General features: G+C 33.1%; 4 protein-coding genes across 6 annotated transcripts; 2 read left to right on the top strand and 2 right to left on the bottom strand.

Moving 5' to 3' along the window:
- Nucleotides 1-109,845: 109,845 nt before the first annotated feature.
- On the bottom strand, nucleotides 109,846-110,945 carry LOC149374613 (uncharacterized). The gene is made up of 3 exons (XM_089592438.1): nucleotides 110,876-110,945; nucleotides 110,035-110,820; nucleotides 109,846-109,904 (listed from the first exon to the last, which is right to left on the bottom strand). Exons 1-3 carry the CDS (start codon nucleotides 110,943-110,945, stop codon nucleotides 109,846-109,848), a joined length of 915 nt encoding a protein of 304 aa, XP_089448564.1.
- Nucleotides 110,946-191,328: 80,383 nt separating this feature from the next.
- On the bottom strand, nucleotides 191,329-933,726 carry LOC106644454 (protein unc-79 homolog). Its single transcript, XM_089592466.1, has 9 exons — nucleotides 933,578-933,726; nucleotides 835,160-835,254; nucleotides 725,137-725,364; nucleotides 624,028-624,183; nucleotides 536,581-536,756; nucleotides 371,151-371,415; nucleotides 328,085-328,222; nucleotides 191,625-191,747; nucleotides 191,329-191,546 (listed from the first exon to the last, which is right to left on the bottom strand). The coding sequence occupies exons 1-9, from the start codon at nucleotides 933,624-933,626 to the stop codon at nucleotides 191,361-191,363; spliced, it is 1,416 nt and encodes a 471-aa protein (XP_089448592.1). The 5' UTR covers nucleotides 933,627-933,726; the 3' UTR covers nucleotides 191,329-191,360.
- On the top strand, nucleotides 576,906-584,617 carry LOC149374614 (uncharacterized). Of its 3 annotated transcripts, none has more exons than XM_089592464.1 (2): nucleotides 576,906-577,472; nucleotides 584,488-584,617. In XM_089592464.1, the coding sequence occupies exons 1-2, from the start codon at nucleotides 577,232-577,234 to the stop codon at nucleotides 584,493-584,495; spliced, it is 249 nt and encodes an 82-aa protein (XP_089448590.1). In that variant the 5' UTR covers nucleotides 576,906-577,231; the 3' UTR covers nucleotides 584,496-584,617. The 3 variants fall into 3 exon arrangements, 2 of the variants coding, with proteins under 2 accessions (XP_089448590.1, XP_089448589.1); XM_089592463.1 differs by lacking the exon at nucleotides 584,488-584,617 and adding an exon at nucleotides 578,102-578,352; XR_016293062.1 differs by lacking the exon at nucleotides 576,906-577,472 and adding an exon at nucleotides 580,616-580,671.
- Nucleotides 933,727-1,071,269: 137,543 nt separating the features above from the next.
- Nucleotides 1,071,270-1,080,441, top strand: LOC106646012 (uncharacterized). Its single transcript, XM_089592439.1, has 8 exons — nucleotides 1,071,270-1,071,308; nucleotides 1,076,605-1,076,975; nucleotides 1,077,060-1,077,328; nucleotides 1,077,680-1,078,229; nucleotides 1,078,290-1,079,126; nucleotides 1,079,241-1,079,454; nucleotides 1,079,521-1,080,091; nucleotides 1,080,323-1,080,441. Exons 1-8 carry the CDS (start codon nucleotides 1,071,270-1,071,272, stop codon nucleotides 1,080,439-1,080,441), a joined length of 2,970 nt encoding a protein of 989 aa, XP_089448565.1.
- Nucleotides 1,080,442-1,153,433: the final 72,992 nt, after the last annotated feature.

Raw genomic sequence — 1,153,433 nt, forward strand, 5'->3', positions numbered from 1 at the left:
AATCATTTCTCTTACAAGGTATGTAATCAATGTATCCGTTTAAAAAATTCTAGGGTAGGTACTGTTGGGGCAGGATTCTATCTAAAAAATATTATTATACGAAAAAATTTTGAAGGCCTTACTGCAAAATATTGATCATTCCTTTTACAAGGTATGTAATCAATGTATCCGTCTAAAATATTCTAAGGTAGGTACCGTTGGGGCAGGATTCTATCCAAAAAATATCATTTAACATATAAATTTTGAAAAGTATACTGCAAAATATCGATCATTCCTCTTACAAGGTATGCAATCAATGTATTCATATAAAATATTCTAAGGTAGGTATTGTTGGGGCAGGAGTCTATCTAAAAAATATTATTAAACGAAAAAATTTTAAAGAGTATACTGCAAAATATTGATCTTTCCTCTTACAAGGTATGAAATCAATGTATCTGTATGAAATATTCTAAGGTAGGTACCGTTGGGGCAGGATTCTATCTGAAAAATATTATTAAACGAAGAAATTTTGAAGAGTATACTGCAAAATATCGATTATACCTCTTACAAGGTATGTTGTCAATGTATCCGTATAAAATATTCTAAGGTAAGTACCGTTCTGGCAGAATTCTATCTAAGAAATATTATTAAACGAAGTAATTTTAAGGAGTATATTGCAAAATATTGATCATTTCTCTTACAAGGTATGTAATCAATGTATCTGTATGAAATATTATAAGTTAGGTACCGTTGGGACAGGATTCTATCTAAAAAATGTTATTAAACGAAGAGATTTAAAAGAGTATACTGCAAAATATTAATCATTTCTCTTTTAAGGTATGTTATCAATGTATCTGTATAAAATATTATATGGTAGGTACCGTTGGGGTAGAATTCTATCTAAAAAATATTATTGAACGAAGAAATTTTAAAGAGTAGACTGCAAAATATTAATCATTTCTCTTTTAAGGTATGTAATCAATGTATCCGTCTAAAATATTCTTAGGTAGGTACCAATAAAACAGGATTCTATCTCAAAAATATTATTAAACGAAGGAATTTTGAAAAGTATACTGCAAAATATTGATCATTCCTCTTACAAGGTATGTAATCAATGTATCCGTATAAAATATTCTGAGGTAGGTACCGTTGAGGCAGGATTCTATCTAAGAAATGTTATTAAACAAAGAAATTTTAAAGAGTATACTGCAAAATATTGATCATTCCTTTTACAAGGTATGTAATCAATGTATCCGTATAAAATATTCTAAGGAAGGCACCATTGGGGCAAATTATATCTAAAAAATATTAATAAACGAAGAAATTTTAAAGAGTATAATGCAAAATATTGATCATTCCTCTTACAAGGTATGTAATCAATGTATCCGTATAAAATATTCTAAGGTAAGTACCGTTCTGGCAGAATTCGATCTAAAAAATATTATTAAACGAAGAAATTTTGAGGAGTATATTGCAAAATATTGATCATTTCTCTTACAAGGTATGTAATCAATGTATCTGTATGTAATATTATAAGTTAGGTACCGTTGGGACAGGATTCTATCTAAAAAATGTTATTAAACGAAGAGATTCTAAAGAGTATACTGCAAAATATTAATCATTTCTCTATTAAGGTATGTAATCAATGTATCTGTATAAAATATTATATGGTAGGTACCGTTGGGGTAGATTTCTATCTAAAAAATATTATTAAACAAAGAAATTTTGAAGAGTATACCGCAAAATATTAATCATTACTCTTACAAGGTATGTAATCAATGTATCCGTATAAAATATTCTAAGGTAGGTACCGTTATGGCAGGATTCTATCTAAAAAATATTATTAAACAAAAAAATTTTGAAGAGTTTAATGCAAAATATTGATCATTCCTCTTACAAAGTAAGTAATCAACGTATTTGTCAAAAATATTCTTAGGTAGGTACCGTTAAGGCAGGATTTTATTCAAAAATTTTATTAAACGAAGAAATTTTAAAGAGTATACTGCAAAATATTGATCATTCCTCTTACAAAGTATGTATTCAATGTATCCGTATGAAATATCCTAAGGTAGGTACTGTTAGGGCAGGATTCTATCAAAAAAAAATTATTAAATGAAGAAATTTCAAAGAGTATACTGCAAAATATTGATCATTCCTCTTACAAGGTATGTAATCAATGTATTCGTCTCAAATATTGTAAGGTAGGTACCGTTAAGGCAGGATTCTATCTTAAAAATATTATTAAACGAAGAAATTTTGAAGAGTATACTGCAAAATATTGATCATTCCTCTTTCAAGGTAAGTAATCAATGTATCCGTATAAAATATTCTGAGGTAGGTACCGTTGGGGCAGGATTCTATCTAAAAAATATTATTAAACGAAGAAATTTAAAAGAGTATACTGCAAAATATTGATTATTCCTCATACAAGGTATGTAATCAATGTATCCGTCTAAAATATTCTGAGGTAGGTATTAATAAAACGGGATTCTATCTAAAAAATTTTATTAAACGAAGAAATTTTAAAGAGTATACTGCAAAATATTAATCATTCCTCCAACAAAGTATGTTATCAATGTATCCGTATAAAATATTCTAAGGTAGGTACCGTTATGGCAGCATTCTATCAAAAAAATATTATTAAACGAAGAAATTTTGAGGAGTATATTGCAAAATATTGATCATTTCTCTTACAAGGTATGTAATCAATGTATCCGTATAAAATTTTCTAAGGTAGGTACCGTTAAGGCAGGATTCCATCTAAAAAATATTATTAAACAAATATATTTTGAAGAGTATACTGCAAAATATTGATCATTCCTCTTACAAGGTATGTAATTAATGTATCCGTATAAAATATTTTAAGGTAGGTACCGTTGGGGCAGGATTCTATCTAAAAAATGTTATTAAACAAAAAAATTTTGAAGAGTATACTGCAAAATATTAATCATTCCTCTGACAAGGTATGTAATCAAGGTATCCGTATAAAATATTCTAAGGTAGGTACCGTTATGTCAGGATTCTATCTAAAAAATATTATTAAACGAAGAAATTTTGAAGAGTGTACTGCAAAATATTAATCATTTCTCTTACAAGGTATGTAATCAATGTATCCGTTTAAAAAATTCTAGGGTAGGTACTGTTGGGGCAGAATTCTATCTAAAAAATATTATTATACGAAAAAATTTTGAAGGCCTTACTGCAAAATATTGATCATTCCTTTTACAAGGTATGTAATCAATGTATCCGTCTAAAATATTCTAAGGTAGGTACCGTTGGGGCAGGATTCTATCCAAAAAATATTATTTAACATATAAATTTTAAAAAGTATACTGCAAAATATCGATCATTCCTCTTACAAGGTATGCAATCAATGTATTCATATAAAATATTCTAAGGTAGGTATTGTTGGGGCAGGAGTCTATCTAAAAAATATTATTAAACGAAAAAATTTTAAAGAGTATACTGCAAAATATTAATCATTTCTCTATTAAGGTATGTAATCAATGTATCTGTATAAAATATTATATGGTAGGTACCGTTGGGGTAGAATTCTATCTAAAAAATATTATTAAACAAAGAAATTTTGAAGAGTATACTGCAAAATATTAATCATTACTCTTACAAGGTATGTAATCAATGTATCCGTATAAAATATTCTAAGGTAGGTACCGTTATGGCAGGATTCTATCTAAAAAATATTATCAAACGAAAAAATTTTGAAGAGTTTAATGCAAAATATTGATCATTCCTCTTACAAAGTAAGTAATCAACGTATTTGTCAAAAATATTCTTAGGTAGGTACCGTTAAGGCAGGATTTTATTTAAAAATTTTATTAAACGAAGAAATTTTAAAGAGTATACTGCAAAATATTGATCATTCCTCTTACAAGGTATGTAATCAATGTATCCGTATAAAATATTCTAAGGTAAGTACCGTTCTGGCAGAATTCGATCTAAAAAATATTATTAAACGAAGAAATTTTGAGGAGTATATTGCAAAATATTGATCATTTCTCTTACAAGGTATGTAATCAATGTATCTGTATGTAATATTATAAGTTAGGTACCGTTGGGACAGGATTCTATCTAAAAAATGTTATTAAACGAAGAGATTCTAAAGAGTATACTGCAAAATATTAATCATTTCTCTATTAAGGTATGTAATCAATGTATCTGTATAAAATATTATATGGTAGGTACCGTTGGGGTAGAATTCTATCTAAAAAATATTATTAAACAAAGAAATTTTGAAGAGTATACTGCAAAATATTAATCATTACTCTTACAAGGTATGTAATCAATGTATCCGTATAAAATATTCTAAGGTAGGTACCGTTATGGCAGGATTCTATCTAAAAAATATTATCAAACGAAAAAATTTTGAAGAGTTTAATGCAAAATATTGATCATTCCTCTTACAAAGTAAGTAATCAACGTATTTGTCAAAAATATTCTTAGGTAGGTACCGTTAAGGCAGGATTTTATTTAAAAATTTTATTAAACGAAGAAATTTTAAAGAGTATACTGCAAAATATTGATCATTCCTCTTACAAAGTATGTATTCAATGTATCCGTATGAAATATCCTAAGGTAGGTACTGTTAGGGCAGGATTCTATCAAAAAAAAATTATTAAATGAAGAAATTTCAAAGAGTATACTGCAAAATATTGATCATTCCTCTTACAAGGTATGTAATCATTGTATTCGTCTCAAATATTGTGAGGTAGGTACCGTTAAGGCAGGATTCTATCTTAAAAATATTATTAAACGAAGAAATTTTGAAGAGTATACTGCAAAATATTGATCATTCCTCTTTCAAGGTATGTAATCAATGTATCCGTATAAAATATTCTGAGGTAGGTACCGTTGGGGCAGGATTCTATCTAAAAAATATTATTAAACAAAGAAATTTAAAAGAGTATACTGCAAAATATTGATTATTCCTCTTACAAGGTATGTAATCAATGTATCCGTCTTAAATATTCTGAGGTAGGTATTAATAAAACGGGATTCTATCTAAAAAATATTATTAAACGAAGAAATTTCAAAGAGTATACTGCAAAATATTAATCATTCCTCCAACAAAGTATGTTATCAATGTATCCGTATAAAATATTCTAAGGTAGGTACCGTTATGGCAGCATTCTATCAAAAAAATATTATTAAACGAAAAAATTTTGAGGAGTATATTGCAAAATATTGATCATTTCTCTTACAAGGTATGTAATCAATGTATCCGTATAAAATTTTCTAAGGTAGGTACCGTTAAGGCAGGATTCCATCTAAAAAATATCATTAAACAAAGATATTTTGAAGAGTATACTGCAAAATATTGATCATTCCTCTTACAAGGTATGTAATTAATGTATCCGTATTAAATATTTTAAGGTAGGTACCGTTGGGGCAGGATTCTATCTAAAAAATGTTATTAAACAAAAAAATTTTGAAGAGTATACTGCAAAATATTAATCATTCCTCTGACAAGGTATGTAATCAATGTATCCGTATAAAATATTCTAAGGTAGGTACCGTTATGTCAGGATTCTATCTAAAAAATATTATTAAACGAAGAAATTTTGAAGAGTATACTGCAAAATATAAATCATTTCTCTTACAAGGTATGTAATCAATGTATCCGTTTAAAAAATTCTAGGGTAGGTACTGTTGGGGCAGGATTCTATCTAAAAAATATTATTATACGAAAAAATTTTGAAGGCCTTACTGCAAAATATTGATCATTCCTTTTACAAGGTATGTAATCAATGTATCCGTCTAAAATATTCTAAGGTAGGTACCGTTGGGGCAGGATTCTATCCAAAAAATATTATTTAACATATAAATTTTGAAAAGTATACTGCAAAATATCGATCATTCCTCTTACAAGGTATGTAATCAATGTATTCATATAAAATATTCTAAGGTAGGTATTGTTGGGGCAGGAGTCTATCTAAAAAATATTATTAAACGAAAAAATTTTAAAGAGTATACTGCAAAATATTGATCTTTCCTCTTACAAGGTATGAAATCAATGTATCTGTATGAAATATTCTAAGGTAGGTACCGTTGGGGCAGGATTCTATCTGAAAAATATTATTAAACGAAGAAATTTTGAAGAGTATACTGCAAAATATCGATTATACCTCTTACAAGGTATGTAATTAATGTATTTGTAAAAGATAGTCTAAGGTAGGTACCGTTGGGGCAGGATTCTATCAAAAAAATATTATTTTACTAAATTTTTAATTAGTTAAATAATAAAATTTTAAGAAATAGACTAATTTTAAGTCTTTTAATTCATAATCTAAAAATAAATAAATTTTTTTCTTAAAATTAAAATTTTAGTTTATTGAAAATTTTTTTTTTACATAAAAAAAAAAATTATAAAAATTAAATTTTATAAATTTTAATTAAGTTAAAAATTTATTGTTTTTAATTTGTATATATAAAATTTAATGATATAAGTAAATTTAAATAATCAATATTAAACTTAATATATAGAACTATTAATTCTCAATAAGTTTATAAATAGATATAAAATTAATATAAAATTACTTCGTGCCAGCATTTGCAGTTATACAAATTATAGAAATAATTTAATTTATATAAATAAATTAATGGATATTATTTATTATAAATAATTTAAATAAAAATTTAAAAATAAAATTTTAAATTTTTATTGAAAATTATTTTCTAACAATTAATTAAAGATAATTATAAAAATATTATAAAAACTAAGATTAGATACCCTACTATTTTATTTAAAAACAATTTTATAAATTATTTATTTCAAAAAAATTAAAATTAAAATTTATGACGGTATTTTAATTTATTAGGGGATTTTGTTTTTTAATTTTATATTTCACGATAAAATAAACTGATATTGTTAAATTTATGTATGTTTGTAAGAAATTTATATCTCTAAAAATTTGATAATTAAAATATTTATAAAATAAAATTCTAAATCAATATGTTATTATATGTAAGAATATAAATTAAATACAATAAATTAAATCCATTCAAATCATTAAAATTATTATTTTGAAATTAGATTTAAAAGTAAAGAAAAAATTATTTTTCTTGAATTCAATTCAAAATATGTACAAATTGCCCGTCACTTTTAGAAACTATTTAGAATAAGTCGAAACAAAGTAAATATACTAAAAAGTGTATTAAGTAATAGAAATATAGTTAAATTTATAACGTTTATTTTGCTAATAAAAATTATTTAAATATATTATTTTGAAACAATAATTTAAATAAATCTTGAAGATTCTTAATTTTAACTTTTTTTAAATTATTAATGAATATGTAAGTAATTTATTTTTAAAAAATTAAATAATTTAATATTTTCAGTATTGAAAAAGAAAATAAATTTAATTAACTAAATTTACAAATTTATTATTTTTTACCTTTCTATCAGGGTTAAATAATATTAAAAAATTAATTTTATTCTTTCGAAAAAAATTTAATTAAATGAATATAAAAATTATTAAAAATAAATATTTTTAATATTTTTATTATTATCATATGTTATTCATAATTGTTAATATCTTATTATTTTATTATTAAATTAAATGAAGTTAAAAATTAATATTTAAATCATTTAAAAAATTTTATTTTATTTAAAAAAAAAATTCTTAGGAATAAGCTTAAAAATTATTTTAATAATTATAAAAATAAATTAATTTTAAAAATATAATTAACAATTTTTATTTTTTTATAATTTATAATAATAAATTTAATACATTCAAATTATTTAAATTATATTTAAATATCTATAAAGTTATTTTATTTAATATAGAAATTAAATTAATAATGATGAAATTAGTAAAAATTGAATTATAAAATTTTAAAATTTTAAAATTAATTCAATGAATGCGGCAATAATTTTATTTATCTGTTTGATGAAAACATAGTTTATTAAATTAATAATAATAAATAATTTCTGCTTCATGAAAATTTTTTTAAATAGCTGCATTTTTATACTAAGGTATCATAATCACTTGGCTTTTTAATAAAGTCTAGAATAAAAGAATAAATAAAATAAAAACTTCATGAAATTAAATAATTAAATTTTATATTTAAGTAAAAATCCTTGAATATTTGAAAAAGACGAGAAGACCCTATAGAATTCTATATTAATAATTTATAATCAATAAATAAAAATTTTTACAAATTAAAAATATTATATAGGTAATACAAAAAAATTTAAATAAATTTCTTATTAATTCATTATAAGTAAATTATATCTAAGAATTCAATTATAATAATTAAAATAAATTACTTTGGGGATAACAGCGTTATTTCTTATATTAGTTCATATTGGTAAAAAAGATTGCGACCTCGATGTTGAATTAAGATAAATTAATAATGAAGAAATTTATAAATTAAGTCTGTTTGACTTTTTAAATCTTACATAATTTGAGTTTAAATCGGTGTAAACCAGATAGAATTTTATCTTTATAATTTTAAAAGATATTTGTACGAAAGGACTTAATTTTTTTAATAATTGAATTATTTAAAAATAAAAATCAATATTTTGACAGATAAGTGTGAGAAATTTAGAATTTATTTATGAAATTTTTTCTCAAATAATAATTATATATATGTATATATATTTAAATTTTTTTATAAGAAGATTAAATATAATTTTAATAGTTTTAATTTAAGTAGCTTTTATGACATTATTAGAACGTAAAGTTTTAGGGTATATTCAAATTCAAAGAGGTCTAAATAAAAATAGAAAAATGGAATTATTTCAACCTTTTAGTGATGGAATTAAATTATTTAATAAAGAAATCTCGTTAATTTTTAAATCTTATTATTTATCTTATTTAATAAGTCCTTTATTAAGTATATTTTTCATATTAGTTTTATGAAATTTAATTCCTTACTTAAATATAAAAATTTTAAGTAAAATAAATTAAATATTAATTTTATATTTCATATGTTTAAGAGTTTATCTTATAAAAATTGGAAGATGATCATCCAATAGAATTTATTTATTGTTAGGAGAGGTGCAAAGAATTGCTCAAACTATTTTTTATGAAGTAAGAATAATTTAAATAATTTCATCAATTTTATTATTAAGGAAAATTATTCAATTATTTAATTTAATGAATTTACAAAAATATTCTTAATTTTTTTTTTTCAATTTTCCAATAATATTAATTTTTTTTGTTAGATTATCAGCAGAAATAAATCGAACACCTTTCGATTTTTCTAAAAAAGAATCAGAATTAGTATCAGGGTTTAATATTGAATATATAAGGGAAAGATTTGCATTAATTTTTATTGAAGAATATGAAATAATTATATTTATAATAAATTAATTTATATTTATTTATATGGGAGGAAATTTATTTAAAATAAAGTTTTATTTTATTTATTCAATAATCTTATTTTTAGTTATTTGAATTCGAGAAACATTTCTAGATTTCGATATAATAATTTAATATATTTAACTTGAATGAGTTATTTACCTGTAAGATTAAATTATTTAATATTTATTTTATTAATTAAAATTTTAAATTATTAAAAAAATTTATTTTTTCACATATGTATTCAAAACATATAGTTTAAAAAACTAAATAATTATTTATTTAAATATGAATGAGATTTTTGAGAAATATAAAAATGTATGAAAAAATATAAGAAACAAAAAATTGATTAAATTTGTCCAATAAAAATATATGAATTTTTAACTGGACGGGCTCCAATCCAAGTTAAAATAATAAATAATCCAAAAAAATTTTCAAATAAAATTTGATTTAAAAAATAAAATTTAAATGATTTTACATAATATTTAAAATTAAATAGTATAATTAACAAAATTGAAATTGATAATAATAAAGCAATAACTCCTCCTAATTTATTAGGAATAGAACGAAGAATTGCATAAGCAAATAAAAAATATCATTCAGGTTGAATATGAATGGAGGTAAATATAGAGTTAGCTTTATTGGAATTTTTGGAATCTGATAATCCATAAGGTATTGATAAACAAATAAATAAAAAAACAATAGAAAATAAAACAAATCCTAAAATATCTTTAACTGAAAAATAAGGATTAAAAGGAATTTAATAAAAATTTCTATTTAATCCTAAAAGATTAGAAGAACCAGTTTCTTAAAGAAATATTAAATAAAGAATATCTAAAGCTAACACTACAAATGGTATAATAAAATAAAACGAATAAAATCAATTGAATGTAGCATTATTAATTAAAAACCCTCCTCATAGTCATAAAACTAAAGAATTTCCAATGTAAGGGATAGTTAAAAGTAAATTTGTAATTACTGTTGCTCCTCAAAAAGATATTTGTCCTCATGGTAATACGTTACCTAAAAAAGCTGTTATTATAGTAATTAAAAAAATGAAAATTTCTGAGTTTCAAGTTTTATAGAAAAAAAATGAATTATAATAAATTCCACGTCCAATATTAATAGATAAACAAATAAAAAATATTAAAGCCCCGTTTATATGGCATAATCGGAAAAATTATCCATGATTTACATCTTGTATAATATGAATAATTCTATTAAATGCTAAATCAATATTAGGGCAATAATTTAAAAAGAGTAATAATCCTGTGATCAATTGAATGATCAAACAAATTCCTAATAATAAACCAAAATTTTATATAATAAAAATATTTAAAAAAGTAGGTAAAATTACAATTATTAAATTAATAATTCTTAATAATTTATTTGATTTCAAAATTAATTTTTTCATTTAATTTATTTTACGTAAAGTAAATTTATTTAGAATAATTAATTTTTCAATTAATCTTAAACCTATTAAAATATAAATAATAGAAATTAATAAATTTGAATTTATATTGTATTTATATATATAATAATATTGAATTTATATCAATTGAATTTAATTTATTTAATATAAATACCCTAAGAATTTCGTTAGAATTCTTGTACCAAATTAAAAATTTATTAACATTTAAAATTATGGAAAAAAAAAATTAAAATATAATTATTGGTTGAATAATAAAATTTTAAAAAAATATTTTTTTTTTCAAATTATATTATTAATAAATCTAGTAAAATATAAAAATAAAATTATTATTCCCCCTACAGTTATTAAGAATCTAATGTATGAGCATCAATTATTTTAATTAAAAATTGATAAATTTAATAAACATATTATATTGTGTAATAAAAAAATTGACCCTTTAATTATAGAATAAAATATTTTATAATAAGAAGGTAAGGAATAAATAATTAATAAAATTTAAGGTAAAAGAAACAAATTCATTATAAATATATTAATTAAAAATTTTATTGTTATTCAAGTATATAAAATTAAAATTTATAAATTTAATTTACAAAATCAATATTTTACTTAAATGAATAATTAATTAAAAATAGTTTATTTTTAATATAATAATTTTGAAAATTAATAATAAATTTTTTTTTTTTTTTCATTATTTTTTTAAATTATTATTTATATATTTTAAATTCATTATTTCATTGTTTCGATACTTCTGCTTATATAAAAACTTAATATTAAATTTAATAAGATAAGAATTTATAATATTAATATTATTAATATTTTTGATATTAATAGTAAATACGATGAATCTTATAAATTAAATAATATTCTATTAAATTTCTGTTGTTTGTAAAAGAGTTTTAGGTTGGACTTTATTATTATTATTATCAATTCGAAATAAAGAAAGAGACATATTTAAATTTTTATTAATAAATTTATGATAAAATTTTTAATTTATTTGATTATATTAATTTTAACTTATAATTTTTTTTATATTGATATATATTTATTTTTAAGAATTTCAATTCTAATATTTTTATTTATCCATATTTTATTATTTAATTATAATATTTATTTTATAATAATTTATTTTAATTTTATGATTAATAAAATTAGATTTTTAATAATCACATAACCATTATTATTATTTAGATTAGTAATTATAGTAGAAAAAAAAATTTCAATATATCAATTTATTTATTTCTGTTTATTATTTTGATATTAGTTTTATTAATGAAATTTAATTTATTAATTTATTTATATTTTATTTTATATTTAAATTTAGTCTTATTCCTACTTTTTTATTAATTATAGGCTAGGGGTACCAACCTAAACGACTTAAAGCATCTTTATACATATTATTTTATACACAATTATTTTCTCTTTCTTCATTAATTTTATTATTCATTTTCTTTAAAGTATTTAATTCAATAAGATTTATTAATTTTTAGAAATTATTTTAATTAATAAATTTTTAATTGTTATTTTTGATTTTTTTATTTTCAAAGCATTTTTGGTAAAATGAGCTATATTTTAAATTCATAATTGATAACCTAAAGCTCATGTAGAAGCTCCTGTTATTGATTTGATAATTTTAGCAGGAATTATATTAAAATTAGATAGATATGGATTGTATCGAACAATTATGATGATAAATATTAATTTTTTAATTTTAAATGATTTTATTTATAATTTTAAGATCTTTTAGAATGATATTTTTAAGATTTTTATGTCTTCGACATTATGATATGAAAATTATAGTTGCTTATTCATTTGTCGTCCATTTAAGAATAATATTAATTGGATTATTTTCAATAAAAATTTGAGGGTACTATGGTGAATTAATACCAATAATTGCTCATGGGTTATTTTTATTAAAAATATTTGTTTAAGTTAATTATTTTTATTTACGATCTAAAAGTTAAAATATAATAATAAATAAGGGAATAGTGTATTAAATACCATTTTTAATTATATTTTAATTTATATCATGTATAAATAATATAGCTTAACCAATTTCTTTAAATTTATTAAAAGAAATCATAATCGTTATAATTATTTTAAGATAAAAAAAAATAATTGTTTTAATTTTAATTTTAAATATTTTTTTTTAAGCATGTTATAACATTTATTTATTTTTATATTGTTTTCATGAAATATGAAATAATAAATTCATAAAATTTAATTCCAACATTAAAGTTAAATATTTAATATTAATTTTTCATTTTTCACCTTTGAATTTCTTAATTTAAGAAACTAATTTTTTTTATTAATTTAGATAATTTAATTGAAAATATTGATTTGTGGAATCAAACTTACAAAATTTGTTTTAAATACATTTTTTTATACTATTTAAAAGAAATTTATTTTTTAATAATGAGATGAGTAATATTTATTTTTGGTCACATATTAATATTCATAAAATTAAATTTATTTTTTAAATAAAATTTAATAATTATAAACTCTTCGTTAATAAATATATTAATTTATATAGATTAAATTACTATTTTTTTTCTATTGACTGTATTTTTAATTTTTTTAATAATTATATTTTATTGTTGTAATTATATAAATTTTGATTTATACAATATTTGATTTATTTATTTAGTATTTTTTTATTATTTCTATATTGTTAATAATTATTAGACCAAATATAATTTCTTCAATTTTAAGATGAGACGGTTTAGGGTTAGTTTTTTATGGTTTAGTAATTTAATATTGAAATTTTAATTCTTATAATTCTCGGATATTAACAATTTTAATAAATCGAATTAGAGATATTATGATTATACTATCTATAAGATTAATAATAATTTATGGGTCTTAAAATTTCATAAATTTAAATTTTAATAATAAAATATATTTCAGTTATAATTAGAGCTTTTACTAAGAGAGCTCAATTTTTTTTTTGCTTCTTAACTTCCAGCAGCTATAGCTGCTCCGACTCCAGTATCATCATTAGTTCATTCATCTACTTAAGTAACATCAGGAATTCATATTTTAATTCGTTTTTATGATTTAATACATAAAAATAGAATATTGTTATTTTATATTATTATTACTGAAATAATAACTATACATATAGCTGGTTTATCAGCAAATTTTTAATATAATTTAAAAAAAATTATTGCATATCCTACTCTGTCACAATAAGGATTAATATAAGTAATTTATGGGATGAAATTGCATCTTTTAGCTTATTTTCACTTAATTATTCATGCTATATTTAAATAAATAGTATTTATATGTTCAGGAATTATTATTTATTTGATAAATAATTATCAAGATATTCGTTTTATAAAAAATTTAATGAATTTAATGCCAATAACTTTAATAATAATAATAATTTCTAATTTTTCTTTATGTGATATACCATTTTTTTCTGGATTTTATTCTAAAGATTTAATTTTTGAAAAAATTTTCATAAATTATTTTTTTAATCTTATATTTTATAACAATTATTAAAACAATGTTAACAGTTATATATTCTATTAGATTAATTTACTATTTATAAAATAAAAATGAATTTTATAAATTACTTTAATTATAATGATAATAAAATTATAAATTTTTCTATGATAATTTTAATAACTGATTTCATTATATTTGAAAAATATTTTTTTATAATAATCTTTATAAATATTAAAAAAATTTATTTCTAAAAATTTAAGAAAATTAAAATCTTATTTTTATGTCTGATTTCAATTATTTTGAGATCTAATTTATTTAAATTAAAACATTTTAAAAATAATTTAATAATATTTTTTTTTGAAAAAATATATTTTTTATATTATTCAAATTTTCATTTGAATTTTTTTTTTTATAAAAATAATAAAGAATTATTATTTTTTAATTGATAAAGGAATAATTAATTTTATCTTTGAAAATTTCATTATTAAAATTTAAAAATTTTTAAATTTTAGAATTTATTCTTATAGTTTAACGATAAATTTAATAATAATAATTAAATTATTTATTTTATTTATAATAATAATTTAAATTTAAATAGTTTATTTTAAAATTTAATAGTGAAAATATTGAGAAAATATTTATATTTTTGAATATTTATAAAAATTAATTGTATTTTCATATTAAATATATAATAATTTTAAAATTTGAACTATAAAAATAAATGAAAACATAAATTTTTTCTACTAATCATAAGAATATTGGAATATTATATTTTATTTTTGGAATATGATCTGGAATTGTAGGTTTAAGATTCAGAATTTAAGTTCGATTAGAATTAGGAAATCCTGGATCTTTAATTGAAAATGATCAAATTTATAATTCTTTAGTTACAGCTCATGCATTTATAATAATTTTTTTTTTGTTATACCTGTTATAATAGGAGGATTCGAAAATTATTTAATTCCTATAATTATAGGAATTCCTGATATAGCTTTCTCTCGAATAAATAATATAAGATTTTGATTACTTCCTCCAAGAATCATACTATTAATTTCTAGAATATTTGTTGAATCTGGAACAGAAACAGGGTGAACTGTTTATCCTTCTTTATCTTCTAATTAATCACATATAGGTCAATCAGTAAATTTATCAATTTTTTCTTTACATATTGCAGGAGCTTCATCTATTATAGGATCTATTAATTTTATTTCAACAATTTTAAATATAAAAATTTTTAAATTAGAAATATCACCTTTATTTGCTTGAGCAATATTATTAACAGCAATTTTATTATTATTATCTATTCCTGTTTTAGCAGGAGCAATTACTATATCATTATTTGATCGTCATCTTAACACATTTTTTTTTTATCCAGTTAGAGGGGAAGATCCAGTATTATATCAACATTTATTTTAATTTTTTGGTCATCCAGAAGTTTATATTTTGACTTTACCAGGATTTGGTTTAATTTCTCATATAATTTGTAATGAAAGAATAAAAAAAGAAGTATTTGGCATTATAGAAATAATTTATGCTATAAATTCTATTAGACTATTAGGTTTTATTGTTTGAGCTCATTATATATTTACTATCAGAATAGATGTAGATACACGAGCATATTTTACTTCTGCAACAATAATTATTGCTAATCCTACTAAAATTAAAATTTTTAGATGATTTGCATCATTAAATGGAATAAAACTTAAATTAAATATTACAAATTTATGATTATTAGGGATTATTTTTTTATTCACTTTAGGAGGATTAACAGCAATTATACTTTATAATTCTTCTATTGATATTGTTCTTCATGATACTTATTATGTAGTAGCTTATTTTTATTATGTTTTATCTATAGGAGCAGTATTTGCAATTTTTGGGAGATTTATTTATTGACATCTATTGATTTTTGGAGTTTTATTAAATAAAATAATTTTAATAATTCAATTTTTTTTAATATTCTTAGGAGTAAATATAACTTTTTTTCTTCAACAATTTTTGGGCTAAAGTGGAATACCACGACGATACAGAGATTATCCTGATTCATATGTATGTTGAAATAAAATTTCTTCGATTGGATCTTTAATTTCATTAATAAGAACATTAATATTTTTTACATTATCTTATTAAAATTTATAAGAATACGTTTAATTTTTTTTATAAAAATTTCTAATAATTCAATTGATTAAATATTTTCTGATCTCCCTAGATCTCATTCTTTTTATGAAATCCCAAAAATTTCTATTTAATTAAATTAAATTTCTAATATGGCAGATTAGTGCAATAAATTTGAGATTTATTTATATAAATTATTTTATTTTTAGAAGTTATAAAATTTTTGATAAATTTTTGATTGATTTTTTCATGAGCGAACATTATATTTCAAAATTCTAATTTTTTAATTATAGAAAATTTAATTATTTTTCATTATCATGCAATAATTATTATTGTAATAACTATAATTTTAAATATGTATATATTAATTTATATATTATTAAATAAATTTTTAAATAAATTTATATTTTAATGTCATTTAATTAAAATTATTTGAACTATCGTTCCAATTTTTTTTTTAATTTTCTTAGCTATTCCATCTTTAAAAATTTTATATTTAAGAGATGAGATTTTAAATCCGTACTTATCAATTGAAATTTTAGGTCATCAATGATATTGATCATATGAATACTCAGCGTTCAAAGATTTAATATTTGATTCTTTTATAATTTCTGATATAGAAAATTCTAATTTTCGATTATTAGATGTTGATAATTTATTAATTGTTCCAATAAATTTAAATTTACGATTTATGATTAAATCATTAGATGTAGTTCATTCATTTACTGTTCCGAGATTAGGGATGAAAGTAGATGCAATTCCAGGACGATTAAATCAAATAAGAATAAATTTAAATCGCCCAGAATTATTTTACGGTCAATGTTCAGAAATTCGTGGAGTTAATCATAGATTTATACCAATTGTATTAGAATCAAATACATTTAAAAATTTTATAAATTGAATGAATAATGATTAATATTTTATTTGAAGTAATAATTACTATCTGTAATTAAAAAAATCAATTTTTTAAAATTAAAATACCAAATTAAATAAAAATTTAGTTAATCTTATAACATAAATTTGTCAAATTTAAATAATTAATTAATTTAATTATTTTTAATTCCTCAAATAAGACCAATAATATGATTATCATTAAATCTATACTTTTCAATTTTATTTGCCATAATAATAATTAAAATTTCTTATATTATTAATTTTAATACTATTAATAATAATAATAATAGGAAAAAATATTTTAAAATTATTTTTTTTAATAAATGATAAAGAATATATTTTTAATTTTTGATCCTTCTTCATCTATAAATCATTCATTGAATTAAATGAGAAGAATTTAAATTTTTTTATTTATCCCTATGATTTATTATTTATTTCCTCTCGAATAAATTGAGCACTAAATAACGTAATTAATAATTTAAATATTAAATTTAAAATACTGTTAAATAAAAAATTAAATTTTATAAATTTATTAATTTTAATTAGATTATTTATAATAATTTTATTGAATATATCTATAGGAATATCTCCTTATATTTTTACTAGATCAAGACACTCAGTAATAAGAATATCATTATTATTAGGATTATGATTATCTTTTATATTATTTGGATGAATTAAAAATACTAATTATATTTTTATTTATTTAGTTCCTCAAGGAACTCCTAATATTTTAATACCTTTTATAGTAATTGTAGAATCCTTAAGAAATATTATTCGATTTGGGACATTAAGAGTACGGCAATCAGCTAATGTTATTGCTGGACATTTATTAATAACTCTAATTTCGTCAACTAGATCTTCATTAAAAATAATATTATTAATTATTATAATAATAAGACAAAGATTGATAATTATTTCGGAATTAAGTGTTCCAATAATCCAAGCTTATGTATTTTCAGTATTAAAAGTTTTTTATAGAAGAGAATCAAATTATGAAAAAAATATTATTCCAACCTTTCCACTTAGTCACTTTAAGGCCTTGACCTATTTTGATATGATTTTCAATTTTTGATTTAATAATTAGATATGTATATTGATTTAATTTTATAGAATATAAATTAATTTTTTTTAATTTAATTTTATCTATTATTATTTTATACCAATAATGACTTGACGTAGTTCGAGAAAGAATATATCAAGGTTATCATACATTCAAAGTATTAAGAAGATTAAAATAAGGAATAATTTTATTTATTATTTCTGAAATTTTTTTCTTTATTAAAAATTTTGGATGTTATTTCCATATATTTTTATCTCCAAGAATCGAGATTGGAGAAAATTGACCTTCTCAAAATATCATAATATTTAATCCTTACAGAATCTCTTTATTAAATACAGTAATTCTTTTATCTTCAGGGATTTCTATAACATAATGCCATCATTTATTAATTTATATAAATTTTAAACAAAGAAAATTGAGATTAATTATTACTATTTTTCTAGGGTTAATTTTTTCTTTATTTCAATTGAAAAAGTACTAATCTGCTTATTTTACTTTTAAAAATTCAGTATATGGATTAATTTTTTTTATATCTACAGGATTTCATGGATTTCATGTAATAACTAGAACAATTTTTTTATTAATTAATTTTTTTCGATTAAATATTAAAAATTTTTCAAGAATTCACCAGTTTGGGTTTGAATCTGCTGCTTGATACCATCACATTGTTGATGTAGTTTGATTATTTTTATATATTTAAGTTTATTTTTGATCTTATTAATTTAATTTAATTAACATAATATAAATAAGTCTATTTGATTTCTTATTAAAAAGTTTAAAATTTAATGTAAATAATAATTAAAATAATTTTATTTTCATTTCTAATTATTCTTATTATCATAATAATATTAAGGTTAAATTTTATTTTTTGAAAAAAAATATCTACAGAACGTGAAAAAATATCAAGATTCAAATGTGGATTTGATTCAATTTCAAATAATCGACTACCCTTTTCTTTACAAATTTATTTAATTTTAATTACTTTTTTAATTTTTAATATTGAAATTGCAAGTGTACTTCCATTTTTAATTATCAATTTTTTTAAATTATTATTATTCAATTTTGTTGGTTAATTTTGTTTTTTTTATTTTGGTTTAAGAATTATATATAGAATGATTTAAAAAGGCTTAACTTTGATTTAAATAAATAAATTAATCTAAAGAATTAGATTTTAATTTCGACTTAAAATTTTAATAAATATTATCCATTTCTTTAAAAAAAATCTTATAATTTATTTGAAATATTAAATTGCAAATTTAAATTGATTATTTTTATAATAGTTTAGATTTAAAGATATGAATAATTTAATATTTATATAATGAATTAGAAATTTAAATATCTCAATATCTTAATTAATGTATAAAATAAAACTAATTATTTTCTTAAATTTCAAAAATTTAAATGTATAAAACAATTTTGTATAAAATAATAATGAAATAAAATTTATCAATAAATTTCCAATTTATTTGCTTTAAGTAGCTACATTATTAATTGTAAATTAAATTTTAATAAAATTATTAACAATAATTAACCTCATTTTTTAATTTTAATTATTAATAAAATCAATTAATTAATAATTAAATATTTTATTCTATCAAAATAATTTTTTAATCAGGCTTTCCATTAAATTTTTAGATATTATTATTATTTTTCTATTCCCATAATTTTTTTTTCTAATTTTCCAATTTTTTTTTCTAAATCATCTTTTTTCATATAAATAGTGAAAGAATTCAATTCATTGTGTTTTATTTTTTTTATTTACATATTTAATCAAATTAATATAAAAATTTTAATGAATTATTTTTAATTTTATCATTTGATTCTTATTTATTTTTTTTTTCTTCATTATTCATAATCACTTCAAATTTTTTTAATAAAGAAATATTATTTTTAATAATGAGAATGATAATTAAAATAGGTCTTCCTCCTTTCCATTTGTGATATATTAAAATAAATAAATATTTAAATTGAATTTTTTTTTATTTAGATTCTTAAGTACAAAAATTCATTACTTTATTGATTTTATTTATTTATATTAAAAAAAATTTACTTTCTTCAATTATAATTAATTTAATTTGAATTCCTTAAATGAGAATTAATAGGTATTTCAAAAAAATTATTATATCTTTTTTTTGAATAATTCAAGTATTTTTAATTTTAATATTAATATTTTTTAATAAAAAAGTTTAAATAATTTTATTTTTATTTTATCATCTTATGACTTCGAATATATATATATTTTTATATTTTTAATTTGAATTTTACTATTGAAATAAGAAATATAAAGTTTTCTAATTCTATATTTTATTTTTTATTATTAATAATTTTATCATTAGCAGTAATTTCTCCTTTTACTGGATTTATTAATGAATAAATATTTATGAATAATTAATTTATTATAAGATCAATTGATTTACTAATATTTATAATAATAATTTTTTTACTTAATTAATTTTTTTACAGTCAAATCATTAATTATTTTGCTATAATATATTCTTATTCAATAAATTTAAGTTTCAAATTTGTTAATTTTGAAATATTTGATATTAATAATTTAAATTTAATATTTTTTTTTTATATCAATATTTATTTCTATTGATGAGATTGTATAAAAATTTTAAGTTAGATTAAACTTAAAACCTTCAAAGTTTTAAATATAATTATTAAATATAAATTTTATAAATTAATTTATAAATTTAATTAAATAAATAATAAAATTTATTTTTCCTATATTTATTAAAGTAAATTAAACTCAATGACATTGATACCATACCTTTTGAGAAAAATAATCGATATTTTGCAGTATACTCTCCAAAATTTTTTTATTTAATAATATTTTTTAAATAGAATCCTGCCCCAACTATACCTTTCTTAGAATATTTAATACTAATACATTGATTATATACCTTGTAAAAAGAATGATCAATATTTTGCAGTATACTCTTCAAAATTTCTTCGTTTAATAATATTTTTTAGATAAAATCCTGCCCTAACGGTACCTACCTTAGAATATTTTATATGGATACATTGATTACATACCTTGTAAGAGAAATGATCAATATTTTGCAGTATACTCTTTAAATTTTCATCGTTTAACAATATTTTTTAGATAAAATCCTGCCCCAACGGAACCTACCTTAGAATATTTAATACAGATACATTAATTACATACCTTGTAAGAGTATACTGCAAAATACTGATCATACCTCTTACATAGTATGTGATCAATGTATATGTATGAAATATTCTAAGGTAGGTACCGTTGGTGCAGAATTCTATCTTAAAAATATTATTAATCGAAGAAATTTTGAAGAGTATACTGCAAAATATTGATCATTCATCTTACAAGGTAAGTAATCAATGTATCCTTATAAAAAATTTTAAGGTAGGTACCGTTGGGGCAGGATTCTATCAAAAAAATATTATTAAACGAAGAAATTTTGTAGAGTATACTGCAAAATATTGATTATTCCTCTTACAAGGTATGTAATCAATGTATCCGTATAAAATATTCTAAGGTAGGTACCGTTAGGGCAGAATTCTATCTAAAAAATATTACCGAACGAAGAAATTTTAAAAAGTATAATGCAAAAAATTGTAAATTCCTGTTACAAGGTATGTAATCAATGTATCCGTATAAAATATCCGAAGGTAAGTACCGTTAGGGCAGGATTCTATCCAAAAAATATGATTAAACGAAGAAATTTTGAAGAGTATACTGCAAAATATTAATTATTACTTTTACAAGGTATGTAATCAATGTATTCGTATAAAATATTCTAAGGTAGGTACCGTTGGGGCAGAATTCTATCTAAAAAATATTATTAAACAAAGAAATTTTAAAAAAAATTATGCAAAAAATTGATCATTCCTTTTACAACGTATGAAATCAATGTATCCGATTTAAATATTCTAAGGTAGGTACCGTTGGGGCAGGATTCTATCTAAAAAATTTTATTAAACGAAGAATTTTTTAAGAGTATACTGCAAAATATTGATCATTCTTCTTACAAGGTATGTAATCAATGTATTCGTATAAAATATTCTAAAGTAGGTGCCGTCGGGGCAGCATTCTATTTAAAAAAAATATTACTAAACGAAGAAATTTTGGAGAGTATACTGCAAAACATTGATTATTCCTCTTACAAGGAATGTAATCAATGTATCTGTATAAAATATTCTATGGTAGGTACCGTGAGGGCAGGATTCTATCTAAAAAATATTACGAAACGAAGAAATTTTGAAGAGTATACTGCAAAATATTGATCATTCCTCTTACAAGGTATGTAATCAATGTATTCGTATAAAATATTTTAAGGTAGGTACCGTTGGCGCAGAATTCTATCTAAAAAATATTATTAAACGAAGAAATTTTAAAAAGTATAGTGCAAAAAATTGATTAATTCTCTTACAAGTTATGTATTCAATCTATCCGTGTAAAATATTTTAAGGTAGGTGCCATTGGGGCAGCATTCTATCAAAAAAGTATTATTGAACGAAGAAATTTTGAAAAGTATACTGCAAAATATTGATCATTCCTCTAACAAGGTATGTCGTCAATGTATCTGTATAAAATATTTTAAGGTAGGCACCGTTAGAGCAGGATTCTATCTATGAAATATTATTAAACGAAGAAATTTTGAAGAGTATACTGCTAATTTTAATCATTCCGTTTACAAGGTATGTAATCAATGTATCCGTATAAAATATTTTAAGGTAGGTACCGTTGGAGCAGGATTATATCTAAAAAATATTATTAAACGAAGAAATTTTAAAGAGTATATTGCAAAATATTGATCATTCCTCTTACAAGGTATGTAATTAATGTATTCGTATAGAATATTATAAGGTGGGTACCGTTAAGGCAGAATTCTATCTAAAGAATATTACGAAACGAAGAAATTTTGAAGAGTATATACTGCAAAATATTGATCATTCCTCTTACAAGGGATGCAATCAATGTATCCGTATGAAATATTCCAAGGTAGGTACCGTTGGTGCAGAATTCTATCTCAAAGATATTATGAATCGAAGAAATTTTTAAGAGTTTACTGCAAAATATTGATCATTTATCTTACAAGGTAAGTAATCACTGTATCCTTATAAAAAATTTTAAGGTAGGTACCGATGGAGCAGGATTCTATCTAAAAAATATTATTAAACGAAGAAATTTTGTAGAGTATACTGCAAAATATTAATTATTTCTCTTACAAGGTATGTAATCAATGTATTTGTATAATATAATTTAAGGTAGGTACCGTTGGGGCAGGATTATATCTAAAACATATTATTAAACTTAGTAATTTTAAAGAGTATATTGCAAAATGTTGATCATTCCTCTTACAAGGTATGTAATTAATGTATCCGTGTAGATAATTCTAAGGTAGGTACCGTTAGGGCAGGATTTTATCTAAAAAATATTACTAAACAAAGAAATTTTGAAGAGTATACTGCAAAATATTAATCATTCCTCTTACAAGGTATGTAATTAATGTATTTGTATAAAATATTCTAAGGTAGGTACCGTTGGGGCAAGATTTTATCTAAAAAATATTATTAATCGAAAAAATTTTAAAGAGTTTACTGCAAAATATTGATCATTCCTCTTACAAGGTATATAACCAATGTATCCGTATAAAATATTCGAAGGTAAGTACCGTTGGGGCAGGATTCTATCTGAAAAATATTATCAAACAAAGAAATTTTTAAGAGTATACTGCAAAATATTGATTATTTCTCTTATAAGGGATGTCATCCATGTATCCGTATAAAATATTATAACGGAGGCACCGTTAGGGCAGGATTTTATCTATAAAATATCATTAAACAGAGAAATTTAAAAGAGTATACTGCAAATTATAATTATTTCTCTTACAAGGTATGAAATCAATGTATCCGTATAAAATATTTCAAAGTAGGAACCGTTGGGGCAGGATTATATCTAAAAAATATTACTAAACGAAGAAATTTTGAAGAGTATATTGCAAAATATTATCATTCCTCTTTCAAGGTATGTAATCAATGTATACGTATAGAATATTCTGAGGTAGGTACCGTTAGGGCAGAATTCTATCTAAAAAATATTACTAAACGAAGAAATTTTGATGAGTATACTGGAAAATATTGATCATTTCTCTTACGAGGTATGTAATCAATGTATCCGTTCAAAATATTCTAAGGTAGGTACCGTTGGGGCAGGATTTTATCTAAAAAATATTATTGATCGAAAAAATTTTAATGAGTATACTGCAAAATACTGATTATTCCTCTTACAAGGTATGTAATCAATGTATCCGTATAAAATATTCGAAGGTAAGTACCGTTAGGGCAGGATTCTATCGAAAAAATATCATTAAACGAAGAAATTTTGAAGAGTATACTTTAAAATATTGATAACTCCTCTTACAAAGTATGTAATCAATGTATCCGTATAAATTATCGTAAGGTAGGTACCGTTGGTGCAGGATTCTATCTAAAAAATATTATTAAACGAAGAAATTCTAAAGAGTACACTGCAAAATATTGATCATTCCTCTTACAAGGTATGTAATCAATGTATCCGTATAAAATATTCTAAGGTAGGTACCGTTGGGGCAAGATTTTATCTGAAAAATATTATTGAACGAAAAAATTTTAAAAAGTATACTGCAAAATATTTATCATTCCTCTTACAAGGTCTGTAATCAATGTATTCGTATAATATATTCAAAGGTTAGTACCGTTGGGGCAGGATTCTATCTTAAAAATATTATTAAACAAAAAAATTTCGAAGAGTATACTGCAAAATATTGATAACTCCTCTTACAAAGTATGTTATTAATGTATCCGTATAGAATCTTCTAAGGTAGGTAGCGTTGGTGCAGAATTGTATCAAAAAAATATTATTTGACGAAGAAATTTCGAAAAGTATACTGCAAAATATTGATAACTCCTCTTACAAAGTATGTAATCAATGTATCCGTATAAAATCTTCTAAGGTAGGTAGCGTTGGTGCAGGATTCTATCTAAAAAATATTATTAAACGAAGAAATTTTGAAGAGTATACTGGAAAATATTAATCATTTCTCTTACAAGGTATGTAATTAATGTATCCGTATAAAATATTCTAAGGTAGGTACCGTTGGGGCAGGATTTTATCTAAAAAATATTATTAAACGAAAAAATTTTGAAAAGTATACTGCAAAATATTGATCATTTCTCTTACAAGGTATGTAATCAATGTATTTGTATAAAATATTCTACGGAAGGTACCGTTGAGGCAGGATTCTATCTAAAAATATTATTGAACGAAGAAATTTTGAAGAGTATACTGCAAAATATTTATTAATCCTCTTACAAGGTATGTAATCTATGTATCTGTATAAAATATTCTTAGGTAGGTGTCGTTGGGGCAGGATTCTATCTGAAAAATATTATTAAACGAAGATATTTTTAAGAGTATACTGCAAAATATTGATCATTCCTCTTATAAGGTATGTCATCAATGTATCCGTATAAAATATTCTAAGGTAGGCACCGTTGGAGCAGGATCCTATCTATAAAATATTATTCAACGAAGAAATCTAAAAGAGTATACTGCAAATTTTAAACATTCCTCTTACAAGGTATGTAATCAATGTATCTGTATAAAATATTTTAAGGTAGGAACCGTTGGGGCAGGATTATATCTAAAAAATATTATTAAACGAAGAAATTTTGATGAGTATACTGCAAAATATTAATCATTCCTCTTACAAGGTATGTAATCAATGTATCCGTATAAAATATTCAAAGGTAAGTACCGTTGGGGCAGGATTCTATCTTAAAAATATTATTAAACAAAAAAATTTCGAAGAGTATACTGCAAAATATTGATAACTCCTCTTACAAAGTATGTAAATAATGTATCCGTATAAAATCTTCTAAGGTAGGTAGCGTTGGTGCAGAATTCTATCTAAAAAATATTATTTAACGAAGAAATTTTGAAAAGTATACTGCAAAATATTGATAACCCCTCTTACAAAGTATGTAATAAATGTATCTGTATAAAATCTTCTAAAGTAGGTAGCGTTGGTGCAGGATTCTATCTAAAAAATATTATTAAACGAAGAAATTTTGAAGAGTATACTGAAAAATATTAATCATTCCTCTTACAAGGTATGTAATTAATGTATCCGTATAAAATATTCTAAGGTAGGTACCGTTGGGGCAGGATTTTATCTAAAAAATATTATTAAACGAAAAAATTTTGAAAAGTATACTGCAAAATATTGATCATTTCTCTTACAAGGTATGTAATCAATGTATTTGTATAAAATATTCTACGGAAGGTACCGTTGAGGCAGGATTCTATCTAAAAATATTATTGAACGAAGAAATTTTGAAGAGTATACTGCAAAATATTTATTAATCCTCTTACAAGGTATGTAATCTATGTATCTGTATAAAATATTCTTAGGTAGGTGTCGTTGGGGCAGGATTCTATCTGAAAAATATTATTAAACGAAGATATTTTTAAGAGTATACTGCAAAATATTGATCATTCCTCTTATAAGGTATGTCATCAATGTATCCGTATAAAATATTCTAAGGTAGGCACCGTTGGAGCAGGATCCTATCTATAAAATATTATTCAACGAAGAAATCTAAAAGAGTATACTGCAAATTTTAAACATTCCTCTTACAAGGTATGTAATCAATGTATCTGTATAAAATATTTTAAGGTAGGAACCGTTGGGGCAGGATTATATCTAAAAAATATTATTAAACGAAGAAATTTTTATGAGTATACTGCAAAATATTAATCATTCCTCTTACAAGGTATGTAATCAATGTATCCGTATAAAATATTCAAAGGTAAGTACCGTTGGGGCAGGATTCTATCTTAAAAATATTATTAAACAAAAAAATTTCGAAGAGTATACTGCAAAATATTGATAACTCCTCTTACAAAGTATGTAAATAATGTATCCGTATAAAATCTTCTAAGGTAGGTAGCGTTGGTGCAGAATTCTATCTAAAAAATATTATTTAACGAAGAAATTTTGAAAAGTATACTGCAAAATATTGATAACCCCTCTTACAAAGTATGTAATAATTGTATCTGTATAAAATCTTCTAAAGTAGGTAGCGTTGGTGCAGGATTCTATCTAAAAAATATTATTAAACGAAGAAATTTTGAAGAGTATACTGAAAAATATTAATCATTCCTCTTACAAGGTATGTAATTAATGTATCCGTATAAAATATTCTAAGGTAGGTACCGTTGGGGCAGGATTTTATCTAAAAAATATTATTAAACGAAAAAATTTTGAAAAGTATACTGCAAAATATTGATCATTTCCCTTACAAGGTATGTAATCAATGTATTTGTATAAAATATTCTACGGAAGGTACCGTTGAGGCAGGATTCTATCTAAAAATATTATTGAACGAAGAAATTTTGAAGAGTATACTGCAAAATATTTATTAATTCTCTTACAAGGTATGTAATCTATGTATCTGTATGAAATATTCTAAGGTAGGTGTCGTTGAGGCAGGATTCTATCTAAAAAATATTATTAAACGAAGATATTTTGAAGAGTATACTGCAAAATATTGATCATTCCTCTTATAAGGTATGTCATCAATGTATCCGTATAAAATATTCTAAGGTAGGCACCGTTGGAGCAGGATCCTATCTATAAAATATTATTCAACGAAGAAATCTAAAAGAGTATACTGCAAATTTTAATCATTCCTCTTACAAGGTATGTAATCAATGTATCTGTATAAAATATTTTAAGGTAGGAACCGTTGGGGCAGGATTATATCTAAAGAATATTATTAAACGAAGAAATTTTAAAGAGTATACTGCAAAATATCATTCATTCCTCTTACAAGGTATGTAATCAATGTATCCGTATAAAATATTCAAAGGTAAGTACCGTTGGGGCAGGATTCTATCTTAAAAATATTATTAAACAAAAAAATTTCGAAGAGTATACTGCAAAATATTGATAACTCCTCTTACAAAGTATGTAAATAATGTATCCGTATAAAATCTTCTAAGGTAGGTAGCATTGGTGCAGAATTCTATCTAAAAAATATTATTTAACGAAGAAATTTTGAAAAGTATACTGAAAAATATTGATAACCCCTCTTACAAAGTATGTAATCAATGTATCCGTATAAAATCTTCTAAAGTAGGTAGTGTTGGTGCAGGATTCTATCTAAAAAATATTATTAAACGAAGAAATTTTGAAGAGTATACTGAAAAATATTAATTATTCCTCTTACAAGGTATGTAATTAATGTATCCGTATAAAATATTCTAAGGTAGGTACCGTTGGGGAAGAATTGTTTCTAAAAAATATTATTAAACGAAAGAATATTGAAAAGTATACTGCAAAATATTGATCATTTCTCTTACAAGGTATGTAATCAATGTATTCGTGTAAAATATCCTAAGGTAGGTACCGTTGGGGCAGGATTTTATCTAAAAGATATTATTAAACGAAAAAATTTTGAAAAGTATACTGCAAAATATTGATCATTCCTCTTACAAGGTATGTAATCAATGTATCTGTATAAAATATTTTACGGAAGGTGTCGTTGGGACAGGATTCTATCTAAAAAATATTATTAAACGAAGATATTTTGAAGAGTATACTGCAAAATATTGATCATTCCTCTTATAAGGTATGTCATCAATGTATCCGTATAAAATATTCTAAGGTAGGCACAGTTGGAGCAGGATCCTATTTATAAAATATTATTAAACGAAGAGATCTAAAAGAGTATACTGCAAATTTTAATCATTTCTCTTACAAGGTATGTAATCAATGTATCTGTATAAAATATTTTAAGGTAGGAACCGTTGGGGCAGGATTATACCTAAAAAATATTAATAAACGAAGAAATTTTGATGAGTATACTGCAAAATATTAATCATTCCTCTCACAAGGTATGTAATCAATGTATCCGTATAAAATATTTAAAGGTAAGTACCGTTGGGGCAGGATTCTATTTAAAAAATATTATTAAACAAAAAAATTTCGAAGAGTATACTGCAAAATATTGATAACTCCTCTTACAAAGTATGTAATTAATGTATCCGTATAAAATCTTCTAAGGTAGGTAGCGTTGGTGCAGAATTCTATTAAAAAAATATTATTTAACGAAGAAATTTTGAAAAGTATACTGCAAAATATTGATAACTACTCTTACAAAGTATGTAATCAATGTTTCCGTATAAAATCTTCTAAGGTAGGTAGCGTTGGTGCAGGATTCTATCTAAAAAATATTATTAAACAAAGAAATTATGAAGAGTATACTGAAAAATATTAATCATTCCTCTTACAAGGTATGTAATTAATGTATCCGTATAAAATATTCTACGGAAGGTACCGTTGAGGCAGGATTCTATCTAAAAATATTATTGAACGAAGAAATTTTGAAGAGTATACTGCAAAATATTTATTAATCCTCTTACAAGGTATGTAATCTATGTATCTGTATAAAATATTCTAAGGTAGGTGTCGTTGGGGCAGGATTCTATCTAAAAAATATTATTAAACGAAGATATTTTGAAGAGTATACTAAAAAATATTGATCATTCCTCTTATAAGGTATGTCATCAATGTATCCGTATAAAATATTCTAAGGTAGGCACCGTTGGAGCAGGATCCTATCTATAAAATATTATTCAACGAAGAAATCTAAAAGAGTATACTGCAAATTTTAATTATTCCTCTTACAAGGTATGTAATCAATGTATCTGTATAAAATATTTTAAGGTAGGAACCGTTGGGGCAGGATTATATCTAAAAAATATTATTAAACGAAGAAATTTTGATGAGTATACTGCAAAATATTAATCATTCCTCTTACAAGGTATGTAATCAATGTATCCGTATAAAATATTCAAAGGTAAGTACCGTTGGGGCAGGATTCTATCTTAAAAATATTATTAAACAAAAAAATTTCGAAGAGTATACTGCAAAATATTGATAACTTCTCTTACAAAGTATGTAAATAATGTATCCGTATAAAATCTTCTAAGGTAGGTAGCGTTGGTGCAGAATTCTATCTAAAAAATATTATTAAACGAAGAAATTTTGAAAAGTATACTGCAAAATATTGATAACCCCTCTTACAAAGTATGTAATCAATGTATCCGTATAAAATCTTCTAAAGTAGGTAGCGTTGGTGCAGGATTCTATCTAAAAAATATTATTAAACGAAGAAATTTTGAAGAGTATACTGAAAAATATTAATCATTCCTCTTACAAGGTATGTAATTAATGTATCCGTATATAATATTCTAAGGTAGGTACCGTTGGGGAAGAATTGTATCTAAAAAATATTATTAAACGAAAGAATATTGAAAAGTATACTGCAAAATATTGATCATTTCTCTTACAAGGTATGTAATCAATGTATCCGTGTAAAATATCCTAAGGTAGGTACCGTTGGGGCAGGATTTTATCTAAAAAATATTATTAAACGAAAAAATTTTGAAAAGTATACTGCAAAATATTGATCATTCCTCTTACAAGGTATGTAATCAATGTATCTGTATAAAATATTTTACGGAAGGTACCGTTAAGGCAGGATTCTATCTAAAAATATTATTAAACGAAGAAATTTTGAAGAGTATACTGCAAAATATTAATCATTCCTCTTACAAGGTATGTCATCAATGTATCCGTATAATATATTCTAAGGTAGGCCCCGTTAGGGCAGGATTCTATCTGAAAAATATTATTAAACGAAGGAATTTTGAAGTGTATATTGCAAAATATTGATCATTCCTCCTACAAGGTATGTAATTAATGTATCCGTATAGAATATTCTAAGGTAGGTACCGTTAGGGCAGGATTCTATCTAAAAAATATTACTAAACGAAGGAATTTTGAAGAGTATACTGCAAAATATTGATCATTTCTCTTACAAGGTATGTAATCAATGTATCCGTATGAAACATTCTAAGATAGGTACCGTTGGGGCAGGATTCTATCAAAAAAATATTATTAAACAAAGAAATTTTGAAGAGTATTCTGCAAAATATTGATCATTCCTCTCACAAGGGATGTAATCAGTGTATTCGTATAAAATATTCTAAGGTAGGTACCGTTGGAACAAAATTCAATCTAAAAAATATTATCAAACGAAGAATTTTTAAAAAGTATAATGCAAAAAATTAAAAATTCCTCTTACAAGGTATGTATTCAATGTATACGTATAAAATATTCTAAGGTAGGTGCCGTTGGGGCATCATTTCATCTAAAAAATATTATTAAACGAAGAAATTTTGAAGAGTATACTGCAAAATATTGATCATTCCTCTTACAAGGTATGTCATTAATGTATCCGTATAAAATATTCTAAGGAAGGCACCATTGGGGCAAATTATATCTAAAAAATATTAATAAACGAAGAAATTTTAAAGAGTTTAATGCAAAATATTGATCATTTCTCTTACAAGGTATGTAATCAATGTATCCGTATAAAATATTCTAAGGTAAGTACCGTTCTGGCAGAATTCGATCTAAAAAATATTATTAAACGAAGAAATTTTGAGGAGTATATTGCAAAATATTGATCATTTCTCTTACAAGGTATGTAATTAATGTATTTGTATGTAATATTATAAGTTAGGTACCGTTGGGACAGGATTCTATCTAAAAAATGTTATTAAACGAAGAGATTCTAAAGAGTATACTGCAAAATATTAATCATTTCTCTATTAAGGTATGTAATCAATGTATCTGTATAAAATATTATATGGTAGGTACCGTTAGAGTAGAATTCTATCTAGAAAATATTATTAAACAAAGAAATTTTGGAGAGTATACTGCAAAATATTAATCATTACTCTTACAAGGTATGTAATCAATGTATCCGTATAAAATATTCTAAGGTAGGTACCGTTATGGCAGGATTCTATCTAAAAAATATTATCAAACGAAAAGATTTTGAAGAGTTTAATGCAAAATATTGATCATTCCTCTTACAAAGTAAGTAATCAAGGTATTTGTCAAAAATATTCTTAGGTAGGTACCGTTAAGGCAGGATTTTATTCAAAAATTTTATTAAACGAAGAAATTTTAAAGAGTATACTGCAAAATATTGATTATTCCTCTTACAAAGTATGTATTCAATGTATCCGTATGAAATATCCTAAGGTAGGTACTGTTAGGGCAGGATTCTATCAAAAAAAAATTATTAAATGAAGAAATTTCAAAGAGTATACTGCAAAATATTGATCATTTCTCTTACAAGGTATGTAATCAATGTATTCGTCTCAAATATTGTAAGGTAGGTACCGTTAAGGCAGGATTCTATCTTAAAAATATTATTAAACGAAGAAATTTTGAAGAGTATACTGCAAAATATTGATCATTCCTCTTTCAAGGTATGTAATCAATGTATCCGTATAAAATATTCTGAGGTAGGTACCGTTAGGGCAGGATTCTATCTAAAAAATATTATTAAACGAAGAAATTTAAAAGAGTATACTGCAAAATATTGATTATTCCTCTTACAAGGTATGTAATCAATGAATCCGTCTAAAATATTCTGAGGTAGGTATTAATAAAACGGGATTCTATCTAAAAAATATTATTAAACGAAGAAATTTTAAAGAGTATACTGCAAAATATTAATCATTCCTCCAACAAAGTATGTTATCAATGTATCCGTATAAAATATTCTAAGGTAGGTACCGTTATGGCAGCATTCTATCAAAAAAATATTATTAAACAAAGAAATTTTGAGGAGTATATTGCAAAATATTGATCATTTCTCTTACAAGGTATGTAATCAATGTATCCGTATAAAATTTTCTAAGGTAGGTACCGTTAAGGCAGGATTCCATCTAAAAAATATTATTAAACAAAGATATTTTGAAGAGTATACTGCAAAATATTGATCATTCCTCTTACAAGGTATGTAATTAATGTATCCGTATAAAATATTTTAAGGTAGGTACCGTTGGGGCAGGATTCTATCTAAAAAATGTTATTAAACAAAAAAATTTTGAAGAGTATACTGCAAAATATTAATCATTCCTCTGACAAGGTATGTAATCAATGTATCCGTATAAAATATTCTAAGGTAGGTACCGTTATGTCAGGATTCTATCTAAAAAATATTATTAAACGAAGAAATTTTGAAGAGTATACTGCAAAATATTAATCATTTCTCTTACAAGGTATGTAATCAATGTATCCGTTTAAAAAATTCTAGGGTAGGTACTGTTGGGGCAGGATTCTATCTAAAAAATATTATTATACGAAAAAATTTTGAAGGCCTTACTGCAAAATATTGATCATTTCTTTTACAAGGTATGTAATCAATGTATCCGTCTAAAATATTCTAAGGTAGGTACCGTTGGGGCAGGATTCTATCCAAAAAATATCATTTAACATATAAATTTTGAAAAGTATACTGCAAAATATCGATCATTCCTCTTACAAGGTATGCAATCAATGTATTCATATAAAATATTCTAAGGTAGGTATTGTTGGGGCAGGAGTCTATCTAAAAAATATTATTAAACGAAAAAATTTTAAAGAGTATACTGCAAAATATTGATCTTTCCTCTTACAAGGTATGAAATCAATGTATCTGTATGAAATATTCTAAGGTAGGTACCGTTGGGGCAGGATTCTATCTGAAAAATATTATTAAACGAAGAAATTTTGAAGAGTATACTGCAAAATATCGATTATACCTCTTACAAGGTATGTTGTCAATGTATCCGTATAAAATATTCTAAGGTAAGTACCGTTCTGGCAGAATTCTATCTAAGAAATATTATTAAACGAAGTAATTTTAAGGAGTATATTGCAAAATATTGATCATTTCTCTTACAAGGTATGTAATCAATGTATCTGTATGAAATATTATAAGTTAGGTACCGTTGGGACAGGATTCTATCTAAAAAATGTTATTAAACGAAGAGATTTAAAAGAGTATACTGCAAAATATTAATCATTTCTCTTTTAAGGTATGTTATCAATGTATCTGTATAAAATATTATATGGTAGGTACCGTTGGGGTAGAATTCTATCTAAAAAATATTATTGAACGAAGAAATTTTAAAGAGTAGACTGCAAAATATTAATCATTTCTCTTTTAAGGTATGTAATCAATGTATCCGTCTAAAATATTCTTAGGTAGGTACCAATAAAACAGGAGTCTATCTCAAAAATATTATTAAACGAAGGAATTTTGAAAAGTATACTGCAAAATATTGATCATTCCTCTTACAAGGTATGTAATCAATGTATCCGTATAAAATATTCTGAGGTAGGTACCGTTGAGGCAGGATTCTATCTAAGAAATGTTATTAAACAAAGAAATTTTAAAGAGTATACTGCAAAATATTGATCATTCCTTTTACAAGGTATGTAATCAATGTATCCGTATAAAATATTCTAAGGAAGGCACCATTGGGGCAAATTATATCTAAAAAATATTAATAAACGAAGAAATTTTAAAGAGTATAATGCAAAATATTGATCATTCCTCTTACAAGGTATGTAATCAATGTATCCGTATAAAATATTCTAAGGTAAGTACCGTTCTGGCAGAATTCGATCTAAAAAATATTATTAAACGAAGAAATTTTGAGGAGTATATTGCAAAATATTGATCATTTCTCTTACAAGGTATGTAATCAATGTATCTGTATGTAATATTATAAGTTAGGTACCGTTGGGACAGGATTCTATCTAAAAAATGTTATTAAACGAAGAGATTCTAAAGAGTATACTGCAAAATATTAATCATTTCTCTATTAAGGTATGTAATCAATGTATCTGTATAAAATATTATATGGTAGGTACCGTTGGGGTAGATTTCTATCTAAAAAATATTATTAAACAAAGAAATTTTGAAGAGTATACCGCAAAATATTAATCATTACTCTTACAAGGTATGTAATCAATGTATCCGTATAAAATATTCTAAGGTAGGTACCGTTATGGCAGGAGTCTATCTAAAAAATATTATCAAACAAAAAAATTTTGAAGAGTTTAATGCAAAATATTGATCATTCCTCTTACAAAGTAAGTAATCAACGTATTTGTCAAAAATATTCTTAGGTAGGTACCGTTAAGGCAGGATTTTATTCAAAAATTTTATTAAACGAAGAAATTTTAAAGAGTATACTGCAAAATATTGATCATTCCTCTTACAAAGTATGTATTCAATGTATCCGTATGAAATATCCTAAGGTAGGTACTGTTAGGGCAGGATTCTATCAAAAAAAAATTATTAAATGAAGAAATTTCAAAGAGTATACTGCAAAATATTGATCATTCCTCTTACAAGGTATGTAATCAATGTATTCGTCTCAAATATTGTAAGGTAGGTACCGTTAAGGCAGGATTCTATCTTAAAAATATTATTAAACGAAGAAATTTTGAAGAGTATACTGCAAAATATTGATCATTCCTCTTTCAAGGTAAGTAATCAATGTATCCGTATAAAATATTCTGAGGTAGGTACCGTTGGGGCAGGATTCTATCTAAAAAATATTATTAAACGAAGAAATTTAAAAGAGTATACTGCAAAATATTGATTATTCCTCATACAAGGTATGTAATCAATGTATCCGTCTAAAATATTCTGAGGTAGGTATTAATAAAACGGGATTCTATCTAAAAAATTTTATTAAACGAAGAAATTTTAAAGAGTATACTGCAAAATATTAATCATTCCTCCAACAAAGTATGTTATCAATGTATCCGTATAAAATATTCTAAGGTAGGTACCGTTATGGCAGCATTCTATCAAAAAAATATTATTAAACGAAGAAATTTTGAGGAGTATATTGCAAAATATTGATCATTTCTCTTACAAGGTATGTAATCAATGTATCCGTATAAAATTTTCTAAGGTAGGTACCGTTAAGGCAGGATTCCATCTAAAAAATATTATTAAACAAATATATTTTGAAGAGTATACTGCAAAATATTGATCATTCCTCTTACAAGGTATGTAATTAATGTATCCGTATAAAATATTTTAAGGTAGGTACCGTTGGGGCAGGATTCTATCTAAAAAATGTTATTAAACAAAAAAATTTTGAAGAGTATACTGCAAAATATTAATCATTCCTCTGACAAGGTATGTAATCAAGGTATCCGTATAAAATATTCTAAGGTAGGTACCGTTATGTCAGGATTCTATCTAAAAAATATTATTAAACGAAGAAATTTTGAAGAGTGTACTGCAAAATATTAATCATTTCTCTTACAAGGTATGTAATCAATGTATCCGTTTAAAAAATTCTAGGGTAGGTACTGTTGGGGCAGAATTCTATCTAAAAAATATTATTATACGAAAAAATTTTGAAGGCCTTACTGCAAAATATTGATCATTCCTTTTACAAGGTATGTAATCAATGTATCCGTCTAAAATATTCTAAGGTAGGTACCGTTGGGGCAGGATTCTATCCAAAAAATATTATTTAACATATAAATTTTAAAAAGTATACTGCAAAATATCGATCATTCCTCTTACAAGGTATGCAATCAATGTATTCATATAAAATATTCTAAGGTAGGTATTGTTGGGGCAGGAGTCTATCTAAAAAATATTATTAAACGAAAAAATTTTAAAGAGTATACTGCAAAATATTGATCTTTCCTCTTACAAGGTATGAAATCAATGTATCTGTATGAAATATTCTAAGGTAGGTACCGTTGGGGCAGGATTCTATCTGAAAAATATTATGAAACGAAGAAATTTTAAAGAGTATACTGCAAAATATCGATTATACCTCTTACAAGGTATGTTGTCAATGTATCCGTATAAAATATTCTAAGGTAAGTACCGTTCTGGCAGAATTCTATCTAAGAAATATTATTAAACGAAGAAATTTTAAGGAGTATATTGCAAAATATTGATCATTTCTCTTACAAGGTATGTAATCAATGTATCTGTATGAAATATTATAAGTTAGGTACCGTTGGGACAGGATTCTATCTAAAAAATGTTATTAAACGAAGAGATTTAAAAGAGTATACTGCAAAATATTAATCATTTCTCTTTTAAGGTATGTTATCAATGTATCTGTATAAAATATTATATGGTAGGTACTGTTGGGGTAGAATTCTATCTAAAAAATATTATTGAACGAAGAAATTTTAAAGAGTAGACTGCAAAATATTAATCATTTCTCTTTTAAGGTATGTAATCAATGTATCCGTCTAAAATATTCTTAGGTAGGTACCAATAAAACAGGATTTTATCTCAAAAATATTATTAAACGAAGGAATTTTCAAGAGTATACTGCAAAATATTGATCATTCCTCTTACAAGGTATGTAATCAATGTATCCGTATAAAATATTCTGAGGTAAGTACCGTTGAGGCAGGATTCTATCTAAGAAATGTTATTAAACAAAGAAATTTTAAAGAGTATACTGCAAAATATTGATCATTCCTCTTACAAGGTATGTAATCAATGTATCCGTATAAAATATTCTAAGGAAGGCACCATTGGGGCAAATTATATCTAAAAAATATTAATAAACGAAGAAATTTTAAAGAGTATAATGCAAAATATTGATCATTCCTCTTACAAGGTATGTAATCAATGTATCCGTATAAAATATTCTAAGGTAAGTACCGTTCTGGCAGAATTCGATCTAAAAAATATTATTAAACGAAGATATTTTGAGGAGTATATTGCAAAATATTGATCATTTCTCTTACAAGGTATGTAATCAATGTATCTGTATGTAATATTATAAGTTAGGTACCGTTGGGACAGGATTCTATCTAAAAAATGTTATTAAACGAAGAGATTCTAAAGAGTATACTGCAAAATATTAATCATTTCTCTATTAAGGTATGTAATCAATGTATCTGTATAAAATATTATATGGTAGGTACCGTTGGGGTAGAATTCTATCTAAAAAATATTATTAAACAAAGAAATTTTGAAGAGTATACTGCAAAATATTAATCATTACTCTTACAAGGTATGTAATCAATGTATCCGTATAAAATATTCTAAGGTAGGTACCGTTATGGCAGGATTCTATCTAAAAAATATTATCAAACGAAAAAATTTTGAAGAGTTTAATGCAAAATATTGATCATTCCTCTTACAAAGTAAGTAATCAACGTATTTGTCAAAAATATTCTTAGGTAGGTACCGTTAAGGCAGGATTTTATTTAAAAATTTTATTAAACGAAGAAATTTTAAAGAGTATACTGCAAAATATTGATCATTCCTCTTACAAAGTATGTATTCAATGTATCCGTATGAAATATCCTAAGGTAGGTACTGTTAGGGCAGGATTCTATCAAAAAAAAATTATTAAATGAAGAAATTTCAAAGAGTATACTGCAAAATATTGATCATTCCTCTTACAAGGTATGTAATCATTGTATTCGTCTCAAATATTGTGAGGTAGGTACCGTTAAGGCAGGATTCTATCTTAAAAATATTATTAAACGAAGAAATTTTGAAGAGTATACTGCAAAATATTGATCATTCCTCTTTCAAGGTATGTAATCAATGTATCCGTATAAAATATTCTGAGGTAGGTACCGTTGGGGCAGGATTCTATCTAAAAAATATTATTAAACAAAGAAATTTAAAAGAGTATACTGCAAAATATTGATTATTCCTCTTACAAGGTATGTAATCAATGTATCCGTCTTAAATATTCTGAGGTAGGTATTAATAAAACGGGATTCTATCTAAAAAATATTATTAAACGAAGAAATTTTAAAGAGTATACTGCAAAATATTAATCATTCCTCCAACAAAGTATGTTATCAATGTATCCGTATAAAATATTCTAAGGTAGGTACCGTTATGGCAGCATTCTATCAAAAAAATTTTATTAAACGAAGAAATTTTAAGAAGTATATTGCAAAATATTGATCATTTCTCTTACAAGGTATGTAATCAATGTATCCGTATAAAATTTTCTAAGGTAGGTACCGTTAAGGCAGGATTCCATCTAAAAAATATCATTAAACAAAGATATTTTGAAGAGTATACTGCAAAATATTGATCATTCCTCTTACAAGGTATGTAATTAATGTATCCGTATTAAATATTTTAAGGTAGGTACCGTTGGGGCAGGATTCTATCTAAAAAATGTTATTAAACAAAAAAATTTTGAAGAGTATACTGCAAAATATTAATCATTCCTCTGACAAGGTATGTAATCAATGTATCCGTATAAAATATTCTAAGGTAGGTACCGTTATGTCAGGATTCTATCTAAAAAATATTATTAAACGAAGAAATTTTGAAGAGTATACTGCAAAATATAAATCATTTCTCTTACAAGGTATGTAATCAATGTATCCGTTTAAAAAATTCTAGGGTAGGTACTGTTGGGGCAGGATTCTATCTAAAAAATATTATTATACGAAAAAATTTTGAAGGCCTTACTGCAAAATATTGATCATTCCTTTTACAAGGTATGTAATCAATGTATCCGTCTAAAATATTCTAAGGTAGGTACCGTTGGGGCAGGATTCTATCCAAAAAATATTATTTAACATATAAATTTTGAAAAGTATACTGCAAAATATCGATCATTCCTCTTACAAGGTATGTAATCAATGTATTCATATAAAATATTCTAAGGTAGGTATTGTTGGGGCAGGAGTCTATCTAAAAAATTTTATTAAACGAAGAAATTTTAAAGAGTATATTGCAAAATATTGATCATTCCTCTTACAAGGTGTGTGATAAATATATCCGTATAGAATATTCTAAGGTAGGTACCGTTAAGGCAGGATTCTATCTAAAAAATATTACGAAACGAAGACATTTTGAAAAGTATACTGCAGAATATTGATCATACCTCTTACAAGGTATGTAATCAATGTATCCGTATGAAATATTCTAAGGTAGGTACCGTTGGGGCAGGATTCTATCAAAAACATATTATTAAACGAAGAAATTATTAAGAGTATACTGCAAAATATTAATTATTACTTTTACAAGGTATGTAATCAATGTATTCGTATAAAATATTCTAAGGTAGGTACCGTTGGGGCAGAATTCTATCTAAAAAATATTATTAAACAAAGAAATTTTAAAAAAAATTATGCAAAAAATTGATCATTCCTTTTACAACGTATGAAATCAATGTATCCGATTTAAATATTCTAAGGTAGGTACCGTTGGGGCAGGATTCTATCTAAAAAATTTTATTAAACGGAGAATTTTTTAAGAGTATACTGCAAAATATTGATCATTCTTCTTACAAGGTATGTAATCAATGTATTCGTATAAAATATTCTAAAGTAGGTGCCGTCGGGGCAGCATTCTATTTAAAAAAAATATTACTAAACGAAGAAATTTTGGAGAGTATACTGCAAAACATTGATTATTCCTCTTACAAGGAATGTAATCAATGTATCTGTATGAAATATTCTATGGTAGGTACCGTGAGGGCAGGATTCTATCTAAAAAATATTACGAAACGAAGAAATTTTGAAGAGTATACTGCAAAATATTGATCATTCCTCTTACAAGGTATGTAATCAATGTATTCGTATAAAATATTTTAAGGTAGGTACCGTTGGCGCAGAATTCTATCTAAAAAATATTATTAAACGAAGAAATTTTAAAAAGTATAGTGCAAAAAATTGATTAATTCTCTTACAAGTTATGTATTCAATCTATCCGTGTAAAATATTTTAAGGTAGGTGCCATTGGGGCAGCATTCTATCAAAAAAGTATTATTGAACGAAGAAATTTTGAAGAGTATACTGCAAAATATTGATCATTCCTCTAACAAGGTATGTCGTCAATGTATCTGTATAAAATATTTTAAGGTAGGCACCGTTAGAGCAGGATTCTATCTATGAAATATTATTAAACGAAGAAATTTTGAAGAGTATACTGCTAATTTTAATCATTCCGTTTACAAGGTATGTAATCAATGTATCCGTATAAAATATTTTAAGGTAGGTACCGTTGGAGCAGGATTATATCTAAAAAATATTATTAAACGAAGAAATTTTAAAGAGTATATTGCAAAATATTGATCATTCCTCTTACAAGGTATGTAATTAATGTATTCGTATAGAATATTATAAGGTGGGTACCGTTAAGGCAGAATTCTATCTAAAGAATATTACGAAACGAAGAAATTTTGAAGAGTATATACTGCAAAATATTGATCATTCCTCTTACAAGGGATGCAATCAATGTATCCGTATGAAATATTCCAAGGTAGGTACCGTTGGTGCAGAATTCTATCTCAAAGATATTATGAATCGAAGAAATTTTTAAGAGTTTACTGCAAAATATTGATCATTTATCTTACAAGGTAAGTAATCACTGTATCCTTATAAAAAATTTTAAGGTAGGTACCGATGGAGCAGGATTCTATCTAAAAAATATTATTAAACGAAGAAATTTTGTAGAGTATACTGCAAAATATTAATTATTTCTCTTACAAGGTATGTAATCAATGTATTTGTATAATATAATTTAAGGTAGGTACCGTTGGGGCAGGATTATATCTAAAACATATTATTAAACTTAGTAATTTTAACGAGTATATTGCAAAATGTTGATCATTCCTCTTACAAGGTATGTAATTAATGTATCCGTGTAGATAATTTTAAGGTAGGTACCGTTAGGGCAGGATTTTATCTAAAAAATATTACTAAACAAAGAAATTTTGAAGAGTATACTGCAAAATATTAATCATTCCTCTTACAAGGTATGTAATTAATGTATTTGTATAAAATATTCTAAGGTAGGTACCGTTGGGGCAAGATTTTATCTAAAAAATATTATTAATCGAAAAAATTTTAAAGAGTTTACTGCAAAATATTGATCATTCCTCTTACAAGGTATATAACCAATGTATCCGTATAAAATATTCGAAGGTAAGTACCGTTGGGGCAGGATTCTATCTGAAAAATATTATCAAACAAAGAAATTTTTAAGAGTATACTGCAAAATATTAATTATTTCTCTTATAAGGGATGTCATCCATGTATCCGTATAAAATATTATAAAGGAGGCACCGTTGGGGCAGGATTTTATCTATAAAATATCATTAAACAGAGAAATTTAAAAGAGTATACTGCAAATTATAATTATTTCTCTTACAAGGTATGAAATCAATGTATCCGTATAAAATATTTCAAAGTAGGAACCGTTGGGGCAGGATTATATCTAAAAAATATTACTAAACGAAGAAATTTTGAAGAGTATATTGCAAAATATTATCATTCCTCTTTCAAGGTATGTAATCAATGTATACGTATAGAATATTCTGAGGTAGGTACCGTTAGGGCAGAATTCTATCTAAAAAATATTACTAAACGAAGAAATTTTGATGAGTATACTGGAAAATATTGATCATTTCTCTTACGAGGTATGTAATCAATGTATCCGTACAAAATATTCTAAGGTAGGTACCGTTGGGGCAGGATTTTATCTAAAAAATATTATTGATCGAAAAAATTTTAATGAGTATACTGCAAAATACTGATTATTCCTCTTACAAGGTATGTAATCAATGTATTCGTATAAAATATTCGAAGGTAAGTACCGTTAGGGCAGGATTCTATCGAAAAAATATCATTAAACGAAGAAATTTTGAAGAGTATACTTTAAAATATTGATAACTCCTCTTACAAAGTATGTAATCAATGTATCCGTATAAATTATCGTAAGGTAGGTACCGTTGGTGCAGGATTCTATCTAAAAAATATTATTAAACGAAGAAATTCTAAAGAGTACACTGCAAAATATTGATCATTCCTCTTACAAGGTATGTAATCAATGTATCCGTATAAAATATTCTAAGGTAGGTACCGTTGGGGCAAGATTTTATCTGAAAAATATTATTGAACGAAAAAATTTTAAAAAGTATACTGCAAAATATTTATCATTCCTCTTACAAGGTCTGTAATCAATGTATTCGTATAATATATTCAAAGGTTAGTACCGTTGGGGCAGGATTCTATCTTAAAAATATTATTAAACAAAAAAATTTCGAAGAGTATACTGCAAAATATTGATAACTCCTCTTACAAAGTATGTTATTAATGTATCCGTATAGAATCTTCTAAGGTAGGTAGCGTTGGTGCAGAATTGTATCAAAAAAATATTATTTGACGAAGAAATTTCGAAAAGTATACTGCAAAATATTGATAACTCCTCTTACAAAGTATGTAATCAATGTATCCGTATAAAATATTCTAAGGTAGGTACCGTTGGGGCAAGATTTTATCTGAAAAATATTATTGAACGAAAAAATTTTAAAAAGTATACTGCAAAATATTTATCATTCCTCTTATAAGGTATGTCATCAATGTATCCGTATAAAATATTCTAAGGTAGGCACCGTTGGAGCAGGATCCTATCTATAAAATATTATTCAACGAAGAAATCTAAAAGAGTATACTGCAAATTTTAAACATTCCTCTTACAAGGTATGTAATCAATGTATCTGTATAAAATATTTTAAGGTAGGAACCGTTGGGGCAGGATTATATCTAAAAAATATTATTAAACGAAGAAATTTTTATGAGTATACTGCAAAATATTAATCATTCCTCTTACAAGGTATGTAATCAATGTATCCGTATAAAATATTCAAAGGTAAGTACCGTTGGGGCAGGATTCTATCTTAAAAATATTATTAAACAAAAAAATTTCGAAGAGTATACTGCAAAATATTGATAACTCCTCTTACAAAGTATGTAAATAATGTATCCGTATAAAATCTTCTAAGGTAGGTAGCGTTGGTGCAGAATTCTATCTAAAAAATATTATTTAACGAAGAAATTTTGAAAAGTATACTGCAAAATATTGATAACCCCTCTTACAAAGTATGTAATAATTGTATCTGTATAAAATCTTCTAAAGTAGGTAGCGTTGGTGCAGGATTCTATCTAAAAAATATTATTAAACGAAGAAATTTTGAAGAGTATACTGAAAAATATTAATCATTCCTCTTACAAGGTATGTAATTAATGTATCCGTATAAAATATTCTAAGGTAGGTACCGTTGGGGCAGGATTTTATCTAAAAAATATTATTAAACGAAAAAATTTTGAAAAGTATACTGCAAAATATTGATCATTTCCCTTACAAGGTATGTAATCAATGTATTTGTATAAAATATTCTACGGAAGGTACCGTTGAGGCAGGATTCTATCTAAAAATATTATTGAACGAAGAAATTTTGAAGAGTATACTGCAAAATATTTATTAATTCTCTTACAAGGTATGTAATCTATGTATCTGTATAAAATATTCTAAGGTAGGTGTCGTTGAGGCAGGATTCTATCTAAAAAATATTATTAAACGAAGATATTTTGAAGAGTATACTGCAAAATATTGATCATTCCTCTTATAAGGTATGTCATCAATGTATCCGTATAAAATATTCTAAGGTAGGCACCGTTGGAGCAGGATCCTATCTATAAAATATTATTCAACGAAGAAATCTAAAAGAGTATACTGAAAATTTTAATCATTCCTCTTACAAGGTATGTAATCAATGTATCTGTATAAAATATTTTAAGGTAGGAACCGTTGGGGCAGGATTATATCTAAAGAATATTATTAAACGAAGAAATTTTAAAGAGTATACTGCAAAATATCATTCATTCCTCTTACAAGGTATGTAATCAATGTATCCGTATAAAATATTCAAAGGTAAGTACCGTTGGGGCAGGATTCTATCTTAAAAATATTATTAAACAAAAAAATTTCGAAGAGTATACTGCAAAATATTGATAACTCCTCTTACAAAGTATGTAAATAATGTATCCGTATAAAATCTTCTAAGGTAGGTAGCATTGGTGCAGAATTCTATCTAAAAAATATTATTTAACGAAGAAATTTTGAAAAGTATACTGAAAAATATTGATAACCCCTCTTACAAAGTATGTAATCAATGTATCCGTATAAAATCTTCTAAAGTAGGTAGTGTTGGTGCAGGATTCTATCTAAAAAATATTATTAAACGAAGAAATTTTGAAGAGTATACTGAAAAATATTAATTATTCCTCTTACAAGGTATGTAATTAATGTATCCGTATAAAATATTCTAAGGTAGGTACCGTTGGGGAAGAATTGTTTCTAAAAAATATTATTAAACGAAAGAATATTGAAAAGTATACTGCAAAATATTGATCATTTCTCTTACAAGGTATGTAATCAATGTATTCGTGTAAAATATCCTAAGGTAGGTACCGTTGGGGCAGGATTTTATCTAAAAGATATTATTAAACGAAAAAATTTTGAAAAGTATACTGCAAAATATTGATCATTCCTCTTACAAGGTATGTAATCAATGTATCTGTATAAAATATTTTACGGAAGGTGTCGTTGGGACAGGATTCTATCTAAAAAATATTATTAAACGAAGATATTTTGAAGAGTATACTGCAAAATATTGATCATTCCTCTTATAAGGTATGTCATCAATGTATCCGTATAAAATATTCTAAGGTAGGCACAGTTGGAGCAGGATCCTATTTATAAAATATTATTAAACGAAGAGATCTAAAAGAGTATACTGCAAATTTTAATCATTTCTCTTACAAGGTATGTAATCAATGTATCTGTATAAAATATTTTAAGGTAGGAACCGTTGGGGCAGGATTATACCTAAAAAATATTAATAAACGAAGAAATTTTGATGAGTATACTGCAAAATATTAATCATTCCTCTCACAAGGTATGTAATCAATGTATCCGTATAAAATATTTAAAGGTAAGTACCGTTGGGGCAGGATTCTATTTAAAAAATATTATTAAACAAAAAAATTTCGAAGAGTATACTGCAAAATATTGATAACTCCTCTTACAAAGTATGTAATTAATGTATCCGTATAAAATCTTCTAAGGTAGGTAGCGTTGGGGCAGGATTCTATCTAAAAAATGTTATTAAACGAAGGAATTTTGAATAGTATACTGCAAAATATTGATTATTCCTCTTACAAGGTATGTCATCAATGTATCCGTATAAAATATTCTAAGGTAGGCACCGTTGGAGCAGGATTCTATCTATAAAATATTATTTAACGGAGAAATTTTGAAGAGTATACTGCAAATTTTAATTATTCCTCTTACAAGGTATGTACTCAATGTATTCAGAGAAAATATTTTAAGGTAGGTACCGTTGGGGCAGGATTCTATCTAAAAAATATTATTAAACGAAGAAATTTTGAAGAGTATATTGCAAAATATTGATCATTCCTCTTACAAGGTATGTAATCAATGTATCCGTATGAAATATTACAAGGTAGGGACCGTTAGGGCAGGATTCTATCTAAAAAATATTACTAAACGAAGAAATTTAGAAGAGTATACTGCAAAATATTGATCATTCCTCTTACAAGGTATGTAATCAACGTATTCGTATAAAATATTCTAAGGTAGGTACCGTTGGTGCAAGATTCTATCTAAAAAATATTATTAAACAAAGAAATTTTAAAAAGTATACTGCAAAATATTGATCATTCATCTTACAAGGTATGTGATCAATGTATCCGTATAATATATTTTAAGGTAGGTACCGATGGGGCAGTATTCTATCTAAAAAATATTATTAAACGAAGAAATTTTGAAGAGCATACTGAAAATATTGATCATTCTTCTTACAAGGTATGTAATCAATGTATTTGTGTAAAATATTCTAAGGTAGGTGCCGTTGGGGCAGCATTCTATTTAAAAAAAATATTAATAAACGAAGAAATTTTGAAGAGTATACTGCAAAATATTAATTATTCCTCTTATTAGGTATGTCATTAATGTATCCGTATAAAATATTCTAAGGTAGGCACCGTTGGGGCAGGATTTTATCTATAAATTATTATTAAACGAAGAAATTCAGAAGAGTATACTGCAAATTTTAATCATTCCTCTTACAAGGTATGTAATCAATGTATCCGTATAAAATACTTTAAGATAGGTACCATTGGGGCAAGGTTTTATCTCAAAAATATTATTAAACGAAAAAATTTTAAAGAGTATACTGCAAAATATTGATCATTCCTCTTACAAGGTATGTAATCAATGTATCCGTTTAAAATATTCAAAGGTAAGTACCGTTGGGGCAGAATTCTATCTTAAAAATATTATTAAACGAAGAAATTTTGAAGAGTATACTGCTAAATATTGATCATTCATCTTACAAGGTATGTGATCACTGTATCCGTACATTATATTCTAAAGTATATACCGTTAGGGCAGGATTCTATCTAAAAAATATTACTTAATGAAAAAATTTCGGAGAGGATACTGCAAAATATTGATCATTCCTCTTACAAGGAATGTAATTAATGAATCTGTATACTATATTTTGAGGTAGGTACCGGTGGGGCAGTATTCTATCTAAAAAATATTATTTAACGAAGAAATTTTGAAGAGTATACTGCAAAATATTAATAACTCCTCTTACAAAGTATGTAATCAATGTATCCGTATAAAATGTTCTGAGGTAGGTACCGTTGGTGCAGGATTCTATCAAAAAAATATTATTAAACAAAAAAATTTTGAAGAGTATACTGCAAAATATTGATCATTCATCTTACAAGGTAAGTAATCAATGTATCCGTATAAAATATTCTAAGGTAGGTACCGTTGGGGCAGAATTCTATCTAAAAAATATTATCTAACGAAGAATTTTTAAAAAGTATAATGCAAAAAATTGAAAATTCCTCTTACAAGGTATGTATTCAATGTATCCGTATAAAATATTCTAAGGTAGGCACCGTTAGGGCAGGATTCTATCTAAAAAATATTATTAAACGAAGAAATTTTGAAGTGTATATTGCAAAATATTGATCATTCCTCTTACAAGGTATGTCATCAATGTATCCGTATAATATATTCTAAGGTAGGCACCGGTAGGGCAGGATTCTATCTAAAAAATATTATTAAACGAAGAAATTTTGAAGTGTATATTGCAAAATATTGATCATTCCTCTTACAAGGTATGTAATTAATGTCTCCGTATAGAATATTCTAAGGTAGGTACCGTTAGGGCAGGATTCTATCTAAAAAATATTACTAAACGAAGAAATTTTGAAGAGTATACTGCAAAATATTAATCATTCCTCTTACAAGGTATGTAATCAATTTATCTGTATGAAACATTCTAAGATAGGTACCGTTGGGGCAGGATTCTATCAAAAAAATATTATTTAACAAAGAAATTTTGTAGAGTATTCTGCAAAATATTGATCATTCCTCTCACAAGGTATGTATTCAATGTATACGTATAAAATATTCTAAGGTAGGTGCCGTTGGGGCATCATTTTATCTAAAAAATATTATTAAACGAAGAAATTTTAAAGAGTATACTGCAAAATATTGATCATTCCTCTTACAAGGTATGTCATCAATGTATCTGTATAATATTTCCTAAGGTAGGCACCGTTAAGGCAGGATTCTATTAATAAAATAATATTAAACGAAAAAATTTTGAAGAGTATACGGCAAATTTTAATCATTTCTCTTGCAAGGTATGTAATCAATGTATTTGTATAATATATTTTAAGGTAGGTACCGTTGGGGCAGGATTATATCTAAAAAATATTATTAAACGAAGAAATTTTGAAGTGTATATTGCAAAATATTGATCATTCCTCCTTCAAGGTATGTAATTAATGTATTCGTATAGAATATTCTAAGGTAGGGACCATTAGGGCAGGATTCTATCTAAAAAATATTACTGAACAAAAAAATTTTGAAGAGTATACTGCAAAATATTGATCATTCCTCTTACAAGGTATGTAATCAATGTATCTGTATAAAATAATTCAAGGTAAGTACCGTTGGGGCAGGATTCTATCTAAAAATAAATTTTTAAACGAAGAAATTTTGAAGAGTATATAGCAAAATATTAATAACTCCTCTTACAAAGTATGTAATCAATGTATCCGTATAAAATATTCTGAGGTAGGTACCGTTGATGCAGGATACTACCAAAAAAATATTATTAAACGAAGAAATTTTGAAGAGTATACTGCAAAACATTGATCATTCACCTTACAAGGTAAGTAATCAATGTATCCGTATAAAATATTCTAAGGTAGGTACCGTTGGGGCAGAATTCTATCTAAAAAATATTATCTAACTAAGAAATTTTAAAAAGTATAATGCAAAAAATTGAGAATCTCTCTTACAAGGTATGTATTCAATGTATCCGTATAAAATATTCTAAGGTAGGTGCCGTTGGGGCATCATTCTATCTAAAAAATATTATCTAACTAAGAAATTTTAAAAAGTATAATGCAAAAAATTGAGAATCTCTCTTACAAGGTATGTATTCAATGTACCCGTATAAAATATTCTAAGGTAGGTGCCGTTGGGGCATCATTCTAACTAAAAAATATTATTAAACGAAGAAATTTTGAAGAGTATACTGCAAAATATTAATCATTCCTCTTACAAGGTATGTCATCAATGTATCCGTATAATATATTCTAAGGTAGGCACCGTTAGGGCAGGATTCTATCTGAAAAATATTATTAAACGAAGAAATTTTGAAGTGTATATTGCAAAATATTGATCATTCCTCCTACAAGGTATGTAATTAATGTATCCGTATAGAATATTCTAAGGTAGGTACCGTTAGGGCAGGATTCTATCTAAAAAATATTACTAAACGAAGGAATTTTGAAGAGTATACTGCAAAATATTGATCATTTCTCTTACAAGGTATGTAATCAATGTATCCGTATGAAACATTCTAAGATAGGTACCGTTGGGGCAGGATTCTATCAAAAAAATATTATTAAACAAAGAAATTTTGAAGAGTATTCTGCAAAATATTGATCATTCCTCTCACAAGGGATGTAATCAGTGTATCCGTATAAAATATTCTAAGGTAGGTACCGTTGGAACAGAATTCAATCGAAAAAATATTATCAAACGAAGAATTTTTAAAAAGTATAATGCAAAAAATTAAAAATTCCTTTTACAAGGTATGTATTCAATGTATACGTATAAAATATTCTAAGGTAGGTGCCGTTGGGGCATCATTTCATCTAAAAAATATTATTAAACGAAGAAATTTTGAAGAGTATACTGCAAAATATTGATCATTCCTCTTACAAGGTATGTCATCAATGTATCCGTATAATATTTTCTAAGGTAGGCACCGTTAGGTCAGGATTCTATCAATAAAATAATATTAAACGAAAAAATTTTGAAGAGTATACTGCAAAATATTGATCATTCCTCTTACAAGGTATGTAATAAATGTATTTGTATAAAATATTCTAAGGTAGGTACCGTTAGGGCAGGATTCTATCTAAAAAATATTACTAAACGAAGGAATTTTGAAGAGTATACTGCAAAATATTGATCATTTCTCTTACAAGGTATGTAATCAATGTATCCGTATAAAACATTCTAAGATAGGTACCGTTGGGGCAGGATTCTATCAAAAAAATATTATTAAACAAAGAAATTTTGAAGAGTATTCTGCAAAATATTGATCATTCCTCTCACAAGGGATGTAATCAGTGTATCCGTATAAAATATTCTAAGGTAGGTACCGTTGGAACAGAATTCAATCTAAAAAATATTATCAAACGAAGAATTTTTAAAAAGTATAATGCAAAAAATTAAAAATTCCTCTTACAAGGTATGTATTCAATGTATACGTATAAAATATTCTAAGGTAGTTGCCGTTGGGGCATCATTTCATCTAAAAAATATTATTAAACGAAGAAATTTTGAAGAGTATACTGCAAAATATTGATCATTCCTCTTACAAGGTATGTCATCAATGTATCCGTATAATATTTTCTAAGGTAGGCACCGTTAGGGCAGGATTCTATCAATAAAATAATATTAAACGAAAAAATTTTGAAGAGTATACGGCAAATTTTAATCATTTTTCTTGCAAGGTATGTAATCAATGTATTTGTATAATATATTTTAAGGTAGGTACCGTTGGGGCAGGATTATATCTAAAAAATATTATTAAACGAAGAAATTTTAAAGTGTATATTGCAAAATATTGATCATTCCTCTTACAAGGTATGTAATTAATGTATCCGTATAAAATATTCTAAATTAGGTACCGTTAGGGCAGGATTCTATCTCAAAATATTACTAAACGAAGAAATTTTGAAGAGTATACTGCAAAATATTGATCATTCCTCTTACAAGGTATGTAATCAATGTATTTGTATAAAATATTCTAAGGTAGGTACCGTTGGGGCAGGATTTTATCTAAAAAATATTATTGAACGAAAAAATTTTAAAGATTATACTGCAAAATATTGAACATTCCTCTTACAAGGTATGTAATCAATGTATTCGTATAAAATATTCTAAGGTAGGTACCGTTGGGGCAGAATTATATCTAAAAAATATTATTAAACGAAGAAATTTTAAAAAGTATAATGCAAAAAATTAATCATTTCTCTTACAAGGTATGTAATCAATGTATCTGTATAAAATATTCTAAGGTAGGTGCCGTTATGGCAGCATTCTATCAAAAAAATATCATTAAACGAAGAAATTTTAAAGAGTATACTGCAAAATATTGATTATTCCTCTTACAAGGTATGTCATCAGTGTATCCGTATAAAATATTCTAAGGTAGGCACCGTTGGAGCAGGATTCTATCTATAAAATATTATTTAACGGAGAAATTTTGAAGAGTATACTGCAAATTTTAATTATTCCTCTTACAAGGTATGTACTCAATGTATTCAGAGAAAATATTTTAAGGTAGGTACCGTTGGGGCAGGATTCTATCTAAAAAATATAATTAAACGAAGAAATTTTGAAGAGTATATTGCAAAATATTGATCATTCCTCTTACAAGGTATGTAATCAATGTATTCGTATAAAATATTCTAAGGTAGGTACCGTTGGTGCAGGATTCTATCTAAAAAATATTATTAAACAAAGAAATTTTAAAAAGTATACTGCAAAATATTGATCATTCATCTTACAAGGTATGTGATCAATGTATCCGTATAATATATTTTAAGGTAGGTACCGATGGGGCAGTATTCTATCTAAAAAATATTATTAAACGAAGAAATTTTGAAGAGCATACTGAAAATATTGATCATTCTTCTTACAAGGTATGTAATCAATGTATTTGTGTAAAATATTCTAAGGTAGGTGCCGTTGGGGCAGCATTCTATTTAAAAAAAATATTATTAAACGAAGAAATTTTGAAGAGTATACTGCAAAATATTGATCATTCCTCTTATTAGGTATGTCATTAATGTATCCGTATAAAATATTCTAAGGTAGGCACCGTTGGGGCAGGATTTTATCTATAAATTATTATTAAATGAAGAAATTCAGAAGAGTATACTGCAAATTTTAATCATTCCTCTTACAAGGTATGTAATCAATGTATCCGTATAAAATACTTTAAGGTAGGTACCATTGGGGCAAGGTTTTATCTCAAAAATATTATTAAACGAAAAAATTTTAAAGAGTATACTGCAAAATATTGATCATTCCTCTTACAAGGTATGTAATCAATGTATCCGTTTAAAATATTCAAAGGTAAGTACCGTTGGGGCAGAATTCTATCTTAAAAATATTATTAAACGAAGAAATTTTGAAGAGTATACTGCTAAATATTGATCATTCATCTTACAAGGTATGTGATCACTGTATCCGTACATTATATTCTAAAGTAGATACCGTTAGGGCAGGATTCTATCTAAAAAATATTACTTAATGAAAAAATTTCGGAGAGGATACTGCAAAATATTGATCATTCCTCTTACAAGGGATGTAATCAATAAATCTGTATACTATATTTTGAGGTAGGTACCGTTGGGGCAGTATTCTATCTAAAAAATATTATTAAACGAAGAAATTTTGAAGAGTATACTGCAAAATATTAATAACTCCTCTTACAAAGTATGTAATTAATGTATCCGTATAAAATGTTCTGAGGTAGGTACCGTTGGTGCAGGATTCTATCAAAAAAATATTATTAAACAAAAAAATTTTGAAGAGTATACTGCAAAATATTGATCATTCATCTTACAAGGTAAGTAATCAATGTATCCGTATAAAATATTCTAAGGTAGGTACCGTTGGAACAGAATTCAATCTAAAAAATATTATCAAACGAAGAATTTTTAAAAAGTATAATGCAAAAAATTAAAAATTCCTCTTACAAGGTATGTATTCAATGTATACGTATAAAATATTCTAAGGTAGGTGCCGTTGGGGCATCATTTCATCTAAAAAATATTATTAAACGAAGAAATTTTGAAGAGTATACTGCAAAATATTGATCATTCCTCTTACAAGGTATGTCATCAATGTATCCGTATAATATTTTCTAAGGTAGGCACCGTTAGGGCAGGATTCTATCAATAAAATAATATTAAACGAAAAAATTTTGAAGAGTATACGGCAAATTTTAATCATTTTTCTTGCAAGGTATGTAATCAATGTATTTGTATAATATATTTTAAGGTAGGTACCGTTGGGGCAGGATTATATCTAAAAAATATTATTAAACGAAGAAATTTTAAAGTGTATATTGCAAAATATTGATCATTCCTCTTACAAGGTATGTAATTAATGTATCTGTATAAAATATTCTAAATTAGGTACCGTTAGGGCAGGATTCTATCTCAAAATATTACTAAACGAAGAAATTTTGAAGAGTATACTGCAAAATATTGATCATTCCTCTTACAAGGTATGTAATCAATGTATTTGTATAAAATATTCTAAGGTAGGTACCGTTGGGGCAGGATTTTATCTAAAAAATATTATTGAACGAAAAAATTTTAAAGATTATACTGCAAAATATTGAACATTCCTCTTACAAGGTATGTAATCAATGTATTCGTATAAAATATTCTAAGGTAGGTACCGTTGGGGCAGAATTATATCTAAAAAATATTATTAAACGAAGAAATTTTAAAAAGTATAATGCAAAAAATTAATCATTCCTCTTACAAGGTATGTAATCAATGTATCTGTATAAAATATTCTAAGGTAGGTGCCGTTATGGCAGCATTCTATCAAAAAAATATCATTAAACGAAGAAATTTTAAAGAGTATACTGCAAAATATTGATTATTCCTCTTACAAGGTATGTCATCAATGTATCCGTATAAAATATTCTAAGGTAGGCACCGTTGGAGCAGGATTCTATCTATAAAATATTATTTAACGGAGAAATTTTGAAGAGTATACTGCAAATTTTAATTATTCCTCTTACAAGGTATGTACTCAATGTATTCAGAGAAAATATTTTAAGGTAGGTACCGTTGGGGCAGGATTCTATCTAAAAAATATAATTAAACGAAGAAATTTTGAAGAGTATATTGCAAAATATTGATCATTCCTCTTACAAGGTATGTAATCAATGTATCCGTATGAAATATTACAAGGTAGGTACCGTTAGGGCAGGATTCTATCTAAAAAATATTACTAAACGAAGAAATTTAGAAGAGTATACTGCAAAATATTGATCATTCCTCTTACAAGGTATGTAATCAATGTATTCGTATAAAATATTCTAAGGTAGGTACCGTTGGTGCAGGATTCTATCTAAAAAATATTATTAAACAAAGAAATTTTAAAAAGTATACTGCAAAATATTGATCATTCATCTTACAAGGTATGTGATCAATGTATCCGTATAATATATTTTAAGGTAGGTACCGATGGGGCAGTATTCTATCTAAAAAATATTATTAAACGAAGAAATTTTGAAGAGCATACTGAAAATATTGATCATTCTTCTTACAAGGTATGTAATCAATGTATTTGTGTAAAATATTCTAAGGTAGGTGCCGTTGGGGCAGCATTCTATTTAAAAAAAATATTATTAAACGAAGAAATTTTGAAGAGTATACTGCAAAATATTGATCATTCCTCTTATTAGGTATGTCATTAATGTATCCGTATAAAATATTCTAAGGTAGGCACCGTTGGGGCAGGATTTTATCTATAAATTATTATTAAATGAAGAAATTCAGAAGAGTATACTGCAAATTTTAATCATTCCTCTTACAAGGTATGTAATCAATGTATCCGTATAAAATACTTTAAGGTAGGTACCATTGGGGCAAGGTTTTATCTCAAAAATATTATTAAACGAAAAAATTTTAAAGAGTATACTGCAAAATATTGATCATTCCTCTTACAAGGTATGTAATCAATGTATCCGTTTAAAATATTCAAAGGTAAGTACCGTTAGGGCAGAATTCTATCTTAAAAATATTATTAAACGAAGAAATTTTGAAGAGTATACTGCTAAATATTGATCATTCCTCTTACAAGGGATGTAATCAATAAATCTGTATACTATATTTTGAGGTAGGTACCGTTGAGGCAGTATTCTATCTAAAAAATATTATTAAACGAAGAAATTTTGAAGAGTATACTGCAAAATATTAATAACTCCTCTTACAAAGTATGTAATTAATGTATCCGTATAAAATGTTCTGAGGTAGGTACCGTTGGTGCAGGATTCTATCAAAAAAATATTATTAAACAAAAAAATTTTGAAGAGTATACTGCAAAATATTAATCATTCCTCTTACAAGGTATGTAATCAATGTATCCGTATGAAACATTCTAAGATAGGTACCGTTGGGGCAGAATTCTATCTAAAAAATATTATCTAACGAAGAATTTTTAAAAAGTATAATGCAAAAAATTGAAAATTCCTCTTACAAGGTATGTATTCAATGTATCCGTATAAAATATTCTAAGGTAGGCACCGTTAGGGCAGGATTCTATCTAAAAAATATTATTAAACGAAGAAATTTTGAAGTGTATATTGCAAAATATTGATCATTCCTCTTACAAGGTATGTCATCAATGTATCCGTATAATATATTCTAAGGTAGGCACCGGTAGGGCAGGATTCTATCTAAAAAATATTATTAAACGAAGAAATTTTGAAGTGTATATTGCAAAATATTGATCATTCCTCTTACAAGGTATGTAATTAATGTCTCCGTATAGAATATTCTAAGGTAGGTACCGTTAGGGCAGGATTCTATCTAAAAAATATTACTAAACGAAGAAATTTTGAAGAGTATACTGCAAAATATTAATCATTCCTCTTACAAGGTATGTAATCAATGTATCCGTATGAAACATTCTAAGATAGGTACCGTTAGGGCAGGATTCTATCAAAAAAATATTATTTAACAAAGAAATTTTGTAGAGTATTCTGCAAAATATTGATCATTCCTCTCACAAGGTATGTATTCAATGTATACGTATAAAATATTCTAAGGTAGGTGCCATTGGGGCATCATTTTATCTAAAAAATATTATTAAACGAAGAAATTTTAAAGAGTATACTGCAAAATATTGATCATTCCTCTTACAAGGTATGTCATCTATGTATCTGTATAATATTTCCTAAGGCAGGCACCGTTAAGGCAGGATTCTATTAATGAAATAATATTAAACGAAGAAATTTTGAAGAGTATACGGCAAATTTTAATCATTTCTCTTGCAAGGTATGTAATCAATGTATTTGTATAATATATTTTAAGGTAGGTACCGTTGGGGCAGGATTATATCTAAAAAATATTATTAAACGAAGAAATTTTGAAGTGTATATTGCAAAATATTGATCATTCCTCCTTCAAGGTATGTAATTAATGTATTCGTATAGAATATTCTAAGGTAGGTACCATTAGGGCAGGATTCTATCTAAAAAATATTACTGAACAAAGAAATTTTGAAGAGTATACTGCGAAATATTGATCATTCCTCTTACAAGGTATGTAATCAATGTATTTGTATAAAATATTCTAAGGTAGGTACCGTTGGGGCAGGATTTTATCTGAAAAATATTATTAATCGAAAAAATTTTAAAGATTATACTTCAAAATATTAAACATTCCTCTTTCAAGGTATCTGATCAATGTATCCGTATAAAATATTCAAAGGTTAGTACCATTGGGGCAGGATTCTATTTAAAAAATTTTATTAAACGAAGAAAAGTTTAAGAGTAGACTGCAAAATATTGATCATTCATTTTACAAGGTATGTGATCAATGTATTCGTATAAATTATTCTAAGGTAGGTACCGTTGGGGCAGAATTATATCTAAAAAATATTATTAAACGAAGAAATTTTAAAAAGTATAATGCAAAAAATTGATGATTCCTCTTACAAGGTATGTAATCAATGTATCTGTATAAAATATTCTAAGGTAGGTGCCGTTATGGCAGCATTCTATCAAAAAAATATTATTAAACGAAGAAATTTTGAAGAGTATATTGCAAAATATTGATCTTTCCTTTTACAAGGTATGTAATCAATGTATCCGTATGAAATATTACAAGGTAGGTACCGTTAGGGAAGGATTCTATCTGAAAAATATTACTAAACGAAGAAATTTGGAAGAGTATACTGCAAAATATTGATCATTCCTCTTACAAGGTATGTCATCAATGTATCTGTATAATATTTTCTAAGATAGGTACCGTTGGGGCAGGATTCTATCAAAAAAATATTATTAAACAAAGAAATTTTGTAGAGTATTCTGCAAAATATTAATCATTCCTTTCACAAGGGATGTTATCAATGTATCCGTATAAAATATTCTAAGGTAGGTACCGTTGGGGCAGAATTCTATCTAACAAATATTATCAAACGAAGAATTTTTAAAAAGTATAATGCAAAAAATTAAAAATTCCTCTTACAAGGTATGTATTCAATGTATACGTATAAAATATTCTAAGGTAGGTGCCGTTGGGGCATCATTTTATCTAAAAAATATTATTAAACGAAGAAATTTTAAAGATTATACTGCAAAATATTGATCATTCCTCTTACAAGGTATGTCATCAATGTATCTGTATAATATTTTCTAAGGTAGGCACCGTTAGGGCAGGATTCTATTAATAAAATAATATTAAACGAAGAAATTTTGAAGAGTATACGGCAAATTTTAATCATTTCTCTTGCAAGGTATGTAATCAATGTATTTGTATAATATATTTTAAGGTAGGTACCGTTGGGGCAGGATTATATCTAAAAAATATTATTAAACGAAGAAATTTTGAAGTGTATATTGCAAAATATTGATCATTCCTCTTACAAGGTATGTAATTAATGTATTCGTATAGAATATTCTAAGGTAGGTACCATTAGGGCAGGATTCTATCTAAAAAATATTACTAAACAAAGAAATTTTGAAGAGTATACTGCGAAATATTGATCATTCCTCTTACAAGGTATGTAATCAATGTATTTGTATAAAATATTCTAAGGTAGGTACCGTTGGGGCAGGACTTTATCTGAAAAATATTATTGAACGAAAAAATTTTAAAGATTATACTGCAAAATATTAAACATTCCTCTTTCAAGGTATTTGATCAATGTATCCGTATAAAATATTCAAAGGTTAGTACCATTGGGGCAGGATTCTATTTAAAAAATTTTATTAAACGAAGAAAAGTTTAAGAGTATACTGCAAAATATTAATCATTCCTTTTACAAGGTATGTAATCAATGTATTCGTATAAAATATTCTAAGGTAGGTACCGTTGGGGCAAAATTATATCTAAAAAATATTATTAAACGAAGAAATTTTAAAAAGTATAATGCAAAAAATTGATGATTCCTCTTACAAGGTATGTAATCAATGTATCTGTATAAAATATTCTAAGGTAGGTGCCGTTATGGCAGCATTCTATCAAAAAAATATTATTAAACGAAGAAATTTTTAAGAGTATATTGCAAAATATTGATCTTTCCTTTTACAAGGTATGTAATCAATGTATCCGTATGAAATATTACAAGGTAGGTACCGTTAGGGCAGGATTCTATCTGAAAAATATTATTAAACGAAGAAATTTTAAAAAGTATACTGCAAAATATTGATCATTCATCTCACAAGATATGTGATCAATGCATCCGTGTAATATATTTTAAGGCAGGTACCGTTGGGGCAGTATTCTATCTAAAAAATATTATTAAACGAAGAAATTTTAAAGAGCATACTAAAAATATTGATCATTCTTCTTACAAGGTATGTAATCAATGTATTTGTATAAAATATTCTAAGGTAAGTGCCGTTGAGGCAGCATTCTATTTAAAAAAAATATTATTGAACGAAGAAATTTTGAAGAGTATACTGCAAAATATTGATCATTCCTCTTATTAGGTATGTCATTAATGTATCCGTATAAAATATTCTAAGGTAGGCACCGTTGGGGCAGGAAATATATTTTAAAAATATTACTAAACGAAGAAATTTTGATGAGTATACTGCAAAATATTGATCATTCCTCTTACAAGGTATGTAATCAATGTATTTGTATAAAATATTCTAAGGGAGGTGCCGTTGGGGCAGCATTCTATTTAAAAAAAAATATTATTAAACGAAGATATTTTGAAGAGTATACTGCAAAATATTGATCATTTCTCTTATAAGGTATGTAATCTATGTATCTGTATAAAATATTCTAAGGTAGGTGTCGTTAGGGCAGGATTCTATCTTAAAAATATTATTAAATGAAGAAATTTTGAAGAGTATACTGCAAAATATTGATCATTCCTCTTACAAGGTATGTAATCAATGTATCCGTATAAAATATTCTAAGGTAGGTACCGTTGGTGCAGGATTTTATCTGAAAAATATTATTAAACGAAAAAATTCTAAAGAGTATACTGCAAAATATTGATCATTCATCTAACAAGGTATGTAATCAATGTATTTGTATAAAATATTCTAAGGGAGGTGCCGTTGGGGCAGCATTCTATTTAAAAAAAAATATTATTAAACTAAGATATTTTAAAGAGTATACTGCAAAATATTGATCATTTCTCTTATAAGGTATGTCATTAATGTATTTGTATAAAATATCCTAAGGTAGGCTTCGTTGAAGCAGGATCCTATCTATAAAATATTATTAAACAAAGAAATTTAAAAGAGTATACTGCAAATTTTAATCATTCCTCTTACAAGGTATGTAATCAATGTATCCGTATAAAATATTTTAAGGTAGGAACCGTTGGGGCAGGATTATATCTAAAAAATATTATTAAACAAAGAAATTTTAAAGAGTATATTGCAAAATATTGATCATTCCTCTTACAAGGTATGTTATCAATATATACGTATAGAATATTCAAAGGTAAGTACCGTTGGGGCAGGATTCTATCTTAAAAATATTATTAAACAAAAAAATTTTGAAGAGTATACTGCAAAATACTGATAACTCCTCTTACAAAGTATGTAATTAATGTATCCGTATAAAATCTTCTAAGGTAGGTAGCGTTGGTGCAGAATTCTATCTAAAAAATATTATTTAACGAAGAAATTTTGAAAAGTATAATGCAAAAAATTGATCATTTCTTTTACAAGGTATGTAATCAATGCATCCGTATAAAATATTCTAAAGTAGGTACCGTTTATGCAGGATTCTATCTAAAAAATATTATTAAACGAAGAAATTTTAAAGAATATACTGAAAAATATTAATCATTCCTCTTACAAGGTATGTAATTAATGTATCCGTATAAAATACTCTAAGGTAGGTACCGTTGAGGCAGGGATGTATCTAAAAAATATTAGTAAACGAAAAAATTTCAAAAAGTATACTGCAAAATATTGATCATTCCTCTTACAAGGTATGTAATCAATGTATCCGTGTGAAATATTCTAAGGTAGGTGTCGTTGGGGCAGGATTCTATCTGAAAAATATTATTAAACGAAGAAATTTTGATAAGTATACTGCAAAATATTGATCATTCCTTTAACAAGGTATGTAATTAATGTATCCGTATAAAATATTTTAAGGTAGGTACTGTTTGGGCAGGATTCTATCTAAAAAATATTATTAAACGAAGAAATTTTAAAAAGTATACTGCAAAATATTAATTATTTCTATTACAAGGTACGTCATCAATGTATCCGTATAAAATATTCTAAGGTAGGTACCGTTGGGGCAGGATTCTATCTAAAAAATATTATTAAACGAAAAAATTTTAAAGAGTATACTGCAAAATATTGATCATTTCTCTTTTAAGGTATGGAATCAATGTATCTGTATAAAAACAATTTAAGGTAAGTACCGTTGGGGCAGGATTCTATCTAAAAAATATTATCAAACGAAGAAATTTTTAAGAGTATACTGCAAAATATTGATACCTCCTCTTACAAAGTATGTAATCCATGTATCCGTATAAAATATTCTGAGGTAGGTACCGTTGGTGCAGGATTCTATCATAAAAAAAATTATTAAACGAAGAAATTTTGAAGAGTATACTGCAAAATATTGATCATTCCTTATACAAGGGATGTAGTCAATGAATTCGTATAAAATATTTTAAAGTAGGTACCGTTGGGGCAGTTTTCTACCTAAAAAATATTATTGAACGAAGAAATTTTTAAGAGCATACTGCAAAATATTGATCATTCCTCTTACAAGGTATGTAATCAATGTATCCGTATGAAATATTCTAAGGTAGGTACGGTTGGGGCAGGATTCTATCTTAAAAATATTATTAAACAAAGAAATTTTGAAGAGTATACTGCAAAACATTGATCATTCCTCTTACGAGGTATGTAATCAATGTATCCGTATAAAATATTCTAAGGTAGGTACGGTCGAAGCAGAATTTTATCTTAAAAATATTATTAAACAAAAAAATATTTAAGAGTATATTGCAAAATATTGATCATTCCTTTCACAAGGTATGTAATAAATGTATCCGAATAAAATATTCTAAGGTTGGTACCGTTGGAGCAGGATTCTATCTAAAAAATATTATCAAACGGAGAAATTTTAAAAAGTATTATGCAAAATATTGATTATTCCTCTTACAAGGTATGTAATCAATGTATCCGTATAAAATATTCTAAGGTAGGTACCGTTGGGGCAGGATTCTATCTACAAAATATTATTCAACGAAAAAATTTTAAAGAGTATACTGCATAATATTTATCATTCCTCTTACAAGACATTTTATCAATGTATCCGTATAAAATATTCTAAGGTAGGTACCGTTGGGGCAGGGTTTTATCTAAAAAATATTATTAAAAGAAGAAATTTTGAAGAGTATACTGCAAATTATTGATCATTCCTTTTACAAGGTACGTCATCAATGTATCCGTATAAAATATTCTAAGGTAGGTACCATTGGGGCAGGATTCTATCTAAAAAATGTTCTTAAACAAAGAAACTTTGAAGATTATACTGCAAAATATTGATCAATCCTCTGACAAGGTATGTAATCAATGTATCTGTATAAAATATTTTAAGGTAGGTGTCGTTGGGGCAGGGTTTTATCTAAAAAATATTATTAAAAGAAGAAATTTTGAAGAGTATACTGCAAAATATTGATCATTCCTTTTACAAGGTACGTCATCAATGTATCCGTATAAAATCTTTTAAGGTAGGTAGCGCTGGTGCAGAATTCTATCTAAAAAATATTATCAAACGAAGAAATTTTGAAAAGTATACTGCAAAATATTGATAACTCCTCTTACAAAGTATGTAATCAATGTATCCGTATAAAATTTTTTAAGGTAGGTAGCGTTGGTGCAGGATTCTACTTGAAAAATATTATTAAACGAAGAAATTTTGAAAGGAATACTGCAAAATATTGATCATTTCTCTTGCAGGGTATGTAATTAATGTATCCGTATATAATATTCTAAGGTAGGTACAGTTAGGGCAAGATTCTACCTAAAAAATATAATTTAATAAAAAAATTTCGAAGAGGATACTGCAAAATATTAATCATTACTCTTACAAGGGATGTAATCAATGAATCCGTATGAAATATTTTAAGGTAGGTACCGTTGGGGCAGTATTCTATTTAAAAAATATTATTAAACGAAGAAATTTTAAAGAGCATACTGCAAAATATTGATCATTACTCTTACAAGGTATGTAATCAATGTATCCGTATAAGTAATTTTAAGGTAGGTACCGTTGGGGCAGAATTCTATTTAAAATATTGTTAAACGAAGAAATTTTAAAAAGTATAATGCAAAAAATTGATCATTTCTCTTACAAGGTATGTAATTAATGCATCCGTATATAATATCCTAAGGTAGGTACCGTTTGGGCAGGATTCTATCTAAAAAATATTATTAAACGAAGAATTTTTAAAAAGTATAATGCAAAAAATTAAAAATTCCTCTTACAAGGTATGTATTCAATGTATACGTATAAAATATTCTAAGGTAGGTGCCGTTGGGGCATCATTTTATCTAAAAAATATTATTAAACGAAGAAATTTTAAAGATTATACTGCAAAATATTGATCATTCCTCTTACAAGGTATGTCATCAATGTATCTGTATAATATTTTCTAAGGTAGGCACCGTTAGGGCAGGATTCTATTAATAAAATAATATTAAACGAAGAAATTTTGAAGAGTATACGGCAAATTTTAATCATTTCTCTTGCAAGGTATGTAATCAATGTATTTGTATAATATATTTTAAGGTAGGTACCGTTGGGGCAGGATTATATCTAAAAAATATTATTAAACGAAGAAATTTTGAAGTGTATATTGCAAAATATTGATCATTCCTCTTACAAGGTATGTAATTAATGTATTCGTATAGAATATTCTAAGGTAGGTACCATTAGGGCAGGATTCTATCTAAAAAATATTACTAAACAAAGAAATTTTGAAGAGTATACTGCGAAATATTGATCATTCCTCTTACAAGGTATGTAATCAATGTATTTGTATAAAATATTCTAAGGTAGGTACCGTTGGGGCAGGACTTTATCTGAAAAATATTATTGAACGAAAAAATTTTAAAGATTATACTGCAAAATATTAAACATTCCTCTTTCAAGGTATTTGATCAATGTATCCGTATAAAATATTCAAAGGTTAGTACCATTGGGGCAGGATTCTATTTAAAAAATTTTATTAAACGAAGAAAAGTTTAAGAGTATACTGCAAAATATTAATCATTCCTTTTACAAGGTATGTAATCAATGTATTCGTATAAAATATTCTAAGGTAGGTACCGTTGGGGCAAAATTATATCTAAAAAATATTATTAAACGAAGAAATTTTAAAAAGTATAATGCAAAAAATTGATGATTCCTCTTACAAGGTATGTAATCAATGTATCTGTATAAAATATTCTAAGGTAGGTGCCGTTATGGCAGCATTCTATCAAAAAAATATTATTAAACGAAGAAATTTTTAAGAGTATATTGCAAAATATTGATCTTTCCTTTTACAAGGTATGTAATCAATGTATCCGTATGAAATATTACAAGGTAGGTACCGTTAGGGCAGGATTCTATCTGAAAAATATTATTAAACGAAGAAATTTTAAAAAGTATACTGCAAAATATTGATCATTCATCTCACAAGATATGTGATCAATGCATCCGTGTAATATATTTTAAGGCAGGTACCGTTGGGGCAGTATTCTATCTAAAAAATATTATTAAACGAAGAAATTTTAAAGAGCATACTAAAAATATTGATCATTCTTCTTACAAGGTATGTAATCAATGTATTTGTATAAAATATTCTAAGGTAAGTGCCGTTGAGGCAGCATTCTATTTAAAAAAAATATTATTGAACGAAGAAATTTTGAAGAGTATACTGCAAAATATTGATCATTCCTCTTATTAGGTATGTCATTAATGTATCCGTATAAAATATTCTAAGGTAGGCACCGTTGGGGCAGGAAATATATTTTAAAAATATTACTAAACGAAGAAATTTTGATGAGTATACTGCAAAATATTGATCATTCCTCTTACAAGGTATGTAATCAATGTATTTGTATAAAATATTCTAAGGGAGGTGCCGTTGGGGCAGCATTCTATTTAAAAAAAAATATTATTAAACGAAGATATTTTGAAGAGTATACTGCAAAATATTGATCATTTCTCTTATAAGGTATGTAATCTATGTATCTGTATAAAATATTCTAAGGTAGGTGTCGTTAGGGCAGGATTCTATCTTAAAAATATTATTAAATGAAGAAATTTTGAAGAGTATACTGCAAAATATTGATCATTCCTCTTACAAGGTATGTAATCAATGTATCCGTATAAAATATTCTAAGGTAGGTACCGTTGGTGCAGGATTTTATCTGAAAAATATTATTAAACGAAAAAATTCTAAAGAGTATACTGCAAAATATTGATCATTCATCTAACAAGGTATGTAATCAATGTATTTGTATAAAATATTCTAAGGGAGGTGCCGTTGGGGCAGCATTCTATTTAAAAAAAAATATTATTAAACTAAGATATTTTAAAGAGTATACTGCAAAATATTGATCATTTCTCTTATAAGGTATGTCATTAATGTATTTGTATAAAATATCCTAAGGTAGGCTTCGTTGAAGCAGGATCCTATCTATAAAATATTATTAAACAAAGAAATTTAAAAGAGTATACTGCAAATTTTAATCATTCCTCTTACAAGGTATGTAATCAATGTATCCGTATAAAATATTTTAAGGTAGGAACCGTTGGGGCAGGATTATATCTAAAAAATATTATTAAACAAAGAAATTTTAAAGAGTATATTGCAAAATATTGATCATTCCTCTTACAAGGTATGTTATCAATATATACGTATAGAATATTCAAAGGTAAGTACCGTTGGGGCAGGATTCTATCTTAAAAATATTATTAAACAAAAAAATTTTGAAGAGTATACTGCAAAATACTGATAACTCCTCTTACAAAGTATGTAATTAATGTATCCGTATAAAATCTTCTAAGGTAGGTAGCGTTGGTGCAGAATTCTATCTAAAAAATATTATTTAACGAAGAAATTTTGAAAAGTATAATGCAAAAAATTGATCATTTCTTTTACAAGGTATGTAATCAATGCATCCGTATAAAATATTCTAAAGTAGGTACCGTTTATGCAGGATTCTATCTAAAAAATATTATTAAACGAAGAAATTTTAAAGAATATACTGAAAAATATTAATCATTCCTCTTACAAGGTATGTAATTAATGTATCCGTATAAAATACTCTAAGGTAGGTACCGTTGAGGCAGGGATGTATCTAAAAAATATTAGTAAACGAAAAAATTTCAAAAAGTATACTGCAAAATATTGATCATTCCTCTTACAAGGTATGTAATCAATGTATCCGTGTGAAATATTCTAAGGTAGGTGTCGTTGGGGCAGGATTCTATCTGAAAAATATTATTAAACGAAGAAATTTTGATAAGTATACTGCAAAATATTGATCATTCCTTTAACAAGGTATGTAATTAATGTATCCGTATAAAATATTTTAAGGTAGGTACTGTTTGGGCAGGATTCTATCTAAAAAATATTATTAAACGAAGAAATTTTAAAAAGTATACTGCAAAATATTGATCATTTCTCTTTTAAGGTATGGAATCAATGTATCTGTATAAAAACAATTTAAGGTAAGTACCGTTGGGGCAGGATTCTATCTAAAAAATATTATCAAACGAAGAAATTTTTAAGAGTATACTGCAAAATATTGATACCTCCTCTTACAAAGTATGTAATCCATGTATCCGTATAAAATATTCTGAGGTAGGTACCGTTGGTGCAGGATTCTATCATAAAAAAAATTATTAAACGAAGAAATTTTGAAGAGTATACTGCAAAATATTGATCATTCCTTATACAAGGGATGTAGTCAATGAATTCGTATAAAATATTTTAAAGTAGGTACCGTTGGGGCAGTTTTCTACCTAAAAAATATTATTGAACGAAGAAATTTTTAAGAGCATACTGCAAAATATTGATCATTCCTCTTACAAGGTATGTAATCAATGTATCCGTATGAAATATTCTAAGGTAGGTACGGTTGGGGCAGGATTCTATCTTAAAAATATTATTAAACAAAGAAATTTTGAAGAGTATACTGCAAAACATTGATCATTCCTCTTACGAGGTATGTAATCAATGTATCCGTATAAAATATTCTAAGGTAGGTACGGTCGAAGCAGAATTTTATCTTAAAAATATTATTAAACAAAAAAATATTTAAGAGTATATTGCAAAATATTGATCATTCCTTTCACAAGGTATGTAATAAATGTATCCGAATAAAATATTCTAAGGTTGGTACCGTTGGAGCAGGATTCTATCTAAAAAATATTATCAAACGGAGAAATTTTAAAAAGTATTATGCAAAATATTGATTATTCCTCTTACAAGGTATGTAATCAATGTATCCGTATAAAATATTCTAAGGTAAGTACCGTTGGGGCAGGATTCTATCTACAAAATATTATTCAACGAAAAAATTTTAAAGAGTATACTGCATAATATTTATCATTCCTCTTACAAGACATTTTATCAATGTATCCGTATAAAATATTCTAAGGTAGGTACCGTTGGGGCAGGGTTTTATCTAAAAAATATTATTAAAAGAAGAAATTTTGAAGAGTATACTGCAAATTATTGATCATTCCTTTTACAAGGTACGTCATCAATGTATCCGTATAAAATATTCTAAGGTAGGTACCATTGGGGCAGGATTCTATCTAAAAAATGTTCTTAAACAAAGAAACTTTGAAGATTATACTGCAAAATATTGATCAATCCTCTGACAAGGTATGTAATCAATGTATCTGTATAAAATATTTTAAGGTAGGTGTCGTTGGGGCAGGGTTTTATCTAAAAAATATTATTAAAAGAAGAAATTTTGAAGAGTATACTGCAAAATATTGATCATTCCTTTTACAAGGTACGTCATCAATGTATCCGTATAAAATCTTTTAAGGTAGGTAGCGCTGGTGCAGAATTCTATCTAAAAAATATTATCAAACGAAGAAATTTTGAAAAGTATACTGCAAAATATTGATAACTCCTCTTACAAAGTATGTAATCAATGTATCCGTATAAAATTTTTTAAGGTAGGTAGCGTTGGTGCAGGATTCTACTTGAAAAATATTATTAAACGAAGAAATTTTGAAAGGAATACTGCAAAATATTGATCATTTCTCTTGCAGGGTATGTAATTAATGTATCCGTATATAATATTCTAAGGTAGGTACAGTTAGGGCAAGATTCTACCTAAAAAATATAATTTAATAAAAAAATTTCGAAGAGGATACTGCAAAATATTAATCATTACTCTTACAAGGGATGTAATCAATGAATCCGTATGAAATATTTTAAGGTAGGTACCGTTGGGGCAGTATTCTATTTAAAAAATATTATTAAACGAAGAAATTTTAAAGAGCATACTGCAAAATATTGATCATTACTCTTACAAGGTATGTAATCAATGTATCCGTATAAGTAATTTTAAGGTAGGTACCGTTGGGGCAGAATTCTATTTAAAATATTGTTAAACGAAGAAATTTTAAAAAGTATAATGCAAAAAATTGATCATTTCTCTTACAAGGTATGTAATTAATGCATCCGTATATAATATCCTAAGGTAGGTACCGTTTGGGCAGGATTCTATCTAAAAAATATTATTAAACGAAGAAATTTTAAAGAGTATACTGAAAAATATTGATCATTACTCTCACAAGGTATGTAATTAATGTATCCGTATAAAATATTCTAAGGTAATTACCGTTAGGGCAGAATTGTATCTAAAAAATATTATTAAACGAAAAAATTTTGAAAAGTATACTGCAAAATATTGATCATTTCTCTTACAAGGTATGTAATCAATGTATCCGTGTAAAATATCCTAAGGTAGGTACCGTTGGGGCAGGATTTTATCTAAAAAATTTTATTAAACGAAGAAATTTTGAAGAGTATACTGCAAAATGTTGATTGATCCTCTTACAAGGTATGTTATCTATGTATCTGTATAAAATATTCTAAGGTAGGTGTCGTTGGTGCAGGATTCAATCTAAAAAGTATTATTAAACAAAGAAATTTTGATAAGTATACTGCAAAATATTAATCATTTCTCTAACAAGGTATGTAATCAATGTATCCGTATAAAATATTCTAAGGTAGGTACCGTTTGGACAGGATTCACCAAAAAAAATATTATTAAACGAAGAAATTTTGAAGAGTATACTGCAAAATATTAATTATTTTTCTTACAAGGTACGTCATTAATGTATCTGTATAATATATTTTAAGGTAGGTACCGTTGGGGCAGGATTCTCTCAAAAAAATATTATTAAACGAAAAAATTTTAAAGAGTATACTGCAAATATTAATCATTCCTCTTTTAAGGTATGTAATCAATGTATCTGTATAAAAAAATTAAGGGTTAGTACCGTTGGAGCAGGATTCTATCTAAAAAATATTATTAATCAGAGAAATTTTGAAGAGTATACTGCAGAATTATGATACCTCCTCTTATAAAGTATGTAATCAATGTTTCCGTATAAAATATTCTGAGGTAGGTACCGTTGGGGCAGGATTTTATCTACACAATATTATTAAACGAAGAAATTTTGAAGAGTATACTGCAAAATATTAATTATTTTTCTTACAAGGTACGTCATTAATGTATCTGTATAATATATTTTAAGGTAGGTACCGTTGGGGCAGGATTCTCTCAAAAAAATATTATTAAACGAAAAAATTTTAAAGAGTATACTGCGAATATTAATCATTCCTCTTTTAAGGTATGTAATCAATGTATCTGTATAAAAAAATTAAGGGTTAGTACCGTTGGAGCAGGATTCTATCTAAAAAATATTATTAAACAGAGAAATTTTGAAGAGTATACTGCAGAATTATGATACCTCCTCTTATAAAGTATGTAATCAATGTTTCCGTATAAAATATTCTGAGGTAGGTACCGTTGGGGCAGGATTTTATCTACACAATATTATTAAACGAAGAAATTTAGAATAGTATACTGCAAAATATTGATCAATCCTCTTACAAGGTATGTAACTATTGTATCCGTATTATATATTTCAAGGTGGTACCGTTGGGGCAGGACTCTATCTAAAAAATATTATTAAACGAAAAAATTTTAAAGAGTATGCGGCAAAATATTGATCATTCCTATTACGAGGTATGTAATCAATGTATCCGTATAAAATATTCTAAGGTAGGTACCGTTGGGGCAGGCTTCTATCTACAAAATATTATTTAACGAAGGAATTTTGAAGAGTATACTGCAAAATATTTATCATTTCTCTTACAAGGTATTTTATCAATGTATCCGTATAAAATATTCTAAGGTAGGTACCTTCGGGGCAGAATTCTATCTAAAAAATATTATGATACGAAGATATTTTGAAGAGTATACTGCAAAATATTGATCAATCCTCTTACAAGGTATGTAATCAATGTATCTGTATAAAAAATTCTAAGGTAGGTGTCGTAAGGGCAGGATTCTAGCTAAAAAATATTATTAAAAGAATATATTTTAAAGAGTATACTGCAAAATATTGATCATTCCTCTTACAAGGTATGTAATTAATGCATCCGTATAAAATATTCTAAGGTAGGTAACGTTGAGGCAGGACTCTATCTACAAAATATCATTTAACTAAGAAATTTTGAAGAGTATACTGCAAAATATTCATCATTTCTCTAACAAGGTATGTAATCAATGTATCCGTATAAAATATTCTAAAGTAGGTACCGTTTGGGCAGGATTCTATCCAAAACATAATATTAAACGAAGAAATTTTGAAGAGTATACTGCAAAATATTAACTATTTCTCTTACAAGGTACGTCATTAATGTATCCGTATAAAATATTCTAAGGTAGGTACCGTTGGGGAAGGATTCTCTCTAAAAAATATTATTAAACGAAAAAATTTTAAAGAGTATACTGCAAATATTGATCATTCCTCTTTCAAGGTATGTAATCAACGTATCTGTATAAAATAATTTAAGGTAAGTACCGTTGGGGCAGGATTCTATCTAAAAAATATTATTAAACGAAGAAATTTTAAAGAGTATACTGCAGAATATTGATACCTCCTCTTATAAAGTATGTAATCAATGTTTCCGTATAAAATATTCTGAGGTAGGTACCGTTGGGGCAGGATTCTATCTACAAAATATTATTTAACGAAGTAATTTTAAAAAGTATACTGCAAAATATTTATCATTCCTCTTACAAGGTATTTAATCAATGTATCCGTATAAAATATTCTAAGGTAGGTACCTTTGGGGCAGGATTCTCTCTAAAAAATATTATTAAACGAAAAAATTCTAAAGAGTATACTGCAAATATTGATCATTCCTCTTTCAAGGTATGTAATCAATGTATCTGTATAAAATAATTTAAGGTAAGTACCGTTGGGGCAGAATTCTATCTAAAAATTATTATTAAACGAAGAAATTTTGAAGAGTATACTGCAAAATATTGATCAATCCTCTTACAAGGTATGTAACTATTGTATCCGTATTATATATTTTAAGGTGGTACCGTTGGGGCAGGACTCTATCTAAAAAATATTATTAAACGAAAAAATTTTGAAGAGTATACGGCAAAATATTGATCATTTCTATTAAAAGGTACGTAATTAATGTATCCGTCTAAAATATTCTAAGGTAGGTACCGTTGGGGCAGGCTTCTATCTACAAAATATTATTTAACAAAGAATTTTTGAGGGTATACTGCAAAATATTTATCATTTCTCTTACAAGGTATTTTATCAATGTATTCGTATAAAATATTTTAAGGTAGGTACCGTTGGGGCAGGATTCTATCTAAAAAATATTATTAACTGAAGAAATTTTGAAGAGTATACTGCAAAATATTGATCAATCCTCTTACAAGGTATGTAATCAATGTATCTGTATAAAATATTCTAAAGTAGGTACCGTTTGGGCAGGATTCTATCCAAAACATAATATTAAACGAAGAAATTTTGAAGAGTATACTGCAAAATATTAACTATTTCTCTTACAAGGTACGTCATTAATGTATCCGTATAAAATATTCTAAGGTAGGTACCGTTGGGGAAGGATTCTCTCTAAAAAATATTATTAAACGAAAAAATTTTAAAGAGTATACTGCAAATATTGATCATTCCTCTTTCAAGGTATGTAATCAACGTATCTGTATAAAATAATTTAAGGTAAGTACCGTTGGGGCAGGATTCTATCTAAAAAATATTATTAAACGAAGAAATTTTGAAGAGTATACTGCAGAATATTGATACCTCCTCTTATAAAGTATGTAATCAATGTTTCCGTATAAAATATTCTGAGGTAGGTACCGTTGGGGCAGGATTCTATCTACAAATTATTATTTAACGAAGTAATTTCAAAAAGTATACTGCAAAATATTTATCATTCCTCTTACAAGGTATTTAATCAATGTATCCGTATAAAATATTCTAAGGTAGGTACCTTTGGGGCAGGATTCTCTCTAAAAAATATTATTAAACGAAAAAATTTCAAAGAGTATACTGCAAATATTGATCATTCCTCTTTCAAGGTATGTAATCAATGTATCTGTATAAAATAATTTAAGGTAAGTACCGTTGGGGCAGAATTCTATCTAAAAATTATTATTAAACGAAGAAATTTTGAAGAGTATACTGCAAAATATTGATTAATCCTCTTACAAGGTATGTAACTATTGTATCCGTATTATATATTTTAAGGTGGTACCGTTGGGGCAGGACTCTATCTAAAAAATATTATTAATTGAAAAAATTTTGAAGAGTATACGGCAAAATATTGATCATTTCTATTACAAGGTACGTAATTAATGTATCCGTATAAAATATTCTAAGGTAGGTACCGTTGGGGCAGGCTTCTATCTACAAAATATTATTTAACAAAGAATTTTTGAGGGTATACTGCAAAATATTTATCATTTCTCTTACAAGGTATTTTATCAATGTATTCGTATAAAATATTTTAAGGTAGGTACCGTTGGGGCAGGATTCTATCTTAAAAATATTATTAACTAAAGAAATTTTGAAGAGTATACTGCAAAATATTGATCAATCCTCTTACAAGGTATGTAATCAATGTATCTGTATAAAATATTCTAAGGTAGGTGTTGTTAGGGCAGGATTCTAGCTAAAAAATATTATAAAACCAAGAAATTTTAAAAAGTATACTGCAAAATATTGATCATTCCTCTAACAAGGTATGTAATTAATGTATTTGTATAAAATATTTTAAGGTAGATACCGTTGGAGCAGGATTTTGTCTAAAAAATATTTCTAAACAAAGAAATTTTTGAGAGTATACTGTGAAATATTGATCATCTATTTTACAAGGTATGTAATCATTGTATTCGTATAAAATATTCTAAGGTAGGTACCGTTGGGGCAGGATTTTATCTAGAAAATAATAATATTAAACGAAAAAATTTTGAAGAGTATACTGCAAAATATCGATCAATCCTCTTACAAGGTATGTAATCAATGTATTTGTATAAAATATTTTAAGGTAGGTGTCGTTGGGGCAGGATTTTATCTGAAAAATATTATTAAACGAAAAAATTTTGAAGAGTATACTGCAAAATATTGATCATTTCTCTTACAAGGTACGTAATCAATGTATCCGTATAAAATCTTCTAAGGTAGGTACCGTTAAGGCAGGATTCTATCTAAAAAATGTTATTAAACGAAGGAATTTTGAATAGTATACTGCAAAATATTGATCATTCCTCTTACAAGGTACGTTATCAATGTATTCGTATAAAAACTTCTAATGTAGGTACCGTTGGGGCAGGATTTTATAAAAAAAATATTATTAAACAAAAAAATTTTGAAGAGTATACTGCAAATATTGATCATTTCTCTTACAGGGTATGTAATTAATGTATCCGTATAAAATATTCTAAGGTAGGTATGGTTGGGGCAGGATTCTAGCTAAAAAATATTATTAAACCAAGAAATTTTAAAAAGTATACTGCAAAATATTGATCATTCCTCTAACAAGGTATGTAATTAATGTATTTGTATAAAATATTTGAAGGTAGATACCGTTGGAGCAGGATTTTGTCTAAAAAATATTTCTAAACGAAGAAATTTTTGAGAGTATACTGTAAAATATTGATCATTTATTTTACAAGGTATGTAATCAATGTATTCGTATAAAATATTATAAGGTAGGTACCGTTGGGGCAGGATTTTATCTAGAAAATAATATTAAACGAAAAAATTTTGAAGAGTATACTGCAAAATATCGATCAATCCTCTTACAAGGTATGTAATCAATGTATTTGTATAAAATATTTTAAGGTAGGTGTCGTTGGGGCAGGATTTTATCTGAAAAATATTATTAAACGAAAAAACTTTGAAGAGTATACTGCAAAATATTAATAATTTCTCTTACAAGGTACGTAATCAATGTATCCGTATAAAATCTTCTAAGGTAGGTACCGTTGGGGCAGGATTCTATCTAAAAAATGTTATTAAACGAAGGAATTTTGAATAGTATACTGCAAAATATTGATCATTCCTCTTACAAGGTACGTTATCAATGTATTCGTATAAAAACTTCTAATGTAGGTACCGTTGGGGCAGGATTTTATCAAAAAAATATTATTAAACAAAAAAATTTTGAAGAGTATACTGCAAATATTGATCATTTCTCTTACAGGGTATGTAATTAATGTATCCGTATAAAATATTCTAAGGTAGGTATGGTTGGGGCAGGATTCTATCTTTAAAATATTATTAAACAAAGAAATTTTGAAGAGTATACTGCAAAATATTGATCATTCCTCTTTCGAGGTATGTAATTAATGTATCCGTATAAAAACTTTTAATGTAGGTACCGTTGGGGCAGGATTTCATCAAAAAATTATTATTAAACAAAAAAATTTTGAAGAGTATACTGCAAATATTGATCATTCCTCTTACAAGGTATGTAATCAATGTATTCGTATAAAATATTTTAAGGTAGGTATGGTTGGGGCAGGATTCTATCTTAAAAATATTATGAAACGAAGAAATTTTGAAGAGTATACTGCAAAATATTGATCATTCCTCTTTCGAGGTATGTAATTAATGTATCCGTATAAAATATTCTAAGGTAGGTACGGTTAGGGCAGGATTCTATCTTAAAAATATTAGTAATCGAAAAAATTTCGAAGAGTATATGGCAAAATATTGATCATTCCTCTCACAAGGTATGTAATAAATGTACCCGTATGAAATATTCTAAGGTAGGTACCGTTGGGGCAGGATTTTATCTAAAAAATATTATTTTATTGAATTTTTAATTAGTTAAATAATATAATTTTAAGAAATAGTTTAATTTAAAGTTTTTAAATTCATAATTAAAAAATAAATATATTTTTCATCTTAAAATAAAAATTTTAGTTCATTGAAAATTATTTTTTTATGAAAAGAAAATTATTTAAATTAAATTTTATAAATTCTAATTTAGTTAAAAATTTATATATTTAAATCGTTTGTTTAAAATTTCATAATATAAGTAAATTTGAAAAATTTATGTTAAACTTAATATATGGAATTCTTAATTATCAATAAGTTAATCAATAGATATCAAATTAATATGAAATTACTTCATGCCAGCATTTGCGGTTATACAAAGCATATAAATAATTAAATTTATATAAATAAATTTATAAATATTAATTCATATTAATAATTTAAATGAAAATTTCATAATAAAATTTTGAATTTTTATTAAAAATTATTTTTATTAAATTAAATAAAGACAATTATAAAAATATAATAAAAACTAGGATTAGATACCCTACTATTTTATTTTAAAACAATTATATAAATTATTTATTTTAAAAAAATTAAAACTAAAAATGATGACCGTATTTTAATTTATTAGAAGGTTTTGTTATTTAATTTGATATTTCACAATAAAATAAACTTATACTATAAAATTTATGTATGTTTGTAAGAAAATTATGTTTCTTAAAATTTAATAATTAAAATATTTATAAATAAAAATTATAAATCGATAAGTAATTGTATATAAAAATATAAATAAAATACAATAAATTAAATTTATTTGAGTTATTAAAATTATTATTTTGAAATTAGATTTAAAAGTAAAAAAAAAATTTTTTTTTTGAATTAAATTTAAAATATGTAAAAATTGCTCGTCAATTTCAAAAACTATTCAGAATAAGTCTTAACAAATTTAATATACTGGAAAGTGTATCTAGTAATAAAAATATAGTTAAATCAATAACATTTATTTTGCTAATTAAAATTATTTTAATATATTATTTTAAAATGATAAATTAAATTAATTTTAAAGATTTTTTATTTTAACTTTTTCTAAATTAGTAATAAATATGTAGGTAATTCATTTTTAAAAAATCAAATACTTTAATATTTTAAGTATTGAGAAAAAAAATGGATTTAATTAAATAAATTATAAATTTATTATTTCTTAGCTTTTTGTATCAGGGTTAATTGAAATTTAAGAAATTAATTTTATTTGTTTCAAAAAAATTAAATTAAATAAATGTAAAAATTGTTAAAAATCAATATTTAAAATATTTTTATTAAAATTACATGTTATTCATAATTATTATTATCTCATTCTATAATTAAATTTAATTTAGTTTAAATTTAAAATTTAAATTAATTAAAAAATTTTAATAAATTTTTTAAAAAAATATTTAGGGATAAGCTTAAAAATTATTTTAATAATTAAAAAAATAAATTAATATTATAAATAAAATCAAAAATTTCTTTTTTTCTATAATTTATAATAAAAAATTTATTACATGGAAATTATTTAGATTATATTTTAATATCTATAAAATTATTAAATTTGATAAAAAAATTAAATTAATAATAATTGAATGAGTAAAAATTAAATTATAAAATTTTAAAATTTAAAAATTAATTTAATGAACTCGGCAATAATTATTTTTATCTGTTTAATAAAAACATAGTTCATTTAATTAATAATAATTAATAATTTCTGCTCCATGAAAATTTTTTCAAATAGCTGCATTATTGTACTAAGGTAGCATAATCACTCGGCTTTTTATTAAAGTCTAGAATAAAAAAATAAATGAAATAAAAACTTTATAAAATTAAATGATTAAATTTTATATTTTAGTTAAAAATCTTAAATATTTATAAAAGACGAGAAGACCCAATAGAATTTTATATTATTAATTTATGATCAATAAATAAAAATTTTCATAAATTTAAAATATTATATTGGGGATATAAAAAAATTTAAAGTAATCTTTTATTAATTTATCAATGGATAAGTTACATTTAAAAATTTAATTATAATAATTGAAATAAATTACCTTGGGAATAACAGCGTTATTTTTTATATAAGTTTATATTGGTAAAAAAGATTGCGACCTCGATGTTAAATTAAGATAAAATATTAATGAAGAAATTAATAAACTAAGTCTGTTCGACTTTTTAAATCTTACATGATTTGAGTTAAAATCAGGGTGAACCAGATTGGATTCTATCTTTATTATTTTTAAAAAATATTTGTACGAAAGCACTTTATTTTTTTAATAATTGATTTATTTAAAAATAAAAATAACTATTTTGACAGATAAGTGTGATAAATTTAGAATTTATTAATAAAATTTTTTCTCAAATAATAATTATACATATGTATATATATTCAAATTTTTTTGTTAGAAGATTAAATATAATTTTAATAGTTTTTATTAGAGAAGCTTTTATTACATTATTAGAACGTAAAGTTTTAGGGTATATATTCAATTTCGAAGAGGTCTAAATAAAGTTAGAAAAATGGAGTTATTTCAACCTTTTAGTGATGAAATTAAATTATTTAATAAAGAAATCTCGTTAATTTTTAAATCTTATTATTTATTTTATTTAATTAGTCCTTTATTAAGTATATTTTTCATATTAGTTTTATGAAATTTAATTCCTTACTTAAATATAAAAATTTTAAGTTAAATTAATTAAATATTGATTTTATATTTCATATGTTTAAGAGTTTATCTTATAATAATTGGAAGATAATCATCCAATAGAATTTATTTATTGTTAGGAGAGGTGCAAAGAATTGCTCAAACTATTTTTTATTAAGTAAGAATAATTTAAATAATTTTATCAATTTTATTATTAAGGGAAATAATTCAATTATTTAATTTAATGAACTTACAAAAATATTCTTAATTTTTTTTTTCAATTTTCCAATAATATTAATTTTTTTTGTTAGATTATTAGCAGCAATAAATCGAACACCTTTCGATTTTTCTAAAAAAGAATCAGAATTAGTATCAGGGTTTAATATTGAATGTATAAGGGAAAGATTTGCATTAATTCTTATTGCAGAATATGAAATAATTATATTCATAATAAATTTATTTATATTTATTTATATAGGAGGAAATTTATTTAAAATGAAATTTTATTTTATTTATTCAATAATCTTATTTTTAGTTATTTGAATTTGAGAAACATTTCTAGATTTCGATATAATAATTTAATATATTTAACTTGAATAAGTTATTTACCTGTAAGATTGAATTATTTAATATTTATTTTATTAATTAAAATTTTAAATTATTAGAAAAATTTATTTTTTCACATATGTATTCAAAACATATAGTTTAAAAAACTAAATAATTATTTATTTAAATATGAATTAGATTTTTGAGAAATATAAAAATGTATGAAAAAATATAAGAAATAAAAAATTGATTAAATTTGTCCAATAAAAATATATGAATTTTTAACTGGACGGGCTCCAATTCAAGTTAAAATAATAAATAATCCAAAAAAATTTTATAATAAAATTTAATTTAAAAAATAAAATTTAAATGATTTTATATAATATTAAAAATTAAATAGTATAATTAACAAAATTAAAATTGATAAAAATAAAGCAATAACTCCTCCTAATTTATTAGGAATAGAACGAAGAATTGCATAAGCAAATAAAAAATATCATTCAGGTTGAATATGAATGGAGGTAAATATAGGGGTTAGCTTTATTGGAATTTTCGGAATCTAATAATCCATAAGGTATTGATAAACACATAAATAAAAAAACAAAAGAAAATAAAATAAATCCTAAAATATCTTTAACTGAAAAATAAGGATTAAAAGGAATTTTATAAAATTTTTCTATTTAATCCTAAAAGATTAAAAGAACCAGTTTCATGAAGAAATGATAAATGAAGAATATCTAAAGCTAACACTACAAATGGTATAATAAAATGAAACGAATAAAATCGGTTTAATGTAGCATTATTAATTGAAAACCCTCCTCATAGTCATAAAACTAAGGAATTTCCAATGTAAGGGATAGCTAAAAGTAAATTTGTAATTACTGTTGCTCCTCAAAAAGATATTTGTCCTCATGGTAATACGTTACCTGAAAAAGCTGTTATTATAGTAATTAAAAAAATGAAAATTCCTGAGTTTCAAGTTTTATAGAAAAAAAATGAATTATAATAAATTCCACGTCCAATATTAATAAATAAACAAATAAAAAATATTAAAGCCCCGTTTATATGGCATAATCGAAAAAATCATCCATGATTTACATCTTGTATAATATAAATGATTCTATTAAATGCTAAATCAATATTAGGGCAATAATGTAAAGATAGTAATAATTATGTGATTACTTAAATGATTGAACAAATTCCTAATAATGAACCAAAATCTCATATCATAGAAATATTTAAAAAAGTAGGTAAAATTACAATTATTAAATTAATAATTTCTGATAATTTATTTGATTTTAAAATTGATTTTTTTATTTAATTTATTTTACGTAAAGTAAATTCATTTAGAATAATTAATTTTACAATTAATCTTAAAACAATTAAAATATAAATAATAGTAATCAATAAATTTAAATTTATATTGTATGTATATATATATATATATATATAATAATAATAAAGAATTTATATCAATTAAATTTAATTTATAGAATATAAATATCCTGAAAATTTCGTTAAGATTATTGTACTAAATTAAAAATTTATTAACATTTAAAATTATAATAATAGAAAATAGAAATATAATTATTGATTTAATAATAAAATTTTTTTAAGATATTTTTTTTATTAAAGTAATTATATTATTATTAAATCTAGTAAAATATCAAAATAAAATTATTAATCTCCCTACAATAATTAAAAATCTAATGTGTGATTATCAATTATTTCTATTAAAAATTGATAAATTTAATGAACATATTATATTGTATAATACAAGAATTGACCCTAAGATTATAGGATAAAATATTTTTTTATAAGAGGGTAAAGAATTAATGATTAATAAAATCAAAGGTGATAAAAATAAATTTATTATAAATATATTGATTAAAAATTTTATTGTTATTTGATTATATAAAATAGAAATTTATAAGTTTAATTTACAGAATCAATATTTTACTTAAATTTATAATTATTAAAGAACAGTTTTATTTTAAAATAATAATTTTGGAGATTAATGATAAATTTATTTTTTTGCTGAATTATTTTTTTAAAATATTATTTATATATTTTTATATTTACTATTTCATTGTTTCTATATTCTTGCTTATATAAAAACTTCTTATTAAATTTAATAAGATTAGGATTTTTAATATTAAGATTATCAATATTTCCAATATCAATAGTAAATACAATAAATCTTTTACATTTAATATTCTTTTATTTAATTTTTGTTGTTTGTAAAAGAGTTTTAGGTTTAACCTAATTATTATTATTCATTCGAAATAAACAAAGAGACAGATTTAAATTTTTATTAATAAATTTATGATAAAATTTTTAATTTATTGAATTATATTAATTTTAACTTATAATTTTTTTTATATTGATATTTATTTATTTTCTTAAATTTCAATTTTCATATTTTTATTTATTTATATTTCATTATTTAATTATAATAATAATTTTATAATAATTAATTCTTATCTTATAATTGATAAAATTAAATTTATAATAATTATATGAACATTATTATTATTTAGATTAGTAATTAAAGTGAGAAAAAAAATTGCAATATAATAATTTATTTATTTTTGTTGATTATTTTAATATTAGTTTTATTAATGAGATTTATATTTACTAATTTATTTATATTTTATTTTTTATTTGAATTTCAACTTATTCCTACTTTTTTTATTAATTATAGGCTGGGGGTACCAACCTAAACGACTTAAAGCATCTTTATACATATTATTTTATACATTATTTTTTCCTCTTCCTTTATTAATTTTAATATTCATTTTTTAAAAAATATTAAATTTAATAAGATTTTTATATTTTCAGAAATTATTTTATTAAATAAATTTTGAATAGTTTTTTTCATTATTTAATATTCAGAGCATTTTTAGTAAAATTACCTATATTTTTATTCCATAATTAATTACCTAAAGCTCATGTTGAAGCTCCTGTTATTGGTTCAATAATTTTAGCAGGAATTATATTAACATTAGGAGGATATGAATTGTATCGAATAATTATAATAATAAATATTAATTTTTTAATTTTTAATAATTTTATTATAATTTTAAAATTTTTTGAAATGATGTTTTTAAGATCTTAATGTCTCCGACATTATAATATAAAAATTATTGTTGCATATTTATTTATCTGTCGTCTATATAGGAATAATATTAATTGAATTATTTTCAATAAAAATTTGAGGGTACTATGGTGGATTAATAATAATAATTGCTCATGGGTTATGTTCATCAAGAATATTTGTTTAAGTTGATTATTTTTATTTACGATCTGAAAGTCGAAATATAATAATAAATAAGGGAATAGTGTATTTTATACCATCATTAATTATATTTTGATTTTTATTATGTATATATAAGATAGCTTCACCAATTTCTTTAAATTTATTAAGAAAAAACATAATTGTTATAATTATTTTAAGATAAAGAAAAATAATTGTTTTAATTTTAATTTTAAATATTTTTTTTAAAGCATGTTATAACATTTATTTATTTTCATATTGTTTTTATAAAATTTGGTATAATAAATTATTAAAATTTAATTTTATCAATAAAATTAAATATTTAATATTAATTTTTTATTTTTTACCTTTAAATTTATTAATTTTAAAAACTAATTTTATTTTAATAATTTAAATAATTTAATTAAAAGAATTGATTTGTGAAATTAAACTTACAAAATTTGTTTTAAATTCATTATATTATACTATTTAAGAGAAATTGATTTTTTAATAATAAGATAATTCGTATTTATTTTTGGTTACATTTATATTTTTAAAATTTAATTCATTTAATAAATTAAATTTAATTATTATAAACTCTTTATCAATGAATATATTAATTTATATAGATTAAATAACTATATTTTTTTTTTTACTGTATTTTTAATTTTTTCAATAATTATATTTTATTGTTGTGAATATACAAATTATAATTTATACAATATTTGATTTCTTCATTTAGTATTTTTTTCTATTATTTCTATATTGTTAATAATTATTAGACCAAATATAATTTCTTCAATTTTAAGATGAGACGGTTTAGGGTTAGTTTCTTATTGTTTAGTAATTTATTATTAAAATTTTTATTCTTATAATTCTGGGATATTAACAATTTTAATAAATCGAATTGGAGATATTATGATTATACTATCTATAAGATTAATAATAATTTATGGGTCTTAAAATTTCATAAATTTAACTTTTAATAATAAAATATCATTAATTTCAGTTATATTTAGAGCTTTTACTGAAAGAGCTCAATTTCCTTTTTCTTCTTGACTTCCAGCAGCTATAGCTGCTCCAACTCCAGTATCATCATAAGTTCATTCATCTACTTTAGTAACGGCAGAAATTTATATTTTAATTCGATTTTATAATTAAATACATAAAAAAAAAATATTATTATTTTATATTATTATTACTGGAATAATTACTATACTAATAGCTGGTTTATCAGCAAATTTTGAATATGATTTAAAAAAAATTATTGCATATTCTACTCTGTCACAATTAGAATTAATATTCGTCATTTATGGGATAAAATTCCATCTTTTAGCTTATTTTCACTTAATTATTCATGCTATATTTGAATCAATAATATTTATATGTTCAGGAATTATTATTCATTTAATAAATAATTATCAAGATATTCGTTTTATAAGAAATTTAATAAATTTTATGCCAATAACTATAATAATTATGATAATTTCTAATTTTTCTTGATGTGGTATACCATTTTTTTCTGGATTTTATTCTAAAGATTTAATTTTAGAAAAAATTTATATGAATTATTTTTTTTTCTTATATTTTTTAATCTTATATTTTATATTAATTATAAGAACAATATTAACAGTTATATATTCTATTCAATTAATTTATTATTTAATAAATAAAAAAATAAATTTTATAAATTACTTAAACTGTAACAATAATAAAATTATAAATTTCTCTATGATAATTTTGATAATTAATTAAATTATATTTAAAGAATATTTTTTTATAATGATTTTTATAAATATTAAGGAAATTTATTTAGTAAAATCGAAAAAAATTAAAATTTTATTTTTGTCTGATTTCAATTACTCTAAGATTCAATTTATTTAAATTTAAACATGTTAAAAATAATTTTATAATATTTTTTTTAGAAAAATATATTTTTTATATTATTTAAATTTTCATTTGAATTTTTTTTTTTTTTAAATAATAAAAAAATTTTATTTTTCAATTGATAAAGAAGTAATTGATTTTATCTTTAGGAATTTAATTATTAAAATTTAAAAATTTATAAAATTTTAAAATTTATTCTATTAGTTTAATAATATATTTAATAAAAATAATTAAATTATTTATTTTATTAATAATAATAATTTAAATTCACATAGTTCATTTTAAAATTTAATAGTGAAAATATAAAGAAAATATTTATATTTTTAAATATTCATTAAAATTAATTTTATTTTTATATTAAAAATATAGTGTTTCAAAAATTGAAACTATATAAATAAATGAAAACATAAGTATTTTCTACTTATCATAAGAATATTGAAATATTATATTTTATTTTTGGAATATGATCTGAAATTGTAGGTTTAAGAATAAGAATTTTAGTTCGATTAGAATTAGGAAATCCTGGATCTTTAATTGAAAATAATTAAATTTATAATTCTTTAGTTACAGCTCATGCATTTATTATAATTTTTTTTTTGTTATACCTGTTATAGAAAAAGGATTCGGAAATTATTTAATTCCTATAATTATAGGAATTCCTGATATAGCTTTCCCTCGAATAAATAATATGAGATTTTGATTCCTTCCTTAAAGAATCATACTATTAATTTCCAAAATATTTGTTGAATCTGGAACAGAAACAGGTTGAACTGTTTATCCTCCTCAATCCTCTAATTCATCACATATAGGTCCATCAGTAGATTTATCAATTTTTTCTTCACATATTGCAGGAGCTTTATCTATTATAGGATCTATTTATTTTATTTTAACAATTTTAAATTTGAAAATTTTTAAATTAGAAATATTACCTTTATTTGCTTGAGCAATATTATTAACAGCAATTTTATTATTATTATCTCTTACTGTTTTAGCAGAAGCAATCACTATATTATTATTTGATCGTAATCTTAACACTCCTTTTTTTGATCCAGTTAGAGGGGGAGATCCAGTATTATATCAACATTTATTTTGATTTTTTGGGCATCCAGAAGTTTACATTTTAATTTTACCAGGATTTGGTTCAATTTCTCATATAATTTGTAATGAAAGAATGAAAAAAAAAGTATTTGGTATTATAGGTATAATTTATGCTATAATCTCAATTGGACTATTAGGATTTATTGTTTGAGCTCATCATATATTTACTATTGAAATGAATGTAGATACACGAGTATATTTTACTTCTGCAACAATAATTATTGCTATTTCTACTAGAATTAAAATTTTTAGATTATGAGCATCATTAAATGTAATAAAACTTAAATTAAATGTTACAAATTTATGATTGTTAGGATATATTTTTTTATTCACTTTAGGAGAATTAACAGAAATTATACTTGCTAATTCTTCTATTGATATTGTTCTTTATGATACTTATTATGAAGTAGCTCATTTTCATTATGTTCTATCTATAGGAGCAGTATTTGCAATTTTTAAAAGATTTATTTATTGATATCCATTGATTTTTAGAGTCTTATTAAATAAAATAATATTTAAAATTCAATTTTTTTTAATATTCTTAGGAGTAAATATAACTTTTTTTCCCCAACATTTTTTAGGCTTAAGTGGAATACCACGACGATACAGAGATTATCCTGATTTATATGTATGTTTAAATATAATTTCTTTAATTGGATCTTTAATTTCATTAATAAGAACATTGATATTTTTTTACATTTTCTTAGAAAGATTTATAAGAATACGTTTAATTTTATTTATAAAAATTTCTAATAATTCAATTGATTGAAAATTTTCTTATCCCCCTAGATCTCATTCTTTTTATGAAATCCCAAAAATTTTTATTTAATTAAATCAAATTTCTAATATGGCAGATTAGTGCAATAAATTTGAGATTTATTTATATAAATTACTTTATTTTTAGAAGTTATAAAATTTTTAATAAATTTTTAATTGATTTCTTCATGAGCGAACATTGTATTTCAAAATTCTAATTCTTTTATTATAGAAAATTTAATTATTTTTCATGATCATGCAATAGTTATTATTGTAATAATTATAATTTTAATTATGTTTATATTAATTTTTATATTATTAAATAAATTTTTAAATAAATTTATATTTTAAGGTTATTTAATTGAAATTATTTGAACTATTGTTCCAATTTTTTTTTTTTTTTTCTTAGATATTCCATCTTTAAAAATTTTATATTTAAGAGATGAAATTTTTAATCCGTACTTATTAATTAAAATTTTAGGCCATCAATGATATTGATCATATGAATACTCAGATTTCACAGATTTAATATTTGATTTTTTTATAATTTCTGATGTAGAAAATTTTAATTTTCAATTATTAGATGTTGATTATTTATTAATTGTTCCAATAAATTTAAATTCACGATTTATAATTAGATCAATAGATGTAATTTATTCATTTACTGTTCCGAGATTAGGGATAAAAGTAGATGCAATTCCAGGACGATTAAGTCAAATTAGAATAAATTTGAATCGCCCAGGATTATTTTACGGTCAATGTTCAGAAATTTGTGGAGTTAATCATGGATTGAAACCAATTGTATTAGAATCAAATACATTTTAAAATTTTATAAATTAAATTAATAATAATTAATATTCCTTTTAAAGTGCTAATTACTATCTGTGATTTAAAAAATCAATTCTTTAAAATTAAGATACCAAATAAAAAAAAAATTAAGTTGATCTTGTAACATAAATTTGTTAAATTTGAATAATTAATTAATTTTATAATTTTTAATTTCTCAAATAAAACCAATAATATGATTATCATAAAATCTACACTATTCAATTTTATTTGCTATAATAATAATTATTATTTTTTATATTATTAATTTTAATACTATTAATAAGAATAATAATAGGAAAAAATATTTTAAAATTACTTTTTTTAATAAATGATAAATAATTTATTTTTAATTTTTGATCCTTCTTTATCTATAAAATGTTCATTAAATTAAATAAGAAGAATTTAAATTTTTTTATTTATCCCTATGATTTATTGATTTATTCCTTATCGAATAATTTGAGCACTTAATAACGTAATTAATATTTTAAATATTGAATTTAAAATATTGTTCAATAAAAAATCAAATTTCATAAATTTATTAATTTTAATTAGATTATTTATGATAATTTTATTAAATAACTCTATAAGAGTATTACCTTATATTTTTACTAGATCAAGACACTTTGTAATAAGAATATTATTATCATTAGGATTATGATTATCTTTTATATTATTTGGATAAATTAAAAATACTAATCATATATTTATTCATTTAGTTCCTCGAGGAACTCCAAATATTTTGATACCTTTTATAGTAATTGTAGAACCTTTAAGAAATATTATTCGATTTGGAACATTAAGAGTACGGCTATCAGCAATTATAATTGCTGGGCATTTATTAATAACTTTAATTTCTTCAACTGGATCTTCATTAAAAATAAAATTATTAATTATTATTTTAATAGGACAAAGATTATTAATTATTTTAGATTTAAGTGTTTCAATAATCCAAGCTTATATATTTTCAGTATTAAGAGTTTTATATAGAAGAGAATCAAATTATGAAAAAAATATTACTCCAAACTTTCCACTTAGTCACTTTGAGGCCTTGACCTATTTTGATATCATTTTTAATTTTTAATTTATTAATTAGATATGTATATTAATCGAATTTCATAAATTATAAATTAATTTTTTTAAGTTTAATTTAGTCTATTATTATCTCATACCGATGATGACGAGATGTAGTTCGAGAAAAAATATATCAAGGTTATCATACATTTAAAGTATTAAGAGGATTAAAATTAGGAATAATTTTATTTATTATTTCTGAAATTTTTTTCTTTATTAGAATTTTTGGATGTTATTTTCATATATTTTTATCTCCAAGAATTGAAATTGGAAAAAATTGACCTTCTTAAATTATTATAATATTTAATCCTTATAGAATCCCTTTATTAAATACAGTTTTTCTTTTATCTTCAGGGATTTCTATAACATAATGCCATCTTTCATTAATTAATATAAATTTTAAACAAAGAAAATTAAGATTAATTATGACTATTTTTCTAGGATCAATTTTTTCTTTATTCCAATTAAAAGAGTACTTACCTGCTTATTTTACTTTTAGAAATTCAGTATACGGATCAATTTTTTTTATATCTACAGGATTTCATGGATTTCATGTATTACTTGGAACAATTTTTTTATTAATTAATTTTTTTCGATTAAATATAAAAATTTTTCAAAAATCCATCATTTTTGGTTTGAAGCTGCTGCTGAATACTGACATTTTGTTGATGTAGTTTGATTATTTTTATATATTTCAGTTTATTTTTGATCTTATTAATTTAATTTACATAATATAAATAAGTATATTTAATTTTAAATTAAAAAGTTTAAAATTTAATGTCAATAATAATAAAAATAATTTTATTTTTATTTTTAATTATTTTAATTATCATAATAATATTAAGATTAAATTTTATTTTCTCAAAAAAAATATTTAAAGAACGTGAAAAAATATCAAGATTTAAATCTAGGTTTGATTGAATTTCAAATAATTGACTTCCCTTTTCTTTACAATTTTATTTAATTTTGATTATTTTTTTAATTTTTAATATTGAAATTGCAATTGTACTTCCACTTTTATTTATAAATTTTTTAATTTATTATTATTACTTAATTTTAACAGTTAATTTTGTTTTTTTTATTTTGATTTTAGGATTATATATAGAATGATTTAAAGAAGCTTTACTTTGATTTAAATAAATAAATGAATCTAAAGAATTAGATCTTGATTTCGACTTAAAATTTTGATAAATATTATCCATTTATTTAAAAAAAATCAAATAATTTATTTAAAATATTAAATTGCAAATTTGATTAAATTATTTTTATAATAATTGAGATTTAAAGATATAAATAATTTAATATTTATATAATGAATTAGAAATTTAAATATCTCAATATCTTAATTAATATATAAAATGAAATAAATTATTTTCTTAAATTTCAAAAATTTAAATGTATAAAACAATTTTATATAAAATAATAATAAAATAAAACTCATCAATAAATTTACAATTCATTTGCTTTAATTAGCTACATTATTAATTAAAAATTAAATTTCAATAGAATTATTAACAATAATTTACCTCTATTTTGGATTCAATTAATAATGAAATTTATAAATTAATAATTAAATATTTTATTTTATCAAAATAATCCTTCAATCAGGCTTTCAATTAAAGTTTTAAATATTATTTTTTTTTATTCCAATAATTTTTTTTTCTAATTTTCTAATTTTTTTTCTAAATCATCTTTTTTCATATGAATAGTAATAGAATTAAATTTATTATGTTTTATTTTTTTTATTAACATATTTAATCAAATAAATATGGAAATTTTAATAAATTATTTTTTAATTCAATTATTTAATTCTTATTAATTTCTATTTTCTTTATTATTTTTAATCAATTTAAATTTTTTTATTAAAGAAATATTATTATTTTTAATAATAAGAATAATAATTGAAATAGGTCTCCCTCCTTTTCATATGTGATATTTAAGAATAAATAAATATTTGAATTAAATTTTTTTTTAAAAAATTCTTCAGTACAAAAATTTATTCCTTTAAAAATTTTATTTCTTTATATTAAAAAAATTTACTTTTTTATAATTATAATTATTTTAATTTAAATTCCTTTAATAAGAATTGATAGATTTAATTTAATTTATTTTTAATTCTTTAGAAATTATTATATCTTTTTCTCCAAAAATTCAAGTATTTTAAATTTTAATATTAATATTCTTAAATAAAAAAATTTAAATGATTTTCTTTTTATAATATAATTTTATTACTTTAAATATATATATAAATTTTTATATTTTTAATTTAAATTTTACTTTTGAAATAAAAAATATATAATTTTCTAATTCTATATTTTATTTTTTATTATTAATAATTTTATCATAAGCAATCATTCCTCCTTTTATTGAATTTATTAATGAATAAATATTTATAGATAATTACTTCAATATAGGATCAATTTATTCACTATTATTTATAATAATAATTTCTCCACTTAATTTATTTTTTTACAGTCAAATCATTTATTATATTTCTATAATATATTCTTATTCAATAAATTTACATTTAAAATTTATTAATTTTAAAATATTTAATATCAATCATTCAAATTGAATATTTTTATTTATATCGAAATTTATTTTTAGTTATGAGATTGTATAAGAATTTTAAGTTAAATTAAACTTAAAACCTTCAAAGTTTTAAAAATATTTATCAAATATAAATTTTATAAATTAATTAACAAATTAAATTAAATAAATAATAAAATTTATCTTTACTATATTTATTAAAATAAATTAAACCTAATTACATTGATTACATACCTTGTAAGACGAATGATCAATATTTTGCAGTATACTCTTCAAAATTTCTCTGTTTAATGATATTTTGAAGATAAAATCCTGCACCAACAGTACCTACCTTAGAATATTTTATACGGATACATTGATAACATACCTTGTAAGAGGTATGATCAATATTTTGCAGTATACTCTTCAAAATTTCTTCGTTAAATAAAATTTTTTAGATAGAATCCTGCCCCAACGGTTCCTACCTTAGAATATTTTATACGGGTACATTGATTACATACCTTGTAAGAGGAATAATCAATAATTTGCAGTATACTCTTCAAAATTTCTTCGTTTGATAATATTTTTTATATAGAATTCTATCCCAACGGTACGTACCTTAGAATATTTTATACGGATACATTGATTACATACCTTGTAAGAGGAATGATCAATATTTTGCAGTATACTCTTCAAAACTTCTTCGTTTAATAATATTTCTTAGATAGCATCCTGCCTCAACAATACCTACTTTAAAATATTTTTTACGGATATATTGATAATATATCATATAAATAAAAATTATAATTCATTATTTATTTATTTATTTATTTAATAAATTTTATTTATAAGTTTAAAAATATTTATATAATATAATAATAAATATCTATTTAAAAAAAAAATTATAGATAGTGAATTTAATTAAAATAATATTATTAATTTTATAAATTTATTAAATATCATTAATTTAATTTTTAAAATGAAATTTTGTTAATTTTAACTATTTTATTTGAATTACTATTAATTTTTTTTTTCTAAATCTGAATTTATGTTTTTACGTCAAATAGTATATATATATATATAAATTTCTTCATTACAAAATATTTATTTATTGAGAACACATATATAATTAAAAATAAATAATTTAAAAATTTAATATCATAATAATTAAATATATATTTGTTTAAAAAACAAAGTATATTAATATAAAAAAATTATAATATATAAAAATCTTAAATTTTATATATTTCTATTTTTTATATTTTAATTATTTAATTAATATTAATTAATTTATTTAATATAACAATAATAATAATAATAAAAATTATAATAACGATAATAATAATAATAATCATAAAAATAATAATAGTAATAATAATAATATTAATAATTATATATATATATATATACTACGATGGTGTTAATAATTTCTATTTTTAGAATTCATAATGATTCCAATAGTAGTATATGGTATCATGATAATAGCGATTATGATAATAATAAACATATAATGACGGTAATAGTCGTAACGCTTAAGTTGATGATAATAAAGACGATAATGTTGTGATGATAAGAATGATGGTTATAATAATAACATTAATTTGATAATACTGACAATAATCATGATGTTGATGATGATTGTGATAATGATGACGATGATAATGTTGATCAAGATAATAATGATAATGATGATCGGCAAGAATAATGATGCTTTTAATGACGATTCTGATAATCATATTGATAGTAACAACAATGGTTATTCCATCTTATGTAAGTAATAAGGTTACTACTAGTGATAAGAGTTTTATGATAATGGTTATTATATGATGTATTAACCATTGTTAACAACATTATTATTATCATTATCATAATTATCACAAACATTATCATTGCCATCATTTTTATAAGTATTCATAGCGATAATACAATTATTTGTATCTTTATTATTTAAGATAGTAAATATTATGAAAATGCATGACGATGATGCTGATGTTGATGATGATAATGATATGATGTTAATGAGTATAATAATAATGATGAAGATTAAAAATAATTAAAATGCTTATAATGATGATTTTGAAAACAATATTAATGGTAACAACGAATGTGATTATTATTTATGTGAATAATATTGTTTCTACTAGCAGTAAAAGTTTTATAATGATAGTTATCGAATAATTCAGTAACTATCGTCAAGAACATCATTATCATTATCATCATGATCTTTACCAACATCGTTATCGCAATCAATAATATAATATTTTTGATGATAATTAAAATAATAAAAATAGTTAATATCATAATAGCGAACGACGGTGATAATGATGATAATGATGTTAATTATAATAATAATAATCACGACGATAACGATGATGATGATAAAGATAATAAAAAAGATGATGATGATAACCATGAAGATGATTACATTAATGATAATTATATGTAGTGACAATGATAATAATAATAACTACGAAGTGAAAAAAGATTGATGATTATAATGACGATGATACAATCGTGATAGTAATTATTGACTATGATAATTATATTAATAATGATGATATTAATGTGTTGATGATGATGAAAATAATAATAATGTTGACTATAATAATGATGATGACGATACTGATGTAAGTAATAATAATAATGATGATAATGATGATTTACATTGTACGCAAAGATGATGTAACTAATGGTAGCAATGATAATCGACAATATCAGAGATGGCATAATGATAATCCTAATAACTATAATTATAATAAAAATGGTAAATATATTGGTGATTTTAATTTATGTGAGTAAAAATGTTACTCCTAGTGGTAAAAAGTATATAATGATGGTTATCAAACAATTTATGATTCACCGTCTATAATATCATTATCATTATCATCTTGATTATCACAAACATCATCACCACCATTATTATTATTACATTTATAATAATAATAAAAATAATAATAATAGTTTATATTATAAAAGTGAACGACGATGATGATGAGGATAATAATGATAATAATAATGATGATAATGATGAGGATAATTATCATGCTAAAGATGGTGATGATGATGATGAGGAAAATAATGATAATAATAATGATGATAATGATGAGGATAAATATCATGCTAAAGATGGTGATGATGATGATGATTATAATGATGATAATAATAATGTAAATGATAATAATAATAATGATAATAATAATGATGATAATAAGGACAATATTGATGATAATAATGATAATAATAATAATACCAATAATAATGATAATTATAATAATGATAGGATGATAATAATGATAATAATAATAATACCAATGATAATGATAATTATAATAATGATAGGATGATAATACAAACAATAATAATAATGATAACGACGATGGTGTTGATAATAATTTTTAATTTTTAGAAGTGATAATGATACAAATAGTAGTAATTGTTATCATGATAATAGCGATTGTGATGATAATAAACATATAATGACGGCGATAATCCTAATGCTTAAGATGAAATGAAGTGTGTGTGGTCCTAATGGTAGTCATTGTCATAACGATGATAATAATTCTGAAAAACATAAGCAGATAATAATGACTATAATTATAATAATAATCATGATGATGATGTTTATTTTTATGATAGTAATAATGTTGATAAGTATAATAATAATAATGATGATGTTAATAATGAAAATGATGATGGTGATAATGATGATGATGATGAATAAATGCATGATGATGATGACGATGACAATTATGATGCGGATGATCATAGTGATAATTCTAATAACGAAATTTTTATTTCGTGTACATGGTCCTTAACGTCGTTATTGTAATATCAATAATGGAGATTATTATAATTAAAATAAATGGGTAAAAACGATGATGATTTTGATGATGATTTTAATGATCATAATTGTAATAATAATGACGACGATACTGTAATGATAATAATGGAGATAATGATGATGGTGATGATGTTGATATAAACGAGAATGATGATAAAAATCTAGGACAATTATGATTCTAATAATAATGAATTGATTAAAATATTAATTAAATCAACGATAATAATTTTAATTTTTGTAGGTTATCTTGCTTTTACTAGTGGTAAGCGTTATATAATGATAGTTATTTAAATAGTGTTTTAACCGTCGTCAAAGTTATCAATGTCATCATCATCAAAATTACTACCATCATAATAAACGTCATCACTATTTAAATATTTATGATAATGATAAAAAATAATTAGGATAATAAATATGGTAATGCCGAACAACGATGATGATGATCAAGATAATATGAATCATGACTTTCTCATGGTAATGATGATAATAATGATGATGACTACAATGAGGATTACGATAATCATGATGATCTAATTATTGATAATGATTTTGTTTTTGTTCGGTACTAATGTTACTGATAGACGTATCCTCTATATTTATATTGATAATTATGTTGTTAATGATTTTGATTTTAAATCGTATAATGAAAATAGTGAAGATGATAATGATGATTATAATCAAAAATAATAGTAACGCTCATTATGATGATCCTGTTAACAGTATTTATGGGAACAACTAAAGTAATTATTATTAATTATGTGAGTAATATTGTTGTTACTAGTAGTGAGACTTTAATAATGATAGTTATCGAATAATTCAGTAACTATCGTCAAGAACATTATTATCATTATCATCATGATCATTACCAACATCGTTATCGCAATCAATAATATAATATTTTTGATGATAATTAAAATGATATAAATAGTTCATATCATAATAGCGAACGACGGTGATAATGATGATAATGACGTTAATTATAATTATAATAATCACGACGGAAACGATGATGATGATAAAGATAAAAAAGATGATGATGATAACCATAAAGATGATTACATTCATGATGATTATATGTAGTGACAATGATAATACTAACTACGAAGTAAAAAAAGATTGATTATTATAATGACGATGATACAATCGTGATAGTAATTAATGACTATAATAATTAAAATGATAATGATGATATTAATGTGTTGATGATGATGAAAATTATAATAATGTTGACTACAATGATGATAATGACAATAATGATGTAAGTAATAATGATAATGTTGATAATGATGATTTACATTGTACGCAAAGATGATGTAACTAATGGTAGCAATGATAATCGACAATATCAAAGATGGCATAATGATAATCCTAATAACTATAATTATAATATAAATGGTAAATATAATGGTAATTCTAATTTATGTGGGTAATAATGTTACTCCTAGTGGTGAAAGTATATAATGATGGTTATCAAACAATTTATGAATTACCGTCTATAATATCATTATCATTATCATCATGATTATCACAAACATCATCACCGCCATTATTATTATTACAATTATAATAATCATAAAAATAATAATGATAGTTTATTTTATAAAAGTGAACGATGATGATGATGATGAGGATAATAATGATAATAATAATGATGATGATGACGAGGATAATTATCATGCTAAAGATGGTGATGATGATGACGACAATGATGATAATAATAATGTAAATGATGATAATAATAATGATAACGATAATGATGATAATAAGGACAATATTGATAATAATAATGATAATAATAATGATACCAATGATAATGATATTTATAATAATGATAGGATCATAAAATAAACAATAATAATAATGATCACTATGATGGTGTTAATAATAATTTTTATTTTTATAAGTGATAATGATACAAATAGTAGTAATTGTTATCATGATAATAGCGATCATGATGGTAATAAACATATAATGACGGCGTTAATCCTAATGCTTAAGATACAGATAATGATGATAGAGATGATAATAATGGTGATAAAAATGATGACGATGATGGTGTTATAATGAGAATGATGGTTTTAATAATAATAATAATTTGATAAGGATGACGTTAATAATAATGTTGACGATGATTATGATAATGACGAAAATGATAAAGTTAATCAAGATGTTAATAATAATGATGATCGGCAAGAATGATGATGCTTATAATGTCGATTCTGATAATCATATTGATGGTAAAAACAATGTTTATTTTATCTTATGTGGGTAATAATGTTACTACTAGTGGTAAGAGTTCTCTAATAATGGTTATTATCCGATTTGTTAATAACATTGTTATTATTTTCTTCATGATCATCACAACTATCATTATTGCTATCCTGTTTATAAAATTTATGGTAATGGAACAAATAATAAAGATAGTAAATATTATAAAAGTGAATGACGATAATGCTGATGATGATGATGATGATGATAATGATGATAATGATGATAATGATGATGATGATGATGATGATGATGAGATGATGATGATGATGATAATAATGATGATAATGATGATGATGATGATGATGATGATGATGATGATAACGATGATGATGATTATGATAATAAGAATGATGATGATACTGATGATAAAGATGATGATAATTATAATTATAATAACGGTGCTGTAAATCATGACAATAATACTCATAATTGCATTTTTATTCAGTGTGTGTGGTCCTAATGGTAGTTATTGTCATAACGATGTTAATAAATCTAATAATCATACAGATAATAATGACTATAATTATAATAATAATTATGACGATGATGTAGATTTTCATGATGATACTAATGTTGATAAGTATAATAATAACAATGATGATGTTAATGATGAAAATGATCATAATAATGATGATGATGATTAAATACATGATGATGATGACGATGACAATTATGATGCGGATGATCATAGTGATAATTCTAATAACGAAATTTTTATTTGGTGTTCATGGTACTTGACGTCGTTATTGTTATATCGATAATGAAGATTATTATAATTAAAATAAATAGGTAATAACGATGATAATTTTGATGATGATTATAATGATCATAATTGTGATAATAATGACGACAATAATGAAATGATAATAATGTTGATAATGATGATGGTGATGATGTTGATATAAACGAGAATGATGATAAAAATCTAGGACAATTATGATGCTGATAATGATAAATTAATTGTAATATTAATTGAATCAACGATAATAATTTTAATTTTTGTAGGTTATCTTGCTTCTACTAGTGCTAAGCCTTATATAATGATCGTTATTTGAATAGTTTTTTAACCGTCGTCAAAGTTATCAATGTCATCATCTTAAAAATTACTACCGTCATAATAAACGTCATCACTATTCAAATATTTATGACAATGATAAAAAATAATTAAGATAATAAATATGGTAATGTAGATTGACGATGATGATGATCAAGATAATATGAATGATGGTTTTCTTATGGTAATGATGATGATAATGAAGATGACTACGATGAGGATTACGATAATCATGATGATCTAATTATTAATAATGATTTTGATTTTACTCGGGACTAATGTTACTGATAGACGAATTCTTTATATTTATATTGATCATTATGTTGTTAATGATTTTGATTTCAAATCTTATAATGAAAATAGTGAAGATGATACTGATAATTATAATCGACAATAATGGTAACACTCATTATGATGATTCTGTTAACAGTATTGATGGTAACAACTAAAGTAATTATTATTATTTATGTAAGTGATATTGTTGCTACTAGTAGTGAGACTTCAATAATGATAGTCATCAAATAATTCAGTAACTATCGTCATGAACATCATTATCATTATCATCATGATCATTACCAACATCATTATCGCAATCAATAATATAATATTTTTGATGATAATTAAAACGATGAGAATAGTTAATGTCATAATAGCGAACGACGGTGATAATGATGATAATGATGTTAATTAAAATAATTATAATCACGACGATAACGATGATGATGATAAAGATAATAAAAAAGATGATGATGATGACCATAAAGATGATTACATTAACCATGAATATATTTAGTGACAATGATAATAATAATAACTACTCAGTAAAAAAAGATTGATTATTATAATGTCGATGATACAATCGAGATAGTAATTATTGACCATGATAATTATAATGATAATGATGATATCAATGTATTAATGATGATGAAGATAATAATGATGTTGACTATAATAATGATGATGACAAAAATGATGTAAGTAATAATGATAATGATGATAATGATGATTTACATTGTACGCAAAGATGATGTAACTAATGGTAGCAATGATAATCGACAATATCAGAGAAGGCATAATGATAATCATTATAACTATAATTATAATATGGATGGTAAAAATAATGGTGATTCTAATTTATGTGGGTAATAATGTTACTCCTAGTAGTAAAAGTATATTATGATGGTTATCAATCAATTTATAAATCACCGTCTATAATATCATTATCATTCTCATCATGATTATCACAAACATCATCACCGCTATTATTATTATTACATTTATGATAATAATAAAGATAATAATGATAGTTTATATTATAAAAGTAAACGACGATGATGATAAGAATAATAATGATAATAATAATGATGATGATGATGAGGATAATTATCACGCTAAAGATGGTGATGATGATGATGATAATGATGATAATAATGATGTAAATGATGATAATAATAATGATAATGATAATAATAATAATAAGGACAATATTGATAATAATTAAATTATAATGATACCAATGATAATGATAATTATAATATGGATAGGATAATAATAAAAACAATAATAATAATGATAACTACGATGGTGTTGATAATCATTTTTATTTTTAGAAGTAATAATGATACAAATAGTAGTAATTATTATCATGATAATAGCGATTATGATGATAATAAACATATAATGACGGCCATAACCCTAATGCTTAAGATGATGATAATGATGATAAAAATGATAACGATGATGGTGTAATAATGAGAATGATGGTTTTAATAATAATAATAATTTGATAAGGATGACGTTCATAATAATGTTGACGATGATTATAATAATGAGGAGAATAATAAAGTTAATCAAGATGATAATAATAATAATAATGATCAGCAAGAATGATGATGCTTATAATGACGATTCTGATCATCATATTGATGGTAACAACGATGTTTATTTTTTCTTATGTGGGTAATAATGTTACTACTAGTGGTAAGAGTTTTTTGATAATGGTTATTATACGATTTGTTAATAACATTGTTATTATTTTCTTTATGATCATCACAACTATCATTATTGCCATCCTGTTTATAATATTTATGGGAATGATACAAATAATAAAGATAGTAAATATTATGAAAGCGAATGACGATAATGCTTATGATGTTGATGATGATGATAATGATGATAATGATAATGATGATGATGATGATGATGATGATGATGATGATAATGAGTTGATGATTATGATGGTAATAATGATGATAATAATGATGATGATGATGATGATGATGATGATGATAACGATGATGATGATGATGATTAAATGCATGATGATGATGACGATGACAACTATGATGCGGATGATCATAGTGATAATTCTAATAACGAAATTTTTATTTGGTGTTCATGGTCCTTTACGTCGTTATTGTTATATCGATAATGAAGATTATTATAATTCAAATAAATGGGTAATAACGATGATAATTTTGATGATGATTATAATGATCATAATTGTAATAATAATAATGACGATAATGTAATGATAATAATGTTGATGATGATGATGGTGATGATGTTGATACAAACGAGAATGATGATGAAAATCTAGGACAATTATTATGCTGATAATGATAAATTGATTGTAATATTAATTGAATCAACGATAATAATTTTAATTTTTGTAGGTTATCTTGCTTTTACTAGTGGTAAGCGTTATATAATGATAGTTATTTAAATAGTTTTTTAATCGTCGTCAAAGTTATCAATGTCATCATCATCAAAATTACTACCATCATAATAAACGTCATCACTTTTCAAATATTTATGATAATGATAAAAAATAATTAAGATAATAAATATGGTAATGTCGAATGACGATGATAATGATCAAGATAATATGAATCATGGATTTCTCATGGTAATGATGATGATAATGATGATGACTACGATGAGGATAACGATAATTATGATGGTGTAATTATTGATAATGATTTTGATTTTGTTCGGTATAATGTTACTGATAGACGTATTCTCTATATTTATATTAATAAATATGTTGTTAATGATTTCGATATTAAATCTTATAATGAAAATAGTGAAGATGATAATGATGATTATAATCGACAATAATAGTAACGCTCATTATGATGATCCTGTTAACAGTATTGATGGTAACAACTTAAGTAATTATTATTTATGTGAGTAATATTGTTGCTACTAGTAGTGAGACTTTAATTATGATAGTTATCAAATAATTCAGTAACTATCGTCAAGAACATCATTATTATCATTATCATGATCATTACCAACATCGTTATCGCAATCAATAATATAATATTTTTGATGCTAATTGAAATGATAAAAATAGTTAATATCATAATAGCGAACGACGGTGATAATGATGATAATGATGTTAATTAAAATAATGATAATCACGACGACAACGATGATGATGATAATTATAATAAAAAAGATGATGATGAAGACTAAAAAGATAATTACATTAATGATGATTATATGTAGTTACAATGATAATAATAATAACTACGAAGTTAAAAAAGATAAATTATTATAATGACGATGATACAATCGTGATAGTAATTATTGACTATGATAATTATAATGATAATGATGATATTAATGTGTTGATGATGATAAAGATAATAATGATGTTGACTATAATAATGATGATGACAATAATGATGTAAGTAATGATGATAATGATGATAATAATAATAATGATGATGATGATGAGTATAATTATCATGATAAAGATGGTGATTATGATGATGATAATGATAATAATGATAAAAAGGACAATATTGATAATAATAATGTTTATAATGATAATAAAGATAATAATAATAATGATAATGATAATGTAAATGATAATCATAATAATAATAATTTTAATGATAGTAATAAGGATAATATTGATCATAATAATAATAATAATGATCATGATTGTGATAATGATATAATGATGATAATGACAACAATAATAATCATGATAACTACGATGGTCTTGATGATAATTACTATTTTTGGGAGTGTTGCAATAGTACTTGTTGTAATCATAATAGAACTGATTATAATGATAATAAACATATAATAACGACGATAATCATAATGATCAAAATAATGATAATGATGACGATAATGATCTGATGATAAGAATAATGGTTATGATAATAATTATTTGATGAAGATGACGATAATCATAATGTTGACGAAGATTGTGATAATGACGACAATAATGTCATTATTATTAATGTCAACGCCATTTTTACCGTTATTATTATCACAATTTTATCATCACCATCATCATCATTAACATTATCGACATTATTACCTGATTATTATAATTAAAATTATCCTTATCATCGTTATAACAACATCTACATTCAGGATGATGATGATGATTAGAAACAGATAATATTGACAATTATAATGAAGATAATAAAGATGAGCATGATGATTATAATAATGACAAGCATGTTGATAACAGTGATGATGCCGATGATGTTAATAACAATGATGTAAGTAAAGATTAGGATTACAATTTTTGTCGTTCAAGGTGTTACTGATATTTGTAGTCATTATAATGATAATAAGATGTTACTAATAATAGTAAAGAATGATGATGTCGAGAATTCCTACTTCAATAATTGTCATTTAAGACCTTTTTAATAGTTGTATTAGGTATAAAGATAATGGTTGGAATGATTATGATAATGATAATAATAGTGAGTACGATAGCGGAAATGATAATGTTAAAAATGGTAATGGTTATAATAATGACGACAATGATAATGATGATGATCAAGTTGATAATGATGATTATAACGATCATGACAATAATAATAATGAAATGATGATCAGGTCGACAACGATGGTGATGATGAAGACCATGATAATAATTATGATAAAAATAATTTAAATATTTTTCTGTGTTTTTGTTACTCATGGTAGTGGTTATTATAATAATAGTGATGACGGTAATGATGTTGATGATTACAATAATGGTGATAATGATGATGATGATAATGATAATAATGATGAGGTCGATTATGGTGCCATTGATTATGTATTTATTGATGATGATACTAGTTTTTGTCGTAAAAAATGTTTCTTATAATTGAGGATGTTATAAAGATAATGATAATAATGCTGATGACGACAACGATAATGTTGATGATGATAGCGAAAATGTTGGTAATAATGAAGGTTATGGTTAAAATAATTATGATGATGATGATAATAATAATAATGTAATGATGATGGTAATAATAATTATGTTGTTGATAATAATAATGATAACTATGCTGATAACTATGCTGATCATGATAACAATATTGATAATGTTGATTGTAATTACATCGGGAGTTGATGTTACTGATGGTAGCAATAATGACTGACAATAATAATAATGCTTACCATGATAATCCTGATAATAATATTGATGGTAACAACAAAGGTAATTCTCATTTATGTGAGTAACATTGTGACTACTACTAATGAGAGTTTTATAATGATAGTCATTAGATAATTAAATTATCGTCGTCGACAACATCATTGTCATCATCATGATCATTACCAACATTATTATTGCCAATATTATAATAATAATAAGGGTCATTTCTATAGTTCTTTAACCATCGCAAAAGTTATAATTGTCATCATCATCTAATAGTCATATTCGTTATTGTTATATTGATAATTATGTTGTTAATGATTATGATTATAAATCTGATAAAGAAAATAGAGAAGATGATGATGAAGATAATCGACAATTATGGTAACGCTCATAATAATGATCCTGATAACAATATTGATGGTAACAACGAAGGTGATAATCATTTATGTGAACAATATTATTTCTACTAGTAAAAAAAGTCTTATAATGATAGTCATATTATAATTCATTTACTATCGTCAACGACATAACTATCATTATCATCATAATTATTACAAACATCATCATCGCAATTATTATAATATTTATGATGATGATAAAAATGATAGTGATGGTAAATATCATATTGCGAACGACGGTGATAATGATAATAATAATGTTAATGACAAAGATGATAATCAGGACAATAACGATGATGATAAACATGATGATGATGGTGATGATGATCAAAATAATGATAATGATATTGATTATGCCGTTGATAATAATAATAATGACCAGGCTTGTAATAATTGTAAATAATAATGATGATTATACTTATTATGATGGTAATGCTTCATTAGGATAATCAAAATTGTGATGGTGATAATGTTGATGATAATGGTGATGATGATAATTATCAAGCTGATGATCATAATAAAAATAGTTGTAATTACGATATTATTCGATAGTCCTGATAGTAGAAGTGTGTAATAACAATGTTGAAGATAATTAAAATTTAAATAAACAGATAATGATGACAATAATTATAATGATCAAATGATGATTATAGTAATATAACGATTTTGATGTTGCTGATGATGATAATAATGATAATAATGATGATTGTTATTATATGCAAAGTATGTTACTAATAATAGCAATAACGGTCGACAATAATAGTAACGCTCTTAATAATGTTCCTGATATTAATAATAATATAATCGTCAACAACATTATCGTCTTCATTATTATAATTATCAAAAACATTATCATCGTCATTCTTATTATAATATTCATAATGAAAATAAAAATCATGAAGTTAGGAAATATAATAACGTACAACGATGATAATGATGAAGATGATAATGATGATAATGATAAACAGGTAATATTGACAATTATAAAAATGATGATGATGAGGATGATAATGATAATGATTACGACGATGTCAAAATCATAAATAACTTTTATTGTATAACTCTCACCACTAGTAGTAACATGATTGACCACATGAAATAAAATCATCGACAATTAGGATGATGATGATGATGATAAACAGATAATATTGACAATTGTAATGAAGATGATGAAGATGAGCATGATGATTATAATGATGACAAGCATGTTGATAACAATGATGATGCCGATGATGTTAATAATATTGATGTAAATAAAGATATGATTATAATTTTTGTCGTTAAAGATGTTACTGATAGTTGCAGTTGTTATAATGATAATAGGATTATACTAATAGTGAAGAATGATGATGTCGAGAATTCCTACTTCAATAACCGTCGTTTAAGACCTTTTTAATAGTTGTATTTGGTATAAAGATAATGGTAAGAATGATAATCATAATTAAAGTGATTATGATAGCGGAAATGATAATGTTAATAATGGTGATAGTCATAATAAAGAAGATCATGATCAAAATAATGAAGATGATCATAACGATACTTATAATAATAATGATACAAATAATAATAATAATAATGATGATTGATGATGATGATGATGATAATAGTGGTGATGATTATTTTGATGACAATTATGGTTTAATGATCCCAATAATAATACTGATAATTGCGATTCTATTCAGAGGCAATGGTCCTGATGGTACTAATTGTGATAACGGCAACGGAGATTAATGTAATGATAATAAACAGTTAATAATGACTATATTTATAATGATGATGATGATGATCATGGTAATTATAAGGATGACAAAAATGTAATGAGGACGACTATAATAATGATGTTGACGATAATAATAATATTGATAATGATAATGATGATGTTGGTAATGATGTTATTGATGGTGATAATGATGATGATGATGATGATGACGATGATGAAAATTAAGATGATAAAAATACTGATGTCGTTATTAACGATAATAATGATATTGACAATAATAATAATTAAAACGATGATAAGGTTTGTAATGATAATTAAAATAATGATAATGAGAAGCCGTTAAGACCGACGTCCAATAGGCCAAAAGTGATGCTTATGATAATGATCTTAATAATAATAATGATAATAATGTGCATCGTAACAAGAATGATTTTTTTAATTTATGTGGGTGATCTTGTTACTACTAGTGGTATAAAATATATAATAATGGTTATTCATATAGTTCTTTAACTATCGTCATAGTTATTATTGTCATTATCATCAAAATCATCACCATCTTTTGAGAATAATAGTAATACTTATAATAATGATCCTGATCATAATATTTATGGTAACATCAACAAGGATTTTAATTTACGTGGGTAATAATGTTACTACGTTTGTTAAGAGTTATGTAATAATTGTTATTGATAAAATTCATTAACAATCGTCAGCAACATTATTATCTTTAATACTTAAATCTTCAGAAACATCGTCTATGTCATTATTTTTATAATTTTTTAATGATGATGAAAATAATAAAGATAGTAAATATAATAAGATGGATCGACGAAGGTGATAATGATAATGATAATAATGATGTTGATAAACAGATAATATTGTCAATTAATGTATGAGGATGATAATGATGAAGATGATAATGATAATGATAATGATGATGATAATGATTTTGTGTAATTGATAATGATAATAATGATGTTGACGAAAATAATAATGATGACGATATTGATGTTGGTAATAATCATGGTGATGATGATGATGATAATGATGATAATGATAATGCTGAAAATGATTATCATGATGACGATTAGTATTCTGATGATCACGATCATAATAATAATAATTGCAATTTTATTTAGTGGTAATGTTCTGGATTATAGTAATTGTCATAATAATAATAAAGTACAATGTAATAGTAATGTACGGGTATGATGGCGATAATTTTAATGATGATGATAATGATAAAAATCATGATAGTAATGACAAAGATGACGTAATGATGATAATGATGATCATGATAAGTATAATAATGATGATGATAATTGAAAATAATTATAATACTTATAATGATGATTTTAAATATAAAATTGTTGGTAACAAAATGATGATTTTGATTTATGTGGGTAATCTTGTTCCTACTAGTGGTAAGAAATACTTGATGGTTATTCAAATACAACCATCGTCAAAGTTATTACTGTCATCATCATCAAAATCATCACCATCATCATCAAGGTGATAACTATCATAATATTTATGATGATGATGTACATCATGAAGATAATAATAAGGTAGTGGAGAACGACGATAATGATGATGATGACAATGATAAGAATAATGATGATAATAATGATGATGTGATGATAATAATAATGATGTGGATGGTCATAATGATGATGATGTTGATCATGATAATGATGATGATGATGATGATGATAATAATGATGATGATGATGAAGATGATGATCATGATGATGATAATGATGATGATAATGACGATGATGATGATGATGCTACTAATGATGATGATAATAATAATACTGAAAATAACGATAATTGTGATGATGATAAGGACGATAATGATGATAACGGTGATAATTATTATGATGTTGATGATTACAGTATTAATTTCTATCATTGCAATTTTTTTTGCGCTAAGGTCCTAATGATTGTTATAGTCATAACTATAAAAAAGATAATTATAATGACAATAAACGGTTATTGATGACGATAATTTCAATGATGATGATGATGATCATAATATTGATTGTAATAACGACGATACTGGTGATGATGATAATGTGACGATGATGATGACAATCATTATGATAATGATAATAAGGATTACTATATTGATGATGATCTAATTATGATTAACGATTCTAATTTTGCTCGTTGACAATGTTTTTGATACTCATATTCGTTATGAATAAGATCATTATGTTGTTGACGATTATGATAATAAATCTGATTATAAAAATAGTGATAAAAATGATGATAATGGTACCGCTCATAATGATAATCCTGAGAACACTATTAATAGTCATACCGATGAGGATTTTATTTAAGGTGGGTAATAATGTTACTACGAGTGTTAAGAGTTATATAATGATGGTTATTGATATAATGCATTAACAATCGTCAACAATATCATTATCTCCATTATTATAATCATCAGAAACATCATCATCGTCATTATTATTATAATATTTGTAATGATGACAAAGATATTAATGCTAGTTAATATAATAATTGCGCAAGGCTGTGATGATGATAATAATGATAATAATGATGAACATGTCAACACGATAATGATAATGAAGATAATGATAATGATGATGATAATGATGATGTGATGATGATAATGATGATTTGATGATGATAATGATAATGATGATGATGACTATAATAATAATTTTGACGATAATTATAATGATGACGATGAAGATGAAGTTAGTGTTGGTAATGATGATAGATTGCTGATGATGATGATGATGATGATGATGATGATTACGATAGCTTTGATGATATAATTCTTGATAATGATTTTGATTTCGCTCAATAATAATGTTACTGAAAGTTGTAATCGTTATAATTATATTAATGATTATGTTGTTTATGCTTATAATAATAAACCTGATAATTGTGACGTTGTTAATAATTATGATGATCGACAATACCGTTAAAACTCATAATGATGATCATAATGATAATATTAATGGTAACATAGATGAGGATATTACTTTAGGTGAGTAACAATGTTACTACAAATGTTGAGAGTTATATAATGATGGTTATTGATATAATGTATTGACAATCGTCAACACTATTATAATCTCCATTATTATAATCATCAGAAACATCATCATCGTCATTATTATTATATTTATAATGATGATAAAAATATTTAAGATAATTAATATTATAATAGCGAAAGGCTATGATTATGATGATAATGATAATAATAATGAACAGGTCGACACGATGATGATGATCGAGATAGTGATATGATGATGATAATCATAATGATGATGATAATGATGATGTGATGATGATAACGATGATGACATTAATAAGTATAATAATAATAATAATGGTTGTAATTACGAGAATACTAATGATGATGATCATTCTAATGATGATTGATGGTAATAATGATGATGATGTTTCGGATTGTAAATTTTCTGATTTTTGTCGTGCTTGTTGCTTTTGAATGTAGTAATGGTCAAAGTAACGATGTCGTTTTTAATCATAAAATGATGCTGATGATAATAATAATGAAACGTATAACGATATTATAGTAATAATGATGATGATATTGAAAAAATAATAATGATGTTGATGATGGTGATGAAGATAATAATAATAATAATAATGATAATGTTGGTAATGACGATGATGATAAGAACGATAATGATGATAATAATCTTGATGAATGTGATAATAATGATGATGTAATGATGATAATGTTGATGTGATGATAAACATGAAGTTGATGATGACTATAATAATAGTGAAGATGTTGATAATTATGATGATCGACAATATTGGTAAAACTAATAATGATGATCCTGATGATAATAATGAGGATGATGATGACTATAATAATAGTGAAGATGTTGATAATTATTATGATCGACAATATCGGTAAAACTCATAATGATGATCCTGATGATAATATTGATTGTAACATCGATGAGAATATTAATTGAGGTGAGTAACTACGAGTGTTAAAAGTTACATAATTATGGTTATTGATTTATTTCATTAACAATCGTCAACAACATCATGATCTTTATTATTATAATAATCAGTTACATCATAATCGTCATTATTATTATAATATAGATATTGATGATAAAAATACTAAAGATACTAAATATGGTATTGGCTAACGAAGATGATCATTATGATAATGATGATTAGAATAATGATGGTGATAATGATGATAAGAATAATGATGATGATAATGATGATGGGATGATCATAATAAAGATGATCTTAATGATAACAAAGACGATTACGGTAATGATGATGATCTAATTATTGATAACGATTTTAATTTTGCTCAGTGATATTGTTACTGAAAGTCGTAATCGTTATAATTATATTGATAGTTATGTTATTGTTGATTACAATGATAAAGCTGATAATAATAATAGTGGAGTTGATAATAATGAATCATGTGTGGGGACCCGACATTGCTGCGATATTATCTGTGCCGGGTAAGTGATCGATCTCTGTGGAATATTGAGAGATGAAGCACAGCTGTCGACACTGACGAGGAGATGCCTTGTCAGCCTTTTGCGCGAAAGCATAAATCAGGGGTTCATGGTCAGTGACGATTTTAAAGAACTACCCTCAGGAAAATTTTTAAGTACTTTATGGACGTGTAAATGGCAGTGAGTTCTTTATCATAAGCGCTATATTTGCACTGAGCCGGAGAGAATTTTTGCGAGAAAAACCCTAAAGGGTGCCAAGTTCCATCAGTCCACTGCTCGAGGGCTGCACCCATGGCAAAGTCTGAGGCATTGGTTACAAGACGCGTAGGAGCAGTGGAAGAGGGATGCACGAGATGACAAGCGTTAATAAGACTATTTTTGGTGTCCTCGAAAGCCTTGATGAATTCTTCCGCCCAATCAATTAGCCGGCGATCGTTTTTTTTGGAGTCGTGCGTGAATGAATAGTGAGGAGCATGAACAGATGCAGCATTGGAAAGGCTGCGCCGATAAAAATTTACAAGGCCCTAAAACCTTCGGAGCTCGAGAACCGTCTTGGGTCTGGGGAAATCGGCAATGGCCTGAGTTTTCTCTTAGCACGACCTTGAGCCATTCTGATCGATGAGGTGGCCAAGAAAAACGATTTCTGATTTGTGAAATTCGCATTTGGCTAGATTAAGGCGGAGGCCGAATTGTTTGAGACGTTAAAAAACCGTCTTGAGATGAGTCTCGTGTTCCTCAGGAGAGGAAGAGAAAACTAAAATGTCATCAAGATAAACAAAAATAAAGTTTAGATCACCCAAAGCCTGATTGATATATCTTTGAAATGACTGCGACGCGTTGCGGAGGCTAAAAGGCATGAAAACATACTCAAACAAACCAAACGGGGTCGTGACTGCAGTCTTAATAATGTCCGTAGGCGCAATAGGGATCTGGTAATAGGTTCTGTAAAGGTCAAGTTTTGAAAAGACTTTTTTACCCTCTAAGAGAACAGAATAATTGTGTAGGTAGGGTATAGGGAACTTATCGGGAACCGTGCGAGAGTTTAGACGGCGATAGTCCCCGCAGATTCTCCAAGAGCCATCCTTCTTACGCACCATGTGAATTGGGCTGGCCCAGGGGCTCTTGGAGTAGCGGCAAGTACCATTTCTGACAAGCTGCTCGAATTCCTCATTGGCTATTTGGTATTTTTCGGGATCGAGACGACGCATGCGTTCGGTGACCGGTGGACCGTGAGTTTCTATATGATGAAAAACGTCTTTAGCCGTAATAAACTGAGCAGGTTTTTCACCTGTAACTTTAGGGAAGTCAGCAAGAATTTGAGAAATTCGAGAGCTAGAGGAAAAGAGACTGACTATGGGCGAGTCGGCCTCTCTGAAACAGCCAATTAAGTAGAAGTTCGAGTGAGGGTCAATGAGCCTGCGGCGCGAAACGTCAACGATAAGACCATAAAAGTGCAGGAAGTCTGCCCCCAAAATAGGGCTAGGAACGTCGGCACGATGGAATTTCCAGGGGAAACGGCGTTTCAAGCGCAGATTAAGCGCGAGGTCTACCTCACCGTAAGTGTGGATTACGGAATCATTGGCTGCGAACAATTTAAAGTCAGTTAATATAGCTGAAGGATCAGTCTTGGGCAGCAAGGAGATTTCTGCTCCTGTATCAACAAGTAAAAGAAAACCAGACGAGATGTCGCGGATATGGAAGCGTCTTGCTCCAGAAGAAACCTCGCTCACAGCTTCCACACGAGGAGGAGAACCTAGTTTTCCTGTGCCTTAGGCCAAGAGCAGTTGCCCTTGCAGCGAAAAGCCCTAGCGCCATACTTGCGATGGATGTAGCAAAGACCATCAGAATTGGGGCCGGGGTTGAAAATATGATAATAATCATCGTCATTATTTGGATTAAGAACTATGATAATGATACTTTAAAAGTACTGATTATAATGTTAATGATGATGATGCTAATGCCAAAAATAATGATATTGATTACGATGATAGTGATGATGATAATGACAATGATGATGATGATGCTAATGATAATGATAATGATAAAGATGATTTAAATTAAAATCAATAATATTGTCACTAATGAAAATATTGACGATAATGTTGATGTTGATGATGGTAATGATGATGATGATAATGATAATGCTGATGCTAATGTTCACAATAATGATGGTGATGGTAATGGTGATGACGATAGAAATGATGATGATGATCAAATTGATGATGATGATATTGATAATGATGATGATGATAATGATGTAGATAATAATGATGATGATAATCATGATGACAATGATCATGATGATGATAATTATGATGATGGTGATGATAATGATGTTGATCATGATGATGATGATAAAAGTGATGCTTCCAATTAAAGTCAATGATTATGTTACTGATAAAAGTATGGATGATAACTTTGTGACGTGGCACTATTTTTTTTACAATTTCGCATGTTACTGTCGATGCCCCTATTGCCCCTATTGCGTCAATGCTCAAAACCAATTCGTAATCTTAATGGGATTTTCGCATAACCGCAATTTTCGTGTGTTTTAGAAACGCCTAACAGTAAGCCTAAAATGGAGACACACACCTAGACCAGAAATGTAGTGAGCGTACGATGAATGTAACGATGTAAGTGTCGAAGCACCAGCACGTAAGAATGATTCGGATGATAATGTAGGGACCAGGTAGGTTGGTCAGAAAATAGTTAGTTGACCTACCAAGCGATGATTTAGGGATGGACGCGACTGATGAGTTCAGTGGGTGTGAGCTTACCAAGCGCGAAGTTTATTTAGATTAAAGTCAATGATAATGTCTCTGATAAAAGTATTAATGTTATTGTTGATAATGATAATGATGATTATGATAATTTTGATGATGATAATCATGATAATTATAATTTTGAAGATGATGATTATAATTATGATGCTGATAATAATAATGATAATAATGATAATAATAATGGAAATAATAATTTTAATTAAAGTCAATGACAATGTTTCTAATAAAATTGTCGATCAGAATGCTCACAAAGCTTATGATAATTGTGATTATATGAAAATTAATGATGATGGAGATGATGACAATGAAGATAATAATAATCAGGACAATGATTATGACAATGCTGTTAATGATACTGATAATAATGATAATGATATTGATAATTATAATTATTATGATGATAATAATGACAATGATAATAACAATAATAATGACAACAATCGTGATTTTTTAAATCAAAGTCTATAATATTGTTACTAATAAAAGTATTAATAATAATGATAATGATGATACTGCTAATGCTGATTATGATACTAACGATAACGAATTTGGTGATAATGATAATAGTGATGATCATGATGATTATAATAAGAGTAATGGTGATAATAACGTTGATGATAGTGATGGTTAAGATAATATAAATAATGATGAGTATCATAACGATAATGATTATAATAATATTGAGGAATTAAATTAAAGTCTATGATAATGTCATTATTCAAAGGACTCATTTTTTAATGCTGATGGTTATGATGATTATAATGATGATGATAATAATAATTCCGCCGATGATGATAATAATGGTAATAATTTTATTTAAATTAATTATATTGTCTCTAATAAAATTAAAGAATATAATGTTAATGATGATAATGGTGATGGTGATAATAATAATGAAAATTATGATAATTATCACGATGATAATGATTATGATAATGACAATTATAACGTTGACGATGATGATGATGGTGATTCCTCTGAATAAAGTTTATGATAATGTGTTGCAAACAAGCATTTATGATGATGTTGATGATAATAATGATAAAAATAATGATGATATAATAATAATAATAATTATAATGATAATAATAATATTTATCATAATCATGATGATGACGAAAGTAATCATTTTGATGAAAGTGAATGACAATGTCACTGACGAATATTTTGATGATGATGTACATAATAATAATAAAGACGATAAAGATAATAAAGATTCTGGTGCTGATAATGGTGATAATTATGATGATAATAATGATGATAACAATGATGATGATGATGATGATGATAATGATAATAATGATTATGATAATGATGATGATGATGAGGATGATGATGATGATAACGATGATGATGATGATGATGATGGTGATAATGTTGATACAAACGAGAATGATGATAAAAATCCAGGACAATTATGATGCTGATAATGATGAACTAATTGTAATATTAATTGAATCAACGAAAATAATTTTAATTTTTGTAGGTTATCTTGCTTCTACTAGTGGTAAGCGTTATATAATAATAGTTATTTAAATAGTTTTTTAACCGTCGTCAAAGTTATCAATGTCATCATCATCAAAATTACTACCATCATAATAAACGTCATCACTTTTCAAATATTTATGATAATGATGAAAAATAATTAAGATAATAAATATGGTAATGTCGAATGACGATGATGAAGATCAAGATAATATGAATCATGATTTTCTCATGGTAATGATGATGATGATGATGATGATGACTACGATGAGGATTACGATAATCATGATGATCTAATTATTGATAATGATGTTGATTTTGTTCGGTACTAATGTTACTGATAGACGTATTCTCTATATTTATATTGATAATTATGTTGTAAATGATTTTGATTTTAAATCTCATAATGAAAATAGTGAAGACGATAATGATGATTATAATCGACAATAATGGTAACGCTCATTATGATGATCCCGTTAACAGTATTGATGGTAACAACTAAAGTAATTATTATTATTTATGTAAGTAATATTGTTGCTACTAGAAGTGTAACCAGATGGTCTTGATGATAATTACTATTTTTTAAAGTGTTACCAATAGTACTTGTTGTTATCATAATAATACCGATTATAATGATAATAAACATATAACGACGATAATCATAATGATCAAAATAATGATAATGATGACGATAATGATCTGATGATGAGAATAATGGTTATGATAATAATTATTTAATGAAGATGACGATAATCATAATGTTGACGATGATTGTGATAATGACGACAATAATGTCATTATTATTAATGTCAACGCCATTTTTACCGTTATTATCATCACAATTTTATCATCACCATCATCATCATCATCATTAACATTATTGACATTATTACCTGATTATTATAATTAAAATTATCCTTATCATCGTTATAACAACATCTACATTCAGGATGATGATGATGATAATAAACAGATAATATAGACAATTATAATAAAGATGATAAAGATGAGCATGATGATTATAATGAGGACAAGCATGTTGATAACAGTGATGATGCCGATGATGTTAATAACAATGATGTAAATAAAGATTATGATTACAATTTTTATCGTTCAAGGTGTTACTGATATTTGTAGTCATTATAATAATAATAAGATGTTACTTATAATAGTGAAGAATGATGATGTCGAGAATTCCTACTTCAATAATTGTCGTTTAAGACCTTTTTAATAGTTGTATTAGGTATAAAGATAATCGTTGGAATGATCATGATAATGATAATAATAGTGATTACGATAGCGGAAATGATAATGTTAAAAATGGTAATGGTTATAATAATGACGACAATGATGATGATGATGATCAAGTTGATAATGATGATTACAACGATCATGACAATAATTATAATGAAATGATGATCAGGGCGACAACGATGGTGATGATGAAGACCATGATAATAATTATGATAAAAATAATTCAAATTTTTTTCTGTGTTTTTGTTACTCATGGTAGTGGTTATTATAATAATGGTGATGACGGTAATGATGTTGATGATTACAATAATGGTGATAATGATGATGATGATAATGATAATAATGATGAGGTCGATTATGGTGCCAATGATTATGTATTTATTGATGATGATATCAGTTTTTGTCGTAAAAAATGTTTCTTATAATTGAGGATGTTATAAAGATAATGATAATAATGCTGATGACGACAAAGATAATGTTGTTGATGATAGCGAAAATGTTGGTAATAATGAAGGTTATGGTTAAAATAATTTTGATGATGATGATAATGATAATAATGTAATGATGATGGTAATAATAATTATGTTGTCGATAATAATAATGATAACTATGCTGATAACTATGCTGATTATGACAACAATAATGATAATGTTGATTGTAATTACATGAGAAGTTAATGTTACTGATGGTAGCAATAATGACTGACAATAATAATAATGCTAATCATGATAATCCTGATAATAATATTGATGGTAACAACAAAGGTTATTCTCATTTATGTGAGTAACATTGTGACTACTACTAATGAGAGTTTTATAATGATAGTCATTAGATAATTAAATTATCGTCGTCGACAACATCATTGTCATCATCATGATCATTACCAACATTATTATTGCCAATATTATAATAATAATAAGGGTCATTTCTATAGTTCTTTAACCATCGCAAAAGTTATAATTGTCATCATCATCTAATAGTCATATTCGTTATTGTTATATTGATAATTATGTTGTTAATGATTATGATTATAAATCTGATATAGAAAATAGAGAAGATGATGATGAAGATAATCGACAATTATGGTAACGCTCATAATAATGATCCTGATAACATAATTGATGGTAACAACGAAGGTGATAATCATTTATGTGAACAATATTATTTCTACTAGTAAAAAAGTCTTATAATGATAGTTATTTTATAATTCAATTACTATCGTCAACGACATAACTATCATTATCATCATAATTGTTACAAACATCATCATCGCAATTATTATAATATTTATGATGATGATAAAAATGATAAAGATGGTAAATATCATATTGCAAACGACGGTGATAATGATAATAATAATGCTAATGACAAAGATGATGATAATCAGGACGATAACGATGATGATAAACATGATGATGATGGTGATGATAATCAAAATAATGATGATGATATTGATTATGCCGTTGATAATAATAATAATGACTAGGCTTGTAATAATTGATCATAATAATGATGATTATACTTATCATGATGGTAATGCTTCATTAGGATAATCAAAATAGTGATGGTGATAATGTTGATGATAATGGTGATGATGATAATTATCAAGCTGATGATCATAATAATAATAGTTGTAATTACGATATTATTCGATGGTCCTGATAGTAGAAGTGTGTGTAATAACAATGTTGAAGATAATTAAAATTTAAATAAACAGATAATGATGACAATAATTATAATGATCAAACGATGATTATAATAATATAACGATTTTGATGTTGCTGATGATGATAATAATGATAATAATGATGATTGTTATTATATGCGAAGTATGTTACTAATGGAAGCAACAACGGTCGACAATAATAGTAACGCTCTTAATAATGATCCTGATATCAATATCAGTGGTAACAACAATAAGGATTTTAATTTAGGAGAGTAATAATGTTACTCTGAGTGTTAAGAGTTATATTTTGATCGTTATTGATTTAATTTATTAACAATCGTCAACAACATTATAGTCTTCATTATTATAATTATCAAAAACATTATCATCGTCATTCTTATTATAATATTTATAATGAAATCAAAAATCATGAAGTTAGGAAATATAATAACGAACAACGTTGATAATGATGAAGATGATAATGATGATAATGATAAACAGGTAATATTGACAATTATAAAAATGATAATAATGAGAAAGATAATAATAATAATTACGACGATGACAAAAATCATGAATAACTTTTATAGTATAACTCTTACCACTAGTAGTAACATGATTGACCACATGAAATAAATCATCGACAATTAGGATGATGATGATGATGATAAACAGATAATATTGACAATTGTAATGAAGATGATAAAGATGAGCATGATGATTATAATGATGACAAGCATGTTGATAACAGTGATGATGCCGATGATGTTAATAATATTGATGTTAATATAGATATGATTATAATTTTTGTCGTTAAAGATGTTACTGATAGTTGCAGTCGTTATAATGATAATAATATGATACTAATAATAGTGAAGAATGATGATGTCGAGAATTCCTACTTCAATAACCGTCGTTTAAGACCTTTTTAATAGTTGTATTTGGTATAAAGATAATGGTAAGAATGATAATCATAATGAAAGTGATTATGATAGCGGAAATGATAATGTTAATAATGGTGATGGTCATAATGAAGAAGCTCATGACCAAAATAATGAAGATGATCATAACGATACTTATAATGATAATGATATAAATAAAAATAATAATAATGATGATTGATGATGATGATGATTATGATAATAGGGACAATAATAAAGACAATAATGATAATGACGATGATGATGACGATAATGCTGATGATGATAATAGTGATGATGATTATTTTGATGACAATTATGGTCTGATGATCCCAATAATAATACTGATAATTGCGATTCTATTCGGAGACAATGGTCCTGGTGTTACTAATTGTAATAACGGCAATGGAGATTAATGTAATGATAATAAACAGATAATGATGACTATATTCATAATGATGATGATGATGATCATGGTAATTATAAGGATGACAAAAATGTGATGAGGACGACTATAATAATGATGTTGACGATAATAATAATAATGATAATGATAACGATGATATTGGTGATGATGTTATTGATGATGCTTATGATGAAGATGATGATGATGACGATGATGAAATTTAAGATGATAAAAATACTGATGTCGTTATTGTCGATAATAATGATATTGACAATAATAATAATTAAAACGATGATAAGGTTTGTAATGATAATTAACATAATGATAATGATCGTAATTGTTTGCGGAGCTGATGGAAAGCAATAATGATGGTTGCAATAATGTTCGACAATATAATAGTGGTAATCGATTTTTTTTTTTTTTTAAATTTATTAAGCCGTTAAGACCGAAGTCCAATAGGCCAAAAGTGATGCTTAATATAATGATCTTAATAATAATAATTATAATAATGTGGATCGTAACAAGAATGATTTTTTTAATTTATGTGGTTGATCTTGTTACTACTAGTTGTAAGAAACATATAATGATGGTTATTCATATAGTTCTTTAACTATCGTCATAGTTATCATTGTCATTATCATCAAAATCAACACCATCTTTTGACAATAATAGTATACTCATAATAATGATCCTGATCATAATATTAATGGTAACACCAACAAGTATTTTAATTTAAGTGGGTAATAATGTTACTACGTTTGTTAAGAGTTATATAATAATGGTTATTGATGAAATTCATTAAGAATCGTCAGCAATAATATTATCTTCAATACTATAATCTTCAGAAACATCGTCTTTGTCATCATTATAATAATTTTTTTAATGATGATAAAAATAATAAACATAGTAAATATAATAAGATGGATCGACGAAGGTGATGATGATGATGATGATGATGATGATGATGATAATGATGATGATGATGATGATGTTGATGATGATGATGACGATGATGAAAATTAAGATGATAAAAATACTGATGTCGTTATTAACGTAAATTATGATAATGACAATAATAATAATTAAAACGTTAATAAGGTTTGTAATGATAATTAAAATAATGATAATGATCGTAATTATTTGCGGAGCTGATGGTTGCAAAAATGTTCGACAATATAATAGTGGTAATCAATTTTTTTTTTTTTTTAAATTTATTAAGCCGTTAAGACCGAAGTCCAATAGGCCAAAAGTGATGCTTATGATAATGATCTTAATAATAATAATTATAATCATGTGGATCGTAACAAGAATGATTTTTTTAATTTATGTGGTTGATCTTGTTACTACTATTGGTAAGAAACATATAATGATGGTTATTCATATAGTTCTTTAACTATCGTCATAGTTATCATTGTCATTATCATCAAAATCATCACCATCTTTTGACAATAATAGTAATACTCATAATAATGATCCTGATCATAATATTAATGGTAACACCAACAAGTATTTTAATTTACGTGGGTAATAATGTTACTACGTTTGTTAAGAGTTATATAATAATGGTTATTAATAATATTCATTAAGAATCGTGAGCAATAATATTATCTTCAATACTATAATCTTCAGAAACATCGTCTTTGTCACCATTATAATAATTTTTTTAATGATGATAAAAATAATAAACATAGTAAATATAATAAGATGGATCGACGAAGGTGATGATGATGATGATAATAATGATGTTGATAAACAGATAATATAGTCAATTAGTATGAGGATGATGATGATGATGATGATGATGATGATGATGATGATGATGATGATGATGATGATGATGATGATGATGATGATCATTATGATGATAATAATGATGATGATAATAAGAATGATGATGATACTGATGATGAAGATAATGATGATTATAATTATTATAACGGTGCTGTTAATCATGACAATAATACTAATAATTGCATTTTTATTCAGTGTGTGTGGTCCTAATGGTAGCCATTTTCATAACGATGTTAATAATTCTAATCATCATAAACAGATAATAATGACTATAGTTATAATAATAATCATGATGGTGATGTTGATTATCATGATGATGATAATGTTGATAAGTATAATAATAATAAAGATAATGTTAATGATGAAAATGATGATGATAATAATAATGATGATGATGATTATATGCATGATGATGATGACGATGACAATATTATGATGCGGATGATCATAGTACTAATTCTAATAACGAAATTTTTATTTGGTGTTCATGGTCCTTAACGTCGTCATTGTTATAACAATGATGAAGATTATTATATTTAAAATAAATAGGTAATAATGATGACAATTTTGAGGATGATTATAATGATCATAATTGTGATAATAATGACGACGATAATGTAATGATATTAATGTTGATGATGATGATGGTGATGATGTTAATATAAACAAGAATGATGATAAAAATCTAGGACAATTATGATGCTGATAATAATGAATTGATTGTAATATTAATTGATTCAACGATAATAATTTCAATTTTTGTAGGTTATCTTGTTTCTACTAGTGGTAAGCGTTATAAAATAATAGTTATTTGAATAGTTTTTTAACCTTCGTCAAAGTTATAAATGTCATCATCATCAAAAATACTGCCATCATAATAAACGTCATCACTATTCAAATATTTATGATAATAATAAAAAAAAATTAAGATAATAAATATGGTAATGTCGAACGACGTTAATGATGATCAAGATAATATGAATCATGACTTTCTCATGGTAATGATGATGATAATGATGATGACTACGATGAGGATAACGATAATCATGATGATTTAATGATTGATAATGATTTTGATTTTGTTCGGTACTAATGTTACTGATAGACGTATTCTCTATATTTATATTGATAATTATGTTGTTAATGATTTCGATATTAAATCTTATAATGAAAATAGTGAAGATGATAATGATGATTCTAATCGACAATAATGGTAAAGCTCTTAATAATGTTCCTGATATCAATATCAATGGTAACAACAATAAGGATTTTAATTTAGGAGAGTAATAATGTTACTCTGAGTGTTAAAAGTTATATTTTGATGGTTATTAATTTAATTTATTAACAATCGTCAACAACATTATTGTCTTTATTATTATAATTATCAAAAACATTATCATCGTCATCCTTATTATAATATTCATAATGAAAATAAAAATCATGAAGTTAGGAAATATAATAACGAACAACGATGATAATGATGAAGATGATAATGATGATAATAATAAACAGGTTATATTGACAATTGTAAAAATGATGATGAGGAGGATAATGATAATGATTACGACGATGTCAAAATCATGAATAACTTTCATTGTATAACTCTCACCACTAGTAGTAACATGATTGACCACATGAAATGAAATCATCTACAATCAGGATGATGATGATGTTGATAAACAGATAATATTGACAATTGTAATGAAGATGATGAAGATGAGCAAAATGATTATAATGATGACAAGCTGATGCCGATGATGTTAATAATATTGATGTAAATAAAGATATGATTATAATTTTTGTCGTTAAAGATGTTACTGATAGTTGCAGTTGTTATAATGATAATAAGATGATAGTAATAGTGAAGAATGATGATGTCGAGAATTCCTACTTCAATAACCGTCGTTTAAGACCTTTTTAATAGTTGTATTTGGTATAAAAATAATGGTAAGGATGATAAACATAATAAAAGTGATTATGATAGCGGAAATGATAATGTTAATAATGGTGATAGTCATAATAAAGAAGATCATGATCAAAATAATGAAGATGATCATAACGATACTTATAATGATAATGATATAAATAATAATAATAATAATGATGATTGATGATGATGAAGATGATAATAGTGATGATGATTATTTTGATGACAATTATGGTCTGATGATCCCAATAATAATACTGATAATTGCGATTCTATTCGGAGTCAATGGTCCTGATGGTACTAATTGTAATAACAGCAATGGAGATTAATGTAATGATAATAAACAGATAATGATGCCTATATTCATAATGATGATGATGATAATCATGGTAATTATAAGGATGACAAAAATGGGATGAGGACCACTATAATAATGATGTTGACGATAATAATAATAATGATAATGATAACGATGATATTGGTGATGATGTTATTGATGATGATTATGATGATGATGATGATGATGACGATGATGAAAATTAAGATGAAAAAAATACTGATGTCGTTATTAACGATAATAATGATATTGACAATAATAATAATTAAAACGATGATAAGGTTTGTAATGATAATTAAAATAATGATAATGATCGTGATTGTTTGGGGAGCTGATGGAAAGCAATAATGATGGTTGCAATAATGTTCGACAATATAATAGTGGAAATCAATTTTTTTTTTTTTTTTAATTTATTAAGCCGTTAAGACCGAAGTCCAATAGGCCAAAAGTGATGCTTAAGATAATGATCTCAATAAAAATAATTATAATAATGTGGATCGTAACAAGAATGATTTTTTTAATTTATGTGGTTGATCTTGTTACTACTAGTGGTAAAAAACATATAATGATGGTTATTCATATAGTTTTTTAACTATCGTCATAGTTATCATTGTCATTATCATCAAAATCATCACCATCTTTTGACAATAATAGTAGTACTTATAATAATGATCCTGATCATAATATTAATGGTAACACCAACAAGTATTTTAATTTACGTGGGTAATAATGTTACTACGTTTGTTAAAAGTTATATAATAATGGTTATTGATGAAATTCATTCAGAATTGTCAGCAATAATATTATCTTCAATACTATAATCATCAGAAACATCGTCTTTGTCATCATTATAATAATTTTTTTAATGATGATAAAAATAATAAACATAGTAAATATAATAAGATGGATCGACGAAGGTGATGATGATGATGATGATGATGATGATAATGATAATTACAATTATTATAAAGGTGCTGTTAATCATGACAATAATACTCATAATTGCATTTTTATTCAGTGTGTGTGGTCCTAATGGTAGTCATTTTCATAACGATGTTAATAATTCTAATAATCATAAACAGATAATAATGACTATAGTTATAATAATAATTATGATGGTGATGTTGATTATTATGATGATGATAATGTTGATAAGTATAATAATAATAAAGATAATGTTAATGATGAAAATGATGATGATGATAATGATGTTGATGATGATGATGACGATGATGAAAATTAAGATGATAAAAATACTGATGTCGTTATTAACGTAAATTATGATAATGACAACAATAATAATTAAAACATTAATAAGGTTTGTAATGATAATTAAAATAATGATAATGATCGTAATTGTTTGCGGAGCTGATGGTTGCAATAATGTTCGACAATATAATAGTGGTAATCAATTTTTTTTTTTTTTTTAATTTATTAAGCCGTTAAGACCAAGGTCCAATAGGCCAAAAGTGATGCTTATGATAATGATCTTAATAATAATAATTATAATCATGTGGATCGTAACAAGAATGATTTTTTTAATTTATGTGGTTGATCTTGTTACTACTAGTGGTAAGAAACATATAATGATGGTTATTCATATAGTTCTTTAACTATCGTCATAGTTATCATTGTCATTATCATCAAAATCATCACCATCTTTTGACAATAATAGTAATACTCATAATAATGATCCTGATCATAATATTAATGGTAACACCAACAAGTATTTTAATTTACGTGGGTAATAATGTTACTACGTTTGTTAAGAGTTATATAATAATGGTTATTAATAATATTCATTAAGAATCGTGAGCAATAATATTATCTTCAATACTATAATCTTCAGAAACATCGTCTTTGTCACCATTATAATAATTTTTTTAATGATGATAAAAATAATAAACATAGTAAATATAATAAGATGGATCGACGAAGGTGATGATGATGATGATAATAATGATGTTGATAAACAGATAATATAGTCAATTAGTATGAGGATGATGATGATGATGATGATGATGATGATGATGATGATGATGATGATGATGATGATCATGATGATGATGATGATCATTATGATGATAATAATGATGATGATAATAAGAATGATAATGATACTGATGATGAAGATAATGATGATTATAATTATTATAACGGTGCTGTTAATCATGACAATAATACTAATAATTACATTTTTATTCAGTGTGTGTGGTCCTAATGGTAGCCATTTTCATAACGATGTTAATAATTCTAATCATCATAAACAGATAATAATGACTATAGTTATAATAATAATCATGATGGTGATGTTGATTATCATGATGATGATAATGTTGATAAGTATAATAATAATAAAGATAATGTTAATGATGAAAATGATGATGATAATAATAATGATGATGATGATTATATGCATGATGATGATGACGATGACAATATTATGATGCGGATGATCATAGTACTAATTCTAATAACGAAATTTTTATTTGGTGTTCATGGTCCTTAACGTCGTCATTGTTATAACAATGATGAAGATTATTATATTTAAAATAAATAGGTAATAATGATGAGAAGTTTGAGGATGATTATAATGATCATAATTGTGATAATAATGACGACGATAATGTAATGATATTAATGTTGATGATGATGATGGTGATGATGTTAATATAAACAAGAATGATGATAAAAATCTAGGACAATTATGATGCTGATAATAATGAATTGATTGTAATATTAATTGATTCAACGATAATAATTTCAATTTTTGTAGGTTATCTTGTTTCTACTAGTGGTAAGCGTTATAAAATAATAGTTATTTGAATAGTTTTTTAACCTTCGTCAAAGTTATAAATGTCATCATCATCAAAAATACTGCCATCATAATAAACGTCATCACTATTCAAATATTTATGATAATAATAAAAAAAAATTAAGATAATAAATATGGTAATGTCGAACGACGTTAATGATGATCAAGATAATATGAATCATGACTTTCTCATGGTAATGATGATGATAATGATGATGACTACGATGAGGATAACGATAATCATGATGATTTAATGATTGATAATGATTTTGATTTTGTTCGGTACTAATGTTACTGATAGACGTATTCTCTATATTTATATTGATAATTATGTTGTTAATGATTTCGATATTAAATCTTATAATGAAAATAGTGAAGATGATAATGATGATTCTAATCGACAATAATGGTAAAGCTCTTAATAATGTTCCTGATATCAATATCAATGGTAACAACAATAAGGATTTTAATTTTGGAGAGTAATAATGTTACTCTGAGTGTTAAAAGTTATATTTTGATGGTTATTAATTTAATTTATTAACAATCGTCAACAACATTATTGTCTTTATTATTATAATTATCAAAAACATTATCATCGTCATCCTTATTATAATATTCATAATGAAAATAAAAATCATGAAGTTAGGAAATATAATAACGAACAACGATGATAATGATGAAGATGATAATGATGATAATAATAAACAGGTAATATTGACAATTGTAAAAATGATGATGAGGAGGATAATGATAATGATTACGACGATGTCAAAATCATGAATAACTTTCATTGTATAACTCTCACCACTAGTAGTAACATGATTGACCACATGAAATGAAATCATCTACAATCAGGATGATGATGATGTTGATAAACAGATAATATTGACAATTGTAATGAAGATGATGAAGATGAGCAAAATGATTATAATGATGACAAGCTGATGCCGATGATGTTAATAATATTGATGTAAATAAAGATATGATTATAATTTTTGTCGTTAAAGATGTTACTGATAGTTGCAGTTGTTATAATGATAATAAGATGATAGTAATAGTGAAGAATGATGATGTCGAGAATTCCTACTTCAATAACCGTCGTTTAAGACCTTTTTAATAGTTGTATTTGGTATAAAGATAATGGTAAGGATGATAAACATAATAAAAGTGATTATGATAGCGGAAATGATAATGTTAATAATGGTGATAGTCATAATAAAGAAGATCATGATCAAAATAATGAAGATGATCATAACGATACTTATAATGATAATGATATAAATAATAATAATAATAATGATGATTGATGATGATGAAGATGATAATAGTGATGATGATTATTTTGATGACAATTATGGTCTGATGATCCCAATAATAATACTGATAATTGCGATTCTATTCGGAGTCAATGGTCCTGATGGTACTAATTGTAATAACAGCAATGGAGATTAATGTAATGATAATAAACAGATAATGATGCCTATATTCATAATGATGATGATGATAATCATGGTAATTATAAGGATGACAAAAATGGGATGAGGACCACTATAATAATGATGTTGACGATAATAATAATAATGATAATGATAACGATGATATTGGTGATGATGTTATTGATGATGATTATGATGATGATGATGATGATGACGATGATGAAAATTAAGATGAAAAAAATACTGATGTCGTTATTAACGATAATAATGATATTGACAATAATAATAATTAAAACGATGATAAGGTTTGTAATGATAATTAAAATAATGATAATGATCGTGATTGTTTGGGGAGCTGATGGAAAGCAATAATGATGGTTGCAATAATGTTCGACAATATAATAGTGGAAATCAATTTTTTTTTTTTTTTTAATTTATTAAGCCGTTAAGACCGAAGTCCAATAGGCCAAAAGTGATGCTTAAGATAATGATCTCAATAAAAATAATTATAATAATGTGGATCGTAACAAGAATGATTTTTTTAATTTATGTGGTTGATCTTGTTACTACTAGTGGTAAAAAACATATAATGATGGTTATTCATATAGTTTTTTAACTATCGTCATAGTTATCATTGTCATTATCATCAAAATCATCACCATTTTTTGACAATAATAGTAGTACTTATAATAATGATCCTGATCATAATATTAATGGTAACACCAACAAGTATTTTAATTTACGTGGGTAATAATGTTACTACGTTTGTTAAAAGTTATATAATAATGGTTATTGATGAAATTCATTCAGAATTGTCAGCAATAATATTATCTTCAATACTATAATCATCAGAAACATCGTCTTTGTCATCATTATAATAATTTTTTTAATGATGATAAAAATAATAAACATAGTAAATATAATAAGATGGATCGACGAAGGTGATGATGATGATGATGATGATGATGATAATGATAATTACAATTATTATAAAGGTGCTGTTAATCATGACAATAATACTCATAATTGCATTTTTATTCAGTGTGTGTGGTCCTAATGGTAGTCATTTTCATAACGATGTTAATAATTCTAATAATCATAAACAGATAATAATGACTATAGTTATAATAATAATTATGATGGTGATGTTGATTATTATGATGATGATAATGTTGATAAGTATAATAATAATAAAGATAATGTTAATGATGAAAATGATGATGATGATAATGATGTTGATGATGATGATGACGATGATGAAAATTAAGATGATAAAAATACTGATGTCGTTATTAACGTAAATTATGATAATGACAATAATAATAATTAAAACGTTAATAAGGTTTGTAATGATAATTAAAATAATGATAATGATCGTAATTGTTTGCGGAGCTGATGGTTGCAATAATGTTCGACAATATAATAGTGGTAATCAATTTTTTTTTTTTTTTTAATTTATTAAGCCGTTAAGACCAAGGTCCAATAGGCCAAAAGTGATGCTTATGATAATGATCTTAATAATAATAATTATAATCATGTGGATCGTAACAAGAATGATTTTTTTAATTTATGTGGTTGATCTTGTTACTACTAGTGGTAAGAAACATATAATGATGGTTATTCATATAGTTCTTTAACTATCGTCATAGTTATCATTGTCATTATCATCAAAATCATCACCATCTTTTGACAATAATAGTAATACTCATAATAATGATCCTGATCATAATATTAATGGTAACACCAACAAGTATTTTAATTTACGTGGGTAATAATGTTACTACGTTTGTTAAGAGTTATATAATAATGGTTATTAATAAAATTCATTAAGAATCGTCAGCGATAATATTATCTTCAATACTATAATCTTCAGAAACATCGTCTTTGGCACCATTATAATAATTTTTTTAATGATGATAAAAATAATAAACATAGTAAATATAATAAGATGGATCGACGAAGGTGATGATGATGATGATAATAATGATGTTGATAAACAGATAATATAGTCAATTAGTATGAGGATGATGATGATGATGATGATGATGATGATGATGATGATGATGATGATGATGATGATCATGATGATGATAATAATGATGATGATAATAAGAATGATGATGATACTGATGATGAAGATAATGATGATTATAATTATTATAACGGTGCTGTTAATCATGACAATAATACTCATAATTGCATTTTTATTCAGTGTGTGTGGTCCTAATGGTAGCCATTTTCATAACGATGTTAATAATTCTAATAATCATAAACAGATAATAATGACTATAGTTATAATAATAATCATGATGGTGATGTTGATTATCATGATGATGATAATGTTGATGAGTATAATAATAATAAAGATAATGTTAATGATGAAAATGATGATGATAATAATAATGATGATGATGATTATATGCATGATGATGATGACGATGACAATATTATGATGCGGATGATCATAGTACTAATTCTAATAACGAAATTTTTATTTGGTGTTCATGGTCCTTAACGTCGTCATTGTTATAACAATGATAAAGATTATTATATTTAAAATAAATAGGTAATAATGATGACAATTTTGAGGATGATTATAATGATCATAATTGTGATAATAATGACGACGATAATGTAATGATATTAATGTTGATGATGAAGATGGTGATGATGTTAATATAAACAAGAAAGATGATAAAAATCTAGGACAATTATGATGCTGATAATGATGAATTGATTGTAATATTAATTGATTCAACGATAATAATTTCAATTTTTGTAGGTTATCTTGTTTCTACTAGTGGTAAGCGTTATAAAATAATAGTTATTTGAATAGTTTTTTAACCTTCGTCAAAGTTATAAATGTCATCATCATCAAAAATACTGCCATCATAATAAACGTCATCACTATTCAAATATTTATGATAATAATAAAAAAAAATTAAGATAATAAATATGGTAATGTCGAACGACGTTGATGATGATCAAGATAATATGAATCATGACTTTCTCATGGTAATGATGATGATAATGATGATGACTACGATGAGGATAACGATAATCATGATGATTTAATGATTGATAATGATTTTGATTTTGTTCGGTACTAATGTTACTGATAGACGTATTCTCTATATTTATATTGATAATTATGTTGTTAATGATTTCGATATTAAATCTTATAATAAAAATAGTGAAGATGATAATGATGATTCTAATCGACAATAATGGTAACGCTCTTAATAATGTTCCTGATATCAATATCAATGGTAACAACAATAACGATTTTAATTTAGGAGAGTAATAATATTACTCTGAGTGTTTAAAGTTATATTTTGATGGTTATTGGTTTAATTTATTAACAATCGTCAACAACATTATTGTCTTTATTATTATAATTATCAAAAACATTATCATCGTCATTCTTATTATAATATTCATAATGAAAATAAAAATCATGAAGTTAGGAAATATAATAACGAACAACGATGATAATGATGAAGATGATAATGATGATAATAATAAACAGGTAATATTGACAATTGTAAAAATGATGATGAGGAGGATAATGATAATGATTACGACGATGTCAAAATCATGAATAACTTTCATTGTATAACTCTCACCACTAGTAGTAACATGATTGACCACATGAAATGAAATCATCTACAATCAGGATGATGATGATGTTGATAAACAGATAATATTGACAATTGTAATGAAGATGATGAAGATGAGCAAAATGATTATAATGATGACAAGCTGATGCCGATGATGTTAATAATATTGATGTAAATAAAGATATGATTATAATTTTTGTCGTTAAAGATGTTACTGATAGTTGCAGTTGTTATAATGATAATAAGATGATAGTAATAGTGAAGAATGATGATGTCGAGAATTCCTACTTCAATAACCGTCGTTTAAGACCTTTTTAATAGTTGTATTTAGTATAAAGATAATGGTAAGAATGATAAACATAATAAAAGTGATTTTGATAGCGGAAATGATAATGTTAATAATGGTGATAGTCATAATAAAGAAGATTATGATCAAAATAATGAAGATGATCATAACGATACTTATAGTGATAATGATATAAATAATAATAATAATAATGATGATTGATGATGATGAAGATGATAATAGTGATGATGATTATTTTGATGACAATTATGGTCTGATGATCCCAATAATAATACTGATAATTGCGATTCTATTCGGAGTCAATGGTCCTGATGGTACTAATTGTAATAACGGCAATGGAGATTAATGTAATGATAATAAACAGATAATGATGCCTATATTCATAATGATGATGATGATGATCATGGTAATTATAAGGATGACAAAAATGGGATGAGGACCACTATAATAATGATGTTGACGATAATAATAATAATGATAATGATAACGATGATATTGGTGATGATGTTATTGATGATGATTATGATGATGATGATGATGATGACGATGATGAAAATTAAGATGATAAAAATACTGATGTCGTTATTAACGATAATAATGATATTGACAATAATAATAATTAAAACGATGATAAGGTTTGTAATGATAATTAAAATAATGATAATGGTCGTAATTGTTTGGGGAGCTGATGGAAAGCAATAATGATGGTTGCAATAATGTTCGACAATATAATAGTGGAAATCAATTTTTTTTTTTTTTTTAATTTATTAAGCCGTTAAGACCGAAGTCCAATAGGCCAAAAGTGATGCTTAAGATAATGATCTCAATAAAAATAATTATAATAATGTGGATCGTAACAAGAATGATTTTTTTAATTTATGTGGTTGATCTTGTTACTACTAGTGGTAAAAAACATATAATGATGGTTATTCATATAGTTTTTTAACTATCGTCATAGTTATCATTGTCATTATCATCAAAATCATCACCATCTTTTGACAATAATAGTAATACTCATAATGATGATCCTGATCATAATATTAATGGTAACACCAACAAGTATTTTAATTTACGTGGGTAATAATGTTACTACGTTTGTTAAGAGTTATATAATAATGGTTATTGATGAAATTCATTCAGAATTGTCAGCAATAATATTATCTTCAATACTATAATCTTCAGAAACATCGTCTTTGTCATCATTATAATAATTTTTTTAATGATGATAAAAATAATAAACATAGTAAACATAATAAGATGGATCGACGAAGGTGATGATGATGATGATAATAATGATGTTGATAAACAGATAATATTGTCAATTAGTATGAGGATGATGATGATGATGATGATGATGATGATGATGATGATGATGATGATGAAGATGATGATGATGATGATGATGATGATGATGATGATGATGATGATGATGATGATGATGATGATGATGATGATCATTATGATGATAATAATGATGATGATAATAAGAATGATGATGATACTGATGATGAAGATAATGATACTTATAAATATTATAACGGTGCTGTTAATCATGACAATAATACTCATAATTGCATTTTTATTCAGTGTGTGTGGTCCTAATGGTAGTCATTTTCATAACGATGTTAATAATTCTAATAATCATAAACGGATAATAATGACTATAGTTATAATAATAATCATGATGGTGATGTTGATTGTCATAATGATGATAATGTTGATAAGTATAATAATAATAAAGATAATGTTAATGATGAAAATGATGATGATAATGATGATGATGATGATGATGACGATGATGAAAATTAAGATGATAAAAATACTGATGTCGTTATTAACGAAAATTATGATATTGACAATAATAATAAATAAAACGATAATAAGGTTTGTAATGATAATTAAAATAATGATAATGATCGTAATTGTTTGCGGAGCTGATGGTTGCAATAAAGTTCGACAATATAATAGTGGTAATCAATTTTTTTTTTTTTTTTAATTTATTAAGCCGTTAAGACCGAAGTCCAATAGGCCAAAAGTGATGCTTATGATAATGATCTTAATAATAATAATTATAATCATGTGGATCGTAACAAGAATGAATTTTTTAATTTATGTGGTTGATCTTGTTACTACTAGTGGTAAGAAACATATAATGATGGTTATTCATATAGTTTTTTAACTATCGTCATAGTTATCATTGTCATTATCATCAAAATCATCACCATCTTTTGACAATAATAGTAATACTTATAATAATGATCCTGATCATAATATTAATGGTAACACCAACAAGTATTTTAATTTACGTGGGTAATAATGTTACTACGTTTGTTAAGAGTTATATAATAATGGTTATTGATAAAATTCATTAAGAATCGTCAGCAATAATATTATCTTCAATACTATAATCTTCAGAAACATCGTCTTTGTCATCATTATAATAATTTTTTTAATGATGATAAAAATAATAAACACAGTAAATATAATAAGATGGATCGACGAAGGTGATGATGATAATAATAATGATGTTGATAAACAGATAATATTGTCAATTAGTATGAGGATGATGATGATGATGATGATGATGATGATGATGATGATGATGATGATGATCATTATGATGATAATAATGATGATGATAAAAAGAATGATGATGATACTGATGATGAAGATAATGATAATTATAATTATTATAACGGTGCTGTTAATCATGACAATAATACTCATAATTGCATTTTTATTTAGTGTGTGTGGTCCTAATGGTAGTCATTTTCATAACGATGTTAATAATTCTAATAATCATAAACAGATAATAATGACTATAGTTATAATAATAATTATGATGGTGATGTTGATTATTATGATGATGATAATGTTGATAAGTATAATAATAATAAAGATAATGTTAATGATGAAAATAATGATGATGATAATGATGATGATGATGATTATATGCATGATGATGATGACGATGACAATATTATGATGCGGATGATCATAGTAATAATTCTAATAACGAAATTTTTATTTGGTGTTCATGGTCCTTAACGTCGTCATTGTTATAACGATGATGAAGATTATTATATTTAAAATAAATAGGTAATAATGATGACAATTTTGAGGATGATTATAATGATCATAATTGTGATAATAATGACGACGATAATGTAATGATAATAATGTTGATGATGATGATGGTGATGATGTTAATATAAACAAGAATGATGATAAAAATCTAGGACAATTATGATGCTGATAATGATGAATTGATTGTAATATTAATTGATTCAACGATAATAATTTCAATTTTTGTAGGTTATCTTGTTTCTACTAGTGGTAAGCGTTATAAAATAATAGTTATTTGAATAGTTTTTTAAACTTCGTCAAAGTTATAAATGTCATCATCATCAAAAATACTGCCATTATAATAAACGTCATCACTATTCAAATATTTATGATAATGATAAAAAAAAATTAATTCAAATAAAACGTCCAATGACAGTTGGTAAATAATTAAAAACAACGTCCAACGGTGGTACTGTCAAATTTTGAATTTATTAAAAAACAAAACGACGTTTCGGCCGTTTGGACAACGTCCCGGCCCTCATCAGGTACAAAAATATTTCTACCAAAGCGTGTACTTATGGAGTCCAGCACCCTTGAAAGAGATTCGAACTTTCAACTCGTAAAGATGGTTAGTAGTTGTTGCAGTCACGATACTAATGATATTAATAATAATATTAATTAAATCGATGATAAGGTTTGTTATGATAATTAAAATAATGATAATGATCGTAATTGTTTGCGGAGCTGATGAAAAGCAATAATGATGGTTGCAATAATGTTCGACAATATAATAGTGGTAATCAATTTTTTTTTTTTTTTTAATTTATTAAGCCGTTAAGACCGAAGTTCAATAGGCCAAAAGTGATGCTTATGATAATGATCTTAATAATAATAATTATAATCATATGGATCGTAACAAGAATGATTTTTTTAATTTATGTGGTTGATCTTGTTACTACTTGTGGTAAGAAACATATAATGATGGTTATTCATATAGTTCTTTAACTATCGTCATAGTTATCATTGTCATTATCATCAAAATCATCACCATCTTTTGACAATAATAGTAATACTCATAATAATGATCCTGATCATAATATTAATGGTAACACCAACAAGTATTTTAATTTACGTGGGTAATAATGTTACTACGTTTGTTAAGAGTTATATAATAATGGTTATTGATAAAATTCATTAAGAATCGTCAGCAATTATATTATCTTTAATACTATAATCTTTAGAAACATCGTCATTGTCATCATTTTTATAATTTTTTTAATGATGATAAAAATAATAAACATAGTAAATATAATAAGATGAATCGACGAAAGTGATGATGATGATGATAATAATGATGTTGATGAACAGATAATATTGTCAATTAGTATGAGGATGATGATGATGATGATGATTATGATGATGATGATGATGATGATGATGATGATGATGATGATGATGATGATGATGATGACGATGATGATGATGATGATGATGATGATGATGATGATGATGATCATTATGATGATAATAATGATGATAATAATAAGAATGATGATGATACTGATGATTAAGATAATGATAATTATAATTATTATGACGGTGCTGTTAATCATGACAATAATACTCATAATTGCATTTTTATTCAGTGTGTGTGGTCCTAATGGTAGTCATTTTCATAACGATGATTATGGTGATGTTGATTATCATGATAATGATAATGTTGATAAGTATAATAATAATAAAGATAATGTTAATGATGAAATTGATGATGATGATAATGATGATGATGATGATTATATGCATGATGATGATGACGATGACAATATTATGATGCGGATGATCATAGTAATAATTCTAATAACGAAATTTTTATTTGGTGTTCATGGTCCTTAACGTCGTCATTGTTATAACGATGATGAAGATTATTATATTTAAAATAAATAGGTAATAATGATGACAATTTTGAGGATGATTATAATGATCATAATTGTGATAATAATGACGACGATAATGTAATGAAAATAATGTTGATGATGATGATGGTGATGATGTTAATATAAACAAGAATGATGATAAAAATCTAGGACAATTATGATGCTGATAATGATGAATTGATTGTAATATTAATTGATTCAACGATAATAATTTTAATTTTTGTAGGTTATCTTGTTTCTACTAGTGGTAAGCGTTAAAAAATAATAGTTATTTAAATAGTCTTTTAACCTTCGTCAAAGTTATAAATGTCATCATCATCAAAAATACTGCCATCATAATAAACGTCATCACTATTCAAATATTTATGATAATGATAAAAAATAATTAAGATAATAAATATGGTAATGTCGAACGACGTTGATAATGATCAAAATAATATGAATCATGACTTTCTTATGGTAATGATGATGATAATGAAGATGACTACGATGAGGATTACGATAATCATGATGATCTAATTATTAATAATGATTTTGATTTTGTTCGGTACTAATGTTACTGATAGACGTATTCTCTATATTTATATTGATAATTATGTTGTTAATGATTTCGATATTAAATCTTATAATGAAAATAGTGAAGATGATAATGATGATTATAATCGACAATAATGGTAACGCTCATTATGATGATCCTGTTAACAGTATTGATGGTAACAACTAAAGTAATTATTATTTATGTGAGTAATATTGTTGCTACTAGTAGTAGGACTCTAATAATGATAGTTATCAAATAATTCAGTAACTATCGTCATGAACATCATTATCATTATCATGATGATCATTACCAACATCATTATCGCAATCAATAATATAATATTTTTGATGATAATTAAAATGATAAAAATAAGTAATATCATAATAGCGAACGACGTCGATAATGATAACAATGATGTTGATTAAAATAATGATAATCACGACGATAACGATGATGATGATAAATATAATAAAAAAGATGATGATGAAGACTAAAAAGATAATTCCATTAATGATGATTATATGTAGTTTTAATGATAATAATAATAACTACGAAGTTAAAAAAGATAAATTATTATAATGACGATGATACAATCGTGATAGTAATTATTGACTATGATAATTATAATGATAATGATGATATTAATGTGTTGATGATGATAAAGATAATAATGATGCTGACTATAATAATGATGATGACAATAATGATGTAAGTAATGATGATAATGATGATAATGATGATAATAATAATAATGATGATGATGATGAGTATAATTATCATGATAAAGATGGTGATGATGATGATGATAATGATGATAATGATAATAAGGACAATATTGATGATTATAATATTTATAATGATAATAAAGATAATAATAATAATAATAATGATAATGTTAATGATAATAATAATAATGATGATTTTAATGATGATAATACGGATAATATTGATCATAATAATAATAATAATGATCATGATTGTGATAATGATATATTGATGATAATGACAACAATTATCATCATGATAACTACAATGGTCTTGATGATAAATACTATTTTTGGGAGTGTCACCAAAAGTACTTGTTGTTATCATAATAACACCGATTATAATGTTAATAAACATATAATGACGACGATAATCATAATGATCAAGATAATGATAATAATGACGATAATGGTCTGATGATGAGAATAATGGGTATGATAATAATTATTTTACAATGATGACGATAATCCTAATGTTGACGATGACTGTGATAATGACGACAATAATGTTATTATTATTACTGTCAACGCCATTTTTACCGTCATTATCATCACAATTTTATCATCACCATCATCATCATTATCGTAAACATTATCGACATTATTACCTGTTTATTATAATTAAAATTATCTTAATCATCGTTATAACAACATTTACATTCAGGATGATGATGATGATAATAAACAGATAATATTGACAATTATAATGAAGATGATAAAGATGAGCATGATGATTATAATGATGACAAGCATGTTGATAACAGTGATGATGTCGATGATGTCAATAACAATGATGTAAATAAAGATTATGATTACAATTTTTGTCGTTTATGGTGTTACTGATAGTTGTAGTCATTATAATAATAATAAGATGTTACTAATAATAGTGAAGAATGATGATGTCGATAATTCCTACTTCAATTATTGTCGTTAAAGACCTTTTTAATAGTTGTATTAGGTATAAAGATAATGGTTGGAATGATCATGATAATGATAATAATAGTGATTATGATAGCAGAAATGATAATGTTAAAAATGGTAATGGTTATAATAATGACGACAATGATGATGATGATGATCAAGTTGATAATAATAATTATAACGATCATGACAATAATAATAATAAAATGATGATCAGGTCGACAACGATGGTGATGATGAAGACCATGATAATAATTGTGATAAGAATAATTAAAATTTTTTTTGGTGTTTTTGTTACTCATGGTAGTGGTTATTATAATAATGGTGATGACGGTAATGATGTTGATGATTACAATAATGATGATAATGATAATGATAATAATGATAATAATGATGAGGTCGATTATGGTGATAATGATTATGTATTTAATGATGATGATACCAGTTTTTGTCGTGAAAAATGTTTCTAATAATTAAAGATGTTATAAAGATAATGATAATAATGCTGATGATGACAACGATAATGTTGATGATGATAGCGAAAATGTTGGTAATAATGAAGGTTATGGTTAAAATAATTATGATGATGATGATGATAATAATAATAATGTAATGATGATGGTAATAATAATTATGTTGTCGATAATAATAATGATAACTATGCTGATAACTATGCTGATCATGATAACAATAATGATAACGTTGATTGTAATTGCATGCGGAGTTGATGTTAAGATGGTAGTAATAATGACTGACAATAATAATAATGCTTACCATGATAATCCTGATAATATTATTGATGGTAACAACAAAGGTTATACTCATTTATGTGAGTAACATTGTGACTACTACAAATGAGAGTTTCATAATGATAGTCATTAGATAATTTAATTATTGTCGTCGACAACATCAGTGTCATCATCATGATCATTACCAACATTATTATTGCCAATATTATAATAATAATAAGGGTCATTTATATAGTTCTTTAACCATCGCAAAAGTTATAATTGTCATCATCATCTAATAGTCATATTCGTTATAGTTATGTTGATAATTATGTTAATGATTATGATTATAAATCTGATAAAGAAAAAAGAGAAGATGATGATGATGATAATCGACAATTGTGGTAACGCTCTTAATAATGCTCCTGATATCAATATCAATGGTAACAACAATAAGGATTTTAATTTAGGAGAGTAATAATGTTACTCTGAGTGTTAAGTGTTATATTTTGATGGTTATTGATTTAATTTATTAACAATCGTCAACAACATTATTGTCTTCATTAATATATTTATCAAAAACATTATCATCGTCATTCTTATTATAATATTCATAATAAAAATAAAAATCATGAAGTTAGGAAATATAATAACGAACAACAATGATAATGATGAAGATGATAATGATGATAATGATAAACAGGTAATATTGACAATTATAAAAATGATGATGATGAGGAGGATAATGATAATGATTACGACGATGTCAGAATCATGAATAACTTTTATTGTATAACTCTCACCACTAGTAGTAACATGATTGACCACATGAAATGAAATCATCTACAATCAGGATGATGATGATGATGATAAACAGATAATATTGACAATTGTAATGAAGATGATGAAGATGAGCATGATGATTATAATGATGACAAGCATGTTGATAACAATGATGATGCCGATGATGTTAATAATATTGATGTAAATAAAGATACAATTATAATTTTTGTCGTTAAAGATGTTACTGATAGTTGCAGTTGTTATAATGATAATAAGATGATACTAATAGTGAAGAATGATGATGTCGAGAATTCCTACTTCAATAACCGTCGTTTAAGACCTTTTTAATAGTTGTATTTGGTATAAAGATAATGGTAAGGATGATAATCATAATAAAAGTGATTATGATAGCGGAAATGATAATGTTAATAATGGTGATAGTCATAATAAAGAAGATCATGATCAAAATAATGAAGATGATCATAACGATACTTATAATGATAATGATATGAATAATAATAATAATAATGATGATTGATGATGATGATGATGATAATAGTGATGATAATTATTTTGATGACAATTATGGTTTAATGATCCCAATAATAATACTGATAATTGCGATTCTATTCGGAGTCAATGGTCCTGATGGTACTAATTGTGATAACGGCAATGGAGATTAATGTAATGATAATAAACAGTTAATGATGACTATATTTATAATAATGATGATGATGATCATGGTAATTATAAGGATGACAAAAATGTGTTTAGGACAACTATAATAATGATGTTGACGATAATAATAATAATGATAATGATAATGATGATGTAGGTGATGATGTTATTGATGATGATAATGATGATGATGATAATGACGATGATGATGATTACGATGATAAAAATACTGATATCATTATTGACGATAATAATGATATTGACAATAGTAATAGTTATAACGATGATAAGGTTTGTAATGATTATTAAAATAATGAAAATGATCGTAATTGTATGCGGAGCTGATTGAAAGCAATAATGATGGTTGCAATAATGTTCGACAATATAATAGTGGTAATCATTTTTTTTTTTTTTTCAATTTATTAAGCCGTTAAGACCGAAGTCCAATAGGCCAAAAGTGACGCTTATGATAATGATCTTAATAATTATAATAATGTGGATCGTAACAAGAATGATTTTTTTAATTTATGTGGATTATCTTGTTACTACTAGTGGTAAAAAATATATAATGATGGTTATTTATATAGTTCTTTAACTATCGTCATAGTTATTATTGTCATTATCATCAAAATCATCACCATCTTTTGACAATACTAGTAATACTTATAATAATGATCCTGATCATAATATTTATGGTAACATTAAAAAGGATTTTAATTTACGTGGGTTATAATGTTACTACGTTTGTTAAGAGTTATATAATAATGGTTATTGATAAAATTCATTAAGAATCGTCAGCAATTATATTATCTTTAATACTATAATCTTTAGAAACATCGTCATTGTCATCATTTTAATAATTTTTTTAATGATGATAAAAATAATAAACATAGTAAATATAATAAGATGAATCGACGAAAGTGATGATGATGATGATAATAATGATGTTGATAAACAGATAATATTGTCAATTAGTATGAGGATGATGATGATGATGATGATTATGATGATGATGATGATGATGATGATGATGATGATGATGATGATAATGATGATGACGATGATGATGATGATGATGATGATGATGATGATGATGATGATCATTATGATGATAATAATGATGATAATAATAAGAATGATGATGATACTGATGATTAAGATAATGATAATTATAATTATTATGACGGTGCTGTTAATCATGACAATAATACTCATAATTGCATTTTTATTCAGTGTGTGTGGTCCTAATGGTAGTCATTTTCATAACGATGATTATGGTGATGTTGATTATCATGATGATGATAATGTTGATAAGTATAATAATAATAAAGATAATGTTAATGATGAAAATGATGATGATGATAATGATGATGATGATGATTATATGCATGATGATGATGACGATGACAATATTATGATGCGGATGATCATAGTAATAATTCTAATAACGAAATTTTTATTTGGTGTTCATGGTCCTTAACGTCGTCATTGTTATAACGATGATGAAGATCATTATATTTAAAATAAATAGGTAATAATGATGACAATTTTGAGGATGATTATAATGATCATAATTGTGATAATAATGACGACGATAATGTAATGATAATAATGTTGATGATGATGATGGTGATGATGTTAATATAAACAAGAATGATGATAAAAATCTAGGACAATTATGATGCTGATAATGATGAATTGATTGTAATATTAATTGATTCAACGATAATAATTTTAATTTTTGTAGGTTATCTTGTTTCTACTAGTGGTAAGCGTTAAAAAATAATAGTTATTTGAATAGTTTTTTAACCTTCGTCAAAGTTATAAATGTCATCATCATCAAAAATACTGCCATCATAATAAACGTCATCACTATTCAAATATTTATGATAATGATAAAAAATAATTAAGATAATAAATATGGTAATGTCGAACGACGTTGATGATGATCAAAATAATATGAATCATGACTTTCTCATGGTAATGATGATGATAATGATGATGACTACGATGAGGATAACGATAATCATGATGATCTAATTATTGATAATGATTTTGATTTTGTTCGGTACTAATGTTACTGATAGACGTATTCTCTATATTTATATTGATAATTATGTTGTTAATGATTTCGATATTAAATCTTATAATGAAAATAGTGAAGATGATAATGATGATTATAATCGACAATAATGGTAACGCTCATTATGATGATCCTGTTAACAGTATTGATGGTAACAACTAAAGTAATTATTATTTATGTGAGTAATATTGTTGCTACTAGTAGTAGGACTCTAATAATGATAGTTATCAAATAATTCAGTAACTATCGTCATGAACATCATTATCATTATCATGATGATCATTACCAACATCATTATCGCAATCAATAATATAATATTTTTGATGATAATTAAAATGATAAAAATAAGTAATATCATAATAGCGAACGACGTCGATAATGATGACAATGATGTTGATTAAAATAATGATAATCACGACGATAACGATGATGATGATAAATATAATAAAAAAGATGATGATGAAGACTAAAAAGATAATTACATTAATGATGATTATATGTAGTTACAATGATAATAATAATAACTACGAAGTTAAAAAAGATAAATTATTATAATGACGATGATACAATCGTGATAGTAATTATTGACTATGATAATTATAATGATAATGATGATATTAATGTGTTGATGATGATAAAGATAATAATGATGTTGACTATAATAATGATGATGACAATAATGATGTAAGTAATGATGATAATGATGATAATGATGATAATAATAATAATGATGATGATGATGAGTATAATTATCATGATAAAGATGGTGATGATGATGATGATAATGATGATAATGATAATAAGGACAATATTGATGATTATAATATTTATAATGATAATAAAGATAATAATAATAATAATAATGATAATGTTAATGATAATAATAATAATGATGATTTTAATGATGATAATACGGATAATATTGTTCATAATAATAATAATAATGATCATGATTGTGATAATGATATATTGATGATAATGACAACAATAATCATCATGATAACTACAATGGTCTTGATGATAAATACTATTTTTGGGAGTGTCACCAAAAGTACTTGTTGTTATCATAATAACACCGATTATAATGATAATAAACATATAATGACGACGATAATCATAATGATCAAGATAATAATAATAATGACGATAATGGTCTGATGATGAGAATAATGGGTATGATAATAATTATTTTACAATGATGACGATAATCCTAATGTTGACGATGACTGTGATAATGACGACAATAATGTTATTATTATTACTGTCAACGCCATTTTTACCGTCATTATCATCACAATTTTATCATCACCATCATCATCATTATCGTAAACATTATCGACATTATTACCTGTTTATTATAATTAAAATTATCTTAATCATCGTTATAACAACATTTACATTCAGGATGATGATGATGATAATAAACAGATAATATTGACAATTATAATGAAGATGATAAAGATGAGCATGATGATTATAATGATGACAAGCATGTTGATAACAGTGATGATGTCGATGATGTCAATAACAATGATGTAAATAAAGATTATGATTACAATTTTTGTCGTTTATGGTGTTACTGATAGTTGTAGTCATTATAATAATAATAAGATGTTACTAATAATAGTGAAGAATGATGATGTCGATAATTCCTACTTCAATTATTGTCGTTAAAGACCTTTTTAATAGTTGTATTAGGTATAAAGATAATGGTTGGAATGATCATGATAATGATAATAATAGTGATTATGATAGCGGAAATGATAATGTTAAAAATGGTAATGGTTATAATAATGACGACAATGATGATGATGATGATCAAGTTGATAATAATAATTATAACGATCATGACAATAATAATAATAAAATGATGATCAGGTCGACAACGATGGTGATGATGAAGACCATGATAATAATTATGATAAGAATAATTAAAATTTTTTTTGGTGTTTTTGTTACTCATGGTAGTGGTTATTATAATAATGGTGATGACGGTAATGATGTTGATGATTAAAATAATGATGATAATGATAATGATAATAATGATAATAATGATGAGGTCGATTATGGTGATAATGATTATGTATTTAATGATGATGATACCAGTTTTTGTCGTGAAAAATGTTTCTAATAATTAAAGATGTTATAAAGATAATGATAATAATGCTGATGATGACAACGATAATGTTGATGATGATAGCGAAAATGTTGGTAATAATGAAGGTTATGGTTGAAATAATTATGATGATGATGATGATAATAATAATAATGTAATGATGATGGTAATAATAATTATGTTGTCGATAATAATAATGATAACTATGCTGATAACTATGCTGATCATGATAACAATAATGATAACGTTGATTGTAATTGCATGCGGAGTTGATGTTAAGATGGTAGTAATAATGACTGACAATAATAATAATGCTTCCCATGATAATCCTGATAATATTATTGATGGTAACAACAAAGGTTATACTCATTTATGTGAGTAACATTGTGACTACTACTAATGAGAGTTTCATAATGATAGTCATTAGATAATTTAATTATTGTCGTCGACAACATCAGTGTCATCATCATGATCATTACCAACATTATTATTGCCAATATTATAATAATAATAAGGGTCATTTATATAGTTCTTTAACCATCGCAAAAGTTATAATTGTCATCATCATCTAATAGTCATATTCGTTATAGTTATGTTGATAATTATGTTAATGATTATGATTATAAATCTGATAAAGAAAAAAGAGAAGATGATGATGATGATAATCGACAATTGTGGTAACGCTCTTAATAATGCTCCTGATATCAATATCAATGGTAACAACAATAAGGATTTCAATTTAGGAGAGTAATAATGTTACTCTGAGTGTTAAGTGTTATATTTTGATGGTTATTGATTTAATTTATTAACAATCGTCAACAACATTATTGTCTTCATTAATATATTTATCAAAAACATTATCATCGTCATTCTTATTATAATATTCATAATGAAAATAAAAATCATGAAGTTAGGAAATATAATAACGAACAACAATGATAATGATGAAGATGATAATGATGATAATGATAAACAGGTAATATTGACAATTATAAAAATGATGATGATGAGGAGGATAATGATAATGATTACGACGATGTCAGAATCATGAATAACTTTTATTGTATAACTCTCACCACTAGTAGTAACATGATTGACCACATGAAATGAAATCATCTACAATCAGGATGACGATGATGATGATAAACAGATAATATTGACAATTGTAATGAAGATGATGAAGATGAGCATGATGATTATAATGATGACAAGCATGTTGATAACAATGATGATGCCGATGATGTTAATAATATTGATGTAAATAAAGATACAATTATAATTTTTGTCGTTAAAGATGTTACTGATAGTTGCAGTTGTTATAATGATAATAAGATGATACTAATAGTGAAGAATGATGATGTCGAGAATTCCTACTTCAATAACCGTCGTTTAAGACCTTTTTAATAGTTGTATTTGGTATAAAGATAATGGTAAGGATGATAATCATAATAAAAGTGATTATGATAGCGGAAATGATAATGTTAATAATGGTGATAGTCATAATAAAGAAGATCATGATCAAAATAATGAAGATGATCATAACGATACTTATAATGATAATGATATGAATAATAATAATAATAATGATGATTGATGATGATGATGATGATAATAGTGATGATAATTATTTTGATGACAATTATGGTTTAATGATCCCAATAATAATACTGATAATTGCGATTCTATTCGGAGTCAATGGTCCTGATGGTACTAATTGTGATAACGGCAATGGAGATTAATGTAATGATAATAAACAGTTAATGATGACTATATTTATAATAATGATGATGATGATCATGGTAATTATAAGGATGACAAAAATGTGTTTAGGACAACTATAATAATGATGTTGACGATAATAATAATAATGATAATGATAATGATGATGTAGGTGATGATGTTATTGATGATGATAATGATGATGATGATAATGACGATGATGATGATTACGATGATAAAAATACTGATATCATTATTGACGATAATAATGATATTGACAATAGTAATAGTTATAACGATGATAAGGTTTGTAATGATTATTAAAATAATGAAAATGATCGTAATTGTATGCGGAGCTGATTGAAAGCAATAATGATGGTTGCAATAATGTTCGACAATATAATAGTGGTAATCATTTTTTTTTTTTTTTCAATTTATTAAGCCGTTAAGACCGAAGTCCAATAGGCCAAAAGTGACGTTTATGATAATGATCTTAATAATTATAATAATGTGGATCGTAACAAGAATGATTTTTTTAATTTATGTGGATTATCTTGTTACTACTAGTGGTAAAAATATATAATGATGGTTATTTATATAGTTCTTTAACTATCGTCATAGTTATTATTGTCATTATCATTAAAATCATCACCATCTTTTGACAATACTAGTAATACTTATAATAATGATCCTGATCATAATATTTATGGTAACATTAAAAAGGATTTTAATTTACGTGGGTTATAATGTTACTACGTTTGTTAAGAGTTATATAATAATGGTTATTGATAAAATTCATTAACAATCGTCAGCAACATTATTATCTTTAATACTTTCTATCTTCAGAAACATCATCTATGTCATCATTATTATAATTTTTTAATGATGATAAAAATAATAAAGATAGTAAATATAATAAGATGGATCGACGAAGGCGATGATGATAATGATAATAATGATGTTGATAAACAGATAATATTGTCAATTAGTATGAGGATGATAATGATGAGGATGATAATGATAATGATAATGATGATGATAAAGATTTTGTGTAATTGATAACGATAATAATGATGTTGACGAAAATAATACTGATGACGATATTGATGTTGGTAATAATCATGGTGATGATGATGATGATAATGATGATAATGATAATGCTGAAAATAATTATTATGATGACGATTAGTATTCTGATGATCACGATCATAATAATGATAATTGCAATTTTATTTAGTGGTAATGTTCTTGGTGGTAGTAATTGTCATAATAATAATAAAGTACAATGTAATAGTAATGTACGGGTATGATGACGATAATTTTCAATGATTATGATAATGATAAAAATTATGATAGTAATGACAAAGATGACGTGATGATGATAATGATGATCATGATAAGTATAATAATGATGATGATAATTAAAAATAATTATAATACTCATAATGATGATTTTAAATATAAAATTGATGGCAACAAAATTATGATTTTGATTTATGTGGGTAATCTTGTTTCTACTAGTGGTAAGAAATACTTGATGGTTATTCATATACAACCATCGTCAAAGTTATTACTGTCATCATCATCAAAATCATCACCATCATCATCAAGGTGATAACTATCATAATATTTATAATGATGATGTACATCATGAAGATAATAATAAGGTAGTGGAGAACGACGATAATGATGATGATGATAATGATTAGAATAATGATGATAATAATGATGATGTGATGATAATAATAATGATGTGGATGGTCATAATGATAATGATGATGATCATGATAATGATGATGATGATGATGATTATGATGATCATGATGATGATGATAATGATGATGATAATGACGATGATGGTGATGATGCAACTAATGATGATGATAATAATAATACTGATAATAACGATAATTATGATGATGATAAGGACGATAATGATGATAACGGTGATAATTATTATGATGTTGATGATTACAGTATTAATTTTTATTATTGCAATTTTTTTTGCGCTAAGGTCCTAATGATCGTTATAGTCATACCTATAAAAAAGATAATTATAATGACAATAAACGGTTATTGATGACGATAATTTCAATGATGATGATGATGATCATAATAATGATTGTAATAACGACGATACTGGTGATGATGATAATAAGGATCACAATATTGATGATGATCTAATTATTATTAACGATTTTAATTTTGCTCGTTGACAATGTTTTTGATAGTCATATTCGTTATGAATAAGATCATTATGTTGTTGACGATTATGATAATAAATCTGATTATAAAAATAGTAATGAAAATGAAGATAATGGTACCGCTCATAATGATAATCCTGAGAACATAATTAATGGTCATACCGATGAGGATTATATTCAAGGTGGGTAATAATGTTACTACGAGTGTTAAGAGTTATATAATGATGGTTATTGATATAATGCATTAACAATCGTCAACAATATTATTATCTCCATTATTATAATCATCAGAAACATCATCATCGTCATTATTATTATAATATTTGTAATGATGACAAAGATATTAATGCTAGTTAATATAATAATTGCGCAAGGCTGTGATGATGATAATAATGATAATAATGATGAACATGTCGACACGATAATGATGATGAAGATAATGATAATGATGATGATAATGATGATGTGATGATGATAATGATGATTTGATGATGATAATGATGATGATGATGATGACTATAATAATAATTTTGACGATAATTATAATGATGACGATGATGATGGAGTTAGTGTCGGTAATGATGATAGATTGCTGATGATGATGATGATGATGATGTCGATTACGATAGCTTTGATGATATAATTCTTGATAATGATTTCGATTTCGCTCAACAATAATGTTACTGAAAGTTGTAATTGTTATAATTATATTAATGATTATGTTGTTTATGCTTATGATAATAAACCTGATAATTGTGACGTTGTTAATAATTATGATGATCGACAATAGCGTTAAAACTCATAATGATGATCCTAATGATAATATTAATGGTAACATAGATGAGGATATTACTTTAGGTGAGTAATAATGTTACTACAAATGTTGAGAGTTATATAATGATGGTTGTTGATATAATGTATTGACAATCGTCAACACTATTATAATCTCCATTATTATAATCATCAGAAACATCATCATCGTCATTATTATTATAATATTTATAATGATGATGAAAATATTTAAGATAGTTAATATTATAATAGCAAAAGGCTATGATTATGATAATAATGATAATAATAATGAACAGGTCGACACGATGATGATGATCGAGATAGTGATATGATGATGATAATCATAATGATGATGATAAAGATGATGTGATGATGATAACGATGATGACATTAATAAGTATAATAATAATTATAATGGTTGTAATTACGAGAATACTAATGATGATGATCATTCTGCTGATGATTGATGGTAATAATGATGATGATGATGTTTCGGATTGTAAATTTTCTGATTTTTGTCGTGCTTGTTGCTTTTGAATGTAGTAATGGTCAAAGTAACGATGTCGTTTTTAATCACAAAATGATGCTGATGATAATAATAATGAAACGTATAACGATATTATAGTAATAATGATGATGATATTGAAAAAATAATAATGATGTTGATGATGGTGATGAAGATAATAATAATAATAATAATGAAAATGTTGGTAATGACGATGATGATAAGAACGATAATGATGATAATAATCTTGATGAATGTGATGATAATGATGATGTAATGATGATAATGATGATTTGATGATAAACATGAAGATGATGATGACTATAATAATAGTGAAGATGTTGATAATTATGATGATCGACAATATTGGTAAAACTCATAATGATGATCCTGATGATAATAATGAAGATGATGATGACTATAATAATAGTGAAGATGTTGATAATTATGATGATCGACAATATCGGTAAAACTCATAATGATGATCCTGATGATAATATTGATTGTAACATCGATGAGGATATTTATTGAGGTGAGTAACTACGAGTGTTAAAAGTTATACAATTATGCTTATTGATTTATTTCATTAACAATCGTCAACAACATCATGATCTTCATTATTATAATAATCAGTAACATCATAATCGTCATTATTATTATAATATAGATATTGATGATAAAAATACTAAAGATACTAAATATGGTATTGGCTAACGAAGATGATCATTATGATAATGATGATTAGAATAATGATGGTGATAATGATGATAAGAATAATGATGATGATAATGATGATGGGATGATCATAATAAAGATGATCTTAATGATAACAAAGACGATTACGGTAATGATGATGATCTAATTATTGATAACGATTTTAATTTTGCTCAGTGATATTGTTACTGAAAGTCGTAATCGTTATAATTATATTGATAATTATGTTATTGTTGATTACAATGATAAAGCTGATAATAATAATAGTGGAGTTGATAATAATGAATCATGTGTGGGGACCCGACATTGCTGCGATATTATCTGTGCCGGGTAAGTGATCGATCCCTGTGGAATATTGAGAGATGAAGCACAGCTGTCGACACTGACGAGGAGAGGCCTTGTCAGCCTTTTGCGCGAAAGCATAAATCAGGGGTTCATGGTCAGTGACGATTTTAAAGAACCACCCTCAGGAAAATTTTTAAAGTACTTCATGGACGTGTAAATGGCAGTGAGTTCTTTATCATAAGCGCTATATTTGCACTGAGCCGGAGAGAATTATCGCGAGAAAAACCCTAAAGGGTGCCAAGTTCCATCAGTCAACTGCTCGAGGGCTGCACCCATGGCAAAGTCTGAGGCATTGGTTACAAGACGCGTAGGAGCAGTGGAAGAGGGATGCACGAGATGACAAGCGTTAATAAGACTATTTTTGGTGTCCTCGAAAGCCTTAATGAATTCTTCCGCCCAATCAATTAGCCGGCGATCGTTTTTTTTGGAGTCGTGCGTGAATGAATAGTGAGGAGCATGAACAGATGCAGCTTTGGGAAGGCTGCGCCGATAAAAATTTACAAGGCCCTAAAACCTTCGGAGCTCGAGAACCGTCTTGGGTCTGGGGAAATCGGCAATGGCCTGAGTTTTCTCTTAGCATCGCCTTGAGCCATTCTGATCGATGAGGTGGCCAAGAAAAACGATTTTTGATTTGTGAAATTTGCATTTGGCTAGATTAAGGCGGAGGCCGAATTGTTTGAGACGTTAAAAAACCGTCTTGAGATGAGTCTCGTGTTCCTCAGGAGAGGAAGAGAAAACTAAAATGTTATCAAGATAAACAAAAATAAAGTTTAGATCACCCAAAGCCTGATTGATATATCTTTGAAAGGACTGCGACGCGTTGCGGAGGCCAAAAGGCATGAAAACATACTTAAACAAACCAAACGGGGTCGTGACTGCAGTCTTACTAATGTCCGTAGGCGTGATAGGGATCTGGTAATAGGTTCTGTAAAGGTCAAGTTTTGAAAAGACTTTTTTACCCTCTAAGAGAACAGAATAATTGAAGGTAGGGTATGGGGAACTTATCGGGAACCGTGCGAGAGTTTAGACGGCGATAGTCCCCGCAGATTCTCCAAGAGCCATCCTTCTTACGCACCATGTGAATTGGGCTGGCCCAGGGGCTCTTGGAGTAGCGGCAAGGACCATTTCTAACAAGCTGCTCGAATTCCTAATTGGCTATTTGGTATTTTTCGGGATCGAGACGACGCATGCGTTCGGTGACCGGTGGACCGTGAGTTTCTATATGATGAAAAACGTCTTTAGCCGTAATATACTGAGCAGGTTTTTCACCTGTAACTTCAGGGAAGTCAGCAAGAATTTGAGAAATTCGAGAGCTAGAGGAAAAGAGACTGACTATGGGCGAGTCGGCCTCTCTGAAACAGCCAATTAAGTAGAAGTTCGAGTGAGGGTCAATGAGCCTGCGTCGCGAAACGTCAACCATAAGACCACAAAAGTGCAGGAAGTCTGCCCCCTAAATAGGGCTAGGAACGTCGGCACGATGGAATTTCCAGGGGAAACGGCGTTTCAAGCGCAGATTAAGCGCCAGGTCTACCTCACCGTAAGTGTGGATTACGGAATCATTGGCTGCGAACAATTTAAAGTCAGTTAATCTAGCTGAAGGATCAGTCTTGGGCAGCAAGGAGATTTCTGCTCCTGTATCAACAAGTAAAAGAAAACCAGACGAGATGTCGCGGATATGGAAGCGTCTTGCTCCAGAAACCTCGCTCACAGCTTCCACGCGAGGAGGAGAACCTAGTTTTCCTGTGCCTTAGGCCAAGAGCAGTTGCACTTGCAGCGAAAAGCCCTAGCGCCATACTTGCGTTGGATGTAGCAAAGACCATCAGAATTGGGGCCGGGGTTGGAAATATGATAATAATCATCGTCATTATTTGGATTAAAAACTATGATAATGTTACTTTAAAAGTACTGATTATAATGTTATTGATGATGATGCTAATGCCAAAAATAATGATATTGATTACGATGATAGTGATGATGATAATGACAATGATGATGATGATGCTAATGATAATGATAATGATAAAGATGATTTAAATTAAAGTCAATAATATTGTCACTAATGAAAATTTTGACGATAATATTGATGTTGATGATGGTAATGATGATGATGATGATGATAATGCTGATGCTAATGTTCACAATAATGATGGTGATGGTGATGGTGATGACGATAAAAATGATGATGATGGTCAAATTGATGATGATGATATTGATAATGATTATGATGATAAAAGTGATGCTTCCAATTAAAGTCAATGATTATGTTACTGATAAAAGTATGGATGATAACTTTGTGACGTGGCACAATTTTTTCTACAATTTCGCACGTTACTGTCGATGCCTCTATTGCCCCTATTGCGTCAATGCTCAAAACCAATTCGTGTTCTTAATGGGATTCTCGCATAACTGCAATTTTCGTGTGTTTTAGAAACGCCTAACAGTAAGCCTAAAATGGAGACACACACCTAGACCAGAAATGTAGTTAGCGTACGATGAATGTAACGATGTAAGTGTCGAAGCACCGGCACGTAAGAATGATTCGGATGATAATGTAGGGACCAGGTAGGTTGGTCAAAAAATAGTTAGTTGACCTACCGAGCGATGATTTAGGGATGGACGTGACTGATGAGTTCAGTGGGTATGAGCTTACCAAGCGCGAAGTCTATTTAGATTAAAGTCAATGATAATGACTCTGATAAAAGTATTAATGTTATTGTTGATAATGATAATGATGATTATGATAATTTTGATGATGTTAATCACGATAATTATAATTTTAAAGATGATGATTATAATTATGATGCTGATAATAATAATGATAATAATGATAATAATAATGGAAATAATAATTTTAATTAAAGTCAATGACAATGTTTCTAATAAAATTGTCGATCAGAATGCTCACAAAGCTTATGATAATTGTGATTATTAGAAAATTAATGATGATGGAGATGATGACAATGAAGATAATAATAATCAGGACAATGATTATGACGATGCTGTTAATGATAATGATAATAATGATAATGATATTGATAATTATAATTATTATGATGATAATAATGATAATGATAATAACAATATTAATGACAACTATCGTGATTTTTTAAATTAAAGTCTATAATATTGTTACTAATAAAAGTATTGATAATAATGATAATGATGATACTGCTAATGCTAATTATGATACTAACGATAACGAAGTTGGTGATGATAATAATAGTGAATATAATGATGATTATAATAAGAGTAATGGTGATAATAACGCTGATGATAGTGATGGTTATGATACTATACATAATGATGAGTATCATAACGATAATGATTATAATAATATTGAGGAATTAAATTAAAGTCTATGATAATGTCATTATTCAAAGGACTCATTTTAATGCTGATGGTTATGATGATTATGATGATGATGATAATAATAATTCTGCCAATGATGATAATAATGGTAATAATTTTATTTAAATTAATTATATTGTCTCTAATAAAATTAGAGAATATAATGTTGATGATGATAATGGTGATGGTGATAATAATAATGAAAATTATGATAATTATCACGATGATAATGATTATGATAATGACAATTATAACGTTGACGATGATGATGATGGTGATTCCTCTGAATAAAGTCTATGATAATGTCTTGCAAACAAGCATTTATGATGATGTTGATGATAAAAATGATAAAAATAATGATGATAATAATAATAATAATTATAATGATAATAATAATATTTATCATAATCATGATGATGACGAAAGTGATCATTTTGATGAAAGTGAATGACAATGTCACTGACGAATATTTTAATGATGATGTACATAATAATGATAAAGACGATAAAGATAATAAAGATTCTGATGCTGATGATGGTGATAATTATGATGATAATAATAATGATAACAATGATGATGATGATGATGATGATGATGATAATGATGATGATGATGATGAGAATGATTATGACGACGATAATCATGATTATAAAAATGATGATAATTATGATGACTAAGATCATCATAATAATAATCAGTATGATGATTATAATAATAATTATAATCATGATGATAACAATAATGATGATCATATTGATGATGGTGATGATTTTTTTCAGAATCAATGATAATATCGCTAATCAAAGTAATGAAAATTATGTTGATTAACATGATGATAATGATAATGACAATTATGACGATAACAACGATGACAATAATGTTAATTATGATAATGATTGTTATGACGAAGATGGTGATCATTAGGATTACGATGACGATAAAGTCAATGATAGAAAGGATTTAGATTCACGTCGGTTATCATGTTACTAAAGGTAGTTATAATATTGATTTATATAATAAAGATGATGACAATGACATGGATAATGATTATGATGATGATATTAATAATGATAATGATAATAATAATGATAATGATGAAGATAATAATGATGAAAATAATGATAATGATGATAATGATAATAAAAATGATGATAATAATAACGATAACAATAATATTGATAACGATGTTAATCAATTTTATTAGAGTCTATGATACTGTCACTGATAAAATTATTAATAATAATGTTGACATGAATATTGCTAATGCTGATAATAATTATTACCATGATGATGATGATTATGATAATGAGGTGATGATGACGATGATTATAATAATAGTGTTTGTATAATGACGTTAAATGATAATAGTATTGATAATGTTAATTCTGATAAAGTTTATAACGTAGACAATGATAATAATAGTGATGATTTAAATTAAAAACAAAAATATTGTCACTTACAGAATTAAAGACTATAATTTCGATGATAATGATAAAGATAATGATGATGCCAATAATAATGCTGATGCTAATTACAACGATTATAATGATGATTATGGTGGTGATAATGATGATGACTACGATGAGGATTACGATAATCATGATGATCTAATTATTGATAATGATTTTGATTTTGTTCGGTACTAATGTTACTGATAGACGTATTCTCTATATTTATATTGATAATTATGTTGTTAATGATTTTGATTTTAAATCTTATAATGAAAAAAGTGAAGATGATAATGATGATTATAATCGACAATAATGGTAACGCTCATTATGATGATTCTGTTAACAGTATTGATGGTAACAACCAAAGTAATTATTATTATTTATGTGAGTAATATTGTTGTTACTAGTAGTGAGACTTTAATAGTGATAGTTATCAAATAATTTAGTAACTATCGTCAAGAACATCATTATCATTATCATCATGATCATTACCAACATCGTTATCGCAATTAATAATATAAAATTTTTCATGATAATTAAAATGATAAACATAGTTAATATCATAATAGCAAACGGCGGTGATAATGATGATAATGATGTTAATTAAAATAATGATAATCAAGACGATAACGATGATGATGATAAAGATAATAAAAAAGATGATGATGATGACCATAAAGATGATTACATTAATGATGATTATATGTAGTGACAATGATAATAATAATAAATACGAAGTAAAAAAAGATTGATTATTATAATGACGATTATACAATCGTGATAGTTATTATTGACTATGATAATTATAATGATAATGATGATATTAATGTGTTGATGATGATGAAGATAATAATGATGTTGACTATAATAATGATGATGACAATAATAATGTAAGTAATAATGATAATGATGATAATGATAATGTACATTGTACGCAAAGATGATGTAACTAATGGTAGCAATGATAATCGACAATATCAGAGATAGCATAATGATAATCCTAATAACTATAATTATAATACGGACGGTAAAAATGATAGTGATTCTTATTTATGTGGGTAATAATGTTACTTCTAGTGGTGAAAGTATATAATAATGGTTATCAATTAATTTATGAATCACCGTCTTTAGTATCATTATCATTATCATCATGATTATCACAAACAATATCACCGCTATTATTATTATTACATTTATACTAATAATAAAAATAATAATGATAGTTTATAATTTAAAAGTGTACGACGATGATGATAAGAATAATAATGATAATAATAATGATGATGATGAGGATAATTATCACGCTAAAGATGGTGATGATAATGATGATCATGATAATAATAATAATGTAAATGATGATAATAATAATGATAATGATAATGATGATAATAAGGACAATATGGATGATAATAATGATAATAATAATGATACCAATGATAATGATAATTATAATAATGATAGGATGATAATAAAAACAATAATATTAATGATACCAATGATAATGATAATTATAATAATGATAGGATGATAATAAAAACAATAATAATAATGATAACTTTGATGGTGTTAATAATAGATTTTATTTTTAGAAGTGATAATGATACAAATAGAAGTAATTGTTATCATGATAATAGCGATTATGATGATAATAAACATATAATGACGGCGATAATCCTAATGCTTAAGATGATCATAATGATGATAAAAATGATAACGATGATGGTGTAATAATGAGAATGATGGTTTTGATAATAATAATAATTTGATAAGAATGACGTTAATAATAATGTTGACGATAATTATGATAATGACGAGAATGATGAAGTTAATCAAGATGATAATAATATTGATGATCGGCAAGAATGATGTTGCTTAAAATGACGATTCTGATAATCATATTGATGGTTACAACGATGTTTATTTTATCTTATGTGGGTAATAATGTTACTACTAGTGGTAAGAGTTTTTTAATAATGGTTATTATACGATTTCCTAATAACATTGTTATTATTTTCTTTTCGATCATCACAACTATCATTATTGCCATCCTGTTTATAATATTTATGGTAATGATACAAATAATAAAGATAGTAAATATTATGAAAGCGAATGACGATGATGCTGATGATGTTGATGATGATGATAATGATGATAATGATGATGATGATGATGATGATGATGATGATGATTATGATGACGAGATAATGATTATAATGGTAATAATGATGATAATAATAATGATGATGATGATGATAATGATGATGATAACGATGATGATGATGATGATGGTGATGATGTTGATACAAACGAGAATGATGATAAAAATCTAGGACAATTATGATGCTGATAATAATGAATTGATTGTAATATTAATTGAATCAACGATAATAATTTTGTTTTTGTAGGTTATCTTGCTTCTACTAGTGGTAAGCGTTATATAATGATAGTTATTTAAATAGTTTTTTAACCGTCGTCAAAGTTATCAATGTCATCATCATCAAAATTACTACCATCATAATAAACGTCGTCACTTTTCAAATATTTATGATAATGATGAAAAATAATTAAGATAATAAATATGGTAATGTCGAATGACGATGATGATGATCAAGATAATATGAATCATGATTTTCTCATGGTAATGATGATGATAATGATGATGACTACGATGAGGATTACGATAATCTTGATGATCTAATTATTGATAATGATTTTGATTTTGTTCGGTACTAATGTTACTGATAGACGTATTCTCTATATTTATATTGATAATTATGTTGTTAATGATTTTGATTCTAAATCTTATAATAAAAATAGTGAAGATGATAATAATGATTATAATCGACAATAATGGTAACGCTCATTATGATGATCCTGTTAACAGTGTTGATGGTAACAACTAAAGTAATTATTATTATTTATGTAAGTAATATTGTTGCTACTAGAAGTGTAACTTTAATAATGATAGTTATCAAACAATTCAGTAACTATCGTCAAGAACATCATTATTATTATTATCATGATCATTACCAACATCGTTATCGCAATCAATGATATAATATTTTTGATGCTAATTAAAATGATAAAAATAGTTAATATCATAATAGCGAACGACGGTAATAATGATGATAATGATGTTAATTATATTAATAATAATCACGACGATAACGATGATGATGATAAAGATAATAAAAAAGATGATGATGATAACCATGAAGATGATTACATTAATGATGATTATATGTAGTAACAATGATAATAATAATAACTACGAAGTAAAAAAAGATTGATTATTATAATGACGATGATACAATCGTGATGGCAATTATTGACTATGATAATTATAATGATAATGATAATATTAATGTGTTGATGATGATGAAAATAATAATAATGTTGACTATAATAATGATGATGACATTAATAATGTAAGTAATAATGATAATGATGATAATGATAATGTACATTGTACGCAAAGATGATGTAACTAATGGTAGCAATGATAATCGACAATATCAGAGATGGCATAATGATAATCCTAATAACTATAATTATAATACGGACGGTAAAAATAATAGTGATTCTTATTTATGTGGGTAATAATGTTACTTCTAGTGGTAAAAGTATATAATAATGGTTATCAATCAATTTATGAATCACCGTCTTTAGTATCATTATCATTATCATCATGATTATCACTAACATCATCACCGCTATTATTATTATTACATTTATACTAATAATAAAAATAATAATGATAGTTTATAATTTAAAAGTGAACGACGATGATGATAAGAATAATAATGATAATAATAATGATGATGATAAGGATAATTATCACGCTAAAGATGGTGATGATAATGATGATCATGATAATAATAATAATGTAAATGATGATAATAATAATGATAATGATAATGATGATAATAAGGACAATATGGATGATAATAATGATAATAATAATGATACCAATGATAATGATAATTATAATAATGATAGGATGATAATAAAAACAATAATATTAATGATACCAATGATAATGATAATTATAATAATGATAGGATGATAATAAAAACAATAATAATAATGATAACTTTGATGGTGTTAATAATAGATTTTATTTTTTGAAGTGATAATGATACAAATAGTAGTAATTGTTATCATGATAATAGCGATTATGATGATAATAAACATATAATGACGGCGATAATCCTAATGCTTAAGATGATCATAATGATGATAAAAATGATAACGATGATGGTGTAATAATGAGAATGATGGTTTTGATAATAATAATAATTTGATAAGAATGACGTTAATAATAATGTTGACGATAATTATGATAATGACGAGAATGATGAAGTTAATCAAGATGATAATAATATTGATGATCGGCAAGAATGATGTTGCTTAAAATGACGATTCTGATAATCATATTGATGGTTACAACGATGTTTATTTTATCTTATGTGGGTAATAATGTTACTACTAGTGGTAAGAGTTTTTTAATAATGGTTATTATACGATTTCCTAATAACATTGTTATTATTTTCTTTTCGATCATCACAACTATCATTATTGCCATCCTGTTTATAATATTTATGGTAATGATACAAATAATAAAGATAGTAAATATTATGAAAGCGAATGACGATGATGCTGATGATGTTGATGATGATGATAATGATGATAATGATGATGATGATGATGATGATGATGATGATGATGATTATGATGACGAGATAATGATTATAATGGTAATAATGATGATAATAATAATGATGATGATGATGATAATGATGATGATAACGATGATGATGATGATGATGGTGATGATGTTGATACAAACGAGAATGATGATAAAAATCTAGGACAATTATGATGCTGATAATAATGAATTGATTGTAATATTAATTGAATCAACGATAATAATTTTGTTTTTGTAGGTTATCTTGCTTCTACTAGTGGTAAGCGTTATATAATGATAGTTATTTAAATAGTTTTTTAACCGTCGTCAAAGTTATCAATGTCATCATCATCAAAATTACTACCATCATAATAAACGTCGTCACTTTTCAAATATTTATGATAATGATGAAAAATAATTAAGATAATAAATATGGTAATGTCGAATGACGATGATGATGATCAAGATAATATGAATCATGATTTTCTCATGGTAATGATGATGATAATGATGATGACTACGATGAGGATTACGATAATCTTGATGATCTAATTATTGATAATGATTTTGATTTTGTTCGGTACTAATGTTACTGATAGACGTATTCTCTATATTTATATTGATAATTATGTTGTTAATGATTTTAATTCTAAATCTTATAATAAAAATAGTGAAGATGATAATAATGATTATAATCGACAATAATGGTAACGCTCATTATGATGATCCTGTTAACAGTGTTGATGGTAACAACTAAAGTAATTATTATTATTTATGTAAGTAATATTGTTGCTACTAGAAGTGTAACTTTAATAATGATAGTTATCAAACAATTCAGTAACTATCGTCAAGAACATCATTATTATTATTATCATGATCATTACCAACATCGTTATCGCAATCAATAATATAATATTTTTGATGCTAATTAAAATGATAAAAATAGTTAATATCATAATAGCGAACGACGGTAATAATGATGATAATGATGTTAATTATATTAATAATAATCACGACGATAACGATGATGATGATAAAGATAATAAAAAAGATGATGATGATAACCATGAAGATGATTACATTAATGATGATTATATGTAGTGACAATGATAATAATAATAACTACGAAGTAAAAAAAGATTGATTATTATAATGACGATGATACAATCGTGATAGCAATTATTGACTATGATAATTATAATGATAATGATAATATTAATGTGCTGATGATGATGAAAATAATAATATTGTTGACTATAATAATGATGATGACATTAATGATGTAAGTAATAATGATAATGTTGATATGATGATTTACATTGTACGCAAAGATGATGTAACTAATGTTAGCAATGATAATCGACAATATCAAAGAAGGCATAATGATAATCCTAATAACTATAATTATAAAATGGATGTTAAAAATAATTGTGATTCTAATTTATGTGGGTAATAATGTTATTCCTAGTTGTAAAAGTATATAATGATGGTTATCAAACAATTTATGAACCATCGTCTATAATATCATTATCATTATCATTATGATTATCACAAATACCATTCCGCCATTATTATTATTACATTTATAATAATAATAAAAATAATAATGATAGTTTATATTATAAAAGTGAACGACGTAATGATGAGGATAATAATGAAATTAATAATAATTATGATGATGATAAGGATAATTATCATGATAAAGATGGTGATGATGATGATGATAATGATGATAATGATAATAAGGACAATATTGATGATAATAATAATGATAATGATAATGACGATAATAAGGACAATATTGATTATAATAATGTTGATAATAATGGTGATGATGATAATAATGTTTATTATGAAAATAATTATCATAATAATAATGATAATGGTAATGTAAATGATAATAATATTAACGATGATCATGATTGTGATAATGATATAATGATGATAATGACAACAATAATAATCATGATAACTGCGATGGTCTTGATGATAATTACTATTTTTGGGAGTGTTACCAATAGTACTTTGTTGTTATCATAATAATACCTATTATAATGATAATAAACATATAATAACGACGATAATCATAATGATCAAAATAATGATAATAATGACGATAATGATCTGATGATGAGAAAAATGGTTATGATAATAATTATTTGATGAAGATGACGATAATCATAATGTTGACGATGATTGTGATAATGACGACAATTATGTCATTATTATTAATGTCAACGCCATTTTTACCGTTATTATCATCACAATTTTATCATCACCATCATCATCATTATCATTAACATTATTGACATTATTACCTGATTATTATAATTAAAATTATCCTTATCATCGTTATAACAACATCTACATTCAGGATGATGATGATGATAATAAACAGATAATATTGACAATTATAATGAAGATGATAAAGATGAGCATGACGATTATAATGATGACAAGCATGTTGATAACAGTGATGATGCCGATGAAGTTAATAACAATGATGTAAATAAAGATTATGATTACAATTTTTGTCGTTCAAGGTGTTACTGATATTTGTAGTCATTATAATAATAATAAGATGTTACTAATAATAGTGAAGAATGATGATGTCGCGAATTCCTACTTCAATAATTGTCGTTTAAGACCTTTTTAATAGTTGTATTAGGTATAAAGATAATGGTTGGAATGATCATGATAATGATAATAATAGTGATTACGATAGCGGAAATGATAATGTTAAAAATGGTAATGGTTATAATAATGACGACAATGATGATGATGATGATAAAGTTGATAATGATGATTATAACGATCATGACAATAATTATAATGAAATGATGATCAGGGCGACAACGATGGTGATGATGAAGACCATGATAATAATTATGATAAAAATAATTTAAATTTTTTTCTGTGTTTTTGTTACTCATGGTAGTGGTTATTATAATAATGGTGATGACGGTAATGATGTTGATGATTACAATAATGGTGATAATGATGATGATGATAATGATAATAATGATGAGGTCGATTATGGTGCCATTGATTATGTATTTATTGATGATGATACCAGTTTTTGTCGTAAAAAATGTTTCTTATAATTGAGGATGTTATAAAAATAATAATAATAATGCTGATGACGACAACGATAATGTTGATGATGATAGCCAAAATTTGGTAATAATAAAGGTTATGGGTAAAATAATTATGATGATGATGATAATGATAATAATGTAATGATGATGGTAATAATAATTATGTTGTCGATAATAATAATGATAACTATGCTGATAACTATGCTGATCATGATAACAATAATGATAACGATGATTGTAATTGCATGCGGAGTTGATGTTACTGATGGTAGTAATAATGACTGACAATAATAATAATGCTTACCATGATAATCCTGATGATATTATTGATGGTAACAACAAAAGTTATACTCATTTATGTGAGTAACATTGTGACTACTACTAATGAGAGTTTTATAATGATAGTCATTAGATAATTTAATTATTGTCGTCGACAACATCATTGTCATCATCATGATCATTACCAACATTATTATTGCCAATATTATAATAATAATAAGGGTCATTTATATAGTTCTTTAACCATCGCAAAAGTTATCATTGTCATCATTATCTCATAGTCATATTTGTTATAGTTATATTGATAATTATGTTGTTAATGATTATGATTATAAATCTGATAAAGAAAATAGAGAAGATGATGATGATGATAATCGACAATTATGGTAACGCTCATAATAATGATCCTGATAACAATGTTGATGGTAACAACGAAGGTGATAATTATTTATGTGAACAATATTATTTCTACTAGTGAAAAAAGTTTTATAATGATAGTTATATCATAATTCAATTACTATCGTCAACGACATCACTATCATTATCACCATAATTATGACAAACATCATCGCAATTATTATAATATTTATGATGATGATAAAAATGATAAAGATGGTAAATATCATATTGCGAACGACGGTGATAATGATAATAATAATGTTAATGCCAAAGATGATGATGATAATCAGGACGATAACGATGATGATAAACATGATGATGATGGTGATGATGATCAAAATAATAATAATATTGATTGTGCCGTTGATAATAATAATAATGACCAGGCTTGTAATGATTGATCATAATAATGATGATTATACTTATCATGATTGTAATGCTTCATTAGGATAATCAAAAAAATGATGGTGATAATGTTGATGATAATGGTGATGATGATAATTATCAAGCTGATTATCATAATAATAATAGTTGTAATTGCGATATTATTCGATGGTCCTGATAGTAGAAGTGTGTGTTATATAATGTTGAAGATAATTAAAATTAATAAACAGATAATGATGACAATAATTATAATGATCAAATGATGATTATAATAATATAACGATTTTGATGTTGCTGATGATGATAGTAATGATAATAATGATGATCGTTATTATATGCAAAGTATGTTGTTAATAATAGCAATAACGGTCGACAATAATAGTAACGCTTTTAATAATGCTCCTGATATCAATATCAATGGTAACAACAATAAGGATTTTAATTTAGGAGAGTAATAATGTTACTCTGAGTGTTAAGTGTTATATTTTGATGGTTATTGATTTAATTTATTAACAATCGTCAACAACATTATTGTCTTCATTATTATAATTATCAAAAACATTATCATCGTCATTCTTATTATAATATTCATCATGAAAATAAAAATCATGAAGTTAGGAAATATAATAACGAACAACGATGATAATAATGAAGATGATAATGATGATAATGATAAACAGGTAATATTGACAATTATAAAAATGATGATGATGAGAAGGATAATGATAATGATTACGACGATGTCAGAATCATGAATAACTTTTATTGTATAACTCTCACCACTAGTAGTAACATGATTGACCACATAAAATGAAATCATCTACAATCAGGATGATGATGATGATGATAAACAGATAATATTGACAATTGTAATGAAGATGATGAAGATGAGCATGATGATTATAATGATGACAAGCATGTTGATAACAATAATGATGCCGATGATGTTAATAATATTGATGTAAATAAAGATATGATTATAATTTTTATCGTTAAAGATGTTACTGATAGTTGCAGTTGTTATAATGATAATAAGATGATACTAATAGTGAAGAATGATGATGTCGAGAATTCCTACTTCAATAACTATCGTTTAAGACCTTTTTAATAGTTGTATTTGGTATAAAGATAATGGTAAGAATGATAATCATAATAAAAGTGATTACGATAGCGGAAATGATAATGTTAATAATGGTGATAGTCATAATAAAGAAGATCATGATCAAAATAATGAAGATGATCATAACGATACTTATAATGATAATGATATGAATAATAATAATAATAATGATGATTGATGATGATGATGATGATAATAGTGATGATAATTATTTTGATGACAATTATGGTTTAATGATCTCAATAATAATACTGATAATTGCGATTCTATTCGGAGTCAATGGTCCTGATGGTACTAATTGTGATAACGGCAATGGAGATTAATGTAATGATAATAAACAGTTAATGATGACTATATTTATAATAATGATGATGATGATCATGGTAATTATAAGGATGACAAAAATGTGTTCACGACGACTATAATAATGATGTTGACGATAATAATAATAATGATAATGATAATGATGATGATGGTGATGATGTTATTGATGATGATAATGATGATGATAATGACGATGATGATGATTACGATGATAAAAATACTGATGTCGTTATTGACGATAATAATGATATTGACAATAGTAATAGTTATAACGATGATAAGGTATGTAATGATTATTAAAATAATGAAAATGATCGTAATTGTATGCGGAGCTGATTGAAAGCAATAATGATGGTTGCAATAATGTTCGACAATATAATAGTGGTAATCATTTTTTTTTTTTTTCAATTTATTAAGCCGTTAAGACCGAAGTTCAATAGGCCAAAAGTGACGCTTATGATAATGATCTTAATAATTATAATAATGTGGATCGTAACAAGAATGATTTTTTTAAATTATGTGGGTGATCTTGTTACTACTAGTGGTAAAAAATATATAATGATGGTTATTTATATAGTTCTTTAACTATCGTCATAGTCATTATTGTCATTATCATCAAAATCATCACCATCTTTTGACAATAATAGTAATACTTATAATAATGATCCTGATCATAATATTTATGGTAACATTAACAAGGATTTTAATTTACGTGGGTAATAATGTTACTACGTTTGTTAAGAGTTATATAATAATGGTTATTGATAAAATTCATTAACAATCGTCAGCAACATTATTATCTTTAATTCTTTTATCTTCAGAAACATCGTCTATGTCATCATTATTATAATTTTTTCATGATGATAAAAATAATAAAGATAGTAAATATAATAAGATGGATCGACGAAGGTGATGATGATAATGATAATAATAATGTTGATAAACAGATAATATTGTCAATTAGTATGAGGATGAAAATGATGAGGATGATAATGATAATAATAATGATGATGATGATGATTTTGTGTAATTGATAACGATAATAATGATGTTGACGAAAATAATAATGATGTCGATATTGATGTTGGTAATAATCATGGTGATGATGATGATGATAATGATGATAATGATAATGCTAAAAATAATTATTATGATGACGATTAGTATTCTGATGATCACGATCATAATAATGATAATTGCAATTTTATTTAGTAATAATGTTCTTAATGGTAGTAATTGTCAGAATAATAATAAAAGACAATGTAATAGTAATGTACGGGTATGATGACGATAATTTTAATGATGATGATAATGATAAAAATTATGATAGTAATGACAAAGATGACGTGATGATGATAATGATGATCATGATAAGTATAATAATGATGATGATAATTAAAAATAATTATTATACTCATAATGATGATTTTAAATATAAAATTGATGATAACAAAATTATGATTTTGATTTATGTGGGTAATCTTGTTCCTACTAGTGGTAAGAAATACTTGATGGTTATTCATATACAACCATCGTCAAAGTTATTACTGTCATCATCATCAAAATCATCACCATTATCATCAAGGTGATAACTATCATAATATTTATGATGATGATGTACATCATGAAGATAATAATAAGGTAGTGGAGAACGACGATAATGATGATGATGATAATGATAAGAATAATGATGATAATAATGATGATGTAATGATAATAATAATGATGTGGATGGTCATAATGATAATGATGATGATCATGATAATGATGATGATGATGATGATTTAGATGATCGTGATGATGATGATAATGATGATGATAACGACGATGATGATGATGATGCTACTAATGATGATGATAATAATAATACTGATAATAACGATAATTATGATGATGATAAGGACGATAATGATGATAACGGTGATAATTATTATGATGTTGATGATTACAGTATTAATTTTTATCATTGCAATTTCTTTTGCGCTAAGGTCCTAATGATCGTTATAGTCATAACTATAAAAAAGATAATTATAATGACAATAAACGGTTATTGATAACGATAATTTTATTGATGATGATGATGATCATAATAATAATTGTAATAACGACGATACTGGTGATGATGATAATGTTACGATGATGATGATAATCATTATGATGATGATAATAAGGATAACAATATTGATGATGATCTAATTATTATTAACGATTTTAATTTTGCTCGTTGACAATGTTTTTGATAGTCATATTCGTTATGAATAAGATCATTATGTTGTTGACGATTATGATAATAAATCTGATTATAAAAATAGTAATAAAAATGATGATAATGGTACCGCTCATAATGATAATCCTGAGAACATAATTAATGGTCATACCGATGAGGATTTTATTTAAGGTGGGTAATAATGTTACTACGAGTGTTAAGAGTTATATAATGATGGTTATTGATATAATGCATTAACAATCGTCAACAATATTATTATCTCCATTATTATAATCATCAGAAACATCATCATCGTCTTTATTATTATAATATTTTTAATGATGATAAAGATATTAATGCTAGTTAATATAATAATTGCGCAAGGCTGTGATGATGATAATAATAATAATAATGATGAACATGTCGACACGATAATGATGATGAAGACAATGATAATGATGATGATAATGATGATGTGATGATGATAATGATGATTTGATGATGATAATGATAATGATGATGATGACTATAATAATAATTTTGACGATAATTATAATGATGACGATGATGATGGAGTTAGTGTTGGTAATGATGATAGATTGCTGATGATGATGATGATGATGATGATTACGATAGCTTTGATGATATAATTCTTGATAATGATTTTGATTTCGCTCAATAATAATGTTACTGAAAGTTGTAATCGTTATAATTATATTAATGATTATGTTGTTTATGCTTATGATAATAAACCTGATAATTGTGACGTTGTTAATAACTATGATGATCGACAATAGCGTTAAAACTCATAATGATGATCCTAATGATAATATTAATGGTAACATAGATGAGGATATTACTTTAGGTGAGTAATAATGTTACTACAAATGTTGAGAGTTATATAATGATGGTTGTTGATATAATGTATTGACAATTGTCAACACTATTATAATCTCCATTATTATAATCATCAGAAACATCATCATCGTCATTATTATTATAATATTTATAATGATGATGAAAATATTTAAGATAATTAATATTATAATAGCGAAAGGCTATGATTATGATAATAATGATAATAATAAAGAACAGGTCGACACGATGTTGATGATCGAGATAGTGATATGATGATGATAATCATAATGATGATGATAATGATGATGTGATGATGATAACGATGATGACATTAATAAGTATAATAATATTTATAATGGTTGTAATTACGAGAATACTAATGATGATGATCATTCTACTGATGATTGATGGTAATAATGATGATGATGATGTTTCGGATTGTAAATTTTCTGATTTTTGTCGTGCTTGTTGCTTTTGAATGTAGTAATGGTCAAAGTAACGATGTCGTTTTTAGTCATAAAATGATGCTGATGATAATAATAATGAAACGTATAACGATATTATAGTAATAATGATGATGATATTGAAAAAATAATAATGATGTTGATGATGGTGATGAAGATAATAATAATAATAATAATGATAATGTTGGTAATGACGATGATGATAAGAACGATAATGATGATAATAATCTTGATGAATGTGATGATAATGATGATGTAATGATGATAATGATGATTTGATGATAAACATGAAGATGATGATGACTATAATAATAGTGAAGATGTTGATAATTATGATGATCGACAATATTGGTAAAACTCATAATGATGATCCTGATGATAATAATGAAGATGATGATGACTATAATAATAGTGAAGATGTTGATAATTATGATGATCGACAATATCGGTAAAACTCATAATGATGATCCTGATGATAATATTGATTGTAACATCGATGAGGATATTTATTGAGGTGAGTAACTACGAGTGTTAAAAGTTCTATAATTATGGTTATTGATTTATTTTATTAACAATCGTCAACAACATCATGATCTTCATTATTATAATAATCAGTAACATCATAATCGTCATTATTATTATAATATAGATATTGATGATAAAAATACTAAAGATACTAAATATGGTATTGGCTAACGAAGATGATCATTATGATAATGATGATTAGAATAATGATGGTGATAATGATGATAAGAATAATGATGATGATAATGATGATGGGATGATCATAATAAAGATGATCTTAATGATAACAAAGACGATTACGGTAATGATGATGATCTAATTATTGATAACGATTTTAAATTTTGCTCAGTGATATTGTTACTGAAAGTCGTAATCGTTATAATTATATTAATAATTATGTTATTGTTGATTACAATGATAAAGCTGATAATAGTAATAGTGGAGTTGATAATAATGAATCATGTGTGGGGACCCGACATTGCTGCGATATTATTTGTGCCGGGTAAGTGATCGATCTCTGTGGAATATTGAGAGATGAAGCACAGCTGTCGACACTGACGAGGAGATGCCTTGTCAGCCTTTTGCGCGAAAGCATAAATCAGGGGTTCATGGTCAGTGACGATTTTAAAGAACTACCCTCAGGAAAATTTTTAAAGTACTTTATGGACGTGTAAATGGCAGTGAGTTCTTTATCATAAGCGCTATATTTGCACTGAGCCGGAGAGAATTTTTGCGAGAAAAACCCTAAAGGGTGCCAAGTTCCATCAGTCAACTGCTCGAGGGCTGCACCCATGGCAAAGTCTGAGGCATTGGTTACAAGACGCGTAGGAGCAGTGGAAGAGGGATGCACGAGATGACAAGCGTTAATAAGACTATTTTTGGTGTCCTCGAAAGCCTTGATGAATTCTTCCGCCCAATCAATTAGCCGGCGATCGTTTTTTTTGGAGTCGTGCGTGAATGAATAGTGAGGAGCATGAACAGATGCAGCATTGGGAAGGCTGCGCCGATAAAAATTTACAAGGCCCTAAAACCTTCGGAGCTCGAGAACCGTCTTGGGTCTGGGGAAATCGGCAATGGCCTGAGTTTTCTCTTAGCACGGCCTTGAGTTATTCTGATCGATGAGGTGGCCAAGAAAAACGATTTCTGATTTGTGAAATTCGCATTTGGCTAGATTAAGGTGGAGGCCGAATTGTTTGAGACGTTAAAAAACCGTCTTGAGATGAGTCTCGTGTTCCTCAGGAGAGGAAGAGAAAACTAAAATGTTATCAAGATAAACAAAAATAAAGTTTAGATTACCCAAAGCCTGATTGATATATCTTTGAAAGGACTGCGACGCGTTGCGGAGGCTAAAAGGCATGAAAACATACTCAAACAAACCAAACGGGGTCGTGACTGCAGTCTTAATAATGTCTGTAGGCGCGATAGGGATCTGGTAATAGGTTCTGTAAAGGTCGAGTTTTAAAAAGACTTTTTTACCCTCTAAGAGAACAGAATAATTGTGAAGGTAGGGTATGGGGAACTTATCGGGAACCGTGCGAGAGTTTAGACGGCGATAGTCCCCGCAGATTCTCCAAGAGCCATCCTTCTTACGCACCATGTGAATTGGGCTGGCCCAGGGGCTCTTGGAGTAGCGGCAAGTACCATTTCTGACAAGCTGCTCGAATTCCTCATTGGCTATTTGGTATTTTTCGGGATCGAGACGACGCATGCGTTCGGTGACCGGTGGACCGTGAGTTTCTATATGATAAAAAACGTCTTTAGCCGTAATAAACTGAGCAGGTTTTTCACCTGTAACTTTAGGGAAGTCAGCAAGAATTTGAGAAATTCGAGAGCTAGAGGAAAAGAGACTGACTATGGGCGAGTCGGCCTCTCTGAAACAGCCAATTAAGTAGAAGTTCGAGTGAGGGTCAATGAGCCTGCGGCGCGAAACGTCAACGATAAGACCATAAAAGTGCAGGAAGTCTGCCCCCAAAATAGGGCTAGAAACGTCGGCACGATGGAATTTCCAGGGGAAACGGCGTTTCAAGCGCAGATTAAGCGCCAGGTCTACCTCACCGTAAGTGTGGATTACGGAATCATTGGCTGCGAACAATTTAAAGTCAGTTAATATAGCTGAAGGATCAGTCTTGGGCAGCAAGGAGATTTCTGCTCCTGTATCAACAAGTAAAAGAAAACCAGACGAGATGTCGCGGATATGGAAGCGTCTTGCTCCAGAAGAAACTTCGCTCACAGCTTCCTCGCGAGGAGGAGAACCTAGTTCTTCTGTGCCTTAGGCCAAGAGCAGTTGCCCTTGCAGCGAAAAGCCCTAGCGCCATACTTGCGATGGATGTAGCAAAGACCATCAGAATTGGGGCCGGGATTGGAAATATGATAATAATCATCGTCTTTATTTGGATTAAAAACTATGATAATGTTACTTTAAAAGTACTGATTATAATGTTAATGATGAAGATGCTAATGCCAAAAATAATGATATTGATTACGATGATAGTGATGATGATAATGACAATGATGATGATGATGCTAATGATAATGATAATGATAAAGATGATTTAATTTAAAGTCAATAATATTGTCACTCATGAAAATATTGACGATAATGTTGATGTTGATGATGGTAATGATGATGATGATGATGATAATGCTGATGCTAATGTTCACAATAATGATGGTGATGGTGATGGTGATGACGATAAAAATGATGATGATGATCAAATTGATGATGATGATATTGATAATGATGATGATGATAATGATGTAGATAATAATGATGATGATAATCATGATGACAATGATCATGATGATGATAATTATGATGATGGTGATGATAATGATGATGATCATGAAGATGATGTTAAAAGTGATGCTTCCAATTAAAGTCAATGATTATGTTACTGATAAAAGTATGGATGATAACTTTGTGACGTGGCAAAATTTTTTTTACAATTTCGCACGTTACTGTCGATGCCCCTATTGCTTCTATTGCGTCAATGCTCAAAACCAATTCGTGTTCTTAATGGGATTCTCGCATAACCGCAATTTTCGTGTGTTTTAGAAACGCCTAACAGTAAGCCTAAAATGGAGACACACACCTAGACCAGAAATGTAGTTAGCGTACGATGAATGTAACGATGTAAGTGTCGAAGCATCGGCACGTAAGAATGATTCGGATGATAATGTAGGGACCAGGTAGGTTGGTCAAAAAATAGTGAGTTGACCTACCGAGCGATGATTTAGGGATGGACGCGACTGATGAGTTCAGTGGGTGTGAGCTTACCAAGCGCGAAGTTTAGGTGAGAGTACGTGGCGCGAGAGAGACGAGAGTATAGCGCTTATTAAGTGCGAGAGAGAGAGAGAGAGAGCGATAGTGAGAGTGAGAAGGAAGAAGGACCCGGAAAAATAAGCCTGATCCTGACCCATCTGACCCTGAATGGTGGCCATCTTGAGACGAAGCGTCCTTCCGTGACGACTCGAGCCGAGCCCAACGTGAGAGGTTTACCAGACAGCCGGTGAGAGAGGCCCAGGTATCCCACAGCGTCGACTTCCTGGACTCTAACCCTTGTTGCTCATGGTGGACTGGTCTTACTCTAAGGAAACACGGGATTCGCTCATGTACAGTGTGTAGGTTACGCGGGGACGCGGGTGAGATTGTCGGCTATAGCGATAGACGAGGGAGAGCGAGAGAGGAAGAAAAGGGCGAGTTAGACCGAGAGCGAGTGAGTAGTCACATAGCCGTGGTGTAAGGGCGGGATGGATCGAGAGCCGGCGTTGGGGCGCTGTGAGTTGTAATGCGTGTTTGTGACCGTCTCCAGTCACGACGGCAATCTACGCCCGGGATCTATAGGTTACGCTGAGTGTGAGTGTGAAGACGCGAAGGCGAAGAAGGGCCACCTCAGAGGGACGAGCTCAATCGCGGCTCTGAAGGACACAGCTGGGAGGGCGAAGCACAACCAAGTGATGAGACCCAACACATGGACATGCCCTGGATGGATAGGATCTTTGCGGTATCAAGGAGAGAGGAGTATAAGCGGGACCAGAGAATGGTGACGGAGGAGAAAATGGATAAGGTGTTTCGGACCCCAAAAACTCCTTCCCCCAAAACCTCATCCTACGAGATAGAGCAAATGATCTGACATCCGACGCGCAGCCAAATGGTGACGTAGTTACCCGCTTACCGAAAGTGAGAGCGGCCCCGAACGAGTAAGTGGGATTTTAAGAGTGGTGACAGAAAGGAAGACAAACAGAGAAAGAAGGGAAGATGAGATTTACCCGGATTCCAGAGCGGGAAGGAGACAGGGTAAACCAGTAGGCAGACATCCGACACCGAGGGGTAGGTCCCCAAGTATCCCGAGACATCAGCCTCGGAGGACAGGGCATAGACATGAATATAGTACCATGAAACTTTCTGTAGCTAGTGAATCCTGTACATAGGAATACAGAAAAATTACTAGAAATATTTTCCAGAGGTTTCCTAACCTATAAAACTGTTGGAATCACGTGAAAAGTTGTTATTTTTTTAATTTAAAATGTAAACCTATCAGACTAACAAATATAGAACCATAAGACATCTTGGAGCTAGTAGCTCCAGTATCAAGGAATAGAGAAAAATTATTAGAAATATTTTTCAGAGGTTTCCTAACCTATAAAACTGTTGGAATGACGTGAAAAATTAGCATTGTTTTATGTAAAAATGTAAATCTCTTAAACAAATACTGATAAAACGATATAACTTTACCTAGCTAGTAGCTTTTAAAATGAGGAATATAAGAAAATCGTCCAAAATTCTTTTTATATTGTTATAGAATATTTTTATTGGACATAATTCTTTGTATGATTATCTTCCAAGTAATTATAAGACTCTAGCGTTAAAATAACTTAATAATTTCAAATTGTAAACTAATAACTATTCAACGAACAGAGATGCGCTACGTTTGGTTCTCAATAGACAATAGATGAAGAAATACGTTTATTGCATTAATGAGATTGTTTCTGCAGATCATTCTAAATAATAAGTTTGAAAGGTATACAGTAACTGATACTGTGTAGTCTGGTTCCAAAATTTCAGGTATTTTAAGAACCCTGAACGGTGTATTTATTTTATGTTACTTTCAATCATTTTGTTTTAAAGACATATACTAAAGAATGATTTATTATATTACTATAACGGGCATAAAATTAATATTTGTTTCTTGTGTTATTTCAAAAACGCACTTAATATGCTTAAATTTTAACTTATGTAGATACATTTTTTTTTTTAAGTTGCCGATGTACACTAAAAAGATAATGGTGTTTATTACATGGTAATTGTGTTATTTTTTTGTCTCCCTTGATATACAGGCTGATAGCTTGAACCCATAGATAAACCAAGTTGTAATACTTGAGCAACGCAGAAAAGTATTATGAGTCCGAAAATAGTATAGTATTACAGTTTAAGATTTGGCTTTGATCATGATAATCTGGCATAATGGCCAAAAAAGCTAAATTTAACTTCTTTAATTTCTACAAAGTAAGAAACTGGGCAATTTAATACTCGATTCATAGGAATACAATTGTAAAAAGGTGTCATTTATTATTAACGATTGAAACTAAGATTTTGAAAATAAGGAGTATAAAAGAAAACTTCCCTGTAGTGATTTGAGAAAATAATTAAATAATTTAATAATTAATTAAAATTAACTATTAATTTTCGGAATTTCCAACTCTCTTTACGACATGCTTCAAAGATTTTATCATCGTATCTTAATTCTTTTTGAAAATTACAATTAGGAAATGAACAAATGGTTGTATTTTATAAAGGGAATGGCTTTACAGTAATCTGTATAAGTCTTATATATTTTTAATGACATGGGCTATAAGCTCTTATAAGTTTTATTAAATCCAACGTTTTCTACGTTCTAGGGTTGCATAATTCAAAATAAAGGAAAGACTTTGTCTCTGTTTCTTGCAGTTATAGGATCTTAAATGACGAATTTCTTGTACATGTAAAAATTTTATTACATATTTATTTTTATAAATTACAAGCTCCCAGAGATTTTATTATCATACCATAATTAATTGAAAGAAGATTTAATTTTAAGTAAAAATATATTCTATTGCTCGAAATTCTAGAAAACATATTTGGTTAGGAAAAAGCTAAAGGAAAGTGTCAGAAACCTTCCTTTTTTTTATTATATAAACAGTATGCTTTTAAAATTTCCATTGTAGATTCATTTGTTAATGATTTTCCCGATTTTTTATAAAATAAGCCATTTTTTCACGGGATCCTAACAGTTTTGTAGGTTAAGAAATATCTGAATAATATTTCTAATGATTTTTCTCTATTCCTTAATACTGGAGCTACTAGCTCCAAGAAGTTTTATGGTTCTATATTTATTTGTCTAATAGATTTACGTTTTAAATTGAAAAAATAACAACTTTTCACGTGATTCTAACAGTTTTATAGGTTAAAAAGCCTCTGGAAAATATTTCTAGTAATTTTTCTGTATTCCTTTAAACAATATTTACTAGCTACAGAAAGTTTCATGGTACTATATCCATGTACTTGAGAGATTTACGATTTTAATTGAAAAAATATCAATTTCCCACGTGATTCCAACAGTTTTATAGGTTAGGAAACCTCTGAAAAATATTTCTAGTAATTTTTCTGTATTTATTTCTACAGAATTTACTAGCCACAAAAAGTTTCATGGTACTATATTCATGTGCTTCATAGATTTACGATTTTCATTGAAAAAATAACAACTTTTCACGTGATCCCAACAGTTTTATAGGTTAGGAAACCTCTGGAAAATATTTCTAGAAAATTTTTTTTATTCCTTGATACAGGAGCTACTAGCTCCAAGAAGTTTTATGGTTCTACATTTATTTCACTAATAGATTTACGTTTGGGATTAAAAAAAATAACATTTTTCACGTGATTTCAACAGCTTTTGTAGCTTAGGAACAAACTCGCCAGTATTGACTATAGTTTTTCTCTATTCCTAGTTCAATAAGCTATAAGCTCCAAAAAGTAATATCGTTCTATCTTTCTCCGTTCTATAGATTTACGATTTAAAGAAAAAAAAACCCGATTTTTCCCATTGTGAGGCATTGTGGTGACGATCGAGGGCCTGCGCCATGGCATTAGGACCGAGAGGAGGTACGTAAAGAGATTGTAGATAGTGGTTGTGTTTATTCCAACGAATCTATAAAATAGAGTACACATCGCCTTTTGTGCTCATTTGCCCGGACACCAATCCCGTTTTGAGACAGGTCCAGTGAAGGGGCGAGTAGGAAGAGCGTTGTCAAGCAGAGACGTACGAGGGAGAATAATTTCAATATTTTCTCTCTAACGGTAAGTCACCCTGGAAAATGTAAAATATACGTAATAATGTTGATGATGATTGTAATGATAATGATGATGATGATTATGATGATGATGACGACGATGATAATGCTGATGCTGATGATAATGATGATAATAATGATGATGATCATAATGATGATAATGATAATGATAATGATGTTAATAATAAAAATGATAATGATAATGATAATAATGATAATGATGATGATGATGATAAAAATGATAATGATGATAATAATGATGATAATGATAATAATGATGATGATGTTTAATGATGATGATGATGATGATGATAATAAAAATGATAATCATGATGACAAAGATCATGATGATAATAATCATGATGATGATTATAAAAATGATGATCATGATAATAACGATAATGATGATCATGATGATGATGGTGATCATTTTCTTTAGAGTCAATGATAATACTATTATCAAAGTATTAATAATTCTGTTGATTATCATAATGATAATATTAATGACGATGATGACGATAATGATGATAATGATGATGTTAATAATAATAATGATTGTTATGACGAAGATGGTGATCATTAGGATTACGATGACGATAAAGTCAATAAGAGTAAGGATTCAGATTTACGTCAGTAGTGATGTTACTAATGATGATTATAACATTGATTTAAAATAATGGTGATAACGATGATATTGATAATAATGATGATGATATTGATGATGATATTGATAATAACAATGATAATAATAATGATGATAATTATAAAAATGATGATAATGATAATAATGATAATGAAAATGATGATAATAATCATGATAATAACAATGATGATGATAACAATGTAAATTAATTTTATTAAAGTCTATGATACTGTCACTGATAAAATTATTAATAATAATAATGTTGACAAGAATAATGCTCATGCTGATGATAATAATATCGATATTGAATATGATTATGATAATGATGGTTATGATGATGATGATTATAATAATAGTGTTTGTTATAATGACGTCATATAATGATTGTGATGATAATGATAATATGATAATGTTAATAATGTAGATAATGATGGTTATAGTAATTATTTAAATTAAAGTCAATAATATTGTTACTAACACTAAAATATAGACGATAATTTTCATGATAATATTGAAGATGATTATGATGATAATAATGATGCTGATGCTAATGATAAAGATTATAATGATAATGATGGTGGTGGTAACGATGATGATTATGATAATGATAGTCATATTGACGATGATGATGATGATTGTGATAATTTTAAATTAAGTGGAAGATAATGCAACTGATAAATGTATCGATGACAAATTATATGACGATGACAATGATGATGATGATAAAGATAATGATGATGATGATGATAATGATAATAATAAAAGTGGTAATGATGATAATTGTAATAAGAGTGAGGGTGATAATGACGTTGATGATGATGATAGCGAGAATAATAATAATGATGATGATGATGATGCTGATGCTGATGTTAACGATAGCGTTGATGATGATGGTGATGGTGGTGACGAAAATGATGATGATGATCATAACGATGATGATAATAACAATTGTAATGATTTAACTTTTAGGTAAACTTAATGTTACTGATTCAAAGATTAATTATAATATAAATAATAATAATAATAATAATGATGATAATGAAGATGACGATGTACATGATGATGATGATGATAATGGTAAATAATGATAATGACGACGACGATTATGATGCTAATGATCATGAGGATAACGATGATAATTACGATGGTAGTTAGGATGATAATATTGTTGATGACGATAATAACAATGATGATAACGATTATGGTAATGATTTTGATTAAAGTAAAACATAATGTCACTGATGACTGCATTGATGCTTATGTGAATGATGGTAATAATAATGATAATGGCGATGGTGATGTTGGTGATGATCATGATGACTATGATAATAATGTTTGTGATGATGATGGTTATGATAATGGTGATAATAATTATGACGTCGAAAATAAAGATAGTGATATTAAGGATAACGATAATCATGATTATGATCGTGACGATAATAATAATAGTAATGATGTAAATAACGATGAATATAATGACAATAGTTATGATTGTAAGGTCTTTAATATTGTCACTGATAATATATTAATAATAATGTTGATAATGATAATAATGATGATTGTAATGACGATCAGGATGCTGATGCTGATGATAATAATAAAGGGGAAGATAATCATAATCAGAATGATAATGATAATGATAATTGTAAGGATATTTATGCAACAAAACGGTTATGTCACTAATAAATGTTTTGATGACAGATGTAAGTAAGATGATAACAATGTTAATGACAAAGCAGATAACGATGATAGTAATTTTCACGATGATAATAATGTGAGAGATGATAATGAAAATGATAAAAAATAATAAAGATAATGTTAATGATTATGATAAAGATAACGATAATAATTGTATTAATGATAATAATTATGATAATAATGATAATAATTATAATGATGGTGATAATGATTATGACGTCATGAATAATGATAGTGATTAAAGTGATGATGGATATGATCATTATAATGATAATAATAATAATCATGATAATAATAATGATGATGATGATAATAATAATGATAATGATAACGGTGATGATCATAGTAATGATGATTATTTAGATTAAAGTCAATGATAATGTCTCTGATAAAAGTATTAATGTTATTGTTGATAATGATAATGATGATTATGATAATTTTGAGGATGATAATCATGATAATTATAATTTTAAAGATGATGATTATAATTATGATGCTGATAATAATAATGATAATAATGATAATAATAATGGAAATAATAATTTCAATTAAAGTCAATGACAATGTTTCTAATAAAATTGTCGATCAGAATGCTTACAAAGCTTATGATAATTGTGATTATTAGAAAATTAATGATGATGGAGATGATGACAATGAAGATAATAATAATCACGACAATGATTATGACGATGCTGTTAATAATAATAATAATAATGATAATGATATTGATAATTATAATTATTATGATGATAATAATGATAATGATAATAACAATAATAATGACAACTATCGAGATTTTTTAAATCAAAGTCTATAATATTGTTACTAATAAAAGTATTGATAATAATAATAATGATGATACTGCTAATGCTGATTATGATACTAACGATAACGAAGTTGGTGATGATGATAATAGTGATGATGATGATGATTATAATAAGAGTAATGGTGATAATAACGTTGATGATAGTGATGGTTATGTTAATATAAATAATGATGAGTATCATAACGATAATGATTATAATAATATTGAGGAATTAAATTAAGGTCTATGATAATGTCATTATTTAAAGGACTCATTCTAATGCTGATGGTTATGATGATTATGATGATGATGATAATAATTATTCCGCCGATGATGATAATAATGGTAATAATTTTATTTAAATTAATTATATTGTCTCTAATAAAATTAGAGAATATAATGTTGATGATGATAATGGTGATGGTGATAATAATAATGATAATTATGATAATTATCACGATGATAATAATTATGATAATGACAATTATAACGTTGAAGATGATGATGATGGTGATTCCTCTGAATAAAGTCTATGATAATGTCTTGCAAACAAGCATTTATGATGATGTTGATGATAAAAATGATAAAAATAATGATGATAATAATAATAATAATTATAATGATAATAATAATATTTATCATAATCATTATGATGACGAAAGTGATCATTTTGATGAAAGTGAATGACAATGTCACTGACGTATATTTTGATGATGATGTACATAATAATGATAAAGACGATAAAGATAATAAAGATTCTGATGCTGATGATGGTGATAATTATGATGATAATAATGATGATAACAATGATGATGATAATGATAATAATGATGATGATAATGATGATGATGATGATGATGATGATAATGATGATGATGATGATGATAATGATTATGACGACGATAATCATGATAATAAAAATGATGATAATTATGATGACTAAGATCATCATAATAATAATCAGGATGATGATTATAATAATAATTATAATCATGATGATAACAATAATGATGATCATATTGATGATGGTGATTATTTTCTTCAGAATCAATGATTATATCGCTAATCAAAGTAATGATAATTATGTTGATCAACATGATGATAATGATAATGACAATTATGACGATAACAACGATGACAATAATGTTAATTATGATAATGATTGTTATGACGAAGATGGTGATCATTAGGATTACGATGACGATAAAGTCAATGATAGAAATGATTTAGATTTACGTCGGTTATCATGTTACTAAAGGTAGTTATGATATTGATTTATATAATAAAGATGATGACAATGATATGGATAATGATTATGATGATGATATTAATAATGATAATAATAATGATAATGATAATGATGAAGATAATAATGATGAAAATAATGATAATGATGATAATGATAATGAAAATGACGATAATAATAACGATAACAATGATATTGATAACGATGTTAATCAATTTTATTAGAGTCTATGATACTGTCACTGATAAAATTATTAATAATAATGTTGACAAGAATATTGCTAATGCTGATAATAATTATTACCATGATGATGATGTTTATGATAATAAGGTGATGATGACGATGATTATAATAATAGTGTTTGTATAATGACGTTAAATAATGATAGTATTGATAATGTTAATTCTGATAAAGTTTATAACGTAGACAAAAATAATAATAGTGATGATTTAAATTAAAAACAAAAATATTGTCACTTACAGAAATAAAGACTATAATTTTGATGATGATGATAAAGATAATGATGATGCCAATAATAATGCTGATGCTAATTACAACGATTATAATGATGATTATGGTGGTGGTAATGATGATGATTATAATTATGATAGTCATACTGACGATGATGATAATGATTGTGATAATTTTAATTTAAGTGGAAGATATTGTAACTGATAAATGTATAAATGACAAATTTAATGACGATGACAATGATGATGATGATAATGATAATGTTAATGATAATAGTGGTAATGATAATAATCGTCATAATAGTGATAGTGATAACAACTATGATGATAATAATAGCGAGAATAATAATAACGATGATGATAATGATGATGCTAATGCTGATGTTAACAATAACGTTGATGGTGATGGTGATGGTGGTGACGATAATGATGATGATCATACAGATGATGATAATAATAATAGAAATAATTTTTAATTTTAGTGAAACATAATGTTACTGATTAAAAGATTAATCATAATATGAATAATAATAATTATAATGATGAGGATGATAATGATGATGTCGATGAAGATGATGATAAAAATGGTGATAATTATAATGACGATGACGATTATGATGCTGTTAATGATGATGATGTCATCATTGATGCTGATGCAGATGTTAACAATAACGTTGATGATGATGGTGATGGTGGTGACGATAATGATGATGATCAAACCGATGATGATAGTAATAATAGTAATAATTCAAATTTTAGTGAAACATAATGTTACTGATTAAAAGATTAATTATAATATGAATACTTATAATAATAATGATGATGATGATGATGATGTCGATGATGATGATGATAATAATGGGGATAATGATAATGAAGATAACGATTATGATGCTGATTATGATGATGATGATGATGATGATGATTCTACTAAAAATGATGATATTGGTGATGACGATAATTACAATGATTATTATGATAAAGGTAATGTTTTTTATCAAAATTAAAGATGATTTTACTGATAACTGCATTGATGGTTATGTTAATGCTGGTAATGATATTGATAATGGCGATGCTGATGCTGGTGATAATCATGATGACTATAATAATAATGATTATAATGATGATGATTATGATGATGATGATAATAATAATGATGATAATATCGATGATGATAATGAAACTAATTATATTAATAAAAGTCAATGATAATTTTTTAATAAAATTATCGCCCTTAAAAATAACAAAGTTTATGATAATTGTGATGATTAGATAATTTATGATAATAGAGGAGATGACGAAGATGATTATGATAATCAGGATAATGATAATGACGTTGCTGATGATAATGATAATAATAATGTGAATTATATTATTAATAATGATTATTATGATGACAATGATAATTTTACCGATGTTGATAATGATGGTAATAATTTAAATTAAATCAATTATACTGTCACTAATAAAATTATAAAATATAATATTGATAATGATAATGGTGATGGTGATAATAATAATAAGAATAATGATGATCATCACTATGATAATGATAATGATAGTGATAAATTTAATAAAAGTTAATAATAAAGTCCCTAAATAAAGGATTGATGATAATAATAATGATGATGATGATGATAATAATAATAATGCTGATGATGATAATAATAATAATGATGATAATAATTTTAATGATGACAATAATAATAACGATGATAACAATAATGATGACAAGCATAATGATAATGATAATTATAACGTTGACGATGGTGATGATGGTGATGTGTTTGATTCAAGTCTATTATTATGTCTCTAAAACAAGCATCTTACTAATATATAAAGCAAAGTCGCTAAAACCGTTGTAATCGCTAACCGCGAAAACTACTGAACCGATTTTGCTGAAATTTTGCACACTGATTCTTGATACTTCCTAGATGGTTTTAGTATAGTTTTTATCTTAAAAAATTTAATAACAATAGCAATAAATGAGCTCAAAGTTTTGCAAAAATACGCCGGCTTTTCACTTTAGTTCAGTAAAATCCGCTAGGTGGCGTCGACATAAAATCGAAGCTACCTGCAACATAATTAAATAAGTGTGGTTATAATAGGCCGGAGCGTATCGTTAGCTGTATAGACGAGCTTCGACAGCTCATCAAGCTGTTCAGAGAATGCCGGTGATAGTCCTGCAGCTGGGTATCCCGGTTACGGACGACACTCTTCTCTAAGGGGGAAGGAACCCAAGTGTCCCTTCACCCTGAATCTCGACGAGTGCGATCAAAGAAAAATAAATTAATTCCAACCGATGCCGACTCTGCCAGAATACCAGGAGACATATCTAGCCAGAGCACAATCTGCACCAACTCTTCAGAGATGTGTGGCAGTCCCACCATCCCACCTGGTGTAGTTAGAGAATTTGTGGCTACAAATGTAAGCAAGGAAAAACAGCTCTGATGGGCACGGGAAGCCACAACGGCTACCTTCTTGGTAGTCGCGTCCCCAACGCGCTTACCCACATGTTCCCGTCTAAAGATGAGCAATTGAGCAGTTGGTTATCCGGGGAACGACCCGAGACGAGATATTCTTTGGTCAGCGGCGTACCTCCCTCCATCACAGTCTCCGTACATCGAGACTCCCAGGGTAAGAATCAAGCAACCCGTAGCCAGCTCTTCATCATCAGGAATAATAATAAAGAATAGCCTGGAAGTTTCACCACTGGCGCTTTTTAGGGCCATTATAAGTATTTACGTTCCATACTTAACCATCAATTTCATCGGTTCTTTTTAGGGGCCACCTTAGTGTAAACTACCTTGCCAACAAATACATTTTTATTACCATTTCCGGAAGCGATTCGTCAACTAAAAGACTATATTAACTAAAGACGGGCACTATTAAACCAAGTCAGCTATTCACTGGCAGACGTCACCTGCGGAGTTGTTCTTCGCAGGGCTGGGAAACCCGATGACCGACGACTCTATATTACCCTCTCGACTCTAAGCATTCAACCAGGAATCACTGATCCTCTCCAAGGTCTGCGCTGGGCAAACCTATAACAGCTATAAAGGAAAAAAAAACTTGAGCCAACGGGACAGCCTCCACTGGACAAGTATCACTAACCAATCTCCCTATCTAAGATCACCAAAACAACTAAATCTGCAAAATAAAAAAGGTGCTTTAGACACCAACGTCTTTGACGTTATACCGGGAGACGTTGGGAAAGAGCACTACAACTAGCCCCAAAGCTTCGGACTTAGTAATTTTTCTCCCAATCAGTCTGGGTCTTCAACAGTAAGCCAGATAAGATCACCCTGAGGTATCCAGGCAGTCACAATTGCTGTTAACTGCAGTCAAAAAAGAGTTAACTTCAGAAGCTCACCGGTCTTTTTTAGGGCCATCGGACGTCGAACTACCTTGCCAACAAATGTATTAAAATTAACAAAGTTGACTGAAAATAGCCTTTAGGGGTCATAAAAGTCGTAAGCATACCAATAGTCGCAAAAGGGTATATTGGAAAGAAAACCTCAAATGTATCTAATGAATACAATTTGAGGCGTCAAGAAACTGACGCAGAAAATTTATCGAGATTGAAACAGCAGCGTCAAAATCGTCAACTTAAGAGTCCATTACGTGAGAGATCAGCTTTTCATTGTACCCTCACAGCAATCTTTGAAATCTTTAAAGATCCTACTTCAGATTTTTTAATGAGTAGAAAATGTATTTGTGTTTTTGTGGCAATAAAAATGTTGGGTTTAAGGTCCAGGACTTTGTTGCTCTGGTAATAAAATTGTGAGATATGAGAAAAAACAATTTTTTTTTAATATAAATTTTTTGGGGGTTTTAAATCTTAACAGCTTTAAAAAATAGCCCTTTTCGTGAATTACACAGAAGAAACCAAATCAACAACTTCTTATAGCCATCGATTATTTTATTGCATAAAGAACGCATAGTACTTTTCAGCATAACTATTTTTTTGAATTTGTACACATTATTATTTGACCAAATAAACTATATGGATTCCGAAAAAATATGTTTTTAATAAGAAGATTTTCGTTCTGAGATGTATCGGGAATATGTGTAAAATTTTCTAACTAAAAATGTTTCACATTACGTGTCAACACACTACGGTGTTATATTTAGTAAGTCTCGGGCGAAGCCGAGACGGGGGGCTGCTAGTTTATGATAATGTTGATGATAATAATGATGATAATAATGATAATAATGATAATAATAATAAAAATGATAAAAATAATGATAATAATAATTATGATAATAATGAAAGTGATCATTTTGATAAAAGTCAATGATAATGTCACTGACAAAATTTTTGATGATGATGTTCATACTGATGATGAAGCCGATAATGATAATGATGATGCTGATGCTGCTGATGGTGATGATTATGATAATGATGATATGATTACAATTATGATGATAGTGATGTTAATTATTTTGGTCAAATTCTATGATAAAGTCACTGATAAAAGTTTTTATGATTACGTTGATGGAAGTCATGCTCATGTAAATGATAATCAAAACGACGATAATAATGATGTTGATAATGATGGTAATAATGATGTTAGTAATGATTTTAATGAAAGTAAATGATAATGTGACTGATAAATGTATTAATGACAAATTTAATGATGATGATGATGACGATAATGATGATAATAATAAAGATGATGATAACGATAGTTATAATAATAGCAATAATGATTATGGAAATAATAATAATGAATATGATGATGTTGATGATAATAATGATGATAATGCTGGTGCTGATGGTAATGATGATGATGATGATAATAATGATAATAATAATAATGATAATACTGATAATTATAATGATGATGATGATGATTATAGTGGTGGTAATAATGATGATAATGACGTTGATAATAATGATAATGATAATAATGACAATAATGGAAATAATTATAATAATTACAATAATGCTTATGATAATAATAAAATTAATGGTAATAATTATGATTTAAGCCAATGATTATGTCACTGGTAAAAGTATTGATGATAAGATTAATAAAGATGAAAATAAAGTTGATAACAATGCAGATACTGATAATAAAAATGACCATGACAACAATGAAAATGACGATAACAATGATAATGATAATCATAATAATTTTAATAATACTAATTAAAAAATAAATGTCTATCGGTTTCAATGTTACTCATGGGAGGTTTAACAATAATAACTCTGATAGTTATAATGACGATGAAGATGATGCTGTTGATAATAATGATAATAATAATGATAATAATGATGAGAATTACCAGGGCCTAAATAAAGCTCTAGTAGAAGAAAGTGATAACAGCCTTATCGAAGAAAGAAAAACTTTTGATAAGACGGGCATAATTGAAAAGTATAGAGTATATAGCGAGACCTTCGCTCAAAGTCAACTGGTTGATTTATTAGACGTTGGCTTCGCTTGCTCCAACTTTAATGATTATTGTTTAAATAACTTTCTCATCTAACTAGTTTTAGCCAGATGTATCTACTTTGTCTTTCTCATTCTTTCGTATAAAATTTCTTTGTCTCCTTTTACGCATCTTATGTATGCAGGCCATTGGCGCGTTAAAGTCTTTGGGATTGTCCCTCTCTGCTTATCCGCGAGCTTACACAGCTTGTAGCGTAACAGCTCTGGATCACCCTCCTTTTCTTTTATCATTGGGTTACCAGACAGGGCATCTGGTACCTTGTTTAATTTTTCTGGGTCCGTAAACTACTATAAACTCGTATTCTCGGAGTTCTGCCTTCAACCTGGTGAATTTTAAGTCCGGCTTCTTTGATGTGTGAAAATGCTTGAGCAGTTCGTGGTCTATTACAACTGTAAATTTACAACCAAATAAATATGGTTCAAATTGCTCTTTGTCGTACACTATCGCCAAAATATCCTCATTGTATGTCAGGTACAGTAGTTTGCTGCCTTTCAAACATTTGGCTGCGTGCTTCTAAGGGTGATCAGAGCCTATTTCTCCTTGGCTTAAAATTGCTTTAATGGTATAGAGATACTCGTCAGTTGTTTTTATAAATAGTTTACTTATATCTGGGGCTACAAGCAGTGGCTTGCTACATAAAGCATTTTTGAGTCTTACAAATGCTTGTTCCTCTACTTCCCCCCTTTTAAAATCAAAAGTTTTTTTTGTCATCTTCGAAAGTGGTTGGGCTATTTCTGCATTGTTCCTTATAAACCGTCTGTAGTATCTCGAAAGCTTAAGAAATTATGTATTTTATTGGTATTTGATGGTCTTGGGAATTCTTTTACGGACTTAATCGTCTAGGGTTTGTCTTTATTTCTCCGTTCTCAAGAATGATTCCCCAGTACCATTACCTCATGCTTGAAAATTTGGCGTTTCTTTAGCTTTATCATTAAATTTGCGCCCGATAGCCTTTGCAACGTTCTCTCATCTATGGATGCTATGCTATTTTAGATTTTCCCTAAATACCACAATATCATCCATATATATTTTAATTTTGTGGCCTTGCAGTCCTGCAAGCGCTAGTGTTATCACTCGTACAAAGGTATTTAGTAAATTATGGCATTACATCAGCATTCTTTTATATTGGTAGTGTCTTTTTGAGCCTGAGAATGTTGTCTCATGTGTGTCATCTTCACGTATTTCTACCTGGAAAAATGTGCTTTTCAAGTCAGTTACAGTTACGTTTCGCGTGGTGGCCATATTTTTTAACATTACGTTTTGAAATGGTAATGGGTAGCATGAGCCTATTACCACCTTATTTAATAGCTTACAGTCTGTGATGACTCTCTAGCGTTTTTTCTCATTTCTTAGCCTGAGTTCTTTCACACAATCCATGCGTTGGAGTGACATGGTGATTTTGGTGGCATGATTATACCTTCCTTTGATAATTTATCCAGTTCCGTCTGCATCTGTTTCCCTAATTTAAGAGGGTATCTGGCTTTTTTGGTAGTTATGGGTCTACCTGTCGTTGTTTGTATTCTGTGTTTTAATAAATTTGTTGCCTTTAGCGGTTCACTTTCTATTTCAAGAACAAGGGCGTTGAATTCTATTAGTTTTTTGTACGTGCCTGATGTCTTTTTCATTGCAGCTTCATGTGTCAACAACTTTCATTATTTCTTCAACCCGTGCTCGCATTTTTGCTTTTTGGCTAGTTGTTGACACGATTGCTCAATGTTGCTAGGGAGTTTTGTAACCCACGTGTTTGAGATTTCTGTAACACATGCTCTGTCAGCTCTATGGCGTGATTTTTCGTACGTTTGTACCTATTGCCTGTTTGGTATGTACAATGTGTGTCTACAAAGTCGTGTGTATCTGTTCTATTGTGTTTTTTATGATTTCTAATTAAATTGTTATTCTTGATTGTTGCATCATTGTTTTGAGGGAAAGATAATGTCTCCCAAGTGTTTGATTGAGCCCATGTTTCTTCGCCGATCGCTGTCGTTCTCAAATCGTGCATAGCACTACTTCTGTTGTTTCAGGTTAATAGGGCTAATGTATAATGTGTTTCGGGATTGCCGCATGTTTCGTCGTAGAAGGAATTTCTCGCTATTTTGCGTCCACCAGGATTCCCTGACTTTCCAGATTCGTTTTCTGTCTTATTATGATCAGTGTGAGTTTTTTCATTATCTTTATCATGAACAGCTTTGTTTTCTTACTCACCTTCTTCCACTCTGATAATAATTCTGGATCATGTTCTAAGCTAATTGATATCACGTCATCGTCTATGTCGTCCCATCTTACTTTGTGTATGTTCGTGTGCTAACCGTCTTCTCGTCCTCCTTCTTCTAATATAGTGTTCGCTTCCACGATACTCATTCTGTTTGCCTCTATTTTTTTGTATGTAGTTAGCCTTGTCGACTCGTATATTTTTGTGTTTAATCGCAAGACACCTTAGTTATTGTGTATTTTGGGTTATTGGGCTTGATAGATATGAGCACTTTCAGCTAGCATTAGTCGATAGCCTTTTTTCTGTCGTTGCTTTTGGTTAACTTCTTCTTTTATTTATTGAATAGTTAATTTTAGAAATTTTTTTTTTATGAGACGTTCGTCAGTGTATTTGTATGTGCAATAATGTTTCTCTACCAATGTCGTTAGAGTTTCCAATTTCGTTATAATATCGATGCATAAACATTACCTCCCTAAGTGCGTATTTCTCTTAGGGGTCATGAGTAATAAAAATCAACTAACGAGATCTTTGTTTTAATAGTTAGTATGATGATAATCCTATATAGGTCCATAAGTTGGTCTTTGGTTCCTTCAGTGAATTGACCTGCCACTGCTTTTCCTTGTTGTTTCCCTCTATTTTATAGTGTATCGCGTGTCCCGTCTTATGCTGTTGTCTGGGCTCAGTGCACTGTGTTTATTTTGTGTCCATATTTCCCTGAATTTAGTGATCAGTAGTTGCCTCTAGTATTCTGGTATGTTATTCCACTGGCTTCATATGCGATTATTTTCTTTTATTGCTGCACTGGCCTCACAGCAGTGTAGATAACTTTTTTTTTGATTATTTCTCTCTTTCGTCCCTCGCTTTTTCCAGTTTTCCTTTATTTTGATGCTTGACACGCTAAATTTGGCATCTGGCACTTATGATACTTTCTTCGATTAGCTTTTTTTTGTGTTTTGTTTTACTTTATAACGTTCATTAATTTTAGAAAAAAATTTCTCTGTTCCGCAAGACAAAGTGGTTTAAAGTGGCAATTAAAGTGGCAGTTAAAGTGGCAATTAAAGTGGTTTCCGTGCACAAAACAGAGCATAAAACTATTTTGTCTGTATTCCACTTCTGACACCAGCTTTTACGTAGATTTCTCGTTGCAGGAATAAATAAAAGCACTATTTGTGGTCAACTTATACTTTATAAGAACTACTTATATTTAAGGGAGGTTGCATGTTTATTCCACTCTTGCGGGCCTGGTCCTTTTACTCTTAAGTTTCTGGCTAACATTCCCTTTACTCTCTTGCTTACTCTCTGTACTTTCTTCTCTGTCTCCTCTCTTTTCTATTCTCCTACCTTATAGGCGTACGCCAGTGTGGGCACACACCTTCATAGTTACATAGTTATATTGTACGTAACACTACGAGTAAGATGATAGAAATTTAATTTAAGAAGTCATAGATTTTTTATGATAATTTTTGAAATTTTATGACTTATTTTACTGAAGAAAAAACTATTAGGGTCTTCTTTAGTAACTATTATTCTCTTTAGTTGTGAGTATTCAAGAAATTAAAAATGGCTATCGTACAAAGCGTGCTTATAAGAGCTTATGTATATTTTCGATTTGACTTTATAACACATTATATAAAAAAAACCAAGATACATAAATTAAACTAATTTATACTATATTCACTAATTTTTTTAATTTGCTTATCTCTTTCAAACTTTTTTTCAATTTACGTTAATGCAAAATCTTTTTTATATATTTTATAATCAGCATTTTTAGAAGTACAAAGAAATTAAGGTATGTTAAAAATTTGTCCAACCCTAACTAATGTAAGTTATGAAAATGCATTAAGTTTAACATTTTTACATAATAAAATTGAAAACTAAAATACGTGAGCTTCCACCTTCTATCATTAAATGTTGGATTGTTAATCTAATATCTCAGAAAAACTTACACTTTTCTCATAATTAGTTTAGAAACTGGATTTATAGTTAAGTAGGTTTTCAAGCATTTTTTGTATTTTTCTTTGCTAACGATTTAAGTCTGTTTAAATAGTAATACATTCCCTATCACTTCTGAAGACGGTTTACAGAATAAATTAGAAAAATGATGTTTTCTTATACTAAATTACAATTTTTGTAAGGTATTTTTACAGTTTCATTATAAAGTTATCATTTATGTATATCTTAATCTTTAACATTCACTTAAATCATAAGTTCATTTGATTTGCAAGTTTTTAGTGGCAAGGTTATCTTAGTATTCTAAGAACATGGATTTTTAAAACAAAAATTTTATTATTTAAAACATATTAAAGATTAAATTCGTATTGTTGTCACTACTATAAATACGTATGATCTTTGGTTTTTTCATAAATATCTTTGCCAGTATATAATGGGATGACTTTCTCTTGCTGCAGAAAAAGGCTAAATTAATTTTATTTAACCATCGTGTTTCGAAGTCTAATATTAGAAGAAAGTTAAGCCCTTTACTTGATACAAGCTAGGTATACATTTTGTATGACAAAAGTTCCTAATGATGATTTGTTGTCAATATTTATTATTAAGTATACGATACATGTTCTAAAGTAAATTCTTGGTAACTCTTCTTTTCAATTCATCAGATGCACAATAAAACGCCTGTAAAACTGTTCAATTTGTAGCTTTCATAATAATAATTTTATATTGAATAAAATTGCGTTACATTAGCAGATTGCAGTTCTATTTGACCCATTTTGAACTGTAATTTTCGTAACCAATGGAAATAGTATGATCTAAGCCCTCGTTCAGAATAATCCATGTCTAAATTGGCATGTGAGTATGCGTAGCGGGAGTGTTGTAGCCGTAAAAGTACATGTCCTGGCATCTAGAAGAATTATAATTATTCTTTGAAGTTTCTGAACGGTTAAGAAAACAAGACATAAATACAATAAAGAAACCACACCTTGATGTTAGGTGAAAATATTAGTAAATTCCATATTGGTAGAAGCTTATTCAATAAAGTTGTGTGACAATCTAAGAATGCTTCCAGTAGTGCCAAAAAATGGAGATTCACCATATCTGTTATCTGCCATGAAAAAAATTTTTTTAAACAAGAGCTCATGTAAAACTAGAGGTTATAAAATGCATTTTATTGTTATATGACTAAATATAAAAAAAATTTATGAATTTATCTTAAAGGGATAAGGACATTCTTATGAACTCATTAAATTTCCCTTAACATTTTAAGACATGCCATGAGTAGAAACTTGACTTTAAGCCGTCTCTTGTGGCTCAAAGGACTTTAACTTGCACACGATTTCTTAAGCGGGCATGAAAAAATTTTAAGCCATCGGTAAAACAGTCCTTGTAGGTATACGTTGATTGCTTACGCGTTTTAATCTGCCTTTTAATGATGTTCGTTCAGTTTTAACTTTTTAGCATCAAAACCAGAAAAAAGACTGTGTATCGTATAGGAGAAAAGCTATGTAGCTGTAATACATAACAAGAGTTTTTGTGAAGAAGCCATAAAGCGTGAGCTTAAAAATGGTATCTTTAATTAAAATATTACTTCTACGAGGCTGTTTACTAAAGTGTGCGAATTAGAGGCAAGGAGAATGAGTGTTTGACTGTACACGGAAAGAATAGTTACTTAGAAAATTTATAGCTCATGACAGTGATCAAGGTCCCAAATCTTTTTGATGTTATACTTTTATAGGCACAACGGTGTAAGTTAACGATTTCAGATTAGTGGAAGTGGATTTCGCTTGATTCTCCCCCTTCACCCCGCTCCTCTTGACGTACTTACGGTCCTCCCATATCATCCAACATCTAATCTCATCGCACCATACCATACTCCACATTTTGGATTATACTTTTTTTTTGGTGAAACCAATTTAAAAAAAAAAAAAGGAAAATAATTTAAAAAAAAACAAAACAGTTCCCAAAGAGATTTGAGCCCCCGACCTCCTGCATACTTGGCGAGTCCATTACTCACTCTGCTATAAGCAGGCTCGACATAGAAAAACCAATAACTTCATTATACCGTTCAGTTTGTAACTTATTTTTAATGTTAATGTTAATTTAGTGTGTATTAATTCATTCGGTTTTATTTTAAATTAAGTAAGTTATTAAATAAAATACATTTTTTTTGGTTCATATTTTTTTTTAATTTGGAAATGCGTTTATATTAGCAGAGCAGCTTTTAGATGTATTAATAAACATTAATTTATTCATGATTGATTTGTAACTTTTCAGATAAATAAATTATTGTTGATACAATTTTTCCTTCATTTATATATTCATTTATAGTATTTCGAGTTTTTGTTAGCTAATAGAATCGTTTATCCCATTAACAAAATGAAAAATGTTATTGTTCGAAGTATATGAAAGTTTGTTGGAAAAAGTTAAAATTACTTAATTTAGGCAGCTATTTTTACCATTATCATAAATTTGGTTGCAAGCGTTATCAGTTTTTCATCTATGAGAATTTTCAAAAGACTTGATGGTACCATTCTAATGTCGACTGATAATAACGAAAATTATTAGTCTTTAAACTGCATATTATTTTTTAATATCAACATTTTAAAATGTTTTCATAGAAGTTAATACCTTACAGTCTTACTTATTATAGATTTCTGACTACTATGCTTTATTATTGAAAAAATCTGTCTAAAATTGCCTCCTAAAATAAATAATTTTTAATCGAACGGAAAATTGTTATATAATTAATGTTAAAAGTTTCATTTACTTATTTTAAAGCATTTTTAGAAGTCATTGAAGCTTTGTCCGAAACATAGACATTTATTCCTCGTAACTTTTTTGTCAACAGTTTTGTGTTCCTATAAAATATATTTTTACGTTTAAATCTAATAGTAAGTAAAGTGTCCTATGACTTGACATCTTTTGAGGTCATAAAATTAAAGCAATTTCGGTCCAAACTATAACTAGATATACCTTATTCTTGTTTTAACAAAAACTGAAAACTTAATATCTTCTACAAAAATGTTATTGCCATATTCTAACAACCATCTCAAGTATTAAGTAAATTACTAAAAATTTTATTTCAAACTTTATTTTAACTACTATAATTTTTAACAAACAGATCCTTGAAATTCATTTCTAAATCAATCACAGTCTCATTTTTCGTGATATATTAGGATCTTAATGCTTAATTAATTAATGGTATTCTATAATTTTTACATAACTTTTCTCAGAGCTTCAACGGCTTAGTAGTTAGCATGCTAGCTTTAAAGCCAGAGATATTTAGAATGCCGTGGGTTTGAGACCCAAAAAACTGGAGGGAGGACCTTTAAATTATAAGGGAAGGTTGAGAGAGGTGGGGAAAGAAGCAGTTAGTTACTGAATTTACTACTTATTTAGCTTAAATTCCTATCACGACAATAAGATGATTGGTACTTAACCATGATGTTTAGAACTGACCTCGAATATCTATTAAAATAATGCGGAATCCTTAAAATCAATCAATCCTTAAAAGTGTCTTAAAAGGTGCACCTGAGTTATAAAGTTTCATTTCACTAATTTTTTTATCTGATGGAACCCTTTTCGCAACACAAGTCATAAACGTGTAATACTGATTCTCAACATACTTCTTGAAACTGGCCCAGTTGAACCTGTTTCTAATCCTTTTTAGTGTTTTGTTTATTTTAAAGTGTTCTTCTAGTAACTCTCTTGTAGAACTTTGTCTATCGTCTTTTCCACAACGACTAATTGTAAAGTCTTGGTCTTTAACTTTGGTAAGATCCATTCTTTACGTAAAACTATCCTTAATAACAAATACATCCTATTGACTAAGTATACTACAGTATACCTTAGTAAGTTAGTCTTTTGCTGAAATTTATTGCTTGTCTGGATAAGTGTTAGTTTTTTCATTGTCAATAGTTATTCGTATTGCCTTGTATTCTATCTGATGTTTTTGCCAGTCTGATCCTGTTCGTTCAACAAAAACGATTTGACCGATTGTCTTATCCTCTGCTTTAAGCTTTTCTTCAACCCGATAGCAGTACTTACAGTTTTTTTTAACATGGTCATCTGGATTTTTGTGAATATTTCCTTTCTCAAGAAAAATCTTGAATTTGCACTAACCTAATAATTCAACCCATCTAGCTAGCTGGCCATCCAGCTCTTTCAATGATATTAACTAAATTGAGTCGGGATGATTTGTTTTAACTATGAATTCCTCTCCGTGTACGTAACAACCAAAATGCCTTACTGACTCAACAAACGCTAATAACTCCTGACAAGTTACACAATAATTTTTCTCTAACAGACTGTATAATTAACCATAATTAGCTATAATTTTTACCTTACTTTCTAGACTTTAAGACAAAACTAAGCCAATGCCGAGATAAGATGCGTTAGTATGAAAGATGAAAACACAATTAAATCAAGAAGGAGCTGAAATGGAAGGAGATGTAAGAACGTCCTTCAACTGTAGAAATACTTTCTGACTTTTTAAAGACCATTTAAACCACTCCTTTTTAATGTTGGACTATGGAAAGGTCAAGCAACATTTAGAAAGCCTATGATGAATCGTATACAGTACGAGCTAGATCCTTTAAACTAATAAGCGTTTTTTTTTGTTCTTAGAATTAGCGATTTTGAAACAGTCTTGATTTTTTCTGGATATTTCAATTTTTTTCCTTTGGATACAATACGTATTTCAATTTTTTATTCTCACTTGCCAGTAGCCACTCTTTAAATTGTATGTAGAAAACCACGGTTTTTCTAGTAATTAATTCAATGTATTATTAGATTGTGGTAAAAACTATAAATCTTAGATCAATGTTGTATTTACTTTCTAAAAGTTAACACAAAATCTTGTAGAACCTTTTTTTTTCTTGAAGATGATGGCAGAACACCAAGTACATGATGATCTTTCAAAAAATCCTTGTTTCTCTTTTTCTTTGATAAGAGTGTCATCTTTATTTTGTTTATAAAAAGGTTCTCCTGTTAGTGGCTATCACATTTGTATTGTTCTTTTCTCTGAGTGTATCTTAAGCTCGACCAATCCACATTTTCCTACGACATCGTCATCTTCAAAAATATATGTACATTTTATAAAAAAGTCCGCAAACTATGACTTCTGGTGATTCAGTATATAATTTGCAGGAATCTCCTAATTTTTGGGTACAAAAGATGACTTTGAGAAAAACCAATCAAATTTTTAAGTAGACCTACGAGTTAAGTTTTATATAAATTGAGAAAAAGGAGATGAGGTGTGCGTGAAAGCATATATTTGAGTACATCCACATTAGAGAAACAATTGCTCGCTTTACTGTTCACATTAGCATTCCTGTCATTTCTCTAAACTCACCCCCAAAAACTGTGTGAAGACGTCCTTAAGTCAAAAAATATCTTCAATCGCAACTAAACAAATTTTTAAAGGATAAAATGCAATGAAAACAAATTATTGTATTACAGTACAAAAACGTTTTTTGTAATTTTTTAAGATTTGGAAAAAATATAGAAGAATTGTATAAGAAATTATTCATTTATTGTAAAAGTAACAAACTGAATACGTAGGAATAAAAATTCAATAATGAATTGGAAGAGTGCTTTACTAAGATATACTAATTGCCAATTTTCTTGGAAAAACATGAAGAAAAGTTCTTTTTTTAAAGTAAACTGTTTATTTATTTGATTTATAACTAAACCAAATAAATAAATGTACATTAAATAAAAGCTTCCATAACAACTAAGCTACTAACTGTGAGATAAAATGAAGTTATTAATTTTTTACATTTCGGCCTGCTCATAGCAGAGTAGGTTGGGGCAGTAACCAGAAAGTAAGAGGTTGGGGGTTCAAATCTCTTTTAAAACTCCTTTTTTTTTTTTTTATTTTTTTTATTTTTTTTAGTATTAGTTAAAAGAAGAACAATTTGAAATTCATTGAACTTAAAATGTGTGGCATAATGATGTGATGTGGCATCATGTTGTGTAACAGAAACCGGAAGTACGTCACGAGCGGATGGGCGAAGGGAGAGAATCAAAATCCACTTTCGTCACACTTTTTCTTAAGGTCAAAATTCGAAATCATTGATTTACCCCCACGCATAACGTGCCTATAGAAGTATAACTTAAAAAAAATTTGATAGGAGTGATAGTGGTCGTCTTTGTTTGTAAAGGCCCTAGTCAGACTACTCCTGAGTGCCACTAGTTGTAGTAGGATTAGCCCAATTGGTAGACAGTATCTTAAACTTGCCAAGAGCGACCGTGCTCTCTAATGAGGCAAGGACTGTTGCAAGTCCTTGAAAGCATCCTCTCATATTGGTCATGCCATAATTTTACTGATGTTAAAGTGGAGGGGGTAACAATTGTACGCAAGTGCTTAGTGGCAGGGGCAAAGCTGAATACAGATGTACCTGTCCCTTTCAGGGCCATCAAATTTGGGGGGTTTTAAGACGCTTGCGTGCAGTTGTTTGTTTTCGGGGTGAGCAATTCGAGTTTACATAAATCGTCGGTAAAAATTAATGCTTATTACTAGGTCTAAGATTATATCTTGTAGGTCTCAAAAGTTCTTGATCTTGCGCTGTGGTAATGAGTGGTCTGTCTTTCGATATTGAATTTTGTTGGTCCTCCCTTGGTTAGTCCAGTGCTTCGATGTGATAAGTGATTGAAAAATTCTTAATGGCTGATGTGGGCTTGTCATCATGAGGAGCCTTAGCAGCGTCTAGTGTAAGGGTTTTCCGACTATGTTTTAGACGCTGCTGGGCTTAAGCTGGTTTCATCTGGCTAATGTAAGTCTTTACGGTGGTTTCTGATCTCTTTACAAGGTTTGTTACGACGTTTGTTATTACCTGGATTTTTTATGGTCCTTTACAGTTGGGTGCGAATCCGGCGTAGAAATAGTCAGAGGCCTTTACTAAGTAATGGGTATGTAGGTATACTTTATCGCCTATGTTACATGTTCTGCCTGGTGTCAAGTTGTCGGCTTACCTCTGTTGATATTTTTGTTGGTTCCTTCGGGCTTTTCCGATTGTTTCTGCCAATGTTAGCTCAGGTATTGCTGAAGGTTGTAGCTTTCACTCTCCTGGACGTTTTATGTTTTGACCTGTAAGCAATTTACGGGGAGCAGTGGCTACGTTTATTCGACTTCTAAGTTGAAATAGAATTTGTGGGAGTTGAAGATCCCGATCTTTGTGATTTTTTCCTTGGAGATAAGGCCAAAGTTCCTTTTTGAGTTCCTAATTCCTCCGTTCAGTAGGGTTTGCACAAGGGTGATATATGTCTGTTGTCCATGGGATGACTTGCCACTGTTCGCATGCTTGTTGCTACCTTTTGTCGGTAAATTGGGGCCCATTATCTGACGGTATATGATTCGTATATTCCCAACATAACAATACCTCATAATCAAGGATTCTTATTGTGCATCGGGCTTCTAATGAGCTTAAGACGAACGCTTCTACCCATCTGGAAAAAGGATTCGTAACAACGAGGATGAACTTCTTTCTACTTCCGCTGGTAAAATAGGGTTCCATGAACTCGATGGCTAGGGTATCTCACAGTTCCTTGGATTAGTGGGGTTAAAGTCCTGTTTGCGGTTAATTTGTCCCTTTGGCACAAGTGTAGATATGGCAGAGGCCTACATGGTTTGTTACGTCATTCCGTAATCCTGACCAAAAGCAGTGCTTCTGAATGGTTCGAATTGCTTTGTCAGCTCCAGGGAGGCTGGATACTTCTGTATCATGACATTTGTAAAGTACTTAGACTCCTGCAGCCTCCGGTACTACCATAATATATGGCTTTGCTTCTTAAATTCTATGCTATAGGGTGTTGTTGCTAATTCAGTATTTTGTTAGTAACTCTTGCTCTCTTCGGGTGAGATTGACCTTCCTTGATAATATTGGATACCGTTCGACGATCCTTTGACAAACTTTATCTTCCTGTTACAAAATTCTTGTTTCATCATCAAGACCTTGATTCTTGATGGGGTAATGTATACAGTTGGCTTTCGTACTGTGGGGCTTTCCCCCTGGAAAGGTGGTGGTAAGATCTGATCCTTATTGACAAGCTCACCTGGGTGTTTCTCCGCTGGTTGACGTGAAAGGGTATCCGAAAACTCGTTATTCTGACCCGGAACATGTTGTATTATGAAAGAAGACTTCTGCAGTAGCAAGGCCCACCTTGCAAAGTTGTCTCTTGTATTCTTGAACTTTGATAGCCAGGTAAGAATCATGCTCTTGGTCCTTAGCGTGAATGGTCTTCTACCCAAAGAGTCATGGACCTGTTTTATGGCAAATGTAATCGCTAGACTCTCTTCTTCGTTAGAAAGGTATCTCTGTTCTGCTGGGTTAAATTTTGCGCCAGCGTGGCCGATAACTTCCTTTCCCCCGTCTAGTTGATCATGATACAAGGCTTCTCCCAGACCCAATGAATTTGCATCTGTCTGCAGAATGAGTCTTTTAAATGGATTTGGCCTTGTTAGCTTATGGGTCCGAGGGAGGGCTGATACCATCTTATCATGATTTTTGTGCTGCTGCGGTCCATTTAGAGCTTCGATTGGCTTGTAGAAGATCCATCAAAGGTGTAAGTATGATAGCTAAGTTGGGGATATATTGCCGCAACCATTTGCATGATCCTACGAACGACTGAAGCTGTTTTTTGGAGCTAGGGATAAGGGCATCTATTAGAGTGCTTAGATATTCTGATTTGGCACTGTTTCCACCCACCGTGACTATGCCACCCACAAATTCAATTTCTGATTTTGCAAAGGAGCATTTAGTATCTTTAGCAGTAAGATTGTGTATATTAAATCTTTCAAGAACTTTAGCACTGTGGACTAGGTAGGTTGAGTAGTCCTTTAAAAATTATAGTATATTATCCAATTAGGTTTTACAAAAATCGTCGATGTATACCGTAAGAACTTGTTGGGTGATAAATCTGACAAATATTCCTGGTGCTTCCTTGAGGCCAAAAGGCATCATCCAAAGGTGATAGCATCCTCCTGAAGGTGTGCTAAAAGCCGTGTAGATCTTGGATTCTAGTTCTATAGAAATCTGCCAATACCGAGAGTAAAGGTCTATTTTCGAATTGATCGTGGTCTCACCAAGGTCTTGTAGTGAGTCCTGCATTTTTGGAATGGGTTCAGCTTCATCTTCGCTAACTGAGTTAAATCGCCTGAAATTAATACAAAAAAGAAACGTCTCATCCTTATTTTTGGCTACTACAATCGATGATTTGTATGGGGATGTGCTTGGCTCAATTATCCTGGCATTCAGCATTTAGTGGATCTGTGCGTCAATTTGCCTTCTTTTCTTTTTAAAGTAGTTGCAGTTTAGAAGTCAAAATGGTCGTTGAGTCATCACCCTTCTTCTGTGTGCTACAATTTTTGTTTGTGGTAATATGCCCCTGATAGGGGCAAAGACCTTAGCGTGTTTCTGTACAATGTCGCGGAAGGTATTCAAATATTGTTCAAGATATTCGTGATCGAGATGTAGGTTGCAAATGTCAGGTATCATGTGTCGTCGTGGCTGTCGAGCTAATGGCACTGTAAGCCTGACGTTTTGTCCAAAATAGAGCACCTCTAGCGTAAAGTAAACAATGGCTTCCTTCTGTTTGAGCCAATTTAAGCCATGAATGAGAGAGCTCCGTAGATCGGGGGCTATTATAACCTTTTTCTTAAACTGCTCTTCCAGTATAAGGCAATGAGTCTTGGTCTTCCCAATGATGGTCAGTTCAGAGCCATCGGCTGCCAAATTTGCCACGTATTCGTATGCTTGTACAGTGATCGTTACAGAATTGTGTCCTAGGCTGATATTGTTGTGAGCTTCTGTCGCATTTAATAGTGCATGAATGTTTTATTCTCCAGTGTTTACAGTTACTTATGGAAGGAGAGGACAGCTACCGTCGACATGATTTACTGCCGGCTGTCTGTCGGCTGGACGGGAGTGGGTGGTGATTACCTCGCCTCTCTCCAGCTCTCCGAATGATTCCGTTAGTTTTTTAGCACTGGACAATCTTAGTGAAAGTAATCAGGACAGTACCAACATTTGAAAGAATCCTAACTTGTTTTCTTATTTGTGTTGAGCTTTGTTTTGTCATCTTGAGCGTCTTTCCACACCTTTTTATTTATTGCCACTTTATCCTCTTCATCTCGTTTGACTTCTAAGCCTTTGCTGACAAAGTCTGTAAGCGTGTACGCTCACAGGGCTCTTCTGATGTTCAGACATAATAAATTTAGGATTGTTACTATACGCATTACTTTATTTTCAACTGGCTGGACGCACTGGTACATCATGTACTTATGTTGTAAGAACGGACCCAATACTTTCTCTTTCTTCTTGCTTTGTGCCGTACAGTTGTGCTACTAGAGCCTCTTTTATCGACAAGTTGTTAAATCAGTTGTTCAAGAGTTCGTGAAAGCGAGCCCAATCGACTCCAATACTACGGTAGCACTGCCACCATTTTTCTGCTTCCCCTTTCAGTCCCTTTTCGATGATGTTGACACGTTAACCTTCTGGCATATTGTAGGCAGCAATGTATTCATTGCAATGTGTAATGTATGCTGCAGGGTTCTCGGGATCGCCGTTAAGTAACTCTAGAAGTGGTGGGTGATGGGTGAACAACACCTGTGCAAAGGCCTCCTAGTTTTGGAGTGCGGTAGGTACTTGCTAGTTATTGGCCATTTCTTTTCTCGAAATCTGCGAATCAGCTAGATGGATCAGTTATTCGACACGCGTATCGTGTGTCTCAGGTGAGAATATTTGTGCTAACGTTGTGAGCTCAATGATATTGGTAAAAGGAGGTAAAGGTGGGGGTGCTGGATTACCGATACTTGAGTTTGATGCTGTGAGCACCATTGGGTGTGTACCAGTTACCAGAAGTGCGTTATCTCATGCTTACCTGCTTAAACGAAAACCTGTTCTTACGGGTGATCGTTTAATTGGCATTTCTTTGCTAGTTCGGTAGTAGATTCGTTGAACTTCTGTTCGTTTTGTATGCCATTTGTTTTGGGGCCGAAAGGTAGTTTGTAGTATGCAGAAATAAGCTGCCGTGGATCTCACAGTTTAGGTAGTTCTACCCTAGGTGGCATGAATTCACCTTGAGGGTTTCAGTGTGTGGGTGGCAAGCTGGTGAAGGCTGGAGACTTGGCTGAGTAGGTCTAAACATAAGATATGATGGAACCTGACAGTCTGAAAACTGGCACACTTGCTTCCATCACATCCCACTAGGGTAAGAGAAGGGTCAGATCACGTGCCCAAATATAATCCTTCTCGGTTACGTAAATGTATTTTTCTCTCACTTAAGTGGGCTGTAATGAAAGAGAGTGTGTCAGTCTACAGACTGACAGACTCCATCGAAACTCACCATAAGTCTGTCTAACTTTTTTTGTTGGCATGCAAAAATTGTATTACTGGAAATAAATAAATTAAGTTAAGTTAAATTAATTAAATTTATTAATTTTAACTTAATTAAATTAACTAAGTTAAAATAATTAAGTTAATTAGATGTATTTTTAAGAAATTTTGAAATGCCTTTTTTTTCAAACAGTAAAATTATTTTTCAATTAAGTCTAGAGTATTTGTTGAGATGAATTAACAGAATCCATTCACAAGATACTTTACTATGTAAGAGTGTTATTCTAACTAGCTCCTATCGGTCATTGCATTTTGGGGTATATTTGCTAGGTGGTCGGTACTGCAGTGCTGTAAGTCACCAAGCCAGAAGGAAGGCAGCCCCAAATTCTGCCATGTTCATGAGATTCACCAGGAGGTGAGTCGGACCAGGATAATGATGTACTATTAGTTATCAAACGACAACAACTTATTTATTCAATATGCAAAGTTACATGTGCCTAGTGGCACGAGCTATGAGTATAGCCCGGAGCGAGTACGCTTGAGCGGCGACTGTGCGAGAACTGAACTGCGCAGCGGCGCAGCTCGACGAAGACGATAGGAGAGAGCCGTGCTGGGAGAGGGGAACGCCGCTGTTCTTGTCCGATGGGACAGAGTCCCCACACACTCCCCCCCTAGTAACGCAGTACGATATTTATAAAAATGTTATTATAAAAGTTAAGATTATTGAGGCGGTTTTAAACGCATGTGTTTTGAGCCAAAGCGCAAGGGCTTGATAAAAAGAACGCATCATTTGTTTACAATGAAAAATTAAATGCTAGGACGCAAAACTTTGAGCTTACAATTACTTACATGTGCGATCTTTGATCACGAAATAACAAGCTAAGTTTACACAAAGACAGTCGTAGCACGTGGCATTGTTAACTTAAAACTACTTAAATATATAATATATAATATATGATCACAAAAGTTATAAGCTAAGTTTACAGTGGTAAAAAAGTCTCATTGATTACGAGTTCAGTGTAGAACTTTGGTTTGCGATTAGAAAAGAAATGATATAATAGTTTGTCCTAATCGTACATACTAAAATCACAGTTGTAATTATTAAGTAACTAGAGACTAACTTAGCTGAATAATGAAAAAATCAGGTCTTGGTAAGAAAAATTGAGTTTTAACAATTACTCGAGTGTAAAGGTAATTTTCTCCTTGCACTTACTTGCACAAGGGTAAGTTTTCAAGATAGGTATGGGCCTTGGAGGCTGAATTGCGGGTACAGTAAGATCTAGCATTGGAGTAGTGAGATCCTTGGGAACAAAGTGAGCTGGCTTGAGTTGCTCAGTAGTGACAACTTTTGGAGTTCCCTTTATGTCAATCTTATAATCAAGATCAGAGATTCGCTCTATGACCTTGTAAGGTCCTGAGTACGGTCGCTCAAGAGACTTAGTTGCGTGAGAGCGATGGAAAACGTGAGAGCAAGTGTGGAGATCTTTGAAGAAGAAGGGCCGAGGTTTGTGGCGGTGTTCTACCGGCACAGGTTTGAGTTCCCTCATGTGTTGACGATAATCTTCAATGAAGATTTGTGGATCGGCAAAAAAATTATCTGGGACGAAAAATTTGCCTGGAATGCAAAGAGTAGTACCATATAAAAATTCAGCTGGCGAAGCTCCGATGTCACTTCGAACGGCAGTGCAAAGGCCTAGAAGGACTGTTGGTAAAAGTTTTACCCAGTTGGGACTATTGTGGCACATAAGGGCAGCTTTGAAGCTACAGAGCCAGCGCTCAATGAGGCCATTGGCCTCTGGGTGGTAAGCTGAAGTCCGTTTCCTTTGGCAGCCTATAAAAGAAAGGTAGGCTTTGAAAATGGCAGATTTGAACTGTGAATCTTGATCAGTACAAATGAATCTTGGGGCACCAAAACGAGAGATCCAAGTTTCTTGGAAGACCCGGAGTACTGTGGAAGCTTGGATGTCCTTGAGTGAAATAGCTTTTACCCAGCGAGAAAAACGATCAACGATCGTGAGAACGTAAGAATAGCCATCACAAGTCCTTAAGGGGCCAACAATATCCATGTGGATGTGTCGAAATCTGTCGTCAGGGGCGACAAATTGACTAGGCTCATTTTTAACAAGACGCGAAATCTTTGACTGCTGGCAGTTGAGGCATCCTTGACACCAAGTTTTGATGTCACGGTGCATGTTGGGCCAGACGTAGCGTTGTTTAATCAACTGGTCAGTGACCTTAGGGCCAGGATGAGAAGACGAGTGAAAAAGGTCAAAGATGCGTTTGCGCAGTGTCTTTGGAATATAAGGGCGCAAAATTTTGCCGGTCAAATCACAAAAGAGTCGTAGATGGTCGTGACCAAGTTTAATGCTCTTGAGGTTTAAGAAGCATTTTGACGACTCAAGTAGAGATTTGAGTTCGATGTCATGTTGCTGGTGTTGGTCAGTAAGGATTTCGAACTTCCTTCCTTCCAGAAAGTACTTGAAGTGCTTGATGGATTCGAAAATGGCCGTAAGTTCTCTGTCGTACGTGGCATAGTTGCGCTGAGACGCGAAGAATTTTTGTGAAAAAAACGCTAATGCCTTCCAATCTCCATTAAGCTGTTGTTCAAGGGTTGCGCCCATGGCGAAATCTGAAGCATTGGTAACGAGACGCGTAGGAGCATCTAGAGAGGGATGCTTTAAGTGACAGGTGTCGATAAGGTCAGCCTTGACTTTTTTGAAGGCTTTAACAGCTTCGGGTGACCAGTCAATGACTGTTTGGTCTTTTTTTTGCTGTTGTGAGTGTATGCATACAGAGGGGCTTGTACAGTGGCAGCGTGAGGGAGGCTGTGGCGATAAAAGTTGATGAGACCCAGGAACCTGCGAAGTTCGACGACGGTTTTGGACTTGGGATAGTCGGCAATCGCCTGTACTTTGTCCGGGGAGGGTTTGGGGCCATCTTGGTCAATAGGGTGACCAAGGAAGACTATCTTCGACTTACCAAACTCATATTTGGGAACGTTAATTTTGAGGCCAACAAGTTTGAGGCGTTCAAAAACGATTCAAAGGTGTCCTTGATGTTTCTCTGTGGAGGAAGAAAAAATGAGGATGTCGTCCAGATAGACGAAAACGAAGTCAAGATCACTTAGAGCTCTATTGATGTACCTTTGAAAAGATTATGTGGCGTTTCTAAGATCGAATGGCATGAAGATGTACTCGAACAATCCAAATGGCGTGGTAACCGCATTTTTAACCACATTGGTAGGTGCTACAGGAATTTGATAATACGCTTTGTAAAGATCAAGCTTTGAAAAGACCTTCTTGCCGAGTAGATTGACTATTCAAGTCATGCAAGTAAGAAATAGGAAATTTATCTGGAACTGTCATGGCGTTGAGGCGACGGTAGTCGCCACAGATTCGCCAATAACCATCTTTTTACTGAACCATATGAATAGGACTGGCCCAGGGGCTCTTGGAGTATCTGCAAGTGACTTGGTTGACCAGCTTCTCAAATTCTTTCTGAGCTGCCTTGTATTTTGTAGGGTTGAGGCGCTTAGTGCGCTCCGTGACAGGAGGACCATTGGTCTCGATGTGATGAAATACATCTTTAGCTGTCACGGGCGAGGCTGGCTTTTTGTCGTTTGACAATTAGCCTAAAAAAATTCAAGAAGTCGGCGCCAAGGATTGGGCTTGGAACGTCAGCGTAACGGAATTTCTAAGGAAAGCGACGTTTAAGACGTTAATAAAGAGCCATATTGACTTCACCGTAGGTGTTGATGGTTGAATTGTTGGCCGCAAAGAGCTTAAAGTTCGAAGGTTTGGCATTGGGATCTGTCTTAGAGAGGAGGGAGATTTCTGCTCCTGTGTCAACTAAGAAGACTTTGCCAGAGTCGATATCCCGAATGTGGAAGCGTTTTGAAGTTGAGGTCCCACTCAACGCTTCTACACGAGAGGGAGAGTCTAGTTTTCTGGTGATTTTCTTGGGCAATTGCCACCTTTACAGAAGCGAGCTTTGTCGCCGAATTTTTCATGATAATAACAAAGCTGATCACCAATGGGTTTCTTTTGGTTGCTTTTGCTTCTGTTCCTGTTAGATTTTCCGTAATTTCGCGACTGGAAGCGGTTTCGCTGCCAAGTTTTATGAGGATCGGGAGCATTACCCGTAATAATGTCTAACTGCTTTTTGAGATCGTTGACGTTAAAGGACAGCTACTCTAGAGTGTTGGAAGACTTGTCGTCCATTGAAAAAATCTGAAAACGACCAGCCGATACTTTAGCTCGTAGAGCAGAAATTTGAGAGGAGATTGAGGTAGCTGCATTACTGTGCGTATTATGTGAGTTGACAGACGAGACATTGGACCCATCAGGTGGAAGAGCAGCATAAAAGCGGTCAGCCACCTTGGCTAACAGTGTCAACGAGGTTATGTTGTGAATGGACAAAGCAGCGCGACAGGTAGGGGAAAGTTGCTCCAGAAAAACATCTCGGAGGATGTCGTCCCCGCAACCAGTCTCCAAGGCACGCATGCGAGCTAGAATGAGCGAAGGTTTTCCCTCAAGTGAGACCTGATTTCGCAATAATTGACGGAGGCGTTCTTCCGCTGAGCCGCCGTATGTATCCAACACACGCTTTTTTAATTGCTCGTAGAGATCTGCTGGACGCAGGGTTAGATTTAACAAATCAAGCGCACAGAGAACGTGATCTCCAAGCTTTTCCGCCACAAAATCTGCTTGCGTAACCGAATTTGTTATTTTTGCATTTCGAAGAGAGATTTGCACGAGAGTGAACTAAGCATGTGGGTTGGTTCCATTGAATAGCGAGATTTTGGGCGCGTGGTACGCTGCTACATTTGCCGGGGGGTTACCAGAATTTTCGGTAGGCTGTGGTCTACGATCGAGTTTGGCAATTTAATTGTTTGCTGTAGCTAGCTGTGCTATCAGCTGATCGAATTGCTTTTTTGTCACTTCCATAATTGTTACAGAATAAATAGAGCACGCAAAACAAAGAATAAGAAAATTAAAATGAAGATTAATCCGTTAAAAAAATAAAATGTCGGAATGAGCAATAACAGTAAAACGCAGTTAAAATAAAAATTGTCGGATCAGTGAATCACAATTATACGATTTGCTCGCTTACTATTAAAAAATGACATTTGCTTAGCGTAACCAATGGAAGCACAAAAGTGTTTAAAATTGAATTGTACACATCCAAAAATAATGTAAGATTACAACAGGAATATCGAAATCGCAATGGAAAGTAAGTACAAAGCACGTATAAATAATCCCTTCTTGGAATAGCGACAGTTGTCAGCAGCGCGAGAGTCGTACACACTTCCAAGAACTAACAACGGTTGACGCATGCGAACAAAAGAAGATGCGAGAGCACGTGTGTACAAACTGCAAAATAGAAAAGCGTAAAACGCGCGCACTTTTTGGTTAACGCCGTGTGTTGTTTAAAAAAGAAAAACGACTCTAAAATGTCTTGTGCACTGATACTCAAACGATGTGTACATGTACCTGTGACGAGTTGTTATGCTCCTTAGGCTTAGCTCGTGGCGATGATGCAAACGCTGCCTACTGTGCAGAAGGTTAAGAAGGCGATGACGAATGAGAGTAGGCTTGCCTGCTTATCAGCCCTGAGGATGATCGCCTTGAGCCTGAAGATCGCAGCGTGGCTTGCTTGTCGTTTGTTTGCTCGCTCAGCGTGATCCTGGTGTAGTGTCACGTTGTTTAATTGTCGGGGTCACCAATTAGGGGTATTTGCTAGGTGATCGGTACTGCAGTGCTGTTGGTCACCAAGCCACTAGATACAAAAGTATGACAGAAGGAAGGCAGCCCCAAATTCTGCCGTGTTCATGAGATTCACCAGGAGGTGAATCGGGCCAGGATAATGATGTACTCTTTTAGTTATTGAACGAGAACAACTTATTTATTCAATATGCAAAGTAACATGTGCCTAGTGGTACGAGCTATGAGTATAGCCCGGAGCGAGTACGCTTGAGCGGCGACTGTGCGAGAACTGAACTGCACAGCGGCGCAGCTCGACGAAGACGATAGGAGGGAGGCGCGCGGGGAGAAGGGAACGCCGATGTTCTTGTCCGACGGGACAGTGTCCCCACAGCATCTCATCTGCGTGACATTTAAACTGTGTAAATAGATGTTTTTTTTTCGCGATAATGCCCAATATTGAACTTATAATTTAATAAGTACAATAAACTTATGTTAAAATAACTAAATTTAGAGGAAAGAATTTAAGTTTCATAATTTTTAAGTCAATGAGATGAAGATTTGTACTATGACATCTAGTCACCTTCACGTGATGAATTTACAAAATTCCTACATATTTGAAAAATTTTTGATCAAATTCTGTGATTAAATAATAGACAATTAATTCTCAAGTGAGCTGCATTAGTAGGCATCGTCTATAGATTTAGCTTACATATGACACAGATAAAATTTACATTGAAATATAACAAACATTTATGATTTTTATGTAATTTATAGTTTTGATTGTAGTTTTTATCGTCAGGACTTTTTACAACATTAGGATCAGTTGCATAAGCTTTTCCCTAAAATTTTATCTTAAGAATGGTATAGCTCAAGTGTTGATGACGTCACTACCAGAGCTCAATTGTCTTATTCTAATCGGTACTTCAGATCTAATGCGATAAGAGCTGAAACATTTCAAGCAACTCTAAAAGACTGTTTGTAAAAAAAAATGTTTGATTGAAATAAGAAATTTTTGTTATTCAAAAATATTTACCATAGCAGTTTAAATTTGTGATAATCAATGTGTCAAGATATACAGCGTATGTTGAGTGCTATTACATGCGAGATTTTTGTAATAGACACAAGCTTAATAAACACAGCGAAAATCTGCGACAAAAAAGAGGAAAGATATTTTCAAACGCTCAGAAATGCAACAAATATTTGGATTGTATTCATGTTTGGGATTACCTGAAGGTTCCTGAAGGATAAGTATTGGTTTGTTTGGGACTAACATTACTTTTGAACATTGTTGTTTCTAATAATGATGACATTTTGTTTGCGCTAATACAAAACTTTGAAACAATTTTGGGTGCCAAAAAAACCATGCTCAGGTACTTAGCACGGTATAGTTTCCAAAATTGTAAAAATTGCATTAAAGACACTAAAAATATAAAACTGCAAACATTTTTCGAAAAAATTTCTTTATTAAGTAAAGGTATGTTTTTTTTTTCTCCAATGTAAGGTAATGTATAAAATCTCGATCTTCGATATTTCTACATAACATTAGTTTGTCGTACTTTTGAATCTAGTTTTGCACATACATTAATCTTATTGTTATTTTCATTATTTGTCCCATTACTTGATGATGTTTTTTAAAGCTGAGCAGGGGGAAAAGCGACCAGGCAAGACATAACCTGATCTTCCATTTTTTATACATCAGTAAAATTAATAATTTAAAATATTTCTACCACTGATACAACTTTTTCATGAACATCAGTCATAAATTATGCTTAAGTTTAATTATATACGATTAAAAAAGATATAGATAAAGAGAAAAATTTTATAAAAAGTTTAACTTAAAATTTAAAAAAATGTTTAACATCTTACGATGCAAAGGTACAGCCATATTTTGTTCTATGTGGGCCTCTACAAAGCCTGAGTACTGTTTATGTAGTAATTGATAACAGATTACTTGCAGTCTTAGAGCGACGTTGATGGAGCGTTGTATATGTCAGTTAAAGTAGTTGGCCCGAAAGATGTAATTTATTATAAACAGAATTATCAATTTATTGATTATTACGTTTCTGACTTACTAAAAAGAGCGTGCTTTCATGCATTACTAAGTTCGTGCAGAGGTTAAAACATTATGATTTTAAATCAACGAAAAAAAATGGAGTAAGTAGGTTAAGCTTCACAGGGTAATCAATTAAATAGCATTGCCTAAGTTTTCTTTTTCTATTGTAAAACATAGGCTTAAGATAAGATGTAACAACCTACTTTAAAAGTATCATAGTAAATTTACTTTTTCCTTTATGTTCTTGTAAGCTAGTATTTAATATACATACATCACAGATGTCTGTGAGATAAACTATTTTTTCTAGAATATCTCTTAAATATAATTTTAATCGTAAAATTGCAAATTTTGCCTGAACACGCAGTGTTCAGCTAACTCATCATAGCTAAGTGATAGCTGAAAATATAGTTAACAAGTGCATATCGATAGCTTTGGATCTGCTCTTTCCGATAGTGATATTTCTTTTCTCAAAATCTATTTTTCGTAGAGAAAAATGAGTCAGGAGTTCATGACATTTCTCTGATTTCACTATGGTTTGGAGTGGAAGAGCAAAAAATGCGTGAATTACAAGCAAAGAAAGACAATGGTATGAGCAAGTCGTACGACAGCGAGGTGTGCAGTTGTTGCCTGCGTCACGCCAACACATGGCGACATACTGTTACTATTAAGTTCGTTGTATATTGCCGCCTTGTCACCATGCAACTTTCTCATGGTATCGTCTTTATTTGCTTGTAATTAACGCATTTTTTGCTCTCCTACCTTAAAATTTTGTGGAAGTAAAGTTTCATCATTGCTCTTTCAATCTCTGCAAATTTTATTTTTTTAAGCCATGGCAAATTTCAAAGAAACTTCATAAAGTTCTAAATCATTTTTCTCCACGAAGAATAGACATGACTACAAGTTATACTTTAGAGTGTGTTGACCGATGAAAAAAGTTTCAATAGCTCGTAAAACAGTCAAAGATATTCAATTTTAATCACTAGAGGGAATGATTGATTAGTATTCGACACGTCAATACCACAAGAATAAGAAAATCACAAAATCTTATATCATTAAAGATTTATTGTAGAAAGTATGGTTGAATGCTTCAAATATTTTCTTGTTGCCTTACCAGTAACAACTTAATTGCATAATTTCACAAATTAAAGACGTCACACTTAGACTTAGTTCAATAATAAAAAATAATAATAATAATAATAATAATAAATCAGTTAATCTTACAAAATATTACTGCAGATTATAACACTGAAAATTGGGATAGTTAACCTAAAATATAAGTATACTTAGCTGAATATTTGGAATCATCAGATCTTATGGCTCAAAATATACAGGTAAGCATACTTATATTTTCAATAGTTACTTTTTAAAAGTATACTTAATTTATTGCGCATTTTTTTTGCCTTGTACATCAGTAGACCATGCAATTCAACTTTTCTTAGTAGAGAAATATTATTAAGCCACAAGGACGTTAGGATAAAATAATTTTTGCTCGCTGCGTTATAAAAACTTAGAGCAAATTAATGTTCACAATAAAAAAAATGTTTTTTAATTGATGATGTATAATACTCAAACTAAATATTAATTAACAATTGATGAGTTGATTAATTATCATCATGAATAATAATATTTTAATTAATCAGGTTACGGGATTACCGAATTAATCCCGTTTACATTTCATTTATAAAGGTCTCTATTTTTAAATCTCATGCCTCCCAATTTCAGTGTGCCTACAGTGGGTTAAGGGACAGTACGGCGTATACGTAAAGCGGTGCTGATTGGCTCCGCCATTTTCAGCACCTCCCACTTTTTTCCAGTGTACGTATATAGATGAACAGTTCTGTGCCTAAGTCATTGCAGGGCCTCTTCTATTATTGCACTGCCCCTACGCACTTGCGCAGTGCAGCGAAAGTGCGATTGTAGAATGGTATTGTGGAGTGGTATGATGTAAAATGCTATTCACCATTTCAAGTTGACCGCCACCAATATGTGCTATAAATGGTGGCTATTTGCCCCACTGTCCTTCTACGTATTGAAGCGCACCATCTACTTAGCGACGTCTGGCGTTAATTTCACTGACGGTAAGCTGACCTGGTCACGTTTAGTTTTCTTCCACAGTCGAGAGCACTATTCACTGTGTTGTACAGAAGTACACGTATATATATATATATATATATATATATATACCTACATGTATACTTGTGTGGCACACATGTGGTGAGTATGGCAATATAAAGATATGATGGATACCTATACACCAATTTACTGTCTCACAAACAGCTGCTTACGTATTTTATTGGATGTCGGAGTAGCTCGTCTCGATCCGTACAAGCTTCGTACAGTCATACCATATACATACACGTTCGGCCAAGCTACATGGTTAGTGGAGTGGGCGTATTGGACTTTTTTGTTACAGAATTTTTTGACTTAGTCACCGCACTAAAAGCTTGTGATAAAAGCTATGCCACAGCTTCAAAATTGTAATAAATACTAGGAGTGTTACTTAAAGTTCAAAAATGTATAAACAATTTGAAGAAACGCAAATACGTAGTGAGTTATATACTTAAAGATAAAAAAGAAATATTGTAGAGGTCATAGCGAGACTTTTGATGCCAACAGGAAGCTTGGATTACCCTTAACATTTTATTTCACTTATTTTGAGCCAACAAATGCGTTGGGATCTAATACTAATAGCCAGAGACTGGTTAGTTACTTTCAGAATTTGCTGTAAAATTAAGCAACATTTTTTCAGTCGTAAATTTTCATTTCGATGTTAAAAAAAAACTTGGTTATGCAGCTGTATTTGAACGACTTATCCAAGACTTAAACAGTTTTAGTTATGATGGCTTAGTCATAAATGTTAAAAATATTTCTTATTAGAATGTCAATCAATCATTTAAAACAAAATTATTAGATTTATAACCGGTTTTTCTAATATGCGTTATTGCTGAATCTTCCATGCAGATGCTTTTTGAATAAGCTATTTAACTCGTCACGGTCAAAATTTAATATGAAGTAGGCAAAACTTTGTAAGGAACCTTTATATAGTATTGTATCAATAGGGAAAGCTTCTATTTATTTTTACCTCATTTTTAGTGTGTTTATTTTTTTTTATTCTAGTCTCTGTCGTTTTATACTGTAACATGTTTTTATTTTCTACTTATATAACTCAATAAACATATTATTACATCGGCACGACATACTATTTCAGTTTAAGCTTTTGCTTACTAACTCAGGACACACACTGGGCACGCAAATGGAACACGGCAAAAGGTGTAGTTCTAATTAACGACACGGTATTTGCAAAGGGGGGGGGGCTACGACTGTTTTACCTGACTATAACTAATTGCTGTGCAATATTCCGATACACTTGCTCATGGCTCATCTAAGGTTGGTCAACTTTACCCGGAGCGGTGCGGGCGTACCAAAGGGTATTTCGTCCGCGATCCAGATGCTACTAGCACCGTTAGTGGTAAAGGTATCGTTTTTAGAGGTTAATGGTAAGTTGGCTTGTGACCTGACTCGGATGTACTAATATTGTCGCGAGTACTGGTTTTTGCGTTAATGCGATTAGTTGTTACTCTGATGCTATCGCTACCGTCGCACATAATGGTGTGCGCGTTAACAAAACAAAACTCAGTAGTTCTCGGTGATCCATGGGTACCAATACCCTGGTGTATAATGGTGTGCACGTTTGTTTGGATAAGGTCCCGGCCAAAAAAAAATAAAAATGGGAAAAGAGGAAATAAGACAATTTTGTGATGTAGACTTTAAGCCTTACTTTGATTCACTTACTCTAGCCCTTTTTTTCTCTTTTACATCCAAATCTTATAAGATTTCAATGTGACTTACCATTAACATTAAGACAGAATATTATCAATATTTACTAATGCTTAACACTGGTCATTTGTTCAACTAAACTGGCTGAAAAAAAGCGGTGAAAATCGCTCAACAATTACATTAATGCTCGGGTAAATAAACAATCACTGTGTAATGATTTATCAATCAATACTTCTACTTAAATACCGAAACGGTGGCCACTGCCGTAATAACTTATAATTATGATATTAGTGGTGGATTTTATAATAATAATAATAAAAGTAATAATAATAATAATAATAATATTGAAAACGAGAATAATCATAATAGTAATAATAATAATATTGATAAAAAAATAAAAATAATAATAGTTATAATAACAATAGTAATAATGATAACATGTCGCAAGTTAACATAATTAGGTTTTTCGGTAGTTTTGAATGTTTTAAATGTTACAAAAAGAATGCAAATCATTACGCTTATCGTAGTTAATATGTAATGTAGTTGCTTGCTACTGGTGTAGTGTGTACTAAATGTTTGTGGAAATTCTGGCTTCTGCTAACATTTTTGCTTATTTATACGTATGAATTCTAAGCTATACTTATATTTAACTTTGTTATTCGATCCTAATCTAAAATTATGTTCACCTTTGATAAAACCCTTTAGTTTAACGGTTCTCTGTTAAACTTTTGCATCTACGGTTATCGAAAAATATTTTGTTTTTTATTTCTGGTCAGTATAGGCCAGCGTGCATGTACATGAATCATCATTGCACTTCAGTCACGAGCCACTTGCAGGTGATTCACCTCTTTTCAGAAGCACGTTGGTCCTTGCTCAAGTGTTTTCAAAACAACATTCCTAGGGAATAAGCAGGGCAAAAATTATTGGTGTTATCATTTATTTGATGTATTTTCCAACAATATTGAAAAAAACGAAATTTGTTTTCCGTATATTTATTTATTGCAATAATCAAATTTATTTTTTCTATATCTAGTAATAAAAGACGTCTCTTCTTACTCAAATAATTTTTTTTCTATTTTTTAAAGCTTTTGTTAAATTCAAAAGCATAATTAAGCTATGACTTTTTTCTTGTCTTTTTCAAAACCTCTGATCAAAACTATTTTAAATATAAATTTAAGATATTTATTATTTCAAAGGATTTAATGATATGATGGAATGTTTATTAAGAAATTTTATTGCGTGTCTCTCAATGTTGGAAGATATCTTAAGCAAAAATGTATGGATAACGCAATAAAATTTCTTAATTAACATATCATTATAGCATTAAAACCTTGGAAAAAAATATTGTAAGTTTATAAATCGTGTTCAATTGAACCTTATGCCATAGCATTGTTAAGTGATGACTTGCGTTAATAAGAAGGGTTTCTTAATTTTTATTTTATTTATTATATTTTTATCATACATTTTTATATATTTATCTCCTCAATGATAACATTTTAAGACTCTTAAAAGAGTCATACTTAACAAAAGTTGTCACCTAACAAAGCTCACTGTATACTTCGTGGCTCTCGGAAGCGTCAAGTGACAACCAAAGCGAGCCGTTAAGCCTAAACACATGAAGTCATCGAGTACCGACCCAATAGCATGTAAGACAAAGAAGCTTAAACCAAAGCTTCGTGCAAGGTGCGTATTTTTGCGTGGTGTTTTAGTTAGTAGCCCGCTGCCTCTTATTAAGTGCAGTAATTAATTTTATATAAGTAACTTGCTAAATATTTCTTTTAAAGAGTGACTCACTGTTCTCTTCTTATCTTTATCAATTTGTAAGATTAATTTTTATCCAAACTAAGTAGAAGTTAACCAATTGACAACGAGTTGAATAAAGTAAAAGTGATTGTAATTAACTAATCTACCTGAAAAGGCCATAAATAAAGAAAAAGCTACTGGACAATGGATTGACATCAACGATGTTTAATGCAGAAACAAGCTATAATTATAATTACATTTTATAACCAAAGAGAATAAAACTAGGTACTTAAGCTTTTATCATTCTTATATATTTATATATCATAAATTATATTACATTTTACTAAGAAGAGTAAACAATTAAGTAGTTAGACAAACTGCTACTTCCGCGGCCCGTCAGGGAGCGTGAGACTAAATTCCACAATCATTCTGTTCTTACTGGATAGTAATGTTAAACAATTACAATTTATAATTTAAAAGTAACTGGTAGCAGAGTGTGGTTGAGTCTCTTATTATTCATTCGCTTATGAATATGTTCTCTTAGTGCTTCTTTTAAAGAAACAATTAACACTATTTAAAGAAGCATGTTAGTGGATGCTGTGTAACACCTTATGTAGTGCAGTGTGCACGGACGTGTATAAGCTGTACTTTTGCGGAGGGCATAACATTATTAAATTAACGATAAAATAAACAAAAAAACTTCACTGTTATGAAATAAAAAAAAAGATAAAATAAGATTGGGTGTTAAGCAATAGTAAAAAAATAAAAATGAGTGACCTCTAAAATACTACACACACAGATACAAACTTCTAAGATAAAAAAGACAAAACAAATACACTTTTCCTATTTTCAACCTGCTTACAAGAGCCGCTTATTCCTTTAGTCCTGCTGAAGTAGCGGACATTCTACACCCAAGATCTGCTAGCCAGAGCTGTCTGTCTATTCCTATCCTGAATCTGCTAAACAGAGTGGTTAACGGCCATTAGTTCTTCTGAAATAGCAGCCGCTCTTTATCCTAGATCTGCTACTTTAAGCGGTCTACCAAAATAATAAATATGTATACGCAAACACTTTTAAACTTGATATTGTTAGTTGTAGCAAAAGAATTCTGAAAGATGAAGTAAGGATTTAATATAATCTGATAATTTTACTCATGTAGACACAATTAATCAACCTGTTTTTATAAAACAATATTTAATGAAACCCCAAACACATAGTTTTGCGAGTAATACGAAGAAAAAGTAGTGGTAAGAAATTGTTTGTGAAAAAGCTTATGAGAAAAAAAAAGCTTACTAAAAAAGAAAATTGGAATTAATTGACGATAAAATAGAAATTTACCATAATTTGCACAAATTAAATATCAGATTATCCGAAAATAAAATCAAAGATTTTAAAGCAGAAATCAACAAACAATTCGACAATTTAATCATCTTTGCAAAAAGGAAATTCTCAATATTAAAGAAATAAAAAGAATAGAAATTTACTAATAATTCAAAACTTACTAAAATTTGCCCTTGCCTTATTCATAGTTTATAGGCACATTAACTGCGCATTCTGTATACAGGACACTCATATAGGTGTATAAATATTATCTAACATATTAGGTCACAGCACATATATTTTTAGAGATGTATAATCGTGGTAAATATAAAAAAGGTATGAATAACTATAGTTCAGGAAAACCAGTATTGGGTCTGTTAAGTTACTTTCACATGCCAATAGATAGAGGCGTGCGTCAGTAAATAGTGTCGAAAAAAAGCTCGCACTCTTAAACCAAGTTAGAGAAATTCTAGCTGTAGAGTTAAAGTTGTTGTATACGACGGACTGCACGTAGCAGTGAACATAGACAACTATTTGTATACTGCCTGGTATTCAAGCACACACTTTTGGCTATAACAGGCTATCAAGTACATAAATCTCCATACAAAATACACAATATCCGCATTCGTAGTGTATTGACTGATAATAAATTTATATAACACCCAGGCAGAGTAAGCAAACAGAACCAAACACCTTACATGAACCAGCATATGATTACTGTATTGATACAAACAGTATAGTTGGCATTACGGCGTAAGCACCTGCATTGTCACACACTCAAATAAATGCACAAAAATACAAGCACAGATCCATACACTGGTAACAATACGTATGCTAGTCAGTTGCCTACAGTAGATACAGCGATAGTGTATTTAAGCGCGCTAAAAGGCAAATACTTCAATGCAACGCAAAAAGAAAGTTTTAAATAATGCCTTAGACCATGGTGGTGCAGCATTGAGGATATAAAGCTACACATGCCATATTAGAAATCGCTGCGATGTATTTCCTTTGATTAGAGCAGATGGTATCGTACAAGCGTGGTTGATTACATTCTCTCACATTAGTTTCTGGGCATACATACAGAACACTTATGGCTCCATCTTCAAGCGTATACCTATAAAAATTAAAGCAAACTAGTCTTACACGCATGCACCAGACAAACATTCACATTACTCACTCACAAACACACACATTTAACTATTTCCTTATTACTTATATCTTCTGTAATAAGTGTCAAGGATTTGCAGTGCTGATGGAGTCTCTCAGTGCCAAAATCTCATTTAAGCATGCGATTTAATCGATTCCTATATTAGTCAGGACAAAATTTTCCACTTAAGAACTATATTTAAGATGTTAGAAACCGAGAAAGCTGGGTCAGAGATGACCAAAAAGATTTAAATAAGAGAGCCGTATTGCAAAATCAGCAAGGTGCCGCACACATAAGCGTAAGCAGCTAAGATTTCAAAAACCTAAAGGCATTCATGACACATTTAACAAAAAGATATGTGACAGTCAAAACTGTTGCTCACTATTAAACTCAGCTAGAGAAAGTGCGCCAACGGCAAGGCCAACCAGTGGGAAAATATGTGGGATGTATTGTTCCACACAGCCAAAGCTGTGCTTCCACAAGAAAAAGAGCACGAGGGGAAATAAGCACACGCGACAGATTTTACTATAAGAATACAAAAGACTTTATTTCGTTATGTACAATAGGACTTTTTCGCTCTGCTCACGTCGAGAGCTCTAAGTAGAAGAAAAATGTATAGCGCCGCGCGACTCTTCTCCCTCAGCTGTAGGGCACCTGCAGTGGATGTGTGAGTTGGCTCGCGCGTTCGCAGGAAAAGATGTTCCTTGGGACGATGGTCTGCTTTCGTCTTGAGCACGAAACTGGTCGCTGTGGCTGAGACGCCACAAATATTATAATTATGTAAATCTACTGCTGTGTGGTGCTAAAAAGGCTTTGATAGAAGATTAGGCCAATGCGTACGATGTGCATACGATGATGCCAATAAGAGACATGGTGCAAGACATGTTTATAAAGGGACTAGCACCTACGATCAGCCAGCAGGTAGATGCGAAAGAACCATCCTCCTTAGCCGATGCCTTCAAGGATGCGTTGAGACTGGAGAGCCGAATGAGAGTGAGTATAATCCCGGACACATGATACCAAGGACTACCTTACAGTAATTTATAAAATGATATAAATACCTCATATCAACAGCAGAATAAGTATCCTGATTAGCCATTCTCATCACATCAAATAGCACAAGTTAATGAACCACAGATCGACAATTAGAATCGTCACGCTTGTAGGCAGTAAAATAATCATAAAAATATTAATAGAGAGTATTACCAATTGAACAATTGAACGAACTTGTGAAGTTCGATAACAATTGTATGAGCGCCTCCTCCGAAGAGATCAAGATGTAGTATCCCCTTCTTGTACCAGTGATGTCACCTATTTTAAAGCAAAAGCTAAACGTACGTAGCGGCGCTGACGGTCGTAGCACCGCCGCGGTTATTCATCTTTAAAGCGTGTTGCCGTAGTGGGGGTTATCACAGACGTTGATAACAAGGGATATGTTTGGGATGGGTTTTGATCTCTTCGGAGGAGGCGCTCATACAATTGTTATCGAACTTCACAGGTTCGTTCAATTGTTCAATTGTATTTCGCGCCTCCTCCTTCAAGATCAAGATGTAGATGTTTAAAGTGAACTACGGCACAAGAGAAGCAAGTGAGAAATATGTAACTTTTATTCAAGTAGAGCATGTAAGCATATAAATTATTACTGTGCGAGGTATACCGATCATCGGTTTAGAATTGACAAGGCGAAATCGTCTACGTTTGACGTAATTTCTCGGTTGTAGAACCTCGCAAAAACTTCTGAGTTTTTTGACCATTCAGCTGTTTTACGAATAAGGTCTATATCTACACCTAGTCTTTTGGCCGCTGATGTCAACGCGTGGCGTGTACTGTGTGCAGAAAAAATTGAGGTATCAATTTTGCAAGTATTCAATGTTTCTTTAACCCAACGGCTCAAAGACTGGGCTGAGACTGCTTTTATACGTCCACCTGTTTATAAAAACAGTTCTTTAATTGAACCACGAGAGTTCTTTGTTATCTCTTGATAATGCAGAAGTATTTTTGCTACACAGATCTTTTCGTCCCGGTAAAAAGGTAAATTCAACAGCGGCTGAAAAGCGTTCCTTTTGGAAGTTCTTATAATTTCGGGAATCGTTATAATTATTTTGGTATCCATTTCTTTAATATTATCTATGTTTATCAGTGAAAAAGTTTGCATGCGATGGCCCGTAACTAATGCTAATAACGTTATTAATTTTTTGGATAATTGCTCGAAAGTTAATTTCTTGTTACATGGTTGTGCTGAAAAAAAATCTAACACAATTTTTGGATCCCACGTAAAGTCGTACTTTGGCCTGGAGGGTCTCAACTTTGAGATCCCTTTGAAAAATCGTTTAATGAGAGGATCTTCTCCAATTTTGTCTTTTACTATTAACGCTATGGCCGACCTCGAGCAATTTATGGAACTTAAGGACAGTCCTGTTTCGTATTCTTCTGTAAGAAAGCATAAAACTTTAGAGATCTTCGGGTCAAAAACATCGTTTTCTACTTATTTGCAGAAACTCCACCACTTTTTAAAAGTGATGCTATAATTTTTCACTGTTGAAGTGCTGATTGATGCTAGACTTATCTCGATGGACTGTTGTAAAACCCCTTGATTTGTGAGTGCCTTCCGGATAATTTCCCGGCCACCAGGGTAAGCGACTTCCACAGTGGATGGGGCTGTCCGCTAGAAAAATTAAACAGGTTTTTGTTAGGTTGGAACTCGATCTTTGTTTCTGCAAGTCTTAAAAACAAAGGAAACCATGCTTGGCCAGGCCAGTAAGGTACGACTATGATGCCTTCGGCTTTTTCTTCTTGGATTTTTTGAAGGACCTTTAATATAATGCTGAATGGAGGGAATGCGTAGAAATATTCGCCTTTCCATGGGATGGTGAAAGCGTCTACTACCTCTGACCCTGGGTCTCTCTTCCATGAAATGTATCGGCTACATTTGTGGTTCGCTCTACTTGCGAATAAGTCTATACTGGGGTTTCCGAATTTGTTTACAACTTCGTCAAAAGCAGTTTTTGATAACGCGAACTCAGTCTCGGGCTCTAATTTCCGTGACTCCGCGTCTGCCTCAACATTTTCTTTTGACTTTATATAAGACGCAAAAATGAGAATGTTTCTGGCTTCACACCATTGCCAAATATCTCTTGTAATTAAATTCAATTTGTCAATTTTAGTGCCACCCATACGGTTTATATACGCTATGGCTGTAGTGTTGTCGATGCGTAAAAGAATTCTACAGTTTCTTTTGTTCGCGGCGAAGCATTTAAGTCCGAACCATGCAGCGTTTAGTTCTAGGTAATCGATGTTATTTTTCCTTTCCTCTTCGTTCCAAAACCCGTTCGCTTTTTTATTTTTATATACGGCTCCCCAGCCCGAGAGGGACGCATCTGAAAAAAATTCTGCGGTATATTCTGGATAAGAAATATCTTTATTTCCCGAGTAGATATTATTGCTCCACCAATTAAGGTCTGTTTTATTTAAGTTCACGTGAATGAGAGTATCGTAGTCAGATGAGCTTTTTTCCAGCGCAATTATTTTCTCCCTCTCGAAATTTTTAGTGTACATCCAGCTATATTCTATCGCTGGGCAACAAGCTATGAGAGAACCAATAAATCTAGACAGATCGCGAATCAAAATGAGCGTTGGTTTGATGAATTTCCTTATCAGCTTGCTAACGTGTGCTCTCTTTTCTTCCGGTAGATTGAGTGTCATAGATTTTGAGTCGAAAATAAAGCCCAGGAACTTGCGTTTTTGGCTCGGGATAGGGCAACTTTTTGGTTCATTTACGAGAAAGCCTAAATTTACGAGTATATTGCGAGTCTTTGTGAAGTTTTCGGTACAAATTGTGTGTGAGCCTCCCAGTATAAGAACATCGTCTAAGTAGACTACCGAGAAGAGACCCTGTGTTCTCAATAAATAAAATATCGGTTTAAGGAGTTTGGTAAATACGTAAGGGGCAATATTTAGACCGAACGGCAGACATGTGAACTCGTATAGTTTTCCTCTAAACAAAAATCTCAAATATTTCCTGTGAGATTCGTTTATCGACACAGCGTAGTACGCATCTTTTAAGTCGATAGTGGACATGAAATCATTCCGTCGGAGGAGTTTAATTGCCGTACTATAGTTTTCTAGTTTAAAATGATGGGTGTTTATAAATTTATTTAGACTAACGAGATTTAATATGAGTCTAAAAGACTTGTCTGCTTTTGGTCTAACGAAGATTTTTGAAATAAATTGATCTCGACATGGAGAGCACTCCTGGACGACGCCTTTTCCAGTTAATTTTTCTAAAATATTCGAAATTATTTTTGTTTCTTTATAAGAGAATGTTTGCTCTTTAGCTGTAATTGACTGATGTGGTCGTGAGCTAAAGGGAATTTTTAATCCTTTAACCCAGGAGAGGACCATTGGGTCAGAGGTTATCATTTCCCATCTTTTCAGAAAAAATGGGAGCCTACCGGCTGTGCGACTTACGTTTGTGTCTAGACCTTCCTCGTATATGGTTTCTTGCTGGAGCTCCTGTGCGTCGAGGACGTTGACGGTCTCGATCCGTACTGGCGAGAGCGATAATTCTTTCCCGTGTTCGGTGTCGTCTGTTTGTGCCCGCTCGTCCCCGACGAGTGTGAATTGTTGAATTGTCGAGTCGGGCCCTTGACGTTTTTTGCATTTTGAGGCGTAGCGGCCTTCTTTGCCAAACTCTTTACATCCTGATCTGTTAGCTTGGCTATTTTTAAGTTTTCGGACAAGTTTTTACCGAATAAAAATTCATCCACTTCAGTGGTGCTCAGTGTGTCTTTTCGAGACGTGTTTACGTTGGCCAAAATGAGGCTTCTCCGTATTACGTTCTCGTCATGTATTGTGTCGGAGATCATCCGAGAAACGTCGCTCAAGGCCTCGATGTTTTTAACATCAGCTTCTTTTCCATGTTCCAGCAGCGATACGAGAACTTTGGCGATGCCTCCCATACAAGCTCGGAGCTTTTCCTGTTTGCTAACGATTCGATCGTCTCTTGTGCGGGATGACTCATTTATTGAGAGCTTCATCTCTTTATTCAATTTCGGTGGGTCTAAAAATAAGCAATTCCCCGGTATCGGGTGCTTTTTAAGGAGCTCCACTCTCTCTTTTTTTGGCAGGCCCAGTTTGCATATTTCTTCCCAGCGTACGGCAAACGTGGAGTGAATCGCTGGAGCTAGAGCTCGCTCTTCCGTTATGCGCTGCCCTATTACTCCTAAGATATCACCGCTCAGGTCCTTTTCAGTTGCAGATGCATCCTTCTCTGTCTCATTGCCTTTATTAGGTGGGGTGTTGCCATCTTTTGGACTCAGGCTTCTTCTGGGTGATGAGTCTGCAATGTAAGTATTGAAGAGACGATAAGGCTTGGAAGCTGTTTGAGGTTAGACCTCCTACTTAAAACCCGCTATCGGTCACACAAAGATAAGCATATTGAGGTTAGACCTCTTGAGTCGAGAGTCGGCATGAAATTTTAAGGTTAAGCCGTATACGAAGCGTATGCCCCGTCTCGCACACAGGCGTTGCCTTGCCAGGTTAGAGCCTGGGGTTACCGAATCTGTTAAAACAAATTCGCACTCCAAATAGGTTAAGAGTGTTGTGTGGGAGCTTCTTTTTTATACCTCGAGATGATGAGCTGGAGCTGGGCTCTCGTGACCCATGGCGGCGCCTCTTTGGAGAGGGAGAGCGGCTGGCCGAGCGACTAGAGCTCGAGCTACTCGAACTTCGACGGCGCCGAGCCTTCTTCTTTTTCCTTAATTTCTTTTCAATACTCTTCAGTACCTCCTTTGCGATGATGTCTCGTTCTTCCTCTGACGAGTACCCTCGATGTCCTGCCTTTCTTTTCCTCTTGCCCATATTTCTCACCTTGCGACAAAAAGGACGTGTGGCTTCCTTGGTACACGAAAAGGGAATGAATAACCGCGGCGGTGCTACGACCGTCAGCGCCGCTACGTACGTTTAGCTTTTGCTTTAAAATAGGTGGCATCACTGGTACAAGAAGGGGATACTACATCTTGATCTCTTCGGAGGAGGCGCGAAATACAATATAGTAATGGATAAAGTTACCCCGAAAATTATCAGAAACTCAATTCAAACTTTAAAAATCAGTGGAGGAACTCTAACTATTATCAGAATAATTTTGGACGATATAGTAACGAAAATTCTAACGATTATACCATTCAATGGAATGCTAATTTTTATCCTAGGAATAATCGAAGATATCAAGGCATAGGTCAGAATTATAATAGATACCCCCTAAGTAATGATTATAACCAACAAAGTTTTAATTGTAATTATCAGAATCAGAGTTTTAAGAATCAGTGTCAACTAAAAGTTGATCGTTTGCCGCATCATTTAAACTCTCAGGCGGCTTATCATGCCAGGGATTTGACGTAGATGATGAGCCTACAAGCATAAGGTTGTCAATCCCAGAAGGCAAAAATCGCTTATCACACTAATGCTCGATATTAGTGCCACCACAAACCTGATTAAGTAAGATCAGTTGCACCTATATTCACGTGTAGAGACTAGTGAAATTATTGATCTAACCAGAATGACACCCCACCCAGTTAAAATTTCAGAAACAACGTATACGACTGTACAAGGGAAACCTACAATTTTTCATGTGACCCCCAACGATTCTTTTATCCAAGATGGTGGCTTATTAGGTTGAGTCCATTGTAAATAATGACAAGCCATATTATCGTACTATCATGATGCTATAGTATTAGATGAGGACGTAACAAACAACATTAATTTTTTTTCAACTTTTGACGAAATAGAGTGATTGGAAAGGGATGAAAAAGAACAAAATGCAATAAAACTTAAGAAACAAGCACAGGAAAGTCAATTTTAGCTACCACCGTTATTACTAACAATGAGATAGAGTGCCTTAGTGATAAAATTGACCAACAAAAATTTTATGACAAATACATCATAGGCCAGTCTGCAAGGTCCAATATACCTAAATATAAAAAGTTTGAAGGCATAAAAGCTAATATGCACGTTTTAGATGGATAAGACAGATTAATTTTATCAGAGAGAGGTGATGATTCCATGAAGCTCACTAATAATAAAACTAATGAAAGAGGGATATACAGTAAAAGAAGTAATCTAAACGACCAAGATATGCCTAAACCCCATGCCATTGAGCAGAGTACGAATATTCCTTGTGTGGAACAGCATTGCCCTAATGCGGAGCAAAAATCAACTAAATACACGATCAAGGCTCGAACACGTTAAATAGTAAGAATTAATTTAATTAATACTAAATAAACTAAAAGATACTAACTACGAGTCATCGCAGGACGGTATGACGTATATTAATTAAAAGGAATCGTAAGAAATAAGAATGGTCAGTGTAATAATATCACGATAAATACCAATGAGGATAACGTAATAATTAAATAAGATTTGAAAAACATTCAACACTTTAAGTATATTGCACCTTAATTTAACCCCAATACGAGTGGGTAATATGAGATACCAGTTATTAAAAATACACAAGAAAGAATAAGAGACCTAAAAGAACTTGTGTGTACCAGTCCCTTAAACCTGGAAGAACTAAACTACATTTATAGATTAATTTCTGAATTTTTAGAAATACTTTCCAACCGGAAAACTCTTTACCCATAACACATACTGTTGCTTATGAGATTTTGACGGAAAATAACATCCCTATTAACACTTTACAATATCGTCACCCACTGCTATATAAAAAAGTTTCAGAAAAAGAAACGTAGGAAAAAACTTAACGATAGAATAATTGAGCCCTCATCATCATCGTCAAATTCACCTCTTTGAATTTTTCTAAAAAATTATGATAGCCATGGATATCCAAGATGAAAAGTAGTAATTGTTTTCAGAGAACCTAATAGAAAGTTCATCGTTAGTGATGCATATTTATTGCCTACCACCATAGCAGATATTAAAGACCAGTTAAAAGGATCTGCATATTTTTTAGTTTTTGATTTAGCAAGTGGATTTCAACAAATTCCTATGGCTGAACATGATAAGTATAGAGCAGTATTCCCAACACTCTATAGACATGACTAATACACACAAATGCCTAAAGGATTAAAAAATGCATCTACCACATTTCAACGACTAATGCATTTTATATTAAGAGGTTTATTACATGTTGAAATGTTAGTGTATTAGGATGATATTATTATTTAAGAAGCAAATCTAGTAGATTATGATCGTAAAGTTAGGTTACTTTTGAGCCAGTTAAGATCAGAAAATATGGTAATCCAGCCACGTAAAGTTGAATTTTTGCAAACAGAAGTTATATTTCTTGGGCGTATGGTAAGTCCATAAGGAATTAAACTACACCCTTAAAAATTACAAGCCATTAGAGAATTTCCTCAACCAAAATCTATGACAAATATTGGACTATTCGTAGGACTAGCAGGATATTATAGATGCTTTGCTAAAGATTTTTCAAAAATTGCTAGGCCATTGTCAGATTTATTAGAAAATGGAGAAAAATTGGAATGGACTGAAGTGCAAGAAAAGAGTTTTAAAATACTACAAGTCCATCTATGTCAAGAGCCTATTTTACATTCACCCAACTTTAGATAATTATTCAAGTTGACAACAGATGCATCTGACTACACTATTGAAGCGGTATTAAGTAAAAAAAAACGAATGACATTAAGTGATAATTGTTATTTGTATTGATACAGTGTAATTACACTAAGTATATCATAAAAATCTTTGTACTTGGTCTAAGATCAAGCCTGCTTGCCAATGCACTTTTTAAATAACGTTTAATGTCATTTAAGTTTGTTTTCAGCTTCAAATCAAAAACTAAAAACTGTGGACTACAGTTTCGCGCTCCTTCACAGGCTGTGGGACAGCAGATAGTCCAACTATTTGTTTGTTTCAGAAAAATTAAAAGGAAGGAAGAAGTAGAGTGTTAAATATAATATCCAGATTAACTTACCTTTCTTTCCGCTAATTATTAATTCGGATGACCTGCACTTCCTCTTTCCGTCGATTTATAATTATTTATTTTAATATTTATTTATTTGTTATTTGTTATTTTATAATAATTTAAATTCCTCTTTCAATAAGTTTTATGTTACTTTATTTTATGTAACTAGTATACATATAAAAGAAAACAGAAAAGAAAAAAAATAGACGGAACGTTTGGTTAATCTTATGAAATTAGTTATTACGTCTGCACTTGGTGAGCGGCAGCGGGCTACTGACTAAAACGCTGCCCAAAGAAATGCACCTTGCACAAAGTTTTAGTTAAAACTTCTTCGTCTTACTTGCTATGGGGCCGGTACTTGCTGACTTCATGTGTTTAGGCTTCATGGCTCGCTTCGGTTGTCACTTGACACTTCCAAGAGCCACGAAGTACACAGTCAGCTTTGTTAGGCGACGACTCTCGTTGAGTATGACTCTGTAAAGAGTCTTAAAATTTTATCATTGGGAATGAAATTTAACAGGATAAAATAGAATAAATATAAAAATTTATTAATTTACGCAAGTCGTCACCTAACAGCCTTCCCTTCCTAAAACTATTACCGTCCTCGGTGAATATATATTATATTATATTATTTTATTAGTTTTTTTTTTTTTTTTTTTTTTTTTTTGCTATACTTTTATCTTATAAGTAAGCATTTATGAGTTACATAACATAAACATTTTACAATAATCCTTATAGTAATGTAATGAAGTATTTATTTACAGAATTATTACATTTGTTTATTTGGGACTGAGAGTAAGGGGAGGAATGGACTCGTGAGTATTACGTCTTCTTCTTCTCCTTAGCCCCTGGTTTTGTGTTGTTAATAACTAGTCTATTAAGTGCATCGAGCTTTTCTGACACTCCCATCTCAAGGCATAGTTTATAGTGCCAGTCGTATTTTACCAAGTTGATATTTTCGTGGCACGATGGGCAGATCTTTTTTAATTTCATTTGTGTTTTGCACAGAAGACTGTGCACTTCAAGGTGGCATTGGGATATTCAATTTCCACACGATGAATGTGTTATTATTTCACGGCTTTTTTGCGAGTCTTTTTGGGAGTAATTCGCCTCATATATTTTGAGTCCTTTAAAGGCCCTTTCCGTCGATTCTTCATACAGTATGTAGCGAAGCTTAGGTATAACTGTCTTCCATCGTCGCGTATGACATCTAATGGGTAGTAGTTTAAATGGCTCAAAGGGCCAAAGGTTAACAAGCGGGTGTATTCATCTGGATTTATAATGGCTGGTACCTTAGATACTAGTTTTCACGGAAGTGAGTCATTGTCTTTTGGATCGTTATTTATGTTGATCGTGTTTTCTGTTTTTGGGTTTTTTGTGATTACATTTTTTGGCTGCTGAGTTATGCAATACACTACTATCTGGTACATGTTTTTTGCCCACTCAGCGGATCCATACGTTATATGAACGGGAATAATATCTTCCCGTGTTTGTTTTTTGGTTGAAAAATGAATATCTTCTATTGGATATTTGTTTTCGAAAAATTCAATAAAATAGTTTATGTTAATAGGTTTTTTTAAAATGACGCTTATTTTAGTCCCCGTACGATTTACTCTTACAAATCGTAATATTAGACTAAGCTCTTCTTCATTAACTTTTTTAAGGGTTTTGACTTCTGTCGTTGACTCTACATTCTTAGTTGGTGCTTCGATGTTTCGTGAAGATGATTTGTCCTCTATTTCAATGGTTGTTGTATCATTTAAGGTTGCTGCAGCAACTGCTGCATCATATAGTTGGTAATATTCGGCTTCGTAGCTGGTGTATGGGGCCAAACATGGCTGTTATTTTTATGATAACATTGGACCAAATTTGTTAAGCGATGTTTTCAATTGGCGCTTATCAATTGGTTCTTCGGTCATTATGTCTAACCAACGTCCATTTTCCGATATATTGTGGACCTTGACTTGTCTTTTATTTGGCAAGGGGACAGGTGCCGTTGACTTTGCCCAATTCCTCTCGTCCGATACATTCAACAATGAGTCGAATAGCTCCTGTAGCGTTGGTGCTACATTTAGGTTATCAGCCACTAACGCTGCCTCCCGTGGTAAATGGAATGCCACTTCGTAACTTAAGTACCCCATAGTACAGGGTTCTCGTTTGATGGACCTCACTATCTCCAAGTTTTCCAGAATTTTTTTTAGCATTAGCCTACTATAATCCCCCTGCAGCAGTATGCTAAGCTGGGATCCAACAGCCATTGCTTCTATGATATTAGCGTTTTGTTTGTCAATTGTGTGTGTAATTCTGCAAGCGTAAATATGATGGATGTTATGAGAATCATCACTTGATACTGTACATGTATTAGTGTTCTTGTAGGGTACTTCGTGTTGTTATTGTTCGTAAGTGATGTATGGAATGCAGACATGAGAATAAAATAAGGTTTATGGAACTATTGGATAATTGGTAGAGAATACATAGATAGATACAATTATTACTTATTATGCTATGCCAGAATATTTGCGTAGTTGTAATACAATTAAATAAGTAGTTTTAATACATGCTAAAGCTTAATATTACAAAAGAGGAAAAAAAAAAAATTTTGACAATAGAGCAACATGCAGCTAAAATAGAATACAACATGCACTTTTAAATTTAAAGCCTAATTATTTTAATTTTTATAACTATTCTATATATTTATTTATGTTTATATTTATATATATATATGTTGTTTTATATTATTGTTATTATTATTATTATTATTGTTATTATTATTATTATTATTTATTTTTTTTTTTAAACTAATTATAAACGTACTTCATATTAATCCTACAGATAAAATTAAACAACAAAGTGAAGTTAAGAAGAAGGAATACGTGAAAGGAAAAATTGATTTTACAAAGCTTAAAGTTAAAATCTTAGAACTAAGTGATCTGCATTCGACGTAGAAGGTGGCTAGTTGAATGGTAGGGTTCAATTAATGGGTTCATTTTCTGCTACTTTTGATCTTTTCTCGTAGATCAATGGTTTTAGTAAGGATTGACTTCGTTTTTGTAGTTTGTGTACAGCGTTGTCTTCTGCATGTATCACATGTCTGTGGTAGGTCATTAACTCAATTTGTTGTTGACATAATTGGTGAGTCAATTTTCGGTTCATTTTGTATTTTGTACTCCTTTTAATTGGTTCAGCGTATTTCGTGCGATATTTGGGTTCATCGTTCTGCAATGCTAAAATAGCGCTTTTAGGATCCATGTATTTGACATATCCTTGGAATAATCTTTCCCGCCGATTTCTAACGGCATAACAATATTCTAGGGTGCCAAATTGAGAAAAGTGATAAAAGAAATCTCTTTTCCTTTTCGTTTCTTCTATATCCCATGGCAGAAGACACATAAGTCTTTTTGGATAAATGTTTGGTGTATCATTGTGGTTTCTGATGGTGTTGGTGAAGAGATCTTTTCTGCTTGACAAATAGTGGATTTCATCTTAAAAGGAGAAAATGTTCGAACTTCTTCTCCTGTATTTAGTGTTTCATCAGTTACTTTAGTAAATGAATCACTATTGTATTTGGCGGTTATAGTTCAATGTTCATAACTATGTAAATCCGTAAGTATGTGAATTTTCTTAATATTTCCTTTATTTTCTTATTGTTTGATAACTTCATGTAAAGGTTGGTTTATGTTGACTCTAGTCTTTATTGTTATTTCGTATTCGGGGTTCATTGTTCTACCTGGAAGGGAAATAGTATCAAATTACTATTGATTTATGAGTTTATTTCCAGTTTTTGGAGTGTATGGCGTGGAAGTATCAAACTCCGTGTCTTCATTATAGGTCTAGCTTTAGATGATTTAGGTATTTTTTGTTTTTCATCAATTTCAACATACAGTTCAGTTGGTTCGTGTTAATTTGGTTCTTGTTATATGGTTACTCGGGGTTCTTCGTTCAGTGGGTTGATGGTACGTTTTATAAATTTTTCCGAGACACTACGTTTCATAATCTTCTTGAAACAGCCTCTTGCTTTGCTGATGAGTATTGCTATTATAATCGTGATAATAATAGCTTCAATGACATTTCGTATTGAAAAAAGAAGAGAAGTTTGTTTTTCCTCCAACTTTCGGGTCCGTATTTTCTCCATTTGATCTATTACATTTTGTACATTTAATTTTTCATCTGTCTATGCTTGTTCATTGAAGTTTGATTCTCGAATTGATTTTATAGCGTCATGGAAGTCATCAGTGTTTTTTAAGGGTTCATGTAGTACTGTTAAGCTTAAGTTCACTTCTACCTGATAGATATATTGTATTTGAGTGATAATCTTATGTTCACTGGTTAAGGTTAATCTGTGAGTTTTTCCCGTACATCCATCATTCATTCGTAGAAGACCTATACCTTTTACTCTTTCTTGTTGATCCATTCTATTAGGACAGATAATGTTCAATTGTTCTTTATTGGGTGTTGAGAATAACCATGAACAATTAGCTGGTAAATAAATCCATTGGCTTTCGGTTTTCGGCGTAAACATAATTTCACAGTATTTAAATACTTCTGGTCCACGTTGTAATAACATAAGAATTTCACATTCATTCATAAAATAGGGTTCCTTTAGCGGTTCCATAGCCAAGCATATATAACCATATACCGTCTTATTGCATTGGTTAAATGTAACTTCGTTTAGTCGTAAATAGGAATTATGGTCTGCTGCTACTGCTAGGTAAGGGTATGACGGTTTTATGTAGGCAGATCCATTTTGTCCAGATTGGGATATCATGACTTGATGTAGTCTATAAAGATTGTAAGGGGTTCGATCTACGAGTGGCAAATGTAATATTACCATGGTTTTATTTTCTTGATGTACAACATCTAATTTGCTTAGGGTACTTATTTCGCCAGCATAAAGGCTTTCTATTGCTACTACAAATTCTAGATTTCCCGCAAGGTTCTTTACATCCCGGGCTACTGTTCTAAATATATTTGGAGAAAATATCTTTGGATGTGCTTGACCTCTTTGTAAGTCATGCAAGATGTCAATCAGATCTTCATGGGAACGAATAATGTGATCTAGGGTAGCCTCAGTTCTTCTAAGGTATGCTGACAAATTAATCAGATATCTGTCAAGAGTAAAATCCTGTCCTAAAGTCAATATATCAGCAACTTGTTTTAAAATATGCTTATGGCGTTTCGTGGTATTGTATAGTTCTTTGAATGCGGCTGCAAAGATATGGCTATTTTGTTCGTACAATTAAAAATATTCTTTTTGATTGGTATCCAAATTGTTGATGTTAGTGTTTGTAACATTAATATCATCTTCTGTGACTAAGCCGTAAGGTCCTTTAGCAATGCTCTCAATAATTCCAAAAAGTGTCAGTCTTTTTGCTCATATGCTGGGGGGTGGAATAATGTAGTCTCCTTTATGGATTCCCACAGTATTTATTATGTTCGATAGTGTTGCTTTGAGGTTTATCAATCGCTTTATTTTTAAATTCAAGAGGTCCATTTCCATATATCGAGTGCAATTAGAATAATTACACTGTACAATATAATATCGAAAAGTTTCGTTTAATCCCTAAGTAGGTATTTGTTCCAATATGAATTTATTAACATCCAGCCATATCACAATCTCCCAATCGGCTCTCTTAATTTTTGTTATACCGATTCGTTCGTAGTATATTCCAGGGTTTGTTTCAAGTGGTTCTATGCTATAGTTGCCATGATTAGCATAGTTTGAATCTGCGCGGCCTTCGAACGCTATTGTCATTAAAATGGCCAATATAATCTGCATCATTGTGTTTTTTTTTCTCTGGAAGACATGTAGAATATGTTTCTTACAAGATATTATTATCGATGAACTAGTTTTAATTTATCTGTATGTTTGCGTATGGTTTTACCATTGGTTTTTTCAAGTAACACATTATTTCCCTCCTATTATTTAGGAGTTCATTATAAAAGCGATCAAATTTATGGGAACGCACCTTTTTCTTTACCCAAACGTAATCTCCTGGTTTAACATTTAGAGGCTTTAATTTTTCATCATATCTTGTTTTTGCTTGTACTTTCATCTTTATTTGTTGATTTCCTGCCATAATTTGCATTTCTTGAAGTCACCTTATAAGATCTTGTAAATATAGTGGGTATGTTCATAATCTTTTATCTTTAGGTATCTTCAAGGGCAACCTTGCTACTCTCCCAAATACTAATTCATAAGGCGTAAAATTCGTAGCTGCATGTACACTCGTGTTATACGTAAAAGCTAAAACTTTTGCTCAGTTGTCCCAGTCATCATATGTTTCAGAGTAAGTTCGTATAAAGTCAGCTAGGGCAGCATGACTTTGCTCTAGTGATCCGTTTGTTTGAGGGTGGTATGCTGATGTTGTTAGATGATTGGTTTTGAGGATTCTCATGAGTTGTTCCAAAAAATTAGACATAAATGTAGCATGTCTATCTGATCGAATTGCTCTAGGCCCACCATAAGCTAATATTAGATTTTGTACGAGTGCATCGGCAAGACTGCTTGATCTTAGGTCTGGTACAGGCACTAATATGTTATATTTAGTCAAATTACACTGTATGGTCAGCAAATGGCATTTACCATTTGGTGCTATTCTTAATTTACCAATGGTATCGATGGAAACCTTATCGAAAGCTTCAATAGGTGTATCTGTAAGTACCAAGGGTTCTCTTGTTTTAAGTCGTTTAATTTTTTTCTCTTGACACTTGCTGCATTTACGTACATAATTAAGAATATCTTTTCTTATTCCGGGCCAATAAAACCGTTCTCTTATTTTCCGGTAAGTTTGGTTTATTTTCTTATGTCCTCCAACGGGGCTGTCATGTAATGTTGGTATTATTTCATTACGTTCCTGGATTTTTGGAAAATCAACGTTTTCGTAACAGACAGTAATTTGTATGAGTGTTTTATCAAAAATTGTTAATAAAATTTCTGTTATCAATCCAGGTTCTAGTTTGTCTGTAAGATCTCCCCTTCTTGAAATTTAGAAGGTTTTAAGATTTCGTCTCAACAATATTTTTTTAAGCGATTTAAAAGCTTTTGTAAGTCTTTCTGAAGATACTAAATCGGTCGATGTTTCATTAATAACGATTGACAGTAAATTATGTCCTTCATAAGGTGTTATTAAAATTTGGCCAACTCTTGGTTTCTTCGATTTCAAATAGCTAAAGTCCAGTGCACCTATCGATCTCAACAGCCTTGAGACAGATGGGACTGGTTGACAACCCTTGCTAATAAAATAAACTATATTGTCTCTTTTGTATGTAAGGCAACATCTGGTGGTAATGACATTGTTTACTAGCTTAGCTCCATTTTCGTTCTTATAATTATCAGTACTACTGCTACTATCACTAAGACTTACATACACTTTTCCGTGCTGTTGTTTGTATCGATTGATGGGTTAAAAAGAGTATAAGTTCAATAGTAACATGAAATCAGGTGCAATAGTTTGATTCATTGATTTATTTTCATTGCGATTTATTTGTTTGTTATTTTCATTTAAGTTATCCGGGGTTTCTTCTGTTATTTGTTGCAAGTCCGGCGCTTTAGATCGTCTGTTTTTTGCAGTAGCTAAAGTACTCGTTTGCGTTGGTGTGCTAGAACTTAAGGGTGTATTTTCCTGAATACGTGGGGTAATTGATAATTTTCCACTTGTCTTATATTTTCTTAAAATTTCTTCTTCATCGAATAGGGGTTCAAGACCTGTTTTACATCTTGATATATCCACAATGTTTTCATCTAATACAGAATCATCAAAATTATCAGGATCGTACGTGTCCATTTCGGTTAATATGTCTTGAATTTCGGGGTCCGGTTTATCTCCATCAGAAAATCTAGTTACTGATCAAAAATCGGCTTGTTCAGGCTCATTATCGTTGTTAGACTTGTCCAAATATTCTTGAAGACTTTGGTTAAATCTCTTTGTTAACTTTTCTATTTTTTGATAAGTAACTTCATCAGTATTATTTGTCGTAGTTTTAGGTTGGTCTTCAAAAACATCATTATTTGAATTTTTGCTAAGTGAAATTAGTGTAACGGAAATTTCAGTATTTGTCATGTCTGAGACTCAATCAGTATCCGTATTTGAGTCTATTTCTGTTTCAGTCAGTTCTTGCCGTAATCTACTTCGTCTAGGGTCATATACTGGTATTTGAGTATATTCTCTTGACGATTCTTCAGTATCGCTCGGGTCATTTTCGGAAAACATACTTGTTCTTGATAATGCACCAAGGTTAATTATATCTCTAACTGGTAATTGTGGCATTTCCTTATTTTTGGAACTATTATGTTGTATTTCTGTGGTTTCTAAATTCGTATCGCTAGCATGTGATGTTGAGGCTACTGATTCTGAAAAATTCACTTTTAATGAGCTAGAATCTTTTGATGTGTTTTTAATGACATTTCTTAATATATTCGGTTGAGATGTAGATGATTTCTGTGGCTGTGGAAATGTTTTTGTTCGGGTTCTTTGAGAAATCACACTATGATCTAATTTTGGCCGTTCTTTGTTTGTTTTTGAACCAAGGGGTCATCCAGGACCTTTGATCAACTTAGGTACATCTGGTTTTGATTTGGTCACGCTTCTTAGTTTTGTTACTCCTATCAATTTCTTCGAGGTTGTTGGCAATGCTTTAGATTTGATCGTCGTTAATTTGGATGCTCTTACTATTTGTTTCCTCTGACTTTGTAATTCTGTTTTCTTCTTTTCCTCTATTTTCTTTCGACCCATCATCATAACTCTCAGTAATAGTAATCCATTGTTTATATTATTTTCTTCATAAAGAAATGGTCCTACTGGGTTTCTAGATAATGCATTAGCGTTGGTATCGAGTCTTCCTGGTTTGTATTTAAAAGTGTATTCATGATCGGTGAATTCAAACATCCAGCGCATCAAACACTGACCTGGGTCTTTTCTTATGTGCATCCAATTCAATGGCTCATGATCGGCTACGAGAACGAATTTATTTCCTAATAAATACGAACAAAAGTGATGCATTGCATATAGTGCAGCTAGACATTTCTTTTCAGTCGTGGAATAATTTATTTCGGCTTTACTTAAAGTTCTTAAAAGGTAAGCGACAGGATGGTCAAACCCATCTTTTTCTTGACTCAATACCGCTCCAATTGCATAGTCAGATGCATCTGTTGTTAACTTCAATGATTTACTAAAGTCGGGGAATTGTAAAATAGGCTCTTGCCATAGGTGATCCTTAAGTATTTGAAAACTCTGTTCCTGCACTTCAGTCCATTCAAATTTTTCTCCCTTTTTTTAATAAATCTGATAATGGTTTCGCTATTTTTAAAAAATCTTTAATAAAGCGTCTATAGTATCCTGCTAGTCCTAAAAATTGTCTAATATTTTTCATAGTTTTTGGTTAGGGAAATTTTTTAATGGCTTGTATCTTTTAAGGGTCCGATTTAATTCCTCGTTGACTCACTATATGCATAAGAAATATTTCTTCTTTTCGCAAAAATTAAACTTTATCTGGTTGGAGTACCATATTCACTGATCTTAACCAATCAAAAAGTAACCTAACTTTACGCTCGTGATCTACTAGATCTTTTGCGTACATAATAATATTATCTAAATACACTAGCATTTCAACATTCAATAAGCCTCTCAATATGAGATCCATTAGTCGTTGGAACGTGGCAGGTGCGTTTTTCAGGCCTTCGGGCATTCGTCTATATTGGTAATGTCCATGGGGTGTCGTAAATGCTGTTTTATACTTATCATGTTTATCCATGGGAATTTGTTGGAATCCACTTGCCAAATCAAAAGCTGAAAAATATACGGCTTCTCTCAACTGTTTCATAATATCTGCGATATTAGGCAATGGATATGCATCACCAATGGTTTTTTTATTCAGTTCTCGAAAATTGATTACTAACCTTCCATCTTGGGTTTCCATGGCTATCAGGTTTTTTAGGGACAATCTAAAGAGGTGAACAATACGGTGATGACGAAGGTTCGATTATTCCATCGTTAAGTTTTTTTGCTTCGTGTTCCTCTAAAACTTTTCTATGAACTGGTGGGTAACAATATTGTTTAGTGTTGATAGGGATGTTATTTTCCGTTGGGATTTCGTGTGCGACGAGGTTAGTACACGGTAAAGTGTCTCCTGGTAACAAGAAGATTTTTGAGGATTCAGAAATCAATTAATATATTTGGTCTCGTTTTTTCAAGTTTAAATGACCGGTGCGCACAAGTTCTTTTAGGTCGTTTATTCTATCTCGTTTATTTTTAACAATTGGTCTCTCATGTTCGCTGCAAGTATCGGGATCGAATTTAGGTGCAATGTATTCGAAAGGTAGGATTTCCCTTGGGTCTCTTTCAATCGTAATATCATCCTTATTAGTATTTATTGCCATAATATTACATTGACCGTTCTCATTTTTTACAATTCCTTCTCCTAAATATATGTTATCACACCCTACATCTATTTGTGGTAGGTCTCCTTCAGTTGAATTAGTATTAACTAAACTAATTTTTACTATTTGACGTGTTCGAGCCTTAATCGTACATTTAGTTGCTTTACTGGTATTTCTTTGTTCCTCATTAGGGAAATGTTCTACACTAGGAGTACTTTTATTGTGTTTAATGGCATGGGAGTGGTCGACTAATTCATTATTTTAACTGTATATCCCACTTTTATCAGTTTTATTATCAGTGGCCTTCATAAGATTTTCACCTCTTTCTGATAAGATCAATTTGTCAAACTCATCTTGAAAATGAAAATCAGCTTTTATGTCTCCAAATTTTTCGTATTTAGGTGTATTTGACCTTTCGGGTGGGCCTACGATGTATTCGTCATGAAATTTCTGTTGGTAAATTTTATCCTTAAGGCATTCTGTCTCTTTGTTAGTATCAAGGGTTGTAGCTGAAATTTGATTTTCCTGTGCTTATTTTTTGAGTTTTATGGTTTTTTGTTCTTTTCCAACTCTTTCCATTGCTCTATTTCCTCAATAATTTTAAAAAAAGGGATAGTGTTCATTATGTCATCATCTAGTACTATAGCATCATGATAATATGATAATGTGGCTCGTCGTTCCTTACAAAAGTTTCGACCCAATTGACCGCCATCTTTGATCGGAAAATCGTTAGGGATCACATGAAAAATTGTAGGTTTTTGTTGTATGGTCATATACGTTGTTCCTTTAGTTAAAACTGGGTGAGGTGTGATTCCAGTAAGGTTAATAATGTCACTAGTCTCTACTCGTGAAAATGGGTGCAACTGACCTCATTTAATCAGACTTGTGGCGGTGCCATTATCGAGCATGAGTGTTAAAAAGGGGTTTTTTCCCTTCTGATATTGATAACCTTATGCTTGTAGGCTCGTCGTCTACGCCACGTCCCTGGCAGGTAGCAATATGGACGGTTTTAATTCTGTTGCTATTTTCATTACTCGCGCTGAAACATTTGGTGTAGGGGTTGAATTCTGTCTTTGGGGGCTCACCTCCGAACGACGATTGGGGTGAGCCGCCTGAGAGTTTAAATGATGCGGCAAACGGTCGCCTCCTGGTTGGTATTGATTTTGAAAGTTCTGATTCTGATAGTTAGGATTAAAACTTTGATGATTATAACTATTATAATTATTATTTCGGGGGTACCTATTGTAGTTCTGACCTCTGCCTAGGTATCCTTGATTATTACCAGGATAAAAATTAGCATTCCTTTGAGTGTAATAATCATTAGGATTTTCGTTATTATATCGTCCAAAATTATTCTGATAATAATTAGAGTTTCTCGATTGATTTTGAAAATTCTTATTTCTTCCCTGATTCTGATAATTTTTACAGTAATTCTGTCCATTATTTTATTGTTGATATTGTCTATTATAATTTTAATTATTATCATACTGCCTATCAGCGTAATTATTCTCATTGTCGATCTGTTGTTTATTAACTTGTGCCACTTAATGTGATGAGAATGGCTGATCAGGATACTTATTCTGCTGTTGATATGAGTTGTTTAAATTATTCCTAAAGTCACTACGAGGTAGTCCTTGACATCGCATGTCCGGAATTATACCCGCTCTCATTCGGCTCTCCAATCTCAACGCGGAATCAAAGGCGTCGGCTAGAGAAGCAGGTTCTTTCGCATCTACCTGCTGGCTTATCATAGGTGCTGGTCTTTTTATAAACATGTCTAACGCCATGTCTTTTATAGGGGTCATCATGTGTGCGTTGTATGTATTGCCTTTATCTTCCATCAAGGCTTTTTCAGCACCGCTTAGCAGTAGGTTTACATAATCATAATATTCACCAACCGATTGGCCTTGTCGTTGGCGCTCTTTCTGTAGCTGAGTTTGATAGGAAGCAACGGTTTTTCCTGTTGCATATCTTTTTTTTAAATGGGTTATAAATGCTTCGAGGTTTTCGAAATCTTGGCCACTTACGCTTATGCGTGCGGCACCTCGTAGATGCTGCAATACTGCTCTTTTATATAAATCTTTTTGATCATCTCTGACCCAGCTTTCTCCATTTCTAACATCTTGTATATAATCCTTTAGTGGAATATTTCTCCCACCGAATAAAGGGATGGATTTAATCGCATGCTGAAATGAGAAGTTGGCATTGAGAGACTCCATCAGCGCTTCGGCTACTGTGACATCGGCAACATCGTTTCCATTGACCATTTTCTTAGTTATATAATAGCTTACGTGCGTTTTTCTTCTTCTTCTTTTTATTTTATTTTTTATTTAACTTTTTTATTTAATTTTTTTTTATTCTTTATGTGTGTAATACTAAAAAAAAAAAAAAATTATACTTTTATTTTGTTTTGTTTCTTTGTTTTGGAAAGATATTCTATTAAATCCTTGACATTCATCATAAAAGAAATAAGTTATAAGGAAATAATTGTATATATTTATATATATATATCTGTGCATTCATTCGTGTGTGGATGTGTATGTCTTTAATGTGAGCGTTTGTTTAACGCATGCAAGTGAAATAAGTTTGCTTTAATTTTTATAGGTATACGATAAGTGTATTATGTGTATGCCCAAAAACTAAAGTGAGAAAGTGTAATCGAGCGCGCTTACATGATATCATCTGCTTTAAGCAAGGGAGTATACGGCGCAGGGATTTTTAATGTGGCATGTGTAGCTATATATACAAATTGCTACGCGAGCATCAGCTAGTGCGCAGTGTAATATTGAAGGGCTCTTTTTGTACGAGAGTATCCGACTTCACTTAACACTTTTTTCTTTTTAAGCAAGAATGGGCTCGACGGTCACGGTTTAAATACCGTACTAATAATTTTTTCATATATTCGTATGTATATGAGTAAGCTTCTGCCTATGCGTTTATATGTTCTTGAGTGCCTTTAAGAAACTCTTTTTTCGCGAAAGCAATTAATTCATCAAATTGTGTATTCAATCGAATTTTAAAATTATCGCATTTCCGCTGAACATTGATATCTGAATTATAAAAATTATTTTCTGAAACGTACTTACTACTTGTTTTTCGATTTTTTTATTTTTTGATAAATTACTGTTTAATGTATCACAGTTATAGTAATTTTGTAACTGATTATTAATAAAATCTAATTTTTTTTTCTAGAACGTTTTTTTCTCTTATAAGCTCCTGCATAAACAATTGTCTACCACTTCTTTCACCTTTTTTATTACTCGCAAAATTATTCGTTGGCGGTTTCATGAAATATTATTCTATAAACAATCGTTGGTATATAAGTGAAATCATTAATTATGTTAAATCTTTACTATGTTTTTTAAGAATTCTTCTTCTACTAACACTATTACGTGCAAATATGTCTGTGTGTACGTATTTGTTATTTTGATAGACCACTTTAAGTAGCAAATCTAGGGTAAAGAGTGTCCGCTTTTTAAGCAGGACTAATGGGGATAAACCGCTCTGGTTAGCAGATTTAGGGTAGGAAAAGAAAGACCGCTCTGGTTAGCAGATCTTGGGTATAGAATGTCCGCTATTTCAGCAGGACAAAAGGGATGAACCGCTCTGGTTAGCAGATTCAGGGTAGGAACAGTGTATTCGTTCTGTCTTGTAAGCGTGTAGTATAAGAGGTCACTATTTTTTTATTTTTCTATTATCATTTAAAACACATTATTATCTTATTACTTATTTATTTTTTTGTTATTTTAACGACAGTTAACTCTTATTTATTTTTCCAATTATTTTTTCATGTAGTATCATATTTATTATTTTATTTATTTTCTTTATTTATTTTATTTGTTTATCTTTTTTTTTCAGTTACAACGAAATATCACATATACCATGCTATCCGCAAAAGCACAGCATATACGCGTCTGCGCACAGTGTACTATGTGGGGTATTACGCGTCATTCATTAACATACTTCATCGAATGGTGTTTGGCGTTTCTTAAGAGAAAGATAGTAATATGAGAATATATAATAAACAAACAAATAGCTAGAGACCATAAATCACGCTCTGCTACCAATTTTGTTAAATAACGTTTGATATCATTTAAGTTTATTTTCAGCTTCAAATCAAAAACAAAAAACTGTGGACTACAGTCTCACGCTCCTTCACAGGCTGCGGGACAGTAGATAGTCCAATTATTTGTTTGTTTAAGAAAAATTAAAAGGAAGGAAGAAGTAGAGTATTTAATATAATATCCAGATTAACCTACCTTTCTTTCCGCTAATTGTTAATTCGGATGACCTGCAGTTCCTCTTTCCGTTGATTTATAATTATTTATTTTAACATTTATTTATTTGTGATTTATTATTTTATAATAATTTAAATTACTTCAATAACTAGTATACATATAAAAGAAAGCAGAAAAGAAAAAAAATAGACCAAACGTCTGGTTAATCTTATAAAATTAGTTATTACGTCTGCACTTGATGAGTGGCAGCGGGCTACTGACTAAAACGCCGCGCAAAGAAATGCACCTTGCACGAAGTTTTAGTTAAAACTTCTTCGTCTTACTTGCTATAGGGCCGGTACTTGCTGACTTCATGTGTTTAGGCTTCATGGCTCGCTTCGGTTGTCACTTGACACTTCCAAGAGCCACGAAGTACACAGTCAGCTTTGTTAGGTGACTACTCTCGTTGAGTATGACTCTGTTAAGAGTCTTAAAATTTTATCATTGGGAATGAAATATAACGGGATAAAATAGAATAAAAATAAAAATTTATTAATTTACGCAAGTTGTCACCTAACAGCACTCTTACACAATCTTATATTTGTTTATGGAGCATCTTGAGCAATTTTAGTAGGCAGACATGCTACATTTATGTCTGATTTATTGAAACAACTCATAAAAAGCTTTAGGACCAATCGTCTAACTGTATTATCATATCATCCTCAAACGAACGGATTGCTTGAGTAAAATCATGCTGCACTAGCTGACTTTATAAGAAATTTTCATAAAACTTATGATGACTGGGACAATTTAGCTAAATTTGCATTTTTCATGGATAACATGAGTGTACTGCAGCGACAAACTTCACGCCCCATGAACTTGTATTGGAAAAAATAGCATCGTTGCCCTTGAAGATACCTAAAGATAAAAGGTTACGAACCTCTCCATAATGTTTAGAAGATTTTATTAAACAACTTTAAGAAATGCAAATCGAGGCAGAAAATTCACAAATGAAGATGAAAGTACAAGCAAAAACTAGATACGAAAAAAACTTAAGGCCTCTACATGTTGAAACAGAAGATTACGTTTGGGTAAGGAAAGATGTACGTTCTGAATTGTTTGATCGATACTATAACGAACCCTTTAATGCAGAAACAATTTTAGAGGAAAATGATGTGTTACTTGAAAAAAATTAAGGTGAAATCATACAAAAACAAACAGATAATTGGAAACTAGTTCCCTTATAATAGCATACTTGTACAAATTTTTTCTTTACATATCTTCTAGAGGAGAAAAACACATCGCCGTGTGAATTGGACTGGTTACATCTAAAAATAATGCGATTGAAATATCGTAAATCAATACAATTGATTATGATAAGTCAAAATAGCCATATCTTTGCAGCTGCATCAAGAGAATTATATGACACCACAAAACGCCATGAGTATATTCTTTAACAACTAGCTGATGTATTAGCTGTAGAACAAGATCTTACTTTTGACAGATGTTTGATACATTTATCAAGTTACCTTCGAAGAACAAAGGCTAGCTTAAATAACATTATTTGCTTCGACGAAGATGTGATTGATACTTTGTATAATTTACAAGGCGGTTAAGCATACCTAAGAATATTTTTTTCAAATGTATGTAGAACCGTAGCTCTAGATGTAAGAAACCTAGCAGGAAATCTGAAGTTCGTAGTGCCAATAAAAAATCTTTATGCTGGCATAATCAGCACTCTAAGAAAGTTAGATGTTGTGCATCAAGAAAATAAAACCATAGTCATTTTACATTTGCCAGTCGTACATCTGTGGCGCCTTCGACCATCGTCAAGGCACACACAGGCGGTCGACGCAAGCAGCAGCTGAAGCCACGCGAGGTCTTCGCACTGTCCACGCCGAGCGGCGCTCGACGCAGCACGCAGTCCGAGCTCGACCCTCGCATGAGCCGCATTCGCGCACGCTCACGCTCGCAGCCTCCGCTGCCGTCACAGCTCTCGACACTTCGCCGTACCATTTCACCTGTTATTATTTGTATGCTAATAAAGCGCCATTTATACCATACACGTGAGTGAGCATCATTAAGCGCCTTCCCTCACCTTCACTTTCCTCGAGCGCCGGGACACGCTCAGATGATCCCAACAGTGGTGACCCCACCTGAAAAAGTTTCGAGGTGAGCTAAACAATCGCGTTTTTTTTCTTCGCCATCTTTTCTTTTTTCGGCGAGCAAGGCGACTCATCTCGCTCACGCCTTGCAGTGCACGTGCTTTGTCCAGCCCGCCACCATTTTTTAGCAAAAGCCCGCGCGCTCGCTCGCGTTCGTGGAACACGGCCATCGTTAACTCAGGCGACGCTACGAACCACGCGCTATTACGCCCGCACTCTCTCTCTCGCTCTCGTGGACCGTTTAGAAAAAAAAAAAAAAACAAGGACAAAGACAGAGTGAGAGGTCGTGTGACAGTGCTGTGCAGTGCAGTTTTTTTTTTACACCCGTCTCGCCGTCGGCACTTGCCAGGGTCAACAACGACAATGGTGTAATTCCCCCCGGCGACAATCCTGCTGGAGGCGCGAGCCCCACGGGTGATGACACTAACCCCGTGATGTCGGTCGCACCTCTTCGCCTCCCGCCTTTCTGGAAGGCCAACCCGACCGTGTGGTTTATCCGGATCGAGGCGGCCTTCAACAACCACAGGATCCACGCGGACTCAAGCAAATTCGACTACGTCGTCGCTGCCTTGGATGACGCCACGGTGCAGGAAATCGCCGACGTCCTCATGGCACCCCCAGCTAAAGGCAAGTACGATTTCCTTAAGGCTGAAATTCTGAAGCGCATGACAGACACGGCCGATCAGCGTCTCCGCAAGCTGCTCACGCAGCTCGAGCTAGGCGACCAGAAGCCGTCACAGCTCCTGCGTCGCATGAAAGCTCTCGCGGGCACCACGGTCACCGACGATGCCATCAGGATCCGGTGGTTCGACCTCCTGCCGCCGTCCGTGGCACGCTCCCTCCGGGTCGTCAAATCAACCCCGCTGGAGGAGCTGGCGTCTCTGGCCAACGAGCTGATCCAGGACTACCCGCACGTCGCCGCGGTTCACCCTCAAGCGACCAAGCTTCAGACGGCTGGTCAGTCTTCTGCGCCGACCGTGGAGTCCCTGGCCAAGGAGATGGCGTCGCTGCGTCAGTCCATCGCGCAGCTCCTCAACATCGCTAAGCGACAACCGGAAGGCCAGCAACGTGGCCGTTCAACCACGCAGTCGCAAGGCGGCCCCCGAAGCAGGTCAAACACGCCAAACCGAGACCCCAACGACCCGTGGTGCTGGTACCATCGCACCCTGGGGAACAACGCTCGCAACTGCAGGCCACCCTGCAACTTGACCCCGTCGAACCAGGGAAACGAGTAGTGCCGCCTTCGTATCAGGCGGCGGAAGTCGGCGCTACTCCCCCTGCAGAAAATCGCCTCCATGTGTCCGACAAAACTTCAACAATAAGGTTTCTCGTCGACTCCGGATCAGTCGTTTCTCTGCTCCCAGCTTTCCTGTTCAAGAAGCCACCAGCTCGCGACTCTCTTACGCTCACCGCTGCTAACGCCTCGGCGATCTCCACGTATGGCACACACCGTGCCGAGATCAACCTAGGCCTGCGCCGAGCCTTCGTCTGGTCCTTCATTGTCGCCGACGTCCAGACGGCCATTCTGGGAGCGGACTTCCTCACGCACTTCAGCCTGCTGATCGACCTCAAAGGAAAGCAGCTCCTCGACGCCACGACCGGGCTTTCCACCAAAGGTTTTGCGGCCCTCACAACCGGCCACAGCGTCTCGGTCGTCCAGTAGGTCGAGACTCCAACAGGACTCCTCTGTCAACGCTACCAAGACCTCGTGCGGGAGTTCAACGACCTAACGCTGGTTGACGGATCGGCAGCAGACCTGCCCGATCTCCCAGTGCTTCACCGCATTCACACGAACGGCCCCCCGGTCTTCGAGCGCCCTCGGAGACTCATCGGCCCTCGTCTCGACGCCGCCAAGGACGAGTTCAGCCGTCTCATGGCCCAGGGCATCATCCGGCCCTCTTCCAGCCAGTGGGCAAGCCCGATCCACCTGGTTCCGAAGCCCGACGGTTCCTGGCGCGTCACCGGCGATTACAGGCGACTAAACAGCTGCACGACGCCCGACCGCTACCCACTCCCGATCGTCGAGGACCTTCTCCAGGAGCTGCAGGGATCGGTATTCTCGGTAATTGACTTAAAAAAAGCCTTTTACCAGATCCCTATCGCCGAAGAAGACATCCCGAAGACCGCAGTGACGACTCCATTTGGACCCTTCGAGTTCACTCGATCGTCTCTTGGTCAACGCAACGCCGCCCAGTCTCTCCAGAGGACGATGGACCATCTTCTCCGGGACCTGCCCTTTGCTAGGGCCTACCTGGACGATATCATCGTCGCCTCGGAGGACAACAAGTCGCACCTGGTGCACCTCCGTCACCTCTTCAAGTCCCTACGCTCCGCTGGGCTCCGCATCAACCCAGACAAGTGTGTCTTGGGTCAGACCGAGGTCACCTATCTCGGCTGGACGGTATCCAGCCATGGCTTCAAACCTCCGCCATTCAAAGTCGAGGCCATCAAAGAGTTTCCGCGCCCGCAGACCTCCACCGAGCGGCGTCGGTACATGGGACTCTTCAACTATTACCGCCGCTGTGTCCCTGGGGCAGCCAACATCTTAGTGCCACTCAACGACCTTCTCCAGGGCCTGCCACCCAGGAAAAAGAAGGTAGAGTTGACCTGGACGCTGGATGCAGAAGCTGCGTTTGCTCGCAGTAAGCAAGCCATCGCTGATGCCACGACAACGACGTTCCTGCGACCCGACGCTCCGCTGGCCCTTCGCACGGATGCTTCCGACACGGCAATCAGAGCAGTCCTCGAGCAGCAGGACTCCAAGGGCACATGGGCTCCCCTTGCTTTCTTTTCTAGAAAGCTCGACAACACCGAGAAACGCTACAGCACCTACGATCGAGAGCTTCTAGCCATCTACGCAGCCCTGAAAAACCTGCAGCGAATCCTCGAAGGCAGGTCCTTCACGATCTTCACCGACCATAAGCCCTTGGTCTTCGCAGCGGCGCAGCGCTCGGACAAGGCCTCGCCTAGGCAAGCCCGTCAGCTGGATTTTATACTCCAGTTCAACACGAGTCTAGTCCACGTGAAGGGCGACGATAACGTGGTGGCCGACGCTCTCTCACGTGTCGCCACCATCTCCATGCCTGCCCAACTCAGCGCGAAGATCATCGCCGAAGCTCAGGCCGAGGACCAGGAAGCCGAACATGTCTCTACTCCCTCGAGTCTCAACCTGCATACCCTCTCGATCGACGACTGCTCCGTCCTCTGCGACACGTCCATGGGAGTCGTCCGGCCTTATCTCCCACGGGCTCTTCGACGCACAGCATTCGAGCTTCTCCATGGTCTCGCTCACCCGAGCGTAAAGGCCACGACCCGTCTTGTCGCTTCCAAGTATGTCTGGCCAGGCATGCGTAAGGAAGTTCGCCGTTGGGCGCGCACATGCGAGCCCTGCCAGCGGTCCAAGATCCACCGGCACAACAGGTCCGCCCTAGGCTCCTTTGAGGTCCCCGAGGAGCGCTTCCAGCATCTCCACATCGACATCATCAAGCTGCCTCCGTGTCAGGGTTATACCTACTGCCTGACCATCATCGACCGGTTCACCCGATGGCCAGAAGCCATCCCCCTGCCCGACCAACAGGCATCAACCATCGCCAAGGCTCTCGTCGACAGGTGGGTTAGCCTCTACGGCACGCCACTCACGATAACAACGGACCAGGGCGCCCAATTCGAGTCCACCCTGTTCTCGGAGCTCACAAAGCTCTTTGGCGCCAAAAGGGTGCACACCACGCCATACCACCCGCAGTCCAACGGCATGGTGGAACGGACCCACCGCACCATCAAGGCCGCCCTCATGTGCGACCCCGGGACCCCATGGCCTGACCGACTACCGTTGGTCCTTCTGGGGCTCCGAACCGCCTACAAAGAGGACCTGCAAGCCTCTCCGGCCGAGATGCTCTACGGCACTACGCTCAGAGTGCCCGGGGACTTCTTCGCTACGGAGAGCCAGCCCGTCGCAAGCCCTGCCACCTTCGTAGAAGGTCTCCGCCGACTCGCCCAGTCCATCAAGGCTGCGCCGGCTTCGAGACACGCAGCTGAGAACACCCCGTTCTTCTTCAAGGACTTGCGGACGTGCTCCCACGTTTTTAAGAGGGTTGACGCCATCCGCAAGCCCCTCCAGCCTCCGTACACGGGTCCTCACCCGGTCATTTGCCGGGTCGATGACAAGACCTACGTCATCAATGTCAACGGCTCTCATCGCACGGTCTCCACGGACGCCCTAAAGCCGGCCTACGTCGAGGCCACTGACTCTTCCTCCTTAGGAAGCCAGCCGACCAACCCTCCCAACGCGCCTCCTTCGGACTCCTCGCCGGCACCAAAGCCCCCCGTGGCGACTCCTGGGACAGCCCCCAAAGACGCCCCCCCTAAGAAGCAGGTATCATTTAGCCCGTTACCCATGGACCTCTCTGGGGAGGGAGTGGTTGTGGCGCCTTCGACCATCGTCAAGGCACACACAGGCGGTCGACGCAAGCAGCAGCTGAAGCCACGCGAGGTCTTCGCGCTGTCCACGCCGAGCGGCGCTGCCACCGCCTTCTCTAGCCGCCTAGCAGCTACCTAGTGTGGCGCGAGTCCAGTCCGAGCTCGACCCTCGCATGAGCCGCATTCGCGCACGCTCACGCTCGCAGCCTCCGCTGCCGTCACAGCTCTCGACACTGCGCCGTACCATTTCACCTGTTATTATTTGTATGCTAATAAAGCGCCATTTATACCATACACGTGAGTCAGCATCATTAAGCGCCTTCCCTCGCCTTCAACTTCCTCGAGCGCCGGGACACGCTCAGCTGATCCCAACACATCGAACCTTTTATGATATTTGTAGACTTCCCTTAGTCATGATATCTTAACCTGGGCAAAATAGATCTGCCTACATAAAACCATCATACCACTACTTAGCAGTAGCAGCGAGCTATAATTCGTATTTACGATGAAACGAAAATAAATTTAACCAATGCGATAAGGCACTACATGGTTGTATATGTTCTGCTATAGTCTTGTTAAAAGGACCTTGTTTTATAAATGAATGTTAAATTTTTATGCTATTACGACTTGAAACAGAAATTGTTAAATACGGCTTAATTATACTTACTTTGAAAACAGAAATTTAGTGGATTTACTAACCAGCTGATAATTCATGGTTATTCTCAATAAGTAATGAAGAATAATTAGGCATTATCTGCCCTTTTGAAATGGATCAACAAGAAAAAGTAAAAAGGATACGTCTTTTACAAATAAATGATAAGTGTACGAGAAAAACGCACAAACGAACCTTAACTAGTAAACACAAGTCCATCACTTACATACAATATACCTATTAAGTAGAAGTGGAAATGAGCTTAACTGTATAGCATAAGCCTTTAAGGGACTTATTTTTTTTCTATGATGCTTTTAAATTAGTTTGAAAACTAAACTTTAATGAGCAGGCATGGACAGATAAAAAGTTAAATTTTTAAAATATAGTAAACTTAATAAAGAAAAATACGAGCCCAAAGGTTGGAGGAGAACCAAACTTTTTTCTTCATTTTAATACGTTTTGTTATTAAAGCTGTTATTATTTTGATTGTAATAGCAATACTTATCAGCAAAGAAAAAAGCTGGTTTAAGAAGAGGATGAAACGTACTGAATTAAAAAAAAAAATAATAAAAAGTACCATAAATCTAATGACCACAAATCCCCGAGTAAATATGAAACAAGAACCAAAACAGCATGCACCAACTAAAATTCATGTAAGAATCAACGAGGAATGAAACATACCCAAATTATCTAAGACTTGACCTATAATAATGACATGGAGTTTGATACTTCTACGACATATACCCTAAAACTTAAAAATATAAGAATAATTCAATAACAATTTCATACTATTTTCCGTCCAGGCTTTACGATAAACTCCAAATACTAAATGATAATAAAGACTGAAGTCAACATAGATCATTGCTTGCATAAGGTTATTAAGCAATTAGAAAATAAAAAAATTTTCAAGAAAATGCACATACTTCTGAATTTACTTACTTAAACACATCGAAATTTAACTGTCATTTACAATAGTAATTTACTTAAAATAGACCTGATGAAATACTAAATGTAGGAGAAGTTTAAACACTTTTTACTCCCAAGATGAAATATAATGTTTGTGAAGCAGAAAAATTTTTTTTATCACCGTCACTAAAAAGCAACAATGATGTACCAAACATCAATCCAAATATACTTATGTGTCTTCTCTCGTGGAATATAGGAGAAACGAAAAAGGAAAGAGATTTTTTTGACCGTTTTTCTTGATTAAGTACTGAATAATATTCTTCTGTCGTAAGAGATCAGTAGAGAAGATTATCCTAAGGATATGTTAAATACATAGATGCTGAGAGCACTATTCTAGCGTTGCAGAACAATGAATCTAAGTACCGCACGAGATATGCCAAACTAATTTAAAGGGATGAATATTACATATTGAACAAGAAATTGACTTACCCTTCATGTCAACAACAAGTTGAGTTAACGACATGTCAAAGACATGTTATTAAATGCAGAAGACAACGATGTACACAAACTTCAGAAAAAAAACAACCTTTGCTAAAATTGTAGAAGAATATAATAGTAGCAGAAATCTGTCGTGCCATGGAAAAAAGCCGTAAATGACATTTTTATCAGAAATGATTATTTATACCGATCGATTCGTGAGGGAATGCCCTATTTAATGGCATTAATAAAAATTTAATGTCTTTATTCATTTATTAATAATAATTAGTTGAAAGTATATACAAGTCTGCCTCCCCATGGAAAAAAGCCGTAAGTAACAAAAATGTTAGAATTCGACATGTCATAACCGGGGAAAAAAGCCGTTACAGTACTTACGCCTTTTTTACTCGGTATTAGTCAGCGAGAAGGGCTACTAATGTCACACTAAAAATGCTTCTTACACTTGCGCTTTTCTTTTCTTGGAGCCAGCGTAAGGCAGATCTATTCGTACAAGAAAAAAAATCGTAACTACAAAGCAGCAACGAATTTCATGTGTATACATATATATACGCTGGCTCTACAGCAGCTAATACGTCTCATGCATAGTAACGTCATAATATGCTGTTACATCGAGGCTGCGCTCGACGTACCTTTTTTTTTTTTCTCTCCTCCTCTCCTTATCCTCCTCGTAAAGCCGCGTTTTCGTAGCAAGCTAAATGACATACACGCACACATACACCAAGTACCGAAACTAAGGCTTCGTGACACACAAATAAGAAGAAACCGAGCAAGACAAAGAAGAACTAGTCTACATCTCCCTCCCTCCTTATACGTCGACATCGCCTGATGAAATTTAATAATTTTCTATCCTTTCCCTCTTCTGTGTCCTAACCATTCGTAAATAACCCGACGCGCGAGCCGGGATGTTGATCTACACATCGGCCAGCGTTCATGCAACGCGACTTGACAACAGCATGCTATACTCCTACCACCTTCTTTCTCTAACACTCACATATCCAGAGACGCCAAGCCGAAAAATAACGCGAACTGTAATACGACCTAATCCCGATAAGCAAGCACTGGGACCAGTATCGTTACTATATTATATTCTTTAGCGAGTAAGCGTCACCCCAAAACCAAAACAACATATGTAACGAAAGACGGAAAGCATATAGGAAATCTTTCCCTCTCCCTGCCATGAGATAATGCAGACTAATTCTGAGAACCTATGTGCGTCTCGTCGTCTCTGGCCGTAGTGGCAGTGATAAGGAGGCAAGATCTTCGGCTATATAAGCCCATGGCCTCCTGCACGAGCAGCTCAGTCTCAAAAAAAAATTCGTTCAATGGTCAGGCCAGCCTGGGTGTATATCTAGAGCAGTAGCCAGACTAAAGGCATACGACCTGGAGAACCCGGTCGATGCATTCAATGGTCAGGCCAGCTTGGTAAACCACCGAGAGTAGTAGCCAGACAGGAATACACGACCTGGAGAATCCGGTCGAAGCCTATTCGTGACCTGGAGAATCCGGTCCACAATTTCAATTTAAATTATATCCGGCCACCCGGATCTTGCCTCGAGAGCCACTTATATTCCCCCTTTGTTTCTTTTTAATAAAAGTAAGTAACAATACTTTTTAAACTTAATTCTCATATATCCCCTAATAGTTTTTTTCTTCTTCTCTTCGTAAAACCCACTTTGCGTGCCGTTCAATCCGGATATTAACGGCCAAGCAGGTGGTGGAAAAATTTTTAATTCAAAAAAATTTTAATTTAAAAAATCAAGCAACGCTAAGTTGTGTGCCGGTTGGTGCAAATGCCGATGGCCAAACAACTAGCCTTCATTTAAAAAAAAAAATCAATCAAGCAACGCTAAGTTGTGTGCCGGTTGGTGCAAATGCCGATGGCCAAACAACTAGCCTCCAATTAAAAATCAAGCAACGCTAAGTTGTGTGCCGGTTGGTGCAAATGCCGATGGCCAAACAACTAGTCTCCAATTAAAAATCAAGCAACGCTAAGTTGTGTGCCGGTTGGTGCAAATGCCGATGGCCAAACAACTAGCCTCCATTTAAAAAAAAAATCAATCAAGCAACGCTAAGTTGTGTGCCGGTTGGTGCAAATGCCGATGGCCAAACAACTAGTCTCCAATTAAAAATCAAGCAACGCTAAGTTACGTGCCGTGGGTAAAAATACCGATGGCCAAGTAGCTAGCTAACCCTTCTCTAATCATCTACCCTGTTCCTACCCTAGTGCCTCGTCTTCAACCCTTACTGTCGTGTCCCCAGGCTATTGAGCGAAAGCTTAGGCCTAAATACAGAATTTACTATTACGCCGTCTTCGACGTAACAGAGAATAATTTTTGGAGGCTCCGGAGGGATAGAAAGTGTTAGGGTCGCCGTAGCGACGACGTAGAGCACTTGTGCAACAGAGGAAGTTAAAATTTCCAAAAGGAATTTTTTTTTTATCTATTAAAGGATTAGGGCGAAGAAAATCAATTAGTTGACCCCCTTTTATTTTTATTTGTATGTGTGTGAATTCAAGTTTTTCTTCCTTTTCTTAATTAAGTGAGCCTTCAACTCACCGAAGCTGCTAAAAGACGGATCGAACAGGCGCCGTCAGAAGCAGATAAGAGAAAAATTATACGATATATAAAGAAACAACAGAGGTGGACCCTGAACAAACGAAACAGAAAATTACTTGGGGCCTATCAAAAGAGAGGAGAGTCCCGGGAACCATCCAAGAGAAATCCGGACTTACCAGTACCGCTGTGGCCAAAAGAAGAGAGTGTTGCGATGAAATCAAGTCATCGCAGAAAGCGATCTTCCCGGCCCAAAATTATCAGCGACGTTATTTTACCTAAGACATCGCACATAAAGGCAATATATCCACCAGCACTAAGAAGGACGTCACACGATCCAAACGCTTATGATCCTGATTATCCGGAGATAGTCACAGCTGCTGATCGCGAAATAGAAGCGATCTCACAACAGCGAACGCCCTTACCCGACCGTCTGCAGCAGCTAATATACGATCCGGAACCTGCTCGTAAACAACCGGAACGCCCAGTGACGCCGGGCAAATGGTATGTGAGCGGGAATACAAGTGCAGGTGCGAGTGCGAGTGAGAGTGTGCAACAATAAAAAAAAAAAAAAAAAAAAAAGGGAACACACACACAGAAAAACTAAAGTGATTTGAGTGTAGTTTTAAAATAATAATAAGTGAAACGTCCTTAAAAAAGGAAAATATTTAGAAATAAATACAGTAAATAAGCGCATTTCTTGTGTTAAAAAAAAAAAAAAAAAAAAAAAAAAAAAAAAAAAAAAAACCTTAGATTAATTTGCTTTAAATAATAACGAGTTTTACAAAAATACAAAAATACAGCTTTAGTTGTTCTTTTTATTTGTGGTGCAGGCGGGCTACTAGATTTGACTCTAAAGTGACGCGACTCTAGTGCATTCATTTGCGCAGAGGCGTATCGAGTAAGCTAAGTCCCTGTGCATTCAATTGCACGGGCTGGCCGTCTCTACACAACGCCTCCCTTAGGAGTTCAAATTGGAAGCTTGTACGCTCCAAATAACACCTCATCTCTATAATACACTGAATACTATATTTTTTTTTTTTTTTTTTTTATCAGTAATTATTGTTTTTTTTTCTTTTCCTTTTTCTTCTTTTTTTTTCAATTCTGTTTAATGAAGAGTCGAAGGGCAGGAAAACACAGGAGGCGATTTTTAGAAAAGGCACGGCTAATAAACGGGTCAGTTTCAAATCAGAGGACGGTCCAGAGCACCGCCTCAACTCAAACTGATAAAAACATATCAATTAATAAAGGCGACTACAAAATATTGCAGCCTCGCCACCAAGGGCCCATACCCGTAGCCGTAGTAGCACCATTGCCTAACCCGAATCTACCAGCGCTCGACCAAGTTGCTCAATTACGCGCGATACAACGCATGCCCATACATGTTCTAGGCATTATCGAACTCGAATAGACGATTTAAACTAGGAATTATTAAAATAGTATAAATATTACTAATAAATTAGAAGCATAAAACATTCGGTATTTTAAGCATACTAACTCTTGTAAGGATAACGGGTAACTAAGCCCGCACCTGTATAACTAAGGTAGTAAAGAGATAAAGGCAAGCCTTGTATTAGAGCTAGAAAGAAGAAAAAGAGAAATAACTGTCAGCAACGACCGAACAGAGATTCTAAAATATTATCTCAAGGTCAGGGACCGTTACGGCCAGACAAGAAGTCAAGGGCTTTTAAAGGAAATAAGAGCGAGGAAACATACGAGAGCTCTCGTCTTGACAATAGGCCTCTATACGTACAAATACGTTGACCGCGGAAAATTCTCACATAGTTATGCTCGAAATTGACGATATCATCGAATTAGAGATCGAAATTGAAAGGGTAGAGCGAAAAACTCGCAAAAATTCATCGTTAATTTTTATGCACGCTGACAAACTTGTCGAATTCGAGGAAAAATTAGATATTTTAGACACTTTCGACAAAGACCGCTGGGCTACTGTCGCCTCCCTGTGCGATCAAGTAAAAGCCCTGCAAACGTACATCAAAACCTTACACCGAGTCTTGGAAAAAAATCTAAGTGATAAAAGGGATACGGATTTCGACGAACTGAGTGATTTATTCGCACAAATGCATATAGAGTAAATAACACTCAGCGTTTGGATTATGTCACGTGTAAACACGAGCCTTACGGCATTTGAGAAGGCCGCTTTCAATTTGCACTATTCAGCAGCTATCAATTTAACGGAAGCGTTCTACATCTCAAGGCGCGAAGTAAGAGTATATTTTTATCACAAGAACGGATGTAGATCAGGAATTTTGAAAACCATTCCATACAAGGGACGCATTATAAAGTATTACGAAATTGACGCGACCGGTATTATTCCGGTCACTTTCTGCGATTTGCCCATAAATATCGAATACAACTTAAAAACTGCTGCATCACTATTATGCGATAATGATTATCTTTGGCTCGATGCATGTTCTGGCTATTTCATTTCCACTTGGGTCATTTTAGATTTTGTAGCAAGTAGACCGGAAACGCTATATAGGAATCCCTTTTACTTTTTGAACAACAATTCGTTGCAAGAATACGCCAGACTACTTTGGGATTGCCATACGTTCGCTATCGATGAAGCTCCTACATTTAAGGAAGTCGACATTCGTATGGAAAGACTTATAACATCTTGGGAAGAAAAATTAAGGCTAGAAATACGTCACATTTAACGTACTCTTACTATCATGTATAGTAATGAGCGGTAAACGCATTACACGGCAACAAGCTTTGCAAAGTAAAACACTTCAAGGCGAAGTCGATAAATTCGCACAATTTCAGCCTCGTTACCCGAATTTAAATACCAATGAAAGCGAATCGTTAGATGATTCGAACTTACTCTTTGATCGAAGTTCAAGCATCCAATCATTTGATATTGATAACAGTGAGTTAGACGAAACAATACGAGAAGTGAATATTTTTCACTCTACCGCAAGAGAAGACAGTGAAGACACTTTCAATAATACTGCTATCGAAGTAAAGGAAGAAAGTGTCTCACCCCCACCGGTCGAGCCCCCTGTACCTAGACCTGTAAACCCATTAGTAAAAAATATGGCAGCTCAAACTGTCACATTGAAGGACGCCTTAAAGGTGGTACCCGAATTCGACGGAGAAAATATACCATTGAGTGTATTTCTCGAAGGCTGCGACGAAGCAAAGGAGATAGTAAGCGCCGCAGATGAAGCCAATTTGACCAAGCTATTGAGAAGCAAGCTAGTTGGAGAAGCACGTTCAGCTATACATGGAGTAGTCTTCGAAAATGTCGACGCCCTCAAAAATCACGTAAAAACTATTTATGCGTCAGCAAAAACCATACACCAATTACAAGGAGAAATGGGCAACGAATTCCAAAGGGATGATGAGTCTGTGATAACCTACGCTAATAGAATCAGAGATATACAAAAACGAATTTTAGAGGCTAAAAGGTTAAAGGACGGAGCTGCCCCACCTGCAGCATTTACTGCAGCTCTTCAGCAAAGTACTGTAGAGTGCTTTAGAAATGGACTTAAACCCGAAATTGAAACTAAGCTAAGCACTATTGCCAACGAGGAAATAAATGACGTACTAACAAGAGCCATCCGAGCTGAGAAAATACTTGAAGTACAACGAGCTTTACGCAATCAAGGAGTAAAACAGGAGCCACGTATAGAAAAAAAACGGTATACTCTCCATTGCAACCTATGTCAATCAAGCGAACACACCGTAGATGACTGTGTACTAAAAACAATTTGCCAACTGTGTAAAAAGAGAGGCCATACTGCAGACAAATGTAAATCGATAAACCAAGAGACCGCTGAAAAATGCAGAATTTGTCGACGAAATAATCACACTGAAGAACAGTGTAGATTCAAACAATTAAGTTGTCAAATATGCAGAAAGGTAGGCCATACGGCAAGAGATTGTTTCAGAGCCAACAATCAGAATACTCAAATTGTATGCCAATTATGTAATGCCATAAATCATACTGCCACAAATTGCACCAATGTAGCTAGAACGCCATTATTTTGCAATATTTGCAATAAACAAGGGCATAGCAGAGACAACTGCTATCTTGCTAAAATGGTTTGTCAAATATGTGACACGTCAGGCCACATTGCTAGAAATTGCACACAACTTCAAACGCAAGCCAAGAATTCGCTGCATTGTCAACTGTGCAATAAAAATGGTCATACTGCCGCTACCTGTAAGGTATGCGCGTATTGCAAAAACACCGGTCACACGATACAAGAATGTAGGAAAAAACAATATAATGAGCATAAAAGACAAGAAAACCAGGGAAACGATTCGGCCCCTCAGGTTATGAGCGCAACTTTAGGGACGCCGAACAACCCGACGCGCTCAGCAGATCTGAATCGCTTACTCGACGAGTTAATACCCTTGGTATAATATATAAAAATGAATGCATACCTTACGTAAATTTTCACTTAGGCGGAAATCCGATAAGCCTCATGATAGATTCTGGATCTCATAAAAATATAATCAAAGTCGGAAGTTATCCTAATGGGATTGACATAAACTATCACGACGCAGTAGAATTTCATGGAATAATAAACGAAACTATTCCTACAATTGGAAAAATTATCTTGAAATTATTTGGGATGGAGGTATCATTTTATGTAGTTGAACAGTCATTTGCCATACCGCATGATGGAATTTTGGGGATAAAATTTTTACAAGATACTAAGTGTGAACTGAATTTTGAGCATAAGCTCTTGAAACTCCCAGGACGAGTTATAGGGTTTAAACAAATTTTTGGGTGTAATCCAACACCTATATGTCACTTGAATATTAATGAGACTCGTGGAGAATTTTTATACTTTAACATATATAGACCGAAAAAACAACTACTAGTAGACACTGGATCGGAAATCAGATTAATAAAAAAACGGCTAGTTTCAAAAAATTGCAAAATAGACAAAAGTAACACTAGACTTATAATGGGAATCGGGCAAATTCAAAAGGAAACTCTCGGTTTAACTACTATTAATCTAGGAGGTATTAATGTAGACTTTCAAGTAATCAATGACGACTCTAACCTACCATTTGAAGGGATTCTCGGCTCAGATTTCCTCACTAAACTTAAGACTAGACTCAATTTTTCAAATAAAATCATGGTATTAAATAAAGAAAAAATTCCCCTTTCAGTAAGAGACGCACATGTAGAATTAGAAAACCAAAAAGAATCCGAACTTAGATATAGCGATTCGAATGAGTCAACGAGTGATGAGATTGATGCGTGCGAATCACAAGCAGAATCGCTCTCAGAATTAGAAGACGATGATATTGAAGACCTTTTCAGTAACGGAGCTATAATCAACGAATTTTATAGCCTTGGTGAAAGGGAAACATACATAAACTCAATAGACGAAACTTTTAATGAACTCGATATACCAATCAAACCAGTAGATGTGTATTTCATACAAGAAGATAGCAGCAAACCTGCAAACACTATCCCTGGGCCAAGAACAGCTCAACTAAAAAAAATAGTGGATTTAAATAACTTAAGTGAACTCGAAAGGGAACAAGCTTATAAATTGCTTGAGCGACACGACGAAAGATTTTACTTAGAAGGAGACGAGCTTACGGCCACTAACATAGCCACACATCGCATACCAACAATAGACGACCTTCCTGTAACTACTAAGCAATACCGGCTTCCCCATGCCTTAAGGGACGAAGTTGAGCGCCAAGTACAGGAACTACTTGAAAACGGTATTATACGGCGGTCGCAATCCGGCTATAACACAGCTCTTTGGATCGTTCCAAAGAAAAGTCCCGATGGGAAGCCTAAATGGCGTGTAGTTCTCGATTTCAGGCCCTTAAATAAAAAAACCATACCAATGAGTTTTCCTCTCCCCAACATAACTGACATATTAGATCAAGTAGGAAACTCTAAATATTACACAGTCATAGATTGCAAGTCAGGATTCCATCAAATTTTAGTACACCCCGATGACGTACATAAAACAGCGTTTTCTACCCCAAACGGACATTATGAATTCGTCAGAATGCCTTTTGGCTTAAGGAATGCCGCTGTCGAATATCAGTCAGCTATGTCACGAACTCTTGACGGATTAATAGGCAAGGGAACTTTTGTGTACATGGATGACATTGTCATTTACGCAAAAACACTCGACGAACACGAGCGACTTTTCGACCTTGTAATGGAAAGATTGAAAAAGGCAACTTGGAAATTAGAGCCTAGTAAATGCAAACTAATGCAACGAGAAGTAAATTACTTGGGGCATATAATAACCGAAAAAGGGTTAAATCCTGATCCTAAAAAAATTGAAGCAGTAAAGTTATACCCTCGTCCTAAAAACATAAAAAATGTTAGGCAATTTTTAGGATTCGCAGGATATTACCGGCGTTTCATTAAAGACTTTGCTAAAAAGGCCAAGCCCTTAAGTAAATTGCTCCAGAACAATAAAAATTTTCATTGGACAAACGATCAAGAAACGGCCTTTCAGGAGCTAAAGGAAGCATTGTATACGGCACCGCTCTTACAATTTCCCGACATGAGTCAGCCGTTTATTATAACAACAGATGCCTCAGGCTACGCTATAGGGGGTATTCTGTCACAAGGAAAAATCGGAAATGATTTACCCATCGCATATACTTCTCGCGTATTGAGAGGACCCGAGCTGAGATATGACACATATGAGAAGGAAGCTCTAGCGATTTTACACTCTGTGCAAACTTTCCGCCCGTACATATACTGCCGAAGGTTTACCATAGTCACGGATCATCAACCACTTATATGGTTTCAAACTGCAGACCTCAATACACGAATACAGAAATGGCGATTCAAATTATCCGAATATGATTATGAAATAATCTACCGCCCAGGTAGACTGAATTTGCCTGCAGATGCACTATCCCGTAATCCGATAGTAACAGAACAGGTAAATGTGTTAACCAGAAGACAAAAAGCTCTACAAAATCTCGAAGAAAAACCCTTAGAGGAAAGCGAAGGTACTAAGGACGTGCTAGAACCTAAACCACGCGCTATGAGGCAGCAAAAACACCTCAAAAAGGGCTTGACGAGTGTCACACCAAATTTACCAGATAATACTAAACAAAAAATTTCACAAGTAAGAATCAAAAGAAAAAAACAAGACCGAACAAGAAAAACGAAAACCAGTGATAAAAATAAGGAAGAAATCATTGATCAACAACGCTTAGAGCAAGGAAAGGTCAAGAAAAAATTAAACAATCCCACAGACCCGGAATCATCAGACGATAACATCGATCAAGAAAGCGAAGCTAAAGATCTTAACCTTAACAATGATGAACCACTACCTAGGAAGGACTCTATTACCATTGGTGATGAAATCAGCAACACTCAACATGGTGTTAGCAATATCATCGAAACAAAGGACTTATTGGAGCATAGATTAGATAACGTAATATATTTTGTCGACACGACGGGCGCTCCGCTAGACGAGGGTGCGCGTAGATTATTTAAGGCTAATAAAATACCAGCTAACCAAAAATTAGAATTAGGAAGCATTAAAATTAAGAAGTTAACGAATAAAAGATATCAATTAGCTCTTTGCATCACTGATAAAGAGCAAGTATCGCAAATTATAATAAAAACCCAGATGCAAGATTCTTTCAAAAAATTGCGACTTGTTTTGACAGATAAAAATTTAACTACCATAAGCATATCTAAAAATATAACCATATGTAACTTAGATTGGGCAGAAATATATAGTATGCTCAAAGGTACATTTAATGACAGTAATATCAAGGTCATAATATGTAAAAACTCCCTTAAATATGTAGAAGATAAGGATAGAGATAAAATTTTTTACGAACTCCATAAATCACCCGTTGGAGGACACAGAGGTGTCTCCAAAACTTTTGGTCGCATACGCCAAGAATACTACTGGGAAGGACTAAAGGATGATATACAACGACGTATTCAGCAATGTCTAGAATGTCAATTAAAAAAATTAGTAAGATTAAAAACTAAGCAGCCAATGCTAATAACAGACACGCCTGGCACCGTATTTGAGAAGGTTGCACTAGATATTGTCGGACGCCTACCTAAAACTAGAAAAGGAAATGAGTATATTTTAACGATGCAAGATCAGCTGTCGAAATTTTGCATTGCAGTACCATTAAAGGATGCAACATCTTCCACGATAGCCGACGTATTTATACGACGTTTCATCTGCATTTTTGGAGCACCTAAGGTGATTTTGACAGATCAAGGAAGAAATTTTCTAAGCAACCTAATGAAAAATGTTGCGAAACGCTTCAAGATTAAGAAAGTAAGAACAACAGCTTTCCACCCCCAATCAAACGGATCACTAGAGAGATCGCACCATGCATTGGGCGAATATCTCAAGCAATACGCTGATAGTGAAAACGACTGGGACGAATGGGTAGAGCTGGCTATCCTCAACTATAATACTTGCATACAAGAAAGCACCAAACATACGCCCTACGAAGTTGTGTTTGGAAAACTTGCAAGGTTACCATCATCTGCACCACCAACGAACGAGGATCATCTGCCTACGTATCAAGATTATATTATTAATTTAGTATCTAAGCTTAACAACATTAGAAAATGAGCGTATGATAACTTAGTTAAGACAAAAATTAAGTCTAAAGAATATTATGATAAAAATATAAACGAAAAATTCTTCAGAGTAGGCGATTACGTTTACTTATTAAAAGGGGTTAAAAAGGGTAAATTCGGAGATTATTTCACTGGGCCTCATAAAATTCTAGAAGTGTTAAATAAATATAATGTTAAAATACAGATAGGAAATGAACACAAAATAGTTCATGCAAATAGGTTAAGAGTATCTAAGATGCTTCCTCCCAACAGAAAGAAAATTAATACGGACTCTAGCGAGTCAAGCAATGAATAAATTACCGAGTAAGGGCTAATTTTGTACATACAAATACTACCCATCCTCCCACCGATACCTTTCTTTTTTCTTTCCTTCTTTCTTCTCATTTCTCACTTATCCAATATGTATGATTTCAGACCTTCAAAATGATGATTCTTGGCTTATCACTCCTGATAATAGCCCATATAGCTTACGCTATAGTGGGATTCGATTGTGGAGCTCAAAGCGTGAACGTAACAACCCTACAGCTACTAGAAGTCGAGCCTTGCGATATTCCTTTCGATACCATTAATATAACCAAACGCTACATACAATTGTTACAACTAAATAATTTCGCTATAACACACGTTGTGCAATGCAAAATAACGATCCAAAGAACCATCAATTATTGCGGCATGCACTCACACAGTTCTATAGTGCATAACGGTGTAGCCAATTTCATAGATAATATTAATCGTGATGAATGTATGAAAATATACAATACTGGCATGTATCAGCGTGACCTACTGACCATAAATAGTGTTGCGGTAAACAGATCAACTAGTGCCGCTGTGACCTTCGCAGGTTCGGTAAACTCTGAAGGAAAATGCAGCGGGGCATACTACGCAGATCGCTATGGGTCATGGAGTGACGTCACCGTAGTTGGTACCCTCCAAGTAAAATTACAAGAGTTTTACGCTCGTATAAATTTGCTTGAAGATAAAATAATACTACCTTCTGGAGTTAGGTGCCCTTTTAACGCTGGCCACTGTATAGACCTAGACAGTAGCAACACCTATTGGGATGTACTACCCAGATCTTCTTGCAACTTCGAATTATATGACGTTTTATTTGAAGGTATTGCTGACCGACTGGTGGACATAGAAAAACCTACAGGGGAAATAATATATTCGTTCAAGTCGGACGACGTAACATTCGCTTTGACAGTAAAAGAAAGAGATAATATTTGCGGGTACAACATAATCAGAACAGAACATCCAAAACTTCTAATCTTCGAAACAGAAAGAGGTCAATCTTTTGCCACCAATAATGTAAAAAACCCCGATAATATGGATTTATTCGCATACATAAACTCCAAGTTTATCTACGTAGAAAAACACCTTCGATCACGAGTCAAATCTTTATACAAGGACATCTTGACTCAGCGTTGCAGAGTAGAGCGCATTGCGCTGCAGAACGCTTTGGCAATAGCTGATAAATCTCCAGATCAATTTGCTTACAATGTTATGAAGGGACCCGGATATATGGCCACAATTACCGGCGAAGCCATACGTATAATCGAGTGTATTCCAATAGAAGTAGCGTTAACAAGGATTGAAGAATGCTACGCCGAACTTCCAGTAAATAACAACGGAACTACAATGTTCCTAACAACTAAAACACGCGTACTAGAAAGATATGGTACGAAAATTACCTGTGACCATGTTTTTCCACAACTATATAAGATAAACGATAAATGGTATCAAATATCAGGTACTCCAGTAGAAGTAAAACCGCCCAAGGCCTTAAAACCCATGACACAGGCCACATGGCACTATATCAAGCCATCTAATTTAGCAACCAGCGGCATTTATACAGCCAGTGACTTGGAAAAATTAAGAGATCGCATAATGTTCCCGATTGAGCAAAATTCACTCCTCAACGATCTAGCCCGTGATATGCATGGCCAATCATCCGGCCACGAAAAAAACTCTATATTTAAACTACTGAACGAAGAATCTCTTAAAAAGCTAGCCAACTCAACGTGGAAGAGAATCTGGGACGGACTAACCAATTTCGGAACTGCAAGTGCCGGTTTCATAGCGTTATATATCCTATTTCAATTCATAAAAACGCTAGCAGAAGCAATGATAAACAGTTACCTACTACATCAAACTTATGGATGGTCTGTACGAATGCTCGGAGCTTTATGGAACAGTCTAGCAAATTTGCTACTTCTTCTTGGCGAAAGAAATAATAATAATTATCACAGGCCTAGAAATGAAACTCAATTTCATCAAGAAGATGTAGAACCCCAATCTCCGCAAATTCCTCATCAGAATCCAACATCAATTCAACAAGAAAGGTCAACAATGCAAGAAAAGATTCCATACTACCCACAAATTATATACACTCCCATGTTAGCAAACCAAGGAAATACCCCACCTTCTTCAACCATTACACAAGCTACAATTCCAAGTGCCCCAGCCGTCCAAGCCATTCCAATTATTAACAAACAAAACGAAAACCAATTCTTCGCTGTTCAGTAATTAACATACCTCACCAATTTACATGTGCACTGTTAGACTTTACTCCTTAAAGTTTTTGTAACTATTCTTGTTCGAGGAAGCTTCTAAAATTTAATAAATGATTAAGTAAACGATAAGTTGTACCTACAAAATTATAAGCACATGTCTGCGCAATACCATAGGTTATACATGTTTTAACAAATATATTTTAAACCTATAATCTAACTAACACTTAGTTTGTAAGGGAAATTATAATCTTTACCAATACTACATTATGAATTATATACCATTATGTACCGTCCTTCTCCTAAGGCAATGTACTCAGCGGACTGTTCCCAGGTCATCATTGGAAGCCCTAGTACCAGTTTTAGGAGGGGGGTGATAGGAGAGAATTCGACTAAAAATTATAAAAAAATACCATTTTTTTTTTTTTTTTTAGGTGTAAGTTCTTGCTAGTTACCATTAGAATATCACAATCATATAACCAATAAAATTAACATTAGAATTAAACAACTAACATTACAGTATAAAAGTAGTAATAAGTTTTTGCAAAAACCATTATGTAATAGTTAGTAAAACCTAGTGCGATAAGATTTAATGAATATATATTCTCACACAGCGAACTGTTCCCAGTTCTTCGTCCGAAGTCCTAGCAACAGTCTTAGGAGGGGGGTGTTACATCGAGGCTGCGCTCGACGTACCTTTTTTTTTTTTCTCTCCTCCTCTCCTTATCCTCCTCGTAAAGCCGCGTTTTCGTAGCAAGCTAAATGACATACACGCACACATACACCAAGTACCGAAACTAAGGCTTCGTGACACACAAATAAGAAGAAACCGAGCAAGACAAAGAAGAACTAGTCTACATCTCCCTCCCTCCTTATACGTCGACATCGCCTGATGAAATTTAATAATTTTCTATCCTTTCCCTCTTCTGTGTCCTAACCATTCGTAAATAACCCGACGCGCGAGCCGGGATGTTGATCTACACATCGGCCAGCGTTCATGCAACGCGACTTGACAACAGCATGCTATACTCCTACCACCTTCTTTCTCTAACACTCACATATCCAGAGACGCCAAGCCGAAAAATAACGCGAACTGTAATACGACCTAATCCCGATAAGCAAGCACTGGGACCAGTATCGTTACTATATTATATTCTTTAGCAAGTAAGCGTCACCCCAAAACCAAAACAACATATGTAACGAAAGACGGAAAGCATATAGGAAATCTTTCCCTCTCCCTGCCATGAGATAATGCAGACTAATTCTGAGAACCTATGTGCGTCTCGTCGTCTCTGGCCGTAGTGGCAGTGATAAGGAGGCAAGATCTTCGGCTATATAAGCCCATGGCCTCCTGCACGAGCAGCTCAGTCTCAAAAAAAAATTCGTTCAATGGTCAGGCCAGCCTGGGTGTATACCTAGAGCAGTAGCCAGACTAAAGGCATACGACCTGGAGAACCCGGTCGATGCATTCAATGGTCAGGCCAGCTTGGTAAACCACCGAGAGTAGTAGCCAGACAGGAATACACGACCTGGAGAATCCGGTCGAAGCCTATTCGTGACCTGGAGAATCCGGTCCACAATTTCAATTTAAATTATATCCGGCCACCCGGATCTTGCCTCGAGAGCCACTTATATTCCCCCTTTGTTTCTTTTTAATAAAAGTAAGTAACAATACTTTTTAAACTTAATTCTCATATATCCCCTAATAGTTTTTTTCTTCTTCTCTTCGTAAAACCCACTTTGCGTGCCGTTCAATCCGGATATTAACGGCCAAGCAGGTGGTGGAAAAATTTTTAATTCAAAAAAATTTTAATTTAAAAAATCAAGCAACGCTAAGTTGTGTGCCGGTTGGTGCAAATGCCGATGGCCAAACAACTAGCCTTCATTTAAAAAAAAAAATCAATCAAGCAACGCTAAGTTGTGTGCCGGTTGGTGCAAATGCCGATGGCCAAACAACTAGCCTCCAATTAAAAATCAAGCAACGCTAAGTTGTGTGCCGGTTGGTGCAAATGCCGATGGCCAAACAACTAGTCTCCAATTAAAAATCAAGCAACGCTAAGTTGTGTGCCGGTTGGTGCAAATGCCGATGGCCAAACAACTAGCCTCCATTTAAAAAAAAAATCAATCAAGCAACGCTAAGTTGTGTGCCGGTTGGTGCAAATGCCGATGGCCAAACAACTAGTCTCCAATTAAAAATCAAGCAACGCTAAGTTACGTGCCGTGGGTAAAAATACCGATGGCCAAGTAGCTAGCTAACCCTTCTCTAATCATCTACCCTGTTCCTACCCTAGTGCCTCGTCTTCAACCCTTGCTGTCGTGTCCCCAGGCTATTGAGCGAAAGCTTAGGCCTAAATACAGAATTTACTATTACGCCGTCTTCGACGTAACAATGCAATCATGAGAGTTATAAAATAAAAAAAAATTTGTATATTTTTTATTAAAGTTCTTAGAAATTATTTCAAATGAAAACTTACTTTTCATGTTATAGTCCAACCTTTATTATTATTAGCATTTTTTAAATGTAGAATCGTTTCATACTAAAAAAACTTCCAACAATGTATTTTTTACTTTTAAACAATGAAATTAATAATCATACTGAAATCATGTCATGAAACATTATAATAGCAAGAGAAGAAATCGACTTTAACAATTTCCACTCATTAAGGTAGCTCCCTTGTCTACTGCTCTAGTCCAGTAGGAGAGTCTCATTTGTGTGTATATACGTATATACGTACATTAGTGTTTTAATTTTGCTACCGTCTGTCATTTGTAATCATGAGGCAGATTTTTACGTTTTTCTTGGCAAATATCTTTGGAAAATGCCTTATTACCAGCATTTTACATGACAGGATTACGAAGAACAGAGATTTTCTACAAGTTCATCATAATTTATCTGCTCAGGTTTCTTATTGTGAGTTGGGAAATGCCTGTAAAGCTGATATTTTGATGTTCTGCCATATAAACTCGTGCCAGAAGTATAACTTTGAGCTGAAATATCTCGACATTTTGCTCCACTTGAGGTATAAATAAGAACACTGTTCGATTCAGTAGATCAAAATCTATTGAATGAAATGTATTTCATTCCTAAGGTTTTAGCAAGGCAGTTACCTTAAATGATATGGTAATGCATGCACAACTTTCTAAAGGTCTTTCACCTATTAAGAACTGTTCCTAAGGTATATAAGGTATGATATTTATATGTTTTGCATAATAAAGTTGATTTTCATACGGAAAATATGAAAATTCGTACTTACGGTATTGATTCTCGCATGTTTTCCTTCTAAAAAAAGCCGTAACTGCATTTGTATGTATTCTCATGAGACTTACGGCTTTCTAACGTTGGATCGCGTAACTGTGCTCATTGACTTCACCTAATAAAAAGAACGTAAGTACAGTTACTGCTTTTTTTCAAAGAAAAGTTTGTGAGTGAAAAGCCGTAAGTGCAGTATCTGTTTTCCCTTTCGGGAAATTATTTTTCTTCGCGTGCAGTAATCAGATCATCCCCTAATTATCCTAGAAACAGTTTTTTCGCTGTAGAGAAATTTGATTTTCATTATGTTTTTAACATAAATAGTTTTTGTCAATTTTCTCAATTTGGCACTGGCTGCACCAAAGTTTTTTTTCCGAGGCACGGTAAAAATGACTGCCCAATAATTGAACCCTAAAGCTCAACTTGTCATATTCTACATCAAAAAAGGACATTGCTTAGTTCTAAGATTTTAGTTTGAGGTTTTGAGATTAAAACACATGTCATATTTTATCACAGCTGCATTTTTCTTAATTGAAAACATTATTTTCTCTAATATTAAGCCTCAGCATGAATTATCATCACTTATTTCATTGCGTCGTTAATCTTCAAATTTTTTGACGTAGCATGATAAGTAATGATTGTATCCATCCATGTTTTTCATGCCCATCATCCAACTGCTTCATAAACATGATTTTAGTTTTATATTTACATATAACACATAACCTACACATTATTACAATTATTAACAGCACAGAATACATTATAACAGTACTCATACACATACATGCATCAATCAATAATTATCATAAAATTTATCGTATTTACGCTTACAAAATAACATTTACAACGGAGAAACAAAACCCTATAATCGTCAAAGCACTGACTGGTGGACCCTGACTTGACATGCTATTGCAAAAACATTATAGTTGACTCATACTGAAAGAGATACTCAAGAATTTCAGAATAGCGCAGTTTATAGAACGAGAACCCTGTGCTATGGGTTATTCGAGTTATGAGGTAGTGTTTTGCTTACCTCTGGAGACCAAAATGGTGAGTAATAGTTTAAGGGCAGCATTAAAACTACAGGAGCCACTTAATTTATCACCTTATTAACCATATAACGTAAGGAATCAAGCAGCATCCACGGAATCCGCATCTCTGAGAATAAGAAATTAATCAGGACTCATATTATTTGGAAAAATAAACGTAAGTTTGATTACATTATGATTAAAAACCTGGTCAATAAAAATGAAATGGAGATATCCCTACATAAGTTTGATTCGATGCTATATTTGCAAAGAACATCCATGCATCGCACTATACACACAGTACAATACTGAATTCTACTAACAATGTGATGCAGCAGTTGCAGCAGCAACACTTCATGCAGCCCCAACCATCGAAAAAAAGGGGGGAAATCAGTCATTAGTACAAAAAGTACAAACGCCAATTGACGTTGTTACCCAAGTACCGATAAAGAGTATAAAAGTAACTATAAAAGTAAAAACTTTGACGATATATAATAAAGAAGAAGCTCCATGAATATGACGATTCGTAAGAGTAAGTCATACCTGGACTAAAATATACATCATTATAAAAAAATCCTATAATACCAACTATATTCTTGAATTTTTTCAACATAAGTATCCAACAGAGAACAATTTTTTTTTAACTAAACGACAAACACGGGAAGATGTTGTTCCCACTCATAAACCATATGAAACAGCTGAGTGGGTGGAAGCCATACGCCACGCAAATGTATTTTGTATAATCTAGCAGCCAAAAAATGTAAAAAATAAAAATACGAAAAACAAAAACACAGTCAATGAGAAAGATGCTTCTAAAGACTGTAACCCACTACAGTGAAATGAAGTATTTAAGGTAGTAGTTGTAATAAATTCGGATAAGTAAAGCCAGTTGTTAATGATTTCTGGCCCTCTAAGCCATTTTAACTAATACCCACTAGATGCCGTGCGCGATGATCGACGACAATTGTATCTAAGTTCCGCTCCTTATTGTAACGAAGAATCAACAGAAAAAAATAAAAAAAGCCTTTGAAGGACTTAAAATGCACGGAGAAAAATATTTTGATAAAAATAGTGAAAAAACCACAAACAATAACATACTTGATGTGTAGGAATTGAATAAACAAAAGTTACCTCAAAAAAGCACAGTCTTTTGTGCAAAGCGCTAATCAATTGAAAAAGGACTTGTTCATCATGCGAAAAAAATTTCAGCCTAGTAAAATACAACTTGCATTACAAGCTATGCCTTAAGACAGGCATTACAGTTAACTTTTCAGTTCTCAATAGATTGGTCATTAACAAAAAAAAACCCATGGACCAAGTAGAAAAGAAAATACGTTAAACGTTACTAATCATAATAAGTCCTATTACTCTTTAAATGTACACATTTCCAAATAACTGTAAAATTCTTCCTGGAGGATGATAATTACCTAGTTAAGTGTGATACAAAAATTGATTTAACAAAAAAAAAAAAAAAACACGGAAATAAAAAAATACATAATTATTGTAATGTGTTTGCTAGTTATTATTTTATAATGTAAGTATGTATATTAAAGCTTATCAACAATAAATTTTTACTTATGAGCTTATAATAATTGTAAGAAAAGAGGGTAAGAAGTGAGAATTTTTTATTATTTTTTAAAGTATTCAGTGTTATATACTGATTCAGATAGCTTCGTTAAGTGATGACTTGCATCAATTAATCAATTTTTATTTTATTCTTTTTTATATATTATTTCTTACCTTGATGGCAAAATTTTAAAACTCGTAAAAAAGTCGTACTTAACGAAAGTCATCACCTAACAAATCTGACTGTGTACTTCATGGCCTTTAATAGTGTCCAGTGACAACTGAAGCGAGCCACTAAGCCTTAGCACTTGGAGTTTGCATGGGCTGGCTTTACAGCATTAAAGATAAATAAGTTTTAATGAAAGCTCCACGCAACGTCCATTTTTTCAAGCGGCGTTTAAGTTAGTATACCGCTGCCACAGTACAGTAGTTCATTAAGAATTTTGAATTGACTTGTTACAAAGTTATCTGATGTTCTTTCTTTTCTTTGTGTTTCGTTTGTACAAGTAATATAAAATAAATTAATATAAAACCAATGAAAAAAAAAACTTAAGATATTTGAACCAACAGTTAATATTAGTTAATAACCTTTTTATTAGAATCGCCGAGTACTCGAATCTGCTACAGGAAGGAAAGGTACGTTGATCAGATTGTTCCATTCAATTTTCTCTCTGCTTGTTCTCATAAACAAGCGAACAGTTAGATAGTCTAGTCCCGTGGCTTGTAAGGGAGCGTGAGACTCAAATCCACAAACATTTAGTTTTTACCAGATGATAAAGTTAAATAGTAACAATTAACTATGAAAACCCTGAATAGCCATAAAAGCTTTTTCTGTCAAGTAATCCTGCTATCATTGCTAACTGAGTACTCACCTATCACTCACAAGCCTTGAAGCAGCAAGCCTGAGAACATCTGCAGGGGTTTGAAATAGCTGATGGCTTCTGCAAGACACCAATTTTAATTAACTTTCTCCTGGAAGCAGATACCTATCCGTTATTAGATGGCTTACAAAAGAGCTTACTTGGACCTCCAGAAGCTCAATGCACAATTCTTGATAAGTTGTTCTCTGATCACCTGCCTCAATCTACATCAGAAACATTGTATCAAATTTGTGCCTGCACTTTTTAGACAGTCTTAGTGCCAGGTCCAAAAAAAAAGCGTGGTACAATTTTACTTACATTTCATTTACGTAATAAATGGGTAGCGTGTTTAGAATTCAACTAATTTTAATCGTACATAGTATTTTCTTTCATTTAGTTCAAATTTAATTGTTGTATTCAAAGCCCTTGCTAGAAAATATGGGAAGACGCGCTCTTGCTAAGGTCAAGGAACTGTAAGCCTTCATTTGCTTGGCAACAACGCTCCTTTGCTGGGGATAACTATTACCTGTCATTATACCCATATATACATAGGCACCTTATACAGCACCTCCTTTTTACACGTACTGGCTACTTAATGTATCTTTATCTTTCTGTTAAAAGAACATTCAACATTATTAAAAATCAAAGTAATAGTATTGCCCAATGCTAGTACACACGCTACTGTACCTATATCTACAACCTTCTTTTCTGGCCGGTGACACAGTAGTACGCTCTCGCTGCCTCTTTGCGTAGCATGGCACACAATTAAAATGTGATCAACGCAAAGAGGCAGCGAGAGCGTACTACTGTGTCACCGGCCAGAAAAGAAGGTTGTAGATATAGGTATATAAATATATATGTATAGCTCTGCTACTGCTAAATACTGACAGGGTGAGAGATCAGTGACAGGGTGTACTGCACATAGTGATTGATACTCGTTAACATTTGCAAGGCCGAGGTAAAGCTTTGCTCGTTAGACGTAAGCATTAACCTGAATTAGATATCACAGAAAATGTACGATGTCTTTCAGACACTTATATACACACGTCAGTAGAGAGGTAAAGTATAAAGGGACATATAAGGATCACAGGCTATTTCTGTTTTACGTTACGGGGGCTCGACTGGGCTCAGTAATGGACGCCATAAGAATCTTCTAGCCAATCAAGCTCACCTTGGCTCCATCAGGCCATAAAACTCACACCTCCTGCACTATAATAAATCCAGGATATATGTACTTTTGAGTAGGAGATAAAAAATAGTTTTACAAGCTAGTACCCAGAAAATGATTTTTTGTTATCCCCTACGATACGTGGAATAAAAATTTTTTCTCATGATGTAGAGGTAGTAAAAGCATATAATCCATAAGAAAAAGCAAAGAACTTCTGTTAATCGTCTGTAATCTAAGACATTTGTTGTTTTTTCTTTATACATTATTATTAGACTTTTTTCCGAATACTCTGCCAAAAAGCTCTTTTGATGAAGGTATGCTAAAAAATCGTATACGCAAGTGAGTAATATACTATTTCTATACCCTCAATAAAAAAATCGTATTTTTTACGTCAGTAATACACAACCTTACAATATTCAATTGCAGTAAAACATGAACTTTTGAGGCAGGATATACTACAAAATACTATATGTACCTGGTCAAAAAGACATTACCATCTTTTAAGTGACTTAAGTGCTCTCACCTTTACCTCTGGCAGTCATGACCTACACAATGATGTTGGTTAAAAATCGATGAAGGAGGGGGATAAAGTAGCCTGGGCGATTCTTCTATCAAACGTCACAAGAAATAATTTTGAACTTCTTTGACTGTATTCAAACCCATGATCCCTTACATATGTTAGTCTAGGTGGCTAGCGCACTAACCACGTAGTCATTGATGTTCTCAGCCACATAATAGACTAGCGGCCCCCCTGTCTCGGCTTCGCTCAAGACTCACTAAATAAAACACCGTAGTGGGTTGACATGTAATGTGAAACGTTTTCAGTTAAAATTTTTACATCTTTTTCTAACACTTCTCAGAACAAAAATCCTTTTATTGAAAACGTATTTGTTCGAAATCCATACAGTTCATTCGATCAAGTAAAAAGCTCTAAAAAGTAAAGAAAATATAATTGTGCTGAAAAGTACCATGCATTCCTGATGCCATAAAATAATCGTTGGTCTTAAAAGACTATTGATTTGCAGTTTCTCTCATATAATCTATGAATAGAGCTTTTTTTTAAAACTGTAAAGATTTAAAACTCACAAAAAATATATAATTAAAAGAAATTTTTTATTTTATTTCACAACTTTTATACCACAGCAACAAAGTCCTGTGGCTTAGTCTCTACAATTTGATTGCAATAAAAATCTAATACATATTCTATCTATTTAAAAATCTGAAAAATTTAAGAGATTACTATTAATGTTATAGTAAAAAACTATCATCTCACTTAATAAGTTCTTCATTTATCGATTTTGATGCTGCTTTAATTTCGATAAGTTTTCAGCATCATTTTCTTGACACCTTAAATTGTATTCATTAGATCCCTCGATAACCAACCGCTCATCGTTAATCAGGAAAGTGGGCCTGGGGAGTACCTTCTCTCTAGGTATGCCGTTGGGACGACCACTAAGAAGGAGGCCGCTGTAGCTGCCCGTTTTCTTCAGGGCTGTCTTCCTTGGCTTGCATTTAAAGTAGAAAATTCTCTGACGACGCGCGGCGCAAGGCTGGATGGTTAAACGGCCACAAAACTATGAAGTAATGGAGGAGCAGGTTCTGTTCTGGCTAGATACGTCTCCTGGTATTCCTCTGGAGACGTTGACGTTCCGAACGCCTATTTTTCCGTGGCACTCGGTTATATTGGCGATCCAGGTAACAATCGATTCATTTCGCTTGCCCATAAAAGAAGAGTGGCATTGGTAGCCGTGATACCCAGCTGCACGACTAATATCACTGTTCTTGGTATACTGCCAATAAACGACTACGATAAACGACGAGTCAATGGGGCATCTTATAACCACTATTCTGGAAGTGGAAAATAAATCAAATATATTTATAAAGTGTGTAAATACTGTAACATGTTATCCATGATTAAACCATTATCAACAATAAGAAGAAAAATAAACAAATTTCATGTTTTTCCTCCAGCAAGTTTTGTCAGCTTGCAAGATATAGTCCCTTAAAATCACAAGGCTTTAATAGTAGAAAATTAGAAAGAATATTTTGAAAATTTGGTAAACCACTAAAGATCAGTATGAAATAAGATAAAGTAAATTTGTTGTCTTCATAGAATAACAAATTACTAATAGTAGTCATGCCAAAAATACATCAAGCCAACGAAGAACTTTTAAATGTCTATATAGGAATAAGTGTTAGAACCAAGTAAGGACTGTTATTTGATAACACTATGCTTCTTATAATTGTTTAAGAGCCATAACGTAATCTAAGGCCCAAGCTTTTGAACCCAGTAACCTAGAGGGAGGGAAAGGGAAGGATGGAAGATAGTTGATAATGTATAAGTTAGGTTGATTAGTAATTAAATAATACAATCAACTAAATTCTAAGCTGTTGAACCCTGTAACCCGGGTATAGCGACTTGATAATGTATCAATCAAATAAACTATTCATTAAATAACAATACAGTTTATGCTCTAGGCTATAAACCCAGTAACCAGAGGGACAGCAAGTTGATCGTATAACAAATAAATAACTACATTGCTAAAAACTCAAGCTCTTTAAGCTGGTAACTCAAGGGGTAGCCAGTTTAAGATATGATAATTAGATAATAGCCATCGATTTCAAGCCCACTCTTAAAAGTATCAGACGGTCTATCTGTCTGAGTGTATGAGTGTGAGTGCTTGTGTTTGTATCTGTCTGTAAGCTTATTGCTCGTTAGTAAGATCAGGCCAATTGTTATTTAGTAGGGTTATTTTTGTTTTGGAATTCCTATCACATGTTTTACTGAAACAAAATGATAATTTTTCATTTTTCAATCAACAATTTTTAATTTACGGTAAAAAATTTTTTCTAATCTGTAAGTTAGCATTAGAGTTACATTTTTGACTGAGGCCCATCACTATAGTGTATTTTTTCTGACTTTTAATAATTAAATTGTTTTTTATCCAAAAAAAAGGACATACACTACAAAAACCTTAATTCATGATGATTATTGGAGATTTTAAATAACATTTTTCTAAAGACTGTCGAAAAATATTGAAATTTTTTCGGGGACCTTCGATAGGAGGAGTACCCAGGATGCCAAAAAAAAACCCCTCAGTAACTTTTAAGACGATTAACAAATCGTACAGACAATATCTGTACCTCTAGGCTCTTCTCGTTTCCAAGAAAAGCGAACACATGTCCAACTTGTCAGCAAAAGTCATTATTGGTATTAAAAAAGTCGGTACGGTAATGATTGATGGAAGAGATCCTTTCATTAATCTGATAACTGCCGGAGTATTCTTAACATGATTGCTGTACCCTGTTAATAGTACCCAGTAGGATAGATGGCCAAGTCATCTAAGGGAAACCTTGTACAAGGGATCCGAACGAAAGATTTGTACACCACAAGAAAAAGTTTGAAAGCAAAGAGCATTTGTATATATATCCAAATTTAAAAGGTATAAAGTATGTCATACAGTACAATATAATAAAGTTTTTTCATCTTTGTAGAAGCATGAAACAAAGTATAAGGAGTGAAAGGTAAAAGACTTCTTTTTGGAAAAAAGTGGATTATTGGACTTATATCTGGACAACAGCAACAATTAGATAGATTTCATATTATTTATTTATGAATGTATTTATAACTCACAGTACTAAATTCGTCCAAGACAGTTAAATTATGTTTTAAACAGTTTAATAAGTAGGGAAAATAAAAAAAAATTCTTCCGTGCTATTTAAGTTCGGTCCTTTACTTCACCTGTTATTTGTTTTTAATATAAAGTGAGATAAGTGTTGTTTTTATTATAAAGTGCGAGTATGGTTTAAATTCTTCCCTGTTAATAAACTATACGATTTCACATTTCTTCATCAATCATATTATTATGTATATAATGCACAGTTTTACGATAATGTAAAATTGCAAATTCACATGAATCTTTACAATTTTTTTTGCAATTTTATGTGTTTAGTTTGAATATACAAATCGTTTTTAGTGCGTAAGAGCTTTAATATACAATTGCTTATAGAATACCTTACACACTGCTTGCAGTGTGCCAAATGTATTGAAATAATTAGAATGAAAATATGGTTCATAACTGAAAATTTTAATTAAATTTAGATTCATTGCAATATCAGTTTAAGTTCAATTCAATCATAAAATATTTTTCAAACTAAAACCCGTTTATTAATTTAAACAGATTTTAGAGATTGTAACTATAATCTGCTGAACTAATTTTTCTCAAAAAATAGGGCTATATAATAAATACAGTTGTGGGTCCTCCGAGAATAATGGGTCACACGGATTATTTTTACATCTATATATCCAAGTCCTGTTTAAAAATACAAGTAGGGCTGATTACTCTTTAAAAATTTTTGATCAGTATAAATTGGATCAATATGGTAAATGATCGATTTTATTTATATCAAAGTTTGGTTCTCTTTTCCTCTAAACAGTTATTTAATTTATAAGGATACCTTTATTTCCTAATGATCAATTCGTTCGTTGTTTTGCAGAGAGGGGGCTTTGCTTTCCATTCTTCTTCATGCACAGGGGCTTAGCGTCCTGTACCCATACCAGTGCTTCTACATTACGTTCTAGAACGGCGAAAAGAAAGGCAGCTTCAGTTGAAATAAAATATCTCTAGATAGAAAAAACAGAGAAAGTTAATTTTTTTTTTTGCAGGTTATCGTGTCGTGCATATAAAGGAAGTGTTGATAAAATTCTCAAACACTAACATGACTTTAAAAAAACAGTTATATGCTTTTTTTTTAAACAAGTCGAACCAGTTATTCTTGTAAACCTCATAAATAACCTTGAATATTATACAATACTCATCATTTAGCTTTTTCACACGAAGAAAAAGTTATAACTATTTTGTCATCAGTCAATCAGTAAATAGCAAATATAAAAAATGTATTACTGAAAATCTAAAACGCTAACCCGACCTCAAAAAGAATAAACTTATGCGTTTTTCTTTAAAATGATAAAACTGATGAATTTGGGTCTAAGTAGTTTCACAAAGAGTGTTGTAACCAATTATATATCTAAATATACTTAAATAAGAAGTGTTATTCTAATCTCAAGTTAGTTATATAGCAGATATAAAATACTTTTGAAATTGATAGACGGTAGGCAATCGATCAAAGGGCTGGTAGGGATTCTTTCCGAGGTTTTGAGCTAGAGAAAGGAAGCGGGGCGAGTCAGTATTCGATTTGGTTTTGCTACACCGCTTTGTTACGGAAAGTTTCCTTGACTGACATGAGAGCATTGCAAATTTCGTTTTGGGTTGTTGGCTAGCTCTTCCGCGTGTCCTGTTGACCGGGAAATCTGTCCTTGGGTCTTGGCTGGTGGGTGCGTTCGGTGGCTTGAGGGTGGTGAAGGACCGGGGCCGACGCTGACATCAGGTACGGGAGACCGCAAGGAAGCTAGGGGTCAAAGGCATCATCGATGAGTATCGTCTGTTTAGGTTAGGGGCTATCGGAACTGAGAGGTAGTGGCTGCGTGATCTCGTGATTCGAGTCGCGAGGTGCACTTCGTGCCCTCCTCGATCAAAGCAGGTAGTGGCTGGGGTTCGTGGGTAGTGGCTTTTAGGGGGCAATATAGTGGCTCCTTGTGAAATCAAAAAAAAAAGAAAGAGGAATCTACAGCTGTGCGGGGTACTTTGGGTTATGGCACCAGGGTACGGTGGTCGTACCAAAGAGGCCGGAGCTGCACAGTTGTACTTGTAGCGTTGTGCCCGGGGTAGAGGTGTGAGTGCGCCAAGCTAACTGGGTACAGCGTTACAAAATGGCGCTCAACGAAAATCCCACGTGTTAAAGTTTCGTGAGAGGTGAAGTTTTACTACGTAAGTGAAAAAGTTTTGCTGCGTAAGAGGTAAAGTTTAGCTATTAAGAAAGAAATTTATTTGTTTTCTTTCTTCTTTTTGTTCTTTTCTCTTACAAACTATTACACCTTGCACACACTAGGTAACATTGAGTTTGTAGCATATAATAATTTATAAACTGTTGAAGTGGCTGCTAGTTGTTACGGGTAGTGTCATAATTATTTATTTTTATTTTTTTATATATATATTATCATGATTCCAAAATACATCCTTAATAAATATCATGATGATATACGAATTCTCAATAATCAGAGGGAGGTCCGACTATTGTTGCGAGGAATTCGGCAAGCGGATAACAGATTCGTAGTGGCTGCTTTAGGGAAAGCGGGTTTGAGTGTGGTAGGCAGCGTACAAGATCTGCAAAGCAGATTTTTGCGTTTTTGCCTAATTGCTCAAAAGATAAGAGATTTCTCTATACCTTGGCTTCTGGAAATAGATTTAGAATCAAAAATTAGCTTAGATGAGGAGCAGCAGGCTGCACTATTTGAAGCGGCCACTGTAGAATCATCTATAAGTAGTGACTCGGAAGCAAACATGGCTAATAGTGAGATTAAAAAAGAAAAGAAATTGAACAGAATAGGTAGAAAAATTAAGGAAGTGCTAGGGCACAAGGAAAAATTTTCGGAATCTCTAGTAGCTAAGCAGGTAATGGAAATAGCTGTTTTAAGATATAGTTCTAAGGCTTCGGGTAGCAACATCCCTTTTGGAGACATTTCGATACCAGAGGATGTTTCAGAGGCTAGGGATGGGGATGAAGACAAAATTATTTCGGAAAGGGACTTTAGCAATGAACCAAAGGAAGTTATAGGGTAAATGAGGCATAAAAATCGGATTTGGTTGTTGTCAGGCAGTGACAGTGTAAGTTTGACTAGTTGTCGGAAAATTAAAATACAGACTGTTAGTGGCAATTTGGCAACAGTGTCAAATTTAATAGAACAATCGTTACAAACAACCAGTAAAGGCATAGAGGAAAAATCAAAGTCACATTATAATAAAAGAAAGTCAATTTAAAGCAAACAACGAAATAATCCAACTAAGCCTTTATTGAGTCCTAATACGATAAATCATGACCCGGTGGATAGTAGCTCCGGCAGTAGCACCGATAGTAGCTCTACTGAAGATAGCCATGATGAAATTGTTAACCGTGTTGAAGGCCGTTGAGGTAAAAATAATAACACGAATAAAACAGTTAAGAACTTACAAGGCTGGAATTTAAGATTCACAAGCAATGAAAAAGAAAACTCGGAAGAAATTTTAGTTTGCCTCGTGGATTTTAAGAATTGCATGGGAGTGGCTACTAGGGATCTGCTGGCATCGTTACCGGCGATCCTTACACAAAATGCTAGTCGTTGGTACCCGGCCAATAGGATTAGGCATTGACTTTGGCGAGAAATGGGATGTCATGGTAAGCTCAGGAAAAAAATTTTGACGGTCCATGGTATAAGTTTTGATTCGAGCCACGGATGTCAGGCTTATTAGTGGCTGAATGCGCTGGAATAACTGAGGTTAGTGCCTCTGAGAGAGAGAGTTGATCAGGTAGTGACTAGATTTCTGTCGAAAGATGCTGGCCGAATTGGATTGACGAATAGGATCGTACACAAAATTGTTGTGGAATCTGGTTTGTCTCCAATTCGTCACAGGCTGCGTCGCATGTCACCTAAAATGCAAGAAATTGCAATTGCAGAATTAGATAAGTTGGCTGAGGAAGGGGTAATTGAGCGCTCTCAAAGCGATTATTCAAGTGCCCCAGTGATAATACAAAAATCTGATGGCTCTTACAGATTTTGTATCGATTATCGGGATTTGAATAAGCACACGCAAATCGATGCTTACCAGCTCCCAAATATGGATGCTATACTTGATAAATTACGCAAAGCTAGATTTTGACAAAAATTGATCTTAAGCAGGCGTATTATCAGATAGCAATAGAAGAAAATAGCAAGCATCAAATGTCTTCGGGTACTTGAACGATTTACTCATAGTGGATGAGGTTTACGAAGAGCATGTAATGCACGTGGAATCGGTGTTGCGTATTTTGATTGAGGCTGGTCTGACGGTGAATCCCGAGAAATGCGAGTTTTGCTGCTTACAGCTACATTACCTCGGATTCACGCTAGATCGGCATGGCTTGCGTCCTTGTCCGGAAAAAGTGGCTCCCATCCTAGAATATCCGGCACCAACTACTGTTGAACAGTTGCGGAGATTCCTGGAGATGATGGGGTGGTATGCGCGATTTATTCCAAATGATTCAGAATTAAAAGTTTGGTTGCTTAAATTATTACGGAAAAGACAGGCATGTGAATGGAAGGAGGAGCAGGAGCAGGCCTTTAACGAGTCTAAAAATTCTTTAATTAAGGCTCCTGTTCTGGCTCAACCTGACTTTTCAAAGCTTTTTACGGTCCAGTGCGATGCCAGTGGCTTGGCTATAGGGGCTGTTCTCACTCAAGAACATGAGGATGGTGAACACTCTATTGTTTTCGTGAGTCAAACGTTAAATCCAGCAGAGAAAGTTATTCAACCACCAAAAAAGAGTGTCTGGAAATGGTGTAGGCAATCGATAAATTCCGTCCGTATCTCGAGGGATTTTACGGTGATAACGGATCACAGTGCTTTGAAGTGGCTTATGGCTTTGGAGGAACCAGCGGGCCGATGGTCTCGTTGGGCTCTCAAGCTTCAGCAATGGGATTTTGAGATTATGCAGCGCAAAGGCGCTTCTCATCATGTCCCTGATGCCTTGTCACGTATGTAAGAGGGGGCCGAAGAGATCATGGTCTTTGAAGAGATCATTGATCCCTGGTACGTTAAAAAATTGGCAGAAGTACAATTGGACCCTCATAAATACACGACTTGGCGGGCTGGAAACGGCTTGCTGTACAAGTTCAAAGCCGATAAGTTACTGGATCCCATAACGCATAGAGATGATAGTTGGAGGTGGGTGATTCCCTTCGAGAGGCGAGAAAAGGTTTTGACCGATGCCCATAACCTCACCAGCATAGGACATTTCAGGATAGAAAAAACGTATGACAGAGTGGCTAAAGAATATTTTTGGCCTGTCATGTAGAATGACGTTTACACGTTCGTTTAGCAGTGTCCAATGCGTCAGAAGTATAAAATTTCGCAGAGTGGACCGCAGGGCTTGATGGGCTCGAGAATAGTGGAACGCCCTTGGACGGTAGTGGCTGCTGATGTGATGGATCTACATCCCAGTAAGAGCTGGTACAAATACATTGTGGTTTTTCAGGATCTGTTCACCCGTTGGATAGAACTGAAGCCACTGTGTAAGGCTAACGAAAAGAGTATTGCTGCTGCGTTTCAGGAACTTGTACTGTTTCGCTGGGAAACGCCGGAATATTTCTTGACCGATAATGGGAAGGAGTTCTGTAATAAGTGGCTAGATAAGGTATTAGTTGAGTATGGAGTAACCCACGTAACTAAACCTCCCTATTATCCTCAGGCAAATCCCGTGGAGAGGGTTAATAGGACGTTAAAGACAATGATCGCCATGTTCGTAGAGGCTGATCATCGCTCTTGGGACGTGCATCTACATGAGTTTCGTCATGCTGTAAACACGGCTGTGCAGGCGTCCACTAAGGTCTTGCCAGCTTTTCTTAATTTTGGTAGTCAACCTCGGCCAGTTAAAAGCTTGAGACGAGAGGTAGAAGGGAAAGTGCCGATAATAAAGGTGGCTCCAGAAGAGTGGCTGGATCGGCTTAAAAGATAAGACGCGTTGCGTGACGTAGTGGCTAAATTTATTGACGAAGCTCGTGACGAACAGATGAGGTATTACAACAGAAGTAGAAAGTCTTTAATATTTTCTGTGGGAGATCAAGTTATGCGTAGAACTCACCCCTTGTCTAGTGCCACCAATCAGTTCTCAGCTTAACTAGCACCACGGTATGAGGGGCCGTTTACGATAGTTGCAGTTCAGTCTCCCGTCGTTGTACTTGATATGGGAACGAGTGCTAAAAATGCTAAAAGATTCACGTGTCAGAGCTTAAAAGATATGTCCCCCCAAGACTGGCAGCCACTTCTCGTTAATGGGTACAGGCGTTGTGACTAAGTTGATGGGTTGTATTCATGTTTCTTTCAGGGGGATGGAACCAGAATTGTCATCACCTGGCTTGACTCCAGACTATCTGGAACATTACGAAATTGGGCTGTCTGAGTTGGAGCAACCCCTGGAACCAAAGGTTGGGGATATTATGCTTCACTCTCGCGATCCCTGGATGGAGCAGATGGACGAGGATCCTTTGCTGATCCAAGTGAGCGAGAAAACAGTTCAGGGTTGGCAGGGTCCAATCCCGATGGCTGTTAATGGGCTGGAAGAGGATAACCCGGACTCAAATCTGCCTTTGACTCCTTAGGACGTATATGAGGTGCCATGCCTTGTGAAGGTTCAACTGAACGAGATTTCTACGGAAAGTCCTCCATTGATTGAAGTATCTTCTTCTGGGGCCAAATTAAGTTCTTTGGAAGAAGGCTGGTCGTCAACTCTTGTCCCCACTAGGCATCTGGGGTTGCCAATCAATGAGGGAAATTGGAGTAATGATTGGAAAGCCAATCCGGGAGACGAATTTCGACCTGCATTCGCGATTGACCACACTCCAGGCCCGAGTCGTGGCTCCCGTCATCGAGCCCGAAAACGGGCTGGTGAGCGTAGTTTCGATTGGGCCTAAGCTAGTTTGGGGATCGAACGGCAGGAGGAATCGTCGGAAGCCGGCTCCTCAATTAGACGGTCAACAACGCCTATCGACCCAGAGATTGCCGAGCAGTTGCTGCCAAGGCTTGAGGAGCGACCTATGTTAAGCTCAGTCCCTGAAACATCGCCATCAGTTCCTCGGTCTTGGGAACGAAGTGTGGGTCGAGTGTCACGCCGGCGAGTACGACCGCATCGATTGCGTCACCAACGGGGTCGACGGAATGAGCGGGTAGAAGAGATCCCGGAAAATTTCGAGTGGGACCAACACCATAACGAGATAATATTAAGTCAAGGGAAGTTCCTAGGAAAGTACCACCGCTGTCTTGCGAATGGCGGGAGGTATTGCCTCCAAATCCTCCACCGAGGAAAGAAACGAAGGAGCAGGACTTAAGTTTAGCGCGTCCGGGGCCTCAAATTTGCCTGCACGGTGTGATGTTCGGAGGACTTAAGGCCATTGATACGGATCTATCGGTAGACCCACCAGTACTGCCTGGGGTGTGCCTCAACTGCTAGGCGCCGGGGCATGGTCATGTATTGTGTCAGGCACCTGTGACAGCCATGTTCTGTCACAACTGTGGGTGACGTGGCACCGATCTCTCCAGCTGTCCGCGTTGTAGCGACGCACACTGAGAGTATTTGTGGAGGCGTTACGGGAGGCAGAGACGTTCTAAAGTTTACGGTCGTCGGGTATCTTGTCGGTTTGATCCTGAACCCCAGGTAACTACCCAAACCACGGCACAATGAAGGGAGCTTCTTCATCTCCTTCGGGCGACCACAGGCCTCCCATCCGATTTGCGAAATCAGATGTTGAGAATAGCGCTCCCAAGAGACCATTAGGGAATCTTGAGGAAAGATAGTAGTCGTTTTTTTATATTTTTTGAAGTGAAAACTTCTTATGGCGCGTTGGGCACTTTAGTGGGTGAGCATTTTCAGCCGTTCTCGCGACAGACGAGATTTTACACAGATATACTCCGCGTGTATTCTTATAATATATGTATACTATACGCGCTCTTTGCATGGGCATTCGTTCATTCTCTTGCGACAGACGAGATTACATACCTATATGTATACTCAGAGTGTATAGGTATGTGAGAGCGCTGCATGCTATACGCAGCAGCGTTGGTCTGAGCATTTATTCCACGCTCACAGTTCATGCTTAATCGCACATAGCGTCGCTGCCTGGATCTCACCGCGAACTACTTGGCACGAGAATTCAAATTCAAAATCGTATGATTTTTTCAGCAGACAGTAGGCGCAGAAATTTGAATTTGAAAGAAATCTTTGTATGTATTGGCTGATTAATGCCTAAAAATATTGGATTATGTGGTATGATTACATACATAAATATTATACCAAGAATTCTTTGGAATTTGAATTTCCACGCCTACTGTCTGTTGAAAAAATCATACGATTTTGAATTCGAATTCTCGCGCGAAGTAGTTCTCGGTGGGATCCAGTCAGCGGCACTATGTGCGATCAAGCATGAACTGTGAGTGCGGAATAATGCTCAGACCAACGCTGATACGCAGTCTTTGCATGGGCATCCGTTCGTGCCCTCGCAACAGACGAGATTGAGAGTTTTTTATATTTATTTTATAAATGAATATTAAACGGAAAATTCACTTATTTAAATATTTCATTTGACTTGTGTTGCTGCTATGGTATTGTGTTAAAAAAATCGATAAATTTTGTATTTTTGTATTTACTATTAACTAATATTTACTCATTTAAATAAAACCACTTCCTTCGAATATAGTTTCTATATTATTATACTTCATGTCCATTCAAAAAGTGCCCACATAGCTTTGATAAACTTGATTTTTTATGTACAATTTTTCATGTCGCGAGCGCACCTAAAAATGCTCACCCAAAAAAGTGCCCAACGCGCCATAAGTTCAAGTTTTCACTTCTGCCTGCATTCCCGGAGTGCTTAGTTTTTTTTTGTATGAATACGCAAACCAGTAGTGGCTGAAGTATTTTTTTTTTAAATTATTTTTGTTAGATAGTGGCTGAGGATATTTAAAGTCTAAGTTAAATATGTGCGTGCCTGTGTGTGTACTCGGCGTGATCGGATATTGCCTCTCAGGCCATGGGTAGTGCGCGCGCGCTTAGTGAGCGGCGCTGACGTGACTTAGGCATAAGAGGTGTGGCTTATTGGTTGGTGGCGGGTAAATGGTTCGTGATTGCGCCTCCACTTTTGAAGAAGTGGAACGGTCTTAAACATACGAACCAGACTGGTGGAGGTGCCGGCATGGCTCGCTGGTAAAAATATTATGCTGGTAAGGAATAAGGGATGTTTAATTTAATAAAAGAGGGCGCTGTTGATTAATTAGCCAATCCGAAATCGTTGATCGACGGTAAGCAATCGATCAAAGGGCTGGTAGGGATTCTTTCCGAGGTTTTGAGCTAGAGAAAGGAAGCGGGGCGAGTCAGTATTCGATTTGGTTTTGCTACGCCGCTTTGTTACGGGAAATTTCCTTGACTGACATGAGAGCATTGCAAATTTCGTTTTGGGTTGTTGGCTAGCTCTCCCGCGTGTCCTGTTGACCGGAAAATCTGTCCTTGGGTCTTGGCTGGTGGGTGCGTTCGGTGGCTTGAGGGTGGTGAAGGACCGGGGTCGACGCCGACATCAGGTATGGGAGACCGCAAGGAAGCTAGGGGTCAAAGGCATCATCCATGAGTATCGTCTGTTTAGGTTAGGGGCTATCGGAACTGGGAGGTAGTGGCTGCGTGATCTGGTGATTCGAGTCGCAAGGTGCACTTCGTGCCCTCCTCGATCAAAGCAGGTAGTGGCTGGGGTTCGCGGGCAGTGGCTTTTAGGGGGCAATATAGTGGCTCTTTGTGAAATCAAAAAAAAAAAAAGAAAGAGGAATCTACAGCTGTGCGGGGTACTTTGGGTTACGGCACCGGGGTACGGTGGTCGTACCAAAGAGGCTGGAGCTGCACAGTTGTACTTGTAGTGTTGTGCCCGGGGTAGAGGTGTAAGTGTGCCAAGCTAACCGGGTACAGCGTTACAGCTTTAGTGTACATTTGCTAACCCTATATAAATGTTGATATTTTGCAATTTTAGGCAAAATCATCGAAATTTTTTTCTTTGTTTATTAGACATGTTAATGAAATGTTGTAGTTAATTTTGTGTGGAAGCATTGTGAAATAAGAGTTTTCTAAAAAACCCTTATGTTAAAACCTGATGTTTGTTATTGAAAATATAATCTTCTTTATATCTTGTATCTTCTGATATAGTAAGGATTTAAATATATTTTATTCTTGATTGATTGCTTTTAAATTGCACATGCAACATAATCATAGACAGAGTAAAAAAATGGAAACCTGGCGAAATAATAAATGTTAAATAAGTTTTAATATTTATTACTAAGGTTAATTTTTTAGGAGGTAAATTTGTAAAAAAAAAAAATCAGGTTGATTACCGTAGCACAAAGCTTAGGCTACGATTCATGCAGCTTAAGAGGCTTCGTAATGCATGCTTACGAGCTCGAGATATGGCCTTGACTTACTTGGACCACACCTCTGAGTATCTACTTTCTCATGTTCGTATCCCAACTGTGGTCCTATGGTTTGGAAGCCGTGTAAAATAAGGCTCTATACCATCTCTTACAATTTGATGCATATAAAAATATATACGGTTTCTTACAAATTATAGATTATAAATAAAGAATGAACTTAAAGAACTAATGTTAATAATTATTTTAAAAAGTGCAAAAACTCTTATTCTATCAGGTGAGATTATCATGCTCAAATTTGATATTTGATGAAAAATGAGTATAGTTTATCAAGATTTCCTAACAACTTATTAACAGATAAGAAACATTAAACTAAGTCTTTTTACTTCCAGGTACTTAGTTTTAAATAAAGTTGACTGTTTTAATCCTTAACAGGGTACGTTTGCCCGCCTTTTATTAAAATAAAGAATTAGTTAAGTGTTTTCAAATTAAAAGCAAATTACAAAACTTTTATATAATACTTTTTGGAAGAGGAATACAAAAAAAAAAAATTTTATTGATTTAAAAAAAATGTAATCTCATTTTATAGAGGTTGGGCTTAGCATTTTTTAATTTTAACAACAATTTTTCTGTATTTACAATAAAACTGCAATAAAAGAACAATATACAAGGATTCAAGTGGTATTAAAAAAATTTGATTCTAAAGAGCACAAATGGCTGATTTTGGAGATTCGAAAATTTTATCAATGATTCTGGGTCAGCAGTGAAAATTTACTAAGTATCTATGTTTCTAGTGTGAATGAGATAGTCCACATTGACAAAACCATCACGTTTAAGAGGAATAGACATCTACTATATCCTTATAGCCTGGTTCAAAGGATGTCACAAAGCAGCAATTAGTTTAGCTGAGTAAAATTTTTTTGCCGCCTTTACATATTAAATTAGAATTGATGAAACAGTTTGTTAAGGCTCCAGATAAGAAAGGCAATGCTTCCAAATTATTGAGCGTGCCTCTCCTTGTCGGTCACATGCTTAAGTCCAAGAAGGACTATTTGTAGGATCACAGACATCGTGAAAAATTTTCTTGGAAACGCTAAGACTGAACAATACAAAAAATTATGCAGAACATTATAGAGAGTTCCCGAAAATTTTGATGTCTCATTAATCTTGAACTACATTTCTTTGACTCCTACCTAGACTTTAATTAAATTTATTAAAGATAATAAAAAGTTTTATCTAGCATGTTAGGATATTAATGCCTGCTTTCTTCTGGACAGTAGAAAGGCAAACAAATAAAAAAAAAGTGGAAAACATGAAAGAAATCCTCTATGCAGATCTTTCGAGGATTACAAAATATGTAAGCGATCGAAAAATCTTATGGAATATATTTTGACATACGCCTACAACTAACTGGGCTGTTTGGGTCATCAAAATTCTCAATTTATTTTCAACTCGTTTGGTCAAAATACTTGAAGTCAGTTCCTTTTGAGCACTGAAAAATAAGAAATTAATGATCCTTGCCCATTAAGCATTTGAACATAATAGATGATGTGTATAAGACTAATTTTTCAAATTTTTTGATTCTAAACAGCTATTACCTTAAAAATTTTTCACGAGACCCCCGATTCTGACTTTGCATTTGAATTTAGCACACAAAATACGTTAGAAGACATGCATTCCATGCCCAATTTGGAACCTTTTTTTTGGTGGACCTGTGATTATATAACATGTAGATTTCTTGGTTTTCTGGTAATATTGAATAAATTTGTTTAAGCAAGAGTTTTTTGCATGTTTATCGAATTCATAAAGGTATTGACAGTACCCTATGTATAAAAGAACAGAAAAAACTTATTTCAACTCTGATGGACTGTTTTAAATCACGTGGCATGAGAGTGTCAGTATAAATTGGTTTTTCTTAAATTACATATACTTATTTGGCATTATTTTGTGTCGTTTTTATGTCTAGAATGTTGAAACTATGATTCTCTTCTATTTTAATTATAAAGTTGTTACTAGATGCTAGGGTATTTATGTAATTAAAAAGTCTCTTTAAAGTGTTTTGTGTCCCTCTCCAAATGCAGGAGACATCAGCCAATTTCATGTTTAATGTTGAACACTATCTACTAGAGGTGAGACAGAGTTGGAAATGAGATCCTATATGTATGACATGAAAACTTTGCTAAGGAGAGGAGAAAGTGGGAAGCCGATCGGTAGACTGTTGAGTTGTTTATGAAATTTTTCATTTATTTTAAAGTAACTTTGCAAAAGACAAATATTTATTAAATCATTAGTCAATAGCCGAGCTAGCCGCATCGTTGTGCCATTACTTTTGCTCTGATATTCTTGGGGTTCAATTCTCTCTGACGGCAAAGTTTTTAACAAAGTGGAGTTAGCTCAATGGTAAGCGTACTCGTAACTAATACAACGCTGTTCCAGGGGTAGTGGGTTCGATTTCCGGTAAATACAGATTGTTTCAAAAACTGTTTTCATCGGGAAAAATTCCTATTCAACCACGGTTGTTGAGGGGCGAGTTTTTCTGTAGAATTTTCCTTCAGAGTAATTCTAGGATTTTTTTCTTACCCCACAGATCTTTGGGCCTGGGTAAATGTGAAACAGTGGTAGGGATCAGCGGATCCGATACGCCAGGCACAGGTCGTCGGCTTTACTGGCGAGAAGTGGTCCCTGAAACATGGGCTTCTCCTGGGATGCTAATTACCCTGGATCTAACACTTAGGCAAAGAGCGCTGGATTAATTGACAAGGAGTAGACGTTCTGAAATATAAGGTCTTCTTCGGGGAAAGGGCTTATAGTGACCAGTGGACCCAATGCACCATTGATCCAGAGAGTGTTAGCTTAACTGGCATAGTGTTTCAACAGAGATACTTGGACTGTGCCCATGGATTAGGTATGATATCAGTAAAAGGGTTAAAAATGGGTGCAGCAACGCACCCCTACTCATAAGTGGTAAGTGGGTGGCCTTGGCGGCCAGTAAGCTATCACGGTGACCCGATAAACAAAAAAATAGTATCTAAATCTAAAGTTTTTTGCTCAGAAGTTGAATATATATTATTATTAAAAATGACTAAGTCTCTTATTATGGTTTTAAGTTTGTCTGTGGCAGTAGAAGAAAACAAATTCACTACACCGTATGACACTAGTTTTGTATAATGTTGTATTTTTATGCTTTTCATACGATTAACTGAATTGCTCGTATTTACAATACTGTGTTTTATCTAAAAATTTAAAGGAGGAAAAATTATTTTATTTAGTTTTTTTGCGAATAGACAAGTGAATGCATAAATGAAAGGTATGATGCATCTCATGGTAATATTTTCTTCGTGTATTTTTGGTAAGCTGTATAATTTTGGCACCATACGGTTCATAACAGTAAACATATTTATTCTGTCTTTACCTAGTGTCGTCCTACGAACTATGCCCCCCGATACAGTCGAGCGACTTCCGGCGCTCATACTTGTTGTCTCAAGAATCTTAATTTCACTTTAAAAATATAAGCTTAATCTATCCGGAACATCCTCCCCCCCCCCGTACAAACATTAGGTTTGTACCATATATTAAAACTGAATAATGTGGTAGGGGTATGAGTAGTTTTATAGAGTCGAACAATTCAAACTTTAAATCATGATAAATTGTAAATAGTCTACAATTAATGGGTGGGCTTATTTAATTCGTAGAAAACAAACTTACTTCAAAAGATGAAGTCTTTCATTCAACAACTTAAAATATGCCAAGACAATCGCCTCACAGCTAACCGTCCGCAACAAGCCTCTACGCTTGTTACCCTGTGTCTCTAAGATCTACAGGGGATGTGCTCCCGATAACTCTCAGAGTTTTCGTAATCGTGAGTGTTGAAACGACTGTCTTTGCAAACACTTTTCAATTTTTCAAATAATACAAAATTTCTCATTTTTAATTCAGATGTCAACAGCCATAATTATTTAAAATAAAATGTGTTTAAAACTACAATCCATCGTAAACCAGAGACTCCTTGGTTAGTATCACTGCCAATCAAGCCACAGATTGATCTCACTTTCAATCTCTCTGTCCAAGTGGCATCCTCATCGAAACAAAAGAGAACTTCTCTTGAAATAACCATTCGAATTGAGATAGTTCTGAAAGATTGTGATGACAAAAGTCTTAATTTGAAAAATTTAAGAAAGAGAAACCATTTTTTGTTTTTTAATAGCCGTAATAAGCGACTTCTGAAAGATTCTGACTTTGATTCGTCAAAGACACAAAAATAAAACATGCCCTTTTGTTACTCCTAAATGTGTCCCAATCGTATCACATTCATACTGCAAAAACAAGCATCCAAACTTTATGTGCATTCACATGTTTATCTCATATCCTAAACAATCTACACCTTATAATGAATGTTCGTTCTCAACTATACTAAATTGACAACTAGAAATAGTAGAATCGAATGACAGACAATTTTTAAAATCTCGATAATATCGATAACTGATGTGCTAAACCTACAAGAGGAGACTTTGCTCGAATGAGGTCAACTAATCCGGCATCCCACCAAGGAAATCTCAACCTCCCTTACAATAGGCTTCGTCTTACCAGCACTCTCGACCTTCACTGCTCGAGAAGCGCATCTCTGCCATCGCGATCTAGGTCAATTTCAGAATACATGTCCGGGTCCTTCACTGCTCGGGGTGCGCTCCCCTGCCCCGGGTGTACTATATCACGTGACCACTGACTGTCGCAGCCTCATCCGCCATGCGTTTACCAACCATGTTCACGGTGGATCACCAGTCAGTGGCATGGCTGACGAGACTATCATACTTTAAGCAAATCTGACTCATGCTCATAGACAATTAATTTAAATTTACACATCAGTTTAAATTAAATGCACCCACTAAAGATTACAATGTGTACAGTTATCTGATTACAAATATTCAAAACGTAACGGTAGCAAAACATTTTTTTTAAGACGCATGAAAAAAGACCGACATGTTACTGACATGCAACTTAATGATGTTGAAAATGCAATACAATACATTGCACCTTTACATAGTAATGTAACAATGTTACTTACACACTTGTCCCACTATTATACTTTCGTACAATAAAAACAAATGACGTTGTGTGTACGACCTAAATGTAGCTGCAGGTATATTACTTGCAGGAGAAGAACGCAACATGCACAAGCGCACAGTAGCTCAGAAAAATCAGGAAAATAAGAAAATAGACAACGTAGATACGGCATGCTCGAACGCACTGTTGCTTAGCAGGATCCAGATGACGAAGAGACGGCGTGCGCGAACGCACTGCCACTTAACAGGAACAGAAAGATGAGGAGATGACGTGCGCAAATGCACTGTCGCTTAGCAGGATCAGAAAGTGAAGAAGACGGCATGCGCAAACGCACTGCCGCCTAACATGATTAGGACGACGAGGAGATGGCGTGCACGACCGCATTGTCACTTAACAGGATCAGGACGACGAGGAGATGGCGTGCTCGGACGTACTGTCGCTGAGCAGGATCCAGACGACGAGGACATGGTGTGTGCAAACGCACTGTCACTTAACAGGATCAGGACGAGGAGGAGACGACGTGCGCGAACTCACTGCCGCTTAACAGGATCAGAACGATGAAGAGAATGGCGTACGTGAATGCACTGCCTTGCAGTAGAGTTAGGGTGACGAGGTGACAGTACACGGTATGGCGCATGAGGTCATTGAGGAGTTAATGGTGGTGGCTCGTTCTCTGCACTGACAATGCTATTGCTTTCGCTGTCATGGTCACTGTTCCTTTTTCCCATGTTCTCTTTTGCGCAAATGCCGGATACAACTATAAGTCCCGAGTTCGGGCACCAAAATGTAGCTGACAAAATCAGCTTAGCGTCATAGTTTTTCAAAGTCTTATGAGTCTAATTCAATCATATCGATGTGATTAAATTTATTTGTTGCATCTATTAAAACAGATTATAAATTTTGTGGCAACTTAATTTCCTTGTGATTAAGAATGTTTTCTGGTAGGTTCATTATTCGAAATGTTTTCAGAAGTAAATAAATTACGTGAAACGGATTTACTTTTACCATGATTTCTTAAAATATCGAATATACACTAATTACGTAAAACTACTTCTTTTTATATACGTAACTGCTATTAATTATTGAACATTTAACTTTTCAATTGGTATACTATTGTGAAGAAATACTTATTTAAACTTGTGGCTTGTCAAGAGTTAAATTTTTTTCTTACTTCTTACAAAATAAGAGCAGATGAATATCTTATTTAAAAACATTGTATTTTCTATATAAATCTTATCCTAGATCTCTTTAAAATTTGGTTTAAAAAAATTTTTTACCCAAATGTTGGACCTCATTTAATTTTATTAATAGATTTTTAGAGTGGCCATTGCAAAAAAAGTGTTGAAGAAACACCATCAAAAAATCAAATTGTAAATGTAAAAAAAATTCCAACTAAAACCACAGGAAAAATTCATTACCACAAGATGTATTTGAATTCTGTACTTGAAAAAATTATGTTTGTCATTTTTCAGATAATGTACTAATAATAAAGTATGATATGAAATTACATTTGGAAAATATTATTACTAAACTACAATCACTAGTGCATAACCAATTTTCGTCGCCACGATACATAGACTTTTTCAAATACTCATGGTTCAAAGCTGGTTAAGTTGATAAAAGACTTGACAATTTTGAAAACCCAGTTGATTTAAGTTATGGAGATTCATGCAAAAATCATTGTAATTTATGTAATAAAGTAGCAATCATCAGTTGTATTACAAATCTTATCACAGTGATAATAGTTTTTTTAAGCAGAAAACAGCCTTCTGTTTAGAGTTTTAAAATTGGGAGTTGGTAAATTTTAAAACATAAGAAAAAGAATAATACTTTCGATTAAATCATATTAAATACTTGTGAGGATACCCTATTTTCTTCTTGAAAAGACAAAGAATTCAATAATAATATACTGTTAAGATAAAAGAAATTTAGATATCAACTAGTCTGATCTTCTAGCGTTGATTTGCTTCATGTTAACTGTAGTTTTTCAAGATGTTGAACCTGTGACCTTAAACTGAAAACAATCATTACCAGATTCGTGATCAGCAGCCTTGAAAAGCCGCTAAAAATTTTTTTGAAAAGCAATACAAAATTTTTCTGAAATTTTTCTTCACTTTACTGGATCCGCCGTAGTGAAACTCTGAAAAAGCGACAGTGCGTTCGAGCACGCCGTGTCCTCGTCATCTAGATCCTGCTAAGCTACCGTGCGTTTGCGCACGCCGTCTCTACGTCATCCTGATCCTGTTAAGTGGCAGTGCGTTTGCGCACGCCGTGTCCTCGTCGTCTGGAAAACTGATCAAACGAAAGAGAACGACATTGGGAGATACGGAGATAATTAAAATAAGGTAATTCATAGATCTAACGTTTTTTCTAATCATTTTATTTTTTTAAAGTAACAGTCATGCTCTGCAATGCTAGATTTAAACATGCGTCAGCAGAATATCTCAATGTTTTGCAGGGAAAGTATCTTGACAATAAAGATTGGAATAAGGTTGTGTTGGATAATTTTATTGCAACATGCAAAGAATGACAAATTGCTAAAATTAAAGAATTGCCTTTTAGCACTAGAACAAAAAGTAGTTTAATAACGTGATTAAATTTACGCCGATTCAATGGAACAATTAAGTCTAGCCACTTCCAAGCCAAATCCAAATTCCTTGTATACACGGATGACTACTCAAGATTGACAATAGCATACCCAGTAAAAACAAAAAGTAAAGCAGGATGTTGCCTAGCCGTGACGAGTGCACGAAACCTGCTGAGTTTTGATGCTAAGATTTGTTTTTTTAACTGATCAAGACACAGAGTTGACAGGAGGTCAAACAATATATTTTCTCCAGCAGTTGAGAGCTAAGATTCCAGAAGCCTATCCAGATACTTCTTATCACTATTATACTTCAGACCAGCTTAGCCGAACTTTGCTGGACAAAGTGCGATCCTACATATATAACTCCGGGCTTAGGGGAAACATGGGGAATTTAACTCTTTGTGCTGCAGTATATGCCTACAATTACCTATCATGCTTGTCTTACAAAATGATAGGCCCTTTAGAAAAGTTTGCGCCCAATCTGAAGATAGATATAACTTTCATCAGAAGATTTTGTGGTGTGGTATGTATCAAGATACAAAGAAAGACTGGAACTAAATTTGGCCCACAAGGTAGACAACAAATGCTGTTTGGTTATACTAACACCAGCTATATTTTTCTAAGACCAGAAGACGAAAAATTTTATGAGAGTTGAGATGTTGATTTCATAAAACACTTGTGTTTGGAGTTACCTGGGTGAAAAGAAAAGATAGAAAGCTGGAATAATCACAAGATAGACAGTAAACAATAAAAATGGCTCATAAAATTTTATAAGGATATTCCCGAAGAGCTATTAGAGATGCTGGAAGAAAAAGGAAACAAGAAAAAGTAAGGTAGGCCCCAGAAGAATAGAGACCTTATTCAAGAAAATCTGAAACAACCTGCTACTATTTATAATACGAGTCTTGCAGGAGTTATTTACATAAACAAGTCAAATAATTAGGTTCAGTCAAAAGGTGATGTTAATTGTTTAATAGCAGAGGTCAAAAACAAAATAATACACACCCTAGTTGTTAAAATAAATAAGGATCTCGCAAACTTCAAACAAGCTGTTACTTCAGATCAAGATCAATGGCTCAAAGTAATCGACAAATAACTAAAATCAATGCATAAAAATTAGGTATGAAAAATTTGAGATTGACCAACCAATAATGCAAAAGGAACCGAACTGAACATCATCGGCACTAAATAGTTTCTAAAGAGAAAAATGGATAAAGATGGAAATACGAAGCCTAAAGCAAGATTTGTAATTTGTGGCTTCAAAGATAGGAACAAGCTAAACTTGCAAGAAATCTATGGTTCAGTGTCTAGACTAGCTCTTGTAAGATAAATGATATAAATTATTAATAGATATGATCTGGAGACCTGACAGCTTGTTGTCAAGACAGTCTTTTTTAATGGTTTTATCAAGTAAGAAATATACATAGAGATTCCTGAAGGCTTAATTGATGAAGACAAACTTAGGAAAGGTAAGGCTTGTAAACTGAAGAAAGCCTTGTATGGACTTAGGATCAGCCCAGAAAGATGAAACGAATGTTTTTATTAGACTGCCTGCAAATTAAAACTACGGTGACATACCAGCGAGCCTTGCCTTTATACAGAAAGAGAAGAGGATGATTTTCTTGTCTTGATTTTAAACGTATATAATATGATGACAGCTAGCATTGTGTAAATAAGCTGAATAAAATCAAGACTGGTCTGCAATCTAAATTTGAGATTTCAAATCTTGGTGTGGTTGAAATTTTTCTCAGTATTAAAGTGAAAAGAGATAGAAAATAGGGAAAAATTTAACTTACCCAAACACTATACTCTGACAAAATGCTAAAAGATTTGAAATTTGAAGATGGTACTGAGCTAGACAAAACAAAAACTAGATAAAATGTACCATGCTGAGACACAGTTGGAAGCTTGTTGGAATATACTTATCAGACATCAAATCTGCTTAACTGAAGATAATTGGAAAATGATCAAGTAAGTGTTTCGATATTTGCAACTCACGAGAACTCTAGAATTAACCATAGAGGCCGCAAAGATCGACTAGAAGCCTATTTGTATGTCAGTTTAGCAGACTGTCAGGGCCCAATTACGACAAGTTAATATCTCATAAGGTTGTATGGCAATACAGTTGCTTGAAAGACAAAAAAACAGAATTACGTTGCCATCTCAACTTATGACGCAAAAAATGTGTCATGCAAGTAAGAAGATGATAGGACTGGGACACTCGATAAGCCTAATGTTATCTTATATTTTACTGCCCGTGGACTTGTAATGTGGCAACAAGACTGTTGGAGCAAGTGCTGAGACAGATGGTGGGAAAAGACTGAGACACTAGAGAAATATCTGAGTAGTAGAAAGATAATTGTCAAATAAACTTTGTACAAAGAGTACTTGGCAGATATTCTTACAAAACCTCTGACGTTTAAATATCATTAAAAACTAACAAAAAAAGACTCTGAATATAAGTGAATAACTGATTGCATGGTAGTAAAAAATGGATTTAAGGTATTTAAGACAATAAACTAAGACAAGATACAAAGTGATAATAGTCGTGTAAATTAATTCTGCTTTCTGTATATTTAAGGTCATCGCAATTCATTGAATAAGTAACCCCGATATTCAACTGGTCTCTACTTTCAGCTGTCCAGTTATTTAAATTGATTCCTTTTAAAATTTTTTTATTCTAATCACTTTTTAACTGAATGTAGATACAAATGGGAGCGAGCGTTAAATGTGTATTTGGCGTTAGTAGTTTAATTTATATATTTGTGTGTAGTGGAAAGTTAAGATAGTGTGGTGCTGCACTGCAGCACCACTGTTGTTCATTTTTGCTTTTGGTTTATCGTACTGTCAGTAAGTCTGTCGATGTACTCTCTCACATCCGCTAAATTTTTGCTCAGTAACACGTCTTTGTTTACCTTTAGTTTTTCTTACATTATATTAAAACTTCAAGATACTTAGGATTGTACCTAGTTAGGATTCGTCATAATAAATGTGTTTTGTTAACAGAGTGAAACTTTCTTTGAACTGCCAAAAACTTATTCCTACATAACTAACACTTACTTAATATTTCATTTCGCTTATAGCTAGATGTTATAGCTTTTATGAAAAATACCATTTTAGATGTTTATTTTAAAAAACTCAATAACATTAGATATCGTTCGTTCTAGAAAGTACTGGAATAAAACAGAGTCTCTACAATGCAGCTACGATGTTCTACAATGGTCCCAGTTAATTTCTATTAGAAGTTGCTCATATAAAAATGTTTTGAATATGTGAATGTGTGCAGAGGTTAATTTGTACAAATACTTCATAAATCTCCTGAAGAAAATTAATTTTCTTAAGTAATACAGTTTCAGGATTTTTCTTTATAATGCTTTTTTGTGTATAATTAAACTCTTTTGTCATATATTTCTCAGCAATTTTTTCTTGAAGCTAACTATATAAGATAAATTATTTTTTATAACAAATTTTCAAGATAAATTACTTGGTTGTTACATACATAAAAAACTCTTAATTTGTTATTTATTTAACTAGCTTTTACCGTTTTGTCTTCTATATGTATTGACAAGAACCAACCATTTCAAATTACAGTTGTGTAAGAACTAAAAAATTCTTACAGCGAATAACTATTTATTACAAAAATATGTACGAAAATTATAAAAGCGATGTACACGTTACTTAAACAGCTGTTTTTATTAATTAATTTCTTATTTCACCGTTACTTGAAAAATTGATAACTAATGTATGATTATCAAATACACAAATTGCTGAGTTAAATAAGGCTTTAGTTTAAAGCTTGTTATTCGGGGTACTTCAGGAAATAATCAAGGTTTTCTATTCCACCGAGGAGATAATGTTGATACTGTTGTAGCTGTGTTGCACAATATATTATAATCAGCTCAAATAGATATATAATTTTTTGCTGGTAAGAAACTTATTTATTACAAACGTTAATTTAGATCCTAAACTTAAGGTGTTTACGTTTAAGGTGCACGAAATACAGGGTGAGGATAATAGGACACTAATGTATTTAAAATTTAAAAGTTTTATTTACATTCAAAATTTACTGCCGAGTAGGTATCTACCTAAGCAACACCAAGTCTTGTCTTCCGTTGCTCAAATGGTTAGGTACATTAGTACATAGATTCATGTACGACCTGAATTAACCTCATGTATTATATTTCTTGTACTATTGATTGTATACGAGATGACCTTACTATGAAAAAAGTCATCCACCCCTTCTTTTTTAAGGCATCGTTGTTCTCCACTGTTTTCTGCAAATCTCTGCTTGCCATATAAAGGGCATTTTACTAGTTGACTACTTATATAATGTCCTACTGATAAGGTCATATAAAAAACACTACTTTGTTGCCTAAGAAGAAGTGACAAAGCGGAGTCCTCTAGGTGCACAGTATAGCCAAATCCAAAAACCTGGACAAAAGTCAAATAAATCAATTGGTCGCATACAGATTTTTTTACTTAGGGTTAGCTTCATTGGGCCCCAGTTAATTGAAATTCACTTGTTATAGGTCCCCAGTATGATTGCTAGTGCGCAGATGTTAGTTGAAACATAGCGTTCGTGCGAGGTGGTAGTAGTATGGTTAGAAGAGGAAGAAGTAGACGTGTGATTAATTTTACGAAAATCAATGGAAAAATCATTTAATCCACTAAAATAAAGTAAAATTATTTAATACAAATAAGTAATAAGTTATTGAATTTTACTAAAGTGCATTGTCTTAAACAAAGAACTGTGAGAAAAAAAGTAGTGCACGTGATTTTAAAACCAAAAATTTAGAATAATTTATAACTGTGAAGCATTATAGTTAAATGTTTTGTATTGTTTTGCCATAAAAGTTATTGGAAGTCGTAGATGGATGTACTAAAGATGAAATGTTACATTCTTAGGTGCCTATATTTTTCCGAAAAATTTTACCCTAATTCTTTGTAAAAATTTATGTACTAGATATTAAAATTCGGATTGTTGAACCTCTATTCTCCAAAAATAAAAAAGACGAAGAAAAAGTAGAATCAGTCAAAAGTGAAAACATAGTATATTTTTAAGAACGAATCGCACTTATCTATCGATATACCAAAGGCAGGAGCTGGCAGTTGTAATAATGGGAATACTGCACGAGCTATCTTCCAACATTAAGAAGTATCAGAAACTATCACTGGTTCAGTTAAAAAATTCTTAAATCGTTTCTATTTTCTACTGCAAGCATTATCTAGTGGTTTTGAAACAAATGCAGAAGCTTATGAAAAGTATGCATTGAAAACAGCACATTTATACGTTGACGTGTACGAATGCCTACAGTTGTCGACAAGCTTTTAATTCATAGAAAAGATGTCATCTTTAGTTCGCTTTGACTGATAAATTAACTGCACAAAAAAGCACAGGAGGCATATAGAAAATTACCTAAAGAATTTTGGCTACACCTTGCATGTGAAAATTATAGAGAAAAAACAACAGAAGATATATTCAAACGATTTCTCGAAATAAATGAGCCATTTACTTCTAATTGTTGGCCTATTCCACAAAAATAACAAAAATCTCTATCTTAGGACATCTTGCAGCTGCTGAAGCCTCCATCTACTCTTTCATATGAAAATATCGGTGGACAATTTTAATTAGATAAAAGTAGGTCAAGTACATGTGATGTATCGCATGCTTCTGACTGTGACAAAAGTTTTTTGTAATTAAATTATAAAGTAATTCTTATACGTATTGAAATTTAATTAATTTTTATATTATTAATGTATTGACCAAACAATCGCTAATTACTACAAAAAAATTTTTATATTTCAACGCCGTTGCTTTCAACTGTTATTTTAATTATAAATGCAATAATAATCGATTATGTAAGCAGCGATTCCTTATGAAATTAATTTGAGACTCTTTATATAGCAATTTTCAGAGTATGTCCACTTTATCAGATCCACCATCTTTAATTTCGTGATTTTGAGTTTAGATTCAGCGACCCTGGAAACCTTTTTATATTAGCTTTGAGATAAATACGTAAACAATTTGAGAATCATGTCCACCATATTGTATCTGCTACCTCGAACTTCACAATTCTGACCCTAAAGTCCTTCTACGTACTTATCTCATGATTTTTTAAATAGCTTATTTGTCTTTTTTCACTTTTGTCCGGTTTTTTTGGTCTTGGCCCCAATGTGAGGCAGAAATTAAGAGCTATACCGTCTTAGCTACTGAGAACTCCTAACACTGCGTGCTATCTACTGGGAAATTAGGAAGTGACTGAAGCCAATATCATACTGTTGGCAGCTCTGCTTGATTTTGAGAACAGGACTTTCCCAGTAATAAACAAAAATAATTTGGCTAGCAGAAATCTTAGTGATAAGACCATTTTTCAAACACTAAGGCTGCAAAAGTATTGTTTAGAGAAGTTTAAGATACACATGCATCGTTTTCGTTGTTCTAACGACTTTCTGAGCTATTTTTTGGTAAAGCTGTGGACTAGGACTAGAGAGACGAAATTAAACCAAAATACATCAGGCATACTGGCAACAATACTGATTTTTCGACATTTGTAATTTCAAATATGCAAATCTAAAGTTAATAGTGGCATGCTTGCTAAGGTTTTGTCTGCTTTCTCAAACTTACTTCATCATACTTCTGCGCAACTTGATAATTCAGTGGATAATCCGATGTGTCCAACTTCTCGACATCTTGTGTTAGAATATGGTAAGAATTTTAACCACAAATCTTATACATTGAGCTGTTGTTGTTAGTGTACAGCATCTTAAATTTGTTAATACACCTTATGCCCGACATAAATAATTACGTTTTAGTAAAATATGACAATAAAGATCGAAAAAAAGTTTAAAAGGAATTACTCTTGAAAAATTTAAACAACCTACACAACACATTATGTGCTTTTGCGTTAATCATAAAACTGTTAAATTATTGTTACAGCCATCAAATTAAACAAAGCTCACGAATCAAGCAACATTTATCATTACAATGATCCTATTAAAGCAAGTGTATGTTAAAGCTCTACAGAAAAATATTTTTTTAATAATTGTTTGAATAGTCCGAGCACAGAAGATTTGGAAAAAATGTTAAGCGAATTGTTGGTGGTGAATGGAATTTGTCAAGTTGAACAATTACAAAAATATTCTGACAAAGTACGGCAATAAATTAATGAAATCAAAGTGTTACCATGATCTTATAAAAAATAAGTTTGTGTACATTAATCAATAAAAAAATTAATTAAATAAAAGTAAAATTATGGTTTTATTTAACTTTGGTGAAAACTGTGCATTAGTAGTTTAAAATGTAGCTTAGTTATATCACTAGAATAAGAACCAGGCAACATCTGTCACAAAAGTTATTTACTATTGTAGCAATGCTGTTTTAAAACAAAAGAACTTCGCTGTAATATTTGACAGAATCATACAAGACACACTAGCAGTGAGCCGACGTTAAACGATAACAATTAAATGTATAAAATTAGAATTTTGCCAAAAGGGCTGGTGTCCACGTGAAATATTAAAAGATTATATAAAAAACTTACTAAATTTTTAACAAAAATTTCTAGAAAGTACTCAATAATATATTGGTCATTTCACTGAAAACGGCATTTTTCGAGGGTTGGAATCAACAAACACCTAAAACAGGTTCTTAATTTTTCTAAAAATTTTTTTTGTATTATCAGTGACCAAAAAAAGCAAGAATTTTTTGGGCCTTGCTGAATCTGCACAAAAAATTTTTTGAGACTTTTTTTATTGTATTTTTTAAAAATAGTAGCGTAACTGGTTAGAAAAATCATCTTACGATTACGATTATACCACTTACAGTAAAAGTTTGTCTGTATTATTATATTTGTACGATGTACTGAGTCCTTACTATTGTAAACACCATCTAAGTCAATAATAAAACAGTGCACAAAAATATGATGCGATTTGTTCAAAAAAAGGAGCGTAATGGGTTCGAAAAATCATCTTAAAATCATGTTGATACCTGTCATAGTAAAAATTTAACTTTATTCTTGTCTTGTATGATGTACTGTGTTCCTAATATTATGTTTCATACTATATCATATTTCAGTCGATAAGCTAAGACTCAGTGAAAATACAATCCATTTCGTATCGTTACGGGATAGCGTTACGGGCTCTTAACAAAAAAAGGAGCGTTATGGGTTCTTATAAAATCGTCAAATAATCAAGATTATAACGTACCAAGCGCCATATATTATATAAAAAATAGCCTAATTTTAACTCACCACCTTCTAAGTCGATGACCGAACGCTTCAAAAAGTTACGTAACTAGCATTAGTTCTTATTTTGGAGAGACACAATCGTTAAATTCGCAAACCTGTAGAACTGGCTTAATGGAGAGAAAAAAATTAGAAAAAATTCCAGCGATATCCTTAACCTTCGTTGAATAGAAATCACCCTTACTGAAATACTTATAATCAGTTGCGTGCGTTTCTAAGAGTGTTTTCCGTTAATATTTTTAATTTATAAGATTTCTGTCTTACAACTTAACAGCAGCCAAGTCTTGGATACTTTTTTTTTGGCCCTCTAAAATGCGTGAAAATGTTGTTTGCGTTAATAAATTTAAGATCCCATACCGTAAAAAAATAAGAATCTCCGTGTTTTGATCACAGGTGTTGTCAAAACTACAAATTTTACAATGAGATATGAGCCCGGAACGCTAATTTAGCCAATTTCTTGCATTTTAAACCAAAGGAATTTTTTTTTTGGTCTGAATTCTGTGGTATCTTAAAAAATAAACATCCCTTGGATATTTCAAAAAATTTTCAGATAAACATCTCCTCAAACGGCTTTGTAATTAACTGGGACATGAAGTATGCCATTTTCAGTAGAATGACGTATGTAATGAATTAAAATCATTGTTTAACCATGAATATACTTTAGTATTAATTTTTTTTGACTTACTACTTATGCCCACCACTTAAAATTGTATACTGTGTGTCATAGTTCATTTCTTTCTATTATACCAATAAAGCAAAACTCCTGGTAATACAACAAACATCTTGCTTTCGTCCTCTCCGTACCATTTATGCACCTTGCTCTAGGCCTGTTTCAGCGTCTTTTTCTAAATGCTAGACAGTTACTGCCTATATGAATGTACCTCAAAGACAAGTAGCATTTAAGAGCTTTAACCCATCTCCTTACTTGGCAGTTTGTAAGGTCTATTAACAACTTTCTTATTTTTTTACACTTCTGGCATTTATCTCTTCAGCGCTTATTAGAGCTCCTTTTTGCCCTCTTTTATTCGCTCCTAACAATGCCACTGCTCACCTTTAAGGTGAGTAACCAGACATCCCACTGAATGAAAGTTTGACGTCAGCCTTCTGGGTAATTAGATGCATATCTTGGATTTTGTGCGTTACTCTTTTTGGCTTATTCTAAGAGATTCTCTCCTTTCTTCTTTCTTGTTCTTTTATGGCTATGCTTAAACGTACACAAGAGGTTTAATGCCATTCTTATACCTTCTTCTATTAGTGTTGTAGTCCTTATGTTTGTTGTCACTGCTACTTCCACCATATTTTTCAACATTTTTTTAAGTTCTGTGAAAACGAGGTTCTCCTTTTCCTGCTGTATAGTCTGCTTAAATCTTGAGTTGTTATAACATTCAAGATCTATCTTACTATTTTTAACTAAAAATGCTAACAGCACCAAGGTAACTCGCTTTACTTGTAGTGCTTAGCAGCTTGTCTCGTCCATGGCTGCGTAAAAATGCAAAGCCCTTCACTAAATGTTTTTTATTCGAAGTTTGACGTGCTGAACGCCTACGTGGTCTCCCTTAAAATCCGTAAGGCCAACACTAGTCCCCCAGGCTTTTTACCATGTCAGAACTGGTGGCAGATTTTGTCTGAAAGCTTACTGCCTGGGGTACTATATTTTCATTAGAGTCACAAATTTTTGGCTTAACTCAGGAACCTATTGTAGATTTTTCGAAGATCTTCTCCTTGGCATTTCACTTTACGAAGACAGTTTTTTTTTCGAATTACCCAAGGGTACAAGTTTTCATTGCCACCGCATTTCGGAACCAGATACCTGCACAAAACATACCTCCCTCTGACACCCATAGGACGCGCCTAGTAGGCTGACTACCTTAGCCATATGACAACTATTATTGTTGTTTTTACTCTCATAATAATTATAACGGTAATATTCATAATAAGAAAAATAATTATAACAATAATAATTATTATTAATATTAATATCATTGTTATGATTCTCCTTATTATTAAAATCATTAAAATTATTATTGATAAAATTAATATTATTATTAGTTTCTTATTGATGGTAGTACTTTTTTCATTTATTTAAGCCCCTCTATAATGTACCATGGATATGTTAACTTTTCCTTGTATGTATAGAAGTCACAATGTGTGTAAGATTTAGGTGTAGTATTCAAAAGGCATATTTGATATCCAATGAACAGGCAAGTTACATGTTCTGGGATATCTTGCTTGGGATCTGTTTTCTCATTAAATACTAAGAAGGCTACTAAGCACTGGTCATTATTAATAATTTCAATACACAAATATTATAAATTGTGTTTTTTTCTTTTTTTTTCATTGGTAAGACCCTATAGATCTTTCATTTTAACCATGTATTTTTCAGATGTACAGTTTTAAGGGGACAGAAGCTAAGCCAGCTAGGTCCTGCGTGAGCTCACGAAAAACTCCACCTTGGTTCTTGGTCAGTGCAATTTTTGATGTGAAACATCTTATGGTGGGTACTGAACAGCCGTGTGAGGGGAAATATCAACGAAACGTCTGGTCTACTCCTCAGTTGCTGTTCACCCCACCACTGGGATCCGTTTTCTCTCTCTCTCTCTCTCTCTCTCTCTCTCATCTAGATACATGCAGTGGAACTTGTACTTCAATATATATTATCCACGTGTATATGGTACATTGTCGTGTATATACATATATAGGCTTTTGTCGTAAGGTATGTGCATTGGTGTATTATCCGTCTGCAATGTCTACATTTCTATATAGGAGTGTACGTGTACATATATAAATAAACATCATATGTGTACTGTATGTACAGCATATGGAGAGAATCACTGTCCCAGCGCCGCGGTGGACGGGCCACGCAGGCGTCAAACACGACGTTTTCAACTCGTCGTTTCGATGTCAAAACTTTGATAAAAAAATTATCTAAAAAAATTTTCTTACGTATTTTTTCCTCAGTTTTCCAGTGGTGGCATCAGTTTTTTGAAAATTTGCTCCCATAACCTCGAAAAATGCACATGTTTAAAAAACACGTTTTATCTCCATGATCTTTAACTTTTGAAATTTTTTTGATAGTCTAGATCGAAAGATGAGACATTTTTACGTAGATATCGACAATAAAAAAAGAGGGGTTTTTCGTTTTTATAACGTATTTAAATGACTAACGAGACGATGCGAGCCGAGGCGCGGTGGCGGCCAGGCCACGCGCGGCAGCAGCGCGTCCGCCGTGTGTCGTCTGCTACGGTGAGTCTGTTTAGCTATGTAATATATAATGCAGTAGTGGCGATTTAAACAACAATTAGTTAACCAGGGTTTACAATAAATAAATAATAAATGTTTTAATAAAATTTATTCATATACAGCATAATATGTAACGGTGGCATTTCCCGAGAACCGCGTGTAGAGCGATTTTTCCTCACGTGAACCCCGTTGGAATTAATTTTTTAGGGCAAATAGCTTTTAAATGGTAGCCGATTAAAAAACGTTCCAAACTACCCCTAAATGGAGTTGGAAAGCTATAGCGCGCCCGCATGAACTCGCGACGTTGCAATATTGTTATTAGAGCTTAGTCGGTAAGCAGTGAGAACTATATCCATGTGCGCACGCAAGAGCGTCAGCTACTGCTGGTAACTTAAAGGTTGGATGTAAAAATATTTATACCTTAAGGTAAATATTGTCTGCTCCTTATGTTGTCAGTTGTTTATCCACGCGCTTACTGTCTTTCTCACTCTCATGTAGGACAAAAACATCTTTAAATTTTTATACTTAAGTAATGTTACCTCGAATAAAAGTAAGAAACCATATCAGTAGGGATTTTTTCACTCTACACGACAGTATTTTTGCAAAAATAGTCAACCTCTCGGTCAAAAATATTGTTGTTAGGTAAGTCTTGCTTACGTTCCCAGGTATGTCATATGTACACGATTTAGAACGAGTCCATTCATAAATTGCAATAATGAATTACCCAGGAAGTGCCCGAGAAGTACCCGCCAAGTGCCTGGGAAGTACCCGAGGAAGTGCCCGGGGAGTACCCGTCGAAGTGCCCGGGAAAAACCCACCAAGTACCCGGGAAGTACCCGCCAAGTATCCGGGAAGTGCCTGGGAAGTACCCGAGTAAGTGCCTGGGAAGTATCCGAGAAAGTGCCCGGAAAGTACCCGAGTAAGTGCCCGGGAAGTACCCGCCAACTGCCCGGGAAGTACCCGCCAAGTACCCGGGAAGTACCCGCCAAGTGCCCGGGAAGTACCCAAGGAAGTACCCGACTGTATTGTACTTGGCGGGGACTTCCGGGGTACTTGGCGGGTACTTCCTGGGTACTTCCCAGGTACTTGGCAGGTACTTCCCAGGCACAGGCGGGTACTTCCCGGGCACTTCTCGGGTACTTGGTGGGTACTTACCGGGGACTTGGTGGGCACTTCCTCGGATACTTCCCGGGCACTTGGTGGCTCCTTCCCGGGCACTTGGCGGGTACTTCCCGGGCACTTGGCGGGTACTTCCCGGGTACTTGGCGGGTACTTCCCAGGCACTTGGCGGGTACTTCCCGGGCATTTCCTCAGGTACTTCCTGGGTACTTCCCGGGCACTTGGCTGGTACTTCCCGGGCACTTCCCGGATACTTGGCGGGTACTTCCCGGGTACTTGGCAAGTACTTCCCGGGCACTTCCTCGGGTACTCCCCGGGCACTTCCTCGGGTACTTCCCGGGCACTTGGCGGGTACTTCTTGGGCACTTTCTGGGTAATTCATTATTGCAATTTATGAATGGACTCGTTCTAAATCGTGTACATATGACATACCTGGGAACGTAAGCAAGACTTACCTAACAACAATATTTTTGACCGAGAGGTCGACTATTTTTGCAAAAATACTGTCGTTTAGAGTGAAAAAATCCCTACTGATATGGTTTCTTACTTTTATTCGAGGTAACATTACTTAAGTATAAAAATTTAAAGATGTTTTTGTCCTACATGAGAGTGAGAAAGACAGTAAGCGCGTGGATAAACAACTGACAACATAAGGAGCAGACAATATTTACCTTAAGGTATAAATATTTTTACATCCAACCTTTAAGTTACCAGCAGTAGCTGACGCTCTTGCGTGCGCACATGGATATAGTTCTCACTGCTTACCGACTAAGCTCTAATAACAATATTGCAACGTCGCGAGTTCATGCGGGCGCGCTATAGCTTTCCAACCCTATTTAGGGGTAGTTTGGAACGTTTTTCAATTGGCTCCCATTTAAAAGCTATTTGCCTTAAAAAATTAATTCCAACGGGGTTCGCGTGAGGAAAAATCGCTCTACACGCGGTTCTCGGGAAATGCCACCGTTACATATGCTGTATACAACAATTTTATAATAAAGAAATGAATAATGTTTAATATTGATTAAATATAAAAATTCCTTTAGCTTCTAGCGAATCTAATAATAATTTTTGAAGTTTTCCGAAATCAGGACAATCTAAACATTTTCCTAAAAAACAATTTTCGGAAGGATTGTCGCAAACAATGGCGTTCAAACAGTCCGTGGAGTTTTTAAGAGGTGATGCCGTGGGTTTCGTTAATTCTTCTAAATTTAGTGCATCTAGCATCAGTTTTACGTTCTCGTGATGCACGCATACGCAAACGTTATGCGTGCCACTTCTTCCGGCTAAGATACAGTGAGGAGGTCTGAGCTGTACGAATTTCGTGAGACCCACTTTGACATTTTCATGCTCTTCTTTAAATAAAATGAATAGCTCGTTCAAATTTCCAAGTAATAATCGTTTTTGTACATAAACACGTTGACCATTATCCTCTTTCACAGAAACATAATCTTTTAATCCAGGCATCAAGCGGCTGACACTGTCACGCTCGTAAAAATTTTTTACGCAGACCTCAACATCAGCAGATAAAACTTTTCCTTTTTATTTATCGGGCCATGAGGGTATGCCACGTTCTGCAACTAAATTTAAATCTTGCCTAGCTTCTCTATCTGTGCAACCAAATTCTTTCATAAGCTCTCTTCGGCTCCAAAATTTCGGGGCAAGGGTAAGCAACGTGATTCTCTTTCGCTTATCGTTAGATGATGAAAATCTCTCCTTCTGCCGCGGCTCGCATCGTCTCGTTTGTCGTTTAAATACGTTATAAAAACGAAAAACCTCTCTTTTTTTATTGTCGATTTCTACGTAAAAATGTCTCATCTTTCGATCTAGACTATCAAAAAAATTCCAAAAGTTGAAGATCATGGAGATAAAACGTGTTTTTCAAACAAGTGCATTTTTTGAGGTTATGGGAGCAAATTTTCGAAAAAATAATGCCACCACTAGAAAGCTAAGGAAAAAATACGTAAGAATATGTTTTTAGATAATTTTTTTATTAAAGTTTTGACACCGAAACGACGAGTTGAAAACGTCGTGTTTGACGCCCGCGTGGGCCGTCCACCGCGGCGCTGGGACAAGTGACGTGATTCTCCCCATATACATTACGCAGGTGTACATAATGTATGCGTATATATTATATAAAATATAAGTGTAAATAAAATTTCGAAATTTTACTAACTCCACGAATTGAGCCCACATTCTTTGGATTCATAGTCGGAGACCTTATTGATTGTGCTACGCAGCTCGCCGATCTGTTCTCTGTTCTTAGTACTTACGGAGACCAACTAAGAAACTTGTGAATTTAGAAATTGAACGATAATTAGTCGTTTTGTAAATTTTATGTCATTTAGCCAGCTTAAATAAAAAGAAAACAGTTTTAATTACTTTTAAGCAGTCTGATAATGTCAAAATCGTGTTATAAAGTTCGTTTTCTTGAATCTTGTAACAGTTGGATACACAGAAAAAATAAAAATACCAGCGTGTGAGATGAAAAAATTTCTATAAATAACTACTGTTAATTTTGGTTTTGACAAGCACAAAATGTTGAGAAAAATAACTTCCAAAATAAAAAAGGTATTTTGGAAGTACCTGTAAAGGTAAGTGATACAGACAGAGCCATTAATCGTCTGCTTTACCATCACGCTCGCCCTCTTTTTATTCTACTTATCCAGGTAAGGCTTTTTCATTAATTTTCTCAATATTTTGTGCTCGTAGAAAATGATGAATTAATATTGAAATTAGTATTATTTATTTATTATTTGTAACAAAGAGTGACTCCAAACATAGCCCGTGTTTGCAACTTCGAGAATCGTCCCAAATTGTTTATCAAATCATTGTTTATCGTTTAAACATGCACTTGGTTAATTTTTAGGAGGGGATCAGCTTTGGTTTCTGAGATACAGGAGGTAGAAGATATTGAAATATTACTAATGACCGTATAAATCAGGTTTACAGTGAGTCTCACAAAATAAAAAGTGTTTTCGCGTAGCTTAACAAACCACTATATTGTTATGTTTTTTGGATCGCTGATTTCAAATCCGAGGTCAGATGACCTTCTTAACGGATGGTTTAAGGTCATTTGATGGTTGAATCTGAATGAAATTCCCAAATCTAGAATACACTAGATTCCAACACTGATTCTCATGGCTGCAGCTTTCGCAATTGCGTATAGTCCACAATACTAATTTACAATTAATTTTAGATTCATTGAAAGCAAACAATTGCAATCATCACAGCTCAAGATGAACTTGATTTATAATAAATATTATACTTTTCAAGGAATGTGTCTCGTTGATTTTTTGTGTACAGGACTTAATTTTATCATTGACATTCATTTAGTCGCCTCTTCAATTTTCTGTATACAGACCTTAATGCTATTATTCAGAATCCTTTTGAGTTAAAGTCAGTAACTAGTGTTTTAGATGATTTGAGTCTCAGCTTCTCTATATCTGACTTTGAGAATAATTTTATACAGAAATGTGTATTTATTAAGATCCATAATCTTTTTTCATTTGAGAGTTGATGTTGTGGGCTCCTGAGATACATTATTAAAGTAATTAAAACTAACCTGTTAATATGTATAAATTATACTTCTAATAAGTATTAACTATATATTTATACAGGTACTATAGTCAAAGACTTTTGTCTTTTTATTGTAATTAATTAATCATCCTTTCAATTTATCTATCTAATATGTTTTAACATTATTTGCAGTCTACGATTTATTTTAAAAATGCTTTACTCTTTCACATGTCTTGGCTGTGAGCATAAAAAGAAATCAAAGGATAAAAAATCTTTTTGTGTCAACAATCTGAATTTATCGGCTCTCAATAATTTGAAAACTATTTATAATACTAGAAAACGAAAACTTGAAGCTATAGAAACAATTTCTGTGGACAGAAAAATATGCAGACTGTGCTACGACTGTGGTCAAAGGAATCCTGGCATCCAAACTTACTCTACGTTGCCAGATCTGTCCATTTATAGAAAAGACTTAAGCTCACATAATCGATGTACATTTAGGTGTAAGAACCCATCAAAATTAATTGCTGTTTCTACCATTAAACGTGAGCTCCTTTTAATGAATTATAAGTTCTTTGTTAAGCCTAATGCCCGTATATGCTCTGAACATTTCAATGATGTCGATTATTGGCCTTTAGTGAAACAAATATTTGAAGAAGTATCACCGATGGAGCAAAAGTTTGTAAGCGATATCATGTTCGAATACTATCAGAACCAAAATAAAAATGTGGGTAGTGCATTCGATATCTATACACTTGAGACTATGGCAGATGGGCCTTTTAAGTCTTTTTTTGGATTTGAAAAAATTAAATTCAAAAAAATATGTGAATTCACTAAGAACTGTGAATCAAAAGATGTAGCTATTTTTTTGTGTAAAATTCGTACTGCACCTTTACATGAAAAATTGGCTTATCTCTTTAAATACCAAAGTATTTCATCAATTTCTAACCATTTAGCAAAAGCAAGAAATGATTTAATTCAAAATTTGGTTCTTTACTTTCTCAAAATTCCCAATCGTGAGACCATAATAGTTAACAATACTCCATTGGCAAAAGAATTGTTCAATTTACCTAAAGATAAGGGCTGTATTGTTTTTGATGCCACTTATCGGATAGCTCAAAAAAATAAACTTCGCTGGTCAAAAGCAGTTGTGGAGTGAGCAAAAGAAATTGCCACTTGTTAAACCCACGGTGGGATGCATGCCAAACAGATCTATACTATTTGTCTTAGGTACTTTTAATGCGAACCATAACGATACACAGATTTTGAATGATTGCTTTCAAAGATATGATGAGCTATTATTCATGCTTCATAAAAATGATGTTGTCTTAGTCGATGATGGATTTAGAGATGTAATGGACTTTTTAAAAGATGAAAAAAAGCTTAGGGCATATATTCCTTGAACTGGAGAACGTGATACGTATGAAGCTAACCTAGCCAGGTTTGTTACTAAGGTGCGATAGACAAGTGAGTAAGTATTTGGGCGACTTAAAAAATAATTCAAGTTGCTGTATCAGCTTATAATGCCACACTGTCCTATGACTTTGATTACCTGTTAATTGCTTGGGCGTTACCTAATTTATACTACAAACCAATTCTTTGATGATAAATATGAAAATGTAAGAGAAACTGTGAAATCAAGATTGAATGTATCGAATGAATCGAAAGTAGTTGTCACTGATTTTAATCTTTCTCAACAAAGAGTTTCATTGGATGACACTGCTTTCACTTGTTTGAATAATGAAGAAAATAATTCGCTAATGCAGTTTCCTCAGCTTTCATTGGACGATTTGTATGAAGTTTGCCTAGGCCCTTATCAATTAAAAAATGCCATGTCATACTACGTGGAACATGTGGCGAAAGATATATTTTTAGAACAGAAATTCAATCCTTATGCAAGACATAGAACCGCAGGTTTGGATTTTTCTAAGTATGGCATTAACGTTATCGATCCACTGCTCGTGAAAGCACATATGAAATCTCGCTATAGAAGTAGAAAAAGCCATTATATTTTTGTACTTGTTGATCAAGCTAAGAGAGGTAGACTGGCTATCGTTGAATATTTTTGCACATGTGAGAGTGGTTCACGGACAGTTGGATGCTGTGACCACATTGCTACTATTATATGGTTCTTGGGATACGGTCAATATAATGTCATAAGGGTTCCTAACCCAGATATATTGAATAACCCTATGACTATAAAAAAATAAAGCTTTTTAGTTTATAATGTTAAATCAATATTTTGTTCTCATTATTTCCAAATAAAATTATTGATAAGGCATATTGAATTTTGCACACCTCACTTCAGATGCGTGATCAGCGACTATAAAAACTTATCTGGAGGTGATTTCAGAGTTTTTTGACGATTAATTCACATTTAACCTTCAAATGACCTTGAACCATCTGTTAAGAAGGTCATCTGACCTCGAATTCAGAGTCAGCGACCCAAAAAACATAATAATATAGTGGTGTGGTAAGCTACTTGAGAACACTTTTTATTTTGTGAGACTCACTGTAAACCGGATTTATACGGTCATTAGTAATATTTCAATATCTTCTACCTCCTATATCTAAGAAACCAAAGCTGATCCCCTCTTAGGAATTTACCAGGTGAATGTTCAAACGATAAACAATAATTTGATAAACAATTTGGGACGATTCTCGAGGTTGCAAAAACGGGCTAATTTCGAGCTATTTTTGGAGTCACTCTTTTTTCTTTGTAAATAGGATTATTTTAAAATCCAAGTATTTGACCATAATGCAAGGTTTTCCCAGGGTCTCCAAATTGTATTTATTCAAATGTCATCTTAACCTGTCGTTAGTACAGAGCCATCGAAATTTACGTACGTGCGCAGCTACGCACAGGTATCTGAAAAGAGATAGGGAGACACAGAAAATAATATACACGAACGTATTGTTGAATACGAATATACATTCGTGTAAGTATGTAGTATATTCACTGATAAAAAGACTCATTCATCCATTTTTAAAGTCTTCGCAGGTCCCTTGGGCTGTAAAATAGTCCCAGGGACAATGGCATTTATCCAAAGAAAGCGACTATTTCCATCATAGACAATTAAATACCACTTAGTTCAATAACATATTGTTTGATGCTCCCCATCTGTCGGGGTCCCGAGACCCACACCTATTTTTTTAGGCAAAAAACTCTATGTTTTTTGACAAGTAACTTTTTACTACACAGTGCTCCTCTAGAAGGGGATTGGTTACCTTCTTACATTTCAATGGCCCATTTTCCTCACACCCCCTCTCAGAAATAGGTGTCCAATTATGAATTTTTCTTTTCTTTTTCGAAGCGCTGAGTACCTAAATTAGTGCCCTCACTAGGAACCATATGTAAAGTCCTCTTCCGTAAAAGAAGATGTACAGCTCCTGTTGATTTCCCTTTTTGATGATTTAGGCAAGTGCAGCTAAGTTTTACTGTTTATTGTTTTATAAACTGTCTTCTTTATATAGCTACACTTTAAATAGCACTTCTTTAGTATTTTTTAAACTTGTTAAATAAAGTAGTAAGGCTTTCACCAGTCATTTTCGTTCTACCTTAGAAGTGTATGCACGTACATTAAAGATACATACCAAATCGATGTCTTAATGCGTCTGCTCACATAGTAGATAGTATTACTAATAAAACTATCTATATGTTTACCATTTCTTTTGCTCTATAAGCATAGATCTTTTTTGTAATAACTATGACATTATTTTGCTCTTATGCATAAGCTGTAAGTCATGTCACCATTCTCTTCTAGGATTGGCTCCTAGAAACCTTGATTAAAATAAATTAAAAATATATTTCTTCTGTTAGTTAGCCAGAGGCCAACATTTTAAAACAAGACCGTTTTTTATTTCCATTGTACACTTCAAGAAACATCTTTTTATTTAAAACCAATAAAACTCTGAGCATGTTGTCATTGATTGGTGTAAACTAAATCAACAATAATATCTGCTTCCTTAGAATAAAATTTTGATTGCATCGTTGGAAAATTTAAGTAAAACGTTGCTCTTTAGCGAGCCTAACAAATATTCTTATTTGCTATACCCAATAGTCAAATAACCTTTTTACTTCAAAGTACTTACTAACATGATTTAACAAATCCCAAATCATCTTACTTTATTACCATGGGTTTATTTATGCCAATGTCAGTCATATATTCTTTTTTTGATGTTGGATAACTAAAAATATAAGAATCATTAAGTTAAAATGAACCAAAAAATTTAAGTTGGTCGGTTAGTATTAAAATATAAGTCATCAATGCATTAACGTAATCAATCTGGCAGTCAGAAGCACCTTATCATGCTCGATTTCTAAAAAACTTACGAAAGATAACGGACAAGTTATTAGACAAAAATAAGCAAAGAAGACAGTGACTGAGACTTCTCCATTATATACTTCACCATGGGAAACCAACATTAAGTCGGAACATCCAAGAAATAAAGATAATGTTCTATGTACACTTACACCCTAAGTATTTAAATTATTTATCAAGTATCTCTAGAAACGCTAGGCTTGCAACTTAAAAGTCCTAATATAGAAAAAGTAATAGTAAAAACATAAGCCATAAAAGTAAAGTAGTCTCATCTGCTTGCGAAGAACCCCCTCCCATGCTCAAAAAAAAGTTTGATTTTGTTAGTGACTTAAACATCTCACCACACCTTTGTCGTTGATTTACGAGCTTAGTTCTTTTTTTGAAAATTATGGTGGGATGTAAAAAGTAAGTGACAACAAACAGGAAATAAGCGTATGATGTGCATTAAGGTTGGGTTACAGGAAAACGTAAAATATGCTAAATGTGTACCTGTGATAATAAGAGTGAGAGCGCTAACCTTAGTAACAGCACAGCATGAAAAAACGTCGCAATAATTTGGAATTTTAGTAGGTAAAGTAAGAATTTTGTTTCCAAATTCTTTTGATTAAAAAAACCAGTTTAGTATAAAATGTACGTACCTCAGTGCTAACCGTTTCAAGACTCTTAGTAAATTTATTAACTTTTTTTAAAACCCTGGTACATTTCGATTGGTCAAGCTTATAAGCTGTATTTTTTAAATTTAAAACCCTGCCGTTTAATATTGATTATATTTTTTACGCAAATACCTAGAACAAGGATTTATTAAAGAAAAAAAATCGAACCTAAATGAACTTACTTTTAAGAGTTGAACTTCTAAGATATTTTCATTGTGTATGCAATTAAGTATTAAATCAATAAAAATCCAGAAATAAAGGAAGGTCAAAATGTTATTATTGTATATTATGGTTAAGGACTCATTTTTCATAAAAAACAAATTTCTTTGTACAGTCTTACTTAGACTTTTTCGAAAATTGTTATAATCAGGTGCCTTGCACTAATTACAACGAAATTATAAGGTAATCCTTATTTCGAAGCTATAATTCATACACTCCTCAGTTATTTAAAATCGTTCTTATCTAAATCACGTCTGATTTCTCAGTACAGGTTCCCAAGTTAATGTCTACAAAGACGTACGAAGAAGCAACGGGAAACGGAGTGAGACAGCTGACTATAGCAACAGCGTAGAGTAGCAAAAGTATGAGATAACTGCTTTTTTAAAAAACGTGATAGAAATATTTTCTTAAGACACCTTTGGTTAAAAAAAAAGTAAGTGGCAAATGTACCTTAACACCAACCATTTAAAAATGAATCTCCTGCGTTACATCAGACTATAAAGACTTTCTTAAACAATAAAGGAACCTATAAAAAAAAAAAAAAAATGATACCAAACAACAGATAGCTTTGATGGTTAGGGTGATTGGGTTTCTCTCTTCAAATAAAATCACAGACAGAGAACTGAGCCCTAAGATTTATGCTTAAAATGAGGCCAGCACTAAAAAAACAGTAAAGCAAAGTTTGACATTATTATGTTAAAGTGTAGTGTCTGTCTACGCAACGAATTTAATATTTTTCCTGCGTAATACTTTTTATTGTGTAACATTAGTTAAGAAGCGGTGGTCTAATAAATATCTCTGAGAACAGCGTAAAAATAAAAATTGCAGTTACCCGGTTAACGATGGAAATATATGTAAAGAAAAAATAAAATAAGTGAAGACGTAGTGTTTACTTAAGCACTTAATTGTTGTGTTCAAAGGCAAGAGTACAACTCCCAGGCTCATGCATCACATTTAAATGTTGAGCAATAGTTTTGTTATTTAGGTCTATGATAAGGGCATGAGCAGAATGGCAGTGGTTACCTGAATAAAGGAATGGTGATAAGCTTATAAATCAGATGAGTAGTACTATATTTTAAGGATAGTTGAAACCTGAACTAAAAATATTTTTGACGCTTATTAGTTAATTATTTTTTACAGCAGTCTGAATTTAGAAGGCGTCATTGTGGGTTCCCCTAATAATAGCATTTAAGCTGTGTAGCATGATCTTGTGTGATAAGATAATCTAAGTTGCATCAAGGCTCTTTTTATTTTAGCAAGTGCTGGTAATGTGCCGTAAGTAAATAAACTACCAGTTTTGTAGTTATAAGATAAATTGTAAAACTATACTTGTCGACGCTTACTCTGTTTGATCTTCAATATTTTACTATGTATTGTCTTTCTAAATTTTTTTCAAAATCAAGCATGAAAATAGTCTTTGTGTTGCTTGTGACTAGTCTTAAGAGGTTATAGTAGTTGTAAGAAGTTACATAGTACTTATTTCGCAAGGTGGTAAGCTTAAAGAGTTTGTTGAAAAATTTTATGGCTGCAAAATCATTTATGTAAGCGTTTGTATTAATATTTTGTAATTTTAAGTATTTTTTCGCTGTACTACACAAAATCTCTTATACTTACAAAGTTTATCTGGTTCAACTGACTTACTTCAAACTTTTAGTACATTACATAAATTTGTCACATGGAACTTCAATCGCGATAATAGCCGTAGCGTAATAATCGTGATATTATCTCCTATCTGAGCCTGAGAGATTTTCTGTTAACGTTAACGATCATCAAACGGTAGATACTTATTGCCCGTACAGAGAAGATTGTTAGTACGTATGCCACTAGGGTACGCCTTTGCTGTACCAAAATTAAGTGTTGCTCTACTTATTTTACACTTCTGTATTAATTAAAGTTTGTTATAATCAGCTATTTTTCTTCAACAAATAAGTTGCTTGAAATGTGTACGGTGAATAATGTTTTCCTTGTCGGAAAAGATTACTCAATTTTTTTTGTTCTTAAAACACATTTTTGTACTATTTTGTGAATACTACTAACGTTATTTTTTTATCAAGTAACATACGAGTACGTATACTGAGAGGGTTCTGGCTGACCTCCCCCCTTCTCCTTAGGGGGGAGCTGTAGCATGAGGCTTCTGGCCCACTGAAGGGGGAGCTGTAGCACGAGGGTATGGGGCCCCCCCCTCCAAGTGGGTGGCTGCCACGGAGAAGGAGTCACGTGCGGGTGAGAGGTCGTGGGTCAGCCGTGCTATTGCACGAGCTTATCCACGCTCATCCCTCTTCTAGTGTCGGCTTGTTTTTCAAACTAGGTTTGGGATGAAACCACTTACCTACACGAATGAAAATGTACACATGGGTACGCACATGTAAATGCTCGTGCTAATTCGAGTGATCATGTACGTAGACATCAATGAAAGAAAACGAGTAAGCGTTTAGTTAAATCATGCTCTTTTCTGCACAACCCAATAAATGTTATAGTAGAGTAGCAGTAAGAGTTCAGCTGTGCTATTGCACGAGCTTATCTGCGCTCCTCCTCTTCTGGTGTCGGCTTGTTTTCCAAACTAGGTTTGAGATGGAACCACTTACCTACACGAATGGAAATGTACACATGGGTACGCACATGTATATGCTCGTGCTAATTAGGGTGATCATGTACGTAGACATCAATGAAAGAGAACGAGTAATCGTTTAGTTAAATCATGCTCTTTTCTGCACAACATAATAAATATTATAGTAGAGTAGCTGTAAGAGGTCAGCTGTGCTATTGCACGAGCTTATCTGTGCTCCTCCTCTTCTGGTGTCGGCTAGTTCCCCAGACTGGCTTTTGGATGGGATCACTTACCTACGCGCATGGAAATGTTCATATGTGTACGCGCATGTATGTGCTCGTGCTAATCCGAGTGATCATGTACGTAGATATCGATGAAGTAGAACGAGTAAGCGTTTAGTTCAATCATGCACTTTTTTGCACAGCCCAACTAATTTTATAGTAGAGTATTGTGTTATCTTAAGTTAGACCATAGGGATGTAAGCAATACTTTCCTATGTAAGAGAACTCCTCAAATGACTTTGGCTTGCTTTGCTTGTTGAACTGTATTTACGAATAGTTCGACAGTCTTACAGCTGATAACATACCTAACATGTACTATAAATGAAAAAAAAAAAAAAAAAAAATGAATTCGAATGCGTCATGGAAAAAGATTTTTAGTTGACAAAATGCTTTCACTCGAGGAAGTAGTGGAGCTTCAGACTCCAGAAAACGACTTTGAACTGACCATTGAACGTGCGGTTATTCCGGTAATAGATAAAAATTTCAAATTTGCACACTTTACGAAAGTGATTATCCCATGTTTATACAAAGATCTAGCAATATTTTAAAGTGATGAAAACAGCACAGTGTTACGAAAAGTGTGCTTTTAAGTTGTGTTAATAACTATTTCTTTTATCCTAATTAATAAAGTTTAATATTTTGTATAAGAACATTTTTTACCTGTGATAATTTATTAAAAAAAAAAAAAAAAGTACATAAATATTTTTTTGACAATAATACGTTTTATTTATAGCTTACTTCTCTTAGACACAGTACCTTTTTAATAAATAAAGCAAGCTAATAAATTTACGGTTCGAGATTGTTAGGATGACATGTAAAAAAATAATATGCAAATGGATTTCAATAGTAACAAAAATTTAAATTATATATATATATTAGCTTGCTTTATTTATTAAAAAGGTACTGTGTCTAAGAGAAGTAAGCTATAAATAATACGTATTATTGTCAAAAAAATATTTTTTTATATATATATATGTATATAGACTTGCAGCTTCAAAAAATACAAAAATTTTTCATAGTCCTAGCAGGGACCAATTATTGATCTTTTTTTTTAAGTATATCATATCCATTTTTGTTCAGATGAGAGCGAATATTTTCGGAATAATGAATTCCCTTGACGTTTGGTTGAGATGCCTCAACGTGCTTTTCTAAAAGACGTTTTAGGCTATTTTTATCCTTCTCCTCCTTACTGTGGCTCTCGTATTTTGGTTTGTTAAAGTACGGATCCATGTTTTTTTGATGTTGACTGCTCAATCGTCATAGGATAACTAAAGCTATATGCAAATTTTTATTAGCTTCTAAGAAGGCACTAATTTTTTTCTGTTTTCAAGCTTAAATTTTCTATATCTTAAATTTCATAACTGCCCGTTAGTAAAGTTACCACCTCTTTACCCACGTAAAATTTATTATTACTCTCGTCAATATTATGTATGGGATTAAATGTTAGTATGTTCACTAAACCAAGAACGTAATTTTTTTGTGATGAGAGCTCAATTGGAGAAAAATATTGTTGTAACCATAGACTTTTTAGCACTTTAAATAAAGTTTTTCAAAGTCACTTAAAGTGACTATGTTTTTAACTTTCTTTTTTCTAACTTTCTTGTTTTTTTATTCTTGAATAAGCCCATTCTTAATTTTGATTTAACTTTTATTGCGCTGCTCACAGCAAAAGTGGTAGCATTTTCACCAATACTTGAATCTTTAGCTTTAAAGCGTTTACGTTTCTAGCTGTAATATCGTCAGGGTTTCGAGAATAAGTTATATCGTGTTGTTCATAAGCTTCATCCAGTAGGTTAATATTCAGATCTCCACGGGCTTACCTCTTATCTAGTTTAGTGCCCGACCGGCAATACTGATATCCTGGTACGTGCAGTTCTACGGGCAGCTTATATATGACTGTATTTATGACACCACGACCTTTTCGTCAATGAATGATCATCACATCTCGAGTGTGAAACGTTAACTGAGCTCGTAAACAATAGTAGCACGCTATTTATGTAATAAAGGATTTAATGTTTAAAAACATGCTGATAACACTATTACTTTTAGTCTCAGTTGAGTCAGCATACGGTTAACATGAGCTTCGTGGAACAGAATATTAAACTTCCCGTCGTGAATTGCGATATTATTGCTAAACAAGATAAAAAATAAAGTGCTACGGTGATTTGCTACCCGATACTATGAGAGCTATTTTTTGTGATCCATCAAACTGAGGAAAAACGAATAGCTTACTATCTCTTATTACTCACACCAATGGATTAAGATTTAAAAATATTTATTTGTACTAAAAATCTTCAAATCAACTCAAGTATAAGTTTTTAAAAGAACAATTAGATTCCATAGATGGTGTAAAATATTTTTCATCAACTCCATAATAATATTCGATAACATTGCCTGTGAAAAGCAAGATAATGTGAGAGCTTTTTTCTGCATGGAGTGCCACAAAAATATTGACTGCTTCTATCTTTGTCAAACTTATGCTCAAGTTCCAAAGCATTTAGTCTGAGATAACTGAAACCTCTTAGTAATATTTCGACAAGATGAGATAAATTTGAAACACATCTATAATGATCATGTTATCACTGATCTGACGTATAATGACTTTAAAAAATAATGTGTTAAATATTGGGGAGTTGGGAAACATGGATTGATCGAAAAAGACAAGGAAAGAGATGTAAATAATGGTAGATGTAGGAGCAGATTTGACTCCTTTGCAATAAATATTACTCATTTACATTGAGTATGCATTAGTCTTTTGTTAACTAGAGACTTTCAAGCCTATTACTGATCCGCTTTTTAAGATAATCTATAAAACAAATGAGGAAAAAAATGCACTACAAAGCATTAAATCTGAATCCAAAGAGCCTTTAAAACCTTTTAAGCTTTTTAAACCAAAAAGAAATATCGACACATCATTTCAATCAGCTAATAGTGATAGCGATGAAGATACGTTTTCATCCAATGATTTTATTAAAAACTATGATTCTGATGATTAAAAAAGTAATCATAAAGATGATTTAGAGAATGAAATTAATACAACTGCATCCATTAATTTTTATTTAAAAATACTTGATAAAAATAAGCCTGAATTAGACTGAATTTATGGGATAAGAAAAGAAGAAAACGGACAATATGGACTCGGTGATTCACCCATTTATTTTAAAAATAATCAAATTCAAATAAAGAATCAAAGATATCCAATGACTGATGAATTGATAGAGTTACTAATTAAAAATCATCCTGATAAAGCATACATGACACCAGATAATTTAGATTAATACAAACATATCTTGGAAACTTCAAGTGCGCACAAAAGAAAATTTGATAAAAATGAGATTATTCGCCCATATAACAGTAAAAAGTTTAATGATCTTATCTCTTCATTATTTAATCTTACACATCTAAAGAAGAAGGGTGGATCCATACCTTCATTTAAAATTGCTAAACTAAACACGCTATGGACTATGTTTGCTGGGACAATCCTAACGAACTAGTTAATCAACTAAGATTGCTAGAGGCAAAAAGATCAGCAGGTAATCCTAGTCATACTAATAAAATGAACTCAATCGTTAAGGAGCTTTGTGAAGCTAATGTTATATATTAAGGGGGCTCCTTCGCGAAAGTCCCCAAACAGAGATATATTATTTCTTGTAAATAAAAGTCTACTGAATTTAATGGTGGTCTAAATTATATTTCGAATGGGTCAAAATTTTGAGAAATCCCAGCTCAAAGTTGTAACTATTAGCACGTGTTCCTATGGGGCAGCGTGAAAAACAATTTATTTTCGTTTATAATAAACCTAAATTAAAAGTCCCAGCAGACTGAATATATACGTTTTGTAGATGAAGTCTTCCTCTGTAATATGCTGTATTAAAAATTGTGGATAAAGGACCATTTTAGCGAGATATATGTGATGGAAATAAATAAATAGTGTCCGGGAGGTCAGGAGGTCACGTGGGTAGCAGACGTACTTGTTCACGACATATATATACCATATACCTATATATTACATCGCTATACTACACCAACACAGGTTGTCTGGTCTGGTGGTGTACCCTCGTATGCACTAGACTGGTCAAAACAATAATTAATTTTTTGTACAAAGTTAAACTGCACACATAAATATCATTTTTCCCACTTCATACGTTATTAAAAATATTATAATGATTTTCAGACACATTTGTTTATTGAAAAACTAAACTTTATTTTTTGTTTGTCTTTGACCTCAGCAGTAGTCGTAGGAGCCCCCTTAAGCTTGCTTATTAAATTCAACATCAGTATTAAAATGAGCATTAATGTATTCGGACGTGCATCAGCTAAGTCTGAAGGTGGTAGTCGAGGTCCTCCTGGAATCGGATATAAGCTCACCTCAGATGGTCAATTTGACTTAGAAAATAAAAGATTGTGCAATGTTGCATCAGCTGTTAAACCTAATGATGCTATAAATCCTACTACTTTACAAAAAGAAAAAAGTTTCATTTTGAATGAGCAAGAAAAAATAAATCTACTTGTAAGCAATTGGAGTGACGTATTCTCAGAAACAATACTAAATTTGCAGCGTAAAATAAATATAATTAAAGAGATTTTGACTTAAATATCTAACAAAACTTTAGAAGACAGTTAAGAAGGATGGAAGCAGTTGTGGAAAAGCTTCATAAACCTGCAAGACGCAACTACCTCTACCGAAAGTTTGATGTTTGGGGCTTGGATCAAACATGGCAAGTGGATCTTGTAGAAATAATACCTTATGCTCGTAAAAATAAAGGTTACAGATACATGTTGACAGTCATGAATGTATTTTACAAATACGCATGGGCCATGCTCGTAAAAAAAAAAAATGGTGCAGATGTAACTGCAGCTATGAAAACTATATTAACGAAAGGAAGAGTTCCTAAAAATTTTCAAGCCAATCGTGATAAAGGGTTTTAAAACACAAATTTTCAAGGTCTCATGAAAAATTACAAAATTAACTTATACTCCACGTACAGTTATCTTAAGGCATCCATATGTGAACGATTCAATCGTACCCTAAACCATGCTATGTGGAAAAAGTTTAGTGTAAGAGGGAGTTACACGATTAATGTGAAGCCAAAAGATGTTTCAGCAGTTGATGAAAAGAACATTTTACTAAAATTTATATATTCGAAAAAAGGAAGAAAATCAAAATTTTAAGTTGGTTATAAAGTACGTGTGAGTAATACTAAACAACTCTTTGAAAAAAATTATACGCCTAACTGGTCGACAGAGATTTTTACTGTAACCCGAGTAGCACCAACAAAGCTATTCACTTACCATTTGGAAAATTATCAGCAGCAGCCAATCTCTGGTTGCTTTAACGAACAAGAACTGCAGAAAACCAAGTATCCTAAAACTTATCTTGTTGAGAAAATTCTCCGATGACCAAAAAATCAAATTTTAGTTAAATGGTTGGGTTTTGACAATACGCACAATAGCTGCATTTCAAAAGATCAATTGTAATTTAAAAAAAATATAGAAGAAACATGACAAATGCATGGAAAAAAACAAAGTTAATAAAAAATTGTGAAGAAGTTGATTTATTAAAGAAATGTTTTATAAAAAAAATTCAATAAAAAAATATCTAAAACTCGTCATTGAGTTCCACAACGGCCTTTATTCCGTATTTAGTGTTAACTTTTTTGAATTTTGTAACCATGTAGCTGCGGTTTATTATCATTTCGGTGATTTTCTTGCATGGGAGTAAGCCTCCAGAAGCGACTTTATTTAAAGCTGCCAGATCAGACATCTGTAACAAAGAAATACAATTTTTCTATTAATTCTAATATTTATAAAAAAGAAGAACATCGGTAAAAAATATGGGTATGAAGAAAACCAATTTATATTCACCTCAAAATTGTATTTTGTTCTTTTTCGGTTTTTTTATATGAAGTTTCTACTACCACATGAGGCAGCTCTACTGCAGTAGTCTTACCCCCACTTGTTTCTTTTGACAAGTTACTTTTTTCCCGTTGTCGTCACCTGTTTGTTCTTCTCTATAACATTCTTTATTTATTTCATCATTCTTGTTAGACGATGAGCCAGTAATGGAGGTAGCATTACATTGCTCGCTATCATAAAAACTAAAAGTTATTATATTGTGCTCATTGTTTTGTATTTGATCATACGTACGCTTATTTTGTAGTTGCTCTGGGTGTAAAGGTCCCTCTATTACTTTTCATGATGTCATCAAGTTGGCCTCTTTTCGAAGCCTCTCTCCCATACAAGCTGTTTGTGTCCCATACAAGCAGGGTTGAGGTCAGTTTGCATACACTATTAATGGCACTTGATTTTTATTCTTATGATTTTCAAATTTCAAAATATTATTACTACTTTTTGGCTAGCTAACTTTTCATTTATTGACTCTAACGCACTCCACTGGGTGTATTGTCAGTTTTTCACTCGTTTTGAAGTAATGCAGGCAACGATCGCAAATGTGTATTTTACGCATTGTATTTACTAGTTAGAGAGCTTCTAATAAGCCAAGATAAATCTTTAACCCACACATAATAGCAATGGTATTCATCACTATCCGTACGACTAACCCTGCTCTCTATCCTATCCTATGACTCAGCATCTTCTTCGTATGGCTTTTCTTGGTATACCTCTTCTTCGTATACCTCTTCTATAATCCTATTATTAGCACGGTTAAGATCATAATTTGCCCCCTCACTCTCCTCCATATAATCTTCTTCTGCATCATCTTCTTCTATCTCTTTCATTATTTCGAAATAGTTGAAATCATCATAATCTTCGTTGTTAAATTTTAATTTTTTTTTTAATTTTTTTTTTGTTTGCTTCTCTCTTATCATTTATTTCTATATGATAATTTTCTATCAGTAATATATTTACATGTTTATACCTTTTTTTAGCTGTCAAATGTAGGGGAAAAGTTTTAAAAATTTTTTCTCTCTTTTCTAAAAAATATACATCAATCGAAATATTTTTTTTTTTTTCAAATTTCGGCAGTTGCTTAGGTTGCACTGGAAATGTTATCCCAGTAAAATCGTAATAATTATCATATTTTTTATAATTCGAGACTTGATACGCATTTTTACTTGCAGGATGTAGTGCCGACAAAATGGCCCATTTGAAACATTGGTGATCGAAATTCTTAACATTAACGCAAGCTTTTTTCTAAATAATAGAACTGAGTCGATCTATGTAAGAACTACCATTCATAGCCTGATATTTATTTATATTAACTACTAAATTTAAATTGAGCACAGAGTGGACCCGAAATCTCGTTTTTGGAATTCATCAATATCAGTAGCAATGGATTTCTGAACATTATTTTCGAACCATTCATGAAAATCAGTTGTATGAAAAGTACATTCCGATTTAGTGTTAAAGTACCTGACTTCAGTAGTCTCCACATCATTTTTCACTTAGAAAAATTCTGCTGCTAGAACTATATGAATTTCTAAATCAGCAGCTTGATTTAGAATTTCTGGCACTTTTAAAACAGACTCTTTTTCCGCAGAATTCATAAATTTTACTACATCTAAGTGCTGGCTATTTACAATAATGACAGTTGTTATACGACTCCGAAACGCACTATCAAGTTTTTTTCATACCACAGCAGCATCATCGTCATTATGGCTTGATGTAGTAGCCAGACCATATCCTTGAATTTCTAATTTTTAAAAAAATGTTTCTAAAAAAGTTTTTATGAGACACCCATATTAATTTTTACTTAATGTGCGATGACAATCTTACAGATTCTTGATAATTCTTAATGCTTTCAAGTACTATCTTAAATTTTTGTTCTATTTTCATTATTCAACAGTCGTTAATGTTCTACTCACACTATTTCACAAGACGTTACAAAATTTTCCATACAGTCAGCATTAGCAGAGCTATTAGAAAGTTACTCCATGATGCAGACACCGATTGCTAACGTCCTCAAATGATTCCTACGGTGCTTTGACATATGTTTTAAGCTATTTGGTTACGTAGATAAGAGCGCTACCTCGCAGCGGTGCAACAAAATTCTATAATACACGTATAAAAAAGGTTGTAAGTAGACATTAATATTAGTTGGCTGTTAGTTGTATTAGCTTGAAGATGTCCAACTACGTAATTGATACTTAAGGTTTAAAGACTATATTTTACGAATTCATTTTTAAAGAGGTAGCAATTCTACCTTTAAAGGAAAAAGATTCTACACCAATAGTATTTTTCTTCAAACCCCCCCCCCCTCCTTGGGGTCAGCTGAGGCCTGAAAATAAACGTCAAAATCGATGGTTGGAACGTAATTACCATGGTCTCCTTTGGGACTCTGGAGAAGTGACCTATGAAGATTTAATCGTCACTGTTCGGTCTGTTATTAAACAGGATGACGTAATTTACGTTAAAGGACTTGAAAAAACAAAATGGCTTCGTCAAGTGCTCCTCAATAGGTATAATTCATAAAATCCAATGTTAACAAATAAAAAACTAAAGGACTGTTTTCCTCCTCTTAGGGTCATTTACAACTTTGGAGAGTGTTTGTCACTTAAACAATTTAACGTGGTTCATGTGACATGTACAAATCATACATTTTAATCAGCCTATTGTGCTGTGAAGAATGCTACAGCTACAAAAAAATGTATATTTAAGAATAATAAGCCTGAACAGATAAGGTTATCCTTGATGTATAGATGATGTATGGTAGTTTTAAAAATAAAAAATTTTTTAAAATAATTTTTTTTACTTTCACATTTTTAAACATTCTATCGATTGTACGAGAAAATAAATTTGTACAATAAGAGTACTGATGCTGCAATAATACTGTAAGCATAAAACAATAGAAGCGTCAGAAAAAGAGCACGTGTGAAAAATAAAAACAGTCTTGTTGGGATGTTGGGACCCTTTGAAACAGTAATTACCAATATGTATAACCTTATGAAAACTATTCTATTGTCGAAAAAAAATAGTCAACATCTGCTTGTGAAACATTCTCATTAATGATGGAGATAGTGATAATAACATTTGTGATAGTATAAGTAAAAGTCCACTCTCTGATGTGGATGTGAGAAGATTAGATAGATGTAAGATATGTGAAAAAAAAGCTACTACATGCAGCATAAGACCACTAAAAACAAGTGGCGATTTTATGAAAGGTTGGGTGGTTTTACGTTAAATAAATGTGTTAGTAATTTTGGAGTAATAATTATAAGTTATAATTGAATATAGTTAAACAAACAAAATTAGTTAGTATAGTTATGTATAGTTGTAACGTAAGAAATAATAGATGTAAGAATTATCATGTGTAAATAATAAACGTAATAAATTATATAAAAAATCATAGGTGTAAGAAATATCATATGTAATAAAAAAATTGTATCTTCACATTCCATATTCAATGTTTTTACATACGATAGCACAAAACATATTTATTGAGGTTAATTTCTTCATCCACATCCTTGTAAGGTCACTTTACTCAGCTATTTCAGGTAAGATGTGGATATTTGAGCACAAAAATCTATTCACCTGGCTGCCAACATGGTGGGGAAAAGCCAACTCTAGAAGATAGGGAGCGCGAATAAGCTCGTGAAATAGCACAGCTGACCTCTTACTGCTGCTCTACTATAACATTTATTGGGCTGTGCAGAAAAGTGCATAATTTAACTAAATGCTTACTAGTTTTATTTCATCGATGTCTATGTACATGATCACTTGAATTAGCACGAGCACATACATGCGCGTACACAGTTGTACATTTTCATGCGTGTAGGAAAGTGATCCCATCCCAAAGTCAGTCTGGGGAACAAGCTGACACTAGAAGAGGGGGAGTGCGGATAAGCTCGTGCAATAGCACAGCTGACCTTTTACCACACGTGCGGCACTCCCCCTCCGCTGCCCACTCCGAGGAGGGAGGCCCATACCCTCGCGCTACAGCTCCCCCCTTGGTGGGCCAGAAGCCTCATGCTACAGCTCCCCTTAGGGGGAAGGGGGGAGTTGAGCCAGAACCCTCCCAGTATACTTACTCACACGAAGAGGTGCTAATTTATAACAAATTATTCTACTTAATACTTAGAGCTTAGAATAGAAGACTTGGACAACAAAAACTTTTTCACTGCTTGCTAGATTAGTGGTGAACTATGGGACAGCTGGTTTTCCAACGGCAAAGCACTGGCCCAAATGTGCACAGTAGCTTAGGTGTAGTGATACGTGCATATTTTTTTCATATTTTTTCTTCATATTTGATTCTGATTCTGATGATCCGAAACTTAAAGATATCACTTTTCTAAACTCGAAGTAGCTCCGTAGAAGAATCTTATTTTTGTACCTTAAAAGTTCGTTATTGTGGTTTTTCTCATAGTAATTTTAATGTCTAAGAGATTTTTTGTAAATGATAAGGAGGTAGTAATAGAGTTCATTGCACGGGTTAAAATAAAAAAAAGGTTCAATGGGTATAGATCTTTTAAAAACTTATTTTAAAATGTTACCTTCCTTTAGGACTATTTTCTAGATCCCTAAATTAAGCTAAGTAATTCATAAAACTAGTAACTTATTTTATATGGAAGCAATCGTTACTTTCGTGGGGCATCAGACAGCGAAGATATGTATCATAAATTGGGCATATTAAAAAAAATATTTTACTTTTATTATTGTTACGTACGTACGATATGCCCTGCATATCATACGTTACATTATATAAACTGAAAAAGTAAAAATTCAGAAAATAATAAGAGTTTTTCTGGGAATTTGAGAAACACTTTTATATTGTTATGTGCAGTTTTTTTATAATTGATCAACAAAATCTTCACGATTGTCATGCATCTAGTACTAACGTGTAAAATTTTGTTTGAATACATACCACATCGTATAAACTGATAAGGTACTTACCATTTTTGAGTTCGTAAGTAACTGAAGAATGCTTGGTGTAACTTTACCCCAGAACTCCAACAAAATATTGACGTTCGCATTTGGAATCTCAAAACTTGGACTACAAGCCACGTATTCTTCTAAATATACAGTCCAAAGCTAAAATATCACCATTAGTTCTTAGTATTTTGTTTGACTGCTTAAAAGTAAGTCAGACTTATTTATTGTTATTATTATAAGTCTATTAAAGAAAAGGTGTTACCACGGAGTTTATATATTATTACCGTATGATAACATTCATTAATAATTTATACGTCTTAATTTCGATAAACATAAAAAGTCAACAAATATATAACAATTAATGACGTAAATAAGAAAATATTTGGACGTGTCAACTGTAGTAAAGTAATTTTTTTAGTTAAAAAGAAAGTAGCTAAAAAACTTTTTTCATGTAGCCATTTGAAAAAAAACTCAAAAACACTAACAATTATTACCAGGATCATTTTGATTAAACTGCTTTTAGTTCTGATTATATAAATGTTACGTCAGGACTTTTAAATAAAGGGTAGAGCTCGTAGATTCCTTTTATAAACAAAAAAATTTAATTTTTCTGACCTCGGGCATTTTTGAGGGTCAGGTAGGCCCTCGGTAGAAAAAACAGGATTCGCCAAATAAGTGCCATTGCTCTACGGCTACCTCACGTCCCTCGGGCCCTGCTTCACAGGTCCCTTGGGCCGCAAAATAGCCCTGGACACGATGGCACTTATCCAACGAAGACTACTATTTATTCATAAGCAACCAGCCGTCAGCCTAAATGCCTTATTTGCTCGTACGTACAGTATCTTTTTTTTTAAATCGTCAACTTGGCGTTCGCTTCTTAGGTTTCACCGAATGGTATGTCTGAAGTGGTGTAAGTTTGTCGTACACTGAGCAGGCGTTGACATGCTGTTTAAATTAATATCTCATTACCAAATGCAGTAGTAGTGTATTTAAATCTTCGTGTTATGTCACGTCCTTGTAAAGGCCTTTGTCATGCGTTACCTATTAAATCCTTGCTTATTATTTAATTTATTTATCAAAGCAAAATTATGTTTTTATCGATTAGTATTTTTAAATCTTGAATCATTTGAATTAAGAAAGTTAAAAAAAATTAGGTTATGTCTAACCTGATGACTTAATAAATTTGGTAAAGTCAGAAATAATTGATTTTTACAGATAGTATAAATTAGTTAGTTTTAAGCTAACATTTACAATGTTTTAAGAATCAATAGCCTTTTCTAACTTAATTAACTTCTGTTATAGTTGATTAACCGCTGTTTTTGCATACGAAGTTGCAAATTCTTACACAGTTGACTCCAACGATAATTTTAATCCTACCTGAAAGTACTTGTGGGGATAATAATATTGAGGGTGCTGCTTTTAACGTTGGAACCCAAGTCGACAGTCCTTTCTTTCTTGTTCCTCTTTAATTTACTTTTCAGGCGAGTCTACAGTGGCCTGATTTGCTTGAGCTTTTCTTACGCAGTTAGATTTAACATGTTAGCGTTAATTGTGTCTGTATGTTTGGAAAGGTGAGTTCTTTGATTTGGTCTAGGATGCTTCGTTGGTCTTGTAAAGGTTGTGAAAATTTTCTAATCTATTTTTCGTAGTCATATTTGTTTAGTACTAATTTTAATTTTTTAAAGCTTTCTTCCTGAGTCTTAGTCAAACCGAATTTTCGACTTTTTTGTAATAATAGGGTAAAAGGTTCTGCGATTGCAGCATAATTAAAAATATAATTTTCTGTGAGTCTTAAAAATTGTAGAATTTTCATAGAGTTTGTTAGTATTGAACAATTTGTAATTCTTAGGACTGGGTTTTGCTCCATAACCACTTATTTTATGTTCTAAATATGTCATTTTAGAGGTTAAAATCTCGCATCTATCTGGCTATAAATATGATTCCGCATCCGACAGTCTATTAAATAATTTTTTAACTTTTATTTTATGCTGTTTTATAAGTATCAGCCGATTATTATAATATCATTTAAAAATATGAATAGTTTGATGATTTGTAATCCCAATAATACGGAATCCATGAGTCATTGAAGTGTATCTGGTGCGTTACATAACCTAAATGGCATATTTGTATACTCGGAATGTGCATATGAAGTACTAAAAGCTGTTTTATAGCGTTCTTCTGGAAATACTTCAGATTAACAAAATCCGATCCAGATCAAATACTTAACATATTTAGACTTACCAATTTGCTATCGTATTGGTGTGAAAGTGGGCAATGAGTAAGGGTCTGGGATAGTTTTAGCATTTAATTTTCAATAAGCTATCACGAGACGATGTTTCTTTTTTCTGTTTTGTCTTAGCTTGTTGGAGACAATTCACAGTGCTTTACTCAATGGGCTTGAAGAGTAGCTAATGGTTTCATATTGTGAATATTGCTTAGAAATGACAGGTTTATCGTCAGTGGCTGGTATATTATGTTGTATATACAATGTAAGTGAAGCAGCATACTCCTAATACAAAAGAGATGTAAATAATCTTTTATTACTTGGCAAAGTTAACTAAGACCTTTTTTATTATGATGATGCTGGCAAAGTTTTTTTGTAATATACTTAATTTTTTTCTGTTATTATACTAGGAACATTATCGCTGAAATCTTAATTGAGGTAATTTTTTAAGTCATCACAATCAAAAAGTACGAGGTTTTGAGGAGAGATTTCAATTGCTACCGGATCATTTCTGACGTTTATAGGCATCGTAAGACAGCAATCTTCATTGTATGCAAACGCTGTCTCACCTATTAATATACACACTGTGGTTTTTAACAACCATAGGTATAGTCATCCATAGTTGTTAATTTATGCTGCAGGAATTTCTATTGGGACTCTCATTCTGGCTGGTATTTTGTATACACAATTTTGACTAAAGTTACTCCCGTACGCTTAAAACGTTAGGAAGTTGGCATTAATTTAGATTTTTTTTATTCATACTAACATCCTCTGTAATTTTGTGACAATTTTCCTGTTGACTTGTAATAAGAAAAATTTTTGTATCCTTAATTTTAATAACATTTGGTAGTACTCAACATATTTTTATGGTATTGATGTCAGCTCATGCATTTATGATGAATGTGTCTTTGCTTATATAAACTTGTAAGATTTGAGCTTTACTGTCAGCACATGGCAAATGTTTCTTGCAACAGACACTCGGTTAGTTGTACAAATTGTTCATGCTTTCCACTGCTTCTAGGTGACAAAAACTGTTCTTGTTTAAGGGATGGATTTGTTTAGGAAAATTTGGTATCAAATTTTTTGATTATTGAAAGAATTTGACCTTGAGCGAAAGCTAGTGTTATTTCGTAATTCTAATGGTACTTGAACGTTTTTGTAAGTGCAGGGATAATTTTCTATTGAAGAAGTAGATAAGTTGCCAAATATACACTGCAATAAGCTTGTCTTTAAGAAGCGATTCCAACTGGCTAATAATTAATTTTGGTGCTATGTTGGTTGTGTGGGGCCAAAATTTTAATCATTTTTTTACAAGTTGTTCGAAGATACATATGATTGCATTTTATTCTATATTTGTAGCAATTTTACAGACTGATCAGTGGTGTCGTTATTTCAATATTGAAGAGCTGTGTGTGATACTATTTTAACGTCTGAATAAAACGTAGTAAAAACAGTTTTTGGGTCAATACAATTGTAAAAATAGAATATATTATCACATTTGAACATGTTAGGATGACAATATTTAATTTTTTCTATGTTGTCTCGATTGGGTTATTATTTGGGAATCAGTTTCCTAAAATGATATGTTTGCACATTCGTTACAATACAACCCGAACTAATCATGTACAAAAGTCTACAGTCAAGTAAATCTCTCACTCACGTAACCCTTGACTGTATGCTATCAAACATCGGAAATTAGACACATCAAAAAACCATGCATCGGTATAAATCAGGACCAACGATACTAAGGACAATGGCAAAGGGCATGTCCACGTGGAGTACTCGTGTTAAGGATGAAGAGTGGCTTTTTGTGTGGTGGCAGTGATCGTATCGGATTTTTTCGCTGATTTAATCACCTTCCAAGAGCATGACCTTTTGTACTGTTTTGTCGTGACTCAAAGCATAACGGTCTGATCCAGATTGATTCACCACTTACCACGCTTATCGAAAACGATGTACACATGCACTGACGAAGTAAGCCACGTTGATTAGCGTTGACCTTGACTCTTCCCTATTTTTGCAGTTTAGCTGCCTGAACAAGGAGAGTAAGGCCCAAAAACAGACGCGGCGCATTTGCTCACCCCTTCTTTTACCCACGCGACTATTGACCGCACCACCACTCAGCTGCGCCACACCTTCACTTACTATCCACATACATGCACGCTGACAACATCGCTATTTGTACGAAACATCCTCCCCCACGTTGCAAGGCTATTTGCGCAAATTACCACTTTTGTTTATGATCTTTGTGTTAAGCTTCCGTTAATCGTTTGATTCGCCTTTCTCCACTTTACTTCCTCACTTCGCATATTTAAAGGGTGAAAGTATAATAAGATTACAAACGACGTATTAGTGTAACGTAATATAGAAAACGAAGGAGAGAAAAAAAATAGCTTGGATGCTTATAAAATTTAATATCGTTTATCTTCATTTCTGTTCTACATAATGATCCGCACGTATTAAGATCGTGTAAAAAAAAACATGACAATATTTTGACAAATACTCGTACACCTCATAACGCCAGTTCAGTATATTAACAAAAACCATTATAAAAGTACACCAGAAAGTTATAAGCCATTTTTACTTGTCGAGATACTTGAATATGTAATTTGTCGCATTAACGTGGTCAAATTCGATTCGATGGGCATCGTCAACTCTTTATCGCTCCGATTTGCGTGAGGCAATGAAGATAGAGCTGTTATATCGCGATTTTACTCGCTTTGTGCGGTTTTTAATCTGACATTGCGTATGACTCTGTCTTTCTTGGGTAAAACCTTTGTTACGGTACCTAAAGGTCAGTTACAACAAGCCTGGTATTCATCGATAATAACGGCAGCGGTAGCGATATTGATATCTCTCCGTCTGCGAGCCACTTCTGCCGCTTTAGTAGCTTGGTTAAATATTCCAAATGCCATCTGCGCCAAAAATCATGTCAGACCCGAGTTATAAGGATCCAAACTTTGAGACGATTTTCTGGAACAGAAGTATAGTCTCCGCCAGATAAATTAGTCAATGGGCGGCCTTTGAGGGTATGACCAGGAGATATGGCGACGAAATTATTTGGGTCTGATGACATAGAAATGTGTGGACGCCAGTTCAAAACAGCTTCAATCTTAGTGGCTAAAGTGGCAAATCCCTCGAATGTTAGCATTCGTTTCTCTACTACGCGGTAAAAGTGATGTTTAAAAAGGCTTATGGCTAACTCTACAAATGCCATCAAAGTGTGGGGATAGCAGGGGATTAAAGTGGCAGATAATCTGCTCAGACGCAGCATATTCGTTGATGGTGTTGCGAAACGGTTCAGTATTGTGTAGTAAGTAGACTTCGTGAAGTCATCTATTTGCTCCAGTAAAATTGGTCCCATTATCAGGATACACATTAGATGAAATCCCCTGATGAGCAATGTATCTGCTTAATGCCACTAAGAACTTTCCGGTTGACATGTTGGACGCTATCTCGAGATAAACAACTTTGGTGGGTAGACAGACGAACATGCAACTATAGCCCTTTTACGGTTATACGATTTCGGAATTCTTTTTAGAACGAAGTTCTTAATGTCACGTGCTGGGGGGGGGGGAGGCTGGAATCTTAAAACTGACAGATTCAATGAAACGGAAGTGACGTACTGGAAGTCTCTTCCTCCTAAGTTTCTCCCCGTACCTCGTCGTCCTCGTTATCAGTTCCCTACACACTTTCCCTTACCCCACCATATATTTTTCAACCGTGCCACGCTACTCTCCTACACATCTTTGCCCACCATTCCCCTTCACGCTCCCAAGCTATTTATTTTCAAACGAATTTTAATTTTGTTCTCCCACAATAATTTTTACTTAACTTTAAATTTTTTTCTTTTACAATACTAAAAAAAAGAAAAAAAAAGTTAAAAAAATTTTCCATTAAAGAGATTTAACCCCTTGACCACCTGCATATGAGTCGAGTTCCTTACCCACTCTGCTACGAACGCCACCGACTATATGAATTCGGTTTCTTGTACTTATCGTGTGGTTCGTAACTATAATATTTCATTTTCATATGCATTCACTGATAACACATTTAATTAATGATAAATTATTTATTTATTTTCTGAATAAAAAATTTAAAAAATAAATTTAAAAAAACAAAAAGTTTAATTAGCATAAATACACTTATGTAGATTGAATCGAATAAGGCGCGTTATTACGCATTAAATATTTGTATTTAATGCATTTGATGCATAAAATACCGACCGATTTTTTGTAAACCTATTGTTTTTTTGGTATTTGAATAATGCTAATAATGAGTGTTATTAATAAATTATTAAAATAAACACATACAATAGAGTTGCAGAATGCATCAATGGTTTTTAAGGGTGCTTTATTCGAATTCGACAAACAAATTATTTTGCAATGTCACATAATTATATAAATACGAATAAGTAATTTGGAAAAAATTTATATACAGAAATTAAATAAAAAAATTTTTTTTAAAATGCAACAACAAAAAATTGAAAATAATAATAAAAATAAAAGTATTAAATCAAAATAAAAAAATTTAATGAGTAAAAAATAAAATAAATAAATATCAAAGGATAATAAAAATTGAATGAAAAATAGTATTAAAGATAATACATAAATGAAATCGAAAAAAGGAAACAAAATCTGAAAAGACATTAAAAAATGAAATGAAACAAAAAAAAAATATAAAGGAAATGAAATAAAAATACAGGAAATTAAATTTAAAAAATTGAATTAAACAAAATACATTAAAAAAACAACAAGAAATGAAGATTAAAACACATGAAAAAATACAATGGAATCAAAAAAAAAAAGAAACGAAATAAAAAATGGCATACAAAAAAAAAGATTAAATACAAGAATGAAAAAAAAAATGAAATGAAGGAAATACAAGAAAATTTAAAAAAAAACGATAAAATAAGATATTAAAAAATAATGACATAAAAAGAACTGAAATATGAATCAAATATAAAAAAACAATAAGATGAAATATAAAAAAAAGGGAATGAAATTAAGTATGAAAAAACAACGAAATGAAATATAAAAAAAACAAGAAATGAAAAAAAAGGAAATTACATGAAAAAAAAGTAATAAAATGAAATATGAAAAAACAACGAAATGAAATATGAAAAAAAATAAAAACAAGAAATGAGAACAAAAATAAAATTAATGAAACAAATATAAAGAAAATTAAAACAGCAAACCAGGGGTATAAATGGGCCACGGGACCCACGGTAAAAATGAGGTTCTTTAAACATAAGATGAGTATAGACCCAATTTCTCAGGTAACAAGGGGGTTGCCAGACTCGTAGGAAGAACGAAGCTCTATGAACGTAATTACTGCATTCATGTAGTTCACCAAAACAAAAACTTGAAAAACGAATAAAAAAAAAAAAAACAATAGTTCAGTATTCACGATGGTTGAACTTCGTGAGAATGTCGTGCATAAATACAGTATTCACGAAGTTCAACCATCGTGAGTACTGAACTATTGTTTTCTTTTTCTTTAGCCCAAAGAAGTCAACCTCTACATGTTTGAAAGCTGGTATCACTGTCACACTCACGTGATGAAAATTGCCTATTTTTTCGTAAACTGGTGGTGGGTGATGGCGTATGTACACTGTACATTTGCGCATAATGCTGCGAACCTAGTTCTTGCCGTCGAGCAGCCAAAATCGTTGCATTAGTGCATACAACGTTCCTTGTACTTATGACTGCAAAGTTTTCTCGTGTACTTCGCGCATAATGAGGTTAGTTACGTGGTGCCAAGACGGTAGAATTATTGAGTGTTTCTGATCTTACTTGATGCATGCGTTTTTCAACTGTCCTACAACTTTAATTAGACCATGTTTGTCGATGATGGAACTCAAGGCTGCTAGTTTTCATGATTGCGTCCTGCCCTTATTTTTCAAATGCTTTATTTCTTTAGAAAATTGTTTCGCTAGAATTATCAGGAGTAAGTGGACCTTGGCTCTGTGTTTCTCAATCTCACTGACACGCGCATGTGAATCGTTGCATAGAAATTTAACTCTCAAGCACCGAGCAATTATGTGTAGCATTTTTTGACACTATGAAAATCAAATGTAGATTAAGAATTCAGCCAAAGTTGTTAACAAGCATGTTGGTTGTCACAGTTATAGCAAACTAACGTTTGGAACAGTACCTGAGTCTGGCTAACTTGATTCAGGTTCACTAAGCCAGGGGAATGCATTGAACCAACCTTTATCATTAATGAATTTGAAAGGGGTCTGACCACTAGACAGAGCATCTGCTGGGTTAAGGTGTTCTAGTATCTGGCGCCACTCGATTTTTGCTGGCAAACTTTGTATTTCCTTTACATGATTGCTGACAAATGGCTTGAGCGTCTGCACGAGTTTTCGTATCTTATTAAGCACGATTAGAGAGTCTGACCAAAAGATGATTTCGTTTTTCGTGAACTTGAATACCGGATGAAGTTCTTTGTATAATCGAGCCAATATGACCGTAGCACAGAGTTCAAGTTTAGGGATTGATACTTGCTGGGTTAAATCGACGTAACGTTTAATAAGTGCTACTAGTGATTTGGACAAAACCAAATTAAATTTGACTGGATCTGCAACAATGATTGACCACATGTAAATGCAGGCGCCGTACCCACTTTTACTCGTGTCGTGAAATTCATGAACTTGGATCTGCACCACATCAGGAGCTAAAACGTGTCTTGGAATTGCAAGATCCGAGATCAAATTCAACTAGCTTGCAAACTTAGCCCATTTGATGTATACATCCTGTGATACTGACTCATCCCATCCAAGCTTATTGGCCCAGTAGAGTTATATGATCTCCTTAAGTGCCACAATTACTGGCCCGAGTAGACCAAGTGGGTCAAAAATACTCGCCACTATATTTATCGTTCAGTGATTTTCTAAGTTAAGTCTAAGTTTCTGATTGAAAATATAAGCTCTTCGGTTGATGCATTACAACTCATTTCCAGGGTCTTGCGCAGTGCATTGCTTTCCTTGGATCCAGCAAGGTTGAAGTAACAGTGATCAGAACTATTCGAATCATTAAATATATTTGATGCTCACTTGCGAATGTGGAATCCTCCTTGCTGCAGCAGTTGAGTAATCTCTTGACGTTTCAACTTGATATTTTCTAAGCTGCTTAAACCGATCAATAGGTCGTTTACATAGAACTCAGGATGCAACATTTCACACGCTCGTAAAAAATTGTGTTTTTTGTCATTGGCCAACTGCATTAATGTCTGAATGGCTAAGAATGGAGCCGCCGAAATGCCAAAGGTCACTGTGTTCAATTTAAAGGTCTCGATTTCATGTTGACGTTGCCAAAGTATGAGCTGACGAGGTCTGTCTTTAGGGTTGATGAGCACTTGACGATACATTTGTTCGAATCTGCTTCGATAGCATAGCGTGGTATTCGGAAACGTGCGAGATAAGTAGCCAGCTTGCCTTGTAAAGTTGGTCCGATCATTAAAAAATTACTTAGAGAGTATCCACTTTCAGGTATCTGGAGTAGGTGTTGTGGGAACAGGGTTGATGGTCCAGCGTCCAAAATCTCATTGATGACAAGAAACACTAATTTCTGGTAGTGCTCGTTTACACGTGACCTGATTTGGATTTCTACGAGTCCCCTTGCTCCAGTACTTAAGTTGTTTAAAGCGCCAATCGATATGGAATGCGATTGTATTGGAATTTTTAACTTGCGAGCAAGTTGAGAGGTCATCAAATTCAGGTTCAAGCAAGTAGTGAGTAATGCTCGGATCTCTACATATTTGCCTCCAGCGTCTCAAATACGCACTGATGCACTCATCATAAGTTAAGACGGCGAAAGTCTTGCTTTTATGCTAAATGTACCTAGGCTTTCCTCAGTATTACTACTAGTTAATGGTTGTGTTGTAGACCCAGGACCCTAATTAAGAGTAGATGGCTGGATTTCCGAGCTGATGTCTTGATGTAGCAACGTGTTGTGATAATGCTAACACCTTTAAAAATGTCCTTGATTCCACTTTCCTGAATGAGTTGTCAAGTAATATGTACACATATTCTTCACCCTGGCGAATGCCCATTTCTTTAACACGGATAAGTCACGGAATCTGGGACACCAGAATAGTTAATGAGCTTCCTGACAGATTACGCAGTGCAGCCCGGACTCTGTTAACATCGTACACACTCCATCTCCAGCCTTCGTAGCTTTCATATGCCGTTGGTCTTGAAAGAATCGTTTACGATTATTGGCAGCTCTCGCGATTTAAACTTTTTCCTCATCTTTGGTAGTTAATCTGAAAAATGTTAAATAAAGAAATGTATAAAATTTGTTTAAATCTGGAAGCTCGTCTATATGAAGCGACTTTTTCCACTCTAAACGTATGCTCGCCAGTAGTGCCCGTTCCGTGATTCTCATTGCAAATCTAGTTGTCTCGTGGGGCACTCTTAAGGACTCGAGCATGTTTAAATGTAGTTTGAACTCATCAGCAATGTTGTAAATTTGTTTGGTAGAGGCAGTGTCTACCGGGGCTAGATTTATTATAGCATCCAAGTATTTATTGGCTAAGATTCACTTTTTTATCATAAATCTCAACCAATGTTTGCATACCACGGGATAAAATTCTGGGCTCATGTCATAATGACCGATTTTCTGATATGCCTTGGCTTCCAATGAATCTCGCAACGTCGCAAATTTCGTTAAATCATCCAAGTCTGTCCTAGCATCTACCATATTAAGAATGGTACTTTTAAATGAAATCCATGTAGTGTGGTTATAGTTGAGTTTGAGACTGGATTAACTGAAATTTTCATCAATTGAGGTTCGTCTACGAAGGTCGAGTTGGTAACAGAAAATCCCAACGTCGTATTGTCAGGTGGCCTTAATGCTTCGACTTGACTAACAATTTGGTAGTAAGCAGTGTGCAACGCTTCTCAACCGGTCACGTCATCGGTATCCTTGTCGGTTATCAATAGTTGTTCGTAGGAGTAGATAAACTAGGCTGATACGAGCACACGCCGAATCCAGCACATGTCCTCCTCCCTGCCCACGTGCGCGCGCGTGCGTGGACAGCTACGACTTTACACAAAGCGCTAGAGGTTATGCACACCTTTCTTTTCTCTGGTTAGCCCGTAGGGGAGAGTATTGTTTTGTATGTATGGATGAAAGTCCCAACCATACGCTCATATCTGTAAGGCATAACAAATAAGTGTTACCTTTCTAAGGTAACACATGTACACATCGATATGTTCATCCACATACTTAGATAAATTCTTACGTACGATGCGTGTATGTATAAATTTTTATGAAGATTTTTAATTTAAAATATATAATGGGTAAGGTAATAGGGTAGGAATAGAGTTGGGGATGTAGCACTGTATCTTTAGATCGAGTGGTCCTTGGTTTCAATTTGACTATGAATAGATTTTTTTTATGGGTGGACTGTTTATGCGTAGCAGAATAGAATCAGCAAAATAACAGCAGAAATAATTATCTTGTTTGTGTATTGACAGGCCCTTGGTTTGAATTTGACTACTGGCCTGTGTATAATTTGTTTTATTGGTGGACTGTTTACGCACAGCAGGAATTTAATCTGCAAATAGCAGTCGCAGCAGTAAAATCAGCAGTAGGAGTTATCTTGTATTATAACCTTTCTACATATAATCAAGAGATCCAACGATACACTTGACTGTAGGGTACATTAGCAGCCAGAACTATCTTTTATTTATGACCGAAGTGTCTCAGCCATACGCTCTTTCGCATGCAGTACAACCAATACTTACTACTAAGAGAGGGTTTATCTGAATAGATACGAACACAAATGGGACAAGGATAAAATTTTAAAATTATAAGGTAATAAGTTTCGTTAAAAACAAATTTTATTTAACTGTTTTAGCATTTATTTTTCAAATAATAAGAATATTTGTTTCACAACATTTAAATAAAATTCAATTTGTATTTATTACTTCGACATACTTTTTTTATATAATACTTTGACATAATTTTTTTTTCTTCTTCTCTCCATTGATGCTATTATTTCTCTTTTTTTTTTGTTGATGGTTGTCGAGTTTTTAAGTTCAACTAGTGGTGGTGGTGGTGGTGGCATATTATTCTGCTGACTGAGGTTTTTATTTGATAAATCCAGAGGCTGCAATACCTCACTATTCGGGCCAACTATTGGCGATGCTGCCTCGGACATCACTAATTGTTTGACTGGTGCTTATGTAAGATTAATTATTGGTAGTGATGCAGGTGGCAGTGACGGTGATGTTGTCCGATGACTAGTATGCTGCTGTTTGAACTTCTCTGTAAAAGAAGGAGTTGGGCCTGATGTTGATATCAACGGTAGAAGTGTATTTAGTATTACTGGTGGTATAGGGTCAACATTCAGCAACGTTGCCTTTGAAACCGCTGATTTATTTACCAGTGACCACGTGAGGTCAATTATGGGTGGCAGCTCAGGAGGTGAGGGTTATGTCTGACGTTTAGCGATCTTATGCTGCTCATTGAACTCCTCCATAAATAAAGGAGTAGGACTTATAGGCGTTATCGGTGGAAAGGGTCTATCGAGTAATAACGGTGATATTGGGTGAGCAGCCAATCTCTGCCAAAACAAATCATAGTCGTTGCGGTCATCACTTTGCAAATATTTAACTAATTCACCCAGCTCTTCTTCAACTGTCAGTGATGGAAAAAGGTGATCAGCGGTGAGCGGCCCTGCATCCTGAGAGTTATGTGGTTGCAGCAGCAATAGATGGTCAGCAACGATTTGTCCTGCATCCTGAGAGTTGGTGATTGGTGAAGACTCAAGCAACTGCTTGCAGACTTCCATTTACAAATGCTCCGTTGGTGTAAAAGATACTTAACGAGAATCCATGTCAATGAATGAATCAATTTCCGAGGGACTGACACCTCGTTTAAATAGGCAGTCGAACAGCTACGCCAAAAAATTTTAGTATTTAAAAAGGATACAATTATGCTACTTTGCTACTATCTCTCTTTTTTAAATGCAAATAGCATTATACATATAAAAATTCATGAGAAGGAAAAAACTGCGTCTTGCATCTATCGGACGATCATTGAGCAGAAATCCATAAGTAAGGAAAATTGTATTAGAAGAGGATACAACTATGACTGTATCTATCACTTTTCAAATATAAACAGCATTATACATGGAAAAGTGCATGAGTCGGGGAAAACTGCGTTTCGCAGCCATTGGACCATCATTGTCCGAAAATTTATAAGTAGGGGAAATTGCACATCCAAAATACGTCCCCCCCCACCTAATACATACATGTGTATGCATGCAAGTTAGTTATGCACTTGATTTTCTTCGAGTGGCAAAATAAATTTGCCCACTTTTACAACAGCATTTAAGAAAGCAACAAGTCTGAAAGAGGAAAACAGAAAATGAGGAGCTCAATTCCAGAAGCTAATGGAATATAAACGGTAGCCAAAATAGAAGCAGCAGTAAAGAAAATGGTCAATTAATTTGACGCAGCAAAAGTAACGGTGCCTCGATTTTGAAATCCTAAAATCTTTTTTTTTTCCTTACATAGTTGGCTAAATCTGTATTTCTAAAGTTGTTTCTACTTTTTCCCAAGCTTGCTTGACTAAAACTATCTTCCTGAAAAACTTTTTAAACAGAAAATATTTTTTATAATTCTTTTCTGAAACATCTTACTTAAGCTACTTATTCATTTATTTTTTTTTTAATATTCTTTTCTCACAGTTTATGATGTCCATCTATATACGTTTGATACAAACTGCCTTTCATACATTATTTATACTTTTCTTACACGCAATTTGTCGCAGCAAACGTGAGAGCACTTCAATTTTAAAGTCCTAAAATATCATTCTCTTACAAATTTAACCAAATCTGTACTTCTAAAATTATTTCAACTTTCTTTCCATACTTGCTTGACTAAAACTTTTTGTAGTGAAAATACTTTTTCCTGACACATTTTATTGTATTTACTAAAATTATCTTCTTTCAATCTGAAAATATTTCTTTTTTTTTTTCTCACAGTTTATTATATCCATCTACATATGTGTTTACTACAAATTGCCTTTCATACATTATTTTTACTTTTCTTATACGCGATTTGTCGCTGCAAAAGTGAGCGTGTTTTAATTTTAAAATACTAAAATATTTTTTTCTCACAAAGTTAACCAAATCTTTATTTCTAAAATTATTTCTACTTTTTTTCATACTCGCTTGACTAAAACTTTTCGTAGTGAAAATATTTTTTCTCGACACATTTTACTGTAGCTACTAATACTTTTTTTTTAACTAAAAATACTTTTTCTCATAGTTTATTATATTAATCTACATACGTTTGATACCAACTGCTTTTCATAAATTATTCTTTACTTTTGCTTATACGCATTCAACTAAAACTATATTTCCAAAACAAGAATTTCCGAGTGAAAATATTTTTCCTGGCACATTCACCGTTTACTTATTTTTATTCTCAAAGTGAAAATTACTTTTTCTTTTACGTAATTCATTACATCTACTATATATGTTTCATTCACACTGCCTTTAAATTTTTTTGTTCATTTTGCAAATTTAAATTATTTTTGTTTGTTTTAGCTTGACACAACTTTAATACATGCATCAGCATTGAGAAGAAAATAGCTATGACAATAAGCAGTAGCAAGCAGTGTGCTATGAAGTTACAAGGACTAAAGTATCCCACGAGAGCTATCCAGCAGCAGCAAAGGTAAGTTATCTGTATTACAATTAATTCTTTTATTTTTTCTTTTTACGACGTATTGTGAAAGAATATTTTTACTTTCTACTGCGGTCGTGATCTTCCTACAATAAATTTCAATTACTTCTCGGATAGAAAAACACTACTCTTGTTTTTCAAATAATACATAATGCAGTGTTTATTTACATACTCCTATTTTTTGTTTTACAGCATTAGGATGGTCAAGACAACATCGACTTATCATTCAGGACAAAATTTAACATCAAGGTCTAAAGATTGGTCAGCAGAAGAAAAAAGAACAAAAAAGATAGAAAAAGGTATCTTTTAATATTTTTTAGTTCTTCCAATTCTACTTGCTCATAATGTAACATCACTTTTAAACTCAAAAATTATTTTACAGAGGAGATGCCAGTGTTACGTGGGATTCTTGGTACGGGAATAAATAGAAGCGTGACTTGTTGTTACTTATGCTTTATTAAAATTACTTATATTTGAGGAAAGTTGTGCGTGTCTTTTCGTCTCGTGGACTTCGTCCTTACCCTCTCGCGTCTCTAGCTGATCTCTCGTCCCTTCTCTCGCCCTTTCCTATCACCTCTCTTCTCTATTCCCCTCCCTTTCAGGCCCAAGCCAGCAGAGGCGCACGCACGCATAGCTATATACTATCGTACGTAACACGTCCGATGCGGCGACGCCAACGTCCTCGGCGGCGATTTTTTTTTTGATGTGTATGTCTGTGTTATGTTGTTTGTGTTGTATAGCATTTTCCGGTTAGAGGAAAGAGGGTGGTTTGAAGCGCTCTATTCCTATTTCCTCTACTGGTTCAATTCGCTGTATTTTATGCGTATACATTTTTTTGTTTATTGTTTGCAGGCATTCCTTGTACAAAAAATTAATACTAGAATTCGCTTAGTTACTTATATTATATAACCGCCTTATTACAGTTTTCTTGCTTATCATTCATGTACATATGCACTATACAGAGTTATTAAACAGTTTATTCTTGCATTGGATAAAAATTAATATAATTGTCAGTTTTATATAGTTTTTTTTTTTTAAGTCAAGGATGTTGACGGTCAAGGTCTTACTGCGTTCATTCATTTTATTATTAATACATTTTTTCTTCGTTTTGGTTGCTTAGACGATTGCCCTTGTATCAGTATGCCACTTAGGTTTGTCTTGATACCTTCCTGTAAAATTATTGCTGGTTTCAATGTCAAACTATTGTCCAGTGACGTTTCGTTGGCTCTCTGACTGGTGTTTTTTCGCTTGTTACCTGAAATCATTCTATAACAAGTCAGTAGCGTGGCCCCCCGTGGGAATGGCACTTAAATTCAACTATTGCCATAAGAAAGAGAAGGCAATCTGAGTCAATATGCTGAATCTTTGCACCCAACGTAACAGGGTAAAATGATTTGTTTAATATTTATTATATGCTAATAGATTTTGCCATTAGGTACTTATTTGTTTTGCACCCCTTTAACACATTAAATTTTTCTGGCCTTATGTTAAATTCTTATTTTTCTGTAACAACTCTTTTTTTCGTGTATAAAATGCTTATACTAATTTTCTTATTGAATATAACATTGTTTTTTTTTTTGTTTTTTTTTGTTTTTTTTTTGCTTCTATTAGTAGACTCTGAAGGATGTGTTGATTGCATACGCGATTCAATCATATGTGAAATGTGTTTTTTTTTTCTTCGTCAGATGTCAATTTAAAATATTTCTCAGCTATAATACATGTTTGTTTCTTCCTTTGATTGGTGACCATGTACGTTGTTGGAAGGGAAATTTATAGGAAATTCATTGGTATTTTGGCGGTAATTTGTTGGCTTTTTTTTTTCATTTCCGTATGATTTGCGAATGTTTGGTTTTTTTTTTTTTTTTTTTTTTCTGGATACATGTATCTGGGTCAGACAATACAAGGGTTTTTGACTTTCCTTTACGTTGTCAAAATCGAGTTGTTTTTTTTTCTCTGGTGTGTATCTCTTCTGCCCTAGTAGTACTAGCGTTTACAAATAGAATTGTGTAGTGTTTTTGCAGCAGGGTTGCTCGATTGTTATGGCAATGTATGTCTTATGTTTACTGTGGGTTTTGAGGAATTTTCATCACAGGTGTCCGCTTAGGACGTTCTGGCTTTGCTTATGAGACTGATGACGTGTATAATAGGGTTTCTCCCATATAACACGTATGTATATACATATGTAATTTATATATATGTTTTTTTTTGTTATTTTGTTGAGAACTATCACCTGTAGGCTGTGCTATGATGTATGACCATGCATGTAGATGCTACTGTTATTGTCATGGTAAAATGCCGTTTGAGATTTGCTTGTGATTTTGATCCCTTATACAGTGGCGGAAATCTTATCTTATATGGCTTCCAAACTAAATGTGTGTGACTATTTCCCTTGTTCAGTTTTATTTTAGTCTTGTTATGTAACCGAATCTCTAGAATTTTCTGTAGTTGTTGTCATCCTCTGATAACCGTTGATTTTGATAGTAGGTAAGTAGTATCAGGATTGGCTATGAATAGAGTACTTGACGAATTATAGCTGAGTGCGCAATTGGTAAAAATTTTTCAATTGCAGCTGTATTTCTTGATAATGAAAATCAAAATAATTTGAAAATAAGATCTTTTTTTTTTTTTGTTAAATTTTGCATGTCTTACGTCTTTTTAAATCTACGAATAACACTGTTCTGAAGTGCATCACATTTAATCGTAATTGTACTTGTAATTATTTTGTTATTAAATCCTTTTTTTTTGTATTGTTAACAGAGTTTTTCTTTTGATTGTTTTTTTCCTATAGAAAACAAAAATAATAATTATTATTGACCTGTTCATTCTTATTCTTACTATATTTTTTTTTCTATGGTTTCAAGTATAAACATATAATATTCTTATTATAAACCATATTTCTTATTGGTTCTCTTCTTTTTATGACAATGCCTGTTCTTTTTAAGGGTTGCAAAATACAATAACTCTATCTTTTATCCTATTACTCATTTTTCTGTAAGTTGGATGTACAGCAAAAAAAAATTTCATGTAAGTATACTCTTCTCTTTCTTTATTTTTATTTCGCCTTTATTTTGCGCGTGCGTCCAAATGCGTCCGAAGGTCATAACGAGAAAAAGTTTTTTTTTTTTTTTTGCATTTTATCGATATTATTCCTTTAGAAAGGGGGGTTGTTGATTGTCTGAATGTCCGTTGGTTATGTAGTTATAAGTTATTTTATATTTTCTTTCCGTATAATGTGTTGCTTTCTCTCACGGCTCGTCCAAGCGCCGCAAATAAAAAAAAAATAATATTTTTCCTATAACTTTTACTCGTTTGTTCCTGCGTATCCCGTCTTCCTACACTATACTATATCGGTATACTATCTTTATTACTCTTATACTCAGTATTGCTTCTGTCATTATTATTATTATTATTATTTTTATTATTATTATTATTATTATTAGATAACTATTATTATTATTAACATTATTAATATTGTTATAACTATCGTCGTTGTATTCTCTTCAGTTAATAGCTAAAAGTCGCTTTAAGGGTCTGGTGGGGGTGGTGGTTCAAGTGGGGGCCCTATGCGCTTTTCGTTGGGCTCCCACACTCCTTCTTCCTCTCTCTCACTCTTTTCCTCGCTCTCCGTATCCCATGCGTCCTCTTTATCGTTCTCTCCGTCTTGTTTGCTTACGGCTTGGTCGTTGCTATCTCCTTCAAAATTTCCTTCTGTGTTATCTCGAGGTTTCTGGGTATCGGAATCGTCGTTTTGATTCTCATTATTATACTTGGGTGAGTAATCGCCACTAGCTTCTTCTACGAGGGCTTGATAGTGTTGGTTTCTGAGATACATGTGTTTAAATTCTTCGTCTTTCCCCCCCATGAATAGTTGGTAAACTATCTTATCGGGTGATACTTGTAGGTGTATACATATGTTTGCTACACATTCTTGTGAAAATATAAAAGCACGTTCTCCGTCACCGAATTCATGGCTGTTCTTTAATATTTGTTTGGTTCCTTTTGGGTCCTTACATTTATTTATCCATTTTGACCCGCGTAGAATATTGAAGTTTTAGGCAATGGAACAGACAACTTTCGTCTCTAGGGACATCGATCATTTGGTCCCCGATACTCGAATCTTTGCATCCTCTTCTTCGTTCATTGCGGTTGGCGTGCTATCGCTTTCCCATACATCGATTCTTATGCCCTCTTTTTCTTTGATGTCTTTCTTCTCAACGTTGATTGAGACCTTTGCTCAGAATTGATTGGTTGATTCATTCAATATTGACCTTAAATTGGTAATTTTACCTTTGTTATTATTATACTTCTCGTTTCCGCCGTTGGGTACCTGTGTATCTGGTGGTTGTTGGCTCTTGTGTTTGTTCGGTGCCGTTCGGCTTTGTTCGGTCATTTCCGTCTCCCGCTCATCTACTTGCTGTCTACTTTTATCTCTACTCTTTCTCTGGTCATGTACCCCTCCTTTATTTTCCGATTTCCCTTCGCTTTCTTTGTCTCTGTCAGGTATTTTTGTTGCTGCTGTTTCCCTTATTGCTTCCCTAGCTTTCTGCTTTCTCTCGTTCTCCGCTCTTTCTGCTGCCTCGCTATTCCGCGCTAGTTGGTAACCCCAATGTTTTTCTTGCTCGGTATCCCTCTGCGTTGCTGCCAGTGTATGACAATGCGCGATAATAATTTTCTTTGAGTTGTGCGGTTGCTCGGTGGTGTTATAAAAATCTGCAATTTTCCCATGTAGAGTATCTAACTGTCGTTTACGGGTTCTGTATTGTCTTTTCTCTGTTACACCCTTGTTGATAAATGAAGTGCTCGTCGTTTTTACCCCTTTTTCCATGTTTTTCTCTTTGCACATGTACGCCAGTTTATCGTCCGCTGGTCCTTGCGACAGAATTTTTTTTTTATCGTTAACCGCTGTAGGGGTGTTTTTATCTGCCTTATCTTTTTGTTTTTTCGTCATTTCCCGTTCTGATCCTGTATCTATACTACTGCAGTTGTGGGTACTTGATACCTGTTCGCTTTCTTTAAGTTTTCTGGGCTTCTTTTAAATTGTCTTTTCGCCCGGCTCGTCTGAGTCAGACGTTTTGATTTTTACTTTCCTGTTCTTTCGTATTAGATTCCTCTGTCTCTTTGTACGCATTTTATATATTCGTGCCGATGGTGCATTTATGTCTTCGTGATTGTCCCTTTCCTGTTTTTCCGCAAGCTCGTATAGCTCCCAGCGTGCTATTTCTGGGTTTTCTTCCCCGTCTTTGAGTACTGGATTGCGAGAAAGAGCATCTGGTGCTTTATTTTTCTATCCAGGTCTATAAACAATATCAAACTCATATCCACGAAGTTCTGCCTTCAATCTTGTGAATCTTAAGTCCGGTTTCTTTGATGTGTCGAAATGTTTGAGTGGTTCATGGTCAGTTATGACTGTAAATTTACGACCGAATAAATATGGCCTGAACTGCTTCTTGGCGTACACTATCGCCAATAATTCCTTGTCGTATGTCAGATATCGTAATTCACTGCCCTTCAAGCATCTGGATGCATATTCGCAAGGGTGATCCTTACCTATCTCTCCCTGGCTTAAAATTGCTCCGATGGCGTAGTTGGATGCATCGGTTGTTACGATAAAGGGTTCGTTTATATCTGGAGCTCTAAGCACTGGCTCACTGCACAGAGCGTTCTTAAGTTTTATAAATGCATGTTCTTGTTCTTCTTTTCATTTAAATTCGGCTGTTTTTCTTGTAAGCTTTGAGAGAGGTTGGGCTATTTTTGCGTAATCCTTGATGAAGCGTTGATAGTACCCCACCAACCCGAGAAATTGTTTCATTTTCCTCGCATTTGTTGGTTTAGGAAAACTTTGTACTACTTTAATTTTTTCCGGGTTAGTTTTGATCTGGCCGTTGCCTACAATATGACCGAGCACTTTCACTTCTTTTCTAAGGAATTTGCATTTTCTTGGCTGTAATGTGAGGTTTGCATCGGCTAGCCGTTTTAAGAGCTTTTTGAATCTTATCTCGTGTTGTTCCAAGTTTTCTGCGAATACCATGATGTCATCCAAATATACCTCTATCTCCCGTCCTTGTAAGCCTGCTAGTGCCAGTGTTATCACTCGCATGAATGTACTTGGTGAGTCTATGCATTTCATCGGCATTCGTTTGTATTGGTAATGTCCGTTTGGTCCTGAGAACGCAGTTTTATGAGCGTCCTCCTCGTGAATCTCTACTTGGAAAAACCCGCTTTTTAGATCTAATACGGTTACATATTTTGCAGCTGCTAAATTTTCCAAAATTTCATTCTGGAATGGCAGTGGATAGCACGTACCGACTGTTATTTCGTTCAATAGCCGGAAATCTGTTACGACCCTCCAGCGTTTTTCTTCGTTTGGTCACATGTTTTTCGGGACAATCCACATATTTGAGTTATATGGGGATGTCGATTATTTGTTGCTGCAGTAGCTTATCTATTTCTACTTGCATCTGTTCCTTTAATTTGATTGAATAGCGTACCCTTTTGGCGACTGTTGGCTTCTCTGTTGCCGTTGTTATTTGATGCTCAAGTAAGTTTGTAGCCTTTAGTGGCTCGCCGTCGAGGCTTAATACAAACGGATTGTACTTTATGAGGCTCCGGATGTGGTTTAATTCTTCCATGTTGCAGCCAGATGTATCGACGATTTCCATTATTTTGCTTTCTTGAGCCGCTGTATCTGATCCCTTAATATCTTTGAAAATTTCGATATTGTTCTTTATATCATTATTATTTCTACCACTAACGGCATTTCTTTCTTTTATAATTTCATTATTTTTTACCTTTCCGTCTGAATTTTTAGTGTTAAAAAGCCCAATCATGGCTTCGTTCCACCCTTCAGCGTCGTCCCCAGTGATGCTGAATGGTTCCGCCCCTTGTCTGGTTTCACATTCAAAAACATTTACTTCTGGTACTGGCAGGTCAATTTGTTTGTCTGTTATGTTTATAATTTCCACATATATCTTTAAGTTCTTATTTTCTCCTATAAGATTTTTAAATAAGATTTCCTCCTTTATATTTTGTAGAGGGACCCAGCCGACTTGTACGTGGCTGCTCCCATCTTTCATACGCGCAAATATTATTTTCCTTGATTTTGCGGGGATTTTAAAATATTCTGATTTTAGTAATGGGATTCTGATGCCTTTTAATTAAAAATAATTTTTTTTGGCACTTATGAGGCCATTATACAACTAAAAAGCGTCCCAGCCAATAATGCCTTCCATTTCTATCGGAAAGGTATCGGGGACTACGTGCGGATTTATTATTATACCGTTGAGAGGTATTTTAGTCGTCCCTAACGTGCAGAGTGCTCCGTGTGTGACGCCAGTTATTAGGACTTTTTCTCTGTTCTCTATATGCGTGTCTGTAGTGAAACAGCATTCTTTTATAATTGATACTTCGGCACCAGTATCCGCGTAAAATTTTGCGCTATAAGATTGCAGCTGATTGCTGTTTAATATTACTGATGGTGGTGTGCTTCCAGTACTCGATATATTTACCTAGCGGAGAGGTAGCTTCATGCTTTGATGGATTTTTTCTTTACCAGCCAAAGGGCTACTAGTTATAAATTTTGTTTCAATTTTTTTTTTATTGTGAGCATTCTCAGCCGTTTGAGAAGCCTGTTTGGAGTCTGTTTCTAGCAATACTTCAATTGTTTCATTTCTCGTACAATTTTTTTTGCGTGTTGTCTCGCTATCTTTACCTCCAATGCGTATTTTTTTGACTCTGCTTGCTCCTCTCCTTCAGCTGACTCCGTTTCGTTTTTATGCTCTATCTCCTTCTCTATTCTTGGGGCCCGCTCGGCGCTTGGGTAGCATGACGAGCGTCCTGCGAGTTTAAATGTTCCGTGCTACGCGTGGATATTTTTTCATTAGGTGCATCATTTGTTTCATTTGGAGGTCTTCTGTCGTTATAATTTTTATCCCTATTATAATTTCTGTTATAATTATAATTTTCTCTATAATTATTGTATTTACCGTACTGGTTGTTGTAATTATTATTATTATTTCTTGAGTAATTAGTGTTTCTGTTGTAGTTATTATATCTGTTGTAGCCAGTATTGTTATAGGGGTTCCTTCTATAATCGTTGTTATAGTTTTGGCTATACGTATTAGGGGGGTAATTATAATTATTCTGGTAGTTAAAATTTTCTTCCGTATTTTCCCTGTTATTATTGTTAAATTGTTCGCGTCCGTCGCTCGGATTCATTCTCCCATTTTCTGCGTCTTTTACTAGTGTGCGGCATTCGCTTGTATAGTGCCCCCTGCGTTTGCAGTAAGCGCAATTTTTATTCCTTACGTTTTGTTTATCTTGTGATATCTGTACTGGTGGATCATTTGCTTTTATGTGAGGCTTTTAAATTCTCTTATTCGCTGCGTCTGCTACTAATTTCATACATACTTCTGTGGCATTCTCCCCGTATTCATTGCAATATGAGCAATATTGATAGTCCCCTGTTATTTTATTTTTATCTGTTGCGTCGCCTACTTTTGCCTGCTCATGGCTGCTCGCACGATCGTCCGTATCTCTTGTTTCTGCTCTCGCTCGGTATATTTGGGCCTCGATTCGTGCCAGCATTATTTCTCGTAGACTTAAGTCACTTTCCATTTTCAGCGCGGCTACTATAGCTTCGCCTAACGTTTTCGGGTTAAGGCATGCTACCCTGTAGTTGTAAGGTGGTTGTATCCCGTACGTATATTGCTTTATAGCTTCTTTTTCAGCGCTCTTCTTTAATGCGTGTCGTTGCCCAAGTAATAGTGTCGTGTCCGAATCGTATAGGGTTATTATTCTATCGTATAATTTTTTGACACGCCTGCTGTATTCCTCCACTAATTCCCCTCTGTACTGTTTCACTACTTTTAATTTTGCTAATAACGTGTCGATGCTTCCGATGCTGCTGTACTTATTTTTCAATTCTACTAAGAATTCATCTACAGATGAGAACTGTGCCAGGCGCGGTATAAATTTGGCGGCTGCTTCTTTTAGCTTATTCGCTAGTGAGCCTATAAAAATTTTTCGTACCCAGGGCTTACTGTCCACGATACTACTCTTACCATTTGTTCGAAAAGGGGTAGTTTAACGGAATCGCCGTCAAATATCGGTACGTTTGCTGCTAGGTGACTTAGTGACGACAGTGTGTTCTGAATTGGGCGCTTGTAATTAGGATTTCCTGTGTAATGTGGGGGTACTGTAAATCGGTCTTGGGCGTTGAAGTCATTTCTATTTGCCCAACCTAACTCGTCCTCTCCTGCAGGATAAAGTGGTGCCGCTGTGTTCTGTCTATAATAATTATTGTCGTCGTTTGTATTGTGGGTGATGCCGTAGTTTCCGATTTCTTGCTCGCCTTGAGCTACTGGGGTTCTCATTTGTGTTTGACACCATGTAACTTCTCCATACGTCTGTTGTAATGATTGATGTTTTAGTTGTGTAGGTGTAGGTATTCGATTTGTATATTGTTGCACCGCTTGTGCCGCTGCTTCTCTTATTATATCGTGTAAATAAGTGTCGTGTTTGGATTGTGTTTTATCGCTATGTGGATTAGTGACTTGTCGATTCATGTCAGTTGCCGCGTTCTCACGTTCGTTAAATGAAGTTAATTTTTCAAATACGGGGGGACTATGTGTTTCTGTGTGGGATGGCGCATTAGGTTCGTTATCGCTTATGTCTTGTCTATGAGATAACTGTCCGCGTTTTATGCTTGGCGTTAGTTTCCTTAATATTTCCATCATAAAAAGCTTCTGTTTTTTGCTGGCCTTCTGCCACTCTGTCCATGTTTCCGGATCATCTTCTAGATTAATTTGTATTACTTCGTCATCTGTGTCAATTGGTCTTGTTTCGTGTATATCTGTGCAGCTCAAGGCTTCCTGTACTCCCCTTCCCAGTGTATCATTTGTTTCTACGTCACTCATAGTGTTGCTTTTTAGTCTCTTTTTTTCTGTATTTCGTCTTGTGTTTTTCTAGTTCGTATACATATTTTTCTAATCGTAAAACGCCGTAGTTTCTGTGTACTTTGTGTTAACCTGATATATACGCGTGCTCTATCGAGTGTTAGTCGACAGACTTTTTTATTGTTTTCGGTTGGCTACTTCTTGTATTTATTAACCAATTTAAAAAATTTTGTATGGGGTGTTTGTCGTTTGTATTGGTTATATGCTTGTGCATGCAATTATTGGTTGCCGCTGAGGTCTTAGGATATTGCGATTTAGAAATAATATCGATAGATAACTTTTTTCTTTTAGGTGCGTATTTCCTTTGGGGGTTATAAGTATAGTATATACGAGTTATGAAAATTCACTTACCAGATTGCCGTGATGATGGTCAGCATGACGATAATCTCGTGCATACTTATGGGTCCCTTCTTTGATCCTTCCTGGAGTTGCTCAGCTTCTGCTTCCGCTCGTTGTTTTCATCCCCTGTGCCGTGTATCCCGTGTTTTCCGGCTGTAGTCCAGGCTTGGCGTACCGTGCTTTCTTCTCTTTGTCTATATTTTTCCGGGTTGAGTGAATGGTAGCTGCCTCTAGTGTCCTGGTATGTTGGTCCACTAGCTTGATATGCAGTTTTTTCTTGTCTAGTATCCTTGCAGTATCGAAGATTTTTACAATTATATTTTCCTGTTCTCCTCTACTTTCCCAATTTCCTTATATTGTGGCACTTGACACACTGAATTCAGCGTCTGGCACTTTTGACATTTTTTTTTTCTTTGCGACGAGAAATATATTCTTTTTATTTTTTTTTTACTTACGTTAATTAAGTCGAGAAAAAATAATTAAAATTTTTTTTTGTTTTTGTTCCGTGAGAATAAATGATTTCCGCGCACGCGACAGACCGTAAAAAATTTTATCTGTATCCCACTTCTGACACCAGCTGTTACGTGGGATTTTCGGTGCGGGAATAAGTAGAAGCGTGACTTGTTGTTACTTATGCTTTATTAGAATTACTTATATTTGAGGAAAAGTGTGCGTGTCTTCTCGTCTCGCGGACTTCGTCCTTACCCTCTCGCGTCTCTAGCTGATCTCTCGTCCCTTCCCTCGCCCTTTCCTATCACCTCTCTTCTCTATTCCCCTACCTTCAGGCCCAAGCCAGCAGAGGCGCACGCACGCATAGCTATATGCTATCGTACGTAACACCAGTATTATTTGGATATGTCTTCGAAAAAGTGTGCAAAAATTTTATCCCGCTGCTACCACCAGCTTTACCAATTCAATTAGAAGAAAAATTTGAAGTGCCAGCAATAGAAGAAGAAGATGTTCCTCTAACGCTACCTATAATAGAAAAAATAGAAGTAGAGGATAGTGTTGGCGGTGGCGCAACGGTAGAATTGCAGTTCTGTTGATCTCCAAGGTTAAGCTTCATTTAGCGCGGTTAGTTAGATTTAGATGGACTTAGATGGGTGATTGTCTGGTCACCATTTAGGTCTCGCCCTTTCGCCTGTGCTCTTGATTCTCGATGGTCGATTAACTGTTTCTCTGACGCTTCGTCTACGTGACCATAGGTGTGACTGAGTTGGTTCAGATGATTTATGTACGTACATAAACATCTGGTCATAACTGAGGTGCACTGATGGCTAATTAACACTATGCTTGGGTAAAAAATGCCATGTCTGAGCTTACGGGCGATGGTGAATAAAAAAAAAAAAAAAAAAAAGAAGTGAAGGATTCTACCACTACCATATCCTATATCATAGAGCGAGAGGATGGAGCTGTAGAAGCAACCAACACCACCTTCTCGATCACCAACACCACTATTACCACCAGCTTCGACACTACCATCACCATTTATGAAATCACCACCACTACCATTATCACCAACACTACCACCAACATCATCACATCAGCAGCAGCAGCAGCAGCAGCAGTCACCATGGTTCATTCAACCGCTGCCAGAGAATATTGAGGAATGGACAGAAGATGATAAAGAAGAACTGGATACGAGAATCCAAATCTTGCTAAAGCAGCAACAGTTAAAAATAAGGGCAGGTAGAACCATAAAAATGATGAAGGTATGGTTAAAAGTAATCGAAGATAATCGAAAAAAATTAGAAAAATAAGAGAAGCGTCAAGTTGCCTAGCTTAAAAAAAAAGCAGTGCAATCGAAAGAAAAGAAAAGAAAAAGAGCAACTTTTGGAAATGAAGCAAAAAATATAAACGTAAAAAAAAAGTTATAGTTGAACAACGAGCATTATATTTTTAATTTCGTAAGAATATAAGTAAATTATTATTAGTAATAAATATTATTTAATTTTTTAAATATCTAGTCTTTTATTTTAACATAACGTTAAACTTCTTTTTAAAAAAGAAAAAAAACTTTACAATTATTGTTTCTCTTCTTTTAAAGTTTTACCGCAATTGTTAATTAACTATTTGTTTGATGTCAATACCTTTTTAATATCTATAACATTATCATACCTATAATACTGACTTCTTGTAAGGTATTCACCACTACCCTTAGTCATCTCTTCCTATCATTCACACACACGCATACGCATATACATACACACATGTTTACCACCCCTTTTTAATTATGCTTTTTGCTAAACTCTGAAGGTATTTAAAGGAGTTTACGTTGACAGAGCAGTTCATCCTACCTTAGTGACTCGATTACTAAGCTACCTCCTGCAAAAAGTCATGGCTACTGTACAGTCACTTCAAGGATTCGGCTACCTGACTGTGGCAATCATACCAACAATTTGTTGAAAGTAAAGTTAATGCTGCTCAAATTCAAAGACTATTAGATTGTACTCTTGTAACATTGAAGGATGCTGATACATTTAGTAAGAGTTGCAAGTTACCAACCTCTGAAAAACAAAAATTTCAGGCAGCTGTGGCTTTACTCAAAACTACCGTACAATTTCCTTATGACCATTTAGAAATAGTAGAGGCGGATAGAATATTTATAGATAAACCTCAAGTTTTTGTGGCAGACAGTGAGCAAGAAGTAACAGTAGCAGTCAAGGCATTAAAAAATGAACCTGCAATTTTTATACTAGAAAATACACAAGAAGCAGGCCTTGAAATAAGCGTCCAACGTAAAGGTGTGACAGAAACGGGCCCTACAACAAGCATTCAAGATGAAGGTATGATAGAAGCGACAGCAGCTCCCGTTCTTCAGAATGATAGATCAGTACATTTAAATGACCTTAATAGTGCATTTGAAAAATGCATCATGACAGCTTTGATCGGAAATTTAAGACACCTAGATCTAAAAAAGTTTATAAAAGAAGCTAAACATCAGTTTGTAAAACGTATCTATCGATCTCTTAGTGAATATGAAGCGTTAAAAGTAAATACAGTATTGGCAGCTGAATACATAATAGTTAAAGATAATTTTCAGAAGGTGGATTTAAAATACTATAATACAAAATCACAAGCTATATTCCAGATAACGGACTTCTATGAGTGGTTTGATATAAATATACAACAGCCAATAGAAAAAAATATGGATGATTTTAGTGACAAAAAATCAGGCTGATCTTTGCTCTTAATTTTAAATTTAGTTGTAAATATTAATTAATTGAATTCTATGTGAGGTAGTTTTTTTATAGATTTGCCAAGTTACATAAAAAATAAGAATGCTTGTGTAAATGTAGTGAACAGAGACGTTCAGTGCTTTAAATGGGCTATTCTGTCAGCAATATATCCAACTAAAAAAATCCAAATCGGTTCTCGAACTATGTTCAGTATGAAAACCAGTTAATTTTTGATGGAATTGATTTACCTGGTAACCCAAAGCAAATTAGAAAATTCGAAAACCAAAACAAAGTATCGGTGAGTTTATATTTTTTTCAAAAGAGGAATGATGTATACAATGTTTTTCGCAGTCACTTAACAATAACTAAAAAAGAAGTCCATGTAAATCTTTTACTTCTTAAAAGCTTTAATGTAGATCATGAAGAAGATGATAATGTGAATAAAGGTAATAATCATTTGAACGAAGAATGCAAATATCATTAGGTTTGGATAAAAAATTTATCCCGCTTGGTATGTAAGCAATTATCTAATTATGGAAATACAGTACATATCTGTGATCGTTGCTTTCACTATTTTTGTCAAAACAAAAGTTAGAAAAGCACGAAGTCGATTGCAAAATTTTAAATATGTGTAAAATTATACTGCCCAATAGAAATCAGAAAGATGATGTACTACAATTCAAGAATTTTACGTATAAAAACAAAGTACTTTTCGTTGTATTTGCAGACTTTGAGTGTTTGCTAGAACCTAAAAAGATCAGTCGTGCTTATCAAAGTCATAGAGCATTCTTATTTATTATTTTGTTAAGTGCTCTCACGATGATAGCAAATCAGAATATAAGAGTTATAAAAAAAGTGATGAGAACGATCATAAGACCCCTGCTAAGAGGTTCGTTCGTTCTCTTTATCTTCTTACTCTAAAACTAAAAGAATTATACAAAAACCCTATAAAAATGACAAATTCAACACTTGAAGAACAATTTAAATATAATAAAGCTTCTTTGTGTCACATATTCAACTAACCATTCAGCTTGGATGATATAAGAGTTAGAGATCACTGTCATCTCACTAGAAAGTAAGTGTACTTTTTTTTAACATATTATATCATGAAGCGTACAATATTTTTTCATTTGAGATACCGTAATCGCGCTCATAACAAATGCAATCTTAATTATCAAGACTCAAGAATGATATCCGTAATTATTCACAACTTGAGTGGATATGATTCGCATTTGTTTGTAAAAGAACATGCTTTTCGGGAAGAATTCAGCTTCTACCACAAACAAAAGAAAAATACATCTCATTTACAAAATGTGTGGAAGGGACTGATGTCAGTCCTCGATTTATTGATTCCTCTAAGTTTATAACTTCATCTCTTGATAAATTGTCATCTCATTTAAAGGAATTAGAAATATTGAAAACAGTATTTTCAAATGATGACCATTACAACACAGATCAAATAAATATATTTAAAAAAAATGTGTGTACCCTTACGATTATACATCTTCTTTTAAGAAACTCAAAGAACGTAGGCTTCCATCAAAAGAAAGTTTTTACATCAGCTTAGTCGAAGCCCATATCAGTGGTGAAAAATATGAACATGCTGTAAATATTTGAAATACTTTCAACATACAAATACTTGGGTAGTATTCCGACTTATATTTAAAGACAGGTATATTGTTACTAGTTGAAATATTTGAAACCTTTAAAAAAAATTGTGTTGTGGCATATCATTTAGATCCAGCTCACTTTCACACAACGCTTGGCCTAACATGGGACGCGATGTTGAAATTGACGAATGTGAGTAATATGTGCAAAGTATTAAGATCGTTACACATATATCATTTATATAAATAAAATTGGAATAACAGGTAAAATTGAAACTGTTAACTGACATAGATATGGTTATATTCATCGAGCGTAAAATTCGTGGTGGTATAAGCCAATGTGGCAATCGGTATGCCAAGGCCACTAATTTGTACATAAAAGAAGGCTATATAGCTAATAAAAGTAATAAATATTTAATGTATTATGGTGTTCATAATTTGTATGGATGGGCTTTGACCAAACCATTGCCTTATGGAGGCTTTAAATGGATTTAGAACGTTAGTCCAGTTGGTATTTTGAACGTGGCTGATGATGGAGAAATAGGTTACATACTTGAAGTGGACCTTGACTATTTTAAGACTCTTTACGATGTCCATAAGGATCTACCTTTCTGTGATAAGCACATTGTACCTCCAGCGTCCAAGCAAAAAAAATTGATGACTACACTTTACGATAAACAACGATATGTGATCCACTATCGCACGCTCAAACAAGCCGTTACCTATGGTCTTCGCATAAAAAAAGTTAATAGAGTTTTACAGTTCCATCAAAGTTCGTGGTTAAAGGAATACATAGACTTCAACAATGAAAAGCCTAAAAATGGAACAAATGACTTTGAGAAAATGTTATATGAATTATTTAATAATGCTGTTTATAGAAAAACGATAAAGAATGAGCGCAAACGTATTGATGTCCAGCTTATTAATAAATGGGAAGAGCGTTACGGTGCTGAGAGTTATATCGCTCGACCAAATTTCTACAGCTATGACATATTTGATGAGCAGTTAGTGGCTATACAATTATTACGCACCAAAATTAGCATCAAGAAGCCAATATATGTTGGATAAAGTGTCTTGGACCTATCTAAGACACTTGTATATCAATTTTATTATGACTTTATGAAAAGTCAAATAGCAGATCTATGCAAACTTTTATACACAGTCACTGACATTCTTCTGTATGAAATATCAAATTACAATATCTACAATGTGATGCGTGAAAATATCATAAATAAAATAAATCTAAATATAATAAATGCTAGAATAAATTTTGATGATAACATTAAGTCCTTATGCGAAAATACTAGTATGACTCGAGAGCAAGAAAGTATCAGGTCACGACGTCATTAGCTCTTTACTGAAAAACAAACGAAAATTGCACTCAGTGCGCATCATGACAAACGCTATTTTCAATCTGGTTCTACAGACACCCTACCATGGGGTCATTACAGCATAGTGGAGAGGGGATGAGTAAACCAAGGTAAAGAGCTAGAAAGGGGAAAGACAGCTAATTTGATCAAAAATAAAGAAGTAGGGATCGAAACAGCAAATCAGAATAAAGAAACAGGAAGAGAGAAAACTGCTCATCCAAAGCCATCCAAAATAGAGGGGGATGTTGCAGTGAAGGGGCAAGCCACAGTGGAGGGGCTAGCTCCATATAAGAAAATGTCACAGTCAGTAGAGCTCATTATACTACCAGCCAGAGGTTCAAATAGGACTGGGATGAAAAGACAACAAGAGCCTCTATCGCCATCAGTAGTCGTTTCTGACCATGTTACACGAAGTAAAAAGCCTAGGCTTCGCACAGGTCAGCATGATTTTTTTTCAATTTTTTTCTTCGAAAAAAAAAAAATTTCAACAGGTAGAATAAAAACTATTCATGAAAAATGTTACAGATGTACCTTGCACATTTTAATAAAATCACTAATAAAGGTTTTCTGCCGCAGAAAAAAATTTCCGACATGATTCCAGATTAGAAATATATGGTGACCAAACTGAGTAAGGTCAACACTAGATTTGGGCCAACAGTAGTAGCTGAGTTGGCTGACGATTTCCAAATCTTTTTATCGTTTAAAATATGCATAGCTCTGTATGATAATAATGACTTATATAACGAACTGCTGGATGCTGTTAATAAGTTTAGATTATTTTTAATGTACAGTAAAAAACATATTGTATTTTTTTATGATTAAGAATAAGTAAATAACATGACAATTTCTTTCAAATTTGGAGAATTTATTTCTTGAATACACTTCCTGTTACAGTTAGAACGATTTTTTTTAAGTTTAATATTGTATTTGATACATCATATTGAAAAAATTTTTCTTAACGTATTTTTTAAAAAATTAAAAAAGTTTTATTTAAATAATTTATTTGATCAATCAAATGAAAAATATATTTTTACTTATTATAAGAAAGATTTTTCCATAATTAACGATTATCAATCAAACTATTGTAAGTGTTGTTAAAACCCAACCACTTTACAAACACTTGCTGTCTACGTCTTCGAAGAACTTTTTCCACCAGGTAAATATCATAATTTTTTGTTTTTTGCAGTTTCCATTCATTAAAACCTCCGGAGATAGGTTGATCTCGATAATCTTTGAGACGATACGTAGTTGGATTTGTTTCTGCTACATGAGTCATTGTGAATAATTCTGTTGACCAATTAGGAGTATGGCCTTTTTCAAATACTAATTTTATTTTGCTCACGCGTACTTTATTACCAACTTTAAATTTTGATTTTAGGTTGCTGCTCCATTTGCTTTTTTAAAAAATCTTATCAGGACTTAAATTTTGTTTTCAGTAGTAACATCTTTTGGTTTCATACCAATTGTTTGATGTTTTCTATTATTGTATAATTTAATCAACGTTTGGAAAACATAAAACTATTTGTAATTGCCTTGTAAGCTAAATTGTTTCCACATAAGGTCTTTTAAAGTACGATTATATCGTTCTCATGTTGATGCTTTGAGGTTACTGTAGGTTGAGTATAAGTTTATTTTGTATTTTTGCATTAGATTTTGAAACTTAAAATTGTAGAACTCTTTTCCATGGTCAGTTTGCAAAATTTTTTGGCACCCTTCAATCCCTTAATAAAGACTGCATTGCTGTTGACACTACTTTACCTGTTTTTTTCTTTATCAATACAGCCCAAGCATACTTTGAAAAAACATCTATTACAGTAAGGATATACCTATAACCTTTGTTTTTACGAGCGTAAGGCTGCATCTCGACAAGGTCCACTTGCTAAGTCTCATTTAAGCCACGCACGTCAAATTTTCGACGAGGATAATTACGTCTTGCTGCCTTGTAAAGTTCCTTGACAACTCGTTCCATGTGTTATATGTCTAAATTTATTTTTGTTAAATCAGCTTGAATAAATGGTAATTTTTTTCGTAAATTGTATATGAGAGTTCGAATGCTATCTATTTCTTTTTCAATACTTATAATTTTTTCAGTTAAATAAGCACGATTTACAGCATCTCTAGGTTGTTTCAGTGCTGCAACATTGCACAATCTTTTATTATCTAAGTCATACTGTCCTTCTGCAGTAAGTTTGTATCCAACACCAGAAGGACCTTGAGTACCACCTTTATTCCTACCTAGTTTACGACCAAATACATTAACACTCATTGTGATATTGAAACAAAATGACTGCTCACCTTTATGTATACACCCTGCCTCACGCAGCTCTTTAATAATTAATATTATTTCATTGTCATGAGTTGGATTTCTTGCAGATCTTTTAGCTGTGAGTAGTTGTAAACGATCCATAAGTTTGTTGGGATTGTCCCAGTGCACATAATCTACATGCTGGGTTTTTGGGGCGATTTTGTATTGTGGTAATAATGATTCTCCAATTTTACTTGGACTGCAATCGAACATAGAAGTAATAATTTCCTTAAATTTATGACCATTATGTTGCCTACTAGATTAATTTTTAATTAAATTCTCTTCTATGAACACTCGAAGTTTTTAAAAGCATAAAATATTTTTGGAAATCCTTTTCCGTTGTAAGATTTGGATTCGGGAGTTTTTTTATCAGTAGCTCCATTAATCCATCAGTCATTGGAAATTCGAGTTTGTCCATTGTAGTTTTATTTTAATCAAAATATATTGGTAAATTTCCAAGTTTATATGTTCTATTTTCTTTTCGTACCCCGTACATTATATCCAATAATTTTTTTTGATCATTATCAAGCATTTGCAAATATGATTTCCTCAGTAAGTTTTCATTGATTTCAACATTATTAGTCATATATTAAATATTTTTATTCATTTCATCAGTATCTTCATTCATATTATCATCATTTTCACTGACAGCAGACTCGAACACCGTGCTGTTAACATCATTGGGTGGTTCTTTAGTTTTTGCTTTTCCAACATCTTTATTTTTATCGTTATTTAAGTAGTTATAAATTTCAAATAAATGTCTTTCATTCTTCTAGGCTGTAGTTACAATTTCCTGTAAAGGATCTGTTATTGGTTTAAAAGTTTCGCTTAGGACTTTTTCAACTTCATCTATTTTCAAACTTCAACTGTCTGTACTTTTTTTTACGGTTTCTCTTGCCTTTACTAATTGATAAAGTACGTAATTTTCTCCTTCAAACATGTTCATGTTTAATGCTTTTCGTTAGACTACAAATTTTTTCTATGTATCTCTTATATTTAAAGCAAAATTGTCAAAACCTTTTCTATATCGACCATTTTTTATCAATACACCCTTGTTTATAACAACAAATCTATACCGATCATCGTTCCAACAGCTAGAGCATGACTCTTTAAATTTAGTATATGGCATATCTGAATTAACATGATCATTATACACATAACTCAAATTAACTTCAACCTGACGAAATAAAGCTAAAAAATTTACGTTGTCTCTCACAAGATGTTTTGGTACTTGAGCATATGACTGACAAAGATAGAAACAGTCTACATTTTTATGTCTTCCCATGCAGAAAAAGGCTTTTACATTATCTCATTTTTCACAAGCTATTTCATCAAAAATATTAATAGAATCTGGTGAGGCATCATCTGGTAAGACTACTGCTTCGCTTTCACTGAAAAGTAAGTACTTCACGCCATCTATAGGTTCTAATAGCTCTTTTAAAAATTCGTATTTGGGTTAATTCGATGACTTTGAATATACGTATATATTTTCGAATTTCAGTCCGTTAGGATGTAATATTAATGCTACTAAGCTATTGGTTTTACCACAGTTGGATAGACCACAAAATATAGCACGAATACTATCTGGAAGGAGCTCACCATGTCGATTTACACGCTTTTCTTGTTTTACAATAGCATCAAAATTTGGAACTTGCAATGTTACAGACTATTCTTTAAATTTCATGTCTGTGCTGCATAACGTAATAGTTACAACTGAACTGTGAGATAAAATGATACTGCCCTTTATACTCTTGCATTTTTTATGTTATACTATGACTACATTGCAACTAATCTGATGACTATAAGTATACTTATTTTTTTTTCGCAATAGTCAGTCACAGCCTAAACTTCAAAGTGAAATGATCATACATTGTAAGTGAGGATTTGATCTTGTAAATAAGATCATAAATTTTTTACCTGTAGAAATTCATTGGCTTGATTATTAGTACTGTGGTCCAGGTATTAAACTTACGGAACGCCTCGCTAGAGATGATCTTGGAGTAAATCCTCTGGATACGGCGTGCAAACAGCATGATATAGCTTATTCGAAAAATTGATACGATCTTGAGACTTGAAACAAAGCTGATAAAATTTCAGCTGAGCGAGCTTGGCAAAGAGTTAAGGCTTCAGATTCGAGGGTTGGTGAAAAAACAGCTGCTGGTCTGGTAACAGTTGCAATGAAGCTTAAAAGTAGATTAGGTATGGGCTTGGAACAGGAAAAGAAAAAGAAAAAAGGTTTAAAAAAGAAATGCAGTAAAAAAAAGAAGCTAAAAACTACCATGAACACAGTTATTAAGGCTACTTCGCATCAAATGAATACTAAGAGCAAAAATGCTCGTAAAGTAATCAGTGGTGCTTTAAAAGGTGCTCGAAATGCAGTTAAAATGTGTGGTGGTAAAAAAGTATTGAAATTCTTCGTATTTACGCATTCTTGCTTTAATTGGTGGAGCTTTACCTCTGATTCCTTTATTTGCTGGCTTGAGTACAACTGGGCGCTTTGGCAAATGGTGTTACAGGAATTATGAAGAGCGTTAACGCGGCTAAGTCTGCAAAAAAAACAACTAAAAGAAAATCAATGACGTAATAAAACTATGAAAGCTATTGCGTTAGGAAAAGGTCTCTATCTTAAGTCTCATAAAACTGGATTGAAAGTATATTTAAAGCCATTTGGTAAAGGTCTGAAAAAAAAAAAAAAAAAAATTTAAAAAAAGTTAAATTACATTTAAGAGCTTTAACAAATGTAGATTTAATGAAATTCTCTAAGAGTTTAAAGATTTTTTTTTTTCGTGGAGTATTTATGCGAAATGACTTACCCAGTGATGGGACATGGTATCGTGAAACTACTATAGTAAATCTTGACGACAAGAATGGACCTGGAACTCAATGGGTGGCGTATCAAAAATATGGCCAGAATTTTGTTTATTATGACAGTTTTGTAGACTTGCAGCCACCTATTGATTTAATGTTGTATTGGGATGTTGATACAGTTTAGTATAATCACAAATGATATCAAAAATTTAATTCTTACAACTGCGGTCATTTATGCTTAAAGTTTTTGTCAGAACATGTATAAGCACTTAAAATAGTAAAAAAACACCTCAGTTTTACATTGACAGTCATATAAGAAACATTAACACTTAGTTTGTCTAGTACTTCTTCATCCCTAGAAGCACAATATCTTCCACCTATTGAATTATCACCAAAATACAAATATGTTCTTGGTTTAGTATGACTTCTAACGTTCAATTCAATTTTTAATATTGACTTAAATAACAACAAATTTTACGTAAGTGATCAAGTGGTTGTTATTCTAACTGGGAGTTATGAAATTGAAGATATTCAGTCATTTTTACTCAATGTGTTACAACCGAAAGATATAAGTATCAGTATCAAGCCAAATAATAATACGCTTCGTAGTGTTGTTAGGTGTAGTCATACTACTGATTTCAGACGAAAAGATTCTATAGGGTGACTACTAGGTTTTACTGAACAATTACTACAAGATAACTTAACTCATGACTCTGACTTACCTGTATCCATTCTCAAGATTAACGCATTACGAGTTGAGTGCAGCATCGCTAGTGGATCTTATGTAAACGGAAAAAAAGTTCGGTACCTGCGGTACCACCTGCGGCACCACCAGGATATAAAATTATTGACGTTCCATCACAAATAATCTACTTAACTGTCATTGGACGAGTCATAGATCACTTACAACTACGCGTAGTTAATCAAGATGGTAATTTAATTAATTTTCGTGGAGAAGTCATCACGATAAGATTACACATTAAACCTTCATCGTAATGGGTATCGTTTATAATCACAAAAAGTATATAAACAACTTGACACGTACTTCTGCGCTCAGTCAACGGCAAGCTTTTAAATCGTCGAGACGTCAGAAAGGACAACGAAAGCATCCAAAATTGACAAATCAAAACATCCAGTTTCTTGGCTTAAAAATAAAAGGTGCGAACTAACATTCAAATTTTTTACCTTGAAGATGGATGACATTTTAAGCATTCAGTCCTTTGTTGCGTTTAATGAGTCTATCGCACAGTATAAAATTCATGCTCATCAACCATATGCATCATCAACATATAATAATAGTGAAGAAATTCGTATATCAATTCAAATCAAGACCTATGCCTGCTACCATCCCGCAGTCCTTTACATATTCATGGAAGGGTAGTGAAAGTAGAAGCTACGACGGCAGCAATTACTAAATTAGTAAATAATGCTATCCTTCATCTATTTAAAGAAATAAGATATAAGATTAACACTATAGATATGGATAAGTGTAAAAATGTAGGTTCGACAACTCTCATTAAAAACTGTCTAACGCTCAATCCTGATCAAGATGTATTAACTGAAAATGCTAGTTCGTTTGGTATTTAAAATAAACTTGATCTAAGAAATAATAATGGCTACTTTAATCTTTTGATTCCTCTCAGTATGATTTTTGGTTTTTCTGAAGACTATCGTAAAGTAGTTGTTAATGTAAAGCATGAACTTATACTCACAAGATCTAGAAATGATTTGAATGCAGTTTTACAAAGTGAAATTCCTGCTGCAGAACCTAATGGAGTGGCTACTTGGTAAGACTTCAAGATATTAATATTAAAACTAGAATGGCTCATGCCTTACGTTGTAATGTCAGATGCACATAAAGTTCGTCTACTTAATTATTTGCAAAAAGATAAATTTGTATCTATGAGCTATCGAACTTGGGAACTGAATAAATATTTACTTTTACCTACTACATCAAAACATATATGGACGGTAAAGATGTCCAATCAGTTAAAAAAGCCGGGCTATGTTATACTAGTCTTTCAGACAAATCGTAAAAATCAGAGAGGTTTAAGTTATTGCCAGCTAAATCATTGCAATGTAAGAAATGTAAGACTGTATTTAAAGTCACAATATTGTTATTATGGAGTTCTTAATATAAATACAACAATCATTTTGCATTGTTACATGACATGTTTGCAAACTTTCAGAATTCATATTATGGTAAAGATCGTGCACCTTTGTTAAGCAAATATCAATTTCAACATGCTGTACCTTGACTGTCCTTGACAGTTCTAAACAAAATGAGTCGTTAAAGAACGCTTTCGTAGATGTGCGATGATAACTTGAATCTCACGGCAATTTTCCTAATAATACATCAGGTTATTGCTTAATTTTACATGATCGTATCGTTTAGAACAGTCCCATGAGTGGGAATGTTAAAAAACTTATGTGAGGCTATAAAACACGACGCATGACACCACAAACTTCAGTAATCTGTTAACCACCATGGAAAAAGGTCAGAGCAATTGGACTAGAGAAAAAGAAGAGAAGAGAAGGCAAGAAGAGAGGAAAAAGTTTGAGAAAAGACACGCTGATGAATGAGAAGAAAAAAAAGCTAGGGAAAAATCACAAGATCATAAATGTTGTAAAAACCTTAAAAATAAGAAAATCAACTTGCTAAAAGAGATATTTATTGATCAACATGTCTCATAAGCCAACCATTAGCAAATTTACTACTGATGGTAAATATCAAAAACTTTTAACCAAGAATGATGATAATGACAGAAATGAAAAATCTTGGCTGAAAAATTTAATAGAAAAGTTTTCAACTAATAAATCATCATTTTCTGAATGTTAAAATTATGAACGATTTAAACAATAATTTAAGGTTTTTATAAAGAGAAAAGGATAAAATGGAGTACATCGTAGACATGCAAGCCTTTAAAAAGCCTGGCAATGATTACGTGCTTAAAGAATTAGCTACTCTACCGCTCCATCCGAACGATGCTGAAGTACAAATGTATCTTTTTAAAGCACCCTTTGCTTGGCGCAAATTATCATAGAAATATAAAGATCAAAATTTATATCTTAAACGTAACTATCATGGACTAGCCTAGAGCTCAAGCAATATAGTACACTGAGGTTGGCAATATTCTACGAGAGAATCTTAAAGTTGCCACCAAAATTTTTGTGAATGCAGAACTAAAACAAAAGTGGCTTGAAAGATTTGGATTCAAAGTCACTGATATAACAGATTATCCTTTATTTGAGTTCCTAAAACTGGTTATCAGTTGTCCTTATCATAATGGATCTTACAAAACCATGCGTGCTCTTCACAATGTCAAACGCATGAGAACAATGTAATTCGTACTTTGCAAATTGTAATTCAAAATAAATTTTCTTAGAAATAAGAATAAATGTTTGAAGATTTACCATTATTTTCCAAAAAAATAAGAATACACTCCTTGTCCTACCCACTCTCATCATACATTATACATTTTAAATTAAAAATCTTTATAAAAGTATATGCATACACGCATCGTATGTAAGTATTTATCTATGTATGTAGATGAACATGTAGATTTGTACATGTATTACCTTGGAAAGGTAACACTTATTCGTCATACCTTACAGATATAAGCGTGTGGTTGGGACTCTCATCCGTACATACAAAAGAACACTCTTTACTATAGGCTAACCAGAGACAAGGAAGATGTGCACAATCCCTAGCGCTTCGTGTAGAGTCATGGCTGTCCGCGCACGTTCGCGCACGTGGGCAGGGAGGTGTACGTATGCTGAATTTGGCGTGTGATCGTATCGGCCTAGTTTATCTACTTGTAGGCTTTTTCATAACTTTTAAACGCGTCGTGTAAGACATTTAGCCGCAAACAAACTCCACCCTTGTTAATGACTTGCGCACTTAGTGCTTGTTTTAAATATTTGACATGCGATTCAACCAATACTGCTTTAACGCGCACAATGCTGACTGTTCGCTCAGCCATGGTTACAACTAATAAAACTCGTTACCCGTGAGCTGGCAGTAAAATTACCAAAAACAATATTACTTTCGGCTGCGTGATTGGCAAAGAGATTGACTCCGTGGGTGCTAATGCGACTGAAGAGGAAGCATATTCCAGCAGTTAGCTTGGTATAGCGACAGAGATGTTGATTCAAACGGTCCAGTGATAGGTCAGTGACTTCACCAGAATGGCTTTAAGTGTCACTTTAGGGGTCATGAGTGTAGACATTACAGGAGGCACCAAAATGTCTTGTTTCTTCAGACGTCCCTCGAAGCTGGGAGACTTAAATGGTTCAAAAAAGGGGTATTAAAAAAACGATCAAGAAAAATCGTGCCTATTTGAACGACTACCAGCAATCCGTGTCACCGCGCAGACGACACATAAGGAGCACCAAAACGTGGGAAAACTTGAATCCAATGGTCGAAGAAACAATTTATTTTAGAATTAGTTTCCTGAAATAATATTTATGCATATCCGTGACAATACGACCAGAACTAATCCTGTACGAAAATCTACAGTCAAGTAAATCTCTTACTCACTGAATCCTTGACTGTATGATATCAAACATCGGAAATAACACACACCAAAAACCATGCATCGTAACAAATCAGGGACCAACGATACTAAGGACAATGGCAAAGGGCTTGTCTACGCGGAGTACATAGACTCGAGCAAAGAGCCCTTTACTAAGGTGTACCTGCAATCAACGCTCTTGACGACACGTAGAATCAAACGCCACTTATTTACTAGACCAGAAACTACCATCCTCTGAGGGAGCGTTTGGCTGAGCCGCATCTTGCATCTCAAGACATCCGCACTCTTCGAGGTTATGAGATCCTGCCTCACATGATGACAATAGATATTGTTGTCAGCATGTCTCACCGACTCAATCATACGTGTTCAGCTCATGTTAAGAATGAAGAATGCCTTTTTTGTTTGGTGGCAGCGATCGTGAGGGATTTTTTCGCTGATTTGATTACCTTTTAAGAGTATGACCTTGTGTACTGTTTTGTGGTGACTCAAAGCATAACGATCTGATCCAGATTGATTCACCACTCACCACGCTTATCGAAAACGATGTACACATGCACTGACGAAGTAAGCCACGTTGATTAGCCTTGATCTTGACTCTTTCCTTTTTTTGCAGTTTAGCTGCCTGAACAAGGAGAGGATAGCCCAAAAACAGACGCGGTGCATTTGCTCACCCCTTCTTTTACCCGCTCGACTATAGTCCGTGCCACCTCTTGGCCATGCCACACCGTATTAATATGTATGATTTTTTCTTAAATGTACGATCTACTACAAACAATTCGAGAAAAACCAAGTGTGAGTCTCGGGACCCCTGGCAGAAGTGAATTCTCTAACTTAAATGTTATGAAACTCGGTAAAATAAAAATTGAGAAAATTAGAGTGCATCTAATTTGAGCAGATTTTCAACAATCCCATATTTAAGTAGAAAAAATTTTAATACTATATTATATTTGAGCTTGCGCGTGCTTGAAATACATATAACTTTATATATTACTTAGGGCTTTATTACAAAACAGATTAGAGTTTTATTTCAAAAGCCCATTAATGATTTTGGAGACTGTGGTACCTTTAATACCTTAGTAAGCTTCAAAAGCGTAAGAAATGGCAAATTACAAATGTTACAACTAAAATCAACTCTATAGCTATTGAAACAGATAAAAACCTACCTTGTGCCCGTTAATAAATAGTTACTGAAATATATTGGGATAATAGTGGAAACGTAAGGAGATAAAACATATTTACATGAGAATAGAAATGTAAGAAGAATTGGAATAAAAAAAGCAAAGGGTATTTAAAAAAAAAATGTTATACTTATGTTATTTAACAGATGCAATGGAATTCCGAAAAATGAAAATTAATGTTCGTACCTCATTTTATTGCCACCACTTTGATTAGGTTATTGACAAATTGTTGCTACTAAATTTTCCTGATTATTGAAAGAAAAGTAATGGTTTTTATCTCTGAAATCATTCTCAGAATTGTATCGAACGTGCCCGCATTTAGTATAAAATCAGTTTTTCATGACGTTCAAACTATCAATGCTTATATCTCATGGTTATAGTAAGCATTAGTTGGAGTGAAATTTCAGGTGACCTTTTATAGCACGTTTTTTTCCGAGCATACTTTTGTTACAATTCTGTAACTTATTGTTTTGCATTTTTGTATTAATATTTTTCATGTAATAGGAAGTCTTATATTTTGGTATGATAAAGCTAAACAGTTTGGCTCGCTATTGGAATAAGTAGAATACGAATATAAGAGGGCGAATCTTTTACCTTAAGATTATAACCTGCTTTTATTTCAACTGGTCAGAGAAAATAACAATTAATTCATAAGTCCCATAGTAAATTTTTGAAAAACGTAATAAAAAATGACAAGGTTATATGATGGTTCTGGATGTTAATGGAATATCAATATTATTTAAAAATTCACCCATTGGAGTTAACTTATACATAAAACTCCAGTATAGTATGTTGACTCATACATGACAGAAACTAGTAGTTAAATAGTAAAGTTTATTATTTTTAAATTAATTTTTAAAATACTGCTTTGATTTCTTACCTGACACAAAGTAAAAGCATAGTACAAAGATGACATATTGCTAAGTGAGGATTTGTATTGTTCTGGAAATAAAGCAAATATGACTTGAACTAGGTCAGCGATATGACATGAAAATTCTTGTTGGATTGGTTGAGAAACTGGTGCAGGCTGACCAAGTGACCGGGCTAAGTTTTTTCGTGATACAACTATAGTATATGATAATGATCCAAGTAGTAACCAACACAATAACCTTATATGATTAACACAATCTAGATATTCTCTAGCACTAGAACAGTAATAATACGTTATTAAACGTCAAATTGACATTAATCTTTTAACTTTAAAATAATATGTCTTACTTCAAGCCATTAATATAATGTATTTTGAATAATATGTACTTTATGTAACAATAATATAATATAAAAAATGTTGTCTTGGGTTAATCTAATTTAATATTTAAAATTTTTTAAAGAAGAATAGTCAGAGAATAGGTTAGAAGGCATTGAATTTTTTAACTTACTTATAGTTTAATTATGCAGAACTAAGTCTTTACTGATGACAGCTTTGCACACATTATGACAAAAAACAGAAAAAAATGTATAAAGAGAGCAAGTCTACTTATTAATTTTAGTAACCAAGATAGTGGTTTGCATAATGATAAAAACAAAGATCATACATTTTTTGGAAACTCTGTGTTAACATCTAAAGAGGTTAGAAATAATTCTATTAGTTCTCTTATTTGCTCTAATAAGTTTGTCACATTTTTACTAAGACATTGATTGTTACTTAATGTTAGTTATTTTAATCAAATGGTAAAGTACTAATGTATTTTTAAACGATTAATAACATACAGAAGGAATCATGGTTTCTTTATAAAAAATTTTTAAACATTAATATCTATTCCTCATTGATTATCCAAAATTAAAAGTTTCTTGTATACCAGCATAGTCGCTAATTAATACGTTGTATAACTTAACTTTTTTTGCTTTAACTATGCAATTCTAAATATAAGTATCTTATAAATAAAAAAGCTTGAAGGCATAGCTGAAAAAATATTTTTTCTCTTAAAATTCCGGCTTTACTTATAATGCAATAGTATGAATAGATGAAAAAAACAATTTAACTTTTTAAGACTGCAATTTATAAGAATGTCAAGATCTGTGTCAGCAATACACTTCTATAATTATACTCCAGGTTAATAATAATGAGTAAGAATCATTTTACCTGAAAATAATGTACACATATCAAATTCATTTTAAGTAGTTTGGAAGTTTACATTTTGATTTTTAGGAATCGAAAGGACTAAAATGCAAGTTATTGATTTTCACACTACTTGGATTATACCTGGTATCTTAACGTTATTGTTTAGGTTCAAGGTTCTATAGATCTACAGTTACAACCTAAATCTTTATTACAATAAATTATAATTTGCTGGGCATTAGTGTGGTACTGGTTATTTAGAATCCTGTATAGTGACTTTCTACTGTAGGGTGTCAGGAACTAAGTAAAAACCAGACTCCTTTTTAACCTGAATAAGTTATTAGTTTTTGCAAAAATAAATAAAGTATAGCCCACGTGTGTGGCATAAGTTTTTTAAAATCTTATAATCTAATTTTGGATCACGTCAAACGGCATGTACAGACATTTATAATGTATTATATCTGTCTGATGTACGTGTAATGTTTTTTAGGTATGATGGGTATTTATTTCTTATGATCATTCTTAACTACTTAGAAACTAATGATAAGACTTTTTTGTTGTTAGCTTATTTTTGAATATACTGAAACGCAGATTGTTCGTTTTTAAGTTTACTAAGACTACAGTCTTACAAATGTCAAGACCATGGTCCACAAAGAACTACTTATAAAGTACTAGATATGAAGCGATAAATATAATTTTTTAGATCTTGTCAACAACGTAAATATATCAGGCCTATTCTAAGTAGCTTAGAAGTCTGCACTTCAATTTTTAATCCATCGGGTGAATCAAAATATACATTATAGGCTTCCACACTACCCACTCGAAGTGTGCCTGGTTAGTTACAGTTTTCATGAGGGCTTCATAGATTTGCAGTTAACACTTTACATGCAATTTACTATAATAAGTGTTTGCTACAAACGATTTCCGTACTGATAAAAATAATTGAGCAGAATACAAAAGAAACATAAGTTAAAACAGAATGAAAATAACTTTATTGATGATAAACGTAAACGTGCGATTGATACATAGCCGTAAAAGTAACAGTATTTATTTATAATTAAAAAGTTATTTGTATTCTAACTAAATCGATGTTCGTTTTAGGCTCTACTAATCAGATTCTGGGCCCAGAGCATTATCACATAATACGCTAGGGGCAGAAAGCAGGGAGGGCGTCTTAACTGAGTCGTTATGTTTAATTATCCAAAAAGTTTAAATATAGGTTAAAAAGTTGGCGTCAAACTAAAAAACACTAACATTTTAGATGATCATGGGATAATACACTCTCCAGGTACTGAGATTTTGACTTGAGAAAACTAGGATGGATGGGAAATTCAAGTCCATGCACTGCTCGTGAAGAATGACATGTGAGGATATGTACATAGAGACACAGTTGCTTCTAATTTGGAAGGAACTGATAGCACCACCAAAACTGCAGTAGAGAAAATAGAAAAAACATGTCTAGCCAAGGATTACAAGGTAAAATTTGAACTACTTTTATTCGTGTCTTCCACGCTTCTATTGGGTGTAAAAGGATGCATCACATCAAATGACAGAAAGCTACAGTGTAAGTATGGCTCAAAAGCACCGGCTTAGAAAGCTGCTCTTCATAAAAAACTTACACAGCTTAATTTGTCCGATTGTTGCAACATTGACACACCTTTTACTATTGTTTGATGCAAAGAACAAGCTTAAGCTGACGGGAGTTACACTTAAGCACGACCATAATGCTACTGTAGAGACTACCTCTCTCTGACAAAAACTTCCACTGCACCATCGTATCAAGAGTCGAGCTCCCTAAGACCAAAGGATTAAAAATTCAAATGAAAGATGAATTTAGTCTACGTCACTGTAAAGAGAAAGCCAAAAACGAATCGGCCATGCTCGTTAAACCAAATCATGCAAATTAGCTTAAAAGCCGCACCACAAATCATCACACATTGCATCAATGGAATGAATACAAATCACAACAGTATCGCAAGCCAAAATATAAATCTGGTTATGGTCATCAAAGAGGGTATAAAAAAGCTCACTGTTACACACAGAAACATTAACTTAATTAACAAGAAGAAGAAAAGTACAAACTATCCAGCATATGCTTTTTTGTAAGGAATTCAACAAAAGAAAAATGGCATCTTAATAGCAGTACTAATAAGTTTAGTCTCTATAGCCAAGACTTAATGATGGATTTTATAAAAACTTCAAAAAACATCAAGCAGTAATCGTTAGCAGCAGAGGTGAAACCTGAGCCGTAGAAAAACGTGTAGGCAATCTATACGAAAAAAGTCATCTTACGCGCTTGATAAGCAAAAAACAAACCAGATATGCATCTATGGAAATGTCGTTTAGGATATTTAAATGTTCGTGGTCCATCACACATAACAAAAAGAAAATGTGTCAAACGCATGGATCACATCAAAGCGCATATTTGAAGCAGCTGTAAAATGTGTACAGCAGCTAAGGTGACAAGTACACCATTTCATGGTCAAACGTAAGTATCAAAATAGGCGTTCGGGATAGTACACACTGACGTATGCAGCTCCATGCAGATAGTTTCGCAAGGCAGATCAAGGAATTTTCTTAAGATTTTCTCGGAAAACCTACAGGCCCCCTACTGCCGTACACAACTTTTAGAAGAACCCATCCACAGACCCCCAGCAACCCCCTACATTATCAGACGATAATATCCCTTATTATAACAAGCTCTTTATTCCTAAGAACTTTTTAATACCCTGCACAATTTAAAGAACTTTTCGTTAAACAGTTTGTTATGTTCCTCCGTTATCTTAAATAAAATACTTATAAATAATTTACATAAATATAATGCTTAAAAAATTTTTAAACTGCTTATAAGGTATTGCTAATTAACTGTTCGTAACTTTTTTAAAGATTTTCAATAAATATACTAATCATAATGTCAAGTAAGTATAGTTCTTCTACATAATAAATTTATTCTACTGCAATATGCAACTAACATAAATTTGAGTATCTCAACTCTAATTCTCGCCATTAGTCCTACTTTTTACGAAAAAACAATTTAAACAATTTAGTAACGCTTACTAAATTATTCTGTTCTCTTTGTTTTTTTCGTGCAGTGCATATACTTGACCAAAAGAATTTGTCATAATGTACTTAATAATAAATCTTAAATTTTTTCATTTAAAAAAAATTTTGTGTTTTACATTTCAATCCTGATAATATTCTTAGAAAAACTTAATGATAAAATTATTTAGTAAAACTTGCTTATTAAATAGAATTTATTTAAATAACAAAAATTTTTTTAAGCTATAGTTTTTATGTTTGATTAATTAATACATTTAGTTTGAATAAAAAATCTATTTTTACTTTTGCAACTTGATAACAACATAAAATTGACCATGCGAAAATAATTTATTTAAAAATCAAAACCAACTTTGTCAAAATTTTGGCCATGAAATTCAGAAGAATTTATCATTAATTGTTATTAAAAATTCTAACGATAAAGGAAATTGCATTTGGTACAAAATAAAGGGTGATAAAGATATATTTCCAGGATTTGAAGTTATCTTTGGGATCAAAACTTTTTTCCGATTTTTTCACTTGTTATTATTTAATCTGCAACGCTATATTAAAATGATTTTGTAGCTTGTAATCTTTTTTCATTTTATAATCTGTCAGCAATTCCAGCAATAATTGTTAAAATTTTAAGTTATTATAGTGAATATGATAACCTTACTTCTGAAAATATCAGAAAAATTGAGATGATTTAATACGTTTGGATATAATCATACTTTTATTACTTTTTCTCTAAACAGTCAGAATTTTACGGAAATATTGACCTAAAATTAATAACTTATTTTAAAAACGCATGTCTATGTTTTATAAATCACGCACAATTGTGTCGTCTGTTTCTAGTGCTTTTTTCGGAATCATTATCAACTCATGTAAAATTCTTTTTCTTTTAATTTTTTTTTCAGATTTTAGTTAAAGAAATCAACGTCAACAATATTCAAACTTCATGGTTAACGAAAAGTTCTGTAACTAGTCTTTTCTTTAGGAAGTTATGATAAGGCAACACTAGTCTATGTCATCCTAAAAATTAATCCAACAAGAGAAAAAAGGCAATATATTAAGGTTTAGTATAGAAATGTTTTCCTGAACCACAAGGACTCATAAGATAATTCAAAATCTTTCCTATACATATAACTTCAGAAGTTTCATTTGATCGGGATTTAATGATCCATTAGTATATTTAAACATTTTTGTACAAAGTGAGATCTTAGGAGTACCATTTTTCTCTGATTGCATATTTACAGAAATCGGTAAACTGACTACTTAACAAGAGTTTCTTTTCTGTTGAAAGATTTATTCTATGTGTAGAGGAACATAACCATGCACATAAATAATAAATTTTTGACTCAAGTGGTCTATATTTGTTATTAAATCCAATTACCTTGTATATTATTGGAAATTCAAAATGGAGCTCCAATTTTGAGAAATAATATGTTCACATGGCAGTACAAGCTTTTTTAAATATGTCATAAATTTGTAAGCTTTTATAAATAGACCCTATAGTTTAAAAATTAAATGAGAGATGAGATTCACTAATGTTTTGTTTCTTCTGGGAAGTTAGCGTACAGAGAGAGCTAAGTGGCAAAGTTATACTAGTATGTATGTATAATCCTATATTATATAGTTAAATATGTGGGGCATTTCACGTAACACTTCCCCTGCATCCTACTGCTCCATCCCCCAAAAGATCCCTCACTATCCCTTACTGCCCCCTTTCTATAAACTAAGGTAAAATCCGTCTTATTTCTACATTATTTTTACTCAATAAATATTAGGTCTAGCTCTCCCAGTGCCCCCCACCTCCTCTTCCCTGTTTTTCATCACCTCTTCACTGTCTCTTCGCACGATTTTTTTGCCCTCTCCACCACCACTCCACTGCTCCCTACATAATTTTTCTACTGTTTCTATGCCCGTTTAATGTTGCAGTCAAATGGATAAAAAGGATAGATAATATACAAGCCTGTACTAAGTATATATATATATATATATATATATATATATATATATACACTTTAGACAGTTCTAGTAATAATTCAGGGGAACTTTCTGTAATGACATAAAGTAGGAAAAATATTCTCGTATTACGTACAATAGTAAGCAAAAAAAAAATGAGAAATTTTAGCTATTTATTTTTTAATTTCAGGTTAATCATAACAACTACCTTTCCCGTTACAAAGTGCTTGAATATTTTTATTTAACTTACTTGTAGTCATTTTCAGATTCTAGTTGCAATTACTTTAGGCTAAGGTTATCCCGGCTTATTTTTAACGACTGTCCGACTAACTGGCTTTTAGTATTTTAACATTAAACCAACATTCGTTTTCGATACAACTCCTACTGACATGAAAGCTAACAGGTGACAGTTAAGTCGTTATAATTTCAGGTGTTCCATTATCAGAATCAGTTAAGTAATCGTTTACCTTTACTCTCTCCCCCTCTACACATTTGACATTTCACTATCCGTGACGGCAAAAAAAATGTTTTAACTGCGCTTGTTCATCTCACTTATTGCATTTGGTCTTGCAAGATCCAGTTTTGCTTTTATTTTGCGTTGAAACATTAAAAATAATAGTAATCGTTTTGTTGAGCAATTTTCTGTAATTTAGTAATCAAAAAAGAACTTTTCTTAATTTTCTATATCCAATTATATTTAGGGTACTGAATATGGACGAGGAATAAGTTTGAGATCGTATGTGATAGATGGGAGGGTGACGTTACTGATGTAATCAGCGTAAGCAGTAGGAAGTTGTTCTGAAATCACCGGAAGATTTGATGTAAGCGCACAGACTTGTACTGGCCAGCCTATAAATTATTTTTGTTGTATTCTTTTATAATATATTGTTAATAGTTGTTTTGTTCTTAAATATTAAAATATTCATTCTAACCATACCCAACTAACATAGGTACACTCTTTCAAACGATAATTGCACCATTTTCGTACACAACATAATTTCATAGTAAGTAAATTTATATTTAGAATTATATTACCTAGAATATAATTTTATAAAAGTATAACTTCTTACTTGGGTACCCAAGCACCTACTGTCCACTGGTTTGCTACGCTATTGGTGCCAGGATATACGGTGTTATAAGTATATGTTTGGTTCCGTTTTCTTTTATAAATACCGCGAACTCATTACTTGTATATTATCGCCCAATGTCTCTCACTAAGTGATTTGGTAAGCTAAAACAAGAAAAAGTTTTATTGACTGTATTCTTAGCTCGTGTATCGCTTTTCATCTTAGTTGCTTCCAGCGATCTACAACATGCATTTGCAATACCGATCAACGTATGTCAATATATTGGTCCTACAAAGTCACTGTACATCCTATTCTAACATTCATTTGGTAGTAGCCAAACGCTTAACGGTATCGCTCAAATGATTACAGAACTAAATATAATTTATTACTTTTCCCATAAGGAAATAGGTCTGTACTGATGACTGTTATAATATCTAATGTTAGGCTTCAATTTATATTTTGAATGTCAACAATAACCTCAAAAATAACCCCAAAATCACGTGGAAAGCCAACCTTTTCGGTATAACGTCAACCCAATAGCTGATACTTGCCATTAACTGATACTAATAAAGATATTGAAAGTAAGTAGCTCATTTCAACTTTGAAAAATAATTACTTTATTGACATCTTTTTCTCGACATAACCTTAAAATAAAGTTATATTTATTTTTGTGGGTATGAAGTATACGAAACAGCGAATAGAATGGACTAACTGTTACTGTATACTATAATTAATTTATCGACTTACCTTTACTATAATTAACACGCTAGCTTACACCATTGTGTTAATAACCGTCAAAAGTATCTATAAACGTTATATTAATGTACTGTAATTACTAAAGTACTGTTTACATTTTGTAGATCTGAGGTATACGAAGAACAATAAGTCTTAGTGTTAAAAGCATAGCGTTTTAAGCTTCTAAAAAAGAACTTATTGATATTTTGTGCATTATTTTACAGATTTAATAAGAATTTCATTCTTATCATCTCTATTAAAACTATTTATTGAGAACTAGTTAAGGTGTTTTCAGAAAGTTACTAGCAGTGATATATCAGGAACAATAATTTTTATGTACCATAACGATATTGTAGAACTCTCTGTGGCATTCAAACATCTTCTAATACTTAAGAACTCTTATTTTTTAGCGTAAATCTGTGTCTTATTAATACGTGTGGAACTGCAGTAGCTTTTTTCAATCTTTTATCCAACTGCCTTTAATATTTCCTATGCTTCTGTGTACTGTAGAACATAGTTGTCATATTATCAATGTTACGCGTAGCCCATTCAAGCATTGTTTGGAGTGATAAAATAGCCTCTGTTGGTTTGGTCAGAAGACAAAACCTTCTTGTTTCTCTCTTAAATACGGCTCCAATGGCATCTGAAGCTCCTTTTCAATGGGCAGTGGCATGTGTATGACATTCTGCTTGTACAAGAAAATCTTGGTCATGGTGTATTAAGTTAATTATTTGAAATTTATTTTTAAAGTGTTGTTTTACCCCGTCAATAAAATAAATTATTTTTGTTGCAAGTAATACTTTTTTAATATGGTACAAATTTCGATTGTATTGTATATACAGCTGCAGTATCATGCTGCAAACTATTGGATAAGAAGACGAGACTTTTGTGTTTCAAATCACCTTCAATTTTGTAATATCATACGACAGGGAAAATAGCACACTGGGTATCATTGAAATGAAACGCCTGTAATGCATCTTGAGCTATAAATTTGTAATTCTTGGAAAAGTCTAGCACAAGAAGAATTTTTCTTATGCGTAAATTCTTTTTTATTTCATCGAAGTTTGTTGTTTAGAAATGAATAAATAAGGCCTTAAAAGTAATAGTTTATCACATAATTCTTCTTTAAATGTTTCTGAGTCAATAATTCGAATTTCGAAAGTGGATCTATCTGTTGATAACCACTTACTTAAATGAACACTTTTGATTCTACTCTTATATAACAATTGTTTTAAGAAATCGGAGAACGTATTTATGTTCGAGCATTTAGGGCACTGTCCAAGTAAGCAATTAATGGTTGACTTTCTCAAGTTTTTTCTCTCAAACAGTCTTTGTACGTAACTAAGATTTTATTGGAATTTTCGGTCAATTTTTTAAGGTTAATAGCATCGAGCATGAGGTTAACGTTCCGGTAAATAACACATATATAAACGCAATAAGTTTCAGGAGCACCTGCAAGGATGCATTGTATTGGTCAAGATTCGACAAATTTACTAAAACTTACTTCAAAATTCTGGGCATCTTCTTCATACAAAATATACAGCTCTTTCAAGTCTAAAGGCACAAATCTTTTTGTATTAAAACATGACCTTCTGGAGTCTTCACAGACACTACATTTCTTGTACCAGGCACCACTCGACTACTCTTATCATCAATATAAACCTGCGTTACATTAGTAACAGTTTTTGCTGGCAATAATATTTCACTACTAGCTGTTGTTTCTACTAATACGTTGCGTTCAGCTCTTAACTGTATTAATTTTGTGGCAAACTTCCAACCACACTTAAGCTCTAGGGGTAAATTGGGGTATTATTGCGGTTTTTTTAAGTGGTAAGCTTTAACTTATTGTCTAAAAAATTAAGTTCGTTAATTTGTTGTAATTTTCTTTTTCTTTTAATAATGTTGGACTCAAAAACTATTGAATTTTACTTTTATAAATATATAAACTCATAAATATCGATTGAAGAAGAGGTTTCAAAGTTAAGTTGCCAATGCTGGTATTATTGCGGGCCTGTATGTATTATCGTGCACGTATTATAGTGGTAAATTTTAATGCTAAATCAACCGGGTATCCGCAATAATACCATCATAGTGAAAGAGGTTGTAAGTGCACCAGTTACTGTGGACGTGAATTTTTGTTGTACGAATGTAAAGTTTTTAAGGCTATTTTAGAACTAAATTTCAACGAATTTAGTACTCTATAACTTGATTTAATGATTTGAAGTGCTTACTAGCCATAACTTATAAGTTCAATTGAAATATACGCATTATTCGAGAGTACCGCAATAGTCGGAGCAACCACAATAATACCCTCGTTTACCCCTGTAGCGATATTTTGAGAGTTCAAGACTCTGGAGTAGTTGTCAATATACGCAATTTCAGTGGATCATACGAATCTCATTAGAAAAATTTTTCTTTTAAACCACTTAACATAATTTCTAGTTCAAGCTCTCTTGCTAATAAAGTACTGTTCTCAGAAATCATATGTTCTCTTTCATCGGTGTTATTACATATTTTTTGCTCTTCAAAATACTCTAGAAATTCGTTCATTAGTGCATCGTGTATTATTTTGGCTCTTGCATCCGTGGACTTGATAACTTTCGTACGTAAACGTTTTAATCGAGAGTTGTAACAAATTTCATCATTATGTGACAAATGTGAAAATTGTAGTTTAAGACTTCCAGGTACTCGTCTTAAGTTATTTGCTCTGTGTCCTGCAACATCCAAATTTTAATAAAGATTTCAGCAACTATCTGCATGGGGAGCAGCTGCCATAAAAATTGTTTATTAACGATAACAGTGTATCTTGTATGATGAGTATAAGAAAAACTATCTAGTAAATCTAGCAAAAAAACTTATACACGATTTCTTCAGAGACGTTATCAAAAAGTTTGCTTATTAGAATCCGATCATTGGTTTAGAAGCTTATTTTTCCAACACTTAGAAAGTTTTATGAAAACAAGATGAAAATGTTATTTGAAGAATTAATTATCTTCTAACTAAGTCAAAAAAATAAAATTCACCACTAAATGAAAAGGAGAAAGAGGCTCTAGATATAGTTAGGCTGTAGGTGGAGGAAAGGCGGTGGTGGAGAGAGCGGCTGATCGGGCAGTGAAAGGAGAGGCTCGAGCACGATCAGTATCGAAGAGGTAGTGGGGGAGCTAGGGCGGTGGGTGGTAAGGACTACTCATACGGTAACGTCAGGGGAAGAGGGGCTTCCGAATGCTGTGACGTTGGATGGTCCTGACAGCTCCCTTCCTTTCCGACCGCAAACCGAGCTTTAACGTCATCAGGATGGGTCCGAAAGGTGTAGGTGACAAGCCCAACGTACAGCGCGAGAGGAAGATGATCAAGCATGAACGTGTATTCCTTATCAGTAGTTGTTTTTTTTTTTTCTTCCACTCATTGTTTTAAGAGTTCAAACGTAATCGTTGTTTCTTTTGGTTTTTCTCAAAAGTGGTTGTATCGAATTGTTGAAGAGAAAGTTTAATTGGGAAAAGCAGATCGGATATCCCGTTTAACTGCGACTAACGTTGGCTTACTCGACGCAGTATCTTGCCAAGTAATAGAGCTATTATTTCTTATCCACATGGATGTATTAGCCGTGGCCGATGACTTTTTGCTGCTTATTTAGGCGTATGATGTACCAGTGTAATATTTTTTTCTTCGCAAGAGCAGGCACAATGAGTCATCCTAGAATACACGTATGTGTAAGCCGTGGCCAATAACTTTTTGCTTCTTATTTAGACGTATTATGTACCAGCGTCATATTTTTTTTCTCGAGAGCAGGCGTATCGAGTGATGCGAGCTGTCAGAGAAAACATGTATACTATTTTATTACTAAAAGTAAATCGCGTATCCCTTTTTATTTCTCAACACTTGCTTACTCGTTTTTTAACACAGTACCTTGCCAATGAATATAGATATCATTTCTTATCTACATGTATGCATTAGCCGTGACCGATGATTTAACGCTTTTCAGTTAGGCATATAATGCACCAGCGTAATATTCTTAAAGTGAAAACTTCTTATGGCACGTTGAACACTTTTGTAAGTGAGCACTTTCAGCCGTTCCCGCGACAGACGAGATTTTATACAGATATACTCTGCGTGTATTCTTATAATATATGTATACTGTACGCGCTCTTTGCATGGGCATTCGTTCGTGCTCTTGCGACAGACGAGATTACATACCTATATGTATACTCAGAGTGTATAGGTATGTGAGAGTGCTGCATGCTATACGCAGCAGCGTTGGTCTGAGCATTATTCCATGCATACAGTTCATGCTTTATCGCACATAGCGCCACTGCCTGGATCTCACCGCAAACTACTTGGGGCGAGAATTCAAATTCAAAATCGTATGATTTTTTTAGCAGACAGTAGGCGCAGAAATTCAAATTCGAAAGAAATCTTTGTATGTATTGGCTAATTAATGCCTATAAAGATTGGATAACGTTGTATGATTACATACATAAATAGTATACCAAGAATTCGTTGGAATTTTAATTTCCGCGCCTACTGTCTGTTGAAAAAATCATATGATTTTGAACTCGAATTCTTGCGTAACGTAGTTCTCGGTGGGATCCAGTCAGCGGTGGTATGTGCGATTAAGCATGAACTGTGAGCGTGGAATAACGCTCAGACCAACGCTGATAGGCAGTCTTTGCATATGCATTCGTTCGTGCCCTCGCAACAGACGAGATTCAGAGTTTTTTACATTTATTTTATAAATGAACATTAAACGGAAAATTTATTTATTTAAATTTTTTATTTGACTTGCGTTGCTGCTATGGTATTGTGTTAAAAAAATTGATAAATTTTGTATTTACTACTTACTAATATTTACTCATTTAAATAGATTCAATTCCTTCGAATATAGTTTCTATATTATTATACTTTATGTGCATTCAAAAAGTGCCCACATAGCTTTGATAAAGTTGATTTTTCATGTACAATTTCTTATGTCACGAGTGCACCTAAAAATGCTCACCCAAAAAAGTGCCCAACGCGCCATAAGTTTTTACTTCTGCCTGCACTCCTGGAGTGCTACTTGTTTTTTTTTAGCAAGAGCAGGCGTATTGAGTGATACGAGTTGCCAGAGAGAACATGTATACCATTTCATAACCAAAAGCGTATTCCAACATTGCTTGGCTTACTCCTTTTCACCGTAGTAACTCGCCAATGAATATAGTTAGTTATAATGTTATATAATATAACAGAATTAAATTGAATATTACAACGTTGAAATTATACACTGAATAAACTGAGAACAAAAAATACATTACGGAGATTTGACCCGTAATGTTGCCTGGATGCACCTCGAGTACTCTTTCTAGCCTCTATTGAGCACAGGGGATGTTTTTGTCGATGACGAGGACGATTATGCCCGGTTGAAGGTCATCATCTCCCGTGAGCCATTTTTGCCGCTTTTGTAGCTCTGTGAGGTACTTGACTTGCCATCTCTTCCAGAAATGTTTTCGGGCCTTAAAAATAAATCGCCAGATGCAAAGGCGATTGTCAGGAACAGAAAGCCAATTACATTCCGGCAGAATTGTCATAGAGGGACCAACTAGAAAATGTGCTGGTGTTCGAGCGCTTGGGTCGTTTGGATCGCTGGAGAGGGAGCATAATGGTCTTTAATTTATAAGAGCCTCGATTTCAATGGTAAAAGTATTTAATTATTCGAATGTGAGCAATTAATCTCCGACAACGGGCTTAAAGTGGTGTTTTAATGATTCTACGGCTGCTTCCCAAATACCACTAAGATGGAAAGCCAGAGGAGGGTTAAAATGCCAGGTTATGCCCATATGTGAAGTGAAGTGCTCTCCGCTGTCTTGAAACTGCTTAGATTGCAAAAGTGCATATAATTCGCGAAGTTGGTTGTTCGTTCTGATAAAATTTAATCCGTTGTTGGGATAAATGTTAGATGGCCGGGCTCGTCGACAAATAAATCGTCGTGGAGCACCTAAAAACCCATTGGTCATCAGATCTCTTACGATTTCTATATGCACCGCCTTTGTAGCCATACAAATAAAAACTTACCCGTTTGCTTTAACTCGTGCACGATATCTATGTGTCTTTTTTTTAATGAATAAGGGACCGACAAAATCAAACCCGACATGCTTGAATGGGAAAGCTTCGGTGACGAGTGCTTTAGGCAAATCTTCCATGTTCATTACAACAGGGGTTGGTTTGTACCAAACGCATGGAACGCAGCAACGAATGATTTTCTGAACTTGGTTTTTCGATTCTTAACATATTCGATTACTTCACGTTGGGGGTCAATTAATCAAAGCGCCAATAGATTCAGACCGCAAATTCCCGATACTTTTACCTTCTCGCCATCACGTGACCAACCTTATAATTCGTGAGATACATATAAACGCTTATCATGCCGGAGTTTAAAGCACTTTTTCTGCTATTCAGCAACGATATGGGCTCTTGGACAAAAAAAACCAAGTTCAGAAAATCATTCGTTGCTGCGTTCCATGCGTTTGGTACAAACCGAACCCTGTTCTAATGAACATGGCAGATTTGCCTAAAGCACTCGTCAACGAAGCTTTCCTATTCAAGCACGTCGGGTTCAATTTTGTCGGTCCCTCATTTATTAAAAAAAAAAACATAGATATCGCGCACAAGTTAAAGCATACGGGTAAGTTTTTATTTGTATTGCTACAAAGGCGGTGCATATAGAAATCGTAAGAGATCTCATGACCAATTGGTTTTTAGGTGCTCTACGACGATTTATTGGTCGACGAGCCCGGCCATCTAACATTTATCCCAACAACGGATTGAATTTCATCAGCACAAACAACCAACTTCGCGAATTATATGCACTTTTGCAATCTGAGCGGTTTCGAGACAGCGTAGAGCACTTCCCTTCACATATGGGCATAACCTGGCATTTCCACCCCCCTCTGGCTTTCCATCTTAGTGGTATTTGGGAAGCAGCCGTAGAATCATTAAAACACCACTGTAAGCCCGTTGTCAGAGATTAATTGCTTACATTCGAATAATTAAATACTTTTACCATTAAAATCGAGGCTCTTGTAAATTAAAGACCATTATGCTCCCTCTCCAGCGATCCAAACGACCCAAGCGCTCCAACACCAGCACATTTTCTAGTTAGTCCCCCTATGACAATTCTGCCGGAATGTAATTGGCTTTCTGTTCCTGACAATCGCCTTTGCATCTGGCGATTTATTTCCAAGGCCCGACAACGTTTCTTGAAGAGATGGCAAGTCAAGTAACTCACAGAGCTACAAAAGCGGCAAAAATGGCTCACAGGATATGATGACCTTAAACTGGGCACAATCGTCCTCGTCATCGACAAAAACATCCCCTGTGCTCAATAGAGGCTAGGAAGAGTACTCGAGGTGCATCCAGGCAACGACAAGGTAACTCGAGTCGTCACAGTCAAGGCTAGAAACTCCACCTTTATACGCAGCGTAACACTCTTGTGCCCATTGCTAACCGAAGAGAACCTGCTCAAAAACTCATGAAGATTCTCACATACACAAAACATATCCATTTTGCTCGGTTATCCGCAACCTAGGAAAACTGTTCCGTTGGTTTATTATGAAATGTCTATGCACCATAAGACAGTAGCGTTTGTCCGTAGATCGAGAGAAAGAGATAGATTCACGACAATTAGTTGAGATAGTATCGAGAGTCTTTCCCCACCCGCGTGAAGAGAAATGGCGGAGAGTCTCGAGCAGTGCCGACGCATCGGGAACAATTATTTTTCTGCTTCACTAATGAAGCACTGTACGTCTGGATCTCTCTTGAGATACTTACGTTGCCTCTCTTGGGATTCACCGTAGTAATTTGCGCTTAGCTCTCCTGTGACCTTGTGTTCTGTAACGTAGATAACGTTTAATTAACGCTGTGTTTAGTCATTGTCTTTCTTTCTTGATCCTTATTTGTAATCGATACGCCACGGTATATTCACGTGTTCGTGGTTGTGACGCACCAGCGTCCTCGTGGAGACACCGAAGTGATCCGTGCCAATCAGTGGCCTAGCCACCCACGATACCATCACTCTTACATCAGGGCAAACGACCAGGCACTGACCACCAGATCAGCAACGCACTGTCAACAAGTAGCTCTGAGTTGCATTTCACACGCACACAAACACACACTCACCCACACACGTTGGGTCAAATCTCCGTAATGTATTTTTTGTTCTCAGTTTATTCAGTGTATAATTTCAACGTTGTAATATTCAATTTAATTCTGTTGCATTTAATCCACATTGTGTTTGTTTTTAGCTCATTAATAAGCTGAGTTTTTCTGCCTCCTGGCTTTTTTTCCTACGTTCTGTGTTTTTCTTTATCCTCTTCCCATTGAACTTAACGACTACGAAGCCTCGTCAAACTGTCAAGGTTTCGAGCATACATTTTTTGAAGTGATGACAAATCGATAGAGGGGTTAGTTAACTAATAATCGTCACAATATTCTCAGTTAAGATGACGAAGAACGTGGTTTATGTTAAATGCTTTAAAACCATGCACAACGAATTTATTTTTTAAGAGGTTGCTCTTATACTTCTCCAAAAAAATGCTATACCGTCAGTTTTTGTCTTGAAGCCCCAATATTCTTGGGCACAGCTCTTCAGTAGGAACAAATGTGAAATCGATGGTTGGAGTTTAATTACCACGGTCTTCGTTGCAGTTTGGGAGAAGTTCTCTACGAGGATCTAGATACAATCTTTCGAGCCATCACTAAAGAAGATGATGTTATTCACGTAGAAGGTCTTAAAGGAATTGAATGGTTGCGCCGTGTACTATTTAATAGATACATTACTCATAGTGTGATTTATACTCTTAACGAAATATTTGCGTAATGTAATTATTTTTATAGGTAAATTTATGATATTAAGCAATGTCCAGATTAAAAAAAAATAAGTATGGTTGATATCGAATACATAAATCACCACTTTAATTCAACTTATTATGCTGTGAAGAATGCTACAGCTTTAAAAAAAATAGATTTTAAAAAAGCAGGAACACAAAACCTTATTCTTTACTCAATGTACGCCTGATATACAATACTTATGCAATAAATAAGTTCTTTATAAATTTTTGTCGATTTTTTTTATTTATGCCTTTTTTTTACTGCGCCGATTGAAATAACTTTATCGTATTAACTAACTATATTCATTGGCGAGTTACTACGGTGAAAAGGAGTAAGCCAAGCAATGTTGGGATACGCTTTTGGTTATAAAATGGTATACATGTTCTCTCTGGCAACTCGTATCACTTAATACGCCTGCTCTCGCTAAAAAAAAATATTACGCTGGTGCATTATATGCCTAACTGAAAAGCGGTGAATCATCGGTCACAGCTAATGCATGCATGTAGATAAGAAATGATAGCTATATTCATTGGCAAGGTACTGTGTTAAAAAACGAGTATGCAAGTGTTGAGGAATTAAAAGGGATACGCGATTTACTTTTGGTAATAGAATAGTATACATGTTTTCTCTGACAGCTCGCATCACTCGATGCGCCTGCTCTCGAGAAAAAAAATATGACGCTGGTTCATAATACGTCTAAGTAAGAAGCAAAAAGTTATCGTACATGGCTAACACATACGTGTATTCTAGGATGACTCATTGCGCCTGCTCTTGCGAATTAAAAATATTACACTGGTACATCATACGCCTAAATAAGCAGCAAAAAGTCATCGGCCACGGCTTATACATCCATGTGGATAAGAAATAATAGCTCTATTACTGGCAAGATACTGCGTCGAGTAAGCCAACGTTAGTCACAGTTAAACGGGATACGCGATCTGCTTTCCCCAATTAAACTTTCTCTTCAACAATTCGATACGCCCACTTTTGAGAAAAACCAAAAGAAACAACGATTACGTTTGAACTCTTAAAACAATGAGTGGAAGAAAAAAAAAAACAACTACTGACAAGGAATACACGTTCATGCTTGATCATCTTCCTCTCGCGCTGTACGTTGGGCTTGTCACCTATACCTTTTGGACCCATCCTGATGACGTTAAAGCTCGGTTTGCGATCGGAAAGGAAGGGAGCTGTCAGTACTATTCACCGTTACAGCATTTGGAAGCCCCTCTTCCCCTGACGTTACCGTATAAGTAGTTCTTACCACCCACCGCCCAAGCTCCCCCACTACCTCTTCTATACTGATCTTGCTTGAGCCTCTTCTTCCACTGCCTGATTAGCCTCTTTCTCTACCACCGTTTTTTCTCCACCTACAGCCTAATTATAGCTAGAGCCTTTTTCCCCACCACCACTTCAGGGGAGGAGCTGGGGGAATACCTGAACCGTCATGGTTTACCTACTTTTATAGTAAGATGTTATCACCCTATGATAACACCAAAACAAAGAGGTTCAAGTATTTTCCGTTAATTTCTGCAAGAAACGAGTTCGTACTTTTTTTGTAAAATTTAACGATAAGTACTTTAACCCCCTTCGTTTTAGTATTATCATAAGCATGGTTTTAGTATTCAAGGTGATTATATGTATGATAATTATAACCATGCAATTTTAAACTTTGGAAAAGCGTCAAAACATTTCTATAGGATTTTTGGGCTGAAATCCTATAAGAGGTCCTGGATATTCACATCAGATATCCTTTAAAAATTCTCATAAGAAACTTTTGTAATGGCTTTTCGTCTGCCACACTAGATTGGCTGTTTCAATTTCTTGCATATAATTTCTGTTACGCAAGTCCTGACTTGGACCATACGTATACACCTGTATGAGAAATGATAATTAAGCAAACATAACTTTTTACGAGGTGTAAGTAGTACTTGGATTTTGAAATTTGGAAAGCAATTATTCGAAATTGCGCAACAATTGTGATAAAATTAATTTCTGTAACTAAAAATTCAAGAAATTTTTGTATTCTTTCAGTTATATATTTCGTATTCTTATTAAAATAAAATTCATACATACTTTTAAAGGTTACTAACATAATGAAGTAAGCCAGCGTGTCATTTTTGTCGAAGTTAGTCGATAAATTATCGTATACAGTTATAGTTTGTAATAATATTTACTGTTTTGTTTACTCAATAATCACAAAAATAAACATAACTTGATTTTAAGGTTATGTCAACAAAGTGATGTCCAGAAAGAAATTCCTTTTTTAAAATTTAATTAAGCTATTTACTTTCAATACCTTCATTAAATTTATTTAATGGCAAGTATCTACGATTGGGTTGACCTGATTCCAAAAAGGTTAACTTTCCTTGTGATTTCGATATTATTTTTGAGTTTGTTGATATGCAGAATGTAAATTCAAGCCTTACATAAAATTTTATAATAGTAATCAGTACATATCTATTTACTGATATAAAAAGTACTAAAATGCTTTTTTTCTGTATTCATTGAAGCGATAACGTGGTTTACACTAAGTTAGAGGTGTCATCTTGGAATAAAAAAATGTTTTTTTATGAAAGGCCCGTCAGTGTTTGAAACTCTAAGATTACATTTTTATTTAAAGCCTAAACTCGTTTTCATTAACTAAATACAATTTTGGACAACATGGGGTTGTCGTTTGATAAAAGATGGCCCATTTATATATTTATAGACATACACAAAAATTTATTTATTTTCTATAAATATATTATTGCTCTATTTTTATAAAATATACATAAGAAAATAAAGGGAGACGTTACACTACGTAAAAAATTTTATTAAAGCGTTTTACGTTCTAAAAATTCTTTCTAATAGTCTTATTATATTCTACTGGAAAAATTTTCACAAACTGCTGTTTCTCCTAATATTGCAAGATTCTTTCATGGAGTACTTTTGAGTTATATATTACAACTTTATTGTCATTTTTTATATAGGGCACATTTCCATGGTTCTACAAAAAGACCAATTAGTGATGATCTTCACTGTTGTTTTTAACTAACTGTTGTATGAAATTTTGTAATAACATGTACGTATATCATGTTATGCCAACATCTACAAAATAACAAAAAAAATTTCAAGACTCCTGTCTGTTTGAGTCATGGGCGGTAAAAAAAAAAAAATGATATACTTAATTGGAATAGTATAACAAGAATTCCTTGACTAAGATTATTTTAGAAAAATCCAACGTAAAAATGAAGAAAATTTTTATCTTAAAAAAAGGGGCTAAGGAGGGGGAAGGTGAAGCTTGGTAAGATAATAAGGGCAAGTAAGCAGGCATGAGATCAAATTAAAGGGCAGCAGAAGGGTCTAAGGGGGCCAAGAAAAGCGTGCAATAGGGATGAGGAATGACAAGCAGGTACAAGAACAAGTTGAGGGGAGTAAGGGGCAAGCAAGGGAAAAGTGATGTAGTGTTAATGAAAGTATGCGGACGGTTTATAAAAGGGGCTTAGGGTGCGTTGTGGGAAATTTGTTTGAAATGCTTTTCACAAGACGCTATATTATATCTCCACAGTCTTCCACAGACTCCCATTAACCCCTACTGCTACCCCACTGCCTCCAACGAAATAAGGTAAGAACACGTCATTTTCTCGCTTATTTTAACACATCACAGTTTTTTCCAGAATTTCCCACAGTCCCCCTAGACCCCCTAACGATCCCCACGCGTTTTTTTGTGACCCTCCAACGCCCCATGCCCCCTCACTACTTTTAGAGAACCTGACAGGGATCATACAGACTTTCTCGGGCCTTGATGTGCATACTGACGTGTACGTGTCCTATATGGATGAATCTATCATTTTCAAACTGCTTTATTGTTAAATTACTTAAGAACAAAACTGTCTCATCGACATGAGTTATCTTATCGTCAAGAAGAAATTTAAAGTTATAATTAATTTATAGGACGTTGTTGCGCAAAGCATTATTATAATTATACATTAAATTATAATGTTAACTGTTATCATATATAGTTAACCGAATAAGGCATCCCAAGCAACGTTCCACCATTAAAAATCATTTATGTTGGTAGTTAAATGATTATTTGTTAATTTAGGTCTCCCTCAAAGTCATTCGAAGAAAATAAAGCTTAATACAGCATAAAAAAGAATGTCATATTTTTTTTGTACTGTAAAAATGCTCATTTCTAAATAATTTTAACTAGTAAAAACAAGATATTTTTTTAAATGAAATTGTTTTTCCATCTACTTCCTTACATCACGCAGAAAGCATGGACCTTATACAAACGAATAATTATTAACTTTTTTATTCATACAACTAAGAATACAATAAGGAACAAATTCTTATAAATTGTATTTCAATTTGTTAGTAAGTATAAAGTTCTTGGTATGCTAAAGTTTTTTTGTTAGCATTTATGATATACTATGTGTGAAATGTTAATTTACATGTGTATGTGTTATATTATTTTGTATGTGTGCTAATAAAACCGATACAAACACATATTTAAATTAAATTTATTTTGTCATTAAAATGAACTGTGCAAGTTTCGCATTAAAAAGACTTATTTTATGAGTCAACTTATTAAGCTCTATTTAATAACAAAGACTTAGGTCTATTTTTATTTAATAGATGAACACAATATACATTTATGGGATGCATTTTAAGGTAATAAATTGGGTCCATACGAATGAAAATATTAAAACCATGTTATTATTAGGCACATTCTAACATATAATCAAAAAATTTTTTTCCAAACTATATTTTTAATGTCTAAAATGTCTTCTTCATTAATTTAGGCAAAAATTTTATTTTTATTTTTCCATCTCGATAAGGCCAAGTACAATTGACCATGATAAAATAAAGGTTTTTTGAAGAATAATTCCACATTATCAAAACTTTCACCTTGAGACTGGCTTATAGTCATAGCAAATGCTACAACTAATAGGAACTGTTTTTTGTATAAAATAAAAGGTAATGATGAAGTATTTTTGGTACTTAATGTTATTTTCGTAATAAAAACTTTATTACCAATTTTTCCTTCCGTAACTATTTTGCCTACTACCTTCTACTTCAACAATTTACGAATTTGCTATCGTGTACCGTTACATAATCCGTCTGATGTACAAAAATTTCGAATTCATGCTACATTTATACCTATTTTAAATTAAGGTTTATGAGGTAACAAGCCTTCACGAATATTGTTTAACATTTTTGCAAGAAAATTTATTTGAATAGTATCATATTATTTATAAACAACTTATAGAGATTGCATTATCGACGCTGTATGACGTATACAGCATGTCCAACTAATGGTAATTCCTTTATAATTTCCAGTCGAATGTTACGTCGGCGAAACGTATTATTTGAGCCTAAGCTTTCGCTCAATAGCTCGGGATTTACACTGGGCGCGTTGGTGGGACGCGGGGTTAAAAGGGTAATTCAGCTTAAAGACGCGTTACTCAAAAAGGGGTACAATTGCTTTCACGCGACTAAGATTGACTGCTGTGCAATATTCCGATGCACTTGCTCGCGGTTTTCTTTTGTCAAGAGCGGTGTATACCTCGTTCACGATCTAAAAACAGTTAACACCGTCACGAGTAAGGACATCGTATGTAATTTGACCTTGACACACTAATATCACGGTAAGCATTTGCTTTAACTCGATCGTTCGTTGTTGTTCTAATAGTAATATTACCACAGAGGGCAACGGATTGTCCGTGGCTAATTTGATATTATCGATGACCGAAGGATGCCAATACTGTGGCGAGTAGTGGCGTTCGCGAAGAACACTTTATACTGGAGATTAATTTGTTATTACCAGTGACCGAAGGGTGCCAATACTGTGGCGAGTAGTGGCGTTCGCGGAAAACACTTTATACTTCCCGGTGATCCACGGGTATTAATATGGTATTTGCGCAACAAACCCTTAATACTTCCCGGTGATCCACGGGTATTAATATGGTATTCGCGCAAACAAAACACTTTATACTTCCCGGTGATCCACGGGTGTTAATATGGTATTCGCGCAAACAAAACACTTTATACTTTCCGGTGATCCACGGGTGCCAATACTATGGCGAGTAATGGCGTTCGTGCAAACAAAAACACTTTATACTTCCCGGTGATCCGCGGGTATTAATATGGCGTTCGCGCAAACGAAAACACTTTACACTTCCCGGTGATCCACGGGTACCAATACTAGGGCGAGTAATGGTATTCGCGCAAGAGGAAACACTTGGTCAAAAGAAAGAATATGATATGTTGTCACTTACTTTTATTTAAACGCGAAAGTTGTTATACAGATGTTGAACCAGCGGGAATGTAAGTCGCTCTCGAGGAAGATCAAGTGGCAGTAGAGACGGACTCTGGCAACCAGTTGATCGTACGAGGGTGGCAGCAAAATTCGACAGTGTCCTCGCTTCGCAGAAGACTGGGTTGTAGCAGAGTCGGGCTCTCACTACTCAGTCTACTTCGAAGGGTATCGTCGAATTTCGCGTGCCGAATTGAAGTGGTTTACCTCGCTTCGCAGTAGACTGGGTTGTAGCAGAGGCGGACTCTTACTACTCAGTTCAATTTGAAGGGCTATCTTCGAGCCGAGTCGAGTCGAGTCGAGTCAAACTCTGAACTACGAACTGCAAACTGATTTTCCTCTGGGCCTACGGGCCTTTTTATTGCGAGAAGCGGACCTCGGTCACGCGCTGGCTCAAAAACGCAGGAAAACTTGCCGGGGGAAAATTTTGAAGAAAAGACAATAGCCGAAAATCTAGTTGGCTAGAAATGCTCTAGTTTAGCCACTCAGAAATTGGCACATCCCACATCCGGCTTGTTCTCCTCTGTGCGTCAAGAGAAGGGAAGGTGATTCACTTACTCATGCCCTTCCTTTCTCTTTTACATCAAAAGTTGACAGAATTTCAATATATTTTAATCTTAACATTACGACCAGGTATTGTTAATATTTACTAATGCTACACATTGGTTGTTCGTTCAGCTAAGTTCATTGCAAAAAGAGCGGTGAAAATCGCTTAACAATTCGGTTGATGCTAGGGTGAACAAACGATTGGTGAGTTGTTAGTTAATACTACTACTTAAGCGCCAAAACGGTGGCTGCGGCCGTACTTACTTATAATTAGCGGTGGTATTTATAATAATAGTAGTAACAATAATAATAATAATAATAATAATAATAATAATAATAATCATAATGATGATAATAAGAATAGCAGTTGTTAGAATACTAGTGCTTTGCTTGTTGTGAGTTAACATAATTTGTTTTACCGGTAGTTTGAATGTTTACAATGTTACGAAAATAATGCGGAATTGTGGTATAATTTTGGTAAACATGTTTTTCTGCTGCTAGTAGTTGGAGAGGGAGTCGTCTCGTGGTACCCTGGGGAATCAGGACTCTGTTACCCCTATTGGAGGCAGGCATACGGACTCTCTCTCCGAGTCAAGAAAAAGGGAAGGGCTATTTTCCGTTTTTCCCTTACATTCGGGAAAAGGTGTTAGCAATCAACTAGATTAAAAATTAGACTATTGCAGTATGTTTATGAAATTATTAATTCGATGAAAAAATGGTTACTCTGTAAATTATGAGTTTGCTAACTTGAATGGTAAAAATCGGACAGTTCTTTGAAGGTTACTAAAGTTGTGTACCAAGTTTGTTATAGTTAATATGTAATGTAGTTGTTTGCTAGTGGTGTGGTACGTACTGGTTGTTCGTGATGATTCTGGCTTGTAATAATATTTTCGCTTATTTCTATGCATTAATTCTAAGCTATCCTAATGTTCAACCTTATGTTTATCTAACATTATATCTGAATTAAATATTTCAGCTTAACTGTTCCCAGTTAAACTTTTGTATCGATGGTTGTAGAAAAATATTTTATTTTGCATTTCCGGTCAGCGTGGGCCAGCGTGCATGTAAGTGAGTCATGCATGGTCGTAGTACCTTAGCTACGAGCATTCTTGTAGGTGATTCACCTCTTTGCAGATGCACGTTGGCCCCTGCGTTTTGTATTTTAAAATCGGCACGGAAAGATTTGAAGCAAGAGGAAAAAAAATTAATGTGGATACACCGATGTTACACGAAGATGTAGAATGGTGTACATACAATAGACAAAATTTTTTCACAAGAGCAGAAAATCTTACGTTGCTCCAATATGACTGATATCAAACTTCTTATGGACCAAATAGTAAAATTTTAAGTCTCATACCCTATGCTGGAAGATTAAAGCAAAAATTTTTTTTGCATGCATATATTACGATAAAAAGCAATAGAATAAGCTTTTTTCGTAATAACCAAAAAAATTTTGAGAATTAAATGTTATTAACGTTAAATATATCACGTTATACGTAGTGCCTTACATAACTTTAAAAATTTTGAAAACAATAGAGTTAAAAATATGTTTATTTTACCTTCAACATACATTGGTGGTACTAGGTACATGCAGAAACATTATCAAAATGAAATGACAATGATGCGAAAGTTTGGTTGACCTAATTTTGTTATCACCGTAACATTAAACCCTAAAAGAAAATAAATAAAGCGAATGTTAAAATACTCTTTTAAAGGTACCACTCTGAATAATATACCGAATATGTTAGATTATTTCATACAAAATTGAAATTAATTTTAGACGATGTAACTTAACACAAAATTTTTGGAAAAGTTATTGCTCACGTTAATACCATTCAAGTTAAAAAAGAGGGTTACCTTATTCTTATATTATTGCAATAGTGCATCTAAATAATAAGTTATGTACTACTACAGACATAGATAAATGTATTCCGGCGGAAATTCCACTTTATTCCCAAATACAAAGATTAGTTATTAAGCACATACTTTATGGACCACATAGTAAAGAAGCAAACAAAACAGCGAAATCTGAAAACTTTAAGGACAAAAAGACTGTTATTGATTTAGGAACAAATTTCAAGGATTTATTTGCAAACCTAACAGTGATCAAAAAGTAATTTTTAATAGAAGTATTGACAGTGATACAAACATGTATTTTATTGATCGTCCAGGAGGTTCTGGAAAAACACTTGTATACAAAATGATAAATTTCTTTTTTTTGTTTGAAAAGACAAAGGTTATATCTGTGGCCTAGAAAGAAATTGCTTTAATTATATTACCTATAGAAATGACGAGTCCTAGAATATTTTGATTACCATTAGATTTCAATAACATTGAAACTTTTTTCTTAGAATACAAAGCTGATTTAAAAAAATTACGAGCAGTAAATGTCACTATTTAGGATGAAACTTTTATAAGCTCCAAAAAGCTTTGGAAGTAGTAGATAAAACTTTGAAAGATTTATGTCATTATGATATTTTATTTGGTGGAAAGTTATTTATCTTAGGAGACGATTTTACAGAAAGACTTCCGGCGATAAAGCATAAGTGTGAAAGTTTCATAATCAGTAAAACTGTAAGATATTTATTTCTTTAGAAACACTGTAAAATTATGAAATTAAAAAGTAATATGCGGTTTCATGATTTAAAACACTCATTATTATTGATGTACATTGCAAATGCAACAATAAAGTCTTTTGAAATTCCACAGGGATGGGGAACTGAAGATGTGTCTGAAAAAATTTACAGGGATGGTATTAATAGCTGCCTATGCAAAATAATTCTAACAACTCATAACAAACTTTTGTACCGTTCAAATCATTAAATTTTCAGTTTTATTAAAGGAAACGAACACACTGATTACAGCATATATTTTGCAAAATACAAGGGTAGTGATCGCACTGATAAAAATATAAACATAAATTTTTTATAGAAACTATAAATCATATACATAAAGGATTACAGCCACATGTTTTAAATTTCAAAGTGGATGCTATTTTTACGGTGATGAAAAACTTGAGTATATTCGACGGATTGTGCAATGGTACTAGATAATGTAAAACAAAATAATTTAAATATAATTTAAAAGCAAAAATAATAACGTGATAAAATATTCATTTTAAGAATTACAGTGAATACCAGTTACAGAAATCATTTTTACTGTTAACAATATACAGTAAACAAGTTCCAATAGTTCTAGCTTTTTCTATGAAAGTCAATAAATTGCAAGGTTAAAGTTTTGATAGATTACGATTTTACTACAAAAGACCTTCGTTTTTTCATAGTCAACTATACGTATTGCTATCAAGATGTCACAGTCCTGAGAATATATTTATACGAAAAAATTCAGAGAACCAAGCCAACATTGAAAACATTGTACGGCAAGAATTTTTGAATCGCTAACAATTTTATTATTTGTTTGTCAAAGCTTATTCCTTATAATTTTTTATTTTCCACTAAGAAATAAAGTTTTTAAATATATAGAATGCTTCTTGAAAATTAGAATTTTAACGTGAGTAAGCATGAAAATAAACTGATTTATTAAGATACCGTGTTTTTAAATTCTTACTTTAAAAAAAAAAGAAATGGTAACATTTATCTGATTTGACATTTATTTAAAAAATTTTTTAATTTTAATCAAAAATTAATGTTGCGAAATTAAAGGAAAGGACAGCCTTTAATTTCGTATTAAAAATTTTATAATGACAAAAATTGTCGTATAATATTAATTGTTGATTTCATTATTATAAAAATTTGATAATGTTATTTTTTGTGCCGAATACTATTTTGCTGCTGTCTTAATATCAATAAATATTGATCAATACCCATTACAATTTAAAGGATAATACAGATATGTTAATTTTGTCTTACAAAAAAGTTTTTCTATTAAAATTCTTATCCCTGAATACTAAAACTCCAAATGTAAGTTGTATATGGGTATTATAAGATAAGTGTATTTCTCATATAATAAAATATTGTGATACCAAGCTATGTGTTGTACGTATATTTCAAGTATACTGGAATATAAGTAACATTGTTTAAAAAAGTGAGCAAACCAATAAGCAAATAGGGTCATCGGATGATAGGCGCTTGTCTTAATAATCGGCCATTCATTAGTTAGGTAAGTGGCCCACTAGTGCCCCTGGGTCATCAGGTAATAAACGCTTGTGTTAATAATTAACAATTTTTAATTTAATAGTATTCAGTAAGAGCCTCCAGTCATTAAATGATTAATGCTCATGTTTTTAAATAATACTCTATTGTTTAGAAACGTGGTCAATAAGCTTCCTAGCACATGGGTACTAGGCACTTGTGTTAAAAGTTAATAATTTATTATTTGATGGAGTAGCGCATAATTGTATCAGGTCATCGAGTGATAGGTGCTTGTGTTATTGGTTAATGATATATTATTTAATAGTGTCTCTTAAGTGTTTTGTACTATTGTGTGATATGCTCTTGAGATATTAATTGGTACACTTTAAATCATGAGTGGCTCAAAAGCACCCAGAGGTATTATATGACAGGTACTTGTGTCATTTATTGACAATTTATTTTTTGAAAAAAGGGGCCAGTAAGTGCCGTGGGTCATCAAGTAAAAGGTACTTGCGTTATTAATTAAAAATTTTTATTATTTAAAAGTGTGGCTAGTAAGCACCCTGGTTTATCCGAGAATATGCGCTTGATTGTTCTATCAATAAATAATTTTTAAGGAAATAAACCGATAAGCTAAAACAGTCTTTGGGTAAGATGTGGCTGTGTTATTTGTTAATCAATACTGGCCTGTAAGTGCCCCCTGTCATTACTTTTGTTACTATATAATATTTAACTAATATTTAATAGTGGCAAGTGCGTGCCTTAGGTGAATAATTGAAAGTCTTTTGTGTTATTAATTAACAATTTATTATATTATAGTTGTCAGTAAGTGCCCCAAGTCTTTGGATAATAGGCTGCTTGTGTCAGTATTTAAAAGTTTATTATTAATATATAGTGCCACCAGTAAGCGCTCTGGATGATCGTAAAATAAGTGCTTGTTTAAATAATTAATAAACTATTATTCGATATAGTAGTCAGTGAGTGCTATGGCTGATCAGGTGATAGCCACTTGTGTTATTATATAAAATTTTATTATTTAGTTATCGAAAGATAAGCTCATGTTTTGGATTAACAACAAATTATTTAATAGAGGCCTGTAAGCACCCCAAGTCATTGGATAATAGGCTATCGAGTTATTGATTCATAACGTATTTCTTAATAGAGTGGCTAATAAGCGCCCCGAGTCAGCAGGTGATAAAAGCTGGTGTTTCTAATTAATAATTAAGTGATTACTGGAGTGGCCAAAAAGCGCCACAAGTCATTAGGTGATAGGGGCTTCTGTTCTGAATTTGTAATTTATTATTCATTAAATGGCAAGCAAACGCCCAAGGACATTAAGTAATGGGCTCTTGTGATAATAGTTAATAATTTATTGTTTAATAGTGGCCAGTGAGCACCCTGGGTCATCGGGAGATGGACTCCTATGTTAAAAATTCGTAATTGGTTGTCTGATAGTGTGGCGAGTAAGTGCCTTTGGTTATCAGAGAATAAGTGCTTAATTTCTTCATTAATAATTACTTATTTAATAAAGTGGCCAATAAGCAAATAGGTTTATTGGCCGACGAAGGCTTATGTTATTTTGTATTTAATAGTGGCATGTAATCGCTTTGTGTCGTCATTTGTGTTATTATGTAATATTATTTAATACTGGCCAGTTAGCATTTTGTGTCATCAAAGAGTAGCCGCTTGATTAGATGATTATTAATTTTGGATTTATTAAAGATGCTAATAAGTGTCACTAACGGTCAAGTTATCGACTCTTGTGATATTAGTAAGTATAATTGATTATTTAAAAGTGGCTGGTAAGCTCCCCGAGTCATTGGATAAAATAGGCACTTACGTAATAAGTTAACAATTTATTATTTAATAGCGTGGCTTATAAGTGCCCTGAGTCATCAGGTAATAGGTACTAGTGTTATTAATCAGTAATTTATTATTTGAATAAATGGACAATAAGCTTCCTGTGTCATCAGGTAATAGATGACTGTATTACTGATTAACAACGTATTATAAGATAAAGTGGCCAATAAGCTATCGGGGTCATTGGGTGATAGGTGCTTGTGTCATTTGTTCATAAGAAGTGGCCTTTAAGCGCCCGGTGTCATCAATTGCGTTATTGAGTAATGTTTTATTATTTATTAGGAGCAAGTAGGCCCCCGGCTTTATTGGGTAATAGGCGCTTGTGATAATTATTAATCATCAAATATATGATAAAGTGGCCAATAAGTAACTAGACTCATTAGGTAATAGGTGCCTAAATTATTAATTATCAATTCATTATATAGATAAGTGGCCAACGAGCTTTCTGGGTCATCAGGTAATAGGTGCTTGTGTTATTGATTACCAATGTATCATTTAATAGTTGAACATGTATTATTGTTAAACATCCTATTATTTTATAAAGTGGTCAATAAGCTTACGAACCAATTGAGTCATAGACAGTTGAGTCGAAAATGAATTAATACTAGCCCATAAGCGCTCCGTGTCATTGCTTGTACTATTTTATGATCTTTTATTATTTATTAGTGGCAAGTAAGCGCCCTGGTTTATCGGATGATAGGCACTTGTGATGATTATTAATAATTTTATATTGGATAGAGTGGCTTATAAAAGCTTTGAGTCATCGGGTAATAGGTGCTTATGTCATTAATTAATAATTTATTTTTTTAATAAGTCGCTAACAAGCGTCCTAAGGCATCGGGTGATAGGCGCTTATGTTATAAATTAACTATTTATCATTTCATTGTGTATTATAAGTTTATAGTTATACTGCTTGATAAATTCAGAGTTATTATTGTCTTCTCCTGTAAAACTAAATAAATAAAAATGAAGAAGCGTACCAGATTGAGCAGAATATTTTAATAGTTGAGATTTATTCAAATTAATAACGTAGCACTAAAGAATCATATAAAATAAAATAAAAAAACGGAAGAAAATGTATGCGCATGTTTATGTCTTACAAATCCTAACGCTCTCGCTTGATTTTTTCTGTTTTTTTTTCCAATATACAAACGAACAAATAGTTAGACTGTTTTCTGCTCCACAGCCTGTAAAGAAGCTTGATACTGTGGTCCACAAGTTTTTTTTTTGATACCGATGGCAAAATTGAACGTTTTTAATTATCATTTAACAATCATTGGCAGCAGAGCGTGGTTTCTAGTCTCTAGATAATTATTCGTTTACTAGATGCTCTCTTAGTGCTTTTTTTTGAGGAACAATAAACACTATTAAAAGAAGCATGTTAATAAGTAATGCGTAACACCCCATATAGTGCAGTGTGCATGGACGCGTATATGCTGTGGCTTTTCAGAGAGCTTGGTTTATGTAATACTTCGTCATAATTTAAAAAATGTAAGAAAATTAAGAAAAAGATAATTTATAATAATACATTATTTAATTAACGGTAAAATCAACAAAAAAATTAACTGTTTTAAAATATAAAATAAAACAATAAAAAAGGTAAGAAATAAAATAATATTGGTTTTTAAATATCAGTAAGAAAAAGAAGGTTATCTCTTACATTACACACTTACGAGACAGAACAAATACACTTTTTCCATCCTGAACGTCTAATCAAGAGCGGTATGAGCCTATCGAGCAATTATGACAAGTTAGATTCAAATATTAAACTAATAGTAAGGAACCACACACCATTAAAGGTAGAAAGCTCCTAACTGGAGCACCATGCAAGAAAATGCCCCTTACACGAACTTTGAAGTAGAGTTCTTTGCCTTTTTCACTATGCAGCCGGTACTTGCTGCCTTTATGTATTTAGGCATTGTGGTTCGCTTTGGTTGTCACTTCACACCGCCAAGAGCCACGAAGTACACAGTCAGCTTTGTTAGGTATCGATTTTCGTTGAGTACGACACTTTTAAGAGTCTAAAAATTTATCATGGAGGAAATAACAATAATTAAAAATAGAACAGAAATGGAAAATATATTAATCCACGCAAGCCGTCACTTACAACCCTCAATTAAAAAATAAGCTATTTATCGAAAACACAAGAGCCTATCAGCCAATCTCTAGAAGCAATTGTGGTCTACTATTAAATGAAAAATTATTTAATAACACGAGAGCCTATCACTCAATGACCATGGTGTCCCCTGGCCAATATTTTAAATAATGAATTATTAATTATTACCACAACCGTCTATTACCCAATGACTCCAGGCGACTACAAACCACTCTTGATTAAGAGTTCTTTAATCATCAAAACACGAGTCTATCAAATGATAACCCAAAATGCTTACTGGACACTAATAAATACTAAATAATTTATCAATAACACTAGCACCTATCGATCAATGACCCGAAGCCCTCAGAAGCTACTTCATTAAATGATATTTTATCAACTAATAACACAGAAGCTTATCACACGATGACGTTGGAAGCCTAGTTACCAGTTAATTGAATGAAAATTCTTACTAACTTATAACACAAGTGCCTATCAACCTATAACTTAAGGTGCTTATTGGCTAATTTATAAAAAAAAAAGTATTAATTAATAATACAAGCACCTATTTTCCAGTGACCTAGAGTGGTTATTGGCCACTTTATCGAATAATGAATCATTAATCAACAACACAAGAGTCTATCAACGGCTGACCCAGGATGCTAACATGCCTCTACTGGATAACAAATTGTTAATCAATAACATATAAACATATTACCTGTGGACTCGTGGCACGTATGTGCCTGTTTTTGATTAATCAACTATTTATGAATAACAAAAGCACTTGGTACACCTATCCGTTGGTAACCCAGGGCACTTATTAAGCCCTATTGAACATAAAATTGTTAATCAATTACACAAGCACCTATTACCTTATGACCTGTGGAGCAAGTAAGCAATTTTATTTAATAATAATATACTGCTTTATCAAATAAGAGAAATATGCAATTATATGATAACCCGGGTCACTCATGGGACACTCTTAAATGATACATCATTAATAAATATCACGAACCGATGATCCAGGGCGCTTAGAGGCCAGTATCAAGTAATAAATTATAAATCAATACGACAATCGCAATCACCCATTGATAATTCAGGGTGATTACGGGCCACTATTAAATAATAAATTATGGATCAATAATATCAAACATTAAATTATTGATAGTCATCATAAGTGCCTATTATGTTATGAGCCAGGGTGCTTACTTGCCACTAATCAATAATGAAACATCATATAATAACACAAGCGATGACACCAGGCGCTCGTAGGTCACTACTAATTTACTTATGACCCAACTGTCTATTACACAATTGGTTTGTAAGCTTAGTGGCCACTTTATAAAATAATAAGCTGTTTAGCAATAATACAAGTTCAGCAATTTAATGATCAATTGGTAATTAATAACACAAGTACCCATACCTGAGGCTTGTTGGCCGCTTGTCTGTATAATAAATTAATAATTATTAAAACAAGCACCTATTACCCGATAATTCAACTCTTGTATTTGCCAATCTATTATATATGATATTAAGAACTTAGAATTGAATAGAAAAAAATCAAGGTAGAGACAACTATACTTCGGAAAAACCAGTGTTGGGTCCGTCGGATTACTTTCAGAGCCTAGGGATGTAGGCATGCGTTAGTATACCGTATGAGAAGAAAACTCTAACTCTTGAATTAGGTCAGAGACTCTAGCTATAGGATTCGAGTTGGTATATGTGACGGACTGCACGTAGCGGTGGATATAGTTGTAGTTCGCAGCATTCGTATTCTGCTCGGTATTTAAGCACACATATACATTATAATTTGCATTAAGGCGTTAGCGCCTGCATTGTTAAATACTCGCGTAAATGCGTAGAAATACCAACACAGATCCATACACTGATAACAATTCGTGTGCTAGTCAGTGGCCCAGAGTAGATATAGTGATAGCATATTTGAGCACGCTAGAAGGCGAATAATTTCATGTAACGCAGAGATAGAGTTTTAAATTACACCCTACATTACGGTGGCGAAGCAATTAGGATACATAACTGCCCAGGCCATATGACAAATCCCCATGCCATATACACTTTTGCCTAAAGTAGATGATATTATACCAGGGCGCTTGATTATACTCTCTCACTTTAGTTTTTGGGCATACACATAGTACACTTATTATTCTGTCGGCAGGCGTATACCTATTAAAATTAAAGCAAACTCATTGCACATGGATGTGGCAAAAAAACGCTCATATTAGAGAAATATAAACACACACACACACACACACACACACTCACATATTCAATTATTTTTTTATTTCTTATGTCTTTTGCGATAAATGTAAAGGATTTCATATAATATTTTTAAAAAGCAAATAAACAAAATCAAATAATAGTATAATTATTTTTATTACACACTTGAAAAATATAGAAGAACAATAATTTCAAAGAAACGGAAAAATGAACGTGAAGCAAATTATACAACTAAGAAAATGGACAATGAAAACGACGATACCGATAGTACAGTAGCTGAAGCGCTGATGAAGTCTCTTAATGCCAACTTCTCATTTTAGCATGCAATTAAATCCATACACATATTTAATGGGATTATATTTTGCTAAAAAATTATATACAAGATGTAAAAAAAGGAGAAAGCTGGGTCAGAGATAATCAAACAGATTTATATAAAAGAGCAGTATTAGGTTATCTACGAGGTGCTGAATCCATAAGTATAAGCGGCCAAGATTTTAAAAACCTTGAAGCATTTATAACCCATTTAGGATTAAAGGACATGGCATTAGATATATTTATAAACGGACTAGCATTTATGATAAGCCAGTCGGTTGATGCGAAAGAATCTGCTTTCTTAGCCGATACCTTCGAGTATGCGTTAAGATTGGAGAGCCAAATGAGAGTAGGTATAATACCAGACACACGATACCAAGGACTTCCTCGCAATGATTAAAAAAATAATCTGAATAACTCATATTTACATCAGAATAAGTATCGTGATCAGCTATTCTCATCACATCAAATAGCACACGTTAATGAACAACAGATCAACAATTAGAATCATCACGCTAGTAGGCAGTATAATAATTAATAAAATGTTAATAGACAATATTAACAATATAGAAATAGATAAAATTACCCCGAAAATTATCAGAAATCCAATTCTAACTTTAAAAATCAGTTGAGAAACTCTAACTATTATCAGAATAATTTTGGACGATATAGTAACGAAAATCCTAACGATCATACCACTCAATGTAATGCTAATTTTTACCCTAGGAATAATCGAATATATCAAGGCATAGGTCAGGACTATAAGATACCCCCAAAATATTGATTATAACCAACGAGGTTTTAATCTTAGTTATCACAATCAGAATTTTCAAAATCAGTACTAACCTAAAGTTGACCGTTTGCCGCATTATTTAAACTCTCAGGTGGCTCATTCCAATCGTCGCCAGGAGGTAAGCCCCCAAAGACAGAATTCAACCCGTACATCGAATGTTTTAGCGCAAGTAATTAACATAGCAACATAATCGAAACCGTCCACATCAGTACGTGCCAGGGACTTGACGTAGACAACGAGCCCACAAGTACAAGGTTGTCAATCCCAGAAGGCAAAAATCGCTTTGTCACACTTATGTTTAATAATGGTGCCACCATAAACCTGATTAAATAAGATCAGCCGTACCCATATTTCCGCATAGAGACAAGTGAAATTATTTATCTTACCAGAATAACACCCTACCTAGTTTAAACTAAAGGAACAACGTATATGACTGTACAAAGAAAACCTACAGTTTTTTATGCGATCCCCAACGATTCTTCGTCTAAAAATGGCAGTTTATTGGGTTTAAACTTTTGTAAAGAATGACAAGCCACATTATCATATTATCATAATGCTATAGTATAAGATAATAACGTAATAAACGCTATTCTTTTTTTTTTTCTTTTGATGAAATAAAGCGATTGGAAAGGAATGTAAAAGAATAAAAAGCAATAATACTAAAGAAAGCACATAAAAGTAAATTTTTTTTACCACCCTTACTACTAACAATGAGATAGAGCGCCTTAAGGATAAAATTGACCATTAAAAATTTTATGACGAATACATTGTAGGCCGGCTCGAAAAGTTAAATATATCTGAATACGAAAAATTTGGCGTCATAAAAGCTGATTCTTATTTTCGAGTTAAATTCGACATATTTTATCAGAAAGGGGCAACAATTTTATAAAGTCCACTGATAATAAAACTGATAATAGTAGAGTGTGCAGTGAAAATAATAAATTAAATGACCAAGATACACTTTGACGCTATGTCATTAAACAGAGTAAGAATACTCCTAGTGTAAAACAACATTTCCTTTATGAGAAACAAAAATATAACAATAAACCAACTGAATATACGATCAAGGCTTAAAAACGTCAAGTAGTGAGAATAAATTTAATTCAATCTAAGTTAACTGAAGGATACTTCCAACGAGTTGGCAAAGGGTGTAATGACGTATTTTTAAGAGAAAAAATAGTAAAAAATGAGAACGGTCAATGTAATGCTATGGCGATGAACACTAAAAAAGATGATATTATGATTGAAACAGATTGAAGAGAAATTGTATTTTTTGAATTCATTGCAAATAAATTTGACCCCAATGCTAGTAGCGAATACGTGAGACCTGTTATCAAAAATACACTAGATAGAATAAGAGACCTAAAAGGACTTATGCACACTGGTCACTCAAACCTAGAAGAACGAGATCGAATTTATTAAATGAGTTTTGAATATTAAGAAATTATTTTGTTGCCGGAAGGCCCTTTACCCTGTACCTACTTTGTTACACATGAAATCCCGACGGAAAATAACATCCCTATTCACACTAAGCAATATCGTCACCCACTGGTACATAGAAAAGTTTTAGAAGATCACGTAGAAAAAGAACTTAACGATAAAATAATTAAGCCCTCGTCATCACTAATAAGTTTACTACTTTGAATCGTTCCTAAAAAACCTGATATCCATGGAAATTTCAGATGGGGGGTTGTAATTGATTTTCAAAAACTCAATAAAAAGACCATTGATGATGCATATGCATTGCTTAATATTGCAGATATTATGAGCCACTTGGGAGGATCCGTATATTTTTCAGTTTTTGATTTAGCAAGTGGATTTTAACAAATTTCTATGGCTGAACATGATAAGTATAGAATAGTATTTACGACACCCCATGGACATTATCAATACAAACGGATTCCCGACGGTTTGAAGAATCCACCTGCCACGTTGCAACGACTAATGGATCTTGATATAATTATTAACGCAAAAGATCTAGTTGATCGTGATCGTGAAGTTAGATTACTTTTCAACCGCTTAAGATCAGCCAATATGGTACTCCAGCCAGATAAAAATAAATTTTTAAGGAAAAAAGTAATATTTCTTGAGCATATAGAAGGTTAACGAGGAATTAAACAAGACTTTAAAAAAATACAGGCTGTTCAAGAATATCCCTAACCAAAAACTATGAAAAATATTGGACAATTTTTTAGGATAAGCAGGATACTATAGACGCTGCATTAAAGATTTTTACAAAATAGCTAAGCCATTATCAGATTTTATAAAAAAGGGAGAAAAGATTAAATGGACTGAAGTGCAAGAAAAGAGATTTTAAATACGTAAAGACCATCTATGTCAAAAGCCTATTTTGCAGTTTCCCGACTTTAGTAAATCATTTAAGTTGACAGCAGATGCATCTGACTACGCTATTGGAGCGGTATTCAGTCAAGAAAAAAATCGGTTTGACCATTCTGTCAACTATCTTTCAAGAACTCTAAATAATGCCAAAATAAATGATTCTACGATAAAAAAGAAATGCTTAGCTGCATTTTATGCAATGCATCATTTTCGTTCGTATTTATTAGGAAATAGATTTATTCTTGTAGCCGATCATGAGCCATAGAATTGGATGCATACAAGGAAAGATCCAGGTCAGCGTTTCATGCACTATATGTTTAAATTCACCGATTATGAATACACTTTTAAATACAACCCTGGAAAACTTAATATCAATGTTGATGCACTATCTAGAAACCTAGTAGGACGTTTCTTTACTCGAAAAACAATATAAACAATAAATTACCATTACTAAGTGTCCTGATGATGGGTCAAAAAAAAAAAAAAAAAAGAAAAGAACAAAATTACAAAATTAGAGAAAAGAAATAGTAAAAACATTCACTTTAACGACAATAAAACCTAGGAGCATGACTGAATCAAAAATGAGTATACCTTAATTGGCCAGGAGCCCTGGACAACCCCTTGGTTTAAAAACATACAAGGAACGATAAAAGTTAGGTTATAGTGTGATTGCTCAAAGGACTCGAACGAAAACATTTTCACAATCACAGACATCGTCTACATCTTGACTGAGTGTATTAAGAAATGTCACTTAAAATACATCAAAAGATTCTAGCTCGTTAAAAAATAACTTTTGAAATCAATAGCCTCAACATTACACATTGGTGATACAAATCCAGAAACCACCGTAACAAAACCAAGTTGTTTTACAAATGAGAAAACGCCACAATCAACAGTCGAGATATAACTAACCTTGGTGCATTTTCAAGGAAAAGTATGTTTTCCAAAAATTACCCAAGTGATACTGAAAAATCGTCAGAAGAAGATACGCAAATACCAGTATATGACCCTAGACAAAGTGGATTACGACAAGAGTTGACTGAAACATAAGTAGACTCAGATACAGACACTGACTCACACTTACACGTAACAAGTACTGAAATTTCCGTTGCACCCATGTCACTCAGTGAAGGTTTAAACGACGATGTTTTTAAAGACTAAACTAAAACTACGATCAATAATACTAATAAGCTTACTTATAAAAAAATTTAAAAGCTAACAAGAAACTTTAATCAAAGACTTTAAGAATACTTAGACAAGTCTAATAACGATGATGATCCTGAGATAGCTGATACGTATTTCTTATCAGTAACTAGATTTTTTGATGGAGACAAGCCAGATCCTGAAATGTAGGACATAGTCATCGAAATGGAGACCTATGATCCCGATAATTTTAATGATTCTGTGTAAGATAAAAAATTTCAGATTTTTCAAGGCATACAACAGACTAAAAATCCTTATTTAATGAAGATAAAATTTTAAGAAAACATATGACAAGTGAAAAATTATCCATTACCCCTCGTACTTAAGAAAATACGTACTTAAGTTCTAGTACACTGACGCACACAAGTACTTCTACTATCACAAAAAACAGACGTCACCGGCCTTGGAACAAATACCACAAGAAACCCCAGATAACTTAAATGCAAACAACAATTAAACAAACTGCAATGCAAACAAGTCAATAAATCGAAGTATTGCCCTTATTTTCATGCTACTGTTGGACTTATACTCTTTCTCACTGATATATTGATACAAACATCAGTATGAAAAGGTGAATGTAAGTCTTAGTAATTGTAGCAGTAGTACTATTAATTATAAGTAGGTAAATAGAGCCAAGCTAATAAGCAATGTTATAATCACCAGTTATTGTCTAACGTACAAATGAGACACTATAGTTTATTTTATTAGCAAGGATTGTCACATCTGTCTCAAGACTGTTGAGATCAATAGGTGCACTGGACTTTAGTTATTTGAAATCGAAGAAACCAAAAATTGGCCAAATACTAATAACAGCTAACGTAGCACATAACATGCTGTTATTTATAAAACATCTACCAATTGAGTAACTTTTAAATTACTTAAAAAAATATTGTTGCAACGAAATCTTAAAACTTTCCGAATCTGGAAAAGAGGAGATCTTACAAACAAATTATAACCTAGATTGACAACAGAAATGTTATTAACATTTTTTGATAAAGCACCTATACAAATAACTGTCTGTTACGGTAAAGCTGATTATCTAAAAATTTAAGAACGTAATAAAATAATACAAACGCTACATAATAGCCCCGTTGAAGAACATAAGAAAAAAAGCCAAACTTAGCGAAAAATAAGAGAGCAACTTTATTGGCCTGAAAAAAGAAATGGTATTCTTCATTATTTTCATAAATGCGGCAAATATCAAGAGAAAATAGTTGAAGAAACAAAAACAAGGGAACCCTTGGTGCTTACAGACACACCTATTGAAGCTTTTGATAAGGATTCTATTTATACCGTCGGTAAATTGAGAGTAACACCAAATGGTAGCTGCCATTTGCTCACTTTACAGTGTAATCGGACTAAGTACATTATATAAGTCCCTGTACCTGACCTAAGATCAAGCACGCTTGTCGACGCACTCGTATAGAATCTAATATACGTTTACAGTGTACCTAGAGCAATTCTATCAAAAAGACATGCTAAATTTGTGTCTAACTTCTTGAAACAACTCATGAGAACTTCAAAAACCAGTCGTCTAACCACATCAGCATGTCATCCGCAAACAAATGGATCGTGAGAGCTTAGTCATGCTGCCGTAGCTGACTTTCTTAGAACTTACTCTGAAACTTATGATGACTGGGACAACATAGCAAAATTAGCAGCTTCCACGTATAGCTCGAGTGTACATGCAGCAACAAATTCAACCCTCTATGAACTAGTATTTGGGAGAGTAGCAAGGTTTTTCCTCAAGATACCTAAAGATGAAAGGTTATAAACCTATCTATTGTGCTTACAAAATCTTATTAGGTGACTTCGTGAATGCAAAGTGCGGCAGAAAATCAACAAATAAAAATGAAAATACGAGCGAAAAGGAGATATGATAAGAAATTAACTCCTCTTCATGTTAAACCAGGAGATTACGTTTGGCTAAAGTAAAAAGTTGGTTCTCATAAATTTGATCACTTTCATAATATATCCCTAAAAATTAAAAAAAATCTTATAGGGTAATAATGTGTTATTTGAAAATACCAATCTTAGAATAATATGAAAACATACAGATAAATTATAACTTATTCCCTAATTATAATATCCTTGTGAGAAATATATTTTACATGTATTTTAAAAAGGTAAAGAAGCACAATAATGCTAAATGTATTGGTCATCTTAATGACAATAGTGTTTGAGGGTTGCACAGGTTTAAACTATGCAAATCATGGCAACTGTAGCATACAACCACTTGAACTAAACTCTGACAAATACTACGAACGAAACGGTATCACAAAAGTTAAGGGAGTTGATTGGAAGATTGTGATATGGATGCATGTTAATAAGATTATATTGGAACAAACACCTACTCAAGGATTAAATAGAACATTTTGATATTATATTGCACAGTTTGGTTATCCTAATTGCACTCACTATATGGGAATGGACCTGTTGAATTTAATGATAAAGCGATTGACAAACCTCAAAGCAACACTATTAGAAAAAATAAGTACTGTGAAAACCCATGCCAGAGATAACTTTATTCCACCACCCAGCATACAATAAAAAAGACTGACACCTTTTGGAATTATTGGAAGCATTGCTAACGAGTTTCTCAGCTTAATCACAGAAGACGATGTCAGCGTTATGAACACCAATATCAACAATCTGCATTTTGATCAAAAAGAAGATATTAAATTTTATCAACAGAATAGCCATATTATTGCAGCTGCATTCAAAGAACTATATAACACTACAAAACGCCATGAGTATATTTCAAGACAAGTTGCTGATATATTGACTTTAGGACAAGATTTTACTCTCGACAGATATCTGATAAATATATCAGCTTACCTAAGAAGAACTAAGGCTACCTTAGATCGTATTATTTGTTCTCAGGAAGATCTAATTGTCATCTTGCATGATTTACATAGAGGTCAAGTACATCCAAAGCTATTTTGTCCAAATATATTTAGAACCATAGCCTGGGATATAAAGAACCCGGCAGGAAATCTGGAATTTGTAGAACCAATAGAAAATCTCTATGCTGGTGAAATAAGCACTCTAAGCAAATTAGATAGTGTGCATCAAGAACATAGAACCATGATGATATTACATTTGCCACTTGTAAATCAAATCCCTCATAACCCTTACAGTCTACATCCAGTCATGATACCCTAATCTAGACAAAATGGATCTGCCTATAAAAAATCATCGTACTTTTACTTAGCAGTAGTAGCAGACCATAATTCGTATTAACGACTAAACGAAGTTACATTTAACCAATGTGATAAAATGGTATATGGTTATACATGCTCAGCTATGTAACCGTTTCAGGATCCCTATTATATGAGTGAATGGAGAATTCTTATGTTATTACGACCTGGAATGGAAGTACTTAAATACTGTAAAGTTATGTTAACAATGAAAACCGAAAGTCAATAGATTAACTTACCAGCTGATAGTTCATGGTTATTTTTAACACCTCAAAAAGAACTAATAAACATTATCTGTCTTAAAAAATAGATCGACAAGAGAGAGTCGTAGGTGTAGGTCTTTTACAAATGATTTATTGATCTACAGTAAAAACTCACAAATTGACTTTAACAAGTTAACATAAGCTTATCACTCAAATACAATATACCTATCAAGTAGAAGTGAACCTAAACTTAACTGTACTACATGAACCCTTAAAAGACACTGATGACATCCATGACGCTATGAAATCGATTCGAGAATTAAACTTTAATGAACAAGCATGGACAGATGAATAACTAAATGTACAAAACATAATAAATCAAATAGAGAAAATACGAACTCAAAAGTTGGAGGAAAAACAAGCTTCTTTTTTTATTTTAATACTTAATAATATTAAAGCTAATATTATAATAATTTATAATAGCAATACTTATCACCAAAGTAAGAAGCTGCTTCGAAAGAAGACTATAAAACGTAGTGTCTCAGAAAAATTTATAACACGCACCATAAATCCACTAAACGCAGAACCCTGAATAACCATAAAACAAGAACACGAACTAACTAAGCTTTATGTTGAAATTAAAGAAAAACAAAAAATACTCAAATTATCTACAAGACCTATAATAATGACACGGAGTTTGATACTCCTACGCCACATACCCCGAAAGTTGGAAATAGACTCAGAAGTCAATAGTAATTTGATACTATTTTCTTCACAGGCTGCACGATAAACCCTGACTACGAAATAACAATAAAGACTAGAATCAACGTAAGCCAACCTTAACATTAAGTTATTGAACAATTAGAACATAGAGGAATCATCAAGAAAATGCACATACTTCCAGACTTACATAGTTATATACAGCGAACTATAACCGCCAAATAAAACAGTAATTTACTTACTTAAAAAAAAAGATGCAACACTAAATATAAAAGGAAGAACTCAGACACTTTTTCCTTCTAAGATAAGGTCCACTATTATTTAAGCAGAAAAGATTTCTTCACAAACACTGTGAAAAAGCGACATTAATATACCAAACATGAAACCGAAAAGATTTATGTGTCTTTTGCCATAAAATATAGAAAAAACGAGAAGAGAAAGAGATTTCTTCAGCCATTTCTCTCAATTTGGTATCCCAGAATATTGTTATGCCTTGCAAGATCGGTGAGGGAAATCATTCTAAGGATACGTTAAATACATCAATCCTGAAAGCACTATTCTAGCGTTGCAAAACGATGAACCCAAATATCGCACGAAATACGCCGAACCAATTAAAAATAGTGCAGAACACAAATGGAACAAGAAGTTGACTTACTCTTTCTGTCAACAACAAGTTGAGTTAATGACATATCAGAGACATATAATACCATGCAAAAAAAAACGATGTACACAAACTTCAGAAACAAAGTCAAGCTTTGCCAAAATCATTGATTTACGAGAAAAATCAAAAGTAGCAGAAAATGCACCCAACAACTGAGCTCTACCATTAAACTATCTACTTTTTACGTCAAAAAATACATCACTTAGTTCACTTGAGATTTCTATTTTAAGCTTTATAGAATCAATAGGCACATTTATATTTAGTTGATTATTACCACTACGTATTTAAAATATATTAGTAGACGCAGATATCAAGAGAGAGAGAGAAAAAAAAAAAAAAAGAAACTTCGACCCTTTTAGATTCAAACTCATGTTTTATTTTATAACAGTTGCATGTTACTTTGTTAAGAGGATTTTTTTTTTATATTAGGCTTTAGCATATATAAAAATAACTTATTTCATCGTATTGTGAATCCACAAGTACTTTGTCATAGTATGATTAGTAATGATTGTATCTATTTATCTATTCCCTACCCATCGTCCAATACTTTCATAAACGTTATTTAGTTTTCATATAAACACTCTACATCTAACCTCTCAATCATTACAATGAATAACAGCACAACAAAAGACATACATATACATATAGGGCAATTTCACGATGGATGTCCCAGCACGGCGCGCGAGCGCCAAAACACTCACTTTTCAGCTCATGATTGCAACCTCATAATGCACTGTATAACAGTAATAACAAAATTGACGTGTTTTTTTTCAGCTTTCTGATAATGTTATTAGTTTTGCAAAAATGTGGCTGCTTAACTTAAAAAAAAAACACAAAACGTCTTATATCTCAAAAAGGGTATTTTTAAAACTTTTTTAATAGTCCTAATCGAAAGATGAGGTTCTTTTTGTCAGATATGATATTTTTTACGGTGTGATAGAGCAATAGCTTACGAGATATAGAGCGACGAACAAGTGGTGCATGGCCTAATGCGGTGGTGTGGGGCACCGTGCAGTCCACCTCGTTCACTGGTGGAGCACACCTACTGTTTGACTTCATTGGATATTTTAAATAAATTATATTGAACGTCAAAACTACTTTCCTACAATGAATTACAACTTTTTTACTTATATATATTTATTATATACAGTTCTCTCCCATTAACTTTTTTCATTCGTAATTTTTTTTCTCAGGTACTTTAGAAGCAAATGACTGTTTCTCCTTACAAACATTTCTGCCTTTCTTATTATTCGTCTCTTTATCAAACTTTGTTATTTTTGAAAAAATGCTAGTCTGTGTCGAAAGGGAAAATTGTTTCATTAAAAGTCTATCTTTAAGATTGGATATTAAAGCATGATACTGTTAAGTGACTGGAATTAGCATAGCTTTTAAAAACCTCTCTTTAAATTCTTCTGCAGTTGTATCGTGATAAGATTTAGGCTTAAAATTACTTGCGTTTCTTTGCAGTATTCATTGGCCCAATTTTACAAATCTCTTGCAGTTCGTACTTGAAAATTAGATTTTTGCAGGCTTGCGCGCCTAGCCTCTCGTTTTAAATTAGCCCCAACTCCATTGCAAGCTCCCTTGCCATGTACTGTAGCATAAAAATGCCACTTTGCAAAAATCTTAGAGTCTCTATAATATTGAAAAAGATTAAACAAATAATTATTGTTTTTGAAATGCTGAGTTGCAGCATCTGATATGTTATAAATTTTCTCTGGCTGAAAATGAGTTTTCAAATAATTTATTATGGGTTTTCGATATTCGTAAGCAGTGGCTGTATCGTGAACTTAATTATCCAAAATAATTGCTAAGCTCTTATGCTTCAGTTTATTTTTCTCCCTGTAATAAATCACAACTGTAAATACTGTGGCCTGATGATTAATCCACTGAAATGATTGCGCTGCATTTTGAGCGACAAAAGCATAGTTTTCAGCGTAATCCAAACAAACTATAAATTTTTTATCTACAATTAAATATATTTGGACAATCCAAACAATCACCTAAAAAACACGAGTCCGTTGCTGTAGCACAAACAATGACACTAATACGGTCATGATAATTTCTTAACGGCAATCGTGAATTTTTTGTTAACATTTCAATTTCGATTCCGTGCAACATTAATTTCACATTTTCGTGATGAACAAACTCGCAAACCACGTGTGTACCGCTACTTCCGACCAAGAAACAATAAAATGGTCTTAGCTGAGTAAATTTTGTCACACCAATTTTTAAAGCCTTATTTTCAGACTTAAATATAGTATAAGATTCGTTGAAATTACATAAGTAGTTGTTGCAACACTCTGGCCCATCACAACAAACCCCCACCACCTACGTAGGAGCTTAAGTGTATAGAGAGGGCTCGCCCACTTTTCAGTTACAAGATAGGTTAAAAATTCTACCTCTTGCTTAGTATGGGTATGTTTTTTATAATATTAATCAGTTTCCCCAATTTAAAGGGTCCAAAATATTTTTTATTTTCTTTCATGACATCAAAACAAAATGTGTTTTGTAAGGATGTGGTGTGAATTTTAGATAAGTAACAACAAAGGTGCATACGTTCATTAATTTATTTTAAAATTCAAAGCCTTTACAAGTGCAATTGTATGAAATGACGCAATATTGTATATAAAATCGCATACACATTCTTTTGTTAAATATTCGCATTTCGTCGTATCTGTAGACACGACTTTTTCATACACACTCTCTAAATCTGAATCGTTTATATCTCTTTCAATTTTATTTACAGTATCGGGTCTATAATAATCAATTTGCGCTTCATACATATTACTACCTTTTTCTGAAATATAATCTACAAATTTCTGCACAATACTCGGCATCAAATCCGACAAATCACTCGATACACGTAAATTACAATCAATACATTTGACAATAAATTCGCTTAAATGATCAAAGGTCACCTTTCTTAGAACTAAGCTACGACGATGTTGCTTCGCGACACTACCACTCACACCTTGTTTTCGTCCTTCTTCAAGCTCAATAGCCTTGTCGTTGTAACTTACAGTAAACTTTAGAGACCAGTTAAAGCCATAAATTTTAATGTCCTGCAAGTTGCTGTCGTCCGTGGTAAAATACTTCTCAATGTCTGTAAACGCCAATTTAAATTCGTTCCAATCCAAAATTTTGAAAGGAATCCCTCCGAAATCTGCACCTAATAGACGAACTACAGGTTCTCAATCGTCAAGTAATTTCTTATATTCCAGACCAACTATGACTTCTTTGCCAAATGATTTATTCAATCCATGAAGCTTGCAAAAAATCTGTGGAGGTGACTGTTGAAACTGGTTTGCGCTTGAGGGATCGATTGCTACCGACGCCCCGACCCTCTTTTTCTGAAACTCCATTTTTCTGTTTAATTGTATTGACGATATGACGAGCAGGCAGAGACTGACGACTAGTCCGACTTTTTATACTAGTTAAAGCTCGAAACAGACAGTGTAAGAAGCGTTTAGAGGTGGTAAGTCACGTTTCAGCGTGAAAAATTACGTTGACAGCACATTCAGCATAACGTTAATTAAAGCAAGTATGATCGCGTATCGCGTGCGGACAAAAAAACGCTGCATATGAAATTTTTTACAAACTATAAACATTTAAAGGTAGGATCGCAAAACGCTGACATCGTTTACTTTTGGAATTCATAATAATGTAACATTAGCATTTGTCACTAGATGTTCAAGAATGCGCAAACTACAAGTATATTCATGGATAAACTTATATTAAAGACATTTTACTGCATTTTTTTTGTAAACGTTTTACCAGACAATCGCTGCTGACCGACACCAAGCCATTCAAATTTTTTTTTTGCTACTTCTCAATGACATAAGACGTCTGGCAATTTCGTCATTCTTTTTTAAATCAGCGGAAAAATTGTCGAGAGATTTTTGAAAACCTAAGCTGTTGCTCATGTAAAACAAAAACATCAAACAAAACTGACCATATACGATTAAAAATATGCTTTATAACTGTTTGACATTTTAACGCAGTTTCTTACAATTTTTACGAAATCGATTAATGTGCTGCGGTACATAAGGTTAAATACCATAGCTATCGAAATATAAGCCATTGGAATGTGCATCAAAGTATATAGCAACCCAATGCATACCTGGTTTTGTGTGATCGACAGTGTTAATGACGAGTGCTGTCGGTTTCGTCCACACCCGTGGGATCTGATCAGCTGGAAACACACCAGTGGTATGCGTTGTGATTTGCGACAGGATCTGCAGTATCTGTAGGCTGTCCATTACGTTAAAAGAGCCAAGATTTCAGTTTATGAGCGTTATTTAAGGCACACCGATATTTTTCATGATTTGGTTTTAATACGTGATGGATACAATACACAACCGATGATAAATCTTTTAAAGGTGGACAGTCAGTATCGTATTCTAAACTTATTACTTGACAAGGAGCTATTTCATGTAATTCGCACCAGTTTTCGCAACCTCTGACGCAAGTTTTTCTCGCACTTCTTCCAATATCATTTAAAATTTTAAAAATTGCCTTTAAAGGTACTTCACCCTCAAAAAAATCAAGTGCATGATAACGTCGGGACAACCAAATATTTTGTCGTTGCGCCTCCTTACTCAATTTTTGCAAACGACAAGGAGGTATCACTACCCAATGTGCGGAAAAGTCATTGCTCAAAGCAACGATAGCAACTTCTTTTGGCATTATTTTGTCTTTCTTCACCTTGAAATACTGAATGTCGACTACGAGCTCTATTGCGATTTATGTATGATTGAGCGTACCAGCAGCAACTAACCCAAGAAACGATTGGCATGTCCGAGTAGTGAGTGTAAGTAGAATATATGAAGTTAGTGGCGCCATCTAACCGCTAAAGTCAACAATGATTTGACGTGATGCATCGATTTTAAGAATATTCTCGTACTCGGCACACACTATACAATTAACAGTCGAAGTTAGAGCGTTGGCAAATCCAACGTCCAATCTAACACTGCCGTGTTTACTTAGGTTCCAATGAGAACATTCGTTGGCCGATGAATCCGGTGTTTAATCGAAAGCAAAGAGACAGTAACCATTGGGATAAGATTCGCGATCAATGTGGTTTTCTTCATTTAGAAAGTGAACGCCCGTGCCTGAAAAAAAAGGTATGATAAGCATCTACGTATAAATTATTCGTTTTAAAGTCTAGCTGTAATGATTTGAAAGGAACTTCAACACCGTCAATGTACAAACAAAGAAAATTTATATTGAAATGATAAAAATTAAACGGATTCATAGTACGATCGCCATTATAAGCTTAAATTTTTACGCAACCGACGATTATCCTTAGGTAACTGGCACAAAATAATATTGTCTAAAGTTTAGCCATGAATACCACTATGCATCGTCACAGTTTTCACTTCGACACGCATGACCGGATATTTTGCTGGACTCTTTGACAGAGCTTTAGTATAGGTTAATAAAACAGATGGGCTTATTTGAACGCGTCTCACTAAAAGATTTGCTTCTTCGATACGAACAGAAACTAAGTTTGAAGTGTCTATGAGACAAAATGCATTGCGAGATCTTACTAATCACATTCTCACCTCGACGCCATTGATGAGTAATTTTTCCTGATTGCACACATTGCAATGAAGATGACCATTCAGATCAATCGATTTCTTTGCTGGTAGTAGTGTACGTTGCTTGATGAGACCCGCGTTGGCATCCAAAATATCGTCCATCTTTGTCACCGTATCGTCGCACCGTAATGCACTCGTTAAATGGGATGATTTTGCCGCAGGGCCATAATTCAATAAGGTTTCCAAATACGCTTCGTAAGCGTACGCATTGATAGGAGGTGATACAGGTTTCTAATTAAAAAACACATCGACTTTATTGAACAACGAATGCATAAAACTATTGATTGGTTCCGTCTTTGAGATTTTAGATGCTTCGTTAGTATTTAATTCTTCATTTTCATTGACAGCCAACTTGACACGAAGACTGAGCATCGTGTACGCGAGATCGATGTATTTGTCACCATTACATGGTACGACAAATTCGATCGGTGAATCATCCATGAGCGATGATATAGGCTTGTATTGAATCCAGTACGTTCGCTCTACAGTTGTTTGAGTCGATGAAGTATCAAACAAAAGAAGCTCAGACTTTAAGCACTCGCATGAGTGACTGTGTAAAAAAGCCATTTTTTTTAAATTTAACTTTCAAAAACATCTCTTACAGTTCTCTGTCCCTTGTTCTTTTTTCTTTTTATTTTTCTCTTTTTCTTCTTTTTATCTTACTTACGCGTTTTCTTAGTTCTTTTCTTTTTACTCTTACGCTGACCACGCCTTGACTGCACAGTTCTATAAAGCAATTGCAACTGAAATGGTTCGTCAACTCGTCCAAGTTTATATTCCGAACCTTCCATCAACTTGTCCAATTTTTCCTCGGCTTTTCTCTTCAGCGTATTACCAGAGTTCATCACACGAGTGCAGAATGTCTCTTTGGAAGGTATATTTTTAGCGGTGACGTCAGACATAATATTCATACCTGCACGAACAGCTTCTTTGCCAACAGCTTTGGCACCTCGTTTAATAAGTGGTAAAACTCGTCGAAATTCTCCAGCAAGAAACGATCCGATACCTCCGTGTCCTCGTTGATAGGGGGTCCCAACGTTAATGCATCCAACACCTCCTCCACTGTTTCCATAAATTGTGGTCAGACTTCCACCACCACCACCACCACCACTTTGTGCAATAAAGTAGTCCTCGTAGGGATCCATAATTTTTAATTGATTCGTTTAAAGTGAAACGTTACCATCAGCGTCCCAAAGTCGAATGGTATGGGGGCACCAATCAAGTCCCTTATATCGATTTCGATGTTGTGAAAGGAGTTAAACAATAATGGTATATACATAGGTGGTGAGAAAATTTTGTTTTGAACACAACCGTACACGTAACCGTGAAGATCCAACGACACCGCCCACAACAAATGCGATTGAACGTCTTCTACAGTGTATGGTTTACAGATGTCGCTGTAAATCATGAGCATTGACGGTAAAGCATTGGCAAGATTTGCTAGATGAATAGATCAAATTTTATTATTTTCCAAGAAAAGACTCGTTGCACTTTCAAAGCCCAAAATTTTACGTAATTTTTCAGACAATATCAAATAGCGATTTATGTATTCACTGCGCGCTGTTTCCGAACAGACTAACTCAGCTACTACGTAACCACCCCTTTCTAAACTAAAAACCACGTGATCTCGTATGGTATCGAAACTATTGATTTTTTGTATCATTTCTTCGATATTTGTGAATAGACCGGGTCGTACGTAATTATCTACATAAATCACAGGATGTTCTGTGTGTTCATTATTGTGTCGTCGTGGTATATATTGTAGGGCAATTTTTCTTTCCTTATTTTTTATCGCATGTTGAAACGTCAATGGTAATTGAATCTCTGTTATACCAACACTCCGTTGACCTTTGCAAACTTATTTGCTGAGGTAATCTTGTCACGTAGTGCGTAGTAGTATTATCAGAATAATGCTGAATGCTACTGTTGCTAGGCAACACAACGTGAAACTTGTCCTTTATTTTATATCTTTTAAATTATAACATTTTACCCAGGAATGAAATTTTTCAGGATATCCCTTCGAGCTGACGAAAAATTCATTAGAACGTCCTTTACCTTGACTTTTCAATATCTTATTAACCTCGAAGAAGCTCTCGCTCGATTCCTTTCGTACTCTGCTTAACTCTTTCTCATAAAAGAGACTGTCAATGTCTTCGTCAGCCAAATCTCTGAGAAAATAAACTGGAGGCTGTCACGTGCAAGAGATACGTACAATTCTAAGCAACTCTAAAGTCCAATCGCTTTCGTGACCTTTGGCAAAGACACTTCTCGTCTTACTGATATGAACTTAATGTCCAACGTTGTACTTTGAATTTTTATAAATATCATATCGTTGCTTTATTTTTTCTCGTGCTCGTGCAAAATTGTGTAAAGTCATGTCAGCTGGCGCCATCTTTGTTGACAAATGCTTCGTGCGATTGTATGACTCTATTATACTTGGAAGAATGTCTACGAAGCATCGATTGTTAGTGTGTGTAAAGTATCACCACATTTTTTCTTTAATAGTTCTTATAAAACGTTCGGTTATTGCAGCCTTTGTCTGTGGACTACGTGCTACTCTGTATTTAATTTAATTTTCTCGTAAAACGAATTGCATTTCATGACCTACAAATTCTTTACCTTTATCCGCTTGGAGACACATTGGTGTACGATCGTCACTTCTTGATAAAGTATGTTGAAATGCTTTGGCGACATTTTCCGATGTTTTATCCTTAATAGGTACCACCCAAGCGTATTTACTGACGACATTGATAACAACGAGAACATTAGCGTAGCCATCATTGTAAGTTTTTAAGGTTCTCAAGTCCATTAAATCAGCTTCCCACACGTCGTCAAAGTTAGGCACGTTATAGCTTCTTCTGGAAAAGCAATTTCTTATAGGCCTATGTAAATTATAGGTACCTTGACTCTCTAGCCAACTCATAACGTTCGATCGCAAAAATTTATTTTTCACAGCACTTACAAGTTTGTTACCACTAGCGTATGCAGTTGGTCACCCCGCTTCGTAGTAAAGTTTTTGCAAAGTCTTATGCATTATTCTTTTTTTTTCTTCTTCTTTTTTTTTAGACTTAGGGCTAATGGCTCTCTTGATGTGCGAAAAAAACTTCTCAAATGTAATCTTGCTACACATGCAGCATGCTGTCAATAAAGTGACTGTTCGCTAATCCGGCGGTGTTTCTCTAGCAAGCATACGTGGAAAAGCAAATCCAGCCAACGCCCGATCCGCTTTTAGACGTTGACCCTTCTTCTCCTTAGCGTAGGCAAGATCGCGCTGACAACATGCTTTGTCCAAGGGATCTATGTTGACATCACCGTGCTTAATACGCTTCGATAGCTTAGTTCCAGGACCACACAATTTGTATCTAGGTACATGCATCTCAAACGGTAGCAAGTCGATAAAAGCGTCGAGAGCACTACTTTTTTTCTCCTCCTCGAGTTTTATTTCTGTTTCTTCGCCTTGTTCACTTTTTTGCTCAATCGACGCCATATTTGTACTTGAATCGAGGAAGGCACAACTTTTTAAAATTTTTTTCTATTGTTTGGTGACGCCGTTGATTCAGTACCACTTTCATCAAGAAAACTTTCACTATTCGACGTAGATCTCGGACTCTTATTTGGCGATTTTAATTTATCATCGTCGTCGTCGTCGTCATCGTCGATCAGTAATTTTAATACTTGAGCGTTTCCAACACACTCTTGCGGAACGTTTGCCATACGAAGTGCCACTGCTTTTTTCCTGTTCTTCAAGGCATCGTTCAACAGATTGACAATGTTCGACTGTGGTATGTAAACACCACTTATGATGACGGTATGTTCATTGCTCCACTCAAAGTTACCAGCAGCGCGCAATCGTCGTATGATAACTGCAGCTTTTTGACGAAACTTTTTCGGTACGCTTTCGATAACCTTGGTATCCTGCTTTTCCTCTTCTTTATGTTTCTCTTTGTCCTCGTCGACGTCGTTGTCAGAGGGATCGTTATCTTGCAATACCTTGGTGTTCTCTATGATCGTTTTAGCATGTCGATTTCTTTTGCTGTCCAATTCCCTAAGGGGCAAATATCGTTGTAAAATTTGTTGGTATTTCTCCCATTATTCTCGCTCATCAGTATACGGTAAATTCAAGATGTCGTTCATTTCTGCGTCGAGCTGACTCATTGTTGTGCCCGGCGTTTGCACAGACTTCAGACCATCGTTGAGGAATGCACTTCGCAATCGATCCACGCTTTCTTGAGGCAGAAGAATAATTTTTTTTGCGTGTTTCATGTTTGTTACAGCATCGACAACACTGTTCCAAGGAGCGGACCCAACAAAGCAGGTAAGAAACTTCCTTCCTGTTGTACGATAATTTTTTTCTTTGACGACGGATGAGTTTTTGCGTTCAGGAGCTCTCTGAGAACGCTGGCGTGTCCACGCAAGCGTTTTTTGTGTGTCACAGTTAGTGAAACGTTTCTTTCAAGAATGTTCAATGCACACTCGCAAATATGCTTGATTAGCGTCTTATCTGCTTTGCGTAACAGAGCTCTTTGTTGTTCGGCGTTGAGATGATAGAGAGCTCGCAAAATGGTGACGTGCTTTTGACCAACCGGGGAACGTGACTTTGGTGTCACTACAACGATACGATAGGAACATGGTTTGCCGTGTCGCTTCCTTTCATCTGTTTTTTAGCCACGTATACGTACAGATACTCGTCATCCGGAAAAATACAAGTTTGAAATCAACAATTGTCCGGTGTATTTTGTTTGAGATCCCAAAAAAGGTAACCAAATGGCCGGGAAGTAGCGTCCCAATAAGCTCCTTGCAAGAACCGAGGACTTTTCATACACACTTGTCTCGAAAGATGTTGTATTTGCGCGCGATCTCGTTAATTTCTAAAGATGACAATGTATTGCGAGTTTAGCGATGTATCGTGTTGACCCTTACCTTGATGAAATATATTTTGCGTAATAAAAATTACGCTCAAATTGTTATGATGACTACCTTTAGTAAATAAGTCGATACCGCTATTACCGGATGATTCGTGCATCAAATCGTCAATAATAACCAGTTTTGATCTATGATCGCCCACCCAACTGCTGTTAAGTGGTAATCCCTTGTAAAACTTAATATTACTCCCAAGATCACGGTAACCAGACTGCCACTCATCGTAACAAAAAATGACCCGCTCAAATCGAGTATCACTCATACGGACCATGTGTCGTAAAAATCGTCTGACAAACTCAGTTTTACCACAACCTGTGGGTCCAATCAGTGTACACGTCCACGGGTGTTGCCATCGCGTATCCATACTGCCCAACTAAACTCTGTCGAAAAGCTGATTGACCGCGGCAGGGGTGTTCGCGGACCACTCGCAAAACCGCGAGCGCTTTTGGAAGGCTAGCGCAAAGGAGGCTTGCGCGACCAATCAGCTTATTTCGTCGGTTCAACTACCAATTGAACTCTTTTTGCCGCCACCGCCACCGCCACCGTCACGCCCCACCATCGCTTATGGATGGTGACCAATCGGCTTGTAACGTCGCGGCGGTTGGAGCACCTATTGCGCATGATCAAGATTACCTTATTACAAAGTTTCCTCCTTATTTGTGACAGTTTTGAGGTTAATGTCACACGAGTAACTGACATCAAGATGATTTTTTTTAAAGGTTAAAGATTCGTGGTAAAAAATGTGCTGATGTCACAGTTTCCGAAATATGTATGAAGTTTCATCTAAAATTTATCGCAACGGTTTTAATAATGAACTGACACGAGTATTAAGTGATCAAATATATTTTTCGGTACGTAAGGATGATTTTTGTATTCATAGTTTAAGTTTCGTGGTGAAGAATGTGCTGATGTCATCTTTTTTGAAACATGTATCGTATTTCATTAAACATCTGACGCAACACCGATACGAGTATCAGGTAATCAATCACATTTTTACCTAGTATAAATGAGTAATGTGTTGCACCTGAAAAGGACCGGTTTTTGCAATAAGATTAACTATCTTTCATGACTCTGTATTCATTTTTTTTCAGATTCAGAAATTTATTTTGGGAAACGTATTTTTTTTCTTTTTTCACATGATTTTTCTATAAGCGGTTTCTGACAATCATCATTATCGTTCCTGGAGCTCGTCGATGTAGCGCTTGCTTTGCTATGTTTTGAACCTATTTTGTCGTTTACTTATTGATGCATTGGCTGTAAAAAGGGAAATGAACCAACCAACAGTTTTGTCGTACCTTGACCAAGTAAGTTTTTTCCCCTACTCTAATGTATTATATTCCTTCTCCTGCGACATCACGTTGGTAAGCATACAGACAACTCGTGGTCATGCTGTCAAAATATCTTTTACTATAGACTGGTTGATATGTTTTTATTTCCGGTTAAGTCACTGCATTGTGAAAAATTGTACGACGAATGGAAAAATTCGACAATTTTATTTCCGTAATATTAGTCATAACAAGCTCACGAATCGTATCAAAATTTATCTTTTGACTATTGCTGTAATTTAATTTGATACCTTTTACTTTTCAAACATAATCTTTACTACCATCGGGTTTTTTAATCTTATATGCGTAAAACTTTGACCCGCCAGATAAAATCGAAGAAATGTATGCGCCACCTCCTTTATCGGCCAATTCGTCAGTGAGACTGCCTAGTGTCGTGCCAATGGGTAAATCGTCCAGCCCTTCTCGGGAAACACAAAAAATGGAATCTGTGTCGTTATAGAAAGCATGTTCTCCTAGAAAATGTAGATACTCGAAAAGCTCTAAGCGTGCTTGTGCTGTCACAAAAGCGGCAACCACAACGTTACTTGATGGTAATGACGTCAAGACCTCAGTCTCATAATTCCAGTTAACGTACAATGTATCGTCGTTGACGGGTAAAATACCCTTTACATCGGTTTCTGCACTCGGAAGTTATTCCATTAATCTTTCTGGGGCCGTCACCACCTCAGTCTTTGTCAAATTTTCACGTTGACCAAATTTACCCCACAAAGAATTAAGTAATAATTTTGCAAAGTATCTTAAGCCAGCATTGAGGTTTATATCATTTTTTTGAGATTTATTCCTACAGTTATACGGATTTTTTCGATATAGAATTCCTTTTGCTCATTAGATATGCAGGTAGGTGGGTAACCCGAAGCTAGTGCTTTTTGTTTCAAAAACTCGTTAATATAATGTGCAAATAATTCTCCTTTATCCGTTGCTTGATTATACTGTGTTACCTGATATTGATATATTTCATAAACATTTTTAACGATATATCCTACGCGAACAGCCACCTTGACTTCTTCGGATACCCACGTACCTCTAAGAATGCGGTCTCTTTCATCGTCGTGGGTACAGTGCTCTTGAAGCATATTCTCACAACACGTATAGCATAAGGGAAAAATAAGCTTATCGTGCATTTTCACTGGTAATACAGGATGATACAAATTTCTAGTTGGTAGCACATCACACATAATTAATTCATTCACTTGGGAAATATCATTATTGTCACCTATTATTTTTTTACACTCTCCTTCGTTAGAGTATAACGTTAGATGACCAACGGGGAATATAACTCGCTTGCAAATATATGGATACAAAGAGTGTACGTCAACGTATTTAATTTTTTCTCCATCCTGACAATCGTACATTTTTACAGTGTTTCCTGTTCAACCACCAAAAAATGCATCACGTGGATTCGATGGTTTTCTACTCCAATAATTTTCATTTTCTGAAATAAAATTTAAAAGTTCTTCGTTTTCACGTATTTCTTGGTTAAAGTCGCACTCCCATTTTTCTATCAACTCATAATTTGACATTCTTATCTTTTTGTTAGTCGTGAAAGTTTTCTCATATCTATCATCCATTGTATCTCCGGTCGTCAAAATGGTATCTCGGTTTATTCGGTAACACCGTGGGCAGCTGTGCCAAAAGCAACCTTAAAATTGTAATACGATTTCACGATGATCATGCACACCATATAGAGGAGTACAGTATCTATCGACGAGGATACTTTGTGGTAAGCGTCTCTCTTGGCAGCATCCAACGTGTTCGATAAATCACTGGATAACGTGTTTTTTCATTCAATAAAGCCATGTCAAAGATATTTCAGATTGATTGTTAGCCATTCTGTAAACTATTTGTGGTATTATACCTATTTGATTTTTTTTTAGAAATTTTTTTCTATACACACGCATGCCGGTCGAAGCGATCGTTGTGCATTTCCCAAAAGGGTCCACTTCGAATTTTCCAAAAGTTTTTTGAAAAGCTAAGCAAGCTAATCTTAAAATTCTTACGTCTTGCCTACAGTATTTTGTAATTTCACTTTTTAAATCAATTATATAATTATTTTTCTACTTGTTCATTGTACCATTTTAAAAACTGATCTCAATCTTTCGTATGCATGCTATCGGGTGAATATACGTCGAGCGGCGGTAGAGGACCAACGTACGATTGATTTTCGGGCTTGTTAGAAAAATGTGGAAAAATACCTTTTTCAATTTCCAACAGACCGTACGACTTGGGTGAGCCGCTTAAAGGCATATGAAAGTAATTAAGACTATGGATAAATCTTATTTCCATAAATTCTATCAATATTATTTTTGATCCGTTTATGATAACAGATGGTACTACGCGTTTGCCGTGTTTTTCCACTATATACTTAAAAATAAATTGAGCATTGAATCCTTGTGCATTGTGAGCTATGCAAATGATCTTGTCAAAATATTTTTGATGATCCGAAGCAAGATCTACCAACTGTTTGATTGGATTAGTTTGAAAAATATATTCTCAAATGCCGCAATGATCGCAGTTTATCGAAATATCTTCTATGTTGCTACAAGTATTACAAACTTGTTGAACAATACACAGATTTACTTCGTGGATTTTTTTGTCCTCATCACCCACGATAGGTGTTGTCTTTTGCATTTCAAAATCGTAGAAAAAGTATTAAGAAATTAGGTTTTTTGCTGTTCAATTTGAATGGTTGAATGTAACATTGATGATTTACGGGTAAATACTCTTTACAATTGCAACAAAAAGAAGAACGCATTGATGTTGATGTTTTTCGCACAGTTTAGCAACACAACGGGCAAATTTTTATTTTTTCGCAAATGGTAAAAGATTTATTATACAAACCTTTTTTTGAATGATTTTCAAAACACGTGAAGTTAAAAAATAATCTGTGTCACGAATCACACTTTTTTGATGGACCCGTCACATCGCAAAGAGGAGATTGCATACACTTGTAGCATTTGTTGGAGCATCTGTGATCCTCGATACGCCAATAACTCTTATTGCAGGGTCTACAGTATCCACAACTACCGCTTGCACCGATCAAATTCAGTATAGGCTCGTATTGCTCAGCGTTTTCATAGTACATTTATCGTAACGTATAAACGATTCGTCCTTGAGTCTCTACAACTAAACGAGTACTATCGTACAAGGGACGATGATCACGCCCAAAATTTCGAAACGAATAAACGACAATTGCTGTCTTGTAAGTAGAAAAAAAATTTTGAAACTCGTGAACTTCTGTGAGGCCAAACCCTGTATCAGGCACACAAATTTTTGTCAATTGCAAAAGCTCTTCGGCAGCTCTCTTTTGAGTGGGCCCGTAATCGCGTCGTATAAGGTTTCAACAATTATGTAGCCTACCTGTGCGTATTTGTCACCGGACGACGTAAGCGTAAGCTGCTGCTAGAACTCGTGGTAAACAAAGATTATCAATGTTATTAATGGTTAATATTGATTTTTTCCGTACATTGTTGACTAATCAAGGCTACACGTCCTCTTTCACTTATGCCAATTATAATGGCACAATTAATTGACAAACTGTCATCGATTTCAAAGTCACTCAAACTCTGGATGGCATTAAACAAAACATCCCATAAGTCTTCAACAATAAAATTTCGAGTAGGCCTGAAAGATATTCACAACGGCCCGTGATAAAACATTTGAGAATTTATAGTAACACCTATAAAGTCTTCAGGATTACTTTTTTCGACTAAATGATTATGTAAATCATTCATACAATCCTCAAGCCATGCGTATAAATTAACATTTGGAGGTGGTCTTGCCAATTTACCTTGAATTTTTCGTCCTTCATAATTAAATTGACGATATCGTCTATTTGTTACGTTTTCGATGATAAAACGTGGACGATCCCCTTCGCCATTCTGCAACGGTAATTCTTAAAAAAACATTTTGAATATTTAGAAATAAGTAAGCATGTGACTCTGTTTAGAAATAACTAGACAAAAAGATGCATCTCATAATATTTACCATCATCTTCGCTACTGTCGCTGCTACTACTACTACTGCTACTACTGCTGCTACTACTACTACTACTACTACTACTGCAATCTTCTTTTTCGCTTGCTTCTTCCGTATCTGAATGTTTTTCATCATCACCACTAATATCTTCGTATATCGGTCGATTTAAACTACTAGTCAATGGTTGTGGATTTTTCTCTGCAGGTAAAAATGTAAAAATTATACCTGATCAATTAATATAGTAATAGAGTCTGCTTACCACTCATAGTGGGTGGTGTACATTCCGTGATTGTATCAACATTGAAAAGCACTTCGTCCTCAGGTGTACCATCATGCGTTTGCCTTATCACTTGGTATAACCAAATTTTTAATGACTGAAAGTAAGTAAAAGCAATAATTTTAAGGTATACTTACGGTAATAGCGCACGATATTTTATGCCAATGGATGATTACGATCGAAAAATTTTTTTAACAGCTTTTACAACAGTTTCGTGAGCGACTGTATTATTAAAAAGACCACGTTGAAACATGTCACTCACGGTTCTTATTTGACAATGTAAGACAAGAAAAAACAATTTTTTGAGTAATATATTGATCGACAATGATTGAAAATTACTACTCCAGGCGCTACCACACATAGTACGAATGTGTGGTTCAAGAACGAGTGCAACGCGTAGCAAACATCTAAGCACGCTTATCAAATGAGCTTTTGTAATAGGCTCCATTGTTAATGTTGAAAGGATACTGAGGGCTGAGCGTCTTTTTTCTGCTATTAATATAATGTTTTTGCAAGAAATTGTGATTGGTCGACTTTTTCCCCCGTGAGTCGTTGCTTTACATGAAGGAATGTGCTGACTCTTGTATATAATATAAATAAACCAATCACTTTGTTTTTAAAATTATAAGACAAAAGTTATCCTATATTACATGATAATCAGTCACCTCCTTATTTTTTTAGGAATGCGCTGATTATTTTGTATAGAGTATCCACCTTCTTGATTTCTCAAGAATTTGAGAAGAACAGTGATAAAACATTAGTTACCTTATATTACATAGTGGATATTTGACGTCTTACTTGCAGGAATGTGATGACTTTGGTTCACAGAGTATTGATGTGCTATGTCAACGCGTGGCTCGCTAAAAAACGATCTCATTACTCGCACAATCTACCTCTAATCACATATGTGTGTGTGATGATTTTCATACCTAGCGTTTTTACACATGTCTGTAATGGGAGGGAAGGGTGTAAGGTAGAAAGATTCTGCAACTTTGTGTAAAAATTATTTACGGATTTACGAACTTAGAGAAAAAGAAGTCAGTAACTAAAATTCTTCCAATTGAGTCAACGGACATCTTTGAAGGTGCAACTGTGGGCGATGCTAACGATCAGGCAGAAATTCAAGAAGCGCATATACCACCGTCTGTACGGGAGTTTTTCTACTTGCAGCATTTACGGCGATTACGGCAATACCCGTTTACCAGACCGTCAGTGGTTAATGTGTTGATGGAAGTAATTGTGTATGAGAATCAATATCGGTATTACCAGGGGTCGTTTCGTTCCACGATTTACAAGCAATTTGGCCGCAAGAAATAATATATGACGATCCAACGTGGTACACGCACAACTATACTGTGGAAGTGCCCCGGAATGACACTTATTTAATATTTGCGTATTTTGAAGAAAACTGGTGGACGAGCATATACGCTGCGAGATTGGTATATTACGAGTACATTACAGGTAATAGATTAGAGCTGTAGCATGAATAGAGGAAGTGAAGTGTTATGTAAGTTTTTAATGTACATTGGTTATTATTATGTGTTGTGATACTTATTATATAATATACATGATAAAATAAAAACTGTAAAATTATTCTTGTAATCGACAATATTTGGTAATAAATTGTATTAATACAAATTTCAAAATTTTTTATAAAATTTAAAATACCCTGTGTGACTTCGTTCATTTTCACTAAGTTGACACAAAGAATCAAATTGCGAGATCGATTTGCGCGCGTCAAAGCAATATACCTCGTATGTAATAGAATACTTATTATATTACACATCATCGCTCTCCGCATCTCTAGGATTTTGTATGTCTCTCTCTCTCTCTCTTTCTCTCCCTCTCTCCGCCTCTCTCTCTCTCTCTTTCTCTCCCTCTCTCCGCCTCTCTCTCTCTCTCTTTCTCTCTTTCTACGACGTTTAGATTTCGCATGTTCTCCCCTCCACTCGACAGTTTTTCATACTCCCACCTCACAAATACTGACATGCAACATTTTGGCTTCGTCAAAGCAGATCCCTTATCTGAGTGGTGGGGGTTTGTTTTGACAGGCCGAAGTGTTGCAACAACTACTTACATAACAAAAGTCTCTTCTGCATGTAAATTCGCTTACCATCACTTTGTTTCACAGATAAAAATTCTTTTGTTCTAGGCATCATTTGACTAATATTCTCACGCTCATAAGAATTTGTTACCAATTGTTGAGTTTCTACTGACAAAGCATTACAAGAAGATTCTTTTGGTAATGTGAAAATTCCATTTTTTGAAACTAATTCCTTAGCTTCTCTTGCTTCACGTTCAGTGCAAGAAAATTCTTCCATTAGTGGTTGATGGCTCCAGTAAGTAGAATATAGTGTGAGCAAGCAGATTCTGCCCTGTTTCATAGTCAATTTATTGAATTTATTTATTATCTGCTTAAGAACCGTAGCCCCTGCTTTTTTAAAATCATTGTCAATCGCAAGATCTTTGATTTTTTGGATAGATTTGACCAACATGGCTCGAAAATCTTGGCATTGTAAGGCACTGATGGATATTTTTCTCAAAAAACTGCAGGAAACGACTTCAGGTTTTCCCTTATTACGTGGATTTTTTTTTCTAATGGATTTAAACAAGCAACTGTCATGCTTTTTGCATGGTATAAGCAATGAAATTATACTCAACCCTTAAACAAAAGCTTTTTAAATAACTCTAACGAAACAATAACGGATGATATCTCGTGTCAAAAATACTTACGGTATTTCACAAATTGCGTACGAATATCTTAGCCACAAATAAATAGGAATTTTAGCTTACGTAAGTACATAGTAAGAAATAAAAAATGTGTTTTCAAGTTGTGTTTGCAACTTTAACACTTGCCTTAGGGTGCCTGTACATGGACGTCTTGAAGTCTCAAGACTGCCAGCCAAATTATAGGCGGGCGGTTTAATTCAAACTCACATAAAACAGATACTGATATAATTTTTTTTAAAAAGAAGAATAGATACCTTCTTTGTTATAAAACGTTATACGTAATTGCATTTTAACATTTAAAAGTGATTCATGAACCAAAATAAACAGTATTTATAATTTCTGTTTAGACTAGATTTTTTGTAACAATCTCTTTTTTTTTTTTGACTTATCATTCACAAAAAAATTTTCACCGTTTGTATCTGAATTCGTTTTGTATATTAAAATTTAAGTACGCAATGCAGATTCATAAACAATTGAGAGTCTATTTCCTTTTTAAAAATAAATTATGTTAGTATCAGTTTGTCGTTAGTATAAATTGAATCGCTTGCCCAAAATTTGGCTGGCAGTCTCCAGAGTTCAAGACGTCCATGTAAAGGCACCCTTATGTATGTGTTTCGCGCGGTGCCACAAAATGCTGCGTGCCGCTTGTTCGTCACTTTATATCTCGTAAGCTATTGCTCTACCACACTGTGAAGAACATTATATCACACGTCAAAAACCTTATCTTTCGATTGGGACTATTAGAAAAAAAGGTTAAAAATACCCTTTTTGAGATATAAGACGTTTTATATTTTTTTTTTTAAGTTAAGCAGCAATATTTTCGCAAAACTTATAACATCGTCTGTATTTATTTATGCAGTACTGTATTTATGCACGACGTTCTCACGAAGTTCAACTATCGTGAGTACTGAACTATTTTTTTTATTTTTATTTTTTATTCGTTTTTCAAGTTTTTGTTTAGTGAACTACATGAATGCAGTACTAAAGTTTATAGAGCTTCGTTCTTTCTACGGGTCTGGCGACCCCCTTGTTACCTGAGAAATTGTGCTTTACACTCATGTCATGTTTAAAGAACTTCGTTCTTACCGTGGGTCCCATGACCCATTCATCCCCCCTAGTTTGTTGTTGTTTTTTTTCTTTTCTTTATTTCTCGTTTTATTTTTTTTTTTTTTCATTTCTTGTTTTTTTTTTTTCATATTTCATTTTATTACCTTTTTTTAATTTTTTGTATTTCCTTTATTTAATTTCTTTCTTATTTTCATATTTAATCTTTTTTTTTTCATTCCCTTTTTTTTTCATATATAATTTTTTTTTTCCATATTTAAGTTCATTACTTTTTTTTTCATTCTTTTGTTTTTCCTTTATTTCTTTTTTTTTATTTTTCTATTTGTATTCATTTTTTTGTATTTCCTTTATTTCATTTCTTTTTTCATATTTCATTTCATTATTTTTTAATATATTATTTTGTTTGTTCAAATTTCATTTAATTTCATTATTATTTTTTTTCATATTTCATTGTTTCATATTCCGTTTCTTTTTTTTTCATATTTAATTTCATTACTTTTTTTAATTTATAACAGTAATTATTAGCATTACTGTAATGCCAAAAAAACCTCAGGTTTAATGAAAATCGGTCGGTATTTTATGCATCAAATGCATAAAATACAAATAGTTAATGCGTAATAACGCGCCTTATTATATTTAATCTACATAACCATATTTATGCTAATTAAATTTTTTTTTTTTTTTTTTTAGATGTATTATTTAGAAAACAAAAACACAATTTATAAAACAAATTCATAATTGAATGTATTATCAGTGAATACATTTAAAAATGAAATGTTATAGTTATGAAACAAACGATAAGTACAAGAAACCGAATTTCTATAGTCGGCAGCGCTCGTAGCAGAGTGGGTACGGTACAGGACTCACATGCAGAAGGTCGAGGGTTCAATTCACTTTATTGAAAAATGTTTTTTTTTCTTTTTTTTTTTTTTTTTTTTTTTCTAAGAATTGTAAAAGAAAAAAAAATTCAAAGTGAAAGAAAAATTACTGTGGGAAAATGAGATTTCTGATTCAAAAAAAAAATCTGTCGGTTTTAAAATTCCAGCCCCCCGAGTAACGCGACATAAAGAACTTCGTTCTAAAAACTTGTCCGTCATAACAGAAAGATATCAATCTTGTTAAATTCGATTGGCACTCCAACTTTACCTTGAAACAGGCGTTTTGGCAGATCTCGATGCCATTCATAGATTAGTAATAAACGACAAAAGATCAAGGACGAAGAAAAAAGGAAAAAACACAATCACTAACTAATAATTTATACATATATCTCCCTATATTAGTATTCTAATATAGATATGCCCTAAAGTAGTATTGACGAAAGTGAGTCTCAGCCCCCCCGCTCCCCCTCATTACCCTTTCTGCTCCCTCTCGATTTACGTAGTTATTTGCTTGTTTTAACGTCATTTTTGATCAAATTATATTGAAGTGAGCTTCCCTCACCCCCCCGATGCCCCTCATCTTCCCTTCGATCCCCCTCCACCTCCCCCTCCACCCCCCCCAATAAAATACTTATTTATCTAATGTTTTACCATCATAAATGTTAAAAAATATACGCAATTCAGTACCTAAGTCGTACCTTGTTTTTAGGGTTTTTTTAAGTCACTGATCATAGGTCTCCCTCTGTCTATTTGCTTCCCCGTACTCACTATGTGTCTCTGAAGTACCATTATTTGTTTAACTTGATTGAACTTTTACATTTCAAATCTCTTTCTGGTCCATGTCTACTTTACCCAAATATAAAATTCTTGATTACTTGAGAACTTTATAAAGTAAAAGACAGAATTCAGAAGAAGGTATAATTAAATAGACAAACAAAATTAAGCTTTTAAAACAATAGTTCGTTCTGTTAGCTTAATTTTGTGACATTTCATGTGTCATTTTAACCCATCTGTTCTTTTGAAACCCTTTCCACATTTTTCACATATTTGTTTTTCATGGTTTATATGAATCAACATACGTCTATTTTAATGTGACGATCTTCAAAGTTACATATTTTTGAATTACTGAAAAATTTCTAGCTAAACAATATTTTTAATTTCTGGTTTATTCTCAGATTCAATTGGAATAAAAATACTTTTTTGATTCTGACGTCTTAATAAAGCAACGTATAATTGTCCGTAAGAGAATAAAGGTTTTTTAATATACAATCCTAAAAATCAAAACTCTGTTTTTCTGATTTTTTAATAAAAATAGAACATGCTAATACAAAGGAAAACTGTTTTGTATAGCAGACAAAAGGTAATGATAATAAGGTGCCAGTATTCATTATCATTCTAGGAATATAAACCTTGCTTTTTCTTCTTCCATAATTATTTCTGCTTCTATATTATACTCAAATAATTATGTTATCTTTAATCTTGTGCCTCTACAGAGGCCATCTGATATACTTAAAGTTCTTATTAACACTACTATAGCATTTATTTTTAATTTTCATTCGTGTAATCGAAGACCCTCTCTAATATTATTTTTAAATGCTATTGGAAAATCAATATTTATGTTAATTTAATTATGTTAAGTTATTTATATGTTTTATAAACTCCTTCGTGAGTCGCGTATTCTACTGTCGTGAACTAATTTTAAGCCTGCATTGATAAATACACAAGTAATGTCGTTAATTTGTCTATTTAATCTGTTAGTGAGGGGTAGATGCGCGGAGTGCGCAGGGGGCGCTAGCCCCACTAGTATATATATATATATATATATATGTGCGTGTGTGTATTATAATAATTCATAACTAATAAACAAAAATAACTAATCACAATAAATCCTCTTATCCTTACAAATTGCGCACTTTCCCGGAACCGTAATAACTCCGTATAATAGTAAAATGAGTAACCATTTTAGTGCAGTACAAAATGTTACTATTGAAAAAAAACAAAAATAAAAAAACAAAAAAAAAACAAAAAGTTGAAGATACGAACACATATATTAATTAATTTATTGTTATACTTCTGTAAAAATGCTTATACATGTTAAATATTACTGCCGAAAAATTTTTATTTATGGTGTAAAATTATTTTAAGAAAAAAAGGGTGAAAAAAAAAGGTTTTTTCTCTTTTTTTCTTTAGGTATTAAGTTGACCATCATCTACTTCTTACCTTTAGTCAGATTATTTTAATATTTTTATATATAGATACGATGTACACGTACATCGAAACAAGAAAAAAGACAAGAAAAAAATCTCCTTTTTTAAATCTTTTTTTCTTCTTAAAATGATTCTTACACAATAAATAAAAATTTGTTGGTGATAACCTTTAACGTTTATTAGCATGAGACAAAGTATAGCAATTAAATAATAAATATATGTATTTGTAGCTTCATCTATGTGTTTGTTTTTTTCTTTTTTAAAAAAAATATGTATGTGTGTAAATAAATATTCACTGAGGACGGTGAAAGTTTAAAGAAGGGGAGGCTGTTAAGTGACGACTTGCGTTGGTAGATAAATTTTCTGTTTTTGTTCTATTTTACATTATGGTTAGTTTCTCCATAATAAACTTTTAGACTCTTAAAAAAGTTGTACCTAACCAAAGTCATCACCTAAGGAAGCTGACTGTGTACTTCGTACCTCTCGGAAGTGTCAAGTGACAACCGAAGAGAGCCATGAGTCCTAAGCACATGAAGTCAGCAAGTACCGGTCCCATAGCAACTAAAGCAAAGAAGTTTACCTAAAACTTCGTGCAAGGTGCATTTTTCAACGCGGCGTTTTAGTTAGTAGCTATCCACCGCTCATTGAGTGTGGTTCCTAATTAGTAGTTTAATATTTCAATCCAACTTGTTTTTATTGCTCGATATGTAATTCATTGTGAAACTAAATGAATGAAAAAAAAAGCATGGCAGATTGTGCAGAATATTTTATTAGTTGAAAATCATTAGAATTAATGATATCAAAAAAAGGACCACTAAAGAATCATATAAAATTAAATTAAGTAAAGGAAAAAAGATTATGTTGACATTCATATTTCGCACAGCCTAAAGCTCTCGCTTTTTTTTTTTTCCTTTCCCCAATACACAAACGAACTAATAGTTGGACTATCTGCTGTCTCGCAGCCTGTGGAGAAGCGTTAGACCGTGGTCCACAATCTTTTTTTTTAAGCCGAAGGCAAAATTGAATGATATCCATTATTGTTGAACAAGGGGCCAGGAAGCACCTTGGGTCACCAGACGATAGGTTCTTGTGTTATTAATTAAAATTTTTTTTTTAATAAAGTGGCCGTCAAGTGAGCCAGATCATTGGATGATAGGTAGTTGTGTTATTAGTTGACAATTTATTATTAAATATTTGCCAGTAAGTATCCTGGGTAATAAGGGGATGGACTCTTGTGTTATAAATTTATATTATATTATTTAATAGAATAACCAATAAGCTGCTGGGGTCATCACAGGTAATAGGCACTTGTGTTATAAGTAAACAATTTATTCTTTAGTAGAGTAGATTATAAGCGTATCGGGTCATTGAGTAATAGGCGCTCCCTGGGTTATCGGAAGATAAGAGCTCGCTTATTTGTTAATAATTTATTATTCAATGTAGTGGCCAACAATCATCCCAAGCTAACGGGTAACCTGCTATTGTGTTATTGGTTAATGACTTACAACCAAAAAGTGGCCCATAAGCGCCCCGGATCTTTAAGTATAGGGATTTTGTGTTATTGATAAATGATTCATTGTTCAATAGAGACTTTAACGACTGTTCTAGGTCAACAGGTAATATGATCTTGTATTTTTTAATAATCATTTATTAATTAATAGTGGCCTGCGAGCTTCCCAGGTCAACAGGTGATATTAGCTTGTGTTTTTGATTCATAATTTATTGTTTATTAAAGTGCCTGATAAGCGACCCAGGTCATTAAATCATAGGTGCTCATGTTATCAATTATTACTTCATTATTTTATACAGTGGTTAAAAAGTTTCGTACATTATCGCGTGAGAGGCGCTTGTGTTAATGATTTATGATTGATCATTAAATTATGGAATGTAAGTGTCCTTGGACTTCGGCTGATAGGCTCTTGTGTTATGGATTCATAATCCATTAATTGATGATGTCAAACAAATTTCCCAGGTTATTGGATGATAGCTGCTTCTTTTATTGAATTATAATTAGATACCTCACAAAATTGCTAATAAGTGACACAATTTATCAGATTATAGGTGCTTGTGTTATTAATTAACAATTTATTGTTTAAAAGTGGCCAGTAAGCTTTACGGATCCCCAGGTTTTAGATGTATTCGTTATTGTCTATTAACTTATTATTTAGTAAAGTAGCCAATTAGTGCCTAAATTCATCGAGTAATAGGTGCGTGTGTAAGTGATTAGTAAATAACTTATTATTTAATAGTGGCTCGTAGGTGTCCCAGGTCATCGAGCATTAGGATCTTGTGTTAATAATTAATAAATTGTAAATAAATAAAGGGTTCTATAAGCTCCCTGGGTTATTGGGTGATAGGCTTTTGTGTTATTAATAATTAATTCATTAATCAATAGTGGCCTATAAGCGCCCCAGGCCTTCTAGTGATAGAAGCTTGTACTGTTAACTAGTTATTTCTTATTTTAATGAGCGGCGAGTAAGCACTATAAGTCATAGGATGACTGGCGTTTGTGTTATTAATTTAGAACTTATTTTATAAAAGTGGCCTATGAGTTCCCTGGGTCATCAGACGGTCAGCTCTCGTGATATTAATTTGTAATTAATTACTTAATAGTGTCCTGTGCGCACCCTGGGATGTCAGATGGTAGCTGCCTTGTTTTATAAAATAACAATTTATTCCAGCATAAAATTGCTATTAAGTGCCACAGGTCTTTGAGTGAAAGGCACTTGTGCTATTCGTTATTAATTTATCATTTAATAAAGTAGCTCAGAAGCGTATTAGGTCATTAAAGAGATAGGTGCGTGTGTTATTAATAAATAATTTATAATTTATTAGTGTTCAGTAAATGTTTTAAGTCATCGTGTAACAGGCTTTTGTGTTAATAATTAATCAATTATAGTTACTAATTAATGATTAATAATTTACAATAAAGAGTAGCTTCTAAGCTCTTGGAGTCACCAGGTGACAGGTGGTTGTGTTATCAATTGATAATTTATCATTCGAAATAGGCTTTTGTTATTTTTATTAACAACTTGCTATTGAATAAGGTGACTGATAAGCCAACGGGGTCATCGGGTGATAGGTGCTTGTGTCATTAGTTAATAATTAGTAGCCTATAAGATCCTTGTGTTATTGCTTGTGTTGTTATATACTATTTGATTATTTAATACTGGCAAGTAAGTGCTCCGGGTCACCAGGTGATAAGTGCTTGTGTTTTTAATTGGCAACTTATTACTTAATTTAACTTAGTAAGGGTGCTAAGTCATCGGGGCAAAGGCACTTTAAATAATAATTGATGATTTATTATTCAATAGGGTGGCCAGTCAGCGCCCCAGATAATCGGGTGGTAGTCTCTTGTGGTAGTGATAATTAATTTATTATTCATTGGTAGTCCATAAGCTTCCTAGGTCATCGGATGACATGAGCTTGTGTTCTTAATAAACAATTTACAATTATATGTAGTGGCTAACAATCGCCGTGAGTCATTGGGTAGTAGGCTATTGTGTTATTGGTTAATGATTCATTATTTAATAAAGGCCCGTAAGCACCCCAGGTCTGTAAATATAGAGATTTTGTGAGATTGTATATTAATTAATTGTTTAATAGAGTCTCCAATGAGTGGTGCAGGTTATAAGGTGAGAGGCTCTTGTGTTATTGGTTAATAATTTGTTATTTATGAGTGGCCTGTGAGCGCTCTGGTACATCAGTTCATAAATGCTTGTGATATTGATCAATAATTTAGTATTTAATAGAGTGGCTAAGAAGTGCCATGGGTAATTGAGGAATAAGCTCTAGTGTTATTAATTAATGATTCATTATTTATGAGTGTGGCCAGGGAGTACCACGGGCCATTAGATCATAAGTGGTTGTGTTATTAATTCCTAATTTCTAATTCATAGAGTGGCCAATAAGCGCTTAGGGTTTCTGTTTGATAGGCTTATGTGTGACTGGTTATTATTTATTAATAGTTGCCAATGAGCATTTCAAGACATTAGTTGATAGGCTCTCGTGGTATCAATTATTAATTAATTAGTTAATAAAGTGGTAAATAAGCGCCGAAGGTTCTCAAGTACAAAGCTCTTGTGTTGTTAATATGTTATTAGTTTTTTTTTTTTTTTTTTTTTTCTACCAGGTTACCACGACAGCCTACTGGCCTAGTCACCGGGGCCACCTACTTACCACCTATGTGTGAAGGTGTATTGCCACACCCATTTCCAACCCTTTTTACTAATATCATACCTGAATTCATGGGCACAGTGTGAGTATCTCCGGTGAAACACTTTGCCAGTTAAGCTGACACTCTCTGCACCATTGGTGCATCGGGTCCACTCGCCACTGTGTAGCCTTTCCCTGGAGAGGACTCTATATTCTAGGACATCCACTCCTCAACGGTTAAGCTGGCGTTTTCTTCCAAAGCATTGAATCCAGGCTAATTAGCATCCCCGAAGAAGCCTCATGATTCAGGGACCACTCCTCGCCGGTAAGGCCAATGATCCCTGCCCGACGCCTGGCATCGGATCCACTCATCCCTACCAATAGCCCTCACCCTGTTTCGCATTTACCCAGGCCCAAAGACCTGTGAGACAAGAAAAAGACTCTAGAATTACTCTGAAGGAAAATTTTACGGAGAAACCCGACCCAAAATAGCTGGGGTTACATAGGAACTTTTCTTAATGAAATCAGTTTTTGAAAAAATCTGCATTTACTGGGAATCAAACCAACGTGTCCTAAAATTGCACTGTATTAGTAACAAGCCCGATTACTACTGAACCTACGCCTTGCGGTAATAACTGATAGTTTATTATTTTAAAGTGCAGCCAGTAAGTAGACTGGGCTTTTAAGTAGTAGGCATTTATGTTATAAAGAAATAATTTATTACATGGAAGATGGGCCAGTAAGCACCATGGGTTATCAAGAGATTAATTGATATCAAACTTTGTTATTTAATAGAGCGAAGATAAGCACTTGTCTCATTGATTTATAATTTATTATTGAATTCTTGACTGTAAGCGCCCAGGGTCATCATGTGATAGGCTCTTGGGTTATGGATTAAGAATGAATCATTTAAAAGTGTCCTGTGAGGATAGAATAGGACCCTGGGTTATCGGATGATAGCTGCTTGTTTTATTCAATAATAATTGACTAACTACTAAAATTACTAATAAGCGCCATAGGTTTTTAGGTAATAGGCAATTGTATTATTGATTAACAATTTATTATTTAATAGTGGCCAGTAAGCTTAACGGATCCTTGGATTATAGGTGCATTTGTTATAAATTATTAACTTGTTACTAAGTAGAGTGGCCTATTTGCACTTAACGTCATCGAGTAATAGGCAGATGTGTTGTTGACTGGTAATTTATTATTTAATAGTGGCTTGTAAGCGCTTCGGGTCATCTAGTCATAGATGCTTGTGTTATTCTTTATAGGCTTATTATTTATTAGATTGGCTAATAAACGACATGGGTCATCGGGGGATTGGTGGTTAATTAACTTATTAATATAAAGGTTTTTAACAGTTTGGCCAGTAAGTGCTGCAGGTCATTGGATGATAGGCGCTTGTGTTATTAGTTAATAATTAATTATTTAACAGAGTGGCTGATAAGCACCATGGGTCCTCAGGGGATAGGCTCTTGTGTTATTATTTATTAATTTGCTATTTAATAGTGGGGCCAATGAGTACCATGAGTCAAAGGGTGATAGAAGCTTGTGTCATTAAATAAAGTATAGGTATTTAATAGACTAACCAATAAGTGCTCTGGGTTGTCACGTAATAGGCTCATGTGTTACTGTTTAATTATTCATTAATTAACTGCAGCCTGTGAGCACCCCGAAACATCGGGTGATATGTAGCATGTTGAATAAAGTGGCTAATTAGTGCCATATGTCATCGAAGAAAGGTGCTTGATTTATTTATTAATAACATATATATAAGAAGGCAAAATAGGTCTACACATGTAAATCATGTTTTCGTTTAAATTGCTCTCACACTTTCTTTCTCTTGTAGCGAACTTTTTTCTCTTTGAACGACCTATGGAGCGGGTTTCTCTTTCTCTTATTCCTCTCTTAAGTTGTTTCTCTCTTCAATACCCAACAGAAATCAGCCATCATGTTGATATCCCATCTTCCTTGATATCGATCTTCCATTCCACTTATATCTTGGTGAAATCTTTCTCCTTGCTCTTTGCTGTAATCTCCAAGATTTTCTAGGAAATAGTCATGGTGAGAGTGTACAAAATGTTACTTGAGACTAATTAAACAACCCAATTGTTTGAAATTGTCTTAAAACTCTTTAACTATATTCTGGTAATTCTCAGAAAGAGGCCTCTGGTATTAGGAAACTCCAAATTCAGATTGCGTAAGGACTCATTGCTTGTGCCTGTAACCAGGGCACCTCTACGAGGTTACGGTGGGCAACGGATCCATGTGGCAGAGTCCCTAGGTTAACGGCGTTCATAACGTCATGGCAGGCACAAGCAGTGAGTACTTTACGATGCAGGGATTCGGAAACCCAGTATCGGCGGCGGGACAGGGTGAGAAAGCGGGCCCGCAGTCGTCGTCATTCTGCAACCGCAGCTCTTTATTGGTGGGTGACTTGGCCTCTGTAGAGTGTAATGCTGCAAGAAATGTCTCACATGTGTGTGACAAAGGTTTTGATGTGCTTTGCTACGTATGTGGCGAGTTTGAAGTTTCCAAATACCAGAGGCCTCTTTCTGATACATTAAAGTTGCTCTACGAAGAGTTCTACGATTTGGAAATTTCAAATCAGAATAAGAGCTGGATGCCACATCCAGTTTGCGGTTCGTGTTATACGATGTTAACAATATGAGGTAAGACTAGAAAAAAAGAGATTTTAAGATTCACAAAGCCAGTGTTATGGTCTGCCCCATCATGCCGTGAAAACTGTTATTCCTGTGTGACAAATACTGCAGGTTTTACCACAGCTACAAAGACTAAAGTTTCGTACGCTACTGCTTCTTCAGTTGTGAGATCTGAAAAAGTAGTAACCTCAAACAAAGCAACAGCTCCAGAAACCATGGATGTTGACCAATTTTGCGAAGAGGAGGCAATGCAAACTGATGAGTTTTTCGAAGAAGAACGTCAGGAAAATGACGAGGAAGATGATTACTCACCAGTCTCTAAGAGGAGTGCTCCTCAAAGATTTATCTAACAAAAGTCGAATGATTTGATACGAGGTCTTGGTGTACCCAAAGATGGAGGTGAATACCTGGCAGCAGCACTGAAGAAAAAGAATTTGCTATCAAAAGGAACAAGTGCTTACGTTTATCGTGATAGAAGTAAGGAGTTTCAAAAATTCTTTACCAAAGATGAGGGAAGCTCACTGGTATTCTGTTCTGATGTAAAAGAATTAGTTGATGAGTTGAAAACAAATATTTACAAGGACGAAGAGTGGAGACTTTATATTGATTCATCAAAACGAAGTCTCAAAGCAGTTCTGCTTTACAACGGAAATTCGTACGCTCCTACTCCAAAAGCTCATTCCACGAAACTGAAAGAGACCTATGAGAATTTACAAAGAGTATTGGAAAAACTTCGCAAAATGTCACTGGAAAATTTGCCGTGATCTCAAAGTTTTAACTCTAATACTAGGTCAACAATACGAATTTACAAAAAATCCCTGCTTCTTATGTTATTGTATAGCAGAGACAGGAAAAGTCATTATATTCAAAAAGACTGGACAAAGAAAACTGAATTTCATCCAGGATCAAGGAACATTTTACGTCAACCATTGATTGAACCTTCGAAATTTTTGCTACCATCTCTTCATGTCAAGCTAGGTCTTATGAAGCAATTCGTCAAAGCTCTAAACAAAGATAGTGATTGCGTTCAATATTTAGGTGAAAAGTTTTCCGCGATAAGTGATGAAAAATTGAAGGAGGGTATTTTCGATAGTCCTCAATTTCGTGCTCTATTTCATGATGACAGTTTTATTACAAAGATGAATGATATAAAAAAAGCCGCATGGCAAAGTTTCCAGAGCACATCTCAGAACTTTTTAGGCAATGAGAAGAGGGAGAGTCACCAGAATAAAGTTGAAGAGTTGTTAGACAATTTCAAACAATTGGGTTATTTTATGAGTCTTAAATGACATTTTTTATATTCTCACCTTGACTATTCCCCAGAAAACCTTAGAGAATACAGCAAAGAGAAAGAAAAAATATTTCGGCAAGATATAAGTGAAATGGAAAATGGATATCAAGGAAGATGGGATATCAACATGATGGCTGATTTCTGTTGGTCATCAAAGAGAGAAACAACTTAAGAGAGGAATAAGAGAAAGAGAAACCCGCTGCATAGGTCGTTCGAAGAGAAAAAAGTTTGATACAAGAGAAAGACAGTGTGAGAGCAATATAAATGAAAACATGATTCACATGTGTAGACCTATTTTGCTTTATTTTATATCCATGATATTCATACTTGACACTTGTTACTCTTTATATTGGCTAGTTTTTTACATCATTTTTTGACGTATAAGAAGAACATACTTACACAGTATTTGAAAAAAACTTTTTCAAGTTTTAAACGCTTGCAAACGCAATTTCCTTCTGTTTATGCGATTTCCTTGGAATTTTGAAAGTTTATAAGTTAAACGAATCTCTAACCTCAACTTAGTGAAAAATGAAACGTGGTAATTGGACAAAATCTGCATGAAATTTTTTTTTATACTTAGCTAGAGCATAGAAATTCGATCTTTTACGATTTACTGTGATTTTCTTCTACTTTTTGCGGTTTTTCTGCTGATTTTTGCAAATTTATTGAAATTTTAAGGATGTATGGGTCAAATGGACATCGAATTTAGATTGAGAACGTGAAAATATATAAGAATGAACCTCGAGAATTGTTTACAAAAATGTTTTTTAATGTTTTAAGAGCTAAAAGTATGATTTCTTACGATTTTCGGATATTTTCTGCAGTTTCTTGCGATTTACTTGAAATCTTGAGGGTGTACGAATCAAGCGAACCTCGGATTCAGATTTCACTTATTAAAATACTTATGAATTAACCTCGTAACATGTGTACGAAATTTTTTTTGAATGTTTGAAGAGCTGAAAATGTTCTTTTTTACGATTTTTGGCTATTTTTGCAGTTTTTCTTAATTTACTCAAAATTTTGAGAGTAAACGGGTAAAACGGACCTCAGATCCGGATCCAGCGCTTGATAATTTATAAAGAGTAGTCAGTCTGGTCAAAAATACAGTCTTTTTTTGTGTGTGCCAGTGTAATTCATCATTTAAAAGTGGTGCTAGTGAGTAACACGAGTCATTGAGTAACAGGCGCTCATGTTATTAATTAATAATTTCGTATTTAGTAGTGGCCTGTAGTCACCCTGTGTTATTAGGTGATAGGGGCTTGCGATATTAATTAATAATCTATTTTTTAATAAAGTGCTATTAAGCGTTCTAAGCCATTCGGTGAAAAGCACGTTTGTTATTGATTAACAATTTAATATTTCATAGTGGCCAGTAAGTGCCCTGGTTTTTCAGAGAATAGGCACTTGTATTTACAACTACTAGTATATCGTTCAATAGTTAGACCAGTTAGCGCTCCAGGATATTGGAAGATAGGTGCTCGTGTGATTAATTATTCATTTATTATCTGGGTCATCTGGTGATAGGTGCTCACGATATAAATTAATAATGTTTTATTTTATTGAAGCCCATAAGCACCTTAAGTCATTAAGAGTTCATTATTTGATGGAGTAGCCTCTAATAAATTATTGTTGGATAGAGTGGCTAATTAGCTTTTTGGGTCCTCGGATAAGCGGTGGTTTTGTTATCAGTTGATAAATTATTATTTTATAAGGTCGCTAACTACCTCCTTACTACACCAAGTGATACGCTTATGTGTTATTGATTCATAATTTATTATTCATTAGATGCCTGTAAGCACTCAAATTTATAGGGTCATAGATACTTGTGTTATTAAATAATAGGTAATTATGTAATAGAGTAGCCATGAAACGCCATTAGTCATAGGGCGATACGAGCATGATTTATTCATTAACAATTCAAATTAATTAGTATGGCCAGTGATGGTCACAGAAAATTGGGTAATATGTGCTTTTGTTATTAAGTAACAATTCATAATTAAATAGTGGCCTGTAAGCACCTAAAGTTTTAATGATACAGGCTTTTGTAATAATAATTAATAATTAATTACTTTTTAGAGTGACCAATAAGCGCCCTGGTTTATTGACTGATTAGCTCTTGTATCATGAATTAATCATTTCTTATTTAATAGTAGCCCGTTAGTGCCTCAGGTTATCAAGTAATTTGCGCTTTTATTATTAACTATCAATTTACCATTTTATTGAGTTTTCTATGAACGGTCTAGGTCATTGGGTTATAAGCGCTTGTGTTACTGATTACTATATAATAATTCAATAGTGGCTAGTTAGCGCCCTGGTTCGTTAGGTGGTAGGCTTGTCTGTTATTGATTAATCGTTTTTATTGAACAATGGCCCGTAATCACCCCGGGTCACCTGGTAATAAGCACTTATGTTAATGTATAATAGTTTACTATTTAACAATGTGGCCAGTAAGCGCAAAGGGTTGTCGGCTGATACGTGCTTATGTTATAAAGTGATAATTTGCTATTTAATAGTACTCCACAAGTGCCCTGGGTCATCATGTGGTAGGGGCTTGTGTTGTTGATTAATTATTTATTATTTAGTTGAGTAGCCAATAAGCGATACGGGTCATCAGTTGATTAGGGCTTGAGCTTAGAATTTATAATTAATAGTTTAATAGTGGCCAGTTAGTGCCACATGTCATCAGGATAGAAGCTTAAATTATTTATTGATAATTTATTATTTAAAACTACGGCCAGTGAGCACTGTGGGTCGTCAGGTAAAACTCTTTTGTGTGATTGATTATTAATTTATTTCTAAATAGTGGCCTGTAAAGGCCCTGAGTTATCGGGTGATAGGAGCTTGTGTTATTGTTTAATAATTTATTACATAATAGAGTGGCCAGTAAGTAATATAGATCATCTGGTAATTCGTGCTTGTGTTATTCAATAATATAATTAATAATTTCAAAGAAGAATAAATCAGCAACCCGAGTCATCAGGTGATCAGCTTTTCTGGTATTAATTAGAAGTCTTTATTTTATAATCGTGGCCAATAAGCGTGCTAGGTCATCGGATGATAGGCACTTTTGTTATTAATTATTAATTTATCATTTAACAGAGGGGCTAATAAGCACCCTTGAACTTTGAGTGAAATGTGCTCATTTTTTAAATTTATAATTTATTATTAAATAGTGTCCAGTTAGCGCCACATGTCATCGGGCAATAGGTTCTGGTGTTATTAATTATTAATTAAATATTTAATAGATTAGCCAATGAGCACCCTGGGTCACTGGAAGATAGCTGCTTAAGTAATAAACTAATAATTCATTAATCATTATCCGCCCGTGAGCGCATTAGGTCAGCAGATAATAGCCGCCTGTGTTATTGAATAATATTGTATTGTTTAATAAAATTTCCTAGAAGCGCCACAAGTCATCAGGTGATAATTGCTTGTATCGATTAACAATTTATCATTTAATAGTTGCCAGTACGTACCTAAGGTTATTGAGGGATGGGCGCTTGTGTCAACAATTAACACTATATTATTTGATAAAGTGGCCAAGCAGCACCCTGTGTCATCGGGTAAAAGGTGCTTGTGTTAATAATTGATCATTAATTATTTTAAAGAGTGGTTAATAAGCGCCCCAGGTTATGAGGTGAGTGGCTCATGTGGTATTAAATAATTATTTATTATATTATGAAGGCCCGTAAGCACTCTAAGTTATTGGATACTAGGCTCTTGTGTTATTTGTTATTACCTTGTTATAGAATAGAGTGTTTAATAATCACTGCGGGTATTTGAATAAAAAGCTCCAGTAATCTTGATTATTAATTTATCATTTAAAAGTAGCTGGTAAGCACCCCAGGTTATCGGAACATGGGTGCTTGATTTATTAATTAGTAATGTATTATTTACTGATATGGCCAGTGAGTGCTGTGGGTTATCAAGTGCTAGGCTTTTGTGTTATTAATTTTAATTTTATCTATTGATAGTTGGCCATATGGTCTCTGGGTCATTAAGTAATAGGAGCTTGTGTTGTCAATTAATAATTTTTTTTAATAGAGTGGTTAATAAGTACTCCAGGTCATCTGGCGATGGTTGCTTGTGTAATTGCTCTATAATTTAATATTTATTGAAGTAGATAATGAGCACCTTGGATCATTGGATAATAGGCTCATGTGTTGGTGATCGTTAATTTATTATTTAATAGTAGCTCGTAAGGGCCCCAGATCGTCGGGTGAAGAGTACTTGTGTTATTTATGAATAATTGATTATTTAACAGAGTGGCCACTCAGCGATCTGGCTAATTGGGTGACAGGCGCTTGTGTCATTAATTAACAATTTATTATTCAAGAGAGTGGCCAAGAATTACCCTAAGTCATCGGGTGATAGGTGCTTCAGTTAATGATTAATATTTTATTATTAAATAGAGTGGTTCATGAAGACCCTTGGGTATCGGATGATAGACGCTTGTATTATTCATTAAGAATAAATTATTTAATAGGGCTGCCAGTAAGCGCCACAGGTCAACAGGTGATAGTCTTTTGTTTATTGATGAATCGCTTATTAATCAATAGGCACCCATTAGAACGAGCTCATATTTTGCCACCCCAAACAAGAATTTCAGTGTTCCTCAAAATAATGCAAGCATAAGAGGAGGCACGAATCCATTTCTTGATTGTAAGACATTAATTTAAAACAAATCAAAGCCTGACTCTTTCTATAAATTGTTGAGGCTACATCAGAGACATACAGGAACATCTCAAGAAAACGAAAATCGGCAACAAAATTAGCCGCAAAACCAGCAACAAAATCAACAGCAAAATGAGCAACAAAGAGCAGTAATATGTGACAACAATATTTCCTCATAATGTAATTCAACAGAAAAAGTAAGGTAATTCAGAGAACAACGTATGTCTTAAGTAAAATCACGGGAATCTTGTAATAATAAGGATAAAACAAGAAGCAAATATTTTACAGGAAAACAAAGTATATATCCTTCTTCAAATAGATTGAAGAAAACAAATACAGATATACTAATATCTCAATTACGTATGCCTACATTACAATTAACAAAATATGCTTAATATTGTCAAAGATATAGAAAAAAACTTGAAATCCAAAAACAAATGTCTTAACTTGACGCAGCATTATCTTTACAGAATTGTGATCTTCAAAGGTATAACACGTTATTTACATTTTTTACCTAAAGTTAACGACAAATAGATCTTTTGTATTGGCAATGAATTTGAAATTAATTTTTTAACATAATCAAATTTCAATTTGTATTAATTTTCTTTTTTAAATTTTTATCATAATATTAGTTCTTAATTAATTTTTTTTTCTTTTTTTTTTTTTTTGAGAAAAAAACAAATAATCAGGAGCAAAGACAAGACAAAGCATATGCATAAATTTACACACAAATGCCTCGTTACATGATAATGTATGCTCGATACAGGATTCTGTGTGTGTACCGATATAATTAAATAATACCCTGTACAAGTATAGTGTTACATGTGCTCTACCAGATCTTATTTTAAATCACAACAGAGATATTTCATCTTAGCCAGCTGGAAATCGTTTGTTGTATTGTTGCTTGAATCTCTTAAATTTTATAATTATACCTTTACAACTGAGACGGCCACTACAACAATCACTTTTTTTGTGTTTATGTTCCAATCCCGAAAGTACAAATGAGATACTCTGTAGTAACCACGAGAACGAAGACATCGACAGCATATCTATACTTGCAAAATTATATGATACAAATATATGCATACATTATCACTTTGTTAACGTGAATATTTATATGGAAAGACAAATCTTCGCTCATTTTGAAGTTAACGACTCTCCGAGTTTTATCCATTTGCATTTAACAAACTTGCATTTCACAATATTTACTTTTGGTCAATCTTGCGCAGTTTGTAATAGGCTTTAGTAGAAAAAAGATTCAAAAACGTCATCTGCAGCTCATTGAAATATTTTAAAAATAATTTTACCAATTAAAAAATTTCTTTCTTTCATTCATACTCTTAAAAAAATTCTTACATTTGATATTTATTTGTGTTTAAACAAAACTCTATTAGCGGCATTTTTGTAGTGGTAAATTGTCCTACGTGTAAGAATAAAAAAAGTATACAATCAAAATAGATAAACTAAATAAAAAAAAAAAAAAAAATATGAATAAATATCAAATGATAAGAAGAATAAAACGGGAAACAATGTTAAAGGTAGTTAAGAAATGAGATCCAAAAAAAGGAATAAAATTTTAAAAAAACATTAAAAAATGAGTTTTGATAAAAAAGAAAAAAAATAAATTTAATAAGAAGAAGAAAATTGAATTAAAAAAAAAAAAAATAATGATTAAAATGAAAAAATAAGAACTAAAAAAAAACTACAGCACCAAAAGTAATAAATTAGGAAAAAAAAACAAAAAAATAAAATACAATAAAAAAAGACGTAAGAAATGTAATAAAATAAATAAATAAGAAAAAAAGATTGAATAAAAAAAAAAATTGGTTTAAAAAAAAAGATTAAAAAAAACAAATCGGGGGTAAAAATAAGTCATGGTACCAACGGTAAAAACAAAGTTCTGGAAACATGAGATGAGTGCCGAAAATAACTAAACACGAGATGTTTGTCGAAAAACATCATAAAATAAAGAAACACAATTTTCAGTTAACAACGATATCTCGAGATGCATAGGAGAAACGAAGTTCTACAAGGATAAGTACTGTATTCATGTAGTTCAGTAAAACAAAAACTTAAGAAAAAAAAAAAAAAAAAAAAAGAGAAAAGATTAGTTCAGTACTCACGATGGTTTAACTTCGTGAGTACTGTATTTATGCATAACGTGTTCAAAAAGTTTAAGCATACTTAACTAATACTGGACTAATATAAAGTATCCATACTAAACTGAATTCTTTTTTTTTTTTTTTTTTCATTCGTTTTTCAAGTTTATATTTTAATCAACTAGATGATTGCAGTACTTATTCTTACCGAGCTCCGTTATTCCTATGCGTCTCGCAACCCCCTTGTTACCTGAAAAATTGTGGTTCTTGATTTTATGATGTTTTTCAACACACATCTCATGTTTAATTATTTTTCGGAACTTATCTCATATTTAAAAAGTTTTATTTTCACCGTGGGTCCCAGTACCTATATATACACCTTTGTTTATTTCTTTCAATTTCATTCATTTTTTTGTTTATTTTCTTCATTCCATTCCTTTTTTTATTTCAGTTTTTTCATTCTACCGTATTTGTTATGTTTTCTTAAATTTAATTCAGTTTCTTTTTTTTCAATTTTCATTACATTACTTTCTTTCTTTAAATTTCATAGGCCCACAAAATGAATAAAAATGTCTGAACTTTTAACCAGACATACATATTCCCATGTATTTTTTGACGCTAAATTTGAATCTGTAATGAAAATATAGGGTTTTCCAACGTTTTATCAGAGTTATTTTGAAAAAACCTCATTTTTTACGGTTTTTTTGCGGTTTTTTGAGTCTAGAAAAAACAAATCATGAGATACGGTTAATTGAATTTCAAAATCGAATTTTACGGAAAAAAATACACGGAAAACCATACCTTCAAATTATTTTTAACGCGATTATAGTCCTCTGTATGGGGCTAAAAAGATGAGGAAATCGGTAAAAGTCGAAATTTTGCCAAAAATGGATTCAAACAATATTAAAATTTAATCATGCGTCTTTTGAAGAGTCGATAAACATTGGAAATACTACCCTGGGGGTTTTTCAGATTGCTGATCATGAATTTGAAGTCAGATTGTGTAAAAACTTTTTCTAGAGGGCGGTGGCTAGAACTGTATATGGTAAATTTATCGATTTTTTAAAAATTTTACGTCTGAAATACTAATTTTAGAGTCTTTCACAGCATTGACTGTAAATTCAAGATATTAACGTAGCCTATTGTGTACGTTAAACTTAACATTTTGTCTATGCTCGTCTCTCTCTATCTCTCTCTATCTCTCTCTCTTCCGATGTTTTTTTTAAATTGGCTTATGCTTACGTACTTACGTACACGTTTCTCTTCGAATGACCGATGTAGTGGATTTCTGACACGTTTTTGTCCTTTTTTCGCAGCTGTTTCTCTTTTTATTATCCAGCAGTAATCTGCTAACATGTTGATACCCCAGTTTCCTTGAAATCTACGTTCAAACCCCTTTAAATCTTGGTGAAATCGTTCACCATGCTCTTCACTAAAGTCTCCGTTATTTTCAGGAAACTGATCAACGTGTGGATCAAGAAAATGAAGTTTTAAGTTCATTAGACAACCCAATTTTTCAAAATTACGTACCATTCTTTTTACAATAGCTTTATAATTCGTGTCTTTGGCATTACCCAAAAATTTCGTCGATACCTCTTTAAAACTTAACCATGCTGCCTTTTCAACATCGGTCATGCTTTGTTCAAAGTTTTCGTCTCTAAATAAAGCTCGGATTTCAGGACCATCAAAAATACCTTCATTTAATTAAGCATCAGATTTATGGGGAAATACTTTGCTTATATATTGGAAGCATTGACCGTCCTTATCCAAAGCTTTAACTAATTGCTTTATCAATCCAAGCTTGATATGCAGAGGCGGTATCGAAATTTTCGAAGGATCAACGAGTGGATCTTTCATAACATTCTGTTTTCCAGGTTTAAACGATTCTCTTGATGGCCAAATTTTCTTTTTATAGTGTTTTTTTCTATCTCTGCTATCAAACATGCATAAATAACATGGGTACTTCGTAAATCCAGATTGTTGTCCAAGTATCATAGATAAAATCTTTAAATCGCCACATATTTGCCATTTATGTTCTCTATATTTTATTTTCGTTAAAAGTAGTTCAAGATTGGAATACTTTTCTTTAAGTACTGCTGAATGTGCTAATGGTATAGGAGCATATTTATTTGTGATATGGAGGAGTACTGCTTTAAGGCTGCGCTTTCATGAATCAATGAATAGTCGCCAATTTTCAGGTTTGTATATATTGGGTTTCAATTCATCAATAAGACCTTTCACGTTCGTGCAATAAACCATATTAGAATCATTCTTGAAATAATTTTTAAAGCGCTCTTCTCGATTACGATATGCACATACTTTAGTACCCTTTGTCAACATATTTCGTCTCTTAAACTCTGAAGCCATAAACTCTGATTTTTCCTTAGATAAACCACTCTTTCTAAATAAATCGTTCAGACTTTTTTGATCAAACTTTTCAACAGTTCGTTCTTCACCCTTAGGAATGTACTCTTCATCACTATCTAGAGAATGTTCTTCAGGTGAACTTAGATCTTCTTCATTTGGTGTGTTTGTGTCAGAGACAATTTGATCTGTCAATTTTTTATTTATTCTTATTTTGTTGTAAAACTGGGTACTGTTGTTTAAAAATGAATTCGGTTTTATTTTAAAGCTCCGTTCAGTTAATCACTGTTGTACACTGTCATTGATCTCAAAGCATTGGTTATAAACGAATCGGACTTATGATTTTTTTCCAAAGCTATATATATATATATATATATATATCAGTACTCTATAAGGGTAGCTAAAAAAAACCTGCTGCTGCAAAGTATTGGTCACGATGACAACTGCCCTGAAAATGGGATGTGTAGAATGATTCGGTGTACTCAATACTTTGCAGTAACGAACCCAGCGAAGGCGCGCTGTCCTGCAGGGGAGCACTAGGATGTGAGAATGATGCCGTAGTGTGTCCGACAACCAGTTGACATTGTCCTCGTCAAAGTCGGAAAGCTCTCATACTTAGGCCTGGGAAGGTATGAGAGTTATCACCCCTAGGACGGCGGACTCACCTGCGATCGGAACAGGATTCCTAGTGTGTGGGGTTTAATTTAATATCATGGCTAATTCGAATTTTCAACCTTTTTTAAACTGCGCTGGTACGTCCAATAACAGTTTTAACCATACGTGTAATGGATCTCAAGATAATTTCTGTTATGTATGTTCAGAATATATTGGACAACTAAACAAAAGAAAAATCACAGATAATATTAATTTAATCTATTAAAAATGTTTTGATATTGAGATTTCTCAACAGGATAAAAGTTGGGTTCCTCATTATATATGTTCTTCATGTTATGCCATGATGAATCGATACAACACCAGTCAGGGTAGGTCCAAATTAAAATTTACTATTCTTACAAAGTGAAAGGAACCAAATCATGAAAATGATTGCTATTTTTGTTTAACAAAGATACAAGGTTTAGACAAGATAAAGAAAAAAGGAAGAGTATATCCTACTACTTCTTGTGTAGAATTTCCATCCAAGAATTTTATACATATTTTTGAAAATGAAGATTCGAGAGATAGTTTTACAACAGGCATAGGGAATATTAATGTAGATGAAATCTCTACAGATCAAACAACTGAAAATCTAAATGCCGCACACGGAAGCTCATCAAATGAAGAAGATCTAAGTTCACCTGAAGAACATTCTCTAGATAGTGCTAAAGAGTATATTCCTAAGGGTGAAGAACGAACTGTTGAAAAATTTGATCAAAAAAGTCTGAACGATTTATTTAGAAAGAGTGGTTTATCTAAGGAAAAATCAGAGTTTATGGCTTCAGAGTTTAAGAGACGAAATATGTTGACAAAGGGTACTAAAGTATGTGCATATCGTAATCGAGAAGAGCGCTTTATAAATTATTTCAAGAATGATTCTAATATGGTTTATTGCACGGACGTGAAAGGTCTTATTGATGAATTGAAACCCAATATATACAAACCTGAAAATTGGCGACTATTCATTGATTCATGAAAGCGCAGCCTTAAAGCAGTACTCCTCCATATCACAAATAAATATGCTCCTATACCATTAGCACATTCAGCAGTACTTAAAGAAGAGTATTCCAATCTTGAACTACTTTTAACAAAAATAAAATATAGAGAACATAAATGGCAAATATGTGGCGATTTAAAGATTTTATCTATGATACTTGGACAACAATCTGGATTTACGAAGTACCCATGTTATTTATGCATGTTTGATAGCAGAGATAGAAAAAAACACTATAAAAAGAAAATTTGGCCATCAAGAGAATCGTTTAAACCTGGAAAACAGAATGTTATGAAAGATCCACTCGTTGATCCTTCGAAAATTTCGATACCGCCTCTGCATATCAAGCTTGGATTGATAAAGCAATTAGTTAAAGCTTTGGATAAGGACGGTCAATGCTTCCAATATATAAGCAAAGTATTTCCCCATAAATCTGATGCTTAATTAAATGAAGGTATTTTTGATGGTCCTGAAATCCGAGCTTTATTTAGAGACGAAAACTTTGAACAAAGCATGACCGATGTTGAAAAGGCAGCATGGTTAAGTTTTAAAGAGGTATCGACGAAATTTTTGGGTAATGCCAAAGACACGAATTATAAAGCTATTGTAAAAAGAATGGTACGTAATTTTGAAAAATTGGGTTGTCTAATGAACTTAAAACTTCATTTTCTTGATCCACACGTTGATCAGTTTCCTGAAAATAACGGAGACTTTAGTGAAGAGCATGGTGAACGATTTCACCAAGAGTTAAAGGAGTTTGAACGTAGATTTCAAGGAAACTGGGGTATCAACATGTTAGCAGATTACTGCTGGATGATAAAAAGAGAAACAGCTGCGAAAAAAGGACAAAAACGTGTCAGAAATCCACTACATCGGTCATTCGAAGAGAAACATGTACGTTACCATAAGCCAATTTAAAAAAAACATCGGAAGAGAGAGAGATAGAGAGAGAGAGAGAGAGAGACGAACATAGAAAGAATGTTAAGTTTAACGTACACAATAGGCTACGTTAATATCTTGAATTTACAGTCAATGCTGTGAAAGACTCTAAAATTAGTATTTCAGACGTAAAATTTTTAAAAAATCGATAAATTTACCATATACAGTTCTAGCCACCGCCCTCTAGAAAAAGTTTTTACACAATCTGACTTCAAATTCATGATCAGCAATCTGAAAAACCCCCAGGGTAGTATTTCCAATGTTTATCGACTCTTCAAAAGACGCATGATTAAATTTTAATATTGTTTAAATCCATTTTTGGCAAAATTTCGACTTTTACCGATTTCCTCATCTTTTTAGCCCCATACAGAGGACTATAATCGCGTTAAAAATAATTTGAAGGTATGGTTTTCCGTGTATTTTTTTCCGTTCAATTCGATTTTGAAATCCAATCAACCGTATCTCATTATTTTTTTTTTTCTAGACTCGAAAAACCGCAAAAAAACCGTAAAAAATGAGGTTTTTTTAAAATAACTCTGATAAAACGTTGGAATACCCTATATTTTTATTACAGATTCGAATTCAGCGTCAAAAAAAACATGGGAAATATGTACGTCCAGTCAAGAGTTCAGACATTTTTATTCATTTTGTGGGCCTCTGTTTTTAAAACATCATTTTCCTACCTCGGGTGTTTTTGAGAGGCTGGTGTGCCCTCGGTAGGAAAATAGCATTTGCCACATAAACGCTTTTGCTCCGTGGCTATCTTATGTCCCTCGGGCACTGCTTTGCAGATCCTTTGGGCCGCAAAATAGCCCCGGAGACGATGGCACTTCTGCTTTGCGCCCTCGGGTCACACTTTGTGCCCTTGTAATTATTTTGGGCCCACGGGCAGAAAAGTTTTTTGCGCCCTCCGGGCCCAAAGTAATTTACTGGGCACAAAGAGTGCCCACGGGCGCAAAATTGAACTTTGCGCCCTCGGTAAGAAAAACATTATACGCGACTCGGGTACCAACCTACAACAAGTGCGCCCTTCGGGTGCTCATGTTTGTTTTTTGTGCTCTAGTGATGTAATGTACCATTTTTTCTTAATTATTTAATAGAGTGGCTATTAAGTGCCTTGGGCCATAGGGTGATAGGCTTATGTGTTATTCATTAATACGTTATTGTTTATTAGGCGGTGTGATTGCCACGGGTCATCAAATAATAGGCTCTTGTGTTATTAAGTAATAATTAGTTATTTAATTGAATATCTCACAAGCGTCCTTGGTCGTCTGGTCATAGTCGCTTGTGTTATTAATTATTTATGTATTATTTAATAGTGTCTTGGAAGGATGGCAAAATTAGCTAAAATTAATAATTTTAACAGGTTTTCTAGAAAAGAACTACATAACCAAGGTGCACAAATACAGAGGGGTTAGATTATGGACTAATGTTTACTTGATTAATAACTATTTTGACTGTATCTTCAAAATAGTCTGAAAAAAAATCTTCACTTTATGCCGTTTTTGAAGAAATTTTTGTCACAACATTACTCCTTACAATTTTGAAAACAAAAATATTTGAAAAAGGAAGCTTTACAGATTTAAAATAACTATCTTTAGGGGTTATCCAGAGTTATACTACATGATTGAAGCACACAAATAAAAATGGGTTTGACTTTGTACAAACGTAACCACAATTTTCTCGTTTTTTGACAGTATCTTAAGCAGTACGAGTTAAAAGAATTTATTTATTTAATACGGCATGCTCAAAGTACTATTACAGATGTTAAGAAAATCTGCGAAAAATTTTTGTTACAACATAACCTCTTAAAATTAGAAAAACAGTCATTTTTCGAGAGGGAAGCCAGATGGGCAAAAAATAATTTAACGTATCAAAATTATAATTGCGGTGCAAAAATATAAATGCCACAAATTCAGAAAAATAATCCCAATCGTTTTTAAAATTATAAGTCATATTTTGGAGCCTAAGCTGTATTCTACACATCCTTGTTTTTAACTCTTTTATTCTCTTTTTTCTATCATGTATAAAAAAAATAACTGTCACGTGAGCAAAACCGATATTATTGGTATTTATTTTAAGATCAGTAGATATTAACTATAAACACTAGTAAATTCTATCAGGCAGTATAGAAAAATTCTTTATTTTGTTCTGCATTACGTGAGCAACAATTTAAAAATATCTTAATACATTTATTATAGTAAACATGAAAGTACTTAGAATGCGCAAGTAACATGTAACATAAGGAGTATGTATAAGTATGTGTATTTTGTGCACGCGTTTGCTTGAATACGTTATAATAATAAAACGTTTACTTTCCTAATATTAGATTTTTAAAGACGTATTGAATAAGGTGTAATCTAATTTTTTTCAGTTATTGTTATACCGAGTTTAATAACATTGAAGTTGTAAGTTCTACTTCTGCCAGGGGTCCTAGGTCTAACACCTGTATCTTTTTTCCTTTTCATATGTTTATCTATTTAATATTATAAGTAAAGGAAGCTTGTAGGTATATGTCTTTGATATACTTATTATACAAAACTATAATAAATTACTCTAGAACCCATAAGCTAATGCTGGTACATAATTTGTTAAAGTTTAACTTCTATAAGGGCGTTATGCGTGAGAGTACATCAACAATTTCAGATAACTGACTTTGACAAAAGTGGATTTTGCATATTACTCTCCCTTTATCACGCACCTAACTCACCATACCACTTTGTCAATTACACCATACAAAGCCATACCATGTCATTACAGCTAACACTCTCATTTTCATTGAATTGTATTTTTTTTTTTTAACCAATTATAAAAAAAGGGAAAACAAGTTGTCAAATAAACCTGAACCTCTGACCTCCTGCACACTAGCCAAAGCCATTTTCCGCTCCGCTATGAGTGGTCCTAATATGTGCAATTTGATTATCTCATTTAATGATGTGGTTCGTAAGTTTTAATTTGACCTTGTGTTGTATATATATATTAAATGCTGATAATCTCATTTCGTTTGGTTCTACAACACATTAATAAATAAACAGTTTTTTCAATAAACTTATTTTGTAAGTCAAAGATTTTTTTTTAAACTTATTAATTAGATTATCTTAGCAGAGCAGCTTTCCTATGTATAATTCAATATTTGTTTGCTTGTCACAAATTTGTACCTTTTAAAATGAATAAAAATTTGTTTATATAATTTTTTCATATTTTTTTTAAATTTTTAAGGTTTTAACGAAAAATCTTTTGTACTGTATTAATAAAATAACTGATTTTCATTGCATTTTATTCTTTAACAATTTCTTTATTTGTTATTGAGGTGGTTTTTTGACTTGAGGACGTTCTTCTCATAGTTACCAGGAAAAAGTTCAGAGACTTGAAAGGAGTGTAAATACATGCAGCAGCAAAACGCCACTGTCGATTATTTTTCTAACATGAATGTACTTATATACGCGCTTTAACGCATACTTGACCTCTTTTCACTTGTGTTATCAAAGAAAAATGTCGAACTAAATAGCTGTGCCATCAACGTTGTCAGTACTCCTCAGATGGTTTCTCGCTACCCCTCTCTCTCAGCTATGGCACGCGGTAGTAGCACGGGCTTGTAGCAAGACGCGCAGTTCATCTGAGCCACTTCTATGGCATCCGTGCTACGGCCAACATCATTACGTCATGACAAATATTAATAATACTAAGGTTACAGAGTGGCACTGTATAAAGGCTGTGCTATCTTATACAAAACAAATAGAGTTAAATAGTTAATACCATCTTCTGGAGGAATTTAGTTAACATAGTGCCCTGGACACTTATCCTATACCTCTGATAAAAAACAACTTGTTAGTACACTTAAAACTTTCAGAGGTTTATTGAAAAGCAACCTTTCATGCAAATAGAAATAGGAAGATTCATATTGATCTTATAAATGCAATTTTGCGTAATTTTTCCATAGAGTTACATGTTCAATAGCAAAATTTTAAAACTGAACACATAAGAAAGGGTGCAGTTAAACAATCTGCAATTACTTTTTGGTATTTTTCATGCTATTTTTAATGTACGCTTAATGTTTCGATAATATCTCTAAAAAAACCTACGTTTAATAAATGTCCTAGGGGCATTTACTGGCTTGTAATAGTATCCTATGAAAGAAAGCAGTACCATAGGATGACTTTTCTTGATTTTTGGTACAATTATGTTTCCGGTATTCAATATGGACTACTCGAAACAACAGTGTGAGCGTGACGTTAGAGACGTAATCAGCGTAGGCCTTAGAAAGTTTTTTAGAAATCATCGGAAGGTTTGACGAAAGCGACTATTTTGGTACTGGCCAGTCTGCATATTGTTGACATTGTATTGTGTCGTAAGATATTGTTCATAGTTGTTAATTTTATAAATACTTTAGTATCAACTAAAACCATCCCTAATTTATGTAAGTATTATTTTTCTCACTTCCCTAGCTTCGTACACAATATTGTACTATAGAAGGTATTTTCATTCTTATAACTACATCATCATCCATATTATTTTAAAGAAGTAAAAGTTTATACTTGAGTACATAAGCAGCTACTCTTTATGGGCTATTTTTTTTTTTATCACAGAAAGTATAAAAAAACTATCAATTGATCAGGTTTGTTTTTACTTACTTATTTACAAACAATAGTTTTTTAACTACTTTGTATGAGACAGTTATCATTAAAAGGTATGTAAATTATAAAACTAAGGTTTAGAAAAAATAAAAAATGATAAAAAAATGAATTATGCAAATTTCTAGACTTATGATTTTATTGACGATGCAATTTATAATTTTTGAATGCTCCCCCCTTGTTTTATTTTAACACGATTATTTTCTGCTAAAAATGATTAAAAGTATAGTTAGGGCCATAAAAACTTTTATCAGTTGTACTTCCTTGAATTTGTCTTGGGATATTACTTGCTAAGAAAAAAAAATAGTATGGATTTGGTGATTAAGAAATAACTTGATAAACAATTATTAAAAAACTCAGTAATTTATAAAAATGAAGGTTATCTTTAAGTGAATAAGATCTTTAAATTTGTAGTAATAATTTAATTCGTAATTAATTGATGCCTTATAACACAAGACCATTTTTGTAAGTGCAAGCTCCTTCTTTTCCCCCTTAATTTTTTTAAACAAAAAATCCTTTTATGGAAGGTGGACACATTATGCACGCATATATCATTAAATGGTATGGTGAAGTAAAAAAACTGAAACATTCAAAAGAATTACTTCTAACATTTTATTCTAATTAATTTACTTTACATTTATTATTTCATATAAAATCACAGTATGAGAGTACTGATTACTGAATACTGATTCTACAGACGAAAAAGCTTTGTGGGCAAATAATTTCTGTTGGAGTGGCCTAGATTGCGAGCTACTGGTATTATTTACGTCCTGCTGCTGTAAAGCAGTGTTTTTAACTACCCAAGACATTACGCGCATACTTCTGCGCAGGTTTACTCTGTCTTTCTATCCTGAGCAGGAGAAAGGGAGCGCCCTCTCCTTAACTTTCACTTAAGCCCCACTCGCTTCTCACAGTTTCAATATTACATTCAAATGTAGCTAGGAAAAGTCCTTGATGGGTCAGTTGGTTAAATCTTTTGCTCATACGAGACTCTGCATGGTAAGTCTTCGATTCCTGGTCGATGCAACTTTTTTTTTCTCATTTTTCTTACAGAAAATATGTATGGTATTTTTTCAGGAGAAATTTTCTGCAAATTATTTAGTTACATGCTAGACAAATTTCAGCTTTATCTAACAAGAAAAATTACTTATTTAAAAATTACGTCAGTTAGTAACTTAACAGCGCCTACTGAAAATAATAAATAAACAGAGTATTCTACGTCCAATTTTACGCTTTTCATAAATTATTACGTATATTTCAGAAATTTGAAATGTGTACTTGCATTTTGTACGTAACATGCGTACATTTGAAAAATCTTAAGCCACATAAGTTTGATATGAATTAACATAATGTGGAAAAGTGTTCAAATGGTGCGTTACATAATAAGCAACTAACAAAAAATTAATGAAATAAAAATGCTCTCTTAAGGGGGCTCCTACGACTACTGCTAAGGTCAAAGACAAACAAAAAATAAAGTTTTGTTTTTCAATAAACAAATGTGTCTGAAAATCATTATGATATTGTTAATAACGTATGAAGTGGGAAAAATGATATTTATGTGTGTTGTTTAACTTTGTACGAAAAATTAATTATTGTTTTGACCAGTCTAGTGCATACGAGGGTACACCACCAGACCAGACCACCTGTGTTGGTGTAGTATAGCGATGTAATATATAGGTATATGGTATATATATGTCGTGAACAAGTACGTCTGCTACCTACGTGACCTCCCGGACACTATTTATTTCCATCACAAATATCTCGCTAAAATGGTCCTTTATGCACAATTTTTAATACAGCATATTACAGAGGAAGACTTCATCTACAAAACGTATATATTCAGTCTGCTGGGACTTTTAATTTAGGTTTATTATAAATGAAAACAAATTGTTTTTCACGCTGCCCCATAGGAACACGTGCTAATAGTTACAACTTTGAGCTCGGATTTCTCAAAATTTTGACCCATTCGAAATATAATTCAGACAACCATTAAATTCAGTAGACTTTTATTTACAAGAAATAATATATCTCTGTTTGGGGACTTTCGTGAAGGAGCCCCCTTAACAAAAAAAATGGTACTGTTTTGACACCACCTAGCGATACGTATCTCAGTGCTTTTTTTTTTTTAAGAAAAATTTTAAAAGTGATGATATACATATGACAATAAAAACCTCGTCACGTAAGGAGTTTTATTTACAGTGATATTTTACTTTGCTAGAAAATTTTAAGTCAAGTTTTAATTTTTCCTTTTAGTGATCTCCCTCATAGGCCTAATCCACAACTAATAATGCACAGAATAATGTTTTATTTGATGAACTATTGGAGCAGCAAAAAAAAATTGATCTTTTAAGTACCAAACAAAATAGATTATTATATAAATTCTAACATTTTTACATAAACACATAAATTTCCAACTCATGCAGTAACACGAATAACCAACACCATCCCAATTTTTTTTTGACTAAACGAATAGAAGATCATCTACTGTACTTAACAGTTTATACATTAAATTATATTTTGTCCTGTACTATCACAAATTTTTAAACAATTTTAATATAAAACGTTTTATGACTATAGTCTTAACATACAATGTACAAGCGTTACGGTAATCACAAAATAACTAGGTAAATAAGGTACATATAACAATATAAAATACTATATTACAGACATATACATAATACTGTTGGTTTCTTAAGTACAAAGTTAATGATAGTAATAATATTTAAATTATTAATTTTGAGCATCTTGCCTTAAAGTGACTTTCGTTTTATGCTTATACATTTTTGCATTGAATAAATCAAGGTGATTACGGGTAATTTTGAAATTCAATGAATTGACACTGACTAGTGGAAAGTACGATCTTATAAAACATATTGCGTTTAATAAATCAACTTCCAATTGATTTTTTTTTTTTAGTTTTAAAATAAGTAATAATGGAAAAAATTTGTTAACGCTCAGCTTTAGAATGTCGTAATGTTGAAACGCTATCAATTAAAGTTTCTAAATTTTTAATTTATAAGCTTCCTCTTTCAAAACACGTATCAACTATTTTTTTTCAAAACTCATTAACATTTTAATGACATAATTTATTTGTCATATGGCTAAAACATTTTGGTAAAGCCTTAATTTTATCTTTCAATTCGTCAAAATCAATATCAGTGTATGGAAAGAATTTTTGAAGATCATTAACTATATTAGGATTTTCATTCCAAAACTCTTGACTCAAAGCATTTAGAGGTTCTCAAAAATTAAGCGTTATTAAAACGTTGTCGTTCTTAAAGAAAGTTTTTGAATTTCTTAAAATGCTGTCACATACAATTTTAAACAGTTTCTCCGAACTATTAATTCATTTTCTTTTGGAATACTTTTTATAATTGAAGCGCACATTTTACCGACATGAATATCTTTTAAGGATTTCAAGTCTTCATCATTTACTTTACTACTTTTATTCCTAATAATTCTTTTTACTGCATTTTCATTTAGAAAATTTAAGCAAACCGTGTTCAAAATTTCTGAACATGAACTATTTACATTGTGAATAATTGTATTATTCGTTACAAATTTTGCGTTGAACTTATTGAAATGACTCAGACTATAATTTAAAACATGGAAGTAGGGTATGGCCTATTGATCACTTAATAACGTGTAAATTTTTTTCGGTGAGCTCAATTTTTCTTCATCATTTTTGCAGGGTTGATTTTCGTGACACTAGAGCATAAAAAATACTTTAAGGCTTGTAAGTTTTCGAGAACATGGTCAGTACAATTAGTAAAGACTAGCCATCTAGTATTAGCTAACATAAAAATTTTTTTAGTTGAAACATAAAAGATTTGAAAATCTTTAAAATTTTGCAACCTTTTAGAACCATGAGAAAAATACTTCAAAATAGCCTTAAGCAATGATGGGTACTCCGCAGGAATATGCGCCCAACTTTTTTTTGTAACTAAAGCAGAACTGTGGTAAATACACGGTAGCAAAATTAAGTTTGGAGGTTTTTGTTAAAGCAAAGTATAAAAAGAATTCTTAGAACCGATCTTTATACTTGCATTGTTGCAGGCTAAGCTAGTAATATTACATAAAGGAGCTTTATTGTCAGAAAAAAATTTTTCAAACAAATTAAAAACTTTCTTTGCACCACACTCTTTTGCATCTAATTTAATCAAAGTTAAGAGATGTGACATAAATTTACCGTTGTCAGGACTTACGTAATTTACTATAACACGTACAATTTTTTTCAAAGAAATTTCCGTAGATTTATCAACCAAAACCAAGAACCGATGTTTTTTTAATATAACGAGAATTTTCGTAAGCTCGTATGCACTCAAAATATTTTTGATTAGGCTTGCGCATTTATCGTTTTTCATTCTCTTTTTTTCCACTATGTTAGGTTTTTTGCACATTTCTTGGATGAAGGGAATCAAATTGTGAACAAGTTGTATAGTAAAAAAATAGCAGTCATCAACTCAAACTCTTTGACTTGTGTGTCGATATCTTCAGGTTCTCTATCTTTAAGGGTTCCATTTTCCCTTGCAACATTAACGTTATCTCTGTAAGTTTGAGTTCCAGCGTGCCTAATCAAGTCTTGTCGGTTGTAATAGGTAATTTTTCTTGTAACCATGCATCTACAAAAATACAAATTTTTTTTGGTTTCTTTCTGTGTCATTGTTACTAGAAGTTTGGGGTTTTCGCTTCAAAGTCTTTTTTTATTAGAAGACATTGTTTGTTTTTTATTTTTATACAGTATTATTGAAAAATATTTTTAGAAAAAAGTATGTAAAAGAGGAATCAGTTTAAAAATTAATAAAATATATGTTGTACAAATTTTAATTGAAACAAATTAAAAGAAAGCTATACAAAGACTCTTAAGCTCCATCAAAAACATTAAAAGCCTGAAAAATGAGCAAACTATTAAAAAATAATGTTAAGTGATCAAATTAACTTACGTCATTTTTCTGGAAAATTTTTATAAAATCATTTGCATTATATGACATACAATAAACAAAGTAAGAGTACTTATTAATTATTTGATAAAAAAACGTTAGGACAAAACCATTCGTTACGAAATTTAATATCACTTATAATATCACAGAAAGGTTTTTCAACACAAACTTGTATTAGTTACTTTATATTCATAATTTGTTAGTATATATCAGTGCCCTCCGGTGAATTTAGAAATTCAAAGTGATCAGTGATCCGTTGGGGGCGAAATGTAAGAAAATAAATAAATACAAGTAAAGTGTATTTAAATTTTCCTGCGTTGATTTATTGATGCGCAACGTTTCGCTGACAATATGCGTCAGCCTCATCAGGCTACAAAATTAGAATTAAAAACACACAATGAGTGATCTGGAAGGCTCAAACACAAAAATACAATAAATTTTTTTTTTTTTTTTTTTTTTTTGTAAATTGTTACCGCAGGTACGCGAAAATTCGTAAGTTTGGTTGACTTACTCGTCACCTGTCGTGCTGTCGACTGACAATAAATTACAACCACAAGCCAGCGCTTATATAGGCGGAGCCGCAAAGGTAGACGGTAAAGGGCGATGAACTCGATCGGGACATTTAAACTTTCGTAGTAAAGGAAGGTATAGTCTATTAAAGGAAAGCACATCCTCCTTTCTATTGATGTTGTGTTTGTCGAGTTTTATACAAAGCATTTCGGAAATAATTCTTTTTTTATAATTGGATTCTTTGTCAAGGATTTTAAAGTTATCCCAATCGAATTCATGGTCAAAATTGATTTGGTGTGCACAAACAACGGAATCGGAGTTTTTACTTTTCATATGTTCACTAATGCGGACCTCTGCCGCTCGCTTTGTTTCACGCACATATGACGCAGGACAATTTTTACAATAAAACTTATATACTACATTTGTCTGTTTATGTTTATTCGTTGTATCTTTTCCTAAGCGGACGATATGCTGCAGTTTATTGTTAATAAGAGGGTAAGTGTGAATATTGTAGGGTTTTAGCATGGTTGAAATTTTTTTAAAATTATTGTCAATATATGGTATGCCAATTTTGCAGAGAGGGTAGGTGTTTGTAGTGCTTCTGTTATGATTACTATATTTGTGTCTTTTTAATCTGACCTTTATGTTTTTATTAATAAAGTTAAAAGGGTAATTGTTTTTTATCAACAGGTTTTTCACCCTAGCAATATTCACACCGTGAAAACGTGTGCTGGCAAGTAAGATCGCCCTATCAACCAAATTAAAAACAATATTTCTCTTATAGCTAACTGGATGACCAGAAAAATAATTTAAGATTCGTCCGGAAGAAGTAGGTTTTTCAAACCAGTCAAAATTAAAATAATTAGAATTTCTTATTATCGTCAAGTCTAAAAAATTGAGTTTCTTGTCAATCTCCATTTCATATGTAAATTGTAGTTTGGGATGATATGAATTAAAAATATTTAAGATTTGGTCAATATGGTCAACATTAATAAAAAGTAATACATCATCCACGTAACGAAAATAAAAAGATGGAATAATATTATAGTTATTTTTTAAGATGAAGAGACAATCATTTTCCAGGTCGTCCATTACAAGGTCAGCAAACAAAGGTGAAATAGGAGAACCCATTGGCGTGCCGAAAATTTGTTGATAAAAAATGTTGTCAAAAGTAAAAAAAGTATTATTGAACAAAAATTCTGTACATTGTCGAATTTCATCAACCGGGATTCGACATTTATTCATTATGGTCAGAATACGTCGATCGATGCTCCGTAGTACCAACTCTAGAGGAATATTAGTAAATAGGGAGCTGACATCTAAAGACATTAGTCTATAATTAGTAGTGGGTTTTATATTTTTTAGTTTGTTTTTCAATTCAAAGCTATTATTAATGTGTGATATTGGAACGTTGACTGACTTCTTAAGTTCATCGTAAATTACTTTTGCTAGAAAATATGTAGGGCTATTGATAAGAGAGACAATAGGACGTAAAGGGGCATCGACCTTGTGAATTTTCGGCAAGCCATAACATTTAGCTAGAGTTGTATCTGTGAGCGACAAAGCGTTGGGATGGTATGTTCTAGAAAGGAAGCCGTTAGAGTTGAGATTCTTTAAAATGTTAGAGGTTCTCTTTTGTAGAGAGTTTAATATGTTTTTTGAAATAATTTTATACGTCGATTTATCAGACAGTAAATTATGCATTTTTTCCGTATAGTCACTTTTTTTGAGACAAACCGTAACGTTGCCTTTGTCAGCAGAGGTGAAAAATATATCGGGATTTTTGTTTAGAAAATTTTTTGTTGATTTTAAATTTTTTGAATATTGGCGGTCCTTTCTAGAAATAGCTGGCTTTTGTTTACAAGCATTAATTAAATATTGAGATAATTTGTCACGGATTTCGGTCTTTACTCGATCGTTCGTATCGAGGTGTGAGAGACCAACTTCTAGGTTTTTGATAATACATAAAAAATCACGTTCACGAAAAGATGTTGGGAGATTGAAATTCGGTCCAAGTGATGCAATTTCGGCGACATCTTTAGGAATGGCTATATTCGTTAAATTGTGTATTGAATCATTATTACTGGTTGTGGTGTTTGTTTCCGGTAAGATTTTTTTAAATTTTTTATGTAACGTATGATTAGATCTTCTGTAGATGGTATTTTGTTTGATGTTGACAAATTTATAATGTCGTTCACGAATATTGTAGTCTAATTTTAATGACGCGATGTGATTTTTTAAACGGGAAATTGAGTTTTGCAAAAATCTAATATGTGTGTTAACGTCGCTAATTTCGAAGTTCAGAAGTTTCTGACAGAAATGTAAGGTACTTTTGTTGAAATCGGCATGTATCGGTTTGCAACGGAAATTGACACTTGAACACTTATTGTAGAGGTCTTTTATGTGGTTAGGAAGTACCCTCGCGTACCTGCATTTGAGTAAAAATCTTCGTTGTGCCATACTGGTTGATAGTTGTATGTGCAGGTCCTTCCAGCGTTTTAAAGCATTGGAGGTATGAGCCCCAAATCTCACCGTGATGTTTTGGTAGAAGTGTGGGATGGTGTGATAAAGACGCCAATGGGTTCTCCTATTTCACCTTTGTTTGCTGACCTTGTAATGGACGTCCTGGAAAATGATTGTCTCTCCATCTTAAAAAATAACTATAATATTATTCCATCTTTTTATTTTCGTTACGTGGATGATGTATTACTTTTTATTAATGTTGACCATATTGACCAAATCATAAATATTTTTAATTCATATCAGTCCAAACTACAATTTACATATGAAATGGAGATTGACAAGAAACTCAATTTTTTAGACTTGACGATAATAAGAAATTCTAATTATTTTAATTTTGACTGGTTTGAAAAACCTACTTCTTCCGGACGAATCTTAAACTATTTTTCTGGTCATCCAGTAAGCTATAAAAGAAATATTGTTTTTAATTTGGTTGATAGGGCGATCTTACTTGCCAGCACACGTTTTCACGGTGTGAATATTGCTAGGGTGAAAAACCTGTTGATAAAAAACAATTACCCTTTTAACTTTATTAATAAAAACATAAAGGTCAGATTAAAAATACACAAATATATTAATCATAACAGAAGCACTACAAACACCTACCCTCTTTGCAAAATTGGCATACCATATATTGACAATAATTTTGAAAAAATTTCAACCATGTTAAAACCCTACAATATTCACACTTACCCTCTTATTAACAATAAACTGCAGCATATCGTCCGCTTAGGAAAAGATACAACGAATAAACATAAACAGACAAATGTAGTATATAAGTTTTATTGTAAAAATTGTCCTGCGTCATATGTGGGTGAAACAAAGCGAGCGGCGGAGGTCCGCATTAGTGAACATATGAAAAGTAAAAACTCCGATTCCGTTGTTTGTGCACACCAAATCAATTTTGACCATGAATTCGATTGGGATAACTTTAAAATCCTTGACAAAGAATCCAATTATAAAAAAAGAATTATTTCCGAAATGCTTTATGTAAAACTCGACAAACACAACATCAATAGAAAGGAGAATGTGCTTTCCTTTAATAGAGCATACCTTCCTTTACTACGAAAGTTTAAATGTCCCGATCGAGTTCATCGCCCTTTACCGTCTACCTTTGCGGCTCCGCCTATATAAGCGCTGGCTTGTGGTTGTAATTTATTGTCAGTCGACAGCACGACAGGTGACGAGTAAGTCAACCAAACTTACGAATTTTCGCGTACCTGCGGTAACAATTTACAAAAAAAAAAAAAAAAAAAAAAAATTTATTGTATTTTTGTGTTTGAGCCTTCCAGATCACTCATTGTGTGTTTTTAATTTTAATTTTGTAGCCTGATGAGGCTGACGCATATTGTCAGTGAAACGTTGCGCATCAATAAATCAACGCAGGAAAATTTAAATACACTTTACTTGTATTTATTTATTTTCCTACATTTCGCCCCCAACGGATCACTGATCACTTTGAATTTCTATATACTTTATATTCATGTATACAAAAAAAGTCTAATTGCATAAATATTCAAGAAATTTACTACTTTAAGGGTCATTTAATAGCATACAAAATAGTTTTCATACCTGCAATAAGAGAAAATAAAAACAGTCACTAATAAAATAGACTCAGTATAATAACAGTTAACAAGATCACACGATGAGCGTTCAAGATAAAAGTAAAATTTGAAAACTTTTTTGAAATGATGAAAGAAAGAAAATTTACCAGAAATCAACTCCACTCCGCACGAACACACCCATGGACTGAATACTATTTTTAAGGTATTCAAGCATTACCTTATATGTTTTATTACATGCACAAAAACGTTCACAAACTATGAAAACTCACGTTATTTAGAAATTCAGCTGATTTAAGCACTTTTCCTTACTGAATTATAGTTTACTTCTTAGTTATATGCAGCCAGCATAAGAAACACATATTATGTATAACGCGCATGCACGTAGGTAGCTGTAAATAATAATAATTACATAATACTTTAAAAGTACATGCACTAAACTATACACGGATGGCGTTGCATTAACAATCTTAATAAAACATTTTTAGTGAACGCCATAAGCAACAAAATCACCATGCACCAATTATCACCTACAGTATTGCAGCTAACACAACACTTTCACTATCTAATATTCTACTGTTGTTTTTTTCAGGTCAAAGCAACTACAATTCTATCACAAGTACCAAGATATGAACATTTAAAAAACCATTACAATACACAAGCAATCTAAACCAAGAAAACATACTTTCTCGACAGCTACAAGTCAACTGACGAACTGACATCATGAAAACAAACACCAACCGTCTGCATGCACGAGTGTGCGTCTTCCTAAAAAGTCGCAGAATCAAAATAAACATCTTCGCACCAACAGCGAATTAGCGTCCACTAACCAACTTGTTGTGCCTTACCAATTAGTCCATATAATTTACTGTATAATTTTCTCCTAATTGAATGTTCACTTATTAATAGAAAAAAAACGCATTGCATCAGTTGTCTATTTATGTGTTATTCCACATTATGTTAATTCATATCAAACTTATGTGGTTTAAGATTTTTTAAATGTACGCATGTTACGTACGAAATGCAAGTACACATCTCAAATTTTTGAAATTTACGTAATAATTTATAAAAAGTGTGAGATTTGACGTAGCGTACTTTGCTTATTTATTATTCTTGGTAGGTGCTTTTGAAATAATAATTATAGTAATTTTTAAAAAGTAATTTTTCTTATTAGATAGCGCTTAAATTCGTCTAGCATGTCACTAAATAATTTGCAGAAAACTTTTCCTGAAAAAAGGCTTCATTTTATTATCTATATGTATTTTTCGTAAAAAAAACTGAGAAAAAAAAAAGTTGCCTCTACCAGGAATTGAAGACTTGCCGTGCACGGTCTCGTATGAGCAAAAGATTTAACCAACTGAAGACTTAGGTAGTTAGAAACACTGCTGTAAAGCAGAGACTAAATAACTTCTATGGTACTATATATATGGCACAATAGGCTAATTTTTTTGATTGCTTATCAGAACAAAATAATGCACTGTATGCATTAAGTGTCTTTCTCGTTTCTTTTCATTGACAGCTGTAAGCTCACTTGGACCTCTAGATAGAATATTTCATTTTAGCAGTATTAAGGTTGTGCTTTTATTATGTCAATAAATAAATATTTAACGCGAGCAAGAGAATAATTCTGCAAAAGCATTGCATTAAGAGTCATGCAAAAAACTGAAGGGATGTAATCCTGACTGGCCACGTGACGAAAAATTTCAAGGTTTTTTTGAGTCAACTGATGTTGATGGTTATAGAAGCATGTAAAATTTTGATAAGTGCACTATAAATGATTTGAATACGCACCACAGTACAAAATATTATGTTAAAACAATGTTGACATTTGTCCTACTCGCAGTGACATCGCTGTCTAACCAAGTACTTTGCCAGCAATCAGAGTTGATTTTAAAATTGTTTTCTTCTCAGCATAATATCAGTGTTAAAAATGTAAATAACTTGATCCCTTTCATATTCAAGTTATTTCTAAATCCAGCATTTACGCAAGTAATGACTTTCGCAAATACAAAATGGTCAGCACTTATGGTCAATATTTTAGCTCGTGAAATGAAAATTTTTCTTTGTTGATAGATTAAAGCACAGATCGTGATGATGAAGAACTTTTGTTTGTTGCTATGCAATATTTTAATTTTAAAATTAATAAAGTTGTCAGTCATGTCACTTAACTATTGTACAATTAGATGTGACTTTGGTTTTTGCTGAAATAATCTTTCAGTCGTTTAAAATTGAATTTAAATAATTTGGAATACCATTGTTATAAACAGGAGCTCTGTTTGGGTGACTTAAGCTTGTATTACTCTGTACACAGACAGTTGACTGGAGACCAGTGGGAAGCCAAAGAAGACCACTTGAACTTATATCTGGGCGTAGGGGCAGAGGGCCGATTATCAGGATATCGTAGGGGTGCCTGTGCATGGGGGGCTGGTATTTGCGGATCTCCAATGTAGGGGCACCCTACAGTCACTGCTTGCTGTCACGCCACCAAAGTTTGTAATTATGCGATCCCGTGCCCAAAGTGGTCTAATTAATGAAGATCAAACGTACGGGTAGGGACATCAACGACGACCTACGCCGTTCAGGTGACAGGTGTTCTGCCTCATTGCTACGCGTATGTAAATCTAGAATTGATACTGTAGAGGGTCACGGTCCACTGGTCGCATCCGATAGCTCGCATTATAGACAACACGAAATGTATACACATACACACATGTTTTCATGCGTAAACGGTCTGGCGTCGACAAAGTAGGAGGCTGTAGTGATAGGTGGCGATAAGAGACAGAAGAGTAGGGCAAGGGGTGGTTGTGTGTTCGGCGTTTGCATCATTAGTTAGTTGGCTTTCTGACGCGTAACGTAGAGGCAGGTGTCGACGTTCAGCTTTTATGTACATAAAATGAATAAATACATAACCATTAATTCTTGATCTCATTTATCAGTGTATTTCCTGTCTTCCTTCATCCCATAGATCGTCACTAACAACCATAGAGGTATGGTTTTGGCTTAGCTGGTGACAATGCTACTGTAATAATATAACGTTTAAATTATTTTGCAAATAAATTAGGAAAAGTTTGCCCTTATATTATTTAAACAAAATATCCATTTATCTGCTTTTGTCACGAAGCACCATTTAAGACGAATTACATCAAAAGAAGAATCTGAAGTATGTCAAGTTATTTGTGGAAAAGCCCCAAACAAAGCGTAATTTTTAAAGAATTTCTGGAAGATGCTTGTGTTAAGACAAATGAAATACTGCATTTATGCAGAGCTAGATGGCTTGAAACGTTGGGTTGTATCAAAGGAATTTTCAAAAATTGGGAGCCTTTATGGCAATTCCTCAATCTTAGAGGTTCTTAAGGTGGCTCCAGCGCCTAGTGCCGTATCAAAATGGGGAGACTAAAAATTAATCATTATTTTCTTTAAAATATGGTATAAAATTATCGTAGAGACTGTTGTAAGCCATATTCTACATTTTATCTGTTACTTTAGTGAGTTAATATAAAAAAACAAAAAAGTTTTATGGTGCCCTAATTGATGAACTGTTACGGTACGCTCCTAAGTTCAAGAATGTGGCAACATTGCTTAGCTGTAGTTATACCTATATATATGTACTCTGCAGAATGCAGACAGCTGAGAGCTGACTTGCACTCGCAACTGTGTACTAAGTCTCCGATTATTTAAAGATTTTGTTCGAGAACAAGACACTTTTCTCATGTCATCGAAAACTGAAAAATAATATATACAAGATAGTATATTTTTTACACCTTACGGGTTATTTTTATAAGTGCAGCAGTAGGTTGTTTATTGCGTAAGCTTGCACTTCCTATCCAACCCGTCTCAAAACTACGATTTTGTAAGCATGATTACTTACAATTTTCATCGTCAACTTTAATTTTTTTTCTATACGAATAGAAAGATGGGAATTCAAAGAAAATAATTCAATTTTATTAACCTCGGTTGGGTTATTTATAATTTTAACATTGAGTCCACTGGAGCCACCTTAAGGAGGTTCGGTAGTGTTAGCGGGGGGAAATCTCAGAGAGGCAAGGGGAGGGAGAGCGTCTGGCAATGTTGTGAATTTTTTCGGCTGCTGGCACGTCGTCTACTGTTGTTGTCGTCTACTGCTGTTGTCGTCGTCTACTGATGACAGTGTACTTATTTATTCGGTTGAATTTTTTATAATTAATCAATTTAAAATTTAAAGGAAGACTGATAAAAATAAATTATTTGTTTATTAAATGTACATGTTGGTATGGTGTGACTTTGGTGTTTAAAATGGGCAAAGTGAAAAGAAAAACGAATAACCTCAAAATTACAACAGATGCTGCTGACAATGGAAGAATTCGTTTGAACGGAAAGTTTGTTAAAAAATCTAAAGTTAATAGACATTTACGAGGCAAAAGGTTGAGTGAAATGAGAAAAAAAGCTCAAAGGGTTGAAAATTCTTTAGATGAAATAAGAACAGTTAATGTTCCTGTTGATGGTGAAAGAGTTCTTAACGTTAATTATATTGCCAAGAGAATGTTTTGCAAGATATGTTATCACAAATTACATTTAACTGACAATACGGATGATTGTGTTCAGGGATTAGGATCCATTTTCCATGTAAAATGTGGAAAATGTTCACATGTAAACAATGTTGAATCGAGTGAAAAATATTTAGACCCTGCAAAACGCGTGAAACTATTTGCAATTAACAGCAAAGTAGCCCTAGGTGAGTTTTATTTATTGTTTTCTTCTTTATTGATATAAGCTCTGAATTATTGCAGCTGCTGAACATGTATATTATTTTTGTAGGAGCGCTGAACTCTGGGTTAGGAGCAACGAAAGCTAATAAATTTTTAAAAGTCATTGGTCTTCCTGGTATCAATGATAAATCATTCAAGTGCCATGAAAGACTCGTAGGACCCGTGGTCGAGCAAGTAGCGAGGGAATCATGTGTACAGGCAGTCCTTGAAGAAAAAGAACTCACGGAGAAAAAAATTGACGAGTTGAAACTTTGTCTGTAAGTTTTAATAAAAAAAAAAAATGTAGTTATTCATAGTAACCTTTAGAGTGTTTTTTATGTATACAGTAAATTAGGGATAAGAAAGTGTTTTTTTTTTTTTTTTAATTATGTACACATTATGATTTTACAATTTTCGATCTTTATACTATACATATTTGCAAATGAACTTAAAAACGGTCGTTATAGAAAAGTATTTACACAATCTATTTTATTATCTACATTTGTTTTTTATTTGATTTTTTTATCAATGAGCGGAAGCAATCATCATGTACTTAATCGATATATTTTTTTTTTTTTTCATTGTACCTACAGAATATTAATTTATTATTGTAACAGAAATAAGTAAATGATTTTTTAAAAGAAAAAAATTGTCTGAAAAGTTATTCCCTACCTTTTTTACGAATTTTCAGGCCGCCAGAACTTCAAGAAAATTTTCTTTCTTATACTACTACTGAAGAACCCCCCCGAAAAATCACTAGGCTGTTGGTAAGTTACAACATGGGTAGGAGTCAAAGATCTACAGGATATAAATATGATAGCTTGAACGGGTTTGGTAGCATAATTGGCTACAACACTGGCAAAGTGCTTGATTTCTGCACTAAAAACAGGAAATGCCGCATTTGTGAAATTACTTTAAAAACGAAAACAAAGAAGGCCCATAACTGTCGATTGAATCACCATGGAACTGCCAAATCCATGGAGGCCGAAGGGGCAGTTGACTTGATCGTGAATAGCAAAATTCTTAAAGATTTGAACGCTCAAGTAGGAGTATTCATTGGAGACAATGACAGCTCCAGTATTCATGCTATACAGGAATTGGTTGATTATACGATAGTCAAGCAGTCCGACATCAATCATAGTAAGAAAGGAGTAGGCAATTTCTTATACAAGTTGAGAGACAATAAAAATATTGACATTGATAAAGAGCTATCCCATGATATTATAGCTAACTTGAAGAACACTTTCGCAACAGTCATTAGAAAAAACAAAAACAACAAACAAAAAATAGAGGAAGATTTGACAAATTTAGCTTATCATGTTTTTGACATTCACGACAATTGTGGCAGTTATTGTAAATATGAAATTGAAAAAGAAAACTATGACAACAGTCGTCACATGACTAATGCAACTCTTTTCGAACACATGAGAAATTTTTTTTCTGATTTAGCTAGCAACGTGCATAAATTCGTTCTTGCTGGTTCATCACAAGCTAATGAAAGTTTAAATAATACCATGGCAAGTTATTGTCCGAAATCTTATTCATTTAGCACTAGTGAGTCTGCAGACTACAGGTATGCTTGTGCAGTAGCGCACAAAAATTTAGGCAGTGATTATATTTTAAAAGTATTTGAGAAATTAAATTTAACGAGTAGGAAGAAACTGGTTCACTATTGTAACTACGCCAAAAAGAAGGCAATCAGAAGACTGACAGTAGCGAGTACACCTCATTTTAAGACTTTGAGAAAATTCAACAGTATTAAAAAAGAGCAACTACGAAATCAAAAAGAAAGGCAAGCAAAAGATACGTACAGTTCCAACATGACGTTGTTAGATATCTCTGTTCAGCCTGAAAATCTAATTAAAGAAGTTGATTGTGATTTAATTTACAATACTAAAGATGTTGCATACATTTTTTTTGATATTGAAACGGGAGGGTTTTCTTTCGACAAAGATGTTCTTCAAGTCGCTTTGAAAAGCGAAAAAAGTTTTTTATCCGTGTATATTACACCATGTAAAAGTATAGATGCTAAAACAAGTGCAGTCACAGGCTTGACAAAAAGTGGTAGGCAACTATTTTTACATGGTACACAAGTACCAACAGTTTCTCGGACAGTTGCTGTTACTAAAATATTAGAATTTTTAAAGAGTTTCAATAAAAAAGTTGTTTTAATTGCACACAACTGCGATTTCGATTCCAACCGCTTCATTCGATTAGTTGAAAGTTCATCTATGTTACAGTCTTTCAAAGATATAATTCATCGGCTTTGTTTCGAAAACAATTTCCAGATATTCAGTGTCATAAGTTATCATATCTCGGTAATAATTTATTGCAGCTGTCAACTGAAAATGCGCATGATGCTGCAGTTAATATTGTTATTTTAGAAAAGTTGACAGCTCAGTATATTTGTTGGTCAGATATTTTGAATAGTACATCAACCATTAATGACGTACTTCTAAAAATATACATGTCTACGAATGAAAAACAATTGAAACCAAGCTATGCGCCCATGAAATCTGTGATATCAGCTTCCCTTATAAAAAAACTAAGTCAAAGTGGGATTGCATATAAAAACATAATTGATAAATATTTCGAAGGAACTGATAAATTACAGGAACTATTGATGAGTGGGAGTAGTCCCTTGATAAAAAAACTCAGTATAGTGGATACCATTTCAGAATTTTGCCTTACTTTAGAAAATATCATCCAAGATAAAACATAAGTGAACTATCTATTTAATCAAAAGTTATATAATGCTAAGTAATGTTAAAACAGATCTCAAACTTAAAAAGACAAAACAAAGTACGACTGTGATGAATTAATACTTAGTCATTATTTTGTAAAGTAATAATTAATATAATTATTATAAAAGTATTGAATTTTCAGATTCAAATGTTGCAATGTATTAATAATTATAATATTTCCAATAAAAATTTTCAATTACAAAAGGAGTTTTTACTATTCATTACATTTCAAAGTGCGCGCCAAAAGCAGCGTTGCCAAGTCGTCTACTGCGAGCACATTTTTTGCTGTTTTTTAATAGAAATTTGTGGTAGGGCTCTCTCAAACTTTGACAAAATATTATTTTGACAATATTCTTTCATTTTTAAAAAAAAAAAAGCAAGTTCATTTAGCCGTTTTTTTTTTATGTGAAATTTAAGTGATTTCTCTATAAGCCTACATGTAAAAATATTGTTTTTTCAGGTCAATATATCTTTAAAACGGTGTGGTTAAACCCTTCAAAAATTTAGCTGTAATTTGATACTATTATCCCAAACAACATATCGAAATTTCAAAAGTTTTCATCATAAAAAATTATCACTACCGAACCTCCTTAAGTCGTCTGATAATCAGAAAACGGTTGATAAATTACTTTTATTTATGAAAAATGACTTGCTTAAAGGTATTTGTGACTCATTCACTTTTTTATCACACGTTTTGCATTATTTGAATGATTTTCAGAAAAAATCTTTAACATCAAAGGTTGTGATACGGGCACTAGTTAAAAACTATGATATGATGCTTAGTAAAGTTGCTTTAAATTTTTAAAATCCAGATATTTAAAAAAAAACTTTGTTCTGATCATCCATTTTAATAATTGAATTTATAACCAGTTACTTCAGTTTATTGTGGACCAGAATGCGAAGCTAAATAAGGAACAATGGACACAAAATGCATTAAATTTGTGAAAAATAATTGCTTGCACTATTGCCAAAAAAAAGTTAGTAAAATATAATAGCTGTTGTCCATAAATGATCATTTGTAAAGCAGATTTAAATTTTTGGGGCCAGTTATGCTTTTGATTCTTTCAGATCATCTTCGTATGATTACCAGATTTGTATGATTTATGTGACAAGAATTTTCTAAACAGTGATCAGTCAGCCGTTCGTAACAAGTGAAGAAGTTCACCTTTCTTCTTTTCTAAAAATGTGAAAATTTACTAAGTGTCTTTAGAAATCAATTAATTTTGAGGTAGAATTGCATTTGTTTCATCTGTAATTGATACAGACGAATCATGTTATAAGGAAGAACACAATTTATCTATTAAATTCAAACATATTGTGTATATATACAATCTCATATGACAAGTGAAGCTTTTACGTTACTTACATGCGCGTGCGTGCATGCGTGGGCGCGCGCGTGTGTGTGTGTGTTTGCGTGTTCGTAAGCTTGTAGCTAATTATCTTATAATTTGCTGACACATAACATGACCATCCCCGTTGCAATAATGCATGTATATATTAAAATTGTGCACTGCATGTATAAATGCAAAATTCCTATTGTATACATAAATAATAACTTACAAGCGCATTCATTATCTGTTTTCTAATAATGTATAATAATTTATAAATTAGAGTTAACAAATTATTTTTTTATTTTCAAGATTAGTTGTAAGATCTCCAAAAGGATGAATTACAAAATTTGTAAACTTATTTGTCGCACTTGAACTTGTAATTGGTATTTCTTCTATTGCAGATGCAAGCTTGCATAATTACTAATCCAAAAATCCTAATTGCACTCTTCAGAAGATTGTGATTGGTACTGTTGTTTTGTTATTTCCTAATACATAAAATCATAACATCAAACATCATCGTATATGCCTACTGTTTTGCTGTCAACGCAGTCTTCAAAAACTTTGCTCATTGGGTAACCTAACTTAATTAAAACCCTTTTTTACTCTCACTCTGACGCTATAAAAACGCAACATCAAATAAAAAATACTCTTTTTACGTCTGTCACCGGTTCTCTAATGTTCCCGTCAACTCTTGACTTCCATGACTCGCGAGGACCTAATGAATAAGGCATAACGTGTTGGCTGGGAGAATTCTGATGCATTTTGAGAATATCAATAGTATCGGACTATGCTAAGGAGCGTGGTACAACAAAGGAGGCCAACAAAAAAAGGTTCTGGCAATAGCAGAGGAAACAGAAACCGCAACATCTTTTTGGCTACCAACTCATTCGTGTAGTTTAAGGTACCAATGGAAATTACTGTGTGAAGCATTAGGAACCTTTAAAATAGCAGTAACATTAATCAGTGATAGGTGTAAGTTTTTTATTAGTAATATGATTAATACCAAGCCTGGTTAAAGTTACCCGAGTAGATTGTATTAACAGAATGAATTATTTAAAATGGTCCTAATGAAAGACTAAATTAGCTTAAATTATAGAAATTATTGAAATAAATATTACCTTACTAAAAAAAAACAAAAAAATTTACAAGCTGAGCTTTAAGAAACCTACGAATGACACTTAAAAACAACTGTTGAGACCACACTCAAAACAAATACGGTCATAACACTTGCAAAGCACAGGACATGGCTAGAGATTTACAGTCTTTATTACTCAAAAAAATAATTTTAAGGGTCTTAACTTTGTCACATTTGAACATGTTGCCGGTAAGAGTTCTTTAATCGTTAATGATATTAAATCTATAAGAAAATCAGCAATGCATCCACCTGTTGTATTAACTTATTATTTTTCAAAAAAATATAGCTGTGTCACTGGCTTTTATTCCAGTTATTTTTAAGCTTCTCAACAACAATTTTTATTATTTAAGGCTGAAAATATTAATGTAGTTTTAAAAAACTCATAAGGTATTTTTTTCATTGTCACTGTAAAAAAACTTTAATTTATATGCATATGATGATACTTGTTTTATGTTTTCAACACGCAGTGTTCGTATTAACTGTAAGATTGTTTATTATAAAGTCACACACCTTTTTCTACTAAATGGAATAAAGTAATTCCCTAGTAATTTTTTTAACACACAACTCAAAAATTTTAAAAATACTACGATGTCGAAAAAAAAGAAGTCTATGTGTTGATCGGCATACATTACAATTTGTAAAAAAAAAAAAAAAAACGATGTGAAGTATCACTAAAAGAAAATAAAGACAAAGATTATAAAAGAAAAAAATGTGTTAATAAAAGTAATAGGTACAAATAAAAATATTGTACAAAAAAACAAAGATTTTGTAAAACAATTAATTTTGGCAAACGCTTTACTACAGGTATAAAGTCCTCCTGAATGTATAATTGAGTGTAATTAATAGTGTGACGTCTATTACTAAGATGTTTAGCTGTCATATAATGTACTTGACCTTGAATTTTTATATTACAATTATCTTTTTTGTCCACTCATGACATTGGCCAGAAATAATGCAAAAAACAAGAGATTATTGTAATACTAAATAAACAACAATAACTTTTTTTTTTACTTTGGGAAAATTTTGCAAAACAGAATTCGCAATTTTAATATTTCAAAATACAGCTATCATCTTCCAGTAAAAGAAAGTTGGGTGAAACAATAAAGAAATTGAAATAATTGAACAATACTTCAACCTAACATTGTGTCCTTGGAATTTGGAGGATTTGTTTTTTAAAAGTAACTTTCAATTACATTAATAAAGCAGAATCTTTAAGAATATGTAAGATAGTTGACAAAATACCTCACAATTAATTTGAAAATGCTTTCATTGCTTTAAGTGAAATAAGACACCATTCCCAAATTAATGTTTTTAAATAAGCATGTTACCTTATGCTGCTATGCCAAGTTGTTACCATCTGGGGTTATTTTTTTTAATCATTAATTATTACAATAAAAGTTATTCTTTAAATTTAATTGTTTTACATCAATTTAATTTTCGCATGTCGTGCGCAGCTCAAATTTCAAAACTTTGCGCTTGATAGTACCACCTACCATCCATGAGGTGGCAACTAGTAGCTTCTGGCAAACATTGCAAGTAGAAAAGTAGCTTATAGTACACAAGAAGGGTGGCGCGACTTCTAGAAATCATCCTCCCAGATTACTCGATCCAAAGCTAGGTCCTTGCTTACACGACGAGACCTATACTACGGCCGTTGCTAGAACACTAATTAATTTAAACAAAATACCTATGTTTAATACTACATTAAACTCATTGTCACGTCTTACATAATATACTAGCTACGGACTCCTCTCGACCACTGTAAGTCACTGCCGAACCATCCACCAGCAACACTAGCTCTAGTGATGGCATCGGAATCCATCAAAAGCACTACCTCTCCACATCTGCAGTCTCTAGCACAGGGTGCTTACTGCTGCTCGATCCTGACTGCCAAACTATTCATCAGTGATCCCAGCTTCAGCTGTGGCATCAGAATCCAGCAGAAGCACTGCCTAACTACGCCTAGAGTCTCTAATCTAGGGTTCTCCCCGTTGATTCATCTTGACGGCTGATGAATACCCTCAAAGATGACTCCAGCCACCCTAAATTTTCCCTCGCTGTTCAAAGCCAATAACCCCCCCCCCCCCCAAGATCACCTATAATAATTTGGCGCTCGACGGGGGGCCATCTTCCAAGAACTCTCTGCTGTACGGAGGTATCTACGAGTCACAGAGTCAACCATTACCACCGAGTGATGTACGCCTAACTCGTAAACCAACAACACTCCTTCTAGGTAGGGAGAAACACCTTGTGGCACTTGACAAACCTGACCTACGCGAACTAAGTAGGAAGCACAAAATGGATATAAACCTGAAGAACCAACCTTCGAAACTTGTAAACACCAGTTACATAGCAGGTTCTTGCACCTTGCAACGAGCCGCTGAAGAAAATGGATGCGGGTATCAGCCTCCACAATAGTCATTGGTAACTTTGCTCATGAAGTCCCTCGGGTCCAGCTACTGTTTGAATGTAATAAACGGACTTTACTCGATAAACAGAGAGTCAGCAGATGGCGTTGTCATCCTTCGAAAAACATGCAGAGGTCATTATCCACCTAGTTCAACTAACTCGTCAGGCACTTTGGTCCACAGGCCGAACTACCTCAAACTACAGTGCCACTACCAAAGCTCACCCGCACAGAGAAGACTAATCACCAACCTGCTCAAATACCCGCTTCGACACAACGGCATCAGCCCATAACATCACGCCAATACTCCTCTTTGGAACCTACGCTCTAACTCTACGTCAGACATCCGAACAGAGGGAACTGATCGTCGCTCGAACACTCGCTTGGACACACTGGCAATAGTACTTTGCATCAAGCCGATGCTCCTCTTTGGGACTTAAGCTATAACTTTACCTTGGACAATGCACCACTAATCCAAGCTCGTCTGCACAGAGGGGACTGATTACTATCCACGCTCGAATGCCTGCTACGACACATCGGCATCAGTACTTCGCATCACGCCAATGCTCCTCTTCGGATTTCAAGCTTTAACTTTTCGTCAGACAATGCACTAATCCGAGCTCGCCCGCACAAAGAGGACGAATCACCATTCGTGCTCGAACGCCCGCTTTGACACACCAGCATCAGTACTACGCATTACGTCGATGCTTCTCTTCGAAGCCCACGCTCTAACTTCACCTCGGACGTCACACTACCTAGGCTCACCCATACAGAGGAGACCGACTGCCATCCATGCTCGAACAGCTGGTTCGACACATCAGCATCAGGGCTTAACATCACGCCAATTGCTTCTCTTCGTGGCTATGATATAACTATAGGGTGTCTACTGCTGCTTAATACTGACTGCAAAACTACCCATCAGTGACCTTAGCTTTAGCTGTGGCATCGGAATCCAGCAGAAGCACTGCCTAACTACGCCTAGAGTCTCTAATCTAGGGTCCTCCTGTTGGTTTATCTCTACGGTCAATTTTACTAAAGAATAATGATTGTTTCAATAAATAATAATTGAAAAAATATCACCCCGGACGATAACAATTTTTTTAACTGTTGCCTTCGTTTTTTTACGATTTGTTACGCTTTCTAACTTTATTTATTGAAATAAGTATTTTTCAAAATTAACTTCCGGTTATAAATAGGTAAAATATACACTGTCAAGTAAGAAATAAAAAAGCATAACATATTTTCTAACCCACGACTTTGCGACCCTCACTAAAATCATAATCCTGCTATAACTATCATCAAACTTAGGAGTTCTGTTAGTTTAATCATCGCTTACTCATATCAAAATAAAATGTTGTCGTAAGATTATAAACATTTATAAGATGTATCGATTTTCCTTTTGGTTTTTTTTTTTAAGATAAAGCTAGCATACAAAATTTGTAGAGTAATACATTCCTATACGTACTTAAATTCGCTACTACATTAAAGTCTCCAAAAAGGGATATGTCTTTTCTTATAGAAAAAAATTCGCTGAATCCAATGCTAGCCTTATTTATACCCTTTATAGATCAAATTTTTGAACACTAAAGGTCAAAGTTATAACTGTTAGCATAACATGAAACGAGTTGTTTTCTGTTCATGATAAGCCAAAAGAAGCTGTCCTAGGAGAATCTCTTATGAAAGTTTTTATGCATAAGTTAATGCAAAAAAAGTTAGAAGAAATCTTGCAAACTTCATTGCAAGATTTCTTGCATAATTGATTGCATTTTGTTTTACAACTTTTCTTGCATAATTTTATGCATAAACAGGAACTTATTTTTTAGACGACATAAAAAAAAAGCTTTATCAAAGAGACAGTTAATCTCTTACGGCTGGATATTCTAAGTGTTATATTTATATTTAGTTGTTCATATACCAAGAAGTTATTATAATGAATTTAACTGTTTCTTGTAATTATACCCTTCGTAAAAAACATTATTATTTAAAAATGGAGTTCTTACATCAATCGTGAAAACACTGTTTTCCTACGAAGTATCTTTATTTCTTATTTTGTAGAATTTTAAAGTAGCAAAGTTTTTAATTTCATCACAAGTAAATTCATACTGCTAAGTCCTGTGTCGGTTACTAATACATTTATTTTGGCTTTTTTTGAACTGTACTAGAACTGTACTAACTGTGTGCTGGTTGTAAAGTTTCTTTCACTGCTTTATTGAAGAGAGAATAGTTAATTCGTGTCTCTCCTCCAAACTTTTGCAGCACGTACTCTTCAAAAAAGTTTCATAGAACTATCTGATTTTCTTTTCTTATACAAATGATAAACTGTATTAGTTAAAACACTTAGTACTTACAAGTATTATCTATAAATATCTATTACTAAACAAAGCTTTTTTTGTTCATATCATTTTGTATATCGGCTGGATTTTCTACCTTACTAACTACCTTCCTTTTGTAAATTTTTATTACCAGTTAATTAAAGAAGTTCACTCATACTCAACTATTGTGACGCACAAGATCAGCTGTGTATGTAACCTGTATTACTACATTTACAGATATAATGTGACATACTAACAGTAGCTGTGCAAAGAGAACCATTTTATTTACTAATTTATTGCTCATTCCACAAGCCATGGGTGAAGATCAGACTATTGCTACGTAATCACCAAGTTTTAGCTATTTTCAAAAAAATTTCCAATTAAATCTGAATGTCGAATATCCAGATATTGCAGGTTATGTATCAGAGTAGTACTAATTCTCATAAGACTGCACGTTTAAAGTTGATAAGTAAGATTATCAATATCTCACTTTATAAGCTATAAAGGGACTTAATTTGAATCAAAGGTTGTTTATACACTAATTAACCTTTGTTCAAAGTATTACTAATATATTGACATTAATTCTTTGAGCAAGTAAGCTTTCTTAAACAGTCGTTATTATGTAAAACAACGAGAAAATTCACCAAATTGGTACTTTTAAGAATATTTTTAAAGCAAATTTCATGAATTTCTTTGCGAATTAACAGAAAAAAGTGATATCTTGTAACCATTAAACAAACCGAAATAATTATTATGTAAAATATTACTTTTCTTAGAAAGTAATGTATAAAATAACTTCGTTAACATTATCTAACTACTGGAACAAACTAATTAAATGAGTACCACTAAGAACTTTCTCATTCTTTTTGCGTTGACATCAAATGCAACGAATGAAAAAGTGTACGTATGATAAAGCTAACCTCAAAGTCATCTGGTTTTTGATTTTCTAATTATTTTCTTATTAATTTGTTTGCAGGTATAACGTTAAGTCTCCTGATTTTGTGTCCTTTTTTGATTTGTCGCAGTATGGGCTAATTACCTATTTTTTGAATATTTTTCTGTTTTTACTTTGAGGTTGTCATATACCCTTTAATAGCTAAATTACTAAGTTGAGCTCTAAGCTGCTTTTAGTCTTTAATTATAACACAATTAATTATATTACTTTGAGTAATGTGTAAGATATAGAAGAACTTAACGTACATTATATCTTTAATAGAAGGAGAACCTACCTTCTAATGCAAGAGCTTTAACAATTTGAAGACTGCAGCTAGCTTGCCTCATACAGTTTTTAATTACTAAGGCCTCTGTCATTTCAACATTGACCAGCCAACGAATACAGAACTCTTGATCACTGAGTTTTTTCTTCAATCACAATATTTCTATCTTTTTTATAAAGATATTATAGAAAACCAACAGCTTGTTTGATATCTTTGTTAATAAATTCAACTAAAATACATTAACTATCACGCATCATGTTTTTCTCTGAAGTAAAGAGACAAAAACAATTGTATAAGATACAGAAGTATATAAGTGCGAAAAAGTCAGAGCTTAATGCGGCAGTGGTTTGGTTAAAAGAGTTACGGTTAACACGTTTCTGAAAAAAGATTTAAATTATGAGGTTTTATATACTTGAGATTTGAGATTTAACTATGCAACAAGGTTTGTTCAACAACATTCTTAGAGAACAAACTGTTTAACTATTCTATGTGAATGAATACACAGATTCTGAGGACAGAAGCACTGACCAAGGGCCGTGAAATAGAACAACAGATAGAAAATTTTGAGACGTTATGTAAAGTGTCATTTGCGGCAGGATTAAATTCTATCATTTATTCAAAATTGAGCTAAAGTCAAATAAACATATCTTACAAAAGCACTATTAGTCGAAAATTAGCTATTTCATTAATTTCCAACCACCCTTCAGCCATAGCTCTTGATTCATAGTTTATACGAGCCCTGGTGTACTACAAACATTTTATTTGGAACGTTCTAAATATAAAACTGCTTACGTTCCCGCCACCCAATTTCTGGATATCCTTATCATCAGTTCAGTGTTCGAAAAAAACGTTTTTATTTTGTGGTCAATAGGTGGGTCGATCGTTCTGTTTCCTCGAGCACGTATATTTTTGAACATAGTATATAGATACTTTATTAAGAAATTGGACTGACTGACTAAAAAAAAAAGAACGTAACTCAAGTCTCCTCTCTAGTGTTCCTACTGTTGCCGTCTCACGCTTGCATTGTTTGGATAGCCCTTTAGATCGTGGTTACATGTGGCGGAGATAGCCAGTGAAACGTAATAGCAGAAAGAGAAAAGATGTCTAAGCATGGTTATTGATGTTTTTACTGTAATATGTCATAGCTAAGTATTAATGAATTATATCAAATGCATAACATCTAATGTTTACCACTAAAAAGTTATATCCTCATTGGCTGCTGTCATAACGTAATACTTCTGTTCCGCTTTATGTGGTTGATGGACATTTTTCATTTTTCCCAAAAGGAAGTGGAATGCAATATTATAGAGGTAAGGAATTGATTTTCTTTTTACTGTGACGTTACACTGGCTATTTTTGTCCCATGTAACTGCAGCCTTAGTGTCGCACTACAAGCAAGCTACATTTAGCTTCACTGCTCACTACCCCTAGGCTTACCTGGCCCCTATCCCTATTTCCTATTTTGAAAAAGAAATCTTTCAGTGATGTGTATGTGCCTAAGAGACACATGGTTGTCATTTCTTTCCACTTCGTGTGTGTCGTATAAAGTTGATCACATTGCCACCTTTTTTTATAAATTAACTACAAAATTATTATAAGTAAATACTATTTAATTATAAAAAAGAACCAAATGCTGACGTTTTTTTTCAACCAAGTTAAGTTTCAGAATAAAAAGTAAAAAAAAAAGGCAGATGACGACAGGCCAGGGTAACGAAAAAAGTATCGAAAATATATCTTCGATAGAAATTTACCAGTTCCTGAATCAACAATACGATCTCGTAAAAAAAAGCAATGTTACTTGCAGGTATCTTTATATTGAAAACTTCTAACAACTAAATCGCTATCAAAGTTCTTATAATTTGTTGTTAACAACAGTCTTCTACAAACAAATTTTATGAAAATTCAAACGCACATAATTTAATAATAACATTTTTAGTAATATTTAAAAACCGCATTTGGAGAGCTTCTTGTGTCCAATAAAACTGCAACTTATTTGTAGCTAATAAGTTATAGATATTAATGATAGTAATGGTTTGTTTAGAAATATCAGTGCCCTCCGGTGAATTTGGAAATTCAAAGTAATCAATGATCCGTTGGAGGCAAAATGTGAGAAAATAAATAAATACAAGTAAAGTGTATTTAAATTTTCTTGCGTTGATTTCTTAACGCACAACGTTTCGCTGACAAAATGCGTCAGCCTCATCAGGCTACGAAATTTTAAAATTAAAAACACACAATGAGTGATCTGGAAGGCTCAAACACAAAATACAATAAATTTTAATGTAAATTGTTACCGCAGGTACGCGAGAATTCGTAAGTTTGGTTGACTTACTCGTCACCTGTCGTGCTATCGACTGACAATAAATTACAACAACAAGCCAGCACTTATATAGGCGGAGCCGCAAAGGTAGACGGTAAAGGGTAATGAACTCGATCGGGACATTTGAACTTTCGTGGTAAAGAAAAGTATGCTCTATTAAAGGAAAGCACATCCTCCTTTTTATTGATGTTATGTTTGTCGAGTTTTATATAAAGCATTTCGGAAATAATTCTTTTTTTGTAATTGGATTCTTTGTCAAGGATTTTAAAGTTATCCCAATCAAATTCATGGTCAAAATTGATTTGGTGTGCACAAACAACGGAATCAGAGTTCTTACTTTTCATATGTTTACTAATGCGGACCTCCGCCGCTTGCTTTGTTTTGCCCACATATGACGCAGGACAATTTTTACAATAAAACTTATATACTACATTTGTCTGCTTATGTTTATTTGTTGCATCTTTTCCTAAGCGGGCGATATGCTGCAGTCTATTGTTAATAAAAGAGAAAGTTTGAATATTGTAGGGTTTTAACATAGCTGAAATTTTTTCAAAATTATTGTCAATGTATGGTATGCCAATTTTGCAGAGAGGGTAGGTGTTTGTAGTGCTTCTGTTTTGATTACTATATTTGTGTTTTTTTAATCTGACCTTTATGTTTTTAATTATAAAGTTATAAGGGTAATTGTTTTTTTTCAACAGGTTTTTCACTCTAGCAATATTCACACCGTGAAAACGTGTACTGGCAAGTAAGATCACCCTATCAACTAAATTAAAAACAATATTTCTCTTATAGCTAACTGGATGACCAGAAAAATAATTTAAGATTCGTCCGGAAAAAGTAGGTTTTTCAAACCAGTCAAAATTAAAATAATTAGAATTTCTTATTATCGTCAAGTCTTAAAAGTTGAGTTTCTTGTCAATCTCTATTCCATATGTAAATTGTAGTTTGGGATGATATAAATTAAAAATGTGTAAAATTTGGTCAATATGGTCAACATCAGTAAAAAGTAAAACATCATCTACGTAACGAAAATAAAAAGATGGAATAATGTTATAGTTATTTTTTAAGATGAAGAGACAAACATTTTCAAGATCATCCATTACAAAATCAGCAAACAAAGGGGAAATAGGAGAACCTATTGGCGTGCCGAAAATTTGTTGATAAAAAATGTTGTCAAAAGTAAAAAAAGTATTATTGAACAAAAATTCTGTACATTGTCGAATTTCATTAACCGAAATTCGACATTTGTTCATTATGGTCACAATACGTTGATTGATGCTTCGTAACACCAACTCTAGAGTAAGTAATTAAGGGTCAGTTTTCGTTGCAAACCGATACATGCCGATTTCAACAAAAGTACCTTATATTTTTGTCAGAAACTTTTAAGCTTCGGAATCAGTGACAGTAACACACATATTAGATTTTTGCAAAACTCAATTTCCCGTTTAAAAAATCACATCGCGTCATTAAAATTAGACTACAATATTCGTGAATGACATTATAAATTTGTCAACATCAAACAAAATACCATCTACAGAAAATTTAATCATACGTTACTTAAAAAATTTAAAAAAATCTTACTGAAAACAAACACCACGACTAGAAATAATGATTTAATACACAATTTAACGAATATAGCCATTTTTAAAGATGTCGCCGAAATTGTATCTCTTGGACCGAATTTTAATCTCCCATCAACTTTTCGTAAACGCAATTTTTTATGTATTATCAAAAACCTAGAAGTTGGTCTCTCACACCTCAATACGAACGATCGATTGAAGACCGAAACCCGTGACAAAGTATCTCAATATTTGGTTAATGCGTGTAAACAACAGCCAGCTATTTCTAGAAAGGACCGCCAATATGCAAAAAATTTAAAATCAACAAAAAATTTTCTATACAAAAATCCCGATTTATTTTTCACCTCGGCTGACAAAGGCAACGTTACGGTTTGTCTCAAAAAAAGTGACTATGTGGAAAGAACGCATAAATTTCTGTCTGATAAATCGACGTATAAAAATATTTCAAAAAACCCATTAAACTCTCTACAAAAGAGAACGTCTAACATTTTACGTCTAACAATGGGTTCTTCTATTTCACCTTTGTTTGCTGATTTTGTAATGCATGATCTTGAAAATGTTTGTCTCTCCATCTTAAAAAATAACTATAACATTATTCCATCTTTTTATTTTCGTTACGTAGATGAAGTTTTACTTTTTATTAATGTTGACCATATTGACCAAATTTTAAACATTTTTAATTTATATTATCCCAAACTACAATTTACATATGAAATGGAGATTGACAAAAAACTCAACTTCTTAGACTTGACGATAATAAGAAATTCTTATTATTTTAATTTTGACTGGTTTGAAAAACCTACTTTTTCCGGACGAATCCTAAATTATTTTTCTGGTCATCCAGTTAGCTATAAGAGAAATATTGTTTTTAATTTAGTTAATAGGGTGATCTTACTTGCCAGTACACGTTTTCACGGTGTGAATATTGCTAGAGTGAAAAACCTGTTGAAAAAAAACAATTACCCTTTTAACTTTATTAATAAAAACATAAAGGTCAGATTAAAAAAACACAAATATAGTAATCATAACAGAAGCACTACAAACACCTATCCTCTCTACAAAATTGGCATACCATACATTGACAATAATTTTTAAAAAATTTCAACCATGTTAAAACCCTACAATATTTAAACTTACTCTTTTAATAACAATAGACTGCAGCATATCGTCCGCTTAGGAAAAGATGCAACAAATAAACATAAACAGACAAATGTAGTATGTAAGTTGTATTGTAAAAATTGTCCTCCGTCATATGTGGGCGAAACAAAGCAAGTGGCGGAGGTCCGCATTAGTGAACATATGAAAAGTAAGAAATCTGATTTCGTTGTTTGTGCACACCAAATCAATTTCGACCATGAATTTGATTGGGGTAACTTTCAAATCCTTGACAAAGAATTCAATTACAAAAAAAGAATTATTTCCGAAATGCTTTACATAAAACTCGACAAACACAACATCAATAGAAAGGAGGATGTACTTTCCTTTAATAGAGCATACCTTTCTTTACCACGAAAGTTCAAATGTCCCAATCGAGTTCATTACCCTTTACCGTCTACCTTTGCGGTTCCGCCTGTATAAGTGCTAGCTTGTTGTTGTAAATTATTGTCAGTCGATAGCACGACAGGTGACGAGTAAGTCAACCAAACTTACGAATTCTCGCGTACCTGCGGTAACAATTTACATTAAAATTTATTGTATTTTGTGTTTGAGCCTTCCAGATCACTCATTGTGTGTTTTTAATTTTAATTTTGTAGCCTGACGAGGCTGACGCATATTGTCAGCGAAACGTTGTGCGTTAAGAAATCAACGCAAGAAAATTTAAATACACTTTACTTGTATTTATTTATTTTCTCACATTTTGCCTCCAACGGATCGCTGATCACTTTGAATTTTCTCTTATTATAGTAGCTATGAGTGGGGCATACTCATTAATAAAAGCTAAAAAGCACTTAGGTATAGTATAAAGCCACTTACGAAAAAAACGCATAGAAAAGTTAATGAGAAACTCAACAAGTAGTATTTATTATAAATTCAAAAAGACCAATAGACACACAAGCAAATGTTAATACATCTTTATTATTGTATCAAGAGGTGCATATGTAGAGAAGATGGCACTTTTCATACAAGCACTCTATATCCTCCATACATGGGTACTGTTCTTACAAATCTAACAGATTTTGACCTTCACCTCTCTGATTCGGCTGAAAATTATTTTCTAGTTTCTATATTAAAAAATCAGAAATACTTGTCCAAGGAACTTTTTTTTATCGCCCATTTTTGATTTTATAAGTTATAACGAATTTCATAATAGTGGTTGGAGTCATTTTAATTAATGTATAGCTCCGAATCCTTAAGAGCTACAAAATTTTGACCAATGGCACTTCTGGTGCTAAAGAGTTAAACTGAAAGAAAAAAATTTAAAAAAAAAATCAACAAATTAATATTGTTACTAACAATTTTATTGTCTTAGTTGATTTTTAACTGCCCCCAAAATAAATGGAGTTTACATTATCACCTTTTTATTTTGCGTCAAATTTTACTTAAAAATTATGTTTTTAAAATATTACAACTGTTATTGTTAAAATATTAATTTATGTAGCGCGTAATCGTGAGAAAAACTGTTTTTTAAGTATCAAATGATATCCGTACCTCATATCAAAAAAAGTTGAACGTAGAAGTTGTAGATACTTAAAAGTTCTACAACTTTTGTATTTATCATTTTTCAGTATAACTGCGTAATTTTGTATTCTCATGCAAAAAAGCGAGAAATCACCATTTTATCATTTATTAAGAGTCATTTTTTACTTGTAAAACGGAGATGAGCAATAATAGCTAAGGAAGTTATATATTATTAAATTAATAAAATTGTGTAATAAAAAACGAAGTAAACATTTTAATTTCTCAATATTTATTTACAGATGTAACCAAAATTTTTATGTACAAGTAAAACTTTTTTTACAGTTTCATACAGTTGACATCACAAAATTATGTCTCTTTAAAATTTTTACAATATTGGTTTTTTAGTGCAAAGAAAACAGCCTTGCTTCTAATTGCTAACGAGAAACTGGAACCGTGCTATAATATTTTAGCGTTCCCTTAATCGTTGTTGCTCTCAAAAATCTCTCTGACACTAATTTCCTTTTTTCTTGGTAATCATTATTTGTAGAATAACGATAAGTAATGTTTGGCAGTGATTCTGTGGTCCAATCAAAAAGTTCTCGTGGGGTTCGAATGAGATTGTTAATTCTCTGAAGACTTGCTCTGGCAGCTAGTCATTTTACACTCTTACCTATTCCATCGCATGGCCCCTTTCCATGTGAAGTGGAGAATAAATGCCACTCTGCTGCTATTTTAAAGTCTTCAAAGTGATAAGTGAGATAAATGAAGTTCTTTCTATTTTTATACTGTCCACTCGCACCGTCAGACATGTATATTATTTCAATAACACACAGAAAATTTATTATAATCAATCCATTCAACTGCTTTTGATATAGATGTACGGCAATAGTGTCGCAATGTAGGCATTCAGAAATGCAAACAAAATCTTAAATTTTTAATTTATCCAAGTCATTCCTATGATAAATTGGAAATGCATGTATGGTTGACTGATCGTTGTTCCAATGTATACCCTGAACCGAATTTTGAAATATCAAAGCATAATTGTCTGAGAAGTCTCAAATAACGATACACTCGCTTTCTCTTAGTTAATTTTACATCTTATTTAATAAAACCCCTTTGTTTATTAACCAAAAATAAATGAATCCACAGTTTTTGCTAACCTTTACTTAACTGCTGTAAAAACTTATTAACTGGAGGTATGAGGGTCTGCAATGAGGTTCTTTCAACTGTAACTAGTTGTTTGTAGGTAACAATTTCAAAACGTTCTTCTTCAAAAATTTCCTCCAGTTGCTCAATAACATTCATCAAGCCTGGGCTCTTTTTTCAAAAATTTAAATAAAAATCAGTTGTTTTGTTTTTGCATACCATACGATCCAAACAATCCTTATCATTGATCAAAGGCAGCTTAGAATCAGAAGTAAGTTATTTAAATTTGGCACCACTTACTAATAAACTAACATTTTCATGTATAGGACATACACAAACAGAATAAGTACCAGAAGCACCTGCCAAAATACAATATTTCAGCCTTAAGCTAGCAAACTTTGAGAAACTACGTTTCATAGTCGGATACGTGCTAGTAAAAATTTTATACAATTCTTTTAAATTACCTTAGACTAGTCTTTTTTGAATAAATACCGATGGGCCATCTACTTTCATCGAAACGTAATCTTTTTTTCAGGGCATTTATAATGTATTATTATGTGTAGTCGTCTGACTGGTACAAGCTAACAATTGTATCGATAACATATCATCTAGAGATGGATGTTGTTTTGGGTTTGGATCCCCAATTAATCCCTTATTTCCAGCCACATTTTTTGCTGTGCCTATTATGTAACGAGTTGTGGAAGGAAATGTGTCCTCAATTTTCTTATAAGACCAAGATCAAAAAATAGTCAAAATTTTAACTTTATGAACGTGGTCAGCCGAAGTATTAAAACTTTTTTGTAAAGTGCTTATTATCGAGGACTCATCATTATCTGCTTCAAGATCATCTGGATCATCTCGGCTCGAATTACAAATTTTTTTATCAATTACGGACGATTATTGTTTTGATTTTTCTGCCGAATACCTTTTCGACGACAGTTCTTGTTTTTTGATGGGCGAAGATCCTATGAAACTTAATCCTTTGTCAAAAAAATCCACTTGTTTACTTTGCAATGATGGATTATCTTCCGAAAATCCAGATGTACCGTCACTGCTCCTAACTTACATATCAGATTTTTCACTTGAAGAGTCCTCCATTTGTAGCGTCTAAAAAAAATAAGATTAAAACATCGACATAATATTCTACAAGAAGTTAGGTGTGTCTGAACTCAATACATTAATCATAATATTGTACGCATCAGTTCTGGTTGTTTGTTTTTACTCTCTTTTGTATCTTCTCTTTTCAACTTTGATAACTTGAAGTGGCAAGAAGAACAAATTTTTTGTTGTTATGCATCTGACAAAATTGCCAAGTCCAGTTTCAAAAGTTGGTTTTCATTTACTTTCCTGAAATTAGAAGTGTTTGTTGTTGGATGTTTGAGATTAAAAGAATAAAACATCTGTCTAATCAGTAACTCGTATTTTGCATTTTACGTGCCTCTTTCCGTGGCATTGTTACAAAGTAAAAATTATTTAACTTTAAATTACAACGAGTAAGAATATGTCTTAGTAGCAGACCACAATAATCGCACATCTGATCCAAAGGCCAACGAGCTTGTAGTACGGGAAATGTACGCGAGTAGCGTGGGTAACACTTTGAATCGTAGATCGTACTGTAGGCAGGATACGCCACAAAATTTTAAAATTCCAAAAAATCACAGAGATGAAAAATGAATTTTTTATATAAAAGCAGACCATTGATTAAACCATAAGAAACATAGTAGCAATAAAAAAAATTGAAGAACAAAAAACAGTTTATGTGTTAATGTTACATTAAGCATTGTTGTTATTAATTTTTTGTCAGCAGTTAATAATTTTTTTTTTTTTTAATGAAAACTCGTTTTTTATCATATCAGAGATTAGATTGAAAAACAAATCACTCATAATTTAATTTTAATAAAAATTTTTACTAAATAAATAGTAAAAAAGTAATTTCTTGCTTTTTTGCATGATAATACGAAATTTTAAAGTTATACTGACAAGTGGTACTACATACCAAAGTTGTAGATTTTTCAATTACCTACAACTTCTACATTTAACTTTTTTTGATACGATGTACAGATATCATTTTATACTCAAAAAACACTTTTATTTTACATTTAATTTAACACTAATATTTTAATAATAACAATTGAAAAGTCTTCATGTCTTAAAAACATGATTTTCACGTAAAATTTGACGCAAGATACGATGGTAATAACAGAATCTTGATACATTGGGGGTCAATTGTTAAGAATCGATTTAAACAGTTGGATTGTTAACAACAATAATAATTTGTTGATGATTTAAAAAAAAATTTTTTTCTTAAAGCTCAACTCTTAAGTTACAAAACTGCCATTGGCGAAAATTTTGTAGCTCTTAAGGATTAGGAGCTTTACATTGTTTAAAATGAGTCTCCAACAAAGTATTATGAAATTTGTTATGACTTATTGCATCGAAAACAGGCGATAAAAAAAAAGTTCCTCAAACATGTATCTCTTATTTTTTGAGTATAGAAACTGGAAAAAATTTTTTAGCTGAATTGGAGAGGTGACGATTAATTTTTATTAAAATCTGTTCGGTTTGTAAAAGAATGACCCACATGTTTTTTTTTCAATATCCAATGTATTAAAGATACATATATCTGAACCATATAATTGCTTTTTCAAGAAATTGAAAAAAATAAATAAATGAAAACAAGAAAAAACCGTAAGTTTTGATAGGCTTCCATTCTTAATTTTGAAAGTTGTTATCCTCCTAAGCTCGATACAGTAGGGATACGACTTTAATGGTTGTTGGTAAACTAGAAATCGAATATGACCAATAGGTATGTAAGCAAATGTGTATTATTTTTATAGAATGTTTAAAGTGTATAAACATTCGCTTTTATCCCTAATGGTCGTATAAAATTTCTAGTCTCCCTACAAGCATAAGAGTCATATTCCTACTATTTTAAGCTTAAGTATAGAACAACTTTAAAAATTAGTAATGGAAATTTATTTAAACTCACGGTGCGAGTGAATGAACGGCTTCTCAGAAGCTCAAGTGGTAGAGCAACTGTCTATGTAACAGGAGGTTGTGTATCCAATCTGCACCCAGGGAGAAAAGTTTTTCTCATTCTTATATATTTCTTTAAAAAATTTCTTGAAAAAGAAATTATGTTGTTAAGTAGCACTAATCTTTCATACATTGAATATTAAGAAAAGGGCATGTCAGAAGGATATAGGGTGCTTGTAGAAAAAGTGCCACCATCAAACTAATTTATAGAGCAAAGTCGTGAAAACTGTTGTAATTTCTAAATGCGAAAAATTATAAGCCGATTTTGCTGAAATTTAGCATGAAGATTCTTGATACTTCTTAGATAGTTTTAATATAGTCTTTATTTTAAAACATATAATAACAATAGCAATAAACAAGCTTAAAGTTTTGCAAAAATATGCCAGCTTTTCACTTTAGTTCAAGTGACCTAGGGCTACATCCACCCTGATCCTCCAGAATTGATGAGTACCACCAATAAAGAATTATGCAAATCGATAACGTCTCTGGCAGAATATCAGGACACGTGTTTAGCTAGAGCGCAACCTGCTCCAACACTTCAGAATAACGTTCCCGTTCCACCATCCAGCCTGTTGCTCTCAGAGAATTTTTCACTACAGATGTAAGCCAGGGAAGACAGCCCTGAGAAGCGCGAGCAGACACAATGGCTTCCATCTCAGTGGTCGTCCCAATGGAATACCCACAATGAAGGGCCTATTTTCCCAACTAACGATGAGTGGTTGTTTATCCAGGGAACGACCCGAAGACGAGATCGCCTTTTCAGGGCCATTATAACTATTTACATTCCCTACTTAACCATCAATCTCATCGGTTCGTTTGAAGGCTACCTAAGTTAAACTACCTTCCAACAAATACATTTTAACTACCATTTTCGGAAGCGATTCGTCGACTAAAAGACTATGTTAACTAAAGATGGCTACTATTCAACCAAGTCAGTCATTCATTGGCAGTCGTCACGAGTGAAGTTGTTCGTCTCAAGGCTGGGAACTCCAGTGACTGACGACCCTACATTACCCTCTCGACTCTAAGCATTTAACCAGGAATCGCCGATCCTCTCCAAGGTCTGCGCTGGGAGAACCTAATAGCTATGAAGGGAAGAAAAACTTGAGCCAACAGGCAAGCATCACGAACCAATCTCCCTATCTAAGATTACCAAAACAACTGAGTCTGCAAAAAAAAGGTGCTTTAGACACCGACGTCTTCAACGTTATACCAGGAAACGTTGAGAAAGATCTCTACAACTAGGTCTAAAGCCTCGGACTTTGTAATTTTTCTTCCGATCAGTCTGGGGCCTCAACAGCAGGCCAGAGATGATCACCCTGAGGTATCCAGGCAGTCACAATTACTGTAAACTTCAGTTAAGAAAGAGTGTACTCAAGAAACTCACCGGTCTTTCTTCAGGACTATCTGAGGTTGAACCACCGTGCCAACAAATATATTAGAACTTAACAAAGTTGACAGAAAACAGCCTTTAGGGGTCGTAAAAGTCTTAAGCATGCGAAAAGTCGCAAGAGGGTGAATTGGAAGGTTAATAAAAAACTGTAAATGTAGCTCATCAATACAATTTTAGGTGTCAAGAAATTGAAGCAGGAAATCTCAGCAAGATGAGATAAGCTTATACAGTATTGTTGATTGCTTTATCGTATTTTTTTCTAATAAAAATACACCAAAATTAACTGCCTTTTTGTCACGTAAAATTATAAATTAATATTAAAGAAGAGTTTCAAAGTATACTCAACGCACGGGAAAATCGTTCTAAGGAAGAACTCAGTTTAATAAGTCTAGGAGCTTATCGAAAGCAAATATTTTAGCAAAGAGTCACAACTTAAGATATTATTTTTTTTGTCTACCTTTACTGACAGTTCTGTAGAACACTAACTCGAAGATCTGTAAAATACAAACTTTCAAGCGTGCGTATGCTAAAACTAGCGCACACATTTCGGCCCTTAAGTAAACTACCTCCACATGTGTGTCTCTGATCACCTCGCCTCCATCTTCTTTAACTTTAAATTGCTTAACATTTGATATCCTAAAAATTCATATAAATAATTTTTGAGTACTAACACAGCGTTAGTATGCCTGTGGGCCAGCTGCACAACTTATTAGTTTAGTTAAATTTACCAAAGTGGTATAGTAAACCGACTTAATAACGGGTTCGTTATTTTTACTAGTTTCACCAGACTAACATTGGTAGACTTTACTAGAATTTTTTTTAGTGCTCTTAATTATAGGATATACATAGTAATAAAGTTTTTTTTAGGCCCCACAAAAAGATTCAGAAAGTGACTCAAACTCACAGGTTTCATTGGAAAAAGTTCCAATAGGAGCTTATCCTGTACAAATAAAGTGGAAGCATTGTCCACATCACCTCCTCATAGTTACGTATCTCATCTCTATGCTTGAAGTACATGTAAGCGGTGATCCTTAAACTCTAGGACTAGTTATATTTCACGAGATTCAAGAAGAAGCCGTTTATTTACTTATGATAAAGTTTCACAATAAAAATTATTTGAGTATAAAGCTAGTTCACATGATGAAGATAAAGATGATGGTGGGTACTCCGACAATAGCAATGCAAGTTAGATATCGAACGATCAAGGAGAATCAGATGATTTTTATAATGAAAATCTAATTAGTGACCATAGAGATATAATAATAGAGTGCACGAGTGAGCAGCAAGTATGTCAGCAGGTGTGAGAGAGAACACTGGTAAGTTACCGTATAGTTTCCTCTCTCTCTTTTGCCAGCGTTCATTGGCTGAGCATTGACGGTCGAGGGACAGTGGCATACAAGGTATACATAGTTATATCTTGTATTGAAGAAAAAGAAAGAAATATAAGATAGAGAAATACCAGTATACGAGTAAGTTAATGTCAAATTTGGAGCACAATATAGATTTACAAAAAATTAAATTGTTAATACGAATAAATTGAAAAAAAAGATAATTTATATACAATTTTATTTGTTATTATTTAAAATGTACTCAAAAATCAAAGCATGAATGTACAAATGTTTATTATTCACACTTAAAAGAAATATTAGTGTATTCGTTGGAAAATTTATAGATTAAACTCTTATAGTTGAAAAATGAAGAAATTTATTTTTGATTATATACAAATGATTAACTATTTAATACACATTTTGTGTACAGAATTTTATTTAGCACAATTAGTTGAAAATTACAAGAAACTATATACGGTATTTTTAGAAAGTAAGATATAACTGTAGATAAAATAACTAGACAGCAAACTATTGACCCTTAAAAATAGAGATTTTGTAGTTTTTTATACGTATTCTTTTTTTTTTATCATTTTCTAGGCTGTTTTCATGTTTAAAGCGTACGTTAATATGTTCTTTAATTATAAGCATGATAATTTGATTTCTGTGGTTCAAAAGCGGCACTTGCTCAAAAAAATGTTGATCATTGAATGCATGGCTAGGCAATGTTGGTAAAATGTCTGTAATTGATTAAGTAAAAATATTTTTTTGGGTTCAACAAGATGTTAAACGAATACGTTGGTCACTAATTTGTTATAAGTGACCTTTGGGGTCGGACGACTTTCAACAAGGGGGGTGTAGTTAAACGCAACCGCTGTCACTTCGGGAGAGCCAAGTCGTCCCTTCGTGGACGAACGATGAGGGCGGTATCGCCCTGACGTCGTTGGTTCAGTGGGCACGCTGGCTTCGTCAAAGTTTTAAGCGTTTAAGGAGGGTAATGTCAAAACAGTTATCCTTCACGACCTAGTTGACCTTGCTGGGGTTTTCGATGTCACCTTGAAGATCGTCCCGATGTTAAGAGATTTCTAGGTCTTGGACCGAAGGCAGCGCCTGGTCCACACCTCAAGGGAAGGGTTTTATTCCTCCCTCTCCATTTATGGGCTAGCAGCCATCGACAAAGTAGTGGAGGTTGCGACCTTCGAAAAAAGAAGGCACTCGTATTGAGGGTGCCCCGAGTAGACTTATGGAGAGTCGTCGATGGTCGAGCAGAGGTCCTCTCGGTCTGAGTATGTTTTCGTCGCCCTAGTGGCTCATATATCTTCCAATATTATATAGTTAACTTGGTGGGGTATTCCACACTAACCCCCAACCGCTCCCCATTTTTCCCCCACCACCCCCCACAAAATAAGGTAAAAATCCGTCATTTTCTTGCTTATTATGACATATCGTAGTTTTTCTCAAAACCCCCCACAGCCCCCCACCGACCCCACACGCATTTTTTCATGGCCTCCCACCGCCCCCCACCGACCCACCACAAAATATAATATGTATAGCATGGAAGTATGGTATGTCTTTATTCAAGCCAGAAGGTACAACCACGTATGGCTTCATGGGATAATAACAATGTATGTTTCAATATTTAATCAAATAGTTACAGATTAGTGCACAATACTGTAATCAGCTAATCTAAAATACAATCAATTGTATTTCAATTTATTGGATCCCTTGGTTTCTTTGTAAGCATAAAGTTTTTGGTGCACTGACTTTTTTTGTTAGCATTTTGTAACGTTGCATTTTGCAAGCCCTGACAATGTGTTAAAGTCTATTACCACATTCCAACCAAATCGCATGAAAATATTGTATAGTATTTTTTCTCAAAACATCCCATATCTCCCCACCTACCCCCCGAGGCCCTCCCACCGACCCCCACGAGTTTTTTCATGGCCCCCACCGTCTCCCCACACTACTTTTGGAGAACCTGACCACAATCATACCGTCTTTACCTATCTTTAGACAAAACTGTCTTATCGCCATAATTTATTTCATCGTCAAGAAGGAATTTAAAGTCATAAAATTGACTCATAGGGGGTTGTTGCGCAAAACATCATTATTTATACCACAAAATACGTCTAAAAACCAATTAATATGGAGTTAACAATATTTTAAAACCAAATAATATACACACATATATTGGCGCACATAATTATTGTATCATCATCACTTATATAGTCCTTTATGCACAATTCTTCTTTTTACGTACATAAATTTAACTTAAATTTAGAGTATCATTAATATAAACAATAAAAGTTTTGCATTACTTTATGAATCATCTTATAAAGCCTGATTAAACCATGAAGACTTACGTCCATTTCTATTTTGTTTTAAATTAATGCTGAAATTGGTACAATAGATGAACACAATATACATTCATGATATGTATCATTAAATAAAAAATTTTATCCACACATAAGAATTAAATCGTGTTATGAATATTAGATACATCATTATATTTAAAAATTTCTTTCCAAACTATATTTTCAATCTCTAAACTGTTTTCTCTATCAACTTGAACAAAAATTCCATTTTTATTTTTGCATCTTGATAAAGCCACGTATAATTGACCATGAAAAAATAAAGGTTTTTTTAAGTATAATCCCACATTATCAAAACTTTAACCTTGAGACTTATATATAGTCATACCAAATGCTATAACTAATGGGAATTGTTTTCTATATAAAATAAAAGGTAATAATGGAGTATTTCCAGTTTTTAATGTAATTCTTGGAATGAAAACTTTATTACCAATTTTTTCTCCCGTTACTATTTCGCCTTTTACGTTATACTTCAGTAATTTAGTAATTCGGAATCGTGTACCGTTACATAATCCGTCTGATATACTCAAATTTCGAATTAACATTACTATTGTACCTATTTTTAATTTAAGTTCATGGAGTGGCAAGCCTTAACGAATGTTGTTTAATATTTTTACGGGAAAATTCATATAAATATTATCATCTGATTTATGAACACCTTTTTATTTTGCAGTATCGATGCTGTAATGAGTTTTAGTTTCCTTATGTAATTTACTTGAAATCTTATTGTTTAAAAAAAAAGTATAATTATTTCGTGAAGTAAGTATCACGTTGCTGTCGAAACAGTTGCTGTTATTACCAAATATTTTTTTACAAACATCATCTGTTATCCAGGATTAAGGAATGTTATACGTTTGTATGTCCCCTTCTCCAATTCGTCAAAATAATTTTTAAAATTCGTCATTACTAGAACGGATATTATTTTGAAATATTTAAATTTTTAAGGAATTTCATAAAAATTATGATTAAACAGTTTCTTTTATTATGATAGTTCTATTACCGTTTTTTATAACTGGAAGCATTTGTCGAAAATCTCCTCCTAATACTATTAATTTATTACCAAAGCAAAGTTTTGTATTACACAAGTCTCTCAACGTTCTCTCAACGATTTCTAGAGCTTTTTTAAGAATGATAGAAGCCTCGTCCTATATTATTAAATCAACTTCCCTTAATTTTTTTTTTTATTTTTAAATTCTAAAAATACACTTTTAATGTTATCTAAGTCTAGAGGTAAACGAAATGTTCTATGACTGGTCATACCTTTTGGTAGTTATACAGATGCAATTCCGGTCCAAGACATTAAGAAAATATTTTTACCTCTAGAAATAAAGTTATTAATAAGTGTCTCATATAAGTTGGATTTTCCGGATCTACCAGGATAATCTATGAAAATATACGTTTTCATCTTGTTCACAAATAGTTTCAAAAATTTTTCTTTGATTTTTATTTAAATTTGTGTACATTATATCGAACATCTTTTCACTAAAAGAAATTTTTTCAATATTGCAATAATTTATATAGTGGCTAATGGTTGGTGTCGGTAAACTAAAAGACTCACATGATTTACCTTCCGATACCAAAATTTTATTTATATGTAGAAGAGCACAATCATTATTATTATCATTATCGAAGTCTATCGTAAAATATTTTTTACATTAATCCCATATTTTATCTTCTTAAATGTTTTCTGAAATCAAAAACCAAGCAAAAAATTGTCTTAACTAGTATGGAAACATAATTGTTATGGCTTCTTTAAAAATATTGTCAATTTCAGAATAATGTTCTATTGAACCCATTGCAATTGCAGTATCTCTGAAATTTTTATATATTATTCCATAATTTTTTTTAACGTATTCAACTGATGTAGCCCCATGTAGTTTATTTATTTCTTATAAAATATTTAAAAGTTAGGAGGTTGGCACGCGGAGCGCACAGGGGGGTGGAGCCCCACTAGTATATATATATATATATATATATATATATATATATGAGCGCGCGGTGGCTCGGTCGGCTAGGTCGGGGATTGGCACGCGGGAGACCGTGGTTCAGTTCCCGGCCAGTGCGACTTTTTCGGGCAAGTACCTCTGTGTCTTTCACATGTGCTTTTTCACCACGCAATGCTCCTCGAGGAGGGTTTAGGCGACCTTCTCGCAGCATCATTGCCTAATTCCCCCTACCCCCCTCCTGTAATGGGAGGCCTCATATCCCTCTTCCCTTCCTTCTCCAAAGTGCTAAGTGCCCATAGTAGTGCCCTTATTAAAAAGGAGCCGGACGTAGAGCACTATAATATAAAAAAAAAAAAAATATATATATATATATATATATATATATATACAGCATGATATGTAACATTGGCATTTTCCGAGAACCGGGTATAGAGCGATTTTTTCTGACGCGAACCCCGTTGGAATTAATTTTTTAGGGTAAATAGCTTTTAAATGGGAGCCGATTGAAAATACGTTTCAAACTACCCCTAAATGGGGTTGGAAAGCTATAGCACGCCCGCATGAACTCGCGACGTTGCCACATCGTTATTGGAGCTTAGTCGGTAAGCAGTAAGAACCATATCCATGTGCACACGCAAAAGCGTCAGCTACTGCTGGTAACTTGAAGGTTGGATGTAAAAATTTTTACCTTAAGGTAAATATTGCCTGCTCCTTGTGTTGTCAGTTGTTTATCCATCACGCGCTTACTGTCTTTCTCACTCTCATGTTGCACAAAAACATCTTTAAATTTTCATACTTAAGTAATGTTACCTCGAATGAAAGTAAAATACCATTCCCGGGCACTTGGCGGGTACTTCCCGGGCACTTTCTTGGGTACTTGGCGGGTACTTCCCGGGTACTTGATTATGGCAATTTATAAATGGACTCGTTCTAAATCGTGTACAGACGACATACCCGGGAACGTAAGCAAGACATACCTAACAACAATATTTTTGACCAAGAGCTCGACTATTTTTGCAAAAATACTATCGTGTAGAGTGGAAAAATCCCTACTGATATGGTATTTTACTTTCATTCGAGGTAACATTACTTAAGTATGAAAATTTAAAGATGTTTTTGTCCAACATGAGAGTGAGAAAGACAGTAAGCGCGTGATGGATAAACAACTGACAACATAAGAAGCAGACAATATTTACCTTAAGGTAAAAATTTTTACATCCAACCTTCCAGTTACCAGCAGTAGCTGACGCTTTTGCGTGTGCACATGGATATAGTTCTCACTGCTTACTGACTAAGCTCCAATAACAATGTGGCAACGTCGCGAGTTTATGTGGGTGCGCTATAGCTTTCCAACCCCATTTAGGGGTAGTTTGGAACGTATTTTTAATCGGCTCACATTTAAAAGCTATTTGCCCTAAAAAATCTATTTCAACGGGGTTCGCGTCAGAAAAAATCGCTCTACACGCGGTTCTCGGGAAATGCCACCGTTACATATCATGTTGTATATATATACTTATGAGGCGTGAGAGAGAGAGAGAGAGGAGGGGCGTATGGCGAGGTTTAAGGAAAGTAATAGAGTGGTTTAGTGTACAGTAATTTTCTATTGAATATGTACTCTTCTACTACCACTTCTTCGTATATTCTAATTATAAAAGTAAGTGATTCATGCATTGGACGTATATGCATGATCTGAGGCGATGATCGATGGTCGTCATGCAGTCCTTCTTATATACTGTACGTTGCCTTCTTACTTGCGATGTTCACTAAGGACTAGTAGTTGCCACCTAGCGAGCGGTAGATGGTACTATCAAGTGCAAAGTTTGAAGTCGGAGCTGCACGCGATATCTCAAAATTTAAATTTACGTCAAACGATCGAATTTAAAGAGAAATGATTATTTTTAGATATAATAATTATTAAAATTATACCCCAGACGGTAGCAAATTTTACAAACAATATACACATCATGAGAATGAAAACGTAAGCCTCTCCAGTTTTGTAAGACAACTAGACGAGATGCACAATTATTTTTACTGTCAGATAGTAACTCCAAACATTTATCACAGTGAATTGTATGACTTACAATATTTACAACGCAACCTATAGTGTTCTTAATAGTTTCCTCAGCATACTTACTACACTGCCATATTAGTGTTTTTACGTAATTGTGTTTGACAAGATCAAAAATATATGCAAGAAGACTCCCATCTGTTTGAGTACAAACTGACTATTTTTCTTGCTTACAATCGCTTTAGTTACAGTATTGTTGTCACATATCTTACTTCCAACAGCTTCTACCACGGTTTCTACCTTACCTAGTTTAAAATTGCGTGTTTGTTGATTATCAAGTGTAGATTTAACATTTTGTTGAATATTAGACGTCAATTTAATTGTTTCCTCACTACGTTCGTTAACTTATGAGGTTTTATCCATAAGAGTACAGTTAGCTGGGGAGGAGATAACAATGTTTAATTTGTTTTTTAATAACTTTTTAAATGCCACCATAAATTGTATAGTGTTTGGGTTGCTGTTAAGATCATTCATACGCCTTATAAGAGAAAAAAGCATTTTAATATGATTTTGCGATACTTTGTAACTTAAAAAGTAACCAATAGTCTTATTACGTAATAAGTATTCAGCTAAACTGTACAAGTTTTTCAGAGAAATTATAAAGCCTATAAAACCAGTATTAACAGATGGACTGTCAGTTACGTACCAAAGTTGAGGGCTTAACCAAGATGTTGACTTTTAGAATCCCTTAAAGTTTTTCTATGTATAAAATGTACTTGTCTATAGTCTGTTTTAATTTATTTTACGATTCCCTCATGATTGCAACCCGTGTTAATATTTTACAAAATTTGTTCCGTGCGTTTAGTGAATCGAGAATATTATTAATAATATCACAATAGTGAGCAGTGGCAAATGAATTTGTAAAGTCAACATCTTTTAACAGGAATTTTAAGAAGCTTAAAACTACCACAGTGTTTCGACTCACGACTTGTGCTGCAAGAACAACTTTCATTTTTTCGGACTCAAAATTTACAAGCCTATTTTTAATTTTGCGCGCACAATGTAATTTTTCTGTTTTTTGTTTTTCATTTAATTTCTGGATATATTTCCATGACGTTGCATTATTTTCGTAAATTATAGGATCTTTCTTGGCTTAATAATTCCTGCACAATTTTGAACAATGGCAAGGGTCATAGAGAATAAATACGAGTTTTGAACTGCTGGAATGATGAAAGAACAGTTTAAAATTCTGTTTGTCTTTATGATTTTATTCATAATTTATTTAGCTCTTAGAGCCACACATGTCTAATGCACTTTATCACCTTTAAAAGTGACGCTAAAAACATTATTATTTACTAACGCAATTGCCAGACTACATACTTTGATTTAGAGCTTTGTGGGCATGGTCAACATTACCATTTGAAGGTTTTAATGCTGTTATTAAAAATTTATTCAGTGATACGTACATTTATCAACAGATTTGCAAACCGTATTGAAGGTTAAGATATCTTAAAAACAACTCAAATATTTTTAGTAATCCAAATTGTAATAGAAAAACCACCTCTATTTGGGTAAGTTTAATAAATGCATGTCACGTGAAGAAATGCTTCAAATATGACGAAAACGTATCTATTTTTAGAAGTAGAAAAAGTATAAATTTAGCAAGAACTTAGCATTCAAACTTTCCTTATCGAACAACTTCTTGAAAAAAATGTTAAGGTTTAAGGCACGTTGTACAATTGATTGACAGTAAACCATACCCTTATTTATGTAATCGCATATGAAAGTTTCAAAAACTGAGACAATGGCGTAATTATAAAGAATGATAATATAATTTTAACAGTAGCACATCTTTTTTGTGTAATAATAACTGAATTTAGTACAAGTAAGTTCGTTATTCTCAGGATAAAAATAAATATTTACGAAGATGAAATTGTGTGTAAAAGTAAGGAGTTTACATGAGAAGTTTACTCTTAGGTTGTAGAAGAAGCCAACAATGTTTACTCTTGAAATATTGCAAATATAAGATCCAAATGTATTAAAATATCATACTTAAACAAATTTTTCCATTAATCAATGCTGTTGAAACTGATTGCGGTTATCTTATGTGGCTGTAATTTTATTTGTAATAAAGAAGATTACACTGTTAATTTAATAAAAAAAAATATTTCTATTGATTTATGTGTGTTTGTTACCAGAAACAACCTAATAAGGTCAATTGTTGTTTTGTAGAAAGTTGTTTTATTAATGTGCTTACATCAATGAAAGAAAAAAGAATGCTTTGTTCTATTCTAGATAATACAAGCATTAAACAATTCAAAATATGTAGAATTGTACAGAAAATCCGTACTTTTAAGCAATCAAATATATAAACGTTTTTGTTCTTGCAGCTACCTTATGACCATACGTAAATTATCGTAAGTAAATAACGTGATACTCTTCTGACTATTTTTTGGAATACTACCCAAATAATATAGAAAATTACTATTTTTAACACCTGTAAATACTTGATTAATGTATTTCTAATTATTTATAACAAAGAGCTCTCTGATGTATCTTTGAAAAAAAACTTGCAACGGTTCTTGCAACTCGAAATGTGTGCAAAGTGTTATGCATAAAATCATGCAAGAAAAGTTGAAAAATAAAATGCGAGTAATAATGCAAGAAATCTTCTTACAAGACGTACAAGATTTCTTTCAATTTTTTTGCATTATCTTGTGCATAAAAAATTTCGTAAGGCGCACAGATATACGTTAGTAGTAGTTGATGAACAACCTGGTAAACATCTAAGACTACTTTCTAGAATACTATCGCAATAACATAATTGCCATTCCTAATACATATGTATGTTTGGTTCATGTATTTTATGATGAAATCGAACGGAGAGCTTCCTAGTAGTTGTTGCCAGAAAATTTGCAACGGTTCTTGAGATGCGAAGTCACTGCAAAGTATTAAACATGAAACTATGCAAAAAAAATTGCAAAACAAAATGCAAGTAGTTATGCAAGAAATCTTGCAATAAAGCTTACAAGATTGAAAAAAATTTTTTTTTAAAGGTTTTATGAATAAAAACTAGCCTAAGGGATGAGTATACACGTTTTGTAGAAAAATTATTCGTCTCCAATTTGTAACATTAAAATATGAAGGTTATGGGACAACGTAGCAATAAATTTGTAATGGAAATAACCAAAAACTCGTGTCAAGATGTTTATAAGGTTACGTGGGTAGCAGATATACTGACTCACTTTGTCGCACGAGATTTAAAAAAGTCAGAATTCGTACTGGTTAAGGTTTCTACCTGTCATTATTTGTGAAGAATAAGTATGTAAATATGAAAAATACTGTTATATAAACTTCTAGTCTTTTTAATATACAGGTACGCAGCACTTTATATTACAAGGTACAGCAGAAAGGTGATGTACGAACAAGACATAAACATAGTCATTTGTATACTAATTGATACACTGCTCTACCTGGCTGCACTTGACCAATCAAAACAAAAATTCTTTTATTATAAATAGTAAAACTATACACAAAAAAGTCATCTTTTTGCACTTCATATTTCGTTAAAATTAGCACGGTAACTTTTAGACACATGCGTTTGTTGAAAAACAGAACTTGATTTTTTTTTGTGTTTGACCTTAGTGGTAGTCACAGAAGCCTTCTGAATTGTTTAAGGTTTATGATAATTTAAATTTTTTTCTTGCCTTACTTATACACTTACGTTGTTAGAACCTTGAGATCATCGATTGTATAACGTGAATTCAAAATAGAGTGAGTAGACCGGGCTCAAACAGTGATGAACCGGAAAAAATTATTCGCACCCAATTTTTTTGTGCTATCTTTTGAAAATATAGTAATGTACCTGAAAGTTTATCTTGCTACCCAAGAATGGGGTCAGGTATTGTTTAAACAATTTTTTTGTAAGCAATTTCGTCAAAGTTGTTTTTTCAACCTGAAAAAAATATTCTCAGATTCCTTGGCACATTAGAAACAAAAAATCAATTGGAATGTATATACCTAAACCCCACAGTTGACAAGTAGAAAATTCCTGAACTTTCAAAAAATATATTTTTTCCGATTTTTAGAGCTCCACAAAAGTGCTAAATAAAAATATTTTTACATTTTACAACACACGATTGTTAACTGTAAGCTTTCCTCTACAATTTGCAAAAAGGAAAATGTCGAAAAGATAAGTGGTAAGATTGTTTTTTGCAATAAACGTTCTGGGTGTTCCAGTGCGCACTCATATGTGAGCGTATAACTATATGTACGTTTCGTGGCTCAGTATGTAGTGAATATTTTTTTCAGGTCAAAAAAACAACTTTGACGAAATTGCTGACAAAAAAATTGTTTAAACAATACCTGATCACATTCTTGGGTGGCAAGATGACCTTTCAGGTACATTACTATATTTTGAGCAAGAAAGCATAAAAAAGTTGGGTACGAATAATTTTCCCCGGTTCATCACTGTTGAGCCCAGTCTAAAGTTAAACTTATCAAGGTATAAGAACGGGGCATGCAAATGGGTGGTTAAGAAAGGAACAAAGAGAGAAACAGAGAAACACAGAGAAAGAGAGGAAAAGAAAGGCAGTTCTTTATAGTAAACACAGCCATTTGAACAAAAACTGCCATTGACATGTTCACATGTTACTTGAATGATCTTCTTTTAGATTGTGATGATCAGACTAATAGAAATTATAAATGTAGTGATGTCGTGATTGTAAAGATATTTTTACTGTTAATTGAATCAATGTTACTTTCCAGTTCTTGCACATGACCTCATAAATTCATGTATGTTAGTATTTAAGGATTTACCTTTAAGACGGATGGGAAGCCATGAGGACCCGTAGGTACGAAGTTGAATTCATATTGCCCCCAACTCGTATTACGAGAGACCTCAGAGGGGTGTGCAGAGACGTAATCAGGTTCGTAATTCCCCTGACCCATGGTACATGACGCCCCGTAGTCTTACGATACTACTTAACAAGAATTTATTGACTCCCTTTCGTTCCTGTTTGGTGGGATAAGTCGCTGATGCCCCGGAGTCCCTCCAGTTTGTATTGCCCTGAAGATCCGCTCCTTACCCAAGGAACACAAGGGAGGATTCACTGGTGTACGGAGAAAACTTGGAGACTGTAATAGCCTCTTCGTTGCCCGTGTTGCCAGAGAAATATTCAAAGTAAATAATATAATATAAAAAGAAGTAGACAAATATATATGTATCAATTCGCTATTCATTACGATATATGAGATGACAACAGTGCTTTAAAGAGCAGAGCTCCCTAGTCAAAGCACCGGACTCATTGTTGATGGTAAAAGAGTGATTAACATGGTCTTGCATGGGCCTTTTATACCCTCAGAGAAGCAGCGGCGTCGGCGGCTTTGATTAGGCAGCTCAAATGACTTGCATATTTTGCCGTAATTCACAACTGTTGTGCTTTTCGGTATACCCATAAGTATTCCATATCGTCATGTTACGGGCGATATTACATTGATTTAATGTATTCACATTCTGGTAAACCAGATAGATGGTGTTAAGGGGTATCAGATTAAATTCAAATTGGCGATAGACACCTGTACGTATACTTAGTCCCTCACAGACTGATGATAAATACATGCTCAAAAGAATCTAATTTTTCTGATTCTAGTGAAAAATAAGATTTGCTTTGTTATACCTCATTGTGTTTTTAAAGGCAAAATATGTTTGACTACTAAACACAACCATTTGTATCACAAACATTTAATTTAAAGTTAGGATGATCTGACTCGCTCACATCGTGTACGTATCTATGTATGTTTGTACGTTTCTAAGTTTTTTAACAAAATCTAGTTATTATTGTCCAAATTATCTTAAATCTTGTAGGTGGCTTGAAGTTTAATATCAAAGCTGATGATTTTCACTAAAACAGTATTGATGGGATAAAAGAAAGTTCTCCCAACATGTTACTATTGCAGTATAAAAAAAAACAGATATTTTATCTGTAAGCTCTAATACAGACACTTAAAATGTTGAAATAACAAAGTGGTTAACGCACAAGTTGTTCGACTGATAAAAATTCAATTATTTTGTTACACAAATTTTATTATAGTGCCGTCTTAAATTAATGGCGTGCGTGAGGCATTCTATACGTGAAACGTTTGTTTTGGTTTTTATGCGAAAAGCCTTTTTCTTTGATCTGGTGAGGGTTGACGCTCCTCAGCGTTCTTCCTGGACGCGACGTCCTGGTAAAGTGTTGATGTGGTGCACCTGGTTTTCGTGAGTGCCTTAGGGAAGAGGCTGATGACAGGCTGAAAGTCCGCGAGGCAACGAGCCACGAACAGTGGCGCTGCATCTTGGTCAGCAGGGGCGCCTGCTAACTCAAGCTGGTGCTCCTCGACAACGCCACCCCATACCAAGAGAGCGTCCCAGCGGCAGCGAGGTTGCAACAGCGCCAACGTTTGTACGTGCCAGTAGGTAGTCTTCGTAAAGGGCAGTGGCTCTTGAGTAGCCCGCATAGGTCTGCACAGTTCGCGAGTTAGTACTGCGAGTTCATCTAGCATTCAAGATCAACGGACGTATACGCATGCACACACACATGCACACATACACACACACGCACGCATATTGCGGGTAATTCGTGTATTTTATACATTGCATTAAAAATATTTCTTTATTAAAAAATACTACTTGCTTGTTTTTATTTCGTAGTGTACCCTATTTTTCGTGTGCCGTATGTACGATAGTCACGAGAGGTGAAGACAGTCAAGGTCACCACGATATTTGGCCCTAGTGGTGTCTCAGCAGATGAAACCCACAGGTAACATTTACAGAGAGTGTCACTGTGGGCACCACAGGCTCGGTGGAAGTTGAAGCTTCTGCCTCACTAATCCGCTCGACACAAAAACCCACGGTTAGGTATTGTGAGACTTCATCTACAAGGTAGATGACAGTTACTGTTACTTCATATATAGTAATAGTAAAGTAGGAGCTGTAGCAGAAGCTACAGCAGAATAAAATAGATCGCGTGTATAACGCGTGTAACAGAGACGACATATACCGGCAGACTTAAGTAGGTTGCGCGTGTAAACAAAGCAGCGGCTTTGTTTACTTGACAATTATGAGTAGTTGCTGACTTCCAGCACTCAAACTTTTGTATACAGTTGTAAATAAGAGAGAAAATAATATTTTTAGACGAAGTATTATTTTTAATTGCCAATAAAAACGCTGATCTACAACGCACACGGCATATACTGGATGTTTAGACCGGTATACACACATAAACAGCTGTTGACTCCTTGCAGCTTGGAGTGGGAGAAGCACGATTGTAGTAGTGTACATGTGCAAGGTGCACTAAACACATGTGTATATATATTGTACCACACACCTACACACACAAAAAAAGAGTTGAGGAAATCATCATCTCTACATCTAACTGCTTTTAAAAAAATAAAAAAGCTATTTTGAATAAATTAGTTAATTTAAAGCCATAAGAATCGCCATAAGGACTATCAAGCAAGAGAACACACTAACTTAATCTTGCAGGTCATCAATGAAATATGACTAGGGCATCGATTTTTGAAAAAATTTCGAGCTGCTAACGACTGGCAGCAAAGAAGTCAGGGCTCACCGACTATACAAGTGGTTTACAGAAAGATATGTGCCCGAAGACTTTGAGCCAGTGGAGGACGTCAACACAGCCATAGGGTGACGTATAAATGCTTGTCACCTCATGGTCACGAAAGCTTACGAGGAATTTGCAAAAGCAACAAACGAAAAGACCAATGACAACTCCGACACCCACTGAATGTAGTGCGTGATGATATAGAAGTGAACGAACTCCTAAGAACCACGACAATGGCGGCAAAATCAGACATGGAGACCGAGGCCACTGATGTCCAAGCTGCCGCTACGGACAAAGACTAACTTATTATTTTTACGTCCTCGTCTATCGGAAACTTGGACGAGTGTAGAAGAGCTCGATCGGCGCAGACTCTCGAAGAAGAGATCAGATGGCTACATGATAAGCTGTTTTAAACCGACGAAGACATCGTGAACTTGGCATGGCCCTTTACAGCTCATAAGAGCCACTTACAAATCAGGAACGTGCCATTTCAAGACTCGCAAGACAGCCAAAGTAAAAATGTGCCAGGAAGAAGGGGCGAGACAGTATTCGGTGAGCAGTCGCTTGTGAATCTCTCAGGATTGCAAGTAAGGCTACTCGAAAATGGCCGATACAACGTAGACATACTGTCTACATCGTCACGAATTAAAGCACCACCACCACACACGACGATGGGACCCAAATGGCCACATACATCAGTCAGCTGAGTGCAAGCGATATGCCCGGTATGCAAGGTAACAAGCGCATACACAGCATCGGTAAGCTATCCACAGATGAGTAGGTACTCAACCACGACTCCGGTACATGCGACACAAACGAAAGTGTTTATGACGTGGCCATATATATATACGAGTGGGGCTTACGCCCCCCTACGCGCACTGCGCGCTAACCCCCTAACTTTTGAATATTTTATAAGAAATACAATAATTACATGAGGCTACATCGTTTGAAGACATTAAAAAACATAATGGAATAACATATAAAAATTTCAGGGATACTGCAATTGCAATGGGTTTAATAGAACATGATTCTAAAATCGACAATACTTTTGAAGAAGCCATAACAATGATGTTTCCATACCAGTTAAGACAATTTTTTGCTTGGTTTTTGATTTCAGAAAACATTTAAGAAGATAAAATATGGGATTAATATAAAAAATATTTTACGATAGACTTCGATAACGATAATAATAATGATTGTGCTCTTCTACATATAAATCAAATTTTGGTATCGGAAGGTAAATCATGTGAGTCTTTTAGTTTACCGAGACCATCCATTAGCCACTATATAAATAATTGCAATATTGAGGAAATATTTTTCAGTAAAAAAATGTTCGATATAAAGTACACAAATTTAAATGAAGATCAAAGAAAATTTTTTAAAACTATTTGTGAACAAGATGAAAAAGTTTATTTTCATAGATGGTCCTGGTGGATCCGGAAAAACCTACTTAAATAAGACACTCATTGATTACTTTATTTCTAGAGGTAAAAATATTTTGTCAATGGCTTGGACAAAAATTGCACCTGTATAACTACCAGACGGTATGACCAGTTATAGAACTTTTCGTTTACCTCTAGACTTAGATAATATTGAAAGTGTATTTTGAGAATTTGAAACTTAAAGAAAAAAAATTAAGGTAAGTTGTTTTAATAATATGGGACAAGGCTTCTATGATTCCGAAAAAAGCTCTAGAAATCGTTAATAAAACGTTGAGAGACTTGTGTAATACAAAACTTTGCTTTGGTGATAAATTAATAGCATTAGAAGGAGATTTTCGACAAATTCTTTTAGTTATGAAAAACGGTAATAGAACTATAATGATAGAAGAAACTATTAAATCATCATTTTTATGGAACAACTTCAAAATTTTAAGATAACAAAATAATATTTGTTCTAGTAATAACGAATTTTCAAAATTGTTGTTAAGAACTGCAGAAGGGGACTTAGAAACGTTTAACATTTCTAAAACCTGGATAACAGATGATGTCTGTACCAAAATATTTAGTAATTACAGCAACTGTTTTAATAATAACGTGATACTAACTTCACATAATAAATATACTTTTTTGTTAAACAGTAAGATTTTAAGTAAATTACATGGAGAAACTTGAACTTATTACAGCATCGATACTACAACATATAAAGGTGTTGATAAATCAGATGATAATATTTATATAAGTTTTCCCGTAGAAATATTAAACAACATTCGTGAAGGCTTGCCACCTCATGAACTTAAATTAAAAATAGGTACAATAGTAATGTTAATTCGAAATTTAAGTATATCAGACGGATTATGTAACGTAACACGATTCCAAATTACTAAATTACTAAAGTATAACGTAGAAGGCAAAATAGTAACGGGAGAAAAAATTGGTAATAAAGTTTTCATTTTAAAAATCACATTAAATACTGAAAATACTCCATTATTACCTTTCATTTTATATAGGAAACAATTCCCATTAGTTGTAGCATTTGGTATGACTTTAAATAAGTCTTAAGGTCAAAGTTTTGGTAATGTGGGATTATATTAAAAAAAACCTTTATTTTCTTAAGGTCAATTATACGTTGCTTTATCAAGATGCAAAAATAAAAATGGAATTTTTGTTCAAGTCGATAGAGAAAACAGTTTAGAGATTGAAAATATAGTTTAAAAAGAAATTTTTAAATATAACAATGTATCGTATATTTACAACACGATTTAATTCTTATGTATGGATAAAATTTATTAATTAATGATACATATCATGAATGTATATTGTGTTTATCTATTGTACCAATTTCAGCATTAATTTCAAACAGAAGGGAAACGGACGTAAGTCTTCGTGGTTTAATCAGGCTTAATAAGATGACTCACAAAGTGATGCGAAACTTTCATTGTTTATATTAATGATACTCTAAATTTTACTCAAATTTATGTACGTAAAAAGAAGAATTGTGTATTAAAGGACTATATAAGTGATGATGTTATAAAAATTATGCGCACCAATATATGTGTGTGTATTATTTGGTTTCAAAATAATGTTAACTCCATATAAATTGCTTTTTAAACGTACTTAGTTGTATAAATAATGATGTTTTGCGCAACAACCCCCTATAAATCAATTATATGATTTTAAATTTCTTCTTGACGATGAAATAAATTATGGCGATAAGACAGTTTTGTCTAAAGATAGGTAAAGACGGTATGATCATGGTCAGATTCCCCAAAAGTAGTGTGGGGAGACTGTGGGGGTCATAAAAAAATTCGTGGGGGTCGGTGGGAGGACCGGAGGGGGGGTAGGTGGGGGATGTCAGATGTTTTGAGAAAAAATACTATACAAAATTTCTATGTGATTCCGTAGGAATGTGGTAATAGACTTTAACACATTGTCAGGGCTTGCAAAATGCAACGTTACAAAATGCTAACAAAAAAAGTCAGCTCAACACAAACTTTATGCTTACAAAGAAACCAAGGGATCCAATAAATCGAAATACAATTGATTGTATTTTAGTTTAGCTGATTACAGTATTGTGCACTAATCTGTAACTATTTCATTAAATATTAAAACATACATTGTTATTATCTCATGAAGCCATACGTGGTTGTACCTCTTTGCTTGAATAAAGACATACCATACTTCTATGCTATACATATTATATTTTGTGGGGGATTGGTGGGGGGCGGTGGGAGGCCATGAAAAAATGCGTGTGGGGTCGGTGGGGGGCTGTGGGGGGTTTTGAGAAAAACTACGATATGTCATAATAAGCAAGAAAATGATGGATTTTTACCTTATTTTGTGGGGGGTCGGTGGGGGGCAAATAGGGGGTGTTGGGGGAGCGGTGGGGGGTTTGTGTGGAATGCCCCACTGAGTTAACGATAAAATATAGAAATATATATATGATAAGTTTGACAACAAGCTTAACATACACCTGTCTATCTCCGTGTTTGGCTACACCTTTTGACCTCACACATCCAGCCTGTTTGGGGGGGAGTCTTCCGTCTTTATCAGAAAAACAGTCATAGTCAAATACGTTGTACGTCGATTCTAGATGTCGTAACTTGGGACAAAGCGTCTAGCGATGGATCGTGAAGTTCATGGGAGAAAGTCATGACAATTTAGATTCTTTGCTGACGCCCATTATGGAGGGCTGCACAGCTTCTGGATTGACAGAAAAAGAGCTTTTCCAAGCTTTGCTGGAGCTTTTGCTTGCGGAATAAATGTAACCAGTAAATCAGCTGTTCTGATTTTGTAGCTGCGGGGTAGAAGTGGTATGGCTCAGGCGAAGAGGTACAGCACTGCTTAACCTCGAAGGCGCAAATGTGCACCAAATATGCTGGCGAGCCCATGTGAAACTTTCTCACACAGATAAAGAATTTTGTGCACCGCAGACAATCTCCTTGGCCTGTCAAACGAAGACTCAATCTGTTCCACAGAAACATGAGTCCTGAATTGCAGGATCGAGTCAAATGGGATGAAGTTCACAGTCTGGAAGTGCTACTGTGAAGAGCCACTGAGGCAGAGCGCCTCCTAGAGCTAAGGAGTGCGTTCCGTAAGCCATCTCCACCCAAACACTTTCACCAGCTGGAACTGGCGTATGAGCCCAAGGCTAAGGCTACGGAGGCCAGTAATTAGCTGAATGTTGCCGGTATCAGCAAGCCATAGTTGGCAAACACGAGCTCGCAAGAACAAACAAGCTACCCTTTTAAAGACGATTGAGGAGCTACCAAAGAAATTTTCTAACTCTTCTAAGGTTGCCGGGTTTGATGTGATGAACGAATATTCAGCGGAAATAGTCGATGATCTGACCAAAAAAAAGACCAGAAAATTGGCGCTTTCTGGTCTATTTGTTAATTAACATAATAATACAAGCACCAATCACCACTTAACCCAGAGCATGTACTTGTCCCTTTATTAAATAATAAAATAAAACAAGCACCAATGACTACACAATCTGGGGCGCTCACTGGTAATTTTTTTCATTATAAAAATGATACAAATCACATTCACGCTCACCATTACGGAATATTAACGGTGGGTCTGACACGAAAGTCCCTGGCACCTAGAGAAACAGGTTTTTCTTACAGGAGTCAAAGCCACGCTGCTATAAGTGCAGCCACTAAGGCCACTATACGCAGGATTTACCAACTAAGAGGTAGGAAAACGAGAGGAGGCAGGCGTAAGCGTGGGTATTACTCAACCCCCCTCTCTCAAACCTTCATAGGCCACAGTTGCATCAAAGGATGCGTGGCAGTGGTGGCTAAAGCTTGAAGTAGCCGGGTACCAATTGCGCTATACGACCCTGGAACTACTCACACTGTAATGCAAGAAGTAGAGATCCAGATAGCGAGCTCCTGCAGTCATTAACTATGTCTCATGCTGGAAGGCACTGGGATGGCCAATGAACGACTATCATGCACCCTAGGCCTCATCATCTTATCTTTCAAGCTAGAAGGGAAAAAGGAGACGTCAACGTCATCATGCTGCCCGAGTTAGACGATAATTGATACGTTGGCACTAATTTTATTAACGCTTTCGGGAAGGTGCATGATCTGGAAAAAAAACCAAGGTTCCTTTAGAAGTATCAGGCTTGTCAGTTACAGGTCAAACTGGACTCACTGCCATAGGGCTGAACGAAATCTTGCCCAAGCAGCAAGATGAGTTGCAGACCCTCCTTAACCGCTACGTGAAGCGTGAAGTTCCCCATGGGTACATTACGTGGGTCAAGCACGAGATCAAGGTCATGATCTTGCGGCCCATCAAGCAGAAGTGCTATCCCGTATTGGATAAGATCTAGGAGGTCATAAACGCCCACGTAAGTGGAATGCTTGAAAGTTGCGTGATCGAGCCATCTAACAGTGGCTGGATAAGTCCCGTAGTCATGATATGCAAAAAAATGGCAAGTACAGATTTTGCGTCGACTATCGGAAAAAAAGCGCTGTGACAGTGCACGACGCGTATTCGTTACCATATGTGAATACCATTCTGCGTAAGCTGAGAAAAGTGCAATTCATCTCTACCCTTGATCTCAGCAGCACATAGTACCAGATACCGTTAGCTGAGAAAGCTTAGCCGATATAGGCATTCACAGCGCTGGGCAAGAAACTGTTCCAGTTCTGACGGTTGATCTTTGGCCTAAGTAATGCACTGGCTACTTTTCAGCGGCTATTAAACCACGTCATTGGCCCAAAGCTCGAGCTCTATGCCTACACCTACCTCGATGACATAATAGTTGTCACGGAGACATTTGAGGAGCATCTAAAATGGCTAGAGAACGTGCTTAAACGTATTTGTGAAACAGGACTCACCCTCAACCGAAAAAAAGTGATTTCTGCCAGTCAAAGGTAAGATACCTTCGTGTTCTTGTAAACCGAGATGTTTTACGACCAGATCCAACCAAGTTAAAGCCAATGACGTCATTTTCAGCTCCGAAGAACTTGGAACAGCTAAGGAGGTTCCTAGGCATGGTTGCATGGTACAGAAAGTTTCTGCTAAACTACTCTTGGTTAGTAGAGCCTATGAATAAGCTGTTACGCAAGGATCAGCCATTCGACTGGAAAGAAGACGAACAACAACGATCCTTCGAACAGATAAAGGCCTTGCTGACGTCTTCAGATGTGCTGCAGTGATCTGACCTCAAGAGTCAGTACGTGGTGCAAACGGATGCTAGTGACTCTGGATTAGCCGCCGTACAGTCACAGATAGTCGACAGGTAGAGAAAGGTGCTGGAGTTTGCTAGCCGTTCGATGATACTGGCTGAACGCAATTATAGCGTGACAGAGCGAGAATGTCTCGCAGTCCTGCGGATGACGAAAAAGTTTCACCTGTTTATCGAAGGGACACGCTTCAAAGCCATGACCGATCACAGCAGTCTTCGGTGGTTGGTAAATATCAACAACTCAACTGGACAACTGTCACGATGGGCCATGGAGCTTAAAAGTCATGGTTTCGAGGTTAAACATCAGAAAGGGACGCAAAACTGCTTGCCTGACGCCCTGTCACGATTGTATGAGGATGACTAAAGTTGCACTGTGGTAGCGCTAAGGTGAGAGTCCCCTGCTAAAGATCCTTCGTACCAGGAGATGGTACAAAAAAAACGGGACAATCCACGGAAAAATCTGTGATGGAAAATCTTCAGGGGATATTTATACGTGTATTGCCCGACTCTACTGTCGACGAGACTCTCGTTTGATAGTGAGATACCATCAAGCTATCATTGGTAGGCTAGGACAGGCAGGGTAAGAGGAAAAGAGGAAAAATAAGGAGGGTAGATTAGTTTGGGCCTTTTTGCGTGCGTGAGGCATTCTCAAGGTAAAGCGTTTGTTTTGGTTTTTAAGTGAGAGGCGTTTTTCTTTGTTTTAGTGAAAATAGACGGTCCTCGGCGGTTTTCCTGGACGCAACGTCCTAGTGCAGTGTTGGCATGCTGCACTTGGTTTTTTTGACTACGTTGGGATAGAGGCTGATGACAGGCTGAAAGTCAGCTAGGCAACAAGCCACGACTAGTGACGCAACATCTTGGTCAGCAGAGACGCCTGCAGACTCAAGCTGGTGCTCCTCAACAATGTCGCACCACACCAAGACAGCGTCCCAGTGGCAGTGAGGTTGCGACAGCGCCAACGTAAGTACGTGCCAGCAGGTAGTCTTTGTAAAGGGCAGCGGCCCTTGAGTAGCCCGCATAGATCTGCCTGGTTCATGAGTTTGCACTGCGAGTTCGTCTAGTATTCAAGCTCGACGGACGTATATACACACACACACACCCACATACATCCGCGATTAGTTTGTGGATTCTATAAATGGCATTGAATATATTTTCTTATTTCAGAATACTTCTTGCGAGTGTTTATTTCGTAGTGTACTCGATTTCCCTTGTGCTGTATTAACGATAGTCACGAGGGGTGACGACTGTCAAGGTTGCCACGGTATTAAGCCACAGTGGTGTCTCAGCGTACAAGACCTGCAGAAAACATTAAGGTAAATTCAGGTAATTCGGGACACTTCAAATTCTTAAGCTAATTCGGGACACAGACTAAAAACTGTATTTATAAATGATAAACAAGTCTTAAAAAAAAAAAAAAAAAATCCCAATATTCTTCAAGCCTTTATTTATCTAAAGCAACGAAAAAGTAAAATAATTAATAGCAAAGAGTAATGCGAAAAAAAATGTTGTAAGGTGTTCTGACGGCAGCCGTCAACAACCAAGTTTTCTTCCGTGCCGGGGAGATGACCGAGTATACTCAAATATGATTAAAAAAAGATTTATAAGATGGAAAGTAGGCGGAAAATGTTCCAACGATTAGTGTAGTGTTTCCTGAAATAATTTATTCATAAATAGTGTCATGAAAACAACTTTGATAATTTAAAATTGCGCGTCCCACATTACCTCACAAGTAAGATACTGATGAGCCAATTCTGGACGGTGTGTCCCGACTTACCTTAACGTTTTTTACTCCTTAAGGTATTATTGGACACATCATATCTTCGCGAGGCACAACTTTCATTTTTTAGTCAATACAGTAAAAAACTACTAGTTAATTGACTTTTTTCACTTTAATTAAACAGTTAAGTGTATTATTAGATCAAGGGGAACAGTTTTCACGTAAAATTCAAGTGTAATTAGTCAATTGAAGGTATATGCGACATGTAAACAAACATCATAACCTTAATACTACTGTAAACAGTAAGTAATCTCAACTTATATAAGTATTTACTTATTGTAAGGGAATTCACAGTGAGGGAGGCTTCTAGGGTTTTTGATATTCCAAAATCAACGTTGTTTGCAAAATATATAAGGGCTTATCACCAATAGACAGTAAAGCAGGACATCCAATTTTTTTTTCAAAAGATGACGAAGATCAAATTGTTAACTGGATTATTTATTGTGCTACTACAGAATTTCCAGTAACCAAAGGTTTGCTGTTGGATTCTGTACAAAAGTATTTGCTACAGACTAATAAGAAAATTAGAAATTAAAGAAACTAATAATTAGAAAAGAAAGAAACGGAAAAGAAATAAAAGGAACAAAAAGTATTACAGAATAAACAAAAAAGAGCAAAAGCTAGAAATATGAAAAAAAAAGAATCAATTTTAAATAAAAGTTTACAAGAAAAAAAAAGTTTCTAATCAAACAAAAAAAAGACATTTTTAAAAAAATCAAAGAAATTAAGAACGCAATAAAATTGGAAGAAAATGAAGAAAACAGACAAAAGTTGAGAACAGATATACATAATTACGAAAAACAAGTTGATGAAATAGGACGAACCTTGGTTATTCACGAAATGAAAGTTTTACAATCAAAACTTAAAATAAAACAAGAAGTTTTGCCTAACTAATTTTTTTTCATATTTTGTCACTTATTGGACGTTTAAGTGAATAAAATTAAGATTAAAATCTTGTACAAAATGACTTTTCGTTGGTTTTTATATTTCTTGAAAAAAGTCGATTTGTTAGACTACTTAATAATTTTAAAACTGATCAAAATATAAAATACACTCTCTTAAAACAAAGATCTTACATGTGTCCCGATTTAACTTAATAGGTGTCCAGAATAAGCTGAAATCTGGCGTACATATGTCCCGCAAAGGCTTAATTACAAAAAAATTTTAAATAACATATCTTCCAACATTTAGAAAAGCACTACAAGATTTTTTTTTTTTTTTTACTTAAAATAACGTCCGACTACAGGAAAAATCGTTTTAAAAAATTCTAAAAAATAAGGGACATTAAAAAAAGTGGAGATGAAAATTTTGCTACTGAAAAGTGTCCCGAATTACCTGAATTTACCTTAACAGGGAGCGTCGTAGAGATTATCCAGGCAACACAGGCCCGGTCAAGGTTGAAGCTTTCGCCTCGCAAATTTACTTTGCACGCACCCTGTAACAACACTCATTAAAACATTTATGTACATAGAGCCATTAATTTTAATTGACATTTACATTGCATATTAAACAATATCAATAATTAAAATGAGCTTTACTACAATTCATGGTTATCCCTTATAGAAATTGAAATTTTAATTGAAATTACAAGAATCAGAGTATTTTTATTGGTTATGACCAGACTAGTTTAGAGTTTGGTATGACCTGTCTTGTTATCGTGTTGTTCGTACTTTTGCTGACATTTGGCTTATAAGCTATGTTTGTCTTTTTTTATTTGGATATAAAGTTCTTATCTCAAAAACGTGGATAAAATTATTTCAAGTATTCTTTTTTGCAAAATATTCAAATAAATTTTAATTTTTTCTCTTAAACACAAAATATTCAATCAAACAAAGAAGGTTTTATGTTAATTACTTTATTGAAAGCTAATTTACATGAATCACTGATAGTTGATACTACTGCTTTATGGTTCCCTAGTGCTTTGTGCAGTTGTTGTAAGTGGTTTCTTAAACTACATAAATGCATTTGTGCCTTGAAAATAGGTTATTGCAGTTCTCGCCTTCCTTGGTGTGACCAGAACCATTTTTGGCAGCCCTCTTTTGCTGTAGCTTACTTCTAAGCGTAGTCCAAGACTATTAAGTCTATTAGTCCTTAAAACACACCTGAGTTGCCTCAGTTAACACGTTATGCCTTACATTTTTAATGTTCTTGCGAGACGTGGGATTCAAGATTTCACTAAAATCTTATAGAACAGATGACAGCAACGAGAAAAGCTATTTTTCCTTTAGATGGAGCATTTTATTGCATTGGAGTGAGCCAAAGAGACCTCTGGATTTATTTAGTACGCCAATAAGAAATATTTGTGCAGAATTACGCTGATAGCAAAAGATTAGGTTAAGTGTGTTGCTTCATTTTGCGATTCTCATACATTAGGTTGAGTTGAAGGAGCCTGCGATTAAATTGAGCCAACCAATAAGAGAAATTTTTGCAAAATTGTGCAGATGGCAAATAATAGATTTAAATAATGGTACTGTATTTTTTTCTATCTTTTCTAAATTAAATTTGCTGTAAATTTATGTATTAGAAAAAAAAAACATTAGTGGCAATCGCATTTTTTTGACAAATGTTATTAAGATTTTTAGATAAGTGATGATGGAAGCTTGTATCAGCAATAAATGAAGCATAAACTACAAGTTCAAATGTGAGTTATACGTTTACAAGTTTGACAATTAAGAACCAGCATGTTTTCTAAATTAACTAGCTTTTGGTATCAAATGATAGTCTGATTAAACGTGTCAGACATTTTTTTTAACGCTCTTATAAATTAATAATACGAAATTTAAGCTCTATAGAAAATGCAAACCACTATCACATCGTTATGACGTAAGAACTTTTAAAGTTGAGTGGATTTTTTCTATTTTTTTGCTTGTACCTACCAAAATGCACTTACTACAGTGGTAAACTAATCTTTAGCTCCGTCGTCTGCTACTGTATTTTGACATTTTAATGATATTAAATCCATCCGTGAAAGTCAAACGATGAATAAGAAAGAAATAAGTTTCAACTTAAATTGGTTAAAGTACTGATTTGTAGTTAGATGTAAAATAAAACAGCAAAAACACCGTCTCAAATTGTTTTAACCGCCCCAAGTGATGCTTTCAAGTGAAAACGATTGTGTAAAGCTGTAGGGGGTCCTGAAAGAAAATCATGGAAGTCTGTTATTGCTTCGAAGATCAGTTCGGTGTTAGTATTTAAGCGCATCCAATTGCTTATTTCCTACATATTATTATTAAAAATATAACTTAACCTGCAACATTATTATGTTTAGTTACAACATGACCTACTAAAGTACAGAGGTTGGAAGATGATAAGCATTAAAGTGGAGCATGGGCACGTCCAAGCGTCACCTCTTATTTTATAAAACCTTATGTTTTAAATCCTCCTGACTAGTGTTATTAAATTCCTCATAAATCAAACAGTACTGATATAAATACTAGTGTGTCAGATGGTGGATCACTGTACACCCCCAGCATTGCAACGACTGACTCTCACAATAAATAGGAATTTAAAATTTAATTGGTAGAGTATAATATTTTTATAAATTGCAACAAAATTTAGATAGAAAATAATTTATTGTTGCTTTTAGGTATTAGAACAGACTGTATGTATGTCATTAATGTACTGCAGAAGGCCTTGAATTTTAGTATTCGAGATTATTCATACGTCAGTGCGACGTCTGATTTAAGTCTAAGCTTGCGCTTAATAAGTCGGGACTCACGCTGGGTTCGTAAGTGGGGCACGTGGCTAAAGTGGTAGTTCAACTTAACGACACGGTACGACTGTTTTCACGCGACTAGGACCGACTGCTGTGCAATATGTGCAATATTCCGATGTACTTGCTCGCGGCTCGCTTAAGGTTGGTCGATTTTACTAGGAGTGGCGTATCGAAGGGTACCCCGTTCGCGATCTAAAAACTGTCAGCACCGTCACGAGTAAGGGTATTGTTTCTCGGCTTTACGTGGGAAAGAGATGAGTTAACTCGCTATATGACTTTGATGCACTAATATCGTGGTGAGTATTTGCTTGAATCCGATCAGTCCTTGTTATTCTGATGGTATTACTACCACGGAGAGCAATGGTATACGCGTGGCTAAATTAATATTCCCGGTGATCTACGGGTGCCAATACTATGGCGAGTAATGGTGTTCGCAGAAAACAACTTAATATTTCCCGGTGATCCACGGGTACCAATATTATGGCGAGTAATGGTGTTCGCGCAAAACAACTTGATATTTCCCAGTGATCCATGAGTACCAATACTATGGCGAGTAATGGTGTTCGCGCAAAACAACTTAATAGGAAGAAAAAAACTTTGGAAATTCAATAACTTTCTACTTACTTTTATTTAAGAAAAAAAACTCGGTACAGGTGGTGAACCAGCGTAGAACGGAAACCGCGTTTGAAGAAAATCAAGTGGCAGTAGAGGTGGACTCTGGTTACTAGTTGATCGTTCGAGGGTGACAAACGAAATTTGACTGTGTCCTCGCTTTGTAGTAGACTAGGTTGTAGCAGAGACGGACTCTCACTACTTAGTCTACTTGGAAGGGTATCGTCGAATGTCGTGTGCCGAACTCATTTTCCTTTGGGCCTCCAAGCCTTTTTATTGCGAGAAGCGGACGTTGGTCAAGCACTGGCTCGAAAAACGCAGGAAAACTTGCCGGGGGAAAATTTTGAAGAAAAAACAATAGCCGAAAATCTAATTGGCTAGAACTGCTCTATTTGAGCCACTTAGAAATTGGCACATCCCACATCTGGCTTGTTCTCCTCTATGCGTCAAGAGAAGGGAAGGTGATTCACTTACTCATGCCCTTCCTTTCTCTTTTACATCAAGATTTTTACAGATTTTCCCATATTATTTATTATTAACCTCAGGATAACATAGTGCTAAAATTTACTTGGACTAAGCATTGCTCGTTTATTCAATCAAATTTATTGCAAAAAGAGCGGTGAAAATTGCCCAATATTTCATGTAGGTGTTGACTGAATAATCGTTCACTGCGTTGCTATATTAATAATAGGGTTAGTAATAATAATTTTTATACATAATTAATTGTAATAGTTGCTAGAGTGACTACTAATAATTATAATAGTTAGCTACGAGCAATCTTGTAGGTGATTTACCTCTTTTCAGATGGTTTTGAAATAGAAATAAAGAAGCCTTCAAATGCTGCACATCAAGCTTTGACGTGGTCTTATTATCAAAAGTGCAGTATAGCTAAGTTTTCACTAGCTGTTAGTCCAGATATTTTGATTATTTTATATGTTGAGACGAGTTGATGGTAAATGTACCCCTATATCGCTAGTTAAAAACAGTCGTTACCTTAATTTTTTGTCGAACAAAAAAATCCTTGCAGATCGTGGGTTTAAAAATATTGATACTACTGTAGCCAATAAAAATTTATTTTAGAAAGACTTCCTAGTGTGCAACAAAATGTTAATCTTGGAAAATATATTGTTATTTTAACTAAGAAAATATCTGTTCAGCTGTTAAACATGTTCACAAGAGTGATACAAATTTATTGGACTGCATCGATTCAGCCATGATTACTGCTGCAGGTTTGGTCAATTGGCAGAGACCAGAAATAAGACAGTTTAATATGTAAAACAAATCATTGCATTTTTTAGATGTCTCTTGTATATAGGTCTATTCTTATAATTTAAGTTTCCATTTAATAAGGGCAAATTCAAGTGTCCCAAAATTTGACTATTTTTTTTATGATAAATATTATAAAATGAACTTCTAAGGGTTCTTTGATTATGTTAGCAGCCTTATCTTCTTTAAAATAAGGACGTTACATTTGAAAGCAGCAACAATTTTTGCAAGAAAAATACTTTTTCAAATGCAATTGAGCTCTATATTTATTTGTCATTGTACAATTAGTATTAGTATTATAGTGATATTCACTGTATTTTGATAAATTGGACATTTAATTTCGATAGCAGCATTGTCAGTCGAACCATTAGGAGGTGTTCCCAGTATTGGAAGATCTTTTATGATGATAAGCCCAGATCTTCTTATGTTACTTTCTCTAAATCTTACTTTTCACTGTTAACCGACTATGGATAGAACAGTACTCTCCAAATATCTTCCTCTTTGCAAAGCTAGGGAGCAAAAGTGTTTGAAGCCGAGTATTTCTTATACTAACAAGCCATTAACTGTTGAACACAAAGTAGCTTCATAGATTACTAAAGTAGTTGTATGTACATACCTCAATTATAACCACGAGAAACTGTCAGTTTGCTGACAAGTGACTCCAGATGCAGTGCGGTCTTTAACTATGTTAAGACCCTAGGCTGAGACTGTGGTTGAGATATATATATATATGTATATATATATATATATATATTCATAAATTAAGATACACCCCAACTCCCGTAAATTGTAAGACATTTTACAGTCCCAAATCAGAATTGCTCACTTATGATTTCTTGAGGTTTTGTGCATAAGCACACGATTAGTAAGAGCTAATTTAGGAGTGAGAATAAAAACTCCAAAGTCAGGTGTTAGTTTGAGCAACGTTTCGTTGGTCTTAACGCCAACCTCATCAGGCTCAGTCTATATCGTTAAGACGATCGTTACAGACAGTGTCAGACGTTGCTCAAACTAACACCTGACTTTGGAGTTTTTATTCTCACTCCTAAATTAGCTCTTACTGATCGTGTGCTTATGCACAAAACCTCAAGAAATCATGAAAACAATTGGGAGCAGAACGGCACGTTCAACAAACACCGTAATTGCTCACTTATATCATTTTTTGTTTCTATATGTAAGGATAATTTTTTTTTATACGTATTTTTCCATTTATTGTTATTTATTTCCTGTGATTACCATCTTAGATGAAGAAAAAAAAAAATTTGTTACGTCTTCTTTAGCTTATTCCATACAGAAATTTTATGATTTTTAATGGAAAAGGAAAATTTTTTCGTATGAAAAAAATTTAGAGTTTTAAAAAGTTTCAATTAAATTTCTTACATCATACAATAACAAATAATGACTTTCTGTTTAAATTTTAATTACTTTACAATTTTCTGTTTCAAAAAAAAAAGACAATATTAGCATTAATTTGTATGCACTACATAATATTCTTCATGGAATTTACCGTAGTTACTTTTAAGTTTGTAAGTGTAACAGACAAAAAGCTCTTTACTGAATGACGTATGTAAAATCTAATGAAGCCGGGACAGTATTAAGTTGATTACACATCTTCACTGGGTTATCTAGATGGATATATAGATACAGAAAATTGATCAGAGCTAATCTAATATAAACCTACTTTCCCACCACATGCATTTGCCGTGAGCCGTTAATACGCCGTGAACAGCGTAAATAAGTAAGCACACAGGGCGCTTATTTTTCTATGGTCGGTCGATCAGTTTTGATATACTTTCTCCAGGATTTAAACTGACTGACATTGACATTGAATGACTGACTACAAACGTATAACACATAATATAGATGTACATTATGTACACTGTTAGGGCAGATATTCTTGGACTGGCTGAGAGCAGAACGTCATACGTTGAGTGCCGCTAACGTCTAAACATTAACACTGTTTTATCAACTGATTTTTACGTTTAGGTGTCGGTAGCGTTCAACGTACAACGCGGTGCCCTCTGCTAGTCCGAGAATATCTGCCCTAACAGTGTGCATATGGCCAATATTACATGGTTAAACATTGGAAAGCGGCTTTCCAAGAGATGAGTTCTGGACAAGTCTTTGCAGTGGTCCCAATCTGACAGGGGTACCAACCATTTAACCGTTGAGACCAATCATACGGCTTTTTTAGACCTATATAACTTGATGACACGCATTAAGGATCTGGCCCCTGTACAAGCAAACGATGTGTACGTACCCACCTTCAGGCTGAGGCTTGTTCTACAACTTGTTTCTGTTTTGATATGACAGGTCCATAGTGCTTGCACAAGAATCGAGATTATTTATAATTAACATTAATACTGTTAATGTTCAGTTAAAGTTGAGAAATGTTGTGATTTATGATGAATTTTAATATAAAATAAATAGTGAATGGGTGCACGCAAGCACTGCAAAAAAAGGTTGATCGCAAAAAAAAAAAAAAAAAAAGCCATCTACCAAAAATATTGGAATTTTTCTGAGATATTATTAGATAAAATACCCCTCATAGTAAAATTGTTCAAACGATTTCTAACAGCTCACACAGCGATACCTAAGCAAAAGATGAAACGGTGGTTAAAAATTTGTCTGTTGGAGGAGCGTTGGTGAAAAATTTGTCTGTTGCAGGAGCGATGGTGGGAAATTTGTTTGTTAGAGAAATCAAGTATAATAGGCACAAAAAATCAGGTAAGTTATGTCTTATCGATAAATCGTTGTTTTGTAGCTGAACTGTTTTTGATAATCATTTTTTGACAAGTTAAGTCCCTATTCCTTTGGAAGAGTCTTAAGTGAGCAGACATCGAATTGAAAATAATTGAAAATCTAAAGTTGATATGAATCTAAGTCATACCATAATTTTTATTTTTCACTCAATTGCTCAATTTACGTGTTTTATAGAAATAAATGTGTCAATTTAATGTATAAACTGAACCATAATTCATTAGAATTTGTTATAATCTATGAAAACATTTCGTTATTAGATGATAGCCAAAAAAAATCCTAATTTAAAATTTAAAACATGATTTTTACGTGACTCAAATATCTTTTAAGTAGCAAAATTATTTTCTTCTAGGGTAACCTTTCCGTAAAGACAGTAAATGATTTTTTACAGTCTGAAGAAAAATCTCTAGACGGGAATTCATATGAAAATATTTTAGGCAAATGAATATACATACATATATATATATACATATGAATATTGGTTACTTTAAGTAGTGCGTTAAGCCATGCTGTCTATTATCTTGATTTTGCATTTTTATAACTTGCAATTTTTACTAGAAATCTTTTTATTGATTTATATATGCTCCTGAAATTGAAAAAATTATCGACTATTCGACGGATTCCGGTTTGTGGAAAATCAATAAATCATTTGTTACATATTGTATAAAAAGGCCTCGCATTTTTCAAAACATAGATGGTGGGTTTCAAAAATCTACGTGCATGTAAAATGAGGTGGACGAAAAATAAAAAAAACAAATGCTGCAAGAGTTGCTGTGCACTTATTATCTAAAAAATGGAGAATTTGTGAATAGAGAGTGGCTCATTTATTCATTATCAACAAGATCTAGTATTGTTTTGTGTGTAAATTGTTTTCAACAAAAAATAGCCAGTTGGGCTCATGTGGTTTTAACGACTGGAAAATTTCAACGGTTTGCATGAAAGACCATAAAGAAAGCGTAGAACACAAATAATGTCTTATTATGCATGGTAAGAAAAAGCTTCTGGAGGGTTGTATAAACGATCGTATAACGCAGAAATTTAACAAAGTAAGTGAGTACTGTAAATCTGTATTACAATGATTACTTATTGCAATGAAGTTCATATCCACTCGTGGAATGGTCTTTCAAGAATCCAATCAAGACGTTGGATTAAAATAAAATGGTACCTACTTGAGACTTTAAGAATTTATTAGCGAATTGAACCCATTGCTAAAGGGTAATTTTAATACTTATGGAAATAAAGGTTGTGGACAAACATTTTACTTATTCACAAACATTTAACGCCTGATACCACTTGCCTCGACCAACTGCCGTTTACTGTTTCCTATGTGAGGGTCTTGAAATCTGTAGAAAGATTTCTGGGATTTACTCCGATAGACTCTCAGGGATCTGAGTATTTATTTGAAGTCGTCACTAATTTTTTAAATGACAATAATGTATGCATCAGTAACTGTCGTGGTAAGTCGTACAACAATGCATCAAACATATCAGGATAATACACTCGTTTTTAGGCAAAAATCAAAGAAATAAACAAATACACCGAGTACGCGTCGTGTGCTGAACACTCTTAATCTCCTTGGTGTCAACGCTGTTGAATCAAACGTAAAAGTTGTAAGTTTTTTAAGAATAATTTAAAAATTATACGTATTTTTCTTGGCCTTAACACACAGATGGCAAAAATTACTATCCATTTTCGATATAATGCAAAATTATTCGAAATCTTTTTTAAAAACCAGGTGGTCTGCTGGTAGCGATGCACTCAAGGGATATAATGGTAGCTATGCTAATGTATTAAAAGTTTTGAAAGGAATATCAGACGATCTCACATAATGAAGCGATACAAAATTAGATTTATTGTCTCTATTTATAAAGTTGTTTAAATTTGATAACATATTTCTTATGATATTTTGAAATGACGTATTACATCAAATCAATTCTGTAAATTTGACGGTACAAAAAGAAAATGTAACTTTAAGTGTAGTCGTGGATTTATTTGAGTCTTTGGAAGAATATTCTGATGAACTAAGAGAAAATTCTTAAATTTATTACGAAAAAGCCGAAAAAATATTTAGTGAAAATTCAAAATTACCAGAAGAGCCCAAACGAAAGAGAGTATGAAGTATTTAAGTGAAAAGATTTGAAGGAGATTTTGAGCGTAGTGTATTAAATGAAAAAAAATCTAAGAGTTGAAATTCTTTTACCTATCATTGATTCTTTATAAATTGTGTGAAATGAGCGAGGTTTTCATTCGTATAAGTTGTAAGAAATTAAGTTCAAAATATGATATAAATTTATCATTTGATGATCTTCGACATAAATGTCATCAGTTTAAAAACTATTTAATGGTGGTTAGTACTTATCGTACGTGGATGTTTTCGCAGTTACATATATTGATTGCAGGACATGGTATTACTTTAACATTTTCAAATGTTGAAGTTTCACTACGTATGTACCAGTGTAAGATGGTAGCTAACTGTTGTGGTGAAAAATCATTTTTTGCTTTGAAATTTCTCAAAATAATTATAGAACTACTATGTCAAACCATCGCTTAACTTACTGAACTTTATTGCCAATTGAATTAGATATTGTAAATCAAAGTGATTTTGATGACGTCATATTGAACTTTGCTGGAAAAAAGCGAGAGAAACATTTTAAGTTAAAAAGATGGAAACAAAAATACTTTGAATTATACTGGTATAATAAGTACTTGAGAATTCAAGGGTGAAGTGGTTAAAACATGTATTTAAATTTGTATAACTAATCGTTTTTTCTATCGTATATAATTTTTTAAACTAACATAAACAAAATTCACCGTCTAAAGGGGCCCTTCAAAAGGTGGGGGCCATAGGCCCGGGCCTAGTGGGCCTTTTGGTAAAGATGGCCTTGTCTAGATGCATGAAGACAATTATCGTCAGTCAAAAATTGTAAGCAGTACTGTTTAAGATCGCTTATGTTATCCTTGGCTCCTATGTAATACATTGCTTGGTATTGGAGGGATATCGTTTGTACGATGTTCGGACAAAAAAATTGAACAAAGTGACTTTCGGAGATTTTGCCTTTGGATGATAAAAAATCGATTTGAGAAATTTATTACTATTATTTACTTTGTCTTCGTCAGATGCTTTTGGAAACACTTCTCTTATCTCTTGATACTTTATCATGAATCAAACCTTAGACAATACTGTTTTTTTTCAGTAGCATTTGACACTAATGAAAGCTGGTTGCTCATATTTCCTGTATACACAAGCTAGAACTGCAATGGCATGTTTGATCATCTACGACTATTTTAACAGAATAACTTTCATTTCTAACTTTATTTTTGGGACACTGCTTTGACAATAATGTACATACATTCTGGCCCTTGTCACTGTAGTTAAACGTATCCAATAGCTTGGTCTCCATAATTTGAACGCATGGACTCATTAAGCATTAATTCGACATTATTTTTAAATTTTTTTAAATTCGTACGTATGTGATATCAACGATTTTGCCCTCACGCCACGCATTTTTATGCTTACATAGAAATCGTCCGAAGAAACGTAAGTCAACTACATATCCAAATCTATTTTTGGTAAATTTTCAGACGTGGCTCGAACAAATCCTGGATTCCTAGTTTTATTAATACAGTTACTCCAAACTTATAACAATGTAAACAAACGAGCTGTCCACTTCATTCAAAGCGTATTTTAATAACAAATAGTGACGTCTCACAGCAAAACTTGACATTATAAATCATAAGCTGAAAGCACCCTTAAAAATTCAGAAGTTACTACGTCATTATCATGTGACATCGACTTAAATACGACCCTGATTTACGTTCTCCAAAAATATTTTATTACATAATAGAGCATTAAACAGTTGATAATTTCACTATTGCTATATGTTTTTAAGGATTTACTTGAGTGATAAAGGGTGATATTTCATGAATTCCTGCTGCATGGAAGTTCCCTTTTAATTCTTTCGGAAACTTTTCAATCCATTTCAATATAGTAAAAAATTTATTGTTTACGATTTCAAAACTGGCATACATTATTAGGAGTCAGCAGTCAGCGCGTAAATAATAAATTTATTTATACATACAACACTATTTATGCATACTTACGTATATATGACACACAATTTCAATATACACATACATTTAAACAACTAGGCTGGCCACACTACATGGTAGCATAATATAACGTAACTTTCTACTGCAAGTAGGAGAGTTCTTATGGTGTTACTTACGTATACTATTATGACGTTTACGAGTTACTTGATTTATAAGCGAATGTGTATGTAAGAGATGCAGCTCGTCGCAAATTCACACCTATTCATGTATACAACGTAACGTATAAGCTCTACCTGCCATATAAGCTTATGGATGTACACATTACATCTTGTATAATCCGATGAACGAACTTCCTTTCGATATGATTCGTATGTATAAACTCCGGATGTAACATATACGAACAAATAATAACAAATACATCTTTTAGAGTAAATAATAAATACAAATTATGAAGTTTCTTTATTCATACTAGTAATGTTACATATCCAGCAACAGATACTTTAACTTTAAGAGCAAAAAAAGCTATAAGTTTAAAATATTGTATTCTCAAATGCCTAAGTTAAGCAAAGCACAACGTATTAAATATTAAATGAACTTACACTTGACACAACTTTTTGACTTTCATAAGAAAATGAAGCAAATGAAGTAAATGTACAATGTTAAATTACTTGTTAACTGATAACACAATGTCAGATAATCTATGTTCTCTTTCATACTTCTATATAGAACACCGATACACAACAAGCCTCACAAATTTTCTGGAAGTTATATTCCTTAAGTAAAGAGGTTTTTATTTACTTAAAGAGCTTAAAGTATAAGTTTTAGGCATCGTACATTTTAAATTAACTAACTAAGTTAATCACTGTATGCATCATAGGTATATGTGTAAACTGAGTTGTATCTAAGACTTAAAACTTTTGTTTATTAAAATGAACATAAAGCTTAAACTAGACATAATAGGATAGATGTAATAAAATAAAAATACCCTTGTGTCACTGACAATGAAGCAGAATGCAACCATGGAAAGTAACGAATCATTGCACGGTTCTCTCTATTATTTCCTTTAGTAAGTTCTAGAGCTAAATACTGAGCTAAGCCACACTTTATTTCTCCATTTAGTGTATCTTCGTTAAATCCATCATGCATGTCTATGGTATAGCTCTGAAACATAAGAATAAGTCAAAAACTATCTACAGTTTTATTAGGTGAGAAGCTTAGGAATTTATAAGACAACAATTAAAGTGTAACTCGTAAATAAAACAATTTCTCATTAAAATAATATCAAAAAGGCAGAAGTAAGCATATGTATTACACAATTGTTACCCCTTTCATTAAATTCTAGTAAAGAACTGCAATCTTACACATATTTCTTTTTAATTTTGACCACATCTACTTCTTCCCCACGAGTGGCCCATAACTACATTTTCATAGTAAATCACGTACCTAGAGAAAGAAGTTTAAAATCACTCTAGATCATACATTAGCTCCTCAGCTTCAGTTTAGATGGTTCTACACGTGTGATCGAAACATTACTGATCTTCTTAATCGATATCTATTGTTTTTGTGGTTTTCCAAGAAAAATATGTACCTTCGTATCAATCAGTAGAAAAAACGTAACTTTTCTTATACAGTCACAAAAAGTAACATTTTTGAGGTTATGATTCTATTCGCACGCTCTATTGTACAGAAAGAATGAATGATTTCTGATTACTGACCTTGAAAAAATGTGTAACTAAAATAAATTTTTAACATTCTTTCTCCATACTTTGTCACACCTACCACACTGCTTTAGTCCCCTCTATAATACCCCATCTTACAGTACTGTACCAGTAGTCCCCTCGACACCTTTCATGCCTGGTCTTGCCATCCTGCACCAGTCTACTATCTTCCACACTACACCACACGTCTTTAATTTTACTCATTTTTTCTTATTCGTACTTATTTAATTAATAAAAAAAGGAACAGAAATAGAACATAAGAAAAAAATTCTTTTCTTGAGATTTAAACTTTCAACTTTCTGCAAACAAGCCGAGTACACATTTTCTTATCTTCAACACTCTGCTAAGAGTAGTCCTAGTATGAAAAAAATCAGTGGTTTTTTATATACTGTTGTTCGTCACTAATTTAGATTGCATTATTTGCTTTCGGAAAAATTTATTTAGTCTTATTACAAATTAAAGATATTAACAAATTATTCATTCAGTTAACTAACTTTTCTTATTTCCATAAATAATTTTTCAAAGCCTAAAAACAATAAAAAGGTAACTTCTAAAACAAAGAAATTTAGTTTTTATTGACTTTCATATATATTTGTTTATTTCGAAGGAATACGTTACAGATGTTTTCGTGTTCTGTATTTTCTTCAGACAAATAGCACACTGCTACTAAGTGATGTGAAAACTTAATTCCAATAATCAAATCTTATGTTTGTCAGCAGTAATACCATTAGAAAGAAAAATGTACGTCCACACAAATATAAATATGAATATTACATAGGGTGTAGCAGATTAATACTACCAAGTAAACAGAACAAGTGATAACTACCGAGCAGTATGTAAAAATTCAATGTGCAACCTTAAAAGCAGCTACAAACCTAAATTTAAAGGCAGTGAATTATTTTAGCGAATTTGACAGCTTAAAACATTAATACTGTATCTTAATTTATTTATTTTGATAGTTTCTAAACGGTCTAGTTTTTCCACTTTATCACAAATATGAAGTGATTTAGAATTTTGAATAAAATCATGACATGTAAACGTATTGAATTGGGGGATTTGCATAGTTTAACGCATCTAAATATTTATCATATACCTTACACTGTTCGTTTGAATAAGACATTAATTATCAATCTGTTATGCCAATTTATAATTTAGAGCACACATTGGAGTCACATTCTTAGTTGTAGACGCCAGATGAATTTTTTTTGCTTATTTTAAGTTTGTTATTTTTTGTCATCGTTCATAGAATAATGTTGGTGTTAAAAACAGCTTTGACATTGAGTTTTTTGGGGAAAGTATGGGTAAAAAGAAAAATCATAGATCATAGTGGCTGTGTCTTACTTCATACAACATTAAATTTCTCACTACCTACAGTGTCCCAAAACTTTATAACTAATTGATAATTTTAAGTGTATTGAGTTACTAAATGATTACATTTCAGTTTCATTCCGTGTAAAAAATATATTTCTTTGCATATGAGTTACGAAAGTTGTAGAGATGATACATAAGATTTTACTCATAAATAAAGTTAACGATGTGATAATTACGGAAATAATACTAAAGCACTTACAGTTTGCTTCAATAAAAACTATTTGGAATTTAAAAATAAAATATATACAGCTAACGATGGCCTGATTATGGGTGATCTACTGAGTTCTCTTCTAGCAGAGATTTTCATGGATAGCTTAGAACCAGTTATGCGTTAAAATCCGCTTACTACGAACATATTTTTTTGGCTTGGCTAAATTGATGACGATTTTACTGGCTTTACGGGAACTAGAAGACAACTAGATAATTTTTTTAACTTAATTAATAGTATTAACGAGAATATTAGTTTTGAAATGAAACTGGAATTGAATGAAAGTATCAACTGCTTGGACTTTACGTAATGGACAATGTCAACCAGATGTGGGAGTTTGGTATATATCATTAATCATCTCACGTAGAGACTGTAATCCATAATTCCTCCCTTTATCCACACTATTACAAAAAAGATGTCTTCAATGTTATCTCCATCAACTTTTAAACGTTTCTCTTTCACCCACAGAATATGACAAAGAGTTATATATTATCATTCAACTGGTCAATAATAATAACTATGACCCAAGCATTCTTGATAATTTAATTAAAAAAGTATTTTCATTCGCTGCTAAGGATATCGATAAATATTACGTTATAACGTTTAGTGGCTTACTTTCTAAAATTATTTCTAAGTTTTTAAAAAAACTCAACGTCAAAGTTATTTTTAAAGCCAACAAGACTTAACAAAAATGATGAAAAATAACAAAACTAAAGGTAGCACAGAAAAATTATGTGATGTCTTGAGTTTAGAATGAGGCTTAGATGTGTGCTCTAAATTTCATATTGGCCAAACAGGTCAACAATTCATATCTCGTACAGACGAACATCGTAGAGCTTATGATAAATTTTAAGATACGTCAAACTATGCAAATAATCTATTTGAATATGGTTATAAATAAAATCTTTATTTTAAAGTATTTTATGTGTGAGATAAAGCGAAAAAACTAGATCTTCTGGAGACTCATAAAATAAGTGAATTAGGATACAGTAATTATTTATAAAACTCTAAAAATACTTTCAATAATTCATTGGTAACAAATTAATACAAGCTGTTTTAAAATTGCACATTAAAATTTTTTACACTGCTTGGTAGTTACTACCTGTTCTGTTTACTTGGTAACATGTATCTGCAATGCCCTATGTATTATCTATATTGATATTGCTGTTGACGTACATTTGTCCTTATAATAGTATCACTGCTGGTGATCATAAAATTTAAGTGTGAAAATGAAGTTTTCGCTACACTCAGTAGCAGTGCCTTATTCATCTGAATAAGCTACAGTACACTGTTCTAGCTTTTATAAATTCATTCAGAATAAATAAATAAATATTAATTAGAACTTGATTTCTTTATTTTTAACGTAACCTATTCGATGTAGTTTTTTATCACCGAAACAACAATTCAATTAATTACTGAAAACAATATTTATTGTTGGCAGCTTATAAATGTAATAATTTTTCCTTATTTCTAATTAAAGTATTCATTTACTGTTTGCTTATTAACTTAATTAACGATCACTTATTATGTATATATCATTATTGCGTTTTTAACATATTTCCTTCAGAATATTTTAACTATTTATTTTATAAAATTCGAATTAAATAAGCATTTGGTAATGAAACTAGTTTTTTATATTTTCTAAGCCTTATTTTGGATGAACATTGTAAGTGTCGTATAGGCAACACATTGTTAGGACAAGTGTGCCAGTTTACGCTGCAGATGTGAGCAGTGAGTGTCCCTTCATGACATCCGTCACACACAGGTTTTTTTAATATACTATTTGAACACCAAACGTATATTTTAAAAAGGATAATAAGAACTGTAAATCATTGGAGATCGTTATACTGTACCTTTTTTTTTAACCTTAAGTTTTAAAAAATTTCATGAACATGGAACCTTTAAAAAAAAATCACGTGTAATTACCTTTACATAATCTGTAGAAATCTACTAGTTTTTATTTGCGTGAAAAATTTCTTTCTTAAGACCCTTTTACTTTTTCAATAGAACCACAACTTGTTTATTTATTTTTTTTTCTTATAAACCAATAACGAAGGGGTAGAGTATACAAAAAAGCGTGTATGTAATATATGTGTAAGTACATCCATGTGAGAGAAATAATGGCCAGTGTTGCTGTACGTATTTACGATACTTTTACCTCTCTCAACTTATCCCATGCTAACTATGTAATGAACGTCCTTCAGTCTAAAAGTCATCTTGATCACAAATAAAATAATTGTAACAAAATAAAACGCCATTAAAATTCATGACTGCATGTATACAATACAAAAAAATTTTTTTTTAATTTTTGACATTATTAAAACAATTTTAAAAAATTGTATAAGCTATTTTTTAGTCATTGTTAATGTAAAAAGTTCTTAAATAAATCAACAAACATTTATTCTCACCCAGAAAAGCTGCTCTGCTACTATACAAAATACTCGTAGACTGATTTCTGAGGTTATCAAAAAACGTTTAACTAAAGAAAATAGTTAATTAGATGAATGATTTACTTATACATGTTACTCACAGTTAAACCAAATCAATTAATAGACAGGTAATAAAACTGTACATTGTTAATAAGCTACGCATTACAAAATAAAAAAATGGAATCAAATATTCTGTACCGGGACTACTCATAGTAAAGTGGGTAAGAGCCTCGGCTAGTGCGCAGAAGGTCGCGGATATAAATCTCGTGAAGAGCTTTCTTTTTTGTAACTTAATTTTTTTTTTTGGTATGATCAAAAGAAGAACAAAAAATACATATACAATTAAAAAAGTTGACATATTCTTAAGGTTGGAATTCTCCGATTGTTGAATAACACTCACTCATAATATGCCTTAAAAAAAAGTTTAGAAATAATGGTTTGAACTGGCCAGAAGAGAAGATTTACCATTAACAGTTCAACTTTATAGCTGTAAAGATCATTTTGATGTGAGTGAAGGAGAATTGTAATTTTAAGTCATTTTTCTCTAATGCAATGCTTTAATTACAAAAAAAAAAAAAAAATGAAACGGAGAGTTTCATAGGATGTCCTAATTATAATAGTTTTTAAAACTCATTATCTAAAATTCTTCTTAACAAATTTTCCTGGCAACGACAAAACTTCAAACTAAGTTAAACAGTTGAATAATAAAGTAAAATTTCTCTAGTTCAGAGAACTTTATAAAAGTAGAAGAATAACTCACCATCTTCTAGAAGGAAGCATTTAGTAATGAATAAACAAGCTAACAGCGATAGTAGTATTAATATTTTAGACTAGTGGCCCCTCGTCTCGGCTTCGCCTAAAAATCCCTCAATGGAACACGTAGTTTGTTGAAATGTAATGTAAAACGTTTTTAGTTAAAAATTTTACATCTATTTCTAACACCTTTTAGAACAAAATTCTTCTTATTGAAACCAAATTTGTTTGGAGTTTATACAGTTTATTTAATTGAGTAAAATGCTGTAAAAAGTGAAAAAAATGTAATTATGCTGAAAAGTACCGTGCATGCCATACAATAATCATTGGCCCTAAAAGTCCGTTGATTTGCAGTTTCTCCCGTATATGCTACCTTTAAAGCTATAAGGATTTGAGACTCAAAAAAAATATGTATTAAAAAAAATTGTTTTCTCTTATCTCATGAATTTATTACTACACTGAGAAAAAAGTGTGGTAGAGCTCACGAAACTTAGTCAGGTGACAAGAGCTTATTGCAGTTTCGTAATGACTGTAAAGGATCCAAGTAGTAGCTGCTTAAGTTGAAGTAGACGTTACTTGTCTCCGAAGAGTAGCGTCTGCTTTGTATGCACAGTAGGGCCAGCTGATCTTCTATAAGCCGTAGTGAGTAGCGACTTGTCGAGAATATATATTGTGGATTAAGTATAATAATACTTACGTATATTGTATAACTAAAGTGTCTTAAAACAGACAATCGGTAGCTGTGTTCTTTTGTGTATGTTGCAAAGCAATATATTTATAAGTATGTAAGTATACAGATGTTTGAAAACATACATTTTCTAGTGTGCAAGTATATATATCTGTTTTGCGTTGCCTCGTATTATACATGGAATGATGTGTGTCGCCAAACAAAATTAAAACGTTCAAATTTCTAAAAGTTCCAGATTTACGATGTATGAGTTCGTTAGAGATCTACTGACGCAGTAGGAGATGACAAATTTCATTGAGAGATTCAAAGGTGAGTAGTCTAACCTCAAATCTTAAAATAGCGTTTTCATAACGGTTGGATGTTATTTGCGGATATTTTTATTAGGTGCTGGAATAGACAAAGAGATTTTCGATGAAATCAATGATGTTATGCTAGATCAATTATTTAATAGTTGTACTGAATGTGGGTACCAAAAACCAAGTACAAGTAGCATTCCGGGAGTGCAGGCAGAAGTGAAAACTTTAACTTATGGCGCGTTGGGCACTTTTTGGGTGAGCATTTTAAGGTGCGCTCGCGACATGAGAAATTGTACATAAAAAATCAAGTTTATCAAAGCAATGTGGGCACTTTTTGAATGGACATAAAGTATAATAATATAGAAACTATATTCGAAGGAAGTAGTTTCATTTAAATGAGTAAGTATTAGATAAGAGTAAATAAAAAATTTATCAATTTTTTCAACACAATACCATACCAGCAATACAAGTCAAATGAAATATTTAAATAAACAAATTTTCCGTTTAATATTCATATATGAAATAAATATAAAAAACTCCCAATCTCGTGTGTCGCGAGGGCATGAACGAATGCCCACGCAAAGACTGCGTATCAGCGTTGGTCTGAGCATTATTCCACGCTCACAGTTCATACTTGATCGCACATAGCGCCGCTGACTGGATCCCACCGAGAACTACTTCGCGCGAGAATTCGAGTTCAAAATCGTATGATTTTTTCAATAGACAGTAGGCGCGGAAATTCAAATTTGAAAGAATTCTTGGTATACTATTTATGTATGTAATCATAAAACATTATTCAATTTTTTTAGGCATCAATTAGCCAATACATACAAAGATTTCTTTTGAATTTGAATTTCTGCGCCTACTGTCTGCTGAAAAAATCATGCGATTTTGAATTTGAATTCTCACGCCAAGTAGTTTGCGGTGAGATCCAGGCAGCGGCGCTATGTGTGATCAAGCATGAACTGTGATCGTGGAATAATGCTCAGATTAACGCTGCTGCGTATAGCATGCAGCGCTCTCGCATACCTATACACTCTGAGTATACATATAGGTATGTAATCTCATCTGTCACGAGAGCGCGAACGAACGCCCATGCAAAGAGCGCGTACAGTATACATATATTATACGAATACACGTGGAGTATATCTGTGTAAAATCTCGTCTCTCGCGAGAACAGCTGAAAATGCTCATCCACAAAAGTGCCCAACGCGCCATAAGGAGTTTTCACTTTAAAAATTTTAAAAACGGATAGAAGAATATAAAAATTCCTTGACTTAACGATATAGACTGAGCCTGATGAGGTTGGCGTTAAGACCAACGAAACGTTGCTCAAACTAACACCTGACTTTGGAGTTTTTATTCTCACTCCTAAATTAGCTCTTACTGATCGTGTGCTTATGCACAAAACCTCAACAAATCATGGAAACAATTGGGAGCAGAACGGCACGTTCAATAAACACCGTTATAAAAATTCCTGTTCAGATAATACTACTAACTCCATTTACCAATCTAAAGCATCTACTCCATTCCAAGTATCTATTTTATCAACCAGTGAATCTTCTTCATCTTTTATTACCTCTGACGAACGAATGCTGAATGTTGTTAGGATTGAGCGTATGCATATATTTTACATCATCGATTGATTCACCTGCATATGTATATGTAAAATTTTTCATCAATTAATTTCTAATGACTAGCTCAGAAACTCTCTGTTAATTGTTTATCAAAATCTACATACAAAGGACTATTGATACTCAAAGAATTTGAGATAAATCAGAAAATAGATACTTATAACATAAGTAGTTTATTGATAGAGTATGCATTTGAATTCACAAAGATGTACAGGTCTTTTTCACTTTAAATTTAAACTTCACTTTATATCAATAATAGACTTTTCTTCTAAAGTTATTTATCTTTTCTTCTTGACTTTTTTTTTGTGGACTCCTAATAAGCAAAGTTTCTGAAAAAAAGTATTTTTATTTATCACTGAAATGTCTATTTTAAAAGATTTCTTAAATTTTATTACATAAACAAAAATAGTACTTCCAGTACTCATTTACTTTTGTAACCAACTAACGTATGATTTTAAGCCCTCTCAAAGTCCAGAAATTCAACACGCTGAAATATAATATATAAATTTTTAATTAAAATTACTCATTTATGTAAGTATTAATTATAAGGAGCAAGAGTTATGGAGTTCTCTTTTCTGTTTATTTGACACAAAATTTTGAAAACTGTATACTCACTAATACTAACTAACACAATACTAACAATAATAATAATAATTATTATTTTTACTATTACTATTATAACTATGAATGTCGGTTTTTCATTTAATCGTTCTTAAATTTTACTTATTCTACCAGTAAAACACAGTATTTTATGAACTTCACAGAATAAACAAAGAGAGATTTCTCGAACTAACACATGAATTAGCCTCTATTTTCACCACTCCACGAAAAACCATCGTAGAAGTGAAGGCTCTCTTTTATTATCCTTATAAAGCAGCTACCAAAACAAGATAAGCGATTAATACTGGTGGATCCTTGTATGACAAGTACTTGAATTGCCGAAAACAACTAATAAAGCTGGGCGTTATATCAAAAGAGGAAATTTTGGAGTATGGTACGAACATTTTACATCAATCAATCTTATTTCAATCGATTATTTTATCATTGTAAATATATGTATACAAGTAATTAAATGGGGGAGGAGGGTTCCTTAAAACTCAACTTTTATTTGGAACATTTAATGTTTTTCAATTTATCAGATAACGTGTCCAATAGTCAAAAAGCTGACCTTACCTGGATCAAAAACAATGATACACCAGAAAGTGAAGTGGAGAGGCGTTGGACTTTAACGTTTGCGAGTAGACCTTTTCAGAAAGATTACAAAAATAATTTTTTGCTATACAAAGGCTTGCGTTCATTGTTTGGACATGATCTGTGGTGTATTGATTTTGATTTACTTTACCCAGATCTACCAAATTTTAATACAACTTGGCGTAAAATAAGTCCATTAATTATTAGTTACGCACAGGAAAAAAAGAAGGTAATCCCTTCAGATCATATTTTGATAAATGAAAACAAGCAACACATCTTAGCTTTACTTTGTCTTCCAAGGCTACTTGCAAAAGTCATTCGAAAAAAAAAATTTGATGAAACCACTACTGTATTCGGATTGACGGCTCAAAACATTGCAAATTCATTCATCGCTAATCGGATGTCTATTGAAGAATACCAACTTTTTAAAGATTTAAGTATAAATAGCAGTGGGGAATCTGGTCGACCGGTTGGCCCGTACGTGACCGTAATAGAAAATTTCATTGATGAAGGAAAACTTTAAAATAACGAAGAAACTCCTGTATTTCAAATTTTCGTGACTCTAAATTCAATTGACTTTAAAATGTGTTCTAATAATATTTTAGATGCTATTGATTACTGCTATAAGTCATACTTCAGTTTAAATATTAACTTCCCAGTTGAATGTAGGCCTGTTAGGAATTTTTTGCAAGCTCACGTGTACAAAAATAATTTAGAAAATCAAAAAATTTACTCTATTGTAACGAATTTCATAGTAAAACTGAAATTAAAGCAAGATTCTCAACAAATTCAAACTTAACAAAAACGTTTTTAGTTACTAATATTTTATAGTTTTATAAATTGTATGATCTAATTATTAATATTTAGAATTAACATTTAATATTTTATTCTTTTATTCATAAGAAATCAAACGAAAAAGATAAAAAATTATATTGTGAAATCGTTTTTAATTTTTAATTGCTCAAAAGTGTAGTATAATATCTTCCACGGTGGATTTGGAGTATGAAATGTTGTATTTGAGTTTAAGTTTATATAATAACGAAAATATACCACGGTCTATTGTACAATTTTTCATTACTATGTTAATAAAATTTACCGTTGCATTTACAAACTACATTTTGAAGCAATGTGAATTGAACCCTGATTTTGATAAAAAAACATTAGAGATCATAAGAAATTATGCAAAAAATGCGATCATTTTTTAAAATAATTTTGATTCAGAATACTAAAGATTTAATATATACGCTAAGAAAGGATTATTACTTATGCCACAAGAATTTAAGCTCGAAAAATTTGGAAAAAATCGTCGGCTCAGTATCTTCCACTAAAATGGACTTTTAAGATAATACTAGAGATTCCAGGATATTTTGAATTACTTATTAATTACATGAAAGATTTAAATGAAGAGAAAGATATCGTTTAACATATCATCCAAGCCAATTTATAAAAAATAAGATCCCAAAGTTTCAAAAACAAAATTGTTGTTCCTCTTTTCATATATCATGATGATTTTGAACCCAAAAATAACAATACCTTTTTTCCCTCCACACATTGCTTCAAAACTGAATAACATATTCTTAGCTATATTATTTTACGTGAAAGACCGAAAAGACTTCGGAAATGAGCAGGTGTTTTCGAAAATTATAGCTGAACTTAAATACTTACAAAGCAATGGTCTAAGTATTCAAATAAAAAATGAAATTGTAAAAATTTATTTTTACCCTTATCTATACTTAGAGGATAATAAAGGGTTAAATAAAGATTTAGGTTTCGTGAACTCCTTCTCATCAGAAAAGCCTTGCCGAATTGGCAGGTCCAATATTCAACAAATCAAAACAATGACTTAAGAAGACTTAGAACTTCTAAGATCAAAAGAATTTTATGAATTTGCAATTGGATGGCAAAAAAAAATGTCCATCTGAAACGGGTATTATTAAAAAGTGCATATTCAACGAATTAATTGATTTTCATGTCGTTGCAAACATAACGCTGGACTTCATGTATAACGTTTGTGAAGGAACTGCCAATTACACGATGAGTAATGTGTGCTATGATCTTATTTTTAAACAAAAGCTATTGAGCTTAGAATTTTTGAACCAGCAAGTGAGATTATTTCATGAAAATTCTTCTTACATTTCGAATAAAATTCCGGAAATTAAAAAACAACACATTACTGACAAAAAAAAAATTAAAATGTCTTCTAGCGAGATGATAAATTTTACAAAATTTTTTGAATTACTAATTGGTCATGAAATTGAGTCAAAGAATAAAACGTGGGAGCTTTTTTTTGAAATTTAGAAAGATTATTGATGTTTTAATATCTCCGAGTATAGTTCTTGGGCATATTATGCAATTAGAAATTTTGATTCCGGAATTTCTGTCGTTATATATTAAATTATATGGGAATTTAAAATTAAGATTCCATAACATGACACACATTGTACGAGTTTTGAAAAAAAATGGACCACTTGTTCATTTCTGGGCTATGAGAAGGAAATCCAAACATAGATAATTAAAATCAGTTGTTACAACGATGAGTAGTTTAATTAATTTACTTAAAACTGCAAGTTTAAGAAGTCAACTGAAACTGGCATTTTTAAAACTCATGAACAAAATGGAAGCTTCTGACACAAATATCGAAGATTTTGATGAAATTGACAATAAAAATAAACAAATTTACTTTCGAAGTCTCAATGCCATTCGTATTTTATCAGCAAATCTTGTACGCTATGACGGAATCAAGTTTAAAGTAGGTGCTGTTTTTGTGATTGAAATGGGAGATGACTTGCTGAATTTTGGAAAAATTACAAAAATATTTATTGCTAATGAAAACGTATTTTTATTGTTTCAACCTCTTACTAACATATTTTTTGATGACCACGTACACGCATATCTTGTAATACCTCGTGAAGCTCATTTGTTAATAAATGTTTGTGAGTTACTCCAGATTCACCCCTGCGTACTTACAAAAATAAATGAATCTTTTTATTTATCACCAAACCATATTTTGTAAGAAATAATTAACATTTTTTTATACTATTTTTATCTAAATGATTATGATAAATAATAGTTATTTGTTTGTTTTGTCTGTTCTTTTATAAAACCTAAATAATATAAGCTCAAGTAGCCAATACTCGAGTCTCAAGTAAACAGCGCCTGTTGCCAAGCTTAGTGTGCTTATTATTGCCAAGTAGAAATTGCTTGGGCCTACAGTTAAGGCTACTTTATATATACTTACCTGACTACTAAAGTAGAGGCTGCTTGGGTTTTCGGTAATGGCTACCGAATTTTTTTCTTAGTGTACAGCAATAAGGACCTAGAGCTTAATCTCTACATTTTTTATCGCCATCAAAAAGCAAGTACATAATCTACCGATTTAAAAATCTAGAAGATTCAAGAGATTACTATGAGGGTTATAGTGAAAACCTAATCTCTTTTTTGCAACAAATTCTTTATTTATTTGTTTTGATGCTGCTTTAATCTTAATAAATGTTCAGCATCATTTTCTTGACGCCTAAGATTGTATTCATTAGATGCATTTGAAGTTTCTTTCCAATTTGACTTTTTGCGACTTTTAGCATGGTTGAGACTTTTGTAAGCCTTTTTTTCATCTATATAAGGTTGTAATGTATTTTGTGCCAAGGTAGTTCTATGTCCGATGATTCTCAAAAGGACCGATAAGCTTCTTAAGTAAAATCTTTCTTGACTGAAGTTTCCAGCAAACGTACTTGCCCCTATACCTCAGGGTGATCTTCTCTGGCCTGTTATTGTATCACTACACTGATCTGGAGGAAAACTACAACGTTTTAAGCTTCAGAGCTAGTTGTAGAGCTCTTTCCTAACGTCTCCTGATATAACGTCAAGGACGTTGGTATCTAAAGCTCGTAAAGAACCTCCCTTTTTGCAGACCCAGTTGTTTTGGTGATCTTAGGTAACGAAATTGGTGATAATTGCTTGTTGGATACTGTCCCATTAGCTCTAATTTATTTTTTCTTTATAGATATCAGGTTCTCTCAGCTTGGAGAGGATTGGTGATTCCTGGTTTTTCAGAGTTGTGACGAACATCCCCACTCGTGACACTTGCTAGTAAATGACTGACTCAGCTTAACAGTGACTGGCTCTACACAGTCTTTTAGTCAACGAATCATTTCCGGAAATGGTAGTAAAAATGTGTTTGTTGGCAAGGTAGTTTCAATTTAGATGGTCCTTAAAAGAACCAATAAGATTGATGGTTAAGTAGGCAACGTAAATACTTAAATTGGCCCTGAAAAGGGGCTGTGGTGAAACTTCAAGCTATTTCTTATCGATATACTTGATGATAGGGAGCTGGTTGTAGGTAGCTTGAATTTTACCCTGGAAGTTTCTGTGTACGGAGACCGTGACAAAGGTAGGTACACCGCTGACCAAAAACTATCTCGTCCTCAGGTCGTTCCCCAGATAACCAATCACTCATCATAAGTCAGGAATGTGGGCCGAAAGAATACCTTTTTTGTAGGTATGCCGTTGGAACGACCACTAAGAAGAAGGCCGTTAAAGCTGCAAGTACTCTTCAGGGCTGTCTGCCCTGATTTGCATTTAAAAAAGAAGGTTCTCTGACGGCACCAGGCTAGATGGTTGAACGGCCACAAAGCTCTGAAGTGTTGGAGTAGGTTGTGCTTTAGCTAGATACCTCTCTTAGTATTCAACCCGAGACATTGACGTTCCAAAGGCCTCTTTATCCGTGGCACTCAAATATTATAGCGATCTAGCGTAAAATCGATTCATTTTGTTTGCTCATGAAAGGAGAGTGTCATCAGTAGCCAGAATGCCCAGCTGCACGACTAATAACTCTGTATTTGGTATACTACTGATAAACGACTACCATAATCGACAATTCGATGGGGTATCTTATAACCACTCTTCACTATCTTTGATCACGAGTGGCTTCAATTTTACCTCGATGCCACCTAGCACATCCTACTGAACTAAAGTGTAAAGCTAGCTTATTTTAGGAAAACTTTAAGCTTGTTTATCGCTAGAGTCATTATCTTTTTCAAGAAAAAAATCTTTGAGATATCAAGAATCAGTATGCAAAATTTTAGCAAAATGGGATCAGTAGTTTGTGAGGTCAGCGACTACAACGGTCTCAACGACTTTGCTTTTTTGTATTAGTAAGACTATGACTGCGTGTGTCTGAGGAAAAATACAATTAAATGTCTAACTAGATCTAATATTACTCCTTAATATAATAAATGTCAAACGAAATGACAAACATCCTCTATAAATTGGAAATGAACCTTTTACTCCAGGAAAAATGTAAAATGTAAAAAAAATTTGTTAATCTAGGTATACAAAATAAAACAAGGGACATACTTTTTTGAAGCAAATTAGTAAAATGCAAGCCTTCTTGAATAAATATATCATGCATTGTAAGATTCATGACTGTAATATTCTCTGATTTTAATTTAAAATCTGGATCGTGTATCCCTAAGTCACACCGAGGAAGTAGTAAATAAAATACCATTGATACAAGTTGTATTGAGTTTTTATTCAAGACAACAGTATTAAAGATAATTAAATATTTAACTAGAAGCAATCTTAAAAAGTGCATTGGTCTACCTTGAAATCATTCAAGGATCATTATAAAATAAAAAAATTTACCACTATTCAGGAAAATAATATTTTATTTGTCCTCATGAAGATCGAGACCAAGGACACTTGCAGTTGGTTAGCTGATCAATTTGTCTAATTCACATCCCATTTAAGTTTAATTGCCATAAACACTACAAACTTTTGGCTCAAATTAAAAAAAAAAAAATTTAGGTTTCGATGGAGTTACAAGTTGAGCATAATCTACACATTTTTTTAAAGCCTATTACAGTAAAAAGGTTATTTCTACTAAAGCCATTAAAATTAAAATTCAGAAGCCATTTAACTTACTTAATCAAACCTTAACATTACCTTAATACAAAAAATAATTCACCATTTACTTTAGATCGCAACATCATTTCCATAACTAAGGGCTATATTAGCAAGATAAGCGATCCAATGATTGTTAATGAATCAATAATAATGTAAATCCTGACAAAGAAATGTACTGTAATGGCTGCTTGAGGGCTTAAAAGTTTCAAACATATTTCAGAGAAAAAATGAATGGCACAACATGTTGATTAACAGAAAGATCAAGAGTTTGTGATAAAAATAGTAGCGGGTTGGAAGTTAATAATGATTGGTACAAAAAAAAAGGAATCTGAGCACAAAATAAAATATCCTTTTTATAAACATGTTCATGGATGTTTGCTCCACAAAGGGTATATAGTACTTATACTGTTGTCATGATAGTCTTGTACTGTGATAAGCACATAGACATAGTTTTTATTGACAATAAAATTGCTCATTGAACTTGCACATACGTGCGCGTGCATATAAGTAGTTATGTTTGGTAAATCTATATATTAATTAGCGATTTTGCGTTTTTTAAACAATTTTTAAATTTATTTTTTGGAAAAATATGTCATCTGATAACTCAACGCCTTTTTTTTGTGTACCACGATGTTTTTTCTTTCCTTAAGAACACTAGTTAACTTAATGTTCTTGCTCTTTGTTAACTCTTTATTAGGATATGTCGTATTTTTTGAGATTTGGAGATCATGTATACGCATGATGATAGAATATTAATTTTGCATTATTGTTATTATGTACTAAAGGTAATTTAATTTTCCCATAATTCTCCCCTTATATTTCCTAAAAATAGATTGAAAACATTAAAAATTAAGGTAATATTATTTTATCACTCAACGCTTTGTTTTTGTGCACAACAATATTTTTTTTTTTATAAGGAAACCTGTAACCTTGTCATTTTTGTTCTGTGTTATTTCCTTATAAGGGTACGGCGTATTTTTTAAGATTTGGAGGTTATGTGCAGGCATGACCATAAAACATTACTTTTAAATTAGTTTTATTCTGTACTTGATATAACATTATTTTTTCCATAACTTTTTCTGTTTATTTAATAAAGGAACATCGAAAATAAGATAACATTAGGGTTACGTTCCTAGATAATTTAACGCCTTACTCTTTGTGTGCCACGATAATTTTATTCCATTTAGAAAATCCATAAAGCATGTTACTTTTTTCTATCTTGCTTCTTTCGAAAGTATGGCGTATTTCCTTATATTTAAAGGTTATGTCATATAACAAGAACCTCTTTAATCAATACTGATTGTCTGCATGGATCTGCCATGCACCTAAAATATTTTTCGTACCATACTTAGTTAGAATACTAGTATCAACTAGTGTATATAGAATTATTATTAAGTACTACATTACATATGCATACGTGCGCAGGAGCACATGCATTCACTAATAGAATAGAACAGTAGAAGTAAAAGTAACACACACACGAACTAGGCACACTTTCATAGTTCTAGTAACATATACACGCATACGTGTGTTCATACGTGCACAGTGTGCCCTGCACGTAACATACACTGCAAAATTGCACACATTCACCTACTACGACACAGCAAAGGGAATATACGTGACACCACTTCCTGGCTATATATTTATTGAGTATCTTTATTCAGTACAACTCTATTTATCATTAAAACATATTGAATAACTTTAGTTCTCTCGTTGACGTAGTGGACGGGCGTGTGCTGTTGTCGACGCTGGTCGAATCGTAAGTAAGTGGCTGTAGGCAGCGTTTGCCACCTAAAGATGGGCACTGCGAAGAGAGCGGCTTGAGTAAAGCGGCGAGCATCTGCTATGTGCGCGCTATCACGTACAGAACTCGCGGGATGAGCTGCTACTTCAGGAGTGAAGCCAGATTTTTCTGCTGGCCATCCAATGCCACCACATATATATGAAGCAGAATCTTAAGGTAAACGATGAGACTCAAGTGCTACTGACTTGTAGTATATACATATATGTACATACGTACGTACGTTTCTACCGTTTTAGTCCCCAATTGAGGCACGCCTTAAAAAGTGCTCACTTTAAAAATATTAAATGAGTACGTCCACTTAGTGTGTATAACTCTAAAAAACCAAGTAAAGAAAAAGTTATTGCAATAAAAAGGATCATTTGTTTGCATATTTACGTCAAAACAGTATAAATACGTTCAAGGAAGTATCACATGGTATTGTTACATCGATTTTTGGATTTGTATTTATTGCTTGTACTTGAAACCATTAATGCAATTCATTGGTGGACTAATAAACTTTTAGTCACTTATAATAAAAAAGTATATTAGTATCATACGCTGTTTATTAAAACACTGTTTGTTTATAAGCATTCGTATGTAACAAATGTATTATACAATATACAATAAGGACTATAAAACCCAACAGACGTTTTCATAAGTTCTTGTTACTGATTTGAAGTTACGTTTATCCAAATATTATATGTTAATACTAGATAAATATTATTTTTGGAAAAATCTAAAAATATATTCAGCATCCCAGTATATACAGTACTAATAAACAATTCTTTTTTTTTTTTTTACTGTTAGTTATGAAAATCAAGCCTTTATCCATATTCAGTAGTATTTATTCATAGTATCATATAAAATCTCTATTAAGGACCTACCTTTTTATTGGATATATCGTTATTAAAAAGTTTTTTCAGATTTTGGATATTTAATTTTAACAATTAAATTCTTACCAGCACTATCTGGTAATGCACTGAAAAGCAAGAAAAATATTACAAGTTTGCATTTCCAGATAATAAGCTGAAGCTTTTTTTTTAACTCAAAGAACTCATCTTTCATCTTTCCAACTTTTTCTTCGTATCTGACTGAGTGTTTGTTTTTTTCTCAAGGACTTACTTCTCTTTTTACTAAACTTCTATCTAGAGTTTAATAGTGTGGAATGTTAGGAATAACACATGGTATTATTCTTCTATATTTCAATTCATACCACAATAAACTATTACTTTTCTGCTTGGTCATTATTTCTTTTCATTATTTACACATACTCAGTCAATTTTTTGCCATATCTATTCCAAAAAAATTGTGACATTGCTTCTCTGTCCACAAGAAATGACATAAGCATCTGTTAAATAGATAATTCATACTGTTCTATGTTTCTCAATTCAACTGTATACTAAACAAGATAAATGTCTATCTAATTCTTTTTAAGCTCTTCAACGGTATTTATATACAAATTACTATCTCAAAACGTGAAATAAAAATTCAAAAAATAAAATTTCTTATGTCACCGCATAACAGAAATTTTTGATCAATACCAACTTCTAAAAGAACTAATTTCTTTTAATAGCATACACGTGTAGTGTTAGATCGTTTTTGACTTTTATAATGTGCCAACACTAAAAACGAGAATGGGTGCTTGTACCTACCTTTACAAAAAAAGAAACGTAAAAACTAAACGTAAAAACATTCTTGTGTGTTACAAAGCTTGAACAGAAACATACATATATAAATATAACGGAATATAGCAGATGTTTAATGATAGTTAATTTAATAAAATTCAACGTATTCACTTAAACAGGATTTTTCAGTCCTCGTACTTCTCGTGCATTTGAACAACTTTTATTTGTAATTAAAATAAAATTTATCCTATGTACTACTAAAAGATTCTTGAATTCGTTATTAGTAAAATTTATTTCTCATTTATCAACTTTATCTAAATATTTTATTTGCCAAAGAAGTCATACTGTATAGAAAAAAAGTCTTGTAACACATGAGTATATACGAAAGATGTTAATCAACTTATAATCTCTATTTTCACACTAAGTGCCACTTGCCTAAAAAGTGATGTACTCCTGATACGTATTTCAGACTTATGATCATTTTTTGATTAGAAAGGAATTCTAGAAATACAAAAAAATTCATTCAAAATAACTTTTTCTGCATCCTCTGCAGTTCCAAGAAAAAGTGTTTTTGTATTTCTGACGTCACATCAGTCACGACTAATAGAGTGCGTTTCTGGGTCCATGTGATAAAGTATAAGTTTTTTATTTCAAACAATTATTTTTGCAGTGAATTATTTTTGCAAAGTAATAGTTGAAGTCAGAACTACGGAGTCAGAAAACTGTTCATTTAGAATGTATAAAAAGTGCCATGTATGCTATCCTTAAATCATTATGAAAAAGATAATTATAACAAAAAAAAAAAAAAAGTAAAAAAGCGATAATTATAGTAAGGGTGAGAGTCTATGTCCTTGCAGGATCAAAAACGATAAGTTCCTTGATAAAAATTATAAAAATAAGTGAGACACAAAATAGAGCAGCAACACAAATAAGCATTTTAATTTTCAAATGTTTTGCGTACACATTAATTCTCAAACATAACAGCGCAATAAATAGAAGAAACTTATGAGACAGAGTTAAGTGCATTTGCCAAGAGTATGTATATTTGTAAGTACGAGATAATAGACACGTATGCTACGACGTGTACGGCTGAGTTGGTCACTATTAACAAAAAACTAATTATATACTTCGTCGAAATGCAAAGAAAAAGGCACGTGCTTTGTGTCTGTGATTTTAAAAAACCCTTATATTAACAAAGGTAAGACATGCTATGCTGATATGGGTGCCGAGCTTCTTATAATTAAAAAAAATTGTCTTGTTATGTCGTTTGTTGAACATGTCATACTGCTCTCAGTTGTTTCCATGATGACTTGAGGGTCAGTGCCTAAGCACACGATCAGTAAAAGCTAATTTTGGCAGTGCGAACGAAAGCTACAAAGAATCAGGTATTAGTTTGAGCAACGTTTCATTGGTCTTAACGCTAACCTCATCTGGCTCACTTTATTAATAAAGAAAACAAAAACAAAAGTGTCTAGTCTAAACAAAAGGGAGTCTGTAACGATCGTCTTAACGATTTAGACTGTTTTTTTTTTGTTTTTTTTTTTTTTTTCTTTGTTAATAAAGTGAGCCTGATGAGGTTGGCGTTAAGACCAATGAAACGTTGCTCAAACTAATACCTGATTCTTTGTAGCTTTCATTCGCACTGCCAAAATTAGCTTTTACTGATCGTGTGCTTAGGCACTGACCCTCAAAAAATTGTCTTGATTTAAGAGTATTGATAGAAAGTAGGAAAAAATGAATACCTATGGGCGTAATGCATTAATTCGCCAACTGTTGAAATCAATAAAACTACTCCTCAAAAATTCGATGTGTACCCTACATCTGGTCCCCCATAACTTTTCTAAGAAAGTAAATGGCATTATAAGATATGGTATCTTTAAGCTGTATAACATCTCCATAAATGCCGAAGATTATACACTAAAATAAAATGAAATCAAATTTTTGCTAATAGAAGCTGATATATTTAAAATAGTACCAAAAACAAGGCACGTTATCTATGCATACATAAAAAAGTCCCACAGTGAAACAAAAGAGGGCTGGGTCCCGCGACAGAAATCTAGAAATGCCACTTGTTTTGGTTTTATTACATCTAAAAATAATAGTACGTTGTATGCGGAATGTATAAATATATCGAACGAGACGATCAGTATACAAGTTTGAATAATACAGTTCGTGTAAAACTTTTGTGAACAAAGAGCATCAACGAAGCTGACTTTCTTAAATTCAACTGCCATAACGTAGGAGCATGAGAGAAAACTTCTATGTGAATGATTAAAGCTTACTCAGAGAAAATAAGGATGTAGGTGACGAGATAAAAAACAATACTAGTTGCATATACACGAACGAAAATATCGTGGGAGACGAAGGTTGCAAAGTCAATGGCTGTAGCAATAAAAATAATTATAGTATTTAGAAAAAAACTTTACTTTACTTATTGTCTTAAGTAAGTAAAAGTGGAGTCGACCAGATGATAAAGTGAGTTAATGTCTCAAGATTCAACAAAAAAAAAAAAAAAAACATCTGCAAATGCTTATACAAGTTAACCAGTCCGTGTTCAGACATTATAAGATACAGCTTTGAGTGACAAACTTACTGTAATATAAGATTAGTACGACTTTAGATGAACTCATAGTAACAAAGCGATAAAGTTATCTGGAAGCTGTGAGAGAGCAAACAAAATTAAAGATATATATATATAACAATTGAGTAAAGCATAAGTTAGCCTTTACAATCGCCGTATACTTAAAACATTTAGATCGTACTAAAAAATGCAGGATCAAATAATGTAAGACTCTGGCTTGTGGGAACAAAGAACAGGCAATAAATCGAAATACCAACAGGTTATTATTATCCCCTTATTACAATAGTAATATATTACAATACCTGACAAAAGTACGATGAATTACGGTCAAAGATAACAAGCAGGAAGTTTTTTTAAATCAAAACACACAAAGAGGTTGCCCACAAAACGATGTTTTTTAAACTAGATCGACACCACTATCAGCAAGAAAAAGTGCCTATAGGTAGCACAGACTCTCCAAACACATTTTTATAAGTAATAACACTAGAACTTGCTGGACTGCTAAGCCATAAGGTAAAAGTATATATATATATAAAGTATATATATATATATATATATATATATATATATATATATATATATATATGGGACATTCCACGTCAACGCGAAGGCTCAAAAAAAAAATTTGCTTTTATCTAGAGCAATCGATAGTACTCATCGAGAAAACAATCCCCTCATTTTTTCAGATTTTTTGACCCACCTAATGACCGTCAGTGACAGTCACAAAATCGGAATTTTCCTCTCTATACCGAAAATCATTATTCTTCCTCTTGAAAATTAAAAAAAAATGTATAATATATAAGTTGTTTTCGATGAATTTTTTCGCGTAGATTAGGATAAAAATATTTAAAAAATTTTTGGGGATGGTTTACACCCCTACATTGCCATTTTTAAGTTTAAAATCGAAATATCGAACAGTATGCCATGATTTTTTTTCATTTTTTATTTTTTATTTTTTTACTTGTTTGATTCCCTTTTAACTCGTCAAAGTCGCATAATGTGCGTCACCCGTTAACTTGCCCAAAACAAAGGTTGAGGGCCAAACTCCATGAATTCACCATTATATCTTGTTGCATAACACAAAAACAATCTAGTTTGGTATGTATTCCTACGTTTTCGAGGTCGCTGATTACGAATCAAGGATTAAATTTAAAAAAAACAAAATGGTGGATCCAATATGGTGGCCAATTTTTGTAAAATTAAAAAAGTTTCAAATTCTAAAAATACTACTGTAATCTACATCAAATTCTACGTACATTTTGTATTTTGTATATTTTTATTACAGTTTCCGTTACAGAGAGAAAGATTAATAAGAATTTATTTTTATAATCTCTACATTATTAGCAGTCGATTGAATCTTTAATAATATAAGAGAATTTAGAAATACCATTTGATTAGGCAGGAGTGGATTAGTAAGGAAACGGCTTTACATAACAATTCCAGCATAAAGAATAGATACATGTGTTCTTACAAAAAATACAACAGATTGCCAAATATTCATTTTGAATACTTAGACTCAAAAGTTTACGATAAAATAAAAGAAAAACTAAACAAAAGATTTTTAAATAGATGGAGGATCAAATCTCTTCAGAAAAAGCACTGTCTTGTTGTTTAAGAAAATGGTAACGTGCGTGCAAAAACACACTCTGAGTCAGGCCTTTATGAAGATTTTGAAATTTTTTAATTTTGTAAAACTTGTTTTTTGGTTTAAGGATTACCATTTTTTATCTGTGATTTACAATAAAAATTCAATTATGATCAACTTTTACTTATAAAATGACACTTAAGTTTTTTTTGTTCAATTCTACAATAAAAAAATCTTTAATTACTCGTAAATTGGAAATAAAAGAATAAAACAAAGAATAAACATTTTTAATCTTTTATTTAACCATTTCTCACTTATTTTTCTTGCACACATACAACAAATATATTTTCGAAACAAACCCACATTATATTAAATAAATTTTGGAATACAGAATTCAATGTAGAGTCTGATATTTTTTTGTTTAAAAATTAAACTCTAAATTTGCAATCAGTGTCAAAAATGATAAAGTTAATAATCAGTTTTAAAAATGAATCCTAAGTTGTCATGAACAAATTACCAAAATCGTAAATCATGAGTACATTAACTAATATTAAAGAAAATTGAATGAATTTTTTTTTTCTGTAATGGCGACTTTCATAAAAAATATACAAAATACATTCTTTAAGTAAAATTTAATGTAGATAACAGTAGTCTTTTTAGAATTTAAAATTTTTTTGAATTTTACAATAATTGGCCGCCATACTGGATCCACCATTTTATTTTTTAAAAATTTAACCCTCGATTCATATCAGCGACCTCAATAACGTAGAAATACATACTAAACTCGATTATTTTTGAGTAATGCAACAAGATATATTGGTAAATTCATGGAGTTTTGCCCTCAACCTTTGTTTTGGGCAAGTTAACAGGCGCACATTATGCGACTTTGACGAGTTGAAAGAGGATCAAAAAAGTTGAAAAATGAAAAATAAAAAGTAAAAAAAATCATGGCATACTTTTCGAAATTTCGATTTTAAACTTGAAAATGGCAATTTAGGGGTCTAAACCATCCCCAAACATTTTTTAAATACTTTTATCTTAATCTACGCAAAAAAATTCATTAAAAACAACTCCTATATTGTACATTTTTTTTTAATTTTCCAGAAAAAAAAATAATGATTTTCAGTATAGAGAGAAAAATTCCGATTTTGTGACCATCACTGACGGTCATAAGGTGGGTCAAAAAATCTGAAAAAATTAGGGGATTGTTTTCTCAATGAGTACTATCGATTGCGCTAGATAAAAGCAAAATCTATTTTTTGAGCGTTCGCGTTGACGTGGAATGTCCCATATACACATTTATATATCCTCTCCCTATATTATGGTATTTAAGAGGGAAATTTCACATATTTTCCCCCACAGCCCCTAATAGTCCACCCACACATAAGCTAAAATTCAACCGCTTTCACCGTTAATTTGGCATTTTCTAACTTATTCCTTAGACCCCCCACAGCTCCCATATCAGTTGGCCTGTCCCCCCAGAGCCCCCCACAGTCCCCCCACACCATTTTCCTTGTCGCCCCTTACATCTCTCGCACGCTTATTTTCTTATAACCTCACAATCTTTCAACTAAGTACAAACTATCCCTATTTCCAGCATATTTAATTATACGCAGTTTGTTAATTAATAATTTTTATCTTATAATTTATTTGTATATTAATATATATTGCTTATAATTCCAATCTGAAAAACCCGTCCGTCTTTTATGTATTCCTCTGACGTATACATGTTATAAAATAATTATTGTAATATTCTCATTTTATGAATTAACAAATAAAAATTTAATTTTACAACTGCAATTCAAATTATTAATAATAACAAAAGAAACAAAACGTTTTAAAAACGTAAAGAAATTTTTTTATAACATGCATAATAAGCTATCACATAACAATTAATTTTGTAAAAAAATATTAGAGATTCTTTCTTCTAAAAAATTCAAGATCAAATTTTTTTAACAAAAAAGTATTATAATAAAAGAAGAATACATCCTGTTATGTATTATTGTTAAACGATGAAATATTTATAAATACAATAACTTCTCAATTATTGCCAAAAGTTTTGTTGACTTATTTATAAGAATTATAAAGTAAAGTCAATTAATTAAGTTAAAAATTCTTTCCAAACAATTTTTTCTATTCCAGTAATTTTTTCTTTTTCTACTTGAATAAATAAATGAATCTCATTTTTGCATATTAAAAAAGCCACTTATAATTGACCTTGAGAAAATGAGGGTCTTTTTCAATACAAGCCTTCATTATTAAAACTTTGACCTTGGAATTTGTTTATTGTCATAGCGAATGCCACAATGATTAAAAATTGTTTACGATATAAAATAAACTATAATGTTGAGCTTTCTCCTGTGTCTAATGTTATTCTTGTAATGAATATTCTATTAGGAATTTTTTCTCTAGTTATTATTTCCCCTTCTTTATTATACTGTAATAATTTCGTAATTCGTAAACGGGTTCCATTATACGGTACATCTGATATACTGAAATTTCTAAGTAACATGACTATTGTACCAATTTTTAGATTTAGTTCATGAGGTGGTAATCCTTCATGAATATTATTTAATATCTTCATCGGAAAATTTAAGTGAATATTATCGTCCGATTTATTTAACTCCCTTATAAGTTGCGATATCTATACTATAATAAATTTGAATTCTCCTATTAATTTTTTTAGAATTTTATTATTTAAATAACAGGTATATTCGTTACGCGATATTAGTATGACACTATTCATCAAACAATTATGGATATAGGAAAATATTTAAGAATACACATCATTTAAAATCCAAGTTTAAAGAATGTTAAAAGTTTTTATTTCACTTTTTCCAATTTCCAATAATAATTTTGAACATTCTTTATCATCAGAACGAATATTTATTTTTAGTCTTAAAACTTGGAATGAGTTTTATAAGAATAAGGATCGAATAAATTGTTTAATTATAATTTTCCTATTACCATTTTCCATTACTGGAAGAATCTGAGGAAAATTATCTTGTAGAACAATCAATTGATTTCCAAAATATTTTTTAGTATTACACAAATTGCTTAACATTCTGTCTACTATTTTCAATGCTTTTTTATTGAATCATTGAAGCGTCATTCTAAATAATTAAATCATTTTCTCTTAATTTATTTTTATCTGACTCAAACTCTAAAAAGCACTTCCTATATTATTAAGATCTGAAGAAAGTCTAAAAGTTATATGGCTTGTCATCCCTTGAGAAAGCAAAATTGATGCTATGCCAGTCTATGGCATTAACAAAATTTTTTTATTTTAAGAAATAAAAAAATAAATAAACATTTTATAAAAATAATTTTTTTTTTACCCTTTCAGACCATATATAAAGAAAATATTATTCTTCTTTTTGCAAATAATATGAAATATTTTTTTTGGTCATTATTTAAGCTTTCTACATTGTATTAAACATTTCTTGCTAAAAAGTATTTCTTTTTCTATATCTTTTTTATAATTTTCCATTTTTTTTGGTATAAATAAATTAAAGCAATTACATGATTCATTTTTTAATTCTAAAGTTTGATCTAAATGTAAAAGACCTATATTATCTTTATTATTAGGTTAATACTCCGTAAAACAGTTTTTGTATTTATTTCATATTTTATTACATGGAACGTTTTCTGAAATTAAAAACCAAGCAGAAACATGTTATTATTGACATTAAAGCATATTAGTAATTGTTTTTCCAATAATATTATCTTTTTTTTCATCATTGTCTATTAAACTTATTGCAATTGCAGTATCTCGGAATGTTTCATATGTGATGTCCTTATATGTTCTAATATCTTTGAACGACGTCACACCAGCTACTTTATTGAATATAATGTTACGTAGGATTAAGAAGCTGGTAAGGAGGTGCGTCACGAAAAGAACTCAACTCGTTGGTCAATTATTTATTAGCTTCTTGAAGGCAGAGGCATGTGTGTGTTTCGCACGGTGTTTTCTACTTATTGTTTGGTCTCTTGCCTAAAAGACGCTCGAGTACCCCGATTCGTGTCTCGAAGGGCCTTATATAAGCTTCTTTCTCCTATTCGTGTCCTTTACTAGCGTAGGCTTGTCGTTAATAGGGTGAGTCAGTATGATATGTCCAGCATATCGTACGTAACACGTCCGAGGCCGCGACGTCGTTCGTCCTCGACGACGCTGAGATGTGTCTGGTGGCCGTTGTACCAATGATTGGGTGTGATGCGTGTGTTATGTTGTTTGTGTTGTTTTTCTTACATTTGGTGGTTCACTAATCCTTTCATTCTTTTAGAAAACTGCCGTTCTTTGTACATTTTCACATGAAATCGTCCTTTCCATTCTGTACTCGAGTATAATTGTGTGTGACAATCCTGTTTATGTATGCGCTCTGCCTTCTGTTACATTTTTGTTTAAAAAAATTTAGTGAATTAGTCATCTGATTACTACTAGTTTACATTTAATAATGTTTTTTGTACTGAATCAATATATTTATACTTTACGTGTTCGTGTTTCCTTAAGTATTTTTTATTGGAGATTTTTATTTTCTTTTCTTTTTTTTTTTTTTTTTCTTCATCTTTACCTATTTTCCAAACTACTTGTCATTTTGTAAAAGAAATCATTCATCCGTGTCCTACAAACTGCGCCCTCCAATATAGCCGAGCGACTCCCGGCGCTCATTCTCGTTCTCTTATTATCATGATTATTATTATTACAATTACTGTAGATTATGATCAACACAAAAACTTTTTTTTTTTTTTTTTTTTCCAAACATAATTAAACTTAATACATCTTTCTTGTTATTACATATTTTAGAGAAAAGAAAATTCTTTCTAAGTCTCGTCCTACGGACTGTGCCCTCCGATATAGTCGAGTGACTCCCGGCGCTCATTTTCGTTTTCACATTAAAATGGTATTTGTTGTTATTATTTTTATAGTATTTCTATTATTATTATTATAGCTACAACTACCAGTTTTTTTTTTTTTTTTTTTTTTTTTTTTAGACTAACAGTGATTTTTTTTTGATACTACATATTTTGAAAGAAAAAAAAAATTCTTCCATAGTTTAATCCTTTGGACTGCGCCCCCCGATGCAGTCGAGTGACTCCTGGCGCTCTTCCCCAAAGCTCACGAATTCTAATTTTGTATCACGGTCACCGGCAATTCTAGTATCCGTCTAGAGGATTGCAGTTGCCTTTCGGCTCTGAGTTCTGATGTCAGGGTGGTTTGAATTACTGCTAATTCTCGTTCTTCTTCTTGAACCTTTTGTTTTTCTGTGAACATTCTATAACATATGAGTAGTAGGGCCCCCCCGATGGAGAAGGCACTTATACATAAGAGAAAGAAGCCCCATGCCGAATTTATTAACCCTGTAATATACAAAGCTGTTAGCTATTAGTTGCCAACCCTGGTTTCTGTGGTAAATACTTGTCCTAACACTATTTACACTTTATCGATAGGTATTTATTTAAATGTTTTACCGTATGTACCTTACCCTTTCTCTTATGTTTCCCCTTTATTCGGTTAGCGTTGAGCTGCGAGTGTGGCTCTCTCCTCACATATAAAGAATATAATAATAAACGTATATCTTTTAATTATCTTTCTTTACTTTTTTTGTATAATTATTGTAATTTATTTTAGTGTCTTTGTCAATGTGTGTAATTTTCCCTTAGTTGAAAAAAAATTTTCCATCGTTAATATGTTTCATTACGTTATCTTTTATTTCACATCGGCTCTACGTGCGCATATAAGTCGCTTATTGAGTTTGTGAATAGTCGGATATAATATTATGCGCTCCATTTTGCCTGAAGGGTCATATAACCTATTCAAGATCACTGCAGAGTCAGATAGTTTGACGATTGGTTGCCTTACATTTTACTAGTATTTTTTTTTGGTCGAGACAAGCTTGGAGGTATGAATTTAAAAAAAAATTATTTTCTGGCGGTGAAGTTTTGACCTGTATCGTACATCTTTCTAACATTTTTCATCCATACATTTTTTTATATAATGTTTCCCTCATACTCCTCCAATCTCTTTTTTTATGTGGTCAGATTTAGGAAAGGATTAATAAGGGTATTTATATAGGGTCAACTACCACTCTCGACGCCGTAGACGTATTTGCTGACTTAGTTCACTGCTTTTTCGATATTTTTTATTTTTTTTTTTTTCACAACAACAAAGCTCTCATTTTTCCTTTTTAATGTCTAGAAAAAGTGTACTTTTTAAGATGTTTGCGTGGCGACTGAGTTCTCAAAGCTAAGCTTGAACTCTACTTGCGTCACAGCGTGATTTTTCTCCTTTTTGCGCCAGTAGAATCTCCGCGTGTGGTCCTTATGGATGCAATTTTATTTTTTTTTTTCTTGCAAAATCAGAAGCAGCTCGCGTACACTGCTGCGCAATGTCGTTATGTAAGTGACAGCTCATGTGATTGCAAGCGTCTTTTATTCTTTTTCAGTTAAGCATGCAGGTTGTAGATTCGTATGCCTTCTCTTCAATATTGACGACCCTGTTTGAATGAGGGTGGCCTAGTAACGTTGTCCTTCAATGGCCAAGTTTTCAGAAAAACTGCCGCACACTGGATGTGGTCGATTATTCCTTTCGATCGTCGAGCGGTGATCTGGGTGCATTATTTTTAGTCTCTCTCACATAAACGATTAAGTACTGGTCCATTCAGTTTTTGCAGAATTATGTTAACTTTTAGGTGGACGGTTTGACGAACGGGCTATTCGTTAATTTAGACATGGCAGTCAATTCTATATCCCGTTACGATTATGTGTAACGTTTCAGGTGTTGTGGTTATCAGTATATCATAATGGAGAACGATAGAAGGAAGGAAGAAGAGGAGGTTTAATCTCTTATACTCGACGTGGGCTCGTGGGCTTTTTTAAAAAAAAGTTTTATTTTTCCTGAAATTAATTTATTTATTTTCATCATTTCTTCATGCTCCTCTCTACCTAACAATGATTGCTAAAATTTTTATTTTTTGAATGTTTTTTTTTTTTACAATAATAAAGTCAATCGGATAATCAAGAATAAAATTATTTTAATTTACAAGTATATGTCAGCTTATTTGTCTGTTTTTTCCTTTTCATTTGTCTTTACCATCCATGATGTGTACATTTGGCCTGTAAGTTAATTCTACTCCTATTGAGTACGTCTACTCGCTAGAGAGTCCCACACGCACCCCTCATTCGCTTTGCTTTTTTTTCATTCACATTACATCAAATTACAATTAATTATTATTATTAATGCTTTGTTTATGCGTACCTTTTCATTATGGTTGTTGTTTTTTTTTTTTTTTGCAAATCTAAGTCTAACGTATATGAATATCTAGTTTGCGGCGCATCCGGGGCCGCGAAAAAAAGTTTTATCGTAAACCTAATTAATCCCACTCTTTTTGTCATATGTTCATGCTGCGTTGGGGGCCACGAAAATTTTAGAAAACTGAATTTTTGTACGTATTTTTACTATAGTCTATCTCCACAAGGGGGTGGGTTAATTGTAAGAATATCTGTTGGTTGCGCAGTAATAACTTATTTCATATTTTCTTTTCATATGGTTGGTTGCTCACTCACGGCTCGTCTGAGGGCCACGAATTAATAGAAACTAACGATTGTCTATATATATATACATATATATATATATTATACACGTATGTTTCTCTGCATCCTGTCTTCCTATACAATATACTTTGTCAGCATACTAGCTTCATTTTTTTATATCCTGTATTTCTTTTGTCATTATTATTATTAATATTGTTATCATTAGTATTATTATTATTAATATTGTTATAACTATCGTCGTTGTATTTTCTTCAGTCAATAGCTTACCGTTGCTTTACGGATCCGGTGGGGGTGGTGGTTCAGGTGGGGCCTTATGCGCTTTTTTTTAGGCTCCCACAAGTCAATCCTCATTTCCAGCCTCCCCTCTACATCTTGCATTTTCATGCCAATCATTGCTAGAGCCCGTAATTCATCGGACCTTCCCTCTTATAAATTATGTTTTTTCAGCTCTCCTGTTTTATTTGACTCGATTAGATTTCTTACATGTTCTTTTTCTTCATGGTTGCAACCGGCTGTATCTACGAGTTGCATTATCTTATCTACCCGTTCTTGTTTCTCTAACTCTTCTTAGTCTTTTGTAACAATTTCAAGTTTTTTCTTGTCATCTCTTTTTTTTTTATTAAATAATCTTATCATTGCTTCCTCCAAGCGTTCGACGTCATCCCCTTCAAAGTCTTCTGCGCGCTTTCGGTAAATTTCCTCATATTATAGCAGCTCTACTTCCGGAACAGGTACGTATTTCATTTCGTTACTTGTATTAATGCACTCTGCGACTATTTTACCATTAAGATTCCTGGCTTTGAACTTCCCAAACAATTTTTCTTCCTCCGTTTCTTGAAGGGGTATCCAGCCATTTTCTGAATTATTTTTGCATTTTCTTATTCGCTCATAAATTATTTGCCTCGATCTCGCAGGTATTTTAAAACACTCCGGCCTTACCAGTGGTATCTCTACGCTATCCAATTTAATCGTATTCTCGGTGGCGCTTATCTGGCCCTGGTATCGCTTAAAAATATCTCACCCTATGATTCTTTCCGCGTCAATTGAGACGTCATGGGGGACTACATGTCATGTGCACTCTAATCCGTGCAACTGAGCCTGTACTGTGCCCAACGTTTTGCGTGCTCCGTGAGTCACGCCGATAATAACTACTCGATACCTACTGTTTATGAGCATGTCTGTGCTTAGAAAATTAACCTTTACAATCAAAATCTCTGGGCCTGTACCGGCATAAAAAGTCGCCTTTCCATTCTTTAACTGTGGTCCCTGTAACTGGACCGATGGTGGCATATGCCCTGTTCTCGCGAGTTTTATAGTTATCTTGGGAAGCTGCTCTATTTCTTTGTGGCGCTCTGAAAGCTCGGGTTCATCATTACCTACATGTGTGTCCGGCGTCTTTGTCCGATTACTCTTCTTGCAGGCTCTCCTGCCTTTTTTTGTGCGTTTACCGCTCCGTTGTATCGGAGTGTCATCCTGCTCTGCCGTATTACTTTCTATTTTTTCTTGCACTGTGTAAGTACTTGGACTGTTGTTGTGCGTCTTCTTCTCTACTATCTCTTTCTCCACCTTTTGCGGCCTCTCTCTTGCACATTCTTCCTCACCAAACACACTTTTTTCTATCTCTTTCTCTAGTTGATGCTCGACGCTTGGGGACCACGCCGATCATCTTGCGAGTTTAAGGCTACGGGAGGATCTCCTGTTATCCGGAGTGTATGCACCACTTTCTCTCTGCTGTGGGCCCCTCACCTCTAGCGGCCCTTTCCTGTGCCTAACTAGATTCCTTTTATAGCCATCCCTGCTATACTGATTTCTGTAGCCGTTACCATAGCGGTTGAATGTGCCACTGCTATAATTGTTGTACGCGTCACCGTTGCCACAGTTATCGTAATAATTATAACCTCTGGAGTTGTAATCATTATACCTGTAATTGTGATTGTTGTTACTATTGTATGGCTCCGTTGGGCCAGTGTCATAACCCCTGTCGTAATTATTATAATTATTGTTATTATAGTTATCATTCCTACCCCTGTAGTTATAGGCATTACTGTCAGTAGGAGTATTATTTGTGGGTTGGTAACGCCTCCCGTTACGCTGTCTCTCCTCTTCCTCCCTGTCTTGCTTGCGTGAGCAGCAGTCTCTCGCATAGTGTCCCGGTTTTTGACAATAATTACAATTTCCCCTCAGTTCCCTTCCGTTTTCTTTCGAAGCTTTTTTATCACTTATCACCGCTAGTAGCTTTTAGCATTCCTCAGCTGAATGCCCGGTTCGGTCGTCGCAGTATATACAGCGTTTATCTTTTACTGCTGCTGTTCCTTGTACTCCCTTAGTGTTTTCTGCTGTTTTTTCTTCTTTTCTTGCTAGGTTTATGAGTAGTCCCCACTCTGTTGTTGTCTTATTGCACGTGGGCAGTGCGCTTGCCGGTATTGCATGCCGTAAACTAAGATCATTTTCAATTTTCAACGCTTGTATTTTTGTTTTACCTAGAGTTTCCGGGTTAAACCTTGCCATTCTCCAACTAAAAGTTGGAAGTATTCCTTAAATAAACTGTTCTACCGCCTCGGATTCTAGGTTTGCCTTCATCGCCTGTTTTTGAATTGGGGGAAAGTATGGGTTTGAATCGTTCAACATTGTTAATCTATTGTATAATTATTGTACTCGTCCCCCGTAGTCATCTATTGCTTCACTATCTTGCGGGGTTATTATTTTTAATCTTGCACTGAGCGAGTCCGCAGTATTAATACTGCAGTATCTGTTTGAGAGCTTTTTGATGAACTCTTTGACTGTAGTAAACTGCGTCAGTCTCGGGGCAAAATGTTCCGCTGCTTTCTCTTTTAGCCTATTTGCGAGGGTACCCAAAAAAAATAGTTCGTTTTCCGGGCCTATGTACGTGCAACCACACGCACCATTCTTTCGAACAGTGGTAGGTTGATCGGGTCACCATCGAAAAATGGGATGTTGTTTGTCATATTGCTGAGCATGGACAGAATGTTGTATTGCGCATACTGCGGTCTGCGTAGGTAGTCGTAATTGCGTGTTTCTTGTTCCTTTTCTATGTATGTGGTCATGGTCGGTATTATGTCACCCCGTTGTCTATCCTTATTCGCGTTAAAATCGACCCAATCTGTATGATAATTAGTTGGTGGTGGTGCCGTTGCCATACACGCGGCTTTCATCATTTTTTCGAGTTCTTCGCTCGTATCCTTTATTTCATCCCATAGCTGTTAATTGTGTAAGTCGCTTGCCCCGATTTTTCTTGACTCATCGCTTTCGTACTGTGATGCACCGGAGATCGGCCATTCTGATTTCCCTGGCATGCCCCATTGTATCGGTAGGGTGTCTACTCTATCCGTTAGGGCTTGCCTGCACGTGTCGATTATCGTGTTATCTGGGCCTTCGTTCTCGCTTTCTGACTCATGGGTAATGCCGCCAAGATGAATCATTTTTTTTCCTACTGTTTCCCTCCATTTTGTATGTACGTGTCACGAAACGTATTTTCTTTTTGATTATTACAAAGCTTATGTATTTTCCTAATTACAGGGTGACGTTTAATTACGTATAGAGCGGCTTAATAATAATAGTGCGAAAAGAATAGTGAGAGTGAGACAAGAAAGCAAAGGAGCGGCGTGTGTCTTTTACTCGGTTTCTTTTAATTTTGTGCTCTCTCTTTGTTTAGTGATAAATAGGACGAAATATCCTTCTGGGCATATCTGTAGTCTGTTTTTGTTAATAAAAATTGTAGGATTGAAAATAGTGATCTATATAAGTGCAAGTTATTATTATTATATAATTATTTTCAAATACTTCCTATATCTGTGCAAGCCCACTAATAAGATCCCTTTGTTTTATGCTCGTTATGCAAAGTTTTATATATTTTGTCCAGGGGTCAGGAAAAATAAAACCGATATAAAAATTTAAACAACTCACTTACCAAGTCAACAGTACCCCCATTGCCAGAATGAATGTGCTGAATATCATCCTTCTCTGGTTACTACTTTCCTTTTTGGCGTTGAGCGTCAGGAATACGGATGAGATTGCAATAAACTGCTACCTCCTTACTGGTCTTTCCCAAAGTTGCTTTGACCTTCTGTTTGTAGACTTCCCGATCGTTGTTGTCAATAATCGCTCGTATGAACAGCAACCCGTTTACCTCTGTCCTGTTTGGGTCCGTTCCGGCAGTCAAGTTCAATTTTCGTGGCACTGCACTATGTGTGCTTCTCGGTGGAATTTTTTTGAAACGAGTAAAATAAGCGAGAAAAAAAATTCCGACTCTTATTGTACCCCACACTTAGCACCAAAACTGTTACGTAGGATGAAAAAGCTGGTAAGGAGGTGCGTCACAAAAAAAACTCAACTCGTTGGTCAATTATTTATTAGCTTCTTGAAGGCAGAGGCATGTGTGTGTTTCGCGTGGTGTTTTTTACTTATCGTTCGGTCTCTTGCCTAAAAGATGATCGAGTACCCCGATTCATGTCTCACAGGGCCTTACATAAGCTCGTTTCCCCTATTGGTGTCCTTTACGAACTTAGGCTTGTCGTTAATAGGGTGAGTCAGTATGATATGCCCAGCATATCGTACGTAACAATAAGTTTTAAAAAAACCTTTCATGATCTTTAGCAGATACAATATTTAATCTACCTATAACAGTATTTTGTATTACATTTTTTCTTTTTCTCCAAATTTCTAATTTATTATTAAAAATGTAACATATTCGAATGTTGACATACTTCATGGATTTTAACAATTAATCATGCGTATTGTATTTAAACCAAGCAGTTAACTGAGTTTCGTAGTTTTCTATAACAGTTTCAATATTATTTTCTTCGAATACAAGTTTTTGTTTGTTTTTTAAGGTGAACAGCTAAATTTACAACTGTATGACTTCTGCCACAAATTGAAACTTCTTGCAATCTACAAGCTGCATTCATTAGACCTATATATCTAGCATTAACGTAACTATTAATTTCATCAAATATTTCTTCGTCTTGATCTTTTAATTTTTGAATTTTGATTACGATCTGTCATTACTTTTATGTATGTAGTCATTATTACATTTCATGCTTTAAATGGATGCACAAAATTAGACGTTGATATGACATTTATATTTCATTCACAAAAACTTATTGTACGGTACAACCATAGAGATATTTATGAAAATCTCATCTTTTCTCCAAAGTTTATAAACATGTTGTTCGGAAGTATTATTTTCTCTTTTATATTTGGGGTAACCATTCGTTTAAAATAAAGTTACGCTTGTAAAAGATTTTGGAAGATTTGTCATACATTTTTTATTAATCGTACGAGGACTTTGTTCTGTATAAGATCCATGCAGCAGGTGCTTAATCACTAATTTTGTAAGTTTTGTATTACCAGAAAGAATTTCAGCTAAAACAATTGCATTAATTTGTTTAGGTAAAATAGTTTTTTTATCAGGATGTAATGTGATTAAGATGTGTGCATGAGGTAGACCACGTTTTTGGAATATAATGGTAGGAACATATGCGAATACCTTACCAAACATACCGTTTTTAATGATGTCATCAAAAACTGACATTGATTTTAAATGAAATAGTCGAGCCGTAATGTTCGAAATATTATTTAGTATTGTATTTTTAATAAATTTTGATAAAACAAGCTTTAATTTTGTCCATTTAGAATTATATGTATCTGTTAAAAATAAATCTCGTCTACCACAATTTTTCGTTATAGACATTGCATCTTGATAATGTTTCTGCATATATCCGAAACTTTCAATGTATGTAGATGAAAGTGTAAATAGATTTTTAATTTTTCGTTTGTCTCCAAATTTTTAGAAATGTTTGATGCACTGTAAACGATTGCGTCTACTGAACCTCAATAACAGTAAATTCTTAAATTTTTTTTTTATATCTTAAATAATTAGAACGGTTATATTTTATCATGATGTAAGAATGAATAAAGAATTGTTGTGTTAGCCATCCCCCATATAATTATGGATTTAAATGTATTTCGTTTGTCTGTAAGACTGTTATTTTATGTTTTATGTTAAACGTATTACTTATTGCATTGTTAACTTCTGATCGAATATTATTTATTTTTTGAGAATTATAATTTTTAATTTTTTGGAAGATTTTTTTATAAATAATAATCATTTATTAAAGTATTTGATTTATTATCAAACTCGTATCTTGGAAATATGGTATTGTCAAGCAATTAGTTCCAATCTCTTTTGTTATCTACACTTTTCTGACTATTATGACGGATTCTTTTCTGTTTTCCGAATGATTTTTGTAAGCTATTATCAATAAAATTTTTTGTTAAAGTATAACGTGAACATCAAATATAGCTAAGAAGCTTTTGATTTCAATACTTATTTCATTCGTACCATTTTTTGACATTATGTTAGTATAATCATCACTATTTCTCACATTTTGATAATAGTCGTATCCTACTGTAAATTCATAATATTTTTTCCATTCATTTACAACATTATTGATCACGAAAGAGCGGGCTGTCATTTAAAAATTTTCGTCATTATACAGAAAATAAGAGAAAGCTGTAAATAAACAATTTCCATCCCTTTTTATTCTTACATTTACATTATTTATTATTAAAAATTTCAAAAATATGCAGGTTGATTGTGTTTGAAATTTTGATAATAGGAGTAAACGCACCATCTACCGTACACCCGTACATTCACTTTATTTTGTTACCATGATTGTAAGCCAGTTTGATACTAAATATTGACTCAGTAAATTTCAAATTGTTATTTAGGATCTCAAGAGAGCACCAAAATTTTTTTGAGGTGTTAGAGATTGTAAATATGATTTTATAATAAAAATATGAAATAGAAGTCATGTTCCTATTTACATACCGCTGTTCTCATCAACGGACCCCATCTACCGTACGCGTTCCTATTACCGGACCCCATTCACCGTTTGACGACAGATTTGACTATAACCTTACATTTTTGTTTACAACTGCATATCGATCTCAGTGCCTGCTACATAAATCACGATGAAAATGTCAAAAGCAGAGAAAGATGAAAAATCGAAAATTAAGGAAAAAATGCCAAGTCAATTATGTAATTCAATAAGATAGCAGACAGAAAAATCAAAAAAGAAAAACAATTACAGAAAGAGAAACAAAGATTAGAAAAAGAAAATAAAAAATTACGAAAGCAAGAAGAGAAGTTAAAAGCCATTGTAAACAGAAAAGTCTGTTGAGGAAGATTTAATGGACGAGACAGAAGCTATTGATATACAAAAGCAGATTGAAGAACTTCAAGAGAAACAATTAAAACTAAACCAAAAAGGAAACAAAGATCCATCATGAGTAATTTTTGTAATGCAAGTTATTTTTGAATAATTTTTGCCAAGTGATGTTTTATTTAGTATTAATAGATTTAATTGTCGTTAAGCTAAAACTAATCTAAGTTTAATTACTGCTTTTTTATATAAAATAACTTATTTGCATTTATTAAAAAAAAATTTGTACATTGAAAAGATTTCTGTGTCATATCATGAGATATAATTGCTTTTTCATATTTTAATTAGACTGACAAGAATCAGCATAAAAGCTGAAGACTATAATAGTAATCAATTTACGATGTTATGAATATTCAAGAATAACTTGCATTACAAAAATTACTCATGATGGATCTTTGTTTCTTTTTTGGTTGAGTTTTAATTGTTTCTCTTGAAGTTCTCCAATCTGCTTTTGTAAATCAATAGCTTCTGTCTCGTCCATTAAATTTTCCTCAACACACTTTTTTCTGTTTACAATGGCTTTTAACTTCTCTTCTTGCTTTCGTAATTTTTTATTTTCTTTTTCTAATCTTTGTTTCTCTCTCTGTTATTGTTTTTCTTTTTTGATTTTTCTGTCTGCTATCTTTTTGAATTGAATAATTGACTTGCCGTTTTTTCCTTAATTTTTGATTTTCCATCTTTCTCTGCTTTTGACATTTTTATCGTGATTCATGTAGCAGGCACTGAGATCAATATGCAGTTGTAAACAAAAATGTGAGGTTATAGTCAAATCCATCGTCAAACGGTGAATGGGGTCTGGTAATAGGAACGCTTACGGTAGATGGGGTCCGGTTATGAGAACGGCGGTACGGAAATAGGAACATGACTTCTATTTCATATTTTTATTATTAAATCATTTTAACAAGCTCTAACACCTCAAAAAAATTTCGGTGCTCTTTTGAGATCCTAAATAACAATTTAAAATTAACTGAGTCAATATTTAGTATCAAACTGTCTTACAATCATAGTAACAAAATAAAGTGAATTTACGGGTGTACGGTAAATGGTGCGTTTACCCCTACTAAATTTATACGATCAATTATTCCAATTTATAGTGTGGGATACTGTGAAAAAATCATTTCCATGTCTGTCATTGAATCTAAAAATAAAGATTTTTTTCCAACCACTTATGAATTGATTGAATAAAGAATGCATTACAGTAATAAAAGCAATATAAAGTATATTTTATATAAAATTAAAATAATGTATAATGTAGGAGAGATAAATCTTGTCTAAAACTGACTAATTACCTGTAGTAGTATAAGTTCGAGTGTCTTACATCCTGCCATAGTATAATATCTAAATTACAAATACGTAGTAGTTATGAATGCTAAGATCTTATATTTATCATACAAATATTACTGGCTTTACCACCAGAGATAACAAACAGTCATGAAGTCCGTAATTAGGGAAGAAGATAAAAAGGGAAATCATTAAATGTCTTATTAAATTGGTTATTCTCCATTCAGTTTTACAAGATTTCGATGATTTACGTAAGTTGTGGTCATAGAAACCGTCGTATTTGTCATCAGCACCTTGAAAAACATAAAAATAATGATTTTTAGCTCGATCCACGGTAGACGGTGTGAAGACGTACATCCTAAAAATCTTTTCTATTATTTAGCTCGATGAGTCCTGATTAGACATTAAAAATAGGTGACAGCTGATCCCAAGTCAAGATGCTCAGTTAGCCAAGGTAGGGCCCAGAGTGTCTTTGTAATAAGGCGCAGACTTAGGCACGAGCTTGAATTTTGATCACAGTGTGCTCGTACACCGTGGCTGTTGGCGTTCAAAGTATTTTGATTTGTGACAGCACATCAATGCGTGCCGTTATAGTCTAATGCTTTGTGTATGTACAGTTCAACGTATCATTGACTTGTGAGAACCCAACTGTGCTCTTACAGTACAATCTTTAAGCTTGAGAAGACAATGCTCTCAGTGTTTTTTTCCGTGTATTACAAGCCAAGTTGTGCCAGTCATCTAGGTCGTGGATTGGCATATGGGATACCGTGGTTTGAATTCAGGCCAGTGCAGATTTTTTTAAGCAAGTACCTCTGTGATTTTTCACATGTGCTGTTTCACCTCGCAATGCTCCTCGTGAAGAGATGGGCAGCCTTATCATAGCAAAATCGTCTATTTCCCTCTACTCCCTTCTGTTATTGAAGGCCTCCCACGTCCCCCTTTTTTTTTCTTTCCCGAGTGCTAAGTGCCCTAAGTATGCTCTTATCAGGAGCCGGACGTATAGCAGTATAATATAGAATACAAAAAATTATATACCAAACATCTATGCTATTACAAACTTTTAGTTTGAAGTACAATGTCATCGCAAGCATAGCATGTTCTTCTCTAATATTTATTACAAAAAAGGACAATAAAGTTCAGTTAAATTAGGTAGTTACTTCCCTACCTCTAGTAGATCTTTAGATGTTTTAACATTAATTTTATTTTAATGTATTAAGCCATAGTAAAAAAATCAAAATTTCGTTACCTAACCTAGTGGGTACTATTTTATCCTCCAAATATTTCCAGAGAGATTTTTTTCTATAAAATTCTACATTACACTACCATTTAAAACGTATATGGTTTGTAATGTTAAAACTATTTAAAATAAAAATTTTTCTCTTACACAGACCTTTTAATTGAACGCTTTTGTCTTTCTTCCGTAAATATTGAAAAGTTAACTGTATGGAAATACTTGTTTAATATTGAAATTTGTATTACATAGAGACGCTCCTTATTCATATATATATATAAGTAACCGAATACAACAGCGCCAACGCGCTGTTGCACCTAACTACTGAGTCCGAACTGGCCTGCGCGCCAGTTGCGTTGCATCAGCCACGATATACACTCGTGTCTACTGTACTAAGATTTTCTTCCGAATAAATCTTCTTTGTAAAACTCTGTCTCCGTTTTCTCGCGCACCCAACTGCTGCTCAAATAACTTCGACAGGTTATGGGCCCAGGCTAGCTTCCACTGCGCGTTCTGGGTGTGCAGGTTCTCGTTTTTTTTCTCCTTCTTCTACTACCGACAGAGGCATGAACCCCGAGAAGAGTCAACAGGAGAAGAAGCTGGATGGAGTTCGCGAGCAGGAGCTTGTCGTCGACGAGGACGGTAAAGGAGGGAGGCAGGTCGAATCAGATGCATCCGGAGGTGAATCGGATGTTCTCCGCACGAGCGTCTCTCCGCAACCTAGCCGGGGCTCCGGGTCGCCACCGCAAGACGGCGAGAGCCGGCTTTCCGTTAACGATCGGATTTCTCCGTCTCAACAGACACAAGGTAGGTCTTTTGTTGTGCGCAAGCAGCCTCGTGCTCTTAGTGCGTTAACGCAGGTGCGCAAAGTAGGCGACCTTCAACCGTGGGTTTTTCGACTTCCCTCAAGTCATGATTCCGGATTTGCGTTTTCTTTATTGTTGTGCTCGCGTACACATCTACAGGGCAGTGTTTATATTCAAGTAGTCGGAATTGAAGTTTTTTTTGAAAATCATAAAGCCCAGATTAATAATTGAAGCGCATATCTTCTCTCTTTCTCTCTCGTCGTCAGTCTTTGTGTTGCATGAGACATTGAGGTGACATTGGGCGGCCACGTGGTCGATTCGTGGAATCGAGGAGAGGATGCGGGCGCGGGAGGGGTGACGACTTCTCTCGACGCGGGCGCGCGCATGTACGGTTGTTGTACATCGACATGTGTATGCGCGTCCGTTCGGTGCTAGGCGGAGCGGGTGTGCGTGGCTCGAGCGTTTACGCACGCTAGCTAGCGGCTGTTGCCTCGTTGCCGCGCACTGCTCGCCATCTTGCTTGCCGACCGTCTCTCTCTCTCTACAAGCTAGTCATGGCGCGCGCGCGCGCGTGTTAATGCGGCACGTGTGTGTGCTATATAAATGTCCTCTCTCTCCTTAACATTACAGATTACGATGCTCTGAGAGCATTTATGACCTATGCAGATGAAAATCTGGGTATCATCTCAGCGCACAGAGACGAGGTAGTCAGGATGACTGAAGACAAGGGATACATTGTACTCACGACCGAGACCGGCGCAGTATACCGTTTGGGTATGTATAAGGATGCGCGTATCTCGAAGAGTACTTTGTAACGATCGATCGAATCCAAATGTATTTCATTTCTTGATTTTAATTTTGACTTCCGATTCATGATGATTATGTAAGTTAAATTTGGTCCGAAATTAACTTTTGCATGCTGATTTAAATATATCTCACAGACTCTTTGATCCTGTGTATGTATATATATATATGTATATATATGCATATATGTCTTGATTAAAGAGATCGTACAGGGAAAATCGATACTCTAGTACTGCTGTGCGTGCATGAGATCCATTTCTCTCTCTGCTCTGTCCTGGGGCCTTGTGTTCGGTCGGTTGGGGCGGAGTGTTCTCTGTTGGGTACGGGCTAATCCGAGTAAATTTCCTTTAAAGGAGAAAAGTCTGGCATGGACAGGGAACAGTACAATTTGATCTCAGGCATTATCGGAGCTGCAAAAGGAAAAATTCCGCTTGATTTTTCTAAAGTCGCCGGATCGGCTTCGCTGCTAGATGAAGCTCAGATCTCTCCCGGGAAAACTGATTTACGGATGAGTACCTCAAACAGACTCCTGAATAATACAGAGAATGTCGGACCCAGAGTAGAGACAATGTCGCTTAGTCAGAGGCTGATGGGCAATAAGCCCCGCATTATTAGCACTCAGACCATCACAGCAGACATCAAAGCTTCATCTACACCGATAAGACCCGATCCTAAACTCCGGCCTTTAAATGTACTTACAGAGTCACCGAGTGCACAGACTTCCTTGGAGTCCAAGATCGACGATCTTCTTAAGGCCATTCAGCTACAACAGTTCGAAAATCAACGAATCCAGGAAATCACAGAAAAGATTGCCGGAATGAACCGTGAAACTATTGCTAATATTGAAAAGCTGAATCGTAAGAGCCAAAATCGATTCTTGGAGTTTCTCACGAAGCTTGAAGAGAAAATCGAAACAATGGACAACGCAATATACGACAATGATTGTCGCCACCATGACTTCCTTGAGCAAATCACTGGCACTCATGAAACTTTGGAAGATCTGCTCCAGGATATACGTTTTGAAATGACAAGTGAACGATTGGATTTGACTCGACAGGCAAATCGCCCACAAGTAAAACAGAATACTGACTTATTAATTAAAAATAGTCCGATTACTGCCTTGAATTCGAAAACCGATTTACCAAATAAAAACGGACCGAGTAAAACTACAATTAATAAAACCAATTCATCGTACACAAATCCGAATGATGCTTTAAACTCCAAAACTAATTCTGTCTTGATAAACAATGTTTCCAATCCGAGTCCCTCGACACCTTTCGGAGAAAAACCACCTGATGAGAATGTTCGTAAAATTATTCAGGAAGAGGTGCTTAAGTTAAATAGGAGCGCCGCAACACACACCACCGAGGGACGGGATAACAGTGGAGTAAAACGCGATTACAAACTGAATTTAAAAACGAGATTCGATCATTTTGAGAACTATTTTCGATCCGAACTTCGTGCAAAACATCTGATTTACGTCATAGATTCTTCTTTTAAACCATCTTCTGAACACGATGAAGAAACGAAAGCGGAACATAAGTTTTTAGTTCGCGACATTATGATAAATCGAATTGACGAAAACTACCACAATAAAACTCTGCACATCGAGGATCCGATCGAACTTCTGAATAAATTGCGCGAGATTAAGAAGTGTGAAGCGAACCTTACTTCAGCACAGATTAGACGTAAATTAAATAATATTCGGTATAATCCAAAAGCAGAGTCGGCTTCGCAATTTTGGGATAAGTTTGAGGATCTTGTTCGCTCGTATAATACTCTGCTTCCTGGAAGAAGCCTGAATGAGGACGAAAAACGCGACATGTTCTTTGAGGCTATAGTTCCTGCTGAGCCAAATCTGCGTCAAGCCGATTTTATTGAGCGGGGGCATAGCAACGACGGCACCGGTTTTTCATACGACAGGCTGAAATCGTATTTACTCGAACAGGAAGCTTATCGTGCCGGAACGTCGGAAGGTCAGGCTGCGGGCGCCCATCATGCTGCGCGTACCGGCCCCTTTGACCTCTCACAGGTCAGATGCCACGGCTGCCGCCGTCTCGGCCACCTGAAGCCTGACTGCCCCACGCCAGGAGTGATAAATTGCATCAACTGCAACCAAAATGGTCACATTGCTGCAAATTGTCCAAGGCGTCCGCGTGGCGACCAGAAAAAGGGTTCGGACTGTGGCCCAAATAGGTATGGTAATTCAAAAACGCATGATAACTCCCGGAGTAATAATAGTAATAAGAGAAAAACGGAAAATACTAACAAATCGGATGATTCTAAGAAGCGCAAAACTGAAGATAACAAAAATCGAGGATCATCTGACTATAAAGAAAATAAAAGAGGATCTTCTAATAAGAACTCGAACCGAGACAAAAATAAGAAAAAGTCAGGTAAGACACTTCCTGATTATAGCACTGCTCTCTCCGTCCCTGTTCTAAACTCGTCTGACCGTGTTCTGAATACAGAGATTAAAAATTCTAAATTGAGATTTATTGCTGATTCAGGTGCTACTCAACACTTGACAAACTCTTCGATTCACTTTAGAACCTTCGAGAAAAAGAATGTTGGGCTGATTAAATGTGCAAATAGTGACTCGAGGGCGGACTTGGAGACGGAGGGAGTAGGCAATATACGCGGACTTAATCGAAATAATATAATCGAATTAGACGGAGTAATCTGCTCAAAAGACTTAGTCAGTAACCTTCTCTCTCTAAGAAAATTCGTGGACTCCGGTTTGTCCATTTATCTTGACAATAAACGAATAGATATTTTTGATTCGAGGTCAAATGAGTCATTTATCACAGGCGTTTATAAGTGCCCATATTGGCTGATAGATTTTAACATCAAAAACAATACTGATTTTATGAATAAACAAATCCTGACATGTCTGGCTGAAGACGTAACAGAACCCCGATACATGACTCGTAGGGCCGTCACTCAGATGAAAAATAACTTAGAAAATAGAAATAGCGAAGAAGACAAAGAAATTTCGGAGACAATTCAGATAGAGTGTTCGAACGACAGAGTAAGTAATTCCGAAACTGATGTAAAAGAGATTGAACGGACTGATAAAACTAATCTGAATAATGAAATAGAAATCAGAAACTTTGAATCCACAGTGTGTGATCGAAAAATCAGTGAGATAGATGAACAAACTATAGACATTTCTGAGGAACTGGTAAAAGTGAATAAAACACCCGGACATAGCATTGAGATTTTTAAGAAAAATGGCTATGCACTGCTTTGGCATGCGCGCCTTGGACACGCTTCAATACAGTATCTTAAAGCTTTTCAAAAACGTTTTCCGGAAAATCAGAAGTTACAAGAAGCCAAATTTGATGATGAGATTCTTGATTGCGAGGTTTGCAAGATATCTAAAATCACTAAGTTGCCCTTTAACTCAGTCAGGACTCGGGCTACAAAACAGTTACAAATCATACACTCAGACACAATGGGACCCATCAGCCCCTCTTCTTACCCGAAGAGATACAGATTTATATCTGTATTTATTGACGATTTCTCGAGATTGGCTATGGCTTATCCCATGACTGCAAAAAGTGATACCGGACTCTGTCTGAAAAACTTTGTTAAGTCTGCACGGAATATCCTGGGTTTCGATGCGAAGGTATGCTACCTGCGTTCGGACCAAGGAACTGAGTTTACTGGAGGATACACTCGAGAAGTTTTGGATAGATTGGGAACCGAATTACAACTGGCCAGTCCGGATACACCTGAACACAACGGAGGAGCAAAAAGATTCAATCGGACTGTACAGGAAAAGACGAGGTCCCTCATGTTTGACTCTGGCCTACCAGAAAATACATGGGACCTTGCCCTCGGAGCAGCCGTCTACGGGTACAATCGGACTCCACATCGTTCAAATAATATGATTTCTCCGCTGGAAAAATTCGCTCCAGAATACAGCTTTGACGTTGAACAGATTAAACGCTTTGGGTGCCTTGCTTATATGAAAATCCAGAGGAACACAGGCCCCAAGTTTGGCAGCGTTGGACTAAGAGGCGTTCTTGTTGGTTACACAAGAACTGGCTACATCTTGCTGAGACCCGAGAACGGGAAATATTATGAAACTCGAGACGTTCGTTTCAACGAAAAATTTGTATATGGTGACGTCTTCCGCAAGGAAAGTATCCTACATTGGGAAAACGTGAGCCAACCCATAGACAAATCCAGGTGGTTTAAGGAGTTTGATGCCGGAGTGAAATCTGTAGAACAAAATCAGCAACCGAAAATCAAGGAAACGGAGGGAGCAAAGCGAAAGAGAGGACGACCGAGAAAGATTAAAACAACAGAAATCCCAGAAATACTTATAACAGATTCCAGTTTTGCCGAACTCCAACTTGATTCTGAAATAAAACAGAGTATTAAATTCAATCTGAATTCTGATTTTATGGATTCCGAGGACCAGATTATTCAAGCCCTGATGATACAACTGAATCAAAATTTCAATGAAAGTCAAGAGACCACTGACATTAACTCACAGAATGACGAGACTTATCATGCCTTGTTGGCTCAGATAAATCAAGATCCAGCATCCTACAAAGAAGCCATAAATTCTGCTGAAAGCAAACTCTGGAAAGAGGCCATTAATGATGAGCTAGATTCCATGAAAAGAAACCATGTGTGGGAAGTGGTAAAGCGACCCTCTAAATCTTCAAATCAGAGTAAACCTAACATAATAGACTCAAAATGGGTCTTAAAACGGAAACAAAATCAAAACGGACAGATTAAAAATAAAGCTCGACTAGTTATTAGAGGCTTTAAAGACAGCAACAAATACGATCTTCGAGAGACGTATGCTCCCGTATCAAGGTTGCCTCTGGTACGAGCTGTGCTTGCAATGATTAATAAACATGACCTTGAGACTTGCCAGCTAGATGTCAAGACTGCTTTTCTCAACGGGACCATTGACGAAGAAATTTACATGGAGATCCCAGAAGGAGTTGATTGCTCACCGGATGACAGAGTAAATAAAGTCTGCAAACTGCGACGATCGCTGTACGGCCTCAAAATCAGTCCAAAACGATGGAATGAGCGATTCACCGAAGTGGTGCTCAAGATTGGACTGACTGCTCATCTCTCAGAGCCGTGTTTGTTTACGTGGAGACAGAGGAAGCATTTTCTTGTTTTGCTGCTTTACGTGGATGACATGATTTTGGCCAGCAACGAGTCGTCAAAACTCAAAGAGGTAAAGACTAAATTACAATCAGAATTCGAAATGAGCGACCTTGGAGAGGTTTGGCACTTCCTAGGGATAACTATCAAGAGAAATCGGATTGAAAAGGTTATGATTCTCATGCAGCCAGACTACACGGATAAAATTATAAACAGATTCGGATTCGGTTCTGCACACATTCAACGATCTCCAATGATCACGAGCCAAGTTACTATACGACAGCGCAAAGCTCGAGAAGAATTTGGAAATCAGGATGATTTAGCTAAAACACAAACAAAACTGAATGTGCCCTATCGTGAAGCTGTTGGTAGCTTGCTCTACCTCGCCAACACTACACGTCCAGACATCACGTATGCTGTGAATGTGCTCAGTCGACACCAAGTAAATCCTACGGAAGATGACTGGAACATGGTCAAGAGAGTATTCAGATACTTGGCTGGCACAAGAAATCATGGACTGATTTACAGAAGTGAGTCGGACGGATTGGAGGCATATTCAGACGCCAGCTTTGCCGACTGTAAACACTCTATCACTACAAGTGGTTACGTCATTAGGTTGTTTGGAGACTCAATTGCCTGGAAGACACATAAGCAGAGCTACGTAGCACTCTCGACCTGTCAGGCTGAGTACGTGTCCATGAGCGAAGCTTGTCAGGAACTTGTAGCACTGCACAACTCGCTGGCTCTGATTCTGAATGAGTCACTGACTCCGATGAAACTATTATGTGACAACCAAGCAGCTATCTCTGCGGCTAAGACTGGTGGGAGCGGAAGGCTTCGACACATGACGGAAGTCAGAGAACACTATGTGAGAGAATGCCTGAATCAATCTCTTATCGAAATCTCGTGGATCAGTACTAAGCAACAGATTGCGGATATTTTCACGAAACCTCTGTCTTTCGAACATCACCATAGATTAACTGACTTACTGCTGAATAGAACTTAGATTATTGCTGAACCAATTGAATTTGCAACTGTACTAATGTATTTGTTTATTTTCTTTGTTTGTACAGGCAAGTAGATGATCCAGACTCTCTCAGCTAAAGCAGAAAAGAAGCTCAGATCACAAGATTCAAGCCCTAGATTAAGATTTGTGTTTACACGTTAATGTGATTCCTTGTTTTATTATTGATTCTGGTCATTGATGCCGTTTTTTTTTTTTTTTTTTACTTGACGTTGATTGTGAACTATTATTTTGATTAGTAAAACAAAACTGATTTAATGATTATGAAATAAGATTTTGCATAACTCCGAGTTTAACATTTTGAGTTAATTTTTCCTGATTTAATTATAAAGTTAAGTAGTTGATTAAACTTGTAAAGATATTGATTGATATTTTATTTAATCTGGCGGACGTCTCTATGGGAGGGAGTATTGAAATTTGTATTACATAGAGACGCTCCTTATTCATATATATATATAAGTAACCGAATACAACAGCGCCAACGCGCTGTTGCACCTAACTACTGAGTCCAAACTGGCCTGCGCGCCAGTTGCGTTGCATCAGCCACGATATACACTCGTGTCTACTGTACTAAGATTTTCTTCCGAATAAATCTTCTTTGTAAAACTCTGTCTCCGTTTTCTCGCGCACCCAACTGCTGCTCAAATAACTTCGACATTTAAAAAAAAAAATAAGAATGTTTTTTATAAAATACTGTTACAATTAGCGTACACGGTTAAAATATTGGTAAAATATTTTAACAAGAGATCATAACATTTTCATCTATACATCATCATGAAAAATTTTTTACATTTGAAATTTGTGCCAAGCAACTTCATAGTCTTGCTCACACTTTTATAATACTCATTTGTTATCCTGGTCATTATTTAATACACTTTTCGTTTACTATTCAGGTCATTCAGATTTTAGAAAACTGGTTGTAGAAAAGGTAAGTTTTATAAACGTAGAAAATGTGTTAGATGGTGCAGGAAATTCCAGGTTTTTCTACATCGTAATAGACACTGATGACAGCTTACGTTGTTGACAGTTTCTTACAATTCTACCGTAGAATACTTAAAATTACATGCTTGAGCATTAGTCAACACAGCAATAATAGTAGACAATGACTCAATAGTCAAAAATGCAAGAGAGCAATAAAAACTAATGCTTCTCCCACTCTTCACTCTGCAATTTTCTTATTTTATAAGAGTGACAGAGGCCGAGCCAAGTTAGCCTTAAGTCGGTGCTACAACCTGGCCAGGCTTGAATGTGAGTTTAAGCGTATTTTAAAATGCGGGTGCTCGAGGTTTTTTATTACACGGCGTAATGACTTACTATTCAGCCCTGGCCAGAGTTAACATACATCTACTGTATAAGTTAATTTTTGTAATATCAAGTGGTCGGGCAGAGTTACTCTCAGTCTGTAAAAATTTTCGGTGGGCTCTGCACGTACAAACTTTGATATTTTGCTAATTCGACTCCCGTGTCATGTTAGACTGATATTTTGGAGGTGGTTAACAACTTTCTTTGAGGCAATCCGAATCTACAGCTCTTTTCTGCAGACTTGTGATCGCGGCCTGACATAAGAATGCGCTGCAAACAGTACCTTTTACGTGACCATATTCTTACGCTACTGATGGTCGTATTTTAAAAATAAAATTATGTACACAATAACGTTTTTATAAGTTATTGTTTGGAAGTTTTTATTCATCGTAGATGGCAATGTGTTACATATAACTAATGATGATGTACATAAATGTGTGAAAACGTAAAAATAACCATGTCAAAAAGGAAATCTTTTCAAATTTCTTGCAAAGTTTTGTTTTATTATATATATATATATATATATATATATATATATATATATACTTTGTAACATCGGTGTATCCACATTAATTTTTTTTTTCCATGCTTTAAAACTTTCCGTGCCAATTTTAGAACACTAAACGCAGGGATCAATGTGCATCTAAAAAAAGGTAAATCACCTACAAGATTGCTCGTAGCTAAGGTACCATTGTTGGGATCAGCTGAGCGTGTCCCGGCGCTCGAGGAAGTTGAAGGCGAGGGAAGGCGCTTAATGATGCTCACTCACGTGTATGGTATAAATGGCGCTTTATTAGCATACAAATAATAACAGGTGAAATGGTACGGCGAAGTGTCGAGAGCTGTGACGGCAGCGGAGGCTGCGAGCGTGAGCGTGCGCGAATGCGGCTCATGCGAGGGTCGAGCTCGGACTGGGCTCGCGCCACACTAGGTAGCTGCTTGGTGGCTAGAGAAGGCGGCGGCAGTGCCGCTCGGCGTGGACAGCGCGAAGACCTCGCGTGGCTTCAGCTGCTGCTTGCGTCGACCGCCTGTGTGTGCCTTAACGATGGTCGAAGGCGCCACAACCACTCCCTCCCCAGAGAGGTTCGTGGGTAACGGGCCAAATGATACCTGCTTCTTAGGGGGGGCGTCTTTGGGGGCTGTCCCAGGAGTCGCCGCGGGGGGCTTTGGTGTCGGCGAGAAGTCCGCAGGAGGCGCGTTGGGAGGGTTGGTCGGCTGGCTCCCTAAGGAGGAAGAGTCAGTGGCCTCGACGTAGGCCGGCTTTAGGGCGTCCGTGGAGACCGTGCGATGAGAGCCGTTGACATAAATGACGTAGGTCTCGTCATCGACCCGGCGAATGACCCGGTGAGGGCCAGTGTACGGAGGCTGGAGGGGCTTGCGGATGGCGTCAACCCTCTTAAAAACGTGGGAGCACGTCCGCAAGTCCTTGAAGAAGAACGGGGTGTTCTTAGCTGCGTGTCTCGAAGCCGGTGCAGCCTTGATGGACTGAGCGAGTCGGCGGAGACCTTCTACGAAGGTGGCAGGGCTTGCGACGGGCTGGTTGTCCGTAGCGAAGAAGTCCCCGGGCACTCTGAGCGTAGTGCCGTAGAGCATCTCGGCCGGAGAGGCTTGCAGGTCCTCCTTGTAGGCGGTTCGGAGCCCCAGAAGGACCAACGGTAGTCGGTCAGGCCATGGGGTCCCGGGGTCGCACATGAGGGCGGCCTTAATGGTGCGGTGGGTCCGTTCCACCATGCCGTTGGACTGAGGGTGGTATGGCGTGGTGTGCACCCTTTTGGCGCCGAGGAGCTTTGTGAGCTCCGAGAACAGGGCGGACTCGAACTGGGCGCCCTGGTCCGTTGTTATCGTGAGTGGCGTGCCGTAGAGGCTAACCCACCTGTCGACGAGAGCCTTGGCGATGGTTTATGCCTGTTGGTCGGGCAGGGGAATGGCTTCTGGCCATCGGGTGAACCGGTCGATGATGGTCAGGCAGTAGGTATAACCCTGACACGGAGGCAGCTTGATGATCTCGATGTGGAGATGCTGGAAGCGCTCCTCGGGGACCTCAAAGGAGCCTAGGGCGGACCTGTTGTGCCGGTGGATCTTGGACCGCTGGCAGGGCTCGCATGTGCGCGCCCAACGGCTAACTTCCTTACGCATGCCTGGCCAGACATACTTGGAAGCGACAAGACGGGTCGTGGCCTTTACGCTCGGGTGAGCGAGACCATGGAGAAGCTCGAATGCTGTGCGTCGAAGAGCCCGTGGGAGATAAGACCGGACGACTCCCATGGACGTGTCGCAGAGGACGGAGCAGTCGTCGATCGAGAGGGTCTGCAGGTTGAGACTCGAGGTAGAAGAGACATGTTCGGCTTCCTGGTCCTCGGCCTGAGCTTCGGCGATGATCTTCGCGCTGAGTTGGGCAGGCATGGAGATGGTGGCGACGCGTGAGAGAGCGTCGGCCACCACGTTATCGTCGCCCTTCACGTGGACTAGACTCGTGTTATACTGGAGTATGTAATCCAGCTGACGGGCTTGCCTGGGCGAGGCCTTGTCTGAGCGCTGCGCCGCTGCGAAGACTAAGGGCTTATGGTCGATGCAGATCGTAAAGAACCTGCCTTCGAGGATTCGCTGCAGGTTTTTCAGGGCTGCGTAGATGGCTAGAAGCTCTCGATCGTAGGTGCTGTAGCATTTCTCGGTGTTGTCGAGCTTTCTAGAAAAGAAAGCAAGGAGAGCCCATGTGCCCTTGGAGTCCTGCTGCTCGAGGACTGCTCCGATTGCCGTGTCGGAAGCGTCCGTGCGAAGGACCAGCGGAGCGTCGGGTCGCAGGAACGTCGTTGTCGTGGCATCAGCGATGGCTTGCTTACTGCGAGCAAACGCAGCTTCTGCATCCAGCGTCCAGGTCAACTCAACCTTCTTTTTCCTGGGAGGCAGGCTCTGGAGAAGGTCGTTGAGTGTTCTAAGATGTTGGCTGCCCCAGGGACAAGGCGGCGGTAATAGTTGAAGAGTCCCATGTACCGACGCAGCTCGGTGGAGGTCTGCGGGCGCGGAAACTCTTTGATGGCCTCGACCTTGAGTGGCGGAGGTTTGAAGCCATGGCTGCATACCGTCCAGCCGAGATAGGTGACCTCGGTCTGCCCCAAGACACACTTGTCTGGGTTGATGCGGAGCCCAGCGGAGCGCAGGGACTCGAAGAGGCGACGGAGGTGCACCAGGTGTGACTCGTTGTCCTCGCAGGCGACGATGATATCGTCTAGGTAGGCCCTAGCAAAGGGCAGGTCCCGGAGAAGATGGTCCATCGTCCTCTGGAGAGACTGGGCGGCGTTGCGTTGACCAAGAGAAGAACGAGTGAACTCGAAGAGTCCAAAGGGAGTCGTCACTGCGGTCTTCGGGATGTCTTCTTCGGCGATGGGGATCTGGTAAAAGGCTTTTTTTAAGTCAATTACCGAGAATACCGATCCCTGCAGCTCCTGGAGAAGGTCCTCGACGATCGGGAGTGGGTAGCGGTCGGGCGTCGTGCAGCTGTTCAGTCGCCTGTAATCGCCGGTGACGCGCCAGGAACCGTCGGGCTTTGGAACCAGGTGGATCGGGCTTGCCCACTGGCTGGAAGAGGGCCGGATGATGCCCTGGGCCATGAGACTCGTCCTTGGCGGCGTCGAGACGAGGGCCGATGAGTCTCCGAGGGCGCTCGAAGACCGGGGGGCCATTCGTGTGAATGCGGTGAAGCACTGGGAGATCGGGCAGGTCTGCTGCCGATCCGTCAACCAGCGTTAGGTCGTTGAACTCCCGCACGAGGTCTTGGTAGCGTTAATAGAGGAGTCCTGTCGGAATCTCGACCTGCTGGACGACGGAGACGCTGTGGCCGGTTGTGAGGGCCGCAAAACCCTTGTTGGAAAGCCCGGTCGTGGCGTCGAGGAGCTGCTTTCCTTTGAGGTCGATCAGCAGGCTGAAGTGCGTGAGGAAGTCCGCTCCCAGAATGGCCGTCTGGACGTCGGCGACGATGAAGGACCAGACGAAGGTTCGGCGCAGGCCTAGGTTGACCTCGGCACGGTGTATGCCATACGTGGAGATCGTCGAGGCGTTAGCAGCGGTGAGCGTAAGAGAGTCGCGAGCTGGTGGCTTCTTGAACAGGGAAGCTGGGAGCAGAGAAACGACTGATCCGGAGTCGACGAGAAACCTTATTGTTGAAGTTTTGTCGGACACATGGAGGCGATTTTCTGCAGGGGGAGTAGCGCCGACTTCCGCCGCCTGATACGAAGACGGCACAACTCGTTTCCCTGGTTCGACGGGGTGAAGTTGCAGGGTGGCCTGCAGTTGCGAGCGTTGTTCCCCAGGGTGCGATGGTACCAGCACCACGGGTCGTTGGGGTCTCGGTTTGGCGTGTTTGACCTGCTTCGGGGGCCGCCTTGCGACTGCGTGGTTGAACGGCCACGTTGCTGGCCTTCCGGTTGTCGCTTAGCGATGTTGAGGAGCTGCGCGATGGACTGACGCAGCGACGCCATCTCCTTGGCCAGGGACTCCACGGTCGGCGCAGAAGACTAACCAGCCGTCTGAAGCTTGGTCGCTTGAGGGTGAACCGCGGCGACGTGCGGGTAGTCCTGGATCAGCTCGTCGGCCAGAGACGCCAGCTCCTCCAGCGGGGTTGATTTGACGACCCGGAGGGAGCGTGCCACGGACGGCGGCAGGAGGTCGAACCACCGGATCCTGATGGCATCGTCGGTGACCGTGGTGCCCGCGAGAGCTTTCATGCGACGCAGGAGCTGTGACGGCTTCTGGTCGCCTAGCTCGAGCTGCGTGAGCAGCTTGCGGAGACGCTGATCGGCCGTGTCTGTCATGCGCTTCAGAATTTTAACCTTAAGGAAATCGTACTTGCCTTTAGCTGGGGGTGCCATGAGGACGTCGGCGATTTCCTGCACCGTGGCGTCATTTAAGGCAGCGACGACGTAGTCGAATTTGCTTGAGTCCGCGCGGATCCTGTGGTTGTTGAAGGCCGCCTCGATCCGGATAAACCACACGGTCGGGTTGGCCTTCCAGAAAGGCGGGAGGCGAAGAGGTGCGACCGACATCACGGGGTTAGTGTCATCACCCGTGGGGCTTGCGCCTCCAGTAGGATTGTCGCCGGGGGGACTTACACCATTGTCGTTGTTGACCATGGCAAGTGCTGACGGCGAGACAAGTGTAAAAAAAATAAAATGAAATATGAAACAAAATAAAACAAGAAATAAAGAAAAAAATATATAAAAACAGAAATAAAGAAAAAAAAAAAAACAAAAAATAGAAAAAAAAAATACACCAAACCAGGGGGGATAAATGGGTCATGGGACCCACGGTAAGAACGAAGTTCTTTGAACATGACGAGTATAAAAACACAATTTTTCAGGTAACAAGGGGGTCGCCAGACCCATTAAAAGAACGAAGCTCTATAAACTTTAATACTGCATTCATGTAGTTCACTAAACAAAAACTTGAAAAACGAATAAAAAAAAAAAATAGTTCAGTACTCACGATGGTTGAACTTCGTAAGAACGTCGTGCATGAATACAGTACTCACGAAGTTCAACCATCGTGAGTACTGAACTATTTTTTTTTTTTTTTTCTTATTCGTTTTTCAAGTTTTTGTTTAGTGAACTACATGAATGCAGTATTAACGTTTATAGAGCTTCGTTTTTTTAATGGGTCTGGCGACCCCCTTGTTACCTGAAAAATTGTGTTTTTATACTCGTCATGTTCAAAGAACTTCGTTCTTACCATGGGTCCCATGACCCATTTATCCCCCCTGGTTTGTTGTTTTTTTTTTTTTATTTTTTTATTTTTTTTTTTTTTCCTCATTTCTGTTTTTATTTATTTTTTTCTTCATTTCTTGTTCCATTTTTTTTCATATTTCATTTTATTACATTTTTTTTTAAATTTTTTTGTATTTCCTTTATTTAATTTCTTTCTTATTTTCATATTTAATCTTTTTTTTTTCATTCTCTTTTTTTTCATGTACTATTCTTTTTTTTTATATTTAACTTTATTACTTTTTTTTCATTCTTTTGTATTTCCTTTATTTCTTTTTTTTATATTTTTCTATTTATATTCATTCTTTTGTATTTCCTTTATTTCATTTCTTTTTTCATATTTCATTTCATTATTTTTTAATATATTATTTTATTTGTTCAAATTTCATTTAATTTCATTATTATTTTTTTTCATATTACATTTTTTCATATTTCGTTTCTTTTTTTTTCATATTTAATTTCATTATCTTTTTTTATTTATAACAGTAATTATTAGCATTACTGCAATGCCAAAAAAACCTCAGGTTTAATGAAAATACAAATATTTAATGCGTAATAACGCGCCTTATTATATTTAATCTACATAACCATATTTATGCTAATTAAATTTTTTATTTTTTTACTTTTAGATGTATTATTTAGAAAACAAATACACAATTTATAAAACAAATTCATAATTGAATGTATTATCAGTAAATACATTTAAAAATGGAATGTTATAGTTACGAATCACACGATAAGTACAAGAAACCGACTTCTATAGTCGGCAGCGCTCGTAGCAGAGCGGGTAAGGTACAGGACTTACATGCAGAAGGTTGAGGGTTCAAATCTCTTTATTGGAAAATGTTTTTTTTTTTTTTTTTTTTTTTTTTTTTTTTTTTTTTTTCGAATTTTAAAAGAAAAAAAAATTCTGAGTCAGAGAAAAATTACTGTGGGGAAATGAGATTAAAATTTGTTAAAAAATTAATTGTTTGGGAGTGTGAGGTGGAATGGTGGGTAAAGGTGTGCAGAAGAGTAACACGGCACGGTTGACAAATATACATATATAGTTAGGAGAGGGGAAGTATGTAGAGAACACTTGGTGAGGGGGGACGGGGTGAGGGGAAAAACTTGAAAGGAAGAGATTTCTGATTTAAAAATAAAAAAATCTGTCGGTTTTAAAATTCCAGCCCCCCGAGTAACGCGACATAAAGAACTTCGTTCTAAAAACTGCACTGCACAGCACTGTCACACAACCTCTCACTCTGCCTTTGTCCTTGTCTTTTTTTTTTAAAACGGTCCACGAGAGCGAGAGAGAGAGAGTGCGGGCACGTTAGCGCGTGGCTCGTAGCGTCACCCGAGTTAACGATGGCCGTGTTCCACGAACGCAAGCGAGCGCGCGGGCTTTTGCTAAAAAAAATGGCGGCGGGCCGGACAAAGCACGCGCACTGCAAGGCGTGAGCGAGATGAGTCGCCTTGCTCGCCGAAAAAAGAAAAGATGGCGAAGAAAAAAAACGCGATTGTTTAGCTCACCTCGAAACTTTTTCAGGCGGGGTCACCACTGTTGGGATCAGCTGAGCGTGTCCCGGCGCTCGAGGAAGTTGAAGGCGAGGGAAGGCGCTTAATGATGCTCACTCACGTGTATGGTATAAATGGCGCTTTATTAGCATACAAATAATAACAGGTGAAATGGTACTACGAAGTGTCGAGAGCTGTGACGGCAGCGGAGGCTGCGAGCGTGAGCGTGCGCGAATGCGGCTCATGCGAGGGTCGAGCTTGGACTGGGCTCGCGCCACACTAGGTAGCTGCTTGGTGGCTAGAGAGGGCGGCGGCAGCGCCGCTCGGCGTGGACAGCGCGAAGACCTCGCTTGGCTTCAGCTGCTGCTTGCGTCGACCGCCTGTGTGTGCCTTGACGATGGTCAAAGGCGCCACACCATGACCATGCATGACTCGCATTATTAATGTTTAAAAGCTATTACTACTAACCCTATTATTAATATAGCAACGCAGTGAACAATTATTCAGTCAACACCTTCATGAAAAATTGGGCGATCTTCACCGCTCTTGTTGCAATAAATTTGATTAAATAAACGAACAATGCTCAGGCTCAGTAAGTTCTAGCAATATATACTTAGGTTGGTATTAAATAACACGGAAAATCTGTGAAACCTTGATGTAAAAGAGAAAGGAAGGGTGCAAGTGAGTGAATCACCTTTTTCTCTTTTGACGCATGTAGGAAAGCTAGCCAGAGGTGGGAAGTGCCAATTTTAAATGACTAAACTAGAGCAACTCCAGCCAATTAGATCTTTGGCTATTATCTTTTCCCCCAAAATTCTCGGCAGCAAGCTTTCCTGCGTCATTTTCCAGCCAGCGCTTGGTCGAGGCCTGCTACTCCTTATAAAAACGGCCGAGAGGCATAGATCAGACACAGTTTTATTTCACCCTCGAACGATTGCATAGGTTGCTAGAGTCTGCCTCTGCTATCTCACGGTTCTCCTTGAGAGTGGTTTTAAATCTTCGATCTCGGACACCTCACGCTGGTTTACTCCGCTGTACGTTTTATATTAAAAATAAAAGTAAGTCGACTGTAAATACTACAGTGGCTTTAAATACTACAGTGGCAAGTCCATTTCTTTTTTTTTCTCTCGGTTTCAATCTCAGACGTGTTTTTGTTGGAGTTTGAAATTCGGTATCGGTAAATACCACGTTACAAAATAAAATAGACGAATTATTCCTCACGTAAAGTCTAGGGCAACACATTTACTCCGAATGGTACTGGTAGATCCTAGACTGGTCGCGAACCTAAACCCTTTTACCCTCTTGTGTAACCTCTAGAGTGTAACTGCCTCTGCTCGTAACGGTACTGGTAACCTCTAGATCGTGAATGGGATACTTTTTAACACACTGTACCAAGTGTTCTCAATAAACCCGAGGGGCGCCGCGAGTGAGTTCATCGCATTATTGCTCGACAACCGCGGTGATTCAATCAAAACGGCCGTTCTTGCCCCCTTTTAAATAATCAGACAAGAAATATACCCACCTTTTTGCCTCACGTCCCACCTACGTACCCAGTCCTAGCCCCAAGTTATTGAGCAAAAGCTTAGACACGAATAATACGTTCCGCCGATGTATCATAAAAATTTTTGAGGCTCCAGAGGGATAATACCTTATCTTGTAGTTAACTCGGGCATTAGGATAGTACCTGTTTCTTTTCGCGTTTTATACTAATTCTATTTTTCCATTTTCGGTAAGCAAAACCGTACTCGGGCCACTCTGGAAAAATACGTGCGTCGGAGTGCCTAACAGTGCCCCTGAAGCGCATTATTTTTTCGAGAGTCGACTGAGCGGGCAGCTACCGAGTCTAGCGGTTTTTTTTACAAATTCTGTTTTTCCATTCTCGGTACGCAAAACCGTACTCAGGCCACTCCAGCAAAATACGTGCGTTGGACCACCTTACAGTGCCCCTGAAGCGCATTATTTTGTCGAGAGTTGACTGAGCGGGCAGCTACCGAGACTAGCGGTTTTTTTTTACAAATTCTATTTTTCCATTCTCGGTACGTTAAACTGTACTCAGACTACTCTGACAAGATATTTATATAGATTTATTCTTCTCTAATGCTCTAATTGGCTTATGCAAAAATTCTAAAAATTAGAATAAGGTGGGGAATAAGCTGCAGCTTTCGGAGAAGCTGTTTTAAAGTTTATAAAAGGAGGATTGAAAACTAAAATATTTAGTTTTGTAAGATCATTGTAATAGCTCGTGCACGTTCATCGCCTACGTTCTTTAGTGAAATGGAACTCATAGAAATAGAGAGTTACCGGAATATTTTAGATCGTCTGCTACCACAAGATTTCAATGATGGTGATAAAGAACCTTACACGTCACCAACCCGCGTATCTACAAGCTCCATTTCTAATATACACGAGTTAGAAGAACTGGAAACCCAGCCGTCGCATTCACTGATAACGATAGTTGAATTGCATCCACCATCAGTGTCTGACTGCGAAGAGAATTTTGATGTGCTTCCCGGTAAGTAACATTTTATTGAATAAATTTTTGAACGTATTTATGATAAGCCTTTAGTAATTGTTGTATAACTTTTTTTCCCTCTCCTCTTGAATCAATATCTTTCTCTTCTTAGCTAACAGTACCGCTCTCAAATATCGATGTAGCACTGTCAGCGGTAGTAGAAGCCGATTTTGCAAGTTTTCCTCCAGGACCGTCTTGCCCAAGAATCGCCATCCCATTGGCAAATTTATCTCCAGCGTCTCCTACCCCATCCTATACGGAGAGGTTTGAGACGCTTGAAATGGTGCGGTGGAGTTCACCTACGGCTGCAGCTTAAGATTTTTATTCGCGCTTTGGTAAATTACTCTGTTATATTTAATAACTTTTTTATATTCATTATTAATAATTAATACAATTATGTGAACTTCTTTCTAGAATCAATCTCTTTTTCACCATGGGAAACAGCATCATTCTCCAAACATCGGCATAGAATCGTTAGTACCATTATACTCTGAGAGTCTATTTCCAGAGTCTCCTACATCTTCTTTTACGAAGAGGTTTAAGATTGCAAACTGGAGTTCACCGCCAGCGGAACCTTTACATCTAGTGGTGCCAGTCATAGATCTAACGACATCACCGGTAGCGAATAATGAGTCATCAATAATTGATCTAATGACATCGCTATTAAGTAATAATAAGGAAATAATTGATATATCATTACCATTAGTTGATGATATACCATCACCTGAAATCGTATGTGAAGTAACGTACGTAAATAAAAGGAAAAGAATTGAAGAAGAAGCGAATAGTGAAAGAAAAAAAGTGTGTCGTTCTCAAAAATTTGATTAAAGTTCTTATTTTTTATTTTGTGTTATATCATGAATTGAGATTGTAGTTTTCAGAATGCGTAATGTATTTGCAATAAATAAAATTCTAATTTACAAAAAAATCAGCATTTTTTTGTTTAGTAATACCTATTTAGTATTGTTAATAATATTATTTAACATATTTAGTTAACATTTATATTAGTTTCAGAAATTTTAATTCTTAAAACAAAATCTGCCCATATTAATTTTATTTCTATTTCATTTCTTTTGAAAATTTGAAAACAATTATCTTAAATTAAAAATAATCCTAACTTTTTTAAGTAAGCACTTCCATTATAACGTTGCTTTAAAATTTTTTTATCAACTATGTACTGTTTTGTATGGAAATTGCTCCAAACCTGTCGAGAAAAGAAGTCCCGTTGGGAATTGTCGATCTTCGGATTAGTCAGCATACGTAGGGGCTTTGAACTATACATGTAGAGACATAATCATATGAGACAAGGTATGCGTTTGACATATAAATTATACGAGGAAAAGAAAGCTGTACTCAAACATTTAGCTGTTTTAATTTATCATAGTGGGAAAATTTGGAGCGACTTCTAAGCTTACTGTGATATCACTATACTTAATGTATTAAGATTATCTACTTCTCTATTTTGAAAGAACAACTCTTCTAACCGAAAAGCATGAAAAAGTAAAGTGATGCTTCTAACTATACAACTGTTCAAGTATTGTCGCAGCTTTTTTTAGTATACCCACAGCTTCTTGCGAGCTCTGATATACTCACAGTGGCTTAGGCGCGCTGAAAAAAGAGAAGCTGCATCTTGTACTCGCTTACGGGGGAAAGTTGCATCTCATACTCGCTTACCGAGAGGGGGTTGCAGAGATTTTACGCAAACTCAAGCAGCGCTGCGGCTGGAAAGATGTCGCTAGCTCTGATAAAGAGAAGTTATGAATAGGGGTTGTATCTTATTATTTTCTCAGTTTTACTAATGCGACACAAGTAGTAACAGCAACGGTGAAAAAAAGAAGCCAGTCAAATAGAGAAAACATTGAGAAAACAATTTTCAACCATAAAATTCTCAATATATAGATACTCGTCAAACGCATGATCATGTATTTTGTTATCAGTATCAATGGCTTTCATAATGCTGATAGATACTTCATACCAAAAGAACTTTCCGTGGTTTCATTGCAAGAAAACTTTGTTGGACACTGGATAGTCAAACCACCCTGCAATTTTAATGATTTACCGCTAGATATAAAATAGCATAATAATGACCAGATACTAGAAGTCCACGAAATTAAATGGCTTAAAGGTGACACTTCATTAAATGACTTGAAGTATTGTCTGACTAATATTACTAAAAACCTTAAAAGAACTTATACATATGCAAGTGATGAAGTCCAATACATTAGCTCAACTCTGACGCGGCACGTTTACGATTTATTGCAAACATGTCGTCCCTTCAAACACCTCGAAGATAAAGTTTATTCTCCTGTATGCCTTACGCACAGGCAAATTCAGTTTGAAAAGAGAAAAATATTTTTTACCCTACTCAAAGCGCACTTATTTAAACAATGGTTTATTACTAGCACATCAGTCAAGTCATCAAAACAAGACAGTGATTCATACTATGCAGCATGTGAACATCTTTAAATGAAAAAACTGATGCCTACGCGAATGAGTGGTCACGACGTGGTTGGTTAGGTATAGCATATGGTGAAAAAAATCGTAATTACATTGTTGCTTTTTATAATTTGCATTTTAAATATAAGGTGTTTAACAAATAATTCTGCAATTCTAGTTTTGTACATGTCAATTCTTTTATTTAAAAATAACTTGATTGATCAAAAATAAACAACGATGTTAACAAATATTTTCCATCCACCTCACATCCTACAATATGATGCAACACCCTCGCTTACATTAAAAAATGCATATAACCATCGCGTATGCAAGCTGCACAAGATTTTACATATTCAAGCAGCGCGCAAATCAACGCTGCAGATGCGCATTGCACTGCGCACAACTTGAGCAGCGCTGCAGCTAGCACGCACAAACTTAAGCGGCACGTGCAAAAATAGGAAACTGCTGGACCTGCTCGCCTATTGGCCACAGGGGAAGCAGGGATACGCCACAGAGGGGTACACGCTGCGGAGAGGAGGGCTGTTCTAGAACCACCATAACTTATCTATGGCCTCTAATTTCCCTCTATCCCCCACCCATCCCCTTCAAAATACCTTGTTATTTGTGTGCTTTCTTGCTATTTTGTATACTTAATCACATCCACCACCATGCATAAACATAAATCCACAACCTGCAATAAAAAAAAATGAAAATAATGACACTAAAAATCGAAACACGGGAAATGCGTATACAACAGATCGAAAAAAGATAAGGATAAGCGTTCTTAGCGGATCATATAAGCTGTCCCTTACAAGACAGCATTACGTTGTATGACACGCAAGCTCCAGTTGCAAGATTTAGCCTACGACTATCAAAGATAATAATATTATTCTTAATAATAATAAGCGTAATATAAATATACACTTATACACACATACACACTTTGATAGTCGTAGATGAAACCTTGAAAAAAATTGCATAATATATTACGCAGTGCCATCTTGAGAGAAACAATTTACGTGATTCTGAGCGCTTCTTACCTACTTTTGACCTGTTGTATGCGCATTTCCCGTTAATTTTATTTTTAGTGTTATTTAGTGTTTAGTGTTATATTCTCTCTTCTTTGTTGCAGGTTACAATGTTATATGTGTGCCATGTAGGTGCACACCGATGTGCGGCCGCATTTTACCAGTCCTTTTTCTTCTGACAGCCCTTATTGTCTTTATAAAATTATTAACGGATATTGGGTTTGTGCACCTCTTTTTTAAAAGGACATTTATAGTTTCTGTATATGGCACGCTTTTTACTACCGTTTAAAAAAAAAATATTATTAAAATGTTGAAATGGATAAGCTTTTTTTACAGCATTTTTTTAAACAGCAGTATGTTTAAGTTGGCTCTTGGTAGCCATGGTAATTTTTTGTGTAGTAACCTTCTTCTGCACACATTTTGCTTTTTAAGCCCTAAATGTTTGATAATTATTTTTCATCAAAGCTGGTTAAAAGTAGCTGGTTAATATACGGAAAAAAACACTGAGAGCTTTGTCTTCCTGAGCTTAGAGATTGTACTGTGAGAGCACAGTCTTGTTGAGAGCACAAGCTCATGCCCAAGTCTGCGCCTTATTACAAAGACACTCTGGGCCCTACCTTGGCTAACTGAGCATCTTGACTTGGGCTGAGCTGTCACCTATTTTCAATGTCTAATCAGGACGCATCGAGCTGAATAATAGAAAAGATTTTCAGGATATAAGTCTTCACACCGTCTACCGTGGATCAAGCTAAGAATCATCATATTTATGTTTTTCAAGGTGCTGATGACGAATACGACAATTTCTATAATCGCAACTTACGTAAATCATCGCAATTATCTTATAAAACTGAATTTAGAATAATCAATTTAATGAGACATTTAATGGTTTCCCTCTTTATCTTCTTCCCTAATTACGGATTTCATTAATGTTTTTTATCTCTGGCGGTAAAGCCAGTAATATTTGTATGATAAATGTAAGATCTTAGCATTCATAACTACTACGTATTTGTCATTTTGTATATTATACTAAGGCCAGATGTAAGACACTTGAACTTATCCTACTACAGGTAATTAATTAGTTTTAAATGAGATTTATCTCTCCTACATTATTAATTATTTCAATTTTTTATAAAATTTACTTTATATTGCTTTTATTACTGTTATGCATTCTTTATTTAATCAATTTATAAGTGGTTAGAAAAAAATCTTTATTTTTAGATTCAATGACAGACATGGAAATGATTTTTTTACGGTATTCCACACTATAAATTGGAATAATTGATCGTTTGTATTTAGTATTATTACAATTTTAAACACAATCAAACTGCATATTTTTAGAATTTTTAAAAATGAATAATATAAAAGTAAGAGTAAAAAGAGATGGAAATTTTTTATTTAGAACTTTCTCTTATTTTCTGTATAATGACGAAGATTTCCAGAGGGCCGCTCGCTCCTTAGTATCAAGAATGTTGTAGATGAATGGGAAAAATATTATGAATTTATAGTAGGATACGACTATTATCAAAATGTGAAAAATAGTGGTGATTTTATTAACATAATGTCAAAAAATGGTACTTATGAAACAAGTATCGAAATCAAAAGCTTCTTAGCTATATTTTATGTTCACGTTATAGTTAATTTCTTTAATAATGATATCTAAACATTTAGAAATTTAAATAGTCATCTTAAGGTAAATTTATATTTCTCTGGAAATATTGATTCTGGTCATAACAATGTATTAGATTTTGAAAATCTAACAAAAAATTTTATTGATGATAGCTTACAAAAATCATTCAGAAAACAGGAAGAAATCCGTCATAATAATCAGAGAAGTATAGATAAAAAAAGAGGTTTGCACCAATTGCTTGACAATACCACATTTCCAAGATACGAGTTTGATGAGAAATCATATACTATAATAAATGATTATTATTTAGAAAAAGATCTTCCAAGAAGTTAAAAATTCAAATCCTCAAAAAATAAATAATATTCGATTAGAAGTTAACAATGCAATAAGTAATACGTTTAACATAAAACATAAAATAAAATTATGCAATAACTTTATAGTTGATGATACTTAACCTAAGCAATTTGAAAACTCATTAGATAATAGTTTATGTGAAATAGATGAGAATAAATTGTTTAAAATTTTTTTTCTTTTTTTGCATAGTAAAGACTATAAGCATTCTAGAACAAGATTAATAATAGTTTAAAATTTCGTAAAAAAATAGGACTTTTACATTAATTTTGTTATATAAAATAAATATTTCAAAAGTGTAAAAAATTCTGAAAATTATTTTTTTTAAACAATTAACATAGGAACTGATGGTACGTCAATTAAAATACAAAGTTTCGTGGATATAGTAAATGTACATATTACAATTGTTAATTAAAATTCTATAAATATGTTACATTTTGATAATTGTTGAAATTATTTAAAATTGAAAATTCAATTCTTAGAAAATATGGATTCAGGTATATTTAAGTTATCGTGTTATTAAAACACGGGTATTAAGAGAAAACTTAGAAATCTCATATTTGTTGAATCTAAAAAAAAAAGCACTAAATACGAAAAAATAAACAATACATTAAATAATAAGAATTCAAATTTAATTTAGAATAATACTTAAGACGAAAATAATTATTTATTAATAAGTCCTGCGTTTTATGGTGAAATGAGTTATAAGTGTAATTATTGTTCAGCAGTATTTTGGCCACAAGAAAGAAAAAAGTCAACGTCTTATCACAATGGAAAAGTTTGTCAGAGTCCGTTGAGTAATGAGATAAAAAATTTAAAAAACTTTTACCTAATGATGACAATTTCAAAATACTTATCAGGTACTACAATAATGTGTTCAGTTTTGCATCTATGGTAAGTAGAAAAATAGAACAAAAAGTAAACGGTGTATATAATATTAAAATTTAAGGACAAATTATTCATGTTGCGTACAACACAGTGAATTTCAATTCTAATGAAAAACTAAAAAATAGTCAACTATATATATATATTATAATGATGAAATTGCTGTACATCTAAGAATATAATCTGTAAATAATGCTTAGAGTCTTAAAAAACATATCGAGACTTTGAAAAAAAATTATGAAAGACAATCCAATAGAGAAAAATTACAAACATTAACATCAAATTGCAAATCTAAAAAAACTACCAAATTATAAAATGATTTTTTTTAAAAACGAAATACATTTTAATCCATAATTATAAGGGGGATGGCTAACACAACAATTTTTTATTTATTCTTACATCATGATAAAATATAACCGTTTGAATTATTTGAGATATATTAAAAAAAAATTTAAGAATTTACTGTTATTAAGGTTTATTAGACGCAATCGTTAACAGTGCATCCAACATTTCTAAAAATTTTGAGACAAACATGAAATTGAAAATCTATTTACACTTCCATCTACATACATTGGGAGTCCCAGATATATGCAGAAACATTATCAAGATGCAATGTCTATAATGAGAAAATGTGGTAGACGAGATTTTTTTATAACAGTTACATGTAATCCTAAATGGAAAAAATTGAAGCTTATTTCATCAAAATTTCCTAAAAATACAACACCAAATAATATTCCGAATATTACGGTTCGACTATTTCATTTAAAATCAATGTTAGTTTTTGATGACATTATTAAAAACGGTATATTTGGTAAGGTATTATCATATGTTTCTACCATTGCATTCCAAAAACGTGGTCTACCTCATGCACACATCTTAACAACATTACATCCTGATAAAAAAATGATTTCACCTGAACGAATTGATGCAATTATTTCGGCTGAAATTCCTTCTGGTAATACAAAGCTTGCAAAATTGGTGATTAAGCACCTCCTGCATAGATCTTATACAGAACGAAGTCCTTGTACGATTGATGAAAAATGTATGACAAATTTTCCAAAATCTTTTACAAGCGTAACTTTTTTCAAACGAATGGTTACCCTGAATATAAAAGAGAAAATAGTACTTCTGAACAACATGTTTATAAACTTTGGAGAAAAAACGAGATTTTCATAAATATCTCTATGGTTGTACCGTATAATAAGTTTTTGTTGATGAAATATAAATGTCATATCAACGTCTAATTTTGTTCATCAATTTAAAGCATGAAATATATTAATGACCACATACATAAAAGTAATGACAGAGCGTAATCAAAATTTAAAAATTAAAAGATCAAGACGAAGAAATATTTGATGAAATTAATAGTTACGTTAATGCTAGATATATAGGTCCAATGGAAGCCGCTTGGAGAAAAACTTGTATTCGAAGAAAATAATATTAAAACTGTTATAGAAAACTACGAAACTCAGTTTAGTGCTTGGTTTAAATTAAATATGCACGATTAATTTGCAAAATTCATGAAGTATGTGAACATTTGAATATGCTACATTTTTAATAATAAATTGAAAATTGGGAAAAGAAAAAAAAATGTTATACAAAATACTGTAAAAGGTAGATTTAATATTGTATCTGCTAAAGATCATGAAAGGTATTTTTAAAACTTATATTAAACAAAGTAGCTGGTGTGACATTGTTCAAAGATATTAGAACATATAAAGACATCACATATAAAACATTCAGAGATACTGCAATTGCAATGGGTATAATAGACAATGATGAAAAAATAGATGATATTTTTGGAAAAGCAATTGCTGTTATGAGTTAATGTCAATAAAAACATATTTCTGCTTGGTTTTTTATTTTAGAAAACGTTCAATGTGATAAAAAATGGAATAAATACAAAAACTGTTTTACGGAGTATTAACCTGATAATAAAGATAATATAGCTCTTATAGATTTTGATCAAACTTTAGAATTAAAAGATAAATCATGAAATTCTTTTAATTGATTTATACAAAAAAAAATGGAGAATTATAAAGAAGATATGGAAGAAGAAATACGTTTCAGCAAGAAATGCCTAATACAATGTATAAAAGCCTGAATATAGACCAAAAAAAAAGTTCCATATTATTTGCAAAAATAAGAGTCATACTTTTTTTATAGATGGTCTGGAAGGGTCAGAAAAAACTTATTTTTATAAGACATTTATTTATTTTTTCATTTCTCAAAATAAAAAATTTTTGTCAATGGCATAGACTGGCATAGCATCAATTCTACTTCCTCGAGGGATGACAAGCCATACAACTTTTAGACTTTCTTTAGATCTTAATAATATATATAGTGCTTCTTAGAGTTTGAGTCAGATAAAAAAAAATCAAGAGAGAATGATTCAATTATTTGGAATGACGCTTCAATGATTAAAAAAAAGCATTGAAAATAGAAGACTTTAGGAGATTTGTGTAATACTGAAAAACATTTTGAAAATAAATTAATTGTTTTGAAGATAAGTTCCGTCAGATTCTTCCAGTAATGAAAAATGGTAGTAGGAAAATTATAATTAAACAATTTACTAAATCTTTATTCTTATAAAATTCATTCCAAGTCTTAAGACTAGAAATAAATATTCGTTCTTATAATAAAGGATTTTTAAAATTTTTTTGGAAATTGGGGAAGGTGAAATAAAAATTTAAAAAATTTTAAAAATTGGATTTTAAATGATGTGTGTTAATGAATATTTTCAAATATCTGTAATCGTTCGATGAATAGTGTCATACCAATATTGCGTAATAAATATACCTGTTATTTTAATAATAAAATTCTAAGAAAATTAACAGGAGAATTAAAATTTACTATAGTATAGATATCGCAACTTATAAGGGAGTTAATAAATCGGACGATAATATTCACTTAAGTTTTCCGATTAAGATGTTAAATAATATTTGTAAGGGATAACCACCTCATGAACTAAATTTAAAAATTGGTACAATAGTGATGTTACTTAGAAATTTCAGTATATGAGATGGACCGTGTAATGGAACACGTTTATGAATTACAAAATTATGACAGTAGGATAAAGAGGGGGAAATAATAACTGGAGAAAAAATTGGAAATAGAATATTCATTTCAAGAATAACATTTGACACAGAAAAAAGCTAAACATTACCGTTTATTTTATATCGTAAACAATTTTTAATCGTTGTGGCATTTGCTATGACAATAAACAAATTCCAAGGTCAAAGTTTTGATAATCTAGGCTTGTATTTAAGAAGACCCTCATTTTTTCACGGTCAATTATATGTGGCTTTATCGAGATGCAAAATTAAGAGTCATTTATTTATTTAAGTAGAAAAAGAAAAAATTACTGAAGTAGAAAAAATTGTTTAGAATAAAATTTTAACTTAATTAATTGACTTTACTCAATAACTCTTATAAATAAGTTAACAAAACTTATGGCAATAATTAAAAAGTTATTATACTTATAAAAATTTCATCGCTTAACAACCATACATGGCATAATGTATTTTTTTTTTATTATAATTCTCTTTTGTTAAAAAAATTTGACCTTAAATTTTTTAGAAGGAAGAATCTCTAATATTTTTTTACAAAATTTATCGACATGTGATAGCCTAATATACATGTAATAAGAAAATTACTGTACGTTTTTGAAACATGTGGTTACTTTTATTATCATTAACAGTTTTAATTGCAGTTGTGAAATTAAATTTTTATTTGTTGATTTATAAAAAATTACAATATTACAATAAATTTTTTTTAACACGTTACGTCGAAGGAATACATAAGAGACAGACGGGTTTTTTAAATTGGATTATAAACACTATATATTAATATACACATAAATTATCAATATACGTATAGAATACATGTATAAGTTGATAATATTGATAAATATTGTCAATTATTTTTTCAATTTAAAATTGAGTTCAGAGAGCTCTCTCTCTTCGGAGTTCTCTCTCTCATGGAGAATTCTGTCTCTTCGTAGTTATGATATAGCTAACTCCATTAGGTTATTAACTTAACCTCTTTTAATAAGGCAATTCTTCAACGGTTATTATTATTTAATAATAATTTAACGTTGTAATTTGTATATGTAATTGTATCATGTTTTATATTTACATATAAAAATAATGCATGTTACATTGTTTTGAAATAATAGTAAAACAAAAAATGTTCAACGCACTGAGAACTTTATATTTATTGATGATTTAAAACAATTTGATGATAATTATATTACGATATATTTACATTATTGTTGAAACAGGATTAAACTTGAATTCTATAGTTCATCAATATCTATAAAGTCCATTTATTTCCTCGTTGGCGGTGTGGAAAAGAAGATAAAAAGTATTAATGAACAAACTGCGTATAATTAGATATGCTGGAAATAGGGATAGTTTTTACTTAGTAGAGAGATTGTGGGGTTATAAGAAAATTAATGTGTGAGAGCTGTAAGGTAAGACAAGGAAAATGGTGTGCGGGACTGTGGGGGGCTTTGGGTGGAAAAGCAAAATGGTGTGGGAGCTGTGGGGGTCTAAGGAAAAAGTTAGAAAATGCTAAATTAACGGTGAAAACGGTTGAATTTTAGCTTATGTGTGGGGGGATTGTGGGGGGCTGTGGGGGGGAATATGTGGAATGCTCCTCACAAATAACTTTATAATATAGGGAGGGGAGATATAAATGTGTATATATATATATATATATATATATATATATATATATATATATATATATATATATATATATATATATATATATATATATATATATATATATATATATATATACTTGTACCTTATGGCCTAGCAGTCCAGCAAGTTTTAGTGTTATTACTTATAAAAATATGTTTGGAGAGTCTGCGCTACCTATACGCACTTTTTGTTGCTAATAGTGGTGTCTCTCTCGTTTAAAAAACATCGTTTTGTGGGCAACCTCTTGGTGTGTTTTGATTTAAAAAAACTTCCTGCTTGTTATATTTGACCGTAATTCATCGTACTTTTGTCAGGTATTGTAATATATTACTATTGTAATAAGGGGATAATAATAACCTGTTGGTATTTCGATTTATTGCCTGTTCTTTGTTTCCACTAGCCAGAATTTTACATTATTTAGTCCTGCATTTTTTTGTACGATCTACATGTTTATAGTATATGGCGATTGTGAAGGCTATCTTATGCTTTACTTAATTATTATATGTATCTTCAATTTATTTTGCTCTCTCACAGCTACCAGATTACTATATCGCTTCTAATAAATATTATAATAGTAATCTCTGAGTTTATCTAAAGTCATACTAATCTTATATTACAGTAAGTTTGTTGCTTAAAGCTGTATCTTAGAATTTCTAAACACGGACTGGTTGAATTGTATTAGCATTTGCAGATGTTTTCTCTTTGATTTGTTGAATCTTGAGACATTAACTCACTTTATTATCTTGTTGACTTCACTTTTACTTACTTAAGACAAGCAAAATAAAGTTTTCTTCTAAATACCATAATTATTTTTATGGCTACAGCCATTGTAGTTACAACCTTTATTTTTCAAGACATTTTTTTCTTATATATACGACTAGTATAGTTTTTCATCCCATGATCCAAGTCATTATTTATTTTCTCCGAGATTCTTGTATGCGTCCATTATTTATATAGAGTTTTCTTCTAATGCTCTCACATAATTTCAGTTGACGATAGATAAGTCAGCTTTGTTAGAGGTTTTTCTTTTCAACAAACATCAACTGTTTTATCTAAACTGGTATACTGATCGTCTCGTTCAATATATTGATATATTCTGCATGCAACTCACCATTATTGTTAGATGCAATAAAATAACCTCTACTTTTGTTTTACTGTGATACTTTTTTTTATATATGTATTGATAACGTGCCTTTTTTTTAACAATTTTAAAAACATCGGCTTCTATTAACAAAATTTTCATTTTATTTTATTTAAGGGTATTATCATCGGCATTTATGCAGCTATTACACAGCTCAAACATATGACATCTCATAATGCCATTCACTTTTTTAGGAAAGTTTTGGGGGACCAGATGTAGTATTTACATAAAATTTTTGAGGGGTACTTTTATAAATCCCAACGTTTGGCGAGTTTATGCATTACGCCTTTTATTTTTCATTTTTTCCTACTCTTTAACGCTTCTTTAAAATCAAGACAATTTTCTTTCATTATGAAGATTTCCACACACATATAAGCATAAAATGTTTTACCGTAATTACCGTAAGGGCTTTTAAAAAGCATAGACACATAGCAGGTACCGTTTTCTTTGGTGTCCGACGGAGTATAAAATTCGTTTTTAGTTAACAGTGACCAACTCAGCGTAACACTAATTCTTTATCAAATTATAATAGATGTATGGTAAATAAGTCTTCAATTCGTTATATTTATTCTACCTAGTATGGGCAATCATTTTTTGTTTTAAGGCTACTGTTTTTTAACTTCATTTTTTACATAGTGGACGACCTAACAAATGTTTTTTGTCAAAAATTAGTATAATACTTCTTAACCCTCCAGCAGCCATTACAGCTTATTTTTCTGTCAGGATTGGCATTATTATTGACGTTTGAATAATATCTGTCAAAAAAATCTATGCGTGATGAACGTCCTGAAGGGACACTCGCTGGCATGTAATACTACCCTATTAAAGAAAACCTTACTACAGGATAGTTTTTCTGAACTTTCTGTACACAATTATATTTTAGGTATTAAATATGGACAAGAAATAAGTGTGACATCGTACGTTATGGATATGAGCGTGACGTTACAGATGTTTTTAGCGTAGGCAGTAGAACGTTGTTCTAAAATCACCAGAAGATTCGATCAAAGTGCACAGTCTTGGACTGGCCAGCCTATATATTATAAAAGGTATTTTAATACTCAAAATTATTCTATTTAATAACGATCCCTAAAACTTTTTGTACGTTGCTTCTTGTAAAATATTTGATTATCTTTAATACTGTTGTCTTGAATGAGAGCCCAGTAAAATTCGTATCAATGGTATTTCTTTCACTACTTTTACTGCGTGACGTTGGGATACACGATTAAAAATTTTATTTAGAATCAGAGAATATTACAGTCATCAATTTAACATTGCATAATATATTTTTTTAAGAAGGTTTGCATATTACTGATTTGCTTTAAAAATTTATGTCCTTTGTTTTGTTTTGTACACCTAGATCAATTAATTGTTCTACATTTTACATTTTTCCTGGAGTAGAAAGTCTATCTCTAAAATATAAAGGATCTTTGTTACTTCCTTTAATATTTATTTTTGATAAAGAGGTAATATTAGATACAGTTGGACATTTAACAGTTTTAAGTGTAGTTTGACTATGACATACTTAGTCATAGCCCAAAATACATAGTTATTACCAGCGCTACTTGCTTGTTTATATATAACTGAATGTTTCTTGTAGAAGGATGGCAAGCTATTGTTTCATTTTTATAAAGTTTACTGAACTAGACAATTTGAGCTTAATTAGTTAACTGATAAACTTATGCTCAAATTCCGTTGTTGCCGTTAAAATATGTATAGAGTTAAATATTAGATCTCAAATTTCGAGTAACAAATTATTTTTTAACTGAAGCAAAGCATTGCGTGAAAGAAAAACGATCATAATTCTGATTTTAAGAATATGTACGTTTTTTGAATTGTACAAGCAATTTTTTAACCTTAACAAAACTCTCCATGAGATTTATATCCTTAATCTCTGGCGTACTAGCCAAGGCTCTTACCCACTTTACTATGAGTGGTCTCAGAACAGGATATTTAACAACTTTTTGTTACGATGTGGTAGGTAACTTAAGTATAATGTAAGGTTTCTTACCTGATTATTGATGAATTTGATTTGATTATGGATTGCTTAAATAATAAAAAACTCGTTTTATTAACTGATTGTCTTAGTGAAACGTTTGTTCGAAATCTTAGAAATTAGTATTTTCTAGCAGAGCAGATTTCCTTGTAAAACTAAGTATTGGTCTTTTTTATCATTAATTTGTTACATTCACAATGAACAAATAGTTGTTAATACTGTTTTCTTAAATTTTTTAAAAATTGTTAAAAGTTAAAAGAAGTTTTTTTTGTTTCTGATACATGCAATTGTTGATTTTGTTTTATTTTTCCACAACTATTCCATTCGTGATTGAGGCAATTTTTTTTAAGGACGTTCATTACACAGTTAGCATAGAAAACGTTTAGAGAGTTAAGAAGAGTGCAAATATATACTGCATTGTTAGCCATTATTTTTGTTACATGGACGTACCTACATGCACGCTTTCACGTGTATCCAACCACTTTTTTATTATGTCATAAAATATGAAAAACCCACTAGTGGATCTATTTTAAAATTAATTACGTTTTTTATAAAAGTAATCTTTTGTAGAAACAAAAACTGGACGATTTCTGCAGATTATACAAGTACAATCTTACATGATTTTGTTATAAGGTGACATGTTCCATAGCAATGTTTTGAAATTTAACATTCAAAACTGGATACTGTTTAACGCTCTGCAATATTCGTCAGTATGTTTCATGCTATAAAGAATATATGGTTGGTGTTCGAACATTGTCTGTTAAAGAAACGTGTGTGTGCTGTACGCTTAAAAGGGATACTTACTGGCATGTAATACTATTGAGTAAGGTCCTATTACAGGATGGTTTTTCCCTACTTTTTTATGATAAATATATTTTAAATACAAAATTTAATCAAGAAATACTTGTAAAGTAGGAATAAAGAGTAAGTGTCGTATGTGAGCGTGACATTAAGATGTTACTAGCATAGGGAGCAGGAAGTTTTTTCTTAATCTTCGGAAGATTTGATGAAAGTACACAGTTCTGTACTGGCCAGCCTACATATTGTTCATGATGTATTGTGCAAAAATTTATAGTTTATTATCATTTGTTTGATAAACATTGAAACATTTATCAAAATTACACCTTTTATAGGTAAGTATACTCATTTTAACGATACTTGTACTATTTTTGTACGCTGTATCGTTTTGTAGAAGGTATATTAATAATCGTAACCATGTGGTCTGCCATTTAATTTCGTACAAGTATAACTCTATACATAAGAAGACCAACACCCACTGTCAGCTAGTTTTTTGTTTCTTTTTTTTTCTTTTTTTCTTAAATCATTTTGGTATAGAAAATAGCTTTTCCTATGCATTCAAATACTAAACTGTAGCAAAAAAAATATGACTTAAATGACTTACTATTTATAGAATTTTATGGCCTATACTTGTTAAAACCCATAGTTTTTATGCCAATATGATAAATTTTAAGCATACTTTCTACAAAAAGTTATAATTATAGGTATGTATTTATAAATAATGTTGCACAACTTACGTCACCTATTTTCGCACTTAACGCAGACTTGTCAAAAAAAAGTGATGTCCTAGTATGTATGTTGGACTTACGTTTACTTTTTGATAAAAAAAAATTTAAAAATACAATTAAATTAATTAACAAACTTATTTTTTAGGTTTTCTCGAGCTCAAAGGTAAGCTGTTAATGTATTTTTAATGGCACAACAGTCTCAACCAATACAGAGCATTTTCTGGCCTATGGGAAAGAGTTTAAATTTTTCTTTTTAAATTACTTGCTTTGCAAACGACAATGGCATTAGCCTTTTAGTAGTTATAATTAGTATAATAATCGTTTTCATTGCAAATCTCCCTATCATTTATTATGTTCCTTATTCTCTTAGGCAGTTGTAATTTTTAAAATCAATCTCTTTTACATGACTTAACATAATTGTTTGCACGTACTAGTTAAGTGTGTACTAAATTTTTAATATTTTAAGAACAAAAGTTTGTTCCTACGGATACCACTCTACTTGTCGGTATTCACTGATTAGCTATTTTTTTCGTGTGTAGACTATCCCACTATGTAAAGTAATACCCACTTTAATGGCTTTCTCTTATGTCTCTGGTTTACAGCTTGTTACTGTTCAGCTGTAGTAATAGTAAGGCCATAAATTATATGCCTCAACGCCTTATATCTGACCAAGTTCTTGCTGCATACCTCTCAGTTTGTGACATAATGGGATTTATTAAGTCATACATTATTATACTCTTATTTAGCCTGTGAACGCGTTTGAAATGATTTGTAACTGACTCATCATTATCCAACATAATAGTTTTGAGTTAAGACAATAAGCTGTCAATTTCTCATACGTTGCCGAATCTTTTAGAGAGGGCTGACAAAAGTTTATTTATAGGAGTAAATAGAGATAAACGTGTAAAGATCTGAACTGCTGCAAGCTCTCTTTATCTACTTTTAAGGATTCCGATGTAAAATTTTTCGTAATAATTAGAAACTGTTAATTGTTTTACATTCGTCCTTTGTTCAAAACACGGAAAACGTGTAGGGTCTGCCTTGACTATAGGTATATTATTAACTGCAGTGTATAAGTAGCTGAAAATATTTAAGTTCGACCCTGAAACCAACTATGGACTTGTTTGCTGTCTAGAACTAAAGTATAATTGCATAGCTTAACGCAGCGGCTCATCTCGTATGATTCTTTGTATTTACTAAAATAATTTTAACTGTTTATTAATTAGTGGGTTGATAAGCTGGTCAAATAAAAGAAAAATGTATTTGTCACATCTTATAGTTTTTTTTTTGTGTTCCAATCTTAGCCTATTTATCCTATTGTTTATATAATAGTTCTTATTTTTGTCCTTCGAATACGGAGATGACCAGTTGCAGAATGAAACAAGTGGTTTTTAAAAGTTCGTACTTTTTTTTCTAGTCTTTTGATATACTTTTTCTGCTAACATCATCTGATACAGCGTTTTTTCTTGTTTTTAAAAGTTTAGTTGTTGTTTTGTGCATATTTTTAATTTTACGTACGTTTTTTAATATACATATGTACGTATGTAGAGATGAATAGGAAAAAATAACAATTTTTACTATGTTTTTACAGAGACTTCAAAGAGATCAAGCGATGTTTTGTGACAGACAATATTTACGTGACAGAACCTGAGCTGTAACAACAGCCCAGTTCAGCCCGTATTACAGCCATGTTATGATTTCCACTATGCACACGGAGAGAACTCTGGTACTACCGTAGTATGTATAGCCGCGTGCAACAGTAGTATAGTGCGTCGTATACGACTGTAGCGACCGCGCGCCACAACAAAAGTATATAGCTTCTGCCACTGTAGTATACAGGCCTCCGTGCAACTGTAGTGCGTGAACTATACTACCGTTGCTTCTGCCTTATACTACAGTTGCAATGCTGATATACTGAATTGATATATAACCCCGCTTACCAACTTTGCTCGGGAGCCATACCAAATGGGTATTGACCCCAAGCAAATGTGCACACACACACAGTCGCACACATAAGTTTATATATATGTATATGTACGTCATTTGATGCGGTGGCGGCGCGCGGCGGCGGCGCTGCACTATACATATATATCTATAACCTCGTGTTTGCCGCTCGTTGGAATGTATATGTATACATATATTTTTTTTATATATACATACTTATGCGTATATGATACATACACGATATTTTTTGTATAGTTTCATATGTATACGCATATATATGGAATGTGCATATAAAAAATTATCTCGTGAGGACAACACGGCGCAGTGGCATAAGCTTTGTTTTTATACATTTTGTGACAAGAAAAAGGATTATTTTAGAAGGACTATCTTAGAACGCGTAGAGCTGTTGAAAACGATGTATGTGTAGTTAATTACTATTTCATTTCGGATAAAATTACCTATTGTATACATTATTTTCAGCAGCGTATATATATGCGTTTATTAGATCCCATTTGGTGTGTAGTAGTATGCTATACTGTATGAAGCTCGAGAAAATATTATATTTTTTATTGCATATATATATATATATATATATATATATATATATATATATATATATATATATATATAAACGATCGGCAAACATGAGGTTATTGATATACATGTATAGTGCAGCGCCGCCGCCACCGCCGCCACCGCATCAAACGACGTACACATACATATATATACACTTATGTGTGTGTGTGTGTGCACATTTGCTTGGGGTCAATACCAATTTGGTACGGCTCCCGAGCAAAGTTGGTAAGCAGGGTAGTATACCAATTGAGTATATCAGCGTTGCAACTGTAGTATAAGGCAGAAGCAACGGTAGTATAGTTCACGCACTACAGTTGCACGGAGGCCTGTATACTACGGTAGGAGAAGCCATATACTTTCGTTGTGGCGCGGGCGCTACAGTCGTATACAACGCACTATACTACTGTTGCACGCGACTATACATACTACCGTAGTACCAGAGTTCTCTCCATGCAGCGGTAGGTATACCTACTCTTTACATGGAGGATGTAGAGTACTATTAAGAGAAAAGCTATATTATGTACATAGATCAACTATGGCCTACTACTATGAGTATGCAAGTGGGAGGGAGAGAGATGAAGAGAGACATATAAACGAATCCCCTCCCTGCGGTGCAGTCAGCGCTGGCTGCTATACGTACAGATAATATATGTTGATACTTATGTATACGGCAGCATTCGCTTGCTCGCTCGCTCGTTCGACAGTTTAAGCCCCCATTTAAGGCGTGCCTAAAAAAGTTTCACTTTAAAAAAGCAGTGTAAGAATTTCTGGCAGATTCAATTCCTGAACCCCAACACATTGCTGTTTTACAAATTTATTCTCCTATTTTATTACTTTATTGGTGTTTCCTTTAAATTCTCTTAAAGCAACAAAACTTTTGTGGGTTTTTTAAGGTTAAACATGCAATATATTGCCAAACATATGCAATATGTCATATACGTTCCTTCTCATCTTGTACAAAATAAGGAATGTGATTTATACATATATATTTTACAAATACGTTCCAAGCATTATCTCTAAGTGAATTCCAAACGAAAGAAATATAAAAAATTTTAGCAAATTCTGTCAATTCAAACGATGGATATTTGCGAAAATTTGCTTTTTTATGCCTAATAACAGTAAGAAATATCAATTTTTTACTTTCATCATTAAGCACTGTTTGCCATAGATAACAAAGTATTCCAAAATCATACCATTATACATAAAGTTAAAACAAAAAAGTTGTTATGGATGTCGGCGTGGTTGGCCCTTCCTGGACCGGTTGGGCCGGAAGGGAGCTCCAATACGTCAACTAAGTTGTGGCCCTGATAAGGGCCGATTGATGTTGTGGCTTCAAATTATGGCAGTATGATTGTACCACGGGTGGGTGTCACAGGTCTCGTGAGTAACCGCCTCCTTACCTGGTTAAAACGCCGGGGATCCCTTAGCTCGGGGAGTCCCACCTTGAGTGTTCGAGGCCTACCCCGGGGGGTTTCGGCGTACGGGTGGCGTGCCGGAGGAGGAAAAAGACTAGGCCTAGTCGGCTTCCTTTTTCCTGCCGGTCCCTCAACGTCTTGAGCTGCGGATACCCTGAAAACCTAAGCCCCTGGATTCGCTGCCCTGGGTGGCTCAGGGTTAGCCTGCGCTGGTCGGAATGTGGGGGACCCGATGGCCTCGTCTACTCGTGGTGACAGAGTAGGGGTGCGAGCCGGTGTTGCGGGAGCTACGTATGTGTCGGAGGTTTTTTGAGCAGATTGCTTCCTCCAATGGTGCTCCCACAGGTGCATGTTGGTGGGCGGTATCACCACCACACTGCGGAGCCGGGTGGTCGATGCAGACGTACGCCTCCTGGTATTGCGCCGGACTCGTTGCCTCTCTGAACGCCGCTTCCTTTTAGGAAGGCTTGCTGTGGGTGGTGCGAGAAGGGCCTCCGGGAGCTTCCCGGGTGCGTCGTGGTAGAGCAACTCCAGGAGGGCCTCGGTGTCGAGGGTCCGGGTAGCTGCTAGCTTGAGGAATGTGGTGTGTGGGTCCCGCAGGGCAGGACGGTTTGGCCGAAGTAAATGAATGGACGCCGTGTTGGTGAATAATTGCTTTATTGACTACTAAGCCCTAGTCGGATTGCTTCCAGGTTCGTTGAATGGGTGTCAAAACCTCATTGGTAGCCGGTACGTCCAGCTGGCCGATGACTTCGTGTCGCCGTAGCGTCTGACCGACTGCCCTCTGTGCGCGAGAGCGCCCCCTTATATCCACGTAGCCTTAGCTTATATGGTGGGGGAAGTTTTGTATACTTGCACGATGGAGGGGGTAACCGTGCGCAAGTGCATCGGTCCCTTTCAGGGCTCTTCAAATTTCCCGGGCTTTAAGGCGCTTGCGTGTGGTTTAAGTTTGAGGGAGCAATCCGAGTTAACATTTATATCTTAATAATATTTGTAAAAAATTAGTGCTTATTTCTAGGTCTTAAATTATATTTAGAGGATCTGATGGCTTCCAGATCTGCTGCATCTTCAGGAACTGTAACTTCCTCTGGCTCACGATTACCTTGGTCGATTTGTAGGCCTGGAGGCTTGTAAGAGTTTTGCTGGCCTTCTGCGGACGGATTTGCTACCTTCGTGATATGGGGGTCATATTCGTTGTTGTGAGTCGGTAGGTGTTCCTTAACCTCAGATATGCGCCTGGTGTGCGGAGTTTCGGTGGTATGGATTTCGGAGCTCGCGGTATCTTGACCATAGGCCGGTTTCATCTGACTGATATGGACCTTTGCAGAGCCCTTTGCTTTTTCTACATAATATGTTACGTCGTTTACTACTTCCTGGACCTTGTAAGGGCCTTCCCATTTCGGTGCGAATCCGGCATGGAAGCTATCAGAAGCCTTTGACAAGTAGTGGGTCCGTAGGTATACCAGGTCACCTGGCCTATACATTTTGCTTGGTGCCTGATCACAGGCATATGTTTGCTGGTACCTTTTTTGGCTCTTTCGGGCTTCCTGGATTCTTTCTTCCCATTCCGGTTCCGGTGTTATCGGAAGTTTAAACTTCCACTCTCCAGGACGTTTTATGTCTTGACCGGTTAGCAGTCTACCTGGAGTAAGACCGGTAGCTGCGTTTTTTCGACTTCTTAGTTGAAAGAGAATTTTTGGCTGCTGTAAATCCCAATCTTTATGGCCTTTTCCCTGAAGATGGAGACGAAGTCCCTTTTTTATCTCTTGATTTCTTCGCTCTGTAGGGTTTGCACGAGCGTGATATATCGCTGTTGTCCAAGGTATGACTTGCCATCGTTCACATGCTTCATGCCATTTTTTTCCGACGAATTGGGGCCCATTGTCTGACAGTAAGTGTTTTGGATATCCCCATCGTGAGAATACCTCGTTGTCTAAGGTCTTGATTACTTGGTGAGTCTCTGATGAACTTAGGGCGAATGCTTCCACCCATCTGGAAAAGAGATCCGTGGCAACGAGAATAAACCTCTTCTTCCTTCCGCTGGTAGGGTATGGCCCCATAAGATCGACGGCTAGGGTTTCCCATGGCTCTCTTGGCTGATGTGGTTGGAGCCCTGCTTGTGGTTGGTTCGTCCCTTTTGCGCAAGCGCAAAGGTGGCAGAGACGCACATAGCTTGTCGTGTCTTTTCGCAACCCTGGCCAATGGTAGTATTTCTGAATAGTTCGAGTTGTTTCTTCTGCCCCTGGATGACCAGCTATTTCGGAGTCATGGAATTCGTAAAGGACTCGGACTCGAGCCGCTGCTGGCACTAGGATTTTCCATGTGTCTGTGGTAAGATGACGGTAACGCAGCGTGCCGTCAATTATTTGATGTTTTGTCAGGAACTCCTGATCTCCTTGGGTAAGTGCGACCTTTTTTGTCAATGCGAGATACTGCTTGGCGATTCTTTGACAGACGATATCCTCCTGCTGGGACGTTTTTATGTTAGCGTCGAGATCTTGACTGTCAATGAGGTACACAGCTGGCTTTTCAGTAACAGTATCATCCATCTGGAAGGGTGGTGGTAGGATTCGATCCTCGTTGACTCGTTCAGCTTGGTGTTCATCCGCTGGTTGACGTGACAAGATGTCAGGTAACTCGTTGTTTCGGCCGGAGACATGCTCTATTTGGAAAGAGAATTCTTGTAGTAACAGAGCCCATCTTGCCAGTTTATCCTGGGTATCCTTAAACTTTGCCAGCCAAGTCAGGACCTTGCTGTCCGTTCTTAGGGTAAATGGCTGTTCTCCCAAATAGTGACGAAAGCGTTTTATTGCCCAGATAATAGCTAGGCATTCTTGCTCATTGCAATGGTACCTTTGTTCTGCAGGATCGAATTTGGCACTTGCGTAGCTGATTATGTCCTTTTCGCCGTCTAATCGGTCGTGATACAGTGCTGCACCCATGCCCCGTGCGCTGGCGTCCGTTTGCAGAATAAGCCTTTTGTTAGGGTTTGGCCTTGATAGTATGAGGGGCTGGAGAAGAGCCGATTTCATTTCGTCGAAGGACCTTTGTGCTATTGCCGTCCATTTAAAGCTTCGTTTGGCCTGTAGGAGGTCGGTCAAAGGTGCCAGTATGATGGCTAGGTTGGGGATGTATTCCCGTAGCCAATTGCATGAGCCGATGAATGACTGGAGCTGTTTTTTGGTGGTAGGAACGGTGACGTCGCACAGAGCACGTAAGTATTCTGGCTTGGCACCGTTGCCATCTGCCGAGACTATGGCGCCCAAGAACTCTATTTCTGATTTCGCAAACGAGCATTTAGAGTCCTTGACTGTGAGGTTATGTATGTTCAGCCTTTCTAAGATTTTAGCCGTGTGAACCAGGTGGGTTGGGTAGTCCTTCGAAAACCAAAGGATGTCGTCTACGTAGGTCTTACAGAAGATATCGATGTACCCCGTGAGAACTTCTTGAGTAATGAATCGGACGAATGTCCCTGGTGCCCCCTTTAGTCCGAAAGGCATGACCCGGAACTGATAGCATCCCCCCGAAGGGGTACTAAAGGCCGTATAGATTTTGGACTCTGATTCCATGGGAATTTGCCAATACCCGGAATCCAGGTCTATCTTAGAATAGATAGTGGCGTCCCCTAGGTCTTTTAAGGAGTCTTGCATTCTTGGGATGGGCTGAGCTATATCCTCTGTGATTGAGTTGAGTCTGCGGTAATCGACGCAAAAACGGAACCTGCCATCCTTTTTCCTGGCCATAACGATTGGTGAGCTATATGGAGATGTGCTTGGCTCAATGATTCCAGCGGCCAGCATCTCCCGGACCTGTTCGTCGATTATCCTCCTTTTTTCTTCTGAATAGTGATAGTTGGGGAGTTGGAACGATCGTTGAACGGTTACCTTTATCCTGTGGGTCACGCTTCTTGTTTGTGGTAATGTCCCTCCAATAGGGGAAAAAACCTTGGCGTGTTCCCTTATGATATCGTGGAAGGTCTCAGAGTATGGCTCGGGATACCCATGATCAAGGTGCAGATCAGAGGGTCTGGGGATGACGTGCCGTAACGGTTGCCCGGTAAATGGCACCGTCAGCCTGACGTTACATCTAAAATAGAGTACTTCCCGTGTGAGATCGATAATGGCGTCCTCGCGTTTGAGCCAGGTTAGACCAAAGATGAGGGAGTTCTGGAGCTGAGGAGCGACCAGAACTTCCACCTCAAATCTCTTCCCTAGAATGAAACACTCGACCTTGGCCTTGCCAACGATGGTCATTTCTGAGCCGTGTGCTGCTAGGTGTGCCGTATGCTCGTTGGACTGGATGGTAGTTATCAGTGGCAAGTATTTTTGGCATATATAGTTGTGGGTGGCTGCCGTATCCAATATCGCCTGGACCTCCTTCCTTCCTATTTCGACTCTAATACGTGGAAGGAGAGGCAGGCTACCATCTATCTGATTTATTGCCGGCCGTTGATCTGTTGGGCGGGGGTGGCCGGTGTCTCCCTCGCCTCTCACCAGTTTTCCGGAGGATTGCGTCGACCTTTCAGCACTGAGCAATCTCTGTGGAAATGATACTCGGGGCAATACTAGCATTTGGGCAGCTCCTGATCTGTTCTCTTACTCCCGATATTTTTTGGTTTGTCATCGTGGACCTCTTTTCGTGTTTTCTTGGCCGTTGCCCTTTCGTCTTCCTCGTCTCTTTCCACCTCCAAGGCCTTGGTTAAAAGCTCCGCGAAATCGTCAAAGGTGTGGGCCCTGAGAGCTCTTCTGATAGTTGGAGAGAGCAAGTTTAGGAGTATCCCTACACGCGTTGCCTCAGGTTCGTCTGGCCTGACGCGTTGGAACAGCATGTATTTATGTTGCAGGAATGGCCCGACGGTCTCCTTTTCTCCTTGTTTCTTGCCGTAGAGTTGGGCGACTAGTGTCCCTTTCATGGACGGGTTGTCGAACCGATTGGTCAATAGCTCTTGAAAGCGCTCCCAGTCTACCCCTATGTTTCGATAGCACTGCCACCATTTCTCCGCTTCTCCCTTTAAGCCCTTCTTGATGACGCTGACGCGCTGTCCGTCGGGTAGGTTGTAGGCGGTGATGTATTCGTTGCAGCGGGTGACGTATGTTGTCGGATCCTCATGATCACTGCCCCAAAACTCGGGAAGCGGTGGCCAGTGGGCGAACAGGGCTTGTGAAAAGGCCTCCCAATTCTGAAGTGCGGCAGGTATCTGCTGATTATCGGCCATTTTAGGAATTTTCGGGTCTTCTGGCTGGTGCTGTTCTTTGGCTACTTGACTGTCTTGTGGTTCAATCTCAACTGACTGTGGCGGAGCTGGACGCTCTATTATATCCACGTTGGATAATGGTGGTGGGGGTAATGAATTTTCCTGATTGAAACTTGATGATGCGAACGCCACTAGGTGTTTATCCACTCCCATAAGTGTGGTTCCTTGTGTCCTGCTGTTTGAGCGAGAGCGCGTTCCTACGGGTGATCGTTCGACCGGCATTTTCTCAGCTAACTATGTCGTGAAGTTCGTTTAGGTTTCTGCCTAATAGGCCCCACGTCGAGCGCCACTTGTTATGGATGTCAGCGTGGTTGGCCCTTCCTGGACCGGTTGGGCCGGAAGGGAGCTCCAATACGTCGACTTAGTTGTGGCCCTGGTAAGGGCCGATTGATGTTGCGGCTTCAAATTATGGCAGTATGATTGTACCACGGGTGGGTGTCACAGGTCTCGTGAGTAACCGCCTCCTTACCTGGTTAAAACGCCGGGGATCCCTTAGCTCGGGGAGTCCCACTTTGAGTGTTCGAGGCCTACCCCGGGGGGTTTCGGCGTACGGGTGGCGTGCCGGAGGAGGGAAAAGACTAGGCCTAGTCAGCTTCCTTTTTCCTGCCGGTCCCTCAACGTCTTGAGCTGCGGATACCCTGGAAACCTGAGCCCCTGGATTCGCTGCCCTGGGTGGCTCAGGGTTAGCCTGCGCTGGTCGGAATGTGGGGGACCCGGGGGCCTCGTCTACTCGTGGTGACAGAGTAGGGGTGCGAGCCGGTGTTGCGGGAGCTACGTATGTGTCGGAGGTTTTTTGAGCGGATTGCTCCCTCCGATGGTGCTCCCACAGGTGCGTGTTGGTGGGCGGTATCACCATCACACTGCGGAGCCGGGTGGTCGATGCAGACGTACGCTTCCTGGTATTGCGCCGGACTCGTTGCCTCTCTGAACGCCGCTTCCTTTTAGGTAGGCTCGCTGTGGGTGGTGCGAGAAGCGCCTCCGGGAGCTTCCCGGGTGCGTCGTGGTAGAGCAACTCCAGGAGGGCCTCGGTGTCGAGGGTCCGGGTAGCTGCTAGCTTGAGGAATGTGGTGTGTGGGTCCCGCAGGGCAGGACGGTTTGGCCGAAGTAAATGAATGGACGCCGTGTTGGTAAATAATTGCTTTATTGACTACTAAGCCCTAGTCGGATTGCTTCCAGGTTCGTTGAATGGGTGTCAAAACCTCATCGGTAGCCGGTACGTCCAGCTGGCCAATGACTTCGTGTCGCTGTAGCGTCTGACTGACTGCCCTCTGTGCGCGAGAGCGCCCCCTTATATCCACGTAGCCTTAGCTTATATGGTGGAGGAAGTTTTGTATACTTGCACGATGGAGGGGGCAACCGTGCGCAAGTGCATAGGTCCCTTTCAGGGCTCTTCAAAGTCTGCTACTGTAATTTAACCTACAACTTATGTTATTCAGTTAAGATAATACAAATTAAAGTGATTAATAATACGCAGTAACAGTTTGTGTTATTTAGAAAAATAAAAGTTATATGATGTTAATCATAGTACACATAACTAAAATTTAATGATAAAACTCTTTCTTCTTATTGTTACACTCTTACAGTTACTTGATAAGGGATCGCTTTATTTGATCTTTTTGCATTATATTGCGTATCTTGTTTTACGTACAAAGAGATTGAAAAATATTTGAAACAAGTATAATATTCGATTAAATGAGCAAACTGCACGTAGGTATATGTGTGTTAGCACTGTCACACGGATGCGTGGACAGGTATTTTGAATGTACATATTCTGTGCTATCTTATAAAGTAGCTGCAATGCTGCAGCTTATGCACACTTATAAATATACATATATTTATAAGATGTGCAGGCAATGAGCACATACATGCTACGCAGATGACATAGAGGTGGTCATTTCTCAGGCTGGTCTTCTATGACCTACTGTTGTAGCACCAAATTTATTGGAGGAGAATCACAGCACTCTAAAGCGTTAGAGATAGTTGTAATGCTTTTTCCTAACTTGTTTTGTCTTACACCAGATACAATAGTATTCCAAGTACCTTTTTTTTTCACAGAGCTCAGTCGTTTTTGTGATCCAACATACAGGGTCGTTTGAATTGTACATATGTTCAAGGTAGGGAGAGGGGAGCCAGGCAATAAGTTTATGTAAGCAAAACACTTTTTTTTTATTCTTAAATATTAGCTTTTAAATTTTTCTTACCTTGTAGTTGTCGTACAAGAATTTTTGTTTTATTCAAAGTCACTGTTTTTAAAGTCCCACTATGACTTTAGTTTATAAAGGCAAGTTGATGAAGGCATCTTTTGACAACACAGCTTAATATGCTTGTATGTGTATTTAGACTTGTTCTGACTAACGTTGCTTCGGTTGCTGTTACGCTTCGTATTAAAGACTTATCATTTTAAAGTCATTAAAACAACGAATATTTTAACGTTTAACCGTAATTATTTATTAGATGTATTATTTTAAATTTTTTTCCAAAATACAGAAAAAAAAAGGTCAACCTAACTTTGGAGCAAGAGAGTTAGTTCTGATTTACATAACGCTTACACAGAAGGAGGGTCAAAAAATCAAAAAAATTATTCGCGGCATTTAGGTACAAACCCTCTTACTTCCAGTCATTTTTTATTATTTTTTCTAATAATTTAGAGCCGCTTTGCAGGTAACTTGACTGTTACCCTTGGAGTGTCTGCATACGTAGATTGCGCGACAGCGAGATACGCTGTTGATTAAAGAGTTTTTCATCTTCATGTCACTCCCCAGATAACTAACTGGTCACTACTACTCGGAAAAGGGGGCTGGAGAAATGCCTCTGCCATACGTATGCCGAAAAACACTAAGAAGGGGGCTGACTAAATTTCCAGCAAATTGGGTTGCCCAAACTTCTCAGGGTGGTTTTTCCTGGGTTGCTATTATAGCAAAAGGTTTTAAAATAAAGCTAGCGTTTTTTTTTCGAATTATTGAGTTTATGTATTGCTACTATTATTAATTTTTTTAAAATTAAAACCTTGCGAAAACCACTTAAGAATTTTAAAGAAATAGTAATTTTGAGCATTACTGGTTCTGACGGTTTAAGATTATAATGGTTTTTAAAAGCTTGCTTTATATATAAGTGAGGTGAAATTATACAAGCTTATATATAAGTATAGATTTTTTATCGGGTAGGATGTTAAACTATTATTGCTTCGTTTTATGTGACAGGATGCTATTTTTTGATCTCCCTAATTTCATATTTTAACTCTTTCAAGAAGTTGTTTTCATTTAACACGAATATTGTTATCAGAACATGTAATACATACTGTCACAATAATGACACACACGTATGAAAAATTTTACGTAATTTTATATTATTCTTGACGCATTTATATAAATAAAATATATCAGCTCAAAACAACCTTTCTCGTGCGTAAATAGGTTTATTGATTCAAGTCAAATAAGCATTTGTATTCTGCATCTTAATAATTGGACACATTTGAAGAATAAATGAGGATGAAAAAGGTATAATTTAATCAAGGCTAACATTAAAATATTCATATGTACTCATTATTTAGGATTGTATAAGATAAGATTCCACATGAATGATAGCGTTACAAAAAAAACATTGTTTGCTTGTAAAAATAAATATAAGAAACTTGTTTTACCTTTATCTTACTTCCTACGTTAGAATCAACAAGAAATTCCAGTATATCAGTAATTTGGTTCTTCAGTGATTCTGAACAATTACTGTTGTAGAGAGACATGTTGATGCTTCCAAGTTCATTTAAATATGTGATTGAAAGCAACAACCCTCCAACATCCTGAAAAATTAAAGAGTAAATATGTAGACATTCTTATTAAATTTATAAAATGTATTAAATCAATGTTATTTAGAATGCTTACAAAATTAATTTTAAGTAAAAAAATAAGAAGCAACAGATTTGACATTGCTGCTTTTTTAAACTAACGTTTTTATCACTAATATGACTAGAAATGAGTTTTGAAAATATAATTTATTATTACGAAATTATTTGTGTATAGTCAGGTTTTTGTTCTTAATAATAGATAAAAACTCCTTTAATTACTATTAAACATTTAATTTATAATAAATTGTCTACATTATACAACATTGAAACATATTTATTTGAAGGGTTGAGATGTTTGTATTTCCTACGTTAAAGAAGCAAGTCTCAAACAATCTTGTAATGTAAACTTTAAGGCCCTGCAGCCCAAGAAATATATAGGTACACTCATGTTAGTCAACGACTATGCTGAACACAAATTATAAATGGCTCAGATAAAAAGAGTCTTCCAATTTGTATTCACCACTTTTCTTTGCATATCAGTTCTCATAACTTTAAGCACTTAATGATTTTAATAATGCTCCTTACACATTAGTGTAGTAAGTAGTTTCGTTAAATTTTGCCTTTTTTGTTTTTAACAACACATAATATATAGCTGATTTTTAAACTTTCTAATAATCATTCAACGATGTTATTCCATCTCAGTCAAAGCATCTATTGCAAAGTATAAACTAAAGGTACTTAGTATTAGTGTGGTGACACGAAGTACAGGTCTATTCAAGAAGCTAAGTACAGTAGTTTTACCTAAACTATTGTGGCTTAGAACTAAGTTCCTAATATTTCTTAATTTTTTTTAAAGTAAAGTTTCTAAAAAATTAATTTTTATCAATAATTATTTTAAATTAAATTACACAAAAAGTGTACTAGCAATTTGTGGAAGAAAATCAGTAAAAGTACGATACGCATCTACTCTATGAAATCAAAATAACTTTGCTCTTTACGGAGTCACTCATAAAAACAATGCTTTGATGAGTTTGCATAATATATTTGAGATACTAAGCAGACTAAGTCTCTGCAGCCCGTATAGTATCTTAACCAAACTGCAGGACAAGTAGGCAGACATTAAGAACATGCTATACAAGTTTAATGTAGAAAAGGTAGCAATTAATTAACCTAATAACAGGTTGCTAGAAGTCGAGAAATGTATGACTAATATTGTTAAAAATTAATAAAATCATAATGTTAGAGAAATAAAAAAAAATGCATGTGAGAGCAATGAGATACCACTTTGACCTGCAAACATTAACGTCCATGATAAATTATGCGTGATGGATCTTACCATTGTAAGCTTTTATACTTTGAACTTTCTGATTTGTCAAACTTTTGGTGCGAACTTTTGAGATTTGGAACTTTCAGTTTACAAAATTTATCAAGGTACTAAATTATGAGTGTAACATACAATTAGTTAGTCCATAAAATTGTCTTCCTCTTAGAAAAAAAGTCTAATGAAGTAGCTATTATTTTAAGTAAGTGTTCAACTCTTACTTATAATGTTATCAGCTAATATTTGAGGCATCCATAGTTCTAGGAGTTGGTAAACTATGGGGGTTCTGATATTTCCCCAGCTCTCCTTACAATAGTGGTGGGGAAAATAGCTTTAATTGCTTTCTTTTATCCTCTAATTACAGAAACCTTCTGAGCAACTTTGAGATTCTCTAAGACAACATTCCTAATTTCCGTTAAGTAGTTATCTCCAGATTGTCATTTTAATTTATGATAGAATAGTAGTAAGGGTACTATTTTTTCAGACACTCTCATAGATATATGTCATACGGCTGGCGGCGAGAGCGGGGGCGTGGCCGGGGTCCTATTTTAGCAGATGCCACGTGATCCTGTGTAGCTAGCCAGTATGCGCGGAAGAGGGCGAGCGGTGGCCCCACGTAATAAAAATATTATTACCGATGCTGCTTGGTCGGTAACAATTTTTTTTTTTTTTTTGGAGGGAGGAAAATTAAGGGATATTATAAGGAGTGGGTGGTGGATGGGGTTTTTTGAATAAATTAAAAAATTTATTTTATACATATATTATATAAAAATAAACAGAATGTTTAAATGTTTTACAATATTATTAAATTAGTCTAATAAATATAAATATCAAAAACGTATAATTTTACATCTAGATTAATTTTTTTACTTACAAATCACTTTAATCATTTCTTCGATACATGACGAGCTTACCAGTTTAAGTAAATCGTCCCCGTACCTCACGACACCCTTCTTCACATTCCTTGTTGTCACAATTTATTTCTTTAATAAATCCATTTCAAAGATAGAGGTGGCGACTCCGTTTCTTCAAACCGACTTCCCATGTTTGATGGCCTATGTCCGATTGTATTAAGTTAAATTCATAAGCGTATTGCTTACGCAGCAACAGCTCGAAAATGCCACCATACCCATATGATCCTCAGGTACTCCGACTTCTATAGCTTTTGTAGTGAGGTGATATGCTGCACATAGTGATCCCGTTGTGGTCTCATGTTTCGAGCATATTGGTTCCGATCCATAACTCAAGTTATTACAGTATTGATCTTCATATGAAAACTTCACTCTCACATCACACCGTGCATCTCCCCGAACTTGAGCCACTTGGAAACAAAATCATTCCACTTTGTTTTCCTTCCGATTTCTTCGATTGACATTTCCAGACGACAACCATAGTCCTGTACGTCCTTATACTTTAGATATTCCTCCATTTTTGCGTTGAAATATGTAGCTATATTAATCGACAACCAATTAAAATCATGGTGTATTGAATAGATAGCATAATCTATTATCTCATGACAATAGATCACGATTTTTGTAACAAACATAAAGTAAACTAGCACCAAATCGAAGAACATTTTGACCAATTGTTCGACCACTGGCTGATAGTTTTGAAAATAGACTAAAACCTAGTGTAGAGTAAATGGGGTCAGAGACACCCAAGAGCTATGGAATACTTATACATTTCGAGCAAACACTTCATTACTCATAAGTCTACAGGGATTGGAAAAATGCATCGGCTTAAAGTCGAACATCGGTTAAAGTCAAGGAAGTCTACTTGGTGCTTACGTTTCTCAATAACATTTTGTGTAAGAATTTTGAAAATTAAAAATATAATTTTAAGTTATTTATTTTCATCAAAGTACATCGTAAAACAATTATTAGAAGTGGGTGGTTAAGCGGGTTTTTAAAATAAAAACCATCTAAAAATGTATCATATACATATATTTTTTATAAAAACTCACATTATCGAATTAAGCTTACATATAAATTTTAATAATGTACTTTTCTATGGTTGCTCTTAGATTTACTAGTTTGAGTACATATGTTGCTTAAAATAAGATTATTTCTATAATTCCTACGTCTAGTTATACGATTAAAAAAGTTACAGCTATTTTATAATTTATAAGAGTATTTGTTGAAAAAAATGAACAAAACATGCCTAAAGAATAGTTGTTACACATGAAAAATGAAAAAATCGATACAGTGATTTCCGCAAACGGTGGAATTAATATGTTGAAGCTGTTTTCATTTCAATAGTAAGTAATACAGTTTCTTTTGAGTCTATCAATATGATGAGAGATCGTGGGTGGCAGGCCATAGCTGTCAAAGTACACTCCATCACCTTTAATATCAACATATTATATAGCTACCCAATGCAAGCCAGGTTTGAAACTTTCGTCGGTATTAAGTATGAGAGCGCACGGTCTCGTCCAAACAAAAGGTAACTGGTCAGCGGGGAATACGCCGACCGTCGCTGCAGGTATACTGCAAACGCAGTTGCAACGAGTCCATAATAACAGATGTATGAATTCTTATGAGTTGAAATCTACAACTAGTTGACGATTTGAATCTATTTCCAATATGTTGTCAAATTCAGCATACAAAGTGCAATTTATAGTTTTCGTGAGAGCTGTCTCGAAACGCACCTCTACTCGCAATGTACCATTTTTTACTCAATTCCAATGACCTGTAAAATGTGATGAGAGATCAGGTGTAAGATCGAATGCAAGCAGGCAATACCCATTGGGATAGTCTTTTCTGTGAATACTGTTTTCCTCGTTCATGTAGTAGATCCCAGTGTCCGAAAATAAAGTATGGTATGCTTCCACGTACATAGGTGTGTTACCTGTAAAAGTCAGTTGCAGCGGTTTACTAGGGACTTGTACACCATCAACGTATAACGACAAAAAATTTATAGAATAATTTTGAAAGTTAAATGGATTCATCTTTCGATCTCCGTTGAAGGCTTTGTTGTCAACAAAACCTAAAATGATTATTTTCGGAAGTTGTCCAAGGATAACGTTATCTAAACAGTCACCGCTTATACCACTATGTAAGGTAAAAGATTTGACTTCGACGCGCGTAATTAGATACTTTGCCGTAGTGTTAGCCAAAGATTTTGCGTGTGCGATCAAAACTGTAGGGCTAACTTTCACTCACCGAACGAGAAGCGTAGCCTCAGTAATGCTGATAGAATAATTTTTCGTTAAAGCATCCATGAGACAAAAAGCATCTTTTGAGCGTATTAGACGTAAACAAACTTCGACGCCATTGAATAATAATTTATCCTGATTAAATACGTCGCAGTGTAAATGACCCATTAAGTCTGTGGTCTTTCCGTCTTTCAAATATTCTTGACGTTTAGTAAGAGCTGAATTATTTTTCGAGCCGGGCAATTCGTCCATTTCACCAGCGACATCTGTTTCCCAAAGATTTGTTGAAAAATGCGATGATTTTACTTCAGGGCCGTAATTTAAAAGCGTTTCAATGTATGCTCTGTAAGGGTAAGCATTATTTGCGGGAGTCACGAGTTTTTGATTAAAATATACGTCAACTTAGTTGAATATTGAGTGTAAAAAATTGTTTACTGGAGCTACAAGCGCATCCCCATCCTCGTCGTAAGGTGTCAATTTGACATTCACTCTGAGCATCGTATGGGCCAAGTCAATGTAATCCTCGTTTTGAGAACTGATAACGAACTCTATTGGACTCTCGTCGCTTAACGACAAAACAGGTTTGTTATGCACCCATCGGTTGGCTTCTAATGTCAAGGGTCTGTGTGACTATGCAGGAAAGACATGATTATCCAAAAATATCTACTGGTTTTGATTTTTTATTTTTTACTATCTTTCTTTCGGTTTTGCGAACAATTTTTTTTTTTACCTTTTTGTTTGATTTTTTTTTCTTACTATTTTTTTTTATTTTTCTTACGCGTACCTATTTTTCGCTTGACTTTTCTCGAACGACTTTTTTTATTTTTTTCTGCAGCGTTTAACGAGTTTTTTACACCACCGCTTTTACGCTGAGACTGTGCTCTTTTCATATATGGTAAAGCATTATATCCCGATCCTTCCATTAGCTTCACAATTTTTTCTGTAGCTTTACGTTTTAAATTTTTACCAGATTCGTTTATCCGATTCTTGAATGCGTGTTTAAATGGAATATTGCTTTCCCCTATATCGTCAATTATATTCACTCCCACTCGTAAAGCTTCTTTTCCAACGGCACGAGCACCTCTGACTATGTAGGGCATAGTACTCCGAAAAATCCCAGTGAAAAAAGAGCCTAATCCATGTGCTCTCTGTCTATATGACCCCGCAAACACATGCTTGACTCCTCTTCCGCCCCCGTGCTGTGTGTGATACCCCTCGTAAAAAACCATTTTGTAACGATTCGCTTAAAAGAAAACTTTCCTAAAATGTAACACCACGGTCAGTGTCCCAAACTCAAATGATATTGGGTTACCATATTGATCTCTTATATCTACATCAATTGTATGAAATCTATTATTAAGAAGGGGTACGTAGGCTGAAGGAGTTTATCTCTTGACAATTGTGCTTTCGAAATTAATTTCTTAAGCGGCTAAATTTACTATTTTCAGTAAACTATGTACAGAGTCGTAGGTGCCATGCTGAATAAAACACTTTTTTTCTTCACCAGGATCGCTTATTACTGCCTCTTCTCGTCGTACATGCAAAATAGTGAACTGTACGTGAATCTTGAAAATTTCTACCTCCCATTTACCACTAAGCTCGATCTCTTTCGGTAACTGAGTAAAAAAATTTGTTGAAGTATTGTTCGGAAAATATATCATACTACTATTGCTAGGTAGAGTTACATTAAACTCGTTATGATGCATTGTTTTTTAAATCGCTTGAATTTATCCACGAGTTAAATTTTTCAGGGTATCCTGCCCAACTAACAAAGTGTTGTTTGTTTTTCCCTTTTCCTCTTGTTTCCAAGATCTTGTTAATTTTATGGTTTTGCTCTGAGACACGCTCTTTGCGAACAGGGTTAAGTTCTTGAGAGGAAAAAATCCTTCAATTTTTTCATCATCTAAATCACTGAGCTCATATACATGTAAATTTGTCTTTTCAAAATTCGAGTAATTTTAAATATCTCTTCACTCCATGTTTTAACTGCACCTTTTTCAAACACATTTTTATCACGGCTTATGCGTACATAATTACTTACTGACTAATTATATTTACGTTGACTGTGCCGTTATTTTGTTCGAGGTTGTCTCAAATTGACTAAATTTTGTCGTACTATATGTGCGTTATATATTGTTACACTGCTTGGCGCTAACTTTGTTGTAGAGTGGGGGGTATTATTGTTACCACTAATTAAATCTTGTAAATCGTCTACGTAACGGTAAGTATTTTTGTATGTAAAATATCTGTACATACGCTCCTTAAACGTTCGTATGACGCGCTCTATTATGGCCGCTTTAACATCAGGGTTTTTGGCAACTCGAAATTTTATAGCATTGTCTTTCAAAAAGCGCTGAAATTCACTGCCTAAAAATTCAGTCCCTCGATCCGTTTGTAACATAAAGGGCGAGCGAGATTGACTGTTTTCAAGAATTTTTTTAAAACCTGCTGTTACATTACGGCAACTTTTATCTTTTAAAGGTTGCACCCATACAAATTTGCTTAATACATCAATTACAATTAAAATAAAAGACACTCCGTCGTTGTAGTTTTTTCATGACGTCAGTTGAATGAGATCTGCTTCCCACAATTTGTCTCTAGCATTAACATCGTAAAACAACCGTGGAAACTTCCGCCGAATAGATTTGTGTAAAGTATAAGCATCATGTTTTTGCAGCCACTCTTTGATTTTCTTGGGGGAGATTTTGTTTTTATTTACTCTTATTAAATTGTGGACCCCAGAAAATGCTGCTTCATGGTGAGGGGTAAAATATTGTTTCTCTGGCACATTTATTATTTATTAATATCGTAACCAGCTTTTAACACCGCTTGATTTTGGTGTAGATGTATATACTACATGCTTATCATCATTAGATTTGTTATCGTGTACAGTTTTTTCCAAAGGTGATGAGAAAGTCTCGTGTTCAAACGTTTCTTCGTCTTCTCCGGAAGACTTTATATTACGGGTTCCATCCAACAGCAATCTTGAACTGTCGCGATCTACGATTTTCAAGAGGTCTGCATTTCCCACGAGTTCTTAAGGAGTATTTATCTCCCGAAGTACTTTAGCAAAAATTTTCTCCCCACCGATTTCACATTTTTCCTTCGCCTTGCAGCATCATTAATTAAATCGATAACATTTGACCCATAAATTTTTTTACCTTTATTAATTACCGTACCTGTACTATCCCACTTAATGTTGTTTTTGTATCCTTTTAAATGTTTTAAAAGCAGCATAGATTTTTGTTGGTACACTTTAGGTACAGTACTGACAATCGTTTCTTCGCTTATTCCATAATCATCTGTAGGAGTAGTGATATTTTTAACTTCGTTTTCAGGAATCTGCATTCGCTAACGCTTTTCATCGATAAAGTATATAATACCTGTGTAAAACTCTCAAGTATTTCTTTAATTCATCGTATTCATTGCTATACGAATTTTAATCTAGAATTTTTTTCATCGAGTCGTCTAATCGACTCAAGTTATCTCTGGCTGTCTGTGTGGTTTGTAAAATAGAATGTGTGAAAAAATTATTTGCAGCTGTAGGAGTAAAAGGACCGAGGTTTCCCCCTACGGTAGTGCTTTCTCTTTTTATTTTTTCGAGTTGGTCTTTAGACAGTAAAATCATTTTTTTCCCTCTTTCCATTATATTATTTTTACAATATTTTTGATAATATTCCACTTAGAATAGGTTGTTATACTAACGGTAAAAAATCGTTACCTTTTTGAACTATAATCTTCCTCTTTTTTTCCCACGAATTTTTACCTTGACTTTTCGCAATTAATTGTCTTAAAACACTTTTAAATTAAAAAAAATTTTTTTTTGACTGTTTTTCAGAGAAACAACACCTTTAAGAATGTTTAAAACACACTCGCACAAGCAGGCGATTAATTTTTTGTCTCCTTTTTTTGATAATGCAACTGTCTGTTCTCTATTGAGACGAGCGAGAGCTTCTAATATTGCAATGTACTTTCTTTCAAAAGGAGCTTCACGAGCCTCGTCTACACGACAAGGGGGTTGTTTGAAACGTCCGTTTTTCGATGTTGATGGCTTCATTGTCAAAAGAAAACTAAGAGCTATGCGTTACTACAAACTATTCTATCTGTTAATTCAACCCAAATGCGCGAAAGCACTCGTTGCATATTTTGGCAGGTAAACATATTGATACTCGTCGTCGGGGAATATACACGCACGAAATCTTAACTCATCCAAAGTGTCCTATTTGCAATCAATCATGAGGTAACCATGACCATTTATTAGCCGTTGCATCTTGATAGGCCTCTTGCACAAATTTTTGATCTTCAGGATATATCTGTCTCGCTAAATGTTGTATCTGCGCGCGATCGCGAGGATTTTAAAATACGACAATATACGATGCGTTCAGACTTATGTCTCGTGAATGAGTTGACTTGTGAAAAATATTTTGCGTTATAAATATTACACTAATATTTTTATGGTGACTTCCTTTTGTAAAAAGATCTACCACAACATGATTCGACAATTCTCGCATCAGATCGTCGATGATTAAAAGTATTTTAAGATGAGGATCGTTTGAATAATCAGAAGGTTTTGGCAACCCCTCGTGAAATTCAATTTTTCGTCCGTTTTTCAAAAAATTCTCACTTTTATAGCCATCCTGCCACTCTGCATGATAAAATAAAATACGGTCAAATGTAACGCTTGCTATTTGTTTTATATTATTTAGAAATCTTTTAACAAAAACTGTTTTTCCACAACCAGTTGGACCGCAAATCATGCTTGTCCGCGGATGTTGCCAACGGGTATCCATTATGACAATATTTTTATACTAATTATATTTTGAAAAGCTAGTACGTTAAATACTTTACCGAAAAGGATACCTACTTTGTAATGGTGGGTGCAACAGTACGATTTTGTAGCTAATACTTAAGCGTATATATGTATATTCATTTATATATATATGCATCTTACGCATGGGTTGGTTCGATGTGTGAGCGTCAGCTGATTTGTCTCTACGTAAACATCAGACGCCACTCTCTTCTTCTCTCAACTACTCCCTTGGGTAGATGGAAGGAGCATGCACCGGAAAAATATTACCTGCATTGGTATCTAACTACGCAAATGAACGACTCGCATACTTTTATTACTTACAAAGTAGTTGTAGTACCTTATTCTGATTTTGGAAGATGCAAGTCCTGAATAGCTCAGTTGGTTAATGGCTTAATTGACATGAAACCGTTGATTCAACTTGATCTTTTCAGGGCTTGAATATTATTTTATTTTTTATTCTTTTTTTGTTTATAAATTTTATTACACCTAATGTAATGTAATTTATAAGTATGGGATTTTTTTAAAACAAAATTTCGGATGGGGTACCACTCTAATAAAAGCCAAAATATTAGTTTGACGATTTTATTTTGCAATAACTTTTTTCAAGAACGTACAGTAACAAATAATTGTTTCATTTTTTATTATCACCGACGCAATCCACAGCGTCTGGAGATCCAGGGGATGGTCGTAGCGATCTTTGACGTTAAAGCTTCTGGTAGGCGTTGTAATATGCATCACTATCCAACGCTGATGCTTTTTTTAGAGACTCAGTCTTGATGATCCATTCTTTTAACATGCACGCTCTATACAATGCACAAAATGACTGCTTGTCTTCAAAATGTTTTTGCGCATGCGTTAGACAAATTCGTAAACCAATTTTTTTATTTTCATATATTTTGAATGAGGTATGAATTTGCAATAAGTCGTGAACCTTACGTGCTAGTATTGAACTTATAAACTCGGCTCCATCGTTACCATACATGTAAATTCTCTTGAGATTTTTAGTAAGCGTAATAAGACTATATTTTAAATAATTTGTTGTGGTATCTCCGTCAAACCACTATATACCGCGAACTTCGATCCTGCGGTGATTATTATACTTTTTTACATCGTAAGGTAAATCGTTGGATGGGTGGGGTGGTTTTATTAACAAATGACTGATGAAATTTGCTTGTATTGATGCCACGCAACTTCTTTTGGTATAAAACGCCTGTCAGAGTCATAAAAACCTTGTATATCTACAACCAATTCCATGACGGTTAACTACTACACTCTCTTATAATATTTATTCTCTGGACAAGATTTTTGGTTGCTGGAGAATCAATCGGTCGTAAATTTTTTAACCGACGAAAATAACGATTTCTTTTTTTTCTCCTCGTCCTTTCTGGTAAGTAGAGGGGTCTTCTCTTCTATAGTACCCTTTTCCTTCTTACTACTGCAAGGGGGCACTTATATCACCTAGAATTTATAATACACGCTTGACATTTATATTTATATTCTTCTATTTATTATATTTTCTTGTAATAAAAAACCCGTCTAATAGATAATTCAACAGTACACATTTAAAAAAAAATGTATTTCATTTCTATTTGAAACACGAAAATTTAAATTTGAACGCCGCGCATGGGGAATGTGCATCTAGTACGTTAAAAAAGCTCTAGTGCGCGTTCACCCAAAGAAGGAAAAACCTGCTACTAAAAAGGAAACAACGTAAGCATAAAAGGCACCAGTGCGCAATGTAAAGCAAGTCCTTTTCCAGCGAGCCTGGGACGCGGAAAATCCGTTGCTCACCCAGACCTGGTACTTTTCCGTGCACCGGTACATTACCACGACGAGCACAAATGGAGAGAAAGAGACGAAGTACGAAGGGCAAGAGCTGAAAAGTAAGTTTGTACACCACCTACAGGTAACACTTCCACTAACCGGTTCCTACTTGGACTTTCGGTGCTCGACCGCTTTAAGCGTGGAGACGACGCATCCCCAAGTAGTCAAGGCACTAGGGTTAGCGACCACGTTCTTAGGCGAAGTTCCTGGGTCGACGACTTGAGCAGTGCTTAAGACACCCAAGGGCCCTGAGAACGACCTAACCTTACGTGACTTGGTAAGATAGGTAGTTACCTAACATTAACCTTCCGTGGTTGTAATAAAAATTCGTATTAGTCTAACCTAACGTGTTTAAGCAGAGATATTAAGGAGGGAAAATTCAAATTGTCTTTTATGTAAAATTTTCTATTAAAAAGGCGGATAAATTTTAAGTAAATTATCGATCATATTATATATTTCCTTTTTCCATTATTAACGTAAATCATCGCGATTACTCAAATATAATTAATACATGCAAAAATTAAAGATACAATTTCCTTAGAATCAAATGATTGAATAAATATAAGATAATTAAAAATAAATTGTTTGTACTTATTTAAGCAAACCTTCCCCTCCACGTATGATTGTGAATTCCTTTTATAGTTTAAGATAAAAACTAGAAAAATAGCTGTTAAGATTTGAAACAGTTTATATGAACTGAGAACATTATCTGTACCACAAAAAAGGTCAGGAATAAATTAAAAAAGATATTAGATTAGAAAAATATTAAATAAGTTAAAAATGATATTAAATTATTAAATTAATTAAATTAAGGGAATATTCAGAAGAATTTAATAAAGTAATAATCAATAAGCAATTGCTGTATATTGTGCAGGAATAAATTGATTATTTGACAGATAAATTTTGAAACTTGATAATAATTTTTTTTTTTAATATTGTATATAAGCGGCAATCTGAGCAACTTCGCTCTTTTACACAGGGCAATGGACCCGCCCTCCGTACAGATTTTCTCGTACAGATAATATTCTTAGCCAATTGTTACCACCACCAATTAACCGGGGTTATACTCAAAGAAAGGGAAGTCGTACTACTTGCAGACATCATGAAATACTGAGTAAAAAACATATTATAACATGCTCTTATAATATACTTTTACAGAATGTAGTGACATCTTTTTTTATCCATCTCTCTTTCTCTCTCCTTTATCTTAACAAGCCCCTTTGAAAAATATCATAAAAATGATCATGCTATGAGTAAACGAGATGAGTAAAAGAGATTAAAGAAGCAAGTGACTCACCTTTCGCAACTATAACCATCATTGTTTTTGTTTCACAGCGTTAGTATATAATATATATTGAATATCAAAATTTTATAAGAAAATATGTAATTAGGGAAAAATAAAAAAAGTTTCACATTCATGTTGGGAAGAAGTCTATTTATTAAAAATTAAAAAAAAATCATTATTACAATATATTTTGTATTTGTGTTTTACAAGTGCATACCAACAGACACACACCAGTCTTTATGACAATTGTTATCTTGTATTGCTATTACATAAATTTTTGTTATTTTATTTATATTTATTATAAATAAAATTTCAGCAATTGTAATGTTCTCAAATTCTTGAATATTGTCGTTATATTCTGTAGAGCCATGATAATTTATAATACTTGATGCTTGAAAATAGCCTATAAATTTTACATGAAATATGATATTGGAAACTGTTTTCATGATGTACATTTTTTGATACAATTGTCTATAAGCGGATATCTGCTTTTTATTTTTTATTTCTATCAACGTATGGAATAATGAGTGCCACGATAAGCCTTGCAACGTCTGGCGAAAAGTTGGAAAACGAATACATTCAGGAAATTTACAAACATTTTCAAAACATAAACATTTCAATGAAGAGCAGTATGTTTGAATAGTACGCATGCGATCTATAACAAACAAATCAAAGTATCAAATTAGTTTAATCAAGTAATTTTCGTATACATAGAAACAATTTTTTAAAATTCATTTTCCAATGATCTTAGTCTACGTCTATGTTTAACTACGTCAATCCATCGGTTATAATATGTTCTTTTATGTTCTTTTTATCAAATGACCGTTGCAACATTTATAAATCACACCGTCATCACGTTGCTCTTCATCCAAACGTCTAACTTTATGAAAATTAATTCTTATAATTCGATTTGTATCGATTAGATGTAAGAGTTCTGCTGTTCTAATATTTAAAAAAATATGCGCATCTAATAGTCTATTGTACGGTACAGTATTTAACTGATCGTTGCGTTCCAAATTTTCAACGGGTTTTTAAAGCCTCCATATGACGCTTGACTTGTTAAAATACCCCAACACTCTTACATATTTAAAGGTCATCTCAATAAAATCAAGCTTTAATAGATTTTCGTACATTTCGTGATACGCTTTAACTTCTTTATCTGCTTTGAGTTTAAGAAGCGTATGTAAAAGGGAGTGCCATGCTAATCCTTTTAAAGAGGATTTATAGAGTGGATTATACTTGCACGTTGGCACACGACATCAGTACCGATGGCAATCACAATTTCCGTTAGCACAGACTTTTTTGATTGCGCGTACTGTATCTATAACAAAAATAATTGATTCATTTTATTTCATTTTTTTTTGATAACCAAAAGAATACGATAAGGTTTCCGAAATAAACCACTGCTTTTTTAAAACTATCGCATATGTTTTTTCTTCATTACGCGTTACCTCTTCATGTATGTCGGACTTTCTAATCATCGTATTTTTAATTTTTATTGTGTTATCTGATTCGACATTATTTTCATTTCATCGATCAACCATAGTTACAATAGAATCAAAACTTATTTTTAATGAATTTTCGTAATTTAATTTAATACCCTTGACTTTGCATACATCATGTCAACCAACAAAGGTCTTTATATACGATCTCTCACCGTACACCTCTAATTCATCTGTTAACTGCCCTAATAACGAACCGGTAGGTGGTTGATATTCACTGACATTTTCATCATTACTTGTAAATATTACTGAGTCTGTATCATAATACAAAGCTCTTCTATCGAGTTTTTCCAAGTATGAGTAAGGTTTTCAACGTGTTTGAGCTGTCGTATATGCAGCTACAGCAACGTTTGTACATGGAGAGGAAAGTGCCACTTCCTCTTTATATCACCACGTTACATACATAAAACTATCATTCGCCGGTAGACAATTTTCTACATACTTCTTGTTATTGCATAATATCTTCAAAAACTCTTTATAATCATTAACTATACTAGTTTGAGGTAAATTTTCCCTTTGACTGAATTTCCCCCAAAACGAATTTAAACATAATTTTGCTACAGAACGCAGACCCGAATTTTTTTTAATGTTATAGATGTCTAATTTAAAACCTTCTTTATGTTCATGATTATTGATACATTCTAATTAATCTTCTTCCGTCTTAACCGTACTGGGCCACCCACTTGCTTCTTGCTTAATTTTTAAAAAAGTGTCTATATACTCTGTAAATAAACCACCTCTTTGAGAAGTCTGATCGTATTTAGCAACTTCATATTGCCAAATGACATTAATTTTTAATAATTTATACCCTAGTTCTAGAGCTTTCTCTATTTCGACGGATACCCATGTACTGGATAAAGCCTTATCTGACACTGAATCGTGTTTACAATCTTCCTGAGAGGATGTTACTATGCACGTGCGACATAATCCAAAAAGTAAACGACTATTCATTTTTGTTGGAAGTATAGGGCGAAATAAATTTCGCAGCGGTAAAATTGTGCATTTTACTTAACCTTCGACTTTTTCTTGAAAATTTTCAAAGATTTTTCCTGATAATTCTAGACCGTCATTCCCGGTATAAATTTTCGGATGTTTAAGTGGAAACGTGCCTGTCTTAAGAATGTAAGGGTATAGTGAGCAAACGTCCAAATATTTTATCCTTTTATTATTTTTAATCGTATAATGTGTGATAATATTCCCTGTACGACCACCGTAAAAAGCATCTCGAGGGTTTATAGTGCAGATTTCCGCAATTGGGTGATTTTTTGTATAGTCTAAATACTCGTTATTATTTTTCATAAATTTGTCAAAATCATGCTCCCACATCTCAATGACTTCGTAACCGTATTCTTTTATTTTAAAACTTGTTTTCATAGTATTTTCGTATCGTTCGGTGAAAGTTTCATTATTTTCCAATTTTTGATATCGATCGTTAGAAAAATAGCGAATACAACTATGAAAATAACACCCATGAAACTGAAACACGGTTTCTTTCGGATTCATTGTTTCTACTTGAGGTTTTAAATAACCATCAACGAGGAGACCTTCTATTAAACGATATTCTCGCGATCTACCTGCATGGATGATCTCTACATTCCTTACTTTTTCTTCCTACAAAAGCCAGTGGATGCATTTCTTAGAACACTGCCCTGCGTGTGTATACCCAGTTGCTAAAATAATTCCCATCGTATCTTTTTTTTAAAAGTTTTTTCTGTATAGTACGGAACACGCACTTGCTATTGTCACACTTTCAACAAAGGGGTCTTCTTTTCCGATTTGTATAAAAATTTTTCGAAAAGCCGTGCAAGCTTTATGTAATATTTTCACATCTTGCACACAATACTCAACAAGTTCTTTTTTGAAGTCAAACTGCGCGCTTACGTCTGAAGTTACTTTATGGTACCATTCTAAAAACTTTGCGCGATCGTGGGTGTTCATAGAATCTGGCGCGTAGGAGCGAGAATCTGGATAAGGACCTTTGTAATTTTTATCGCTCGTAACGAATAAATGTGGAAAATACCCTTTTTTTATATTTCCTGCAAGACTAAACGTTTTGGGTAAATCAGCCAATTTCATGGGTAAGTAATTTAAACTATCTATAAACTTAGTTTTTTCTAACGACATAAAAATAATATTACGCCCATTAAGAATAATCTCGGGAGTACCTTTTTTATTATCTACAATATATTTTAATATAAATTGACCATCGAAGCCTTAGAGTTATGAGCTATACAGATAAATGAAGCGAAAGTTTTACTTTCAAATCTTACTGCAAAATCAACAAAATTTTGTAGACACTCTTCACCCTTGAAAATAATCTGTTTAATATTACAGAAGGGACAAATTGCGTGGGAATTTTCTTCTATCTTGTCTATACACGCATCGCATCGTACTTGCAGCACGCAAAGGATCGGTATGTGTACACACGTGTTGGCTGTATCATGTAATTCTTTATCTTGTCGCGTTTCAAAGTCGTAAAAAATAAAACAATTTTTTTTTAGCATATAAATTATTCTTCAACGTAATAGGTTTCATACTACAAAGCGTGTTAAACTTATGAACGCTTTTACACTCTTTGCAATATTTTTTTCCACATTCATGCTTACCTTCAGCTAAGTTTATGAGCTTGGCACATAAATTACAAATTTTAACTACATCGCATTTGCTTCTTGTCGCTCTTTCGTGATTTTTTGTACGCACAAATGACCCTTTTATCTTATGATTATTATAACATTGATCTCCGTAAAATTCTGTCCTACAATCAGTGCAAGATTTTTTTAACGTATCGTTGGTGTTATTACAATTTGGTGACCCATCGCATGCAGGGCAAACCGATTTACAAACATGCTTACCCACACGCTTGTAATTTTTATTGCATGTTGCATAAAAATACATTGATCTTACGGTTAATAAATTTTTAATTAAATTATAATGCCCTATGTCCTCATAATACATGATGTTTATAAATGATGTGCAATATAGTGCTCCGTCATTAGCACCATTGTATATAAGAGCTGTGTCATCACCAAAAGACTTATATTGAAATATCCGAATACATATATTATGTTGTTCAAAATATCGCTGAAATTTCGAAAACTCTACATATCCATACCCTTGTTCGTTATTTATTTTAATGTCACACTCTTGCATTAATTTAATAGCTTCCAACTTTTGTTTATTTTCGGTTTTAATTTTTTTTCATTGTTGGGACCAATCTGACGAACAATTTTTCGCAGTCAAAACTTTACCACATACAGAAGCCCTAGCTAAACATAGATTATCTCTATTATTTATCACTAAGACGCCTTTTTTACTCAAACTATTTATAATATCTTCCTGTGCACCCCACCCTTAAGGGAGTTTGACGTATGTAACCTCAACTTTTAAAGTTTTCGCGATGTCGATTATTCGTTTGATTTGTTCAATTTTTTCGCATAGACCCCAGATATCTTGAAAATTAATGTGATCAATAAGTTTGTAATAGATACCCGCCGATCCCTCAGTCAACGCGTCTGAGTGCAAATCTATCCCTACAAGATAATTACTAGAGTAATTTTTTTTAATAACAGCTATAAGTTCTTGAAAAGCGTTCTTGATCCAATCTAAAGTATTCTCTGCATCAGAAGGGTTGGTAATTTAAAATTTTATCGCGCGACAAGTGGTTTTAAAAGATTTTACAAATTTTTTTTTATCGCTTTCCAAAGTAGTATATTTTGTACCCATTGACGTGTCTGGTTCGTCCTCTGTTTGCACGGCGATGGTTGCAACACCTCTTCCATGTTGATGATAAGGGGGTTGCTCCTGCTGTTGTTCGATATAAGCACTATCAATCCCATCAACTTTATCTGTAAAATAAAAATATGTTACAATTATAATTAAAATGTTATACATTGTGTTTGAGAAACACAAATATTAAATTTATTAGTTACCTGCAGGGGTGTAACGCATCATAGTCACCCTGACGGACCGGGCATCGGTTCAAATACCTCCTCTGGCTGGCAGTCAGTTTGGCTCTCAACGTAATATTTTGAAATGAATATAATTTTGAAAGTTAAAATGGATGATAGAAAAAAGACGTGTACGAAAAGATTTTAATTTACCTGAAGATATTTTTATCTTCTTGTAAGAGAGGCCCGCCCCTGACGGTCCAGGCATACCATCATCCAAGGGGTCCTCCTGCTTTCTCTTAAGTGCACTATCAACGTTTGAAAGATTTTCGGAATCTTCAAAACATATTTTGGCAACTAAAACAGGATTTTGTTTAATTTTACCGATCATGCGAAATTTGTAAGTATAAAAAACTTTGAAAAAATACAATACAATACATTACTTACCAAGTTTATCGTACGCCTTATACATTATCTTTAACATCCCGATGTTCCTAGCGTTGGACGGTTGACACTCTACCACCGCTTGGATGGCTATGGGACTACGAATTAGATACAGAGGGTACAACGCAACCGCGTGCACCCCCGCCAGGTAAATGGTAAAAAGATCCTGTAATACTCCTATTAATTCGTTAACAGAGTATGTAGGTAGCACGTTACAAAACCACTTGTCGGTGTACACCTTACGCGCATCTTTCGACACGATGGTCGCGTATCGCACACACAAACGGACAACCTCGAATAAAGCACTGACCATAGATGCTCCCATTTTTTCTTTTACTTTTTTTACTAACGCAAAAAACAAAACTAAGAAAAATTTCTGTAGCTAACAAAAAGAACTAAAGCAACGCCACAGTAAAAACACACCGTTACAAAAATTTAAACAAGTTTAAATAAATGCAAGAAATACACTGTATTTAACTTTCAAGTAAATTGAGGAAGACCTCGAACGAATTGTACGTTCGAATTTTACATTGATCTATAAAATAGATCTATTCAAACAAAAACAAAAACATTTTTTGACGGGTGATAGTGACAAGCCAGGATCCGATTTCACAAATTTTGATGAAAATACAAGAGACAGTGAGAGTGCTATCATATCAACTGCAAAGGTATTACTGCATTCGTATCCACTCAACATGATGGGTACGAAAAAAATCGTCGTGGGCCTTCACTATAATGTTCATCGCCAGTGTTTCAAGCCTTTGTTGCAGCTTTCCAAATGTTAGTTTACAGGAGGTGTAATTATAAATTCACATGTATGGAGTGAGTTGAAAGATTATTTTGCTTCTATAAAAAATTACTTTACTGATAAAAACATCGATCAAATGGAACGCATACAAGTTGGTAATATCAAGTTAATATTCACATCATCTTACGGAATAAAAGCAGTGATCTTTGATAAAAATAAAATTAACGACGGACAAGACGGAAATAAGAAGAAAAAGAAAACGTACGGTTAAACTATTATTATGCAACACTGTACCTTTTTAGGACTCACTCAAGCTGTCATATGTGTGGATGAAAGACTACGTCAAATCGAGGGTGCAGCAACGTTAGTTGATAAGTGCAAAGAATTTATAGTGAATGAGTTAACTGTTTTACTACAAAGTATTACTCTAGTGAATAAAATCAGTGTATCAAATTTAGAAAAGCTGATTAAAGAACATTACTCAACTCTACGAAAAAATGTTAAAGGAAATCTTTATTCTGCAATGGATAATTTCTTTTTAGAACAAAATTTTGACATGGTATTTTTAGAGTTAACTACCTACTGTTTAGAAATATTTCGAAATGACATACATTTTAAATTAAATAGAATTAATTATGTTGTAACATTGTAATATTGTAATATTGTAATAATATTGTAAAACATTTAAACATTCTGTTAACTTTTATATAATATATGTATGAAATATATTTTTTAATTTTTTTAAAAAACCCCACTCACCACCCGCTTCTTATACTAACCCTTAATTTTCCTCCCTCAAAAAAAAAAAAAAAAAAAAAATTTTACTGGCCAAGCAGCATCGTTAATAATATTTAAATAACGTGGGGCCACCGCGCGCCCTCTTTCGCGCATACTGGCTAGCCACACAGGATCATGTGGCATCTGCCAAAATAGGACCCCGGCCACGCCCCCCGCTCTCGCAGCCAGCCGTATGACATATATCTATCAGAGTGTCTGAAAAAATAGTACCCTTACTACTTAGGATAGTTTAAGCTACAAATTTTAAGCTTGTACTTATTAAGCTTGTGTCAAAAAAATCGTGGCTTAAAAAAATACTTAAAGCTTATCTTCTTCATACAGTCGAAGAATGGCTGATTTTTTAAGCAGATAATTGTTTCCACTAAGCTTTTCGAGCAGTACTACTTATAACTTTAGACTTTAAGGCACATTATATACGAGTAAAGCATTTTAAATTTTCTCTCTTTGTCCTAACGTTCTTAGTATTAAGTTAACTTTAATTTGTAATAGAAAACGACTTTGTAATGATTCTTTACACAAGTATCTTTTGCATCTTTGCCTCACCTCTGTAGCGACAATTTTGTCAGCAGTATTCGTTGCTACCATGTTCTCTTTATCCTGAAAATAAGCTACATTATGCTAGCTTGCAAACCTAATCTGATAGATAAATACCAAGATTTCTATAAGCTTATTTTATGGCTAGTTTAGTACCAGATCCACAATATTAATATTCTGGTACGTGTACTTTTACTCGCAGTATATTGATCAATGTGCTTGTTACTCTACTGCCTTTTCAACAGTTATTGATAATTACTTTTTAGGCTCTAAAAACTGTTGGGAAGTTAAAAAATACAACTAAATTGTAAAAGACATTGAAAGGAAGTTTAATAATAATAGATATAGCAAAGTATTTGATTTTTCTTCTTTAAGTATTACGCTTGCTTATTTAGTAATCATGAGACTCTTGTTAACCATCTAGCGGTAAACATAGACGCTTTTCTTCAGGAAAAACACGTTTTTTGGCAAGTTAAAGAAAGTCGCAGACATAACAATACTAATGGATTAATGACGTTACTTATAGACAAGTACCTTGATAAGGATTCTATGACACTAACAGATTTAGTCAAATACAAACAAATTTCAAAAACTTAAAGTGAGTATACTAGAAAATTTAACAAAAATCAGATGGTTCTACTTTTTAACTGTAACAGATATAATTATGTCATTGTCTTACTTCCTATTAAGAAGAAACTTGGGCTTATTTTATTACTTAAGATTCTTAGGTTAGGCATCCAAATATACTACGTGTACTGTGAAGACCCTAACGAGCCAGTTAATTGGCCCAGATTGCTAGTGGCAGAAAAATCAGCTGCTAATCTTAGGCACACTTATAAAAAAAAGTCACAAGGAGTTTTGTGAAGCTAACATGACGTTTTTGCTTCGTTATTAGTGTAAGCATCAAATAAGACTTAAGTATCAAAAGGCGCATCGACGTATTTGAACATAAGTTAGCTTGGTAACAGAGTGGTAGTCAAAATGATACTTATCATGCAAAATAATATCATTAACTTATACTTATACTTCACGTAAAGTACCCTGAAGGGTTCCTTTACGTGAAAGATCTATATGTAAGCGATATTATCATACACTAGACCATGATGTATTGAAATAGTTAAGCTTATATAGCAGCTCTTATTAGAATAAAGTGTTATCTAAGTTATCGACACACTATAATAATCAGAAACATTAAACAGCAGCTATTAAACCAAAGAGAGTGTCAGCTTCTTATAAAAATAAAGTTTTGAATCGTTTCTTACTAATAAAAATAAAGGTGAGAAAACAACCTTAATTAAGAGTAAGAGATAAAGTGAAAATTAGTTATGTGAAGCTATATAAAAAAGCATATACATATAACTGGTCAACTAAAGAGTTAACTAAAAATTAAGCAGCTCTAGCTTGATCCCTAGCTGACCATTTGAAAATTGCCAATTACTAAAGATTTCTACGAGTAAGATTGGCAGAGAACCAAATACACTGATATTTATCTTGTTGAAAAATTTTCTTGTCGACAAGAAAATAAAACGTTTGTAAGGTAATTATGCTTTGCTAATACTCATCACAGTTGAACTATTAAGGACAAAAAATAAAAAATACATCCACCTAAACAGTGATTGATATTCAAAAATTACTGAAAAGTTCTAGAAGAACTTATTATAGTCTCCTGATGCAAAGAACTATGTGGGAATATAAAAATTTTTATGATACATGAAAATATTGTATTTTAAGTGAGATGTACTCAGATGAGTAGATATCCAAGCACATAATAAATTGTGTTCTAATTTTTTCCAACGTAGAACAAGTTTCCAGAAAATAACCTTTTTCTTGTATTTGTAAACTAAAACATTTATGGGTTAAAAAGGACGAGACTACCACCAGTACACATAACAGGAAGCTTTTTTCTAGTAAGAGACTCTCAGAAACTACATAATAATAGTATGTCACTCAACAAATACTCAGATACTTTGTTAGATGAAAACATCAAAATTTGGTCGTCTAGTTAGGCGATACTTTTCGTACCAAACGTAGGGTTAGCTTTTTTATACCGTTGCACATGAAGACCTTACCAATACAATCTTTCTTCAATTTTCTATGTTGGTAGGAATTTCTTAACAGGCTATTTAACAGATGGTTGATAAGTCAGCCTTCTAAAAAATAAAAAAAATAAATGGATTTTGTAAATCACAAAAGAAAATATGTAAGTGAGAAAGCATTCCGTAAACCTTTATACCTTATCTTTTCTGTATTAAGCAGATTTTTTTATTTTTGTAATATTTTCTAACTCCTAAGCTATTATTTTAAAAGCTAACTGTTAATCTAAGCTCCTTGCGTTTAATCAGGATGTGAAAAATAAATTTAGCTGCTTGCTACAGCTCTGACTAAGCTCTGCAGGTTAATGCTGCTAAAGATATATTTACTTTCCCACTACAAACGAAACCCCCTCTACCGTATTATCTGCTTCATTTATGAAATGCTAGTGTGCTATGATTCTTAGCAACCTCTGTAAGTCTATGTTCTCCTGCAATGTAGATCCCGCAATAGTTCTAAGGCAGCATATATTTACATTATACAAAAATCACTTTTTTATAAAGTAAAAGATTACGCGGGTTTGACGTATTTTAAATCGACTTAAAAAAATCAAAACTCTTATATATTATTAGTATAATTAATATAAATTCATCCAACAGCTATTATGTTTACTAAACTTATAACTTAATACACTGAAACAGAAGTTATTTTTATAGCAAATACTACAATAAATCTAAATTCTTTAGTTATCATGCTTCTAATGTTACTAAGTTTAAAGTGTTTGGCAAAATAAAATATTTAAAAACTAATAACGTGGCAAATAAAATTGACTATTTTTTGTTAATTTTACTTGCCACGTTATTAGTTTTTAAAGAAGTGTCAAGAATAGACGTAAAATTTCTAACTGAAGACATTTTACATTACGTCAACACACTACGGCGTTTTATACTGTGAGTCTCAGTCGTAGCTAAGATGGGGGGCCACGCGGAACACATATATTTATGCATAAATTTATCATCGTTTTGATAAACGTCATTTTAATTGTTCATTGAAAAACACTGTATGATCGAGTCCTACAAGTTATACAGAATTTATAATTTATAAAAATGTTGACATGTCCTGCTTTTACATAAAAATAAATCATTAGGCTTAACTATTCGTTCTTTAGTACCTTATAGTATGATACACTAATGAAAAAAATGCTCTTATTGTCTCTTACAAAGTATTTACTTTAATTGAATATTGCAAGATTTGTAGTTTCAAACAGCTTACTTTCTCTTATTGACCATAATTAGTTGTTAAATTTATGATTTCGTTTTGTATAATTTATAGTTAACTTACACATTCTTTAAAAGATATTTCTTGATGTATAAAAAAATTTTTAGTAAATTGTAGCACTTCGATCTATTGAAAAAGTTGACTAATTTTATCTCATCTTATTACTTTTTGAATGTTTAATATTGTATTGAAAATTTTCTTATTTGCTTATACTTTATAATTACGACATTCATTTTTATAAGATACAAGTCTATAATTACAGTAACTCTTTAATGTGGCAAATAAAATTGACTTTTTTTGTCAAAACACTTATGATTGTACAATTGCATTTCCTTGGACAGCATTTTGCTAACAAGATATACGTTAAGGTATATTTTGATTTCTATACGAGGAAGTTAGTGTATTATGACATTTAACATGTTATGGTAATTTTTACAAAATCATTCACTTAACATCTTGTGGAATGCATCTACATAACAGAGCTTACAAAATCTACATAGTTTCTCATTTTAGTATTTTAAATCATCTTTACTTCTAACTTTCTTTGATAATAGAAATATCTTACAACTTCATACAGCATATTCAAACAAAATCACGGGACACTAACTTTTACATCTATGCTTTTTTTTGTATTAAGTTTGTTGTAGGTATACCACTAATATGTAATGACACAAAAAAAATATTTAAAAAATTCGTATTAAAAACAAAGGTATTACAACCGTGCAATAGTTTGGCTGCTATCCTATCACTATGTTTACCGAAGAATCCCAAAGTAATATAAGTAAGTTTAACAGGCTAATAAACAGGAGTTACATTTCACTATACACTTTGTGTTTGAATAATTATTTATTTTTTTGTTTGTTGTTTGTATAAATTTAATAGCATACATTTAATGAGTTGTGAAAGAGTCTTAATTTCAATTTTTTTTTTCAATTTCAAATAAATAAATTAATAGTTTTGTTCCTTTATATAAGTGAATGTTAGAATTTCAATTGTACCAGAGCTAATTTTTCTCAACATATCTACAAAATCCTATAAAAAAATAAATAGATATTAAACTTTTATCATGAACTCAAATAGATAGTTTGACGACCAAGTTTCATTGAGTTATAAGTACAACTATTATTTCAAATACTGTAAGTTGATGACCCATTAACTTTGGTAAGTTACATTGAAAGAATATTGATCAATTTACAACTTTTTTTTTCTTAAAACTGTAATTACTTGAATGATGTCAAAAGTATTTTAATTAATATAGAATATAAATTATCACCTATTTTTATTAAGCTAAGGGAAATTTGATTACAAATATATTACCAACTTCCTTGAATAAGAAATTATTATAGTTATTTAGATACTATGATATTAAGTAAATGGACTTTTGGAGCTTTTCCAGTAAATTTTGATAGGTTTATATGTATTGACAACAGTTTCTATATATATGTAAAATTTTACTTTCGTTAAATTTTTTTACGTGAAATCTTAGTATAATAGTTTTTGCCATTTAACATTATTTCTTTTTAAGACCTAAAACTTACATCAGAAGCAGTAAGGAAGCAAATGAGTTAATAATCCTAGTCAATTTTAATTATAAGGTAATAAACATAGGCAAAAAAAGTGTAAGGTTTTTTTTTACATAGGGTTCTATTCATTGGTTTCATTCAACGTAAATATTTGGGACTTTTTTATTTTGCCATACGGGTAAGAGAAAAATTAAAAATATTATTTGGATACTTGGGTGAAAAGAGTGACTGAGATTATTTACCCAATCCAAGTCTTATAACTATATAATATAAAAAATATAAATGTATATACATGAGTCACCTAACGTGAGTTGGCCAGTTTTAAGGGCCAGAATGAAATAACACTTACAAAGGGATTTTAATTCACATAATATGTTGCTTATATTTTTCCTTACCAGAATTAACGAAGATTCTTCGTGGCTCTGTTAGATCTGCATGAGTAGAGTTTTCACGATGACTTTCTGATTTTTTTCTTTTAAAAGAGAAGCGTTAGGGGCTTTTAAAAAATCTCGTTATGTCTGAGATGAAGGTGCTTCTAATGAAAATTTGACTCTATTTTAACATTTTCGTAATGTCATTATCACTGACATATGTTAAAGTCACTATCTAAGTCGTTAATCAAATATTCTGAGCGTTTACAATGAATTGTGTATCGTTACATAATGGTATGATGGGTTCTTAGCGAAAAAGGAGCGTAATATGCTCTTACTAATTTTTTGAAAATTTGAGTTATGACATTCCCAATGAGATTTCAAACTAACCATTGCAATTCAAACATGTCTGTTACAGCTACTTTATAACCGATCATATTTTAAGATGATTACCAACGATTCGAAAAAAAACAGACACTCTTTGGTGTTAAAGGCTTTTTTGAATAAGCATTATGGGCTCTTATGTATTCGTTGAAAAATTAAGACAATGACGCACTTAATAGGAATGAAAATATTTCACTGCACTAATATATTATACCAAACATGTATGTTTCAATTTACCATCTCTCAAGATGAAAGCTAATCGCATCAAAAAAATACTCAATATTCTTTAGTCTTACGGGCTGTTTTTTTTTTTAATTTTAAGAGATTAAACTTAATATATAATTCAACGAATATAGCAGTTGATTTTGAGTGCTAAGGAACTATTAAAACGGTTGGCAGGTTTTGAGTCACTTAGGCTTGACATCTACGGAGCTTATTAGCGAGCTTTTCCGGAGTATTCAGCACATATACATTTGTTCATCATACCTTATACAGTTGTTAAATTTATCACTAAGCATATGTACCTACATCTTCATTTTAAAATAAATTACTACAGTGCTTTCACCTTATAAGGCTGAACAACCAACAGAAGCCAGTGAGACCCATCTGACTGTTAACGCTCTGCACCTGGCAGAGACCTTTGATTGTCTGACTAACAATGAAATTCACAACGTCTTCGAGATAAGTGTATCGATTCAGCTGTTGCAGCCAGGTTTCTAGCAGAGGTTCAGTACGCAGTCAGCCTTGCTAAAGGTACGATAAGATATTCGCTAGAAGATTGACTACGGACTTGTCACACTGGCTGTATACTTTGACTTTCACCACTCGTTTGACAATACGAGTTGTCTAGGTCTTCTGTGTGAACTGGCTTTACTCAACTCCTTATCTACAGCTATTCGATATCAATATTTATACTGGTCTGACTGTTTCATTGCCATTTAAGAACTTGAGAAAGAGCTTACTGAGCCAAGCCGTGCAACCTGCAGTGTCTTACAGGATTACTTACTGGGATTCATGTTATTTCTCTTGTTTGCAAATTTTATTTAATCAGTGGTATGTTATGAAAAGGCCAAGTCTTTGCCGATCATCTCCATGTATATTTTAGTTGTGAATCATCAGATATACCAGAGAAGGCTCACTAAACAAAGATGTTAAAATGATGGTTGGCTAGACTTGGGAATAGCAGTCAATAAATCAGTACTATCACTTATTTCTGTGATTGGCTGTTTTATGGAGTTGGCAAGCTATGTCAGAAACTTGGGGGTTACTTTTAGTGCTTGATCTTATTAGTTGAGCTTGATTGCCTCTCTAAAAAATTCAAGTTTTTTTCTACAGTACTGGGGGTACTGTACTTTTAACTATAATGTATGAGACTTTTAAAAATTGTTCAATTGTAGAAGCACAAAACTTAACGGCCCGAACATCAACTCTTGTAGTCGTATACTGCAAGAGATAAGGTTTTGCCCATATGTAAGTGAGGGTGCTATTTGACATAAAATTATCATAAGCTATATACATAAAAAATGAATAGCTTGAGAGCTGTAGCTCTTATTCTTACACCAAATTTTTATCTCAAATACTCATTGTATAACGTTATTGTTTACTGATATTTTAATGATATGCAACAAAGCCATCTATAAGTTACAAATAAATTTCAATATGCCGACACATACTATGTGTAACTAATTACATTTTCATGCACAATATTTTACCTTTCAGGTACTGGCTGAACTGCAGCAGACTATGACTGCAAAAGTTCATCAAAAGCTTATGCTCAGCGCTAAAACAGTTCAGCGATCCCTGAAAGTCTAGGCCATTACAGCTTTTAGAACGGTTCTTGGCGGCGTTGCAGTGTAGAACTTTACATCTTTATGTAGATACTCTCGTTCCAGAGTTGTAGTGGATTGCTTCACACAGTGTGCTGCAATGGTTCAATGATCTTGAAATTTACCACTTCAGCAGAGTTTTAAAGTATATTTTTAGAGTCATACTTCTATAGGCACGTTTTGCACTATGGAGTAAATGAGCGATTTCAGATTGGTGATCTTGAGAGAAAGTGTACTGGAAGTAGATTTTGTTTAATTCTCTCCCTTCGCCCCGTCACTCTTAACGTATTTTCAGTCCCCAGAACACCACACCATACAATACAACGTCATAGCACCACACAACATCATCCTACCACACCACAACACACATTCTAAATTTTACTTATTTTTTTTTAATTTAAATGATTTAAAAAAAAAAAATTAACAAACAGTTCCCAATGAGATTTGAGCTTCCAACCTCTTGCAAACTGGGCAAGCCCCCTATCCACTTTGCTATTAGCAGGCCCGACAATGGAAAACCGATAACTGCATCTCATCTAACGGTTCGTCACTTTTTTGAATGTAATCTTTCAGTTACTGTGTATTTATTTATTTGGTCTCATTTTACATTAAATAAATAAGTTATTTAATAAAATGTATTTTTTTGGTACATGTTTGTCTCAAAAATTTGTAAATGAGTATACATATTAGCAGATCAACTTTTATGTGTATTACCAAACATACATTCATTTATCATTTATTTTTAACTTTTGTAAATATGAAGTTATTCTTTATAGATTCTTACGTTTTTTCAGAATTTTCATAACTAAAAAAAAAAAAAAAATTCTGTACTGTTAAAATACAACAATTGATTTTTATTGCGTTTTTTTCTATTGCAATTTTTTTTTTTTTGCAATGGAGGGCAAAATTTTAAGAGTTGGGAGAAGCGTAAATACATGCAGCAACGGTGAAAATTAGTTATCTCATTTGGATTAACTTACATACACGCTTTTACGCATGCTTAACCCCTTTTTTTTGTGTTATAAAAAAAAAAAGAAGATATAGATCTATACAAAAATGGGACAGGTTTATGTTAAAGTAATCTTTTGTAAAAAAAAAAAAAAAAAGCGGAAACCAAAAGAATTTTATGAGTGCAATTTCAAGTGATTTCTTTATAAGATTACATGTTAAATCAATTTTTAAAATTACACATGTAACAGAGGGTACAGTTTAACGATCTGCAACTTATTTAGGGTATTTCTAAAGGTATTTTTAGTATACTTTTGATACTTTAATAATATCTGTCAAAAAAACCAAGGTGTGTTCAATGTACTGAAGGGACATTTACTGGCATTTACTACTACGCTATCCAAAAAAGTGGTACCACAGGATGGTTTGTCCTAACTTTTTGAGATACAATTATATTTACGATAATAATTACGAACTCAGAATAAGTGTGTGAGCATATGTGATAAATGTAAGCATGACGTTACAAATGTTATCAGCGAAGGCAGTAGGAAAATGTTTTAAAACCGTTAGAAGATTTGATTAGAGTGTACAGTCTTGTACTGGCCAGCCTCCATATTGTTTGTATATATATATATATATATATATATATATATATATATATATATAGGGACACTAAAATTCAAATAATAATAAATATATAATTCATACTTGGAAATAAAGTTTCTACGCTGGAGAATGATTACCGGTCTGCTTTTAAGAAAATATAAAGAACAAGCTGCTAATTTCAAATGAAAGTGGTTAAGTTTATATAGACAGAGAGATGTGTCCTTGACTTTCTGTTGGTGAGCTTTATTATTTATTCTAGTAGCTCCATTTTTTAAATGAGCTGTCTATCCTGTATGTGTCAATAGATATTTCTAAGCTCTTACAACTATATATCTCTTCTGCACGCTCTGCGCACCAACCCCCGTAATTTCAAATTAGATTTACGAAGTATGGAAAAAAACTCGAATTATATTAATTGTTACTTAAAATTTATATATATAATAAATGTATATTAATCATAATTAATTACATGAATTCTTAACAATCACTTTTTAGTTTCCCTGACTAATGCCTAATTTTTATATATTTAAAATGACAACGTATTGAAAGATTTTAAATATCGTCAAAAATTACAAAATAACGATATTGATAGAATCACAAATTAATTTTGTTTTAACCGTATCGTTAGTTGATTGTTTTTTTCCTTTTAATTTTTTGTAACCAAAATTTTGGCCCAAAAATATTGCTTCTATTCTGCTCCCAAAGGGAATGATCACTCACAGAACTTTCAGACTTCCTTTAGACTCAATCACTATAGAAAGTGCATTCTTCCACTTTAAGCCAGATAAGGAAAAATTACGTAATGTAGAAGTAATTATTCGGGATGAAGCTTCTATGATACCAAAAAAAGCGTTAGAAATCGTTGATAGGACTTTAAAAGATTTATCTAGTAGTAATAAACCTTTTGGAAATAAAATAATAATTTTAGGTGGAGACTTTCGTCACATTCTCCCAGTAGAAAAACGGAAGCAAAATTACTATTTTTCAAGAAACCATAAAATTCTCCAATTTTTGGCCTTTATTTAATTTTTTTTATTTAAAAAATAATATAATTTTAATTGATAAAAAATTTTCTTCATTGCTACTGGATATAGGAGAAAGCAAAATTAAAACTTTTACAATTCCTCAGACATGGAAAACAAATCATGTATGTTCTAAAATTTTTAATAATTATCATGATTCTTTTATAAGTAAAGCTATATTTAACATCTCACAATGAATACACTCATTTTTTGAGCAAAAAAATTTTTAATAATATGGTAGGAACATTAGTTACGTACTATAGTATTAATAAAGTAACTCACTAAGGAGTAGATTAATCAGAAAATAATATTTATATTAATTTCCCTACAGAATATTTAAATTGTAGTAAAAAAGGTCTTTCTCCACATGAATTGAATTTGAAAATAAACGCTATTGTTATGTTAATACGAAACTTAAACATATTTAAAGGACTTCGCAACGGTACAAGATTACGAATTACAAAATTATTTAAATTCACCATCGAAGCTGAAATAATCACAGGTAAAAAAAAAGGAAATAGAGTCTTTATTCCAAGAATAACACTACAAACTAACAATTTTTCTTTGCTACCGTTCATATTGTACAGAAAACAATTTCCATTTACCTCAGATTTTTCTATAACTATTAATAAATCTCAAGGTCAAAGTTTAGATGCCTTAGGATTATACCTTTAAAAACCATTATTTTTTATGGGCATTTATATGTTGCATTGTCTAGATGTAGAAACCCAAAAAAAATTTTTATCCAAATTAAATAAGAAAACAAATTTGTAATTAAAATTATTGTTCGGAATAAAATTTCAGAGTAACAAAAATGCTATTTTATAGTTTATTACTATTTTTATACTTTCTTGCAAATTTTCTCTTTTATCAAAAAAGCAAATTTCAGTACCGTCTAGTACCCAGATTTATGTTATAATAAACAATCCGTTTTTTGTTATATGTTTTTAGATACACCATTATGGATGCAAAATTTTATCAGTGTGACAAATGTTACTTAAAATTTTCAAATCAAGAGTGTCTATTATTGCACGAAAAAATTCACAAAGAAAAATTTTTTGTATGTGATCTGTGTAGCATTACAATATTAGACAAGAAAACCTATTTGCGTCACACAAGGGAATGCCAAAACATTGAAAAAAATTTTAAGTGTATTAAATGCGAAAAAGTTTCAAAACAAATTATCACTTACAGAGACATTTGAAAAGTTATGAAAAAAACATCAAAAAAAATATTTGTCAAAATTGTAAAAAAGGTTATGTGAGAGCAGAGCACCTAAAAAGACATTTTAGAGTATGTAATCAAAATAAACATCATAAGCAAGATAATTGTAACAAAATTTTTTGTTATGGTCAAATAAAATTAAATGTGAAAATTAGACCACTTGTAACAGTTAATATATAAGACTTTACGAATATATTTACATTATGTATGGGGAAGCTTGGGAGAAGTAGGGAGGGGAGCTGAGGGGCGGTGGGGGAAGCGGAGATGGGAGCTAGCCAAAAAGTAGGATTACTCGAAAAATGCAAGAAAATGAAAGAATAACTACCTTATTTGGGGGGGAGCTGGGGGGAGCGGGGGGGAGGTTTATATATATCTTCCTATATTATATAGTCGTAAGAGTTAGAGCGAGGTTTTTCTCCCCCCCGCCCCCCCTAGCTCCCCCTCAGCTCCCCCCAAAGAAGGTAGTAATTCTTTTATTTTTTCGGATTCTTCGAGTAATCCTACTTTTTCGCTAGCTCCCCCCGCTCCCCTCCAGGTCCCCCCCAGCTTCCTTATATATAATGTAAATATATATCCGTGAAGCGTTATATATTAACTGTTACAAGTGGTCTAATTTTCACATATAATTTTATTCGACCATAACAAAAAATTTTGTTACAATTTTCTCACTTATGATGTTTATTTTGATTACATACTCTAAAATGTCTTTTTAGGTGCTCTGCTTCTACATGATCTTTTCCAAAATTTTGATAAATATTTTTTTTAACATTTTTTTCATGACTTTTTAAATGTTATATATACATAACAAATGATAAAATACTATATATATAAAAAATAATAAAAATAAAAACGATAACAAGTAACTGTATGTATTCATAGTAGCAAAATGTTGTCTTATTTTCTTGTCAGCCAGATGCATGTAAGCATCGTCTTTTGAATGCCTCCTTCTCTCTACTTTTGTTGTTGTGTCGAGTTGCATTGGGCCAATTAACTATATAGCGTTGCCAGATTTTTCACGTTCCCTTACTAATTGTTCACCATATAAAATATTTTTCGTCTCTTGTGCACGTATATTAAAAACTTCTACTCCGTGCTTTTACGAACTTTATTTGAAGTTCAGAGTTACTAATCAATTCTGGTAAGTAAATTTTCATGACTATCAAAAAATCTCGTATAACTTAAAAAAAAGTAAGAAGATAAAACAAAGGTTTTTCGTTGCATTGCATCATCAACACAAACACTTGTAAATAGTCGTTAAATATGTCATCGGATGAGTTAAGTGAATCTGAGTCTGACAACGAGACAATTGTAAAATACTTAAAAAAGAGACAAAGTCAATTATTAGCGGACTGTTACCTCAAGAATCTCGGGCTCTACATAAAATAGCACATACGTAAGAAATGGATTTGGAAACCAAAAATACACTCGTCTTTCCACCCTCCGCTACCCACCCAGATCTGGAACTCTCTCATGCACCAGTGCTAACCACGAAGTGCACGCACAGAGAGAGAAAGAGAAATCAAGTATTTTAGGCACAAGAGATAGCAATGACGCTCCTTGGGTAAAGCACCTGAGTCGATTACTATCCGATCGGGAAGTTAGCAGGGCTTCCAAGCTAGTTAGCTGGGGCCGATATGAGTTGCCCAGGTGGTACCAAGCTACGATTGTAATGGGGCTCTATGTGGACGCTAACTGGGGAGGAGAAGATTGTCGTCTACCTAGCTTTTCCTCGTACGCATCAAAAGATTCGAGAGCGGAGAGGTTTACACACACGCACACACACACAAACACACATACATATATTTTCCTATAATATATAGTTATTTGTGTGGGGGACTCCACATATCGCCCCACAGACCCCTACTGCCCCTTCGCGGGCCCCCCACACCATTTTTTATACATCATGTCATATATATTTGTTAAATGATGAAATACTAATAAGTGTCTTTCAATTAATTACCATAAATATTGCCGATTAATCTATAAAAATTAAGTAAAGTCATTAAGTGAAGTCAAAAAACTATGTAAAAATCTCTTTCCAAACAATATTTTCTAATTCTGTATTTTCTTGCCTTTCTACTTGAACAAATAAATTATTTTTATCTTTGCATCTTGATGAAGCCACGTATAAATGACCATGAGAAAATGAGGGTTTTTTATAATACAAAGCTACATTATCAAAACTTTGACCTTGGGATTTGTTTATTGTCATAGCAAATGCCACAACGATTGGAAATTGTTTACGATACAAAATAAACGGTAATGTTGAAAAGTTTCTTGTGTCCAAAGTTATTCTTGGAATGAAGACTCTATTTCAAACTTTTCCTCCAGGTATTATTTCTCCTTCTATATTATACTGTAATAATTTTGTGATTTGTAAACGTGATCCATTACAAAGTCCATCTGATATACTTAAATTTCTCAGTAACATCACTATTTTACCAATTTTCTAGATTTTGTTCATGAGGTGGTAATCCTTCACGAATATTATTTAACATTTTTATCGGAGAATTGAAGTGAATATTATCGTCCAATTTATCAACCCCCTTATAGGTTGCCATATCTATACTATAGTAAATTTTGATTCTCCAGTTAATTTTTTAAGAAGTTTAATATTTAAATAAAAGGTGTTCTCCTAATGCGATGTAAGTATAACACTATTTATCGAACAATTGTAGATATTAGAAAATATTTGAGAGCATACATTATTTGAGATACAATTTTTAGGAATGTTAAAAGTTTTTTGTATTCCTAGAATAACACTGAATACTGGCACCTCATCATCATTACCTTTTGTCTTCTATAGAAAACAGTTTTCCTTTGTATTCGCATTTTTAATGTTTATCAATAAATCACAAGGACAGAGTTTTGATTCCTTAGGATTGTATATTAAAAAACCTTTATTCTCTTATGGACAATTATACGTTGCTTTATTAAGACGTAAGAATCAAAAAAGTATTTTCATTCCAATTGAATCTGAGAATAAATCAGAAATTTAAAATTTTGTTGAGCAAAAAATTTTTTATTGATTAAAAATATGTAACTTTGAAGATCGTCATATTGAAACAGACGTATGTTAGTTTATAAGAACCATCTATAAAAAATATCTGAAAAATGCGGGAAGGGTTTAAAAAGAACAGATGGGTTAAAACGACACATGAAATGTCACAACATTAAGCTAACAGAATGAATTATTGTTTTAAAAGCTTAATTGTGTTTGTCTATTTAATTGTACCTTCTCCTGAATTCTGTTTTTTTCTAAATAAAGTCCTCAGGTAATCAAGAATTTTATATTTAGGTAAAGTACACATGGACTAGAAAAGGATTTGAAATGTAAAAGTTCAATTAAGTTAAACAAATAATGGTACTTCAGAGACATATAGTAAGTAAGGGGGAGTGAATAGACAGAGGGAGACCTATGATCAGAGACTTGGAAAACCCTAAGAACGAGGTATGACTTGGGTACTAAATTTCATATATTTTCTAACATTTATGATGGTAAAACATTCAATAAATAAGTATTTTTTGGGGGGGAAGTAGAGAGGGCGGAGGAGAGGGAGCGGGGGGCGCTGAGGGGGAGTGAGAGGGAGCGAGGACGAGGTAACTCAAATATATTTTGATTAAAAATAACGTTAAAACAAGAAAATAACTAAGTGAATTGGCGGGAGCTATGGGGGAGCTGAGGGGGAGCGGGAGAGAGCTGAGACTTACTTTCGTTAATACAGTAATAAAGCAGTCATTACTCGTATTAAGTAATAAATACGAAGATTTACTTAAGTTTCATTATTTTTATAAATTACTATGGGTGACAAAGAATAGCATTTAATTTTGTTAAACTTCAAGAGAGCTCGTGAGTATATAAAATTTTAAAGCGTGGAATAATCAATAAAGTGAGAATATTACATAATGAGAGTGATTTGCAAAGAAATTAATCTAATAAACGTCATTACAAATTAGACTTATATGCATTGCTTATATTATACATTAAATTTTATTTTAAAATCTCTCTTTATTCTTCCAATCCTGCCCTTTATAGGTTAATTGGGATGCCCATATTGGCCCCACATAATTCTCCATTACACTGCGCCATCTACCTCTATGTATTTGCCCTGGTTGGACCTACATAGGTAACTGGGTAACCAATGTAGGCCCAACATGAAACCATTTTAAGCTTTCTGATTCGGTAGAGCTATGCTGAAGACACTTAAGGGTTCTGAGGCCAACTTAACCCTACGTGATTTTTTTAAGATAGGTATAGAGCCTAGTACTAACACTACGTAGCTGTGCTAATCATCCAGAAGAGTCGGTGTTAAAAAATTTTAGAATTGAAATTGTCGTATACCCGAAAATCATGCAAAATTAATGTGTGAAGGTGAAAATTATAGTTTGTCTAATCGTGAATCTTAAATCATCTGTCTAATTTTTTTAGTTAAGAAACAATATTATTTTCACGGTTTAAAATTTTGCAGATATTTAAAATAAATATGAGTTATAAACATAGCGACTAAACAAACAGTTTTCTTGTAAATTTAAAATTTAATAAACTTAAGTTATATGAAAACGAAGTGCTCTAACTAGTTAAAATCTACCCTCCTACTGATTGCGAGTTTTAAGATTCCCTTAGTCAGTTAAAAGCATTCAAATTTTTGTGAATAAGACATTATATTGAGCATTTATTTACGCTGAGCTGTTCAAATTCAATTTACTTGAAAGTTTTTATATAATTTTATCAACATGTCTGTGCCATAAATGTGTGACTTGAAAATAATTTGTTTCGATTTTTTTGATTATTACGTAACTGATTTTTAACAACATAATTGTCTTTGTCACTAAGTTTAGTTAATGTAATATGTGGACAAGAATATAGGCACTGTAGGTGTCCTTATTTCGTGTTGTCTTGGCACCTACATAATCTTTAATCCTAAAGAGGCAGTTAGTAGAACAGCGAAATATTGATATGTGTAAGTAATTATGTAAATAAATAGTCATGCTTCTTAATACCAAGTTGTGGATGTCAGTATTATTTATGATGACAAAGAGGCAAGTGAAAAAAGTAAAGAGATAACTATACGAAAATTGTTAGTAACTTAAATAAAGGTACTTATTTCCTTGTACTATAGTGCAAGGTGCTCTTTAATATTTTCTATCTTTAAAATTGTTTTTCATTTTTTTTGGATACATACAATCGTCGTTTTTTGCATTATTATTATCATCAGTTTTGGAATCACTATTAGTATAAGAAGAATTAGGTTCATCTATGACATCCCAACTCGAAGATATTTTAAAATCTTTTTTCTTATAATTAGTACTTTCTATAAGAAAACATTCTGTTTTTTCATTTTATGTTACGTATTACCAAAGATCACGGAAACAATTTAAATTGATAAGCTTCGCTAAATCTATAAAATTTTTTGCTACGTGGACTTGTTGTGCCTCATAAGTACAACTTTTAAATGAATTTGTTGAATATCCTAAATTAAAAATGTGACATGATGGCATTATATACTGCTGAAAGTTAATCACAGTATGGCCCATGGCAGATTCAAAATAAGTGGCTGTATTATTTTTAGAACAGTAAAGTCGACTTTTATTTTTTGCTACACTGTGTGAATGTCGTCGTAATTTTCTAAATACATAACCACACCTAAACCAGCAAATTTCATGCACTTTTTTTAACAACTAATTGTTGTTTACGCACATCTTTAAGAAGACTAAACTTTTTTTTATCTTAAAAAAAAAAAAACAATTTCGAAGCTTTTTTTTATATATTTTAGGTAATGCAAACTATCGAAAGTTTGATAAAAGCGAGTTTTTTGGCTTGGAGACTGATTTAAAAAAATTTATAAATCTAGTTCTGTTAAAGCTAAAAATAAAAATTTTTTTATTTTAATGGTAAAAATGTAAGTTTGGAAAAAAATATGTAAAAAAAAGATGTACAAGAAATTGTACATTGTTATAAACAATTTAAATGTTGGGATCAATTTTTATCAAGAAAACCTACCATTTAGCATGTTTTAAGTATGACTATCGTGTTCTATGTCCAACTATCTATCAAAATGCTTTTTTTATAAATGAAGAAACGATTATTACTGTAGCAAAAAAATACAATAAACTGGTACGGTACCTAACGTCAGCGCCCCATATTGCAAAAGACACCTTATGATCCTGCCCCTTACCATTTTTCTCTGTACTATATTGCACAATATTAATATCGCAAAATTTTGCAATATTATTTATTTATTATTAATTGAAGTTCTACCAAAAATTGGGAAAACAATCAAACAGTTACATTATTTCGTAAACAGAGAATGGCTTTGCTTCTGACTCTTGACGTGAGAAAAGAGTTATACAATGATATTTTAAGGTTTCTTTTATCATTACAGCTCTTTCAAAACGTGCTGATGGTTGTTTCTCTTCTTCTTTATACTCGTGATTGATGAAATAACAACACGGTATATTTGGTAAAGCTTCTGTAGTTTAGTCGAATAATTTCCTTGGTGTATGGATAGGACTATTTACTCTTTAAAGACTTACCCCAGCAGCAAATCTTTTTAGATTTCCACCTACTCCATCACATGGTCCATTGCCATGTGATGTGAAGAAAAGGTATCACTCGGCTGCCATTTTAAAATCTTCTGCTTGGTATTAAGTGTGGATAAATATGTGGAGTCTTTGAGTAGTAGTATAAGTAAATTCTTGCTACATTTCTTTTCGTAAATAAACAAAAAAAGTTTATGAACATGAGCAAGAAAAACTAAATGAAAAATAAGTGTGTAAGAATATTAGAATTTCACTCTAATTTATCGATGGGTGAGTATTAAATGCAAGTAATTGACTTTATCGACATTTCCCATCCAAGGCAACTCAATTTTTTTAGTTTAAGCTATTGTTTGTAGTTAATTGTCATACGTAGCAATTAAAAAAAATTCCACTTCAACCAGGACTTAAACTTGAAACTTTTTTCTTACCTGAAAAGTGTTACCAGTTACGCCATCAAGGTCTCGGCGACTCCTCTTCTCAATTGCTACATTTTATAATTTTTTAGCGATTTTTCAGTTCAACGCCTTGCTCATATGGTATGTAAGAATATTAGAATTTTACTCTCATTTATCAATGGGTAAGTATTAAATGCGAGTACTTGAATTTATCGAAATTTCCTATCTAATACGCTATTGCCAAGGCAACTCAATTTTTTTAGTTAAAATCGGTAGTTTATATATGTTACGTATGATATGCAGGGCATATCATACTAACCCCCCAGGCAACAGCGAGGCGATCCCAGCAAGAGGCCACCGATAGGAGGGAGACGAGGTTATATAAGACCCAGTGATCCTTTAATCGCGGCACTTGGGCGCTCAGTCAGGCACTCGGGCCGCAGTCAGGCAACCAATGAGTTGGGCAGCTCAAGGAGGTCAGGCGAACCAAGGAGATTGGGCAGACCAAGCACACGCGCTACTTTGACTTTAATTTTGGTATCTTCAATAAACCTCTTGATATAATCAGTGTTGGTCAATTCCGCGACGCATTTCCTCACCGATATCATTTCCACGTGACAGTTTTTTTTATTTTACGCGTTCCAAAAAAAATTTCGCCGAGAAGCTCACATAGTGCAGTGCGGCGAGAATACGACGGTTTAAAATCAAGAATCCGAGGGTCCAACCAGAAGTGACAGGACCGATTTACGAGCAGCGGTTACAGCAGCCCGGAAGCCAGTAGGACTAGGACACTAATTGCTGATAATCACGGGATCAAGCAGACAAAAGGGGAGGGAAATGGTCTCTAAAACCTTATTTCTATTGGTATGCATAGTGACGTGCACATAAATGAATTTGTAGTAAAGCCTTTTCTCCCTAACTCCCGAGGCACTTATTAGAAAAAGATAGGGTTGGGAAAAATTTTTACTTTGAATATATATTTATTATTTTGTCGACTACACTTTTTTTAGTGGTTCTTGTTTCGAGACTTGAAACAAAAATCACGTGGAATAGCAGCCTTAAATATACAGTTAACTAGACAAATTTATGGATAACAAACGGGAAACAAAGAGATTTTATTAGTACGCCTGGTACAGACACAGGAAACATCCGTAATTAATTACTTACACCCATATCGGCTGAGAAATTTATAACTATCTTTATTATTATTATTTTTTTAACAAAGAATGAACGACAGACAGCCCCAAAAAGACTAAAGCTATAGTAATGGGCTTATTTTCAAGGATTAGGGCAAAGATGAAGAAGACAGAGGAGGTGGAGGTCCCGCACAAGGTGGTCTCAAAAAACAATCTGAAATTCGTCACCGACAAATGAAGATTACAAAGATATATCTTGTGACACAGACGTAAACACAGGATGTATAAACAAAAAAGCGGATCTTTTTTCGAGTGCATTAGTCAGCAAGCAAAATACGAAAAGAACTGAAGAAATACGTGGAGCTCAAACAAACAAAATCATACAATCAATAGCTGTGGGACAAAATAAAAAATATGAGCGAGGAACTCGAAAGAATGAAGGAGCAGCAGCAGCTGCAAACGTAGAACGCTGTGTATACTGCGACGGCTAAACCGGGCATTTAGTCGAAGAATGCCGAAAACTATTAGCGGTGATAAACGACAGAAGAACGCTAAGAGATAACGGGAGAGAACCAAAGGGAAATTGCAATTATTGTCAGAGACCAGGACACTATGCAAGAGACTACAACTCACCTAAGCAAGACAGGGAGGAGGAGGAGAGACAGCGAAACGATGGGCATAACCAATCCGTAGATAATACAAATACTTACAGAAACGCCTATAATTATGGGAATGGAAATGACCATGCTCACAATTATGATGATAATAATTATAACAGGGGCTACAACAATGGTCCGACAGTGCCTTCAAACAGGAATAATAACTACTACAATAGGAATAATAATTACAATAACAAAAACAATAAAGAAAATAATTTAAATAACAAAAATTACAATAAAAATAATAGAAATAACAATTATAATAAAAGGAATTATTACAATAACAGGTACAATAACTACAATGCCACAGGCAGTAATTATTACTCTAACCGTGGCTACGGTGACCCATATAATAACAACAACGGGGAAACATGCAACCGTTATGCAAACAACAATAAGAATCAAGACAACAGGAGTGGCTATAACAGGGACCCAGTTAGGAACGGGCCACCACAGGATGGGGGTTCACAGCAGCGAGAAAACGGTGCATATGGCTCTGATAACAGAAGTGACGCACCAGCAGCTTGAAACTCGCAAGTTATTTCGCGTGCCCCTCAAACGTCAAACATAAATTAGAGAAAGAAACGGAGAGAAGCGTGTCCAGCAAAAGAGAAGGTGTGGAAGAGAGGCTACAAGAGGTGGAGCAAAAAATAGTGGAGGCAGAATTGCGCATTAACAGTCTGAATACTTACGCAGAGCGGGGAAGTATAGAATGCAACACTGCAGAGTGCGAAGACACTCCTACACAACAGGGGGGCAGATGCACGAGGAAAGGTAGGAGGGCCCGCAAAAAGAGTAATCGGTTAAAGGCACCAGGCACTTATATAGATAATGACGAACCCAAGCTTTCAGAGTGTGATAAAGAAACAGAGCAGCTTCCCAAAATAACTATAAAACTTTCGGGAATAGGGCACATGCCACCATTGGTCCAGTTACGGGGACCACAATTATAGAACGGAAAGGCGACTTTTCATGCGGATACAGGCCTAGAGATTTCGATCATAAAGGAAAATTTTCTTAGCACAGACATGCTAATAGACAGTAGGTATCGAGTAGCTATTATCGGCGTGACTCACGGAGCATGCAAAACACTGGGCACAGTACAGACTCAGTTGCACGGATTGGAGTGCACGTTACATGTTGTCCCCCATGACTTTCCTATTGACGTGGAAGGAATTATAGAGTGGGATACTTATAAGCGATATTGGGGCCAGATAAGCGCCGCCGAGAGTATGATTAAATTAGAAGATTTAGAGATACCACTGTTAAAGCCGGAGTGTTTTGAAATTCCTTCAAGATCGAAACAAATTATTAATGCGCGAATAAAAAAAGTAGAAATAAAGCAAAAAATGGCTGGATACCCCTCCTAGAGATAAAGGAGGGAATGTTATTTGGAAACTTTATAGCGAGAAATATTAACGGGAAAATAGTTTCAAAATGTATTAATATGGGTGATGAGATAAAATTTGTGCCTGTTCTGGACGTAGAGCTGCTAAATTACGAAAAAATTTACTGGGATCACTCAAAAGACGTTGATGGGGACAATCTCGAAAGCTTGGGGGAAGCAGTTATAAGGTTATTTAATGAAGAAAAAAATTATGATGAAGAAAAAACGGAAAATTTTTCGAAAAACAAAAAGGAGTTAGAGAAACAGAAATGGGTGGACAGAATAATGCAACTCGTGGACACAGCCGATTGCAACGATGAAGAAATAGAACATGTGAGGAGACTGATCGAATTAAACCCTTACGTATTAGGCCTTGATGGAGATCCTCTAAAGGCAACACACCCATTAAAACATTAAATTTAAACGACATCAGACAAACCCATCATGGTGAAAAGATTTAGATATCCACCGGTGATAAGGGATCAGATGAAAATTGAAATAAAAAAAATGCTTGAACAAGGGATAATTAAGCCTTCCACCTCACTGTATAGCTCGAATACCTGGATAGTAGCAAAACAACCAGGACCAAACAATGAAAAAAGGGTGAAAGTTGTCACGGATTTTTGACTACTAAAAGAAGTTACGGTAGGCTCATGTTACCCGCTACAGCTAATGAATTGTGGGCTCTAGTTATGATCGACATTAAAAAGCAAGATGTCGAAGGCAGACCAGGAATTAGGATAGATATGTGGGAGCCTAGGGAGATAGTAATGACAGACAAAGCAGCGCTACGTACAACAGATGAAGTTAACGAAAACATACATAACGGGGGGAGTACGGCTCAGTCAGAGAAAAATGAGAACACGGTGTAAAACGAACGCGATGAGCAGCTAGAAAAAGCTGCACCCCCAGATAAATGGATAGAATATTTAAAACACGAAATGCAAAGGGAAACTTGTAAATGCACACAACCTGGTAGTACTCTGACAAAAACATCGGAAATACCATCTGACCTCCCCGGAAACTGTTCATTTCACAGACTTATATGGTTGTACGAACTCAATATCTCAACTACTCAGTTACGAACGATTCTGTGCAATCCAAATTTATTAAAAATGCAGAAAGCCGGAAAAAACAAGGAAAATTTTGGAGTCACAAATGATGTATGGAAACAGCAATTGTACTCATCTGTTCTCTCAGGAATTTAAGGAAAATATTTGTGTACATTTTGCACTGACCAATGAAAATTATATTTACACTCATTACATTGCTACGACAGACGGTGAATTGGGTCATTTACATCTAGAAGGCATAAGTGAAAATGCACATTACACGCCTCTTATACAAGTTTCTAGTGCGATAAATACAGATCTTGAGTCAGGGGTAGAGAGCCCACAATAAAACCGTAGCAGTAGTGAAGGAAGTGAGGATCGTAAGTATGGGTCCGAACTAGACAAGAGAGTTGACAGAGGCAAGCGAGGGAAGGAGGATGAAAGTCATTCAGAAAAGTAGCAAGACACTTCCAAAATTGCAGTGGATATAAGTAAGCATACGGAAAAACGGGGAGAGAACAGACAGGAAACAAGTAGCAACGATGACAGCAATAAAAGTATAGCAGAGGAAGGAAGAGAGCAAGCCAACGAGTTGAATGACGCGCTATGCAAAACAGAGAGTGAGAACAAAGCCAACACAGTCATTTACTCACCATCGATGGAAAAATATATAGAGTGTGCAAAACACGCCCACCAACGGCAAGGCTACCATGGGCGCCGAAAGAGGGGGAAGATTCACCCCTATTACAAAAACTAAACAGGATCGAGGGCCACCCATTTAAGTAGTTAGACAATCTAGCGTTTATAACAGAGGCAGTACCCAACAAAGAGGTCATTGATGCGCTGCATGAGAGGGGAAACATTAATTCGACACGCATGAGAAACGAAGAAAAAAGCGTAGGAGAAACTAAAATAAAAAATTCAAGAAGGATAAAAATCATGCACATGTATGTAAAGGAGCCCTTTGAAGAAACGGTGTTTTAATCAAATATTAAAAAGTGTATTAAAGTCCTTAAAGGAGTAGTAGTAGCAAACAAAATAAAAATGATTAGAATTGCTAGGGATCTAGCGATTCTTAATCTATCCCAGTGGGGATACTTTGTCGATACCTTCGAGAAAATATTCAAAGATTTTAGAGTAGCAGCGGTACTCTTCATGAACACTCTAGTAATCCCACCAGCAGATCAAAGATTTAAAATTATCAAAGAATACCACAAGGTGGCAATAGGCGGATATAGGGGAATAGACACGACATATAACAAGATCACCAAAGACTACTACTGACGGAACATGTGCCTGGATGTTAGGCAAGTCGTCCTGGGATGCGCATCATGCCAAACGAAGAAACTCGTCCAAATTGAAACAAAACAAGCCATGCTCATCACCGACACACCGAGTAGACCGTTCGAAAAAATTTCTATAGACTTCTATGGGCCCATCAGTAAGCCCTCAGCAAATGAGTATGCACATATTTTATCTATACAAGACTGGCTAATGAAATTTATAGTTTTTGCACCTGTGATTAGAGCAACAGCTGAAGAAACGGTAAGAGCGATAACAGATAAGTTTATAGCGTACTTCGGGCCGCCAGAATATTTATTATTGAACTAAGGCACTCATTTTATGAACAAAAGTATGGATAAACTTGCAAGGCTGTTTAAAATAGACAAAATGGGCAGTACAGCATTTCACCCACAAGAAAACGGCACCATCTAACGTACGCATCATACTCTCACGGAATACATCAATGCCTATGTAGAACAAAATGATCACTGGGACGAACACATACCTATGTGCATGCACTCATACAACACCACGGACCAGCAGAGTACGGGATACTCACTGCACAAGTTAGTTTTCGGACAAAGAGCTAGATCACCATCTAGTATTAAACTGCCACCTAAGAGCCAAACTTCAGATAAATATTTCAAAGAGTTAGTTGAGACCCTGACAGAGATGAGACTCATCGCCGCAATGAACCAAATTCAGGCTACATACCAATCAAAGTATTACTATGACTGCCAACTGAATACAAGATATTTCTTAGAGGGAGAAATGGTTTATATGCTGAAAGAGCCATCAAAGGGCAAATATGATTTGCAATACGAGGGCCCGTATGAAATAACAGGCACTGATTATATCAATAAAAACGTAAGACTTGAGAGAGGTGACGAATTAAAAGTATCTCACGTAGATAAATTCAAAAAAGCATGCGTAATAAAAGCCCCACCAGAGAATGCAAACAAAGTGAGGCACACGAAAGAACCTCCTTAAACATTTAAGTGCAGATAAAATTTTCGCAGCCCCCGGACGCACCGCGAAGACATAACAGAATATAGAAATCAATTAGAGTTATGATAAAAATTTTCGCGGCTTCCGGACGCACGCGAAAATACAAGTAAATGATAGAGAAGGAGATGCAGGGATTAGGTCAGCAAACTATACAGGCAACGATAAGAGCAATATTATTGGGAAAAAAGAGAATATATAATAATTATAATAATAACAACACGGGGCATCAATATGTCAAATCACGCGAGTAAAAAAAAGTGGGGCGTATGGCACTACCTCAATTAGTAAATCTGTTAATAACAGAGGGTGCTTAGAATAATAAGTGAAAAAAAAAAGAGAACAAAAAAAATTTTTTTAACTGCGTAGGCGAAAAAAAATTTTTTTTTATACATACCCAATACGCATGTTATAGCGAATTAATGACAGCTGAACAAATGACACGTTAAATATATATATATATATATGTAAGTATAGAAACAAGAAACATGTACAATGTAAACGAAGGGTAAGGATAACAGACTACAGTGCGTGTCCTGTTAAAATCAATATATAAGTTATCTGAAACAAAATAAAAGTATGTATTAGATAGGCGTGAAAAAAAAACCGAGAGGCAGCACAATAAAACTCGAAAGTCGTCAGTTCTGAGATTCTTCTTTTTATTTTTTTTAACTGGTTAACAAAATATTGCAATTACTATTGCTCTTCTCTCTTTTATATGGATGGGATCTTTCACAGATGCCAATCCTTAATTATAGGTTTCTATTCCCGCTCCTGATCCCGGTCTCCCACCCGTCCCCACCCACGAGCCCGAAGCACAGCAGGGGCACCATGCACCCATTCCATTAGCAGAGTGGGGCCAGGATCAGACACCTATGGCTGAGGTGCAAGGACACCGTGACAGTGTAGGCAGGACACAGATATCGCCGCCTTGTCGATAACGGGAGAATGCCCCCCTCCAACCGGCTTAACCTACGGATAGGAAAACGAAAAAAAACAACAACAAAGGAAATGAACGCAAGCCAAAAGATAGTGATAGTGCACGGTACTCACTCTTACACAAGGCTGCCTTTCCAACGGGTAACCACCCGGATCCTTGGCCACCACATCGACCACCAGGGCGAGGAAGAAGCCGTGGCACGTACAATCCAGGACGATGGTGTACGATGTCCCCGACTCCAAAACATAGCAACGGGTTTGTACCACCTGACCTGAGGAAAGAAATGATGACCTCCGGGGAAAGTCCTGTAACAGGGCCAGAAACAACTGCCCGGATGGACAGTACACATTGCAGCAGACCACGCCTCCACGGTACTTATACCTGTGCACCGGCAGATGCACCACGTCGGACAGCCACTGGGGCGTATAATTGTCCGTAAGTGAATAAAAGTTTTTTAATATACAATCCTTAAAATCAAAACTAAGTTTTTCTGATTCTTTAATAAATATAGAACATGCTAATTCAAAGGAAGACTGTTTTCTATAGCAAACAAAAGGTTATGATAATAAGATGCCAGTATTTAATGTTATTCTAGAAATATAAACTTTGTTTTCATTTCTACCATAATTATTTCTGCTTCTATATTATACTTAAATAATTTTGTTATTTTTAATCCTGTGCATCTACAGAGACCGTCTAATATACTTAAAGTTCTTATTAACACTACTATAGATTTATTTTTAATTTTAATTCGGGTGATGAAAGACCCTTTCTCATTTCATTTTAAAATACTATTGGAAATTCAATATTCATGTTAATTTAAGTATGTTGAATTAATCATATGTTTTATGAACTCCTTCGTGAGTCACGTATTCTGCTGTTGTGAACTAATTTTTAGCCTGCATTGATAAATACACGAGTAATGTCGTTATTTTGTCTACTCAATCTATTAGTGGAGGGTTGGCGCGGGGAGTGGGGAGGGGGCGTCAGCCCCACTAGTATATACATAGTCATGTATATATATATATATATATATATATATATATATATATACATATGTATACACACATGACTATGTACGGGGAGTAAGGGATAAAGATAGAAAGAAGACAAGAAAAAAAATATTCACGTGGGAACACTCCCGGCAAACCAACGCCTCCTCCACGATGGCCACGTCCAGCAAAGCACGAATGCTGCCGTCAGTAGCAGCAAATTCCGGGCTGCAGGTACCATCGTGAGATGAGCTCACGAAATTTCACAGCCAGTGCACAAACTTGGACGCACTTGCAAACAATGCCATAACAAAAAAAAGGGAATTACAAAAAAAAGAATGAAACGAAGGAAAAAAAGGAAGGGGCTGACTGTTTAAATAAAAGAAAGAGTACGGTTAACGCAAAAAATAAAAGCGGAACGGACACCCAAAACTAACGAGTACCAAAAACTAACAAACGCTGGATACTCTACAGGTAAAGATAAGCAGGGAGAACTGAGACGAACTTAGCACAACAAAGTCAGGGTAAGCAGTGACGAAGAAAAGTAAAAACCAAAATATCCAACGATCCTTACATTCCACCTCCCTTGGAAAATGTAAAAGAGAGGGCTAGCATGGGAAGTAATAAGTTGACCAAAAAAAAAAAGAAGAGGGAAAAAGGGCAGGTCAGCCAAAAATCTGCGAAACTATATGCACCTTCCTATTATAAACAACACACAGCGTCGAACACGTATCTAGAGGAAAAGGAACACAGCAATCTGTTCATGATAACCATAAAAGGCAGTACACGCAGACACGTCCTTCGAACATTTCTTATACTGCCGTTGTACCGTTTACACAAAGAAACGACAACGAGTCTAGTATTTTATGTGTGTACGACGAACCGTCACCCGTTTAAGAGAAAGAAGTAAGTGTACCAAAAAAAAGGGAAAAAGAGGGGGAATTTTTTTTTTCCGTTTGTGAAAATTTTTGTAAAAATGTTAAATGTAAACAGCGTCGTATGACCTAAAATCACGAGTGCTTAGGTGTCCTCTGGTTTCAACCATATAATTATAATGCGATAAACATCTCTGCATATCGTAAATAGTTTTAAGCAGCAAACAAGCTTCACGATATGTAAGGGTAGAGCCATACTTCTGGCTTAACTTGCAGTGTACAGCCTTCTCACATAGTAAAATTATTATTTTGGCGTTTGTCATCGCCTGTATGGAATGTCACGATTCAGGGGGGATGGGGTAACTAGGAGCCGCGCACGTGTTATGCTCACAGTTAAATTTTTTTTTTTCCTTTATATGAGAAAAGAAAAGGGAAAAAAAAGAGTATTTTTGCAAAGAGGGCAAATGCGAATAGAATAAAGAAAGGTATCTTTTTTTTTGTGTGTTAGGGCGGAAGCTGCACAAGGGAAAATGGAAATAAAGGAGATAGAGTTAATTAAGGAAAATCTGGGGATAATAGTAGAGGACTTGGGCCCGATCCAGTCAGCCACATTAACGTGAAGAGTGATATGGTATACAGATTGGAATCAACTAATGCAGGAGACAAGACAGTTTTTACAGGCACAGAGGCAGGCTAGCTGAAAATGCACAGTAACACTGAGGAAAGAAAAGGAATGTAGGGAACAAATAGATCAGGCCACAATCGAAGTTTCTCAAGCAGAAGGAAATGTGTAAGAGGCATATAGAGCAGTAGTGGGCCAGGGAAGTCATAGCCGAACCGCAGCCATGCAAGTAATCTAAGGATAATTAACGGCGGCGGAAAAGGGGAAAATACAGGAATTAATAGTTTCAAAACTGACTACCACAATCAACACGAACAAACATCTAACGGAACAAGTAACAATCACAATGTTCGGGAACCATGAAAAAGAAATACAAAATATGAAAAATTCTGAAGCAAGAGCAGGAAAAATTACGGAAGAAGGGTTAAAAATATTCACCGACTCATTAACAGGGAAGGACGAGGTGTCAGGCATGACAAAAAAATTCAAAGAAATAGCCAAAGAGCTCGCAATAAAATTTAGAAAAGCAGCCGATATAATATACTTAGCCAGTCGAGGCGTGACACACTACCGAAGGGATCATTAACAGCTGTATCGAAAGCCAAAATCTTAGCAGAACAACTAAGATTGCACCTCAAATTCACAGCAGAGAAAAGTACAACAACAGAACAAGAAATTGGGGAAACTTCAGAGATAACGACTGTAGCATTTAATGGTAACATCAGTTATTATATAGCGATACCCTTGGTAACAAAAGACGATTTCGATCTTCTTAGAATATCACCGCTACCAATGGAACGAAAAAAGTTTAACGATACAGACATTGTGGCCTACCTACAACCAACATACGAATATGTGGCAGTAAGCACTAGTGCGAAGAGTTTTGTGCCAACATTGCAGGAAACGGTTAAAGGGTGCAAAAGAATGGGGCGAAAGCGCATTTGCACACTAATAGAATCAGCACCTGAAGTAAAGGAAGACCATCCTAGTAAAATCAAATTAATCCTAGGCTACACAATAAAAAATCGAGAGGAATGCCCAATAATATTAGCCAAACTAAAAAGCACTTACTAGACGCGCCTACATGCAAGAAACAAGCATGCTTTCAGCACTACGGGGGAGGAGAAAATACACGTGCAGTGTGGGCACACAGAGCATAAAACATTTAAAGTGGTAGACGCAGGAGTAATAAATTTATTAGAGGATTTCACGGATCAAGGGCTAGAGCAGAATAGTCAAACTCAAAGACTCCAACTTAAATTTAGGAAAGATAATACAGAACATAAAAGGAATAAAAGAGGACAAGTTACGGGAGCTTATGGGTATAAAAATAAGAAGAGACGGATTACAGTAACTCAGAAATTATGAGCATGGGGCGAGAGGAAACTCAGAGACAGGCACAAAGCTAATGGATTTAGTCCAACGCGTGCACGAACTCTTTCAAACACAAGGAGAATCATCTGGTTGGAAAGAATATGCATGAGTAGCAGCAAAAATCACGCTGGGTATGGCAACAGGGTTGTTCGGGTTCTTAAAATGGAAGGGCCCCTTAATACTTAAACTTGCTCGAATCTTCGCAGGTAGACAACGTAGAGACGACACAGAGATAGACGGAACAACGACAATGAGTCCCTCAGCGCCTCAGCCAACATCCATCGAAATGCAGAGGACTCCAAGACACCTATTCAACATCTTGGTAGTCATTACGGAGATATACACCAAGGGCTGGGGGCCCACATAAAACATACAACGCAACAAAGCTATAAAAAAAAAAAGAAAGAAAAAAAAAAAAAAAAACTAATAAATTAAGGAATATTAAATAACAAATGATATTTGCATGACAATAACATTATAATGCTAATAATAACAATATAATAAAAATAGTGTTGTAATAATAATATAAACCATACAGTAGTAGTAATATTATAAGAATAATAACAATAGTAATAGTAATAAAAAAAAAGGATGAGCGCCAGGAGACGCTCGACTATATTGGGGGGTTCTGTCCGTAGAACGAGATTAAGAAAGAATTACCTTTTTCCAAAATAGGTAATATCGAGGAAGTTATTTTTGATCTAATTGTAGTAAAAAAAAAAAAAAAAAAAAATGGTAATTGCAGCTATAATAATAATAATAATAAATAAAAGAATGGTAACAAAAATAAGCGAACGGAAATGAGCACCAGAAGTTGCTCGACTGTATTGAGGGGCGAAGTCTGTAGGACGTAGATAAGAAAGAATTTTTTGTTTTCTTAATACTTGTAATCGTAAATTTATAAGATTTTTTTTCATTTAAAATAAATGATAGTAAATACATGTAGTTAAAATTATAAAGTAACGTGAAATAACAATGTATATCAAATATAAAGTAGTTCTAAGCAAATGCCCAATTCGTGGCAACTTCATATATAATTATAATATAAGGCAAATCGCACAAACAACCAATATTGTTACACACTCACCACACAAAAATAGAAAACTAAATGAAAAAAAAGAAAAAAAAAGCAAAATATTTATGTAAAGAGTACAGCAATTCTCTACAATCGAATGACGTCGCGGCCTCGGACGTGTTACGTAGAATATGCAGGGCAGATCATACTGACCCCCCTGGCAGAAGCGCGGTGATCTCAGCAAGAGACCATCGACAGGAGGAATTGATAAAATAATACCCTGAATGATAACAAACCCTACCATTCTAGAAAATTTGTAATAAATTTGTAAAGCAATGGCTGAGCTTCAAGAGTTGAAGAAGTTAGTACTCTCAATACAAATGTGCGCAATCATTGATTTATCTATTTATGATTGACAAAGGTTTGTGGTTTTATGCATACTTGCACTCAGAGGTACTTTTAAAAAAATTCGTATTGGCAAATAATCAAACCACGGTCTACCGAGTACCAACTCTCGTCCTACGAGTGAGCCACCACGTTCTAAATGAGCCACCACACGCTCTATAAATTTACTTATATAAACATTTTTCTTATAAAATTCTAGATATAATCTTAACGTTAGTTAAGGAACAAAGAATTTTTTTAAATCTTAGACTGAAAGAAATAACCAATTTGTTATTTACTATATGCTGTCCAGGTCATTCATAAAATATATGACTACGTTTTTTCTGGTAATTATGGCAACCAGCTTCTTTTAAAGCTGTTTTGTCTAATATCAAACAAAAGTATCTAATCTTTTTTTAACGTAATATCACGTGCAAGAATATCTGGATTATCGTGCTTGTTATGGAGTGCTTGTTAGCCAGATAACAAATGCTACTTAGCATGCACCAGTTAGAATTAGAAGTTATTGTTAAAAAATTATCTGATTAACCTTTTTTATTAACGATTGCTATAGCTTGTTAGTATAATTGTTGCAAGAGATGTAGAAATTATTTAAACAGTAAAAGAAAAATAACAGCTGTACCAATATAACCTAATACGTCATGAGCTAAAGTTTGTAACTACTTGTGCAAGCCCTTAAATGTATTTGCCTTCACTTTTTTAGAAGGCTTTAACAATATCATATTGTTTTTTTTTAATCTTAACGTTATGAGCAACTACTTATTAATAATGAAATCTACACATCACTATTCCTTACACATTGATAATATTTATTAGGTCTGATGGCTGTTTTGTACTTAGTATATGTCATTCGAGTAACTTGTCACTCTACATAGTTATTATAACGTTTATTTAAGTGTTATCCTTGCGTACCGTATGAATAAAATTAGGTAACCTTTAAAACAAAGGTGTGACATCCCATGTCATGTACGTAATATTCATTACCTCAAAATACAGACTTTTTTTTTTAAAACAATTTACCGTAGCAAACTTGAACAACCCGTACAACCTCGAACAATTATATAAAGCGTTTATTTGACATCACCGATTCGCAGTGGTACATTACAGAATGTGAATATTTAACAATTTAATCATTCTTTACTGCGTATGTCTACAAGAAATATCATTTACAATTTTAACAGCAACCCATCATTCATGTAAAATCTGAGGTATTAGCAGTTTCAATCATCAATAACTGTGAAATTATTGCACCAGGACTGTGCTCATGTTAGTCGAGAGTAATTATGTCAGTCGAGAGTAATTATGTTAAGCTCTGATAAGTCGTTTGGATCCCCAACCTGACGTTTTCTCCTTGAATGAAAGAAAGTATAAGAACTCCTTGCACTTTAAAATATTCGCCTTTTCTCTTTGATTAAGTGCTCCAAAGTAAGTATAAGGGTTGGAGGGTAAGTTCTGCTGCGTCTTTTAAGCAGATGTAAGACTTAGTTCGGTAATTAAGCTACGTGATAAGGTAGCTTCCTTATCTACTACTTTAGTCAAGTAGGAGAGTTTCGCTTGTGTATGTAAACGTAAAGAGTGACATCACTGTTGGTATTCGGCTACCATCTGTCATTTAAAACCATGATGTTGATTTTCAATTCTTTGTTGGCAAATATCTTTAAAAAATGCCCTATTACCAGCATTTTACGTGACAATGTTTAGAAGAACTGAGATTTTTCTACAAGTTTATCATAATTTGTCTGCTGAGGTTTTTTATTGTGAGTTGGGAAATGCCTGAAAAGCTGATATTTTTATGGTCTACCATTTAAGCTTGTGCTGAACAGTTCAACTTTGAGCTAAAATATCTTGAGATTTTGCCCCACTTGGGATGTAAACAAGGATACCATTGGATTCAGTAGATCCAAGTCGAAGGACTTAATTTGGTGACTAAGCTGTGTGAAAAAAGCTCGAGCAAACCAGGCCACTGTAAGTTAGCCTAAGACGTGAATCAACTAGAAACAAGAAAAAAAGGACAGTGGACTTTTGTTATGAGGTTAAAAGCAGCAGCCTTATTATTGTCATCGCCACGAGTACTCTCACTCAGGAATAGAATCATGGTTACGGTCAACGTTGTAAGATTTTGTGACTGTGTGCATGCAAGCAGCAGCTAACAAACGATTATAGAAGTAAGTTTAGTTAATAAAAACTGAAAATGGTCTAAACATTTTTAATGCAAATCTGAAACTTCATAATTATTACTATTTGTAAAAGCAACTATTTTCGGATTTTCTAAATTCATTAAATCATCATATAAGACATTTCTTATCTGTTGATAAAACTTACTTTCCCAATTAAAAAATATTTCAAATACTTAATTCTATAAGACATTTTTAAATTTTAAATTATGATTGAATAATACATCATTCTTACTCTGATGAATAAACTAAGTATCAAGGAAAATTGAAATACATTTGCATGTGTTTACACGCATTTAAAAGTGTTGGTTGAAATATCTGAAACATTTTTTTCTAAGAGTTATACAGCACAAAAGTGCAGAAATCACTGCTTAAGTTTGTATTTTGCAAACTTATTAACCTTAACTTTTCTAAATAAAAAGTTCCGCAAATTTGTAATTTGTTGTTACTTATGGGAATTTGTAACCACGCCTATTCGATTTTTGTCTTACGTTAAAAAAAATGGTAAAAAAGGATTATTAACTAAAAACTTGAGTTAACTTTCTAAACTTTACAGTCTGGCTAGATTTTATTATTTTAATTGATTTTGTTACGGAAACTAAACACTTTATTATAAAAAAAAAATTTTTTTTCGAGTTTCACCACGACTTGTTGTATAATTTAATGTTGCAACAAAATCAAATCGATGTCACTTTGACGTTTTATAATTGACCAAGTAACAACCATTGTTACCTGATAAAGAACATGCTTACACAACTATGAAAAACGAAAGTTATTAAACAACGTTTCTAGGCCTAAGTAATTACCAGTTTTGTGTTAATCACAACTGTTTAAAAAGTTAATTCTAGTTTTAACTTACAAAATTTTTTTTCTGTTAATACAAGAAATTTTTTGTAAATGTACTTGAATATTTTGACGTGCTATACCGTTTCCTCGTAGTTTTATGAACAGTAGGTTGCATGCATTATTTGGTAACTTTTAACTTCCTTAATAAAGAGCTTAAGAGTATCCAATGTATGTTCAGCATGATTGTAAACCATGTTTACTAAAGAACATTACAGTTTATAAAAAAAAGTTGAAGGTACTCTAACTTATATCAACTTACGTATGACTTATTGGAAAGAAGGTAAGAAATGTTACTAGCATCTCATGAATGTACATTTATACGTACAAAAAACTAACCAAATAATTTGCGTACCTTGTTAGTGATGCCTGCCATTTTCTCGTAAGATCTGTCGTACAATTATTTAATAGCATTGTATTTTTAAGATTTTTTGTTGCTAAAACGATCTTTGCTTTAAAAATCATGATTCTACTTAAGATCTTATGGAAAAAAGTAAAGGAAGTTTACTGCAAAATATTTCTTTTCCGTAAGTTGTCTAAGATCATGACGGTCTGAAAAGAAGGATGCTTGGTTTGTTGAGAAATTACATTTAGTTTTATGTTTATTTTAACGTTACAGCATTATCAATAATATAAAGTAAACCTAGTATTTTTTTTTAAAAGTTAAATTTTCTTAGTTTGCCAATAGCTTTATGTCAATTCCATATTAAGTAAATTCAAAACAATAGTTTAAACTCCGTCCAAGCAGAAAAAAAAGACCATAAGGTGAGAAAAACTAAAATCAGAATTACAATCACGGTATAATCTTGAAAAACAAGATAAAGAAGATAAATCTGGTCAGGTAATCAAGCCAGTACAACGTACCAAATGGTCCTTATAGGGACCTAAGAAATTTTTTAATAATTTTGCAATATCACATCAATTTTATGTAATTTAATACCTACCTAATGAACAGTTATATGACGGACCATAAACATATCGGTTAAAACTAAGAGAAGAAGTTGCGCAAGATACATTTTAATGTAATAACAGTATGCATGTTAAGAAAGAAATTAATAAATTACACTTTAAAAGTGTACAAAAAACGTTTTATCATAAAAACAGAAATTTTTATATAAAACAAATTATTAAGGAAGTGAAAAAATGCTTTTGAACTTATTTGGAATATATGAGGCAGAATACAAGCAGCCGAAACAAAAAGTGCTATGTAAAGGACCCTGCTGTATGGTTTAACAATCCGCAACGGTGTATCACGTGATAATGTTAAAGTATAACATTTCTTATTATTATCAGTAATGTATAGAAATGCTATTAACTTATACAAATCCACTAGAAATTCCCTGCAAAAGTGAAAAAAAAGTTGCTTATTAAAACAGTAAAAGTTATGAATAAATATTATTGTGAGATAAACATTTGGCGCTCGTAACTGAATTCTAATGCATGCGCAATAGCAAGCACTTTAGCGTCTAATACCTATAGTTTACTTACTCTCGCACGGTCAGTCAGTCTGTCGATACGCACTCGCTGCTTTTCGTATTTTCCTTTTGATTTGATTTTGCTTTATTTCAGTTCAGGTTACGATTGTATCCTTGATTGTAAAGACTAAAGATAGCATACACTGAAGATAATGAGAATAAACGTCTCCGTGTTTTATAATAAAAGTGACAGTGTTGTAGATTTTATTGCCCGATCACATACCCACACATCCATACTGCTAACAGGTTATGGACCTTAAATAGTGTAGTGTGGTTGTGAATTTAAGACCTCCACAAGCCGCCATGTTTTGTCTGTGATCGAGCCCATGTTGCATTTACTCGCATTCTTTTTGAGCTCCACGTTTTCTTGCGCCCCTTTTCTTACAGGCCATCGACGAGGTGGCGTAGAGATTGACATCAGCCACTAGTGAGACCGAGCAGATCGTGGAGGTAACAGCTGGTGGGGTGAGAAAGATTGTGAAAAACTCACAGAAGAAAGAAAATAAGTAACTGATAATGATACTTATAATGTCTTTATTGGTCGTTATGTTGATATAATGTGTTTTATTTTTCGATGGTTCAGAACCAAAATTGTATAAGAGTGGTAATAATATATGTTATAGTTATGATAAATATGACAATAGATAGGATTTGTGAAGCGTTTTATACAGCTAGTACTCTGTAATTCTCAAAGGTCAAGAGTTGGCACGTGTTTTTCCTCGCGTGAGGCAGGCTCGCATTGTGGTACGAGGATTTTCATTTAGCTGCTACAGCTATAGCTACCGCTAAGGGGGACGCCTCAAAGCGGGGAGAGGGACTTTCGTTTCGGCCATGACTTGCGTTCGTTCAGGCCAGGCGTATGTATTCCTTTCAGTAAGTTTGGTATCTGATAGCGCACAGAGCAGCTATCTCAGATGGACTTGTTTACATTTCCAAGTCCCCGTACAGTGCGGCCTCGATCCTCTTCGTGGGTTTTCACGCTCAGACTAGAGATAAATGCCGACTTAAACCAAAATGCAGAAATTTAAAATTTGTAATTTTAGTGTAATACGCATCAGCACATCGTAATAACAGGCATACGATTGTGTTCGATCGCATTGGAATTGTGCTGCCATTGTGTATAACTACAGACATGTTACGTTTGCATGTTTAAGTCATCTGATGTACCTCGTCCCATGAGTAGTGCGCATGCATTGTGTTCGTGTGTGCGTGCTTGCTCATGTTTTCCGGTGACACAAATAGGGTTCAAATGGTCACTGGGAAGTGATATATATAACTTGATCTAAGTTATTATAGGAGATATAAGTGACGATTACGATACAGGAGATCAGTTTAACTTAATGGAAGAACGTGGAGGTATAATATACACTATTCCTTAACACAAGCAGCACATTCAAGTTAAAGGTTCTTTAGATAGATTTAAGATAGAAGATTTTAATACAATAAGTCACGTGCAAAAAAATTTAAGATAGACATAAACAAAGGGAACCTTTAACAAAATAGCAAATAAAAGATTTGAGAGATAATAAAATAAGTGTGATTGATACGTCATCTAAAGATAAGAATAAAGATTTGAGAGATAGAAAAATCAATTTAATTAATACCTCATGTAAATATCAGAATAAAGATTTGAGAGATAGAAAAATAAGTTTAATTAATACCTCATCTAAAGACAAGAATTATAAGGATTTGAGCGAAACAATAATAAATTTGATTGATACCTCATCTGAAAACAAGAATGAAGATTTGAGAGATGGAAAAATAAATTTGATTAATACCTCAACTAAAGACAAGAATAAAGATTTGAGCGATAGAGAAATAAATTTGATTGATACCTTATCTAAATACAAAAATGAAGATTTAAGAGATAGAGAAATAAATTTGATTAATACCTCATCTGAAGTTGAAAATAAAGATTTGAGATATAGAAAAATAAATTTGATCCGTACGTTATCAAGATAGCAAATAAATGATATAAAAAATGGGAAGATAGTTTGAATGGTACCTCAACTAAAAATAGCAAAGATTTAAAAATAAAAAGATAGACTAAATTGATACAAGATTATTTTATCAAGAAAGCAAATTTAGGCTTTGAAAAATATAAAGATAGATTTAATTGATACAAGATTATTTTATCAAGAAAGCAAATTAAAGCTTTGAGAAACAGAACGATAGACTTGATTGATACAAGATTATTTAATCAAGAAAGCAAATTAAAGCTTTGAAAAATAAAAAAATTAATTTAATTAACACAAGATTATTTTTACGAGATGGCACATTAAATGTTTGAAAAAAAAAAGAAATATTGATTTGATTTTTATTAATAAACCTGAATAGGTGATGGAAAATAATGAAAATAAAAAAAAAAAAATAATAAAAAACAAAAAGATTTAATTAATACATAAACTATAACTAGCATGTTAAAGGATCTAAACGATAGAAAAGATAATTTAAAGAAACAGATAGATAATTTGCATAAGAAAATGGCAGGCAGAAATAATGATCTTAAGATAGAATTGACTGAAGGAGCCAGGAGCCTACAAGAAAGATATTTAGGGGATTCGAAAGTTGATTGAAGATAAAGAGCAGACTTTAAATTTGATACTAGATAAATTATCCTTAAATTATTAAAACAGAGTATTTTTCTTACTTATTCTACGGTAATAGTGGAATAATTGATGATATGAAAAGAAGTGATATACAGATTAAGGCGTATCAAATTTACAACAAAATTCACACTGTTAGCTTTGATCCCGCAAAGCAAAGTGATACTAAATTTTGCGAATTCCTCGATGAACTAAGATGGATTTTGAATGGATTTTAATAGATTTCAAACATGTCAGTAAGACTCAGAGTTTTCTCGTAAATTAGAAAAGAGATGGCTTTTACTATAAAATTGTCAATAAAGTACTAGATGTGAAAATTGCAGATTCTAATAGACTGTTTAAAAGCGAGAATGGCTTGTCCTATAAATATTTAAGTCAAGTATAAAGAAGGTTAAAAAACTATAGAATTGCTTAGATCTAATGCATCGAGTAGTACGTTTGTTGTTGGACCCAAAACTTTGCTCTCCACGTGCACGGAGGGAACCAAAAATTTATGAAAGAAAATTAGTTAAATGCGCGAATAAAAATTCCTCCGTGAACTTGAGAGCAGAAGGAGAAAGGTGGGTTTTAGGTAGTAATAACAAAAACGAAGTGTTCCTAGAAAGAGTGATATGCGCCAATATGCTCGCTGGAAACTCGATGTCGCTTCGTCAGCTTGTTAGTTTAATAGATGCATATGTATCTATAAAGATAACCGTAAAATAGATATATTTGACCCACTCTCTAACAAGACGTTAATTTCTAAAGCCTACAGAGTCTTCATTGGATAGTGGTACTAGTGCAAGATGGTCAGAGTACAAGCAACAACAAGAAACGTTAGGAAATTGTAGATAGCTTAATGATAGAATGTGCCTCTGCGGCAATGGCTGAGAAGGTTTAGAAAGTCGGTACCAATTATAGTAAGAGCTGACCCATAATCCCAAACAATGGATCTAAAAACGATTGTTTATATATCGCTCAACAAAATGAGTTTAAGAAAACCATTAAAGATAGAAAAATAAATGATAGTAAAGAACTAATGATCGATAAGATTTCAGAGGCTTAAAGTCCCTTTATATAAAAGTATGAAATACTTAAAAGAAATAGCAGAGCCATGCTCTGACACGCAAGATTTGGGCATTCATCAGAGGGATACCTTAAAGCATTGCAAAGAAAGTTTTTGGACAATAAGGATTTGAATAAGTCTGTCTTTAAAAGCTTCATTGAATTATGCAAAGTGTGTCATATTGCTCAATTTTGGAGATTGCCTTTTAACACTAGAAGAGAGAGGGTATCGAAACAACTCATCCTAAAAGTTACAAATTTATAATAGTATACACAGACGACTACTTAATATTGACGATGGCATACCCTGTGAAAGTGAAAAGTAAAGCAAGAAATTATATAGACAAATTTACGACCAGCGCACGAAATCTACTGGACTTTAATGCAAAGATGTGCTATTACAGAACTGACCAAGACACAGAGTTTGCAGGAGGTCAAACAGTGAAAATTTTCCAGAGATTGGGAGCTGAGTCTCAACTGGTCTGTCCAGACAATCTTTAATACAATGGCGTTTTAGAACGAATCGATCGCACATTGCAGGACAAAGTGTGAACCTACATATATGACTCCAGGTTTAGGGAGAACATGTTGGATCTAACCTTAGGTGCTGCAGTATATACATATAATCGCACACCACACCTGTCCAACAAAATAACAGCTCCCTTAGGGAATCTCATTCCTCATCCAAACATAGAAATAAATCAAATAAGAATTGGTCGTGTGGCCTTTATTAAGATACAAAGGAACACGGTGACCAAATACAGCCCACAAGGTATACGAGTAGTAATGGTTGGCTATACCACTACCGGCTACATTTTTCTAAGACCAGAGGATGCAAATTTTCTGAGGTTCTGGGTGTAAGATTTTACGAAAGACTTGTATTTAAAAATGTCTGGGGAAATGATAAAATAGCAAACTGAAATAATCATAAGACAGACATTAAATAAGATGAATGGTTCATTAAGTTTAGTTGAGATAGTCTTGAAGTATCATTAGAAACGGAGGGAGAACAAGGAGTCAAGATAAAATGAGGACGACCGAGGAAAAATAAAGAGCTTGTTCAAGAAAACTTCAAAGTAATCTACGAAAAATTGTAATCGATGCAGAAAATCAAGTATGGAAAATTGTAGATAGACCAACTATGAATGTTAAAGGAAGCAAGCCAAACATCATAGATTTCAGACGAGTCCTAAAAAAGAAGATGGACGAAGATGGGAACCATGACGTTTTAAGTGAGGTTGGTGATTCGTGGGTTTAAAGATAGGAATAAGTACGACTTGCAAGAGACTTATGCTCCTGTATCTGGGTTGGCTTTTGTAAGATCGGTAATATCAACTATTAGTACATTTTACTTAGAAACTTGTCTGCTGGATGTCAAGACAGCAGTCATAAATTTTTCAATCAAGGAAGAAATAAATATAGAGTTTCCTAAAGGTCTGCTTGACGAAGATTAACTTAAGGAAAATAAAGTATGTAATCTAGAAAAAGCCCTTTATAGACTTAAGATCAGCTTGAAGAAATAAAACGAGTGTTTTCATCTGATGCTGCACTGGAACTAGTATCACAAACGCACACTAGTGAAACTTGCCTTTACGCATGAAAAAAAAAAGTTAGCCTTTTAATCTTGATTACATATGAAGATGATATCAAGATAGCAAGAAATTGGAAAGCAAAATAAAAGAAATTAAGATTGGTCTGCAGTCTGACTTTGAGATATCAGATCTTGGCGAGGTTGGCACTTTTCTAGTTATCACAGTAAAAAGAGATAGAAAACATAATTCAATTTCACTTACACAAACACCATACTTCGACAAACTTCTAGAAAGGTTTGGATTTACCGACTCAAAACCACAAAGAACACCAATGGTGACAAATCCAGCCCTGAATTGGCAAAGAAAAGACAGAGAAGATTCGGAAGAAACTGGAGAACTAAACAAAACTAAGACTATAGAAAATGTACCTCACAGAGAAGCAGTTGAAAGCCTGCTGTATCTGGCTAACACAGTCAGACCAGACATCTCGCACTCTGTGAATGTATTAAGCAGACACCAAATCTGCCCAACTGATAACTAGAGAATGGTGAAACGAGTCCTTCGATATCTGTAACACACCAGAACTCTGGGATTAACCTTCAGACGCCGAAAAAATGAGCTGAAAGTTTTTTCAGATGCGAGCTTGGCAGACTGTAACGGCTCAATTACGACAGGTGGATACCTCATAAGATTGTATTGCGATACAGTTGCTTGGAAGACGATAAAACAGAGTTACGTTGCGATCTCAACCTGTGAGGCAGAATACGTGGCGATGTGTGATGCAAGGCAGGAGCTGATAGGCTTGGAACACTCAATCAGCTTAATACTGTCATACATTATGTTGCCTGCGGACCTTTGGTGTGACAACAAAGCCACCAGAGCAAGTGCTAATATAGATGGTGGCAAAGACTGAGACACATGACCGAGATCAAGGCTCACTACGTTAAGAAATGTGTATCCAGAGGAAAAATAATCGTAAAATGGATTCCATTTAAGGAAAAACTAGCAGACATTTTTACAAAACCCCTGCCGTTTGAACTGCATAGAAATTTTGAATGTTAATTGCGTTAATTGCATGATAATTAAACTTGAACTTGAGATAGTAAAATTAATAAATTGATAATAGATAGATAATGATAGTAGACATGCCGATTAATGTATCTCTCTGTGTATGTTTTAGCTCGTCACAACCAACCCCAATGAGTGATGAAAAAGCTGACCTGTTCCACATCTTTAGCTGATTACTTATTCATTTAAATATGATAACTCAGTGTTAATATTCGAATATGTCTTTCCTTCTTTCATTTTATATTGTTTTGTTAAATTCAGATACGAACGGGAGGTAGTGTTAGATGTAAATTTGGCGCTCGTTACTGAATTCTAACGCATGCGCAATAGCAAGAAGACGAGACGCCGTGACGCTGCACTTCAGCGTCTAATACCTTTAGTTTACTTACTCTTGCGTGGTCAGTCAGTCTGTCGATACGCACTCGCTGCTTTTTGTATTTTCCTTTTGATTTGATCTTACTTTATTTCAGTTCAGCTAACGATTGTATCCTTGATTGTAAAGACTAAAGATAGCATACCTTAAAGATAATGAGAATAAACGTGTCCATGTTTTATAATAAGAGCGACAGTGTTGTACATTTTATTGCCCGATCACATACCCACACATCCATACTACCAACAATTATCAACAGTAAAATAATTATAAATAGATGTTGTCGCAATTGACTTATGTTACTTTGTGTAAACAAGTACTTCTCTATGTAAAAATAGTTGCAGCACGGTTAGTTATTAAAAGTCAGAGTTATATCGGTGTTTATGTTGCAACACTAAATTATATAATAGATCGGTGTTAAAATTGAAAAAAAAAATTTCTTTGTTTTGTACTAAAGTTTTCAGTATTTGAAAAAAAATCCGTTAAAAAAGTAAGATCAAGCAAGTCTGTGACATTCAGCACATCTAGTTAAATTTTTTTTAATTGGTAATCGTTTTGTTACATCATTTTTAATGTTTAACAGAAATCATTTAGAGTGGTTAAGGGTTCCCACAAGAGAAACTGAATTTCAAACTTTAAGAACTTCTGAATACAAAATTTTAGTATCAGTGATGTAACAAAATTTAAATTTTACATGCAGACTTTTGCATTTTTTTTAATATATAACTTTTTGAAAAGTATGGTTTTGATAATTGAAATAACGCTAATCATAGGATCAGAAAATAACAATCATATTACTTTTTGCTTTTTTTGAATAATGTTGCACCAAAAGAAAGTTTTTAGCCCAATTCAGAGTAAAAATACGATCAACTTGAACTGTTTGTTTATTAATAAAAAAGCCAGCACAAGAATTCTTAAAACTACTTTTACATGTATTTTCTTACTATATGTTCAGTTTTGTACCTGAATATTTGCCGACAAACCTTTTCTAAATTCAAATTGCGTCACGTTTGTTATTCTTGTATTAAAGTTGAAGTAATTTTCCGATCATACGCCTTTATCATCGCGTACATTTGCAATGCCCAAGAGACCGTTTTACCTTTACTCTTGTACCTTTATTTATCAATGTACTAGAATTTCTACTTTAACTTTTGTCTCTATAAATATTGCTCTGCGAGCATAGTATGTTAGTTAGCGCGCCGCGGCGGCAGAGAAAGCTTCTCTCCGCTTGCCTTCACTTGAGCACATTTTCATAATTTAAGCACTGTAAATATGTTGTAAATATTTTTATTGCACATTTGCGTTACATTTATTTTCCGCCGTAAACCACTTCCACCTCTACACGACTGAACTGGATTGGGAGCAGCATAAAACCCCTTCCCTCGTGAACATGATAGAAAACTGTAAAACATAAGAAAAGACACATTTTATACTGGCTTTATTCTTTTACTATTAATGGTACTAACTTTTTGAACTCAGAAGTAAGGCACGTAGCCTGCTGGTTACTAAACAAAAATCTGATCCAGCGTTCTGCATGAATTTCGTCATACTGCCGCCTCTTCTTACTCTTGTTGCCACTCTCTATGTAGGTATACTGCATTGTACCTGTAGGTTTATACTCGTATAAACGCATATACGTGCATATTTTAGTTCGTCCCTTTTTATGCTGGCTAAGCCGATCGATAATACTTATTTCTTTGATTTATAAATGATGCACGTAACCTGGTAGCTAAAAAACAGAAGTCTGATCCAGCTTGCTGCAAGTTCCTATCGTTATACTGCTGCCTCTTCTTCCTTTTTTTTCCACTCTCTATACAGGTATACAGTATTGTACCTCTAGGTATATACATATATATGTACACATTTACCTGCTCTCTTTTGTGTGTTTCTCTCTGCGCTTGCCAGGCTCACCAAGCAGCGGTGGCATGGTGGAGCGTATACGGCAGTGTTTGGGTACCTGACACTTTTCTTCCGTCAATATCTTATTTGCAAAATTACATAAACATTATTGAAAGCATTTATCCCGAGATTATGCATTCATAAAAATCAAGCGAAAGATGAGTTCTGAATAACTTTTTGAGTCTTTTCTATTGGTGCACGCCGTTTTTTGCTCTTTCTATTCGTGAGTAATAAGCGATTTTATTAATATGTTACGGAAAATTGTTATCTTTGCTACAAAGTGTAACGTTAACAAAATTTCTTTAAAAAATATCATTTTGTTTATTATTTTATGCTATTGAGTAAAGATGTTGTTACGTATTTAATAAAAAAACAATCTAAAACAGAAGAACATATTTTTTTAACAGGCCGTAGTGTAATACTTCTGGTCGATTTATAATAAAAAGTTATTCATTAGTTGGCTTATCACTACTTGAAGAGCAAAAAAAAGTCTTTTATTTTTACTGAATTTGGCACTAAGTTTTAAAACAAAATTGTTTGGATCTTCAACAAGATGAATTTGGTAACTTAGCATTAAAAAAAAACAATAAATAAAGAATGATTGTATCATTACATACGTTAACACAATCAAAACTGCTTTTTTCCATCAAATGGTGTTATTACTTTACAAAGAAGATCTTGTAAAGGAGTTAAGTAAATAAAATAATTATGGCAATATTTTTTTATAGATAATTTCTTATTAGATACTTTCTCATGTTAAAAATGTTTTTCATCATGATTAATACAGAAAATATTCGGAAGACCTCAATAGTTGTCATTACAACAATTGTTATTAATTATAGCTGGTCGAGCTGTTTGTCTTCGTAGACGTTAATTTTTTGCTTGACATATTTTTCTACTTCTGAAAAACTCTTTTTGTTCTTGCTTTATACATTTCGATGATTAGAGCATATTTAGTTGGAAGTGAAAAAAAAAGATTTTTTCAAGTTTTTCTTGCCTACCATGGTCTTATTATTGACAATACTTGAAAATTAAGGGCATAAAATTGAGCAGTCTTATAGAAAACACTAGTTGTCTAACATCATTTAAAAAGATCTTATGAATACATATGTATACTAAACAAAGATCATAAATTTATGATGATATTGCACTATGAACAAAAAAAGTATTGATACAGAAAGTAAAATATTTTACAATAATTAAAGCCTTGTTTCATGAGCTATTGGTTATTAATCGTAGTTACATTGACAAAAATTAAAAGATTGTGTTTGTTGCTAGTAAACAGCGTGACATGATCTAACATACAATTTATTTTTAGTATGATCTTCGTTACAAATATTATTTTTGGTAGTTGTTTTAAGCAATGGTTACAGTTTCAATTGAAGTTTTTGTTTTTCATAGTGGTTTTATGTATCATTGTTATTTTGGTTTGGATTTTAGTTATAGTTGATCGTTAAGTACAAACAAAAGGAAAAGTTAACTTTCTTTCGTTAAAGTTTCAGTAATTGCTACATTTTACACAAACCAGAATAATAATTGGGCTGGGAATGAGACAGCGTTTACCGCCACAGGAAAGATATAACATTATTAAGGAAATGCATAAGTCTGCCGTAGGAAGGTACAAAAGTGTATATAAAACTCACAAGAAACTAAAACACAAATATTTTTAGCAACATTAAAAGGAAGACATCCAATCGTACATAAAAAAATGCCTTAAACTTTAACTAAAAATACTAGTACGATCAAACTGCTGTATCAATAGCAGACACTTTTGCCAAGGAATTCTTTGGTATTAACGAAGCTTCAGTATATATACGAACGGATCAAGGCACTAACTTTTTAAGTTAATTAATTAAGAGGGTAGTTACTTAATTTAAAATCAAGCAATTTAAATCAACAGCGTTCCACCCCCAATCAAACGGTTTTCTTGAAAGATCACGTCACACCCTTACTGAATACCTCAAAATATGTTTTACAAGAGAATAACAGTAGAATAAATAGATAGAATTGGTGACATTAAATTTTAATACTATTAAACACGAAGGCACCCATCACACACCTTTCAAACTAGTTCTTAGAAAAATGCACGGCTACCTAGTAGTGAACCCCTCAAAACAGATGATTTATTACCTTCATACTCAAAATACATGACAGATCTAGTCACTTGAGTAAACACCCTACATGAGATCCCTTAAGATAAATTAACTATGGCTAAAAACAGAGCACGAAAAATCTATGATAAATAATCAAATTCTAAATTAATTAAAATAGTAGACAATGTATGGCTTCTACAGGGCCGCAAAGGTCATAAATTTAATGAACAGTATTCAGGACCTTACTTGGTGCTCAAGACATGGGAAAACGCAAACGTAAAGATTAAGATCAACAAAACACAGTAAAATAGTACACAGCAACTGCTTACGCTACTTATACGTCTCTCAGAATCCGTAAATAAAAAAATTAAAAAAAATAAAAACCCATGTACCCATACTTACATACGAATGTGCCATCTGCAGATAAGTATACTCTTTTTGCTTGCTAAACGCTTGTATGAATTGTCGTTGTCATTTTCGTTTGATTTGCTGTAAAGACTAAGCTAAAGCATGAGTCAATAATATTAAGCACCAAAAACAAATTAAAAATTACTCATTTTACAGATGAAGATAATCCTCTGGCTGTCCATTTTTTACCAAATCGTCAACCGAGCCACAGCAATCATTGGATATGACTGTGGCCAATTTTTCACTAATTTTAAAACTTTCTCTCTAGTCAAAATAGAAGAATATGACATTCCTAAAGCGGCCATAAATTAAACTAGGGTACATGCATTGCTCATCCAATTAAACGACTACACTTCCACATGAGTCATTTATTGCAAAATCAACCTTAAGAGAATAATACAACATTGTGGCATGTGGTTGCATAATTTAGCAATAAAAAACGCGAAAATGAAGAACCTCAGAGAAATAACATGAGATACATTCAATTTCATTTATTTATACAGAAGTATAACTCTGTACGGCAGAATAACACAAAACACTCCCATCAACAATACGGAGACCTTTTTCAAAAAATTAGCAAGCTCCGTAGGCACTGACGGCGCTTATGAAAACGCAGGATCATGTACAGACGCACGCAGGGAATTTGAAAAAGAATTCGTACAGGGTTCACCTCTATCACTTTAGAAGAGCATAAAAATACCATGAATTTAAACAATAATACAATGAGACTTGAATCAGGAACGTCATGTATCTTCGCGGACGATCACTGCATTAACAGCGTTTACGGATATGCATTTTGAAACGTAATCCTTATTGGCTCATGCGACCGAACTCGCTACATAAATCTCTTTACAGAATACGTTAACAGGGTACTCAAAAGAGAAAATGAGTTCAAATCGCTGTATGTACTTAAATCAGATTTTGTGTCGTACGCATTCAAACACATGAGTACTGTTAACACTTGCTCTTTCTCGCTTGTTAAGACAGAGCACCCAAAAATATTTTTACTGACAAATCCCTCGAAGCAAAATTTCCCAGCAGAAAAGAACATTGATAACAAAGAAATAGATATGTTTACATACGTAAATTCTAAATTTATCTATACAGAAAAACACTTCAGAAAACGAATGAAGAAGTTTTTCAGAGACGTTTTGTTAAAACAATACGAATAAGAAACAAAAGTAATTAGAAACACAGTCAATATTGCCACCATTTTACTAGATAATTTTGCTCATCAATTTATGTCTAGCCCAGGTTACATCAGCTTTTTGGCCAAGGAGGTAGCACATATAGTTAAGTGTATACAAGTTGAAGTACGCTTAAAAGAAACCGACGCATGCTACCAGGAACTGCCAGTGTTTTGCAATAAAAAACCGTTTTTTTGGCACCATGCACACTCGAACTTGAAGAAAACGATTAGTAAACAGAATACCATACAGTCCTTCCCGTATGTTTAACTTCAGATCCCGATGGTACAAAATGTTACCACAAGTTTTAATCCAAGATAATTCATATTTACGAAGGCCAGACACCAAACAAAATTGGAAGTATTTTAGTCCCAAAAAATTAAAAACCTACATCTCATTTTTTTCCGAACGCTCAGCGGTACTTAATCAAGTTGCAGCAAGTATAACTGGAAAAACAAAACTGGCACAACAATTTTTACTCTTACACACCTTTGACGAAAACACTTTACAAACATTTGCGGAAAATACTTGAAATAAAATGTGGCGAAAGCTCATTTCTTTCGCTTCAGCAAGTGCCGCTTTTATCACTATAATAATGATTTTCCGGACCATTGAATTTATTCTAGACAGAATTATTTAAGGTTGCGCCCTACATAGAATTTATGAATGTTTCATTTACAGTGTAGGAGCAATCTGGAATTCACTTACAAGCCTGCTGCAATATCTGGCTAGATCACCGACTGACGGCGAAAACCCAGGCAACGACGGAAATGCCGCTGCACAAAACTCACCAAGTTATCAGCAAATACCAGTGGAGTAACTTACTAAAACTATATTTGTAGACTCTATCGCAGCCACTACTCCTCAAAAAACTGACACACACTTATACTTTATAATACACGAACCTTAAATTTCATCTTAAGCCATTCATACTAAAAACGCAGTAACAGAAGTTTAAAAAGAAAAAAACCTGGAAATTCAAAGTGATCAGTGATCCGTTGGGGGCGAAATGTGAGAAAATGAAAAAATACAAGTAAAGTGTATTTAAATTTTCTTGCGTTGGTTTATTAATGCGCAACGTTGCGCTGACAATATGCGTCAGCCTCATCAGGCTACAAAATTAAAATTTAAAACACACAATGAGTGATCTGGAAGGCTCAAACACAAATTACAATAAATTTTAATGTTAATTGTTACCGCAGGTACGCGAGAATTCGTAAGTTTGGTTGACTTACTCGTCACCTGTCGTGCTATCGACTGACAATAATTTACAACAACAAGCTAGCACTTATATAGGCGGAGCCGCAAAGGTAGAAGGTAAAGGGTAATGAACTTGATCAGGACATTTGAACTTTCGTGGTAAAGGAAGGTATGCTCTATTAAAGAAGAGCACATCCTCCTTTCTATTAATGTTGTGTTTGTCGAGTTTTATATAAAGCATTTCGAAAATAATTCTTTTTTTGTAATTGGATTCTTTGTCAAGAATTTTAAAGTTATCCCAATCAAATTCATGGTCAAAATTGATTTGGTGTGCACAAACAACGGAATCAGATTTCTTACTTTTCATATGTTCACTAATGCGGACCTCCGCCGCTTGCTTTGTTTCGCCCACATATCACGCAGGAAAATTTTTACAATAAAACTTATATACTACATTTGTCTGTTTATGTTTATTTGTTGCATCTTTTCCTAAGCGGACGATATGCTGCAGTCTATTGTTAATAAAAGAGTAAGTTTGAATATTGTAGGAATTCAACATGGTTGAAATTTTTTCAAAATTATTGTCAATGTATGGTATGCCAATTTTGCAGAGAGGGTAGGTGTTTGTAGTGCTTCTGTTATGATTACTATATTTGTGTCTTTTTAATCTGACCTTTATGTTTTTATTAATGAGGTTGAAAGGGTATTTGTTTTTTATCAACAGGTTTTTCACCCTAGCAATATTCACTTCGTGAAAACGTGTACTGGCAAGTAAGATCGCCCTATCAACTAAATTAAAAACAATAAGAAATTCTAATTATTTTAATTTAGACTGGTTTGAAAAACCTACTTCTTCTGGACGAATCTTTAATTATTTTTCTGGTCATTCAGTTAGCTATAAGAGAAACATTGTTTTTAATTTGGTTGATAGGGTGATCTACTTGCCAGTACACGTTTTCACGAAGTGAATATTGCTAGAGTGAAAAACCTGTTGATAAAACAATTACCCTTTTAACCTTATTAATAAAAACATAAAGGTCAGATTAAAAAGACACAAATATAGTAATCATAACAGAAGCACTACAAACACCTACCCTCTCTGCAAAATTGGCATACCATACATTGACAATAATTTTGAAAAAATTTCAACCATGTTAAAACCCTACAATACTTACACTTACCCTCTTATTATCAATAAACTGCAGCATATCGTCCGCTTAGGAAAAGATACAACGAATAAACATAAACAGACAAATGTAGTATATAAGTTTAATTGTAAAAATTGTCCTGCGTCATATGTGGGTGAAACAAAGCGAGCGGTGGAGGTCCGCATTAGTGAACACATGAAAAGTAAAAACTCTGATTCCGTTGTTTGTGCACACCAAATTAATTTTGACCATGAATTTGATTGGGACAACTTTAAAATCCTTGACAAAGAATCCAATTACAAAAAATATTATTTCCGAAATGCTTTATATAAAACTCGACAAACACAACATCAATAGAAAGGAGGATGTGCTTTCCTTTAATAGAGCATACCTACCTTTACTACGAAAGTTTAAATGTTCCGATCGAGTTCATCGCCCTTTACCGTCTACCTTTGCGGCTCCGCATATATATAAGCACTGGCTTGTTGTTGTAATTTATTGTCAGTCGATAGCACGACAGGTGACGAGTAAGTCAACCAATCTTACGAATTCTCGCGTACCTGCGGTAACAATTTGCATAAAAAATTTATTGTATTTTGTGTTTGAGCCTTCCAGATCACTCATTGTGTGTTTTTAATTTTAATTTTGTAGCCTGATGAGGCTGACGCATATTATCAGCGAAACGTTGTGCATTAATAAATCAACGGAAGAAAATTTAAATACACTTTACTTGTATTTATTTATTTTCTCACATTTCGCCCCCAACGGATCACTGATCACTTTGAATTTCCAAATTCACCGGAGGACACTGATATATACTAACAAATAAAAAAAAAAAAAAACCCTTTTAACATGGAACAAGAAATAAATAAGTCTCTTCGCTTAGTCCAATATTGGGGAGGGAATTGTCTTAACCATTTAATGGATATTACGCTTGGCTGATCGTGTTCTCACCAGCTCTTTCCGCCCCTTAACTCCACCCCCGCCAAATTCAACATCTGGCTTACGCCTGCAGCTGCACCTTTTTTCCAAGAATATTTTTATCAAATTTACCTCCATTTCTTGATTCACCACCAGTTCTACCCCCGATTATCGATTCCATTTAGGTTAAAATACAACCACGCCCCGCAAGCTTGTCCTCTTTCCTGGAAAACTGTCGACCAACAATCATGTAGCTTATATTAACTACAGCGAGTTATATTATTAAACGTTTTATTATCTTAATTATCACTCTAATATTTGTGATCTAATAAAGCAAGTTTTACTAACAATTTAATTGAGCTTTCCCATTCTTATAATATATTACCTGTTAAACAAACATTTTAATTCACTGGTCAACTTAGGAGAGCTGTCAGCTGCTAATCGTCTGTTACTCGTAAAGGTACTAGTAAATTACTTTTCATACCTTAACTTGATTACAAACACTGCTAAACATCAACGCATTTGCTGCCCACGGGCTGCACACTGCATTTGAATCCTCGCGTGCTAAGGTTACGTCAAAGAGCCATGACGTAACAGCCCACTGGTTGAGTCACTATGGTTTGCTTGTTACACGAAGGCAAAAATAATCTTTTTTTATAAATATAAGATGTGCTTACGCCAATGACTTAATACTGAATGGCTACAAAACGTGTCTCGTTCTACTGAAATATTATTTTGTTACAAATCTTATAAGTTTGTTTATTCCAAGGCTATTATTATAAAAGTGTATGATACCGACAGATAGCTGTGAAAGAAAATTAGTGGTCCTAAAATCAAAACTTTTAAAAATACAACATTTCTTATTTAATAGCAGTACTGTCTTATGAAGCATAGAACATTATTGTATGTTTGTTATAATTAGTCGTAATTGTCTTCTGAAATGTTAAACAATTTGTTAGAACACAAAAGCTCACAACAATGTTATGTTGACATGGCAGGTGCACTTTAAGTTATGTCAACGTATGTCCTTTATTTGTAGATATACATTCATAACACTATTTAAAAGAACTCTGGTGTAAGATAAAGACTTGCCCTGCACTTGGTCTGTGCAATATTTTAAAGTTGTCCAAGTTGAATAGGTTTGTAGTAGTCGGTTACTATTTAGAATCTGCAGTTTTTAGTGACTGTACAAAATAACACTTTTTCGTGCAGTAGGTCCATTTTTCACTCTTGTAATAATTATAATTGAATCTGTCAGATACCTTAACGCAGAACTTATACTTGCAAACTTCTTTATTTTTTTCTACTATGTTTGAACTCTCTCAAGTCTGAAGCAAGTCTAAGAGATTTTTTGTACTTATTTGTGATTAGTCAATAGTTTTTGCGTAAGGCTACAGTTTGAAGAAATGTCAATTCTTGCTTAACTAAATATTATCAGACAATATCAGTTGTGAAAAGCTTTGTACAACCTTTTTGAGCATGAAAAACATTGTAAACATAACAGAAATAAATGTAGTAGTGTACTAGTCTGCTTTTAACATTAGGGCCTATCCGATACTTTTAATTTAAGGAAGCTTAATAGTTACACACAAACCCTCACACTTCTTGAGAGTGTTTCTTATTTTTACCATGTTCTCCGAATCTAATAGAGTTGTTTCAACTATTTTTCAGTGCATATCAACTAATGGTTTTTTATAAATATAATTAACTTCTTGAAACTTTACTCTTCTATATAAAATATTTATCAACCACCAACAGCTTTAAAATGTGCCCTAAACTTTTCTCAGACTTTAAGAAATTGTAAACTTAGCAGAAAAGTATTTTTTAGTGGCAAAATGTGTATTTTGCATTTGGATCTACCTAATAAATAAAATTAGAGTAAAATTCTACTGTAATATGTAGACTTTCACATTCATTGGAGGGTAATTGATACGTTTAAATTAAATTTTACTCCACATACATATTCATTATATTTTTGTGAGCAGGGTTCGGATATTTATTCTTATATGTAATTTTGTGCACGATTCATTAAACACTATCAGCTTCAAAACTTGTAATAGATTTTTTCTGACTTTAATAAAAATTTAAACAAAAATAATAAAAACCGTTGTAGTGTGCCATTGTGTTTTAATACAGGTGGACCTTCCCAATAAATTGCATTTGACAGAATGTAAGATTCAAACACAGACTTCTGCACTTTTCAAAGAGCGCTTGACACATACTAGAAATAAATTTTGTACTGTGTAAGCTTACTTAATTACACAATTACTTTGAAAACATACGGAGAATTAAAAAAACGTTTTACAAGAAGACGTTAAATCATTTCTTGTTATTATTATTATTATAATGTACAAGTGTGCAATACTTATGCATACCATATATTCAATACCAGTAACTTGCTATGTAGCTACAATTTATTTATTAACCACAACTGAGTGCGAAACCTCTAGTGTGAGTGCGTGTGTTACTTGAAATTCATACAATACCACAACAGATGACTAAATCACGATCCCCACGCCTAATTTGCCAAATAATTATATGCATAACGCGTTAGAAAAGTTGGGTCACTACCGTGGGGAACTGAAGGGGAGCACGTGTATGTGCATACATCGCCATCATAATGTCTGCTGTATTAATCATATGCTTTAAAAAAAATACAGAATGTTCTCCAAGGGATCTTGGTTCTTGCAGTATAAATTAAACAGCATGAGTACTTTTTGTATGAAAGATAAAAATAAGGAGAAAAATGCGTAGTCAATCTGATCTTTTTTTGATAAAACTGTGCTATAAGTTTTTGAAATTAGAGATTTTAATGGTACAGCATTCAAGTAGAAGGTCTCATAAGGGCTTATACCAAGTTTGAGATCAGAATTTTAAGTAGAACGACTTCTAGAAGTGATTTTGTGAAAAGCCATCGTGCTACGTAAAAGTTCGAGCTGACAGTATACAGTGTACTCAGTGCGTCCTTGTCTGCTGCATGAATGTAGCATGCAAGCTGAAAACAAATTTGTTTACGTTTGTGCAAATATCTTCATAACTGCAGACACGAGTTTGTTGAAACTTTGCACGTATACGAATAAAGGTGTCATAAATAACATATCAGTTTTTCAAAACATTTTTATCTCTGTGTCACGAGTAATAGGTATTTTTCTATAACTTTTTCAACATCTTACGTTTAAACCCATGTTAAAGATGACGAAAAAGGAACACTTCATGAATTTCTTTTCTCAAAATCTGTAGACGCTATTCTGTTCTAATTTTGTGACAACATTCACGCAATGCTTCTTTACAGCATATAATTTTTCTTTAAACACTCTCATCGTTAAGTAAATTGCGATTCAACTCCTTTTACCATATGCACCACCCTGCTGGTACTCGTGCGTGTACTTACATGCGTGTGTAAATCACGTTCCTCATGCACTAGTATCCTAATGTACTTATTTCCAAAATGTACAAAATATAATTTGACTTTATTTGCTTGATTAAATATAAAGAAAAAATCGTTTATTGCAGAAGCTCCTCAAACTCATACTATTGGCCGGGTGCAAGTCGTTAGAGGGGAAGGCTGGCGCCAGTGGTCATTTTTAAACGCAGTTTTATGAAAATGGGAAATCCAAGTTCGCACAATAGCGACCACCAAACTAATTTTTCCTACATACAAATTAACATGGGTTTGGGAACCCAGTCGAGGGAAGCACCTTACATGCACCTGGATAGTATGCTGAATTTTTCTCTTTCTAGATTTTCATTGGTCTCATTTATCTCTTTTTTATTTTAAATATATATATATATATATATATATATATATATATATATATATATATATATATATACATACATATTTATATTTATATATCATATTTCAACTAGAAAGTATTATCAATCCTTTTTTTTTGTTTTTTAGATGTGTGAAAAAAAAACAGAAACTAGTTCCAAAAGATAACTATCAATTGTAACACGTGCAGTGAAATTTTTATCATACGTAATCAGCAGTTTTTCTATGAATATTTTTATAATTTTTACAAATTTAAACAAATTTATTATTGCATTAAATAGATATTAAATTAAAACTTATTACTAATTTAATTATTAATTATTAAATAAAAAATACCAAACCCGAAAAATATTCTGCGTGAAATTGTCATTCTAAAATACTGTTTACTTAACAGAGCTAACTGCCTAGTCGCTATAACATTATAGCTCAAACTACAGCTAAATATACAAAAAAAATTGTAAGACAGCAATATTAATAGCTATAACTATATCTAACTAGCCATAGCTCATGGCTTTAAGCATAGCCAAACAGCCATAGCCACGGCTCTAAGCATAGCCAAACAGCCACTGCCACAGCCATTAGCACAGCCATTAGCACAGCCACAGTTTTTATCATAGGCAAATAGCCGTAACAGCTTTAGCTATTAGCAATCATTTACAAACACAATTGAAATATCTTTACTTATAATCATATAGCCATTATCTAGCCAAAGAACTACAGTCCAAAAGCCGTATGTATACAAATATTGTAGAAATTATACTAGTCATCACTAAAATTGCATTTAGGTTGTAATTTATGAGCAAGAGAGTAATTTTTATACGTAGTTTATATGAGTAAAAAAAATAAAATGACAAAAACAAATTATCTTTTATGCATTATATATGGTATGCAGTTTCTTGCATTACGAGTATTTTTATTTTTATTTTCTACTTAACAAGTGTTTCTTTAAAATTTGAGTTAACTTTGTAAAAATGATTAGTGTTGTCAGATGTGTGCTGTCAAATACTGACATAAATAAGATCCTCCAAGAATCTCTTCTTAAAGATACTCATGTCAATACATTTCACGATATTTTACGTAAGACAACGATCTTCGGTCCACGTTCTACATTACTACTTTAGCATATCCTGGGTTATCCAAGTTCAACAAAAATCACTCCAATTTATCCAAATGCTAAATACTTTCAAATACTGCATAGCTGTGAAGACTTGTGTGTTAACTGCATAGGAGTTCATTGGGTTTCTTGTTACTACGATTTTTTTACCATGGCATTTTCTACATCTATGTGTTTCAAACAAAAATCCAAGTGACATCGTTTATGATTATCTAATTTTACGGAAACATCTTTACATAATGATGGAAATCAATAGTTTTACTCAGTTTCCCATGATTTGTGACAATAGTAAACCTAGAAATTATAATATAAATTCTTGTATATTGTTAAATAACAACAATAAACAGTTGCCAGTTAAAGATTTCGGTCTTAGGGAATTGCCCAACTTTGATAGTGTATATTGTTGTAATGCAAATGTATCCCTCCAAAGTATAGTACATTGTGCATCTATTGAAAAAAATTCTTATTATTTCCAGAAAAAAAGGGTTTAAATGATTATTGGCAAAAATAGTTTTTGAAGAATTCTGTTGATATTCTTAAAATAAGGGAATTCGCTGATAAACAATATGTCATCAGGAAATAAAAATATGCTGCATCTTAGTAATAAGTCAAAGAGCTTACAATCTTCTCTAATAAACAAATTTTTTCTTGTACAAAAATGTTTGCCTTGCAGTGATGCTTATGTAATAGACTCTTATCCATGTTGTTTATTTGATCTTTTGGCACCAGATTTAGTAACACGGTTACCAAAAGTACTTTCATTACAAAATATTATAAATAACAATTCAAACGTGTGAAGAAATTCTGACGTACAATATAAAACTGAGTGCTCAGGTGTATTTCAACAAAAATTTACAATGTTAACGGAAGGCTCAATAATAGACTTACAACTACCTTTATGGAATACTGTAAGGAATGTATTGTTCAAGCGTAATGATTTTAAAATTACTAATCCAATCAGCAATACAATAAACACAAAAATTTTTTTGGATAAGGTCATGACTTACAAAATAGTTCGTATAATTCTTCACCACGGTAGCAACATTTAATATGGTCATCATACTAACGTACTAACATACTAACGTACCGCAAAATAATGGTGAATGGTATCTAGTAAATAATAATAAAGTAGAGCTCTCAAATGCACCATGTACTTTAAAAAGTGCATATTTGATGTTTATGGAAAAAATTGATATAAATATTACAGATGCAATTCCTTTGAATCATAATAAAGAGATCAAAAATTGAACGAATTTAACAGACGATTATTTTAATCGTAGTAACAGAAGGAAACTTGAAGAAAATCATTAGTTTTCAAATTCTTGTATATTGGTAGGTAATAAAAAAACTAGGTACTCTTTAACGAATTATTTTTAAAGTGATGATACGCTTGTTGATACATCATATTTTTCCTTAGATCAAACAACCATTTAAAGAAATAATGCAATAAATAATAATTTTACGAAGCGTAAGACTATCATAAATAATGTGGGTATACCAAACATGAATGCTGTGGCTATACCGAACGATCAAACTCACTTATGACAATCAAGTCAAACAAATATTTCATTGTTCAATAATACGCATAAAATCAATGGTTCACTAAACTTAGATGGTAAATCTTTTCATGCAAATTTCTCTCTTCAGAGTATATTGCATTGTAAAATAATTAAAGATAAATTCTTTAAAGATCTTGGAAATGACGTTTTAGATGACATTTATCGGAAGTAGTTTTTGAAAAACAATTTTTATATAAAAGCACTAAGACAGTTTGTTAATAAGCAATAGATTATCTATAGGGAATAAGATGCTGCTAAGTTCTTCATGCATCTTCGTTGCAAGTTAAATACTTTTAGTTCTCTATTAAATCATGAAATGGGTGTAGTTACTAAATGTTGCGTATGCAATAATGCAAGCGTCGCTGAGCGCTTCCCTAATGTTACATCTGCTCTATCAATGTTAAATTTAATACAAGAATCTATCATCCAACAACTTACAGATTACAACTTAAGTAACTAGACTAATAGTAATTAAGTTTGTAAAGATGAAAAATGATCTGGTATAAGTCAAGAAAATTGAAAACTGTTATTGGTGAACTCTGTAGTCGTCTTACAGTTACCATTTTTTAAAATTGTTGATAAAGTTCTGCATATACGTTATGAATTTTATAATTAATAATGTTAATGAAAATATAATAATACACAATATGTATTTTACAGTCGTTTCCATTATATAACATCATGGCGTCACACAACGTTCCTGAGATAACATTAATATGTGAAAAAAAGTGTGTGGTATCGGTTTAATGATAATAGTGTTTCATTAATAAATTCAATAGATCATTTAAAAGATGCATTTATCATATTTTTAAAAAACGTCTATCAGCAAACCATCGCAATATCTAACACTTTCAGTAAACACACCATTATTTGTAGCTCTAGAAAGAATCATAGTATTATTAATAACAATACACTATTGACAAATATTGTGACATCAGGTATAACAGATCGACACCATAATAGAAAAAGTTCTTTTAAAGAAACAAAAATCAACGTAAGTAAGAAGTCAATTTGAGAAAAAAAAACAAAAAATTCTATAATTCACACAAAGCTTTACTCAGAGATCAACAAAAAATATATGACAGTTTGAATAGGAAAAAAATCAGGACGGCACGAAAACAAATTTATTTTAATAAATGTAAATCCTTCTGTGAAAATGATAAGCTTAAAAAATTACAAAGACCGTCATTGAGTGCAAAAGTAGAGTTTGCAATAAAAATAAAACAAGAATATTTTATTTTAAACTTAAAAAAAAATACCGGTTTTTTCTTACAATATATAGAAATATTTATCTAAGGTGTAATGAGAAATTTAATCATTTCTTATTGGTATGATTGTAGAATAGAAGTTACCAGACTAGTTACAACAGCTATATACGTTCAAGACAATTACTATGACCAGTTAAAGCAATCTTTAAGATACCTTCGAAAATTGATTATTCTATCCTTGACTAGATTAGGTGACGAATTAATTAGTAACGAAAACATAGAATATGCTGCTAATGCTTTATGTGGAATATTGAAACATACATGCTGTTCTTAAGCTTGATTCAGTAAAGCAGCTTATGATTTTAGTTTCAAAAATAATTCATGTCATATCATCATTATAAGCACACAAGGACAATCAACCAATATTCTACCAGTGATTAAAACAAAAACGAAAAACAAGGTATATCTATGAAATGGTTGTTGCAAAACTACTAATGCAGATATATTACTGGGCTCAAAACATTTATTTAACGATTTAAATGTTTTAAATGTATCTAATACTTACAGTTTTCTAAAAAGTATTTACAACTGCTCAGTTACAATAGATTATGAGAAAAAACTTAGTCACCCTTTGATTTGTTATGTTTAACCGCTATCATGTGGTTTTAAGTTGTTCAAATTAAAAATTTTATCTTTCCAATATCTAAAACTTAGAACCATCATACGACATTTATATAAGGTAAAAGATTTATATGAAAAAATTTATGAAGTTGATGAAGCTTCGAAAACTAGTAATGCTACCTCTTTACTAAACATAGCTTTCAATGAAAAAAAAAGTTACGACGACTGTTCAAAGAAATAATTTTGTATCATTGAATGAAAATAAACTAGAAGCATAATTTGCTTTTGGTAATAAACAATATACGAAAATAGTCACTGATCCACCTGCAACACTGTGCGTTTTTTGTAAACGACTGCTCTGCAGACGCAGTATAACTTCTGTTAGTAAATATTACAACTTAGATTCAATTAAAGAATTATTAGGTAAAGAATAAATACAAATTTAACATTGGGAAGAGCTTAAAAATTTGTTTGTACAGGAAGAGATTAAAAGTGGTTTAATTTGTCACTATTACATAGATGTATTGAAAAACCAACCTCTTTCATAGATGTTCATACTAAATAATCTTTTGAACAAATATGCACCAGATAAAATATTTGTCTTTAACTCTTATAAAAAAATGTTATTGCCACAAGCTTAAGCATTTTAAACTATTGTGAAAATGGGTACAGCAATAAACAAAAACATACTTCATCGAGCTAAATTGGATTAAGTTAAGGACAAAACCTTTTATTTACCTTTTTCTTTGGAAAAACCGTTGAAGAAAACTTGCCCAATAACTGATCCCACTAATCATAATACAAAATTATTTATTTTAGTTAGATGCCATCCATCAAACGGCAAAGTGATTTGGGAAGACTTAGTGGGTATTAAAAAAGTTTCGGAAGCATTAAAATGGCTTAAGTGTTGGAATACATTATTCAGAAATTATTATTCCATCTTATGTTGAAAAACTTACGAAAATTTTGCGTAAAATACCAAAACACTATAAAGATCAATCTGTAAATAAAACAGACGATCAAATTTGCAAGAAAGGTGAATATTCCCTTAATAAACATAATAACAAGGTGGCTTTTAAGCCACAAACATCTCAGTCTAATTCTTATTATAAACAGTATTTAATATGTATATCCATTACATAAAAAGACAATTAATGCACCTGACTCAAAATTATATAAAATGTTACAAACCTTACTAATATATAAAGCACGGTCGCTAAAACCGTTGTAATCACTAACCACGAGAACTAATCAACTGATCTAGCTGAAATTTCGCATACAGATTCATGACACTTCCTACATGGTCTTATAAAGTTCTTATATTGAAGAAGTTAATAACAATAGTAATTAATAAGTTTAAGGTTTTGCAAAAATATGCCAGCTTTTCACGTTAGTTCAGAAGAATCCGCTAAGTGGCATTGACATAAAATTAAATCTACCTGCAACAGAATTAAATAAAAGGTGGTTATAATCGGCCGAAGCGTCTCGAAGAATTCTGCAGTCATCTACCGTCAGTATAACAGATTGCATCGAGAATGTAGTTGTTAGTCGTGCAGCTGGGCATATCCTGGTAACCGATGACGCTCTTCAACAAACGGCAAGTGACCTAGGTCTACTTCCATCCTATACCTCCAGGATTGACGAGTATTACTAATAAAAAAATTCAGTAACCGATAACATCTCCAGCAGAGTACCAGTAAACGTGCTTAGCCAGAGCACAACCTGCTCTAACGATTCAGAGTAATGTCGCTGTTTCACCATCAGGCCTGGTACTGTCAAAGAATTTCTTACTATGAATGCAAACCAGGGAAGACAACCCTTAGAACCACGGGCAGCCATAACAGTTTCCTTTTCAGTGGTCGTCTCAACGGCACACCCACAGAGAGGGTAGTCTCTAGGCCCTCTCTTCTGACTAACGATGAGTGGTTAATTATCAGAAGAATGACCTGAAGACCAAACATTCTTTGGTCAGCAGCGTGCCTCCCTCCATCACCGTCTTCGTACATAGAGTCTTTCGAGAGTAAGAGTCAAGCTACCTGCAGCCAGCTCTTCATCATCGGGAATAATAATGATAGCTAAAAGTTTCACCACTGGCCCTTTTCAGGGCCATTTTAAGTATTGACGTTCCCTACTTAACCATCGATCTCATCGATTCTTTTAAGGGCCACCTAAGTTAAACTACTTTACTAACAAATCCATTTTTACTACTATTTCCAGAAGCGGTTCGTCAACTCAAAGACTATGTTGACTAAAGACGGCCACTATTAAGCCAAGTCAGTCATTCATGGCAGTCGTCACGAGTGGAGTTGTTCGTCTCAAGGCTGGGAACCTCAGTGACCACTGACCCTATATTACTCTCTCGACTCTAAGCATTCAATCAAGAATCACCAATCCTCTCCAACGTTTGTGCTGGGCAAACCTAACAGCTGTAAAGGAGGACAAACTTGAGCCAACGGAACAGTCTCCAACTAGTGAGCATCACGAACCTATCTTTATACCTTTGATCACCAAAACAACTGAGTCTGCAAAAAATAGAAGGTGCTTTAGACACAAACATTTTAGATGTTATAATAGGAAACGTTGGAAAAGATCTCTACAACTAGCTCCAAAGCTTTGGACTTTGTAATCTTTCTTTTAATTAGTCTGGGGCTTCAACAGCAGGTCAGAAAAGGTCACCCTGAGATATCCAGGCAGTCACGTTTGCTGGAAACTTCAGTCAAGAAATAGTTCACTTAAGAAGCTCACAAATCCTTTTTAGAGCCATTAGACGTCGAATTACCTTGTGAACAAATATATATTCGAACGTAATACTGTTGACAAAATACAGCCTGAAGGGCTTACAAAAGTCTTAACCACTCCAAAAGTCACAAGAGGGCAAACTAAAAGGAAAACGTTGTGTGCATCTAATGAATACAATCTTGGGCATCAAGAAACTGACGAAGAACATTTATCGAGATTGAAACAGCAGCATCAAAATTAACAAATAAAGAATTTATTTCATGAGAGATCAGTTTCTTAATCAGTACCCACACAGTAATTTTTCACATCTTCTAAATTTTTAAATAGGTAAAATATGTTTTTGTTTTTTTTTGGCGATAAAAAATGTAGAGATGTATTTCCAAGACTTTTTTGCTTTGATAATAAAGTTGTGAGATAAAAAAAACATCTTTTTTTTTAATATACATATTTTTTGGGAGATGTGAGCAGCTTTCAAAAATAGCCCTTTTCGTCGATTATACAGGAAAAACTGCCAATGAACGGCTCTTTAGGGCCAACGATTATTTTATGGAATAAGAAACGGACGGTACTTTTCAGCATGGATATAATTTTTTACTTTTTACAGCTTAATATTTGACCAAATAAACTGTATCGATTTAGAACAAATATGTTTTAAAAGAAGATTTTTATTCTGAGAAATGTCAGGATTAGATGTGAGATTTCTAACTGAAAACGTTTCACATTACATGTCAATACACTACGGTGCTCCATTTAGTAAGTCTCAGGCAAAGCCAAGACGAGGAGCCGCTAGTATATCATAATCCTTTGGGAGTCAATGATAAAGAATTAGATTTAAAATAATTCTTAGACCAGTATTCTTTTGGAATAAATGTCCAATATACTAACAGATTGATGAAACTGAGGGACATTGATTACAAATAATGTTGTTTAACTTTAAAACATCCAAAATATAGGCCTAACATTCCTTATTTAATTTATTTACTATAAAACAATAAATTCGACAAATTCATCCCAAAATTTTTTACAAATAAAATATCATTAATCCAAGTTTGAAATATACTACTGGTCCGTTTTTGCAACAATTAGAAGAAGGTGAATTAAAATCCATCTTAAATACCACTTCTTCTTGCTTACGAGGAACTAAAGCTTAATGGAGAACACCTGGTAGTTATTTGGATTGTATGATCAATAAATATGGGCCTGCTAGTTTTTTCATTACTTTTAGTCCAGGCTAGTAAAACTAGTCTGATTTAGGTGAATATATTAAAGAAGTTATTGGTTAGGACAATAATAAAAGTTTTACATCTGAACTTATAGTGAAAGATCTCTTGTCTACTGCGCAATTTTTTGACAATAAATTTCAAGCCGTTCTAGCTTACCTCTATTCTCTATCAAATCTAGTTAGGAAAGTTGAGCATTATATCAGGAGATTAGATTATCAAGGAAGAAGACTGTCTCATTATCATTTTCTGTTTAAGATCGAAGATAGACCAATTCAGGAGAAATTATGAGACACAGAAATATAAAATTGGATTCAGAAGCATATAACATCCAAAATACCTGGTAAACGCATTTTACCAGAACTTTATCGATGCATTGTGGCATATCAATGATACAAGCACAATAGTTATTGCATGCAAAAAAAAAAAAACAAAAAGTGGTTGTAAAACTGTTTGCCGTTTCTGATTTTTTCGTGCTGTAATACCTCACTTAATTTTAAGAAAAGTTTTAACTTATATTGCTAATCGAAGGAAATTTACGAACAAAGGCAGATTTTAAAATTTGCCCAGAAATTTCAATGAATCGTCCATAAATGATTCTATGCCCTCTATTTCCATAATTTGGGAAGGAGATATGGATGCCTAGTTTATTGGTTAATTATGTTATCATTTGACAAAGTTTATTTTAAAACATGAAATAAAAAGAGAAAAAAGTTTTGCTGACTTCCAAGACGTTTCATCGAAGAAATCTGATTGTAACCGTCTTTGGAGTATGAGCTTGTACTTACTACATCATTGTAAGTGTGTAACAATTAATGTTACTTATCCGCTTTAAGGAACATCTCTGTGAGGAGCTAATACTGACACTGTGATTCGATGGTTGGATGATAAGAAATGGAACTCATCTTTTTTTAAACAAATAAAAGAACTTTCATCAGACTTAACTTGTATATTTTATGATTCATTTATTTATAATCACTATCTTAATCATACAAATGAGTTGCAGTCACTTCGTTTATATAACTTAGCAAAATGTATTATGATAACTCACAAAAAACTTAAACGTAAGAGTGAATGTTATCAGATGTCACCTGGCCAATTTTTGCCAAAAAAAAAAAAAAACACTTTTTAATTTATTACATTAAATACGATCCTAGCACTAAACCAGAAGCTTATTACTATACATTAATGCTATATTTTTAACCTTAGAGAAATACTGATGAACTTAAAGATAGTGACAATACGTATGCAGATACATTTTTTAGAACACAGCATAAATTAGTTGAACCGATTAAACATCACGATAAATAAAATACTATTCGTGAAGCTATCAAAAATATTAATAAACTAGTTCAAAATAAAATAATAAAAGAAAGCGACGGAAATGAATCTTTGTCAAATTTTGTTCCAGATGGATGTGTTCTGATCGAGATAAAAAGTGCAATGAAAGATTTTATCGATATCGCTTGATATTTGAATATTAATAAAGACAACTGGAAGAATGTTATGCCACAATTTAATGAAGATCAAACGAGGGTTTTTCAAACAATAACATCTGGCATGCAACGTGATGATGAAATTTTAAAGATTTTTGTAAGAGGGTCTAATGGCACTAGAAAGAGTTTTGTGATTTGAGCACTTGTTTTTTGGAATAAAATTACTTGTAATAAAGAAACAGCTGTCACAGTGCCAACAGGGATAGTTTCTTACAACATTCATGGATAAACTTTTTACAGATTATTACAGTTACCAGTAGAATATGGTTGTATGGCCGAATAGAAAGAATTATCTCCAGCAGCTTTAAAATAAGTTAGAACAAGTTTGAGCAATGTTGACCTTATAGTTAACCGTATAGTTATTGATAAGGTATCTATAATTTCTTAAAGTTATATTTATATACACATCTTAAAAGCTTACGTAAACTTTTAATACATCTGATAGTGAAAATGGTTGGTTTGAAAAAAGCGCGTAATATTATTTAGTGATTAACTTTAATTTCAAGCTGTACATGAGGGATTTGCCTTTCAAAAAATTACAAATCAAAAGTTGATAAATATGTAGGTGCTTTGTTTATATTTTATCCATGGGGTTTATTTAGTTATGATGAGTTAATAATAAACATGCGACAAAAAAGTGATAAAGAATATTGCGAAATGCTATCTAGGATTAGGGTAGGTTTTTCAACGGAAAAGAGTTCTTAGTATTTTGCAAAAAAGAAAAACTAAGCTTAATAGTAACAGTTGCAACGCAGTTATTAAGGAATTATATACTTATTTAAAAAAACTTGCTATTTGATACCGTATGCCTTTTATCTAATAAAAACATGTGTAGTATGCTAAACGATTTAATGCTTCGAAGAATTACTTCTGAAAAAATTCTTCTTATAGTTGATGACTGATTTAAGTGTTTACAAATATTTAAAAAGAAGATTTTACAATTAATTCAAAAAGACGGATATACTGTTAGTGGAGTTGAATGAGTCATAAAAATCAAGATTTGTTTAAAAATTATGTTACTAAGGAATATTGATGTAACAATTGGCTCAGTGAATGGGACTATAGGTAATGTTATTCCAGTTTCTAAAGATATCTTAGGAAACGTGAAAAGTGTATGTTTTGAGTGACCATCAGGTAAATAACATTCTATTTAACGACTTGAATATAATTTCATTGTTAGGGATTAAATTGACATAATTAAAAAACACTTTTCCATTTGCACTAGCTATGGTATAACAATCCATGAAAGTCAAGGCTTAAGTTTAAAAAATGCTATAGTGAAATTGGGTTACAGTATTCTTTGTTGTGGTCAAATATATATTGCTTCATCAAGGGTTACAAAATTAGACCCCTCTTGCATCTCATAAACTTTGAACCAACTTATATTGGAGCAGATGAGTTAGCTATTTTTAAGAATAACGGATTTAGACAAAAGTTTCGATTAAACTAAGAGATCTTTGACATTCTACAAAAACATGCGTATTATTGAAATAAAAAAAGAAAAGACAATTCTTGGACTGCATTTAATAATAACCAAGGGAAAATTAAAGTTGCAAAACTGCAAAATATTGTAGACAATTGTTAGAATATTTCAGGTCTGCCGAATAATAACCAGTCTTCTTTTCATGCCAATGCTTGTTTTGAGCAAATCTTTTATTCACAAACAATAAAAACAACTTTATCGCATTTTAAGGGTCATGATTTAATAAAAATCACGTTTCGTCAAAATATTTCAAAAAACTATGTTGGTATAAAACAATTGAGACGAAGCTTATACTAAAAATTCTTCCGCAACAGAACAAAGTGTTGCAGGATTTTAACAAACCTTAGCAAAAAATCGATATGTTTACAAAGTACTCTGAAATGTGAATTTACTCCGATAATAAGATGCCCTGGTTGTGATTAAAGGGTTAGCCACTTTTCATTGTCTAGATGTGTTAAACTAACAAACTTACCAGAAACTTTGCGTGCTTTTTCGTTAATTATCGATTATAATTTGGAAAATTGGTAAGAAATCAATGAGCTCTGTGATACTGGCTGTCGATGCAGAAGTCTTGACTGGATAGATGTAAATGTTAAGAATACTCTAGTTTTTTTAACTGCTATTATTATTTGACTATGGAAACAAAGGAAAAAAAAAGCATTTTCGATTTAAAAATAAATGACATTCCTAAATAAACAGTAACTCTTAATAAAATTTCTTATAAGGTCATCAGTGCAGTATTCCATAGAAGCATGCATTTAATTCATGGGTACTACAGTTATGTATTACGTCGAAAAAATAAGAGAATCAAAGTTACTTATTTATTAAAAAGATAACGGGGCCACAGAGATCTAAGAATAAATAGATATTTTTATTAGAAAAAAAATGAAACGTTACATTTGTAAGAAAATAATATTTGTACTATTAAAGGTTTGTTTACCATACGAAAAATGAACAAAAAGTGTTTAATCTTCTCCAAAAATTTTTTTGGGATACAATATACAACAATAAAAAAAAATTGTTACTCGGGACATCTTATCTTGGATTTGGCTAAATTCACATCTGTCTTCTAATTAACAAAAGAAAAGTATTAAGTGACCAACAGAGGCTGATTACACGAAATTTTAAATAATGAATTTACGTTCTTATCTTTTTAAAAATTCATAAGGACCCACAAAAAACACTTTAAAAAAAAGTAAAAATATGGCAAGTCAGAGTTTTATGGCAAAATTTCATTGTTACGTGCACCAAATTTGCTTATAACTATTTTCATTTTTCTAATTACATTATACGATGTTTGTATCATACTAATGGTTTATTTATTTATCAAACAAAAAGGTTATCAAATAATCTGCACTTTGATGTATGGAGTTCACAGACCCAATTAATTTTTCTAAATAAGCTATTGCATCTATAATTTTTAAGTGGTTTATTTATCTTATTATACTGCTAGGGTATTTAACGATGGATGTCCAAGCGCAGCGCATAAGCACCAAAACACTCACTTTTTAGCTCTTGGTTGAAACCTTAGAATGCGTTGTGAAAAAATAATAAAGAAACATAATCGACGTGCTTTTTTCTTAGCTGTTTGATAATGTTATTGGTTTTGCGAAAATATGGCTGCTTATTGTAAAAAAAACACAAAATGTCTTATATCTCAGAAAGGGTATTTTTAATATTTTTTTGAACAGTCCCAATCGAAAGATGAGATTTTTTTACGTTAGATATGATGTTTTTCACAGCGTGGTGGAGCAACAGCTTACGAGAAAGAAGGTGACGAAAAAGTGGTGCGTAGCACCGCGAGCCACCGCGCGACATACATACATAAGGGCGCCTTTACATGGACGTCTTAAACTCTAGTGACTGCCAGCCAAATTTTGGGTAGGCGATTTAATTTATACTAACGATAAACTGACACCGATATCATTCATTTTTAAAAGGGAAGTAGGCTCCTAATTTGTCTTCCTGCATTGCGTAATTAAATTTTAATGCTAAATTTTTATGCTAGTTTGAATTAAACTGGCCGCCCAAAATTTGGCTGGCAGTCTTGAGACTTCAAGACGTCTATGTACAGGCACCCTCAGGCGAGTGTTGATATCGCAAACACATTTTGAGTACACATTTTTTTCTTTTTAGTTTGTACTTACGTGCGCTAAAGTTATTATTTATTTATGGCTATGATATTTGTACGCAATTTGTGGAATACCGTGAATACTTTTGACACGAGATATTATCTGTTGTTGTTTCGTTACAATAATTTTAAAACCTTTTTTTTATAGGTTAAGTATCATTTCATTGTTAACACCATGAAAAAAGTATTGACAGTTGCTCGCGTGAATCCATTCGGAAAAGAAGCCCACGTAATAAGGCAAAACCTGAAGTCGTTTCCTGCAGTTTTTTGAGAATAATATTCATCAGTGCCTCATGATGCCAAGATTTGCGAGCCATGTAGGTCAAATCTATATAAAAAAAGCAAATATCTTGCGATTTAGAATAATTTAAAAAAGGCAGGGGCTACGGTTCTCAAGCAGATATTAAACAAATTTAAAGTAGAGGTAAAGCGAGAGTCGTTTGCTGCGAGACGTCAGTCTGCAACCGGCTGTGCACTAACTGGGTTGAGCTGACCGAGATCTAGTATACAGGCGAGGCCTGGGCGCCATTTGCACTGGTAGAAAGTACTGCGACTTGGTTTAACAGAGCAGTGGCTCTTCGGTCCTTTTGATTTTGGCGCATCTCGGAGAAGATTCTGTTCGCAACGTTGTAACTGCATATTTTGGCGAATCTCGGAGTAGATGCTGTTCGATGACTTCGGAGCATCCCGTCTCAGTTCAACCAACTATTAGAACCTTAACTTTTAATGTTCCGTGCCTTACTACGGCGTACAAGAAATCGCCATCTTTTTTTCTTTTCTCTTTGATCGCTTCGCGCAGCAACTGACTCTGTAGTGTGTGAATAAGTTCACCACGATTTAATAAAATAGCTGTCGCGAAGATGAGTGCCAAGTTGTTATTAACTTCAACCTTATTAAAATATTGTTTAGAAAAATGCGAAAGGGAACAGTAAAACAAAAATTAAAATGGATTAAACATTGTCATATCGCTAGTCTGATAAGTTTATTGTTCTCGCGCAATGGCTAAGAAAGGTAGAATTGTGATTGTTGAGAACAATATGAGTGATCGCTAAATTTTCTGAGTAAAAGAAAATTTAGATAACTGTAAAAAAAAAATTGCACTACCATTAAAATTAACATTTTTGTTTCTTCAAGTTAAAACCTTATCAGACAATCGGGGTTACAAATAAAGAAAACTGTAACAAGTCTGATTATCAAGCTGGTATTTTATGTAAAATAAAATTGAACAAATTTAACAAGTGTGTTATAACTTTTTTTAAGTGCCAGAAATTTCCGATCGAGTTCATCCTCACAAGTCTGGCCCCCCGAAAATCATACAGTCTATTACAAGGCCACATATTTAAACAGGGATTTTCACATTTTCAAGAAAATCTTCACGTAATGCTTTGTCAATAGAAGCTTAATTATTGATAGAAATTTTTATGAGCGTGAGGAGATGAGTCAAATGATGCCCCGAACGAAAAGCTTTTTTTCTGAGAAACAAGGTAATGGTTAGCGAGTTCACATGCAGAAAAGACTTTTGTTATGTCATTTGAACAAATGTTATGCTATATTTTAATCTAAAAATAAGGCTATAAAAATAAGTTTGACAAAATTCACTCAGCTACGACCATCTTATTGTGTCTTAGCCGGAAGTAGCAGTACACATGTGGTTTGCGTGTTTTTATCACGAAAATGTAGAATTAATGTTGCATGGAATCGACATTAAAATGTTAACAGAAGATTTACGATTCCCGTTCAAAAGTTATCATGATTGTATTCGTGTGATTGTTTGTGCGACAGCAATGGATTCGTGTTTTTTAGACGATTGCTTGTATTGTCCAAATACAAGGCTACTAAGGAAATTCTTACTTGAAACATTCGAATATAACAATATTTATGAAGTTGAATTCGACACTTGGATGCAAACTGACCGATATACAATAGCTAGCCGAACTATGAACACTCATGACTACTTTGATACATTAGCTGATAGAGTTATTAAATTGAAAACCTACGATTTTATTGTCTGTAATCAAGCAGCTTTTATAATGAACCAAAAGAAACTCTCGTAGATCAAGAATTTAAAGTTTATGTTTGTAGTTATTAAGTATTTATAATTGTTAACGTTCGTTTGCTGTATTTATTAGTTTATCAATGTTGTATTTTAATTAAGAAAAGGCGTATCATCACACTGGCTACATAGGAAGCCCGTGTGAAGACCGCATCACGACTGATTGAATAAGGGTTGGTCAGGGCTGCTTTTCCTCTCTTCAGCAACTCAGAGGATTGATAAGATGAGGAAAACCATGGAGTATACAGGCATATAGGTTTGTACACAAACGTTTGGTCAAGATGCGTTTCTTCTTTTTCGTTCGAAATTAATTGACAAGCGTCGTTGTCAAGATAACGACACGACTCTGTTACTTAGTTTTTTCTTTAGCTGTAAAACAAACGTTAGTTGGCGATTATCCATGAGCCTGTAAAAACCGATCCAACTGAATTGTAAAATAAAGTGAATTTCTTAACCTCACTTTTTTTTCATCAAAAAGGAGTTAATAACACTTTTGGTGACCGTAACAGGACACGTTTCAAGAGTTTTATTTTTGTTCTCGTAATTGAGAAACCCTGTGTTGACCTCCGAAGGATGTTCAAGAACCTGTGTGGCATCCTTCCGGCTTTTTACGATGACCTTATGACGAGAATCAAGATGCTGATGCTGCTCTTCTAAAGATAGTGAACCTACAACGTCGTGACCCAGAGGAAGATGAGGGAGAATTAGAGATTGAGGCTTCTCTGGCAGTTCGCGATCAACGTCATGCTGTTGCCCCACCAGTCCTAGAGCTCACACCGGTAGCTCTTGTGGTAGCTCGTCATCTAGTGCTGCCTCGTCAACGTCGTGTCGCTGCACCGCTGGCTCCAGAGCTTGCACCTACGGCTCCCGTGGTAGCTCACGATGAAGCGCCGCCACGTCAACGTCATGCTGCTGCCCCGCTGGCCCCAGAGCTTACAGTTCTCCAACATCATAACCTCTTAGAAGTGGAGGGTTTCTCCAACTCGTCTTCAGAAGAAGAGTTTATGAGTAACATAGAAACATCCCCTTTCGGTTTAGGTAGCGAATTTAGTGAAATTGACGAACAAAACTTGAACGCGAATTTAAACCATCGTTTACATAGTACATGTGAAGCACCTGAATTAGAGAATTTTATAAATAGATAAACAAATGTGATTGAAACCACTTCATACAATATCAGAGAGGTTAGCTTGTCTTCCAATAATTTAACGCTTATGAACAGAATTCCATAAAAATCCTTGCCTTTATTTTCTGGAGATCTACTCGATTGGATGAAATAAAAAAAAGCTCACTAATTGTCAACAGAACAAGGCCATTATAGTGATTAAGAAAATATAATCAGGCTTTCAGAATCTTTAAAGGGAGATGCTCGTGAATGAAGATGATGCCTTTTTGTGGCTGGAACAAGTGCTAATGAAATAATGAAAACATTGAAAATGAGGTTTGGAAATATTAAATTGATTTTAAGAAAAATTATAAACGATGTTCAAAATTTACCAAGAATTGATTCACGCAAAAGTAATTTAGTAGAAATTGCTACCCGTTCAAAAAATTTCGTATCTGCAATTATATCTCTCAACAGCGTTCGTTACTTGCATAGTCTAGAATTATCGTCTGACATGATGAAAAATGCCTGAATCATTGATGAATAATTATATATACTACACCACTTTTAAAGTGAATAAAATGCATGAGTTAGAAAAATATCTGCGTTCTTATTTGAAGAAGCAGAAATGGTAATATCCGCAGGAGTACTTTCATTTTCTTTGAATAAGTCTTCAAAAACATCTGAGCGTTTAAATCGTAGTAATAAAAATGAAATGTATTTTTGGCAAGCGTTACTAGAGTCAATGAACAAACAAAGATGAGAAGTATGTAAGTTAAAGCAATGTGTTTGAATTATGATAATAATGATCATGCAATTGTCAATTGTAGGGAATTTTATAAATTACCAATGGCTAAGCGTTGAAAGTTAGCTAAATCAAAAAAGTTATGCTATGATTGCTTTAAAATGGGTCATCTTCGTAAAAATTGTAAACTATACTCATGTAAAAAATATGGACTACGGCATCATGAGCTTTTGCATCGAACACAAAGAGAATCTTTACATAAAATTTTCCATCCCAACACAGAGTCATCATCAAATCAAATCAAGATAAAATGACTAGACTCAAAAAATTTAATAACTGCTTTTCAAGAACGAAATTTTTATTCCCAAGTTTTTCTCAAAGTTATTCCGTTGTCTATCGAGCGTTATCAAAAAGAATGACTGTTTTTCTTGATGACAGCTTTTCAACTTTTATTATTCGGTCAAATATAATAGACAAAATTGAGGCAAAGGTCTCAGATATTAATTTGACTATAAATAGTCTCGGTGGTCTTACTTTATCAAACAAAAAAATAAAACTTCTTTCAAAAAATGAAAACGCAACTTTTCTAATAAATAATGTCTCAATTGTTGATAGTTTTCCTCTAATATCTCAAATAATAAACGAACACGTTACACGACAATGTGAAAAAACGACTGAGATTCTCATAAAACCGTTTAATGAAACTCTGGCAATGCTTATTGGTCAAGATCACGTAGACCTTATTTTACCGCGAGAAATCCGAGAAATACAAAGTAATCTCTTTTTTCGTGAGTCAGTGCTTAATTGTGTTACGTCGGCGCAACGTACTATTTGAGTTTAAGCATTCGCTTAATAACTTGGGACTAGCACTGGGCGCGTAGGTGGGACGCGGGGCTAAAAGGTAGTTATTTTTCTTGTGTGACTATTTGAAAGGGGGTGAGGGCGATCGTTTTGATTCAATCAACGCGGTTGTCAAGCAATAATGCGATGCACTCTTTCTCGACGCGCCTCAGATTTATCGAGGATACTTGGTGTGGCATGTCGAACCGTATCCCGTTCGCGATCTAGAGGGTACCAGTACCGTAACGAGCAAAGGTAGTTACGCTCTAGAGGTTACGCAAGGGGGGCAAAATGGTTTTAGTTCGCGACCAGTCTAGGATCCACCAGTACCATCCAGAGTAAATGTGATTGTCCTAGACTTTACGTGAGGAGTAATTCGTCTATTTAATTTTGTAACGTGATATTTACCGATGCCAAATTTCGAACTTTAACAAAAACACGTCCACGTTTGAAACTAAGAGGAAAAAAAAAAAAAAAAAACTTATCACTTAAGTATACAAAGTTGACTTACTTTTATTTTCAGAATTAATGTACAGCAGAATAACCAGCGTGAGGTGTCCGAGATCGAAGATTTGTAACCGCACTCGTGAAGGACCGTGAGATAGCAGAAGTGGACTCTAGCTACTTAGTCAACCGTTCGACGGTGAAAATTAAAACTGTTTTTTTTCGTGCCTTCAGGCCCTTTTTGTAAGGAGTAGCGGACCTCGACCACGCACTGGCTGGAAACACAGGAAAACTTGCCGGGGGAGAATTTTGGAGAAAAGACAATAGCTGAAAATTTAATTGGCTAGAACTACTCTAGTTTAGCCACTCTTAAATTGGCACATCCCACATCCGGCTTGTTCTTCTTTATGCGTCAAGAGAAGGGAAGGTGATTCACTTACTCGTGCCCTTCCTTTTTCTCTTACATCAAAAAGTTATAAGATTTTATTATAACTTAATATTAACGTTAAGATGTGGTATTATCATTATTAACGAATAGTAACTATTGTTTACCCATTCAATTGAGCCCAATGCAAAAAGAGCGGTGAAAATCACTTGATATTTAGGTTTGATTGAATAAATGTTCAACAACTCGTGATATTAATGATAGTCTTATTAGTAGTAAATTTCAGATATTAATAACTATAATAATTGCTAGAATGTCCGCTAGTTATACCTGTACACGTGAGCAGTGATTGGACTAATAAATAATCATGAATGATTAGTTAAAAACAGCGGTTTCTGTGGTTAAAACACGTATTTCTATAGAAACAGTAGTGGGGTTCTCGTCGCGAACTATTATATTGTTAACTTACTTACATTTACTGATAGTTTCCATTCGTTGTTAGTTGTAAATGTATTTCAAAATTTTAGTAGCATTTGGTCAACTATGGTTTTCTCTGCTTGTCGTAGGAGAGGAAGTTGGCTCAGGGTGCCCTAGGAAATCGGAATTTTCGTTACCCATGTTGGGGCAAGAGTGTGGACTGTCTCTCGACATCTCTATGTCAGAAAAAGGGGAAAGTGGTACTTTCCCGTTTTCCTTTACATTTGAAACAGTGACAGTTTTTAACAAGATTACAATTTGGGCTATTGCAGTATATTTATAATATTGTTAACGCGATGCAAAAGGGTTGTAGAGTAAACCATGAGCCTGCGAACATGAATGGTAAAAATTGGATGATTCTTTAAAAGTCAATAAGATTGCTTTCGTAGGTTTGTGTAATATTGTTGCTGGCTAATGGTGTAGCGTGTACAGGTTGCATTAGCCATAGTCTATGGGTCTTAACTCTAAGTTATCCTAGTTTTTAACATACTTAATCTGTATATACTAATATCTAATATTAAATCTCAGCACACCTGTTCCCAGTTAACCTTTTGCATTTGTTAGTTCTTTAAAGTTATTATTTTACGCTTTAAAAAGTATTTCATTTGATTTCTTTTTCGGTAAGCATGGGCCAGCGTGCATGTATGTGAGTCATGCATGGCCGTAGTATCTTAGCTACGAGCAATCTTGTAGGTGATTTACCTCTTTGCAGATGCACATTGGCTCCTGCGTTTAGTGTTCTAAAATTGGCACGGAAAGTTTTGAAGCAAGGGAAAAAAAAATTAATGTGGATACACCGATGTTACACTTGGTAGGTCGATTAATGGTGATTATAATCCCAATTTAATAGGAAACAGTAAAAAATCTGAAGTTAATTATGTTGAAACAGCAATAGATTGTCTCTCACCCCCGAACAGTATTTCTCCAAGTGAAATTTCGAACGATAGCGATTGTAATTGTAAATTTAAAAAGCTAAATAAACTTGTGAGATTTTACTTCGGTTTGCACTCTTTGGGAATGAGCGATGATTCATCGGTGAAAATTAAGGACGAGAGAGCTTTAAAAATTTAATTTTGAATGAAACAAGTCGATATGTGAATGGCTCTTCAGAAGTTGGTCTACTTTGGAAAACAGACGATAAAATTTTTCTTCTGGCGAACAAACTACACTTCGTAGACTAACTTTACTTGAAAGGAAGCTTTACAAAGATGAAACTTATTTAAATTTTTATTTTGAATAAGTGGCCCGACTTTTTGAAAATAATTTTGCAATTAAAGCTAATGAATGTCGTTTAAGCAATAGAATTCGTTATTTACCTCATTTTGGGGTTCAAAATGTCAATAAGCCAGGAAAAGTCTGCTCAGTTTTTGATGCTGCTGCTAAATCAGAATCAAAAAACTTTAACGATTTGTTATTAGCTGGTCCCGATTTATTAATACTGCTTCCAGGCATTATCATGCGATTTCATCTGTTTTCTTCCACAGTAAAGTCAGACATGCGTGACATGCTCTTAAAAATTATCAAGGGAGACCGCGATACTCAACGTTTTCTGTGGAGGAGAAAAGAATTATCTAATCCACCATAGGAATTTCTAATGAGTTCTCAACTATTCAGGGCTGTGTCATCTTCTTGTACTGCATTATTTATTGAGAATAAAAGTGCAGACTTGTTTAAGTTAAAATTTCCAAAAACTTCACAAAGTTTAATACAAAATTGTTACATGGACGATTTTTTTGACAGCTGTGAGTCACGCGAAGGAGCTCGTAATCGTATTCAAGAAAATGAAGGAGAAAAGATTTTAGGCTTACGATGGTTGAATGAATCAGATGAACTTGGTTTTAATGTGAACATAAATAGAATCGACAATAAATTGAATAATGGAACTAAAATACGAACAAAAAGAAAGTTTTTAAGCTTTTTAATGTTGATTTTCGACCCTTTAGGCTTTCTGACCCCTTTCACCATCCATTCTCGAATCTTGATGATCAGTGTGTGCTCAAGTGGCGTTAAATGGGATGAGAAGATATATGATGAGGAATTTTCTCAATGGAAAGAATGGCTTAATGACCTGAAATTCGCAAAAATGTGTAAATTAAATAGATGCTATCAATTAAGTGAATTTTAAATTAGAAAAGCTGAATTACAAATTTTTTGCGACGCCAGTTCAAAAGCTTACGCGACCGTTGCTTATTGGCGATTTTCACTCGGAGAAAATTTATTTCACACTAGTATTATTGCAGCCAAAAGTCACCTAGCAACAATTAAAGCAACTACGATTTCACGATTAGAACTTCAAGCTGCTCTTTTGGCCACCCAACTCGCGAAATTAATTGTAAAAGAACAGAATTATAAAATGACACGATCTGCATTTTGGTCAGATTCTGCTACGGTGCTTTCTTGGAATAAAAAAGAGCCAAGAGACTTTAAAATGTTCGTGGCAAACTGTTTAATTAAGATACGAGAAAATTTAGATGGAAGCGAATGGCGTTGGGTCCCTTCCAAGGAAAATTCCGTGGATGATAGAACTCGCATTGCATCTGGAACCTTGAATAAAAATAGCCGTTGGTTTGTAGGACCAGCAATTTTAAGAGAAAAGAAGTCTCAATGGCTAGTTCAAAAATTGTCAATTACAGTAAAGTAAACTACGGTGACAAATTAAAAAAAAAAATTTTCTGTTCTAATGTCGTTCAGGTTAGTACCATTGATTTCAATCGATTTTCAAAATTTCTCTGTCTTATTTTTGCATTAGTACAAGTATATATAGCCATAGATAAATGGAAAAACAGATCAAATTTATTATCAATTTTAAGATTTAAAGCAGAAGAATATTGCATTAAAAACTCTCAACGAATATCCTTTTTTATTAGATACATTGCTTTAACTATCAAAAAAGAAATTCCAAAAAATAGCCCACTTTGGAGTTTATAACCCTTTATTGATAATAAAGGACTCATGAGAATCAGTGAAAGATTAGTTCATTTTAAAAGTATTAAGGATGAATCTATTTATCAACCAATTATTTTACATCCAAAAGAAACCTTTGTTAAACTTGTAATTAAATATTACCATGAAAAATATTTTCGTTGGCAGCAACGACACTGTTTTGAGTGAGCTTAAACAGACCTTTTGGATATAAGGGCTCAGACATGCGTTAAGAAGCTGAGTTTTTAATTACATAAAATGCAAATTACGAAAAGCAGAACCAGCAAATCCAAAAATAGCTCCACGTCCACCTGCTAGACTAGCGTTTAAAATCAGGCCATTTTTGAATTGTGGGGTGGATTATTTTGGCTCGCTCCTAGTTAAGATCAATCGACGACGTGAAAAAAGGTGGGGGATTTTATGAACTGGCATGTCAACAAGAGCCATAAACGTAGAGGTTGCAAATAGTTTAAATACTGATTCAGCTATACTGGCTTTTAAAAGATTCATTGCCCGAAGAGGTACTCCTTTGGTTGTTTATTCGGATAATGGAACCAATTATAAAGGTATATGTAATGAACTAAGGGAAACTATCAAAAGCTTGAGCTAAAAGAATAAAAAGTTCGAAGAATTCACAGCGCGCAATAAAATTTATTGGAGTTTCAATCCCCCCTCTGCTCCTCACATGGGAGGAGCATGGAAGCGTTTAATAAGATCCATAAAAGTTGCCATTTCTGCATCAATGCAAGAGCAAGTTCCGAGAGACAAAACTTTATTGACAATTTTTGCTGAAATTCAACATGCAGTGAGTTCTTGTCCTTTAACTAACGTATCCTTGGATCCACGAGACAATGAAGCCTTGACCCCAAATCATTTTTTGATCAGAACATCATCTGGCGTAATTAAATTTGATTCGTATTAGGTAATGAATTTTTGTTCAAGAAAGCAATGAAAAATTTGTGAAATGACGACTTAATTGTTTTGGAAGCGATGGTTATGTAAGTACCTTCCTTCAGTGATTCCAAGAAGGAAAAGGAATGGAGAAGAAGCTTCTCTAAAGTAAGGAGATATTGTCTTAATTTTAGAAAATAAAGTAGAATGGAATCAATGGAAAAAGGGACTTATTACGCGAGTTTTCCTTTGTTCTGGTACGGCAGAAGTTGAAACTATGTTTGAAAAATTTTTAAGACCGGCAAGAAAGCTAATCAAATTTGCCAATGAACAAAATTAACCTTTGTTTGGTGGGAGAATATAGTCATTAATTATTTATAATTGTAAACGTTCGTTTGCTGCATTTATTAGTTTATCAATGTTGTATTTTAATTAAGAAAAGGCGTATCATCACGTGGGATACAAGGGAAGCCCGTGTAAAGACCGCATCATGACTGATTGAATAAGGGTTGGTCGGCGGTGCTTTTTCTTTCCTTAGCAACTCAGAGGGTTGATAAGATAAGGAGAGCCACGGAGTGTACAGGCATATAGGTTTGTACACAGACGTTTGGTTAAGATGTGTTTCTTCTTTTTCGATCGAATTTTATTAACAAGCGTCGTTATCAAGAAAACGACACGACTCTTTTACTTTATTTTTTCTTTGGCTGTAAAATGAACGTCAGTTGGTGATTATCCATGAGCCTGTCAAAAACCGATTCAACTGAATTGTAAAATAAAGCGAATCCCCTAACCTCGTTCACTTTCTCAGCAAAAAGGAGTTGATAACAGATTTCATTTCGCTGAAAACTATGCTTTTGTCTTTTAAAATGCAGCGCAATCATTTCATTGGAACAACAATCAGGCCACAGTATTTATGGTTGTGATTGATAACAGAGAGAAAAATAAACTGAAACATCAGAGCTGAAAAATCATCTCATATAATTTAGTTCAGTATACAGCTACTGTTAACGAGTATCAGAAGCACATTATAAATTATTTAAAAAATCGTTTTAAGCCAGAGAAAATTTATTTTATGACAGATGGCGCAACTCAGCATTTCAAAAATAAAAATAATTTGTTTAATCTTCTCCATGATTATGAAGACTTAAAGATTCCTGCAGACTGGTATTTCACTGCTACAACACATGGCAAAGGAGCTTGCGATGGAGTTGGGGCCAGTTTAAAACGAGGAGGAAGGTGCGCAAGCCTGCAAAAATCCAATTTTTGAATACTATCTGCTAAAGATTTGTAAAATTGTGCTTATTAATGCTGCAAAGAAGCGCAAGGGATTTTAAGCCCCAAATCTAATTACGATACATCTGTAGAAGAATTACAAGAGAAGTTTTCCAAAACTGTGCTAATTTTAGGTACTTTACAGTACTATGCTTTCATACCGAATCTTAAAGGTAGACTTTTGATGAAACGATCTTTCCTTTCAACGCAGACTAACATCTGTCCAAAATTAAAGAAGTTGGATATAGAGGCAGAAAATAAGAAAGGCAGAAACATTTGTAAAAGGAAGCAGTCATGTGCTTCTAAAATACCTAAGAAAAAAAAAGTTACGAAAAAAAAAGTTAAAGGGAGAGATCTGTATATAATAAATGTATATTAGTAAAAATGTTCTTATTAATTGTAGAAGAGTAGTTATGACGTTTAATATTATTTATTTTAAGTATCCAATGAAACCAAACAGTAGGTGTGCTCTACCAGCAAACGAGGTGGACCACACGGTGCCCTGCAGCACCGCATTAAGCCCCGCACCGCTTGTTGGTCACTTTATATCTCGTAAATTATTGCTCTATGACACCGTGAAAAACATCATATCCGACGTAAAAAAATTTCATCTTTCGATTAGGACTATTTAACAAAATATTTAAATCACCCTTTTTGAAATATAAGATGTTTTGTGTTATTTTACAATGCATTTTGAGGTTGTAATCGTGAGCCAAAAAGTGAGTGTTTTGGCGCTCACGTGCCGCGCTGGGACATCTATCGTGCAATGCTCCAGCTGCATCTGTTATAGATTTTAATCATGTAGTAACACATATAGAAAAAACTTGCATGAATATTTAAAGAAAGACAATTGTTTTCATATCGTATAGTCATTACAAGTTTCTTTACACGATGTTGTACAACGTAACATCCATTTTTACAAGTTTTTCAAGAAGTTTCCTTAATCATATGATATACAGAGAAGAAATTAATAAATTTAACTATCGATAACTGAATTGGGTTAGTTCATTCATGGATATAATGATAATATTATAAAACAATTAAACTTTTTTTACAATGCATCTCAGCTTTATTCAAGATTATGTTTGTAGTAAATAAAATAAGCTCAGAAGAACTAAAGTCCACTAGTTTTGTGTGTTTCTTTCTTATTTTATAAAATATCTCACAAAAGAAATTTTTTAATAAATTGTCAATAATAAATACTTGTTTTTGGTTTTTCAATATTTTTGATGTTTTATACACCAACTACGTTGTTAAACAACAATACCTATTTTTTATGTAAATAGCACTAATTTATGAATAAGTAATTAACTTACCTGAAGGACAAACTGTAATAATGTTAAAACGTTTGTATCTGGTAAAACAATTTTAAGTCGGATTGCTTGCAGAAGCTCATATACTATCGTTCTAGACAAAAGTTGCTTCTCTCGATCTCTTGTAAAATTGCGATAGCTTAAATATGATAATTCTACTAAAGAAGTAAATCGCAAGATGGAATTTTCAATTGCATAGCTTAATACTTTAGAAAATGAATCTAATATTGCCTGAAATAAGAAACAAATTTGAATAGTCAGCGTTGTTAGCATTAACATGATAAACCAGTTATCTTCAATGAGTTACACGTAATTTTAGTAAATAGCTTGTTCTAATTTTCGTTACCCCTTTTAATAGGTTTTTCTTTGGTATCCTGATTAAAGATAACAGCGGTGTTTTGTTAAGCTATCTAATGAAAAATTTCACTTCAAATGTTCAGAAAATTGTTATAAGTAATTCAAAAATGGCTTACACACGTTTTTACACCGGATACTTTTAATGTACGTACTACCATCTCTTAAACAAAACCTTTTAAAAAAACATTATAATTTACACTTTGCCTTAGGACTCAGATTTTTTTGTCTTCAATAGCGTATGCTGTACTCACTTTTGTAACAATATTCGTCGTAACGTTTACTAACGTAAACAATTAAATGTGGCTTACTAAGCTCCTTTCAATCAGAAACGAATACTAAACTTCTGAGAATACATAAACTTAGTCAGGTACCTAGGACAAGTAAAAAGGAATAAAACTATTAAAACACTTAGCCTATAGTTTTTATAAGGTGGTAAAATAAGTTATCATTACAATTCTAAGCGATAAGGGTGGTGTGCAGAATGGCGTGTTTTCTTACTTCTATCGACAAATGTCTTGATAGTATACGGCAAGATTAGGGTACTCTCAAAACACGGTTTAAAATCGGAGTAGAAGTTGTTGTACACTTTAAAATGTACTCAGTAATTTTAAATGATGCTTTTATTGAAAAGTATAAAAGATGTGTGTGGGTGCGTGGATAAGGACTCCGAAACTTTTTTCTTCAAACGAAACTTTAAGGTCAGTAATGTTTGATTACATTTTAATAATATTTAGATGATAGAATTTTTTTGTTAAACATGCTTGGAGCATGACACATAAGAAATATTATCATGAGTTGTCTAAAAATAACACTAATTGTATTTAAGTATATAAACTCTTTTCTAATAAATTTAATACTACTACAATTTTTGTCTTAATATGCTCTCAACCATATAATGTACTTAGGAATGTCTGATATTGTTGTGAAAAATAACCAAAGTCCTTGAATCTTAAGAACCAGAAAGAAAAATTACAGTAATTTAATTCTATATTAAAAAAACTATTTGGCAGTGGGTGCTTGAGTACCCAAAAATAAATATATACTTCTATTAAATCATATGGCATGCAATACTACAATATTAAATGTGCCTTCTATGAATAATATTGTGTACGAAAGTAATGCAATAATCACCGAAATGAGTACATATACGTCATTTAAATGTGGTTTTTATATTTTAATACCTTATAAATTAACGACTGTAAACATTCTATTATGGCTCAATACGATATAAACAACATGTAGGCTGGCCAGTACTAGACTGTGCGCTTCCATCAAATCTTCCAACGATATTAACACAACTTACTACTGCCTACGCTGATGACATTTCTAACGTCCTGCTCACACCTGTCACATACGCTCTTACACTTATTCCTTGTCCATATTTAATATCTAAAATATAATTGTATCAAAAAAATGGAGAAAAGCCGTACTGCCTTCTTCGTTGGGGGAGTATTACATGCCAGTGAAGGTACCTTCAGAACTCTTACCACACATAGGTTTTTTTGGCAAGTGTTATCAACATCAAACATATATGTAATAAAACATTACAAAATACATAAATTAAAAAGCAGATTGTAAGAATTAGCTATAAATCATATTATAACAAAAACAAATTACTGCACGATGAAATGATGCACACTCAAAACTAGATAGTAAGAGGGAGGAGAGACAGCGAACAGAGTCATTATTAACTTTCAAAAAATATCCCTACTGACAGGAATACAAATGATAATGAAGGCAAGAATTATAATTTCAGTAATTATGATTACCTATGTTGTTATTTTAAAAATTATAACAATAGTTTCATGATGCAGCTTAATAGAAACAATAACTGTAGCCACAAGAACAAAAATAACAACCCTAAAAGTCAGCATTCTCAGTGTTAATCTTGCAGAATGTTCAGCGTGGTCCTTTAAAGTTAAACATAAGCCTAGAAAAGACAGAAAGAAAAAAGAATAAAAAAAGCGTGTCCATTGAGAGGGATTGTGCAAGAATGGGACCGCAGATAATGAAAAAAAAAGTTACAGTGCAGTTAAAACGCACCATAACAGCCCTTATGCTTATACAGTGAAGGAGAAGAAAAATGCACCAACATGGCATAAGGACACTTACATACAGTGAAGCAATAAGTACACAAGCAATTGCAAGAGAGCCCGTAAAAATGGTAAACGGAAAAAGGAACTACACATATGTAAAGAGTGAAGAACTTGAGCTTTGAGAGAATGATGAAAAATTGAGCCAAACAATTTTTCTTAAAACTATAATACTTATGGACAGTAGGTGTTAAGTCTTTATTTTTGGCATGACTCACAGAGCAGACAAAACATTGAGGAAAGTTCCAGTTTAAATGCACAGATTGAAGTGTATGCTACGTGTTTTTTCCCATGCCCTTCCAATTCACTTTGAACAAATCATAGGCTGGGGTACCTTCAAGCGATACCAAGGTCAGATAAGCAAGGCTGGTGAGATCTTTAGATTAGATGACGTAGAGATACCACTATTAAAAACATAGTGTTCAAAAATACCTAGAAAATCAAGCCAATCGTAATATACAAATATAGGGTGGCAAAAATTAAAAAACAAGTTATGAAAAAAAAGACAGAAAGTCTTACAATTAAAAAAAAGGGCTAAAAAAACTAAAACTAAAACTTTATCACTGTAGTAGACCTTAAATCAAAATTATTTTAAGTTAAAACATACAAAAAATAATAAAGCACATAAGATGACACTTTCAAGCCGCATCAAACAGTATTTTCACAAAGGGATGCCAATGGGGTGTAGAGATTCGCTAAACACATTTCTAAGGGTTACCACACTGTTATAGGGTTATAGATTCATAAAATAGTAGTGTATCTTGGTGATATGATAATTTTTGTGTCCGTCTTTTGCAAACATGGAAGAAAGATAATTTATCAAGCTGTTGAAATACCTGGCAGTAACAAATTTTACAATTTAACTCAATAAGTGTCAACATCTAAAAAAAAAGTCAAAGTCACAGGATTCTGTAGTAGGCAATAGGCAGATAAGGACTGACCCAAAGATGCTATGACAGACAGACAGGGTACGATACGGGAGGACATATCATTTAAATACACGTTATACTGTTAAAAGGAAGCGAGTTTTTTTATTATACATATCACAAAAATTTACGAGCAATTGTATTTACAGAGGAACAATATAAACCTTATGTGTATGAACACAAGTAAGAAGTGGTTATGAATCACAAGCCTCTTGAATATTTTAACCCATCAAACAAACCAAAAACTTTGATAAATAAACGTTAAGCAGAATTTCAAGGTTTGGAAGTAAATTTGAACATAGCCAGAGCATAACAAACATCCCACCTGACAAAATCTTATAAAATCTTATACAATATGACCGAGCATTTTCGCCTCTCTTTTTAAAAATTGACATTTCTTGGGCTCTATCGTGAGGTTGGTGGCTGCGAGCCGTTTTAGCAATTTCGTGAATCGTTTCCCATGTTCCTCAAGGTCAGGGGAAAATACCATTATGTCGTGGAGATAAACTTCTATTTCGTGGCCTTGTAATCCTGCTAGTGCTAGTGCGATAGCCCTTAGAAATGTGTTTGGTGAGTCCTTGCACCCCATAGGCATCCTTTTGTATTGGTAGTGCCCGTATGGGCCTGAAAATGCGGTCTTATGTGCATGATCTTCGTGTATTTTTACCTGAAAAAATCCTGATTTAAGGTCCACTTCCGTGATGTAACGTGCTGATGCTAGATTCTCTAAAATGTCACTCTAAAACGGTAGCGGGTAACATGACCCTACTGTGACTTCGTTTAGTAGTCGAAAGTCTGTGACTACTCTTACTCTTTTTTTATTGTTTGGCCCCGGTTGTTTTGCCACTATCCATGTATTCAAGTTAGACGGGGAGGTGGAGGGTTCAATTATCCCTTGTTCAAGCATTTTTTAAATTTCGACCTTCATTTGATCCCTTATTGCTGGTGGACATCTGAATCTTTTCGCTACGATGGGTTTATCCGATGTCGTTATAATTCGGTGTTTTATCAGGTGTGTTGCCTTGAGAGGCTCACCGTCGAGGCCAAATACATAAGGGTTTGACTCGATCAGTTTTTTCACATGTTCTATATCTTCCTTGTTGCAACCAACTGTGTCTACGAGTTGCATTATTTTATCTACCCGTTTCTGTTTTTCTAGCTCCTCTTCATTTTTTGTAAAAATTTCTATTTTTTTCTTGTCATCTCTTTTTCCTTTATTAAATAATCTTATCATTGCTTCCCCCAAGCTTTCGACGTCGTCTCCTTCGACGTCTTCTGCGCGCTTCCGGTAAATTTCCACATATTCTAGCAGCTGTACTTATGGAACAGGCACGTATTTTATTTCGTTACTTGTATTAATGCACTCTGCGACTATTTTACCATTAACATTCCTGGCTATAAAGTTCCCGAACAATATTCCTTCCTCCATTTCTTGGAGGGGTATCCAGCCATTTTCTGAATTATTTTTGCTTTTTCTTATTCGCGCATAAATAACTTGCCTCGATCTCGCAGGTATTTTGAAACACTCCGGCCTTACCAGTGGTATCTCTACGCTATCCAATTTAATCGTATTCTCGGCGGCGCTTATCTGGCCCCGGTATCGCTTAAAAATATCACACCCTATGATTCCTTCCGCGTCAATTAGGAAGTCATGGGGGACTACATGTAATGTGCACTCTAATCCGTGCTACTGGGCCTGTACTGTGCCCAACATTTTGCGTGCTCCGTGAGTCATGCCGATAATAGCTACTTAATACCTACTGTCTATTAGCATGTCTGTGCTTAGAAAATTAACCTTTACAATCGAAATCTCTGCGCCTGTATCCGCATAAAAAGTCGCCTTTCCATTCTTTAACTGTGGTCCCTGTAACTGGACCGATGGTGGCCTATGCCCTGTTCTCGCGAGTTTTATAGTTATCTTCGGAAGCTGCTCTATTCCTTCGTCGCGCTCTGAAAGCTAGGGTTCATCATTATCTACATGTGTGTCCGGTGCCTTTGTCCGATTACTTTTCTTGCGGGCTCTCCTGCCTTTTCTTGTGTGTTTTCCGCTCCGTTTTATCGGAGTGGTATCCTGCTGTGCCGTATTACTTTCTTTTTTTTCTTGCACTGTGTAAGTACTCGGACTGTCGTGTTGCGTCTTCTTCTCTACTATCTTTTTTTCTGTCTTTTGCGGCCTCTCTCTCACACATTCTTCCTCACTGGACACACTTTTCTCTATCTCTTTCTCTAGTTGATGCCCGACGTTTGGGGAGCACACCGAACATCTTGCGAGTTTAAAGCTGTTGGGACGTCCCTCTTATTGTCATGGCCGTGTGCGTTGTTTTCTCGATGCTGTGGGCCCCTATCCCGCGGCGGCTCTTGCCTAATAAGGTCCCTATTATAGCCATTCCTACTGTCTTGATTTTTATAGTCGTTCCCATAACGGTTGAATGATTCCCTGTTGTTGGTATTATACTGGTCACTGTAGCCGCGATTGGTGTAATAATTGCTCCTTGTAGGGTTGTAGTTATTATACCTGTTATTGTAATAGTTCCTGTCATAGTAGTTGTTTTTTCTATTATTGTAATCGTTATTTCTAGTATTGTAGTTATTAATCCTAAAATTGTAATTATTATTCCTGTTATATTGTTCCACTAGGCCATTATTATAGCCCCTGTTGTAATTATTGTAATTATTGTTATTATAGTTATCATTTTTACCCCTATAATTATAGGCATTTCTGTTGGTATGGGTATTATTTACGAGTTGGTTATTTCTCTTGTTTCGCCGTCTTTCCTCTTTCTCTATGTCTTGCATACGTAAACGACAGTCTCTCGCGTAGTGTCCTGGTCTCTGACAATAACTGCAATTTTCTTTTAACTCTCTTCCGTTGTCTCGCGAAGTTTTTCTGTCATTGATTACTGCTAGTAATTTTCGGCATTCCTCAACTGAATGCCCGGTTCGGCCGTCGCAATATATACAGCGTTTTAAGTTTGCTGCGGTCCCTTGTGCCCCGTTAGTGATTTCTGTTGTCTTATCCTCTTTACTTGCTAGGTTTACTAGTGGCCCTCGCTCGGTTGTTGCCTTATTGTATGCAGGCAGTGCACTTACTGATTATGCGTGTCGTAGACTGAGGTCACTCTCTATTTTTAATGCCTGTATGATTGCTTCACAGAGAGTCCTCGGATTTAAGCTTGTGATTTTGCACCTGTATGTTGGGTGCAACCCATATGTGAGTTGTTTGACTGCTTCTGCCTCCACGCCTTTTTTTAGGACCTGCTTTTAAATCGGCAGTAAGCTTGGATTCAAATCGTGCAGCATCGTGAGCCTGTTATATAATCGTTGTACCCTTCCGCTGTAATCTTCTATCGATTTCCGATTTTGCTGTCTGATTATCTTCAATTGTGCCATTAAGGTGTCCGAATTATTTATACTCCCATATATGTTCGAAAGTTCCCTAAGGAATTCCTGGACCGTGCTAAATAAAGCCAATCTAGGCGCGAAATGCTCAGCTGCTTTTCCCTATAGTCTACTTGCAATGGTTCCAAGGAAAAATAATTCATATTCTGGACCGATCATTTGAGCAGTTATTCTTACCATTCTTTCGAATAGCGGCAGATTGATTGGGTCGCCGTCGAAGAATGGGATGCTATTTGCCATGTGGCTGAGCGTGGGCAGAATGTTTTGTTGTAAATTCTGTGGTCTGCGTGGATGGTTATGATTACCCGTAGCTTGCATATTTTCTGTATATAGGCCCATGGTTGGTGCTATATTGTCCCTATCCCTATGTTCATTAAACTCGGTCCAGTTTGTGTAACTATTAGTCAACGGTGGTTCTGCTACCATAGACACGAATTCCTTCATTCTTCTAGGTTCTTTGTTCATATCCCTTAATCCGTCCCACAGCTGTTGAGCATGTGAGTCTCTCGTCCCGGAGTTTCTTGTGCCTTGATATTCGTAACAGGGTGTAATGTGAATCGGCCGCTCTTGTTTCTCTGGCATGCTTCATTGTGTTAAGAACATATTTGTTTTATTTTTTCGAGTTCCACGTATTTCTTCAGTTTCTCTTAAGCTTCGCCCGAAGACTTGTTTTCCAGAAAGAGGGTCCATTTCTTTATTTATACGTCCTGTGTTTGCATTTGTGTCACACAATATGTCCCTTTGATCCCTTATCGTCGGTGACAGATTTCGGCTGGTCTCAGTGTTTGACACATGTGGCACGTTCACTTCCTCTGCTCTTTTTAGTTTTCCTTTTATCTTTGAAAATAAACTCATGACTATCGCTTTTGTTTCTTCGTCCAGGGCGTCTAGTTTCTCGAACTCCTCGGGTTCCAGTTTCAATTCCAACATTCGTTTCATCATATTTTCCTTTTTTTGTTTACTATTGGGATCTGGCCTGTACAAGTCTGCCGTTATATTATAACTTGGGCCTTCGCTATCACTCTCTGACTCATGGATAGTGTCGCGTAGATGAATCATTTTTTTTTTTCTTTTATTTTATTTTTCTTTTTTTTTCCTCTTTTGGATATGTATTTCTATGTGTCGTATCCTCCTTTTTGGTTCTGATAAGGTGTATTTATTCTCCTAGCAACGGGGCTACGTTTAATTACCTGTGTCGCAGCTTAACAATAATCGGGTGAAAATAGTAGTGACAGGCGAGATAAGAAAATAAAAGAGCAGCGTTCGTCTTTTACTAGCTCTCTTTAATTTTGGCCCTTTCTTTGTTTAGTGATAACTAGGAAGAAATATTATTTTGGGAATATCTGCAGTCTGTTTTGTTAACAAGAATTATAATAATGAAATAAGTGGTGTATATGGGTGCCGGTTATTATTATTATATTATTATTTTCGGATATTTCCTATATCTGTGGAAGCCTACTTAAAAATTCCCTCTGTTTTGTGTTTGATATGCCCAAATTTTCCTAATCTGCTGTTTGTTTAAGTCTGTTGTCTCGCTCGATTTCTCTTCGGGTTCTAAGAGTGAGAAAAAAAAAATGTCAAACACGGGGAGCGGACGTGATAATAAGTATAAATCCAGAAACAAAAATTTTCTACTATTCTATTTCCTCTTTTTTCCGGGGAGTAAGGTATAAAATTAATTTTATTATAAATGGACTTACGTTCTCGTTGATATGCACACCAGTAGAAATAAGATTTTAAAAATCATCTCTTTTCAGCACTCGCCGCTTGTCTCCTTGATCCTTGATCCCTTGATTATCGGCAATTGGTGTCCTAGTCCTGTTTTCCTGCGGGTTGATGTCACCGTCGCTAGCAGAATATGACTGCTCCTGTCCTTTTTGATCGGCTTCTCGGCTCCTCGACTTTTAATCGTTGTATTCTCGCGGCACTGCACTATGTGTGCTTCTCGGCGTGCAAAAAAAAAATTTGACTCTTACCAAACCCCACACTTAGCACCAAAACTGTTACGTGAGTAAATCGAAAGGTAAGGAGGTGCTTTGCGAGAACGATCAAAACCTTAGAACCTTAAAGACCTTTATTCAAGATACTTAATTATAAGGCAAAGACGCGTGTGTGTGTTCCCGATTAATTGCCCGATCTCTTCGAGTGTTCTCTTCGCTCTCCCTGTCTGCCTGAGTACTCCCTTCGTTCTCCCTGTCTGTCCGAGTATTACCTTCGTTCTCTCGATTTTGAAGCTTGCCGGGCCTTATAATACCTCGTTTCCCTCCCATTGGTACCCTCTTGATAAGGTAGCTCCGTGGTCACCAGGGGGAGTTAGTATGATGTGCCTAGCATATCGTACGTAACACTATGCCTTACTGCGTTTCAAAAAAACCAACAATATAAGTTAAACAAAAAAATTGTCAATGATAGCAACGATATGACAAACAAAGAAACAAATAAAAAGTCTTTTAATTTTATGCCAAATTTAATTTAGTATCGAAACACTAAATGTTTTTCAAGTATTTATTCGTATTATCATGTGACAGTTTAATTCTAGTTTAAATTCATTTTTAATTTTTTTATTTATTTATATAACATTTCACATTTGGTGATCAGCTATCATAGTCTTACATCAAAAATAATAATAATCATATACAAAGTGTTCTTAACATAACACTTCATTTATAACACCTTCACTGAATTCATAACACCTTTCCACCAATACGCGAAAAACTTGTTTTGTTATTTTGCTCAGCACTGCGAAAGATTTCTTATATTGGTAAAACCCATATTTACTAACAATATATTAAAGTTAATTTAATAACCCGGCAATGCGTGCTATCCCCTTTAAAGATATTAATCTCTTTAATCATTAAACAGAGGACGGCCTTACACCCCGTAAAGACTAGTGTCTGCTCAGAAATTTACTTTACAAGGCAATATCTCTTCATATTAAGAAAAGGAATCGCGTAAGATATTAAGAAAAAGTAGATGGATGGAGCAGGCACACCAATGCTCTACAAATGTAGGCAGACCTTGCTAAATCAAGTTGATATAAGAAACCTAGAAGTTTCAGGAACATTCCAGGTTAACTCTCTTTAAAAGAAGAACAACTTCAAAAACCTTCGTACATGTCAAGCCAAGATATGCCAATTTAATCGTTTTAATGATTGAAGGTCTTATGTGCTCGTTATCTCTTCAGCTTTCACGAAAAAGATGCTACAAATGACTGTGGAAAAGATACTTACTCGGGCCTTGGTGTTGTCGATAAACCTTGTACCGTAACACCTCGATCTGGGATATTGACAAACTCCACCTATTCGTTTTGACTTTTCGAGCCCTTACACATTTTTTTCCACTCTCAAGCATTTTGGCGCACGGTCCCCTTAATGTACCAAAGTCAAGTCACGCCCATTGACTAAGTGGTTAAAGCAGGCATTGTTGCATAGAAACCGATTAAGCCATACTAGTGATCTCTATTACGACAATATCTGGCCAAACTTTACGGAGATTTCTAAAAGTGAAAAAAATTGATTCCCTACTTTATTGCATATTTGCACTTTATTCAAACTTTTTAGCCAATAATTTGACTATACGAAGGATTTTCAAGAATTTTCTCAAAAATAGTAAGAAATTAACAAATATTAAAAAAAAGGTTAAATGACTCAATTATTTCAAAAACTTCTTCAAGGGCAGGTAGTAACACATGCCACGTTCTATGACTATAGTTTGCCAATTATTGTTATTCTGTGTCAGTTGAATTACATAATTCTTCTAAAGTTGTTACTTGAAACGTGTCAAATTAAAAAAGCAAGTCAAATTTTTTAATAACTCGCTGAATATCAAAAAAAAAAGGTAAAGTTCAACGTTTGTAACGAATAAAAAAGTGAAGATTGACTAATAATAAAAAAAATCGTTTATTTATTTCATCAACCTGAAAGGGATCTTCATTAAATAACGACTAACACTTCCATATGCTCGTTTTATATCAACACAAAGATGATCAACAGATATTTCAATTGTATTGTCAACTATATGAGCTTTACTCCTAGTTCCGATAAGATATTTCACTAGAACAAAGCACATGTACCTTCTTCATTACTTTTCATTTCAATGAAAAGTGTAGTCGTTTAACTAACCAACAAAATTTTTTTTTTCACCGTGTGATTTACAACAGATCTGTTTAAAGCTGTAGCTTGATCAGCAATTATATATTTTTTTATTTTTTATTTCACTGAAAATAGTTAGTACCACTGTGTCAAAGACTGTGTCACTGATACTCATTTTATTCGTATACCAGGTGTGTTGAAAAAGTAAGGTGAACTTATATTTTAAAAAAACAATTTTTATTCATTAATTAATATTGATGTAGTTTTCTTTAAAGTTATAACTCTTAGATGCAATACACTAGAGCCAACGCTTTTGCACACCGTTAAACCACACGTCACAACAACTTTTTGTTATAGCCTTGAGCTCTGCAGTGATGCCCTTTCCATCTCTTCAGTCGATAATAGTCTTCGTCCTTTTATAGGTCTCTTCAGGTTTGAGAACAAGAAAAAGTCAAAGAAAAGGGAAAGGAACACTAATAAAAGACAAATTTGATTAATATGGTGGCAAAAGCAGGACAACTTTTCGTATCTATAACGAGACAAGATGGCGAAGCCAACACATGAAACTTAGACTTACGATTGACTACCACGAGACAGTCTGCTTTCAAATCCTCTAACTAAGTATATTTATGTATAAGTTATTTTACAGTTTAAACGTAATAAAAATAACCTTAGTAGTTAATGTCAAGTGTCATGGAAAAAGTTGTAGTTCATTAGTCAATTATATGTTTTATGATTAAAAAAATTAAACGATAGATATTATAGCATTAAAAGTATAGAAATGACAGTTATCTGACAAATATATACAAGCTTACATACTTTATTATTTAATGGGACACATTTCCTTGAGACAAAATTCATAGAAATACAAATATGGCGCTCTATGTCTTACTAAAACTGATTCGCAGGATACAACCTTTATGAATTCCATCACACAACACGACGGTTATATGCTCCTCTCGAAAATAAGCTACTTATGAGTATAATTTAACTTCACTTAAGTAAAGTCGCCTATCTATAAATAAAATACAAATGTTATATACTTTTGTTACATCCAATACACACACATACGAAGTATGTTGCTTTAGCGGCATTAAATGTATTGCATGTTATTATACGTGAGACAGTATGACGAGTGGGAAGGGTGTGGAGAGTAACTATATTTTATACACTAAGAAAGAAAGTGAGACACATAGATTATTATAAAAAACCCACTACTTTGGAGGAAAAAAGACAGAGACGTTAGTGACACTACTGTCAGATGATTGTATAATGTATATAAGGGAAGTGTCACCAAAGACACTATTTTCAGGCATTGCATAACTGATGGAAGTGGTAGAGAAGAAAACAGATTTTCACATCACTGCTTGAATTGTAATTTTTCTAAATAATCCCAAAAAATGGTTGAGCCAATCAGTGACTTTGGGACACTTTACCTACACTTTTTTATGATCACTTTATTAATTGATAGAACCGGAGTGCTACCTCTTGACTGACACAGATAGCAGAGTCATGGCCGGGCTACAGTTTTTCGCTACAATGGCTAATCAACTTTATTTTTTGAACAAATTATCTCAGCACTAACTCTACAAAACCACTCATGAGTTTTTCATCAATGCACGGAGTACTAAAGTATACTGATTAGTCGTATGACTCGCCAGTACGCCGTTGCGCTAGCTCTTTTTCAAAACGAACATTCACTTGAGTTACGCGTGGATCGCCAAAACAAACCAATCAAGCCACTTCTCTGTATACTATTTAGCTTACCCAAAACGCTCATGATCTCGCGAGTGGTGTGTAAAGACTCGACTACGGACGTTCAATTAAATTTTTGGATTACCTTAAGTCAGCGCATTCTTGAAAGTATAACGATCGACTTATAGCTTCGATGATGAAAACGCTAGGTATGAAAATAATCATACGTAGTAATAAAGTACACTATAAATATAAGATCAGAGGTTTCTGGCGTGACCAATCAAATCATTTTAGCCAGCCCCACGTTGACGTAGCACATCGACACTTTATGAAGAAAAGTCAGCAAATTTTCATAAGTAAGACGCTGAAAACCTACTGTGTAATGTAAGATAACGATCATTTTATAACGGTTTTTCTCAAATTGTTGAGATCTCAAGATAATAGTAACTTTATACAAAATAATCAGCACATCCCTAAAAAATAATAAGACGGCTGAGTATAATGTGATATTGAACATTGTTTGTTTTATAATTTTTTAAAAATTCAGTTTTGGATTTATCATACACAAGAGTCAGCACATTCTTTAAAGTAAGGCGACGATTCCTATACACATTTAATAATTAATAAAACAAGTCATCTTCCAACTCACGGGGAAAAAATCGACCAATCACAATTTCTTATATTATAAAGTAATATAAAAAATATTATAATAATAGCACAGCAAAGATGTCCAGTTCTCAGTTTTGTTTTAATTTTAACAATGGAACCTATTACAAAAGCTTATTTAATAAGCATGCTTAGATGTTTGCTACGCATTGCACTTGCTCGAGAACCACACATTCATACTATGTGTGGTAGGTGCCTAAAGTAGTAAGTTTTATTATGATCGATCAATATTTTACTCAAAAATTTGTATTTTCTGGTTTTACTTTGTCAAATAAATACCGTGGGTGACATGTTTCAACGTAGCTTTTTTAATAATACTGTGGTTCAAAAAACTGTTGTAAAAGCTTTTTAAAAATCTGTCGATCGTAATCATCCATTGTCAAAAAATATCTTGCGCTGTAACCGTGTGTATACCTTAAAAATTATTGTTTTCATTTACTTTCAACCATTAAAAAGTTGTTAAACCTAGTAATAAGGCAAATGCATGATGATACACATGGGAACAAATTACTTTTGAAAGCTGATACAACCGTAGAATGAACGCCTACCACTATACGTGGAGAGCAGACTGTATTGCTATATTTATATATCAGGTATGGTTTTTACATTTTAACTTACACAGAAATATCCACAACCATTAACTACCGATTTAAATCGACCCATATACAAAAATATTAGTGGTGATAATTAAAAACATACAGATACAAAAGAAGCAAGCAGTAATAAAAATTGTGCTGACGTAAAATGTAGAAGTAGTAGTAGTAGTAGTAGTAGTAGTAGTTGTAGTAGTAGTAGTAGTAGTAGTAGTAGTAGTAGTAGTAGTAGTAGTAGTAGTAGTAGTAGTAGTAGTAGTAGTAGTAGTAGTAGTAGTAGTAGTAGTAGTAGTAGTAGTAGTAGTAGTAGTAGTAGTAGTAATAGTAGTAATAATAGTAGTAGTAGTAGTAGTAGTAGTAGTTTTTTTTTTTTTTTTGTGGAGGGAGGGGAAATGCATTGAGGCACATCGCAGGGACAGTGGTAGTGTGGGACTCGGTGGATTTTTTTTTTATTAAACCACCCAAACCCACTAAACCCCCCCCCCTTGCCGCGTGGCTTTTAATCGACCCTAGAACCGCGTAAGCATTACTTCAGGGTGGAGCCACCAGGGAGACCATCGCGTCTCACAGCATTAACGTTATTTCGTCCAACGTTATTAACGCCAGCCTTTGTCCTTTGGCATTTGGTTTTAAGGAAACAACTTTTGGCTCCTGGCTCTTAAGTCAAAAAGTACTAGCAAAAGCCTTTTTGACCTCATCTTCCTCTACAATGGCATCCAGGTCTCGGACCTCTAAAGTCACTTTTCTGCTGCTTATTTTGACAGTACCTTGTGCGGCTACTGACTTTTCAATTTGCTGCGAGAATGCAGTAGCGTTTTCTACACCTTTGGCCTTAATAAGTATGTCTTCTTTTTTTGGTAGTGACGACACTTTGGATTGACACGTCAGTCTTATCGGGGTCAAAATTCGCCTTTATCGTCTTCAGCACCGTTGCAAAGGTCTGTCCTCCAGCCATCTTCACCACTACTGTTGTTGTGGCGTTTACTTTTTTCTTTTGACTTGTTTTGTCATTCAGGGGAATTTCTTCTTGTTTGCCACTAACTGTCTTCTTTTTCTTTAAAGACATAGTATGCTGGCGTTTCTCAGGGCTGTCTAATGGGCTCCTGTTTCTTTTACTTCGTTCTATTTCTTTTAGGGCAGTATTTAGGGTTTTTTTCTGTATTTGCCGTCGAAAATTATCTCGCCTTTACTCCCTCCACTACAGGGATTCAAATGACGACTTTCAAGCGTTGGTATACAAATCTTCTTCAGTAAGACAGCCTTTTTTCAGCACCTCTGCCTCCTGAAGATGCTTAAGCGCTGCTTTAAACCCATTTTAAACAGCGTTCGCTGTGTTGCCGTACTTATCGTTAATTATTTGTAGCGTCTCTGTAATGTCTTCCGTTGCTGATTGGACTTTATCAGCAACTTGCTGCCGCCTTACTCTGAGCATAGCGACACTTTCTTCTTAAGAGGCAAGCTCTTTTCGGGTCTGGTTGCTAAATATTCACACGTTGCTGTCCTCGGTGTCGTTAGTGCCTATACTCGACAGGCTTCCTCTTCGTCCTTTGTCTGTAAGAGAAGGCCATGGAACATTTAGCAGTCCCTGTTGGCCATGAGACACGTCTTTGTGCCCCTTCCCCCCCAGAATCCGCGGGGCCTGCGACAGTCACCTGGGCTTTCACCAGATCGGAACTGCCAGCGGATTCTCTCAGAGGGGTTACTGCCTGGGGTACTAGTTTTGCATCGACGTTTTTAATTTTGGCATCTTTTTGAGTGTCGTACTGACCCGCAAAGGTCAGCACTACCCTTTTTTTCTAGAAATGAGTATTTGGAAAGGGTTAAAACCATGGCAGCAGCCCTCTCTGTTACCAGAGAGAACCGCTACTTGCTCGGGCCGGCCGGGAGTCGCCACTCTCCCTGAGTCCCACCCGTAGAGACTGCCCTGGCGTTGAGTAACAAGTGTAAGAATAGTGTTCGTGTGTAATGTATGTATATGTTGGTACACAACGGTCATCCCAGCGAGACGAGTGGCAGGTGTACAGTCCCACGACCGCGCAGACAACCTCACAAAACGGGCTGGCGTAAGGCACTAAGGTGCCGCTATGTAGCCTCTTCAGTGGTAGTAAGCCTAGATTAGTCGGCCCACCACATTTTTTTTGCTTATAAGGCGTACAGCCATATCATATGTGGTTACCCAGACTTATCTGGGCCTTATCGTCGGGCTTCACCCGCCGCCAGGCCTCCAACGCAAGCCCGGAAAAGGACCCGCCACACGCAACCCAGAACAATCCGTAAGTGTTCCTGTGTTTGTTTAGTGAGAATGTGATGCATGTATCTGAGAAGAATGTTTTAACCACCGCTTACTTCTATACACGACGGGTGCTAGTTTTTGTTGGTCCGCATCAAGCAATGGAGTGCCACCCACGGAATGAGCAAAAAGCGAAGAACAAGGAGCACAAGCAGAGCCGGCCCATGCATCCACACTGATAGAGACATGGGGCACTAGTCCCCCGTCCACACCGCCGCAGATACACACGCCAACTCCACACACGCCTCCCGATCCACGCCCTCGACCACCACCATAGAAAGCCACGCCAGCTGCCCATCGTCACCTTATATTTTAAGAGGATACCCCTATCCGCCACCCAGGACAGCGCCCAGTATGGAGAAACTAGCGAAAATCCCACCCGGGGGAGGTAGTAGTAGTAGTAGTAGTAGTAGTAGAAGTAGAAGTAGTAGTAAGAGTAATAGTTTTTTTTTTGTGAAGGAGAGAAAATGCATTAAGACACACTAGAGGGACAGTGAAAGTGTGACACTCAGTGGATTTTTTTTATTAAACCACCCATACCCTTTAAAACACCTTTTATGCTGCGTTGTTGTTCCACCCCGGAACCGCGTTAGCATTACTACAGGGTGAAGTCACCAGGGAGACTATCGCGTCTCACAGAATTAACGAGCTAACTCGCCATCATTTGCTAGAGGTGCCAATCCTCTTAAGCCCTGGAAAGGACTCGGGGCTCCTGAGGACCAGCACCCTGTCTAGTGCTCCATAGTAGGCCGCTAACCTAGCAAGCACCACTATAAGCTTGATGCTTCCCCTTGCTGATAGGTAAAAGTGCCTAGAGCAGCATGGGTCCACATTAAACTGCCTTCCAACTCAAGGCCCCTTTGCCTTATTTTCGTCTTAATAAGGCCCTTCTCTTAACCTCTTTTAGCGCTCTTTTAAATAAAGGACAGCTTCTACTGCCTGCTTCGTGCTTGTTGTCCGTTGTTGGGCAGATGAAGCACCGTGCTAGGCCTGAACACTCTTTTTTCCAGTGGTTTGAGATTCTACACTGAAAGCAAAGCTTGGATCTGTTTCCTTCTTAACAGTTGCCTGAGACTTGTCCATATCTTAGGCATTTGTAACATCTTGTTACTTTAATTTTTTTTCGGATTTGGCAGCTTACGAAGCCGACTTATAACTTGACTTCCTCCTCTGCTTGGTTAGCCGTTATTTCGTCCAACGTTATTAACGCCAGCCTTTGTCCTTTGGCATTTAGTTTTAAGGAAGCAACTTTTGGCTCCTGGCTCCTAAGTCTAAAAGTCCTAACGAAAGCCTCTTTTACTTCATCTTTCTTTATAATAGCATTCAGGTCCCGGACCTCTAGTGTCACTTTTTTGTTGCTCATTTTGACAGTACCCTGTCCAGCAACCGACTTTTTAATTTGCTGTTAGAATACAATAGTATTTTCTACACCTTATACCTCAATAAATATGTCTCCTTTTTTTGTAGTGACAACACAATGCCACATTAGCCTTATCAGGGTCTCAGTTTGCCTTCATCGTCTTCAGTACCTTTGCAAAGGTCTGCCCTTTAGCCATCTTTACTACTACTGTTGTTGTGGCGTTTACTTTTTTCTTTTGACTTGTTTTGTCATTCAGGGGAATTTCTTCTTGTTTGCCACTAACTGTCTTCTTTTTCTTTAAAGACATAGTATGCTGGCGTTTCTCAGGGCTGTCTGATGGGCTCCTGTTTCTTTAACCTTGTTCTATTTCCCTTCGGGCAGTGTTCAGGGTTTTTTTCCGTACATGCCGTCAAAAATTATCTCGCCTTTGTTTCTTTTACTTGGAAGATTTAAATAACACCTTCCAAGAATTTGAAAACGCTTTTTCTTCATAAATAAAGCCTTTTCTTATCATTTCTGCCTCTTCACGTTGTTTAAGCGCAGCTTTAAGCCCATACTTAAAAGCGTTTACTGTTTTTTCATACTTATAATTGATTGTTTTTAGCGTCTATGTAATCTCTCTTCTTGCTGATTAGACTTTATCAGTCACTTGCTGTCACTTTACTCTGAGCTGAGCGCAATTTTCTTTTAAAAAGGCAAGCTTCTCCTGGATCTGGTTGCTAAATATTTACACGTTGCTGTTCTCAGTGTCATTGGTGCCTATGCACGACAGGCTTCCTCTTCGCCCTTTGTCTATGAGAAACAGCCATGAAACATTAAGCAGTTTCTGTTGGCCATGAGACACGTACTTGTGACCCCCCCCCCCCCCCCTCAGAGTCCGCGGGGCCTGCAACAGTCATCCGGGCTTTCACTGGATCGGAACTGCCAGTGGATTCCTTCAGAGAGGTTACCGCCTGTGGTACCAGTTTTGTATTGACGTTTTTTACTTTGGCATCTTTTTTAATGTCGTACTGACAAGTAACTGACATCAAGATCAGTTTTTTTTCGAGGTTGAAGATTCGTTGTAAGGAATGTGCTAATGTCACAGTTTTCAAAATATGTACCAAGTTTCATTAAATATTTGTTGAAACTAAATAAAAAGTGCACTAACATGAGTACAAAATGATCAAATTCACTTTTTTCTACGTAAGGATGATTTTATTTTTCATGGCTTAAGGTTCATGGTATAGAATGTGCTAATGTCATCTTTTTTTGAAATATGTATCATATCTCATTAAATGTCTGATGCAACACAGACATGAGTCTCAGGCAATCAATTACATTTTTAACGAGTATAAATGAGTCATGTGTTAATCCTTAAAAGGACCAATTTTTGTACTTGGATAAACTATCTTTTATGACTGTGTATCCATTATTTTTTGGATTCAGAAAAGTATTTTGGGAAACATATTATTTTTTTTTTCTTTCATTTGATTTTTCTATAAGCGGTTTTTGACAATCATCATCATCGTTCCTATATCTAGTCAATGAAGGACTTTTTTTCTATGTTTCCAACCTATCTTGTCGTTTACTTGTTGATACATTGGCAGTAAAAAGGAAAAAGATGACAGCTTTGGCGTACCTCAACCAAGTAAGTCTTTTTCCCTACTCCCATGTATTATATTCTTTCTCCTGCATTATCACGTTCGTAACCATACAGATAACTCGTCGTCATGCTGTCCAAAGATATCTTACAATAGACTGGTTGACATGCTTCTATTTTTGGTTGAGTCACCACATCATAAAAAATTGCATGACAAATGGAAATATTCGAAAAGACTATTTCTGTAATATTAGTCATAACTAGCTTACAAATTGTATCAAAACTAATTTTTCGACAATTGCTGTGATTAAATTTAATACCTTTTACTTTGCAAACTTAAATTTCACTACCGTCGGGTTTTAGTCTTATATATACGAAAAACTTTGGTCCACTGGATAAAAGTGAAAGAATTTATGAACCAACTCCTTTATGGGCCAATTCGTCAGTGAGACTGCCTAGGGTTGTACCAATAAGTAAATCTTCCAGTCCTTCTCGGGAAACATAAAAAACAGAATCTGTGTCGTGATAGAGAGCATGTTTTTCTAGAAATTGCAGGTACTTGAAAAGCTTTAAGCGTGCTTGTGCTGTCACGAAAGCAGCAACCTTAACGTTACTTGACGATAATGACGTCAAAGCCTCAGTTTTCTAATTTCAGTTAACATAGAATATATCATCTTTGGATCTTTGACGGGTACAACACCATTCACATCAATTCTCCACTCGCAAGTTATTTTATTAATCTTCCTGGGACCGTCACCTTTTCAGTCATTGTCAAATTCTTATGTTGACCAAATGTACCTCACAAAGGGTAGCGTAACATCTTTACGACAAATCGTGAGCCAATATTGAAGTTTATTTCATTTTCATCGAGATTTACTCCTTACGTTTTACGAATTTCATCGATATAGAACTTCTTTTGCTCGTTAGATATACAAGTTGGTCGATAACCTAAAGCTAGTGTTTTTATTTAAAAAATTTGGTAATATAATTTGCAAATAGTCCTTCTTTGTCCGTTTCTCAATTGTACTGTGTTACCTCATATTCATATATTTTATTAACATTTTTAACGATATAACCCACTTAAACAGCTACCTTGACTTTTTTGGATACCTACGTAACTCTTAAATTACGGTCTCTTTTATCGTCGTGAAGCAGTGCTCTTGAAGCATATTCTGGCAACCCGTATGGGACACAGGAAAAATAAGCTTACTGTGCATTTTCACCGGTAAAACAGGATGATACAAATTTTTAAGTGGTAGCTTATCACATATAATTAAAATGTTTACTTGTTAAATATTATTAATGTCATTTACTATTTTTTACACTCTGCTTCATTAAAGTATGACGTTGAATGACCAACGGGTAATATACTTCGTTTGCAAATATATAGATACAGAGAGCATGCGTTAACTTTTTTAAGCTTTTTCTCCATCTCGACAATCATACATTTTGATAGTGCTTCCTATTTGACCCCTGAAAAATGCATGACGTTCCCTTAATGGTTTTCTACTCCAATAATTCTCATTTTCTCAGGAAAATTACCACGGAATCACCACGGAATAGCGATTGGGCGGATGACAACAGATTAAAACTGGTCATTATTGACGATTCGAGGCGCAAATTATGTGATAATAGCGGTATTGTTGACTTATTTACTTAAAGTAGTCATAATAACAATTTGAGCGTAATTTTTATCACACAAAATATATTTCTTTAGAATGTACCAGAAATATACGAGATCACACATGAATAGAACATTTTCCGAGACAAGTACGTCTGGAAAATCCTTGCTATTTTAAGGTTATTTAATTACCTTTTCTTGGATCTCAAGCATAATACACCAGACAATTGTCGATTTTTAACATGTAATTTTCCGGATGACATTCTCGATGGGAACGTTTTGCTGAGTATGCCACACAAAAAACGATTAACAAAGTACAACGATGAGTCCACTCGACACAAAAATAAACGACATCTTTAATTTACCGTATACCAATGAGCGAGAAAAGTAAGAAATAAATGTTGTAGATGCAATTTTATTTAAAAATCTCGAAAAAATTTCGTATATAATGGTACTACCCATAGTAGTAAATGAATATTTATTATCATTATTATTATGTAAATGTACGAAGTCGTAAAGCAAGTTTATTAAGGGCAGCGAGTCTTCATTATTGAAATTAACAGAAACAATCATAGCTCAAATCGTAGGCAAAAAATTGTCATTTTTTGCAATGTAGTAAAAACAATGTCTGAATAGGGTAGCAAATTAAGCCGCAAAAAGCAAATGACTCCATTTATGTAAGCATTTAGTAGAACGTTAACAGTAATTTTCTTAAAAAGTAAGGTCGTATTTATACTCATCAATCGTAAATTGAAATTGATGGATGCAAACTAATACACACTCATCGATGAACGGCAACTATCATCTCTCTCTGTCGTGCACAGCATGTCTGTGCGTTTGCATGCATACTCAACTGCTAGTAGACGAATATAATATAGTATATACATACATTTTGGCTAGCAGTAGCGTAAACTCAGCGCTCCTAAGTAAAGAGAGAGAGAGAGAGAGAGAGTGAAATAGAGATCGGTATTAGTATATCTATATAGGCGTAACAGAAAATGTATTACGCTTTGAAAATTTTCACTGCCCAAGTGAAAATCCAAACCTCGTATAAAATTTTTTCACATTAAAAAAGAATAATGCATAGGACAAAATTTATACTACGAAGCGGCGTGACCAACTTCATACGCTGGTGGTAACAAACTTGGAAGTGCTGTGAAAAATAAGTTTTTGCGATTGAATGTTAATAAATAATTAGCTAGATAGTTGAGATTTCTATAATTTATATAGACCCATAAGAAATTGCTTTCCCAAAAGAAGCTATAACGTGCGTAACTTTGACGACGTATGGAAAGCTGATCTAATGGGCTTGAGATCCTTAAAAACTAACAATGATGGCTACGCTAATGTTGTTGTTGTCATCGATGTCATCAGCAAATACGCTTGGGTGGTACCTATGAAATATAAAACGTCAAAAAATGTCGCCAAAACATTTTAACATATTTTATCGAGAAGTGACGATCGTACGAAATGCAATCTGTTTTACGAAAAAAAAAATTAAAAACAGAGTAACACCTTGCCCACAGATGGAGGCTGCTATAGCTGAACGTTTTATAAGAACTAGTAAAGAAAAAATGTGGCGATACTTTACACACACAAATAATCGACGTTTTTTAGACATTCTTCCAAGTATGATAGAGGCATGCAATCGCACGAAGCATTCGTCGACAAAGATAGCGCCAGCTGACGTTACTGTGCACAATGTTGCGCAACACGAGAAAACATAAACGTAACGTTATAACAGACATATTTGTAAGAATCCAAAGTACAATGTTGGAGATTTAGTTAGTATCAGTAAGATGAGAAGTGTCTTTGCCAAAGGTTATGAAAGTAGTTAAACTTTTGAGTTGTTAAGAATTGTATCTATCTTTTGCAAGCACCTACCTCCAGTATATTTTCTAGTGGGAAGAGTTGAGCAAGAGCTCTTTCAAGGTTGACGAGATATTAAAAAAATCGAGGTAAACGACGTTTTAAAAAATATTTTGTCAGCTAAAAGGGGTATCCTAAAAAATTCAAGTCTTGGGTGAAGAGTTACTATTGAAAAGATATAAAATAAAAAGCGAATTTCACATTGTATTGCCTAGCAACAGTAGCATGCAGTATTACCCTGATAATACTACTGCGCATTACGTGACAAGATTACCTTAGCAAATGAGTTTGTAAAAAAGATCGAGTGCTGGTATAACAGATATTTAAGTATCATTGACGTTTCAACATGCAATAAAAGATAACAAAAGAGAAATTATGGTAAAATGCATACCGTGGCTACACAATAATGTACATAAAAAATGTCCTGTGATCTACATAGATTATTACATACGCTTCGGGCTATACGCAAATGTCGTAAAAATGAAACAAAAAGTAGATAGTTTCGATACCATGCAAGATTACGTGGTTTTCAGTTTTGGGAGCGGCGGTCACGTAGAGGCTAAATTAGTCTGTTTCGAAAGAGTGTGCAGTGAATACATGTATCACTTACTATTGTCCGAAAAATAACGCAAGATCTTGGGCTTCAAATGTGCATTAGGTCTTTTCTTGAAAAATAATGGAATTTGATCCGTTCATTCAGTAAATCTTGCCAATGTTTTACCGTCCATGCTTATAATTTACAATGACATCTATAAAATATACATTGTAGGAGACGTTTTATCGCGTTTGTTGCGGGTGGTGTCGTTGGATCTTCACGAATATGCGTACGGTTGTGTCACAAATGAAATTTTCATACCGCCCATGTATATACTAATATTATTTAACTCATTTTATTATATTGATATTGATTTAAGAGACCAAATTGGTGCCCCCATATCACTCGGCTTTGAAGTGCTGATGGTAACGCTTTACTTTAAACGAATGAGTTGAAAATTAATGATCCCTACAAGGACTACTTCATCTCTTAAAGCAGTGGTGGTGGAATTCTGACCACAATTCATGGAAATTGTGGAGGAGGTGTTGAACGCAATAAAGTTAGAATCCCCTATGAACGAGGACACGAAGGTATCGGATCACTCTTTGCTAGAGTATTCCAACGAGTTTTACGACTTATTAAATGAGACGCCAAAGCTATTGGAAAGGTTTCTGTTCGTGTAGGTATAAACATTATGTCTGACGTCACTACTAGAAATATACCTTTTAAAGAGACATTCTACACTCGTGTGATGAAGTCTGGTAATACACTAAGAAGAAGAGCCAAGAAAAAAACGGAGAACCTTATAGAAGGTTCGGGACATAAAGTCAGGCGACTTGACGAGCAATTTTAGTTGCAATTACTTCGTAGAACTGTGCAGTCAAGACATGAAACGCATAAGAGTTAAAAAAAACTAAAAAAACGTACAAGCAGGGTAATAAAAATAAAACAAGAACAATAAAAAGAAAAAAGAAAAAGAGACAAAGAACTGCAAGAGATAATTTTAAAAGTTAAGTTTTTTTTAATGGCTTTTTTACACAGTCATTCGTGCGAGTGCCTAACACCTAAGCTCTTGTTGTTCAATACTCTACTAACTTAAACAACCATCAAGGAATATCACTGGATTATATACAAGCCGATATCATCACTTACGGATGATTCACCGATCAAATTTGTCGTACCAGGTAATGGTGACGAATACATTGATCTTGCACACACGATTCTTAGTCTTCATGTCAATTTGGCTGTCAATAAAGATGGAGAATTAAATGCTGACGTAACATTTAAAATCTTAAAGGTGGGACCAATAAATAATTTTATGCATTCGTTGTTTAATCAAGTCGATGTGTTTTTTAATCAGATACCTGTATCACATCCTAACAATGTGTACGCTTTCAGAGCGTATTTGAAAACTTTATTGAGTTACGGACCTGTGGAAAAATCATCCTACTTAACGATTGCATTGTGGTGAGACGATACAGTGACAAATATGGACGACGTGTTGGACGCCAATGCGGGACTCGTCAAGTGACGTACACTACTACTAGCAAAGAAATTAACTGATGTGATTGGTTATCTTCATTGTGATGTATGTAATCAGGAAATATTACTCATTAGTGGCATTGAGGTGAGAATACGGTTAACAAGATCTCGCAATTTGTTTTGTCTTACAGACACTTCAAACTTGATTTCCGTTTGCATCGAAGAAGCAAATCTCTCAGTGAGAAGCGTTGAAATGTTGGTATGCAAACAGTTACTGGCTCTTTTTTTTTAATTAAATGCCAGAATTATCGGCCAACGAATGTTCTCTTTATAACCTAATTAAACACAGCAGCGATAGATTGGACGTTCGGTTTGCCGACGCTCTAAATTCGACTGTTAATTTTATAGTGTATGCTAAGTACGAGAGTATTCTCGAAATCAATGCGTCATGTCAAATCATGGTCGTTTTTAGCAGCTAGATAGTCCCACTAACAACATAAACTTACACTCACTACACGGACACGATAATCATCTCTTGGTTGAGTTTGTGTTGGTAAACTCAACCATCTATGAATCGTAATAGACTTTTCAGTTGACATTCAGTATTTCAAGCTGGAAAAAGACTTAATGATGCAGAAGGAGGTTGATATCATTGCTTTGAATAATGACTTTTCAGCACATAGGGTAGTGACATCTCCTTGTCGCTTGCAAAAATTAAGCCAAGAGGCGCAACGACAAAATGTTAGGTTGTCCTGACATCATCATGGACTTGATTTCTTTGAGGGCTAAGTCCCTTTTAAATCAGTATTTAAAATTTCAAATAATATTGGAAGAAGAATCAGGAAAACTAATAACATCAGGAGTTGCAAAAAGTGGTACGTTTTACATAAAATAGCTCTTAGTCAGGTAATAAATTAAGAATATAATATTGACTGTCCTCCTTTAAGAAATTTGTCATCGTAAATATATTGTATGCATCATGCATTGGAACCAAATCATCACAAATATCGGTGTATATTGAATAACGCTCATAAACTGAAATCTTGGCTTTGCGAAAGTAATGGACAGCCTACAGATACTGCAAATTCTGTCACAAATCACATGTCATACCACTGGTGTGTCTCCAGCCTATCAGATCCCACGGGTGTAAACGAAACCGATAGCACTTGTCATAAACACTGATGATTACACAAAACCAGATATGCGTTGGGTTGCTATGTACGTTGATACATACTCTAATGGCTTAAATTTCGATAGCTATGGTATTTAACTTTATGTAATGCAGCAAGTTCATCGATTTCATACAAATTATAAGAAACTACGGTGGAATATCAAACATTTACAAAGCACATCTTCAAACGAATGTGGTCAGTTTTTTTTAATGTTTTTGTTTTACATAAGGAACGGCTTAGGTTTTCCAAGATTTCTCGACAATTTTTATGCTGATTTAAAAAAAATGATGAAATTGTCAGACATTTTATTTTATTCGGGTGTTTTAAAGAAATTTTTGAAAGCTTGGCGTTGGGTGGTAGCGGTTGTCTGGTAAAATGTTTACAAAAAAGTTGCAGTTATATGTCTTTGATATAAGTGAATCCATGAATATACTTATAATTGGCAGTCTGTGCATTCTTGAACGCCTAGTGACAGATACCAATGTTACATTATCATTAATTCCAAAAATAACTGATGTCAGCGTCTTGCGATCCTACTTCTAAATGTTTATAATTTGTAAAAAATTTCATACTCAGCGGTTTTTGTCCACGCACGATATACGATCATACTTGTTTGAATTAAAGTTGTTCTGGGTGTGTTGTTAAAGCAATTTTTCATGCTACAACGTAACTTCCCACCTCCAAACGTCTTTTCAACTGCCTCTTTCGAGCTACGACTAGTCTAAAAAAGTCAAATTAGTAGTTAGTCTCTGACACCTCGTCATACCGTCAATACAATAAAATAGAAGACTGGAGTTCCAGAAAAAGAAGGTTGAGGAGTCGGTTGCAATTGATCTCTTAATCGTGAAGCAGTATTAAGAATCACATCTGTCAATTTTTTGTGAAATTTATGGGTTATTGGGTAATTTGGCAAAAAAGCCGTAGTAGGTCTGGAATGTAAGGAATTACTTAAAAACGATTGGGAACCTGTAGTTCATATTTTAAGCACAGTTTCCGAAGGAATTTCTTTGAAAATTTTGGATTGGAACGAATTTAAACTAGCATCTACATAATTTGAGAAGTATTACACCACGGATGACAGCAACTTGCAGGACATTCAAATTTATGGCTCCAACTGGTCCCTAATGTTAACTGTAAGTTATAACGATGAGGCTATTGAGCTTGAAGAAAGATGAAAACAAGGTGTAAGTGGTTGATTTGCGAAGCAATGCCGTCGTAGTTCAGTTTTAAAAAAGGGGACCTTTGATCATCCAAGCGAATTTAGTGTTAAACGTATTAATCGTAATTCATGTGTAATGAGTAATTAGTCAAATTTGATTTCTACTGCTGTGTAGAAATTTGTAGATTATATTTCAGAGAAAGGTTTTAATCTTTATGAAGCGCTAATTGACTATTATAGACCTCATTTTGTAAACGAAATTAAAAGAGATATACATGATTCAGATTTCGTGACTGTGTATAAAGAAATCGTGTCTATAGATACGACGAAATGCGAATTTTTAACAAGAGAATATGTGCGATTTTATATAGAATATTGTGTCATTCTACACAATTGCACTTGTAGAGGCATTAAACTCTGAAATAAATAATTAAACGTATTAACCTTTGTTGTTCTTCACCTAAAATTAACACCACATGCTTTAATGTCATTGTATTTTTATGTCATGAAAAAAAAAAAAAAAAATTAAAAAATATTTTGGACTATTTCTTATGGAGAAACTAATTAATATGAAGAGAATACCTTTACTGAGCAAAAGGGAGAAAATTTCACCCCTCTAGTAACTAAAAAGTGAGGGAGCTCTCTTTTTAGGCATGAAGTTTGGAGGGGAACCCGACTGTGCTGGGGGCATATCCCCCGCAACGCACGCCTCGTCGTTGCTTTATTTTAAATAGTTGCTTTATCGTTATTAGTACATAAATACAAATGCCTATGTAGCAGACGTAATACTTTTTTCTCAGTGCGTATAACCATAATTCATTGTCAGTTATGACCTTTTTAAGCAAGTCAGGATAATTATTGACGTAGGTCAACAGCTCACAAGCGATTTTAATGTAATGGTTCTTTTTAGTAGAAATCAAGCAGTTACGAAATACACGTTACTGACATACGTCTTAAGCCCAAAACGTTTAACAAAATTTTATGGCACAAGGCGACCAACATTCTGCTATCATTATTGATTTTTCTGACAGTAATTTGACGGTTTTTCAGAATAATCTTCTTCACAGCTTAAATATTCTCATCTGTTGTTGATGTGCTTGGGCGTCTTAAGTGAGGTTCCTCATCCACATCTTTCCAAGAGTTTTAGAAGAGTTGGTACCACTTATTAGCACTTTTACTTAAATTAGTCAAACCATTTATTATTGTCAATATTTGGGAGGTATTAGAGCACTTCGTTATAGTGTTTTAACAAAATTTAAAGCAAATTCTTTAGCTAATACTTTTTGATAGAAAAACAATCACATAGCACGCCAAATATTTTTATCTGTTATGCCTTTTACGAAAAAAACTAAGCATCCGCCATCTGATTGTGTGGGACAGTAGCGCATGCAGAGCTTGGTACTCATGGTAGGTGTAGGTGTGCTAATCAGCTTACAATAAGACTCCCTGATACTATAATAAATAAAATTTTTTTATGTAAGGAGATAAATAGATTAGTACATAATAGATCTTGTGCTTACAGCAGAGAAAACTACTAAAGTTCAGTACAAATGTAAATGCACTAAGAGGTATAGTCATGTGTATGAGATACACCAGATCATTATTTTCCGGATTGGCTTTACGCATGCAGTATAACCTGAAAATTCAAAATATGTCTCAATAGGTGTTGCTATGATACAGGTGTTGATATGCGCTTCATTATTTCAGTTTAGTTGATTATAATTTCATCGATAATGCTGAATTTGTCGAGGAAAATGGTTTCAATGTGTATGACATTGTGTGAAAAGAAATAAAAGTGGATGTGTGTGTTGATAAGTCATTAAATAATTCAGAAAAAGGCTTCTTATCCCTACTTGAGGAGCCTTTCCCTCAAGAAAATTCACAGTTATCGAGTCCAAAAAATGATACGGAGCAGAATAATTATTAAAATTCATAGCAAATTTCTACGTCACAAGATGATCTCATTAAAAAATCCAGTCCCTCCAGTCCCAAGTAAAATTTATCTTTCATTAACCCTATGAGCGTTTCTTAACACTCTTTTTCAATTGTTAACTAGCTTATCACTGCTTGTTTCATTTACAAATTCAATTAATCCAGAATGATATTTACCATTTATTGTTATCGTGTGGGTTGATAGGAAAAATTGTTTGAGAAACGTAAAAATTAACTCGCCGAGTAGACTACTCATGGGCCTAAGAGATAACTATACTGACTAAGTTAAAAAAAAAGTGAACCAGTGTACACGTAAGTCAATTTTGTTGTAAAATCAAAGCTCATGGATACATCAAAATTAAGATTTATGCAATAAAATACTGAAATCGATTTTATAATAAATTTTTTATAGTGCTCAAAGAATAGCAGAGTAATTGAAAATTGCAGTGATAAGAAAATACTTCATTTGTAGGTACACATTTGAAAAATTGAAATTCAATTTATGATTGATATCTTAGTTTTTCCAAAATCATAAAAAGTTATTAACTTTTAACTATACTAACTTTTCAGCAGCATCTTACGATGAATTCTTTTTTTTTCAATTTACTTTTGTTTTTAATAAGTTTAGTTAAATTTAAAAAAATACATGCTTAAAGTATAATAACCGAAATTAGAATTAACTTTACAGGATAAAAAATTAGTTATTTCTGGAGTTACGAGAACAGTTAATTAAGCTTTTTCTTACTGAAGATCGTCAGTATGTTTACAACTTCTATCATATAAGTGATACAAACTGAACAGTGCGTGCCAGTGGCTGTCTTTATAACGCTTACAAATATTGAAAAACTTAACTACGGAAAATAGGAAATTAAAGTAATTCTAGCTCAACATAAGTTGTAAATCGTAAGTCAAAAACCACACATTATAGAGTTTCTATGAATGTTGAATTTTCAGAGTCAAAAATATACAATATCGATTAATTATTATCAGCTGAGCTGATTTTCTTTAAAATTATGAAAATAAAATATTTTTAGGCTCTCTAATTCAAGATGATTTTAAATGTTTGACAGATATAAATCAATCAAATAACTTACTAGAAACCATAATTAAACAGTGGAACACTATTTTTCATTAGTGGTACCAAGTTCTAAGTGATAAAAATAGACCATTGGATGCAGCAATTCGATATTAAACAAGTTTTACTTGTTTGTGTCTTCTACTAGGTATTTCTCTGGTTAGTCTTATTATTAACCATTTCTTCACAAAATTAATCTTGCTCACAATGTAACTGTAGACAGAATAGGATTAGACAACTGTTACTTGTTGTAAAAGTGTTAAGCATAGAGTCATGTAACATAAATAAAATTACGTAAAAGTAGCATTCAAATAAAAAAAATTTTCATAGCTAGAAGCGGATTATTGAAGTATTATCCCATATTTAATCGCGGAAAAAACCATAACTAACTCCCAGGGGAAATCTTGTGACAAGTCATTTGCTGATTCTTGGGTGGATACAGATGCAAAACTTGTTTAAGCTTTTTAAAAATTAAAAATAGAAGAGGTTAAGAAATTTAATAGTATTTGTAAGGAGTTACTGACAAAAGGTATGTTTTTGTTAACAAATGGACATACTAGATACCTGTTTCCCAAACATTAATCAATTACTTTGGTGTGCTATGATAACTTAGACTTTTGTATGAAACAGGTTCATGTAATGAAGTCTTTGCTTTATTATTGCTATTTCTGTGTCGAACAATTCCAAACATAATCAGAATAAGGAAACACGCAAAGCTTACAATAACAAAAAATGGCCCAGGCTTTTATTTCGCATGTTCAAGTAAGAATGAAATTAAAAGATATTTTTAATGGCACTTAATAAGAGAACGTTGACTTAAATTTATGTATTATTCTCTTAAGTCTTGTTTTTTAGGATGCCCAGAAAAATAATGAAATAATTAGTTCACATAAGGATTGGTTATTATTAAATAATCGGCTGGTGTTACCTTATGTGGTTTTTGTTGGAGAAGTAGACAAAATTACACATAAACAATGAAACTGTACACAAAATGGTAATTGAAGCATGACTTTAGTTTAGTAGATAACAAAATTGCCAATATTTCGACGTCATGCTGACGTCATCCTTAGGGCAGCTAATAAAAATATACACAAGAAAAATTACAAAATTGAAAACAGCAAAAATAGCATGATAAAAAAATTTTGTGTAAATACCAATGCAAGTCTAAGGATAACACATAAAACTGCAAGTGAAGCAAGAAAACTTAGTACATAATTAAAAATTTAGAAACATAGTTGTTCGGTAAAAAATTTTTCTCTTTCTAAAATAACATTATAGACTGTAAAAAAATAAAAACAATGATCTACGTATAATAAAGTAGAAGTATAATTGATTTTAGTATCACAAAGGTGCACGTACATAAAACTAGGTGAAGTATTCGAGGACGTTGAAAAACCAAGGAAGCATATTACACTGTATACGATATATAAAACGTATGATAATGTATAAAACACATGTAAAGAAAAAGTTAAGAATAATTACAGATTTTTTGCTTAATATCTTGTAAGAAATTCTTATTAGATACATTTGATTTGCTTGTGTCTAGTTGTCTATTTACATTGTTATTATAAACACAAATGTATACCATTTCAGAAAATTCACGTTTCAACTCATTATTCTCTTGGCCTACAATTTTAACATAATCAAAATTAAAAGTGTGCTTAAATTAAAGTGAGTCGAGAGCAATGGCCAATTCTCTATCTTGTTTTCTAACCATCCGTAAGTGCTTACTTATACGAATGTCAAGTAGTCTCTTACTTTGACCCACATAGCAAGTACCACATTCACGAAATATACAGTAAACTATGGCCCCCTTTTTAAAAGAAGGAATTTTATCTTTATCCTATTTTATAAATTAACATGAATTTACATAAACCTAATTTACATAAATTAAAAAAAATTACTTTAATGTGAGATTCAGAAAAAATCTTACGCAAAGAATTTTCTGAAAGTTGGAAGTACGAGAGAACAATAAATGGTGTTCTAGGGCTGGAGTTATGATTTTTGGAACAGTAGTGGACCCCATTCAGAGTTGAGTTTCTCAATCTATTGAGAAGTCTATGAAGAGAGCTAATCCTCGCTTTGATGTATTTTTTAACAAAATAGCAGGCATATGCATTATCAGCAAGGATCCTCCTAACCTCCTGGATGTTCTTGGACCTGAACTCAGGATCAGCCAGCTTAAGAATTTTATCAATTAACTAATAAATAACTGTTTTCTATTAGCTAACAGAATAATAAGAAAAGAAATTTAACAAGCGCCCAAAAAAAGATGGTTTTTTATATTATACATGAAGAGTCAAGAATCCGTGAGATGAAGATGTCTAAAAATGGTATAGAGTTGTTTGTCACTCTCTCTCTCTCTCTCTACTGTTAGCTGTAAGAACGAATTACATTTATTAAACAGGTTCGAAGTATGTTTAATCTGTGAAGCTTTTATAAAAAGAAAGCAATTATCTACATAGCGCATGTACGCTAACATTAAATTTCCACATTTTGGAATGATAGTTGACTCCAACAATTCTAAAACCATTTTAGCTATGCATAGAGAAAATCAATTATGTATTTTTTTTGTGCATATTTTTATTAGCTGCCCTGAAGATGACGTCAGCATGACGTCCAAGTATTAACAATTTTGTTGATTACTAAAATAAATTCATGCTCCAATTCCTATTTTGTGTACAATTTCATGGTTTATTATACGACTATGGTGCAAGTGTGTAGATGTTTTACCTTTACAAAGTTACACATATTTTTGTCATCATAAAGTAACAAAAGCATTTGTTCACTACTGTTTCATCTGCTATCAGCATTAAACGTGTGACCATACTTGTCAGACTATGCTTGGATGTTTATAGCGAAATTAGTTTATAAAACTGAGCTCAAAAAATGTTTTGCAGCAGTTTCCAAACTCCGTACTGAATTAAAAAGATAATCCTATTATAAGATTTTTTTTCTATCTACGCGAATTTTTGCATTAATAACGATTGACAATCGCCATCTAGAATGTATAAAAAACTCAGCTTCGATTTTATGCTACGATTAATATTGTCTTTATATGGTAATTTAATATACTTAAGGATGATTGTGCAGGAAATAGTGAAATATATGAAGAGCATTGTTAGTAAAGTACATTCCATCAGCTTAAAAGAATGTTATAACATTATTGGAACAAAACAATGTCACAATAATTCTTAGAGATATAGATTTATACTTTAATCAATATTTTTTAATTCTTTATGATTTTTTAACTTAAGTAAAAAAAAAAATCTCTATTTATCAAAATAGGACTAACTGATCCTGAACCTTTTATTATAGGAAAACATTTAGAAACCAAATTTCTTAGTAATTAAATTGCTTACGTGCCACAAGTTTGACACGGTATGCGAGTGCCATTGCAGAAATTATTAAAATTATTTCTCGAGATTTCAGGCTTACTAAAGAAGATTATAACGTATTTAAATAATTTCAGTAACGAGCCATATATATTATCGAAGATCATTCAAGGAAACTTGTTGGTAAATAAGAATGCTGATAAAATTAAAAATAAAATAGTGCTTCCTTTTTTTTTTTTTACGATGAGCTAGAAGTCGGAAGTCCTCTGGGCAGTTACAGCAGTAAAAATACATGTTGTATAGGCTTTATTTCTTTACCTACATTATCTTTTACTTTATCATTTCAATTTAATTGTATTCTTTTTTTATTTATTAGTCAAAAATCAAGATCAATAAAAAAGCTGTAATAAAAATTAATTTGAGGTTTGCATTGATAAGATAAATTTTTTACAAAGGTAAGTGATTGTTGTTAAGATTAATGGCAACAAAATTCAAGTAAAGTTAAGACTTACATTGGTTCTTGAAGATAATTTTAGCCTTCATGGCATTTTTAGCTTTACTGACTCTTTTACTACATCTTATTGATGTCACGTACGATATTATAGCTGCACGTACGTGCGCCTCCTCTTTTTGGGGCCTAGAGAAGCAAAAGCGAAGAGATAAGCAGATAGGATGCTGAAGAAAGCTGGGCTCTCTGGCTAGAACCAGCAAGGACGAAGGTCATATACACGCGATGCACTCTTCCTTCGTTTTGCTTAAATAAAGACGCTAATACTAGTTTGTCGACTATTAACTTCGAGTGCACCCCAATACCATGGAACCGTACGCAATAGTTTTGGTGTCAGAAGTGGGATGGTCATTGTGATTAAATAAAATAAAAGTGAAATTAGTTTTATCGTTTTTTGTCAACGATAGGTATAGAATCTCGCGATTCTTAAAAAACGATTTAATTTATACTTTCCCAGGGGTTTTGTTAGAATTTCTAGTGTGATTTCTAGTGCAGATAACTAAAATTCCTTAATGATAGTCGGGATGACTTTCTACACACTTATTTTAAGCTAATCATGCAAGTCTGTTGTATGAAAAACACCCTAAAATTTCGTATTAAAATATCTTACTTCAACAATCTCTGAGTCATTTTTTATTGGAGCAGACTCTACTGCTAGAGCTGTATTAGAGTTGCTAAGGACGTCAATAAAAGACCTTTAATACACAACAACTTTTGTTAAATGTGTGAATGCAACTTTACTAATTGTTAATAGTTTATAAGACTTTTTAGCATTATTTCGCTGTTATCGATTAGGTTCTAAATATTTGTTATATATTTTCCATTCAATAAATGCTGATGCTCTTTCAACACTACTTCACAAAAAAAATTGTAACGCTTTACAGAGTCCGCAGTAGCAAAGTTTTCAAGAAGGTGCTCTTTGATATTAATGCTAAGAGTAAACTTACTTAAATAAGCCAGCTACAGCTTTAAAATTAATTCTATACTGGTCTATCTATGCAAAAAAAATTATAAAAAAAAAAATCTATGTAATGGATAGAAGAGAGACAAGTATAATGTGGCCTCAGCGCAAAAAGATCCTAGGAAGATTATATAAATACATAACAGATAACTTTTACTTACAAAACCTTTTTTCTCTTGTGGCTGACTCGCGTCCAGTTTGCGTAACATTTTTTTACTATTTCACATTATAAGATTAATCATAAAAGTATCGAAATAGAAAGTAATGATCATGCACGGAAGCTATTTCTAAAATGGCAAGTATTAACCTGCTTAGCTTCACATTTACCACTGTATTTTTAATACTTATAATCTCCTAACAATCAGTTGTAAAAGTGTGTAGCATATTTCCTCAGCAATTACTTCAACCTTACAAATTACTCGAGTCACATATGCATCAAAAACCAAGCAAATGACATACAGACAGAATATTAAGGGTAACTAAGCAAGACAGAAGTAGTCATCAATTTTTCGGATTGGAAAGATATTTCTTATCAGTTACCACTTATACAAAAGCTTAAAAATATTTTTTACCATCATCATTGCGTAAGAGACCTGAGTTAATAAAAAGAATCTAAAATGCTTTTTTTTTCAAATAATTAGTTAAACCTTTTTTAGATCCACTCAATTTATCGACGAGAAATCATGCGGTTTATCTGATAAATCTAGAAAGATTATACCATTCTCACCATCGACAGATCACTTAGATCCATTGTATAATTTTTTACCATGGTCGTTAACAATGCTACTCGCTTTTCCTACTTTTCTATTCACTAAGGGGCTTAAAATGGGTGAATTAATGGAGCAGCAGTCCCCAGGAATAGCTTGCAGTTTTTGGGGTGAAAACGGATGGATATCTCTGGTTGATATTTATATTATGATACTGTTAAGACTGCGTAAAGCTCTAAACCTATACTTAGTGGGTAATACGAACTTTTTTTATTTTTATGTTAGATTCCACTAATATATACAACACTCAATTGTCAGAAAAATTGCCTGCGTCTCTAACACTTTTATACAAATGGGAGTTTGGATACGTCATTGAAACCGTGGTCATCGCCAGTTGCAAAGTTTAATTTAAAACTCCGTTCCTTAAATGCTGCCAAACAAATACAAGTAATTGATATTACAACATTGATTTAAATGCTTGACCCTTCCAGGCAAATACTAGAAACTGATTCAACACCTCTGAACCCAGAATCGGAGTCATCATCAGAAGTTGTATGTTAAAAAAAAGCAGTAGAGAAAAGGACAAAGTGATTCCGGAATGGACTAAATAAGGTTTTACGTAATTTATTTAAAACATTTTATTGTATAGTTTTTGTTATAAATTGTTTAAACAATGAAAAATGCGTGTTAAATAAGTATCTACGATCAAATTGAATAATGCATACATTTTTCTTTTGATTAGAAGATAAATACATAGATACATGTAAAAAGTAATGATTATGCATGTTATTGCGTAGGTGTATACGCAAGCATACACATAAAAGCTTAAGCGTATGCATGAGTGGTCGAACATATACACATACATACAAATATATAGAGCATTTAAACAATTGTCTGTAAGTAGAATAAAAAAGTACAGATTACTTTGTGGATAAACATATATATGAATGATATATAACGGTGGCATTTCCCAGGAACAGTGTGTAAGGCAATTTTTCTGAAGCGGACCCCGTTGGAATTAATTTTTTAGGGCAAATAGCTTTTAAATAGGAAGTGATTAAGAATACGTTCCAAACTATCCCTAAATAGAGTTAGGAGGGTATGGCACACCCGCATAAGCTCGCGACGTTACCACATTGTCATTGAGCTTATTTGGTAAGCAGTGAGAACTGTATACATGAGTATATCTATGTGCCCACGCACAAGCGTCTGCTATACTATACTGCTGGTAATTTGAAGGTTGGATGTTACAAGGTAAATATTGTCTGCTCCTTATATTGTCATGTTTTAAAGCCATGCAACAGATGTAATAGCATAAGTATTTCAAAGGTAACATGTCAAATCATGTAACAACAAGAGTGTAGACAGCAAGAACATATCTTGGTACAGATGATAAAAAAATAAGTAGTACCTATTACCTCATAACAAAATTTATTTTAAAATATTTTAAGAGCCAAATCCTTATCTTATAACTATGGGTAAAGGAATTGACTTTTAAGAGATATAAAAACTAGAGCTTCTTATAATGCTTTATATGCTGATGTACAAATACTATATGGATATGGGAAGTTAACTTTAATTGTCTTAGATGATAGTTATAACAAGAAACTTCTTGAATAAAGCCAAAAAAATGGTATGCTCACATCATACTTGTGAAAAGGGCAGAAGAGAGAGCAAACAGAAAGACAAAAGAAAATGATTCACCACAATCTGTAGTGCGACTATTGCGTGGTACCGTCGAGTAGAGTCCACGTGGCTTTTTGGCGCACGTTCAAGTAGAACTTAACGATGGCCTTCTGTTTTGCCACAGGTAGGTTCAACTATTTGAGGTACGAGCTGACGAGGAGTTGCAAGTTCACGTGCTCGGTCAGCTCGTCCACGTAGAACTCGGTGAATCGGTTGTGCAAGCCGACGGGCAGTTCTTTCTTGCCAACGTCGGTCGCCGGGCTTATGCAGGCGAATATGGTGAGATCGGGATGGCGTGCTATGGCTTCTTGATCGCCGCATTCCAGCAGAGACAGAGAGCCCGACGAGCCTTCGAGTAAACCAGAAAGGCAATCCGGAGTTTCGGCGTTGGCGAGATTGATCTCGTTGAGAAGGACCCACTGACCTTCTTTCAAAGCCTTAATCAAGCTCCCTTCGATAAAGGCAAAAGCCAACGAGGGCTGCCTCTTCACTTAAGCCCCCAGCTTTCTCAGCTTGGCAGCCAGCTAGTCCCACTTTCTTAGAGTCTCGTGGCTCTTGTCTTCCGGCTCGCTGATGCTTGAAACCTTTGGCCTGAGTCGCTTCAAAGCAGCACCTGTACTGGTATTTATCAGCGCAACGAGGGTCTTCCATTTGCTTTTGGTGAAGCAAGTGCCGAAGTGTTCCAGGAATTTTTTGTTGGGCTTGACCGCAAAGAATGAGCGAAACAGAATCTCGAATTTCTCGTGAATGGGAGAAGTGAGGATCTTCAAGTCGACAGGCTTGTAGCCACCGAGCGGGTCAGCACTCTCGCTTTGCTGGTTTATGTTGATGAAGATCAGTTTGTGACCTGTGCTGCGGGCCAAGTACTGAACGCAGCTGGTTTTGCCAGTGCTGGTTTTGCCAACGAGCAGTACTGGCTCGTTTTGAGTTACACAGCAGCTGATGCGCTCGAGCAGGCAGGCGGATGGTTGAGTGAATGAGAATTTGGCGGTGCATTGCTCAAGAGACAATTGCTTGGCTTGCTTGCGTTCCAGTTGACAACGACTGCTAGTAAAATATTCTGCTGAGAGACTGATCAACGGCTTGTAAGTTCGGCAAAAGTAATCAGTTTGCATTTTAACGTTGCCAGGTTTGTTACAGATCTCCGTTGCTAAGACTAATCAACAGTATTCTATTCCTGGGAGTATAGTTTGGACAATTGTAATCAATTCTTTTTTCGACAGCGACTCCATGTTAATGCACAGCCAGTGTTTTTCCAACAGACTGCTGGCTCTGGATGACTGACGTTGGAAGCCAGACATCGTGAGGATCAATCTCTGCGCGAAAAACAGCTGAAATCCACTGTTAACGTGAACAGTGTCTTTGTATCCAGAAACAGACAGAGTTTTAGTTTCCATGACATTACTCAAAATGCTAGCAATGTCTAGTGCAGCACTGTCTATATTCTCCAGAAGGAGCCACTTTCCACTTTCTACTGCCTGTGTTAGCACACCAGCCGGCCACACAAATTCTCCAGGGATATCGGTGCATCTGTAAGTTCCCAGCAACATTTTTGAGTCAGTTTGATACCCAAGCTGTACTTAAATAAAATTGGATGGCCAGTGTCCAGTTATTTTGGCCAGGTATTCAACGACGGCTGTTTAACCGCAGCCAACTGCACCTTGCAGGTAAATGCATTTTCTTGAAGCTACTCCAAGAGCCAAACGGCGCAAGTTTTCTTTCATTGATGGCACAGGAACTAAATCACTATTTGTATATTGGGTTTTTTTGTTCAAAACTGGTTATAAGACTCCAGCAACAGAAACGACGGATGAAATATTTTCAGCCATGTTATTTAACTCTTTTGTACAAGATGTTTCTTGTAAGCAGACCTTTGTGTCATTTTTTCTTGTATCTAATTAAAATTTATCTGTATCACTCAGCAAAGTCTTTGAACACTCCAAATGCAAAATTTCTGCCATTTTTAGCACCAAGCCAATGTCCTTTAAATCAAGCCTATAAGCAAATTACACAATTTAACACTACTCATTTTACAAGAATCATTAGAAAAATCGCACAAATAGTATTTTACATGTATTACCAAATCCCATCATCTTCTTTATGTGACAAATGTTTGTGAAACTTTAACCACTTCCACATCAACCTTAATTGTTTTAATTGACAATACTTGTTGTACTTTTAATAATCACTAGACAATTTTTTAGCATAATCAATGTACTCAAAGAAAAGACAGAACTATCTGCTTCGTCAAAAAATACAAAATCCTTCTGGTCTAATGTAGAAAATTGTATGAACAGAATCGATTATTTTCTAACCACTGAGCAGTGCAGAAGAAAATTTTATCACCTTTAACATTTGTATAAGAAGGTGTAAGATCATAACAACTCCATTAGAAATAATATAAAAGGATTTGAGTACCTTAAAGTAACAATTTTTATTTATGACTCTTTTTACTAATATTCTAAATGACGATTGTATTTGTTTACATAATTTTCATACGATCTTTAGTTTTGTCATCGTAGATTTAAGAAAAAGTTTTTTAGTGAAAACTTCTTCCAAATATAAATTACAACAACCTAAGTATATTACAGCTTACATTGCTTATGTAACTAAAAATCATTTATTTATCATACAAACATGCATGCCTTAAGATAATACATTTAACAATGCTCTAAGTACTATCTAATAATTTTATCTCATATTATTAAAAAACTATTTAAAATATTCATTTACTTAACAGTGTATCGAAAAAAATCTTTAAAATGTCATGGTAATAAAATGTTTGGTTAATGTACATCTACTTTTAGTTAATAATTAACCATTAACATAAGCTAACGAAGTGACAATTAAAAATTTATCACGACATACAGAAAATAAGGAAGTAATTAAAACAAATTACATATACAAATGAAACATCCATCACAAAGAAATCGTGCAAAGTGAAGTTATGTTTTTATTAGTTTATTGGGAGACACAGAAAAAATCTTCAAGTATCCTTGCCTCAACTAATGTAAGAGTTGAAGGCTCCACAACATCCGCTAGATGGGGTAAGAAATGGTTTCCTGTAACCGTGCTACGTACGAGTGGTGAGTGCAGTTCATGTATAAAAAATAATTACTATAGGCTAAAAAGTAAATAGACTTTTTGGATCACGTAGTCAAACATCAGGTATTAGATTACCTCTTACATTAAACGTAGCAAGCACTTCCCGGGCACTTCCTAGGCACTAGGTAAGATCGTAGCAGCTATACGAATGAGCGCGCGGTGGGCGGTGGCTCAGTCAGCTAGATTGTGGAACAGATATTTTACATGTAACAAATTAAGTAAGTTACCTAAGGTAACTTACCTACCCACCATGGCTTGTGGATCGGCATGCGGAGACCGTGGTTTGATTTCCGACCAATGCAACTTTTCGGGCAAGTACCTCTGTGATTTTTCACATGTGCTTTTTCAACGCTCCATGCTCCTCGTGAAGGAATAGCCCAAGTAGAAAACTTATCTAGGCGCATGCGAGGTCCTACTTAGGGTAGTGTACATTCAGACCCCTCCGTTTGGCGTCCATGTACAAAATTCTTCAAGATCTCGTGAAAACAAAAACGATGTGCATAATCTTCCATACAGATGATTTATCTAGCACGATCATGTCTGCTTCCGTTTTTGTACGTAACAAACGGAACATTATGGCGATTCCCGCAGGAGTCCGTACGAAATCGTCATTGAATTAGGTATAAGTATTAGGACAAGAAGTACTGTACACTGCCGTCAGCGAGTGGCTGTCAATCACCCGTAACTTTCCGTCAGTCCGTGTGCTCCCGTCACCCGTAACTTCCAGATTGAAAATTTAACTAGGCTGCCTCGTTAGTTATTGGTCCTAGGTAGGCCCAAGGTAGGTTTTATAACGGTGGAATTGGTAGGGGCTAGGTATGAAGCCTACTTTAGGTATTTTCCATCTCACTCTTTATTATGCTGTAGCTGTAGCTACAATGTATGTATAGGTATACAACTGATGCAAATGACAGCCATTTCGGAGCAGTGTGTGTAAAATATTAAACTGACACGTTAAGGATTCTCTGCATTCTTATTAAATAGCTTTTTTAATTTTTATTTTGTAAAATGAGTGAGACAGTGAAACAATCGTTGTCATTAAGTAAGGACAGGGTCAAGAGATATCGTGCTTTAAAATGTGCAAATTGCAAAGGAGGAAGAAAAAGAAATACATGGCTCCAATATTTGTGAGAATTACGATGGGTTACTGGGTTATTGGGTCGAAATCAAAATGCTGAGGACTAAAACATTAAAAACATTCTCACAGTTTTGTTTAATTCACACTTTTTTTTCCTTACTGTATTTTTTTTACATTGTAAAAATAACTTATTTTTTCATAAAAAGTTACTGCGTTGTTAAAAGTTAATAATGCTGTAGAAAACTTTGAGGCTTCTCTACATAGTATTCAACATACAGTTTACGACACTTCACATAACCTTAATTTTAAGTAAACCGTAAATTATGTATACTGTAAACTATATAAGAGAGTGTAAGATGTGTACTTTTTTTGTCGAATTGAACTATGCTAGCTACAAGTGTTTGTCTCATCTTTTTTAATTCATTTTCCTTTGTGCTTCAAAAATATTTACATATTACAACTATTCATATTAGTGATAACACAATATATAATCTTATAATTTTATACACAGTTTAAAAGAGAAGCTTCACGTTAATTCTTATATCATCTTACTTTTAACAAAACGTTTAATTTGGTTTTCTACGTCTTCTACGTTGTTTACGACTTTCTTACGTTTTTGATAGTTTCTTACAAATCTACCGTAGAGTACACAAAATTTTGTAGAAAACCAATCTCTGCACAGAAAATAACGTTGAACTTCTTTCAGTAACAACAACACAAGGATTTTGTAGAGTTGATCGCAGGGAAGTTGGTCTCTTACTTGCTGGTTGCAATGATTGTTCACCATTACCTCATCTGGATGGAGAATAATACGTTTTTTAATCAATCTTAATTAAAATAGAAGAGCAACCATGTCTTAGATAATGACAAGCAACAGCTATCACAAGATATGCATAAAACTAGCATCCATCCTATTTTCTTGATGATAATAAGGCCGTCTTGTAATTTAGAAAAAAAGTATTTAACTTATTAAGTATTTTTTTACAGAACTAAGTGTGATACAACTTTTATCTGAGAAATTTTAAAAGCACTGATGGAGCAAGTCAATTAGCGTGACATTTTATTCTTGTTATCTTACTCTTGCGCTAGGATAGTTTTGTATCAGATAGCTGTTTTGAACCAGAGTCAATACTTATGTATTATTGTGTGTTTCGGTATTTAAAGATGTAATATTTTTAAAAAGCTTTTTTTGTCTTAATACTGATAAAAATTTTATGATTACCATATATATATATATATATATGTTATATCAAGTCCTTTATATTCCGTGCTCCTTGCACCAACAGTTGATAACTTAGTTATAAACAGCGTCCCAACAGTACTAATGATTTGAAAACTGTACTCTTCTACTTATAAGTGGGCCATTTTGTTGATTTAGATTAACCTATGCATTTATTCTTTTTTTCTTAATTCACTTACTCTTATACACACAAATCAGACTTTTTTTACGGCAGTTAAATTAAGTCATTGAAGCTCGTTTCAATAAAAAGGGTACTTTATGCTATAAGAGCTTCTTCCATGTACCTCAGTGTTTTAATTGTGCATATCCAAAGTCTTTTCCAACTGTCATAAGAACAACGTAAATTTTAGTAAATGCTAAGCATTTTTCTTATCATTTAAATTTTATTAATATCAGTAAAATCAAGTATTTGGTTTCAATCAATAATTTTGACACCATTGTGATAGTCAAACGTAAGCTAGAGTGAGGTTGAATCTTGTAATACTTTTCATGGATTTAAAATAATCTCTTGTCTGGCTTTCAAATAAAAAGTAAATACGTGGCTGTGCTGTCTAAGGCAACGCCACGATGAATATGTAAGTACCTCTCGAAGAACATTTCTTCTTTTTCTCTTTCTCTTTTATTTGATGGCCTTTTTTTTGTTCCGTAGAATACTTGGCTTACTGGCCTTGAGCGGTTAAGTCTACTTTTTGTAGAAGTATGCCACATTTTACTGAATTAATTATGCCACAGCCTCTCAACGTCTGCTACCTTTAACAACTAAGCTTGCATTGCTTTTACTAAGGACACTTCACTACTGGTCTGTTATCTCTGTTTAACTTGGCTTATAAAGATAAGTGGTAGTATAGTAAAGTCTTATATTAGTGACTGTGACTTATAAGAAGTAAAATACGTATATATGTTTATTATCTCTTAGTAAATTAGGTACTAGATTATCCCTGACCTTAACGAAACCTGTACCATGTCTACATATAGCGTTAGATCTAGTTTAAGGCTTTTTACAATAGTGTTAAAAAAAATTAAATTTTTTTACTGTGCTAAAGTCCCTGGTTTTGTCAAAATTAAAAAATTTCCGAGAAATATATTCAACATTCTGAAAAGCATAAGATTATCTGACTCTTAGTTCCACATTCCCTTATTATTCTATGGGTTAGTTGCATCAGAAGTTAGTTTAGCTATGGTTTTAGTCAGAAACATGAGTATTTACAGGGATGATTATGATTTGATGGATGGGTAATTGGTAAAACAGAGGTGAGTTAAAATGTATTTTAAGTTGCAGCTTAATTGAACTGAACTTACTGTTAGAACGCTTTTAAAAAGTAAGGCTTAACACTGGTTTTATTACTACTTTTAAATAAGACTTTTATAAGAAACATTACGTTACAAAAACCACCCACTATTCTCACGGTTGATGCAAAGTTAGATTACGCTTCCATTATTCTAATGTTGCCTTAAGCAAACTAAAATGTTAGGTTAATAGACTATTACACTCCTTACAAAGAGAATAGTAAAGTAATCCTAAACTCAGGCTTAAGTATTATAAGGCTGAGTGACAAGCAAGACTAAGGCTCTTACATGCCACATCCTGCAGTAATTAAAGAATTAGGTAGCACTACAAAGGTGCAAGTAGTTTTTAACGTATCTGCCAAGATAAGTAAAAATTTGTCTCTTAATAATACCTTACTTGTTGGTCTCACAATTCAGTGAACTTTCTTCAAAAATTTGATTAGTTTTGAGACTTATGCGTTTTTTGCAACAACAGACATCACAAGGATGTTTCATCTTGCACTTGTCCATCTACAAAATCATAGTTTTCAACGCGTCCGGTGATTCAGAAAGGCCAAGTCAAAACTTATAAACTAAACACCATTACTTTTGGCGTCTCATCAGCTTTTTTAAAGACCATTTTAACTCTGTATTAGCTAATGGATAACAATGCTGCAAAATTATTTCGTTCCAGTGCAATATTAAAACGCCATTGGCATGTCAAAGATCTCTTAACACGTGTCAATTGTTTACAGGTAGTTATGCAAGTTCATAACAATATTAAACTATTTCATAAGTAAGGTAATTTTGATATGGAAAAAAAGGCGTCAATTTATGATATTCTTGTTAACCTGAACAATAAATTATTTAAATTAGACTGCATCAACGATACAAATCCTGTTTTAAAACCTTGAGGTGTCGTCTAAAATGCAAGAAAAGATAAGTTTACTTACAGGACTTTATATATTAATTGTTTTAGTCCATGAGGGGTAAGGTACGAGCTAAGCATAGAATCTTGTCTAATATTGCAAGGTTGTTTGATCCACTTGGGTTGTTAGGTCTAATTATATTGTTCGAAAAAATTTTTATGCAAAAATGTTAAAGAGCAAATCTGAACTGGGAAAAGTCTTTTTCACAAGAATCTTATTTTTTCCGATCTTGAAAGCTAAACAATTAGATTCAATAATAAACTCTGCAGTGGTCAGAAGCATTGTGATAAATAATCCTAGTCAAATTGCAGTTCATGGATTCTGTGACAATAGTTAAAATAGAATTAGTGTTTGCAGTTATATCCAATTAATTAATTTTTCAAGTCGTATTTGCGTTCAACTTTTGTGTGCATATATAAGAGTTACCCTAGTCAAATAATCTACTACACCTAGGCTCAAGCTTTATACAGCTTAAACGCGCACTTAACTCTATAAAACTATTTCTTTATGCTTCATGGCTTCGTCAATTGCAGAGGAGTCTCTACTTATATTTATAATAGTATTTAAACCAATTTTGCCGGGGTAACTAATCAATAAAAAAAAATTTATTTGATTTGGAATTAAAGAGGACACACAGATAAGTAGAACACAATATTCAATGAATAGACAAACAACCAGACAGTTTTACTTACCGGTGTCTCAATATTTTGGTGGATTGTAAGAAGCCACAATTAAACTATTCAAACATTACTTTAAATTCATGATATGTAATTAATTCTTCAGACATGAAGAGGTTAAGACTGTGACGCCTGAAATACAAGCAATTCTCAATTTTGGGCTTTTTTGTGCTCTTTTATCGTACTCAAACAATCTAGTATTAACATCCCTAGATTTACTTCTAATTAGTTTACCTTTGACTTCTTTTCTTAATAATGATTTTATTATTATTCTAGATAATAACTCCCTACCTGGCGTTCTATCACTTAAGTGAGACAACACTTTTGCAAACAGATTTCAAAAATACCAGAAGTAGACTCAAACGTCAGTGTCAAGGTTGGTTTCACCATAGTTATTATGAATTCCAGTTTTCTATGTTCTCGTTGGCCATTGTGTGAAGTCATTAAAGTGCATCCTGGAACCAGCTATGTAGTATAAGAGGTCCTAGTTAAACCAGCCACCGAAATCTTCAAACGAAACACCACTAAATAACGATTTTAACCCATGGATTAACTTTATTAAGACGTACGAGAAAATTTAAATTCAAACTTACCTTTCATACGATCCAGTGACGCTACTGCAAAGTACATGACTGCAACGCCTGCTTATTAGCAGCTGGGGTGGTGGCTTAGAGCTTTACTTGACTTATATTTTTTTTGGTTTGTTGTTCTGTATATTGCTGTCTAGAAATCCCAGAAATGAAAATTAGTACTAACAAGCTTGTCTCAACAGTTAACTTTAGTTACCACAAAATTATATGCGTGTAGTCAACAGTTCTATCATAGTTTTTATTGAGTTCTTGATAGCTGTTCTTAATAAAACTACTAAAGCACTTACTAAGTTTGTCTTGCAGAAAACTGATGTGTCTCTTATTGCGTTACATACTTACGGCAGGGTAACCCATTTCGAATATCTTGTGACAATGCTTTTGCTTATTACAGTCTCTTTTTTATAAAATAGCAATACATAAAAAACTATTTCCCTTAGTACTCAAAAGAAAATAAATAATTTTTACGTATTTCTATTAATACATAACTTCAAGGTAACAGTTCTTCTATTTGAAATAAACACAACAAAATGAAGTAGACAACAGTAATTATATAAGCATCTAAACATTTTTGTTACAAGCAAAATATTTTTCTGTATTTTGTCGCACAAACACACTTTTTTTGACAAAATAAATTGTTTCGTTATTATTGTACTACTGTAAAAGTTGACTATTTAACATTTTCTTGACCAAAATTTAAACTTAAATTTAACATTATTATTAGTATCATAAAACTATTAAGAATTAAGGGGTATGGTATGCCATTAAACAAGATATGCCACGGGATTTGAGTGCAATAGCAAATAATAAGATAAAGAGATAGTAACAAGACGTTGTATTACAATTGAAACGAAACAAATTACATTTTTCTGCAAGCTTTCTCGTAGATGTCTGGTGGGATCTTGCCTTTGAGGAAGCTTGAAAGCGTAACAACTGGAAAACGCATACGTAAGGGGCAGTGCGTCAAGGGATAAAAGTCAGTCATGAATAATTGTAAAAATCAGGACCCTTACACTGGATCATGCACTGAAACATCCTGAACGTTTATTGTAAAAAACAATCTTGCCACTTAACTATTCGACACTTTCTTCTTTGCAGATTGTAGAGAAAGGTTGATAGTTAATGATAGTATATAATATGTAAAAATGTTAGCTTACCAATTTCGTGCTCCAAGAATCGGAAAAAGGCATTTTTTACAGCTTTAGAAATTTTTTACTGAAATACTTCGGGATACGTACATCTCAATTAGTGTTCTGTTCTGAACGTGCTAAGGAATTATGATTAAGATAAATAATTTTTTTTTTGTATCCATTACTTTGACAAAATTATTCATAGAAAATCATTTCAACCAGTTACTTACCTAGTTACCGACTGGTAACCTGCACTTTTATTTTGAGGAGACTGTTCTACATGGCATTCTACAAAAAATTTGAGGTTGGAAATTTTTTGCACATAAGGACTGATTTTGCCTGGTCTGTTCCCTATGTGTGTAAAAATTATCCTGCCTGCCTACGGAGTCTGAAAGCAAATGGCTATGCAAATACCTTGCTTATAGAAGCTTCGAGGACAGTGTATTATTAGGCACATTGGAGCATATAAGAAATATTGATTTGTTGTAAACGTGTGTACCAAGACTTAGTTCATGTACTCATAATCTGTGACAAAGATTTTTCCAGCCAAATAAACAGACACCTGGGTCCTGTCAAAAAAATTTTTTCGTACGTCACGTACCTAGACTTTACCACTGGATTTATGTCCTACAGGAGATCTACCACAGGTATCTGGTTTGGAAACGCTAAGCACTCCTAAAATGAAATTGAAGAGAAAGAAAGAGGGCACTAATTACGATTAAACACAACCACTGACGTTGATTTCACACAATGCTCACACTATTTACTCGCACTTTTAAATTTGACTCACTTTTTCTCTCTCTTTTCTCTGTAAATATAAGCATTAATACACGATGCCTTCAAGATCAGTCTGCCACTCGATTAATGTGTCGTCCTTGCTGTCAAACCTAGCTCGGCTGTCCAAAGCCCACAGCTACCTTACATACACACACGCATATACCCAGACGCACCATGTCATGCACTCCTGGTAACGGTCACTGTCCTCGCATGCGTCACTGACCAAACAAATCTGGCTCACACTCACGCGCTTCTAACATTTACCTTATCCCCACATGTACTAACACACTCGTTTTCTCAGATCACTCGGTTACCTCTGGCCCCATACCAAACTCTAGTGTTCTGTGCCCAGAATCTTTATAATATCCTTATGGTCACACTGCGCTACCTGAGGCTTGTCCTGGTCTTGGTGGTGGCTCGGTCACACCGTTAGTAACTTTTGATAATTCCCTTCGCAGCAGCTGTCTTGTCGTCTAGCTGGATACTGCACTCCTTTACTTCTCTCCCATAGCTGTTCTCTCCTATATCACCTGCCACTTTCTCTGTAATTCTCAACTCTGATGTCTACGCTCTTTTCTCTCTGATGTCTTGTACCATACCTAATCCTATGCAGTTAGTTTGCATAGGTGCGAGTGCGTCTCCCTTTACATCTCACAACCTCCAACGCTCCTGAGAACCGGTAAATCGTGAAAGGTTTCAAAAACTAAGTTTCCAACCTGAAAAACTGGCCCTTGCCTCGCTTCCAACGCGTCACAAGTTTATCCATCTTTCTTTTCTCTCTTACCCATACACCTACTTAAACATATCTTACACACATGCAACTTCTTTTATTGCATTTGGTCCCTCTCTCTTCTCTTGGCTCGTAGTTTGTAGCACCAAGAACACACACTAAAAAATGTGTCTAGAATACATGTATATAGAAAATTTATCCTTTTTTTTATATTATAGTACTCCACGTCCAGTTCCTTTCAATAAGGGTGCTACTATGGGCACTAAACACTTGGAAAAGGGACAATGATAGGGATGTAAGGCCTCGTATGACAGAAGGGAGTAGGGGGAAATCATGCAATTATGCTGCAAGGAAGTAGCTTAAGCCCTTCTCGAGGAGCATCGCATGGTGAAAAAGCACATGTGAGAGTTCACAGAGGTACTTGCCCGAAAAAGTCACACTGGCCGGAAATCAAACCACGGTCTCCTACGTGCCAATCCACAACCTAGCTGACTGAGCCACCTTATGCTCAGAAAATATATACATTATTATAACACTTGGTAGCCGCTGATGACTGGCTCAATAATACAGGTATATAGTAACGTGATAGCTTTCCCTACCACGTCATAAATTGTTTTGTTTACTGGACATAGTGGATCCTCCTACTTTATTAAGTTTTTATATGTGTGAAGGTTAACTTTATTAGTCTGCTGTCTACACGTCCTTTTTACAACTCCATGCCCGCCTCCCCGACCCCTAAGCCAGCCACAATACAAGGGAAGATTTTTTTTCTTTCTTCGTAAATTATACCCAATAAAATTTGTGTAAACCTTTCCCGCACCCACTTCCCACCAGATTAATAGAGTGGCCCCTTACAACCACCGAATACCCCCCATGAAAACTAAGAATATTTTAAGAAAGTGTTATAATCGTCCTGTTTTGATAAAAAAATAATAAAGCAGCCCACAGCCCCTTCACGTCCCCAGAATGAGCTTCTAATTTTTTCTGCGATTACTTTATAAAATGGACGCAAGAGGCTGGTTCTCCACCCCCCTCTATCAACTAATTAGATTTTCTCTTAGATAACTGTTATTTCTATATTTGTTGACATGTCATCTCTACTGTACAATAACTTTTATTCGAGTCTCTCTCTTTTAATGCTGTCTGTCTGAAATTTGAAAACAAGTAATTCAATTTTTACAAGAACTTTCAGAAAAAATGATGTTCATGGGGTGAAAATTCTTAATGGTGTATCGGATAACATTACCTTCAAATTCTTTATATAAAATATGTAGCATTATTAATGACTTTACACAATTCTTAGTTAATATTTATTTTGCGGAGAGCGTAAGAAGACCAGCTCATGATAAATAATAAATTCGTCATAAGTGTTGCTGAAATAAATAAAATGATAATAATCTAATATTTAAAAATAAAATTTAATATCTTAAAATAAAAAAAATCAGAAACTTCTTAATTTTACTTATTAACTTCAAACTGGAAGTATGTAGCCCAGAATATCTTACACACACACACACATACGCATGTGCACGCATACATATATACATAGTTGTAAGACCCAATTTAGTTACCAACCCTCTTTGGCACCTCTCACCACCCTTTACCCCCCTCAAACTTTAAATGGTTCCTTAAAGCCTCCATTAAAATAAGTGAAAAACTTAGAATATCCGATATAAATTAACCCCATGATAAGGTTATAAGGAAACAAAAATCACCCCTTTTTGCCCCTCTTGCGTTCTAAATAGATCCTCTCCAGCCCCTGTCCAAAATTCTTCATAGTACTTGTTAAAATTAAATTATCTAATATAATTCATGACTACTTAAAAACAAATACTTGACAATAAACAGTAAGATTTTGATTGATGTAATAATATTATTATTATAATATATTTGTGTTAATCCTGGGAATGTAGACTTATGGTAAATCTTTTCTTATTTTTTTAGTAAATAACGAGATATTTTATACCAAAGTATCATTTAAGATAAAAACTCTTAAATACATTTTTTTGTATGAATCGCGTTTAGTTTCTGCTGAAATGTAGTTGTCAATGTAAGCTGTATTATGTAATTTGTCGTGAAGATGCAATGTTACAATAATGTGAGCCTAGTAGATCTCTTTTTTAAAATTTGGTTGTGTAAGCACACAAAATAACTTTACTGAAAATAGAATGCTTGTTTATATTGTTAAAGAAAAATTTTTAGTTCTGTATAACATAATCTGAGAGTTGTTATTGGTAAACTGTTAAAAGTAGTCACTATGAAAAAGTTTCTTAGAGCATTTCTTACAACGTTTTATTTTTGTTTATATAAAGTAGTTACAAAAAAATCAGGTTCTTTGAGTTCTTGCACTTTTTTCATTGCATCTTGGTTGTTTTTGCATAGACCTTGCACCAACGATAAATATTTGAGGTTAAAAGAAAATTGTCTCTACTAGGTTATTTTTAAATTATTTAACTATTGCATACATTCACCATTATATAACATTTAAGACTCTTGCATTATGTAATCCCTAACATCCTTTTGCTTATCATAAGAAAATTGTATGCTCTAACTTGTTATCATACTATATGCGTGTAAAAAATTGTTGTGTTAATCTTCTAGCACAAGAAATAGGGCTAAAAATGCAATTTCTCGGTTAATAAGAATTTATATAGAAACATAATTGAAACAACGTGTGATTTTGTACATCTATAAAACTTTTGGCTTATAGCAAGTGTTCTGTTTTACATTTTTTGATGAACAAAATAAAAAAAAAACCATAAGATCGACATTATGTGACAATTTCTTTAAATATGCGTGACTTAGTACACAATTAGGTTAATCATTTGCATACTTGTAAGTAATAATCTATAAGAACTTCTAATTTTAAAACAATTATAGCTTGACATTCTTTTATTGTTGGTTTATTGTACTTATGATTTTTATCGTTATATTTTCTTAAAACATTTAACTATTATTTTAAAAGACTTTTAATACCTGCAATTTGATAAAAGAGTTTTTTTTTATATAGATTGTGTTTTATTATTTAATTTGTGTAAGTATCTTAGTCTGTTGCTTGGATAACATAAGGATTCGTTGTAAAAGTTTTTTCTACAGAACTAAACTTATTATATATCTATAATCAACTGTAAAAATGATACTTTGAATTAGTTATCGTCAATTAAAGTGTACTGCAAACTTAACCGTAACATCTTGAATCGTTGATCCATTTTTATTTTGTTTACGAGATTTAAACTAAAAAGTGCAAAAAAAAAAAAACAGATTGTTATTGAAAATTCAAATAAAATATGTAAAATTATTACCATTTAGTAATAACTGCATAAATTTATTATTATAGAGACTTAGAGCAGGTAAAAACATTTTTTCACGTTGACAAGAAATTAATTTTACCGTACACTTTTATAATATTTTGGTAAACAAAATTAACATTCAACATTTATTTTACTAGAATACCTTGCTATTAAAAGTTTTTATTTTTTTGTAAATAGCATGTTTAATTGTACATGTATCATTTGTTGACACATTTTTTTTCAAACAACTATTTTTTGACCTTATTTTACTGTTTAAGATACAAAAAATTTTTGGTTTTTTCCTACAGATTGTCACGTTTATATTATTTTACAATTTTTTTCGAATTACTATAATTTTTTTTCTTGAGTTATTTTCGTTTTTTTCTTTATACTGACATAATAACGATAATATGAGTCTAAATGCCTATGCTATGTAGCAGTGTTCCTCCCAGCTCTGATCCAGAGATCGTTGTGCATGTACGTCTAGTGGCATCTGGCTGCAAGATTTTGATGGGGGTCAACTTGGTCCTGGACATCAATATACGCACGCAGACTCCGTCAGTTGGTTTCTCTGTACGTAAGTATACGATAGCAGCTATCACGCATTGGCTCACATCTGCAAATGTGTGGAGTTGCAGACTAGTGCAGGGGTTGTAGCCAATCCCGGGAGGAATGGCAATGCATTAGACATTCAGCAGTTAAGCCAGGAATTGGCTTTGTGGTCCATAGCCACAGGCACGGGCTCATCCCATTCGAGTTCTTGCTTGCCAAATATCCTGAATCATAGATTTTGCAGTTAAGACAACAGGGTAGACAACGGGGCTTGATAACTTCAGAGCTTAGCATCGGTCAGTAACTGCATGTGCCTGCTCTTGAGAGACTCGTCCATGGAGCGTGGATATATAATGGCCATCTCTGGAGCACTCCACAATCTACACTGTAGCGAACGAAGAGATGCCTTGGTGCCAAGTAACCTCTCTTCTTGTCACTGAATTCCATCATACTTAAGTGGGAGGTGGACGACAGCACCCGTCAGCTCCCTGATGATGATCATCAAAGATGACCTAGCACTCGATGTCATCAGGGGATTTACGAATTACCTGTGGCATGTCCTCTAACTCCCAAGACCGTTGCATGAGTGTATTAGCTGCTCGTGCCAAGATGGAGTTAACCACGTTAACTCCACCCAGTATTTCAAAGGATGGGCCCCAGAGATCTGGCAAACTGCTCGAGAGTTCGATGGTAGATAAGTGTAACGGTCCAGAGGGGGTGCAGAGTCCCAGTTTGGCCAAGCAGTGCGTACTCAGCTGTAATGGCCGGGTTGAGTTCCAAGCCTAAGCTGCAAACTTGCAATCGTCAGGGAGCACATAAAGACAGCAATTTTGATGCCAGAGATTCTCATGAGGGCTGGCTCGGGGCTGTCGTCAATTTTTCCAGCTAGTGCAGTGGGCAGGATTGAAAACTCCGAGCAAGCGTTGACGAGTGCTCTGGTTATGACTGTCCACCCCTCAAAAGCCCTTGAACTAAACCTTGAGCGTAGGTAGGATGGCTAGTCATGATGATGAGGTAGCCACCATTGATTCCGTCCCTGAAGTCTGAGGTGAAGAGCGACTGCTTTACCTTAGCTGGTGCTGGGTTAGGTGCGGCACTGTGCTTTCATTCGTAAGTACGGATGAGGCTGTCACGCCATGCTTTACAATATTGGCATACTCCCAAGAAAGGGCAGACAACTACCATGTGGCCCAGCTTCACACAATCGAAGCATAGCTTGTGCTCAGCAGAAAAGTCCCTTTGCCTAAGCAGATCCAGTTCTAGGAATAACTTGCAGCAGCCTACGTAGTGCGGCACGGGGTGCGCAGAGCAGTTGTCATTAATTGCGTGGGTTGCTCCAAATGGGTGGTTGCAGCTGGGTGGCGTCAGCGCTGGAGGGAGACTGCTGGTTGAGCGTACACAATTTCTTGTCGATCTGAAAGGGCGCGAGGATTCCATTAATGTCAGTAAGTGGCCATGCCTCCGCAAAAAGCTGGACAAGGTAGTGAAAGCGCTCACTTTCTTCTGTGCCGAGCTGACTGCCTCAAGTTGAAATCACTCTTTATTTTGGTTCAGGATACAAATTGGCAGATCTGCTTATACAGATAATTGTAAAGGAAATAGAGCGACGTGGAGATCTGATTCAGTGATCTTCCAGTGGGAGCGCATCGTCAGCAGTAGCACGTATTGGTGGCCATCGATAGGGTGTTCTCTCTACGCAACGTCAGTGGTTAAGCCAACCACAGCTCTCTCTTCACATAAAGAGAAAGAGAGGAGCACATGAAAGTGCTAGATAAATCTCACACATTGATATCATTCATATAGAACACTTTTATTTCAGTTGCTTAATTAATTTGTTTACATATCGATTGTAGCTACGCTAAATTTATCATTTTGCATGTGATTATAACAAAAAAAATGATCTTCCATATAAGAACATTTAATAGAATAGTATACTTTTGTAATAAATAGTCTGGTAGACATTTGAAATAAATGCATATTAACTGCATGTACTGATCAACAGACTCAATTCTCTTATTATTTAAGTAAATACTTCATTTTACAGAATTCATCCAACGTAATTTTATATTAAAATAACTGTGTCCTAGTGATTCTGCTATTAAATGATTTCATCTGCAGTTACAACTGTACTTAGGAGTAAGGTTTCAGTAACAATGTAAAGACAGTTACCATTTTATTCTGAAAAGTAAAGAAATCAAATTTTTAAACCTGCAAGTCTTGTTTGGCTTAGCTCTCATATTTTTTTTTTTTTTTCTTTATAAAACTGTCCTTTTGTTAAAAAGTGTAAGATTCATTTTAAAAAATGAGGCTTTATTAACTCTTTTTTTATGCAGTCAGAAAGTGTAAGACTTACTAAAAAAATGAGTTAACTTTTATCTTCTTTTTTATAAGTATAATAATTTATCATATAAGCTTTTCTAAAATCAGTCTTTAATACATGTATTTTTCTTTAAATAATGCTTAAAAATGAATGAAAATTATATAAACAAAGTACTGAGAATCTTTAAGATCTTTTTGAATTCATAACAAAACTATATTACGTTAAGTAATTTACCTTTGATTGCTGGATTCCAGGTACTTTTAGTAAAGATATCATAATTTCCAACACTGGTTGTGTATTTTTAATATGTGGAAGAGCAGGAATTATTTTTCGAAAAAGAGAATCAAACTGAAAAAGAATCCCACTCCATGTTATTGCACCAGGCCCTAATCCAGCCTCTAACGGTAGGCAGCTTAAATAAAATGCCATGTTGTCCAGAATTAATGAGAGGTTCTCTAAAGGTAAGCGATGATTACTATTTAAACTCTGTAAAAACCGTACATTATTAAAAAAAAAGTTTTTTCAGATTAACTTAACAATATATAAATTTCTACGTCTTTAAAAAATCATCTAAACATTTACGCTTACAAAGTATCGTATTGTTAAGTACTTATAAATAGATAGAGTCCGGTAAAAATTAGTGCTTGTGTTCATGTTTTACGAACAATAAAACTAATAAGTTATCTTTTAAGCTTCAAATTTGAAAAAAAGCTAATACAGTGAAGACTTATTGTTAACAGCTGTTTTAATTGATGAATTGAAACAGGCTATAAACAATACACTAGTGCAACGTACTGATTGAACCTCGATTCCTTCTTAATAGCCAGAAACCAATAAGGGTTAATAAATTTTGGTGTAGGGTTCAGTGGTAGATAAGGGTCTGCCAGAAGATGTCCTCTGATGTATCTTGGCATATTATAATGCTGTTCTTAACATTCTAAGCAAGGACACACAGACTATCTTACAAGATTTTTTTAGTGCGTCCCAAATGCTGGTAGTGCACTCCCTTGGATAAACGTGGGACAAGTCATTATACTTTTTAGCTCCTTTTAAAGGCTACCGTTTTTAACAGTGATTAAATCTTTTGAATTTGTGTTCTTTAGATGTTCATTTAATGTAGATGAGAGTACACGACTAAGCCGTGCAAATTTTGGAGATGAAGTGAGAAGAAAAGAAGCGGTATAGTTCACTTACTTTTATTCATGAAATTGAGAAAACAGTAAGTTTTCTTGTAAGTAACCGATGATAATTTTTTTAATTAAAATACAAGTAATCATCACATTACTCATAAAAATACAATTAATAATAAAACGACTAAAAAAAATGATATTCTCATTACGTGACTATTTGTTTGTAATGAAATGAATTTCACGTGTTTGAAAAAAAAGCAACTTTAATGATATTATTTTTTTGAAGTTCTTTATGTGTGAATAAAAACTTTAACAAATCTATGAGCACGTCCATGTAAAACCAGCCAAGCGGTGCTCACAGCAAGTCTTATCAGTAGAACGTGCTCTATTAAACTTGCTCACAAGCGATGGTAAATAGATAGAAAAAAAATGTAGACTTTTATTTTAAGAAGGAAGTGAGATTCAAAACTTTTTTCTGTTGTGCAGATGTTTTACTTTCTTACAATCGTAGATTGAGTATAAGACGTACTTTTTTACAGCTTTTCTTTTTAATTTAATTTTTATTTCTGACCTATTTTCAGCTAACACCACTTTTTATGCTGTCAGATGCAAATGTGATAGTTTTAAGAAAAAAAATTTTCTTATTTAAAGCTGGTTTGTTCCTTTTACTAGTATTTTTTTTATTTAGAACTTGCGAAGGTAACTAAAGTTGACTCATATTTGATATACCGCGTAATTGAAGGTTTAGACCAGACAAAAAACAAACAAACTGTTGAAAAATGCTGCTTAAAATCTATATATAGGTTTATATGTAGAAAAATTTTTTAGCTTGCTTTCTTTAATTAAAAGAAAGTATTAGAAAATGTATTTAATATCAGCCGTAACAGCTAGTAAACTCCGTGTGCACGTTAGCACGTCACACCACGTGCCATAGTATTTATTTACTTTTTATGTCCACACCCTTAGCTCCCCTACTTTAAAGATTTGAGAAGATGAAGTTTATGATTTCATATTTTGATTGGCCATTATTTATATACATAAATAAAATATTAATACATCAAAAAAAAATTAGCCTAAATTTAAGACCTGATTTTCACCGCTAAAAAATTTTTTTCTGACAAAACAAATGTGACCATCAGAAAAAGCAGGTAAAAATATATTGATGAATAATTTCTCATTTGTTTCTAGCTCCTTTCCATAGCTTGTAAGAAGGCTTTATAAAGCGCGTTGAACTGAAAATACGTGCTGCTCTCGACAAATAGCCAGTTCCGCTTAGACGTCCTTATACATGAACTTATTTTTGAATTAGCTTTTACCTTAATTGAAAGGTTGTATGAAATTAAAAAAATATTTTAATTTACTTCCTTTATTTCGTACACTTACAAAAAAAAGTGCTTAAAAACTAGCCACATACCATCTTTTTTTACACTTTTTCTACCTCTTTCATCCCTAAACATAATTCTCGGAACACTTACGCACATTGATACTGGCATACTTTTGTGGTCTTGACTCTCCTGACTAGTGGCGGGATCTGAACGTTATCTGTGACCCTGTGCTGGAGCAAAAATAGAAGTTGAGATTCAACACAGTGACCAGGGAGGCCCAGATATTGTTACTACTGCTAAGGTTGTGCATCAGAGAACAAAAAAGTGGTAACATTTCAATTTAGGTAAATAACTGTTAATGTACTATATAAATAACACTCTTAAGTTATACCAGCTGGTACTGTTTTGCACAGTTGAGGCTCGTAGAATGGTGGTTGTCTTGCCTTGACATATTCTGAAGTAGAGTGGAGTGGAGTGCCATGACACCGGAAAACCCTACATTAACTATTCTACAATACCCTGCTTCCTAGTTAAATACTTCTGGGCACTCTTAAAAAACCATGCCATATGGTGCAACCCATGGGTGACCAATCCTCAGGCAATACCTAGGCTGCGTACCAAAGTGACTTAAGCTGTCTGTGGCTCCTGCTCTTAGACAGATATAAGGCTGGATTACTACGAGCAAGCCCTATTACAGAATAATCTCTTTCTTCTGTTTTAGTGTGGATTATAACGTATTTATATTTTGGTATTAATTTACTTTTAAATTAAAGATTAGTTTTAATACCTAATTGTGTTAGTTATTTATAAACTTACGTAATTTGTTTTTTTTTTGCTTTTTTTTAAATGAATAATTTATTCCAAGTCTCGGAAATTTATAATTTTTATGTTATCTGACGCGTTGACGTATACATTATGAGCTATGTATGTATAAACAATTAAAGATAAGACCAAGTTTATTTTCTTACTATTTTAATTTCGTTAACAAAATTTTATTTATTACACAAATTTTATAGTGATTTCAAATAGAATATTTGTAACAAAAAAATTTTATTATTTAATCAAAATTCAGTATTCGATGATATTTACTGTATTATCATTCAATGAAAAAATTATGATATCGAAGGTAATCGGTGATTCGTTAAGGGCGAGATGCGAGAAATGAATAAATACATACAAATTGTATTTAAAATTTCTTACGTTGGTTTACTCATGTGCAACGTTCCAATGATCATATGTTTCAGCCTCATCAGGCTACAAAATTAAAAATAAAAGACACAATAAGTAATTTGCTAAAACTCACACACAAAAATACAATAAATTTAAGATATAAGTTGTTACTGAACATACGCGAGTTTTTGTAAGTATATTGACTTACTAGTCAGCTGTCGAACAATCATCTGACAACAAATTACACAACAAGCCAGTGCCTATATAGGCAAAGCAACTAAAGTAGACAGTCAAGAACAATGACCTTGATCAGGACATTGAAACTTTCGTAGTAAGGAAAAGCTCGCTAGATTAAAGAAAATCACATCTTCCTTGCTATTAATGTTATGTCTTCTTGTCTCATTCAATATGAAGCATTTCAGGGATAATTTTTTTTGTAACTGGATTTTTTGTCAAGGATTTTGGAGTTGTCCCAATAAAATTCATGGTTAAAATAATTTTGATGTGCGCAAACAACAGAATCAGAATTTTTCTTTTTAATGTGCTCATTAATGCAGACCTCTGCAGTTCACTTTGTCTCACCCACATATGACGCACGACAACTTTTACTATAAAATTTGTAGACCACATTTGTCTGTTAAAGTTTTTCCGCTCTCTCTTTTCCTAAACGAACGACATGACTTAGTTTATTCTTGATGAGAGGATAACTGTAAATATTGTAGGGTTTTAACATGGTTAAAATTTTATCAAAATTATTGTCCATACATGGGATACCAATTTTCCAGAGATGATGAGTGTTTATAGTACGTTTGTTGTGATTAATGTATTTGTGTTTTTTAATGTAACCTTTATATTTTTGTTTATAAATCTTAAAGGGTGATTATTTTTTATCAAAAGGTTTTTACTCTAGCAATATTCACACTGTGACAACGTGTTCTGGAAAGTAGCATTGCTTGGTATATATATATATTTATGTAGACCAACTAAATTTAAAACAATATTTCTTTTGTAGCTAACTGTATGATCAGAAAAATTATTTAAATTGGTCCTGAAAGAGTAGGTTTTTTAAGCCAGTTAAAATTAAAATGATTCAAATGTTTGATTTAAGTCAAATATAAAAACATCAGTTAACTGTCTATCTTTATTTTATACATAAACTGTTGTTTGGATTAATACTGTGGTCAACATAAATAAAAAGTGATACATCATTTACGTGACGAAAATAAAACAGATGAATTAATATTTTAGTTATTTCTCAAAATGGAAGAAAAGTAATTTTCCATCTATTACAAGGTCAGCAAACAGAGGTAAAATGGGAGAACCCATTGGCGTGATGAAAATTTGATGGTAGAAATTGTTGCAAAAAATAAAAAAATTTGTTGAATAAAAATTATGTGTAATGTCGAATTTTGTCCACGGGGACTCGTTATTTACTCATTATGTTTAATGTACGTCGATCGATGCTCCTCAGTTCTAACTCTAGAGGAATATTAGTGAACAGGGAGCTGATATCTGATGACATTGTTTGTAGTGAGTAGTGTGTTATATATTTTTCAGTTTGTTTTTGAATTCAAAACTTTTATAAATGTGTGATTTTAAAATGTTAATTGAGTTCTTCAGTTCAATGTAAATTATTTTAGCCAGAAAATATGTAGGGCTATTGACTAAAGAGACGATAGTACGTAAAGGGGCATCGACCTTGTAAATTTTTGGCAAGCCATAACATTTAGCTAAAGTTGTGTCTGTAAGTGACAAAGCGTGGGATGGAACGTTCTAGAAAGGAAACCGTTAGAGTTCAGATTCTTTTGAATGTTGGAGGTTCTCTTTTTTAAAGAATTTTATGTGTTCTTAGAAATAATTTTATAAGTCGATGTCTCTGACAACAAATGATGCACTTTTTCTGCATAGTCACTTTTTTTTAAACCAACCGTAACGTTGCTTTTGTCGGCAGAAGTGAAAAAATATCAGATTTTTTATGCAGAAAATTTTTTATTGATTTTAAGTTTTTTAAGTATTCTTGGTTCTTTCTAGAAATAGCTGGTTAATGTAAGCAAGCATTAAGTTAATATTAAGAAACTCTGTCACGCATTTTAGTCCTTACTCAATCGTTTGTATCGAGGTGTGAGAGATCTACTTCAAGATTTTTAATGACACACAAATAATCACATTTACAAAAGGTTGATGGTTGACTGAATGGTTGATTTACATATGAAATGAAGATTGACAATAAATTACCTTTTTAGACTTGACTACAATCAGAAGTTTAAATTATTTTAATTTTGACTGGTTTAAAAAGCCTACTTCTTCCGGACGTACCTTAAATTATCATTTTTCCGGTCATGCAGTTAGCTAAAAAAGAATGTTGTTTTTACTTTAATTAATACAGCGATCTTACATTTCAGTACACGTTTTCACAGTGTGAATATTGCGAGAGAAAAAAACCTTTTCACAAAAAAAAAATTACCCACTGAACATTATTAACAAAAATGTAAAGGTAAGATTAAAAAAACACAAATATATTTATTACAACAGAAGTACTATAAACACTTAACGTCTTTGCGAAATTGATATACCTTTAATAGACCATAATTTTAATAAAATTTTAACCGTATTTGACCCCTACATTATTTACACGTAGCGTTTTATTAACAATAGAGTAAGCCACGTCATCCATTTGAAAAAAAAAAAATGGAAAAGCTTAACCAGACAAATGTAGTATATAAACTTTATTTGAAAAATTGTTCGGCGTCATATGTGGGTGGGACAAATGGAAATGCTGAGGTCCACATTAATGAACACCTTAAAAACAGAAATTATAATTCCGTTGTTTGTGCACATCAAATAAGTTTTTCTCATACGCCCACCAAAAGTAAGACTTTGTTTTCTGGTTTTGGGGACCAAAGTGCCACATTTATCCCAGGTGAAAAATCATGTACTGCTCATAGGAAGAGTATTCCGCCATCTTCTGTGTGGTTGCCACCCTCTCCTACGGCTTGGAAGATAATTTTGTCACTGAGGATGCCAAAATACTTTCCCTTCTAAGCAGTAAATGCGATTTCCACCTAAGAAGTTATGTTGCACTTTTCTTTCTCAAGTCAGGAGAAAACGTTGAAATTTTAGAGGAGCAACAGAAAAAATCGTTTGTGGGCTTTGGAAACAAAGTATGGCATCATCTCCCGGGCTTTGGCCACCCTTGCCTTCGGCTTAGGAGGCAATTACACACCCAGGACGAAATGCCATACTTTGCTCCCTTGGTGCATAATATACTATTAACCATGAATTTGATTGAGAAAACTTCAAAATCCTTGACAAAAAATCTAATCATAACAAAAGAATTATTTCTAAAATGCTTTATATTCAACTGGACAAGAAGACATAACATTAATAGCAAGGAAGATGTGATTCTCTTTAATCTAGCGTACCTTTCTTTACTACGGAAGTTTAAATGTCCTGATCAAGTTCATTGTTCTTTACTGTCTACCTTAGTTGCTTCGCCTGTATAAGCACTGGCTTGTTGTGTTATTTGTTGTTAGTTGATTGTTTGACAGCTGACTAGTAAGTTAATATACTTACGAAAACTCGCGTATGTTCAGTAACAACTCATATCTTAAATTTATTAAAGTCTTGTGTGTAAGTCTTAGCAAATAACTTATTGTGTGTTTAATTTTTAATTTTGTAGCCTATGAGGCTGACACATTGTATCAGCGGAACGTTGCACATTATTAAACTAACGTAAGAAAATTTATGTACACCTTATATGTATTTGTTTACAAAGGCTTGAGCAGACAATGAAGTAGAGGTCACTTATTACAACAAGGCAATGCAATCTATAATGCCTTTACATCGAAGATTGTGAAATCTACTGCTATTCATGCTGGAACACACCGTAAAAGTATAATCTGGCTTTTAAATAGCAGTTCTACTAATCATGTTGTACGTTGCAATAGTTATTTTGTACAGTACATACAGTTAAAGAATTATGTAAATGTCAATGTAAAAGATGATAAAAGTTTCAGAGCAAAAATGTAGAACAATTTTGAAGTAATTTTGAAGTTTTTGATAAATTTCTTAGAATTGACATGTCAAATATATTTCATGTTAAAATTACAGTAGTGAATTTGATTAGTCTTTCTTTATTTATTGTTTTTAAATAGTCAGTTATACATTTTAATAAAATGCTCATCATACATTTTGAATAAGTACTTTTTATTTTCTTAGGTTATCCTTAGACTTATTTGTTATTACGTAACGTTTTTAAATATTAATAAAATTTGCATGCCTCAAAGTTAGATACATTTTTTAAATGCTGTTCTATCATTATTTTTTTGTTATTAGTAAAATAAACGCTTATTATCCTACCACCTCAAATCAAACAATAAACCAGTTGGATAATATACTGTTGCTGGCCACATCAAGCATTATTGCATGCATATGTATACCTTCACTTATCATCTGGCCAAGATCCTCGAGATGTTCACAAGAGAGTCTTTACCCTTGGGCTTGCTGGGCTGTATGCTTTAAGCTCTTAGAGCTTAGCGCTTCATTAAGCTGTACGAATGTAAGCATTAGACGAGACTCTGAAACAAGCTGAGTGAGTCTTATGGTACGCACTCATAAGTTTCATGTCATTTTAATCTTTAACGACATGCAGTTTTGAGCAATATAAGTTTAATACTTTTCTTTCTGTATGTATATAGAAATTACTAGAGGAAGAGCGAGCAAAGTAAAAAATCTTGTAATATATCATATATATCGTATTACTATGACTTGTTCAAAAGCAAATGGGCAAAAGCCAAGCATGACTGTTCATATTTACATCAGCGGACATTTGCCGGATTAGTTGCTTGTTTTACAGTTAGGCTTACTAAATACAGCACAACTAACAAAGTACAACTTAAAAAAATTTTGCATTGTAATCTTAAATCTAGATGCTTACAGAATAAACACTTTTAAAATAACTGTTGAAGAGTTAGACAAAATAAGACTTATTTGTCAGTTTCACTTAAAAAGCATTGTGATGGATCCAAAACATTTATTCTTAGAAATTATGTTGAAAGCACAAAGGACAAACTTATATGCATAAAACTTACGAACTTAGAGAAAAACTTTCTTTTCTTTTCTTAAAAAGTACAATGTATAATGATATAAAGAGAAATCTATGTCATATTTATATTAGAATGATGCTTGTTAAAAAAAAAAAACAACGATTGCTTAGTTTCGAGTAAAGATTCATCAAACTCTGCCGTACAGTGATTGTCATTGATTTAAGTGCTATTGGAAAAGGCTATAATGACTAAATTATAGCTACTCATTAAATACTCACTTTTTAAGCCCTAAGCTTTAACTTTGCTTGAACTTTATTCAAATAACATTACTATACAAGTATTAGGAGCTGATAACCGTGGTCAAAGTCTTAGAAAATCTTGTGTGTAAAAAAAAAATGTTTTGTAAAGATTCTGTTTTCGAAAAAATTATGGCTGGAAAAAAGTTGTCAAAACAATTATTCTTTAACAGTTAAAAGTATGATAACCATCCAGCATTCCTTGATACCTGCTGTGAACTCTAAGAAACTATATTTTATGAAACACATTAAATACAAAGGTTGCTGTACATTGTTAATAGTCTACTTGAGCGTTGTAACTGTAAACTGTCTAATGATTACTTGTATATCCTTTACAAAAACAAACCTTAAAAAACTACACCTAGTCCATAATGTTATATCTTTAACAAAATCACTTTTCAAAAATCTTAATAGTTTCTCAAATAATGCAAATTTGCTGATCATACAAAATAATTTAGTAAGTAAACATTACTGTGTGTGATTAAACTTTTAATCTCCTTCATTTATGTCTGCATACATTTTTTAAGCTGAAAACTTTAAAAACTTTTGAATGTTTATTAGTAAGCACTTTATAAGTAATTGAATCACTTACACTTTTTAATATAACTTGTGAATAATTATGCTTCTCATCACACTATGTGTTAATATGCTTTACTTTAACAAGAAATTTTTAAATCTAAAAACTTTTCAAGTCTTCTACAATTTAATGTAAATATCAGAAAACTATTATTTACCTCCATTAAACGTCTTACAATCCTTCTGAAAGTTTATGTGTATGTTCTTTTTAACTTACAGATAATTTAACGTTCTTTTAGCTACCCACAGCTAGTTACAGAAATACCAGGAATCAATTTAAATATGTGCTATAAGTTTTTATTGTAACTTCAGACACTATCTCATAACTTTAAGATCGATCTCATTAAGTTTTGGCAATACATTACAGAAACACTCCAAGGACGTGTGGTCAAAACCGTAAGCTTAAGATATGGGCACAAGCCCGTAACACTTACTGGTCACTTGAAAGTCACCTTTATCCTGTGTGTGATCGAACCAGAGGGATAAACGGAAGAAGATAACGCGTATGCATGCATTTAGTATGGAGAGGAAAGCAGAGAGCGTCAGATCCTCTACCACGTAAGACGAGTATACTCGTAGGCATTGAGTATATCAGTGTACGGTGCGTTCCCTCTCCTTCTCTTCCCCAGCACTTGGGTACGTTTGACAGTCTAAGCATCGCTCATATTGGTTGGAGAAGTTGCAGCAGCTGGTCTATTCTCCTTGTGCTAGAGGTCCCAAGCAGAACGATGTTCTTTCTGCTGGTACGCTGCTCTACTTCTGTCCATCTCGGCTTTAATGGCGAATCGATATTTTATTTTTGCTTCAAGCCTCTTTGTCACTCTACAAAATCATGAAAAGCTGTTCTTTCAAGGGGTTCGTTAGTTGGTCTTTCTCTCTCTTCGTTCAATTACGTACTTGTTAAGCTACTACTGTTTATCGATTTCATTATCGGAATCTTCGAAGAGTAAAGATTTATTGTTCAGAATACGATCGTAGACTATTTATTACCATGCCATACAATTTTCTCGCTAGCGATAACTAACAGTTTCATCCTAAATATTTCTTTGGTTTCTTGTTCAATAAAAAAAGTTGATCTTGGTTAATTAAGTTGCGCATCAATCATTATTTCATCATTGCAGAATTAATTAAAACTGCTCTGGACATTAGATCAGTAAGAGAGTTTAATGCACGGCTCTAATCTAATGCTGTGCTAGATATGTCATACTACGCTCACTAACATTTCTAAGTTTTTTGAGCCAACAGTCTTAAGCAGCACATATACAACTTAAATTTTACAGCTTCTACTGCCCATTGCTTACTGTTGGCGCATGTCAATACTCGGCATCAACGACAACCACTTCCTTATAAACTTATTTGTATTGTACACTTGAACAATATTTTTTTACAGTTTTCATTCTGTTATGCCATCGACTATAAAATTTTTCGATTGTTCAAAAGAACTTTGAGATCGATGTCTTCTTACAGGATGTTGTTATTCACTGGAACACGAAAAAATACGTTCTATGTAGAATGACTTATATTGAATACATATTGGTGGCGTACAGAAATGTTGCAAATTTTTTTAATAGTTTTACTTTTTTCATAAAAATAAGACGTGACATGTTTCATTATAAAAGCACTTTTTGTTACTGTCCAACACCTGCTGCCCCAAATCGGTAATTCATGCATTCACTCACCAAAGACTTATTGGTTTTTCAACACGAAAACATTATTGTCATGATACCAATGACCAACTTTTCCACTTTCTTAAACATTTGAAAGTGTACCTCTTCAAGTGCGTAAATTATGGATTAGAAAAAAACATAATAGGTTGGTGCAAAGTCTGGAGCGTATGACAGATGCCACAAAACTTTTCAACCAATAGACATTAAAGTTTGACGGACAGGTTTCGCAATATTTAGTCTGACGTTATTATGCGAAAAAATTCTTTGGATGTAGTTAGTCACCAGAGAATGGACATTGTTCTCCCAATATATTACTGGTGATGGCTTAGTTGTTAAGAGTAATGTTTCACTGTGATGTTGTGCTTTGATTGTAGGAGCTTCTAATATATAATTTCTTTTAATCTCACTAAAAAAAAAAAGAATTACTTTATCTGGAGAAAATTTGCTGTTTGGACTTAAACTGAAAGATTGTCTGGGATGGACATATGATGTTTTATGATTTTCATTATAAATATGAATTACCTTTTTATCTACGGTTATAGCTGTCCACAAAAAAATACTTCTTATGGTATTAAACAAGAAGAAAGTGAAAAGCATCAATTTGTTTATTCTTGTTTGTTTAACTGAAATGGCCTAGAAATTATTTTTCAACCTTTATCATTTTCTTACTACTCTAAAATGTATAATAATTATTTTTCGAACAACTCGAAGCAGTTGTACTAATTCTTGATGGGCTTAACATAGATTATCATTAAGTAAAGCTTGCAAATTATTGCTTTATTACCTCTCTGGATAACCTTCAAGTTTATGGTCATCCAAACTTAAACTACCACTCTTATATTGTTTTTGATAACTCGTTACTATCGAATATATTATCAAAATATCACCAGAAACCTTTTTTTTGCTTGTTCTTTTGTTGAGTTTTATAAAGAAGACAACGGCAAAAAATGTTCCTTTATTAGCAAAATTGTTGACATCGTTTTTTTAAACTTTGTATAAGATTATACATAAAATCTTACAGCGTCTTCCTGGAGCTTAAGTAGAGCACCACTTTATAATCAGGGAGTGTGAAATGATTAAAAGTTTAAATAACCTTCCAGTGTACTAGAGAAATGCTTAACTCTTGCACACACTATTTTGCACACTTTTTAGTGCCAATGACTGAAACTATAATGATAAATGTAATTATATCGCCACTATTTCTCAGTGAGGAAATTCTAGAGGCTCTATAGTTAAAAAAATTATATACTATAAGTTTAAAAACTGGCAAAAATTAAAATTTATAGCTATAATGGATGTCAGTAAAAATAAGTTAGAAGAGTAAATTTAGAATTTTCTTATACTGATGTAACTTTGTATTAAAGATTACAGAAAAAGACTACTAAAGGTATTGTGTGAGAAATCATATTTTAAATTAATGCCATGCCAACATTCACACTTAACAAATGGTCATAAGTGACAGGTTTTAAATGAAGTATTGTATCACAATAGCAAAGCAAAAAGGTTCATACCAACATGTTTATACAAATATATCACGTTAGTATTATCAATATTTTTATGTCGATAATGAACTTATTTTTATACATTTTTATGATCAGCCCAAAAAACGAATGATTAATTCTCTGCACTATCACAAACAGACTGAAAGAACAAGCATCCGAACATTTTTTGATGTGATAAGCAGAATATAAAACATTCCAAGAATTTTTTTAAAAACTTCTAAACAGAGATTGCAGTATAGACAACTCTGAAACGTTAATGACGCAACTTAAGATAATGAAACATCAAAACAAAGAAAGAATAAAAGACTACAGTTAAATAGTGCGACATCTGTACAATAGGCTTATAATGCTCCGTGATTTAAACCCAAGCCTATTGCAAATGAGAGAACATTTATAAAAAGAGAATGTGGAAGTCAAAGGAGTTAAATGATGCATACATAGACTTTACCCAATATTCAGGTACGCAGTTGAAAGTTTAATCTCAAGGATTCTCTTCGAGTCATAATAAAAGCATGAAAAACTTAAAGACACCAAAGATTATTGCAAGTAGTATCAATAAGTACTATTGCATAGCGTACACATAATAACGCAAACACCGGAGAAAATACTATTTGTAAATCTGGTAAAAAAAGGAGAAAATATGTCAGAAATCACTTCTGGGGCATAAGCATAAGTAGCAACGTACTAAGAACACTGAATATGCTGTCGTGACTACACTGAAAAAAAAATCAAGCAGCTGTAGCATGAGAATCTATACTGCGTTAGTATGACTATCGATTCACGTGTGCAATGCTTGAATTTCAAGTATAGATCGTATGAGATGCGCTCAAAGTAATATAGTATGGTCTGCTAGCGTATACACTATGACACACACGGTCGTAGCGCGTGGAGCCCACGCGCAAAGTGTTTCGCGTGTACGCACGCTGAATTCGAGTGGGAGCTATAGGCATACCCTATACATAACATACGCGGTCTGCAATACGCATTCATTACAGCTGATATACTGATGTGATATGTGTGATGCTCGTGTGATTTTATGTGTATAATGATGAATAACCAAGGTAATAGTTATTTCTTTCATGAGTACTAAATTAATGTGGCGATTATTTATCATTAATTACTAATATTTTGTTCAAGTGTACTACATGTGAATTGTGCTCAACTTTATTTGTCAACACCCTGCGCTGAGTGCATTATTTATGCATATATATATATATATATATATATATATATATATATATATATATGTAGAGAGAGAGAGAGAGAGAGAGAGAGTAGAGTAGAGTAGAGTAGAGTAGAGTAAATTTATTAGGCTAAGGACCAAAGGTCCATAGTAGCCTTAGCATTAAGTACATAAGATAAGTTTAGAGGACACGCAGGTCCAAGATACAAGATAGTCGCAGTTAATAGTATTGAAAGACATATAAGTAAAAGTATAATAAATACATAAAGTTAAATAAGTAATAAATAATAATAATAAACAAAGAAAGCTAATTGGTTATGAGTTCAGTATATAATCTTTTTCCTTGATTGCACGCAAAAGCCGACTTTTAGATCTAGCAAGCGGGGAGTCAATCCGCAAGTTAGCAGGAAGGGAGTTCCACTCCCTGGCAGCGCCAATAGTAAACGAGTGTTTGTAAATGTCGAGCTTAGTATGAGCCAGTTGCAGTTCTAGAGCATCAGACTGCCTGAGTCGAGAGGATGAGGGTTTGAAGGTAAAGAGTTCCGCTAGATAACCAGGATACCCAGTTCTAAGGACATTCTCAAGGAGACACAGCATGATGTAGAGCCTTCGACTGGAAAAAGATGTGATGCTGTATTTCTTGTAAGTAGAAGTGATATGATCTGACTTTCGTAGATTGTCAACATAGCGAAGTGCGGCATTCAAACATCGGTTCATCTTCGTTTCAATTTCACTTGAGAGACCATATAGTAGGGACACACAGTAATCTAAGTGTGGGAACACTAATGAGCGAACCAGAAGAGAGAGAGAGAGAGAGAGAGAGAGAGAGAGAGAGAGAGAGTGGAGACAATCACCGAAACAACATCAGTATATGTTACAATTTTGAAGGTTATACGGCAAAAGGTAAATTAATAAACACCTGTGCTAGCGCAAAAAGATTAAACAGTATGACAATGCCAACAGAAATATTCCTCATAGTTTTTGTAAAATTTTTTAAAATTACTTTAGGTAAATACAAAATTAATTTTTTGTTACGACTATGTGTTAAAATGATGGATTTAACTAATTATGTACTATGATGTCAATCACATCGGTTAATATCAGTAGAAGTTGGAACTACGTATTTATATCCAAAGAATTGTCTATTATTAAGTCTTGATTATATCAAATTATTAGGATTTTTCTGCCATATAAATATATAAAAATTTTTTTGTACGTAATATTTCATTATAGGACAGCCCTTGAATTTACAGTAATGTGTATTCTAATAGATTAAGTATACCTTAGTAAGCACAGTGAAAAAGACCAACCCCATGATAGGTACGTAAAATACCTGAGATGCCTGTGCATCTCATGCATGCCTCTCATTCAAAATCAGTATGAGTACACACGAAACACTTTGCGCGTGGGTTCCACGCGCTACGACCATGTGTGTCACAGTGTATACGCTAGCAGACCATACTACATTCGTTTGAGCGCATCTTATACCGTCTATACCTGTATCGCACAGTGTTGCTACGTGAACCGATGCGTTTAATCCAATACTTCTCTCACACTGTCGATATATGGATGGTATTCATGCTACAGATGCTTGATTTCTTTTTCCGTGTAAATAAGGCATTAGGTTTAACCAAAAAGAACTCAAATAAAAATGCTGGTTGCGCAAGCAAGATATAGAAAAAGAAAAGAGACAAAGACACAAGAGGTATAATCCACCTGTAAACAGTCCTCTTACTGATGAAAACGTCTACAGTTATGGGTATAAATGATAATTTTAATAACAATAATAACGATGTTATCAGAGGGGTAGCAAAATTTGCCCAACTGATCTATATAATAGGAGCATCAACTACAATGACAAAAATTATGAGAACCCTTAAACAAATTATCTTTATGTTAACCAAGGCCATAATGACCCATACAATAATTGTATAAGAAAAAAACTTGACTCTAATAAAAGCAACTTTAATCTGATATAGCATAGACAGCTGTCATTTGGATTTAATTAGACTCAAGCTGCCTCAAATTGAAGGCCCTGTACAGTAGAAAAAGGGCGAATATAGCGCTGACAACAGAAATGATGCATTTATGCCTTCAAACTTGCAGAATGTTTTGCATGGTCCTTAAGTGTTGAAAATAAGCTAGAGATAGTAACAAAGAAAAGTGTTTCCAGCTGGAAAAAGTATTCAAAAGAGGGACCGCAGACAACAAATTAAAAAAAGGAGTAAAGGTGCAAATTCACTATAAAAGCTTAGGTACTTACGCAGTACAGGAATAAATAGAACGTATTACAGCAGATTACAAAGACACCTCATAATGTTGGAACAGCAAATGCTGAAGAAAAGGTGGGAGATTTTACAAAAAGAATAATTAAAAAAAGGCACTAGATACACATGTCGGGAATGACAAACCCAAGCTTTCAGAGTGGGACGAAGAAATAGAGCAGCTTTTAAGGATAACCATTAAACTGTGAGAATAGAGCACATGTCTTTATCAGTATAGTTAACGAACCCACAGTTGAGGTATGTAAAGACGTCTTTTCATGTAGATACAGGTGCAGATATGTCAGTTCTGAAAAAAGTTTTTCAAGCACTGGCATACTAATAGACAGTGAGTATTGAGTGGCTATTTTAAACATGATGCCCGAAACTTACAAAGTACTGATCACAGTACAAGCTGAACTGCACGGATGAAAGTGCACACTACGTTATCCCCATGACCTTACAATTGACGTCAAAGGGATCAAAGGGTGGGGTAATTTTCAACCTTACCAGGGTTATATGGGTGCTGCATTAGATTAGATAACGTAAATCTACCACTTGTTAAGACAAAGTATTTAAGGTGTCACGTGACCTTCACTCTGCAGGTAAGACTTTAAACTATATGTTTCCAAAGTTAACATTTAAGTTATGTTGGCTGATGTATATGATACATATAGGGAAAGTTTTTTTTAATTCTTTAGCTGATTTAATTAATTACGTAGGTGAAGGTTTGTGCAAATACATAAAAAATAAAAATGTTGCAAATGAAACTCTCATTTCTACTTTGCTATAGAGGTACAAATTTAAAATGAAGTGAAACTAGTGTATTTATATTTGAAATTCACTGACTTGTACAAGGCACCTTACGAGTTGAGAGTAAAAACAGAAGAAAATGGATTGAAAAAAACTTTAAATTGTTGCTGCACTTGTCCTGCTGACTCCAAAGAAAACTAGTATCATATTGTTAGCTCACTTATTAAGTTAACGAGGTAAGGATAATAAAATATTGTATACGTACAAGTAAGCATATAATGAGCATTTCATAAAAATATATTACACCATAATTGTTATTAGAAACCAAACGTCGCAAATCAAGGTTATATCATATACTCATCTGAGAAAAACATGGTGCCAAATTTCAACAAGTCGTAGAAAAACTATGTATAAGGCTGTGCCTGTCAACAATTCTTTCCATGGCCTGGTTAAAATGGGCATATACAAATTGCCTTTTTGGAAAACTCAGAGATTCGATAAAGTTAGAAAAATTTTATTTGAAGATATCTTTTGATGCATTTTCATGACTAATGTAAGACTGCAATCTAAATGAAATAAATTAACTATACAGGAATTCGCAAACAAACTTTTTTTTCCAATTGTATGAGTTAAATTACAAATTTTAATCGAGAACTGCCGAGATTTTTGTCCATTTAAAGCCATAAGTAGAAACTTAGTATATGCATGGAGGATTTATTTTAACTAGCATGCACAATATAGACAAACACGTGCTTCTTTAAGCTCAATTATAAAAGTTTTCACTAACTATTTAGTTAATCCAGTTAAGAAAATGAAAACTTATATCACTTTACCACCTCAATTTAAATGCATACTTTTAAAAACGTATAGCTATGAGTCCAAACACTACTGAAGCGTTAGTAGTCACTTAATATTTCAAATAGTTCACTTGCGAATAAAGACCATCAAAAATAAATATCTCAATAACTTAATACTTTTTCAAAAGATCAAAAAACGTTTATTGTTTGGAAGCCTTATAGCCAGAAATAATGAAAAAAAAGTCGCAGAATATATGTATATTAAAAATGAGATTAAATATGGGCCTGCTGCGGAAGTGAAGTTACTATAATACAAAGAAATTTTCCAGAAACGCTTGTATGATGTCAAAAACACCAATGACAAAAAAAACAGGAAACTGCATATAATATTAAAAGGAGCTAGAAAAACTGAAATGAGTGGCCAAGATTATACAACTCGTAAATACACCAGGGTACAGCAATAAAAAAAAGAACTCATGAGAAGACTGATTGGTCCAACCATTAGGTTTTCGGCCTCGATGGCAAGCCTCTTGAAGCAACACACCTTCTGAAGCATCAAATTTTAATGACGTCAGATAAGCCTATCGTGGGATAAAGATACTAATATCTACCGAAGACGTAATAAAAATGAGGAAAAAGATACTCAAACAAAAGATAACTAAGCCATTTACCTTCCTATGTAGCTTAAACATATAAACAGTGGTAAAATAATCAGGGACTAACAAGGAAACAAAGATAAGCGCACTCACAGATTTTGACTTCTAAACCAAGTAATAGGTGGTTTATATAACCCGCTACTGGTTCAAAGTGACTTCTTGAAGAACTTAGATTTAACACGCTTCATCACACAGGTAAGCCTTTTTGTAACAAGTAAAACGAAACTTTTTAAAAGGAAACGTCAGCTTCTCACAATTTGTTGTGTTGTCGTATTAATGAAATTACCAATTGCATCTAGCTTATTACCCATTTATACAATAACCTTATATTGAATTATGTAACACTTAAAAGAAACAGTACAAAATAAGATATTAGATGAAGAACAACCAGATAAATTTTTTGCAATCCTAATATTAAGAAATATAATGTTCTAACTAGTAACGTCCACCCAGAGTCAGTAAAAAATACTATATGGTATCTCTCGCCAAACAGTCACACTTACGGATTTATACTTACTCATGATTAATCAGTCACGTGCTCACCAGGAGAGAGATTGAAGCATGAGCGCACGAACGAATGAACAAGCAAACGAACGAACGAACGAACGATGCAACAATGACCACGCACCCATAAGTAGGAGCTATAAAAAAAAACTGCCAATCTTACGGTAAATTCAAATTGACTAAACGGCGCAAGACGCAAACATCAAGATAACTTAACATAATTTCATACATAATTAGTTGATAAATTAGCCCTAAACTATGTAACTTAATAACCTAAACTGAATGACTGATTGCTAATTGCTTAGTAAATAAATAAAACAAATTAAACAATAACCGATACGCCAATGACCACACTACCCAGGGGTGTTTACTGGTCACTTACTTTGTTAATACAAATAAAAATAATAACACAAGTGCCAATCACCACAAAACCCAGGGCTCTTACTGGCTAACTTATTTATTAGTAAAATAAAATAATTACACAAGTGCCAATCACCACACAACCCAGGGCGCGTACTGTCCACTTTATTTATTGATAAAATATGATAATAACACAAGCGCCAACCACCAATCAACTTAAGGCACTTACTAGTGGCTTGGTTAATTGATTAAATAATTTAAGTAATAATGCAAGTGCCAATCAACACAGAACCCAAATCACTTACTGGTGCCTAAATTACTAATAAAGAAAAATAATAACACAAGCACTGATTACCAATCAACTATAAGCACTTACTAGTCGCTTAGTTAATTAATTTAATAACTTAAATAATAACGCAAGCACCAATCACCACACAACTTGGGGCGCTAACTGGTTCCTTAGCTAAGTGATTGAATAAATGACATAATAACACCAGCGCACATCACCATACAACTTGAAGTGCCTACTGGTTGCTTCATTTATTAATGAAATAAATAAAATAGTAACCCAAGCACCAATCACCACATAATTCGGGGCACTTAATGATTGCTTTAGTCGATAATATTATAAATTGACTAATATCACAAGTGCTAATTACCACACAACAACTGATAATTGAAGCAAGCAGAAGGTGCCACAGGTTATGTGGTGATTGGCAATTGCCCTAGGTTGTGTGGTGTTAGAGCTTGCGTTATCATCTAATTTATGTTATTTATCAACAAAGCGACTATGAAGCACCCTGAGTTGTGTGGTGATTATTGCTTGCACTATTAATTTATTTATTTATTAAGTCAACTGAACAACTAGCAAGTGCTTCAGATTGGCTGGTCATTGGTGCTTTTGTTATTATTTTATTTTATTAATGAATAAAGTGACCAGTAAGCACTTTAGATTGTGTGGTGATTTGCGCTGGTGTTATTATGTCATTTAATTAATCAATTAACCAAGGGACCTATAAGCGCCCCAAAATGTGTGGTGACTGATGCTTTCATTATAATTCAAATTATTTAATAAAATACCTAAGTAATTAGTAAGCACCCCAGGTTGATTAGAAATTGGCACTTTTCTTACTATTTTGTTTATTTTATTAATAAATAAAGTGACTAGTAGGTGCCAAGCTTGTGTAGGTTTGTCTGCTTGTGTACTCGTGCTTTCATAGCCCCCCTGTAACTTTCGCTTACTAACTCTATTCACTCTTAGTTCAACCTCTGGCCTAAGCCTGCGCTGTCCCTTTTTCTCTCATGAATATGTAAATTTAGTTTACCTATACTCCTTTAAGAGCCACAGGTCTTACCCTTAAATATTATTATGATTTAGTGTTAAAAATAGACCACGCTCTGAGGGTTCATCCTCTTTCTCGGGGAAGTGGCTGACCAGCAAGCAAGTAGCCACTATTAATTTAGCAAGTCATATTTATAAGCAATTATTTACCAGCTTCAAAAACCTTTTTTATACTTGTAATATTTGTGACTCAATATTATTCAGTTTTTCTAATTATTCAATTAAACTGTTCTTCTCACAATTAAAATTATTCTGCCAAATATCCAAGCTACTTCGATGGCTGTTGCAAGAGAGCTGTCAATGCTCAGTTGTCTATTATTTGTAAAGCTATTGGTAAATTACTTGAAGTATGCACTCCAACACTACTTAACACAAATACATTTGCTGTCCGCGCACTGCACGTAACATTCAAGTACTCACATGCTCAAATTAGATCGAAGAGCCATGAAGTCACGATTTGAGGCTCACCTGAAAAAAACCACTACCTTTTACAATAGACAACTGCAACGCTGACTCACTCAATATTTTACTGACTTACATCAGCAGACTTTAATTAAATGATATTGAAATCTACAATTAGGTATTTAAAAGCATGACTATATATTTACAAAACCATTTACGCAAATTAATGTTTTGCTTTCCTACTGACAGCTTTTTCAGTATTAGAGATCTACAACTACAATAGAATGAAAGTCTTATGAAAGTTTAACAAAAGTAAGACAATCATGAAGTATAAACAAATATTTATGTATACCATGTATACCATGGTACACAATGTAGGGGCCAAGACAACAAGTAGCAGAGACACTGATTGCACCTATGATCTTGTCAACATATTGCATTAACCTCACTTAGTTACAATAACTGTCATATTATTACAAATCCGTTATATAATAATACTGATCTGCTTAGAACAATAGCATAGCTACCTAGTAGTGAGCCTCTTTTAGCAGATACTTCATTACCTACATATGCTTCGTACAGATCTGGTCACTAAACTGAATACCCAGTATGAAATCGTTAAAAAAAAAAAAAAAATGGTAATGGCCAAAAAATAAAACGAAAAAGACATACGAGAACAATGATTTTCTAAATTAATTAAAATAAAAGGAAACGTATGGCTCCTACACAGATTCAAAAGTCATAAACGTAACGATCAGTATTCAGGACCTTACTCGCAGCTCGACACATGGGAAAACGGAAACGCAAGAATTAAGATCAACAAAGCACACAGCAAAATAGTGCACAGCAAAAACTAACAATACTTAATGATTCTTTGTTACCTCTTAATAAACAAAGAAATAAATAAATTATAATAATGATAAATAACACAAACTCACACATACAAACACACGCATTCGCTATCTGCAGAAAAGCATAACTTTTTTGCTTGCTCAACGATTGTATGGATTGTTGATGTCGTTTTTATTTAATGTGCTGGAAAAGATCACGCTTGAGGATGCATAAATCATATTATTATTAAAAAACTAATTGAAAGTTTCTCCTTTTACAGATAAAACAATTCTTTGGTTAATCGTCTTTTCCAAAATTTTTCAAGCAAATTACAGCAATCATTGAATACAATTGTGAACAATCCTTCGCTAATATTACAACATTTTCTCTAGCCCCCATAGGATAATACGACGTTCCTGAACTAGTCAAAAACTTAACTAGACAACACGTGTCACTTATCGAATTAAACGACAACGCGTGCTCACAGGTTATTTATTGCAAAATCAAGTTTAATATAACAACACAATATTGCGGTATGTGGTTGCATGATTCAGTATTAAAAAATAGGTAAATGAAATACCTCAGAAAAAAAGCCTGAGACGAATGCAATTGGATGCATTTACACAGAATTATAATACTATATGACAACATTATACATTACATTCTTACAAACAACACGAAGATCTTTTCCGTAAAACTAGTGGACTCTGTAGGCTCTAATAGCACCTGTAAAAATGCAGAATTATATACAGACGCATACGAGGAATATGAAAAAGTATTTGCACAGGGTTATGCCACTCCTCCTTCTGAAAAGCGTTATAATGCCATAGATTCAAACAATAATAAAATGAGACTTAAATATTTAAAACATCATGTACATTTACAAACGATCACTGCATAGACAGCGTTTATAAATACGCATTTTGGAATGTAGTTCTAACTGACTCATGCGATTGTAATCGCTACAAAAATCTTTTTACAGAATAACTAAACAGGGTACTCGAAAGTGAAAACAAGTTTGAATCACTGTATGAAATTGAATAATGCCACGTGTTCCACGCATTAAAAGTCACAGGCACTGTAGACATATGCTGTTTGTCACTTCAAACAGAGCATCCAAAAATATTTTTATTAAGTGACTCCAAAAAGTAGAACTTTCCAGCGAAAAAATCGTCAATATAAGCAATAAAGATATAATAACATATGTGAATTCTAAACTCATCTTTATAAAAGAACTCTTCTGAAAACAAATGGAAGAACTTAACAAATAAGTTTTGTTGAGACAATGTGATCTAAAAAGAAAAGTAATTTGGAAACGCACTCAACATTGCCACCATTTCACAAGATAATTTAGTTTATCAACCTGTGTCTGGCACAGGCTATATAAGTTATTTGGCTAAAGAGGTAGCGCATAATAATAAGTGTGTACAAGTAGAAGTACGCGTAAGAGAAACTGACGCATGTTATCAGGATCTACCAGTTTTCTGGAAATAACATAAAACAAGATCAATAACAAAAAAATAAGTCAACAACAAATGTCTTTATTTAGATGATTGTGTGCTACAGTTTTACATTAGAGCTGACAAAAAAGCACAATGCAGCTTTCCAGAATTAAATAAACACCCCACGAGCGCAAGAAACGAACAAAAGCTAATTTTACAGAGCTTAAAGCACTAGTAGGTCAATACATGTGCCCACCTGCATACTCTGCACCTCTTAATACGCCAAACAAGTCGATAATCACTTACGATATCTCAAAAACTTATAATGGTAGCAATACTTAGTTATAATTGTGTAATACACAATAAAACAAAAATAACTTAACTTTCCTCACTGAAAATATGTTTACTTTATTTTTAGATATCAGAAATGTTTTTTAGTTATATCATATCTACATTCCTGATAATGACGTGTGCCCAGATTCTAACCCAAATCTATCAATCAAACTTTGACCCAAGAATCGCTTGTGAAAAGATACAAAATATGAGAAAAATAACCGAATTTTGGTCAATAGTTTTTTACATTAAAACTTAGAATCTTAGTAAACGTCATTACGACCTCACAGATGTCTTAGCTAAGTTTTACATAACTCCTCAAGAAAGAAACGTCCATAATGACACCTTATTTTATAGAACATAAGAGTTTGCAATCGAAGTTCAAGAACTAGGTTACCTCAACTCTATATTTTACAGATTATTGACATCCTACAAAGTTTAAAATGCTGCAACAGATTGTGAAAAAATTAGAATTCTCAAGCACATGTAGAGCACCAAACAACAACCCAGCGCTAAACGCAGAAAATTTACTTTTAACATAGACAATGAAATGAACCAAAGTGAAAAAGTGGCCAAGAAGTAACTAAAAAACTTTCAAGGCTATCGCACTAAATTTATAAAAAGTGCAAACACACCAATTAAGACACAAGCGCAAGCAGACGTCTTGCTACTTAAAACCAACTTCATCTTTATCGTCTCAAAAAATGTTATAAAACAAACTATTAACTTAATAAGTTTATATTTTTAGTGAAACTGATACAGTATGTTAGTGATTTTATAAACACTATTTCTCAACAAAAAATGTCAATCCCAGTTGATGCAGTGAATACTAAACCTTTTAATGGATACAGTCATTTTTAACTTCATGTAATTAACCGTAAAATCATAGTACAATTAATATCTCCGCTTGTACAAATAATAAATTTCAAGCTATTTAAGTGCATATCATGGCCAGTATTTTGAGAAACTAATAGCCTCAATAGTACTATCGCAGTTTGTATAATATTCACGGCAGATTACCTAGCACTAACTGATGGCAACCTTGAATGCTATTTTGATAACTTATTAGAACTAACTAAATGTTTTTTTTATTATTGTGTACTCATGGCAATCACTACCATGTGAGATAAGACCAAGCTCTTGCGAAATACAAATATTCCGTAACTCTTAAAATATGGATCTCTACAAACGTAATATGCAAGTATTTAAAGCGAAGCCGTCTTATAATATAAAAACATTTAACTTTTTTTATTAGATTTTTCGATAGAAAATATGCCCAACATTGCAGCCCTTTGTGGAAAAATAAATATTTCCCACCATCCGTTAGAATTGGCATTATAAAAGCAGATTTCAGATGCACCATAAAAGACGCAGAAAAACGCTTTAAATCTGTGATACGTAAATATTAATAAAATCATCCCACCTCTCACTTGTATGATGTGCAAACCTGAACAAATTTCAAACTATACTTGTCCGCATTTGCCACTGCAAAAAATGTATCTAATAGTTCATTAAAAAATCACGACAAATATTACTACAGCCATAACAATACTCCTCATAAGCATAACGCTGTCCTCATCAATCCTCATCATATGTTAGATAGTAATAACTATAAGATCCTCGAGAAAGTTAATAATAATATAAGACTAAGCCAGCATTAGCTGCACACCTATCAATAGTATTCACGCCAATTTTCACTGTGATCTTATAGACCCCGTTTTCCCTCTAAAGAACAATGCAAACCCTACAGCCAAATGGACTAAGGCAATTTACGATGTTCCGAATATACCCCCCATAAAAGTAGCTTACAGCATAGGATCAAGTTACAGTTATAGAAGCTGATACAAGAAATGCAGTGCACAATTGAAACGTTCGCAAAGACAATCTAATGACTCGATAACTATAACGTCAACACGTTAAGCTATGATGACTACCCAAGAACCTAAAATTCAAAAAAAAAATTCCAAGAAAATTGAAGTGACCAAAAGCACACCTAATACCCTCATCATGTTATAAAATTTTCCAGCAGCCAAGCCATTGGTCTTAAATTTTCCTGTAGTCAAAACCATTTTTTGCGCAACTTCAGTTGAAGTAGAAAAAGCGTAGCTTGTCACATCCATTTCTTTGTAAACATCTAAACAAAAAATTGCAAACGGTACTAACACGCTAGCAAAACGGACTTCTCTCATTTATTTTGAGCCTCTTAAACTAATAATATTTTCTTATTTCTCGCCTTCAACATCCTTTGTACAAGCATGAATAGCACCGATCGTGAAGAAAATCTTTGAAAAAAATCTGACACCAGAAGTCTCTGCAACAATAGGGCTTACAATGTTAGCATTTTGGATTTTTTTGGCAAAGCCTCGCGTTAAACAAGGCAATAAAACGATGGCTTAACAACTAATTGCTGCACCAGAAGATTCACACACTATCAGGTAATCCGGGAAATGACACGTACGAGCTCTACTGCTGACAGGCAGCAGCTGCTAGTTCTGAGGGAGTCACTTACGGGAGACTCCTAAAAAAATAAACTTTGGTAGGAGGAACAGCCTCACCAAGTTTCCTAGTTATGGGAAATGAGGATTACCGATCTGGAGATTGTGTACGCAGTGCTACAATAGGTATGTTAACTGTTGGTTGGAAAACATCGTAACTCTATGTCTCTCCAAATACACTAATAAAGAGCATGTGAGAGATTTCTCCAACCAAAAATATTGTTAAATCTGCGGAGGACTTTTAGAGCTTAGTGCTATGACCATCTTTTCACCAGAATTACATTAAACAAATCACCAAGAAAAATGAATTTTTTCTTTACAGAAAATTAAAAAAACGTACTTATGGTGATAACAAAAAAACATACACAAACGAACACAACTAAAAAATTATTACACAAAGAAGGCGCAAAATAAAAAAATAAGCAAAAAACATCACACATACATAAAAATAACAAAACAATTAAAATTCAAAATACAAAAAATCTGCAGACATGAGAAAATAAAGAGAAAAAAGTGTTTGACATAAAAAGAAAAAAAAACCAAAAACAGAATTAGACAAATGAATGATGGATTACCATTGTAACTCTCTGAAAATAAATACGTACATATGTATTGCAAGTTAAGCGCACTATAATAATAAATAATTTATGTAACTCATTTGTCCATTCCTAAAACATTTTTTCCTCTCTAAAATCATGTACACCACTTTTAAACTTCAACATTTGCACATCAGCCCTAAACTTAATCTTTCTGATACATCTTGTACCGCATCAATCAACCCATGGTCCGTTATAATAACTCAAAATGCTGGAGATTTGTTTGAAAGATTAATCAATACCAACACTAAAAAGTTACGATTAGTCGGAAAGACTTTCGTAACTAGAGGGGGCGACCCATTATCACTTGTCCCATACCAAACTATACGCAACCAATCGTACGTGATCTCACATGCAAGCTTTTAACTGACCATCGCACAAATGCTGGAAGTGGGAGAAATCTCACTTAAAGTAACTCTATACATCTATAGTGTGAGGCACGTAAGTGCATCAGGCAGCACTTGCAGCTGATACAACGTAGATTCACCAAATACATGGTGATAAATGTATTACTAAACAATTTCAAAATTTATTTCCGAAGCTACCATAAAACAACCAGTAATGCAAGCTTTTAAGGTTACCCTTAGAAACTTGAACAACGCTTTTTAGCATCGTGAAGTTAGGAAGTTCATAGAAAACTCTGAATCGAAGTTCGTAAACGACAGAAATCCTCATCCATTATTATTGAAATCACGTACGCCACTCTATTCGAGCAATTCCCGTTTGGAGAAAAAATCTTTAAACAACATGAAACTCCTAAACAATCCAAATTTTGTCCTCTAGACATTAAACCCTGAAAAGATTGCTGCGCTTGCACGATTTATTACTTGATATGTACTAACATCTATTTTCCGCACACTTACTGCGAAAAAGCTTGTACGCAACTCGTGTGGGACAATGTCCCGCACTCGTGTAATTGACTCGCACAAGTGGCCGGAGTTGACGGGAACGAGTGCCAGTTGAGCACACGAGTGCGTAGCACGAGTTTTCACACTAATATCAGTGCGGAAAACATCTGTTTTCCCCACACTTATTTCGAAAAAACTTGTACGCAACTCGTGCGGGACGATTTCCCGAACTCGTGTGATAGACTCGCACTCGTGGCTGGTGACGGTAACTCGTGCCGTGTGATTGCACTCCATCTACGCACTCGTGTGCTTAACTGGCACTCGTTCCCGTCAACTCTGGCCACTCGTGCGAGTCAATCATGACTCGTGCGGGAAATCGTGTTTTCCGCACTTGTTACGTAAATAACTATTTTTTTCGTTTATCCCCTACAATCCTCCTGAAGTTACTACCTAAAAGAAATCATAAAAACCTCTATATCATATTTAGCAAGCATTCTTACAAATTATTGTTAGATTATCACTAAGAAAGCGAAGCTTCCAAAGCTTAGCATAAATGTATTTTTAAGAATGCGAGTCAAGGCCCAAAACTTATTTTTGCAACACTTTCGTAGTTATTTTAATTATTATAATTATCATGATCATAATAATGATTCTTATATTCACAATAATAATTATAATAAAAATAACTATGGTAACAAAAAACCTGGGTGTGGGTCTCGGCTTTACATGCAGAAGAGAGACTTCAATTTAAATGTTATAAACTTGGTATAGGAAAGACTTAAAAAATTGATTATGCCTAATGCTAATTGGTCTTTATAATTCTAATATCAAAATAGTCAGCAATTTCATATTATTACTGTTTGAGCATGCACGTGAGTAAAATACATATGCTTACTTCGTACTACTTCTGATATACATGATTTGCGCATTTGAGGTACTTGCGTGTTTACTTTGATGTATGTATATTTACATGTATGAATTGGTTGGTCATGTAATACAGAATGAAACAAAGGCTCTCGCTACGCTGCCCCGAAAAAAGGTAACTTCTCTTATTATGTGGGACCAAAATTCCTTTTAATTAAGGTAACTATTTGTGCGTTTACAATTACATTGTGTATGTACAATTATTTCTTTTTTAAATCATTGTATACAATAAATGAATATATTATAAGATTTTTGATAGCATAAGAGTAAAATAATCCTCTATTTTTAATTTATAATAAGAAAAACAAATAACATACAGCTCTTTTCCGTTGTACCAATGTTTTTTCTAATTTAAGTTGTATTCCATGTTGATTAATAGTCTAACTTTAAAATTCACCCGTGCTTACAATTATGTTATACTAATTTTTAAATTAATAATAAGAATATAGATTTTGGTCACGTTACAGTTATTCTTTTTATACATGATAGAGAAATGAGAGTGAACAAATTTAGAGCTAGGATGTATGGGATGTAGCTTGGCCTTTAAAATATGACTTATTATTTCAAGAACTATTACGCTTGTTTTTATAAATCCATGTGACACATATCATTGCATGTCAATAATAATTTACATACGTGTAATTGCTTTTGGTCTTTCCAACTTGCCAATACCTATACCTCAGCTTGAGCCAGCACATTGTCTTAGTCGTAGCGTAAACATATACATACCTACAAAACATGTATATAAATACAGGCATTATAGCAGCGTAAGAAAAAGGAAGCCTGTGGCGTACATACAAGAAAAAAAAATATGGAGCTATAAACAGCGTGTGAGAGAGAAGATTAAGGAGAGGGCTTGGGCCACAGGATAAGTCAAAGTTTTTCCATAGTGCATTTTCCCTTACGTGGCTGTGTATGGCTCAACATAAGAAGTTTTACTTAAATAATAATAATAACACTTATAATGATGATAATAATAATATCTATAATTATAATAATATTAATAATATCTATAATTACAAGAAAAATGATAATAATAATAATAACTATATTAATAATAATAATGATAATAATAATAGTAATAATAATAGGAAAAAAAGGAGTTATGATTGTTATAACAATAGTAATAATAGTAATAAAATAACTGTTATAATAATAAAAATTTTAATGATAATAATATATCAAAACAATAAAAGAAAACACTTGTACACACTGTAAAATTATAATCACATACAAGTCTTGTTATAAGATAACTCTTGACTATCATTAGTGCACATTGTAAATTTTAAAACAGGATTTGATGCAAGTGTAACTACATTACAATTCTGTAAAAACATACATTTTTGTCATACATAAGCTTACGTCACCAAGCATAAGGAGACCTGGCGAGTAAGAACTTAGGGGAGAGGCGAGTCACGTCTAATGACGCTCACTCACAGTCAGTAACAAATACTATACAGCACCTTTTACCTAGCAGCGGCACCAATAAATGAGTACCAATGCACGATCAATTGGTCGCCTACTCACAAATAATTCCAGCTCGCTTACTCCATCTTCTCAAAACTTAACATTTAGCCTAAACCTGACACTGTGCCTTTTTTTCCAGAAAAACGTTACTCAAACATACGTACACTATGTAACTCACCACAGGTCCAACTCTCTAAGGTAAAAGTACGTATTATGGAAACAAATTTCGATTGTTACGTTTCATCGACCAATATTAAATAAAAAAATAGTCATATGTCCATAATTTTTGGTTTTAATAGAAGTGCTATGCTCTTCTGAACAAATTAACATTTTTTAAATGAAATTTAGATGTAAAAAAATAATTTTATAAGCAAATATTGACACGATCAAAATGTCCATAACTATGGAATAGCTAAAAAGTTGTGTCCATATTTATGAGACACAAGTCCCAATTATGAGATTTACATGTTAATTAAATAGGCTCGTGCGTTTCATAAATAGGAACATCACATATTGCAGGTTATGTTTCAAACTGTCCGTATTATGAAAACCGGATTCGTAATAATATATTTTTTAATATAATAATGTTTGAAATTGTTTACTATTTTTGTTTATTTGATACGGTAGTATTATAGAGATTCTTCAGTATATTCTATTTTTATTATTAGAATTTTCATGATTATTTAATCTTGAGTTTTCATAATATGGGCACGTTTCATATTACGTACTTTTACCTTATTATTCTTCTGATTCAGAGTTTCAATAGGACTGAGCCCTGCTGGCTCGTCCTCATCCCTGGAAAAGTGGCCTATCAACAAGCAAGTAGCTAGTATTCATTTTGCAAGTCATATTTATAAGTATTTAGCTAGCTGTTTAAACTACCTTTGTCATATTTGAAAAATTTATAAATGATTTTAATTAAATTTTGCGAATTATTAAATTAAGACTTTTTTTTTGCAATTTAAAGTATTCTAAAAAATACTTAGGCTATTTCTACGGCCATGGCAAGAGATCTGTCATCATTGTATCGTCCATTGTTCGTAAGGGTACTGGTATACTACTTTTAGTCTTATAGTTGCACTGCAATACTGCTTAACACAAATACATTTGCTGTCATATACACTGCATAAAATTGCATACGATATGATCAAAATTGATAAATAAAAATTTAGGCAATTTTAGTATTGTGGTTAAGTCAATGCGATTGCTATTTTGTAAAGTATTATTTATCTCTGTACTAAGAATTTTCGTTTAAATATGTTACTACATTTGTACGTTTTAAATGTGGGCTTGCATATTTATACGGCGGCTTAATCTCTGTCTGTTTTTAGTATTAGTTAGGAACTGGAACCGTTCAGCATTGAGTTTGAAGAAGTATTGTATAAACAGTATTTCTCAATATTTCCTAAATTAGTACTATTGGTACGAGGACTAAAATGACTAAAATTTGTAACTTTTTACTTTATTTTGTAAGTGCAACCATCATCAGTGAATTACCATATGGTTAGTGAATTTCTTAAAAATATTTGAAGGAACTGACATTTACCATTAGCTAAAGACTTCAGTCAGTAATTGGCTAAGACACTTCTAATGGCCGTTTCTGCAAGGTAAAAAGGAGTATATTTCTACGACAGTAGGACTAACATCGATTAATCACCTTAAAGAGTACTAAACCATACTATTGTCTTTTATTTGTAATATAGTTGAGAGGATACTTACTTTTATCAACCTCTACTTAAAATTTTGTAACGCCCATTGGGATACGAAACGAAACATGCCAACGGTGTTTCTTGCAAATAAAAGTTTAAGAGTTTTAAGGCTTACAAGGTAAGACATTGAGCATTGTGATTTATCATTACAAAGTATTCAAATAATTGCATATCTTTACTCGTGTGCATAATGTCAAAAGGTAACAAAACTATTAAAATGGCTTTCAGTGTACCATCAATTTTATAAACTTTACAATATGTATTAACATTGGTATTATCTTTTAAATAATTTTTTTACAGAAGCCAACTTTATTCTGAGCCTTTTTTTTTATCAAGTAAAATGTTAAACATTTTGTTGTATACCATTGGCTATTTCTGCATGGATAGTTAGTTTCTCATTTTTATTAGAAAAAGAAAGAAAAAATTAGTATTCATGCAAAAATACAGCTAAAAAGAAGAGTCTGTTACGTGAGATTCTAGAGGCTTCAGGGCCTTATAACAAAACAGCCGTTAAACTTAGTCAATCACTTCATTACTATCCCTTGAGATAAGGCGCTTGGCAGTCCCGAGGAACTTATTGTGACTACCCGCTTTATAGTCACGGCAATCTAGAGCTAGAGCCCTGCAGCCACTGCTGCTAGCCTTTTTATGCTTTTTTCTCCCCACCTGTCCTCTTTCCTTGTTCTTATAGCTGAGGCCCATCCCACGCAATATGTTTAATACTGTACATGACACTTCCGCGATGCCATCATCCTCGATTGCGTTCTTTTGTTTTTCAACTTAGGTATAATTGTTTAATTAGTATTTGTATCATTTTTTTTGTGTTGTTATGTATACTGATTACCACAAAAAAGTCAAAGAGGTGTTTTTACGAACATCCTTAGATATAATGTTTTAGTACATAAGCTCTTTTTATTTTATCCACATGTGAAATTCGTGTTTCTTCGTTTTTCTGTAATTTCACATGATTGTTTCTGTCATCGATGCCAACTATCTTGTACGGTCCACTGTATTGCTTATCAACTTTCCCTTTAGACGGCTCCTTTAGTACATACACCATTTCACCTCTCATAAAAAATTTTTTGTTCAGCCATCTATCATGGTAGTATTTTGATCGGTATTTGTTTTGTGTTTGGGTCATTTCTGCCAATGTTCGTGATTACATGAGTGTCCCCGTTATTTGTTGCAGTATCTTTGTATATGTTTGGCCCACCTCAGGCTGCTTAAGGCTTGACGGGAGTTTAGTTTGCTGGCCGAATACAAGCTCGTAAGGTGAGTAGCCTGTGCCCTGGTGCTCTGACGTATTGTAAGTGAGCATACACAACAACAGTAATTCATTCTATTTTTCGTTCTTACTAACATAAGCTTTCAAGTATTTGGTAAGAACGTGGTGCATACGTTTAATTGCCCCATTGCTTTGAGAACGAAATACCGTGCTCCAAAATTTTTCAATTTTGAAAAATCGCGTGAGCTCATCCATTGTTTCGTTTATAAAATGCGTCCCTTGGTCCAATAATAGTTTTTCTGGCACTCTAAGGCACGCTTAAAACTTATTCGTTAAGGTTTTGACTGCTTCTTCAGCCGTTGCTCTTTGTACCAGTATTATAACAATAAACTTAGTTAACAAATCTTGTATTAATAGGATATATGTGCAGCCGTTTATTGACGGCTTATTAATTGGTCCATAATAGTCAATCAAGATATTTTTAAGCGGTCTGCTGGGCGTGTCTGTAACGAGCATAGCTTGGTTTGTTTTTACACGCACTAGTTTCTTAGTCTGACATGACCTGCATACAAGTTTAAATTGGCTTATATCACCCCTCTTGTTCCTCCAATTATAGTCCCTTGCTATCTTATTGTAGGTATTGGTTCGTAACCACCGTGATTGTTTGGCTAAATAGATAGGGTCGAAACTATTTTTTTGCGTATACTGTTGTGAGCAACTCTTTATTATGTGTAGGGTATCAAAGTCCACTGCCCCTTGAGCATCTAGAGGCACACTTGCACGAGTTGTCTTTCCCTACTTCTTCCTGACTCAATTTTGCCGTAAAAGCATAGTCTAATGTATCCGTTCTTACCACAAATGGTCTTGCAAGGTCAGGTGCTTTAGGTACAGGTTCACTGCAGAGTGCATCTACGAGAGTTTTTCATGTCTCTTCATGCTGCTCTTGCCATTTGAACTATGAACTTTTCTTTAGAAGTTCAGACAGTGGTCGAGCAATTTTTACATATTCTTTAATAAATTACCTGTAATACCTGATGACTCCAAGAAATTGTTTAGTTTTCTTTGTATTTGTAGGTCTTGGATATTTTCTCGCAGCTTCAATTTTCTTTAGATCCGTTTTTATTTCACCATTTGCTACTATATGGTCTAACACTTTTGTAAAACTTCGCGCTTTAAAAATTGGCACTTTTTTAGCTCCATGGTAAGGTTCGCTCTTGACAATCTCTCTAAAAAATTTATGAAGCGTTTGCGATGATCTTTGAGATTAGACGCAAGTCCCCTCATATCTTCTTGATATACCCCTATCTCATGGCCTTGTAGCCCTACCAGTGCCAGTGTTATTGCTCGTTAAAGCGTATTCAGAGAGTCTGTGCAACCTATAGGCATTTTTTCGTACTAGTAGTGCCCATCCGGTCCCAAAAACGTTGTTTTATAAGCATCATACTCATGTATTTTTAACTGAAAAAAATCCCTGTTTCAAGTCCACCGCTGTAATGTAACGCGTTGTTACCAGACGTTTTCGTATATCGCTCCGGAAAGGGAGTGGGTGACAAATACCTACTGTTATCTCATTGACTTGCCTGAAATCTGTTACCACCTGTTTTTCGTTACACAGCGTTTTTCGCCGCCCAGAGCATTTTTGATACGATTCACATGTATGAGCTGTATGGTAATTCTGAGGGCTCTATTATGCCTTGTTGAGAGTAACTTCTAAATATTAACTCCTATTTCCTCTCTCACACCTGGTGGATATCTCTACCACTTCGTTAGTATCTACTTATCTGTAGTCATGTTTATCCTATCTTTCAGAAGACTTGTCATTTTCATTTGTTCCCCTTTTAGACCGGGATCAAACAGTTATGAACCGGGAAAAATTATTTACACCCAACTTTTTTGTGCTATCATGTTCAAAATATAGTAATATACCTGAAAGTTTATTTTGCCACCCAAGAATGTGGTCAGGTATTGTTTAAACAATTTTTTTGTAAACAATTTCGTCAAAGTTGTTTCTTCAACCTGAAAAAAAAGTTCTCAGATTCTTTGGTACATTTAGAACAAAAACAATTGTATCGTATTCATCTAAGCCCCACAGTTAACGAGTAAAAAATTTTCAAAGTTTCAAAAAATGTATTTTCCCCGAATTTCAGAGCTCCGTGACATTGTTAAATAAACTCATTTTCATATGTACAACACACAATCATAAATTGTAAGTCTTCCTCTAAAATCTCTAAAAAAGAAATTATTGAAAAGCTTAGTGGCAACATTGTTTTTTGCAATAAACATTCAGGGCGTTTCTATGTGCGCTCATATGTTAGTGCATACCTATATATGTTCACTACACGCTGAGCCACAAAACGTATATATAGTTATACACTCGCATATAAACGTTTATTGCAAGAAACAATCTTGCCACTCAACTTTCCGATATTTTCCTTTTTGGAAATTGTAGAGGAAGGCACAGTTTACAATCGTGTATTGTAACATATGGAAATATTTACATTGAATACTTTCGTGGAGCTCTAAAAATCGGAGAAAATGTATTTTTTGAAATTTTAGGAATTTTTTACTCGTTAACTGTTTGGTTAAGGTATATACATTCCAATTAATTTTTGGTTCTTGATGTGCCAAAGAATCTGAGAATACTTTTTTCAGGTAGAAAAAGCAAATTTGACGAAATTGTTTACGAAAAAGTTGTTTAAACAATACCTGACCATATTCTTGCGTGGCAAGATAAGCTTTCAGGTACATTACTATATTTTAAACAAGAAAGCACAAAAAAATTGGGTGCGAATTATTTTTCCCGGTTCATCACTGTTTGAGCCTGGTCTATTTAAACCCAAAGCCATACGGGTTTAATTATATAAGCCCTCACACATATTTTTTCTCTTTTTCATTGCAGCCCGATACATCGACTAACTCCATTATTTTGTTGACTCGAGCTTTCCTTTTACTTAAACCGACTATTTTAATGTTTTTCTCCTGTATTTGAGTATTTTCGTTGCCAGGGCCATCCTTGTTACAATCATCGTTTCTTACCATATTTTTCTTCGCACATGTGCAGCTAGCATCGTTTTTTATTTTATTGCCTAGCTAATTGTTTTCTCCGCGATTATTAAATGCTTAAAACATTTGTATAAAGGCTTTCTCTAATGCTTCTACGTCATCCCCATAAATGTCAGATGAGTCAGCTTTCTTTGTAGTCTTGCACTCCAACAAGTCCACTACTGGGACTGGTACATTTATCGTTTCATTTAACATGTTTAAAAATTCGGGATACACCGTACCAGTGTTGTTCGTTGCGATAAAGTAACCAAACATAATACCTTCTCCAAGTTTCTTTAGCGGGACCCAGCCCACTTTAGTTTTTCTGTGTGACTCTTTTGTATGCGCATAAATGACTTGCCTAGTTCTCTGCACAATTTCAAAACTTTCTGATTCTTGTAGTGAAATTTTAATTCCATTTAATTAGCGTATATTTTTTCGGCATTTATCTGGCCGTTATACAACTTCAAAATGTTCCATCCAATGAAGCCTTCCGCTTCTATAGGAAAGTCATGGGGGACTACATGTAGGGTACACACAAAATCCTCTACGGGTAATCTTATGGATCCCAAAGTTTGGCAAGCTCCATGCGTTACGCCTTTCATCTTTAATTTTTCTCTACCACTTACCACTTATCAAAAATCGAGACATTTCTTCTTAATTAGTGAAATTTCTGCGCCCATGTCAGCAAAAAATGTCGCACTGTCGTTTATATAAGGGCATCTTAGAATTACTGTAGGTGGTGTGTTTCCTATCTCAGACCTTCATATTTATTATGATTGTGACTTTCGCTTTTGTTATAATGATTATTTCTATCATAATTAATGATACTATTGTTGCTATTATGTTTTCTGGTCTCGTAGTAATTGCCTGAATTATAAGAAATTTTACCATTCTTTCCTTGTTGTCTATCGAAATTTGTCTATCATTTTTATACCAACGGTAATAACTATTATTTACCAGTTTTCTATCGAATCACCCCTTTTTTTTTTTTTTTTGGTTTCCTGTCAACGTTAGGATTTCTAATTATTTCATTTCTTGCAACCTGCCACAATTTTTGACACCCACTAGTAGAATGTGTGCCATGCTCTTGGTAATATGAGCAATATTTTATATCATCCATACCATTCTACACGTTCGTATCTGACTACCCGACAGACGCATCACTGCTGATAAGGTCCACCATGGCATCACACCATATCTTGGCTTTATTGGCTCTAAACCTCCTCTTTTGTTTTATCATTGACCAGCGGAGACTTAATTTGTTATCAACATCGATGGCTGCTTCGGTAGTCTCCTCCAACGTCTTTGGCTGGAATCCCGTGACGTTTTAGTTATCCAGAGCCTTTGAGCCGTCAGAAAACTGTCTCACTGCCGCGCCGTCTGACTTCTTTTTTGACGCTTCTTTTTCAACCTGCGTCAAGTATGGATTCACCTTATGTGACATCATGATCTCATTGTGCAACCACTGAACTCGCGCAAAATATTCTATGATTCGTTTGTTTTCCCGTTGCATGACAGTCTCAAGCCCTACTAAAAGCGTCTCTACTCTTACCATGTTACCGAATCTTTAAGAGATAATCAACTGAAGCTCATCACCATCGTTCAACAATGACAATCACGTGAGGAATTAGTTAGCCACTATGCCTTGAAATTTGATTTTTAAAAGCCCTATAAAATATCTTTCGTATTCAGCAAAAATTTTTCATTTTACCATCTTAATTATTTGTTTGAATATGTATTAGGAAAAAAATTTTTCTTAATATAATAGGAAGTGTATTGTATACGTTTACTGCGTTGTTTATGTAGCCTTATATATTAGAACTCGAGCCTGAAGCCAACGGCACATCTGCTTGCTGCCTAGGGCTAGGGGATAACTGCATAGTTTAACACTAAGGGTTATCCCGTATGTAGCCCTGTATTATCTAAAAAAATTCTGACCATTTATCTATTCACAACAGAAAAGAGAGAGAAGAAAAAAAAGAATCCTATTTTATTTTCTATTTTGGATCTTTATTTTGTTGGCTACTAGAACAAGCAAAGCAAGTCGTATTACGTTTGCTTGTTTTTACATCTCTTTGCACGTCCTTTTCTTTCTAAATTAACCCTGAGGGGCAACAAATATATGTAATTGGAAGGGTAAAAAGAACTATTACTTACTTTGAAGCAAGGGCTAAGGCAATGAGCACCAATTTAACACCAGTTATCCTCTTTTTGATGGTCCTTTTGAAAATAGTTATTGACCCTTGTCCTTTCTTACTCACTAGCGGATGCAGGTAATGGCCTAACATTTTTGCGCTTGTTGTTGCAGTGCACTCTATGTGCCCTCCGATAGTCGCCCAAAAATTTTGAAATATTGTTACATCTCGAGTTGATACGAATTATATTATAACTAAAAACCATTCGTTCGTCAATGCTCAGATAAGACGTATTGTAAAAATAAAGCAAGCTCATATGACAAGAGGAGCTCGTACGTCGTTTATGTGTGCACGTGTGTGTATTAGCTTTAAGATGAATGTTTCATAATATGCTGACACAGAATACGGCCAGCCTCATTGTAAAAATGCACGTCTGTATAAATGTGTAGTTACTCGCTCATTAATTGTTTACTTCTAATAATGTATACTGAATAAAAATGTTTAAAACACACATTACTTCATTACATTCGAAACTGATTGAAAAATCCTCAGAATAATTAATTTCGAAATTCGTAAACTTACTGTCACAATTGAATTTGTATTTGGCGTTTCTTCTATGTATGTAAAATCATAAGATGTAACATCATCGTGTAACTGTCAATGCAGTCTTCAAGAACATCGCTCATTGGTTGACCAAATTCAACCAAAGGCCTCTTTTACTCACTCTGATGCAATAAAACGTACCATCAAGAGGAAAAATGGCTCCCTTTACGTCTGTCACCTGTCCTCTAAAGTTTAAGTCAACTATTAACTCTCACGACTCGTGAGTACCTTACACACGTAAGGCATAATATGTTGGCTAAGGCAACTCGAGTGCGTATCCAGAACATCCATAGTATTGGACCACGCTAAGGAACGAGGTACAGCGAAGGAGGCTCACCAAAGCGAAAGTGGTTCCCGCGACAGCAGAGAAAGCAGAAATCGCAACATCCTACTGGCCACGAACTTGTTCGTGTTGTTTAAGGTAACACTGACGGTTACAGCATGAAGCATTAGGAAACTCCGAAGCAGCAGTAACAATAATCAGTGATAGATATAGGTAAAATATTAGTAGTAAAATTTACGCTGAACCTTGTTAAAGCAACCCAATTAAATTGTATGTAAAAAAACAAATTGCTACAACATTGCTTTGATGAAAATAAAAATTAATTACCCATAGTATTTAAATAAAACTTATTATTTAATACGAAAAAAGAACAAATAAAACTCACGAGCTAAATTCTAAGAACCCCACGGATGGCACTTAAATAAAACAATTAAGACCAAACTCTAAACAAGTCTGGTCATAACCAATTGGCATTCCTTGTGTGTTATTTAAATCTTAGTTTTGTTGATAAAAAAAAAAGTAGAAGGTAGTAGAGAAAACTCGTCAGTGGATGACTGTCTTACACAAAAGTTTTTCAATGTTTCACAAGGATCAAGTACGACTAATTCATTGATGTGCATAAATCAAGCATCTGAACACATACCCTTGTATGACGGATACTCGACTCCCTTAAAAGACTTTTTACAAAATGTAGAAAATAGACGAACTCTAATAACAGCTGCTTAAAAACCTGTGTATCTTTGCACAGTTATTTCTAGACTCAAAGGCAAAGCTTGAGAGAGTTAAATAGGTTCTATTTTTGCATCAATTGATCAGTTAAAAAAAACATCAAAAACAAGAATTTTCATTAACCAAATCATGTCATGAATACATGGCAAAACTTTTAAATACTACAATGAAACAAAATGAAATAGTTCAAAATTTTTATATTAGAATAATTTTTCTTACAGAAACTACCTTAACAGCCCTTTTGACCGAATAAAATTTTGAGAAACTCAAGACAACACAAAAATCACAACTTAAAAAATAAGCACTAAGAACAATTATTAATGGTTTACCGGACTCGTGAAAACTAAGTATAGCACTTTCGAAGCCCACAGACATCCATGATGCTTAAGAAGCTGCTTCACTTACTGAACGCACTTGTTCACCAGTATACAATCAGGCCAAGTACGTTTACAAGACCGTACCCACGACCTCTACTTCTACAAATCCTGAATCTTCAGTACCGAACGTTACCGGAATTTCTGTTTCTCTCTCTACTCAGTTCGACCACCAAAAATAATTCGTCAGTTTTAATGACCCATTGACCTACAATAAAAATTCTTTCCCGCATACCCACCATAAAAATGATGTCAAGATGACTCAATCAACATTCGATGAGTATGGTCGAAAAATTGTACATCCCGCACTTAGCTACGCACCTCAACGACAATCAAGTTCTCCACCACTAGGCCGTACGCCACCACTATCCTGGAATAATTAACCTTATCACTATTATTACCCTCTAAATTTCCAAGAATTTCCATATTTTTAACCACCACCCTTTTATCCACCTTACTACCCACGAATGTATTATCCCTATCGTTATACTCAAGGCTATGCTTACCATTAACAAGCTTTATTTCAATACTTTAACCAAAAACAATACTAAAATTATAATCAAAAACTATACAGAGACTCTCGCCCTAACCCTCCAAAAAATGAGATCAAGACTCACCACCTTGGACGCAACTGCGAGATTAAATCCGATGACACGTCCAAAATTAATAATGACGATAAAATCTACAGAGCCTTTCGAACAAAAACAATAGGAAGTTTACCAGCAGTTAAATTACGTTGCGAAACATTTCGGAAAGGTTCTGAAATTTTTATATTAGATTCAGGTGCCAAAGTAAATGTCATCAGTTATAACGCATTAAAGAACAGCACAGAAATTAATTGTGATAATGCAATTGAATTAGGAGGAATAGCCTTTCAGCGAATATACACTTTGGGTAACGTAACGATAATTTTTTTTTGATACAGATCATAAATTTCACGTTATAAGTCAAAAATCGTCAATAAATTATGTATGTATTTTAGGAGATCCATTTTTTCCGCAAGAAAACGCTAAAATTAATTATAAATTAAAAGCATTAATAGTAAAAAGCAGACCGATTAAACATATACCTTTTCTATACTAAGAAAATAATATTAACTCTGTAAAATTAATTAAAAAATAAGAAAAACTCTTAAGATTAAAAACTAAATAAAATTTTGAATCAACTTGTAGAAAATTTATTTTTCTATTTCGCAATGAAGATAAAGTACCCACACTTCCTCGCGATACTATTGATAATAATTTTTAGGGATTAAAAGTAAATGAAAAAACAAAAGTTATAATTTACAACCCAGAACAAGAGTAGCTATTAAATTACCAACTAGAAACAAGATCACCAGTCATGCGTATCTTGGTAGAATTACTACCGTACCCGAAGTACATACAGCATGATATGTAACGGTAGCATTTCCCGGGAGCCGCGTCTAGAGCGGCTTTTTCTGACGCGAACCCCGTTGAAATTAATTTTTTAAGGCAAATAGCTTTTTAATATGAGCCGATTGAAAATACGTTCCAAACTACCCTTAAATAGGGTTGGAAGGCTATAGCTCGCCTACATGAGCTCGCGACGTTGCCACATTGTTATTGCAGCTTAGTTAGTAAGCAGTGAGAACTATATCCATGTGCGCATGTAAGAGCGTCAGCTACTGGTGGTAACTTGAAGGTTGGATGTAGGAAGGTAAATATTGTCTGCTCCTTATGTTGTCAGTTGTTTGTCCACGCGCTTACTGTTTTTCTCACTCTTATGTTGAACAAAAACATCTTCAAATGTTTATACTTAAGTAATGTTACCTCCAATTAAAGTAAAAGACCATATCAGTAGGGGTTTTTCTACTCTACACGACCTCTCGGTCAAAAATATTATTGTTGGGTATGTCTTGCTTGCTTTCCCGGGTATGACGTCTGTACACGATTGAGAACGAGTCCATTCACAAATTGAAAAATCGAAGTATGTAACAGTTGATATTGCTCATGAAAAACATTTATTTATCGTCTAAATTTACATACTTTAGAACAGAACGTTTGAAAATGCTCTTAATACTATCTAATTATTTTAACAAAAATTAAAGAACATCTATTCAAAAACATCATAAACTTTACAGTGTATTGCATTCTATTTAAAAAATGTCACGGTGATAAAATGTTTGGTTTATGTACATCTTTATTCAGTTAATACTTCACCATTAATATGAAATGACACAGTGAGAATAAAAAATAGTTAACAACATACAGAAAATAAATTTAATCAAACTAAGTCCCCGCCAAGTGCCCGGAAAGTACCCACCAAAGTGCCTAGGGAGTACCTGCCAAGTATCCGGTATGTGCCGACCAAGTGCCCGCGAAGTACCCACGAAGTGCCCGAGAAGTACCCGCCAAGTACCCACCAAGTGCCTGGGAAGGACCCGTGAAATACCCACCAAGTGCCTTAGAAGTCTCCACCAAGTGCCCAGGAGGTGCCCGGCAAGTATTCAGAAAGTACCCGACAGTATTGTACTTGGCGTGGACTTCCAGGGCACTTCCCAGGTACTTGGTGGGTACTTCCCGGGCACTTGGCAGGTACTTGGTGGGTACTTGCCGGGCACTTCCCAGGTATCTCTCGGGTACTTTGCGTATACTTCCCAGGCACTTGGCAGGGATTTTCCGGGCACTTAGCAGGTACTTTCTAGGCACTTCCCGGGTACTCTTCGGGCACTTGGCGAGTACATTCTGGACACTTGTCGGGTACTTGGTGGGTACTTCCTAGGCACTTGGTAAGCACTTCCTGGGTATTCCCAGGTACTTTCCAGGCACTTAGCAGGCTCTTGGTGGGTACTTCCCGGGCACTTTGCAAGGACTTTCCAGGCACTTAGTGGGTACATCCTGCGCACATCTTGGGTACATCCCAGACACTTGGCAGGTACATTCTGGACACTAGCTGGGTACTTCGCATGTTTTTCCCGGGCACTTGGTGGGCACTACCCGGGTACTTTCCAGGTACTTCCCCGGCACTTGGCAGGTACTTGGCAGGTACTTTCCGTGCCCTCAGTGGGTACTTCCTGGGCACTTGCCAGGTACTTGGCGGATACTTCCCGGGCACTTGGTGGATACTTCTCGAGCACTTGTCGGGTACTTCCGGGGCACTTCTTGGGCACTTCCTGCGTACTTCCCGGATACTTCCCGGGTACTTAGCGGGAATTTGGCAGGGACTTCCTGGGCACTTGGTGGGTACTTTCTGGGTACTGTGCAGGCACTTGGCAGGTACTTCCTGGGTACTGTGCGGGCACTTACCGGGCACTTGGCAGGTACTTGGCGGGTACTTTCCGTGCCCTCAGTGGGTACTTCCTGGGCACTTGCCGGGTACTTGGTGGATACTTCCCGGGCACTTGGTGAATACTTCTCGGGCACTTGTCGGGTACTTTCTGGGCACTTCCTGGGCTCTTCCTGCGTACTTCCTGGATACTTCCCGGGTACTTGGCGGGAATTTGGCAGGGACCTCCTGGGCACTTGGCGAGTACTTCCTTGGTACTGTGCAGGCACTTGGCAGGTACTTCCTGGGTACTGTGCGGGCACTTACCGGGCACTTGGCAGGTACTTGGCGGGTACTTCCCGTGCCCTCAGTGGGTACTTCCTGGGCACTTGGCAGGTACTTGGCGGGTACTTCCCGTGCCCTCAGTGGGTACTTCCCAGGCACTTGGCGGGTACTTCCTGGGCAGTTGGCGGGGACTTTCCGGGTACTTTGCGGGCACTTTCCGGGCACTTAGTTCGATTATATCTTCTGTATGTTGAAAGCTATTTTTTATTCTCACTGTGTCAGTTTATATTGATGGTTAAGTTTCAACTGAATGTAGATGTACATCAATTAAACATTTTATTACCATGAAATTTTCAAATTATTATTCAATACACTGTTAAAATTATGATTTTTTTAAATAGATTTTCTATAACTTTTGTTGAAATAATGAGATAGTATTTAAAGCATTTTTAAACGTTTTATTTTAAAGTATGTAAATTTGAATAATAAATAAATGATTTTTATGATCAATATCAACTGTAATATACTTTTATTATTGCAATTTATGAATGGACTCGTTCCCAATCGTGTACAGACGTCATACCGGCGACGTAAGAAAGACATACCTAACAATAATATTCTTGACCGAGAGGTCAGCTTTTTTTTAAAAACACTATCGTGTAGAGTGCAAAAATCCCTACTGATACGGGCTTTTACTTTAATTTTAGGTAACATTACTTAAGTATGAGCATTTAAAGATGTTTTTGTTCAACATGAGAGTGAGAAAGACAGTCAGCGCGTGTACAAACAGCTGACATCATAAGGGGTAGATAATATTTACCTTCTTACATCCAACCTTCAAGTTACCACCAGTAGCTGACGCTCTTGCGTGCGCACATGGATATAGTTCTCACTGCTCACCAACTAAGCTCCAATAATAATGTGGCTTTCGCGAATTCATGCGGGCGCGCTATCGCCTTCCAACTCCATTCAGGGGTAGTTGGAAACGTATTTTTAATTGGCTCCCATTTAAAAGCTATTCGCCCCAAAAAAATTAATTTTAACGGGGTTCACGTCAGAAAAAATCGCTCTACACGTGGTTCTCGGGAAATGCCACCGTTACATATCATGCTGTATAGGCGAGGTGGTAGTAGATTTCACTGTTATACAATAGCTATAAACACAAGAGATGAGCTGACAAAAATAAAAGTACCCACGCAAGAACTTTTGCTCTTTAATGTCATGGAATCTGAAGGCTTTTTCGACACTGAATTCGAAGAAAATGATTTAAACAATATAAAAGATCCCATCGAATTCATAATGGATAAGCTAAAAAGATCTCATTACTGAAAATCTAGTTAATCAAAAATTAAAAAAAAAATCGTAGAAAAATACGCTTACTTATTTTACATTCCAAGCGTCCTGGCTTATTGTACTTTTATTATGGCACATAAAATACTTACGACAGACGTCTGCCCTGCACATGTCAAACAATGCCGCTACTCCTTATCATTACACCAAGAAATTCAAACTTAAATAGAAAAATTAACAGTAGATGGTACAATTAGTAGTCCTCTCTGGATAGTACCCAGGAAATAACGACCTGATGGAACAAAAAAATACAGATGAAAAATAAATTACCGTAAACGAAACGAAAAAATCATCCCTGATGCTTATCCACTACCAAACATTACCAAAATATTAGAGCAAATCAAAGGCTCAAATTATTTTTCCGTTTTTTATCTGGCCAGTAGATTCTGTCAAGTAGAAGTTGATCCTGCAGATAGGCATTTAACTAATGAGTAGGAATTGAGTAGAAATGCCGTTTGGACTATGCAATGCACGTGCAACATTTCAACGACTAATGAACGTAATTTTATCAGGAATGCAGGGCATTAAGCTATTTATATTTCTTGATGACATTTTCAAGAACTTTGAAAGATTACATGACAAAAATTACTCAATTATTTGAAAAACTTTTAAAATTAAAATTAAAATTACAACCTAACAAATGTAAATTATTAATGCCTGAAGTAACTTACTTAGGACATCAAATAGAAGACTACAGAGTAAAACCAGATTCAAAAAAATTAGAAGCTGTTAAAAAGTTTCCAAACCGAAGAAAATCGAACAAATGTTAAACAGTTTTAAGGATTAGCTAGCTATTACCGTCGTTTTGTCAAAAATTTTGCAGAAATTGCAGAACCTTTAAGGTCCTTATTAAGGAAAAAAAATAAATTTAAGTGGACAGATACTCTGCAAAAAAACTTAGAAGAGTTAAATAGAATTTGATACAAAGCACCTGTCGTAGCTTGCGTCGATTTAAATAAGCCATTTATATTAACAACAGACGCATCTCATCTAGCTATTGCGGCAGTATTAGGCCAAGGAGAACCACGAAAAGACCGCACAATTGAGTAAATGTCAAAAACTCCAAATAAGGCTAAAAGATATTATTTTACAACAGAAACAGAATGCTTACCAGTAGTTGTAGCACTTTAATATTTTTGACATTACTCATATGAAAGAGAATTTACGGTTTATGGAGATTATGAACCACGATCCCAGATTGAGTCTATCAAAGATCCTATGAGTAAGCTAAACAGATGGAGAGCAAGACTTTGAGGTTATAGCTATACTCATAATTACAAACCTGGTAGACTAAATACAAACGCGGAAGCCTTATCGAGAAATTCAACGGAATGGAATGGAGACAAAAGTGATAAAGATGATTCTGTGGACGAAAAAATATCATTAAAAGCTCGTTTACTACCTATAAAACCTAAACAAACTAAAACTTCGATAGCTCCCCAAACTATGTCAAAAACCAATCAATCTCATTCCGATACCATTGAGAGCATACAATCAGCACCTTAAGTAAGAAAAAAAAGACCTAGAGATACACTATTAAAAATACCTCGGGATCTGGAAGGTGGACAGGGTGAAATAAATGCACCTACAATAGCGGAAAGATTGAAAGTGAGGCAAAGAAAAGAAACACCAATTGCTCAAATACAAGGCTCGTCATCCAAACCCAACACTGCGTCTACGTCACAGTTTAGTGACCCACAATTCAACACGCATACACCATTACAAGAACGATCATTTATGCCAAGCTTAACAAATGCATTTGAAGAAGAGACCCCTCAGAATATAATGGAAAATTCAAGTGACGAAAATTCGGAAATTCGTGAAATTGAATAATTAATCGAAAAAAGTTAAGGTCTTTTACCAAGACGAACAAATATTCTAATTAAATCTAGTACATCCCGAGAAAATGACGTCAGTCAAGAATCTGTAACATTTTAAGAAGATGAAGACTCTACTTTTTCTGACTAAAAAACTTTAAATTTAACTACAATAAAACCAAAATTTCAATCTACTTTTAGACGCTTCATACAAGACCAAGTAAACAATACACATAACAATTAAGAGTAGTTGTCCGATTCAAGAAATAATACTAACAATGATAAAGATTGTGACAAAGGAAGATTTATTGAATAATGGAATCAAAACTCAGTATGATGGGATAGTCACGATAAGAAAAATGAAATATCAAGTAACAGCATTCTTGGAGAAACACAATCTTTACCTTCATTTCCTACCGAACGTCATGACGGCAGTAACATAAATCAAGAACAAATAAATTCACTTCCATCATCACCTCAAAATTCAATTCCTCCTACTTTAGTAAATGAATGGATCGATGAAACAATGAACGAATTCATTGCAAACGGAAGTCCCATAAGAGAAAGATCTCCAGTTAAAACATACAGAAGTAGCCCTACTAAAAAAAAATTACAAACCTCTAATGATGAACTTTACAGAAGAAGTTTATCACCGATAGAACAAAACAGTAACGACAAAAAAGACTACAACCCTTCTCAGTCGGAAAACATAAAAAATGTAACTGATTACGATACCAAGAAAACTTTTTGTCAAAATATTGTACTACAAACAAGCCATACAGCAGCGTTAGAACCCATACAGCAAAATTGTAACTAAGCTCGTAGCGAAAAAGTAACAAGAAATATAAGTCCCGTTGGAAATCCCTCAAATATGACTTATGAAACAAATAAATTAACATTTTTGAGTACTCGTGAAAATTTAACTCACAGAAAAGATACTTTCATCCATTTTATTACTAAAACTGTAGATTTAAAATTAATAAACAATAAACTACTATTAGATGTAGGAGCTATATCAAAAGAAGAATTATTAGATGTTCAACCGAAATTGGGAGACGTTGTTACTACGAAAAACCTAAATCACGAAATATTTTCACTAGTCGTGAACAAAAACTTTACTAATGGAATAAAACCTAACATTTCATGAACCTGCCTTAAAAATCTTGCAGATGCAATATAAGTAAAGAAAGCTACCACCACTCATATTTCTAGGAAAGGTGAGCTCACCGATAATCTCCCTAGCAAAGAAATGCTATTTATTTTATACGACGAGTTACGTTACCTTTCTCTTACAATAAAAATTTATTTTGGCACATGTTCTTATCCTACCCGAGAAGATAGAAAGGGAAAATTAGTTGAATGTCATACTAGTTTTTTTAGAGGTCATAGAAGAGTAGTAAAAACTTATAGATGAATGAGAAAAAAATATTATCGGGAAGGAATGTGCAACGACATTGCTGAATACATACAAAAAGTAAAATTTGCCAGGAACAAAAATTAGTTCACACAGAAACTAGAGAACCTATGGTTATTACAGATATACCATCAGAAGTATTTTACAAGGTCGCAAAAAATACAGTAAGCCATTTCCCACAAAGTATATCTGAAAATAAGCTCATTTTAGCAATGCAATGCTTACTTACAAGACTTTTTAGTGTAGTTCCTGTTCTCAATATACAAGCAATAACTATTGCCGATGTGTTATCAAGATATTTTATTTTAACTTTTGACATTTCTTGAATTATTCTCAGTGGCAGATCAAAAAGTTTTATCTACGAAGTATTTACAGAAGTATTAAAAATGTATGTATTCTGTTAAGCTCTCACTAGCGCATTTCACCCACAGTCAAATGGTTCATTAGAGAGAAGCCACGCTATGTTAAACGATTTTTTGAGAGCTAACGCTACACGCTACGTTACGCTAACGCTACAAACAAAAATGATTCGGATAAAATGGTTTCTTTTGCGATGCATGAGTATAATACTTCAGTTTATTCAGCAACAGGCTTCACACCTTTTTAGCTTGTCTTTGGTAGACAGGCACGTTCCCCAAATCCACTTCCAGACTAATTCAAATTAGAAACATACAGCTTATATGCTAAAGACCTTGCCAGCTGTTTCCATACAATACAAGAAATAGCTCGTGACAGACTTGAAATATCAAAACAAAATATCAAAACACGTTATGACAATAAGTCAAAGCCACCGAACTTGGAAGTTGGAATGACAGTCTATGTACTTAAAGAACTCCGAAAAGGAAAATTAGATAGATTTTATAACGAAATTTTCAAAATTAAAGAAAAACATGGTAATAATAATGTTATATTAAAATCAGAAAATAAAAAACTAATGTACGAACACATTGACAAAGTAAAACGTTGCTACCTATGAAAATAAAAAAAAAATTAAAAAGTTTTGTTCAATTTTTGTTGCAGATTGATCCGATCAATATGTTGACTAAAAACATTGCCTTTTAGCTTTTGCTAGCTAATAACAATCAAAGAAGAGATACCTACAAAACCTTATGACAACATGCTTTTAGTAAATAATCCAGGTATATATTATGAATACACTAACGAAGTCAGACTAATTCGTACCGAATACCGAATGGCACGTTACTATTACGTTAGATTTTCGTAGCATTGAAGACCAAACTGAACTATACTATTAACAGCTAGATACTGTATTTGAACAGTGTACTAGAGTACTTGAAAATCAAGAATGCAAAAATTTAATACTAAGATACACGTTTAATAATATGATTTGTTTGACAAAATTAATATACCAAGATTTAAAATTATTTTTTGCACCTGAAATACAAATACCTAGTAAGGAAACAAACTCTAATAATATAGTAAAAGTTATCCCTAGCCACATGATAATGAGACGAGCACCACTAGAACTCGTGGGGTAGATTTCGAAAAAATTGTTTGGGTCTATGGATGTGGATGATCAAGATAAAACAAATATGGATATAATAATTTTCAGAATTCTACACAAACAATATCATATTTAGAAGCAAGACAGACTCATATCGTACGCTCAAATTCCGAAAAAATTTATTTAGAATTAGAGAAAAATGGACGACGTAATGAAAAAGTTACAAAAATTTGGAAAAATTCACTGAATAAGCATGCCGATTAGATAACGATAACAGAAAAATTGAGTATAAAATAGAAGTATAAGAATGGACTAACTCTTTTAAAAAATTCCTATTTTTCATACTGAATTCTTACAAAACGCTCAACAGTGCGGTGGAAAGCACATTACAAGGACACCTACATCCGCTAATAATACAAAATGAACAACTATAAAAAATTTGTTACAAAATTAATTCATACAAAAAAGAGCATACGATACCATGGGACGATTCAACCGTAACACTTGAACGCCTGCACGCACTGTCCACAACAAACGCAGTCATAATAAAAGGTAGATTAGCAGTTAAACTTAGTCTCCCGTTAATAGGTAACAAACAATTCAGTAATTATGCCATGCAGTCGATTCCAGTTCCAAGAAATTTACACTAAGATTTAAAAGGCTGTGTCAGCATTGAGTTCCAACATTGTAACCTAATCGTAAGCAATAATCTTAAAAATTTTTTTCTTACCAACGAAAAATTTTTAAATGATTGCATGAAAGATAAGCAGATCTTATATTACCAACTAGATATGCCTATTTACAAAGATAATGTAAATAATCCTTGCAAATTCTCTTTATTTATAAACCCATCAACAGAAGCATTAAAAACTTGTCAAATAGCATTATATAAGTCAACCGAAATTGATTGGATAAGACTTAAAACCACTGAACAATAGTAATACTCTGCACAAACTACTACCACGATACAAGTATTGTGTGGAAACAATCTTTCAATCACACAACCAACTGAAAATAAAATACAAGGTACGGGAATACTAACGATCAACAGTAACTGTATTGATTATGCTCCTGGCTACACCCTATATGAAGTCACAATACTAGAATTTACAGACTTACTACTATACATTAGAGCTTTCCTACAGTTTAGCAAGTTTGTTGAACCTCTCTGATATCAAAACAATCAGATTTGGCAATAATAACTTTACTCTTGATTTACAAGAGGAGAAAAAAACCGGAACATATAAATGGGCAGAGTCAAATGATGCAATAGCGTTAACTAGAATGGAGGAAACCTTATAGGATATAGCGATAAAAAAACAAGTTAACTATTAAAATACAGCAATAATTTTTGGAAACCTGATAGTAAATTTAATTGTTACATAAGTCATTGCCTCAATTTTATTACGATGCATTTTCATATTAAGAAAAAAATCCACTAATTTACCACAGTTTGTACATAGAGCTCAACCAAGTAGATCAAATGAGCCTCAAATTTTTATAACCCGACACGATAGTCCGAAAAAAGTACTAAAAATTGTGAAAAATCTAGCACTACCAATTCCCGACAGAACGACAGATGATTATTTGCCGATACAAGGCCACTATTAATTCATTAATTGTCCGACAAAATAAAGAACAAATTATATATATATATATATATATATATATATATATATATATATATATATATATATGCAGAAAAAGAGAGAGAGAGAGAGAGAGAGTAACTGTGGTGCACTGTTGCGTGCATGCAAAAGGGAGGTAGGAAGAGGAAGAGAACCAGACCAACAGATCATCTGCACTCCAGTCAGCCCTGGCTGGTACCTTTATCTGTATATAGTATATGATACGTGCATGACTGCGTTCGCTTGCTTGCTCGTTTTACGAGATAATTTTCTATATATGGCGGGCCTAAGAAGTTTTATTTAAAAAACATGAAAAGATCGATATACTCACAGAAAATTAAATGAGAGTTTTCCAGCCTGACTGCAACAGTCGTACCTGTTGAGCTACTGGTTACAAGAAGAAGTAAAGGTTAAAAGCGGCTAGTATAAATATGTTCATGGGCCCCAACAGAAGGATGATTGTGGCTCAATTTGTTGGGCATGTGTTGTTTGTCTATTTACTTATGATAAATGCTCAAAACTTTATGACACCTGTTAAAATAATGTACTTTTTCGTGACTGTATAAAGCTATATGGTGGTCTATAATAGTTTTTGTCGCATCATAAGATGCCATTTTATGCACAACAGGTAGATGTGATATTATTTGTTGCCATGTAAAAATGTATCATAGTTTTCGTCGCAACCAACAGAGGTGTAACTATCGTCTTGTAATATTGTTAAGAGTAATTATTTTCATGTATTATTTTTTCTGTCATAGTTTTCATAAAACAAGCAGCTGTAATGGTCTTCCAGCCAGACGTCACTTCATGTTTTGTAGACAGCAAGTTTTACTATTTTTAGTATTTGCTAGGATAGCTCATGGAAAGCGTTGAAGGAGTTTTAAGAGTTATGTAGGATTGTTAGTAGACAAACCTCTATTTTCATGCAAGGACCAATATTCTATTCTTAAAGCAAAGCTAGAAACATATTATTAACGTAATTCAATTATAAAACTGTGCAGCAATAAATAATTGTGGTTTGGTGGAAAACGTAAGTTTCAAAATGTAACACATTTTTAAAACCAGAAATTAGGTAGTCGACTATTTGTAGTTTAACATTGAGGCAATTTATATCTAGAATGTTGTACAAATAAATTTATGGAAATATTTAATGATTACTTTTTTATAATAAGAAGTTCTAACTAACTACGCGTACAAAAATTTGGTAGAAAACGGACAGGTTTTTTCAAAAAATTGAAAATGGAAAAAATGTAGCAATTTACACGACTCACAATAGTCGTCAACAATTATAAAAAGTTAATAAGCTACTATATTGAAGGTCTTTTTTTCCTTGGAATTTAAAATCAAGGTGTCTTTTTTCCTAGAGTTTTTGTAGGGCAACTGGAAGTGACTACCACCATTTTTTTTACAACCTAAGTATTAGAAAATCTGTAGAATATTACCATGTCATACTATTGCGTTAAACAGTTCCAAACATAATGATGTACACAAGTAATAAAGCTAAAAACCAGTTACACACTTTATATTTTCTACTTATAGGAATTTATGTAGAGTTGTAACTTCATTTAATACATACAATTTTTTCTTGTTTTTATAGATAAATATAAAATTAATCGGTTTGAAATATAGTATAGATAAAATTAGAAAATTACTGGACACTACATTTACCAAGAGAGAGAAAGAAAAAAAAGTCGTTTCAAATAAAGTTGTAAGTAAAAGAGGGCTAAAAGTCTTATCGGGATCAATAAACAAACTAACTTTGTATGTTTTTCATAAATCAGATTTTTATGGGAAGTACTAATTTAAAAAGTGTTAGAGGAAATCTAATGGCGACAACTGATGGCATAAGTGTGAGTTGTTAACAAAAAGATTGTGGACGCAATTAGAACAATAAGAAAGCATCAAATCAAGAAAACTCATTTTTATTTTTGCGTTAGTGCAGTGTGGCAGCTGTAATAGATAACAGAAAAAGGGTGGCCCAGAAAATTGTTTGTTGAGCTACAGTGTATCTAGAAAAACTTTGAAGATTTACAAAACAAATGTATAATAATCAAAGATAACAGAGAAAACAATAAAACTTTTGTTTTGAGAGGGCAGTGGGTCTGTGAAGAAAAAGTTGTGATTTGCAGATGAGGACAGAAGAAGAGGAAGTAGCTTTAAATATATTACTTAGACAACTGTACAATATGGTAAAAAATATTTTACATACGTATACATAAACATAATATTAAGTAAATTAAAAACAGTTATGTAAGTAGAAATATTGGTTATAACTTTAATAAGTTCAAATTTATTGTAAATATCAATTAACATGTAGAGTATTTGCAAGTTTGGCAAAGGCGAGATTCAAAGTAAGGCCTTGTATAGTATTGTACAGTACTGTGATAATCGTGAGAAAAAAATGTAACTGTCTGTTTGTAACATTAGGTTTTTCACAGTTTATATAACTTTGGTGCTGTTACCACGTAAGTCATTTATTAAGCCTAGAAAATTCACAGTTATTGTAACACTGATTCTTAAGATAAGTTACTAAAGAAATAAATTTATTAGAAAAAAAAAAAAAAACAAAATGCAGAGAATATCATACAAGCTCTTATGGAATTCAAATTGGTCATTACTTTTGTTATATGGCCAAAATTGGTTAAAAAAACGGACGTAAATAAAAACCGACAAAATACAACGAAGAGCTATGACAGTGTTAATGTCATAGTCAAACAAGAGTTACTTCTGTAAGTTCTTTTATTTCTATCATGAAAATACATTGGAAGATAGTAGGAACAACATAAGACAGTTAAATTCCAGATAACATAATATTACGAGATACCTAAATGCCTTAAAAAACTATGTGTTACTTTTTACAGTACGACGGCCTTATGACTGCTGAGTACAGTACTAAAAGTTTTGTCTTAATTTTATTCTTTAAATACCGTTTAAAATAATTATGTCAAAACTCTTTTACTGTCTATAATTAAAAAAACATCTTTTTCAGTTAGGATAATTTTCAGTCTTAATTTTCTGGTATAAGTGGTGTACCTTCAGTATTACTGATAATTATGCTACAATCTGACATGAAGTGTCAGACGCTTGCATTGAGTAGTCAGTAACTTTTGGTGTCTGCATTTAATTATGTTAGATGAGTTTGTTATCGTGCCTGTAATTGGTACTTCTATGGGATAAAGTAATAACTAATAAAAGAAATTACTAATTTTATTTTATGTTTTTGAATAAACTATAATTTTATTTTATATTGCTTCACAAACAGAGCTATTTTACTATTGTAGGATAATAAAAAAAAAGAACTTATTTATGCTAAGTTCTAGTCGAAAAAAACAGTTATTTAACTCGTTATGTTCTCTATATGCTAAAAACTACAAAATAAAGTATGTTTTTTTTTTTACTTTGTAGCTTCAAAAAAAAAAACAGAGACGTACGGCAGTCGTTTCCTCGCCTAAATAATCAAAAGAGAATAACTATAAATTAAGCTAATGATCCGTTAAGTTTGCTGTTTTTTGTAGCTCTTAGCACTTTTACCATTTTGATCGTCAAAGAAATAGTCAATACGTAACAAATTGTTAAACTTACTTACTACAGGTAAGATGATTTGTTTTTTTTACCAATCTATAAGCCTTTTATGTCAAAAGTAAATGAAACTGTTAACTTGCATATCATGCTCTATTTTTATATATTTTAGGTAAAAATAGTATTTATAACGAAGCTTTGTGTTATTACAAATGTTTTAATCAAAGTAATTGTGAACTTACAACTTTTTTATGTTTTTTATTTTTATTATATGTGAACCATAAAAACACTAGTATAACCTTTATCCCACACTTGTAAAAACATCTGAATGATACTAAAATATTCTTCTTATATATGTAATACAGGCTAAGTGAATAAATAAATACATTTTTGTAAGGCAAATGTGTTGTTTCATTTAATAAGTTACAAAAATTACGATAAAAATTTATCATTATAATTAGAGCATAAATAAAAGTGCTTGTTGATTTATTTATTTTATGAAGTTTTTAAGATTGTAACAAGAAAAAGAAAATTACTTACCTCAACTAATATTTGCAATGGTGCAATAGAGTTTAACTCGTTGAAATCTACCAGCGACGTAACTATTAGTCTAAAAAATCGCAAGCATGCTGTACCTAAAAATATTTTGTTAAGTTAGTTTAACTATGTGTACCTACAAATTAAAAATACTTTAATAATGAAAAACGTAACCAGTTTTGTTTCATATAAATTTCAAAAACAAAAAAGAGCTAAAGTCCAAAGAAAGAGTAACAATCAACCACATAATAAAGATCAACAACGTTTGTGACTGTAAAATTAAAGTTTCTGCTAAGTTGTGAGCGTTAATAAATATTTACGCAATAAGAGTGACGTAAAAATTTTTGGAGCGTTGGTTTAGTTTAAAACGCGTCATGATCTCAAAACTGCTTAGATAAACAAAAACTGTTAAAAGAGATAGTAACAACTAGTAATGTCGCTTTAAATAGAAAAAAAAAAATTACGCTTTAAGTTCAAAACATATTTAAACCTTAGAAAACGATCAATACGAAGGATAATAATATAAAAGAAAAGTGCACGATTACAAAAATTAAAAAGAAGACTAAGTATGTTATGTACAATGTGTACCACAGCACAAAACTTAAAAAACATTTTTTTTTAATTCGCAAAAAACGAAGCCACTTAAAAGAACTTAGAGCAGGTAAATAAAATAATTTAAAACTATTGTTGAGTGCAGCTAAAAAAAAAGTTTTTAAATCTATTAAACTTGTAGAACTTCTATACTCTAAGACTTTCTGAAACGTTTTAATTGAAAAGTAATGAGATTTCGATAAAAAAAGTATAAGCAAAAAAAAAAACTTGAGTATAAAACAAAGTGCCATTATTGTTTAGATAAGAAATAACAAAGACGTTAAAGAAAGATATAAGTTCAAAAAAGTTAGAGTTTGTACATGAATAAGCTTAAGAATCTGGAACCTTCAAAAAAATAAGTATTTAAAAACTCACTTCCTAATGCAGCTACGACACTATGCTTTAACAGAAAAAATGACAAACATCATTGTCATTATCAATACAATCTTGATCACCATCATTATTATCATAAGCATTGTTATCAACATCATAATCATCGTCATCATCATAGTAATAATAACTATTATCATCATATTCTTATCAATATCAATATTATAACCGCATTATCATCATTTGTATCACAATAACTATTATCAACATAATCATAATTACCATCATGATCATCATAATCATGGTGATAATTATTGTTCATATTATTATCTTCATCATAATTTTCATAATTATAAACATAATTATTATTATTAATACCATCATTATCACTATGCTTATCATCACCATCATCATTATCCCAATCATTATCATTATCATTGTAAAAATCATCATGATTAACAGAACCATAATATTTATCATTATTATCGTAATAATGATTTATCTCGTAATCATCGTTATCAAAATCATCATTATTAGCATCATCACTATTATTATTATCGTAATCTTCATAAGCATCGTCTTCATCATTATCATGATCATCATAATCATCGTCATCATAATTATAACTATCATAACGATTTTAAACATTATTATTACTATCATTTTTATCATCGTTATTATAATCATCAGTATTATCATCATCATTAATATTCCTTACACTATATTATTACCATCATCCTCTTTATTATGAATACCATCGTCAACATTGTAATTATCTACATTATAGGTATCATCATTATCATATTTACCACTTTTTCAATCATTGTTATTACCATCATTAAAATAATTATCTTTATAATCATCATTATCATAATCACAATTATAATCATCATTATAGTCATTATTATAAGTATTAGCAACATTATCTTATCTATCATTATTATTGTCCCTATCGTCACAATCGTTATTATTACTATCATTGTCATAGTCGGAATATTATTATTTTTTTACAAACATGATTATCATTATTATCATTATTATAACTATCTGGTTGAACATTGTCACCATAATTATCATTATAGAATTTCATATCATTTTCAGTATTAACATTATTACTATAGTTATCATTGTTTTTATTAAAACTAATATCGTCTTTTTAAGCTTTCTGATTATTCTCATACTTATTGTCGTATAAACTTCTACTACTCAAACTTATAAACCTACATGGAAACTTAAACTTAAAAACAAAAATCATAACTATTCATCGATATCATAACTAACACTTTTACACTCATTGTTATCCTTATTATTAACTATATTATAACTTCAATTATTACTCTTATTCCCTTCCTTAAAATTATTATTATTATTATCGTCATCATCATTCTTATTATTATTACTATTATTGTTATAATCATCATAAGCATCATAATAATCCTTATCTCCATTAGCATTGTATTTATTATGATCAACATCGTCATATCATAAATACTATCACCGCCATCATTATCATTATCATCATCGTCATCATCCTCATCATTATCATTATTATCGTCATCATCATTATTATTATTATCATCACAATTATGATTCCCATCATAATTATCATAACTATCATTGTTATTATCATTATTAACATAGTTTAAGGTTATATTATTATATTCTATCGTTATTCTTATGACTTTTTCTATTTTATTATAATTATAGTTGATTTAAATGTAAACATAATGATTTTTGTCATAATCATTATTATCAGAGAAATTGTTATTATCACAAGCGATATTAACATTATTACCATCATTATTAACAACATCTTTATCAATATCATCATGACCACCAATATTATTATCTCTTTTGTGATAATTATCATTATTACTATTTACCTTATTAGCAATACCTCTCATATAATTATCATTGTAAAAGTTGTTAACAATAAACTTAACTTGCAAAATTAGAATAATATTTACCACTACCATTATTGACATCATCGGTATAGACATTATTATTATAAGAATTTTAATTATCTATTATTATTATCATTACTATTACTATTATTCTCATTACTATTATGTTTACCGTGATTAGCAGTACTGTCAACATCATCATTATCAGTAGCAACTTCATAAATATTATAATCATTTACATTATCATTATAATCATCATCATTATCATCATCATCAACATCATCATCATCATCATTATCATCATCATCATCATTATCCTCATTATCATAATGATCATCATCATCATTATCATCATCATCATTATTAATATAATTACTTTTAACATTAATATTGGTATCTTTATTATTCTTATCATTATCGTTATTATTATTACTATCGTCAACACTTTTATTGACATTTTTTGTATTATTTTATCGACATAAAATTATCATCAATATAAATAATAATATTACAATTATCATTATTAATTTTTTGATGGCCAGCAGCGTAATTATTTCTATGATTATTATTATTATTTATATTATTATTAATCATTACCTTATCATTATCATCAAAATAAACATCATCATCATTATTATGAGATTCATTATTATCATTATTACTACGGTCCTTATCTTTTTCATTATCATCATCAATATCATTATTATTATCACTTTTATCTTTAAAATCTTTGTCTTCATAGTCCTCATAATCAGCGTCGTAATTTAATGATTATCATTAATTGTATCATCGTCAATACAACTTTCATACTCATGATTATAAAAAACGTCAAAGTGATTGTTATTATTTAAAATAATATCGACATTATTATTATCATTTATATTATTATAATTAACTATATTTAAGTCATGTGCATCATTGTTATGGATCTTATGATATTTATGCTTCTAATCTCTATGATAGTAATTATGAACTAAATCATCCTTAGCATTATTATCGTTGTCATTATTATTATCGTCATGATTATCTTTATATTATTATCAACAACATTGACGTCAAAATTTTATAAAATGAACATCATAACTATTATTAACATGTATTGATTATGATCATTATTATGGTAATCATCACAATCATCACCATTATCTCTATTATTTTCATCAACACCATCATCTTTATCATTATTATTAACTATACTATTAACTTTATTAACATCATCGTTGTAACCAATTTCATCATTATCACTATAAAAATCTTAGACATCATCATCATTTCTATCATCATTATCATTGTCATCATTATGATGATTATTCTCATTATCATTATTGACACATTATCATCATCATCATCATCATCATCCTCGTCATTAACATCATTATTATAAGTTTTTTTTCATTACGACTATTATAATGATTCTAACTGTTATTAACATCATCATGATTAGCATCTTTATTATTGTTGTTAATATTGTCAATATTATTCTTATTATTGTTATGATGTAAGGTGTATATTTGATGCTTGTAACTGAATTTTAATGCATGCGCAATAGCAAGGAGATGCGACGCCATGACGCTGCACTTCAGCGTCTAATACCTATTATTTTCTTCTCGCATGCTCAGTCTGTCGTTACGTGCTCCCTGCTTTTCGTATTTTCTTATTTAATTTGATATTGCCTTATTTCAGTTTACCGTACAATTGTTTTTTTGATTGTAAGATCTAAAGATAGCATACACTAAAGATAGTGAGAATAAATGTGTTCGTGTTTTATAATAAATAAGATAGTTTTGTACATTTTATTGCCTGATCACATACCCACACATCCATACTGCTATTAGGTTATGGGCATTTAAAAGTTTAGTGTGGTTGTGCATTCAAGACCTCCGCTATCTGCCATTTTTTTTCTCTGTAAATGAGCTCATCTCACGTTGACTCGAATTTTTTTGCCCTTAGCGTTTTCTTGCGCCCTTTCCTTACGAGCTTTTTACAGTCCATCGACGAGGCGGCGTTGAGATTTACATTAGCCACTAGTGAGACAGAGCAGATCAGGGAGGTGACATCTGGTGGAGGTGAGGTGGATTGTAAAAAATTCACAGAAGAAAGAAAGTAAGTAACTGACTGATAATAATATTATAGTTTCTTTATCGGTCATTATGTTGAGATAATGTGCTTTGTTTTTCGTTATTTTGAAACCAAAATTGTATAAAAGTCGTAATAATATATGTTATAGATATGATAAATATGACAGTAGATAGGATTTGTAAAGTGTTTCATAAAGCTAGTACTCTGTTATTCTCAAAGGTCAAGAGTCGGCACTTGTTTATCCTCGCGTGAGGCAGGCTTACATTATGATACGAGAATTTTTATTAAGTTGCTACAGCTATAGCTACCGCTGAGGGGTACGCCTTAAAGCGTGGAGAGGAACTTTCGTTTTGAGCATGACTTGCGTTTGGTCAGACCAGGCATATGTATTTCTTCTAGCAGGCTCGGTAGCTGATGGTGTGCACAGAGCAGCCATCTTAGATAGACTTCTTTATTTTTCTAAGCCCCCGTACAGTGTGGCCTCGATCCTCTCCGTGGATTTTTACGCTCAGACTAGAGGTAAATGCCGACTCAAACCAAAATGCAGAAATTTAAGATTTTTAATTTTGGTGTAATGCAAGTCAGCACATCGTAATAACAGACATACAATTGTGCTCGATCACTTTGAAATTGTGCTGCTATTGTGTACGATTTTAAACATGTTACGCTTGCATGTTTAAGTCATCTGCTGTATCTCGTCCCATAGGTAGTGCGCATGCACTGAGTTCGTCTGTGCGTGATTGCTAATGTTTTCCGTTGACACACATAGGGTTAAAATGGTCACTGGGAAGTAAAATATGTATAATTTACTCTAAGTTATTATAGAAAATATAAGTGATAATTACGAAACAGGAGATCAGTCCAATTTAATGAAAAAACGTGGAGGTATAATTGACACTATTCCTAAACACAAGCAGCACATTCTAGTTAAAGGTTCTTTCAATAGATTGAAGATAAAAGATTTAAATACAATAAGTCACGTGCAAATAAAATTAAAGATAAACATTAAATAAAGAAACCTTTTACAAGATAGCAAATTAAAGATTTGAGAGATAGAAAAATAAACTTGATTGATGCCTCATCTAAAACAAGAATAGAGATTCGAGAGATAGAAAAATGAACTTGATTGATACCTTATCTAAAGATAAGAATAAGGAATTAAGAGATAGAAAAATAAATTTGATTGATACCTTATTTAAAGACAAGAATAAAGATTTGAGAAATATTAAAATAAATTTAATCCATACCTTATCAAGATAGCAAATTAATGATTGAAAAATGGGAAGATAGTTTTTATGATCACTTAACTAAGAATAGCAAAGATTTGAAAATAAAAAGATAGACTTGATGAGTACAGAATTATTTTAACAAGAAAGCAAATTAAAGCTTTGAAAAATATAAAAATATATTTAATCGATACAAGACTATTTTAACAAGATAGGACATTAAATATTTGAAAAAGAAAAAGCTAGATTTGATCTTGAATAGTAAACCTTAATAAGTAATGATAAAAAAAAAAAAAAAAAAAAAAAAAAAAAAATTAATTAATACATGAACTATAAATGGCATATTAAAGGATCTGAAACATAGAAAAGATAGTTTAAAGAAACAGATGGATAATTTGCATAAGAAAATGGCGGGCAGAAATAACAATCTTAAGATAGATCTGACCAAAGGAGCCTACAAAAAAGATATTTAAAAGATTTAAGAGTAGATGGAAGATAAAGAGCAGACTTGAAATTCGATACTAGATAGATTATCCCTAGATTACTAAAACAAAGTGTGTTTTATTACTTATCACACGATAATAGTGCAAAATTAATGATATAAAAATAAGTAATATACACATAAGGGCGTATCAAATACACAATAAAACTCACACTGTTAGATTTGATCCCGCAAAGCAAAGTGATACTAAATTTTGTGAATTCCTCGATGAGCTTAGATGGATTTTAAATGGATTTTGATAGATTTTAAATTTATTCTAATAGACTGTTTAAAAGCGAAAATGGCTTGTCGTATGAATATTTACGTCAAGTATGAGGAAGTTAAAAGTAATATGAAATTGCTTAGATCTCACGCATCGAGTAGTATGTTTGTTGTTGGACCCAAAACTTTGCTCTCTATGAGCACGGAGGGAACCAAAAATTTATGAAAGAAAATTGGTTAAATGCGCGAAGAAAAGTTTCTCCGTGAGCTTGAGAGCGGATGGAGAAAGGTGGGTTTTAAGTAGTTATAACAAAAACAAAATGGTCCTAGATAGAGTGATATGCACCAATATGCTCGCTGGAAACTTGCTGTCACTTCGTCAGCTTGTTAATAGAGGGATATGTATCTATTTAGCCAACCTTAAGATAGATATGTTTAACCCACGCTCTAACGAGACGTTAATTTTCAATGCCTACAGAGTCTTTATTTGATAGTGAAACTAGTGCAAGATCGTCAGAGTACAAGCAACAACAGAAAGCATAAAGAAATCTCAGATTACTTAATGATAGAAAACGCCTCTGCAGCAATGGCCGAGAAGGTTCAGCAAGTCAGTACCAAATATAGTAAGAGCTGACCTATAATCCTAAACAATGGATCTGAAAACAACTGTTTGGATACCGCTTAGCAAAATGGGTTTGAAAAAACCATTAAAGATAAAAAAATCAATGATAGTAAAGAACTAATGATTGGTTAGACTTCAGAGGCTTAAAGTCCCTGTACAGAAAGGTATAAAATACTTAGCAGAAAAAACAGAGCATTGCTCTGACACGCAAGATTTAGGCATTTATTAAAGGAAAATCTTAAGGCATTGCAAAGAAAGTTGTTGGACAATAAAGATTTGAATAAGTCCATGTTCAATAATTCCATTGCATTATGCAAGGTGTATCACATTGCTAAAATGTAAAAATTGGCTTTTAACACTAGAAAAGGGCATCGAAACAACTTGAAATAGCTCATGCTGACACAATAAGACAGATTAGTCTGGCAGCTTAACCTAAAAGATACAAATTTATGATAGTATACACAGACAACTACTTAACATTAATGATGGCACACCCTGTAAAAGTGAAAAGTGAAGCAAGAAGTTGTATGGACAAATTTGCCACCAACGCACGATATTCACTGGGCCTTAATGCAAAGATGTGCTACTAAGAAACTAAACAAGATACAGAATTGTAGGAGGTCAAACAGTGAAAATTCTCTAGAGATTATGAGCTGAGTCTTAACTGGCCTGCCCAGACAATCTTCAATACAATGGCGTCTCAGAACAAATCAATTGCACATTGCAAGACAAAGTGTGAGCCTGCATATTTAACTCCGGGTTAGGGGCAACATGTTGGATCAAACCATGGGTGCTGCAAAATACCTATAATCACACACCACACCTGTCCAACAAAATAACAGCTCTCTAAGAAAATTTCACCCCAAATCTTGAAATAGAAATAACTCAAGGAAGATTTGGTTGTGTGGTCTTTATTAAGATACAAAGGAACAATGGAACCAAATACAGCCCACACGGTAAACGAGTAGTACTGGTTAGCTATACTACTACCTGCTACATTTTTCTAAGACCTGAGGATGAAAATTTTATGAGTTTCCAGGTGTAAGATTTCATAAAAGACTTGTATTTAGAAATGTCGGAGGAAGTGACCAAATAGCAAATTAAAATAATCATAAGATAGACATTAAATAAAATAAATGGTTCATTAAGTTTAGTAATGATAGTCTTAAAGTATTATTAGAAACAGAGGGAGAACAAGAAGTCAAGGTAAAATAAGGACGGCCAAAAAGAAATAAAGAGCTTGTTTAAGAAAACTTCAGAGCCGTCTACGAAGAATTAAAATCCATGCATAAAATCGAGTATGGAAAATTATAGATAGATCAACTATAAATGTTGAAGGAAGCAAGCTGAACATTATAGATTTTAGACCAATCCTAAAGGAGAAGATAGACGAAGATGGAAACTAAGACGTTTAGAGTGAGGCTGGTGATTTGTGAGTTTAAAGAACGACTTGCAAGAGACTTATGCTCCTGTATCTGGGTTGCTCTTGTGAGATCGGTAATATCAACTTTCAATAAATTTAATCTAGAAACTTCTCTACAAGATGTCAAGACAGCATTCATGGATTGTTTAATTGAGGAAGATATATATATATATATATGTATAGAATTTCCTGAAGGTCTGCTTGATATAGATTAACTTAAGAAAAATAAAGTATGTTATTTAGAAAAAGCCTTTTATAGACTCAAGATCAGTTTCAAAAAAATAAAACAAGTGTTTTTGTGTGGCTGCACTAAAACTAGTCCCACAAACGCACACCAGTGTAACTTGCCTTCACGCATTACAAAAAAAAAAAAAAAAGTTAACCCCTCAATCTTGAGTCCATATGTAGATGATATCATGATTGCAAGAAATTGTGTCAGTAAATCGAAAAAAATTAAGATTGGTATGCAGTCTGACTTTGAAATGTCACATCTTAGCGAGGTTAGCACTTTCCCAGTTATCACAATAAAAAGAGATAGAAAACATCATTTAATTTCATTTACACGAACACCATACATCAACAAAGTTCTAGAAAGGTTTGGATTTACCAACTCAATACCACAAAGGACACCAATGGTGACAAATCAAGCCCTGAATCAGCAAAGAAAAGACAGAGAAGAATTGGAAGAAACTAGAGAACTGAACAGAACTAAAACTGAAGAAGATGTACCTTACAGAGATGCAGTTGGTAGCTGGCTGTATCTGGCTAACACAGTCAAACTGGTCAGACATCTCGTAATCTGTGAATGTATTAAGCAGACACCAAATCTGCTCAACTGAAGATGACTGGAGAATGGTCAAACGAGTCTTCCCATATCTGCAACACACCAGAACTCTGGTATTAACCTACAGAGGCCGAAAAAATAAGCTGGAAGCCTTTTCAGATACGAGTTTGGCAGACTTTAAAGGCTCAACTACGACAGGTGGATACCTCATAAGATTGTACGGCGATACAGTTGCTTAAAAGACAAAAAAAACAGGATTACGTTGCAATCTCTACCTGCGAGGCAGAATACGTGGCGATGTGTGATGCAAGTCAGGAGCTGATAGGCTTGGAACACTCAATTAGCTTAAAAATATCATGTACTCTGTTGCCTGCGGACGATTAATGTGACAACAAAGCCACTGGAGCCAGTGCTAAGATAGATGGTGGCAAAAGACTGAGACAAATGACCGAGATTAGGCTTACTACGTTAAGAAATGTGTATCCAGAGAAAATATAATCGTTAAATGGATTTTATATAAGGAACAACTAGCAGATATTTTTACAGAACCTCTGCCGTTTGAATTGCATGAAAGGCTAACAGAAGAAATTTTGAATTTTAATTAATGTAAATTGCATAATAATTAAACTTGAACTTGAGATAGTAAAATTGATAAATTAATAGTGGTTAGATAATAATAGTAGACATACCAATAAATGTATCTCTCTGTGTATGTTTTAGCTCGTTGCAACCAACCCCAATGAGTGATCAAGAGGCCAACGTGTTCCACATTTTCAGTTGACTGCTTATTCATCTGTATATGATTACTCAGTGTTGATAATCAAACATGTCTTTCCTTTTTTATTTTATACTGTCTTATTAAATTCAGATACCTATTTTCTTTTCTTCGTGTGGTCAGTCTGTGAAAACGTATTCCCTGGTTTTCGTACTTCCTTATTTGATTTGATTTTGCTTTATGTCAGCTCACCTTTACGATTGTATTCTTGATTATAAGGACTAAAGATAGCATACACTCAAAATAGTGAGAATAAACGTGTTCGTGCTTTATAATAAAAAAGATTGAGTTGTACATTTTATTGCCCTATCACATACCCACACATCCATACTGCTGACACATTATCATTAACACCATAATTATTATTGTCGTCACCATTATCAATATTAACATAATTATGACTAGTATTATGTAAGGTATCATTTCTGTTTTAATTTTTATGCTTAGCAATATAATAAACATATTGACTTTAAAAATATTTTTAATATTTACATTATAATCATATTTATCATCATCTTTGTGATCGTTATCATTTTTATCATCATTTTTGTTATAATAAATAAAATTATTGTTATCTTTGAAAACATTATTAATATAATTGTTATTGTCATTAGCATTATTATTCAATTAGCATAGTTATTATTCAAATTATAATGATTGTTGTCATTTTAATCAACATTATTATTTAAATTAATAATTTTTTTTTTATTATTATGACTGTAAATACTTTGAGTATTATTATTATTATTATTATCATTATCATTATCTTTATCACCGGTATCCTACTCAATGACTATCATTAAAGTCATTATTATCTTAATGATTTTTAGTATGGTTATTATTATTTTCATATCATAATCATTCTCGACATTATAATAAACATTGTTGTCATTATTAGCATCATTTATAAAAACATAAGTCTCAATATTAGTATCGTCAACACAATTATTAGTATTACTGTTATTATTATCATAAACATCAGAGGTATTTATGTTATTTTAAAAATTCAAATCAATATGACGATTGTTATTTTTGTCATTGTTATCCTTGTTATTACTATTTTTTTAAACTTTATTGAATCATTATTATTAATGTTATAACTATCTTTATCATTAATATTTACGTCATATTTACTTTTAATTTCCTTGTTATTATAAGTATTGAAGTCGTCTTCAACAGTATTATTATTAATTACACAGTTGTTATCAATAACATTATCAATCAAATTATGATTTTTTTTTTATTATAACTATTATTATTAACATTATTATTATTGTTATTATTGTTATCATTAAAATTATTATAATTACTATTAATATTATTACTATTATTATTATCACTATTTATTCTAATACTATTATTATTTTCATACTCATTATTATCGAAACTATTGCGTTTACTTTTATATTAAGTATCATTACTGTGTTTTTTTATTATTTAATCCATCAGTATAACTATCAACAATATTACAATAATTAGCATTAACATCATTGACTTTATCTTTTTTAACCATCAACATAACTATTATAACATTTATTGTTATTATTAAAATTTTTTATTTAATCTTGTTTATAATTTTTATAATAACTATTGTCCGTATGATTTTTATTATTATTATCATTTAAAATATAACTATAACTTTCATCATCATTTTCTTTACTATCATTATTATTATCATTATTACCGTTACTATCATAAGCATTATTATCATTATTGTTATCATCATTATCGTTATCACTTTTATTATTATCATTATTGTCATTATTATTATGATCATTACTAACATTGACATAGTGATCATAATTATCATTATTATTGTCGATACTCTTGTTATTATCATCTTTATTTTTATTACAACATTAAAGAAGTTATCAATATCAAAGTCATTATTATCAACACAACCATTATTATAATTTTTATTATAATAGTTGTTACTGTTGTTATTTTTATTATCGTTATCGTGTATATTATTTCCGTTACAAGCAATAAGAACACAGTTATCAATAACATTATTATTAATAATATTTGTATGATTATTATCATTATTATTATAATTTTTATCAACACTATTACCAATTATTTCCATTATTACTATTATTAGCATTATAATCATCAGTATCATTATGACTATTATTATTATTATTTTTATCATTATCAATATTAAAATCATTATCATTATTTTCACACTATTATTCCTAGCAGTATCATACTATTCATTATTTTAATTATTTGTTAATGATTCTCAGAACACATACATAAGTATTATAATAATGTTACTGATATAAACTTTTTTATTATTATTATTATTATCTTTAAGATTATTATCACTATTATAATCGTTTTTACGATTACAAATATTATTACCTTTATCATTATATTTTTTCTTATTATTATCGGCAATGTTATTATCATATTTTAATTTTTAAAGTCATTACTAGTATTCTCATTACCATTGGCATCATTACTTTTTAGCATGATTATCAGTATAAACATATCATCATCAATATTGCCATTCCCATTATCATCATAAACATCATTGTCATTATCATTATTATCTTTATCATTGTGGTTATTATCATCATTATCGTTGTCGACATTATAACTTGCGTCACTGTTAACATAATTATCTTTAGTATTAGCATAGTTGCTATCATTATTATCGTCAGCACTATTACTTTTATTGTTATCGTCATTACTATTATAAACATCAAAACTATTATGAATTATATCATTATAAGAATCAGTATAACGAGTATTATAATTATTAATATCATCATTCTAATTGTTTTCGTCATTGTAACAGTTAATATTATTATTATTTTCATTGTTATTATTGATGCTATTATCATTATCATTATTATTTCTTACATAATTTCAAATATAATTATTATTATTTTTATCTCTAAAACAATTATTCTCAACATTACAAATACTATTTACTTTGTCCTTAACAATATCATCAACATTACTATAATTGTAATTTTTTTCCTTGTTATCATTTTTATCGTAACAAGCATAATCAACACCATAAATGTCTATAGCTTTATAAGTATAATCATTGTTTTTTTTATCAACATCTAAATTATAGGAAAAAGCATAATTAGGATTGCCATAATCATCATCAACATGGAAAAACATTATTATTTTTATCATTTGTAATCATATTGTAATACTCCTTCTTATCATAATTTTTATTATTACTGTCCTTTTATTTATCTGTTTTATCTGTACTATTATTTTCTAAATTAAAATCGTTGTCATGATTATTATTGTTATCATTAGTATCGTAAAGATCATCATTATTATCAACATTATTATCATCGTAATTATCATTATCAACACCATTATAATAAACATTATCGTCATTGTCAACACTTTCATTATCATCATTGATATAATCTTTATCGACATAGGAATTACCATCAATATTAGTCATATAATTAGGATTATAAGTATAAATATTGATATTGTCAATATCTTCATTTTTTTTATCCTCATTAGTATTATCTTTATTATTACTATCAATGTTTAAGCATCTTTATAATAGTTAACATTATTATTTTTATTGTTATGATAACTATTTAAGTTATTATTGTCTTATTTGATCAGCATAACTTACATTTTTATTACTATTATAATTATTATCATCATTATCATCATCATCATCATCATCATTATCATCATCATTATCATCATCGTCATCATCCTCGTCATCATCTTCATCATTATCATTATCATCATCATCGTCATCGTCATCGTCATCGTTGTCATCGTCGTCGTTATCGTCACTGTCGTTGTAGTCGTCGTCATCATCGTCTTCATCATCATTATCATCATCATCATCATCATCATCATCATCATCATCATCATCATCATCATCATCATCATCATCATTATCATCATCATCATCATCATCATCATCATCATCATCATCATTATCATCATAATTATGATCATCATCATCATCATCATCATCATCATTATCATCATTATCATCATTATCATCATTATTATCATCATCACCATCATCATTATCATCAACATTATCATCATCATCATCATTATTATGATCATTATTAGTATCATTTTCATAAATATCACTACAAATGTCATTGTTATTATTACTATTTCAACCTTTGCCGTTATTATCTCAGTCATTATTATCAACAACTTTGTCATCATGATCATAATTACTATTACTATTCTCACCATCGGTATTATTTTTGATATATTTACCATGATAGGAGACACCTTATTTTCACTTACTTAAGGTAATTTATGTGTCTTATAAGTTTTTTGGCTAGTTAGTTACTACGGCGAAGTAGATGTTATCACTGTTTATGAGGAAAAGTCACTAGGGTTGATTGGTGTTGCTCTTACCTGATTTTTAGGGTCTTTTTTATGTGATTTTACTATGCTTGCTTAGTGCTGTGGGTGCTTAGGAGATTAAAAAAAAAACTTTTTCAAAACTGAATGGCTACATTATTGATGGGTTTGTGAGGCAGATATCTGAAAAAGGCAACTACTGCCTTGCTTTGTAAGAGCCCACCATCCACATTTTCAGGGCTTTACATTTTTCTTTTAATTGGGAAGTCAGGAAGTCATGATTTTTCAAACTCAGAAGAAAAGGAGAAAGAGTAAAGATGAGAAAAAAAATTCAAGTTACGGATATCTTTTCGTTAGTGGGTCATGATATTCATTTATTACATACTGGTTTAACCACTGCTTAGTATTTGCATGGCTTAGAAGAAAGATTATCATGCATTACACATGTTTGCCTAATCTGTCTTAATTATTTGAGTTGAGTTGTTGAGCAGCCCTTTATCTCAACCTGATGGTTAAGTATTTCTTAGTGAGATCCTTTGAAATTTGTACTTAAATATTCAATGCTTAATTATAAGTGTTAGCAGTATGGATTTTGGAGTATGTGATCGGGCAATAAAATGCTCAGTAGTATCGCTTTTATTAAAGAATACAAACACAATTATTCTTACTATCCTGAGTATATGCTATCTATAGTCCTTAAAATTAAAAATACAATCGTTTGCTGAATTCAAATAAGGCAATATCTATTAAAAAAAAAATAACGAAAGCAGGGGCTGCGTATTAACAGACTAAATGCGCAGGAATGAATTAAACTATACGTTTCCGATGCTGCAGTGCAGCGTCATCGTAGCGTCTGAATTTTTTGCTACTACGCATGCACTGAAGTTCAGTTACGAGCGCCAAATATCTATCTTACACTTCTTCTCTTTTGTATCTGAATGTAACAAAATAATATAAAATAAATTAAAAAAGGAAATATTCGTTTACTGAAATTAATTTTAGTAAATAAATAGCTAAAGATCGAGATTATGTCGGCTTTTCAATCACTTATTTAATTGGTTGTGACTATCTCTAACATACAGAGAGAAGCATAAATTTACATAGCTATTGTCAGTATTTATCTGTTTCTTATTTATTGACTTTACTACCTTAACTTTAAATATCACTATTATGCAATTTGTTATTTATTAATATTTAAAACTTTTTTTGTTAGTTTTTCATACAATTCAAACGGCAGAGATTTTCTGTAAAAATCTGCCAGTTGCTTCTTGGATGGAATCCATTCAACAGATATTTTTTCTCTGTTAACATATTTTTTAACATAAAGAGCAATGATTTCAGTTATGTGTCTCAATCTATCTAAGCACTGACTCCAGCGGTCGTACCGTAGATGCGTGGGCAATAAAGTAAGAGACATCATTAATAACTTATAGAGTGACCATATAGAAAGAACTTAAAGATTGCTGCAGTCCAGTCAACTCTTGACTTGTATTACACATCGCCACATATTAAGCTTCACAGGTTGAGATATCCACGCAATTCTGTTTTCTTGTTTTTCAAACCACGGTATCCTCATAGAGCCTTATGAGATATTCACCTGTTGTAATGGAGCCTTTACAGTCTGCCAAACTTGCAAACAGGCTTGAAATCCATCATTGTAGCCTCTGTTATTGTCTTCTAGAGTTCTGGTGTATTGCAAACATTGAAATACCTCCGTTACTATTTTCCAAACACTATCAGTTTGGCAAGTTTGATGTTTATTCAGCACATTCACTGAGTGTGAGATGTTTGGTCCACTTGTATTGGGCAAATACAGTAAGCTACCAACTGCCTCTCTGCAAAGCATGTTTTCTTGTGTTTTTGTTGTTCCTTACTTTCGAGCATCTTCCAACTCTTCTCTATCTTTTCTTTGTCGATTTGAAACTTGATTTGTCATCATTGGTGTCCTTTGGGGTTTTGTCTCGTGAAATCCAAATCTTTCTAGCATTTTGTCGATGCATGGTGTCTGTGTCAATAAAGTTGTTCCACATTTTCTATCTCTTTCTACTGTGATACCTAGGAAAGGGCCAACCTTACCAAGATCTGACATCTTAAAGTTAGACCGCAGACTAATCTTAATTTTCTTTAGTTTACTTTCACAACTACTTGCTATCATGATATCACATACATATAGAATTAAGATCAAAAAAGTTTTTTCCTTTTTTTCTCCGTGCGTAAAGGCAAGGATCACTAGTGTATGATTGTAGTCCTAATTTCACTGCAGCCACACGAAAACACTTGTTCGATCTTTTCGAGCTAATCTCGAGTCAATACAGACCTTTTTTTTTTTTTTTTTTTTAATTACATACTTTATTTTTCTTGTTTATCTACGTCAAGTAGACCTTTAACGGTTTTCACATATATATATATGTCTTTCTTCATTGAACTATTAAGGAAGTTGACATCCAGTTAACAAGCTCCTAGATTAAATTTATTAATAATTAACGTTATTAATCTCACAAGAGCCAATCCAGATACAAGAGCGTAAGTTTCTCGTAAGTCGTACTTATTCCTACCTTTAAGTCAACGAATTACTAGCCTCATTTTAAACTCTGTGTTCATCATCTTCGTCTATCTTCTTCTTCAGGACTTATCTGGAGTAATATATATATATGATCTTCGGCTTGCTTTCTTAAACATTTATAGTTGGTCTATCTATCGATATCGGAATCAAGTATCAACAATTATTTCGATACTCAATTTTTTTGCATTGGTTCTAATTCTTCGTCAATCGCTCTGAAGTTTTCTTGAACAAGCTCTTCACTTTTCTTCGGTTTTTCTCGATTTTTCTTGACTCCTTGTTTTCCCTTCGTTTTTAATAATACCTCAGGACTATCTTTACTAAACCTGATGAACCATTTTCCTTGTTCAAAATTTATCTTATGATTACTTAAGTTTGCTATTCTGTCTTCTTCCCAGATATATCTAAATACAAGTCCTTTATAATATCTTAAATCTAGAATCTCACAAAATTCTCTATCCTCTGGTGTTAAGAAAATGTAGCCAGTAGACGTATAGCCAACCAGTACTACAAGTATTCCTTGTGAGCTAAATTTGGTTACAGTGTTCTTTTGTATCTTAGAAATTCCACACAACTAAATCTCGTTTGATTTATTTCTATCTTTAGATTGGGGGTAAATTTTTATAAGGGAGCTATTATTTCGTTAGACAAGTGTGTTGAGGAGTGTCTGGAGAGACCAGTAAAAACTCAGCTTCCAATCTCTGACGAACCTGTTCAACCTTCTGTAAACTTTATACCTTAATCAATTCTTGATTAGGACATTTTTGCATCAAAGCCCAGTAAATTTCGTGTGCTGGTTGCAATTTTGTTCAGGAAATGTCCTGCTTAGCTTTTCACTTTCACAGAGTATGCCATTGTTAATCTTGAGTAGTTGTCTGTGTATACTATTATAAAACTGTATCCTTTAGAATAAATTGTCGGAATTATTCATCCCATTGTGTTGGCATAAATTATCCCAAGTAGTTCCAATGCCCTTTCTCTTCTAGTGTTAAAAGGCAATCTCCAGATCTTAGCAAATTGACACACCTCGTCTGTTTCAATGAAGTTATTGAACACACACTTGTTTGAATCTTTACTGTCCGAAAACTTTTTTTGCAATGCCTTAAAATATTCCACCAACAAATGCCTAAGTTTTGTGGGTCAGAGCATGGCTCTGTTATTTCTTTTAAATATCTTATACTTCTCTGCAAAGCAACTTTGAGGCTCTGAAATCTTCCTCATCATTAGTTCTTTACTATCATTAATTTTTCAATCTTTAATGGTTCTCTTAAACTCAGTTTGCTGAGTGGTATCGATACAATCGCTTTTAGATTCATTGTTTGAAGTTACAGGGCAGCTCTTACTATAATTGGTAATAAATTTCTGAGCCTTCTCGGTCATTGCCACAGAGAAACTTTCTTTCATTAAATAATCTATAATTCTCTTACATTTCTTGTTATTGCTTGTGCTCTGACCATATTACACTAGTTCCACTGTTCAATAAATACTCTATAGGCATTGGAAGTTAACGTTCTGTTCAAGTGTGGGTCAAATGCATCCATCTAAGTGTTGTCTAAGAAGACACGCATGCCTCTATCAGCAAGCCAACGAAGCAACAGCAAGCTCCCAGCAAGCACTTCAGCGCTCATCACTATATGTAGAACTATTTTGTTTTTGTTGTTACAACCCAAAACCCACCTTTTTCTTTCCGCTCTTAAATCATCAGAGAAAGTTCTTTTTGTGCATTTAATCCATTTTCTTTCACAAATTTTGACATTTTTGAAGCATAATTTCAGCAAAGTGCTCTGTAGCACCTGAATCTACTACAAACTTAATATTATTATTTCTACTATCACTTACTAGAATTTTCTCCATGCACGTAGAGAATAGAGTTTTGGGTTCTACCACAAACATACTACTTTATGCATTAGATCTAAGTAGTTATATAATTTTTGTACCTTCTTTATCCTTGACGTAAATTCATATAGGACAAGCCTTTTTGGCTTTTAAGTAGTCTATTAGAATTTGCAACTTTTACATCTGGTACTTTTTTAACAATCGTGTGGTAAAAGCTATGTTTTCTCTCTACTTCAAGAGAAATTTAAGTTTTACTTACAAGTTCGAAGTCTTAGTTCACCAAAGAATTCACAAAATTTAGAAGCACTTCGCTTTTTGCTATCAAATCTAATAGTGGGAGTTTTGTTATGTGTTTGATAAGCGTTCATCTTTATATAACTATGTTTTGCATTATTAATTTTTCAACCATCATGTTAGAAGGGGTAATAAGGTATACCCTGTTTAAACAATCTAAGGATAATCTACCCAGTGTTAAGCTCTTTATTTTAAATTAACTTTTAAATCTTCGTTATATCCTCCTTGTAGGTTCCTCTAGTCAGGTGAAGATCGTAACTTGTGCCTATTATTTTCTCATGCAAACGATCTATCTCTTTTGTAAAGCTGTTTTTTGATCTTTTAAATACTTTCATGTGCTATCCATAGTTTATATATTAATCGAATCTATTTAAAAAAACTTTTTTTAAATCTTTTAACGTAATATTAATTATCAAAGTTTATTCATTAAAATTAAATTTATCTTTCTATTTTTCAAGCCTTTTATTTGTTATCTTGTTAAAGTAATCTTGTATCAATTAAATTTATACTTCTGTTTTCAAATCTTTAATTTGCTATCAAACGAATCAAAATTTTTACTTTCCAAATCTTTAAGCTTATCGTAAGGTGAGGTATTAGTAAAATTTATTTTTACATCTCTTAAATCTTTATTCTTGTCTTTAAATAACGTATTAATTAAATTAATTTTTTTATCTCTCAAATTTTTATTCTCATCTTTAGATGAGGTATCAATCAAATTTATTTGTCAATCTCTCAAATCCTTATTCTTGTTGGAATATCAATCAAATCTATCTTTTAACTCTTTAAATCTCTAATTTGCTGTCTTTAGTTTATGTATCGATCAAATCTAGATGTTTTTTTTTCAGTCTTTATTTTCCTATCTTGTTAAAATATCAATTTTTTTACTTTTTAAATCTTTAATTTTCTATCTTTTAAGAGTCTCCCTTTGCTCATTTATATCTTGAGATCTTTGTTTGCATGGATATTATTGTTTTAAAATCTTCTATTTTGCTGTCTAAAGAACCTTTAGCTAGAAAATGCTACTTGTGTTTAGGGATAATATTAACAATACCACTAAACTTTCTGTATTTTGGTTTGAGTCGGAATTGACGTCTAGTCTGAGCATAAAAATCCGTGCGAGAGGATAAAGGCCGCACTGTACGGAGACTTGGAAAGTGAAACAAAAGTATTTTTAAGATAGCCACTCTGTGCACACCATCAGCTACCAAGCCTGCTAAAAAGGAATACACACGCCTGGCCTGACCAAACGCAAGACATGTCTAAAACGAGAGTTCCTCTCCCCGCTTTCAGGCGTAGCCATAGCTGTAGCAGCTAAATAAAGATTCTTGTACCTCAATGCAAACCTGCCTCAAGCAAGGAAAAGCACGTGTCAGCTCTTAAACTTTAAAGATTACATAATTCTGACTTTATATTATTGTAAAACACTTTAAGAATCCTACCTACTGTCATATTTATCATACCTATAACATCTATCATGATCCCTTTTATACAATTTCGGCTTCGAAACAACAATAGATAAAACACATTTTGTCAACTAAACGGCCAATAAAGGCACCATAAGTATCATTAACAGTTACTAACTTCCATCCTTATATTTTTAATAATCTTTCTTACTCCACCAGTTGTCACCTTCTTGATCTGCTTGGTCCCGCTGGTAGCTGATGTCAACCTCAACGCTGCCTTGTCGATGGCCTGTAAGAAAAAGGGGCAAATAAAACGTAGAGGGCTAAAAGAATACAAGAAAACGCAACTTAGCTTCAATTACAGAAAAAAATGACATGTATGTGTTACCTATACATTGTTGAATGGTAAACAATTTTTTAAAATAATTGTCTTCATAGCTATTCCACAACTCTTCTTATTTTATTGGTTGACAATGTATAAGAGTATCGATAAACAATCACTGAGATTAATTGTGTAACTCTATTAAAAGTTTTCAGAGATAAAAAAAATTTGCCTCTTTTTTATGCAACATTATTTGTCATAAGTAAAACAATAGAATTATAATAAGACTGACAAAGTTTATACGCCTTATGTAATTCAAGTAGTTTTTTTCTTTATCTAGATAGAGTGACACGATTATTTTTTCGTTTTTTATAAGTCTTCAAGTGTCTTAAATTTTTTTTTTAAAGTATATTCAAGCAGTTTTATTTTTAAAGTTTGGTTTGAAATAATCAAGTACAGTATGACACGTTTAACATAAGTTGTCTGTGATTAAATTTGAGATCATAGCAATTTGTTAATAAGGTAAATGTACTGGCAAACGAATAATAAAATGGCCTGTATCTTGCAAGGCTTTGTTAAGTATTCATTGGTATGATTTATGAAGGCCAATATATCTAGTTTGAATGTAATCTTTAGTTTAATCATGATTAGCTAACATGTTATTGTTAGTTTCTTAAAGTTTGACAAAGGTGCATCATGACGTTGAAATACATATTTTAACAAACATATAACAGCCCCAATAATTAATGCAACTTTACTATTAAAGTATTGGTCAAAAATTCCTTATAAAAAGAATTACAAAGGAGGGAAGAAGAGTTCTGGGTCCAGCCAAAAAAAAACAATGTATTGACGTTTTTTTGTCTTATTTAGCAACTTATTATCTATTAACACTAGTTACTATACTGGGAGGACTCTGGCTCAACTGCCCTCTTTCCCATCGTGAGAATTCTGGCTTACCAAGGGGGGAGCTGTAGCGTGAGGGTATGGGGTACCCCTTTGAGTCAGCTGTTATTACCGTTCCACGTGAAGAGAAAATGTCGCGAAAACTGCATATGTGTATGAGCGCGTGTGTAAGAGCCCATTTATTAGCTGTGCTATTGCACGAGCTTATCAGGGCTCCTCCTTCCTCTAGTGTCATATTGTTTCCTAGACTAGCTTTCAGATGAGCTCGTTTGACCACATACCCACACGCATAAAAACTGTACATATGTATACGCCTATGTAAAGGTGCTCGTGATTATCCAACATTATAGAACAAGTAAGCGTTTAGTGGAATCATGCACTTTTCTATACAGCCCTATAAACGTTATAGTAGAGTACTATGTTATCACAAGTTAAACTATAGATGTGTAAGCAATACTTCTCTAAAAAAGACCCCTTTTTAAAGGACTTCGGCTTGTTTTCCTTGTTGAACTTTATTTATGAATAGTTTGACAGTCACTCAGCTAATAACATACCTAACATGTGCTATAAATAGAAAAAAATTCAAATGCATCTTTGAGAGAGATTTTCAGTTAACGAAATGCTTCCACTTGAGGGAGCAGTAGAGCTTCAAACTCTAGGAAACGGTTTTAAGCCTGCCTTTAAAAGTGTGGTGGTTGTGTCATAGACAATTTCTTAATTTTCATCGAAGGCAAGCGTTTGTTTTTGACAAAATCATATTTAATGCAGTGACCAAGATGTTAGTTTGGCTAAATTATTATAGATATTAATGTACTCATACAACCAAAATTAGTGAGTGAGAACAGAAGTACCTTACTAAGTTTCCTGGTACAGTTAACAATGGTATAGTCATAACACCTTCCAATCTGTAAGAGTGCTGGTGCCCATGTTGGTGTACTTCAGAGAAAATGGTTATGCACCCTTGATGGCAATGAATTAACAAGAGTTCCAGCGCTCAATGGAAAAGGATTTTATTTATTGAAAGCGTGACGTTATGGACAACAGAAGGTAACATTTCAAATAAAAAATTGTACACAATTTCTATTTTGCATAACTTTTATTCTGGTAAGCTTTTTTCTTACAGAATTATACAACAAATAATCTTTTTTAAAGTTATAGAAACTCAATTGATTATGTCTTGTTAAAACGAAGAATGAACAATTTTTTTGAATTGTTAAGAACAGACCAGTGTTACAAAAAGTATGTTTTAAATTGTGTTAGTAATTGTTGTTCGTATCCTAAATGATAAGGTTCAATATTTTGTGTAAGAAAATTTTCTAAAAGTGATAATGTATTTCTTTACTAAAAAATGTAAATAAATATTTTTTTGACAATAATACGTGATATTTATTGCTTACTTCCTTAAGACACAGTACCTTTCCAATGAAAGGTACATATGTACCGCAAGCTAATAAGGTTAGGGTTCGAGATTGTAAGAATAACATGTCAACAAATCATAAACAAATAGATTATAATAATAATATTGAATTTAAATCTGTTACATATAATTGTAGTTTAAAAAAATACAAAAATGTTACATAGTCCTAGCAAGGAGAAACTATTGATTTTTTTTAAGTATATCGTATCCATCTTTCTTTAGATAAAGATGAGTATTTATAGAGTGAAAATTTTACTTGTCTTTTTGTTAATATGCCACAACGTTCTTTTCAATCAAAAGTTTTTGGCTATTTTCATCTTACTCTTCTTTACTAAGGCTCTCGTATTTTGGTTTGCTAAAGTATGGATCCATGTTTTTTGTTTGCTGACTACTCATTCGTCACAGGATAACTGAATCCTTACGCAAATTTGCATGAGCTTATGAGAAGGCACTTATTTCTTCGTTCTAAGCTGCAAGATGTACTTTAATATTTTCTTATCTAAAATTTTATACTTTTTTTCTTCTTTGCCTACACATAGTCATTTTTTTTGTATGAATAATATTAACAGTTTCAGAGTCACAATCAGTAATAGTAGTAGTGGGTCTCTTAACGAAATCCCTACTGGGAGACATTTTATAAATTCTTTTCTTATAACTTTTGAGTGCGTCTATAAAACGTTCCGGGTCTGGTTTAATACTGTTTTTCACCGAAGAGCTCTGAAATAATTTAATTTGATGAGCTTCTCTAAGTGCAAAAAATTTCTATCTAGACTTCTTTGGGCGTCATGAGTACCACACATAAACGTCTCTGTTGATTATCCCATACTAAGAACGTGACATGATAGCATCATATACTGCTCAATGTCAATTACAGCACACTTTATGATAAATTCTAAGTATGTGGCTGTACTATCTTCATGAACGTAAATTTGGTGTGCATGTTTTGCTTCAGCGTACAAGTGCTGATGTAATTTTCCAATGAAAGAATCACCCTTGAACCTCCGCAGGTTTGTTATAAAAATTGGATGGTGGCCGTCCAATCCAATGACTGATGGCTGGCGTCATAAGAAACACAACAGACCTTTCTTTTGGTAGAATATGTCAAGAAACACTGAGAGAACCTTCAATCTGTAGCACATAATCCATGTATACATTCATTTTTTTATTCTGTGCCTTAAAAACGTCGTACTCACTATTACAGAAGCGCGTATTTTTCCCGTTGGATGCTGTATTATAAGCTTAGCAGCACTCTGCGCTAAATTTTTTTTATATACGTCCTACTCTGTGCTAGTTCATATTTATGTTTAATAAAAATCAATCATTGGTTTTTACTATTGTAATCGTACGCTGGTTTCGGAAAAATGTTAAATAAATAATAACAATAATATAAACTAAAAACATTCATTTTTGATACTAGTTATAGAAAACAAAAAAAGAAGATTTATTGAATGTTCATCATACTGTTATGACCGTACTTGATGAAAGTATGGCTTTAACTATTTTATTTTAGTGTCATTCATAGGTCTCTTAGGATTCAACTCGTATGCTTTATTTGTTTTTTTTTTTAGTTCAGTAAAAACATTTATTTTCATAATAGGGATGATTTTACTTTATGGATTTCCTTGTTAAAACAGTTTTATACAGTTTTTTCTTATAAATACAATTCACTTGGGTCACCTTAATAAGATTTAGTGTTAGTTTAATTACGGTGTCTTCTTTCTCTGCTATCGCCAGAACAATCTTTTATCACATGATCATTGCCAGGCTTTTTCAAGCCTTGCATACTCACTACATACTTAATCATAGCATAGAATAAACTCATCTAAATAACTAATGCTGTTTAATTTTTTATGACAAGTTTTCTTACATCTCCAATCATGTGTTTATACTTGAGTGTGCAATCACGTAGAATCAGACAATACGCAGCTGTTTTTTTGCGAAAAATTGTCTTTTGGGTTAAATTCCGAACGCACATCAACTGATGGACTTTCTAAAGCTTCAGTTTGTTTTGAACAGTCAATAACGATTAGTGGCATGTATGTAGTAAAATAGTTTTATTAATTATAGGTTCTGTTTTTTTACCATAATACACGTTTCGAAAATTTGAATTCATACTGTAGAGTAAAGAAAACTGATTATGCCTAATATTGAGATTGAGATTGCCATAGGGGTTGTTCTGAGAGTTAAGAAATAATTTAATGTTTATTATATTACAACGAGTAAAGCAATTAGCATTAGCAGCTTTCTGTATTTACGATTTGTCTAATAGCTTTAAACAACATAGCGTGGCTATTTTAGTAAATTTAATGTTTCTAGAGTCAAAACCAGAGATTAGTAGAGAGATTGCTGATTGCAATACTACGGCGCGAGTTCACTTTTGGCCACTGTTTCAAGTGTCCCATCGAGGCCAAGCGGTCGAACCAGGCACACATATATTTTATTTATTTATTTCAAAAGCGTGGAGCGGATGTATTGAGTATGTGCCTACGGATTTACGTGGAAATCAGCATGAAAGCACATACTTTGGAGATGCGTGGATGGGGTATACTGAATATGTGCCTACGAAGAGAGGAGTGGTACATGGAAATGCCGAGTTCAGCTGTATAACTGTATAACCGCGTATATCATACCGAAAACCAACGACGAGTCTTTCTTGCTATACTTACTTTTTAAATAAGGTCTTAGAAATTAACGGAAAGTAAAGAAATAAAAAAATTTTAATCTAATTAATCTAAGAACCTTTTCTTTCATTTTCAATTCTCTATAACATATGAAAGCTTAAGAGAGGCTAGCCATATTATTTTTTAAAAATTAAATTACACAATTAAATGCTTACTTAATTGTAAGCTTCCAATTTCAAGGCATTTATTCTTTACTTCTTTCTATACTTTGGATTTTTGTATAGTACTGTGTATCAAAGAAAGTACGTTGAAAAGCTATGTAGCTTAAAAAAGTTTTTGATGTTAAGAGTATGGCTATAAGCACCTTAAATATGAATTATTATTTTTACTTATCATAGTCGCTATGAACTGTATGGCCAGTAACTATGGCTAGGCTCCGGAGAATAGCAATAAACATATGTGACTTCGGATTATACTAGGTCCGAAGTTTGAATAGCTGAGATGGCTAGGGCTTATGCGTTCGGTGACAAATTTTGGCAATTTGGGGTTCTATTGCAATTGCCGTCAGATTTTCTTTTTTTATAGTTCAGTATTCTATTTCAATATCTTATTGTAACTCTCGTTTTAATTTATGAATATTGTTAACACTTTTTTTTGGGCACGTCAAAAAAATTTGATTTTTAATACTGACTCTATTAAATAATTTATAACCATGTATAATCATGTGTGTGATCTCAGACGTTTCAACCGATGTCAATGACTTAGAATTTAGAAGAATTACTTTTTCATATTATTACGATGGCTTGGAAAAAACAATCGTCATAGCTTTTTAAAGTTGTTGTACCTCTTGACGATTTTTCGATTTTCTTAAGCATATTGTTGTATTATTCAGGTTAAAAAAAATGTTCTTATGCATACATTAATTTTACTTAGAGAAAATTCAAACAATTACAGTTTTTTAAATCCCGTCATACGTTATACAGTTTCAATTTTAACAATAACAAAATTTTTTTATTTCGATTCATGCATTCAAGCTTAGTATTTCAATAAGATTGATGAAACAATTTTCTAATTTCTAATTTTAATTAAATTTTCAACGAGATCTTATTTTAAACAGTAAGAAAAAACCATATTCTCTATTTTCGCACGTTCCATCCGATTTTTTTTTAAATAGGATAGTTTTACTTTAATAAGATAAATACTATGATTTTATTCACAGGTTTTACACATCTGAGATTGTAATTTATGAATGTATATTTTAATAATCACTGTAGCTAAAAAAAATTAATGTAGTTTGGTTTGTTCTTAAATGTCTCGTGCAATTGTTTGATTACAAAAAATGTTAAATTGCAATAAATGACTAAAACTTTTAATTTGCTACTCAACATAATTTTATACTGTTAAATAATTTTCTGACTGCAGAGAAAATACTAAGACATTTAACGATAACTCTTTAGAGTGTCACAAAACTGAGTGAATTTTTTGAAGATTTTGTACTACAAATTTGTTTATTTAAAGTAAGGCCCGCTTTTACTTAATAATTTAGGATGTTGTTGAAATTTTTTTTTTAAGTCTTACAATTTCTCAAATCGCTGAATAATATCGGTGGGTCAGTGCAAGCAAGAAAGAGTCCTTTCAAAGTAGAAGACACAAAAGAGCTTTTTTCAATCAAGAGGAAAAAAAGGGTCTCTTTGAGTAAACTTTTTTTCCTTTAACTTTAAGTTGGCAACAGAAATATGATTCTATACGCGTCAATTAATTAAGCACTTCTTAATAACATTGTGGTTAATCCCCATGAACATAGGTCACTTACTGGCCACGTTGTTGAATAATTAATAAACCATTTATTAATAATACAAAAGCTTATTACTAAATAATACGAAGTATTTACGATTTACTTTATCAATACAAATTATTGCTTTATTTATGTCATTATGCGCCAGAAAGCACTCCACGTTACCTTAATTAGTGCTGGTGTTATCAATTACTGCTTTTTTAGTTTAATAATGATAAAGTAAGTGCCTTGTATTACCTGGTAATTATAGTTTAAATTATGAATATGTGATTGGGTATTTTATATCTATAACTACGTATACACTGCCGCATTATAATCGGAGAAAAAAGATTAGTCAAAAATACTCTTTCTTGTCACGTAGGTTGAAAAAGCTTTATTTTCTAAAAAAATCTGAAAAAGGCTCTTTATATTCATTCACTCTAAATAGGGACTTTTTCTTGTACTTACCCAAAAAATCATTTTTAAAAGGACAACTACATTTCTGACATTTGATGTACATGGTTAAACTTTCATTACTATTTGAAACATGAAGACATCTTAATTATTACTATCCTAAAAGGTTATAAGATTATTTTTTTTAATAATAAAATATAACGCTATCGTACAAAATCTTAAAATTCTCAAAAACTTCCAATAACTTGTCAATCGAAATTTTAATTTTTGATACCAATTTCTATATTAAAAAAAAAATCTAAGCTTATTTTTTCACATAATTACTTGCATTAAAAAGTTGAATGTTACCAACAAACAAATTTGCAGTGCAAAATTTTGAAAGTATTCAAACAATTATCTAACACTTTCAATCGCTACCGAGAAACATTTTACTGCTTCCTCAGCAGTAAAAAAATATTCAAGTGAGCGTTTTAAAGTACATGTAAGTTAAAATGTATGGACTAGATAAATCTGTTGAGAAAAGCATAATATTTATTTTATTAAAACAAAATTACTATTTGACGAAAAAAAAGGAAAGATCTTAAAACCTTATGGAATAAAGAAAAATAAAAATTAAGCAATTCGTGATGTTTAAAATAAAATCATTTTAAAATTAAACTGATATTCTAAATAGGGGAATTGTTGTATCGATTTTGATAATATATAAAGTTTGCATGCATTTATCAAAGCCATTGTTAAAAAACATGAATCTGTCGGCACACACTCGATATATCCCCTCTACGCTTCTTAAATAAAAAAAAAATGTGCACCTGGTTCGACTACTTAGCCGTGACGGGGCGCTCGAAACAGTGGCCAAAAGTGAGCTCGTGCCCTAGCATTGCAGTCAGCAATCTTTTTACTAATCTCTGTTAAAACATGTTTTATGGTTATAAAAAGAAGGAGACATTCATACAAATTTCAATTGCCAAAATTAAAAAAAAAATATCTTATTTTTTGCAATGAAAGTAAGCAGAGAAATTTTGAGTCAGTCTGACGCACTTACGCAAGGCATTAGCCATTTTATTTGAGTCAATTTAATTTTAAAATTTTTGTTAACATCATAAGCTACTAATAGTACTCTGCATTTAAATTATTTCTCAATCTCATGAGGATAAGCTTATACTTTGCATTAACTACAACTTTACAATAGTCCTCAGCAAAGCCAAGTTTGATGCCTAAGGGCATAGAAATATTAAAATCACCGTTGTCGCTTACTGATTCGCTTATTTTTGTAACATCTAGCACTCCTCCTTTTTCTAGCATTAAATTTTGACATGGATAGTACGATATCCAACCTCTTATTAAAGTTGTTATACCAACATTCTCGCTTTTGTCTTTTTCAATGGCATCAAGTTAATAGAAAACTTTTTTAAGCAAATGAGAGACAGATTTTTCAACTTACTCAATTCGTGTTACTGCAGTATAATTGCTTAATTTCATACGTCTTCAAATATGTAGAGCTCTTCGTGAGGGTAAAAGACATTTATCTTCATGTTGAATTGGAAGTGAATCGCATCATTATTGTTGAGTGCTAATAAAATTTTCGAATAATGTGCATGAATCTTATAGTGCGCAATTAATTTATCAATTGTGACGCCTGACTAAATGCTTAGAATTTTCTTCATCTTTGCAAAAGCAAAAAAATATGCAAACAAATTTTAGCCTACAAAAATTTTCAAGACTAGGCTTTTTGAAAACAGTATGTTTTGACGTGTTAATGCTTTGGCTGCTTGTTGATAACTGATTTGTCTTTCACATGTTGGTTTACTTATTTATTCCGTAACAAATTTTTATTTGTTTCCTTAAAAACATATAAAATATCCATTTCTTTGATTTATTTATTTCTATGTAGCCTTATTGTTGTGACTTTTCCACAGCAATTTATCAGTTTTTCTTTCTGATCAACAATTCGACCTTAAAGATAATCTATTATCAGGACTGTGCCGGGTAGGTAAATTATTTGGGTTGCAACCTGAACAATTTTATACCCAGTATAAACTGTAGGGAACAATTTATGAATCACATGAACTTAACTTTTATTTATATATACTTTAGTAATAATATTACCCTTAACTTAACGTGCATTTACCTTGAGAATCAATACAGGTTTATTTAACTCATGAGTTATATTTGGTGCGAGTATTTATTTTGTAAGACCTAAAACTGATCCCAACGAGTCTTCCGGTTAAAAATGTATTGGGTGGCTACACAGAATTCCGCTATGAACCGTATTATTGTTTGGCTTTATACTTAACAAAGTATCTTTAGGTATTGATACGCCAATGAGAAAATTTTCTATACCTTGAATATCATAGCTGCCCATTGGTGATGTTTCTATTTCTTTATCTACGTTAAATTTATTCTCACTCTTGTCAAAATTAGGTGTATAATTAAATGTAAATTACTCCACTGAGCCAAAAACGTAATAGATAAAGTTAAAATGTGTGTTTCTTATGATGGTTCATCTATAAATGATTAATTTTTTTTCCATCACTTGCTTATAAACGCTTATGTTAAGGTTATTACTTAAAAATCTTAGACAAAGATGACTACAGTTATAATTATTTAATGTTAGACATCATTTGTAATTATAATTAATAAAACCAATACCGAAGTATAACATTAAATCTAGCAGTGGTTGTAGATCGCCAAAACGATCGAAATATGTTACGTCATCAACTTGTTTTTGTATGCAACCCAATTAGCACCAGGACCTTTGTTATTATTTAGATTAACAAAAACTGATTCATTTTAATGTGAACCACTAAATGGCATATCAGTTTTCATGAATCCTCCTTGAAAATGTGGTATCTTTAATATTTTTGCATATTTCACAACTTCTTCATGTGTGAGAGCTCGATGAGGCAGTGTTACTTACAATTTTTTTTTCCCCGTTTCTGGTTTTAAGTATGGACCTGAAAATTTGTTATAGGGTCTTATAAAGAGGTCTTTACTAAGTTTAATAGCTTTTCATTTTTCATTGTGTCTCGCACTCTTTTTAAGCTGTTTTTTGTCTCCATCTGCTTGATTTGTTATTTTAAATATATTACACACACCATTAGCAATAGCCCTTCAGCACTTAGATTTGCAAATGCAGGTACGATGTATGGTAAGAAACCCCCAATCTTTTGAGGTATGTGTGATATGCGTGGTGTTCTAATATTTTTTTTTTATCACTAGGAATGTTTATGGCTGCTCGAGCTCCTTTTAAAGCAGAACTTACAACTTTGCAAAAACATTTACTTGTATTTATAGATTTCTTTACACTTTAAGTTAAATTTTTGAAGTTGCTATCTTTTCAACTCTCTTTCTTTAATTATTCTTCTATAGGAGGGCTCTGCCCTACAGAGTAAATTAACGATTTCAGATTTTGACCTTGACAAAAAGTGTGACAAAAGTGGATTTTGCTTAAGTCTCGACCTTTCCTTCAACCCCCGTGACGTACTTCTGGTGTTCTCTACACCACATGACGCTACACCACACATTATCAATTTAATTAAACTTATTTTGTTTCTTTTAACCAATTCTAAAAAAAAAAAAAAATTTCCAAAGAGATTTGATCCCCAGACCTTCTGCTTACTAATCAAGGCCATTGAACCACTCTGCTATGAACAGTCCCAATATGAAAAAAGTCGATTCCTGCATCTTATAGTGTATTTCGGAACTTAGATTTAAGTAGGTTTTTATTTAATGTACATTTAAAAATTTGGTTTAGTAATGTATTATATTATTAAATAATTTACTTAATATGACAATTTTTTTTAAGGTTTTTTCAGAAAATTTAAATATCAGTATATCTTAGCGGAGCACCGTTCTAATGTATAAATAAAAGTTTACTCCTATATATTTAGTTTGTTACTTTAACATGAACTGAATAATTGTTTGTATAATTTTTATTATTTTTACAAAATTTTTACAAATTAAAAAAAAAATTTCTTGTACTGTACAGATACAACAATTAATTTTTATTGTGTTTTATTCTTTTACAACTTTTTCATTCGTAATTAAAACGATTTTTTCACTTCGAGACGTTATTGACATAGTGAGTGGGGGAAAAGTTCAGAAAAATAAGCGGAACGCTAATGTGTGCAGTAAAGCTGGCAATCGTATTGGTCATGTTAGATGTACTTCTTATACATGCTTTCTGTACAATTTATCCCCTTTTTCTCACTGTATTTATAAACGAACTTATAGTTGTAGGTCTTCTTTACAATTAAATAGGATTATCTTAAAGTAATCTTTTGTATTTAAAAAATTGAGAGATTCCTATAAATCATATAAATGCCATTTAACGTCCTTTTTTTATAAGGGAACATGTTAAATATAATTTCTTGTAAATGTAACATGTGTGGAGTAATGGGACAGTCAAACAGGCTACAATATTTGTGGGTATTTCTAAAGGTTTTTCAATATACGTTTGACGTTTAAATAATATCTGTCAAAAAAGCTTATGTGTAATGAACCTCCTAAAAGGACATTCACTGGCATGCAACATAACCCTATTGAAGTATGCAATACCATGGGAGAGTTTTTATTAATTTTATATATTAAATTATACTTTGGGTATCAAATATGGACAAGAAACAAATGTGGAATCGTACGTGATAGGTGTTAGCGTGATGTTACAGATGTAATCAGTGTATGCAGTAGAAAATTGTTCTGAAGTCACCAGAAGATTCGATAAAAGCACAGTCTTGGGCTGGCGAGCCTATAACTATTTTTGATTGTATTGTGCCGTTATATATTAATTACAATTATTAACTCATTAAATATTTATGAAAATCATACTCAAAAAACGTAAAGGCATACTAATTCCTACGACGATTCACTACCTTTGTAAACTATACTGTTTCATAGAAGGCATTTTTATACTAAAAACTGTATTGTTTGCAATATAATTTTATAGAAGTACAACTTTATATTTGGGTACCCAAGCACCCACTGCCCACTGGTTTCTTACCTTTTTGGTGTTTTTATTTTTTGATTAACCCATTTCTACTTTTGATTGTACTTTCCTTGCACTGCTTACAGTAAAAGTGGTAGCTCTTTTCCCAATACTCAAATCCTTAGCTTTAAAACTTTGATAAGCCTTTGTACATAGAATTTTACCTGCAACGTTTGTAGCCGTACTGTCGTCAAGGTTTTGAGAATAAGCTTTATCGTGTTGTTCACAAGCTTTATCTAATAACTTGATGCCCAAATTTACACGAGATGATCTCTTAGCTAGTTAAGGGCCTGGTCCGCAATACTTATATCCTGGTACATGCAGTTCTTCTAGCAGTTTGGGTATGACTGTATTTATAAAACCACGACCTTACTGTCGACGAACGATCATTACCTCTCGACTGTGAATTACTAATAAAGCTCGTAAACTTGATAGTGTGGTATTTACGTGAAAAAAAAAGTATAATTGAATGTTAGCATACAGTTAACATGGGCTTTGTGAAACAGAATGTAACACTTTACGTCGGCAATTTTAATGATACTGTTAATCAAGACTAAAAAATGAAAGGCCACGTTAATTTGCTACCCAGTACTATAAAAACGGTTTTTTACAGTCCATCAAACTGTGGAAAAACGATCTACTCACTATCTCTTATTACTCACACGAATGGATTCAGATTTAAGAATATCTACTTGTACTTGGAATCTTTAAATTAACCCAATCATAAGTTTCTTAAAGAACTATTAGATACTTCCGATAGATGAAGTAAAATATTTTTCATTTAGCAAGCATGAATTAGTTGTATCACTGGATAAGGCACTAATCAACTTTACGAGGATATCTGATGACATTGCCTGTGAAAACAAGATAATGTAAGAGCCTTTTCCTGCGTGGAATGCCACATAAATTTTGACTGCTTCTGTGTATGCAAATTTTATGCTTAAGTTCTAAAGCACTTAGAATATGATAGTTAAAACCTCTTAGTTGTACATCAACAAGATGATATAAATTTTAAACCACATCTATAATGATTATAATAATACCGATATGACATATAATTACTTTAAAAAATTATGTGTTAAATATTGGAGGGTCGGAAAACATAGATTTGTCGTATCAGACGAGAAAAAAGATGTTAATAATGTTAGATATAAAACAGGATTTGTCTCCCTTGAAATACATACTACTTTTTGACATTAGGTATGCATTAGTCTTCTGTTAACTACCAAGCAGTAAACATGGCTGCATTTTATGGAGGAAAACATGTTCTTTAAGAAATTGAAAAAGTGAAAAGAGCTGGTAAACTTTCACATCAAACGTTATAGTTAAAACAAGAAAATTTTGGCCAAAAAATTATTGAAACTTTTAATCCTATTAATGATCTACTTTATAAAACCATCTACCTAACAAATAAGAAAAAAAAAAATGCAGTAAGGCTGTAAACCTCAATTTAAAGAGCCTTTTGAGCCTTTGAAGCTTTTTTACAAAAAAAAATATTAATGTATTAGTGTTTTAATCAGCTTATAGTAATAGTAATGATTGAGATATGTATTTATCCAAAGGTGTTAGTAAAGACTATAATACTGATGTTGTAAGAAGTTACTATAATAATGATTTAGCGCATGATAATTATATGACTTTATCGATGTATTTTCATTTTAAAATACGTGATAAAAATAAGCCAGAATTATATCAAATTTATGGAATAAGTATGTACTTAGTCATTCACCCCCTAATTTTAAAAGTAATTAAATTCAAATAAAAAAAGATATGTGATGACTGATGGGTTCATGAATTAGCTCATTAAAAAGAATTCTGATAAAGTACTTATGACAGCAGACAATTCAGCTCAATACAAACATATCTTGAAGGCTTCAAGGGCCCATAAAAAAAAATTTGTTAAAAATGAGACTAATCGTTCATACAAAAGTAAAAAGTTTAATAATGTTATTGCTGCATTATTTACTCTTACACATGTAAAAGAAAGGATCCATACCTTTATTTAAAAATTTACTTAACTAAACAGGCAAATGGTCTATGTTTACTGGAACAACCTTAATAAACTAGTAAATCGACTAAGATTGCTAGTGGCAGAAAGATCAGCCGGTAATCCTAGTCATACTTATGAAATCAATTTAATCGTTAAGAAGCTTCGTGTAGCTTATATTATGTATGAAGCTTGCTTCTTAAATTAAACTTCACTATCCAAATGATCATTGATGTATTCGGAAGTGGATTAGCTAAGTCCAAAGGTGGTAGTCAAGGTCCTCCTAAAATTTAATATAAGCTTACCTCAGGTGGTCAATTTGACTTTGCAAAGAAGAGTTTGTGCAATGTTGCATCAGCTGTTCAACCAAATAATGCTATAAATCTTACTGTTGTATGGAAAAAAAAGAATTACATTTTGGATGGGTAAGAAAAAAATTAATTCACTTATAAGCAATTTGAGTGATGTATTCTTAGAAACGATACTCTATTTGCAGCGTGAAATAAATACAGTGAAGAAGATTTTGACATAGGAATCTAATATAACTTCAGAAAACAGTTAGGAGGGATAGAAGCAGTAGTAGACTAGCTTTATAAGCTTGCAAGGTGTAATGACCTCCACCAAAAGTTTGATGTTCGGGGCTTCAATGAAATATGGCAAGTGGATTATGTGGAGATAATATCTTATGCTTGTGAAAATAAAGGTGACCGATACTTGCTGACATTTATAGACGTACTTTTTAAGTATGCAAGGGCCATGACTGTAAAAAACCAGACTGGTACATATGTTTTAATAAATTTGCAAGCCAATCACGGTTAAAAGTCTTGGAACGCAAATTTTAAAGGTCTTGTGGAAAATTACAAAATTAACTTATACTCTACGTAAAGTAATCTTAAGGCATCTATATGTGAACAATATGATCGCACCTTTAGTCATGCTATGTAAAAAGAGTTTAGTAGAAGAATAACAAGTGGTTTAATATTTTACAACAGCTGATAACTTCTGATAATAATCAAAAACGCTGAACGATTGGTGTGAAGCCAAAAAAGGTTTTGATAGTTAAAGAACGAAGTATTTGACAAAGATTTTCATATTCGAAAAAATCACAAACAATCAAGTAGACAGTGAGTGCTCGGGTTCCCGAGTGTGAGGTTATACTTCTTTAAAATTATATAACAAACAATATAATTTTCAGTATAAAAATACGTTCTACAAACTATTATTGTGTGCAAAAATGGTGCAATTATAGTAAGAATAAGTATACCTACCTTGATTGGGTATGATTTTAGTTATTATTCAAAGAGTAAGCAGTTATAAGCACTATACAACCCCATAATACGATAAAAATAATATATAGGCTGGCCAGTACAAGGCTGTAAGTTTTTATTAAATTTTTCGGTGATTTGAGAAAAATTTTTTACTATCTACGTTGATGACATCTGTAACATCGCGCTTACATCTATTACATACGGTCCCATACTTATTTCTAGTCCATGTTTTAAACCAAAATATAATATAATACCGTTAATACCAAAATATAATACCGTTTAACTGTGCTATTATTTTATGTACGTTTTATTTTATCAAGTCGCTATTTATTATGTAACCTTATGAAAATATCACGTTAAAATCATGATTTGTAGGAAGCTTCCAACTTTATGGTACAAAAGATTACTTTTCGATAAACCTATCAAACTTTTTAAATATATCAAAGAGCTGGTTTTAATAAAAACTTAGAAAAAGGAGATAAAGTGTGTTTAAAAACATGTATGTAAGTACATCTAAATGAGAAAAACAATTGCTAGTTTTACTGCACACATTAGCGTTTCGTCCACTTCTAAAAACATTTTCCCTACTAACTATGTTAAGAACGTCCTTAAGTTAAAAAATCACTTTAATTACAAATAAATAAAATTTTTTTAAAATGAAATGTAATAAGAATCAATTATTCTATTTGTTAAGTACAAAAAATCTTTATTTTTAATTTTTGTAAACTTTGAAAAAATAAGAAAAACTGTATGAACAATTATTTTTTTACTGTAAAAGTAACAAATTAAATATAGAGAAATTATAACTAACTATACATTGGAAATAATTATAAAAAATAAGTTACGAACCTCACCATAATATGCAGGAATTAAATTTCCTATATTAGGGCAGTTTGTAGCAGAGTAAGAAAGGGCATTAACTAGTATGTATGCAGAAGGAACCGTATTTAAAAGCCGTTTTTCTACTTTAGAATTGGTTAACAGAACAACAAATAAAATTCTCATAATGTGTGGTGTGGTAAGGTGATGTAATGTGGCGTCATGAGGTGCAAAGAAAACCGGAAGAACATCACGAGGGACGAGGTAAACTATTAAAATCAAGCAAAATCTACTTCGTGACAATTTTTCTCAAGGTTAAAATCTGAAATCGTGGAGGTACCGTTGCGCATAACGCATCTATAGACGTATGACTCAAAAAATTTAAAGGTGGCGATAAAGAACGTGGTAGTTATACTAAACAAGTCTTTAAAAAAGGTTTTACGTTTAACCGGTTGACAGAAATTTTTACTGGTACCCGAGTAGCACTAACAAAACCATTCCCTGACTATTGGGAGGATTATTAGCAGCATCTAGTTACTGATATCTTTTACGAGCAAGAACTACAGAAAACCAACTGTCCTAATTCTTATCTTGTTGAGAAAATTTCATGCCGACGAAAGAATGAAACTTTTGATAAGCGGTTAGGTTTTAAAAATACCCACAGTAGTTGGATTTCAATAAAATTATTGTAATTTAAAAAAATTTGATGTATAGAATATATATAACAAGTGCATGGAAAAAAATGAAGTAGACAAAAATATTTAAATTGTGGAAAAGTTAATTTATTAAAGAAACTTTTTATGGAAAAAAACAATACATGATTTTTTTTGTTATTTCCACAAAAACTGTTAATTCTATACACTTGTAAATTGAATATAACAACTATTATAAGTTATTAGGAACTTTATTTTCTGTATCGAATCTCATACATTACTATATAGAACTTCATTATCAACAAAATTTTTAGACACTGCACAAGGTAAAAATATTAAAAATCTGTTATTACTTTTGACAAATGTCTTTATTCCGTACTTAATGCTAGTTTTCCTAAATTTCGTAACTATAAAACCGTGGTGTACTGTCATATAGAGAAAAGCACTACCTCGTGGCAGTGCAATATAAAACTATAATACACAAATAGGAAATAAAATAGGGTGTAAGTAAACATTTATATTAGTTGGCTGTTGGACGTACAAGCTTGAAGATATCTCAATATGTGATTAATATTCAAGGTGCTACGACTAGTTTTAACGAATTCATTTTCAATAAGGTAGCAATTCTACTTTTACAGAAAAAAAACTCTACACCAATAGTATTTCTTTTCAAGTCCCCTAGCCCTGAGGTCAGCTGAGGCCTGAAAACAAGCGTGAAAACTAATGGTTAGAAGGGTGCTACCATGGTCTCGTTTGGTACTCTGGAGAAGTGCCCTATAAAAATTTAATTGTTACTTTTTAGTCTTTTATTAGAAAGGATAATGTTATTCGTGTTAGAGGAGTTAAAAAAACGAGACGAATCCAATGTATAATAAATAAAAGATAGTAAATAAGAACTAAAAGACTATTTTAGGTTTTAGACTCTCTCTTAGGTTCGTTCATAACTTTGAAGAATGTTTGTCACGGAAATAATTTAGCATGACTCGTGCAACATGTAAAAATCATGTATTAAAGTCAGCCTATTATGCTGTGAAGAATGCTGCAGGTAAAAGAAAATTGTTAAAAAAAAAAATAAGACTCAACAGATAAGCTATCTTTGAAATGAAACTGATTAATAAAAATTTTAAATGAAAAAATAATAAAAAACATCAGCCTCAGAAGCAGCAGCTGAATTCAGTGCAGGCTTGCGAGAATTTGTTAGGGAAACTAATTCTTACAAAATTAAATAAAGTTGGCGATTACAATCAACTAATTTTGCTGACCGCCACATACAAAAAGGTTACATTATTATATGCACATCAATAAAAGGATCACAAAACTATTTGTACATGTTGAATTTTTATTCCCATCATCTCAAGTCGCTTTGATCATCTACTTCAGATAAGATGCTGATGTCTGAGTAACGCTCCAAAGGCATACTTGCGCTAAAAAATATATACAGACGTGGAGAAAGACGTCAAAAGATCTGTCTCCAGGCAAGTAAACGTTTTGTCCAAGACCATTACCAAAGGCCTTTATAGTTAAGCTAATGCACACTTAAAGAAAATCTAGTTAAAGAGTAAAATTTAAGTATCACATATCACTATGTATGCGTATATAAGCTAAGATGCTTGGGCAGAGCTTTTTTTCCTCGTTTAAAAAAATCCATTACTTGCTCTTTCGTTGTTCATAGCAAGCTGTATACTATTATTAATACTTATACCTTTGCAATTGATCCACGGTAACGAGTCACTTTCATTTATACAGCACATTGACTTAGCTATTATAGTTTTATCTGTCAAATTTCACTCAATCGAAAGATAGACTCTTCTGGAAATAGGTGAACGCAAAGTACAGTAAGAACATCTTATATGTGCATTCAGGAGTAAATATCTGTTTACGCATTCAATCACGTACCCATTTTTCATTTAGCATAGACATGTTTAAAATTAAACTCTACACAATACTTTTCCTTGTTTATTATTGAGACATTAAATATCAATAAAAGCCCTAAGTTGTAATTTTATAAGTTAGTCTTCTATAGGTGAGAGATCAAAAACCATCATGCACGTTTTTATTTTATATTAACGGTTGGAATATACAATTCTCGTCTAGTTTAAAATTTTTTATAGTGAAAAGAACTGCTAGAAAAAGCTGCAGTCGTGAAGATGTCTTTTAACGAGGAAGCAGTCGTTTTCTCGTTCAAAATTGTTATCAATTTTTGAAATTGTAGGACATTCCAGTTGAACAAGAAAATAATATGTATCCAGGACTTATTACTGACAGAAATATATAAAAACCAAATACTTTCTACTGTAAAGCTAAAGATAATGCAAATTCATTACATGTGGTTTTGTATTTTAAGGAAAACACACACACAACTTTGCTGTGCTGTGACTTTTTAAGATACAGTGTGGAAGACAGAAGGAAATTTTTTTTCTAAATCAATAAGTTGTTCCAATACATTACAAAAATCAAACCTAAGTCAGTAATTAACCTCAAGTGTGGTTAAACACAGATGTAAAAAAGTAATACAATATGTCTTCTTTAACTACTGTACAAAAGACGTATTCTGACGTTTTTTGTTACTGTATCTCAATATTGCCTTACATAACGAACCATTCCAAAACTTTTTTCTTTACACTAGTGGTGTCAGCAAGAGTCGTCGTATTTAAAGCCAACAGTTGTAGCAACTCTAACAGTAATAGGAAGATAATCTTTTATTTTGTAAAATGAAAGCCACAATTTTTCTGCTTATTTTTCGAATAAATGTTCCCTAATTTTCTTTTTTTTATAGCAGTGGTATCAGTAGTGATATTAGCAGCAAGTTCAGCCATAGGAACCGAAAAAATATATTTAAAAAAAATTTTTGACATTAAAATCTATTAACGTATTATTATAACAATCTCTAACCTTAAATTTAGTAGTTTGCTCTATTCGATGTCAAGGTACTGCATATAAAATAGGTAAGCCACAAATACCACGTATTATTGTCAAAAAGAATGTTTATTTACCTATTGATGTGAAACATCTAATAGCACGCTTGGGGGTTAGACTGACGCGATAAAGCAACCATGCTATGGCACGATCTACAGTTAAACTTGGGTTACCTCCACTTGGCACGGCTCTGTGTCTCTATCTTCACGTGCTTACTGCCACCCCTGTCTCGTTTGTAAAGTGTGATAACCTTATAACTAGCTATATAGAAGAGTATGTAATGAATAATTACCATGAATACATATATACGATATTCTATTACATATTCTATATGTGAGGTATGTGTGTGCTATATATATGTAGCATACGCATGCTTCTCCATATATATTATATACAATATGTATGTGTAAAAAAATTTTTTTAATTTTATTAATTCCAAAAATTGAACCCACATTCTTTAGATTCGTAGTCACGGACCTTACGGACTGTGCTACGCATCACCCCGATCTGAATTATGTACTTATTACGTATGGATACCAACCAAGAAACTTCTGAATTATAAAATTGATCGATGATTAGTCGCTTTTTATAGTGACATATATAATTTAGGCCACTGATTTTAAAAGAAATAGTTACAATTATTTTCGAGTGGTCTATAAATATCAAGATTGTGTAAAATTATTTTTTAAAGTTTTTTTTAATAATATCTTTTAACGATATAACTTTGTGTAGGTAGGTAGTAAAAATACTCTTCGCCGTGTATGATTGTTCTTTCTCGTTCTCGTTGTATATACGTTAATGAAAAGAAAATATAAGCATGATTCGCTTTTTTCTAATCTGTAATATTTACTGATAACAATACATATTTATAAATGGACTGTCTTTTTAATATAAAAATAGGAAACGAAGACTATAGAGTCAAAAATAGGAAATTTTTCTACCTCGTGCGTTTTTAAGAGGCTAGTAAGCGTTTGGTAGAAAAAATAGGGCTAGCCACATAAGCGCCATTGCTCTGTGGCTGCTTTACGTCCCTTATGCCCTGTTTTGCAGGTCCCTCGGACCGCGAAATAGCTCTAAAAACGATGGCACTTATCTGACCAAAACTATTATTTTCATCATAGGAAATTCAACTACCGAGTTTAATAACATATTCTTTAATCTTGCACATCAATCGGGAGTCCCGGGACCAACAACTGTTTTTTTATTAAAAAAATACATTATTGAAGATAAAAAATGTTCTCACAAAAAAAAACTAAGCTTTATATACTTATTTTTTCCATTCCACTGATGTCTGCATTTATAATCATTCGCAAAATATTAACACGCGCACGAACACATACATGCACATATACATATGTACATTTTCATGCGTATAGTTAAGTGGTCGAAGGAGCCCATCCCAAACCTTGTCTGGAAAACAGTCTAACACCACAAAAGGGGAGAGCACAGAAAAGCTCGTGCAATAGCTAGGCTGAGCCGAGAGCTCTTACACACACGTGTGTACACATGTGGGCTTCTCGCAGCATTCCCCCTTTATGTGGAGCGGTTGTTGTCTGCCACTAGGAAGGGGGAGCCCCATATCCTTGCGCTACAGCTCCCCCTTAGGTAAGACAGAACTCTTTTAGTATACCAACTAACACTGATACATTTTTCGTTACGATGTTCTAGTTTAGTTATATCTGGTTAAACTGGATTCGCTAAGATATTCAAAACACGGATTTACAGCTTAAATTCTCTTTCCTGAAAAACTGTTTTGACTATTCCTTATTTTTAGAAGTGTTGCAGTAAATCCAAAGCTCATCAACAATTATAAATTGACGCAAAGACTAATTTGGATTACGCCTATACAGCGCAAAATTGTTGGTAGAAATGTTTTTCCGAGCAGTTTTTGGTTAAGCACTAGCAAACGTGGCATCTATCTTGCACACAGCTTCTTAATGTTTCAATGGTTGTGCAGGATACTTTGCACATGGTTAGCCAATAGCCTACAGATCATAGCTATCTTATGCACCTTCAACATGTGATCTTTCAACACTACTTTATACATTTTCTCAATCATTGCTGAAGTTGTGACCTCAACGGGCTGTCCTGAGTTAGGCTTAAAAGAAGTTCTCACACGACTTATCTTTAACTGAAGCACCACTGCCTGATAGTTGAATATGATAGGAAGGGGTCAACTAATGTTAAATCGGTCCATTTCTTAATTTGTTTAGGTGTTACATTTTTCAATAAAAGTATTTTAATGCAGCGCTTTTTTCCAATTTTGTTATTTTCTTGAAAACAACAGAAGCATTTTGCACAGTATGCTCTCAAATAGTACTGCAGAATGCCACTTTAAAACTGTAAATACTTAGGCTTACTGTGTATATGGTACCATAAGGATACTATTGTCCAGGAGAATTGCAGAAATGACCTGGAGTAAGAGACACAGACCTTAGTTGTTTAAATTAGTTTATTGTACTATAGTTTGATCAACTAAATCAGTATCTACAGGTGCACTGACTGAGCACATTTTTAAGCTTACTCTATCTATTTCTCTTTGTTCTCTTACGTGAAGTGGGGGTGACTTCCCATAAAACTAGACTAAAGAACTAAGTACAGGAACACTCCTATGTTATTAAAGGGATCTATTTTTGGACAGCAATCTTACATGCTTCGCATTTAAACAAATTTTTCTTACGTTAAAACAAAAAAGAGTCATAAAGATGAATTTTTTCATCAGGCATTATTATGCATTGATGGATTATAAATAAATTTTTTTTTCATATTTGAAAACGTCGTCTTTTCGAAAATGATAATTATATTGGACTGTCAAACTACTGGTGATATTTTTATTTCTGTCCAACTACTGGGTACCTTACCTTATGTTATATTCTATTGCTATAAGTTTTTTCAGATTTTTTGAGACACGGCAACCTGGATATAAAAAATAAAAACCGTTATTTCACCTTTTTTTTGCTATAATGGCTTTAATATGCCTTAAATAAACTATAGAAGAAACTTATATATTATTTTTTGGCACTTTACTTAAACTTTTTATACCTTAGAATACTTTGTCAAGATGTATACTGACATAGGAAAAAAAATTGCACGACTTATAAAGTCGAAAATAATGTGAAAAAATAATTCCAACCAGAATTGAGCGTATGCTGAATATCAGTTAAGTGACGGGTACGTGCAAAGCATTATTGGAAAAGATGTCTGTGACTAAATACTTTTATTATATAATATTTGAACTTATGTTTTTCATTCTTAAACTACGTTTTGTCATCTACATGCTTAGCAGATATACTGTCCAAGGGTGATTAGTGCCGGGCCGTCGTCTGTACTTACCTACGCGTACGGAAAAGGCCAGAGAGAAGATGGTATACTGCGATAGGACCTTCTTTTAACCAAAACAGATATTAATAGTGACTGTTGCAGTTATCAAACTAATTTGGTCAAAACTTAATAATCAATTTGTAAAAATTCAACAATCATATAAACTAAACATAACCATATGAAATGAAATATTAGGGACTCATCTTATCTGGATGTATCATTTGGGGTTTAAACATTAAGTGAGTAAATCGTGATCTTATGTAGACAGCGTATAAGAATTCTAAAATTGATACAATACACACTATAGAACATTTTCATAGCTACACGGGTTACATGGATGATAATGTAATTTGTATTTTTAATATTTCATCGTAAGCAATTCTTATAAAGATTCCAAATAAAAATTAGACAAAACGATCCAACTAAAAAAAAAAAAATTATCAAATTATTAAATGTTCAGTTCACTAAGACCAAACTTGTTGAGTAATATACGAATAAACAACTAACAAGTACATGTTGATTAGGAAGGAAGACTTTTCAGGCTGGAGTACGCTTATTTCTTACCGTCACTCACTGTACTGGACCTTTCGTACATTATTTTTTATTTTTATTCTCAGTACAAAAAAAGATATTATTTTATTTTTATTAAAAATTTTACTAATTCAATAGGTTAAATAAAAAAAAACAAGAATAGATTTGTTGAAGGAAAAAAATTTTAAAAACACAAACATTCAACATTTCGTCTCTTGAAACTTACAGTTGATTCACTAATCATACTTATTAATATAAGTTCTTGAAATTATGTTGAAGTCGTATAACTTACACATCTTGCAGTATCAAATTGATTGTATTGATAAAAAGTTTTTATTTTTAAGATAAGAAAACTACATAACGTTACTATGTATGCTTGAACTACTTTTAGTGAACTGTATGTTATCATTAAAAAATGAGGGATTAAGAAATAAGAAATATTAGGGATTCATCTTATCTGGATGTATCGCTTGGGGTTTTTTTAATGATAACATACAGTTAACTAAAAGTAGTTCAAGCATACATAGTAACGTTGTGTAGTTTTCTTATCTTAAAAATAAAAACTTTTTATCAATACAATCAATTTGATACTGCAAGATGTGTAAGTTATACGACTTCAACATAATTTCAAGAACTTATATTAATAAGTATGATTAGTGAATCAACTGTAAGTTTCAAGAGACGAAATGTTGAATGTTTGTGTTTTTAAAATTTTTTTCCTTCAACAAATCTATTCTTGTTTTTTTTTATTCAACCTATTGAATTAGTAAAATTTTTAATAAAAATAAAATAATATCTTTTTTTGTACTGAGAATAAAAATAAAAAATAATGTACGAAAGGTCCAGTACAGTGAGTGACGGTAAGAAATAAGCGTACTCCAGCCTGAAAAGTCTTCCTTCCTAATCAACATGTACTTGTTAGTTGTTTATTCGTATATTACTCAACAAGTTTGGTCTTAGTGAACTGAACATTTAATAATTTGATAATTTTTTTTTTTTTAGTTGGATCGTTTTGTCTAATATTTATTTGGAATCTTTATAAGAATTGCTTACGAAGAAATATTAAAAATACAAATTACATTATCATCCATGTAACCCGTGTAGCTATGAAAATGTTCTATAGTGTGTATTGTATCAATTTTAGAATTCTTATACGCTGTCTACATAAGATCACGATTTACTCACTTGATGTTTAAACCCCAAATGATACATCCAGATAAGATGAGTCCCTAATATTTCATTTCATATGGTTATGTTTAGTTTATATGATTGTTGAATTTTTACAAATTGATTATTAAGTTTTGACCAAATTAGTTTGATAACTGCAACAGTCACTATTAATATCTGTTTTGGTTAAAAGAAGGTCCTATCGCAGTATACCATCTTCTCTCTGGCCTTTTCCGTACGCGTAGGTAAGTACAGACGACGGCCCGGCACTAATCACCCTTGGACAGTATATCTGCTAAGCATGTAGATGACAAAACGTAGTTTAAGAATGAAAAACATAAGTTCAAATCTTCAATCTTATCCTTATAAAACTTTTTATTGAAAATGTGATCATTGTAACAGCAACTACCTTCGGGAATGTATATCCTTGCTTCAGAGAAAGCTTCTTTTCGAGCAATCAATGGTACTTGTATTACATAAAAGTATTTCTCACAAATAAAGCAGTATAAATGTGTTGCAATTGATCTTGGAAATAGTAATTCTACTTTTTTAACTTTTTTAGTCTGTTTTGAAACGGGAGAAGCATACACCGAACCATTACAGTAACTTGACTGGTGAGATGATGAACTAGGCTCACATTCTTGACTTGCAAGATTACTATGATTTGGTCGACTTTGATCTCTTTCTTGTTTTATTCGCTTAGATAATTTCGAGCAAAAAAAAGTATAACATTTTGGGCAAATCAAATGATTAATCACAATACTTTCTTCTTAATAATCCAAAAATTAATTTGCTACTTCTTCTGTATCCACTATTTTTTTGTACCTCCAATAGAATGTTTAGTTTAAATTTGACAAGCCACACATTTATCTGCCATTAAGGTTTTTTTAATGGACATGATAAATCTGAATAAATGTAAAAATATAAAACAAAATATTAAACATCAAAAAAGTTTTGTATTTTATTTAACTAGATGTTTATTTACTGACACGTTTGACCCTGGTTTGAATAATGGCTAAACAAAATTTTAAGAATATCCACTATGTGCACGCAAACTAACAAGTTGCAACCGATAAAAATGATTGACAGAAAAGCATAAACATTATACTATCTGAAAATCAGCTTATAAGTAACGCATTACATTTACCTACAAAAGATATTTCTAAAAAATATACGATAAACGCTTGATTATTTCTCGTATATTGTAGTTTAAATGTAAATGTTCATAAAAAACACTTTCACACCATTTAACAGAATACTGACCGTAAAGATTGGACTCATAATAGCACAATGTACGTCAATATAAGTAAGTAATATTGTAACCTTTATATCAAGTTACAAAATAAACTGAGGAATTATACACGTATCAGCTACATAAGACTTTTATGTACTTTAATATAAATAAAACTAAAGTTAAAATGAGTTCTTAGTAAAAGAATTAGGTAGATAAACATTTATTAGTTTTAGATACCTAGATATCTCGATATAACAGTAAAGTACATAGCTGGTCTACTGTTGTATGTAAAAATTTTTTGAATTAAAATACTACGAGCGTTGTGTCAGTTGCGGTAGTACGTTGGTAATTTAATAAAATAAATCTTTTTAATAGATTTTCTCATTTTATTACGATAACTAACCGCAAGTACTATAAAACTATAAACAAAGTTTTCAAAGTTGCAGTCTCGTGATCTTGAAGATTTTCCAGAAATGAGCGAAAAAGATTTAAAAATATTATTTACAGGAATTTAATAATTACACCAAGCAGTATAGAATCTGGCAGAAATCCTAGATGAAAAGGGTAAAATTAATATAGAATACTCATACGAGACACCCACAATTGTTATGTTTGAGGTTTGATCGTGACACATCTCCGAAAAGACGTACAATTGCTTCGATGACTACATATCACATACAGAGATACTGCTGTGAATGAGCAAACGGCATAAGAACAATCGGCTGTTATTCTCAAGTGGCATTAATTATTTACTACTATGCGTATGTAAGATATCAGTCTAATTATTTGAAGGGTATAATAGCTAGACCAGCTGAAAAACTATCACACATTTTTCTTCAACGTGACGTAATACCTGTAATTAACGATGACAGTGACAAACATAAGCATATGTTCTTCAATCATTTACATCTATATTTCAAGTTGTCTTTTATTTAGAAAATAAGATGTGTAATTTGTAAGATAGAAGTATAACATCAGATATAATTAGTCATCATCCTAATGAGTACTAAAACTTATTTTTTACCAATTATGTAAGACATATTATAGGTTTGTCTTTATTTAAAAAAATTATATAAAAAATTTTTATTTTTTTTTTTGTATTTTCATTTGCTACTGATGAATTACTGAAAAGTTTAAAAATTCATGCGTTCTCAAGACGAAAAAATTTTGTCACACTTCATATTATCATATGCCAAAGTATCATAAGTTAAACAAATTCGGTTTGTGATAATTTTTCCATATTATCTTCAACTTTATGAATCGTACAAATTTCTTTTTACTTTTCTATGAAACTATACAAAAATCATACATCCCAATTAAGTAAACAAACGTATAAATTATTTCAGTAAAGTGCCAAAAAATAATATGTATCAATTTATTCTATAGCTCATTTGAGGCATATTAAGCCATGTTAGCGAAAAAAGGGTAAAAAAATGGTTTTAATTTTTTTTTGTCTAGGCTTAAAAGTCTTCAAAAATTTTGAAAAACTCATAGCGATATAATATGATATAGTAAAATTTATAAATTTTTTTCAAGTCTGTACCAAGTAAACTCTCAGAAGGACGTCAGTTTGAAAATTTCGAATTCCTCCCAAAATTGGAATTTGGTGCCAAGAATTTAAAAAAAATTAAAGTTCCAATGAATTATTTTTTCCTTCAACTTCCAAGAAAAATTTTCGGGATCAGCTGAGAAATAGCGGAGATATCTTAAAAACATCCAAATTCACCATTTGGGGCCTATAACGGACCCATGAGTGGATTGGCATCTGGAAAAATAAAAAAGAATTTTTTTTGCAGTACACTGCGTACATTAATTTTTTCAGATTTGTTAGAGCTAAGGCAGTTTTACTTCCTCTATCCAGCTAGGTTCTTCCTGGCAAATTTCAATTCCATGTTAGAGTTAAAAAAATGTCTGATTTTTCTGTTAGATTTACTATAGCCATTGCATTGTAATAACGTTGTTGCGTATGCCGAGAAAACTTAAGAAAAATGGACAGAAGTATAACGGTTCTTCCAATCTGTTCATGGTTCATTGATATAAATTTGCTGAATTCTGTTTGTAATTTTTTAAGCCCTAATAAGTATCGTCTCAGAGATATTTCAATGATAATTGCATAAATAAATTACAGCTTATTCTATTTTTACATTTGAGTCTATAATCCACTGTTCAAAAAATCTTTGTCCTAACAGTAAGGGATTGAGTATATAATTTCAAACAACAGTTATAAATTTCTTGTAAGCCATACAGGTTACTTGCCTTTTATTATTGCTATCATTATTATTATTATTTTTATTTTTTTTATAGTTATCATTGTTATAATTATTATTATTAGCATTTTTGTTGAAACTCATACGTTACAAGTGTTGATACCAACCTAAAGTCCCATGAAGGTTAAATAAATGAGACATTCAAAGTTGTATATGTGGCGGATCAAGCCACCAAGCAGCAAGCTGACCCGAATAGACGAAAGCAGCGGATAATCCCACGCGTCGTCTTCGACTTGCGCCAGACGGCGCAACGTCCCGGCGAAGCAACAGCGACACGTACGCCAGCTTAACTGGCAACTCTGTACTGAACGTCAGTTACGCCTCAGCACGCACACTAGCAACACAATTGCCTCATCATATTTATATTAATAAAATCCTTTTTATACGGACGTTTCACCGCCTCGTCTCCGTCATTTTCTGGCGCCTGCTCCTTCTCCACGAGCAGGCGTGATACCGCAGCATCGATTCCCATATTGGTGACCCCGACGTGATTCGTTTTATTTGCAAAGGGGGATCTCAGGACAACATCGAGGTGAATTCCGTAAAACAGTGCGTGCCGCAAGAGGAGAGCTGAACGACGCTACACACGTTCACGTCTTTCTTTACGCGTTGTGCAACCATTTCCTCGAGGCAACAACGTGCGCACGGTGGCTTTCCTCTCGCACCAAGCGTACAGGAGCAAGTTTCCTCCGTTGTGATTTTCCTCTTAGAGGAAACCAAAAAGCCTTTTCTCGTCGCGAGCCCGCGTAAAAATTTTTGGCCACCATCTTGGTCACGGTTAGCGAGTGCGCGCGAGTGACAAAGACAGTGACATAAAAACAAGACACAAGTGCTTTTTGCCGTACATCATCGCCGGCGTACCGTTCTTTTTCGCCCTGGCTTTCAGCGACGAAGAGTACGAGGAGGCGCAGGGTAACCCTGTCACTGAGCAACAGAGCGGTCGGTCCGTCCGCGCTTATAGGCGAGACGAGCTGCGGGAGCAACAGCGCCTGCAACGGGAACTGGAACGAGCCCAACAACTGTCTCCAGAAGAGGTACATAACCTCACCGGCCCAGCGAACGACAACGGGCCAGCGAACATGGTTGATCAAGCACAGCAGCAACTAAGCAGGGCACACTATACCCTGCCTCGTTTCTGGGTAAGCAACCCCGCAGCATGGTTTGTGACGGTGGAGACCGGACTTGAAGCACATGGTGTCACAGATGACAAGGCCAAGTACAGCCTTCTGCTCTCCGCCTTGGAACCGACCACAGTCGCAGACCTGATGGACGTGTTGTCTGATCCACCGGACGTAGATTGGTTTAAAAGCCTCAAGCAAGTGATGATTGCTCGCTTTACCGACTCTCAAGAGAAGCAGCTTGACCAACTATTTCACAGGCTGGAGCTCAGAGACAAACGTCCTTCGCAGATGCTATGGTCGATGAAGAACTTGGCAGGCAACAAAATCACAGAGGACGCTTTGAAAGTTAAGTGGCTACACCTACTTCCTCCCCAGGTCTCCATACTGCCCAAGTCAAACTTCAAGCTGCCCAGGCAGCTGCAGAAGCTGACATTACATGCCACAAACCACTCATCTATAGCCACCTACGGCCTGCACACTCAGATAGTGGAGCTAGGTCTCAGGAGAAGTTTCAAGTGGCCTTTCATCGTTGCCGACATCTCCTCTGCTATCATCGGTGCTGATTTTTTGGCTCACTCCAGACTCTTGGTCGACATCAAGGGACAAAGGCTCATCGACCCACTCACAAACCTGGCCAAGGCTGGCTCTCTACGCACACCAGGTGTGCACAGCATCTCGGAAGTCTTAAGCCTGGCTGCGCCTGGACCTTTCTGCAAGGCCTACGATACCCTGCTCTCCAGATTCAAGGACATAACCTCACAGCGGTTAACAGTGGCCTCTCTTCCCAGCCTACCAGTGCAGCACTGCATCCAAACCACCGGACCTCCGGTGCATGAACGTCCACGCAGGCTAGTGGGCCCACGTCTGGAGGCTGCCAAAAAGGAAATCGGGCTCCTTCTTGAACAAGGTATTGTGCGACCCTCCGCCAGCCAGTGGGCCAGTCCCATTCACCTGGTGCCCAAGCCAAACGGAAGCTGGCGCGTCACCGGTGACTACCGCCGCCTCAACGCTGCTACGATTCCAGATCGTTATCCTCTTCCTATAATAGAGGACCTTCTCCAGGAGGCACGCGGCAAAGTTTTCTCAGTGGTAGACCTGCACAAGGCCTTCTACCAAATCGCCATTACAGAGGAGGACATCCCGAAGACAGCTATCACTACACCCCTCGGGTCGTTCGAGTTTACAAGGACGTCACTGGGTCAACGCAACTCCACCCAATCACTCCAACGTACTGTAGACCACCTGCTGCGTGATCTACCATTTGTACGAGCCTACCTCGACGACTTGTTCTCGCCTGACCATGTCACACATCTTCAACACCTGCAGAAGCTATTCGAGGTTCAGTGAAAAGCCAACCTCCACGTCAACCCAGAGAAGTGCACCCTAGGCCAAGACCAGGTCACATTTCTGGGCTACACAACCAGCGCAGCCGGTTTCACTCCTTCTCCTGCCAAGGTGAAAGCAGTGCAGGACTTTCCCAAGCCGGAGTTCCCTCCCCAGCTGCGTCACTACCTGGGGATGGTGAACTATTATCGAAGGTGCATACCCAGGGCAGCGTCTGTCCTGGCTCCACTCAACGACCTGCTCCAGAACCTACCGGTAAATGCTAAGAAGGTCCAGCTTAAATGGACTCCAGAAGCACACACAGCCTTAACCCAGTCCAAGGCAGCCATAGTAGCAGCAGCCACATCAACGTTCCTGCGTCCGGAGGCAGCTCTGGCTCTAAGAGCCGACGCATCCGGTACGGCCATCGGAGCATCTCTGGAGCAATGTCTGCCAGCAGGAGAGTGGATGCCTCTTGGTTTTTTCTCTAGGAAGCTGTCCCCAACGGAGCAGCGCTACAGCACTTATGATCGGGAGCTGCTGGCCGTCTACTGTGCAATCAAGCACTTCCAAAGGTTTCTCGAGGGGAGGTCATTCACCATCTACACTGACCAGCGCCCTCTTACTTTCGCAGCTTTGCAGCCATCGAACAAGGCCTCTCCCAGACAGGCTCGCCAGTTGGATTTCATCCTTCAGCACTGCACTCATCTCCAGCACATCAAAGGTGAGGAGAACGTCGTGGCTGATGCTCTCTCCAGGGTAGATACCATCACGATGCCTACTCGTCTGGATGCGAGTGTGATCTCCGCAGCACAAGCAGGGGACGAGGAACTACAGAACCTGCTCTCCAATCCGCACTTCACCTTGCAACAAATCACCATCGATGGTCATCAGCTCTACGTGGACGCCTCCCTGGAACACATCAGGCCCTACGTGCCAGTATCTCTCCGTCGTACGGCCTTCGAGGTCATCCATAACCTCTCTCACCCAAGTGTCAGAGCCACGATGAAGGCAGCTGCCTCCAAGTTCTACTGGCCCACCATGAGAAAGGAGGTCTCCCAGTGGGCACAGCAATTCACAGCTTGTCAAAAAGCTAAAGTGCACTTACATAATAGAGCAGCCCTAGACTCCTTCGACGCACCTACAGCTCGCTTCGACCATGTCCACCTGGACCTTGTCAAGCTACCAAGCTCACAAGGGTTTCAGTACTGCCTGACCCTCATCGACGGATTCACTAGATGGCCCATGGCCATCCCTATCGTCAATCAGCAAGCATCTACAGTGGCCAGAGCTTTCATCGAAAGCTGGATCGCACATTATGGCACTCCCCTAACCATCACCACCGATCAGGGGGCTTAGTTTGAGTCAGCGCTCTTTGCTGCTCTCTCGAAGTATCTCGGGACACACCGGACCAGGACAGCTCCATACCATCCTCAGTCTAACGGCCTCATCAAGCGCTTCCACAGAGCTCTAAAGGCAGCACTCATGTGCTCGCCTGAAACACCTTGGCCGACGATGCTACCTCTGGTACTCCTAGGCCTACGTACAGCATTCAAAGAAGACCTCCAGGCTTCCCCAGCAGAAATGCTTTATGGGACGACACTCAGGATTCCTGGAGAGTTTTTCGTCGCCACCAGCCACCCAGGAGCATGCCCGACGACTTTTAACGAGCAGCTCATAAGCCACACACAGGCCATAAAACCCGTGCCAACTGCTCGACACACAGCTGATCTGAAGCCTTTCTTCCATAAGGACCTCAGAACCAGCTCTCACGTATCTAGGCGCATCGACACTGTCAGACGCACCCTGGACCTACCGTACTCAGGCCCGTACCAAGTCATCAAACGCCTGGACGACAAGAATTATGTCATAGACATAAATGGCAAACTGACCACAGTTTCGACAGACGCTCTCAAGCCTGCACACCTGGAATCGGTACCGTCGTCAACAACTCAACAGCAGCAGCAGCAGCAAAGACCATCCCTGCAAAAACATCTTCACCGCCGCATCAGGGAGCATTACCCTCCACCAACCCTCCAGCGACAGCTCGCCAGCCCAGCTCATCAAAGTATCCATCGTTCCACTTGCCTGGGACAAGTGGCACTAGAGGGATGATGATTGTGGCGGATCAAGCCACCAAGCAGCAAGCCGACCCGAATAGACGAAAGCAGCGGATAATCCCGCGCGTCGTCTTCGACTTGCGCCAGACAGCGCCACGTCCCGGCGAAGCAACAGCGACACGTGCGCCAGCTTAACTGGCAACTCTGTACTGAGCGTCAGCTACGCCTCAGCACGCATGCTAGCAACATAATTGCCTTATTATATTTATTTCAATAAAAGCCTTTTTATACGGACGTTTCACCGCCTCGTCTCCGTCATTTCCTGGCGCCTGCTCCTTCTCCACGAGCAGGCGTGATACCGCAGCATCGATTCCCATATATATTCGGGTCCATGGTGCTTCCACATTTCCAATATTCTTTGACACGCCATGTACGGGGACCTTGATAATGAGCTATTTTTGTGGCTCTAAGGAGCTGAATTTACACACGCGACTCACAACTTATGCTGCGTACTTGTGTGGGTGCGTGTGTACGTCAATATCTTTGCAGAGCCGCATTAGATGGCTCATAATCTTGTTCTCCGCGCAAGATGTATCCAAAAATTGTATAAACAACACGTGCAAGAGGTTAGGTGATTGCTCCCGCGTGTTTTCGCACACTCGCTAGCGCTCGCGTGTGAACTGCCACGCGTACGTCAATCGCCTTCCTCGCGCACTAGTATCGTAGTGTACTATTGTGTTTGCACTATAAGCTATTACGTATTATTCCGGAATTTCTTTGTCAAATGTTGTAAAAAAGATGGAAACTACTTTACTTGTACTTTCAAAATTGTTTTTTTGTAAATTAGTTACAAGTTTTAACAAAAACTTTAATGTAACTCTTGTTTGTTTTAATTTCAAAATTCTTTTAGCTATGCATTTCTTCTTTTATCATTTAATGATCATTTAATAAAAGTCAGCAAACAGGTCATCATCTATAATAATTTTATCTTGTGTCAACATTACTTTGTCAGTTAGGCAAAAGCTTGAATTAATTATCTAATCAATGACTTTGTATGCATCTTGAAAAAATAGCTGTCCATATGTAGGGTGCTTATTTTTAGCTAAATATGAGGCTGGGTTAATTTGATAATATGAGCCGTTTTCTGCGACATGTCTCACACCCGATGCACGGGTGCTAAAATTACTGTTTTCAGCTTATTTTCTTGGCCTTATTTCTTTTTTTTTCAAATGTTGAAAGTTCTATGTATTTTCCAGTCAGCTTTCTAATTGTATGGTGAATTTAAAAAACAAATTTATTTTTAAAGATAAAAATATAAAACATGCTATACTTCAATAAAAAAAATTTTTTTTTTGATAGGTTAGATAGAAAGCTCAGATTTTTATATTAACAATACCTTTTGCACCCTGTGCTCTTACTGAAATATTCGAATAATAATTTCAAGCCGTGCTACACTTGAGTTAAATAATCTGGTTAGTTTGATAATATTTAATTACTCATTAAATGATGAACTATGCTGAAATTTTTTAACTGAATATAGTTTTGAATGGTTAAAATAAAATCTTTTATTTTTTATAAGATTCTGGGGTAAAATTAAAAGATCTGTCAGAAGGTTAGACTTTTTTTAGTTTCAAATGCATAATAATTTTCGTGGAAATTTTCATTTATTTACCTCGTCATTGTTAAATTTCTGAAAATAAGTCCAACCAAGGTAAAGAGAATCAAAATTTATTCAAATTAAAATGTGAAAATGATTATCACAAAGCAGCATTTGCAGTTCTCAAAAAAATAAGAAACAAATTTTAACGTAATTGATAGGGCCAGTCAAGATTTAAGTAACAGCAAGATTTTAGTAAAAGCAATGTTAAGAACATATTTTTTTACAAAAAGGATTTCAAAATAAATTGTGACTGACATTTTTTTGCTACTGCTCATGGAAAAGAAGTTTGTGATAGTATTAGAGCCAACTTCAAGAGAGGTGCAAAACGTCTAAGACTTTAGTTTTTTTTCATACAACCGATTGTTAACAGCAGAAAGCTTGTACGAAGCAAGTTAACGAAAATTATTTGTTTAGTTCAAGAGTCGTATTAAAAATGTAAAATTAAACTTAAATCTTATTGAGTAAAGCAAAAGAAGTACCAGATACTTTATCAATTTCACGCTGCTATTTCAATTCATGATAAAACATAAAAAATAAAAAAAACGCTTATGAGCTCTGAGTATCTTTTTTTTCTAAGCAAAATAATAAAACTAAAAACTTAACATCTTAAACACTATCAAAAACTAAAAGAGAATAGAAGATCTTTGCTCAGGAAGTATTTCTAAATTAATAATATTCATAGTTAACTTGAGTAAAGCGTGGCGTGGCACTGAACCTTGGCGCACGCTTAGATGGCTGATCATCTACTCTTAGGTATCACTTCACTTAAATTATTAAGTGGAAGCATACTGTTTGAAAAGGTGTTCTTCATATAGAACAATCCTAGTTTTTTATATTGTTAAAAAAAAAAAAAAAAAAAAAAATGCCTTTCTCGAGATAAAGCATGTTTTTGGTGTTTTTTTAGTGAAAGTAAGTCTTTTTTAAAAACTTACCCCATTATTAGAAAGCTGATTGAAAAAAACACCGATAATGCTATTTGTTACATTCGTTTAGGGATGGAATAAGGCTAAGAAAATTAGCGGAAACCAGTAATTTTTAGCACTTGCATAGTAGGCCTGGGACGTTAAGCATCAAACACTTCTTATATTTATCCATAAACTTTCAGAGAATAAAGATTATTGAGTCATAATTAGAATGGGGCTTAATTTAGATAAAGATTTAAATAAAAAAAGCTATTGTAGTAACAAACATTATCGAAGAAACTACTTAATCTGGTATGAGTTTCATGGAACATTGCTTCAGGCTCTTAATACAATAAAGGCGTAGAATTCATAGCAACAGTATCGTGACTGCAGCAATCAATAAAGGAAAATCCTTTGTGAAAAACTGTTTCTGAAATAAAATGATTAGAATTATAGTGCATGCAGAAGACAACCATATTTACTAAGTAATCTAGGGAGATCACACTGTTTTTTCTATCATTAAAAACCCAATTACCAAAAACAAGCTGCTTGCCGACAAAATTGTGCAGTTTCGGCATTTCTTAACCATCTTTTAATTTAAAAGAGGAATTCTTCTTTTAAGGTACGTTGTATCTTCTTACGCATATTTATTGCCCAATTAGTAAAAAGTAATTCAAATTGCTAAAAAATAACGTAATTTAACCAAAGAACCAAATAAAAAGTTTCAGTAAATATTCTAAATGTGAGCTAAAAGTGACAAATCTGGGTTTTGATAATAAAAGTTGTTGATGATTAACATACATCAATTTGATAAAATCAACATTAGTCTAGTTATGCAATGATCTCGTTTTAAAAATAAATGAGGTTAAGATGTCAAGTCTTGTAAAGCTTATAGCTTGGAATGTTGTTATCTGAGTCAGTTTCACGAAAGTTATTAAGTTACGGTACATTATGTTTAATCGTTTTGATATCACCTTTATTATGGTTATTGGTTGCAGTCATATAGTAATTATATTGCTGAATGTTAAGATTATGCGGTAAGTTGATTTTTAAGCGTTAAGGGTCAGTTAATGTTATAATTCGTTTTTAAAAATAAAGGTTACACTTCTAAATAAACGTTGCTGAAAGTTATTTTTCAAAGATTTTTCAGTTTTATTTTCATGTTTGTTACCACTAACAATTGTTATTTAAAAAGTATTTTATTTTTTAGTGAGTGTTCATAAAATAAGTCCTGAAACAAAAATTTGGTACATGTTGAAAAAAAATCATATACACATAATTTTAAAGGTAATAATTAAAAAAAAATTGACGTCGAAATTTGTGTTATCTCTCTACTCAAATTAGCCACAAAATTTTTCTTTTTGAAACAACAGAACTCAAACAGACAAGAAATCTTATAAATGTTTTTAGGAATTTCTCAGAATTGGCTTTCTCAAGGAAGTTCTATTAGTTGCAAAATAAACATTGAGAATTAAATGAAAATTTATTATCAAATTATTAAAGTCATAAGAATAACGCTGTAAAAATTAAAAGGTACGAGGGTTGCTAGGAGATACGTAACAATTATTATTATTAAGCTAATTCTTACACGTAGGCTTATCAGCAGTTCTCTATTTAAGCACGTATATTGCATTGATCTTATCTGTTAACCAAGAACATTTGATGACCAGTTCACTAGCAATAAAATAATATTTTTTTGTATTATCAAATTTTATCAAACATCTTGAGGGTAAAAGTTAAACGAGAAACGAATGAATAAGATCATGGGGATAACTACTAAAGGTTATATATTTTTAGTAAAGCGAAAGGGACAGATGACATATGACATATCCAACTATAGAGAGCGTTTTATAGGCTATAGTAAGGGACAAAACCTCCTTAAAAAAGGTTGGTGCTATATGGCGGCCAAGTTGGAGGAAATGCATAATTTAACAAAAATCTCTTATATTGTACCAAATAAACAATGATTCAAGTGAAATCAGCACTGCTTCCACAAAGAATGTACTTTGAATTAACGATGAATTGATAACTGATTCTAACGCTGGGATTTTTTTTTAGCGTAGTACTGAGTTAGTCAAGTAAGTGTAGTGATACTATATTACAAGTAACTTGAGCTTCAAGAAAAGGAAGGGCATACACAGAAGTTAAGGAAGTAACTTAAAATGGTTGAGTTTCAAATAACAATGTTGTTCATTTTGTTAGTTGTCAAACATAAAACCAACAATAAATTTGTGCTCAGTTAGCTTTGTTTATGTATACAGTGACTCATAATATCAGAAACCATAACTAATAGTTAATAGATTCATTTAGGGCTTAAGTTCGAAGCTCACAGCTCAGAGGTCTCTTTGACTGCCTCCGCTATGTATAACCCTATATGCTACGACTTCGTGGTAACTTGCAAAAGTGACTTTATACATGTAAGCAAAGCCAAATCGTATAGCCAAGATAAAAGAAAAATTACTATGATGAAATTTTTTTATTATTTATTCACATGAGAGTGATAAAAATTATTATGTTGGCAAAGGGAAACGTACCCATAATAAAAAGAAAGTATAATTATACTGAATTGCATCTTATGGTCAAGGTTAACATAAAATTCTATCTTTTTCTGGTATAGTGCTTTCAGTGCCCACGTTAGATATATTAAGAGATAACTCTTTGCGTTTCCATACACACCTTTTTCTATGATTATTATTAGTTTTATTATTATCATTATCATTATTATAATTATTATTATTATTTCTATTATTACTAGTGTTATGATTATTATTGTTATTTTTATTTCTATTATAAGTATTATTCTTATTATTATTATTGTTATTTTTATTATTATGATTATCATTACTTTAATAATAAAATTTTATTATTGAGGTTTTTTCCATCTAATTAAGCAAAGCACTAGAAGCCTACAACGTGAAAAAAAGAGAGAATATTTTATTGTTATCTCAGTTATAAGATAGGATTGTAAAAAATCGTAATTTTTTTTTTATTACACATATGTTTTTTGTAGAAATATTAATTTTTGTTGCTTCCATAATAACAAACAACAATTTATTTAATAATAATTGTACTGCTACTTCTGTGAAACGGTTTGGCTTTGTTTACATACATTAAGTCGTTTTTATAGGAGGCCACGAGGGTAGCACCACAGATAGTTACACATAGATGATACATTTTAGTGTAGAGATATACATCTTACGTGAAGAGCTGGTCTCTGAAGAAAATCTACTAACCGCCATTGAGAACTGTGCATTTGAAGGTGCTGTCGATGTGAACGTTGACAAAAATAGAGTGTAACTGAGGAATCCATTTTTTTTTTTTTTTTTTCATTTATTATAACTTATTATTAACCAAGAATGCTAGTTTAATATTTTATTTAAAACTTAAACACTTTTTTGACTCCTGTAGGAGTTATTCAGATTTTTGTATTCTTTTATTCCTTAGTGGCTTCTAATGTTGCTTTATTCTATTTCATTCTATTATTATGATTACCTCATAATTATAATTGGACACTATGTAGCACTGGCCCTTTTTACACATAAACTTAAAAAAGTCATGGCATTCGGTTGCTATGTTTTTATTTAAAAGAAATATTAAGTAAGTATAATAGAAATATGATTATAAAAATCCATACACTTGATCAAATAATTCATTGTAAACATGACGTCATCTGCTGAGTCATGTTACCGTTGATTTAAAAAAAAAACCAGGTGTGGATTTCGGGACCCCCGACAGATGTGGCACATGACAGATTATGTTATTGAACTCGGTAGAATTTTTTTATCCATGATAAAAAATATTGTTTTCGTTGGATCAGTGCTGTAATCTCCAGGGCTATTTTGCGGCCTAAGGGACCTGCGAAGACCTTACGAATTTATGAATATGTTGTTTTGTTCGTGAATATTATAGATTAGGAAAAAGCAAATATTAAAGTATTTTAAAATTTTTTTCATTCAATAACATTCTAACAACGAGAACGCAAAAGCACAGTAATACACGGTGAAGAGTATCTATACTAACTACTTACACATAGGTATATACATGTTGAACGATACGTTCCTGTGTATTACTTTCTGTGTTTCTCTGTCTCTTTTCGACTACCTGTGCATAGTTGCACACGTGCACGAATTTCGTTGAGTTAGCTCCTTACTGAAAACAGGTCAAGATTGAATTTAAATAAACACAATTGAAAGACCCTGGAAAAACTTTGCATTATGGTGAAATATTTATATTTTAAAATAACCTTTTTACAAAAAAGAGATTTTTAAGAAATGACTATAAAGTAATACTCATTGTAATATTAATATATCATTTACTACAAGTGCAAAATATTAAGAAAACCAATGGAAACTGTTTAATTGCATAACTGAAATAAAATAGAGCAATCGTGACAGCAGACGATTAATGGCACTCTATCTCTCACTTACTTTTTTAGGTACTGCCAAAATGCCTTTTCAATTTTTTTGTCTCAACGTTTTGCACTTGTCGGAATAAAATTAAGAGTAATTATTGATGTAAAAATTTTCAGCCTAAGCGCTGGAATTTTTGTTTTTTTTGTATATTAAACCGTTACAACATATAAACAAAATCAGCTTTAGAACACGATTTTAACATTATAAGACTACTTTAAAATAATTATATTCGTTTTATTTTACATAAGCGGGCTTACTACATATGATACAAAAAATTGCCTCATTATCCTATAATCTTCTAATTCAGAAGTTTCTAAATTGGTATCCATGAGTACTAAGAACAGAGAATAGATAAGCGTGCTGTGTAGTACAATCGATCATGTTCTTGACTACGAATCCGAAGAATGTGGGTTAGATTCTCAGAGTCAGTAAAGTTAGAAGTTTAATTTACGTGTACATAATATAAAATGCATAAAAATGTATCATATATATAATTCATTTACATATATTATATTTAGTATATAAACATACATAACGTAAAATACGAGTGCACGTATGTATACGATGCTATATATACTATATATTTATCATGTTTAATCATATTTGTACGCGTACACTTCCATGTAGCTATATAAACGGGTAACAAGCTTTACAAAAAAGCTATATGTACACGACAATATGGTTATAGGTATTGTATATATGTGTATGTATATGTAGATATACAAGTACCATTGCATGTATGCATAGAGAGAGAAAGAGAGAGTTGAGTTAAATTTATTTAATCGACAATGGACTCAAGGTCCTACAACGCCGAGGCATAGTGTATATATAATAAAAAGAAACAAAATAACTGAGCTAATACAATGGCATCAGCATAAGAAAATTCGCATTAATAAATCTTAAAAAAAAGGTATAACAAAAATAAGGAAATATTTTTTAAAGGAAGAAAATATAAATATATTTACATACATACGCACATAACCATGCATACGCATACATATATATATAAGAGAAGGAAACAAAAAAACAAACAAAAAATCAAATGTAAAAACATAACAATTTAGTATATAGTAATGCGCTATGAGCAGAACACTTGCAAACTATTAGCGATCAAACGTCTTATCAATAAATTAACTGTGAAGGAGCACCCTGAAACAGGGCCGATCATAGCATCGGCGTAGATCATGCGGAAGAGTATTCCATAGTTGCGGACCAGCTACGCGGAACGAATTTTGATAGTAAGAGGTGCTAGCATATGGGATCACCAAATTATATTGGGAGCGACGAAGGGAGCCAATATCTCCAAGAGGCCTAAGCTGGAGTTGATTAGCAAGGTACTCAAGTAGATCATTCCGCAAGATCGAGACCAAGAGGCACAACGAGAGGTACACTCGTCGCTCAGTAAAAGGCAGTATACCAAGTGTACAGTATACAGGGGTGTACAGAGGCTCTGTATACAGGGGTGATGTGTTCGGAACGACCAACATCAGTGACAAATCTTAAAGCAGCATTTCTGCAACGAGACAACTTAGTAACCAAAACACCTGATAGGTCCAATGCAATGCCGGAGCAGAAATTAAAATAGGGGAACACGAGGGCATTAACTATATTCAGGCGAATTGAACGGGGCAAGGCGTTGCGGCATCTCCGAAGATGAGCGAGGGCAGCATAACTCTTTCGAGAGGTTTCAGTTGCAAAAGAGCCCCAAGAAAGGGAAGAGTCAAGAGTGACACCAAGTAGCTTAATTGTATCGCTGATCTGGAGCAGTTGGCCATCAAGGGTAGGGGCATGGTTAGCCTCACTGAGAATGGTGGACAAATTTCTTCTAGAGGCAAACCATGTGGCAAAAGATTTGCGCCAGTTAGGAGAAAGACAATTGTCATGACCCCAACCCAAAACATGATCCAGATCATCGGTCACGACCGCAACAATACGACACATCTGGCCAACTGGGCCGGAGAATTTTAGTACAAAGTCGTCAGCGTAGGTGACACGAGCAAGATGTAAGAGCTGAGGGCAAATCATTGATATATAAAGAAAATAATAGCGGTCCACATATAGTACCCTGAGGAACACCCGAACAACAATCAAGCCAACCAGAGGTCAAACCGCCCCGCATCTTAACTGACTGTGAACGCTCAGAAAGAAAAGACTTGATCCAGCCGCAAGCAGAATCGGAAAAACCAAGAGAAAGAAGCTTTATTACTAGCACATCAATGTTGAGCTCATCGAAAGCGCGCCGAAGGTCCACGGACACTAGTAACGTGACGTTACCAACATCCATGGACGCCCTAATTTCATCAACAAGATTGATCAGTGCAGTATGAATACTGTGGCGCTTACGGAAACCCGACTGCTGGGGGTACAGCAGTCTGTTAGACTCCACGAAAGCTGACATCTGCCTGAGTGCCAGCACCTCGAGAAGCTTCGATGGCGCGCATGTCACGCTAATGGGCCGAAAATGATTCAACTCAGAGGGTTGTTTCACCTTAGGTAGAGGGGTCACAAGTGCTTTCTTCCAAACAGTCGGGAATATACTCGACTGAAATTCATGGCAAGCTTCAACATCTGTAACGTGATCCCATCTACTCCACAGGCATTGGTCTTTGATCCACTAAAAGCCTCAAGCAAACTCAACTCATTAATATGGCCGAAAAAAAATCTATCCTCAAATGGCACATCACATGATCGGCCAGCAAAGGAACCAGTAACCAACGGAGCACCTACAAAATGTCGATTAAGGGCGTCACCATCGAATGCGATAGCAGGTGATGCACTCGCACTCGACAATGCTCCAATATCACGAAGACATTTCCACATGTCCGCAGGACGCCTACAAGACAAAAGCCTATCTTTATTATAAGCGTAAAGCACATTTCTGGGAAGCACCTGCACCCTGTTACGCAGACGGCGAAAAGCTACTCCATGTGTATCACGCCTGGTTCTCTTATATAACCTCCACTCCCTATTACGCTCTCGAATGAGAGAATGAATCTCATCCGTCATCCATGGGCAAGGGCGGCGTCGAGGAATGAAAGCACGGAAAGGAGCATGGATGTTAAAAAAGTTTGTAAGAGCAGTCATAAAAAATTCAACTTTCTTGTCAACATGACACATACGAGAAATAGAATGCCAGTCAACCGATATAAGATCATGCTTAAGATTATCCCGAACAAGGCCCCTGAATGAACGGAATAAAATGAGCTGTGATTCAAAGGCCGGAAGAGGACAACGGATCTCTAATAGTACAACATCATGCCTCGAGACACCAGGAGCGCTGAATTGGACACTCCTCTCAACCATGCTCGGGTCGCTAATGCAGATATAATCTATGGTACTATTCGAGGTGGTAGTATGATATGTCGGATCAAATACCGCAACCAAGAGGCCCAAAACAGCAAATGACTCACGAAGTATTCTGCAAGGAGTAGTGTTGACTGTCTAATCAATATTGAGATCACCCAAAAGCAATGAGCAATCGAAAGCAGTCGAACAATTCATGACAGTATCCTCAACGTCCAACTAATAGCCACACTTAGGTGGATTATACACAATAGTGCAGATAAACTTAAGTTGCAGTATAGATAATTCAAGTAATAAAAACTCAGGTTGGAGAGTGTAGGCATCAGTACGAGCCGAACGAGAAACATCACGAAATTTAATAGAATCATAAATGTAAGCTGCAACGCCACCACCACCCCTACAGAGCCTATCACGACGAACGAGGGTATAACCCAGAATATCAAATTGGCCAAAATGCTTAGTCGGCTTAAGCCAAGAGAGAGAGAGAGAGAGAGAGAGAGAGAGAAAACGAGGCCCCAGTGGTGGGGTGAACAGCAACGGAGCAATGGACCAGACTTATTGTTGCATATTTCTCTTTACGCAGCTGTTCACGGCCCACTATAAAATGTTTCTCGAAAAACATCGGATTATGTTACGTTATCCTTAAGACTACTTTTCATCATCCTTTGGAGGACAAGCCTTAGTGCAGCCAGGTAATCCCAGCGCTTCTTAGTGAGAGTTATAAGCACACTATTGTCCACGTAGTGAATGACGTGGTCACACAAAGATACGCTCCTTCAACAAATTTTTCAGACATTTGGTACTAACATCAAGCAATTGCCCATCTCGAAGAGGTCTGCCTTACTCCAGACCATTGACAGGGTGATCGAGTATATAATCTCTTACTTCTATCATTTGTCGCCTCTTAATATGGTGATACTGACAAACAGTGAGGACCTTGCTGACACGAGGACACATATACATCAGCGAAGAGCAAAGTACCGTGGTTTGAGCGTCTTAAGCCCAAGCTCTAGCTTTAGCTCACTGAACGCCTTTTGCCTCACACAATGTTGGTGATACAAAATTTTTACAGCTCTGGTGCAACATTAAAAGCTATTCTAATGACAGGTAAAAAGGGGAGATCTTTTACCACCTAACGCTGAAGTTATGCTATGACTGCTGAATTAGGCTGTAATATCTAAGCTTGTGGATGCTACTAACAAGCTTCGGAAGTCAAACCCTCCGTAATGGCTGCGATCCCCTCATACTTTCCATGTGTCTTCCTGTAAGCTAGACCAGGCAACCATACTACAAGCAGAAAATCACAACCTTAAGGTTTGCCGTAATGCATTACACTACATTTAACCAAAAGTGAGTAGGGCAGCGCACTTCTAACCTTAAAAACTACAGTTGTCAGCACAGTCTAGGCTTCCAGAGCCAAGACTGATTTTAATTATCTGCGGGCACAACAACCTCACTATTCTAATACTTATATCACAACAAGCATGAAGCAGCAGCTATTCACTGTATGCAGTCCTGTTTTTACCGTGCACCTATCGAGCCAGGAAAGGGAAACGCTTAGTGCCACCTTTGGATTAGGTAACAGGGGTGAGCACCCATTTCACTAACATCGACCTGCACATGGAAGGCAGATGCACTAACCAACGTATCTTCATGGACAGTAGTTCGATACTCTCAATCCTATTAAGTTCAGCAGTCCAAAAAAGTCTGCAGCAGTTGCTATTTTCGCAGGCAACCAGTTGATCATCTGGATCTTTGATGCACACAAGCTTTTTTACTAGTTAAACGTTTTAACAGTAGCCACAATTGTACCTATAAGTTTTTCAAATTAGAACATACTCATACAACTCCTAACTACATAAGCCCGTAGAAATAGACTTGCCTTTCCTAACAACATCTAGCAAACAAATTTTATGTCCATCCGATACAGGTATACAAGGCACAAGCCACAAAGTATGATTTAATGTAAGCCTATACTTTAAAAAATGTGATTTTAAAATAATTTAAAAATGTCAGCCACATCATGAATTCATTTTATAAAAAGTAATTTATGTTTTTCATTGGCCACACTTTTGTGATAGTCTCCAGTAAAACCAAATGTAACATTTAAAGGTATAAACAGAAAAAAAAAAAAAAAAATGGTTATAAATTTTTTTTTTTAAAGTTGATTTAAATAGAATTCCTAAGCAATGAGCTCTGATTGAAAAAAAACACCGATCCATTTATTGAAGTTGTAAATCCGATATTCTTACACTTATAAATATAAATTTGAGTACTAATAAATTTGTATTGTATTTCCTTGAAAGAAGTAACTGGCATTAACAGCTAGTATTGTTCTCTCAAGAGAACCGTCATATTAAGTTGCGTTTAGTCCAGAAATTCTTAAAGGTCTTCAAAAGGGTATGAGATTTTAATCTTTATGTTAATATAAAATGCAAATTTTTTGACTGCTATTTAAAGCTGTTGTAACGTAAGTTCGATGTGCATTGGATCGGTAGTGCACAACCCACGTATTGGATACGACACCTGACTCAATACTCAGAATATTTTCCAGAACAACTCTGTTTTAGTAGCAGACAGTAAAAAAAACCACAAGTTATTTGCTACTTAAAGCTCCTACTTGTACGCCTTAGTTTTTTAAGAACTGCAGGTTTTGGCGTGTAAGCAGTTTAGGCGTTCTTTAATAACTGATCTGTCGTGTCTATATTTGTTTGTTCTGATAGCTTTGTTCAGTTTTGTTGCTTTGTACATGACCAATTTCTCTAAAATTTGTTAACTTATTTTTATAGGGAGTCAAGGTCTATTTTTCTAACTCTTATGCTAATATATACTATGTCTTTTTAAGTTGTTTGAAGCCTAGTCTGGTGTACAGAACTTTACCTCAAATATTAATTAAATTACTTTACAGATAACTTACATTTCATTAAAAAATTTTTGTTTCAATCATCACTGCAGTACATAGCTAACTAAAAAATTCGTGGATGGTATGAAATTTTTCTCTATTAACACATGCTCTTTTAGTGATATTACGCTGAACTCCTTATGTCTTAACCTTGAGAATAGCAACCAGTTAATATGAGTTGTCGGTACTGGGATTTTTCAAAACTGGTTAAGATCCAAGAGATTATTATAAGCGGCCTTCTGGGAGGTAGTCAGCTTTGAACACAGCGAGAAAGCTCAGTACATCACCACACGTCGAGCACGAAATTTTTATAAGCTGCCTTTTGGGGGGTTGGCGGCTTTGAACAGAGCGGGAGAGTTGAGGGTGGCTGAAGTCGTCTTCGAGAATATCAATCAGCAGTCGAGATTGAGCAGCAAGAAGCATCCTCTGCTACAAACTCTATGCGTAAAAAGGTGGTGCACTTCACCGTGCTCAGAGACTCTAGGCGTAGTGCAGCAGAGCTCTGCTTGAACTCGATGTCACCGCTGGAGCTGCTATGGTTGACGGGTGGTTTGGCAATCAGGGTAAAGCAGTAGTAAACACCCTGTGCTATAGACTCTGGATGTGGTGATGTAGAGTTCTTTTGCTGAAATCCTTTTTCCCCACTGGAGCTATTGGCACTTGGGGGCGGTAGGGTAGTGACCAGCAGGAGTCTAGGAATGCTAGTTTCCAGTATATTGGTCAGATTCTCACAGTAGGTGGACAACAATACCCCGTCATGCAGACAAGGATGGTGAGAGTAGGTAAAATTAAAGTTGACATGTAGAGCCTTTTGCGTGGTTAAATACATAAATGCTTATTGTACTAAATTATCGCTCTAGCCACTGCCGTTGCACAGGTCTTGTCAAGCGAGAACGTGGCATAGGCTTGGATCGTGTGATCCAGGTGGATGCTTGCAAGACGTCGCGTAGCCCTTCTTATATACTATAAGCTCCCTTTTTACTTGCAATGGTTGGTAGAAACTAGTAGTTGTCACCTAGCTGTCAGTAGGTGGGACTATCAGGTGCAAAATTTTAGAGTTGGAGCTACACGTGACATTTAAAAATTAAATTTATGTAAAAAAATTGAATTTAATAAGAAGTCGCTATTTAAACTATTCATGATAAATAAAATATTACCCTGTACGGTTACGAAATGGCTTATAGAATCTTTTGGTTGAAAGTTGATAGCGCGTTACTAATTTGCAAAGAGTATTGGTTAGAGGTTTGATGTTGATAGCAATATTACTTGGTTGTAATACTTCTATGAGAAATGACGCAATATCTATATTTTTATAGCTGCTTGTTAAAAAAATTAGCTTCGTTAAATTAGTGATATTGATCTCGACAATGTTGAGGATTTTTTTAAATTTTGGGGCTTCTACAAGAAGAATAACGTAGTTGTTTGTAGTTGAAAAAACCGTTAGTAGATAATATCTTGATTTAAGAATAGATGATGTTTCTAATAAACTAGATGTCAATCAGAACTCAACAATGATTCGTCAATGGCTTACTTAACTTGAGTATCAAAATACGTTCACATCGCTCATAATAGAGTTTTTTACAAAGTAAGCCTAAGCAAATATTGCCACATTTACATGCACCAAAATTTTAAAACTTCTCCTAATTCTACCAAACTCAAGTAATATGAATATATAGCACTTGATTATTCAGTGACTGTAGTTAAAGAGAACTGTTAAAATTTTTCATGTGCTTATTTCATTTTCTACAAATAACTCAGTAAGTGCACCTACCATCCTGATTATTCAAATTGCGTTTCTTATAAGAAATGTGCAGAGGTTTTTTTTTTTTTTTAATGTCAGCATACTCAATGTGTTTATACTCTGTAAGAGTTTGGTTAGGCAGTTCTACGAAATAAAACTTTTTTTCCAGGCCTTTAGTAATGACTGACGTTTATATAGTTTCAGAACTATTTCCTTCTCATGTAGATAAATTACAGTTCTCTATTAGGTTTGGTAAGAGAAGTTATGACTATGACTCATAGGTATACTGCGATGCATAAACAAAAGCTTCATAAAAAATAAATTTATAATACACATCTGAATTCTGAAGTAATTGATTTTCTTTTATACACTTACAAATGAGCCTTTTACAAGATTTAGGACAGTCTTGATCTTGGTCTCGTCTTGTCTTGAAAATCCAGACCCATTCTATTATGTAGAAGACCAGTATTCAGACAAAATAAAAACTTACATAACAAGACTTAGACTTTTTGTTAAGATCTTAAGTATATTGCATATTTAAAACACTGCCTATACGAGTTGACTGGCTGCAGTCACAAGTAGCTCCCTTAGCTCTAATGTAAGCTTACTAATACTTTATCTTATAGGCTTGTAGAAGAGCAATGTCTGGTGTATAATTTAAAAATTTTAACCTTTATCCAGTAATATTTTAAATAGTAAAACATATTCTTGCTACAATGCCTAGGTTTTTTATGATTGTAAGGATATTTTCTGTGGCCTTCAGCTTAGCAATAGACAAAAAATGTTCCTTAAATTATAAATTAACACGTATATAAATGTGTATGTCTTCGACCCCAAATTTTTTAAAACCACTATCTTATAAAGTTTTCTTATAATTACAATAATAGATCTACATATAAGATTTAAAATTTTTTTTTTTTACATATCTTTAACTAAGTACTTCAAGAACTGAAGTCAATTTGATTTTCAGTTTTAAATGAAGTAGAATACTAACCTACAAACATTTTATTTATTTACAGTAAATAAGCTATGTCGGCTTTTACAAACTGTCACCAGAAACTGGAACCAGGGACGGTTCTGGTGCAGCTCGTGCTATTAGATGAGATATGTCTTGTTATATTAAACAATAGTTCTGGTGCACTCTCATACTGTCAGACAAGGTTCTGGCACAGCTCGTGCTATAGGACGATAGTTCTGGCGTAGAAGCTGTATCTTGCTGGATATGAAAAGAGCCTTATCTCACCGAATTACCTTGGGCTATTGTTTAGTATTTACAGAATCCCCCCATGTATAAATTAGGCCACCTTAGCTGAGCTTAGTCTGGTACCCTAACTCACACTTAAACGAATTTGAAAGTTCTTGTAATTTTATTTATATAATAAGAAGACAACGTTTTAAATAAAATTCATTTTAATTTTATTATCAAAATATAATTTAAAATAATAAGTCTTTCTTTATGTATCTAGGAAAAATAATATTTAAAAACCAGTCATAAAGCTCGTTTGAGATACTATAGAACCCCAGTTGAAACGAAGGTCCATTCGCTTTTTTGTAGACGTTGGCTACACACATACATGTAGTCATAACATACAAGATAAAATATCAAGTTAATAAAGTAAAAAAATTCATTATGAAATATATCTATTACGTTTACAATAAATCATGAAGACTTACAAAAACTTAATAGAAAAAAGAATACACTATTACGAGTAAATTGACAAACCGAATCAGTACTCTCAGTATATTATAGGTTCAAGTACAGTAATAAGCATTCTTTTGAGTTAGCACATGTCCTACAAGTTGAGAAGAAAATAAAAACACTAATTTTGACTCTGTCAACACAACATCACAATTATTTTCGTAAACCAATGGTTAAGTTTGTAAGAACATTTGAAAGTACTACTTTCAAAAATAAATTAACAAAAAACTAATGATAACTCTCTAATTTTTCAAATAGCCCTGTATTGTGCAACATTATGTACATATGTTGTCCAATCATGGTCACTATTTAGTTAACATGGTAGTTTTTTTTTTTTTGGTCAAAAATCTTTTTTTCGCCCTTCATTACAGTTAGTGTATTATAATGATAAATAACAAATTTTCAAAGATGTCTTGTTTATTGGAAACTTTATGAAAAAAAGATTGACCATCGTTAAACTACTCTAGGGTTAAGAAAAGTGGAGATAATAGTAAGAAACTAAATATAAAGTTTGGAACTAACTATCAGTTTTTAAATAAATAAGTAAAATTAGCTTCTGATTTGAACAAAACGATTTCTCCCGTATTTCCAAGAAAATTTCTTTAGGAAATAACCTATTTTCTCTAGACCATGAACCTAAGATTGTATTGTATTTTTTTATTTTTGAGCAATCAATTAAATACCTACATGCACTACGTTACTATGTCCTAATATGTTAATGCTGCCTCGTAAATACCACTTCTGCGCTTTTACCTTATGAGAGTGTATTTATAGCATGTATCAGTGAGCGAGTGACCTGATTTTGTCTTGTCATTATCCCGCAATTTTCATGTAATTTTAATTAATTTATGTCAATTTTTATTAACTTTTAACAATTCAGTTTTATTAATTTCATCAACTCCATTCGTTAATTTTATTATTAATGTTTTTACCTAATTAACCGTGATACCTGCAATGCACATTTTCTCTATTATAACTGATTTTAAATTATATTCATATTTTATAAACATTGACTAATGTAGATTTGTGCAATGTCATCTGTCATATCACTGTGCATTATTAATTTGTATGACATAATTTTTTTTAACTGACTTGATTCTGCGATATGAGCATATATATTCAACTGCGCAAGTATATGTATTTGACTAAGATACTTTATTGTAACATTAAGTGCAATGTAGTCTATGTAATTAACTTTTATACTGCTCTGGACAAATAAATCCACTTTTACTCTAATCTCTTCTAATCTGAATATGTTTTTATTTTGTGTACTGTACTTCTGTTTTTTTGGAATCACATTATAATGCCTATTACTTCCTGATGAAATAATTACTTTATAATAGTATTCAATTGTTAAAAAAAAGGCTTTTAAAGAACAATAGATTGTTGTCAATATCATTAGACTTCTTAATTTATTTTTTGGATGTGTTTCAAACTTCAAGTATTTCCTTCATCAGCTGAAATTTTTCTTGTCTAATGAAAGGGTCTCAGTCAGCACATCCATTTTTGTTTTAGGCTTGGAAGCAGCTTTGTTTGGAATAGGCAACTTTTTGTTCCTTTAAATACTCATAGTCACCTCAGAGTTACGGTCCGTGGCGTTACCTGTGCTGCTTGACCCTTCACCTGACTCATCTATTTTGAGTTTGTCATCTGAGTTTGTATCATTTCCTTCAGACATACCTAGTTTTTCAGTGGCATTGTACCTGATTTCTAAATCCAAATTACATATTGTTCTCCATTCATACAAAATTTCTTTTGAAAAAAATAGACTTTTGAAGTGAAATAAGTCAGAGTGCTTTAAATATTCGTCAACACCAGCGCCAAACTTCAGTTTAGATACTATGCTCAGCTCATTGTGAAACTTACTTTTTAAAGTAGGAGATTTACTGTCAACGTCTTGTCTTAAATAAAATACAAATAATCACTTAACCTTATGTCACTCAGTTGATACTTTTGTAATAGCATCCAGTTTTTCTAAAGATATTCTAATTAAATTATTTAAAATTAATCATTGAAATAAAAATTTTTCTGTATTACTGGAAGTCACCATACGCCTTTTGGCATATTTTTTAAAATGGGAAAAGCTACCATTGCAAAAATAGTCCATGAAGTTATTGAAGTGATATAGGATACATGACATACCATTAACATACCCTACTGTTAAGATATTGAAATTCATGAAAACTGTTTTCTGACAGAAATAAAACTTTCCTCACTGCCTGGATGCCAAAGATGGTGAGCATAAAATCCAAATAATGCTGGCTCTCTTCATTCCAACTATGAAATTTTTTAAAAACTGTTTTGCAAGCCGTGATAATTGCTTATTATAAACTTAGTTTCATGAAAAAAGGGCGTATGAATATTAAAGTGATGAACGAAGTATTTCTTAGTCTCAGTTATTCAAAACATTGAAAAATAATAAGATAAAATTTCAAGAAAATGCAAGGCTTCCGGAGTACTAACCCCCAACAAGTAATTCTGCTCTATTTTTTCATACAAGATTCAACCTATCCTCTGATCGATATTCTAACGAAACCATATCCTAGTGAGAACCTACCTCCTGATAAGAAATACTTTATTATGAGATTGTCCAGGGCTATATGAGTAGTCAAGGGTGCTTTTGGTATAATGACTTAGAAATGGAGAGTTTTCTGGACCACAATACATCAAAAAACCAACATAGTTGATATTATCATACAGTGAAGTGTTTGTGTACTTCAATACATTGTGATAAACTTTAAGGCAAGCAAAAACAAATTGATCTAGCAAGTTAAAGTCACCTAAATCTCCAAAGTTCATCACACAATAACGAAGCAATCAAACTAAATTGCGGAAAAAACAAGAAATGAGCTTGAAAAATTTCTTAAAACTTATCCTATTATTTTTTTATTTTTTTCAAATTTTAATTTTATCTTACGAGTAAAAATACGGTTGTATACTTTCTTACATCCTATTAATTTATTATACGGCACATAAGAGAATAAGCTGTCTACTGTTACGATGACGTGACACCCAGATACAATAATGCACAACGTACGAAAACGGTTTTGCTTTACAGTTTATTAGTAGTTGAAAATAAGTAACTGCTCGTTGATTTAATGTAATTCGAAGAAAAATACCTTTTAAATAAATATTGCTAAGAAAAATAGGTCAATACTCTTTAAATAATATACGAATGTGTTAAAACCAATACTACGTGATTGAAATATTTAGCATTTTCTGGTGCTAGAAAGCATGTCCCCAAGTACGTAGCATGTCTACGAAATCAATAAATTATAGAATAGGCTTAGAAATAATGATCACAAGTCAATAATAAAGTGTGCTCCAAATCTTTGTACTACAGGTTCCAAATTTGTGTGACAGAAAAAGCGTTACGCTCAAAAAATTTTTACGGCCTGAACAGAAAGTCAAATCTCGTATAAAATTTTTTCAAGTCAAAAACCTTCGCCAGAGTACTCAAGGCAACGAAGACTGGTTAAAATTCTGAAGAGACAGGAGCTGTGATCCAGAGTGTTTTTGCCACCAAGAAAGGTCTTATTTAGCTACACAACTTCTACTGATCCTGAGGACCCCATAAACTAGTGACCCCGTCTTCGCGAGTAATTACTCGTAACACGCATACTTTGATTGTAAGTGCTGCAGCTATGAGTGTCCCCAGCAGTGCATCCTATGAACACTCAGACAGTATGACTGGCTTATATTACACGATGATTGAACATACCAGAAACAGCACGCTCAACACGAGGAGCTACAATACCTCAAACAGCAACGATCTGGCGGTCATCATCAACATGGCGGCTCCACCGGACGAGACCGCTCATGCACTCGACAATCAGTGGCAGTCTTAACAAAAATTACAGTGACAAGTAGAGCAGCAACAGCAGCAGCTGTGGCCCACCATGGACGTTTTTTTTCAGCCACGCAGGTGGCTTCGACAAACGAGGCCAGTCTTATACGAAGCCCAATGCCTCCCTTGTGCACTCGACGCTTTTCAATGCACCTGGGGAGAGCGACGCCATTTTCGATTCACTCACATGGTGAACAAACCATAGCACGCTAAGACAATTTTTTCCCACGGGAACAACACCTTATCCGCAAGGACGGCGAATGCGGCGTCACCACAACAAGCGTGGGAGCTGCATCCAACTCGAGATACAGCAAGAGCGCAAACAAACAGCGACTCTTCACACCTTACACATTTCGAAAGACTTAAAAGACTCAGGCACATTGAGCATGCGTCCATGTGTTTCTCTTCTCGACGGTGGTTGATTCGCTCACACGACGCTAGGGACTTGTACACAGTTCATGCTGCACCTCCAAAGTCCACCTTCGTACTCTGGTGTAACAAAACACACGGCGATGGCATACGACCCCTACCTCACCGACTTACACCAACTGTCGTTCTAGACCTTGAACCCAGAGCTCTGGTTTTCCAACCTCAAGGCAAAGTTCATCCTCACCAAAATTTATCAGAAGATCGTGCGTCGAGCAGTCTCTACTTAAATCTTACACAGAAAGCAGTAAGTAAAAGATTCAAATGCTCATCTTGGGCCTTCAGTTTGGTGACTGGCTGCCTTCTCAGCTGTAAGTGCAAATGCAGTGACTGGCAAGCAATCTTGTCAGCCCGGATTTTGTTCGATAGGTCTGGCAAGACCAGATATCCATGGACATGAGGGTCTTTAGCCGCATCCAAAAACCAGACCAACGGCAAACTGGTGGGGCTTGCCATCCGTATCTGGGAAATTCAGTCATCACGCTAAAAAACAAATCCTCGCACTATCATCGAAAGCAGCGAGCAACGACAATGTGAAAACAGTAGTAGTAGCAGTAGTTTTTTTTAAGTTATACTTCTATAGGCACGTTATGCGCGAGGTTGAATCAACGATTTCAGATTGTGACCTTGAGAAAAAGTGTGACGTAAGTAGATTTTCCTTGATTCTCCTCCTTCACCTTGCCTCCCATGACGTACTTCCGGTTTCCTCTATACCACATGAAGCCACATAATAATACCACACCACACACGTTGAACTTCATCTCTACTCAAGGCCTTCTCACCTTATTAAAGTCCTATTGAGGCCTTTTTTCTTGCCTTTTCTAGCACTTTGTTGAATATGGGGCAGCTTTTATTGCCGGCTTCGTGCTTGTTGTCTGTCGTTGGACAGAGAAGACACCGTGCAGGGCCTAGATACTCTGCCTTCCGGTGGTTGTATATCCTGCTCTGGAAGCAAAGCTTGGACTTTTTTTTCTTCTTCACAGCTACCTGAGACATTTCCATATCCCAGTCATTTGTAACATCTTGTTACTTTAATTCTACGTCAGATTTGGTAGCTTACGAGGCCTACTCTTAACTGGCCTTCATCCTCTGCTTGTCTAGCAGTTGCTGAATCCACCGTTATCAACGCCAGCCTCTGTTTTCTGACATTTTGTTTTAAGAGAGCTACTTTAGGCTCCTGGCTTTAGTCCAAAAGTCTTAACAAAAGCCTCTTTAACCTCGTCTTCCTCGACAATAGCATCCAGGTCTCGGACCTCTAGTGTCACTCTGATAATGCTTACTTTGACAGTTCTCTGTCCAGCTATCAACTTTTCAATTTGCTGTGAGAATGCAATCGCATTATCTACACCTTTGGCTTTTATAAGTATGTTTTCTTTTTTTGTGGTGAAACGCTTTGAACTGCGGCATTGGCCTTGTCAGGGTCAAAGCTCGCCTTTATTGCCTTCAGCACTTTAGCAAAGGTCTGCCCTTCGGCCATCTTCACTAATACCGTTTTCGCAAAGGTGCCAACCTCCAACACCATAGTTGCAAGCAAGCTCAGAGTTCCACAGTTTTTGATAAGCAAGTTGCAGGAAGGTAACTCAGCACCAATCTTTGCCTGTGTAATCAACCACCATTTTCTTGTTTCATTCCTTGCTAATAATATCATTAAAGAGCTTTACACTTATATTTTCTACTATAACTGTAAAGTCATTATAGGAGACCTTGACGCTGACACAAATGTAAAAAGTTGCAATTTGGATCTCGTTTGAAGCTCGTTGATGCTTTAGACCTGCAGCTGGTCAACCACACTTTGACGCACTTTACCGACTTTGCTGACATTTGGATTTACGTGCTGCTCATTAACGACAATGATGTACTATATGACAAACGCAACTTCCTGGCAACCTTTCTGAGCCATCATCATATCCTCCACGTTTTTTTAAACATCAAACAGGAGCCACGGGGCTCTGGAGCATTTGATTATAGAAAAAAGTCTTGGATGGTAGTGACAAGGGGCCATTAGACAGTGAGATAGTAATTAACCCCAACACTATGCTTCAGTGTCTCGCTGCCAATCTCACTGTGGCTATTAATTCACGTGCTACACTCAAACACGTAGTTATACACAAAAAAGAGAAAGCCGCTGATTGGTGGCAAGCTACGGGAGCTTTACCGCAAATGAGACGCAATATACGAACGTCATAAACGTACGAGACGATCGGAATTTCTGCGCAAGTTTCAGCACCTTTGCAAAGAGGCTTGCCATCTTACTACTGAATCATGTGGTTAGCACTAACAGGGCAGAATTGACGAGGTAGATGGAACCAACAACATCTGGTGAGAGCTGCGTGGTCTTGGCTTGCTTCTGAAAAAGGTGGAGAGCTGGGGTGGCTTCAAGTAGGACAAGGTTAACCACCACTTTGTGAGAACTTTGGTCTCAGCCAATAAAAATCCTTGTTGCGTTATGAAGACCATTGCATTTACTAGTGAAGTAAGATTTTCTTATAAATTTGATAACTTTAATGACGTTGTACTGGCGCTCTCCCAATCCACATTGTATACGTGGATAACCTCTTTGGGTCTTCTTCTAAACAAAATCATTAAACAAAGAACCACCAAATTAATAAATGTAGTCACAATAGAAACATTACGGCCTATTCATTGCAGCCTACTATTTGTTATAACAGTACTGTTAGCTTGCTGTACGTCTGCTTTACAGATTTCTTTTCATGTATCTCCTATCAGCTATCCATTTTATTTTGTATTATAACCATTTCAACTAACTTGTTCTTACCAAATAATGTGTACTAACATATTTGACAATTAGTTGTTAAATATTTGTCCCAGAAATATGAGAGTGTGGAAGTGTGAGGATTAGTAGGTATGTGGGCGTGTGCATAAGCTTTAACATGTATATGTATGCGTGTATCTACAGAAATTATTAGTACAATTAATGATGAATAATGTTTCGTTACTATGTATATGAGGTAGCTTCTCTTATATCACGGTTCTTGAGACCCCCCCCAGGTTTAGTTTTTAAACAGATGTTGCTTCTTTTTTGTGAACTTCCTAAATTAAATTATAATTTGGAACCTGTAGCACAAAGATTTGGAACAAACTTTATTATTGACTTTTGATCATTATTTCTAAGACTGTTCTATAATTTTTTGATTTTGTAGACAAGCTACGTACTTGGAAACATGTTTTCTAGCACCAGAAAATGCTGAGTATTTTAATCACGTAGTATTGGTTTTAACACAATCGTATGTTATTAAAAGTGTATTAACCTATTTTTTCAGTAATATTTATTTGAAAGGTATTTTTCTTTAAATTACATTAAATCAACAAACAGCTCCTTATTTTTAAATAATAATTAAATATAAAGCAAATCCATTTTCGTACGTTGTGGATTATTCTATTTGGGTCTCACGTCATCGCAACAGTATACAACTTATTCTCTTATGTGCTGTATAATAAATTAATACGTTGTAAGAAAGTATACAACTGTATTTTTACATGTAAGATAGAATTCGTTTGCTGCATGTCATCAGTTACTGTTACTATTTAACTATCTTTTTGGGATCCTGCAATACAAGAAAATATAATATTTTACAAAATTTGACCTCAGTCTTAACGAGTATTAAAGTCTAAATGTTATTTTTGTCTGTTCCTGGTAATACATATGCGATTTTAGTCTGGTCTTGTATCATAGTCATGATTTTTATGCTGAAATAGTTATTTTCTTTTATTTAAATTTATGGAAATAGTGTTAATTATCAATGCTAAAGTTTTTTATAAAGTTTATTTGAGTCATACACGTATATAATGAGTATTTGGAAACTTACGCTAGGGTGCAGATCATACTATCAAAAAAGGTTATGGCACCGCTTATGGTGTAAGACTATAATTCTGGCATATAAGCTGTTTTTTGACGGCTTACTTTGTGCCATTAAACAAAGGATGACCTTCGGCCTTACCTTGTATTATTATCTAAAGTTAAGGGATACCCTCCCTTTTACCATGCTACCAAAAGAGGATTTAATGTAAAAGTTATACTCAGGTTTTAAGTGGTATTAAGTTTTATCTTAATAATTACAGTAATAAGTTTGTAATTATAAACTTATTTTTTATTTTGTTAGGAGGAGTCAATTTGAAAACTTTAAGCTTGTTTGCCCGCAATTGGATTTGAATCTTGGTCACCAGAGTAATAGTCAGGTAAGCCTTGCAGTGCGCTATCAGAGAACTTGTACGGATAAATATGATTATAGGTATGTGTAGTGGTGTACTGTTTTTTTATGATTACTGCTTTACTTGTTATTATATAAATAACATGTAGAAGAAAAAAGGTTCAAAATATCATCTGATTAAATAAGTGTTCAGAGCTTCGTAAGAAATTGATAGCTATAATTACACCGAATAATTATAGCTATATTATAGCTGTTATTTCCTATAAACAGCTATAAATGTAGCTTTAAATTATAGCTCTGAATTTTTCTGAAATTAACTCCCGTTAAAATTGGTTTAAAGTCAGATTTTTTAAAGGTCAATCATCAAACTCATGGCATCATCCATAGGATAACATCAAAACTGTGGGCCTTAAGTATTTTTTAACAGTCTTTAAAGAACTTGAAACATTGGTTAAGATTTTTGTTTTTTCTTACTTATTTAAAAATACTTTAGGTTCATATTTCTGACGTTATCATACGGATGATGTCATGAGTTTCCTGGTTAACTTTGAAAAAGTCCAATTTTAAACCAATTTTTATGTAAGAAAATTGAAGCAAGTTTAGAGCTATAATTTATACCTATATTTGTAGCTGTTTTATAGGTCATTAAAGCTTTAAAGTAGCTATAATTTATAGGTGTAATTATAGCTAGAAATTCTCGACTGAGAAGGCCTGTTTGAATGATGGCTAGCAATACTGCCATAGTAATCGACCAAAATTAGTTATTTATCTATTAAAAAGATCTTCCACAAGATATGGTATACCATAAAAAAAAAAAAAAAATTTATGTAGGGGTTATTTTGTGGCCTTAAAAATAGCCGATATTCGAAGCATGAAAAGAGCCCGTTCAACCTTGTCTTTTTAAAATTTTGCTTAAAAAATTTATTCCTACTTACTGTCACATGGCGCCCCTCACATTTCTTCCTTACTTATTGATTTGACCTCTTGGAGTAAAATTAATAAGTAAGGTTGGACGAGTTATGGTGGAAACAATTTAATATATAATAGGTAGTAGAGACCGCAAGTTGATTATTATAAATATAGCTTACATTGGAATAATAGTGGCTTTAAAGAAAGTCAGTTGTAATGAAGATTATAAATCCTCTACAAAATATTTATTTGGTACTTCTGTTTGCCTTGTTTGCCACTTCTCAGAATAAGAGTGAAGATAGTAGCCTTTATTTAACTTAATAGCATCTACCTAAAGTATGTCATCCTTGATCGTGGCTTATAATGTATGGACAAAGAGGGTATGAACTGTCAAGATGGTGGTGGTGTTAATAGCTCTGCATCTTCGGTTCGGATTTGTAGACCAACTTAAGCTCCATATACTTTATTTTATAGAGAAGTTCATGCGATTCATTTGGTAACAGAAATGTAGAAATTCAACAATTAGTGGTAATATGTGTCGAGCTCTACAACGCTGTCTAAACATCGATGTTCCAGCACGTACATGTAAGCATAACATAAATAGATTAGACACTATTTATTGCACATACAACCATACATACAGTTTTTGCTTTGTAATTTGTCTTTCAGTACTTCCAAACAATGTTTTGCCACGATTGTGTAACCATTCAGGAGAGCCCTAACTTTGCGTTCGCATCTTTAAGGTACCATTAGGAGTTATTATGCCTCTATCTTTTGAACAAGATCTGTCTCATGTTTCTTATGTTACGCAGAGCATGCTTTCTAAATATAACAACGAAAAACACGACTTTGTTTTATTGTTTTTGTCCATTACTTTTGGGAAAAGATTTTGTATTTAATGAATGAGTGTGTGTGAAATTTTTAAGCTCTTTCTTTTCTTAGTCAAATAATTGCTCTTCCTTACTATCATATTTCAAATGTTTGCTGTTTTGTTCCTTAAAAAGGGACTGCTTTTGAAGTAATACTTCTATATGAACTATATAGAGTAGGTCAACGATTTCAGAATACTAACCTTGACAAGATACGTAATCGAAGTTGATTTTTCGTTAAATCATCCCCTCACATAACCACATTACCACTCCACCCCATGCAGGTCTAAATAACTTATTGTCTAAGAAAAAAAAAGAAAAGACTTTCATCGAGATTCCAACCAGCAATTAATTGCTCACAAATCGAAAAATTTTTTCATTCTGCCATAAGTAGTTACAATAAACAGGGCTGGATTAACGCATACGCACAGACTGTACGTGCGTAGGGGTGTCAGCCTCTGGAGGGATTATATGGGTGGCACGTTGCTTTTACTTTAAAAAAAAAAGACATATGACCAATAAAATGTAAAATTTGTAAATGATGTTTTGTGTACATTAAGCATAGTTTTTCTATTAAAAAAAAATTCAATATATTAAACTACATTTATTTACATTAATAACTTTCGTGATTTTTTAAAGCAATTTCTGTCTTAAAGGTGCCTTGTAGCGCCTTCAAGGCTGCAATATGTTTGTCCAGATCATTGCACAGAGGCATTGCAAAGATACGCAGTACGTCCTTAAAAGAAGAGGTTGTCTATAACAAAAGTGACGATATTGCTAGTTTCTTTAGTTTACAGCCATTGAACTCAGTGCCTGGCGTACAAACGGTGTCAAAAAAAACTTTCTTTTTCTTCCGCAGAATAAAAAGGGACCACTTATGAGAAAAAATAAAGCTTGAAGATTTACATACACAACGGCAATTATTATTAAAAATTAATTATTTTAGAATAATAATAATAATAATAATAATAATAATTATGATCATAATAATAATAATAGTAATAATGATAATAATAATAATAGTAGTTATAGTAAAAATAATAATAATAGTAATAATAAAAATTGTAATAGTAATAGTTTAAAATAATAATAATTTTTAATAATAATTTTAGAAAATAATAATGAATTACAATAAATCTCACTACAAAGGTCTTACTTTGGACGTTGATTACAACTGGCAAGGTAAGAGTTAAGAGAGGTGAGATGGGTGCAAAAATGTAGCAAAAGTGAAAATTATTTTTCTTATGAGAATATACTTACATTTCTGCTTTCTCAAATACTCGACGTCTTGTGTCTTATATTATTAAAAAAAAAAATTTTTTTGGATCCATTTCAAAATTAAATAGCTTCATCACGGAAAATTGTTGTTACCAGAATAAGCTATACCAAAAATAGTGAGCATAGAAAAATAACGTACAGGTCTTTAGGTTTCTGCAATCAGTCTTGTATTTTTCTAATACTTTCCTGCATCACCGAAAAACCTGTGACGAGTTGGTTTCATAACCTTACTAGTAGAAGTTTTTCAAAAGCGTCAGTATAGATTTTTTCTGTACCATGGATAGTCTATTCTATTTATACACTGTGCACAGCTTTCTATTCTACTGCACGTAGTACGGGCTCTGATGTAATGAAGAGATGTATATATATGCATGCATGTATAGAACTGTCATTGTGTCATTTTGTTTACATGTTGCGTGAAATATCTGGCTTAATAATTGTTATTTGTGAGGGGAAAACAATTACGCAAAACGAAAGTGAGTACAAGTTCTTACTGCCCTAATCACAACATTCTATCCAGTTATCTACTTGTATCTATATATTTTATAATGTGCGTTCGTGAATGTTAGAGTCCTAACCCCTAAAACTTTTGGCCAACTACTGCTGACAGAATTTATAAATTTTATTTATTTTTTTTTTTTGTGTAAAATGTCAAAACTCGGAGTGTGTTGGCTATTTCTTATTTTTGTCGGTTATTTGTTAACAAATACAATTTTAATTAATCGGTCCACGTTAAGGTTAATTTTCCAAACATATCATGGTGGCTTCTGAATTTGTAACATCAAAACTATTTGGCAACTAAAATTTTTGCCTCTTCATAATAATTTCCTTATATACATTTAAAATATGAAGTGCATAAGGTTCATGAAATTTTGCCTTCAAAAAACACAGCGAATATATTTGACATTTACAAGTATTAATCTTACAACAAATACACACACAGATACACGCATGTATGCAAGAGATTGTACATACATCATATGCATGCATTTACATACGTACATGTTGGTGAATATTTCAAACAAATTTGGATATAGCTACAGAAACTCTAAATGCTTCCACTGGCCAACTACGTTACTGTACTGGTACAGAAAAAAACCCATACCACGCATGAGATTTTTACATACTAAGTATAAGAAAGATATACACTCAATAAGATCGTTTATAGTATACTACCACTATAATTATACGTACATATTTTTTTTGTAAGAATTATCGGAAGAACATGTACTGTTTGGTAAAACACTTTATTAGATATTGTACAAGAGGGTTAATTGCAGCGTGAGAGGCGTCGTGAGTGTGAGCAGGACAGGCGCCCGGTCGTCTCGGAGAGCAGTGCTCAAGTGCCTGAACGCAGAGGCGGCTCTCGGCAAGGTGGAAGCCCATGAGCATGGCGGAAGTGCACGCAGCGCCTCGCTCGGCTGTCGCGCTTGGGCACGAAACCAAACAATCCTCCCACCTTGATCCTGGATCGAAGAACTACGTGCCACCCGCCAAACCGTGGTCAGTCGGGGAGTCTTCTGGAGGCGGTGGAGCCGCGGGAGGCGCCGACATAGGAAGCGAGACCATCTTGGTGATGGATCGCTCGTACACGCCAGTCACCGTCTTAAGGGTAACAGCGCAAAAAGCCGTCGGCTCCCGGGTGGACGCTGATGACACGGCCGATCAGCCATCAGCCGCTGGACTGCAGAAGTGTAGCGTCGAGGAGGACAACCACATCGCCGACGATGAAGTTTCCACGAGGAGTCGTCCATTTTGACTGCTGTTGGAGTGTGTTGAGGTATTCTCGGCTCCAGCGGGACCAAAACTGGGCGCAGACCCCCTGAACGAGCTCCCAGTGGGTGAACGCATCCAAGCTCTCCGCAGGGGGGCTGGGCAGAACGATGGAGTTGAGAGGGCCACCGACGAGGTAATGCCCTGGGGTGAGAATATCGAGATCTCCAGTGTCTCCAGATAGCGGTGTCAGTGGTCGGCTATTTAAGACCATCTCAATGCCAACGAGCACCGTAGAAAATTCCTCGTAGGTGAGATGGCGTGACCCCATGACGCGCCAGAGGTGACTTTTGGTTGACTTGACGGCGGCATCCCACAAGCCACCGAAGTGAGGAACACCCGGTGGAATAAACTTTCAAGCAATTCCAGCTCAGCTGTCAGCAAGGCATCGCGCAGCTCGACATCAGCGCGGCAAAAGCAAGTCACGTTGTCGCTCCATATCTCGCCAGGCCTACCGCGGCGTCCAGCGAATAGGTGGAGGGTGCCCAAGAAGGGCGCAGCTGAGAGATCGCTGACCAGCTCGAGGTGCAGGGCCTTGGTGTCGAGGCACACTAAAACGGGGATGTAGCCTTTCGTGGTCTGGACTCCTCGTCCTCAAGCGAAGAGTACGTGGAAAGAGCCGGCGTAGTCCACTCCGGTGCAGACAAAGGCACGAGGAGGGAAGACTCCGTATGACGGCAGTGGGGCCATGAGTTGAGTCGCCAGTTGCGCTCGCAGCTGGATGCAGACGACGCACCTGCGGAGGTGAGCCTTGATCTGCCGGGGCCCACCGAGAAGCCAAGCGCGCTTACAGACGTAGGCACTGGTGACACGGTATCCACCGTGCAGTGCCCGAAAGTGCGCCCAGGCGATGACCATAGAAGCGGGGGAAGAGGCGCCGCTGAGGATCGGCGGGTGCCGCTCCTCGTAGGTCAGCGGCGAATGCTCGGGCCACCCACCGACGCGCAAAATCTCGTCGTAATCGAGGAAGGCTGGTAACAGTACCAAGGGGTCTGTCTTCCGCAGACGTTCGCCCCGTCGAAGACACTGGAGGTCGGCCGAGAATGATCTCTCCTGGCTGAGGCGTACACACGCGAGAAAAGCGTCGTGGAGTTTGGTCGGCGTAAGAGGTAAAGCGACCGAAAGCACGGGGCCCCTGCCCAAGCGGCTCCGGACGAATCGACGAATGCATACGAGGAAGCTTAGTAGCACGCGTAAGTTGGAGAATTGCTCGAGGTAGCTGGCGTCGAGCTGCTGCACTACGCAGCAGATGGATGAATGCTGGTCCGTTGCGGGGAGTGGGTCTAGGGGCCACGAGTCGACGTCCTCGGCGAGCCAAGCAGGGCCCTCCCACCAAGTGCGCTGCGAGCGAAGGCTGGTCATGTTGGCACCTCTGGTCGTGAGGTCAGCTGGATTTGACTGGGTCGGCACGTATCGCCAGACACTCGAAGGCAGGATTTTCTGGATTTAAGCGACATAGTTGTCGATCAGCACGTTGTTGGTTGGCCTGTCGGAACGCAGCCAGTGCAGAACGATCTGTGAGTCGCACCATGCGTGACAGTGGTCGACAGGTACGCGTAGCTCGTTGGCAGCGGCCCGCAGGAGCTTCGCGGCAATCAGTACAGCGTGGAGCTCGAGGCGCGGAATCGTCATGCGTGTGGACGTCTCTGGCGCCGGCTTGAGCGAGCGAATCGACGAGAGCTTCGTCCAAGCCAGAAGAATGTGGCAGAGCGCTGGCCCAGCCCCGGGCCCGAGGCGAGAGTAGATGACGGCTGCCATCGTGCGGTGACTGGCGTCCGAAAAGCCGTGCAGGTGAAGCTCGGAAGAAGGCCCGACTCCGATCCAGCGTGGTAAGGTAAAGGTAGAGATGGCCTAGAGTTTGGCGGTGAATGCCGCCCATCGGTGAGTCATTGAGATCGGCGCAGGCTCGTCCTAGCCCAGTCTGGCGCACCAGAGATCCTGGAGCTAGAGCTTGGCATTCAACACGATCGGCGCGAGCCAGCCGCATAGGTCAAACAGACCCGCAACCCCGCGAGCATCGTCCGCTTTGTGCTCTGCGGCTGGAGTGGTTGAGGCGTCAACTGAAAGCAGTCCGACGGTGGATCCCACTTGTCCCCGAGCTCGCTGACGAGGCCATCAGCGCTGAGCTGCTCCCAGGTCGGACGTAAGTGGACGTCCTCAGGCAGATTGTCGAGCAGCTCGTGGACATAGGCCACCCACTTCTGCAGGGGAAAGCCACCGGCCTTTATGAGCCCGCTCAGCTGGTCGCGGAGGCACCGAGCCGCGGTGACGTCGTCGGCTCTGGAGAGAAAGTCGTCCGCGGAGCGGGCACACAGGGCGGCTGACACAGCTTCGGGCCAGTTGTGGCATTCGTCCTGGCATAGCTGTTGGAGGGTACGCAGCGACAGGTAAGGCGAGCACGATTCGCCGTTAGTCACAGTGAGCAGCTGGTAGTGGGTTGGAGGCTGGCTGGGATTGGCAGCCCAGACGATCCGCTGCAGGTCGACGTCACGATAGTCGATCTAAATCTGCCGGAACATCATGCGGATGTCGCTGCAGAAGGCGATGCGGTGCCGCCGCCAGCGCATGAGCACCGATGGGAGCGCGACTTGGAGTCTGGGTCCAGCGTGGAGGACATCGTTCAAGCTGTGGCCACTGGAAGTTGGGTTGGACGCGTTGAAGACTACTCGGAGCTTGCGCCCGCGATCAACATGCTGCCAGATACCATGATGATGGATGTAGTTGACGGGCCCAGCTGTAGCTGCAAACTCAGCGCTGGTGAGCGGGCGCATGTGGCCCATCGCGAGATAGTCAGCCATGAATCGACTATACTCCACAGCCAAGTCGGCGTTGCAGGGCTGCCAAGGAGGCCTTGACGCTCTGAAGACTGTCGCCAAGAAGAAGCGAACCGCAGCCCTTCAGCGGGAGGCGCACGATGAACCGTCCGTCCGCGGCGCGTTGGTGGTCTGCGAACGCACGCTCGCACTCGATGTCCTCATCTGAGCGGCGGTGAGCCTGAGAAAGATCCTCCATCTTCCAGAACCACTGTAGCAGAGCAGTCAGCTCGCTGTGCCAAGGCGGAGCCACGTCGGATTGGGTGGCTGCACAAATGGCCGACGTACCTGGAGCGAGCCCGACGGCACGGCCTGCCAATACCCAGCCAAAGACTGTGCGCTGTCGAACGATTATTCCTTGTTGAGTGTAGCCGAGTCATAGCAGCAAGTGGTAGTAGTCGGCACCAATGAGGAGGTCGACGCGTTGTGGCGTGCCAAACAAAGGATCGGCGAGGCCCTTGCAGTCAGCCCACTGCCAGATCACCTCCAGGTGCAGCGGGGTGGAGGGGGATACTAGGCCGAGCCTGGGCAAACACAGTGATGTCAGCGCGACCGGTGGTGCGGGCCCTGGAAGCTCGAGGCGGAGATGGGCCCGGACTCTGGACCGGACGGCGGACTTGCCGCCAACGCTGCAGATGCTGCTTTCGATGGTTTGTAGTCGTGCGCCGACCAGGCGCGCGAGAGTCGCAGAGATGACGGTGACCTCGGAGCACGCGTCGATCAGCGCTTGGGCCGGAACTTGATGACCAGGAGGACCGCTCAGATGGACGAGGGCGGTTGGAAGCATGGCTAGTCACGCTTAAGGTAACGCGTCAGTCAAGTGCTCTCCCGATAAAGAGGGGGGCGGGTCCATGCGGGGCTGCTTTGATGATGTAGAGCCGTCGGGCTACCTCAAGCGGTGGCGACGAGGACCGTCGTGCAGTGAGCTGTGATGCTGCTCTCGGCAATATTGGCAAGCCGACCGGGAGGAGCAGTACTTCACAGCGTGCCCGGGTCGGAGGCAATTGAAGCACAGCCGTGCCTGGTAGACGAGCTCCCTCCATGCGCGTACATCAAGCCCCTGGAACTGCGCGAAACGCCCGGGATAATGGCCCTCGCGGCACGCCGAGCACGACGGCGTATCATTGCTCGTGGTAATTGCGTCCTTATGTCGAGGAGTTCGAGCATGCGGCTGTCCCGCTGGAGGGACGTGTGGGCTGCGAGGCTTCGACAGAGCTGGCGGCGCGGCAACGGCGCCGAAGAAAGTCGGTCAAGGTGGCGAATGTGGCGACGTCAACCTTGGAGCCGGAAACGGTACTTTCCAACCGTTGGAGCTCCTCCTTACATGCACGCCCCGTCGTTGGATCCATGCCAGTCATTCCACACGAGACAAACCAATCGTCTCAGCTGGCTACGGGATGACCTAAGGCGCGAAGCTGGTCGCAAAGTTTTTTCAGGGTGTCCAAGTGGCTTTGCAACCCGCGGGTGGACTCGTTTCTGAGTGGCTTGATGTTTTGCAGGGCTGTGACATGGTCGTGAACGAGAAGGTGGCTGTGCTTGTAGCGCGCTTCAAGTAGAGCCCATGCCGTAGAGTATTTGGCCTCGGCTACCTGGACCGTATCGAGGGCCGTCTTAGCGTCTTCCTGAGCAAGTGACTTCAAATAGAACAGGCGCTTGACGTTGGTGAGTTGACAGTCCTTGTGGATCAGCGTTCAGAAGAAATTACAAAAGCTTTTCCAGTCTTCCCGTCTCCCGGAGAAGTTTGGAATGCTGATTCTCGGCAAGCGAGGCCCACGGCCCGAAGCCGGGTTGCATGGGCCCGGAAATGGCCCGAGAGGGACAGGTGTCGGCGCCAGGGAGTCTCTCGCGTCAAAGAGGCAAGACCGTGCGTCGAGGTAGTGCGCTTCCACGTCAGTGTACAGCTGGACCAACCGAGACGCCTTTCCGGTGGCGGAGCTTCGATGAGCTTGAGATGGTTGGCTTGAAAATCGCCCAAATATCCGCCGAGCAATTCCAACCTCGCTTCTACCATGCCCGAGCTCCAGCGGGCTGGCTCCATCTCATGAATGGTGTGGGCCAGGTGGCCAACAACCTCGGTGAGAGCTGACTGAGTACCGAACAGCGCGTTCCAGCCTTCGTCCATTCTAAAACATTATTATTCGACGCTTGAGCGGAAAATGCCACCGAGCCACAGCTGGCGGTGTTAGGGGGGTCGGAAGTTCGAGTCGAATTAGCAGGCGACGCGCTTGACCGGACAAGATGGCTGCCACGACCGACAAGGAGGCCGTCGGCAGATCATTGCAACAATGGCGGCTTGATAAAGCTAGGCCACATCTATACCACTCGTGAACTTTGGCCGTCAGCGACACAGCCTGCTTGCCGCCGTGGCTGGGCAAAATGACTGGACCGCGAGCTCTGTCAGCCGCGGCAGTCACTCACAACATTTCACGCGTGCAGGGCGACAAGGCTTCAACATTGCCGTGGCCGAATGACTGGTGCCGGGCAGTGGGCACTATGGCGACCGTGGCGGCCATGTTTGCGCTTTGTTTGTCACCTATACTTACATTGCTTTGAATAATGTGGAACCACCAGCTGTCCTCTGGGCTGCTGGTCGCTGGTTAGCTCCGCGGAATCTGGCTCTCAAAGGACCAATGTTTGGTAAAACACCTTATTAGATATTGTACAAGAGGGTTAATTACAGCGTGAGAGGCGTCATGAGTGTGAGCGGGACAGGCGTCCGGTCGTCTCGGAAAGCAGTGCTCAAGTGCCCGAACGCAGAGGCGGCTCCTGGCAAGGCGGAAGCCCGTGCACGCAGCGCCTCGTTCGGCTGTCGGGCTCGGGCACGAAACCAAACATGTACTAACATATAAAACCTATTTTTTGGGTAACAACAATTTTTCGTAATGCAATAGTAACCTTCAAAACTTAAAATATGAGAATTCTACAGATATATCGGTGGTATGGGATAAAAGGCCAGGGCACAAGGTTAAAAAAATACTTACAGAGGAAAGTATTAACTCTTTAACTCTATTTATTTAAAACAATATAAAACTACACAGCCTCTCTACAGTGAAAATCTGTAGGTTTGGTATTCAGATTTAGAATGATGTAACGGTGTTAGTGGTAGCATGGGAGCTGCAGAACTGACTCAGCTGAACTCCGCGTCTAGCTGTGAGCCTGCGTGACTGCCACGCGCAACGGCTGAGGGAGAATTAAAGGCGGGAACCATCTGAGAAGTACTGGCAGCGTTGATGGCAAAACTTAGCAGCTCAACACTTCCACCCTTTGTCACTCTATCAGCTCTGGTCACCTAGCTTACTCCATCTGTAAAAACAATGAAATTAAATATCATTACTCTCCTTTTAGATGCAAACCTTTAAATTAATGGTCTTACTTAATCAATTCCACCCAAATTCATAATTTTTTCTTTAAGTGCTCTGTGTGCCTGCAATGGTAGGGGTTCAGTCATAGTAAAAGCAAAATTTTTTTTTTGTGTTTCCAAAGGACATTTACCTTTTGTCGATCCTTATATTACTTTCTACAGTCTCCATGGGTTACTGACATATGCACTCTAACTTCTGATTTTTCTCTCTTCAGTACGTTATTCGTTATTTCCTATGCATCCTCATCGAAAGTCTTAAGTTTATGACAACCATCCATCATAGTACACTTAATAACTGACATGTTGTCACACTAAATTGTAGCAGGCATCAAAGTTCTTTCTAATATGCATCTTATTGACTTGGCTTGTGATGTTAACTCTTGAGGAGCATCGCTCATTGTCAAGTATTTGGCTTGACAAGTAGACAGTGTGACGTATGTCTGCTTATGACTTTTCCATGCAATTGTATCTCCAAACAGCATAATTTTATAATCTCCCATAGAGGTAAAGTCTTCACAATCTCTAAAACTTGCATATGTCGACGCCTCTTGTATTTTAGCTCTGCCTATAAAAAGTATGCCCATACTTGAACTTCGTCTTACATACCTAAAAATTTTCTTTACCTGCAGCCTATCCTCTTCTGATGAATTGAGTTTACTTTGAGATAAATAGTTAACTGCAAAAGCTATGTCTGGTCATGTAGCATTAGCTATGTAGTATAGTACATTAGACTCTCTATAGCTTGTCTGTAAGAAACACTTTTTATTTTATCTTTAACTGTGGTACTCTCAAGTTCTTTTTCATCCAGTTTATATCTTTTAGATCTGTTAGTTACTTGTATAGTTACCTGTGGTGTCCACTCTTTTATTGGGAATAATTCTAAGATATTCTTTATGTAGGCACTCTGATGCAATATTAGTGTTTTGTCAGTTCTATTTCTCTCTATACTCATGCCAAGAAGAACTTTAGGTTCACCCAAGTTTTTTATGTCAATCGCTTTGCTCAAACTCTTTGTGATTTCATTTATTTTGTCTTAAGCGTTCCCTGCTATCAGCAAATCCTCTACGTAAAGTACTACAATGATTAGTTATCCTTCTTTTCTCCAAGAGAAGTAACATGATTTTTGAAGATTATTTTCTAAGCCTAACCTTAGCATCCCTGCACTCAATGTTTTGTTTCATCTCTTTGGACTTATTTTTAATCTATACAGAGCTTTTTTCAATTTTCAAGCCTTGCTTAGTTTAGTGTTTTCGTCTACCTCTAAACCGTCAGGGATTTTGATATATATTTCTTCTTCAATTTCTCCATTTAAAAAAGCAGTTTTTACATCCATTTACATAACATCTAAGTGGTATTTGATCACAATTGCTAGAACCGCTCTAACAACAGTCAGTCTAGGGACTAGAGGGTAAGTTTTTTTTAGAGTGTATATATTTTGATCTTTAAATCCTCTAATGACAAGCCTTGCTCTACATCTCCTTGATCCATCGTTTTCTATTTTTCTCTTGAACACCCACATACAGTCTGTTTCGTTGGGTTTTCTCTTGTCAATTCCAGCCTTTGTTATTTTTACTAGATCCCACACTTTATTTGCCTTCATTGATTCTCACTCTTTTTCAATGGCTCTTATCAAGTTTTTTCTCTCACTAGTTTGAAGGGACTCTTCATATAGTATGGGATCTCTGTTAAGGGATGCTAAGAAAACTTATCCAAAGTCTTCTCTGTCTGTATGTCTTCTTTATAGTTTGAATTAACCGATTTCGCCAAACTTATGTCCTCTATATACTTTACAGTAGTTGCTCTTAGTGTCTGCCCTTGAGTTTCAAGCTTTCTTTTAGATTAACTTCTAGTTACTATACTCATTCTTCATTTCAGAAGCTCTAAGCTCGTCTTGATGCTTTTCATTTCTTTTAATTTCTGCTATCTTGGTCTTCCTTTTTCCTTTATTTCTTTACACGGTCTTTTCTCTAATTATTCTTCTTCCTTCTCTTCCAAGTTTTTCAACTAGTTCTCGTCGTTTTTCTCGATTCGACGTCGTTTTTCTTTGTACACATCTTTGTAAACTATTTTTTTTTGGATTTTACATGTCTGGATTCTAAGAATTTTCTAGATTTCAGATGCCAGAAGATGTTTGACATTAATTAATATCCAAATAAAACAGCTTAAATTGCTCTTGCTTCGAATTTTGTAATTGGTTTCGGTAGTTTTATAAATGATATACATCCAAACCTCTTTATTTAATTAATTTAGATTCTTGCTTCTGGGGCAAATTTTCTCCATGGTGTTTCAAATTGTATTTTTCTGTGTGGTGATCTGTTGTATGCATGTACAGCAGCTTCTACGGCTAACTCCCACATACTTTTAGGTAGGCCTGAAATAAACATTAATGGTTTAATTTTCCTTTGTCATATATCATCAAATCTCTTTGCTAAAGTATTAAGCTCCAGTGTGTAAGGTTGTAAAAACTCTGACTAAACGTTCTCATTCTTAAAAATTTCTAGAAATTTACATCCGGTGTACACTGTACCATGATCTGATTTAATAAAGCATACTCTTTATTTTTACTTAGTAGATTTCTTCCTGATGTAAGAAAGTTCAAAAGTGCACTTACCGACTCCTCTTTAGTTTTAATAGGACAAGCTCTAGCAACGGGTAAATTTGGGCTCTGTATGTTTGGTATTCAGATTTATAACGATGTAACAAAGTTGGCGGTAGCATGGGTGCTGCAGAACTGACTTAGATGAACCACAAGCCCTTGCGATCGCCACGCGCAACGGCTGAGAGAAAGGAGAAGGGGGAGCCATCTAAAAAGTACTGGCAGCATTGATGGCAAAGTTATTCAGTTTGATAAGATCATAAATGCAATCTTATGTAATTTTTTTCTATGGTTACATGTTCAATTGCGATTCATTTTATTCAACTTATGAAAAACGGTTTAGTTGAACGAGTAGAAACTTTTTGGTAGGTATTTCTTATACTTTTTCAAATATACATTTAATTTTTTAATAATATCTGTCAAAAAAACTGTGTGTGATCAACGTCCTCAAAGAATATGAACTAGCATGTAATACTACCCTACTAAGGGAAGTGGTACTATACAATAGTTTTTCTTAATCTTTTAGATACCAATTCTTTTTTGGTATTAAATATGCACTAGGAGTACATGTGCAGTAGGGGAAAAGCATATGCTACAGATGTAAGCGTGACGTCAAAGATGTTGGCCAGCCTACATTTTGATTATATTCTATTGTGCCTAAATATATTATTTATAACCGTTTATTTATTCAGCGCTACAATACTAATTTAGACTATAACTCAAGCGCGTGGTGGTTCAGTCGGCTAGGTCGTGGATCGGCACGCGGGAAACCGTGGTTCGACTCCCGACCAGTGCAACTTTTTCGGGCAAGTACCTCTGTGTGTTTTCACATGAGCTTTTTCACCACGCAATGCTCCTTGGGAAGGGCTTAGGCAACATTCTCGCAGTATAATTGCCTAATGTCCCCGTACCTCCGTCCCAGTAATGAGAGGCCTCCCATCCCTCTCCCCTTCCTTCTCCCAAGGCCTAAGTGCCCTTAGTAGTGCCCTTTATAGGAGCTGGACGTAAAGCACTACAATATAAAAAAAAAATTATAATACTACAACTTAGTAACGTAGGTATACTCATTCCAACAATAATTTTAGTCGTTTACTATGGCAATAATTGTCAGCCATCAACTTAATAGGCCCTCTTAAAATTATTTACTCAGTAAATATTTTTAACTTTCTTCCTTCTACATGCTGCTTATATGATTACAAAAAAAGTAGTAATCATTGGAAAGACAGTACGCCACTCAACATTTCTATAACAGTCTTTAAATCAAAAATAGTCGCGAAATATCATTCAACATTTATTGTACTTATAATGTCTGTAGATGCACACATACATATACATGTCAATGCATATGCACGCGCTTACACACTTACTAGTCCACACACTTCCACACACACATATTTCTTTGACAAATATCAAATAATTTATTGTCTAACATGTTACTATACATTTTTTGCTGAGAACAAGTAAGTGATATAATAATACTACAAAAAAATGTACAGTGGATATAAAATATACGGAGAGAAATCTCCAAAGCAGGCGCTTAGTAAGGCTAGTGTTCCTATTCTGACTACAATTTTTAATTTGGTTTTTAATTGTTTAGTTACTCTATTTAGAATAAGATCTCAAGACAAAAATATACATCATTATGAAACATTGTACATATTGTTATATCATTATATTCCTATTTGTGAAACTTTTTTAAACACATTCATGAATCACAATATTTTTAAATAATAAAAGTTTTTTTTATGGTAAAACACTAGTGTATTTAACAGAAAAAATTTGGACATGTATTTCTTCATTCGAATTGTAGGACTTACTTCTTGAAGTTTGACTTAGTCCCTATTTATGGAATTATCTTAAAAATTAGTGATTTGTTGTGTGCAGAATAAGATCTCACTTGTAAATTTACAAACAGAAGTAAAATATGTAACTAGCACACTTTTTAAACAAATATGTAATAAAACAGATACAAAAATTTTCATGCTTTATCAATGGCAATACGCTCCATGAATAGGAACATTCACCTAATGCACAGTGAGAAGCAACCACCGTATTTTTATACTGTAGTATAGCTGTTCCAAGTTCAGTCTGCTCTTGCGCGATCAAGCAGACGCTGTATTCAGACCATGTAACAGTTTGAAAGAGGGCCACCACTGGCGATAGTTGCAGTCACTGGACCGGAAATAATTCAAAGAAGTGAGGGACACGTCTTCTTTTTTAATTATATTTTACAAACCTATCGAGTTAGGAGACATTTATACAAGTAATAATTATTTTTCATTCTCTAATGTTTTGTTTTCTTTTATATGCCTTGAGGTTATACATTTTTTGTGATGTTTGTTTTCAGAAAAGTGGGTAAGGTTAACACAGACAATAGAAAATTTATAATTACTGGTATAAACGTCGTCTAACTTGATAAATTTGGAAGATTAAATTAAAAATAAGATATTGTCACTTAGTTTCATATATCCGGTCCAGTGACTCTGACTGTCACCAGTGGTGGCACTCTTTCAAACTGTTGCATGGTTCAAAGAGTTATACACACTATTACACAGATACTACGGATACACACTAATTGCCCATGCATGCATGAGTTTGACGACACATCAGGGGATTCCATTTAAGTATTTACTACTGCTACGCCTATGTTTCCGTGTAGGTGTAGAATTGTTGCCATCAGTAAGAATAAGTAACAGCTGCAGTTGCTGTTGCTGCATTTATATGTATACATGTATGCACGCGTTGGCCTAATTGTCAATGTAAATGTAATCATATATACAGTAGCGAGGCAAGCTCGACGAGAAGCTCTTCGATATAATATATGTATGGATTTAATTTACACCTACTAGAGGTAGGAGATCCCGTGACCATCTCGTGAAATTATGTCAGTTTTCAGAAAGTCACTTCCTAAGCCGAGATCCCAAGGGTTCCATAAAACGCTTCGTTTCAAAAACCAACTCTCATCCAAAAGAAAAGGTTTAGCAACTATTATGTATTTCTTACAAGCATGAATATTAATAGTTACTTTTTACTTAGAAGACAAACGTTCATATGACAATACCTTCCTTTATAGAACAAAGAATCACAACGACAAAGCAAATCCGGTTGAAGAGTGGTAGTTTTTCATAAGTCTAGTGACATACTTTTATACATACTAAATACTACCATTATTCTGAAAGTGCCTTAACGACACACCAGATATAAATTAATGGTTTATCGAAGGTTTTGCACTACAAAATAGAGAACTAAAAGTAATAAGGATCATTTAAATCAGTGAAGTTTGCTACTATACCGCTAAACAGTCATCACTTCTTATGATTTATATAATTACCCATTTAATATTTTTAATGATCTAAATATTGTAGCGAAAAAGTTTTTTACCTGACATTGTAATATTTTTGTGTTCAATTGAAAGATTTGATCTGCATTACTTGCATAAAATATTTTCCGTGAGTTAATCATGTCCCGAATGATAAGTTCTCGTTTAAGTTGCGTTGTGTCACGCAACCTATTTTTTAAAAGATTTTTGGATGGTTGTTAATGTGTTGTTGAAGTACGTAAAAGGTTTTTATTATTAGTAACATCATGAGGTAATACGTGAGTTCAAGACTAAAAGTTGCGTGTTTCAGTTAATTTTGTTGGGAAAATGGGTATGGAGCAGAAAATTATGCAACAAAGATCCCTTATTTGTATACTTATCTGTACCATGTCACTAATAACATTTTTTTCAAAAGAATACTTACGTCATTTAAAATATAATGACTATTACTATTCTATCGTTCATCGTACGTCATAGCTAATCAGTAATACAGTGACAAACTTGTATAAGTTTAATTTTTCTTATTAACTTTTTTAATCCTCCTTTAAATACTGGAGTATTTGGATTAACCAACATTTTACATTCAATGTATAGTAACAACACTCAGAATAATTGTAGATTTTGCTTTGTATGTGAGTATGTCAACAATCAGCAGAACACAAATACTACTTATGAACGCTTTTTCCATTCTTATAATGATTGTTTATGAATACCCAGACCAATACACAGGCAAGATGTAAGATACTTTTTTCTAGACAAGGTCTAGAAAAATATGATAAGATGAAGATTGTTTTTCAAGATATTGAGCGACTAGACAAGTAGAATAACATTCAGAGAAAAACTTATTTTCTTTTAAGAGTAGCTCAAAACTTAGAGGGTGTTATTACCTAGAAAATATTATGAGTAACGAATTATTGCTAAAAATAAACAGTAATACTTTAAAACAAATACAGTTTGATTTGTGAAAGGAAGCTTTTTAGCTTAAAGGCTCTCGGATACTTTATTGTAAAAATGATATCTGAATACAATTATCCACAAAGTAATGATCTTAAAAGTTTTACTACGGTGAAAACTCCTTTGAAGCTTATAAAAACTATGATTAAAGAAGTTTACTAAGAAATGGCCTTTTTTAAATTTTATTACAATAAAAGTTTTTTGTAACATTTAAATTTTTAGCATTATTCTGTTAAACATAAGTGAATCATCATTAAAAATGACGAACTTAAAAAAGTTCTGTAGCTCTCCATATTTTTTTAGGTCAATACAAACAGCTTGAATTTAGAGAGAGTACCTTTGAATTCTACATATTTTGGTTTTTGTAAAAAAATATTAGAGTAAGCATAAAAAACTCTTAGCAACCGTTGTTTTAATATCTTGAAAACAAGTTTAAAAAGACGTGAATATTACTAGAAAAAATACGTATAAGTGGATTTGTACTATAGTTAAGAGCAGAAATAAGTATGACAGGATCGACCATGCATGCATTCTTGGTAGATGCAGCTACATCGCACTCAAACATTGGCGAAAAGTAAAAAATGTCCACATTTAAATGGTGTATTCAGAATTTACCTATAATGTTACTAAGATCTTCAACAAGTATGTGTATGTGTCAGAGCATAACGCGGTTCATAAAAAAAAAAAAAAACATTGAAACATAAAATAAATAGGAAAACTCGTTGTTTTCTGTGTATTCAGTACTTTTGTCTTAGGGTACTGAGTGCCCTTTGAAACATAGTTTTTTTAACCATCAAAACACATGAAATATTGTTAAAATTATTTTTTCACACATTCTACAAACATTAAACAGTGAGTAATTTTGTAATTTTGTACTTAAACAATTGTATTGTACTACAAAATCATAAATAAATTATTAAATTTTTTTAATGCTAAAAAAAAGATAATCAACAATTCTTATTTTAAGACAACTCTTGCTTATATTGACTTTATTTCTTTTAAACAGATTGTTAAAATTATTTGAACTCCTCTCGTCGTTAGCTTCACCTTTTTCTTAGTTGTTGCATCAGTTACGTAAGGTAACGATATTTTTCTATTATACGTTGGAAGATAGATATGTAGAAAGTGGTAAAAGTTACAGATAGCGCAGACGAGACGCAAGTATTTAAAGATCTATACACTTTATGCATGTATATATATGTGTACATGCCTCATACCGTGTGTCATACCCTGTTGTATTCAGTCTCATATAAAACTAACTGATTGGGACTGGAAGTTGGAGAATTTTTCTTATTTTTTACAAAATTATATACAATACTTCAAATATCTAAATACTTGTCAGTACAAATATTACCTCGATCCCATACAGAATCGATTCTTAAAAATAAGGGGCCCTGTTTCAGCCCTTGCCCCCCTCAATTGATATAGTCAGATAAAATATTACCTTTCTAAGTAGACTTGAAACTAATATCAAAACAAAGAAAGGTGGTTTATACAGTAAACAAAAGTATCAAAAGCTTTATTTCTTACCCTTCATATTCGTTTGAAAAATTTGTGTAAATATCCCATTTGGTGCCATTTGATGTAACACACATCGTAAAAATTGATGTGCAACACTTATGGCTCCACCAGGTAAATGAATACTCGTGTCATTCTGCCACGAAAATGTTAAGTTTCTTGATACTCTGTAAAATAAAGAGTGTTGATATTTATTATAAGCTTTAACTCTATCCGTCTACTACTTAATCAATGATAATTTATAAAACATTTATAATTTCTTATAAGTACAAGGCTTATTTACCTAAGGTAAGCATTATTATTAAGTCATATTGCTGAATCTATTCATATTTTTCTTACAGTTAATTTTAATTAAAAAGGAACAACAATCCTACCTTGTATTTTATCCCTCTTATTCGTAGCCATAAACCATGCAAATACAAAAAATACATATTTAACCTATCATTATATTAAAGACTTGAAGGAATGAAAATAAGGTCAACATTTAATGAATTTTTCAGAAAAGCAATGTATATTTTACTACCACATGTTGGTTATTTAAATATAAGAATGTAGGTAGAACAATGTCACCAGCTTAATGAGCAATTTTGTGAAAAGTATGTCATCGAATTCATAGGCTTATACATAGATGAGCACTGTTTGAGGCATTAATTTATCATTGTCCTTTCATGATAAATAATTATTTGAAATTAATTTTAAAAGAGTCAAAAATCATACGGTTAAAGAAACTTTAAACTATACAAAAAAATAAGCAGAATGTCTTCTTTGGGTGAGGAACACACATAACCTGTTATTTACAGCTATCAAAAGGCTGTGATTAACACACTGAAGTGAGCTTAACATTTCAATAAATTCTATTATAATGGTTGTATTTCTAGTTAATATCAAACATGTAACAACATTGTAACTTAAAAAGCAGTGCACTTTACGACTCTCTTTAACCCACTACAAAAACAATACATTGATGTAATTTCTTCGGTATTTTTAAAGAGAATAAAAAAAAAGAATGATCAAAAGACTCTTAAGTTCATTGAAATTTACTCCACTTCGTACATATTTTTAAAAGCTTATTTGTCTCACCTAGAAACAAAGTATGTTATAAGATTACTTGATACTTTTTATATTTTTATAAGATATTTTAATATGACTGTAAAATAGTTAAAATGTAATTTAAAAATATGTACAAGATGATCAAAACTGACAACAGTTTTTAAAACATCGAGAAATGTAATAAAGAGGAAGAAATTTTTATTCAAATTATTACGTAAAAACAACTTTCACATCAAGAAGTACTGAAATGACAAGAATGCGTACAAATAGCTACAATAAGAAAACATTTTACTTATTTTAATAAGTTTAAAATTATAATGTTCAAAATTCTAAAAATAAAAGCATATAAAGAAAAAATATTTCTTGCATCAAAAATACCTTAATGCTATATATTGAGAATAAAAGTGATTTTGAGTATCGTGAGGCACTATTTCTTCTATACAAGAAATTGTAATGTTTTATTACCTTTATAAGATAATGATTAGAAAATAATTAAGTGTAAAGATGTATTTGAATAGTAGGATAAAATAAAACAAAAAAATATAGATAATTAAAATAAAGAATGACTAGGGCACGACATGAATACATCGTTTTAACATTTTTTTCATAAAGATGTTACTAAGCCTAACAAATATTTAAGAGTGACTTGAGGGTCAGTACCCAAGCACACGATCAGTAAGAGCTAATTTTAAGAATACGAATAAAAGCTCCAAAAAATCAGGTGTTAGTTTAAGGTAGTAGTCGATCAAAAACACTTTTCTTACGATTTTTCTAAAATTTCGTGTGTGCCTTAAGATTGCTATTATTTACCATGAGCCAAAATTTGAAGAGGCTTAGCGGTATAGTTTTGGAGTTATTAAAGTTTTAATGTTGAACTTTTAACACAGGAGGCATAGGAAACTGCCAGATTGGGGGTTGATTTGTGAACGAAATTGCTTATATCTCTAAAACGCTTCTTACAATAATTCGTAAAAAATAGTATTATATGATTTATATTATAAAGCAACTGTGGTTCCAATTTAAAAGGGCTCAGCGGTATAGTTTTGTTATTACAGTGCGGCAAATATAAACACAACTGATAGGATTCGTCTGCAACGCTCCTACAACGTTGTCATTTTTCGAGATAGTTGTCGAAGCGATATATATAGTATACGCATACGCTACAGCGCACTATGGCACGCACTGTAGAGTGCTCGACTACTACCTTAAGCAACTTTTCGTTGGTCTAAACGCCAACCCCATCAGGCTCACTTTATTAACAAAGAAAACAAAAACAAAAAGCACAACAATTTTTGTGAATAACATTGTAGGGCCACTGTTTATAAATATTAAAAATAGATACTCACGTCTATATTGTTAAGACGATCGTTACAGACTGTTGGTCACCTTAAGCACATAACGTAAGTGTCAAACATGAATGTATTTCTATATGTACATATAAACAATAAATGTAGTTTCTTGCAAATATAGATAACGTGTGTGCGTATTGAAAAGATATTACTCATAAGAACTTTACATATGTTATTGAGAAACAATGTATCCTCTTTTTTATGTATTGTTTGTTTAGTCGAGTGTACTTGAAGCATTTCTAATATAAATCTTTTTTGTCTATTTGGTTCATGATCTAGAATTTTGGTTTGAGAAAAATTAAAGTTATGGTTAAATTCTTTCATGTGTGAAGTGACAACAAGCTCATATTTCTTTGTACTTTTGTGTCCGTTCCGACGTTTTTCCAATGCTCTCTTTGTCTCGACTACGTGTAATGTAGAGCAAGAATCGCAAGAAAAATGATACACGACATTGGTTTGATCTAGCTTATAAATTTTATCTTTTCCAAGAATAATAACACTGTCTAATTTGTTTTGTATAGTAGAGCAAAATTGTATATTAAATTTTTTTAAAGTTCTTAAACAAAATTTGAATAATAACGGGCTGTAAGGGATAGAAATTTTCATTTCAGCACTAAGATTGTCATTCAGTAAATAGTTGTTATTACTATTAGTAATTTTTATTTGGTAAAGTTTCTTCTTGATGTATTTTTTGTATGAAAAGTGCAGTATTGTCATTATCATGTAAGATTCTTGTAGCCACGAGAATATTCTTCCAGTGGAAATACTAATCAGATAAAAGAATGGCTCGATCAATCAAACCGTATACAGCATTGACTTTTAACAATCGGAGATGGTTGGAATGAAAATTAATTATTCTTTTGGATGAACTTGGCTCCACATACTAATACGTAGTTATTTTTGAGTTTTTATGTATAATTGTAATGTCTAAGAAATGTATAGAATTGTTTTTCTCTACTTTGCAAGTGAGTTTCAAGTGATTGTCTTGTTCATTAAAAATCTGTTACAGTAGGTAAACCATGGTGGTTCTGGCAACCCCCCAGCTCCTCCCCTAAGGTGGTGGTGGGGTGAGAGGCTCTAGCTATAGTTGGTCTGTGGGTGAACAAGAGGCGGTGGTGGGGGAAGAGGCTGAATGGGCAGTGGAAAGAGAGGCACGGGCAGTATAGTCGAGGTAGTGGGGGTGGTGGGTGGTGAGGACTACTCGGGCGGTAACGTCAGAGGAAGGAGTGCTTCCGGTTGCTGTGATATCGGATGGTACTGACGGCTCCTTTTCTTTCCGACCCGGAATCGAGCTCTGACGTCATCAGGATGGGTTCGAAAGGTGTAGGTGACCGCCCCAACGTCCAGTGCGAGAGAAAGATGATCAAGCATGAACGTGTATTTCTTATCAGCAGATGTCTTCTTTTTTTTCTTCTTCCACTCATTGTCTTACGAGTTTCAGCGTAATCGTTGTTTTTTTTTGTTTTTCTCAAGAGCGAGCGTATCAAATTTTTGGAAAGGAAGTTTCATTGGGAAAAGCGGATTGCGTATCCTGTTTAACTGCGACCAACGTTGGCCTACTCGACGCAGTACCTTGCCAAGGAATTCAGCCAGCTTATGAATTTAAGTTTGAGATTGTTAGGATAGTATGTAAATGGGTTTTAATAATAATAAAACTTTGAATTTAATCCTCATATATTTTTGGTAGCTTAAAAAAAGAATACACAAGAATTTCATGGTTATTGATTCTTTTTACAATATATCATATCCATCTTCATTTGGATAAGAGTAAATGTTTTGGAAATAATAATTTCCCTTCACTTTTGGTTAAGATATCTCAACGTTCTTTTATATAAAAGATTTTCGGCTATTTTTATCTTCCTCCTCCTCCTTACTGAGGCTCTTATATTTTGGTTTGCTTAAGATCGGACCCATGTTGTCGATGTTGACTGCTCAATCGTCACAGGATAACTGAAGTAATACGCAAATTTTCCTTAGCTTATAAGACGGCGCTAACTTCTTTGTACTACCACACGTGAAAATATAGTTTAATTTTTTAATCTTTAATTTTATGCTTACTATATTCTTTTTTTTTGCCTACACACGGTCATCGTTTTTGACACTAACATTAGTATTAGTTTCAGAGTCACTATCAGTATCAGTATCATTAGTAATAATTCCATCAACAGTATCCCAACTGGGAGACGTTTCAGAAATTTTCTTCATATAATTATTAAGTGCGTCTAAAAAACATTCAAAGTCTGGTTCAATGCTACTTTCCACCAAAGAGCAAAGCCACAATTTCATTTACTGAGCGTTACTAAGTGCGCAATATTGCTTTCTACGTAGATTTTTAAGAACGAAGTTCTTTATGTCGCGTTACTTGGGGGGCTGGAATTTTAAAAACGACAGATTTTTTTTTTTAAACGAATTCCTCTTAAGTTTTCCCCCTTACCCCGTCTTCCTACTGTTCTCTATACACTTCCTCTCTTCCCACTATAAATGTTTTTACCCACCATTCCTCCTCACACTCCCAAGCAATTAATTTTCAAACAAATTTCAATTTTATTTTACCACAATAATATTTATTTTACTTTTAATTTTTTTCTTTTACTATTCTAAAAAAAAAAAAAAAAAAAAAAAAAAAATTTCGAGTTTTATATCATTTTAATGAATTTTAAGAGCACTTATTTCGAATTTGATAAACAAATAATGGCACAATGTCATTGAGTAATTATATTAAAATGAAACAAAATTTGCATTAATGAGCTATAAAATCGCAAACAAATAAGTGAAAAAAAAAATTTTTTTTTAATAAATAATATGAAATATGACAACAAAATGAAAAAAAATTACAAAATACATGAATAAATACAATGGAATGGAAAAAAATTAAATTAAAAAGGGAATGAAAAAAAAAAGATTAAACATGAAAATAAAAAAAAAATTAAATAAAGAAAGTACAAGAAAATAAAAAAAAATATAATAAAACGAAATATGAAAAAAAATAAAACAAGAAATAAAAAAAAAAAGGAAAAAATTATAAAGGAAATGAAAACAACAAACCAGGGGGTATTAATGGGTCATGGGACCCACGGTAAGAACGAAGTTCTTTAAACATGAGATGAGTGTAGACACAATTTCTTAGGTAACAAGGGGGTCGCCAGACCCACAGGAAGAACGAAGCTCTGTAAACGTTAGTACTGCATTCATGTTGTTTACTAAAACAAAAAATTGAAAAACGAATAAATAAAAAAAAATTAGTTTTTCGCTTATTCTGAAATCCCAAAATAACAATACGATGCTTTTTCAACTGATTGAAAGTTTCGACAGTCCACACATGCCTAGAAGTTTTTGGCAAAAGAGGATAGTCATACAACTTTCAATTGCGAGAACTCATAGAAATAGGCTTGTCTTTTGCAATAACATCAAGCAAATGAATTTTTCGTCTGTCTGATGCAGTTATTTAAGGCACAAACCACTCAATCTAAATCAATTTAAGGTTATACTTTTCGAAAATTTGATTCTCAGGTACTTGTATAACGGCGCTAACATCATCTCTTGATCTTGTGAGGATGAATTCATGTTTTGCATAAACTACAATATTGTGATAGTCTTCAGCGAAACCAAATATCATTCTCAAAGGTATTGATACTTAGAAACAAGAATGATCATTGATAATAGATTTTGTCTCTTCAATGTCTGTCCAACCAGCATTTTCAAGCATTAAACTGTGATTGGGAGATAAAGATATCCATCCTCTCATTAAAGTTGTCAATCCAACATTTTTACACCTATCAATTTCTATATCATTTAGTTCATATCGTATTTCTTTAAACAAATGTCAGATGGCGTTATTAACTAGTTTTGTTTTCTCTAAAGATTTGTCATCCCAACTTTGAGACGGCAAGAGATATAAATCTTAATGTTGAATTAAGATGCGAATTTCATTACTGCTATTAAATGCTGATGCGATGTGGGGTCAATGTGTAATAATTTAGTAGTGCGCAACCAACTCATTAAATACAACACCTGACTAAATCCCGAGAATCTATTCCATTGCGACTTTTACTCGTTCGCAGGCAGCAAAAAAAGCACAAGTTATTTGCCACCAAGAGCTCTTACTTTAAGGCCTAAGTTCCTTAAGAACTGCACGTTGTGACGTGTTTATGCTTTGGGCGTTCATCGACGACTAATCTGTCTCATCCATTTTGGTTTATTCTTATAGCTTCGTCAAATTTTGTTGTCTCGTGGATGACTATTCGTCCTCACCCTCGTTAATTTGTTTTTGTAGCCTTGTCCAACTTTACTATTGCTATACACTATGCCCATTTCAGTTGAGTTGTTTCAAGTGTAGTCTTGTATTCATAACTTCTTCACAAAAATTAATCAAGTTACCTTCCAGATCAACAATGCGTACTTGAAGATTATCTATAATTTTAACAGCAACGGGTAAGTAAATGATTTGTGATGGAACTTCGACAATCTTGAACACCGGTGGTACAGCAGGAAAAAACTCGTGGATGGTATGAACTTTTTCTCCGTTTCTATTGGCTCCAGTAGTGATATTACACTTAACTCTTAATGTGTTAACCTTGAGAATAGCAACAGGTGAATCTGAGATGTGAGTACTGGTATCTCTAAGAATTCGTTCAGTAAAGCCTAAAAGACAGCTTATGGAATCTTTTAACCTGAAGTGAATAGTATAACTTCACGTTATCACACTGCGAAGAGTATTATTGTTTGGTTTAATGCTAATAGCTATATCGTCGGGTTTTAATACGTCAATGACAAATGACTTAGTATCTTAAATTTTGTAGCTGCCAGTTGGAAAAACAACCACTTGATCGCCTACGTAAAATTTATTATTACCTCAGTTAATATTTAGAATTAAATTGAAAGTTAGGAGTTCTACTATACCAATAACGTAGTTATGTGCTAGTGGCAACTCGATAGGTGGAAAAAGTTGTGCTCCGAGAATAGATGATGCTCCTGATGAACTTAATGTCAATGATTCTTCCATGACGGTTTGTCAATGACTAATGTTGCTTGAGTATTGGGGTTCATTAATAATGGCTGATAATGGAGTTTTTTACAAAGAAGTCTTAAGCAAAGATATTCACAGTTGTATGTACCAAGATCTTGGAACCTTTTATAATTATATTTGACACATTAAACACCAAGATATAGCAGTAGATCAATCGGTGGCTGTGGGTCACAAAAACTGTCGAAATACGCCACGTTGTTGCCTCGCTTTCTGTAGGTAACCCTGTGAGTACCAGGACCATCCTTATCATAGAGATTGACTATTGCTGATTCGAAAAAACGTGGGCCATCAGCTAACAAAGCATTTCTCATGAAAACTCCACGAAAAATGCGGTATTTTTAGAATTTTTTCATACTTGATGAGGTCAAAGTCTGTGAGAGCTCGGTAAGGCAGTTTTACGTAGAAATTTTTTTTTTTTTTTTATCTTTCAAGCCTTTTCCAAGCCTTAAATGTAGACTTAAGCCGTTTTCATATGGTTTTAAAAATAGCCCCTTTTCAAGTCAGAGTGTTTCCATTTTTTTATTATGCCTCTCACTCTCCTCTAGCTGTTTTTAAGCAACTTTAGCATTATTAATAGCCTTGACAACTCTAGTTACACCATGAGTGAAAGTAACTATACGCCAACAAATGCAGGAATAAGGTATGACAAGAATCCTCTAGTTTTTTGCGGGATAGGCAAAACTCGAGGTATTACAATATTTTTCCTACCACCAGCTTTTTTCACAGCATCCTACGCTCCCTTTAATGCCGAACTTATAGCTTTTTAAGCACTACGACTAGGAATTATGGACTTTAAAGCACTTTAAATCAAGCTTTTTAGAGTAGTTTTCTTCGGCTTCATTTTGTTCTTACTCACTTTACTAGAATTCGTACTACGGAATGCTCCCATGCCGAGTTTCGATTTGAATTTCATGGCACTAGTAATAGTTGAAGCAGCAGCTTTTTTCCCTAAACTAGAATCCGTGGCTTTAAATCTTTGCCACGCCTTTTCAGCCAGAATTTCGTCAGCGCTATTTCTTGCTGTCATATTTTTTTGATTCTAAGAAGAGGCTATATCGTGTTGTTCGCACGCCTGATCAAATGGATTGATACCTGGATCTTCGCGAGCTTATCTCTTGGCTAGTTTAGTGCCCGGTCCACAATATTGATATCTTGGTACGTGCAGCTCTATAGGCAGTTTATTGATAAGTGTGCTTACAATTTTACTGCTTTTGGGACAATAATTAATCATTACTTTACAAGTGCTTAACGATGAATGAGCTCGAATATATATGTAGAGCACTATTTATAGTTTTATATTTCAGCATGCAGTCATTACGAGCTCCAGGAAACAGAATATTTAACTTCCTGTCATAAATTTTATTAAACTGATCAGCAAGATTAGGAAATACAATGATAGATGAGTTCTAAAATTTAAAGGCAAACCATTTACAGTATCAAGTTTCAGTCTCAGTTGAGTCAGCATACAGTAAACATGAGCTTCGTAGATCAGAATATAAAACTTCCTGTCGTAAATTTGGACGGCATCGTTGAGCAAAATAAGAAAATCCAACGCCATGGTGATTTGCTACCCGATACGATTAGAGCTGTCCTTTGGGGTCCGTCAAACTGTGGAAAACAAACAGCTTGCTGGCTTTAAATACTTACCCGAAAGTATTGAGATTTAAGAATGTTTATCTATACACAAAGTCGCTGAATCAGCCAAAAGAGAAGTTTCTAGAACAACTGTTGAAGCCCATAGATGTTGTAAGGTATTTTTTATATAGCGATCATTAATTAGTCATATCTCCAGATAAGGCACCACCCAACTCCATAATGATATTTGACGACATTGCCTGTGAAAAACAAGATAATGTGAAAGGCTTTTTATGCATGGGACGTCACAAAAACGTTGACTGCTTCTATCCTATGCCAATCCTATGCTCAAGTTCCAAAGCATTTAGTCAGAGATAATTTAAACCTTTTAGTAATATTTCGACAAGATGACATGAATTTGAATTACATCTATAATGATCATGTTAATATTGATATGACGTACAATAAATTCTAAAAATTATGTGTAAACTGTTGGAGAGTTGGAAAACATGGATTTGTCGTAACAGACAAGGAAAGAGATGTTGATAATGACTCATGCTTATTAAGTGCGTATAAGTCTCTTGTTAATCATCAAGCGATTAACATGAACGCTTTTCGTGAGAAAAAATACGTTTTTCGGCGAGTTGAAGAATTAGAGAAGCTGTTAGACGTAAGCATTGATTGTTAAAGTCAGGGAGAGAAAATTTTGAAAAGCAGATTGGAGAGACTATCAAGCCTATTACTGATCCACTTTTTAAAATTATCGATGACACAAAGAAAGTAAAAAACGTTCCACTTATCCTGAATCTTTACTTACAAGACGCTTCAAGCCTTTGAAGTCAGAAATTGATAATATCGACGCATCAATGTTCCAATCAGCTAATAGTAACAGTGATGATGAAGAAAATACTTTTTCGACGAATGATACTACCAAAGACTATGATACCGTTGTTGAAAAAAGTGACGACGATAATTCAGTACATGGTAACGATAAAAATTAGCCTATGAATCAATACTTACAAATACTTGATAGAAAGGACTCAGAACTGTATCGAATTTATGGAATAAGAGAGGAAAATAACAAACAACACATACTTAGTGATTTGCCTATATGATTCAAAAATAATCAAACTAAAATAAAGGATCTAAGATACCCAATGAATGATGAATTCATGAAGTTACTTGTGAAGAAGTCTCCTGATAGAAAGCACATGACACCAGATAATTCAGTTAAATACAAAAAAGTCTTGGAAAATTTAAGTGCGCATAAAAGAAAATTTAACAAAAATGAGGCAATTCGTCTATAAAATAGTAATAAATACAATAATGTTATTGCCCCATTATTAAATCTCACTCAAATAAAGAAGAAAGGTAAATCCATACCTTCTTTCAAAATTGCTAGGCTAAACATGCAAATGGACTACGTTTACTGGGACGACCCTAACGAGCTGGTCAATCGGCTAAGATTACAAGTGGTGGAAAAATCAGCCAGTAATCCTAGTGAAGAGGTGTAAGTAAAGGAGGTGCGCGAAATAAAAACGAGTATTTTAAAATAAGACAAAACGTTTATTTAATTTGACTGCTGACTGACGTAAAACACAACTGACTTGACACAGTTTACAGACTTACTACTGACAAAACGGACAAAGACAATAAAGAGAGCTGACGAGAGGTGTTGAAGGCACAGTAGCTTACACTGTACTAACTCTAGGGCCCGCAAGTATCACCTTGCCTGTGGCCCTGTTTTACACACTATATATACTGCCTGTTCAGTTTTGTACCTGAATATTTGCCGACAAATCTTTTCTAAATTCAAATTGCGTCACGTTTGTTATTCTTGTATTAAAGTTAAAGTAATTTTCCGATCATACGCCTTTATCATCGCGTACATTTGCAATGCCCAAGAGACCGTTTTACCTTTACTCTTGTACCTTTATTTATCAATTCACTAGAATTTCTACTTTAACTTTTGTCTCTATAAATATTGCTCTGCGAGCATAGTATGTTAGTTAGCGCACCGCGGCGGCAGAGAAAGCTTCTCTCCGCTTGCCTTTACTTGAGCACATTTTCATAACTTAAGCACTGTAAATATATTGTATATATTTTTATTGCACATTTGCTATACATTTATTTTTCTGCCGCAAACCACTTCCACCTCCAAACGACTGAACTGGATTGGGAGCAGCATAAAATCCCTTCCCTCGTGAACATTTTTGGTAGCAGAGCGTGGTTCCAGGGACCGACGGTCAGTGCAGGAGTGGATATGTGCTAGTGCTCAGTGAAGCCTTGAATTTTGCCTTGACCATTTGATGCCGTGTAGGTGAACGTGCTCTCGCGAAGCTGCAGTAGTGAGTCATTTAAGGAATCAGAGTGTGTGCATGCTCTCCGTGCTTGAATTTGCCAAGGCGGGTGGTCGTTAGCTGCCAACACTCAGCCCTATTATCAAGCGCTTCATCGCGACATCGACTGCATCATGGCAGACGTCAAGGAACTCAAAATTTTACTTAAGCGTCAACAGGAGTTGTACAAAAACATTAGCAATGCTTACGAAAACCTCAAGAAGCGCGGCAAGGATAAGTTTACTCGTGCAATCATCGAGAGCCGTATACAGCAACTACGAATAAACTGGGATGCCTTCAAGAAGACTTATCTCAGGATTCTCAACATTGCTCCAGACGATACTAAGGACATCGGCTATTTCGATGAAAACAGCTACGAAATCGCCGAAGAAGCTTACCTCGATTCGGCAGCTAATTTGGCTGAACAGCTCGGAAAACTTCCTGCATCGCCCGCATCAGACCCAGCTCCTGTTCCACCAGCTAACTCTCGCAACCTGCCGTCCATTGCTGTGCCCACATTTTCCGGACATTTTAACGACTGGCTCGAGTTTAAGGATCTGTTCTCTGCGATTATAGTCAACGATTCTCGACTTTCCAACGTCAAGAAGCTTCAGCACCTCAAGACGCATGTGCAAGGCGAGGCGGCTGAATTGTTGAGGACGATCCAGGTAATCGACGCCAACTTCGAGGCTGCATGGAAAAGGTTGGAGGATCATTATGCAAACAAGCGGCGCTTGGTTGCCACGCTAACTCGCGATTTGCTAGCCGCGCTGGCTGTAAGCAACGAATCGCCGCTTGAACTCAAGGCATTGCTCAGTGGCACTGTAAATGCCTTGGCTGTACTTAAACAGCTTAAGCGTCCGACGGACCAGTGGGATGACTTGGTGGTCGCTGTTACAGCTCGGAAACTCGACGCTCGAACTTTCCGAGAATGGGAGTCATCGCTCAGCAGTACTCACGAGCCTCCTGCACTTGAAACGCTCGTGCGTTTCATTGAACAACGCATCTCGATGCTCGAGATCGTCGCGTCTTCTACAGAGAAGGCAACACGGAAGAAGGACAAGACGGCGTCTTCTTCTTCGCACGCATATGCCGCCTTTACGGAGAAATGCCGCTTTTGCCAAGGTGAGCATTTCATACTACGCTGTGCCGATTTCAAAGCAAAATCGCCACACGAACGCATACAGTTTGTTGAGGCCAAGAACATGTGCTATAATTGCCTTGGTGCTCACAAACTCGCAAGCTGCAAATCGAGCAAACGATGCCTAACTTGCAACGGGCATCACCATACGCTGCTGCACGAGAATTCTGCCACTACAGTGCATCTTGCATCTTCTGCATGGCCTGCTACACTCACGAAAGGGAGTCGCGTATCCTGTCATTGGATGGCATCGCCAGACTCTTCAAACACTACGCTGTTGCCTACTGCGCTCGTCCGAATTCAAGGCCCGGACGGACGCACACTCATCGCTCGTGCCGTGCTCGACAACTGCTCTCAGCGATCCTTTGTTGCAAAGAGCCTGCTAAGTAAACTTCGCCAGGAATATGAAGAGGCCAGCATGGAGGTCATTGGCATCGGTGGCATCAAGACTCCGCGAGTTCATGGAAAAACTTACCTTACTCTCGCCTCCATGGTTAGCGACGGGAAGCTCACGTGCGAAGCTCTAGTGCTCTCGCTTATATCCAGCTACAGGTCAGGAAACTTCAAGCTTCCAGGCAACTGGAAGTATCTACAGGGTTTGGAGCTTGCAGACGACTTTCGAGCCGATCTGACGGAAATCGAGTTGCTGCTAGAAGCTGATGTGCTTCCACGAGTTCTTCAAGAGGGCTAACGCATCGGACTACCTGGGACACCCATGGCCCAGCGCACCATATTCGGCTGGACGCTTTCCGGTCCATTACATTATTGACATTTTCAAAATACAGACTCTAAGTTTGTTTTACATAAGTGCAGTGCTAATTGTTAATACTCCGTTTACTCCGAACCGTAGTATGGCGGGCGGTATGTTCAGTTTTGTACCTGAATATTTGCCGACAAACCTTTTCTAAATTCAAATTGCGTCACGTTTGTTATTCTTGTATTAAAGTTTAAGTTATTTTCCGATCATACGCCTTTATCATCGCGTACATTTGCAATGCCCAAGAGACCGTTTTACCTTTACTCTTGTACCTTTATTTATCAATGTACTAGAATTTCTACTTTAACTTTTGTCTCTATAAATATTGCTCTTCGAGCATAGTATGTTAGTTAGCGCGCCGCGGCGGCAGAGAAAGCTTCACTCCGCTTGCCTTTACTTGAGCACATTTTCATAACTTAAGCACTGTAAATATATTGTTTATATTTTAATTGCACATTTGCTATACATTTATTTTTCTGCCGCAAACCACTTCCACCTCCAAACGACTGAACTGGATTGGGAGCAGCATAAAATACCTTCCCTCGTGAACACTGCCTATCAAAAAGTCGTACATGCCAACTTTTCCTCCCGACATAAGATAGCTAAGTATATTAAACAAAAATTATAATTTAAAATAGATACAAAGAACAATTTTTTTTTTTTTTTTTCATAAAATAAATGAATAAATGTGTGTTCTTTACTCGGCTCCACGGCTCTGGACATGCACCCAAGCAGTCCATAAGTCGGTCTATGGCTCCTTTATCGCTTATCTGAAACAGAGACAACTTATAAGTTACCAGTCAGAGTCACAGAAGCTGTTCGCGATTCTGCTAGCAAATTTTTTATGGAGCTCGATCGGTAAAGGTTTTGTAAATATATTGGCCGTCTATTCTTTAGTATTCAGCCATCTGACGTTTACTCTACCATAATTTACACATTCTTTAACATAATGCTCATAAATTTCTCTCATATGTCTCAATTTACCACTGCCTATAATTCTAGCATCTTGCTCAGCTGCCTTATTGTCACATCATTTATTTGCTGGACACAAAGTATTATTCATTATGATTTCAATCGAATTATCAACTGCAATAAGTTCTCTACATACTTCACTCAATCACACATACTCTGCCTGACATATTGACAAAGACACATACGTTTGTTTGTGAGTTCTCCATGCCACTGAGTCTCCAAAGATTTTAATCACGTAACCACTTGTGGTTAAAGACCCTTTACAGTCGCCAAAACTGGCATCGGTAAAAGCTTCCAGCCCTTGCTGCCTTCTACAATATCTTGGACCATAAGATTTGGTCCCTGCCAGATACCAAAACACTCTTTTAACCATATTCCAGTATTCGTTAGTAGGACTTATTTGATGCCTGCTCAGCACATTCACTGCATAGCTTATATCCAGACGTAAAGTATTGGCAGCAAATAATAAGCTCCCAACAGCCTTCCGGTAGGGAACGCTTTCAGTCGATCTGGACTCATTCAAGTCAATCTGCCTTTTTGATTGCTCTCTTTGTTTTCTTTGTTAATTTAACACGTGATCTGGGACCATAGGAGTCTTCACTCGCTTAGAATCATCAAACTTAAACTTTTTAAGTATCTTATTTATGTAATTGGTCTGGGTTAAAGTTAGAACTTGGTTTTCTCTATCTCTTCTGATTTCAATGCCTGGAAACGATTTAACTTCTCCTAAGTCAGTCGTTTCAAACTCACTTTGAAGTATTTCCTTCACAGACTTTAATTTGCCAGTATCATTACTTGCTATAAGCATGTCATCAACTTAGAGAACCAACATCAGAATTTTATCTGCCTCATGTTAAGTAAACAGGCAAGGTTCCAAGATGTGAGATCTTAAATCTATTTTCGTTGCAGCCTCGAAGAATCTTTCATGCCATTTTTTCAGCCTGACTTTAAGGCCGTATAGGGCTCTCTGAAGCTTGCACACCTTGCTCTGTTTTTCCAGTTAAGAACAGACCAAACCTTCTGATAGCTTCATATATATCTTGTCGTCAAGAGTACCATTTAAAAATGCCGTTTTAACGTCAAAGCTGACATGTATCCAAATTTAATTTATTAATTACAGCCAAAGCAGTTCTTATCAGAGTCAGTCTTGACACCGGGGCGTAAGTCTTCGTAAGATCATACTCATTTTTATCTTTAAATCCCCGTATTACCAGCCGTGCTTTGTATTTCTCACATTCTTGAGCATCAACCTTTTTCTTAAGAACCCATCGAAAATCGATGATATTCGGACGTTTACCATTTACCAGTCCTGCAGGTCTGTTTACCAACTTCCAGACTTGATTCTTTGCCATTGAGTCAAGCTCTTCTTGGATGGCTTGATTCCAGCCTTCTTTATCCACAGCCTTCATTGCTTCTTTATATGAAGCTGGATCTTTATTTATTTCTGCCAGCAAAGAGTGGTAGACTAGATCTTCCGCAAAAATGGTATTATCTCCTGACGTTTCAGTATCACCGTTCTTAAAAATTAGGTCTTTTGTTACTTCTTCCCCGAGAGTTAAGCCCGCAAAGCTGACGTCTTTTACACAACTTTCTTGGACTAAGTTGGCCTCCATTGTTTCTATCAGTCTTTTCAGCCTTCCTCTTTTCCGTTGTACCACCGGGGGCGCTTCCTCTGATGACACTATCTCTTCTCTTTCCTTTTCGAATTTTAAAAACCACTCGTCTAATTTAATATCTACAGTCGCATTTTGCCAGTTTTTAATTGAGTTTTTACTAAAAACGTCTCCATACACAAAATGCTCGTTAAATCTGATGTTTCGACTTTCATAAAACTTTCCTTTGTCCGGACAAAGCAGACGATACCCTGTCAGCGTGTATCCTACCATAACTGCTCGCTTCCCTTTTGCTTGGAATTTAGTTTCGGTGTTTCTCTGAACTCTCTAATACGTGATGCAGCTAAATCTTTTCATCTGACTTAGGTCTGTATTTTTATTTGTGGCTTGCTTGAGGGCTTCACAATAAAGTACATATTTATGTTTTTTATTTATTGTCGTCATTAATTAAGGCTGCTTCGAACCTGGTGCTGAAATGTGTTTGGAACAAAATGGCAAATCTTTATGAGAATCGTGGAGCTCCTTTGGATACTCCAAATCTACTTCTAAAATATATCCGTAAGCACTTCTATTTCCAATATTATAATAATCATGAGGCTGTTGCTCAACATCTTCGACCCACTGAAATCCACCATAAGGAAGTTTTTTAAAGGAGTTGTAGTGAAATCTGAAAAAAGTTCTCTATTAATAACTAAAGCACAATTGACATTATATTCTTATTTATAATACTTACTTTCGTTTTTTTCAACATGGCATCTTAAGTGAAGCCTGGAGTAGTGAAATAGTGAGCAGGATCTAATTTATGAACCTTGAGGCAATTAATTCTAAAGTTTTTAAATACCTCTGTTAACAACAGTACATCAGTTTTGAGGTAAAGATCTGAATACTGTCCAAGAGTTATAATATGAGAAATTTTTCATTCTGTTTCAGCATGTATATAATCTTTACAACTTATATGTGCATTATATAATTTACTATAAAAATCATCTTTAGATGGGAGCCCGATTTCTTCAAGTTTTTCGAATGATGCTACATAATCGTATGGAAATACACCCTTTTTCTTCAGCATATAGATTTTCTCGAAAGAGTATTTATCATCTTGACTGAAAACCTTTCCTAGAGTATCATACTGCTCTAAGTGAGATCCCAACTTAGCAAGCGACGACGGCAAAAATCTATACGAGTCAATGAAGCATAAGCTCATGCGAGTCCCTTTAACGTACTTCGTAAAAGAAAGGTTTTTTTCTTTTGTTTGAGGGATAACTTGTACTCTTTCGGGAAAGTCACAAGTTCTTGTATTAATAATTGGGCATCGTAATTAGTGAGATTATGAAAAACTACTGGTACTGCTTGCGAGTCCTAATACTTGAGTTTACACACATTGTGAGCTGGGCCTCAATATCTGAGTAAAAAAAAAGCCAATTCTAGTTTTAAGAGAAAAATTTTTTTAACTACAAACTCATAAACATAATACTGACTCTCCAGTAAAACGGCAATGATCGTGAAATTCTTTATCATTTTTAATAGACTCCTCACATATGCGACATATATCAGCATTGAAAAAATCAAAGTCCTCTTCTTCAGTTAATGATCTCATTGGTACTCGATTGTTGTACATTCAATGTAAGTCTAAGGCGAGATCTTGCATTTCATTTATAAACCAGGTAGCTGGATTCTCACTGCTTTCAGCTCTTTTTCTGTAGAAGACATATCGTGATTTCGCGTTATCAAGACTGCACTTCACATAATATCCAACACTTAATGCTTCATGGTGTTGTATCGCTCGCTCACTATTATGCACAGGTTTTAATGAACACGCAAAGTCTGCGTATACTATGAATGATACACGATTTTTATTAATGTGATTTTCAAATTTTATTGACTTCAACGCACTCCACCGTATGAGTTTTATACAATTTATCAGTTGTACAGTTACGAAGACAGCGATCGCAAATATATATTTTATGTTGATGTTTTGTTAAAGAACTTCTCACCAACCTAGATAAGTCTTTAATATATACGTAGTCGTATTTTATATTATTATCAGCACTATTATCACAATCTTGGATTTCTTCAAAATATTCTCCCCTATCTTCTTCTACCTTATCTTCGTCCATTGCCTCAGCATCAAAAAAACCTTCTTTATCTTCTTTTACCTGAACTTCATCCATTGCCTTAGAATTAAGGAAATCATCACGTTGTCCGTCAATGTTTTTTTATTTTTTTGATTTTCCCTCACTAAACGTATCAATATAATGATTTTGTATAAGTAGCAAACTAATATGTTTGCAGCAAACTAATAAGTTAAGCGTAAAGTCCATCCAGAATCGCGCTCCTGAAACTCTTCTATATCTGTAGAAATAGGCTTCTGGACATTCGTTTTAAACCATTTATGTAGGTCTGTCGTATCAAAAATTGGATTAGATTAAGTATTAGAATATTCAACCTCAACGGTCTCTGTATCATTTTTTACGGTCAAAAACTCTGCTGCTAATACTGCATTAATTCTTAAAGCATATTGCTCGTCGAGAACTTCTCGCACTTTTAAAATAAATATTTTTTCCGCAGACTTAAGAAATTTTACCATATCTAAATGCCCACTATTTGCTATAACAGCCGTTCTTATGCGATTCTTAAAATCACTATTAAGATCTTTCAATGTCACAAAATTATAATCATCTTGATTGTCTACTGTTTCATTGATCCCTGACCCTTGCACTTCTAGAATTTTATAAAATGCTGCTAAAAACGTTGATAAAAGACACTCAATATTTAACAACTTATTTTCCACTGGCGATGACAATTTTACAGACAGCTTATAGTCGGAAATACTTTTAAGCACTATTTCACTATTATCAATAAAATCTCGTATCTCAGTCATATTATCACTATGCAGCAAGCGTTGATATTCTATTCGCGCTATTTCACAGAAAATCTCGTAACGCTTCATGGCGTTGGCGTTAGCAAAATTCTCGCGGAGTTGCTCCATTATACTAACAGCTCGCGTTAACGTACTTGAATGAATGACACGCTGCTTGAACTTTTCTTTGATACTGATTAGCCTCTGCGAAAGCGATACGAGTAATTACTAGTGGTAACTAGCAGTTGTATGTAAAGAGATGACACATCGATAAAGGGGTTAGTTAACTCATAATCTTCACAACGTTAAGATTACTAAGTACGAGGTTAATGTTCAAAGCATTAAAACCATGGACAAACAATTTATTTTTTAAGAGGTCGCTATTATACCTCTACAAAAAAATGCCTCACCGTCACTTTTTGTCTTGAAGCTCCCATATTATTGGGCACAGCTCTTACCTAAGAACAAGTGTAAAAATCGATGGATGGAGTTTAATTACCACGGTTGTCGTTGGAGTTTGGAAGAAGTTTTCTGCGAAGATCTAACTACAACCTTTCGAGCCATTATTAAAGAAGATGATGTTATTTACGTAAAAGGTCTTGAAAAAATCGAATGGTTGCACCGTGTGCTTTTTAATAGGTACATTACTAATTGTATGATTTATACGCTTCACTTAATATTTTCATAATACAATTATTTTTATAGGTACATTTATGATATTAAGCAATGTCCAGCTTAAAAAAAAAGTTAGTATGGATAATATCGAATGCATGAATTACCAATTTAATTCAGCTCATTGTGCTGTGAAGAATGCTACAGCCTTAAAAAAATGGAGATTAAAAGAGCAGCAACGACAAAACGATATTTTTTACTCAATGAACACCTGATACACAAGACTTATGCAATAAATTAGTTCTTCATAAATCTATGTCGATTTTTTTCATTTACGCTTCCTTATTACTGCGTCGATTAAAATTACCTTATCGTATTAACTGACTCTATTCTTTGGTGAGGTACTGCGGTAAAGAAGAGTAAGCCAAGCAATGTTGGGATACGCTTTCGGTTATGAAATGGTATACATGTTCTATCTGGCAACTCGTATCACTTAATACGCCCACTCTTGCTGAAAAATATTACGCTTGTGCATTATATGCCTCAGTGAGAAGCCGTGAATCATTGGTCATGGCTAATGCATGCACGTCAATAAGAAACGATAGCTATATTCATTGGCAAGGTACTGCGTCAAAAAAAATGAGTGAGCAAGCGTTGAGGAATCAAAAGGGATACGTGATTAACTTTTGGAAATAAAATAGTATACATGTTTTCTCTGACATCTCGCATCACTCGATATGCCCGCTCTCGAGAAAAAAAATATGACGCTGGTACATTACACGCTTAAATGGAAAGTGAAAAGTCATTGGCTACGGCTAGCACATCCGTGTAGATAAAAAACAATAGCTCCATTACTTGGCAAGGTACTGCGTCGAGTAAACCAACGTTGGTCGCAGTCAAACGGGATACGTGATCCGCTTTTCCCGATGAAATTTTCTCTCCAACAACTCGATACGCCCGCTCTTGAGAAGAACAAAAAAAATCAACAATTACGCTAAGACTCGTAAAACAATGAGTGGAAAAAGAAAAAAAAAAATAACATTAGCTATTAAGAAATACTTGTTCATGCTTAATCATCTTCCTCTCGCGCTGGACATTGGGCTTGTCACTTACCCCTTTTGGACCCATCCTGATGACGTTGGAGCTCGATTCGCGGTCGGAAATAAAGAAAGCCGTCAGTACCACCCTACATCACAGCATCTGAAAGCCCCGCTTTTCCCTGACGTTACCGCTCAGTACTCACCACCTACTGCCCCCACTACCTCTCCTATACCGCTGTGCCTCTCCTCCCAGTGCCCGATCAGCGTCTCCCCCCACCACCGCCTCTTCTCCACCCACAGCCCCACTATAGCTAGAGCCTCTCTTTCCACCACCACCTCATGGGGAAGCTGGGGGTGTGCCAGAACTGCCATGGTTGATCTACTTGTAACAAAAGTTGTGCCTGATCTTTGTGTACACATATGAGAGTGTCATCGACCTATCTTTTGTAAAAAGGAGCGTAATTATGATTTTTTTTTAACAAGCACAGGGCCTTCATTCCAAGATCTTATAAAAGTAAATCAGCAAATATTGGAGAGACAGGAGAACCTATTGGGCTGCCAAAAGAGAATCGATTAAAATTCACTTGCGAAGTAGAGAAAAAAAATTCTATAAATTTCTTAGACATTACAGTTACACATAAAAACTCGAAAATAACCAGTTATTAGTATGTTTAGCTAATTTTATCTAATGGAATAATTAATTTTGATTCTTACTATCCCTGATCGTTAAAAGTAAATGCTGTATACGGTTTGATTAATCGAGCCATTTTTTTATCTGATAAATCTTTCCACAGGAAAAATATTCTTATGGCTAAGAGAATGTAACGCTATAATGACTATACTAAACTTTTTATACAAAAAATACATCAAGAAAAGACTTTACCAAATAAGAATTACTAATAATAATGACAACTTTTTACTGAATGACAATCTTTGTGCTAAAATAAAAACTTCTATCCCTAACAACTCTCGTTTTTATTCTAATTTTGTTAAAAACTTTCAAAAAATTGAATATAAAATTTTACTCTACTATTCAAAACAATTTAAACAGTGTTATCATTCTTGGAAAGGATAAAATTAATAAGCTTAATCAAACCAATGTCGTGTATCATTTCTCTTGCGATTCTTGCTCTGCATCATACGTAGGTGAGATAAAGAGAGCATTGAAAAAATGCCTGAACGAACACAAAAGTACAAAGAAAAATAAACTTGTTGTCACTTAACACATGATAGAATTCAACCATAACTTTAATTTTTCTCAATCTAAAATTCTAGATCATGAACCAAGTAGACAAAAAAGATTAATATCAGAAATGCTACACATACACTCGACTGCGCGAAAAATAAATAAAAAAAAAGTATACCTTATTTTTCAATAACATATATCAAATTCTAATGAGTAATCTCTTTTAAATACATACACACGTTATCTTTATTTGCAAGAAACGTACATTTATTGTTCATATGTATATATAGAAATACATACATATTCGATACTTACGTTATTCGTTTAAGGTGACCAACAGTCTGTAACGATCGTCTTAACGATATAGACGTAAGTATCTATTATTAATATTTATCAACAGTGGCCCTACAATGAAATTTACAAAAATTGTTGTGTTTTTTGTTTTTGTTTTTTTTTGTTTATAAAGTGAGCCTGATGAGGTTGGTGTTAAGACCAACGAAACGTTGCTCGAACTAACACCTAATTTCTTGGAGTTTTCATTCGTACTCCTAAAATTAGCTCTTACTGATTGTGTGCTAAGGCACTGACCCTCAAGTCATTATGGAAACAACTGACAGAAAAACGATGTGTTCAACAAACGGCATAACATATTGAAGAGATTTTACTTATCTTACAACCAACTTCTTCTTTTTGTAATTCTCAATATTTCTATCGTACTTCCTTTGCTTTTAAAATAAGGACTTTTTTTCTTGTTTTTTAAGAATCAGTTATCATATATCAAATAAAACTTTTTTATATACGTTTGAGTTAATGTTTTAATTTTTAAGAATAGTTTAACTTTATGTCTTCCATTCAATATAGACGTGCAAATAATAAGATTCAATGACTATGCAACAGTATGTTGTTATCTTACAATAGAGTGTATGGCTAAGGTCTCAGCTTCATTCCGTTAATAATATGTGAATATGGCTATAAGTTAATAATCTTTTAATAAAAGTTATTTATTTTCTGCCAAGTTGATAACAATGTTCGTTAAGATCTATTGAAGGGATTTCTTATATAGATGATCAAGTGAAGGTTTCTGGTAATGGTACAACTAGCTTTCGATGATAAAAATTTATTTTGTCAGTAATAAATAAAAGAAGAGAAATAGAAAAGTGTTTTAAGCTTTGTGTCTGGTTTAAAATTTAAAAGTTATAATTGAGCGGAGACACAAATTCCTTAATTCTCCCTCTGTTATAGAATCTTAGCATTACTAACTCAAAAGTTACTTTTATGCCTTCTGAAAAATTGAGATTCTTTCAAACATAGATGTTTAAATTTTTTGGACTTAAATCTGACCTCTGATATATTTATTTGAAAAATGCTCTTACTGATACATGTATTTAGATTGAGGAGTTCAAATTCAGAAATACTTTTTTTTACAAAGGTTAAGAATTTTTTTTGGAAATTCATTGTTGATTATGACAGACAGACAGCGCTGCAGGCTTAAAAATTTTTTAGTTTAGTCTTTATCAAATATAAACCATAAGCTAGTTATTCTAAGAAACCCTATTGTTGAGCGATGTTAAACAAATAATTTGTACGATAAAGGACTTTAACATAGATTTTTTGGGTAATATGTAAGTAGAGGAATAAAGTTTTGTTCTCATTTTCTTTTTTTCAGAAATCAGTTGATTAATTTAGCAACTTCTCATGCCAAAATCTCATACGTCCAAATTTTAAATTTCTCATGCATCTCTTAGTGTTTCTAACTTTTTTATGGTAATTTTTAAAAACTTTTCAATTAAAATCTTTTTCCAAAATTTGGAGTTAGAAATTTTTTTGGGATAATGGGACAAAAATTATTACTCAAAAAAAGGTCTCAAATTGACTTATGACAGTACAAAAAATAGATTTAAATGAGAGAATAAATAACGTTATATTTGGCATAAGGAATCACCTAATTTATTATCTGATAAGGAGGGTTGATGCGTTGCCATCTTGATTTTAGGACAATTTTGTAACACCCCATAACACATGTGCCTTCCCTCTGCACTATGTTAGTATAGAAAAGTTATCTGTTGTGGGGCCCAAGTTATAAGAAATGATTTTGTAACTTTTATAAAAAAATTAATATGAGAGAAACTAAAAACTTTTTTTAACTTCTACTTATTTAACTTCTTATACGACAGCGTTTTTTGTAAAATGACGAATACGTAATATAACGTTTATTAATTTCTTACTGCATAAAACAAGTGCTGTAGTTGTGGTATTGAGTCACCTTAGGTCATGACATGGCCAAATTAAGATAACAGATAACGCCTTCATGACTGCGACACTATGTGATTGAGGTTCGCATGGTCTAGTTTTAAAGTAGCTAAAAAAAAAACTTTTCTTGTCTGTATACTTTACATATATTTTTATATGGTAAGACCTCTTTAAACTTATTCTACAGATTTTTCGACAAACACGAGTTAGAAAATCATGAGAATAATGGAAATCAGAAGAGTGTCCAAATGCTTACAACAACATTTCTTTCGACTCAGTGTTTACAAAATAGTCTCACTATTATATTAGCTTTGAGATAAAAGTTTTCTATGTATGGTGAAAGCATGTGTGTTCTTAGGTGAGACGGGGCTACCAACAGTATAATATTATAATACAATATTTTAATGTCTATAGATAAAGGCATTGTCACTACTTACTTGCTACAGGTCGGGATGTGTTCTTAGAGGTCTATGATATCCTCACTTTAAGTGTTGTTTTGGTCTTTTTTGTAATAATTGTGTAAATAAAAATGTTATTTTTGATATAAAAACTCTTATTATCATAAAATGTATGAACTTATTTACAAAAATATATTGGATGGTTAAAAAAAACAGTAATTAGTTTTAAGATAGTGACAATTACAGATTTTAAAAGGTATGTGGCACTTTTTTTATACTTCATGAGATTAAGTGGGGATTGAGCTCGGCTAATGAGAAATGTCTTCAGGGAGCATGGTTAGTTTAATTCTAGAGAGTATAATTAATGTTTTAATTACGGTATCCGCATGAACAGTTAAAAGATAAAATAAAAAATATTCTGCGTAAGCTAGCATCTAGGTTGCAGTTGTTAGCTTCAATTGTATGTATTGGTGCTTAGTAAAATTTAGAGTAGCTTTAAATAAACCCGTTACAAAATTTCTGCGCGATATCGTGCTAGATATCCTACACAATATCGTGCAAAATATCCTATACAATATCTTACAAGATATCCTTCACGAAATCTTATAGAATGTCGTGTAAGACTTCTTGCACTCTAGTCTACATGATATCCTACATGATATTGAGCAAAATTTTTGGCAACTAAAAAATAAGAAAGTATAAAGTAACCCATGTAGTTTTAAATTTTTTTTTGCCTAAAAGCTGTTAGAAAAGCTTATATAAGTAGTAAAAAAAAAAAAAAACATTTCTTTGCTCCAATCAGGGGATTTTAACCTGTTCCGGGGGACTCGTAGTACGAGTGTCTTACCCACTTGGCCAGAGTGGGTTAGACATTCGGAAAATAATTAACGTTCTTATAAGGAATATCTAAAACTTATGTTTATTATTTCACCATTTCGTAGATAATAGTTACCACCTTGGTTCCGTAACTGATAATTGATATTTTATAAATGTTTATTTTATATTGTTTCGTATCTCTTAAAACGTTCGTCAACAATAAGTCTAGTAATTGATTTTGCACCTACTATTCGTTCACGGATTTTTATTATCCATTACAGATACTTTTCATTCAAAGGAAGAATTAGTCTATATTTAAAAGTGCCCCAACAGAAAAAAATAATGTAAGAAAACTTAACGAACCGTAACTTTCTGTGATGTAATGTAAGGTTTAATTGGATTTTGTACCACAATTACAGGTTGTTACGTTTTGTTACATTTACTAGCAGTAGACTACAACTCAATACATTACCTTACGACTCGTTACGTTGACTATTATGATTTTGAAAAGGCACCTAAATCTCGTGAAAAAGCAACTGTAAAAAACTTTATTGAAACGTAAGGAAATGTTGTCATGTGTAACATTTTATAACAGCTTTCAGTTTTTGGCAGTTTATTACACTGTTTTATATTTTGTTTTAATTGATAACTTTTAGACACATTTTCTTACATTTTTGAATGAAAATTAGTTTTAACGAAAAAAAGTTTGAGTAATCATTACGAAAAGTTATAAGTGTAATAGTATGTGGTAAATCATATCAAAACGTAACGAAAATGTAAGAAAACGTAACACAACATAACAAAATGTAAAAAACGTCTTAATTCCATGAAAATAATTGATCCTTACATCTTCTTGCGTTTTCTTACGGGTCACAGCATACTATTACACATGCTTACTTTTTCTTCCATTTCGTTACGATTGCAATCTCCCGCAAGAGTCTAATAAATTTATTGTTATTATCACAACAAATCTGTAAATAACCTTCTCCTCTTTAACACATTAATCTTGGCATCGAATACCAGCAGGAAAGATAATTTTTTTCACTTATTAATACAGTACTTAGATAAATTACATAAAGTCTTACAACATAGGTTTATACATAAAATAAAATTTTTTTAAAAACTATTAGTTGTAAACAAAAATTAGAAAAATTTTTTCTCAACTCGAAAAAGAGGCTGTAAAGAAGCATTATCTTGAAGACATAATAACATTATTAAATGTCATTTTGTATAGTTTTGTTTTATTTATTAAATTTTTTATAATTTTAATAATAGTAATAATAATTCTTTTTTCATCGTTTTGTTAAAGAAAGAAATTGTGAAATATGGTAAAGAAGTATCATATAAGGCTGACTTTGCATTCTTATTAATGCATGTTGTATTACAATAGCAAAACAAAAAAGTTTTGAAAATATTCATATACAGTTTATTAGTTATATACTTTTGAAAACACGAAACTTCTTTTTACCATAAAAAAACCGTCAAAACAATTAATGCTTCTCAATCATTTATATTATTTAAAAATTGTGTAAGTTGTCTTACTTTAGTATGCTGAAATGTAATGGGTTTGAGATCTTTTTAATACTACTACACAAAATAACAACATACATATCTATACACATATTTAGCAATTTTAAAGGTCCTGTTCATAAAGATACAAGACTCATGACAGTGACAATAATAAATTTTCAAGAAACATCGATCAAATACTGCGGTTTGTTCTCTGACAAAAATTTTTAAGTTGTTTTTACTAAAAACATTACAGGTACCTGGATTACTACTTTCTTTAAATACACTTATTTGTACAATCATGAAAATTGATTTCATTAATGGAAACGGTGAATATTCGTAGGAAGCGCAAGCGGTAAAAGTTTCGTGATGTATAACATATTTATTGAAGATTGTTTGCACATCAATATTCTGCCGTAAGAATGTTGTTAATAATGCTTGTAATAAGAAAGAAAATCAAAATTTTTTGTCACATATATTCTAAGATTCTTAAAAATAATGGTATTTCTGTTTTATTTTAAATGATCTCACATCCACAAAATTTCCTTGAAAAGGCAGAGAAATGATATTTTGACCTTATGTACACCTTATGATACCTTAGGTACACCTTAGGTACACCTCATGATACCTTTTCAAGCGATCATACAATAAACAGAAAATTATCAGTCTATTATAAATGTATTAAATGTTTAAAAAAATAGAAATTTACAATTGGAGAAGTCAGTTAGTTAGAAAAAAAGATTACGGAAATATCTGTTTCTAAAGCTCGATAAATCTGGGACTAAAACTAATGGTCTAGCTGACGGTTCTAGACTTGTGATCATATAGCGTTAGCACAAAAAGTTTAGTATACTCTTTATATTTTTTAATTATTTGAGGTTGATTATTTAACTTTTACACTTAAAAGTATCATACATTATTGGTGAAATTAGCACTTTTGTTCGACACACATTATTTAAACGTATTGAAATTTAATCTTTAGTACTGAAGCTGTAAATTATTTGCTTTTTGCAGTGCAGAAAAACTGTAGCACTAAATAAAAACGTCTATAATTATTTAAAAATCTTTTTGTTATGATGTTAAAACTTGATCTATTTTGTTAAAAAATGTTAAACAAAATGAATATGATCTTTCTTTACAATTTTGATAATTTATTGTTACTAAACCGTGTCAAAAGAATTATAATGATTAAATTAATAAAAAATAAAATTACTGAAATAAAGTTTAACATAAAACAACGTTTGAAAAAGTTTCTATTTTCTTACAAAATGATTTTGACAGGCTGTGAGAACAGTTACAAAAATTTCAATTTTTTTGTGTCAGACGAACAGTTTTTAGAACAAATTTTTAATAAATTCAACGAAACCATAGAAAATAACATTGAATAATGTCATTATGTCTTAAGCATATTGCTTTTTTACAGACTCTAACTCTAGTTGAGAAAATATTTTTCTAATTTTTGCTCAAATCTAATAGTCTTTAAGAATACGTTCTTTTGTGCATAATCTTATGTTGTAAGAATTAATATAATTTATCTGAGTACTGTATGAATGAGTGAAAAGTTGTTTTTCCTTTCAGTATTCGATACCCAACTTGAAGTATTAAAAAGCAAAAGGTCATTTACAACTTTGTTGTGACAATTACAATAAATTTATTACACTTTTAAAAAACAACTAATTTTCCCTTAGAATAAAAAGTATACGTGAAGTATAAGTAAAATCCGTGAACAAATAGTATGTGTAAAATCAATTACTGGATTTATTGTTGACGAACGTATTAGGAGACACGAAACAGTATAAAATATACATTTATAAGATGTTAATTATCAATTAGCTAACCAAGGTGGTAAATATTATTCATGAAATGGTGAAATAATAAACATACGTTTTAGATATTCCTTTCAAGAACCTTAATTCTTTTCCGAATGTCTAATCCATTTTGGCCAAGTGGCTAAGACACTTGACTACGAGTCCTTTGGACCAGGTTTAAATCTCTTAACAGGAGCAAAGAGATGGACTTTTTTTTACTATTTATATTACCTTTTTTAACAGCCTTAAAGCAGAAAAAATTTAAAATTATATGGGTTACAATTCATACTTTTTTACTTTTAAGTTGCCGAAAATCTTGCTTAATATCGTGTAGCATATCAAGTAGACTATTTTGCAAGAAGTCTGACACGATATCCTATAAAATTTCGTGTAGGATATCTTATAAGATATGGTGTAGAATATCTTGCACGATATCGCGCAGAAATTTTGTTACGGGAATAACAATGGTTCAGTTTTGGTTGTATTAAAGTGACTAACACAATTTTTATTTTGTTATTACCCGTAGTCACGAAGTAGTTAATTTAATATGCTATTGAAGTTGATCCTAGTTTTTTGGTAAAAAATAAGTATACTGAAAAAAACCTAAATAAAGTTGGCTCTATGAGTAATTACTTTTATAGCCAGATAGTTTGATGTGTTATTAGTTCTAATAATTTAGTGTGATGAAATCCAATTCAAAGTGATGGATGAGTTTTGTTTTTCTGACCTTGAATGTTAAGTAGAATGTTTAATTGGATGTTACTAATGAGATATGTGTTACATCCTTATGAAAACTATTTGAGCCGGTGATTACAGTTTATTAAATAATTTTGTATGTTCTCATTTTGTCGACAGAGATACATAAACCAAAGGTTTTAGTTGTGAATATTGATACGAGAGCTGTGATTTTCATTTGTTATTTGACGTTTAGGGCACTTGTTACATCATCGTGAATTTGCACTTTTTCACCTCTTTATTGGTAACAACTAATGATTTGCCTTGTAATAAGTCGCGTCTAACTCACTTTACAATTAGCAGCACGACTTGGCACATAATTGTATTTATATAGGGCTAAATGGATAAAGCGAATAGTTGGCACTGAAATGTGTATGAAGGAGCAAGAGCAATATTTCAGAGCACAGTCGCTGCTTATATTCTTACCCAACTCAATGCAATGGTTACACAAAACAGCTACACTGCTCAACCATCTAACCTGGCCTGACTTCATACAGCCTACACCCTGCTGGTGCAAGTCCAGCAGTTGCTGCTTGGCACAATGCTTTCACGCTATAGGGATGAGATACAATGGAGTATGCCTACTGTACTAGCACAGTGGTGCACGTATGATGACGGTTACACTGGATGTTGGCACTGGGAGATCCGATCGCCAGGTGGCGGTACTTGGACCCAGTTGTCCTTGGCAACGTGCATGAGAGGGTTATTGCCACAGCCCTGGATTTACCACGTTACAAATCCTTCCTCGCAAACCTTGGGTTCACCCTGATTTTTTTGGCAAGTCCTACAAAGTAAGCGATGATTCTAGCTAAATACCCTATCAAAACGGATTGTAGGTTGGTGTAGAATCTACGAGTGCGTTCAGTGTAGTAGCTCGTCTACTTCTTCAGGATTTGGCAGAAAATACTGGTCGGCCTAAATTGGCAGCCTTGTCAGTGGAACGAGTAGAGTATCATTGCGTTGATGTATGCAGTGTTAGTGTAAAACACTAGTTATCTGCCTTTCCCTACGGTTGGATAGTACGACGCAGATGCACACGCTTGTGCTCACAATCGTGACTTACTGGTTATCTATCCTAACTGATGTCAATGTATATCGTACTATAGTATTTTATTATTTTTTCTATTAATAACAAAAATATCTGCAGAAGAACTTAAAAACTGCATGAACCAAAAAAAGAGTTATACTTTTAAAAGGAAATTAGAAATGCTGTAAAAATGCGTAATATCAAAAATGCTAAGGACCACATCAAAAAGAATGATATTTATCTGCTAAGTGGGAGCAAGGTTTACTTTTATATACTTGGGTGTAACTCAAAAATAAATAAAATTTAATTTTGATTATAAAATCAAAAGAAAAAAGGACTTCAACCCTCTTGGATTGCCTTTCTATGGACGAACTTCAAGTCATAAGCCTGCAACGCAGTGTTTCACTGAGCCAGTCTTCCTACTGGATCTTTAAACCTACTTAGCCACAATAGACTGCTATGGTCGGTGATCACTGTTACATGTTCACCTTATAGATATCCTCTTAATATATCCATAGCCAACAGCACCGCCAACCACTCCTTAGCCATCATGGTATAGTTACGCTCTGGCTTGCTAAGCGTGTGGCTGACGTAGCAAATTAGATGTTCTTGACCATCAAAGTCCTGTCATAATACAGCAGCAACGGCATTGTCACTGGCATCTGTTTGTTATACGAATGGTTGCAAAAAGTCTAGTCTTGATAAAACCAGCGTTACGGATAGGGCTCATTCAAGGCTTTCAAAGGTTGACTGCTGTTTGTCAGTCCATTGCCACTTTACGTCTTTGGACATGAGCTTCGTTAGAGGTGACTTCTTTTCAGCGAGATCAGGAATATATCTGGAGTACTATCCGATCATTCCTTTAAATCCTTTGAGTTTTTTGAGGGTGGTGGGTGCGGGGTACTCCAGGATTGGCTTAATCTTGTCGACATATGTCCGGAGACCTTCCCCGTCGACTACGTATCCAAGGTATTTGATCTCTCCACATCCGGGCTCTGATTTCTTTCAGTTGATGACGAGATTCGCCTTCTTTCAATCTCCTAACACTATCCTCAGCCACTTGAGGTCGTCCTTAAACGTTTCCGTGACAACTATTATGTCGTCCATGTACGTGTAAATGTATGATTCCCATTCTGGTTTGATGATATGATCCACGATGTTCTGGAATGTCACTGGAGCATTTGTTAATCCATAGGGCATGAGAACGTATTGGTATAATTCTCTATGGGTACAGCAAAGGCTGTGTATTCCTTGCTATTTTTGTCCAAGAGAATTTGATGGTATGCCTTACTAGTGTTGATTTTCAAAATATATCTTGCCCGATGCAATTCGTCTAAAATGTCATCCATGAGTCACATGGGATGCGCGCTCTTTTGCGTTATTTCATTTACCTTTCAGTAGTCCATACGAAATCAAAATTTTCTATTGGCCTTTGGTGCTAAAAGCAGACAGCTAAACTACGTGCTTTCAGAATCTTCGATGATATTCTCATGCAACGACCAATCTTTCTTCTCGTACGCGATCTGTAGGACTTTGGGCACATACCATTGGAGACGTTGTTTAATTGGGGGGTGGCCTTGAACATCTACACTGTGTTTGGCTATGGTAGTGATGCCAAGATTTTCCGGGCAGGAAACAATCAGTTCATCGAGAATTTTTATTAACTCCTGTTCCTTAGAAGTGGCCATCGTTATCAGTTCTCCCGTGGCAGCGACCGCTGTTGAGCATATATAATCTCTTTTCTTGCCCTTGAAATCTTGCCAGGGACTTGTGAGAGTACACTATACATCCTTACTGAAATATACGATAACATGAAAACTTTTTCAAAAATCCTTACCAAAAATGGCTTTGTACTTCAATTAGTCCACATATCCCAACATCAGTGGCTTGGTTGTTTGCTCGATGGTTAATGAAACGCTTACGGTGCCTTCAATGGCTAGCACCTTGCTGTTAACAATATAAATCGTAGCGCGATAGGGCTGGAAACTCTTTAGTCGCTTAGTGATGCCTTTTCCCAAATAACAGTGTACGGCACTGCTATCCACGAGTGCTTGTGTTCTAATACCTGTGACATCAAGCATGCGGTGGCTTTGTGCGTTTTTCAGATCCTTTATTTACCCTACACTATAAATCGTATATCCCGTACTGCAACTGAAAGGCAGTATTAAATTTGCCTATAGTACGCTAGTAGTATTTTTCCCATTGGAACCAATTGTTGGCTTCCACGTCAAACACTGCCAGTAACACTCTTAACAGTTCTTTTAATGGTAGGTTATGTGTCACCAAGCATTCCCACAACCACGTTAAAAAATCTTCTGGGTCATCTTTAGCGCGTCCGCAAAATTCAACGTTCCAGTGAGCCAAAAGATCTATCGTGTATCTTTCGCATCTATTATGTGATTCACGTCGGTATGTTGACATTCTCATATTTGCCACTGGCAAATCCTGTGGTCCATGGATAGCGTTCGTATAAAACCTACCCTTCCCCTTTGCCCGAAATTGCCATTTGGAACCCAATGGTAAGACTGCGGGTTGAACTTTTGTTCGTATACAGAGAAGTTAGGCGAGTAATGGCTGTGTATATCCACCCACAGTTGGCTAATTCTATTGGTTGTTGATAACCGTAAACTCACGGGATGTATTAGCAAGTGTAGGAGTATGTTTTGTGCTTGTCTACTGTAGGTTTGCTGTGGTGTCTTGCCAGAATTTTACGAAAAGATAGTAGAGTGCAAGTGGGGTCCATTCGAGCTATATTTGAGTATGTTGGGCGTTTGAGATGCCACTGCGGGATTATGGTAAACTTCATTTTGTATCTGAGGAATCGTCTCACGGTACGCTCATTGTGTATTGTGTAACCATATCTACCAGTTGTCGAGACTTGTTGGCAATAATTGGTAGGATTTCTGTCAGACCACGTTACCAGATGCCCGTTCACATCACTACTTTCCCTATTCCTGGTTCCCAAATCTACTTGGCAGCCATTGTGATCAAGTGCCAAAGTTATTCTTCCATCCCTTCCTAAGCTTGCCCTTTGTTCACTGTGCTCAGTCCCTATTTCGTTTTTCAGGAGCCTCACTTGCCCCCATTGCTTGTGCCAAGTAAGCCTTAGAGTCAAGTAACGGGCCTGTCGCTAAAACGCTGGATGGTCTAATTATGAAATCTCGATCTACCTCTTGTGTAGGCCACTTGTATGATCTCCTGTAGGTCTGTGACTCTTGGTATAAGTGCAGAAGCACGTTGTGCCTATTTACTGATTTCATTTTCACTTGGTTTGTTTGTACCCCCACACTATTAGAGTCATGACGCACTTGCCTGGTAACTACCTCACAGGATTGATAGAGTGCGGGTGTTGAGGTGTTCGTCTTACTGTTTGTGGCAACGCCGGTATTTATTTTTGATTATTCACTGTGGATGAATACGGTTTCACGGCATTCCAGCTTATAGTCTGCGTCAAAAAGCTCTACAGCTAAGCTAAGATGTTCTACTCGTGTAATCTCATCGATTTCCTTGTTCCATACATGAGCTGTCGGTCCGATATGTTTTTTGTTTAAAAACCGTTAAAAATGATCCCTAGCTTCCAGTATGATTCCGTTATTTCTCAACCCCAATAATATTACATACTGGAATATTTTCCCATCCATGTACTAGTTAATCGTATCCGTGATAACTCTTGTTATTGTTTCGTGTCTCAATGCTTGCAGTTCGTCTCCCCCCCTGTCATGCTTGTACTAAAGGAAAACTTAAAGTTCTCTAGTGAAATGGTCATGTTTATGTGTACATAGTGCTAGGGGATATGAAAATAAACAAAATGGGATGAAAGATTGTATGCGGTAAAGTAGCATATATGTTGGATGTGTGCTACAAAAAGGACAGTGTTAAGTCGTGACAAATAGCCTTAAGTCAACAGCGAACTACTGCAAAGATTCTCTGAATTCTCAAAACAAATTTTCAAAATAATACGATACCAGTAACCAGTACTTTACATGTAACTGTAAAAGATCATGCTCAAACAAAATATAGAGTGGCACCTTTGCTTACTCTCGCAACGCACACCTCTATTTTATTATATGTAATCAAAGTACAAATATAAATAATCAAATTATCGAAAATTTATTAAATAACTAAATTAATTACTACACAATAAACCATGAAATAATATGTCTTTTAACCGCCGATATTAAACTGTTCCTAAACAAAAAAAAAACAAACTTAAACGCTGTGCCTGCCAGGCAATCCATTCATGTAACTAACATGTAAATAAAGCAGCCAGGCAGTATATGTTAGTGAACCTACCCGCCAAAGCACACGGCGTGCATACAATGTGGCCACCAAAGAGGATTGTGCCGAGCAATTGCCTAAACAACTAGTCAAGCGCCATGTGATACATTGCGTCTTACTCGCTTTGCTATTAGCAGCAAGACACGGCCCATAATTGTTTTCCTATAGGACTAAATGGGTAAAGCGGATAGTCAGCACGGAAATGTGTGTGGATAAGCAAGAGTAATATTTCAATGCTTAGATGCTGTTTATATTTTTACACAACTTAATGCGATGCCTACACAAAACAAGTATACTGCTCAACCATCCAACCTGGCCTGGCTTTATGCAGCCTTAGGCCTGCTGGTGCAGGTCCGGCAGTTGGTGCTCGGCACAATACTTTTACGTGATAGGGATGGGATACGAAGAAGTAGGCCTACCATACTAGCGCAGTTGTGCAGATATAATGACGGTTACACTGGATGCGAGCACCAGGAAATCCAACTGAAAGGTGTTGGCACTTGGGCTTTACTGTCCTTGGCAACGTGCGTGAGAGGGTTATTGCCACAGCCCTGGGTCGTCAACAGGTAGCCATTGCTGCATCTCTGGTTGTCGCTCCGTGCTGTACAATACTCTTAATAACAGTTCCTACACACGCCTGTGGAAATGCACGACGACTATATTTTGCTTCCAGATGACATGTCCCAATGGCAAGCAGACAAGAACGAGGGTGTCTCTCTTGCCAGCCCGCCGATTCATACTGCCTTTGTGTCCTCACTACCTGCATGTGTAGGTACACACACACACACCAACTGCTACGCACAGTCTAGATCCAGCCGTACTGCCCATAGTAGAGATAGGTGTAGGTACATGGGCCTTGGATCAGATAGGGTTAGTGTACATTGTACTGCCTCTCTTCTTGCCTGCTACTGCTAAGCATACACTTATACTGTGGAGTGGATTTAACACGTCACTAGCTATTTCAACTTTAATTAACGAGAAATTTTTCAGAGCAAGTTTAATCAATGCAAATTCAGAGAAAAAGAATTATTGCAGAAATAAGAGTGTTCTGGAGTGCGTTATCTAAAACGTTACTTATTTTTGAAAATAATGCACTAAATCACCCAAAGTTAGAAGAGTGCGTCTTAAGTTAAAGGACAAACACTGTCACTCTGATGATTTTTGAAAGTATATAGATTGAAATATACACTTAAGCAATATTAATCAGAAGTTATGTAATGCTGTTAAAGATAAAAATAAATTTCTTAAGCCTAGTTACAACAGAGCTATAAGAACAGCTCCATTTACCGTTTTACTTTCGAAGCTGTGTAAAAGGTTGAGGTAATTCGAAGCATTACTTATTAAAAAGTTATTGAAAATACAAATTAAAATAACATTACGCACTCAAACGTAACTATGACATTATTAGGTGAGAAATTGTCTTTTAAACGATAAGTTAAAAAGGTGTGCTTATGGTTAAGAGTTTCTAAGAAAAATTTAGGGTAGTTAAAGTCAGGGTATGGAAGTCTAATTTTTTTGGAGCCAGAACCAGTGTGGGTATTAGAATTTTCATACGAATATTTAAACTGTGCAATGTTTCTGTTATCAGATCCGTTATTGTCTAACTAAATATTACTTAATCAATCAATAATCTAGAGTCTAGAAATTTACTGGGCTGGGTATATTTAAAAAAACCCAATTACAGTTAGAATAAACGCGTCATAAGTAAGCAATACTGAATGATTTACAAGATTCTTTAATTACCATTGAATAAGTAATGTCATTGCAACTTTTACATGTTTCAAAAAATTTTTTCTTATTTCTGCAAAATTATAACCTATGACATGAACTTATTATAATGTTATTCTAAATCATGCAAGTCGTGTCTTTTACATTACATTGAAAAAAAATCATATTGTCTTCATTGCTTTAAGAAAAAATATTGTGAGCCTTAGGTATTATACTTCAGAGAATTACGTAATGTATCTAATATAACATGTACTGGTATTAGCGAGCATATCCCTTGTGGTACTACCAGTTCAAGGATTCTGTATTAAATTTTTCAGGAGAAAATAATTGCGTCTCTTATAAAAGCATTCTGGTCTTTTATAATCGATCTACGAAGAGAGTATTAGTATTGGTATTGGTACTTTGATTTCTAGGACTCTCTTCAGCTTTTGCCATATAGGCGACCTTTCTTGCTTTCAACTTTTTGCCCTACCAGCAGGGTGTGTGAGACTTCCATCCATTGGCCTCTTGCAAAGCTCCCCTCAGATAACTCAGTCATCTATCTAACTAGGTAGTATCAACAGGTTGCAGCAATTGTCGCAAGCACACACCAGCTATTATAAAGTTTAATAAAAAATATACTTTTCAACGAACCCTGTATAACTCGCTGTACTAACTTTTTTTAACCTATGGTGACTTTAACTGATAAGCTGGCCATGCATTGGCTTTTCTTTGAAAAGAAAGACCCTGGAGGTCCAGACATCACAACAAAAATTGACTATAAGTTTTAAAAGCCGGATAAGTGCTGGTTCAGCATCCTGTGTACTCATCCCATCGAAAAAGGCCCCAGAACAATGTCTCGAAAATTTTCGACAGGATTTGAAACCATGACCCCTCGAGTATGACAGAGCGAGTAATTCCATACATAAATATGTAGTTCTTGGGAAATAAGTTATGTTTATTACTATTTAGTAGTACTCATTAGTTATGTCTAGTACTAGTCAAGTTAAGCGAAAGAAATCCGTATCAGAGTTGAAGCAACCACAACAGGAGTCTGATGCATACTTCACTATGGAGTGATTATCATGTGACGTTATTTGTCTGTTTATAATAAAAATAAGCGTGTTAAACTCGGAGTCCCCCAGTTAGAGCAAAGTTTTCGTATGCATGTAAAAATTACATGTTTACTATGAAATACCAGGTTCATAAACACATATGAGTTCAATATGTATTTATCATGCATGAAAACCTTGGGAACCCGTGAGGAAGAAAGCATTTATTTTCATTTGTTTAACTTCATTATGGTTTAAATGATTCAATATAAAAAATAACTATTGGATATGGAATATGATATTCAGTTAGTGAAGATAAGGAATCAATACTGAAAAACATTAAAAGTAATTTCTAAAAAGTATCGTAAGCTTTAACCATAAAAATACAAAATGTATTGATGCAAATGTTATAAAAACAAGTGAAACAAGCCGCGTATTTTGTGTCGGTTTAACTCAAAATCTATTAAGTATATAGTTTACGTAAATCAGTCTCCTGTTAAAACTTGTTCCTCCACCAGCTAGTGTGTAATAATGTTTACTGAATAAAAAAAAAAATACTGTTAGTGAGATCAAATAAGGCCTTTTAAGGCTGATGGCTAGTTCCTGACGAACAAAAATTTTAATTATTTGTTTATAAACTGAATCCACGAGTTCTACCCTTTACTTATACAAGTCTAAATGTAGCAATAGTCATAGTAAATGCCACAACTATTGAGCGTTACTTACGATATAAAATAAAACGCAGTAGAGAGAACTTATCAGTCTCAAAAGTTGCTCCTTAAGTAGGAACATTATGACCAGCTATTTCTCTAGTCATTGTTTTCTTTTCTATACACGGAGAAATTCTGTCACAGCTAAAGGCAGTGCAGTGCTGCTGGCGAAAACAGCGTTCGTGGTGGAAGCGCAAAACAGCGTGCACAGATCGCAAAAAAAACAGTCCAAAGGCGCACATGATTTCGAGCTGCAGATGCACGCTTTTTTCCCGTGCAAGCCACTGGAATTTCAACTGAGTGGCTCTGGTATAGTTCGACACTTTTTTATTAATGCCTAACTATGTAACTTATATGCTTGTATGCGTATAAGTTACATAGATAAATTTGCATTCATAATAAAAAAGCATTAATAAATGAGTGTCGAACTATACTAGAGCCGCTCATTTGAAGTTCCAGTGGCTTGCACGGGAAAAAAGCGTGCATCTGCAGCTCAAAATCACGTGCGCGTTGGCACCGCTTTTTTTGCTGTCTGCGCATGTTGATTTGCGCTACTACCACGCACGATGTTTTTGCTAGCAGCACTGCACCGACATTAGCTGTGACAGAATTTCTCCATGTATAGAAAAGAAAACAATGACTAGAGAAATAGCTGGTCATAATGTCCCTACTTTAGGAGCAACTTTTGAGACTGATAAGTTCTCTCTACTACGTTTTATTTTATATCGTAAGTAACGCTCAATAGTTGTGGTATTTACTATGACTATTGCTACATTTAGACTTGTATAAGTAAAGGGTAGAGCTCGTGGATTCAGTTTATAAACAAATAATTAAAATTTTTGTTCGTCAAGAACCAGCCATCAGCCTCAAAAGGCCTTATTTGATCTCTATAACAGTATATTTTTTTTTTTTAAATTGTTAACTCGGTGTTGTAGTGTTTGATTTTACAGAGCAATATGTATAAACTGGTGTACGATGAGCTGGCATTGATCTACTGTTTAGGATTATGTCTCATGTGGGTAGAGTCGAATCTTATTTGTCTATTTATCTCACGTCCTTGTAAAGGTCTTTGGCATGAGTGGTCTATTTAATTTTCCCTTGAAATTAAATTTATTAATTAAGTAAGAATTGTGTTTTGATTAATAAGAATTTTAAATCTCAGAATATTTCATATCATTTGGTAAGTGGGATATTTTTGGTTCCAAAAGAGTAAATTTAATCACTTACCAAGTTACGTCTTGTCTTATAATTTAATAAGGTTAGAAAAGCGGGAAATAGTTGATTTTACCAATAGTATAGATTATAAAGTGTTAGATTCGCACTTACAATATTTATATAATTTATAGCTTTTTAAACTAAACTTACTTGTATAATCGTTGGTTAGCTGCTGCTTGCACGCACGTAGTCACAAGATCTTACACGGTTAACTGCAACGATAATCCTTCTCCTACGCAAAAGTACTCGCTGTGATGACAATAATTAGACTGCTGCTTTTAACTTCGAAGCCTAAGTTGACACTCCTTTCATTCTTATTCCTCTCTGCTTCATTTTTTACACGAGTGGTCAGGTTGGCTCGAGCTTTTCTCATATAGCTAAGTCACCGAACTTACTCTTACATTTGCTTGAAATGCACGCTTCTGACACGTAGCTCAATCACCGAACTATGTCTTACATCCGCTTAAAAGACACAATAGACCTGACTCTCCAACCTTTATAGTCACTTTGAAGCACTTTGTAATAAAGAAAAGACGAACATTGTTATGTGCGAGGTGTTTTTATACTCTTGAACTTAAGGAGAAAATGTCACGTTGGGGATCCAAACGACCAATTGGAGCTTAAGTAAAGGAGGTTTGGGAGAAAAGTCTAAAATAGAAAAACACGCCAAAAAAAATGAAAGTTATTTTTGAGCACATTAGGAGTGCACATGAATTTTTTCAGATTTTTTGCCAGGGGAAATTTTGGACAAAAAATTATGAAATATTGACAATTGATAATTGACAATATAAAATTATGAAACTGCTTAACATGGTCTCTTATAAGAGCAAGGTTAGATTTGCCTTTTAATTAAAATTAGGATATATTCTAAATGTGTTGGAATAAAAAAAAAACATTCTTATGGATACCTTAGTACGAAAGGAAGTCACACGATAAAAAAAAATCAAGCCTTGCCAGGAATTTTTCAAAAATGTAAGCAGTTATAGTCGTACAGTTTCAAGTTTGAAAAGTGCAAGAGGAGGTGCGTGGTAAAGGGGGCCCAGCTGCGCGGGCAGGGGGGACTTGCCGTTCCACGCCTGTGTGAATGATACACCCAAACCTTCTTAATGACTCTTGATCAATACAATCATATAGTGGTGCAATAATTTCACAGCAATTTATGTGTTCTAAGCAACCTTTCGAGGTTGGCGGCTTGGAACAAAGACAGGGAGTCAGTGTGGACGAGAATCGTATCCCAGGGAGTCAAGTTGGCCATAGAGATGAATCCACGGAGAGAACCCTGGATTGGAGACTCTAGGCATAGTAAGGCAGTGCTTTTGCTAGCTTCCAATATATCACTGTTAAGTTGGTGGCGTTGATGGGTAGTTTGGCAGTCAGGATCGAGCAGTAGTAAATACCCTGAGCTGGAGACTACATGCGTGGAAAGGTAGTGCTGCTGCTAGATTTCGATGCCGCCGCTAGAGCTAGTGTCGCTGGTGGATTGTTGAGCAGTGACTCACAGTGATCAAGACAAATCCGTAGCCAGTGTATTGTATAAGATGCGATCACTAGCGCGAAAGAGTGGGTACAGTAAGAGCCAATACATCGAGTTCATTGTAGTAATAAATATAGGTATTTTGTTCAAATAAATGGTGCTCTAGCCATTGCCATAGCGTAGGTCTCGTCGAGTGAGCGAGAACCTAGCTTTAGTTTAGATCATGTGATCCGGAAGGAAGATTTCAAAAAGTCGCGCAGCCCTTTTTATGTACTATAAGCAACGTTCTTACTTGCAATGTTTTCCAGAAACTAGTAGTTGCCGACTGGTGGGTCGTAGGTTGCACTATCGAGCGCAAAGTTTTGAAATCAGAGCTGCCCGTGACATATAGAAGTCAAATTGATGTAAAACGATTGAATTTAAAGAATAATAATTATTTTAATAACTAATAATCAATTAAATAATACAACGAACGGTAACAGATGTGTAAAACTGACGATTTCTGAGGTTTTACATAAAGTACAAGTTGCCGTCGAAATTGTGTTTGACATTTCTTGTAAACATACACAGTAAAAAATGTAAAAATTGCTGATTATTCACAATCTTGGGTGTACTAGTGCGAATTAATGTTGTAAGATGAGCGTTCACAACATAGTTTAAGGGTGCACGTGTAGTTCGAGTTGGGCTGTGGTAGCTTGTTTCAAAAGAAGTAAGTTAAGTAAGATCGCTGTGCTTTGGCTTTTAACAATTTAAAAACAAAGCTCCGTGTTTCGAAGTTACAAATATTTAGTATATGACATGGGATGTCAAACGCCCCCCACCCCTAAGCTGATTGCTGCAGTCAGCAATCACAAGAGTGAAAAGAGTCAAACCTACGTCATATACTCAAAATACAACATATTAATAATATAAATATATTTCTAGTAACACATGGTATGAAGGTTATAAGGATAAGAAATGAAAATAACATTTCACATACAAATTAATACAATGTGTATCATAAATTATTTTTCTTGAGGTGTTGCTGTTGTAAGTCTTCCATGTTTATTTCATTGTAGGTGATGTTGTGCTGTTATCACTGTAGAATGGCTTGCAATTTGAAAATTGCAGCGTAATGGTCACAATTTTTGCTGAGTTCGGTAGAAATGATGTTCGCACTTTACTGTATCGTTATTTATAAGTAAGGTGGAATGAAGTTGTTGGTTGGCTCTTTTTTTCCTCTTTGCTCAAGGCATTACATAACATAGCGGTGCGGCTATACTGTAACTGGAGTATATGGTAAGGTTGACATATATTTGTTATCTGGAGCAAATTGTGCCGGATTGGTCACGAGACGGGTTGATTGAAGTCATAAGAGAATTGTCGGTTACTTTATTTCTTGATTACAGTTTCAATTGGTAGTATCATGCAAAAGGCGTAGATGCATAGCATTTAACAAAGTATGCTAATGGCGTTGATGTTTCATGCGATATTTTTGCAGGATCCTTAATGCTTTATTAAAACGAAGTGAAAGGAGGTACTACAGTGTTATTGTCACACCTTTATTATGTCGTTTTTAATTCTCCGTGAAATTGTGTTATAACACTTGGAGGTTTATTGTCATTAATGTTTTTCGTGTTTGAAAATTTTCTTACGAACTATAAAACATTACATTCACAGCAGGTTTTTGTCACAACAAAAACTAAACGTTATTGAAAGTCAATGGTTTAAAATACATCTTTAAAAAGTGAGATCTTTCGTTCATGGCTTCGCACATACGTATGATTTTTTTTGTGCTTACAAAATGTATATAATAAAATGAAAAAATACAATCTTTACAAGTACTAAACGTAAACTTGATTAAAAAATTTTGTGTTGTTTGAGTTGATTATTTTTTTTTTTTTTTTTTTTAAGGGATGAAAAATTTGTATATCATAAATAATGACTCTCAGACATTTCTAATATCTGACTGTTGTTGAAAAAATTTCAGTTTTGCAGAACAGGTAATCAAAATGTATTTATGTATATTTAAATTACTAAAATAATTTCCTTACAAAATTATTATGGTTTGATCTTATTAATGATTTAACTATTTATTAGTCATATATGATAAGCGTATAAACAAATATACATTTTTTACGAAAATCACATTGTAGTAACAATCATGAGTTAATTATATTGGCAAGACTTGGCTGTTGATTCCATAATATTATATTGAAGAAATTTTCCATATAGTAAATTACAAGAGTAAAAAGGAAAATTTTTTTTATTTTTGTGTCTTATGCGGACTCAAATTGGAGTTAGTCCCGTTGGAAAAGTTTTATTCGTAACAGCCCCGTAATTCATCTCAATGTTTAATAATTCTTTTCTTATTGTCTGCTTTTAGTGTATTGTTGTTATCTTATTTATTTATACTGGTGATTAAAAAAATTTCATTGTAGTATCTCTCCAATTTTTCATTTCGAGATACTTTTGTTGCGTAAGCTTTCATACTAACTTCTTAATTCTGAGGTCTAGCCTGTCTATCATAATTTTATTTACTTTTATGCTTACATTTAATAAGCTCATTATGAGCTTCTTCATGCACATCTCTTAAATAACGATCAAATCAATAAGATAATTATTATAAGACTCCATGTGATCTTCAGTTGGATATATATTTAGTGGGCGTGTTTTTCTGCCATATACTATTTCATATGGTGTAAACCCGGTAGCTATATGCAGTGATGTATTATATTTATGTATAGCAAAAAGTAAAAGTTTGTCCCAGTCCTTTTTAGTTGTAGCTTTTGTTCTTAAAAAGCTGGCAAGCTTGGCATGGCTTCTTTCAAACAAAGTGTTAGATAGGGAATGGTAACGTGTAGCAGTCTTAAAGTTGAAACCAAGAATTGGGGTTAAATTTGTTAGTATATTATTCCAAAAACTCTTTCCATCATCACTAAGTAATATTTCAGGCACTTTATATAAGGCTCTGAAGTGTCTTGCCAAAGCATCTGTGACTGTAATAGCTTGGATGTCAGGTATAGCTACTATCTTCTCTCTTATTTAAAAAATTCTCATCGCTGTGTCAAGAGTTATGGGTATTTTCTTACAACTTTTTTAATAACTTACATTTAAGCCCATGTTAAAGATGACGAAAAATGGAAATTTTATGAATTTTTTTTCTCGAAATCTGTAGACGCAATTGTGTTCAAATTTGGTGACTACATCCACGCAATGTTTCTTCACAACATATGTTTTTTTTAAAACATTTTTATCGTTAAGTCAATTGCAACCCAACTCCCTTAAAGGATATTGTTTATTATTGTGGATTGGAACTGCTTTCCAAAGCATCCTTATGCGCTCATCTACAAGCAGTGGATTGCAGCTTTGTATTTCGTTTTATTTTAGCAATCATTTTATCTTTTCATGTACTTGATAAGTCAGTGTCAAACCTTAATCCTACTAATTTTAAAGGTGCAGGTTCGACTTTTTTATTTTTTGATGTCCCGATAGTTGATAGTTGTCCTGATGGGTTAAATACTTCTTCTAAGTTACTGGCTCTAGTAATAGCTTTTTTTGTGACTCATTTTTGGTTGTGGTTGAAATTATTGATAAATCTGGTTTAGTATTTAAGAAGCTAGGAAGAAGAGGCTTATCGTTAAGAGAGTATTGGTGCTTGCTGATTTTCTTCATCTTCCGATGTATGTAGAATCTGTGTGTCGTCGAAGTCTAAAGTGGTTGTGGGTCTGTCAGGAGGAGGTTAGCTTGGTTTTTCTGGAGCTTAGCATTTGAGTAACCTTTGAGCTATTAATAGTCCAATGAGATCTCCTTGTCTTTCAACCATTCTTGGCAGTATAATGATAGGAGAGTTCTTAGAGCCCTTTTTTTTGTTACCGTCTTCACTGTAGAAGCCGATTCGAGATTATTTGAGCTTCAATTCTGTATATTGCTTGCTTTTTTAACCCTTGCAATAGATGTTTTAGTTTCTCAGGGGATTTCTTAATAAGGTTTAAAAGGTAGGATACGGGACTGTGATGTTTGATAATTACTATACTCGATGTCAAAGCTTGGGCTGTTAGAGCGACTACTGCTTCTGTTACTGCTTGATGTTAAAAGTTTTCTAACTCTTTTACGCCTTCCTTTGAAATCTATATCATGATTTATGGTATTTACTTTATGAGAATTCGTGAGGTTACGCGATAAAGCATTAGCATTTGATTTTAAACGTCTGGATTTGTACTTATAGGTATAGTTGTACCCGCAGAGCTTTGCTCTTCATCGATTAAGGCGGCTAATGAGGTTTTTTATTGATCCACTCCATATTAAAGGCTCTTAGTCTTCATAAACTATAAGTTTTCATCCATATAAATAGTGTCGAAAATTTTGTGGAGTAGCTATTACTGCTTAACACTCTTTTTCAGTAGTAAAGTAATTTTTCCGCAATTATTAGGAGTGTGAGAGAGGTAGGCTACATAATTATCTACTCTTGGTTTTTCTTGACTTAAAACAGCACCAAAAGCCAAAGTAGATGCGTTGGTAGTTAAAATAAATGATTTGTCGAGATTGACACATGCAAGTTCCGTGACCTCACACAAGGCTGATTTTAATCTTTCAAAGTTCTCTTCCTGAGTCTTAGTCCGATCAAATTTTTGACTTTTCTGTAATAATAGGGTGTAAGGTTCTACAATTATAGCTTTATCTTTAGTTGTTGTCTATACATTGTGTAAGTCCTAAAATCTTTCGAATTTTCGTACAATTTGATGGTATTGAAAAATTTTTAACTGCTTCAAGTTTTTCAGAATCATATTTTACTTCATGACCACTTATTTTGTACCTTGAATATGTTACTTCAGGAGTTAAAGATCTGCGTTTATCCAGCTGTAATTTTAAACCAGCAGTTAATAGTTTATGAAATAATTTCATAACTTTTATTTCATATTCTTCTGAAGCTTTGGCACATATAATATCATCTAATATTATATGTGCCGAATAATAATAATATTATCTAAAAACATAAATAGTTCTGTGCCTTGTAATCCCAATAATACAGAGTCCATAAGTCTTTGAAATGTAGCTGGTGTGATGCATAGTCTAAATAGCATACCTGTATCCTTGTTATGTCCGTATAAAGTGCTAAAAGCTGTTTTATGGCGATCTTCTGGAGATAATTTTTTTTGATAAAATCCGTTAGCTAGATCAGATACTAAAAAAAATTTTGACTCACACATTTGCTCTTATATCTCTGTCATATTTGGCAATGGGTAAGCATCAGGGATAGTTGTAGCGTTTAATTTTTTGTAATCTATTCCGAGAAAATGCCTCTCTTCTCCGTTGGGTCCTAGCTTTTTAGGGACAGTCCAAAGCAGACTATCGTATGGGCTAGAAGAGTGGCTAATGGTTCGTTCTTCAAATAAGTTGTCGATCTGATCTCAAATTTTCTTGTATAGAGCAGGAGAATACTTATATTGTTAAGTTAAAACAGGTTGATTGTCAGTTGTCTGTTGGTATATTATGTTGTACATACGTTATATGTGGAGCAGCACCACCTTTGATATAAAATAAATGTGAATACTTTTTAAGTATTTGAAAAAGTTGTTTAAAACTTGTCTTATTATAATAATAATGGCTAAGTTCTTCCGTAACATAATACATCCTTTCCCCTGTTGTTATGTTTTTTTTTAAGCCATCGTTAAACAGCGGCCCATATCGTGTGTTACTGCTGCTACAACTATAAATATACCAGGAGTCGTTTTTATCAAGAGCAGGTATGTTTTTCCGTGGCTGTTAGTTTGCATTACAGGAATTTTTATGTGAACTCTCATCCTGATCAGTATTTTTTACACACGATTTTTACCAAAGGTTACTTCTGTAGGTTTGAAATCTTAAGAAGTTGTCAGAGATTTTTAATTTTCTTTTATATATAATTTCGTAAGAATTATTTTCCTTGCTTATATATTCTGTCGTTGTATCATGCAATTTAAGCTTACATTATTCATCGCTTGTTGTTGCAACTCTTCCTATAAATGAAATAGCACCTATATGTCTTTTTTTGAGTATCAAGGCTCTTATGTCATAATAAAACGTGGCACGTTCATCAGCTAGAAATAAATTTCCTTATATTTCTGTCTTACTGAGGAATGTCTCTTGTGATAAGACGTGAAAAACGTGATTTTTGTCAAATACGTTTAACGTTACTGTTAGTAGGTAAACCATAGCGGTTCTGGCACCCCCCCAGCTCCCCCCCTGAGGTAGTGGTGGGGGGAGAGGCTCTAGCTATAGCTGTGGGTGGAGAAGAGGCGGTGGAGGAGAGGCGGTGGTGGGGGCTGATCGGGCGGTAGAGGAGAGGTGGTGGTGGGGGCTAATCGGGCGGTGGGAGGAGGGGCACGGGCGGTAGGGGCGGTGGGTGGTGCGGACTACTCGGATGGTAACGTCAGGGGAAGGGGCCTCTTCCGAATGCTGTGATGTCGGATGATATTGACAGCTCCCTTCCTTTCCGACCGCGAATCAAGCTCCGACGTCATCAGGATGGGTCCGAAAGGTGTAGGTGAGACAAGCCCAACGTACAGCGCGAGAGGAAGATGATCAAGCATGAACGTGTATCAGTGGATGTAGCGGATCGCGTATCCCGTTCAGCTGCGACCAACGTTGGCTTACTCAACGCAGTACCCTGCCAAGTAAACGGAGCTATTATTTCTTATCTATACGGATGTGTTAGCCGTAGCCGATGACTTCTCGCTTCTTATTTATAGGCGTATAATGTTCCAGTGTAATATTTTTTTCTTAGCAAGAGCGGGTGCAACGAGTCATGCTAGGATACACGTATGTGTAAGCCGTGGCCGATAACTCTTCGCTTCTTATTTAGGCGTATAATGTACCAGCATCATATGTGGATGTAGCGGATCGCGTATCCCGTTTAGCTGCGACCAACGTTGGCTTACTCGACGCAGTACCTTGCCAAGGAATTCAGCCAGCTTATGAATTTAAGTTTAAGATTTTTAGGATAGTATGTAAATGGGTTTCAATAATAACAAAACTTAAATTTTAATACACATATATTTTTGCTAGCTTCAAAAAAAAATACACAAGAATTTCATGGTTATTGATTTTTTTTTTTTTTTCAATATATCATATCCATCTTTATTTGGATAAGAGCGAATATTTTCGGAAAAATAATTTCCCTTCACTTTTGGTTGAGATGCCTCAACGTGCTTTTCTAAAAGAGGTTTTCAGCTATTTTTATCTTCCTCCTCCTCCTTCTTACTGAGGCTCTCATATTTTGGTTTGCTAAAGATCGGACCCATGTTGTTGATGTTGCCTGATCTATCGTCACAGGATAACTAAAGCAATACGCAAATTATCATCAGCTTATGAGACGGCGCTAATTTCTTTGTACTACCACACGGCAACATGTACTTTAATTTTTTGATCTTAAATTTTATGCTTACTTTACTCTTTTTTTTTTTTTGCCTACACACAGTCATCGTTTTTGACACCAACATTAGTATCAGTTACAGAGTCACTATTAGTATCAGTATCAATATCATTAGCATTAATTCCATCAACAGTATCCCAACTGGAAAGCGTTTTAGAAAATTTCTTCTAATAACTATTAAGCGCGACTAAAAAACATTCTGTGACTGGTTCAATGCTACTTTCCACCAAAAAGCAAAGCCACAATTTTATTTGATGAGCTTTACTAAGTGCGCAATATTGCTTTCTACGTAGACTTTTTTGTACGTCATGAGTACCACACATTAACGCCTTTGTTGAATATCCCATATTAAGAATGTGACGCGATGGCGCCATATACTGCTGAATGTTAATCACAGTACACCCTATGGTCGATTCCAAATAGGTGGTTGTATTATCTTCATAAACGTAAATTCAATGTGCATTTTTTGCTACAGTGTACAAATGTTGCTGTAACTTTCTAATGGAACAATCACCCTCGAACCAGCGAAGTCCATGCACTCGCTTCGACTGAAAGTCGTTGTTTTGGCGCACATCCATAGGTTAGGTGGAAAAATTGCACTGGGGCCGCACAATCCTATGACTAATCGCTGGTCTCATAAGCGACACCACAGCCACTTCTATTGGTAAAAACTGTCGAGAAGCGTTCAGAAAACCTTTAATCTCAATAACATAATCCTCGTAAAAATCCATTTTTATTTTGCAGCGAAAAAGCGTCGTACTAACTGCGATATAAACGCGTATCCGTTGCGTTTGATGCTACGTGATAAACTAAGCAGCACTCTGCACCGAAATTAGTTTATATACACGTTAGTGTAGGCACTGCGCAAGTGTGTGTTTTATCAGAATGAATCATCGGTTCTTAATATTTTAATCTAAAACTAGTTTTGAGGGAAAGGCTACATAAATAATAACAACAATATAATTCAATACATTTATTTATGACATAATTTCAAAAAAAATACAGTTTCATTGAGTTTTTTACTATACATCTTCTTCAGAATCAGTAACATTTTCCCATTCCATTTGAAAGTAGAATTTTTTCATTCGTTTGACATTGTGGGTGGCACACATAGATCTATACGCACCATTATGGTGAGGACATGCAGTAGCTAATGTTGGGAGTTCAAACTCTGGATAATCAACCATATCATTAACTTGAAAATTAAACCTTTCGAGCCACCTTTTCTTCACTTCTCCAATCACAAAAATCTTCTTAGCATCTTTGAGATTCTCCCGAAGAACATTACCAATTTCTGTGTAGTCGATAACACCTGATTGCCAATATAATCCATGATAGGATAGCTCAAGCCATAAATTTTTACGTTTGTATTTATCATTTAGTTTGCGCCAAGGAAATGGCGGCTTGAAGAGAAATAGTTGAGGCTCATCATCTCCATGGAGTGGAAGAATCGCCAACTCTTTAAGCACATAATCGTTGCCAGGCTTCTTAAAGCCCTGCATGTCCACCATGTACTCCATCATGATAAAGACTGACTTCACTGCTAGTATTTTTTTTTTTAATTTTATATACGTGCTTAAACAAGTTTTCTCACGTCACCACTAATGGGATTGTACTCTACGATGCGATCGTGTAGAATGAGACAGTAAGCAGATACATTTTCCGGGAAATTCTCTCGTGCTTCAAACTCCAAGCGCACGTCCACTGGCACGCTTTTCAAAGCTTCATTCTGCTTAGAGCAGTCAATTACAATAAGAGGCATGTGTGATGAAATCTTTTTTATTCAGCATAGGTTCTGGTTCTTTCCCGTAATAGGTCGCTTGAAAATTCTTATACATATCATATAATGTTGAAAACTGATTTTTATTAATATCAAGATTAAGATTTTTATAAGGATAGTACTGTGAGTTTAAGAAAAGCTTTACATTGCTGATATCACAGTGATCAAAGAGACTGGCATTAAAAGCAGGATCATTTTTTCGCTTATTCTGAAAGCCCAAAATAACAAAACAAGGCTTTTCCAACTGATTGGAAGTTTTGACAGTCCACACATGTCTAGAAGTTTTTGGCAAAAGAGGATACTCATACAACTCCCAACTGCGGAAACTCATAGAAATAGGCTTGTCTTTTGCAATACCATCAAGCAAACGAATTTTTCGTCTGTCTGATGCAGTTATGTAAGGCACAAGCCACTCAATCTGAGTCAATTTAAGCTTATACTTTTCAAAAATTTGATTTTCAGGTACTTGTATAACGGCACTAACATCATCTCTTGATCTTGTGAGAATTAATTCATGTTTTGCATAAGCCACAACTTTGCGATAGTCTTCAGCGAAACCAAATATCATACTCAAAGGTATTGACACTTCAAAATAAGAATAATCATTGATAATAGATTTTTTGTCTTCAATGTCTATCCAACCAGCATTTTCAAGCATTAAACTCTGACTGGGAGAGAAAGATATCCATCCTTTCATTAAAGTTGTCAATCCAACATTTAGTTCATATCGTATTTCTTCAAACAGATGGCAGATGGCGTTATTAACTAGTTTTGTTTTCTTAAGAGATTGATCATCTCCAGTTGTTATACGTCTAGAAATACGTAGGGAACTTTGAGAGGGTAAAAGACATAAATCTTGATGTTGAATTAAGATGCGAATTTTATCACTGCTATTGAATGCTGATGCAATGTGGGGTCGATGTGCATGAATTTCGTAGTGTGCAACCGACTCATCAAACACGACACCTGACTGAATCCCAAGAATCTCTTCCATCACAACTTTTTCTCGTTCGCAGGCAGCAAAAAAAAGCACAAGTTATTTGCCACCAAGAGCTCTTACTTTTAGGCCTAGGTTTTTTAAGAACTGGACGTTGTGACGTGTTAACGCTTTGAGCGTTCGTCGACGACTGATCCGTCTCATCCATTTTGGTTTATTTTTATAGCTTCGTTCAATTTTGTTGTCTCGTGGATGACTATTCGTCCTCACCCTCGTTAATTTTTTTTCATAGCCTCGTCCAACTTTACTATTGTTGTACACTATGCCCATTTCAGTTGAGTTGTTTCAAGTGAAGTCTTGTATTTATAACTTCTCCACGAAAATTAATCAAGTTACCTTCCTGATCAACAATGCGTACTTGAAGATGATCTATAATTTTAACAGCAACGGGTAAATAAATAATTTGCGATGGAACTTCGACAATCTTGTATCCCGGTGGTACAGCAGGGAGGAACTCGTGGATGGTGTGAACTTTTTCTCCGTTTATATAGGCTCCACTAGTGATATTACACTCAACTCTCAATGTGTTAACCTTCAGAATAGCAACAGGTAAATCTGAGATGTGAGTACTGGTATCTCTAAGAATTCGTTCAGTAAAGCCTAAAAGACGGCCTATAGAATCTTTTGGCCTGAAGTCAATAGTATGACTACACGTTATCACACTGCGAAGAGTATTATTATTTGGTTTGATGCTAATAGCTATATCGTCGGGTTGTAACACGTCGATCAGAAATTACTCAATATCTTGAATTTCGTAGCTGCCAGTTGGAAAAACAACGACTTGATCGCCTACGTAAAATTTGTTATTACCTTCGTCGATATTTGGAATTTAATTGAAAGTTAGGAGTTCTACTAGACCAATAACGTAGTTATGTGCTGGTGACAACTCGATAGGTGAAAAATATTGTGCTTCAAGAATAGACGATGTTCCTCATAAACTTAATGTCAATGATTCTTCCATAACAGTTTGTCAATGACTAATGTGACTTGCGTATTGGGATACATTTATATTGGCTGATAATTAAGTTTTTTACAAAGAAAGCATAAGCAAAGATGGCCGCAGTTGTATGTACCAAAATCTTGGAACCTTTCATAATTATATTTGACACATCTAACACCAAGATATAGCAGTAGATCAATCGGTGGCTGTAGGTCACCAAAACTGTCGAAATACGTCACGTTGTTGCCTCGCTTTCTATAGGCAACCCAGTGAGTACCAGGACCATCCTTATCATCGAGATTGACTATTGCTGATTCGGAAAAACGTGGGCCATCGGCTGGCAAAGCATTTCTCATGAAAACTCCACGGAAATGCGGTATTTTAAAAATTTTTGCATACTTGATGAGGTCATAGTCTGTGAGAGCTCGGTAAGGCAGTTTGACGTAGAAATTTTTTTTTTTTCCCATCTTTTAAGCCTTTTCCAAGCCTTAAATGTAGACCTAAGCCGTTCTTATATGGTTTTAAAAACAGCCCCTTTCCAAGTAAGAGTGCTTCCATTTCTTTATTATGCCTCTTACTCTCCTCTAGCTGTTTTCGAGCAACTTTAGCATCATTAATAGCCTTGACAACTCCAGTTACACCATTAGTGATAGTGCCTATAGCACTTAGGCCAGCAAATGCAGGAATAAGGTATGGTAGGAATCCTCCAGTTTTCTGCGGGATAGGCAATACTCGAGGTATTACAATATTTTTCCTACCACCAGCTTTTTTCACAGCATCCTGAGCTCCCTTTAACGCCGAACTTATAGCTTTTCGAGCACTACGATTAGGAATTATGGACTTTGAAGCACTTCGAATCAAGCTTTTCAAAGTAGTTTTCTTAGGCTTCATTTTGTTCTTACTCACTTTACTAGGATTCGTACTAGGGAATGCTCCCATGCCGAGTTTGGATTTTAATTTCATGGCACTGGTAATAGTAAAAGCAGCAGCTTTTTCCCCTAAACTAGCGTCTGTGGCTTTGAATCTTTGCCACGCCTTTTCAGCGAGAATTTTGTCAGCGGTGTTTCTTGCTGTAATATTTTTACGATCCTGCGAATAGGCTATATCGTGTTGCTTGCACGCCTGATCTAATGGATTGATACCCAGATCTCCGCAAGCTAACCTCTTGGCTAGTTTAGTGCCCGGTCCACAATATTGATATCCTGGTACGTGCAGCTCTATAGGCAGTTTATTGATAAGTGTGTTTATAATTTCACAGCCTTTGCGATGATGAATAATCATTACTTTTCAAGTGCTTAACGATGAATGAGCTCGAAAATATATGTAGAGCACTATTTATAGTTTCATATTTCAGCATGCAGTAACCACAAGCTCCGAGGAACAGAATATTTAACTTCCTGTCATAAATTTCAACAAACTGATAAGCAAGATTAGGAAATTCGATGACAGATGAGTTTCAAAATATATAGGCAAACCATTTACAGTATCATGTTTCAGTCTCAGTTAAGTCAGCATACAGTAAACATGAGCTTTATAGATCAGAATATAAAACTTTCTGTCGTGAATTTCGACGGAATCGTTAAGCAAGATAAGAAAATCCAACGCCATGGTGATTTGCTACCCGATACGATAAGAGCTGTTCTTTGTGGTTCGTCAAACTGTGGAAAAACAAACAGCTTGCTGGCTTTAATTACTTACCCCAACGAATTGAGATTTGAGAATGTTTATCTATACTCAAAGTCGCTGAATCAGCCAAAGTATAAGTTTCTAGAACAACTGTTGGAGCCCATAGATGGTGTAAAGTATTTTTTATATAGCGATCATGAATCAGTCATATCTCCTGAAAAGGCACTACCCAACTCCATAATGATATTTGACGACATTGCCTGTAAAAAACAAAATAATGTGAAAGCCTTTTTCTGCATGGGACGTCACAAAAGCGTTGACTGCTTCTATCTATGCCAATCCTATGCTCAAGTTCCAAAGCACTTAGTCAGAGATAATTTAAACCTTTTAGTAATATTTCGACAAGATGACATGAATTTCAAGCACATCTATAATGATCATGATAATACTGATATGACGTACAGTTAATTCAAAAAATTATGTGTCAACTGTTGAAGAGTTGGAAAACATAGATTTGTCGTAATAGACAAGGAAAGAGATGTTGATAATGGTAGATATAGGAGAGGATTTAATTCTTTTGCTATAAATATTACTCATGCTTATTAAGTGCGTATTAGTCTCTTGTTAACCATCAAGCGATCAACATGGACACTTTTTGTGAGAAAAAAGACGTTCTTCGGCAAGTTGAAAAAGCTAGAGAAGCTGTTCGACGTAAGCATCGATTGTTAAAGTCAGGAAGAGAAAATTTTGAAAAACAGATTGGAGAGACTTTCAAGCCTATTACTGATCCACTTCTTAAAATTATCGATGACACAAAGAAAGTAAAAAACGTGCCACTTAGCTCTAAATCTTTACTTAAAAAATGCTTCAAGCCTTTTAAGTCAAAAATTAATAATACCGACGCATAAATGTTCCAATTAGCTAATAGTAACAGTGATGATGAAGAAGATATTTTTATGTCGAATGATACTATCAAAGACTATGATACCGTTGTTAAAAAAAGTGAAGATGATGATTTAGCGCATGACATCGATAAAAATGAACCTATGAATCCATACTTACAAATACTTGATAGAAAAGAGTCAGAACTGGATCGAATTTATGGGATAAGAAAGGAAAAAAACGGACAGCATATACTTGGTGATTCGCCTATATATTTCAAAAAAAATCAAATTCAAATAAAGGATCTAAGATATCTTATGACTGATGGATTAATGGAGTTACTTATAAAAAGCATCCTGATAAAAAGCACATGACACCAGATAATTTAGTTAAATACAAACAAATCTTGGAAAGGTCAAGTGCGCATAGAAGAAAATTCGACAAAAATGAGACGATTCGTCCATACAATAGTAATAAATTCAATAATGTTATTGCCCCATTATGTAATCTCACTCAAATTAAGAAGAAAGGCGGGTCCATACCTTCATTTAAAATTGCTAGGCTGAACATGCAAATGGACTACGTTTACTGGGACGATCCTAACGAGCTGGTCAATCGGCTAAGATTACTAGTGGCAGAAAAATCAGCCGGTAATCCTAGTCACACTAATGAAATGAATTTAATCATTGAGGAGCTTCGTGAAGCTAATATTATATATTGAGAATCGTTATCAATTCTACTTCAGTGTAAAAATGAGCATCGACGTGTTCGGACGTGGATCAGTTAAGTCGAAAGGTGGTAGTCGAGGTCCTCGAGGAATTGGATATAATCTCACCACAGATGGTCAATTTGACTTGGAAAATAAAAGGTTGTGCAATGTTGCACCAGCTATTCAACCTAACGATGCTGTAAATCTCACTACTTTACAGAAAGAAAAAAGTTTCATTTTGGATGAACAAGAGAAAATAAATCTACTATTGAGCAATTTAAGTGATGTATTCTCAGACACAATACTAAATTTGCAGCGTGAAATAAATACACTGAAGGAGATTGTAGCACATATATCTAGTATAACTCCAGAAGACGGTTAAGAGAGATGGAAGCAGTAGTGGAAGAGCTTCATAAACCTGCGAGACGCAACTACCTTCGCCGAAAGTTTGATATTCGAGGCTTGGATGAAACATGGCAAGCTGATCTTGTTGAGATGATACCTTATGCTCATGAAAATAAAGGTTATAGGTATTTGCTTACAGTTATAGATGTATTCTCCAAGTATGCATGGGCTGTGCCCGTAAAGAATAAAACCGGTAGAGATGTGACTGCAGCTATGAAATCGATATCAACAGAGGGAAGAGTTCCAACTAATTTGCAAACAGATCATGGCAAAGAGTTTTACAATGTGAATTTTCAAAGTCTCATGCAAAAGAACAAAATTAACTTGTACTCGACTTATAGCTACCTTAAAGCATCTATATGTGAGCGATTCAATCGTACACTAAAGCATGATATGTGGAAAAATTTCAGCTTGCGTGGCAGATATAAGTGGATTGACATCTTACCTAAGTTACTGACGGCCTATAATAATCGGAAACATCGGACAATAGCTATGAAACCAAAGGATGTGTCAGCTGCTGCTGAAAATGAAATTTTGAAAAAAATTTCATCAAGAACAATCGGGATGAGAAAATTACCGAAATTTATAGTGGGAGACAAAGTGCGAATAAGTAATGCTAAGCAAGTATTTGAAAAAGGATACACACCTAACTGGTCGACTGAGGTATTCACTATAACACGAGTAGCTCTAACCAATCCACCAACTTACCATTTGATAGATTACAAAAATCAGCCAATTTCTGGAGGCTTCTACGAGCAGGAACTGCAGAAAACCAAGTATCCTGATACTTATCTTGTTGAAAAAATTCTTCGTCGACGAGGAAATCAAATATTCGTCAAGTGGTTGGGCTTTGACAATACCCATAACAGTTGGATTGATAATAACAAAGAATAAAAGTGATATGTACTTTAAAAATTATTAAAATTCAGAAGTTGTAAAAAAATTTGTATAAAACTTGTTGTGGTCTTTTAATGTTATCAATTATGTGTGCAAATGAAATTTTTTTACAATACATGGTAATGTTATATCTTACATAAGATTCATTGAGATAAATAAAAACTCTAAACATGTAATAGATTGTATTATTTATTTTTTCTCACGTTAAACTAGTTTCACAAAAATAACTTTCTTTTTCTTGTATTTGTATAATTAAACATTTATTGGTTAAAAAATTCAACACTCTCACCATTGTAGCGAACTGACAGCTTCTTTCTATCAATAGATTCCAATAAACTATTAAATGATAGTTCGTTACTCACAAGATACTCAGATACTTGATTAGGTAAAAATATTTGGAAGTGATCGTCTAGTTCAGCGATAGCTTTCGTGCCGAATTTAGTGTTAGCTTTTCTCAGCTTCGACACTACGTGACTTTGCCCCTTGACCATTTCGTTGATCTTCTTTATTGGAAGGAATCTTCCACAGGCCAGCTGATTAAGTGCTGCTAAATCAGCCATCCGAAACATAAGAAAATTATATGAGTTTTATAGATAGTAAAAAAAAAAAAAATATATGAATAAGAAAACACGTTACAAACCTTTATTTCTGAGCTTTGCTGTTCCAAGCAGATCTGCTTATCTCTGTAGAAATTTTTCAACTCCAAACCTGTTCTTTTGAGAGCTTGTTGTTGTTGTCCTGAGCTGCTTGCGTTAGATGATGAAGCGGTCGATACTTTTATCTGCTCACTACAGCTCTGACTGAGCTCTGCTGGTTGATGCTGCCGATGATATAGGGACTCTCCCACTACTGAAAAAATCTCCCCCTCTACATTGGCTGCTTTTTCATTGGCTGCTGGTCTGCTATGATTTTCTACACACCCTCCAGTTCTTTGTTCTTCTATTATTTTAATCCTATAATGGCCCCAAGGCAGCGTATCTGTAGTGTTTGATAAAATATATCGTTTATCATCTCGGGAACTAAGAGCAATTTTATTTTGCCTCTCAGTGTATAGCTTATGATGACGTGATCTTATATTAATTTGCTCTCGATTAATGTTTATAATTTGGTCACGTAGGCACTCAGTATAGTCGTTGAAATCGATAGTTGCTTTTACGACGTTACTCTTAACACCCTTTGCTTTTTTAATCACATTTTCATTTTCAAGAAAAATACTATACATCTTACTTCTGAGCCCAACAAATTTCAATATAATATTTCCATTGCACTCATCTTTCATGAGCCCAACAATTTTTTTATTTTTTAACGGCATCGTAAATTTATTATTTTCTGGATAATCTGATGTGTCAAATTCATTAATATCCAATTTCATCATTTTATAAATATCATGGTTTGTTACCTTATATATCAGACTGTCTGTATCAGTGTATAAGAGTTTACAATCATTTTTGAGTTTGGAAAGCATATAATCGTAGTGAAAACGATACACAAGTGTCTTTGATAAATCTAAGACACTAAGCCCAATGTATATTGGCTTTTTCATTATCACTTCTGCACGTTGTAGCTGTATGGCTACAAAATTCTCATCAAAAATATCACAGCTGTGAAAATTTGGCTTTGCAATGTACGATGCCGCACCATAGCGTCCATCCCAATGGTTGAGAAGTTTGACATCGATACGCTTTCTCTCATTTTCCATCGTTTTTCCAAAAATAGCATTATTGAATAGTTTGAAAAGCATTTTTCCAAACTCATTCTTAGCCTTTTTTCTCTCAATGCTATTGAGATCAATATATTCTTTAAGCCATGCACTTTGCCAGAATTTTAAGGCTCGATATATTTTTGTCAGTCGTAATCCATGATTTGTGGCTTGCTTGAGGGCTTCATAATGAAGTACATATTTATGCTTGTTACTTAATGTTGTCATTAATTTAGGGTGCTTTGAACTTGGTGCTGAAATGTGTTCGGAACAAAATGGCAAATCTTTATGAGAATCGTGGAGCTCCTCTGGATACTCCAAATCCACTTCTAAAATATATCCGTAAGCACTTTCATTTCCAATATTATAAAATTCATGAGGCTGTTGCTCAACATTTTCGACCCACTTAAATCCACCATAAGGAAGTTTTTTAGTCATTGCCCAACCATACAAATTATTTACGTCAAAATATGCTATATATCTATCAGTTTCATCTTTTTTATAATTTTCCATATAGTGATTATTAGCTTCTGCATATCTGTTACAGCACTGGCTTATTCCACCTCGTATGCCTTTTTCAATGAACATAAACATATCTATATCAGTCTTATACATAATACTTACTTTCGTTTTTTTCAACATGGCATCCCAAGTGAAGCCTGGAGTAGTGAAATAGTGAGCAGGATCTAATTTATAAACCTTGAGGCAATTATTTCTAAAGTTTTCAAATACTTGTGTTAACAGAAGTACATCAGTTTTGAGGTAAAGATCTGAATACTGTCCAAGAGTTATAATATCAAAAGTTTTCCATACTGTTTCAGCATGTATATAATCTTCACTACTTATATGTGCATTTTATAATTTACTATAAAAATCATCTTTAGATGGGAGCCCGATTTCTTCAAGTTTTTCGAATGATGCTACATAATCGTATGGAAATACACCCTTCCTCTTCAGCATATTGATTTTCTCGAAAGAGTATTTATTATCTTGACTGAAAACCTTTTCTAGAGTATCATACTGCTCTAAGTAAGATCCCAACTTATCAAGCGACGACGGCAAAAATCTATACGAATCAATGAAGCGTAAGTTTATGCTTGTCCCTTTAACGTACTTCGTAAAAGAAATGTAATTTTCTTTAGTTTGAGGGATAACTTGCACTCTTCCGGGAAAGCAAGTTACAAGTTCTTGTATAAATAAGTGGGCATTATAATTGCTGAGATTATGGAAAACTATTGGTACTGCTCGCGAGTCCTGATACTTGAGATTACATTCATTGTGAGCTGGGCCTCAATATCTGAGTAAAAAAAAAGCGAATTTTAGTTTAAAGGGAAAAAATTTTCTCAATTACAAACTCATAAATATAATACTTACTCTCCAGTAAAATGGCAATGATCGTAAACTTTTTCATCATTTTTAATAGACTTCTCACATATGTGACATATATCCGCATTGAAAAAATCAAAGTCCTCTTCTTCAGTTAATGATCTCATTGGCACTGGATTGTTGTACATTCTATGTAAATCTAAGGCAAGATCTTGCATTTCTTTCACAAACCAGGTAGCTGGATTCTCACTGCTTTCAGTTTTTTTTCTGTAGAAAATTTATCGTGATTTCGCGTTATCAAAACTGCACTTTACATAATATCCAACACTTAATGCTTCATGGTGTTGTATTGCTCGCTCACTATTATGCACAGATTTTAATAAACACTCAAAGTCTGCGTATACTATAAATGGTACACGATTTTTATTTATGTGATTTTCAAATTTTAAAATTTTATTATCATACCTTGGCAAGCTTATTTTACACTTATTCACTTGAACGCACTCCACCGTATGTGTTTTTAACATTTCATCAGTTGTAAAGTAATGAAGACAGCGGTCGCAAATATATATTTTGTGTTGATGTTTTGTTAAAGAACTTCTAACCAACCTAGATAAGTCTTTAATACATACGTAGTGGTATTTTATATCATTATCAGCACTATTATCACCATCTTGGATTCCTTCTAAATATTCTTCTCTATCTTCTTCTACCTCATCTTCATCCATTGCCTCAGCATTAACGAAATCATCACGTTCTCCGTCAATATTTTTTTGTTTCTTTGATTTTCCCTCACTATACGTGTCAATATAATAATTTTGTATAAGCAGCAAATTAATATGTTTATCCTTTTTTTCTGCTGTCAAGTGAAGGGGTAAAGTTTTATAACTATTTTTACTTTTCTCCAAAAAATACACGTTAATAGACACATTATTCTGTTTTTCAAATTTTGTAACTTGCTTAGGCTGCACTGGAAAGGTGATCCCCTCGAAACTATAACTGTTTTCGTATTGAGTATAATTTGACACTCGTTGAGCATTTTTATTCACTGGATGTAAAGCTGACAAAATGGCCCATTTGAAGCATTGCTGATCTGCGTTCTGTACATTCACGCAAGCTTTTTTTTTCTTGATAGTAGTAGGGAGTTCTATGTAAGAACTACCACTCATTGCATTGTACTTATTTACTTTTACTACTAAATTTAAAATTGAGCGTAAAGTCCATTCAGAATCACGCTCCTGAAACTCTTCTATATCTGTAGAAATAGGCTTCTGGACATTCGTTTTAAACCATTCATGTAGGTCTGTCGTATCAAAAATGAAATCAGATTTAGTATTAAAATATTTAACTTCAACAGTCTCTGTATCATTTTTTACTGTCAAAAACTCTGCTGCTAATACTGTATTAATTCTTAAAGCATTTTGCTCGTCGAGAATTTCTTGCACTTTTAAAATGAATGTTTTTTCCGCAGACTTAAGAAATTTTATTATATCTAAATGCCTACTATTTGTTATAACAGCCGTTCTTATGCGATTTTTAAAAGCACTATTAAGATCTTTCCATGTCACAAAATTATAATCATCTTGATTGTCTAATTTTTCATCGAGCCCTGACCCTTGCACTTCTAGAATTTTATAAAATGCTGCTAAAAACGTTGATAAAAGACACTCAATATTCAACAACTTATTTTCCACTGGTGATGACAATTTTACAGACAGCTTATAGTCGGAAATACTTTTAAGCACTATTTCACTATTATCAATAAAATCTCGTATCTCGGTCATATTATCACTATGCAGCAAGCGTTGATTTTCTATTCGCGCTATTTCACAGAAAATCACGTAACGCTCCACGGCGTTGGCGTTAGCAGAATTCTCGCGGAGTTGCTTCATTATACTTACAGCTCGCGTTAACGTACTCAAATGAATGACAAGCAGCTTGAACTTTTCTTTTATACTGATTTACCTTTGCGAAAGCGATACGAGTGATAACTAGCGGTGACTAGCAGTTGTATATAAAGAGATGACACATCGATAGAGGGGTTAGTTAACTAATAATCGTCACAACGTTAAGATGACAAAGTACGTGGTTGATGTTCAAGGCTTTAAAACCATGCACAACGAATTTATTTTTAAAGAGGTCGCTATTATACCTCTACAAGAAAATGCTACACCGTCAGTTTTTGTCTTTAAGCCCCCATATTCTTGGGCACAGCTCTTACCTAAGAACAAATGTGAAAATCGATGGTTGGAGTTTAATTTCCACGGTCTTCGTTGGAGCTCAGGAGAAGTTTTCTACGAGGATCTAGCTACAATCTTTCGAGCCATTATTAAAGAAGATGATGTTATTTACGTAAAAGGTCTTGAAAAAATCGAATGGTTGCGCCGTGTGCTATTTAATAGGTACATTACTCATAGTATGATTATACGCTTTATTAAATATTTGCATAATATAATTATTTTTATAGGTACATTTATGATATAAGGCAATGTCTAGCTTTAAAAAAAATTAGTATGGATGATATCAAATGCATGAATCACCAATTTGATTCAGCTCATTGTGCTGTGAAGAATGCTACAGCTTTAAAAAAATGGATTTTAAAAGAGCAGCAACGACAAAACGATATTTTTTAATCAATGTACACCTGATACACAATACCTATGCAATAAATTAGTTCTACATGAATCTATGTCGATTTTTTTCATTCACGCCTCCTTATTACTGCGCCGATTAGAATTACTTTATCGTATTAATTGACTCTATTCGTTGGCGAGGTACTGCGGTGAAGAGAAGTAAGCCAAGCAATGTTGGGATACGCTTTCGGTTATGAAATGGTATACATGTTCTCTGGCAACACGCATCACTCGATACGCCCGCTATTGAGAAAAAAATATGATGCTGGTACATTATACGCCTAAATAAGAAGCGAAGAGTTATCGGCCATGGCTTACACATACGTGTATCCTAGCATGACTCGTTGCACCCGCTCTTGCTAAGAAAAAAATATTACACTGGAACATTATACGCCTATGAATAAGAAGCGAGAAGTCATCGGCCACGGCTAACAAATCCGTATGGATAAGAAATAATAGCTCCGTTTACTTGGCAGGGTACTGCGTTGAGTAAGCCAACGTTGGTCGCAGCTGAACGGGATACGCGATCCGCTACATCCACTGATACACGTTTATGCTTGATCATCTTCCTCTAGCGCTGTACGTTGGGCTTATCACACCTACACCTTTCGGACCCATCCTGATGACGTCGGAGCTTGATTCGCGGTCGGAAAGGAAGGGAACTGTCAATATCATCCGACATCACAGCATTCGGAAGAGGCCCCCTTTCCCTGACGTTACCATCCGAGTAGTCCGCACCACCCACCGCCCCTACCGCCCGTGCCCCTCCTCCCACCGCCCGATTAGCCCCCACCACCGCCTCTCCTCTACCGCCCGATCAGCCCTCACCACCGCCTCTCCTCCACCGCCTCTTCTCCACCCACAGCTATAGCTAGAGCCTCTCCCCCCACCACTACCTCAGGGGGGGAGCTGGGGGGGTGCCAGAACCGCCATGGTTTACCTACTACTGTTCCTAATGTTATTAAATTACGAGAAGTTAATCTAATCAAAGCAATTTTTGTATCAGTATTTAACATAATATTTGGTAGTAATTAAGGTATTTCTATAGCATTGGCATCAGCTTCTGTTTCTATAATAAAAGTATCTTCACTTTGATTCAATTGTGGAATTCTAAGTCTTACTGTTGGTGCATTACCAATATTTCTTGTGACAGACACTCAGGCGATTGCACAAATTAGTTTGTCCGTGGACGCTGATTCAGGTCTTTTCTCTCCACTGCGGCTGGGTGACAAGAGCTACTTCCGTTTAAAGGATGGCCTGGTTGAAGATAATTTGGTCTAAAATTTTCCTGATTAGTGAAAGAATTCGACCTTGAGCGAAAGCTTGTGTCGTTTCGCAATTCTTGTGGTATCAGAATGTTTTTGCAAGATCAGGGGTAATTTTCTATTAGAGAAGTAAACAAGGTACGAAGTACACACTGCAGTAAGAGTGTGTAAAAAGACCAATTTAAAAAGACTAATAACTAATTTGAGTGTTGCGTTGGTTGTGTGGGGCCTAAGTTTTGATGATTTTTCTATGAGTTGTTCAAAGGTTAATAAAATTGTGTTACCGTTCAGGGTATTATTTTATTTATTATAAACTATTTAAATTACTACTTCTCATTAACTTTGATCATTTCACACAAATTTAACTATTAAAAGTCACACGCAGCTCCGATTTTAAAACTGTGTGCCTAATAGTACCACCTATTGCCTACTAGGTGGCAAATACTAGTTTCTACCAAAAATTGCAGGTAAAAAGGTAGTTTATAGTATATAAGTAGGGCTGCGCGACGTCTTGCAAGCATCCTCCCGGATCACACGATCTAAACCAAAGCTAGGTTCTCGCTCACTTGACGAGACCTACGCTATGGCAGAGGTTAGAGTACTAATTAATTTGAATAAAATATCTATGTTTTATACCACGTGAAACCTAGTGTTCTGACTCTTATTCTACCCACTCTCACCATTCTTGTCTACATTACGAGGTCCTATAGTCCACCAACTGTGAGAATCTGACTAATATACTGGCAACTGGCATTCCTTGACTGCTGTTGGTCAATGCCCCCCCCCTCCCAGTGGCAACAGTGGTGAAAAAAGATTCAAGTGACAGTACCCTACATCTCTATATCCACAGTCATAAGCATAGGGTGCTTGCTACTACTCGATCCTGACTGCCAAACTGTACATCAGCAACACCATTTTCAGCGGTGGCAACTTGACTCCCTGGAAGAAGATTCTCATCTACCCCAACTCCCTTTCGTTGTTCTAAGCCCCTTATCCCGAAAGGATGCGAATATTAATTTGGTGCTCAAAATAGGACCATATTCAAAGAACTCTTTACTGCTGCAGGGAGGTTTTCATGAACCTCAGAGTCAATTACCACTACCGACTAACGTACGCCTCAATCAGCTTCTAACGACACTCCGTCAAGGTCAGAAGAACACCTAGTGGTGCTTGACACATTTAACTTACACAAACTTAGCAACAAGCATGAAAAGGATATGGACCTGAAATACCAACCTGTGAACTCGCGAACACTAGTTACACTGCAGGTTCTTACTTCTGGCAACAAGCTTTTGTAGGAAATTTGTAGGAAAGTGGGTATTAGCGTCCGCAATAATTATCGATAACATTGCCACTGAAGTCCCTCGGGCCCAGCGACTGTTGGAATGCAACTTTTCTATTCAAGAAACAAAGACACTGCAAATAGCATTGTCATCCTTTGAGAAACATGCGAAGGCCTCCATCGACCCAGTTCAACCAACTCGTCAGACACTGCGGTCTACAGGCTGAACTGCCTTAAAACCTACAGTATCACTTTGACACAATGGCATCAGTTTATCACACTATGCCAATACTTCTCTTCGGAACCTACGCCCTAACTCCACGTCGGACGGCCGAACAGAGAAGACTGATCGCTATGCACCCTCACTCTTCTGAATCGACATACCAGCATCAGTGCCTCGCATCACGCTGATGCTCCTGATTGGGACTCACGCTCTGATTGTATGGTGGACGTCACACTACTTAAGTGCCCCCAAATAAAGAAGACTGTTCGCCATCTATACTTGAACGTCCGTTTCGATATACTGGTATCACTTCGCATCACGACTTCTCTTCGAGGCTCATGCTTTCTAATTTCACATTTGATTGTAGGGTTAATTTGGAAAAAAAAAAAAAACTGGCGCATCAAATAGATACGTCAACTAGACCATTTCAAGCCAGCTAAGGCAAGTAGCTCCACGTATCGACAGTGGCACCCATCCTATCGAGACTCATGTGGCGAGGGATATCCACCTGGTATTTGCGGGCCAAACTACCACAAAGCTTCACGCCCACACTGAGGACATAGATCGCCGCTGACGTCCGAATGCACAATTTGACCTGCCGGCATTGACAACTTCACTGTTTACTATTCACTGTTCGCCGCAGACCTAGAGCCTCCTGCAAGACTTGATCAGGCAATCAAGCCAACCAATGCTAACGAGACAAGCAAAGCGGATAAGTCCACAATACCATTCCGAAACAATTCAGAGGAATAAGATGAAGTCTCAGCACAGCCATCCAAAGGTCCTGATGGGCCTTAACAACGCTACAACTTGCAGGGACGGAAATAAAAGTGAAATGAAGTGAAAACATATACAAATGGTGACAAAAAAACACTCAATAAAGTAGTAGGAGTGTTAGTGTGCATGAAACCGCGGACCTTTGTCAATCGAGAATGGATGAATAAATGATCACAAACATTTATCTCAAGAGTGATAACTTCTACGACTCCTGCAGCTCTGCCATTGCTTCAAAAATTCATTATAAACTCTACAAGACGAGGGGGGGAGGTTGTTAATGTCCAGGATATCATTTTATTAATTATTAATTATTAAAATAATTATGATTCTTTAAATTAAATCTTTTTACATAAATTTAATTAATTTTTTAATGTTACGCACAGCTCTGATTTTAAAACCTTGAGCTTGATAGAACCACTAACGGCCTGGTAAGTGGCAACTACTAATCTCTGGCAAACATCGCAAGTAAAGAAGTTGTTTAAAGTACATAAAGCTGCGCGACATCTCGAAATGATCCTCTAGAATTACAGGATCGAAGCCAAAGCTAGGTTCTCGCTTACTCGATAAGACCTACGCTACGTCAGTGGCTAGAGCACTAATTAATTTAAATAAAATACCTATGTTTAATGCCACATTAAGGTCGATGTATGGACTCTTTCTCAATCCACTCTTGCCATTATTATCTGCACATCGAGGCACTGTTGTCCAACTACTTGAAGTATCGGCCAAAGAATCAAGGTTCTTTTGCGCTAGTAATCGCATCTCACTGCTACGTATTCGTCTTGACCACTGTGAGTCACTGCTCAACAATTCACAAGCGACACTAGCTCCAGCAGCGACATTGAAATCCAGCAAAAGCACTACCTCTCCACGCTTGTAGTTTCCAGTACCTAGTGTTTACAGCCACTCGATACTGACGGCCAAACTACTCATCAGCAACACCAACTTCAGCGATGGTATTGGAATGCAGCAAAAGCAATACCTCACTACGCCTAGAGCCTCTAATCCAGGGTTCTCTCCGTGGATTCAACTCTACGGCCAACTTGACTTCCTGGGAGAGGATTCTTATCTAACCTGACTCCCTTTCGTTGTTCTAAGCGATTCACCCCAATAGGCTGCTCATAACAGTACTAAGAACTTACTTTTGTATAAAATTTGTGTAGATTACGCTTCGAACTTGATTACTAGGCTATACGAAGAGAGCTTTTCCAAAAACACTTGGGAAAAAAAAGTAAGAGAGATCGGGGGCAGACATAAGCAATTCTTTAACCTTATCCTCTAGTCTAAGACTACTTTGCACTTGCCAAGGACCCATAGGTCCTACAAGATGGAATAGCTACTCCAGAAAGCAAATCTTTGGAACATCCTGGTGTATCACCACAATAGTGAATTTAATTCATAAAAATTGAGCAACAAAAAAAACTGACAGACTTAAACAGTCTTAGATTTAATAAGTAACTTGATAAAATTTGTTTTGTAAAGTACTGGCTATTCTGATAAGACTGCTGGTTTTGACGACTTTCTGGTCTTGCAGGCTCCTTATAGTCTTAGTACATATTCTTTTTGGTTATTTTCTAAATATCAGGCGTTAATAAAAAGTAGTTTTTGCTACCCCCGCATCTTCTTTTTCCCGAAACTTCTTTTTTTCTAGACTTACTGTGGCCCCAGCGCCAGCAGGTGGCAAGTCCTATTCACACGTCAATTTAAACTCACATCTACTTTTACAGTTACTAAAATCTATGCTCAAATTCTGCCACGATAAGCATTAAATTCAAATAAGTAAGATATCAATTGTCACATAACAAATATTTAAAATAACGTGTAAAATGGGTACTGTCAAATTTTTGTATTTATTAAAACATGAAAACAATGTTTTAACCCTTCGGACAACGATGTACTCAGTACCGAATAAGGGCAGAGGCATTGTCTAGACAGCTTAACTGTAGTTCTTGTTTTTTAATTAATTTGAAAATATGACAGTATTACTATTGGACTTTGTTAGTTATTTAATTTAAAGTGTTAAGACTTGAATAATCAAACTTAGCAACTCCCAGAGTAGCAAAATCAAACATTTTATGACTTTTTATTTCATTCCACCTTGTAGCACTCTATTGTTTACAATTACGCGAGTACAATGAGAGCTAGAAAGCTCTGTTAAGTTTGATCATAAAAAAAAAACAACTTTTAATCTGACATTGACACATATTTAAAAAAGAAATATTCCAGACAATTTTGAGAGAGGAAAATGATCTTTCTCAACTCACACTTTTATTTTAGTAAAGAACTAGCACGGTTACCATGTTGTCAAGACAATGCATCCCTAATACGTATGACCATCACCAGACTGAAAATAATTTAGCGCGCCCCCTACTCTTCAAGTTTAGAGGCTACTCATATTTACTTTCGCAGCACCTATACTTTTCATTGGAGTATCAGCTACTCCGATCGACGTGATATACGCTCTGACTTAGTGTACTGACCACAACAGTCAATCAGGTTAGTCGAAGGTGTTTACAGCTGAGTAGCCGTTACTCTTTTTATTCAGCATCCATCAAGAATACACAAACTTGTTACTTTGGTTCAGTGTTAGTTTTATGATTGACGTGGACTATGGAGGCGTACTTTGTAAAATATGATGCCATATTTCTAAGTGAAATTATAGAATTGCTTAAAGCTTGTAAATTTTTTTTATTATAATCTCTATAACGTTCATTTTAATATATGTGCGGAACTAACAAAATTCATGCATGCTTGATTTGTTCGTTGAGTGATGATTTATTCTAGTGGAAAATATTAACAACCAGAATTACGTAGCAGTCATCCTCTTATTATTCAGTCTTTAACTTTTGTTGAACTTAATCTAAGTATGTTTTTTTTTCTTTATATTTTAAACCTTTTTTGTAGAAAACGTCAGTGATGATGAATTTCATAACCTAACTAATGAAAGAATTTGCAAAATCTGCAATCTGCATATATATAGCATGTCTATACTAACAGAACCTGACTATTACTCCAAATTGGAGTAGCCTGTACTCAGATCATACGTATTGTGGTTATGCGTAGTGGTCGGCACAGTAGGGCTACGCGTGAAAAGGGCCTCTGTTACTCCATTTCAGTGCATTAGCCACTCATAAAGAGGGGCACTGCTGTCACTCATATTAAAGTATAGCCAGCACGCTGAATTTTTTTCAGTGTAAAAATTTGCATAACATGTTAGTAATATTTTCTTCACTTCTGAGTTCAAAGAAGAAATTTGCAGTTGGTACATAGTTGTAATACAAATCTAAAAAACTGAAATCAAACACTTATCCATCATGACAATTCGTCGTAAAATATGGTACAAATAGTCTAAACTAGTTTTTTGCCTAAATTGTCGTCAGATTAGGTATAAAAAACTAAGTTTATATGCTAGTCAACCACAAAAAGACAAAAAAAACTGTAACTGCATTCTATGAGTCCCGTTGCAACACCAATAATAATAAAAAAACATTGATTTTATTTAAAATTCGAAAAAACCGTAACTCTTTGTCTTTGAAGAAAAGCAACTTAAATTTTATGATGTTGTTACTTTTGTGCCCATTATCTAACAAAAAAAATTTTAACAAGATTAGATATATACTTTTTGCAAACCACAGTTGAACAAAAAAAAGTAACTTTGTAAGATAGCCCTAAAAAAATATGGTGCAGTAACGCGTTGTTATTTGATGAGATCGTCTTTTTTGATAGTTTACCACCTACTTACAAAAGTTCCAGCTTCTACTTTCTTCTAAAGGTTACTGAAGCCGTGAAGTTAGATAACTGCATTTCGTGTGCTTATCTGTGTGGCGTAATATAAGCTCAAATACTTGTAACTTCTCTAAACGTAAGATGACTTTTGACAGGAAAGTGCAAAGAGGACTTTTCTATTTTCAAAGGTACAGATGTTATGTCTATATATGTGCAAACTAGTGTTGCTCCGCCCCCCTACGTGCTTTGCATGACAACCTTCAATACAAGTTTTAATTTTATGCATCTTTAGGTAGTAACAAATACGTTTTCGTAAAAATGTATTTGTCTGCTATAAGACAGTTTTTGTTCGGAATTCGTGCTACAACAATAATTATACACACTTAAATACAATAATTATACTCATTTAAAGATATAGTTAGTGTAATAAATTCTTTATCCTTAGTATGATTTTAATCAGCGCTAGCAAACAGTTTTTAAATTCACATGTGCACGCGTGTATGGGTGTGTGTATATGTCTTCTAAAAGAGACTTATGTAGAGTTCAAGTATTTTTAGGATGTTTGTTGAAAACATGGAAAATTTATGCAGACATTCTTGCCTTTTTAGCTAAACAGTTGAGAGCATTTCTTGTGATTTTGTTTGTCTACAATAAATTTTAATTTTCAATTGTTTTAGTACAGTCTTTTTCTTCTGATATTTTAGACAAAACAAGCAACTTTACAATATGTTGCAGCACTTAAGAGGGCTTGATTCTTTAATTAATGTTGAAATAGCTTATATTTTTGTCTGATAACTTTATGTATAACTGTTTCTACTACCAAACGCAGTTTTGCAGAATGTATCTTGGCTCTTTAAATTTTTCTGTTCTAAATTTGCTTCTTTTCCCTTTTAAAAAAAGCATTATTACGTTTAACCCATTACTTTTATAAAAACTTTTAACATCTCTAAATTCATAGTCTAAATAAAAATATATTTTTAATTTAACATCTGTAAGTACAATTAGGTCTTGAAGTTAGTTTTTTAAAGCATTTGTTTCATTACCTGTTCTTTGAAATGTATTCACAATATTATCCTATTCCTTGTGCAGTAGGCGAATGGCTTACATAGTGAAACTTCTTATTGGCTGTATTTCATCTTTCGTTGATAAACTGTGTTAGGAACTTTAATATCTCATTAATTAGTGCCATCACAAATAATAACTAAAGCAGTATTAACATTATACAACATTTCCAAAGTTTTGACTGTTCCTAAAGGAAGAATTAGTTGCTATGAGCCGAAACCCAAAAACACTTTGAAATAACTTCTTCTCCAAAACATTTTGAGGCAGAACTGATTGAATTTTTGACGGTATTTTCGAGTGTTTTTGAAATTGCAGCCACAAACGCACATAAATTTTCTGATTTAAGTTACAATAAAAATGCCAGTAAATGCTTTTACTTGCTCTTCTGACAAACACCAATTTGTAACTATATTATGTTGTCTTACATCAACTTGGTTAGAAAGTACTTTAATGAATTTTTTCACTTTTGTAACTTCAATTATAGTTACTGTTAAATAAGCAGACATCGCTGTTATTGGCTCTTTGTAACATCAACCTTTTATTTAAAGTTTAGAAGAGCATCGGTTTTAACTTAGTATGTACAGCCGTCTTTTTAGAAAAACTCCAAGACAAGCTTAAAGAGGTACACCAATTATATTATATCTTTGTCCAGATGATAAACAATATTCTTTGAAAGTGACCGTTCTTCCAAATAGCATAGTTACATATTTAGTCTGCTCAGTTTCAGATTCTAGATAATTAAAATTAAGATAATTGACTTTATGGTTAAGTTTATGTTTTTATTTTATTTTGGTCTGTTAAATCTTCCAAAAGAGTTTGACACAGTTCTCAATCATTGACTTGTGACAATGAATATTCTGATACTTTAACTGCTACGGCCTGATAAGAGTTTGCTTAGCTTTCATTTTGACATCGGAGGCTTTGTTTAGCCCTTAGATTTGCAAGGCATTTGTCACATAAAATAACATTTTGTTAGACACTAAAATTATAAAGTACAGAATAACTTGAAACATCAACGTTTGTTTTATTTTTTTAGTTGACTTCTGGCTTTATAAGCAAGGCAAAGTTTTGCACTCGTAACATTTGTTGTTGTCTGTTTTTCAATTATTAATTTAGTTCTTTTTTAATTGCAGAATCTTCTCTGATCTATAAATTACGGAAAAAGCATATAAAAAATAAATAAGACAGCATGTCAGTAAGTAATTTTTCAATATAATAATATTTTAGTAACACTTCATTCAATTGATTACCGTACATTCGCTATCAAAAATTCCGAAATAAAATTAATATAATAACTAATATTGACCTAAACTTTACGTAATCTTAAGTATTGGGGGACTTTTATAATTTTTCTAGATAAGAGAAAGTTCACAGTTTCAAAAGCTGCTGAAATATTAAAAAAAATAAATAAATAATAAAATAAGAAAAGCCTACGTTGAATCTATTTATAACTGTGAGATTTTTATAAGAAAAAAAAAAAATAATAAAAAATACTAATAATAATAATATTGACAAAAATTACAATAATTACATGGATCAAAATAGTAGCAATATTATTGATGCCAACTTTATTAATAATGAGTTATTATATCATGTTTAAAAATTAGGATCACGGCAGTTTTAAGGTACAAACGGATGGGTACAAGGGAATTACTACGTATCAACAGACAGCTTCGCAGAAGATAGCAGCAGCCATATACATAATTAACCGTTGGAATGGCCAAGCAGCAGGAAAATGTCAGTAACGAGATCTTAATTGATGGTGACTGGCACTTCTACTTGTAAATACGGACAAGAAAATGTATGTATCTTCATCCTTGAGTTACCACCAAGATATCAGTGACCCAGTAAAGAAGAAATACAACACTAAAAGTTAACGTTAATTATGCTTTTAGAAAGTGCTCCAAAATATTATAATCGCTTATTAAGCACACACACTCAACTAGCAGTACACAAGAACTGCTCAGTTGACTATCTGATATACTACGTGTATATATGAAAGGTTCAGGTTCAATAACATTCAATGAAAAATAATAACTGCTCTGCTAATATACAGGACAATCTGGAGTATTTAAATATGTATTAAAACAATATTGAGTTTTTAAAAAGATTTTAAAAATAATAAGAGTCTCTCAATTAAGAGGTAGTTTAAAATTTCTCTTTTAAAGCTCGCTTACTGAAAATCATTCAATGAGGTAAAAATAACTTTGGTGAGATTCAGTTGAGAGTCGAAGGTTAATAATAATAAAAAATTAGTTAGTTAAACTAATATCGTAAATAAAATAGAATTTATTAGTTATTTACATACGTACAGGCTTTTTTTTCAAGAGACAAAAATAGAAAGAGAACTGAACAAATAAAATGATATCAGCCAACAAAATCAGTTGAGTTGACTAGTGAAGTACAGGAAGGCCGGCCCACAAAAAACCATAAATAATGAGCTTATTTTAAGATGCCTCAGAATATAATAGACTGAAAAAATCTCTTATATGAAAGATGCGTTAAGCTCGAAGTATCAAAGCAAAAGAAGATGGGGGCAGAGAGTGCAGCAACGGTCGAGTTTGTGGCTGTGGCCATCGGACCAACGATACGTGCGTGGGTGGAGAAATGTTACTGAATGGTAAGGCATAAGTAAATTACTTTTCATTCAACCCCTTATCACCAACTTTACAGCTCGAAATTTTAAAATAGCAGTTTGAGTCTTTATATAACCACCTACCATTTTAACTACAATTAACAATAATTCAACAAATGTTTTAAAAAAAAAAAAAAAACATTTTTTAATTTGAAATAAGTACTAATTTTGTTAAGCCCATTAAAATACTGACAAATAAAAAATTTTAACTGACAAACAAATGACCAAGAATATTTTTACAATAAATGAGAACGTACTGGTCTTCTATACGTAATAATGACAAGAGAATGCTAACAGTAATTTTGAGCTTCCTTGTTTTAGAGAGATAACTTTAAAACAAAGTTGTACATCAGTTTTATACAAATATTTTTACTAAATTTTTAAAACTTTTTTTTGTTATAAATAAGTGTTAGTGCTACATGTGAATAGTCCCCTGTCTACCTAGGAAGCGATTTGTTACTGGTCCTCAACGTCTAACATCATACATATAAAAACTTATAAAAAGTATAGAAAATGGTACATAATAGAATTTTTCTTTGTTTTTGAACTACTCTCAACTTAACAAGCATTGTCATTTTGTTTTACAGAAGTAATACATTTAATTATTTATTTGTAATAATACTTTTTATGTTTGTTTAAATTATTAAATTCTGAAATTGAATATCAAAAACTATTATTTGAGAATACAAACATATGACATCGTCGTTTTTCGGCATAGGTACACCTCTCCATGCTCAATAAACACCACACTTAGTATTTTTAATTAATTGTCACAGGTCAAACGATAGCCTCAGAAGAAATTATACAACACAACGGAGTTCAAATAGATGTAGCAACAAAATTAGACGATTTAGCGCGTTATACTTCATTGTGACATTTAAAGTTTCGTATAAAACAAAGATATGCTCAAATAAAAAAAAATACATATTCCTTTTTCTTGATGTTGTTCTGGTCAAGTTCGATGCAAAGCATTTGTTTCGTTTTTAGGTTCTTTGTCAGCAATGTTTGTATTGTTTTGATCGAAGTTATAGGTAAAACTATTTTGATATGCACATACAACAGAAACACAGCTTTCGTTGCTTATGTGTTCGTTGATGCTGACGTACCTTAATCTCACCCACATATGACGCTTAAGAGTTCGAATAGGAAATTCTTATTATTGGGCATAGATAAAGACTTAGATGAGTTCATTTTCTCCGACTTCCAAAAAATTTCCAACATTTGCAAAAAAGTTGGTTTAGTATACGTTTGAAAAGCCTGTACGTCAGATCCAGCAACTAAATTAGACCTGAAAGCATTACAAGTCAACATCTAGCCTAAAATAGTATGCTGCACTAGTAGTAACCCTTCAGGATCCTTATTTAAAATATTTCACGTAACATGTGTTTAGTAGTACACACAGTTTACTTTTTTTCAAGATCTTAACAGTTTGGCAACATTAATATCGTGGAGTTAAAAACTGTTATTTTACCAATAAGTTTTTTTGCACGGCGTACACAAACCTGGTTTAACAGATTCTAAGAAGTTGACTGCATTAACTGAGACTGTTAAATTTATGTTTTGTGAATTTCTTTACTTTACGAGAATCAACCAAATTAGTAGTATGCAATTGTTTCATTAATGATGCCCTAAGCTCTAAAAACAGAACCAGATCTAAATACGATATAAATCTTTTTACCTTTTTTTGAGCAATCTTGTATCCTTTTTCCGTATGCGCATTCATCTTTCTCCTCAAAGAATAAATCTAGCTTATTATAAGTATACAATACAGAACACTCTAAGCCCTTCAAGGTTTTAAAAGATTCTTTATCCTTATTAACTAGCTCAGTCAGATCATGTACATTTTGTACTTTTACTTACTGTAACAAAGTTAAATCTTCTAAATCATTAAATAATAGAATTTGCTGATTATTATAGAAGCGAAACAATTTTTTCCAAGCCATAATATAATTTCAATCAATGATCAGTAAGCTTTTTTATTTCAACACAGCAGTTACATATACAGCTAACAAAAAATTCTATAGTTTTACTGCTTGTTAATAAAGCTTTTGCAAAACGAAAGAGAAAAACAACTGTTTTGAAGATTTACATTTTGATTATTTCTCCGAGGAAACCAAAATAAAAACAGCTGAAATACTTATAAAAAAATTAACTGAGTAGCATTGAACGTAGTAGAAATCACTTGTTCTTCGCAAAACTCTTGAAGTCTTATCATATAAATTAGCTCGCTATTTTCCTTAAGGACATTAAAATACTACCAATGGTGAGTGCTTATCAAAATAATAGTAAACTCATTCACGGTCATCTTTTCAAGGGTTTTCATTGGCTCACCAATTTTGTAATAATCATTTTTTTAACAAAATGTTGGCGCGTGAGCTTGTCTCAGAGTTGTTATTTTTTTGCCTTGCTTTTTAATATTTGCGAAAGAGTTGCCAACTTTACTGCAGAACAACATTTGGGCTTTGTACCAAGTTTTCATCAAAATAACTAATTTAAAAAAAAAAATCAAAAGCAAAAAATTGAAATATGGTATGTGACAAGACAAAATTAAACAAATAGTCTTAAGATCAATAATATTTTTAATATTATGGTACTATCAAAACATGTAAAGAGTAAGAATCAAAATAATATTAAACTATATTTAACAACAAAAAACTGTACAAAAACCTCATAAGAATATAACCTAACCCAAGAGACCCATAGGGTCTTTCGTTTTATTACCGTTAGCTGACCTTGTAACAGATGACCAGAAAAAAGTCTCTTTTTTGAAAAAATCATTATGATATTTAACTTTTTTTATATTAGGTAAGGAGATGATATTAAACTTCATATTAACGAGGGGTGTGCATAGAGCAAATGTTAAGTATTTTTAGTTCATGTTACTCAATCTACAGTTTACACATGAAATGAAGATCGACAGTTAATTCAACTTTTCAGATTCGAACATACTCAAAAATTGTTCTTGCCGAGTGGCGGAAAAAACCTACTTTAGTGGAGCGTATCAAAAGTTATCTTTATAGTAATCTTGTGAGCAAGATAATAAATCTTACTATTCATTTAGGTGATAAAGCAATCTATTGAAAAGTGTCTAACGTTACAAAGGGGTGATACAAACTTAGTTGTAAAAGTCTAGATCAATGAACACATGAAAAACAAAAGTCTGGATTCCGTTAATTTACACATACTATATTAGTTTCAACCATGATTTCTATTGAGACAACATTAAAACTCTTGACAAACAACCTAAATAAAAGAAACAAAATTATTTTTAAAATGCTTTGTAATTAACTAAACAAAAACAATATGAACTTGAAGGAAAACATACTTTTGTTTATTTGAGCACATCTTTCTTTACTATGACAGTTTAAATGTGACAATCAAATTTAATGACATTGACCGTCTACCTTTGTTGCTTCATCTATACGAGAGCTGTTGTGCTGTTGAATTTATCGATTATCTGTCGTTTGACCTGTGACGAGTAAGTCAAAATTCTTACGAACTATCGCGTGCCTGCGGTGATTAAGTGTATCTTAGAACTTTATTTTTATGTTCATCGGTTCAATAAAATATTTTGTTGTGTTCCAAGTGCAATAGCGCAAAGGTTGAAGGTTAGTGAAACGTTGCATTTATAAACTAACATAAGTAAATTTACATACACTACATTATTTCTTATTTCTTAAATTATGTTCCTAACTGATCACTGATTACTTAAAATTTATAAAAGCAATATTTATACACTTTGATAGCTAAATTTCTGAACAGTACACGGAGAGAACTCTGACACTACGATAGTATAGAACTCTGTGTACTGCGTGAGTATGCAGCAGCGCGCACTGTAGTCGACTTGTACTATACTACTGTAGCATCTTGCCGTGCTGCGATTGCTCGGGAGTCATACCAAATTGGTATGACTCCCGAGCAAACGCAGCACGGCAAGATGCAACATGAGTACAGTATGAGCCTACTACAGTATGCGCTGCTGTATACAAACGCGGTACGCAGAGTCCTATACTAACGTAGTGTCAGAGTTCTCTTCGTGTAATCATGAAGAATTTTCTGTAAAAAAACTTCATTTTAAAATTAAAAAAATTTCTTATGTTAATATGAAATAATGCAACTATTATGCATTTGAGAACCAAAAATAAATAAATCAGTGCACGCTAGCACTACCTTAGGGGTGTTGTAAGAATGTTTTAAAAAATTATATACATAAATCAGTTTTTAAAAAAATCTGAGAAGAGATAAACCAGCTATTGAAGCGTAGTTCATACAATGTAATTATAAATTAGGAAGAGGATAAAGTTGGTTTCTTAAAAAGTGTAAAGAAAGCTGAGATGAAAAGGAAAAGAGAAGTTTAACTAAAAATTACATGATAAACCACATACTTAAACCTTGTTTAGAGATGCAGTTGAAAAGTGACTTAAGGTATCTCTTTAAAATTGCGAGGGAATCACGTTGGGTTACCTAGTTAAATGAATTTGTAACAGTGTGGGTGGGCTGAGATGATCATGGCATGGGGTTGAAGGGTGCGTTAAAAAATATAAGATAATAAAAGCTAGCTAAAATCAGATAGAATTTGCTTTGATTCCGGGGAAGGGGGCCTTTTTTGGAGTGCCAAGGGGACTAAGAGGTTGTTAGGTTATATTGTTATTAGGTTTTTGTATAGTCTTTTTTGTTGTTAAATATAGTTTAATATTATTTTGATTTAAACTTTTTATTTGTTTTGATGATACAATAATAATCAAAATACTATTAATTTAAAAACTATTTTTCTCTTTAAATACCATATTTCAATGTTTTGCTTTCGATTCTTTTTGTTAAAATTAGTTATTTCGATAAAAACTTGGTACAAAGCACAAAACAAAGGTTCTAAAACGAAGTTGGCAACTCTTTCGCAAACATTTAAAATCGACGCAAAAAAGTAATAACTCTTGGACAAGCTTACACGCCAACAATTTATTAAGAAATGGATTATTGCAAGTATTGGTAACCAATGAAAACATTGAAAAAAGTGACACTGTATTAGTTCACTATTATTTTGATTAGCAGTTGTCGTTGAGAGTATTTTAATGCCCTTCAGAAAAATAGCGAGCTTATTTATACGATAAAACTTGAAGAGTTTTGCAAAGAACTAGTGATTGCTAGTACGCTTAGTACTACTCTCTTTTTTTTATAAGTATTTCAGACGTATTCATTTTAGTATTCTTGAAAAAACAATCAAACTGTAAATCTTCAAAGCAGTTGTTTTTCTCTTTTATTATAAAGAACCCTTATTTAAAAGCAGCGAGACTGTAGCATTATTGTTGGCTGTTTAAATACCTGCTGTGTTAAGATTAAATATCTTAGATCACTGAATGAAATCATTTTTTTGGTTGAAAAAATTTGCTTCGTCATTATAATAATCAGCAAATTCTACTATTTAATGATTTAGAAGGAATTAAACTTTGTTATAGTAAGTAAAAAAACAAAATGTACGTGATCTGACTGAGCTAGTTAAGGAGGCTTGGGCGTTTGGTGTCGTATCTATTGAGGGGCCCCTGTGGGGTACTTGTCATACAAATGATTCTTTGTAATATATTTTTTAAAATCATTTTGATTATACACATGTGTGAACAAAATAGCAATAATACGCGGAAAAGTCATTGGGAGAATCAATATTAAGAAATTTATTAGTTTTCCCGCAGTACCTTGTGTAAAGATGACGGCCCTGCCACGATAAAGCTGACAACACTGTACTCTCTTGCTCTCATCTGCTATTATATACCTATACTTGTGTTAGACTTAAATTTTCATGCTTGTATGCTTATGAATGTACAGCACATGCGCACTTACAGTACCTGAACAAAACAATTTTAATGTTTGATGTTTTCCTCGCTATTTTCTTAAAATTTAACGTGTTGATCCTATTCTTTTTTTTTAATAATATATTATTTATACTTTCAAGTACATGTACCAATTTAATGTGTGGGCCCACAGCTTTTTATTGTGGTACGGTAGTCTATTGAATTTCGGGTTCCGTAAGGTTGCGTGTTAAAATAACGAATTTTCACTAGCGATTTTCTCGAAAATAAATGTGTTGACCTACCTATTTTGTTTTCCTAAAAAAATCTAGCAACTTTTATCTATATAATCTCTGAATTTCAGACCTAGCCAGCATTTAATTCAAAATCGCCCAAGCCTCCTTAATAAGGCTGAAGAATCTCTTAAAGCATTAGAGGGCTTAAAATGTCCTGTATTATGTAATAATAATAAGAAGATTTATTCTCTAAGGAGAAAAATGGATGCGCATATGTAAAAAAGGTGAAAGACTACTCAAAATTAAAAGAAAGCTTCTATCGTATTTAGATCTACTTCCATTCATAAAGCGTAGGGCATAAGTAATGAAACAAGAGCACACTTCTGATTCCCTTGATTCTTGTAAAATTAAAAAATTCCTACAGCAAAAATTTATTAGAGTCTTGATTAACGAAGCCAACTTCTCAAAATTTGTCAAATCCGATTTCTGTACGCTGTTCAAGAAAACTTATTGGTTTAATAACTGTTCTCAATATAATGATGTAAATGTTGCCAAACAGTTAAAGTCTTATAAAAAAGGCAACTGTGCCTTACATACCTGTGAACATCTTATTTTCTTGCTAAGTACCTGAGCAAAAAACGATGTTTTCAGAAAGGCAATAAGCATGATACAACGGCAAATTTTTTTTTGGTCTACTAAGTTTGAGAAAAATTAAAGTGCTTAAAATTTAATTGAGGATAATTCAATTTTAGGAAATCAAGCATTAATTAACTGTACAGTTGAGGTAGTAATGGTACAAATTGTGATTTCCAATGATTTCGGAGCTAGCATAACGTTACGTGTTCTGATCGATCCTGGCTTGCAGCGATGTCTCTTTACTAAAAGAGCATTAAGTTATCTCAGCATGACTACTAGCGAGGCAAAAACTTTGTTTAAAACGGTTAGAGAAGAAAGAATTTCTAGAATTGATAAGTAGTCCTTTTTTTTTGTTAGGCCTAACGGTAGTGATTATGTCCTTAAGTTTACTGCCATGGTCAATAATAAGCTTATCAAGAAACCTGTTGAAAGCATAATCACTGATATATAATACTAAACTTACATATATTGAAAATTTTTTGGTAATTGGAGGGAACAAACTTATTCAAGGCTTTATCTTAAAACAAGAGTTATTGTAAAAAATTGCTTTATTTGTCACACTTTGGAGACTTTTAGGTTGGTTTCATTGTTTATTTTCCGTTAGTGAGGAAATCAATTTCTTTTAATTCTAGTGATTTTGCTATTAGTTGTCTTGTTTGATCTGAGAAACAATTATGTAAAAACTCGAAACTTTTTGAAAATTATTAAAAAGTTCTACAAAATGATATTCTGATCGTAGACACATAAAAGTTATGCCAGGTTCAAATCGTTCATAGCTTTGAAACTATATATTATCTCATCTTGTACTTCGTAAAAAAGATCCGCAAAAGTTAGGTGCTGTATTTAATGCTTTTTAGAAGAATTTCGAGGGTGAGTCGTCAAACCAGTTCTTGCAGTCTGGTCCTAAGATGTATTATGACATAGCCATCGTTACGTCTCAGTAATGAGTTCTTGGATTTTATTTTATTACAGACACAGTAAAGACGTTCAGAGAAATCTTTATGCATGTCATAAATTTCTAATTGGCAGCGTATCTTGCAGAGGCTTGACTGTTCGAGTTTAATTTTGGATTTTTGGGCGATAACAATATGTAAACTCAAGTGCTTAGGAGGTTCTTTGTCACTTGTTATACGCTTTAAACTTGTTTAACGGAGCTAGGAACGCTTAGGTTATTGTTTGTGTTAACCTGGTTCGCTGTGTTTTACTAGTATGTCACTGGATAATATGTTAGATAACTTGCGTGCCAAGCTAATCTCTAGCCAGATTTAGTCAATGCTATTATTCTCTGAAATCCAGCTCTGTTTTCTATGAAAAGTTATCTGTAGTGTCAACTCATAAAAGTAGTAGTAAGAGTAGAAAAAATAGCAGTGAATTTTATACAGTGAGTCAGTCTCTTTTTGAGTTAACCTTAAATATTTGAAACGATGAAGAAGGTTTAGGAAATATTACATAAACATTTAAGGTCAGCTACAGCTACATTTAAACGAGAATCATGGTCAAACCATTTTAACACTAATGTCAGTAAAGGTAAGTGAGACACGAGGTTACTTAAGAACTGACTTTAGTATGTCAAAGTCTTATGCCTTGAAATTTTTTTATAGTAACATACCAATTTTACGACACTTTTTCTATAAACCTAATTTTGCCCGTCTAAGTATAAACTTGAAAAAAATCGACCCATGCCTTTTAGAATACATTAAATTCATGTTCGTGTTAATGAGAAGGTTTTTACTATTGAAATTCATAAATTTTTCAATTTAGTACATTGAGTAATCATTAAATCAAATACCTTTAAATACGTCTTTGCATTTTTACCAGGCGAGCTGATAATTTTCAATTAAAAAAGGCTATAAATGACATGTCTGTGATACAGTCATGTTGAGTAAAAAGCGATATTTTAAAATTGATCTCAGAGAATGTGGCCGTAATAGTTGATCAAAGATTTGTACATATTAAAATTGTATTAAGAAAGTAAGATTTCAGAAAAATACGTTTATTAGGTATTTTTTATCAGTTATAGCATCATAAAAAGAAGTGTTAAAAATAAAAAAAAACAAGTCCGTAGATTCTCGTAAAAAAAGTAACTGCACCAGAAAACACAACTTTCTAGAAATTTGTGATAGGTCATGATCTGTCTTATCTTAAGATTATTGATCTTGTAATGTTGACAGTGTATGATTTCATTAATTTACAGTTATTAATGCTGAAACTGTAATTATACTGTGTGAAGTACTATATTGTCTGCATGTCTCACTTAAATAAAGATTTTCTGAAATAAAAAAGATAAAATGAAACTAATCTATTCAGAACAATTTATTGTAACTTAACTATCGCATCATTATCTCGTCTACGAGTTTTTAGCTTTGACTGGATGTATATTAAGTTTTAAATTATAATTGCTCACTTTTATTAGATAAAAATTATGGCCTTTACTGTACTAAAACTGGAAATATATTTTTTATTATTTTTTTTTACTAAAATTTCAATCTGCAACACGAATATGACCTTTTGTATTTTTTTGCTGCTATTATTTGCAATATTATTCGTTCTTCTTGGTTACATAAGGTCTACTTCTACATAATTTTTAAATGTTTTAATGTCATTAAATTTTAACTATTTATTCTTTTCTCACTACATCTGGAAAAGCTACAAAATTTGGATTTTCTGCGATAACTATAAATCCACTTTTCTTAATTTAAAATTCCACATTTTCATTTCTTAACACACTTGATTCACTAGTCCTTCTATCTTGTTACATGTTGGCACTATTAAACACTTTTGGAGCTCCTACAATCTGTTCGACCAATCACTTGTCCCTCATTTTGCGATTCGCTACTTTATAAGCTTCTTATACTGTTATCTGTCCGTATCATAACTTTTGCCTCAACACATCTGCACTGTTAAGCCTCGTTTTCTTTTTCACTGTCATATATAACTTAATATTCGCTTTTAATTGACAAACTCTAAAAATTTGTTTGCATTTCTGTGATTATTCTAAGAAAACAGTAGTTGAATCTGATTTATAGAAAAGTTAAGCAATATCTCCGTTATTAAATGATCTGTGTAGTAGGTTAGTCGTAAATTTGCTTCTGTGTTCTTAGTCTAGTACATGGGGAAAGAAACTTGAGTCGAGTAGTAGTGTGTACATATTTTTAGAAGCATTTATAGTCTTAGAAGTGAGAAACAATTCTTTAATGTCACGTGTACTTAACTATGACTTGTCTATGACAACTTTGATTTTTTCCAGTAGTAAGTAACTTTATTACTAAAAGGTTTACCAGATTCTCCGTGATGTTCTAAGAGAAAAGGAAATGCGTGCTTACATTCTCCTAAAAAAAGGAAATTTTAATGAGGAAACTACCATTGTGTAATAGTGTTTGAGTAAGAAACGTATTTGCAAAGAAAAGTCTGATTTATTGTTTTTTTTAAAATCACAACATAATGTTAAAATTAAATTAGTGCACCTCGGGCTGCTGCGCAATCTTAATAATCTATTTTATCAATGATCTGTTTATCTCTATCGATATGTAAGACTGCAGTTTCACTTTTATCACTTACTTTGCGTAAAGTGATGACTTGAATGATTATTTTTCTCTTTCTCAACGTATAAATTTCAAGTCTTTTTTAGAATGATATTCCTCAATAGTCGTCTCCTAGCAAAGCTCAATATGTGGAGTCAGCAAGTGCCAGCTTCATAGTTCTTCGAACATAAAAGTTTAGCTTAAAAATTTATGGGAGGTGCATTCTTTATGTAGCGTTATAGTCAGAAGCGGCCTGCTGCTGCTTATCGAGTGTACTTCTGAATTTTGAAAGTAACTTGCCGAAGACTGACTCATAGTTCTTTTTTTTTTTTTTTTGTACGAGTTATTTAAAATGAATAAATTCAAAAACAAGTCAAAGGGAGTAAGCACAATTTAAACGATTAATTCAATTCATAAGAATCTGCTTGAAAAAAAAAAGATATGTTACAACGCATTTATTATAAAACTCTTTCTCCTTCTGTTTCTATAAACAAATTAATGGTTGTGCTGTCTGTTGGTCTCACCAGCTACAAAAAAGAGTGAGATTTCAGTCCAAAATATTTAGTTTTAAATGGAAGGCAGGGTTCAATAATAGACATAACAACCTTACACCTTGTGTTCAGGAAAAATTTCAGTTTTGACGGGCAAGTTTATCCTGCTGTCTTTACAGAAACATAGCTAACAGCTGCATCGCCAAACTATTCTCTAGGAAATCATTAAACTCACGAACAATTTTTTCAATGATACTATACGTCTAGATCCATAGACTTATTGATATTATTACGTTAAAAACACAAGTATGATGAAATTCTTTCATTTTTTTTGCTGCTTGAATTTTAGGAGCGTTAGAGTAATAATTTTTCTTCGGCTGATTTTGTTACTAAGCTTTTACAAATCCTTCTTTTAATTAATAAACATTATTTGCCATTATAATATCGCAAATAATGATTAGTTTGATTTATTTCTAAATAAAATACAAATAAGTTATGTTAAGCATTAACAGCACGTATACAAGTAGTACTGTTTTTGTTTTAATGCATTAGACAGCAATAGTGGACATGGTTGTCATGGTTTTTTTTCTACTTTTCAATCAAATACTACTATGATACTTAATTTTTCATAGTGCCGATGATTACCTTGGTATCATTAAATTTAACTACATTGGTTTTTAAGTTGACAGTAGTTAAAAAACAATTACAATTTTTATTATGTACTATTTCCCATACGTTTTATAAGTACTTTCATTTCTTAGACTTTAGATGCTAACGTCCAATAACGAAGCTTATTTAATGTTGACAGGAAACAATTTAAATATAACACTTTTAGTTATATATTTATTGTAAAAACATATATTTAAAAATTTGTAACAAAATAATTTGTATAAAACTGATGCCCAACAATATTAAATTCGTTCTTTAAACTGTTAAGCATCATATGTGGGTAAGACAAAGGTAGGTCCGCATCATCGAACACAAAAAACAAAAATTTGGCTTTTGTTGTTTGCGCACATCAAAATTGTTTTAACCATAACTTTGATCGAAACAACATCAACATTCTTGACAATGAACCTACATACAAAAAACAAGATTATTTCTGAAATGCTTTGCATTAAATTGGACCAGAACAACATCAATAAGAAGGAATATGTACTTTTCTTTATTTTAGCGTATCTTCAATATAAAAGTTCAAATGTCAGTATGAAGTTAAACGCCCTTAACTGTCTCCCTTCGTTGCAACTTCTAGATAAGTGCTGTTGCGTTGTGTGATTTCTTGTTAGGCTATCATTTGACCTATGACAATTGAGTTATAATACTAATTGTCAGGTTTATTAAACATGCATAGGTAGAGGCCAATAAATAATGATCTCGTACATTAGTATTCTCAAATAATAAAGCTTAACATGAAATTTTATAAATTAATTAACTAAACATAAAAAAAAGTCTTTAATAGTATTTTTTACAAACAATTATAAAATGTTTTACTCTTGTGAATGAAAACATGACACTGAAGAAAAAATATCCTTGATTTACAAAATAAAAAAAAAAGGAGAAAAGAAGATCTACCTACTATGTTAAATTCCACAAAAAAATAAAAATAAAACTTAACTCCGTTATAATTGCCCACGAAGTACCTAATGCTAATCCTCGCGTTTTCTTGCATTTAGTCATGGCCCTACGCGTACCTTTTGTACTCCCTTTCTATGCTGGAACTCTGCAAGCAATAACTTTAAGTTATATAATTCATTTTTGAAAATCATATTGTTATGTGTATTAGTTTTATTAAATCTTTTATTGTATTTAAAATTTTTAGCCTGATGGCGCTGACAGAAATGGTTAACGAAACGTTGCAACAATAAACTAGCATAAGGTAATTGAAATGCACCTTGAATTCATTCATTTCTTATATCTTGCCAAATGGATCACTTTTTACTTTTAATTTTTAAATTCATCGAAGGGCACTGACACAATATAAATCAGTTTTCAATGTTGGATTTATAATACCTTCTAAGTAGCATAATCTGCTATGTAACATGCTCTTATTTTTCTTCCATGATTTAGAATTTTATTTTTTCAAAAGAAAGTATATTTGTTGTAAAATATAACCTTATCGCATAATGTTGTAGGTATAACCTTATTTGCTGATAAGTTTATATCCATACTAAAAATAATGAAACAAGCATAAACAGGTTTTTTTTCATTTGGCACTTTGAATGATATGATTTTTTTTTTTTTAATAACTAATTATGACTTTAAAAGCAATTCGTCAGTAAAAGTATTTTTTGAAAACTTTTTAAAGTTCTTTTTATGTGAACTAAAGTTAGATGTAAGAAAGCATTTTTTTTCTATATTTTAAAATTTCCAATAAAACTTAAATTAATTTTTTTCACGAACTCTTGCCCGAAATAACTTAACACAAGGTATGACAAGTTAATGTTAAATGCTTTTTAAAATCGTGTCTTACTCAATCTAAAGCAATGTTAGCATCTTTAAATGTACTATGAAGTATTTCTTCAACTATTTTTGGCATTTCAAAAGATTCTGCTCCGTCAATGAGATTTTAACTAGTTATGAACTTTAAATGTGTTTAGCAAATTAAGTCCCAATTTACGACTTAACATTAAGCAGTTATATTGAATCATACAACTTTTATTTTAAGAAAATGTTGTAGATTTTGAGTGAAATCATTTGCTTCCTACCTCAAAGCCTACGTAAACGACCTCTGACCACCATGAGTACTTGGTTTTACAACACGACTGGTCTTTGTATGGTCTTTATAATTATTGGTTGCAGTGTCACTGCACCCGCCGCTGCGCATTCACTTCCGGAACTGTTTGTTGTACCTGTAAGATTCTGGACAAATTTAGTACTAAGAGGCCCCCACATTTTTAAAAATTCAAACGACTTCGCCACCGTACCTAATGATATTTCTGCCGCCGTCCACGCCTAACCCTTGCAGCCTGACAGCTCCCCTTTTATTTGCACTACTTCGTATTTGTATGCTTGGTGATACACGTGACCGTAATGGTTTCTTATTTTGTATATCCTCCTCTATTTCCACAGGTATACTCTTGTTTTTGACTCCTTTTAAGAACCGCAGTAGAGAGAGTGAGGGGTGAGAAAAGAGAGCTGTTGGGTGTGTCGTCTTTGTTAACGTTCTATCTATGTTTCTATTTTTCTATATGTACGCTTATGCACATACATGTACCTGTAAGGTACTTTACTCGAATATGATGGCGATCCAATGCATAATACTATTAAAGAACCTTGTGCTTATTTTTAGTTGTGAGTGTGGCACTCTCTTTAGAGATATCTATTTTCTCATACGCTATACCGAATACATACATCTAATTCTCGCTATTTAACTGTGACTACACTTCCTTGTTGCCACATACTTAATGTTTCCTTACCCTGTCTTTATTATTTTTATAATTTATTTGTTTCCTTTGAAATTCTCATTCTTGTTGATAATTTAATAAGTACACTTTATCAACACATACAAATTATTATTATACTCTAACAGAGGCAAGTCTGGGAAGATTGTCAATCTTGTGCCCGAGGCTCAATTGGCTCATTAGTCAGTCCGATTTTTTTTTCGTAAAATTTTTCCGATCCCTTTCTTCCGTTCTTGTGTTTCATGCATGGAAAGGTAATAATGATGAAGCCTTATAGATTTTGATAACCCGATGGCGCTGGTACCCATTCACTGCAATTTTTGTTTTCAACTTTCTTCTCTCCCCTTTCGCTAGCTTGTGTTGCGACTTTTTATCGATGCGTACGCTTTATTCTGCGTGTTGTAGGCGCCATCTTTGCCCAGATTGGTGACTACCTAACCACTATTCCTATCTTTTTTGCTTTTTTGTTTTTTGTTTGTTTTTTTTCTACTTTTTTTTACTTCTTTTTTTTTTTTTTTTTTTTTTTGCTGCATTATTCTAGTAGTTTTCCGTCACTGTAATCTTCGCAGGTCTTTGGTATGTCTCACGCCGTGAGGTACTGGGTGAGTTCATTTCAGCAGAAATCATTGTGGTTGTTTCCAGCAGCATTGCTAGTTATTTCTCTAACGTCACTCTCGCACCCGAGTAATCCATTTCGTTGATTTTTTTTTTTTTAATTTCAATGCGTAACTTGTTTTTGCTCTCCGGAATACAAGTGTCAGCTAAGGGAGTTTTCTGTGCAGTCCATGAGCCTCCTTTATTTACAAGAATTGCTTTTAATAGCTCCAGGCCCGTGCTGGAAGGATCTTTGTGGACTTGCTGGGGGTAGTGGGGTGTTTTAGGATATCTTCGAGGAAGAAATGGGTGGTCTTAACGCCGTGAATGTGATTGCTTTAGGGGATCACACTGTTCAGTGATAATAACAATTAGTTTGAGTTACCTAAGATCTGATTAATATTCTTTTTGGACTCTTCTCTGCCTTTTCAATTAATTTATTTTTTTTTTTCATCTATTCCACCCTGTATCTTCCATACTTGCAGCGTAATTTTAATATTTTTATACGTGTTATATAATTTTTATTGATTGTAGCTCCTCACTTTTGGTTTGCTAATGTTACCTGTTAATTACCTTATTGTTATTATCATTTTTTTTTTACATAATACTTATTATAATTATTATTCTTATTATAAATTCTTTTTGTTACATTTTTCGTTAGAGAATGCCACACTAACATCTTGTATGCTTGATTTTTTGTTGTCATATCGTTCGTATGATATTTTTATAACTCCCCACCTTTACCAGTATTCAAATGTGTGTTTCCATTTTTCTTCGATCCTAACGTTATTGTTTATTTACCTGTTTCCGTCAACGCGTTTTTTTTTTTGCGGTGCATCCAGGGGCCGGGAAAATTTTAAAAATTTTTATTTTTGGACGTGTTTTATCAAAATTTTATCTTTACAAGGGGCTGGGTTATTTGTCAGAATATCTGTTGGTTGCGCAGTTATTAGTTATTTTATATTTTTCTTTTTTATAATCTGTTGTTCACTCGCGGCTCGTCCAAGGGCCACGAATTACTGAAAACTAACGCTTTTTCATATATATATTAACACACATATGTTTCTGTTCATCCTGTCTTCTATACAATATACTGTGTCGGTGTACTAGCTTTATTATTCTTTTTTTTTGTATTGCTTCTCTTATAATTATTATTATTAATATTACTATCATAATTATTAACACGATCAATATTGTTATAACTATTGTCGTTGTACTCTCTTCCGTCAATGGCTTATAGTCGCTTTAAGGGTCTGGTGAGGGTGGTTGTTCAGGTAAGGGCCTTATACGCTTTTCGTTAGGCTCCCACATGTCAATCCTCATTCCTGGCCTTCCCTCTACATCTTGCCTCCTTACGTCGATCATCACTTGCACTCGCAGTTTGTCTGATCTTCCCTCCAACAAATCGTGTATATCTGGTTGTACTGTGGTGTTCCTCCTTGTTTCTTCTCTTTCTTTGACCTTTCTCGTGCTTGATCGGCTCTCTTCAATGCTTCAACACCTCTGCCTTCGAAAACACCTTTCTCAAATGTCTCGATGCTTCCTGCTACCTCATCTGCTTCCTTTGACTGTCAGGTGCCCTTCACTCTCCTTACTTCTTCGGCCACCAAGCTTGCTTGTATCAGTTGCCAGCCCCAATCATGATTTCCTAATTCGCTTTTCACTATTACTGGTGTTCCACAATTTGCAACAATAATATCTTTTAACGGACACTCGTTGCGTTCCGTCATAGAGAATGGTGCTTGCTCGCGAGTTTTCCGTCTCTTTGGTACGACCTTATTTCGAGAAAGAAGTTTTTCATGTCGCGTTACTCGGGGGGCTGTAATTTTAAAACTGACAGATTTTTTTTTTTTGAAACGAAAATAGTTTACCCCAAATCTCTTCCTCTTAAATTTCCCCCTTACCCCGTCCCTCCCACCGACTGTTCTCTATACACTTCCCCTCTTCCCACTATATATGTATATCTGCCAACCGTGCCGTGTTACTCTTCTGCACACTTTTACCCACCATTCCCCCTCACACTTCCAAGCAATTAATTTTTGAACAAATTTTAATATTACTTTAATTTCACTTTAAATTTTTTTTTTTACAATTCTTAAAAAAAAAAAAAAAAAAAAAAAAAACATTTTTAACAAAGAGATTCGAACCCTTGACCTCCTGCAGGTGAGTCCGGTACCTTACCCACTCTGCTACGAGCGCTGCTGACTATAGCCACTCGTTTTTTTGTACTTATCGTATGGTTCGTAACTATAATATTCCATTTTTATATGCATTCACTGATACTACATTTAATTTATGATAAATTATGTATTTTTTTTCTAAATGATACATCTAAAAAAAAAAAAAAAAAAAAAAAAAAATTTAATTAGCTCAAATATGGTAATGTAGATTAAATATAATAAGGCGCGTTATTACGCATTAAATATTTGTATTTTATGCATTTGATGCATAAAATACCGACCAATTTTTATTAAACCTGAGGTTTTTTTTGGCATTACAGTAATGCTAATAATTACTGTTATAAATAAATAAATTATTAAGATAAAGGAAATACAAAAGAATTAAAAAAAGTAATAATATTCCATTTTTATATGCATTCACTGAAAACATTAAATTTATAATAAATTATGTATTTGATTTGCTAGTATATATCAGTGCCCTCCGGTGAATTTGGAAATTCAAAGTGATCAGTGATCCGTTGGGGGCGAAATGTGAGAAAATAAATAAATACAAGTAAAGTGTATTTCAATTTTCTGCGTTGATTTATTGATGCGCAACGTTTCGCTGACAATATGCGTCAGCCTTATCAGGCTACAAAATTAAAATTAAAAACACACAATGAGTGATCTGGAAGGCTCAAACACAAAAATACAATAAATTTTTTGTAAATTGTTACCGCAGATACGCGAGAATTCGTAAGTTTGGTTGACTTACTAGTCACCTGTCGTGCTGTCGACTGACAATAAATTACAACCACAAGCCAGCGCTAATATAGGCGGAACCGCAAAGGTAGACGGTAAAGGGCGATGAACTCGATCGGGACATTTAAACTTTCGTAGTAAAGGAAGGTATGCTCTATTAAAGGAAAGCACATCCTCCTTTCTATTGATGTTGTGTTTATCGAGTTTTATATAAAGCATTTCGGAAATAATTCTATTTTTATAATTGGATTCTTTGTCAAGGATTTTAAAGTTATCCCAATCGAATTCATGGTCAAAATTGATTTGGTGTGCACGAACAACGGAATCGGAGTTTTTACTTTTCATATGTTCACTGATGCGGACCTCCGCTGCTCGCTTTGAATTTCCAAATTATGTATTTGTTTTCTAAATAATACATATATAAAAAAAAAAAAAAAAATAAAAGAAATTTAATCAAACATGTAAACTAGAGTTGAAGAACGTATCAATAGTTTTTAAAGGCACTTATTTTGAATTCGACAAACAAATTATGTTATAATATCACATAATTACATAACTAAAGTAATTTATTATATCACTTATAAATGAATTATGTAAGATCATTATATAAATAAATTTACAGTCTCATATCATTTTAACGGTTTTTATGGGCACTTATTTTTAATCTAATAATTAAATAATGGCACAATGTCATTGAGTAATTATATAAAAATGAAACAAAAATTGTATTAATGGGCTATAAAATCGCAAAAAAATAAGTAAAAAAAAATTTTTTTTAAAATTGATGAAATAAAATATAAATATAACATAAAATAAAATTACGAAAGACATGAATAAATACAATAGAATGACAAAAAAGATATAAAATAGGGAATGGAAAAAAAAGGATTAAATATGAAAATAAAAAAAGGAATTAAATAGAGGAAATACAAAAAAATTAAAAAATGTAATATTATAAGATATGAAAAAAATAAATAAAACAAGAGATGAAAAAAAAGAACACAACAAGACATAAAGAAAAAAATAAAACAAGAAATTAAAAGAAAAAAAAATAAATAAAACAAGAAATGAAAAAAAAAAAAAAAACAAGAAACATGGAATGAAATAAAACAAGAAATTAAAAAAAAAAAAAAAAGAAGGAAAAAATTATAAAGGAAATTAAAGCAACAAACCAGGGGATATTAATAGGTCATGGGACCCACGGTAAAAATAAAGTTCTGTAAACATGAGATAAGTATGGACACAATTTCTCAGGTAACAAGGGGATGGCCAGACCCACAGGAAGAACGAAACTCCGTAAACGTTATTACTGCATTTATGTTTTTTGCTAAAACAAAAACTTAAAAACCTAATAGAAAAAAAAAAAAAATAGTTTAGTACTCACAATGGTTGAACTTCGTGAGAACGTCGTGCATAAATACAGTACTTACGAAGTTAAACCATCGTGAGTAGTAAACTATTTTTTTTTTTTTTATTTGTTTTTCAAGTTTTTGTTTTAGTAAACAACATGGATGCAGTACTAACGTTCACAGAGCTTCGTTCTTTCTATGGGTCTGGTGACCTCCTTGTTACCTGAGAAGTTGTGTCTATACTTATCTCATGTTAAAAGAACTTCGTTCTTACCATGAGTCTCATGACCTATTAATACCTCCTGGTTTGTTGTTTTAATTTCATTTATTATTTTTTCCTTTTTTTTTTTTTTTAATCACTTTTTTTTTTTTTTTTTATCGCTAGTGCACAAATTGCTAACTATAATATTCTTTCTTGGGCGACCTCTTTTTTTCACTATTTTCCTTAAATTTTTGCCTTATTTTTTGCTTATTCCTACTTTTTCCTCGGCTTTAAAATCTCCCTCACCATCATCTAGACCATCTATTTTCGTGTCACATTTATTTCCTTTTTGTCTATGAAAATTTTGTTTTTTCTTTTGTACTTTTTTATCTCAATCCTCTGAATCAGAGTGAATAATTTTTCCTTTTTTAGTACTTTCCTGAATACGCTGTTTACGGGTCACTCGTATTTTAAAAATGCGCGCTGGAGGCCCATCGCTATCGGCTAGTCCTTCTTTCTCCTGTTCTTCCACCAGCTGATACAGTTCTTGGCGTGGCCACCTAGTGATTATTTCTCCCTCTCCTATTACTGAATTTCGAGAGAGTGCGTCAGGTGCCTTGTTTGGAATGCCTGGCCAATATACTACGTCAAACTTGTAGCTCGTAGTTTCGCCTTTAGCCGATTGAATCTTATGTCGGGCAGATTTGACGTATGATAATGTCTTAGTGGCTCATGATCGGTGACTACTGTAAATTAGCACCCAAATGAGTACGGCCAAAACTGTTCTTTTGCAAACACTATAGCCAGCAGTTCCTTATCATACGTTGGGTAGCGTAATTCGCTCCCCTGAAGGCATCGTTAAGCATATTTACACAGTCTATCTTTTTCAAATTTGCCTTGGCTTAACATTGCTCCTATTGAGTAGTCTGACGTATTCGTTGTTACAATAAAGGGATTCTCCAAATTAGGTGCAATGCGTACTGGCTCACTACATAATGCGTCAACTAGTATTCTAAAAGCTTGCTCCTGCTGCTCTTCTTATTTAAACTCTATTTCTTTGTTCAAGAGTTTAGAGAGTGGCTGAGCAATTTTTGCATAACTCTGGATAAATCGTCCATAATATCCGACAAATCCAAAAAAGTGTTTGATTTTTTTGGCATTCGTAGGTCTCGGGTATTTCTTCACGGTCTCTCTCGGGTATAGCTTCCATTTTTTTTGGATCTGTTTTTATTTGTCCGTTTTCTACAACGTGTCCCAGTATTTTTGCCTCGCGTTAAAAAAATTGGCATTTTTCCGGCTTAATTGTTAGGTTTGCTTCCGAAAGCCACCTTAAAAGACTATTAAAACGCCTCCCATGCTCTTCGAGGTTCGAAGCAAACGTCATGACGTCATTTAAATACACTTCAATTTCATGCCCTTGTAGACCCGCCAACACGAGTGACATCGCTCTTAAAAATTTATTGGGTGAGTCCCTACACCCCATTGGCATTCTCTTATACTGATAATGACCATCCAGCCCAGAAAATGCTGCTCTGTATGCGTCATCCTCTTGAATTTCTACTTAGAAAAATCCCTGCTTTTAATCGACTATTGTAATGTATCGAGCTGACGCTACATGCTCGAGTATATCACTTTGGAATGGTAAGGAATCGCAACTTCCTAGAGTTATTTCGTTGAGCTGCTGAAAATCAGTTACCACGTGCCAATGCTTCTCCCCGTCCAGCCCCGCATGTTTGGGTACAATCCACATGTTAGAACTGTACGGTGATTTCAAAGGCTCGATGATTCCTCGCTCGGATAATTTCTCTATCTCTTTTTTCATCTGTTCCCTTACCGCTGGTAGGTACTTATAGCGCTTCGCCGTCACGGGCTTTTCAGGCATAGTTATAATGCGGTGTTTCAATATATGAGTTGCTTCCAGTGGTTCTCTATTTAGGCAAAATAAAAATGGATTATATATACTTTATGAGTTTTCAGACAGACGATTTTTCCTCCTTATTGCAGCTTGAAACATCAATAAGCTGCATTATTTTATCGATTCTCGCTATGTTCCCTTTATCAAATAAACTATTTAAATTATCAGTGTTCTTGAAATTACCATTGTTCCCTTCGCTTGTACGATTATTTGTAACACTATATTTAACTTTGTTCATTCTTCGTCTTTATTGGCCATTTGCATTAAAAAGTCTTATCATTGCCTCATTAATGCCCTAAGCGTCATCCCCTTCGACGCCTCTCGCATCATCTCGCATTCTAATAACTCAAGTTCCGGTACAAGTATGCTTATTGTTCCGTTTAGTGTGTTTACACACTCAGCATAAACTTTTCCACTATTATTTGTGGCTACAAAATTTCAGAATAAAACTCCTTCTCTCATTCTTTGCAAAGCAACCCCCCCTACTTTTATTTTTTCCCTATTGATCCCAACAGGGGCATATATAACTTGCCTTGACCTAGCAAGAATCTCGAGCAACTCTGGCTTGATTAAATTGATTTTCATTTCTCCTATTAAAAAAATATTTTCTGCCACGCTTATGGGACCTTGATATAACTTTAAAGTATCCCATCCAATTATCCCTTTCCCATCTATCGGGAAGTCACGTGGAACCACATGCAACCTACACATAAGGCTATTCAGTGGTATTACTCTCTTCGTGCGTAAGACCCACAATTCTTACTCAGTTCCTCACGTCAAAGTATGCATTTGGAAGAATACAGTCTTCCTTTATAATGGAAATTTTAGCTCCTGTGTCAACGTAAAATTTTGCTTCCCCACCTTTCAGTTGAGTGCTTGTCATAAATACCGATGGGGTGTCCTACCTGCTAGAAATATATTTATTTTTGCTTGATGCTGAGGATTGCTTCCGTTATTTTTTTGTCATTCTTGCATTTGAGGGCTGTTTCAAGGCAAATTATCTTTCCTTGTCATCATATCAACTCTCGCACTCGCAGCTAGTGACTCTCTTACCTGTACGCTTGCTGTTTTTCTGCTGTCGAGTGCTTTTGTCATCTTTCTATCTACTGGGGGATGCCTGGGGAGAGCGAACCGAGCATCCTAGGAGTTTAAATTTTCCGTGCATGACCCGTCTGTTCTCGTATTTTTCTCATAATTGTATTGACTATTTTGGTTTCTGCTATGATTGTAGAGGTTATAACCGTTGTCCCTGGGACTGTCATTATTTTAATTATACTACCGTTGCTGATTATAATTGTTACAGCTGTTATTACCAAGCGTGTAGTTGTTATAATTATTTTCTCGTTGCTGATCATAATTGTTATAGTTGTTGTTACCAGACGCGTAACTATAATAATCATTTTCTCGCCAATAATTATGATAATTATAGTTATTATTGGGTGCATAATTATTTCCCCTATTTCGAACATTAAAATTCCTATTCTCTTTAAATGGCCTACTATTGTTCCTGTTATCATTCGCCGGAAGGTGACTATTGTTGCCATTAAAGTTTATATTATTATTATTATTGTTATCAGCATTATAACTGGATGTGTAGCCATTATGTTTTTTATGGTAATTTCTGGGATCAGGGTTACTGTACTGCACATTAGGGGGCTGATCATCGTACGCAGGTTTTCCTTTATTTTTCTCCTCCATCTCCATTAATCTGTTAGGTGGTTCTGTTTCGGGCCTATCAGGGTCTTTTACTCCTCCGTTTTTTGCGTCCCTCCATAGCTTTTTGCACCCGCTTGTAGAGTGCAGACAGTGCTCCTGACAATATGAGCATCACTTAACATCTTTGATGCCATCCCATTCGAGCATATCGCTCTTTCCCTCTGGCGCATCGCTGATTACCATGCCTATCCTTGGGTTCCTTTTACCAAAACAACTCTTCCGTACTGTATATGTGCTGAAATTATTGAGTGCCATTTGACGTAGACTTAACTTGTGGTCTACGTCTATAGCTGCTTCAATGGCCTCCTCCAGTGTTACAGGTCTTACACCGGCCACGTTTCAACTGTATAGCGCTTTCAACCCATAGATAAACTGTTTTGCTGACTCTCTATCTGCGGATTACTTTAGGGAAGTTTTCTAAATGTGAAACAGATGTCACTTGGCGTCATAAGTTATCATTATTTTATTATGCAACCTTTGCACCCAGCTGCAGTACTAAATAATTGACTCGCTGTTCAGTTGAGTCAGTGACTTAAGTTGGGGTAGCTTCGTATCAATGCCTCCCATGCTCCTAAATCGCCGTGATATAGTGAGTAAGAATGCGTCTACGGTATTAAACAGTGATAACTGGATGCAAAATTGATCTGCCGTCATCCCTCTAAGTTTACCACCTAGTGTACCTATGAAGTATCTTTCATATTGCAGCAGAACTGCTAGATTTGCTGTTCTCACCATCTGTTCAACAAGCGAAAAGTTTATCAAATCTTAATTGAATACTCGCCACGCTATTTACATGGGACAGTGCACTATAGTGCATACTAACAGGGTACGTGTTTTCCGCTCGCTGTTGACTCATGATGGGGCTAATGTAAGTTGGATTTAGCTGCGCTTGATGTTGTTGCTCTCACAACATGTATTTCCCGTTCATGTTACTGTCACGAAATGGCCAGTCAGATGACGGTGCTGTCGGTTGGCCTCTCCCCCTATTATTTATTGGGCCTGTAGGTTTGTCGCTGGGTCTAGCATCATGCATCCTCGTGCCCAAAAAACTTGGGATTCCCGTTTGCTGCCCCCTCCCCCCATACATTCTTACCTCTTTCAGCGTCCTTGACGTTAAGCTCTAATTTCTTTTTATGGCCAAGTACTAATTCTCTACAATTTTGTGTTAGTGTTTCCTCCGAAAACTGTGTTGCACATTGCTGTGCTGTTTGCTGCGCTGCTTGTTCTTCTCCCCGTCTGAACGCATGTTAAAGCGTATCCTGTATATCCTTACTGTTGAACCTATCTTTTGAGTGCGAGTTCGCATCCCTCGAAATTTCGCTTATCCCATTTTCGGCTGTTTAATCTGCATTTTTTAAGGTTGACGTATTCGCCGCGTTGTTTCTTATGGTGGCTGAATATTCTGCACCCGCCCCCATTCTGCATAACGTTGTTTATGAGACTTTTTCCCTAATTACCCCTGGTTTCATTTTTTTTAAAGAATTTTAACATTAGCATACGCTGTTTCTTGCCCATTTTTTCTCATTTTAATTTAGTTTCGGGGCTGTGCTCTAAAAATACGGTCAGTATTTCTAACTCCGACTCGATGTCCCGATACAAGAAAATCTCGTCCTCACTCATTACATCATTTTGCGCTTGATCAAAGTATTTTATCATAGATTCTTTATAATTTTTTTTTTAGTTTCTCTTTATTTCCTGTCTGTATAAGATTGCTTTAACACTTATAAGTAAATTTTCGTACGATTCTTTGCGTTTCTATTTCACGATGATAAACCCACTTTACTTTAGCATTTACCGCGTGTCTAATTTATTATTTATTGACTTATTATTTTCTCACTTTTAACCTGACCAATTCATTTTTACGGTCCGAAATCTTTCTGACTCACGATAAATTACCCTAGTGACGCACCACTGATACTACGAGGATACCAAACGCAAAACCGATATAGCAAAAAAAAAAAAAAAAAAAATTTATAACGCACTAAAATTTTTAGCAGAACTTCTAAGACAGTTGAATATATTTGTTTATTTCATAATCTAATGTACTTACCAAATGCTCCTAGCTAGAATGATGGCAACCAAGATCTTTATTTATCCTTGTTTGCTTGATTTTTATCGTAGTCCCGGGTATCCTCCGCCTTGGTCCTTGATTGGAGCTGCTTTTTTCTTCGTACGCTCACCACTTCTTATCTCGCTGATATCTCTCGTAGCAGTTCCTTGTTCACTTTGTGGCACGACACTATGTGTGTTTCCCAAAAATCGCGAGAGTCGATACTTTATCGTTGACAAAAACCGAAAAAAAAAATTTACTTTATTGCGATGACCATTCCACTTCTGAGACCAAAACTGTTGCGTAGGATCTTATAGTCTTGGGGTGCGCACGAAGTTAATAGTCGAGGAACTAGTATAAACATCCTTATTTATGCAAAAACGAGAGAAGAGCGCGTCGCGTGGGTACGACCTTCGTCTTTGCCAGTTCTCGCCAGAGAGCGCCCCTTTCCAGCATCCTATCTGCTAAACCTTTTGCTCTCTTCCACTACAATCATCTGTAGTAGGCCCAAAAAGAGGGGGTGCACGTACGTGTAGCTATGATATCGTACGTGATAATATGCAATAGAATGATACGATATTTTCATACTTAATTAAAAGAAAAAAAACAGTGAATGCTTAGGTACCCAAGTAAGAAGTAATGTTTCTATAAAATTATATAGCAAATAATACAATTATTAATATAAATATACCTTGTATTAAACGATATTATATACAAACGTGGTGCAATTTTTTGTTGGAAATAGTAAATCTACGTTAGTTAGGTGTGGTTTCAATAAAAATTTTGATACCTTATAACAGATCCATTACAAACAATGTTTTATGGTACAATACGAAATAAACAATATGGTGGCTGGCCAGTACAAGCCTGTACTGTTAAATTAAATCTTTCAATGGTTTCAAATCAACTTCTTTGAAAACAAGAAACACCCTTATAAAATAGTAGATCGTTCAACTGTATTTTTTTCACATGTTTAATTTTAAAAACTTATAATTTGACATGTAACCTTATGTGAAAATAACATTAAATTGCATTGATAAGATTTATAAAAAGCTCCTATTTTCAGTTTATATGAAAGACTACTTGAAGAGGTGTGAGTAAAGGGGGTGCGCAAAATAATAAAACGAGTATTACAAGTTAGACAAAAAGTTTATTTAATAAAATTGCCAACCGACGTAGAAAACAACAAATACAATTTACAGACTTTACAGACTTACAACCGACTTATCAGACAAAGACAATAAAGCTAGAACCGACGAGAGGTGTAGAAGGCACGGTGGCTTACACTGTACTGACTACAGGGCCCGCAAGTATCACTTTGCCTGTGGTGCTGTCTTTCACACTATATATACTGCCTATTGAGAAGTCGTACATGCCAACACTTCCTCCCGACTTAAGATAGCTAAGTATATTAGACAAAAAGTATAATTTAAAATAAATAAATAGATAAATAAATGTGTGTTCTTGACTCGGCTCCACAGCTCTGGAAATGCACCCAAGCAGTCCATGAGTCAGTCCATGGCTTCTTTATCGCCTATCTAAAACAGAGACAACTTATTAGTTACCAGTCAGAGTCGCAAAAGCTGTTCGCGATTCTGCTAGCAAATTTTTCATGGAGCTCGATCGGTAAAGGTTTTGTGAATATATCAACCATCTGTTCTTTAGTGTTCAGCCACCTGAAGTTTACTCTACCATAATTTACACATTCTTTAACATGATGCTCATGAATTTCTGTCATATGTCTTAATTTACCACTACCTATAATTTTAGCATTTTGCTCAGCTGCCTTATTGTCGCACCATAGATCTGCTGGACACAAAGTAATATTCAGTATGATTTTAATCGAATTATTAACTGCCATCAGTTCTCTACATGCTTCACTCAGTGACACATACTCTGCCTGACATGTTGACAAAGACACAAACGTTTGTTTGTGAGTTCTCCATGCCACTGAGTCTCCAAAGATTTTAATTACGTAACCGGTTGTGGTAAGAGACCCTTTGCAGTCACCGAAACTGGCATCGGAAAATGCTTCCAGCCCTTGCTGCCTTCCACAATATCTTAGACCATAAGATTTGGTCCCTGCCAGATACTGAAACACTCTTTTAACCATATTCCAGTCTTCGTTAGTCGGACTTATATGATGCCTGCTCAGCACATTCACTGCATAACTTATATCCGGACGTACAGTATTGGCAGCATATAATAAGCTCCCAACAGCTTCCCGGTAGGGAACACTTTCAGTCGATCTGTACTCATTCAAGTCAATCTGCCTTTCTTATTGCTCTCTTTGTTTTCTTTGTTGATTTAACACGTGATCTGGGACCATAGGAATCTTTACTGGCTTAGAATCATCAAATCCAAACTTTTTAAGTATCTTATTTATGTAATTGGTCTGGGTTAAAGTTAGAACTTGGTTTTCTCTATCTCTTCTAACTTTGATGCCTAAAAACGATTTAACTTCTTCTAGGTCAGTCATTTCAAACACACTTTGCAGTCTTCCCTTCACAGACTTTAATTTGCCAGTATCATTACTTGCTATAAGCATGTCATCTACATAGAGAACCAATATCAGGATTTTATCTGCCTCATGCCAAGTAAATAGGCAAGGTTCCAAGATGTGAGATCTTAGACATACTTTCGTTGCTGCCTCAGAGAATCTTTAATGCCATTTTTTCGGACTGACTTTAAGGCCGTAGAGGGCTCTCTGAAGCTTGCATACCTTGCTTTGTTTTTCCAGATCGGAACAGACCAAACCTTCTGGTAACTTCATATATATCTCATCGTCAAGGTTACCATTAAAAAATGCCGTTTTAACGTCAAGCTGACATGTATCTAAATTTAATTTATTGATTACAGCCAAAACAGTCCTTACTCAAGTCAGTCTTGACACCGGGGCGTAAGTCTCCGTAAGATCATACTCATTTTTATCTTTAAAGCCCCGTATTACCAGCCATGCTTTGTGTTTTTTACATCCTTGAGCATCAACCTTTTTCTTTAGAACCCATCGGGAATCGATGATATTCGGACGTTTACCATTTACCAGTCCTGCAGGTCTGTTTACCAACTTCCAGACTTGATTCTTTGCCTTTAAGTCAAGTTCTTCTTGGATAGCTTGATTCCAGGCTTCTTTATCCACAGCCTTCATTGCTTATTTATATGAAGCTGGATCTTTATTTATTACTGCCAGCAAAGAGTGGTAAACTAGATCTTTCGCATAAATGGCATTATTTTCTGACTTTTTAGTATCACCGTTCTTAAAAATTAGGTCTTTTGTTAATTCTTTCCCGAGAGGTAAGGCCGCAAAGCTGACGTCCTTTACACGACTTTCTTGGACCAAGTTGGCCTCCATTGTTTCTATCAGTCTTTTCGGCCTTCCTCTTTTCCGTTGTACCACCGGGGGCGCTTCCTCTGATGACACTGTCTCTTCTCTTTCCTTTTCGAATTTTAAAAACCACTCGTCTTATTTAATATCTACAGTCACATTTTCCCAGTTTTTAATTGAATTTTTACCAAACACGTCTCCATACACAAAACGCTCGTTGAATCTGACGTCCCGACTTTCGTAAAACTTTCCTTCGTCCGGACAAAGCAGACGATACCCTGTCGGCGTGTATCCTACCATAACTGCTCGTTTCCCTTTTGTATGGAATTTAGTTTCAGTGTTTCTCTGAACTCTCAAATACGCGATGCGGCCGAATCTTTTCATCTGACTTAGGTCTGTCCTTTTATTCGAAACCAGCTTTATTAAAGGAATTTCCATGTTATTTGAGCAATGTGGAGTACGATTGTACGCAAATACAGCTGCGTTTAGTGCCAAGTCCCACATGTTTTCCGGGAGTCCCAAATCACATATTAGAGCTTGGACTTTCATTTGAATCGTTTTGTTAAGCCTTTCTGACGTGTTATTATGTTCAGGGGTATCCGAACAACTCAGTTGGAGTTTAGCTCCAAGGTTATTTAATATTTTTTGCACAAAGCCTCCTGTGTACTCGGTACCCTAATCAGACGTCAGATAACACACTGAAGCTTCAAACCCAAGAAGATTTCTACAGCCTTTAACAAAATTATCTAATTATTCACTCGTATCACTTTTGTCTTTCATCGGGTAAGCAATTGCAAATTTGGAATCATTATCAATAAATACTGAAATGAATCTGTATCTTTTTGGGTAAGAGGGTTAACTAATAATTCCCATTGTATCTTAATGAATTATTTTTAGAGGTTGGGATGCTCGTTCGCGTACCGAAGGGAAAAGCAGTTTTTGGGATTTTGTTCTTAAACACACATCACAAGTCTTAATCACATCATCAAATACGGCTTCTTTCAGACTTTTTACTTCCGGATAGTTTTTCTGCAGTTTCCTTAGATACACCAACGAAGCATGGCCCAGTCTGACATGCCACAGCATGGCCCCGTTGTTATCTTTGAATTTTTTATAATTTATGCTAAACGGACTTTGAATGTCTTTTATTTTTTCGGTCAGGACTTTTCCGACTTCATGAAATTTTCTGTCATTTATTTAAAATACATCTTCAAAACTGTCATTATTTAACCTACCGACCGAGCTCTCTGAATTTTCCGACTTATTACTTAATTTTATATATGTAGTTAAATTTTCAGGAATAGTGTGTGCTTTTGACTTAGCCGTCAAGACTTTTATTCTTTTGTTGTCCGACTTAACAAATTCAACCATCCAATAGGGTTTTTCATATATTCCCGATATCCATACAATTTCAGTATTAGGATCGAAAATACTAATCTCCTTGTCATCTAAATAGATTGACAAGCCCATATCAGCAAATTTCCGCAGCGACAGTAAATTCCCGATTAAGTCGTGAGCACACACCACTCCCTGCAACTCAACGTCGTTATTGCAATTCTTAAGCAGTCAATTTCCCACTTCCTCCATTTTCAAGTCTGCAGATAAGTCTGAGTTTGCACATTTGATTTTACCAATTTTGTTTATGTCAATATTTGTAAATAATTTTTCTGACTTTGCAAAGTGATCAGTCGCTCCCGAATTAGCAACAAATTTAATTTCATTTTCTCCATCCGATTCTGAATTATTTACCCAACCTGTAGAGTTTGAAAACAGAGTATTGGGGGGCTCGATCAACGTCAGAGACTCACCTTTATATGACCCTGAAGCATCTCGTTTTCCCTTTGTCTCCCAGCCCTGGTCAGAAACTTTCTGCCTTTTGGGATCTTTTTTGTCCCTGACGTTGCTAGAGTCCCTTTTCTGCCCAAAGTTTCGGGAATTGGAGCGGCCTTGGCCACTGCCACGGCAACCGCCGCGGCCACCTTGATTTCCTTGACTTCCACGGCACTGCCTTCTAAAATCCCATGAATCAGACTTATTTTGCTCACCACATCTCGGGCTGCATCTCTTGTGAGCTTGGATGTCATACACGAACGTGCCACATGTGTAACACTTCTTGAGTCCGGTACCTGCCTTCGGACACTTGTCAGCCATATGGTCCCAGTCATCGCAGTTGAAGCAGCGGAGACGGTCCTGGGGCCAAGAGGCAGTCAAAGCTGCCCTCGTAGGGCGACCTCCAGTGGCTTCTGCTAGGCCTTCTGACTCGACCTTTAACATGTACGACATGAGGTTTTCATATATCATACCCTTTCCATCTCTGCTTTGCATTTTAGGCGTGAAGTCTGTCACCTGCACGCTAGGTACCGCTCCGATTACGGCAGTATAAAAGGCATCTCGCTTTTCTTCTTCAGAAAAGGGACCAGACGTACTTATAGTCTCATAATTTCTGACCAGTTCCTCAAATTTTTCTATGAATTTGGCAACCGATTCTTTTCCTTTGTAAAATTTAATTTCATGCAATTTTTTACGAATCGCGGCCGTTGTAAGGGGCGTCTCCCCCTTCTTAAGTTCTTTCAGACTTTCCAATATTACAACCAGATCTTGCAGACGAAAAGTTCTTAAATAATATTTTTCTGTTACTCTACTTAATAAAATATCTCTGACTTTTAATTTGTCTTCTTTGATCATGTCTTCATTAATAAATTCCGTATTTTTAATCGAAGAATCAATGACATACAATAATCCTTTAGACCAGAGTTCAGACTAAAATTTATCGAGAAAAACTATGTGTTGAGTATCACGGCCGAATTTATGTATTTGACTGATGGTTGTCGCGAGAAGTTCCGCGCTGCCTTTTGACAAATTTTCATTTTTTGTGTCATTCAAGAACGTTTTCAATTTGTCTTGCAGACTCACCCGTCTTCTGTCGTTGTGAGGAGTTGATGACTGCAGGGGTGCCCCGGTTGACGATTGGGCCTCGGATGACTCGACCCTGTTCACCCGCTCGCCCAACCGGGACAACCTCTGGTCAAAATTGCGCATGACCAGAATTATCTCCTTCCTTGTTCTCTCAGCTTCCTGCCTTTCTTCCTCTGCCTTCCTTGCCCGTTCTTCTTCTGCCTTCCTTGCCTCCTCGTTTGCTTTCTCCTGCCTTTCGATCATCTGACTAATCGCGGCCATCATTGAGTCGAACCTGGCCAGCATGATGTTTTCTGAAAAATTTTCATTTTTCTGTGTATCTGCCATATGCAACTTTGTTTTGCTGACGTTTATCCATTTATATTTGTTCTCAATGGTTTGCACTTTCTTTATTTTAAGTTGGGTATTTTCCGGTGTGCGTGACGGGGAAGAGGGGGCTGCTTCGTGTACAGACTCATTTCAGGTTCCTCGCTTTCCCCGTCTTCCCTGAATAGATTTTCTGGCAACGTCACTTTGCCTCCCTTTTTACAAAGAAATTCAACGATGTACTTGTAATCGTCACCGATCAGGTAATCTAAAACAAAAGACGGACACTGTTTTTAGGGAGCCAACTAGAAATCGACCGAACGCAAGCCAAATCTAGTCAACGTGGCCCGAAGCGTGTTCTCGTGCTCGAACGCAAAGCACGATTGCACGCTGGGCACTCACACAGCCGCGCGCAACCGAACACAAGTCTAACGTGACTGTGCGAGTCACACGGAAAATAATTTCGTTTACACACCTTTGGCGGGAATATCCCTTTGTCCGACACATGCCATTATTCCCCTTTTATCCACCAACAAGATAGCAGCTTGTTGTCGCCCCTCTGACTTGACTTGGGATGAAATTGCCCGACATATTCTCGACAGAGCACTGATAGTTTGCTCGTCTAGAAGAAAATGTAAACTTTCAAAATATCAGCCTTTTATGACTAAATCTAAAAACCGCCTTGAATATTTATTGCCTAGAGTTCAATTAATTAAAAGCACCGAGAAAGGACATATATAATTTTTTGCCGACACACGTTCAAACTTTCTCAGTTCAGACATTTATATTGTAACGCGCACACAACAGTCGAGGCGACATGAACAAGTGACGCGAGAAAGCACGAAAACAAAACACAAACGGCCTCGTTATATGTTTTTAGTCAAAAAGCCTAGCGTCATCACGAGAGGGAGAGAAAGAGACCGAACTCTCTTCTCAGCCGCAATATGTTGTCACCCTCTCGATTCGCCCCGCTCTTGCATGTGCGTGTCGCGCTACTGACGCCACGTGTTTCTTAAAATCCCGTGCATTTCTCAGAATGCACAAGAAAACCCCTTTTTACCTGACGTCGTAGCGTCCAACCTAGGCATCATTAAAAAAAAAAACAAAGTGTTGACCTACCGCTGATCTCGGTTCCGGCGTCCAGATTTGCTCCCCTTTCCTCGACCGGCGTTGACAACGCCTGGTCGACAACGCACTCGGCCTGGTCACCAGGGGTCACGCTCTCGGCTGCTTCCTCGATCGGACTCTCTTGTCCATCCATTGCTGTTTCAGCCCTTTCCGACATCCTCCCTTTTATCACTCTCACCCACACAAACAAAGATCACGCGCGGTGCAAGCGTGTCTGGGGCCCATAACCAGAAGAGGTGTGAGTAAAGGGGGTGCGCGAAATAATTGAACAAGTATTACATGTTAGACAAAAAGTTTATTTAATAAAACTGCTGACCGACGTAGAACACAACTGATACAATTTACAGACTTTACAGACTTACAACCGACTTATCAGACAAAGACAATAAAGCTAGAACCGACGAGAGGTGTAGAAGGCACGGTGGCTTACACTGTACTGACTACAGGGCCCGCAAGTATCACCTTGCCTGTGGCGCTGTCTTTCAAACTATATATACTGCCTATTGAAAAGTCGTACATGCCAACACTACTATTCTATAAACCTTTTTCATTTACAAAAAGGTGTATGATTTTTCTTATTTTTTTTTCTAATGACGCAAAAAAAGAGTGAAACATGTGTAAAAGCAAGTATATAAGTTTATCCTTATGAGAAAAATTGTTTCCAGTGTTGAAGCATATATTTGCACTTTTCCATGTTCTTTAAATTTTATTCTTAATTACAAACAAAAAATTGTGAGAAAATAAAACGTAATAAAAATCAATTATTGTATTTATACAGAACGGAAATTTTTTTTTTTTATTTACGAAAATTCTAGAAAAATATTAAAAAATTGTATAAACAATCTTTTATGTATTTCCAGAGTAACAAATTAATCGTACATAAATACATGTTCTTAATTAAAAAAAAAAAAAAAAAAAAAAATATACCAGAATAATACATTTTATTTAATAACTTACTTCTTCAATTTGAAACAAAACTAAATAAATGACTACACAATAAATAAAAATTTACAGTGAAAATAAGTTACGAACTGTAAGATAAAATGAGGTTATCGACAGTATCACGTCAGGCCTGCTCATAACAGAGTAGATAAGGGCCTCGACCAGCGTGTAGAAGGCGGGGGTTTGAATTACTTAGAAAACTTTTTTTTTTCTTTTCAGAAATAGGTTAAAGAAAAAAAAAAGTGCAATTCAAAATGTGTGGTGTGGTGCAATAACGTTGTGTAGCGTGCATGGTGAGATAATTTTGGGTGTAGTAGGGGGACTGGAAGTACGTCAAGAGGAGTGAAGCGGGCGAATCAAGCCAAATTCACTTCCGTTACACTTCATTTCAAGGTCACCAATCTGAAATCGTTGATTTACTCCGTAGGGCAAAATGCGCCTACAGAAGTATAATTTAAAAAAAAGCTAAAAAGATGTTTAACCGTGGACCTTGCTGGTAACTCTATTTACCACGAAAAAGTTAAACACATCTATTGCTTTGTATAAAAACCTGTAAGATATTTAAATAAAATTCACCAGTTTGTCGCCAAACTAGATAGGATGCAACGTTCTTAAGAAAAAAGTTGTTGTGCAATAAAAAATTTATATTGGTTGAACACTTGATGTACGTATAATTTGGAAACACATGTCTTAATGTGTTTATCAAATACTTTAATGAAACAAATTCTGTTTTTTGAAATAAATGAGTCATTCAACAGAAACCTTTGTCGATGGAAAATATTAAATAAAACTAAACGGTATACGTAAAAATTATTTTTACGTATAACAATGCAGTACAATTTTGTATATTCATAACAGTAAACATTAAAAAATGATCATTCAAATGTACCCTGTTATGTTATGAAACATAATTTTTGTACTTATTTTGTTGATTTCGTACATTTATAAACTGCTTAAATAAACTACGCCATAGAACGACGTACAAGTTTATACTTTTGCAATTGCAAAAAAACAAAGATATCTTATTCACTTCAGATAAGTTAATAATCAAAGTTTTATTTCGAACAATATGCCTTATTTCTAAATTATTATCTCATTCTATTTGAATATAAGCTTTATTCTCAGTTTTGTATCTTGATTATACAACGTACAATTGACCATGCAAAAACAGTGGTTTTTTTACACAATATCCCATATTATAAATACATGTCAACAATTTACACCAACGAACTACAGATTTATTTATAGGCGTAAAAAATGCCAAGACTAAGAAGAATTATTATCTGTATAAAATGAGAAGTAATCATGATGAATTAAAATAGTTGTATTAAGTAAATTAATATTATGTCTTAGAATATGAAGCAGTGTCAAAACACGTAATGATTAATACTTTTTTGTACAATTATGCTCTTATAATTATTTTTTAAACATTGTAGAAACGTATCTTAAATTTCCTTCTAAAAGAACAAATTTATCACCAAAATATATATTTCTATAAAATAAATTACGTCATGTTATATAACTATTCTTAAGGCTTGTTTTAAGATCAAAGAAGTCTCGTCGATGATAATCAAATGTTTTTTCTTAACTTTCTTTTTTTGATTTTAATTTCAGAAAGTAACTTTATACTTTATTTATGTCTAATGCTAGATTAAATGTTCCATGAAAGGTTACTTTTTATTTAAGTATTATCAATGCTATATCAGTCCATGTTATCGATAAAATTTTTTTTTCTACTAGTAGTAAAATAATATGTTATTATTTTACATTGAAATATTTTTTTTAAACCTCCTGTGGTATTAATAACAAAAATTTGATTTTATTAATTACGTATGATTTCAAATATCGTGATTTAATCTTCATTGTATCAATCATACATCAAATTAAATGTGTAAGTACAAAAATGTACTTTTTTTATAATACTACTTCCTGTTTATCAACATTTTTGGTATGGGAATATTAAGATTCTTACATCATTAGTGATCTAACTGTAAAATTCTATTTATATGTAAAAGTCCACAATTTCTTAATTTATTAAATTTTAAACGGCAAAGTGTGAGAATAAAGTATTCAACTGATGTTCAATAATTAGGGTGGTATCGTACGGGGTTTACAGAGGGCATAGTCCCGCTTGTTTGGATATAAGCACATTATATACTTTGCAGTTATAAAGTTTGATATGTCATATTAATAAATAATGAAATAAGTAAAATAAAAAGTGTAACACTGCTTCTTGACCTGAAACGAAAAGAGGCGCCGACGCAGCGTTAGCAAATCTCGATCGCGTTCGTCACCGTTGTCCCCCTCACCTCTTGGATTTCTGCTCCTGAAAAAGGGGGATTGGCGCGGGAGTTCTCCGGTTCTGCGATGAGAACCAATAATTTATACACAACAAATTAATACCTTTTACTATTTCTTTATTTAACACACTTAACACTAATACACAGTATTTCCCTTCACGATACACGACACAACGTTTCACCTCGTCCTCTGGACGGCGCTGCAGCGACTTCGCCTCGCACCCCGCGAGCCACGAGCGCTCGTCTACCACGCCCTGCTGGTCCGAGACCAGGAAGGGCTCCTGCTTATCCTCGACCCACACTACTACGCACACACTCACACTTCGTCCCCAATCTCTCACACTGCTATACACTCTTTCGCTCTCTCTCTGTTTCTGCTCGACTATACACTCTCTCTCTCACTCTCTCTCTACTCTACTATCTATCTTGACTATCTTAATACACGAGAACACGCACGAAAAATGGCGGCCCTCCCATGCACCTCGCGGTCCCTCGTAAACCTCGTCTCGTCAACCCAAACTCTCTCTCTCTGTCTCTCTCTCACTGTCTACCCTACAATCTCTCTCTCGCACGGTCTACGCTACACACTACTTCTCTCTCTCTCAATATTTCTCTCTCTCTCTCTCTCTCTCTCTCTCTAGCCTCACCTCCTGGTCAAAACGTCTGCGAGTCCAACCCAGCGTGATGTCGTCCGGTGTCCTCGAGCGGGTCGTTCGTCCTGCAGCTTCACCCTTTCTCTTCTCTCTCTCTCAACTCTTCTCTCTCTGCTTCTTCTCTCAGCGGCCGTAGTCCTCAACCTGGAGACCTCGTCATCCTGGGAGAACACAGCAGCTTCTCGTCTCGCACGTACACTTCTCTCTTTTCTCTCAACACTCAACACACCTTCTCAAAAACTCTCTCTCTCTCTCTCTCTCTCTCTCTCTCTCTCAACTCTCGCCACGAAAACCCGTCAAGTCACCGAAGCTCTCGCTGCTCGCGCTTAAGCGTGCAGCTCGAGGCTCTACTCTCGACTCACTCACGATCTCTTGCTCAAGCAATGGCCGCCGCCACTACCACCGCCACGTATCTCCTTTCGCAGTCACTCTCATACTTAGCAGCTGCTGTGTCTCGGTAGTCGCGTTCGCACTTTCCTTGTCCTTTTCTGCTGGCGCAGCTGTGTCTCTGCATCTCAGCTGTTTGTCTGTTGACGTCTTCGTCCCCTCCTCTCAGCGTATATACAGCTCCCGAAAAACAATCAGTTCGGAGAAGCGTCAAATTAATGCTCTTTGTATACATGTTGCATCAGTGAAAGCATTTTGGAATATAGAGGCCATTTTGCCTCGTTTCAAAAGTAATGTTCTTATTTTTAGCTGTTAACAAACTTTTTTCGGGACAGTTACTGAATCTGTCACATCATTACTGTATCATCAACTAAAAATATTCTGATACAACTTAAACTTACTAATATTAACTGCAGAGCTTTGTTAATAGTATTATAGTAACTTTTGAAGCTAATATTACATCACTTATCGTAAGAATAATAAGTGTTGTAATACTATTTTGAACAAGACTATTTTTACTCTAAAATTATCTTACTTACTCTACTTAGATAAGTTGCTTCACAATTGTATGGTTGCTTATAAGTTTGGCATTTAATTAGATTTTTTTCAGTAAGGCAGCAAGCAACTTAAGTGTCTGGTTGTTGAAATAAAATCTTTGTTTTGTTTTTTTTTGTACACATTGATAAGGACACACCAACAATTATGTAGGAAATATTGTTTTCTTATATTCGTATGCTTAAAATGCTTTTGCGCTGAAAGAACCGTACTTTTGGGCAAGTACAAGCTCAGAGTATACGTCTTTACTTAGACTAAAGACTATAGCATCGTAAAATTATTAATAACGTACTTTTTTTTAAGAAAAAAATGATTTCTTTTTCAATTCGAGTTTTCGTCAAACATATTTACTAAGCAACTGTATTAATTTAAAGAGTTACCTTCCGTTTGTATGAAAAGCTATAGTAATGACACATTCATCTATTAAACTTCAATTGTCTTAGAATTCTAGATGTAAGTGAGCAATAGTGAATCAACCATCTTAAGTTGACAAAATTAACTTTCAGATTCATAATTAATGACCTTATATCCTCGTAAAGTAAGATTTAAGGAAGTTGCTTAAAAAAATGAGAAACTTCTTTTTTTTAATTTTTTCAATGTTTATGACAACTTAAAACTGTTAACAACAATATTACGTCATTTTCTATAGTTTTCTGGGATACCTTGTCTAACGGTATGTAGAACTAAGAATTATAGTGATATTTCTATCCAGTCTTAAGATTTACTGTTTTATTGCATGCAAATTTGCCAATTACACTGCAGTAGCTGCTACCAGGAGCATACTGCCACTACAGAAATATTTATCCGGCAACAAAAGAATCACCTGCCATGCTCGTGCAGTACCAACTACTTGAGCAAATAAAGCTATGTAAAATAAAAAGATCTAATAGCCTAACAATTGGCTGAGGCTCAAATCTATAAATCATTCAATAACAAGTTAAAATAATTAAAGATTCACATTTGCATATTTGACTTTGTTTGGAGCCACGTTAGAAGTTTTCTGATATATTTCACTATGCAGTAGTTAAAAAAACCATGAGATACAGAAAACTTGTGTTTTTTTTCTCTAGAAGTTGATTAAATAAGATTTTATGACATAGCTTTGATTATTAGTCAAAATCTGAATCAGAGTTAAGATAAAGTGTTTGAAGATCGTAATGACCTTTAGTCGTTGTGTTAAAACTCTTAGGTTAAGTAGTTATATTAACTATACTTTTAAATTCTACAGTTTTCTTCAAAACTTAGAAGCTTAGAAAAAACGAAAAAATGATTTTTTCATGGTAAAAATCCTTAATTTTAGGGTTTTGCTTTATTGTTTCACATAGTGAGCCCCCAAAAACTTACTTTTTTTTTAACAAAAAAATGAGTTTTTTTCTGTTTTTTCAGATAAAATAATATACTTGTACGTTTTCGCTTTGTTAGATGAATAAAAGAGCTGATTTAATACTTCCATACATTTTTGACGTAGCGCAACACTGAAAAAATTTATACAAATACATAAAAAACAGTTTTCTCGAGTTCTTCAAAACAAAGAGCTTAATCCTAATACTAACACTCATGGAGGTTATCAAAATTAAAGTAAAAAACTAAGATACATTTTTCAAGATTAAAATAACTTTAGAAGACCTTTGAAAAATTTTTACGCAGAAGTAGTTTTCATGCTTATAAATTATTAAAGTCATTTCGAGGATTGGAAGCTTAAATATAAAATAAAACGTTTTTAATAAGGTTTTTAAAGGCACTTAGACTCAAAAAAAATTTTACGGTCCTTGAAGTATTTTCTTGTTCTTTTTTAGTTTAAACCAAACATTTTCTGAACATCACAAAATGTTAGGAGTGTGACATCCCATGTCATATACTTATTACTTATTACTTTACAACAGAGAGTTTCGTTTTCAATTTTAAAAAACGTAAGCTCAGCGATTTCGAACCATCAAGCGGTATACCTGCTTCTGCAATCGCGCGACATATAACTTACTTCTTATAAACCAATCTACCGTCACAAAACTCGAACTACTCGAGCTAACTCAAACACTTTTACAAAACGCTTATCTTATAACATCAATTCGCAGTGGTACATCAAGGAATGTTGATACTTAATAGTTATAATATTTTTTACTGCGTAGGTCCACAAAAAACATCATACACAATTTCGATAGCAACTTGTACTTAATGTAAACTCCGAGAGATCAGCAGTTTCAACCATTATTTACAGTGAAATTATTGCATCACGACTGTGCTCGTGTCAATCAAAGGTAATGAGGTTAGGCTCTGATTGGTCGTTCGGATCTCCAACCTGACACGTCCTCCTTAAACGTAAGAGTATAAAAACTCTTCACACATAAGAATATTCGTCTTTTCTCTTTTATCAAGTGCTCCAAAGTTACTATATAGGTTGGAGAGTGAGTTCTGTTGCATCTTGTAAGCAAATGTAAGAGTCAGTTTGGTGATTAATCTACGCGTTAAAAGCGTGCATTTCAAGCAAATGTAGGACTTAGTTTAGTGACTAAGCTGTATGAGAAAAGCTCGAGCAAATAAGGCTTCTGTAAACTCGCTTAAAAAGTGAGTCAAGGAAGAACAAGAAATAAAGGACCGTTGACTTGGGTTCCAACGTTAAAAGCAAAAGCCTAATTATTGTCATCGACACGAGTGCGTTCGTGTAGGATTAAGAAAATCGTTGCGGTCAACCTTATTTGATCTTGCGACTGCATGCTACATCCTACATCCCATCGCTGTGACCAAATTATGCTTTTTACGGAACAAGCTTCAGGGATTTTCATGTAGATGGGGAACAGGTTATTCCGATTGAATAAATAAATGGATTAAAGAGACCGAAACATTGTAGTGAAATGCTCCGTTAAAAAGGCAAAGAAGGGGCTCAAACCCGTCAACTAAGGATTCGCGAAACCTTACGCTGATTGCTCAGCCACGACTGCCGCCGCCAGTGGCTGTATTAATTGCACTTTTAGATGCACTCTATTATGTCGTCAGTTGTACGCCGGTGTGCCAACACACGGGTGCTGGCTTAACTGGATCAAGCCACGTCCGTGACAACACACAATTCTGACCCTAATGAATACATTGAAAATCGGGGAAAAATAAAATGGACACTGTATGACAAAGACCTTTACAAGGACGTGAGATGAACAGACGAATAAGATACGCTACTACCGTATGACATAAGACATAAGCTCTCACAGTAAGTCAACGCCAGCTCAGCGTACACCACTTCATATACATCGCTTGGTGAAACCTAACACTACAACGCCGAGTCAAGGACTTCAAAGAAAAGTATACTGTAAGTAAAAGCAAATAAGGCCTTTGGGCTGATAGTGGTTCCTGACAAACGAAAATTAATATTATTGGTTTGTAGAACGAATCTACGAGTTCCAGCCTTCACTCATACAAGTTCGGACGTAACAAGAGCATTGAAGCAGTTTCTACTAACTTTACCTTTTGTTTTTTATGTTTGTAAAAAACATTTTTTTCAATTTATATGAAATTCAGTACGATGAGTAACCTCATTTTAACGTTAATAAATATACAACAATAACAACACATTCACAAAACCCTAAAAGGATGATATTACTATATGTTTCAATGGAATATATTACTTCTTCAGTATCATTTTTGCAAAGGTTACTGTTCTAATGTGTAACGTAGATTTCTTGGTGTGGGAATCAATAAAAGTACGGCTTTCAGTTACGTTACTTCATAAGAATTGCTTGGTAGTAAGGAAAGTTAAGCGTGCCTTTTAGTCTCTTGGGCCTGATCCCCTTGTTCTCGTGTTTCTAGCTTATCTTCCCAACTTTCTGTCCCTTGCGTCCCTCTCTTTTTGTTATTGTTGTCGTTGTCGTTATTATTATCGTTATTGTTACTATTATTAGTACTATCACAATTGTTGTTATTGTTATGACTGTTATAGCCCCTATGAATACTTATGTCTCAATAGGTACAACTAATTATAAAAGATATATTCTTGTCCTGATTATTTTTGTTATTCTTGTTGTCTCTCAGAATTAGATTTTGTTACCTTTTTTTTTTATTAATTACTAATGAGACGCTGGCTTCTGATTAATCACAAGGCTCTTTTGGGTAAGTAGATTGTTGCCCAGCAGCTGACTGCCTGTGTATTTGACGCCACTTATATTTTTCTTAGCTTTTTCTTGTGATATGATTTTTTATTTTAATGCTAAACTTTTAATCGGTAATATTATATCGGCTCTAAGAAAATGTTTGGGCAGCCATTACCTAAAATCTTTGAGTAACACGTCAGTAGTGACCCCCCTCCTCTATGGAAAAAGGCACTAAAACGCAAAGCATTGTATTGAAGAAAAAAAGGCATGTAGAGTAAATATACTGAATCTTTGCACCTAACGTACCAGGGTAAAAGTAATCAATTAATCACTTTGTATGTAAATAAATTTTTTTTATTACAGGTAGCTTTGATCTTAATTTTACGCCGCGAAGTGAATTTTACCGAACTAATGTAAAAACCTAGCATATTTTTGAAATATTTTAAGCTTGTTTATTGCTATTGTTATTGATTTTTCCTTAAGATAAAAATGAAACGAAGACCATGTAAAAAGTATCAAAAATTTGTATGCAAAATTTTGGTTAAATCAGTTGCGTAGTTTTCGTGGTAAGCGATTACAACAGTTTCAGAGACTTTGATTTATATATTAGTATCAAACAAGATGACGGGTTTTTACACATCATATACGATCAGAAACCATTAGAATTTCATGATATATAAAATTTTATGAGATGCGTTATCACCTAACTTTGACTACGTGCTGATGTGCGTGTCATTAGTCTTGTCTTGTTATTTGTTAAGCTTTTAGGTATCTTATTCGACTTCTTTATGCCACATTTAAGGTTTATTTTTGGCACTGTCACAGTGATAACCAGACATGTAGAGAGACAACTTACAAAGGTACCATGAGTGCATAGAGCAGGGATTAACCCCTAGCCCTCCAGGCAAAAGGCAAACGCTTTACCACTTAGCCACTGATAGCTCGATATGCGTGTCACATACTACTAGAGCTCACGACGAACATTTGCTTATTAAAGTAACTCAATAAAATTAATTGTGGGTACAGCTCAGTCAGTGTAAGGTTACATCAAAAATATAACCACTTGATCTCTAAAGTTCTTAATTTGAAGCTTTCTTTCACAGCTGTTTTAACAGTAAGATGAGATCTCTTTTGACAGTTCTACATTTTTAGGAACAATACTATTGTTGTATCAGTTTAAAATGTTCTGACTTTGTTTTTGAGGCTCTTTACTAATATTATTCTCTTAAGTAGGGCTTATATATACAAATAGGTCTGCATAATTCAATGTGTTTGTATTTTTTTTGCTTAGTCTTACTCCAGTCTCATCAAACAAAACGAAGCTTAGAAGTCCCAGTACTTGTCATTATCCTTTGATCACTGATTAATCGGAATCTTATGATCAATTATACAATCGTAGCTTTCTCCGTAATACCCAGATAGATAATTCTTCCTGTTAAACGGTCATTTATTTATTTTTGCTGTTGGTTTCGTTGGTAAATAAGTTAAATAAGAACCTTAATCATTAACGTTATTAAGGAACTACAACAGAGTGCTCGATAAATAAAAAATTACAAGTTGCTCTATATTTTTTAATTAATTAAATCAAAATAATTAAAAAATTTTTTTTCTTAAGACTTGCCCATTTCACACCTGTTTAGATCTACTAATAATATAGATCTTTAAAGATCCACATACGCCTGGAAGTATCTTTTACAATATGTTATTATTGTAAATGCTTTTTTTTGTGTTATTGGTTCTTTTTATTTTTTTGTTCTTATCTCTATATTTTTTCTTATGTTCTCATGGAATAACGACAGTCACTTTTTTTTCTTACCTACATCTTTGACTCTTATAATATAATATAAATATCATCAATAGTGTCTTTTATTGCTTTTAACAATTTATTCTGAGGAGTTGCAGAATGTAACTTATTATTTGTACAATGATATGTCTCTTAGAACGTTACGCGTAGAGCAATTTGCCATACAGAAAGAATTTTCCTATCGAGTATTAATTTCTCTTCTCGTTTTATGTAGTAGTAAATGATGATACTAATAATGAAATAAACGTTAAGCTTTATAAGTAAAAAAAAAAAATTTTGATTATGTCTTATTATAGTTGTTGTCTTTTTTTGTGGCACTGGGGAATCGTATGTTGAAAAAAAAGATCACATAAACGACTTGTTTATTATACTATTCTATTGTTTTCTTTGCATGATAATGACTTGTTGTTTTTCAACGGTTTTCTGTGAGTACTATAAATCTCTATTTAATTTTTTGTATTTTACTTTTCTTAAGCTTTTCGTGGCATGTCCAGTGGCTTTAAATAAAACAAAAATAATGACTTTTTTCGATACAGACTTACGCGCACACACACACATGTGCGCACATACACACCTACATCAATATATATATTTGTGGGGATCTGTCATTTTGTATAGTTCTATATTTTTTTTGCCGTTATTATGATAGTTATTACTTTGAAAATGATCATAACTCTTCTTGTCTTCGCTACATTTTTTTTTCCTGTTTCTTCTTTGTGGCGCGTGTAAGGGCCACAAAAATTTAAAGAAAACCCTATTTTATCTGTGCATTTGTTACATGAACATTGACATTGTGTCTTAAATTTTTACTAACTATTCTTTACGTAGTAATACGCTTACCCACAATTGCACGTTTGCTTGGATTTTGGCCACTGTGTTAGTTACGCTCACAGGCAAGCCTGCTCAGTACTTTTTTATTGTCTTTCTTCCTTGTCTCTCTGTTTCTATTTTTGTTTCGCACTTTAAAAAGGCGTGGATTTTTAGTTTTTTCTACGTACACTACTTTCACTTTGTCATGTCTTTGTAACATAACATCATGGCACTTATAATTCATTACTTTTATTTCGTATCAGCCTTAATATTGGTTATCATATTTTGCTTTCAACAGCTTTTTAAGTACGTAGACCGTTTGTTCTTCTAACAATAATGTGGGATTTGGCTTCATATTATTGTAATATTTTGATCTATACTTACTTTGCACTCGTTTCAAGGCTGCTAGTGTTTGCATTTTTGTAGTGGTATCAGTGAGCTGTTTAAAGTATGTACTAAATCATCAGTATGTTAGCATGCATTTAAAGCTCAAGGGAATATGAGCTCTACTTTTAGAGGGTAACTTATACGGCGTGTATCTCGTGCTCTCATGCTTAAATGTATTATTTGCGAGCATGTCTGAAGGTATTAACTCGTACTACATATTTTTTTAATTAATATACGTCTTTAACTATTTCCACAAAATATTCTGCATTTCCTTAATTGCATCATTACTCTGTAAGTGTAACAATATCCTGCCAATTTCGTTGATGTTGAATAATTTTAAAAATATTTCTGTCGATTTATTCATGAGCTGCGTTTTCCTGTCCAACAATAATTTTCTTAAAGTGCTAATGTATGCAATGAATGTATTTGTTAATGCTGTCAAACTTTATTGTGTCACTGCGCGTTGTACTAGTGGTAATACAATGCATTTAGTCTACTAGCCTGGAATTGACGAAAGATGCGTATTTATCTGCTCTAATGGCTCAATTTCAAGTACATTAAAATATAAAGATATCTTCTTAAATAACCTAATCAGTAGATCAGTAATAAAATTATCACCTATTTAGTTTTCACACATACGAGTCTTTTTAGTTGACATGAGTCATATATGAGGACAAGCTGTTTGACATGAGGCCTCATGCTTCTTCAGAAGAAATCTTTTAAGATTCTATTGTAGGTTTTCTTAATTTTTCTACGGCTTTCTACTGCAGACTCATGAAATTCCTAGATAACTTTAAGTCGTTGGTCTGCCACTGGTTCAACTAGTATGATTGTGTACAACGAACACATTATTTTTTAAGTTATACTTCTATATGTTTGTTATGCGTTAAGGTAAATCAACGATTACAGATAAGTGGCCTTGAGAAAAAGTATGACGGCAGTAGAATTTGCCTTATTCTCCCCTATTTACTTCGTCTCCCGTGACGTACTTCCAGTCCCCTCCACACCATATAACTCCACTACACCATGCTAAACATTTTAAATTTTATGAAGTTTCATTCTCCTTCAGTCAACCAATTCTAAAATAGAAAGAAATAAAAGTTTTTCCTGACCTTGTGTTGACTTGTCGATGCCCATACTCCTTTTGCTATGAGTGACCTCAATATACAAATTTGACTCCTGTATGTTATCGTGTAGTTTAAAACTAACTTTTAATAAAATATAGTTTTTACTGTTTATTTATTGATTTAGTTGGACAATAAATTAAGTTAGTGAATTAAATTAGGTGAACAGACTTATATAACGTATGTAATAGACTAACGTTTTTAGTTAAATGATTTTTTTGAACACTTACAAAGTAGTATGTTTTGATAGCTCAGCTTTTCTTTGTATCGATAAATACTTATTTGTTTATGAATAATTTGTTACTTTTATAATACATAGACTTTTCAAACAATTTTTTTATATTTTTTCAAAATAATCAAAAATTGAAATAAAATTTTTTTTGTACTGTACAAACACAGTAATTGATTTATACTGTGTTCTGTTTTTTCCACAACTTTTTCATTCATGAATGGAGCGATTTTTTGGCTTATTAACGTTCTTTTTATAGTTAATGGGGGAAGACTTCAGAGAAGTGAGAGAAGCAGTAATGTGCGCAGCAAAGCTAGCAATTGTTTTACTCATGTGAATATACTTACGTTCGTGCTTTGATGCATACGTGACCCCCTCTTTCTCAATTTATTTAAATACCAACTCATACATCTTTTTCAAAATTAAAAATGTTTATCTAAAAGTATTTTTTTGTATTTAAAAATTTCATATATTTTCACAGATCATACAAATTTTATTTTACGTGATTTTTTTAAGGTTACATATTAAATTGTGACTTTTTAAAATTCAACATATATGAAGTAATGGTATAGTCACATAATTGACAATTTTCATAGGTACTCTTTATGCTACTTAAGATATACTCTTAATATTTCAATAATATTTGTCAAAAAACCTACGTGTAATGAATTTCCTGAAAGGACATCCACTGGTACGTGCTTCTATGCTGTTAGAGAAAGCGATACTACAGGATGATTTTTCTGAATTTTCTAGACACAATTATATTTTGGATATTAAATCAAAAATATGTGTGTGAGCGTATGAATAGATTTGAGCGTCAAATTTTAGATGTAATTAACGTAGGCAGTAAAAAGTTGTTTTAAAATCACCGGAACATTGAGTGAAAGTGCACAGTTTTGTACTAGGCAGCCTGTTTATTACTTCCATCGTACTGTGCTGTGATGAACTGTTTATAATTGTTATTGTCTTAAATATTACCTAATACTATACCCACTTAATGTAGATATATTTATTTTCACAAAATCGTTGCATATAAGGTATTTTTATGCTCATAACTATATTGTTTGCCATATAATTTTATTATATTTAAAAAAATGATTTCTTATCGCTTAAATTTATCAATTGATTTTGGCTAACAATTGCAAGGTCCCTTACTTTTCTCACATTTGATATATGCTTACTCATTACCTGCACTAGCTAAATTTCAAGCAAGTTTTAACATCCAACCTCAGTGCATTATCCCAAAAGTGCATTTTTACATAACGTTTACTGTCGTCTTTTTTGAGAAGACGGCAATCCCAACTGCTCTCTCTTGGTTACTCATGATTACTTAGTTAATATAGCCTTTTTTATGAAATGCAGTTATTGTTACTGTATCTAGGACATCATCCAACCCTGTACAGAAGACTAAATTACCTACATATCACAAAGAGTGATCTTCGACTTTTTTACTTTCTGGAATAGAGGGTTCTCTGAGCCATGGGTTAGGATACGCAGTGGTCAGTACGCTGTAGTTACGTCCTGCATACGCTGTACCTATCTATCATTCTTCAATTTTATACTCTTCTTTGGAGTTACTCTCTCTTACCTCTAGTAGGACCCTATTAAAGCCCTGGTTGCTATCTGGCCTGAAAGAGTGTCGTTTTTTAAAGTATTTGGAGGTAACAATAAGTGAGGTGGGGGCACGATAAGGTTTTGGCAGCTTTATCCCTCTCTTTCTCTTACTTATTGCGCTTTTCACTTTCTATCTTTTGTTCTCTCCAATTCATATTAATTTGGTGAAGTCTGTTAATCAGTTGACCCTTTGTATCTAGCTAAGGATTTTCTTTAAAGTCATTCAAAAATTTTTTAGTGTTGAGGTCGTCATCCTAGTTTTTACTGTTTATTTTCAATGAAGAGTCGCTTCCGGTGTTTTCAACGAGTAAACTATGATGTTGGCCTTTTACGTGAACAAGCTTAATAACATAATTTTTTCCCTTACAAATTGTTGGTGTACTCCTTAAGGGTGTGGCTTGTCGGTGTATGCACACATTTACTGTATATAGTTGTGAAAAAACAAGGGTGCTATCTTTGTCACTGATTTCCTGGATATTATAAGTTTATTTTCTGGTCCCTTTTAAATTCTTGCATTTATATAGTAAATACAATGTAAGACTGAAAAAAAGCCAGTATAGCTTTGCTGCACGGTTACTGTAGCTTGTTGACCGAACCAGCTTCTTTCAGGCTAGGTTAGCCTAGGAGCCCAGCAGAATCTGCTTGGCAGCTGACGCCAACGTGATGAAGTACACAGTGCTCAGTTAGTGACCGGTAACATTTGCAGTACCCGTCACATTCCTGCAGCTCCCAAATATTCTAGAATCTCATTTCCAAATAATAGTGAGTAGTAAATGCTTACTGTAATTTCAGTTAAAAGCCGAAGATTTGTGATAAATCTTTAATATTTTTCTCTATTTGGACAGGCGTTTTTCGTACGATCCATGTGTTACAGCTATGTAACGATTTAGATAGCTTAATTATATCATTATTTAATAATTTTTTTAGTTCTGTAGTTTAAAAGATAATTAGGATATGAGGAACCAAAATCGTGGCTTTCTCATACAAATGTAATCTTTAAATTACACGATGAACTTTTTTATAAGTTTAACGTGTTTATAACAAAAATACACAACTTAATGCAATATAAAATCACTGTATGTATTTTTTTCATAGATACACATTTAGAATGTTGTTCATTTAGTAAAACAATAACGAAGAGATATGTATAATATATGATAACACATGTGTATAAACTCGTTTGACATGCTCCTTTCTCATCATAAATGATGATAAGGTCTTACACTTAATATTTTAGAGCGTGACTATTCACAACTATGGAAAGTCATGTTCCAAAATGTTAGGTTTTACACCTTATTATTATTCATAACTAAAAGATTGCGTCAGAATTAAACGTAAGCAAAATGACAAAACCTTAATCATAGTTTTTTTTGGACAATCCAGCAAAATTTTTTTTAATAAAATTCTAAAATTTTATTTTATTATTCGACTAAACAAAAAATATAGTGATGGCTTGGACTATCTCTGCATTCTTTGAACTTTTAAAAAGTGTGACGAGAAGAAGACTTTTTATTAGGATTTAAATTTACAAAATAGTATAGCCGTTACTTAATGATCAGAATAGAAGAAAACGTTAAAAAAAAACATAATTTATTTATATGAACAAAGCATGTTCAATTTCACATAAGAGCTTTAAAACTGTACGATAAGGCAACCTTATTGATTAACATGGAAATTGTTATTTAATTGTTGAAAAAAGAGATGTTTTTTTAATACTTTGAGTTTAAAAAATATGCTTTTACAGCAGAATTATGAGAGAAACAGTTTTTAAACCTATTTTAATGGTTTTACTACCACATTTAAGAACTAGATTTTCATATTTACTGGGCGTACAAGCTAATTTGCGAAAAAAATTTCTTTCTTTAAAAAAAAAAGAATTTACTGTAATCGTAAAAATTCAAAGACAAGAAGCTACACTCAAATAAAGTAATTTTCATATTTTAATAAAAAGGATTAGTAGATAAATGTCATAACGTAATAAACGGAGACATAATGAGGTCCACTGTATAAAGATTCCGTAAGCCTTATTATTTTTTCAATAAGAACGATTACATTAATTAATATTCTCACTCATGTTTTACAACATAATCACTAAGCTAATTTTAAATAAAAAAGGAATCAGTTTTTTTAAATAATACATTACTGTTAGTTTAAGAATTTGCTAACAAACTATACACAAAATCAAAATGTAATAAATTTTTAAAATAAAATTACATAAAATTTATCAATAAAATGTATTAGTTAAAATAGTGCAAGTAAAAATAATATTCTGTTTCGATATTTTTTTGAGATAAAACAGTTTAAATTTTTATTAAACAAATGTAAATAATATCTGTACGGCTAACATATTCTGCGAAGGGGTCAAATTATGTAAATGCTACCATATTATACGTAGTATATAAAAATGAAATTGAGTAAAGTATATCTATTAATGTAGCATTTTATTTCCACACTGCATTAAACATTTCAAATAATTCAGAATGAGGATGCAGTTAGAATATTATAGTTGCACTTTTCTTGATTTTTTTTAGCTTAAAGTTTTAATTTCGGTATTTCAAAATAGGTCTAGCATTAAAATTTTATGTGAAGAGTGGAGACAATGCTTGCAAAATGGTACATAGGGCCTACGGATATAAAAAAGCAAGCAAAATTAACAGCAGTATTTGTAAAATTACTTATCGTGACAGGCCGAAAGTAAACCATCATTAGCAAAATAAAGCCACGATTCAAAGATGGTGACATCAGCACTTTTGACATTAAAATTTTATTTGGTTAGTATTTTTAACATTCTTATAAAAATCCTTACGGAGACCAACTATATTGCAATGTCACCAGTACTTAAGGATGTGTTGTTCATTAAGGACCCTTGGAATTTTTTTGTTTGAATTATTCTCCTGCTAAATATACATTAACCCTCTATGCATTTTGCGCACCAATCCTATAGAAAAAGACCATCTTTTTTGATTGAAAAGGAGCTCAATAATTATTTTGATAAGCTGATATGAACATTACTGAATAACCTCACATTAACGTACACTCAAAAATGAGTTAATAACACTTGTTGATAAATAGCATTTAAACATTTTTTTATGTTTTTCTGCTTTAAAATTTCAGAAAAAATAGACAAATTCACCGTGGTGGAGAAGCGGTAAGGGAAATGGAAGAAAAATGTTAGGGGTGCTCAAAGGGGTAAGAAGTTAGAGTAAGGGGGATAAAGTAAGATATTTATGAGATATTTTTTAGAGAACCAAAAGAAATGTCTTATTATTTTGAAGGAGACAATGGGTCTTAAGATGAAAATACATGGAAAATTTTCCAAATATTAATATGTTATGTGTGAACACACACATGTACATACATATAAATAACGAATACCAGAGGCTCCTACGAACATGCGTACTCACCAGAATATCTGATGAAGAACTGTACACGCACTATCTGTCCGACGAAGAATGGGACACGCACTTACTATCCAACGAAGAGCCGTACACGGACTAACTGTCTGACGAAGAATTGTATATGCATTTTTTTTCTGACGAAGAAGCATACACGCATCTATTTTCCAATAGAGAAGTGTACACGTACCTACAATTCAATGAAGGACCATCCATGTGCTTTTTGTTCGATAAATAATCCGACACGCATTTACTTTTCGATGAAGAATCTTACACAGAGTTACAGTTACAGTCCGACGAAGAACTGTACTCGTACTCACTATCCGACGAAGGACTGTACACGTACTTGCTGTACGACAAAGAAGTTATTATACATGCACATTATAAAATAATAAAATAATAAAATTACTCATATTATGCAGGCCTGGTAAGATCCAAATCAAGCCCTAAGGCAAGACATTGTACTTTACAGCACGAACCCTTCAGCCAATTACTTAATAAACTAAGTTATTGCTTTCGTTAGATTCCCTTCCGCCGAAAAGGCCAATCTCTTTGAGCCAAGCCATGGAGGTACAACCCCTTGCAATCTCCTCTTTTTAGGGCTGAGTATAATATAATTGTTACCTAACAGAAAAATTGTGTGATTATAAAATTGTGCATTTGAATTACATCACTAAGAGATCTATTTGCAAATAAAATGCAATAAATTTTTTTCTATTGTTAAATCCGGTGAAAACAAAATTCACATATTACAAACTTGTGAAATAGTTGAAAGTTTTTAATTTTTTTTTCTTCTACATTTTTACCCTTGTCTTCTTTTAAATTGATATTTTACAGTGCTTTTTTGTATATAAAAAATCGTAATATGTAATGAAGTATAAATACTTTTTTTTTTTGAAGTGAAAACTTCTTATGGCGCATTGGGCACTTTTGTGGGTGAGCATTTTCAGCCGTTCTCGCGACAGACGAGATTTTACACAGATATACTCCACGTGTATATGTATAATATATGTATACTAAACGCGCTCTTTGCATGGGCGTTCGTTTGTGCTCTCCCGACAGACGAGATTACATATGTATACTCAGAGTGTATAGGTATGCGAGAGCGCTGCATGCTATACGCAGCAGCGTTGGTCTGAGCATTATTCCTTATTCCACACTCACAGTTCATGCTTGATCGCACATAGCGCCACTGCCTGGATCTCACCGCGAACTACTTGGCGCGAGAATTCAAATTCAAAATCGTATGATTTTTTCAGCAGACAGTAGGTGCAGAAATCCAAATTCGAAAGAAATCTTTGTATGTATTGGCTAATTAATGCCTAAAAATATTGGATAACGTTGTATGATTACATACATAAATAGTATACCAAGAACTCTTTCGAATTTGAATTTCCGCGCCTTCTGTCTGTTGAAAAAATCACACGATTTTGAATTTGAATTCTTGCGCTAAGTTGTTCTCGGTGGGATCCAGTGAGCGGCGCTATGTGCGATCAAGTATGGCAATCAAGTAATGATCAAGGTCATTTTAAGTCGGCACCAGTGTAAATATTTAATGGTTGAATAATAATTAATAAAGTAGCCAGTAAAAGTGTTGGTTTATCCTTCAGTTGGCGCTTCTGTTATAAGTAAATATTTTATGTATTTATAATGTAACTATAAGGCCACCTAAATCCCCTGGTGATAGGTACTGTTGTCATTAGTTTTTGTTTTATAATAATATATCAATAAATATTAATAAATAAATAAGCCACTAAGCTTCAATGAATGTTTTTCTAAATCATAACGTGACCTGTATGCTCCCCAAGATATGTGGTTACTGGCCATTATATTATTACAAATGCTTTCTTAATTTAAAAATGGCTAATCAGTACCCCAAGTGATCAGGTCATTGGCGTTTTTGATTTAAATTAAAGCTGTATCAAATTTTTAATGGGCCTGTTAGCACCCCTGATTATTGGGTTATACAGCGATTAGTTAAACATCCTAAGCAGCAATAAGTTATGGACATCTTCAACCAGCATAACTTAATAAAATGCTACGCCTGTTGGTAATAAGCCGCAGACATAACTTACTGGAAAGTCTTACGTTTACTTTAATTCCACAAAACGTAATTAAAATCATCAATGCCAAGAGCTGTAAGTACAATTTCCATTTATTTAGAAGATTTTTAGTACTACGAATTCATTCTTAAATTCATCCGCAGAGTTATGAACCAAGTGGCTTTATGACTTTGAGCTGATATTTTTGCTTAACATGCGCAAAAAGTATTTCATCTGCTGTAAAAACTGATAAACAATTAAGCTAATAGTATTTAGGTTGGTAAGATATTATGTTAAAATTTGTTCGGGGATTCACTTTTTATCAGATATTCATAATTTTTGGAAAAATCTAAAGACAAGAAACTTCTGATGTGGTAATGGACACTTTTTTGCAACGTTCTCGATTTTTCTACTACTATCTATACAAACAAACAGCCCCAAAGGATGAAAATTCCGTAAAAAACTGGACGCTGCAAATATACTAACTTATGGACAAATACCAATGTATGACAAACACCAAATATCTTTTTCAGTCAAATAAAGATAAAGCCACATACTTCATCAGCCGTTAGTGCCCTCCTCACTCCCACACTTGAACAAGCGACCCCATGCCTCTACTACCGTTGTAGAAAATGTAGTCATTTAATTGAGAGAGAAAAGATTATTTTATGTTTCGTCCCGGGAGCCCGCCGGGACTCATCAGTAAGGCTGATGACGTGCTCCCTGCCTTAGACACCTATATCAGTGGGAATACCCTAGCTCAATCTTAAACGCCCTTACATATTAACCAACATGAAATCCGGGCACTTGCAAGAAGGTCGAGTGAAATGGTTAGACACCTAGCGGATGGTTGGAGACGGACGGAGAGCCGAAGTGTACATGTGTATGAGAGGGTCCCCACACACTCCCCCTCCAGTTACAACGCCGGATGAAGGAGTGGTGACGATATGTAAGAAGTGCGCAGTGACGTGTATGACATGCGTGACGAGGTGTATTAGCAGAAGGCAAGATAGGGGAGAAGGAAGTCGATAGTTAATAAAGTAGATCTCTGAATCCTCCACGCTCTTGTAGAGTCCTAGAGAGAGGCGAGCAGATGCTCTAGCCACGACCGAGACCAGAGGTCAAATCGGAGAAAGAGAGGGAAGCTATGTGCTGTACCCGAGGCGTAGAAAATACGGAGATGCTATTAGAAGAAGGTTGCGCAGGTTCAAATTTACGGGATCACCACCAATATGGCTATTGAGTGGTGCCATGAAAAGAGAGACGCGGAGATGATTTTTGAGAAGAAGGTTGCATGTTTAAATTTACGGGGTCACCAGTGTAGGAAATGTCGTCATCTACTTGAGAGAGAAAAAATTATTTTATGTTTTGTCCCGGGAGCACGCCAGGACTCATCAGTAAGGCTGATGACGTGCTCCCTGCCTTAGACACCTATATCGGTGAGAATACCCTAGCTCAATCTTAAATGCCCTTATATATTAACCAACATAAAATCCGGGCACTTGCGAGAAGGTCGAGTTAAATGGTTAGACACCTAGCGGATGGTTGGAGACGGACGGAGAGCCGAAGTGTACATGTGTGTGAGAGGGTCCCCACACCGTGTACAACTTAACAGCCTGCCTTTCTCCTTTTCCTCTCACTCTCAAAATTATTAGCAGTACGTTGAAGGCATGATTAAGTATAAATATTAATAAACAACATAACATTTATTATTGGTAATATTTATAGTCCAGTAAATGAGAAGAAACATAATTGTCATAGCGTTTACTTTGTTTCCTAATATTATAAACAAGGCTTACGTACTGACTGTATTACTACTAACTGTAGTACTACTGACTGTAGTACTACTGATCAATTGCAACTAGTTCTTTCAACGAAATAACTATTATACCCACTGTATTAATACTAGTGGTACTCTTATTATTATTCTTATTATAATAATAATTATTATTAATGTTATCATAAACATTATTAGTGTTATTATTATAATTACTATTGTTATTATTACTATTATTAATTTTTTAAATTATTTTTATTACTATTATTATTCTTATTATTATTATTGTTATTATTATCATTATAATTAGTATCATTATTATCATTACTTTTATTATTATTATTGTTATTTGTACAATTAGTATAGCCACTACTTTTACGCTGACTACTACCACTACTGAAATAATTGTTGTCATAACTACAATTTTTGTATTTTTTATTATAACTACTACCACTAGTCAGCCTACTGACTATCATATTTGCTATTTATATTGTTTCCTTTACCACCGCTACTGCTCGAACTATTATTATTATCACTGTTTGTATTGTTTCAACTACTACTGTTATTACTATTATCATCGTTACCGGTTAAATCACGTTCATTTTGTTTTTTCATTACGAATTAGGTATCTTCGCTCTTTTATTTTTAACTAATGCTGGTTAAGCAATAACATAAGTTGTAAGGAATACTATCTGTAAAGAGAGCCGGTAAGAAAAATAGGACATTGTCTTTCCTCTCTCTTAGAAAGAGGATTTTCTGCAATTTGCAAACTAATCACGTGCTTGAACATTAATGGCGGCTCGTACTTGGGACCATTTTCAAACACCCCAACTTTGCGTGTACGCGAGAACGGCGCGGCACCCCTGAACCAACCCATGTAAGACCATATGTTAGGCTCAAAGCATCCTACACTAGTCAGTCTCAATCAATCAATCTCACCATCCTTGACTCTCGTTTGGTCCAGGTCCTTTGCTTGACTCGTTTTGGTCTTGTTCTTAATACTGCTGCTCTTAATTAGCTGTACTCTTCCAAGATCATCCTCGATACCCTGAGTCAAGGTCCTCTTGTTCCAATACAACTTATCAGTCAGTTTAGGTAGCCCTTAGTAATTGGCAATCAATAAAATAGTAAAGTAAAAGAAGACAAAAATCTTTTTTAATTTCTTACTACGCATCCATCCTCACGAGTAGGCTTTTTAAACCCCTTAGGCTGCTTATCTTTGTGCAAAGGAGTAAGTGAGTTTATCTGCTCACTTGTACCTTTGCACCGTCTCAAGACAGCGCTTGGCATGGGGTTGATCCTCCCTCACGTACCTTCCCACCTAGCATCGTGGCCTATTTTCATCTGTCTGACTGCCTAACAGGAGAAACTAGATAGCGAAAAAGAATCTCGATCAACAAGCGAAAGCTTAGCTTAAAACCTTATGCGTTACGCTGACGTCATACTCTACAAACTTATAACTTACTCGTTGCAATCACTTAAGACGTACGTTTTTAGGGTTTTTTTTCAAAAGGTGACAGAAGAACGGTACACCCAGCTTTACTTAGCTTATCATTTGGAGGTGAACTCATGGAGATTGGTCGTACTGAAATACGTTTCAAGTCATTTTCTAAGCTTCTGAGAGTAAAAAATCAAGCGTAGATACTTGTTTGTACTGCAGTTTATTGCCCTCCCAACAAAACATATTATAAGAGTGTGCCATCATCAGAAAAACAGTACAAAATCAGCACTAGCAGTTTAATCACAGCAACAGCTGGAGTAATGATGATTGTTGTAGAAGTAGTATACTTAAATAACTGATAAGTACAAAATCTTCTAGCCTTTAACATAGTCCTTTTTTTTAAAGAAACTCACAAACTAACTGTTTTCTGGACACAATTTCTTATGTTTAGGATATATTGTTCGGAAAACCCTTTTGCGCCGAGCTCAATTGTGTAGTGGTCCCTCTAAAATATTTACATGCACCAATACTTTTACAGTTTTTTTTTTAGCTTTCCAACTAATACTATACGTAATTTACATTTATAAAACTGTTTCTGCAATATACGTTTTAGGTCCTGCTAGGCTTCAACAACTACCATATGTTCCCAAATATAATGATGTATCAAACTATATATATATATATATATATATATATATAATAACCAGTTACTACCGGCTTTTTTATACGAAACAGTTTACCCTATACTAAAACAAAGTGCTAATACTAATATGCAAACTGGTGAAGGGCATAATTGTGATCATTGCAATCGAAAGAGATGCCACTATAGTTTTTACGTGGTGAATGATGCTTCAAGTATATAACATTTTAACTGTAGTAATTAAAATGACTTTTTCATGTTATACTTTAATGGGCTTGTTCTGGCCCATAGAGTAAATTGACAATTTCAGATTAGTAACTTTGAGAAAAAATGATACGTAAGTAGACTTTGCTTGATTCTCCCCCTTCATCCCACCCCTCTTGACTTACTTTCGGTCCCCCAACACCACACAGGGCCACCACACTACGTCATTGCACAGATTACAGCTCACATTTAAAATTTTTTTTTTTTTTTCTTCGAACCAATAGAAGAAAAAAAAATACTCACCAAAGAGATTTAAACTGCCGACCTCTTGCACATTAGCCCAGGCCCTTACCTACCTAGTTATAAGCGACTCCAACAATGGTAATTTGATTTCTTCATGTTAAATTACAGTTCATAACTTAGTTTAAATGATAACTTTTATTTACTGTAAGATATTTTATTTGGTTTCATTATACATTAAATCAGTAAATAACTTATTTAAAAAGAAATATTTTCTTTTGGTACATGTTTTTTTCAAAAATTTGGAAATACGTATATAATAGCAGAGCAGCTTTCATATGCATTAATTAACATTTATTAACTTGTCATTTGTTACTTTTAAAATAAATGAATAATTGTCTATACAACTTTTTCACATATTTTCATTATTTCCATGCAAACTTTTAATATAAAACATCTGAAAAAGGGTACTGGTAAACGATCTGCAATTTGTTTTTGTTATTTCTTATGGTATTTTAAGTATACTTTCAATGCTTGAATAATATCTGTCAAAAAAAACCTACGTGCGATGAACGTCCTGAACATGGATATTTTGGGAAGCCTTTTTACCGTCTGAAGATGCCATGCCACTGTTACAGGTGGCGCTACTGTCTGTGCAGCAGGACTGCTTCTCTGTCGGACTGGTAGTTGTTTTAGGAAGCTGGAAGAATTAGTCGTAATAACAACGATAATCACAACAGTCAATCTTCAGAAGGTAAGGAGAAATTTTTTAATTCAGATAAGTTGATTGTTTTATTTTTAAGATTATGCAGCCAACGTACACCAATTCAAACAAGTGAATTCGACTACAATTTAATGTTATATTTTAACATTTTTCTCGTGTTACTTACAGTAAGTTTGTTTGAGCACATAGACTGTTTATGTGATGAAAAACGTGATTACAATGCTATACTAGTCGGAAACACATTGAATGAATATTTCCCGAAAAAATTTAGTTTATTTACTGTAAGTAAAAAAAAAAAAAGGAGAAAATACCTCTGCTTCTTATTCAGCATACTTACAAATGTTTCCATGCTTAACTGGCTCTGTCGTGACATCTTTGGTGAATACTCATTAATATGCAATTCCAGTGTATTTATCATTTTTATATAATTCAACTAATTTTATTATTTAGCTAACGGAAGATTACGACAGGATCATAAAAAACTTGATTGATAATAAAGTTCCACCGTGTACTTCAGATAAGGTAAAAGCACCAGTACGTGAACACTTCCTAAAATTGCACCAGTAGATTGAACAGCTTGAATAAACTATTTTCAATTTAAGTGGATAAAAAAAAAAAATGTTTCTGATATCCTTTGATCGTTCTTTAGATAAAACAAAATTTATATTTCAGTAAAGTCTTTATACTCAACGAGAAAAAAATTATTTATTTGTGCAACTTGTATGAGATGGCTTGTGAGACTGTTCAGGTACTGGTACCATTAGGTTTTACCTATACCCAGTACTCGAACACATAAAAATGATTGAAATCACTGTTAATCAATAATAATAGTATGTCAAGCCAGTCGTTATAGTTTTCATAATGTGTTACCAATGAAATTGGAAAGAAATTTTTCGATTTGATTATTTGCAATACATAATAAAAATAGAAATCAGTAGAAGGCAGCTAACATAACCTCTCTCCCATTTAATTAACATGGGATGTTCAAGTACTCGGTCAAAAATACGTATCGGTACCAATACCTGAACACGCTGTTCATCTACTGGGTCATTGGTAAAAAAACTTTAAAATTAATTTATTTATTGTACACATGACCTAGAAAAACTTTTTTGTTTTTTTTTTAAAGGAAAAAATATAAACTTACTGGCGCAATGACTGTTTTGTTGTTATGCAAATCAGAAATTCAATAAAAATGAGAAAACAAAGACTTTATGGAAAAAGTGTTCACGTACTGGTGCTTTTACCTTAGTCGTGATAAAAATTTTTTTGAAAATACTTGGCCAGCTATAGTTGCGAAAATTATAAAAACTTGGAAACAAAACAAAGGCAAAGATATACTGCACTTTAAAATCAAGCACAAGAACTTACTTTCGACTGGTGCGTTTTCATTATATTTATTTAATACCATTGCACTTTTATTTTACCTAAATTTATGTTTTCAGAATCTTTATAGGTAAAAAATATTATTGATTTTTTTTACTCCCACTCTGCATGAATGCGCCAAAAAAAATCACTATCAAAGGAAAAGAAACTTCTATAAGCAAAAATGACATCAGCAAAGCATTTTGTCCCTGTAATGAGGTTAGTCGTTAAATTTTGAGATATTTGTATTTTTATAAGCTTTTATCCAATTGATACTTTTTAACTGTAGAATGAAAATGAACTCAGCGAGCTTGTTCAGCGTTTTAAAGACCGTATAAAATTTTATAACTAAGTTATTTACCCTTTTATATGCCTGTGTAAGAAAATGGATGGAGTTGGAAAAGTGTTTTTTCACTATTCATGGAAACATTATTGCGTATACTGATCCCCTTAAAGCATTCAATATTTATTTAAAATGTTTGACAGCAATGCGTGCCTGGTATCCATATAGTGATTACGTATGGAGTTTCATACAACAGTACGTTTATAAAATACCAAATGACGTTTCTCTCTTGCTGGTTAATAAATCCTATTAAGTGGTAACTAAATTCATGGACACATTGGATAGCACAAAATAAATCTACTTTTCAATTGAAGCTACTTTCTGTTTATAAAGTTTTCAATTATTTCTATGTAAGGTGAAGCCTAGATACTAGAACTGTTCTGTTTATTTAGATATTCGATTCCGTGCTTTTATTAATTAGTAATAATTAATATTAACTATGGATTTGCTCTTGATGTGTAATCAACTTCTAATTTTTATTTTGCATATGTATGGGGAAGCTGGTTTAACAAGAAATATAGTTGACAAAATTTTTCAGTATTTTCAAAGTTTCATTTGTAAAATTTTTCTACCCTCATTAAAAAATGATATTTCAAATATTCTAAAGAAAGAAAAACATATTTTGAATGAGACTTTTATAATATTCGACAAAACTTTTCAGCAACGCAGTGTAGTATTTAACAACATAATTACCGAGGATAGATGATCTAGACTTATAGAAAAAATGTAGGATTTTAATATAAGAAATACCAAATTAATCAAAATCAGAAGTTTTTTTTTAAAAAATCTATCAGAGTCAAAATTTATTTTAGATCATCTGTACGCTTCTTGGGTGCCTTTACGTACAACATTAAAATTTTTTTCACAAATCCCTCAAACGTTGGACAATATTATTACTTATTTAAATCAGCTAAAAGAAGAGAAAACAACTATAACGAACATAGTACAGACTAATCTTTGGAAAACAAAATGTGAACCAATATTTGCAGGAGAATTAGTTATACTTATATATTTATACTTTGATGATCTAGAGGTTGGCAATGCACTCGGTAGCCATGCTGGAAAGAATAAGTTTGGAATCGTATATGCTTTCGTTGCATGCCTTTTACCTCAAATAGCATCGCGTTGAGATGCAATTTTGTTTCGTTCTTTCTTTTATACAGCAGATAAAAAAGAATCCAATAATATGTAGGTCTTTAAAAAGCTTATAAATAAATAGCTTATAAATAAGCAATAAAAGCTTATAAATAATTTCTTATCAAATGAAGAAATTTCAGTATGTATTGGCCAAATCATAAGAGTTTTAAAATTTCAATTAATAATGATCGTAGGGGACAATCTTGGCTCAAACTCAATTTGTTGTTTCGTTGAGAGTTTTAACACAAACTATTTTTTTAAGATGTGTAAGTGTTTAGCTGAAGTTTCGAGAAAATTATGTGTGGAACAAAGTCATTTAATGAGAACAAAACAAAATTACGACGATCATGTAAAAAAATGTGATTTTAAAAGCACAGGTATCAAGGAAGATTGTGTCTTTAATCAAGCGTCTCAATTTCACGTCATTAATAATTTTTCGTTTAATATGATATGATTTTTCGCACGATATTTCAGAAGGAGTATTTTCTGATACGTTGCGTGATGTATTAAACGTCTATGTTTAAAAAGAAAAATTTAACATTAGAAACGTACTAGAAACTCTAGGATTCAAAATTTTGATTTTGGAATCATTTATGATTTAAATAAGTCTCCACCAATAACAGCACAACGTTTAAGAACACACTCCACTCTAAAAATGTCTGCATCAGAAAGTCTTTATGTAGCTCAATTTATTCTATACAATTACAATCAAAGAAAAATTAACATTTATTGAAGTGGCACATAGCATTAGATTTCAAAAATTAGGTTTTTTTGGTCCTCTTCTTAATAATAATACGAATGATCATCTAAATTATAAGTATGTTAAACTGAATGGTATGAAATACACAGTAGGTGCATTTGTTATCACTGATATGTCTCAACGAGAAATTTTGATTGGACAAATCAATTGAATTTTTTTAGTTAAAAAAAGAACTTTTTCCTCTCTTTGTATGTATGAGGAAATAACGTTTAATTCACATTATCATGCTTATATTGTGAAGCGAAACAGTGAAGATGTTACTGTGAACCATGTTATTCTTCCTAAAATTGAACCAGGTATATGTATAAGTAGGAAAAATTATATGTATGTTGCGTTTAAGTATAAATTATGATTCTGTAAAGTTCACTTAGTTTCCTGTAAATGTAAATAATGATGTTCAATTGATGCAAATACCACTGTATTTAAAAAAAAATTTAATCTTTTGTTAAGTCTGCCGTTTTATTATAGTTTCACAATTTTTCTTTTCGTTCGTATAATGTTTTTAGTAGAAAGTAGTATTTTTAAGACACTTTAACCAAATAAGAAATTATATACCATTAAAAACAATTTTTTGCACGAAAAAGGCAGCAGCGAAAAAATTTTAATTATATTTCTGAGCTGAATACTCATATCAATATGCATACCCACATTTTTGTAAAAATTAGTCTGGTCAGCTTACATAGCAATCAAGTTAAAACATTTGCAATAGAGAAACCTTTTTTACGCATACCTAACGTAATCCTTACAGTTTTTAAATATATACATAAGATATCGTGTAAAGGAGCATGCCACATTAAGTTAAATGTTTTTTTTAAGGAGGCAAGCGTACGTATTAAAAGGAAATTTAATGTACCAAATATAAACCAAAAACCATATCTCAAATAAAATTTTATAGCCGCATGCATCAATAGTACACTCTTATTCATTCTAATCAGAACTTACTGCAATTATTGAGGCTTTTTATCAGAAAACTTGGACATAATATGTGTGTGTATGTGTGTGTATGTGCAAATCTACAGTCTATTTACAAATGGACAAACTATACATAGTAATATGTACACTTTTACGTGCAGCTTCGTTTGTTTTGTTTACCTATCATTTGGACTACAGAATCAAGGCGCGAGACTTCCACTACTGTGGGATATTTCCCTCCAGTCCACTAGAATAAATCTTCTTTCGTTTTCTTGAGCAGCCGCTACGCCAAAGTGGCAAGCTTGTTATACTTGAGTTATGGTAGGGTGACTCTCTTACTCCCAAAGGCGAGTCTCCTCCAAACTCCTCTCAGTGAAGGGATATTCACTGGCATGTACTACTATGCTATTAAGCAAAGCAGTACTACAGGATAGTTTGTCCTAATTTTTGAAATAAAACTACATTTTGGATATTAAATATGTAATAGAAACGAGTGTGTAAACGTATGTGATAAATTTGAGCATGACGTTACAGATGTTATCAGTGTAGGCAGTATGAAGATGTTTTGAAACCATCGGCAGATTCAGTGAAAGTGCACATTCGTGTGCTGGCTAGCCTCCGTACAAATTACATTGTATTATGCCATAATATTTTAATTATAACGATTCATTTATAAAATATCATAGTATTTACTTAAACAGCTTCTAACTAACGTGGGTATACATATTTTATTAATACAGCTGTACCTTATTTGTACACAATATCGTTTTACAGAAAGTATAACCATATTTATAATTATATTATCTGTTATATAATTGTACAAAAGTATAACTTCTTACTTACGTATCTAAGCAACCACTGTCAACTAGCTGTATTTTATATTGAACTAGTGGCCTCCCGTCTTGGCTTCACCTGATAATTACTAAATGGAACACCGTAGTGTGTTGACATGTAATGTATAACGTTTTCAGTTGAAAAATTTAACATCTATTTCTGCCACTTCTCAGAACAAAAATCTTCTCATTAAAAACAAATTCGTTTAGAATCCTTGCAGTTTATTTGATCAAGTAAAAAGCTGTAAGAAGTGAAAAAGATATAATTATGCTGAAAAGTACTGTGCATTCCTTGTGCCATAAAATAATCTTTGACCATACAAGGTCGTTGATGTGTAGCTTCTTCCATGTAATCTATACACTGGGCTATTTTTTTAAGCTGTAAAAAATTAGAACTTAAAAAAAATGTATGATTAAAAAGAATTTTTTTTCTCCTATCTCACAACTTCACTACCACAGCATCGTAGTACTGGAGCTCAATCTCTACATTTCTTATCGCTACAAAAATATGAATACATGTTTTACCTGTTTGAAAATCTGGAAGATTTAAGAGGTAACTATAAGGGTTATGGTACAAAGCTGATCTTTCACTTAATAAATTCTTTATTTATCAATTTTGATGCTGCTTCAATATCGATGAATGTTTAGCGTCATTTTGTTGACGCTTAAGATTGTATTTATTAGACGCATTTAAAGTTTTCTTTTCAATTCGATTTCCTGCAACTTTTGGCATAGTTAAGACTTTTGTGACCCCTAAAGGCTATGTTTTTTGACTTTATTAGTTTGTAATCTATTTGTTGGCAAGGTAGTTCAACGTCTGATGATCCTAAAAAGGGTTGGTGAGCTTCTTAAGTAAATTCTTTCTTGACTGAAATTTCCACCCAACGTGATTGCCTCTATACCTCAGGGTGATCTTCTCTAGCCTGTTATTGTAGCACCACACTGATCAGAAGGAAAACTACAACGTTTGAAGCTTTGAAGCAGGTTGTAGAGATCTTTCCTAACGTCTCTAGGTACTACACCAAAGACGTTAGTGTCTAAAGCACATTATTTTTTTGCAGACTCAGTTGTTTTGGTGATCTAATGTGGAGGGATTAGCTTTTAATGCTTGTCTGTTGGAAATTGTCCCGTTGGCTCAACTTTGTTTTTCCTTCATAGCTGTTAGGTTCTCCCAGCGTCGATCTTGGAGAGGATCGGTGATTCCTGGCTCCCTAGCCTTTCGATAAACAACTCCACCCGTGACGCCTGCCAGTTAATGACTTACTTGGTTTAATAGTAGCTGGCTTTAAATAGTCTTTTAGTTGACGAATCGTTTTCAGAATTGGTAGTAAAAATATGTTCGTTCGCAAGGTAGTTTAGATTAAGGTGGCCCTTAAAAAAATTTTAAAAACCAATGAGAGTAATTGTGAAGCAGAGAGCGTTGATACTTGAAGTAGCCCTGAAAAGAGATAGTGGTAAAACTTCCATTATTCTTGATGATGGAGAGCTGGTTGCGGGTAGCTTGACTCGGACCCTCAAAGTCTCTGTGTATGGAGACCGTGACGGAGGGAAATACGCCACTGACCAAAGAATATCTCGTCTTCGGGTTGTTCCTCAGATAACCAACCGCTTATCGTGAGTCGGGAGAGTGGGCCTCGAGAAGACCTTCTCTGTAGGTATGCCCTCGGTATGACCACTGAGAATAAAGCCGTTGTGGCTGCCCGTACTTTTCAGGGCTATCTTTTCTGACTTTTATTCAAAGTAGAAAATTGTCTGACGGCACCTGGCCAGATGGTTGAACGGCCACAGACCTCTGAAGTGTTGGATCAGGTAAGACCCGTCTCCTGGAATTCCGCCAGAGACGCTGACGTTCAAAACGCCCATTTTTCCGTGGCACTCAAATATCTTGGCCTCCCGGGGTAAAAATCGAGTTATTTCGCTTGTCCATGAGAAGAGAGTGTCATTGGTAGCCGGAATGCCCAGCTGCACGACTGACGCACCTGTGCTTGGTGTACTACCGATGAACGGCTTCGACAATAGATAACTCAATGGGGCATCTTATAACCACTCTTTACTATCTCTGACTGCGGGGGGCTTCAATTTTATCTCGACGCCACCTCGCAGATCCTACTGAACTAAGGCGCAAAGCTTGCTTATTTTAGCAAAATTTTTTTCTTGTTTATCGCCATTGTTGTAAACTTTTTTAAGAAAAAAACTATGCGAAAACCATCTCGGAAGAATCAGTATAAAAAATCGCCGCAAAATGGGTTCAGTAGATTTCGCGGTTAGCGATTACAACAGTTTTAGCGACTTTGCTTTATAAATTAGTATAAAAACTTATTGTTTGCATTGTTTTCTCAAAACGGCAGATGAGTGGATACTACGATATGAGATCAAAGAAGAGATTAAGGGCTATGTAGCTAAAAAGAGCTTGAGTTAAATGTTAAAGATGTGTTATCCTAAGACAAAACCAGTGGACCGTGGGTGCTTGGGTACCTAAGTGAGACGTTATACGTCTATAAAATTATATGGCAGATAATATAGTTATAAATATAAATATACCTTCCATGAAACGACATTGTGTATATAAAGGTGGTGCAACTCTCGTCAGAATAAGTATATCTACGTAAGTTAGGTGTGGTTTTAATCAATATTCTAATATTAAATAACTAAAACATTGTAACCAACAAATAACGGCACACTACAAAATAAACAATATTCCTTCAGGAAGTTTATTACATGTAGGTTTTTTTGATAAATAGTATACAAGCATTAAAAGAATACTCAAAATACCACAAGAAGTACCCAAAAAAAATTGCAGATTATTCAACTGTACCCTTTTTCACATGTTTAATTTTAAAAATTTGCAATTTAACATGTAACAATATAAAAAAATAATTTCTGGCGTTGCTGCACATATTTGCGCTCCTTCTACCTCTCTTAATTTTGTAAAAGAAAAAAACACAATAAAAATCAAATATTGTAATTATACAGTACCAAAAATTTTTTTTTGTAAATACAAAAAATTATGGAAAAATGTGAATGATTGCACAAAAAATCATTTATTTATTTAAAGAAAAACAAATAAATAATAAGTGAATAAATGTTTATTGATACACATGAGAGCACTCTGCTTATATATACTAATTTCCTAATTTTGGAAAAAAATGGGTATCAAAAAATTTACATTAGAAATGTGTTACTAACTGTACGATGAAATCAAGTAATTGGTTCTCCTAGGTTGGGCTCACTCATAGCAGCGTGGGTCAGATGCTTGCTCTAGTGTGCAAGAGGATGACCGTTCGAATCTCTTTTTGAAAAGCTGTTTTTTTTTTTGTTTAGAAATTGGTTAAAAAAAAAAATAAGAAAAACTCAAAATGTATGGTCTGGTGTGGTGGGATAATGTAGTGTGGTATGGTGGCGTTGTGTGGTGTACAGGGAACCGGAAGTACATCATGAGGGGCAGGGCGAAGTTAAAATCAAGCAAATATAAAAAGAGAAGCTTATTCACTCCATTATAACTTTTATCTTCTTCTTTTTGCAGCTGATCTACTGTACCATGACTTTTCATGATGTGAACTCCCATTCTAAGATAAATATCGTGGGTGATTGTTCTGACTCTAGGAAGTTACAAACTTACAAACACAAAAATATTAACAGACGATTCCAACAATGTGTATACTCTAAGGGTTATTGTTATACCAGCTAGTACACACCCTATATGCTTCTTACCTGTGTCGTTTTCTGTCACTTTCTCTTTCTCTTAGTTTTTATGGCAAAACTACCCTACAAACTTTAACGCCATCTGTGATTGACCAAAAGAAGCAATATGCAATATTGCTATTTAGGTAAGTGCCTCGAAAGTATCACGTTACCTTGGATGTATTATTGTGATTCTTTTATATTCTGCGATTTAAATAAAAAACTTTTTTAAGCAATATAATTCTACTATTTATAAGAGAACAGTCTTTAAAATCAATTAAATATTTTTTTAATATGTAGATCTCCAAACTTTGCAGACATTCTATCCTTTCTCGTCCTTTTTAACATTTTGGTTTCAAAAAAGTAAAAATGTATGGTTTTCATGACATTGTAAGTAATTCTTGTTAGAACCAAACATTTTGTTATACTTAAAAAAAAGTACTTTTAAAAAAGTACTGCTTGCTACTATTATAAGTGTTATAAATAATTTAACTAATATTAGTTATTCAAACTAAGTTGATCAACGTCGAACTCAACAAATAATAATGGTCAAAAGTGATTTAGATGTTGTAGAATGCAAGTATCCTACCCTTATGAGTTTGAACTATGTCAGATTTTTAAGTTGGGTTTAAGCTTTTTTTTCGTCATCAGGATACGAAAGACACATCAAGTTTTAATGTAATAAAAAAATTTTAAAATATGGTGATTTTGTATTTTGTCAGAAAATTGTGCATTAAACAAAAAAAAATTTTTTTAACGCATAAACTAAGTGAAGAAATTTATACCTAAATAAAGTCCCAATCGGTCTAGTAATCTTTTAGTAAATAGAAAAAATTCCAGTTAGTCGTTTTTTCGTATATCCATAACTTGTGTTCTATTGAGAGCCCTCGTAGCTAAGTTGACTAAGGTGCAAGTCTCAGACAAGTAGAAACATGGCCGCTTAAGCAAGGCGCAGGGTTCAGGGATCAGGGTTGGAAAAGAGGGAAAAAGCAGCTGAGTGGGAGAAAAGAGGTGTAAAGATTACGGCAAAGTTGGGTAGAGGGTACTAGGGACTGTGGGCTTGGAATTTGGGATTAACATCTTTTACACAACGGTGGTAGAAGGTACCCATAAAAATGAGCTTCAGTGGCGTATGGGTCAACAAAAATTTGTGTTTTATTTGATAAAATAAAATTTTTTTAAAAAGATATATATATTGTTGGCCCTGCACACTAATTTTCAAAAGCTTAGGTTGATAGCATTTGAGATTTTTGAAATCTTTTACTTTTTATACGTGCATTTATTAACGAACTCTGTCATTTAAGTGTGTGGCAGTATACAGAGTAGGTGTAGCTTTTCAGGACTGTTACATTTTTTGTAAAATTATTCTTTGTTGACCAACAAGTGATTTATAAGTTTTATTTGTTAAAATATATTAATAAACATAGTGAAAAAATTAGTAGACAAATTACGTCATAGACAATTAATTTTAAATTAATGACATGAAATAAAATACACAATCTTTAATTTTAAAATAATGTCCATCAACACTATTTTTGACAATTTATTTAATAAATTACTAGACCGTCCCAGGCTCAGAAAAAAATTCTTTGCGTCTTTTTATTACACTATTTTTAAAATAAATTTTTTTCATGTAGAATCACTCAGATGCATATTTTTCAAGCAAAACACAAAACGTCCCATTCGATATTTTTTTGACATTTTTTTACCGTGAAGCCCTCTTTGTGCATTTGAATTTCATAGTATCTGTATTATCGTTAGTTAAAGAAAAGAAGAGTGTATACTTTAGTACATGATAAATTCTCTTATGCTTACTACATCTAACAAATAAGAATAAAATTTTGGAAATTAAAAAAATTTTTATTTCTCGTATTTCTAGAAAAGTGATCCAATCAAACCTGTATGTGGACATGTACTTGAAATCTGTACAAAGTACTTAATTAAGAATGAAATAAAACTTCAACGCCAATATATTTACAGTAAGAGCCGGTGTTAAGCAGAACTTCATTAGAAGTGACAAAGGTAATTGATAGTTGTTACGAGAGACCATGTGGATCTATAATTTTTAGTAAGAACTATTATAAAACAGTTTTAAAATACAACATAGAGAAAGAAAATAAACGCTGATATTAATGTCTATTTAATATATATAAGCTTTTCAATCCCAAACGAACAAAATGATTCCTTCAGAAACAGTGGTGGTGTCACTAATGAAATGCTATACTCAGCAAGTACGAGCTTTCTACGTGAATCTAGCAATAAGATTTTACCAAACACTACTACTTGTACTGCTAAAAAACTAGAAAGCAGCAACGATAAAAATATTACAGTTTCGAAAGCAGACGTCTCTGATTTGAACGGTAAAATTTTATTGAAATTTTGGTTAGTACAAAAAAAAAATTAAAAAAAAAAAAAAAAAATCATTAAACCAGTAGACAGTGGGTGCTTGGGTACCTTAGTAAAATGTTATTGTTGGAAATGAGAGCGACCGACAGTAGGCCCGGCTTTTGTGTACATTGTGTACATTTGTTGTCTCTGGTGGCTCAACGCTCTGTGCGTGTGCGCTTGGTTGACTTGGCGCGCTGCAGGTGTGTGTGTGCGTATTCACGCGGCAAGCTGTGTATACTGTAAGCGCCAGATTATACTTAGCTCTCGTCGAAGAAAGACTCTCTTAAGTTACGTTGCCAAACTCTAGCATTCAAAGGTGCATACATCACCTTAAATGCTAGTGTAAATCTTCTGATTAACTCTCGCTATACAGTGGACAAAACTCAGTTGTGCAGTGCAGTGCACTTAGTGCTTTGTTTCAGTTGCTCATTGCATAATTTGCAGACCAGCTCAAATAGTTAATCTCATCGAACTACCAGTGATTATCAACAGCAAGACTCAGTGAAACTCTTGTGTATTTTCACAGACAGTAATTGTGCATTTTTTACAGACAGTGGTTTATAGTTATTCAATATTTCAATCAGTTATACTCTATCAGTGCTTTTAGTTTCACATTTATTTCGAGTAACTTTCAAAATCTCTTGCGAGCTCAAGGCCAGTGCGTGTTTACACATCGTGTTATTCAACTTGACTCTTTTCTTTCTACATTCTTTACCTTTATATATTTCAATAGTTCGTTGCTTTAAGAATATAGACAGTATTTATTTTCTTCGGTATAAATTTGACCTTTACAATTTTTGTGTATATTTACTGTGTTTTGTTGGCCTGTGAGTGACATTTAAAGTTGTTATTTTTATGCTGTTTAATTTTATTGAGTTTTATTTTGTTTTCCCAATCACCATATCCGAGCCTAGTGTGTGCTATCGCATACGCCTCGTAAATTTTTGGTCCTTCGAGCCAGATCGGGGTGATTGGGAAGTGATCCGGTGGCAGTGCGCGATGAAAAAGACAAGATAACTCATCCACATCTAGTAAGACTCAATCCAAACCAAGCAAAGCTCAGCACGCTCATACAGGTCAATCTCAACCGCTCAGCAACACTCGACCGGGCAGCAACGCTCAGCAGAATCGGGTTGGGAGTTCGGCTCAGTCGCAGGATGATAGACCGGCTCCTCCAGTGTTCCCGTGCACGTACTGCAACCAGCAACACTTTATTGCTTGCTGTCCGGCATTCGCGGCCCTCTTCATTGACCAACGATACTGGTTCGTGGATGACAAGCCTTTGTGCTTCAACTGTTTGGGCCGCCATGCTGCTGCTGAGTGTATGAACACGAAGAGGTGCCAAACCTGTATTAAGGCTCACCATACCATGATTCACGGCGCTCGGTTGTTGCAACTGATTAGCAGGTTGGCGTCTCAGCCGACTCAACATCAAGAATAGGAAATCAGCGCAGTCATTAGACCAACTCATCGTCAAAACTCCACATCTAGTAATACTCATCCCAGAGTCAACATCAAGTCAAACTCAACAAGGATCACATCGTCCAACCAAACATCTAGTCACTTATCTATCTTGTTGCCAACAGCAGTAGCCCAGGTAAGTGCTCCAGCTTCACATCATCATCTCAGGCTTCTGATCGACCAAGGTTCAGAATCATCATATATTTCGGAAGATGCTGTAAAGCGTCTGCAGCTGACGCGCACGAAGTCCAACATCTGTATTCTGGGCATTGGAGGCAACGTAGTCAGTAAAGCACTTGGTAAAGTAGAACTAAGATTGTTTTTATTATATTCTGACTCCAGCGTCGATGTGGTGCTCCACGTCTTACCTAGAGTAACAGCTCCACTACCATTTTTTCAATGTAAGACAAGATCGTGGCTGCATACGGAGTTTCTGGAGTTAGCTGACCCCCATTTCTATCTTCCACGAGACATAGACGTGCTACTTGGCACTGACTACTATTCAGCTATAATTACCTTAGATCTGCTCAGAGGTTCTTAATCAGAACCTATCGCTCAACGTACACTGTTTGGTTGGATTTTATCGGGTTGCGTTTACCAGCCTGTTACAAAGATTACTCGTCACACTCACCATATCGTTTCAAAAATAGAAGATAAACTTCAGGAATTACTCATCAACTTCTGGATTCAAGAAGAGGTCCCTTCAAAGTCAAGCTCGCAGCTTACGCCAGAGAAACAGGAGTGTGAGGAACACTTCGTGCGAACTCACTCTCGGGATAGCACCGGAAGATACGTGGTGAAGCTTCCTCTGAAGCAATCTCCATCTCTGCTGGGCAACTCAGTCAACCGTACTCGTAAATGCTTTGATCGCACGGTGGCCAGGCTCAAAACAGACGACAAGTACGACAAGCTCTATACAGATTTCATGAATGAATATTCAAGTCTTGGCCATATGCGACCGGTGCCTGCAGATGAGCTCAACATCAAGCCTCATTTTTATCTGCCTCATCACGGCATATTAAAGGAAGATGGAGACAACGCCAAAATCAGGGTGGTTTTCAATGGATCAGCCCTCACTTCCTCTGGACATTCACTTAACAGCATAACTCACACGGGACCTAATCTACTGCCCAACATAACAGATATACTCTTCTGGTTACGCACATTCAAATGGACTTTCTCTGCGGACATCTCCAAGATGTATCGTCAGACCCAGGTTTATCCAGACGATTGGGATCTTTAGCAAATCATCTGGCATAGCCAAACTCACGAAGAAGCTCACTTCCAGCTCACCACAGTGACCTACGGGACGAGGCCTGCTCCATTTCTGGCCACACGCTCACTGCTGCAGCTGGTAAAGGATGAAGGGCACCGTTACCCCCAGGAGGCCCAGATTCTCACCAGCGGCAGATATGTGGACGACATTTTTGGTGGAGCGGAGACTCCAGATGATTTGAACGAGCAGGCCCTCCATCTAAAGGAGCTGTGCATGGCGGGCGGATTGCCCCTGGCTAAGTGGTACTCAAACTGGCCAAGATTCAGTTACTCAAACTCCAGTGAAGAATCAGCACTCTCTCTCGATGACTGTGATGCTAAAGTACTCGAAATGGTTTGGAAACCACTTTTAGACAATCTCACCTTTCAGTGCACACTCAAGCCTCTCAGTCAAACTCCAACGAAGAGAACAATTCTTTCAGAAATATCTCAAATCTTCGATCCTCTTGGAATAGTTGCTCCAGTGATTGTTGCAGCCAAACTCATCATTCAGGAATTGTGGCTACTCAAAATTACATGGGATACACCTATACCAGATGCTTTCGTTCAGAGGTGGCTACAAATACGTGATGATCTAGCCAAACTCTCCGGAGTGACGATTCCTAGATGGCTTGGAGCACATCCTTCTTCTGCAGTGGAACTCCATGGCTTTGCTGATGCGTCTCAGGATGCTATGGGTGCTGTGCTTTACCTGGTGATAAAGCCAGACTCAGTCACGTCAAGCTCATTCGTCTGCTCCAAGACGAAAGTATCACCACTGGAGAGGATGTCAATACCAAGGTTGGAGTTGACAGCAGCTCTCATCCTGGCTAAACTCACTAAGTATATCATAGACCAACTCACACTTAATATCAGCAACATTCACTTATGGACAGATTCGTCAGTCACACTCTATTAGATTTCTTCTCATCCAAATAAGTGGAAGGATTTCGTCAGGAATCAAGTTTCAGCAATTCAGGATCTGGTCCCTGCAGCACATTGTAGACACGTCCCTGGAGAGGAGAATCCTGCTGACTGTGCCTCTAGAGGGATTCTCACTTCACAATTGATTAAGCATAGGCTCTGGTGGCATGGACCAGAGTGGATGATACAACCCCAGGATGGTTGGCCTCTGCAGCCGAGTGACGTCGAGGTGGAGGATGAGACAGAGGTGCGTCAGGTGTCAGCATTGGTGTCATAAGTCTCAGACTCGGAGTTCCTACTCAGGCTCGCTCAGTCCAGCTCCACATTGCACAAACTCTATCGTATCTCAGCCACCCTCTTACTTGCTTGTGCCAAGTTCAAAGCCTTACTCACACACCAGGAATCATCTGTAGCTGTCACTGCAGAACTCATCACTCAAGCTAAGCTCTTACTCATCAGATTAACTCAACAGGAATGCTTCAAGGAGAAAATCAGGATGCTCAAATCAGGTTCTCTCCCAAAGGGCCATGTTTTCCACCGGTTGATGGCATATACTGATGATGCTGGCATACTGCGTGTGGGAGGCAGACTCATGAATGCCAAGCTCAAATCTGATGCGAAACATCCTGCCCTACTTCCTCGTCAAGCTCAATTCACCAGTTTGGTTATCGATCAGGCTCATCGACAAACTCTACACGGAGGAACTAAGCTCACTCTTAGCAAAACTCGTCAAGAGTTTTGGATAATCGGTGGAAAGGCCCCCATCCGATCCAGAATCCTCTACTGTGTCAAATGTGCCAGGTACCGGGCACAAAGAGCACAACAACTCATGGGACAGTTACCCGAGGCCAGGGTGACTCCCTCCAGACCGTTTGTTCACACAGGTATCGACTACGCAGGTCCGATACATCTCAAATCTTAGCGCGGCAGAGGGTCGAAGACATACAAGGGTTGGATATGTGTGTTCGTGTGTTTTTCGACCTCTGCTGTGCATCTCAAAGCAGTGACAGATTACTCTACCGAAGGATTCTTGTCAGCGTATTAGCGATTTGTCTCACATCAAGGACGTCCATTTAAGTTGTATTCTGATTTTGGGACGAACTTCGTTGGTTCAGACAGGGCTCTTCAACAGTTATACTCAGAAGCAATCAGTCAAAATTCTCATCTATCAGCCATGCTCGCCCAAGATGAAACGTCATGGCACTTTAACCCTCCAGCTGCTCCTCACATTTGAGGAAAATGGGAGGCAGTAGTGGAGTCAATGAAACACCATCTCCATCAGACTATGGGAGAGACTCTTTACACGCTTAAAGAGATCACGACGTTGCTCACTCAAATCAAAGCAATACGTAACTCTAGACCACTAGAACCACTTACCAATGATCCAGAGGATTTAGACACTCTCACTCCAGGACACTTCTTAGTCAGATCGGCGCTAAACTCACCACCAGAACCGTGCTTGTTGGATTTACCTCCAGCAAGGCTCACTTGCTGGCAGCTAATCCAAGCTCAAAAACAAAGATTTTGGAAGCAGTGGTCTACACAGTACTTTCTTAGAGTAAACTCAATCTCCAAGTGGCATACTCCAGCTCATGACATCAAGACAGGCTCATTGGTGCTTATAACAAGTGAGACTCTACCACCAGGAAAGTGGCCGCTGGCCAGAGTCGTCGACGTCCACCCAGGCAAAGATGGCCTGGTTAGAGTAGTGACTCTCAAGACCTCAGTGGGCGCTCTCAAGAGACCAATTCACAAGTTGGTGCCACTGCCGGTCTACGGCTGTTGTCAGCCGTTGACTGACGGCGGGCGGAATGTTGGAAATGAGAGCAACCGACAGTAGGCCCGGCTTTTGTGTACATTGTGTACATTTGTTGTCTCTGGCAGCTCAACGCTCTGTGCGTGTGCGCTTGGTTGACTTGGCGCGCTGCAGGTGTGTGTGTGCGTATTCACGCGGCAAGCTTTGTATACTGTAAGCGCCAGATTATACTCAGCTCTCGTCGAAGAAAGACTCTCTTAAGTTACGTTGCCAAACTCTAGCATTCAAAGGTGCATACATCACCTTAAATGCTAGTGTAAATCTTCTGATTAACTCTCGCTATGCAGTGGACAAAACTCAGTTGTGCAGTGCAGCGCACTTAGTGCTTTGTTTCAGTTGCTCATGGCATAATTTGCAGACCAGCTCAAATAGTTAATCTCATCGAACTACCAGTGATTATCAACAGCAAGACTCAGTGAAACTCTTGTGTATTTTTACAGACAGTAATTGTGCATTTTTTACAGACAGTGGTTTATAGTTATTCAATATTTCAATCAGTTATACTCTATCAGTGCTTTCAGTTTCACATTTATTTCGAGTAACTTTCAAAATCTCTTGCGAGCTCAAGGCCAGTGCGTGTTTACACATCGTGTTATTTAACTTGACTCTTTTCTTTCTACATTCTTTACCTTTATATATTTCAATAGTTCGTTGCTTTAAGAATATAGACAGTATTTATTTTCTCCGGTATAAATTTGACCTTTACAATTTTTGTGTGTATTAACTGTGTTTTCTTGGCCTGTGAGTGACATTAAAAGTTGTTATTTTTATGCTGTTTAATTTTATTGTGTTTTATTGTGTTTTCCGAATCACCATATCCGAGCCTAGTGTGTGATAACGCATATGCCTCGTACAGTTATACTTTTATAAAATCATATGGCAAGTATTATAATTATAAATGTAAGGATTCCTCGTGTGAAACAATATTATGTACAAACTTGGTGCAATCATCGTTGGAATGAGTATACCTACGTTAGTTGGGTGTGGTTTTAATAAATATTTATTAATATCTAATAACAGAACAATTATAAACAACATTTAACGGCACTATACAATATAAACAACATGGCAGCTTGCCAGTACAAGACTGTGCTCTTTCATCCAATCTTCAGATGGTTTAAAAAAACTTTCCTAAAAAAATAAAAAATATTCCTACAAAATAGCAGATCATTCAACTGTACCCTTTTTGGCATGTTTTATTTAAAGAATTTTCAGTTTAGCATGTAATATTAGAAAAATCACTTTGAATTTAATTTATAAGATCAATGTAAAGCTCTTATTTTCTTGTTTTTATGAAAGATCACTATTAGATAAACCTTTTTTGTTTAGAAATAGATGTATAATTTTTTCCCTTTTTTTTTTTCATTAACACAAAAAAGGGGCCAAGTATCCGTAAAAGCGTTTATGTAAGTTTATCCGTATGAGAAAAACAATTCCCACCGTTGCACCATATGTTTGCGTTCCTTTTACCTCTTTCAATTTTGTTCTCAGTTACGGAGGAAAAATTGTAAAAGAAGAAAACATAATAAAAATTAATTATTGTATTTATGGGTCATTCTTTTAAATATGGTAAGCGTTTGTACCTTGGGTTCTCCGATTTCTTTAAAACTTTGCATATCGATTCTATAAGTCAAAAAAAGATATAACCCGTCAGGAAACATTTCTTTTAGTGCCTACAGAGGCCGGTGCAACGGTTCGAAAATTCAAAAAAATTCAAAAGTCATTATATCTTTTATTTGTAGCGAGCATTTTAATATCATAAAAAAATTGTATTAAATATGTATTTCAACGTAAAATTTTCTCAACCTTTCGATAAAAATATTTTGAAGATTAAAAAAAAACGTTATTTGCTTGAAAAACGACTTTTTTTCAAAAAAATCAATTTTTGAAGCCGTTCCCCAAATATTATTTTAAAATTGACTCCATCATTCGATTCCTTGTCAAATTCTACGTCAAAAACCGTTTTTCAAACGATGCGAAAACATTGGGATATGTGTATAAAAAATAAAGGAAGAGAATACAGGAAAAAATCTTGGAACATGAAAAATCGACTTTTTTTCTTTCATTTTCTACAGGCTTACAAAAATCATAATAAAATCATTAAAAATAAGTATTTTTACGTAAAATTTTCTTATCTTTTTGATAAAAATATATATGGCTGCTGATTATATTTATTTAGCTAGAAATTTAGAAAGAAACGAGTTTCTCATGTTAGTAACAAAAGCTATTGAGAAATTGATTTTATTTTATAATTTTAACATTTTGACAACAAGTAGTATTGGAGTACTTGAATACATTTGCTTGTCCAACTTCATCACTTAAAGGTATCATTCTGTGCAAATAAAGTGTACCTTTTACAGTAATTACTTTAGAAAAGCGATTAGCTATAAATTTAGATGCTTCGTCGTAAACTTAATTTCCAACATAAAAAAAGTAACTTTTTTGATAGCAGTTTTGGCCCACTCGAATAAATCATTTGCGATTAGAATTGGGTTTGTCGATCCCCGTTGTAAACTCACACGGTGAGCTAATCGTTTTGTGCTACCCACGATCCCATCACAAGGCCCTTTTCCATGCGACGTGGCAAAAAAATGCCATTCACATTTAAATCCAAAATCTACTTCGTGATAGCAAATATTTACAAAATTTTTTTTATTTTTAAACTGCTGTGGAGCACCATCACTCATATAATATATTTTGTCAATTTTAGCATGCTCTGACTTTAAAAATTCAATAAAATTTTTTTGGAACACAAATACCGAGATTGTATCATGTTTAAGACAATCAGAAATGTAAATAAAACAACAATGTTTGAGCTCGTTGTTTTCTTTGCAATAAATTATCACTGAAAAAAATGTCGATTGCTTGTTATTCCACCCAATTAAAAATTTTCAGCTAATAATACAGCTAAAAAAAATAGATAACATAATACTTAAAAAAATAGCTATCTCACGTGATTGAATAGCTGTTGTCGTATGGTTTTTTTAGCTACTTTTTTTAAGCTATTTTAATAGCTATTACAAAATGTACCTATATCAGAATATGAAATAGGTGCTTTTTTTAGCTATTATTTTAACTGTTCCGTACAGTTAATAAAACTACTATCTTTTCACCTAAATTAGTAGTTATTGTTACAACTTATTTATACATTTAAAACAGCTATTTTTTTAGCTGTTTAGAACAGTTTTATTATTCGCTGTTTTATCAGCTGGCTGTTTCCTTAGGTTCCTGATACGCTAAAAAATAGCTATTTTACCAGCTGTTTCGAACATTTGTATCGTCAGCTGTTTTAAACACTTATATATATTAATAGCTGGTATTTTTATTCAATTATTTTGCCTTTTTTTAACTGTACTAGTAGCTAGGGTCTGATTTCGATACTTCGCTATCTTGTAAATTGGTGTGACTCAAGCGGTTTTACCGTCATATAACTAAGTTATATATAGAGTCTGCGGCTCGATAATTTGGTTATGTGACGGTAAAATTGCTTAGGTTGCACCATTTTGCATGATATCAAGATATCGCAATAAGAGTTCAGTTGTTCGATGAGGATGAAGAAAGTAACAATTGGGTTTTTTGTTTGGTATTTTGCACAATAGACTTAAGTACTCTGTATAATTTCAAATCAAACATACAATAGACAACTTGTAGTCTAGTTATTTATTTTCCGGTAAACATTTGATTGTAGAAACAGTAGGTCCCTTTGTAAAACATCGTTAATTAAAAATATTTACGTGGTTACATCATAAGTATATTAAAAAAAATTGTACATATATATATATATATATATATATATTTATATAATTATATATCTATATTAAAAATCAAGAGTATATTGTCATAAACGGAAGAGATGAAATATACGTGTAGTCACTTCCTACCATTACAGTACAAATTTTCTCTATTGCATTGATTTCAGTAAAATACACATTTTTTTTCACGTCAATGACTCTCTTGATGTGTGCACATGTTGATGAAAAGCCATTATCTACATCAATTTTATCATACGTTAAAATTTTAGAATTAAGAAGCGGATCAACTAAAAATTCTAGAATTGGACCAAATTCATTATTTCTAAATCGAGCAAATGCATTATTAGTTCTAACATTTTCTTTTTTTTTTGATTGGTATATACATCGATTTTTGATTATTCTGTAATAAGCTCTTGTATTGTCAGACAACCCAATTACCCTTGGTACAACGGATTCTGAAACGCGAGGAACGCCGAAATATCTGCGACTGTTAATTTTTTTCGATTTATAAGTATTTTTGAACTGTAATTCATTATAGAACAAAAGTGCAGGTGACAAAGCGTTCTGATTTTGAACATGTTCATTTAAAACAACGATACTGGATCTCATACAAATATTTCGACATATTTGATGGATTACTCCTTTTGCCGCGTGTATTGTTCTTACTATTTGTCCGTTACCAGCTTCAAAGGGATAGCCACTGTAAGCCTATAACGGTCCCCAATCACTGACGCTTTGAGCAATGTGAATCATTTGGTAAATGTTATAAGTCATGGCTTTTTTGCTATGTATGTCTTGAGTTTCTGCCACAAATTGCCTTAATTGACGGTCACCGCGACGTAGGTCATCAAAGCTTATACTTTCTTCCATTAAAATTGAAAAGGCTCCAACTAACAAGCACCAATGATCAACGTAAGGTTTGAATGACTGTCTTTCAAGCGTTACCTCATTTAGCAAAGGGACACTGTAAAATAATACCCAATTATCCCATTCACGGGCTTTTCAATAAGGTCTATCATCTATCGATCTTGATAGATGAGCTAACTGACTTGGACCTTGAAAGAGTTAAAATTTACTCTTTATCAGTTTAATTTCTTGTTTTGATAACGAGTAAGCACATCCACTCGTGTTGAACCAATATTCAAAAAATTGCTTGCTTATACCTAATGCGATACAGTGCATACTATCTGGCACAAATCCTTTTATTATATCAAATTTTTCTAATAATAAGAGCGGAGATGCAGCTTTAATACAATTCACGACTGATTCGGTTTGTAAAGCCTCGTGCAAATATTGCAACGTATTGTGTTCAGTTTGCAATTCTACCTGCTGATTTGTTTGTGGAATTGTAAATTTTACCGCATGACCTCTACCAATAAACACTGTTTCTCCTCGTTGCAAACACCAGCTACAATCATGAAATCCATTAAACTGCGTAATACCCTGCATAGGTGCACGGGCCACTGAGTCGACGCAGCAACACAATGAAAAAAGTTTTATTTTTCTTTGTTCCTTATTTATTATACACGAAATTCCTTGGCTGTATTGATTCATGCGTTCTACAAAAGTTTTCAAAAATATTGTCATATTTGGTTTATCACGACCAAACCACAACGCTACTACAATGGAGTTTCTTTGATTCTGATATGGGATTTCATTTAATGTTATTTGTATTGGCCAGACTAAATACTTTGAACTCTTAAATACCGGTGATCCGTCACTATTAAAGGTAAATGTTGCAAAATGTTTCTTATTTTCATTGGAAAGAGATTGAACAAATTTTCGATGGTATAAACCATCGTATAAGTCTTTAAAATAATCATTATTCCTCTGCCCTGTCATGACTGAGTCATAATTTTCCTGATTATTTTCCAAAGCACTTTTTAATTCCTTTTCCACGTTTAATATAGCAAAGAAATTTGTAAATCATCCTTTTTTTGTGTCTATATGAATTTGACAGTTTTCGCAAATTATGTGACGGTCGCTTTTTGATAATTTTTTGACATATCCTTGGCATTCTGGACACAGTACATGATAATCAATGTTTTCAGTGGGATAAAAGTATTTATCTATAAAATACCGAGAGTCTGGTATCACATTTGAATAAAATAAACTGTTAATCATTTTGCACAAGTGAACAGTAGCATCAACAGGAAAATTAAATCTTTTGACAAATGTTAAAATCATTAGCAATATTTCAATTTTGTTTACTCGAATTTTTCCATTAATGGTCTTATTAAAATTCTGATCTTCTAACAGTTTTTTTAAATTAATAAAATCCTCATTATGTTCCTCTTCTGCTCTGTCATAACCCTCAAATGATTCATCGGGATTTGATTCGCTTATTTCGTCATAAATCTCATCTTCTACTGTGTGTTCATGCAGAATTATCTGTAATATAATTTAAGTTACTTGCTTTCCTTGCATTGTGACTGATCTAATGTGAGTAGTTTCTTACAACTATATATTTTTTTTTAAAAATCAGGATATGCACACAGTTATTAGCATGGGTAGATTCGCATATTAATTTTGAATATAGTTGGTTGTTTTCAATGGCTTTGGGTACCTCTTGGACTCCATTATGCCCCAATTTATGCTTTGTTATTTTAGTATTTTTAGCTTTACTATTGATTTTTATTACTGACTATGACAGCTTGGTCTAACACTGAAGAGTCAGGAGCTATCACAGTGATAACGGAACAAGTAAAGAAAAACCTCCACAGTGGTACCGCAAGCGCATAGAGCGGGGATTGAACTGGCCAAGTCCTCCTAGCGGAAGTCATACGCTATACTACAAAGCCACTGGTAAGTAGACCATTTTAAATAAAGTAAGCAAAAACTCATATTATTATAGGTGCCATTACTACTGCCATCAAAATCAAAATGACATTGGATGAAGGAGGTTGAAACATCTGCTTCACCTACCTTAAAATCTGAGTATATACATGTGTTATACATCAATTTGTCCATGTGTCTCCAGCATCCACACTATCCATCATAGCATTATCAATATTTGTAATGGTATGGAAAGTATCCGTTTCCAAATAAACATTTCTGGAACGATAATCAAAAGTAAAGTGCTATGTGGGGTGGTTCTGCTACTGGAGTCACATAGGCGGATTGTTGCTAAAGTGAGAGGAGGGAAATTGCATGCCTTCCAGCTTGAGTGAACAGACTGAACAGATCTATACTGTGTTCTCTGTCAGTGAACATATAGTTGCGACCATAGGCTTTGTTGCCTGATGGAAAAAAAGGTATAGGTCTGTTCAGTCTGTTCACTCACTTTGAGTTTAGCGGAACAGTGGAACCCCCTTTTCAATATGAACGTTCACAATGAAATAAGCAAAAAATGTCTATGTGAATAGCTCCAAGGTGAATATTTCCATAGGTTTCCCAACCCAGAGTCCGAGTCGGTCAGTTTAACCCCGGTGATCCGAACTGAACGGACCCAAAGCCAGAGTTTGAACGACCCTTAAAATGTCAGTACTGGAGTAGTAAATATAATATGCAAAGTTATTGTGCATTGCATTTACTACTCCAGTTCTGACGTGTATATATATATATATATATATATATATATATATATATATATATATATAGTTACTAGAGCAGTAAATATAAAATGCAGAACTGTTGCGCATGTTATTTACTACTCCAGTACTGACGTTATATAGTACCAATACATTCGCCCCTACACATAGACATATCAATGGTACACTGCTTACGGCAGCAGCTGTAATAGTGAAGCTTGCATATATGTAAACAAACACAAGTCAGAGAAGCGGGCAGTACTCTAAGTAAAAAAAAAAATTGGGTTGCTGTTGAACAATATTAAGAGAAGGAAGTACGTATTTATCTTTTTTTCTGCATAATCGAATTAGTAATTTTGTTAATTTTATTCACTATCTACTTCAGATTCATTTACCAAGCTATTTCCAACGAGATTATTTCTAAATATTATGTTCAAGTGTTTGAATAGTAGAAAAATGTTTAAAGATAAAGGACAGCTTTTAATTCATAACAGAGTTCACAATGGCCTTAAACCTTATCACTGTAAGTTTTGCAATAAAAGCTTTTCCCAAAAGGGCAATTTGAATGTGCATATAAAGACTCACAACAATATAAAAAGCTTCAAATGTGGTAAGTGTATCAAAACATTTACGACAAAGTGTCAATTAAAGACACATGCTAACAGTCGTCTTAATGAAAAAAACTTTACTTGTGAGTACTGCGACAAATGTTTCAAGATTCTTTCTCAAGTACACTCTCATGTGAATACTCATTTGGCAGAGAATAAGTTTATTTGTGAAATATGCAACAAATCATTTACAAGGAAGCAAAACTCACAACTGCATACTGATAGTTATCATAAGAGAAAATTTTGTTATACTTGTGATTTGTGTTTACTAACCATCTACGATAAAAGCATTTTAAGAAAGCATGTTAGACTTCACATGTCTCACGGTAAATGTCCAACCCTTAAAACGTCATATGTGATGATTGATATAAGATATTGTACACTTTTATTTATAAAGTAATATTTTTTGAAAAATGATTTGTATTACTTTTCCTTTCAACCAGCTAGTCTTGACATATTAAAACAAATGAATAATTTATGGTTATTAAATAGTTACATATGTAACCACAATAGTGTATAGGCAATTAAAAGAATTTATGAAATAATTATCGATTCTTCAGATTTACATGGCATCTTCAAAGCTCCACTATTGGCGAGTAAAACTTTCCTCTTTACACTCCCTAATTATATACACTCAAATAGTAATTGCAATGGCAGTTAAAAAAGATGTAGTTCAGACTGTAGCACAGAGTCTAGCAAATACAACGTTTAAAAATTTAGTGTAAAATTATAACATAAACTCACCCATAGTACCAGTTTCCATTGACTGTTCATTTTACACAAATGTTTTTTCTAAAGTGTCAACACTGATTGAATCTGGAACTGATTAATATTTCAAGTGTGAAACATTTAGTGAAGGTTTACGGATACGTCCATATTTTTATTATTAATTCGTAGTAGTTTATCATAATCGATTTAGTTCTTACCGACCAATGTACGTGGTGCATCATTTCGTCTTCCAAAAGAATTATGATTACATTCCAACTGTAGATCTGCAGTAATATCTCCATGCGGGGAAATACTTCCAAATGAGTTTGAATGATCATCACTGTAATCAGTCAAGTTTCGACGTAAATGTGATGTTACTGACCCTACTACACTTTCATTCTCCTCTGAGTCCTGTAAGTCCAATTGCATAAAAACGTATTATCTTTGTAACATTTACTTGTAGTTGCAAGTAGTCACATATTATAAGAAAAAAAAAATACGAACAACTGTTACCTCGGCTGAATTAATGCTTATATCAAAACTGTATGAAGACGTCATTTCTCAATACTTAGCAATAAGAAATTTCAATTTCTTATTACGAATAACAAACAAGTTTACATAAATAAATGTTCGTTACACCATACTGCTACAATTTTATAAACGAGGTCTGACACTTATTTCGGCCTGGAATGAGTTTGCTGACTTAAAAGTGTAAAACACATACTATGTAACTAACGTTCGTAAAAACGTCCTTTTTTTTTAATAATAAATAAATTTGTTATTGAATTCTGAACGTGCTAAAAAAAAGGAAACTGTAAAAACCGGTGCAGACAGTAAAAATAAGGATATTAGAAAGAATGAAATCACGTGTACCATACACTTAACCTCCAAAAACAAAGAAAACATTTAAAAAAGAATGTTGGTACTCGCTGTGTGCACTTGCACAACACTTGTTGTGGCACCTTTGTGTGTAGCTAGACTTTCCACGTTAAAACTATAGGTTTGTTCATAAAAAATTCGGCAACCCCGGGCGACCCACGGCTGCCCGCGCTAACCCGAGCTTGACCACAGAACGCTCGTTCTCCAGTGGTTTCCATCGACTTCTGGCGAGAATAAGTTGACCACTATGAGGGTCCTGATTGGTTGGAGTCTTTTCATTCAACGTCCCTTCACCCCCCTGTACATACTTTGCTGTTTGTTGTGTTTGCAGACTGACAAATCGCACGTTCTCGTATATCTATATATATCAGCTGATTCTCGCCTGTAGTCGCCCGAACTCAACCAAATAACGAGCGTTCTTTGGTCGAGCTTTGGTTAGCGCGGGCAGCCGTGGGTCGCCCGGGGTCGCCAGATTTCGGACTATGAACAAACCTTATATCTTATAGAGTAAAAAGCGTCCACCGTTGGCGGGCTTCTCCACCAAAATTCACACAGACAATCAGTGACAATATTTCTGCCATCAACTCGTACTCAGTGAATACCCCTATTTACTGACTGTGATGTTATGCAGTATATGGTGAGTAGGCGGCATGGTGAGTAATACGCACTCGATCAACGCACACTGCGAGTACTTTAGACATTATTCTAAAACTTTCTATATAATTAGAGGCCTGACGAAAACAAAAGTCTCGCGACGGTGGTGCTGTGTGCACGTGGTTTTAACAACTTGCAGCAACAAGGGTAGTTCATTTTGGTTTTTGTCGTGCGTAAGCGTATGTATAGATAGACTAATAAATATTCAGCAAGTCTTTACATTCATGCTCACCTTCGTTTTAAAGAAGGTCAGTTAAAAGATATTTAATTGATTCTTATTCTTAACTCCACGTGACAGAGGAGCAAGACCTCGTATGTAGACGAAGAAAAGAAACACGTACACGTGCCCAAAAGAACGTTAACCTATACAAGTTATTTCTGTTTTCATATTTTTACAACATTTTAATGTATAGTGTAAATTTGCAGCTTCATAATGATGGACTCCAATCTTCCAACTCTTGCAAGGATAGAAACTGTGAAAGGTGGTCTGATTTCGGTTGTCGAAGTTAAAAAAATTATTGAATTCCTAAATCATCACCCATTGGATAATAACGATTTTGATAGCAAAAAAATCTACACAGCTCTAATGCAAAGTACTCACAATGCTGAAGCTGATGAAGAAGAAGGTTGTGAGGTAGAGACAGTGGTGCAAATAGGTGGTTTATCTGGTAAGTGTATTATTGTGCTCGTGAAATTATTACAACTAAAATAATCATAAATTTGTAAATCCTACAATAAACTGTCTGCACAAATGTCTAATGTATTTCTTTATCTCTGCACTAGGATCACCAGAGAGTATTTTGGCATGGTTTTCTAAGAGAGCCATCTTTTCACGCCTTGATATCTCCGTAATAATTGAATATAAAGAAAAAAAAAATAGGTTGTTGAAGGTTCAAGAGAAAAATTACAGCAGCTCAGAGACAAGCAATTCGCCAAAATCTGAAAATGAGTTAGATGAGAAATATGAAAAGAAGAGATGTCGTTCCAAAAAAAGTGGGCAAAAAATTGTCTTTACTGATGACGAAGTTGGCGAGGAAATGCAGTCTGATGTAATAAAAAAGAAACAAAAATGGGGTAAGGTAAGACTAATTACTTGAATGTAACACTATACTGCCAAGTAAATAAAGACACTTATCTTAAATCGTAATTTATATAGTGCAAGTGATGTTATTCTACTATTATTTCAGAATTGCGCGAAAGCTGAGGATATATTGAAAAACATTCAAACTTCTATCCTTAACGAAATAATAAGTCAGTTTGTAGAAGCATCACAGTTAAGTTTACCAGCAAGACAGCACTGTGAGCATCCACAGCAGCTCTCCACAGCAGTTAATTGTCTGCAAACGTCTGAAAATAGTGTCAATGTTCTTACTTATAAGCAACATTCAAATAAAGACATCGACGACCAGAAAAAGGAATCCATGCACGTCGCTATACCAGGTCTTGATGGTCAATTGGATGAAAATGGGGAGAATTCGAAACTCGGCGAATTAAATTATCCTGTTTTTGCGAAAATGAAGTTAGAATTAGAAAGACTAAAAAAGGAGAAAATGTATCTTAAAGAACGAGCTGAAAAACCGTCCAGTAAAAATTCTTTGGAAAAATCTCAAGACAGTAATGACTCAGGTAACACACCATCATCAAGAATCCATAAAAATAATAGACCTTTAACCGTATATTCCATGTATTATTGCAAATATATTTTAATGTCCGTGCTAGAGTGATAAAACACACAATTATGATGTTCTATGCATTGTATTTACTACTCCAGTACAACGAACAGAAAATTTGCATTCTGTATTTACTACTCCTGTACTTACAATACATATTATACATATTAGCGTTTTGTATTTACTGCTCCTGTACTTACAGTACATATTAGCCTACTGTACTGACTAATCCATTCATTACAATTACTTAATTTCGACAGCAATAATTAATTTTATGTTAACTGATACATATAAGTGCTTAATTCATATTTGTGGTTTTATACATTCATAAATATGCATAAATACTATATATATTTACAAGCAACATTCAGACAGTTTATACTTGTAATTTTTATATCTATTTCTTTTTGTCAGGTTTTCTGGCACTTTCAGAAGGTGCTAGGAGTAGCAACGACAAAGAGGACGAGGTAATGATAATAACTTTTGTGCAAACAGTAATTTTAAAAAAATTAATGTTTAAACAATTAGTAAGGATTTTTATCGTTTGATTATGATTATTTATTATTTAGTCTCCATCAAAGAGCATGTATACTTCTACTCTAAGGAAAACTGAGAAGTTGGATGATTTTTACAGTGTTCTGAACACGAAGTGTAAAAAAAAATGTATTTTAACAAACTTTCAAGTACCGCAGCAGTAGAAAAAGTGCCTAAATCTACGAAAACAAACGATTCCAAAAAAATCTCTTATGATATTGGAAAAAACAATGAAAGGGTAACGTACTTTGTCGTCATACTTTGTAGATTGCAAATGATTGTATGCTATTGCAATGGAATACTTTTTTTTATTAGATAAAATATATTTTACTTGGAAATAACGTTCGAATCCGCTTTACTGACTGGGAGGAGGCTTTATCTAAAAAACTTGAAGGACATTGTACCCTCAAGCTGATAAGATCCGTTCACAGTTCTAAGAAGTTATCCGAAAGATCCATTGCTGGTGATCCATTATGCAAAACCCCAAATGGTGGACACTCCCGTAAGGCCATAACACCTGTCAAACATCAGGCAATTAAAAGTAAGTATTTTTAAAACATCTTTTATTTGAAGTACATAATAACGCACCTTTTCTCTTAAATTTCGGAGGACTAGCACACTTCTTACGCCGGCAAACATTTCCTTAAATTCAAACAGAAACTTGAAACAATTAATACTTCTTTGACAAGGGAAATAAATTGAGTCATACAAAATATTAAAAAAAATAAAGGTAGTAATCAAATATGTATGAATACATTTTTTTTGGCACAAATGTAGTGCTTAATTAATTTTGTAATACGTATTTTCACAGAATCCAAGCCATCAGTATCAACAAATGATGAAATAAACGAGGACAAAGATGAAAATACAGATGTCAGCGATTTCTCAAGTACCGATGAAGAATAGGTGGTCTAGTATAACCTAAAATAGGATTTTCATTGTTATACTTACAAACAGTAAAGTTTTATTACTCCTTTTTTATATTTATTAATCTTATGCACAATTTGAGGTGTTTCACTGTGACCTTGGAGATTGGTTTCTTTTTTGATCATTCATACATAAAAACATTGGAGTTTTGTGCTAATTTTTTTCTTATTTTTAATTTAATTGACCTTTGTGCGTGATTTAAGGTGTTCTATCTAGTATAAATGTAATATTGAATTTTTTTCAATACTTAAAAACATTGAAGTATCATTATTCATTTATTTATTTTCTTTTGTTAGCCTCGATCAGGTGCAATTTAAAGTGTGTAACTATACATAATCTGAAAGATTGATATTTTTGTTGTTATACTTAAGAACATTGCAGTATCATTAATTAATTAAGTATTTTATTTTTATTAATGTAATTGCACAATTAAAAGTATTCTACTATGATCTACGATTGGGCTATTTTTTGTCAAACGTAAAAAAATGGGTTCGTCTTGTATTTATTTTGGTTTTTTTATTAATTGACTTTGCAAGCGATCTTCAAACAGTGTTCTTCCAACAGTTGTGGTATACGATGAGAAGTAGACATTTATTATATATGAATCGATGTCCCAATGTTTGCTTGAAAAATGCTTTGGAGGCTTGGCTAATACCTAGTAATTTTATATGTAAGCCAGTGAAAGCCTGATTTGATAGTAGTGTTCTCTCGTCTTATCATAGACCAGACATTCCCCCTATTGCCAATAGGGTCACTGTTTCAAATTTGCGCTTTTTGGCGCAATACTTAAAAACATCGTTTAATATAAAAATATCAATATTGTTGTAACATGATAGTAAAACTGTACGTGTTGATATTATTTATGTATTGTGTGTTAATACATTAAAAAAATAAACATTAACAAATAAATAGTATTGCAGCTGTCTTTTGTTAATTTTTCGTTTAAAATAATAAAAATTGTGTTTTAATTGCTCGGAACTTTATACACAGTAATTTGGTGGTGCAAAATATTTTATTTATCTTCAATCACTAGCTTTAAAAAAAGGCAAATATTTTAATTAAAATACAAGCTACTAATATATATATATATATATATATATATACATATACTTATAACTGTTAAAAACAGCTGTAAGAACAGCTGATGATACAACTGTTAAAAACAGCTTATAAAATAGCTATTTTTTAGCGTATCAGGAACCTAAGGAAACAGCCAGCTGATAAAACAGCGAATAATACAACTGTTCTAAACAGCTGAAAAAATAGCTGTTTTAAATGTATATGTAAGTTCTAACAATAACTACTTATTTAGCTGATAAGATAGTTGTTTTATTAACTGTACGGAACAGTTAAAATAATAGCTAAAAAAAGCACTTATTTCATATTCTGATATATATACATTTTGTAATAGCTATTACAATAGCTAAAAAAAGTAGCTAAAAAAAGTAGCTAAAAAAACCATACGATAACAGCTATTAAATCACGTGAGATAGTAATTTTTTTAAGTACTATGTTAGCTTTTTTTTTTAGCTATATTATCAGCTGAAAATTTTTAATTGGGCAGTGAAAAGCTTGTACCGCATTTTGCATCACGAATGCAAAATTCTCAGCAGAATTGAAGAGAATAGCAAATTCTCCTGGTTTCAAATTGTTTTTTAAAGTCGTATTAAATTTATTTTGTCCAGCTGCAATGAAATTATGAGTAACTAATTTTTCCATGAGATTGTAAAGTATTTCAGAAAACTCATCAACATCTTTCGTATCACTTAACATCGTACACCTGTCTGTTGTAACCCAAATTTTATAATTTATCTCTTCAATTTGATGTTTCTCCAAAGCTTCAATGAAAATTTGTTTCAATTCACACGTATTTTTACAATTCGTGCACGTTCGATCAAAGCATAATGATATAGGATTTTCACATACGATTTTATTAATTAAATTTCTATAGTTTGATTTAGTTATATCATACCAATCTTGCTTAGAATAAAGCTTCTTAAATTGACAACCTGAAAAATAGCAAAAAGAATTATTTTAATATTCTCAAAATATTAAAAATATTTAATGATTACCTTCTAACATCAATCTTGCATTTTCGTGAATGAAACAGACACATACAACATGAGTACCGCTACTTCCAGCTAACACGCAATTTTTAGGACGCAACATTGCAAATTTTGAAAAACTTATCTTATCCGAGGGAAACTGTTCTTTATATGATTGATAAAGTTCTGACAAATTGCATAAACCTAATTTTTTTTGAAGTCGTACTCGTTCTCCATCCTTTTGAATGATCGATTTAAAATCTTTTTTACCAGGTAAATATCTAGAATTTTGGTCATTTTCGTAAAACTCTTTTACTCTTGACTCGATCAATTCATCCAAACATTGCCTACCAGGCTTTTTTTGCTCAGTTATGTCTTCATTTTGCAATTTTCTTGCATTTTCTACGAGTCTTCTTGGAACATTGAATATGTCGACTATTTTACTAATTGACCATCGATTAGGACATAAGGATATATATATATATATATATATATATATATATATATATCATCTTTTGTTTTCTGAAATAATTATTAGATTAAATTTTAAACTATTAAATAATAAGACTTTTATGATTAAAATTTAATAAAAATGCTTTTTTGGGTTGTAAATAAATAATACTTAATTATCAGTTTCTTGTTAAATCAATATTTTCAAATTTTTAATAATAACACTATAATCGTGTATAATTTCATCAGCACTTGTAACAGGATTGACATTGAAATTAGACTTGAACTTTTTACGTACAACTTCTTGAATTTCATCAAGTTTTGATGCTGTATATGATGGCCTGTCAAACCTTTAAAGAAAAGGATAATTGTACAAAGTAAAATTAAAATTTCATAAATTCTTGAACAGTGAATGAGTAACAATACTTACAATTTTCGTTTGACTGGTGATCCTCCTACTAAAATATCTATTGATTTTTTGACTTTTGGAAATACTTCTTGACCACTTAACAGTTCTGAAAACGATTGTACAGACTCGATTTGTGAACTCGATGAAGCTTGACTATCAGTTGGATTATAAACATTAAATTATTCACGACAAGCTGAGCATAACAAAGAATTTTCATCTGTACCATTCACTTTGCATAAATCTGCTGCTGATATAGGACGCAAATCAGTTACTTGACGTAAATCTAAAGATAAATATTTATACATAACCTCTATTGGAGTATGTTTACATAAAAACAAAGTACATAAATTAGTTAAATTTTTTATGCAATACTTACGACTAGCAGGCTTATTAAAAGGATTAAAACAAACTTTTCTTTTTGTTTGCTCTGACATTTTAAATTAACAGCTTATAAATAACAATAAATCAGGTTTTTTTGACTTTACAATCAAGCTTTACTGGTTAAGTTTGGCAGTTTAGCTGCTATATTGTATACACACATAAAGGTGTGTATACAAAAGAGTTACGCTCGTGATTTATGGCTTAAGAAACGTGGAGCCGCGAACGCGATTAAACAGAACCCAATTTTTTTAAAAAGTGAAAATATCCATGTTTTTTCATTATTTTTTATATGCATATCCCAACGTTTCCGATTTATTTTAAAATTGGTTTTTGACGTTAAATTTGACAAGGAATCGAATGATAAAGTCAATTTTAAAATAAAATTTGGGGAACGGCTTCAAAAATAAATTTTTTTTTTAAAAAAGTTGTTTTTCGAACGAATAACGGTTTTTTTGAATTTTCAAAATATTTTTATCAAAAAGTTTAGAAAATTTTACATCTAAAAACAAATTTAAAAAAATTTTTTTATTATATTAAGATGCTTGCTAAAAATAAAAGAAATAATGACTTTTGAATTTTTTTAAATTTTCAAACCGTTGCACTGGCCTCTGTAGGCACTAAAAAAAATGTTTCCCGGCGGGTTCTATTTTTTTTTGACTCACAGAGTCGATATGCAAAGTTTTAAAAAAATCGGAGAACCCAAGGTACAAACGCTCACCATATTTAAAAGAATGACCCTTATACAGTACGGAAATAATTTTTTTTCTATTAAAAAAGGTCTGAAAAAATTTTAAAAAACTGTATAAACAACAATTTGTTTATTTTAAAAGTAAAAAAATAATGATAAATAAATGAATGTTCCAAATTAAAAAAAAAAACTAAAACCAAAATAATTTACTTTATCAAATAACTTGTTCATTTAATGTGAAATACAACAAAATAAATGAATTCACAATAAATAAAAATTTTTTTTCAAAAATAAGTTACGAACTGTAAGACTAAATAAAGTTATTGGTTTTCCTATGTCAGGCTCGCTCTTAGCAGAGTAGGTTAAGGGCTCACCCAGTGTGCAAGAGGACGGGGGTTCAATTCTCTTTGCAAACTGCTTTTTTTATTTTTATTTTTTTTCAGAAATTGGGTCAAAGAAAAAATTAGTAAAATTTAAAATGTGTGGTGTAGTGTAGTGGGATGATGTGTGATGTAGTGATATGACTCTGTGTGGTGTAGTACTGGAGAGTTAAATTACATCAAGAGGGGCGGCGTGAAGGGGGAGAATCAAAGCAAAGTCCACTTTCGTTACACTTTTTGTTATGGTCACCAATTTGAAATCGTTGATTTACTCCGTAGGGCAGAACGCGCCAATAGAAGTGTAACTTCAAAAATTTGTTATGTGCATCTACGTCTTCAATAAAAGATTGTTACGGTTCAACCTTCTTTATTATGTTTCCTACTTAAATCGCATTTAGGGCGATATTTAGTTTATTCTATGTACTGTGTGAAAAATGCTGTTAGCAGTTTACGATTCAACGATGTAAATGATAACTTAATTGGCTTACTCTGTATTCTTTGTAGTTTTTGACATTTTTTATAATCAGTCATACACAATTATTTGTGAGTCTCTTCTTGCATTATTTACATATTTCTAGTTGCTTTTTTTTAACAGCTCAAAAAGTAAGCAGTGAGCAGAAATCTGGGGATGAAACAGCAAAGCAACCAAAATTTTTCAGAAGAAAAGTGACCTGACAAAAACATGCTACTACACTGAGAGAAAAATTTGTCAGTATTTAACTTCATATATTAACTATCAACTTACGTATAATATGCAGCCCGCGTGGTGCCATCGGACGTGACGCAGTGTGCAGGTTCAAAGTCAATATAGCATGTTGACTATTAAGGTAATCTATCACCCACAACCCTATCCATAATGCATCATCTGTTAGTGCATTCAAAATATGTATAACACATAATTGTAGAAAAGGCTTATATTATCACGTTCTGCTGTGATATAGCCACAGTGTCAATCAGCACGTCATAGTCATCAGTGCTCCCAAAAGTGGCTATGAGCGAACGATATATATCGAAAACAGAATCCTGACCGATCACAATACCGGCGCGAGTTTTAAATGTTCGAAAACAAATTATATGAAATCCAAACTGCAGAAATCATTTAACTTAATACCTACCTTTTGAAACCCCATAACGTAAGCATTTTGAACCCCATAATCCAACGTACAGTCAAATAAGTAATAAATTAATTATTTGGTTGGAAATTTTGTTTACTTATGAAAGCCGAATGTAAGTGTAACATTAATGGCATGATTATCCTCATTCAATAATACAAATCAATTAATGTTGAATGTACATATTATTTATTAATAATCACTAACGAAAATTCCATGATTTTCATTGTTACTGGTATTGATTATGATGTATATTTACATAAAAATAACAAATAATCATTCATTTTAAGAATCTTGATAAAAAACATACGCATTACAGTCAATAAAATAAAGAGCCAAGCAATTCCAAATAATAAAATTAGCTTTACATTTATAAGAAAAAATAAGACAAAAAAATGGCAATCGATTGCCAGAGTTAAATATTTATGTTGCTTTTGAATTACAACTGACTACAAATAGTTAATCAATCGCGCCTATTACATGGCAGCTCAAATCCTATACTATGCCTTTTTACATTTTTTAAAAACGCAAGCGCATTATCAATATAGAAGTTATGTTGCTTATTACTCATATTTTCTATCTTATAATTTTTCTGGACTGTTATCGACGATTGAAAAGTGAAAAAAAAATTAGCGCGGTAAGTACAAACATTTTAATCATATATCCATGTGTGTGTGTGTGTGTGTGTGTGTGCGCGTGCGTGCGTGCTTGTGTGTTTATATCTATATTTACTATTAATCTGTATCTGTTGATTGTATTAAAATAAATAAAAAAAATTTAGAATAAAAGCGTGATAAGAGCGTGCTCTGCATTATCATACGAGGTACAACGTTATGCTAAGAAAACTACGGTCGCATGAATTTGTTGTGCAATGGTTAAAAAAATAAGTACTCTCTATTGCTTTTCTTGGATTTCTACAAATTTTTATCTCTCCTTTCGGGTAATTAGCAAAAGGTAGATAATTTTCGCTTGCAAACAAATCGATTTCAGCTGCTGGGGTATTTACAACGTACTCCCTTTTTAATATTGCAGAAACGATATTTTTAAAAGTTAAAATTACAAGCTCATTTGCTTTGTGAATCACAACTTCACTTCTCTGAAAAAATAAATTTAACAAATTCAACTGTTTCAGAGTGTGCTGTAATAATAAAAAAAAAGCTTTCATGTCCTTTTTTCCATGTCAACACATACTTCCTTTGCCAATTCGTCGTTGTCATAAGCAAGATGTTTTGCAAATTTATACAACGCTGGCCACTGTTCCAAATCGCGGTCAACACACTCTTGCATCGATAGCCAGCGCGTTATTATCCACCGCTTAATTTTATGTTTCGGGATTCCCATAGCAACTTGAATGTTTTCGTAGTCCTGTTTTCGATGAGAATTTTTTATTATGGTGTAAACATTATTCATCAACGTTAATACTTTTTCTGGCAGTTCTTCAAGTGCGTGTTGCAGGCACAGATGAGTTTGATGCGTGGGACATTGTACACTTATGATACCTGGATTAATTTCCATCAGACGAGCTTTAATGCCGGTCACTTGACCCATCATCGTACTGCAGCCATCCGAACAGAATGCGAGAATATTAGTGAGTGGGATTTCAAATTCACTGAAAGATTCTAAAAGGCATTCCATAAGGCGTTCGGCTCCTGCTTTGGCTTTTATTCCGGGAATAAAATTGGCATCAAATCCCACAAGATTGTTTTTACACATTGACTTTGAAAATCCGTGTAGCGTACAAGTATAGCCAAGCATTTTTTCTTGCTGTAATCTGTGCTTTCGTCGATGCATATAGAAAAATGCATCACTTTCAGTTGCTCAGCTAACTCCAATTTTTTACTTTCGCCTATAACATTAACAATGGTGTTACGAGTTTTTGTTTCCCCAATACGCAGATTGTACAACATGCCCGTGTCACATAGGTTTTTGATGCCTTTCAATAATCTACGAGATGATTCAAAAGCAATTGAATTCTCAGCCATTATTGCTGCAAACTTAAGTTCAGCAATCACAAGATTCCGTTGATACTCGTCAGTATCCGGTATCTTGAAATCATCTTCTGTGTAATGCGTACCTTCCGGTAATTTTTTCATGTGTCGTGAACTAAGAGCATGAACTTTTATGCCATGAAATTTGCTTTTTAAAGTTTTTTCACAAAACTTACAGTACACGATTTCCTTGTCTTCATCATTTAAAACGAGCCACTTTTCAAACGCTGGCACAGACAGCCATGCCTTTCTGCTAACACGAGGATTAGGTCTTTTTTCTATTTCTCTGATTTCTGGCACTTTTTTAACCTACAACAAATAATTTACAGTTTTGTGATTGCTTATTATATAAACAATAATAAAAAAAAATGATGGAGCTGAAACAATCCCTACGCCAAAGTAGCCTCATCAGAGACGAATCCGGACTGAGGAGCTTAAAGTTAATACACCTTGTTATATTATATAACCAATGAATAAAATTAAAAAATCGGGAGAAAATGCGGGGAACGAGTGTTTTCCCATCGATTTTCAATTGTTTGTGATGATCGCAAATCACCCAAGTTCTGACTTCTTGCTCTGATAACTTAACGAAGGGCTCACTAAAATTAAAACACATTGTTTATTATCATACAAATAATTAATCAAAATTTAAAAATCAGGAGATAATACTGAGGACGAGTGTTTATCCTCAACGAAAAACACTCAACCTTTGTATTTTTTTCCGATTGTTTAATTTTTATCCATTAGTTATATAACAATGAACAATGTGTGTTAGTTTTAGTGGGGTCGTCATTCTGAATTTTGAGTAATAAGCTCAAGAATTCGGAACTTGGGTGATTGAGAGCTGCGCGAACGATGCTTGGTGTGTGCCAAGTCAAAAATTGTTGATCTTATTGGTTCATTATTTATCTGGATTGTTAAGAACACTCGTAGAATGTGTTTTTTTACATATTTGTTAACTAATAGGTTTTTATATCATTTTTAAAATTTCGTTTACAAAACGTTTCGAACTTCAGGGCCATGGCGAAGACTTTTAGTCGGGTAAAATTAGCTGATTCATGGCCTAAAAAAACATAAAATTACGAACTTCACTTTTAAAAGTTTTTTTGTTGGATAATAGCAATACAAATAACATGTTAAGTTTGAACGCCTGTCCCATTAGGGCAAGATGTTTAAAAAAAATGGTAAAAATCGTCAGTCACTTTTTTGAAATTAACGAAACAACAATGCGTTTGACTAATAAAGTGTAACGAGATAAAAAATGCACAATAAAAATACAAATCTACTGAGGTTTTTTCAGCTCCAATCGGTCCAGTAGATTTTTAGTAAATTACAAGAAACTAATATTTGTGCCATTTTTTCGATATTACATAACTTTCATTCTGTTGTATTTAAAGACTTAAAACTCTTACACAATATGTATTTTATGGGCCTTAATAAACATATAAAATTGTAGAAAAATCGATCTCATTCTTTTTGATAAAGTTTGAAAAAAGGTCCTTCCAAAAAACGGCCGTAAAATAGTTTTGGGCCAACGTAGACCAATTTTTTAAACGTGCTTTTGTTAACCGAGAGTTCCTCTACATCATCCTGCAATGCCGTACCATTAAACCCAGCAAACGTGTGAAAAAAATCGATTTTACTAAAGGGAGCTTCCGCGGTCTAGTGGTAAGGGTCCGGCAGGCTCGAAATGCGGCTATAGGGTAAATTCCGCTAAATTTTGACTAAAATTTTTTAAAATATTATTGCCCTTTGCTTCAGTTCCGACTAAAAATATGACCTTTATGGATTCTGGAAGAGAAATACGCCTTTTGTCCTGAGGTTGGAAATATGTTTATATTTTTTTATTCCCGTGTTGTGTGTAATATATGATTTGGACACACCTGAAAAAAAAAAAAAAAAAAAAAAAAAAGAAAATTCATGCATTGTATGTAGAAAGGGCATCCGAATAGTGATTATTGAAAAAAGTGATTATTGAAATTAATGCCTCTGCTTTCAAAACAATTAAAAAAAATGCTCCTCTACGCTCTAAGCCTATATTACAATCATTAATGTATTATTAATGCATTATCAATTTTTAGGACATAGCGTATCTTATACCGTAAACTATCACAAAATATTCTAGCATTCGTTTTAGGATGGTAAAAAATGCATACCGGGGTGCAAAAAAGATAAAGTTTTCATCGAAGCTAAGAAAAAAAGAAGCATAGTTTTCGTCCTGATGCGACAAACGGGCAGAGTTTTCTTTCAAAGTTGGATAAACGGCATATTGTTGGTCCAGATTTAAAAAAAAGGCACATACTATAGGCACATAGGGGCATAGTCATCGTCCGGAGCGTCGATATTTTGTTTTCTAGCCGGAATAAGCCAATTTATAAACTTTAAGCCCCTCAGGCCTGGTACTTCGGCGTAGGGCTAGTTTTCGATTTCATTATACGCATGGTATGATGATATATAAAGTGCTAATATTTCACTTTACAAACTTATGCTCGTTATGCTTTTTTTACTACTCTTGCGCCACATCGCTTACAGCATTTATCACATTAAAAGCATAAAAAAAAATTTTAACGATGTATTTAACTTTCATCACATTAGTGCCAACAGCAAGTGAAAATATAAACATAGTTTCCAGCTCAGGAAAAGAGGCATAGTCTTCGTCCAGAATCCAAAAAAGGTCATAGTTTTTGTCCGAACTCAAGAAAAGAGCATAATTTCGCCCGGGATCACGAAAGCGTATAGTCTTCGCCTAGACGTGAGAAATGAGCATAGTTTTTATCCAGACTAGAAAAAAAGGCATGGTCTTCGCCCGAAATGACGACAGGCCATAGTTTTGGGCCTGGTTCATACAGGGTCCGAAGCGTTAATATATCTTTTCCAACTGAAACACGCCAATAAAAAAAAATTTATGCACCTCGGGCCCGATTCGTCCCTAATGCGGCTTCTTCGGCGTGGGGCTAGTTTCAGCTTTATTATACGAATAGTATCATCACACGTAAGTTACAATATTTCACTTTTACAAACTTACGCTCGTTATGCTTTCTTCACTGCTCTGGCTATACATCACGTAAAACATACATTTATCACAACAAAAGCATCAAAAAACAAATTTATAACGATGGATTGAACTCTTGTCACATTTCTGTAATCAGCTGGACGAAAGTATACATTACAGCTAACGATGATTTCAAAATTTTATAGCTAACGATGATTCCAGAATGCCAGTGACTTACTGTTTTTATGCAGACTGTCTGCTTTTATAAGTGTATTCCGTTCTTGTCACGAGGCATGCAAAACATGAAAGGAACGCACCCATATTCTCGCTGGACCGTTCGCAAATCTACTAGTGCAAAAGCGCTGCCGGCCGTGTTACACCGGTCACGTTCGAACTATATATATATATATAGCTATTACGCGAAGTACGTACGTTGAAAAGAACGCTGCGTTACCGATACTCGCAATCGTAGGTTTGAAAACGCTCCCTTTTTGTTTCCGTAAACAGATGGGTGCGTTCTGTTGATAATTTTGCAAGTCTTGCGACAACAACGGTATTTGCATCTGTGCAGAGAGTTGAACAACGATTTTTCTATCTTGACATTTATTGCGAGACGAAGTATCCGAAAAGCTAGTTTTACACTTCTTACAATGTTGCAAAAAAACAGTGTAGTGTAGTGTCTTTAAAGAGTATAGTTTTTGTTACGTCTAAGTGTATATTAATATATAAATTACAGAAAAGTTGAAAGTTTAAATCTTGCAGGACCTACTGCACATTTATTTTGACGTTGCACAGGCTGTCGTTACAACACGGGATACTTACCTTCGGTAAGTCCTTGCTTATATACATTATATTCTTATGGGCATGTTTCGTAGTGCGACAATAATTCTAAGTATAAAACATATTAGAAGTACATTAATTATACAAAATATTAATATTAATTTTCGTTATTGATGCAACATCACTACAATTAAAAACACAACGCACGAGGTTGCTGCGTAGCAGTGCCGGAGTAAATTAATATTAGTTGTTTTCTTGGTCAGATGCATACCTATTTCGAACAATATGACTTCGTAAGTGTACGGGTTCTAAATTTTTTGGTGAATAAATGTTTATATCTCGCGAACGGTAATGCGGATCAAAACATAGCTTACTCCATTCGAAAGAGGAGCCAAAAATACGTAGAAACAAATTATTTACTCGATTTTGAACAACAAAAAATCTCGAGAAAACCGTCCGTGAAAAACTAAGTGCAAAATTACGTTTGTATATAGATTTACTAGCCCACTAGTCGACGGCCAGCAGCATTTCCTCCACCACGCGCAAGGGGGCAGAGCACGGGAAGGATAGAGGAAAACGGTCAGTCCGGCTTGCATTCAGCCGAAATTTCCTTTTTCTCCTCACCAGACGCCCGAGAAATATTTCAAGTTCCAATGATACATTTATAATGGGAAAAAAAAAATGTTTCCGACGGAAAGTGGATTTTTGCATTGTTGATGATTTTCTATCGATTGCACTAGGTCCTGCATCACACTTTTTTTGTTTACAAATATTTTCTTATAAAAATATATTTAAAAACATGACATGTGAGTTGAAAATTATAATTTCAATTTAAAACAATTCATTTATACTTGGTTTTCAGATTTTTTACATATTGCAATAAATTTTATACATAACAAATTATTTTATTAATACAAATTAAAAAATTCTCGTTTCGAGGAAATTTAAACTTTTAAAATTTTATTCGTACTCTTTGCAATTACTCTTAAGGATCGGATGTTGCTTATTTTCTTCCTTTTTCGATTTATATACTGTCCATCCGGGCTTTAAATAAAAAAAAAAATTGTATTAGTGAAATGCTTTTTATGGGACGAGACAAAAAACATAGGTACCACAGAGATAGTGAATTTTTACATTATTTTGAATGCTATATTAATTGAGCATATGTAATCCAAAAAGAAACATAAAATTCTCAAAGTCAATACAGAAAATATTTATTTTCATAGTATTTTATTTTTATTCATTTTGAAATGTTTCGAATAATTTTAAAATAAACTTACAAAAAATAAACAGCGAGCTACTTCGGTAAAAATGCATCGACAAGAGGGGAACAAGTCAATATAAGGCCCAGCGAGCCTCAAATCGCGGCACTCGGTATTCGGACTCGGGACTCAGTATTCGGGGATTCGGCACTCGTGCCTCAGTAAACCAAGAGACCGGGCGATTATTAGGGAACACACACGCGTCTTTGCCTTATAAATAAGTATCTTGAATTAAAGTGTTTAAGGTATTAAGTATTGATCATACTCGCGAAGCACCTCCTTACCTATCGTCTTCCCTACGTAACAGTTTCTTATGAAAAACAGTATATTACTTACTTTCTAAATAGTTTACTACTTCTCCAATCCTCCGCTGGAGAAGGAATTTTCGTTCCTTCTTACGGCACGTTATGGTAAAAAATTATTCGTAAATTATTCAATATCAGATGGAAAAAAAATTATGAATATATGTTAGGTATTTCTTTTGGTGATATGTATTAATTATAGTATTAAAGTGACTTTTTAAAAATTTTCACATCTGTGATGAGTATTTATTTTTTGGGAAACTTAAATATATTATTCCAATAATCGATTTATTGATTGATGAGAACATAAACTTCTATCTGCCATTATTTGAAGGTAGGCTAAATATATCAATTTTTTGAATTAATAACGTATTTTACAATAGTCAAAATATTATGTTAGTACTACGTTGTACTATAAAGGTCATAATTATAATCTTTATTCTTTCGAAACATAATGCTTAGGAGAAGACGGGTAAAACTTGAACCAACGAGAAATTAGACCTAATTTTCTTTTCATTTCATAATAAATAGTTAACAAACTTTTTTTTTTTTTTTTTTTTTGTTTTTGTTTTTTTTTATTTTTTTTTTTTTTTCTTTTTTTTTTTAATTAAAAAAGTTAGAACTTGTGTCTCTTACTTGTTTTCAACATGTGTATATGAGTAATTAATAAATAACAAAAATACATTTCTGTATTTTTGGTGTAGGTTAGACAGATCTTATACTGACGCAGACTTCATCTGCCGTGCCTGTACAAAATTTTGTAGAGTATGTTGTAGTATTTTAAACATTTATAATTTTTTCTGTAAATTTTTTTATTTTTCACTTTTACATAAATCGCGGACATATATCAATTTAGCAAGATGTTGAGTAGTTCGTCTACATCCGATAGATTAAAACCTGTTTAAAAAAAAACTAGTTGAATGTGGGTGCTTGGGTATCCAAGTATGAAGTTATAATTCTATGAAATGATATGGCAGACAAATAAAATTATAAACATAAATCTACTTTATATGAAACGATATTGTCTGCAAAGATGGTGCAATTATCGTTGGAACGAATATACCTACGTTAATTAAGTGTGCCTTTAATAAATATTTTAATACTTAATAACTTAACGGTTATAAGGTATATATTTTGGCACAGTACAATATTAACAATATGTAGGCTACCCAGTATAAGGCTATGCAGTTTCATCGAGTATCGCTTTCTTCAATCGGGTATTACAACATGCCAGTGACTGTCCCTTCAAGACGTTCATCACACTTTGAGGTTTTTTTGAGAATTATTATTTAAACATTAAATGTATGTTCAAAATAGCTTCAAAAATACCAAAAAAAAATCACATCTTGAGCTGTTAACGATCGTTTAACTGTATCCTATTTTTTTTTTAAATGCTTTGTTGTAAAAAATCTCAATTTTCCATGTAACCTTACAGAAAAATTACTTAAAATAATATGTTTATATAATCTGTATATATCTCCTACTAATTGTATGTATGAAAGATTAATTTCATAAAACCCTGTTTCATTTTCAAATAGATCTACAAGTTGTTATTTTTTTAATAACACAAGAAAGGAAGGGTCAAGCATGCGTAAAAGCGTGTACGTAAGTACGTACATATGAGAAACATGATTGCCAGCGTTGCTGCATATATTTGTGCTCCTCTCACCACTCTAAACTTTCCCCTGTTAACTATGTGATGAACACCCCAAAGTAAAAAAATCACATCAATCATAAAGGAAAAGGAAAAATATTGTTTTTATACGTTCCAAAAATATTTTCGTTTAGTTTTTGAAAGTTTCGGAAAAATATTTAAAAAATTGTAAAACCAATTATTTATTCATTTCAAAAGTCATAAATTAATAATAAGTAAATAAATATTTTTTACACATAAGAAAGCTACTTTGCTAAAATGTACTTTTAAATTTATATTCTGCTAATAGATATTTTTAAGTTTTCGAAAAAAAATCGTTTATCAAATAAATTATTTATTTAATAATGAAATTTATAATCAAACAAAACTTATTATTACACAGTAAACAATAATTTACACTAAAAATAAGTTACGAACTACACCATAAAAAGATGTAATCGAATTTCCTATTCGCTTCGAGCGCAATTTTGAAAAAGCGCCCCCATCGAGCAACTTGGGAACGATTGGTCAGGCTAGAAGAAAATAGTACTATATGAAATTGCTTCCGGCTCTACTCGCCAGATGACCAAGCTGCAAAAATCGCTTCTCCGCAAACGTATTACAACTAGTTCATATACTACTATCTTCTTCTAGCCTGACCAATCGTTCCCAAGTTGTTCGATGGGGGCGCTTTTTCAAAATTGCGCTCGAAGCGAATATTGGGACCGCTAATAGCACAGTGGGTAAGGGACTCGGCTAGTGGGCAGAAATTGTATTTTTTTTTTTTTTTTTAAGAATCGGTTGAAGAAAAAAAAATAGAATTAAAAATGTGTGCTGTGCTGTAGTGGCGTGGTGTGGTGTGAAAGAGACCGGAAGTACGGCACGGGGGTGGAGCGAAGGGGGAGTAACATGCAAAATCCACTTCCGAAACACTTTTTCTCAAGGTCACCAATCTGAAATCGTTCATTTAACCTTGCACATAACACGCGTACAGAGGTATAACTTAAAAAACATTTCTTTTACAAAGAGCAAAATTGGTCTGCAATCCTTTCACAGTATGATTTTTTTTTAAATCATCTTTATAAAACCGCACAGAATAAGGATATTCATGTTGCCAGAGAGTAACCTGGCCGTAATTTGTTTAAACAATTTTTTCTTAAAAAAATTAGCCACAGTTTTGTTGGTTCTAAAAAAATTATTTTTATATTTTTTGGCACATACGGGATAAAACACCAATTTAGGATTTCAAACCTCACAGTTTACGAGTAAAAAACTTTCAAAATTTTAAAAAATGCGTTTTTCCCGATTTTCAGAGCCTTGACAAATGAAGAAAATAAAACATTTTTAGGAGGTACACCACGTTAACGTGAACTAGAGAAAGTGTGCCATTGTAAATGTTTTATTGGAACTTGAAATATTTCTCGGGCGTCTGGTGAAGAGAAAAAGGAAATTTCGGCTGAATGCAAGCCGGACTGACCGTTTTCCTCTATCCTTCCCGTGCTCTGCCCCCTTGCGCGTGATGGAGGAAATGCTGCTGGCTGTCGACAAGTGGGCTATATCTATATACAAACGTAATTTTGCACTTAGTTTTTCACGGCCGGTTTTCTAGAGATTTTTTGTTGTTCAAAATAGATTAAATAATTGATTCCAACGTATTCTTTGCTCCTTTTTGATCCGCATTCCCGTTCGCGACATATAAACATTTTTTCACAAAAAAATATAGAACCAGTATACTTAGGAATCTGAAAATTTGACCATCGTTTTCTACGCCCTCGATTCACCTAATTAATAATAATGCAGACACTTTACGCACTGCATTATTTAAAAAATACCTTTACTTAACTATGTGTTATCCAATGATAGCTTTTTAAACTTATATAGTTTATTACTAAGGACAGCTGTACATTTTTTATGTAAAATACTACGGGCCAAAATGTACATTACTATTATTTTTGCTGAAACAAAGGAATAATAGTTTTTAAAACATTTGCTCCTATATTTATTACAGTTAGCTACTTTTTACGCGATGTTTGGAAAATAGTGATTAGGATTTTATACACAATAGTTTCGTTCAAATTTATTTCACCTAACATGTTCTATGCAAGAATATTGTCGGTACCTCAAAGTTTGACGTGGGCTGTCATTTCTGTGATATATATATATATATATATATCACAGAATATCACAAATATATATATGTAATAGTTTACATATTATACCTGTATTACACATCTATTATACAACTATTATTATTTACATGTAGATTACCCAAATTTGATAAATTTACAGATCGTTTCTTCTTTTAACATATATTGTAATTCATAGGTCAATAACGGACAATGAATAAAAGCGAGAGTAAATTACAAAAAGAAATACGGAATAAAGGTAATAAGCGTAAAACCTACTTCATTGCATATAAATATTCAGTTTTTTGTAGTCAATCATAATTTTTAGAATTTGTGGGCTTAATGAACGTTGGCAACAGCTGCTATATTAATGTAGTTATTCAAAGCTTATTTTGGAATCCTGAACTGAGAAACAATATTCTCAAACATACTAATGATGGTTGTAAAGATTCCGTACTCTTGAAGTTACGAAATCTTTTTATCAGTATGCAGGTATGTACATTTATTTTCGGTGCACTACTGTATCCGTCGTTAAAAATTCTAATTATGCCATTTCAGTACCAAAGAGTGTAACTTAAATTTTGTTACTTATTCTCTGTGAATTTTATAGGTAAAAAATTTAAAAATTACATACATCTATCATGTCTGTTACCCATTTAAACATTTTTTAATCAATCAGAGCATAAATTGAATACTTTATACGCGCTTTTGATTGATATTTGAGCCAATACTATAATATTATTCAAAATTCAGTTACAACGGAAAAACTGCAGTAACTTATACGAAAAATAGCCTTTCGCATGTAGGCAGCTGATTTTTTCGATGTACGTCTTTTCATGGTTGAAAAACCGTTGTAAAACTCCAATCGTTAAAAACCACAATAAGAAAGCTTTAATTAAAAATCTAATTAAATGAATAATGTTTATCAGAAGGGCAATTACAGGCGATTTAAGTTGAAGTTCGAAAACCTCAGTGATATAAAATTAATGCACATTTAATCGCAGCTTAATTCTGGATTACATTACAACATCAGTTTGAAAACCAATCAAAACAGTTAAAAACCTACAATTAAATTCTTATTTAAGTCAAAAATGTTAGGATGGCAGTTATGGGCAGTGGAAGTTGACTCCAAAAAATCAATAGAAAGTGTCAGTGCGATTTATAGATAAAAAAATTTTTAATTTAAATACATCGCCCGTAACTGCCGCCTAGTTGAACGCTTCAAACTCAACCAAAGCTTACATCAAAGGAACTTTCACGAGCTATCGATTGCTTCCTAAATCGATACTTTAACTTAATCTAGAACTGAGCTACGTTTAAAAAAATGCAACAATTTTTTAGTTGGAAGTTTATTATCTGTCTAATGCACTGAGTTTTTAAATTATTTTTGAACTTCAACTTTAATCGCCCGCAAGTGCAGGCCTGTTTGACATTCGTTATTTAACGAAAGCTAAAATGAAAGCACGTTTTCAGTACTTTTAATTACTTTTGTGGCTGATACCGTAACTAAATGTACTAGAAACAACGGTGTGATCCACGAGAATATCTTTTAAACTTGTAGTACCTCAAAAGGGTTATTTTTTTATTTCAACAAGTATATGTGTGGATTGAGCTTTTGATTGTAGTAATTTATCTTTGCAGACTCTTAATACATCGGTTAACCCACGGTCATTTACCATCAGTTTAGGTTGGAACACATTGGAACAACACGACGCGCAAGAATTTTATTTAGTCGTCTTACAGAAATTAAATGACTTTTTCATACTAAATAATTGTTCGAGTAATATCATTACAAAGTTGTGTCAAGGTAATGCAATTCACAGTTTTAGTAACCTACAGAATATAATATAAAATTAAAAAATTTACTTCTCTACTATATGTTATATTCTGTCCACTGAAAGTACAGTTATATTATGCACACGCAACAAATTGTTCTCTTTGGCTAATCAACGTAGCCACTTTTTATTTGTAATAAAAAATTAGGCCTGGATCCTTAGAAACCTGTACCCCATAAAATTTCCACTCGTCATCTACATTTAAATTATTTTTTATGAGACTATAGTAAGTGCTTCATACACTGTATTCACAAGTGTTTTTTAACTTTGTTTTAATTACAACTTTGTATTTGAAAATGATAAGTTGCATTAAAGTTTAAATAACTATTCTTAGTTGCAAAAGTGCTTATATATAAAGTTTTACCGCTTATGTATAATAAAGTATTACCAAAATATATAAATATATTTTTCAAAAGCTCTAAGTTCTATTACTTTACGTCCGAAATCAAGACAGTAGTTTTCGTACCATTGACGCAAAGTACGACTAACGCGTCCGAAGAGTTCAGTTAGTGCACTTTTAGGCCCAACTTACGAACGACGAGTTGGTTGTCAAAGGCGAGAAGGGCTACTCTTTACCTGTATTTAGCCCTCCAGACCCACATTGCTTTTCCGCCGTAGGGCGCTAAGTGTGCGCACGGGTGCAAAATAGCTCTTTGTTCCCTCGGCAAGAAGAACTACTTCGTGCCCATAGTAAAAAATTACTATTTCCAAGTAGTTTTTTTTCTGTACTTCCAGTTACAAAAATAAAAACTTTTTATAATGGATGCAAAGTGTGGCAAGGACTTTGCGTCTTGGGTTCACTTTTTTAACTCCTCCATAACTTCGCATCCACAATCAGAAATGGTATATTACGTTACTAGGGCACAAAGTATAACATGAGCGCCCGAAGGGCGCGGTTGTTGTATGTTGGTGCCCAAGACGCGTATAATATTTTTCTTACCGAGGGCACAAAGTGCAATTTTGCGCCCATGGGCACACTTTGGGCGATCATGTCGTACTTTGTGCCCTAGTGACGTAATGTAACATTTCAGACTTCCAGGCTAATAGTACTTTTTCAAGAGTTCAAACTGTGCCCACGGATGCATAATTTATGCATATGGTGCGAAGTATACTATTTTTTAATTTTATAATTGTTTCAAACTATTTGTAGTCCACATCGAATTCTATAATAATATTTCGTATATCAAAATTGAAATGAATGTGTCTTTTACTTTGTAGGTACCATAACAAGTTCCATTACATGTCTATTATGTAGAACGGAATCATTTCAAACAAATCATTTCTTTGACTTATCGTTATCCTTGCAGAAGGATAAAGATTCAAATTCTGTGAATAATTTGGTAAGTTTAAATTTATAAGTATTAAATAGTTTACGAATACATAACGATTATCATTTTAATGTGTATTATAGGAAGAAGCACTAATAAACTATACCAAACCAGAAGTAATCGATCAATATTTTTGTGGTCACTGTGAAAAAAGAGTTTATGCTCTAAAAGAGCTGCAACTGACAGAAGTCCCATACGTTTTAATTTTACATTTAAAAAGGTTTAATTATAATGTTCATCTTCAACGAAGAATCAAGCTACATGATAGGTAAGTGACATGAACACATTTACTAGAGTTGTTAGGTTAGCAGGTAAATAGGTAGATAGGTAGTAAAGTAGATCGGTAGGAAGATAGGTAGATAAGTAATTGGGATAGGAACCCTGGCAATGCGGACCCTTGTGGACCACGTATCAAGCTGTGAGACCAAGCTCTTTTCAAGTGCGCTAATTGAATGGGTGTATTATTTTATAAAAAAATTTGGTGTTAACAAAGTGCACATAAAGCAACATTAAACAATAAAATGAAAATCGAATATACTACAAAATATACATCTTACTGTAAGTTTTTTTTTCTCTACCTAAGTAATGTGTGGTATAATATAAAGTGTATAATCTTTTATACATTAAACAATAAAAACATGTATTTAAAACTGGGAGAAATTATAGGTATGATTATTCGGAAAATTTAACGGCCATTATAATGGGAGGAAGTAACAATTTGATAGCACAAATTTTTTAGTCTCTGAAATATCTGAAATAACTACTTCGAGTATACAGTGCAGTTTATCAATGCCCGAAAGTTTTTTAAAGTTTTTAAAACATGATAGTATATTCTTTAAAGAGATACCACCAAAAAATCAAAAATGTTAGGTGAAAAAGAAATTGTTTTTTTTACGAACATTATGTTAGTATGAATTTTTTAATATTTTTTTCCAGACATTTTTTCGAGAAAATAATCATTTGATTTTACAATTTCACATATACTCTTATAGGGATCACGTATTGAATTTTATTAAATGTAACTTTCTTTAACGTTTTTCGTAGAATCTTTTTTTAATTCGTTTATTTTTTACTAGGACGAATTTTGTAAATGCTTTAAGAAAGATTGGATTTATTAAAATGATAGTTTAAATAGAATTAAATTACTGACCTCTATGAGAGCCTATGTTCAGCCTATATTGAATGAATTTTTTTTTTTTTTTTTTGAAAAATACGCCTCGAAAAAATATTGAAAAAATGTATACGCTTATAAAATGTTCTTAAAAAGAAGGTCACTGTGTTTCAGCGTTATCTAACTTTCATTTATTTTCCGGAACCTCCTAACTACCTATCTATGTTTTATCTCCTGGAAGATCATGAAATAATGAATTTTGTTTATATAAATATGGGCCAGTACAACCGTTTACACAGTAAAAAATCCAAGTTTGCGTAAGTAATCACATACTTTTTTTGGTAATCACTCATTTTTAATATCACTTTCATTCAACCACCTTAAATGAATAATATTTTATTTCAATTTAATAGTAAGACAACAATGATACCATAGTGTTATTTACACTGTTTAGTTTTCCTAAGAGCCTACGAAATCAGCTTGTACGTGGCATTGACAGCCGTGTTCCGATCCCATTAGGTGGGTGGGTGTTCGGATGTCTAACTCCTTACCTGCCGTAATAAGTAGAAAGAAGAAGAGAGGAAGAATGGCAGAGAATATGTTACCGAGCCAATTATAAGACCTTATTGCACAATGAAAGTGTGATCGATTCCATCACATATTATTTTTTAAGGGCATGTTTAATTTATTGTATTCTTCTAGATAACATTTGTGATGATGACATCGTGTACGATACTGTAATTTACTTATTCCATTAATTTCGTTATTTTAGAGTTTCATTTCCAACTGTTTTAAACATGGACCACTTGAAACAATAATCTTGTTCCAGGCAGCTTTGCAGTAAACAATCAGGTAAATTGTATATGAATATTGCTTTACATATATGTCTGCCAAACGTTTTAATTCCTTCAAAAAAACAATAAAGAAAAAGTATTAAAAACATTTTTTCCGCCCTCGGGTGGTTTTGGGAGGCTGGTACTTCCTCGGGTGAAAAAGCAGTTTTCCCATACTCGTTCGATAAGTCTCTTTACGAACTCGTAGAAAAACTACCATTGCCGCCCTCGGGTGGTTTTGGGGGGCTGGTACTTCCTCGGGCGAAAAAGCAGTTTTCCGATACTTGTTCGAAAAGTCTCCTTTACGACCCTCTTTACGGAACTCGCCTTCGGCTCGGGCCGCAAACCTCTCGGTTCGCAAACAAATACTTTTCAAACTCGTAGGAAAACTACCATTTCTCCTTATCGGGCGCAAAGTGAGGGCCCAAAGTACTTTTCGTGCTTGCATCATGGGCCCAAAGTGGAACTTTTCTGCCCTAAAGCGGAAAGTAGTCACAATTTTTTAAGCACTAAGGTTAATTTTTTTGTGATGTAAAAAAACGTAAAATGAATAAATTTAGCGTCAATGGCTGTTTTCCTCACACTGTGTAGCTTTCAAATGTTTTCTATATTAATTTTGTATGTAAAATCGAAATTCTCACATTCATTTAATGATAAGTATGTAGAATACATCATTTTTACGTGTATGATAAAGGTTTTATGAAGAGCAAATTTTTTTTTTTTTATTACAACAATCTTAAACAAACAATAACTAGTGAATCACTAATACATGTACGAAAATGTGAAATCTAATAAAAGTAACTCGTGGGGACCAGCATAATTTTTAATCTGTGGTACATTTAAAGCAGTTTATTTTTAAAGGAATGTAATCAGACAGTTAAACAAGCAGATATGCTAACACACACAAGTGGAACATAACAGTTTAAGTTATTTAAAGCAAAATAATAATTGTATGAATTCATGTAATTGAAACGAGAGGGGACCACTCCGACACCCAGAAACTCTACACAAGGCGCTATACACAAACAACTTGCACACAGTTGATACTCAACACTACAGAAAAATGGTTGTACGCACTCCTTTTGATTGTGCATTAAGACAAACGTTATCTACACAAGTGCAGAATTACACTTGTACTTTAAAAATTCTACACAGACCATTCTACACAAAAAAAGTAGTACACAGTTTCAATGCTACACAAAAAATATGATGTACACTATTATTTTCTCATTATGAACACACACTTAAATGTGCTCTACACAAGTGTAGGACTGAGGTTGTGTAGAACGTAATACAACACACTTTAACGTGAGATATACATAAGTGTAAGACTAAAGTTGTGCAAAACGCTATACAACACATTTTGTGCACGTGTAGAATATTCTACACACTGTCGTAGAGGAAACTTAGAATTTAAAAACGACACGTGTTTCGCGTCGTATCCTTGATTTTATATTGTCATAGTGTCATTAGTGTTGAAAATAAAATGACAAACCGTGTCACCTAAAAATATCAATGAACTGAATATTCGCTTAAAGTACAGAGTAACCTTTTTTTCTTAAAAAGTATCTTTAATCTAGAATAATTAATAGTGTGAGGGCCTTTCTCAATTCAACATCGCAGCCACCACAAGATGTCGCACCAACTGTTTTTCCACAGTATATTGTCGATGGGAATTGCACAAAGGGTTTCTACGACTAGAACAAAACGTGGTAAGCTGCGTAAAAAACGAATAATAGTTGAATAAAAAATGTAATTTACTTGCAAAAATTAATGACAATCTCTCCAATTAGCCATTATACGATTCTATTATTTTTTAGGAGATTGATTATTATTCTGTTGTAGAAAATGAGTAAAATTAGAACTTATAATTCTTTTTATGATTTATTTTCGGAGTAATAATGGTTTTAATACATTCATTGCATACGCAACTTGATGACATACTCCTGATATTTGACAGAATATTTATTTATGCAACAACAATTTCGATGAGCACAAATAATTAATATTTATTCATGTAAAAAATGTGTAATTAACTTTATTTTCTTAAGCTTTACAATGAATTATTTAAATAAGTGGTTTCTAAAGTATTTATTCACATAATAATAGTTTTTTAATCAGAGGAACAATCTGACAGAACTTAAGGTTATTAATAAAATGCTACCAAACGCTACAAAATATATTACAATCTTAGTGCACTTATAAAAGTACATAAAATGCTTATAAATACACAAATTTACGTATACTAAAATATCACAAGATAACACATTTGTTGAACTATGAACTAAGACTTTAATTTATGAAAATTTTTAACGGTGGTTGAGTAAAAGATTCTCTTCAAACAGGACATTTCTTCTTCGATTCAGGTAGTGTACTCACTCTAGATGCGCAATGATTACACAGACACATGTGTCCACACTGCAGAGCATGAGTTGCTGCCCTGCCGATGCAAATAGCACATTTTCCTGTATCTAAAAAAAGGGGGCGTTAGTATAATTTATGATAATACTTAGATAATAAGATAAAATATAGGTTATTACGTGGAAGTACATGAGCGTTTAATATGAGTAATGTTGCTAATAAATCACAATGATGATATTTAATGACACAAATTTCTATGCAAAAATCATTCGTTGTTGTTGACATTAAGGTAAAGTTAAAGGTAACTTTTAGTTCAAGTGTTAAGCGTTTTAGATTATACTTTTAGTATAGTTATACGTAAATATAATTGTTTTACTATCATAGTTATTTCTATTTGTACCACTAAATGTTTGTTGAACAAAAAAAAAAAAAAAAAAATTAAAATCGTATGATTTAATATTTCTTAAATTTTACTTTCGCAGATCGTTCTGCTTAGTGACAAAGTATGTATTATAATGCGGCAACATTCTTTTACTACGTTATAGTTGCATTTTCGATTATAGTGGAAAATTCAAAAACACTTCAGTACAATTTAAAAAAAGAAAAATTAAACCCAAAGAACTGTCACATAATAAACCTTTCATGTCTTTTTCAGGTACCTTGTTGTATCAACACATTTTTGCCCGCAAATAGGGTTCAAGGCTCCTTTGTTGCAAGATATTAATAATGAATTTTTTTTTATACTATAAGGGATCTTCACAGAGTCATTGGACTAAAGGCAATTGTGTTCATAAAAACTGTATAAAATAAACATAAACAAGATGTAAGAACCAGTACTGGATCGCTGGGTGAAAGGCGCTTGAGTTAATAATTAATGAGTAATACATTTAAACAAAATGCAATATTCAGTATCAATATTATAAAGAACACAAATTCGCTGAATTGTTAGTGTTTATTTTCATACATACTTAAAAATAAATTTATCAATATATACAAGATGAAAGAAATAGTACGTAGTCATTGTGTTTAAGATGATAATGCTGATAATAACTTCATAACAAATGTTTACTAAATGCAAGGGACAATACACACTCATAGAATTCAAGGGAATCTTGTTATAATGAATTAATAATCTTTTTTTTTTTAAATAGATAGTACAGGGTCATCAGGATAAAGAAAATGTATTTATTACAGGTTAATAATGAGCTTAAACAAGATTACTAGAAACAGTACTGGGTTGGATCATTATATTGCAATCATTTCTGTTGATGATAGTTAAGTACTAAATTAAAAAAAAAAAAAAAAAAAAACGGCGGCTCACCCCATCACCTGGCCTAGTACGAAAAGCACGAAATTACACTTTTTCGCAATCAACGTTTAACATGCATGTCCGTAGTTAAATGAAATGACATGTTTAGTTGTTGTAGATTACTCTCGATGAACAAAAGCGCTTTTGAAAAATTGGTCTAGATTTGATCACAACTTTTTAATGTCCATTTCTGCAAATGACCTTTTTTTAATTTGCTTAGCGGTTCGCAAAAAGTTAACCGATTGTGTTGAAATTTGTTGACCAATTTAAGGACAACAATACCTGTGATATATTTGAATTTTAACTCTCAAGATAATAAGAACATGAGTTATAGATTTTTAAAAAAATGATCATTGTACATAGTTTTTTTGCCGTTTGTGAGAAAATTGCTAGACCAATATGAACTTAACGCAGCTCATTGTCTTCGCCTTGGAATTGCGCATCTTTTTTGTATTAAGCTTTTTTATTACGTATTTTTACTATTAAATCAATAGACCTGCAAAAATTCTTAACATGGGGCTACGATAAAAATGAAACATGGTGATTAATAAATAAAGAATACATAAATTACTATATGTATGCGTGGTAATCCAAAGCTAGAAAAAAGAACATACTTAACAATCGCTAGATGTTAATTTTTTTTGTTACTAAAGTATACATGGGTTTCACTCTGCTTTGTTGTCAACCTAAACTTAAGCGTATAATAAACATTACGAACCATAATAATATTGTCTGTCTAACAGATACTTAGACTTACCGTTTACTTACTTTTGACTGTAGTGAGTAGAACAGTATGATACAGAGGGAGTAAGTTTTGTGCAAACTTTTTAACACAGCCTCGAAACAGAATTGACTTGCGTAGCTGTATTAGGATCACTGAACACTGGTGGTGTAACAATAGAAATTTTCTCTAATTTTTCAAGTGAGTAGAACTTAGGCATTCGAAAGTCATAGGATTTCTGCATACTTTTCACATAACTTTGAAGCACAATAGAGTGGCGCGGCAATATTAAGCATGGTAAACTTAGACATTCTAAAGGAAGGCTTAGATTTTTTAAATGTTTATTTCATTTAAGTATTTTTTTGCAAGATGTGAGAGACAAAACCAAATATGAAATAACAATACAACGTATTTCAAATAAAAATATTAATCGATCAAAATACATAAACAAAAAGAAAGACACATATTTTCTATAAACTATTTTGAAAATACTGTATGCACACATACTAAGACAAGTAACACCTTTAATGAGTAGTAAATGTCAGTGTGACATGAGGTCTGGTTTCGTATGTAATGAATGTATTAAAACCATTATTACTCCGAAAATAAATCATAAAAAGAATTATAAGTTCTAATTTTACTCATTTTCTACAACAGAATAATAATCAATCTCCTAAAAAATAATAGAATCGTATAAAGGCTAATTGGAGAGACTGTAATCAATTATTGCAAGTAAATTACATTTTTTATTCAACTATTATTCGTTTTTTACGCAGCTTACCACGTTTTGTTCTAGTCGTGGAAACCCTTTGTGCAATTCCCATCGACAATATACTGTGGAAAAACAGTTGGTGCGACATCTTGCGGTGGCTGCAATGTTGAATTGAGAAAGGCCTTTACACTATCAATTATTCTAGATTAAAGATACAATTAAAAAAAAAAAGGTTACTCTGTACTTTAAGCGAATATTCAGTTCATTGATATTTTTAGGTGACACGGTTTGTCATTTTATTTTTAACACTAATGACACTATGACAACATAAAATCAAGGATACGACGCGAAACACGTGTCGTTTTTTAATTCTAAGTTTCCGCTACGACAGTGTGTAGAATATTCTACACGTACACAAAATGTATTGTATAGCGTTTTGCACAACTTTAGTCTTACACTTATGTATATCTCACGTTAAAGTGTGTTGTATTACGTTCTACACAACCTCAGTCCTACACTTGTGTAGAGCACATTTAAGTGTGTGTTCATAATGAGAAAATAATAGTGTACATCATATTTTTTGTGTAGCATTGAAACTGTGTACTACTTTTTTGTGTAGAATGGTCTGTGTAGAATTTTTAAAGTATAAGTGTAATTCTGCACTTGTGTAGATAACGTTTGTCTTAATGCAGAATCAAAAGGAGTGCGTACAACCATTTTTCTGTATTGTTGAGTAATAACTGTGTGCAAGTTGTTTGTGTATAGCGCCTTGTGTAGAATTTCTAGGTGTCGGAGTGGTCCCCTCTCATTGAAACTATCCAATAAATTTAAAAAAAAAATTTTTAATTTTGGTAAATTTGATTTTTTTGATGGTTCTTAAAAAAAGAAATTTTTTTTTTTTTTTAACGATCACTTCATTTGTTTCAGAGTCGTACCCCCCCGCCCCCCTCCGGGGGCTTAGCCTCCTGGTCCCCCGCCAGGGGCTGCCGCCCCTGGATTGCACACAACGTTTCTTGCGAATCGTACATTTCGAGTGAATGCAACTTTAAATAATAGAAAAACGTTTATTACATTCATCACGTACGAAGGATAGTTCGTATACATGTGAATAATACAAAATACACGAACTTTCAACGTGTCCTTTTAATTAATTACTTCACAATTAATACTAATTTTTGTCGCACATATATAACGACAAATTTTATATGTAACTCGTACAGACATTTTTCCGTACTCATGTGATTAAATCGCACTTGATGTCGGTGCCAGTAACTCGTAACATATAATAAGAGTCGTATCACATAATAGTGTGATCAACTGGCACTTATTTCCATCAAGTTTGACCACTAGTATGCATCAATCACAACGTTTAATTTTTCTTAATTAAAGTACAAAAATAAAATCATGCATATGCGTATCATGTATTATAGTTCAAGTTTTACATGCTTTAATTAAAGCTCACTTTGTACCCTTCAGAAGAAAAACAATATATGCCACACGAGTGCAATCCTTTGCACCCTTGGGTGAACTTTGCGCCCTTCGACTATTTTGGGCCCTAGGGTGCAAAGTCTTTGGCGGGCGCAAAGTGATACTTTGCGCTCTAGTGGCGTAATGTACTATTAAATCATATTCAAGAATAGTTGGATACATTATGATTTTACATAAGTTAATATACCCAACGTAACGAATACACCATATAATTGAGACCAAGAGCTTGTCAAGCCAATTTATCTACCCTTAATAATTTATTGTGCTTATACGGATTGAGAATGTACTTTGCTGATACTATTTGAGGCTACTGTAACTTATATGTAATTAAAATATTCGCAATTTTCCAGCAGCACACAACGTTACAACAACGTTGAATAAACATTATTTCTACTGCATCCCAAGGTTATGAAATGAGCTGCAATAACACCGTCAAAATAATGTCGAAAAATAGAAAATTTTTTCTGGTTCTGTGGTTCAACAATCACTTTTGGGCTTTCTAGCGTAAATTAGTGGCTTAATCCGGTATAAACATCTGGATAACTATACTTTAGGACGTTCGCTGGCTAACTCAATTTTTCTTTAGATTTTCCTTAAACTAAACTATGTTGAAAATGAAAATGCCCTCTATACAGTCGTAGTTTTTTTAATATCGCTATCCATGTGCAAAGTAAAGAAATTCGCCGTTGAATTTTGCGATTTTAACATGGGAGGTACATGTTATACAAAGTAAAAATGGATATTCCTACGAATATCAAAAAAAGTTTTTTTTATATATCTCTGAAAAAAATGTATATGATAGAATACAATTTGAGAAATAATATCCTTTAATCTATTTGCACCTATCCATATTTTTTATCAAGAACGAGCCATTATAAAACTGTAAATACTACAGTTTTACGTTGAGAGAGAGAGCAGACCACTACGCACTCTCCCTCTGTCTCTCTCTCACAAACTCTTCTATCTCTCTCACACCAAGTGAACGTCCTTAAAGAGAGGGACTATGATAAGAATGATGGAGGGCTTGATTTATTTAATTTTATTAATTTAAATAATACTGAGAAACCTTAAAACAGCTAAGTCCCTTTTCTCTGCATGTTGGAATTCGGATCGTAACACTCGCTTTTGTCACTAATTTATTATATGCTTATTAACTAAAAATTAGTCCAGAGTGATTATGAAAGATAACAAGTAAAATACTTTAACGTTTTGAAGTTCCACAAGCAACGTATTTTCTACATTATTCAAACGTTGTGCTGTTTGGGTTATTCTTTAAGGCATTAGTGCTGTATGTGAAATATGGTTTGGAGTATTACTTAAACTTTCGCTCATAGCTTTAATATGTACATATAAAAATTAAAACTTCTGTAATATGTATCCTTGATCAAAAAAATTGTAAATGTTTTGTATTTATAATATTTCCGTAAAAATTTCTTATGTTTACGAAGGATAATATTCGTTCTGACATTCAGTTAATTATCTTAAGTTTACTGTCATGATAATATTCTGCACTTTCATGTCTCACACGTGTCTTCAAATGGAAAATCTTATTACTATTTTTATTTTAGAAAATACGTCGGACATGCCTGAAACCTTCGAATTGTTTTCCATCATTGTACACAATGGCATTGCTCACGAAGGGCACTATTATGCTTATAAAAAAAATTTTGAATTTCATCAGTGGCTTTGCTTTAACGACACCTTGGTTAAGCAGGTATAGTAGCTACAATTATTAACGATCGATTATATGTAAACTGGCTATTAATAAAACTGTCTACATCTCAGATAATAACCAAGATATTATATTGAAATTTTCATGCTTTTAGTGTTTATTATACATTAATACATTTTTGTAATGGTTCCAGTAATTATTATTACGTCAACAAAATTGATACTGAAACATCTTCAGTGTAATGTGGTATAGATAAAATACTACTCAATTTAAATGAGTTCCTGGAAAGTTCATCTGTAAATACAAACAAGCGGGTAATTTATGCAAAAACCGCGTTCTTGCATACAAATCACGAGTGATATAAGGGAGTATATTACTGTTATTATCACACTGTATCGAAAGTCTCAGAACATAATGATTATCGCCCTTGGGTTCGCCTCGAGCGTGTACCCTATGAAAACGATAACTTTGTGATTGTTCGAGATTTTTTTTCGACTTACAGCGACAACATATCATGACTAACTATGTTAAATAAAAAAAAATTTGATTTTAGACGATATTTACAACCATTGCGTAAAATGTTTTATCTAAAATGCACAACAAAAAAGTTGGATAAGGAAAAACGACTTGATATTTATTTTACGATCACTTTTTGGTTCATAAAACGTGTTGGTTATATCCCAGGTCCAAATGTTTTACACAAAACAGTTGTATTTCAATGAGATCTACAACTTGTATGTTTAATTTTATAATTCAAAAAATAAAACAAAAAAGTTAGATAAGAAAAAATTATATTTTTGCTTTTTTTAGCGCTGTTTAGCTCAGAGAACGTTTGGGTTACATCCAGATAAAAAATGTTGAATATAAAAAAGTATTTAAACCATATCTACAACTTTGTCTTTCACAGCAAACTTCAAAAATATTACGTAACAAAGTTACAGCTGAAAAAATTTTTTTTCATGAAAGTATCATCTCTAAATGACTGCCATTTTTGTCTAAAACAGGAAATTTTTTATTTGAAACCATCACGTTAGACGTAAAAGACGATTCTCTGTCAAATTTCCACCCAATCCGACAAAACTGCATGAGTTACTCAAAAAACTTGATTACGCAAATGTATTCATATGTACACCCCTAACGCCGAGGTCCATGATCGCAATTAATTTTTTCTGCCAACATTTTTTTTACACACAAAAATAAGCTTCGAGGGTACTGTTGAGTATCAGTCGTGCCTAAAAGATAGATTGACAGAAGAGGTTCGTTAATTTATAGCCCCATAGCCCTGACAAAACTAAAAAATGATTGTTTAAAAAAAGTGTATATTTTGAAAATTAATGTTCAACATTTAATAAAAACCTTGATTTAACTTGTTAACTTGTTTTTATTTCAGACTATTATTTTATTGTTAAGCAATGCAATTTTTTCTTTTACTTTATAGAAAATAAATACCTACTTAGGTAGTGTATTTCTTTTTTAAGGCTTTATTGTAAACGAAGTACATGTAATCCTGTTTCGGTACAGAGGCACGTTATATAGTTACATTGAAAATAAGTACAGTGGGGTTTGAACTTAAAATTAAAGTCTTGATACTAAAACTTAAGTCTTGAGGCGGAGTCGTGGTTTAGAATCCCGGCAGATACTATCAGAAAAAAATCTGAGTGCCCTGAACGGGAATCAAACCCGCGACCCCTTCAGCTGTGTTGTTTCGGTGGAAAGCAGTGTTAACCACAGAGCCAACGACGAGCCCAAACAATGCAATTATTTAAAATTTTTTCTACCATTTTATTTAATCAATAGTTCCAAAAAAATTGTTGTTCTTGCATAAATACAAACATAAGAAGCATGAACATTTCTAAATAATTAATTGGTTTTTTCCTTAAATACAGACTTTTCTGTAAATAGGTGGTTTAGAGGTGTCGGAGGCTATATATTACCAATAAAGCATGTTTAAAAATGAAAAGTTATTTATCTCAATATTAACTAGCACACGCGTTACTAAAATCAAAATAATAATTAGATTAACAGCAATGATTTACAACAACTGTACGGAGAATGTAATTCAAAGAATAATGACCCAAACGAGAGAAGCGCAAATACATACATTTTAACTTACAGAAAAGTGTGTAATGCTAACGAAATTGCTATGATAAGAAAAGATTCACTTATTTATTGTGGACAATTACTTACGAAGGTGCGTATAATAATGACTTAGTGTATAATTATTGGAATTTGGTTAGTTAATTTAACTACATCTCTAATTGTTTTTAATTATTAAATCTTTTTACAAAAATTTTCTCAAGCTTTGCCAAATTGTCCAAATAATAATTCAGATATCAATATAAGCCACATAACCTGTTTGTGTTTATTAATTTTTCTTATGTATACGGTGTAGGAAGTAAAAGAAAGTAAGTTAGGCGTGAGACGTCAAAAAATACAAAAGGAATGTGATAAAGAGAAAGTTATTTTACACAAAGAGGCATCGCAACGAATTGTATACGACGACAACGGACAAGAGCATTCGGTAGAAGGACAAAGTAGTGATGAAAAAAACTACTTAGAGCCACGCACTACATTCATTAATGATAACGTGCGTATCAAATTACAAACTAAATTATCGTACAGGTAGATTAGTACTAGCTTGGACGTTTTTGAGAGGCTGGTGTGCTCTCGTTAGGAAAAGTAGGATTCGACACATTAGTGGCATTGCACCGCGGCTATCTTACGTACCTCGGGCCCTGCTCCGCAGATACCTCGCACTGCAAAATAGCCCTGATGGAGACGATGTCACTTATCGGACGAAAACTACCATTACTTTCTTATTAAAGTATAAATTCAGTAATATAAGTTTCCGGATTATCGACAAATTGAATTTAATTGTTATATAAACGGTAGCCAAAAACGGGGTGAGGTTTCTGATTGCCTCGCTGCTGATGCTCCGACCGTGCTTGCATGCCGGGGACCCTTAATGGCAGTAACCTTTACAGTGGCTGCGCTTGATTGTCTCTCGATCGAGTGGTTGTTTGGCTCAACTAATAATTTTTTAGGAGTACGAACAAAAAAATTTTTGGGAAAGCTTAGTACAATATTATCGACAGAAAGTTAATTTTATAAATAATTTTTGAAGACAGATACCAAAAAAAGTAATTCGTGGCTATAATTAATTAGTTATGCAATGTTACGTACTCTAGTGCCATGATAAACTACTATAATTAGTTGTAAAGCTCATGTTGGTCAAGCAGACGTCTATATTTTCCATATATTTTTTTCATACATTAGTTTATCCTTGATGAAGAACGTGACTGTGAAGCAAAATTACAATTATGGATGGATCAAAACGTTTTTAGTGTTAATACCACTACTAACTCTTTTGACATAAAGTCAATACCCAATTCAAGGAGTTTAAGTACAACTGTAATGAAAAAAAAAAAAAAAATTCAAAAATTGTTAGCCAATAGAAGTCTAATTGATAATCAAATAGAATATTATGATGATAACGGCGATCAATCAGCAACTGCCCCAATATTAGAAAATGATGTAAATTATGAACCTACGAGTACGCGTGAAGATATAGGCACACCCGATAAAGGTATGCATTTATGAACTACAAGCCATAATACTATTAGATATCAATTACATATCCTACTTACTAATAATTACTTGAATAAAGCAAAATTACAGTTGAAAAATTATTTTATTTTTGAAGGGGTTACAGTGGTAAAGCCTACCAGAAACATTGATTCTAGTTCAAAAATTGTTCATAATACGATTACCCCTGATAGTTCTTGTAAACTATTTCTGCTATCACATATATAGATATAATTTTAACATGTAAATTGCGGATAAAAGGTGTCACCCTTACTGAAACCCGTGTTCAAAATATTTTCCTCATAGTACGCGACATTACGAGTAAAATGAGCCTGGTTGTAAGGGTGTGCCTCAAAAAAATATTTTTTTATTAAAATAGGGGACAAAAAATATGGGATATTTTTTGTGGATTTCCTCGAATATATATCACGGGTCTTCCGCTGTCACGTCAAATTAGCGGGTACAAAAAATCGTTGGTCGTAACTTATGGGAATGGGTAGTTGGTAGTTCCTCGTTAAAGTGAAACCGCCAGATTTTAAATATTCAATTTTTCGTTAGACAATAAAGTTAATTGTGTCCCTGAATAGTTTTTTATTTTTATCCGTTGCCTGGAAAGTATGAAAACTTAACATTAAAATAAACATTGAAGTTTTCTGTATGTCACTGATCCTATATACGTTACCAATACCCGTATACTTCAAAACCCCATAAATTTGTAAATCCAAAAAAAAAAAATAGTACGTAAACATTTTCTTTTATATTCGTTTATATTGCTTAAATATTGAAGGTTTATGTTAATTATTTATCATTGCAGATAATAACAGCAGTTCATCCATTGGATTGGAAATACACGATAATCTGTAAGTCAAATGTTGTCAATACTAGCTATTCTATGTCATTGATTTGTATGACCACTATTGACATTGAATTTTTATTTATTCAAATATAATTTCATTGAATACTATTTTTTACTCTCATTATGTTGTTCTAGAGATTACAATTAATTTAAAAAACATTGAACTAGTTAAACTCGAACACACACCGTATCTTAATTTCCAAAGTACAAAAATTTTTTTTTAACGTTGACGTCTCTATAATAACTTTTAGTGGTGCGAACACCAATTCTGAAACAAAAAGTTTTAAGCAATAATGATAAAAACACATGATCAAACATAAGATCAAATAAGTATAAGAAAGTATGTCAACTTTCTGAAATGTTTAAGAGAATTTTATTACAAAGCAATTACGTAAAACTGTGAGTCTCTAGACTTAGTACAAATACGAATATGTTTTTCAATTTTTATAAGGTAGGTGTACATATTTTACGTTTAAGTCAATAGAAGTATTTAAAATTATGCTTATAGAGTAAAGGATAGTATTTGATTGGTACAAAAATTATGATCTTTTGATACACCCTTTATAAATTTAAGAATAAATTCTGCTTACAACTACATAAGTCAGTTGCCAGATAGAGGCTCTATGTATAGAGGCTGCTCACTAATTTATTATTTAGCATTACATTTAATAAAAAAATCTGTATTTAAACTTTTTTTTTTTCTCTAATAGATCAAATTGTACTTTCAAGATGAGTTCTATAAGTATAACTCCTTCCGTAACGTCATCGCGCAGCAAGTCGTCAAGAAAGATATTTTTTTTTAATTACAAGCTATACAAAATTATTTATGATCAATATTTTTTATACAATACTGCATACGTACTTATTCAATATTACTTAATAAGAAGCTGCACGTATTTATTTAACGAAAATTCTTTCTAGTACAATTACAATTTAGTGATATTTTATTGTAGCACACAAACTAAAAAAAAAAATGAAACATTTCATGCAATTATGACATTAATAGTCTATTCCATGTTTCTGACTGTAATAATGTAATTATGTCCCAAACATTGTACTAAACCTCACTTTCATCTCTACCATGCATATTGAATCTCAAAACACTTTTGTTCCTGCAAAACATATACTGTTTAAAAGATGTTATTGAAAATATTTATAAAAATATATTGAACGTACAACAATTATATTACATTGAATTTTTATTACGTATAATGCTATGTAAATTATTGTAACAGTTTTGGTTTTAACTTGTTTAATATAGGCCTCGCAATATAAAAGAGGATTACTGGCTGTTTGTCCTTTTTGTAAGAATACTTCGTCTGATTTTACCAGATGTCTACGATGTAAAAAGGAATTACCAGAAAATGTTGAAACACAATCGACACCTGTTATGTGGTTCAATAACAAATCTTTTAATGTGAGTACATTATTTAATTTGTATGTGTATGAGTGTGTTTGTATTAATTATTGAATAATTCGACCAAAACCTGCTGAGGTGACCTACAAAAAAATTTTTTTTTTGAAGATACAGTTACGGTATAAATTTTGTCGTGTTTCCCATACCTAATAACCCGTACCCTCAAAAATATCAGAAAATCTTGTACTTAAAAAAAAATTGAGGTCATTTTTTTTTATTGATTTGATGGTCTACAAGTAACCATTGCGAGATGCCCACCTTTGATTTTTATGAAACTGTAATGTGTTGTAGAATATAAAAAAATAAGATACGTATTTTTTTGAATCGGTAGAGAAGCGTTTTTAAGGGGTGAAATCAACCCTGAAAATTTACCCCTAGCAGTAAATTTTTTTTTAATATCTCAAAAAAATTGAATATTGATATAATTTCAACGCCAAACTGTTTTTTGTAAAATTCGAGTTCTATGACGATTATTTTGACCGTGAAGGGTTGTAACTGATAATTTTTTAAAGTAGATATTTAATAACAAAACAGTCTCGAGACAACAAAAAAGTATGGAAAGTACGAACTTACGTCCATTTTTCTTCAAAGACGTGTTATTTATATTACTTTGGAATAAGATTAGTTTGATGTATATTATGTAAAAACTGGCCACATAAAAACTTATTGTTATTCCAAACATAAATGTAATTTTCAATTCGTATATTTTGTAATAAAAGTCCAATCGGGAAATCGTTAAATGTATGTAAAAAAGACGCAAGTGTTGGTTAAGGGCGTTACTACCTAAAGGCCCGGTTCCACCTAAAATATCTGTGCTCGCCCCCTTAATATAATATATATAAATATATCTACGTTGCCACACTTTTTGCTATTACCTAAAATTTGTCTTATTTTTAATGATTTCTTTTGAATGAAACTGTTAATCGAACTAAAAATTTACATGAATATTACTTAATACACCCTTCGCATATTTTGTAATTTTAAAAAAAATCTGATCATTTAAACTAGGTGAAAAAGTATCATAAAGTATGAGCAGAGGCTTGATTTAGACGACTCCCATAAGAGCACGTGTTAAAATAATTGATTATTGCTCAGCTCAAACGCTGTGAATCGATCTAAAAATTTAACACTAACTTTTTACGGTTAAAAATAACATAATTGCAAAGTTTCATCGAAATCTGATCATTTTAATTTTGGTTAGTAACGCCCTTAAATTTAAGTTCAAATTTATTTCATTGTAAATATAATCATCGGTACTACAACCACCATTATTAAAATTGTAATATCCGAAAATCAATTTTAGATTTCCGTACAAACTGAGGGTTCCCGAAATATGAAATGTGCTCAAGATGGAGTGTTACGTAGAATAAATGATGTATATACAGTTATTAACAACGTATACCAGGAACATATGTGAGTTAATATTTTTTTTAATTTTATATATACTAACATACGTAAATACATAAATATAAAAATACGTACGTACACGTGTGTGTGTGTGTGTGTGTGTGCGCGCGCGCGCGCAGAAGTACTACATTTGTTATAAATCACCCTTTTAATACAATAAAAACTCCTATCGATATTATGTTATCACTCCACCGCACGAGAGGTAGATACAATAGCAATATCGGATTGATGTAACAGCGGTATGACTTATAAGATTATTTACTGAAATTAAAAAATTAAAGTTCAAGTTATCCGTAACGAATTAATATATTAAGAGTAATAATAAAGTGAACACACAACAAATGTTGTAGTTAATACATCTAATAAAAGTAACTTATTAAAAATTGGATTGGCCTCGTAGCACAGTTGGAGATATATTGTTATTAAAAGTTTTAATGTAATACTATTTGTGAAATTTGAAAAAGCCAGAAGAAAACATTGTACATGCATTTATTTCAAATTGTTTTGTACGCTTTTAGGGCTTCACAAGAGCGTTCTTTTATAATACAATCAAACAGTTTTTAAACGATTTATCATGCACAATATTATTTTGAGGAAATTTGTAACTAAATGGTTGTTTTCGTCGGATAAGTGCCGCCCTGCTTCGTAGGTCCCTCGGGCCGCAAAATAGCCCCGAAGTGAGGGCGCTTAAGTGGCAAATGCTATTTTTCCTACCGAGGGCACAACAGCCTCTCAAAAACGCCCGATGTAGGAAAAATAACTTTTGAGGTTGACAGTACGCCCTTAAGTCGTAGAGTACCATATCATAAGAAAATAATGAAATGCGCCCGAAATTGTTGTTGATAATCATTTATACTTCAGATTCAGGAAGGTCGTATGATTTTTTTGAAAATTTCCAATGGCAATGTTCGGTATTCGATGTTTATAAGAAAGTCTTAATTTTGTACCGTATTTTAGTTTAAATAAGTGCTAAAATAAACATACCTATGAGTGCTATTGGCCCTTGGGCATTTATCTAACGTGCCCATACATTTTCGGCGACAGTCAGAGTCTCTCGGAGACACCCAGAGAGTAATACCTACTTGTTCAATCTATTGTTAGTCACTTCTAAAGTCTCTCCGACTATCCCCGAGAGTCAACTTGAATAAATGTGTTAAGCTGTAGTATTTAAATGTTATGATAATTATAAAAATTCAATTTTTGACTTTTTGAGAACAACTTCATTTAAGACATACAGTGTCAAACTCCGTTGATAAGATTCGGAGTTTTAAGTTCATCTGGGATATAATCACTAAAAAAAAAGTAAAGATAAGTATGCTTTTTAAGAAAGAGTGTTATGGACAGCAAAATAACAAATTTTCACACAACTAACAACAACAGATTACGTGTATTACAAATGCGTTGCCAGTGCATTCTGCTGATCAACTTATATATCGAATCTGATTTTGAATGCTTAGCTAGTAAAGTACCAGATAAACCTCTGACACCAAGAATTTACATTAATTTTTCTATACCTTGGGCAATTTTGAACGTTGGGTGTGCTCTTGGTAGAAAAAACAGTTGTCGGAACATAAGGGCCATCACTCCGGGGCAACTTTACGGACCCTCGGGCCTGCTTCGCGGAACCCTAGGGCCGCAAAATAGCCCCGGAGGCGATGGCACATCTGTGACGAAAACCACCATATTTTGTACCATAGACACTAAGTGCAACTGCCGCTTTGCGCCCCCATAATAACTTTGGGCCTACAGGAAGAAAAGTTTTTTGCGCCCACCGGACCCAAAGTATTTTTCTGCCCTAGGGCCCAAAGTGATTTACTCGGGCGTTTTTGAGAGGCTAGTGTGCCCTCGGTAGGAAAAATAGCATTCGCCAAATAAGCGTCATCGCTCTGGGGCTACCTTACGTCCCTCGGGCCCTGCTTCCCAGGTCCCTCGGGCCGCAAAATAGCTCCTGAGGCGATGGCACTTATCCGACGAAAACTACCATTATTGTCGTAATATTTAAAAGTCAATGATTCATCAATCTTGACTCAATAAATGTCTTTCAACGAGACTCTAATGTATCTGATATTTAAATAGTATTTGTGAAATTAAATTTTAATTATATATTTAGTATAACGATATATCCATCTCCACCAGCCAAGGGTGGAATAGCAATACGTGGAATGGATCTGCAACGACTGAAGCCTAATGTTTTCCTGAACGATGTTATCGTTAACTTTTATTTTAAATATATGTACAATGAACTGACAACAAAAGAAAATCAAGACAGAACTACTGTAATGGATTCATTTTTTTATGAGAATTTAAAACGAGCCTCTGAAAGAAGCTTGCCCAATCAAAGAATGTGTGCAAAGGACTTTAAAGGAAAAGATTTTATAATGGTTCCTGTCAATCACAGGTATGGCATTGTTTTTTGTTGTTACTATAACATATTATGTGCTGCCGCGTTTGGCTGGTCTAATTATCCAATCGGTCAAAGATAATAAGACATTGTATATTTATCTTTTTTTCACTTACGTAGGCATTCGTCAGTATGGCTCATTCCACCATAATGTACACTACTTCAGTTATCAATTTCTTAAAAATAAAAGTATGCATTACACATTTTTTCTCCCGTCTTTCAGCATCATTGTAACGTAGGCAAAAAATTTTTTATTGAGTGAGGTTAGTGAGTGAGGTGCAAAGTATTCCTATACAATTTATGTCGCATTATGCAATATTAATGGGTTATGGAAATGATCTATATTTTGAAAAGTATAAGAATTGTAATTAGAATATAACGTATGCATAAGTGAATATTTATGCTCTCGTTGAAGTAAATTAAAAAAATAAAATAAAGCGCGCCTAGCCTTCGCTGGCGTTTGTATTAGTCTGGGGCCTATCAGACATAAATCGGGAAAAATTACTCGGATGAACTTTTTTGATGCCATCTCCTTTGGAATGTGATACTGTACCTAAAAGTGCATGTCGCTAGAAAAAAATGTGGTAACAATTTGGTTTAAACAATTTCGTCAAAGTTTTTTTTTTTTTCTCAATAAAGTAGTTTTTTCTTTGACACACTTGGAACAAAAAACCAATGAGATGTATGTACCTAATCCCTACAGTTTTCGAGTAGAAAATTCCCAATGTTTTAGAAACATCTATTTTTCTGATAAGTATAGTAAGTATTGGCGATTTGAGACCCAATAGTTTTTTCTCTCACCTAAGAGATTATATTGTTTAATAACAATGTCAAAAAACTGTAGGGTTTCTAATCGCTGATGCTTGCTCGCCTAAGAGCTTATTTTATTTCGTATTTATCAAGAATAAGAAAAAAACTATTTGTTTTCTTATCGCCGATTCATGCACGTTTAAGGGCTTATTCTTAATAATAATAAAATCTGTTGGGTTTCTAATCGCCAATGCTTGCTCGCCTAAGTTCTTATTTTATTCATTAAGAATACTGAATTTGTTGGTTTTCTAATCGCTGATGTTTGCTCGTCTAAGAGCTTATTTTATTTATAAATAATAATGAAATGTGTTGGGTTTTTAATCGCCGATACTTCCTCATCTAAGAGCATATTTCATTTACTGATAATACTAAAATCCGTTGGGTTTCTAATCGCCGATGATTACTTGCCGAACATCATTTTTTATTGATTAATAGTACTAAAATCTGTTGAGTTTCTAATTACCGATGTATGCTCGCCTAAGTGCTTATTTTATTTATTAGTAATAATAAAATCTGATGTGTTTCTAATCACCAATGCTTACTTACCTAAAATCGTCTTTTGTTTATTAATGATACTGAAAAACTGTTGGTTTTCTTATTGCCGATGCTTGCTCGCCCAAGCTCTTATTTTATTCATCAAGAATACTGAATTTTTTGGTTTTCTGATCGCTGATGCCTTCTCTCCTAAGAGCATTTTTAATTTATAAAAAATACTAATAAATCATTATAAACTATCCTATTTAACAACATAAAAGCCTAAAGCTCTGTAAATCGTTTTCTCCTAAACTCGGCGAACGGAACTTGTTTTCTTCTGAGCTCAGCGAACTGAGCTTTTGTTATTCCAAGCTCGGCGAACTGGACTTATTTTTTTCCGAGACAGTGAACTGGATTTTTTTTCTTCCGAGGCGTCGTTATGATATTAACATTGCAAACAAATTATTGTTTTTTAATACTTTATTACTATAAGTCATACAGTTTTTGATATTTTCCCATATAAAAGGTAATGTAGATTGAAGATAAATTTTTTGTTTTAAGTAATATTGTGTTTTACACTGTTTTCACGCCGTCCCGACTTAGTTTAAAATTTTTTTCGTGTTTAGAGTAACCTGAGTTTACCTTATCGTATTTCCATAAAAAAAAAAAATTAAAAAAAAAACATCACAACACAATAGAGTGCAGATCGAAAAATGAAATAATAATGATTTTAAAATTATTTCATACTATGTAGTACTAGTGTTTAAGGAATTTACCATTAAGCAGTTGACATTTTGTCTTAAGAGCTATCCCGTTATTTTGACGATGAAATAATACAATGTATTCAATAAAATAGCATTTATTACTGTAATTAAAAAAAAAAAACCGGCTGAAAGAAAACAAATATAACCAAGCAATGGATATGTGTGGTAATAAATTTGAAATAATTTTTTAATTAAACAGTTTTCAATCATAAAGAGATCTTGCATCATGAATATGACAATTTCATGTGCTCTTATCGATTAAGTAACGTGGTTTTACATGCGCAAACTGTAAAACACAAATTAATTTGAATATTCACAATAATTCTAAAGCACTTGAGAAATGATATCTAAGAACATGCAAATTTTTTCATGTAAATCATAGTACAGTAAGTAAACCCCATAATGATCTATACATGAAAAGATATTTTATTTAATTTACTTTTATTTCATGTACCGATTAATTAGCAATACTATATGTACTTTTGTGCCTGTATTACCGGCTATGTTATTTTCTATGTAGTGCTCGAGGATGAGCTATTAGTAGTGTGAATTGTGGTGGAATAATCCATATGTGAATATTATAACTGTTAACATATTTTAATCTTCCGGACAAGTACATAAAATGATGACATTTTTTCTATAAAAAATGTTTCGTCGAACTATCTATTCTGATAAATGTGAACCTCAGATATTGTCCAATTTTTTTTTTTCAATCAACACCTACGCTCTCAGCGCCCATTGGTTTTTGGTGATAGTCTGCTTGTCGTTATTATTGGAAAGTGATACGAACATTCAATGTCCAAAACGCCAGAAAATGGATATAAAAACGTACGTATACAGTGTCATTAATGCAGTATGGTTATTATTTTTTAAGTATTTCGGCTTTCAACAAATTTTTTTTTTTTTGGTGAAAAAATATTATAAGAAATTTTATTAAAGGGTTTCATGTCACAAGTTTAAAAAAATATATTACTACCCAGTAGCTACCAAGGATAAGTAATTTTTAAAAAACAAAAAAACCAACATATTTTAATTTTTAACATTTATATTTTTTTTAGACCATGTATATTAGTATTGAATTCGATTAATAATTATGGAGTACATTCTGTACCGGATGTGTTAATTGAATTTTTTAATGAAATACATTCAAATGAAGGACCAAATAGACCGTACAATCGCCACAATATGCAAACATATCATCTGGACGTCCAGCAACAAACGAATGGTGCTGATTGTGGTATATACCTTCTGCAATACGCTGAATCATTTTTGAAGGTACGAGATTAAATCATGTATTTAAAAAAAGCTTTGGGTAAATATTATTAGCAAATCATTTTGATATTTATATTGAAGTAATCAAATTTATGAAAAGGAGACCACTTCTTGAGTAAGACAGAAAATTATTTTTATAATTGTAGACGGAAGGGTAAAGAAATTAGTTTAATTAATATAATACAAAGAACAATTTTGTCACGCAAATCTTTTTATCTTCAAAGCAAATGGGGATGGCGACCAAGCAAACTCATCTCAGATGACGCAACCAGTACTTAGACTCTAGCCAATGAGATATGAGAATGGTTTGTGCACGGAAGTATGCATGTTCACTGCAGACCACATATATATGCATACTTTCATGCGCAAACCGTTCTCATATCTCATTGGCTAGAGTCTAAGTACTAGTTGCGCCATCTGAGATAAGTTTGCTAGGTCGCCATCCCCATAACGTGTACCTTAAAAAAAATAACATCGTATGTATTGCTGGATGAGGAAGAGAGAAAATTTTCTTTAATTGTTTTCCAATACCATATAAGGTCGAGTGAAATCATTTTGCAACAAACATTCATAAATGCTTGCACTTACGTATATGTATGTCTGACATGTTGGTTTTGAAAAAGGCAACTGTACGAAAATCGCTGAAGGCGTAAAGCGATATTGCAACAGTCCATTTTCAATCCCGAAAGCGTAAGAAATTAGTCACCAAAAAATTACGGAGTTTGTGATCTTAAAAAAAAAAAAAATATTAAAATCATAATTGATTAAGACTGCAAAATGTCTTTCATCAGTTAATTTCACATTTTAATGATTGAGAACAAAATTCCGATATTATTGAGAAAAATAGTTCTTAATGGATTGACTATGCATCGAAACACTGCATAACCGTAAATTAATAAATTGTAGATATTTCTTTTTGAATATGAAACAAAACTTAATTGTTGTATTGATATTTGCTTTAAAAGATTAATTTCGATATAATACTAATCGAAGAGGCTAACACCGTTTGTAAAATGAATAAAAATAAGATGAAATGTAGGGTATTATAAAATAGACTGTCAAATATCGACAAATTGATGTTTATGCAGTGGGACATATATTTTACCCACAATTGTATTAAATTAGTACTTGAGATCCTTAGTGTAGAGGAAAAACTTGTAAGTAAAAATATTCGAGAATGTATTGAAACAAAGATAATTATTGTATATAATTGAAGTTGTACTTACCGACAGAACTATTTTATTCATCTAAAGATACGCTGGGAACGTACCATATAACTTTTATTTCGCTTCGTGGGCCTATGTTACATCGCAGGCCGATGTACAGAAAAATAGTTACATTGTACGGCCCCTGGGGTGTTGTTTCAGTATGAATGGCAACACACTTAAATGGCGTTAATCGCACAATTGAAAATCAATTGTAGATTTTTTAAATTATCTTGTTTAGTTTTCTCCATCTAGCTCACGGTCAATACAGTATGTCGTAGAAGTATATTATATTAGGGAAGGTACTGCAATATAAATAAACTTACTTTATTGCATTATAATTACCTTACCATGAAAATTCTTTTTTTTAAATATTATTTTGAGTGGTTTTTACAAATATTGTTTTATGTATGTGTATAATAAAGCTAATTTCTTAACTATACATTCCACGATTTGTTTTTATACTCTCGTTGTCGAATTCATTACATTAAATTTTTACAAACTCTACGAAAAGGTAAATTTGTCCACATGTGTAGATAAAATGATACCCCGGATATAGATAAAATAATTTCATTTTTCCACCAGTTTTATATGGAACCTTTTTTCAAGTCCCTTAAACCGCTGCCGTGAACTCTTCTTGCCAACTCTGGTATCATATTTGTAACGTTACAAGTAAACGTACTGAAACATCAGACAATCTGTTACAAAATACAAAAAATATTATCGGGCTAAATGACCTCCAAACAATTAAATACATCCTAAAGAAATCTCATTTATAATTGAAGAACCTTTAAGAAATCAACAAGATTTGAGTAAGATGTATATTGAAACTCTGTGTTGAATGAGTGTAAACCGCTAGACATTATAATGCCCCAAATGTCATTTTTACATTCTGACTGAATTTCAAATTACACTCAGATAAACAACTAAGTATGAATTTATCATCTGAAACTGTAGATAGTATACTATAATAATAATAATGCGATCGAGGAAAAATGCACGAACAACAAAATTACGATACTCGAAAAAGGCTAAATTTAGTTCACATTGTCAATTTTCACGTTTTCTTGAATATTGCTACGATAACGATTGCGAATGGTCTGCTGTTATTTTCAGCACGAAACTCTAGTTATTTCTACATATTGCAGTACAACTAATATAACGCTGTAAAACAGCTGAAATCGAGATCGTTTTGCCTCACGGGATTATTTTTTACTACTTTTCCTTAGTTGAAATATTAAGGTATTGAACTTTAAAATGTAATACCGCTATTATTACATTTTTCAACGTTTTTAATTTTGGTTAATCAACTTTGTTTTACATAGTTATAAGTTGTAAGGTTAATGATGACAATCACTGATAATATAAAATTATTTTCTAAAGTTAAAATTATTATTTACAGATGCCTATTGATAATTATGCTGAGATTCCGAATTTAGAAAGCTAGTTCACTAAAGAAGACATTGAGACATAGAGAGAAAAAATCTAAATAATTATTTTCAGAATGGCCACAGAATTTTTAAAACTAAAAATATGATGTATTGTTAATTGTATATCTTGTAGTTGTGATAATAAAAAATTTTTTTTTGCATTTTATCGTGTGAACATATTGTCTTGTCACGGGCATATGAATATATCTTATGATGAAAAACGAGACAAACACTTGCTAGGAACCAAAAATGAACGATAATCATTATTTATCGAGTATCGACATTTGCAACGCTGCCCAACTAATTCGTGCAACCGTAGTCTTTTCTTACCTTACCACTCAATCACTGTGTCTCTCCCATGATAATGCAGAGTATTTCCTTACCACGCTTACACTTGAAATATTTGACATTGGCTATTAAGAAACAATATGTACATTCAACATTAATTGATTTGTATTATTGAATGAGGATAATCATGCCAACAATGTTACACTTACATTCGGCTTACATAATTAAACAAAATTTCCAACCAAATAATTAATTTATTACTTATTTGACTGTACGTTGGATTATGGGGTTCAAAATGCTTACGTTATGGGGTTTCAAAAGGTAGGTATTAAGTTGAATGATTTCTGCAGCTTAGATTTCATATAATTTGTTTTCGAACATTTAAAACTCGCGCCGGTATTGTGATCTGTCAGGATTCTGTTTTCGATATATATCGTTCGCTCATAGCCACTTTTGGGAGCACTGATACTACTGATAGTCATCACTTATTTGCTATGCACACACACACTTGCATATGGCTATATATATGTGGCTGCTCTGTTGCCAAATATTTGAGATATTCTTTTATGCAGCAGACAAGTTACATGACAATTGTAAAATGATTCATTACTTTGTATTTTTACTGATGACTCAACAGTTTAAAAATTGTATAAAATAGTACGAAATGATAATTTTTTAACCGTATACTCCACAGAATTTTCTTAGTTACTTAAGTAGCTCTTTTTGCCTAAATTAAAAAAATCCCATTGTAAATTGTGTTAAAGCTTTGAACTTGCAACTGTATTATCTCAAAGACCAAGGTAGTAGAAATATTTTTTTATTATTTATTCTGAATGAGAAAAAGTTTTTCTATAACATACGTTTTTTTAAGGAAATCAAAGTTAGAAGTGGTATGTAATAGGCTACCTTAACATGCCGTTTGTGACAGTTAATATTGAAAAAGTTATGTGAAACATGCAAAAATAATTTTCTGTTAACATACATGTACGTTGATAGCAAGAAAATCCTTCTCTCAGTATAAGAATGTTTCTAAAAAACGACAAAGGTGGGAAAACGAGTGGATTGTGAACTAATTGAAAAAGCTCACTCCAAAGGTATTGCTGGACAAGGACCAAGACGACATATACTAGCAAAAGCAGTGCAATCTGTTGGCACATGTCGTCTTGGTTGTTCTCAAAAGCTAACTGATGCAACACATGACCACACAAAAGCATTCCATCGATTTTGGAGTTTTATTATCATGAATAAGCAACAGGTGTGCTTAAACAACTGTATAACTTTACAATCTGATGATTACAGCGAAAAAAAATTTGAAATCAAAAGATTCACCAAGACCAAAGCTATTTATAAGTATTGATTGCCATTGACAACCAGAATAGTTTCTGTTTGACAAAACATGTTTTTAAACACTCTTAGTACGTTACATACTTTTTTATTTTTAGTGCAAATATTTAACTCGATAATTTTCAATTTGTATAAACTCATATCTGGTCGTATCTCGTTACCAGCATGTTAAATGCAATAAAAAAGCCCCTAGTTATTTGTAAAAAAACTTTTGCTAAAAACCTTTTGACAAAAAGGTCATTTAAAATGATGCGAAAAATTCGGATATTTCCAATAATCGATATAAAATCTTCACATCCCTTTGTAAAAGCTTTGTGCCACTAAGAATAAAAATGTAATTTATTTTATAATACATAGGACTATGATGTTCCAATTTTTCGAGGATTTTTTAGTCTCACGGGCTTGTAGTTGCTAGAAAATGTTTTAGACAATTAAATAATACAACAATAAATATCACCAAAAAAAAGCCTCGTGCAAAGCTATTAAACCGAGTTAAATAAATGTATTATCTGATTTTTTATGCGTATTTCGGAAAATTGATTACATAGGATATTCCAGAATTGAGCAGGTTTATACAACTGTTTCACTTTATATTTCAAAACAATTAATATTAATAAAACTATACAAGCAGAGTGCAGGAAGCTGCTCAAAAATATTTAATATACTTCCATCCAATTTATGCATACCACGTATTTTGATCTATATTTCGCAAATTTGGCATGCGAAGACGTAACTGAACTTATTTAACAGAATATTTAAATGTATTTAAAAACTTACTATTTCCATCTGTGTGCCACAAACTTTTTAGAAAGATCTGTAAAGTTTCTTATTCATTATCTGATTAACGCGTTTCTATGTATGATCAGAAGACTCTCTATTTCCCGAGCCAGGCGACTTGGAAAACCCACAGTGGTCGTGTCGTTAACTAATAAAAACATATAGAATTTGTTTTCACTGTGACATTGTAGGTTTTAAAAAATCATAGTTTATTTCCTCTTTTTTTTTTGTATGTGAGTATAGTCGTATCTTTGAAACACTCTGGACTTTTCTAGCCTAGTGATCTTTGTGTGCCCTAAAAACATATATAAATATTTAATGTAATAAATTGCAGTAATATCTGTAGTTTCTAAGCTGGAATAAGGCAGTAAAAAAATTCTAAGTTTCTGGGCTCTTTAGGTCTGATTTGTCCCTGGTGAGACTACTTTGGCGTGAGGCTAATTAATTTTACACGAACATCGTTCTTTCCCTACTGTTATGGTTTATTGATATAATATTTTATTTAATTATGTGATGATTAACAAAATTTTTGTACAAAGACATTTGTATTGCCACAGTACAAACTACATTAATGAAAAAAAGAAAAAATGCTGATACAAGAGGAGTCATTGAAGACGACAAAAGAGGGAAACACGGCAACCAGACGTTCAAGTATCTGGACGATATAATAAGAAACGCACAGGAGCACATAAAAAGCTTTTCAGTCGTCGATTCGCACTACTGCAGGAAAAACTGTCAAAGGCAAACAGGTTTTTAAATGATTATAGTTTATATTCTTATCTTTTTTTTGTGTGTACATACACTCGTGTCTATAAAAACGTCAATACTTTTCTAGCCTAGCGGTCTTTGTGTGCCCTTAAAACACATATAAATATTTTGTGTATCATATTGCAGTAATATCTACTGTTTTTTAGCTAAAATAAGACGGTAAAGAAATTTAAAATTTATGGGCCTTTTAGGCCTGTTTTGTCACTGATGAGGCTATTTTGGCGTAAGGCTAGTTTGAGCTTGATTTGTAAACCTGAAAAACATAAAATATAAATTTTTTTACTTTATTGTACTAAATAAACTACCCAAACTTTGCGAATACACTTGCTTGTACTATGGTTACTTAAAACATTTTACACGAACATTGCTCTCTCCCTACTGGTATGGCTTATTGATGCAATATTTTCTTTGATTATGTAATGATTAAAAAAACTTTCATATATAGACATCCATATTGCCACCTTACAGACTGCATTTATAAAAAAAAATAATGCTGATACTAGGAAAGTCATTAAAGACAATAAAAGAGGGAGACATGGCAACTGGCCGTTTGAGTGTCTAGATGATAAGAAACGCAAAAAAACACATAAAAAGTTTTCCAGTCGTCACTACTAGAGGAAAAACAGTCAAAGACCATACCTTCAATAATGATTGTCTCTAACTCAAATGTACCACATGTATCAGAGAGACATTAGAAGGGAGATTGGTATAGACAAGCTTGTCAGCAAGCACAAATACTGTGATATTTTTAACACTGACTTTAAGTAGGTACAGTTTTTAAAACTGAAAAAAGACTTGTGAGTAGTTGTGGTATACGTGAAAGATATATGATGATAATAATACTGATATCAAAATCATATTTGCTTTTAACCACTTTCGAAATATCTAATAACCGTAGTGTTTCTGTAACTTTGTTATTTTTGTTGTTAAATCTCGGTATTAAATGCTGTCATCACAATCTTTCTTGTACCCTTAGACACTTTCCATTATGTACAATAATAATAACTATAAAAATGAGAGAAAAATTTTCTCGAATCGTCGATACCTCAAATTGTCAGCTTGTCAGCAGATAAAATGTTTTGGTTCTAGTTTTGTTATAATTTCTGATTTTACAAATATTTTCTACTTTTTTTTTAATTGAGAAATTCTTTAAAAGCGCCTCGTTTGGAAACCAATGGAAACATACGTATGTACATACACGTATATACTGTATCCCGGTGGCACTCGAGTCTCATCGTTCACCTTCGGATTCCGATACATATATATATAGTCAGCATGTAGTGTTATGCATATTTCTATAGCCATGCAGTATTATGTTACTGTGTGCACTTTCTAGGTATTGAAAGGGTCTCTTTTATATGAGAAAGTAGTGTGGGTGGTCAGGACAGAGGTTCACATACAGTATCACAACAAAAACGGAATAAATACGATTCAAATATAATTTATTACAAAAATAATAAGAGTAATAACAACAATGTGTGTTAATTCATCATTCGAATAAATCGCATACAAATATCAAAAAGTATCGGCCAGTTAACGAAATTGCCGCGCTAGAGAAAATGAACAGGCATATGGCCTGTAACGCAAAATATAGTGCGGTAAAAAACGTATCTTCATGCAAAATATAAAAATATACAAGAAACGAGAATAATAAAAATAATAGCAAAAATGTACGTAAATTCAGTATTCGAATAAATCGTATGCAGTTGTCAAAACGTAATAGCCAGCTTATTAATTCGTTCACGCTAGAGAAAGATGAGAGATTTATGGCCTGTCGAACGTAATATGACGAGGCTGAAATGTACCTACACGCAAAAAAAAGAAGAATACGCAGAAATACAAATATTATGGTAAATACGGCGCAGAACTAGTTTCCAGTAGGTCGCATGGCCGAACGCAAAAGAAAATAATAAAAGTCGTCGGAGTTGAGTTCCGAGAATTTAAGTATAAACTGTTCGCGTATGACAACGACTGTAAGGTGAGCTTGATATTGTTATGATCCGGCGTATGCTAAAACGATACGTACAAAGTCAGCGCCGCTGCTCGTTGAATCAACTTAAATAAAGTAATGAATAAGCGCGTGACGATGTCTGTGCGACACAAAAAAAAAAGGAAAATCAAATCCAACACTCGCCACGTTTACGGGTTTATTCCTGGAAACAAGATCCTTATAAAATAACCAGGCGCTCTAACGTGTCGGTGCTTTTAAGATATTCGTAAACAAACAAAAGAAAAATCACTCAAAGTTTTAACAATAAATTAAAGAAGGCAGATACTGTCTTCTTGGCCGGTTCGGTGACGCAAAAAACAAAATATTATAACGCAATTATGATGCACAGCGGCCCTTATAATAAAAAATCGAGCAGACTAACTAAATTACGTAATGCACACAAAATAATCGTCAGATCGTAACCACACGGGCGTAGAGACACACAGCTAATGAGCGTATTAACGGAAAAAAGGACACGGAACAAGAATCACTCGGAAAACGCAGAGAAGAAGCAATTACAAGCCGGTAACTTAAACGAAGAAAGAAAACAACAAACAAGACGCTATATAAAAAACCAAGGAAAGCTCCGTCGTTCGAGCTCAGCAGATCGAAGGGCACCACTTGGTTGATTATTAGACAACTATGGGCCAGGGATTACCCCCTCGATCGTGTGAGTGCTGGACTCACTGCCTCGCTCTCCGACGGGTAGCTCCTACTCACTGGCTCTCCGATGCTGAGCTCCCGATTTTTTTTCGATTCCGCTTAGGCGTCCTGTGACTCACTAACTTTCCTTGGCTCAGCCTCGACCCCTTTACTTTTGCTTCCCCCTTTGCCTCTCTTTTTTTTCGGTGGTGTACCTGCAGCCAACGTGCGCACTTACAACTTTCGCAATTCCCTCTTTCAAAAGGAAAGGAAAAGGAGAGGAAGAGGTCCCATGTGACTCAACTCGCGTGTGTGCGCACCTACACCTTCCAGTATGCATGTATATATGTGTGTGTAACTTGTTTACAAAAACATAATTATGGATGCAACTTGCATCCATAATGAATGCAACCATGCAACCATGAAAGTGTACATATATAATGAGTGTGTGTGTGTGTACATTTAACTGTTACTGCGCAAGTGTGTTACTGTGTAAATGTTTGCCTGCACCCATGTGTATAGAATATAGTAGTTAACATTTATAGTACATACACTCATTAATATTTCTATTTTGATTAAAAACATTAACAAATAATTTTTGCATGTATGGCAGATCAATGCAGATAGCCAGTATTGATCAAACGGGTTTTAATGATATGATATAACCTCCAAATATTACAAAATATGCTATAGTACTAAAAGAAAGCCAGATAGAGCAACAATAATGAGTTTTTTGCGTTTTCTAAGTATTCAAAAAATATCGGGACGCACACAAAGAGATGCGTTGTGTTATTTTAAGACATAACCTCCAGTTTCGATGTACTTTCATAAAATGAAGAGGGTAAATTATGAAAAAAGTTATATTACGTTTAGTACAGGAGAATAACAATGCAAAAAGGATTTTCCATAGCCATGCTTGCATATAATCTCCAAATATTACAAAATACGCGATATCTTCAAAAGTAAACAAGATACAGAAAAAATAACGAACTTTGCGGATTTTTTAAAGAAAGCAAAAATGTCGTACCGCACACAAAGAAAGGCGTTGAGTTATGGAAAAACATAACCACAATTTTTAATGTTTTTGATGTACCTTCATGGATTAAAGAGGGAAAATCATAGGAAAAAGTTAAATAACGTTTAGTACAGCGTAAAAATAATGCACAAATGACTTTTTATGGTTATGCGTGCTCATAACTTTCAAAAATTAAAAAGTACGCTATATCTTGGAAAGAAAGATAGAGCAAAAATAACAAGTTTTACAGAGTTTTTTAAGAAAAAAAAATATCGCGGCACACAAAAAATGGGGTGTTTTAATATTTTAAGACATAACGTAAAATTTAAGTGTTTTTAATATTTCTCTATAAAATCGAGGTGAAAAGTTTTTTGCAAAACTATAGAATATTGTAAAATTCTTACTAAAATGTAGGAAATATCTTTTTTTTCGCAACAATAACCTTAAAAATTATTTAAAAACAAGAAACTGTGGACAGACAGATAGATAGACCAAACATAAATACTTACGTGTTTTTGAAGTTCTCACTTCTGCGATGCGTCACACGTGACGCCACTAATTTTTTTAAACTTATCTAAAATTAACCTAATTATAATGAAAATATTATTTACAGATATAAAAGACACTACAAATTAGATTCAAGAATTATTAACTTTAACAAAAAATGTCTGAATTATTTTATCCATATTTTGAACTGTAAGTTAAAAAAAAAAATAATTTTTTGTACTGAACTTTTTAACTGAACAAGTTTTTAATTCTTTACTACCGGGTAAACTCTCAGTTTCGACGAAATAAAGCTACTTCAAAAGTTTTTCAGATCATATGTTGAGTGCTTCTCTTTAAACGAAAAATATAACTCTTACGAATATTTCGTTAGCTTTTTTGAATTTTCAAAAAAAATTGACATTAGTATTAACAATATTCAAAACGAGTCGAAAAATCATAAAAAAACCAACAAAACAAAATGTTTTTTCAGCTGAGCAACTACTTACAACGTCATGGCATTGTACAAAAAGTACTTTTTCTACTTTAGGCATTTTTGGGCAGCGATGTCCCTAATGTAGAAGAAGTATCATTTGCCACTCATATGCATCCGACCAAGGTAGGCTCAACGACTCCTTGGACGATGCTTTGCAGGTGCCCTTGAATCCAGAGATTATTCTAGAGAGATGCACATTATTTTATGAAAACTATTGTGTTAAATTTTTTAGTGCAAGGAAATAGATCGATGCGTTACCTGATTCCACTAAATGACTTTACTAACATAGCCTATATGGTTTTTCCAGGTCTGTTCATTGTTAAGCTTTCAAGCAAATGAGAAAAAAATAAAGCAGCAGCTTATCTACGACTACCATTTGCTTAATAAATCAGAGGCCCCTAGGCTAGTGAAGTCTGAAAAATAAAGATCTTCAAGTAACCCAACAGCTTGTAGTGTCAACTTTGATCTTAAAAAAGTTTTGGCTACATATGACTCAGAGGTTTCAGTGATCTATTATTATTTTAAGCTAAGTGTTTTCAATCTCACTTTTTCTGATCTTGGCACTGGCGTTGGTCATTCTTTTGTGTAGAAAAAAACCACTGCTGGGCGGGCAAAAGTATAACAAGTAACATTACTAAAAATAAGCTTTTAAACCCAAGAACTTTCGTTTTTTAGTGATAACTGTGGTGGTAAAAATAGGAATCAAAACGTTTTTTCTACATATTTAAGGCCGCCGAGAATCAAAATATCACTATAACTCATAGGTCAGCAAATATTATTTAATTTATTAGAGAAAAAGTAATTTTTTACATATTTTGTAAGTCCGTAAGTTATGTGTCCTCGCTAGCTGTGTGCAAGTATGTAGGTGTCATCTCATTTTAGAATAATGCGAGCTAGACAGACTTTTAAAAGCCTAATGCATTGTCTATTAAAAGTTATACAAGTATATCAGTAACATGTAGTACCAAACATAAAAATTATAAAAAATGTAATTATTGTAATCTACGATTGTCAAATTTGCTTTGTTACTCAAATTGTAAAAACTTATACTCACCAGTAATTGCCAGATTGAATTTCCACCATAGACACTAACACAACCTTGACCTCTTATGTATATAATTTTAAAAATGTAAGTAAAAATTTGTACGTAAAATGTATAAAAAAATGTTAGAATTTATGTAAAAACTAGAAGTATTGTAATCTACAATTATCACATTTGCTTCAATACTTAAATTGTAAAAAAAAGAAGCTCATTAGTAACTACCAAATTAAATTGCCACAATAGATACCAACACAACCTTAACCTGTTGTAAATATTATAATGCTATACATTCGGCTTTTTCCTACAGGCACCACTTCAGGTACTCAGCATTTGCGAAAGGAAGGAAAAAGAAATGAGAGAAAGTAGGGGTGACTCATTCTTAAACCAAATTCTAAACCTCAGAACCGCTGTACATTCGTAAGGACAAATTCTATAGATCAAAAAAATCAAGGTAATTTCCTGTGAAAAAAATTGTGGAAAACCTGTATCAGAACGGTCCAATATATTACTTAAGTTTAGACCTGGTGTCTATACACATTAGTTAATAGACTGGGAGGATTCTGGATTACCTCCCCCCTTCCCCATAGGGAAGGAGGTGTAGCATAAGGGGTTTTCCTCACTGCGAGAGGAGCTGTAGCGTGAGGGCATGGGGCTCCCCTCTCCGAGTGGGTAGCTGCCACTGAGGAAGAGTGCCGCTCGTGCGTGTAAGAGGTCGTAGATCAGCCGTGCTATTACCCTAACTTATCAATGATCCCTTTACAAATTCCGGTAAGTTCTAATTGTGTCAGACTAGCTTTTTCTTAGTTGGATCGGTATATGATGTCTTATTTCCCTTTGCGGTAGTCAGAGATATACTGGCAACCAGGTGAATAGCTCTTCGTGCTAAGATGTCAGCATCTTGTATGAAGTAGCTGAGTAAAGTTTCTTAACGAGGATGTGGATAAAAAAGTTAGCACCAATGAATGTGGTTTGTGTTTTTACATCTATCAATTACATATAACAATTGTTACATCCATCACTTCTCACATTATAACTATACATGTCTATAAAAACTGAAAGATCTTGGCTAGCTATAGTGTCACTATCACTGTTAATATCAAAACTACTGTAACTGTTAATATTAAGATTACTGTCACTGTTAATATCAAAATCACTGTCACAATTAATATTAAAATCACTGTCATTCTCCACTTCTTCAGTTTTATTTTTCTGTACTTTCTAATTTTTCCGGAATCACTACCATTAACTGTAGTCTTCTGGTTTTCAATAGAATATATATGGGTGAGTATTTACCTGGTTTTACTTGAGCCAACTCTCCTGGTACATATAGTATTCCAAAATTGGTAACATAAACTCTCCTCTTATTATTGGTATTAAAAAGGGCAATCTTTTACTGTCACTAGTTTTACCATTTTTTTAATTTGCAATATACAACACTGTTGAACAAACATTTTTTTAAATGGTAGGTAAAAAATATGCATTCGCACTGTTGGAATGTCATGAGAGAATTAGTCGTATTTTAAAAGGTTTTTGATTTGAAAAAAATTAATAACTATGCTTCGTCTTGTATACAACACCTTTACTTTTACAATTTTAGTAGAGACATACCAGCTCAAATGGTCATTAACAAGTAGATGTTGACTGTTTTTCTACAAAAGAATTATTTTTATAAGGTTATAAATATTAGTGAAAACTGGTCCAAAGGGTCTCAACATCCCAACAAGACCACTTGTATTCTTTATGTACTTTTTTTATGACGCATTTATTATTTATGCTTACAGTAATGTTGCCACAGCAGTACTCCTGTTGTCAAAATTTATTTTTTTGTATAATCGATGAAACACTTAAAAATATCTGAGTAAAACAGATTGCTTGGTATGATTTTTATTTATTTTTTTTTTTTAAACTATACCTCAACTTTATATCAAGAATAGCTTATCTGTTCAGCCTCACTCTTTTGAATATACTTTTTTATGTAGCTGTAGCATTCTTTACAGTAAAGTAGGCTAATCTAAATGTAGGATGTGTATATGTCGCATGATATATGTTAAATTGTTAAAGAGACAAACACTCTTTAAAGAAGTAAATGAACCAAGGGAAGATAAAATAGTTCTTTAGTTTTTATTTTTCATAGATTATTTATTATACATTTTATTTCATGAACTATAGACCTATTAAGGAGCACTTGACAAAACCATCTCGTTTTTTCAAGTACTTTGACATAAATTACGTCATTTTCTCTATTAATAGACTCAAAAGTGACGATTAAATCTTTATAGGGCAAATGAGACCATGGTTATCGCATTCTAACCATATATTTTCACGTTTATTTTTAGGCCTTAAATAACCCCAGAAGTAGGGGGAAGGTGGCTTAAAAAGAAGTACTGTTGGTGTAGAATCTTCTTTTTCTAAAGGTAGAATTGCTGCCTCTTTAAAGATGAGTTCGTTAAAAATTGTCTGAAATCTTAGAATATTTATCACGTATTCTTCCATCTTGGAGCTAGAACAGCTAACAGCTAACTGATTTTAATGCTTACGTATGATCTCTTTTTATACCCTATCTGTGCATTATGGTACGACCATTTATTGCACCACCACGAGGTAGTGCTTTTATTTACGAAATCAAATGACTTAAAGCATATATCAAAGCACCGTAGTAATTATTTGAGGACGGTAACAATCAATGTTTGCATCATGGAGTAACTTTCTGATATTCCTGCTTATGCTGACTGTATGAAAAATCTTATGATTTTCTGTAAGACAGTGCGACAAGAACATCAACTACTGTTGAATGGTAAGAATGTAACAAAAATTAAAGATATCGTTGATAATAGCGTGAAAGTACTTAAAAGCATCAAAAACTATTTTGAAACTGGGAAGTTGTCATCGCATATTTAGCAAAAATTATTAAACATTGAGTGTCTCATACAAACTTTAAAAAAAATATTTTTCTAAAATTTAGAAATTTAAGGTTATGGTCTTGCTACTACATTAAACTACAATAACGATGATGCTGCTGTGGTGTGGAAAGAACTTAACAGTGCGTTTCGGAATCGTATAAGAACTGTCATTATTATCAATAGCAATCACTTGGATGTGGTCAAATTTCTGAGCTCTACAAAAAAAAAGTACGTTTTGAATATGCCAGAAATTTTAAATCAGCAGCATGCTTTCAAAATTAATACAGCTTTAGTAGCATAATTTGTCGCAGTGGAAAATAATACGGAGAATATTGAAGTTAAGCACTCTAACTAAGTCAGAATGTATTTTTTATACACCTGATTCGCATAAATGGTTCGGAAATAATGTTCAGAAACCCATCGCTACTGACATTGATAAATTACTAAAACGAGATTTCAGTGGACTCAGCGCTTGATTTTAAAATAAATGATAAATGTTAATAAATATCAGGCTATAAATGATAGTTTTCAAACAGAATTACTCAGTTCTATTAGTTAGAAAAAAGCTTGCATTAACGTTCAAAATTTCGATCACCTATGTACCAAGAGGGCAATTTTGTCAGCACAACATCCTGCAAGTGAAAGTGCTTATCGAGTCTCAAAGTATAAAAAAAATAAAAATTATTACAATTTTACTAGGATAAAATTTTGAGTGCAGCCTTAGAAAGTACCGAATTTTTGAAAAACAAAATGAATAGTGAGGGTGAGTAATTACCAGACACCTCTGACGTCACCCTCTATCCCAGCAGTCAGACCCGGGGTGAGTGTTTGGTCGTGCTATTGGAGGAGGGGGAGAAGCGGGGTCCCTTGCTGGGAAATTTTGGGGGGTTAAGGATGGGTGAGTAGTTTCCAGACACCTCTGACGTCACTGTCTGGCGCTGGCGGTTGGGCCCGGGGTGGGTGTTTGGTCGTTCTGTTGGAGGAGGGGAGGAGCGGGGTCTCTAGCTGGGGAATTTTAAGGGTTCGAGGAGTGGCGCGGTTTTTAAAATCTGGTAGGCATTGAAGGTGGGTTAAAGAGGTGAAAATAATGAAGTTGTTTGAAATGAGGTTGACAAAATTTATTCATAGCGAGATATCAAGTGATACACATAGTTATAGAATGCAAAAACTTAAGATAATTGTTTATAGTATAAAATGCATGGTTAAATAATATTAATACATATAGGTAAAGTTTTTACTGATAAGTTGTATTGTTAATCTAAGAGCTTATAGTTTTATACAATGTAAGCAATAAATAGAACGCAAGATGTCTAATTTTTTTTTGTATGTTCAAACGCAAGATGGATATTTTAAAAACAATTAAAGTAAAATATTTCTAGACTTACAATTTTAGTTACATGTTGAGGATATAACGCGCCTATTTCCTAGTTTCTTACGTCTAGTAACTTTATTGTACAAAGTTACACTCATTTCATCATAAGTTGATGTAGTTCTTGAAAATGTTGAACAAAACATACCCAAAGTATAATTATGAGACATAAAAAACAAAAACTCGATACAGAAATGACCACACACTCAAGAGTCAATACTCTGTGATTGTTGTACGTTCCACTCGTAACTAATACAGTTTTATCTCAGTCAATCAACATGGTGTGAGACAGCGGGTGGCAACCCATAACTGTCAAAGAAAACTCTGTGTCCACTGGTATTGACATAGAAGGCAACCTAATGCGCCCCAGGTCTTGTGCTCTCATCCGTATTAGCTACAAGGGCACACGGTCTCGTCCAAACAAACGGCAGCTTGTCTGCTTGAAATACCCCGACTGTCAGTGTTGGAATACGCCGCAGCGCTTTTTGTATTTGT

Source organism: Copidosoma floridanum, unplaced genomic scaffold (assembly GCF_036245765.1).
Source record: "Copidosoma floridanum isolate Cflo_tuat_1 unplaced genomic scaffold, Cflo_Japanese_pri ptg000017l, whole genome shotgun sequence".
Taxonomy (NCBI): Eukaryota; Metazoa; Arthropoda; class Insecta; order Hymenoptera; family Encyrtidae; genus Copidosoma; species Copidosoma floridanum.

Excerpts from the sequence above, each read along its gene's own strand:
- LOC149374613 (XM_089592438.1), bottom strand. The coding sequence starts at position 110,945 with ATGACGATGATTATTATCATATTTTCAACCCCGGCCCCAATTCTGATG. Across the intron at positions 110,821-110,875 it reads CTTTGCTACATCCATCGCAA|GAAAACTAGGTTCTCCTCCT; the intron begins GTATGGCGCTAG and ends CCTAAGGCACAG. Across the intron at positions 109,905-110,034 it reads TTATTCTGTTCTCTTAGAGG|CCTCCGCAACGCGTCGCAGT; the intron begins GTAAAAAAGTCT and ends CATGCCTTTTAG.
- LOC149374614 (XM_089592463.1), top strand. The coding sequence starts at position 577,232 with ATGAACCCCGAGAAGAGTCAACAGGAGAAGAAGCTGGATGGAGTTCGC. Across the intron at positions 577,473-578,101 it reads TCCGTCTCAACAGACACAAG|ATTACGATGCTCTGAGAGCA; the intron begins GTAGGTCTTTTG and ends TTAACATTACAG.
- LOC106644454 (XM_089592466.1), bottom strand. The coding sequence starts at position 933,626 with ATGGCACCAAATGGGATATTTACACAAATTTTTCAAACGAATATGAAG. Across the intron at positions 835,255-933,577 it reads TTTTCAAACGAATATGAAGG|GTACAGCATGCTTGCGATTT; the intron begins GTAAGAAATAAA and ends AAATATTTTTAG. Across the intron at positions 191,547-191,624 it reads TATTTTCACCTAACATCAAG|ATGCCAGGACATGTACTTTT; the intron begins GTGTGGTTTCTT and ends TAATTCTTCTAG.
- LOC106646012 (XM_089592439.1), top strand. The coding sequence starts at position 1,071,270 with ATGGTTGAACGGCCACAGACCTCTGAAGTGTTGGATCAG. Across the intron at positions 1,071,309-1,076,604 it reads CCTCTGAAGTGTTGGATCAG|ACTCAATCCAAACCAAGCAA; the intron begins GTAAGACCCGTC and ends ACATCTAGTAAG. Across the intron at positions 1,076,976-1,077,059 it reads TTGTTGCAACTGATTAGCAG|TAATACTCATCCCAGAGTCA; the intron begins GTTGGCGTCTCA and ends CTCCACATCTAG.